General features: G+C 45.6%; 2 protein-coding genes across 9 annotated transcripts; both read left to right on the plus strand.

The window, feature by feature from the left end:
• The first annotated feature begins 10,693 nt into the window (after window positions 1–10,693).
• On the plus strand, window positions 10,694–521,221 carry RAB11FIP3 (RAB11 family interacting protein 3). 5 transcript variants are annotated; one of them, XM_085628392.1, is made up of 16 exons: window positions 10,694–11,785; window positions 155,956–156,049; window positions 199,249–199,340; window positions 287,586–287,761; window positions 344,584–344,775; window positions 361,670–361,804; window positions 389,609–389,644; window positions 394,018–394,105; window positions 457,632–457,735; window positions 459,424–459,564; window positions 473,057–473,138; window positions 474,252–474,389; window positions 504,306–504,461; window positions 517,701–517,841; window positions 518,032–518,141; window positions 518,235–521,221. In XM_085628392.1, the coding sequence occupies exons 1-16, from the start codon at window positions 10,820–10,822 to the stop codon at window positions 518,242–518,244; spliced, it is 2,661 nt and encodes an 886-aa protein (XP_085484518.1). In that variant the 5' UTR covers window positions 10,694–10,819; the 3' UTR covers window positions 518,245–521,221. The 5 variants fall into 5 exon arrangements, with proteins under 5 accessions (XP_085484518.1, XP_085484520.1, XP_085484519.1 ...); XM_085628394.1 differs by lacking the exon at window positions 361,670–361,804; XM_085628393.1 differs by lacking the exon at window positions 518,235–521,221 and having other exon boundaries at window positions 518,032–518,145.
• Window positions 521,222–643,011: 121,790 nt separating this feature from the next.
• On the plus strand, window positions 643,012–1,007,035 carry CAPN15 (calpain 15). Of its 4 annotated transcripts, XM_085628397.1 has the most exons (13): window positions 643,019–643,151; window positions 817,085–817,424; window positions 821,850–823,326; window positions 899,179–899,387; window positions 915,430–915,613; window positions 923,024–923,247; window positions 941,503–941,628; window positions 942,826–942,978; window positions 970,082–970,243; window positions 992,031–992,263; window positions 994,236–994,402; window positions 996,813–996,991; window positions 1,001,388–1,007,035. In XM_085628397.1, exons 2-13 carry the CDS (start codon window positions 817,249–817,251, stop codon window positions 1,001,563–1,001,565), a joined length of 3,468 nt encoding a protein of 1,155 aa, XP_085484523.1. In that variant the 5' UTR covers window positions 643,019–643,151; window positions 817,085–817,248; the 3' UTR covers window positions 1,001,566–1,007,035. The 4 variants fall into 4 exon arrangements, with proteins under 4 accessions (XP_085484526.1, XP_085484523.1, XP_085484525.1 ...); XM_085628400.1 differs by lacking the exon at window positions 817,085–817,424 and having other exon boundaries at window positions 643,012–643,151; XM_085628399.1 differs by lacking the exons at window positions 643,019–643,151; window positions 817,085–817,424 and adding an exon at window positions 643,171–643,230.
• The last annotated feature ends 146,398 nt before the right edge of the window (window positions 1,007,036–1,153,433 follow it).

Consider the following 1,153,433-nt stretch of genomic DNA (forward strand, 5'->3'; position numbering starts at 1 on the left):
GGTGGACCCGGAGGGCAGGTTTGTAGCAGTGCAGGGGAGACTAGATGGGAGGGACATGGCCTTATGTAGTGTGTATGCCCCTAATGTAGACCAGGCCGCCTTCTTTTCCAGACTGTCGGGGCAGCTCGCGGCCTATTTGACGGGGACGGTGGTGTTGGGGGGGATTTTAACTCAGTGGTAGATGTTGAGCTGGATAGGTCCCACCCGCCCCTGGCACAATCGGTGGTCCGTAGGGTGGCTAATAGCAGGCGCGCTTGGCAGGATACATGGGGGTTGGTAGACACGTGGCGGACGCATCATCCGAGGGATAGGGATTACTCCTTCTACTCAGCCCCCCACGAGTTGTATGCCCGCTTGGACAGCATATTGTGTTCCCCGGATGCCCAGACTCTGATGCGACACAGTGAGTACTTGGCTAAAACCATCTCGGACCATAACCCTTGCATGGGGGTGCTGCAGTGGTCTAGACAGCGGCAGGCGATACCCACTTGGCGCTTAAACCCTTTGTTGCTGGAGGACCCGGTTTTCCGGGCTGAGGTTAGCGGCTGCATAGAGCAGTACTTTAGGACTAACGCGGATACGGCGTCGACCCGGGCGGCGGAGTGGGACGCGTTCAAGGCAGTGGTCCGGGGAGTTTGTATATCATCCACCGCTGGCGTGCGGAAGACTTTGTTGAAGGAGGTAGCGGGGGCGGAGGCCCAACTGCGGACGGCTGAGCGCGCGCATCAGGCGGGGGAGGGCGAGCTACCTGCGGTCGTGGAGGCACGGGAGGGCGTGGCGGTGTGTGTAGAGAAGCTTCGCTGCTTTGATCATAAGGAATACCTTACCCGGGCGCATGCGGAACGGGACAAGGTGGGGTCTCTTTTGGCATGGTTGGCGTCCCCGACGGCCCGCGGTACACCTATACTGTCTCTGGTCGAGGCAGGGGGGGTCCCGGTCTATTCTCAGGCGGAGATTAATAGGCAATTCGCCAGTTATTACGCAAGGCTGTATGACAGCACCATGCGGGGAGAACCTGAAGGTTTAGCAGAGTTTCTGGTGGCGGCTCGCCTGCCCCGGCTGGACCCGGAGAGCGAGAAGGACCTCGGGGGTGCTATCACCCTGGGCGAGATTCGTGCAGCAATTAAGCAAATGGCCAGGCGAAAGACCCCGGGGGTAGACGGACTGCCCATCGAGTTCTATGCGGCTTGCCCAGATTTGCTTGCGCCGCAGCTGCAAGTCCTTTATGGAGAGGCTTGGCGACTTGGGCGCTTACCAGCCTCCGCTCGAGAGGCTATTGTGGTACCTCTGCTGAAACCAGGAGGGGAGGCTGGCGCGCGCACGGCATACCGCCCGCTCTCCATGTTGACGGTAGACTACAAAATCCTGAGCAAAATCCTGGCGTCGCGCCTGTTGACTCATATGACCGCCTTGATCCATCCAGATCAGGCGGGCTTTATCCCCCGACGTAACACGGCCACGTCGGTGCGACGTTTGTTACGGGTGATGGAGCTGGACCGGGACATATATCCGGAAGCCTGCACTCTGTCGGTCGATATTGAAAAGGCCTTCGATAGTGTGGAGTGGCCCTATTTATACCGAGTGCTGCGGGCTTTTGGCCTGGGGGACGGCTTTGTACGCTGGACCACCTTGCTCTATAATGAGGCCACGGCCCGGGTGAAGACGGGGGTTACTATCTCGGCCTCCTACCCGGTGCGGAGGGGAACGAGGCAGGGTTGCTCGCTCTCCCCCTTATTGTTCGCCCTGGCTATTGAGCCGTTGGCGGCGCATGCCCGGCTGGGGCGCTCCTATGCTGGAGTTCACCTAAGGGGGGATGCTCACTATATCTCCCTGTATGCTGACGATCTGCTGATGTTTCTGGCGGATGCCGAGGGAGCGCTGAGTGGGGCGACTGCCTTGTTGGAGACCTTTGGACGCCTCTTAGGGCTCAAGGTCAACTGGGGCAAGACATGCTTGTTCCCGCTGGGACCGGGCGGCCGGGCCCCCCAGTCACTGGGACTGGTCCGATGGGAGGGGGGCTGCCTGCGGTATCTGGGGGTTAATATCTACCACACCCAGCAGGACTTGCTGGAGGGGAACATTGGCAGAGCCATTTGCGGATTGCGGGGCAGCATGAGTTTCTGGAGTACACTCCCGCTTTCGTGTGCCGGGAGGGTGGCGCTGTTGAAGATGGTGGCCTTGCCACGACTCCTCTATTATTTTTGCACCCTACCTATATGGGTGCCGGCGTCGTACTTCCAACGGCTTAGGGCGATGTCCACGGGCTTCATTTGGGGCTCCGGGAGAAGGCGGGTGGCGTTGACCACCCTGCGGCGGCCGAGGGCGGAAGGGGGCCTGGCAGTCCCGGACTTCGAGTGGTACTATCTGGCGGCCCAACTCCAGTGGCTTACGCAGGCGGTTGCCAGAGAATACCGGGGCCCGGAGGGCCCACAGGGCAGGCTGATTCCGCGACATGTGCTAGCCTTCATAGTCTTACAGCAGAGGCTGGACCTTGACCTGCTCACGTTGGAAGAGCGTACACTCCGGCTGTGTTGGAACCGATGCCAGAGGAGGGCGGCGATAACTCGCCCCTATGCCCCGGAGATTCCTTTGGGGATGTGTACGGCGTTCCCGCATGGAGGCGATTGGTCTGGGCTGGCTGTTTGGGAGGAGTTGGGTGTGCAGATGGTGGGTGACTTATTCCGGGAGGGGGTGCTGCTGCCGTTCCAAGAGTTGCAGGACTCCTATGGGCTCCCACGTGGGGACTTCTTGCTTCACGCGGCCCTGGTAGCGAGCCTTCAGCGGCACTGGAATGCGGGGCTCTCGGAGCCGCCGGTCGCTGCGGGTTGCCAATATGTAGTGATGGCAGCGGGGACGTCCAAGGCCATTACTTGCCTATACCGCAGGCTGGCGATGGAAGGCTTGCCACCTCTTGCCACCTTGAGGGGCAAGTGGGAGTTGGACCTTGAGAAACCGATCCCCGAGACTGCCTGGTCCACGCTGGTGCGGCGGGCCTGGAAGGGAACGCGCAATGCCCGGTTCCAGTTGGTGCAATTTTTCACGTTGCACAGGGCGTATTTGACACCGGTGAAAATATTGCAATTTTTTGGGGGGGCGCACTCGCAGTGCCCGCGGTGCGGAAGAGAGGGCGCTGATTTTCGTCACATGTTTTGGTCCTGCGTCCAGCTGGGTGACTATTGGGCAGAGGTCATGGATTGCCTTAACCAGGTGACGGACCGAGCTATTGACCCGGACCTGGGGGCCTGTTTGCTGCTTTGGTTCCCGCACACCCGCCGGACGAAGGTCACTAGCAAGTTTTACGACTTAGGATTGATAATGGCCAAGAGGGAACTGACTATGCACTGGAAGTCCAGGACGGGGCCTAGCTTCTTGCGATGGAGGGCGGCCTTTGTGCGTTGGGCGGGGGCTGAGGGTGCGCTCCGGTTGCAATTAGCTCTTCGGCGTGATGACGAAAAGGCGTTGGCGACGGCCCGGGCGTGGGAGGCGCTGGTGGTGGAACTTCAGGGGCTGATGGCTGACAATGGGGTAGAGGGGGACACATCTGACGGGCAGGAGGAGGTGGTGAATGGGGAGTAGAAGGGGGGTAGTAGTGATCGCTGGCAACGAGGCTGTGGCTAAGTGTACGGGAAAGACATGGATTTCTAGTGGAGGGCGAGTACCCATGTCTGATTTATGGCAGGGAAGGGGCACATCGGGAGTGCGGTGAAAGACAGGAGGCACACTGACATGGGGTGGGGAGGGAGGGGGGAGGGCCGGTATGGGCCGGAAGCTCATTCTCCCGGTTGTTGGCTGGTAACTTTATGTGTACTAAACATTCTTTGGCCGTGGAGGAAGCGGGTTTGTACTGTGTTGTTGCTATGAAAACAATAAAAAATGTTTCAACAAAAAAAAAAAAATCATTACACCAACAGAGAAACTTGCTCAGAAAGCTACAATGGGACATTAATAAGTCCAAAGAGGATGTGTTTTGGGCAAAACTCCTCTGAGATTCCAAAGCCAAAAATAGCCTGCACTTTTGAACCATGGTGAACAAAGTAATGCACCCAGCGCACGGAGGGGTGACATCACACATTACTGAAGAGACGTGGACAGTCTTTCTGAAACCCACTTCAATCAGCAAAACTGGACTGGGCTGGAAAGTGCATGACAGGCTCAAGTTTAATCCAGAAGCTCCAGTACAACCATACCCCTGAATCCAAAGCAAGCCATCAGGAAGTGGATAGACCATCTTATATAACTACAATCAAACACCAAATCCCAAAAGGTAGGAGAGATGGAGCTTCAGGACCTAATGGGAATCCACCAGCCCTCTTCAAACAAGACTCAGCTTTTTCGGTAGGCACCTTAGATCCTCTCTTCTGGGGACTCAGACAGCTGGGACAACTCCCGGCCTCTTGGAAGGGCTCCGTCATTTCTCCAATTCACAAGTCCGGAGACAAATCCTCTACAAAAAACTGTTGCCTCATCGCCCTGCTTGACATTGAGGCAAAGTATTTTGCTGGCACTCTATTAGCTGATCTTCAGGATTGGGCAATGGAGCATGAAATCGTACCATTCAATCAAACTGGGTTCTGCAAAGCCACAGGTACAACAACTAACATCTTAACCATGCTGCTGCTTATGGTTATGGCAAAATCTACAAAACAGGCACTCCATCTTTGCTTTATAGACTTCAGGGCAGCATTTGATAACATAGACCAAGCGAGACTCTGGAGGGAATTGGCACACTGGGGAATTCTGCAAGCACTCTTGGACCTGCTAATATATCTTCATACAGACACCTGGGTGCAGGTAAAATTGGGTGATCGCACACATCTTTCAAAGCGCATCCCAACCACCAAAGGGCTCAACCAAGGTTGCGTGCTTGCTCCAACCCTGTTCAAACTTTACATGTCAAATATGACACAACCCCTTATTTCATGCAACGTGCATGCCCCAAGATTGGGCGGCAAAACCTTATCCTGTATTTTATACGCTGATGATGTGGTTCTGGTCAGTCATACACAAGTGGGTATGCAACGCCTCCTCAAAACATCGCAGTGGTACGCAGTAGACAACTCCCTTGAAGTAAACTTTGAGAAAACCATAAAAATGACAATAAAAAGGGAAAAGAAAAGCCCACACATCTGGCACCTGGGCAACATCCTAATCCAGAGTGCAACCTACTATAAATACCTAGGATTTATCATTGATAATGGGGGTCAATTTGCCAGCCAGCTCAAGATGATTAGAAGGAAAGAGATCAACATTGAAGCAGCTAAAATCTAAACTGTCAGGCCCTACGCTCTCCCCTCTCCTCCAGGTAGCACAATCCAAAATCCTACCTACCATCACATATGGAAATGAAGCTCTGAGAGGAAGAGACTCCAAAACTCTGGATAGCACAGTAGTTAGGGCCTACAGAATTATGTTTAGCATACCAACCTATGCCTCTGCAGCACAGATCCGGTTGAAATTCAGTCTTACCAAACAACACCTAGCAAGGCAGTGGTCGTACATAACCTGCTGGCACAAAATCAGGAACGCCCCCCCCCCCGTCCCCCCAAACACCCTAATCCATCTACTTTGACAAGAGCTCCAACACAGAACGACATCCCTGGCTAGAAATTTCCTAAAGGATCCCTGATAACCGCCAGTCTTTCCGAGCTCTGGGATGCTCAAACCACCCATGCTGTTTTCAAAAAAGCTGTGCGAAAGTCAATAAGGCATCTCTCCCTAGTAGAAGACAAAGCTACCTTTGCTGGAAGAAGTCATGCCTGGATGATAATTAATGGCTACAAATCGCTAAGCTCTCAGCCTGGGCCATTCTAGAAAAAAAAAAAGATTTCTAAATCACCGTCTGGGTAACCTTTCAGCTATCCTGCATCTCCCACCATAGCTGAGGTGGCGAACCTCAACAAACTGCTGCCTGTGCAGCAACAGAGCCAAGAACATGGCACATTCGATCTGCACATGCATCAGTTTGAAGGAGGAGAGGTCTCCCTTGCTTAAACTTCAGTTAACCTCTGTGGGATCCACAAGTGGAGACAGGCTGTGATAGCGTGCTTCAAACCAGAGGACCCACAGTTAAACTGCAAGCTAGTAAGATTTCTGACACTGGCAGAAAACAAACTGCAAACAGCTGCACAGACGCAGCCTGCGTAACATCCTGTGCCACGGGCACAAGCAACAGCATCTCCTAAATCCAAAGATCACCTGCTCCTCCAGATGGGACCTCATAGGATTGGTTTGGGGCATACAGACCAAAATGAACCAGATCAACTCTGTTGCTGCTGAGGTCCGCCACCTTTAAACACTCTGCATTTTATGCCTCTTTTTTTAACTCTTTTATATGCCATTAGGAAACAAATCGAACCGGCCTCGTCCCCCAGCAAGCTGAAGGCAGTTGTAAATGGCCTCTCGGACCATCAAACATCTGTGAGTTTAATCATTTTCTTTATCTTTTTTTGCATTTTGACTGATTTTAAAATTGAACTGTGTTTCTATCTACAATGCATTTGGAAACGGTTTTAATTGACCATATACAATAAAGATTACTTACTACTTGTGCACCAGTACATAAATCATTGTCATACAGAATCCTCTGAGTGAGAGAATGCATTAACACAAATAACCAAATAGTTGCAGAATATGATAAGTAAAGCTTTCAGTGTTCCATTTATACTGATTTTTACATATAAATACAGACTGAAAACAATGTATTTCCTGACTATCTATTTTTAAAAGTAGAAAAATACAGAAAATCTTGTGAGTGACTCTCCGTGCTGTCCTTCATTAATTCAATGCCAACAGTTGAGCGGATAGATATGGAGAGCAGAAAAAAATCCTGCATTCAATTTCCTTTAATACAGGCATATGTTAACAAATATTTGTATACAATGCTAATATTTACCTGTGGGTGTAGTGTTTTGTTATATTTGGCTGCTTAATTAGCTAAAGCGTGACAGGTACCAAAGTATGAGTGCATGTTTATCAGTTAAATAAATATGGAAATATACTATTTTACGTTTTATTTATTCTCAAAACACAAAATAAATATGGAAAATACTAATAAGATGGCCAAAAAATAAATATGGATAAATAATAATAATAATAATACAGAAGCTTATAAAGCGCGACAGCTACCCCAGACACGGGCGTCCCGGCGCTAAGCATCAGGCAATCAGCAATCGAAGAGGGAAGAGAGCCACCTCAAGTGTGTTAAATACAGACAGTAATGTTTCAAAAAATGAATATCAGAAAACCTGGAGCCCTAATTATAAGGCAAAGAAAATATGGGAATTGAATAGAAAAGATAATTTAACAGTAAAAAAAAAAAAATTGCTTTAACGCAGAATACAACCAGGTTCAATCGGTGAGCAATGCAACTTGGATCACATAAATAATTATACTCATACCCACATACAATGTTCTAATCACGAAACAAGGAGATATTCGGAAATTTTGCAAAAATCCCAGAATTTTGAAACCTAATAAAAATAAAGTTGCGAATCCTAAAAGGTAAAAATTATTAAATGGCACTAAAAGCTGACGAAACACTAGAAGTGGCAACCAACCATACACGCCAACAGCACCGATACAGGGGGGAGACTCCCAATTTTTTAAGTAAAACATGACTGACTGACTATTTCGAAATGTTGGCATGAATTTACCACATAGGTCAACTAAATTTCCAAGGGGGAAAAAACACTTTCTACTACCAGCCCACAGAACATTAACATTATAGAGCCCGTGAATGGTAGCTAGCTAAGTGTCCGTCTATGTAAAAGCATTGTAAAATGCTGCACATAAAAACGTTTTAAACCAATTTGTGATGTGTTCAAATACATGAAAAACCGCCAATAGTAATTCAACGACATATTTACCTGATATAGGGATTACCACTATATTGTAACATTGGCAAGACCTTTGTTTGGCGACCACACTGTCTGGTCAGCGCTAATTTTGAGCTCGAGGGCCACCGTAGATTTTCAGGAAGGCAATGCAGTCCTCAATTTCCTAGACGCACAGTAACTGTGGCAACACGGCAGCTCGACTGGGCATCACGTGATCTCATCGACCTGAGCTACGCAGGGCAGAGCGCGTGCTCACTTGCTTGGGAGATGTACGTGCTCGCGCGCAAGCTCAGGGAAAGCAGAGCGGGCGCTTGCTCAACGAATCCCAGTGGGCGCAGGGAACGAGCTTGGCTGTGACGTCACTTCACTGGTGCTGCGGCGGTTAGGCAGAAGGAGGCGTTCTCCAGTGGTCGCGAGGACAGAGACATCAGCATCCCCATCCCTCACCGCGGACCGCGAGGAGAGCAGCGTCATCAACCGTGTCCCGTCACTCCCCCGGGACGTGGGAGCAGCGTCTTCCATCTACGGCGTTGGAGATCCGCAGCAGGCAGAGCAGCGGCCGCCTCCTCTCCATCCTGCTGGCGACTCTCCATCCCTGCTCCTCGGTCCACCTGTGAGATGAGCGGGCCTGGAAGCTTGAAAGAGATCTCTCTTTGAGGGAATTGGTTTTAAGGGTAGTCCAGGGCTTCTGGGCCGGAGGGAAGGGCCCTGTCCAGGGTGCTGAGAGGAAAACGGCTCTCCTGTGGTTAAACATGAACCGGCGGTGGATCCTAAATGTAGATTAACCGAGAGATTGAATGGTAACAGGGTTCATGTGAATACTGCGGCGAGGAGGATACTGGCTGAGTGCTGGATAGACGGGTCAGAGCCTGGTGGGAGCAGACTACAGTTTGTTAATCCGGGTATACAGCAGGAAGGACCCTGGTTCTTTGGATTTGTGTGGCGGGGTTATACACTCTTGGATTTTGAGGAGGATTCACACGCAGGTAGAAAAAACAGACCATTCTTTTCTGAGGAGTGGTCCCACGCCCGGCGGATACAGAGAAAAGGTCTCCGAATTAGCGGGTACATAACAGAGGGTCCCGATCCACTGGGTATTTAGACGAGAGGGTCCCAGACTAGAACATGCAGAGGAGAGTGCTATGATTCAGTGGGTTCTGCGGAGTGCGCCGAAGTCTGTCGTATGACAGGGAGGACATCATCCCAGTAGGTACTGATGGAAGGGCTGTGGTACATCCGGTGTTGAAGGCAGTCCCCAATCCACAAGCTTCCGTAATAAAGGATGTGTCCATACATGATTACATGAGGAATGCAGTGGTGGTTTGATCAAGATAGTGATTACCAAGGGAAGCTAGCATACTTAAAGAAACTCGACAAGGGCACGCTTCACAAGGACTGATGGGATAGGAAACGTAGAGACAAGTGACCAAATATTACTGGAGGAGATAAAACTACACTATTTTTGACAAAAGAAGGCATCCCATGGCCATTTTTTGATTTCCACTCTCAGGCTCCCAGTCCTGAAGATGTGATGACAGAGTTCTGTATAGCCTTTTCAGAAATAGTGAGATACTTATGCTTCCTGGGCACAGATACAGGACCACCGTATATTGCTCTTGCACCACAGTTCGCTGCTAAAGAACCTGGACCGCCAAGCCCCTTCCCAGAGCTCATCGCACCTGCCAGATTCGGATCAGAGTTCTTCATTAATCTCACTGCCTGATCAAAGTTCCTTGCAGTACCCTTTGCCAGACCAGGGTCCATTGCAAAGCCCTGTGGTGGACCAGGGTTCTTCTCAATATCCTGTGCCTGACCAAAGCTCATTGCAATATCCTGAGCCAGACACATGTTCATCACAACACCCTGTACCAGACCAAAGTTCATCACAGGATTCTGAGCCGGACCAGAGTACTTTACTCTATTATCATCTTGATCAGAGTTCATCTCCGATTCCAGAGCTAGAGGAGAGCTCCTTACACTTTCAAGTGCCGGACCAGAGTTCATTACAATTTCCAGTTGCCGACCAGTGTTCTTTGCAGTTACCATCACCAGACCAGTATCCATTATATTTTCCACTTCCAGACCAGAGCTTATTGCAGTACCCCGAGCCTGACCAGAGTTTGTTTACATTCCAAGAGAGAAGTTTAACACGATTCCAAGGGTCCGACCCAATCTTATGTCAGTTTCCAGAGCCTGACCAAAGCAATTCACAACTTGTAGAGTCCATTGAGACCCTGTCAGATTGGCCCTCACTTGACCAGATTTCATCTGAATTCCCAGCCCCTGACCAGAGCTCAACACAATCCCCAATACTTGATCAAAGTGTGTTGTACTTCCCTTTTCCTGATCAAAGTTCAGATTCCCCAACACCTGATCAGAGTGCATTGCAGTCACTTTTTCCTGACCAGGGGTCATCACAGTTCTTACCTCCTGACCAAAGCTCTTCGCTGTCCCCAGCACCTGACCAACGCTTATTGCAGTTCCCATACCCTGACCAAAGTTCTGAGGTCCCAGCACCTGATTTGGGCTCTTTGCTTTTTTCTCAATTGTCACAGCCTGCTCAGGACTCGTCGGAGATTCCAGCTCCAGATCAGAGCTCTTCGCACGTGAATGAAGAATTTTTCCAGGAAAGAAGCAGACATCCACCATTTGTTACATCGCCATATCACTCTCCAAGAATAAGTACTACTTTTGGAACTGCACGAGGAGGGGTTTATTGAATTTTATTGGATCTTTCTGCAAAATATCATGGACCTCAGTCTGAATAATTTGGGGATGTATTCATGCCTGGCCCAGGCATAGCAATGAATGTCAGCCTGCAAAGAATGCATGCTGCGTGTCCTTCAGTCTGTTACATGGTGGAATTACCTGGGGGGAATGCAATGAAGAGCAGTTTGACCTTTCTCTTGTTGAAGGTTTTGCGTATTTGCATTTTGCAAAGTGATGATGGACATGTCTGACCTACTTCATCTTGTGTATAACTAATGAAAATGGAGGCGGATTTGTTAAGAACTCTACCAGAACCAGATGCAAAAAGTGGGCTTGATCCTGGGGGGCAGATATTTGGTAGTATGCTGTTCCCAGAGCAGAATGGTAAATATTTCATCATGGAGCTTGAGAAACGAGCATATCCTTTGGGTCAGGGAGACCCCCCTGAAGGACCCAGCCTCGTTTTGACTCCCAGCAAACTACCACCTCTTCTGGAGAAAGATGACCAGAACATCAAAGGAAACCAAGATCCCTATCCCGATAGTCCAATTGAATATTTGTGTCGACTGGAAGAGGGCACAGATGGGATGTATAGTTTAGGCAATGATGAAAGGAGACCAGCAGAACTGCCTCATCTCGTTGGCCAAAATGAGAAATGGGAATCGGATTTTCGCTTTGATGTGCTGGATCCTTTTCCTGTTGAAACATGTACCGATTTGACTAGAGATGAGGAGTTATTGGTAGACCTGTCTTTGTCTCCTCATTCCAGTAATGGAGATCAAACTTCCAAAATTGTAAATGGGTTTCTAGTGGATCTGGAAGCCTTTGAAGAGGAAACTAACCTTTTTCCTGTACAGTCCTATAATTATCTTGGAACCTCCCAAGATTCGCTGTTTGAGCATACTTCGTCTGTTGACGAGAAGCATGTGGGCTGCATGGATAGCCAATCCCCATGTGCAGAGGATGTTTGCTACCCTTCCCAAGTCTGCGAAGGACTGCCCCATCATGATGACAGCAATGCAGACCCCAGTTTTGTTGTACATTTCCCCCCCCAGCAAGTGCAAACTATGGAGCCCCTTCAGGATGTAAACCTGCCTAACCCCACCCAAGAAGATACCTCGATCTGTGAGGATGAGGCTGCTCGCCTCCGTGCTGTGTTTGATGCCCTTGACCAAGATGGAGATGGATTTGTAAGCATAGAAGAGTTTGTCCAGTTTGCAACAGCTTACGGAGCAGAACAGGTAAATACTTTAATTAAATTGATCTAGGGCATGGCACCCTAAATGTGTCAATTTTCAAGTAAATGAAATGCATTACTTACATTTACTTCTAGGGTCATCTTGAATCGTGCCCCTCATGTTCTTGTTCTGTACCTGTCTATATTTTCCTTTCTCTCTATGGTATTTTTCACTGTAAAGTCTACCAGCGGGGCAAATGAAAATGGATAAAACACAAGTGTGTATTTCAGAAAACAGAGATGGTTGTGCATGGCATTTAAATATGGCTTACAAAACGTCGTATTAAACAACCACACCAGTCAGCTGGAAGCAGAGAATATATTTTGCTTGTCAGTCAGCATGTTTCCTGGTAGCATTGCTTGTGGAAATGTAATAGAGAAGACCAGGTTTTCGCTTGATAAGGTTTTGCGGCGGTGCATCTTGCAAAGCCATGAAGGGCATGTAGATTAAGTAAGGCAGAATTGTGGACTTCGGGTCTGATTTATTTTTATTTATTTTTTTATGTGTGTTTTGAATTGGAAGAAAATTTATTCAGATTTGCTACCACTTTATTGGAACCGGGTAAGAAAAGCAGCCTGTTCCCAATAAGGGGTGGGAGCATGGCAGAGGATGTTCGGCTGGAGTATTGAAAACAGTACATTTATTCTTTGGAGCAGGAGAAACGAGCAGACACATTGGCAAAGTGTCGGAACCATGAAGGGCCCGGCCTGTTTCTGACTCCCAGCAAACTAATCCGTTCTCTGAAGCATTCAGCATTTATGTTACCTGAAATGGGTGCTTGAACCAACTTCGGCTGTCTTTGAGACTGGAGAAAAAGTATTTGTTTTTTAGGAAGCAATTACAAACTTGGTCGTACTCCTCATTGTACGGCCGCCCCCAAGAATTGTCACTGGTTTTATCTGGACAGTTTTGAATTGTTACCTAGTGCTAGGACGCCGTTGGGATAACAGTACGCTTTATAAGTCAATTTCATTCATTCATTCATTTATAAATGTTTTCTGATTTAGGGCTTTATGTAAGGCAACCATCCGCATTGCTGGATGCCATAGCCAAAATTCAGCTCCCACTTTGATGGACTGGATTTTGTGAAATGTTTATTATTCCTACTTTTAAGTGATGTATGTCATTGTTACGCTGTTTGCCCAGTACATCTGACATATTTTTAATGCGTTAGCTAAAGTGTATTTTTAGTTTGGTATGAAATTATATTGCCAAATATTTTAAAAGTCAACTGCAAAGTATTAACTGTGTACAACTAATGTTAATCACTTAGATTGTGGCTCTAGTTAAAACCATCAAGCGACCCTACAGAACAGGCAAGTAGGGATTGTATCAACATGCATTGGCATACCCAGTAGGTTTCACCTTTATAATGGGAGTGCCAAGCTATTGGCTTTGCCAATGCTCGTTTGTAAGGAATAAAAAAAAAAAAGGAAAAAACATTACAAAAGTTTGGAGGAAAAACCATAACATATTTTAAGGTATCTCAAAACTGTGCACTGAATTCATTATTTTGAATCTGTATCTATGGTATGGTTTATTTTTCAAATACATTTCACTCAGGAAACTGAATGGAATTTAAAAAGAATAAGTACGTTTAACGGGAAATGTTTGCCAACTCCTAATTTACTTTTACAGGACTAGGAACTGAAACATGCGCCTGCCATTTTGTCCTTTGCAGTAGCCAAGGGAATACATTTAGGGGTCTCCAGGAGAAGAGATATCTCCTTTTCAGTAATGCTAATTACACACTCTACCTCGAACACCAGCTAAGTAACTGCTGTAGCAGACCCCTCACCCAGCACCTAAAAGCCTTTGTGTGCCAATGCCTACGCTTTTGTGCAGTATGTGGATTGCAGGAGTTAAAATAAAAACAACCCATAAAGTCTGCTTTTTAGTCATACCCAGGCAAAAATACCTGTTGTACTTTTACAGACCAGTTGTAAGGGGTAGGGAGAAACACTATGAATGTGGGGCAGTTCTTTTAAGGCAGAAGCATCACATGAGGGAGAGAGCAAGAAAACCCGTGCACTCTAATGAAGTGCTGAATGGAAACCGGTAGCTCCCTAAATGTGAGAAGTGTAAGGATACAAGTCAGCCAATCAAAAGGAAAGAAAATAGGCTATGCTCCAAGAAGAGATAAGTAGCAATAAAATGAGTGACAAAAAGGCCATTCAATGACAAGTAATGGGCGCATTTTGAATCCACTTAAGTTTTTGGTATGGATTACAAGAAGCTTGCACCTACCAGAAAGCTAAAAGCTGGGTAGGTGAGACCTAAAACGAGTTTTCTGAAAGTAAGTAACGGAAGTATTCAAGTGCCCTAAATAAAAGGATGGTAAAGAAGCTATGCTCTAGGGGAGAGACAAATGCATGATTGACAATGCAAGCCATCAAATAAGAATCAAGTAAATGAGAGTGACAATAAAGCCAAGCAGTTGCCAGTTTTAAGCCATCTGTAGGTTTTGATAAACCTATAATGAGTCTTGCTAGTGCTGTCTGTTAGACGCAACTTAAATGTCTCCCAACCCTAACAAACCAGTCATATTGGCTTTTCTGTACTGAAAACATTTTACCAAGCTTCACCCACACACAGTGCAGGTGCAGCATTCAAGCATCCTTTAAAAGCAGATCACATACGTAGCAATATCAGCAGTGTGCACTTACACACACTCACACTCTCGCATAAAATAGGTACTGTATATGCAGTAATGGTGCCACCTTCCTTCACACACATACAATGGTGATAGCAGAGGTAGTATTAGGGCAAGTTTCCCCTACACTCACAGCATAATTATAGAAACGCTGTAGTGTTAATTGTGCCAGATTCTCTTGCCGTAAAGTATATTTGAGCTCCCTACTGGATGATCATAGTGTGGTTAAACAATATGGGATGAATGAAGAAAGACCAAAGCAAATTTTCGGGTGTTGATGAGCAACAATACAAATGGCAGAAAAGGGTTTTAGTGCTACAACTCAACAATGCTCTCATCACTAATAAGGCCCTTTTCTGTCTGGAACATTGCCTTCAGTTCTAAGGGCCTGATGTATAATATTGAGCCTAGACACAATTCCTTGATTGAAGGATTGCTAATAGCTATGAGGGCCACTTCAGGCATATTGTGCTCCGATTCGGAGGCTACATAGTAGGTGCTGGGTCCACTTCTGGGGGGCTCATCTGGAGTATTGTTTCAAGAGCTTGCAGTCCAATTTGATGTGCGGGTACTGGAGTTCTCATTTGAAGTGATGTTTGGTTCTAGAGGCCACCACTGGAGTGTTGTGTCCAGTTGTGGGGGCCTTATCTGGAGGTTTATGGGGATAGAACCATATGAGGGAGACAACTGGAAAACTTGTGCACTATGACGGAGGTCTTAAAGAAAAAAGTAGTTCCCTAAAAGTGAGCAGTGGAAGGGCTCTAGTAAAGAGGACATGCTCCAGAGAGAAGAACAAACATGATGGGCAAGGCTAGTCATTAAATAAGAATAAATGAAAAGAAATGGACAATGCTAGCCAATAGTAAGCAATGAGTGGGTTTAGGCCCACATTAAGCTTTGCTAAGCTCACATTAGCGGTCTGGTAGGCTCGACCTAAAATAAGTGTAAAAGAATGAGAGATATAGGTTGAATCTAGTGCCACAGGGTTGGGAGCTCGGATGATTTCTTTTGATCATTAATGAGGTGTTGTCAGGTTGAGTGGCACTAGTCAACATTTATCATGCTGTGGCTTCATTCTGCTTCCTAATTTGTTGTGGATCATTGTAAAACAGCAGTTCTGGAGCAAATTAAATTGTTGTCATAGCCCTTCGAGTGAACTGAAAAATGCTTCATGAAGTGGCGTGACTTGGTATTGTTAGTTTGCAGGGATAGGGTTTTAAAGAAAGCAGGTCTCCCCCGGGCTATCTATTCATTTCGCCAACTACTTACATGAAGCCAAATAGACCCCGTTAATGACCTGTTGTAACGTCAGGTTGTGATTATTTTGCGGTTCACCTCACTTAAAGCCCTGGATGTGCACTCATGAATGAATGTTGAAAGAAGTCCTCCACTTCATATTTTTGCTTTTTGCTTTATTGGAACAAGTGGGTTCAATCCCATTCTTGGCTTGCCTGGATCACCCTTTTCAGGTCGTCCTGCATGTGGTGCTGTCCTTGACTGCTAAGCAGCGTATTGCAGTGGTGCAAACAAATGATGCTGTACAATTAGATTTAAATTGTTTGTTGCTGCTCCTCTTGAGATGCCAAGTGTAGAATTATTTAAGGGTTACCGCCTGGGGCTTCTCTTTCTCTAGTGGCCACCTTTGCTTAATGTCTGTCTTGCCTGTTTGAAACTAGGTACTCCAGCCAGGCATAGGACCAACTCCTCAGAGTCTAGAGGTTGGTAGAGAGGATCTTCTGTTCTCCACTGTCACATTGCACTTGTGTAAAATAGTGTGCAAGGCATATGCTGAAAAGACCACACAGAGCCATCCATTAGTTAGTTGAAAGCAGTACCACAACCGTCTACAGAAGGTTAGACCTTTCCCTGTATAAAGCAGACCAATATTTGAATTTGCTCATATCTGAGCACAGAGAATTATTAAGGAAGGCTTCTACGTAGTGTGTAATGCATAGGATGAGACTGGTTCCATGCTTGGGTATTTTTCAACGTTGCGCATGCTCAAGGGGACATTCTTTGGTTTCTAGTTTGAGTCGAGTGTCCACGTCTGGTTGTAGATAAGGAGAATAAACATAGGTGCACTGAGAGTGATATTGATATAGACATTTGATATAGCGCCTGACTCACTCCCAAAGAAGTATCTCAGTGCTTCCCTGCTAAGAGTGGAGGAACTTCTAAAACAACCTGGTCTTCAAACCCTTCTTGAAGGAGATAAAGTCTGAGCAGAAGCAGAGACTAAGGGGAGTGTGTTCCAGTGATTGGGGCAGTGTATGAAAACGATCTGCCCCCCTGATTTGAGCTCTGAATACGAGGAATAGTCAGAAGTCCAAGGACCTGAGGCACATAGCGGGTCGATATGGGTTTAAAAAAATGGACAAGTAGGCAGTGCGGGATTTGTGAAGTGTCTTATGTGTCAGACAGCAAAGTTTAAAGACTATCCGTTTCCTGATTGGCAGCCAATGAAGCGCCCGAAGAATAGGGGCGGAGGGGGAGCGGGAAGGAAGATTGTAGATTAGTTTTAACGGCAGTGGTCTGGACCGAATTGCAACTTGGTCAGCAAGTTGTTGTTTACTGATGTTAGTAGAGCATTCCCGTAGTCTAGGTGACTAATAATGAGGCTGGACAAGAGATTTCCTGGCACTGTCGGGAAGCCAAGGGAGGTCCTTTTTAAGAAGCTTCATGGAGGCAAAGCAGGAGCCCAATGTGGTGTTTACTTGGTCCTTCATGGAAAGTGATCAGTCCAACTTCACTCAGATTTTTCACTGTCTGCTTAGTTGAAAAATCAGGGCAAAGTTCAGACTGCCACCAGTTGGCCTACCAAAGCTCAGACGCTTTCCCAAAGAGCAAAATCTCAGTTTTGTTGCTGTTTAATTGGAGATAGTCACTAGGCATCCAAACAGCGACATCCCTCATGCAATTAGCAACTTTGCTTTTCACCATGTCTGGATCTGGAATTAAGCCAGCATGATAAAACAAGGTCTTGGATGGTATATTTTTCTGATGTTTGTTTCCAGCAGTATTTGCTTGTTAGGACTAGGAGCACTACTGAATGGCTTTTTAGAGAATAGTGCAGAGGACATTTACATTATTGAGCTCTTCCCAGTTTGGATGGAGGTTAGGAGGAGGCCTGAGAAAGGGACATAAAGTGAGCCTTAGGAAGTACAGCTACCCTAGGAATAGCAAGCTTTCCCCCTTTTATTATGACTGCGTTTAAATTGTTTAAATACATAGAGAGGTAGACTGGGACAGATAAAGGTCACAGTTATTCAGCTCTATTTTAATGTTCATTTTGTCATACGTAGAAGCAGCTTGTATGTTTTGAAATTTCACCTAGACAGTGCAAGTGCTGTCTCTGCGAGACTTTTGTTTACGTACAGTGGGTTTAACCCCTTCCCCGCTCATGACGGAACCGCTCCGTCATGAGCCACGGTTGCCGTGTGCTCATGACGGAACCGCTCCGTCATGCCACGACCGTTGGCGGCCACTCCGCCCACGCGGCGCTGTTTCCCCGCCTGTGCGGGGGGACAACGCAACTGGGCGGAGTCATGACGGAACCGTTCCGTCATGAGCACAGCTCAACCGTGGCTCGGCTCCGTCATGAGCACAGCGCCACCGTGCTGCCCCCCCGCACCCCCCAGCGCTGCGGCGGAATTCCCGCCGCAGCGAAGGGGTTAAAGCTCACCCATAGTTTACCATTTGTCAGCTTCAGCATTACTCTCATTTCCTTCATTATTGTTGGCTGCGGCATGCAGGTGGTATTTCCTCTTCTGGTGTTCGTTACTCACACAGAGTATGGACCAATTACTTGTGTCCATCCACTGCTCCCGTTTTTGGAGCTACTTTGTGTTCAAGCACTCCCTATGATTGCTTGTGTTTTCAGTCCGTCTTCCATATCCCTGTCCATGCAGCATCTATTCCCTCGCACCTATCCCCCCTTCTATGTTGTTTCTTTTCTCCTTCACCAATCCCATACTCTACTCCACATTTATGCCACTCTGCTATACACTGCACCACTCTACGCCACTGTACTCTACATCATTGCACATTACTGTACGCCAGCGCCCTGCACTCTGCGCCACTGTGCCACAACCCTTTACGACACTGCACTGTACTCCACACCACTGCATTCTACTCTGCAACGCTGTAATCTACGCTACAGCACTTTAATTACTTTAATTTGCACCAGTCTACACCACTGAACTATGCACCACTTTACTCTGCACCATTCTTCTCTAGGCCACAACACTCTGCTCTGCTCTATTCCGCACGAATGCACTCTATGCAACTGCACTATACTTTTCTCTGCACCAATACACTCTACAATACTGCACTCTACGCTACTGCACTATATGCCACTCTACTCTGCACGACTATATGCCACTGCACTCTGCTCTTTACCATTGCACTCTACTCTGCACCACTCTATGCCACTCTACACAAACTGCACCGACACAATACACTACTCTATGCCACTGCACTCTACTCTACATCACTCTACACCACTGCACTCTATATCACTCTACACACTCTATGCCACTCTACTATACTTTGCAACCACTCTATGCCACTACACTCTTTACTCTACTCTGTACCACTCAACGCCACTGCACTCTGCACACCTCACTATTGTATATCGCTGCACTCTACGCAGCTCTACTCTGTGCCACTGCGCTTTACGCCCTCCTCTTTACTTTGCACCATTCTACTCTACGCCACTGCACTCTACGCCACTGCATTCTATGCCTGTCACCGCTATGCCCGTCCACTCTATGCCCCTCCACTGTACGCCAGTCCACTCCTCACTGTGCCACTCTACGCCATGCCACTCAATGCCACTTCCCTCTACGCCACTGCACAATGTGCCTTTCTATGCCGCTTAACTCTGCCATGCCACTCAGCTCTACTCCAGTCTACGCCGCTCCACTCTTACTCTACACAACTGCCCTCTATGCCAGTCCTCTCAGCTCTATGCCACTCCGATCCACTGTGCTGTACCAAAGGGCTCGAATATATTGACAATGTCAATAGCTCTTGCGTAGGCAAAACCTATTGGCTTCATCATTGATTGTTTTTGTACTGGTGTGGTCTCTTGGCTTTTGGTCTATGCTATTATCTTTTTATTTTAACTCGGTGTCTCTCTTGAATCTCTTGGCTCATATACCTAGCGCTTTATATGGTCCTATTCTGGGAGGTACTGAGCACCTGCACCTATTTATTTTTAGAGGGAGAGCCGAGAGCATCTGCACTTTTTAGCAGAGGTACAATCATTTTAATTACAGGGTACCAGCACTACTCAGAAGCAAACAGGTACTATATGTATGGAATGTAATTTAATAGGGCTCCCGGTGTTATGGTATTTCTTTTGAACATTTGCTTCTGTATTTACCACTATTTATTTTCTGGTCATCTTATTGGTACTTTCCATATTTATTTGATGTTTTGAGAATAAATGTAGATGTGAAATGGTATATTTCCGCATTTATTTAACTGATAACTTGCACTCATACTTTGGTACCTGTCACGCTTTAGCTAATTAAGCTGCCAAATATAACAAAACACTACACCCACAGGTAAATATTAGCATTGTATACAAATATTTGTTAACATATGCCTGTATTAAAGGAAATTGAATGCAGGATTTTTTTTTTTACACTCCATGATGTCTATCTACTCAACTGTTGGCTTATAATTTATGAAGGACAGCACGGAGAGTCACTCACAAGATGCAGTTTTCTGTATTTTTCGACTTCTTAAAATTAATACAGACAGGTAACATACTGTTTTCTGTCTGTATTCATATGTAAAAACGGAAAACTGGGAGCATTAATTATAAAACTTATTGTCTTTTAGTGCCTTTTGTACTTGAAGTATTGCCGGTGGTTGCTTGACTACATATTTTGCATCTCTTCGTACCTCTTGTGCCACTAAATACCGCACAGAAACCTGTAAATTCGAACTATTGAAATGTAGGCTTTAACCCCTTCAGTGCCCATGACGAGCTGGACTCGTCATGGGCTGCGGTGGCGCTGTGCCCATGACGAGTCCAGCTCGTCATGAACTCCGCCCGCTAATGGAAGGCGCGGCACTGGGCGGGGAAAGGGGCGGGCATGCAAGGGGTTAAAAAACCTACGTTGTGCTGCTTTCCACGATTATTGAGAGTGGGCCTTCTAATTATCTCACAGGAAGGTTATCCCTTAAAGATCAACAGTTATAATCTCTGAATATATCAGCAAAAGTATATCTTCCGTTGCTAACCGTTTAATGCTTTCATCACTCTATCTTAAAGGGTCACAAACTGTGAAGTCGTTGCATTTCTCTAATAAAAGAAAATGCAGAAAATGATTGGTTTGCCTCACTAAAGGGGAGTGTAAGCTCTTGTTGCAACTCTGATCCGATTTTAAGTATAAAATGTTGACTCCTACATTGACTAGACTGGCAGATGCCATATCGGCTTCATTCCTTAAAGGATCCGGCACGGTTCAGCTAATGCTCCTCTGAGTTTATCTCCATACGTCCCAATAAAGTTACTTTTTTGTATATAAATCACTGAAAACCTAACTTTAGAAAGTGAGACGTGACATCACACTAAACAAACACAAAAATTAATACAACTCGGTAAAGTGAAAGAGTAAATTTAAAAATGTGATAACAATTGGAAATTAAGAAAACAATAACAATTTCAAAGTGCTTGAAAAAAGAAAGGAGTTGTACATGTACAAAATACAGTTTTTTGGTAGCTCAAAAGTTATTTCAGAGCAGCCAGGCAGCAAGAGAGCAGTGGAATGAAGTCCAGGCAGGAAAATCTTTCATAAAGGTGTATTTATTTAACGCTGCAAAAAGGTTTAGACAAGCAGAGTTGAGCTTAGTAGGAAGAACTCTCCAGAGCCTCAAAGAAAAATATCCCGTTGCCTTAGTCAGTGTGAGAATCTCATAGGGCAGCCGGTGCCCCTAGACACCCTTTGGAAATGTTTCATTTATCTGCCACTTGTTCAGGGTGGTCCATGGCAAGCACCATGACAGCAATGCAACAAAATTGGAAAAAAATCAGAACATTATGCGGCAACCTGTGCAACGGAATGGACAGGGGCGATAGTATCATTTTTGCACAGCCCATAGACAAGGCCGACTTGGTATGGACCAAAAGATGGATTTTGAAGGAGGTCCAAAAAGAACACATAAGGCCTGATAGTAAACCATTACCTGTTTGTCAAAGTGCAGCTTTACTCCGAGACGGGCACCAAAGTGCCCTCAGAAATATTTTCTTCTGGAAGCTATTTTTTTGCACATCCGCGAATGGAACAACATACTAGACATCCTCCACTTTTTGTTATTTGATAAGTTGTATTCAGTATAAGTAAAAAGTCACTTTACTCTTTGTATAATGACAACATTAGCAGGCAGAACATAAATAAAACCAATGAAAAAATAAAAAGAGACAACAAGAAAGCGAGGATGGGCAATACTAAAACAGAATATATGTTAAGGTATATATAACGTAAATTATTTTTCTTCTTTCAATTCCTAAACCCCCCTTACTTATCGCAGGGCAGCAGTGTACATACCTGAGATTCCCAGATTTGTACCAAATGTCGGCATTTGCTATTATTTTCTACAATAGACATTTTGAACCTGCAGAGATCTATAAATTGATGTTACCTTTCCATATTGTCAGCTGGTTACCGTCTAACCACCCCCCACGTTTTTTTAAAATAAGATTCTCCTCGTATTTGTGTAGTGAACAGGAAAAGCTGAGCTGTGTACCAACTGCTTGGAACTCAAAATAGCACTGGAACTATAAAGTTTGAGGAATTAATTTAAAAGACAACATCTGCCATAATACGTGTTTGGGACAGCAGGTGTTGCGTGTCGAGTGCAGCCACATCTGTTAGGCGTGTGGAATTTTATAGAATATCTCCTTGTCCAAGGGACGGGTTGCTTCAGAAGCCTACTTGTACCGTTAAAAATCCACTTATCGTTTGGTGCGATATACTTGGGATATAAAATTATGGCAGCGTTCATAATGTATCAGAGCTCTGATAATAGCCTCCCCAATTATTCCAAAGGTCATATTTCATCAAGGTTTACATTTTAGCAAGGCTTTCGTTTCCCCATCTTTCTGTTAATCTATTTAAAAGAGCTGGAAGCTCTATTTACTGGGTTGGAATGCACTGGGAGTTTGTGTACACATAATTAAAGGTATTCAAATACTGCTCTCTAAACTCATCCACATTGGAAAAGGTTGGACATTCACTTCAGACAAAGGAATGTTTCCGTGATTATTTACACTGATTATCTATTACCATTTTTAAAAATAAATTGACACATCAAATACATTTTACTTAAAACAGGACTCGGACAAATGGTATCTCAAACTGCACAATCGCTTAGCAAAACCTTTTTTTTTTTTTTTTCCAAGGTGCAACTTTTTTGTGCACATTTTATTTTTAAAGCAAGCAAACACCGGTCTTTCAAGCTTTTTCATGTATTTGCAAATATTCAGGAAGCTTTCTGGGGCATTATTTACAAGTAACCTCAAATTGTTACATTTTAAAAACAGGTGTACATGGTTTTACACTTGAACCACTTTCAGTAATGCAGGCTGAGCTCACAGCTCACTTCCTTTCCTTAGAAGGCTCGCCCTAATTGTAAATACATTTGCATTAGTGAATCCTATATACACCTTCTGCATATGGCTACAAATCTTGCTGTAGTTGTAGATGATCCTCTTTCACAGAGCCATTGCGTGGTACTGTAAATTGGCAGGCGATGGTTTGTGCTTGATCTTGGGAGTCTAGTGGATGAAATAAACATGAACTTTTGTTGTCCTTAACCCCAAACAATATGTGGAGGATACGGACTATAAGAATTCCATATCTCTGATCTGTTTAAAAACCGGATGTCACCAGTGTGGCAGCCTCCAGGGTAGAATTGGGGGACATTCTTTGGGGATATATGCAGTGCAGGTACTTGGCCATCCCAAATCACTTGTTGACCCGTGCATATTGGGTGTGGAAATGGGTCGCGCCCCTCCTTTGCAGAAGAGATTTGCATTCAGTTTCACTGCGATGCTGACTCCGTGTATATATAATAGCTTCAGGGAGATGCATTCATCTTTTGTATGTGGATATTTGTGCTACTTCCTGGCTGAAGTTGCTTTATGTATAGCTTGGTACATCCTCGGTGTGAATGAATGATGGTTGAACTATTATCCAGTGTATTTACATGTATTCTTCATTAATCTCAGACCTAGTGTCCCTCTCCAGATGCTGGAACTCACATCCTGCTCAACCATAGGCCTCATATCTTTTATTTCTTAGGCTTGTACAGGTGGTTCTCTGGTCTTCCTCTATTTTTAAGCCATTTGCAGCTGTCAAATAGTTTTTTAAAGGCAGAAACTCTTAACAGGGCAGCTTGGTGCCTGTGTTGGGTTTAGACCTTTAATCACTGCATAAGTTCTCTGATGAGAGGAAGACTAAGAATTGGAATAAAGACTTTTACTGCTGCAAATCGGAATATGACCTCTTCCCACCCTGGAAATAACCACAAATTGGTTGGTTGGTGCAATGTTAGAAGAAAGAATATATTTTATTTTCCTCTAATGATACAATTGAAAGAGGCAGGATGAAACCCATTTACTCATGTGAGTCCTAATATTAAGAGACCAATGTAAAATCAACCCTAAAGAATTTACCTTGGGGAGCGAGATAGAAAGCACTGCCATTTGCAGAAAGCGGACTAAGCCTGGAATGAACAAACGAGAATAAATGCTGGGTAGGTTCAAAGTCAAACCTTTTTGTGGAATCTAGCTTTTAAAAAGTAGGGGGTCCACGCACCAACATGTAGTGCCCTCCAAACACTTCTTCTAGACTAACCTCCTACGTCTTGTCTGGTGCACCCTATCCGAATTACTGCGGCCCACACGACTATATTCATGCAGCTTATACCTCTTCTGCACAGCCTTCAGTTCTGCCTCTGTTGCTCTGTGTCGTTCATCCCTATAACTTAACTTTATACAGCTTTGCCAATGCAGCTCAGTTCTGCGTTTTCTCAGCGGATAACCCGTTCCTGCGCAAAATGTTTTTTGCAGTGGTCTCTGTAGTGATTGGTATCCCAGGCCGATGATCGGAACTTGGGAACTGCAATGAGGATATTTAGTGTCTCTCTGTGCAAGGGAGGTCAAACCTGCTTTTAATATGAAAATGAGTGTGGTTTGATAATTGAAAGAAAATGTATACGGTTCAAGTATTTTATTGTCCTATGTTTCAGGTTAGAATTAAGTAGAGATTGTTCCTTGTCTCTGACAAGTGAGAGGCAGGGGCGTAGTGGACCCCCCCCCCCCCCAGCTTTAACAGCGGGGTGGGGTTTTTAGGGGCCTGGTTTTTGAAACTTGGCATATACGAGAACATAATTAACTGAAAGAAGAAAGAATTAACTGAAAGAAGCAAGAAAGGTGGTTTGGTAGACAAGGGAGAGAAGGGTGAGCAAGTGGATACATGAGAGGATGAAAGGTTGGATGGATGAGTGGGTAAAACGATGGATGGGTAGGTGAAAGGATAGGTGTGTGGAAGGATGGATGGATGAGTTGGTGGAAGGATTGGTGGATGAGTGGGTGACAAGATGTGTGGTTGAGTGGGTGAAAGGATGAGTGGGTAAAAGGATATGTAGATGGGTGGATGAAATGACGACACAGTAAACAGAATCTGAGAGGGTGCGTGGGTGGGTGGATGGATAGTTCATGGAAATGTGAGAGAATGGATGGGTCGGTCGAAGGATGGCAGAGTAAATGAAAATCTGAGACAATAGATGGATGACAAAGTAAATGAAAATCTGAGAGGATGGATGAATGAATGAATGGGCAAAAGGAACAATTGATGGCTGAAAGGCTTTATTGGTGGATGGGTAAGTCAAATGATGTATGTATGTGTGGAAGATGTATGGATGAATGCAGGTATCCTCATATGGTTGATCTGGGAAAGAATAGATGGATGGATGGAATGGCCAATGGTTGGATGAATGGTGGAAAATTGAATGATGGATGAAAGAATTAATGGATGACAGAATGTAAAGGTAAAATGGTGGATGGAAGTGACAACAGAGCTCTTTGACTAAGGTTTGGGCGCACTTGCTTCCTTCGTGCACTTGGACCTGTCAGAGCTTTGGTTCAAAGTGGGGAGCATTTTAATTTCTGGCTAGTCCCTTGGTCAGAGGTAACACGGTCCCTAAATCAGTCGATGAAAGGTGTCCAGCGAATTTCTGCTTTAGAAATGTCTCCACATATGTAGCTACACTGACAAGCGTTCCATTTAGATGAAAGCACACTGCTAAATTCAGCACTGAAACGGTGTCTGGGTACAACACGCTAGCACGTTGGCAAAAAAGAAAATGTAGCACCTCTCCATTATATTATCACATAGTTATATTGAAATGAGTGGTATGTGCAATGATCTCCGAAGTAGGAAATTTCGCTCTGCGGGTGAGGAACACGACAGTACCATGTGGCTGACTATAATTAGTGCTAGCATCTCATTGAAGCAATTTCCGTCTCACAGGCTGAATAACAGGCTCTGTGGCTGAGCAACCTCCACAGCACTTCTTAAAATACAATGACACCCCTTGTGTTTACATTAAGAATAATTGCTCATTGCAGACAGTCGGAACATATACATCAGAATAGAAAAGGGGAAGCTGTAGCCATTATCAGCAGTACGAATTTCCTTTTAGGAGAGTTGTGTATATATAGTCTCCTAGCACTTAGGTCCTCTTGTTGCCTTGGCGTTGATAGCTTCAGCTCCTCCCAAACAACAGAGGCCTGGTTACATAAACTACCCCAGCAGTGGCGTTACATTACATTTAGTTAGGGTGCAGGTGCTCCATTTTCCTTGGTGATGGCCAGCCCTGTTTTTCCAGAGAACCATAAAAAACATATTGAACCCTGCCATCCGTCTTGACTTTCACTGGTGCTGATAGGTCCCTCAATTTTTCCTTGACTAGTACTCTACACAGGGAAAGAAAGATACCTGCTGTTTCAAAACATCGCTGTGCTCCAGATTCGTTGTAAATATTGAGTTCTTTTCCCTGTTGTAGTCTTCCCTTGGGATGAAACTGAGGCACGGGAGAGTTGCTGGTACTATAATGCCCCACTCAGGAAACATGGGCAACACAATTATGCGCTATTCCTTTAGATCCAACAGCAGGTTCGTAGCTTACTCAGTGAGAATCGGGGGAGGGGGGTGTAAATCTCGAATTTCCCAACCAAAAGGCAGTGGGCTGCAGCATGGAGAGGTCAGATGACCAAAGTGTGGGATAGTCTGTTTCCAGGAGGAACAGGGTCAATACTGATTTGCTATTTTATACTGTGTGTAGTGTAAGTGTAAAATAATGACTTACATTTCCACAGTACTTGCTGTCACAGACCAGACTAGGACGCTTCATCACTAAACATACACAAGTCACTATTCTCCACTGCACTAACCAAGATTTCATTCTGTGGCTTTCTGGTGGAGTTCATTAACTAATAGTGGTTTCATAATGTACGATAGTGCATTCCCCTCTGATTAACATGCTTGCATTTCATTTCCATTTAAGCTGTGCGTTATTCTGTGTGTAGTGTAATCACCTGTAGGTGAAAGACTGAACAGAGTTACAGAATATTGTTTTTTACCCACACGCCTTTGACCTCGCCCCCATGCTCACACACTTTGTCCTCATTGAGTGCAGCATCACAGTTCCCATACTTTTGTTAATGCGCTTTGACTACTGCGTTTATCATATTAAAAATCAGGGCTACAATTCCCAAAATGCAAAGCTAAACACTGAACTGAATTACTCACTCCTGGACCTAGGAAACTCGAGATCTCTGCCACTTACATCGTGAATGTGATTTGTATGCTGAAGGGGTGGGCTATGGCCCGTGTGTCTAACCCCATTGTGCTTCAGATAAGTGAAAACCAACAGAGTTCGCTTTTGTTTGTGTTATCTAGTGCTTTTTCACTCCCCATCAAGCACCCTCCCACCTTTGGAATGTGCAGTGTTTAAGTGTAAACCAGTTGTGGTTATATTTGGTGTTTGTATGCGGTGTAGACTGAATACGCAAGTCTCTGATGTGATGGCATGTGCTTTGTACGGCTCGTTATACAAACCTCACATTCCTTCCCTCCCCCCAGCATTGTGTTGTCCTGTGTCAGCGGGATCCCTTACTCGCCTTCCCTCTGCTCTATTGTGTTGCAGTGTTATCTGATCCCTCAGTCGTGCGCGGCCAGTGGGGGTGGATTTAGGAATCTCGGTTACCTTTCAGGAAGAGCTCAAGCGACCCAGAATCCCCCTTGCAGCATCCTTTGTAGAATCTTTGGTACTGCGCTCTGCGCTGCGAGAGTAAGGGGTCTGAGGAGCTAAAACAAAGGCTCTGCTTATCGACTCCAAGGCCAGACTTTTCTAAGCTTTCACTGCAACTCAAGCTACGAATGCACAGAAGCCGAAGGGCTCATACTTCACAAGCAGACAGGCCCCTGAGTCGGAAACGAATCGTTTCCTCTCAGTTCCCACCCATCTCCTCTCCAGATATTTTTACACAAAAAGTAAAGTCACTTTTGTTTAGCACTAGTGCTAGTAGGCCAGTTTACTCATTTTGTAAAACATTCATTTGTTGAGGGAATCCGCATTAGCAAAGCCACTGTCTCTAAACTTGGCGAGCTGGTGTGATTAATTTTGTTTCTGTTTTTTTTTTTGGTTGTTTTTTGTTTACCGCAAATACATACAACAAAAATTTAAACGAGGAAAAAAACATGACATCTTTTAAACTTGGCAGCCACGTGTTTGCTTTAAAATATTAAATATAATTAAAATGTTGGTATCACGTATCATTTTAATTTAACCTTATTTGTGCTTCTTAGCTGGAAGATTTACTTTTAACAATGAATGAAACCGTTTTTAGTTTTACTGCTTGTCACATGAAAATAAAATGGCTTTCAAATACTGTATCCTGTATAGATAGTACAGACACTTGTGTGACCTAAAAAAACCCAAGAGGAACAATCGAAAGAAAAAAGCATTAGCAAAGTAAAGTGCTGACCCACCAGCCCTGGCACTGAAAAGCACTTCCTTTGAGGTGGATGTGCAAACAAAATGCCATCACTCACAGTGTAAGAATGTTAAGGAGCGCTTTTATGAATGAAAGTTGAACAAGACCGATGGAAGAAGAGGGATGACCCAAAGATCCCCAGGCATTTATGTCTATGTAGGGTTTGAATTATAAAATAAGTGCCAGTGCATACAATTCATCCCAGAAACCTGTGCCAGGAGGTGCTGAATGTCCGGGGTTGCTGAATGCCAATGCTGTGTAGTCATTTCATACCTCTTTCATTCACCACCCTACACTCCCTGCTCTTTTGTTTCACTCCTGCTTGTTCTTTTTCATCCCTGCTTCCTTCCTCGCTCACTGTTTTCCCGTCATTCTCTGTCCTCTTCCCCCTTTACTGCCTTCTCTCTCTCTTGTTCAGGCCCAAAGCATCAGGAATGAAAAATAAGTTCCGGTCCCCAAACACGAGTTTCACTGCCTCACCTAAAACCACAGGCTTAAACTAAGCACTGTTTTGTGTCAGTGTATTTTTTTTTTTTAACTTAAGAATGTTTTTGTCTACATGAATGAGACAGCAACAACTGGCACTAGGCCAGACCTAAAAATAAAGGTGACGTCAGAAAAAGAATACAAATCTTGTTGAAAACTTCGGTCTATCTATTCAACTTTTCTCTGCAGTTTCATCTGCCACTGCTGCTATACCCGTTTTACTGTAGCATTTGGATAGCACTTACTGTACCCTTTTGTGGGGCGTTGATGTGCTTACCCACATGGACAGGCAGCTTCACCATGTAGGGTTTGTAGGTGGAACGGTGTTGTTTTTCTTTGAGCCTATTTGGCAAATGTTTTCCCATTATGTGTTATGACCACGAGGTGCACTTGTCGTGTTATGGGAGGCAACGCCTGTCGTTATGATAGATGACGTTCTGTGAAAAATAGATGTGCAAATTCTAATTCATACAAGGTGAAAAACATATAGGCAGCTACACCCCCCTCCCCCCCCCCAACCACGGGGGGGTGGGGGGGCAGCAGCAGGTGCTGTGTGTATGTACACCAGAAAAGTTGCTATTCCTAACTTCTAGTTATACCCGATTTTGTTAAGTTTAGGATGGTTGGTCCTGACAGAATTTGAACTCTTGACCTATAAGTCACATGCACAGCTTTCATCAGAGGGCACTTTTCTCATTTAACCAGTGTGCCTTTTTTTCTCTTTTGTTTCCATCCTTTCTGTTCTAAAACATCTTTCTTTCTGTGCAGCTTTTTGATTTACTTAAACTGCGAAAAGTGATGGGAAGTGGTTACTGCTCCATTATTTCGATTGCTACCCGTGGCAGTTTACCTTGATGAGTTAGTTGGGTAATACCTTTCACCAATCAATAGCTGACATCGCACTTTTTGTTTTAGTAGACTATTTGCCCCAACTTTGTTGAAAACAGCTTTTGGCAAACTTACCGGCTATCCAAAGGTAGTTGACAATGTACTGAGACTGGGTATGTGAAAGTGACCGTAACTCTCAGTAAAACTAAGCATTTTTCACATATCGAGAAGAGTGCTGCCATGCTAGATGAAATATTAGCAGGCCAACTCTACATGTGCTCAGAATTCTGAAATGACTGAAACCTTTGTCAAAGCCATCTTGAGGCTCTGCATTATGGACTGTCTACGATCCTACTATAGAAATACCGGATGCACAAAGCACAATGTTGTAGATCCTTTTTTTCATTCATGGTGTTTGTTTCTTCTCTATGCCACCTGAATTTCACCTTGTTACACAGTGAGATGTTGCACATAAACTTAAGTAAAAGAAAGGCAAAGAAACAATAGTAATTGAAGTTTGAAAGGCTTACTAAACAGAAGGTAAACTAAAGATAAGCAAGACCAACAAGTACACTTATATAGGAGTACAATTTGCAGACACTGGCAGACCAGCTCTGCAGGTTAAAGCATTGGAGGCAAAAGCAGCTAAACTAACATACGGCTTGTGCAAACTACATCAAAAGCTTGTAAGTCACTCAACGGAGGGGATCCGACGTGTCATGCAAGCAAAGCTACTGCCAACCCTCAGCTATGGCCACCTTGTCTTTCCTGGTCTCTTGACTAAAAAACTGGAGGGTCTATACACAATGGTGTATAGAAAAGTTTTTAAGCTACCCCATATGACCAGGCGATCATTGATCAGACTAGAGTTCAATATTACAGCAATGGATATTGAAAGTAAAAAAGATATAGTCAAACTCCAACACAACGTGACCAATGCAAGTCCGGGCTCTATCAGGCAGCGCTGCAGGTGGTTTTCACAGACAATAACAGTCGTTGGGCGAGGTATCTCTTGAGTGCCAAACAAACACTGGGTCCTTCAATCGAACCTCCTACAGATATATCATTAACAAAGGGTAGAGTAAAGATCCTGCTAAAAAAGTGTGGAAAGAATATCTCGAGGCAACAGGACCTTGAACGGATCAAATTGGTCCATGGTGCAGAAGGCCTCACCAACTCACATGAAAGCACCACATGCCAGCCTTATTTAAAAGCCGGCCTTGGAAGAAAAGCCCTACAAAATGTTATGAGAGTGAGGCTCTTAACCCTGCCAATACAAGACTACAGAGCCCACTGGAAAAACTGGTCACCAAGTGGCTCCGGCTGCTGCCTGTGTCAATATCACACAGAATCCGCAGAGCATGTCATTTGCTGTTGCCCAGTCTTGCTTTCTCCAAGGCGCTTGTACCTAAGAACTATGTTCATACATCACAGCGTGAGATCATGTAAGGAGGCCTTAAGGCATATTTACACCACTATTGTCCCGATGGAACTGGCACTAATCGGGAAGTTTTACGCGGCTGCTGAAATGCTCATACGAACAGCCAGAGAAGAGTCAGCTGTATAATCCATGTCCAAGCACCTCCGATAATTGTACTTTGCACACTCCATACGCCAAATTCTGCATATGCTGCCACTAAATGGACTGTTTTTAATCACTGTATAGTATTTCTGCTTTTTACACATGTCCTTTTAATCAGATCTTATGCTTTTAACTTGCACTTTTGTTGCTTCCTTTGTAAAAGATTTTAAATAATCATACAATAAAGGTCTTCTTCTTCTTTTACTAAACAGAAGGAATGATGGAATTTTTTGGCCACCAAGCAGAAAAGACCAGACCCTCACCTTTAGTCCCTTTTAACCACTTGTCAGATTTTTGTTTTACCAAAAAGTGTTTGATGAAAGTGACTGCCTGTCCTTTGTCCACTCCTCTGGGTAGTGATGACGATGTAGAAGGCGTTGTGTATAGTCAGGGATCGACTAAGTTGCACTTCCTTTTAACGTCACTCTGAGAGTACCATGGTCTGCTTTATAGCTACTGGTAATTGATTTGAGTGGCTTTCCATGCTATAACATTTTCTACCTCTGTTGTGCCATTATAGACCAGGAACAAGCGTATACAAATCAGTCTCTGCCCTACCAAAGGAGAAACAGTCCAACATGACTAAACTGCCAGACTGCAACCCCTCTGAATGGGAAAACAAGCAGCAGCATTTTTGGGCCTCTTCGGTGTGATGCTGCTTAAGTACATGCAGGAAGTTGAGACATGAGCTTGGGGATCATCTCTTGGCATACCTGGGGCAGTTTAGAAAACCGAGGAAGCTGTGACCTTAAATTCAAACTGTACCTTGGTGAAGCTCAGTAAGACTGAAACATGTTTGAGGCTGAGGGGACGTGCCCTACCAGTTTGTGTTCAGCTGTTTATTCTTTGGGTGAGTCTAAGCCAGATTTTCATGATATTTGACCTAGTCTGTCATGACATAGACTAACAAATACACTATGGAAAGGAATGCTTCTCAGAGTAATTATCAGTGACTAAGATTGACTGAAACACTCTATCCCCAGCCTGTTTAGCTCACCCTATTACTCCTTCCTTTTATTGAAAAGCTAGGAGTAATACCTCTTTGATCAAAGTGCCTTAGTTTTTAAATTACTGTTTTAAACTCTCCACACAGATCTTCAGCTGTCTCACTTCATGTGTGAATTGATTGACGGATCCTTTTTTTGTTTTTTTAGGTCTAGTGTTAGCCTTCTATTTTTACGACAGTCATATCTATATAATATACTTATTGAGGCGTTCTCATACAGTTTTCTTCATCCATTGATCTATTGTTGTGGCATTTGCATGTTCTTCCCCCCCACTACAGCAGTGGGTCAGCCCACTTTAGCCATTGCCTGAGTGACGACCTTCAGCCGTTCCACAAGGAACACATCTACACAAGGTGGGTTCCCTTCCATACCAGGAGCCACAATGGAAAAGGGTGCTTAACAAGGCTAGAAAAATATTTTTGCTTTCTACCAATTTTTATATTGGTTAGGGCCCAGCAACACATCACAAATAACATTTTACAAAGATCATGAGAAAATAAAAAGAAATGACAGCATTAAAAGGATGGCCGCCAATGCCAGGCCCCTTGACTTTGCCCATGTTTCTTTTTTTTCTTTAAAAATTTTTGTACTCTTAGATTTGGTTTGTGCCTCAGAATTGCAGTACTACGGCTTAAGTACTAGCACATGAACATGCAGCAGTGGATGTGATATTCTTACCTGAAGTAGATGTGGTGAGAAATTGGGAAGTTACTGTGATATTTGTACCTTTGCTGAAAGTATTAACAGATAAAGACAATGACAAGTAAATGCCTCATGAGTAAAACAAACCTACATGTTTTGCTAATTTTTTTACTATGCGTAAAAGAACAAAAATGTGTACATAAAAGGTAGACTGTTGACAGGAGCATATATCAGTGCTAAATAAGTGAATATGAAAAGGAAGGGGTGCACGTTATAAACCATTATGACAAAGCCAATAGATCTATCTTTTCATACCTATTGGCTCAGCCTATGGTTTGTGACCATGCTAAAGAGCATTCCAGATACTGTGCACCTTGGCCAAGGAATAAAAAACAAACCTTTGAAGCTGCCACCTGTGTGATTTTGTAGACGTGGGCATTATGCATGCACATGCATACAAAATCACGAGAACCAGAGTCGGATCACTTGCAACACAGGGATCCTAGGGAGGGCAGAAGCAATATAGAGGGTGCAGTTTGGAGAAGAGAAGCAACCGGCGAGAGAGCAAAATGGAGTAGGCGGGGGAGAAGCAAACGGTCAAGCAGGCAACGGTGGGAGCAAGGGAAGGGGATTAGAAGAATTTGGAGGCAGAGTAGGTTGTGGGTAGGGGAAAGCAAAAGAGAGGGCATGGTTGGAGAGTAGACGCAATGGGCTAGGCAGGGTGGTGTAGGCAGGGAAGAAGCACATGGGTGAGGAAGCAACAGGAGGAAAGTACACTAGGTTGAGTGCAACATGGAGGGAGGGAGAAGCACAAGGACAACGGAGAGCATTGTGGAGTGCAGGGTGACGGAAGTACAAGAGGGAGACAGCTGGAAATAACATGCACTCTTATGGAATGCTTAACTGAAAAGAAAAAAGTAGTGCTTCAAAAGCAAGCAGTGGAAGGATAGAAGCCAGCCAATCAAAAGTAATGGTAAAGGTGCAATGCTCCATGGATTGGCAAACGTAAAATTGAGAAGTTGGGACATGAATAAGAAGCTGGCAAATGAGTGTCAGAAAAGCCAACTAATGGCAAGGAATGGGTGAGTTCCTTGTCCCTGTATGTTCTTGGTAAACTCACAATATGTCTTGTAACGGGCAGAACATGTGCTGTCTAGTAAGGTGACTTTTAAAGCTGAGTGTTAAAATCCTTTAAGTGACAGTACTGATCACTTCTGTGATCATGATTAATTATGCTATGATAAACAATACTTGGCAAAACATTAAACTTGTGATTGCCCGTATAAATACAGCTTAGATATTTTGGACAGTGACGTGAGAGCACAGCTGTGAGGGAGTTGGACAAAACTTGTAACTGAGTCCAGTGGGGATAGCGAATGGGGGATGGGCAACAAACGGTCCCTCCTTTCGGTGCCTCACTGTGCTGCTGTTATCACCTCCTCCCCCATTGACCTTCACTAACTCAACCAACATTTTACATTTGAAAAGTTTTTCTTAGACAAATTTAGGTTGCTTCTTCCAATCTACTTAGCCTTTAGACCATATTTTCTGTAGTAATACATCCCTTCTTATTTTCCCCATTTAATCCTGTTTTACTATGTTTAAGCTGCATACATTCTTAAAGAATCACCCGAAGGTGAAGTTGTAATATGTGTCCTCTTCTTAGCTGCCTACTTGTTCACACCATCAGGTTGGTATGATCAAACTATTTTTATGGGACCCAGCACCTTAGTTCAATGTCTGTGTGGATTTACTGGTGTGAGGTGCTCAGGGTGAAGCGCTTCTCTGCTGCAAAAGAAATGGGAAATAAAAGATGAATTCATGTATCTGTAGTGTACTTTTGTTAAGTAACGTAGATGCTTTTGTCACATAACAAGTAACAGCGTGACCAGCTGGTAGGTAATTCCACTGCCTGGTCGCACTAACATTGGCTCCCATGGCTTTCCTTCCCTTTAAGTGATAGTTATTGGATAGCAGTGATAGTGGTTGGCAGGTGCGAGTTTCCTTCTAAGAACTTGAATGCTTATTAGAGTCAGCTGCTTCTGTGCTGGTTGTCTAATTTTCACAGTGTAATTTGCAATATTACACAAGAGGTTCCCGTACCTCACTTGAATAGATAATATGAAAGTGATGGGTGGAATGTTCAAATGAATCTTAGCCACCGGTAATTGCTCCAGGGGGGCATTCTGGTCCATCATTGTTGTTTACTATGCTACCCAGAGACAAACCTGCCATAAGCAAGCCAGATGTGGTCCTGTTCAGGAGGAACACACCAGCCAGGTCAGATCCTCTTCATATGGGAATGCAAACAACCTTATACCAGTTTCGGCCCTGTTGGACCTCAACCCCTTTGCTGTTCGTTTCGTATATGATTTATTTTATTTTTTAAAGACCTGGAGAATAGGTGATACTGTTGCGTCAGAAAATGTAAATTTCTACTAGAAGCTTATTGTGACACAACTTGTCTTTCACCCCATAAGTGTTAAGTTTTGTATTCTTAGGTGGGCACAAAATATTTGTATTGGTTAAATTATGGATATTTATGTTACGTAACGCCTGCTGGAAATGTACACAAGTGAAACAATGTATTTTATGCTTAAAGCCCTTCTTATAATCGGCACACTTAAGGGTAGTTGTAAGTAGAAGCTTAGGTAGAGCTCTCTCTCAGTATGTCCTATCAGGTGGACTGTTTTTTCCTCCAGCAATGGCCCCATGTAAGGATGAAAAATACCATTCTGCCTCTTTGCAGAACCCTGTTGCAATGGTAAAGGTTATGCAAAATGTCTCATTTACCTGCAACTTGCCATCTTCAAACCATTCCGAAGGTTGGGGTGAACCTCTTGTGCCTGTACTTTAGAACTGGTCCGAGCAGCGAACATTCCATTTACTGCAGCACCACACACTTGAGACTCCTGTTGGCGTTGTGGCTCGGCTGGGAGCCCCTTCTAGGTTTGTGGGCTGATGCGGTAAACCTCTTTAAATGCTTGGAGGTCAGCACATAGAAATTGCCCATTTCTCCCCTCTTAAGATTTCCTATAAACCAATTAATTGAGGCTTTGGAGCATTCCATTGTCCCATCCAGCTGGGAAGAATACTTTACCACCATTGGCAGTATTTTACTCCCTATGTGTTTAAATTGGGATAAAAATGAGTTCTTAGGGAGTGAAAAGGCAATTCTAATTTTTTAGAGGGCCTCAGATGGACAGACATTTCAACTTGTATGTTGAATTCAAAACATGGGTATTTATTTTATGTAACCCAATATTTAATTTGCTAATTCCCACACTGTGTATGGTTGGCTAGGAAAAATCCTCTGAAATCAAGCCTGTCACTCATCCCTGTTTTCTAGTTTCCTACAATGCTGCCTTCATTGGTCACTCCTTAGTGGTCCTGCAGTGGTCCCTGTTAATCTTCCTAGATAATATGGTAAGGAATATGATTTGAATATCGATCACTCATTCTTTTTACAGTTTGTAAATTTCCCCAGCCTTGGCGAATAAGGGACGAAGAGCTGGAAACACGCTGGGTCTGAATGTCGATAGAAAACTCTTTCGGCCTCCTTTATATGTGCCAAGTTAACAGCGGCCTGCTTAACCTTGAGCAGTCTCGATGTTTCTAGAATGTTTGGAGACCTAGCAGTGCTGCTGTTAAGTTTAGCGCATAACAAGCAAAATTGGTTCCTACTCTGTTTTATGTGGCCACAAGATGGATTTCTTCAGATAGTAAAAAGATCATGTGGAAGGTTTTCTTTGGAAGCGGCCACCCTGCTTGAGGATTTCAACATCAGTGTAGGTACTTAGATTGCAGCTAGGCTTGCCATCACTTACTGAGGTGGCATGGCAGTTTTACTTTGAATCGCTTCATGTTAGTCCATTCACATCCTAAAACTGCTACTGGGACCCCAGGAAACTATGATGAAGCATTTATTTATAGAGATCGTTTACTTTAGAAACGAATATACACATAGAAATGTGGAACGCCAGTTTGGAGCTGCCAGGCTCCTCACAATCTGCTCTTCTGCAAAGAGCCGAACCCATCTCTTAATGCAAAACCTCATAGCTGGGTAACCACCCACATGCCACGCCGGACCACCTCTGAAGAGTTCCAGCTGTACCCCCAGTTCAGCCCACACTCTTCCTTTGAACTGCTTCTTGGCATCTCCATAGCACCCTTCCACTTCCCACTGTAAAGCACCAACCAGTGTGCTTTATCCTGCCACCCCGCCCTTCTGCAGTTCTCACTGTAAACCCCCACCGAGAACAGCAATCCATTACTTTCTATCTCCCGCATGATATTGCACACACAAAAACACTTAAAAAAAAAAAAAGGTTCTTATCTTGTCATATTTTCATATTTCTGGGAAACTTGTCCTTCGCCTATAAGAAACCCTATGCTCACCCCGAGCAACCATTGGTGGCCTGTCAGGTCTGGCCGGGTGTCTTCACTAGAGTTCTGGTGATTATAAAGTAAATATACTCATTCATGGAGTATGACTATTTGTTGTGTTGGGGCGGAGGGGATATACTTTTTCCCGCCCACTGCTCCTCCTCGGATTACTCTTACAGGGAACAACGCAGGTTTTGAGCCCAGTGGCCTTAACAGTGTTTACGTTTTGTTAAATGGCAGCTTCATCCAGGGACAAGAAAGCCTCGCTACTCCCTCAGAAACGCGTTTCTTTGTTGACACAAAACTGGTATGAAAGTTTGTGGTGTGTAAGTACGGGCTGCACGCACACGCTCACGTGGATAAGAAAGCTCCTTCAGGCGGTGTTAGAGCGCTAATATTTATTCAAGTCGGCGGAGGGAATTGGGACATTTGCAGATAAACAGGGCTGTAACTTTCAACCGGCCCCTTTGAACTTCTGCTAACACCGCAGCAGCCGTCAGGGGATTAAACAAAGCGGCCTGCTCAGCCGGCTACAAATCCGCCCCTGCTCGGAAGCGATACACGCCTTTCCCCAGCTACAGGCCGAATCTGTCATCCTTGCCGGGTTCAGCACTTGACTGCTCCTCTGTGCTCACTTAAATCTTGTTTAACTGTGAGAAAGTGCGTCCTTGGCTGTATTGTATCACTCAAGAACCATGGGATTCCTGTCTGGTAGAGCTTGGCTTTACCCAGAAAGCAAGAGGAGAAAGGCTATTACATTATGGGCGCTATTTTTATTTGTCAACACACCAACCTTTCACAACCTCCCACCCTCACCTGCTGCTGTGCTGAACTGGTTCTGATCGTTAATGCCTAGTAGTAGTTTTTCTTTTGCCATGAAATGCCAGTGTAAGGTTTGGTACCAGACCACTGCAGCGTAGGCATTGAGCACATCTATTCATGAGTATCTATTGTCTGTGGTGTGCACCACATGTATTGTCTGGCTGTATGGGGGGACTACATTGATCTGCTCCAAATGTATGGTACTATCTGGGTCTGTGTTAGGCCCCACAGTGGATTAGATATATCTGTCCCCGGTGTCTGCTGCTGTCCAGGTCTGTGTTGGTTGACGGCGTCTGGCTATCTGATGGATTAGATATATCTGTCCCCAGTGTCTGCTGCTGCCCTGGTCTGTGTTGGCCTCCACAGTGTCTGGTTATATGATGGATTAGAAATATCTGTCCCCAGTATCTGTTGTTGTCCTAGTCTGTGTTGGTTTTCACATTGTGTGGCTATCTGTGGATTAGACATATGTGTCCCATGTGTCTGCAGATGCCCTGGTTGGTGTTTAGTGTCTGGTTATCTGATGGATTAGATACATCTGCCCCCAGTGTCTGCTGGTGCCCGGGTCTGTGTTGGTTTCCACAGTGTCTGGTTATCTGATGGATCTGTCCCCAGTTTCTGCTGCTACCTTGGTCTGTGTTGGCTTTCACAGTGTCTGGCTATCTGGGGATTAGATGTATCTGTCCCCAGTGTATGCTGCTGCATTGATTTATGTTGGTCTCCACTGTGCCTGGCTATCTAGTGGATTCAATACTTCAGTCCCCATTGCATGCTTCTGCCTGGATCTGTGTTGGTCTCTGCAGATTCCGGCTATCTGATAGGATTAGATACAGGTCCCCAGTTGTTGTCCTTGTCTTGATAGTGTATGCAGTATCTTGCTGTCTGGTGGAATGGATGAATGTATTCCTGGTGCACACCATGCCCTGTTCTATATTAGAGTTCGCAGTGTCTGGCACTCTTGTTGGTTAGATGCATTGTTCCCGAGTGTAAACTTCTGCCCAGTTTGAGTTAGTCTCTGCAGTGTCTGATTCTCTGGTAGAATATGTTTCTGTCCCCAGTGTATGCCGCTGCCCTGATGTGTCTTAGTATCTGTAGTGTTTGACTGTCTTGTGAATTGGATACATCTAACCCTATGTATGATGCTACTCTGATCTCAGTTTATGGTTGCACTGTGAGCTTGGTGCATCTGTTCTCCCTTATGTGCACTCTTGACCATGTCTTATTACTTTCTGTATGTAGCGTTAGGCTGTTTTGTAAGTTAAATGCATTTGTTCCCGGTAAACACTTGCTACTATGGTCTGAAATGATCTTGTGAATTGGATGCATCAGCCCCTATTGTAAACTGCTGGCCTGATCTAAGTGAGTGTATGCACTGCCTGACTATCTTGTGAATGAAGTGCAACTGTCTCCAGAATATGCTCCTGCCCTGGTCTGTGCCAAAGTTTGAAATGTCCTAGTGGTGTGGCAGTGTATGCCTATCTTGTGAATTAAATACATCTGTCTCGGTGTGTACACTGCTTCCCTGGTCTCTGTAACTGTCTGTCTATCTTGTGAATTAAATGTATCTGTTCAATGAGTTTATTGCTGCCTTGGTGTCCGTTAGTGTCTGGATATCTTGTGAATTAAATCTATCTGTCTCAGTGGGTTTACTGCTGCCTTGGTCTCTGTGTCTGGCTATCTTGTGAATTAAATGTATCTGTCTCTGTGTTTACTGCTGCCTTGGTCTTTGTTTTTTTTTTTCCCGAGTTTATAATAAGAATTTATTGTACCGTTGTTCTTTTCATGTAGAATAAGTGCGCTGCTACGACTAACACAGTAGCAGAGAAAAAGAACCAGCAGTACAGTGAATAAAAATAAATAGTATTGTTTTTTTTTTTTTTTTTTTAAAGCCGTTTATTACAGAATCCAAAAAATATACAAAGATGGGCCTACAACCTTCAGGCCGGCCGCTAGCACACAGCAGGAGCATATAATACAGACAGTAGAACGCACGCTGCGGCAGAAGGGAGATCACAGGAGTTGAAGAGGCGTTGGCAGCCACACCATCCGGACCCCACACAACGGCTTCATTTTTATATAAATAATCAACAAAAACAAGTCCACAAGGCAACCCACAATCGGAAATAACAGCATGTGCTCCCCTAGGGGGGGGAACCCGGCGATCCATAGGAATATCGAGGGGGGGAAGAGGTCAGGACGGGGACTAAGTAGACTCATCGCCCAGAACCGGGAAGACAAACAGGCTAAGGAGACGGGGCCGGTGACGAATCAGGCAGTAGCGGCAGGGTACAGATTCCCCCCCGGTAGACGTTCCAGGGGCCCCATACCTTCACCCATGTCCCAGGCTTACCTCTCGCAACATACACCACCTTTTCCCGAAACATGCACCAATCCATGTTGTCCTTCCACGCCGAGACAGTCGGCGACCTCTGGGAACCCCACAATTGCGCAATGTCACGTTTGGCTACCATATATCCCAGAGTCGCCCACCACGTCTGCGGCACTGAGTAGTCGGTTGGCTCCCACACATTCAAAAGACATCTCCTCGCCTCAGGCAGCAGCTGCACATGCGTAACTACCTGCAAAACCTCATGCACACCACGCCAGAATCGCACCACCTCCGGGCATTCCCACAAAATATGGAGAAAGGTCCCCAAAGAACCACACCCACGCTTGCACAACCCGTCCACAGCATAGCCCATACGCATCAGCCTCGGCCCCGTAACATAGACCCTATGGAGTATCTTGAGCTGGACGAAGCGAAGGCGGGCCGGTATGGCCACCTCTTTCGGGGAGGCCACCGCAGACACCCAGTCCTCGTCATCCAGCTCCAATCCATCAGCCCCCCACGCCTCGCGAAGGCCAGTCAGCAGTCCCGAACGGTCATTAATGAGCTTTTTGTAAATTAACGAAATCGTGCCGTCCGGGACATGCCCATCTAGCACTCTATCCTCCAGAGGGGAGTACTCCGGGATGGAGGCAACGTCCGGAAATACGGAGCACAACGCATGACGAATCTGCAGATATCGAAAGTACTCCCTGTCCTGCAGCTGGAATTCTGTCTGCAGCACATCGAACGTTTTGAATCCCCCCCTCGTCCAGAGATCGCCCACCCTGCTGATGCCTATCATGTCCCACTTCTCAAAGCCCTTCGAGGTCCACAAGGAGCCCAGCCGCTCGGATGCGTATAGTGGTGTCGCCCGGGTCAAGCGATCCTTCCACCCCATCGCCGCATTAGCCGCGTGCCACACTCGTACCATGACCCGCGTGGGGCCCGTCAGACGCGCATCGAGCGAGCTAGAATAAAGCGCCCGATTATAGTCCCCACCCGGCAGTAACATTTTATCCATCTCAAAGGCCGGGTTGAGAGCGGGCCCGTAAAGGCCGTGATTGATCGCAGCCAGCTGGGAGGCCCAATAATATCGCTTGATATCTGGGAGGGCAACCCCCCCCGTCGTACCACGGGAGCGTCAGCTTCGCCAGGGCGATACGCGGCCTACCCTCCCAGAACAGTCGGCGCTGCAAACTCTCTACCTCACGAAAGTAGCGCGCCGGGACAACGTCCATTGTGTTCTGTAAAGCATACAGGAAGCGTGGCAGCGACATCATCTTAAACAATGCCGCCCGGCCGAGCGGCGAGAGCGGCAAGCGCCCCCAGCGCGCGACGTCCTCCTTCAGGCGCTGGAGGGGGGGAAGCAAGTTCTGTTTATATCGGGCCTCCGCGTCCATGGTGATGAAGACACCCAGGTACCTAAATCCCCGCGGGGCGATCTGGATAGGACAACCCCGCGGAAGGATAGGATCCTCCCCCGAGAGAACATACACACACGATTTAGCCCAGTTGATGACAAGGCCGGAGTTGAGGCCAAATGAGTGCAATACGTCAACCAGTACTATCAGTGATTTACAAGGGGAGGCCAAGTACAGAAGAATATCGTCAGCGTATAGAGATACGCGGTCCTCATACTCGGGGGTCCATCGGAGACCACGGATAGAAGGATGCCACCGCAGCCACTCCGCCAGGGGCTCCAAAGCAAGCGCGAAAAGGAGCGGTGATAACGGGCAGCCCTGCCGCGTGCCCCTGCCCAGCTCAAACGGAGCCGACACTCTCCCGTTCACAACCACCTGCGCCAGCGGTCCAGAGTATAACAATTTCACCCAACCGATGAATCCCGGGCCAAACCCGAACTTCGCGAGCGTCGCCCAAATATAGGGCCACTCAAGTGTGTCAAACGCCATAGTGGTGTCCAGTGACGCCAAAATGTCCGGCTCCCGTATGAACGGGACACGTGCGAGCACCCCATGCAAGCGACGCAGGTTAAGCGCAGTGTTGCGATGAGGGATAAAGCCGGACTGATCCTGGTGAATCAAATCGCACACCACGCCAATCAGCCGATTAGCCAACACCTTGGCGAGAATCTTGGGCTCCGCGTTCAACAGCGAAATAGGCCGGTAGGATGTGACCCGGTCCCGCGGCCTCCCCTCCTTATGAATAACCACGATAGTCGCCAGATGCTGGTCCAGCGGGAGGGAACCCGCCGAGCGGGCTGCAAGGAACATAGCACGGAGATGCGGCGCCAGCGTGTCCGGTCGCAGCTTGTACAATTCGATGGGAAGACCATTAGGACCCATAGCCTTGCCGGAAGCGACCGAACGTATGGCGAGGGCAATTTCCTCAGAGGTTGGGGCGGCGTCCAATGACACTCTGTCCTCCTCCGAAAGGGAAGGCAGCGCGATATCTCTAAGCAGGGCATGGGAATCCTCTTCCGAGCGGGAGGACGCCGGGGAATACACCCCACGAAAATATTCTGCGAAGCAATCAACAATGTCCTCAGGTTCAGTGACACACACACCATCCAGCCTCTCAATCGACGGGACAACTCGACTCGCTCTCTCCTTTTTATCCAGCCACGCAATCAATTTCCCGGCCTTATCACCCACATCATACAGTCTCCCCTGTTGCTCTCTACTGAGGCCCCTGGCCGCCTCCGTGACGAGGGCCTTATAGGCCGCCTGCTTGAGTCGGAGAACATGTAATTTGTCATCCGTCACCCCACATTCGAGATCACCCTCCAACTCGGTGATTTCAGTTTCAACACGGGTCACCTCCTCCCGCTCGCGCCTCCGGGAATAGGAAATAAGGGACAGGGCATCCCCCCGGATCACCGTCTTAAACGCCTCCCACAGCGATATCGCCAATGACACAGACCCCACATTATCGTCAAAATATCGCTTAAGGGACTTAACCAACTCTGCGCGAATGGTGGGGTCACGCAGGTACCAGGGATTAATCGGGACCACCCTACCCTCTCCCCTCGGGAGAATATCAAAGTGCAACAAGAGCGGGGAGTGGTCTGAAATACCCCGCGCTAAATGGCGCACCTCCCCGATCCTCCCCGCATGCGCCGCAGGCACCAGGACATAATCTAGCCTTGAGAGACTGCCATGGGCCCCGGAATGAAAGGTGTACTGTATCTGCGTGGGATGTTTCAAACGCCAACAATCCACCAGCCCCAAGGTGTCCAAGAGGCCAGACAACCACGCCTGGGCACGGGGGAGATCCCTAGGGGGGTGACGGTCCTCAGTTCCGGAAACCACAGCGTTAAAATCCCCCCCAACCACTAGAATCCCCTCCGGAAGGCCAAGGAGGAGGCGCCCCAGATCCGCAAAGGTGGTCGTCTGCAACCCTGGCGGGACATAAACAGAATCAAAGACAATCACTCTGCCCTCCATTCTACCCACCAGAACCGTGTAACGTCCCCTGTCATCATGGAGCACCTCATCGACTTCCAGCGGGAGCGAGGTCTTGGCCATGATGCCCACACCCCTTGAACCAGACGTGAAGCCCGAATGGGCCAGAAGGCGGTAGCCCCGTCGGTTCATAGCACGAAAGGAGTTGCCAATGAGGTGCGTCTCCTGCAGAAAAACTATGTCAGGTGAAATTCGTTTCAGGAACTGCAGGACCACACCTCGTTTTATCCTGTCCCCCAGTCCATTAACGTTCCAGGACAAAAGACTCAGTCCCCTACCCCCCATCATAAACGAGAGCAATCACTCGTCCCCCCGAGAGCACATTAGGAATGGCACGACAATACGTTTGCCTTGTGGTACAACTGAACAACACCCCACCCCAACCCAACCGCCCCAACAAAACTCCCCCCTCCCTGCACCCCTGCATGAGCCCAGACAGCCCCCCCAACTTGCAGTGTGCCTGTCGCCCCTATATAACAGAAACTAGGTAAACCCCCTAGAGGAGGAAAGAGTACCCCTTCGAGACCCCGCACCACCTACAAAAGAGGGAGAGCAAGTACAAACAGGAGACCCTAAGCTTGGCCGAGAGTGGCCGCATCCTCGTCCAGAGTGAGTCCCAGTATCAGCACCTCAGTCCCGGTCCAGTGGGCCCTCTCCTCCCGCAGCCCCCCCCCCCCCGCCATCCCAATCCCGACCCCCAGACAAAGTGTCAAGCCAGTCCCCGGCCGTTTCAGGACGGTCAAAAAAGTGAGTGCGACCATCCACCTCCACCCGCAGCCTGGCCGGGAAGAGCATGGCGTATTTTAAGTTCATGTCCCGAAGCCGCCGCTTGACGCCCAGGAAGCTCAATCTCTGCTTCTGGACCGCTTGGGTGAAGTCAGGGTAAAAGTTCACCTCCATGTTCTCCAGCTTAATCGGCCCTTGCAGTCTGGAGGCTTGCAAAATCGCATCCCTGTCTCGAAAATTAAAGATACGGGCAATAAGAGGCCGTGGAGGGGCTCCGATCTTCGGCCTTCCTCCGGGCACCCTATGAGCCCTCTCCACGGCAAAGAATTTACTCAGTCCCCGAGGCTGGAGATGGGTAGTGATCAGGTCCTCCACAAAGAGATCCGCCGCCGACTCCTCCCGTCCCTCAGGTACTCCGATGATGCGGATATTATTCCTCCGGGCCCGGCTCTCGGAATCCTCCAGGCGCCGATCCATGAGCGCACTCGCCTGACGAAGCCGGTGCACCTTCGTTTGAAGGGCCGCCACCTCAGTCGTGAGGCCCGACGCAGTGTGGGCCAAAGAATCGACCCGGTCGTTAGTCTTCGAGAGATCAGCTCTCACCAGGTTGACATCAACGAAGACCGCGTCGATTTTATGGGCTAAGGTGTCAAACCGCTGGCCCACCGAGGCCTTCATCTCAGCAATGGCGCCCATGACGTCTTGCAGAGTCAGCTCTGTGGGCAAATCCGGGGCATCCGGGGGGCACTCAGAGGACTTATGCGGTGCACCGGGAGATCCCTTCGGGAGGGTGTAGCGGTCCATGATGTTGGCCTGATGTGCGGCGCCACGCCGGGTCGACCTGGCCTTCAACCGATCGCCATCTTGTTTCGTGGCCATCGTCGCGGGTCTCACACCCTCACCAGCCACGCAGTAAAAGGCAAGCAGTCAAGGCCACGGGCTCCGGGGGGTCACCCCAGGACGGCGGAGCGGGCCACAGCAGGCAGGCAGGCAGGGTCACCCAGCGAGGCCACCCCAACACAAAGAGCGCCGCGATCCCACTTGCAAAGACGGCAAGGGGGCGCGAAAGTGAAAGTGAAAGTGCGGGGTACGCGACTCGCCAGGCCCAGCCCGCCGTTGTTGTTCACTTTGCCACCGGGTCGCCCCCAAACGCGAGTCCGGGGTCAGAAGAGAAGCAGGCCGCAAACTTCAATCGGTGCTCACTCCGGCACCCGAGGTCCGATTCGAAAACGGGAAACGGGTACCACCTCGGCTCAGGCTCACCGACACAGTCCCCTCAACCGATGCAGGATGAAGACAGGATAAACGTAGGAGGTTGCGGAGGTCCTCGGGAGCCTCGCACCTACGCGGCCATCTTGGTTGCGCGCTAGGCTCCTCTCCATCGCCTTGGTCTTTGTTAGTGTCGGGATATCATTTCATTTAGATGCTTCTGGCCCTTGTGCACGCTGCTCCATGGCCTTCGTTAGTGTCGGGCTATCTTGTGAATGAAGTATATAAATCTCACTGTATACACTGCTACCCCGGTCTCCGTTAGCATCTGGCTATCTTGTGAATTAAATGTATTTGTATCTGGGTGTGCCTTGCTGCAATTGCCTCTTTTAGTGTTGAGCTATCTTTTCAGTTAGATGTTTCTAGGCCTTGTGCACGCTGCTCCATGGTCTTTGTTAGTTTTGGGCTATCTTGTGAATTAAATGTATCTCAGTATGTGCTTGCTGCCCTGGTCTCCGTTAGTGTTGGGCTATCTTGTGAATTAAATGTATCTGTCTCCATGTGTACGTTGCTGCCCCGGTCTCCGTTGGTGTCGGCTGTCTTGTGAATTAAATGTATCTGTCTGTGTGTATGTTGCTACCCTGGTCTCCATTAGGGTCGGGGTATCTAGTGAATTAAATGTATCTGCCTCAGTGTGGACGTTGCTGCCCCAGTCCCTGTTAGTGTTGGCTGTCTTGTGAATTAAAGGTATTTATCTCAGTGTTTGCTTTGCTGCCCCGGTCTCCGTTAGTGTCTGGCTATCCTGTGAATTAAATGCATCTGTCTCCATGTGTACGTTGATGCCCCGGTCTCTTGTTAGTGTCGGGGTATCTTGTGAATTAAATGTATCTGTCTCCATGTGTACGTTGCTGCCCCGGTCTCCGTTGGTGTCGGCTGTCTTGTGAATTAAATGTATCTGTCTGTGTGTATGTTGCTACCCTGGTCTCCATTAGTGTCGGGGTATCTAGTGAATTAAAAGTATCTGTCTCCGTTTGTACGTTGTTGCCTCGGTCTCCATTAGTGTGGGGCTATCTTGTGAATTAAATGTGTCGGTCAGTGTGGACGTTACTGCCCCGGTCTCCATTAGTGTGGGGCTATCTTGTGAATTAAATGTGTCGGTCAGTGTGTACGTTACTGCCACGGTCTCCATTAGTGTCGGGCTATCTTGTGAATTAAATGTGTCGGTCAGTGTGGACGTTACTGCCCCGGTCTCCATTAGTGTGGGGCTATCTTGTGAATTAAATGTGTCGGTCAGTGTGGACGTTACTGCCCCGGTCTCCATTAGTGTGGGGCTATCTTGTGAATTAAATGTGTCGGTCAGTGTGGACGTTACTGCCCCGGTCTCCATTAGTGTCGGGCTATCTAGTGAATTAAATGTGTCGGTCAGTGTGGACGTTACTGCCCCGGTCTCCATTAGTGTGGGGCTATCATGTGAATTAAATCGGTCGGTCAGTGTGTACGTTACTGCCCCGGTCTCCATTAGTGTGGGGCTATCATATGAATTAAATGTGTTGGTCAGTGTGGACGTTGCTGTCCCAGTCCCTATTAGTGTCGGGCTATCTTGTGAATTCACTGTATCTGGCCCAGTGTGTATATTGCTGCGCCGGTCTCTGTTAGTGTCTGGCTATCTTGTGAAGTGAATGTATTTGTCTCAATGTGTACGCTGCCTCTGTTAGTTTTGGGCTTTCTTTTCCGTTAGGGGCTTCTCGCTGCTGCCAGAGTGCCTGCATTGTAGGGTCTGGCTATCCTGTATATTAAATGCATTCATCCCCTTATATTGTGCAGCCGTAGTCTGCAGTGTCTGGCAGCATCCAGGCCACCTTGTGAATTCGATGCATCGGTCCCCAGTGTACGCTACTGCAGGTATGTATCACATTGTCTGGTTATTTTGTGAATTGGATACATCTGCTCCCAGTGTACACTACTTTGAAAATCAAAATGTACACGTCCGTTCTTAATTCTCAGGGTACATTTCAGAATGTGAATTCTGTAGAACTAAAGTAACAGCTCGGGGGGCGGGCATCTCTGCTGATGAGGGAAATCACTAACCACAAGGGCGAGAAAGTGAAATTATGAAGGAAACCGGCCTATTCAACTCTCCTTCCTGTGGGAGACCACAGAAATGTGGCTGATAGTCCCCCCCGCCCCCAGCATCTGTCGTCGGATAACTGTTGCTGCTGCTTTTTGTGATTTCTTTGTTTGTGATTGGGCGGCCTGTCATTAGTGACTATGAGAAAGATCTGCTAAGGCATTATCCACTGTTCTTAAACCTCGGAGAGGCCCATTATGAGTGGTAAGTCCTCACCCTCAGAGTAGAGTGAGTGCGAAAGTACTGGATTGAGGAACCCAGAGACTCCCCTGAGAAATGAGGAATTGAACTGGGAATTGATAACTCCACATTCGATTAACTCCAAACCACCCCCAGTAATGTTGGAGTCTCTCCCTACTGTGTTTCCCAAAAGTTTTGTCGTCTTGCAGTTGGAGACCTGCGATGAGTTACAACGGAATTCGTGTTGGTCTCTCAGAATTTCGATGCTTTGGGTAGCTCCTGTTAATGGCGCCATTGAAATTTTAGGGGAGCTTGTAATGCACACAAATGCAGCGCAGATGACTTTATGATGAAATCTACAGTTTAACCACTCTGTAGAGCTTTACCTCCAGTTGCAGCCACAGTATTATGGGTAACATAGCACTGTATTAACATTGACGTTTTCTACATGTCCGTTAAGCTTATATTATTGAGGTCTGTAGGGATGGAATGCGGAGTGGACCCTGCCAGAAATCAAACCAATGACCTACAGCTTATTTCAGACCGATTTCTGCATCAGCCGAATTAATTGGACGAACTGTTAGTGTAGGAGATATTTTGCTATTTGACATTTTGGCTGAATGTTTTGTATAATTTCGCTGCCGGTAATTGATAGGTTGATAGGTTTCTAACTGCTCAGAGGATGTGGCCAGAATGTAACGTGATCTCCGTTCTGGATGGGAAGCTGTACTTAGCTACTTCGGTGTTCCTCAGCCTTTAAAGTCTTACAAGCAGTGTGGTTTGTGGCACAGGTGATTTCTCGTACAGGGATAGCAGAAATGACTGTTGGTGTTAGGATGGGATGAGTGGTAGTTGAGGTTCTGCTGATGAGAATAAAGGGGAAAGTCCTGTTGAGGGAGCTGAATTGAAAACAAGTTTGTTATCGTTGCACCACATACTTTATTATATTCTTGTAATGAGCTAACAATTCCTTCTAGTGAAACATTAATAATTTCGGCACCGCAGCTCTATTCGGGAGTCAAAGTTACAATTTTTTATACGCCCCAATTACCACTCCTTATTAATAAAAAAAGTATTTCGCTTGTGTGCACAGGAGGCTTTGAGGACCCTTCTTTACTCTGGTCACATCGTGGGGCCCTTGAAGGTACTTGGTAAAGCCCAAAGGCACACCTTGATATTTGGGCCTGTTCAGTGAAACAAACTATGAAAGAAAATCGAGAAGTTAGTCCTTGTGAGTACCTGACAGATAAATGAATGGGACGTTTGTAGCAAAGGAGTTGTGATAGGTGGAAACACACAGTGCACTTAGTATCAAGCAGGAAAGCTTCCAAGTTCAGAAAGGATATGGCTTACTTATGGTTCAGAATACAGCAGTTTAGCCAGGAAGCAATCTGCGGCTGTTCCAGCATACAGGATTCAATGTGTTCGGATGAAGGAAGTCAGCCACATGCTTGAATCTGGTTGCTGTATCCTGTGGGAGCACAGTATCTGCTCAGTGGAATGGACAGAGTTAGAACGCTGCAAGGCCGAGCTAGCTTTTTTGTACAGTTCCTTGTTGGCCCCTGCTGTGACTTCAGAATCCCTGAAGATTACTGTATTGCTTAAGCTGGTCGCAAATAATTATTTCTGAACCATCATGAGGCCACTTCGATAAAGTGTTCAGAACTTGTTAGTCCCAAATGTACCTGCATCTCCATCTTTACCATTTCAGAGTGTGTGAATTGAGCAGGAGGACAGGGATAGAACATAGGTAGACATTAAGACAGCTATATTTATATATTAATTTTAATCCCTAATTAATAGTTTGAAACCTTCAAAACAAAATTCAAATTTTTAAAAGTGTATACACCGCAAAATGAATCTTATTAAATGTAAAGCTTTGAAGCTGCAAATTGGGATCATGTTTTAAGCAAATCTTCTTTCCCTAGTCTAGGCATGGGGGCAGCATTTCAAGCGATGTTCCTAACTAAAGTGAAGAAGCTGAATTGGTAATTTGTGAGACCATATATTGTAATTGTATACAGTTCTAGCCAACAATTTGAGACTATCTTTGTAGTGGTTAATCCACAGACATAGAAAGTACTTGTGTTGCCTGCCCCATATAAATGACTCCACAGAGGACTTAATCTAGCAAATGTTACAGTTTATATACATAGCTTTAATTTGAATTCACGGTATTGGCATGGCAGGCATGCAGAACTTGTTAGCTGACTCGGGAGGGGTTTTATTGAGAGCGTTGAAAGGACGAGGAGGTAGCTAAAGATGATGAAAGCCTTAATGAACTCCAAAGACTGGGGTATACCTACTCGTGAGATTTCGGAGACTCTCACAGAATCCTCTTTATTTAATCTGAATGTTCCAGAACTTCATTGATGTTCCTGTTTCCCACACAGAAATGGCAACAGTTTTGCAACATCTTCACATTGTGGAGGTCTTCCGGGTAGATTTACCTGTGCCTGGTCTCAACAAAGTAACTATGCCCTCAGTGGGCAGGTAAGTTGCTAATTTACAGGCGTTAAAGTTGAAATAGCTGCCATACTTATAAACTTGAATAATTTTCGTTCTTTTTGTGGGGAACAGGAGGGAAGGGCTTTGTTAATGAACATGATGACGAACATTGTGCATTGGTCTTAAATAGAAAAAATGGTCCTGCATTTAGTTGGAGTGAGATACATAGATGTCATTTCTTTTTCATGATGTGCTTTGTGAGTGTCTAGTTCCTCACAAACTCCCATTAGTACTGTTGATTTTCTGGCACAATGCCACAATTGGATTATGTGCAATCGTGCTGATCAGGAATATTTAAAACAAGACTGAGTCATGCTCTACAGATTCCATTTCGATTAAGAAGAAAAAAAAACGAACTGCTTGAAATGAACTTTAAGTTTATTGGGCTTAATATGCAGCTTTAATATCATTAGCCTTTAAAACAAGTCAGTTGTTCAGCTCTGTAGGAAAGCCATCCTGGAAGTGCCACTTTTAATACATTATGTCATCCCTCTTCATTTAGTAGTGGAAAATGTGTCATTAAACTATGGGTAGCTCCTTGTATTTCCCATATAAACTTAATCGCAAAAGCACAGCAATTTGAAAAAAAAAACACAAAAAAAACCTTGATGGTATTTGAATAACATTCTGTGCAAGTTAAGTCTTCTGGATTAAAACCAATCAAATTATCTCTATAACTGCAGTGTACGTTAGAAAGTCATTCAACTAATATCGGACTTCAGCTCAGGGACTCCATCTTTATACCCCATATATGTTAAATGGTAAAATTTACCAGTGGGCTTTGTGCTTCAGAAACAGCCAAACAACCAAGCAGTTCACATTATTACGAGCCAAGACACTGGATTGTGTCGACACGTTTTGCATGCCTCCCCATCACCTCCTACATGTAGTTTCTGCATGTGAGCTGCTGTGGTAAGCCAGCATCTTCCAGTACAGGGTCCTTTATGTTAGTTCCCCAATTGCCATGACAGTCAAGCTCTGTTCCTCCATGCTCACTACTTTGGAGGACACAGTTTAAGAGACTTTTTTTAGGGTCGGTGCCACAGTACTTTGGGATCCTGAAGCCTGTGAAGATTGGAATTTAGGCTATGTCAACGTTCTTAAGCAACACATCTAACAACCATGACTGTTAAAGCAGTCTATCTGCCACGGCTGAGAAATCCTCCTCCTCAGAGCCCTGTCTGCGTTCGTCTCTGTTTCCCATTTTTGTTGTGATTACAGGATGCTATTGTATTTTAAGTAACAAGAATACGACTCCGCTATCAGAAATTTTCTCTAGATTCGATTCATGTTTGTCTGTGCCAAATACTGGCTTATGGTTTCTTGATTAAGAAATAGCCCAGCTATCAAACAGTTCACTAGTGCTCGATTTCTAGGCATGTTATTGTAGGTGTCGGCCCTTATGACCACAAATGTGCTTCATGCTCTCCACAAACAAAACTCAATGCTGTATATGAATTGGATTTAACGTAGATGTGGCAATTCAGGTATCAAAGCAGTCAATAGCATCAGCTAGCTTGCTTAAAGCACATTACATCTACAGTAAATGCTGCTTGTGAGAAAGCGATTGAAACAAACGTGTATGCAGAGTTAATGGGATCAATAGGTCTTGCACATTTAACCAGTCACATTGTTCTCGGCAAATGCATGCAAAGGCCGTCAGTCAGTCAATCAATAAAAACTTTGTGATCTACAGTTAGATCGTAAAAGAACAAATCACAGTAAAGCAGTATATAAATACAGCCCAGTATCAACAATCTTCATTTAAAAATAGATGTAAACAATTGAGGAGTGCAGACAACAACCTTCATAATTAAATGAAGGCAATTATTGTTCAGACAAGTTAAACAGTATCCATGTCAGATTCCATCAGTGATTACACCCTGGATAAAAGGCCCTTTATGCAAAAACCTCCCCTCTCAAGTTACTCCAGTAATACATTCTTCAGGGCTGTGTAATATTCAACATTGCCTGACAAATTCTCTGTGCAGAAGACAAGAAACCAGCAATTGAGTACATACTAAAATCTTCATGAAGCATTTTTAAGAACCATACAGGTGGTCGAACCTCGTTAAAACAGTTCCCCCTGAGCAAGGGTAGAATAAAATGCTTTTGAGGGACCTTAAAAAAACGGCAAAACAAAATATAAATCGTCCTGAGGAAACCTTCCATCGCAGTCCCTGGGACATAGGGAACTATATATATTATCATCAAACAAAATACTACCTAATAAATTCAACCTAAAACGGGTAAGCATTCGGCGATGAAAATCCCTTCTGACTATTGTTAAAGAGGGATCCATACCTTGAGTGGTTTAAAGTGGGATATATTTTCTAATCATCGGCATCAGGAGTGCTTTCTCATCCCTTAAGCTACTTCTCCACAGACTCTAGTTTTTTTTTTTTGTGTGAAAAACTTTATTGTGCAGAAAACCAGCAGTACAAACTTGGGCCTACAACCACCGGGGCCGGCCGCTAATATATGCATACCAATTACGTGACGTCAAAAAGCAGCGACTGATCCCCAGAGGTGCAGCAGGATTACAAAAGTTATTCTCGGCAACTCAGAAGTTAGGCAGGACACAGAAATTGTAAATTTTAAAGGAAAAGAACGAACAAAGAAACAAAAAAAGAAAAAAAAAGAAAAAAAAACTCAGGGCGAGAAACAGTCCAGACGGTGTCAAGCGCCGATGGGGGGGACCATACCAGGTAAAGAATCAGGAGGTCAATAAAAATGACCCGGGGGGGGGGGGGGGGGGGAGGCAGCGGGGAAGTCAGAATGATCAGCATAAAGAGTACAGTATTCCGGGAACCTCAGGATCAGGGGGACAGAGAAGTGTCAGAAATATCTACAAAAGGGGGCGTACAAATGTTACCTCGGTAGGCGTTCCACTGACCCCAAATTCTACCCCACGCCCCGGGCTTGCCCCGGACCAGATATACCGTCTTCTCTCTGAACATGCACCAATCCATGTTCTCCTTCCACACTGACACGGTGGGAGGCCGTCGGGAACCCCAAAGCTGCACAATATCCCTCTTTGCGATCATGTTCCCAAGTGCCGCCCACCGGGCCTGGGCAACGTTGTAATCATTCGGCTCCCATACATTCAGCAAACATCGACGAGCCTCAGGCAACAGAGCGACCCCAGTGACACACTCCATTACCGCATGCACACGGCGCCAATAAGCCGCAACCTCGCGACACTCCCAAAAAATATGAAGGAAGGTGGCGCTCATTCCACAGCCCCGCTTACACAGCCCATCCGAAGAAAAACCCATCACAACCAAACGAGGACCCGTCACATAAACACGATGAAGAATTTTAAGCTGGACAAGACGGAGACGGGCAGGAATGGCGACCTCTTTCGGGGAGGACAGTGCAGACTGTCAGTCCTCGTCGTCCAACTCCAACCCGTCTCCGGTTCAGGCCTCCCGAAGATGCACAAGGAGGTCCGCCCGATTGTTGATTAATTTCTTATAAATCAAAGAAATCGTACTATCGGGCAGATGACCATCAAGTATACGGTCCTCGAGCGGTGAAGCTGCGGGGACCGCGGTACCGGCCTTGAAGACCGACAGCAAAGCGTGGCGAACCTGTGCGTATCTGAAGAACTCCCTCTCACTCAACTCATACTCACTCTGAAGCACCGCAAAGGATTTGACCGCACCTTTCACCCAGAGATCACCCACTCTGCTAATGCCAATCATATCCCAGTTCTCAAAACCTTTCGTTGTCCAGAGGCATCCCAAGCCGTCCGACGCGAACAAGGGGGTCGCTCGTGTCAGGCGATCATTCCAACGCATGGCCACATTGGCATCCTTCCACACACGTACTGCAATCTTAGTGGGTCCCGTTAGGTTCCTCCCCGCCGTCCGAGAATAGAGCGCTCTGTTGAAGTTGCCACCAGGCAACTGATATTTATCCATCTCAAAAGCCGGATTTGGTCCGGGTGCATACGTAGCATGGTTGATAGCGGACAGCTGGGAGGCCCAATAGTACCTCCTGATGTCCGGGAGCGCAATGCCCCCGTCATACCAGGGGAGAGACAATTTTGCAAGAGCGATACGAGCGTGACCGTCCCAAATAAGTCTCCTCTGCAAACCCTCCACCTCCCGGAAGTAGGCCGCTGGAATAATATCAAAGGAGTTCTGGAGTGCGTAGAGAAATCGGGGCAGGGACATTTTAAAAAGTGCCGCTCGACCGAGTGGCGACAACGGCAACCTACGCCACTTAGCCACATCCAACTTCAATCGCCGGAGAGGAGGAAGGAGGTTATGCTCATGGCGGACCGCCGGGTCCAACGATACGTAGACCCCCAAGTACTTGAAACGGATTGCGAAATTTGAATGGGAAACCTATTCGGCAAGGGGGGAAGGCCACCGGAAATAACATACACACAAGATTTAGACCAATTAATGGTCAGCCCGGAGTTTTTACCGAAAGAAGTGAGGACGTCAAAGAGGACATTAAGGGATTCACGCGGGGAGGTGAGGTACAAAAGAATATCGTCGGCGTACAACGAGACTCGGTCCTCAAAGCCGGGGGCCCACTGAATGCCCTTTATCGATGGTTCCCATCAGAGCCAGGTTGCGAGCGGTTCAAGAGCAAGAGCAAAGAGCAGGGGGTACAACGGACACCCCTGCCTAGTGCCCCTCCCGAGAGCGAAGGGCTGGGACACCCTCCCATTGACAACAACCTGAGCTAGCGGATCCGTATATAAAAGTCTCACCCAACTAATAAATCCCGCCCCGAAACCGAACTTCGCCAGTGTGGCCCAGAGGCCCATTCTATTGTTTCAAAGGCCATCGTGGCGTCCAAGGAAGCCAAGATGGCCAGCTCGGAAAGAAACTCCGCCCTGGTGAGAACCCCATGCAAACGCCACAGGTTGAGAGCAGTGTTCCGGTGCGGAATGAAACCAGATTGATCCGGATGAATCATGTCACAGATAACAGTGAGTAAGCGATTAGCGAGGACCTTGGCGAGAATCTTCGGTTCAGCATTCAATAGGGAAATGGGCCTGTATGAGGCACAACGATCACGAGGCTTGCCCTCCTTAGGAATCACAACTATGGTGGCCAGACGCTGGTCACTAGGGAGGGAACCAAGCTCACGCGACTCCAAAAACATATCACGGAGAAACGGTGCGACTTTATCCGGGCGCAATTTGTACAATTCAATGGGCAATCCATTGGGGCCCATAGCCTTACCAGGACGAAGGGAACGAATCGCGGTAGCAATCTTGTCGGCTGACAATGGTGCATCCATACACTCTCTATCCACTTCAGACAGGCAAGGCAGCGCAATGTCCCTCAACAAGAAACGAGAGTCATCCTCATCTCTATCGGACACCGGGGAGTAGACCACACGAAAATAGTCAGCAAAACACTCCACAATCTCGCCAGGATCAGTCACACGCACACCGTCGGAATTCTGAAGCACAGGCACCACACGGTTCACTCTCTCCTTCTTGTCAAGCCACGCAATCAGTTTACCCGCCTTATCCCCTACGTCATACAGTCTACCTTGCTGTTCCCTGTACAGGGTCTTGGCGGCATCAGTAACAAGGGATTTGTATTCAAACTGTTTCAAGCTAAGGGCGTGGAGCCTATCCTGGGTGACACCTGAGTCTAGTTCAGCCTCCAACTCCAGTATTTCAGCCTCCAGCCGCACGACCTCCCCATTCCAACTTTCTTGGTCTCAGCTATTAAAGAGAGGGCCTGTCCACGAATAACAGTTTTGAAGGCTTCCCACAGGGACACTGAGGACAAGACAGACCCCTCGTTCTCCAGGAAGTAGTGGTCGAGCGACTTAATGAGGCCGTCGCGAGTCTTGGGGTTGCGCAGATGCCAAGGGATTAATAGGGGCGATCCGCCCCGCGGCTAGCGTCCCCGTGTCGAAAAGCAGCCACACAGGGGAGTGATCTGAAATGCCCCGGGCCAAGTGTCGAACCTCCCCAATGTGGGTAGACTGTGCCGCGGGCATGAGGAAGTAATCAAGCCTGGAGAGACTCCCATGAGCCCCGGAGTGGAAGATGTATTGACATTGCGTCGGGTGCATTAACCTCCAGCAGTCCACCAGACCAAAGGTGTCCAAAAACCCACCAAGCCATGATTGGGAAACGGGAAGGGCCCTGGGGGGGTGACGATCCAGATCGCCGGATAGCACAGAGTTAAGGTCCCCACCGATAAGGAGAAGACTATCGGGGAGTTCCAGCAACATCCGACCAACATCAGAGAAAGTGGAGGTCTGGAGGCCTGGGGGAACATATATCGTGACTAAGGAAAGGGTCTTACCCTCCCACCTACCCATTAGGGCGGCATAACGCCCTCTGTCGTCAAGGATGACATTATCAATCTCTAGTGGGAGGGAAGATCGGACACGAATACCAACCCCTCTGGAACCAGTGGTGAACCCGGAGTGCGCAACCAAGCAGTATCCCCACCTATTCATAGCATGACACACATTACCGACCAAATGCTTCTCCTGCAGGAGTACAACATCAGGAGTCAAACAACGCAGATATTGCAGTACAACACCCAGTTTGATACGATCCCCCAATCCATTGACGTTCCAGGATATCAACCGCAACCCACTACCCCCCATCCCCACAAAAGTAGCAGGAGTCTCCCCACAGAGAGCAGGACACCTGAAGCAAAGAAAGAGCCAATATGCCGCCTTGAGAAAAGAGAACACAAACACCCCAACCAAAGCCCGTTACAACTCCCCCCTCCCTGCACCCCTGCAGACTATAAAACCACTCCAAAATGCAGTGTGCCTGTCGCCCTAACAATCCCATTCTACAAAAAGACCCCGGAGGAGGAGAGAGGCCCGTCTCCACCCGCCACCCAGACGCGAACTACTATAAGACAAAATATACAAAAGAGGTAGAACCCAACTGAGCAATGTCCGATTGTCAAGGTTAGGGACCGAAAGGTCACTTCTGTGGAGGCTCACCACCCTCGTCAATGCCAGGGTGCCCCGTTCGATCGCCCCGACCAGGCAGGGAATCCAACCAGTCACTCACAGCGTCCGGTCGTTCGAAAAAGAGGGTCCGGTCCTCATGTTCCACTCGAAGCCTGGTAGGGAAAAGCATAGCATACTTCAAGCCCAGGTCCCGGAGACGTCGCTTAACCCCCAGAAAGCCCATCCGCTGTCTCTGAACAAGTTGAGTGAAGTCCGGGAAAAAATTGACAGAGGAGTTTTCAAATTTCACCGGGCCGTGCACCCTCGAAGCCTGCAAAATCGCATCACGGTCCCTGAAATGAAAAAGTTTAGCGATGATAGGCCTCGGGGGAGCGCCAGGCTTGGGCTTACCGCCCGGGACACAATGTGCACGCTCCACAGCGAAAAACTTGCTGAGTCCAGAAGGGGCAAGATGGGTAAGGATTAGATCTTCGACCAGGAGGTCAACAGCACGAGTCTCGGGATTCTCCGGAACACCTATGATGCGGATGTTGTTGCGTCTTGCCCTGTTCTCAAAATCCTCCAGCCGATGGGACATCAAATCGTTGGCCGATTTCAGAGCGCCAAGGTCCGTTCGAAATTCCGACACATCGGCCGTGAGGCTGGAGGTCTTCAAATCCAACGACTTCACCTTCTCGTTAGTTTTAGACAGGTCGGCCCTGATTAGAGTGACATCGATGGCGACCGTGTCAATTTTACGAGCCAGGGCCTCATACTGCTGGCCGATGGTCTCCTTCATGCCGGTGATGGCGCCCATAATGTCCTGCAGGGACAAGTCAACAGGGGCAGATGGGTCTTCTCTGGCGTCCTCCGGGGTGCTACTGGAGAGCCCGGGGGATCCTTTGGCGTGAGTATAGCGGTCAATAACATTTGTCTGGGACTGTCCCCCACGAAGAGACATCTTGGTCTTCCGCTTCTCGGGTTCACCCCTGCCCGCCATGGTGGAAGATGCACCCCGGAGGGGCCCGCAAGACCTAGTGAAAATGGCTGCCGGCAGGTCGGGCGCCGACCGGCCAAGAAGCTGGCTCGTGGGGTCCGGAGAGAGTCGCGACTTGACCCAGTACGCTGTAATGAGGAGGTAGCGATGACACCAGAAGAAGGCTGGTTTGGTCCCCGGCCGAGCGAAGCAGACCCTCAATCAGACCATGCCAGGAACCGAAAATGAAACCGAAAGTGGGGATACGGCCGCTGATGAGGTCCCAATGCCGTTGTTGTTCAACTACGTCCCGGCTCCACAGATCACCAAGTCCCCGGCACTGCCTCAAGGTGGGCCTCCAAAGTTCAAAGTGCTGTAATTTTGGTCACCCAAGTCCGATTTAAATTCTGGAAAGAGTTATGGACTCAGTCTAGGTTCACCTTCGAAAGTCCGTCCAAGAAATCAGGATATCATCAGGGTCCGGGGAGCCCTGTGCTCACGCGACCATCTTGGATGCGCGCTAAGCTCCTCCCAGACTGTAGTTTTTGAAGGTCCATAGAACATCGGCTTTGATCACCAACTCGGGGAATCAAACAGCTTAACCCTACTCGTCTGGTAGAAGCAGACCTTACCATATTTTAACCATTTGATTTTCTGCCACTTTTCCAAAGTCAGACAATCCCTCAGAATTAATCAATTGAGAAGACAGCTAGGCCTCACCCAAATGTTGAGCCACATCAAGAAGGGCCGTATGCTTATGACCTCTGAGAGAAACCTAAGCTTCAATTCTTCATGAACAATGTACGCAGGGCCACTCTGGAGGACTCTTGCAAATCTTATTTTCAGAGCTCTAGAGTGCATATATGTCTAAGTACCCCCACAGCTCACTCCCATAACTTGCTAAGGATATGCATTTCGATTAATAAAGCTTGAACATGGTTCCTACTGACTGCTTGCCCAGTCTCGAAACAAAGCCAGCGATTGCAGAGAAAGTCTAGTCAGTGTGTTTTACATTTTCCCCTACAACAGTCTCTTCCAGGTGCCTGAGTGTCAAATACTACTCCTAGGAAGAGAAAAGAGTCCACTTTTGTAAGCAGATGACCATTGGCCCAGAACTGCTGAGATCTAACATGCTTTGTGGTCCGTTGCCATCATGAACGATTTCACATAGTTGGTAGATAAGTCAAAATACTTCTTTAAGGCGACAAATGAGTCCACAAACTGCTGTAGACCCAGTGTGGTCCTGGCCAAAAGCACTGTATCATCTGCATATAATAATGCCGCGATAACTCGATAACCTACTCTGGGTGAATCAGCCACACATTTCAGGAGATTCTGTTCTAGGTTGTTAATATACAAGGTGAAAAGGAAGGGTGGCGCACCCCCCTGTTCACCTCTAACCTTTCGGTACAAGAAATATCTGGGAGATATCGCACCACCGCACTCATATTTGTGTGTGCAGGTCCCCCAGGAAGAACACAATATCTGAATCTACCCCCATAGTTAACAGCAAATACCATAATTTATCTCTGTTTACCTGGTTGAAGGCAGAGGGGAGGCCCATGAATGCCAGATGGAGAGACCCAGAACTTGCTACTGTATATTTACTAATCAAGAGATGTACCTTTAAGCATTGATCTGCCGTGCTCAGTCCAAATCTAAATCCATACTGGAGGTCCGAGACCTGACCCCTGTCCCGACACAGGTGTTGAGTCTATTGAGTAGAACACTACCCAACACCTTAATTATCCAGTCGATCAGCAAGGTTGGCCGGTAGCAGAGTGGGGCAGCCCTGTCCCCCTTCTTAAAAACTGGGAAGATAATAGAGCCCCAAGACAATGGGATACCCTCTCTCACAGCGGTATCTAACACAAAGGTCAACAGTGCGGTCCAAACTTCAGGAAAATCCATATACAAATTGGCAGGAACACCGTCAGGCTAGGGGCCTTATTTCTTGAGAGCTGAGAGATGGCTATTGGCACCTCATCCAAATGGAAGGCTAGGTTCGAGACCCTTACAACTGGCGGCAACACTCCCAGATGAGTAGGCTATGTCACACATCCCCTCAAAATGAGAATTCCAGACCATTTGCTGTAAATGAGCCATGGCCAGGTCATTCTTACAATTGTTCAGTATATGAATATGTATTGTCTTCCAAAATTGGGCGCAATTTTTTGGAGCAGCCTGCCTCGAGCATGTCCTACCATGCCTCCGTTTTTAGGTCCCGCTGTAGTCTCTGTAACTCAGACGTCTGTGCCCTTCTGCAAGCTGATATCAACACCCAGTCCTTCGGGACCACTTTAAGAAAGAAAAAACATAATTTGTTCTTTCAGAGCCCTCACCACAAGAGGTCAAATAATTCAGAATTGTCTTTTCAGCAAGGGCTCCCTAAAACTGCCCAAGTTAGTGCCAGCAGATAGCTTAATTTCCCCATTGGTGGACCTTGTTGGCAATACGTGGGTGCGCTCCCCAGTAGTGACTTTGTTTCCAAAACAACAATATGCCTTACAATAGACTTACTTGTTTGCTAGCTATTCTTGACCCCCCTCCCAGTGCAAGAGTACTTGTACAAAAGGGGATAAAAAAGAACAACCAAGAGAGAGGGCCTAGCCCAGCCTCCTCCGGGCCCGGGCAGGCGCGTCCCATACCCCAGGGATGCTACAGTGCTTATGAATGCACTGAAAGGGGGTGTGGTGATGCATAGCTGTTTCCTCTCACACGGGGCTGCTGGCAAGTGTAGTCCTTCTCTCACACGAGGCGGCAAGTTCGGAGTCTGTTGGGCCCTTCCTCATTCGGGGCTTCTGTGTAGTTAGGTCTTCCTTCCTTGGTCCCAAAAAGCTATTTGCGTCCCAAAGGCTATTAAATGTTGACCTCTCACCCGGGTTTCCATTTTTACTAACCATTGCAAACCAATACATTTTAAATAATGGAAAACTATAGAACTTTGAGCTTTAGCGTTTCTGTACATGTTCTCTTTTTGACTTGCCAGTAGCTTATTGATAGCTAACAAAGTTAAAAGAAAAGGTGAAAAATACAGCTTCCTATCGAAGCTTTAATAGCCACAGGTGTATGCATCCTTTTTTACAAAATTGCTAAAGTTTCATGGCAGTGTATTACTGTTTGTCTACTTTGTGCACTAAACCAATAGATATTTGAAGCATTGGTGTAAATTGATTAGTTAGAAATATTATGCAGATAAACGAGTCACACCTACATAAGTATGGATAAACATCAGTAACATGATGATAAACATATAATTTATTTCAGATAAACACCAAGTAAATAGGAACTTAAGATTTACATAACATGCGGTGTGGGATTACTTAGTGGTGTTCTTGTAGATCTCCAGATTGCGTGGTACTTATGAGTAACCACCACACACCCTGCATCTCCCAGTCTATCATTTCTGCAACTAACATTGAAGTGATGGAAGGAAACTTGTATTAATCTCGGTCACCAGCGATCGCACCGGCCACATTCCAGGCCAATGATTTTTACCTACTTGACCATTCTAGACAGGGACCAGCCAAACGCAAATCAGTCTTGGTCCTGCTTAATAGGAACAGTTTAGTCTGATCTGCCAAGTCTCCTCCAGACGGAAACATCAGCAACCCCAGGCAGGTTTCAACCTACTTATGCCTCATCAGTGAGGCATAGCTTGAGTATATTGAGCACTGGACTCACATCTGGGCATACCTGTTCAATTTAGGGCGTCAACGACAGCAAGCCGCCAAATGATGGAAGGAATTCCTGAATTGAGCTCAGCCACTGGTGATTGTTTGTGCCACATTCCAGTTCATTGTTCTCACCCACTGTCATTTTAGAAAGGTGCAAATCCTATGCAGATCTGTTTTTATCCTGTGCCAATAGCAAGAGTCTCACCGAGCTCCAGGCCTGATTCCATTTAGAAGGGAACACAAGCAACCCCAGACCAGTTTGGTTTACCACTTTGGTAGACCAAGAAGAGACGGAGCTGCTTCAGATTCATTGTCAAACGTAGGTAGACACATATAAGTCTTAGAGCCATGCTCTATATTCTTTGTTGATTGCCAACTGTGGTGGTAGGCAGTCCGAAATAAAGGGCATCTTCATTGTCTACGTAGGAAGGACTCATGCACCTGCCCATGAACATGGTGGGAAACCAGGGAGTGAGAAAATAGGCAAACAGAGCTGCAAGAAGCAAGGCGACAGGCCTTTTGAAGCTTGATCTCAAAGTTGTGGGGTCTTGATGAGTATATTTTGTTCAGTGTACTGGGTGTCAGATTAGTGCGGTGCAAAAATGTCAGTGTATTAACTTAAAGTTAGATTTTCCCGACACATATTTGATCAAATCACATGCCACTGCACAATCCTTATCAGGGAGCCGGGCACCCAAGTCCTCCTCCCATGCACAACTTGCCTTAGACATAGGTGTGGGTCAATCCAATTTCATAGTACAGTAGCATAATTAGATGTCGCCCCTAACCGAGATCAATGGGGGAAGAGTGGAATTGGGCAAGTCTTGCCATATCTCTCATGTCGTATCCGCTAGTTTGGCGTATTGCAAACATTGCCCAGCCTCAACTTGAAAGGAGTCGTGCGCCTCTTGAAAGGTAATGAATGTCTCGCCGGGGCATAGGTCACACAGTACATGACAGACCCATTTCCTCCAGTGAGAAATCATCTTATTATTACCAACACATCGAAAGGGTTGCGGGTCGCAAATGTTCAACTCTCTTGTGAAAGGTGCCTGCCTGGTGACCCTCCTGAGCAGTCTGTTGCACTACATATTGAAGCATAGGTCCCAATTTACTGCCCCTCATCAATAAAACTGGCAGAGGCTCCTCGCTACATGAACCTCCCCCCAAAATCTGCTTTTCCCTGTTGTCCTCCTCTACAAGCCACTTTGCAGCATGCTGTGCATGGGCAGTGTAGTAGTTTGGAAGATCTAACCCCATCCTTTTCCCTATCCTCAAAACAGCATCTCCAGCGCAACCCTGTTGCTCTTTCCAGCCCATACCAGAGACACCAGAGTACTGTTGAGCTGCCTAAAGACTTCAGGCCTCGGAGGACAGAGAGCATTTTGAAGGTGGTACAGGCAGCCAGGCAATAGAACCATCAAGGAAAGTGGGAGCATTTTCCGGAACTCCACCGATGTGTGGAGTCCATTAATCCCCATCCCCATTTTGTGGGCATATTGTTGTTCTGCTGTACAGGCAACCTGAATGCCAAGGTATCGAAATGTGTCCACCTCCCACTGAAGGCCTAGAGCAGGGAGCTGCTCTCTCACTCTTTACCTGCCCTCCAAAGTGAAGAGGATAGTCTTGTGCTGGTTTACCCGAAGGCCTGAAAACTGCCCAAAGTCCCTCAGTACATGCATCAATCTCAATAGGGAAATCCAGGATAGAAAAGGGCATCATCGGCCTGCAGAGACTCCCCAGTTGTGTAAATGTTTTCTGAGTTTAATGGCCAATGTCTCCAGAGCCAGCGCAAACAAAAGCGGGGATAGAGGGCACCCAGCTCGACAACCGTCATCCTCTTAGTAGTTCACTGTCTCAATAGACTCCCGAGATGCATATAAATAATGAAGCAGATGGACCAGACTTCATCAACTTCATCAACTGAACAAGGATCCAAATATCTTCAAAGAATCAGACTTTTAGTGAAAAATCTGTGCAATGAGTACCCTGGGATGGTGCCCCAAAGGAAGTCGATAAGTCAGTGTCCTATGTACACACCCCACAGAGAACAGGGTGGACAGACCCTGCGGTTGCTGAGTCCGCTTTTTCAAGTCCTCCAGAAATGGCAGAGGAGCCTTCTATACCCTTAGTGAACCTGAACACCCGGATGTTGTTGCGTCATGATTGCACTTCCACATCCTCAGCCATAAGCTTCAATGTATTGGCCACCATCTCCATCCTCGCCATATGCTCCCTGAGGATAGGGACTTCCGTATGGAGTTCCGTAATAGACTCCTCAGTTGCCTAGACCTTATCAGCCACCTCCGTAAGGTCAGGAGGTTCACATCTATAGAAACCGTCTTAATGTTGCCCTCTAGTGCATTTTGCGAGTCCTGTATCGCTGCCAGGAACTCTGCCCTCGTCTGTTTCCCCCTACTGGGGTCTTTGCGCTCCTGCAACGCGAGATCCATTGCAATATGTGGAGTTCAGTGATGGAGACTTGAGATAAGGTGTATTGTATGACCGTGTTCCCCTGCTAAGGCTTAGCTGCTTGTTTCTGCCCTTTTCCACCCAGCAGACACTGTCCACTGTAAGCCGCCGTTGCCCACACTCCAGCTGCGTCCAATAGTAACTTGCTCCCCTCTGGCTCAGCACAGGGCTAACACCATCAGTGGCTCCAGGGGTATGTAAACGTCAGCGAGATATGAGCCACTTCATGCAACTCGCGGCCAAAAGCTGCTATTCCCGGTAAGCAGAGTCAACATGTGCCCATTCCCCTCCCCCCCCCCCCCTCCACCCCCCCCCGTCCCGCGGCTGCACTCCCAGGCGGCCAGTGTGCATCTTGCGGCTCACCCGCAGATGATTTTCTAGCTGACAAAGCCCAGGGGGCACTACAGGCAGGGCCCACGCCATAGTCAAGCCCCAGCGGGCCGCTCCCGTCCACGCTCCCAGCACTTTGTGTCTTTCCTCGGGGGCAGCGTTGGTTAAATCCACTCTGCGGAGGCCTCCGGTTCTGCCTGTTGTCCACCCAAGCATCCAGGGGCAGCGGCTCGGTACTCACTGCCAACCACACACCTGAAACGGGCTGTCCCCACTTGCAGCTGTGTGTCCCCTAACTGCTTGGATCTCAGCGAGGGCCACAGTCGTGGCTCACCACTAGGCTGCCAACAGGATTCTGTGGTGCAGCAGCCGTCCAGTGAACACCTCCCCTCAGGGCCTCTCAATGTGTAAACTCACAGCCGGGGGAGGCCACGAACAGCTAGTGCATGTCAGCAACGGGGAGTGTTATTCAGGATTAGGTCACAGGGTAGCGGAGCTCCTCAGGAACACGGCCTGTCAGCCATATTGCCTACAACTTGGTCTCAAAGTTAGTTTGTGAAACAGACTATCCAGGTTTTTAATGGCAACCACTGGGAAGGCGTGGACCCAATCATTTGGTCTAACAACTATTAGAGCCTACTCTGTGTACATATGATGGCATATTTAACTGTCACTTTGTATACACTGCTTAGGGTTTTTAGAGAGAAGAGCAGGAATGATGGCATTTATACTGCATGTACGAGGAAATCTTAGCCCCTCTATTGCTTACACAGTGTTTATTATGCCTGAATTAAGCATTCATTACTGCTGCCTTACCTATGCAGCCTCTTTAGGTTGGTAACATTTCAAGGTTCCCTTTTGATCCCTTCAGTAGCTTTAGCCAGTTGATATTTACATACACAATTGCCTGTTGAGAGTTACATTCCTTGACGATGAAAGCAGGCTTTCTTGGTTCCTCCTAGGATCTTGGCAATTTTTAAGGGTGTTGGCCATCTCTCCCTGTTCGGTTGTGTATGTTTTGGCTTTCGTTCAACTTCCCTTTCCTGTTTTATGTGAATGTTTGAGTAATGTGTGCTCTTAGTATATTTCAGCTCTTTGATGTGAAAAGACTGGTTATTAAGAATATATAAGTTCCCATTTGTATTCTTATTTATTTTGTTTTCTACATGAAAAAGGGGTAGGCATAATGTAAAAAAAAATATTAAATAAATTCATTTAAAGCTTCTCCCATATAACGTTAATCTACTTGCTTTGTTGCTCTTCATCGGTTAGTTACAGGTTTCACTGATAACTGGTTTATATTCCTGTAGGAAATCTGCCTTTTCTGCATAGTCACCCCAGATTTTTTGGTGTTTAGCTGAACCCTTTTTTATCTGGCTTTAGAACTCCGTGCACTTTAGCCCTACTGACTCGTGTAAAGTGGCTGTGCTTCACCTGTAAACATGGCAGAACAAGCATACTCCTAATTGGTATATTTAACTTACCTATAAGTCCTTAGTAGATGATACAAAATGTACCCAGGACCTGAAAGTTAAATGCCACTAGTGGACTGCAGCACCTATTGTGCCATCCTCTAGGGTAGGAGTGCAATATGGCTTCAGGTTTTGTATCCTGACTGTAACAGTATACAAACTGCAATTCGACCTGTGAAAATAAATCGTTTTAGCAGGTAGGAAAACACACTTTTAATTATACTAAGTCGGCCCTATGCAAGCTTTGTAGCACACAAGGCAGTGTACATGGTATTTTTAAGTAGCAATTTAATGTTGACATGTCCTTATAGTGACTGGAACCCAAAAGCTATTTTTCACCATAGCAAGCCAAGCTGTAATGTGTAGAAAATCAGAGTATGTATTAAAATCATAAATCTGCATCTCAGGAAAGGGACCAGCTAGAACTTTTTTAATTGTTAGTAAAAATCTAATTCAGTGGTGTAGTTGTACTTTTATTAAAATTTAAACAAAAGTAACTTTGACAAAGTTACTTTGCCTCCCTGAACTGGCAGGGAGCTAATGAAGATAAGCCCCTGCCAGCACCCAGACAATAATTAGCCTTAAATACATGTGAATAGGTGTGAAATGCCTCCCAGTAGCAAACAGTAGGTTGACCTAAATGAGCAAAGATGGCCTCTATAAATATGTGAGGTGGGGGATTTGGGCATCCTTTTTGATAATCCTCTGACAAATCCTGCGTGACAGGTCTCTTAGGTTTACATATAACCCTTGGGGTACACTTGGAAGGGGAGCGAACAGGATACCAAGACAGTTCTTGTGTCCCCACTGTTCTAATGCTGCAGGACTCTACTTTTGTCCTACAAGACTTCTGTCTCTGTGCTTATTGTGGGTTCTTTGACCAACCTCAAACTACAGTTTGGTGTGAGATTTGGGTGCGTACTAGGATTACCCACACTCACAGACCGCTCCCTGAGCTCAAAGTTAGTCACCATCTTGACAATGCCCAAAGTGAGTAGGGTTGGCCCCAGGAACTTTTTTCCCCATTGGTTAGGGAATACCCAGGAGTCCTCCCCACCCACTAGATAGTATCAGGCATAAATGTGGCACCGCCAGGCACCCACTTCAGAACACTTTCTGTACCTGCGCAAGTTTAGAAGAGGACTAGACATGCTGACTGTGACCTACGAGGAGCCCTGAAGGACTGGACCTGCGCCACCTTCTAATCTGGGCAAAGAAGTGGACTCTAAGACTGACCACCTGTTTAAGTTACAGGGATACAACATGCTACAGTAGGGCTTTTCCTGTCAGTATCCAGGTGACCAGTGGTAAATAGACTTGGACAAGGACCTGCTGTTAATCTCTGCCTGACACCATGGGAGGCTCTAGTGCCTCCCCTTAAGCCTGTAAAAATTTAAAAGTGTACTTCTGTGGTGGATTAAGACTTAAAGAAGTAAGTCAGAAGGAAAAATCTTTGATCATGACAAACCTGTTTTATATATTTGACCCAAGCTCCATTGCAGTTCTCCCCAAATGGCGACTAGGTCCTGGTCTACCGCAACCAAAGACTATCATTGGCGTTTTGTGCTTTTTGGCGCTAGTTCTGCTTAAACCTTTAAAAATTCATAACTCTGGTTCCCCTTTTTGTTTTTTGTCATTATGGTGTCATTTTGTTTATTAAATGTTACTCTATTTTTTTTATTCGTTTTGGGATAGTTATTGTTGGGCATTTTGAATTTATTACTGTTTTAATGCTGCACAAATACTTTAAACATTGCCATAAGTTAAGCGTAACTGCTCGGTACCATAGATAGGGGTGAGCTCTTTTTAATCTAGTGAATTTGAGGGACAAGGGACAAACGCTGTGATTGTTTCTTGAGGTCGATAGTCACCCACCCCAAATTATGATTCCTTTTTGTACAATGTCTATTGCCAGTAAAATTTGCTTCATGTCCTTCATTAATGACAGATTCCTAAAAATGAAACAAATTAATCATGTTATGCTTGTTTGTGCAATGCAGAACGTGTGAACTAATTTAATTTATAAACTTTCCTTTCAAAGAACTTACTTTCCCCAGACATGTAGGGTCCGATGTACACATTCATGGGTGTTAAGGTACAAAGTGAAAATGAGTAAAAGGAAGAATATTAGTATTTATAAATTATGCAATGTCTATCAAATAGTTGTGGGAGATAATGTTTATGTCTCACTAATCCTGATTTTTACTAGTGTGAACAGACCATAAGACTCTTTTGGTTAAACATTGCAGTAAAGATCTTTTCTGGTAAGGTCTCGAATTGAAAATGTTTAGATTTTGTGTAGATGGGAGGTGATTTGGTTAAATACAGAAAGCTATGAATCTGTCTCAATTGCTTTTGGTGCATGCACATTCATAAAGTTTGTATCTGTTGTACACCACAATGTAAAGTAACTTGTGATCCCTGACGGTGTGAGCCAATTGCATCTCCATTGCAGCAGAAGCATTATGTTGTTTTTGACTACTGCTGGATAGGTAACTATTTAGGGCAGCCATGCAAGAGAATTGAAGTACTTTGCCTTAACAGAAACAAATGCGTTTGTAGCCAACTCTGTGCAAGCTGTTTACAACAGGTAGACAGATTCCTCAGCTGTAAACTGTGCTTGATAAACTTTCCACTTCTGCAGTACTCTGACTGCAAGGTTAATTCTTCATTCCTCCTGGCAGATCCCTTATTTTCCTGATCTTTCGACTTCTCCCACCTCTCCCCGCCTTTTTGTGTTGCGAAGTTAAGGTAGCATAAAGCCCTCTACCGATAATAGACCTAACAGAAACTATAACAAAATTGCACATAGGCACCTTAAAACAAAAACACTAGAACAGAATTGTGCTTAGAAAAAGATGTTTACATTATTTGCTTTTCACAAGTAATTTCTCATAAAGTTAAATGTGTACTTCAGCTTGACCTAGGAAAAGTAAAGCTCAGATTAATAAATTAACATTTGTGTAGAGTAGGGGCACCAAATGCTAGTGCATGACAGTTACGATTTTGAGTCCCGGGCCTAGATCAAGGAATTGCTGGGTCTTTTCCTAGAGACTTTGCCCGATTCCGGGGACTTTTCCTCTCGGATTTCCCACTTGTTCTAAGCAGTTTGCAAGTGTAAGCAGGAGGCACGGGGTCTCTGTTGGTAAGAGTTCGAGAAGGAGAACCCCCCCAGGGCAGGCTTCATGGCTGCGGGGAGGAGGATTGTTGCATGTTCCCCATGTTGCTGGGCGGGGTTAGCTGGTAGTCAGCCAGGTTGGGCTCTCTCTGGCCGCAGTAATCTGTTCTGCTCAATGGTTTTACCACAGACCTGATGTTCTCTTTACTGTTCATTACAGATGTGGGAACAACTGGAGATGCATAATTGGTTGGGAAGTATCTTCTCAAGATGGCAGTGCTCTAGCCAACTCAAATTGAGGGCAAGAATAGGCATAGCTTTCAGCTGTGACTGAGGCTGGTTACTGAATTTTCTCACTCCTTGAGTCCCAGCTCCATGTGTTTTCTGCTCGGCTAGCTTTTTGGCCTAGAACGCCAATGCCCTTTTCTTACTCCGGTGTCCACTTCGCAGTGCTGAATTCTTAGTTCTTCTGAGGCCTATAGATTTTGGTTGTCTTATCAATAGGTAGTTTTGGGGACATGTGCTGCCCCTTCTTTGCTCATAGCAGAGAGGTTGATGGAAAAAGCAAGCCACACACTTGTTGTCCGGATCCGTTTCTTTAAGAGTGTTTAATAGTACAGTAAGTAGGTTTTTGAATGATTTGTGTTCTACCTGCAGCGTGCACAAGTGGATTCTCTGACTATTTCTCTTGTAAGCTGTGCCTGTGGCATCCTTCCCCTACTGTCTTTCATTGCACTGACTGGATACATTTACTGCATTTTTACTGACTGTCCAAGCTTCTGACAAAATGCCTCTGCTTCGCTGAAACCTACTGTAAGATGGGGTTTTACAGACAGCCACACTTAAGTCCCCCCATCTGATCAGGTCACTCACACTCTCCTCTCATGCAGCAGTACTTACTTGTTTATTCCTTTATGTATTGAGTAGATCAGATAGATCAGAATAGTTTTTACTCGGCTGCGTACAGCCATAAAAGTAATAAAAAAATGTGCAAAATAGCAATCGGAGACATATAGCACAATTGGAATTAAGATACACAATCAGATATATAACCTCCTACAGTAAAATACACAGCACTCTAAAAATCAATGTAAAATAAACAGATACAAATACATCAGTCTGCTGGGGCAACACTTACATTAATCTTAAAGCATCGACATACTAGACCGGACTGCATCTTGAAAAAATAGGGTCACATATCGACATGTTTCATCATCTGGCAGTGCTAATGAGCAGTGATAAGCTTGTAGGCAGAACCACAAGTTCCTAGACCTCAAAAATGGTACAAGAAATGTATTAGTGTACATTATGTAATATTCACAAAAGAAGAGAAAATGTATCCTTGTTTGTGCAAATTTCTGCAAGGGCATACTCTGGCTTGGGCTAATGTCCAGCTGGAAAACAAAGGAAGTATTTCACAGTGCCAATCCTAAAGCTAAACAGTACAATCTTCCCCATCTTTTACTGGTGTTTCGCAAATAATCAGTGGAAATGGCCCCAGAATTAACCTCTCTTCTTTAGCTTGTTCTAATAGTAGGGCTTGCACTTGCTTTCTGCCGGTGCCTACCCATGGCATTCTGTCCAGAAAAGTATCAGCTAGCCAGTTGCTTTCAAGGATTTTTTAACATAGGCTAGCTATCCAAGGAATACAAAGTCCCTTGTAACATGCCAAGCAATCTAGGATTATCTCTCTTGTTAGTTTCGCTTCATCTGAACTCCAGATAGACAACCACAAAAAAACGGCTGAGTAAGAATAAAATAACTCAAAATTTCTAAGCCTAACACTTTGTGACGGATAAAACTAGAGCTTGAGACAGGGGCAGACAAAACTCTCTTGCAAAAACGGTTCTCTTCCCTTTGAAAAATGATCGAGTCACCCGTACCCCATATTCCTGCCCCAAAGGTTGCTATTGGTAAACACTGGGTGGAATATATTTGTAAGAGAGATGTAAGAACCCTCTCTCCTTTGGGTAACGGAAGACTAAGCAGAGAACCGACAGCTCTTGAAAACGTGATCCTATTTTGCGCATGATGTGCGGTCCATGACCTGGATGAGCTGAAGGTAAGCCCCAAATCGGAGAAAGTGCTTGTGATTAATTAGACATTAGTGCCCATGGCGATAGGAAAAGGTTGCATATACGCTTTGGGCCACAGGTCATTATAAAAGACTTATTAAAATGATTTGATAAATCCAACTTGGCCATAAAATTAACAAAGGAGTGCACTAAAAGACGCAGAACTTTTGGGGGTACGGGCAATTAACCCTGCATCATCTGCGTATAATAATGCCGGAAAGGGCGCACAATTTACCAATGGCACACCTCGAGTACCCTTACTGAGCTCCGTGCTGAGATCATTAGTGTAAAAAATAAAGGAGCAGACCGATGCAAAATTCATTGGTGACTTCTTTATTCCTAAACCTAACTTGTGCCTTAGTGCCTGTGTGCAAGGAAACCAGCAGGTGAACTGGGGAGGCTCCATTTGCAGGTTAATAAGTGAATGCCACAGCTTTGCCCGATTAACACAGTCAAAGGCCTTTGACAGATCCATAAAGGCTAAATATAGTATAGACTGTTTGGCAACCATGTATTTCCCTATAATCAGGTTTAGGTTAAGGCATTGATCGATCATCTCTATGCTACTTGGGAAACCATATTGACATTTATTCAGCACATTATTTTCATTGACCCATGCTACTATTCTGTTATACAGAACTCTACCCTGGATTTTACCTTGGATATCTATCAGGGAGCTGCCCCTTTTAAATATCAGAGCAATGACTGATGAGACCCAGGAGAGAGGGATCTGCAAAAGCCTCATGCTATATTAGACATTGGTCAGTAATGGAGCCCAGAGATTAATGTTAAACTTAATATCAAATGGGACACCATCAGGACCTGGCGCTTTCCCTCCCTTGCTCTCCTGGATAGCAATCTTAACTTCTTGCAAAAAATAGATGGAACGGAGTGAGCATTCCTGTGCCATGGCTGTGAACAGGTCAAATTATCGTCGGAAAAGATTTATTGGGGGGTAGTTTTATAAAGCACAGCTCTCGACACAATTAGTCTCAGGAATGCTTATACACAGGGGAAACAGTCTTTGCAACGTGGCCTTTACTACGCATGCCTTTACCATGCATTTGAGGTACGTTTGGTGGGGGTCTCCCCCCAAAAAGATAACAAATATATATATTTAAACTTACCTTGGTAATGCGTGGTAATGGCATGTGAGGTAAAAAAGCATATGCATGCTAAACAAATTTGGGGTAAAAAATGTGTTTTAATGGCATGCGAAGTTTTTACTGGTGTTGTACTGTCATACAACCGACACAGGTGAATGCACCTTTAACTGGGATTAGGCCAGAGTCTGCACAATTGGAGTGGAAAAGAAGTGAGTGTGTAAGAAGGACTAAGCATACAGCGTTTTCATTTGAATTCAAAGCAGTATTTCAAGGGAGAGAAGCAGTCTTCGGTCCGGCCGTATGTGGCATCAGAATCACAGAACTTGATAACAAGGAAGGGCTGGGCATAACTGTGCAGTCATTGTAGCAATACAATTTTTTTTTTCTGAGCCTGGATAGTGTTTGCTAGGACACCTTGTATCGAGAGACCAGGGGTGTGGAATTTTCAAAATAATCTACTTGTCCATGGGACAAAATGCCACTGAGATCTACATGTCCTGTAAAATCCACTTGTCCCACCTACTCCCGTCCACACATCAAACATAAGTAGAATTCATTGCTCTTTATTTTGAGGTTGACAGGCTAAGAGGGGCCCAGTTGTAGCCCTCACTCCCTCTTCCAGCTGACAGAGCGAGGGGGTGGGGGAAGGTTCAGCACACCACTGAGTTACAGATAAGAAGGTGAGGAAAAAACAGCTTCAACCTTTTGAAATGGAAATAGAGCCATTGCGCTGCCTGTTCTCGCCTGGGTCAAGTTTCGCCTTTTCTGTTGCTGTGTGCAGATATTGTGGAAATACCCGTGGGCGGTGAGGCTTGCAGAAATGCAGTCCCTAATGCAGACCCCCTGTGCGGTTCTCTCATCTTGGGGCACAATAAAGGAGGGAAAGAATGTCTTGCTTTTAAAGGGGTATCAATGCTCTGAGCGGATGGCCTGTGCCCACAGCCATTTGCACGGTTAGGTTGTGCGCACGCACTTAAAAAATGCAGGACATTCATTTTCTTCACCCGATGGATCAATGTGAATTTTAATATGGCCTGAATACGCTTGCATAAGATTTTGAGTGCTAATAAAAGAATGGCATTTTTTTGCGGTTTTATAGAGCGCGAATTCGATCTGAAGGTATTGGAGCGCTTTACATGAGCGCCAGTTACATTTACACAAGGACTGTCACATTCATTTATTTTTCTTATTAAGTAGCACTATTAAATTGGCGCCACTGCACTGTAAATCAAATGTGTTATGCAGAGGGGACATTTGGTTGTAGAGTCCGAAAATGCGCCTTCTAATCCAAGCTCTCGTCCCCGCTTTACCAACGTGGTATAATCTGGACAACCTCTTTACCTATTAATTATCCAGTCTCCTTTTACAGTTAAAGTTAGCATTTAAACAATCCTGGCAGCTCAAGAAAGAAACTGCAGCGCTGCGGCAGCTTAAATGAAATGCGTACAACGGACTTAATTATACACACTAAAATACTAGGCACCGGCCAATTGAGCATTTTCTCTCACAAATGGGAAAGATATCGCCCATTTGTGAGGGAAATTGCCCAGTATGGCAATTCTGTGTCACACATCTGGTGTGAAAGGGGGTCCCCGGGGGTTCTAATCAGCTCTCTGCATAGCAATGGAAACGTGCGAAGTTGGCATGACTTACAGCACGGCTACAATAGCAACGGTTGGTCACATCTGTTGGTACTTCAGGTGTGGAATTAACTGAATTCTGGGGCTCCCGGAGCTAGGGCACTGACGCCGAACAGCATGGGCAACAAAGACACTCTTTCCTGACATGTTATCAACAGCACAGCACAAAACGGGAGGGGGGGAAGGGAAGTTGAAATGAAAGTGCTGCTAACAGCTATATATTAATATTCAAAACCCTACAAACTGAGGCAGCGTAGTGCTGGGAGGATTTGGTAAAAGGTCACAAGCCATAATAAACACGCAGTGACTGGGCCCCAATAATAGGAACTCAGTGGGTTCATGGTCAAGCCAGGCTTGAAACCCGATAATCTTTGAAGTGCAGGCGCGCAACACCCATTGGACTCACATGGCTTCAGCCCCCCCCCCCCCCGTCGCGTGTGGCAGCCCGGGATGAGACAGCTTCCCGGGCAGTCACACAGCCGCACCCGAGCAATTCACAGGTCTTTAAAAGACCATTTCCATGTTAATGAGGCCTATTGCTGTTGTTTCACCTCTTCTACGAGCCCCTGCAGCTCCATTCTGCCTATTGCTCACCCCTTCTAAGAGCCCCTGCAGCTCCACTCTGCCTATTGCTTAAAGTTTCAGCCCCCCCGAAATTTTTTCTTAGCCCCCCCCCCCCGAAATTTGGCTCTAGTTGCGCCTCTGTTGAAGTGCAATATCCACCAGGTGGAAGAGGGGGTTGGGGGGACAGGGGGTAGGGCTGCAGCCTCAAAGCACACAGATGGAACTTTCCTACCTGAACCGATAAGACAGGAGCAGCAGCGTGAAGAGCTGTAGGCTGGAAAGGCCGATCCGACTTCCCACCTTACCGTGGTTGATGCAAATGCCGCGTAAACCGGATCCTTTGGCGGGCTTCTCTGGAAGTGGAAACCAGTGATGTTTACAGTGGTCTCTGCTAGCGCTTCGGCCACAGCCCCTCCAAAACCCCACAGTCGGCTCTCGCTCACTCAACCCCGAAGCAATGAGGATCGGAAGCCGGTGGCAGCAGTGATCTCCGGGTGCCCATGGGACAGGAGGACTAGGTAGAGGCGGCGGCAGGGTCCTGCAACACAACGGGGGCCTCGTGTAAACAAGTGGGGGCAGAATGTCAATTTATTTGCGGATCCCCCGGTACTGCGGCACTGCTTTACTGTGCCCTCTGCTTCAGCGCCCCCACGTTTTATGCTCCGTCTCACGCTCCAATAGCAGGGATGAGAGCCCGCGCTTTCTGGAACCACAAGGTTACACACGGTCTCTCACAGCAGGCACACCGGTTCTATTCTAATTATGGAGCGATCTGCAAGCTGAGCAAAATATAACCCTTTTGAACACTCTACGAGTGCTATGGCGGGCATTATGCTAGTGCGCCTTAGTTTACCTCGCGGCGGCCACAAACTCCTACTTGCAGAGACTGAGTGACGTTTCACTCCCTCAGCCAATCACTGTCTAGAGCCCAGTTATGGGCTGCCAGCCAATCGGAAGCCTCCAAAGGCTCCCGGCACGCTTCTCTGATTGGCTGTGAGCCCCATAGTGCTCACAGCCTGTTTCATTTACGTGATTTAATGTCTACTTGTCCGTCGGACGAAATAGACATTAAATCTTCTTGCCCACCGATAAAAACAACTTGGTTCGGGCGTCGGGCGATATGATTCCCCCACCCCTGGTTCAGAGAATTAATATCCCCCACCCCTGCGCGTATCCAGGAGATGGCAAGTAACGTGTAGTCCATGAACCCCGCCCCCTCCCCGCCACCCCAAATGACTTGTAATATCCCTAGTAGGTGCTGGCGGGATTGCAGTATCTTTCAGTAACTCTACTGCACACCTCATTTTTTTCCACAGGTGTGTTAAGCAAAAATAAAGCATCAGTTTTATATAAAAGATAATAATAGTGCAGCAAAGTCAAGCGTGCACATGATCTACACTAATTGGAGTGCCTGAGATCAGGACACAAGTCGTCACATCGCTGCCACCCCTTCGGTACATCGGATACCCATTGCTTCATAAATGTAACTGTAATCCCGACACCTGACCCGGCAGAGCCTGCTTGGGAGCTGGAGCGGTACTACTAGAATACCGGGTGGGTTTCCTCGAGTTCTGCCTGCTTGGTCTGCTGATGTTGTTCACTTAGACACCAGCAGTGACCTCTCTCCGGTGAGGCGAGTCTCTTGTTGCAGTCATGCATTCCTGGTTGTCTTCCACTCCCTGTCGTGAAGAGCGTCAGAGTGGCCCAGCTTATTGAAATAGCATTCTCCAAAGAGGCCGAGGCAAATAGTTTCCCATCTCCTGTTGGTATGTGGAAGATTTACTCTTCTTTGTTACCAAAGGTGTGTGGGGGGTCGAAATACTACATATAAGTGTCTGATTTCTTGTGTCTCAGGCACATATTCCAGTTAGCTCTTTCCATGGCTGTAACCTCTTAGTTCATTTTGAATCCATTTAACTCAGGGCAGACCAGGCGACAGCATCTGAAACAGCACACAATACTTATTTCAGAGACCCTGTTTCTGGCACCTGCTAACGTCCAGTCTAAACTATTAGAACATGCATTGGCAATGGCAATAGGTCTAGCTTCTGAATGCACTGTGTGTAACGAGTGCCCTCCTCCCATCTGTGCTGCTGCCAGGGAGAAATGCCACCAATTAACTAGTTATCTAAGATAATTTAATAGCAGTGCAAAGGCATGTGTGCGCCCCTAAAAGGTAAAACTAAGGCAGTTGGATAAATAAACAAAATGATCACAGTGGTATAGAAGGAAAGTACAATTTTGTGGGAACAGACAGAGTGCTTAATCAAACGTACTCCTTGCTCCCATTATGTGGGGGTACCTCTCCTGGTGATACTCACATGATTGTCTGGTAACAGCTGCTCTGTCAAGCCAGACCACAAAAAAATTGTTCAAAAGTGGATTCTGTCTGTTTTTATTACCCTAGTGAATGGTTGCACTTACCTATGGATTATATTTAAAACTGGCAAGATGCATTTTGCTATTTTATTATGGCTAGTTCATACAATTGATTTTTCTGCGTCACTATGTTACAGTTGAGCCACAATTTCACTGATGTTACTAAAATTATATTGATAATATACTCCTGTTTAGGGGCTCTCAGGCAGCCCTTTTCATTCATTGGTCTGTTATTGTGCCTTTACATAGTTTTCTTCTGCACACTACAACGTACAGCATGGGGCAGTTGGTCAGCACAATTCATCCTTTGACTAATTTCACTGTGAGTGATGGCATTGTGATCTTTCACAAGGGGCACATCTGTACACAAAATAGTTCTCTTAATGCCAGTGGTTACTATTGTAGTTTCAAAAACAAATTTGCGCCTAGGTTGTTATTTTTTTAATGTATATATTTGCAAGAGCCACCCACAACTACAAAGTTTCACAAAGGCCATGGCGGAAAAAAACAATTACTGTTAAAGTCAATAGACCTTTTGGTTTACCACTGCTTGTGTTTGTCTGCTGTGCTGGAGGCTTTGCTCTTCTTTCTTCACAAAAGGAGCAAGAATATATGTGAGATTGTCTATAAGGAACATGCATCCAGTGGTGTAAGCGGGATGAGAAACGAGATTCGGCCCCAAAGCGTCACAAAGTGAATTTGGATGTGATTTAAAGAGTCAAATGTGGCTTAAAAAGCTTAACCGAGCAGCCATCATAGGATTTGTGGCCTAAGTCATTAGTGGACTCCCCTCGGTCTCATTTTATGTTTGAAAAAATCCCAATGAAAGAAATCTAGGTGTATTCATTGGGGGACATAGCTTGAATTGCACCTTTAAGGTGAACATTTACAGCTATACAGTTGTCAAAGTACATGCATATTCTATACTTTATTACAAGCTAACATCTCAGCAGCCACAGAACAGCTGGTAATCTGATGTTCTTGGGGTAGCCGGCTTCATAAGCACCGCACAAGGCCATCAAAGAATATGCCTATTTTCATCCTCCCCACCCTCACACCTCTTGACTAGTGGCATTGCCTGCAGCAGACCTCTCAAAGATTTAAAGTTAATGAGACTCTTCTCTCTTAAGTTGCTGGTTTTACTTTTGAAATGCATTGGTATGACGGGATGCCTTGGAAAATCACAACAAAAGTTTTTTTAGTTTTTTTTAAAATTAAACAAGAGTGCAACTTGCTGATGACACTCAGTGTTTTATACTGTTTTCGTTACCTATGGAATGGTTTCAAGCTATGGCCCATTAAATAATCCCTCCAGTTCAAAACATGTTCTTGTTTGTTAATGTAATCTACTGGTCAGTTCTTTCAAATGAGGATCACTTGAAAATGAATGTAAAATTATTTTCAGGCCCTGTCTAGTCTGATAAGCCCTCTGTACATCTTTTTTAGTAATTAAAAAAGACACATCCTCACCATTTGAACTCGGTCACCCACCCCCAACTGCTCTTTGCTAATGCATAAAGGATACGTAGAAGTTCAGGAGAAAGGGTGTTGGTGACAGTACATATGGGTCATGTTGCTCCCCGCTCTCACAGTGGGGATGGGTAGGGGGCTTGACCATGTCAACTGATCAGTTTACTACTTTTGTCCAAGACATGATTTAAATGGAATTCCCAATCAGCATGCAAAAGTGATGAGCCCTTTCCAGCACCCGGTTTCGTAAATTGTTAAAAAAAAAAAAAAGATATTAATACATATTTACATTCAATGCCATCTAGCTTGATTACTACATAATAAAGAGGGCTACTTTTTGCATCATGCACCCTCTCAGTTATACTTCAGCGTAATTAAATGGGATTTCGGTAACACTGAAAATTGTACAAAATATCCGAATCCATATGGAGACCATGCCTGGTGCCCTCTTGAAGCTGCCTGCATTCTGGGATCATACAAGTGTAATTATGCAAAAGTTTTCTGTGCCTAACTTTTATATATACTCCCTGATCATATTAAGAGTAATGAGACAACTACAAAAGTGGAAAAGAAGTAACCATTTTTGATATCTTCAGTAATGAAAGTCACTGACTTGATAACAAGATAATGGCGGGCTCCTTCTCCATTGATGTTTCTTCCCCATAATGGTAAACAGTGGCATTGGTGGAGTTTTCCATTGCTGCTCATGCAGAATCACCTAGCTGAACGGTGGTATGGGCTTGGATCCTACAGCAACATATATAACTATGTAATCTGTTTTATTATTTGGTGATGGGCATCGATGGAGTCCATGTCTCTTAATGTCACACATGGAATGGTAAAGGCAGTTTACTGAAAGGTCCTATGATTCTTAAGAGTTGAGGTGATTTCTTTTTTTGGGGGTGCTTTTGTGAATTGATCTTTTTACTTAACTTTGTGGCTATAGGCAAGGAACAGCGTCTTGTGAAGATGACCCCTTATGACCTATTGATTGTGCCTGCCTATTACGAGATTGTGGCCCTAATTCTTCCCATCATATGTTTACAGTGAAGACATAAAACACATATAGGTGCATGTACACATACAGTAATACTTCTTTTTACATGCCACTCCATATCCACCTTTTGGAAAATGAACCGTAAGTTATAGGTGTATTGTAAATTAACTTGCATAGCTATCTTAAATGAACTCTGTTGGCTAAGCTATCCACTGATAAAATAGCTGAGTGGCTTAAGGCCGCAGCACAGATCTGTATTTATCTAGCAAGTTTTAGCTTTGTAATTATTGTTAAAGCTGGTCAAGAATTTAATCTGCAGGTGCCACGTTTAAATCCTAGTAAATGGGATCAGTGTATTTGTGTGTTTATTTCAGGGATGCAACGGTATTCTGCTTTTTAATTTGGGTAAATTAGACCATGGGGTTATGTACCCTCAGCAGACAGTTACACAGATTTCTTATGGGGATGTTATAGTTGGACTAATTGATTTGGCTACTAATTATTACAAAGAATTACGCTCAATGCCGCAATTCTGTTTGTGTTCTATGCTACACAAAAGCTCTTCATTGGTGTAGGTATTTGCGTAGTCTGTGAATTACATATAAGACACAATTTGTGAACATGCAATTTGCCTTGCCTTGCCTGAGAGATGGATGCAACGTATACTTCAAATAGTTCACTGTCTCCATCTCTTGTCCTACACACGTTTTGTTCTCTTTATTTGGAAAGTTGTTTGCCTTGTTTTCACAGAGCTCTAGAAAATATTGCTTTCATATATATGTTCGTATTTTAGTTGACTTGGAAATTGAGTGTATGACAGCATCCAGCTGTTCTCTAGACAATGGACTTCCAGTACCCATCCAGCAAAAGATACTTACCACCTCAAAATACAGTAGTCTGCTACTGATTGTCATCAGGCAGTGCACATACTGGGTGGTCCTGTCTCTTCTGTTTCTCGCTTCTTAGTCAGGCACCATCCTATCTTAGAAGGTGAAGGGGAAAACTTACCTTTGTTCAAAAGCCCTGACAACGGGCTGTTTCCACACATCCTTTTGGAGACCGCCGGGCTCCATGCCTATTTAGGAATCCTTAGAGTGCATTGTCTTAGGGTCTCTCCTTCACGTCCTACTGCTTTTCATAGTTTTCTGTATAAGGTGTTTGTATTTTGATTAACATGTCACAGTTTGTCCCTTTTAAGCACATAGTCAGTTGGTTCACTTACTTACTCTAGTCTCAGCAGTTATTTTTTTTTTTTGTTGAAACGTTTTTTTTATTGTTTTCCAAATCAACAACTCAACAAACATCCCCCTGCCTCCACCCGTCCAGGAAGTACCACATATTTATCATCAAGACCAATTATCCAGGAGAAGGAACAACCTTCCCACCCAGTCCCCTACCCCCCCCCCCTCCCCCACCCTATGTCAGTGTGCCCCCGTCCCTTACCCCTCTTCCGATGCGCCCCTCCTCCCTGATAAATAAGATACAGGAGCCCAACCTCTCCCTAAGCAAACAGAGCCTTCCCTCATGCCGAGCCAAGGTGCGGGCGGCCAGGGCCCACCGCCAGTCCCCTTCTACTCCCCGCTACCTCCTGCCTGTCAGATGTGCTTTCCCCTTCCCCAGCATCAGACATCAACCTAGTCTCAGCAGTTATATAGTGTATTGCTACAACTGGGGCAATTACATTATGCTGAATGAGCAGGCTGGGGCAAACATTTAGGGACGTTCAGGTGACATTCCCAACGTCCAAAAGTATGCTCTGGTCATCTCTCAGTAGTCTTGATTTACATGAGAGAGCAGGAGAAGTTTAGAAGAGTTAGTTGAGTTCTCACTCAGGGTGTGGAAAGCAGATGCTCATGAGGGAACGCACTAGTGCTTGTGTGTTAGAAAGCCGAGCTGTGTCCTCCGTGTAGGTGGGTGTCCAAGAGGTCCCAAAATACGCTCAATTCATAGCACAGCATATTGGATATCGTACCTAAAATGGTTGTGAAGGGTGCACAAAGCAAGGATGTTTATATAAGATAGTGGCAGTGCATGATTGCAAGAAGATTTACTGTACATAGACACTGTGCGTGATGAACAGAGATGTTATCCATCAGTGGCACAGCAAACAAGACATTATGGAGTTGAAGGCATTTGGGGGGGTGTTCTTAGTGGGTTGATGTACATTTGAAGCCATAACTGATGGTTTGGTGACTGTGTCTTACCAGTCAGAAGTGAGCAGTTTCTCATGCTGAGTTTGAGGTCAATTCATTCATATCTTGGTCACATGAGGTCTGGGAAAGACATCATGAAGTCCAAAGGTTTCAAGAACTATTCAGTTAGTGGAATTGTCATGGTATTTCTTCAAGGCATCTGGATGCTTTTTCAGTGACAAAGCTGCCCTTTAGCTCCAGTACACTGGGAATTTCTATGGTGCCACTTACAAATGAATGTCTTTATATTATTTTATATTTTCCATTATCACTAGTATCAATCAATTAATCAATCATAATCTTTATTCGATCATTTGTAAATAATCATGAAAGAACATTAAAAATAGTATCATAATATATTACAACCGATATAAAATGCTTAAATTATTTGTGGATAGCCTAGAAGTTCATTGTTTTATGCCATCGCAATGCGTTTTTTAAAAACACCTCCACAGAATAACAAACAACAAGGTTAGACAACATACACAAAAAGTAAAATGCCAGTCTATGTTGTCAAAAATCCTGACTTTTTAAAATAGGTAATGGATATCTTTCTCTAAAAGGCTTAACATTTTTACAAAAGAGAGTAAAATTCATCAACGTCTGAGGCGAGGTATCAATGCTGAGACCAAAATATGGTTTACGTCTTACTGCCCCAGTGGAAAGCAAAGATAGTTTCTAATTGACCCCAGATGAAATTTGGGTAAAATGTACTGTTCCCAAACAGGGAAGCCTATCTTGCATAAAATACTCCAAAGTTTCCAGCTATTTACCCAGTCAAAGGCACTACTAAGATCCATAAAGACCAAGTAAAGCAAACCTGTCTTGTATACTTCCCTATTATAAGATGCAGTTTCTGACCTTCTCTAAATCCATATTGCACTGGGCTAAATATGTCATTTGGTGCATCCAGTACCCTTGATCTTGTGCAAGGTAATACTCACCACAAATTTAACCACGTAGTCCAGTAATGATATTGGTCTGTAAAATCGGGGGTCCCGTCTGTTGCCTTTCTTAAAGACAGGGACAATGCTGTCAGTTTGCCACGAGGTAGGTATTTTATTAGAGTCTGCAGCATTTCAAACATTAATGATTATAGGTGCCAATAAGGAGATGTTCATCTTGTAGAGGTCCATCGGGACCCCCTCGGAATCTAGTGCCTTTTTAGATGGGCTGGTGATGAGGGCAGCAACGAGCTCCTCGTGTCCAAACTTAAACTCCTGGGGAAACCAAGCGCATTATCTATACCAACTTCCGCGTGGCTGTCCCTATAAGAGTAAATCCTCCCAAAGTGATCACTCCATCTATCTGGTCTAATATTGGACCCTAGTCCCTGTGTTGTAATAGAGGTGATGTTCCTACCATTCACAATGCTCCAAAACCTGGTGTCCTTATCTTTGCAAGCTTTAACTAAATTCTCTCACATTTCTTCCTTGATAGCCAATTTCCTATTATTAAAGGCTTGTTTATTGTTTAATCTTGCTTCTGCAATTAATTGCTGATTCCTATGATTACTGTAAAGTATTATACACAACCTTCTGTTTTCGGCTCTACAGCAGTTATCGAACGACCGACCCTGAGTGGGAACTTTTCCCAGGCCTGTGAAAGCATTTGGAATCTAATTAGTTCCCCAAAAGCTAGTAAAATGTCAGAGGATTAATTACTAACAATCTCTCAACAATTTGGTCCAAATTTGACTCACAAGAGTAGTCGGCACTGTAGGAATTTTAGCTGCCCTCCAGTTTATACTAAGCCCTTTCTGTTTTAGACCAATATCTGTCACTCTCTCAGCCTTGGGGGGCGGCGGGGGGGGGGGGGGCTGCGTGCTTACAGGTAGACTAAATACCATCTCAGTGGGATTATGGTCACTATTGCCATTTTCTATTGCTCATTCCCCACCCCCAACCTGAGTGAACATACTGGTCAAAATAACTAGAGGACAAAATCTAATCGTTAATTGCACCCTGACCCCAGCGGACAAAGTTGGGAATCTGTTTAAATAAATTCCCCACAATTTCAGCTGGATTATATAACCCAAAGTTGGATAGGGCGTACAATAAATTCAGGCCTCTACAATCTGTACCCTGCAGAAACAAAATTAAAGTTGTTTGCAAGGATAGCCCGTAAAATCTGAATCCCTTGATGATTGCAGCAATTGGTACAACCTTAAACTTTGTAATGCGAATCATAGTTATCAGCCCCCCAATGCTTTGCACCCGGGCAATGCGTTTGCTAAAACAGAAAAATTTTTGAAGGCCGTCCCAGGTGATGTCCTCCAAGGACCAGGTTTCTTGCATCATTATTAAATCACATTTGGAAATATAATGAACCCAGTCCTGCTCCTGCAACTTAGTTCTGTAACCCACAATAGTCCAGCAAACATGATGTATCCAAGAATCTTTGATGTAGGCCACTCCCAGGTGTGGCAAATCTTACAAATTATCACAAGCCTTAGTTTTATTTGATTCACTCCTAGGCAAGGTGGTATCAGTTAACTGTTAATTAGTACCATCTAAATCAGATAAGGGGAAAAATCTATTGACAGTTGTGAAGGACAATCGAACATTAGCTGCCTGGTGGACGGTAGGCTTCGCTGCTGCACAGACTCCAATTTGATTTTAGTTTATTAAAAAAACTCCACCAATACAATATTAATACTACTGTGTTTACGATTTTGTTGACTATTGCATATAATCAACCGGTGGGCCAAACTTGGGTACCTGCAATTTATAACAGTATAGTCCTCCCCCAATTGCGTAGTTAAAGGGCAAATCCACCCTACCCTCCTTACCAACAAGATATCATTAAATTCTGCAGTATGAGTTTCAATGTAGGGATAGCCAATGGCAACCCTTATATGTTGGAGCGTGTATTCTACAGCAGCTTGAGGCAATGGTGGCACGTTGGTAAAGACAACCACGTATGGGCAGCAGTCGGGAGGAAGATTTAAATGTACCTGGTCTGTCTGATCCAGACAGATTCTAGATACAAGTTAATGATCAAGGAAGATACTCTGATCCTCTGCTCTTCGCTTAGATTGCCATCCTCTATTCTGGGGACTCTGAGGTTTAGAAAAGCCATTGTCACAGCAATTCTGAAGATTTTTCGTTGATGGGCCTTGTAGATGGGACTTGTCGGAGTTGACTAGTCCAAGGTTGCAACACTGTTATTTGGTCCTGATGGCACAACACTAGCAGCAACCCTTATCCCCTCACTGCGTGCACTAATTAGTTCTTGGACAGCAGCTTCTAAGTTCTTTAAGGGGGTAACACAGGCCTAAAAATGACCTAAATTTGCTCAAGCAGCTAGTCCCAGTTGAGACTGATGTTTCCATTAGCTAAACTCTCGGGGTGTTTGTGCATCTCAATAACCGGGAGATTATTACCTGGGCACTTAGTAGCAAGTTTTTTCACATTACAGACCCGCTTTGATGGTCTTTTCTTTTTTGCTGCAGGTGTATTATCTCTAGTTTGTGTGGTGAAGGAATTATTTAAACTTATTCCAACTACCAGTTGATCTTGTGCCACCACTTCCTCAGTAGATGCACTACAGGTAGCTAAGGGCTCCTCTGTCACAGCTGGTAGCAAACCAACTGCAGAGGAAGTACTTGGGTGCTCACATAAGCAAGGTCAATTTCCTTCGAAATGACCCAAACTGCTCTAGCCAAGATGTAGTCCAGCGTAGTGCTGTGGGACGCACCACTAGATTTATCTTTGTCCTTGCCCCTAGACATTTTCCTTTTTCCCATAACCCCTCAAGGGTTAAATGGGTTGAATGTGTAGATGGTTAAAAAATTGGACCTCCTTTAATACAATATATGCACACCCAATCAGTTGGTCAGTCATAAGAGTGAATAACTAAACCAGTTGCAAAGATATACTTCCAACCGATACCTGTAGAGTAGAAAGTATTAATTAAAATGTAGCTCATCTATAAAGTTGGGGTTATTAAGACCTTAAGCCAAAGGAAGTTTCCAAGCCCAGCCTAGTTCGGCAGCGGACAGGTGCAGACGGACCCACTCTTGACCCGGGCATGCACCTGGGAGCATCCCACGCTTGTCCCTCACTGTGGCTGTTTGCAACCAATTTGTAGGTCCTGGCCCTACCTCCTGGAGAAAGGGTGGCAGTATGAGATTAGAAGTCCTGCCCAGCCAAAGTGCGATCTGCAGTGTCCCTCTGAACACATCCCATGCCGTGGGCTGTTCACATCCAATTTCTAGGCTCTGCCTCAGCCTCCTGGAGCAGTGCAGCACGATGGGCTTAGATGTCCTGCCTAGCCAAAGTGCGATGTGCCTCTGGGCGGATCCTATAGTATCAAAAGCAGTTAATCTGTAAAAATTGGCATGGGCATGCATTAACTTGGTACAAAATCTTGATGGATTCATCTGCTCGTTTGTTGGCATAGTCAGGTTGATGAGTTTTTTTAAGAACACTACAGGATACTGCATGGGCGTTTTGACACCAGCGACTTGAATTCCATGAAATAATCATGAGTACTGGTCTTGTTCTTGCTAGTGGAGAAGCAAATGTTGTGTAGTGAGTTGCATTATTTGTTTTTTTGCTGAAACTTTGGTGTGCAGACAATAATTTTTGGAAAGGCCTTGTGAATTATGGTTGACGCCTGGTGTCTTTGCGCCAACTCTATTGGCAAGACGTAGTGAAAATTGTTCAAAAAGAGTACATATGGTCTAAAATACCCTTTTCATCCAGTTATAATGTATACGGTTCTCTAATGGTACGGTACTCATAACAACTCCCTTACCTCATCTAACGATGCAATGATAATCTGAAAACTGCATTGTTGCATTTTTTTTGCCTGCTTCTTTCCTTCAAGGTTATTCACCCTTCAATTGACCCTGCTTGCCATTACACTTATGCTTGAGGAATTACTCAAGAATATGTGCATTTGGGGGCTGCCCATAACCCCCAAACCCAAGACACACAACCTCGTAATCCGGGCATTATAGACAATCCTGACCCCACCTATTTTGTACCATTGATATTCCATATTTTGCTTTGACCTGACATACAATAGCACTTTCCATGTAACAAATACACCCCATTCCTGAATATAAACCCTAGACAGCACCCTTTCATGCTCAATGCACAACAGGGCACAAAGCTTAATAGTTAGCAAACTGATGCCAAATCAACAGCACTTTCATGCACCACACCACCTCACTCTCTAAAATCATAAAAGCAGCAAAAACATAATCTACTGTCACAGGTATATCATCACATCACATGACATCATAGCTTCCAATTTGGGTATAAAAGGTGGTCAGCACTTGCCGATTTTTGTGTGGAGGACGTGCTCCTGGATACAGCTTTCTCCTCTTATGAGGACTATATAAGAACTCTTTTGTGTCAGAAATTGTGAGAAGTTGGCCTGGTATATGATGCTCACTAGTTAAAGTGATCACCTTGTACCATGCCAAGCAACCCTTATGGTGTGGTTGTAAGTCAACCTTTTCGGACTAGCTGCCCTAGTGGTAGCGTAGGCTAAGCAGTCTTTGAGGCTAAACTCGTGAAGCGTGTTAAGCCAGCTGTTTTACCAAATGCAACCCCCTTTTATACCAATGAAAGGACACCACACAGATATATATTCAAAATATATATGTATTTATTTCTCAAAGTAACCCCTAGTCTCTTTATGAGCACAGGAGCACAAATCGTCAAACAAGATTATCACAGAATACACTGAAGTTGCACGTTATATGGATAGGCCCTGGTGGCCACTCAAACCATATACTAAAATAGTGGTATAAGTACCACGAACAGAAAAGGGAAAAGGCCTAGGGCCTCTAGAATCGCTGGGCCTACAAGGAGCTAACGTCAGTTAGTGACCAGGAGGTCCACGGGTGGCGTGTGCAGAGCAAATAGTCACACGCGTGCTCCCATAGGTTTCAATGGGTGCGTAAAAAGTACAAAGTTACTGCAAAGGAGATCTTCCGGGTTGACTAGGAACTTAAGATTTGGAACACAGGCACTAGAGATGTATTACTACACATGGGCACCGGAGTACCAGCTTTACCTCACCCACAGGAAGCGGGTGCATAGGCCTCGAAGTGCGTCGGGTTTCTTCTATCTGTTCCGTGGAGCTTGAAGACAAAGATGCTGCAGGCGGTCGGTCCGGGAGAGATGCAGTGGATCCCAGAGTGGATCGGAGATGTTGAAGACCTGTAAGCAGAGGGGACAGTGTTCACAGTCACTAGCCAGTGACCAGCGTGGCACCAGGGGGGTACCAGGCGATGTCGGGTGCAAACAGGTGATGAGGGGTAGCTTGTCTCCGCAGCCACGTGGTCCCTGAAGGTCGACGACGTCCAGGAGTCGGCTCACGAGCTGTCCCACGCAGGTTCTCGCTGTCGGCGGTGTCGGCGACTTGATCGAAGCAAACAAGCCTTGGCAAAAGCAATTGTAGGAGGATTCGGAAATCAGCTGTTGGTTCTGACCAGCAAGGTCAGAGGGATTGTTCCTTTGGAGGGGAGCAAGGGCCAGTCTGGAGCAACCAGACCAGCGGTGTTTGTCGTAGATTTCGTCGCCAAGATGGCCACTAGCCAGCGGGCCAGCAACCGGTTAGGCGCGTCGAGTGGCAAAATGCAGAAGGGCCCCACGCAGATCGTGGAGATGCTGGAGGGCTCACCTTTGGTGCAGATGCTGCTCGAGGGTTGGGCTTCTCAGGACCCAAAGCACAACTTGGAGGGAGCCTCGGTTGTTGCACTTGTCAGCTTGTCGTAGTCGTTCCAAGATGGCTGGCTCCACGTGTCTCGGTGCCTCCACGGGTCTCCTCTTTTCAGGGACTGTGGATCGGGCGGTGAGAGGTCTGGAGGTCCAGGTCTTGTCAGTCTCTGGGCTCGGGCTCCGGCGGGAGGCGGCGGCAAAGCAGACGGTGATTCGCTGGATGGTGCTTGCGTTAGCAAGGTGGTCACTCCCTGACCACAGGGGAGATTTTCTTCAGTCTTCTGTGCAGCAGAATGTCGAAGTTCCCGTCTTCTTCTTAGTTTCAAGTTGATTCCAGGATGTCTGAAGTCTTAGGACACAGCTCCTACCTTTAAGCGGATTCTAGGGGCCGGACTACCTGCTAGGTCCCTCCCTATGGGTGGGACCAGGAAGGGGGGTGGTTACACCCCCAACCCTTTGTCCAGCTCGCCCCAGGCCCGGGACTGGTGTGCCCCAGGACCGGTTTGAACTGGCATATGCACCGAGGCTCCTTGTGAGCCACAGGCATGTCTGGTTTCTTTCAAGCCCTACCTGACCAATACACAAAATCCTGTCTGGGGTGGTGCACGCACCTCCCCTGGCAGGAAACCCTTTGTCCACACCTCCCAAGCTGGAAGGACTCCCAGCAGCAGGAGGGCAGACTTGTGTCTGTGGTGGCAGCATCCATTTTGTGGAGCTGAGGCTATGTCTGATTTTACCCGGGTTTCAGGTACTGTACATGTCGTGTCCCTCTAGAAGGGTGGAATGCTAACCCCGTCGCCAGAATTGGCGAGGGGTTAGTATTCCAATTCGTATGACACCTTACTCGACATGTTTTGATAAAGCCAAACCAAAGATAGCATTTAACCGCGAGGTTCATAATGCACTTAAGAGTATATGGTATGACGATATCTGGAAACAGTAGAAGGAAGTTGTTCCGACCACTGCAGACAGGCTCAGCTCATGCCAGAGCACCATCTCACATGGAACCAAGCACTCTGCCTTCAGGATTGTTAAGGCCTGCCATAGGAGTGACTTATAGGTTACCAGGTGTCCCATTTAAGGTTAGGTATAGGTATACTACACCTAAGTAAGAGGTGATTACACCAACTTACCCCAGCTGAGTGATCAGCCAGTTGTGTCAGATTGTTAGGCCAAGCCTGGGGTGGCATAATACATGCTGCAGCCCCTGGCAGGCCTTGGGTACACCAATGCCCTGGGTACCTAGTGTACACTGGTACAGGGGCTGACAGGGTGATCCACTTCCAATTGGTTATGCACCTAGGGTGCATAGTTTTAATTTAGTAGAGAGAACAGCAGGCTGGGGGTCTGATTGGCAGGCCCACAGCCTCAATATGTCAAAAACCAGTGAAGCAAAAAGCAAAAATTTGGGGTGACCATAGGATAGCAGACCCTACTCTCCTACACAACCCCCCCCCAAACGCTGGGACATTAAACTAGCCTTGACCAGTCTCGTCTTCATGTCCTAAGTGGAAGTACCTGGAGAGACCATCTGCATTCCCATGGTCAGTACCTGGCCGGTGCTCCACTGTAAAGTCCATCCCCTGTAGGGAAATGGACCACCTAAGCAGTTTGGGGTTTTCACCCTTCATCTGATTTAGCCACAAGAGGGGCTTATGGTCGGTCTGAATCTTGAAGTGAGTGCCAAACAAGTATGGCCTCAGCTTCTTCAGGGCCCACACCACAGCAAAGGCCTCCCTCTCAATAGCTGACCAATTCTTCTCTCTGGGGGTCAACCTTCTGCTAATAAAAGCAATGGGTTGTTCTTGACCATCTACATTAAGTTGTGACAGCACAGCTCCCACACCCAACTCAGAAGCATCTGTTTGGACAATAAACTCTTTGGAGTAGTCAGGACTTTTCAGGATAGGTGCAGAGCACATGGCCTCCTTCAGGTCATCAAATGCCTTTTGACAGCTTACTGTCCACTGAACCTTTTTGGGCATCTTCTTGGATGTCAGATCATTAAGAGGAGTCACAATGGACCCATAGTTCTTAACAAACTTCCTGTAATACCCAGTCAAGCCCAAGAAAGCTCGAACTTGAGTCTGGGTGGTTGGAGGGGACCAATCCTTGATGGACTGTATCTTACTCTCCAGTGGTTGAACTTGGCCCCCACCTACAAAGTGGCCCAAATACACAACCTTACTCTGCCCTATCTGGCACTTAGTAGCCTTGATAGTGAGGCCTGCCCTTTGCAGAGCCTCAAGAGCCTTCTTCAGGTGGATCAGGTGATCCTCCCAGGTGGAACTAAAGACAGCGATGTCATCAAGATATGCTGCGCAAAAGTCATCCAACCCAGTAAGGACTTGGTTCACCAGCCTTTGGAAGGTGGCAGGTGCATTCTTCAGACCAAAGGGCATCACCACAAACTGATAATGCCCACCTGGGGTTGAGAATGCTGTTTTGGCCTTAGACTCCTCAGCTAATCTGATTTGCCAATAGCCAGCTGTCAAGTCAAATGTGCTCAAAAACTTTGCAGAAGCTAGTTTGTCTATGAGCTCATCTGCCCTTGGAATAGGGTGTGCATCTGTCCTGGTGACAGCATTGAGTCCTCTGTAGTCCACACAGAACCTCATCTCTCTCTTGCCATCTTTGGTGTGAGGTTTGGGGACCAGAACCACTGGGCTAGCCCAGGGGCTCTCTGAGGGTTCAATGACACCTAATTCCAGCATTTTATGTACCTCAGCCTTTATACAGTCCCTGACGTGGTCAGGTTGTCTGTAAAGTTTGTTCTTTACAGGCAGACTGTCACCAGTGTCCACAACATGGGTACACCAGTCAGTTTGACTAGGTATCAAGGAAAACATATGTGAAAATGATTGTAGAACCTGTCTACATTCAGTCTGCTGATGGGCAGTGAGGTTGCCTCCAAGGGTCACTCCTTCAACTGAGCCATCTTCAGGGTTCTGAGACAACAGGTCTGGGAGAGGGTCACTCTCTTCCTCCTGTCCCTCATCTGTAGCCATGAGCAAGCCCATGTCTGCCCTGTCAACATATGCTTTAAGCCTGTTAACATGGAGTACCCTGTGGGGACTCCTGGGAGTTCCTAGGTCCACCAAGTAGGTGACCTCTCCCTTCTTTTCCAGGATTGTATGGGGTCCAGACCATTTGTCTTGGAGTGCTGCTGGGGCCACTGGCTCCAACACCCATACCTTCTGTCCTGGCTGATACTCAACCAAGACAGCCTTTTGGTCATGCCAAGCTTTCTGTAAGGCCTGGCTTGCCTCAAGGTTTTTAGATGCCTTCTCCATATACTCAGCCATCCTGGAGCGGAGACCAAGTACATAGTCCACTATGTCTAGCTTAGGCTTTTTGAGAGGTAACTCCCATCCTTCCTTCACCAAACACAGTGGGCCTCTCACAGGGTGCCCAAACAACAATTCAAAGGGGCTGTAGCCAACTCCTTTTTGTGGGACCTCTCTGTAAGCAAACAGAAGGCAGGGTAGAAGGATATCCCATCTTCGCCTGAGCTTTTCAGGTAATCCTTTGATCATACCCTTTAGGGTCTTGTTGAATCTCTCAACAAGCCCATTGCATTGTGGGTGATAAGGGGTGGTGAACTTGTAGTTGACACCACATTCCTTCCACATAGCTGTCAAGTATCCTGACATAAAGTTGGTACCTCTGTCAGATACTACCTCCTTAGGAAACCCCACTCTGGAGAATACTCCCAGCAGGGCCCTGGCCACAACAGGAGCTGTAGTGGTCCTAAGGGGAATTGCCTCTGGATACCTGGTGGCATGATCCACTACCACCAGTATAAATCTTTGCCCAGATGCAGTGGGAGGATCCATGGGACCCACTATGTCTATTCCCACTCTTTCAAAGGGGACCCCCACCACAGGTAGTGGTATTAGGGGGGCCTTTGTTGTGCCACCTGATTTGCCACTGGCTTGGCAGGTAACACAGGAGCGACAAAACTCCTTTGTATCTTCATTCATATGAGGCCAGTGAAAGTGAGGGACAAGCCTGTCCCAAGTCTTGTTCTGGCCTAAGTGTCCTGCTAAAGGAATGTCATGGGCCAAGGTAAGAAGGAAGCCCCTAAATTGCAGAGGTATGACCAACCTCCTGGTTGCACCAGGCTTGGGGTCTCTAGCCTCTGAATAAAGGAGCCCTTCATCCCAATACACTTTATGGGTACCTTGAGCATTCCCAGCAGCCTCAGCAGCAGCCAGCTGTCTGAGGGGTTCAAGAGAGGGACAGGATAACTGAGCCTGCCTCAAGTCAGCCCTTGAAGGTCCCCCTGTCCCCAGAAACTCAACCTGATCAGGTTCAAGCTCTTCAGGGACAGTTCCTTCAGGGTCCTCTAGATCAGCTTCCTGGGAAGGCTGATCATCACTCTGAGGCAGGGGGGAAGGCACAGCCTTGACCCTCCTGTTCTTCTTCTTGGTAGGTGCTTGGTCCATTGTTCCAGGATCCAAGACCTGAGGTTCAGTGAGGCACTTTTTGGCCTGTGACCTGGTCACAGCAAGGACATGTGATGATATACCTAACATCTCTGCATGAGTCCTGTACTCCACTTCTGACCATAGAGAACTCTCTAGGTCATTGCCCAACAAACATTCTACTGGGAGGTCTGCACTAACCACAACCCTTTTGAGGCCAGTTACCCCTCCCCATGAGAAGTTAACAACTGCCACCCTATGTGAAGTAGTGGCATTGCTGGCATTGGTCACCAGGTAGTTCTCACCTGGTATGTACTGTCCAGGGTCCACAAAGCCTGGTGTCACCATAGTGACACTGGCACATGTGTCCCTGTAGGCTTGAGCCACTTTGTCATTAATTAAAGGAGTCTGTCTGTACTTGCCCAGGTTACTGGGGCTCACAGTCAGGGACAAATCAATGTCCCCATCACAGATCAAGACTGCCTGTGTAAGGGTTCTGTCTAAGTCAGAATCTCCTTCAGTTCCCATAGTGATTCCCACTACACCCTTTGTCTGGGGACCAACACTGCTAACAGTAGTACTGGGAGCAGGTGCCTTAGGGGCAACAGTGTTGGGGGCTCCACCCTTTTTGCAATCACTAGTCCAGTGAGTTGTATTTTTACAATGATTGCACCAGGGTTTCTTCTGACCTTCTTTCTTCTTCTTGGACTGTTGGGACCCACCCTCCTTAGCAGTAGTTTGGGGCCCTGTTGAAGACTTCTGGTCTTTAGGTTTCTGATCTCCACCCTTTTGGTCTGTTTTCTTCTGATCACCCCCTTGGCCCTGGTTCTGGTTCTTTTGCTTAACCCTGGTTCTGACCCATTTGTCTGCCTTCTTTCCCAATTCTTGGGGAGAGGTCAGATCAGAGTCAACCAAGTGTTGATGCAGTTGCTGGTTTTGACAGTTATTTAAAATCTGTTCTCTCATCATCAAATTATACAATCCTGTAAAATCAGATACCTTACTTCCCAGCAACCAACCCTCCAAAGCCTTAGTGGCACATTCAATGTATTCAGACCAGTCCTGAGTCTGTGTCTTTTGGGTGTCTCTGAACATTAACCTGTACTGTTCAGTGGTTAAGCCTAACCCATCTACCAGAACACTCTTCAGGACTCTGTAGTTTCTGACATCCTCTTCTCTAACAGTGAGGAGTCTGTCTCTGCCTCTTCCTTCAAAGGAGAGCCAGAGGATTGCTGCCCACTGGTCTTCAGGAACCTGCTGTACTTTGCAGGCTCTCTCAAGAGCAGTTATCCATTTGTGGATGTCATCCCCACTTTTGTAGGGGGGCACAACCTTAGACAGGTTCCTATTGTCAAAGACCCTATCTTTGTCCTTAGGGACAATGCTGCCACCAGTGGGTATAGACCCACTCTCCCTAGGTTGCCTAGCCTTGTTCAGTTTTTCTTCCATCAGGGCTACTTCTAGCTCCTGCTTCCTGATCCTCAGCTGGGCTTCCTGCATTCTGGCCTCATGTTCCCTCCTCTGAGGGGTGGTCATCCTTTTCCTGGAGTGACCTTGAGAGCCCCTAGAGCCATGAGAAGCATTGGAGTCACCTGAGCGATTCCTTTGCCTCCCAAGCCCTGTGTTAAGTCCACTGGGGAGATCCAATGGGGGGAACCCATTGTCAGTCCCCAATAGCCTTAGTTTAGCTGGGCCAAGTATAATACTTGGCACTGGGCTAGTTCTCCCTTCATCATCACTACTTTCTGTATCCTCACCACTTTCCTCCCCTGTAGTATGGTTCTCATCTAAGGGATGGCTATTGGAACTGGGTACCTCTGTAGTATCTTCAGAAGGGGGGCCTCCTGTTCCTGACCCTAAGGGGGCTAACTGGGAAGCTTTCTTGAGTGCTCTCTGATTCTCATCATTCTGTAAGAGCTCTCTGAGCTCAGCAGAGTTTGGGTTCTTGGGCTGTTTAAGGCCTCTAAGAGTTGCCAAATGCCTGAGCTCATTCTGATTAAGGGTAGCAAAGCTGGATGGTGCCCTCTGGGGGTCACTCTCAACAGAGATGGGTACAGTGGACCCCTCTGCCCCGGCCATTGCTCTTAAGTGTGGGTGGATGTGTTGCAATCTACCTACACTTGGGTTTACCTACTAAACCTATCTAGTAGTTGTAGTCAGGGTGTGCTACTCCCTTTGCTCTACAACAACTAAGTTCAGTAGAACTTATGTATATCTAATCTTGTTTTATATGTACCTACAGGTACCTATGTGATCTTTCAATTGGTAACCAAGAGATTACAATGGTAAAACACAGCAAGCTCAAATCCCACCGCTGCTCACCAATGTGAGAAGTTGGCCTGGTATATGATGCTCACTAGTTAAAGTGATCACCTTGTACCATGCCAAGCAACCCTTATGGTGTGGTTGTAAGTCAACCTTTTCGGACTAGCTGCCCTAGTGGTAGCGTAGGCTAAGCAGTCTTTGAGGCTAAACTCGTGAAGCGTGTTAAGCCAGCTGTTTTACCAAATGCAACCCCCTTTTATACCAATGAAAGGACACCACACAGATATATATTCAAAATATATATGTATTTATTTCTCAAAGTAACCCCTAGTCTCTTTATGAGCACAGGAGCACAAATCGTCAAACAAGATTATCACAGAATACACAGAAGTTGCACGTTATATGGATAGGCCCTGGTGGCCACTCAAACCATATACTAAAATAGTGGTATAAGTACCACGAACAGAAAAGGGAAAAGGCCTAGGGCCTCTAGAATCGCTGGGCCTACAAGGAGCTAACGTCAGTTAGTGACCAGGAGGTCCACGGGTGGCGTGTGCAGAGCAAATAGTCACACGCGTGCTCCCATAGGTTTCAATGGGTGCGTAAAAAGTACAAAGTTACTGCAAAGGAGATCTTCCGGGTTGACTAGGAACTTAAGATTTGGAACACAGGCACTAGAGATGTATTACTACACATGGGCACCGGAGTACCAGCTTTACCTCACCCACAGGAAGCGGGTGCATAGGCCTCGAAGTGCGTCGGGTTTCTTCTATCTGTTCCGTGGAGCTTGAAGACAAAGATGCTGCAGGCGGTCGGTCCGGGAGAGATGCAGTGGATCCCAGAGTGGATCGGAGATGTTGAAGACCTGTAAGCAGAGGGGACAGTGTTCACAGTCACTAGCCAGTGACCAGCGTGGCACCAGGGGGGTACCAGGCGATGTCGGGTGCAAACAGGTGATGAGGGGTAGCTTGTCTCCGCAGCCACGTGGTCCCTGAAGGTCGACGACGTCCAGGAGTCGGCTCACGAGCTGTCCCACGCAGGTTCTCGCTGTCGGCGGTGTCGGCGACTTGATCGAAGCAAACAAGCCTTGGCAAAAGCAATTGTAGGAGGATTCGGAAATCAGCTGTTGGTTCTGACCAGCAAGGTCAGAGGGATTGTTCCTTTGGAGGGGAGCAAGGGCCAGTCTGGAGCAACCAGACCAGCGGTGTTTGTCGTAGATTTCGTCGCCAAGATGGCCACTAGCCAGCGGGCCAGCAACCGGTTAGGCGCGTCGAGTGGCAAAATGCAGAAGGGCCCCACGCAGATCGTGGAGATGCTGGAGGGCTCACCTTTGGTGCAGATGCTGCTCGAGGGTTGGGCTTCTCAGGACCCAAAGCACAACTTGGAGGGAGCCTCGGTTGTTGCACTTGTCAGCTTGTCGTAGTCGTTCCAAGATGGCTGGCTCCACGTGTCTCGGTGCCTCCACGGGTCTCCTCTTTTCAGGGACTGTGGATCGGGCGGTGAGAGGTCTGGAGGTCCAGGTCTTGTCAGTCTCTGGGCTCGGGCTCCGGCGGGAGGCGGCGGCAAAGCAGACGGTGATTCGCTGGATGGTGCTTGCGTTAGCAAGGTGGTCACTCCCTGACCACAGGGGAGATTTTCTTCAGTCTTCTGTGCAGCAGAATGTCGAAGTTCCCGTCTTCTTCTTAGTTTCAAGTTGATTCCAGGATGTCTGAAGTCTTAGGACACAGCTCCTACCTTTAAGCGGATTCTAGGGGCCGGACTACCTGCTAGGTCCCTCCCTATGGGTGGGACCAGGAAGGGGGGTGGTTACACCCCCAACCCTTTGTCCAGCTCGCCCCAGGCCCGGGACTGGTGTGCCCCAGGACCGGTTTGAACTGGCATATGCACCGAGGCTCCTTGTGAGCCACAGGCATGTCTGGTTTCTTTCAAGCCCTACCTGACCAATACACAAAATCCTGTCTGGGGTGGTGCACGCACCTTCCCTGGCAGGAAACCCTTTGTCCACACCTCCCAAGCTGGAAGGACTCCCAGCAGCAGGAGGGCAGACTTGTGTCTGTGGTGGCAGCATCCATTTTGTGGAGCTGAGGCTATGTCTGATTTTACCCGGGTTTCAGGTACTGTACATGTCGTGTCCCTCTAGAAGGGTGGAATGCTAACCCCGTCGCCAGAATTGGCGAGGGGTTAGTATTCCAATTCGTATGACACCTTACTCGACATGTTTTGATAAAGCCAAACCAAAGATAGCATTTAACCGCGAGGTTCATAATGCACTTAAGAGTATATGGTATGACGATATCTGGAAACAGTAGAAGGAAGTTGTTCCGACCACTGCAGACAGGCTCAGCTCATGCCAGAGCACCATCTCACATGGAACCAAGCACTCTGCCTTCAGGATTGTTAAGGCCTGCCATAGGAGTGACTTATAGGTTACCAGGTGTCCCATTTAAGGTTAGGTATAGGTATACTACACCTAAGTAAGAGGTGATTACACCAACTTACCCCAGCTGAGTGATCAGCCAGTTGTGTCAGATTGTTAGGCCAAGCCTGGGGTGGCATAATACATGCTGCAGCCCCTGGCAGGCCTTGGGTACACCAATGCCCTGGGTACCTAGTGTACACTGGTACAGGGGCTGACAGGGTGATCCACTTCCAATTGGTTATGCACCTAGGGTGCATAGTTTTAATTTAGTAGAGAGAACAGCAGGCTGGGGGTCTGATTGGCAGGCCCACAGCCTCAATATGTCAAAAACCAGTGAAGCAAAAAGCAAAAATTTGGGGTGACCATAGGATAGCAGACCCTACTCTCCTACAGAAATCCTAAAACCAAATAATGAATAATTTTACTAAAACTCTGAGGGAGGTATTCTGACTCCAGTAATGCCACCAGTGCTTTCATGAAGAACCTACTTTTAAAATAGTTTCTTTTTCAAAGAAATTTAAGTGGGATTTTCACACATCTGGAAGACTCCGCTAAAGTGTTTGGTCAATGATTAGATGTAAGGTATTCTAAATGACAGTATTTTGCACTCCCATTGTCTAAGCTCTGTATGAATGGGAAGTAAATCAGAATTATCAGGGACATATGACAAGGTAATGCCTATTATCAGTACAAAACTTGGCCTTCCCTCTTAACAGCACATGCATTAATTATATTACCAAGTGCTTTAAACACAATGCGGTAATAAAATATACATAACATTTATATGTAGATAAGAGATGTAGAACTCCGAATTCAAAACCATTTGCAGCAGGGCCTTTCCTAGCCCGTAAAAGTTGTTATTTGAATGCTATTTTTAAATTCTGAATTCATTATTTAATTTAGGCATACCAGATAACTTTCTTACATCTCTGAATGTGCTGGGACTGTCATGAGATTTTTGCTTATCCATTTTGTATCTCATCCTTCAGTCCTAATAAGTCAAGTAGTTATATCTTTTGAATCTTAATGTGTTTGTGTAATTCATTGTAGTATATATACGTTTTGTTTTACTAGCTATTTAAAACTGTATGCAGTGTTATAAACCATTATGTAAAATGCTAAAAAATGGTGCTGTTCCTGCATAACGAAATGTAAAAAAAAACAAATAACAAAAAAAAACATAGCAAGGAAATCTGTAGATTAAATTACAATGTATTATTTCATTTAAATGTGTTCTTTTTTTGTTGCTTTGATGTAAAGTAGTAAAGCACTACTTGTTTTGTCTTAAATGTGCAGGAATTAGTTAAATCATTGACTTTGTTTTACAAGATAGGATATGCATACCCTTGATTGTAAATTCCGCGTATCATAAGGTTTTTTTAAGTGTTTATCACCAGGTTATAAAAAGTAGTGGCCCTGGTGCTGCACGTTAGTTTCCTCACTGTGTGTGACTGCCTGTGCTTCTCTCATTTAGTGGCATTGTAAATAAGGAAGGCCTTGGTATAAAGCCAATATGTGCATAATTGTATTGTGTCTAAAAAGTGCAGTTGTCATTTGAGTTAATGTTCGAGAGATTTTTCCAAGAGCCAATCAAGTCCAGCAGACTAAAGTGCTGCAGTCAAAGTCTTACAAAATAATTACAGGTTTGAGAAATATAATTGGAGAATAAATGACTCTGTGGCATTAGGATCACATATTGAGTAGAGAGCAGAAAACTAATATGTAGCTTAGAGTGTTTTGTTCTATCCTCTCTGAGGCATCAGGGCCGGAACTTTTCTGATGACTGTTTTCATGCAACCGTTGTAATACTTTTGGTACAATCAAGCAGATTGATAAAACATATTTGCTGTCTCTCTGTAGTCTTACTAAAGTAAAGATTCTTGACTAGGATTCTGATTTAACCTTTACACTACAACTAACACAATGTACATACCATTCAGTGGAAATCTTTAAAATCTATTGAAGTCTTTGATCACACAATCCAAAACCTTAGACTTTCAAATTAAAATGAATTCCTCCTTATTCAAGTAATACATTTTGCTAGTTTAAAGCACTGAGTGCATTCTGTCACTGCTCGATGCTACCCACCTCTTTTGTTAAACAGTTTATTGCTATTTTAGAGACCAGAACAAATAGACAATGAGGTAGGTAGAAACACATGGTAAACAATGAGCAGAACATAGGTGGCGATAGCACAATTACAAAGGAGATGACCGAAAAAGCACACACTGTTCCGTAGCTCCCAGTCAGCACTGCATGTCTGTAGGCACCACAGAAGCACTCTGTGCCATCATTACCACTGGGCTTCTAAGGAGTTGAAAGAACATTCCCACCCCAAAACCCAGTCCAGTCATCATCCAACAGAAGCTTTACAGAAAAGGTCATACTCCATCCACAACTCGTAAAATACAGGGGTGGAGGAAACCCATGGCGCAAAAGGAGACCATTCAGTGCGGTACGCAGTAGCCCGATGGTGTCAGGGGTGAGCCAGGCAGCGCGCTCGTCCGGGGGATTATGTATATCCATCCGCCACCTCCAAATAGCTACTCCTCTAGTATCTATTCAAAAGGTGATGAATCTGCAGTTAGAAGTAAGTCTCTGTCAGAATAACAAGTTACATACCTTTTGTAATGATCGTTTTGGTACAGACTCTATCTAGCCACCGATTCGTCAACAACACTCCCATCCTCCCCGTTCTGTGGTTGGACTCTGGCCATTAATAAGCGCCACAAGGGGCCACCTACCGGTACACAGAGGTACTGCTGAAAGTTTTCCAGATCCAGTCTGATGCCTGGGAAATATTCAAAAGGTGAAGAATCCGTGGCTAGATGGTCTCTACCAGAAAGAACATTTCCGAAGGTAAGTAACTTGTTCTTTTCGTAAACTGAATATAAGGAGGGCGATAAATAAAAACAAGTAAAAAGAGGAGGGAGAAGATAAAAAGGCAGGCAGTATATACTTTAGAGATTAGCCATTCAGGAATTGGCTGAAAAGGAATGTGTTTAGGTTTTTTTCACAATATGCTGTGATGCTTGAGTGTGGATATCCGGAGGCAGTGTGTGCTATATTTTTACTACAGCATCTAGAAACGACAGATGAAAAGTTTGTTTAGTATGGATCTTGGGGGTTTCTTATTCTAAGGAAGATTGACGTTTGAGTGCTGTGGACTGACCAGAGATGCAAAGCAAACTTTCAGGGTAGGAGGGCATGGTTGTGAAGTAACTTTTAGATGATATAGGCATTATGAAAAGTGGCACCGGAATTGACTGCCAGTATTTCTGTGAAAGAGATCATTTTCCAGAGAAGATGCACATTATTTCTGAGACTTGCTACACTCCCATCTGGAACAGATAAAAATTAAAAATCCTTATTTTATTATAAAAATGGCAACCAAATGGTCCCTGTCAAGACCTTAGGCCGAAGACGAGCATGGAAGCTTGTATTCCTAAACCCTGTGACTTTAAATATTTCATCCTAATCATGGCATTCAAAATTAAAACTAAAGGTAATGAAACATTGTAATAGGAACAGTAAACCGTGCAAGAAAAGGAGCAATGCTGGATTGGAATCTGAGATATCTTGCAAATCTTGCATAGTGGAAAAATACATATTGCCAACATTTTCTATGCAAGAAAATGACCAGGAGTTAGGCTCAACTCCCACCTCACTATGTAGGTCCATATCAAGTACCTACCAACGTGTCTAACTTTCACCTTTACCTGTTGAAGAAAATAAGCCTCTTCTCCTCACAACTGACTTCCATATTTGGAGAAGTGTGGCTCAATGGTTAGAGCGGCAGACCCTGATGCAGAGGTCTGGCCCGGGACCAGGGTTTAATTCCCGCCTCGGCGGGTCTTGGCGGGTCTTGGGCTCATAATTCCTCGGACCTGATTTCTTGCCTCGGTGCCTATTCTAATCATGGGTCCCACGCTGCAACTCTAGGCAATAGCTTGCTTAATCTCCACAATGGCCCCAACAGCGCTGGGATGCCTGGCTTCACCCTGGGGATGCCCAGGAGTGGACATTTCACAGGGAAAAGCCAGGAAGGGTTCCCTAGCGGTATGAGTACAGCGCCGGGAAACCCCGAAATGGGGTAGCTGTGCGCTATATAAGTACAAACACATATAGTCTTGCAAGCACTGCTCATCTCAAACATTAAAGAAAAGGCCATTCTTGCGGTAATTCTGATAATCACTTCTCTTGAAGCTTTTTCACTCAGCTGGCAGGATCACCCTGAACTCCAAGATTTGCACAGCAGTCTCAACTCAAAGATCTTTAGAGCTCCCTTTGGAGACCACTAACAAGTTAACACTCCTTGTCCTAAGGTCCTGTTTTTAATATTTTACTGGTCTGTTCACTAGCAGTATGACTGCTTTGGAAAGTATGCCTTATTCTCTCCTAATCCACCTGGATGCAGCTTTTATAAAGCAGTTAATAAAACTAAGATGTTACTTTTTTCATCTGCTAGAATATTGTGAACCAATGGCGGCGGCACTGATATTTAAAATGTTGTCTGCCGGACATCGTACCTGCCACGAGCGAGTGTGTGATCAGTCCCCCTTCCGCCATCTTGTTAACAATCTTAGTGCTCAATTTGTTAATCTCCTGAAATCTGCATTGTTTTAAGCAGCATGGATAGCTTTACTTTGGAGTTTCTCTCACGCCATTGTTATGGGCAATCATGTCAAAAAAAGTATGTTTTATTTTCTTTTGTTTAAATTTACATCCATTTACCACTAAAAAGTATTATTTCTAAATGGCATTATTTACATTTACAATAAAGTTATTTTTTTCGGATTTTTTTCTAAGAGATTTTAAAGATTATAGTAGAAATGTGCCCTCTATATGTTTATAACCCTCTTCACTACCATTATAACGCATATATACTTAATATGTACAGAAAAGTACTACCACCTTGTTACGAAGAGGTTAATACAGTAAGCTTGTGCTTCGACACATCAGTAAAGGTGCTCCACCTTTTAAAATGTAGGCGGAGTTTCTTTCCCTTTCACAGTACTTCGTGCTCAGCATTTGCTGTGCCTACTTGTAGGGGGGCAGCAAAGCTTCTGCACTCTCAGAGTATTCCTGGGCTGTATTTTGGGGAGGACGATCACGGTTTTTGGAGACTCCTAGATAATGGCAGGAATAAAATAGGATATGTACAAATGATAGACGCGACTCAAATGTATTTTATTGCACGAATTGATTACACTGCCCACCACAAGTTCTACTTCCAAATTTCTTCAAAAGGAAAAAGGCTTCCCTGGAGATGTGGTTTCGGTTTTTATGCAAATGTGACTTATTCACTCATGATCCACAGCTGTGTGCTCTGCTGCTCCCCATTTCATTCTTAACCTGTATTTAAAGTGTCGAGTAAAGTCGAGTAGACTAATTAAATGCATGGAAGTGTTGTAATCACTGGATAGTTTTGGGCAGCGTTTTTTCTGGAAGTGTTCCTCGTTTTAGTGTTTAACTCTTTGGACGTGTCTTCCTTCACAAAGTACCCGGTACTGAGGCATAAATAATGTGCAATGAAGCAGTGGGTTTATAAAGATCTATTCTGTTTACTTTCTTATTATTTCAAAATAGTATACGCATTTTAACTACTGATGTGTCAAAGAGGGTGATACTACCTAGGAAAATGTTATTCTATATCCACTTACTCCCTAGTGATACATCGGTTTTTCAAGTCTCGTCTTCTAGTGCATAAGTTAGTGATTCTTCTACTATGCATGAAGACAGTCTGAGAGGACACATAACAAAGGAAGACATTTATGGGCCTTATTCTGCATTAAAATATTACCAGAACGTTATGATTTGGCGAAGTGGGAGATCACATTAGAAGTTGTCCTTTCGTTGTACAATTCAGCACAAACCTAGATACTTCCCTCTTCTATCCCTCGATTATCCTTTTCAATCCAACTAACACTCACAAACCAACGCTCAAATGAACTCTTATTTCCCTATAATATTCCACCACTAATCCTTTTTGGGTTTTGGAGTAGCATGCTACTCGCTGAAAAGCTCTTCGATGCCTCGTGAGGGGTAGTTAGCGCTAGATAAATATAATTACATTAAATTAACCTTTCTTTCACCAGAAAGAAAGAGCATATTTTTTTGGGGCAGCATTGATTTCTTTTTACTATGCAGTACAAGGAACATAGAAATGCTTTCTATGAGCGTGTAGCAGCTCCTGGATGATAAATTTTAAAATACATTTGTAACGGGTCTTATTTTTGGGCTGTAGAGCTCCTTCTCAGTGTCAACCGGACATATCATAGCTTGTCTGAGAGAAGCACATGTTGCATGGGAGTTAGATGATAGGGTGATCCGTTTCCTTAGATTAATTTACCACTGGAGTAGCAACTTTTCCCTGTAAGCCTCCTGTGAGGCTATGATCGCCGCAAACCTGGAAACCTTGGACATTTAAAACCAATAATTTTTAAGCAAAAGTCTAGCACTAGACCACCTTATCCCCAGTGACCTAGTCATATGGCAACTTCATCTACCATGCTGCTGCATTTTAGTGATGCACTTGTAAAGGTTCTTTAAAAAGAATCTGTAGATAAAGTTACATCTGTTGCATTTATATCCATAACCCAGAGTACCTTAGGCCATCTGGTGACAGTGCAGACAATTAAAAAACGACTTCAGGAGCAGAAGAAAAAAAAATCTGCAGTCTTCACTGTAGATCATGAGTTGTTGGGGGGGCACTGGTGTTGCATGCACTCAATCTAGGATGATGAACCCAGGCTCTTGATGTCCCTATTCCAACACTGAGTTGTTGCAAGCCCTGCAAGGGCTGTGCTCCCTCTCTTTCTTGGCATGCCTCACTTTGCTGGTTGTGATATGGGCATGGCCGTACTTCCTTAGGCATGAATGTTGTTGATCTCAGGAGGTAAACAGTACAAACCACCCCTAAACCACCCACCTTGAGCCTCCCCGTGCTTCTCAGCCACTTGGGTTGTGCAGGTGTGGTGCAAGCTGGCACGAACACCTCCTAAAATATGGAATAACTTGCCTCATCCATTTCCCCCTAAGGCAGTGCTTAATTACCTGCCTTGCCAACAGACTCTACACAAACCAGATGCATCTGCAACCAGAAGATGCATGCTTTGTTCTTTTGTATGCTACTTGTGCAGTTGATCTTATTAAGCTCATACTGGCACCGCAGAAGATGTAAGTGGATTGATGCCCAAGGAGTTCCTACACACATAAAATAATGCTAGTTTTTTAAATGTTCAGTGGATGGTACTCCACATGTGGAATTCATAATCCAGATGAGACCCCTAGAACCGGACACAATCTGCCAGATGTGGCTTTAAAAAGTAGACCCCAAATACCAGCAGAACCCATGGATCTGGATGTAGTCTTCTTCCTATTTCGTGGTAGAAGGAGCTCCCTTGTGATCTGGTGCATCAGTGGTTGTGCTATTTTCCTTCTTTTTAAGATACCATATTACATAAGTGCTGTTTGTAAATGACCTTCCTAGCCTTCATGCTTTAAGAAAACTTTTGCATTTGCTGTCTCTGCCCAGCCCTGTCTGTCTGGGGGGCTTCTGGCCCTACTCTTAGGTTTTCATATTTAACCATAGTTTTTCTTTTTGGGACCTCCCTTAAGCATCCTGTAGCTCTCCACACCTTTTGTTATTCTGTGTTAGCGCCTAGAGGTGCACTGCACAGAAGTGCTCGCGCAGCGCGAGACATTTAGTAGGTGAAAACGGGGAATCGAAGCTGACCTAGGAATCGCACATGCTCGTGCGATTCCTTTTGTGCTACGCGATTGGCCTTTGCGTGCGTCTTTTTATAAAAGACTGCACGCAATTGGCCAAAGGCGGGCGCATTGCTCCGCCCATGGCCTATTGGTGTCTATTACGCGCTTGGTGGGCGTAATAGACACCAATAGGCCATGGCTCGCAGTGGCACGCGCACCACTCGCGGGCTTCTTTGTTTTTTTTCAAGCAGAAGTGAAAGCGAACGCTTTCCCTGCCGCTTGTTTATGGGTGCGGTGGGCAGAAGAATGATATGTCGGATAAGGCCATGTTTTCACTGTCTGCTTCTGCTGTGCTGTGTTAGGAAGCTGACAAAGTGGACGCGATACTGAGTCTCTGGGGTGGAAGATGTCATACTGTGTATCGTTGAATAACAATATCGAAATATAATAAAAGGAAACCCTCACAGCCCACTTGAGCCAAAGTAAACCATTCATATGGTATACGTCCATCTCAATAACCTAATGTCACTCTTGCACCGATGAAGTTGCATACCTTCCCCCCTCCTTCGCTTTTTAGGCAAACTGCGAAATCCATAGTGCTTTACACTACTGCAAGGAGAATCACTTTGCTTGTTTTTGATGACTAAAAGACAAATCAAGAAATAAAAAAGCTGCAAAGATGCAGCATTTTTTTTTTTTTTTTTTTTTTTAAATTTTTTATTGAAACAATAAATCAGTTACAGGCATGGGCCTACAACCACCAGGGCCGGCCGCTAGATTCAGAAAGGATCGTACATTAGTTAAGGCAGTAGGCGACTCCTGGGGCCCAGCCCCGTAAATGGCTCAGGATAGCTCGAAAGAAACAGGAGACATACATTTAACATAGATAACAACTAAAAACAAAAGGCGAGGCATAAGGGCAAAAAGCGTGGGTCAGGCTACATCCGGGGGACTCTACTCCAAACCTTCAATTAGCTATCAACAGGAGGGAGTACTGAAAGATCGGGGGGGGGGGTAACGGGAGAGGAACATCTATATTCGATTATTACATCCAGTTGCAAGGAACCATCAAGGGTCAGGGGGACAAGGCAATATCGGTGTCCACTAGGGGGGGCGTACAGATACCCCCACGATACGCGTTCCATTGCCCCCAAATTCTACCCCATGCCCCGGGTTTACCGCGGGCCACATACACAGTCTTCTCCCTGAACATACACCAGTCCATGTTCTCCTTCCATACTGACACGGTGGGTGGCCGCTGGGAGCCCCAAAGCTGCGCAATATCCCTCTTGGCAATCATGTATCCCAGGGCCGCCCACCGAGTCTGGGCCGCGTTATAATCATTGGGCTCCCACACATTCAAGACACAGCGACGCACCTCCGGCAGCAGCGCAACCCCGGTGACTTGTCCCATGACCCCATGAACCCGACGCCAGTATTCCGCCACCTCCCGGCACTCCCAAAGGATATGGAGAAAGGTGGCACTGAGCCCACACCCCCGCTTACAGAGCCCATCTTCCGAGAATCCCATCGAGACCAGACGGGGGCCCGTCACATACACCCGGTGGAGAATCTTTAGCTGGACCAGGCGGAGACGGGCTGGAATGGCTACTTCCTTGGGGGACTGTGGAAATGTGGATTTTCCTGATCAGTTATGTCCCCTATCTTGGACCCCAACGGTTCTATATGCATGTTACAAGTACATGTATGTTCCCTCCAGTTCCAGTTTCGAAGACGCAAACACATGTGCGTCCACCGTTAACATGTTCTCTGTCAGATCCGCCATCAATGGGCTGGATATTCGATTCCTAAGTATGAAAGGCCACCGACTTTATATGGCTAAGTTACTCCATTTTTACAGTTCAGGCAAGTAGGCCCGATTCTGTCCTCAAAGCCTTTCCCTGCTCTCTGTCTTTGACAGCTTCAGCTTGAGCTCGCATCTGTATCCATGAACTTTGTCCTACTCCCTGTGCAGCTAACGATGCCTGCCTCGGCCAGTTTTCGCTTGCCTGCCAAGAAGCTGTATTTCACCTTCGAATTATCTATTTTGCTCTTCAGCCGATGCATTCCTGTCTAGTGATTTAGGTAAACATTTCCTCTAGCTCACAAGCAAAGGACTCAGCCTTTCCGTCCTCCTGCAAGTGATTCATAGCCCTGCTGCCATGGAAAGTTTTCTGCCCCTCGCATCTCATATAGACACTTAGGCGTTTGTGCACGCACACAGTCAGTATAGACTAGATTCTGTCCGAGAGTCCTTCCTTGTGGATAACATAGTTCTTTAAACATAGGATGTTAGATATGATTTGGGATTAGGTTGACTTGACCCCCCAGACTTCTCGTCTCCACATGTAGAGCTAAATGTCAAGTCCCCTTCACCCCCTAGTTGCACGTCAATCACACGTCATGCTGCTGCGCGCGCATCTATGCCAAGTATTATCTTATAGATCCACCTATGTCTGATAATCAGAGCCAATCATGTTTCTTTTATTCCTTATTACGCCTAGTTTCGATTACGTACCTGTCATGTCACTTTTCTTATCAAATGTTACGCCTTTTACATTCGTTTCATTGTAATGTACTTATTATAAAAATGCATGTCTGTCAATAAAGTATGGTACTTCACTTCCTGAACCCTCGTGGTGACGGAACCTGAAGGCCGCGACTCGAGTCGGCCATTTTGAATGGAATAAAGCCCATTTAGAAACTCTTATACCACGGATTCTGCCTCTTGTTATTTTGAGCTATTTTATTTTATTTCAAGATCCCGTATGAAATTCAGTCCGGTAAAGAAGATTTTTGTTTACCACATAATGGCGCCCGAACAGGGACACTTTCTCATCTCACGCGCCGGCGGTGCGTTGCAGGCCCGGTCTCCTGCCATAGCTGGACGGACCATAAACGCGTACCAGCAGGATTTCCTGTAAGCTCCCTCCGGTCAAGCGGGGGCGACTGAGGCTGCGATCAACCCAGACGAGGCGGTGAGAAGTGCGAAGTATCCCGACCAGAGCCTAGCTGAGAGAGCAAGATCCGAGGTATACAGAGGCCCACCAGGTTTCTCGAAATCCCGATGTCCAGAGGGTCCGCTGTCCGCAGTCATCGAGTCCTGTCCATTCTCTGAGGCCTTCCGTTTCAAGGAGCTACTCGGTGAGTACCATCGCCGGGGAGGCGTGTTGACGCGCACATAGGTTGTGCCGGTCAAGACGGATTTGGGTACACAAATCCGGTCTGCACTGTTTAGCAGTGTATATGTACTGTTTAGCAGTATATCAAGTATTCCGAAGTATTCAGTTATTGTCAAGAATTCAGCGTGGTGATTAGTTAGGCAGACTGTCATCATTGTTGGTCGTTGTTAAAATGTTTAATGTTTAAATGTTTAAAGTGTTCAAATATTGTGGTATGAATGAGTGTTCATTGTTCACTGTTCATCATTGTGTTTTTCGTATTAAGTAAATTCAAGAGTAAGTATCAGATCAGTTGTCAATATGCCGCTCTTCTCGAAGTTAAGACAGATTACTACCAGAAAAGGGGTGCTTGAAGAAGCAGTTCCTATTCCTCCTAGGGACACTCCAGGGCATTTTATGTACCATAAGCATGGCTTAGATGCCATATTGTTTCTTGATCTATGGGTAGATTATACCAAGGGATTACCGGAAAGTCAAAGGTGGCCCGCAGCGGGAACCTGGGATGCAGAGTGCATCATGAAAGTGGAGGAAGAGTTATGGAAAAGAAAGGTCAGACAGTCACAGAAAGACGCTGTTGAGTTATGGCGTAAAGAATCTCATAGACGAACAGAAAAAGCACGTAGACAAGAAGAGAGGAGTAAAGAAAGTTCAAATAAAGTTCAAGAAAATCTATTAATTAAGGAAGGTATCCGAGTGAAATCAGAACAAGTAAATAGACAAAGAAATGCTCTTATGAATGGTATGTATCCCCTTCTAGCCGAAGGACTACCTAAGGCTGCTCCAGAGATGCCAAAAGACTTGCCACCCCCATTATTTCCAATTAAGGTACATCCAAAAGGGCATCCCAGAACCGCAGAAGATGTTTTTCTTTCCTCATATCTAGACGATGCAGCTCCCGAGTATGCTAACGCCGCACCACGTAGACCGTCTGGTGTAGGGGTTCAACGTCAGGATCAGGTATCTATTCCCGTGCAACAGCAAGTCCCGATACCAGCTTCGGCAAGCACATCTGTTTCCGCATCTGTCTCCGCAGTTGATTCTACAGGGGTATCGACACCCATAGTTGCCGTGTCACGTTCAACGAATCCATTCACACCCGACGCCCCAGATGGGGCCACGGGAGGTGCTAGCATTACCTTTACACCACCTAGAATAAATAAACTTGTTTTTCAAGAGTCAGCGCATTCACGTACACCTAAATTCGTAAGTGAACGTACGCTTAAGGAACTCCTTGTAAATTGTAGATATGACCCGGTGGTTGGTAAAGAGGACGAAATGGTCCTGGCATCATTACGTATCAGGCGAGCCGCAGAGTATTTAGCAAAGTTACCAGGAATGACTACGCATCTAGATAACATATATCATTTTGTTCAAACAGGACGAGATCCAGGATGTATTAACAGAGCTATGGAATTCCAGAAAGTAGAAATACAAGGGGAACTGTTACGTTTCCTCATAAACTGTGTGATCAGAAATCAAGACCGTCCGGGGGTAGACCCGAATGCAATGCTTATTCTTACAAGATGGAGTCAGAATATATCAGAAGGGAGACACGATAAGCAAAATTGTATAATAGCCATGTGCCGAAAAATCCGTAAAGAAATAGAGCGTATTCATGAAGAGAGATTGGGAACAGACGAGTTTGAGCAAGATGAAGTGTCCGAATCAGGGAATTCCGCAAGACAGTCAGAGACCATAGCCTATGTAGGCAGAGGAAGATCCGGTGAAAATACTAGATGTTTTTCTGATCCCATACACTCTGTATGCCCAAATAATAGCAGAACGTATCCGACGCCTATAATAAATCTGAAGTCTCCTGAACATTCGTTTCAAGCCGCAGATAAAATATTACGAGAACGAAGGGGTTACCACTTCCTCGATTCCATGGATGAGCAAGAATTAGCCAGATCAGCCGTTCACTGGATTGACAGTCCTGAAAAATACGGTGATGAGACCGTAGCACACACGTTTCTTAATCTCAGTACAGATGAACAACGTTTAGCTGGAATCTATATGATTCAGCAACTCGTCATATTATATAAGAGCCAACATGCTGACCCTGGTCCTTTGCCTGATATATTAACGGAACTACTCACGAACAGATGGAGAGGTTCTAGTAACAAGCTAATTAAAGAGATATTAGTGTCACGTAAGCAGTATGTCCTTTTTGTAAGTCCGGATTCTCTCTCGCTGCCCCGCAGAGAAAGAGCACCGTACTATATGGATAGACAAAATCCTTTACGAGAAGTACACCCAATAAAAGGCGAAGACAATGAGTTTCACCGTGTATTTGTTTACACACCCATATCAAAAATGGAATTATTGGAAATGAAAAAAGTAGTACCTAGTCATGACAAAGACCCAGCGGGTTTCCACCGAGAAATTAAAGACATGTTACTGATGGGAGAGTACACCTTTCCTGATATTATGACGATATTAAAGGTGCTTTTGCCTGCTGGCATTTATGAAAAACTGAAAGAAAAAGAGTGGGAAGTGGGAGACCAAAAGATAGACTGGACAGCATTAGCAGAGGAAGAAAGGGGCCGAACTGCAGGTTCAGGGCTCGGGGATAAAGTTAAACTGTTACCAGGTTTACTAGTACAGGTACTGCCACGTTTATTAACTACAAAAAAGGAAGATTGGGGTGCAATCACAGCCTGCAAACAAAAGCAAGATGAAGACACAAGCGATTATTATGCTCGATTTGAAAAATGTTTTGGTATAAATAGTGGTATAAAAGCAAGTAGTGACTCATATCCACATTTATTTGTGACAAAATTAGTGGAAAATGCATTGCCTCCAGTGAAGAATAGAATATTGAAATTCGAGAGTACCTGGCAAAGTAACACTCCGTCACAAATGCTACAAATGTTACAGTATCATCACAATAGAATTAGGGATGAACAAGAACACGAGCATAGACGCATGAAGGATACAAAAATGAAAATGCTAGTTTCTCAGACAGTACCAGCAGATGGTCACAAAAAGGGTGTGACACATTCTGGTGATTCTGCAGTTCCTGTAAAAGGAACCTGCAATTACTGTAAACAACTAGGCCATTATGTACACGATTGTCCAGTCCTGAAACGTAATATAGCTACAGGTATTGCAAAAGAGAGACCACGATTAGTTAGACACGATCAGAATGAACAAGGAACTATGCAGCATGGACAGTCCATGCCAGTTCAACAACAGTCCATGCCAGCCTCACAGCAACCCATACAGTTTGTGCCAGCTGCACCACCGTTGCCTGCTACTGCCACACAAACCACAACACGACAAATGTATCAGACTGCACAGTATGAATACCCTGAGTATCAGCGTTACGCATGAACCAGCCTAGAGAGGGAAGTTGACTTACCGCTTATCGAGATTCCTGTAGATCAAGAAGGACCTTATGTACATAGTGAATTATTAGGTCAAGATAGAAAATTCTTACTCGATACAGGGGCAAGTCGAACAACTATAAAACGTAGTGAAGTTCCAGGGGCACCCCTCTCAGGCTCTCAAAATGTTTCCCTTGGTTTTTCAGGAAAACCTATTGTTAATGAAGTATCACAGCCTCTACCACTTACGATAGGACCTTTGACACGAACTACAGATTTATTGCTTACTAAATCATGCCCAGAAAATCTGTTAGGAATTAAAACTCTGAAAGCACTAGGAGCCATAATATGTTGTTCTCCGGAAGGAGTAAGGTTGTTTTTACGTGATTTTAAAGGTCACTATGTGTCTAGAGACATGGATCCCCGACTACAGACTTTACCAGTACATCTATGGGCACAAGGCCCTACGGATGTTGGCTGCATGAACATTACACCCTATCGAGTCACACTGAAAGCAGGAGTGGTACTACCACGAATGCGACAATACAAGTTACCGCATGATGCTGTAGTGGCTTTGCTGAAAATCATTGATGAGCTAATTGCTCAGGGAGTAGTTGTAGAAACAGACTCCAATGTATGTAATTCACCGATAATTCCGATTCTTAAACGAACTGATCCTACTGCCCCACCAGTGTACCGATTGGTTATTGATTTGCGTGAACTAAACAAGTGTATTGTACCACAATTCCCTGTGGTCCCTGATATATCATCATTGTTGACAGCAATTGATTCCGAAGCAACATTCTTTACTGTAATCGATCTCAAGAATGCCTTTTTCAGCGTCCCAATAGATCCGGAAAGCCAATACTTGTTCGGATTCAGTTTAAATGGGCGCAGCTTTAAATTCTCACGCGCTCCCCAAGGATTCACAGAAAGCCCCAGCATCTACAGCCAAGCACTGAAACGAGAACTTGACAGCATCCACATGCCAGTCAATACTGCACTGCTTCAATATGTCGATGATCTGCTGATCACAGCGAGAAGCGAGCCAGAATGTGAAAAAGCTTCTCTGACAGTTTTACATTTTCTAGCCGACAAGGGGCACAAGGTGTCTCCTTCTAAGCTGCAATTCTGTGTCCAGCGAGTTATTTATCTTGGTCACTCGCTGTCCAAGGAGGGAAGGCAGCTTACACCAGATCGCATCCAGTTAATTGTTAACATGTCAATACCCCAGACACAAAAGGAGGTGCGAGCTTTCATAGGCCTCACTTCATATTGTAGGCAGTGGATCCCTCAGTACGCATTTCTAGCGAAACCACTCATTCAGTTAACCACACAGGAGGCAGCCACATCGACTGTCCTCCCTTGGACTCAGGAACATACACAAGCTTTTGAAAGCTTAAAGGAAGCTTTATGTCAAGCACCTGTTTTAGCAACACCATGTTATAGCAAACATTTTACACTCTTTGTTACAGAACGTGAAGGTACTGCCTTGTCAGTACTCACTCAGGATCAAGCAGGATCACGCAAGCCATGTGCTTATTTTTCCAGTACATTAGATCCCGTAGCTCAGGCTTTGCCTGCATGTCTGAAATCAGTGGCAGCGACAGCTTTAGCAATCAGACAAAGCGATGCCATAGTATTAGGACACCCATTGACAGTACAAGTACCACATGCAGTAGAGGTTCTTGTGAACCGAACACAAACACAACACTTGACCATAGCAAGACTTACCGGTTATGAACTGACATTGTTTCAACCACACATAGAGATCCGACGGTGTAATACATTGAATCCTGCTACACTATTACCTGTAATTGGAACAGACCCACTAGCTCATGATTGTGTAGAAATCATTGAAATAAAGACGAAACCTAGACAAGATTTGACAGACGTTCCGTTGTTAGATCCAGACCTGACGTTGTATGTAGACGGATCGTGCATGAGAACAAGTACAGGAGATTTAGTGGCCGCGTATGCAGTCACAACAGACACTGAAGTTATTGAAACAAATTGTATAGATACTTTGTCAGCCCAAGCAGCAGAACTTATTGCTCTGACACAAGCCTGTATTCAAGCCACAAATAAGAAAGTTAATGTATACACTGACTCACGTTATGCATTTGGAGTTGTACACGACTTCGGCGTGCTGTGGCGAGAGAGAGGTTATTTAACCTCCCATGGTGCCCACATTCAGCACGGACCCCTCATTCATGCTTTGTTAGACGCAATACATCTACCCACTGCTATATCGATTATGAAATGTAAAGCACACACGAAGGTTACTGATACCATTTCTCAAGGCAATGACTTAGCTGACAGAACAGCTAAACAGACTGCTCAGAATCGCACATTAGACATGACAAAGCCAATAGTTCAGACACCAACACAGTGTATGACAATTAAGGATCCCGCACTTGACGTAATTGACATACAGACACATGCCACAGCAGAAGAAATAAAGAAGTGGACTGAACTAGGAGGGATCCAGACAGATCAAGGATGGATGACGAAGGAGAAATCTGTATGGTTTCTCCCTGATTCCATGGTTCAAGCCATTATAGCTACAGTTCACAGTCCAGCACATTTAGGAGAGAAGGCTATGCTAGACAGCATTCAGCACATTTGGTTCAACAAACATTTACGAGCAGCAGCTAAACAAAAAGTTCGTACCTGTATGATATGTTGTCAGTTTAATCCAGGAAAGAGTGTTCCCGTAGAGCAGGGTGGATTTCAGCCTCCTGACCATCCTTTTGAAGTCCTCCAGATGGATTATATTCAGATGGAACGTTGTCGAGGATTCAAATATGTTCTCGTAGTTGTCTGCGCTCTCTCCCGTTGGACAGAGGCGTATCCCGTATCAGATTACACTGCCCCGACTACTGCCAAGCAGCTAGTTCGAGAATTCTTCCCACGGTACGGTTTACCACGTGTTGTATATTCAGATAACGGCCAGCCTTTCTCATCCGAATTAATGAAACATGTCTCACTTTTGTTGGGATATCAGTGGAAATTCCACTGTGTCCGACACCCCGAGGCAGCAGGTCTCGTGGAACGACATAATCAACTTTTAAAAATCAGATTGTCTAAAATATGTCAGGAAAAAGGTGTGGACTGGATAGTAGCTTTACCAGTTGCGCTATTTTACATGAGGATGGTAGCACACTCTCGAACAGGGCTATCCCCTTATGAAGTGATCTTTGGTAGACCACCGAATATGTGGGGGACGCCTATACCCCGTAAAATAACTGATGTTGACTGTAATATGCTGACAGATTACCTGGCTTCCTTGATGTCTGCACTACAATCTTGTCGTTCACAGGTAGTCGCAGCTTTTCCCGACAACACCGAGGTGAAACCCCATGACGTAATCCCCGGCGATTATGTTCTCGTCAGGAATTTTGATCGGAAAACCCAACTGGAGCCAAGGTGGAGGCGTCCTAAGTTGGTCCTGCTGACGACCAGAACAGCTGTGAAGATCGAAGGGAGAAAAGGCTGGGTGCATTCCAGCCATATAAAGAAATTTCATGGACTTCCTCCTGACACAAACAGTATTCCCCGTGTGTCTTCCCCCATTGACTCAAAGCTACCTTTGGCTGAGGCCAGTAGCACCGAACTCTATAAACAGAAACTCAGGTCCAGATCTAAACTGTCGGACGATTTGATTGTTTAAGTCCTCTCCAAGGTGAAGCGGTTGAATCTGTCCCGACATGTATCCCTTAGGTCTGAATCACGTAGAGTCCAGAATCATAATGAAACGACATGCTTATTGTAAATTACTGCGTAACCACTGTATTGTGACTTTATTAATTTTGTTCTTCTTGAGTTTTTTAATAGTTACTGCAAGTATATTGTTGCATATGTATTATCCTGTTTCTAAACGTGTTTTCAATATAACTGATGAACATTCTTTTAGTGAATTACCCCCACATGAGTTGTCCTATAGACTTGCGCTGCGCAATAACACATTCATTAGTATGTTACATCATTCCCATCAGACTAGTAATGCCACCAATTGTTGGGTGTGTGGCCGACTCCCTCCCTATCAGAATAACAAAGGAGTTCTGCCTTTCTTTCCACATCCATTCACACACAATGGCTCCTGTGGAGCATGGTTTAGTTTATTAAATTCCATAGACCCAGACACAGCAGTTTATCAACAACATTGGATATGGGGAAATCTGAATCTAGTTTTATTCAAAGTCTGTCACCCTAATAAGGAGGGTCACCCCAGTAGAACAGGAACTGATTTAGAAAATGAAGTGTATAAATTAGGTAATTTTACGCCTAATCTTATGATTTTGAATGTCAAATCCGAAGTTGAACTAATTCTGCCCACTATGTCAGTATTTCCAGTCAAGGGTGAATTATGTGTGAGAAAAGTTGGTTCCATACATATGGGCCACAGTAAATGCGTTACTACAGTAGAATATAGTGATCAAGGTAAATCTTCATTTAGAGCTTCTAGCCATTCTTATTTTATATGTGGTCAGACGGCATATATGCGTCTGCCTCTAGATTGGGATGGTACCTGTTACATAGCATTCCTTTTGCCACCTGTTTTCCTAGCCCCCCCTGATTATTATCGAAATGTTCATTTAGTACACAATAGAGAGCGAAGAGATCTCCCAGTTGTCGATTATACTGAGACGGCATGGGACAAGTATGTAGATTTCAATAAAGGTATCTTTCCCTATATAGGTACAATATCAAATAGTAAGCTGATACGCAGACTCACCAAGACTCTTGAAGCTGTAGTAAACGAGACTATAGCCGCCCTAGGCAATCTGACAGAGGAACAATCAGTGATGAGAATTGTTGTTCTCCAGAATCGTCTTGTCCTTGACGTCATCTTGGCCGATAGGGGCGGAGCTTGCAGGGTCATCGGATCCAGCTGCTGCATATTCATACCAGAAAATTCGCCATCTGTATATAAAGCTATAACACGCCTTCATAAGATTGTAAGCCAGATACACGAGAATCCAGGCACTTGGACGTGGTCCGGGTGGTTTTGGAGTGTGATATCAGCCTGGGGATGGAGAGTTCTATCCTTCCTAGGTATTGGCCTTCTTATGCTCTTCAGTTGTTGTTTATGCCTGCAATGTGGACCAGCGATTTGTGGTCTGTGTGCCACATCATGCATTCCATATCACAGTTCTCGTTCAAAATGCCGGAAGAAGAAGGAAGAAGAAATGATGCTCCATGAGCAAATCGATGGAATGATGAAGATTGATATCTCTTGAAGGGCAAGTAGGGGACAAGGAGGGAATGTGGAAATGTGGATTTTCCTGATCAGTTATGTCCCCTATCTTGGACCCCAACGGTTCTATATGCATGTTACAAGTACATGTATGTTCCCTCCAGTTCCAGTTTCGAAGACGCAAACACATGTGCGTCCACCGTTAACATGTTCTCTGTCAGATCCGCCATCAATGGGCTGGATATTCGATTCCTAAGTATGAAAGGCCACCGACTTTATATGGCTAAGTTACTCCATTTTTACAGTTCAGGCAAGTAGGCCCGATTCTGTCCTCAAAGCCTTTCCCTGCTCTCTGTCTTTGACAGCTTCAGCTTGAGCTCGCATCTGTATCCATGAACTTTGTCCTACTCCCTGTGCAGCTAACGATGCCTGCCTCGGCCAGTTTTCGCTTGCCTGCCAAGAAGCTGTATTTCACCTTCGAATTATCTATTTTGCTCTTCAGCCGATGCATTCCTGTCTAGTGATTTAGGTAAACATTTCCTCTAGCTCACAAGCAAAGGACTCAGCCTTTCCGTCCTCCTGCAAGTGATTCATAGCCCTGCTGCCATGGAAAGTTTTCTGCCCCTCGCATCTCATATAGACACTTAGGCGTTTGTGCACGCACACAGTCAGTATAGACTAGATTCTGTCCGAGAGTCCTTCCTTGTGGATAACATAGTTCTTTAAACATAGGATGTTAGATATGATTTGGGATTAGGTTGACTTGACCCCCCAGACTTCTCGTCTCCACATGTAGAGCTAAATGTCAAGTCCCCTTCACCCCCTAGTTGCACGTCAATCACACGTCATGCTGCTGCGCGCGCATCTATGCCAAGTATTATCTTATAGATCCACCTATGTCTGATAATCAGAGCCAATCATGTTTCTTTTATTCCTTATTACGCCTAGTTTCGATTACGTACCTGTCATGTCACTTTTCTTATCAAATGTTACGCCTTTTACATTCGTTTCATTGTAATGTACTTATTATAAAAATGCATGTCTGTCAATAAAGTATGGTACTTCACTTCCTGAACCCTCGTGGTGACGGAACCTGAAGGCCGCGACTCGAGTCGGCCATTTTGAATGGAATAAAGCCCATTTAGAAACTCTTATACCACGGATTCTGCCTCTTGTTATTTTGAGCTATTTTATTTTATTTCAAGATCCCGTATGAAATTCAGTCCGGTAAAGAAGATTTTTGTTTACCACAGGACGATAGTGCGGACTGCCAGTCCTCGTCGTCTAATTCCACCCCGTCCCCCGTCCACGTCTCCCGAAGGCGCACCAAGAGGTCAGCCCGATTATTAATAAGTTTTTTATAGATTAAAGAGATAGTACTGTCGGGGACATGACCATCGAGTATGCGGTCCTCGAGGGGCGAAGAGGCAGGGATCTTGGTCCCCTCCCCAAAGACAGAGAGCAGGGCGTGCCGAACCTGGGCGTATCGGAAGAACTCCTTTTCCGTGAGTTCGTATTCGCTCTGGAGCGCCGCAAAGGTCTTAACCGCGCCCTTCATCCATAAGTCTCCCACTCTACTGATGCCAATCGTGTCCCAACGGTCAAACCCCTTCGTTGTCCAGAGGCTTCCCAGTCGGTCGGAGGCAAATAAAGGAGTAGCACATGTTAGTCGCTCACTCCAGCCCATGGCTGCATTGGCCGCCTTCCAGATCCGTACCGCGATCTTAGTAGGGCCCGTCAGGGTCCGTCCGGCCGAGCGGGAGTAAAGCGCCCTGTTATAGTTCCCACCGGGGAGCAAGAATTTATCCATCTCATACGCCGGATTCAAGCCAGGCGCATACGTGGCATGGTTAATGGCCGATAACTGCGAGGCCCAATAATACCTGCGAATGTCGGGAAGCGCGATGCCCCCGTCGTACCAGGGGAGAGTAAGCTTGGCCAGGGCGATACGCGCCCGTCCGTCCCACACCAGTCTCCTCTGCAGGCTCTCCACCTCCCGAAAGTAGGCCACTGGAATGATGTCGAAGGAGTTCTGAAGTGCATAGAGGAATCTGGGAAGGGACATCATTTTAAACAATGCTGCCCGACCCAGTGGGGACAAGGGCAGCCTACACCACCGCGCCGTGTCTTCCCTCAAACGCCGAAGTGGAAGCAGGAGATTGTGCTCATAGCGAGCCACCGGGTCCAACGAGACGTGTATCCCCAGGTATTTAAAGCCGGACAGAGATATTTGAATCGGAAGCCGAGGCGGCAGGAGAGGGGGGCCACCGGAGATAGGATAGACACAGGATTTAGACCAGTTAATCGTGAGACCCGAATTTCTCCCGTAGGAAGTCAGAACATCGAAGAGAACGTTAAGCGACTGCCGCGGCGAGGTAAGATACAGGAGAATATCGTCCGCATATAACGAGACCCGATCCTCAAAGCCCGGGGCCCACCGGATCCCCCTGATCGAGGGCTCCCAGCGGAGCCAAGCAGCGAGTGGCTCCAGGGCGAGAGCAAAGAGCAGAGGGGACAACGGGCACCCCTGCCTCGTACCCCTACCGAGAGCGAAGGGCCGAGAGACCCGCCCATTAACCACCACCTGAGCCATGGGTCCCGTGTAGAGAAGCTTCACCCAGCCAAGAAATCCCTCCCCAAAGCCGAATTTGGTCAAGGCAGCCCAGAGGAATGGCCACTCGATGGTGTCGAAGGCCATCGTGGCATCTAAAGAAACCAGCACGGCCGGTTCGGAGAGGTATTCTGCCCTGGCGAGGGCGCCATGGAGACGCCGCAAGTTGAGGGCAGTGTTGCGATGCGGGATGAAGCCGCATTGATCAGGATGAATCAGATCGCAGATGACGCCCAACAAACGATTGGCAAGGACTTTAGCCAGGATTTTAGGCTCTGCATTTAGCAGTGAGATAGGCCTGTAGGAGGCACAGCGGTCCCGCGGCTTACCTTCCTTGGGGATCACGACTATCGTGGCCAGTCGCTGGTCGAGCGGAAGGGAACCGGCCTCAAGGGACTCCTGAAACATACGACGGAGGAAGGGCGCTAGTTCATCCGGGCGCAACTTATATAATTCGATAGGGAGACCGTTGGGACCCATGGCCTTGCCCGAGCGAAGGGATCGAATCGCGTCGCTATTTCATCTACCGACAAGGGAGCGTCCAGCTGCTCACGGTCCTCGGCGGACAGGCCGGGCAAAGCAATGTCCCTCAGTAGAAGGCAAGAGTCTTCCTCATCCCTATCAGTCACCGGGGAGTACACGGTCCGGAGGTGGTCGGCAAAACATTCCACAATCTCACCAGGCTCAGTCACACACACTCCATCCGAGACACGCAACTCCGGGACCACACGATTCACTCTCTCCTTCTTGTCCAGCCACGCAATCAGCTTTCCCGCCTTGTCCCCGGCATCATACAATCGACCCTGCTGCTCCCTATACATAGTTTTGGCAGCGTCAGTGACAAGAGATCTGTATTCAAACTGTTTCAGGCTGAGGGCGTGGAGCCCGTCCGGAGTGACACCCGCCTCCAAGGCCGACTCCAGCCCCGAGATGTCAGTCTCCAGCCTCACCACCGCCTCACTCCTGAGCTTCTTAGCCACCACTATCTGGGAGAGGGCGTGTCCGCGGATTACGGTTTTAAAGGCTTCCCACAGGGACATTGCAGACACCACCGACCCCTCGTTTTCAAGAAAGTATTGGTCCATAGCCTTAACCAGACTCTCGCGAGTCGTAGGGTCTCGCAGGTACCACGGGTTAATGGGAGCGATCCGCCCTGCAGACCGCGACTCGGTGTCAAAGAGAAGCCACAGCGGGGAATGATCGGAGATACCCCTCGCCAGGTGCCTGACCTCTCGAATTCGACCCGTCTGCGCCGCGGGCATAAGGAAATAGTCTAACCTAGAAAGACTCCCATGTGCCCCAGAGTGAAAGGTGTATTGACAGTGGGTCGGATGCATTAATCGCCAACTATCCACCAGGCCGAAGGTCTCCAACAGACCACCTAGCCAAGCCTGGGCAGCGGGGAGGGCCCTGGGTGGGTGACGATCCAGGTCACCCGAGACCACCGAGTTAAAGTCCCCGCCCATAAGCAAAAGACTGCCCGGAAGTTCAAGCAGCATTCGACCCAAGTCCGCGAAGGTGGAGTTCTGGAGGCCCGGGGGGACGTAAACTGAGACCAGGGCAAGGGGATGCCCCTCCCACCTCCCAGTCAGACAAACATAACGCCCTCTGTCATCTGAGACTACCCTGGTGATCTCCAACGGAAGTGAGGATCGCAGGAGAATGCCCACCCCCCTGGAGCCAGTTGTGAAACCAGAGTGAGCCACGAGGCGGTATCCCCCCCTGTTCATTGCATGGCAGACATTACCAACCAGATGCGTCTCCTGGATAAACACCACATCAGGAGTCAGACGACGCAGATACTGCAGTACTACACCCCGTTTGATACGGTCCCCCAACCCATTGACGTTCCATGACATCAACTTCAACCCGTCCCCCCCCCATCCCCTCCAATAGATCAAAGGTCCCCCCGCAAGTAGCACAAGTCCCAAAAGTGGAAGAAAATAAATACCTCGCCCTGCAAACAAAAAACACACGGCAAAACAACCCCTCCTTCCCCCCCACCCCCCCCCAACACCCAACTCCCCCCACCCTGCACCCCTGCGGGCCAAAAAACCCCCCCAACTTGCAGTGTGCCTGTCGCCCAACTAACCCCAGTCTACAAAAAGACCCTGGAGGAGGAAAGGGACCCGTCCCCGCCCGCCCCCCATACAGGTCCTAGCAAAACACACTGAACCAAAGAAGTACAACCCAGCTGAGCAGTGCAAAATGGCAAAATCAAGGACCAAGAGTCACTCCAAAGGGGACCCGTCACCGTTGGCACCTGCAGAGGGCCCGGGACGGCCACCTCTGTCCGGTAGCGAGTCCAGCCAGTCACTCACGGCCACAGGAGAGTCAAAGAAGGCAGTCCGATCCTCATGTTCCACTCGGAATTTGGCAGGGTAGAGCATAGAGTACTTTAGGCCCAGCTCACGAAGACGACGTTTCACCCCCTGGAATCCCATACGCTGTTTCTGGACAAGTTGAGTAAAGTCCGGATAAAAGTTAATGGATGAGTTCTCATGTCGAACCGGGCCATGGACACGTGAGGCCTGCAGAATCGCATCCCGGTCTCTGTAGTAAAACAGTTTGGCCACGATAGGCCTCGGGGGGGCCCCCGGCCGTGGCCGCCCGCCCGCCCGGAACTCGATGAGCCCGCTCAACTGCAAAGAATTTACTCAAGCCCGCAGGGGTCAGCTGTTGGAGGATGAGTTCCTCGACCAGGAGGTCAACCAGGCGGTCGTCGGAGGACTCCGGTACGCCGATGACACGGATGTTGTTGCGTCGGGCCCGTCCCTCGAAGTCTTCCAGCCGCCGGGCCATCTGATCATTGACCACCTTGATGTCACCAAGCGCGGCCTGCAGGCCCGACACATCCGCACCAAGGGTGGAGGTCCGCGCATCGAGAGTTTGAACCCTCTCGTTTGTTTTGGAGAGATCCGCCCGTATTAAGGTGACATCAATCGCCACCGTATCGATCTTGCGGGCCAGGGCCTCGTATTGCGTGGCGATGGTCTCCCTGATGCCATCAATGGCGCCCATGATATCCTGTAGGGAAAGTTCCGAAGAGACGGATGTGCCCCCACCGGCGGCGTCTGAGGGGGGACCGGCCGTTCCAGGGGAGCCTCTGCCCTGTGTGTAGCGGTCCATGTTGTTGGTCTGGACCGATCCCCCACGGAGGGAGGCCTTAGTCTTACGCCCCTCGGGGCCCCCCTTGCCCCCCATGTGGTCACAGACTCCGAGGGGGACCGCCGATCAAAAGTAGCTGAGGTACAGGCCCTGGAAACCAGCGCCTCACCCGAGGCAACAATATGGCGGTGCGGGGGGACCCAAGGCGATAGGCACTCTAGAGGCAGGCGGAGACAAAGCCTTGTGCAGAGGTCGAGGAAACACCCCGCCACCTCAAGTGCTCCACCGGCCAGCCCCCCGAGGTCTGAAAGTGAAACCGAAAGTGGTCGAGCGGCCCCTGGCACCGAGCCGCAGCCGCTGTTGTTCAATTGCGACACGGCTCCACGATTCACCTTCGCCCCGGGCACCTCCGTCGGGTGGGTCCCAAAAGGTCAAACAACGATAACTCAGGATTCCCAGGTCCGATTAAAGTTCTGAAAAGAGATACGTGCTCAGCCGGTCGTCATCTCCCAGATTCCATAAACCACGTCAGGATATTGTCAGGATAAATTCCGAGGAGCAGCGAGGGTCCGGGGAGCCCTGTGCTCACGCGACCATCTTGGATGCGCGCTAGGCTCCTCCTCCCCCAAAGATGCAGCATTTTAATAAAATTAGCAAGCTCTTCAGGGAAACGCCATGTTAAAACTAAATTTCCCAAAGAACTCGGCCTGCTGACATCAACTGCAGAGTAGCCACCAGGGAAAAGATTAGGTGAGTGGGCTACTAACTCACTGGACCGAAAGTTGGAGCCCTTTAGGAACACAACAACTGTTCACCAACAGTCCATACCACGGATTATTCTTGAAAATGCGTGGAGATTTTAAAAATGGCGAGAGCTCTTGTGACACTCTCAAACCGACCTGTAGGTTCAAAGTGAAACTGGTGAAGGCATCATTGGAAATGCGCTCTACTTTTCAGAGGTAGGCGCTCTATTCACAATGCATCAGCTATTTGAGTAGAGAACTAGGGTAGGCAAGCGCATGGAAAATGTGGTTCAGATACGCCCAAACTTGGAAGTAATATTTTAGAGACGAAACTCTAATTAGCTTTACACAAATGTAAGTGTATTTGTTACAAACTGACAAGGCTTACACTTGTTTGCTAAACTGCATTACTGGTCTGACTTAATTTTGGTTGGCTGTAATCACATTTCTTTTCATAGGCTTTTCATGATCTTGCCTGGTCAATGTTACCTAATCTTAATTTTTAAAATTGATTTGATTGTTTCTCAGCCACAAGCTCTAGAACATTTTGACTGCCGACCACTAGGGGCTCTTGGACCATGGCTTAGAGATGGTCAAAATTACTGAAGCGTGATGGGGAAGACAGGTGGAGAAATGGAGCAAAACAGTAGACAAGATGAGAGGGAAAGTATTATTATGTGTACAAAAGGAAAACTAAGCAGGTGTCCAGTGTCTCTGAGGGCAGAGCGTTGATACAATTTGTCTGGGTCCATCATAATACTTCCATCTTTACCTGTAGAAGGAGATATTTACCTTAAATCAAATTCGAGTCGGCAATGGAGTATGCACTTAGTGATTGCAACATACCCACAACAAAATATGCTCATCTCTTACAGCTGGCCTAGAATTGTAGGGGTGCAGAAATGTGGCATAAGAACCCACATGAAAAAGATCTGAAAGGCAACCTAAGACTAAAAAAAGTGTTACACTGCTTCAAATTCTGTCTGGCACAATAGGGATGCAAGTTCATTTCATATAGTTGCGTTGTCATATGCTGTTTGTTATTTTATCATGAAGCAATGTGTGATATCGAGCTGTATTAAGTTACACTAGTGGAAAATTAATTTGCACCAAAAGTCTTCAGGAAACTAATGTAATATAAAGGTGGAAGACAATCTGAATAGGATTTGAACACTTTTCACATCTGTTTCAGTGCATCAGAAACATTCTGAATACATTTATAACAAGCATTTGCAATGCAATAGGTCTCGCAGTTACTCAAGTTTGACCCACTGGCATTCTAAATGGCTATTATTTTATTCTGGTTTTTAAAACATAAATAAAAGGCATTGTCATTTACAATGGCAATAGCTTAAACTTGCGTAAATGCGAGACCTATTGCATTGCAAATGCTTGTTTTCTATTGTTTCCTAACCCATGGTTCCATTTAATCCTTGCTTTACTTGGGTCAGAGCTGTAAATCATTCTCTTTTTAGCTGTTGACAGCCTTGTGCTTTTCAAAACATAAAATCATTAAAAAAAATGAAATGCACACAGTTTCTTAGGAACAGTACTCTTTATTGATTGGTGTGTTCAGTTATCATTCGGAATTTCCTTTTGCTCACCACAGCCTACATAATGGGGGAATGGGATAGCTTACTTCAACCATTGCTTCCGTTTCACTATGAGTGACGACATTTTAATTGTGCTCATGTGTATGTCCGCATGGAAAGTCATCCTCTTTAGTGCCCGGGCTGGTGGGCTATTATCTGCTTTCCTTTGTGCTATCATGTCATATTTTTAGGTAGCAGCCTGCCATACAGCGCAGCTGTGTGGTATGCGAAAGACATCTTGGGGAGTTTCAGAAGTAGGCCTGGGAATGCATTCTGCTTGTCGCTTGGCTTTGTAACTCCTGTTTTCTTGCATCCCATTTGCTGGCTTTATTTGCTTTAGGCTGTCCAGGATCAGGTCGTCCCGCCAATGAAATAGCTGGGTTCATTATATTCTTCCAGAAACTCTTTTTCTGTCAACAGATCTTTTAATCTTGTTCTTATCTCGTCACGTTTGCTGGGCATTCAAACACCGAGATCAAATGTCAAACTGTTTTCGTGGGAGCCAGGTTATTTTGCTTTCGACTGTCTTCAAAGTGAGAGCTTTTATAGGAAAGAGGAATGCAGAGTACTTTCTTCTTTTTCAAAATTCCTCTTCTTTTGATGAGGCCACTTTATTTGTGAAACTGCCTTTTTAGGAACAAAGTACAAAACCACATTTTAGTCTCAGCGTCAACCTAACTTTTAGTGCTCTTAAGCAATTTACACTGTTTATGGCCCTTTCACTGTCAAGCACAGGATAAGATCTTTTCACAGGAAAGAGACAACCACATTGTACCACAATTTAAGAATGCTTGGTTTTCACTTAGATGTATAAAGCATACGTCTGTGGCAATTCATTTTGGAGAGTTGGATAAGTTTAAAGGCACTTTTTATGAGAGCTTTTGTGTTCGTTTACTTACACAATAATTATGTATTCCATCTGTAACTTTTCTTTCTTCGGAACACATACATTACTGGATATAAGTAATTTCCTCATTGGTCCATGCAGGCACCTGGTCATGATTTCAGTGATGCAGCAGGTGCAGTGGCACAGGGGCCAAAAGGTCTAGGAAAGCCACTGAACACCGATTATTGCTATATTTTTACTAAGAACCAAGGCAGTCACAAGTACAATTACCTTGCAGTCACTAGGGCCATGATTTGAATGATGCAGCAGGTGCAGTGGCACAGGAGCCAAAAGGTCTAGGAAACCCACTGCCCACCGATTATTGCTGTATGTTACTACTAAACGAGCAGTCACAGTGCGGTTACCTTGCGGGCACTAGGACCTTGATTTGGATGGTGCAGCAGGTGCAGTGGCACAGGTGCCAAAAGGTCTAGGACAGCCACTGAACACAGATTATTATTGCTATATATCTGAAAGAAACACGTTAGTTAGATTCCTCACCTTAGAATATCCCCAGGCGTCAGACTGGATCCGGAAGATTTTTGTAGCAATACCCCTTGCGCGTCGCTAGGCGTCGTCTGCGGCTCCGCGTCCGTCGTTGGCGTCGTGCGCCGGAATGATGTCGTCGGAGTACTTAGACGCCGCCCTCGCGCGCTGACGTCCGTTCTTCTTTTTTCCGCGCCAGTAAGCACCGATCCGGGAGAGCTACCCCTTTAGTCAATTTTTGGCTAACTTTTTCGACTCTTTTTGGTCACTTCTCGACTCTGGTGCCGGTAGGATGCTTGGTTTCAAGGCCTGCGACGACTGTCACCGACTGATGTCGGTGACCGATCATCACCGCCGGTGCCTGTACTGCTTGGGCCTCGACCACGACGCGGAGTCGTGCTCCGATTGTATGGCCCTGACCTCGAAAGCTAGGCGGGAGCGTTCCCGCAAGCTTCTCGAGCTTCGCCACTCGGCTCCACGCCCCTCTTGATCCCGGTCCAGGAGGAGGTCCACGGATCGGTCGCGGAGCCGCACTCGACATCGTCGCTCGAAGTCTTCGGGTAAGTCGAAGCGCTCTAAGAAGTCCAAGAGGCGACACCGCTCTTCGGACTCCCTTCACCGGTCGCGCGACTCGGCCGAGGGTCAGGGTGGTTCCACCCCCGCGGCTCCGCTGGAGCTGCAGGTGCCGTGCAAATCCCCATACCCCCGCCAGTCCCTGGGATTGACGCAACGCCGACGGAGGTCAGTGCCTTCCTCTCGGCCATGAGGAGCCTGGCCCCACCGTTGACGCCCACTGGCGCACCTTCGGGCCCCGCGGACTCGACTGGGCGACCTTGCGTGCCGGCGGCTCCGGCCCCGGCGCCGTTGGAGGCTCCGGCCCCGACGCCGCAGGTCCCCGAGGGGCCCGAGCCTGGGCCCCCCTCGACGCCGGTCGACCTCGTCACGCCTCCTCCGCCGGCGTCGACACCGGTCCACCCCCGACGCCGACTCCGGTCGACGTCGATCCCCGATTCAGCCCCTGTCCGGTCCCGACGCCGATGCGGCGCAGCCCGACGCCGCATCCGACACCGCTAGAGACACATTATGTCTATCGACCGGCTCCGATCATTCCTCCTGTTTACCAGGAATCGGATGACGGGGGCGACTGGGAGGGGTCTGAGGACCCTATGGGCCTTCAAGGGCAACTTTCTCAGGAATGGGCAGATGAACTGGGGGAGGCCAGTGGATTGGATACCTCACCGGACACTGGATTCATCTCTCCTCCGACTGGCTTCGGAGGAGGGTGCAGCTTTTTCTGTGGTGCTGCGCAAGGCGGCCGCGGCCCTTGGGCTTGAGCTGCCTGCCGTGGCTGTGAGGACTAACATCCTCACTGAGGTGCTTCAGTCTGCCGCATGCTCCACTGAGCCTCTGCTGCAATTCAATGAGGCCCTCATTGACGTTCTGCAGGGCACCTGGTCCAAGCCCTCCACAGTCCCTCCTGTGGATAGGAACTTTGCCAGGCGCCACCGCCCTGCTCCGGGCGACCCCAGTTTTCTGTCCCAACACCCCACCTCCGAGAGTCTGGTTATCCAGGCCTCTACCTCCCAATCCTCCTTCCCGTCCGCTTCTCCGGACCGGGATTCCAAGAGACTGGAACAGTTCGGTAAGAAGCTGTTCTCCTCGCTCAGTTTGGGCCTGCGGTCTTTGAACACCGCCTGTCTCTTGGACCGGTATTCCCACTCTCTGTGGGATACGGTGGAGGGCGTGCTGCCACTGTGCCCGGAGGAGGTCCGGGCACGGCTTTCCTCGGCTCTGGCCAATGGGAGAGATGCAGCGCGCCATGCCATCCGATGTGGACTCGACACTACGGACTCGCTGGGTAGGGCGATTTCTACCACGGTGGCGCTTCGACGTCACGCCTGGCTGCGGTCCACGTCCTTTTCAGGGGATGTCCAGAGCACACTCATGGACATGCCTTTTGATTGCGCTCGCCTTTTTGGTGAGAAAGCGGACAGTGCGCTGGCTCGCTTCAAGGACTCCCGGGCTACGGGCAAGTCCTTGGGCCTCTCGGCCCCGCGGCCACAAACTTCCGCTTTTCGCTCCTTTCGTGGCCAAGGAAGGGGCACCTCCTCACGTCCGCCTAGCCACCGGCCGCAGAACCAGCCTGCACGCGGTCGCGGATGTGGTTTCCGCTGAGGCGGTACTGGAGGACAACGCGGTCAGTCCACATCCACCCCGGCAGCATCCGCCTCAAAGCCTTCCTAGTCCGAGCTTTCAGGCCCATTCCTCGCCAGTGGGAAGCCGGGTTCGCCATCACCTGCTCCGCTGGCGTACCATTACTTCGGACAGGTGGGTGCTGCAAATCGTCCGAAGGGGCTACTCCATCCCCTTCGAGACGACCCCTCCAGCCATGCCACCGCAGCACCACCGTATCTCGGAGGATCATTTGAATCTTCTGCGAGAGGAAGTTTCGGCCCTCTTGGCCAAAGAGGCCGTCGAGTGCGCTCGAGCCCAGAAGTAGGTCGTGGTTGTTATTCCCACTACTTTCTGGTTCCCAAGAAGGGCAAAGGAGGCCTACGCCCATCTTGGACCTCCGGAACATTAATGCCTTCCTCCGGAAGGAACGGTTCAAAATGTTGACTTTGGCTCAGGTTCTAGCTGCCCTAGACCCTGGAGACTGGATGGTAGCGTTGGACTTGCAGGCGCATATTTCCATATCCCCGTCCTGCCGGCCCACCGGCGTTACCTACGGTTCACGGTGGGTCAGGAGCACTTTCAGTTCACCGTGCTCCCCTTCGGCCTCACCAGTGCCCCTCGGGTGTTCACGAAAGTGATGGCGGTGGTCGCAGCTCATCTGCGCAGATCAGGGGTTCCAGTCTTCCCCTATCTCGACGACTGGTTGTGGAAGGCGGGCTCGCCCCAGACAGTCGTCTCCCACCTCCAGACTACGGCGGATCTCCTGCATTTGCTGGGGTTTTCCATCAACGTGCCGAAGTCACACCTGAGCCCCTCTCAGAAGCTCCTCTTCATCGGAGCGGTTCTCGATTCGGCGCAGTTCCGGGTCCATCCACCGGAACAGCGGGTCCGGGATATACAGGCCCTGATTCCCATCTTTCGGCCTCTATCCTGGGTTTCGGTCAGGCTAGTGTTGCGGCTTCTGGGGCTGATGGCCTCCTGCATCCTACTAGTGCAGCACGCCAGGCGGCGCATGCAGGCTCTGCAGTGGGACCTGAAGTTTCAGTGGGCCCAGCATCACGGCAACCTGTCCGACCATGTCTTGATCTCGAAGGGCACTGCACAGCAGTTGCAGTGGTGGCTCACGGACCGCGATTGGGTCATGGGCAAGAGCCTCTCCCTACCGCTACCGGAGCATGTCGTAGTGACGGATGCGTCCCTCCTGGGATGGGGTGGCCATATGGGAGAGGCAGAGATCAGAGGCCTCTGGTCTCCGGCGGAGTCTCGCCTCCACATCAACTTGTTGGAGCTGAGAGCGATCCGACTTGCACTGAAAGCCTTCCTTCCCTCTGTCCGGGAAAGTGTCGTGCAGGTGTTCACGGACAACACCACCGCCATGTGGTATTGCAACAAACAGGGCGGGGTGGGGTCATGGACCCTTTGTCAGGAGGCTCTGCGCCTCTGGACATGGCTGGAACACCAGGGCATCACCCTGGTGGTTCAACATCTGGCGGGCTCTCTGAACGCCAGGGCAGACGAACTCAGCTGCCGGTGCATGATGGATCACGAATGGCGTCTGAACTCCGAGGTGGCGCAAGGTCTCTTTCAGCAGTGGGGAGAGCCTTGGTTAGATCTATTCGCCACCGACGAGAACGCGCAATGTCAGCAGTTCTGCGCGTTGGAATTTCCAAGGCGGCACTCGCTAGGCGACGCTTTTCGTCGCGAGTGGAGTTGCGGATTGTTGTACGCCTTTCCGCCTATACCACTTCTGCCCAGAGTGCTGAAGAAGATCAGGCGCGACCGGGCCCAAGTCATCTTGGTGGCTCCGGATTGGGCACTAAGGTACTGGTATCCCGAGCTACTCAGTATGTTGACCGATCCTCCGATACGTCTGCCCCCTTCGGGAGGATCTTCTGTCGCAGCAGCAGGGGACGGTCCTCCACCCAAACCTGTCCAGCTTCCACCTCCATGCGTGGAGATTGAGCGGCGGCAGTTGATGCCATTTGACTTGCCTCCTGAAGTCTGTGATATCATTCTGGCAGCCAGGCGTCCCTCCACAAAGACGGTATACGCCTGCCGGTGGAACAAATTTGTGGCATGGTGCACAGCAAAGGCTGTGGATCCCCTTTCCGCCCCTCTTTCTGAGGTTCTCCTCTTTCTTCTTTCTTTGGCCCTGGGCACCTTGAAAGGTTATCTTGCTGCTCTCTCTGCCTTCTTACGGCTTCCTGATCAGCCCTCTCTTTTCAAGTCCCCTGTAGTGTCACGCTTTCTTAAAGGCATTACTCACACGTTCCCTCCTGTCCCTTTCGTAATGCCTCAGTGGGACTTGAATCTTGTCTTGACATTCCTGATGTGCGCTCCCTTTGTCCTCAATTGTCCTCTTCGTCTTCTCACTCTTAAGACTGCTTTCCTGGTAGCCATCACCTCGGCTAGACGGGTGAGTGAGCTCCAGGCTCTGTCGTCCAAGCCTCCTTTTCTATCTGTTAATTCGGACAAGGTTGTCCTTCGGCCTCGTCCTTCCTTTCTACCGAAAGTGGTGACCCCCTTTCATCTTGGGCAATCTGTCACCTTGCCCACCTTCTTTCCACCTCCGCATCCTTCCAAAGAGGAAGAGCGGCTCCACCGTCTGGACCCAAAACGTGCGCTCTCCTTTTATTTGGACCGCACAAAACAGTTCCGGGTGGACGACTAGCTTTTCGTTGGCTACGTGGGTGCTAAGAAGGGAAAAGCTGTGCTCAAACGGACCATCTCCCGGTGGGTCGTTTTGTGTATAAAAATCTGTTATTCCTTGGCAAAAAAGGACCCTCCTGTTGGGCTGTGAGCCCATTCTACTCGGGCCACGGCGGCTACTACTGCTTTGGGACGGGGAGTCCCTTTGCAGGACATCTGTCAGGCGGCGACGTGGGCTTCGCTGCAAACGTTTGCCAGGCACTATTGCCTAGACAGCCAAGTCCGGAGGGATGGCTTCTTTGGCCGTTCTGTCCTCCAGGACTTTCTGGTGTGATCTTGGTTCGCAGACCCACCACCGGGGTTGGTATTGCTTGGGTATCTGTTCTAAGGTGAGGAATCTAACTAACGTGTTTCTTTTAGATGAACAAGTTACTTACCTTCGGTAACGATGTATCTGTAAGAAACATTAGTTAGTTAGATTCCTCACCGACCCACCCATCCTCTCCGTTCTGCGAACCGACATCTAGGGTTAAGGCTATCCTTTTCAGGGCCCTAGATTTTTTGGCACCAGTGTCTGTCTCTTGCATGGCTCTGCGTTCCTGGCGCGGAAAGCTGTGTACAAGAACTGACGTCAGCGCGCGAGTGCGGCGTCTAAGTACTCCGACGTCATTCCGGCGCACGACGCCAACGACTGACGCGGAGCCGCAGACGACGCCTAGCGACGCGCAAGGGGTATTGCTACAAAAATCTTCCGGATCCAGTCTGACGCCTGGGGATATTTTAAGGTGAGGAATCTAACTAACTAATTTTTCTTACAGATACATCGTTACCGAAGGTAAGTAACTTGTTCATCACTACTAAACAAGCAGTCCGGAGTGCTTTTTTGGTTGTTTTGTAACCATTGCACCCAGAGTAACACACAGCCTAACGCATCATTGTAATAAAACCTGTAACCTATTGGACTTTTCTGCCTACCTACAACGTATGTTAGGTTCAGCGCATTTATATGGCATATTTTCAGTTTTTGTATGGTCCTAAAATGCTTCTGAATCTGGGCGCACTAACACCATGGCAAGGGCATTCTCCTTTCTATAACATTAGCACTTCAGCCGTTGTAAACACTATATAAATACTTATAACTTACCATATGGCATTCCTTACCAAGCTTTGGCAAAGCCAATAGGCCTCGCCTGTGTGTGATTTAGTGGCTTTGTCAATGTTATTTTAGCCATCTTATACAGCAGCGCTAGCTTCAGTGCAACATAACTGGGAAAATTTAAGTGCTATAACGTGAACAACACTGGCTGTATATTACAGCTTTTTTGCATTACTTTCAGCCAATTGCAACATAGCTAAAAAACATTAGCACACCCAATAAATCGCACATAGACAAGACCTGTTGTCTTTGGCAATGCTTATTTATTTATTTTGTGATGTCCTTTTTTACTTTTTTCAAACTTATTATACTTTTAGATGGCTTCAGTTTGACTTTTTACTAATTTACACTTTTAATGCCTTTTACATATGTTTGCAAAAAGGAAATAAAGAAAATCACAGGCTGGCAGAGGTATAGCTCTCTTGGCTTTGCCGATGCTTCCGTTACATAATGTGTGCCACACCTTGCAACGTGTTATTTTGAATTCCACTGCTTCGATGGCTTTATGCGGACCTTCACCTTGTGTTCCCTTTCCACTCTTCCGTGTAGCAGCGCGAAGCCTGCCAGCAGTACTGTTTCACCAAAAGGGAAGGTACAAGGAGAGCAGTACCTTTCTATCCCCCTCCCCCCACATAAGTTCCTTCCCCACACACATTCGCTCGAAACGTCTTCGCCCGTGCGTGGAGCTAACCGTAGCGATTTGGGCTTGGTAGGGAGTAACATTTTCCATCTCCTGGAAGGTACAGTGCATGGAAAATTCTTTAACGAGAACTGTTTTATTTCCTTATTTTTACGCCTGGCTGCAAGACAACATTAGCTGTAAGACCAGCTTCATCTTAAACCGAAAATAAAATCACATACGTAAATGTATGTAGAGCGGAGGTTTCAGTCAGCCGTCTTCTCATAGTGGTGTGTTCACGTGCCATTCACTTTTGTTTCTGCCCACCACAGCCTACTGCATGGGACAGTGGATCAGCCCTCTTCAGCCATTAGTTATTTCACTGTGAGTGGCAGCATTATGCTTTTTCATATGTGCACGTACACCTTAAAAGCAGTCCACTTCACTGCCAGGGCTGATTGGCAAAGTTATGTTTACATTTCATATTTGTTTTTAATTTATTCTTGCAGTGGTTCCATTTTTTTTTGTGCTAAATAATAAACACCATCCTTAAATGGCAGTAGTTGTATTTTTTTAAATTACTTTAGCACTATTCATGTCTATTGAATATGTTTTTTAAAAAGTAAAAAAATACAGGTTTGTCAAGGTCGGACCGATTGACTTTGCCAATGGTTGTTCATTGTCGCAGTGGCTTGTGTTTAAAATGCTTTATCTTACTGTAAGTACTCGTGGAGGCAAGTATGCCTCCAAGCAGGAGAGTAACTTGTGATTTAGTGGGTCTGTTCCTGATTCCTCCCAGCTGATTCAGAAGCAGGCACTTCATTATCAACTGGAGGTCACTGAGCTTGAACAAGTGCTGGTGAACCAGAACCTGAACATATCTTGTCTGGGAGTCACAGAGCATTACAGACTTCAGTGCCCTCATTGCATGGTGGCTGCCTCCTGAAAGGCCCTCTATAGAAGAACATGGTTATTCCCAGTTACACACCTAAGTGTACATTTGTGCTCCTGGTGAGAATACATGTATTTGGTGCCAGGATCATGAAAATGCTTTCTTATGTGACTGACTTACAAAAGTTATTAGAGCGAGTATGTTGTAAATCTTACCCGGGGGCAGGGGAACTGCTAACAACAAAGATAGCTGCTTCGGTTTCCCTTTTTCGTTGATAAATGCCAACTCTTTCTGATATAGACCGTGCTGGGACCAGAGCGTTTCTTGTTTTAGACATGTTTACGTGTCTTTGTATCTAATCTGCATATTTCCAACCAGACCAGGAACGGTCAACCTGTTCTCTGGTTTGGCATGAGTATTAGAGCGTGGAATCATTCTCTAGAATTCTTGGGAAGAGATGACATGCAAAATTACCTGTAGACCTCTTAAGTGCAAACGTGCCGAGCCATTTGTACGGACCATTGTTGTTTAAGGGCGTCCTTTAAGCATCTGATTCTTTTCTGTTATCAGTTTGTTGGCATGATCAGTGTCTGTTGTTTTTGTCTAGCTTGACAGGAGCTAAAAAAAGAACTTTACTAGAAATGAATTTGCCCTTCTGCAATTTTTTCTTTTTTTTTACTAGTTTTGCTTCTTATGCTGTACTGTTGCATTTTCTAAACGTAGCAAATAGTGGTGTTCTTACCCAACTTATTAGTACTCAATTCACCGACCTCAGATCGATGTAAGACTGAGCGGGCTCTGGCACAATTTTATCTCATAAGCTGTAGATAACAATATATCTCAGCTGTGAGTGCCTAACTCACGGCCATCAGCTGCTTTTCCACCTCCTCATTAAACATTGCTTTCAGAAATATCCCCTGGAAATGTCTTTAAATTTATTTCGTGGCTTTCATTAAAATGACTCCTTCTCAGACCTCACACAAAGGTCTTTCTTTTTGTATGTACCTTTGCTCAGTTTATCGGGTTATCAAGATTTGACTGGAAATGCTTTACTTCCTAGTCTTTCTTCAGTTTTGTTGTTTCAAAATTCACACATGATACTTCAGCACGTGGTTGTTGTGGGTGTCCAGAAACGTGCCTGCTTTGCTACTTCTGTTTCATCTTAGCTATCTTCGATTTGCTGAGCACAGTCAGTTCATGTATTTAGTATAGTCAGCATAGTTTGCTGACTTTCAGTATTTTTCTGACAGTCCATATTTCTAATTGTTACCTCCTTCCACAGATTTCTAACTTTAAACCCTTCCCACTCTCTAAAGCAGATCCAGGCTTTTTCTTCACTTAGACCCTCACGGGTGAGTAGCGCGCTTTATAAACTCCTGATTGATTGATTGATAGGTACGCACACCACTTGGCTCTGTCCGCCATCAGGGATTCAGCCTTCAAGGCTTCATCGGAAATGATGTTGCAGCTGCACTAAAAGGCACCTGAGAAGTCAGTTATTTTACTTTTGTGATTCCATTGAGATGGCATTTAAAGCCACTTTCCCCCTATTTTATCCAACATATTTAAGCATCTTTTTTACTTTCTTGATCAAACGTCTTTTCCAAAAGCTTCAAGTGGAGTAGGGTTTTAATCAAATGAACAAGAGAGCGGCATTGTGGAGTATGGCAGAGTGGTTTGGAGGGTGAATATGTAAAAGTGAAAGCGTACTTAAGTGCGTCTCTAAGGACAAAGTTGTGGAAAATTACATTTTTATAGCGTTATAGAAACAAATACGCAGGGAGAAGAGGGGAAACACAGAAGAGGGAATCTTAATGCATCTAATGGAGCGAATGTGCTGGGGTAAGTGAAAAACGCAGAGAACAGGGGAAACATGCACCCTCATGGAGTGCTTTTAGAGAAAGAAAAAAAGGTTCAAGAAAAGCAGACACTAGAAGGATCAAAGGGGCCAGTCAGAGAGGTGGTAAACAGGACTTGCTCCACGCGAAGGACAAAGACTAGATGGACGGGCTAAATCAAAACTATTGAATAAAAGCAAGAAAATAAGAGTGCCAAAACATAAAGCCAACTGAAAGCAATGGGCAGAGTTGTTTTCTAGGTCACCTATCGACATGTTTGGCAGGCTTCAACCTACAAAGAGCATAAGCATTCTTGGTCATTCGATGATCGTACAAATCCCAGATCTACAAAGCGCTTTTTATTTGATCATATTCCAGTCTTAAAACCAATCCCACAAGTAGGTTTACTCTCATCTGGGGTCTCTGTTGGCCAAACAGAACCATGCTGGCCATCTGTGAGCTGTACTATCTGCCAACCCCTCTCGAGCAGTCATAGGCGCAGCCTCCTTGTTGCCCACTGATGCCACTACAGCACTGGCAGCTTTTCACATGGATGGCCTGTATGACTCAGTAGCAGGTCCCAGGCAGAATCTGAAGACTGTGATAGAACAGGCCTCCCAGCTGCTGTCAATTTTAGTCTTGTTAAATTTGGCACCTCTGGCATTGATACAGATGTTGGTTTTGACAACTTCCTCTTAATTAGAGAGAGATCAGAACTTCAGAAAGATCATCCTTCTTTTCCCAAGTGCAGTTAGCACTGCTTTTTTTTAAGTGAAGCCTTAAGGTCCTCTTCAGTAAATCTTTTTTTTAAATCTTTTGATTCACTACTGCTGAAAAGATCAGCCAATAATGTTTGATCCTCAAACACTACTTTTTCAAACTATAATGACAATATAAATGGAATATAAAAACCTTACAAAAATTAAGTTTATAAAATCTTACTATAATAATAAAAGAAATGCATCAGATTTGCTCTGTTACTAGAAAAAAGAAAAAGGTTGTCCAGGCACGTCTAAGACAGTTAACCATCCACTTGTGTCTGCACCTACGAAGATGATCACGTCACCTTACGTAACGTAAGTGCCCAGTAATAATAATATATAGTAATAATAAAAGATGGGCTCAAGCCCAATCCAAAGTGGCCACTGAGCAATGTGGGCCTCGACAGGCATCCTCTTCAAATGCGCTGAGACGGCTCAAGCGCGCTGCTTCGGCAGCACTGGTCGCCGATGCGGAGTAAGCTCTCTAGGAGCAGCCTTGCTTGAGCAGACGCCTGGCTTCAAAGAAAAGGGAGTGCAGTTCTCCTAATCTAAGTAAATAAACTCATGAATTACCATTTAAAAAGGTTGAAAATGTTTGAAAAAATACACATGCAAAAAAACGATTCCTTAAAATGGCTTATTTAAAGAACCAACACAATTTAATAAACTTCCATAAATTAGAAGTCATCCATATTCCGTAAAAACACAACCCACTCAGAAGGTTACAGAAGTGCATCTTAATTGAAAGATACTCGTCGTTTAGGAGCATCAGTTCAGAGAGGATGAGACTGTTGTTGAGGTTTATGTAAACTGAGGGGACATTCTATTCTAGAGTTTGTTTCGTTGTGATTTGTTTATCTCTGAAGTGCTTGCTGCATTAAAAGGAGGTTTATGCACAATGCTACCCTCTGGCTTTGCAATTAAATCAGTGCTTCATTGGGAGGTGGAATGTGTCCTTTGTCCTATTTGCTTTTCCACTCCACTCGTCATTGATAGAGGGTCAATAAACATACATTTTAGGCTGTGGGGACTCATTTATCCTTTTTTGCAATTTCGTTATTCATTTGTGAAATAGAAATCTGCTGATAGGGTACTCGCTTCCATCACACATTACCATCTGATATAGTTCCAATTTACGCAAATAGTATGTTTCCACAATTTAAATTGTTGTCTTACCTTACCATTGATACCTAGTAACTTCATACGCTGATCCTCCTTGTTCATTTATCTTGTGTCTAAATCATTGTTATCAATAAACTCATTCTCGAAATTCTCCCAAAGTAGACCAATAGTGCATTATATTCGAACCCTCATCAGTTGACACCATGTCATATTTAATACATTTTCTCAGTCCTAGTGTTCACCATTTTTACATCACTTTCCGTATTGATCCCTTCACTACATCTCTCAAACAATCTTCAACTGACAACTTAATGTTTGTGACAGATTCCCCAGTAAACTCAATATTCATAGCCTAAGTGTGGCCTGTAAATCCTAGCCCTGTAATTTGTCATGATGCTTTAGAACATGGTTCCAGAAATGCACACTTTGTTTGCAACTCCACTGCCTGTGCCACAAATCTGCTAACTCCAATCTGCATTCGTCAACTGTCATTTTGAGATCCCATACTTATGTGCTTAAATGTCCAGTAGCGACTGGCAGGGAACCAGAGTGGAGGGGCAGGGGAGGAGATGGGGGGGGGGGGGGTGCAAAATACACACACAATGCATGCGATGCAGCATTGTGATTGGTCTGAGTGCCGTGGCTCGACGGTCAGATGGGGAATAGGAGACTAGGCATGTTCCCTACCAGGCTGTGTAATGCAGCCTGGTGTGGAACATGCAAAGTGTGCATGACTGACCGGCCGGAGAGGGCTGGACAAGCAGTCCACAACCACTCTTCCTCTCAAACGTCTTGGGAGCCCAGCCCCGCCCCACCTGGCTGACACTAGAAATAAAATGATAATAACAGAAATAACTTCTGTTATTATCATTTTCTTTTTTTCTTTTACACTGCTCCAAGAGCAGTGGGCCAATGCTCCTCCTCGTTAGCAGAGAAACCACCACTGTACATGTCTGGGACCAGCCTCATACTGAAAGCTGCTCTCCTAAGTTTGTTTCCCACTTATTTTTCATATAATACACTGCTGAGCATACCTGGGATAATTCTGCTCCATGCAATGCCAAAACGCATTTGTCACCAGCACTTAATAATTTAATAGTTGGCTATTTGTAGTGTTTCTCATGCAGTTTAGGAAATCTCGTCCAGGCTCTGACAACTGGTCATCACAGAAGTCCACAATTATTATTACATTTTGTACTACATACAACTGTCCTATCTTTTGATTGACTCCCATCATGTTTGATCTTTTTAGATTTATATTGGTAGCCCTTTGGAATGCATCATTGTTCACAACCAAACATTCTTTACTAAACATTGCTGTATGTCCCTCCATCTCTGATGCCTTATTCCTGACTACAGAAGGCTATGCATTGGTTGTGTTAACAGAGTTTACAGTTGTCTAGAATTAGAACTTGCAATTGCACTATGTGCTCTGGGGCCAGTCTGACCATTTCTGATGCCTGCTGCAGACCACGTTTGTTGCAAGTTGATACAAACTGTAGCACAGCCATATTGTAATATGTTACAAAGCTGATGCCAGCAATCCCAATTTTCTGGTATGACAATTGCAGTTTTTCAGCTTATAGAGCACTATCCTTGCTCACCTTTCATCCCACAATCACTTGGGTAATGCTTTGCCCTGTTAGTCAAAAGGTTTGAATGACTCATCAACAGAATGATTTTGTTAAGTCAAGTCAGATTTTCCTCTTTTTGTTATACACCACCTTGTAAGGGTGGCTGCTTACATAGGTAGTTATAGCTAGGACCTAGTTTCCATAGGAAAAGCATTTTTTGACTTGCCTTTAACTTTGGCGTTGTATGACCAATCTTCATAAAAGTTTCCCAAACAAGTGTCAAAGTAGGTTCTGTGTGTCATGGAAAGTTTGGGGGTGAACCGTGCAGTGGAGACCGAGAAATAGGGGTGCAAAATAAGGGTGCGTTTGTAATGTTAATTCCCATAGAAACTCCTTGTCGAACCTACAGCCCGGACCACTCTACGGAATTACACCAAATGTGGCAGAAAGGTAGCTGCTGTTATGCAGATTGTGCTTTTTAGGTCTCGAATAGTGACGCAGCGCATGCGCTGCGCGCCTTGGCGAGACCTATTGTCGGTTCTTCTTGCGAAGGGAGACCGGAGAGGTGCTCGCGTACGCACAGATGTGCACGCGTACGGGTCATGTGTATGCGTGCACATCTCCTGTCCCGATGTAGGTTTCGCGCGCCTATGCACGGCGTCTTACAAGGGTGCGCGCTTTCCGCGGCCAGAGAAAGCTCACCTCCCACTCCCGGGCATCCTTGCTGCTGCGCGGGTCTCCTCTGGCTTGGCACAGCTCCACGACAGGCTGAGCGCGCACCTCTTGTCTGATGTGATCACTTTCACAACACTATTAGTAGTGCACAGTGATTTTCACGGAGCATAATCCGCTCTAATTACACAAAAGCTTGGAGGCCCGTGATCTACCCCAGTGGCGTATGAGGGTAGGACTCCTGAAGCGTGAAGTCACTTCTGTGCTCGGGTGCTGCAAGGGCCTGCATTGCACCCATGACCCACTTAACCCACTCATACCTGCCTCAAGCTGCCACACACCTTGACTGCCAGTATAGCCGAGCCACCGGTGCAAAGCTCAAACTGCTATAAATCACATGAACTGCTAGTGAAGGCCAAACAGAACCAGGAGAAAACTCTGCATCAGCGCACCATCTCAAGTGGGCCCTTCCATGCAGCGCAGTTTCAATGTGCCTGCAGTTTTTGACAGCGAAGGGTTGATGAAACCTAAGGAACAAAAAGCAAGATTCGTCAGTTACTGTTCGCACCCTTAGCCTCTATTTTATGTAGAACCTCTTAGTCTCCTTTCAACCACATCCGCAGTGACGTGGTCTCTCTTTTCCTAGATGTGTGAAACAAATGCGGATTGGCTGTTGAATAGTGTGCTCCCTACAAGGACTCCACATTCTAAACTTCAGTCAGCTCCAATCTGACAACGTAAATTGCAGGGTGCAATAATCGTGTTTTCCCAGTTCATTTTCTCTCTTTATATTCCAATTGATGTATATTTGCATATATTCTTGTACTGCTGCACCTCATGTAGTATGCATGAGCAAATCAGCACTAAAATTCTTAAATGACAACTAAAGGAGCAGATCTAAAACTTGTTGGTGAGCAAGTGAGAAATATATGGCTTTGGTTCGGGACTCTTCTGAGCACCTGCTACTGAAAATAAAAAGTAGATTCCATAAACAGTCTCTCTACCTGTGATTAGCGATAGTTCTAGGACCAAGCCTTTAATTCCAGATTAGTTATTTCCTCCTCTGAAGGTATGAACCAATGATGATGAAACGATATTTGTAAAGCGCACAGATGCTCCAAGGAGTGTCCTGGCACTGGTCCTCACAGATAGGAACTTAAGTCCGAGCAAAAAGCCAAGGTTTTAGGTCAAGCCTGGGCACCGCATGTGCTGCTCTGCGAAGCATTCTGTATTGAGGTATGGCATTGAAGCGGCGCCTATGTCCCACCCATCTTTTCAATTGGCTCCTGTTACTGTCCTTGAGAAATTGTTGCTTTTCATTTGTGAATAGGCTTAATAGTCCCTCCTTGGTACTGACTTGTCTGCATTTGTAACCTTCCATAACAACTGGACTTTTTACTTGTGTTGTTACAGTCTGCTTTATAAATTGGTGAGCCTTATTTTCTTTAATGATCTTCTCCTATTCCACCTATGACATCGCAGCACGCTGCACACTTTTACCAATGTATATATTTAAATTACAGCGCGGTCCACTTTAACTATAGCAGGCGTGCCTATTTAATTTAGGTGTGGTCCGCTTTCACATTAGCTGCTGCGCTTATTTATTTATTTCATTAATAGCGCAGGTCACTTTTACTTTAGCGGCGACGCAACAGAACCTTTCTAAATTAATTAATTTTTTCACTTTGGGTGAAAGCACCCCATACGCGCTTTCACTTTAATATTGGCTGCACCCCTTTCTTTAGACACTGCTCACTGTATCCTGAATAAACGAGCAGCGTCTACAGAAAGGGGCTGCTGCCACCATTAAAATGCTCTCGCATTTGCCAGTGTATGAGCTGTTGGCATTAAAAATAACAATGCATTTTATATATGTGTTGCTTTTAAAACACAAATAAAAGACATTGTCGTTTACAATGCCAATAGCTTAAACACTCGCAAATGCGAGACCTATTGCATTGAAAATGCTTGTTGTTGTTTGGTGCCAATCTGTTCAGTAGTCTATATAGTGATATCTTTGATCTCACGGATATTTCACTGCAGTTTTGCGATGGTCGCGGAGATGTCGCAGCGAATTTGCAGTCCAGCAGGAATGCTCTGATTGTCTCAATGCCACCTGTACAGAAAGTTGCGGTTGCCATTTTTTTTTAGATCGGGAATGGTTCCTGGGACTGGAAATTTGTGTCTAAGCTTACATAAGGGGTCAGGGTGGAGATGCTCTGACCCCTTGTTTGAGAAATGGGGGTGTTAGTGGCATAAGTTACGTGTCCAAAGTTGACTTTTTTTTATCACAAGCGATATTCGCCCCGACGGCCAGCGTGGTCCGCCGTGAACCATCGTGGCGACATCGCGAATATTGGTGAAAATATTCAAAAATATATATATTTGTAAACATTCGCCAGTCACTGTCACAGACTGGTGTACACACTCACAAACCCACTCAAACACTTATACACCAATTCACATACCTGCTCACACACTTATACATCCAGTCACATACCCACTCAGATACTCATGCACCCACTCACATACCCATTCAGATACTCATGCACCCACTTAGACTCACTTGAAGAGTGACTCACCCATGTACAAACCCACTCAGACTCACGCACCTACTTAGAGACCTGCTTATTGACTCATGCGCACAGTCTCATACCCACTTAGAGACTCTTGCACCCACTCACAAACCCACCTGGGCACTCATGCACCCATTCACCGACCCACTCAGATACTCATGCACCCACTTACAGGCTCACTCGGAGAGTCACACACCCATGTGCTGACCCACTCAGATTTATACACCCTCTTACAGACCCTCTCACGTATGTACTCACAGACCCACTGAGACACTCACACACCCACTTACAGACCCACTCAGATACTCATTCTCCCACTCACACATCCATACAGTCACAGACCCTCTCAGAGACTTATGCACTCAGCCACTCCCTCATAAGCTCAAAGACTCACACATCCACCTACAGGCCCACGCAGACCCTCGCCCTCCTAGTCACAGACCCACTCAGACACTCATGCATGCACCCATTCACTCACCCACTTAGAGACTTATGCTCTCACTCACAGACCCATTTAGACTCCCCTATACCCACACACAGATCCACACAGACACACACACCAACTCACAGACCCACTCAAACTTCTTCACCCAGTCCCTCATGCACTCAGGGACTCGTGCACCAACTCACAGTCCCACTCAGAGACCCATGCACCCACTCACAGAACCACTCAGATACTCATGCTTCCGGTCATAGACCCACTGAGAGACTCATGCACTTACACGCAGACCCAAAGATGCACCCACTTGCTTACTCAGACACCCACTTAGCCCTCATGTTTCAGCTCACAGATCCAGTCAGACAGTCATACACTTACTTGCAAATGCACAAAGTCATTGATGCACCTACTGACAGATCGACTGAGTGACTATTGCAACCACTCACAGATCCATTGAAACACTCCTGCACCCACTCTTGATGCACTCAGATAGACACGCAGTTCGTTACAGAACCATTGATAGACTAATGCACCATCTCACATATCCACTCAAATACTTGCACCGTGAATGGGAGACTTACTGACACAGTGATGCATGCAGTCACAGATTCCACTGAAAGAGTTCTACATTGTGTTAGAGATGTTAAGGGAGTTATATGTGCTATTATACGGTCATTTAGACACTAATGTGTTTAGTGTGTTTATAATCCATTTTGCATTTATAAGTTTTGTGTGTGGTGGTGGCTATTGAATGTCTGCTTTTGTTTTGTCATTTCACGATGTATTCACGGTGATCGCGGCTACCGACATTATTGCGGCACCCGGCATTATCTTGAAAATCGGTTTTAAAGATTGTTTTTATATATCTACCTAAAAAAATATGACTTTAAACAGTGCAGTAATAAACCCGTAATGTCTAAATTACTGTACAAAGTGTGCATATGTGTTTTACACCTCCTAAAAAAGGCATGATTGACAGTTACTGCGTCATCGCGATGGCGGAAAGTAGAGTTTAAACGCAGTTTTTACAAATACTTTCTTGAAAAATATGTGTACAAACATGTTTTTTAAGTAGTGATGTAGTTAGTAATGTGTATTGTAATACTTAGAATGAATGTTTTAAGTTAAAAATTTTGAATGTGGTGGTGGTCGTTGAATGTCTGCTTTTGTTTTGCGATTTCGCGTCATTGAGATCATCGCGACGTTGCGAACTTCAAAAACTCAAAAAAAAAAATACAAAAAAAAGTTTTTATAAAGACGTTGTAGTTAGGAAATGGTATTAAAAAACCTTAGAAATTCACTGAAAAAAACATAGGTTACAGGGACGTTATATTTAGACTGAGATTTCACTCATACAAACCCATAAAAATTAAGCATTTCTAGTTACCTGCCCAAACTATAACTTACGCCCCCATAATTCGCTGCTAATGACCTCACATATTACATTACTCACGACGTAGTCCACAACATCACTGATGACATCTCAAATGACATCACTGATGATATCGCTGATTACATCATCCAGTGATTCCGTTATAAAAGTTTTAGTGTTAAAGATATATATTAAGATACAACCAAAGTTAAATGAGTATAGTTTGTGTACTACTAATGAGTGATACTGTTTGTAATACATATTATGAGTGGCTGTGTGACTCTGTGTATATCCATGTGTGAGTAGGTGTCTGAGTGGAGTCCTTACTAGTGGTGCCTGCCATGTCTTCCATAGATGAGATGCGTCCCTCTGTGCTTTGTGCTACCAAGATCCTGGTGTAGTAAGGAGATCCCCACCCCACTAAACTTGACGTTTAGATCTTTCTGGTGGTCTTTCATTGCCTGGAGTATAGTGGCTGGCGATACTGGTTCTTTCTGCGGTGAGGGTATATTTTCAGATACCCCATTTCCCTCCAACCCAGGTGGCGCCATCAGCTTGGCATGTTTGTCTATTCGCCCTTGACCCAATGTCACCTTGTCTTTCACTATATTGGATAACCAGCCTGCTGCTCTTGTTTCTTTCCACCCTCTGGCATCTCCTGGGCAGAGAGTGTCGCTGCCACTGGGCTGGGTTGAATTACCACTCTCTAGTGCGAATAACTGGCTGCCGACCTCCAGAGTAGGGACGGAAGGTGGGGGGTGCACTGTTACCCAGTCTCTTCTCCCCACCTTGATGCGATATTCTCCCTTGTGCTTGCCAAATTTCCCGGGACCTCTTATACTTCCAGCCCGACCGCTCCTCACCATATCGCCATGACAGTGTTGTAGCTTTGCCCAGTGGTGCACTCTCTGAGTCTGGTCCTGTAGTGGAGAGGTATTGCGTGGCCCTACTTGTTGGTGAGTTCCGCCGCTAGGTTCTGTTGCCTAAATTCCAGCATGTGACAGGTTGGCCTGCTATGCTCTCACCATTCTTCTCCAGTAAGTCAGCTCCCCACGGCCCTCAGAATCAGCCGGGCAGGAGTCACGCAGCACCTTCAGCTTCTCTGGTACCAGCTGCCACCATTGGGGTCTGGCTGGATCCACCAAGCACCTTCGCTCTTTCTGGGGCATCCCGAGATTTTCGTGTGGGCCTCTCCGCCCACGCAGCTCCACCCTTTGCTGCTAGGGCCCATTCCTCTACGGGCCGGATGCGAGAGCCACCACCATCTTCTCGACTCTTCCTGGCTTCTTCTGGACAGCCCTGTCAGCGCACTGCTTAACAGAGGGACAGGGAAGGCTGTTCCCCGGCCTCTGTGGTTTGACCCACGCCGCTCCGTGTATGTCTCGACGGCCGTCTTGGAACTCCCTTCCATGCCTCAGGCTGTCTCACAGGGGGGGGGGGGAATATGGAGGCATTAGGTACCGGTGGCCCACTGCCCTTCACCCCCTGGTTGGGGCTAAATATTGCACGATGGTTGGGCCAGTGTGAAGCTCGCTTACACTATGGCTGCCATCTTAAGCTCCTTGGTCATGCCCTGCCTTGTCCCAAGTTTCAAGTCCAGTCTGGGTTGGTTGCAGTAACCGCCTCCTACTGTATGGTGTTTCAACCCTAGTCTCTCCAACCTTGTTGGTGGATCAAGTCTCAGGGGAAAACCCCGTTCATTAATGTTCTATAGCTGCTTTTGCCCACCAGTACTCTCTAAGGTCTGGTAGTTCAGTCCCACCATTGTAGGCTGATCAGTGGAAGGATTGGAGGGCTCCTGTCCCATAGGAGACTACATGTGATTCTGTGTATTTTATCAAAATAAGACTCCTGGATGGTAAATGGTATATATTGTATAATTATAGCAATGTAGGCAGCGTGATTATTTTAAAAATTGCCGCATTCCCCATCTGGGGCAATGGCAGCTGTCTCCATCAATAGGCGTTTGCCTGATGGTCTTGGATGACCTTGTATAGACTTTTACTAGGATCACCGTATGAGTCTCGCGGTATATCCCAAAGACTAACAGGGTACAGTATCCATTTCCCATAGTTTATCCTATAACCAGAATATTTTTCAAAGGACTGGAATACTGAGAGAGTCGCTGGAATAGCCATCTCTGGATCTGAAAGATATAATAAGATATCATCCGAGTAGAGTTACATTTTTCACCTCGGCCCATAACCTCAGGGAATCCTGTAATATCTCCTCTTATTCTCACTCTGCACATCAGTCGTTGAATGCATAGAGTGAAAAGCAGGGAAGAAAGGGGGGTGTCCCTGCTTGGTACCTTGTCCCCGGGGAACGGTGCCAAAAGTACTCCTTTAACCTTAACTGCTGCTGTGGGCACGTTATAAAGTAGGCCCAACTGGTTGCAAAATTGATTTGCTGCATATCTTTTATGCAATTTGCATAAATTAAAGTTTACAATGTTGAAAAGTAGAGCTTCCCGAGGGAAACGTGAAGCTTCACTTGAACTAATGAAGTGCTGTGTTCATGCCCAAGGTACAGCTTGCCATATGAATCCACTCTGCATCGGGATGTCTTGATGTGAAAAGTGAAACTCCACAGCTTGCAGATAGGCATTCCTTGGGTTAGGTGGCACCAACCTGTGATTTGCTGGGGCCTTCTGAAACCATTTGTTAGGGTGTTCTGGCCTAATCTCTAAGAATACATTGTCTGTCTAGAAGAATTCAGTTGAATGGTGCTCCTAAACAAGTGATGTAAGCCTTTCCCTAGAAACCATGATTTGTTTTCAATTGATAACTGGGTGAAACTGCTGCCGCCTCCCTCCGAGCATTGGTATGAAAGGTGAACTCATCAGAAAAGAATGATAACAGAGACCATAAAAGTAAGTCAAGTTTATTTCGATTTCACTGTTTACGAGTGAACGCTTGGGTTCTAACTGCACCTGCAGAAAGGCAGTTTGTAGCAGGTGCTGCTTGTAGATCTCCATCCCAGCCTGGAAATTACAAACAAGTTCCTCTTTGCAGTGTGGAGGTAGCAATTCTGGCTTCCCTCCTTAACAGCACCTCTTTTCAACTGAAGACTTCTTACCGGAAAAAAACTTTCTTTTTCATGGTGTAAAAGGAAAACAAAATTCCTTCGATAAATTAGCTGATCAAAAAACGTTGTCTGTTCGCAGAAACTGTTCGTAAAATGGCTCATCAAAATGGGTGCTCACTGCTGGAAACTCTTGTGAACAGCAGATTATGACTTCGAATCTTGACGTGGCCATCTCTGTCTTTCATCCTCTCAAGGGCAATAAACTGAATAACATTACATCGGGTCATTTATTCTACCTCATTATTTTATTTGACTGTTTTTAAAGGATTCCTGCACCAATAATGTATCTTTGTGCTTTAAAGACAACATATTTTGATCACAGTACAATAAACGTGAAGAGGAACATTGAACAATGGGCTACACCCTATATTAAAATAATGTTTTCGGGAAATGTGTAGAAAGGTATCAAAGTCGCAATCTAGCATTGTAGCAGAAAAATCAAGATGTGTTTGGGTGATTTATAGATGAGGAATAGCAGGAGTAGACATTGAGAATCAGTCTGAACCGTTGATGATCGATGTGGCCTGCAGGGAATGTATCTGATATAATTTCAGTGAGGGGACGAGAACAGCGGCGCAGTAGGCTGCCCCGCAGATGAATATTGTACTTTCATAGAACAGTAAACCTTGGTAGCAGAGGATTGCACAGCTTTAGAGTAACCCTGCAGTAGTAGAACAAGCAATGAACAATGCAATCTCTTCGAAGCACACTACCCTTGAAGTCACGATAAGACGCTCAAGGACAGACCTGAACATCTGGTAGAAAAAGAGGCAAAGCAGAACTTCGATGCCCTGATTTCTTTGACCAGTTGCTTCATTCTCATCCTCTTCTACCAGATCACACACTCGTCCCCTCCACTCAACCTCCCCACCCACCATAGGTAAAGTCCCATGCATTCCAAAGCTGATACCTTGGGAACACTTTAAAAAGTATGTGGGCTGCATCCACATCATCACTATATTTAATTTAAAAAAAGACTGTAGGGCTTAAACACTTTATTTGCTCTTTGTTCCAGGTAATCAGCTGCTATGTTTTGCGTTGTAATGCGTTTTCGTGGCTGAGTAGTACAAAGAACCCATTTTTATCTAGCATATTGGTAAAGTGAAATGAAACATTTTTTGATGTGGAAATACTATATCTTTCAAAATAGGTTATTAGAAAAGTCAGTGTTTCACAGTTACCAATGGTAGTGCGTAGTAATTTTAGCTTGCTTTTACCAAAATGGGTTTTATGCTGATGATTCATGCTATGGCAATGTTTCTTGATGCGCATTCTAGAATTTGCAAATGTGGTTACAAATCATAGCTCAAAACACCCCATGTTAACACATTTCTCACAATGTCATCGAAGACACAGGGTACTTACATTTATGGGAATTGACAAAACAAAGATTTTGCTTCGGCAGGGCAATAGATTTATTAATTTTGAAAAAACGCCGGATTCTACAGTATGTTCGATTATAAGACCTGATGGTGCTTGGATTCTTCTGATGAATATCGAGATAAAATGCTTGCATTCGATTTCATGTATTGCAAGAGCTCGCTGTGCAGTCTCATGATGTACATAGAAGGGTTTGTTTTTTGATTTATTGCCTGTCAGTTTATAAGGGAAACCATCTTCAACAAGTATTAAAATTCAACCCCCCCAAATGAATTGCTACATTCACCTTCCCTCAATATTACCTATGTGTCTTTAACTGCCTTATGATTTCCTACCTTGGCTGTGGATGTGGCCTAGTGGGAGTCCACCAATTGTGCTGCTAAAGAGTTTATTCCCCATGTAACACTTGACCGTGATCTGAGGTTGATTAAACCGCTCTATCGTAGAACACACCTTTTTCTCTGGTCCTCTTTGCTGGATTGGTTGGTTTCAAATTGGAGGATGGTTTGTTGAGGGGGAGTCCTTCATGCACTAACGGAAGATCAGGGTGTTTGTAAATAATTTGTCTTTTCTTAAAGTCCAGGTTGTTATACAGGTTTCTTGTAGGTGCAGGATGATAGGCCCAAAGTTTGACTGGCTAGTTCCAACAGTGCAAGTCTTTTTGAACCTGAGATCTTCAGGAGACGAGCCAGTTTGGTTCTTAGGGTCCTTGTGGGTCAGTATGTGCAACGTTTCTGTTCTAGGAAGATTGGGTTAGTGACTTGCTGGGCAACACACACCTGTAAAGTGCTTTGATACCCTCGGGTTCAGCTAGCGCTATATAAAACTCAAAAATAATAATAGTTCCTTAAAGGACAATAAATCTTGCAACTGGGAGCCTGTCCAGAGCACAGATGGTTGTTCTTATGTGATCCTGGATGCCATGGTATAGAAGTTATGTGGCTGCTGCAGTCTGGGTGTGCTAGAACCTGCAGCGAATGTCCAGGAGTGCATTGATTTGCATGTGAACATTGGCTGTGCATATATGAAAATATTTATTCTTGATACGATTCACTGCTTGAAGCTTGCCTCGCTTGATGCTGCTGTTGTGAAGACCTCCTCCAGGAGGTAATACCAACGTGTTTGCTGGCTCACTCTTTATTACACACATTGTATCTGCCAGTCGAAACCAGCAGGAATGTTTCGGGTTGTGCCCTTCGCTGATTCATCTTGTAATTAACGTGTACAAACCACTCAGCTTTCAGTCGCCATAACAACCACCCTTTATGCCGCACAAACTGAGGCAGGAAAAAGAGCTCTCCACCCAAAATTCAATGGCCTGTTTATTTTAACATGCGGTAGCCGAACAGGGTGTGTCATTGTTTGTGTCCACAGATTAATCTCTTTGAGGTGTCGGGTGAACTCAGCTGAACTATATGTGGAAGATTTTCAGTCTTTACACCTACTAATCTTTTAACCTGTAAAAAACATGTTAGATGCAGAATGTGCTGACCGCCACCCGAAAAGCCAAGTTAGTGATGCTGCGACATTTTTAATTAAAATATGCGTTCCTTGTGATGTTCAGTACTCGAGTCTACCGCTCCATTGCATTTTACACAGGCATTACATCTCATGATATAGGCGGAGAGATGTGGCTACGCACTTTGTCATAGGATATCATAAAGTTTGTTGCTACGTTTTTGGTATTGGCACCTCACACATGACCATATTAGCCAGTGACAGGGCCCTTGTTAATTTGCTTTCATCTGGTTTTGGATAAAGTGTCTGAGCTGTGGAGTGGGAGTTGCATCATCTTTCTGTTCCTCAAATTCACACATTAGTCCAGAAGCAGAGGAGGAGGTATAATGAGTTTAAGAAGAAACAAAGTTGTTTGGCACTGAAACATTAGCTGCCTTTCCAAACTTAACACGATGATCACATTTGCAAGTTTCTTCATAGGCCTTGACCAGGCGTAGGACTGGCTAGAGGCCATACTGCCACTCTGGACAGGGCAGATACGCAGGTCATCTGCCTGGGTCAGTAGCGTCGCACCACCATTTCCCACTCTAGGTGAAGGTTGAACGTCCCTGAACTGTATGGAAGTACCTGAAGATGGACTCTGGCACTAATATCTGAGGATTTAAAAGTTGTGTACACTTTGCTGAGAAAAAGCAAACTGGTGAACCACATGACTCTAGTATGCATTATCCACTAGGAATGTGTCTGGGTCTGGCAGACGAGCAACAGTAAGGGATGTTCATGCGTGCTGTCATGGGAGATAGGCATTTAGAAAATTGTTGGTAATGTGCAAATTATAAAGGGTACGGGGTTGCTGTGAGATTTAATGGGTGCTGTTTTGACATGCTTTTTCAGCACTTCCTTGTTACAGGTGGTTAGAGGATGTTGGGTTGTAGTCCCTCAAATCTTCCTAGTGGTCAAACAGTGGGGCAGAGGCATAAGACAGGTCCCTGCAGAGCATTGGGGGCCTTAACTCTCCAGCTTACAACCCCCCCCACCCCTAGCCATTCAAGGGAGGGCCCATTCAGCCAATACCAATCTGTGAGATGTGGAAGATTTCGGTGCCCCCCCCCCCATCAAATTCTGCAGGGGGCACCATCATTTTGCATTACACCACTGCAGTGGAGTGAGACATTGCTCCATATGCAGATCCTGAGCTTAGGGAGACAGCAGTAAAAGTTGTTCGCCTTATGATTTTTGTTGGTGCTTAGTCTTTTACCACTTAATGCTGGGTGTTCTGATACAGTTTGGATAGAGAGGTGTAAATGACGTGGTGAAATGTTGTGCCTATTTAGGACAAGGTATATGGGGTCACAAGTGAGGTGCCTTGGTATTGCCCAGTGGGAGGGGTGATGAAGTTTGGATTTAACTCAGAGATGAAACATCTGCTATGAAGAGAACTAACGGGGCATGGGCTAATGACTGTTCTGCTGGTACCTTTACAGAGTCATTGGCAATTTATCTACCTACTGAAAGCAGTATGGCCCTGTTATAGATAAACCTATCTGGAATCTTAAAGGGCTAATCAATTTCCCAAAACAATATTCCATCTGACTTGCTGTCCTCTAGGAGGGAAACCTTATTTGCAATGAAGTCTTTCACATGCAAGTGCAGTTGATTCATGGGTATCTTCCAAACCACCTTTCTCCAAGATGCATTTGTTATTTAACTTAAGGTTAGACATGTTCTTTCTTAACATTTACGCCTCCAATGAGGGTGCTAACCTACTTTTTTCTGGAATTGCCAACAGCATTGTCCAATACATTAATACTTGTTGATGTAGGTGGTTTTAATTACTTTCTGGATGCAGACACTTTCAGATGTCTATCCACTAGAGGTTGAATTAAGTATAACTGACAACCTTTAACACCAATGACAAATTTTTATCTCCTAGATAAATAGTGGGAACAACATGGACGTGTGGGAATACTTGTTAAACTAGTCTGTCAGTGGGATGTATTGGAGATTAGACTAGATGCAAGGCCAGCAAAAGATGCAGATTGGTTTGTGTTCACTGTATCAAGGTAGAAAGATCGCGGACCACTTTAATATATTGGTAACATATGTATGTGATAAGCCCCAACAAGCAGGTTTCTCTAGAATGTTTTGCCAGACCTGTTTTTTGAACGTGATCGGAACGATTAAACTGACAAGAATTGTGAGCTTTGTGATTGATCAGTATTATATATGTTGAAGGGGAAGTAATGAAAGTGTTAATGTGAAGTGTTACAGTGTGGCTCTACATTGGGGAAGATCACTGGTACTAGAAGCCACCTGGAAAAGTGTATAGAGAAATTCAAAGCTTGGATTATGATAGGTGAAACAATTGCAAGGCCCTTTACCACCCAAACACAACTACTGCAGGAAAAACAACAGGTGAATGGACAAGCAAACACCAATTAGCGACAAGTAGGCAATTACGTCACATGACTGAGGACAAATCAAGGTGCCTACTGGCATGGCTCCTGGAAAGAGAAGTTCCTCAAAAGCACATCGAAGTTATCAGAGATAGTCACAGTGCCAAGAAACATTTCTATATGTGTGGATCATGTATTTTAGGAATACTTGAAAGATCTTTACATGCAGCCACTCAAGTCTGTGCCAATGGAATTCTGTGGTTGGTTTGATTTGTTTGAACTCCATAGATTGAAACAATTGGTAGGACTGAATGGGATTTATACAAGAAAGAACTTTTTATATTTAAGAAATCTCTGAATACTGGCAGATGAAACCCTAGGTAGTTTTGGACTAATGGCTTACTTTCAAAGACACAGAGTTCAGATTTTAGTTAATAAGTTGTTAATGTTGATGATGGGACACTGCAAAAGAGAGCGTAGGGGGTATGCATAAAGATGATCCTCAGACCTCAAAGATCCAGTGACAATTGGCCTTTATCCGTGTTTAGTGCTGATCCCAAAATATATGAAAAGCCTTGTTTAACTACTCATAGGATTAGTGCTTTCTTACCATAATGGGTTTATGCCAATATAAGTACATCTCATAGCCTCAGATGTCCGGCACATGTGACTGGTGGTGGTAGACAGTGTAGTGGCATTGTTAGATTATGAAAAAGCAGAAGACACCATACGTTAGGACTATCTATTCAAACTTTGTGGGCTGGGTGCAAAGCTCTTGCATACTAAACCACTTGCACTGCTCAGAACTGACATTACTTTCAAGAGCTGTGAACTGGGAAAAGGCAAACAGCAAGGCTGCCCACTGTTCCCACTCCTGTTTCCCCTGGTAGTAGAACGACTTGCTTGCATGATAAGTATTGTAATACTTACTTTAACTGATCAAGTTTGGAAGCACCAAAGATAATATTCTGTTATAAGCATACAGTATGTGGAGCTATTTAAGTGACTCAGCTAAGATGGCCTTAGAGCTAGTTGTAACACAAGACAAGTTTGGGGCACTGTATGGATTGCAAATTAACTGTGACATTGATTCCATAATTTATGGGTATGTTAGGGATTCTGTGCATTGTTACCTGTACTGCCTGTCCGATGAATTATGGTACTTTTAAAATAATTTGGAGTTAAAGGTGACAAGCTTTGTGACAATCAGGTGTGAATTGAACCTTGACAGAACGATTGTTAACATGAAAAGATCATTTTACTTCTTATTGAAATTAACTTTGTGATGAGCAGAGTGGTCCTGGCCAAAAATGGTGGCACTCCCAAGATGGCTCTATTTTTCGAAAGCTCTGTATGTGTGCAATGGAGAAACCTTTAAAAACTAGATAATAGAGTGGGGAAGAAAAATATATTCAGTCAAATTGGAAACACTAAAGCTGGGAGACCGGTGTGAGAGGCATCCAAATTGCTAACATGGAGAGTTATTTGGCACAACTGCAGTTCATAGCTTTGAGCTGTGGGGAAAGCTCTAGCATAGATAAGACCATGCTGGGAAGAATAGATTCGTGGCAGAATATTACAAACATCCTGTTTTTGCCACTTTGGAGAGAACCCATACTCCCCAAGCTAACTACACTGGCAACAAAGCAGTGGCTGCAAATGCAAGGTGCTGAGACACCTTACTATGAAGACTCTATTCTGAGTCTTTAAAGGAACTTTGAAAGTAGTCTAGCGGCATCGATATCAGTAAGTGGATGGAGGATGGATATACAGATGGGAGGCAGGGGCGGGGCAGTGTGGAGTCAAGGGCGCTGTCTCAAAATGGTGACTATAAATCTTGGATGTTAGGTTGATCGTTGGAATACCTTAGGCCAAAATGCTCTTTGTTTTATATAAGTGAGTGCACAAATCAGCCAAAGACTCTTGTAATAGGTTTCCTGAGGCCACAGAAACATCTGAACCATTGGCCACTATCCTTAATTTAGCAATGGGAAGCTAAACATACTTTGCCATACTTGTTAAAACAATGAGTCTTGAGTTTTGAGATTTTCTTAACATATGGCTCTTCATGCATACTCTCCACAGTACTTTATTTTATTGTTGTATTCATGGGACAGTTCAAAACAGTTTTTTTTTTCTTCAACATATTTTACTAAACCAAGGGTAGTCTCAAGAAGAAAACCATATGTTCTATTACAGAATGTAAAAAACGAAGTAAATATATAGTCATAATGAAATAAATCATACTTAGTTTTACCGAAAGCAATGTGTTTACTTATAAAACTATTCATTAAAAGCTCACATATAAGATGGGGCACACAATATAAAACTCAAATGGATCCAGTTAATATATGTCATTAAATGCCGACCGTAGTTTTCAAGTGCACTTTTGCTAGGTATGTGACTTCCTATAGTGCTGTATCCTATAATAGCTCTTGACTTCATGAGGCGCTTAAAACAGAATCCATTTAGAGAACTTTTAAAGTGTTTTTAAAACCTCTTGAGGAATGAAACATGTGAACAGTCGTGGTAAAGCATTGCTAATCGACAAGTTGATTATTTGTAGTTATGAGTTATTTTCCCCTTCCAAATTTGGTATATTTATAAGTCCAAATGATTTTTCTAGTGAGCCAGACATCCAAATGTTACCAGATAGCATAAAGCAGAAGGGCAAAAACTGATTGGGTCTTCCAAATTACTATTATATCTATAGGATTAAATGTTTTCAGTGCAGGATGAGGATACACGATGTAAGGTCTCTGGAGATGTGTAAATGGGGTTCTACATCGTAGGATTTTCATTGATGGTCATAAACACTAAAATAATTCTGCGCTGCCTGCATGGCCTCCAGAGCTATTCACCCCAATATAAATTAACCCTAGCACCAGAATTTGCTATTGATATTTGTTCCTCTGTACTAGCTGTCACCAAACCAATGCCAAACATTCAATCTCTGTATGTATTACAATTGAAGCCCCTATTACCATTGATAATCTGTTTTGGTGTCCTCCAGGTGAAGGACTTGACCCGATACCTGGACCCTGCTGGACTTGGAGTTATTGGCTTTGAAGATTTTTATCGTGGAATCTCACAGATTAGAAACGGTGGTGAGTTTATTCATTTGGAGTTTTTTTATTTGATTGTGTTTTTGGTAGCGCACAAACCTTATCAGACTACTGCCTGTTTTTTATTGGGGGGGGGGGACATCATCTGCATCTTCGATTTTTAAGGCCTGCGTGGTATCAGACATTTCTGATACATAGTTCTTCTCACCCACCATTCCAGGTGACATCACTCTGAGCTCGTTTTTGAGAACCATGTTTCTTTTAAGCCGTAAATGGTAGCATTCAAAGAGACTTGGCTGAAGATTATTCCCCCGTCATATTTGTTTCTTAATCTTTATTTCATACCGTGTAGGTCACGTATGTCTTACAGTAACAGGTAGAAGAAAATGTGGGCTTTGGATGGTAAGTATCTCTACTTTATTTTGAATCCTCCAAAATCCATGCAGTAAAACATTTAGGGCCATTTCTTAAAGCTTTGGTATTCACCTAATTGCACCCTAGGCACCCAAAATATCATTTTCTGGGGAAAATTACCAACTTGCAAACTTGTGCAATTTTGTGACTGTGTGAGCAGAATGTCGGGGCCTTGAAGATGGCAGGCTTTAGTGCTGAGCACAACCTAAGGCATTCCTAAATCCACCGCCTCCTCCAAAAACAAACCTTTTGAAGCTGTTGACGATCTCCTGAGGAGGTTTCATACCTGGTATTGGACATCGACTGAACAGAAACTCCTAACAATTAGCTGGAAAGCTGCTCTTTGCAAGATTTCTAGCTAGTTGTGTGCACCCTGTGTGATATCGGCTCCTCACCTTGTCACCGTGTGGTGAGAGCCAATATAATGTGAGACACATTGGCAGCGTGTAAGTTGGAAGGGCTGAAATTATCATTCCCGATTCGGAGTGGTATGGAGTTTCTTTTCTTTTTCTATGGGATTTACTTGCTTGGAAATTCTGCCAATATGACAGATTGTGTTTGTGAGCAAATAAGCTACTATGGGGCAGGGTTCTTGGTGGGATCGCGTGTTAAAAGTGCTGAACACCAATGCTCAAACTTGTGTTTGGGTTTCCAACCTGAAAATGCGTTCTTCCCTCTTGTCAAGGTTAAGAATAAATATGTTTGTTGGGGTTGGGGAAGGTGATGGAACAACCCAGAATTGATGAGGTATCTGGGAACTTATTTCCCCCTGGGGAATTTATTTTTCTCTGATAAAATATTTATTGTGGTAAAGCACTTTTGCTTCTCGTTTTTGATCGTTGAAATAAACACCTGTTACATTTCTGTAAGTAGATTTTTGTGAATTGGACTGCAGATCTGTAAGTAAGTGCCATTATTGCAATACTGGAAAAATATGACTACAAAGTGGAAGGGAGGCGTGTTCTGTACCCAACACTTTGCCACAGTAGTGTGCAAGCTATGGCGATGCTCACCACTGGGGATAATCTTTTGTTGGTTAGTCGTTAGTTCGGTTTCTTGATGGGTATGATCCATCTGGATCATATTGCAGACATATTATTTTATGCTACCAGGTGACTCCTTTGCCAGTAATGCTGAAGCATCTATGACCTTTTTTCTGGGCACCATACACCCATTGGCACCATTCACTTTTAATTGCAAGTTATTAACTATGCTATTATGCCTCGCAGTGTTTATGCTCATTAATAGACTCAAATGGCAAAAAGAGATTAAAGCAATGTTTCTGTTGGAAGGTTGTTGCCTGACAAATCTATATGGGCAATTTGTTGCTGATTTTTGCTTTTAGAAAGGCAAACTATCTGCCTCCTTTGAAAACCAGGCAGATATTGATAGTGGTCAAGGATAATAGCAAAAATGTCTCAAGTGCCTTCTAGATATAGCTTATCTCAGAACTGAAATACTGTGCAGTTTGGAATTTAAAACAGTGGTTAATCCAGTAGGCCAGTTTAAACATGATGTTGTCCCAGGTGATTAGCCAATGTAATACTTTGTAGGCACCAAACATTAACACATCAGGAAGTCTATCAAATGCTAGGCAGTGCCATCTTCTTCCACTTATAGCTAGTAAAGGTATTTAGTTAGACGATCAGCAATGAGACAGGTATAGTAATGGGCTTGTACATTGACAGTGGTGTCCATAAGAATGGCTTAATTAGTCCTGGAGATGAGAGGGAGGTGACCGTGTACAGATTTCAGTGGCCAGAGCTGGGTGTTTCTTCTCTTTTTTTGTTGGGCAGTGTGATCTGCACACTGGGATCACCACTAGATTGGCATTGGATTACCACTGGTCCCCTTCTGAAAGAACACACTTTTCATCTCGTACAACATTGTGTCTCATGTAGACTGGTTTGTTGTCATTGTTCTCCTTGGTGATACGTTTAAGTCTCTTTAAGACCTGCTAAGCTTCACTTGAAGTACTAGTGCAGAGACCAATAAGTTAATTACATCAAGCCTTAATGTGCACTCATTGAATAAAGAAAGCCCGTAGTGAGGGTTGATCATTGCGCTAACAAACCACTGAGCTGTGGAATGGCCTCCCCTCCTCCTTTATACCAAGAACAAAGGGCCTTTTCTTTTCTTCAGGAAAGCTGACAGATCCATTCTTGTATAATCAATAAAAACAGCTTGCTTTGCCTTGGTTGCTGTCATCAGTTGCTGTTTTACTTCAGCACCAACAGGCCACTTAGGGGATGTACATTAGTTTCTATAAGTTTGTATATCATATTCACCTTATCTGGTTATGTACCACCAGAGGGCATTGCTAATCCCAATTTTTCCACAAAATAGTAGTTTACTGTTTGAGACCAAGAACTGAAAAGGACTCTAAGGTCTTGGAATCGATATCCAATTTTAAGAGCAAATAGAAACAAATATCCCTCCTAAAGTTTATGGAGAGTCTCAAACTGGATTTCCAGATCATGCTTGTCCTAAATGAGGGTATTTCTGGGAGTCTGTCCTCTGTGTTTCCGACAAGAACATTCTTGGGGTAAAGATTTTCTGTTGTTGGAGCATACCCTCTTTATATACTAGAAGCCGTCTTCTAAGCACTGCATGATTAAAGCCTTTGACGACAAACGATAGACCAGTTTCTTGTCTGACAGTCCACTGTCACATTCCCTGGTTACATGACGTCCTTATTAAAAAAAGTATTATCTTAAGCTCATTATAGCCTGGGAATGTCAATTTTAGGCTTAATTGGTGAGGGCGCTTGTCTTCTGCTAGGTTAGTTGCAGCCTTTTAGCTTTTGGTTATGAGGGATAGATGGGTTTGCTTATTCCTTCCCCAGGGGCTCAGAAACAATACCTAGTATACTGGAAGATGGACTGTAGGTAGCATAGCAGAGGCTACTGTTTTCTTAAGACTGTACAGGTGTGGGAGTCGACAATTTGTTCACATCGCCTTTCTGATGTTGACCTGGGCTTGGTGTACAATATCCCGGCAAGCCGTCAGAATCATCTTCATCGTGCTTTTCGCTAGTGGCTTCTCAACCATTAGATGGAAATTGAGCCCTAACACAGCATGATCCATTCATGCTTACTTGCTTGACAGTTTCCTTCTCTCTAAAAAAGTTAACTTTATTGATCTGTAGGGTCTTAGTCTTATTTCTGAGGAAGGTGAGAGTAGGAACAGTCTTCCTACCATCTCTGAAGTTAGTCTAGATGGATTAGCCTCTTGCCATCTTAATTCCTTTAGTACAGATGTCATGCTAGCAACCAGGATGTCTGGGACTGCCATGGAAAGTATAGGGAGAGAAGGAAACAAATTGGAGGTTTCACTCAAATATCCTTTTCAAACCATTAGCTCACTCCCATAATAAATGGGTCACTCCTGTTTGAGAGAATGCACATTAACATTGAGTCACTATAATTGGTACAGTTCGTCCTATCTCTGCTCTTGATGACTATCTGTGCCTTCAGTGCCTGGGAACTGAGCGCCACTGACCTGATTGCATGCTTTCCTGTTTTCTACTGGGTTTGGTTAGACTTGAATTTATGGTAGGCTTGGCACGCCACATAATCTTTAGGCATATTCATATGGAAGCAAAAATGACCTCGGATATATATAGAGAGAGAGCAGTAATTTTTTTCTGGCAGGTTCACAACTGGGTGATCTGTTGTTCTAACCAATTTGTCATGGCTAAACTTTAAATGCCTCTCTGGTCATGGCATCCTCCATTCCAGCTCCACTTGAGGAAACTTAGAGGTGCATTCTATTCCTCTGTCCAGTGCGGTATCCCACAAGATAAAACTGATCACCAGATCTCGATCAAAGGTGTGTGAAGGGAATTCATTTATCATGGTTTTTAGTGTGGTGGAATTGTGACTTAGCTGTCTTGTTGTCAAGAGCAGCGGGCTGCCTGCTTAATGTCAGTTGCTGCCAAAGGGTTGAATGTTGAGTAATTGCACTGGAAAAAGTTCTGAATTATCTTCAAGATCTTAGTTCTTGGGTTTCCTTGCAAGGTGAAACATGCATAATCCCGTTCTGGCTTGGTTGGTAATGGGGCTCAAAATTTAAGCTGAGATGCATTTTGCCAAGTTGATCCACCTTCAAAGCTAGACTGGTAGCACTGTTGGCACAAGGGTTGAACACACATAAATCAGAAGAGCCCTCAAAACAATGGAGATGGACAGCCTCACAATTGCTACTGTTCATGCAGTTGTAGATCTGCTCAGTGGCAGGAAGACAGACGACCAGTTCTACTGTAAGAATTCAATAAGAGTCTTATTTAATCAGTTCTCTCTTTATTTGACCATCTTAAAGATGATCATAAAAGAAGAAAAAAAATCTACATTCAGTATACAATTTATTATATATAAATACATCAGAATTATTAAAAAAAAGTTTTAAAAAATGATTAGAAGATAAAATAGTAATAAGAAGTTAACTAAGACCAAGGACTCATTTCCATATATATGACAATGAGCATGTCTAGTTAAAACCTTAATTAATTTTTATTACGAATGGCAGATTTAAAAAAAAAACTGCCAATTCTCTGACTTCCTTCCTTCGATGCATAATGACTTCAAATAAATAACTGGTGCTCAACATCTTTTAATCTGCATTCATTTTAAACCTGGGATTAAAAAACTTTGACAGATGCAAGTGTGTGCAAAAAAATAGAAAATGTAGCAAGGTTTGAGATGAAGTTTCATCACAAGGGCGACAGCATATACTAGCAACATCATATTGTCCCAAGGGTAAGCAAAGTTTCTATATGATGGAACACATACCAAACCTTGTGAGTAACATCTTTTCCCAGGGGTATGTTACCTGTTCCAAGTAGGGCTCCGCCGAGAGTAGTTTGAATCATAGCATAGGCTTTCGAATGAGACAATTCCCTTTCTCTGGCCCTATCTGCCAGGAATCTGTTGGGGAGCCAGTATTTGTCGTCCTACCTAAGGTCCCATGGGTTAACAAATGTAGGTGGCCTTTCCAATTTCAAAGAAACTGTCTCATATAATCCAACCATGGGTTCGTAGGACCCATGGCACGTGCCAGACAATCCTCAGTATCTTCCTTCCTTAAGGAGGCCTGTGTATCATTGTACAATTTTAAAAGAAGAAAAAGAAGACTTGATTCCAAGAATTGTAAAAGTTGTTTATTAATCTTACAGCCCACAGCACAGGAGATTCCTTTAGAGTGACCAGAACACTGCACATTACAAATACAAATTCTACCATTAAAGAAGCAGTGAACCACAAGAGAACTTAATAAATAACATAATTGTAAATACTGTACAATACTACATACCTCTCCTTTCTCATGAACAAACAAAAGATAAAGCAACCAACAAATGAAGAGAAGTCCCAATCCAACAATTTTGCCGATAATTTGATTGTACGTGAACATGGTGAAGAAGTTTGAGGAGCATTTGTGTGGCCATTCCCATCAGAAAATGTCAGTGACTGATTTGGGTCAGCAACCTGGGCACTTTCCGTGGTTTCACTATTAACTAAGCCCAGGTTAGCATCATCATTGGAAGAGATATCGGCACATATTAGAGACTTATAGCTGCAGATTCCTTACTTTTGAATATCCCCAGGCATCTGCCTGGATCCACAAGATTTTCAAGCAGTACCCTTGCACTCTGGTAGGTGGAGTCGTTCAGCTCGGCGGCACCAGAAGTGGCGTGATGGTACCTATACAGGCACTATTTCAGTGCGGTCAGTTCTTTTCTTTCCATGCCAAATAACGCTCATCCGGATTGAACTACCTCTCAGTTACTTTTTGACTGGCTTTTTTCAATTTTTTGTCGATATTTCATCTCATGGTGTGAGGATGTCACCCAAGAAACTGGCTGATTTCAAATCATGTGAGATCTGTCACCGACAAATGTTGGTGACAGACCCACAGCCTGGAGCTGAGACACAACTCCAAGGCGTAGAAGGACTGCTGCGCCATGCACACGAAGGCGCGGCTGTAGCGATCTGTCAAGCACCTCGCTGCCCAGCATCGGTCGACTCTGTGACACTCAAGGTCCTGTTCGCGTGGGAGGTACTGGAAAAGTTTGCCGAGCCCCTTCTGAGGTTCCTCGTTGCACTCAGTCATCAGGTGAGTCGGGTAAATCCCACCAACGCAAGAAGTCGAATAAGTCCAAACACTCTTCAACTTCACTGCATCCTTCAAATTCATCCAAGGAGACAAGGGAGCAACGGCACTCCAAGCCCCGCAAGTCTGCGGGGTCTGAACCTGGGTCTGCTCCGTGCTTTCCCGATTTTCCCAAAGGTGGATCCACCCCCACCCAGCTGAAGGAATTTTGTGAGCCCATGCACCTTATTTTTGGGCAGCCTGGCCCCTCTGGAGCGCTTTCGGCCCCCACTGGAGCAGGAGGTCCCCCCGCCTGGAGCCACATCGACAGGTACACTCTCAAGACCGGTAGGGCCCCAAAGATCCCTCGCTGGATGCCTTGCAGAGCCACCTGTGTGACCAAGACCTTCCTCAGTGCCCAATCCTGTGGTGACGCCGGCGCCATCTACTCCCCTAGGGAACGCCATCCCCATCGTCATTCAAAACTCTGACACAGACCCAGATAGGCAGTTGTCCTAACTTTGACACAGACCAAGGACATTTTCCCCGGAGCGGAGCCAGTGCCTTGTTTGCTTGATAGACCTGGAGAGGGAGACGTTTAGGAGGGGTCTGTGGACCCTTAAGGAGAAGACCTAGTTAAAGAGGACAGCTAGTATGGGGAACTGGGTGAGGCCAGTGGGAAAGACACCTCACTTGACACTGTTACTGGTTTCACCTCCAAATGAGACTAAGGAGGAGGGAGCTTCTTTTGCTGCAGTGATGCGTGGGGCGGCGGAGGTCCTGGACCTTCATCAGCCCTCAGTGGCAGTCAAGTGTAATGTCTTGACTGAGGTGCTTCAACCGGGAGTCACCCCCTCCGATCCTGTACACCCATTAATAAAGCCCTTACGGACGTTCTACTTGGAACATGGTCTAAGCCCTTCACAGGGGCTCCTGTGAATAGGATTGACCGCCGCCATCTCCCCGTTCCTCGGGATTCCAGTTTCGTTACCCAGCACCCCACCTGGAAGAACTGGGTGGTCCAAACCTCCTCATCCCACATTTCCCCTTTACCATCGTCTAGAGAATCAACAAGGCTGGACATTTTTGGCAAGAGAATGTTCTCTTCCATTACCTTCGGTGAACACAACAAGCCTATGACTGCCATTATTTCCATATACTATGAGATACATTTGCGCATTGCTGCCTATGGTCCTGGAGGAGGCTCAGGCCTTACTCTGTCAGGCAGTTACCGATGGGAGAGATGCAGAAAAGTAATCCATCAGATGTGGACTTGACATGGCTGACTCGTTATGTAGAGCGATTTTATGACTGATGGCCTTGTGATGCCATGCCTGGCTGAGAACATCTGTTTTTTCAGGGGATATCCACGCTTCCCTCATGTACATTCCCTTTGATGGCTCCGGCCTATTTGTAGGCAAGGCAGATTAAGTGCTAGAGCGCTTCATGGACAGAGCTACAGCCAGGTCCTTAGGCTTGTCTATGGCCCCTTGTCAACCCCAATCCACCTCCACCTTACGTGGCTACAGAAGGAGTCTCGAACTGCCCCCATACTCTCCCAGCCACCATGGCCAGCATGCTTCCCAGTCTTTTCGCAGCCAGGGGTGTGTGTCCCACAGACCACGTGGGACAGACGGCCAGTGGACAGGTCAGTCCACCATCCCTGTGGCAGCTACTGCTTCCAAGCCTCTTTAGTCCGCCCTCAAACCATCACGGGCACCCAGTGGGTGCCATAATACGCTGTCACCTCCCCCACTGGCGGTCAGTAACCTCAGACCATTGGGTAGTACATATAGTCCAAAGGGGCTATTCCCGCCCCTTTGTGACACCCTGTCTATCCATCCCACCCACTTCAGATTTGCTGATGGAGGCCCATCTCTCCTTGCTCAGTCAAGTAGTACAGGCTCTCTTGGCCAGAGAGAGGATGCCTGCATCAGAAGTAGGTTGTGGTTGCTATTCCTGCTGCTTTCTGGTGCTAAAGAAGGACGGAGGACTGTGTCCTATCCTAGAACTGTGCATTTTCAATCTCTCCTTGAAGAAAGAGAAATTCAAAATCCTCACGCTCACTCAAGTTTTGTCTGCCCAGGATCTGGTAGCGTTGGACTTGCAGGACGCTTGACTCCATATCCCTCTTTTGCTAGGTCCGACACTATCTGCAATTCACGGTGGGCCACAAGCAGTTTGTTTGCTGAGCTGTTCTTCGGCCTTACCACGGCACATTTGCTGTTCACCAATGATGGTGGTGGTCACATCACCTGCGGAGGTCAGTTTTCCCCTACCTCAACTACTGGTTGTTGAAGGCAGGCTCGCCCTAGGCAGTCGTCGTCCACTTTCATACTATGTTGAGCCTTCTGCACACTCTGGGGTTCACTATCAACATGCCGAAGTCACACCTGACTCCCTCTCACACTCACTCTCACACTCCCTTTCAACGAAGCTGTTCTGGACATGGTGCAGTCTCAGGCTTATCCTCCCGAGCAGCGAGGCCAGGATATTCAGGCCATTGTTTCAGCCTCTGACTTGATTTCGGTGAGACTGACTCCGAATCTGTTGGGCCTCATGGCCTCCTGCATCCTGCTTGTGACACATACCCGCTGGCACATGCAGGCTCTTCAGTGGGACTTGAAGGTCCAGTGGGCGCAGCATCACGTGAATCTCTCCGACATGGTCTAGCTCTTGGAGGGGATTTCAAAAGACTTGCAGTAGTGGCTAACGATCTGCGATTGGGTTCGTGGCAGACCCCTCTCCCTTCCCATGCCAGAGCAGTCAAAGTCGACTGTAGTGATAGATGCATCACTGGTGGATGGCCGTCTGGGAGAGGGGGAGATCAGAGGACCATGATGTCTGGCAGAGTCCAAGCGCCACATAGATCTGTTGGAGCTTGGGGCAATCCTATTGGCTAAAAGCCTTTCTTCTTGCTGTTAAGGGATAAGCGGTGTAGGTGTTCATGGACAACACCACTATGTGGTACTGCAACAAACAGGACAGGGTGGGGTTGTGGAACTTTTGTCAAGAAGCTCTGCGCCTCGGGACATGGGTGGAATACAAGGGCATTTCTCCATTGGTTTAACACTTGCCGGCCTCTGTGAACACCAGGGTGGACAAACTCGGCCGAAGATGCCTAGTTGATCATGAATGGTGTCTCTACCTGGAGGTGGTGCAAGATCTCTTTCCGCAGTGGGGAGAGCCTTGGTTAGATCTGTTAGCCACCGCAGAGAACACGCAATGTCAGCAGTTCTGCGTGCTGGAATTTCCAAGGCGAGACTTCGCTTGGTGACTCTTTTCATCTTGAGTGGAGCTCCTGCCTCCTGTACGCCTTTGCGCCAATACCATTCCTTCCCAGAGTTCTCAAAAAGATTAGGAATGACCTGGCATAGTCTTCTTTGTGGCTCGGGATTGGGCACAGAGAGTCTGGTGTCCTGAGCTGTATACGCCTGGCGTTGGGAAACATTTGTGTCCTGATGAGCCTCCCACAATGTCGACTCTCTATCTGCACTTCTGTCATAAGTTCTATTGTTTGAACTGTTTGTTGGTCAGCAGGGTTCTGCTTTGGGCACAGTTAAGGGTTACCTGTCCACCATTGTGGTGTTTTTACGGTTGCCCTACCAACTTTCACTTTTTAAGTCACCTGTTGTTGTTAGGTTCCTAAAGGGCTGCAATACATGTTGCCACAAAAGCCTTTTATTATGCCTCAGTGGGATCTTAACCTGGTCCTGACCTTCCTCAAGCAGGCACCATTCGAGCCTCTTAGGCTGCTGATCATCAAAACTGCTTTTTTAGTCCCCATAACATTGGCCAAGAGGGTCAGTGAACTACAAGCACTCTTTGCGCACCCTCCTTATACCACCTTTTACCCAGATAAACTGGTTCTCTTGATTCGTGCCTCCTTTCTACCGAACATTGTCACTCCTTTCCATGTAGGGCAGAACATCACCCTTTGTTCCACCTCATCCCTCCAAAGAAGAAAGACTCCACTCCCTGGACTCAAAAAGAGCGTTGTCATTCTACCTTGACACGCTAGAGAGTCCCAGGTGGATGATCAACTTTTCATGGGTTATGTAGGAACAAAGTAAGGGAAAGCTGCACAGAAAATAACCTACGCATTGGCCAAGAAACAGCCGCTGGAGGGTTTGTGGGCTCACTCTACCAGAGACAAGAGTGTGACCACTGTGTTAGCATGCAGCATTCCTCTCCTGGATATCTGTTCGGCAGCGATGTGGGCATTCCTGCACACGTTCACAAAACCTTAACAAGACTCTAGAACAACTTGCCTGCAACTCTAAGAGATTGTGACTCACTTCCAGCGTTTCAGAAACTTAAAAAGCCTGGTTGTTTTCATCACCGGATTCTTTTAAAAAGACTCCTTTTTTATAAGTTCTTTGGAGTGACCCATGCCGCAATTGAGCTAGTGCTAGGAAACCTTTTTTAGGTAGCTATGCCCTTTACAAAATACGGATGATAATAATTACTGCTTGGACAGTCAAGTCGTTTGTGGCTAGCACTTCACCGGTTTTGATTTAACTGGATTCGTAGACCCACCTGCAGGGAGGTATTGCTTGGGTATCTATTGATAGGTAAGGAATCTGCGGCTAGATATCTCTATCAGATGAACAAGTTACTTACCTCAATAACGCCTTATCTGGCAGAAACTCTTATCTAGCCGCAGATTCCTTAGTGACTCTCCAATCCTCCCCACTCTACTAACCGGTTCAGGTAAAGGGTCACGCTTTTCAGGGCCCTAGTCTTTTCCACACCAGTGGGCAGTTCTCATCATTGCTCCGTGCTCCTGGTGTGTAAAATCTCAAAAGTAACTGACGTCGGCATACCAAGGTGGTGCCTGTATAGGTACCGAGAAAGTCACTTCCGACATGGACGACGCTGAGCCTAACCACGCCGCCTACTGGCTTGCCGGGGTACTGCTCAAATCTAAGATAAGGAATCTGTGGCTAGATAGAGTCCCTACAAGATCAGGTGTTATCGAAGGTAGGTAACTTGTTCAACAGTTCCATATCAGTAGACAACATGAAATCATTGACCTCTTTATAAACACTTGTATTTTAAAAATGTCAGCTCATGTATTAGTAATAGGGACTAACTGGCTTTTATTCCACAATCCTTTTCCTGACAGCAAAACAGAACTTTTACCCATCTTCAATATTTCAGCAGGAGGAGAAAATTTAGATTCCCCTTTTTCAATCTTAGTAGACTTCTTTTAAATTAAAACCTAACCACTGATTGGTAATTCAATGAGTTTTCCCCACAAGTGTTCTTGCATCAAAGTTGTCTTTCTGTGAAATCTGTTTTAGATAAACTCTGTTATGCATACTATTGACATCTATGTCAAACTCCTCAACTTGTGAACATCTCAACCAATTAGGATTTCTACCTCTCAAAAACTTGAAAGGGGAAATGCCAGTAGTGTCATGGGGACTGGTGAGAAAAGCCTGCACTTTTTCTTTCAAAAATGTAGAACCCTCTAACTAGAAGTTAATGCTGATTGCACCCCTTGTTTTAAAAAACGGTTAACGTTCTCAGCCAAACCATTTGCAGCTGGACTGTAAAGGGCTACCTGAAGATGTTTGATATTGTGGGACTTGAAAATTTGTTGCATGTGAACGTTGTCATGTGACTATTTCTTTGGGAGAATCCTCCAAAAAGAAAACTCTCTATAAAATTCTAATCACATCTTTAGCATTGGGAGAATCCACAAAAGAAAAATAAACCCATTTAGATAATTAAGTAGTACAATTAAAAAAAGTTAAGATCTTTACGAACACTGAGTGGGATGGGCCTTACCTTATGACTATTAGGACAGGCATTCTTCTTTAATTTAATATAGTGTTCAAAGCCTTTCACTGCGCCCATCTCCTTTTTAAACACATTAGGACATTTCTTAACTATTAACTGAGAACATCCTCCTTTGCCTTAATAGCAAAAATGGGCAACTCCCCAACGACAATAGGTTCATCAGGTCCCGGCCTCAAAATAATGTCTAATTTAGCCAAATCCTTCCAACCCCCAATGTCGTGTCCCTTGACAGGTAGGTACGCTTTTGTGCAAATGCTTCTTCCCAGGTATTCCCAGCAACCATCAGAGTAACCCACAAATCAGTATTATATTCTCCAAAAGCCTTCAGGTTTAAGTCCGGTCTTTCCAACTTAAATTCTCTAGACCAATGTTGAAAAAAAGTGTGTCTGCCAAATTTGTTATGAATGCCCCTAAATACGTCAAAACCAGAATAAATTTACCATCCATCTTTGCTTGCATTAAAGAACCTAAAACATTACTGAATTGGTTAGCACAACCTTGAACATCCACTCGACTAACTTCTACACTACTTTTATGACCACCTGCCTTATACAAAGCCTGAAAGTGTCCTATTTTCTTAAAGCTATTGCACATTCTGTTAAGTGCAAGACGAGGGACAACAGAAACCAATCATTTGTCCCTTTTTTGTGTGACTTTTTTTTAAATATTTTTTTTTTAAATCTAGTTTTATTGATTTTACGCAACCATCAACTTAGGCAACATAACGTGGTACAATATCATAGTTGTACATGGCATAATGACATACAGTCGTAAACAGTGTAGAAGAATACACAGTGACAGTGCCGAAGCATTATGTGAATCCTCGCTAGACATTGTTTAATAATCTAACATCTGTAATTGAATCTCCGATTGCAAACCAGTGCGGATGATTTCCAGTTTTTGTTCCCTCATCCGGAGTCTAATAACAACATACCATGAGTAATCAAATCTATCAGTGCTCAATACATTGCCAACAACCCAACTAAAAACAAAAAGAAAAACTTTACCCACCCTTCCCTCCCCTCCCCGCATGTCCGGCAATAAGTGTTTATAGCAGCATTTACACATGTCCACAGTTGAACTTGTGTGCATTCCGGTCCCACAATCTGACTTGGGTACATTGCGCCGTCTTGTGAATCATACAGTGTGACTACCCATGGATAATGTAAGGAGCCCCTGCGTCACATAATAGTGGTCCAGCCCCTCAAACCACAACAATGGTGCACCCTAGTAGGATAATAAATCTATCGCAGTATATTCCTCCATAATTGCATTCCAGCTCAGCGAGATAGGTGTTTTCCTTAGCCCCCTATAGTCCTCTCTGTGTAATTCAGCCCCCTCAGCCTTTCCCCACTTCACCACTTCTGCATGCCAGTCCTGTATGGACGGGGCTCTAGCAGCTTTCCATCGTGTGGTTATGGCTCTTTTAGCCAGCAGTAGCGCAAGGTTAGCAAATCGGGAGGCGGGGTTACCCTCCCCCCCCCCCCCCCCCCCCCCCCCCCGAGGCCCTAATCCCAGTATGCAATATTCCAAAGTGACCTTTTTTGTGTGACATACTCCAGTGTTGATAGCACAAACTGAACTTTTGTCAGAAACACAATGAATTGGAGATAAACCTTCATTCCCAGTCAAAGCTTGTGAGGAAATAATAGATCTCTCTAGGCTTTTATCAACTTTGATAACCTCTTTCAAAACTGGATATCTAAACGTTAATAAACTTTCTTGCGTTTTCTTATAAAAGTAATTGAATGCAAGTTGGTCTCTTTAAAAAATATGAATTGAGTTATCAAATTCACAGGACGGGGCGAGAACTTGCAAAGATGCAATGAACTTTTCAAAGATATTGCCACTGCTGTGCTTACCCTTGAAAAAAGTTGTGTCTTTTCAATAAAACACTTGTTTCTTTTTAATATTGCCCGCATAGTCTCTCCTTAGCTTTCTCATACACGTTCCAGTCAGCATTTCCATCATTAGGAATGGGGACTGTCTGCAAATGATCAAACTCCCTCTGGCCTGCAAATCCCAATTAATTGAAGAAAAGTTCCAACTTCCGATTAGAGTCCTATCTAGCTGCATCAGTAGCAGTGAGATAATTCTCAGATATGCGCAGCCATTGCGTCCATTTTACGCCAGATGCCATGATATGCAGTACTACCGTGAAACGCTCCGGTGTGGGACTGCTGCTGGCTGCATCCCTCTTCACGCCAGAACAGCTATTTGGAAACCAGAGAAATGCTAGTTGAGAGCACCTACATCTTCTCACTTCTGGCACTGTAAAACATTTGAAAGGCACGCGCAGGTAACAATTCAAGCCGTACAGGCTAGCTTGATGCAGCACAGTATGTTAAGAATGGTCAACCCACAGTGCCTTATAAATGATTCATTTGGCAAATTTCTATCACCCTCAAAAATGGATGGCCTCCATACACCCTTTGAAATCTGTTAGGCACTGTCAGTGGGTTGAAGGAGAAAGCTTTGGTAGCAGACAAACTGTTTGCCTGTTTGCCTTTCCCCACTCTTGGTACCAAAGAAAGGTAGCATTGTTCAAATTTGAAGAAGAGCTGGAAGGCTGGCTTCCCAGAATTGTTGAAGTTGTTCATTAATTCAACAACCCACGACGCAGGAGGTGCAGAAGGAACTGGTCACCTCGGCAGCCAACATCTGAATGCTTCCTGGCTGACTCATTTAGAATGACCAGAAAACTCCACATTCCAAATGCAAATAATAACATTAAAGAAACAGTGAACCACAAGAGAACTTAATACATGATAACATAACTCTAAATACTGTACAACAAACTACACTTAACATGACCGCAGTGGACTCTTTGGCGCTCCAGACCGCCTAGAACTTCTTGTGAACCTTTCACACTTTTGATCGTGCATACTGCAACTTTATTCAGGACCTGTAGATCCGCTGCCTTGAGAAAGCCTCAGGCCTTCACGCTGGGAAGGGGCAAAGCACATGTTGGCTATTCACTTTCTGTATTCCTTAGTTCACCGCTTGGAACCAGCACCGTGTTCAACTATTAATAAAATTGCTCTACTCAATTCGAACAACTGGATTTATGAATCTATATACATTGCAAGCTAAGAAAATACATATTCACTCGATTTATCCTATAACTCTAAATGACGTACGACTTGATGGGTAAGGTGTTTTTCCATTTCTGAGGATAATCGAGCACCCTAACTTGGCCTATTAACCAAGGGCCGGCGAGCCCTGGGACATCATCCCTTTCTTCATTCTGCGCACTGTACAATACAACAGCCTGATCATTAATCTAGATCGAGGACGAAAACAGCAAAGGTGCCAATTTAACATGGTCATTAACTTTGTCCAAGCCAAGTTCTTCATGGGCCAAAAAGTGAGGGCTGCTTGCGGGGATGCCCCAATTCCATCTGAGTGTCCTATTTACCTCAACCTAGAAGCTTTAAGTATTGGTACTGCCCCAAAACCATGCACAATATGTCAGTGCAGGGGTAAACTTCCTTTTATAGATCTCCAAAAGAGGCCAAATAGGCCTTTTCCCAATTTTAAAGGAGCAACTAAAGGTGGAGCTAGCTGCCCATAAAAAGCATGCTCTTCTGCTTGACAGACAAAACGCCAGAGTAAAGCTGTGATTAAAAGTGACACCTAAAAATGCAAAATTGTTTACCCTCTTTAACTGCTTGCCCTTGATTGAGAGACAGCGTTTTTTCATATTCCTTGGTCCACATGCCTTAATAAACGTTTTGGACCCATTGGTTTCCAAGTTCAAGTTCTCCGTAAATTCAAAAAATGCATCTGGTAAGATCTTAAGCCCATCTAAAGTTCTGGGTAGTGGAACTGCGTTCTCAGCATAAAGCTGAGCAGGCAGCGGCTTGTTCTAAACAGCGAGCAAATCCTTCCTGCATGTAAAAGCGCGGTCACTAGACCATTAATATATAACAAAAATAAAATAGGAGCCAAGATACAGTCCTGCCAGACTCCCCTATTTAGTTCAAGGGAGTCCGTGCAGTCCCTCTTGTCTCAAAATCTTGAAGAGGCAGAAAGATTAAAGTGAAGAGCCTATAAAAAAAAAAGAAAATACATGAATCCCTCCTTGACCCGCATGGATGTCAGAAGGTTCCAGAGCTTTGAGCCTTTCACACTATCGAAGGTAATTGAGAGATCCATAAAAGCATGGTAAATAGAGCAAGGTGAACGAAGCTTGGCCACTTTATATTTACCGATTAAAAGGTGTAAATTAAAACATTGCTCTAACGTCTCCAGCCCTGTGTGGAAACCTTTATGTATTTCAACCAAGATTTTACAATCAAAGGTCTAATCTAGCAGCCTATCGAGGAGGACTCGACCCACTATTTTTACAGAGGAAACCATCTGGAAAATTGGATGATAACTTGACCGTTTTAGTCAATAGTAAGAGCCTCCATTGGCAAGAAGTGCCATTTCACTGTGAGCATTCATGGAACCCACACCATATCTCCATATTGGAATTCATAAAGGATGGGTAATCACCCCTTCAAAGGAGGTGTGACCTGAGGATTTGGGTAAGGAGGAACAAGGGATATGGATTCTTATCCCTAAGCCTGATCTTGACGTGGATTTTTCATAAGAGACTCCCCTTTGAAAGAGCATATTGTTTTCACTTCGAGTACACGTGCACGGAAACAAGTGGGAGTCAGGTTGTTTGAAATGTGTTTGGGATAGCTGTTTTTCTAGGCTACAGGTTAGGACTGTTTTTCTGTGCTCTTCCTTTCATTTAAGAGCATTTGTGGGGTTATAGGCAGCAGGATCAAAGTAGAACCGGGGTACCTGTCTCCTCTGTCTTTTTCCCTTCACTCAAAGTCATATTATTTTAGAGAGGAGACCTGAGTGCTTCTGAACCTCAGCAGTGCAACCGTAAGCATGTCCTACTAACATTGGCTATGGAGCTCAACAGTATAGAGACATGTTGACCATTGTCAACATGGTTCTCTTCCAGGGGATCCTCATCAATAGTCATAAGCATTAGAATATTCCCGCCCATGCGCGGGACCCCGGAAACAATATATTACATGTGCCCATATATAACTATATGTGTATGTATATATATGTATATATATATATGTATATATATATATATATATATATATATATATATATATGTATATATATATGTATATATATATATATATATATATATATATATATATATATATATATATATATAGCAATTGCAGCCTAATAAACACCAGAGCTGAATCATGCTGTAAGGAATTTTCACCATATATGAAAAACATGCATTAGAAACAGGAGAAACAACAATAAAATTTGTTTAGAAACTGTTTTAATGCTCAGCAAACAGTAGAAATTCTCCTAAATCACTGAAAGCATAAGAAGCTCCCAGGCTGCATTGCAAATACCCAGTCTAAGAAGACTGAAAAGCTAACCTGTAGCTGCATAGCAATAAACTGACACCGTGCCTTTAAGGCACACCTGACCCCCAGCTTCCCATCATGCCTCAGGGGTGACAGTTAGGTCAGTTGTTCTTTCGGGCTCCTTCAGGAAGGATCCTAGCAACACAGCTCCACTCATTTCTGCTTTTTGTCAGAAAATCTTGTCATTTTTCACAACTTTTAATTCTTACTTCGACATTTTTCATCTTTTGAAGTAAGAAGCTGTCTTTTCTGACAGGTTTGGGCATTTTTTTAACAACTTAAAATGCCATCTCTTTTTGACCCTTGCCTTTCTTGTGGTAAAAAGAAGGCCAAAACAGATTCTCATGAGGTCTGTATTCTTTGTTTACCTGAGGATCATGATCCTAAGACCTGCCCTCACTGCCAGAACCTGTCCAGAAGAACCTTAAAGGACAGGGAAAGAATTCGCCTGTATGGCCTGGCAGATAAGTCATCTAGAGGAAGGTCTCCAGTAAGGAAGGGCTCCAAGAGGTCTAGACCGCCTTCTAGAAGCAAGTCCTCGCGTCCTTCTGCTTCAGCGTCGGGCTCGGCGCTGAGGCAAGATCTTCAGGTGTGTCATTTATCGAAGAAAAGACCTTCGACAGCGGGTTCGCCGTCGAGAAAAGGTACGTCGTCGAAGATTTGAGATTCTCCGCCATCATCAACCCGGCGACAATCGGCGTCGAGAGATAAGACCCCTCTGCCGTCGTCAACCCGGTGACGATCGGCGTCGAGGGGCAGAGACCCTCCGCCGTCGTCAACTCTGCGACGTTCGGCGTCGGAGTGTCACCCCTCCGCCGTCGTCAACTCGGGGGAAGTCCCAGTTTCGAGGAGGAAAGTCCAACAGAGGTAGAGGGGGTCACCAGCAACAGTCCTCTACCACAGCGAGAGCGGGAGGGAAGTCATGAGCAGTGGCTTCCTCTGCCGCCGTTGTCCACTCCAGTGGGAGGAAGTGCTTCACAACATCTGGCAGAGTGGGACAGCATCACAAAAGATCGCTGGGTTCTGAATATACTGCGCAATGGATATGCGCTACGTTTCCGTGCGCTTCCAAAGGACATGCCACCGAAAAAGTCTCGTCCTCACCAGTTAAAGCTGCTTCGAAAGGAGGTGACGGCTCTTCTTCAAAAGCAGGCTATAGAAGAGGTTCCACCTTCTCAAACAGGAAAAGGAGTTTACTCCAGGTACTTTCTTGTCCCCAAAAAAGATCAGGAGCACAAGTTTCGACCGATCCTGGACCTTCGACTACTGAACAAGGTCATAGTGAAGGAGAAGTTTCGCATGTTGGCCCTTCATCAAATATGTCCACATCTGCAAGTAGGGGATTGGATGTGTTCGGTGGACCTTCAAGATGCGTACTTCCACATTTCCATTGCAAAACGCCATCGCAAGTACCTACGGTTTGTGGTCGGCCATTTGGACTCAAGTCGGCTCCGCAAGTCTTCACCAAATGCATGGAAGTAGTGGCAGCTTTTCTTCACATAAAAGGTCTCTTCGTCTATCCGTACTTAGACGACTGGCTGCTGAAAGGTCCATCCCCGCTGCAGGTGAGGCACGACTTCCAGATCTGTCTACAACAGTTACACGATCTCGGTCTTCATGTCAACATGGAGAAGTCAGTGCAGCAGCCCACCCAGACCATCCACTACCTCGGCTCCGTTCTGGACACAAGCGTGGGAAGAGCGTATCCTTCGGAGGAGAGACTGTCTTCGATGAGACAGAAGGGAAGGCTTCTGCTCCAGGTGCAGAATCCGACAGTCCGGCAGGTGGCATCCCTGCTAGGATCCATGGCGTCCTGCATCTTTCTCATTCCCAACGCCAGACTGAGGATGCGGCCTTTGCAGCAGACTCTGGAGGATCAGTGGGATCAGTCAACAGGTCGCTGGGAAGATCAGATATGTCTCTCCCAGGCGGAGAGGTCCTCACTCACATGGTGGACTCAACTGCGCAATCTGATGGTGGGAGTCCCTTTTCACCAGCCACTTCCAGTGCAATCGGTGGTGACAGACGCGTCTTTGCAAGGCTGGGGGGCACACATGGGGTGCCTTCAGATACAAGGACGGTGGTCGGCGAAGTAACAGACCTACCACATCAATATGCTGGAGCTACGAGCAGTCCAACTTGCTCTGAAAGCTTTCCTACCGGCAATCGAGTCCGATTCGGTCTTGGTCCAGACCAACAACACGACGACCATGTTCTACCTAAACAAACAGTGGTGGAACTCAGTCGCGTCCTTTTTCCCTGGAGTCACAGGCGATCTGGCACTGGCTTCTCGCCCGGAACCTCTCGGTGGTGGCAGTACATCTTCCAGGCGAGCTAAATATCAAGGCAGACGCACTCAGCAGGCACTTCGAAGATCAGCTAGACTGGGTGCTACACGACGAGGTGGTGGCGGACCTTGTCCATCGTTGGGGTCGTCCGGAAATAGATCTATTCGCAGACGACGAAAACACAAAATGCCACGCCTTCGCGTCCAGATTCCACCGTCCAGGGACAAGGGGGAATGCGCTTTTGATGGACTGGTCAGGGACATTTGCCTACGCCTTTCCTCCTCTGCCCCAGATCCCGAAGGTGGTGTCCAAGCTACTCAGATCCAGCATGACGATGATTCTGATCGCTCCAGACTGGCCACGGCAGTGATGGTACCCGGACCTTCTTCATCTGTCGGTACTTCCACACAGGAGACTACCTTGCAGGCCGGACCTGCTGACAAAGATGGGCGGAAGGATTCTTCATCCCAACCTTCCCTCACTGAACTTGACAGCATGGCTCCTGAGGTCCTGCAATACGGACATTTGAAACTGCCTCCTGATTGCATGCATATTTTGAAAGAAGCGAAAAGACCCTCCACAAGAGCGTCATATGCGTTTAAGTGGAAGAGGTTTTTTCTTTGGTGTAGAGAACATCACCTTGATCCTACGAAGGGGCAGGAGGATGTCATTCTCCCTTACCTTCTATGCTTAGCAAGATCGGGTTTAAAGTATGCTTCTATCAGGGTGCATTTATCTGCCATTACGGCGTACAGGAAATCACCTAGTCAGCCCTCCTTTTTCCAAATGCAGGTGGTCAAGGACTTATTGCAGGGGTTGAAGAAAGTGTATCCCCCTGTTCGAAACCCTTCTCCTCCGTGGGAGTTGAACCTGGTGTTATCTAAATTGATGGGCCCACCTTTTGAGCCAATCCACAGAGCTTCCTTGCAGCATTTGTCTTGGAAGGCCACTTTTCTGGTAGCCATTACATCAGCGCGCAGAGTAAGCGAGATCCAAGCGCTGTGTACCAATGAGCCTTACACTGTTTTCCACCATAACAGAGTAGTTTTAAGGGCGCATCCATCTTTTCTGCCTAAGGTGGTGTCTAGTTTTCATATCAATCAGTCCATTTCCCTGCCATCTTTTTTACCCAAATCCAGCGACCCCGGCAGAGCAGTCGCTTCATTCCTTAGACCTCAAGAGGGTGCTTAAGTTCTACTTAGAAAGCACCAAGGTCATAAGGAAGACAGATCAGTTATTTGTCAATTATGGCGCCATGAGAACAGGCTTCCCAGCCGCTAAGAGATCCATTTCTAGATGGATTACCTTAGTTTACCAGCTGGCGAAAAGGCCCTTACCGTTGCCTCCTAAGGCACATTCCACTAGGGGTAAAGCGGCCACAGTTGCTTTCTTACATGACGTCCCAATGTCAGAGATCTGCAAGGCTGCAACCTGGAAATCGGTTCATACCTGTACGAGGCACTACTGGCTAGAATCTGATTCCAGGGCTGATGCTCAAGTAGGCCAAGCCTCCTTGAGGAATCTATTTGGATAGCTTAGTTTTTCTGAGCTTGATGATCACATTTCTGTCTTCTCCTTTGCCCGCAGGGAGATGAGGTGAGGCTCGCTATTCTATTGTAATGCTTATGACTATTGATGAGGATCCCCTGGAAGAGAAGGATTAGTTACTTACCTGTAATCCTAGTTCTCTTCCAGGGGTATCCTCATCAAAGTCATAAGCAACCCTCCCGCCTCCCCGGGCAAAGGATTGTTATAAGTTAAAGATATTGTTAACTCTTTGTACCATGGCTTTTTTCAGTCTCCGCAAAGAACAACTGACCTACTGTCACCCCTGAGGCATGATGGGAAGCTGGGGGTCAGGTGTGCCTTAAAGGCACGGTGTCAGTTTATTGCTATGCAGCTACAGGTTAGCTTTTCAGTCTTCTTAGACTGGGTATTTGCAATGCAGCCTGGGAGCTTCTTATGCTTTCAGTGATTTAGGAGAATTTCTACTGTTTGCTGAGCATTAAAACAGTTTCTAAACACATTTTATTGTTGTTTCTCCTGTTTCTAATGCATGCTTTTCATATATGGTGAAAATTCCTTACAGCATGATTCAGCTCTGATGTTTACACATATATACACACACATATATATATATATATATATATATATATATATATATATATATATATATATATATATATATATTACCTACTGGCGGTCGCCAGTAGGTAGTTAAAGTTAGGACCCTCTTTCCATAGGAAAACCGTAACATTCTATTTGGAATAACTTTGGCGCCGGTCGACGAATCCTCGCGAAATTTTCAAAACTGATGGGGCGCTACGCTCCGCTCCTACCCTGAAAGTCTCGGGGGGATTCGTCAAGCGGGGGCTGAGATAAAAGGGGGGTCCCAAAACGCGTTTTTCCCATGCATTTTTCCATAGGACCTTTAGTCCGAGCTACAGCCCGAACGGCTGAACTGAATTACTTGAAATTTGGCAGAGAGGTAGTCCTCAGGTCAAGGAAGTGCCTTTTGTAGGTTTGGTGTAAATCTGTTCAGTAGATTCTGAGAAAATAGCCTTTAAATCAATATATATATCTGTGGCAGCTTACGGTGCGCTTACGGTGCGCTTACCGTACGCGTACGGTGGCGTGCGCGAGCGCGATTCTGATTGGCCCTTAGATCTTAGTAAACATTCGAATCGGTCGAAACCAGGAAGCGGCGGCCGCCATTTTCTCTCTCGCACTCTGACAGGGGGTTGAAAAACAAAGTGCAAATCATGTAAAGGGGCTGCTTACACAGCCCCCAAGCACCTAGCCATGTCGAGGGAGTCCCCAACGATCCCCCAAGTGAAAAAAGGCAATTTTAATTTTTTTGAAAATTTCGCCGTTTACGCTTACCGTACGTGTACGGTAAGAAATAATAATAAAAAAAAAAAAAAATCCACATTCTCCCCACCCCGTGTGCAAAAGGTGCCCGAAGGGCACCTTTTGTGCAAGGCTCATCAGTTATATAAAAAACATATATTTTACCTGTCACAGCGATGCTCATCATATGACCTCCATGTGCGCACGGTGCGCGAAGCGCATCGTGCGTTCATGGCCCATCTAGCGTAACGTGGGCACACGGTGCGCGAAGCGCACCGCGTGCTCACTGTGCGCGCACGGTGCGTGAAGCGCACCGTGCGCGCACGGAACGAACTGCGTTAAGTGGGCGCGCACGCCACAAAGGGCGTAAAGTAACTTGGCATTTAAAAAACCGTACAAATTCAATGAAAAAACCATAGGTTTCACACACGTTATAGTTAGGAATTAGCATTTAAAAAACCTTGCAAATTGACTGAAAAAACCATAGGTTTCACACATGTTATAGTTAGGTGGATATTTCACTCGTAAAAAACCAATGAAATTCCCCCGTTATAGTTAGTTCAGATAACTATAACTCGCGCGACCGCCACTCTATCACAAGGATGATGTCATCAGTGATGTCATGAGTGATGCCACTGACCATGTCATGAGTGATGTAATATGTGACGTCATGAGCAGTGGATTGCGGGCGTACGAGTTATAGTTATCTGAACTAACTATAACGGGGGAATTTCATTGGTTTTTTACGAGTGAAATATCCACCTAACTATAACATGTGTGAAACCTATGGTTTTTTAAGTGAATTTGCAAGGTTTTTTAAATGCTAATTCCTAACTATAACGTGTGTGAAACCTATGGTTTTTTCAGTGAATATATATATATATATATAGTGTTTCCGGGGTCCCGCGCATGGGCGGGAATATTCTAATGCTTATGACTTTGATGAGGATACCCCTGGAAGAGAACTAGGATTACAGGTAAGTAACTAATCCGCCTCAAACCCCACTGACGCATCACCAAACAAGGGTGCGTTCTCTACTCAATATGGTTGGGGATGAAGGAGTGGATAGAGAGCTGAAGTTTTTTCTTTTCAGTAGCCCTCCCCTTAAAATAAACTTTTGTTCCCAAGTATTTAGCTTTTCTGGAATCCCATCACTACTCCTACTTTGAGGCAAGGCAATGTTTGGCAATTAAGTGAAGTGTGAATCCCGGACCAGCGACGTGGGGTAGTCTACCGCCACCTCAGTTTTTTGGAAACCGACACTACAACTTAGTGTCTCCACTAGCTGGATCTGAAACACCTCCGCTTTGACCCTAATGGGTTATGTTTTTTGAGTTACAGGTACCACACTTTCTTTGGGTGCTGTAAGGGTGGTCAATAGTATACTTTACCACAGACCACCACCACTTAAGTGTAGGTAGTTATTCTGGTCCTGATGAATTGCCGTCTAAATTGACTACAAGGCAAGAAACATGTCGACCATCTGACAGACGCTATTAACCAGCATCCTTGCAGTAGGTTATAGCGTTGGTTTGTCGTATTATTTTTAATTAGGGTTGGGGCCACGTTCATTAAAATATTTCTGAGTGGACCACCTCCCCTATTTTAGATTCTTCACACACACATCACTATCACCTACACCAATTTTAGGGCCCTCACTTGCACTTCACCAATCGGCTTCTGGAAAAAAGATCTCCGTCAGGAAGGCCCCTATTTGGGTGCCGATCGGGGATTGCAGCGCCGCCCCGATAAGGAGCAGACCCGATGATGAAGCATGACACCTAGCTGGCTGGGTGTGTGAGGGTCTTATTCCAACTAGGAGAAGTTTCTTCTCCCCTCTTACACTCTAATATTTACTAGAGTTCACTCTACATTAACATAACCTGTGTATTAGGAACTGCATACCTTCTTTGTTAGAGCTCTATTTACGGACCTGTATGCTGGACCTGGTTAAATAATTGTCCATCTATCCCTCCTTTTTGAAATAATATTATAATTAAGTGAAGTGCCTTTGGTCCCAGTGCCTTTACCCAACCTGATTATGCCAACTAACTAGTCCGGTATAAAATATCTAGCAAACTGAGGTATGTTCCCACGGCAGATGTTTTGTTTACAGCAGATGGGAGTACAAAGTAGGTCTCTTTTGATGTAGAGCTTCTCTTTGATTTGCCACTGTGGCAAGTGCACTTCGTTTAATGTATCTAACTCGTATGAACTTTCCTTTGGGTAGAAGGATTTGCATGAGGATAAACTGCTCCTCGTAGAGAGTTTTATCTTCAGAAACAAGCCAGTGGGCGAGACAGTAGTTCTCAAAGTTCAAGATGTTGGATATTATGGTTAGTCCAGACTGATGGGCCACTTTTAGGGCTCGCGCCTAGCAGCGATGCCGTGCGCAGAACTGCTCGCGCAGGCGAGAGCTCTTTTGTGGAGGGTTCCAAAAAGGACCCTGGAATCGCACACGCTCGTGCGTGAGCGATTCCTTTTGGGCAACGGTATTGGCGTTTGCGGTCGTCTTTTTTAGAAAGACAGCACGCAATAGGCCAAAAGCGGTCGCGTTGCTCCGCCCATTGTCTATTGGTGTCTGTTACCCGCACGCCGACATCTGTTTTCAATTATCGTGCCCAGACACGGGCGCGATAATTGAAAACAGATCGCTCGCTGTGGCGCGCGCGCACCACTTGTTAACTATTTTGCTGCTTTCGCCTCTTCAGGGACTAAGTTGTGACTATGTCGACTAATTCAAATGGCTGTGACACTTCCAGGGCATGTGCACTAAGCTGCTCTTTGCCTGGTCGCCATTGTTTACAAAACGTCACCCCGCCTTGGGCTCTTAGTTAGCTGAATGACAACAGAATGCTTGCCCTTGTGGCCCTCTTCCTCTGCAAACTTGAACACATCCTTGACCTTCACTGTCTCTGCTTGTTTATTTTGAATATGTAGAAGGAACGAATAGCCTCAGTTCGGTGTTCTGCAGATTCAATGTTTTCCCGCTGTGATACACACAGGTGGAACGTGATTAACTTAGAACACTTTTGTCTCGCAGAAGCACTGAAACGCACAGAGAAAAAGCGGGTAAATTAACGTCCAATGCGAGGCCGGTATACGAGCTAACTAGACGCCATTGTCACTTGATCCTTCAAAGCTTACTGTTTGCCAATGGGGAGTGAAGTGTAGCTGGTGGATCGGCGGTGTTCACTACCTGTGTTCTCCCAGGATGAGCCATGACTTTCGCCAGGCAGAGTCTGGCACGCAGGTGAGTTTGTGGAAGAGAGTGGAATAGAACTGGTCGCTGCGACCATTGCCCACCCGTGGCACTTTTGTGTGCAGCAACATTGTCACGTGTTGCTAATGTCTGTAATGTAAAGTTTGAAGCTATAAGCCACAGAATGTTCAGTGTCGTTAGCTTAAGGTGTCACACTTGCAGAAAATGCCACAGTGTCATGGCGCCACCTGTAGTGCAGCATTTATATAGCGTTAATTACCCCTGGGTGGTGCACAGAAGCGCTTCGGCTAGCCGCCGTCACCCTTGGGCATCAAGCTACCTCGTGTAGGGAGGGTGTGTGGTTGAAAGGGCGTTGGCTTTGTTTCTTGATCCTTTGGGGAAAGTGTTTCTATGTAGTGGGTGTGGACTATTGAGGTGTGGTTATTGTGCAATGGGACACAGCACGTAGGCCTGTGGAGGTGTGTGAGATGATGGGGTATTTATTTGTGTGGTCTTGTATATCGAGAACTCGAACTGAAGGTATTGGAGTGCTTTACGTGAGCACCAGTTACGTTCACAATGACATATACTATTTTTATTAATATACTTTTGTTAGGCACGGGTAGGTCAAGTGATTCACCCAGAATCACAGGATGTTGAGTCAACGCCGAGACTCGAACCTGATCCCCCAGTTCCAAACTCGGCAGCTCTTTCCTTAGTGCCACATCGTCTTCCACCCTCAGATAGACCAGCAGTTGATAAGCTGGCAGCTTTGATCAGCTTTGCAGGCCTCTTTATAGTATTTGTTATGACTGAATCTACTTTAAGTGGTTACTGCAAAAGGTTGTCCAGCCTGACATTTTGTTTCACATTTTTGGTCCTGAGCAATTACAGGAGACCAAAGTGGTGGAACCTGATCATGCAGAGGATTTATCTTAGCGATGGAATAGTCATTTAATGATAACCAATATGCCTTTAACTCAAGCTATAGATATCTGCATTGTTATATTAGTAGTACAGTATATTCTGAGTTGTTTCTAATACTACATCACACCTCCCAGAGTAAATCTTTGATCTGTCTGCCACCCGTGGATCGAGTCCTAAAGAGGTGTAGTTCATGCTCAGGTTTTAGTCCTTGGATAGGCACAGCACCAGGACATCAGCGGTCAAAGGCTCTAATTAAAGCAGTTTGAGCTCAGTTATGGCATTTTGTGTATTGGGAGGGACGCTGCTGCCTATATACTTCTTCCATGTTAAGTTGATGATTAATGTTAAATGGAAAAACTGGTGGGTTCTGGAAATTTGAGCTGTTAATGTGGAAAAGAGTGACAGTGCTATGGTAAGCAGTGGAGTGGATGAAGCTGAACTTTCAAGCTGTTTAAGGGGTCCCTTGTATCCTTAACTTACTAGCAATGCAGCTCATATTTCCCCAGGGTAGACTGTATCATTTTATTGGCATCAAGAAGCATGTTCATACTCTGCCTAAAGAAATTAGAATAGTATTACATTTTTAAGCTCTGCACAATATTGGTACAGTATTATTTTGGGGTGCAGGGGCATGCTGAGACGATACAGGATTATTCATCTGTCTCCAGAAGTCTTGGGGCTATCTGTGCTTTCAGTTCCCCAACATGACATGTGCATTTGGGATCAGCTCATATTAAGGTAGTGATCGAGAGAAGATTATGGAAGTAATTTGTATTAAAGAAGATCTCAGCTTGGGAAACCAGATAAATAAAGCTAATAGAAGACAGCATAAGCATACACGAGCCCTGGAGATTGATAGACCAAGAGCAGGGGAAAGGGAGAAGTGCATACAGGCCATCAAGAAGAATGCAGATGCCAGCACAGAGGGTAAGGTAGTGCACAGAATAATGAGCAGCAGGGTTTGGATCTTACAATCTATGTAACAGTGTTCATTACTGGATAAACACCATGGACTGACTAGTTCACAAAATTTTGTGTTACAGTTGTTCTAAGAAGAGTCCTTACTCCAGGTGCTGTCATCCATCACCCAAGATGGAAACCGCATGGTCGAGCCTTGAAGAGGCTCCCAGGCTCGGGATCACCTTTTAGGTTTAAATCTCCCTTAAGCCTGTCATCTAAGCTGGACCGCATTGCAACTCGTGGGGTTAATTCCCAGCAATACCACAAAGTAATTGGATTCAATTCCGTATCTGATCTTCGTCAGTTTGCACTTCAGAGTTCTCCTGGTCAGACTCAATGCGAGCCTGAGAAGGCGGTCACGGCAGCCCGACTGTCATCCCTCTGATCTGCCGGTGCTTCTAACCCCGCACCCCCACAGATCAGAGCGTGTGGGCTGACTGCCTGCATTGTGTGATCACCATACTTTGCCTTGCCATCTAAGACTGCAGCCTGCGGTCTCTGGGATCACTGAATGAGACCAGAGCCTCTTATGGTTTACGCTGATGTCTACACCATTGTAGCGGTAAGCGATTTGTGACCGCTGCCAACTTTTTCAGCGCTGCCTCATCTATGCTCTCAGGGCCTCCTATTCTCCAAGCAGGTTGCCTTGAATCTTCAGAGCAATCTTGGAGTTGATCAAGCTTGAATTTGCCCTGAGCGACGTTGATGGGGCTGGAAGATAGGTGACCCAGCTTCCCCCTCCCTGCATTTGACCGGTGCCATCTGTCTCAGTGGAGCTGCACCGATCTTGGACAGAGCTACTTTACTCAGTGATCAAGAAGAAAGAGCTAACTTCTTTAGGGGTAAGCAGTTCAAGTTGTTCTTTTGAGACGGAAAGTTTTTGGTAAGTAAAGTTCACACACCTTTTTGCATTCAAGGGTCAACCTCACTGCTACAATTGCACTCTTTAAAATTCAGTGGATGTTAGTCATTCGATATTTTGAGGCAGATTCTTTTAGGATTTACCTTTTTGAAGGAAGAAATAACAGGGTTTGTGGATAAGCTAGAACAGGTGAACTAGATTTTGAATGTGTCTATTGTTATAGAGGAAAGGTAACAAGGGAAGTCTCCAACATATGCAATAGGTCTCGCATTATTAAAGTTTGAGCTATTGGTGTTGCTTTATTTAGCAATGCCAATAGCTCAAACTTTAATAATGCAAGACCTATTGCATTGCAAATGCTTGTTAACTTTGGTAAGAAGTTAGCTGGCAACAAATGGACACTTCCGTGCTGAAAGCATACAGGGCCACTCACAGTATAGGCCTGTGGACTCTTTCCCCTACTAACCCTATCTAGTTGGAAGAATATAGATGAAGTCCATTTGGTGTCTGGGAAAGTAGGTGAGGTCAACATAGAGACACAGTAACACGAGTCGAGCCATCCACCTTTGGTACTCGTTCACAGATTGTTTTAAGCGCTTCGGCCATAGAATACATGTGCACAAGACATGCTCCCAGAACACATCGTGTTTTAAATGCCATAGGGCTGGAAACAACTCTATGCAGCTGTAACACAACTGAGCTAGAGAATTCGTGAGTCGTGCAATGGCATATTGAGACTGCCCAGTTTGATTCCTATTTCTCCGTCTGTGAGCCACAGCTTAATTCCTCTAACACTACCCTAGAGCGAGCTGAGACCCATAAAGGTCAAGCAGAGGGAACATCTATTTGCAATTACATATTTGGCAGAGTGCCGCAAAACCAAATTGCATATCAGTCGTCGGCGTAATTAATTGGCCCATTTGTTTATCCCAGCCAATAGCACTTTCAAAGAGAGCTTTGAAGTTAATTTACAGAAGGTAATGCCATAGCAAAGCGGGGCCTGCTACATCAAACGTTTTAAACTTCTGTGGTAGCTCATGTGCTTGGAAAATGGCCAGATTTTATGCAGCCATCAAAAAGCTTCATTAATTGGAGAAACCAAAAGATCCAGAAAAGGTTAAATAAGTCCAATAGGGTGTTTTTATACCTTGTCGGCCACAATCTGTGGGCCAGTACAGGCTTCAAAGTCTGTGATTCTATGCCCCCGCACCAGGTGATTGAATGTTCAGGGGTATGTTCACCCTGATAAAACCTTGAGAAGGTAGCTGACATGGTTATGCCACTTTTTGGCTGAAATATTGGTTAATATGCTGCTTGGGCATTTGTTGGGGAAAACTGTTCCCACTGCTAATTTCTAAAGATCCCCTTCTTTGGCAGCTCCACCCAATTGAAGACACACGGCTTTCAGTTTTTTCTTTTTCTTAAGTATTTTTTTATCTCAAGTTTTTCTTTGTTTCTGGTATTTAAAAGCATGTAAACATTTGAGCTCCAACCTGACACGAATCACATCACAGTAGTTTATAAAGCATTCAAGACACAGCCTTATCCATAGAATGAATTAAATAAACAAAGTCATAAACTCTCCATATATTACATCGTTTGCTGTTTCAAAACAGTACTACAAATTTTCACTCTAAATTTATATATAAGCGTTAATCCTTCAATAATAAATGATGGACTAATTCAGGATCATCTTTGCATGGGTTACAGATTCTTCTGTTATAAACCAACCATCTCCTGGCCGCAGCAACCTCCAGTTTCAGGACTTGCTATACTTTTTGTTGCCCTTGACTGTCCATTCATACTCCGCTCTTTCCCCGATAACGATCTCGCATGGATAATTAGAATATAGCAGCCAAAAATATGTTAACTATTGTTCCCTAATGAAAGGGAATGCATATTCTCTACTTTGATAGTCTGTTGTTTAATTATAATGTCATGCAGTCTCTCTTTGCTGGCTAGTATTCCATCTTTGAGAGGAGCGGGCGGGCTGTGGTGCAGTAACTGTTGGTGGACTTTTCATACATGTGAATACATCTCAACATTTCACCTACCTCCCGATGCTTATGACGACGCTCCCTCGAGTCGTGTGAAGAAATCCCTTCTCGCTGGGGCTCTAACTAAAGGGCCGTAAACAAAGCTAGTAGCAGCACAACAACCCAAGCAAGTCTCTCGCATCAGAGAGAGAGAACACCTTACTGCCGACAGCCTTCTGTTCAGCAAGTCACTGTCACTTTGAACATTTGCATTTCTTCTACAACTGGGATTTCTGAAAACTATTCGCGTGTTAACATCTGCAACTACTCCGACTGTCTTTGCAAAATGAAACCTATAGATGATCTGTATTATTGAGGTGTAAGCAAAAATGGTCACTTTTAATAGAGACTAAGTTTATAACCCGCTTTAGAAATGACTAATGAACTTAGTGAATTAATGGTAACTCAACCTTATTTCTGACTTTGAGTGATGGCAATTTAACAGCACAGATTTACTTAACAAACGAAGGGAACGAGGCCTGAATCCCGAGGAAAATGGATTTTAATTGAAAGAAAACTCATTTAACAATGGCCGGCAACGCATGTGTCATAACGTGTGTGCTCATTGCGTCATGAAGCATGGTATCCATTTTTTGATTTATTAACTTAACATTGTAACAAAGAGGGCAGTAAAATGTTAGAAGTGGAAATTCAGATGTGGAAAGCGCAAAAAAAGTAAACAAGTGCACTTTGCAGATTCTGGGCCGTTATAAGAAAAGAACAACAAAAACTTAAAACATTGGGAAGGAATGGGACAGGACTAAAGAGGGACGGGGGCAGTGAAAACAGCGTACTTTATTCACCAAACAAGCATTGCCAAAGCCAATCGTTCTTTTCCGTGGGACCTATTGGCTTCACCTCTGTTTATGTCGAGCCTCGCAAGACCTGATGTATCCTCGTCTATGGGCTCTGTCACACCCATCGATTACCATTGGTTGTTTCATGTGGCATTCAGAAATGCTGGCTTGTTATTGGTCCTTTCTGTAACTGTCCCTCCTTTGTGTGCTTAGCTCTCTTTCCAGCGATTTCACTGTGAGATCATTTTAGTTGGCCATCACACTGTACAGTGTGTGATGGCCTCTTCTCGCCTCCTCCCATATATTTTTTTTTGGGTTGGCAATCACACGCTTCCTTCTCGCACATCGCACGGTCGCGCCTTCTCCCATCTGTTTTTTTTAGTTGTCTAACAGCAGTTCACACAACGGAGCGCTCTGCATTTTCTCTCCTCTGAGCATTAAACAGGGCCGTTATTCTTATCTGAACGCTTTTGCTGTTCATGCGATCAAAAGTCAGATGTGGCCCAGGGTGTGTGTTTACTTTTTGTATCTACATTAATGTCTTTTAAAAAGGCCTGAAGTTAGTTTTCATCACACTTGTCCCAACTATTGTTCAACCTCTGTGTCTGATGGAGCCAAAAGGAAAAAAGTTGGTACTTATATGCTGCTCTGCTCCGTCACATCACCTGGGCAGTGTGAAGTCAAGTGCAGAGCTGCATGATGCCACTGAGCGTCGTGCAGCTCTGAAAACTGAAAAACGTTTTGGATCCAGCCTGGCACCTGTGGAGTATTCTAAGATGAAGAGTCAGTGGTTAGTTAGAGTATTCACCAGAAAGAGAGTTACTGAAGGTAACTTATTTGTCTCTGCACCAGCTGCTGTTTGATAAAAATTAAATATGACCCACATAATGGCCAGAGCCATGAATGGCCAGGTTTGTGTACATAGGCATGCTTGGCTACTTGTATTTTTCCTTCACCCAAAAATCCACGACAAAGTGTTTAATTTACCATTGAGTGCTGATACCTGGTTCTCACACCAACTGCCAACATTTTGGAGAAATGTAAAATAGTTGTGCTAAAGACAAGATCCTGAACTGTCATCTCCACAACACTTTTGTAGGTATTTCCCAGCCCTCACATCTCCCACTCCTAACCTTTCTATATGTTATGGCTTCACAGTCTGTAAAAGAAAAACATCACTCTTTAACAAAATATTTAGATTTCGACCCAAATTAAAACTTGCTCTGCAAAAGCCACTCCCACAGCTCTTATTTAAATCTAGAAGTATGCATCTCCCTTTTTCTCTCAGAAATAGTCTATGATCACTCAGATTCAGTTTGCGTTGATAACATGTTAGGAAAGGGATGCACTTGACCGTCCCTCAATCTTTTTATCTTCTGTGCCTGCATTTCAAAAACGTATCTAGAGTGTTTAGAGGAGCTCCAGCAACTTCATTGTCTCAGGCACAATAGCATTGGTTTCAGAAAACAATAAGCGTCTTGGGCTTTATTTGGGTAGTTCATTGTCTACAAGAAATCCAAAGACCTCCATTTTGGATCTGTAAGACACCTTCCCTAATCGAATAGATGCTTTTGAATGAACAGTCCACCACTTCAATTGACTGACTGTAGCCTCTGATGTGTGATCTGTTATTACTAGGTCTCATGGCTTCCTGTATCGTTGTGGTTACTATTGTTCAAACAAAAAGAATTGCTCTGTCCAGTCAGGTTCTGTAATCACTTCTTTGGGGGAGATGAGTGACTAAACTCCTAAAGGATCCCATTCCTAAGTTTACTACCACAAAATGCCCATCTCAGTACAGCTTCCAAGCCCTTCAGGCATATTTTGTGTCCAGGATGTGACTCTTCACATAAATCACCTTAAACTCCCTGCTAAGTTTATAGGTCTTTGACCTATTCTTCTTCTTTCGAGGGGAAGTTACTTTCTGGTTGCTCTGTTCTGCCTGAAAAAGCAGTAAGGCACCATCTCCCACCTTCGGTAGCTGCTTATGTTTCATATTTACGTTGGTACAGCATATACTCTGTTATTGGTATGGCATTGCGGTGCTTTCTGTAATAAGGCAGTTCTGAGGTTTCCATTGCAGCTCATTGTCTGATTTGAGCTGTTAAATAATTTGCTTTCAGCAGTTCAAAGATTCAACTGTAGACCTGTGTCTCCAAAATAAAATTCATCCTGGTGCTTCCTATTTGGAGTGAAAGAATAATGTAAAGTAAGAAAACCTAAGCATGATTTAGCATTATTTGCTGAATAGGAGCTGAATAGCTTAATTCTTCGGAGCTTGCCTTGACTGGAGTAGGAAGAGCATATATGGCAGATGCTCTCTTAGTCAGTTGACCAGAGAAAATCGAATCCTTTTTTCAACTACTCCCATGCCTTTTATCCATCACACTCGTAAACGTTCACAATTTTGATGCAGAGACTTGAACTTGAATCCCCAGGTCCGATGTCAGCAGTTCTGGTCGTTACGCCACATCTGGAACCTACTCAGTGTCCTACTTCAGCTCAGTGTGGGTTCACTAAAGAGAGGGCAGTGTGTGGATATTATTTTTCACTCCTCTATACCATTGCTGAAGTTTACAGTCTGGTTCTGAAAAAAACTAGGCTGTGGACACGTAGGCATTCAGATGATAGACTTTAATGAAAAAGTATCATTTTGCACGACTGTTTATTTTTATTTCCCCCCTTCCTCCCCACCCCAATTTCAAAGATTCAGATCCTGATTATGATCTTTATTTGGGCCTGGTTACTTATCTTTTTAATGGACAAGCCTTTCAAACCTATGGCTCCTGCAGAATTGGCTTGCTGACTTTGAAGACTGGTAGTTTTAACAGTATTCCCTCTTAAGCATTATTTACCAACTTAGTCTGCCTGCTTCATTGGCTGACAAAACACTTCAGCCAGTCCTTAGAGATCTGAAAATTGTATCTAGAAATAAGAAATTCTCCTTATAGTCCTAAGTACTTAATTGGAATCCCAGAGCACATTAAAAAATATATACACTAATATATAGGTTCAAATCTTTTCAGTAGAAATGACCATTTTAAAAGGAAAAATACATTGTTGCAGTCTATTAGAAGGCCACATTGCCAAATTCTGTAATTTATTTTGTTGTTTTTTTTATAGGAAAGAAGACCATTGTATTTAACAAGTCACATACATATGAAATTGTGACTAGAATTTTTTTTGAAAGGACATAGAAAGGAAAGCAGGATATTTTAGTCAGGAAAGCGTGTGAAAATGAACAGATTGGAAAACTGACACCTCACCACTAAAGAATCCTACCCCTCTGGTATCCCATCATGCCATTTCAGTAACAGTCAGGCACTTGTGTTTTTTTCCCCTCCTGGTACCAACAGCCTCTAGATAAGATTCACTGCCCATTCGCTGTCAAGACTGCCATGGATGGTGAGGACCATCAGCCATTTGCTGTTGAAAGTGAAATCAATGCCAAAACAACATATGCATTGAAGATATTGATGTCAAACAGGACCTTACAACTTTCAACTGACTTTGTGCTTCAGTTAAAAAAGAGAAGGTTTCCTGAGATTTCGGACTATGAAGACACTAGATCCTATTAGCCGACAAGTGAAGTATCGCGCTTGGCTTTCACCTACACCAAGGGGGTTTGTGTTACCAGAGTTTTCACCAGAACTACCATCCTCTTCTTTGCTGCTCTTCAGGCTAGGCAATACCTCCAAAGCCTATGACTATTACAGAAGTATCAGTACTTGCTGAATACCTAGGTCACCTTCAAGAGATTGTTCTCAACATTCTCACTCGTTATGGTCTAGGTATTCTAGGAGAAGGTCTGAATCACTCTTCGGGGACAGTTTCCTCTTCCTCCATACATGGTTATTCTCCTACGTTGATGGACCCTCCGCCCTGTCATATGTCACCAATTGAAGATGATACAGCGTTTTATGATGTCCTAGCCAGAGTAGTGGCCAAACGTATTAAAGCAGTGCCTATCTCTATATGATCTACACTGGTTCTATGGTCCTATTTGAATCCCCCACCATTGGGCCAACTGAAGACATCTTCTTCCTTTATTGCCAGGACATTTGGAACTGGTAATGCAACTGTTCCTCAGTCCTGTATCAGCCAACCAAGTCTGCCAATTAGGATATTAAAGAAGTTTGAGCCTCCGGAGCAAGGCCCCCTGTTCCTTCAGGCTGATCCATACCCTGATTCACTGATCATATCAGCTTCCAGAAAATGATATGCTTCTGCTTCCACTGTTCCTCGTGAAAAGGAGAGAAAGTATGGATTCAGTGAGAAGGACGATGTAAAGGAATTCGGCCACAGCTATGAAAATTACTAATGTTAATGCCTTATTGCCTAATTGAGGAGGTGTTCAATGCCCCTTTGGGATTCTCTCCAGTAGTTTGCAGAAAAGTGCAGACAAGATTTCCAAGAGGTTTTGAAGGAAAGCATGCTGGTCTCAAACCAGGTACTTGGTACTGCTGCTGATTTTTTTCAGAACTTGCAGCTTTCGGATATCGCCATTGTTGACCATGAGATGCAGTTCATGGCTTCATCTTAATGGTCTGAAGCTGAAGGCTCCACAATACATAATGAATATTCCTTTCTCAGGCAGTACTTGATTTAGATGTCATGCAAATTATGTGATGAACAAAATACAGACCAAAAAGAAAACGTTTAATGTGGTGTGTCTGAATAAGAATATAGGAGGTGCTACTAATATTTTTTACAGATGTTATTACCGTAAGGTCCAAACCCCTCAGTGGCCCCAGGAGCAGTCATCAGTGCCAGAAATGGCAGCTTTACAATCAGCGTAAGTCTTCTAAAGGGAGATGTAGCCATCAGCAGCACAGGAAAGTCACCAGCTAAACAGTCACTCCTCACTTCCTCCTTCTATATTAGTCAATCTGGTGAGGGAAGCGTGATGAGCCATCTGCAAGAGTGACCGAAAATAACAGTAGAGGATTGCTGAATATTGTACAGAATGGTTATTCCTTAGGTTGAAGTGATCATGTCCAAACACCCCCCTGTGATAATCCTCCCAGTGGCTTCAAGAGCAACTCCCAAGATGTAGGGATTAACGTGTTGACAATACAAGCTATGGATGAAGCCCCCATCAACAAAAAACAAAACGGAATTTATTCAATTTACTTTGTGGCTTGAAAAAAGTGATCCAAACAAGAATTCGGACCCATTGTCAATCTCACAAAAGCCAACTAATGGAAAAGAAGAGAAAAATTAAGAATTTCGGCTTTGCATCAAATTATTTCTTCAGTCGCCTTAAGAGTACTGTCGGGGCTATTGACCCTCAGGATGCTTACGTTCACCTCCCAGTTATCAAAAAAACGACAAATTCCTGAGGTTTCTGATTGTCAGCAACCACATCTGGTTTAAAGCCTGGCTATTGGGACTAAAGTTAGCATCAAGGAGTCGCTTTCCTGAGAAAAATAAATTAAAAAATGTGTCTATCACTAACTGGAAGGTTGGCTGAATAGACTCAACATCACAGAAGCTCTGCACCACAATCAAATGACTCTAGGCATTTTATGGCATCTTAGACTAAAAGTCAACCATTGCCATCTGGGACTAAAAGTCAACCACATGAAATCAACTATAGTACCAGTTCAATCCATCTTTATCTGGACACTTGGGTCATTTTTGTGCATCTTTCAGAGGAGAACCTATCGTATATCTACCTGATGTGTCTCAGCTTTCTAAGAAAACTGAATCAGACTACATGCTAAGATATCTTCTCTGATAGGATCCATGGCTTCTTGCATTTTCCTGACAAATCATGCCAGGCTACACATGATGCCTCTTCAGCAGCGATCAGAGGAGAATGGTACTTGTACGCCAGCAGCTAGCAAGATAGATTTGTTCTTAGCTCGTCATTCCCTTGGGGGTGTGGATCAGAGAATCTTCTGAAGTGGAATCCTTTTCATCAAGGTACCAGACACAAATATTTATGAATGATGCATGCCTCTCTCATGGGATGAGGAACTTGCATGGACCACTTTCAGGTGCAGAGTATCTGGTTGAACTAAGAAATGTCTTATCACATCAGCCTTATGAATTTGAGAGCAGTTCATTTTCTTCTAAAGTTCTTTCTTCCAGTTTTCATGCCAAACTCCCTTTTTGTACAAACGAACAATAGAAAGGAAATGCATTACTGAAACAAATGAGAAAGAAGAAAACACAGACCACTATCTCAGGAAGCTTGGTTGATATTTAAATGGCTCACAGCAAGTAATCTGTAGATTACAGCAGTGCATTTACCTCATATTCAAAATTAATAGGCAGCCTTACGCAGTGGAACTTTTTCAAGAAAATCATGGGACATGGGAATGCCCTTTTGATGGAGTAGTGAGAGATGTTTTTATATGCCCTTTCTTCGATACCATTAATTCCAGAAGTACTAACCAAGCTCTCCTACTTGCGAGGCCAGGATGATACTTATAGCTCCAGAGTGGCTCTTTAAATGGTGATGCACCAACCTTCTACATCGTTTTCTGGTTGACAGTATGCATCCTGTCCAAGCAGGAACCACAATCCTAGTCAGAGTAAGTCAGATACATACCATAAATTAACCTGTGCTCACCCTCTGGTAGCTTGTCAGAGACCAGTCAGGCTTAACTTAAGATGCAATGTGTAAAGTATTTTTACAACACTTCAAAAAGTAACACAGGAGGCTGCCATACACACTGGACCTACAGCATGACTTTGGGGGATACGTTCTATATCTCAGCCTAAATATAGACTCATGTACACATACGATATGGGCATTTAAATCTGTCACATGTTCTATGGACATTTTGAAAAAGGCCAAATGTCCTTCAACCAGAACATTAAATTCTTTTAAATGAAACAAGTCCTTCTTCTGGTGTACTCAGAACTGCCATAATCTTTGAGATGTCAAGAACAGGCAGTACTCCTTTACCTTCTCCGATTAGTGGATCTGCACTGCAATTCTCCTTAGTTGAGGTACATCTTGCGATTCTTCCTTCCTGTAGAGTCTCCTTCAAAAACACCTTTCTTTTACAATGCCTGTAGTTAAATATTTCTTAGTGGGTAATCATAAGTTAGTTCTTCTTATTGGAACTCATTCCCCATCTTGAAAACTTAACATAGTCTTTTCCAAATTAAAGGTTTCTCTCTGAACTGAACCAGTGGCATCTTTGGAACATCTGACTTGGAATTTACATTTCTTAACATCTTTAGCTCGCAGAGCCACTGAAATTCAAGCCCTGTGCACCATAGAACCGTACATTGTCTTTTTAAGGAGCACTGTAATGATGAACCCTCATCCGAAAGTATTGTTAGATTTTCATGTTAATCCGACTATAACATTTCCTACTTCCTTTCCAAGTCCATTATCTCCAGCACAGAGATTCCTTTACTCTCTAGATCAGGGATCTCCAACCTTTTTTTTAATAGGAGCTCATTATGTGCAATGAAATTCATCCTGAGCTACTAATATTATTATTGTTGTAATGGTGACAAAGTCAGATAAGGTTAAATTAGCAAGCACCACATGCAAGATTACTTGCAGTGGTCACTTCAGTGCACCTGGCAGCGTTGGCAGAAGTAATGTAAATAATGTTTTGTCAATATTTAATGCCTCTATATAGGTAATACTTAATAGCGATAGCTGCAATACCCCTGTCAACAAGTTAATGCTATTATTTATAAGTCTCGCCAACGCCACATGAATTATCACTCAAATATCAACTTTAAATATGTTTTGGAAATGCAGCCATTTTTCCTAAAACAACAGCTTACGTGTTCTGAAAATACTAAAATTTTCTTCTCTAAAGCACACACTCAATTTCGGTATACTTATATTAATTCGACCAAGCAAAAACTTCACATTTAATAGGCTGGGCTGCACACAGAAGAGCTACTTCTAGGTAGTTGGAGAGCTACTTTTAGGTACCTGGAGAGCTACCAGTACCTTACGCGCTACTTATTGGCGAATGTGAAGAGAGAGTTAAAATCTGTCTAGACAAAACAAAAGGTCTTAGTCAAGCTGAACATTTACTTGTGAATTAAAGGCCCATTACATCTGGTTTAGCACTATGAAACAATCCATTTCCAGATGGGATAGTTCCTTGTATTTTGTACTGTTTCCAAATGGTACACAAAACCCTTCCTGGCAGCCCTAAAACTCTCTCAACTATAGGCAAAGCTGCTGTTAAAGCTTTTCTAAGAAATGTCCCCGTTTCAGAAATATGCAAAGTTGGTAATGGAGGTCTGAACACACATTTACAGAGTATTATTGTCTTGAATTGGGCTCCAAATGCACTGCCCAAGATCAGGTTTCCTTGAGGAACCTGATTTGCATAGATCTCTCAAAAATATTTTTTTCGTTCATTTCCTACTTTTATTGTGGGATGGGCTTACTATTCCATTCATGTCTTATAACTATTAACGAGGATCCCCTACAAAGTAACTTGCTTGTAATACTAGTTCTCCTCCAGGGGAATTGCTGAGTGTTAGACCTGGCATCCTTGGTGTGGTATCCTCTGACCTTTTGCCTTCTGAAGTCCTGTGTTTTACTGTTGCTGCTGTCTTCATTTTTGCTAGCTTTAGGAATCTGGACACTTTACTACTGCTATGCATGTGCTCTTTACTTAAAACATTGTAACATTGGTTTATCCACAATTTGCATATTTGATTTACTTATAAGTCCCTAGTAAAGTGCACTACATGTGCCCAGGGCCTGTAAATCAAATTTTTGGCCTGCAGCACTGATTGTAAGTAGCTCTTTAAACATGTCTCACGGCTGCCACTGCAGGGCCCGTGTGTGCAGTTTGAAACTGCCATGTCGACCTGGCAAGTTATCCTATTTCAAAAGCCCAAACTTTCCTTTTTATTACATATAGGTCACCCCTAATGTAGGTCTTGGACAGCCCATGGGCAGGGTGCAGTGTATTTAAAAAGGACATGGACTTGTAAGCTTTACGTTTCCTGGTAGTGAAATACTCTTAAATTTGTTTTTCATTACTGCGAGACCTATTTCTCCCTTAGGATAACATGGTGATTGCTTTATTACATTTTATAAGTGTATTTTTCAAATGGGAAAAGATGGGACCTCCCAAATTTGGTGTCTCTAAAATCACAAATTAAAAACACAACTTATTGTCAAGTTGGTTTTTAAATTGCAATTCTGCAAATGCTACTTTTAGAAAGTTGCATTTTGTTACCTCAACCATGTGGTTGGTGCCTTCTGCCTGTCTCTGGAATGCACATCTGGGTTGGGTGACTGCTGAGTGGCCATCTGCATGCTGATGGGTCATCAGGTTGGGAGGGAGGAGCTGACACACCTGAAAGGTCTGTGTCCTGTCCCTACACAAATGGTTGCATACCCCCCTGTAGTGATTATTGAGTCAGGGCACGAAAGAAAGGGACTCTGTGCACTTCAGTGCATCTCTTTGAAGTCTTCCTCACTTCGAAGACCCAAAAGTACTGGACCTCTGAAACCACCAAATCGGAACACTTCTGGAACCGAGGACATTCTACCATGAAGAAGGGCTGATGTCCTGCTGGAGGGACTGCCACATTGCTGAACTGCTTTGCTGTGTTGGCCTACTGCCTCTTGCCTGGGAGTCCAAAGGACTGGACCTGCATCTCTACATCCTTGAACCTAAGTATCTCCAAAGGCTTGTTAGCTTGCTTCATGTTTCTGAAGTCTCGGGGATCTCAAAGACTTCTTTCTTCATCTTTCAACCAGCAACTGGACTCTGTCTGCTGTGAGTACTACTCTGCCAAGTGGTGCCAAACCAGTCCTGGGACGTGAGTAGCAAGAGCTACAACTAACAAAATCCACGCATCAACGACGTTTTGCCTATTGGAATTGGCACATTTCCCTTACCACCGATGTATCGCCGCTGCTACACGAACACCGCATAGCCGACTATGCAATGCATTGTCTCATGTTTCCGCCACATCTCTGACTTTGCTTGGCTCAGTGACAACACATCGCTTTGTGCTGCTCGCGTCGCCTACAGCCCAGTGGTTCAACGATGGCTCATTGCCCTGATGTCCATCGCATCTTGACTCTCTATGCATTTTAGCGCAGCTCGAAGCAGATGCATTGCCTGCATCTGCGGGCTCAACAGTGATGCACCGCCTACTTTGCTCCACACATTGCCTTTGAGGTCGACACGTCCAAGGTACTGTTCAGTGTGCCAAAGCTGACCCCTGCATCCGATGTACGCTTCATCGCGGTTGGCCTGAACTTTTGCATTTGCACTTGGCAAGCGTAACCAGATAGCCCTTGTTGGCGCTATTTGTTTCTAATCACTACAAAACTGTTTATTCTTTAAAAATGTATATCTTGACTTCTACTTATTGGATTTTTGTCATTTTGGTCTTGCTTTACTCATATGCTATTACTCATAAGCTATTTTTCAAAAACTGGTGCAGAGTCTTTTTGTGATGTTTTAACTGTGTTACTGTTTGAAGTGTTGTACAAATACTTTACACATTGCATCTTAAATTAAGCCTGACTGGTCTCTGCCAAGCTACCAGAGGGTGAGCAGAGCTAATTTATGGTATGTATCTGACTTACTCTGACTTGGATTGTGGTTCCTGCTTAGACAGGATGCATACTGCCAACCAGAAATCCCAAACATTTTTACACTGAAGATATGCAAACCAGACTTCATTGTCTTCCAGTGGAAGTCAGGGTATAAACCTATTGGTCACCTAAACACCTGAAGGATAAACACAACATTAGCACCAAGAAATCTGATGATATCAAATGCAGAAAGAATCTGAGCAGGAGGATGCTGATTTTCTTTCCAATCAACGTTGTTGTGAAAAGTTCTGTCACAGCCTAAAAGACTGACTGAGAAACATATGCAGTCTTCCTTGACACTTGAGACTTTATACTTGTTTGTTTACATGAAGTAAAGCTACTATCCTTAGACCACTGTCACCTTTTTAATTAACAGATTAAAACACCTTCCCATTTTCAAAATTTTCAGAAAATATGCAACAGGCTAAACCAGCTGGTTGAAGTTTTCATTGAATTTAAGATAGTTCATCACATGATGAACAGTCTTATCTCACAGGCTTTGAAAGAATCATGACTAGTATTCACTAGTAAGATCTGCTTGCAAAAAAACAATAATTACAGAGCAATGCTTTAAAACTGAGAGAACTCCAGGTCTTCTTCAATTTGTCGGGTTTCAAAGCTCTTCCATCTAATGCTAGCCCGACACCTAGTAATCAGTGTTGAGCAATTTTTTCACTAAATACTGCTGACGCATAATTAGGAGGAGCGCTTGCTGTGTATTATATTACCTACCCAAATAGCCATGTAGAAGGTATTGAAGGCTGCACTTAAATCGATTGTGCATCTTAGATCTTATTAATGTGCTCACTGGACTGCTTGCAGAATGCTTTTTACCCGCTATGTGATCACCAATGAAACTCTACCCAAGACTCACAAATGTGAACACGTGATTTTGGTGGTCTGATCAAAAAGAGGTTTGTCGTACACTCTACCTAGCTGATCTGTTTGTAACACATTGTTCCTCCCCAGCCTGCAATGTTGGTCTCTCTACACTTTGAAAAATGCCTTGTCTGGTAAAAATGATTAATTTGTCTCTTGACTTGCAGATCCTGACCATCAGCTATATGACATGGGCTACTCTGCAGAGGATGACCACCCCGTGTGCCCGGATGAGTTTGACGATTTCGCCACCTTTGAGGCAAGTATGGTGTGTTTTGAAGGTGAAAGGTTCACTGTAATATATACCTGTTAGAGTACACTTGCTGTACTTTCACTAAGCCTGTACAGTTCACATCAATTGTCCAGATTAGTGCTAAACTCAAAGACCTTTTTTTAAATCTTTCTCTGAATGTACATTCTGCAGCATTGGATGTTTAGTAGATCAGCATGTTTTTAAGTATTCCCTTTTGAAAGACTGGGAATTTTTTTATTATAAATAAACAGACTTGCAGTAACACAACTCATTTAGTGATAGCCTATCCACATCAGTGACCATTATTCCGTTTACTACAGAGTGAGATGGGTACACTTAAGTTCCACTTAAATATGAAGGCCATCTTCAAACTTGTGGTGCATGGCATCTGACCAGGAGTCCTGAAATACCGCTCATTTTTCTTTTGCTGTTTCTGAGGGGAAATAGTGCAGCAAACCCCAAAGACTGGAATCAGCAACCTTCTTACACTAGCAGACACGATTTATTTACATCTTTATGAGATTTATGAGCCACTGGGTTTTTCTGCCTCTGGATGATTGTCTCTTCCAGAGGCAGAAAAACCCAGTGGCTTATCCACTGGTCTGAGCACCCGTGCTTTGTACCAGGGGCCTCTATTCAGAATGTCAGGCTATTTATGGGGAAAGCATGTAAGGGAGAGCTTGACAGTGCATGTGGGGGTGGTAGTTTGTAGGGAATAAGCACTAAGGGAGAGAGAGGGAACAACACAGCTAACATGGGAAGCACACAGTGTAGAGAGCAGCACGAAGTGTGGGTGTTTACAGGGGTAGGGTTCACAAGGGAAAGAGAACCATGGAGCAGGGTTGTTCTGTGGGTGGTAGGAAGCACACAAGGGAGAAAGCAGCACAAAGTGGGGGAAGCACACGACAAAGAGAACAACACGGAGTGTGAGATTGTTTTGAGGGGAAAAGAACGTGACAGCACAACAAGGAGTTTTGGGCAGGTGGGTTTGCCGTGGTAAGCACACGAGGAATAAAGCAACACCGAGCTCTGGGAAGTTCAGAAAGGAGAGAGTAACATGGAATATGTGGCGCTGGAGTATGGCGGTTGAAACCCACATGATTTAGAGAGCTGGAAAACACATGCACTCTCATAGAGTTCGTAACCAAAAAGGAAAAAGGAGTTCCCTAAAGATGCTTTGTGAAAGGATACAAGTCAGCCAAGCAAAAGGATGGTAAAGATGCTATAGTCCAAGGAAGAGACAAACACAAGATGGACAAAAAAGGACATGGAAAGCCACTGAATAAAAGCAAGCAAATAAAAGTGACAACGCCCCAACTATTGATAAGCAGTGTGCAGGTTGTAAGCTCACTATACGTTCTTCATAAGCCCACAATAGGTCTTGCGCTACCCTGTATGAACTGCATGTTTAGGAGGATGTACTCATCTTTGTTTATAAATCGGAATAAGCGATATAATAACGAGTGTTAACTTGTAAATAGTTATTTTTCTCTGTTCTGCCCTAACTTTTGTCAAAACATTGTTTTTCTCTTGCGAGTAATTTTGCGTTTTTAGTAACATGGAGCACCTTGGAGCAAAGCAGGGTGCCCAACTAACAAATGGACGCGTTCTGCTCTGCCTGAATAGGCAGGAGTGCCTTCTACATTTATTTATTAGTCCACTTTTGTGAGAACACGTACAGTGATGGTTTTGAGACCGAATAGGCCTCTGTTCATGTGAACAGCCAGCGTTCGCAAAGGTGGTTCCCGCAAGCTTGGAGTGGCTCAGATAGTTGTCCTTACCTGATTCCAAACCCTTATTACCACAGAAATCGGTGTATGCATCCACTAGAGTAACGAACGCGTGTAACAGTGTGCGCAAGCATGCATGTGGCCACTGAGCCTCTAATTGTGCAGTATCAGATTCCTAATCTGGAACCTAGTAGTAGGGTCTCAATATGGATTGCTGGTTTGTTCAGCTAATGAAAATGAAATGAAAATAAAAAGTAATGAACTTTGATAAACATAGATTTGGTTTTTGGTAGATGAGTATTAGAACTGTTTCCGCTAAGGCGCAGGTTCGAGGGTTTTTGTCACATGCAGATTACATTTCTTTGTTATGCCCTTTTCTGTGAGCCTGCTTACTGACCATCCTGATTTCTTCGTTTATGAAGTCGGTTCATTTAAGGCCTGCGGTTAATTTTAAAGTGTCCTTTTAGGTCTCTTAGCTTATTTCCATTTTTTTCTAGGACTCACTTTGACTTTTTTCTGGTTTTGTCATTGAATTATTAGTTGAAATGTCTGCTTGTTTCTTCTTTTTTATTTATTTATGTTGCATCTTTGGGATTCTATACTGGTTTGGGGTTGGTTTCCTCTGCTAGTATTGGGATTAGAACTTGGTTAACATCGTCTACAGAATAAGTACACTTTCAATCAGATGAAATCTACTGTCCAACTAAGTATTTATTTTTCTGCCCTGCTCCCCTTTAAGTGGTAAGCCCCTCACATGTTGCTACTTGGTTGTGTCAGTATTAGAACACAGTGTTGTGTATGCATTATATATATGGTATTGCTCGGAGGCTGGGGCGTGTTAGCTACTTCATAGTAATCTAACGTTATTTTTGTTCATACTATTGTTCACAATTGAAAAAACTGAATTATGCTGATCTGATTTGTGTGAACTATTCTTTTTGCTGAATGGCCTCAAGTATTCTTTGCAGTTCGAATTCTGTACAACTAACAAAGGTAAGTATACATCCTGCCTCTCAAATAGAAAGCCTTGTACTGTACTTGAACCACAATATCAGTTCAATAAATGACCATCATAATATAGGCTTGGTAAGAAGGACTCTAGTACTTGGCTCATGTGGCTAATTAACGCTGTTTTTAGACAGTTAAATGCTTCCCCAGCTTTCCTGGAAGTAAATTGACTACATTGCAGAGGATACTGAATCATTTATGATCTTGGGACTTGGCAGAAGTAAAATGACTCCGGCGTCTTAATTCGATCTAAAATTACTTGACAAATCACTGTGGTAAAACACATGTACACATCTAAAGAATTAACCTTGGATCTTTTCATCATCACTATAGATCTACTCATGAATTACCAAAATACCTAGTTGGGAGATAGGAGAGTGCCACTTGCTCCCGCCTCTTCCTCTCATTAGACTTCATTTGTAGCTCTTACAGCAGTCTACGAAGTCCTATCGCTTGGACTCCGCTTGTGGGGCCTACGTTGTGGTTCTATATTCTGGGAAGCATCAGCAGCATGCCTCACCTGTTGGACCCTGCTTGTGGGGCCTATGTTGTGGTTCTATATTTTGGGAAGCGTCGGCAGCATGCCTCACCAGTCTGTTGGATCCCGCTTGTGGGGCCTACGTTGTAGTTCTATATTTTGGGAAGCGTCGCCAGCATGCCTCACCAGTCTGTTGGACCTCGCTTGTCGGGCCTACGTTGTGGTTTTGTATTTTGGGAAGCATCTGCAGCATGCCTCACCAGTCTGTTGGATCCCGCTTGTGGGGCCTACGTTGTGGTTCTGTATTTTGGGAAGCGTCTGCAGCATGCCTCACCAGTCTGTTGGATCCTGCTTGTGGGGCCTACGTTGTGGTTCTATATTTTGGGAAGCGTCAGCAGCATGCCTCACCAGTCTACTAATTTGAACCTTGTCTAAGAGGCAGGCAGACCCTCAGATCAGATACGGCCTTCTGCAGAGTGATGTCCATGAGCCCAAAGTCACGGCTTTGTCTCAAGTAGACAGCCCTCTCCCTGACAATAACAGGCTTTTGCACAACTCAGTTTTTGAGTGGATGTTGGACACTGAAAGGAGCTTACTCGGCGACACATAATTTAGTGACTTATTGCTTTGCTGTTAATTTCACTCTGTACATTTTTGTGGCTTTTGTAGTGAGACCACTTACAAAGGCCCAAGGAAAGCAGGAGTAGGTGTGCAGTTGTTATTATTATTTTTTTTTTTTTGCAGTAGTGATGTTTTATTTTAATCTTTCTTTGTTGGCACCTATTAAATCAACATTTCAAATGATTCGCCATGTTCACATGTTTATTTTCAAACAAGACATAGACTATGACGTGAAAGACGATGGAGCCAACTGACCAAATGTTAGCAAGTATCAATTTCATGAAAACCTGATGCGTATTCTTGTTGGCTGGCAGTGATTGTATCCAGGGTAGGTTTGTCTAACCAAACCACTGCCAAGGTTTCATTTTTGGACAAAATGTGTCTGAAGCTATACATATGTAGTTGAATTCTTGGAAACTGCTGAGTTCAATTCAAATACCTTTTTGCTTTGCATGGTGTATTGCTTTTTCTGTGACAATGTTTGGTATCTCCAGCCAATTGTGAATTGCATTTTGTTCTAATTATGCCAATGCATTAGGTAAAGTCTCACACTAAACGGCAACAATAAAATAAATGGCCAAGTTTAGACTTTGGCAGACAGAGGTGAATCCGTTGATATGGCAGAGTACTTTACTCATGCCATAACGAGAGTCCTTCACCTGCAAAATCTTGAGCTATCTACTGACCCAGCAAACCGGGCCGACTTGACCGTATCTGACACCTGGCGTTTCTGCGGTGGGCCGTAAGGCTGGGGGTGGTTTTCTGGCCATGGGGGCCAGTTTTGTCATTGTGGGCCGGTTTTGCAGTATTGGCCAGAGTAACAAAAGTGTGAGCGGTGCTCTTTACTATCGCCGCCACCCCCCATTGTCCCCCCCCCCTCCCCCTCCCCAAGGGCCAGCAGCAATCTGCCAGGGCTGGTTGCTGTTCCCAGTCCGGCTCTGCCAGCAAACATCTTCTTTAGGTGGCAGGAACTACTGTGGCATGTGTTCCTATTAATGTATTTAACGTTTGACGAATGGCATTGTCAAAGTGATGCTACCTTCCATCAAGCCTTTAGCATGATTTTGTATTTTCAAAAACTTAATCCCATAGTGGGATTTTTTGTTGTTGAAAATACAAATCTAATAATCCCCACAATTTAAGAGTTGCCTCCTATGGTGTGGGTAGGTGATTTTGCAATTTTCACTGCCTCTTACTGTCAGGTAAAACCGGACTGTAAGAGGTAGTGAAAACTGACCATTCAATCATCCACTATAAATCGAGTGAGCCGTCAAATCGCTAAACCTCAGACGCCCGTACTTCCTCAGGCAGTTGGAGGAGTATGTCTGTGAGGAAGACCGAGTAATTCCCATCACTGATATACTTCTGCTCTGTCCATCTGTAAATCAGGCTGTGAGCTCTTCAGTTTGGCAGAGAGTACTCGGTCATTGCTGCGGCAGATCACGCTCTCCGCCAAACTCTAAATTAGCACCTAAATGTCCTCTTTTACAACTTTCACACTTTAAAAGTCTACCGAGAAGAAAATCCCTTAAAAGATGCATATTGCCACCCTCTAGTGACTTTCATACCTCTCAACCAGTGTCCCACTTTGTCCCTAATTTCTTCCATTTAATAGATGTATTTACCAGCCCTCTTGGTTTTCGTCACCTTCCATAGGCCATAGCTTAAGAATTCTTTTTTTTTTTTTGACGCAACAAACATTTAGAGTTTTTTTTTTCAAATTCTTTTTATTAAGACATTTTGCATATAATGTTACACAGCATATGTTAAGCAGTCATAATACATGAAATTACCTCGGTAGGTAGAGATACCCACATTAGATAGCTATAACAGAAGAGCACAGTTTAATGCTCTGTAGTGTAGGATTTTCTATTCAACAAAGTTCCAAGTTTCTAATAATGCTCTGCACCAATTTATTTCTCCTTATGTTGCTTCAGTAGTCTCTTTGACAGGGTCACCACTCCCACGACCAATCCTTTGAAAAATAATCCTGCAAGACTGTGTGCTGTCTCTAACACGCTTAAGGGATATAAACCCCACACATCATGAGAACACTCTTGTTGTCGAAACGGACGCCCAGCACACAAACTACATACACCATGCCATACCCAACCCACCAGAGAAAAACCTCTACCTGTATGCCGCATGAAGTGAGTGTCTGAAAAGTTGCAGTGCTCCGTCCATCAACTTCTTGTGTTTGCTTTGTTCGCCATAAGTTGGCGGGGTAAGTCCAGACGTGGGTCCCTTGCTCACTTTGCCACTGGATTCAAGCTAGCCTGGCTGATAAGGGCTGTTCCCCCGAAACCGGTCCCAGGATGCTTGTTTCCGGTCCAGGGAAGGCATGGCTTGGCAGCTGGGGCTGGACTGTTCCCATCAGGCACAGGGTAAAGACTGATTTGCATTTAGCTGTGTCTGAACTGGGGAGGCGAAGTGAACTAAATTACGATGATGGATTCTCACCCAGATCTATGACTGGGGGTGAGTGTCTGAAAAGTTTCAGCGCTCCGTCCATCTCCTTGTGTGTGCATAAAACCAGCTCAGCACTTTGACAGCGAGTTAGAACTATTTGGCCTGGTTTGCAACCAGAAATACTGACATGCTTTTTCTAATGGACTCCTGCTTTTCCTGCTACTGCACACTAGCTGTTTATGATGCTGTCACTCTTCATACAAGGTAGTCTTCCAAAACCTTGAGGCTACACTATCGTGAGGTATCACTCTTACTGGTAAAACATAACCACAAAACTCTTGCAAATGTTAAACTTGCTGTTAGTGTTTACCCTTCAGTTGCTCCTTATGCACCTCGTTGGCATAAGCATGCCGTCTGTCTAGTTGGGATTTTCCCCTATGGACCTCTCATAAACCCAGTAAAATCCACCAAGAACACTGGTTTGCCAGCAGGTCTCAAACCTCTGGTCATCGACCCACATGATGCTTTCAGAGCCCACTGAAATGGTTAAACTCAGATCTTGAAGACGACAGACTGGCTTCATGTGTCTAACACAACAGTCATCTACAGAAACAATGCACGTTAGTGTGGGAGCTGCCATTCACTATCGAGAGCGCTGTCCGTTTCACTGTGTAAGAGGTTTACAAACGGTGTAATTCAGTGACCGCATTTCTTACACCTTTCACAAGCGCCGTGTTCACAGCCCGAAGTTATTCGACCGTCCTGACGCGAGGATTTTAATTCTACTCAGGCCCGGCTTCAGGATTTGGGATCTTGGTGGGCCATGAAGAAGAATGGGTAGGCCTTGAAGATGAGGGGGGTTGTCCGGAGTCTCCCAGGTGTCTGAGAGCTGGGTCTCTGCATGCTAAGGGTGTTGTACGGGTGTGAGCTGCATGCCAGGTTCTGACTACTGGTTTCAACTGTGTATTTGTAGAGGTTTAAACCTATAGGTTTGATCTTGTGTGTTTTCTATAATTCACCCTCTTTCCTTTGTGTCATCCTCCTTTCTTCTGACTTCATCCTCCTTTCTCTCCACTTCACCTTCTAGTCCCGCTCACGTAACCCTCTAGTTCCTCCCACCTTACTCTTTTTTCTCTCTTTACATCTTCCTACTCTCGCTCCACCTTAACCACCTGATTCCATGTGCCTTTGCTTTTTTCACTTCGCTCTCAAATTTGACTAATTTCACCCTCTTCTCTTTCCACCTTACCCTACTTTCTCTCTCCTGACCTCACAAGCCTCTCGCTGTGCCTCAACTTACTCTCCCTACACTTCACCCTTCTATTTCTATCTCACCTTTCTCCTCCACCTCCCCCATTTCTCTCTTCCTCACCCTTTTCCCTGTTCCTCGCCCTCCTCTCACTCTTGCTCACCCTCCTCTGTCTTTCCTACTTGCCCTCCTTCTTTCCTCTTTACCATCCTTCTTTTGTTCTCGCTATCCTCTCCGTATTCTACCTCCTGCCTCGACCTTCTCCCTATTACCCTCCCGTCTCTCTGCTTTACTCTCTCCCCCTCACCCTTCAGGTTAGGACCTGAAGAGCAGCAACACTATACATAGGGCCACCAGAATTATGCGGCATGGGAGGGCCATATTAAGCAGCAGGGTTGAGTAAATTATGCTGCAAGAAAAGGCACCTCATCGGTGATACCTAAACCTTTGTAAAGGGCCTTCCACTGTGCAGCCCACATCAGTGCAATGCATTTTTAGTAACACTTGATCCTTTTATGAAGGTCTTTGCTAAAATCTGCAAATTATGTGTCAGATGATGGATTTTGTGTCAAATGTTTCAAATACATAATTACTCATAAAACGCTGCGGCAGCAGAATCGCATAATTCCAGTGGCTCTGACTCTAATGCAATCCTGTCTGTTCATGTGACAAAATAAGAGGATTTGTTGGTAGAGAATAAATGCACAGTCACCAGTGCCCTAAAGTGGGGTGAATGTTCTTTAAGTTCCTTCTATTTATATTCGAGAGCTCCGTCTTCTGTGAGCACCTCAGGAGAATGAGAGAAGGCAGAACCGCTGCAGCACAGGGCGATTCTAACCCAAAACGTGCCCAATTACACTGTATAATTTGGCTTTTCTTGCCTCATAATTTAGTCAACCCTGCAGCTTAATTTAATTTTCCCCAGCCGCATAATTCCAGTGAAGCCCCAGCCTTAAATAAGGAATAGCGTTACAACAGAAAATAAAACAAAACACTACGAAGATGTATATCCTGATTATATGGCCATTTTCGCTTTCTTTTCTTGCAATGGCACTGTCCTTCAGACTGTTTCTGACATATAACTGTTTTAATCTCTTAATTACGGTGGGACCCGGGAGTGCGATCTCGATATAGTTGGGGTGTCTCAAGTACCCCTCAGTTTACACTTGCACAGTAATAGCAACCATCACCCGTGACCTCACCCTTGCCCCCAGGATCTTAAAATAGCCCAAGGTATAAATACATACGAGTTACACACTTAGGCGTTGATAGCGAGTCTGCAGGCACGTGTGATTCTTTCATCAAGGAAACTAATAAAACGTGTTTTCTGCTTGTGAGTGGGTCTTGGGTGGGCCGCAGCCCACAGGCTAACTTGGGGCCCACCAAGCCTACCCTCTAGAACCGGCCCGGATTCTGCTTATTGGAAAAGTTCCACAAAAGACATGGTAGTGGAACATTATGCACTACAGGGTAAAATCAAATGCTTTAAGCGACATAATTTGTTTTCCAGAACGAAGGTAAAAATTTCAGCCACGTAGTTGGCAGTACATTTGAAACAACTCCACTTTTCCTGTTGAGGTAAACTCTAGCAGCTACCACGATGACGAATTCTGTGTGCTCTTTGGATTGACCCCAAGTGTATCTCCAGCTTTGCTTGTTTAAGGCCTGAAGAGTGATTGGACTCATTGTACGCGGAACAGGATCAGGTAACAGCCATGCATGGGCCTCTTTCTTACCGTTTCAAGTTAAGTCAGTCTTTCATCGGAGGCCATGAGAAGAGTTTTGCAAGGCAAGCGCGCCCTCTGCTGTCAAAGCAGAGCATGTCGACGAATGGCTAGTTTTCCAAAGGCTGTCAAGTCACTCAAACACAATGGAGTCTTACCCTTGAGACCACAACCAATACCGGCGTGCCTAAAAACGGGCGTATTCACAAATTCGAATTGCCTGGTCTTATTTTTGATTTTTCCTGTACTCGTCTCCGCCACTCGGATGTTATGGGGAGGCTTTAAAAAATATTTCTGATGGGTACTTCTAACCATTTATAATAACCCCAGTCGCCAGACTGGATCTGGAAGTTTAAAACAGCATTGCTCCAGCACATCAGTAGGTGGCTCGGCTTTGACTTCGTTCTACCCCGGAAGTGACAATGGCGCTGCATGTAACTACCACCTCTTCTCGTCAACAAGGGTTCATTTATTTCTGCGCCTTCGCCTGCGCAGATCTGGAGCTCGCTCCTATTTAGTTCTTCTCAGTGCAATGACTCCTCCTAAAGCTATACGTTTTAAACCTTATAGGGAGTGTCACTAACACATGTCTGTGACATCCTCCCATGAGGTGCCTTTGATGTTTGGTTTTGGGGCACCCCTCCAAGCCACGTGAGGAGTGTGCCCAATGAGTCCAAAAGTGATCCGTCAACATCAACCAAACCTATGAATTGCTGATCCTTGAAAGAAGTCACGGAAGTTCTTCATGGTCCCAGTCTTGCTTTCGGGCCATTCTCCCAACCGGTCCTTCTCACGGACCGAGTCAAAGTGGAAGCACAGAAAGACCAAATCTCGAATGACCACTCTTTGCCACATAAATCAAGAGTGGGCGCGTTGGTGGAATTTGTAAGCGGTGGGGCCTAAGACCAAGTAATGAACTTTGGCATGCGAGTGAGTGTAGCGAGCAAGCTAGATGTTGCCAAGGATGGTTTGGGTGGCGGGGTCTCACCCTGAGAAAAATTCTAAACATTGGTCTGAAATGGTGCATCTTATAGCACAGTATTTGTAATAAACGGACAAAAAACACCGTTCTGAGCGGAAAACTCACAACATATTTGACTCGGAGCAAGAGCGAAATACATAAAAGGGAGGAAAGAGAAGAGATGGAAAGATGGGCAAACATTGACAGTGGGAGACCACAGGAATGGAAAGGAACTGCATGACTCGGGTAAAGACACAAGAAGATTGGAGCGGTGGAAAGAGGAGGCATGAGGTGGACTCTAGACTAGGGTGCCATAGTATTCTACAACTTTGATATTCGACAGCACCTATGAGGAGTGCCTAAGAAAACACATTATAGCTTATCACTAGTGGTACAAATGTCATGATACATTTTTCTAATTAATTTGCTTTGTTTATTACTAGTGATGTAATATGCATTTGATAAATATTTACAAACTCTCCAATGATAAACGCTTTCCTTTCAGAGAAATGTAGATCGGTGTCAAGGCAGTCTGAAGGTTTCTGACACTATAGTGGTGAAATGCATTCCCTTTTTTCTTAGTATATGCTGCATTTTCTGTTTCATTTTAGATAAACCAATTTACTTTACTGGCTGGATATGGCTGATTGTATTGTAATGTCATTGCATTTATATAGTACTTACTACGCCTGATGAGGCTTTCTAGCACTGTAGCAAGCTGGGGTGTCCATACAGCCCAATTCTGTAACAGCACCATGCAACCCTGTCAATCGTAAAACATAGTCTGTGTGTACATTAGCAGATCATAGCCGTGGTAGGCACGGTGTGTGATATATAATATAATCCAAGCCCTGTACATGTGTCACCAATACCAAGGCTGTGACTGCCTGCACTGTCTACATGTAGAATGCACATTAATATCCTGCTGTGTGATGTCCTGAGAAATCTGTGCTATCTGGAGCACAGTCGGTGTCACCCCTCTTTTATATCACTGAGTAGCTTCTGTATGGAGTCAGGAACCCTACATGTGGAGAATCTGGCATAAACATGCCTAGTGCAGGAAACCCCCCTGATTAAAGGATGGGCTACTGAGGGCTGACATTACAAGGCAGAGCACCGGAGACTTCCCGTGAAGTCAAGAGACATGTTATATGATGTTGCAGTGCAGAATCAAAACACACACTGAAATTAAGGGGTAGGAGGAAATAGTCCCACTCCGACCTCCTGCAACAACTCTATAACCACAAAATAGGAGAGGGACTCTGTACTCGGATAGCTGAAAATTGAGGTGGGGGAATCACACCGGAGTGTTAAACCTGTCCTCACACACAGCAAACTGTGTCATGCTTCATCTTAGGGCTGCTAACACATCTGTGCACGCCAACACTGTAGGTGGAGCAATAGGGAGGGGGGAAGACAATACAACAAATAGTGCCAATAATATGGGATCACAAGTGAACATAGGTGCAGAAACAGTGATTAAAACTGATCACAGGTGTCCCTATTACAATTTTAATATTGGGTACCCTGTCCAGAGTAAAATGGTCACAACAGGACCAGTGGAGGGTGGTATGGGGAACTTATGAGTCACCAACCCCTCCACGCTGAAAAACCATAGACCTGTTTCAGCCGGCAAACTTTAAAACCCCAGCTTTCATCAGGACTCATTAGAATATGATCCCATGGGTACTAACCCTACCTCCTTATGATCCAGGGGTGACGGGAAGCCACCTTCTGTGTAACTGCTCAGATTAAATAGGTTAGAGCCCCTTGATCTCCAAGAGGAACCAAGTTCATTTAAAATCTAAACTTGAACTGGTGGGGGAGCGAGGACAGCTCCCTATAGTCACACTTGCATCAAGGTGAGCTGTGGCATTACAATGTGTCTCTCCCAGCGCCGGTGCAGAATCAGACCTGAACATTCACAGTGCCAGAGACTCCATGAATGTCATGCTAAGGAGCAATCTGAACTAAATAGGCCTATATCTCTGGCTCAGCTCGCGGTCCTCTTGGAGTCGGGCTTTCATGGGAGGCCATGTGACCTAGTGGCTCCAGCTGCCAACCATTAACGCGGGGAACAAGGTTTGAATCCCGGCCTTGGGTCCTGCGTCCAGCAAATCTCCCTCTGCCGAAAAAATACAAATGTGTAAGTAGTATATGGAGTGCTGTTATGCCCTTGGTCAAGTTTTGCTCTATGTAGAACTGCCAAAAATAAAATGTGGATTCTGCCCATCACCCCTGCTCTGATCACATCCTCCAAGAGTTATGAACAAAGCATCCACTTTTGATATCAGAAAGAGGTACCACTCTAGTGGCTGTACTGCACATGACAGCTGACTTGGCTCTTGGTTTGCTAGTAGCATTTTCTTCAGAGTGGGGGCAGGAATATTTCTTAGTTAATGTTTATAACCGCTCACGTTTCATGAATACTTTTCGAATAATCTGATGCTCGGAGTTGATACGCTTCTGTGTGTAAATGAAATACACATTTAAAAAAAAAAATACTTTGAAGACACCTTATGTTCTTTATATGGACCAAATGTATTTAAGGCTCATGCATGGGATCAACCTGTTAATTTGTTGATTCGTCCACATCTATCCTGTAATTCACTGATAATAATGCAACGTTATGTGTGAGTTATAGTCGACGACTCGGAATTCAAGAGGTCCTTAGTGATATTGAGATTCACTCGTGCGCAATAGCCACAGCCTGCTAGAATCCCATTGCCCCCTGACCAGGCCCATTTTTGCTGTTTCAAGGATCGCACACAATAAAATAAGACACCACTTACCAAGGCTGCTTCGGAGGAGTTCATGGCCAACATGGAGCTTATCTTCCCCATGCAGGTCTGGCCCTCATCGCCATCATCCAGTAAGGGACCCTGGAAGCATTGCCCTTCAAGTGTGCTCACTCCTCTGACTGACTTCAGTGCAGTGCTGCTCCGAATGCTGCTGTTGGCAGGTGCAGGTATTGGCAGCAGACCATGTCCAGACTGAAGCTGTTATCAATGCAATGCTGTAAACAAATACTCTCGCCACAGTATAAGCATGTGCAGTGTATCTGGTTAGATCATGCTTGTGACCGGACATCACTGAGCCATGAATCTCATGATGTTGTGACGTAAGGTCACATACTCACAGACTGGTCCTCTCCCAGCTGCCTTGTACATAGGTGGCCTGCATTCTGCTTTACTGTAAAATCCCACCCTTTCTCACTCCTCACAGGGTGGGATCATTGATACTTTCTGACCCCACCCTGTGACGATTTTGGAAAGGGTGGGGTGTGAGGCAGCGTCTGTAAAAGCAATGACTGACATAGAGCCCCTAAGTATCCGGGTCTGCCATAAAATGTCATGCTGCCCTTGCCTCATTTGGGGGTGGAGCCTCAACACCCCTGAGTACGGGAGTCGAAGGGCTGGTTCAAAAACATCCCTTGGCTTAAGCTGCATAACCAACCCCCCTCCAAAAAAATGAAACCATAATAGTTAGCACATGCGCATGTGCTTCTAAAAACTGCCTAGCTGCCTGGCCAGCAAGAGAGAGAGCCAGGCATTATGTAGTGCCTGTACTTTGCAGGCAATGTTTTAATGCATATGTGGACAGAGGCAAAAATGTAGAAGGACGGGCTCCTACGGCCTCTGTCAAAAACTGCCCCTGGTCAAGAGAACGTTAAGGTGTGCCTCAGTCTTGTTCCCCATTAATGAGCTGATTCCACAACCGAACCCAAATCACTCTGAATTTCCGTGGCCATTGGTGACATCACAACAGATCGAGGCCATGTTGCAAATCTTCGAAACTCTGCCGGCTCCCTCTGGCATGTATTTAGGCCCTTCGAATTCATGGAAGCCTTCAGTTAGAATACCACCAATGAAACAATCATTAGTGCCGTCTATGCCACTTGAACCCATATTGGGTTCCACTCTGGCTTCAAAGCCGACTTCCAACTGGCCCCAAAATCCATGCTGTTCCCTTTGACGTTTTCCCAATGCCAGTGGAAGAATCCGCTCCTATAGTCATATCTGACTCCAAGCTGAATTCATCTCTACATTGACTGAGTTTGCGTCCTGGAGGTGTACCAGCACACTTGGTCCTAGTCCAGTCCGATTCCCTTACAGTACCTCCCAAAAATAGGAACATTTTGTCACTGTAAAGATTCAAATGATTCCATTGATTAAAGTTTAAACTGGCTTCCATGCAGCCTTGAGATTAGCTGATTAACCAGTTCCATACATTTATATTTCTTTCAGATTTCACCATAGAGGAAGGTCTGGTCTCTTATTTAGCTGTCTGTTCCTATTCTCCTTACACCATATAGGAGAACCCCTACTTCTCTTTCAGCCTCAGGCAACTCAAGGTAGACATTAACCATTCAGGACAGTTATTTTTAACATGTAAGGGAACTGTTTTGGTAAAATAAAAAACGAAAACTTGGGAATATCTTCTCGAAAGATTCTGCCCAGTTTGAAGTCTGATAGCAATGTTATTTTCTTTCCATCACAAATACGATTTAATGTTGCTTCTTTTGTCTGAAGCGGTTAATGTCAAAATGGTGAAAAATTGATGTCAGACCATACATTTGGTAAAAATTAACGACAGTGTTTCCATTCATTCTGTATGATCAACCACAAAAAACAAGTGTTTCAATTAAGATACCCATATTTCTCTAGAAATCACTAATATATTAAGCAATTTGAAAACTAGGATTTGAAATGTTCTGCTTTCAAATAATACAGGTTTTACAGATTTTTAGGTCTGGGCTGAAAACGCATTTACCGGTTTTGCCAGCCTTACATAAAAATAATAAATATATATCTATATCAATATATGTGCTGTAACATTATTGATGAGAAAACTGTGCATGGCATGGGCTCAAGTTATAGTTACCTTAGGGCAAGAGTGATAGTTACTTAAGATGACTATAACTGCTGAATTTCTATGGCTTTGTGGGTGACAAAATGCGAACCTAACTATAACGTCCCTGTGACCTTTGAGTTTTTTAGGCTGTATAGGTATGAGTAGATATGTCAGTGGGATGTATTAGTGACTGAGTAGCTGTAAGGGTGTGCGAGTGGATGTATGTGTTGATCTATGAATCAGTGAGTGGGTGTGTAAGTACTGGTATAGGTCTGTGAATGATTGTGTGGGAGTCATAGTGGGTGTATGAACCGTTCTATGGGGGTGTGAGTGGGTGCGTTGGTGATTCTGTGGTTGTCATCAGTGATGTCACTGTCCATGTCATGACTGATGTAATATGAGAGGTCATAAACAGTGCATTGCGGTGCTGCGTGTTTTAGTTACCTCAGCTAACTATAACTGCTGAATTTCACTGGTTTTGTACGAGTGAAATGTGAGCCCAATGATAGCATTCCGTAACCTTTGGTTTTTTCCAGTGAATTTCTAAGGTTTTTAAGTAGTAGTCGCATTTCAAGAGTGGTGGAGAAAGGTGGCTGGGCCTCTGACCAGCTCTCATTAATCCCGCTGTGTAGGATTTACAGGACGTACCAGGAGGGTTTCTTGGCCCCCAAGGTCCCTCAGGAGTAAAGTGGACTTCATCCCCCAGCCAGTAGTGCACCAGGAGGCGTGTTTGTTGAGTTTGTAGACGGAAAGGGGGCGTGGCCTCCGAAGACATCTTAGCAATCCAGCTGTGTGGGACTTACTGGAGGTAACAGGAGGGGTAGTTTGCGCCCAAGGACGCCCTTGGGGACCAACTACTCCTCCTGTTACATCCAGTAAGTCCCACATAGCAAGAGGTTGTCTGAGGCCACTCCCCCTTTCTCCACCACATTGCCAACGTGCCTCCTGGTGAACTACTAGTAGGGGGATAAACTCCTCTTGGCTATTGAACTACACCTCCTGTTACCTCCAGTAAGTCTCACACAGTGGGTTTGCTGAGAGGTTTTCCATGGCCACACCCCCTTTCTCCACTACTCTGCAAAGGCGCCTCTTGGCACCCTACTGGTTGGGTGATGAAGTCTCCTTGGCTCTTGAGGTTCCTTGGGGGCCAGCTACCCCTTGTGTTACCTCCAGTAAGACCCACACAGCTGGATTACTGAGAGGTTGTTTTGAGGCCATGCCCCCTTCATCCACCACTCTGCAAACGCGCCTCCTGGTTGGGAGAAAAGTCCACTTCAGTCCTGAGGCCCCTAGGAGTAAAGTGGAATTTATTCCCGAACCGGCAGTGCACTTGGAGGTGCGTTTGCAGATTGGTGGGGAAAGGTGGCATAGCCTCAAAGTCCTCTCCGCAATCCCACTGTGAGGGACTTACTGAAGGTAACCGAAGGGGCTCCTGGACCCCAAGGACTCACAGCATCTAAGGAGACTTCATCTCCCCAACCACCACTGCGCTAGGAGGTGCGTTTGCTGAGTGGCGGTGAAGGGCGCGTGGCCTCCGGCGATTTGCCAGAGATTTTTGAGGGAGGGGACCAGCGAGGCCCCCCTTCCCTGGCCATTTTCGGCCCTGGGGACCCCATTCCCCAGGGCCAGACCTTTTTTCAATGGGTGAGGGGGGGCGCACGGCACCCCTCCCAGGCTGATTTTGGACCCGGGCCCGGCCTTTTCCTTATTTCTATACTTTTTATTTTAATGGCCCAGGCCATTTTCGGCATGGGCACCCAATCCCTGAAGCCTGCCCCTTTTTTTATTTTCATTTTTATTAAAAAGAGGAAGGGAGAAGCCACACGTCCCCTTGCCAATTTCGGGCCCCGGGACCACACCCACAAAGGGGGGCTGCGTGGCTCGCCTCTCTGGGCCTGCCCAATTAATGGGATCGTGGGGGGGGGGGGAGCATGAAAGCCTCCGCAGTCCCTGCCGGCTTCCCGCCTCCTGTGGGGGTCAGCATTGCTTTGAGACCACTAGAGCTGCCCCCTTTTCTTTATTTTTTACTTTTTGTGGCTGCCCTCACTTCCTAGTTGAAGTGTTGGCAGCCAACCAGATCTTAGTAAAATCCGCTAATCCACTGCAAGGACTCGCGTCCATTGATAGCTATATTTTTTTTAACTTTGACAACTCTGAAACTACTGAATGGATTTACACCAAATTAAAAAAAGCACGCTTTCTGGACCAAAATCTAGCTTTCTGCCAAATGTGGTGTAATTCCATCCGCAGTTTGGGCTGCAGTTGTGTTTAAAAAATGACCCCCCCCCCCCATAGATGTACCATTGAGAACACGTTTCGGGACCCCCTTTTTTCGACCCCCACTTGACGGATCACCCCCAAACCTTTAACATGGCAACTGGATCAAAAAGGGGAAGTTTGGTGAAAATGTTGTGGAGATTGGTCAAGCGGCACCAAAGTTACTGCCACAAGAAAATCGCTTTCCCTATGAAAACTTTGGTCCTAACTATACCTTCCTACTGGCAACCGACTGTAGGATATATATATATCAAACAAACAAAGAGGGGCTTTTCGTCAGCCTCTTCATCTATTGGTCTGTTAATCTGTGATTCACATTTTGCTGCTTCGCCCACCACAACATGTTTCAGCCCACTTTGACCATTGATTGTCTTGAGGTGTTAGCTACCTTCTCTTCTGATCACACTTGTACATCCACCTGAACAGAGATGCAGTTCAGTGCCAAAGCGGGTGAACCAGTACTTTACTGTGCAAATGCTGGTTTTTTTTCATTCTTTATGCTTTTTTTTTTTTTAAACCCTTGTGCATTTAAACCATGTTTGCCTGTTACGGTAATTTCAAGCCAACAGTACTGTATCTTTGTGCCAATGAGTCATGTATTCCTTTCGTATGTGCAGTAAAAATAAAAGAGGTTTTATACCTGTTCTTTTATCAAAGTAATTGGCAAGTTTGGTTCAAAAAGCACATGAAATCTTTCAACTTTTTCATAACTCAATGTCATGCAGAGTTCAGTAAGTCGCTCATGAATTCTTGCATACCCACCTGAAACCACTGGCGCATGAAATTTGTCTTAACCCATTGGGAATGCTATGTCAGCTTGAGAGCCTTTGAAAATATAATTAGGCTGTGGAGTGAATTTGTGACAAAAATGTGTTGACAGTATCAATTTTTAACAGTTATGTTTAAGAGAATTAATGGTTCACCTCTTTGTACTTTCAAAATTCTAAGTTAATTTAGGAACAGTATTTATTATTATTATTCAATTTCCAACTGATCTCGTGTGGAAATTGAGCAAGCTATTGTATCTGAGACATCTAGCTGCAGATTGCTTACCTTTGAATTATCCCCAGGCGCCAGACTGGATTTGGAAAATCTTCTACAGCAGTACCACTGTTTGTTGGTTGAGGGTGTCGAGCGACTCCGTAGTGACGTCTTCTACCAGATGTGACAGTGACAGTGTGCATATAAGCCCTCTGCTTATAAGCTGACGTCAGTTTCTACCTTTCTGTGCTTCCAACATGGCTCTGTAGAGCGGTTCCTCTGGCCGTTTTTTTGGCCTATCTCTACATTTTTTGTTGACGGAACAGTATGCTTTTTCCTGGATGTCCTCAGAGTTCAAACTCTGTGGACAGCAGATGTCAGCAAAAGACCCTCATAATAATTGTATGTGGTGTCTTGGTGAACATCATGATTCTGAGGAGTGCGACTCCTGTCCCCAACTTCGTCCAAAGGCGTTGCGGGAATGCCACATGAAGCTCTTGGTGGCACGCTTCTTGCAGGCTCCACGTTGTAAGCAGGCAACTTCATGTTCCAAAGAACACTCGAGGGCCTGCTCCAGAAGTCTTTCCTGTGGGCTTCCTTCGACTGTGACGTCCAAAGATAAGTTGCGATGTAGGTGGTCGAAGTAGCAGCATTCTCAGACTTCATCACGTACGCGCAGCATCTCTGATGCCCCTCCCTGTCCTCTAGTTAAGGAGTCTGGTTGAGAGTCTTCCCTGTGCCTTCCGGTGTTCCCTGGAGCCGGGGCGACTCTGGAGCAGATGAGGGAATAAAATTGTTTCTATGGCAAGGAGCTGTAGCTCAGTGGTATTAGCTATTGTCCTTGGCCTTCAGCTCCACCGTCTAATGGTCTGGCTACCATTGGGGGAGCTATGTAGTATTATGATTATATGAAGTGTTCTTTCCAACACCTCTCTGTTCTTCTGCCATGGGTGGACATTTGTGCATCATCAGAGTGTACCAAGCACCACCTCTCCGGACCCTGGATGGGTATGTATTGTGTGTTCCGGAGAAATGCATTACAGCACCTCAGATTCATGTATGCCTTTTCACCAGTATCTCTTGTCCCAGGAGTGGTTCGCAAAGTTCAGAAAGAAAGATGGTGCGCAATTATACTTTTGGCACAGTAAAATTGTTACTTGGATTTGATGGAACAGGACAGTGTCAACTCATAACCTTGTCCTCAGAAGGAGATCCTCAGTCTCTGTGAGAGGTCAGGGGTTTTCTTCTCCATCCCTCAGTTATTCACTGATCAGGATTAACCAGAAGAGTGGCATAAACAACCTTGTATACACCAGAAGGGCTCTGCCACAGCAACAGTATTGTATCAAGTAGCTATGGCTCTGTCATTTTAATTTGAGAAGGGAGTTACTCAACTTTCTTATTGAGGGGAGAACTAATTTTCTTTTTTTAATATAAATTGACTAGGTCAGGCATCAAGGTGGAATCTGGTTGTACCCACCTAGAAGCTATAGATTATCACAAAAAAACTGAGATTGAGTATTCTTCTGTATCTCTTTAATGTACTATTTCAGTTTCTTTACTATGGTTCAACACTCAGCTAGTACAGCATTTAAATGCAGTACGTTTGTTCTAGCTCAAGAACAATTAGAGCCCAGGATTTTGAAGTAAGCTTCAGATTGGTTCATGATTGCAATTCTTTACGCATATGAAGTACGCATATGAAGTAAGCTTCTGGCCTGAGCTTCCTCAGTTTTACATAGTTTTTCAAAGAGATATGATGATTATATTGATGCACTATCCCTTCTTTCAGTATTTCAGCTTTTCATATTAACTGTGTAATGTGTTTACCAACATTCTTTACAGCTTCATTGCCTGATGTTGAACTGATCCTTAAAAATGGTGAAGGACCTCCTAAATGTAGACCAATAATTAGTATTAGAGCTTTTTGAGGCTGAGAAGTGGTTGATAGTGGCCTTTTAGTCATGAATCATGGCATATCACATTGCCCTCCTAGCATATTGGAAGTATCAAATTTAACAATGTAAGTTTGGGCTGAAATATGTTAGAAAGCTAATCATTGTCATAGAAACCCCTAAATAATAGTGCTTTTCTTCTACAGCACTCTGCTGCTCTTTTCCTAGTTCTGGCATGTGCTTAACTATACTTTCAAATATAAAGGTAAATGTATCAAATCTCAGATCTTTTTTACCATATCTTTATTAGTTTCGAAAACAGGAAACGTAATACAGTCACAACATACAGGCCAGGACTCAAACTGGGCCACAGACCAAACGCAGTGGATTATATAATTGAAATTGATTGCTATATTCTAGCTGCTGAACAGCCGTAATGATCAGTATTATTTAGTACCAGAAGGCATCCTCTATATACCCCGATTCACTGTCTTAGAGTATCCAGCAGAGGAGGATCCCCAGCCCGCTCCCCCGCAGGTCACCATAGGCCACTCGGCCAGGAAAAGACCGTGGCCCACTTTAATAGGATATGGGTGTGTATCCATCCCAATGGGAGCCCGGGAGGGCAAATCACCTGAGCAAGCCACAGCATCAGCTAAGCCACATATGCACACCAGAGGCAGGGCAATCTTGCCCGGGCTCTACTGGCCAACTACTGCCCAGACTGGAGCCTCCCTGGAGCCCAGTTCACCAACCTCCTCAGATACCCAGGCACCCACCAGGGGGATGCCGATCAGGAAACATATGATGGGTGGATAATGGGGGTGCAAGTCATCCCACACATCAAGGTTTCTGATATATATGTCCCATATCAGTCCCGTCGCCACCCTGTCTACGGGCCTTCGGGAGAACATCCGCCTCGGTGTGAACCCATTTAAGTAAGGTGCGGAGCCAGCACAGCTCCTCGAGGGATGCCTGTGATTTTCAGCACATGGCGATCTGTCATTTTAACAGGACGAATGCAAGGTCCACAAATCTGTGCCAATATTTATCCTCCTTGGCACCAGGGTGTATGCCGAAGAGACAGGATTTGGGCTTGGCCAGAACCACTTCGTCAACTATCACGAAATTGATCTCCTCATTCTCCATCCAGGTCCGTTCCAGCACTGCACATACCCACACCAAATGGAGGAAGCCTGCATCTGGCAAACCACACCTGGGGCACGCCGATGAGGCAGCGGGGAACATGTGTGCAATGTGTCGTGGTATCAGGTACGCCTAGTGTAAATAATTAAACTGCGGGAAACAAAAGCGCACTCAAATTGCCAGGGGCCTTTTGACCTAAAAAGCTGAAGGATCGAATCCTGATCTCTGAAGTTCAAAAGGGCTGCTATCACCAAGTGCATGGACCCCCAGATGGAGGAGGGTGGCCAGGTACGTTGTCTTCGCCCTCAAGCGAGAACAATTTGGTACCTTGCCAGCCAGTATTGTGGACACCAACCACTGCTTGAGGAAAAGCTCCACACTCTGGCCCTCCGGTTGCTCCGGGAAGGCCAGGAAGCGAATGTTGTTCTATCACGAGCAACTGTCCGTATCCTCTGCCCTCCATTGCAGGGCATTAATGTCTGCCTAACTTATGGTGGCTATGTCTAATGCCTGCACATCTACCCCCTGTCTACGGAAGTAAATATCAAACACAGTATGTTGTCCATTTTGTCGGTGGTGCTGTTGTAGTGCCAACACCCAGCCACCTTCGGATGCGAATCAATCTCACAACGATGCAGTGCAAAATAATGTCAAAACATAAACATGAGGCTTTACAAGCTTGAAGGGGGATACTATTCCCACTGGGAGGATTACATAATTACGTATTTCTTTTACTGGCACAACAAAAAAAGTCCATAACTGGAATTCAAATGAGGTTACAAAACGCTTTGAACGCTCGGAAATTTACTTAGCCTTGAAAAAGTCCAGAGGGCCGAAACATGTGTTGGCTGCTGCTTTGTTGAACAATGGTGTACTCAGATGTGTTCCTGAATTATAAAAGAGAACTGTGTACCGTTCATGTGTGGACTGGAATTAACTACTGAGAATTGGGAACTTAAGAAGGAAAAGACTAAGGAATGAAAACTGGATTGGGTGTGCTTCGGTGCTGTTTGTTTTGACATACCCTGTATTTGAGAATCTAACTCCTGCACCGTAGAGCTCATTGAGATTAAAGCAGACTCTATATTGTCCACCCTTTCCCTGAGCTTCAGGTGGCCCACTCGAAGCAGGCCTACGTCTAGGAACACTACATCAATCTTCGACTCCAGACTGCTTTTAGTGTCCAGGATTGCCATCGAAATCTTCTTGCGCTGGCCATAATGTCTTTCAAGGGAGGCATCCAAGTTGTGCAAAGCACCAACCCCCCGTGCCATCCCGGGGCTCTCATCGGGAGGGCCTAGATCTGGGGACAAATGTCATCAAGGGGCCCCTCCACAGAACACCAGCATCAAATGCTTCCTTCTACCGTCTGTCACAGTACTACAGATGCACGGACCCATGATGGTGAGCTGGGGTGTGGTCCTCCCATCAGCAGCATTCTGGCTGATGAGACCCTCCAGGATCTCACCTCCTGCGTTTGTAGTCCCTTGGGGCATCTAGGGCACAGGGCCACCGCTCATTCATAAGGCGATTATCATCAACAGCTTTCCCTTCCGGGCCCAGACAAAAATGTCCTGAAGGCGGCAGGCTCTCTGAGCCCATCCGGCCTCTGCGAGATTTGTTCCGCTCAGGGGCCCCAAAAGCTGATCCCCACATGTGGGGATGCCACCCCTTGTCCATGGGGGGCGGCACCCCCGCCCCATCAGTAAAGACGGAGGGCCCGCCTGAAGCTGACAGACGCTGACATTTTCCACCCCTCGTGGTTGCGACACAATCTGCACAGCCGACAGCCATATCAGGATCGCCCTGGGCCACAAAGGCAAGTCGCAGCTTAGACAGTCGCCGTGGCACTGCCACCCTCACAATATTCAGCGAAAGACCAGCTGGCCCAGGATCAAGGAATGTTTCTGCCGTGCCCAGGCCGGAGCTGACAGTAAAATCGACAGCTACAGTTGCCACCTTGGCCACGCCCCCATCAAATCCCAGATCTTTTTGCTCAATTTTCTAGTGACTTCACAGATGCCTTTAATTGAAATCAAACTATTTTCAAATTGTTTTATTTGTATTTATATCTTTCTGGCTAAGATATCTTCTCTGCTGCATACCTTGTCTTACACTGGGCATCTGGGAATCTTAAAACAGTTATCCACACTGGCACCACTGAAGGGCATTTTACATGTTGCAACATCCGTCATTAAGGGCCTGAACATTTATGATCATATCACCGCCCCCTGATGCAATTGCACGTGCTTCACTTGCGAAACCAGCACCAACTTTAGAATCAGCTCTATCTACAGAGCCATCCCTACCAGCACGCCTGTCTACTTGGATGACAAGCTCCCCATCTGTGATTGCTTTTGGCACACCAGCAGCCAGGACACCTTCAGACTGGCTAGGAAGCAGTGCAAACAAAGAAACAAAAGAAGCCAACTGTCCTTCTCCATCTGTGCACCTGGAATCTAAAATGATATCCCCATGTCCACCATGATTGCCCCAACTCTGATCAGATTCAGACAAGAGCTGAAGTCTCACCTTATTAAAGAATACTATATCATGATTAAGTAACAGTCCATAGACCAGTTACCCTTCTTATAACTTGTTAACTGGATGTTTTTGCCTTTGATCCTGTGCTCTGTAGCCTTTTGGCTAGGTACACACTGCCCAAATAACACAAATGCACGTAATTTTGCACTAATCTGGAAACAGTTATTTAACAATTGAGGAAAGATACTACATTTTGGAGAGACCTTAATTTAATAAAGCTTTATAATATATATACCGATATAATTAGGGTTATTGTTTGTTATATCATTTTACTGTTTTGCGCACCAGGAAAGTGGCTTCTGGCAAAGTGTCTTCAATGCTGCCAGATCATTACTGGTCAATTGATGTCACTTCCTGTTAGGTTATTTTCCTTCATGTCACGTTGTGTGAAAATTAGAGTAGTTTTCGCAGGTTCCTATTCTGCCCGGAGCCCCAAAAATCCAGGAACTGGCTCTGAAATGACTTTCTCTAGATTATGAAGCTTTTGTTTAGAGACATTGGTAAATCCCGTACATCTTGAGCCCTATTTGCCATTCGTTATCCCGCTTGATCTGTGCAAGACCGTGAAATACAATGAATGTAAACGCTGGCAGTGCCATCTCCAGAGGAGGGGGGTGTGCACGAGAGCAGCAAAACGGCTGATTATGTTGATTATTTCTTTTGGGGATTTACATTTGTCTTGTGCTTCGTAGGAACAGGATTAATGATTAGTTATGTGTGTCTAATAAAGCTCCGTTGAAGGGCGTGATCGTTTCCACTTCAGCGTCGCGAAGTGTGCAAGGTCAGAAACAAAAGGGACTCTTGTCAAAAGACCTCTAAGGTTAGTCGGGCAGACCAGCAACCAGCAGCCGGGTACTTCCTGGACTTTGTCTTGCCCCTCCTCCCCGCGGCAGGGACGTGTACCCGAGCGTGGCTCGGTCGGGATTAAACATTGGCTGCTATAGGCAGAGGGGGTTGTTTGCTGTGCAGGTGGAAGTCGCACTTTCGTGTGCAAGCGGTGTAACCAAGCAAGAGGCACCCGGACAGCTCCGGTGTTTCAAAGTTGAGAGTCGCACTGGCTCAGAAAGTTCCCGACCTAAGCTCGAACTGCGTTTCTGCACCACCGCAGGTAAGGCACACGGAGATAAATTCTGTTTGTTTGTGGGCATGTTGTGACGTACGCTTTGAAACCTAGCTGCGTTTGTTGTTCAGGATAGCACATTCAAACCCTTTGTACTGCAGGGGGAGTCCAGTCAATGGGTAAGAGCACTGAACCTTCAAACCCTTTCCACTGCAGGGGGTCCCAGTCAGTAGGTAAGAGGACTGAACCCACAAACCCTTTCTACTGCAGGGGGGCCCAGTCAGTAGGTAAGAGGACTGAACCCACAAACCCTTTCTACTGCAGGGGGGCCCAGTCAGTAGGTAAGAGGACTGAACCCACAAACTCTTTACGCTGCAGGTGGGCGCAGTCAATAGGTAAGAGGACTGAACCCACAATCCCTTTCTACTGCAGGGGGGCCCAGTCAGTAGGTAAGAGGACTGAACCTTCAAACCCTTTCCACTGCAGGGGGTCCCAGTCAGTAGGTAAGAGGACTGAACCCACAAACCCTTTCTACTGCAGGGGGGCCCAGTCAGTAGGTAAGAGGACTGAACCCTCAAACTCTTTCCACTGCAGGGGGCCCAGTCAATAGGTAAGAGGACTGAACCCACAATCCCTTTCTACTGCAGGGGGGCCCAGTCAGTAGGTAAGAGGACTGAACCCTCAAACTCTTTCCACTGCAGGGGGCCCAGTCAATGGGTAAGAGGACTGAACCCTCAAACTCTTTCCACTGCAGGGGGCCCAGTCAATGGGTAAGAGGACTGAACCCTCAAACTCTTTACGCTGCAGGTGGGCGCAGTCAATAGGTAAGAGGACTGAACCCTCAAACTCTTTACGCTGCAGGTGGGCGCAGTCAATAGGTAAGAGGACTGAACCCTCAAACCCTTTACGCTGCATGTGGGCGCAATCAATAGGTAAGAGGACTGAACACTCAAACCCTTTCCACTGCAAGGGGGGCCCAGTCAGTAGGTAAGAGGACTGAACCCTCAAACTCTTTCCACTGCAGGGGGGCAGTCAATGGGTAAGAGGACTGAACCCTCAAACTCTTTACACTGCAGGTGGGCGCAGTCAATAGGTAAGAGGACTGAACCCTCAAACTCTTTCCACTGTAGGGGGGCAGTCAATGGGTAAGAGGACTGAACCCTCAAACTCTTTACACTGCAGGTGGGCGCAGTCAATAGGTAAGAGGACTGAACCCTCAAACCCTTTCTACTGCAGGGGGGCGCAGTTAATAGGTAAGAGGACTGAACCCTCAAACCCTTTCCACTGCATGGGGCCCAGTCAATGGGTAAGAGGACTGAACCTTCAAACCCTTTCCACTACATGGTGGCCCAGTCAGTAGGTAAGAGGACTGAACCCTCAAACCCTTTGTACTGCAGTGGGGCCCAGTCAATGGGTAAGAGGACTGAACCCTAAACCCCTTTCTACTGCAGGGGGGCACAGTTAATAGGTAAGAAAACTGAACCTTCAAACCCTTTGTACTGCAGTCGGGCCCAGTCAATAGGTAAGAGGACTGAACCCTCAAACCCTTTCTACTGCAGGGGGGCGCAGTTAATAGATAAGAGGACTGAACCCTCAAACCCTTTCCACTGCATGGGGCCCAGTCAATGGGTAAGAGGACTGAACCTTCAAACCCTTTCCACTACATGGTGGCCCAGTCAGTAGGTAAGAGGACTGAACCCTCAAACCCTTTGTACTGCAGTGGGGCCCAGTCAATGGGTAAGAGGACTGAACCCTCAAACCCTTTCTACTGCGGGGGGGGGGGGGCAGTCAACAGGTAAAAGGACTGAACCTTCAATCCCTTTGTACTGCAGGTGGGCACAGTTAATAGGTAAGAGGACTGAAACTTCAAACCCTTTGTACTGCAGGTGGGCACAGTTAATAGGTAAGAGGACTGAAACTTCAAACCCTTTGTACTGCAGGTGGGGCCCAGTCAGGTAGGTAAGAGGACTGAACCCTCAAACCCTTTGTACTGCAGTGGGGTCCAGTCAATGGGTAAGAGGACTGAATCTTCAAAACCTATCTACTTTAGGTGGGGCCCAGTCGACCGGTAAGAGGACTGAACCATCAAACCCTTTGTACTGCAGGTGGAGCACAGTCAATGGGTAAGAGGACTGAATCCTCAAACCCTTTCTACTGCAGGTGGGCGCAGTTAATACGTAAGAAGACTGAACCTTCAAACCCTTTGTACTGCAGTCGGACCCAGTCAATAGGTAAGAGGACTGAACCTTCAAATCTTTTCCACTGCAGGGGGGCCCAGTCAGTAGGTAAGAGGACTGAACCCTCAAACTCTTTGTACTGCAGGGGAGCCCAGTCAATGTGTAAGAGGAATGAACCTTCAAACCCTTTGTACTGCAGGCGGGGCACAGTCAATGGGTAAGAGGACTGAACATTCAAACCCCTTCTACTGCAGGGGAGGTGGGGCAGCCAATGCGTAAGAGGACTGAACCTTCAACCCTTTGTACTGCAGGGGGGCCCAGCCAATGGGTACTTATCGGCAGCCTTCGACATGGTTGACCATAATCTACTCATTAAGGTACTTCAAGAAAGGGTAGGTGTAGAAGAGGTGGGCTTATATTGGTTCTCCTTCCTCCAGAACCGCACCCAAAGAATAGAAATAAAAAACTTCTCGTCCGATCTACACCCCGTCGGCAGGGGCGTCCCCCAAGGATCTGTGCTTTCCCTGCAACTTTTCAACACCTACATGGAACCCCTCACCACCATACTAAAAAAAACAACAACATCCCCTTCCACCTATACGCAGACGACACCCAGATCTATCTTGAAACCTCCTCCATTTAGGACATTCAGAGACTCGATGACTCTCTAATCTAAGAGAAGTCCAACACTGGCTATCAACAAATCACCAGAAACTCAACCAAGACAAAACTAAATCCTCCTAATTTCTAACAAAGAGGAGAACCCCCCAAATCGTAGAATAACTAAAAGATATTGATGCTCTCAACGGCAATCTCACCCTGGCTGACTCTGTAAAATCGCTGGGAATCACCCTGGACCCAAAACTAGACATGGCCAAACACATCAAGAACACCGCATAGTGCGCCTTCCTCAACTTGAAGCTACTCAACAAAATAAAACCCTTTATCCCGCCCAAGGACCTCAAACAAGCTACCCAATCCATGGTGCTGTCTAGACTCGACTTTGGAAATGCAGCCCTCACAGGTACTGCAAAATCCCACATAGCTCCCCTCAGAACGGCTCTCAATGCAGCAGCCAGAATGGTCACCGGAGTAAAGAAAGATGAACACATCACACCCGCACTCAGATAGCTAAAATGGCTCCCAGTTGAAATGCGTGCCAACTTCAGAACTGCCTGCCTCACGCACAAAGCCATGCACACAGGAAAAACCACCTATCTGGCCTCCAAACTCAAGAAGGCCAGTCAGACCAGGAGCCCCAGGAGTTCCAACACTCTACTCCTCATCCCTCCGAAAACACGCAAACAAAAACCGCAGCCCGGTCCTTCGCTGGAAATGCACTCAAAATCTGGAACTCCATCCCAGTCCATATCAGGACTACCTCCTCCTTTTTAAAATTCAAAAGGCTGCTCAAAGACCTCTTCCTCTATCGTTCTCAGCCCAAATCGATAGCTGCTGCTGATGCGCACAAGCCTGCACATCGCAGCACACAGATACTCTGACATTAAGACTTCTACCTCCTCCACCTCCCGACCCCTCCCTCTATCCCCCCCCCTCCCTGAAGGAGGTTCGGCCCAAGTCAGCCTGCACACTACCAGGATATTATATGTCTTCCTTGCTCTAATGTTGTACAGCGCGCTGGGACTTCCGAAACGCCATGAGCCAATATGTTTACTACTGCTAGATTGTGTGATTTCCTCATTGCAAATGTTATAAAGCGCTCCGATACCTTGGGGTCTGGCCATCGCTATATAAAACTCCTTAATAAATAAATAGGTAAGAGGACTGAACCCTCAAACCCTTTGCACTGCAGGTGGGGCCCAGTCAAGTATGTAAGAGGACTGAACCTTCAAACCCTTTCTACTGCAGGGGGGCCCAGTGAAGTAGGTAAGAGGACTGAACCTACAAACCCTTTGTACTGCAGGGGGGCCTAGTCAAGTAGGTAAGAGGACTGAACCCTCAAACTCTTTGTACTGCAGGTGAGCGCAGTTAATAGGTAAGAGGACTGAACCCTCAAACCCTTTGTACTGCAGGTGGGGCCCAGTCAAGTAGGTAAGAGGGCTGAACCTTCAAACCCTCTGGTACAGCAGGTGGGCCACAATTGATAGGTAAGGGCTGTACCTCAAATATTTGTACTGCAGTGGGTGCCATTCAGTGGGTACAATCACCATTCCTTCAAACTGTTTGTACTCCAGCTGGGGCACAGACAGCTAAGAGGACAGTACCTTCAAACCCTTTGTACTGCAGGGGGTGCAGTTAATAGGTAAGAGGACTGTACCTTCTAACCCTTCATACTGCAGATGGACAGCAATTAATAGGTAAGTGCGTAAAAGGTAGGTTAGTGGCTGTGTTTGTGTCCGCATGGTAGACTTAAGGGGAGGCTCCCCTGAACTCATGTTCCTCGCTCTTCTATAAAACGGAATACCCCAAATGCTTTTGCACAAATCGAGGCAGATTAACTGTATTTACACGTGTACAACTGTTTTAGGTTAATGTGATATATATTCATTTAGTCCATGGTGTGCCGGTCTTGCCTGTGTACACCTAGCCTGGGACATATAAGTACAATAATATTAGTCCTTTGTTTTCCTGCATTCTTGTTTATTTGGCACAGCAAGGATGGTATTTATAAAGCTTACTACCTCCGGACTTTGTCTTACTGCTGATACTGTGCGACTTGTATGGACTTTGCTATCTTTAATCTTCTTGGAAGCACAAATACAGCTCTGCTACCTGGTCGCAAGGACATTGCAACAGCACTGTGACCCCTGAGGATGTATGGGCACTGCTTGTTCGTCTGTTTGCAAGGGTATGAGGGGTGATCTGTGCTGCCTCTGTGGGTGTTGGAACGGCTCCATTCAGGAAGCTAGGGCCTATATCCTTCTCGCTTGTGTGTTTATTTATAAGGGTCCGTTCATTGAACTCCTGCATGTCCACTGCACTATGCCTGTGTGGGTATGGTGCCTGTTGTATGACCTGTTGTTATGGGTACTGCTTTGTAACCTGCGTATAGAGACTACTTCCTAGGTCTGCACAAGAGTAGGAGACTGCTCTTCCCACCGATGAGTAGAGGCACTGGGAATGCCCTCTGGCTTTCTTGTTGGTATAAAGCTTGCACATCTCACTTCTGCATAGATAAGTAGGCTGCTAGCTCTCTGCTGGGAGAGAACGACGGATTGTTCAACCTGCTGTGGGCTTGGGGGCTGCACCTTCATCTTGGTGTGAGCATGTGTGAATCTGTTCATAGGAACGGGTTCATCATCTCTGCAAGGGTATGTGGGCTTCTCTTGCATCTTCATGGAGCATCCTTCCTCTGCTCTGTCAGTTCAGAGAACTGCTCCATCCCCTCTGTGCGTGGGTAGGGGTCTGCCGTCTTCACTCTGCGGTGGTATAGAGACCTATTTGTCACTTTGTTTCAATGGCAGTGGAATGCCCTCTTGCACTTCTTTGTACATTTAGAGGCTACTCTTCCAACTTTTTTCGGATTTGAGTTTGCACTCTCACCACTTGGTGGACTTCAGAATTGTGAGTATGCGGTCTTCTTTACCATTGTATTGGTGTGGACTCTCCCTTCCAATTCAGGCTTATTCGCATCACCCATAAAGCAAATGGGTACAAGGTTGTGATCTACGTCCATTCACATTCCTTAAGACATCATGACTCTGCTCCTCCAGGAAAATCTTAGTCATCCAACTTTCCAAGAAATTCGAATTCAGAAAAATGGTAGTGCTGTGCCCCAGATTTTATAACGCCTTCAAATCATGGAATAAAAACATGGAAGACCATATAGACCCTCCTTGCTAGTCATCCTTTAACCATCAAAAGACAGTAACTGCCTCCCTTGCTCATCACTTATGTAGATAATTGCCCAGTGGCCATGCTGGCTGGTTTCAGTATATTCTGTAGCAGCCACCTGGTTGCCTAGAGAGCGCCATGCAAAAGCATTACGTAAATGCTTACATTGGACGGACGGGGTGCTCATGGGGCTGCAGGGATGAAACCGCTTTGGCACCCCCTGTTTGGTTATGCGAACAGCTCTCTCGTCTCCTCTTCATGGTGTAATTTTTTATGTATAGAAGCTTTTCACTCACCTGGATGGGTATGTGGACGACTGCCTCACTTGTGTTTTTGGACACTTACGGTCACATCCTTTTCAGTATGAGAACTACTCCGTCAAATGTCTGCCTGCGTATGGTACTGAGTTCTCCCCTATCGTGTAGTTAGCCATTTAAAGAGCGCACACTGTAAACTACAATGTTGCTTCTCTGATAACTGATTATGTAATTATATCTGTCGCTCCTTTTTCTGTATTGAAATATCGATCTTGAAAAGGTGACATGCGTCTAAACTGGGGTGCCATGGTGAGCAAAAGAATGATTGATTTAACCCAGATCTCTTGACTGGGGGTGAATGTTTTGATTTGTTCATCAATTGTGTGTCTTTTGACATGCTGACTCTGCCATGTTTTGATCATACAGAATTGATCTAGTTATATACGCAATTAATGAGCATCACAGCCTAGCGTCTTTGGAATTCAACATGAGGTTAAGTCCGATTGTTTCATCCTTCTCCGTCTCATCCAGATGACCATTGACTCTTATTTGACTCATTTTAATTGTGCCTTAGAGGGTTTGCTCCTGTTTTTGTGGGTTCCTTTGTGCATTTGAGGATTCCCTTATGTTTTTGAGGGTTCCCTCATGCATTTGAGGGTTCCCTTGTGCATGACACTTTGCTGATCGTCACGGTATGGGGCACTTTGACACTTGTTTCCTAGCCACGTTAATACTGTGTTTAAGAGAGGTTTTGTTTAAAGTTTCTGATTGGTCAACTTCAAAGTTTGAATTGGACCCGGATTTCCTTATTTGGATCACCATTAACAGATCCACATATCAGGGGGAGATGGTGAGGATGTGGCAAAGGCTAGAATAGAACTGCTTACAACAGCTTGACTTCAGATTTTGAACTGGAAAGATGTATATATGTTGTATGTGTACTCAACTAGGTTAGGCACAATGTTTTCCTGCGCCATCAGTGTGTTTATTACCAGTCTTTAATTTTTGGGAAATTTGTCGGTGGCATTCTCATACAATAGGAAGTCTTTTTGATTCATTACATATGTGCCCATTGGTGATCCTGTAATCTGTTTCAACCACCTTAAGCCTGCCCTTGGTTTAAATATTTCACTTTCTCCTGTTACGGATGTCTAATTTCTCATTTGATTTCACTGTAATACACTTTTTAGATTAACCAAGAGCCTTTAGTGTTATGCACTAGTGATATAAAAGATACACGGCATTCATATAGAAAAAATTGCAAATGTATCCTGCACCACACTAATGAGGGGAATACCAGAGACACACGAACATGTGAAAAGCAAAGAAAGCAAAACTTTCATCATATGAATCCTTGTGTGTTGCAAGGAATATAGCACCAAATACAGTTGAGACAGGTCTCTTCAAACTTCAAGGTATTAATCTGAGGCGTATTGGATATCACCATAGTGCATTTTTCGTGCTCCTGGAAACACATTGTAATATAGCTGTTGGGATATATCCACCGGAGTTGTACCTATCACTGCTATCTAGTCTACTTGAAACAAAGCAGAATAGAATAAGGCGCTATGCACTATTGCAACGGGATACGTTCGTTTTGATAGATCAGCAATCATTTAATTTGATGTTTAGACTCAAATGAAGTTTTGCTCTCTTGGGCCACACTTCATTCCGATATCTGGCTTTGGGTGCTTTTCAAAGTGACAGACGCCATTTTTTCTTCATTCTTTGAGATGATTTCAGAGAAAAGTCTGCTTTTTTTAATCCAAAATATTTTCTTCTCCCCAGCATAAGATGTCTATGTAGCACTATGTTACTTATCCAAGTCTTCATGGGCAACCAGTCCCATAGTTAGTTTTAACTCGTCATAGACCTCTAGATGTTGAGCAAATAAGAAAGAGCACACACACTGAATAAGCATTTGAAAGTGCATTGGCCTTGATATAATGTGGTGTTTTTTCATTTTTGTCCTAGTTTGAAGAAGTGGCCTCAGTTTTGCTGACCACAGTCAAGAGAGTGCTTCATGACCTATTCATGCGTCAGTATGGAAAGGTCCCAAAGCCTGGCAGGCTTTTCATTTTTTTTTTCTTTTTTTTAAATTATATTTTGTCGCTACTCCCTTTTCCCCACTGCTTCTTCCACCTAGCACCCGGTTGAGAAAATTCTCCTTCTGTGCCTAGGCGAGGGGTGGGGCGGATTTGCAACTACCTAATTTTTATTAAGCACTTGCAACTCATGAAAGAGGCGGCTTAGTGTTCCCTTTTGGGCTGCTTCATTAATGTGAGTGTGATGTAGCTAGTGACATCACAGAACCGCACATTGGATGGAACTAATAGGGATTCCCTAATACCCCAGAGATGAATATAGCATGCTACAATGCATGCAAATGCATCGCATTCCGTAACAACGCGGTTGTTACAATAACCGCGTTGTTGCAATGCGATGCCATTACTACACAAGTCATTACATCGACTTGCAGTAGATTGTTATGTAACATTAGGAATGTATAATTTACTATTCCAACTCGAGCCTATGCAACATTAGGGAAGGTGTTGGAATAGTAAATTATACTATTCCTTATGTTAGACAGCCATCTACTGCAAGTCGATATAATGACTTGCATAGTAATGGCATTGCATTGTAACAACGCGGTCGTTGTAACAGCCGCGTTGTAAAGGCATCGAGGTCTAATGACCGCAATGTAAAGGTTGTTTCCCCTCCGGGGCCACCCAAGAATCGTGCTAGTGGGCGGAACTACAGAATGGGCTAAGGAAATCTATTCCTGCCTCCAGCTCTTCCCTAGCTGTTCACACAAGCTAGAGCCTTATTTTTAGTTTGTAGGAAGGAGAGAGATGGGACAAAGCTGTCCATCTCCTCCCACGCTATCAACCGAAGAAATGAACCAGGAGGTGGTAATTGGAAGGGAATGGACTAGGAACGTAGCGGAGTGCTTTACATTAGCACCAATTACATTTTTTTGTGTGCAGTTTTATATAGTGCCAACACCACCCAAAGGTATTGGAGCGCTTTATATTAGCACTAGTTCCTTCACACAAGGACACATTCATTTTTTAGGCACGGGTAGATTAAGTGATTTGCCCAGCATTAAGGATATTAAGCTGACGCTGAAAGTCAAACCCGCTTTCCCAGATCCATAGTCGGCAACTGTGGCCCTTACGCCACATACTCTCCCAGGAGGACGACACATTGTCTCTCTAGCCTTTGACACAGTTCCACATTGCTGCCTGCATTAGCTGTTGGTTGCCTGTCCACCTCCTGCCCGTCGCTGCTGGCCCCTGCTGAACTCAGTTGCAAAGATCCCCTCCTCCACCGACTTTTATTATCCCACTTTCTTGTGCAGTTTTATGTAGCTCCAACACCACTCGAAGGTATTGGAGCGCTTTACATTAGCTGCAGTTACTTTACACAAGGACAAATTTATTTTTGTAGGCAAAGCGAGATTAAGTGATTTGATCAAAATCAAGGATGCAAGCCAACTCTGAAACTTGTACCCGGTTTACCAGCTCCATAGTCAGCAACTCTGGCCCTTACGCCGCATCTTCTCCAGATAGGACACCGCATCATCTCCCTAGGCTCGGCCTCAGTTGCACATTTAGCAATTATGGATAAATCACTTAATCTCCCCGTTTCAAAACACAACAATCATTGCCAAATCCAGTAGGTTTAGTCTGTGCAAAATCTGTTGTTTTTAGGTCTTGGCTAGACTGCGCGTGTGCTGTCTTAAAAAGATTAGGTGTGTTCTTTCTGTGGGCTTGCAGGTCGCCCATCTCCTACTGTTGGTAAACTTCAGCATCGCTCCTATTTTCTTTGATGCCATTTGTCATGGAATGCGGGCGTCATGCCCTCTTCTTGTGTTTGGCCCTCCCATAGCGCATGAATCAAGTACATGTGTCCTTACACAGACCCTCCAGCATTTCGGGATGCGTAAAATATTTGCGAAATCGACTAAGAGCGCAATGACCTCAATATTGATCATTTTGTCAGCAAAAAATGTTCTCCCAGAAAACACCATGGTGGTTTTAATTAACTGTACGCAAGCACACACGTCACTACAAGCATTCAAAATCTGAATTTTAACTTAATCAAAATTATAAATTGAAAAAGATAAAAAATTAGAAAAGAACCACCTTCCATTCAGCCCCATTGGGCAAAATTATGTTAAAATTCAGATTTTTAATGTTTATCTTACTCACCAAAGCAATTTGTGCATATGCCCACTGGGGAGCAATTCAGTAATCTAAATGTCATCACAATGGCACTCCAGTTTGTTGAGTGGCAACAGTAATTCTTATGTATTGAAACATTCCAATATGGCTGCTATGTGGATTTAGAGTATTAAGTCCATTTTCAGTGTCTACTACACAGCAAATAGGAAGTGCTTTCTGTGTGCAGGCATCGTGTAAAGGCTTTCCAAGCCGAACTGCATCTGACGCTTTATATTTGGATCCGTTGTGCTGAATAAATAAGATTTACAACACTGAGGAGTGCCGTTCTGTTTCTAACCTAACTCTGAGTCAATCCCTGGTCTAAGTTCAGATCTGTGTCCGTTTCGGCACGCGTTACCTGTTCTAGTTTTCTGTACACGTTTCTTCTGGTTCCACATTTTCATGAAGTTTGAATGTTTGGTTTTTATTGTACATATGCCATTGCTCTGAATTATTTTCTGTTTGCTTCCCATTGCTTCTTTGTGTATATTTGTCCTCTCCATACCAATGATTGCTCCTTTGGACTTTTCACAATCTGCTCATCTATAGAAAGCACTCTCACCCTTATGGGCCTCGCACACGCTGTACAAAATTGCTAAATAAGTAAAAGTTGATAGCTTCTTGTTGAGCACTAACCTCTCTAGATTCATAGGCTCCAAAACCACAAAGATCTAAAGATGGAACCCTCCTACTTACCCGAGTTTTAATTGAATATTCTGCTGGGTAATCATCCTTTTCTCTGTGTTTGAGAACCCTGAAATTGGTTGCACAATGGTCTCCCTGACACTAGACAATAATGCAAATACCAAGCTTTAATTCTTCTGATTATAACCTATCTGTGGCCTCTTTACTCTGTCTCATTTTCTAGATAGGAATAGGCTTTTGGATGCAGTTGTTCTATTAATGTCATTGCTACAGCAGTCTCTAGCTAAATTTGCTGCCTGTCTTGTTTCCAAGTGATCAAGAGTGCACCAATTAAACTATCTTTTGGTCTCTCTTATTAGAATCATATTCCCCAAATGTTGAAAATGTCTGTACACCTCTGATGTCAAGTCGAATCACAGTGTTGGAGGCATATGTGCTGTAGATACATATGCTTTGCATACCGTTGCCATCTAGTGTTGGGTCCGGATGTTTATTTCTTTGAAGAAGTCTTTCCTACTCACAAGATAAGGACTTGTATTGCTGCACTCCGGTTTGAAACCATTCTTTAGGTTCCCGGCGATGCGCAATCCTCTCTACCCTCAACGGTATTGTTTCGTATGCGCTTTCCACTTCTCCGCGTATCGTTTTGGTCAATAGAATCTTCTTTTCGATCAGAAAGCTTCGTGGATGGTTTACGGGCTTAAGTGCCTTGGTTCAGCTCTCTGTCTATGGAACGGACACTGTTTAAATTCTGCCCTCAGTGCCACGTGAACTATCCGCGCACTGACTCTCACAAGGTGTGTAACTTGTGATTTCATCCAAAGCACAAGGAAGAAGACTGCAACGCTTGCAGATCGTTTCGATCGAAGAAAGCCCTTCACGATCGTTGGGCTCAACGTCGAGAGATGCAGCTTCAGAGCATCGAAGACACGACGGGCATCTTCAGTGAAGTTTCCGGTCAAGAATATGTTGAGGCAGCAGCAGCAGAGGAGGAAGAAGCCTTTTTCATGCAGGACTGTGACTCGGAGCTCGAGATAGACCTCAACACCAAATAATTGCCCTAGGGACAAGGTGATGTGAGTACAGACGACACCTTGCCCCTCCAAATCATTCACAAAAAGCACAAGGCTTCGGCACCACCTCTGTGTTCTGGCCATGGTCGGCACTGGGACAATGTTTCTGACGCCCCGCCTCCAGACCCGGCTCCGAAACAGCCAGTCAAGCCTTCAGTCTCGGTACCAAGTCAGCAAAAATCCTCGTCGGAACCGAAGCCCGCCAGTTCCAATCACAAATCCAGCTCGGAGCCGTAATCCTCCATGCCGAAAGTTCATTACCTAATGGCCAACCCACGCCGGCACCGAAAACGTTGGTGCCGAAACCGAAAGATGTTACTTCGGATCTGAATTTAGACATTGTTCCACCGAAAATGGATCCCAAGCAAAAGAGACTATATATTAACCCTGAAACTGGTCATATTCATACCAAACTACCTCAGAAATTTAGGCTTCCTGATGAGGACACACCTTACAAGATCCCTTTAAAGAAAAAGTCTGTTGCGACCAGCCCTTTTCATCCACCTCCATCATCCCCTCCACCACCTCCTGCTCCACATTTAAATCCTTTGCAAATCACACCTCAGGATTCTTTACAATCTCACCATGGTGATGATAATGTCGATGATGGGGGGGGGGGGGGTGGACAGACACATATACCATTAGATCCCTGGACTGATTATACAATTGATCTTCCAGCAGATAATGACCCAGACCTTTACCCAGCCAAGCCATCTCCTACAGACGACAATGTATCCCACCTGGAACTCATTGCCGGGGCTGCACAATATCCTGGGCTGGCACTGGTCAAAGAATCATTAGAATAAGATTTTTTGTTTGAGACCTTAGAATCCACACATAGGTCGTCACAAACACTTCCTGGCATGATGAGATTCGCTGATGAAATTTGTGAGGACCCAGTACGAGCAAGCATCTTGACTCCAAGGGTAGATAAGAAGTATAAAGCCTCCCCAACAGACCCAGTTTTTATCAAGGGCCCGCTGCCACTAGATTCACTGGTAGTGTCTAATGCTCGTAAGCAGGCTAATTCCCAAACATCAGGGGATGCTCCTCCACCAGATAAGGAGTCTAAATTAATAGATGCTTTTGGCAAGCGCATGGCTGCTCAAGCTGCAAATCAATGGCGCATTGCAAATACACAGCGCCTTCTAGCCAGGTATGACAGGGCACACTGGGATAAAATGGAGCAATTGCTTCAATATCTCCCAGACGAGCATAAAACTAAAGCGCAGGATTTAATAAATGAGGGTAAGCTCATTTCAAATTCCTCCATAAGGTGTGTTCTAGATGCTGCTGATACTGCGGCTAGAGAGGTCAACACTAGCATTTTGCTTAGGAGACATGCTTGGTCAAGGATCTCTGGGTTTAAGCCGGAGGTCCAACAATCCATTCTTAACAAACCATTTGACAAGAAACATCTTTTTGGTCCTGAAATAGATCAGGCATTGTAAAAAAGTCCATGGGAGTGCTCCAGTCTCCTTCAAACAGAGGCTCCTTTCATCATTCCATTTGGGGGGTCCAAATCCACATCCTCAGACCAGAGTACCTCCACCTACTAAGGTAACAACCAGTCCTCTCCCTCAAGATGCTTTTATTGAGGCGGTCATAGAGGGAACAACTTCAAAGTTAAGGGTAAGGGCAACACACCCCGTAACTCCCCTTCCCCTAATAAGCAGCGACTTGCCCACGCTTTACCCTGACTATACCACACCTGTCGGGAGAGACTTTAATGATTTCTCCCTATGTGGCAATCTATAACAACAGACAAATGGGTGATTGGAATTATATATCAATCAATGGAAGGAGTGGGAAAATAATCCGTATCCAACAATCAAATATTGCAGTCGGAAAAAAAAATTTGTTATCCAAAAAAGTTTCTTCCAAATAGATTCCTTTATTTTTTCAGATTATTTTAATATGATGCTCCAACACATTCTTAGAAGTCCAAACAAATTTTACAAAACCACAGCCAACGCGTTTCGTCCCCCTTGGGACCTCATTAGGGCTATAAGAATAGAAAAGAAAATATCACTAGTACATATATTATGTCATGCTAACATCAAATGTATATTGTTATTGTATATTATTTTACATGTATATAATTCCAATAACCTGCCTATATAACAATCTAGAATATAAAACATTTACCCAAAACATAATCACACAGTGTTTGCAAAAAAAAAAAGGCATAACAATTTGCACCATGTGTTAAAGATATACAATTTCACCCCTATAGATTTACAGCTATTCTGGTTCTCCTATTAACTATCACAGGACCAATTAAATCCACTACTCTTAAACATTGTTACAATTGATCGCCTAAATCTGGCCCAATTGTCTCTTATTGCAATTATATATAATATCCTATCACATACCTCCTGAATAATGTCGCGGCAATATGAAATGTCAGTCATGGAGGGATGCAATTTTCATTGTATATCCAGTCTCTTCAAAGTCTAACAGCTTCTTTCTTCAAATATATTTATACGTTTTCTAGATATATAAAGCATAATATCTAATTAATATCTGATTTTTTTTTTTCTGGATCATTTTTATCATTGCATTCTTCATGACAAATTAATTGTCCTCACCCAGATCTATGTCAGTTCTCCTCTTCTCTATAATATCCTCCATAAATCGACTCCTCCATGCTAGAAACCAATGTCTCAATGAAAGTCTAAAAAGAACAACAACATAACAGGGTCAATATTCCTTCCTAAACCTGTTTGTCTAAAAACTTTCAAATTATAGCAGAACGCTTGGTTTAATCAACATACTTTATCATCTACATCAATAAGTTCCTAGTAGCATCCACTGCCGGTTTGGTATCCCCGCTTGCATGCTTGTCTTTTCCATTTCATTTTTAAATGTTTAGTTAACCAATCACATTCCCCGTTGGCCAACTACTCAATTAACATACATTGCTTCCTATCCGGTCCGCAAGCTGCTAGCCAATCAAATTTAACATTTTACCTGTCCCCTTCTTGTGTTAAGACAAATGCATTCTACCCTATCAGAGGCGTTTTTCAAGTATTTAATTAACCAGTCACATTCTCCGCTAGCTAACTAAGCGATTTACATAAATTAAAATTGCTTCCTATCTGGTCCACACGATACTAGCCAATCAGATTTGACATTTTGTATGTCCTTTTCTTACGGTAAAACAATTGTATTACCGCTTCTCTACCCATCAGAGGCATTTGTCTGTCATTCGAGACTCATAAGCGGTCCAATAGACGTGCTCCATCGTCTGCCAACACGGAAGCAATCAGTTTTATCTGTCTTCTTATTACGTAAAAGCAAATGTTTTTCCGTCTCTCTAACCTATCAGAGGTGTTTTTGCCTATCATTCAAGACTCGTAAGCAATCCAATCGACGTGCTCCGTCGTCTGCCACCACGTAAACAAACAGTGGTTGGCTAATATTACCCGCAAACACATTCCTTATGCAGTTTATCTCTACGTATTTTTTAATTAGTGCTCGTAATTATTTATATTCTCTAACAAACATCAAGAATCCTATGTAGTCCGACGAATCGGACTGCATCTACGTACTGTCTAAGTACTATCTAAGTACTGTCATCAAGCCTACTGTAAGTTACCAGAGTCCCATATCGTTAAGTACCAGGATTATATTTAACTTTGTCCCAGGTCAGAAATATCACACGGCCTTAAAATCCTACGCCATACAAAAGGCCCTCATTATATATTAGTCATTACTTGCCTCATTTCAGGTAACATATTAAAACATCACGCTTCTCAAAAACCACTAAAATTGAGATTAGTGAAGACACTAACGCATGAAGAATACTCTTATCCAGTTAAAATTACATTCTTCAATGGATGATATGGAGTAAACATTGACCAGACCATCTCACCATATACATTGGTACTTCGAAAATACATTTCAGTAATTCAGTCCTAAACTGTCATGTGTACGAAAGCCCACATTAGAACTCACTATTATCAATCCTATCGTTCCAAAAAAATAATGATGCTCGGTATCGCTATTAAGCCCTAGCTCTACCGATCTGCAACGACTAATCCATCTAGCTTCATTCTGCCTGATCCTAAGTTCCCAGTTTCCTCCTCTCTTTCCAGGAAAGATTCTCTGTATACCATGGAACTTGATATCATTCTCCCCTGGGTGTTTCTCCTTAACATGTGAATACAATGGGGATCTGCTGTCATGATTCATTATAGATCTTTTATGTTCATGAATTCTAAGCTTCAAATTACGCTTAGTGCTTCCTATGTAGATTTTTCCACATGCACAAATTATGGCATAAATGACGCCCACACTATTGCAATTGATAAATTCCTTAATATTGTGTCTTTTCTTGGTATTCTATATAAAATCCTTAATTTTATTAATACCAAAACCACAAACCTTACAGGATCCGCAAGTAAAAAAAACGTTAGGCGGCTTGGGCAACCAATTTAAATTCACAGTTTTTATTGGTTCAATATAATTCCTTGTAATCATTTCTCTTATAGTGGGACTACGTTTGAATACCACCCCAGGTTTATCCCCAATGACATTGATTAAACCTGGTACGCCCTTCAAAAGATCCCAATTTTTTCCCAAAGCCTTTAAAAATTTCATTTTTTTGGGAACAGTAAGTCGTCACAAACGATATTCGCTCAGCAGAGCTACTTTTATCTTTCTATACCAGGGTGGTGTTTCTCTCAACCTTCATTATTTTATCCCTGGCCTTCTTTAAATTGCTTTTGTGATATCCCCTCCGCATTAATCGTTGTTGGAGATTATTCAACTCCTTAATTAAATCAGTTTGTGTGCTACAATTCCTACGTATCCTTACCATCTGCCCATAGGGGATCCCTTCGATCAACGAAATGGGGTGAGCACTCTCAGCCCTTAATATAGAATTGGTAGCAGTGCTTTTTCTGAACAATCTACTGTTGATGGTATCCCCATCAATGAATAGTTCCACATCTAAGAAGTCTATCCTCTCTGTACTGTAACCCATAGTAAAAGTAATATTAAAATTGTTGCAATTAAGATACTCCAAGTACTCATTCAGTTTCCCTCGACTTCCTCTCCAAATCATTAAAACATCATCAATAAAACAGACCCAAAATAGAATGTAATCCGTCCGTTCAGAAGCATCCCGACCCCAGGCATGCTCCCTCTCAAACCAACCCATAAATAGTTTGCATAAGAGGGAGCAAACCTGGAACCCATCGCTGTCCCCCCTAATCTGATGAAACCATTCATCCTCAAATAGGAAAAAGTTATCATCCAATATTAATTGACTCATTTCCACTTGCATCTTAGAGTGGTACCTCAAACTAGCACTGCGGCTGCTCAAAATGTGATTTAGTGCCTCTACTCCTTTCTCATGATCAATACAAGTATAAAGTCCAACCATATCTAACGTGACTAAACTCATGTCCTGTTCCCATTTGATGTCTTAAAGTTTGTTTAGGACATCCATGGTGTCCCTAATGTAAGATGGTAAGTTGGTCACTAATGGTTTTAGAAACATATCAACGAATTCCGACAAATGCTCAGTCATACTTCCAATACCCGATACTATTGATCTTCCTGGTGGGTTAGTTCTAGATTTATGCACTTTAGGCAGAGTATATATAAAAGGGAAGGTGTGATTTCTTATGTATAGATATTTGAATTCTGCCTCATCTATCATACTCTCTTCCTTCCATACAAATAGCCTTTCCATAATGTGCCTATTCGCTTGTTCAATAGGATTAACATGCAACTTCACATAACATCTGGTATCACTCATTTGCCTATGAATCTCTTTACAGTAATCCATTCTATCCATAATAACAATATTTCCGCCCTTATCGGCTTCCCGAATAATTATACTTTTGTCAGATCTTAAACTGTTTAGGGCTATCCTTTGTTCATATGTCAAATTATCTTTCGCTTTAATTTCCATTTGTCTTTCTCACCATGATCCTCCAATTTATGAAATTCTTCATTTGTTCGTTTAACATACATGTAAATAGCAGCAAATTGGGTTCCCCGTGGTGTAAATTTGGATTTGGGCCTTAAACCACTCGTACAACTGTAACCTGTTGACACATTTAATAATGAGGCAATATCACCCTATCCAAATCTCTCACCCTCAGTCAGAGACATAAGTAATTGAACATCACGTAACTCTGCAATTGTCATTTCAGATCTTTTAATCTTGGAACATACATTTACATTTTTATCCAATGTTGAAAAGAAACTCTTCAATTTCAATATTTTTGAAAGTTTAAACAGGTCAATCTCTAGTTCAGTAAAGTTACAACAATTCTCAGGACAAAATGATAATCCTTTCTTAAGAACACTTAACTCCTCTGAATTCAAAGTTCTATTGGAAAGATTGATAACCTCTAATTCATTTTACAAACTGTCATTGTTGACCATATCCTCTTCAAGAATAGTATCTATTTCTTGACCTTGTCCTGACTGTGGGTTCCTATCCTTATATTTCCTGTGCTTCCTCCCCCTTCTTGTTCTACAGAAACTTTTTTCTTTCCTCTTCTTATTCTCATTATTTCCTCGGAGAAAGAAGAGCTTTTCGTAGGGGCACCACCTACTGCTCCCAATGGTATGGGATCATCAGTAGAAGAAATACTCTAACTACTACAATTTACAGAGCTTAACTCACCTTGAGCTGCTGCTCCCCTTGACTGTTTCAATTTGGGATTCTCATCGTAACCTTTAGCAAAAGTGAATACCCTGCCTTGATTATAATCCCTCTAATCTCTACGTATTTTACTGAGTTTTTTATCCTTAATCTGTAACTGGTGTCTATTTATGACATCCTTCAATATAGCGTAATTTATGTCCGACAATTCAGGTAAATTCATGTCCTTAATTTCTCTTTCCAGATCAGCTATCTGACTTTTTAGTTTCTCAACTTTCCTATCTGCATTTTTTATTAATATATTCATCATTGTAAATGAAGATGAGTATACATTTTCTTCCCATTCCTTGAGATGATCCTCATCGAGGTCGTCAAAGGTGGGAAAGATTAATATCCTAAGACCTCTCGGGATTCTTTGTTGATCTAAATAGTTCTTAAGAGTTACTCCATCCCACCATTTAGATAATTCCAATTTTTTCAGTTTCTCCAATTTCAAAAATCTGTCTCTAAAACTATTATTGGGTACATTTTTTGTGCTGTTTGTTTAAATGGATTACTATGTTGGAACAATTCAGCTGCTAATTTCTCACGATCATCCTCCATATTGTTACTCAAAGTATCACAATATTCCTGTGCTACACCCCCTTTTAGAAAATAAACTGTCCGAAACGATATAAAATGTTTATATTCTAGATTGTTATATAGGCAGGTTATTGGAATTCTATACGTGTAAAATAATATACATTTGATGTTAGCATGACTCTTGGGAATAGAGATGCATAATATATGTACTAGTGATATTTTCTTTTCTATTCTTACGGCCCTGATGAGTTCCCAAGGGGGACGAAACGCGTGGGATGTGGTTTTGTAAAATTTGTTTGGACTTCTAAGAATGTGTTGGAGCATCATATCAAAATAATCTGAAAAAAGAAAAAATAAAGGAATCTATTTGGAAGAAACTTTTTTGGATAACAAATTTTTTTTTCGGACTGCAATATTGGATTGTTGGATACTGATTATTTTCCCACTCCTTCCATTGATTGATATATTATTTGTATGTTAGTGGTTTCAATGGTGGGCCCAGCAAGGTTGTGCTGTAGCCACTGTTAAAGGATACTTGTCGGCTTTATCGGCATTTCTTTGTCTGCCTGATCAGCCGTCTCTTTTTAAGTCTCCAATAGTTTTAAGGTTCATTAAGGGGCTTACTAACTCGTTCCCGCCCACTCCTTTTATTATGCCCCAGTGGGATTTGAATTTAGTGTTAACTTTTTTAATGGGTTCCACGTTTGAACCTATGCATAGCTGTCCTTTAAGACTGCTGACTTTCAAAACGGTCTTTCTTGTGACTATCACTTTGGCTAGGAGGGTGAGTGAGCTTCAGGCTTTGAGTTCAAAGCCTCCGTTTTTCTCCATACATGCTGAACAAATGGTACTCAGGACCAGGGCTGCTTTTCTGCCTAAGGTTGTAATTCCCTTCCATCTAGGGATTCCTACTTTCTATCCTCCCACTCACCCTTTCAAGGAGGAGGAAAGGTTGCACCATTTGGACCCTAAGAGGGCAATTAGTTTCTATCTTGATAGAACAAAGGACTTCCGTCAGGATGATCAGCTTTTTGTGGGCTATGTTGGACGTATGCAGGGCAAGACGGTGCACAAGCGCACTTTATCCAGGTGGATCATCTTGTGCATCAAGATCTGCTACGCTCTGGCTGGTAAGGAGCCTCCTGTAGGCATTAGAGCTCACTCTACCAGGGCTAAATCGTCTACTTCTGCTTTGTCCAGGGGTGTTCCTGTGTTGGACAACTGTAAAGCTGCAACTTGGGCATCCCTCCACACTTTCGCGGGGCATTACTGCTTAGATACCGAAGTGAGGAGGGATGGCCATTTTGCGCGCTCTGTTTTGCAGGACTTTTTGGTATAGAAGGGTGGACACCCTCCTCCGGGAGTGGGACTGCTGTGGGATTCTATTCATAAGGTGAGGAATCCACAGGCAGATGTATCCATCAGAAGAACAAGTTACTCACCTTCGGTAACACTTTTTCTGGAGGATACAGTATCTGCCTGTGGATTCCTCACTGACCTACCCGCCTCCCCGTTGTCCACCCTTTTATGCCTTAAAAGAGGTATTGGTTAATATGGTTATTTCATATTGTCATTTTGTGTTGCCTCTATTTGCCTTTGTTTAGGTTTATAGGAAATGTTTGCTTTCCTTTTTCACTTTACACCGTGTGTATTTGTGTGAATACTGTATACTATGTATGCATTGTCTCTATGGTCGGTCCGCCCGTTTGCCTCGGTGGTACGGAAAAAATGGGTGGAACTGACATCACGCCGACGTGGGCCTCTTATGGCTCCAGTGACGTCATGCGGAGCCGCGTGCGGAGTCATGGTATTGTGATGACCTCTTCGGCATGGAGAGCTAGGACAAATTTCCGCAGAATGCTGGCGCAGGGGATATTCATAAGGTGAGGAATCCACAGGCAGATACTGTATCCTCCAGAAAAAGCGTTACCGAAGGCAAGTAACTTGTTCAACAGGAAGTGCAATCTCTCTTGCTGAAAGGAGCTATATAGCTGGTTCCAGCACAGGACCAGGGCTCAGGGGTTTACTTTCTGTATTTTCTCATTCCCACAAGGACTGTTCCCTAAGACCTATTCTGGATCTCAGAGAGTTAAACCATTATATAGTGTCAGAACACTTTCACATGGTGACCCTTCAACTGGTACTTCCACTTTTACAGAAGGCAGATTTTATGTCTACTCTAGACTTAAAAGATGCATATTTTCATGTTCCAATTCTTCCGGCTCATCGGATATACTTTAGATTTGTGATAGCAGGCAAGCATCACCAATTTAAAGAACTTCCCTTCGGAATGACTACAGCGCCCAGAGTATTTACCAAATGTCTGGCAGTAGTCGCGGCTCATCTCAGAAGACAACATATTCTGATGGATACATCTGCCAGTGGATTCCTCACCTTGTGAATATCCCCTGCGCCAGCATTCCACGGAACTTTTCTTCCCCAGCATTCCACGTCGACGTGGGCGACGTCACAATACATCGGCTCCGCACGCGACTCCGTGCGACGTCATCGGAGCCATAAGAAGCCCACGTCGGCGTGATGACGTCAGTTCCCTTTTTTCCGCGCCGTCGACGCGCAACGGTTTTTTCCCAGTGCTCTCTAGATACTTTGTAGTCTAGTGGTGTATTCTTGTTAAAATCGGTATGTCTTCGACGAGGAAGTCGGGCTTTAAGCCCTGTAGGGAGTGCGGAGGCCTGATGTCCATGACGGATCCGCATCAGAATTGTTTATGGTGTCTCTCCTCTGATCATGATGTGGATGAGTGCGGGTGCTGTAGGAGCATGAATCCTAAAGCACTGAAGGAGAGGAAGACCAAACTCTTCATGAAGAAGATCGGTGAGGAGAAGAGAGGGAGGAATAAGGAGAAGTCCAGGCGGGAGTCTTCGACTTCGAGGTCGTCGAAGTCGAAGAAGCACCATAAGAAGAGGAAGCATTCTTCTCGGCGTCGGTCCTCGAAGTCTAAGAGGTCGAGGTCGGCTTCGCCTCGTCGACGTCAGAGCAAGGTCTTGTCTCCTTCGCCTTCTCCGGATAAGTCTTCGAAGTCTCCCTCTCCGAAGCGGACTCTGGCTCGTTCCCCGACGCCGTCGCCGGCGCCGTCCAAGGCTTCGACTCCGGGTCGGGTGGAATCTGATGTGGAGCAGGAGCAGGAAGAGTCTGTCCCGGTGCCTGATGACTCCGCTGTTCCGGTGGAGGATTCGGAGGAGCCGACGCCGGTGGCTCCACAGGAGGATACAGGGGCAGTTCCTTATCCCCAATTCCCGGCTCCAGGTACGGATCCTTCGGGATTTCTGAATGCCATGTATGGCATTTTTCAGAGAGCATCCTTCCCATCCGGAGCACCAGCAGGTCCCGTGGGTCCGATGGCATTTTCTCTGGGAGTGCCGCAGCAATACGCTCAGGCTCCTTTTCTGCCTTTTATGCCGATGGCGCCTTCTTGGCAGTTTCCGGCGCCGGTTGGGAATCCGGCTCGACCTCGGATGGATGGTCAATCTTCGGAGCCTTCTTTGACGCCGAGGCCGGCTCCATCGACGCCGCATCCGGCGCCGTCGACTCCACCTGTGGCGCCTCCGACGCCGATGCCTTTGGCTCCACCGACGCCGCGTACGACGTCGACGACGCCGGCTCCCCGGAATCGATCGAGGCGTGAGGCCCAAAGGGTTTTGGAGGAGGAAAGATTTCGTGCTGAGGTGGAAGAAGGTGAGGTCGACTCTTCTTCGGATGAGTTTGGAGGTATAGAGGTAGCAAGTGGTTTGGATACCACCCCGGAGTGGGAGCATGCTTCTTCAAGGTCTTCTCCACCACAGGAATTGGCGCCCTACCATGTTGTGATCAAGAAGGCCGCGGAGTTGTTAGATCTGCAGCTGCCCTCTGTGGAGTACAAGTCCAATCTGCTCACAGAGGTGTTGCACTCCCCGACGTCGGCTTCGGAGCCTTTGCTACCTTTCAATGAGGCTCTCTTGGAACCAGTGTTGGAGGTGTGGAAGAAGCCTCTATCAGCTCCAGCAGTTTGCAGGCAGGTGGCAAGGAGATACAGGGTTGCGCCAGGAGACCCGGATTTTTTATCCGCGCATCCTTCTCCGGAGAGCCTAGTGGTGCAGGCTTCATGTTCTAAACATGCTTCGGGTGCTTTCCCCCAATCTCCTGCTGATAGGGAGTCAAAGAAAGTTGATCAGGCGGCCAAAAAGTCTTTCTCCTCAGGAAGTATGGCGTTGAAGTCATCAAATGCTACGTGCTTGCTGGGGCGTTATGTTCATGCCCTGATGGACTCTATAAAAACTCTGGCCCCTAAGTTACCTGAGGGGGATAAGTCGTCCTTCATGGAGGTTGTGGCGGACACTCAGGCAGCTGCCAGGCAGGTGATCCAGTCTGGGCTGGATACGGCGGACTCTGTGGCGAGGATTATGGGGTCGTCCATTGCCGCAAGGAGACAAGCTTGGCTCCGTTCCTCAGGGTTTTCTGCAGATGTCCAGGCCACACTGGTGGATCTGCCCTTTGATGGACAAAAGTTGTTTGGGGAGAAGGCAGATTCTGCTCTTCAACGTTTTAAGGGCAGTAGGTTAACGGCGAAGTCCTTGGGTCTGCAGGTTCCTGTGAGAGGTTCAACTTTCCGTAAGGCTAGGGGATTCGGAAGGTCATCCTTTCGCTCCTTCCGACAGCCACAACAACAGCAGCAACAACAGCAGCAAAATCCCCTCTATCGTTCCTATAGAGGGAAGCAAAGGGGTCGGAGAGGTTCTGGTCGTAACCCCTCTTCTTCCTCCTCCTCCTCTGCTCCAAATGACGCTTCAGGGAAGCAGCCCTAGATCCCCCATCCCGGATCATGTAAGACCTGTGGGGGGTCGGGTGTCCTACTTTCTACGGGGTTGGAAATCTGTTACAACCGACCTTTGGGTTTTAAACCTCGTAGAGACTGGGTACGCCCTTCCCTTTCGGGAGTTTCCTCCTCCTTGCCAAGGTTATTGCTCGGAGGACCACCTGCTTCTCCTGCAGAAAGAAGTTCAAGCTTTGTTTCAGAAGGGCGCAATAGAGGTGGTTCCGGAGCAGGAAAGGGGTCAGGGATGCTACTCCCGGTATTTCCTGATCCCCAAGAAGGACGGCAGATTGCGTCCGATTCTGGACCTCAGAATCTTGAATTTTTACCTGAAACAGGAGAAGTTCAAGATGCTGACCCTTGCGCAGGTTCTTCAAGCGTTGCAGCAAGGAGACTGGATGGTGTCGCTCGACTTGCAGGACGCGTACTTCCATGTCCCAATCCTGAAGTCGCACAGGAAGTATCTCCGTTTTACGGTTGGGTCGCAGCATTATCAGTTTGCGGTCCTCCCGTTTGGTCTTACTACTGCACCTCGAGTCTTCACAAAGGTGATGGCAGTGGTGGCTGCTCATCTCAGGAGGTCGGGGATTCCGGTTTTCCCCTACCTGGACGACTGGCTTCTGAAGGCAGAGTCCCCAGAGATGGTGCAGCGTCATCTGCAGGTGACAACTCAGCTGTTATTCGACTTGGGTTTTTCGATCAATGTGCCCAAGTCTCACCTGGTGCCCTCTCAACGCAACCTGTTTATAGGGGCAGTACTGGACACTACTGTGTGTCGAGCATTCCCTCCTCCTCAAAGGATTCTCGACATTCAGGAGATGGTCCCTTTATTCCACAGTGGAGCGGTTGTTCCAGTTCTGAAGGTCCTTCGCCTGCTCGGTCTATTCGCTTCCTGCATTCTGTTGGTCAACCATGCACGCTGGCACATGAGGGCGCTCCAGTGGTGCCTCCGCAAGCAGTGGTATCAGCACAACGGGGATCTCGGGGAGTCGATCAAGATCTCCGGAGAAGCTGCAGCGGATCTGTCTTGGTGGAGCGTGGAGGGCAATCTGTCCCAAGGAAAGCCTTTCCATCTACCTCCATCGGTGGCCACAGTGATAACGGATGCCTCCACCCTAGGGTGGGGGGCTCATCTGGGGGATCTGGAGATCAAGGGTCTTTGGTCTCCAGAGGAGAGGTTGTTTCATATCAACCTTCTGGAATTGCGGGCGATTCGTTTGGCACTCAAGGCCTTTCTCCCTTCCCTTCGCGGTCAGTCAGTTCAAGTCCTGACGGACAACACGACCGCGATGTGGTATATAAACAAACAGGGAGGGGTAGGGTCTCTTTGTCTCTGCAGAGAGGCCCTGCGGCTGTGGTCCTGGGCTCAGGACCATCGGATTTGTCTGATGGCAAATCATCTGGCCGGGGTGCTGAACGTGCGTGCGGACAGTCTCAGTCGGCAGTTCTCCGCCGACCACGAGTGGAGGCTCCATCCGGAGGTGGTTCGTCACGTCTTTCGGACGTGGGGGACTCCTTGGGTGGACCTGTTTGCCACCCGAGAAAACGCGCACTGCCCGTCATTCTGCAGTCTCCAGTATCCGATGCAGGGGGCGTTGGGGGACGCGTTTCAGTTGAGTTGGAGCTCACGACTCCTTTACGCGTTTCCTCCCATACCCTTGATTCCTCGGGTTCTGAGGAAGATTCGCCAAGACCGGGCCCAAGTCATATTGGTCGCCCCGGACTGGCCAAGAAGGGTGTGGTACACAGATCTTCTCCACCTCTCCTCGTGCCCTCCGCTCCGTCTCCCTCTGAGGGCAGACCTCCTCTCGCAGTCGGAGGGGCAGGTTCTACACCCCCACCTCCAGAGCTTACACCTTCATGCCTGGAGATTGAACGGGGCAACCTGAGTTCCTTCTCTCTCCCACCTGATGTGGTGGACGTTATTTTATCGGCCAGGCGACACTCCACCAAGTCCATATACTCCTACAGGTGGTCTAAGTTTGTAAAGTGGTGTGGAGAGAGGTCCATTGACCCTTTAAAGGCTCATCTTTCTGATGTGCTTCAGTTTGCTCTTTCCTTGGCTCAGCAGGGCTGTGCGGTGGCCACGGTTAAGGGCTACCTTTCGGCCTTGTCGGCATTTCTGTGCCTTCCAGATCAACCTTCGTTATTTAAATCTCCGGTTGTTCTGAGGTTCATCAAGGGCCTTACAAACATGTTTCCTCCCACTCCATTTGTAATGCCTCAGTGGGACCTTAATCTTGTCTTAACCTTTTTAATGGGGTCCCCATTTGAGCCTCTTCATAATTGTCCTTTGAGGCTGTTGTCCTTTAAGGTGGTCTTTCTTGTAGCCATAACCTCGGCAAGGAGGGTAAGTGAGCTTCAAGCTCTTAGTTCCAAACCTCCTTTTCTTACCTTGCATGCTGAAAGGATGGTTCTCAGGACCAGGGCTGCTTTCCTGCCAAAAGTTGTTACTCCTTTCCATTTGGGGCAGTCTATTACCCTCCCTGTTTTTTATCCACCCCCTCATCCTTCCAAAGAAGAAGAAAGACTCCATCGCCTTGACCCGAAGAGGGCTATGAGTTTTTATTTGGACAGGACCAAGGACTTTCGTGTTGATGACCAGCTTTTTATTGGCTACGTTGGTCGTTCTAAAGGTAGAGCGGTGCACAAGCGCACGCTGTCAAGGTGGATTATACTGACCATCAAGATCTGCTACGCCTTGGCTGGTAAGACTCCTCCTGAGGGTATTCGTGCTCACTCTACTAGAGCTAAGTCTTCAACATCTGCTCTGGCCCGGGGTGTTCCTGTGGCAGATATTTGTAAGGCCGCGACTTGGGCCTCCCTCCATACTTTCGCAAAGCATTATTGCTTGGACTCTGAGATGAGGAGGGAGGGCCACTTCGCGCGCTCTGTCTTGCAAGACTTTCTGGTATAGGAAGGTGGACACCCTCCTCCGGGAGTGGGGACTGCTGTGGGAATCTATTCACAAGGTGAGGAATCCACTGGCAGATGTATCCATCAGAAGAACAAGTTACTTACCTTCGGTAACGCTTTTTCTGGTGGATACAGTATCTGCCTGTGGATTCCTCACCAACCCACCCGCCTCCCCGTTGTCCACCTTTTGTATACCATGAAATTGGTCTTGTTTGAAATGCTTATATTTTCTCTTGTACATTTGTAGGTAATGCTTGTTTGATTAGCATTCCTTTGTTTTGTATGCTATGTATATGTATTGGTTTTTCTATATACTGTGTATACTTGGGATTGTCGTTGGTTCACCTGTTCGCCTCGAAGGCACGGAAAAAATGGGTGGAACTGACGTCATCACGCCGACGTGGGCTTCTTATGGCTCCGATGACGTCGCACGGAGTCGCGTGCGGAGCCGATGTATTGTGACGTCGCCCACGTCGACGTGGAATGCTGGGGAAGAAAAGTTCCGTGGAATGCTGGCGCAGGGGATATTCACAAGGTGAGGAATCCACAGGCAGATACTGTATCCACCAGAAAAAGCGTTACCGAAGGTAAGTAACTTGTTCTTCACATCTTCCCCCATCTAGACGACTGGCTTATCAAAGCGAGCACTTACCAAAACTGTCTACAACACACACAAATCACAATAAACCTACTTCATCAACTAGGCTTCACGGTCAATACACGAAAATCTCACCTGCATCCATCACCGATGCAGTCTTACCTAGGAACTACTCTAGACACAGACAAAGCTCTAGCCTCTCCCAATGTAGCCAGAATTTACAATATTCCGGCTGTCCTACTACAGTTTCAGTCCAACCAAGCCTTACCATCCACAGTGTTCATGCAACTGCTGGGAATGATGGCATCTTGCATCGCAATTGTACCCCATGCAAGATTTCACATGCATCCACTGCAAGAGTGCTTACCACGTCAGTGGAATCAGTCACAGGGTCAATTAACCGATCTAGTGTTGGTAGACGGCAATACTCTTCGTTCTCTGCAGTAGTAGAACCTACAAAACATATCAAAAGGACGGCCTTTCATCGATCGTGCTCACAGCAGACGCATCTCTGACAGGTTGGGGTGCGCATCTCCAAGATTACACAATTCAAAACAAGGCCTGTGGAGCAACTAACACAAAAGCCTCCACATCAAAGATCTAGAGCTTCTAGCAGTTTTTCTAGCACTCATAAAGCTTTTCAAACTCGCCTCATAGGCAAAACTGTCCTAGCCTGAGCAGACAGCAATGCATTATGTGCAAAAGCGGGGGGGGAGGAATCGCGCTTCTCCAACTGTCAAGACTCGCTCAAGCCATTTGGAATTGGGCAATCCATCACAGGATGTATCTTCTTGGCGAACACCTCCCAGCAGTAAACAATCAAATTGTCGACCTTCCCAGCAGAAGGAGACCGCAAATTTACGAGTGGGAACTTCATCACCAAGTTCTCCTTCCCTACTTCCAACAATGGGGATTCCCACAACAAGATTTGTTCGCCACAGCAGAAAATGCAAAATGCCCAAGCTTCGGCTCCAGATTACCACACTCACTCTCAAAGGGCAATGCCCTATGGATGAACTGGTCAGGGATATTTGCCTACGCTTTTCCGCCTCTCCCTCTCATTCCGTGTCTGGTTCAGAAGCTCAGGCAAACATCCCTCACACTAATTCTGTTGGGGCTGTCACTAGTTCCACATCAAAAGCTACACCTCACCTCCAGTCTCCTAACACAGAACCATGGAGAAATCCGACAACTAAATCCCAAAGAGCTGAACTTAGCGATCTGGCTCCTGAAATCCTAGACTTTGGTTATTTAAATTTACCACCAGACAGTATGAATATTCTAAAAGAAGCAAGAAGGCCTACCATCAGAGCGTGCTATGCCACAAAGTGGAAAACATTTTTTGTTGTATACTGCAATAACACCAAAATCAATCCTTTAAATGCTACTATACAAAACATTATCTGTTATACTTACAGCAATCTGCCTAGCTTATACATCTATTTGTTTGCACCTTGCAGCAGTAGCTGCGTATTTGCAAAACAGGCAACATCTGTTACTTTTCAGAGTTCCAGTATTAAAGCTTTCATGGAGAGGATGAAGAGAGTAGTACCACCAAGGATTCCTCCTAACCCCAGTTTGGAATCTCAACATTGTTCTCACAAGGCTCATTGGTCCACCTTTTGAACCATTGCATAATTGCCCCTTGTATAGCAATACATCCATAGTATAACAATAGCATAGCTAAAAAAGTCCATAGGAAGTATTGTAACATAGAAATCAATAGGAAAAAACCTGTCACTTTAATAACTTGTCCAAGTCATTGGATATAGTCCAAACTCCAGCCAATCAGGCGACAGCACCCTCTAGAACCTGCTCCCCAGAGGCTCAGACTCTCAGATTTTCTACCGCATGTCATGTGAAGGGTGTCTCCCTGAGCTCTGCTCAGTACTTCAACCTTTTTACTTCAGGAATTCTTCAGAATATCTTCACTACAATGTCTACTACAAAGAGATCACTCTTCAGACCCTAGGAGTCTTGTGGGAAACTTCAACTTCATTCTGAGGACCCACACAAAACGTGCATCTACTGCCTCCACCCTGACCATCAGGTGAGAGATTGTAAAATCTGCAGGACTTTTCCTCAAAAGACCTTAAGAGACGGAAAGGGACGTCTTCTTCTTTGGCTGCAGAAGCTCAAGACAAAGGATAACCCCCTGTTAAATGTTGAGTGATTCCTCTCTCAAGACTGTTGCCTGTTAGAAAAGGGTTAGTGAGGCGAAGATGGCATCTCCTAAGGCTAAGGTGTTGAAGAAACACCACACTTCTATGCATGAAGACTAGCCTTCCTCATCAAAAGGGGCTCCTGCTCTTCCTAAGGGTCAGTCCACACACTCTACGCCTCCGAGATCTAAGTCTCAGGTGTCTAAATCTCTGCCTGAGAGACTTTTGCCTCAGAAAATTGGCATCTCGTCGACTAGCTTGTCGTCGATTCCTCCGTCGACGAAGTCTTCGGTCGTCACAACGACGACGACGACTTCCATCTTCTCGTCTCCTCTCCTCAACCTGCAATGGTGATTTCATCGGCGTCTTCTCCGTCGACGCTTGTGTCGGTGACGGTGAGGCCTCATTCATCTACAGCCTCCCTCTCTTCGTCGACAAAAAAAAAGAAGCATTCGTCGTCGGATGCCTCTTCGTCGACGGCCTCCAAGGATCAGCCTGCCTCGTCGATGGCTGCTTCGTCGACGGCTGCCTCGTCGACGGTTGCCTCGTCGATGGCACTGAAAACTTTGCATAGAGCTTCAACTCTGTATCTCGTCAACGGCTGCAGCTTCATCGGAGGAATCTTTGGCTCCACCTCCAGGTTTGATGCCTCTAATCCCTTTGAAGCCTTCAGCAGCTCTTTTGCCACCATCAGAACTGAAGGATGTTCCCTTGCTTCAGTGTAGACAGTCTTCCATGGACCTTTTATTATCAGGTCAAGCATCTCCTAATATTCCAGCGGAACTGTTTGATTATGGGGCTGATGAGGAGGATTCAGAGGAGGATGACAGGTTCCTGGCTGCTCGTAGTCCTTCGGAGCTTCTAATCAAGTGCCAAGATATAGAGGATGACCAAGAGTATTATAATTACTCAGAGCCTAATTTTCAACCACCGCTTGAAAATCCGACTGCACAAACGCCCATGTCACTCATTTCCAATTTGCAACATATGCTTGATGACTACTACTGCCGTTTTCCTTCCTCGGAGCTGGCTTCATCGGTTCCTCAGACGCATACTCCTCTGCCTTCATCGATCATTGGGCCCCCCCCTCCAGTTTCTCTGGTGGCATCGAGATCTCTCAACCTAGAGGACACACATACCACAGACGAAGACAGAGAAGAGGGGGAGATAGATGATTACCGAGTGGGACAATTATCAAATCCAGACTCCCTCACCTACCACTCCAACTCCTGTTGACTTTCCCCCAGTTGATCTAGGTGGATTTCATGTTCTCATGGACAGAGTGGCCAAGAGATTCCATCTCCCTATGGTCATCCGGGACGAAGACTGTTTCCTATATGATTTCAAAGATCAACCACAGAAACAGGTACGGGCTACACCGATAATCGACTTCATCTGGCAGGAGGGTTTGAAGGTCATGAAGACCCCTGCCTCCATTCCTGCAGTCCTGCCACGCCTGGATAAGAAATACAAGGCCCTGGACAATTCTCCAGCCTGCCTTATTGATCAACCGAAGCCAGACTCGGTTATTTCTCAGGCGGCACAACGTCGTGCCAGGAACCCCTCGTCTCAATTGTCGGCTCCTCCTGATCGAGAGGGCAGGCGCCTTGATTCCATTGGGAAGAAGATTTCCACAATGGCGGCAACTACTGTCCAGGTGGCTAATTCTCATGCTATCCTAGGCCGCTATGACAGGCAAATGTGGTCGGACATTTCCCCCTTTATTGACATGTTGCCTGAGGCCTCTAAAGTGGAAGCTTTAAAGATTCTCCAAGAGTGAGAACGGATCTCTGCCGAGATCATTGACTGTGCAGTGGACGCCTCTTCCACGGGTTTCGTCAACTGGCAGGAGCGGCAGTCCTCTGGCGTCGGGGCTAGTTAAAGGCTACTTCTTTTCGGCAGGAAGTACAGACTTGAGATTATCAACATGCCTTATGACGGCGAATCACTTTTCGGCCAGCACATTGACTACGCCCTCCAGGCTATTAAAAAGGATACCCACACCGCACGTGCTCTTGGCACTCTACAATTTAAGAAGCAGCCTTTTCGTGTTGCAAGGGGTCGTGGTTCCTCCTATTCTTTTCAAGGAGGCTACAATAAATACCAGCAGTACCAACCCTATCAGGGTCAACAGCGTTATTCCTCCTCCCAACAATAGCAGTCTTTTCGTCAACCGCTGGCTGCCTCTTATAAGCAGTACAGAGGGAAATCCTCCTACAGAGGCAGGGATGTCTCAAAAAAGCAGTGACAGCTGCCACCTGCCAACCACTCTACCCATCAACCCGACCAAGGTTGGAGGGCGAATCTCCCATTTCTTCTCAAACTGGTCTGCCATAACTACAGATCGATGGGTTTTGGACATAGTGTCCAGAGGACACACTATAGAATTTGTAAAATTTCCCCCAAATTCTCCTCCCAGAGGTCCTCCTGCCCATATGAAGAAACTTTTATGCCAAATCAAGGTCATGGTAAAGAAAGGAGCAATCGAAGTGGTACCAAATCTAAAAAGGGGTGCTGGCTTCTATTCAAGATTCTGCCTCATCAAGAAAAAATCGGGGGAGTGGTGCCCCATTGTGGACCTTCGTTCCCGCAACAAATTCCTCAAGAAACAAACTTTCCGAATTTTGTCTCTCCAAGAAGTGCTTTAATTACTCAAGGGGATTACATGACAACACTGGACCTTCAAGATGCCTATTATCCTACCCAGATGAAGGAAATTCCTGCGCTTCAGAGTGGCTGGCAGAGAATTCAAGGTCCTTCCCTTTGGCCTCCGCCCTGCGCCCCGAGTGTTCACCAAGGTCTTGGCACCAGTGGCAGCACACCTTTGTCAAACTGGTGTCCAAATATTTCCCTATCTCGACAACTGCCTTATAAAGGCACAGTCATTCACAGTTGCAACCAGACACACCCTAATATGCCGGTCTCTGTTTCAGTCGCTGGGCCTTTCCATAAATCTGGAGAAGTCTCACTTCACCCCCTCTCAAGTGCGAACTTTCTTGGGAGCCATCATAAACACTCAGCAGGCAAGGGCATTTGTATCAAACGAAAGACAACAACGAATTTGCAAACTGGCAGCTCTCCTCCGCACAAGAAAGTCCGTTTCTGTTCGACAGTTCAAATCGCTTCTGGGGATGCTGTCTTCCTGCATTCCCCTAATTCCCAACTGTCGCCTAAAAATTAGACCTTTACTGTAGGAACTCGACAAACAATGGCAACAGGTCTCAGGGTATTTAGATGATGTCGTCAACATCACATTTCGGATGCAAAGAGCGTTGTTATGGTGGGCTCGCATACCAAACGTCTCAGCAGGCTGCTCGTTTGTAGTGGAAGCTCCAAATTTCATCCTCACGACCGACTCCTCCCTCGAGGGGTAGGGGGCGCTTCTTCAGGGCCTCACAGTCAAGGGAAATGGGACATACAGCAACGAACTTGGCACATAAACGTCTTGGAGTTACTGGCGATATGCCTGGCGCTGAAATCCTTTCGGACCCTCATTCACTGAGCTTCAGTGTTGATCCGAACGGACAACACAACAAGCATGCATTATGTAAACAAACAAGGGGGCACATGTTCCACTTTGCTATCCCTACAAGCTCAGCAAATTTGAGATTGGGTGATTCAGCATCAAATAACTTTAGCAGCAGTTCATGTTCCAGGAGTGTCCAACATTCTAGTGGACTCCCAGAGCAGGTCGATCTCGTTCACCACGAGTGGCAACTTCATCAACCAACGCTGGACCGCATCTTACAGCTTTGCGGACGCCCCAATCTGGATTTCTTTGCGACCAACCTGAACCTCAAATGCCCATTCTACGCAAGTTTGCTTCCCCAACCAGGGTTGTACGGGAATGCTTTTTTGATGAACTGGTCAAAACTTTATGCTTGCGCTTTTCCACAGATTCCTCTAGTCCCAAGGGTGCTTCGGAAAATGAGGAGAGAACCTTGCCACATTCTTCTCATAACCCCCAGATGGCCTTGCCAAATCTGGTTTACAGAGCTACTCCTTCTGTTGGAGTGCGATCCAATTGTGCTTCGTCCAATTCCGGATCTTCTGACTACGAATCAAGGACAGGTCTGCCATCCGGATCCAACATCTCTGCGATTGGCAGCCTGGCGCCTAAACACTATGAATTTGCCAACTTAGTTATCCCTTCGGACTGCAGAGAGGTTCTTGCTAATGCCAGAGCACCCTCCACTATCAAAACCTACAAACTTAAGTGGTAACTGTTTTGTCTTTGGTGTGAAGCTTCAAATGTTCACCCTGTTCATTCTACACCAGAACAACTTTTGCCTTTTTTCTTACAATTAACGAAATCCGGGCTCTCTCACTCTACCCTTGAGGTTTTATTGCCGCAATTTCCAGATTCCAGCAGGATGGTTCCAATTCTCTTTATTCTTCAAGAATAATGCAACAATTTTTCAAAGGCTTATTTAGGATGTTTCCGCCAGTTTGACGTCCACCTCCGCCTTGGCATCTGAACATTGTGTTGGCACAACTCATGAAGTCCCCTTTTGAGCCCATTCATAGGGCTGATCTCATTGCTTTTAGCCCTTACGTCTGCTCGACGAGTCAGCGACATACAGGCTGTTAATATTAAACAGCCTTTTCTCCGCACTAACCCGGCCTTTATCCCTAAAGTACCTTCTGATTTCCACTTAAATGAGGCAGTCATCTTAAAGACTTTTTTCCCTAATCCACAGTCGCCGGCGGAAAAGACTTTACATTCTTTAGATGTTAAAAGGTGTTTAAAATTTTATCTGCAAAAAACAACTAGTGCCTGTAAAACTGATCAACTTTTTATAGCCTACGGCAGGATGCGTAAAGGACATCCAGTAACTAAACAGACTATTGCATGTTGGATATCTAGTACAATTTCCTTTTGCCATCAGCAAGCAGGCAAGACACTTCAAACAACGGTTAGAGCGCATTCTACTAGAGCAGTCTCCTCTTCTATGGATCTCTTTGCTGGTGTGCCTCTTCACCAGATTTGCAGAGCCGCAACATGGTCCAGCAGACACACCTTTACCAAGCACTACCGTCTGGAATCTGCCGACAATGCTGAAACAGCGGTGGGGCAAGCAGTGCTACGTAATCTTTAAGTAAGGTGAGCCTCTGTTTTTCTTCCCTCCTCCTGCACAGAATGTATATGTATATTTATATTTATATTTATATATATATATATATATATATATATATATATATATTATCTACTGGCGGTCGCCAGTAGATAGTTATAGTTAGGACCTATTTTCCATAGGAAATCCGCCACATTATAGTGGGAATATCTTTGGCGCCGGTTGATGAATCTTTGCGAAATTTTCCAAACTTTTGGCTAGCTCCGCTCCGCTCCTACCCTGAAAGTTTCGTGGTGATTCGTCAAACGGGGGCCGAGAAAAAAGGGGGGTCCCAAAACGCGTTTTCCCATAGGACCTGTTGTCGCAGCTACAGCCCGAACTGCTGAACGGAATTACACCAAATTTGGCAAGGAGGTAGTCCTCCGTTCAAACTCGTGCCTTTTGCTTAAATGGTGTAAATCCGTTCAGTAGTTCCTGAGAAAATTAGAGTTAAAAGTTAGTGATATCTATGGCCGAACCCGAACCCTCCCGAGCACGAGCTGAATGCTAATTGGCTGCCAACACTCTGAATCCGGAAGTGTTGGCAGCCATCTTGTGCCTCGGTAGAACCGAAGCACAAGAAAGCACAAAAACAAAGGAGCAAAACGTGACAAGGGGGCAGGGTAGAAACACCCTGACCCCCTAGGCCTGCTCAGGATTTTTTTTAAAAATCGGCGAGATTAGCGCACCCAGCGCGAATTTCGGCCGAAAATAAAAAAAAAAGAAGCGCTTCTTTGGGGGGCCAAATCCAGGGGGCAGAAATAAAAGTGTGGGCGGGTCCCAATCCCCCCCACACTGCCCCGAGGACCGCCACCCCCCGGGGCTTGAAAGTATTTGCGATGGGGGGGCTCTCAGGCCCCCCCAGCCCCGGGGACCGCCACCCCCCGGGGCAACTCGTCCGTGTGGGAGAGAGGCCACGCGGCTCCCCTCCTGGGGCCAATGATGGCCCTGGGGACCGCCACCGCCCAGGGCTGGCTCCTGCAGTGTCCCGGGGTGCCCACCCCCGGGGCACTGCTGTTTGCAATGACAGGGCGGGAGCCTCGCGGCTCCCACCCTGTCATTGCAAACTGCTTTGCTTCATTGAAGCGAGAGCAGGGAAACCTGCTCTCGCTTCAATGAAGCAAAGCTGATAGCTTTTCCACATGGGGAGCAGCATGTTAGCTGCTCCCCATGTCCAAAAGCAATGCCGGCAGAAAAGATCGGGATCGGGCCGGAGGCCACGCCCCCTCCTTACACCACTCTGCAAACGCGCCCCCTGGCGCGTTTGCAGAGGGGGAACTAATCCCCCTTGAATACTGGGGGTCCCTGGGGGCCAACTAGCCCACCAGGAACCTCCAGTGTGCGCCAGGGGGCTGCGTTGCAGAGAGGTGTAATGAGGCCACACCCCTTTTCACACCTCTCTACAACGCAGCTCCGTGGCGCTTACTGGAGGTACCTGGTGGCCTAGTTGGCCGCTAGGGGACCTCAGGATTCAAGGGGACTTAATCCCCCAACTTAAAATGCGCCACGGGGCGCGTTTGCACAGTGGTGAAGGTAGGGGGCGGGGCCTGAGGTGATACTGTGCAAACACGCCCTGTGGCACGTTTTAAGTTGGGGAATTCATTCCTCTTCAATCGAGAGGTACCCTAGGGGTCAACTAGCCCACCAGGTACCTCCAGTAAGCGCCACGGAGCTGCGTTGCAGAGTGTTGTAAAAAGGGGCGTGGCCTCTGAACACCTCTCTGCAATGCAGCTCCCTGGAGCATACTGGAGGTACCTGGTGGGCAAGTTGGCCACCAGGGGCCTCAGGATTCAAGGGGACTTAATCCCCTAACTTAAAACCCGCCAAAGGGCGCGTTTGCACAGTGGTGAAGGTAGGGGGCGGAGCCTGAGGTGATAAGTGTGCAAACACGCCCTGTGGCGCGTTTTAATTTAAGGAATTAATTTCTCTTCAATCCAGAGGTCCCCTAGGGGCCAACTAGCCCACCAAGTACCTCCAGGAAGCGCCACGGAGCTGCGTTGCAGAGTGTTGTAAAAAGGGGCGTGGCCTCTGAACACCGCTCTGCAACGCAGCTCCCTGACGCATACTGGAGGTACCTGGTGGGCTAGTTGGCCCCCAGGGGACCGCAGGATTGAAGAGGAATTAATTCCCCAACTTAAAACGCGCCACAGGGCGTGTTTGCACACGTCACCTCAGGCCCCGCCCCCTTCCTTTACCATTGTACAAATATTCCTCTAAAATCAGCCGAACTACGAATTCCGATTTACTCACCTGTTATCAGGAGTGAACCCAGGGCTGCATCTTTTAGCCCAGCACTGACCCTGAAAAATAATTCTAAGCGTACTTGCCAGTAACTTGTATTTCCTTCCATAGAAATCCATTGTGTGGTTTTCAGCAGAAAATTTTCTAAGTGTCCATTTTTGAAACGTACAAATATTCCTCTAAAATTAGCCGAACAATGAATTCAGATTTACTCACCTGTAATCAGGAGAGGACCCAGTGCTGCATCTTTTAGCCCAGCACTGACCCTCAAAAGTAATTCTAAGCGTACTTACCAGTAATTTGTATTTCCTTCCATAGGAATCCATTGTGTGGTTTTCAGCAGAAAATTTTCTAAGTGTCCATTTTGAAACGTACAAATATTCCTCTAAAATCAGCCGAACTACGAATTCCGATCTACTCACCTGTTATCAGGAGAGAACCCAGGGCTGCATCTTTTAGCCCAGCACTGACCCTGAAAAGTAATTCTAAGCGTACTTACCAGTAACTTGTATTTCCTTCCATAGGAATCCATTGTGTGGTTTTCACCAGAAAATTTTCTGTGTCCATTTTTGAAACGTAGAAATATTCCTCTAAAATCAGCCAAACTATGAATTCCGATTTACTCACCTGTAATCAGATGAGGACCCAGTGCTGCATCTTTTAGCCCAGCACAGACCCTGAAAAGTAATTCTAAGCGTACTTACCAGTAACTTGTATTTCCTTCCATAGGAATCCATTGTGTGGTTTTCACCAGAAAACTTTCAGTGTCCATTTTTGAAACGTACAACTATTCCTCTAAAATCAGCCGAACTACGAATTCCGATTTACTCACCTGTTATCAGGAGAGAACCCAGGGCTGCATCTTTTAGCCCAGCACTGACCCGGAAGAGTAATTCTAAGCGTACTTACCAGTAACTTGTATTTCCTTCCATAGGAATCCATTGTGTGATTTTCACCAGAAAAGTTTCTAAGTGTCTATTTTCACAAACTAAAAATATTCCTAAAAAATCGTCTGTATGACTTAAACACATTCTTTCAACTGTTTACAGGAGGATGGCCAGTGCTGGATCCAGGATCCACCACTGAGTAAGAAAAAGTAATGATAACACTACTTACCTGCTAAGTGAATTTTCTGCCATAGGATAACATTGGTGATTCTATGTGAAAAAATTTCTAAGTGTCAACTTTTAAAATACAATAATATTCCTTAAAAATAACTACTGTAACCAAAGCGCTTTTACTCAACTGTTTACAGGAGATGTCCAAGGACTGAATCTAGGATCCAGTCCTGTGGTTAGAAAAGTAATCCATAAAGTAACTAATTGCATTTCACTAGAAATTCACATTGAGCTCAATGTTGCTTTGTGTTTGAAATTGTGTTGCCCATTGCAACAACTGTAACTACTGTACTTAAAAGTCTGTTGCCTATTTGCCAAGTATTTAAACTAAAGTAATTAATTCTGAGAAAGTATATTTTGTATTGTAATGTATAATTAAAAAAAATATATCTAAAAATAAATAGTTTAAAAAATATAGTAAATCAGTATAAAAAAAATCAGTATAACAATTAATACATTCAAAATTGTCATTTACAAAACCTTTGAAATTCACTGAAAAAACCATAGGTTTCAGGCCTGATATAGTTAGGAATTAGCATTTAAAAAACCTTTGAAATTCACTGAAAAAAACATAGGTTTCAGGGGCGTTATAGTTGGGAATTGGCATTTAAAAAACCTTAGAAATACACTGAAAAAAACATCGGTTTCAGGGGCGTTATAGTTAGCTGGACATTTCCCGCATGGCTTTACATCGCAAGTCGTTTCTACGACTTGCACTAGATGACGTGCTGGACTTGGGAATAGTATAAATTACTATTCCTACTTCAGTTAGCGCAACAGCAGAGAATGTGTTGGATTTAAAATCCAACACATTCCCTAGTGTTGCACGCCTCCTAGCGCAAGTCGTAGAAACGACTTGCATTGTAAAGCCACACGTGGTGGTAACGCGGTCGTTGTAACAACCGCGTTGTTACCTACCTGTGTGCTAACAACAGCTTAGTAAACACTATTTCCCCCGTGGGACTCACACTTAGACGACGGGGAATGATTCAAGCATGTGAATCTATGAAAGATACCAATACTGGACAACCACAGTTTACAGGTAAGTAACTTATGTTTTTACCCAGTAAGCATCTGTTCTTGGCATGTAGAGCTGTAGATTCACATGAGCCCACCTGCCTCCCCGGGTACCAGTAGTTGTTGCAGTTCTTCATTATACATTTATATGCATGGGCATCTTTATACTACACTTACTTACTCCATTCTCACCCTCTTGCGGGAAAACAATCTAACAATGGAGTCGATGACCATGCGCACTATCACCGAAAGGAGGAGTCACCTTACCTTATGATTAGGAAAGACTTCTTCAAAGAAAAACAACTTGCAAACATCCGTACCTAACTAGATGGCAGGAGTACGCAAAGCATGTGAATCTACAGCTCTACATGCCAAGAACAGGTGCTTAGTGGGTAAGTAACATTATCCTTTACAAAGCTAATTTTTACAACATTTTTATTTCCATTAAAAGTTTGGACAAAACATACTTTTTGTGTTTTGAAATATATATTCTATATTCGTTTTATTTCTACCTAACTGATGTACAATTTATTTTCACTTTTTATACAAAATGTATCAGGAAAAGGTGTATACAGTGAAGTATTCGCAATTGCCATAAGAAAAAAATTCAAGTTTTTTATTTATTAGTTCATTAAGGTAGTTTGTTAAGTACTATTATCCCAGACCCCCAGGATATTGCGGCATTGATTAGCAAATTTAGCGGCACAAATATGTAAATTTAGCGGCACAAATATGGGAATTTTGATGCATTTTTGCGGCACTTTATTTTGCAATTCTTTCAACACCAATCGCAGGGATCTTATTTTTTAGGAGGTATTTTACTACATGAAAGTTTACACCAAAGCACTGTGCACAGTGTGAGAAGTTGGCCTGATATGTAGTGCTCACTATTCTAGTGATCACTGTGTATCATTCCAAATGACCCTTATTGATGATTGGTTGTAAGTCAACCTTTTAGACCAGCTATCCTAGTAGCGTGGATACGAGCAGTCTTTAGGCTAAACTCTAGAGGGCGTGTTAAGCCAGCTGTTTACCATCACATATACCCCTTGAACGTCAAGTGAAAGGACACCACACAAGTTGTTATGAAAATAAAGGATATTTATTTATAACAAGACTACCCTGGCTCTTTATGAGTCAGGGAGCTAAGCACACTACAAAACTCTTAGAAAATACTTCAGTTGCACAATTTACACAAATGCCCGAAGGGCACGAGAAACCATCTACGCTAACAGTGAAATGCGAGTGGTTAGAGTCTGGAGTTACTGATTCCGGAGTGATCCGATCAGTGGGACTAAGCGAAAAAGGAACTGGACACTTGTAGAGCGAACCGGCGATGGAGCGCCGAAATGCTCGAGTTACCTAGCCCGGAGGCTGCGGCTTTGTGAGGTTCGGCAAGATGTCGGGAGTCCTCGTTGTAGTCTCAGGAGCCTGAAAGAAGAAGTTGCTGGCAGGCGACCAGTGTAGATGTTCAGCGAGATCCAAGCCTGGATCGGTGATGAAGGAAACCTGAAAGCAGAGGGGACTCAGTTCTCAACCGCTAGCCAGCGATCGTGTGGGTACCAGGAAGGTACCGGCTGAAGTCACCTCGACCAGGTGAGTGGATGACGTCGGACTCGGCTGTTCCTCGGACCAGGAGGCGCGGCGGCGACCAGGATGGAGGGCGAGCTGTCCCACGGAGGTGTCTGCTGTCGATGATGCTGGGCCCAGGAGTGGGGCAGCAGATCTTGGCAGTGGCAAACCCACGCGGTGGAGTCAAGATGGCGTCTGGAGTGGACCAGGAGGGTCCGAGGTACTCCTCTGTTGAAGGGGAGCAAGGGCCAGTCTGGAGCAACCAGACCAGTGATGAAAACAAACTATCGTGGAGCGTCGTGAAGAGGGCCACAAGCCGGTCGGCGAGTGGTCGGACAACGCGGTGAACAGCGAGGAGCAGAAGGGCCCCCACGCAGATCTCGTGGATGCTGGGGAGGCGGGCTTCGGTGCTGGAGCCGCTCAGGGTTAGGGCTTCTCAAACCCTAGGTACACTCACTCGAGGGTCCCTCGGTGGGCGTGTTAGATAAGCGTCGTGCAGGTCCTGAAGATGGCCGGTCCCGCAGGTCTCGTCACACCTACGAATCTCAGCTGGGCTGACGATGTAGGTAGAGGTCAGAGATGGCAGGGAACCCGGGTCTCGTCGAGCTGGGCAGTCTTGATCCGTGGGAGAGACGTACAGCAAACCGCAAGCGCTTAGTTGGTGCCTGCTGGTGCAGGGTGGCTACTCCTTAGCCACAAGGGAGAGTCTTCAGAAAAGTCAAGAGTTCCTTTCGTGGAAAGTAGTTCAAGATTCAGAATTATCCAATTTGGGAAGGGGACTCGCTCCTACCTTTATTCTAAGAAAAGGGGCTGGCCTGTGAACAGGTCCTACCTATGGGTGGGACCAGGAGGGGGGTGGTTACACCCCTATCCTTTGTCCGGCTTCGCCCTAGCTCAGGGGCTGGTGTGCCCCCGAAACTGGTTTGAGCCGGGCTATGCACAGTGAGCACCGGGGTGCCACTTGCAATCACCTTCCTTTCAGCCCTGCCTACCTGGGATACACAAACCCTGTCTGGGATGGTGCTAACACCGCCCTCGACAGGAAACCCTTTGTCCAAGCTCCCCTCGCTGGAAGGTCTCCCAGCAGCAGGAGGTCAGACTTGTGTCTGGTGGCAGCATCAATTTTGTGATGCTGAGGCTTGAGTCAACTTTAACCGGGGTTCAAGGTTACTTCCATGTCGTGCCCCTCTAAAAGGGGGGAATGCTAACCCCGTCGCCAGAACTGGCGAGGGGTTCGTATTCCAATTCGTATGACACCTTACTCGACATGTGTAGGTGATGCGATGCCAAAGTTAGCAAATAACCGCAAGGATTATAATGCATTTAAAAGTAGTTGGCCCGCGTCACCATGGAACGGCTGTTAGGTCTTGGTTCCGCAAGCCGTCGACGGGCTCAGCTCGCGCCAGAGCACCGTCCCACATGATTCCCTGCACTCTGCCTTCAGGATTGATAAGGCCTGCCATAGGAGTGACTGATAGGAATCCATGTGTCCATTTTAGGGTTAGGTGTAGGAATACTACACCTACAGCAACGGGTGATTACACCACTTTGCCCCAGCTGTCGTGCAGCCAGTTGTGTCAGCTTTGGGCGGCCATCCAGGGGTGGCATAATACATGCTGCAGCCCCTGGTAGGCCCTGGGTACACCGATGCCCTGGATACCTGTGGTATGCTAAGACAGGGACTGAGAAGGCGGCCCAGTTCCAATTAGTGGATGCACCTAATGTACATGTGTGTTAATTTCGAGAGAGAACAGCTAGGCTGTGGGTCTGATTGGCAGGCCCACAGCCAGGGAAAGTCGTAAACCAATGAAGCAAAAGCAAAAAATCTGGGTGATCATAGGATTGCAGACCCTACTCTCCTACACACAGTATTTAGGCTTCCAGGTTTATCTACTGTGTGTATCATGCAGTATTTGTTCACATTACTTTCAGCTTGTGCTGTGCCATTGTTACATAAATTGATTTATATCTCCTTAGTACTCAGTGTTTAATTTGTAAAAAAATAAATAAGTTCCACGGCTCTCATCAGGAGACCACTGCAGCTTGCAACACACATTGCCCCAGCCATGTTGCCAATGACATTACCAACACAACTACTAACCATCACACTCCTACAAGTGTGACAATTCCGACTACTTTGGGCCCCCAAAGCATTAGGAAAGGCTTGGGCGGCAGGTAATAGTAATTTTGAATGTATATTGAATTAATAATCAACTGCTGTTCTGGTCACCTCTACACTAGCCAGACAGCATCTCCTTGTGGCAGACTGTCACACGCACTGGTGCTAACAATTAAGCACCGGAAACCACAGTTTCAAATTAGGCACTGTTAGTACGTCAGATTATATAAGTGCGTTGACATTCTTTCTTCACCCCCACCCTGACAACAATGTGGATATTAAACTAAAGTTCCGTCAGTTGTTACGTGCATCCTCTGGTTGGCCTGCGTTCGTATTATACATGAACAACATTATAATTTTTCAAATCAAACACAGGAGAGGATTTTGTAAAGCGCACATCCTGAAATCATATATTTCGAGGTCCTCTTATATGTGATCATGAAAAAAGGAGGAAGAAAAGGGAAAACAATTGCCTAGGTTGCACAATTTAGTATAGAGGGGAACACAGGATTAATACCAGGTTTTCTGGTTTCACATTGTGCAGTTCAGTCACTAGATATATATGCTTCGCTTACCCTAAACCTGCCGTACCGCAAACATCGCTCTTCCAACCCTCCTACCCTGACCACCACCCTGCTGGCATCAATATGGCACATCACAGACCAAATATTTTGGCCCTTGGGAAGATGTTTGCAAGTACCCATGGTCTAATGGCTGGCCAGTCACAGTTCTATTTCAGTAATCTAACTGGCAAGTCTTCCAATAAATCAGGATATGTTTGTGATTAAGGCTCAATCTGATCGGCTGCTGTCAGGAAGTCAGAACAGCCCTGGAACAAACTCAAACTAGCCCGATGCAAGCTGATTATTTTGCAGCAGTCTATTGACTGCTGAGGGATTGCACATGCTTTTTGTGTGGTTTTTGCTGGTAGGTGGAAGGGTTTTCTCCATGGGGAAGAAGAAATCACGGTACCAAATGTTATAATTCTGCACAGGGAAAAATAGGCATCCAAAAAAGACACATGAGAGATGCAGTACTACGCGTGGAATCATGCAGATGGCACGACTTTCTAGATGTCACGACTTTCTAGATGTCACATCAGTTTTGTGAACTGGGAAAAAGTGTAAAAATACATTCAGATGGAGTCCTAGGACTCTGCTTTTACTTTGCTTTGTGAATCTGGGCTGTTTGACCACTGCAAAACAGAACTTACCAGTGCATTAAGAAATGGTGCAAATCGCACACCCTACATTTTGAAATGCGGTCCCAAATAAATCTTATGCACTGGTGAAATTTCCTTTATGCGGGCATAATTTTGCATAATTTCAGCAATTTTGCTTGACAATTGCTACATGAAATTCACGAATTATGCTATTACAGCAGATGACATATTTACACCACTGCAAAATGTTAGCAGAGGAACCTTTGTGGATCGGCCCCTTTGTTTATAGGATCTATTGCGGTGCATAAAGATAAAAAGGCAATTTACAAAACCTCTTCCCTAGTTCAATTTTTCATGCTTCTTAACTAGTGGCTATGGTAATCATAAAATGTCTTTACAACTTCATATTTTGTCTCTTCTGCAAAGGTCCCTAAATGTTTCCAGTTACTGACCTGTCAAAAAATGTTTGGATTTGGAATTCACTGGGCGCCAGAAGCGAAGGCAAATTGGGCAGGCATTATACCACATTTATCGCCTGCATCTCAGGAGAGAATATCTGAGGCCTGTTGTAGTTGCATCTAGCCATGAAGGAATGCGGAGACAAACTAAAACGGTGCTAGTCTAGTGGCGTTTTAGTTTGTCTCTGCATTCCTTCGATTTCTTTTGCGGCATTTTTACAAAAGTGCCAATTTCTCGGCAAATCGCAAAATTCTGGTGGGTCTGTATTATGTTGTCTTGTAGTCTCTCTGTAGTGCTTACTGTAATTTGCATGGGGTCAACATTATCTGTTGCTGTTCTTGGATTCAGAAACTTCTCCCTCTTAATGCTGTATGTAATCATTCTTGCTGAGTTTAAATCTTGAGTTGTCTTGTGCAAGGTCGTTAAAGCTTGTTTCCTTTTCAGAAGGGGGAGATGGTGGAACAGGGGGAGATGGTGGAACTGGTGCTGTTAAATGTCAGATTGAATGCTTCTCTCTCAGGGAATCTCCATTGATAGTCATAAGCACTAAATAGTCCCGCCACGCGCCAGAATCTCAGAGCACTTTTCATAATATATCTTCTTAAATGTAGATGTTCGCCTTACTTCAGGAAGACCTGTAGAAACAATTATAACATGAATATTGTGCAGCCTATAAGAAAGACTGTAATGACCAATTTCTCCAGATTGCATTAAAAAAAAGGTAATGAATATATATGTATATATAAATTTAAGGACAAATAATTGGTAAAAAAGCTATTTGATTACTTAAATCTCTTTCATAAACCCTTTTTAAAAGGAGAATTTATGCAAATGTGAGAACAGTGTCTGCACCTTTAGGGGCCCAAAGGCCATCAGTATCCCATCATGCCCAGCAGGTGGCAGTTGCTTTAGTTCTTTTTTGCAGCTCCTGGAGACATTATATGGGAGCCCTGAGCTCAGCCTTTTTGGCTTTTTTTCATCAAAATCGACTAGGAAATATTTTACCACTTTTTCACTCGATTGATTTCATCTGTCCCAGTGTTTTTCTATCTTTTTCTGCCAGAATGTTTCTTTTCAATTGTCAAATAAAATGACATCATTATTTGACAAGTGTCCTGCCTGTGGAAGAAAGAAGGCCAGGTCAGACCCTCATGATGTCTGCATTATCTGCCTTCCTGAGACCCATGTTCCTGAAAGATGTCCACAGGAGCACCCTGAGGAAAAGGGAGAAGATTCGCCTCCATGGTACAGGCAGCAGGCGCAATCAGAAGGTGGAACATCGAGCGAGGAGAGGGTCACTTCTCGTCCACCTTACTCTGAGGACTTCAGGTGTGGGAGATCCAAAAAGAAAAGTCCACTTAAAAAACAATGTTGTTTCAGGTGGATGTTGGGAGCATTGACGTCAAGACAAGGTGCAATACCTACATGTTCACCTACAAGGGCTGGGTCAAAGTTGAAGAGATGATGCTTGATGTCGAGACATAGAAGGTCGACGTTGAAGGAGACTACGATGTCGAGGCGGAAAAAAAGTTCAATGTCGAGGGGTATGTCAAAGTCAAGACATAGGAGAAGATGGATGTTTGAAGAGTCTGGCGACATCAAGACCATCCAGGCTTGCAGAAAAGGTTAAAAAGAAATCAAGATCAAGACATCCACCATTATCTCCTGACTCTGATTACTCAAGGGTATATTCTCCTTAGTTGCCTATATTGCTGCCAGACTCTCGTACTCCTCCACCACCAGCTCCTCTTCCACCTCCATTGCCAACACCTCTTCCACAACCTGTGGTCACCCCTCCTCTGAGGCCTCTACCTTCTCTACGACGATCACATTCCACATCTCGTCGTCGTTCGGAACAATTCAAGCCTTACCACAGGTTATGGCGTTCATCACGGCCATCCTCCAAATGCGCACATCCCCATCAAGCGTCCAGGTCACAGTAAAGATGTTGTTCGACCTATTATTCTTCATCTTCTTCCTCAAGCGCTGGCAGATTTTCACCAACACTATCTGACACTCCTGAACCAAGGGTCTTTGCAGTGAATGACTTAAAAGAAGGTACTAATGAGAGGTGCCCAATTGAGTATCCCAGTGCAGGCTCCCACGCCATCTCCATCTGTAAGAGATGCTTCACCACCGATCAGTGTCCAGACCACTCCTACCATTGGTTCAGTGCGCATTGGAACCAACCATGGAACTGCTCCTTACACTGGCCTCAGACAAATATGCTCCTTCAAGGCTACAAAACCGGTATAGGCCCCCAGAGCGGAACCCACTGTTTCTCCGCTCAGACCCTCTCCCTGATTCTGTGGTCATCCTTGCATCTAAGAAAGAACATTCCACTACTCCTTTGTTTAAAATACCACCAGATACGGAAAGTAAAAAGTTAGACACAGTGGGGCGCAAAAGTGTGGTACAGGTTCCACCACCATGAAAGCAGGGAGTGCATCAGCTTTCCTGGTCAGACATGATAGGGCCTTGTGGGAGTCTTTACAAAAGTTTGCAGAAGAACTCCTTAGAGATAGATGAGAGGACTTCTTCGAGGTGATCAACGAGCGCATGATGATCTCCAACCAAAGAATTAGTGCCTCTGCCGACTAATATTTATTAGCAGCCCATGAGTATTTTCGAGGGGTGGCCTTACAGCCCTTAAGCATGAATACCAACAACAATTCTTACTTTTCCCTTCTCGGGATCCAGCTTATTTGGCAGCCATACCTATGGCTCGGATGAAGCCCGAGATGGAGACCCTGAAGGCAGTAGGTCTGTAAAAACAAAGAGACCAATGAAGGCACACCTACTAGCCTTATCAATGAGGTTTTTACCCATCGGATGGTTCAAACCCCTCAGTGGTACCAAGGGCGCTAACAAACCCAACAGCAAAGACCTTACCAACAGCAACAACGACGCCATCCCAAAGGAAGAGCTACCCAACAGTCTGCTCAAGGAGGAAATAGTGGTAAGGCTGCGGTGGTCCTAATGGACCTATCCGCAGCCTTTGATACAGTGAGCCACTCTGTCTTGAACCAGAGATCAGCTGAGACAGTAATCCGTGGGCTAGCATATGATCTGCTGTGCTCCTTCCTCTCGGAAAGAGAGCCGTCGGTCTTGCTAGGAGACTTCGTCCTTAATCCTTTATCCTTGCCGTGTGGTGTCCCGCAAGGGTCATCACTCAGTCCAGCCCTATTTAATATTTACGTGGCTGCCTTGCAAAACTTATAAGATCTTTTGGTTTTGCAACCATCTCCTATGGTGATGACATGCAAATCAGTGTCTATCACCAGCAACATCGAGTAGGTGGCACATCAGTTTAATAGCTGTATACGAGCGGTGGTCAGTTTGATAAGCAGCCACTGCCTCAAATTGAACTCCTCAAAATCTGAGGTATAATCCTATTTGGTAGGGACACTTCTTTCTGGAATGATTCCTGATGTCTCAGACCTTGGATTCTCTTTCCACCCTAGTTCCTAAAGTGAGAAATCTTGGGGTAATTTTTTACTCCAAACTCGCTTTTACGGAACAGACTAATGAGCTGATCTCTAACTTATTTTACCAGCTAATTACATTGAGGAAAATCCTGCCCTTTATTCCATATGAGCTACAGAAAACAGTTATCGTCTCGCTGGTCTTATCGAGATTAGATTACTATATCGCCTTTTATCTAGGCATGCAGCAAGGATCACTTAAAAAACTGCAAAGAGGGCAGAATGCAGCAGCCTGGCTCATTAACAATATCAGGAAATTTGACTCTGTCTGAAAGGCTCTGGAGCTTCACTGGCTCACGATAAAAAAAAGACTGGGTTTCAAGGCGCTCTGTACAGTGCACAGAGCGCTTCACCTCACTGGTCCTGACTATCTTTTGAACAAATTCTCGTGGAATACCCCTGGAAGATGCCTCTGGTCAGCAACTTCCAAAACAGTTGGGTACCCAGAATCCATACTGCCTCATGGGTGGCAGAAGCTTTATATACTGCACCATCATGCTCTGGAATCTGCTACCTGGGCACCATAGAGACCAGTCGAATAGGAAGGCTTTCAGTATAAACACCTGAAAACATGGCTATTTCAATGCCATATGTTGTTGATATTCTTACCATGTGTAGTATTCTTTTCCTAGCAGACGCTAGAGATAAGACGCCCCCGCGCTTTGTAAAAATAAATATAAAAAATATCAAGTGTCACTCTCTCATGAAAGTCTCCCACCCCACACTGTCCTCTCTTCTCGGCTCCATAGCTTTGTATATTCTTCTGACTCCAAACTCTTGTCTCCTCATGAGATCTCTTCAAGAATGTCTCAAAGATCAGTGGAATAAATTTTCAGGCAATTGAGAGGACAAGATAACACTCTTTCTCACAGCAGAGCACACTGTGAAATGGTAGTGCTGTCCAGTAAGTCTGCTTCAGGAGATGCCATTGATCAAGGTGTCCCCTCTCAGACAATAGTGACAGATGTCTCTCTGTTAGGATGGGGAGCGCATATTGATCACCTTCAAATCTCTGAGAGAAATGACTTATCAACTCAATCTCCTCTAGCTTTGAGCAGTTCAACTAGGATTGAAAGCATTTCTCCCACCCTTCAAGACACAATCCCTGCTTGTTCAGACAGACAATACGACAGCCATGTACTACCTCATCAAGCAAGGGGAACAAGGTCCAGACCATTGTCTCACAAAGCCATGACAATTTGGAATTGGCTGATAACCAGAGGCCTGCAACTCATCTCCCAGGTTTTTAAAATGTTACACAGATTCTCTAAGCAGAGTCCTTCAAGAAAACCATGAATGGGTCCTTCATAATGTTGTGCAAGAACCTTTCAGACTGTGGGGCACTCTGCACACTGATTTATTCACAACCGCAGTAAACAAAAACTGCACAGGCTTCGCCTCAAGGTACTTCCAACCAGGGGCACTAGGAAATGCCCTATGGATCAACTCGTTCAGCATATTTCTCTACACCTTTCCTCTGATCTCCCTGATTCCATCAGTTCTCCTCAAACTGTCTTACTTGAGGGCCAGAATGCTCTTGATTGCTCCAGAGTAGCAATGGTGGTTTACAGACCTCCACATGTCAGAGTGTCCACATCTGAAGCTGACATGCGGACCAGATCTTCTCACAAACTTTGAAGGCCAGATGGTTCACCCCAACCTCTCCTCTTTGAGCTTGGTAGCATGGCTTCTGAGCTAGTTCAGTATGGGCATCTGAACCTTCCACAAGAATGCATGAACATTTTCAAAGAGGCTAAACAACCTTCAACACATTCATCGTATTCATTTAAATGGAAGAGATTTTGTATTTGGTGTTCTGACAAGAACGTGAATCCAACGACCTGCCAATAAGATACGATTCTTCCATATTTACTACTTCTGGCCAAGCCAGGCTTGCAATTCTCATAATTTGACCCCAATTACTGCCTACAGAAAATGCCCTTAACCAACCTCTTATTTCATCAAAGATTTCTTAGAGGGTTTGAAAAAGGTTTACCCTCCCATAAGGTGTACATCTCCTTCCTGGTGCTCAATAAAGTCCTCTCATGCTTCCTGCAGGCTCCTTTTGAGCCCATTTACAAATCCTCCTTGCAAGTTCTCTCTCGGATAATTGAATTCCTCTTAGCGGTCACATCAGTACGTAGGATTAACGCAATTAAAGCGTTATGTTCTCACAAACCATGCACAGTTTTTCATTCTAGTTAGGTGGTTATGAGGACTCATCCAAAATTCCTACCTTAAGTCATTTCGGACTTTAATATTAATCAGACCATTTCCTTCCCTACTTTCTTTCAGCACCATTCCATACCTGCTTAAAGGGCTCTCGATTCTCTAGACTTCAGGCAAGTCTTAAAATTTTATCTGAACAGAACAAAAGATATCCAAAAGTCAGACCAATTGTTTGTACACTATGGGCCGGTCCGTACAGGTCTAGCCACATCCAAGCAGTCCATATGCCGGTGGATAGTATCTTGCCTTTTATTATGCTATTAGAAGGCAAATAAGGTTGTGTCCGTAATACCTAAAGCTCATTCCACTAGCGGGAAAGCGGCTACTGCTGCTTTAATGAAAAATGTACCAATAGCTTAGATTTGTAAGGCGCCTACATGGAGATCTGTTCACACTTTTATCAAACATTGTTTAGATTCAGTGTCTAGGACAGATGCTCAAGTAGGACAGGTTTCCCTGAGAAATATATTTAGTTAATTTGGTCATTTGATCGTTTCCTCTATCTTTTCCACCGCTCTTTGTTGTGGATGGGCTTGCTACTCTGTTCATTTCTTATGGCTATCAATGGAGATCCCATGAGAGCAAAAGAATGGTTTCTTACCTGTAATCCCAGTTTTCTCTTTGGAAAATCTCAATTGAAGTCATAAGAAACCCTCTTGCCTCCCCGTTGGAGATGAGAGATGGTTATTGGACCTATGAAACACTGCCACATCTCGGCAAAAAGAACGGAAGCAACTGCCACCTGCTGGGCCTGATGGGATACTGATGTTCTCTGGGCCCTTAAAGGCAGTGGCGCTGTTTTCACATTTACATAAAGGCCGCCTATAGGGCTACACTGTCCCTTTTTCCTTCATTTTTCTCCTTTTAAAAAGGGTTTGTGAAAGAGATTTAAGTAATCAAATAAAATAACTCTTTACCAATTTGGCCTTAGATTTATATGTACATATGTATTCATTACTCTTTTTTCAAATGCAATCTGAATACAGTGGCCATTATAGCCTTTGCTATAGGCTGCACAATATTCATGTCTTAAGTGTTTTTACAGGCCTTCCCGAAGGAAGGTGAACATCTACACTTAACAAGATATATTATGAAAAGTGCTCAAGGATCCCCGCACATGGGCGGGACTATTCAGTGCTTATGATTTCAATGGTAATTCCCCTGTAAGGGAACTGAGGTTACAGGTAAGAAACAATTCCTTCCTTTGAACTTCCTGTTTCCACTGTATTCTGAAGTGGAGTGAGGCCGGACAGAGCCACCCTGTGAGATTAACAAGTGTTCCAATCTCTGGGCCACATGCATGAATGATTTGGCTCCATATTTCTCGTATCCGAGCTTGGGTTGCGTGATTGGCCTGCCATTGACTGACCTTCAATTACAGGGAAGATGTGTTTCCCTAAGATTGCAAGGGGATGCAACTCCTTATTCCTTTGACATTGTGCATAGGACTGGGCTTCTTCTGGAAGGCTTTAAAGACTATCAGGGCTGAGTTGATATAGTCTTCTTTTCCCTTTATCAAGCAGAATCAATCAGATATGTTTTGGATTCACTCGAACTTTTGACATTACAGCTAGTTGTTAATAATTTTTCTATATATAGAGGATATCACCTTTTTAGGAAGTGGTTTGAAAAGAAGTCCGCTTTCAGTCGCAGACCTGAGCATCGTTTGTAGGCGCATCACTAGAAAATGTCTGAAGTGCAAGTATCAGAATACCTCAGAGGCCACCGTTTTGTATTCCTTCTTAATCACCTCAAAGAACATCAACCAAATATAATCACAAACGTCCCCTAATTTGCTGATGACAGTAAGGATGGATTTTTGAAACCCTTTTGTCAGGATGTCTCCCCAACCAATGTGGCTGTTTGCCACTTTCCAAGCTTTCAGTACAGATTGAGTTTGGTGCAATAGGTTCCATGACGCCCTTTCTGCCATAGAGGGCGAAGGGGTAGCCCCCGGGTTCTAGTTCATTCTTGTCGACTCTAAAGTAGCGCTCCTTCTGCAAGAAGAAGACCCACTCATTCGTCACCTAGTGTCTGAGTCATCCATCCGCCAAACTTTAAATCGGGCCCAAAGAAACGAAGATTCATGTGTTCTGATGACTGTAGCATAAAGCTAGTCTTTCAAATGACCTCTGCTCATAGGAAGCCATTCCTCTGGATCTCACTCACTCTGGCGTTTAGTTTATTACTGCTTTCAAGTGGCCTGAAATCTGTTTAGAGTTTACTGGTTTCATAAAGCAGTAAATGTGTACAAGTGATCTGTCTCATTCTGGCTGTCCGTGTTATTTCTGTTATTATCTACGTTTGAATAGATCAGAGACCCAATTCAGAAATATTTTGCTGTTGTGTAGATGTGACTTAGTGTTGGATGACGGATTTAGTGCTACATTCCAGGAGGGATCCTGCAATTCTTTAGCAAGATAGTAGTACTCAAATAGCAAGTACTATTTTTTGGGCAAATCGGTCCTTATGTGTTTTCCTGAATAGTTTTGTGGCCCCTTCATTGGATTTGGAAAGCTGGAACTTGGTTCCCAACTGAGTTAATAGTAGCAACATCTACTGTGGGTTTGAGCTACAATGCAATCTGACAAAGTGGCACCAGGTTTTAGGTGGTGGGACAGAAACCCAATGCTAATGTTTTTGTACCCACAAGTCTCCGGTCTTTCATTTGTGGTTGGAATTCATGTTACTTATTTACCAGCCAAGTGAAGTTTCTGTTCACCACAGCACTTCCATTACCCATAGACGCAGAGCAAAACAAGTGGCATAATGAATGTGTTTGTCGCACCTCAGTGCACTCCGCAAAACAAGGTTCCTGTCCTGGAACCGTTCCCGCCCTGGAACCGTTCCCACCTGTACACTGGAGAAGTCCAGTTGTTTGCTTAGCTTGTTCTAAAGAACAAACGGTTCCTCTTTTTCAAAATGAATATTGTTTTCATTGTGGTACTTTGTATAGCACTGCTGAACGTGCTCACCATGCTTAATCCTTCCACGCCGTCCCGTCAGAAACACTCAAACTGAGAGTCCATAGTTTTGCTGTTTATAAAGTTACAACTACTTTACCATCATCACTAACTGCACACCGCAGTTATAATATAACTCGCAGCAGTGAGTGCAGAGCATGTAAAACATATAAAGCTTCATTGCATGATCTCCTTAAAGACTGAAGGAATACAGTACACTTAGAAGTAGTGCAGGGTTCACACAGACATACAACAGCTTGAGTAAAGTACTGCCCAACCAGGAGCAGGTGAGGTGTTCATACAACAGGCAAAGCAAAGGTACTGGCAGTGCTAGTCTCGCACAGCAGTTTTATTTTACTTACAAATACAACATTAACCTCTTCAGTGCCCATGACGAGATAGTCTCGTCATGGAGCACGGTTGCGCTGTGCCCATGACGAGACTATCTTGTCATGAACCCCACCCACTAGTGCAACGCCCGGCACAGGAGGGGGAAAGGGCGTGGCACTGAAGGGGTTAAAGGGTACAGGCAGGAATAGGAATGGGGGATGGAAGAGTGGACAGCGGCACGGAAAATAATCATAAGCTGGATGGACACATATAGAAAAGGAGGTAATGCAAACTCAGAACTGTCATTTTTTAATTATTTTTTTTGCCCAGTCTAAAACTGCATTTTACGTATCGGGAGATGGACCATGTCCCTCTTCTTAATCCCCTTGAATGCCCCTGTCAGTATCTAGGATGAGGAAGTGAAGCCTTTGGGACACTGGGCAATTCTATGTGGCTGGGTTCTGTCGACCGGCAATTCAGTGTAGATAGCCCTGTTCAGATGTTGTCTTTGGAAGACCTGTCATGAGGCCTGGCAAAGTTGATGACGATTAAGACTCTGCCACTGTACAGATGACCCATCCCGCCCTGCGAGACAGAATGAGACCACAAATGAGTGTCTGCAACATGAATCATGCTAGGTGCAGAGGGAGCAGGAGAAGCCTACTGAAAGCCCGAGCTCCTGGTCAAAGACGCAGCATTGCTAAATTGTATTGTATTTGCATTTATATAGCGCTTATTACCCCAGGCGAGCTGGCAAATCGCTTTATCGGCGAGTAGCCCGCTACTCCAGAACCCATAAAGGATTAGTGGTGAATTAGTATTGTGTAATATGAAGGTAATTTGAGTGGTGGATATGTTAGTCAGTGATTTGGATTATGAAGGATAGTGGAGGGGATAGAAGAGGGAAAATGGTTGGCATTTATATAGCGCTTGCTACCCTTGGTGAGTGAGGTGTTGAAGTGCGTTTCAGTGAGAAGAACGCTACACCGGAACCCAAACAGGATTAGGGGTGAATTAGTATAGTGTAATATGAAAGTAATTTCAGTGGTGGATATGTCAGTCAGTTATTTGGATTGAGAAGGATGCTGATGCTTGTTGCGTGCATCAGTTTGGACAATTAGAATCACTGCTCTGTGTTAGCAGCAATAGACACAATACACTCACATACAGGACTCCAAAAGTAGTACTCTTTAGCAGTTGACCCACACTAAGGGAGGAAGGTTATATGGCTCTGGACTACTTCCAGGGCTAACGCACCTCTAAACACCACTGCAAGACTGTGCACCGTCCAGCGGCTGTATCACTAGATGCTAACGCGTAGAAAACATTCCCAAAATAGAGTGCAGGATATGACGTACATTATCCAATATTGGGGTATCTTTCATAGATTCACATGCCTGAATCATTCCCCGTCGTCGTAGTGGGAGGCCCACGGTACATAAATAACAAAGTAGTAAATAGTACCTTGCCATAGGCTATTATGGTAGCAACCATATACTCTGTAGCCTATTAGTCTCCTTTTATGAAAAGGACCAAACTGAAAACTCAGCCAATCAGCACCCAACACCCTCTAGAACCTTCCCACGAGAGGCTGAGTCCCTCAGATTTTCACCAAACTTTGTTGTGCAAGGGAGTCTCCCTGAGCTCTGCTCAGTTTTCTTCACTTTCTCAGATAAGTTTCTTTCAGATCTCTTTTAGAAGAATGTCTGATAAAATTGGTTTATTTAAACCCTGTCACTCCTGTGGGAAGAAGAGAGTGCATGTGGACGATGCACATAAGGACTGTCTCTATCCCAGCCATGAGACAAAACAATGCAAGATATGCCACACCTTTTCTACCAAGACCCTGAGGGATAGAGAAGGAAGATTTTTAATCTGGCTAAAGAAGAAGCAGTCTGCTGCCTCTGATGTGGATAGCGACACGTCCTCTATGTCAACCAAGAGGCCCAGGTCTCCTGAGGGTCAGCCTGAAGAGAGAAGGAAACATTCTAAAGTCTCTCATATGGCCAAGGAATCTCAAAAGGAGAAACAGCCTAAGGTCTCCTCAGACCTCTGGGGCGCCAGTGGAAAAACCAGGATCTTCTGGCCTTTCCAAAGGTAAAACGGGCCAAAAGTCTTCTTCATCAGGTTCACCGTCGATGCCTGTTTGTACCTCGACGATGACTACTGTGACCCTCTCGTCGTCAAAATCGTCGACTGCGTTAACCACGTCAACGACAAGTATTAAAGTTCCCTTACCATCGACAAAAGCAAAGTCTTTGGCGTCGACGAGCCTGTCAGTGAAGCTCTCGCCAACAAAGACGTCATCAGTGACACCACCGACGACGAAGCCATCGTCATCGATGATGACGACAAAACCGTCAACGAGGATCTCATTGTCGACGACGATACCATCGACGACAGCACCACCGTCGACGACTGGAGATGTCCCAACGACGGCAATCTGACTGGCTATGTCTATACCGTCGACGGCGAAAGTTTCTCCGTCGATGACGACACTAACAGCTCCATCAACTCCATTTCAACTAACTACACAACCTCAGTTCAGGACACCAAAAATGTCTCTGTTACCTCCAAGCCATCTTTTGGATGTTGAGGATTCTGATGACGACGAAGGCCAGTTTCGAGCCGCATGTAATCCTTCCTTAAATATTAGGAGGAGGATGACGAATATGAAGATGAGGAGCAGTATTACCATTACCAGGCCCCTTCTGTTCAGTACCAACAGTACCTTCAGCAGCCTTTCCTTTGGCGTTAATTTTAGACCTCCAGAATATGTTGGCAGACTATAAAAGAAGATTTCCTCCTCAGGGGGATATTGTTACGCCTCCTCCACCTCCGCAGGTGCCTCCACAAGCACCACAGCCTCCACCACCGGCTACTCCTGCTATGGCACCTTGTCCCATTACTCCTCTGCCTCCCAGAGAAGACCCTACTACATCTGAGGATGAGCCGGAAGAAGGGAAAATTCCAGACCCTACTCCACCAGCGGATGAGTGGGATGACTACATAGCACCAACGCCGTCCCCTCCGCCTCATCATCCCTCTGACTCGCCTCCGGAGGATATCGGAGGATTTCACAACATCATGGATAGGGCCGCTAGTAGATTTCATCTTCCTACAGTGGTGCACCAGTTTGACTGTTTCCTTTATGATTTTAAAACTGTCAGATCAATACCCATCATTGATCATATTTGGCAAGAAGAAATCAAAGTTTTGAAGACACCAGCTTCTGTGGTTCCAGTGCTTCCAAGGTTGGATATAAAATATAGGGCACCAGAGGGTTCTCCTGCGTGTCTTATAAGTCACCCAAAACCAGACTCTGTGATCTCTCAGGCGGCTCAGACACGATCAAAAATTCCATCTACGCCTATAATTTCTCCACCAGACAAAGAAGGTCGACGCCTTGATTCAATTGGGAAGAAGTTCTCATCAATGGCGGTAGTCTCAGTTCGGGCGGCTAATGCTTTCGCAATTTTAGCTCGTTATGATAGACAAATGTGGTCTGACATCGGTTCACTTAAAGACGTCATCCCTGATGATAGCAAAGAGGAGTTTCATAAAATTCTCACGGCAGGAGAGAGAGCAGCGTCAGAAATCATTGACATTGCTATGGACATTGCCAACACTGGTTTCAGGCAATTAGCTGGCGCTGCCGTTTTACGTCGTCAAGGGTGGTTGAAGGCAACGAATTTCCGCCCTGAAGTTCAGACAAAAATTTTGGATATGGCCTATGATGGTGACAGTCTGTTCGGCAGCCATATTGATGAGGCACTTACCTCCATCAAAAAAGATACGGACACTGCTATAGCACTTGGAACCCTACAATACCGCAAAGCGCCCTTTCGGGGAGCCCGAGGCAGGGGCTTTTCCAATTATAGAGGGAGTTACCAACGTTCCCAATCCTATCAAACCTATCAGCCGCAATATCGTCAAGGTGATCAGCAGCAAAATTACCACCCGGCAAATACAGCTGGTTTCTCCAGACAGGGCTCCAAACAAAAGCCAGGATCCCAATGCTGTGACACCGGGCGCAAACAGTAATTACGACAGGGTACCAGCTGCTTTCTTTTTCCTCCAGACTGGTGCGACAATCTCAGAGCACATCGATAAGTGGCGCAACATCACTTCAGACAAGTGGGTCTTGGATCTCATCTCTTATGGCCACACATTGGAATTAATCCAAAAACCGCCCAATACCCCTCCCAGGGGATTGCACTCCCCTCACCTTCACTTACTCAAAAAGGAAGCACGTGCCATGCTTCAAAAAGGGGCTATAGAAAAGGTCCCCTTCTCCCAAAGGAGGAAAGGCTTTTGCTCCCGCTTCTTTCTCATTCGCAAAAAGTCGGGAGAGTGGAGGCCTATCCCGGACCTCAGAAAATTGAACAAATTCATAAATAACCAATCTTTCAGAATGGTCACTCTTTCGGACATCCTACGACACCACAACAAGGGCGATTTCATGACTTCATTGGATCTCGAGGATGCATACTTCCATGTCCCTATTCACCCAAGGCACAGAAAAGTCCTAAGGTTCACAGTGGCAGGTGCCCACTATCAATTCAGAGTCCCTCCATTTGGCCTCAAATCGGCACCACGGACGTTCACAAAACTTCTCGCTCCAGTGGCAGCAGCCTTGAGAAGCAGAGGTCATCAGGTATTCCCTTACCTCGATGACTGGCTGCTAAAGACGCCATCTTCTCGCCTAGTGGAGAATGCAACAACAGATTGCTTATCTCTTTTCCACAAGCTGGGCCTTTCGGTCAATTATCAGAAATCCTCAATCTTCCCAAACCAGATAACAACATTTCTGGGGGCCAAGCTGGACACCATCCGGAACAAAGCTTTCTTTTCTAAAGAAAGACAACAGAGATTGCGGGCATTAGCACTCAAGCTGTGCAGAAAAAAGTGCGTTTCTGTGAGAGTGTTCAAATCCCTACTGGGAATGATCTATTCCACAATAGATCTTGTGCCACTTACTCATTTGCACATGAGACCTCTTCAAGAGGAGCTGCAACGTCAATGGATTCAGGTCTCAGGCTCCTTCAACGATGTAATCATCGTCACTTCTCGGATGAAGGAGGCCCTGAAATGGTGGGCCCAGACTTCACACATGTCCCAAGGTCAGTCTTTTCTTCCAGTCATCCCAGATTACGTAGTAACAACAGATGCTTCTATGGAAGGCTGGGGAGGACACTTGCAGGACCTGTACAAGGGAAGTGGTCCTTGGCCCAACGGCAGATGCACATAAACATACTGGAACTGAAGGCCATTTTCCTATCTCTTCGGGCTTTCCTTCCTCGAATACAAGAGTCTTCGGTGTTGATCTGGACGGACAACACCACAAGCATATTTTATATCAACAAGGAAGGAGGCACCAAATCTCTCGCTGTGTCACAAGAAACGCAGCAATTGTGGAACTGGCCAACGCTCCATCTCATCTCCCTGACAGCAGAACATGTCCCGGGTCTCCGCAATACCTTAACGGATACCTTAAGCAGGACGAGCGGCAGCTGTTATGAATGGGAGCTAGATCAAACGCAGCTGGATCTATTTGCGACCCATCTCAACTCCAAATGCCGATTCTATGCAAGCAGGTTCCCTCTCCCAAACTCTCAGGGAATGCCCTTTTGATGCGATGGTCAGGGATCTATGCATACGCTTTCCCCCCCCCCATCCCTCTAATACCCAGGATCTTCACAAAGATGAAAGCGGAGCGCTGACGCATCCTCCTGATAGCCCCCAAGTGGCCCAGACAACACTGGTACACGGAACTCCTCCTTCTCTCGAAATCGCAGCCCATCCATCTAGTTCCGACACCAACGCTGTTGACGCAGAACAAGGGCCAAGTGCGTCACCCGGAGCCAGCTTCTCTGCAGCTGCATGCGTGGCTCCTGAGTTCTTGGAATTTAGAGATTTGAACATGGACCAAGACTGCAAAGACATTATTGGCAAATCTAGAGCTGAAAGCACCAACAAGACTTACAAGCTTAAGTGGAAACGGTTCTGTGTATGGTGCAAACGTACGGAGATAGATCCTTTTCTGTCTGCTCTGGAAGACATCCTGCCCTACTTGCTTTCCCTAGCAAAATCCGGCCTTTCACACTTGTCAGTGCGAGTTCGTCTGGCTGCTATCTCACGATACAGATGATTGCCACATACTCCATCTTTATGGTCAGCAAGAGTGATATAGCAATTAATGAAGGGACCGTTTAGAGATTTCCCGCCCATCAAGGCTCCACCTCCGGAATGGCAGCTTAATGTGGTGTTGTCTCAGTTGCTAAAACAACCATTCCAGCCTATTCACAAGGCAGAATTGAAATATTTTACCTGGAAAGTCGCCCTTCTTCTGGCATTTACTTCGGCAAGAAGGGTTAGTGAGATACAGACCTTCACTATCTCTCATCCATTTCTGCGTTTCTCTGATCAAATGGTCATTCTGAGAACGAACCCCAAGTTCATTCCTAAGGTCCCTACTCAATTCCATTTGAATGAGCCAGTCATTCTGAGGACGTTCTTCCCTAACCCCTCCACGCCTGCTGAATGAACACTACACACTTTGGACCTCAAGAGATGTCTTAAATTTTATATTCAAAGAACTAAAGACATAAGGAAATCGAATCAGCTATTTATAGCATATGGTCAAACCTGTCAAGGAACTGCAGTCTCTAAAGCTACCATAGCCAGGTGGATAGCGAGTGCAATTCAATTTTGCCATGACAAGGCTGGCAAGCCTTTATCAAGGACTGTGAGAGAGCACACCACTAGAGCCGTTTCAGCATCGACTGCTCTTTTTGCCGGAGTACCAATTGAAAAATTCTGCAGAGCTGCTGCGTGGCAGACGACGCACACGTTTTCAAAGCATTACTGCCTGGAATCATCTCAGCGTGCTGACGCATCAATGGGACAGCAGTGTTAAGAAACCTATTTTCTTAAGGTAAGCCTCTTTCAAGAGAGGTTTGAATACTATCTGTCTTTTACATGTATAGCATGTTTCATGTTTGAATATTTGATCTTTTGACTAGTATTGCATGTAATATTATTGTAGCACTACCCACCATCCACAAGGGTGCTTTTCTATGACAAACATTCATAGGGTTACAATATACACATATTCATGCATATGTTTCCATGTATGTTTTGATATATTTATATATTTTTTTATTCACCAAATGCCCGAAGCTATGAGTGGCATGCTGTTGAGTGCCTCCTCATAGCTTCGGGCATTTGGTGAATAAATATATAGATATATATAATGCTTACTATTTTGATTCAGGCATGTGACTCTATGAAAGATACCCCAATACTGGATAAGAGACAAGTTACTTACCTGTGACAACAGTTATCCAGTATTGGTATCTTTCATAGATTCACATGCACCTCTAGGATACAGTACTGACTACACTTGTGCTGGAAAATCTGAGGAACTCAGCCTCTCTTGTGAAGGTTCTAGAGGGTGCTGGGTGCTGATTGGCTGAGTTTTCAGTTTGGTCCTTTTCATAAAAGGAGACTAATAAACTATAGAGTATATGGTTGCTACCATAATAGCCTATGGAAAGGTACTATTTACTACTTACTACTTTATTTATGTACTGTGGGACTCCCACTACGATGACGGGGAATGATTCAGGCATGTGAATCTATTAAAGATACCAATCCTGGATAACTGTAGTTACAGGTAAGTAAATTGTTTCTTATTTAAAACCACAATAAGATCTGCATTGATTCAAGTGCTCGGCCACACTGCATGCTGACCTATGCTCAAAATGTTTATCTTCTGTGTTTTGTCTGGACAACTCCTAAGCAATCTCTTGTTGAGGTTTTAAAAAAAAAATGAACAAGTCGATCTTTTACTACAAATAGATCCTCAGACTGAGGTCAGCAGTGGAGAACTGGACCACCGTAGCATCTTTCAAGAAAAAAGTTTATTGAAGCATAACTCTGGGGTCACAGTCTTCCCGAAGTGTCCTGCAGTCTGAGATTAGCAGCTGACATTAGGACCTCCAGAAACCTTTCAGTAAAAAGGTTTACTCTGCTACTACTGATGGGATCACTCTGTTCGATTTCAACAACATTTTTTACAGAGGCAGGATGCTCTGGTCACAATCTTCAATTACAATCTGACACACAGCCTGCGATTCTCTGCAGAATGCAGAACCACCAACCTTTACTGAAGCACGCCACCACCCTTGCCTAACCCACTTCCTTAATCTTTTCTTTGTTATGCTGAAGCGCATTGTGTTCTCCATATGGATCCCAAGAGATCACTTAGAAAATAAAGAAAATTAATCTTAACAGTATGGTTTTGGAGACTTTGTTCATTTCGGCCCTTTAGCATTGCCACACTGGACACCCCTCTTCTACTCTTGTTTTCCTGCTCATCTAACCTGCTTCAGGTTTTTTCATTTATAATTGTTTCTAACAAAGAAAATCATGCTTACTTGATTTGCTACTGGTCCTTTTTTAACTTAAAGCTGAAGTGCAGCGTACATTACCCTGATTGACTGTTAATTTATTGTTTGTGAACCAACAACTGGGAGCTGCTTCTGAGTGCTTTCAGTGTTGGGCATGAACATTGCAACCACAAGGATAATTCTTGAGTATAATTTAGCTGCCCTGCTCCAGTGGGAATGCATTGCTACAAGCGGCTGCTGTAGATGAGATGGAAAGCCTTGTGAAGGACCGTCTTGTACCCGCCTTGGAAATGCAGCACTGTGGGTCTGGTCTTTGACATATTATCATTGTATGGGTTATTGTCCCAATTTTACGATGCAAGCTGTAGATTCTTCTATTTAAGTAGGTGTTACATTATTTTGAAGGTATGTTTAACCTAACAGCAGACAAAGGTAGGTCCATTCTGCAACATACAATTATTTTCCTTGCCAGGTAATGGATACTGACACCATGCTAACATCATGTCTTTAACTGTGGGATGGATATCGATTTGTTTAATTATCTACCAGTTGTGAATGAAATAGATCATCAATAACAGTAACACTCTCAGGAAATTCAGAACCCACTGTTGAGATTTGGTATGGCAGTTTGGAATTCCAACAGGGTTAGCTCAGCCCTTAGTCATTCTGAGGTTTTATAAAGGTATTACCAATTTCCATTGGGGATTATTAATTGTGTATATAATGTTCTATAGAACATTTTCCTTAAATCTCGATTTCAATTACAAATTATTATACAAACCCTACCTATAATTCATTTGTACTACACCTCCGCTGCACCCTCTCAATTGACCTTATTCTGGATATTTCTGTAGTGCTGTTGTTCATCCTTGTTCCTTATCCGTTTACCATAAATGAAATATGTGGATTGGTTTATTTCATAGAAGTAGACTAGGGATGCTAAGAAGTTAATTTTGTTCACGTGACACTCCATTCAGGGACTAGTAAGTTTGCATCAAAGGTGTTGCAAAGGATTGGGTGGCAGTAGGCTTAATTGGACAGCCTGAGTGTAATCTAGATAAAGGCAATCTGTGTTGAATTGTAATTTGCAACCTGTGCTCACCAAAAAATCTTAAGAAAAAGTGCAAAAAATAGATATACCTTCATTGTTGCCTAGGATTAACCTTTAACTTAGTGGTAAGAAGCTAAGGGTTCATGTTTAACATTTGCTGTCTTCCAACAGGCCAATGAGGTGACCGACAGTGCCTATGTGGGCTCTGAAAGCACGTACAGCGAGTGTGAGACCTTTACCGATGAGGATACAGGCGCGCTGGCGCACCATGAAATGGGCGATGAGGTGGAGCCTGACAATGCGATCGAGGTCCATCTGAACGGGTCGCTGCTGCTGTCCACGGGGCGGTAAGACTTCATTTCTATTGTCTTATTTTACTGCTAAATCGTACCTGAACTGAAATTACCAGCTTTACAATGCATAAACAAGAGTAGCACTTCAGCCTCACAGTCTGTTTTCCAAAAAAGTATGAACACATTTAATTAACAGTACAGGACAAAAAACATTGCAAACCTCAAACTGTAAGCAGATAAAATCTTTAGTGGGCTCCTGACCAGGCATTGGTTGGTAGTAATCATATCCTATACTCGATATGTCAGCGAGAAACAATTATATTGTTCATAAAATGCTTTGTTTTACGTCTGTAAGATACTTCTTACAATGCGTTTCTGCATTTTCAACAAGGTTTCTGGCAGTATTTAAGTAGGCAGCTAAAAAGCATTATAATAGAGGGTGACTTTTGAAGAAGACATGTTAGATCTCACATAAGATTATGGGCTAGGTCTAATCAGGAAAGCCAGATTTGGTAATTGTCTGATGGAGAACGGGATATCATCCTTCCGAAGAAAGCGAACAATGAGATTAACATAATCTAATTTCAGGATGCAGGAAGGCTGTTAAACATTTTCAGACACGCAAGATGATTAAACACTAAGATGTCTCTATGTCTATGATTTCATGCTGTAGAACCTTCAAATGTATTATGTCTTTGCCCACTCATTCACAGTTAACAGTATTTTCCACTGTCCTGGTATTTTTGTACTTTTAGTCATTGGTTCTAAAATGAAACTAAAGAATCCGTAGCAGCCAGAAGGTTCAAACATTCATTATACACTCTGTATATACACAATTTTGCAGAGCTCTTCACAAGAAGTATTGTCTGTTGTCTCAGTTGGCTTTGGTTCTGGTAGAGGCACAATGAGAAATTACCCTAGGTATCTACTTTTATTCGACCTAGTACATAAACAAATGGCTTACTGGGTCAGGGAAGATCTCCTTATTAGAGGCAATGGGTTGGATACCTAATAGGATGAAATATTTTTACTATATGCAGATGATATTCTTCTGTGTATTACTGACCGAGAACACTTGATAGGCAAGTAAATGGAGGCCTTTTTGGTGCTGGTAAAGATTATTAGTGCGCCCCCCCCCCCCCCCCCCAATAACGTTTTGTCCGCATAAGCTATCCACGCCAAATGAGCATCCATTTTCCCAACATTCTAAGGATTCTAAAGATACCCAAGATTTGTAGATTCCCCTGGAGGGGACAGAGGAATTTTCCATAATGTTGAAAAAGTTTTTCTTTTGTGAAAAACGTGCTGCAGAAGAAAGCATTTGTTTTTTTTCCTGCAAATGGCATCAACGAAGGTCTGTGGTGCTAAAATCACAATTTTCCCAGCTTTCAGGAACAGGCAAATTTGATTCAGAACACTAAATGTTTTACCACAATTTTGGCATTTTACTGGGAGATTCCCTATTTTATGTGTTTTAACCTCCTTCCAGTTTACAGTGGAAACAGGTGTGAAACCCATGGTGGATTCCAGAAAGCTAAGCAATTCTGAAAACTAGACACAATTCTGAATTCAGCAAGGGGTCATTTGTGTACATCCTACAAGGTTTACCTATAAAAAGTAACAGTCAAAATAAAAAAATATTGATATTCAGTTGAAAGAAATCAGCCATTTGTGTCTACATTTTCATCTGTAACTTATTACTATGGCAGATTTTCAAAAGCAATATACTTTTATGTCCACCGAAACCTTCTGTTTGCAGGGATGTATAGGGCTTGTAGGTTCTCCAAGAACCCCGGTACCCAGGGTCAACAACCGAGCTGCTCCTTACAATGGGTTTTCATTGTGTACCGACTATATGACAATTCATATGGTAAATTATAAAGTATGGGAAAAGGGATATTGTAACGCCCTGAACGTCTCAGGATCGTTTAACAGACACGATAATGAGAACGCAACCACTTGTGAAGGTTTAGTTATTTTAATGAAGGCAAAAATAATACAAGGAATAAACAAAGGTTATAGTCACTGGAATCCTCCAGGCTAAGTACGTTACCAGCCCACAGCACGGATGGTCCTAACCGTCCTCTGCATATACGCCGATCCCGGCGTATGCCAACAGAGGGCAGAAATGAAATGGCCGACAATGCCAATCGGTAGGCTGTGAGGGGCACGAAGAGTGTTGGGGAGAATCGAGGAGTCAGGGAAACACCCAGCCGGGGTCTCTACCTGAAGGGAGCAGCCGCTCAACCTCTTCCTCAGACTGCACCGGGACGCGGAATCACCTCCTGGTGATGCGTCACCGATACCCCAATCACAAGCAAAGAAGACTGAACCGAGAGCAGCCGCTCGATCGATCCCGTGGACTTCCGAGTCTGTAACGCGGCAAACACCTCCTGGTGTGCGTTACAGCTGGCAGTCCCTGTATCTCTGGTCGGGCTGGGAGTTACGACTCCAACCAGCAAAAGCGCCACTGCGCTTTGACTCAGCCGAGTCAAAAAGCGAAGCTCAATGGTTATCCGGTAGAGCTTCCGGGTCCTTCACAGGTGACGATGGGGCAAGACACGGCCCAGGAAGTAACGACTCGACCTACCTCCGTTCTTGCCTTACTGGAGCACCACTCCGGAACACTGCTCTTCACTAAGCAGGTACGTCGGTGTAAACACAATATCCGACAGCGTTGTACCTCCCGGTTCCTCCCTTTATAGGGCGTGTTTTCCTTGAGTTATGTAACAGCTCTCCTGTTTACATAAGGGCGTGTTTTCCTTGAGTTATGTAACAGCTCTCCTGTTTACATAAGGGCGTGTTTTCCTTGAGTTATGTAACAGCTCTCCTGTTTACATAAGGGCGTGTTTTCCTTGAGTTATGTAACAGCTCTCCTGTTTACATAACCTCTCAACCGCTAAGCATCCTGGGAGATGTAGTCCGTTTTCGCTGGTTACCGTTTTCCTCCCTTCGCATGACAGGAATTCTTGACAGATATGAAGGAAAACTCTGTATTTCTGAAATGTTTACCAGATACTGAGTTTAGGAGCAGTGGTTGTTTGTACCTTTCTGAATTTATGGGTACCCATACTGGCATGTGTTTCAGAGACCATTTTGTAGAATGTCTTTTGTGTTGCACACTGGATTACCTTTGAAAGGCACACACCTAGAGATATTCAACTGCTAATAACAAATGGTCTACTATTCTGTATTCCCACATGTCTCCCGATAAAAATGATACCCCACTTGTGTGGCTGGACCTTGAGCCTGCAACACAAAACACCCCAAAACGTGACCTTGGAGACCTCCTCTTTCACCTAGCAGAATGCATTTTTTCCCAAGGTGGCTAACTGGGGTATTTGGGCCCCAGCTCAGCTGGCACTTAGGGAAACCTACCAAACCAGCACATTTTTGAAAACTAGGCACCCAGGGGAGCCCCGGGCAGGGTGACTTCCGTGGCTCTTACCAGGTGTTTTTACCCAGAACCCCGTGCAAAGCTCAAACTTTGCCTAAATGAGCACATTTCTCTAGTATTGAATCTTTCATAGATTCAAATGGGTGAATGATTCCCCATCATCGAAGTGGGAGTCCCTTGGTACATATAAAGCAGTAAACAATAACCTTAACATTGAAGTTAATGGAGAAAAAACATTTTATTTTAATAGCTCATCAAAGTCATTAGAAATGGCCCCGAGTCCTATCAATGAGGCAACAGTACCCTTTAGAACCCTCAACACAGAGGCTCCAGGCTCTCAGATTTTCTACTGCACGTCGTGTGAAGGGAGTCTCCCTCAGCTCTGCTCAGTATTCCTATTTCTGGCTTAATTGGCAGAAAAAGTTCTTCAGAAATAGCATGATTTTAGCTCCTTAACATGTCTGCAACTAAAGAGATCTCTTTTTACACATTGTGATTCATGTGGCAAGCTGAAACTACATTAGGACGATCCTCACAAAAAGTGCATTTACCTCTATCATCCTGACCATCAGGTGAGATATTGTAAAGTTTCCAGAACTTTCTCACAGAAAACTTTGAGAGACAGAGAGTGCAGACTTCTTCTGTGGTTACAGAAGTTAAAAACCTAACAATACTCCTTGTCAGATGAGGACAGTGATACCTCTCTTAAAACTGTCGCCTCAACAAAGAGAGCAAGTGACGTGGAGCTTCATCTCCAGAGCCCTTTAAGTGGTTAAAAAAAGCAGCACCATTCCTCTAAGGCTGATGACCAACCTTCCAACTCTAGGAAGGAGACTTCATCTCATAAAGGACATTCTCAGCCTTCTACACCTTCAGCTGCCACCACTAAATTAAGACTACTTCAGAATCTCTACATGAGGCTAAGTTGACGATTCTCTCACCTCAAAAATTAAAGTCCGCTATCTCGTCGACAAAATGTTCGTCGATGCCCTCGTTGGCGGTGGTCTCCGTCGTCACGACGACAACGTCAACCTTCTCATCTCCGCCGTCTAAGTTGATCATGTCATCGTAGATGTCAACATTAGTATCTGTTAAATTGAAACTTGCTGTGCCGATGGCTACATCGTCAACAAAAGTGTAGACTAAAACATCTAAACCGTCAATGTTGACGGATGCTTTGTCATAGAGGGTCTGCTCATAGTCAGAAGACTCTTTGAGGGTTCGCTCATCGCCATTACACTCATCGAAGACACTTAAGCAGACAAGCCTGTCATCCAAGGCGGTCCCGTCAGCTGATCCAATTCCGACGTCAGAGGTACAATTGCTATCATAACGGCGCCAAGGTCAATGACACCCAAGACATCAGCGGACGGTTTGTTGGGTGATGCTCTGTTGGCAGGTGCTACGTCGGTGGGTGCTACGTCGGCAGGTACTCTGTCTGCAGGTGTTTCGTCTGTGTGAGCTCCTTCTGCGTGAGCTCCGTCTGCGTGAGCTCCGTCTGCGTGAGCTCCGTCTGCGTGAGCTCCGTCTGCGTGAGCTCCGTCTGCGTGAGCTCCGTCTGCGTGAGCTCCGTCTGCGTGAGCTCCGTCTGCATGAGCTCCGTCTGTGGGTGCACCTTCGGCGGTACATTTGACTCAAACTACATTGAGTTCTGATCCATTTATGCACACATTGTCAGCATCGTCTGAGCTACAAAAGGTCAAAGAGGCCACTCTCATTCCATCAATGTCTCAGTCTAAGCGCAGATCTTCGCAAGAATAATTAACTGCAAATACTTCTCCAAGTAAAGTATCTCTAGTCCTACAGAGGAACTGTCTGATGAGGAAGAGGAATGTTTGGATGTTGAGAACATGTTTGAAGTGGCATACTGCCCTTCCGATCTTCATATCAAGTGCCTGGATGATGACGATGATCAATATTACTATTGTCAACAGTATGATCCTGCTCAACAGTAAAGGTAGAAGGAACCTGCTATTCAAACGCTGGCTTCTCTAGTTTCAAACTTGCAGCATATGGTAAAGGACTACTACAGCAGATGCCCACCCTCAGCACCAGCTGCTTCAGTTCCCCGAACCCCTGTTCTTAGACCATCTCCACTAGTACGGTCTCCTAGACAGACCCTACTGTATCACCACCACCACCTTTGTGTCCAGCAACTCCTCAACCAATTATAAAGGATAGGCAAACTACTGATGATAAAAGAGAAGAAGAACTTGAGGATGTCTCTTCCCAATGAATGGGACGATTATCAGATCTAGACACTTCTCCAACACCTCTGCCCCCGTTCGACTCCCCACCAGATGATATAGTGTGGTTTCATACCCTAATGGAAGGAGCAGCATGGAGATTTCAACTCCCCATGGTCACTAAGCAGTCTGACTGCTTTTTATACGATTTTAAAGAACAGACCAAAAGACTAATTTGTGCAATTCCCATTGTAGATTTTATATAGGAGGAGGGCCTTAAGGTAATGAGATTCCCAGCTTCCATAACAGCGGTGCTACCTAAGCTTGAAAAGAAATACAAGGTGCCCAACAACTCTCCTGCCTGCCTGCCTCATCGGTCAGCCAAAACCAGATTCTGTAATATATCAGGCAGCTCAACTGCATGCCAGGAATCCTGCTTCACCTCTATCTGCCCCTCCAGATAGAGACGGAAGATGTCTAAACACCATCTGTAAAAGATTTTCAACTATGGCAGCAACCGCAGTTAAAGCAACAAATTGCCTTGCAATCCTGGGTAGATATGACTGCCAGATGTGGTTAGATATTTCATCTTTTATTGACCTTTTGTCCGAGGATTCTAAAGCAGAGCCAAAGAAAATTCTACAAGAGGGAGAGAAGATATCAGCCGAAATAATTGACTTTGCAATAGACGTTCCTTCTACAGGTTTCCGCCAGTTAGCAGGGGTGGCAGTGTTAAGACGCCATTGTTGGTTAACTGCTCCTTCTTACCTCTAAGAAGTGCAAACAAAGATCATTGACATGCCTTATGATGGGGAATCTGTTTGGTCAACACCTTGATTAGGCACTCCAGGCAAATTACAAGAATACAGACACTGCAAGATTGCTAGGTACCCTGCAATTTAAAAAAACAGCCTTTTCGTGGAGTTCAAGGCCGAGGCACCTCTTCCTTTGGCGGAGGTTACAGCCAGTATAAACAATTTGCACCCTATCTTGTACAATCCTTAACTCCACTGGGCAACAGCATCAGCAGCCATACAAAACAGCCGCCTTTCGCTTCCTACGGACATCTTAGAGGAAAGTTATCCCACAGAGGTAGGGACACCTCTAAGGAGCAGTGATGTTTCTATTGTGTTGCCCACAACTTCCACCTCTATACAGGAGAAGGGTAGAAAGATTTCCGGTTTCCTTCCCAAAAGGTCCAAGATAACAACGGACTGATGGGTCCTCGATACGGTTACCAAGGGGCACACATTGAAATTTCAACAGATTCAGCCAAATTTACCACCTGGGGTCCACCTCTTTCCCATCTAAACAAACTACTGTCTAAGATAAACATCATGTTGAGAAAATGAGGAATCTAAGTGGTGCCAAAAGCGCAAAGAGGGACAGGATTCTGTTCAAGGTTCTTTCTCATATGGAAAAAATTAGGACTGGCTCCCCATCTTGGACCTCTATCAGTACAACAAATTCCTAAGAAACAAACATTTTGTATGCTGTCTCTTAAGGAGGTGCTGCAATTATTGAATCAAGGGGATCATATGTCTACCTTGGATCTCCAGAACGCCTATTTTCACATCCCCATTTACCCTAAACACAATAAATGTTTGCGCTTCAGGGTGTCCGGCGCAGATTATCAATTCCGATTCTTGCATTTCGGCCTTCGATCAGCACCTCAAGTATTTACCAAGGTATTAGCCCTGGTTGCTGCTTAGATGAGATAAGCAGGAGTTCAAATATTCCCATATTTGCATGATTGCCTAATAAAAGTGACCATGTCTTCAAGGGCAGACATACATAATGTCACGGTCACCAGGTTATCCTCAGGATTGGATTGAAGCTTAAAAGGGTCCACCTCTCGACCGGATAAAATTAATCCTCTTGGACTAGTGGGATGGTCAAGCGAGGGAAGGAAAGGGTAAGCACAGCGGGTAGGGAGACCTAAGAACAAACAAAGAGAGAAATAACAGTTTTACTATAAAGGTCAATGTTTTCACTGATAGCTACTAAAGGCCTTACGCAATGGGAACTCACTCTACCTGTAAACAAGGAAGACCTTCTGTCGGGCGAGATGTGAAGGCGAGTACAAGGTAACAGCACATTTGTATTCTAATGAAGAAACAAGTAAGGTTAGTAACATGTCCCAGTGAGCTTAGAGATGTACACCCTCTGTTCTAATCAAATGTTGCTAAATGGAATGCGCATACCTTTTCATAGAACGTGCTTGACCCTACCGGATCCCCTCAACAGATCTCCCCTAAGGAATGAAAGCACAGCACAGCACAATAAGCCAATGTTTATGGCCAGCAAGTAATGAGTATCGAGTTTCTGGCTTGTCTCTCAACAATTCCAATAGATAGCCAGCAATTCTACTCCATTAACCATGAAGAAGTCTAGCTCCCCTCATTGAGAAGCCATCAGCAATTACCAGATTTGTGGAGGAATTTCAGACCTCACACTCAATACAGGAATCTCGTAAATGAATCATGCGCTCCCGCTTTTGCCTCAAAGCGAGAGTGAAAAGAATGCCCAACTCGTATTTCACATAAGCAGCAATCACAGCATAAGCAGCGTTACCTCCCGCATGAGACCGCCGGAAAGTGATGTGTCTCTCCAACGGGAGGAACAGAAGAAAAGCGCTCCGTAAGGCCTCCATAGAAAACAACAACAACAAAGCAATAGAACCAAAGGTTGGTGCGAGATTGCACCCTTACCCGACCGTACTTCCTAGTACTCTGGTATCCACAGAATAATCGGCGTCTTCGTGAAGGCGCCATCTCCAGTTATCCGTTTCTGATGACCGCACGTCTTACAGCGTGCAACGTCATCGTGTACCTCAGACAGCGCTGGCGGACGACGGGAAATGTAGTTTCTAGTCCCGTTCGTCACTGCTTCCGCAGTCAGTGCGCTCACGCTCTGTGTGCCCTGAAACATACGCAGATGTGCCTATCTCTGTTCCATTCCCTAAGGTTGCCAGTCAACTTTCAAAAGTCTTATCTGACATCCACAATCACCATAACATTCCTAGGAGCAACTGTTGACACTTTGCAAGCAAAAGCCTTTGCATCACAGGAGAGGCAGGAGAAGATCCACAACCTTGCACATCGTCTCCTCGCAAGAATGTCAGTTTCTGTACAAATGCACAATTTTCTACTGGGCATGCTTTCTTTCTCTATTCCCCTCATATCCAACTGTCTGTTACACATGAGGCCACTACAGGAGGAACTGGACAGCCAGTGGTTGTAGGTCACCGACTCCTTCGAAGATGTTATTCAAATCACATCACGGATAAAAGAAGCTCTTCGAGGGTGGACACACATACCGAATGTCTCCACAGGCCGTTCATTCTTGATTGACCTGCCGCAATATGTAATTACAACAGACTCCTCCCTCGAGGGTTGTGGAGTGTAGGAGGCTGGCTTAGTATATGGTGCACAATTATGTAAGTGAAGCACCTTGCACTAATCCAGATAACCCTTATGGTAATTTTAGTGGTCTTAGACAATCAAAGAAAGCTGTCTTAGTGGTAGCTGTGGAAAGCAGCCTTCAGGCTTATCTGGAAGGCGTGTTAAGCAGCTTGTTTTACCAGATCTAATCATGTAGTGTAGGTTAAATGAAAAAGAACCCCACAGTATATATGTAAAAATATGTCTATTTATTACACAACACTCACTAACACATTGGTATATCTCCTACCCGGAAATATCAACACAAATACACAAGCACAATACACGGTGGTCTCCGGAGGGGAGGGGGGGGGGGGGGAGACTAAACCATATACTAAAAACGTGGAATGCGAACTGCGACCGAAGTCGGGACTTGGACCAGGAGATTCAGAAGAGCTGCGGACACAAGGAACCACCCAAGGTAAGTACCCAGGAACCCCACGGTGGCTGTGTGCAGAGTGGAAAAACGGCTGCATACTCAGAGGTCAAAGGGGAAAGTCGGGGTTGCAGTTTTGAAGAAGGACTCTTCCCAGTGGACCCTGAAGAAACCCCGTGGAATTCCGAAGGTTGGAGAGCCACCCCACCCATGGATACCCCAGGAACCAGGATATCTACACCAGGGAAGCTGGTCCATAGGTGAAAAGTGATGTCGGAAACTGCCTTGGACCATAATGGAGGACTTCAGTAAAGATGCCGCTGGCGAAGACGGTGCAAGAGTCCGATGGAATCCAAGGGTGGATTCTTAAAGATAAGAACCTGCAATCAGAGGGGAGAGTGTCTATGCCACTCTGAGGTGACCAGGAAGCACAGAAGAGCAATGCCCATCGATGTCGGTAGATGCAGGATTGATGCCGGTGACCTTGTGATTGTAGTTGTGAGGACCAGGCGACACTGAGGAAGACCTCGAGCTGTGTACAAGCTGTCCAACGTCAGAAGTCGAGAACCAGGGGGTTAGTGTCCAGCGGGAGCACCAACAAGCCTTGGCAGCTGCAACAGGCGTGGAAAGTGTAAAAGGAGGAACGTTGGGACCAGCAAGGTCCAAGGGACTCGCCACAAGCAGGAGAGTCAGAACAGGCCCTGAGCAAGCAGGGGAGCACACTGAAGCAGGAGAAGACCCTCAAGAGGACCCACAGGCCAAAGACACAGGAGTCGCAAGAGGACCTCTATCAACGCACCAAAGATGAAGGCCTACAGTGCAGAGGATACGGTGAGGACTCTGATCTTGCCGGGAAGAGATGCTGGAGCTTCTTGTAGCCCTAAGATTTCTGGAGTGCAGAGCCAACAAGCCTTGACAACAGCAAGTCGACTTGGTGCACACGGGTTTGTTCCCAGCATTTCTCATGAGGGATATTAGCCTCAAAATTGCAGAGAGCATCGGTCCGGCCTTGAGGGAGTTGCAGAACCACCATCTGTGTTGTTGAGCCTTTTGAAGTCCGTGGGATGTCAGGAGCAGCAGACAGGTCTGCTTTGTTGCGGTGCCTGCAAATGCAGGAGAGTGACTCCTTCACTCCAAGGGAGATTACTTGGGGTGTTCTTGATGCACACAGGTCTGTTGAAGATCCTGGATGAAGCACAGATGCCGAAGAATTATTGCAGAACTACGAGATCAGGAGTAGCAGGAGTCTTCCATGATGCAGTCTTGGTTCCAGGCGAAGTCTAAGTCTCCAGACAGTCGAAGAGTGGCGTGATTTCAGGCTTGAGTCTTGTCCCACAATGAATCTGAGGACCCATCCACAGGTAAGCCCCAATACACTATAAGAAAGGAGTTAAGACGACTCAGGACTCCATCCCAGAGGTGGGGCTGACAGAGGGGAGAATGCTCCCATGTCCTTTGTCCAGTTTCGCACAGGAGCGGGAGCCAAGGGTTCCCTGAACTGGCTAAATCCCGAGTATGCAAGGAAGGCACCAAGTGTGCCCTTAAAAGCAGTCTGGTGGTGCTGGCAAGTGTCCCCACCCCAGCCCAATACACCAAGTCCTGTCTGGAAGGTGGTCACATGTCCTTGTGACAGGAAACCTATTGTTCAACCTTCCCCTGCTAGAGCTCAGCTCAGCAGCAGGAGGGCAGAATGGTGTCTGGGCTCGGCAGCAGCAATAGCTTGCTGGCAGGCCCTGGAAGGCTGTTATCGGCAGTACCAGGGACTTCCCAGAGGAGCCCCCCCAGTGCATGGAAGCATACCTCCAACACTGGTAACGGTGTTGCGGTATGATTACAACATGCTTGATACCAAACATGCCCAGTTTTGGCACACCCAATATATAGTTAGCTATCTCGTAATGACGGATGGCCACTATATGTACCAAAACAGCTGCCTGCGCTTACAAAGCCTGGAGAATCGACTTCAGGGTTTGTAAGGGTGTCCTGCGTATGCAGGGCCACCCACACACTTATAATCCAGCACCCTGCCTTCAGGATTGAAAGGCCTGCCTTAAGGGTGACTTATAGGAGGTACAGAAGTTCTTACCATGTAAAATGTAGGGAGGAAACACTGACTAGGGTCCTGATTAGCAGGAGCCCAGTCAGACTAGTAAAAAAACAAGCATTGACATAGCCAATAGGTCTCACCTTTGGGACCTTATGAGTGTTTAGCCATGCAACAGTTAATGTTGTTGCACCAAGGATATTGTGCTGCATAACTAAATACTTATAAGGTCCCAAAAGCGAGACCTATTGGCTATGCCAATGCAGATACCCGTAGTAGAGACTCCTGCTCTTTGCTAGTGTCAAGTGACAAGCGTGCAAGTGGATAAACATTTCTTGCTGCAGGCAACGTGTGAGATCAACCGAGGTTTTGTGTTGCTAAACGCATCTTTGCATTATTCCAGAAGTTGTGCACGTCAAGGGAAATACAGTGTTTGATTGTTTAGCCTCTTCTCTACAGGACTCAAAAGCAGGTGCGAAGTCCTTCCTGGCAAATTGTAAACAACGGTTCTCTGTCATGCTTTTGCATCGAAGTTATGTCCTGGCTCCTAAGACACAACTACATCAACAAACTATGAATCACTTACAAAGCCACTTGACATAGCGTGAACGAGCTAAGAGGTTACTGCAGGAGGCAGTGAGAACAATCAAAGCAGAAGGAGGAAATGTGTGCCATTGAGTAGGAGAGGGCAGCCTCACCGGTTCAGCCTACGAAACGTGCACACATCACAAATCTGTCGCACTCCATCTCTCCTGTCTAAATTGTACTATCCGTGTCACATTTCAGCTGCCAGAGTAGCATCAAAAACTGTAATAAAAGTGCTTCATGCTGATGGCAGAGTTTGCACAGGCTGTGGTGCTTTTCCGGGAACCTCCAGCAGTAGGGAGCGTAGACACAGAGAAACAAGCCGTCAGAACGTAACAAAACCGGTATTAGGGTTGTAGTTCCCGGAAGCACAGTAACTATTTCAGACAGTGATAGAAATAAAGTTAAAACATACATGCTATGTGAGTTTTTATTTGGAGGATGCGCATGCAATTTTTGGAACAAAAATTACAATTTAGCTGCAGCTTACTTTAAAGGACTAACGCGATGCCTTGCCGCGAGAACTTTACGATTGACCAACTTTCATTCAATTATTTACAATGTTCGTTTCAGACAGAAATTCATTGTTCCTGGAGCAATGCGGGGTGAAGGGGGTAACAGTGGACGGGAGTAATAGGGGTTGGGAGTCTACTCATTTGAGCACAGCTAATAGCGAGTAAAAGCATGATGAATAAACGTCAGGAAAGCTTTGTTTTCATCTCCAAGTAACTATCAGCTCGGTGGGTGAGGAAAAAATGAAAAGCAAGCAAAAATTTAAAAACGTGATATTGAGTGGGGGAGGGCCAGTGTCACAGTTAGTGAATTAAAACATTTGCTATCCAGGCATTGTTCAACGACGCTGGCAATTTCACAAAACACTACGCTGTGTGAGCTACCAAATCACCCTCAAGTGTTCTTTTGAATGACTCAGAAGGAAAGGCATTCAGCAAAACTGTTTCGCTTTTTTCAGAAGAAATTAACACTCTGTAAGACATCTAAAAGCAATATACAGCAAAACACATGAGAGTAACCAACACCAAACTTCCTTCAAATTATTTCAGCTGAACTTGTTTGTGTGCAATCTTGAAATGATGGTTCTGCTTAACTTTCAAAGTGATTAATCAAAGTCACACAAAAACAGCCATCAACTAACGTGTGTTTTGAATCTCCTCTGCGTGCGCACACCAGAAAAGATGAGCTTTTGCTAGAGATAATTAAGACCGCATTTTTAAGCTGAGTTTTTGTTTTCCATTTAGGAACAATTATTCTTCAATTGTTGTCTTTCACAATTGAAGTACCTTCTGCTCGCGCTACTTAATTACACACAGCAGACTCATCTTTTCCTCTCACGCGCCCCACTGGGCCATCGCTAGTATCTGTCAAACATTTCCCGCCCCACAAAGACCGAGCAAGAGCGAGTCTCCTTTAATCGCCCGTGCTCTTCATACGCAATGTGTGTACCTCAGACGCAATCTATCAGCCGCACTTAAACTAAGCAGCGGTTCAGCGTCGTAATAACATACAAAAGTGTAAGGTCTAATCAGCAAAATGCACGGAACAGACGCCATCATAGTAATGTTCCAGCCTTAAAGCACATTTCTTACCGTGCTGCCGACCCATATTGGGTTGTCTTCCTACCAAGTGTAAAAACTGCAAAATTCCTGATAGTGGAAGATTTTTTTTATAAACACTGTTTGAAACCGATAGTTTGTATTAATTTGTAAGTCCACAGTCTATTGCAATAACACAATTGAATATATGAAAACCGGTAGTTTGCACTCTCTCGCAGAAAGTATTTGTCTGGTCTAAACAATGTGTGAATGAATTGAACAATGGATTACTGAGACCGTATACAGATACAATAAACAAGTCACCAACATGCGAGCTGCGTGGTGCGCGCGGGCTTGTGTGAAATCTGACACATAACAGATGGCACACTGCGCACTGCTGCTCATAACCGCAAGCCGTAGGTCGTGGGCGTGGGCGGATACATTTCCTGGGATTGGTGGGACATGCACCTGCCTTTGCCCAATTGCGTGCTGTCTTCGCACGCAAAGCCCAACAGAAAAAAAGCTTTAAAAAAACACATGCACGAGCGTGTGAAAAGTCCAGATTGATTCCGAGAGGTCGTTTTCCTAGGGCAGCGCATGCGTGCTGCGCTAGGCTCGACCTAAACATACTGACACAAGCAAAAAGTGGGGATGAAAGCAGATCCTACTTTCCTGCAGGGAAAACATCTACAGGGTCTGATAGTCAGGGGCAAATGGAACGCCCTACAAAAATCTCTACATATCAACCTGTTAGAGCCCCAGGACATCTCCCTTGCTCTAGTGTCTTTACTTTCTAAGATTTTAGGATTACCTGTGCTAATTCAAACCGAAAACACTACAAGTATGCACTACCTGAACAAGCAGGGCGGACAAATATGGACATGGGCAATGCAACACAATATAAATCTGACGACGTTCCAGGCATTTCCAATGTTCTTGCGGATTCTCTGAACAGGACCAGCTCAATCAGTCACGAGTGGGAGCTGCATCAACCAACTCTGGACCATATTTTTTATCTATGGGGCAATCCAAATTCAGATTTCTTTGCGACCAATAAGAACTGCAAATGGCAGTACTTTGCCAGTTGACAACCCCAACAGGGATTGTAGGGGAATGCGTTTTTGATTGAATGGTTGAAGATTTATACTTGCGCATTTCCTCTGATTCCTTTAATCCCAAGAGTACTCAGAAAAATGAAGAAGGAACCTTGTCGGATCCTTCTCATAGCACCCAGGTTTGGTTTACAGAACTCTAATGGAAAAGATTTTGTCACTGGTGTTCAGACTCCGAACTTCATCCTATTTAGTCCTCACCAGAGCACATACTTCTGAATCTCTTGCATCTGGCAAGATCTGGTCTCTCTCATTCTTCCATAAAGGTGCACCATGCTGCAATATCTAGTTATCGATGAAACAATCATGTACAGTCTCTCTGCTCCTCAAGAATCATAAAGGGATTATTTAGGATGTTTCCACTAAAAAGACTGCCACCACAATATTGGCATCTCAACATTTTATTATCTCAATTAATGAAGCAATCGTTTGAGCCCATTAATAGGCTGAACTGAAATACATCTCGTGGAAGAGATCTCTTCTCCTTGGGCTTACATCAGCCAAACGAGTAAGCGATATACCAGCTTTCACTATTAAGCAGCCTTTTCTCCTTTTCAGAGATGATTGTGTAATCGTTGTACTAATCCAACGTTTATTTGTACAGTTCCTTCGGATTTTCAATTCAATGAACTGGTGATTTTAAAGACTTTGCATTAGCTGGATTTGAAAAGACATATAAAGTTCTGTTTGCATAAGACAGTCCGCATATGCAAAGCAGATCAGCAGTTTGCGGCTGATGGTAGCACCAGGAAAGGTTATCCTGTTGCAAAACAGACTATAACAAGAAGGATATCATCAGCCATACAATTTTGCCATCAACCAGCAGAAAAACCACTATTGACTACAGAGAGAGCCCACTCTACCAGAGCTGTCTCCACCTCAACAGCTCTCTTTGATGCTGTGCCCATACAACAGATCTGCAGACCAGCAACCTGGTCCAACAGGCACACTTTTACCTGAAATTATTGTCTGGAAGCCGCAGATCAGGGCTGGACTGACCCGGTGGGCTGCCAGGGTGGGGGCCGGTTTTGGGCGCATGGGGGCCGTTTTTGTTACAGGGCTGTTTTTGCAGCATAGCCTCAATATCGCCCTCCTGTAACAAAATCGGCCCTTACCGGCCCTGGCAAACAGCTCGGCCGCACCCCAACCCCCTGGGGGGCCAGCTGAGCATATTGCCTGGGCCTGTTTTGGTTCCCAGTCCGGCCCTGCTGCAGATAACGCTGAGAGAACGGTGGAACAATCAGTTCTTAGTTATCTCTTTGATGATTAAAGCATGCAAGTCTATGAAAGATACCAATCCAGGGGCCGCTCCCTGACATGTACATCAATTAAATATGTGGTGTGTAGTGGTTTTCTGACACCCTTTTGGGCAGATGTACCTATAAACACGGCTGATTTGCCCCTAGGGAGAAGAGGGAGTGGGGCTGAGAACTTCAAAAATAAGTGCCTGCAATAATGGGGAGTGACCCTTGCCCAAGGGGCTGTTCCCTGACATGCACATATGCATACTACTAATAACCCTGGTGTCTAGTGGCTACCTGCCCGCCATTGGGGAATTTACATGTACATTGAGGATTTACATTCACATTTAAAAGCTCCCAAATGTTTGTCAGTGTTAATCTTCGATATGAGAGTGTAACGTTTTTTGCAAAATTTGTGAAATTTCAACATGATCACCCTGATCCAAAGCCAACACAACTCTTAGACTCAGGGGATGTTCGGATGGCAGTTGGGATTCACATTTGTTTAATTTAGCATTGCTAGAGCCCTTTGTCTTGTGAATTTGCTCACCACTTCCCTACCTGGACTGTTGGTGGCAACTGCCAGATTTGTGATTTGTCATTTCAAGGATTTATCCTGTTTCCTTCCATTTAAGGGTCTCCTGGTTCTAGAGTTCTGTCTTTAAGGAATGCAGTCATATCATCCAGGGTTGAAGCGATCTTTGATTACCTGGTTTTAATTATCCTTTTTTTAATGGTACTCTCCTCCCCACCACCTTCATTATCTTGTCTCTCTCATTAAGGATTTTCCTGAGTTAAACAAGTGACATATATGTATATGTATATGTGTGTATATATATATATATTTACTGAAAAAACCATAGGTTTCACACACGTTATAGTTAGGAATTAGCATTTAAAAAACCTTGCAAATTCACTGAAAAAACCATAGGTTTCACACATGTTATAGTTAGCTGGACATTTTACTCATAAAAAACCAATGAAATTCCCCCGTTATAGTTAGTGCAGGCAACTATAACTCACGCGACCGCAATCCTCTGCTGATGCTAATACTGTATTTAGACACTTATTTGCCCATGTCTTCTTCCATTAAATTTTAGCTATACATATATTACAAATATTTTTTTTTCATAAAGACACATATGTCATCAGCAGAGGATTGCGGTCGCATGAGTTATAGTTGCCTGCACTAACTATAACGGGGGAATTTCATTGGTTTTTTTATGAGTAAAATGTCCAGCTAACTATAACATGTGTGAAACCTATGGTTTTTTCAGTGAATTTGTACGGTTTTTTAAATGCTAAGTTACTTTACGCCGTTCGTGGCGTGCGCGCCCACTTAACGCAGTTCGTTCCGTGCGCGCACGGTGCGCTTCGCGCACCGCGCGCCCACTTTACGCAATTAGTGCCGTGCACGCACGGTGGGCACGCGGTGCGCTACGCGCACCGCGTGCCCACGTTACGCTGGATGGGCCATGTACGCACGATGCGCTTCGCGCACCATCCGCACACGGAGGACATATTATGCGCTTCGTTGTGAAAGGTTAACTATTAAATGTTCCTATTAATGATATGTCATGCACAAAAGGTGCCCTGCGGGCACCTTTTGCACACGGGGTGGGGAAAATGGGGATAATTTTTTTTTAATAATAAACATTTTTTACCGTACGCGTACGGTAAGCGTAATCGCCGTTTTTTCAAAAAAATATAAAATTGAATTTTTTGCCTTGGGGGTTCTTTTGGGACACCTTAATCAAGGCTAGGTGGTTAGGAGCTGTCTAACCTGCCCCTTTACATGTTTTCAACCTTTGTTTTTCCTCCCCCCCCTCAGAGTGCGAGAGAGAAAATGGCGGCCGCCGCTTCCTGGTTTCGACCGATTCGAATGTTTACTAAGATCTAACAGCCAATCAGAATCGCGCTCGCGCACGGCACCGTACGCGTACGATAAGCTTACCGTAAGCGCACGGTAAGCGCACCGTAAGCTGCCACAGATATATATATTGATTTAAATGCTATTTTCTCAGGAACTACTGAACAGATTTACACCAGAAGGCACTTCCTTGACCTGTAGACTACCTCTCTGCCAAATTTCAAGTAACTCTGTTCAGCCGTTCGGGCTGTAGCTGTGTCTAAAGGTCCTATGGAAAAATGCATGGGAAAAACGCGTTTTGGGACCCCCCTTTTTTCTCAGCCCCCGCTTGACGAATCCCCCCGAGACTTTCAGGGTAGGAGCGGAGCGGAGCGCCCCATTAGTTTTGAAAATTTCGCGAGGATTCGTCGACCGGCGCCAAAGTTATTCCAAATAGAATGTTGCGGTTTTCCTATGGAAACAGGGTCCTAACTATAACTACCTACTGGCGACTGCCAGTAGGTAATATATATATATAATTCACTGAAAAAACCATAGGTTTCACACACGTTATAGTTAGGAATTAGCATTTAAAAAACCTTGCAAATTCACTTAAAAAACCATAGGTTTCACACATGTTATAGTTAGCTGGGCATTTCCCTCGTAAAAAACCAATGAAATTCCCCCGTTACTATACCTCACGCGACCGCAATCGGCTGCTGATGACGTCAGATATTACATCACTGTATTCAGACACTTATTTACCCATGTCTTCTTCCATTCATCTTTAGCTATACATATATTTCATTTTTTTTTTTTCTCAGAAAGACACATATGTACTACCTTACCTAGGTAAATCTCTTTCCTTCAAAACTATTTGCTTTTATTTCATGTCAAGATCGCAGGCTATCATTAATCTTTTACTGCTACTCCATGTGCAGCCGTTTAAAGCATCTTCTAGCCACACTCAAAACTCTAGATTTAGAATGAATGTCAGTCTATATAACCTCCAGCCCAGCAGCAATCTTTCTCTTTTCATTGCTGCTCTGTGCCAGATAACTATCTTGCATACTCTTTTTTTTATGCATAAGTGTTTTGATTTAAAATGGGGAAATAACGTTATTTTATCTAAGGTATGTATTATTTGTACATGTTGTTCCCAATTTTTGGGGAGATTTTGTTTGTAGATTTATTTTTTATAACTAGGTAGTTTGTACTTTTATATTACAAGTGTTTGGTGAAGTGGGTGGTTAAAAAATGAACAGCAGAGTGATCACCTTTATAATAGCAATTTAGCTGTTGGGTGATTTTTTGGCCACAATGTTTGTACCTGTTTTGCCGGTCTCAGTGTTATTGGAATTTGGTGGCAGTTGCACTCTTACGCGCGAAAGCACGCACATTGTGTCACCCGCATCCCGCAGGATGCATGCAGAAAGGATTCCCTGTACTGTTTTTGTCCCCGCGAAGGCCTTGTGGACCAATCTGTTTGACAGGACGCACTGCTTGCTTACCCAATGATGTCATCATGTGGAGTGTGCGTGACGTCATCGCGTTGCGGGTGGCCATCTTGATACAGGCAGCATATTGACTGCAGGAGAAGCGAACAGCAGCCACTTTTGTAAAGTGGTATGCGCATGTTGACATTTGGAAGAGGTGAGGGTTCAGTTGAGGAAGTCTTGGAGACATTTTTAGGAAGGAAGAGGAAAAGTAAGGGCCGATTAGACTCAGAATAGGAGGTTTGGTCTCTGGATGAGGACATTTTTTCTGGTGAGAAGAAGCAGGGCGGTAAATAGATATTTAAGAGTAAGCATATTAAAAGGGATCAGTGTGACAAGTTTTTCTCTTGGGGTGGTCCTAATACCATGGACGATGAAGGTGTCCTACGCTGCACAAAGGATGGTGTCCCTTGCAGCACAAAAGAGGTTCAGGCTAGACCTGATGAGGATTTGTACAATGAAGACATGGATGAATTTGTTTTTTGAGGCATCTGTGGAAGATTGTTGGGCCCTGGACAAAGACAAGTTTGAGAAGGTACAGAAGGAGAAAGGGATCATAAGTCAAGATGTTTAGCCCAGATAAGATCAGACCCCCCGAAAACCTCAGATTGGTGGCCGTTGGCTCATGTGGCTGATTTCATAAAGCTTTGGATACGAAGACCCCTTGAAAAAAAGGTCAGGGCTGGAATGAGGACTGAATGTTCTAGGTTAGTTATTGATAATAGAACATGCGCTACATGTGAACTTGACCCATATCTTATAAAAACAATTATTTAAATTAGGCAGAGATCCTAGAAATGGTTTAGAAAGGGCACTCAAGCAGTGTCAGGACAGACTTCTAGATGTCATTGGTCCTTTAGCCAGGATTATGGACATGAGGGAAAAGGCTAAACCTAAGGGAGTTTTTGCAGACATAGACTCATTGAGAGGATGGAGTCAGGGGGCTGTGCGTTTCCCAGGAAATCCGGAAGCTGCACTAGTGGCTGAAAGAAGGAAGGCAATACTTATGCAAATTAGTCCCAAATTAGGGGACTTTACAAAGAAAGATCCTAGTGAGGACCTAAAAGTCCTTCTCTTTGGAGAAGGGTTGCTTAAGGGTGTTGGAAAATGTGTCCACCTTCACAAGTTTAGAAAAGGCGCAGTCTTCATTAAGGAGAGTGCTTGGGGGATGAATATTTGAAAGGGCTGACACAAGGGGCCGTTTCTTCGGCCAAGGTTTTAGCAATACTGTTATCACACTCAAGGAAGTGCATCATTCAGAGGTTTCATATCTGCCACTGGTTTCTTTCACAAAGGGGAAGGATTGGTAGAGGACGCCAGGCCGGAGGGAGAGCACAGCACATGCTAGCAATGCATGGTAAATATAAAAATGCCTCCAAGAAAAGGTAGAAAGGTAGGGGTCGTTTGAGAAGTTTTGTGGAGAACTGAAAGAAATTGACAGGACACCAATGAGTATTAATTGCAATTCAGGGTTAGGCAATAGAATCTTGAAGACCCTTCTCAGAATGTATAACCTCTGGAAATGCTGTTTTCGAAAGAAAAACCAATGTTGGTGAGTTCAGAGGTACAAGGAATGTTAAGAGGTTGCTATAGAGAAGGTGCCAGAAACACTGTTGAACTTTGTGAGTACGTCTTTTTTGGTTAAAAAAAAAAAGAGCAAGTGTTGGTGCCCTGTAATAAATGTAAGAAATTTTAATTAGGTACTGGTTTACAGACATTTCAAGATGGAGCACATTCATCTTTTAAGGGATATTTTGGAAGTGAACGACTCCAGAAGATAGCTGCAGATATCTTCAGTTGAGGTGGCTGAGCCCTTTGGGCTAGCATTATCCCCCTGGTACTTAAAAAAGGTGCTGAGGCCTGTGGCTGTATTTTTCAGCGAGAGAGAGCGGGGGGGGGGGGGGGGGTTAATTTGTATGATAATGTACTTGGGCGATTTTTTAATTATGTCCCACGATCAGATGAATTGAAAACACATTTGTTCCGGGAGGCGAACTGACAGAGGCTATTCCAGTCAGGAGGGGTGTAAGGCAGGGTAGGGTTGTGTCTTGGCCCACACCCTCTTTTTATTGTACGTAAATGACTTAATTCATCATTTACAAAATTGTATCCATGATCCATGATTCGTCCTAGGCTAGGTGGGGACCATATAAGTGAACTGATGTTTGCAGATGACACGATCCTGCTCTCCCAGACCCCCAGAGAACTACAGAGTTTCTTAGACAGTTGTAGTTGTTATTGCAGAATAATGGATCTCGAAATAAACCTGAGCAAGACTAAATATATGGCTATTAGACCACACAAAAGTGTTAAAAATCAAATAGTGCTAGAGCACACACTACTCGAGCATGTAACCAACTTTAATTATTTGGGCATGACAATAGATGTGAAACTGTCCTGGAAACTCCACATAAATAAGGCCTAGACAGTCTTGCTACAAAACGCCATACCAATTGTTAAAAAGCATCAAGCCACTAACTACAAGGCAGTCTCTCCGGCACTAGAGGTATATAGATGTAGAGCTCAAACAGCATCCCCATATTGGGGCCGAACTATGGGTTGGTGAGAATTTGAAAGCAATTACTTTGGGGGGAAAAAAGTGATACATATGCTAACATCTCTCCCCAAAACACGCTGTTAACTCACTTGTTTTATGATATCAGCATCAAGAGATGTGAACATTTAGCCATATGGAGACCCTTACTATATTTTGGATTAGAATTTGGACAACAGATGAATTACATTATTACAGACAAGGCCTGAAAGAACTATTGGATCTAGATGGCCAGCTTACCTTTCCTTGGTTCAATCATTTGCAAAATTGGTTCTCCCAGTTGGGATTGATTATACTCTGGTCAGACCCTAGTCTATTGACCGCAAATTCAAAGAAGGCGTTAAAGTGTATCTATTGGGATCACATTTTAAACATAGTCGCTCTAGATTGTAGCATGGGGAGAAAGACTGCACAATTTATACTATTTAAACCAATGCCACGCTTTGAATGCTTTCTGGTTGACATCCAACCCCAACTGGCTAAAGCCCTCTGCATGAAATTTCGCTATGAGACCCTTTTGATAAATGCATTTAAAGTCAAGTGGCTAACCGGTCACGTGCCCAGGAAAGAATTGAAATGCACTTTATGCTCGCTAGATGCTGAGGAAGCTATTGCACATATCTTATTTATTTATCCTGAATATTCTAATTCCAGAAGAAAATGGATAAAACCACTCTGTTTGGGCTTGGATACAAGGGAGTTCATAGAGGCCTCAAGAATATTAAAAACAAACAGTTCACAACTGATTGTATTTGGAGTTAGCTGTTTTTTAAGTGCTGCAAATTATTTACGGACGAAGAAATGCCTAAAGTTTTAGTGCTAATAAATTACAGTAGTTATTGGATTGACAGTTACTTGAAATTGATTGACAAAATGGAGAATGTTGGCCTCCCATGAATGGATGCGATCATTTTAAAGATAAACGCTAATGATTTTTAGACTGGTTTTAATTGGGATAATACTATTGTGATTGGTTGCCATGAAACATAGGTTTTTAAATCTTTATTGATTGTATGAATTTGCTTTTTCAAACATTTTTGTGCCCATGATTTGTATATAAACATACACTTCCCTTTTTGTATTGTAGAGAAATATTGTATTTAATTTATTGTAATAATGTATTTTATTGTAACAATGCACTTTTATGGTTCTCTTTGAACCTAAATACATTCTTTGAAGTGAAGAAAACATATTTGCAGTTAGTAATAGAGCTTTTAGAGGGACTTGATTTGCTTATTAACATAGAGAAGTCAATGTTAACACAGTGTCAGAATTTAGAATTTCTGGGCTTTCAGGTCATTACTATACATGCAACCTTGAGTTTACCAAAGAAGGTTATGAAAATAAATACAGAAGTGAAACAAGTTTTGAGGAGACGTTTTGTTACGTTAAGGACTCTGGGAAGGATTATAGGTTTATTTTAATAGTCAGTTCAGGTGGTCATTCAAGGATCCCTACATTAAAAGGTCTTGCAAAGATCGAAGACAGATGGATTGAGAAAGGGCTTGTGGTATGGAGATCGGGTTGATCTTTCTTTGGAGGTGCAAGGGGAACGGCACCGATGGTTGGGAAATTTGAATGCCAGGAATGGCCGAGCTATTTTGGGAATATGTCCGGATTATGTTCTAGAGACAGACGTGAGTCTTTATTGTTGGGGAGCAAGTTTAAATCAACAGGAAACGGTTGGCAAATGGTCTTGGGAGGAGGAGAGTACAGAAACATAAATGGGTTAACGTTGAGGGCAGGTCTTTTTGTATTATGGAGTTTTGGAAAGTTTTAAAGACCTGCAGTGTTTTATTGAAGATGGTTTGGGTGGCAGCAAGTCCAATAGTCTGACAATGTTGGCAAAGGAGATATGGAGTTATTGTCTGGAACACAAAATAGGTTTACAAGTAGAATATTTTTCAGGGTTGAGCAACACAATTGCAGATTGGAACTCAAGATATCTAAGAGATTACGGCGATTGGAAGTTGCATGTTAGAATTTTCAGGAAAGTACAGAAGGTTTGCGGCCCTTCAGGAGTGGATTTGTTTGTGTGAAGGTTGACGTTGCAGTTACAGTTACTGCGACATTTCAGTTGTATGCAAGAGCCACTAGCCAAGGCGAGGGATATGAGAAATATGTAGGGGTATGCTTTTCCTCCATTTGCAGTGACTCGGAGAGTATTGTTGATGGTGAGAAAGCAGAGGTGTCAAATAGTTCTGTTCACTCCTTTTTGGGTGGCTCAACCATGGTTTCCAGGGTTACTAGAGCTTGGGGTGGAGGAACCATTTTTGATACCGCCTTCAGAAGAAATGGGACCGGATGGCGAGGTTCATCCTTTAGTAGCAGCAGGGGCTTTGAAACTTCTTGTTTGAAAGATTTCAGGGAAAGGTAACACTTTGCAGGCCTTTGGGAACAGGCTCAGGAACTTCTCAAAGACTCCTGGGCTCCAGGTACAAGGAAGCGTTATGTTGAAGCATGGAAGAGTTGGATGTGTTGGTGCCTGTAAAGGGATCTGGATCCCGTGGAGGCATCTCCTGCAGAGCTATCACATTTCTTGTCATCTTTGTATGAAAAGGGATTTACCCAGAGGACCAATTTTTGTTACAGATCAGCAATGTTCCCTCTAAATATTTTCCTCTGTATGCAGCAACACGGTGCTTGTGGGCACACTGTACCTGACTGTGTGTGGAATCGATAGTCGTGATGGGAGTGATAGTGGCGAGCGACGTTGGCAGTGAGAGGGTTGTATGGCAAAGGTAAAATGCCACAAAAAAAAGCTAAACCAAAATGACTGTAAACAACAGTCACCAAAATAAGAATGTTCTCTGCTGCTTGTAAGTGATCAGGTTGTAAAATGTATATCCTTATTTCTAGTAAATATTACTTGTCTGCATTGTGTCCAGGTCAATTATTTCCACATATGCCAATGTTCTGTACATAAACGGGGTCACATAAACTGGGTTATGGTTTTCAATAGTAGATTCAATTCATCTCACTACTGGTTAGCTAATTAAGCAGGTATTGAATGTTTATTAAACTTATTATCAGACATTGATGTATTCATTGAATTAAAAATTCTCTTGGAGAATGTTTTTGTTACATTAATTCCTAAACATGTTAGAGTTTGAAACAAACAACGAGAGGTTGCATATTCACTATTGAGAAGCTACCAGAGTGTTCACATCTTTGTTCATCTACTGTCTTGAATCCTAAAGTATCTCACAGTGAGAAACTTAGCTAATACTATGTTGTTCTACTATCTCTTTCTTAATGAAAATAAGCATTTTAAAGGTTTTAGACTGTGATCTTGAAACTGAAGGCAAGTTTTAGAAGATAATTGGAATATACACAATACATCATACACATCTTTTATTACAGTAAGTGTGAACAAGCTGGTTTATTTTCTGCAGAGTGCAATAGTGTATTGTATTTTTTACAATCCATTTCACTCTTGAAGCAAAAAAGAACATTGTCTTACAACCAGATTTGCCAACTTTCAAATTGAGGAACCTGGTTCGATTCTCTGCATCAGTTCAACATTCTGCGATTCTGGGGAAATCACTGTATCTCCGCATGTGTAATAATTGAATGTGATCTTGTGTAATGTAATTAGTGCTCATGGTACTTTGAGGTGAGTTTACTCCATATGAAACTTCAACATAAAAAGAAACAAGCATTTGCAGTGTAATATTGCATTGGAAATGGTTGGCATCACGAACAACGGGGGCGGGTGGAGGGGTGGAGAAGGCACGGACAATGGGTGGGAGGGCAGGCGGGGGTGGGGAGAAGGCTCGGACAAAGGGAGGGAGGGCCAGCAGGGGGAGAGAAGGCACGCACAACAGGAGGGAGGGCGGAGGGAGATTGAAGAAGGCACCAAAGCATGTCGTGCCTGCAGTAGGCAAACCTAATTAAAGAAAATAGTGCTTAAAGTCTAAATAACACGTACCATGTAACAACCGAAGTAAAGGGGCCAGTCGCCATTGGAGGAGACTAATGAAGAGGGGGCGGTACTAAGAAGGGACTAACAAGCCTCTTCATGAATCAGAAGCCAGCATTTAGGACAGACAATGACACAAGCCAATGGCAAATATGGGCGAGAGTGGGCGGGGCTTCTATTCGCTACTCTACCACAACTAGTCTCGCAGAGCAGCGGATGCACGCTGGCTCTAGGCTCGACCTAAAAAGGATGGTGTAAAAGTAGCATTCTAGTGCATTCATGAAGGACACAATCTCTACAAGTTAGTTAATAACATTTTGAACAGTATCTGTTGAATGTCAATATGATTTTCTTTGGAAGCCAGTGTATTTGCATTGGCATTGATATTCACTTTGAATCAATAGGATTTAAAATGCCAAAATACCTAGAAAATACTTTCACATAATGTGCAGCCTAATTTGCCATTACTACATAATTTGGAAAACCATTTCCCCTTCTTTGACACAAAATGTGAATTTTTCTTGATGCTAAATTTTGGTAACTTTGTCACATCATTTGGACCTCCATTGCTGCATGACCTGATTAGCTGTGCTTGTAAAGCAGCAGGATCGGGGTCTGACCCTTCCCTTGAGCACACCACTTTAGTGGTCCACTAATCGCAAGACACACAACTCTGCCTGTGCATCTCAGTCACTCACTGCAGCAGCACAATGCTGTATCCGGTGCTTCTGGTGTGTGCACAGCTCTACCAGTACACCTCATCTTTACACTATACCAACAGGGACTGTTCAGCTTCATCAAACAATGTGGGACTTCAGCCCACTTCAATCCTTCTATGCAGCAACAACCCTTTAATTCTACCACTGGTAAACTCACAACTCTGCTAGTGCATCCCATTTCTCCACAGCTGCCGCAGCACCTCTGCTGTTTCCCCATTGGGCAAATACAAAGCTCTGCCAATGCACCTCAGTCCTTCCATGCCAGGGTCTCTGCACATGTCTGTGCATCCCTTGCAGTACTAGGGGTGAGTCACAGATCTGGGCTCCTGACTTTTGGAGCAAAGGGGACTCGGCCACCTATCATCTTCACCTAGAGTCTTCCTGGGTCTGGGGGACATCTGCATTCTTCGCATGATGTGTGACCTTAGGTTGCTATTCTGCCATTTAGTAAAGTGGAGCTTTGCAAGTGCATGAAAACCCTTCACGAGAAACACTTCCACCTATTCTGCTACTAGGAAGTACAAAGATCTATCAATGCACCAGGAAGATGCTACCTTAAGAAGCCGAGATGTTGTGTGCAGTTCTGCATTAGGTCTGAAGTAAGTAAGGCACTTATAAAAGAAGGCGATCGCATGATGTGTATTTTGGTGTGCTCTTCTGTATATCTTCAAAAGTGTTCATTTCTTCTTGCAATAAATCTTCACTTTTTTTTTTTGAGTCAACTAAAAATCACTAAAGTATTATTTCGACAAGGATTGTTTAATTTAAAATGGGACTGAGGTCCACTGACAGATTTTTGGTCCTGGGCAGAATCGGTGACGTATGAGGCAAGCCCTAGTTCTACAGGCTGTCCAAGGCCTTGATTACTTGTGAAATTAGTAGTTAATTCCACAAACGGTCTTTGCACCTTGTAGGTTGAAACAAAACTGTTTGAAAATGTTTATATTTTATTTTCCTTCCACTACTTGCGGTACTAGGATGTAATGAGGGTTTAAATCGGTTGTTCGCCTTCCTCCGTCTAATTCAAGGAACTATGTTTACAAGTTTGCAGCAGCTTGCAAATTTCATTTTTTGTCTGCACAGGATCAGCACTTAAGGGAGAAAGAGAAGCTTAGAGAACATAATCTACAGACTCTTGACTCAGACATCGAGCATCGTGTGCTCACTCACCATCACTCTATGTAATAATTATGGAGCGCTATAAAGCCACTCGTAACTATTCTAAAACTGTTTTCAAGTAATCAGTTTGTTCTAGTGTTTGCATTCCAGACATTTTTATCACTAACTTAATACCAACCTTCCAAATAATTATTCCATCTTCAAAAACATTATCAGGCAATTCTTACAGCTCCACAAAGCCTAAGAACATGAAACAGTGGCGGACCACAGATACGGCACCTCACTCCAAGTAATAAGTTGTGTCCCATGCAGCACTACTTTTCTGGTATATGCCGTTGTTTGATACTACTGTCCTTTTACCTGTTGGACCCAGAACAGGCGACTAGAATTCTTATTAAGGTATCAGTATCAATATTTCGTCAACAGATGACGTTGTCAAAATTCACTTGGATATAAAACTGTGAACGAATAGGGGGTATTTTAACCCTGTAGGATTCTACAGCTACCAAACAAACCTGTGAGGATTCAACTATAAAAAGGAAATTGGTTTCTTGATCTCAAGATACATGAGCCCTGATGAAGGTCAAAAGAGGTTTATTTGAACAAAACGCGTTGGCTGGATGTTTACAGTTGCTGAAAGTCTGTTGTACAAACAAGATTGTTCACGCATATGGATATGAAGCCAAGAAAGAATAAAACAGATATCTTGTAATACTTATTCGATCTTTATGGACTGCAGTTTTTTCCGGGTACACCTTTCCATTTTTAGTTTTAATTCTTCCAGCTCCGACTGCCCTAAACCAGCAAGGGACATGCTTTAGAGTTTTTGAAGCAATGGCGCTGCGATGAGGAGCTTGATAAAGGTAATGGCCAGTTCACACTTGGTGTGATAATTGTTAGCCTTTTTTTTCCCCTTTGTGCGTGCTCTCCATCTCTTCATTTGTGGCATGAAGACAGAGACTGCTTGGGCGTCCTACAGTGCCCCTTAGAGAGAACATTGCAAATTAGTGGTGGTAGCTGTCCATGCTCCGAAAAATGGTTTGTCCATAGGAAGAGGCACTTTGATTTGTAGGGTAATGAAAGGCATTCAATTAGGTAGGCCACCTAGGCTAAGGTACAGTAATTTGTGGGATGTAAGTTAGATTTTTGAGAAATTTGAGATTTGGCCTCAAGTAGATATTTAACATTGCACCAATTATCTTGCAAATTGGCAACTTTATTATGTTTAATATCCTTAGATTTTATAATCCTGATGGGGTTCTGTTTCAAATTACAAAAAGAATAAAGACTATGTTGGCTTCCATTTTTTACCCTCGATTTGATGACCACCCTAAGTTATTGGTGAAGCGTCTGAAATAATATGAACTAAGATTTGATGAACTACAGAATTATGATGTGATACAGTTATTGTCATATGTAAGCTCATATAATCCTGTGAGTTCAGCGACAATATCATGTAGGGTCCGTATGTGTATGTCAAAAGCAGGTATTGATCTAGAGTGATTTGGTGCACATTCTATAAGAGGTGCTATGGTGAGTAAGATTATTTTCATCCGGGGGTGGGAGTGGCATGGAAAAGATTTTGAAAGCTGCATGTAAGTTAAATGCAAATTAGTTTGTGCATTTGTATTTGAAACCTATGGCTCCTTGTTTTGTCTGTGGCTATTCGCAGCTTTGAAAATGCATAATGATAGCCTCCGGTCTTGACACAAAATATAGATTCTCCAAGTGATATGATGTGAGAATCTGGATTTCTTTAAAGACACAGAGGCTAGCATTATCCCACCCTCCCTTCCCATTTGGGAGGACAGTGAGAAATATCTACTTTGATGATTATTCTGACTATGTTATCTAAGTTTGGGTTTATACAATTTTCAGATAGCAGAGACGGTTAGTATTAAAGTCCTACATAGAAGGAAACAATTTGAAGATTTAAAAGTTCAATATTATGGGGGGCGTGGCTTGAGCCCGAGGAAGATGGCGGCATTCCTGTGACTCGCTTGAGGTGACGGGGCTTTCTGAGGGATTTTCTGGCTTCACCAGAGTCTTGAAGGTCTGCAAAACTGCATAATTTATGGTCGGAATGTAAGAGCCTCTAAATGGAAGTATTTTCATCTTCTTTCTGGCAAGCTTTGACCTTTTATTAACCTTTCTACTCACAGCTGAGGTATCTGTGACAGCTGCTTAACTGCCGCGCACGCACGCGCTGGCTGGGAGAGCCCAGTTTCCTTTCAGTGCATTTTCACTGGCAGCATAGATTTATGGAAGTTAACAAATTGAACTAACATGAGAAGAACTCTAAAGTTAAACTCTGCAGTGATTTATTGCCTCACTTTGCATTGCAATGCCCCTTCTGTGAAACATATCACTTCCTGTCTAACTGAATGAGAACTGTGGCTTCAAAGCAGTCTGCACACTGAGAAGATTATTTCCATCGCACTCTGAATTTCTTCAGAAAGGAGCAATGTTTTATTCATTTACTGACCCCGGTTCACTGATTATGGATGTTTCACACTAGAAGTCATGTAGAAAAGTGAATTTGGACATTACTCCCTTGCGCTTGTATTAACAGGCTTTAGATGGGCATTTCAGCAACCTTGTTCCTGTGTTGCTAATATGTGTATGTGCAAATATCTACATTTCTTATCTGTGTTTCTCTCAGAACCTACAATTTTATATGAGTGTACCACGAGATTCTTTATTTAAAGTGGCTTTATTGGATATGGTATTAAGCTAAGCATGTGGTATGGTTTGCTTGGGCATAGACACAGTCTTGTAATGTATTGTGGAGACTTACATTTCATACATAAATTCTATTCCATTTAAGCATACAGATACCACTTTTATATTTCACTTCATGCTTATTGGTAAATGTATATTTTGATATTCTGTCATGCGCCAAATGCACGCAAATTCTGTTACAGTGTGCCTTGCCCACTATTATTAGGTGGAATTGCGCACGTAAGTTATACCTTGCAGTTTTACAAAACCTTTTCTGTATAGGTTTTAACTCTCCCCATTGCATGGGTAGGTTAAAAAAAGTATCTTCATTGCAAATATCTTCACAACGTAGGTTTATTGTCCATTCAAAACCACGTGTGAACTTCATTAAAATGGAGGACTCCCAAACATCGACGCCCAAAACAGCTGCTTCTTCGAATACGACTGATGGCTCCTCTTCTCTTACTAAAATAACAACTAAACGCCTTAAACAAAATCCACCCTCTCCACCGAAGCATTCTTCGTCTGTCTCCATGGATCTCCTTTTGGAGGAAATTCGAGCTCTGCGGCCATTTGTTGAAGAGACAAATTCTAAAATACAAATCTTAACCAATGGATGGGAAAAATTGGAAGAAAGAGTCACCAAGGTTGAACATAATGTTGAAACTCTCAGTGCATGTTACAACAAAGTAGACATCTTTCATTCCCAGATTACATCCTTGCAAAAACAGGTTGAAAGCCTTGAAAATAGAAACAGACGCAACAACCTTCGCATTTATGGATTATAGGAAGGCACGAAGGGATCGGATCCCATCTCCTTCTTTCAAAAATTTCTACCCACAGTACTAAATCTACCGGAGGGCACTACTCTCAATATACAACGTGCTCATAGACTGGGCCCACTACATTCAACACCCTCAAGCACGAAAAGACCAAGAGGAGTTAAATTGTATTTCCTTGAGTATACGGACCTCCTCAAAGTGCTTTCCGCAGTTAGGCTCCTGAAGCGTATTTCATTTTCAGGTCATCAACTGTTCTTCTCGCAAGACTATGCCAAATCCACAGCAGATAGACGCTAATAATTCCTCAATATGCGTCCAGCGTTGCGTTCAATTGGAGCTCGTTTCGGATTGCTTCATCCTTGCTTGTTTAAAGTCACTCTCAACAATAACACCACGACTTATGAGGACCCAACAAAGCTGAAGAGTTTCCTCAATGCACAATGCCCAGAAAAGATGGACATTTCCAGCACTCGCGTTAAATAGTTTTTCTTCTGGAATATATTTGAATAGGGATTAAATCCTCAGTGTGCTGTTTTAACTATAGAAGTTTAGTATACCTTTTGCCATGGTATAATGGTTTGTTTGATCTCATTAATCTCTAAATAGCTCTTCTTCTGTTATATATTGGAATAGGGTTCAGCTTTTCAGTATGTTGTTTTACTTACAGAATTCTAGAATGGATTTTGTCATGGTATAATGGTCTGTTTGTTCTCATGATCTTCTTCCATTTCACATTATAACCTCATAATATCTGATGTCATAATGTGTTGTGACATATTCCACCCTGTTTGTGTTAACCATTTGTTGTTTCTTTTTACACAGGACCTAACCTCATGTGCTTGACCTTTTAGTTTTGAATGTTCTTTACATCCCAAAGTCTTCCCCACCTTACCTCATGGAGTCTGGGTACGTCATCGTTCCATGTGGTCTCCCACCCCCCCATCCTTCCATTGTTTTGACTTCTTTGTGGATATGATCCTTTTTCTTATATTCTTCTTTACAGCTCTCACCCCTTCTCCTTTTTTCCCTCTTCTTTCTTCTTATCATACGTTTCTATCATTTGCCTCGTTTTCCAATCTTGCTTCTTCCTTTTCTTCATCTTTCCCACCTTTTCAGCTTCTCTCAATTGGTTTTAACTTTTAATATCTTCGTACCTAATATAAGGTTTACTTCAATGTTTTTTATAGTTCTTATTGTTGAATTTTTCACATGTACTATTGTTCACAATTTACGAGATTTTATTGGTTCACTTATGTTTTTATTACTTTCATCTCACAAATGTTTTTGAAAATTGTCACATGGAACGTCAGAGGCTTGAACTCCCCCATTAAGCGACAGAGTCTTATCTCACCTCTCCAAATTAGATGTTAATTTTGCTTTACAGCAAGAATCACATCTCACCGAAGGCGAATCACTAAAACTCAAAAGAAATTGGGTTGGTGAAATCTTTTTCTCACCAGGAGATGGCAAAAGGAATGGGGTTATAACTCTTTGTCACAAAGCACTGAATGCCAAGCTTGTATCTCAAGAATCCGACACAGAGGGTAGGTGGATTCTCACTAACCTCCTGCTGGGGAAGACCCCTCTGTCTTTGCTTAACATTTATGCCCCTACTAGCGGTGATGCCACGTTTTGGTCTCGTATAGCTCAATTATTGCTCAAATACCCATCAGAAAACTTTATTCTTGCAGGAGTTTGCAACCAAGTGATGGACCCGTTTATTGATAGAAATTCTAAATCCCCCTTTATCCCAAACACGCCACACAAAGTTTTCACACAAACTATTCAACAAAGAAACCTATTAGACTCATGGCGCCTCTGCAACCCATCCACAAGAGAATACTCCTTTTTTTCCTCTCCACATCAAACACAATCTCGAATAGATCATATTTTTATTTCACGCAACATTTCCCAATCCTTACGTTCTGCTGACATAGGCCCTATACTCATTTCGGATCATGCACCTGTTTCAATTCAATTAGACATTTCAAATCAATCCACATTGCCAAAAAAATGGCGTTTCAATAATTCCTTACTCCTTGACCCTAATTTCAATTCATCTTTTACCTCTTTCGCTCAAGAGTTTTTTCACATTAATTTAACGAATGATGTCTCCTTTCATACAGTGTGGGACGCCTTTAAGGCCACCGCTCGGGATTTCATCATTAGATTTGTGTCAAATAAACGTAAAGTTTCCCGCATATTAGATAACACGCTTCTTGCTAAGATTAAAAAACTTGAGCACTCCTTCCACACCTCCAAGTCAAAGGACTCCCTTAAAGATCTCATCACTGCAAAAATCGCTTTTAACGAACCCACTACCCAACAGGCCTCCCTATACTTACTGAAGTCCTCAGCAAAGTATTATGGTGCCCAAAATAAATCAGGCAAACTTCTAGCCAATTATCTAAAGATTAAACAACAGAAACTTCATATTGATTCCATTATAGATGATAGCCAAGCACCGAAATTCAAAGACACTGAAATACTCCAAAAATGTGTACATTTCTGTCAATCCCTTTACACACCAGAAAACACACCCTCAGATACAGACATATCCCAATATTTCTCCACAATTCAAAAACATATTAATCCCCAATTAGATTTAGCCTCTTTGGAATCGGAGCTTACACAAACAGAATTGTTAAATGCTTTAAAAACTCTTAAAAAAGACAAGGCCCCAGGCCCAGACGGCTTCACAGGGGAATTTTATTTACATTTCGTTCATCTATTACTCCCACACTTACACACTCTTCTTTCTTCCTTTATCGTTTCCCGTAATTCCACTGGCTCTTTTTCCGAAGCCTTGATCTGTCTAATACCAAAGGCTGATAAGGATTTACGTTACTGTAAGAATTATAGACCTATATCCTTAGTTAACGTAGATTATAAAATTTTCTCGAAAGCTCTAGCCCTAAGATTAGAACCATATCTTCCCATGCTGCTTGGAAAAGAACAATCAGGTTTTGTCAAAGGTCGCAACATCACTGACAATACACGCTTATTCTTTGACATTTTATCTAAATCATCACATTATCCGGACTCCTTGGCGGCAATTGCGTTAGATGCAGAAAAGGCCTTTGATAGGGTTTACTGGCCTTTTATCTTCCACGATTTCACGTGGTTTGGGTTTGGACCGAAAATCATTTCTTTAATAGCCCTACTTTACTCTGAGCCCAAGGCCGCCATATCTACCAATGGCCTCATCTCCCCCTACTTTAATCTTAAACGAGGAGTACGCCAAGGATGCCCCTTCTCCCCTTTTTTTTTTCAATTTGGCCTTAGAACCCTTTCTCTCAAGAATACGGCAGAATAACTCAATCACAGGTTTTGTCTCGGATCCTCAACAAATTAAGCTGGCAGCATATGCTGATGATATTTTAGTTTTTCTCTCCAAACCACAATCTTCACTTACAGCTTTCATGGGAGAGGTGGAGGCCTATGGATTGGTATCTGGCTATAAACTGAATAGAGGAAAATGTGAGATATTACCCTTAACCAAATACACCTTTAAGGATGATTTTGTCACGAGTGAAGGTAAGCACTAACCTTAAGCCGGCTGCAGCAGGAGCGATGATGGACGAGAGTAACTCCTTCCCCTATCTGTGTGTTCCCCCCAGAGAGAAACGAGACATACCTCGTCTGGGGAAACCACAGGGAAGGGGGAAAGGGAAAAAGGGATAAACAAACAAGAACGTAGGGTTCGCAGGACTCTTGGGAAGACTTCAGGTAGTTGTATCTTTCACTCTCTATCGTCTGTTATTCCTGCAGAAAAGACACACAACAGAACATGAGTGTGACCCAATCCCTCCCCCTCTAATGCATACACTTCTGTAAGTAATACACGTACCTTGTGAATTCTCCCCCACTCATTCAGGATGGAAAAGAAAACAGAAAGCTACCTAGGAAGACGACCAGTGTTCCGGGAAGGTAGGCTTCAACCCGATGAGGGTGTTCCCCACTGTGGGTGCTTCAAGATATGATAGTCTGAGCCTAGCAGTGGCTCTCTTCACTAATCTGTGTTGCGCCCCGGGGCGCACGTGTGTCGCCAACCGCCACGTAACGGTATTTGTTGAGGAGTAGGGGAGTAAGCCAGAGTTCTCCTCCGGTAAGTCCTCCCAAAGTAAGTACAAAACGCTCCTGTGCGTGTGATTGTGAGCCCTCAACAGCTCGCTCTGAAATTGTTTATAACATAAGCATAAAGCGCTCCTGCGCGTGATAACGTGAGCCCAAGACAGCTCACTCGGGAAAGTTTATGCAGGACAACAGCAAGCGCACGGGCATGTGTCAATGAGAGCCTCCGGTAATGCGCCCAAACAAAGAGGAAGTGCTTCGCCACTTGGAATCTTGCTTCCGCGTTGTGTACAAGGCAGAGGCAACGTAGTGGTCGCCCCAGGGGTAACTGAGCATGCGCTACTTAGCGCGTTCCGTCGGCGGGTCTGGAAAGAGGTGTTTGTAAGGGAGCTCCGTATCCGGGTGCAGTGCCGAGAATCCGCAGTGCATACGGCAGCTCAAAAGAAGAACGGAGGCATTTCCCCCCTGGGTGACTTGGGAGCGCTACGTAGCGCGGTCGCGGGAACCCCCGTCAGCTGAGGAACCTTCAGGATTCAGTGCACGGGAGATACCGCGTTCGTAGCAGGATACGGAGGTTGCGCTAATTGCTTCAGGAACCGTTGGAAAACACCACGGGCTTGTCGGGACTTCAGCGAGGCTATCAGGTGACGAGCCCCGTGTTCCTGGAAGAAGGAGGTTACATAGGGAAGACCAAGGAAAGAGAGGTAGGACATTCGTGCAGTCAGTGGCAGGCATTCTGGGAGACGTAGTGCCTCCTTCATTCCTCCCTACTTCTGTTCTACCTACGCGCTGTGACAGATTTTAAGATCTCCAACTTCACTTGGAGCCCTAAACATATAAAATATCTTGGTATCTGGTTCTCACCCTCTATGTTCTGCCAAACTTAAAACTTTGGTCGCAAGATGGCATCCCCTTCATCTTTCTTGGTGGGGTCGTCTGGACACAATCAAAATGATGTTGACTCCGATAGTTTTGTATATCCTTTCTAACATTCCACTTTCCATTCCATCTAAATTCTTTCAAAAGATTAATTCTATTTTGACTTCTTTTTTATGGAATGCTATAAAACCAAGAATGGCATTACAGAAATTAACAAGACCAAAATCTGAAGGCGGTGTCAATTTCCCCCATTTCTCCAACTATCACAAAGCCTTTCAGTTACGACAACTATCAAATTGGATCACTAATCAATCTGAAGATAAACCTCTCTGGGTGGATCTTGAGACCTCGATTTTAGCTCCCTTCACATTTCAGGAATATCTTTCCTTTACTCGCAAACCACAAAAGCTCTCTACTCCCATAATTAAGCAATCCTGTAAACTGCTATCCACTGCACCCCACTTAGTAGTACATAATTTAGACACTTTTCTCAATTCCACAATTTGGCACAATAAACAAATCCTTCTCAATAGGAAACCTATATTTTGGAAGGCTTGGAGAAATAAAGGTCTACTCTGGGTTCATCAATTTTTAGATCAGGGCGTACCCATTCAATTTACGCAATTACAAACTCTTTATCATTTGCCTTCTTCCTTTAAACCTAAATTTGTGACCTTGCAGAAAGCAGTACTTGATACTTATGCTAAACTCAAATCTTCACCTTCCTCACCCTCCCACCCCCTTTACCCATGGCATAACCTTTTGCACATAAACCCCAAAGTGTCCACCATTTATTCCTGTTTAATGGTACCTCCTGAGATCCGAGACAAAACCAAAGTGGAACTCTCGTGGGAATCCGATCTGGGGACAAATTGGCGTATCTCTTTTTGGAACAGAATTTGGACGAAACTTAGGAAATCATCAAGAGCGGCCAGCACAACACAAACACTCTTCTTTATTTACAACAGATTGTTTCTTACCCCCACATACCTACATAAAATACACAACACAAATCTCAACACTTGCTGGACATGCTCCATCATATGCTTTTCACATGTCCACATATTCTGGAAACAGGTCTGGAACCAAATCAACACTATATTTCACACCACAATTCCACTCTCCCCTACAAACATTTTCCTAGGTAGTTTAACACCGGACTGGAAAACAAGTCAATCCCAGTTACCACTTATTGATTTGTTAATAGCTGTAGCTTTTCAGCAAATATAAAAAAAACTGGAAAGATTCCTCTAAATTGACCTATTTAGCTTGGTGGTATGCTGTATGTCACAATCATTGCCTCGATACAGCACTTGTTCATCCTATCTCTCTTGCTACTAAACGTTCTCACCTTTGGGGCCCACTCACACAATTTCTAGACGATACCGTGAAGAAAACTCCTTTACCTGCTCCCTCACAACAAGAAGTGACCAAGCCTCCTTGACCTCCTATTGTTTATTTATAATTATGTTTAATTTATCATTTTCTATGTTTTTATTTTAATTGTGTATTTTTGACATGTACTGTTATTTACGATTTCTGTGAACCCCTGCTTGTATTCATATCATCTTCTATATTATCCTTTTACTATTTTAATGGATATTATATATTGTTATTGTTCTTTTACACCTTCATGTATTTATGTATTAACAAATAACTGCATATATGAAGTATTGTTTTTATGATCATAATAATCTTTTCAATAAACCTTTTCTTGAACTTAAAAAAAAAGTTCAATATTATGTTTTATTAAATTTTGTCTAAATTGACAGTGTTAGGATACAGAGCAGATATAAGAGGAAGATGGCTGCTGGGCTGGAGTTTATTTGGCCTGACATATTCATTCTAATTCTAGAGTTGTGAGAGTGGGTAATAGTTGCTTTAAATGGCTGTACATGGAGTAGCAATAAAAGATGAATGCATAATGCTAGCATCCATGTCTTTAACAAAATCCATATTCTCTATTCATATCACTTGGAGAATCTGCATTCTCCTGAAAGGATCAATTCCAAGATTTGGTGTAAAATTTGCTTGAGGAATGGCAAGTAAGGTGTTCTTTCATGTCATTGCTCATGTTCCTCTCATGAACAGAGATATTGATAGTCCCTACTTCTGTTAGACCAATTTAGTCCTCAGAGATTCAACAGATGGATTTATAAATAAATGTATCCAATTCCCGCGTTGGATGTTGACATTCCAAGAGTTACCTTGTTCATTATCCTGACCGTGGAGACTGAGCAATATGGCCGATGCCAGGTGGAGCTGCCATACAGCTATAGAGGGGATCGGCCCTGGTTTCACCCCCTCAGCCATCACCTACCCAGTCGGACATTGGGCACAGTTTTCTTGCTTCTCCTTTCCTCCCCCTCCCTCCGACAAATTTCCGTAACATTGTTTTTTTTGTGGTTTTTTCTCTTTGCTTTTCTATGCTCTTGTAACGGATGTAATGTGTAACATGTAACTCGTTGATCCTCTTGTAAAGCGATCTGATACCTCCGGGTCTAGCCAGCGCTATATAAGACTCTTCAAATAAATACATAAAATAAATAAATGTATAATTGCCAGGGTTGATGGCCCTCAGCCCAGGACTAAAGAACAAGTTACTTACCTTCGGTAACGCTTTTTCTGGTGGATACAGTATCTGCCTGTGGATTCCTCACCTTGTGAATATCCCCTGCGCCAGCATTCCACGGAATTTTTTCTTCCCCAGCACTCCACGTCGACGTGGGCGACGTCACAATACATCGGCTCCGCTCGCGACTCCGTATGACGTCACCGGAGCCATAAGAGGCCCACGTCTGCGTGATGACGTCAGTTCCACCCATTTTTTCTGTGCCTTCGAGGTGAACAGGTGAACCAACGACCAACTCAAAGTATACACAGTATACAGTATACCAACACATATACACAGTATACAAAGGAAAAGGATGCTAAATAAACAAGCATTTCCAATAAATGTACAAGCATTCCAAACAAGACCTATTTCATGGTACACAAAGGTGGACAACGGGGAGGCGGGTGGGCTAGTGAGGAATCCACAGGCAGATACTGTATCCACCAGAAAAAGCGTTACCGAAGGTAAGTAACTTGTTCTTCTGATGGATACATCTGCCAGTGGATTCCTCACCTTGTGAATAGATTCCCACAGCAGTCCCCACTCCCGGAGGACGGTGTCCACCTTCCTATACCAGAAAGTCTTGCAACACAGAGCGCGCGAAGTGGCCCTCTCTCCTCATCTCGGAGTCCAAGCAATAATGCTTTGCGAAAGTATGGAGGGAGGCCCAAGTCGCGGCTTTACAAATATCTGCCACAGGAACACCCCGGGCCAAAGCAGATGTAGATGATTTCGCTCTAGTCGAATGAGCTCTAATGCCCTCAGGAGGAGTCTTACCAGCCAGGGCGTAGCAGATCTTGATGGCAAGGATGATCCATCTTGATAGCGTGCGCTTGTGCACCGCTTTACCCTTCGAATGACCAACATAGCCAACGAAGAGTTGATCATCTAGACGAAAGTCTTTAGTCCTGTCCAGATAAAAACTCACAGCCCTCTTCGGGTCCAGGCGATGGAGTCTTTCCTCCTCTTTGGAAGGATGTAGAGGAGGATAAAAAACAGGGAGAGTAACAGACTGCCCCAAATGGAACGGAGTAACAACTTTTGGCAGGAAACCAGCCCTGGTCCTAAGAACCATCCTTTCAGCATGTAATGTAAGAAAAGGGGGTTTAGAACTAAGAGCTTGGAGCTCACTCACCCTCCTTGCCGAGGTTATGGCTACAAGAAAGACCACCTTAAAGGACAAAAGCCTCAAAGGACAGCTATGTAGAGGCTCAAATGGGGACCCCATCAGAATGGTTAAAACAAGATTAAGGTCCCACTGTGGCATTACAAAAGGAGTGGGAGGAAACATGTTTGTAAGGCCCTTGATAAACCTCAGAACAACCGGAGATTTAAACAGTGACGGTTGATCCGGAAGGCAAAGAAAAGCCGATAAGGCAGAAAGATAGCCCTTGACTGTGGCCACAGCACAGCCCTGCTGAGCCAAGGAAAGAGCAAACTGGAGCACATTAGAAAGATGGGTCTTTAAAGGGTCAATGGACCTCTCCACACCATTTTACAAATTTAGACCACCTGTAGGAGTAAATGGACTTGGTGGAGTGTCGCCTGGCCGATAAAATAACGTCCACCACATCAGGCGGGAGAGAGAAGGAACTCAGGTTGCCCCGTTCAATCTCCAGGCATGAAGGTGTACGCTCTGGAGGTGGGGGTGTAGAACCTGCCCCTCCGACTGCGAGAGGAGGTCTGCCCTCAGAGGGAGACGGAGCGGAGGGCACAAGGAGAGGTGGAGAAGATCTGAGTACCACACCCTTCTTGGCCAATCCGGGGCGATCAATATGACTTGGGCCCGGTCTTGGCGAATCTTCCTCAGAACCCGAGGAATCAAGGGCATGGGAGGAAACGCGTAAAGGAGTTGTGAGCCCCAACTCAACTGAAACGCGTCCCCCAACGCCCCCTGCATCGGAAACTGCAGAATGACGGGCAGTGCGCGTTCTCGCGGGTGGCAAACAGGTCCACCCGAGGAGTCCCCCACGTCCGAAACACATGACGAACCACCTCCGGATGGAGCCTTCACTCGTGGTCGGCGGAGAACTTCCGACTGAGACTGTCCGCACGTACGTTTAGAACCCCGGCCAGATGATATGCCATCAGACAAATCTGATGGTCCTGAGCCCAGGACCATAGACGCAGAGCCTCTCTGCAGAGACAAAGAGACCCCACTCCTCCCTGCTTGTTGACATACCACATCGCGGTAGTGTTGTCCGTCAGGACTTGAATCGACCGACCGCGAAGGGAAGGGAGGAAGGCCTTGAGCGCCAAACGTATCGCCCGTAACTCCAGAAGGTTGATGTGAAGCAACCTTTCCTCTGGAGACCAAAGACCCTGGATCTCCAGATCCCCCAGATGTGCACCCCACCCTAAGGTCGAGGCATCCGTTATCACCGTGGCCACCGACTGAGTCAGATGGAAGGGCTTTCCTTGAGACAGATTGCCCTCCACGCTCCACCAAGATAGATCCGCTGCAGCTTCTCTGGAGACCTTGATCGACTCCCTGAGATCCCCATTATGCTGATACCACTGCTTGCGGAGGCACCACTGGAGTGCCCTCATGTGCCAGCGTGCATGGTTGACCAACAGAATGCAGGAAGCGAACAGACCGAGCAGGCGAAGGACCTTCAGAACTGGAACAACCGCTCCATTGTGGAATAAAGGGACCATCTCCTGAATGTCGAGAATCCTTTGAGGAGGAGGGAATGCTCGACACACAGTAGTGTCCAGTACTGCCCCTATAAACAGGTTGCGTTGAGAGGGCACCAGGTGAGATTTGGGCACATTGATTGAAAAACCCAAGTCGAATAACAACTGAGATGTTACCTGCAGATGACGCTGCACCGTATCTGGGGACCCTGCCTTCAGAAGCCAGTCGTCCAGGTAGGGGAAAACTGGAATCCCCGACCTCCTGAGATGAGCAGCCACCACTGCCATCACCTTTGTGAAGACTCGAGGTGCGGTAGTAAGACCAAACGGGAGGACCGCAAACTGGTAATGTTGCGACCCAACCGTAAAACGGAGATACTTCCTGTGCGACTTCAGGATTGGGACATGGAAGTACGCGTCCTGCAAGTCGATCGACACCATCCAGTCTCCTTGCTGCAACGCTTGAAGAGCCTGCGCAAGGGTCAGCATCTTGAATTTCTCCTGTTTCAGATAAAAGTTCAAGACTCTGAGGTCCAGTATCGGACGCAATCTGCCGTCCTTCTTGGGAATCAGGAAATACCGGGAGTAGCATCCCTGACCCCTTTCCTGCTCCGGAACCACTTCTATTGCACCCTTTTGAATCAAAGCTAGTACCTCCTTCTGCAGAAGAAGCAGATGGCCTTCCGAGCAGTAACCTTGGCAAGGAGGGTAAGGGGGAGAAAACTCCCGAAAGGGAAGGGCGTACCCAGTCTCCACGAGGTTTAAAACCCAAATGTCGGTTGTAACAGATTTCCAACCCCGCAGAAAGTGTGACACCCGACCCCCCACAGGTCTTACATGATCCAGGATGGGGGATCTAGGGCTGCTTCCCTGAAGCTTCATTGGGAGCAGAGGAGGCAGAAGATGAAGAGGGGTTGCGGCCAGAACCTCTCCGACCTCTTTGTCTCCCTCTATAGGACCTATAGAGGGGATTCTGCTGTTGTTGCTGCTGCTGAGGCTGCCGGTAGGAGCGAAATGAAGACCTCCCGAAACCCCTGAACTTCTTAAGTCAAAATCCTTTAGCAGGAGCCTGCAGACCCAGAGACTTTGCTTTTAATCTGCTGTCTTTAAATCTCTGCAGTGCAGAGTCTGCCTTCTCACCAAACAACTTCTGCCCATCAAATGGCAAATCCACTAATGTGGCTTGAACATCTGCGGAGAATCCTGACGAACGGAGCCATGCCTGCCTTCTTGCAGCTATGGAGGAACCCATAATTCTCGCCACCGAATCCGCCGAATCCAATCCTGACTGGATCACCTGTCTGGCAGCGGCCTGAGTGTCCGTAACCACCTCCAAGAAGGACGCCTTATCATCCTCAGGCAGCTTAGGGGCCAAAGTCTTCATTGAGTCCATCAATGCATGTATGTAACGCCCCAGCAAGCACGTGGCATTAGACGACTTTAATGCCATACTCCCTGAAGAGAAGGTCTTTTTAGCAGCCTGGTCCACCTTCGTAGACTCCCTATCTGCGGGAGACTGTGGGAAAGCACCCAAAGCATGCTTCGGGCAGGATGCCTGCACAACTAGGCTCTCTGGAGACGGGTGTATCGATAGAAAATCCGGATCCCCAGGCGATACCTTCTTGCCATCTGTCTGGAAACCGCCGGAGAAGAAAGCGGTTTCCTCCATACATCCAAAACAGGCTCCAAGATGGCCTCATTAAAGGGCAGTAAAGGCTCCGAAGTGGACGTAGGAGAGTGCAGAACCTCCGTCAACAAGTTCGATTTATACTCTGCTGTGGGCAACTGTAAATCTAACAGCTCTGCAGCCTTTTTGATCACAGTATGGTATGGAGCCAATTCTTGAGGCGGAGAGGATCTTGCCGATGTGTGCTCCCATTCCGGGGTAGTGTCCAGACCACTAGCCTCTTGTATGCCCTCAAAATCATCAGAGGATGTGTCCACCTCACCTTCCTCCACCTCTGCTCTATACCTTCCTTCTTCTAACACTCTCTGGGCCTCCCTTCTCGATCGAATCCGAGGAGCCGGCGTCGTCAACGTCGTACGCGGCGTCGGTGGAGCCAGAGGTATTGGAGTCGGCGGCGCCATAGATGGAGTCGGCGGCGTCGGACACGGTGCCGATGGAGTCGGCAGCGGCGTCGAAGAAGGCTCTGAAGTCTGATGGTCCATCCGAAGTCGTGTCGGATCCCCAGACGGCGCCGGAAACTGCCACGAAGGTGCCATCGGCAGAAAGGGCATGAAGGGGGCCTGAGCATAATGCTGCGGCACCCCCAACGAATACGCCATAGGACCCACGGGACCAGTTGGTGCTCCGGATGGGAAGGCCGCCCTATTGAAAATACCATACATGGCATTCAAGAACTGAGAAGAATCAGTACCTGGAGCAGGAAACTGAGGATAAGGCACTGACCCTGTATCCCTCTGCGGAGTACTTGGCTGCGGCGCCGTAGTGTCCTCCACCGGAGTAGGTTCCTCCTCTCGTTCCTGATCCGAAACAGGCACCGGATCCGGAGACGACGCCGGAGATGGCGCCGGGGACTGCTCCGGGGACCGCGCCGCTAAATGCGCCAGAGCCCGCTTCGGCGACGGAGAACCTCCCGGAGTCTTAGAGGGAGAAGGAGATGGTGAAATGTTCTTACTCCGATGACGCCGAGGTGAAGCCGACCTCGACTTTCTGTTCTTCGAGGACCGACGTCGTGAAGAGTGTTTCCTCTTCTTATGATGTCTTTTTGACTTCGACGACCTCGAAGTCGATGACCCCGGCCTCGACTTCTCTTTCTTTCTCCCTCTCTTCTCCTTACCGATCTTCGCCATAAACAATTTGGCCTTTCTTTCCTTTAAAGCTTTAGGATTCATTCTCCTACAACATTCGCAGTCCTCGGCATCGTGGTCCGAAGAAAGACACCACAAGCAGTCCTCATGTGGATCCGTCATGGACATATGTCCGCCACATTCCCTACAGGGCTTAAAGCCCAACTTCCTCATCGAAGACATCACCTAATTTTGTAACAGAAGCACCTTAACACTACAAAGTAGCAGGAGTACTGGAAAAAACCGTTGCGCGTCGACGGCGCGAAAAAATGGTAACTGACGTCATCACGCCGACGTAGGCCTCTTATGGCTCCGGTGACGTCATACGGAGTCGCGAGTGGAGCCGATGTATTGTGACGTCGCCCACATCGACGTGGAGTGCTGGGGAAGAAAAAATTCCATGGAATGCTGGCACAGGGGATATTCACAAGGTGAGAAATCCACTGGCAGATGTATCCATCAGAAATACCAATTACAAATTATTTTTCCTTGGGCTGGTTCCATACAAAATATAGCCTTAAAAGATGTAGGCAGGATTTCTACTGGAAAGTAATTACATCCTCAAAATGCCCTTGCCTTGGGACCAACCTTTATTTATTAATAAGATGGTTTGTGAGTCAGCCAGTATCCCGGTCTCATTTTTTAGGTTTCAGACAAACATGTTGGCAGAGATTTCTACTCAAATTCAGTTTTAAAAGGTTTACTGCTATACTAACAGTAGTTATCAGTAAATCTGACTTCATGTATACTACTGTTAAATATTGTTTTGGAGAAACGTTTGGAAGTCCATATCCAGGTGGATTGTTAGTTTTTACAAGGAAGTTCCACATTGATGATGGGAGATTCTGAGCAAGCAAAACTGGGCATTTCACAAGGCTATTGGATTCATAGTTGTTTGTTTAGTGCACTTGACTGTGTAGAAAAATGTGTTAATGTAGAAAAGACTCTTCGCCATTCGTTTCTTCTAGTATATACCACATACCTCTTTGCAGTGCTGGGTGTTAAATATTCAGCATGAACTACAATTGAATCAAACAGATTGATAAGCTGCTCAACAGGATTACTATGATTGATAGCATCCTGTATAAAAAAAATACACATCCTAAACTTAAACTGTATGTGCTGATTGCTGCAACTCTTCATTCTAACAATCCTCATTTCATAAAGTCTGTGAGTGTTAACCCGATATGAAAATGATAAATGTTCTCGAGTAGCTCATTAGGTTCTCAAGGAATAGAGTCTCTCTTTTGCCTTTTGTACCAGAAATGTATGCTGAAGCCCTGAAGGAGGTGATGGCCCTTGATGCCCATCACAAAATTCCTTGGATACATTATCTGCATAGCTCCTTGGTGACATTAGGATTAGATTAGTGTGGGCTAGAGAGAGTTGCCACTACGATTCCCACAAAACAGGAACATAAGGCATCCTATTGGGATGCTAGGGTAAACAAGGAAATTATGGCCATCTGCCAGCCGAGGTGCACAGAAGTATTCCTACGAACCATACTTGTACATGATTAGCAATTATCTGACAGGAAGCTTTTTATTCAGTTTAGGGTTGGTTCCCTGCCCTCAAATACCTTTCAATCTGGATGTAAATCATCATCCACCCATGATTCTAGTTGCCCATTCTGTCTCACATTTGAGGAATCTATTGCCTACTTCCTGTTCTTCTGCCTGATTTATGCTGACTCTAGACAGAAGTGGGTAACACCAGCCTGCTGCTATTTGGGAGTAAGCTGGCACATAGAGGCCTTGAGAATCTTAAAGTCAAACACTGGTAGCACCATTATTTGCGCAATGGCGAAATATTTTGGGTGTGCATGGCGGATTAGGGCCAGACTCCTGGCACCTATTACCCCACATAAGAGCCGTCATTCTACTGTACATTGTAGGGACTATTAATTCTACCCATCGGGGTTGCGGTGGGCAGGGGGGGGGGTGTCAAGCGTCATTTTTGAAAAGTTTATGCATGCCATGTAGTGGGGTACTGTCTAAAATGGTGGACTGTGAAGGTTTTTTGTCTGTGCTCACCCTAGGAAAAGGTTTTGATGCCAGCCCCTCTTCACCAGCTGCTATATCCCATACAATTATATGGGAACTCTCCTTATGTCTCTCCAGGCTCCATAGCTTGAACAATCTTTGCTATAAACTTTGGTATGGTGTGTCTTGCTGCTTTACAGATGATAGGACCATGTTTTACTTGTTGTATGCTATTATTACCAAATCAAGTGTTTTATTTTTCGTACAGGGCATCTAGTAGCATGTAGTCTTTTATTGGGTGAAACCAGCTAGTTTGCCAACTTGGGGGCAAATTAAAGCAATTGGGAAGTTGTGTATTACTAGCATTTTATAAATTTGAGCTGTATTTTTGGACAAATGTAATGAAGTCAAGTAACAGCTTTTCTGTAAACCTTGTGTGTTTTTGCACTACGTCCCTTGTATATGTTTGTGTCTCATGTACAGTGGTGGTCACACATTGTATTTTCACATGTATTTTATATATGCTCTTTTGTCCTTTTATGTTTTTTTTAACCGAAATAAAGCTGACTTGATTGATTGCTATCTGGTATGAAAGAATAATGCATGACACAATCCATCTAGAAATAAATAGGACTCTTATAACAGCCAGAGAATGCAAGGACTTTTCTGCAGGCATTGAAGTATTAGGGAAAAAGTGGGTAAGGAAATAGTTTGGTTAATGTGGAAATCCGAAACCACGTTAAGGAGAAAACTGGTGTGTGTTCTCATAACCACTATATTATTATGGAATACTGTGTATGGTTCAGTGGCACATAGAGCCTACATCTCACTAATGCAAAGGATGCAACATCTAGAGCTGCTGAGATTTCTCAATGTTTACGCTCAACATCTTTTTCTAGTTTTTGTTCTACCAAAATATTGCAGATATTTCAATATTATCCCCACCTAAGTCTTCTAACTTCAAGCCACAAAAGACTTGCTGGTGTCATATGTCAGTTATCGCCCCCACTCTTGCATCTGGTGACTGGGTCACTGCTCATGACCCAACGTCATGTGAGCTGAATGTCAATGTAACACAATTCAATACAACACAATTCAATACCCAGAGTATTTTTGTACTAAAGTGTTAGACCTGTCAGCCCTTTGGGTGGTCCCTCCTCACTATTATTTATTTTGTCCCACTTCTGCCTCAAACCCTGTTATAATTTTTCCTTTTTGGGAACCACCAGACTTTTGAGTGTTGATGCAGGGTCAGGGAGCCATTTTCCCTACCCCTGGAACTTCTGTCTGAGGGCCTGAGACACAAAATGGTGGCCACCCATTGTCACCTGTGACATCACCAGAACCCACTGGAGGTTTCTAGAACCTTCTGTAACATTCTAGAACCCTGTGACAGTGGGAGGCAGTTTAGAATGTTAGGAGGCCATCTCAGAGTGGCAGTTGGCATCTGACTGGAGAAGAGAGAAGACAGATATAGAAGGAGGTCGGAGTAAGGCAGCAGGGGTGGAAACCAGTGCTTGGTGTGGGGTCCAGAAACCCACCCTTGATGCTAGTCCCTACTGACCAAGCCCAGCCTAAAGCCCTGTGTGGGACCAAGTGCAGAAGAACCATCTTAAGGACCTGAATATTTGGAGCAGGCCTTAAAGAGGAAGAACAGCAAGTTCCTGACCTGTTCAGTGGTGTCCTCCTGGAGTCCTGACGTCGAGAAGCCTGGAGACCTGGGGCCTGAGGTAGAGAAGCGGCGCTGACAGAAAGCAGACGTCGTACCCGGAGCCGCCAGAGGTCGAGTGAGGGCGCCGACGGAGGTCGTGGAGAGGCACCGGGGGTCGAGTGGAGATTCACCCGAGGTCGAGGTGAGGGCGCCGACGGAGGTCGTGGAGAGGCGCCGGAGGTCGAGTGGAGATTCACCTGAGGTCGAGGTGAGGCGTCGACGGGGGAGTGAAGTCCGCCCACCGGAGTCGCCGGAAACCGAGGTGAAGCGCGCCGGAGGTCGGGAGTGGAGATCGCACTCCGGAGACACCCGGAAGCGGGGAGACCATGTCCCTGCGACGCCGGAAGGCGACATCGAGTCGAGACCGCCCAGCGACATCGAGTCGAGACCGCCCAGCGACATCGAGTCGAGACCGCCCAGCGACATCGAGTCGAGACCGCCCAGCGACATCGAGTCGAGACCGCCCAGCGACATCGATCCGGAGCCGCCTCACGGCGTCGACACGGTGCCGAGCAGAGCCGATCATCGTGAAAAGGGCAGTAAGTGGTAGAGGGGGCGTCTGAGGCCCCGTGGAGCCCTAAAAGACCATTCTAGGGGCTAGAGGGGTGTTAGAACCAGCCTGGGAGTGCCAGGGGTGAACTAAGACTGGTGCAGTGACATCTGTGAGGGGCTGTGTAGTTTGGAGGGCCAGATCTTTAGGTTACCCTTGTTCTGCCTCAGCTTAGGCCCCAGCCTTGACCAATCTAGGTGGGACACCCCCATGCCACCCAAATGACCACGAGCTGTGTATGGGCAAAGTAAGACCAAGTTACCTCATGAAAGTGATCTGATCTGTAACTGTCATTGATTGCTTTTCCTTATTTATTGAGGGTGCTTTATTTATTGTCTTCCACTAATTTATTCTTGCACTGTATTTATTGTCTGACTGTATTTATTTGCCGTCTGTATTTATTGCACATCTATTTATTCTTTGCTTAATGAGGACCTGAACCTATTTATTGAAATTCCAATGTAGCATTATTTATTTGACCTGCTCTTTTAAAGGAAAATCCTATTGTATTGTATTTATGTTATGAAACCTGCAACTAAGAGAAAATAAGATAAAGACATATATATTTTCATCTTGTCTTTCATAATTTTTACGGTGTAGTGTCGTTTTTGGAACGGATGAACGCATGGTTATTGTGAGGGTGTGACGTACGCTTAACACGGTGCCTGACCCCCAACCGCTCGAGCCAAGCTACCACTGTGCTGGGAACCTGGTGACTGCTAACCCGGTTGCCCGGTTTCCAACATAAAATTGGTGTTCAGCGGTGGGCTAGAGCTGTGCTTGCGTCTACTCGACAATAACTTTGGGTAGTCCATAGGCCTACACTGGGAGTTTTCTCCAAGCGGACTTCCTGATTTTGAGTTTTGTTTTTTCCAAATTTACTTCTGGTGGTGGGAGGAGGTATTACAAAAGGTACCCCCCTGCATAGCTTCTGTAAGCAACTGTCTTCTATCCTGAGTGGGCAAAATGGAGTTTGTATTGGAGGATGTGGAAACTTACACTGTGGCCCAACTCAGAGAGTTTTGTCAGCGAGAGAGGGTGTTTTGTCCCCAAGGTGCAAAGAAGGGTGAGCTCCAGACCAGCTTGAGGGCTTGGTGGGAGGCACGACGAGAAAGTAAGGTTGAGAAGGAGGACAGGGATGGAGAGTCTGACAGCGAGGGGGCTGGTTTGTACCAACCTGAGGTGGGGAACCTATTAGAGGGGCCCAGAACACTTTAACACTTTCAAGGAAGGGCAGCAGTGTCTCTAGTGGCGGCTTATCAGAGGCAGTATTAACTGACCGGAGGGAGAAAAGACAGCTCACATGGGAGTTGGCGAAGCTGGAGAAAGAAAAGGAGGAACGGAGGATGGCTCACGAGTTGAGGCTCAGGGAGATAGATCTCCAGATCCTACAGGTCGGGGCACACACTGTTCCTAATGGTGGCAGCGAAGAAAGAGAAATCACCAGGGAACCCAAACCTTATTTGCCAAAAGACATAGTAGCCAGCTATAGTGCGGGAGATGACATCGCCAAGTGGCTAGCGGCCTATGAGGTCTCTTTAAGAGTCCATGGGGTTCCAGAGAAATATTGGGGAGGGGGATTGTACAAATACATGCCTCCAGCTGGCAGGGATACATTATTGGCCCTAGAGCAGGATGAGCAGACCCACTACCCCACCATGAAAGTGGCGCTCGTGAGGAAGTTTGGACTAACACCCGAGAAGTACAGACAGAAGTTCCGGGGTAGCCACAAACTGGGCACACAGAATTGGGTGGATTTCCTGGACTATGCAAAGAAGGCATTAGAGGGTTGGATACAGGGCAGCGAGGTGAGGGACTACGAGGGGTTGTTTGATTTGATGTTGAAGGAACACCTGCTCGAAAAATGTTTCCCCGAACTGCGTCAACACCTGGTGGATAACAAGCTGACCAATCCCCGAAAGCTTGCTGAGGAGGCGGACATTTGGGCTAGTACCCGGGTGTCCACAAGGGGGACTGGAGGGGACTCTCAAAGGACCGGACAGGGCGCCACCCAGAAGAAAGAGGGAGGGGAAAAGAAAACGAAGTTCTCTAAAGGCCCCCAAAATAGTTTCCAAGGGAAGGGAACGGGATTCACCCCTAGGGCTAACCCACCCAGAAACCCTAATCCTGGCCAGAGTCAGCAGCCAAGGGTTGTCCATTGCTACGAGTGCGGTGGTGTCGGACACTATAAGGGAGATGTGAAGTGCCCGAAAAGACCACCCCCTCCCATCGGAGGAAAGGCCCCCGGAGTAGCTAGTGTAGTGTTCGGGGAGGAGATGCCCTTAGATAAGGGAAGGGAGTGGGCGGGTGTCACTTTAGTGTCCCTGGGAGAACGGGAGATGGTTCCTAAGATCCAGGTGCCCACAAATACCACAAAGTATGGGCAGTGGGTCACCATCAACGGCCAAAGAGGGGAGGCTCTGAGAGACACAGGAGCCAGTATGACTATGGTACGTAGCCAACTGGTGTCTCCAGAGCAGGTGATTCCCGATGTGCTCCACCCTGCCGCGATGGCTGACGGCAGAATGGGCCACTATCCGGTGGCCGAGGTTCCATTTGAATGGGAAGGGGTTACAGGGTTGCTTCGAGTTGCCGTAAGCCCTGCCGTGCCAGTCGATTGTCTGCTGGGGAATGACATGGAGCATAATGCTTGGAAGGAGGTGGAATACCGAACTCATGCTGAGATGCTGGGTACACCTGACTGGGCCTGTGTCAGCACAGGGTCTGCGACTACCCGGAGAGGGAGTTCGTTTAGGCGGGAGCCTGGAACAAAGGCACCGCCGGCTGCCGACCAAGGGAAGAACCGAGGACAGGAGGAGCCTGCCTCGGCATCCGCGCCCCGTGTGACGGATAGGCCTCCGGAGGTGGTGGACCAGGAGTCCGCGGAGGGGGATGTTACCGAACTGGAGAACCTACCCATCCCGGCCGAGTGGCACGTGGAGGGAGGGCCGACCAGGGAGGAATTCTGCAAGGGCCAGGGGGAGTGTCCTACCCTTGAGGGACTGAGGCGACAGGCCGAAGCCCAGGCAGCAGGGAACGTTGAGGGGAACTACCACATTTACTGGGAGGATGGCCTTCTCTACAGTGAACCCAAGGCACCCATGCACGGATTGTCACGGGCCTTGGTTGTCCCTCAACGTTATCGAGCCTTCTTCCTGGAATTGGCTCATGAAATCCCCTTGGCAGGACACCTGGGGCAAGACAAAACCTTTGCCCGGCTTGTCCCACACTTTTATTGGCCTCAAATGAAAGTGTCGTCCGACACCTACTGCCGGACGTGCGTGTCTTGTCAAGCCAGTGGGAAAACAGGGGTGAAGCTGAAAGCACCCCTGGAACCACTTCCTGTCATTAGCACCCCCTTTGAAAGGGTGGGCATCGACATTGTGGGTCCATTAGATCCGCCTACTACAGCTGGTCACAGGTTTATCCTGGTTCTGGTGGATCATGCCACACGGTACCCAGAGGCTATACCTCTGAGGACCATTACTGCACCTGTTGTGGCTAGGGCCCTGATGGGAATCTTTACCCGAGTGGGTTTTCCCAAGGAAGTTGTGTCTGACAGGGGGACCAACTTCATGTCAGCATACATGCGGGCCATGTGGAAGGAGTGTGGAGTGACCTACCGGTTCACCACCCCTTACCACCCCCAGACCAATGGTCTGGTGGAGAGGTTCAATAAAACCTTGAAAGGCATGATCAGAAGTCTGCCTGAAAGCCTGCGGAGGAAATGGGACGTCCTCCTACCCTGTCTATTGTTTTCTTACAGGGAAGTGCCACATAAGGGAGTGGGCTTCAGCCCCTTCGAGCTTTTGTATGGGCACCCTGTGCGTGGACCTCTCAGCCTGGTGAGAGACGGATGGGAAAGAACTCCCAGAAAGCTTCCCCAGGACGTGGTGAGCTACATGCTGGCCTTCCGGAGCCAAATGGCTAAGTTGTGGAAGCAAGCTTCTGACAACTTGGAAGCCAGCCAAGCAGTGATGAAGGCGTGGTATGACCACAATGCTCACCCGATGGAATTGGAGCCTGGCCAGAAGGTGTGGGTGATCGAACCAGGAGAGCTTAGCGCCCTCCAGGATCGCTGGTCAGGACCATTTGAGGTGTTGGAGAAGAAGGGTAAGGCTACCTACTTGGTGGATCTGAAGACCCCTCGCCAGCCCCTACGGGTGCTGCATGCCAACCGCCTCAAACCCCACCATGAGAGGCCCGAAGTCATATTGCTGATGGTGACTGACGGAGCAGAGGACGTGGAAAGCGAGCCTCTCCCCGACTTATTTGCGTCTCAAGAGAAGGATGGGTTGGTGGAGGGAGTGATTCTCTCCCCGTCCCTAACTCCTGAACAGCGGGAGGACTGCCGCCAGGTCCTGGGGCAGTACTCTTCGTTGTTCTCCCTTGTTCCGTGTAGGACTCACCTGTGCGTCCATGACGTGGACACAGCAGACAGCCCACCTGTGAAGTGAAAGATCTACCGGATGACAGACAAGGTGAAGGCCAGCATTCACAGTGAAGTCACTAAGATGCTGGAGCTAGGAGTGATTGAACCTTCCAGCAGCCCCTGGTCCAGTCCGGTGGTATTAGTACCAAAAGCTGCACCACCGGGGGCCCAACCGGAACTGAGGTTCTGTGTGGACTACCGGGGACTGAACTCAGTAACCAAGACTGATGCTCATCCGATTCCGAGGGCGGATGAACTGATTGACCGGCTGGGAGCTGCCCAATATCTGAGTACGTTTGACCTTACTTCCGGGTACTAGCAGATCTCTCTGACTGATGGAGCTAAGGAAAGGTCAGCCTTCTCCACACCCAAGGGCCACTACCAGTTCTGCGTGATGCCCTTTGGGCTCAAGAACGCACCTGCCACGTTTCAACGTCTGGTGAACCAGATCCTCACTGGAATGGAGAGTTTCTCTGCTGCTTATCTGGACGACATTGCCGTCTTCAGTAACAGCTGGGAGGATCACTTGCGTCACCTGCAAACTGTTCTCCAGGCCCTGAAGCAAGCTGGTTTAACGATCAAGGCCAGTAAATGCCAGATCGGGCAGGGGCCGGTAGTGTACCTTGGACACTTGGTGGGTAGGGGAGCGGTGCAACCCCTCCAGGCGAAAATCGAGGCTATCATGGCCTGGGAACCCCCCAAGACTCAGACTGAGGTCCGAGCTTTTCTGGGTCTCACCGGATATTACCGCCGCTTCGTGAAAGGGTATGGTACCATTGTGGCCCCCCTCACGGAGCTTACGTCCAAGAAGCAACCTCGACGGGTAGTCTGGACGCAGGCTTGTCAGCAGGCCTTTGTGAAACTGAAGCAAGCCATGTGCGAGGCCCCGGTCTTAATGGCCCCAGATTTTTCCAAGGAGTTCATTGTCCAGACAGATGCATCGGAACATGGCATTGGGGCAGTGTTATCGCAACTCAATGGATCAACCCGTGGTCTTCCTATCCCGGAGACTACTTCCCAGGGAACAGAAGTGGAGTGCAATAGAGCGTGAAGCCTTTGCAGTGGTATGGGCTCTGAAGAAGTTGCGGCCATACCTGTTTGGCTCGCACTTCCTAGTTCAGACCGACCACAGACCCCTTCGGTGGCTGATGCAGATGAAGGGGGAGAATCCCAAGTTGCTAAGGTGGTCTATTTCCCTACAGGGAATGGACTTTCAGGTGGAACATCGGCCTGGAGTGGACCACGCCAATGCAGACGGTCTCTCAAGGTATTTCCGCCTTAGTGATGAGAACTCCCAAGGGGTTGGGTAGCTCTCCCCACTTTCAGCTGGGGGGGACGCGTGTTAGACCTGTCAGCCCTTTGGGTGGTCCCTCCTCACTATTATTTATTTTGTCCCACTTCTGCCTCAAACCCTGTTATAATTTTTCCTTTTTGGGAACCACCAGACTTGTTAGTGTTGATGCAGGGTCAGGGAGCCATTTTCCCTACCCCTGGAACTTCTGTCTGAGGGCCTGAGACACAAAATGGTGGCCACCCATTGTCACCTGTGACATCACCAGAACCCACTGGAGGTTTCTAGAACCTTCTGTAACATTCTAGAACCCTGTGACAGTGGGAGGCAGTTTAGAATGTTGGGAGGCCATCTCACAGTGGCAGTTGGCATCTGACTGGAGAAGAGAGAAGACAGATATAGAAGGAGGTCGGAGTAAGGCAGCAGGGGTGGAAACCAGTGCTTGGAGTGGGGTCCAGAAACCCACCCTTGATGCTAGTCCCTACTGACCAAGCCCAGCCTAAAGCCCTGTGTGGGACCAAGTCCAGAAGAACCATCTTAAGGACCTGAATATTTGGAGCAGGCCTTAAAGAGGAAGAACAGCAAGTTCCTGACCTGTTCAGTGGTGTCCTCCTGGAGTCCTGACGTCGAGAAGCCTGGAGACCTGGGGCCTGAGGTAGAGAAGCGGCGCTGACAGAAAGCAGACGTCGTACCCGGAGCCGCCAGAGGTCGAGTGAGGGTGCCGACGGAGGTCGTGGAGAGGCGCCGGAGGTCGAGTGGAGATTCACCCGAGGTCGAGGTGAGGGCGCCGACGGAGGTCGTGGAGAGGCGCCGGAGGTCGAGTGAAGATTCACCTGAGGTCGAGGTGAGGCGTCGACGGGGGAGTGAAGTCCGCCCACCGGAGTCGCCGGAAACCGAGGTGAAGCGCGCCGGAGGTCGGGAGTGGAGATCGCACTCCGGAGACACCCGGAAGCGGGGAGACCGTGTCCCTGCGACGCCGGAAGGCGACATCGAGTCGAGACAGTCCAGCGACATCGAGTCGAGACCGTCCAGCGACATCGAGTCGAGACCGCCCAGCGACATCGAGTCGAGACCGCCCAGCGACATCGAGTCGAGACCGCCCAGCGACATCGAGTCGAGGCCGCCCAGCGACATCGATCCGGAGCCGCCTCACGGCGTCGACACGGTGCCGAGCGGAGCCGATCATCGTGAAAAGGGCAGTAAGTGGTAGAGGGGGCGTCTGAGGCCCCGTGGAGCCCTAAAAGACCATTCTAGGGGCTAGAGGGGTGTTAGAACCAGCCTGGGAGTGCCAGGGGTGAACTAAGACTGGTGCAGTGACATCTGTGAGGGGCTGTGTAGTTTGGAGGGCCAGATCTTTAGGTTACCCTTGTTCTGCCTCAGCTTAGGCCCCAGCCTTGACCAATCTAGGTGGGACACCCCCATGCCACCCAAATGACCACGAGCTGTGTATGGGCAAAGTAAGACCAAGTTACCTCATGAAAGTGATCTGATCTGTAACTGTCATTGATTGCTTTTCCTTATTTATTGAGGGTGCTTTATTTATTGTCTTCCACTAATTTATTCTTGCACTGTATTTATTGTCTGACTGTATTTATTTGCCGTCTGTATTTATTGCACATCTATTTATTCTTTGCTTAATGAGGACCTGAACCTATTTATTGAAATTCCAATGTAGCATTATTTATTTGACCTGCTCTTTTAAAGGAAAATCCTATTGTATTTATGTTATGAAACCTGCAACTAAGAGAAAATAAGATAAAGACATATATATTTTCATCTTGTCTTTCATAATTTTTACGGTGTAGTGTCGTTTTTGGAACGGATGAACGCATGGTTATTGTGAGGGTGTGACGTACGCTTAACACGGTGCCTGACCCCCAACCGCTCGAGCCAAGCTACCACTGTGCTGGGAACCTGGTGACTGCTAACCCGGTTGCCCGGTTTCCAACATAAAGCATATCCAATCATTACTTATGCATCTGTGTGCGTCTGAGTTTGCAATTAACTACTATTTATTTTACCCCTATGATGAGCCCATTATGATGTTTGGGCTCTTTTATATAAAAATATTGATAACTGCTTTTGCTTCGCCATACGCCTTAAAAATAAGTGCAATGTTGCCCAAATCAGATTTTTGAAGAGTGTGTGGAAATTGCGAAAATCTTATACATTTTTTTTTTTTTTAAGGCATTAAATCTTTAAGAGTGTGTTATTCTCTATGAAGAGCACAAGTAAGAAATGTCTAGTTTTGAACTTTCCCTTTCGAACTTCTCAAAACGGGTTAAGGTCCTGAAAAGAGTATTCCATTGCTCACCATAATACTAGCAACATGGCTCTATTCTTTTCTCCTTTTCAAAGTATGCTTCATCCGCAAAAATACACCAGTAGGTATTGGGCACTTAAGATTAGTTCATATATATTCAGATAGTCTTACCATGCTGTTTAACCATTCAAAGTGGTGTCTTTTAATTCCTGCTGGCTTTAGAACTACAGTTGAAGATGTCCAACTGCCACTTTGCAGGGGCACCCTTAAGCTGGTGACCTATCTGGTGACCAGTCTTAAAGCAGAGTTAAGGAGGAGTATCGTGACATCTCATTGAAATTGCCTTCACATAATTCATGTAATTGTCACATGTAGCAGTGCAGTCATAACTCTCCTAGCTACATTCAGAGACCTTTCTTTTGCTCCTGCCATGTAAGCAGAGAGATTCTCGAGGCTGTCTTTGATGAGATGTCCCCCAGGTTGTATGATGCACATAAGACCATCAATAATGATTTTGTGTTTTGGATTGGTCATAGGTCACACTTGGATGAGCTGGCCCTCACAACAGACCTCAATACAGATTCCATGGTTGCAGTGGTAAGCGGAGAGGAGGAACACTTTGAGGATTATGGTGAAGGCAATCAACCAGATGTCTTTTCTAGTTCTCTCTGCAATGGTGAATCCAGTTTTGGTGACACATTGGACAACCCTCTTCTACTTTCTCCTAGGTAAGACTAAGCCCCATGCTCTGTGCTGTGATATTGGAAGAGGTAGCTGGATGGATGTGAACATTAGCCTGTGTGTATGTGAATGAGGAACAAATTATGATAGTTTTACCATTCCTGCATTCTTTTTAGAAAGATCAGACGTACATTTAAATGTTAGTTTGTCAAACCCAATCAAGCTGATGTTGGTTTTCCCTTCCTACATGAATAATACCTACCTACGAGTCTCATGATTTTTTTTTCATTATCATTTCCAAGAATATTTTCACATTTTTGGAAGCCAGTGCACACATACCTCATTCAGATGACACTGTGCCCGAAGCTCCAGACTCTTGGTCTACATTTCCTGTCCATAAATCCTGTAATTCGCAAGAGAGGTTAGAGGCATCAACCACTAATTCTTACTTTTCCGATGTAGCAAAGTTTGCAGCCATAAGAAACTGATCAGAAACCCATTCACCAAGGTCACTATTAATGTGCCCACCGCTTTTGGGATGAAGGGCAAAGCTGTACAGGGCATTCTGTTAATACTGATCAACACCATACTGTATAGTCATTGGTCCCATGAGGAGTACATTTTGGTATTAGAAGGGCAGTTTGTGGTTGTTAAATTTTAGATTCTTCCCTTTCCCTGTAATGTTTCAGTAACTTAATTAAGGTTGCAGTTTTGAGATGTTGTGTTGCTGTTGGCTGCAAGGTTACAAGAAATCACACTTCCACCTATCGGAATCCTTTGCTCTCCATCCTGGCATCATTATCACAGTTTTCCTAACCATATAAATTCCCTGCAAGTTGGGGTGGTACGGGAAAGAGTTTGGAAAATTGCCAAATTAAAATAAGAATAAGCATTTTTACTGTATGGTGTTTCTACAACGTATGTTGTTCCTCACCCAAAATAGGACCATTGTCACCTTAGGAATGAAGCTTGCTTAAGCAGAGACTGCATAAAATGCCAGGGGAAAAATGCAGCTGTGTCAGTGTAGTAGGCTGGCTTAGTACATGGTGCACTCTTACTCAAGTGATGCCCTTTGCACTAATCCAAACAACCCTTATGGTGATATCTTTGATAACCATCGAAAGCTCTGAGTGGTTCTGTGCAGAGCAGCCTTCAGGCTTATCTTGATGGAGTGTAAAGCAGCTTTTTTTTACAAACTTTAATCAATAGTGTAAGTTAAATGAAAAAGAACCACACAGTTTTACATAAAAATAAGTCTATTTTATTACACAGCACAATCACTAACACATTGGTATATCTCCTACCCGGAGATATCAATAGCACATAAAAGAATACTTGGAAAACAATCAGGTAAGTAGCACAGAATACAGTGGTCTCCAGCGGGAGACTAAACCATATACTAATAAAGTGGAATACGAACTGCAAAGGAGAACGGTACCTAGACCAGAAGACTTAGTGGAGCTGGGCACACCAGGAACCACCCACGTTAAGTACCCAGGAACCCCACGGAGGCTGTGTGCATAGTGGAAACACAGCCACTTGCCCAATGGAAGTCAATGGAGAAGTTAAAGTTGCAGTTTTGAAGAAAAAGGACCCGAAGAAACCCCTTGGAGGATGAAAGGTTGGAGATCCACCCCACCTATGGATGCCCCAAGAACCAGGTTACTTACACTTGGGAAGTCGGGTCCATAGGGGTGAAGAGATGTCGGAACCTGCTGTTGACCACAATGGGAGGCTTCAAAAGAAATGCCTCTGAAGGAGTCCTTGAGGAAGTCTAGTGGAATCAAAGGATGGTTACTGGAAGTGAAGAACCTGCAAGCAGAGGGTACAGAGTCTATGCCATTAGGAGGTGGCCTGGAGGCACGGAAACACAATGCCCACTGAAGATGGTGACCTTGTCACTGAAGCTGTAACGACCAGGTGACACTGAGGAAAACCAGGAGCCGTGCAGGAGCTGTCCCACATCCGATGTAGGTGTCTAGATGATCGATGTACGGTGGGAACACCAAAAAGCCTTGGTAGCCACAACTGGCGTGGAGAACGAAAAGGAGCAAACATTGGGACCAGCAAGGTCCAAAGAACTCACAAAGTGCAGGAGAGTCAGAGCAGGCCACAAGCAAGCAGAGGAGCCCACTGAAGCAAAGGAAAACCCACAGGCCGGTGTCACAGAAGTCGCAAGAGGACCTCGAGCAGCTCACCACAGTCAGAGGCCCACAATGCAGGACATGCAAGGAACACTCTTCTGTTCTTCTGTAAGCCAGGTGTTGTAGGCTGAAGTTTCCTGTAGCCTGAAGATCTTTGGAGTGCAGAGCCAACAAGCCTGGACAACGGCAAGTCGATGCAGTGTATAGGGGTTCGGCCCCAGCAGCCTCCAAATTGCATGGAAGAGGGGTCAGGCCTCTAGGGAGCTACCGAACTACCACCTGTGTTTCTGAGCCTTGGGATGCCTGTGGGATATCAGGAGAAGCAGACTGGTCAGCTTTGTTGTGGTGCCTGCAGATTCAGGGGAATGACTCCTTCACTACAATGGAGAATTCTTTGTGTGTCCTTTATGCCCACAGATCTTTTGGAGAACCTGGATGAAGCACAGGCACAGACGACACAGAAGACTTGAACAGCGAGGCCAGGAGCAGCAGCAGTCTTCCTTGGTGCAGTCTCAGTTCCAGTCGAAGTCTGTGTCCAGACGATTGACGATTGAAGAGTGACGTAGTTTCAGGGCTTAGTCTAGTCCCACGACGAATCTCAGGACCCACCCACAGTGGAGCCCTTAAATACTCTAAGGAAAGGGACAGGATGACTCGGAGGATCGGGGAGGGTACTCCCCTGTCCTTTTTCCAGTTTTGCGCCAGAGCGGGAACCAAGGGTTCCTGAACTGGCTCAATCTGGAGTATGCAAGGAGGGCACCATCTGTGCATTTAAAGCAGTCTGGTGGTGCTTGCAAGTGCCCCATACCAGCCCAATGCACTAAGTTCTGTCTGGAGGCGGTCACACCTCCCTGTGGCAGGAAACCTATTGTTCTACCATCCCCCTGCTCAAGCTTGGCTCAGCAGCAGAAGGGCAGAATCGTGTGTGTGGTCGGCATCAGCACTAGCTTGCTGGCAGACCCTGAAAGGTTGTTACTGGGAGCACATGGGGGTCCTATAAGGGGGCACCCAGTTCATGGGATCATAAATCCCACACTGGAATCGGGTTCGGTGCAGCCATTCTATAGTTAAACATCTCATAATGACTGATGTCCACTATATGTCTTAAAATGGCTGACAGCACTTATATAGCCCGGAGAATCCACTCCAGGGTTTGTAGGGGTGTCCTCCTCATGTAGGGGCACTAACGATCGACTGACGGAGGACCATCTCTTCTTGCTCCATCAAGAAGTACAGACTTTGTTGGCCAAGGGAGCCATAGAGAAGGGGCCTGCATCAGAATTAGGTTGTGGTTGTTATTCCTGCTACTTTCTGGTGCCGAACAAGAACAGAGAATTTCAACCTGTTCTCAGTTTGCGCCTTCTCAACCTCTTCTTGAGGAAAGAGAAATTCAAAGTGCTCACGCTCGCCCAAATCCTGTCTGCCTTCGACAGGGAGACTGGATGGTAGCTTTGGACTTGCCGGATGCATATTCCTACCCTGCCTGCCCACAGATGTTACTTGCGTTCATAGTGGGCCAAGAGCAGTTTTAGTTTGCTGGGATGGCTGTGGTTGCAGCTCATCTGTGGAGGTCAGGAGTTCCAGTCTTTCCCTACATCAGCGATTGGCTCTTAAAGGCAGGTTCGCCCCAGGCAGTCCTCTCCCACCTTCAGACTAAGGTGCATACGCTGGTGTTCACTATCAACATGCCGAAGTTGCACCTAACTCCCTCTTGGAAGCTCCTTTTCATCAGAGCAGTTCTGGACACAATGCAGTTCCGGGCCTTTCCACCCAAGCGTTGACTCCATGATATTCTGGCTATAACACAGATGTTTCAGCCTCTATCTTGGATTTTGGTGAGACTGACTCTGAGGCTGTTGGGCCTCATGACCTCCAGCATTCTGCTGGCCACTCATGGCCTGGGGCATATGCAGGCTCTACAGTGAAACCTCAGGTCCCAGTGGGCAAAGCATCAAGGGATTCTCTCTGACATTGTCCAGATCTTTGAGAGAACCGCAAAAGATCTGCAGTGGTGACTAACGAACCACGAATGGGTCAGTGGCAGACCGCTCTCCCTCCCCCAGCCGGAGCTGACTGTAGTGACAGATGCACCACTCCTGTGTTGGGATGGCCACCTGGGAGAGGTGGAGATCAGAAGCCATCAACCTGTTTATCAAGAGGCCCTGTCTCTGGACAAATCTGAAACATCAGGGCATATCCCCGGTGATTCAACACCTGGCAGGTTCTCTGAACGCCAGGGCAGACTAACTCAGCCATCGATGTCTAGCAGATCACGAATGGCGTCTCCATTGAGAGGTGACACAAGGTCTGATTCAACAGTGGTGAGAGCCTTGGTTAGTTCTGTTCGCCTCCACTGAGAACCTGGAATGTCAGCAGATTTGTGTGCTGGAGTTTCCAAGGTGACTCTCGCTTGGAGACACTTTTTGGCTTGAGAGGAGCGCAGTCCTTCTATATGCCTTACCGCCAATACTACTACTGCCAGAGTGCTCAAGAAGATGAGGAACGACCAGGCCCAAGTCATTCTTTTGACTCCAGATTGGGCACGGAGAGTTGGTATCCCGAGCTGATTCTTCAAACTTGAATGAGTCCCACGGGACTGATGTTTATATTTTATTAGAACTCTTTTGAGGAATTCAAAGATAAGAGAGGCTTGAGCCAACTTAGCAGTATGATCAATGTGAATTTTTTGAGCAGTTGTAATCAGTCAATCTAAGAATCTAATGTTTTTTTCTTCTTGAGGTAGGTTTGGACTGTTCATTCATCAAATGTATGATTTTTGGTGTTCTGTCCTGAAGACAATGAACTCAGTCTTCTGTGGATTTAGTTTCAAAACATTTGCTGACATCTATTTTTGAATGCTGGTGAAGGTATTTTTTTAGAGTAAGAACATAATTCAAGTTATTAATTTTCATGTATAGTTGCGTGCCGTCCACATGTTTGGATGAACACACCTGAGTCCTCCATCCAAACAGAAAGTGCCTTCATGTATGTTGGAACAGTTTAGGGGGCGGGATGGAGCCCTGAGGAATTCTGCATTTAACTAAGAGCCAGATTTTCTGTAAAAAAAAAAAAAGTGGTTACAATTTTCGACCAGAAACGTATTTTGCGAACCATCCTATGTACTAATAGATCGGTTTGCAAAATAAGGATTTGGAGTGAGTCACTTAATATAGGTAGGGTGCAAAGTGGGACTATCTGATAGGTCACAGTGAAAAGGATGGAGGCATGAAAGGATCAGCAGACAACCATGTCTGTGATGATTTTTAAATAATGTAACTTTTTTTTCTTTTTCTTTGTTAAAGGAAATTGACCTGCTTTAAAAAACGTTTTTTTTTTTAATTTAATTGAGACTTGGCAGTGGTACTCTCCTTGACACTTGTTCCAATTCACCAAGGTGATGCTGTCCATATGGGCCCCCTTCCCTTTTGCAAATAGCTTATCACCCCACTGTGGAAGTCTGTAACTTCCTAATAGTTTGTGACTGGAATTCCAAACCATTGATACATGTGGGACAAATTTGAAGTTTGGAAGGAACGCCCACAAAACGCCCAATTCATGTAGCAGTTACCATTCAGAATCCAATTTTAGGAGTCAGTATGTTTACTGACTTCTGAAATTGGATTTGTACATAGGAAATATATATTTTTACAGCTACACACACTCTGATTTTGTGAATTGGAAACTTTGGAAACGTCCATTCTTATTAGCTGCTTTTAGTTAAATAGGTAAGCGAGAAACCAGCTTAAAACAATGTTTGAAAAACCCATTTGAGATACAAGAATCTCAATAAGCCTCTGATGGTAAATGGTGTCAAAGGCCACAAGAAAGTTGAGAACGACTTGAAGACCGGCTTCTCCTTCGCCCAACCTATGATGAACATCATTTTTTATCTTGACTGTGGTTTCTTTTCGGTGCTGCAGCCTTTTCAGAAATTGAAGGATGGGTTGCCAGTAGGTTTTCCCTTTCAATAAAGGTAGAGGTTTGGGTAAGCACACATTCTCCAGTATTGTATCTTTTATAGATTCACATGCTTGAAACTTCCCTGTTGTCCTGGTGGCAGTCCCACGGTGACCGTAAAATAGCAGTAAAAAACTTCAACAGTTAAATGCCCATAAGAATTCACTAGCTTTTAGCAATCTGTTACCATTGTTATAAAACATTCAAACTCTAGCTAATCAGAGCACAGACCTTAGAGTCTCCTTCCCCTGCAGGACCATCATACCTCAGATTTTCTCTGTTCAGGCAGTGTTTCTACTGTTGCCCTTTTGAACTCCAGCTAGCTGTTCATCTCTACACTTCATATTTCTTCTGAAGTACTGGTCAGGAGTGTGAGTACCTATTTTTCTTCATAATGTCAGAGTCTAGATTTATAAAAGGTTGGTAATATGAATTTGATGATGTATGGATCTTGCATCTTTAGTAGGGGATGATTTGCCCCAGTTCCAAATAGTTGTGGAGTGTGCTCTTTCTGCAGTAAAAAATGGATTATAGGACACCATGTTTTGGAAAAGAGATTGTGATTTGTTTTATTGAGAGAAAATGTAGAGCGTCATAGAAGTAGAAAATAGGCTTCAACTTCTTGATCACTTTTCTAACTGTTCTTTCATTGGAGATAAAACATTAGTCCACTTTTGTTTTTTTAAGATTGCCCTGGGAACGGTTTTAGTGTAAGGGTGAGACTCCGAAGTGATATTTTTTTTTAATTATCTAGTTTTTGGCAGTGAAATGTTTTTTTAAAGTAATTTCCTTTGTAGCTTGTGCTTCCTTTTTTAAAATTTGGTAGTTGCTCTTGAGTCTGCGTTTTTCTTCATGTTTGTGTTCAATCTCCTGAGTGCAGTTCAGTTTTGATACAGTACAGTGTGCTCTGTCTTTCGGAAAAAGAACACAAGTAGTATGGATAGCACCAAGCTATTTATTCATCAGGCAGACATCACACAGAGGTTCCCTGGGTTTTCATAGCTCCGCTATGCAAAGCTCCCTGACTCCACTCACATTCTATAACACAACTGAATGCTTAGCAAAGCACATTCCATTAACGTGCTGCAAGATCAAAACACAACACATCCCCCTTATCACTATTCTAAACGGCAAAACACACAAATGCCTAACATACTATATTCTGGAAATTTTAAATAATTTAAAGTAATCCATTGAACAGTCTAGCAAACTACATCCTGGAAAAATAACCTACAACAAGTAAACATTTAGCAAAATAAGTACTCAAAATTTCACCCCAGTGTTTCACAAAACAATAGACAACGTCTTTTAACCATCCAGGTTTCTGCTGTTGTCTTTTAATCCTCCCATGACTCCTAGCTCAATGAATGTCTCTTGATAGTGCCCTGTTGTTTCTTAAACAGTCTCTGCTGAAAGAACCACTGTTAAAATCATTAACATTGTTTCCTACGCTCCCCGACCTCATGACTCCCTCAAAGTTGACAGTCTATAAGTCAACTTAGCACTGGCCTTCCTTCCCCTCAAACCTGAAAACTGATATACCGGACACCAAATATGGAGTAGTCATATGTGTCCATAAAGTCTCCCTCCAATATAGCTCAATGGCACAGCCCTTTGAACGCACCCTTTTACCATTTTATTTGTGACCGTTGGCCTGAGGTAGGTATAATTTTGTCCAGAGGTGTTCACTGCCCATTGTTTCCAAGAAATCCTTCATCTACTGTTAGACAAATTGCACACCAAAAACGGGAGATTGCCCACTCTTGAGAATTCTTCCTTAAGAAAATTCACTGTTGTCCTCAAAGTAACACTAACAAAACAGCTTCACGTGACCCATTTGGTTGTATAATCGATCAATAACACCACATCCCTTTCTGATGGCCCCAATAACTCAAAAGGATCCACACTGTCAACTCCTAACTTCTACCTAGGCTCACTAAGAACACACACAGGTGCCTTCTTTGAGCACATTAACTACAATCCCTGAACACTTCCTCCACCATCGTGACCATACCAGGTCACCAGTACAGCTCTCCCAGTATTTACTTGGTCAGATTCCTTCTCAAATGTCCTTCATGTGCTAAAAATACCAACTCTACTCTCCTGCCATCCGGTGGAACCCTTCGTCACGCCTGAACAACTCATCCCCTTTCCCATACAACTCATCCTTAACAACGCCAAACCGCTTCTCACACTCACCCAGATTACCTGAATTAGACCAACCTCTCCCAACATAACCTCTTATCTTTTTTGAGGACATCATCCCTGTCCTTAGCCAATTCCCACTCTGATTTCTTTACAACATCTTGAAAAACTCAGAATACACCTGGTTCTCCAACTACCACATCCTCACCACTTCCTACCACAGGTAATCTCGAAAGACAGTAAGCCACTTAGTTCCTGTCCCCTTTTACATACTTCACCTCAAAATCAATTTCTTTCACGCGTTCCTCCACTTGTTTATCCTGAAAGTAGCACGCTCACTACCCTTACACTAGGAGGTTTATGATAATTTCTTGCCGTGAATGGAAGACCCCACAAATAGAATTTACAATGTCAGATTGCCCCCATGCAGGCCAGTGCTTCATTTTCTTTCACTGATTAGTAAACTTCTGACTTTCAATGTTCTAGAGTGAACCACCACCACCTTCTATTCACTTTTAACAATTTTTGTATATACTGCTCCTAACCCACTTGAGCTTTCATCCGTTGTCAAAACTGTCCTTTTGTAGACATCAAAGTGTCCTAGGGCAGCATTTCTTTACGTTCCTAGTTAACCGACTCAAAAGCCCTTGAGCAATCATCCGAATACTGAAATTTATCACCTCTCTTAAGAAGCTACCTCAATGGATAAACCAAAGATTTAACAGAAAACAGCATCTATTGGTCAGTATGCTTCACAATAAAGATCATTAGCCTTTGGTGTCCCGCAGGGCTCCTCTCTCAGCCCTTCCTTATTGTATAATTACATGGCCCCATTAATAGTTTTGATGACAGTTTTTTTGAATTACAACCTCTTCCTATGCAGATGACACCCAATTAATCCTGTCCTTGGACAAGGGTTCTTTTGGGTCTGAACAGAATTTAAAAAATTGTTTTGTTAACATCATTCATTGAATGGAAAAAAACCCATCTAAAATGTAACACCGACTAGACAGAAATTATATTGTTCAGGAAGTCAAATCTGTTTTATCTCCTAATATGGTGTCCAGGCTTTGTGCCTCCTCTCCCTTCAACAGGAGAAGCAGCTAAAAACATGGAAGTTAAATTTGGTAACATTCTAACGCTTCGACCACAAGCAGTATCAATGTCTGGTATGTGTTTTTCATTGATAAAATCTTTCAATAGGTTCTTCGACATTCTCCCGTTAGCTGCTAGGAAGACTGTTGCCTTTGCCGTGATAACATTGAGGCTGAATTATTGTAATAGTCTGTATGCTTAGACATCCAAACAATTGCTTCATAAACTCCAGATGGTCCAACACTCAGCGGCCAGACTGGTGCTCAAACTTCCCATAAATAGTTCTGCTTCCAAGGCACTCAGAGATCTAAACTGTCTACCAATTCATGTTAGGGTGTTGTTTAAGTTGCTGGTTTTGGTTTTCAGAGCTTTTCACGTCCCAGGTACTAAATATTTAACTGATTGGCTCTTCCACTACAGGACTCAGGGAACACTCAGATCATCCAATGCTAAGCTGTGAAAACCTCCCTCGTTTAAACTTAAATCCTAAGGAGGCAAATCATTTATGGCCTTGGGGAGTGAAAGCCTGCAATTAACTACCGGTCTCGCTTCGGCTCCTAGATAATGAAGCCTGGTTCATAAATTCTCTGACGACCTGGCTTTTTCAGATGCCAGACACTCTGTGCCGCTCTTTAATATAGCAGGGTTCGGATGTACTTTTGCTTCCGTTATTCACTAGTCTGGGAATATTTCCCTTTTAGTATTGGTGTTGATGGGGTAGCACCAGGATGCTCCTGTCGAGTCATCGAGCACTTTACAAATACAATATTCATTCAAAGATGCAACATTTTTTTATAAATTTGGTGTAATACTCTGTCAGCCTAAGAAATGATCTCAGCTGCTCCTTGTCCTTTAGTACAGGCATCTAGAACACGGTTTCCTCCAATCCACCTTAGGATTGATACATTCTCCTGAGATTGAATGGCAAATGTAAGTTACCATATCAACTCTAAACTGGCACTTTAATCTCTTCACTTTTAAACCCGCTCTTCACAATCTCACTAACACTTCTTCCAGAACCATGTGATGATCTATCCTTTCTTTGCTATAAACCAAGATGTTGTTTTGGAAAATTATGATTTGACTGATAACCTTCCAAAATCTTCCGAATCACCCATTAAAAACCAGCAGCCATCTATGCTAGCCCAAACTGTATCCTTGTGAAACAGAAAGACCAAATGACAAAAGTGACAAAAGAAGCTAAATGTCTAGATTCTTCACTCAACAGAACTCGATAATACATTGTCAATAGATCTAAGACACTAGAAACAAGTGCACCCTCCAACATGATCAGCTCTTTAGTAATATTGGGCAAAGGTTGTCTATCACCAAAATGTTTCTATTAAGGTCACAGAGATCAACACACATTTTGATATTCTTTCCCCCATTTTTGTGCGCCAACACCACATGTGCCAGCCATTCAGAAGATTTAATCTCCTAAATTACACTCAACCACTTCATCCTTTCATGTTCCAACCTAAGCGGTTCAAGCATCATGTGTGACACCTTGACAACCTTGTGAACAACATCTTTGCAACTTTCGTCAATAGGATCTTGTGCTCGAATCCTTGCAACAAACCCAGTTTATCTGCAAAAATCTCTGGAAAACGATCTACAATATCATCATCACTGATGTGGTTTATTATCACCACCTGATCAGGTGAATTCAGATTTGGGTGATTCCCGGATCTTGTTGATGCTGCCAGCTGAAGAGGTTGCCACCCATCCTTGCAACGTAGACTTTCCCAACCGTTTCTCTGCCCTTGAAAATCACCCTCAAGGGAAGATAACCAATCAGATCCACTAAATCTCCCCCATATCCCAGAGGTTTGATATTGGGGCGCAACAGCTCAAGATTCTCTGCACCCAAAATTGAGTCCCAGTTCTTGTCACCTATTAGGTTGTATGTTTACCCAGGTTTAGCCAAAGCGTCTACATTCTTCCCACCAATGTTGAATATACACTCAGACATTTTTACAACACCAGTATCGGACTCATCCACCATTCGCTCAGAATCGGTACCTTTACATATCTCTGCTCTTATAGCATCCTGTAAATCTTGCACTTGCTGAACAGCATCAGGGTCTGTTTCATCTTGTTTTTTTGCAAACACTGGAATAATGTCCCTTCTTACCACACCTGTGACAAGTGGATAGTCTAGCATCGCAGTTAGGACTGTTGGAACCATGGTTGCCACTTTCAATACATTTACTTTTAAATTGCATAGAAATTTGCTTTTGCATATCCCAACTTTGCTTCTTTTCCATGGAAGGTTTATCATTCATTCTTGCTATCTTATAAGTACGTTTTTCCTCATTTCTCATTTCCTTAATCCAGTCTGACACATGTTCAGCACTTTCCACAATAGATATGGGTTTCTTCAAATTTGGATTTTTGGTAACTCATTTCTCTGGAATCCTTGAATTATTAGTACACCGTACCAACTGTTGCCTTGCTGTGGTGAAAATAATTTGTCTGCCCATCACCACATTAATTTGAGCACCAAAATGTTGTTCCAACATTTCTAGAGACATTCCATAATTTTCCACCGGCTCCCCTACCTCATGGCCAATAGGGATTTCATCAATACTCTTGTGAACATTTCTACCTTCAATTCCTAAATTATGAAGCAAAATGCCTTGTTTCCTGTCTAGACTGAACGTCCCTCCACCGATGGCAACTAGGTATAAATCCAATAACTTCTTCCATCTTTTCCCAAGTCAAAACTCTCTCACATGCCTCAGATAAGAAGGCAGGTGGCTGGGACATGCTGATAGCAGTCATGACTGCTCGGTAAAATAATGAACTAAAGTAGCAAGTCGAAACAGCAAACTAAAACAAGAAACTAGTACAACAGACTAAGACAACAACTAACAACAAGTATTTGCAATGCAATAATTCTCACTTTTTTTTTTTTTTAAGAGTTAGAGCTATTGTAATCGGAATGTCTTTTACTTATGTGTTTTGGAGTGGATGTGTGTGATGGCAATTGTATGTTTTACAATGAATTTAACAACAAGCGTGTTCATGGTTGAATCAGATGTATGGGGCATGTCAGCCGCTATGTGTGCCATTTAAATATAATGTGAAGTTTAGTTAGAGATTCTGTGGTGCCGTGCAGGTTCCAAAAGTGATAAAGAATCACCTGTAGTGAGTATGCAAAATTTAAAGCAAAATGAACAACTGGTGAGCTTTGCGTTCTTTAAACGAACCTCCATGATGTCACACTCGTATTTTGCATTCACCAAACCGGACAATACATGCATGTCTGCTGCTGTGAAAACCATACATGGGGCATGTGGTCATCAATGTGAGCTGAGTGAATACCACATCTGTGGCATGGCAAAGTCAGTTTTAAAGCAAAAATTCTTGTGAGCTCCCTTCACATACAAAGAAAAGCTGATGGTCTTTGCGTTGCAAAAAATTTGCAAAATCAAGGAGCAAATCCGTTTACGTTTTTTGTGCTTAATTTTCCAGCAACAAATGCTAAACCGGGTTCTGTAAATTGCCCATAGAGATCACTCATTTTGGGCTGCAAGTTTAACTTTGAAGCAAATAAGACCCAAAATGCTTGAATTAAAAAGTTGATTTCAAAATGAACCAGTCATAGGTGTACCGCCAGTTTGCAAATGGGACCAACTTCTTTTCGGATTTCCTAATTTAAAGACCTACTCTTTCAGTGGAGTTTAATTAAATATGGTGAGGGTGAGATTGTGCAGAGCATGTTATGTCCATCACTGCTTTATAACATGGCACTCTAAATATCGGCATGGTTTGTGCCGTGCAGATATGTTTTGTAGAGTCCATGCCATATTGGAGCGTTGCCCTAGGTGGGACTGGCACTTAAAAAAAGGGATGATAGGTCTCTCACTGACTTATTTTACCAGGCCATGTGGTCCAAATGCCAAGAGTTTGTAGGACATGTTTCATTCTCTCATGCAAAAAGCAGAAGCAAAGCTTTGCAGTGCAGATGGGCTTAACCATAGTATGATTCTGCTCAGACAGAACAAACATCTAACTTTTTTATTATTATTACACATGTGCTTTCGCACTACAAATTGATGTGCCTTAGATACAGTTTCGTATAATGTAATTCAAGGTGCCCATTGTAGATGTCACAACCTGATGCGATCATCTCGAAATTCATGGTGCATAGAAGTCATCGAGGAGAAAAGAAAATCAGGTGATATTTTGCTCGTCTTCCAGAGGGAGGTGTTACTAACGACTTCCATGAGATCTGGGTATACAGTATGTGTAAAACGAGGCCACTTCAGACCCGGCTGCTTAATGTTAAGGCCGTTTTAAAACCGATTAGTTGCTGCTATCAGCTCAAAATTGCACTTCTTGCGGTAATCTGTCCCCAGGGGAGTGGGTTAATGGGAGTCCGCAAACAGAGATCAATAGGGGGATGTCTTCCTCACAATTTACAGAAAATTCAATTATCAAATGTCAACAGACGATTCTTAGCTTTTGGACAAAAAAAGTGTTTTCACTTGTCAATGTGGGGGCTGCGAGAGCAGAACTGACATTTATTCTCACGGTCTTTTGCACTGAATGGCTACTATTTGAGTGTACCGGGAAGCACGTTACAGCTATCCACGCTCTCTAGAGACCATGCCAAATTAAGCTGGGCTGGTATTTCGGCTAGAAATATTAAACTCCACAGAAGTCATGTTACTGCAGGATATCCTTGGTGTACTTTCACTAAACTGTATTCAGAGGCCTTTACATGTTGCCACGCGCTGTCAATCCACAGGCTTCACACTGAAGGCTAAAGGTCAAGGAACAGAAGAAGGAGTTTCTATTAACGTGTACATGTACATGTTTAAGCGAAAAAACAACTGTGCTAAAACTAATAAAGTATTATAAAATACGATCTGAATGTGATTCAGCATCTATTTTAACAATTTAATTAAAGTGCAGGCTCTTGCTAAAGAGGTAGCGATTGAGTAAGAGAAATAATTAATCCATGATAAAGCGAGAAAAAACGTGTAGGAGGCAGAAGAGGCAGGGACCAGCAGCTGGCTGCTGACGTGATCTGCATCCTGTGGGAAGCGCCGATAGAGACAAGCAGCTGCGACTTACTGGGGATCTGAAACAACATGAAGGATAGAGAAGCTTGGCGAAGAGAAAGGAACATAAGCTGCAAAACTCCCCTTCACTTTCGATGCATTCACCGGCAGCAGGAGGAAGAAGCACTGCAGGGAGTGCGCGCCACGGTGTTCAGCTTGCCTGAGGCATGGGCGTACTTCACTGTAAGGCAGTGTAATGGTGTTTACATTCTGCTTTTTGGTAATGAACTACTGAGCAGGACGCGAGGCTGTGCTTGGAGCTATGAGCACGATGGTTATAAACTACTGGGCGGGACACAGAGCAGTGCTTGGAGCTAGGAGCACAAACAGGAAATTAAAACAAGCCGAAGCAAAATAAAAAGTAGTGCGCAACACTAACCTATATGGCCAATCTTGAAATAATGCATGTAACGGGGCAGTCTCTAGGGTGTGACCAAAACAGCAAAAGGAGGGACAAATCGAAGCTATTTACCAGTGAAAACAAAGGATTTTTGAAAAGCACATGAAGGAACCAATCATAAACGATGGGCTTACTGATAGCACATACACTGGATACAGCATGTATTGAGAAACAGCGCATGCGCTGCCTATGTGAGACCTAAAAATTACTTAAACTGCACTTCAGTCGGCTGTGAAGATGCATTCCATGAGAAACATAGTCTTGAATTACACATGACGAAATCTGCTTACCCAATGGTGCTAATAATCCTCAGGCTAACGCAGTATCTCGGTAATCAGTTAATACCAACATAAGGCGGAAATAATGTTTATACATAAAATAGTCTTACTGTGGTTCACTCACGGGCAGTGGGTGGACAGGAACCGCTCATACTCTATTCAATTATCCTCTCCCTTTACGTAGATAGCGGCACGCCAGAGTCACGTTGTGCTTGCAAAAGAGCGTACATGTACATGGCGTCACATAAGCGGAGAGGACGAAGTCTCTAGGGACCATGAAATTGTCTGCAGGGACGCATGCACAACCAGCGCTGGTGCTCGTGCATGTGTTCAAGTCAAAACACACGCCAAAGACTGCCTTTCCCAACCGTCACTATGCACAAAATACAAGGAAGTGCAGAAATATCACCAACAGTTTCCTGGCCCGATATGCAGTTCCCAATTGCTTGCCTGTTCTTTTCAGTTTCTTGATGCCAGCGTTGTTACAACTGTAGTTTACTACCAGGTTCCAGGAACCCTGTTATGAACAGATGTCCCTGGGGAGATGTTGAAAATAATCCTGCCTCCAGCACAGGTAACTTGTCACCACATAGTGTGTTTGGTCTTTCTGTAAAAGAACGCAGGTAGGATGGATACCTCTAAAGTGCTTCTTGATAAGAGTTAACATCATCACCCAGAGGTTCCCCAGGTCTTCTCAGCTCCTCTCTTCAAAGGTCTGTCACCCCCCTTCACATTCTATAACAAAGTAGAATGCTTAGCGATTATTTGCTATTTCGATTAATTCCACAGAGATTCCTTTAAAAAATATTTTAGGACAGTTTTGCTGAGTCGTTTAATTTTTTTATAGAAATTTGATGAGACAGTATCAAGTGGTATTATGGAGTTGTCAGACTAATTAACACTTGTAGACTTGAGACCGTTGTGATTGTCTTCCTGAGAGCATTCTACAAATGTAACAGTTTACAAGGGAGAAACACTGGGAGAAAGATGGTGTTTTCTTAAAATTCCACATGCAAGCTTCTAATGTTGAGTCCATTTACATCAACATCAGATAGTCTTACATCAGTTATTTTCAAGAGGCAGCTTTCCATGACAGATTGCTATCTTGTATGTAGTGCAAAATTGTGAATATATCTGCCAAAACTAATAGAGGGGTAGAACTTTAGATCATTTATCATATTCCAGAAACAAAGCATCACCCAAAAAATCTTTTGATCTTGTGAGAGGAGAGTGTTGGAGTTCTGGTAAGGGAGAGGGGTCTGTAGCCACTTACTGTTTAACCGGTTGTGTAAGGGTCTCTTGGGGGCAGGCCATGAAGAGAAGCGTTGTCTAGTGCAAAGCCTCCTCTTTACCCACCGACCTCTCAGTATGTGAGACTGCTGTCAAAGTCCAGAGGAGATTGCAAAACCCTAAATGGACATCTACTGTGCAGAGCCTCCTCCCACAATCTGGAGACACTCTCTGTGCAGGGGTTTCGAGTACACTTTGTCTCTCACCAGGTGGTATGGACTCTTCATTAGGAGACTGTGTGAGGGGAGTCAATATCATGTGACTCATAGTGGGACTGAGTGAGCTGGCAGGTTTGAGCATCTTCTCAATTTAAATTTGTGTGATTGAGGTAATAACATTTAAACCGCATCCACAAGGTCTTTTTTGTGGACTAGTTTGTATTGCGCTGGCGTACAATGTGAACATAACATTCAAAGGCATATGCTCTCAAAAACCATTTAATTCATGTCATTTTCATTGAGTATCATTCCATCCTCCACTTAGTTCATTTCATTTTCGGAAAGCTACCCATCTTGGATCTTATAATATATGTTGAACAATGATGCTTATGCTTTCTCTAGCATCCAGCCACTTGCGGCGAAACTTCACAGCATTATCACAGATGAGGCATTTGAGTTTTACTGTAGCCAATGCCACAAACAGGTCAACCGTCTTGAGGATCTCTCTGCCCGTCTGAATGATCTCGAAATGAATAGGTAACGCACGGCACTATGTGTGGTATCAGTGTCAGCATGCATTTAGTTCTTTATCATATGTCAAATGATAGCATGTATTCATCACGTGGTTTGAGCACCAGCATGTGTTCCTGCTAAATGTTACTTGTCTTCACTTTTTGCATGTTTCCCCATTGTCTGTGACATGGCATCAATGTTGTCTTGTGTTCTGCTGTGTTGTAGGGTGAAATGTATATGGAGATAGTAGCAAATTTTTTTTAATGTTAACCAACAGTTAGTTTGACTGTGTGTTTGTTTTTTCAATTGTTTGTGTTTAATAGGCTCTAAGATTCAAGCCAATAGTCGTGGCTCTATTCCAGTTGTATACACTTGTTTATCAAATACACGTCATATATGACATTTTTAGTCTTAAAAATGCCGATTGAGGGTGTTGTTAGTGTGCTCCATGCCTGCAATGAAATAAATTAACGAATCCAGACCTATTGACAAAAAAATTACACGCCTCCAATAAGAAGGTGGATGGCGACTGTAGAGAAATCTCTGGACTGAAATGGAGCCTAAGTAAGAGAAAAGAAATAAACTTAGAAAGTTAAGCAGAGATGGGCCACACAAGACTGACCTACCAAAATGGTGCTCGGCATCTGCGTGCTGTGGCCTGAACTGAATGAGCACTCCCGGTGAGGTAAAAAAAAGCTCATCTGATTTTTGGTCTGCACCCTGCAGTGGCAGAGGAGACATGCCTGTCAAAAGTGACCGGGCAGGCTGGTATATGCATACCCGGTGAGGTGGGCTTGTGATGCCTATGCTAGTCGGTAAGAAAGACCTTATGGTGAACGTACGAGGTGTGATCGGGACAGGGGCTGCCCTTGGACTTAATATGATCATGAGTCCATTCTGAGGGTTAGGGAAGAAGAACCGAAACGAGTGCAGCTGTAGCTCAGGACCCTGGCTCCCACCCCTCCTAGAGACCGGGGAAAAGAGCAGACACCCACTCCCTCTGTTTAATGCCAGATGAAAGGATCCAAATCATTATACCATCCCGCGCAATTAAACCCTTAGAGAGAGGGCCTGGAAGTGCTTCCATGGGAACTCAGCATTAAAAGGCATCCATCTAGAAAATGCAGGAGTGCGATCCAGCACTAATTTTGAATGCCACCTAAAAAGAAAGCCAAAAGCAAATCAGGGATAGTATGCAGGCCCTCCTGCTGTGCGGATCTAGGTGCCACACATGCAAAGACCCAGCCATGGCAATCACAAAGGCTGGTCTCATAGAGAGCCTGCACTTAAACAGAAGATGAAGAGCTTAAAAGCAACATCAATAAAAGCCTGCCAGAATTATTCACTGATTTCAGCTGTATGCTTATATATCTTGGAGATGATGTGGAATCAGTTGAGGATCATAGTGGTCGAGATGGAGCCAAGGGTGTCTGGGGTCTTCAAGAGCAAGCTCCGATAAGTCCCTCTAGACCATGGAATGCAGGATCCCTTGTCGAAGGTCAAGGAGGTAGAAAACTGTATCTAAAGGGAAAACTTGAGTATTTGAGGACTTAAAAAGACACAGAAGAAGGCCCTTAGATGGAGGCTTTCATGGTGGGTATATTTTGATCCCTTTTTGGAGAGATACATTAAGCTATGTGCCTGGACTGAGTGGGTCCCTAAAGACCACCGAATACACAAAGGTTGTTTGACATCTTGGTTAAATTTCATTACTTCTCCAAAAGGGAACAAGGTGCTGAAAGCTGCATGGAACCAAGGTGAAGCGACGCTCCTGAGATTTGAATGCTCATTGTTCCATAATGTTTCAGAAATCATGTTAATAGGAGCATGGAGCTTAGCCCATTAGGGAGGAAATTGGGAATGAGAAATCTGCTACAGGTAAATGCATCCATTTGAAATTGCTTTTGAGATAGAGGAGAAGGAGCATCTCATTATGAAGAGAATGGCAGTGGCAAAAATTCGCAAAATAGACATACCGGAGTAATTGAACAGAAAGTGGTGCCAGATGCAAGGAAGGTAGCCCTCTGCACACAAACAATAACATCTTAAACTGGCAAACACTTAAACCTCAAAGGGGGTCAGACAGAAATCTGAAGAAAATAGCTGCATGTAATGCACACCATCACTGGCATTAGATCAAGGGATTAAACTTTCAACTGGTTGCCAAGTATCCAATTTGGATTGTCTTCAGCTATTAGATACTTTAGTGAGGAATTGGTCCCGACCTAGTACTTTACAAATTGATGCAATGTAGTTTGTTTTTTCGTGAGAAAACACAATACTAGTCCTTCAAATGAAGACAAGGTGGCAATTCTTATACAATAAAACCTACTAACATGGTGGGACCGGGAAGCTGGATGCACATAACCACTTCAGAAGGCCCGGGGGCTTGGGGTTTTACACCTCTCTGTTTCGGATTTAACAATTGCTCGTAGGATGACTGGTTGGTTCCACTCTTGAGGCTTGTGGGACCCGTCCCACCCTTTCTCCCCACCCCTGCATCCCTGTATCATGAGGAGTGATAAATATGATCATTGTGAGCCTAATGAAGAAGTTAATTGGTACTAAGCAATCTGTGAAAAGTTTTCTGCGATAATATAATACCTTTTCAAACCAGATCAAAGCACTATGGGAATGCCCAGTCACTAAATCACCTTGGGTGGGTATTGCTTCCCAGATGCAGACAGTATGTGAAAAAAATCCACCCTAAACCTAAATTGTGTCTTCTTAACATATGGCAGGCCCCCGATCTAACCACGGAGCAATCATGGAAAACACTAGAAATTACCCTCACCAAACGGATAATAGCCCAAAAATGGGGGTACCTACACGGGAAAGATGAGAACAGGATATGGATAGATGTATGATCGCAGAGAAGGATGTATACAAGAACAGAGAATGTCTGGGTAAATGGGATAAAAAATAGGAAAAGTGGAATATGCATTGAGGCGAAATATGTGTGTCCCCTACAAACGACTTCAATTGGGGGGGGGGGGGGGGGAGAATATGGGATGATGAAAGAGTGAGCTTCAATATCAGCCTTGAGACACGCCAAATGTATCCTGTTGACAATGATTATACTGTATTAAGCAAACATTCCCTGCCTAACTGCTGTATGACTAAACAACCGTTAATAGAAAGAATAATTTAAAAAAAGAAAAACCAGATCAAAGCAAGGTCAATGGGAGGACTTGCTAGGGGATTCCCATTGACCTTGGTTTGATTAATTCCCGCCACGGGCACTAAGCCTAGCCGCACAAGTGGCGCAGCATTTTTATCAGCATAAGAGCGGTAATGCTGAGTGGTAAGAATTTTGTGGATTCCTCATGATTCCGGAAGTTTCCATCACAGAAATGCAAGGAAAATGTATGCTTATAGGCAAAGTTTGAGGTTTGCAGGGCATTGTGGGTATTAAAACCTCAAGGGATCTGTACGAATCAAACCACCCTGGACTCCCGTGGATGTCTGTTTTTCAGAAATGTTTGGGTTCGGTAGATTTCTCTAGGTGGCGGCCGAGCCAGGCTTCAGTTAACGGAGCTACTCCTATTCCCAGATCAGGTTAGTTCTTTGACAGGATATGTTGTGTATGTTGATGTTTTCACATTACGGTTTGGGGCATTTCCTGTTGTGGACACTACTAGTGTTTTTTATCTGAACAATTTAGGGAATGCTGGGTAATAGGAATTTTGTGAATTCTGGAAGTTTACATCACTGAAATACAAGGAAAATTAGAGTGATTTTAGGCAGAATTTGAGGTATGCAAAGCATTGCGGTGTGAAAATGTTATGAGATCCACACAAAGCATACCGCCCTGGACCCACTCAATGTCTAATTTTCTGAAATATCTGGGTTCGGAAGTTTCCTCCAGGTGGTGGCCTACCCTAGCTCAAAAAGTGCAGCATTTCATCATGGCAAGTGGGAAGATAGTGGGATTTAGCCCTACTCTGCTGGCATATATGGAAAAACAACACCAAAAAGAATAACATTTCTTCTCTTGCCTGTGGGATGGGATGTTATAGTCCTTAGGAGTGCAGAAACAGTGACTGAGGCTTTATGGGTTGGGTGTGGGACCTGATGTCAGAATCGGCCAGACCCACCTCATTCTTTTATTTAAAAAACATGGCCCGCCATCCACTGGGCATCCTGCCATTTGGGGGGGGGGGGGGTAACGGGGGACTCCTTCTCTGCCCTCCGTAGAGGCCAAAGTACTGGTTTGTCTCATTTGGGATGGGGGTGTGACCAAGGCCAGAGTGCAATGCCCTTGCCCCTTTCTTTTGCCACAAAGGCACAATGCCTGATGTCTAGTGGGCTTTCACCCTCCCCTGACACACCGCCCCCTTTCAGGGGGGAAGATTTGGGGCAAGCTCTCCAATTGTGACAAACTATCTGCCCCTGGTGAGTGAGAGCGGGGCAGAAATATGCTTTTACCCCTTCAGGGGCAGGAGTATGGCTCGTTCCAGGGTTCGTCACCACCTCTTTTAGTTTGTTTTGGCGCCATCTTGAAATCCCTGGTGTTTACTGTGCTTTTAGTCACCCTTCAGGGGAGGTCAAATTGTGGAAGAATACCCCGGTCCACCCCCGGGGGGAAGGGGGACAGAAAGTGTATTGGGCCCCAGGGTGAGGAGAGCACAGGCCTATGCTCAAGGGGACACCTCTCACCCATAAAACAATACTATATAAATACAGTCTCTTGTGTTTGTTGGGCTTTCCCCCCTCCCTGGGGGTAGCAAATAGGGGTTTATTGCCCTCATCCACCTCATATGGGGCGCAAAAAGACTGTTGAGCCTTTTTTAAAGGTGAAAGGAATTGCCGTGCCTATAGTGGGCAGCCCCCACCCCAATGTTTTTTTTCACCGGTGTCTAGTGGACTTTCTACTCCAGAGGGGGGCAGATTGGAGGTAATCACCCCCATCCACCACCTAGGGGTGCAGAAAGACTGCCTGTGCCCTTTCTGGGGTGCGTTATGGCCATGCTAATGGTGTGCAGCCTTCACTCCATGGTTGAAAAATATACCCTGGTGTCTAATCGGCTCTCTGCCCCACAGTGAGTAGATTTGGGGTAAACACCCTATCTGCCCCTCGCCCCAGGGGGCAGAAAGGCTGTTCCATGTATATTGGGGGTGAGGCCTTGTCCATGCCCTGGTGGGAAGCCCACGCTCCTGTATTTTTATTTATAAAAAACAAAATACCCTGGTGTCTAGTGGGATTTCTGCTCCCCCGGAGGGGAATTGCCCCCATCTGCACTCCGGGTAAGGCAGAAAGACTGTTTACCCCTTTTTTTTTCTTGTGGGAATGACCTTCACTATTGCTTATTGCTCCCACCACTATATTTTTATATTAAAAATAACTTGGTGTCAATTGTGCTTTTCAACCCACCCCACCTACCCCTCCAGGAGGTGCAGATCAGGGGATGTTGCCCCCATTTGCCCTCGAGGGGGGGGGGGGGGTTCAGATAGACTTGCATGCCCTGGTTGGCAGCCCCCATCCCTATATTTTTGTATTTAAAATAATACCTGGTATCTAGTGGGCTTCCTACCAACCTCCCTCCCCCCAGGGGGGCAGAGCAGGGTAATTGCTGTTGCATGTATATTGAGGTGGGGCATTGCTATGCTCTTGTGGGATATAGATATATATATATCAAAGCTCCGGTTCCCAAAAGAAACACACCGCACTCACGGGGCCCAAGTTGAAGGTGCTTTATTCACAAGGACGCGTTTCGCCTTCATCTGCTTGTGTTTGAAAAGCGGCACAACCTATCATGATGGTTTTTAACAGGTGAGTCCCATTGGATATGGCACACAAACATCAAAAGAGGACTCGGACCCAGCATTCTTCTTCCCTGGTGTATTCTGGGATTTGAAGTCCGTTAAAGAAAAGGATTTTTCTTAATAGCGGCATAATTGCTGTCCTCTTTGCCCTGTCGATCTTACCAGCCATACCACCTTTGCGCCGTGGAGTGCATCCACTCCGAGGACCCCTCGCCTTGCCACGGGGTCTCGCTGCACTCAGCGCGGGAGCAAGTCAAATGGTCTTGGCTTCCACAGGCATGATTCCTGTCAACGAAAGTCGGCATTGGTGCCTTGATTCCCTGATGGCGGTGCAATTGCCAATTAAATTCCAGCTCCAAAGTCCACCTCGGCAATGTATGCACTCTTGCAGACGGGTGCGGTTAGTGTGGAGGTGGGTCCACACAATTATCAAAGCTCCGGTTCCCAAAAGAAACACACCGCACTCACGGGGCCCAAGTTGAGGATGCTTTATTCACAAGGACGCGTTTCGGCGTTTTGCCTTCATCTGCTTGTGTTTGAAAAGCGGCACAACCTATCATGATGGTTTTTAACAGGTGAGTCCCATTGGATATGGCACACAAACATCAAAAGAGGACTCGGACCCAGCATTCTTCTTCCCTGGTGTATTCTGGGATTTGAAGTCCGTTAAAGAAAAGGATTTTTCTTAATAGCGGCATAATTGCTGTCCTCTTTGCCCTGTCGATCTTACCAGCCATACCACCTTTGCGCCGTGGAGTGCATCCACTCCGAGGACCCCTCGCCTTGCCACGGGGTCTCGCTGCTCTCAGCGCGGGAGCAAGTCAAATGGTCTTGGCTTCCACAGGCATGATTCCTGTCAACGAAAGTCGTCGTTGGTGCCTTGATTCCCTGATGGCGGTGCAATTGCCAATTAAATTCCAGCTCCAAAGTCCACCTCGGCAATGTATGCACTCTTGCAGACTGGTGCGGTTAGTGTGGAGGTGGGTCCACACAATTATCAAAGCTCCGGTTCCCAAAAGAAACACACCGCACTCACGGGGCCCAAGTTGAAGATGCTTTATTCACAAGGACGCGTTTCGGCGTTTTGCCTTCATCTGCTTGTGTTTGAAAAGCGGCACAACCTATCATGATGGTTTTTAACAGGTGAGTCCCATTGGATATGGCACACAAACATCAAAAGAGGACTCGGACCCAGCATTCTTCTTCCCTGGTGTAGTCTGGGATTTGAAGTCCGTTAAAGAAAAGGATTTTTCTTAATAGCGGCATAATTGCTGTCCTCTTTGCCCTGTCGATCTTACCAGCCATACCACCTTTGCGCCGTGGAGTGCATCCACTCCGAGGACCCCTCGCCTTGCCACGGGGTCTCGCTGCACTCAGCGCGGGATCAAGTCAAATGGTCTTGGCTTCCACAGGCATGATTCCTGTCAACGAAAGTCGGCGTTGGTGCCTTGATTCCCTGATGGCGGTGCAATTGCCAATTAAATTCCAGCTCCAAAGTCCACCTCGGCAATGTATGCACTCTTGCAGACGGGTGCGGTTAGTGTGGAGGTGGGTCCACACAATTATCAAAGCTCCGGTTCCCAAAAGAAACACACCGCACTCACGGGGCCCAAGTTGAAGATGCTTTATTCACAAGGACGCGTTTCGGCGTTTTGCCTTCATCTGCTTGTGTTTGAAAAGCGGCACAACCTATCATGATGGTTTTTAACAGGTGAGTGCCATTGGATATGGCACACAAACATCAAAAGAGGACTCGGACCCAGCATTCTTCTTCCCTGGTGTATTCTGGGATTTGAAGTCCGTTAAAGAAAAGGATTTTTCTTAATAGCGGCATAATTGCTGTCCTCTTTGCCCTGTCGATCTTACCAGCCATACCACCTTTGCGCCGTGGAGTGCATCAACTCCGAGGACCCCTCGCCTTGCCACGGGGTCTCGCTGCACTCAGCGCGGGAGCAAGTCAAATGGTCTTGGCTTCCACAGGCATGATTCCTGTCAACGAATGTCGGCGTTGGTGCCTTGATTCCCTGATGGCGGTGCAATTGCCAATTAAATTCCAGCTCCAAAGTCCACCTCGGCAATGTATGCACTCTTGCAGACGGGTGCGGTTAGTGTGGAGGTGGGTCCACACAATTATCAAAGCTCCGGTTCCCAAAAGAAACACACCGCACTCACGGGGCCCAAGTTGAAGATGCTTTATTCACAAGGACGCGTTTCGGCGTTTTGCCTTCATCTGCTTGTGTTTGAAAAGCGGCCCAACCTATCATGATGGTTTTTAACAGGTGAGTCCCATTGGATATGGCACACAAACATCAAAAGAGGACTCGGACCCTGCATTCTTCTTCCCTGGTGTATTCTGGGATTTGAAGTCCGTTAAAGAAAAGGATTTTTCTTAATAGCGGCATAATTGCTGTCCTCTTTGCCCTGTCGATCTTACCAGCCATACCACCTTTGCGCCGTGGAGTGCATCCACTCCGAGGACCCCTCGCCTTGCCACGGGGTCTCGCTGCACTCAGCGCGGGAGCAAGTCAAATGGTCTTGGCTTCCACAGGCATGATTCCTGTCAACGAAAGTCGGCATTGGTGCCTTGATTCCCTGATGGCGGTGCAATTGCCAATTAAATTCCAGCTCCAAAGTCCACCTCGGCAATGTATGCACTCTTGCAGACGGGTGCGGTTAGTGTGGAGGTGGGTCCACACCGCACTCACGGGGCCCAAGTTGAAGATGCTTTATTCACAAGGACGCGTCTTCAACTTGGGCCCCGTGAGTGCGGTGTGTTTCTTTTGGGAACCGGAGCTTTGATAATTGTGTGGACCCACCTCCACACTAACCGCACCCGTCTGCAAGAGTGCATACATTGCCGAGGTGGACTTTGGAGCTGGAATTTAATTGGCAATTGCACCGCCATCAGGGAATCAAGGCACCAACGCCGACTTTCGTTGACAGGAATCATGCCTGTGGAAGCCAAGACCATTTGATTTGCTCCCGCGCTGAGTGCAGCGAGACCCCGTGGCAAGGCGAGGGGTCCTCGGAGTGGATGCACTCCACAGCGCAAAGGTGGTATGGCTGGTAAGATCGACAGGGCAAAGAGGACAGCAATTATGCCGCTATTAAGAAAAATCCTTTTCTTTAACGGACTTCAAATCCCAGAATACACCAGGGAAGAAGAATGCTGGGTCCGAGTCCTCTTTTGATGTTTGTGTGCCATATCCAATGGGACTCACCTGTTAAAAACCATCATGATAGGTTGTGCCGCTTTTCAAACACAAGCAGATGAAGGCAAAACGCCGAAACGCGTCCTTGTGAATAAAGCATCTTCAACTTGGGCCCCGTGAGTGCGGTGTGTTTCTTTTGGGAACCGGAGCTTTGATAATTGTGTGGACCCACCTCCACACTAACCGCACCCGTCTGCAAGAGTGCATACATTGCCGAGGTGGACTTTGGAGCTGGAATATATATATATATATATATATATATATATATATATATATATATATATATATATATATATATATATATATATATATTCACTGAAAAAACCATAGGTTTCAGGGGTGTTATAGTTAGCTGGACTTTTCACTTGTACAAAACCATTGAAATTCCCCCGTTATAGTTAGTTCAGCTAACTATAACTCGCGCGCCCGCAATGCACTGCTGATGACGTCACATATTACATCACTCATGACATGGTCAGTGACATCACTCATGACATCACTGATGACATCTCAAATGACATCACTGATGACATCACTGATGACATCATCCAGTGAATGTGTGTTATTCTGAAAATTAAATATGTTTTATATATGTATATCTCAAGGTCGATGGAAGAATAAATGGGTATATAAGTGTCTGAATGGATGATTTGTTTTTGAAAAATTGATTGTGTAACTGACTGATTAAGTGTATCATAGTGAATACATGGCTTAGTGAGTAATGTTTAAATATGTAAATATCTGTATCAGTCTCTCACTTTGTGTATAAGTGGCTGCATGGGTTGGTGAGTAGCTACATGGGTGTCTATATAGGTTATTAGTTGGTTTTTTGAGTATCAGTCTGAGTGTCTGCATGGTTCGGTGGGGGTATTACGTAGTGCATAGGTGCATGAATGAGTGACTCACTGTTTGTATGTGTTGAACACAGTATGTGTGCAGGACTGTATGGGTGGATGAGTGTGTGTATGGGTGTGTTAGTGAGTGAATGACTGTCTCAATAGTGTCTTTATGAGTAACTACATATGTTTTAAACTAGTATATGTGACTATTGGTGTATATATGTGAGTATATGTGAGAGTGAGAGATTGAAAGAGTTCCTGTATGAATAAGTATGTGTTTCTATAAGTGATTGTTTAAAAGACTAAGTATGTGTAAGTTTCCGTAGAAGTAAGTGTGGTGGTGTGTGTATAACTGTATATGCAAGTAAATGTATGTTTGATTCTTTATTAGCATGAGTGAATATGTGTGTGAGTAACTATGGATGAGTGGCATTGTGTAACAGGATGTATAGGTGTATGAGTACATATGATGAGTGAGTACATGTATGAGTTACTGTATTGGACTGTTGGTGAATGAGTGGATGTGTATGTGGATCTTAGAATTACTGAAGAAGTTGTTGTAACTGGTATTGGTATGTCCATTGTTTTGAAAATTTTAGTCTCTATTTTTGAATGTGTGTATCAAAGGTTATATTAGGGTGAGAGGAGGTCTGCCACTCTATCACAAGGATGATGTCATCAGTGATGTCATCAGTGATGTCATTTGAGATGTCATCAGTGATGTCATGAGTGATGTCACTGACCATGTCATGAGTGATGTAATATGTGACGTCATCAGCAGTGCATTGCGGGCGCGCGAGTTATAGTTAGCTGAACTAACTATAACGGGGGAATTTCAATGGTTTTGTACAAGTGAAAAGTCCAGCTAACTATAACACCCCTGAAACCTATGGTTTTTTCAGTGAATTTCTGAGGTTTTTTAAATGCTAATTCCTAACTATAACGTGCCTTCCTCGATGCCTATGTTATAACGCACAGTGCTATGCCATACATATTACAATTTGGGATCCATATCTTTGTCACAGTGCATATGCAACGTTACACTCCCCAGCACATATTTTATATTACAACTTTAGAGACTAGTTAGGTTACACAACACTGCCCTGTGCATATTACACTCCAAGGCGCATATCGCATAGCACACGCTAGTGCCTGTGCTATCTCGCGCTCTCCAATGAATCTGTCATTGCGCACAATGTATTGCATATTATATTTCACGCCTGGTTCATCTTATATCACACTTTTTGGTGCATAGTTTATACCATACACTATATCTAGTTTTCATTTTCAATCGTGCTCTCAGGACTATGTTCTATATAACACTGTGTTCACCTACCCTTTTCACGGGCATTACATTTTGCGATAGGGGGTGGAGGGTCAGGGGGTGTTTTTGCCAAGTGAGCCCGGAGTCACAGTCACTAACGTCTTCTTCTTCCTGAATAAAAGTGAGATTATGCTGCATACTTGTTCATATTTTAAGTAGTTTGCACTGACAAAATGTTTTAAAAACAATAAAGTTTCTAATACCCGCCTTCTCTGAACAGTTAGCTTGCTGCCCCATCCCCCTCCTCCCTATCCTCTGTTGTGTGAATCCATGGACTAGCCTCCTCCCTCCTGCCATGCATGGTCTGATGTGCTGCCACTGCCCTCAATTTAGTATGATGTACCAGTCCACTCCTCCTGCCCTCCATTGCCCAATTCTATGCCCCATCATTGACCTCCTGCTTAAACTCTGTGCTTAGCTTGCTGCCCCTATTCTCCTTCCCCCTGCCCTCCGATGTCTTTGTGCATGCCCCTGCTCCATCCTTTTTGCCCACCATGTCCCATGGACCTGCCACTCCTATCTACTCTGAGTGTTCTGTTGAGCTGCCACTCCCCTCCCACCTGCCTAGCATTGTCAGATGACTGTAACCTGTCCCTGCCACCTCCACCCTGCCTGTCCACATGCCATGCCTCTATCCTCTTCCTCCTGTCCTACATGGTCCATTGTACTGCCACACCCTTCTGCCCTCCCTGGTCTGTTGTGCTGCAACTGCTCCTCCTGCCTGCCCCGTGTGGTCTGTTGTGAGGCCCCTTCCCCTGAACTTTCTTGTCTGTGCACAGGTCCTGACCCTCCCTTCTATCCTCCATCGTCCTTTGTGCATGCCCCTGCACCCTCCTTCTTGCCCATCATAGCCATTGTGCTGCCACTAACCCTCCCACTTGCCATGCATGGTCTTCTGTGCTGCCATGGCCCCTCCCACCTTCCCTGTGTGGTCAGTTAGCTGCCCCTGACCCCCTCCCACCTTCCCTCCATGGTCTGTGTGTATGCCATCACAGTCTCACTGTTGCTCTTCATGTTGTGTCTTGCTTCTAGTGCCCATCCTGCCTGACCTCCATGGCCATCTTGCTGCTCCTGCCCTGCCCCCTTGCCCCCAGCCCTCTGTTTACATGTGAAGACCCCTACTCCCTCCCTCCTGGCTTGTTTGTTCCATTGTAATGCCCCTGATCCGTCCCTCCTGCCCTTTATGGTCTGTTATGCTGCAGCCTTCTCTCCTGTCTGTCCATTATGGTCAGCTAGCTACCATTGCCTCTTGCCCCTCTGTTCTCTGTTGTCCATGTGCATGGTCCTGTCCCCTCCCTCTTGCTTTCTATGGATTGTTGTGCTGCACTCCCGTCCTGCATGCCCTGTGTGGTGTATTGTGCTGCTGCAAACCCTGATGCCTGCCCTGCAGGGTCAGTTTGGTGCACCTCTCCATGTCTCTCCTGTCCTCTGTTATCCAAGTCCATGTCCCTATCCCATTTCCTTCCATGATCCAATGTACCATACTTGCGAACATTTTGAACTTGGTAAGAGGGAGATTTTGAAAAAAAACTGGGGTATTGATTTTCCCCTTTGAGTTACATTGAAAAAGAGGATATTGTAGACAGGAGACAGATCAAATAAAGCCCATTTGAGCTTAAAAACATTGGACGTTTCCTGGCTGAATCGGGTCTGTTGGCATGTATGGTTGTACTACCATTGCCTCTTCCTTCTGCCCACAATGGTCTATTACATTGCCACAGCCTTGAAGGAGGGTAGATTTTGTATCACAGGGGGCCCCTGGCCCGTTCTGTCCACACCTGAAGTATGAGACCCTTGTCCTTGCCCTGCCAGCCGCATTTGTAGGCCGTATTAAATTGACCAGCGGGTCCTGTGTTGCTATATAATTATCCTGAGACATCCTTACCACTCAGCCAGCATAAAACCCCTGTGTAGGCCCTTCTGTTCAATATGTAGGCCTCTTTGTTAAATTGACCATAGCTCTGCAATTTTAGTGTATAGCAGTCTGAAGGCAGGTCTGCGAGGCCTTCTGCTCCAAACTAGTAGCCCCCACCCTACCCGAGTGCTCCGTGCTCGGTATCAAAGTTCAACATCCCCCTGAAGCTGTCGACATACAGTAGGCTGCATCCTGGACTGGTACTTGCTTCCTGGGCAGGTTTCCCGCTTTTAAGGAAGTGGCAACCGCAGAGCGTCAAGTTAGGAGAACTGAGGAGATTTTATACATGAATATATTGAATTCCTGTACAATACTAGGCCTGGGCGGTAAATTCCGTTCCGTTCGCGGAATTTGCGGAATTTGGGTAATTTCGCGTTCCGCGGAGAACTCGAAATTGCCCAAAAATCTGCGTTCCGCGATTTCGCGAAATTTTTTGCTTGTTCGCGTTCTCAATATGCGTGTTCGCGAGATATTTCACCCCGAGCACGTAAACAGCGATTGCGAACAGGAAAAAAGTATCGCGAACAAGCAATCCCGCGTGCTCGCGGAATTTCTGCGTGTTCGCGGAGATTTTTTACCGTTTCGCGGAGATTTGCGTAACGCGATTACGCGAATTCCGCCCACCCCTATACAATACCCATTATTTTCTGCTTGCTCTATGGAACTTACGATAAGCGATTGGCCTGAGAGACTGACCTTTTCACCCAGTCCATTGTCAACATTAAGTGGGTAAATGACGAAATGTCTGGTAAAATCTGCAGACGAAGCTTTTGGGTAGCATACGTAGGTAGATGTAGCGTGCAAAGGAGCCCACAAAATGATATAAAAAGGGAGCACCCACAGATATCGACGGACAACCTCGCCGTCTGTATGTAGGTTAACAGGCTGTGCAGGTTTTCCCCAAGAACTGGGAGCTCTTGTCTTCCTTTGCTTAAAATGTCTTGCTCGGCTTTGCTTGAAGTATCTTATTCTATTTTACCTATATGAAATGTCATGTTATGTTTAACCATTGTTCTCTTTACTTTTGCATTTAAAAGATGTTGTATTGTAATTGCAGGAATGCTTGCTCTAAGAGTAAATGTGAGTGTCCCTAGGTAACATTTTCCTTGGTGTAACTTGTTTCTCATGATGCATTTATAGATGTGTTTTCTCTCTCTCTCTGTCAGTCCATTAATTGAGATACAGAGAATATCATGACAGCTGTATGATTATCTGGATTCTGTATTTTGTACTTTAGGTCTCTATTCTGCGGTTTCTTTGAAGTTGCATCTTCTCATTAAACTGCCATTGTATTCTGCCTCCAATTCCATGTCTCATATGTCTGTTTTCTTCATTTTTGGAGCAAGCGTTCCTAGGCACCCCGGCTCAAATTAAGGTGCCCCTTTTGTCCCTGACTCACTCTCCTGCTCAGTTCTGTGGTGGCTCCCGGGGCTCTGGGGACCGCCCCTAGCTTCCTTGACCCGTAATAGATCTTCCCTCCAACAGCCTCTCTTGCAAGTCCTGTATTGTTGGTTTGTTGCCCCTGCCCCCCTTTCCACTGCCCTCCATAGTCTGTTGTGCTTCCACGGCCCTTCCTGCCTGCTCAGTGTGGTTAAATTGTTGCCTTTGCACCCTCCTACCTGCCTTCAATTTTCAGAGTCCGTGCCCCTGGCCTCTGCCTCTCAACAGTATCCTAATGAACAACTAGATTGCTAACATTCTATATTTATTACAAAAGTGTGGAGCGCCTGACATCATCTTGATGTAATCAAAACTGTAATACCTAGAGCATTCCTTTAGAAATTACATATATGAGAGGGTCTTATTGGCATCAAAATTATGGTTAGTGCTCTAAAAGACTAAAATAAGTACACATTTTCTGAGTTTTCAAATAGCGACAAAGCACTTTTAAATTATTTGTTATCTTTATGTTTTTTTATCTAGTTGACAACTTGATTAAATGTTGCACTTAGGGGAGAGGATGTGGTGTTACTTCCAGAACTGCAGACTTTGCAACTGGGGAACCAGGTTGAAGTTTCTGCTTCAGCTCGACATTCTGTGATTCTGGTCAAATCACTTAGTCTCCCCATGTCTACAACCAAAATGAATTTGTTCTTGTGTGATGTAACCAATGCTCATGTAAAGCACTCCAATACCTGACAAGTCTGCACTATATAACACTGCAAAAACACAAAATAATAAGTGTTTTGCACACTTCTGTCATTGGGCTATATTTGGGCTATATCTGGGTGATTTTGGGCTACATTTGGGCTCTTTTGTCTCCGGTGGCCATCTTGGGAGATTTATTTGTTATGAAGTTTCCTAATTTCCTCATGTACTGCAGTCTCCTCAGTCGGAAATGCTTTCAGTTTTTTACTTTGATTCCATCATGAAGGTATTCAGATATGTCACACATTTGCCATGAATTCTGAATGTTAGCACTCTAGTTGCTCATTAGATCACTGTAGTAAAACTACTGCTCACCATGGAAGTCTGCTCCTGGTATTAAAAGTGCATGTTTCAGTCTGCATGTCAGAATTTTTTAATGAAATAGAAGAGGATTTGAGAAGTCACTCAAAATGTGCCCTCATTTTCTTTCTTCAGCATTAATCATAATTTCTATGGCAAAATGAACCCCCTCATTGTGTTCCTTTTTAAATTAAATGTTTTAAGTGTTACCAGTTTATTCCAATCAAGATGGCTTCAGGTGTGCCATACTTTTGTCATAATGAAGACAGTAAGTGCTCTAGTTGTTTTTAAGAACATTCTTGGACATTCTGTCATTGGGCTATACTTGGGCTACATCTGGGTGATATTTGGGCTACATTTGGGCTCTTTTGTCTCTGGTGGCCATCTTGGGAGACTTATTTGTTATGAAGTTTCCTAATTTCCTCATTTACTGCAGTCTCCTCAGTAGGAAATACTTTCAGTTTTTTACTTTGATTCCATCAAGAAGGCATTCAAATGTGTCACACATTTGCCATAAAATCAGAATGTTAGCACTCTTTTTGCTCATTAGATCACTGTAGTAAAGCTACTGCTCACCAGGGAAAACTGCTGCTGGTATTGAAAGTGCATGTTTCAGTCTGCATGCCAGGATTTGAGAAGTCACTCAAAATGTGCCCTAATTTTTCTTTATGCAGCACTAATCATACTTTTTATGGAAAAATGAACCACCTCATTTTGTTCCTTTTTAAATTAAATGTTTTAAGAGTTACCACTTTAATCCAAGCAAGATGGCTTCAGGTGTGCCATACATTTATCATAAGTAGGACGGTTAGCGCTCTAGTAGTTCTTTGGAACACTCTGGAAAGCTGCAGTAGAACACAAAGGAATCAACTGACAGTCTCTGCCCTTGTTGGATGTACATGTTTTACTGAGAATGTCAGACTTCATTCTCACATGACTGAGAAAGATAATGTGAATTTACAGAAAATAAGCTCTCAGTTTAGCTTATAGATCACCTTCCAAACCTCTGTGGTAAAAGCATGAGAAAATATTTTTCTCTCAATCATGATATCCCAGCAGAAGGCTTTTTCACATGGTGAAATCACCTTAGAACATACCACAATTCCTAAAATGAGTATGGTACCATCAACAAATGATTTATAATGTAACTTAAGTCTTAAAATCTTCTATTAACTGCAATGCTTTTTAATGAGGTGCTATCATGTATATTGGTCCCAAGATGGCTGCCAACACTTCTTGGATGAAGTGCTGACAGCCAATCAGATCTCAGGATGAGATGTGTGGTTAGGCTCCGCCCACATATATATATTGATTTAAATGCTATTTTCTCAGGAACTACTGAACAGATTTACACCAGACCTACAAAAGGCACTTCCTTGACCTGAGGACTACCTCTCTGCCAAATTTCAAGTAACTCTGTTCAGCCGTTCGGGCTGTAGCTGTGTCTAAAGGTCCTATGGAAAAATGCATGGGAAAAACGCGTTTTGGGACCCCCCTTTTTTCTCAGCCCCCGCTTGACGAATCCCCCCGAGACTTTCAGGGTAGGAGCGGAGCGTAGCGCCCCACCTATTTTGAAAGTTTCGCGAGGATTCATCGACCGGCGCCAAAGTTATTCCAAATAGAATGTTGCGGATTTCCTATGGAAACAGGGTCCTAACTATAACTATCTACTGGCGACCGCCAGTAGATAATATATATATATATATATATATATATATATATATATATATATATATATACACACATACATACATACATATATATATATATATATATATATATATATATATATATACACACATACATACATACATATATATATATATATATATATACATACATACATACATACATACACATGCGCTGATTTATTTTTTCTGGTACACTTTTTCAGTTTTGTTGTTCAAGGAAGATGATAAACGTGGCATAAGTGGCGATATTTCAACCAGTGTCAGCCCGCTGTGGTGTTGCGCACGTGAGGTACTACCTTATTGTGCACATATTTTTCACTGATTTCCACGTGGTGGCTTTTCTACATTTGTGATTTCACAGGGTATCTTTAAGAATTTGGTTTTTTTGAACACAGTGACTGTTGCATTTGGACAAGGTTCTTGTGGTTTTTACGTATTTACGGTGTATTGTGAATTAGGGACCTCTCTTACATACCTATGTGGTGGAGAGTGGTTTAGAAGAAGGAAAGTTTATACCTCTCAGTCCCTTACACAAAGCGTTTAATAAGTGACTGTATTAATAGATTGGGTCACTTTACTTTTGTTGTAGCACGGCAGGTGAGGGAGTCATTATTTGATCTTGTGAGGCACTCTATTCAGCTGTCCGGTGACATTAGCTACAACCTACGCACCGAACTCTACACAAGAAACATTCCAGATGTGAATTGCGAAATGTAAGATCAAAATTGCAAGAGACTTTAATTTGTCATGGGATGCCCAGAAGAATAGATCCTTTAGGTGGCGTGGACAAGCAGGAGCTTTCTTTAAAAAATTTAAACAGGCCCTAAAAGAGCTGGGAATTGGAGACACGTGGAGCAAGATGCACATGTTGGACGAGGAATTCAATTACAATGCACTGGTACACTGCTCACACTCCTGTTTAGATGGCATCATAGTAAGTAATGCACTAATTTTCAAGAGTGTTTCTTCTGACACAGGTTCAGACTTGGTCTCAGACTGATGAAGTGTGATAAGTATTAAGAGCCCTGAAAAGCTCGGAGTGGTTCATCTGTTTCCCAATGAACCACTCAGGGCTTGGTGTCCTATTGATTTTAAAAGGCATACTCCACTTAGTTGACTCCCAAATTCATTTTAGTACTTATCTGCTGTGCTGAAAACAAAATAATCAGTAGATCAATGGGGAAGTTTTAATAGCCATTTCCAATCCTGGCAAAGATAGGAGATACTGTACCTCATACAGAAGAATTGTTCTTCTTAATATAAATGCAGAGCTGTTAACTAAGACCTTGACCATACGCCTGACTGCAATCCAGAGGCACAATGGGTTATGGCCCAAGATACACGACCTGGTTTTGGCTAAGTAGTCTTTCCCGAGGACAAGAATAGCTCTGAATGGCCAACTCTCAGGCCCCTTGCCTCTATGCAGTGGCACGAGACAGGGGTATCCACTTCCTCCTTTGCTCTTTGCCCTCATTATATAATTAAGCATGTCACATCATACAGTCCTCGAATACTAGCATTCGTATTTGCAGCAGATGAGCATAAGATCAAATTACACACAGACCATGCCCTCCTCATTCTAGGCTCACCCAAAGTATCTTGACTAGAAGTTATTAAACAACTATATTTCTTTGAAAGAAAATTGAGGCTGTAAAATTAACTTCAACAAATATGAAGAATAAACTTATCTGTGCATCCAGAAGTAGCTTTGCACACTAAACTGATATACCATGTCCAATGGGCAAATGGACACATTAAATATCTTGGTATCAATATGCACCTGTTATGAGATGTGTTCCAGGTGAACTATCCTCCGATACTAATCAAAATAATTTGATTTAGAATGTGGATGATATTGTGCAACTCCAAGTAAGGAAGAATAAATCAAACACAAGGAGATGATAGACAGAGCACTGAAACTTTAGCTCCCTTCGCCACCCCAGTTCAGACCCAGCCCTATGCAAATTAGTCTTGAATCGGTCCCAGGATGCATGTTTTCGGTCCAGGGAGGAACTGGCTTGGCAGTTCAGGCTGGACTGTTCCCATGAGGAACAGGGTCAAGACTGATTTGCATATGGCTGGGTCCAAATGGGGTGGCATAGTGAACAAAAGAATGATGGATTTAACCCAGATCTCTTGACTGGGGGTGAATGTTTGATTCATTCAGCATTCCATCCATCATTGGTTGCTGCAGCACTTTTCGCCCTAAGTGGGACGGGTATACCCAGAGGTGGGTCCCTTGCTCGCTGTGCCATTGAATTCAAGGTAGCCTGGCTGATGAGGGGTGTTACCCCAAAACCGGTCCCATGATGCTTCTTTTCGGTCCAGGGAGGACCCTGCTTGGCAGTTCAGGCTGGACTGTTCTCATGAGTAATAGGGTCAAGACTGATTTGCATATGGTTGGGTCCAAACTGGGGTGTCACAGTTAGCCAAAGAACGATGGATTTAACCCAGATCTCTTGACTGGGGGTGAATGTTTGATTCTTTCCGCATTCCGTCCATGATTTGTTGGCGAAAGAGGACCAATTACATTTTGCTCTAAAGTAATACAATGAAATGAGCTTTATATTAACACCATACTCCCTGAAAAAATAATTGTAAAATAATACTGTGCTCGCTGAAACACATAGTATCTGAAAGAGACAATTACTTATGTATTCCTCACCTTAGAATTACCCCCAGGCGCCAGACTGGATCTGGAGTATTTTTTCATCAGCAGTACCCCTGCGCGTCGATAGGTGGCATCGGTCAACTCCGCGTTTGTCGTTGGCATCATGGTTGCCGGGATGATGTCACCGTATCTACTTAGACGCCACCCTAGCACGCTGACGTCAGTTCTTTCTTTTTCCGCGCCAGTCAGCGCAGATCCAGAGAGAGCAGTAACTCGAGTCACTTTTTGACTCTCTTTTTGAGACTTTTGTCAACGTCTTTTCCAGTCCTTTGACTCCTGGTGCACGCAGGGATGTCCCGTCCTCAAACCAGCTTCAAGGCTTGTGACTCTTGTCACAAACTGATGTCTGTTACGGACCCGCACCTTCTGTGCCTTTGATGCTTGGAGCGCAACCACAACCCAAAGTCGTGCTCCGACTGCCGGGTCATGAACCCGAAGTCTTTGCGGGTCGGTCTCGAAAGCTTCTCTATGCCCGGCAGTCTGCTCCGCGCCATTCGAGGGCCCGGGCGAGAGGGAGGTCGCAGGACCGGTCGCGGAGCTGTCACTACCACTCTTCATCTATGTCTTCGTCTTTGGGTAAATCAAAGCACAAAAAGAAGGCGAAGAAGAACCGTCTATCTTCACGTTCTCCCCGTTCGTCGGCCGACGCAACGCGGGAAGTGGAAGGTAGTCATCCGGCTCTGCCAGTGGAGCCTGTTTGGTCGACTCCGGCCTTACCTCCCTTTCCGGGAGCTGGAGCAACCCCTGCCCATCTTCACAACTTTTACGAAGCCTTACATCCCATCTTCGGGCAGCCCGACTCCGCCGGCATGCCCTTGGGCCCCGCGGACTCGGTAGGGGGCTCTATGCCTTCGATGCCGGCTACTTCGGCTCCGGCGCCGCAGGGCCCCCAAGAATCCAGGTCTGAATCCGGATCGGTGCCGGTCGACCTTGTGACACCTCCTCCGGCGCCAAATCCAGTGACGACACCTCCACTGCCTCCGACGCCGGTTGTGTCCCCAGCCAACGTCGACCCCGGCCTCCCCCTCGATGTAGACACGGAGCCGGACCGACGTCTGGACCAGCACCGACCGGTACTTTTGTGCAATTGTTCTCCCCTGGTGTTCCCTATCGCGCTAGGTGGCTTCCAGAGGAGGGTGAGAAGGACTGGGAGGCGTCTGTGGACCCTCTAGCAGACCAGTTGAAAGAAGCGGACTGGAGAGAGGAGTTGGGTGAGGCCAGTGGTCTGGATATGCCTCCAGACCTGGATATGCTTTCTCCCCCTACCGTGGCTACGGAGGACGGTGCATCTTACGCAGTGGTGTTGCGTAGGGTGGCCGAGGCCCTAAACCTCTAGCTTCCTACGGTGGCAGTCAGGACTAACCTCCTGACCGAGGTGCTTCAGCTGGCAGCGGCCTCTTCAGAGCCCCTGCTGCCGTTTAATGAGGCCCTCATGGACATCTTTTTGGGCACCTGGTCCAAGCCCAACACAGAGGCTCCTGTGGATAGGATGACTGCCCTACGCCACTGCCCGGCCCCGGGCGACCCCCTTTTCCTCTCCCAACATCCCACCCCTGAGAGCTTGGTGGTTCAAGCCTCGACTTCCAAGGGCGCATTCCCTAACGCACCACCTGATAGGGAATCCAAGAAGCTGGACCACCTTGGGAAGATGTTTTCTTTCTCCAGCTTAGGACTGCAGTCGGTAAACACCACATGTCTCTTGGGCCATTACTCCCACTCGGTGTGGGACACGGTTGTGCAGGTGCTGCCACAGTGCCTGGAGGAGGCCCGGGCCCTGCTCTCCCGTGCTGTTGCCGAACGGAGAGACGCAGCAAAGTTCGCCATCCAGTGTGGCTGGACACCGCCGACTAGGCAGGACGATTTCTAAATCGGTAGCACTGAGATGCTACTTAGGTCAACTGGTTTTTCGGGTGATGTCCATGCAACATTTTTGGACATGCCCTTTGATTGCCATCACTTTTTTGGTGACAAGTCACAGCCAGATCCTTAGGCTTCGCTGCCATCTCCTGCCCAGCGCAGTCTGCTTTTCGCACCTTTCGTGGCTGCGGAAGGGGTGCCCCACCACGTTCCGTCCAGAGCCACAGGCCTGCGCAAGCTGTCCAGTCTCTGTGCGGCGGGGGACATGGATTCCACCGCCATGGGTCGGCAGGCCAGTCCACCAGCGCCCCCTCTGCAGCAGCCTGAAAGCCCTTCTAGTCCGACCTTGCAGGCCCATCCATCACCAGTGGGTGCTAGGATTCGCCATCACCTCCCCCACTGGCTCAACATCATTTCGGACAGGTGGGTTTTGCAGATAGTCCGAAGGGGCTTCTCCCTCCACTTCGAGACTACCCCACCATCCATGCCACCACAATTCCATCACATGTCTGAGGATCACCTGGCCCTTCTCCAACAGGAAGTTACGGCTCTCTTGGCCAAGGGAGCCATCGAGCAGGTTCCTGCCTCAGAAGTATGTCTTGATTGTTATTCCCACTAATTTCTGGTGCCCAAGAAAGACAAGGGCCCGTGTCCTATCTTGGATCTCCGGAACGTCAACTGGTTCCTTCGGAAGTGGGAGTTCAAAATGTTGACATTGGCTCAGGTTCTGTCCGCCCTCGACCCTGGAGACTGGATGGTAGAGTTGGACTTGCAGGACGCTTATTTTCACATCCCCATCCTGCCGGCCCACTGGCGTTACCTGCCGTTCACAGTAGGCCACGAGCACTTTCAGTTCACCGTGCTCCCTTTTGGCCTTACCAGTGCCCCTCGGGTGTTCACGAAAGTGATGGCGGTGGTCGCAGCTCATCTGCGCAGATCAGGGGTTCCAGTCTTCCCCTATCTCGACGACTGGTTGTTCGAAGCGGGCTCACCCCAGGCTGTCGTCTCCCATCTCCAGACTATGTCCGACCTCCTGCATTCGCTGGGGTTCACCATCGATGTGCCGAAGTCACGCTTGATTCCCTCTCAGAAGCTCCTCTTAATCGGAGCAGTTCTGGACACAGCGCAGTTTTGGGCTTATCCTCCGGAGCAGCAAGTCCTGGATTTTCGGGCTATGATTCCAATCTTTCAGCTTCTATCCTGCGTTTCGGTCAGAATGACCCTGAGGCTACTGGGCCTCATGGCCTCCTGCTGGTGGACTATGCCAGGTGGCATATGCGGGCTCCGCAGTTGGACCTGAAGTTCCAGTGGGCACAGCATCAAGGGAATCTTTCCGATTGCGTCCAGATCTCGGAGGGCACTGCAGGCCAATTGCAGTGGTGGCTAACGAACAAAAATTGGGTCAACGGCAAATCCCTCTCCCTTCCCCAGCCAGAGTTTACAGTGGTGACAGATGCATCACTGCCGGGGTGCGGCGGCCACATGGTAGTGGTGGCGATCAGAGGCCTTTTGTCCCCGGTGGAGTCCGGACTCCACATCAACCTTCTGGAGCTTCGGGCGATTCGTTTTGCACTAAAGGCATTCCTTCCCCCTGTCCGGGGAAGACTAGTGCAGGTGTTCATGGACAACACCACCATGTGGTACTGCAACAAACAGGGCGGGGTGGGGTCGTGGACCCTATGTCTCTTCGCCTTTGGACGTGGCTGGAACATCAGGGCATATCCCTGGTGGTTCAACACCTGGCAGGGCGGAGGTGCATGATGGATCACGAATGGCGACTTCACTCGTAAGTGGTGGGGAGAGCCTTGGTTAGATCTATTCGCCACCGAAGAGAACGTACAATGTCAGCAGTTCTGCGCGTTGGAATTTCCAAGGCGGCACTCACTAAGCGACGCTTTTCGTCACGAGTGGAGTTGCGGACTTCTATACGCCTTTCCGCCTATACCACTTCTGCCCAGAGTGCTGAAGAAGATCAAGCGCGACCGGGCCCAAGTCATTCTTGTGGCTCCGGATTAGGCACGAAGAGTATGGTATCCCGAGCTATTACACACGGCCATCAATCCTCCTATCAGACTGTCTCTTCGGGAGGATCTTCTGTCGCAGGGGAGGGTCCTACACCCGAACCTGTCCAGCCGCCACCTCCTTGCGTGGAGATTGAGCGGCGACAGTTGACAGCTTTTGACCTTCCTCCCGAAGTCTGTAATGTTATCTTGGCAGCCAGGCATCCCTCCACCAAAACAGTATATGCCTGTAGATGGAACAAATTTGTGGCACGGTGCACAGCAAAGGCTGTGGATCTCCTTTCTGCACCCCTTTCAGAGGTTCTCCTCTTCATTCTTTTTTTGGCCCAGCAGGGCTCTGCTCTGGCACTCTAAAAGGCTATCTCTCAGCCATTTTGGCCTTCCTTCGGCTGCCTGACTAGCCTTTTCTTTTAAAGTCCCCTATTGTAAATCGTTTCTTTAAGGTTCCTCCAACTCCTTTCGTAATGCCCCAGTGGGACTTGAACCTGGTTCTCACCGATCTTATGTGCGTTCCCTTTGAGCCGTTACATTACTGTCCTCTCAGGCTTCTGACTCTTAAGACTGCCTTTCTAGTTGCCATCACCTCTGCTCGCAGGATTAGTGAGCTTCAAGCCCTTTCTTCTAAGACTCCTTTGAACAGGAGAAAGTTTTCCTTCGCACTAGGTCTTCTTTCCTTCCCAAAGTGGTTACCTCTTTCCACATAGGACAGACCATCACTTTGCCCACCTTTTCCCGCCCCCGCATCCTTCTAAAGAGGAGGAGAGGCTCCACCATCTGGATCCAAAACATGCGCTATAGTTCTATCGGGATCGCACAAAACATTTCCGGGTGGATGATTAACTCTTTGTTGGCTATGTGGGTGCAAAGAAAGGTCGGGCCATGCAAAAATGGACCATCTCCTGATGGCTTGTTCTTTGCATCAAAATCTGCTACTCCTTAGCAAAAAAGGAACCTCCAGTGGGACTTCGCGCCCATTCCACCAAGGTGACAGCAGCCACTACTGCTATGGAACGTGGGGTCCCCCTTCATGACATCTGCCTGGCAGCTACATGGGCTTCACTGCCCACGTTTACCAAACACTACTGCCTGGACAGCCAAGTCCGGAGAGACGGCTTCTGTGGCTGTTCAGTTATCCAGGACTTTGTTGTGAGCTTAGTTTGCAGACCCACCTCCGTGGTTGGTATTGCCGGAGTATCTATTCTAAGGTGAGGATTCTATAGCTAATTCTCTTTTTCAGATGAACAACTTACTTTCCTTCGGTAACGATATATCTGTAAGAGACATAGATTAGTTATGGATTCCACACCGCCCCTCCCGTCCTCCCCGTTCTGCAAACTGACTTCTAGGGTTAAGGATTTCCTTTCAGGGCCCTAGTTTTGTGCACCAGTGGTCAGTGTTTTGCATGGCTCTGCGCTTCTGGCGTGGAATGTCGTGTAAAGAACTGATGTCAGAGCGCGAGGGCGGCGTCTAAGTAGATACCATGACGTGATCCCGGCGACCACGATGCTAACGGCGAACGCTGAGTCGACCCACACCACCTATCGACACGCTGGGGTGCACCAGACGAAAAAATTCTCCGGATCCAGTCTGACGCCTGGGGGTAATTCTAAGGTGAGGAATCCATAACTAATCTATGTCTCTTACAGATATATGGCTACCGAAGGTAAGTAACTTGTTCCTTTAGTCGACTGCCTACTCTAAAACGGTATTCTCTGAATTATGTTTGAATGAATCTCAGCCAACGTGCTTGCCTGCTCAAGCGAATCCTTGTTTAAACCATGTCAGTTGTATTAAATTGGTGATTTTGTTCATGCAAGCACTCCCCCCCCCTGTCAACTGATCTGGGTTTCATCGATCATCATTCTTTAGCTCAGTCCGCCACCCCAGTTCAGACATGGCCATATGCAAATCAGTCTGACCCTGTGCCTCATGGGAACAGTCCAGCCCGAACTGCCAAGCCAGGTCTTCCCTGGACTGGAAACAAGCATACTGGGACCGGTTTCTGGCTACTTAGCCGTCATCAGCCAGGCTAGCTTGAATCCAGTGGCAAAGTGAGCAAGGGACCCACGCCTGGGCATACCCTGCCAACTTGGGGCGAACAAAGCAAAACCAATGGGGATGATGGATGGAGTGTTGAACATTGCAAGCACTCACCCCCAGTCAACTGATCTGGGTTTAATCCATCATCTTTCTTTAGCTCATTCCGCCACCCCAGTTCAGACATGGCCATGTGCAAATCAGTCTGATCCTGTGCCTCATGGAAACAGTCCAACCCGAACTGCCAAGCCATGCTTCCCTGGACCAGAAACAAGCATCCTGGGACCGGTTTCTGGCTAATCAGCCGTCATCAGAAATTACCCAGATGTCTGTCTAGTCCTAATCTTTGACTCTGAACCTGGTTTGTCATTTATATAGTGTCTTACTGGCCTTATTGTGGCACGAAAGTTCTGTTACCTAGACCTTGGAGGCATGCAGATGCAGGCATTGCGGGTTGGTTGGCTGGTTTATATGTAGATGGCAAGGTCTTATTTGAGTGATTGCAGAAGACGAGCTCTAGTTGTATTGCAGAATGTAGCTACATGTTGCTTTAGATGTGTATGGCTCGAATGCTTTTTGTTTCAAATAAGCAATTGAACATATTGTTGCTTTTGTGGGCCGATCAGAACTTAAAACACTTTCAAGTACATTGTGACAGTTGTGGAAGTTCTTTTACTTTATTCTTGTGAACACTTCCGCTTGATTTTTTTTTTTTTTTTTTAGAGAGTTTTATATAGCGCGAACTTGACCCAAATCGGGTATCAGAGCGCTTTACATAGCACCAGTTGCATTACATGAGGACACATTCATTTTTGTAAGGCACGAGGAGATTAAGTGATTTTCCCAGAATCACAGGATGTTCAGCGTCATTGCCGAGACTCGAACCCAGTTCACCAGATTCGAGGTCGACCGCGCTAGCCGTTAGGCCAACTTCATTTACCACCAGAGTCTGATAGAGATAACATGATAGAAATAACATAAAGCCTATCACGGTGAAAAGTGCTGCGTGGCAGCAAGACTCAGCCTGCTCATGTGTTATGATGACTTGTTCCCAACATTGCGTCAAGGGTACTACCTTCTGAATCAATATCATAATAAATGTAAGTTCTAATTTATTGTTAACGGACTGCACGGGAAAGCCTGCCTTTCTGATTAATAGGCTAATTTCCAGAAAGAAACCAACATGTGCCAGACTGGTGATCTCTAGGCACTGGAAAGCCTGCCAAATCTCTGTTTGTTCATGTAAGTGATTATCAGCTGGAGTCTAAGCTTCTGATTGTTTTATGGATGAAAAAAATGTAATGTTACCTCTTCAAGCAAGCTTTCAGACACTCAGTTTTTCCTCTCTATGTATTAGATAGCATCAGAGGTGGCAGAACCGAACCTACAACGTGTCTACTGATGGCATCCATAACATAACATACAAATCAGGCACTAAACTTCTTTTGCTATCTCTACAAATGCAGACAATGATACTATTTTAGTATTTGTCTTGTTTGTAACTTGTATTTTACCATTATAAATGCCTTTGAAGAACTAAGAGGAACAAGTGAATGCTGTGATGTGAGTGCAGGGTGCCTTTGCTTGCAGAGAGGCTTTTGCAAGTGTAACAACATGTGAATGCATCGTTTTTAAGGAAACTTGCAGTGCCACCACCCCTGGATAACCCTGGAAGGTTGTTTCTCCTTTTGTTTCTCATACCTAGTAAGGAGGTGGCATATAGGGCATGTATTGCTCTTCCAGGCTAGCGTAGTCAAGCACTGTCTCTGTTATTATATCTCATAATTGTTTACTTTCTGACCGGGGTTTGACCTGAGCAACATTTTATGGATGTCTTTACTGTGGGAGCACACATTCTGTAAAGGGTGAAAGTCCAGTTTTGCATGACCTAAGTGTGGGCTGACATGTGGCACAGTCTTCTGATAAGCACCGGGTGCATGGGGCTGTTTGTTGTCAAAGGATATCCAGAGTCATCCATTTCCTGTTAACGTCTGCTCATCCATATCGGTTTCCTGATTGTTTTCCTGTAATTTTTTCCCCAACGCAGTCCGGACAAAAGATTATCGAGCAAGAAGGTAGCAAGGTAAGTCTGAATGCTCCATTCTTTTTTACTTTAAATTATACTGTGATGTCCCAAAGTCTGTAACTGCGTGCCCTTTCAGTATATAGTAGAGGAGGCCACTGTACAGTTTTTCAACGCCTTCTCAAGGGACGTATTTTGGAATCAACCGTTACAGTTTGTATGTGACTGTAAAAAGGGGCTATCCATGCAGGGGTCGGAAGGCGAGTTTGTAGGCGAACATTGGTTTTCTGAGTACCCAGCTGACACTCTCACCCTTGGCAGGCTACTTTTGAGATGGCTATTTTATTATAAAGATAAAATAATAAAACCCACTCAAGCGCAGGGATCCAACTACTGGACCACAGTGCAATGGGTTGTTTAATATTGTGTTACCATTTAAGGAACCATAAAACCAGAGTACTAATTCCTCCTTCAGCAGATTTGTCCCATTTGTTTTCCTTTATGTGGATCCTCTTTATTATGAAAATCTTTGATCCAGTGTTCACTTCAAAGTAAGCACTCCTGAAGTAGCAAAGATGCAGTCACAATCAAAATGTTAGATTTGTATATTGTATTGCAATTGCATTTATATTGCGCTTACTAGCCCTGACGACGCGTCAAAGCGCCTTTTTGGCAAGTAGCACGCTACTCTGGAACCCAAACGGATTAGTGGTGAATTAGTATAGTGAAATAAATGATGCTGTAAATCCCAAAATCTAAACTTGGTGTGGAACTTTGACATCCATGCCTTAAGCAGAGGACTTTCAGAATGTTTAGTATAGGTATTGCCGCCCAAGATTACTCTTGTTTAACACAGTGCAACTGTCCGTGTTTTGGTTTTCCTTACTAGACACTGGAGAAGGTTTATTTTCTTATAGGCTAAGGCATGCATACTTTGTTTCTGATTCTGATTCCCCATCACGTGATGTTGTATAATATCGTTTATCTCCCAGTGCCCCAGATTCTGTCAGTGTAAATTAGGACAGTTTAAAAATCAGGGCTTTTAATTAGGGTGTTTTTATGGTTTTAATACTTCAAAATCTGAATTGTACTTTTCCCCTAATGTTCTACTGCCTTCCTTTTTCTTCTTTTGACATTCCCATACGTCCTGGTCACTCTCCACTTGGTAGGCACAAGGGGAGGACGTTTTACTTTTTAAACCCTACAGCATGTTGGAATTTGTAGGGTTCTTGGGTTAATGTCATTCAGTGGCTAATAGAGGCTGCAGGACACACTAAGTCTGCTACTTAAACCCTACAAATTCCAAGTAGAGTAGACTTCTCATCCTTCCTACATTTACCACTAGCTGAAATAATAGTATGAAGATAACACGTTTTTATAAAGCACATAAACTCAGTGGGGCTAGCCAACGCTGTATTGAAAATGGTTTGTAGTTTTACCTATCTCAGTGGTACTTATTTTATCTACCTTACAAAGATGAAAGGCTATGTTAAGATTGCAGCGGATGACTGTCAGACGCCGTTCTGTGCTCAAACCATGGTGGTTGAAGGGGTTTTCCACTGATGTCCATTCTAACATGACACTGCAAGCTGGACCGAGTACAAACCTTTTTGCACTTGACTCTCAGGGAGGGGAAGATGAGCAGTCTAAATTTCTCAGGCAGGGAGTGAAAAAAAGCACAGAACTCCACAACTTTTAGTCACACATCATCCACAGAATCACTGACACACCTACTCACACCCCCATGGAACCTTTCTTACACTCACTCCCACACAACATCCATTCACAAATCCTTTCACTGACCCATACCAGTACTTACACACCCACTCACTGATTTATAGATCTACACACATCCACATACTCACCCATACAGACTCTCATACACTCCCTCAGTCACAAATACAGCCACTGACCTATCCACTTATACAGCCACTCACAGTCGCCCATAGAGCTACTCACACACCAAGTCACGCACCCATACAGTCACACAGCCACTCACTCACCCATACGGATACACATAAACCCACTCACTTACTCATAGATACTAACACATACTCACTCACCTATACGGTGACTGACACAAGCACACACTCCTCCATACAGCAACTCTTGCATTCACTTACTCACCTGTACAGTCACTCATATACCCCATCACTCACCTATACTCCCTGTCAGATACCCAGTTACTCACCCATGTACCACGTACACATCCACTTACCCACACAGCCATACACACACACTCACTCCCCCACTCAGCCACTAACTCAATCATCCATACAGGCAGTCACACACACCCTCACTCATCAACATAGACACTCAGACAACCATATAGGTACTCAGACAACCAATCCCTCACCAATACAGCCACTAACCACCCATACATCCACTTAGACACCAACTGACAGACTGATACAGACATTCACACAACCAGTCACTTACTCATACATTCACTATTCACTCACATATACAGTCAGTCACGCACCCACTGAATCATCCATACAGGCACTCATGCACCCACTGATTCACCATTACACCTTGATATACATATTTAACACTCGTAACATTTTAAAAACACTGTCTCCGGATTATGTCATCTGTGAAGTCACTCACCATGTCATGAGTCATGTGATATGTGAGGTCATAAGCAGTGCATTGTGGGGAGCGTGACTTATAGTTGGCTCAGCTAATTTTAACTGCTGTTTTTCACTGGTTTTGTATGAGTGAAGCCGGAGCCTAACCATAACTTCCCTGTAACCATTGATTTATAATTAGCTGTTTCTAAATTTAATATGTTCAAAACACAGGGATTGCATATAGAGCGCTATCTAATTGTGGGTTTTGCAAAAATATGTAGTTATTGGGCTTTATATGATACAGTGTACACTAAGTCTCTTTAATATGCCGCTGTCTGGCTTGGTTTCTTTAATGTTAGTGCATTTTCAATATATTTATTGATGAAATATTTTTCTTTAATATTGTTCGTAATAATCTTTTTATTTCTTCGGAGAATCACTGATAATGGTGAAATGATTTGGCACATTTCTTTTAAGATTTATTTTTCCTTGTGAACCTACATTTACAGTTCATTGCATTGCAGCCATGAATGTTAACAGTCTTTCAAGATGGCGCTGATTTCTTCTTGTTTTGATACATTACCTGTGGTCCTTACTTTTTGTTTAGAACACACTGGTGAAAGTATATATGTTTGGGTTTCACTTAAGAGGGTCACTCGTGATCATGAGAACGTGGGTTCTCAAAACGCTTTGAGTGCTTCGCTGCCACTGCTATATGCTTCACTGCCAGTGCAATAAACATCCTGAATTTCTGCATCTGTAGTGTGTGTGCATTTCTTTGTTATCGACAAAGACTGTGATTTTAGATATAACAGGTTCCCCACACCCATGCACATGCCACAGTCAATGGGGACAGAGGCACATCTAGGACACTGCTTTGGATATATATATATATATTTACAAATTTGAATTGTGCAATATTTAGTTCCACTGTGTGACTAAAAGTGCCTTAATCTATTACAAAAAGACAATCACTGGGTTGTTCATTAATTGATTGTCTCTTGCTTACTTGTTGAGTGCTGTGCTCTTCTCAACCTCACTACCTGTCTAAGAACCACGGTCTGCTCGCCTTTGCCACCATGCAAGAAGAGTTGTACTTGGTCTAATCATGTTAGGATGAACACCAGTGGATAACCCCTTCAATCACCACTGTTTGGCCACAGAACGGGGTCTGACACTTACCTGTTGCAATCTTGGCATAGCCTTTCATCTTTATAACGTAGATAAAATGAGTACCACTGAGACAGTTAAAAATTCTAACCAGTTTTAGTACAGTGTTGGATATCCCTGCTTAGTTTATGTGCTCTATAAAAACATGTTTTCTTTATTCTCTTATTTCAGTTAATAGTAAATGTTGGGGGAATGAGATCTGCTTTACTGGCTCTTTTTGGGTATTTGCATCATTTAAGCAGTAGACTTAGTGTGTCTTCCAGCCTTTATCTGCCATTGATTGACAATAACCCAAGAACTCCAACATGCTGCAAGGTCTAAAAGGTAAAAATGTCTCCCCTTGTGCCTACTTTAAATATGACAGGGTATCTGAGACAAATCAATCAGTGTTAATAAAGCGTGCTACTCACCCTTTAGGGTCTCAATACGCTGGGGGTGCAGCTCTGATGGGGTCATTCAAAGAGCCAGGTCTTGAGATCATTCCGTAATTGGTCCAGTGTCGGGCTTCTCCAGAGGTGGAGGGGGAGCTTGTTCCATGTCTTGGCTGCAAGGTGGGAGAAGGACCTTCCACCCGCTCTGTTCCTGTAGAAGCGTGGGACGGTGCCTAGGGAGGTCTGAGACAGATAGTTTTGCATGTTTGAGGTGTTTTTGAATTGTGCTCCTTTGATACCCTCTTTTCTTTGGCTTTAGACGTCTGCATCAGACAAGCACCTTGAGTAACATGGAGGAGCCATTGCACAACCACATGGATTGTGAGGACAGTGACATGAATGACAAGGTATGTGACAGGCTCCAGATAATGTCTCCACTTTGAACATTTCATCTGTTATAAACTTTTGTGTCAAATTTTTTCCTGACCCTTGTCGTTTAAATTCGCGTAAGGAACAGAAGGGTATATTATGTGATAGTTTACCTTGAATTCATCTCAGGAAGTTTCAACACATGACCATGTATGGTTTAAAGACAGGCATCCATTTCATCTTACAGTAGTTGTTATGGAAATCAGGATTTCTGTTTTGGAAGTAGTGGTGTTTTTGTTTCTACAATTGACAGAATGATATTTTCCTAAGGTTTCTAGTTCAGCTTCCTAGTAAACTTTCTACTAGTTCATCTTCCTGGTGAACTTCTCTCTTGTATGTTGCCTTCTCATCTTTGTGTGCCATCAGAATTACATCCTTCTTCAGGTGTTACTATGTTTGGCCAGTTGTAAAGTAGGGCTTTGTTTTACCTAGTAGCATCAAACTGCCAAAATGACGAGGGGCGGCCTCCAGGACAGCCATGCCTGCCAACCATTCACTGTAGATAGCATTCCAAACAGAATTAATTTTTTTGTCCTATCTGATCTCATTTACTGGACTTTATCATTGCACTCATCTGCCAGTCTCTGTGCCCTGCATGGACCTTATTATACACTGGATCACTTCATTCCTTTCCTTCTGTCTGAATGGACCTCTTGTCAGCGCTCCTTCCCCTTATTTACACCTCTTTATTTGCTTGGCTCTGAGGAACCTCATTCCTGGTCACTGTCTGCATGGACCTCTCTGCTGCCCTATATTACCTCCTTCACACTTGCTGCACTGCAAACATAATTACGTTAATATGCTGTATTATCCTTCTGCCATGGCCTATATGTGCAATTTTTGTGGAGGCCTTTCACAAGCTCTTTTATGTTGGTGATGTTGTATTCCCCTTTGAAACTCCCTTTTAGAATAGCCCAAGCCATTTCAATAGGTCTAATGTGAGTTGGCTCCAGCAGCATGCAAAGGCAATGCATGCGTCTCATCATTGTCAAATTTGACCTAGTATTAGCTGTGGTTCTGGGTTTATTTTAGCCTAATATGTCTTCATGTTGCCCATTATGTTATTCTTGAGGAATACAATGTGCGTGATTCTTTCAATAATTTTGAGTTTCAGGGGCGTGCATTGATTAATACACTTTCATTGTATCCTTCACATAAGATTTTAACATAAAAGCCACCTGATTGAAGAGCACCATGGCTGCCAGTCCACGCGTAGCATATCCTCACATGGTCCCGTATACTTCTCGCTGTGTTAAAGTTACCTAAAATGCTCAGTGTTCCACAAAAACATTAAGACAGAAGGAATAGTTTCTTTTCTGTAACTCCAGTTCTGTAGTAGGGGTATCTCTGTTATAGTCATAATCTAGTAATTAGTCCCGCCCATGTGCGTGGACCCCGGAGCAATAAAAATAATCTCTTAAATTGTCAAGCCATGCAGACCTGCATCTACACTTAAGAGAGAATTTCAAAGACAGATAATGCAGCCTATATCCACAGGCTACACTGTCCAGTACGTCAACTAGAAAAATTCCACCAACAGCACTGCCTGCCCAGCTTTTTCCACAGAGAAAAACCTGCCTCTTCCAGCAAAAGCCTCTGGAATGATAGAGAGGAAGGAATGGACAGACAAGCCCCATAGGCTGCCATTATGTGGCTCAGAACAGGATACCGTGCCTTTAAGAAAACTTTCCAGGACTTTCCCAGTATCCCAGAATGCACAGCAGGTCCCTTTTACTTTCAGTTCTTTTTGAAGGCGTAGCACGCCAGACCTGTAGCATTCCTTATATTAACATTCATCTCTCCACCGGGGAGGAGGGCGGGCGCTTATGACTATAACAGAGATGCCCCTACTACAGAACTGGAGTTACAGAAAAGAAACTACTCCTTCTGTAGTAGGGGATCTCTGTGTATAGTCATAATCTAGTGAATAGAATGGCAAGCCCATCCCCACACAAAAACGGCGGTGGAGAAGATTACAAAATAATACCACTACTGTGCGAACAAATTTCGCAGCGAAGCCTGCCCAACCTGAGCATCTGCCCTAGCATCCGCGTCCAGACAGTAATGCGCAGCAAAGGTATGGACCGACTTCCAAGTGGCCGCCTTGCAGATTTCTGCAATCGGAACATTACGCAGCAAAGCAGTCATGCCAGCTTTGCCCCTGGTGGAATGAGCCTTAGGTTTACCCCCTAAGGTCTTATTAGCCTTTTGGTAATACAACTGTATACAGGACACAATCCACCGAGAGATGGACTGTTTGGAGGTAGCAAGACCGGTCCTGACTGATCCATAATTGATAAACAATTGGTCTCACCTACGAATATCTTTGGTCTTATCAAGATAAAACTTCAACACCCTCCTAAGGGAATGTAGAGACCTTTCCGCTGGAGAAGAAGGATTCTGAAAAAACGTAGGTAAAGTTATGGTCTGGTTGACATGAAAATCAGAGATAACCTTAGGAAGAAATTTAGGGTGAGGAGGCATAACAACCTTAGCAGCATGAAATACAGTATAAGGTTCTCGGCAACACAACGCCTGAAGTTCACTCACCCTGGGGGCCGATGTAATGGCCACTAGGAACGCCGCCTTCCAGGACAGGTGCTGCAACGAAGCCTTGTGGATAGGTTCAAAACGCTCCTTCATCAATCTGGACAGCACCACATTCAATTCCCAGGAAGGCGAGGGAAGTCTGACAGGAGGAAACACCTTCTTCAAGCCTTCCAAAAAATCCTTGATCACAGGGATCTGAAAGAAGGAAGTCTGTGAAGGGCATTTCCTGTAAGCAGCCAAAGCAGCGAGATGAACCTTAATGGAGTGGAAATTAAGGCCAGACTGCGCCAAATGCAAAAGATATGGAAGGATGACATCTTCCTTACAGGTCGTCGGGTCAAAGTCCTTGGATTTGCACCAGATGCAGAATCTCTTCCACTTGTAAACATAGGAAGTCCTAGTGGAAGGACGTTTAGCCTCCTTCAGTATGTCCATACAATCTTCTGGTAGATTCAAATGGCCATATTGCACTATCTCAGGAGCCATGCCGCCAAACTCAAAGACGAGAGGTTGGGATACACCATCCGCCCCCCGAACTTCGTGAGAAGGTCCGGCCTGCACGGCAGCCGCATGTGAGGAAGGAGAGACCGGTGAAGCAGGTCCGTGAACCACCACTGCCTGGGCCATTCCGGGGCAATCAGGATCATCCGCGCCCCGGACTTGGACAGTTTGATGAGCACCGCCGGAATCAGGGGAATGGGTGGAAAAGCGTACAGAAAGCTGTTCGACCAGTCGATCCATAGCGCATTCCCCAGCGTCCCCTTCTGGTAGTACCTGGATGCGAAGTCTCGGCATTTGCTGTTTTCGCCGGTGGCGAACAGATCTACGTCTGGAGTTCCCCACCTTGCGAAGACTTCTCCTAGTACCTCGTCGTTTATGACCCATTCGTGGTTCTCCTGAAGCAGCCTGCTCAGTGCGTCCGCCTGAACATTCTGCACCCCCGGCAGATGCGTGGCCGTGATCATCAGTCCCCGGGCCAGAAGCCAGCGCCAGATCGCCTGCGCCTCCTGCGACAGAGTGCGCGATCTCAGCACCCACTTGTCCTGAGTAATTTTTCTCCACTCTGCCGGAAAAAATTTAATGCTTCCCCCCACTGGAGTGGGTAACAGTTGCAGGGGAAGTAGACGCTCAGGGCTGAGACCCGGCCGGGCCCTTGGTAGCAGTAGCGGACTGCTGGCCCCCCTACCCTTCTGGCGTTTCTGGAAGGGTTTACGGAACTGCTGCTGCTGGTGTTGCTGCTGTCCCGAGGCCTGCCCACGCCCTCTGCCCGCAGACCCGAACCGTCTCTGGAACGGGCGCTTCTTCTTTTCTGGCTTCTCCAACCCGACAGCCGTCAGGGTCTCAGCCTCCGTCTTCATGCGGGCCATCTCGTCGTCCGCATGCTGGCCGAACAGGGTTTCCCCCGAGAAAGGCAGATTGGCCACTCTATGTTGAGCCTCCGGCTTGAGCGAGGTAAGGCGAAGCCGCGCGTGACGTCGTTGGTGGTCACCATGATAGTACCCATGCTCCGCCAGCAGAGACACATCCGCTGCCGCACTGATAACCTGGTTTGAGACCAGCATCCCCTCGCGCAAAGTCTCCAAGAAATCTTCCCTCTTGTCGCGAGGCAGCAGCTCCGTGTACTGCTGGAGAGACTCCCACAGGGCACGGTCGTAACGCCCCAACAGAGCCCCGGCACTTGCCGCCTTCATGGTGGTAGCAGCCGTCCCACAGACCTTCCTGCCCGCCGAATCTAGCCATCGGCTCTCCTTGTCGGGCGGAACTGTCGATGAAGGGGTGATAGCATGCTGCTTCCTCGCCGCCGTCACAATGACTGAATCCGGCTTAGGGTCCGTCCTCAAAAAGGTCGGGTCCGAGTCCGGGGCCCGATACTTCTTCATGAGCCGGGAGGGGGCGGATTTCGGCACTGCCGGAGTGAGGAACAACTCCATAGCGGGCTCCACCAGTCCCGGCACGAGAGGCAGCAGGGGGCGAGACAGGTGCTTCTTGTGCAGCATCTCGAATATCACGGACGTCGTAGGTGTCTGTACCGTCACCGTGGTTCCCAACTTGGCTGCACCCCTCAGTAGTACCTCCTGGAAGAAGACCAGATCATCAACCGGCGACACCCTCGTCCCGGGCGAGTCCGACAGCGTCAGTGAGAAGTCCCTGGCAGATGATCGAGTGTGTGATCTGGATCTGCGCCTCCTGTAGCGTCGCCTCGATGTTGACGACGAACGCCCACGGCTCCGCGATCTCCCTCTCCGTCCGGAGCGGGAGCGCGATCTTCTTGGCTTTGGTCTGTCCGCCGGCCTCGCCGGGCCCGGCGACGGTGGCTTACCCTGGCGCCGTGGCCTAGGCGTTCCCTGCGGGGGCGTCGGATACCTGGGCAACGAGACCGATCGTGTCGGAACCGCTGGTGGGCCCGAAGGCCTGCGAGGCGGAATAGCAGGAGCAGGAGGAGGAGGAGGTGGAAAAGGAGGAGGAGGAGGTGGTGGTGGTGGCGTTAGTGGCGGTGGCGGAGGAGGAGGCGGCGTATACACCACTGAGTACCCCGAGCCCGGGGACTCCGTCGAGGGACTCCTGGTGTCCGGGCGCCCCCTGCGCCTCCTCGACGTCGATGAATCCCTCTTCGACGTCGATCGCCTCCTTGACGTCGATCGCCTCCTTGACGTCGATCGCCTCCTTGACGTCGATCGCCTCCTTGACGTCGACGGCGAATGCCTCGACGGCGAATGCCTCGAAGGCGGGTGCCTCGACGGCGAACGCCGCCTCGACGGCGAATGCCTCGACTGCGACCGCCTCGACGGCGACCGCCTCGACGGCGACCGCCTCCTCTTCGCCGACGGCGACAGGCGACCTCCCCTCGACGGTGAGCCCCGACGCCGGGCCTGATCTCGATGTCGATGACTCGACGGCGAAGTTGACGGCGTCGACGCAGACGATGCCGAAGTCGTCGGCGGCCTGGTCAGCTCCCTCGACGTTGAACGTCGACATCGCTTCTCTCCAGAGCCCTGGGGAGAAGGCGAACAGATCGTAGTCATTCCTCTCGACGCCTTAGTCGACATCATCGACGCCAGTGGAGAATGGGGGCGTTTGCCGGTCTTCCTGCCCCTGGGGAGCCCCCCAGAGGCCTCAGCATGGGCAGAATCAGCCCATCCTGACCCACCTTGTGCCTTCAGCCTTCTGTCCTCCAGGACTTGGAGCCTGATCTTCATTCTTTCTCTCAGGGTCCTGGCTGAGAACGAGTGGCAGATCTCACACTCTTCCGGCACATGGGACTGGGGAAGGCAGCCGATACACACCCTGTGTGGGTCTGACTTAGCCTTCTTCCTATCGCACTCTGGGCACTTGTCAAACAAGCCAGGCATGTTGACAACACCAGAAGGAAGTCCCAACACTAAAACTCTTGAAAATTTGACAAAAATCACCAATAAACCCTTGAAAAGGGAGAGCTCAATGCTCCAGGGTCCTGCTAGCAGGAGCCGGAAAAAAGAACTGAAAGTAAAAGGGACCTGCTGTGCATTCTGGGATACTGGGAAAGTCCTGGAAAGTTTTCTTAAAGGCACAGTATCCTGTTCTGAGCCACATAATGGCAGCCTATGGGGCTTGTCTGTCCATTCCTTCCTCTCTATCATTCCAGAGGCTTGTGCTGGAAGAGGCAGGGTTTTCTCTGTGGAAAAAGCTGGGCAGGCAGTGCTGTTGGTGGTTGTTGGTGGAATTTTTCTAGTTGACGTACTGGACAGTGTAGCCTGTGGATATAGGCTGCATTATCTGTCTTTGAAATTCTCTCTTAAGTGTAGATGCAGGTCTGCATGGCTTGACAACTTAAGAGATTATTTTTATTGCTCCGGGGTCCACGCACATGGGCGGGACTATTCAGTAGATTATGACTATAACAGAGATCCCCTACTACAGAACTGTAATGTCGCATGAACCTACGCTATGTAGTATGGCCAAAGAATATTATCATCCATTAATAATGAAACGTGAAATACAGCTCTTACTGTGATATGAGCTGGGTGGCTCTCAAGAGCTTCCTACAGCAATGCTACAAATGCATCTGGACAATGGCCCCAAGCCTCACTTTGTGATTGGGAGACGGAGTCAGCCACTAAGATCTAATGCCAGCTCGGACTGTCCCATTGTTATCAAGTGTAGTGGACAATGATAAAAGGGCCACCCCCCACCCCCTCCTCCCCAGGGCCTATATCACTTCAGCTACAGAATGTATACAGTAAGATACTGGGGGTCAGAAATTGCAATGTAGTAATTTGTGTCTGTGGTCATTTAGTCAATGCTTGCTTTGCTTTTTCCAGTTGTGTTGAACAATAAGGTAACAACCCTTTCCTACACTGTTCTGATGCATGAGATTCCATAGGACTTGTGGATATTGTGTAGCCAGTGAACTTAGCATAATTGTTCAACCAAACACGTTCTTTAGAAAGATTTTTTCCACGTACACACATCGATAATTTGTGATAGAGTGACTCATCATAGAAAATTAATCAGAAAAGTGCCTCACTTTCATGACACACATCCTCTGTCACATTCAGAGTACAGCTGTCGCAAGGATTATGATTTGAATTACTGGTTTGCGTGGTCAGGCCAGCTGTCCTTTGACATCTCTTTACAGCTGTAAGACACAGACTTAGCCCGTCTGTTACATTCCATTTTATCTGTCTTTTATATGCTGACATACCTCTGACATTCAAGTTGCAACACTTTGAACTGCAAGTGTGTTGTAGGTTTATGTACTTTATTTAGAAGGGCAGCTAAATCCCCCCCAACCCCCCCCCCCCCCCCACCAATCTGGACACAAATTGTGTGCTATGCAAATATATTGACCAGCTGCTGCAAAAGCGTCATCCACATCCATTAGAGACTGACAGGCTACGTTCGTGGGGCACATAGAAAATAGGAGCACTGGGCCACAGCCATTGAGTTTGTTTGCCTTTGTGACCTGGGGTCCACCCTACCATGGGTCTGCAAACTGGGCCAAGCACATCTTTTTCCTCAGTTGGCTCTCAGAGTAGCAAGGGTGAGCCGTCCAAGGCTTCTCGTGAAGTAGTGTAGTGTGATGCACAAGCTTAGAACTCAACAATTAACTAGTAGTCATAGCTACTTTTGTGTCCAGCTCAGTGCTTATATTTTACAAGTGATTGTACTACAGTATAGCATTTGACAAAGTGAAGTATGGCATTTTATGGGCGAAATTACAAGCATAGGGTATTCCTGGTCAGCTTCTTAAGGCAACAAGATTACTACACACGGACACTTGGCTCCGTATCAAACTGGGTACTTGCTCCACACTGTCAAAGAAAATTCCAACCAACCGGGGCTTGAAGAAAGTCTGTGTACAGGCTCCTACTCTCTTCAACCTCTACACTTCTGACTTATTACCATCTCTTAACCGGAGAACTCCTCCGATTCTAAGTGGTCAGCACGTGGACTTACTACAGTACGCCAATGACACTGTAATCTGACTAAACTCAAATAGGGCTTGAAAGAGCCTTATCCGGTCTCAATACCTATAATATCAAGAATGAGCTAAAACTAAATCTGGCAAAAAAATAATAATTTTGAAATTCAGCTCCGGAAAGCCCAGATACTCATGGAGTGTCAACAATCAGACCATATCACCAACAGAGGCATACCATTATTTAGGGGTTACTTTAGATGTCAAATTAAAATTCAACTATTAACTCAGAGCCCTGTTTGCCCACTCCTCTTTCTTGCAAAATCAGTTGTGGCACATTTCTGTACAACTAAAATGCCTGAGGACTGTTATGCTTTGGACATATATAAAGCTAAAATGGTCCCAGCACTCCTATATGGTTCTCCGATCTGGGCTCCGCAACTTCTTGAGAGAATCTTTATTGAGGGGCAATTAGGGCTCTATTCGCGCTGCCAAAAACACCCGTTAGCCAACTGGGGCTGGAGTTTGGCCTGATGAATATAATTTCCTCACCTGATCTCAACTTTGTGAACTATTGTCACAGGGTGAAAAGTGCGCCCAAAGAGACCCTAAAATGCCTGATTTGGAAAGAGCTGGTAATCTTTCATAAAACTCATCAAACCAATGGGTTGGGCCACCTTGAGAAGATCCTGAATAATCTCCACTTAAAGGACCTGTGGGAGTCTAGACCGGACTATACCATCTTCAAAACAACGGCCAAATCAGCCGACAAGAATGTTTGCTTTAGAACCAACTAGAGGCCTTCTCTAAATTACCTAGAGCACAGTTATTATTGCCATCTTTCACATCGCCTTTTAAACAACCAATCCTTTCTATCAATTTGAAACATTCAATACACCTTAAATTCATCAAATACAGATTCCTATTACTATCACACAAGTCCATCCAATCAAGAAAATTTAAATATTCCTGTCCGTGCTGTAGGGGAGTCTGACAGTAGACTAGAATCATTAATGCACATAATCTGCCTTTATCCCCTTCTCTTAGATCTCAGAAGACAATTCTTGCATCCCTGTTTCATTCACCCAGAAATCAGATCCACCAAACTAGCTCCAGACAAATGTCTGCATGAAACTGATATACAGCTCCTGACTAGATTTCTGGACCTTGCAACAATCCAATTGGAGAAAACCTACATCAATCGCCACAGCCAGATATGTATTGAGTCCAATCAGTCACTGTTAAAGGATTTAATTTCACTGGACACTTTGAACTTTTATAACTGAAGTGCCCTCCTACAAGCTGCCCAGAGGTATAGCTTCAGAACTGACTCGACATCAGAAGTCAACATTTTTGAGTATCCGTCACCTATAGAATCTCAGTAAGGATTGGCTCCTATCGTACGGGTCTGGCAGGAGTGCTCTTTGTTGGTCTTTTTCACATGGTCTTTCCAGAAAGACGATTGACTTTTAACACCACCCAGTCTGATTTAGAATTATGACATGTTTTTTATTGGGAAGGTCAACTATATGTTGCGTTGTCTCTCGTAGTCCTATTGTAATGGTTTTTATTAACCTAATAATTAAAAAATGTAAATAGCAAAAATACAAGAGATAGTACTTTCTCATTTCAGCAGTACTTAATACCACACAATTCAATCCAGTAAAAAGGGTAATGATCCTCATTGCAACTTTAATGTGAGTGCTAGAGACTATTCCATGCTCTCTCCCATCAGGGTGACCCTAACAGAATAATTATTGTAGGCAGTTATGGTTGAAATGTGAATAAGGCTCAGGTGCAGCTTTTGGTTCCTCACAAGTCAAAGCCACCATCAGTTCACTTGTTTGTTCAAATGGTGCAGCGGACCGTTCAGCTCATCAATCTTTTTTAGCGCACACTTTCAGGGCCACTCCCTTTGCTGGTGGAGGCTCACAATCATTGCTTGTACTTCAGCAGCGGGAGCTGGTGAGGCAGAGTATGGCTTGTATCTGTTGGAGCGCAGCTGCCTGGGTGATTTAGTGTTGGTTGGCAGGCCCCACCACCACTTTGTGTGCACTCATCATGGTAATTGGCTCTCCATCCTGGGCCGGGGAGAATATTAAGTCAGTTGGAGCGCGAATTGGGCCAATCAGTGCACTGAGGTAGTTGCAGTACTGACGAGTCCTGTCTGTACACAGAGGCATTTTGTAGACCCAAATGTCCTGATCAGTACATTAAGGCACTTGCAGCACCATCTAAAACAGAGAGGCAGTTTCAGCCTCTACCAGCTGACCACTACACTGAGGCAGTAGCAGCCCGACCTGGCTGATCATTGGAAGTACATACTTTCGCAATTCTTGCTGGGAACTACAAAGAGACTGGGGAACACTCTGCAGCAGGGGCCACTCCTCATGTTGCTCTCAGGCAGTCTGCTTTCTCTGGGTGCTCCTCAGACGAGGAACACTCTGGGCTTCTTGTCCTGCAGGGCATGGTAGACTCATCCTTCTCTCAGCATCCAGGCAGGCTTTTAGGCACTAGGCAGACCCTCCGCTCCTCCACTAGAAAGTACAAGCTTCAGATAAAGTCCACTCAGCTCTGGTAGACTGGTTTTCAGGCAGACACCAGGCCTGGTTGCACAGCAGTGCATCGAATGCCCTGCAGAGACCTCCCTTGCTTGTTTATCATGAACTTGGTACTGGAGCAAAGGGGTTTGGATCCCCTTTTACACACACTTTCTAGACAGGGTTTGTGTCTTAAACTTCAAAACTGGTTTGGGGTTCTACTTCAAGTATCCTTCTCATTCTTCTCTCCAGGCACAGCCATTGTGTAAAGTGATGCTTTTCCCTGCAGGCAGTTGTAGGGCTGTCTCCAAACTGGAGCACCCTCAACATGAGCCCAAAACGGTGAGGTTTCTGAACCTGGCTGTCATCAGCTGATGTGAAGCAGTCAGAAGTAGACAGAATAGCAGGCCTAACCCGCATTCTTGAACATTAAAAGTTGCAATTTTGGGAGGGCGGACTGGGGATACCTGATCTCGACCGTTACTATAAAGCCACCCAGATACGTTCTCTTTTAGAGTGGGCTCAGCCAGAATCTGAGAAACACTCGCTCGTCATGGAGCGTGCTATAGCGAAAAAGGCTGTTTGGAACATTCCCTTCCTCGGCAAGGCTTCCAGGCCCTCGGGGCTGTATGGCTCCTCGTTGGTATGCGCCACACTAAACGCTTAGGACACAACTGCTATCCGCAATGGCCTGACGACTTTCCCATCACCCCTTACTCCTATTGTTGAAAACCCAGACTTCTCCCCTGGCCTTGTTTGGAACGCTTTTAGTCACTGTGACCTGGCTGGGCGCCAGTCGTTAGGGTGTGTTTTTTTACACTGAGGGCCCTCGACCCTTTGAGGACTTTAAAACGGATTACGACATACCCGACACAGAGCGCTTTCACTACTTCCAAATACGTCACGGGGCTACGCAACCTTAGATCCGCCCTAATGAGGAGAGGCCCCTTACCCAATACGAACATTCGCTACTTCCGAAACACTCCACGAAGCGCCTCATTACAGAACTTTACCATATCTTATGTCCCACAGAACCGGCGGTCAAATCAGTGAGCCAAAGACGGTGGGAGGTTGAGTTGGTTCGGACTTTGACCCCTAAAGAATGATCGAACGCCTACTATAGAGCCCGGCACACAGAATGAAATACATCTAGCATCTAGACGGCCACCAAGATCATGACATATTGGTATCTTACTACCTCCCGACTTCACAAATACGACTCCGATCACTACCCTACTTGCTGGAGGTACACTCTTGCATCTCCTATGGTATTGTCCGACCCTTGCCTCTTACTGGACGCAGGTACTGGACGAGATAGAAAAGCACTTTGACACCACGCTCTTGCGCTGCCCTGCCTATGTGGTTTTGGGAGTGTCTGACAGACTCACCTATCCCCTCAAGTCCCGCAAAGGCAAACAATTAGGTATAGCATTAGGGGCGGCACTGCAGAATATATTAGTGCATTGGGGCACAGATTGAATGCCAACCTTGCAGGGGTGGTTCCACCGCTTGTGGTTTGTTTTAGGCATGGAATGCATCTCCTTTGCGCTGCAGGGGGACGGGGCCTCTTTTGCTGAAATGTGGCAGCCGTTTGTTACCTTGCTGTGCACTGAATTTCGTGAGCTGTCCTGCCCTAGATATCTGCGACTTTTGCGCCTTCCTGAACTGCACCAATGCGTGAGTTAAGCATTATTGCCCTGTGCAACGTACGGTGGGGTTCGCTTTTCCCATTTTCTTCTGATTTCTAGCTTTTCTCTTGGGGGAGGAGGCAGTAGGGGGTGGTGCGGGAAGGAGGAGTGAGGGCGTTTAGTTTTGGAGTTATCCTGATGCTATGTGAAGCTATATGGTGGCCGCTGGCCTGTGACATGAGCCTCGTCTCTTGCTGCATCTTGTTTGTTAATAATTCAATAAACAGATTTCAAACTATAAGTTGCAATCCCACCCTCCACTCGTACTGTCTACCAAATGTTAGTGCTCAGGAAGAACTAATCAGCCGTCCATTGCTACCTGGCTTCATGAAATATGTAAATGTAGCTCTGTCTCTATCTGTGTCACTTCACTGTTTGGAACTCCACCCTCCAGCCACAAGAATGCAGGCAAAACTAGGCTGTCTGGGGAAGCTTTCGTTATCATACATACTAGACCAGAGGCATCAAGAATGGTTCTCACATGCTTTAGTGCTCCTACTCAACACTCACACAAACCCATTAGTACGCATAAGCTACACACACCCTACACATGCACTGAATATACACACAGAATATCAGCACAAGGGTTTGGGCATTCACATAAAAGTAGAACGTAATATGCAAGAGCAAGAAGGGCGCACTCTTACTGACTGATTAAAAAAAAGTCTGGTCATACTATCAATTGCAAAACCCTGTATTTTGCCACCACCGCTTAACATGGTATAACCAGGATAGGGACTGTAGTTCTTTGTCCACTCTGAGAGTATGTTTGTTATGAGCCTCCAGGTCACAGAGCTAGTCCTGGACCTTGCATTGTCACAGACCTAGGCTTCTTTGTACAAGCTAAAATAGTGTGATTCCAGGGCCATAAAAACGTCCGGATGCCAGATACATAAACAGTCAAGCACCTAGGGTAGAGGAACATGCTTGTGTAACCTGCATGGGACATTACTGTCCCAACAGTGCTCAACCTCAAAGATGATGTGAATGGGTGATGGCCATTGCATTTTTGCACTCATCGCCGGTGTGAGACTAGCAGGAATTGTAAGCTTCTGCTATGCGGAAAGACACTGCTTTGATATAGGAAAGAAACACATCCCAACCAAATGAAATGGAAAAAATTAACTCTAGAAATCAGCTGTGGTAGCTTTTAAGTGAACTCCAAAATTTAGTAATGTCTTTGACGCATCAGACACTGCTTGGCTTTTTCGCTGCTTGTAAAAACCTCTATGCATAGAGAGAGGAGTCTGGATGTTGAGAGTGTAATTTAAAGCATTGTAGTCCTTCGTGTGTTCACAGTCACTTTTGTTCAAATGAAGTAGCTGGACAGAGAACCATTGACTTGGTGGAAATGTATTTTGAAGGGGCCTCTTTTGAGGTGCTAATGAAGTAGGTTTATATCGGGCCAAGAGAACGTTGCCTTATTGGAGGTGTAATTATAGGATCTGGACAAGGCACATGGGAGTTAGGAATTGTGAGTTGATGCTTGGGTTGTGACCTGAAGGGGTGGGTCGGAGAGCAGAGGAACATGATCTATCCATGGAAGAAAAGAACTGTGCATGAAGTGATTAGTTGTCGTAGAGATCTTTGGGACACAATAATATCAGCCTGCTTATGTCTACCAAGGAGCTTGAGATGAACCTTAGTAGCTTAAATTGGGTATGAGTCTAAAAGTACATGGCTTTTTCGAGGGTTGCAATGAACTGGGAGGTGATGCCGAAAGAGTCTGTTTCAATTGGGGGGTGGCGAGTTGCTAGTGCAAAGCACAGCTGCTGCTTTTATTACAGGGGGCAATATTGCAACACTGCTACAATTCCGGCCCCCAGTAACAAAACCGGCCCCCACCCTTCCTGCCCACCGAGAAAACGCCCAGTGCCCGCTACAGCCAGTCAGGCCCTCTGTTTTTGGCATGCTAATAGTGTAAACAATCAAAAGATTTCTGCTAAAAACATGTAGAGTAACCATCTGAAACTATGACTCAAATCTATTGAAAAAATGTCTTATGGAGTTTGTTCATTGATAGTGCTCTTTAGATTTTGAATCCTTGTGCTTTTAGGTTCACACTTTCACAGAGCCCTTGCCTATTTGTTGCTTTTCGCGTCCCTGACCCTTCTGTGATAATAAGTTGAAAATGTGCCATAAGTGCAAGAAAACAAAGTACAAATCGACCCCACGCCTCCACTCGAAATCAGGTGAGACTCCTGAGTTCCCTAGCTGTTGTGCACCCTGCAACAAATGCAAACCTTCAAAGAGCCAGCCTGCAATTCTATGAGACACTCTCGGTTTCATCTGGCGCTCTTTGGAGTCCCCCAAAGCCAAAAGAATCCTCAGTTGGGCTTTCACTGGGTAGAGTGCCCCGACGCCAACTGACCCATGCAGACTTGTTCTCCAGCCTGGCTCCTTTGCTCACTCCAGTCCAGTGTTGTGTTATATTAAAGATTAAAACAGAGAACAAAGCTGATGTAGCACACCCTTTATGATTAACAATGATCTAAATAGAGCATTGGATAAGTTCTATATAGGTCAAAATTCCAATGCAAAGGTCAACATCAGTTCATACGGCCAATCTAGTTAGACATCTGGCATACAATGAGCAGTCCAAAGAAGTCATCGGTCAATTTTCAGTTTCTTTTTATTTATTCTCTCAATCAATATTCCCAGCACACAAACTTGCCGACACGTGTTTCGTCTAATCCTAGACTTTTTCAAGGCGATTTTGGAAAGTAGTCGCAATGCAGTCTGTTAGACTCATAGGCCACAATCAGTTGATGAACTCCAAAAACCAATATTATATATTGAACAGGATAGTCCAAATAAAATTAAGGACTTCCCCAAATCACAATAGAAAATCCAAGATGATCCATTGTCGCATATGATCTAAACGGTTATATGGCCCTGTGTCCTGTTACAGATAATCACAGGTCCCGTCTCGTAATACTATACGGACTATATGTCTTGATCAACTAGTGTAGCAACAATATCAAATCAGTCTACTCAATACGGAAGCAAATCCATGATAAGTATGCAACCTCGTACGAGCGATATACATGAAACGAAGCCACGCGTACCACAATCGCCCGCACTACCAAAAAAACTGGACTGTCTCACTAGATTGGCCGTATGAACTGATGTTGATTTTTGCATTGGAATTTTTACCTATATAGAACTTATCCAATACTCTATTTGGATCATTGTTAAGCAGAAAGGGTGTGCTGCATCAGCTTTGTTCTCTGTTTTAATTATTTGCATGTTAGGTTCCTACAGGCCAAAAACACCTCTTGGTAGTAGGTGTTTCAAGCTACTCTAGCACCTCGATCTAACTTTAGTGATATACTGACTCACATTTAATAGCTATTGTTAAAAACATATCATAGATTGATTGTGCGGTTTCTTCCCTTTCAGGGAACACTACTACCTATTCACTTTTTTCTAAAATTTATATTAAAGATTATTGGGGCCTTGGACAAGACATAGTTTGAGCAGCAAAATTGAATTTTATTCCGTTTTCTGTTAATTCACACGAGCTTGATGGCAAACAATATTAAATTATACCTTAAACTTTCAAAAACATGGTCACAACAGAACCCCTGAAATATGTCTTGCCCAGGGCTCAACAATTCCTTAAGGTACTGGGTAGAGAGAAAGTCAGAGGTGAAGGAAGACAGAGAAAGAGAGAGGGTGAGTTAGAATAATAGGGGTGAGATAGAAAGATAATTTTCTCACAGGGTCCCTTGGTAGGTTGGGGCTCAAGGCAATGGCCTACTTTGCCTATACCTTAAAACGTCTCTGCGATAGGTCGAAACACTACTCCAACACCAGTCTTTGATCCCTAATTGGCCCGCACCAGGCTTAAGTGAAGATATGAGATTATACAGGCATCAAGTCATTATGCAACTAGACTCTAATCCCTAGCCTCTGCCTCAACACCAATGCTATCCAAGACTATAGGCCTAATTTGAATCCCACTTCAACAACGTGCTCCCCATACTCTACTGATGACAGGCTATATCTGGATTTTACAGAGTTCCAGAAAGCTAGATAAATCTGTAGAGACTCAGCTGGATTCGCCACCTGGGATACCAATAGAAGAAAGTCTCTCTCTCTTAGTAGTAGTATTGCAATGGGCAGCAAAAGTGCTAGATTTACAGTTACTACCTGTTGAAACTGAGGTAAATGTATTAACTGACCTCTTTCAACTATGTCTAACCTCACCTATGCCACTACTGCCATTTATCTGATGGAGACTTCTAGCCACAGATTCCTTACCTTAGCGTCATCCGCAGTAAAAGTGAGATGCGCTGTGCCTATAAACAGCACCACCCCAGCATGCCGACCTCAGTTCCATCTTTTCCACATCATCAGCGCGGATCAAGCTCTTCTCAATACATTTTTGACTGACTACTTTCGAAGTTTTGTCAACAACTAGTGTGCCTTTTTCCACATTTTTCCATGATGTCCCGAAGAATCCCACTGGGTTCATACCTTGTGGAGCCTGTCATCGACAGGTGTGGGTAGTGGGCCCTCACCTGGTGTTTCTCTGGTGCTTGGAGAGGGGCCACGACTCAACGTTGTGTGCAGAGTGCAGGACTGTGAACCCCAAGGCCATCTGCGAGCAGGCCATGAAGCTCTTGGCTGCTCGTCATTCGAATCCACGCCACGTCCCGTTGATGCAGGAGGTCTCGGGACCACTCCCGGAGTCGCTTGGGTCAGTGCTCGTCGAACTCCCAGCCTTCTTCAGTTAAGCCCCATAAGAAGAAGTTGAAGCGATCTTATCTGCATCACTTCCATTCCTCAGACGACATAAGGGAACAATGCCACAAATCCTGACCTCGCTCTCAGGTGGTTATTGTGTCGCCGGGGTCGTAAACTAGGTCCGCTCTGCTCTTCACTGAATTTCCTAGAGCTGCAGTGATCACCGCCCAACTCCAAGAGTTTTATGAGGCCATGAGCATCGTATTAGGGTAGCAAACCACTCTGGAGCACATTCAGGTCCCAAGAGTTCGGAAGGGTCTTCGAATGGAACTCTGCCAGTAGGTACACCCTCAACACCAGTCAAACCCTCAGGATTCTTTGGTGGCTTTGCGACCTTCTCCTGGGATCGTTCCAGTGGCGCTGCTGATTCCCCTCAGTGGCATAAAACCCATCGTGATTCCAGACTCTAGTACGGGCCGGCGTCATACGATGCCGGTTCCGGCACTGACCGGTCCCACATGGCCTGATTTGGAGATTAAGACTTATTTCCCAGAAGGACACACTGAGGGACACGAATGGAGCGGATCTGAGGATCCCTGTGCCTACACTGATTCCTTATCAGCAGAGTCCATGGCCGATGACAACTGGTATAAGGACCTGACTGACGCAAGTGGTCTGAACACCTCACCAGACATTGTATTCCTCTCTCCTCCCACAGTGGCTACAGAGGACGGTGCCTCTTTCCCAGTGGTCGTCCAAAGGGCGGCTGAGGTCTTGGACCGGACGCTGCTCATGGTTTAAGTCAAGACCAATGTTTTGACTGAGATGCTTCAGCTAGGGGTATCGCCATCAGAACCCTTACTACCCTTCAACAAATCCCTCACTAATGTCCTTCTCGGGGCCTGGGCCAAGCCCTGCACAGGCACTCCTGTGTCCAGGACTATTGCTCACTGCCATCGTCCTGCTCCCGGAGACCCAGCCTTCCTCTCCCAGCACCCCACCCTGAGAGCCTAGTGGTCCAGGCCACAACCTCCCAAATCTGAAAGAGACACGTTAGTGATAGATTCCTTACCTTAGAATATCCCCAGGCGTCAGACTGGATCCGGAAAGTTTTTCGTCAGCAGTACCCCTGCGCGTCAGTAGGCGTTGTACGGCTCCGCGTACGTTGCTGGTGTCGTAGTCGCCGAGATGACGTCGCAGGAGCTACTTAGACGCGCCCATGCGCGCTGACCTCAGTTCTTAATTTTTACGCGCCAGCAAGCGCAGATCCGGAGAGAGCGGTACCCCCAGTCATTTTTTGAATGAGTTTTGGGACTTTTTGTCTCTGTTTTAAAGTATATATCACTTTACAGGTGCAGAGGGATGCCCGGTTTTAAGTCCTGCGTGGCCTGTCCCCGCACAATGTCTGTGTCGGACCCGCACCTTGAGTGCCTCTACTGCCTGGGGCATGACCACGACTCCGGGTCGTGCCCCCACTGCCGGGCCATGGCTCCGAAAACCTTGCGGGGCGGGAGCGGTCCCGACAGTGGCTGGAGGCCCGGGAGATGACTCTGCAACATTCAAGGTCCTGGTCCCGTGGGAGTTCGAGGGACCGGCCGCGGAGCCATCACCATCATTCAAAGTCTTCGCACTCGGAGTCAGGTAAGGCGAAGCAGCATCGTCGCTTTTCGCCTTCCCCTAGCCGGTCACGCGACGCGGCTAAGGGTGCAGGTGGCGCCGCCCCTGCGGCTCCAGCGAAGCCTACGCAGTTGCCGATGGCCTACCCTCTATTTCCGGGTCCATCAGCGACTCCGGCCCAGCTGCATGAGTTCCTGTCAGCCATGGCACGTGTCTTCAGACCGTCCGGCCCCGCTTGGGGGAGTCCTCGTTCTTAGACGTTGCCGCCGGCGCCGGCCGCAGCCCTGACCGACGCCATCCCCGGTTTCCTCCCCGGCGTGGAGCCGGTGCCGAAAGGGTGTCTACCGACGCAGATTCCGACGCCGTTTCGGAACATCTATCCCTATATCCACTGACGTCCATATGTTCCACATGTTCAGCAGGCTGTGGAGGACTGGGAGGTGTCTGAGGACCCTCTCGCAGCTCAATGCGAGTTATACCCGGACTGTGATGAGGATCCGGGGGATGCAGGTGACCTGGATTATGCTCCGGAACCTGGCGCACTGTCTCCTTCTACCGTGGCTACGGAGGAGGGTGGTTCATATTCTATGGTGTTGCGTAGGGCAGCCGAGGCTCTCCACCTCGAGCTCCCTACTGTGGCCATCAGGACTAACCTCCTGACAGAGGTGCTTCGGCCAGCTTCTGCTTCTACGGAGCCGCTGCTGCCCTTTAACGATGCACTCTCGGCCGTTCTTTTGGGCACCTAGTCCAGGCCCAACACAGGGGCTCCTGTGGACAAGAACGTGGCCCGGCGCCATCGCCCGGCCCCGGGCTAACCCATTTTCCTCTCCCAACACCCCACCCCCGAGAGCTTGGTTGTCCAAGCCTCTGCGTCACCAAGCGCATTCCCTTCCGCACCTCCATACAGGGAATCCAAGAAACGTGAGCAGTTTGGGAAGAAGACTTTTTTCTTCCGCCAGTCCTGACCTGCGGTCTGTGAACACTGCATGTCTCTTGGGCCGTTACTCTCATTCTGTGTGGGATACTGTTGCGCATGTGCTGCCACAGTGTTCGGTGGAGGCTCGGGCAATACTTTCCCAAGCTATTGCTGAGGGGAGAGACGCAGCCAAGTTCACCATCCGGTGTGGTCTAGACACTGCTGACTCGCTGGGCAGAGCGATTTCAATGACAGTGGCGCTACGCCGTCACACCTGGCTACGGACGACTGGTTTTTCTGGGGATGTCCAGAACACATTGATGGACATGCCCTCTGATGGCACTCGCCTGTTCGGCGATAAAACAGATTGCGTGTTGGAACGTTTTAAGGACTCACGGGCTGCGGCCAAGTCCTTAGGCCTTTCAGTTACACGCACTCCTTCCGCTTCTGCTTTTCGCTCCTTTCGTGGCCAAGGAAGGGGCGCCTAGGCATGTTTGTTTCAGAGCCACAGGCCTGCGCAGCATCAGTCTCCGCACAGCCGCAGACGTGGGACCCGCAGAGGCGGGTCACGGGGCCAGCTTGCAGGTCTGTCCACAACCCCCCCCCCCTGCAGCCACTGCCTCCAAACCTTCCTAGTCCGGTGTTTCAGGCCCACCAGACGCCAGTGGGTGGCAGGATTCGCCATCATCTCCACCACTGGCGCACCATCACATCAGACAGGTGGGTTCTGCAGCGTGTCTGAAGGGGCTACTCCCCTTCGAGACTACCCCTCCAGCCATGCCACCACAGTACCACCGCATGTCGGGGGATCACTTGACACTTCTCCAGCAGGAAGTTACTGCCCTCTTGGCCAAGGGGGCCATAGAGCGCGTTCCGACGCCAGAAGTAGGTTGTGGTTGTTACTCCCACTACTTGCTGGTTCCAAAGAAGGACAAGGGCCTGCGTCCTATCTTATACCTTCGGAACGTCAGTCGCTTCCTCCGGAAGGAGCAGTTCAAGATTCTCACACTTGCTCAGGTCTTGTCTGCCCTAGACCCGAAAGACTGGATGGTAGCGTTGGACTTGCAGGACGCTTATTTTCATATCCACGTCCTGCTGGCCCGCTGGTACCTGCCGTTCACGGTAGGCCACGAACACTTTCAGTTCACCGTGCTCCATTTTGGCCTTACCAGCGCCCCTCGGGTGTTCACGAAAGTGATGGCGGTGTTCGCAGCTCATCTGCGCAGATCAGGGGTTTCAGTCTTCCCCCTATCTCGAAGACTGGTTGTTGAAGGCGGGCTCGCCCCAAACAGTCGTCTCCTACCTCCAGACTACGGCCGACCTTCTGCATTTGCTGGGGTTCTCCATCAACGTGCCGAAGTCGCACCTGATTCCCTCTCAGAAACTCCTCTTCATTGGAGCTGGTCTAAACACGGCGCAGTTTCGGGTCTGTCCTCCCGAAAAGCTAGTCAGGGACATTTGGGCTATGATTCCGATCTTTCAGCCCTTGTCCCGGGTTTCAGTCAGGACGACCTTGAGGATGATGGGCATCATGGCCTCCTGCATCCTGCTCACCAACCATGCCAGATGGTATATGCGGGCTCTGCAGTGGGACCTGAGTTCCAGTGGGCGCAGCATCAGGGGAACCTGTCCGACTACGTCCAGATCTCGGAGGGCACTGCAGAACAATTGCAGTGGTGGCTCACGAATCAGCATTGGGTCAGTGGCAGATCCTTCTCCCTTCCCCAACCGGAGCACACAGTGGTGACGGATGCGTCCCTCCTGGGATGCGGTGGCCACATGGGAGAGGCGGAGATCAGAGGCCCCTGGTCTCCGGCAGAGTCCCGGCTCCATATCAACCTTCTGGAGCTTCGGGCGATCCTTCTTGCACTGAAGGCATTTCTTCCCTCTGTCATTGGGAAAGTAGTGCAGGTGTTCAGACAACACCACCGCCATGTGGTATTGCAACAAACAAGGCGGGGTGGGTTTGTGGACCCTATGTCAGGAGGCTCTGCGCCTCCAGACATGGCTGGAACGTCAAGGCATTTCCTTGACGGTTCAACACCTGGCAGGTTCCTTGAACGCCAGGGCGGACAAACTCAGCAGCCGGTGCATGATGGATCATGAATGAAGTCTTCACTCAGAGGTGGTGCAAGGTCTCTTTCAACAGTGGGGAGAGCCTTGGTAAGATCTATTCGCCCCGAAGAGAACACGCAATGTCAGCGGTTCTGCGCGTTGTAATTTCCAAGGCGGCACTCGCTCGGAGACGCTTTTCGTCGCGAGTGGAGCTGCGGTCTAGTGTATGCCTTTCTGCTTATACCACTTCTACCCAGAGTGCTGAAGAAGATCAGGCGTGACCGGGCCCTAGTCATTCTTGTGGCCCCGGACTGGGCTCGAAGAGTTTGGTATCCCGAACTACTCAGTATGAGCATGGATCTCCCGATCCGACTGCCTCTTCGGGAGGATCTTCTGTCGGAGCAGCAGGGGACGGTCCTCCACCCAAACCTGTCCAGCCTCCACTTACAGGCGTGGAGATTGAGCGGCGACAGTTGATTCCATTTGACTTGCCTCCTGAAGTCTGTGTTGTCATTCTGGCAGCCAGGCGTCCCTCCACTAAATCGGTATACGCCTGCAGGTGGAACAAATTTGTGGCATGGTGCACAGCAAAGGCTGTGGATCCCCTTTCCGCCCCTCTTTCAGAGGTCCTTTTGTTCCCTCTTTCTCTGGCCCAGCAGGGCTCTGCTCTGGGCACTATCAAGGGCTACCTTTCTGCAATCTCAGCCTTTCTCAGGCTCCCTGATCAGCCCTCTTTATTCAAATCCCCTGTTAATAGATTTCTCAAAGGCATTACTCACCTTTTCCCTCCTATTCCGTTTGTGATGCCGCAGTGGGACTTGAATCTGGTTCTAACTTTTTTGATGTGCGCTCCCTTTGAGCCGCTTCACAACTGTCCTCTTCGTTTACTAACTTTGAAGACTGCTTTCCTGGTTGCCATCACCTCTGTTAGGCGTGTGAGTGAGCTCCAGGCGCTCTACTGTAAGCCTCCTTTTCTGTCTGTCCATCCGAACAAGGTTGTGCTTCGCACTCGTCCTTCCTTCTTGCCAAAAATTGTCACTGCTTTTCACATTGGGCAAAATATCACCTTGCCCACTTTCTTCTCTGCCTCCGCACTCTTCCAGTAAGGAAGTGAGGCTCCACCGTCTGGACCCAAAGCATGCGCTTTCATTTTACTTAAATCGCACACAACAGTTCTGGGTGGATGACCAGCTCTTTGTTGGCTACGTGGGCGCCAAGAAAGGCCGGGCTGTAAACAAGAGGACTATCTCCCGCTGGGTCATCTTGTGTATCAAAGCCTGTTATTCTCTGGCTAAAAAGGAACCTCCGGTGGGGATGCACGCCCATTCTACCAGGGCGACAGCAGCTACTACTGCATTGAGACGTGGTGTCCCCCTGCAAGACATCTGTCAGGCAGCCTCGTGGGCCTCGCTGCACACTTTTACTAAGCATTATTGCCTTGACAGTCCAGTCCGGAGAGACGGCTTCTTTGGCCGTTCTGTTCTCCGTGACTTTCTGGTGTGATCTTTGTTCGCAGACCCACCACCGGGGTTGGTATTGCTGGGGTATCTATTCCAAGGTAAGGAATTTATCACTAACGTGTCTCTTTCAGATGTACAAGTTACTACTTGTGTAACGATATATCTGTAAGAGACATGAGTTAGTGATAGATTCCTTACCGCCCCAGTCATCCTCCCCGTTCTGCGAACTGATTTCTAGGGTTAAGGTCATTGCTTTCGGGGCCCTAGTTTCAATGCAGCAGTGGTCAGTATCTTGCATTGCTCTGCAATCCTGGCGCGGAAAGTCGTGTACAGAACTGATGTCAGCGCGCGGGGGCGTCTAAGTAGCTCCAGTGACATCCTCTCGGCGACTACGACTCCAGCGACGTACGCGGAGCCGTGTGACGACGCCTACCGACGCACAGGGGTACTGCTGACAAAAAACTTTCCGGATCCAGTCTGACGCCTGGGGATATTCTAAGGTAAGGAATCTATCACTAACTAATGTCTCTTACAGATATATTGTTACACTTGTGCATCTAGTCCGCACGTTCCCTACCACACCACGGAATTCAAGAGGAGCTGGATACCTTCAGTAAGATAATTTTCTCTTCTGCCAGTCTGGAACTGTGGTCCGCAAACAACGCGTAGTTCTTGGTCTGTTATTTTCATACTGTGTTGGATATGGTGCTGCCTATGGTCTGGATGAGGCCCGGACCATACTCTGACAGGCGAGACACAGCAAAGTTCAATATTGATGCAGTTTTGATATGACCAACTCACTGGGCAAAACTACTGCTTCTGTGGCGCACAGATGACATGCCTGGTTGAGGAATACAGACTTTCGGGGGACGTCCAAGCCTTGCATATGGAGATGCCCTCTTATGAGACTTGTCTCTTTGGAGACAAGGCTGACTGTTTCGGAGAGATTTTTGGAGAGATTCAAGGACAGTAGGGCCACTACTAGGTTGTTGGTGCTCTGTGTGACCCCACTAAAGCCGTATTTTGCCTTGCGCTGCTTCTGTGGCTACGGTAGGGCCTCTCTCCACGTCCATGTCCCCCTAGGTGCCATGGCCAGGCCAGCAGGCTGTCTCTTTTTGTGGCTACTGACCCAGCTCCTACAAGTCTTGTGGGGCCCAAAGCTAGAGGTCCGCCCTGTCCGCTCTCCCCAACCCCCGGCAGCCATACACTCAAAGCCTTTTTAGTATGCACTTAGTCCAACGTGGGCATCCGGTTTGCGGCAGAATCAAACATTATCTTCCCCAGTGGCAGGAGATAACAACAGACAAATGGGTGCTCCAGATTGTACAACTGGGTTATATCCTTTCCTTCCAACAAACCTCGCCACCACTTCCTCCGTCATCAGATCGGGTAACGTAGGACCACCTTGTGCTCTTGCGGCAGGAAGTACTGTCCCTTCTGCCCAAAGGAGCCATTGAGTGGGAGCCAGTATCTGAACTAGGTTGTGGTTACTGTTCATGATACTTTCTGGTGACAAAGAAGGATGGAGGTCTCCGTCCCAATCTTGGATCTGCACCCTCTCAGTTACTTCTTGAAAAAGAAAAAATTCAAGATGCTCACCCTGACTCAGCTCTTATCGGTCATCAATCCTGGAGACTGGATGTTAGCATTGGTCATGCTTATTTCCACTTTCCCATCCTGCCTGCCCACAGACACTACCTGCAGTTCACAGTGGGCCAGGAGCATTATCAGTTTGCTGTGCTCCCGTTTGGTCTTACTAGTGCCCCTCGGGTGTTCACCAATGTGATGGTGGTGGTTGAAGTACGAAGGTCAGGGGTTCCAGTCTTCCCCTATCTTGACGATTGGCTGTTGAAGGCAAGCTTGCCTGAGGCAGTTGTCCCCCACCTCCAGACTATGAGGAACTCCTGAACTCGCTGGGGTTCTCTAACAACGTGCTGAAGTCACAACTGACTCCACCTCAGACGTTCCCTTTTACCTGAGCTGTTCTGGATACAGTGCAGTTTCTGGCTTTTCTTCCAGAACAGCGCTTCCAGGTTATTCAGGCTAAGATTCGGACGTTTCAGCATCTATCCTAAATTTCTGTGAGACAGTCTCTCTATCTCTATCTCTCTCTATCTCTCTCTATCTCTCTCTCTCTCTCTCTCCCATAGTTCACAGTGGTAACAGATGCGTCACTTCTGGGTTGGCGCAGCCTCCTAGGAGAGGTGGAAATCAGAGACGCTAATCTCTGGTGGAGTCTCGGCTCCACATTAATCTGTTGGAACTAAGAGCGATCGTCTAGCATTGAAAACCTTTTTTCCTTCCATCAGGGGAAGGCTAGTTCAAATGTTCACGGACAATTGCAATAAGCAGAGCTGGATGGGGTTGTGGACCCTTTGTCAAGAGGCTCCACATTTCTGGACGTAGCTAGAACGTCAGGACATATTTCTTGTGGTTCAGCATCTGGCGGGCTCTGAACGCCAGAGCAGATGAACTCAGCCGTCAATGCCTAGCAGTTGACGAATTGCATCTTCATCCAGAGGTGGTGCAAGGCCTCTTCCAAGATTGGGGGGAACCTTGGTTGGATGTTTGCTATCGCTGAGAACGTGCAGTGGTGGCACTTTTGGGTGCTGGAGTTTCCAAGGCTCCTCTCACTCTGAGACGCGTTTTGTCTTGAGTGGAGTTCAGTGCTCCTTTATGCCTCTCTGCAGATACCATTCTTGTCCGGAGTTCTCAAGAAGATCAACAATGACCGGGCCCAAGTCACCCTATGGCTCCAGACTGGGCAAGGAGAGTATGGTATCCCAAACTTCTGACCATGAGTATCTGTCCTCCAGTCAGGCTGCCCATTCAGGCGAATTTTCGGTCACAGCACCAGGGCAGGTACTGCACCCAAACCTGTCAACTTTCCCCCTTCATGCGTGGAGATTGAGCAGCGACACTTGAGGGTATTTGGTCTCCCTCCTGAAGTATGTGGTTTCATTCTAGAAGCCAAGCGTTTTTCCACTAAACCTATTTACGTCTGCCGATGGGACAATTTTTTTGGCTTGGTGTAAATTTAAACCAGTTGATCCTCTGGCTGCACCCTTGTCTGATGTTCTCCTGTTTGTTCTATCCCTGACCTGGCAAGGCTTTTCTTTGGGCACAGTTAAAGGGTATCCGTCTGCCATATGCACATTTCTACGGCTGCCAGACCAACCTTCCCTGTTTGCCACCTGTTGTAACTATATTCCTTAAAGGCTTGCAGCATGTGTTTCCTCCCACGTCCTTCATTATGCCCCAATAGGTCCTGAATGTATTTTTTATTTATTTATTTTTTTACTGAATGTATTTGCCTTCCTCGTGTGCTCCCCTTTTGAGTCAATATTTTTACAGAACAAGGGAACCCAATAGGTAGTTGAGGACCTTGGGTAATTGATGATTTTAAGCAAACAGTGGTCCTCAATTTGGTTTAAGGAATGGGGGGGATGAATATAGTACAGAATCGAAACTATATTTTTAGGAATGTCCAGCCGGACATCCAATTTAATTCTTCAATGAAAAAAGATAACAATACTCAACAGTAAAACAGAGGTGGGACACAGTCCTGTATCCGTAGGGGGAAGAAAACAAATACAGAGCAAACAAACAATACAGGCAGGACAAGCAGAGCTTAATTACGAAATCCAATGTTTTAAGCTTTTCTTTCTACAAACAGTGCACTTTTTTTCATAATGGACTGATGTGCATGCTGTCTAGATTGGGGTCGACGACGTTTCGATCCTATTACAAGGATACAAGGATCATCATCAGGACGAGACAATGAACAAGCCTGGTGTTTAAAGGAATTGCCTGGGGAAAAACATGGAAAAATGAACGGAAGGAAGAGAGAGAAGGGAAAATTTAAGACCAGAATATGGCAGCGCGGAATAAATTACCGTCATGGTGTTCAGTGCACATGCTACATGTGACTTCATGCAGTTGCTGGAATGCAAACGAGTGAGCTAGTGAACTAAAATAAGACGATCTGGAATCCAAGGGTTGGCAGGCATTAGTTAAACGCCGGTGGAGGAGTCTTAATTTTGAGCGTAACGTGTGGCCGCAAGGAAATTACACAGACGGTGTCCAAGTGTACGCTTACCAGGAACAGACGGCGTGGTCATGTGCCAGAATAAAATAAACGTCTGGAGGTGCCAAAAGGTCTGGAAATATGCTGGCGTGTGCGGCTGGGACCGCGACAGCCGCTGGGGAAGGAAGGGAACCAATTAAGGCAAGGGAGCGAGTGAGGAGGGAAGGGGGAAAAAAAGCCAGGGTGACGGCATGCGGATCAGGTACCTGTTAGAATATGGAGACGGGCAAAAGGGATTGCTAGCTCCGGTCCATGGTCAATGTAAACAGTTCCGGGGTAGGTAGGCAATCAAGATAGAATTGCGGGTAAAACGGATCCGTGAAATTACACTAGAAGGGAAGATTACAGTTACCTCAAGGGATCAATTTACGAGTGAGCCAAAATGGGGTGGAGATTCAGGTGCTTACCGTTATCGCGCGGCGTCCTCAGTTGCAATGAACGAGTGAGCGGAAGGGCCAGAGAAGCGTGCAGATATACGAGCAACGTGTTCGTGTGGAACACTAGAGCGTGAGAGTACGGCGCCATGATGGAAGAGAATAGTAAAGATAGAGGAAAGACTGACCAAAAAGCGGAAAGTTTAAGAATACATAATTATTACGAATAGACATTTTTGCAAGTGAGACGAAAATACAATTAATTAGAAAGCGAAATTACAATTAAATATAAAGCGAACCAAGGCTCATCAGCATAATTACTGGGCAGAACCCAAGGAAAGCAGTGGAGCAAAATGAGCAAGACATAGGGAAATAATAACGTGCGAACATCAAGAACTGTGAGGAGTGTAGAAGCGAAACAATCCGTTATGTTAGAGTTAGGTATAGATGAGAGGCATCACGTGACATTAGTCACAGCTACCGGCGATCTGATTTACTTATCTCAGGAGACAGTATGAGACAGAATGTGGTCAAAGTTTGTTGTTTAGATGAGATTAGTCCAGTCCTCATTCCGATTGAGACCATCTTTGATGCTGTTCATACGAATGATCATTCTCAGCTCTTCTTTATTTAGAATCTTGGCGATGTCACCGCCCCTTGGGGGTAGTTTGACAGCATGTCCATGATTAACCTCATTGAACACCACCCGTTCGATCCTGACAGTGATCTCCTATGCACCATGGATGTAGAATCCCTCTACACCAATATCCCCCAAATCCCAGCACTCCTTGTAATCCAACAGGTCCTAGACTCCAGACCACGCCCTCACTGTGTGCCTACATTGTTCATTATCCAGTTATTAGAACTCTGTCTAACTCGCAATTTCTTCTCTTTTGATAATGAATTTTACCAACAAGTGAAGGGTACATCGATGGGGGCTGTTTTCGCGCCGAATCTGGCCATTCTCTATATGGATCACTTGGAAATGTCTTCCATCCTCTCTCCCACAAACCCTTTCCTCTCTGGTATCACCCTCTGGCGTCGATACATAGACGATATTTTTCTAATTTGGCATCACAATGAAGCAACACTCTGTCAGTTCAATCATTGGTTGAACAATAACTGTTCAGGCCTCAATTTTACCAACACACACGACAGATCACACATTCCTTTCCTGGACCTCACCATATACCACTGCAATGGTGAATTACTCACTAAACTTTTTAGGAAAAGCACAGAGAGAAACACCTTACTACGCTATGAGAGTCATCACCCGCGAGCCTTAAGAGACTCATTACCATACTCGCAATTTCTGCGCATTAGACGCAACTGCTACACCAAGGAAGATTTTTTCCTTGAAGCTACTACCCTTAGCAACAAACTCAGAGACCGAGGGTACCCTAAAAGACTTGTTAGCAATGCGAAAAAACGAGCATGGTATTGCCCTAGGGAAGTCCTTCTTTCCCCTAAAAACAAAAGCAAGACGGACCGGATTGTCTGTGTCACCACCTTCTCCCCCGCCTCCAATCCAATCAGAAAATCTATCCTGCAACACTGGCCAGTGCTAAATGCGGGCAATCTTTCCATAGAGCGACCCCTGTTTGCCTTCCGAAAGAGCCGCAATCTCAAGGATCACCTGGTAAGGGCCACCCTGCCAACCACTCGTCCCCTGACTACCTTGGACGAACACTGGGGGCTCACGCCCCTCATTGGTCATGCTAAATGTGGGAATTGCAATGTATGTAACATGACTATTGAAGGCAAAACTTTTCTTTTTAATAATGTACTTATCACCTTGACGTCATTTTCCAATTGCAATACCAGTAATGTCATTTATCTGATTTCCTGTCCCTGTAACAAAGTTTATATAGGCCAAACTACCCAAAAGATTAAACTACGCATTGGCCAACACAGGAGCAGACTGCGCTGTAAAACTCCCAATGCTCCTCTTGTTGAACACTTTTCAGAAATGGGACACACCGAGGATGACATTAAGTGGACAATCATCAAGAGCGTCAAACTACCCCCAAGGGGCGGTGACATCGCCAAGATTCTAAATAAAGAAGAGCTGAGAATGATCATTCGTATGAACAGCATCAAAGATGGTCTCAATCGGAATGAGGACTGGACTAATCTCATCTAAACAACAAACTTTGACCACATTCTGTCTCATACTGTCTCCTGAGATAAGTAAATCAGATCGCCGGTAGCTGTGACTAATGTCACGTGATGCCTCTCATCTATACCTAACTCTAACATAACGGATTGTTTCGCTTCTACACTCCTCACAGTTCTTGATGTTCGCACGTTATTATTTCCCTATGTCTTGCTCATTTTGCTCCACTGCTTTCCTTGGGTTCTGCCCAGTAATTATGCTGATGAGCCTTGGTTCGCTTTATATTTAATTGTAATTTCGCTTTCTAATTAATTGTATTTTCGTCTCACTTGCAAAAATGTCTATTCGTAATAATTATGTATTCTTAAACTTTCCGCTTTTTGGTCAGTCTTTCCTCTATCTTTACTATTCTCTTCCATCATGGCGCCGTACTCTCACGCTCTAGTGTTCCACACGAACACGTTGCTCGTATATCTGCACGCTTCTCTGGCCCTTCCGCTCACTCGTTCATTGCAACTGAGGACGCCGCGCGATAACGGTAAGCACCTGAATCTCCACCCCATTTTGGCTCACTCGTAAATTGATCCCTTGAGGTAACTGTAATCTTCCCTTCTAGTGTAATTTCACGGATCCGTTTTACCCGCAATTCTATCTTGATTGCCTACCTACCCCGGAACTGTTTACATTGACCATGGACCGGAGCTAGCAATCCCTTTTGCCCGTCTCCATATTCTAACAGGTACCTGATCCGCATGCCGTCACCCTGGCTTTTTTTCCCCCTTCCCTCCTCACTCGCTCCCTTGCCTTAATTGGTTCCCTTCCTTCCCCAGCGGCTGTCGCGGTCCCAGCCGCACACGCCAGCATATTTCCAGACCTTTTGGCACCTCCAGACGTTTATTTTATTCTGGCACATGACCACGCCGTCTGTTCCTGGTAAGCGTACACTTGGACACCGTCTGTGTAATTTCCTTGCGGCCACACGTTACGCTCAAAATTAAGACTCCTCCACCGGCGTTTAACTAATGCCTGCCAACCCTTGGATTCCAGATCGTCTTATTTTAGTTCACTAGCTCACTCGTTTGCATTCCAGCAACTGCATGAAGTCACATGTAGCATGTGCACTGAACACCATGACGGTAATTTATTCCGCGCTGCCATATTCTGGTCTTAAATTTTCCCTCCTCTCTCTTCCTTCCGTTCATTTTTCCATGTTTTTCCCCAGGCAATTCCTTTAAACACCAGGCTTGTTCATTGTCTCGTCCTGATGATGATCCTTGTATCCTTGTAATAGGATCGAAACGTCGTCGACCCCAATCTAGACAGCATGCACATCAGTCCATTATGAAAAAAAGTGCACTGTTTGTAGAAAGAAAAGCTTAAAACATTGGATTTCGTAATTAAGCTCTGCTTGTCCTGCCTGTATTGTTTGTTTGCTCTGTATTTGTTTTCTTCCCCCTACGGATACAGGACTGTGTCCCACCTCTGTTTTACTGTTGAGTATTGTTATCTTTTTTCATTGAAGAATTAAATTGGATGTCCGGCTGGACATTCCTAAAAATATAGTTTCGATTCTGTACTATATTCATCCCCCCCATTCCTTAAACCAAATTGAGGACCACTGTTTGCTTAAAATCCCCTTTTGAGTCAATGCACAACTATCCTGTATTGGCCCTAACTCTCAAAACTGTCTTCCTTGTAACTATAACATTTGCCAGGAGGGTTAACCAATTACAGGCACTTTCTGTTAACCCTCCCTACACTTACTTCATTCTTCCCAGGCAAACTGGTTCTTAGAACTTGAGCATTCTTTTTGCCAAAGATGATCACACGTTTTCACATCTGGCAAAACATCAACCTCCCTACCTTTTTTCTCTCTTCTTTTAAAGAAGAGGAAAGACTCTACCGACTGGATCCAAAAAGATTGTTATCGTTTTATATCGATTGTACCAAAGTATTCTTAGTGGAGGTTAATTCTTTGTTGGATTTGCAGGGGCAAAGAAAGGGAAGGCAATTTAGAAGGGAACCATCTCTCAATGGGTCATCCCCTGCATTAAGGTGTGCTACGCAGTGACCAAGAAACAGCCCCCAGAATGCTTAAGAGCTCATTCCACCATAGCTACAGATGCAACCACTGCGTTGGCTACTGGAGTCCAAGTCCTGAACATCTGTCAAGTGGCTAGGTGGAAATCACTGCACACGTTCGCCAGGCACTACTGCCTTGGTAGTCGGGTCTAGTCCGATGGGCATTTCACCCATTCGGTCTTCCAAGATGTCTTGGTTAAAAGCAGTTATCAAAGCCGCCTCCGGGAGAGTTTGCTTTGATATCTATTCTAAGGTAAGGAATTTGCAACTAGATGTCTCTATCAGAAGTTACTTACCTTTGGTAACGTCTAACCTGGAGACCCTATCTCCCTCAGATTCCTTACCGCCTCTCCCATCCTCTCATTCTGCGAATTGTCTTCTCACATAAGGAGATCCTTTAGGCCCTCCCTTTTGGCACCCTAGTCATTCCTCCTCAGCTTGGCTCTGTGCTTTTGATGCGAAAAAACAGTCAAGAACTGAGGTCAGTTCACTGGGGTTCCCCCTTTATAGGTACTGCACAAGTCACTTCCGGCACGGACGATGCCTCGCAAAGCTGAACTATGCAACCTACCCGTATAGGAATTGCTCAAAAAGCTCTGGATCCTATCTGACGCTTGTTTAATACTCTAAGGTAAGGAATCTGCAGCTAGATAGATTCTCTACCAGATAAAGCGTTACCGAAGGTAAGTAACTTGTTCAACAAGGCTTTTCCAGACATGGTCATGGCCGCTTTGTCTAAGTTGTGCTCGGGTCCTCTAGTCAGTTGACCTGTGTCAAGGCGACATAGATGGGCACACAGTGATTCTGAGTTTCCGAAAAAATATCCCACGCCTGAAAGCCTGATGGTATAGGTGCCGACAAGTAAAATCACTCCTAATGTCTATCTGACCAACACTCTGGATAGAGTAAACCTAATAATGTCTTGCCTTCAGAAAGATAATGTACTCTTTGGCTAGTTTGGCCTTAAGATCCATGAATACTGTGGTTTTTGGGCAGGTACACCCACACGTTATTGAACATGGCCAGTGAGATCTTACCAGCAGTCCTGGAAGACCTCAATGCCTCACTAGCTCAAACGATACATGATGGGCAGGACATTCAATGTATGTCTTGCATGCTGGAAGGACACCACAGACTGCTTAGGCACATCTATTGGTACCAGTGTTGTGCTATGAAGGCAGGCCTGGTTGAGATCATTTGGGTTTTTCAGGAGATGTCCAAGCGTCCTTGATGGACATGGCTCCAGATTGTTTCAAGAGAAGGCTGATTCAGCTCAAGAACAACAGTTTAGCCATAGCACAAATCTTGGGGCTCTTGCTCCTGCCAAGCAGTCCCAACAACAGTATAGAACATTTGGGGGCTATTCCAGGGTTATTGCTTATGGACAAATCTTACACTCCCAGCCTGTGTGGCACTAGCAGATCCTACCCTTCAAGAGCAGAGGATATGGTGGTGGCTGAAGAGATTCCTCTAACTCTTCATCTTCGGCCATCAAGCCGCTTTAATTTGCCAGCACAGGTCCACACCAAACAGGTAGGAGGTGGGAGATGACATTTCCTGCCTGATTGATCTTGCACATCATTGAGAGGGGTTGCACCTTTCCTTGCTTGCCCTTCACCCATTCCGTTGTTTCCCACCATCAAAGCGACTGGCCAAGGGGGCCATCGAGTAGGTACCAGATTCAAAGGCAAGGAGGGGGGAAAACTATTTGCACTACTTCTAGGACTGAAAAAGAACAAAGGCCTCAGACCTATACTAGATTTCCACCCACTGAATGCCTTCTGAGGAAAGAAAAATTCAGTATGCTAACCTGTTTCACATTCTTCCTTCTCTGAACTCAGGAGAATGAATAGTTTCCCTGGGCTTCCAGGACACAAATTTTATGTACCTGTCCTCCAGTCTCACAAGTGTTATCTAGGGATCACTCTGGGGTCATAACACTTCAGTTTGCCTTGCATTGGCCCCTGCAGGTGTCCGCAAAGGTGATGTTGGTGGTTATCCAGTGTTAGGGTATCTTTCATAGATTCACATGCCTGAATCATTCCCCGTCGTCGTAGTGGGAGTCCCGCGGTACAAATAACATAGCAGTAAATAGTAAAAAACCATCGGCCTAATGAATGCAAACATGCATTGCATAGCCTATTAGTCTCCTTTTGTAAAAAGAGACCAAACTAAAAAACACATCCAATCCGCTACCAGCACCCTGTAGAACCTTCCCAAGAGAGGCTGAGTCTCTCAGATTTTCACCGCACTTCGTGGTGTAAGGGAGTCTCCCTGAGCCTGGCTCAGTTTCTACAGCTTCAGATAAGTGTATATCTTATATTCTATTAGGATTATGTCGGATTCTAAAGGTTTATTCAGGCCTTGCCAGTCCTGTGGGAAGAAAACTGTTCACGTTGATGATGCCCACAAAAACTGTATTTATTGCCTTTATCCAACGCATGAAGCAAGGCACTGTAAGATTTGCCGCACTTTCCCATCTAAAACTCTAAAGGATAGAGAGGGGCGACTTTTATTATGGCTTAAAAAGAAGAATGAAGCTATTTCAGATGCGGAGAGTGATACTTCCTCCAGGTCTCATAAGAGGCAGAGGTCGCCAGTGGGTCAACCTGAGGAGAAAAGGAAACAACCTAAAACCTCTCTCATGGCGAAAGAATCCCTTAATCAGGAGAAAAAATATATAGTCTCCTCAGGGATTTAATCCCCTCAGCCAGCAGGAACTTCTATGAAATCTGGAAAGAAAACCACCTTAACCTTGCCTTTTACCTCTTCAACTGTCACAACGATGACGATGTCGTCTTCTAAGCCTTCAGCAATGATCACCTCGTCGACGGAGAGTCTCAAGGGATCTATTACATCGACATTACCATTCTCGTCGACGACACCTCCGTCGTCGAACGCTTCAAAATCAAGGGCTTCGACGTCGATTGCCGTCGACGAGCCATTCGTCGAGAAAACCATCGCCGACGATGGGACCATTATCAGCTACGACACCCTCGTCGACGGCAGCGTCGACGGCAGCGTCGACGACGACACCATCGTCGACGCCATCATCGATGACGACACCATTGTCGACGTCATCGTCGACGAGGACACCAGCGTCGACGACGACAGCGTCGACGGTAGCCATACCACCGTCGACGATGAACCAGTCGACGACCAGAATTTCACCAGCAGTTATTTATACTAGTTTTTCGACGCCGGTTTTGCAGAGGGTGCGCATGGAGTTTAAAAGTCCAAAGATTTCACCTTTACCGCCCAGTAATCTTCTTGATGTGGCAGATACAGATGGTGAGGAGGGTCAATTTGGAGCAGCTTATAGCCCCACACAACTAAATGTTAAATGTCAGGAGGACGACGACTATGCCGAAGAGGAACAATATTACCAACAATATGAAGCCCCCCCTCCTCATTACCGGCAATATAGATACTTTGAGCAGCCTGTGCAACCACCTGCCCAATTTCCACCAGCATTACTATTAGACCTCCAAAGTATACTGCAGGATTATAGGAAAAGATTTCCTCCTCAAGAACAGGAAGTTATAGTGCCTCCACCACCACAGCCAGCAGTTTTACCACCACTGCCGCCTCCTGTTATGCCAAATCCCACTATCCCTATGCCTCCTCAAGAGGACCCTGCTACCTCTGACGAAGAGCCGGAAGATGGTGAGAATCCTGATCCTGTGACACCCCAGATGACTGGGATGATTACGTGATACCAACACCATCACCGCCACATCCCCCCCTTCGGATTCACCTCCTGAGGACATAGGAGGTTTCCACAATACTATGGCGAGGGCTGCTAGTAGGTTCCACTTGCCAACTGTCATACATCAAGAAGACTGCTTTTTGTATGACTTAATAGAGCAATCCAGGAAAAGTGTGAGGTCCATACCTATCATTGATCACATTTGGCAGGTGGGGATGAAAGTGATGAAGACGCCAGCCTTCATATAGAGCCTGGTCATCCCATTGGTATCTTTCATAGATTCACATGCACCCATCCTCCTCCCCGGAGAGCTGCTTCTAAACTATGATACTTACATCACTTGTGCTGGAAAATCTGAGAGACTCAACCTCTCTTGGGAAGGTTCTACAGGGTGCTGGTAGCTGATTGGTTGTGTTTTTTTAGTTTGGTCTCTTTTACAAAAGGATTTATGCAATGCATGTTTGCATTCATTAAGCCTATGTTTTTTTACTATTTACTGCTATGTTATTTGTACTGCGGGACTCCCACTACGACGACGGGGAATGATTCAGGCATGTGAATCTATGAAAGATACCAATACTGGATAACTGCAGTTACAGGTAAGTAACTTATTTCTTATTACCTATCTTCGGTGCTCTAGGTTACGTGTTCCCGTACTCAGGCGACTGGTTGCTCAAGGTGGGCTTGCTGCAATCAGTCATATGCCGCCTCTTGACGACAGCTACATTTCTGATATCTTTGGGGTTTTCCATCAATGAACCGAAGTCCCACAAGAGCCACACATAGAGAATGTCCTTCATGTTGGCTGTCCTAGATACAGTGACATTCAAGTCCATTCCGTTCCTGCAGCGAGCCTGGGTCAGTCCGTATATGATCCTGGTATTTCGGGCTCAGTCCTCAGTGAAGCTGGCTGTGAAGTCTCTTGGACTGCTGGCCTCATGTGTCCCTCTTTTACTGAAAGCTAGGTGGCATATGCAGGCCATGTTGTGGAACCTCAGGTTCCAGTCTGCTCGGCATCAGATTGCTCAGCATCAGACTACCTTTCTGACTGGATTCAGATCTCGCAGGAGATAGTGCAGGGTCTTCAGTGGTGAATGACAAGCGCAAATCTGACCTTCAGCTGAATGCTATGCCTGCCCCTCCCATGCTCCACAATTGTGATGAATGCATAGCTGCTTGGTTGGAAAGTGATCATCTGGGAAAGGTGGAGCTCAGAAGTGTCCTCATGTAATGCAACTGGTGCTATGTAAAGCGCTCTGATACCCGGTTCGGGTCAAGTTTGAGCTATATAAAACTCAGTAAAAAAAAAAAAAAAGTCTTTAGTTTCCCATCAGTGGCCAGCTCCACATAAATCTTCTGAAGCTTTAAGTGATCTTCCTGGCTTTGAAAGCCTTCCTCCCATTCATGAAGGGGAAGCTGGTACCTCTCTTCATGGACAACATGAGCACCATGTGGTACTGAACAAGCAGAGTTGGGCCCAGAATCCAGGGTGAAGAGGCCCTACGTCTGGAGGGATCCCGGAATGCTAGAACAGATGAGCTGAGCAAATGTTGATTGGCAGACCACAAGTGGCATCTCCATCCAAAGTTGGCGCAGGGTGTCAGTGATCAATCGGGCTTTTCCTGGCTAGATCTGTTTGCCACCATAAAACTGGAGCCTCCTACTGGGTGCTCTTTAGGAGATTCGTTCATTTTCAGTGTTACCTTTCATGTCTCGAGTTATAATGGAAATTAGGACAGACCAGGCCCAAGTCATCTTAATTGCCCCATACTGGGCAATTTGTGTATGGTATACAGGGTTCCTGAGCATGAGCATTTGCTCTCCTATCTGGCTATCACTCCAGGAGGACTTCCTGTCTCAGCATCAGGAGTGGGTCCTACACCGAGTCTCCGCAGCCTACACCTCCATGCATGGTGCTTCCATGGAGGCACTTAATTGTGTATGATCTTCCGGCCAAAGTAGTCGGTTGCAGCCCAACACCCTGTGACAAAGCCCATCTAAGCTGCGCACTGGGAAAAATTGGTTACCTGGTGTGGAGGTAGTCTCCGTAGACCAAACTTTCAGAAGTACTATTGTTTGTTCTATCATTGGGCCAGCAGGGCATTGCAGTGGACACAGTTAAGGGTTATCTGTTGGCCCTTTTGGTCTGCATATATTTACCTGATCAACCCTCTAGTTTTAAATGACCTTCTGTGATGCTTTTTATCAAAGGTCAAACTCTCTTATATCCCCAAAGCTGTTAATCATCTGTGGTTGATGGGACTTGAACTTAGTGTAGACATTTCTTATGTGCATGTCTTTTAAGCTGAGTCACGGGTGCTCACTGTGACTGCTCATGCTCAAAACAATGTTCCTGATTGCCATAACCTCTGCGCGAGTAAACTGCAGGCACTCTTAGTGTCACATTACACCACTTTCTTCCCTGACAAATTAGTGCTGAAGACCAGAGTTGCCTTCTTACATAAAGTTGAAACACCTTTTGATGTTGGTCAATGTTTTTTGCTCCACCGCACCCTTAAAAATGGACGGAGCGGCCCAATCAGCTTGACCCTAAAAGCTTTCATTTTCTACATTGACCTCATAAAAGAGCATAGTGTCGAGGAACAGCTGTTTGTGGTATTCTCCGGAGAAAAGAAATTGAAGGTGGTGCAAAAGAGAGCCCTGTCATGATGCATAGTCCTCTGCATCACAAACTGCAATGTTCCTGACTTGAATCAACCCTCGGAAGGCGAGCAGACTCATTCCTCCAGGGTCAAGGGCACTGCAACAGGATTGGCGAGGGCTTGCTAGTGCCAGACAACTTCTATACACCGACACTCAGTCTGGTAGAAAGGTCCATTCCTTTCTAGTTCCTATACGACTTTCTGATCTGAGTTCACTCCGCAGAACCTACACCTTTGGAACGGTTATGATATCTGTTCTAAAGGTGAGGAATCTGCAGTTAGAAGTATCCATCCGAAGAACAAGTTACTTACCTTATGTAAATCTCTTTCTGATGGTTACTCCATCTAACCACAGATCCCTCAATGCCATTCCCCCTTCCTGTTCTGTGTAGTGTACTCCTGACAATCATAATAAGGTTCCAAGGTACATTATGGCACACTATCGCCCACAGTTTGAGTGCTCTGTGTTTGAGGGCATGGAGGAGAAAGATTAAGAAACTGATGTCAGCACACAGGGAGGGTACTTACAGGTGGCTCTGCTCTGTCACTGCTGTGCTACCTGTCTTCGTGCGGAAACATTGCTGAAGAACTCTCCAGATCCTCTCTGGTGCCTCTGGATATTCCAATGGAATCTGCATTTAGATTGAGTGTCCAATAGAAAGAGTGCTACCTAAGGTAAGTAACTTGTTTGATAGGATATTATTTATAAACTTTATTTACAGTAAGTCTTGTACACATTCGGCAGATAAAGATGGACTGGACATCTGTCTCGAGTATGCAACAATGGTTGAAATTAATTCAAGCATTCCACCCATCACTTTTTTGTTTTTCTCCAAATATAGTAAGACAGAGCATGATAGCCAAGAAATATTGTATGCAGGTTGTAGCAGGTTTCCCAAATTAACTGGATGCCTAGTGAATGTTAGGTTATAAAGGTGTTTAAAGAGATAAGCTGATGTTCAAGATCTGATAACAAAAACAAAGCTGTTTGCGTTTAGACTAGCTATTAGATGAGTTTTGCATGGGTATCTACATGAAAGCCATGTTGGTTTCTGACGAGGGCAGGTGTGCATAGGCTAATTCCTCAGCAACCAAGCTCTCAACTTCACTAATGGCAGTGATGTATAGATAATCAGTGCCTTCTGCTGCACTGTGATTCAGCAGAAGGCACCTTGTGCTGTGGACATTGAAATCTGCATAACATCCCTCGTTGCTCTTACATCGACTGGGATTGGGCAGTTTTGAGCTCTCTCGTCAAAAGATCCATATCTAGTTTTACAAAAGAAGAGTGCTTTTAAGTTTAGGCAAAATTCCAACCTAAAGTATAATTAGTTCTTCCAGCCTTTCAACCAACACCTCTTGTGTTCCTAGCTAGGTAAACCGTATATAACATAAAAGTTTCTAAGGCTTTCAAATTCTATTTGTAAATGTTCCCTTTCAAAAGCAAGATAATCACTTGTTTAGATAAAGAGGCTAAGACAACTATTGCCTGGTGGCTAGTATTGTGCATGTCCAAAGTGTACAACAAAATGGGGAATTGTCTTTCAAAATTTCAAGCTCATTCTACTTGCTAAGCAAGCACTATGCAACTTTTGGCATGGAACTTCTGTATGTTCCATTTGCTTGTAGACTTATGTGACATTTGCTCTTTCACCCTCCCACAGCCTTTCAAGCTGTGAAATCGGGTCCCCAACGAATTGGGAAGGAGGGAGAGTAAGAAACTTAGCAGGGAAAAATTAGTTCATTATAAATGAAGATCTTGCTTGCTCTTACCACCAACCCAGTCACTCCCTAATGAAGCATGAACTCTGGTGAAAGCACATATGTCAGTACAAACAGTTGGCAACAGGCCTTGGACTGTGCGATGTGAAGGAACAGAATGGGGCTTATGTGCGGTGAAGGGACCCATACAAAAACGTAACGTAATTCTATGTTTGGTAGTTTTTTTTTTTTTTATGGGCCTGTTTGTAGACTTTCATTCCTGATAATTTGTGAACGAGCGAGAGACAAACTAAGGGGCCAGTATCATTATGTAGTTTCCTGATTTCACAGTTCATTTAGGTCTTGTCTAGGCAGCGCTTGCACTGTCTTTGCAAGACATGCTGTATTCAGGTATGGACGTTAAGCTCCACCCATTTTCTCAGCCATCTTTACAATTGACTTCTCTTCCTGTGCTTTGTAAATGATGGCTTGTGATTTGTGAATAGGCTTAGTAGTCCATCCTTAGTACCGCCCTCTCTTGTGTTATTACACTCTAGCTTTCATTAGTAGTTAGGGAGCACTATTTACTTAATGTCTTGTTAGGTTTCGCCTAGCGTTGCAACGCATGCGTTGCTCGCTTTGCGAGGCATGCTGTATTAGGGTATTTTTTCGCGATAGTGAGGAAGCCCCGCCCATATTTTGCATTGGCTGGCGTCATTGTCCATGGTAGACGCTGGCTTCCGATTGATAATGAGGCTTCTTAGTCCCTCCTTGTTACCACCCTGTCTCCTTTTGGGACCGCCCATCAGGACTGGATCGTTTACTTGCGGCATTATACTGTCTCCTTCAATTAGTGGGTAAGCATTTTTTTTTTATCATTCGCGCAATGGCGACAGCTTGTTTAACATCGCTGCAGCCTCAACACTAATTATGGCTGCCATGCAATTCTTTTGTAACTTGCAATACAGCTTGTTTAACATAGCGGAAGCCTCAGCACTAATAATGGCTGCCATGCTATTCTTTTGTAACTTGCGATTGCCTAACGCAGCCGCATGCCTTTTTTTCTATTTATTTACTTTTGCTTACAATAGAGGCACCCGTGCATTAAATATCTTAAGTTAAAATGAGGGTGCCGCCATTGTAACAAAAGTAAATAAACTGAAAAAATGCACGTTGCCGGCATTTTTTCTGTTTGTTCACTTTTAGTCCACTTTCTTCTTCTAAATTGTTGGCATGTATGTACAAATACTGCCTTCTTTAAACTCCCTACGGTTGTGTTGCCCTAACCTTAATCTTTAACAACTTGTTTTCAAGAAACAGGCAGCTGTTCTCCGTAGAATATATTTAGCCTGATCTTAAAATGGCTGCTGCTCTTAAAGTAACCGCCCATGTTCACCCGTATTTCTAAGGAGGGTGGAGGTTGTAGAAATCAGCTAGAACCATGATGTCCTGCTTTGAAAACAGAAGTCCCTCGTGACAGGTGCGGAGGCAGGCCTTCATGGCTTCCTAGACTAGCAGAGATGCCTCTGGGAGCTGGGGTGCTGCACCAGGCTTTTAGACACGGTAGACGATGCCAAAGGGCTGTAAGTAGCTGTGGAGAGATGCCCACTCTGCAACAGCACCGAAGGAGGTTGACTTGCGCTAAGTGCGACTTCGTTTTTTTTACATTAGCAACACCAAGAGGTGAGAGGGGTCAAGGTGTAAGAGGCAGGGCATGCCTATAGCCTAGGTATGGTGGGGGTGGTAACACTTTGACACCTTTTTCCAGAGTCACTACTTTGTTCCTGAGTCATACCAGTGCAGAGTCCTAGCAGGCTTCTGGGATCTCGTGCCGCTGTTGTGAAACATGGCCCTTTTAAAGGTTACCAATTAAACAATCTCCATTTCTGTACTAATGGATGGCGCCCCTTAACCTTTAAAGTACCCTTAAACATTTGGTTAGGATTTAGCTTTTCCTCAGGCATACACAGTATGGCGCTGTCAGTTTGCACAGAAACTTTGTGTAGAAGTCACCAGTGTGCCATTTGTCAGGGAACTTCCAAATGAGGTTTGGCAGGTGGTACTACAACTTCTAAAGACTTGCCCTGCCTCAGTGTACATACGAATATGTGGAGTGACTGATCAGCTCATATGTTGTATAAAGCTAAGATGGATACGTTATATTTTGCTGAAAAATAAATGTGGCAAGTGAGTGGTTCGGATTTTATTTTTTGCTTTCAATTCTATAATTTTTTATTCAAATGTGTAGAGCAAAATGTGTTGACTGCTGCATGGTGATCAGAGCCACATTATATTCTTCAGTCTGTAATTACGAGTTCGCCCAATTAGACATGGTTCTACACTGGTGTGTTCCACCTTGGTAGAGAAGATATAGCCAAGTCGAATATGGTTTTAACATAATCTGTCTGACCTAAATTCCAGAGGTACAGTGCTTTGTCCAACCTGTAACCGCGAGGGCATCAGCATCCTTCTCTTCAAAGAAGATTGTGCAGTGGAGTTGCAAATGTTTCCAAAATAGGCCATCTGTCTGAAAAATATTGACATCTAAATACTTGGCAGTTTACATGTGAACTGTTGGCTGTTTGGAGGCAGAAGATCGGTTCTTCAAAGCAGTATAGTTTTATAGCAATCTACTATCCATCAGCGATCCAAACAGACGTTCCTTAACCCCTTCAGTGCCCATGACGAGATAGTCTCGTCATGGAGCGCGGTTGCGCTGTGCCCATGACGAGACTATCTCGTCATGAACCCCGCCCGCTAATGAAACGCCCGACACAGGGCGTGGAAAGGGCGGGGCACTGAAGAGGTTAACAATTCTTTTCTTTCCAATTATGTCAACATTGAAGAACATTGTTAGTGTTGCACTTATTTGTTGTAACAATGATCACTGTCTATTCTAAACCATTGTACTCATTTATTTCTATTGTATGGCTATAGGACCCATATACAACATACATTTGCATACGAGTAACTGAATAAAGGGAACGTTTTTCACCTCTGGGTTTTGAGTGACATCATAGACAAGATGCTCTTAATGTTACTTAGAACCCCTCTCTGAAAAACATCACAGTTACTCACATGTATCCATCTACAATTCAGTATGCTCTTTCCACGTAAAATTCTTAATTCTAGAAACACACTAGTCTCTAATATTATGCAGTAGATTGTAGGATCTGGAATGTCAGAATGAGAGTTTTTTGTAACTTTGCTTTTGATGTGAAAAGAAGCAAGTTCGGGATAAAATGACTACCACACTGAACTGGACTTTGTCAATTATTTGCTCTATAAATGACATCAATTGAATTATAGCACTTCTAGAAAAGAAGTTTAATGCATTGATTTCTCCGACCCATCTTAATCTAGAGCTTATTTCTGTTTACATGCTTGCCAATAGTGCCTTCTTGAAGATTTGCATCCAACCTCAATGTAAAGGCTTGTCTAAGTTCTTTTATGTAGTGAAAAGTGAGATATTTTGCAGAAAGATAAATAAGACCTAGGTCAAATTTAGAATTGCAAGAAGCCTCTACACTGCCCTAGAACAATAAACTTTACTGTAAGTACAAAGTGCTCATTTACGCACCGCTTGCAGGTTTTCAAAACATATAAATAAAAGGCATTGTCATTTACAATGCTATTAGCTCAAACGTGCGCAAATGCAAGACCTGTTGCATTGTGAATTCTTGTTTTTACTTGTCTAAGAGCAGTTCCCACAAGGGAGAGCTGTGCGTTTTCACTCCTCTGAGCGTTTGTATAAACATGGCCATAATTCTTATCTTGTTGCATTTGCTATTCATGCAAGACCGAAATCAAATGTCAGACGTGGTTTCCCCCACCGGTGCGGTGTTTATCTTAGAGTGCAACTTTTATAGCTAGCTCTGTTGTGTGCTCCCTCCCTTAGGCTTCGTTTGCTTGCTCGCTCTGTGTTGGTCCCCCACCTAGCACAATAGGAGGCCAGATACCTTTGTCCTTATGAAAGTCTCTGACTTTTGCTGAACGCGACCTGAAGTTTTTTGTTTTTTTTCAGTTTGAAATGCTTTATTGAAAGAAAAGTAGAGAGAACAACAAAATACAGATCATACAAAGAACATTGTCCATGTAGAATCAAAAAAAGAAAAAACAGTGAATCATCATGTGCTAACATAAGAAACCTAAAGGAAGCTTAAAAAGCATTTTGTAAAAGTTTTAAAGGCAACCAGGAAAAAAGGAGGAAAAAGAGAAAAAAGGAGGAGAAAGGAAGGAAGGGAAAGAAGAAAGAAAGAGGTAAGTATGAGGCGTTAGAAGGAGAATAGAAAGTGAGATCATACAAAGACTAGGTAGAATAGAAAAAGCAAAGAAGCCGAGGATAGGGAATAGTTAAAGGCAGGAAAGACAAATGTAAATGTAAAAAATACAAGAAGGGTAAAAGAAGAAGAAGAAGAAGGACAGAGAAAGAGTCGCTCATGGGGGTTTAAAATTCTCAGAGGATAAAGGAGAGATACGTTTCAGAGCCATGCGGTCAAGATAGGCTGTGAGAGGCAACCAGAATAAATCTCTATTTAGGGTAGGGGTGGAAGCGGCGGCAAAACGCACATCGAGCCTATGATAATGACAGAGAGAGTTCCACCAACATTGTATAGAGAGCTTCGAAAGATCCTTCCAGTTAGAAGAAATGTGTTGAAAAGCCAGAGCCAACATAAGATCTAATAGACCAGAGGAGTGTGAAGGAATGTCTAGAGTGTCAGAAATACTACCTAAAAAAAGAAGAGGGATAGAGTATGGAGTAGAGATAGAAAACAGACGAGAGACATAAGACCACACCTGATCCCAGAGCACGAGAACCGAAGGGCAAAGAAAAAATTGATGAAAAAGATCAGCATTAGGGGCAGCACAGGTCCAACAGTTAGAGTCCTTATCAGGAGAAAAGCGAGAAATAGAAACTGGAGAGAGATATAGTCTGTGATATAGAAAAAACATAGATTGAGTGAGTGAAGTGGAACGGGAAATTTTTAAAGACCTGGACCAAACTTTGTCCCAAACAGCTATAGGCCAGTCACAGCCCAGATCTAACTCCCAAGCACATTCCAATTTAGATTTCGGGCGGGTCGGATTGGGGGAGGAGAAGAATTTATAGATAAGAGAGGCTTTAGGGAGAGTAGACAAGATCTGAAGAAGTGGGGAATGAGATACTGGAGAGGATGACAAGGGAAGGGAATAATAAGCATCAAGTATGATGGCCATGAGGACAGTGAATCTGCGGAAAAAGGATTGCGGGCATTGAAACAAAAGTTGGAATCGAGGAAAAGAACATGGAAGGAGACCATCAAAAAGTTGGTTAACCCACATCAGACCCTTTGATCTCCACACATTCCAACAAATAGGACGATTATTGAGGAGAATAAGCGAATTGTACCAGATAGGGGAATCCAAAAAGGATTCACGAGAAACAGGACCAGGACGGACCAGAGCATATAAAAGAGAGGAAGTGTGCTTGAACAGGGGTAGAGGAGTGGTTAAGTTCTTAGCAGAGAAATGTACAACCTCAGTTAAAGAGAAAGGAGAGAGGAGTGAGCGTTCAATAGAAAGCCAAAGAGGAGCAAGAGGGGAGGGTGCGAGAACAAGCCAATTAGAAGCCTGACAGAGAGAAAAAGATTTATGATAAGAGACGGAAGTCCGGAAAATTGACTCCGCCATTGGATTTCGGTTTACGAAGAGCAACTAGAGCAACTCTCGATTTTTTATGATTCCATAGAAACTTAGAGAGACAGGAGTCGATGCGTTTGAAGTAGATATCAGGGATATGTATGGGGAGCATGGAAAAGATGTATATAAGAATGGGAGATATCATCATTTTGATCGAGTCCAGCCGACCCCACCATGAAAGAAAGAGAGGATTCCAAGAAGAGAACAATTGATCAATACGGGATAATACAGCAGACATGTTCAACCGAATAGATGAAGAGATGGAGTTAGAGAACCATATTCCAAGATACTTAATTTTAGAGGAATTCCATGCGAAGCCAGTGGTCGAGAACTGATGAGGGAGACAAAATTTGGTAAGAGGGAGGATCTCAGTTTTATCAGAGTTGATCTTGTATCCAGAAACTTGGGAAAAGGAGCTAAACTCAAGCAGTAAGGCCGGAATGGATTGGTCAGGGTCAGAAATAAACAAAAGAATGTCATCTGCATACGCAGAGAGTTTCAAATGAGTCTTGTCATAAGGGAAGCCAGAAATAGATATGTTATTTCTAATAGACGTAAGAAATGGTTCTAAGGCCAAAACAAAGAGTAGAGGGGACAAAGGGCAACCTTGACGGACACCGCGCTGTAGGGGAAAATAAAAGGATAGATGACCATTGACTAACACCGACGCCTTAGGGGCAGAATAAAGTAAAGAAACAAGAGAAATAAAATTAGGGCCAAAACCGTGCCAGCGCAAGGAGGCAAACAGGAAGGACCAATCCACTCTATCAAAAGCTTTCTCAGCATCAACCGAGATGGCAGCTAAAGAAATGTTGAGAGAAGGTACTTTATTTAGGACGTTGAGGAAAAGGCGGGAATTATCCGAGGTAAGCCTGCCCTTTACAAAACCACACTGCTCCTTGCCAATGAGATGCGGGAGAAGAGGATCCAAGCGTAAGGCGAGAAGCTTAGCAAATAATTTGTAGTCTACATTAACTAGGGATATTGGTCGGTAGTTTTTACAGAATTGGGGGTCGCGACCCTCCTTAGGTATAAGGCAAATCGTAGCCTCGTGAAAAGTACCAGCAGCTGTACCAGAGGTAAAGAAGGACTGGAAAAGTGAAAGAAGTTTAGGAAGTAGAAGATCTGAAAAATGCAGATAAAATTCCACAGAGAAACCATCCGGACCCGGAGATTTACCTTTAGTTAAAGACTTTAAGGCGCTATCCAGTTCGGTAATAGAGAGATCAAGTTCAAGACCAGGGAAGTTAAGATGAGAAGTGGAGGGGGCAGGAATATTATCCAAGTAGGATTGAATGAGAGAAGCAGAGGGAGGCGACTCAGGAGTATAAAGAGATTGGTAGAAACATTGAAATTGGCCGAGTATATCCTGCTCCTTATGTAAGAGAAGATTATCGGTGGAATAAATCGAATCAATAGAATTACGCTCCTTACGAGACTTAAGGTAATTGGCCAAAAGTTTACCTGATTTGTTGCGACCTCCGTAGTAGCGCGCACTGCTCCGCAGTAAGATTGAAGAAGCATTGTCAGTGGTGGTTTTGTTAAAATCGAGTTTGGCGCGTATAAGGTCTGGTAAAATAGTTTTAGTAGAAGAAGTGTAGAATTTATGCTCCAGGGATTTAATATGAGCTGCAGGTCTTTCTGTTTCTTAAGGTAACGTTTCTTTTTCTTTGAGACAAAATCAATCACAAAACCGCGAGCGGTAGTCTTAAAAGAGTCCCAGATAACATGAGGGGCTAGAGAGGGGTCAGAGTTGAATAAAAAGAATTCTGTAGCAAAAGAAAGAAAAGAAGAGGAAAAGAGAGGATCCAGGAGAAGAGAATTATTGAAACGCCAACGAGAAGATTTGGGATGAGGAGGGAGAAGATCAAGAACTGTGACAATGGGAGCATGGTCTGAGATAACTATCGGCTCTATAGACGAGGACAGAAGATTTTGAGAAAGAGACTGAGAAAGGAAGATGTAGTCAATCCGAGAGAAAGAGGCATGAGGAGGTGAAAAAAAGGAATAGTCTAGAGTGTCAGGATGGGACAGCCTCCATGAGTCAAGAAGGTGTGATTTAGAAATAGTGTCAAGGAATTGCGTATGTGATTTGTGAGGGGTAAAGTGGGCAGAGGATTTGCGATCAAGAAACGGGTCAACAATTTGATTACAATCCCCCCCCCCAAAATGAACATGGAATCACTGTATTGAAAACATTTAGAAGTAATTAGAGGCCAAAAATTACAATCGGGATGAGTAGGACCATAAACATTAAAATCAGTCAAGGATACAGAATTGATTAACAGCTTAACTAAGACCCAACGGCCATCAGCATCGTTTTCTTGAGAAAGAACTTTACACTTGAGTTTCTTGTGGCACAAAATGGCCACACCATTCTTTTTATTAGATGTAGGAGAGAATAAGACCGTTCCCACCCAGCCTCTCTTCAACTTAAGAGACTCCGCCTCAGAAAGATGAGTTTCCTGTAAAAGAACTAAATCAGGAGTATAAGAGGCTAGATGGGAAAGCACTCTCTGTCGTTTAATAGGGTTAACGAAACCTTTCACATTCCATGAAATAACTTTGAATTAAAAAACAATAAAATGTGCAAGGAACACAGAAAAGGCATAGAAAGAAGAACGCCATGAAGGACAACAACAAATAAATGAGAGAAAAGAGCAAGACAAAAGAAATTCAAGAGATACAGTAAGAGCAGAGCAAAGAAGAGGGAAAGAGGGGAAGAGGGAAGAAAAAAGAAGTACAAGAAGAGACAGTACATATCCAAAACGGATGACTGAGGAAAACATACCTGAGGGGGAAAAAGGAGATGACAAGATGACGATGGGGTATGGGAGGATTCGACAAGAACGGCCTCCTAAGCCGGAGAACAACACACCGCACCAGGACGGGAGCTGAGAAAGACGAGTTGTATGAGACGAAGAGGAACACAAAAGAGCGGATCGAGCAAGCTAAGGGAGGGAAAAAGAGACACGTTATACAAAAACCATGTCAAGGAAAAACAACACAAAAGCAGACGTTATATGGAAAACAGAGAATCCAAACCAACAACCACTATAGAATCACATCAAAAGGAGAAAAGGCAAACCAAGATAGGAATATATCAGCAAAACCTGCAAGGAGAGAGACAAAAAAGTTAAATAATCAACCAGTAGTAGGATTGGATGTATCCATGCCAGCATTGGTCTGAATGTGAATAAAATTCTTGAGTTCAGCTGGATCTTGGAAAGTCCAAGTGTTGTTTTGGTGAGTTACTTTGAAGGTACAGGGGTGAAAGAGACCATATCTAGCTCCAATAGAACGCAGAGGAGCTCGAAGAGACAAGAATTCCTTTCTTCTGGCAGCAGTGGCATTAGAGACATCTTGAGAGAGAAAGACTCTCTGACCCATCCAGGACACTTGGTGCTTTGCTCGAGCTGTAGAGAGGACCAGAAGAAGATCAGTAAACTTGAGGAAGAGGATAATGACCCCTCGTGGTTTGGTTGAGGAGGAGGAGCGAGGGCCAAGTCTATGAGCTCTTTGGATACTTAGAGAGGTAGTAGCAGGAAGGTCCAGAAGTTTCAGAAGAAAAGAGGAGAAGAACGTAACAGGATCATCTCCTTCCAGGGACTCCGGCAGGCCATAAACGCGTAGGTTGTTCCTCCTGTTCTATTTTCCAAATCCTCAGTGTGCTGTTGGAGGGCGAGAAGAGATTTTTCCAGAGAGGAGATGCGCTGAGAATTTGACTGAATCTCTGTAACCTGCTGCTCCACAGAAGAAACACGAACTTCCATAGTTGACCACTTAGCCTCAAAAAGCTGCATCTTGGTATTAGTCTCCTCCACAAACGGACGCAAAGCGCGAATCTCCTCAAGTATCAGCTCCATAGATATAGGGGATGGAGATGACTCAGGTGGAGGAGGAGAAGAGTCTTGCTTCAAGCGCTTAGGTAAGGAAGCAGAAGGAGAAGACTTGTTGGAGGTAGGCTGTGATGGAGAAGAACGGATGGAGGATGCCGTCGCCATTTGATCTGTGGGAGAAGGATGAGAAGAGTGACCTGCCGTTGAAGAAGAGGCGGAGGAAGGTGGGGTCTTCGAGGGCACAAAGACAAACTTTGGGTTGCGTAGCTTGCCCATAGAAGCTTGAATGTGCCAGTGACAGGATGACAAAGAAGCAATCCAACGCAACGTCTTGTACTCAAAAAGCAAAGAATGTCAATATGCGTGGTCGGAAAACACAGCGGTCAACAGGAGCAATAAGGGGCAACGACAAAAACCATGAAGAATCCCCAGACTCAGAGGTGTTGCAAACAGGAGTTAAAGATTGCTTCCAGTAGTAACAAGAAGATCACCAGTGGGCGCGAAAGCCATATGCGCTGGAACTTGGTGAAAGAGTTGCAACAAAAAAAAAAAAACCAGAACGTAGACGTAATGGGGATGCAGTGAGTTTTACGCCTTGAGTCTGAAGTAAATCATCAAAAAAGAGCACAGCATACGTAACAGCCTGCGAGGGGAACATGAACGCAGGGGTCTCTCAGGAAGCAGCATCGACATGAGGAATAACTTGCAGGCATAGCGCACTGGCAGGACACAAAACACAAAGGAGAGGTCCTTAGTTGCTAATAATGAGGTCCAGAACAAGGAGAGCATGTCTGCAGTCACCTCAGCGTCGCGCACACATCGCGCATATTTCAAAATGGCGGCCGCGCTGAGGGACTTACATCGAGAGGCAAGAACGGGCCAAAAACTGCTGGGAAACGAAGTCTGACGGTCACATCTTCAGCGCGAAGTCATCCGCCTAAAGGAGCCGCAAGAAATCAGCCGAAACGGTCGCAGATAGCGGCGAAGAGATGAAGAGTCCGCCGCGGCGCAGGAGAGCTCCGGTCTCAGGCGGCCATCTTGTTCGGCGTCCAAGCCACGCCCCTCGCGACCTGAAGTTTTTATATAGCGCAAACACGGACGGAAGGTATTTGGGCGCTTTACGGAAGGACACATTAATTTTGTGGCGGCACTCCAAGATTACGTTTTTTGCCAAGAGTCACCGGATGTTGAGCCAGCACCGAGACTCAAACTGGGTTCCTGTCCTCCAAAGTCGGCAGCTTTGGCAATCACTCTACATCCTTTCTCCTGGCTTGCTCAGATGGCAGATAAACATTTTTACTCTACAGGCAGTATTATTGCGCTGAGTATTAAAAACCAAAAGCTTATTTAAACTAGAGCCTAATATTTTTTTTAAATATAAGCAAAAAAGGCAGCTTTTAAAAGTTACATTTTATTGTTCCTGTACATAGCGGGCGAATCTCGTGAAATTAGTGTAAGTGGCCTATAGGCTCTGCATCAGACATCATTGGGCCAAACGGGGCTCCCTGTATACTGATTATCACAGCACTTCATTTTGGGACGTTATTTTGCTAGGGAGAAGCAAAACACATTGGCTTTCAGCACCAAAATCATCATGCTTCCTTTCATCACACAGAGCCAGTGGTGAGAGGGGCGGGGAGAGGGTGAGGGTCAGGGGACTCGTTCACCTCCAATGACGCCTGACTCAAAACACGGAATGCTGCTTCACCCGTCCTACTTTTTGATGCACCACCGGAGGTGATCAAGTCGGTTTGCTGGCACTCCTTCTTATGGGGTGGATGCTGCAGTCACCCTGCGATTTTGGCTGTTCAAACGGGTGTTTTGCAGAACCAGAGTTCGCCAGGAAGCCGTGATTGCTTTTCCACTATCTGCTGCCCGGCGGGCAGGGATGTGGGGGCACCACAAATCCCCTGTACTCTACTGCTGTTTCTCCGAGCATGAGTGGTCTCGGACAGGGGTGAAAGCATCTTGTGGCTTATTGCTGCTTTCATAGATCCTCGCGGCGCACCCCCTCAGTACAAAACGCCCAATTATCTTCTCATATCCGCCCCCCCCCAAAAAAAGACCAACTCTGCACAATGAATTTTACAAAGTGTGGAAGTTGGCTCAGAGGAGCGGCAGTGCTGGGTCTGGGTCAACCTCTGGCCTAAGATCTGATGGCACTGACCCAATTCATCAACTGAAAACACTTCTTGTGCACACAGCATAGCAGCGCCCATGGGCTGTTGCTGCCTTGTGACTGTTGCACGCTGAGCATCCTGGTGCCCTCTTCTCTTATCACACACATAATGCACATACGTCCCTTCCTCTGGTAGACAGGTGAAAGTCAGGCAGAGAGCAAGTATGTAGATTTTAATCACAACTAGGAACATTGAGGGGCCTCATTGCAGCCCGTTTTGCCGTTCTTCTTTGTAGCTTTCAAGGGCCAGCTGGTTAGGTCCTGGAGCCTCATACAAAACAGCGAGGCTCTATATCTCTATAAAAGTGTAGACTTTTAGAAGTCAATAACAGCCTTTACCGAGCGTGTAATGCGTGCGCTCAGGGGTGCTTCTCTTCAGAATTTAATTGGATCACTAGTGGTCGTCATTGCCAAAGAAAGTAAGTGTCTTGCCACAACAGAAGCCCTCAAGTGGTGTTTTCTTTTCCTAGCGCTATGAAGTCCTCAGCAGCTTTAAGACTCCTCATTTTATTTGTTCAGTTCCGCAAAATGGGGGTAACAAACCAAGAGATTAGCAGACATACGTGCTGTGTAGGATGTCATTTTGAAATTTTTCTTCCGGTTTGTGTAAATGGTACTAACCAGTAGTTGCCAGATTACATTACCGTGCTATTTAGTGTACCCTTGGTCATGTATCATTCCTTTACATCGAAGATTCATTGAGGACTCCTATGCATGCATTGAAAAAAATATATTACTTGTAATTACTTACTTTTCAGTAGACTGTTTGTTGAAAGCTGGGTGTTCGAAATCTTTTCAGAGTGGGCTAAGTGTGTGCCTTTCATTGAGATGTACATGTACATGTTTACTTATTCGCTGCTATTTCATGTTGCATTGCTTTTGGAGTGGTAAATGGGTGTCCAGCCTGCTCTTACTTAAGTCTGTCAGTTCCAGGATGGTTTCATCACAAGGTATGGCAGCGATCTAAGGGGGAGCCTGAACATGTTGGCATGGTCTGGCCCGCCGTTCGGCACACACAAGCGCATGTTCTGACTGTGACTGATTTAAATTTAGTGAGTTTTCAGGGCCATGTGCAGTATTTCTCTTATGTTATGTTATGTTATGTTAAAACCATTTGTTAAGCGCACAGCGACTCCAGCGAAGGAGCATCCCGGCGCCGAGACAAGGAGCAGTTATAACACAACATGGAGATAGCACCACAGAAAGGGACCAAACAGGAAATCTAAAATAAGAATGTTTTTATAGCTCTGCGAAACGTCAGCAAGTCCTCTATCAGCCGGATTTCAACTGGAAGAGAATTCCAAATTGACGCGGCTCGCACCCTGAAGGATCGGCCCCCCATCCTGCTGAGCCTAAATCTGGGGACAGCAGCGAGAGCCTGACCCTGTGATCGAAGATTGCGGGTGGGAACATAAAAAGAGATGGTATTGGCCAGGATCTCAGGGCCTATGCCTCTGAGGATTTTAAAGGTCAGACACAGGACCTTGAAGACAATACGCTTCCTCACCGGAAGCCAGTGCAAAGAACGGATGACATGAGACACCGGACAGAACTTGGGAAGTCCAACAATGGCTCTAGCAGCGGCATTCTGCACCCGCTGCAGCCGGGTTAGCTCAGCCTGATTAGCCCCCACCAGCAAGGAGCTAGCGTAATCCAGGCGAGAGATGATAGTTGCCTGGACCACAAGCTGTCTGGTGGGGGCGTCAAAGAACTTGAGCACCGGCCGTAAGCCCCTTAGTAGACCGAAGCAACAAGCTGCAATTTTTTTAGTGTGACCTATGAATGTAAGCCCAGCGTCTAACCAGACCCCAAGATTCTTCACCTCCGAAACTATAGTCGGAGTGGGGCCCAACTCATTAGGCCACCACTGGTCGCCCCAAAGCTCCACTCCCTTCCCGACAACCATAACCTCGGTTTTTGTGGCATTGAGCTGGAGACAGTTAGCTGTCAACCAGCTGGCCACCGCCTTCAGTCCGGACTGAAACCTGGGGGCGTCCTCCACCGCGTCCCCGCTGAGAGTAACCGCCAGCTGAGTATCATCGGCATATGAGACCATGGTTAGGCCCCACAGCCTTGCGACACTAGCCAGCGGTCTCACGTAGATGTTAAACAGCGTGGGACTCAGCGAGGATCCCTGCGGAACCCCCATGGCCAGAGGCCGAAACCTAGACTTGAAGGGAGGAATGGAAACACAAAAGGAGCGGTTGTCTAGGAAGGAGCAGAACCATTGCAGTGCCAGGCCGCCAATACCCGTCTCCTCAAGACGCCCAAGGAGGATGCTGTGGGATACAGTATCGAATGCGGCGCTGAGATCTAACAAAATCAACGCCGCCGTCTGACCAGCATCCAACCTTGCGCGTAGGTGTTCCACCATCACCAGAAGGGCAGTCTCCGTGCTGTGACCAGCACGGAAGCCGTTCTGAGTGGGGTCGAGGGCATTGGACCGGGTTAAATGAGCAGACAGGGCCAGATTGACATGAGCCTCTGTCAACTTGGCAGGCCAAGGCAATAGCGAAATGGGACGATAGCTTTCCGGCCTATGCGGGTCAAGAGATGGGTTTTTAATGATCGGCGACACCACCGCCCGCTTCCAACTGGTGGGAACAACCCCGGTCTCTAAGGAGAGATTGACCAGTGAACGTATAGCCACACGCCCCACAAAGGTCTGGTCTCGAAAGAGGATAGACCTCACAGGATCAGATGGAGACCCAGATTTGACTTGCATAGCAAGTTGATCAAACCCTTCCAAAGTAAGGAGGGGGAATGAAAGCAGGGTGGGCTGATGAAATGACTCCCTAAGATTACCCGTCACTATACCAGAACTCGGGAAGGACCGATATATAGACTGGACCTTCCCCAAGAAGTAAGAAGCGAGAGACTCGCAGTGTGTGACAGAGTTCTCAGCCATAGAGATAGCCCGCTTAGACATGAGGTCTTTCACCGCCTTGAAGATAGCCTTCGACGGATTCGGACTATTCCGAAATTCCTCGGCGTAAAATGCCGCTCGGGCACGGCAGATGGCCCGATGGTAGAGCTTGACGGACGCTACATAGGTGGCTTTTAACTCGGCCCCGTATGTCTTCCGCCAGGCCCTCTCCGCTCGTCTACAGGCTCCCTTCAGAGCGCGCAAAGCATCATCAAACCAGGGGCTTGACACTCGAGGGTTAATCTTCGTAGTTGCAACAGGTATCAGAACATCCAGAGCCCTAGTGAGCCAGGCACAGAAGAGGTCATACCCCTCCTCTACGTTGTTAGGTAGGGCCAGAGGTTCCACTGACAGAAGATGGTAGAAGTCATCCAGCCTAAGTTTACTCCAGGGCCTCCTGGATACCCGCTTAGCTGAAGAAGTGGAAATGTTGGTGGTCATAGGGCAATGGATGGATACCAGAGAGTGGTCCGACCACTCTACAGGTGACACCGACGTGACTTTAGCCTCGGTCAAGTTGGTAAAAAACGGGTCAAGAATATGACCACCGGAATGAGTAGGCTGGGAGACCAGCTGAAAAAGTTGAAAGGCCTCTAGGTCCATCAGAATATTACGTGCTGTCAGACAGGATGGAACATCAAAATGTAGGTTTAAGTCGCCCAAGATGGAAAAATTGGCACAGTCAGTGACCAAGGTGGCGACAGTGTCCGGGAAAGCATTCCTGAACACTCCATTCTCCCTTTCAGCGTGAGGGATTTATGTTTCTGTTGAGATGTTTGCAGGCAGGGTACGTTGAAGCGCTGCTTTTCAGACGCTACCTTATGGCTCACAGCAGGATTTACAGGTTGAGGTGCTCTGTGTGCCATGGGTGGGACCCTGTATTCACTGTTCTGAAGTTTCAAACCCCACACAGCGGTATTCTTTGAACACACTCCAGCTTTGATAAACGGAAGTTGGTGTGCCCGCCCTGATTTTATTTCCTTGTAAAAGCACAAGGTGCTGCTTTTTAGGAGGCTCCTGGCTCCTTGGGGTGTCCACCATACTTGGATGGGCTTTCCCCACTTTTACGGAGTTTGAGTTCCTTACACCCTCTTTATGTTTAAATTTAAGTTACCAGCAGACCTTGGTCACAGGGGCGCTTGTGACTAAGGTTAGGAATTGTAGGAATTGCTAGACCCCAGTTTGACTTTTTGTTCTCCCACCTGGTTTGGAACGAAAGCGCTGCGATTCATCGAAGCTGGGATACGCCCCCGGACACGCCATCTCATGATGGGCTATTTCAACAACAGCAAAGCGTGTCCGCGCCACTGGCGCGCCAAAGGCATGCCTGTCCGCTGCTGAACGATGCCCGGGGCATGTCCGCACCTGGATGACACCCAGGGCCCATCCCCTGCTCAAATTTCTGCCCACCAGGAGCAATGGATAGTTTACTCCAAAGAAAGCCTGCTTGCACTTCAAGTAGAAAACCTGACTGCGCTATTTTTACCCCTAATTTAGACCTGGAAGCCAACACCTGTATATGCATATATTGCCGCCTTAACTGCTTAAATATCAAAGTCACAGATAGTTCAATCCAGCCTAGTTTTTGTGGCCCAGCAAAAAATATCCAGGTGCATCCTGACATTCTGTGTGTGCTAATAAACGCCAGGTCTCTGGTTAAGCACACCTCGAATTTGAATTCTTAGACGGACACCAGATAGAAATGGCATTTATCACTGAAACATGGACAGATGCCTCATTGAGTCAGGATATTGTCATAGCCACTCCCCCAGGCTGTACGATCTACAGTTCAGATTGACTGCTTAGAAGGGGAGGCGGACTGACCATTATTTTGAAAAATCTATTTACCATCTTATGTTTATCAGTAACCTCAAAGAGCTGCGAAGCACTCTTCTTGAATATTGAACTCACAAAGGTATCAATCTTTTAATGGGTTCCTGGTGTATTTTCCACCAGGAACAAAATGAACCTTCCCCCACGACATTAACATCCTTTTAGAAACAAGCAGCCAAAGAAAATAATTTACTTGCTTAGGTGACTTCAACTATCATTTGGAAAAAATCTATGATAAAGATACTGAAGAATTCTTGGACATTATGTCCTGTCTTGGCCTACAGCAGACTGTGGCAGGACCAACTCATCAAACTGGCCACACTCTCAATGGTATCTTTACCAATAATTCTAATTTAAAATTAATTGAACTGCTTGATCTTACCTAGTCAGACCATAAAGCTGTAGTGTTCTTCTTTTCTATACCCTCCAAAGGTGTTTTTAACCAATACCAGTATTAAATCAAAAACTACGCATCCCTGGCATAAGCTAACTGAATCTGATCTTGGAGCTCAGCTAAGTTTAAGAGTGACAGCCGACACCAATATGGCATCAATGAATTATGAACAATGGTTGCAAACCGCATTTAACTCCCTAGTACCGATTAGACCCAGAGAATCCAAGAGATCTACTCCATCAGCCCCTTGGTATAATGAAAGCCTTCGAGCTGGCTAGCAGCTTTGTCGAAGACAAGAAAGGGTACGGAGGAAAGAATATAGTATAGTAGAAAAAGAAAAATATATAGAATGTCTAACAAAATACAAAACACTCCTTACAAAGGCCAAATCAGACTATTTCACACAAAAATTGAATCAGCAAAGAACTCTGCAAAGGAGCTTTTTCGTACAGTTTTAAACCCAACTTCGTCACCAGTAATAAAATCTAGGGAATATAATCAAGATTTTTGTAATTCATTAGCCACTTTTTTCAGAAAAAATTTCAGGATATTTATAATTGTTTTACAGTTCGTAATCCAGATAACCAGCCGATCTTGATTTCTGAGGTCTCAAGTGAGAAAATCTTCCCAGAGTTTAGGGAATTCCAGACTCTAACAGTGGATCATGTAGAACAGCTTGTTAGAACCATAAAATCTGACTCTCCTGCTGATCCATTTCCACCATTTATAGTTTGTCTAATCCCAGACATTATGACCTGAACAGCTCACTAAAATCATCAACAATATATTCTTAACAGGGGTGTTTTCAAGCCTATTGAGAAAGGCCTCAGCCCTTCCACTCATGAAACAACCTAATATAGACAGACAAGATACCGCTAACTATCGCCAGATATCTAACCTTCTCTTTCTGGCCAAACTGGCCGAAAAAGCTATGAACAGTCAATTAGCCATGTTTATTGAGTCAAATAATCTCCTAGATGCGACACAATTTGGGTTTCAAAGTGGTCACAGTATGGAAACAGCTCTTATTGTGGCCATCAAAGAAATCAGATCCATACTGGACAAGGGTGGCAGAGTGTCTCTTGTCTCATTGGACTGATCTGCCGCCTTTGACACAATTGATCATATCTGATCAACCTGTTAAGGCAACTTGGGATTAAGGGTACAGCTTTAGCCTTGTTTCATTCTTTTCTTACCAATAGATCACAATCTGTAGCTCTTGGTAATTTTGAACCAGAGCCATATACATTCCCCTGAGGGGTGCCTCAGGGCTCTTCCTTGAGTCCTACACTTTTCAATGTATATATTACATCGTTGGCCATTTTAATCAAATCCTTTGGGTTTTATTGGTGTCTTACACCGACAAAACCCAAATAGTTTTATCATGTTCTAATACAGACCGCAAAATTAGTGATACCTTTCGAGACTGATTGCTTGCAGTTAGCAATTGGATGGGCAACCATTGCCTCAAGTTAAATTCCTCCAAAACAGAGGTGATGCTGTTTGTGCATGATACCTCATCTTGTCTCCATCGTGCTGGCCTCAAGAACTGGGAACTTTGCTAGCTCCCCCCAAAAAAGTTAAAAACCTAGGAGTCATCTTATATAATAGACTGACCTATAAGAATCAGGTCTTGGCAGTTATTTCTTCCTCCTACTTTGCCTTAAAAATACTAAAAAAAAGATTTCCCATTTAATCCCCTTCGAGCTCCTGAAGACTGTAGTTACTTCATTAGTCCTCTTCCGTATTGACTACTGCAATGGCCTGTATCTGAACCTACAAAAGGGCCTGCTTACCAAACAGCAAATATTGCAAAATTCAGCTGCCCAGATGATGCTGAATCTTCTAAAGTTTCAATCTGCAACCCAGGCTCGTAATGAACTTCACTGGCTTCCTGTTGAAAAACGTGTCATCTTCAAAGCACTATGTATAGCATTTAAATCCTTGGATGAATTGGGTCCTGACCGCCTACAGAATAATTTTAAGTGGTATTCCCCTAGTAGAGCGCTTCGCTCTAGCACAGCTAGAAATTTGATGGTTCCCTCCCAGAAGCTTGTTTCTTGGGGAGGCTGTAGCTTCATTAGAGGCACAGCCTCACATTGGAACACTCTTCCCTTTAGTATCAACTCCACATCGACTCTTATGAAATTCAAGAAATCCTTAAAGACTTGGCTTTAGGGCAACTAATCAGGGCCCTTCAGTGTTAAAAAAGCTAGCACCTCCCAGAGACCTTCCACCTTGGTAGCATGGATGGAAAATATGGACTGGGGCATGTTCCGGGAGAAAACGGTGTACAGTGCCCGGGGGCGCCCTAAGAAGTGGCATAAGATATGGGGGCAATGGAACCATTATAGGGGAGATATTTGTGTGCCCCCGGTTGCTGAGATGCTCGATGTGCAACTTTCCCCCTAGTTCTACTTCCAACTATATACGTAAACTGTTCATAACCTGCAGTCTGTACCCCTGCTTCCCCTCGCTTCTTTGGCGTGGAGTACCGCTCCGCTGATGGGAGTGGGACCTCGCCCCAGCTGAGAACTAGCGCATGCTTATTATATCCTTTGCCTTGCTCGGGTTTTTATTTTTTTGGTTTACATTAAAACTAAACCTTTGTCACTCCTGATGTACAGACATGGACCTTCCTACGTATTGTTCCTATCATGCTGCCGAACCTCCGGGATGTCGGCTGAATAGCTGTGTACCATGTTGACGTAAATAAAGGTTTAAAAAAAAAAAAAAAGCTAGCACCAAGACACTTCCGGGCATATGAGCGTTTTACAAAACTTCAAATCTAGCGGGTTAGTTTTTAACAAATTACCACTATTCAATTAGAATTATTTTTTCCACCAGTTAAAGTCAATGCTATTTTACTTTTGGACGGAATGCATCAGTAATGCATTTGCATTTTCTTAACCTCATGTGTTCATTGGCTACAGTTCTGGTCATATGAAAACCAGGAATTCCACTTATTCTGGGGGAGGCCCAAAATCAGATACAACAATTTACACACAAGCTAGTGTTCTAGAGCAAACACTTGCACATTTCTGTTTGGTTAATTAAGTCCCATTGATCGGGTCCATACTGCCATCTGGTCCAGTAGTCACAACTAGTTGCAAGGACAGTCACTCGAAAGATCACAGTTGTGATTTATTTTCACTTGTGCTTTAGAACCCAATGATTTATATGGTACACATTTGTATTGCAACTTGTCATAAGATGCTTTAAAAATAGTTCCATCCAGTTAGTTGTCTTGCCATATGTCTCAGCTACACAGCCTCCATACTTGTGTGCATGCACAGGGGTCGGTGTACATGCATAAGAGACTGGCACGAAAGCGCTAATTAATAAACTACAATAAGCACGTTTGCCAGGGAGTCATTGGTCAGGAAGCCATTTAATAAAGGCTGTTTATTATGGCAAATACATCTCCAAAAGCACAGCTAATCTTAAATTTCATATGGCTTTGCAGTACTGTGATCGTTTTTTGGAGCTGCGTATCCATGTCAATACATGACTGCTTGAAAAGAACTCTACTGCAGGCGTAACAATGCCTTTATTGAATAGGTCAGCGTGACTCCCAACATCTTTTGAACATGGTGTTCTGTTCCTGGGGCCAAACAACATTATTGGTAGGGATCACAATGAGCACGACTAGTTGCCTTCTGATTAAAGTATGTCTCTTAAGCCGAAGGTCGAAGATTCACCCCCTTTTACAGTCTTCCACATTGCGGTGAGCGAGTTAACCAATCCGTCTCTAAGACACTCCACACCGTGCCATATAATTCCAATCAGCATCATTTCCCTCAATGCCACACACTTCCACGCCACACAATTAAACTCTTCTTGTTTCCATTCACACCACATAATTCAACAACAAACCACATAATTCAACTCAACAACACAATTACACAACACAGCACATACATCCAAATGACACAACAGAATTGTACATCATATCCCAAAATTCAACAGCACACCTCATAAACTCCACAACACAAAATACCATTCCACATAATTACAGTACACTCAATACCACAGAATTACGATCCACATATTTCCACTGTACACCATGCCAAATAATTTCACCACACACAATTCCACAACTAACAATTGTAATTCAACCCACATAATTTCACTCTACACCACATACACCCACTACACTCCAAACCAAAACACATGGGTAAAAGACATTGTCATTTACAATGCAAATAGCTCTAACTTTCACAAATGCGAGACATATTGCATTGCAAATGCTTGTTTAATCTAGTTATTTAGCAGGCTGCCTTTATCACAGGCGAAGCCTGCATTCCTTGTAAATTTGCTCAGCACAAGGCCATTAGCAAGTTGGGCAGAAGAGTTGTGTTGGGACTAAGATGGCTCTTTTCAGCCCATGGCTCTGGAATTGCTACACTACTCCGAAGTCTTGACTTTCATTAACAATGTTTCAGAGAACTTTGGCTGGTTCATTCAGAGGTGGCTTGATGGAATCTTTGATCAGAGTGCTTGTATTCATTACACACGGATTCCCTACGTCACAGGAAATAATCAAGTTTAAAGACTGAATGTATTTTGAGCTTATCTAACTGCAGGAAATTTGGGAGCAACTTTGGGTAGCTTGCACTGACCAATTTTAATGCTGCTGACATCCCTACAACCTGGACCAACAGTTGTGATTGCATCACGACATTGTGAGCTGGTTTTAGTTAAGGGCTGGCAGCAATGGCTAAGTGTCAATAGGCACCGTGCCCTGGGCGGGGGAGGCTCACCGCAGAGGCTGCTGGTCACAGCAAGCAGGTATGTTTATTTTTATTTTTTACCTCCTTTTGTAAAATTCACAATCGATAATGGGGACTGTCAATGTAAAAAATTATTTATTTGTGGTGCACTTAGTTGTATGTTATTCAGCCATTTCCTATGGATGTCACCTAAAGAAGTAAGTCGGTGAAGCAGGAACACTTTTTGAGTAGTGTTACTCCGCAACTTATATTTTAATCTTTGACATTCCTACTTTTCAAACATTGTCACGTGCCTTCCTTATATTCACCAAGATAGGTCCAGTTGATTGTGTTCACTGTCGTGAAGAAAATGTGGATTAAAACAATCAAATTGTTACTTCACTAGTAGTAGTCGTCCATTACGGAATTGTAACAAAGCACAGCAAATGTTCGCATACTTCACCAAAAAGATAACGGCACCACCAAGCTTGGCCTTCGTATTTGAATCTTCAGTCAGTATATGCCAAAATCTGTTAATACATATGTGGGGTTGCCACATAATAAGCCCCTTCTGATAAGATGTCCATGATTTCATAAATTTGGGGGCAGAAAATTGAGAATATGCATAGTTCATGTGAACGAGTAATGTGCTGTAACAATGAGCATCTTTGGGAATCCAATCTCCATGGTTCTCCTGGGCGTGCCTATAAGACTAAGCTAAATTGCGAGGCAAACTGGTGAAATGTAATGTTTTAGGCATTTTCAGCCAAACCTTCTGGGCTTTTCTTTGGGCATTTGCAAATGGCAATTAGTATTTTCTTTTGTGAACACAAGAATTATAAACTGAAGTGGATCGCTGCAAGAGAAGATTGTAACATACATATTTTATGTAGGTCTCCTGCATGAGGTTTTCCTTATTAAAATGCAATAAAAATAAGTTCTAAAATGCAATAAAATACAAAATATTTCTAAAAATGAGTGAATCTCAACTATCTGATTAGTGATCCATTTTTTTGAAATGATTCAACGCTTATTGGTATCCAAAAACTAAAATGTTTTCACGCATAATTGTTTCCTTTCAGTACTTACCTCATCTGAGTACTGCGATTTCCTAGCCACATTGTGGTTTCCGTGCCTTTGTGTTTTTTCATATTCTCTACGGGCCTGCTAGACATCGTTCTTAAGATTATTTTCATTTCTATTGAGATCCTGCAATTCCATGTGTGCTGCTCTGCTGCCCCCAGTTGAGACCATTTCTTTAGTTCCATTTGACAACTCAAACACTAAACTTCACACTACTGATATTGACCTTGTAAGACACGCACTATCTCAGTGTGAGCATGAAAATCTAGCATTTATTTTTGATAATTGAATTTCAGCATCGCGCTATCAGTCAACATGTGATTGGAACTTGCAGAATTGTTTGTGATGGTGTTAGACCCTCTGGTGTTCTGCTTCTTAAATCTTTTGACTGTTAAAAGTTGATTGTACACCCCTTGGAGTGACACACAGGGCATCACTGCAATATAGCAGCCATAAGCCAGCCAGCCTCACCAGCTACAGCCCTGAGACATCACCTGCTGGTGCATTGTGATGTCAAAATGGCAGCAGTGTGACATCTGTGTGACCAAGGTGGCTCAGGTGGTGTAAGCTCAGTTGGGAGTGTTGAGCCAGTCAGTATATGGCGTTGGATGAAGCTAATGGAGGTGGATTAGCAGGTGGGCGATTTTTTATTCTATTTTTAGAGTCTAGCTGAGATTAAAAGAACTTGTGACCCCTAATTATCCTCGAGGAGAATGCTTCAGACTTTAGTTGAGGCTTGGGGTGTAGATTTGCTTGAGAAATCTACCAGGACTTGGATTGATACAGAAGGAATATTCTTGTAGTCCGATTTTGTGCTCCACTAGGTGGTTCTATGCCTTTACTTTAAAAAAATAATGTGACTGGCCGGTGGACTGTTGATAGTTTTTCATCCCTTTCTACAATTTGATTCTCGAGGGTCAGAACAAGAGATTGGTCATCAAATCATTTACATTTTTGCCTTCAAAAGATGTGCGCCATATGTATTCGTAGAATAATAGTATGCAGTTAAAGATCTCAACTCGGAAATGTATTTGTTTGGGGAGAATTTTCTGTAGCGTCAGCAGTAAAAGAAAAGCGGGCCTCCAGCGGGAGTCAATAACTTGGAATGGCAAGAAGAGGCTTTATTGCCAATCTGGCTATCAGCAATCACCTCTAAGGGCAAGATTATAATATGTTGATTTTTAATCTCTGACTGATTGCTTTTGTCGCAGGTGGTGTTCTTGGAAAAGCGAGTGACCGAGTTGGAAAAGGACGCTGCTTCCAACGAGGAGCAACACCGCCGATTAAAGCAGGAAAACCTGCAGCTTGTTCACAGGTGAGAAATCCCTACTCCCCTCCAAAGGCCTCTCCAGGCACTGTATTTAAGGAAGGGCTCAAGGGTTTCTCTGCCAGTCTTCCCCGCTTCAAAACAGTATAACTGAAAGGGCACCTGGATCCTGAATTACCAGTACATGACATTTTTACAATTAGTTTGAAAATACTGCTGTGTAGTGAAGTGAAGCAGTTAAGGGTTTCTCTTAAAACGGGTCATTCGATTTCCAGTGCGTCGAAAAATGGAAGTACTTTTACACAGGATTTTGATATGTATTTACCTTTGAGAAGAACACACAATGCTTTTTTTTGGGGGGGGGGGGGGCGCTAGCTGCATCCTATTCAACTGTTTTAAGTGCCATTTCAGTAGGTGGAGGGCATGTTATATACCCTGATGTTAATTGATCACATCAGCATTACCTCATAATTAGTAGGGTTCATTATGTGTTGCCATTGGTGACAAGGGTAGTAAGCCTTGCTGTTTTTTTATTTATTTGGTTGCACAAGCCTCATCCTGTACAACTGTTGTCTCAAGTGCCACTTCAGTAGGTGGGGGCATATTATATACCCTGGTGTTAATTGTTGACATCAGCATTAGCTCATAATTAGTAGGGTTAATTTTGTGTTGCCATTTGTGACAAGGGTAGTAAGCCTTGGTTTTTTTTGTTGTTTTTTTTTTGGTAGCACAAGCCTCATCCTGTACAACTGTTGTCTCAAGTGCCACTTCAGTAGGTGGGGGCATATTATATACCCTGGTGTTAATTGTTGACATCAGCATTAGCTCATAATTAGTAGGGTTAATTTTGTGTTGCCATTTGTGACAAGGGTAGTAAGCCTTGTTTTTTTTTGTTGGTTTTTTTTTGGTAGCACAAGCCTCATCCTGTACAACTGTTGTCTCAAGTGCCACTTCAGTAGGTGGGGGCATATTATATACCCTGGTGTTAATTGTTGACATCAGCATTAGCTCATAGCTAGTAGGGTTAATTATGTGTTGCCATTGGTGACAAGCCTTACTGTCCTGGGCAAAGCTGTTTCTCCTTTAAAAGGCTGCTATAAAATAGAATACTGACCGAGACCCGCCGGCACAGTGAGGCTGTTTGTTCTTCAGTTGAATGGATTTCATACATATATATTCGAGGAACCCTCATGCGACAGAAAGAACCATAAAACCCATTGTAAATGTCTCCAACTTGAGCTACTTCTTTAATAGTTCAGAAACGTCTGGGAGGGAGCGCCTCACAAAAGCTTAGAATTGAAGGGGGCACTTCTGAGAAGTCTGAAGACATTTACAGGAGATGAAGTCTATGTCCCCATCTCTCCCTAACATTTTCTTGTAAAATCCTGTAAATCTTCGCATACTAGTTGAGGAGAGCTTCTTTTAAAGTGTTAAAAAACACACACACACATGGCTCTTCTGTAAGTATATTTGCATGGAACTTCTTGAGCTTTTCCATAGAGAATTGTTTTGTGTAGACTAAAAGCACTACTAATAAAGGCGTTTGTGGCTCCGCCATGCATTCAGATAACGCGAGTCCGAATTCTGACACGATTTAGGGCCTCAGGATTGGGTATAGGTAGTTGCTATGGTGCCATTAGTGCTGAATGAATGCGTGGCTAATCTCTCTGACTTGTGGAAAGTGACTGTGAAAATGCTACTCCCCGTCTAATGCTTTGTCATTTCTCCTTATGAAGAGCGAACGCTCTAGAGGAACAGCTGAAGGAACAGGAACTGAAAGCAGAGGAGTCTCTGTCTGAGGAAATCAGAAGACATAAGGATCTCCTGAGCAAGACTGAGAGAGAGAAGGACATGGATTATGAGCAGTTGGCTTGCAGGTAATGAGGGCGCGCTCACAACTCAGACCAATGTAGGTCTGCCCCTTTTAATGTCATTGTGTTGGAATGGCACATCAGGGTTTCAGTTGCATTCCATTTTCTCCTCAAACGCAAGGTATTTTATGGGAACCAGTTAACTTGTCAAATGCTTGTATCCTAATTCTAAATGAATTTAAGTGGCTCTCATGGCTAATGATAGATCGCCGTCCAGTGCATTCTTTTATTAACGTTTGTCTGCCAAGAAAAAGTGATTTAGGTTTCTATGACTAGCTGCCATTGGAGCCAGGAATGGATATTTAGCTCGAATCCCCCTTGTTCTAAAAGGATTTACATTCCCACATTCCGGTCCCAGGACTAATTGCTTACATGCTCTTACTGCTACCATTGCGGACTGATTTGGCATATGTCCTATGAATACCCTGGTTGCGGGTATTTACCCTGGTTGCGGGTATTTATCCGCTCATCACTGCCATGGCAGCAAGGAGTTTCATGCTGCATTTCTTTCCATGGGAGTACATTCTTATGATTGGTTCTGCTTTGAGGACGATGCTGCATTCCTCAGTTCTCCTTGTGAGGCAAGTAAATAAAACCCACTTTTCTTCCTCCAGGCGGGTCTTTCACGCACGCGGCCCCATTCCTGCCACTGCGGAAAGTAAGGTTAACAGTCTCACCCCTCCTTCCCTCGTGGTACTTGTGTGCTGGCCAACATCTCTTGGTTTGCTCACTCCGTTGTTGCATATTGTTGGCTTCTAAAACTTCCGAAAGAGGGCCATGACCCAGCTGTTTCCTGGCTGCTTGGAATCATGCCATTCTTTCTTTTCTTTTTCATCTATCTATACATAACATTTTTCTCTGCAAATGGAATTTTGAGATGACCAGGTCACACGTGGGGTTTCCATGCTCCTGCTTTGGTGATGGCTTTTGGCAGCAGTTACGACTGTCAAAATCCAGTAAACAAAAATTATCTTAAAGGGTAAACGATATGTAACGTATGTGCCGTGTAAGCTATTTTTTAAGGTGTGTATGTCCCTTTAAAAAAAATGTTTTACTTGGCTACAGAATGTTGTGAGTGTATTGTTTTATGGACATGTGTCTAAACAATAAAGATGTTTTACTACTACTGCTTGCAATAGCGACATTGCCATCGGGTGCAGGAGCCACAGTAAAGCCCCGCCTGTGCAGCAATACACTTCTGTCCATGTATTCTCCTTTTTGTGAAATGGCAGGGGCATTCCGCAAAAAATATCTCTGCATCACTGTTACTCATAGCCACACTATTGCACCTACCTTATAACAGGAGTCAGGCAACCATTTGTGATAGCACTACGTAGATTCCTGCAAGAAGGATGCATCCCAGTTAACCTAGCTTGCTCAGGCTAAAAAAGAGAGGGGATGTGGCGCAGTGGCCAGAGCTGCCGACTTGGGAGCTGAGGATCCAGGGTTGACTCCTGTGATTCTGGGTAAATCTTGTTATCTCCCCGTGCCCCTGGACAGCGCCTGGATACCCTCAGGTGTGATAAGCCACGCTGTATAACACAAACAAAACAAACCGTGAAAAACAAATGTCCAATCCTGCAGACAAGGTCTTCGTAGCACCTTAGAAACACTTCTACACGTAATCTCCGTATTTAATCAAATTCTGCTTCCTAGAATCCTTAGGAAAGTGCTCCCATAATGCTATTGTTTTTCACCTTGTCTTAGTCCTTGGCCTGCCCGATTTTATGTTGCGACTGAAATGTCGACTTTTTCCCAAAGATAATTGATTTATAGCCAGAGACACCCTGCAAACCCACCTGTTGGGCCACCCTTCCCATGTCCCCACTAACAGTGGATGAGTGATACTGAAATATGGTCATTATTCTGTTCTTGTAATGTAGAGCTTATGGTTGGCCGCCCTCGGGAATCACTTTGAACGAATTATACTTGTTAGTGTAATTCATCTCGATTCGTGCCTGAACTATGCAATTTAAATCGAAAGCACTCATTATGCAAACCTATTATTCTTCTTGCCTCGACGTTCTGCCTAAAAGTCGTAAAGGATATTGAGGCTGATCTGTATTAGCCATCGCTGCACCTGTACCTGTTCTGGTTCTATGATATGGGTTCTTTCTAGGTTTTATAGCTTTAAACATGTAAAATAAAATGCCTCTTACATCACGGTGAACGTGGAGTCATCTGCAAAATCATATTTTCCCCACTGCCTTAAAAAACAAGACTGTAGGTAAAATGAAATCAAAGAGACTACATTCCAAGTGCTGCATTGACAAAGAGCAGAATACGCGCTCTGCAGGAGCAGCTTGATTTCATTTTTCTTCTCCATACAACGTGTAACAGTCGCAGGAACTTTGCCACTGATTATTTTAACTTGAGTCCCGATTTTGTCAATTATGGTCTAATTCCCTTTTTCTCCCTCAGCTGCTATTTGTATCCTTATTCCCCCTTTTTGTCATATGAGAGTACCAAGTGTCTCTATTAAGACCATGGTTTCATTCCCGATTCAGAGCCTGCCTTTGCTGCACATGGGAAATCGGTAGTTATTGTTTGGTAGTTTTCAGTGTCAGAGCACTCAGTGTTACGTAAAGCCCCCACTGGTTTTGTGTGATCATTTGACACACAAAAAGGTGCCTGCCTCTTCCGGCATGGTTTCTTGAACGGAACCTCAATCAGAATGCATTCTCACTGCACATTGGTGCTAGGTAATGTGACGGCGAATTGTTACGGTCTAATGCAACCAGAGAACGAGGGTTGAAATCCCTCTGGTTAGCTAGATCCTCATTAAACAAATGTGCTTTTTATGCACAGTACAGTATGCCCCACCAAGAAAGATTCAATTAATTACTGTGTTTGCATTAAGAGTTTGACATCTCAAAGGCAATTTTTAGTCTTCTGTGGACCCCCTTTATCTCCCTAGCTTTTTCACCCACAATTTGGGCTTGCTCGTAGGTTTTTCAGCAATTACCTGTTTTCTCCATATATGAAAAGTTCATTTTATCCTCAAGGCTTCAAAGTTGAGAACTGTTTGCTATGTCAGGGTCTAACAGGTGCCACGAGTTGATCATGCCTGAAGCTCTACAAAATTATTATTTTAAAATAGCATTCTTCTTTAGAGGGCTTTTCCAGTCTTGAATATCAGTATCAGTTGTGAAGGAGAGAGGTGTAAAAACCAAGTATGAGAATTTCCAAGAAGGCCATTTTCTCTGTTTCTCAGACATTTGTGGGCTTAGAAAAAAAACCTATCTGATAGAGACTTATAGCTGTAGATTCCTTACCTTGGATTTTCCCAGGCGTCAGGCAGGATCTAGAAACATTTGCTGAGCAATACCCCTTGTGTGCGCCGTCGGATGGTGCCATTCGGCTCTGCAAGGCATTGGTAGCGTCGGTTATGACATCGCGCTCACCTATATAGGTGCCACCCAGGCGTGTGGGTGACAGTTTTTTTCTTTCCGCGCCAGTTGAGTCGATCAGGTAGGAGCTACTCCTCTGTCACTTTTTGACAGGTTTGTTCTCGACTTTTTGTCGAATTCTGAATTTTTTCCATCTTCATGTGTGAGGTATGTCTTCGAGGAAGACAGGTCTCAAGCTGTGCGCTGCCGGTCATCGCATGATGTTGTGACCGACCCCCACCTCGCCTGCTTCTGGTGTCTCGAGTGCGACCACGACTCGAAGTCGTGTTCGGACTGTCGGGCCATGGCTCCGAAGGCCTTGGGGAGAAGGCGATGAAGCTCCTTGCGGCCCGGTAGTCTTCACCATCGATCTAGACTCTTCGGAGTTCCCGGTCCCTATCGAAGAAGAGGAGGTCGCGGTACCGCTTCCGGAGCCCTAAGTCATCTTCGTCCCACTCGAGGTCCTCGTGACACTCGAGGAAGAGGCATAAGAAGAACTCCAAGTAGACTTCATCTTCACTCCAGCTGTCGTCCATCGATGAGAGAGGTAAGGAGCACCAACGCTCTAGGCACAGTTCTGTGGAGCCTAGGTCGTCTTCGCGGAGCCGGAGTGACCCCAGCTCAAGTAAAAGAATTTTCCAAGGTCATGCGCTGCATATTTGAGCGGGCCGACTCCGCTGGTGAGCCCTCGGGTCCCACGGGGTCAGAAGAGGCCCCATCTGGTTCGATGCCGTCGGCTCCGGCCACGGCGCTGGTGGGGCCTCATGGATCTGATCTCGGATCCGGGTTGACGCCGGTCATGCCAATGCGACCTCCGAAGTCGGTGCCTACGGCGGTGCCAGCCCCATCCTCATCCCTGACGACACGGAGCTGTAACGACGTTGCTCGACGCTGACTGAACCCAGGGGTTCTATGTTGTCGCCTGAGCACTTTAAGGATGTGCTAGGCTCAGGAGAGGAATGGGAGGGGTCTGTGGACCCTCAGGAACATCAGGAAGGCTCTGCAGAGCAGTTGGACTGGTATGGGAAACTTGCAGAAGCAAGTGGACTGGATACTTCTCCAGATACTGGCATGCTCTCTCCGCCAACAGTGGCTACGGAGGAGGGGGCATCCTGTGCCATGGTGGTAAAAAGGGGCAGCTGAAGTCCTTGGACTAGAACTACCCTCAGTGCAGTTCAGGACTAATCTCCCTACTGAAGTGCTTCAACCTAGGGCTTCCACTTCCGAACCCCTTTCGCCCTTTAATGAGGAATTTACAGCTGTCCTTCTAGGCACGTGGTCCAATCCTAGCACAGGGTCTCCTGTGAATAGGACAGTTGCACACTGCCATTGCCCAGCACAAGGTGATCCGAAGTACGCAACACCCCACCCCTGAAAGTTTGGTGGTACAGGCCTCTACTTCCCAGGGCGCGTTCCCTTCCGCCCCTCCGGTTAGGGAATCCAAGAGGTTGTATGTCTTTGGCCCATTCTCGAGGCCACGCCCATTCCGAGGCGACGCCCACTTCCCCGACCTATATAAATCGCAACATAACTCTAACGCGCCAACAGTTGAAATCCTCCTGAGGCGGAAAGCCGGGAGAACTCTGGCCGATTGTTTTTAAAATTGTGATTTTACTCTGTGTTTTTAAACAAGCGTACTTTGCACTTACTTGCACTCCACGGACCTAGTTGCAGCTGGGATAGCACCAGCTCAGCTGATTCGAGCGTCGTTGGAGGTGGAGAATCGCGCTGCGGCCATCGCGCGCTTGACCCCCCAGACACGCCCATTCTCGAGGCCACGCCCATTCCGAGGCGACGCCCACTTCCCCGACCTATATAAATCGCAACATAACTCTAACGCGCCAACAGTTGAAATCCTCCTGAGGCGGAAAGCCGGGAGAACTCTGGCCGATTGTTTTTAAAATTGTGATTTTACTCTGTGTTTTTAAACAAGCGTACTTTGCACTTACTTGCACTCCACGGACCTAGTTGCAGCTGGGATAGCACCAGCTCAGCTGATTCGAGCGTCGTTGGAGGTGGAGAATCGCGCTGCGGCCATCGCGCGCTTGACCCCCCAGACACGCCCATTCTCGAGGCCACGCCCATTCCGAGGCGACGCCCACTTCCCCGACCTATATAAATCGCAACATAACTCTAACGCGCCAACAGTTGAAATCCTCCTGAGGCGGAAAGCCGGGAGAACTCTGGCCGATTGTTTTTAAAATTGTGATTTTACTCTGTGTTTTTAAACAAGCGTACTTTGCACTTACTTGCACTCCACGGACCTAGTTGCAGCTGGGATAGCACCAGCTCAGCTGATTCGAGCGTCGTTGGAGGTGGAGAATCGCGCTGCGGCCATCGCGCGCTTGACCCCCCAGACACGCCCATTCTCGAGGCCACGCCTCCCGCCCCTATTCAAATGCGCCTTCCCCGGACGCGCAGCGGGCGAGCGCAGCGGGCGCGCCGGCATCGCGCCGAAGTCGCGCCTAAGTCCAGCCCGTCTGCGCCCGTCCGCGCTCGACCGGGCCTAGGGCCAGACTATATGCCTGTCCCAGCCGCCTCTAAGGTAAGCTATTCCCGCAGAGAGCTCCTCAGCCTTAGACCCACTAAAAACAGCTCATGTCTGGCACTACACGACCCCAATGTCCCTTTTCGCCGCTGTGACAAATGCAAACCAGGCAATCTCTCCCTTCCAAAACCCCCCGTCCCTCCCCCTGTCCTTAAAATCTCGACCCTTAACTGCAGATCACTTCCCAAACATGCCCTGCTTATCAACCATCTTATTGTCGACCTTAAACTGGACATACTTTTCCTCACAGAAACCTGGATTACGGAGCATTCCAACGCTGACGTCGTCCTAGCTCTCCCCCCGGGCTTCCTCATCATGTCTCAACCCCGTCCCCTAGGTAGAGGAGGTGGATTAGCCATTATCCACAGGGAACACTTTATCTGTCGATCCAAAGACTGCGCGATCCAAGACTCAGAGAGCTGCCTCTTCACGATTCAGCTGTCTTCGACGAACTCCCTGTCAGGCCTTCTGGTTTATCGGCCGCCCGGCCACTCTGGCCCCTTCGCAGCCGCCCTCCTGGAAACCGTTTCCTCCACGGCACACCTGACACCTAACTTCCTTATAACAGGCGACCTAAACATCCATCTCGAGGATCCCCTTGACACTGGGGCAACCGACTTTATTGACGACCTAGCGGCCTTGGGTCTGCTTCTCGCCAACTCTGAACCAACTCACACGAAAGGGCACCTTCTCGACCCGGTGTTTTCCAACATCCCTTCCCTCCTTTTCATTAACTCCCAACCCCTCCCGTGGACGGACCACTTTCTAGTCACGACCCATCTCCCTGGAGCTTTCAAAAAGCCTCAAAAACCCCCCACCTTCACCAGAGACAGAGCGTGGGCCAGACTCTCGGTGGAGGATTGGTCCACAGCCCTGGACGCTTCAACCCCCAGTCTTTCTGAGGACCCCTCCACCGCCGACTCCCAAGTCAGAGACTGGATATCCTCCACTCTCGATAATCTTATCCCCATAAAAAATCGGGAGATCAAAAACAGGATAAAAGGCCAGGCCCCCTGGTATACTCCTGACCTCAGGGATCTACGCAAAGAGTGCAAAAAGGCCGAGAGGCAGTGGAGAAAGGACTGGCTCCACAGTAACAAAGACCTCTACAATAGTGCAGTTAGACGCTACAAATCAGCTCTCAAACTTGCTAAGGCAGGATTCTATGACAACAGAATACAAAACGCCACCAATTCCACAAAAGAAGCGTACCTGATTGTCAAAGAACTCCTCAACATTCCATCAGCACCCACCGTTTCCCATGCCCCCCCAGACAGAAGTAATGACTTTGCCTCCTTCTTCGACTCTAAAATCTCGCGAATATTGGACTCTCTCCCCAGCATCACGCCCCACATCTCCACTGATACTGAGGTCTGTATCAACAGCCCGCGGCTGTCCTCCTTTAGAGCAACCTCCCTCATTGAGGTCTCCGCCACGTTAGCCAAAATGAAAAGCGGCTCTCCTCTTGACCCAGCCCCGGCCAGACTATTAAAAGCTGCCGCCCCCAGTATAGCCTCCACCATCAGGGATCTCATTAACATCTCCTTGCGCCAAGGCACAGTGCCGCCCAACTGGAAAAATGCGGTTGTCAAAGCCCTGCTAAAGAAACCCCATCTGAATCCTGACGATATGTCTAATTATAGACCCATATCACTCCTTCCCTGCATCAGCAAGATGGCGGAGAAGCTAGTTAATTCCCAACTCTCCCAATTCCTTGAGACCAACAAAATCCTGCGCCCATCTCAAACTGGCTTTAGGCCCGGCCAGGGCACGGACACAGCCCTCCTCTCCGTCATTGAGGAATCAAGGCGCATTCTGGATTCAGGAGGATCAGTGGCAGTGATCCTCCTGGACCTCAGTGCCGCCTTTGACACGGTGGATCACCGTGTCCTTCTACATCGCCTGGCCAGGGCAGGAATTGTGGGCTCAGCACACGCCTGGATTAACTCCTTCCTATCAGGCCGTTCATTTCAGGTGTGGGACGGCAACTCTCGCTCAGACCCCCTTCCACTGACTTGTGGAGTCCCGCAGGGGTCCTCGCTTAGTCCCACCCTGTTTAATGTTTACATGGCCCCCCTGGAAGACGTCGTGACCCCCTATGGGATCAAAATTGTCAACTACGCTGACGACACCCAACTTGTCGTCTCCCTCTCCCAGCTGGACAAACACCCAGACAGCCTGCGGAACTGCCTCCAAGACATCTACTCCTGGATGTGCGAATCTTCCCTAAAATTGAACGGTTCTAAAACCGAAATTATGCTCCTGGGCAACAAATGGTCATCAATCCCCGCTTCGGTGTGGCCAGACACCTTTGGTGAGATACCCACTCCAAAGTCAGAAGTCAAAACGCTAGGCGTTTGGCTGGAACCAAGCCTCACCATGAAGACCCAGGCAACCAAGACCGCTGGATCATGCTTTGGCCTCCTGCGGTCAACCCGAAAAATTCTCCCTCTCCTTCCTCCAATATCCAGGAAACTGCTGGTTCAAGGGCTCATCCTAGCCAGACTCGACTATAGCAACGCCGTCTACCTCGGTGCACCGGAGTTTACCTTAGCCAAACTCCAACGGGCACAAAACGCCGCGGCAAGGATTATAATGGACCTCCCCCCCAGAGCCTCTGCCAAATCAGCCCTCAAGGCCCTGCACTGGCTCCCTGTCCGCCAACGAGTTGAGTTTAAGGCAATGTGCACCAGCCACAAACTCATTAATGGTGCCGGCCCTGCCGCCCTGAAAGACCTTGTCGCCCCCTACAAAGCCCCTAGGGCACTGCGCTCGGACGACGAGCATTTGGCCATCGTCCCTAAATTTAAGAAGGCTCGGACCGGTGGCCGTCGCTTTTCGGTCAAAGCCTCCTCAGGCTGGAACGCACTGCCTCGCCACTTGCGTCTGGAACCCTGCCACGCCCTCTTCCGGAAAAAACTAAAAACTTTCTTATTCCCCAAATAATCCTCCGGTCCCCCCTCCTCTTGGAATATCACAGCTCTATAGCGCGGGGATGCCTCCGGGTCACCAGGCGCTTTATAAATTTATAAATAAATAAATAAATAATAATTGGGAAGAAATAGTTTTCTTCCTTCAGCCTGGCATTGCAGTCAGTGAATACCGCATGCTTATTGGGCCGTTTCTCCCATTCCCTTTGGGAGATTTTGCACAAGTGCTGCCACACGTCCTGGAGGAAGCCCGGACTGTGCTCTCCCAAGCTGTCAAGGAAGGGAGAGAGAGATGCGGCAAAATTCACCATAAGGTGTGGCTTAGATAAGACAGATTCGCTGGCATTGAAGGTATTTCTTCCCTCTGTCAATGGGAAGCTTGTGCAGGTGTTCCCGAACAACAACACCGCCATGTGGAACTGCAATAAGCAGGCCGGGGTGGGGTTGTGGACCGTTTGTCGAGAGGTCCTGCGTCTCTGGACATGGCTGGAACAGAAGGGCATAATCCTGGTGGTTCAACACCTTGCAGGTTCTCTGAACGCCATGGCGGACTAACTAAGCCATCAATGCCTAGCAGCTTAGAAAAAAAACCTAGCAAGGTCTCTTTTAGCGGTGGGGAGAACCTTGGTTAGATTTGTTTGCCTCCGAAGAGAACATGCAGTGTCAGCATTACTGCACGCTGAGTTTCCAAGGCGGCTATCGCTTGGTGGCGCCTTTTGTCACGAGTGGAGCTCAGGCCTGCTGTTCGCCTTTCTGTCCTTACCACTCCTGCTCAGGGTTCTGAAGACGATCAGGAGTGACCGGGCTCAAGTCATCCTTGTGGCTCTGGACTGGGCAAGGAGATTCCGGTATCCAGAGCTTCTGAGAATGAACATCGATCCTCCACTCAGGCTGCCCCTTTGGGAGGATCTTCTGTCGCAGCAGCAGAAGAGGGTTCCCCATCGGAACCTGTCAACTCTGTGCCTCTATGCGTGGAGACTGAGCGGCGGCAGTTGATGGCTTTTAGCCTTCCTCCAGAAGTTTCTAATGTTATTCTGGCGGCTAGGCGGCCCTCCACTAAGTTGGTGTACGCCTGCCGCCGTTGGCAGAAATTTTTATTATACTGTACAGAAAGGTCTATTGACCCTCTTTCTGCTGCTCTTTCTACTGTCCTATTCATTCTAACCCTTGCCCAACAGGGATCTGCTTTGGGAACTCTCAAGGGTTATATCTCTGCTCGGTCTGTTTTTTTGTTGCTGCCAGACCAACCCTCTCTCTTAAAGTCTCCTATTATACATAGATTTCTAAAAGGGCTGGCTCACTTGTTTCCACCCACGCCCTTTGTTATGCCTCAGTGGGACCTTAATCTGGTCCTCATCTACCTGATGTGTGGTCCCTTTGAGCCTTTACATAATTGTCCCCTCCAGCTGTTGACCTTCAAAATAGCCTTCTTAGTGGCGATTACATCGGCCCAGAGGGTGAGTGAGTTGCAGGCAGTATCCTGCTCGCCTCCCTATCTAATTTCCTTTCTGGACAAAGTGGTGCTTCACACCGGGCTTCCTTTTTGCCAAAAGTTGTGACCCCATTCCATCTGGGTCAATACATCACATTGCCCACCTTCTTTGCTCCCCGCATCCCTCTTAAGAAAGAGAAGCGTCTCCACCGACTGGACCCAAATAGAGCGTTGTCGTTCTACCTTGACCGCACAAAAGAGTTCTGGGTGGACGATCAACTCTTTGTGTTGTACGTTGGAGCAAAGAAGGGAAGGGCAGTGCAGAAAATGACCATTTCTCACTGGGTCATTCTCTGCATTAAGATCTGCTATGCCCTGGCAAAGTAGCAGTCCCCCGAGGGATTAAGGGCCCATTCCACCAGGGGAAAGGCTGAAACTACGGCCTTGGCTCGGAGTGTCCCAGTACAAGACATCTGTCAGGCAGCAATGTGGGCATCGTTGCACATGTTTGCAAAGCACTATTGCCTGGACCATCAGTTCCGCAGAGACTGGCACTTTGCCCACTCGGTCCTGCAGGACTTTCTAGTTTAAGATATTGGTCAGCAGCCCACCGCTGGGATGGTATGACTTGGGTATCTAATTCAAAGGTAAGGAATCTGCAGCTAGAAGTCTCTATCAGAGGAATAAGTTACTTACCTTCGGTAACGGATTATCTGGTAGAGAGACTATCTGCAGATTCCTTACAGCCCCACCCATGCCTCCCCTCTTTGTGGACTAATATGATAAGGCTAGGGTTGCTCCTCTTTCAGGGCCCTAGTTTTGCATTCGACTGCATCAGTTACTTCGTAGCTCTGCACTTCTGGTGAGGAAAAACTGATAAGTACTAATGTCCGCGCCCCTGCATTTTGGCTATTTAGGTGACCGCGACGTCATAACCGAAGCCCCCAACGTCACGCAGAGCCGAATAGAGCCACCTGACGGCAGCAAAAGTTTCCGGATCCAGCCTGACGCCTGGGAAATTCAAAGGTGAGTAATCTGTAGCTAGATAGTTTCTACCAGATAATGCTTTACCAAAGGTAAGTAACTTGTTCGTTTGACTACGACCTGGGATACAGGGCTACGAATTGGATCAAATTTGGCTTGTTCTTCCACAAAGCAGTTCAAACAGTAAATACCCGTGATTTCCAAAGACTCAGTCAAACACTATGTGATGGAGGAGAGAAAGCTCCAGAGTCTTGACTGAAGACTCTTTGGCTCTGAAACCTGCTTTTCAAGACCTCTATTGAAGAAAGTGCATCTGTATGTGTGGGAAACGAGAACAACAAATCCATGGAGAAGAACAAATGCACGGTTGCTCATAGCAAACTCGAGACGTTTATGACATTCGGTTCTTCTGTTTTTTCCTCTGATTGGAATTGCAGCTTGCACACTTTTGCAACCACATCTGCACGTTGTAAGGTGGGAAATAAACTTGTGTACCCAAAATACAGTGAAAAGTTCCACACATGAATTTCACTCTACATGTATAATACTGGGTTAGGAAAACTATTTAAAGGCACAAGAAAGATTCTTGATTTGTGTTACCAAACAAGTTTATTAGAAAAACATGAAGCCAACCTTTCAGCAGATAGCTGAATCATTAAGTAGTTTTTTTCGGATTGGAGTCAACCATCAAGTCAGTCAGTTCAAGGAACTTTTTTAAGCCCTAAATAGTCATTAAAGAGTTTGTAATGGCAACAGCATTCTGGGAGGGCATGGGATGTTTTTCTGCCCATGTTAATAACACTAAATACCTTTGAAGCAGAGTACACGACATAACTTCCGTTCGTACTTAGTTTGTACCTATCCTTAAACGGAAGACGTATGCTTCTTTTCACGTCAAACAAGTAGCCTGCATTGCCATTTTGGGGTATAATGCAAGGATTAGCATTACCTGAGAGAGTCCACTCTTTACTCAAAGCATCAGTTTCTACACAAGAAGCAGGGTTCCGACTTTTAGAAAATTCAAGTTCCTTTTGTTATCTTTAGAATCATGCACATGCCTTATAAACCATGTCAAGCTACATAAAGGAAATAAAAGAACGCTTCAAAAATGAATTCCAGAATGATTGGGATGAGCTAGAGTAATCCTGAAGAGGAAAACAGTGGCAGTGAAATTAAGGCAATCCCTTTCAAAGAAGTGATGGGTGCAGAGGTATGATCATCTGGATGCGTGCAGAGACATGATGATCTGGATGCGTGCAGAGGCATGATCATCTGGATGCGTGCAGAGGCATGATCATCTGGATGCGTGCAGATGCATGATCATCTGGATGCGTGCAGAGGCGTGATCATCTGGATGCGTGCAGATGCATGATCATCTGGATGCGTGCAGATGCATGATCATCTGGATGCGTGCAGAGGCATGATCATCTGGATGCGTGCAGAGGCATGATCATCTGGATGCGTGCAGAGGCATGATCTTCTGGATGCGTGCAGAGGCATGATCATCTGGGATGTGTCTCTTCAAAGAGTACCAAGGCTGCCTAGAGCTAAAAATGCCCGTTTATGAAGATGAAAGGAAAATCCATTTATATCTAAGCATACATTTTGACAGTTTACTTCATCAAATGGGGAAATAGAATCATGACCCGTTCCAGGGATATCCAAACACTGGGACACTGAACTTCGAGAATTTATCATTCACGCTATTTCAGCTAGTTGTTGTCCACTGATAACTCGTTTTATTTCCACAGTTTTCCAGTTTTATGAAGGTGTTTTGTGCTGGACTAAAACAGTGGCTGTGATGATGATATCATGATGGATAAAGAAAAGCTACTTGTGTATAATTGTAGCTCTTCATCATAAGTATCTTCACTATATTCAAACCAACGTAGCCAAGTTGTGTGTGCAGATTTAAAATATTGATTCACTGCTGTTGAATGTTTGCTTATATTATGTGTTCATCTAGTGAATCTCTTTTGCTCTGCAGAGCAAGATAAAACTCTAGTTACAGCGAGCATAGTGTTGATTTGTGTAGCTCTGTTGCTGACCATAAATGTGTGTGCTAAATGCATGGCTACAAAATCTTTAAAGCATGAGCTGGCGAAGAGACTGACTGCTAGCTGCATTGTTGAAAGAAAGCTCTAAGCACTTCATCTGATAAAGTTGGTGTGCGGTGATGTAGGTGCATTAAACTTGTGTTTTTTTTTTTTTACAGAGTAAAGGCTATTGAACATGAGAACCGTGAATTAAGATCTACTATTCCGTGCATCATAGCACACGCTGAAAGACTGGAGGAGGTGAGAATCAGAGCATGTTAATCTTGATACCACAGTGATTGGTTTAACACTCTGTCCTTATACCCACTACTGCACCTTGGCGTCTTTCCACATTGGATTCCTCGCTTCTACTCTGACCTTAGGAGACTATTTCCCTACCCTCAAGCAAAGATCAGAAATGCTACCCCCCCCCCCCCGACCCCCCTATTTGGACAAGAAGATGATGGAACACTTGGTTGCCCCTATCTGTTTTAGTCTCAGTTCATTCATTTGTTTCTACATGTCATCTTAGAATTGCTGAATGTCCTGGCAACACACAATCTTGGAACCAAGTGCCTACCCTCTAAGATTACTATACCCAATGGCCTGTACACTTCTCTCATTACTATACACGCCGAACTGCCAACATTTTCTACAATTGTGCCCAATGACCACCCATGTCTTAATGTCCACCATTTAGGGTATGGATTAGGCAAAAGAATACCACCCTTGAATGTTCCTATTCCCCCCCAAAAAAGACATTTGTTGTTGATTGTGATCGAGAGATGAGAAGAACACAAGTGATTGTTCTTTTGAGGAGGTTAAGAGGCATGTCACCTTTCATGAAAAATCCCACCGTAGGGGTTGCCCATATAAGCCTGAGAGGTGTTGATCCATGCCAGATTTTTAGGATATCAACATAGGATATATACAGTAAAGTAACATAGAACCCATTTACCTTATATTTATCCTGAAAATGGCATGCATCAAGCCCTTCTGGACCTACATTAGATAACTGAGCTTGGATCTATGAATGTATCTGGGGTGCATTGAAGTAGAGAGCCCAGGACTCTTGGTGTTGTGTTGTCTGCACTGCTTTATAACCACTTAATGCTGTATTGTTTAAGTATGACTCATGAATCCTCTCATGTACCTCTTGTTATCACATAACATGTAAAGCGCTCTGATACCTTCGGGTCTGGCTAGCGCTATATAAAACTCGAAATAATAATCTTATTAAGAAGTGGGTATTCCTATTGGAACAGGATACCTGGGTAAATTGCTAAGCAACCCAACATAAAGAGATGTGACTTTCACCTCAGTACAAGGGTATTTTGAGATTTGTTTCATGTCTCTGGGACATGTAATTGACAGATCAAACGTCGAATGATGGACAAGGCTGAAGAGACCACTCATGAACTGAAGGAGGCTCATTCCTGTACAAAAAAGCTTGAAGACAAGCTCGGCTGTGAACGGCATAAGCATCAGAAGGAGAGCGAGTCCTCCCAGAAGGTGAGTTTTAGGACGTGAACTATTGTAACCATGACTTCACACGTGTGCAGCTAACCTCAAGGCATTGCATTAGAAAGGGTTCACTGCACACCCCTTTGATTCCATGAAATTTTTAAACATGTGCCAGCTAAAACAAAGGTGTCCTGTTCCCACAATTGATCTGCCTACTTTCCTCACTGAGTGTTGGTTTAGGATGTTATACGTTCAGACTGTGGCAGGCATTCTTCTGCCAGACAATATGCTGTAAATAGCCATGCACCTGTCTTTATGACAGATGTAGGGTATTTTTGTTAGTTGGTCTCTAAGGTTGGCATTGGGTGTTCTTTAGAGGCTGTGCTTGGTTAGAGCCCAGATAACATGGATTCACGCTTTCATATGTAAGATGGCACGATTGTGGTGTACCCGAGAACTATTAAGGGCTGATTTAGTTCTTAGCGGACAGGTAACTCTGTCATAACATAACGGTGATGGACATCCTGTCCGCCAAAACATTAATCCCATAGGCTAAAATGGGATTTATATTTCGGCGGACGGAATGTCTGTCATCATTGTGACGAAGATCTAAATCAGGCTCCAAGTCATTTATTGGTCTTTCGGTTTCTGAAAATTATATTAAGGGCGCTTGGGAATTCTACAGTGCGGTATTCCACATCTTCATCTCCCCGTCAGCGAACACTGCTACTGAATGTATATTTGCCTTCATCTATTTTGTGCATGCATTATCTACCTTATTTTTGGTTCTGAGCACCTGCGTCTTTTTTGAGTGTTTAGCTGGTAGATTTTCTCCTTTTTGAACTGAGTTTGACGTTGTGGTTGCTTCAGTACTTTTTATAGCTTCTGGTGCAATGTCTGTATCATAGGTAGAAAGCACTTGAAAAACGTAAGTATTTATCGCTTTCTTGATCCAAGTCTGCACCCTCACAAGCTGCGAATATATATTTTAATACATGAAGCTGCAAGAGTAAACCTCTAGGCAAGGCTGCATTTGTGTTCACATTTCACCTGTTCAATTTCCATGATAATAATTTGATCAGTAGAGGTTAAAACTCAGTATACTATGCTATTTAAGACTCAAAGGCAACAGTAATCAAGACTGGGTGAAAATGAACATTTCATGCATTCATCCTTGGCATCTGGCTATAGGGAATTTCAAATTGATGGTTTGTAAAGACCACCAGACATATATCAAATGTGGGCATACATTTACCCTTGAGTTAGACTACACTTGCACACCTGTCCCGTCCAGTTTTTTCTTCTCTATTCCAATGTGCCTGTTTCTTCTATTTATTAATCACGTTATCCATGACACGTTTTCTCTGACATTGGATCTTTAATATGCTTACCTTACTCGCTGGTTTCCTTGGGTGCTTTTTTCAGATATTTTTATCTCAGTTGAACGGTATTGGTGCAAAAAATATATATTTTTGTCTATAATACATAGTCTGCCATTGGCATGGCTCACTGATGTTTTAGGTGTTCTGCTACATGTGTAAATCTGTCCTGTGACGTGCTTGATGTGAGGTTGGTTGTTGGAATAATATTTAATGTATCGTCTATTCTGTTGGATAGTTTTGAGGCTAAAGATTTTACCTAATAATACATTTCGGACCTATAATTTCCCTCTCATCAAATGCCTTGTGTACCCTTTTTATAGGAATCAAGTGGAAATAGGATGTTGCCAAAGGGCTTCTAGTTTTCCTTAAGTTAACTCAACTTTTTTTAAGTTTCATCTAGAGATCGCTTTAGGCCTATTGTCTACATTATAATCCACATAGTGTGGGCTTTGGGTGAACCCATTGCTCATGTTTGAATGACTGCCTTGCCTCTCGTACTGCCTTTCTCATTGTTTGATGGTTTTTCTCCCTATTCGTGTTTGTGTCGACCCTCATGGAACACAACATTATGCAAATAAAGCAATGACTTGTGGACTTTCACGGGTTCATTGGGCTTACTTATTTTGGTACCTCATTTGGAGGGGAGGGGTCTTTACTTTAAACTGCATGTCATGAGTTTACTGACTGGAAAACTAAAATCTAGACCATCAGGAAACCTAGGCCACATTCCACTGTGTACAGATGGGTGTTTTTTCCAGAGTTCCGAACGGAGTATATGTGCATTAATGGTTATTGCTTTGAGCACTCCATCCCAACTCACTGCCTTGAGGTCCCTCAGGAAGAGTCTTGGTTATTCATGCTATTGCTCCACTCACACAATGCTTAACAAGAACACTTCCTGTCTAGATATTACAATGACTATTTGTTTTTTTAACATTCTTTCTCTTGAAGAAATGCCGCTAGAATTTGCTGATCAGGAAGCATATCTGCAAGACCCCGCAGCCCCATCCTACCAATCATAACTACAGTGGTTTGCTGTAACTTCGGCAGAACAAGATGGGGGAGACTTGTGTAGTTCAGCAGGAATTCGTGGGTTAATAAACTTGCAATAACATTTCTTTGGTGTGCTTTGTCATTGTGTGCCACTTCAGAGTTCCCCTGCAAGATGGAGCATGGTGTATCTCGTCGTGCTTTGTTTGTGTCTGGAAAAATTCTAGTATGTTGGTCACTGAATTTTATTTTGATAGTATCTATAGGCTAAGTGATCATCAATAAATGAAGTGCACACATAATATGTGAAGCAAATGGAAAGTATAGCCAGATTTATTTTTGAAAAGATTACTCTTCTAAGCACATTTGAGAAAAGTCCCATGTTCTTAAAGTGGAACATAAAAAGACATACCACTTTTATTGGATGCTGTCAAAACACCAAAAGTCAGTTTGTTGAGGAAGATAAAATCGGAATAAAATGTAACCAAATGATGAAATCGAATTTGAAGTGAATAAAGAAGGGAAATGTATTGAAGTAGAGAATACAGTGCCGAATTCTGCACCAGGAAGGGACAATAAGCAAACTAGCAGCAAGTTGGGTAAGTAGAAGCATATAGTTGGAAGACCTAAAGGAGCCAGATTTACCCTTCGTTAAATTAGTAAAACCAGTAAGAACTACTGTAGCAGCAAAATTAATGTTTTGCTGTTATTTTAGAACACTGTTGTGCGACAGCCAGTAAGAACGTGAGACCTGGCTAGAACCCTTATCCCTCCATTATTTAGTCTCCATCCATTGGTAAGCATTGCAGAAGTAAGCGTGGTACTGGGGTGTGTTTATAAATTATGATTGATAGCTTATGTCTTTAATCAGCTGTTATCCTCACCAGTCTGCAGCTGCTTTCTACATTCTACCAATGGGCTGTTGATGGGCCAAGAGAATCCTGGCTTGTATATCATCCAGGTAATCTTGCTAGTTCTTTGCAGGACAGAATGAAGATTGGTTGGCTGACACCCTCCATGACAATGTCGCGGGCATTCTCGCATCTGTGTGGGTCCAAAGTACCAGACAAGCCCGAAGCATTTCAACATTAATGGGTTTTTTTTCAGTGTGGCATTTCTTTTATATTAGTACCATGAAGTACTTTCATTCAATGCCATTTAATTCTAGGGCTGTTTCATATACCATACTTCACATGGTAACATGTTTGGTAACGTTAAAAATTCGGACTTTCAGCGAGATCTACGATTCAACAAGGATATGCAGTTGGCATTGGTCTTCCTGGAGTTGATGTTCCTATTGATACTTTACTGCGTGACAAACTCAACACAAATGTTCTACTATTGCTCAGTAAGTGATGGCACATGCAGCATACTCGATAAGGAGCAGCTTTAAACTAAAAGATAGTGAAGTAGCTTGTAAGACAGCGCTGCCGCTCCCATCATGCACACAACATCTATATTTAAGATGATATTCTCTTTTCAGTTAGGTCAGGATAGACATATCAACGGACTTTAGAAGCATTAAGCGTCTCAAAACTAAAGGTTTGGCGAGTTTAACATAAAGAAAACTGAAGAGAGTTTAATCTGCATAGCCTTCCATTTGTAAACAAAGCTAAGTGGCGTAATGCTGTAAAATGAATTTCGCAAATTATCAACAAGACAGGTTTTGCTTCAGTTAATAAAAGTTAATATAATGTGTAGTGAGCTAAATTGAAAAGGGAACATCACTGAAGATCCTAGGAAAAATGTCATCCAGAGTAGTAATGGCTTTTTGAATTGGTAAAATGGCCGCTCATCACTTCAGAGCTCAATGCATCGCTGTAAGAATTTCAAACCATTCTACCAGTTTGTTAGTGATGCCTACATCCCGGTTTATGTGGTGAGCTTCCACAAGAATAAATATTAAGGTTCATATGAAGTGAAGGGCTTTGGCTGTCCTCAGAGGGAAGGAATATACGTTCTGGAGCATGCGGCTACTTCCACAATGTACACCTATACACTAAAGAACACTTTCACCTAACATAAACCATTCAGTATCAAAAAGTGGAGTCAATGTACGAATAGTTCTGCTACGTATATCATCCTGGAGGATTTTAATATGATCCATCATGCAGATCCTGACCTTGTCCTCGTATCATAATTCAAACTAAACACACTATATTAGTGCTGATATAGGTTTTACTGTAATGCACAACATATTGGTGGATCTCTGTCCTCTTTTTCCTGCCAATCCATGTCCTTTCCAGACTCGAGACTTGCCGAGTGGCTGGCCCAGTTGGTTTATACAGCATAAGAGGTGTAGTGGGAAAAAAATGACTATAAACTCAACATTGGATCTGCAGAGTAAATTACAGTTACTAGCTAATTATAAGCGGGTCTCTCACTTATTCTTCCTCCGTCGTACTAATAAAGACTATGATCCAAGACATGATATCACGACTCTAGTGACTCCAGAGGTTACTGATGAAATGCTTCCCATATAGGCTCACAGCAAGTACAACACATTTCCAATCGAGCACTCCACTATACGCCCAATAATGCACTTCCACGCCCTGGAACTCTGTATGAAGTGCTGCATAAATTGCAGGTCTAATGGGTTAGACTTCCGTTTAAAAGTGGAATGAATGTGGGAATTAAAGAGTGCTCCACTGTCAAAGGGGAAGGACTGTTTTCTTGTCATTTTATACTATCTGGAATGTTTCAGAAAGTTCCCTGGATATGTCATTGGACGAAGAAGCGAGTAACAAGTGCTGCTCACAAACTTGAAAAATAAAGAGGGGGTGGTTCTCAACACTGTTTTTGTGGCTTTTATTTATGCAAGCTAATGGTCTAAAGCAGTTATTTTTAACCTGTGGTCCAGGGATCCGAGTGGGTCCCCGACACCTACTCACGGCAGTCTGTGACTGCATAGACAATATATAACACGTTAATAAAGTGTATGTAATGGAGAAACAAAATGTTAAATAGAAATTTTTTAAGTGTTAAGTAAATGTGAGGGAATTTGCTGTTAGAGTGATGTAGGAGCAAAGAACACTGCAGCTTAAGCTAGACACTAGCCTCAGATCGAAAGTATTAAAAAATAAATTGCAGAGAACAATTTCAAATAATACGTGATAGTTAAGATGGTCTCAGTACAAAACGCTGGCATTTACTTTAAAGCTGTTTTGATCTATGCAAAATGAGTGCTTGATTTATTGAGAATTGTAAATAAAAGCTTTCTAAGTTTAAAGCCTGTGCTCTACTCCGCATACCTCCCCCATTCATAACTATAAAAACCGTGGTTTCTAGCCCTCAGTGGCGGCTCCTCCGCTGAGGCCCCACTACTTTTCGCAGTGGAAAAATAAAATGAGACATATGTTGTTTTATTTTTCCTGTTGCAGCCTCTCTGCGGGTAGGGCAGGGCAGATCTGCTCTGCTCTCAGAGCAGGGGGAGGAGTGGTGGGCACTATGTAAATGTGCATAAATGCCTGACTGGTTCTCTTGGGCTGGCCAAACATTCCTGTGCACATTCGATGCTCTCAATGCAGGCTGTGTTACAGCCTGCATGGAGAACATGCCAAGCCTCCCATTCTCTGGCTGAGCACCAATCCAAGGCACTCAGACCAATTGGCTATCAAGAGGCTGGGAGCCGGATGCTTCCTTTGAAGATAAGAAGCCAGGAAGAGGACGCAGGAGAGGTGGCGGCTGGCCAGCAGGTAAGGGTTTTTTTTTTTTAAACCACCCTCTTCCCCCTCCTCCCCACCCCATGCTGCCTACTGGGAGCAGCCGCGCCTGCAGTCCAGTCAAATTTCATCCATAAAACAATATTTTATATCCAGCTAAAGAAATATTCTTAATTTATAGTATCTAGCTATGAACTGCTGTCCTCAAAACATGGGGTTATTGTGGGGTGAGCACCGTATTTCCAGAATAAACTATTTTGGAGATGTTACGGATAGAATAGCAAGAAAAAAGGTGTCAACTGAGTTTTAAAAAGTTAGAAACAGTGGCATTTGCATAGTGAACATGAGAGTGATAAGGTTGAGACCTTTTAAGAATGAAAGTAGAAGTGTGGGAGCACATGGGATGAAAAGAACTTGGACATATAAGTACATAGTTCAGCACTGTGAATAAAGAGTCAAGAAAAGAAGTGTGTGGGTGCCAAGTCATATCATTTGGTATTTGAACCAGTCTGAGATAAAAGGATGCTAAAGAGAGATGGTTGGAAACCACAGTGAAGCTGGTCTGTGGTTTTTTGTAAGTTGATTTTGTATAGTGTGGATACCAGAGAAAAACAAGCATCAGAAAAGTCAATAAATCTTGCTTATAGAAGAGCTATTGACTTTGCCAATGTGTTTTAGCCATGTACACCAGCGTGGCTGCTGTTCAGCAAGGCTAAAGGTTTGTGGTGTAGAGGAGAGTAGGGTGGGGTGGGGTGCAATAGAGTGAAGTAGAGTGGCATAGAGTGCAGTGGCAAAGAGAACAGTGGTGTAGATTAGATTAGAGTTGAGTAGAGGGCATTGGTGTAGAGGGTAGTGGAGCAGAGCGACATAGAGTACTGTGGTGTAGAGTGGCATTAAGTGCAGTGGAATTGAGTACTGTGCATTGGCATAGAGAGCAGAGTAGAGTGGCATGGAGTGGTGCAGCATAGAGTGCAGTGAAGTGGCATAGAGTGCTTTAGAGTTGAGTGGTGGGGCGTAGAGTGGTATAGAGTACAGTGGCGTAGGGTAGAGTGGTGCAGAGTGGAGTGGCGTTGAGTGGTATGTTGCAGAGTAGAGTGCTGCAAAGGAGGGTTGCATAGAGTACAGTGGTGGGGAGTAGTGGTGCAGAGTGTAGTAGCGTGGTGTAGAATGCAGTTGCCTAGATTGGTGCAGAGTAGATTTGCATAGAGTTCGGTGGTGGAGAGTTCACTGGTGTAGGGTGCAGTGGCATACAGTGGTGTAAAGAGCAGCAGCGTTTAGTTGAATGGTGCCGAGTAGACTAGAGTGCAGTGACGTAGAGTGCAATATTGTAATGTAATATAAAAGATATTTATAGAGCGCACTGCCATCGGGCATCCTGGTGCTAAAGAAGGAAAGATCGTAATAAACAACTATGACATGAGCAGAAAGATGTTAAACTCTGGGAAAGAGACAGGTTTTTATTTGTTTACGAAAAGACAGAAGATCTTTCATCTGTCGCAACTCCAGGGGTAGCTTATTCCATTCCATATTGTAGAGTGGCGTAGAATAGAGTGGTGTGGAGTGCAGTGGTTTAGAGTAGAGTGGCATGGAGTACAATGACGTAGAATAGAGTGGTGTTGAGAAGATTGACGTGGAGTGATAGAGTAGCGTGCATTGCCATAGAGTGCAGTGGTGCAGAATAAAGTACAGTGGAGTGGGGTAGAGTGTAGTGTTACAGAGTAGTGTGCAGTGGCTTAAAGTGGTGCAAAGTAGGGTGTAGTATCACACTGCCATTACAGACATCATTTTCAATTGAAATAAGCATTACATTTGCACAGACATACAGTTTTACTAATAAAACTATACAGCGCACAAAAGATAATGTGTGGAAATGGCATCATTTAGTGCAGAGATCTTCAAACATTTTGATGCCGAGACCCCGTTGTCAAACTTTTTTAGGCATAAGGACCCCTTCTGCCAAAAATATCTAGAACCTGTTACTCGTCATGATCGACAACTATCAACAACCATAAACGCCCTAATTACCACAGCAAATCATTTTTACAGAGGGGAAATAATAGTAAACAGTGTTTAGCAAACCATAGGCCGGTGAGCGTGGGGGTGTAGTCAAGGGTGTAGCTTAAAACAAAGGGCCTAATTTTTGAGGAATTGGCTTAGGGCTGCGCCGCAAGTCTTCTTGCTGCGCTGCCCTATGCCAATGTGAAAGGGCAAGAATGCACCGTATTTCTGAAATACGGTGCATGCCTGTCCTTTTCCCTTGCATTGGCACTCAAATTGCTGCCTTGCACCAACATAGGCAGAATTGTTTTTGCGCAGGAAGGGGCACCTTCCTTCTCCAAAAAAATCCAGAGAGGCGTTTTCCTCTTGGTATGTGAGCTCCAGACTGCAGCAAATATGGAGAGAAGAAAAAAAGAGGAGCAATGAAAACATTTCTCCTTGTTATGCCTCCACTGGGGAGGCATCCGTTTTTAGAACTGCCCCAGGTTTACATGATTTTGTAAATATGGGGCTGCTTCAAAATCCATGGGTGTTGCTTGGGAACCCCATGCAAAGCCCATGGAATACCTCCTTGACGCAGGTTAAGGCAACACAGTGACTTTCGCTGCTATGTCTTACTCCATATCATCATCATTAACTTTGTTCGGTCGTTAAGACCATCAAGGTGCATAGGCGTACAAAAGTATGGTAATTAAAACAAGATTTGCATAGTAAAAATTGTAAGCCAAAGTAGATGACATTATTTATACAGCAACAAAACATATTAAAACTCGAGCCATTAAGAATTAAGAAACAACTTAAAAGAACTGGCTTCCAAGGTATTAACACCATACAAGCTAAAAACACGTAAAAGATACGCAAAGTGCTAGTGCATTATTGACAGAAATATAGTGTAGCTCAGTTCTCTAATTTATACATAAGTCATAAAATGCCATGATCATAAGACATCAAGTACGAGCTAGATACTTTGTGGGGAATGATACTTAATCTAATAATATACTCAATTCATTTTAGCTTCTGCCTCCTAATGAACCAAAACCTCCCCAGGAATTTGGCCATTGCACATACTATTTGTGGCCTTGTATCTGTCCTGAGGATACGTAGTGCCTCTAGGTGACAGCTGGTTCCTAGTTGTCTGCAAGCAGGGGCTAGCCATTTAGTTATTGGGTTTTTGTATAAAGGGCATGCAAAGAGAATTTGCTTAGTCGTCTCCTCTGTCTCGAGGCAACATGGGCACAGTTGGTTGGTTTTGCTTGGGAGCCCCTATTCCATGATGCAGTAAAGGAATTTAAGGGTAGACCTCCAAATCTAAATTGAATAAATAACTTCCTCTCTTGCGGGACAGTGATGAAGTGCATATAGGGCTCGTACATACCAACCATCGTAAACTCCATGCACTCTAATGTGAGTCGACCTCCTTTTCACTTGTGTGACTGTTCTCTCTGCCACCCATTTCCAATATTAAGACTTGACCCATTCTCTACTAAGCAGTAAGCTAAAGTCCTTTTCTCCCCAAAGGTTTCCCAGGCCTATTTCAAACAGCAATGTTTTGACGTTACGGGACCAAGCAATCCAGCTTAAAAACCCCCTTGGTAGCAATCGCATAATGGACAAGCTCAGGTGTTTTTGTTATGCGGAGCCAAAAGAGAAGAGGTCGAAGCCTCGCTTTATCAACAATTGTACTTCTGCCCAAATCTAGTCGTAGGGAAGTGAGCGGGGTACTCTGGGGTAGTGAGCAGAGTGATCTTAAGAATTTGTTCTCTGCAAGAAGCAGGCCCTCCAAATTATCGAATCCCCAGATTTCGGCCCCATAAAGAGCCGAGCCAACCACCTTCAGATCATATATCTGTAGTGGTGCTGCAACCGGTCTAGATTGTGATGACCTATGATCTAAGATTATAGCCCCAGAAGTCTTCCTCTGCTGTAGAATTCGCTTCGAGATATGTGTTTTTCCATTCTATTTTTTCGGTGAGGGTTATACCAAGATATACAATGGAATCTACCCTTTCCAGCGGAATCCCCCCCCAGTAATAGCCTCCCTTTAAACGATTTGTGGGGGTTCATTTACAAAAGTTTAGTCTTTGAGGTATTTACTTCTAGACCTCTCCTCTCACAGAAAGACATGAAGCGATCTAATAGGAGTTGAAGGCCACTTGGGGTTTTAGAATCTTAGCTTATCGTCCGCAAAGAGCAATGTGCTTATTTTTACACTCCCCAATGAAGGGGCATCTGCCTGGGCTTCCGCTAAGTAATTCACCACCCCATTTACAAAAAGTGAAAATAAGGTGGGGGCTAAAACGCAGCCCTGCCTCACCCCTCTTATAATCTTTATTGGGTCTGTCAATTGCGTTTGGTCTCCCCAGCGTACCTTCGCATAGTTTTCTTCGTGAAGGCGAATTAAAAGTGCCAAAATGTCGTGGGGGAGCCCCTGATCATGAAGTACTTGCCCTTGGAATAAGATCAAAAGCTGACCTCAAGTCAATAAAAGCAGTGTAAAGACTGCCCTGTTCCAATGTCAGACTTCCAGGCTAAAAGGGTAAAACGAAAAACCTGATCGATAGTACTGACCTTTTTCCTGAACCCTGCTTGGAAGGGGGATAATATGCCATTATCCAGTATTGGGGTATCTTTCATAGATTCACATGCCTGAATCATTCCCCGTCGCCGAGGCGGGAGTCTCGGTAGATAAAAAAGTAGTGCCAAAAAATAATTAGTAGTAGTAGTAGTAGGCCCAAAGAAAAAAGGCCCTAAGGCCTATCTCTTAGAAGCCTATCTACCTTGTTATGTAAAATAACCCAAGAATTGGTAGCAACCAATCAGACATCAGCACCCTTCTAGAACCCTCTCAGCAGAGCCAGCTCTCCTCAGATTTTCACCGCACGTCGTGTGGAAGGGAGTCTCCCTGAGTGCCTACTCAGTTTCTTCTTTTCTTCAGTCATGTCTGACAAAAAAGCTTTGTTTAGACCCTGCAGGACCTGTGATAAGAAGAGGGTCCATGTAGACGACCAGCATGAGGAGTGTATTTATTGTCTACATCCTAAGCATGTTGCTAAGGACTGTAGAATTTGCCGGACTTTCCCTCCTAAGACCTTAAGGGACAGAGAGGCAAGAGTTTTGTTATGGTTAAAATCTTCCTCGGCTGAGGAGGATGACAGGGCCTCGACATCTAGCAAGAGAGCTAGATCAATTGATAGTTCTTCCAGTGAAGGGAGAAAACATCATAAGGCCTCTCATGTAACTTCTGACCACTCACAGAAGTCACAAGACTCTGACAGATCCAAGAGGTCTTCAACTACAAAAACCGTGAGTAAATCTCAGGTTAAAACTTTGTCAGTGGGATCATCTTATACTATCTCTGTGACTTCTGCGGCTCCTCTGTTGACGGCTACAGTCTCCACTACTTCGATATCGTCACCTATCATGTCTCCTAGGGCGTCTAAGACTCCGTCGACAATTGCGTCGACGTCGAGCTTAAAGGAAGTTCTGTCAGCATCGTCGATGACAACATCGACGACGAAAACCCCGTCGACGACAACCCCGTCGACGACGAAAATCACGTCGACGACGACGAAGACCCCGTCGACGACGAAGACCTCGTCGACGGCGAAGACCTCGTCGACGGCGAAGACCTCGTCGACGGCGAAGACCCCGTCGACGGCGAAGACCCCGTCGACGGCGAAGACCCCGTCGACGGCGAAGACCCCGTCGACGACGAAGACCCCGTCGACGACGACTATTTCGTCGACGATGACGATCCCGTCGACGGCGACTATTTCGTCGACGATGACGATCCCGTCGACGGCGAAGACCCCGTCGACGACGACGACAATTCCGTCGACGGCTAAGACCTCGTCGACGATGACGATCCAGTCGACGGCGAAGACCCCGTCGACGACGATGACAATCCCGTCGACGCCTCAAAAGACAGCAAGTCCGTCTATGAGGGGAAGCCCGTCGACGAGAGGTTTCCTTAGAGCGATTCCAACTACCCATGTTACGCCTATTGCGTACACGCATATTCAGCTAAAAACTTTTCATAAACAGGATTACAGCAATATTTCTCCTTTGCTGCCTTCGCATATCCTGGACTCATATACGGAAGGGGATGATTATGAAGAGGAGGATGATGAGGGTCCTTTCGGGATAGCTAGGCACCCCTCGGAGTTGCATATTAAGTGTCAGGAGATGGATGAGGAGGATGACTACCATGAGCATGCTTACCAGGAAGGCCTTGCTGCACCAGTTTACAGGCATCCCTCAAGGGATTGGGATCGTAGAGAATCAAGTCATCTCCCGCCTACACTGATTCAGGACCTTCAGGCCATGCTGGCGGATTACCGCCAACGCTTTCCTCCACAACAACCTCTTCCTAATATACAACCGACGGAAGAGTCGCACACGGACATGCCGAATTCGCCGATTCACCCTGCTGGTTCGGGTACACAATCACACCATGATACCATTTCCACTGATGAGGAAGATATCGAAGAGGGTGAAGTACCGGATAAAGACACCAATCTGGATCCTTGGGATGATTACATTATTCCCATGCCTTCTCCACCTATTCCACAACCATCGGATTCTCCTCCAGAGGATATAGGTGGCTTTCACAATTTAATGCAGCGTGCAGCAGTCAGGTTTCAATTACCAGTCACTGTGGAGCATACGGATTGTTTCCTCCATGACTTTAAAGAGGAGCAAAGGAAAATTACCAGAGCAATTCCCATCATCGATTTTATTTGGAATGAGGGGTTAAAGATTATGAAAACACCTGCTTCTGTACCTGCTGTCCTCCCTCGTATTGATAAGAAATATCGTGCTCCTCCAGAGACGCCCTCCTGTCTCATCGGTCATCCCCGACCAGATTCCGTTATATCACAGGCTGCTCAACAAAAGTCCAAAAATCCGGCTATGCCGATATCGACGCCGCCGGATAGAGAAGGGCGAAGATTGGATCTGATCGGCAAGAAGTTCTCTACGATGGCGGCAACTTCTATCAAAGCTGCAAACTCCTTGGCCATTCTTGGTCGCTATGACCGCCAGATGTGGTCAGAATTCTCTGAATTTATAGACCTCATTCCTGAGGATCGTCAACAAGAGGCAAGGAAAATACTTCAAGAGGGAGAACGAGCCGCATCAGAGATCATAGACTGTGCTCTTGATATTGCAAATACCAACTTTAGGCAGCTTGCAGGGGCTGCAGTTCTTAGGCGTCAAGGATGGCTTAAAGCAACATCTTTTAGGCCAGAGGTTCAAGCCAAGATCATTGATATGGCCTATGATGGAGAATCCTTGTTTGGGAAACATATAGACGAGGCCCTCCTAGCAATCAAGACTGATACGGATACAGCTAAGTCACTAGCTGCTCTCCAATACAAACGGGGATCTTTCCGTGGTGCAAGAGGTCGAGGCTTTGTTTCAAGGGGAAATTATCAAAGTCAGCAAAATAGACAATATCAGTCTCAATATAGACAGCCTTATGGACGATCATCTTACAGGCAATCTTCCTCGAATAGTTTCTCTCGTCAGGGAGGAAGAAGGCGATCGAACAATCAGGGTCGCGACGCCAACAAGAAGCAATGAGCTACGCTGGACGCCAGTCATCCCTCCTTCCCTCCCAGTAGGAGCAAAGATAACAGCTTTTGCACACAATTGGGAGGAGATCACCTCGGATCGTTGGGTCATCGACTTAGTCAGAAACGGTCACACCCTGGAGTTCTCAAAACAACCCCCTACTGCCCCGCCCAGGGGTCCCCCTCCCCCTCGTCTTCACTTATTGTTCAAAGAAGCTTTAATAATGCTCCGCAAGAACGCAATAGAGAAAGTTCCTTCGCCCCAGAAGGGAACCGGGTTCTATTCTCGATTTTTCCTCATAAAGAAAAAGTCAGGGGAGTGGCGCCCGATTCTGGATCTCCGCAAGCTCAACAAATTTCTAAAGAAGCAGAGTTTTCGGATGGTTACACTGGCCGAAGTGTTGAGCTGCCTAAACAAGGGGGATTTTATGGCTTCTCTGGACATGGAGGACGCGTACTTCCACATTCCTATCCTTCCCAAGCATCGCAAGTACCTGCGATTTGTAGTGGCTGGCGTCCACTATCAGTTCAAAGTCCTTCCGTTCGGGCTGAAATCTGCTCCAAGAATTTTTACAAAGTGTCTTGCACCAGTAGCAGCGACTCTAAGGTCACAGGGAATACAGGTATTTCCGTACCTGGACGACTGGCTGCTCAAAGGCCCTTCGAAGCAGACTACCGTAGAGGCGGTTTCAGCATGCCTAAGTCTATTCTCAAACTTAGGCCTCACTCTCAACAACAGCAAATCTCAACTGCTCCCTCTACAAAGAATTCAGTTTCTGGGAGCAATGCTGGACACCAAACAATGCAAGGCATTCTTGTCAGAGGAACGTCAACTTCGTTTACAAAAGCTAGCACTTTCAATCGCAAGAAGAAAGTCAGTTTCTGTCCGGAGGTTTGCGTCTCTGCTGGGGATGTGTTCATCAACTATAAATCTTGTACCTTTAGCAAGGCTCCGAATGAGACCTCTGCAGGAACAGTTACATCTACAATGGAAACAGGCCTTGGGGTCGTTCAACGACTCCATCAGGATAACACCTCACATGAGAGTCTCTCTGCATTGGTGGTCACGGATGGAAAACCTGACTTTGGGCCTTTCTTTTCTAACATCTCCTCCAGAATTCGTGGTAACAACAGACGCCTCCATGGAGGGGTGGGGAGGACATCTCCAAGATCTACAGATTCAGGGACGATGGTCCCAGGAATACCGCCAACAACATATCAACAGACTGGAGCTTCGCGCCATTTTTCTCACTCTGCAGGCATTCCTCCCGAGGATTGCAGGGGCCTCAGTGCTGGTCCGAACGGACAACACTACCAGCATGTATTACATCAACAAACAGGGAGGAACGAGGTCACTGTCCCTGTCGCAGGAAGCTCAGGAACTATGGGAATGGCTTACAACACACAAGATATCCTTACGAGCGGAGCACGTCAGGGGCCTTCACAACACGTTGGCCGACAACCTAAGCAGATCCCTGGCAGGCTGTCACGAATGGGAAATAGAGCAGAAGCAACTAGACGAAATTTTTCAGTCATGGGGCAAACCGGCACTAGATTTGTTTGCTACAAGGGAAAACAAGAAATGCCGCTATTACGCAAGCAGATTCCCTCAACAGGGATCAAGAGGAAATGCCCTGTCCATGAGATGGTCAGGGCTTTGTGCGTACGCTTTTCCCCCGATACCACTAATTGCGAAAGTGATCCGCAAAGTGAAGATGGAGCATTGCCGCCTCATCCTGATTGCACCCCGTTGGCCAAGGCAATATTGGTTCCAGGAGCTGCTTCTTCTAGCTCACAGCTCCATCCGTCTAATACCAACAATGACGATGTTGACAAGGGAAAGGGGTCAAATACTCCATCCAGATCCACAGTCGCTGCACTTGCACGCATGGCTCCTGATTTCCTAGAATACAAAGATCTAACCATTTCACAGGAATGCCGTGAGATTCTATCTAAGTCACGCGCACAAAGTACTTTAAAAACTTATCGTTTGAAGTGGAAACGATTTTGTCATTGGTGCGAGGGGAAGGATGTCCATCCTTTACAAGCTCCAGTAGAGCAAATCCTTCCTTATTTGTTATCCCTAGCCAAATCGGGACTTGCATTCTCTTCAATTAAAGTTCATCTTGCGGCTCTATCAAGATTCAGGAAGAGTACCTCTAAGCCTTCGCTCTGTTCCTCTTCATTAATAAAACAATTTATGAAGGGGCTATTCCGCGTCTTTCCACCAATTCGAGCACCTCCCCCAGAGTGGGAGTTGAACACAGTTCTAGCTCAATTGATGAAAAGGCCTTTTGAACCTATCCACAAGGCTGAGCTAAAATTTTTAACATGGAAGGTAGCTATTCTTTTGGCTCTTACATCGGCTCGAAGAGTCAGTGAGATTCAAGCGTTCACCATCTCAGAACCCTTTTTGCAGTTCTCCAAAGACTTTGTTACTCTCAGGACAAATCCACGATTCATCCCTAAAGTTCCGACTCAGTTCCACTTAAATGAGCCAGTGAAACTAAAGGTTTTCTTCCCAAATCCAGCCACTCCAGCTGAGCGAGCGTTGCATTCACTGGATATAAAACGCTGTCTGAAATTTTACTTGCAAAGGACGAAGGACATCAGGCGGTCCAATCAATTGCTTGTAGCTTATGGTCAAGCTACACTTGGGTCTGCTGTGACTAAAGCGACTATAGCCAGATGGTTAGCTTCTACAATTCATTTTTGTCATGATAAAGCCAATAGACCATTACAAAGAAAGGTCAAGGCACATTCTACTAGAACTATGGCAGCATCTACTGCATTGTTCGCAGGAGTATCCTTGGAGAATATTTGTCGTGCTGCAACGTGGAGGAATGTTCACACATTCACGAAGCACTACTGTCTGCAATCTACTCTGCAGGAGGATACAGCGGTAGGACAAGCCGTCCTTCAGCATCTGTTAAACTAAGGTCAGATATTTATATATGTTTCTTCAATTTACTGTTTATAATTGCTATATTTTAAGCTACATTGTCTTTTCTTTATGTAAGATAGATGTTTGAATTTTAACAGAAAACATCTTATGCCTTCTACTTATCAAGTTGCGGGTGTAATTGGGAGTGTATCAGCAATAGTCTCCCACCATCCACAAACGACTGTATGCTTGGCATACTGCTTGCTACTCTGATTCAGGCATGTGAATCTATGAAAGATACCCCAATACTGGATAAGAAAACAAGTTACTTACCTGTAACTACAGTTATCCAGTATTGGTATCTTTCATAGATTCACATGCACCCACCCTCCTCCCCGCAGAGTCAGTTCTCTATGTTTGGGATATAAGCTTCCCACTCGTGCTAGGAAAATCTGAGGAGAGCTGGCTCTGCTGAGAGGGTTCTAGAAGGGTGCTGATGTCTGATTGGTTGCTACCAATTCTTGGGTTATTTTACATAACAAGGTAGATAGGCTTCTAAGAGATAGGCCTTAGGGCCTTTTTTCTTTGGGCCTACTACTACTACTACTACTAATTATTTTTTGGCACTACTTTTTTATCTACCGAGACTCCCGCCTCGGCGACGGGGAATGATTCAGGCATGTGAATCTATGAAAGATACCAATACTGGATAACTGTAGTTACAGGTAAGTAACTTGTTTTCTTCCCTTCCATCCAATCAGTAATTTTTGTGAACAGGGCACGAGAAAAAACTTTCTGAGTCCCATCTATCAGACTCATCGGTCTGTAGTTTGAGGGCAGTGATCGATCCCCCTTCATGAAGACCGGGATGACCTCCGCTCCTTGCCAAGAAGGGGTTATAGGGGCCCCAGCAGCTATACCATTGGCTAGTAGTCACATATAGTTAGACTATTTAGGAATATCGGCTAAAAATACATCACCAGGTATTCCATCTGGGCCTGATGCTTTATTTTTAAGTATAGAGCTAATACTTTCAGTAATATCTGCTACTGAGAAAAAATTACCATCAGCCTGTAAGTTGTTTAAGTCTAAAGAAGTATCTCCAGGAGTGGACATTCCTGTTCCAGAATATATTCCGGAAAAATGGCCAAACCAGGCTACCGCTGTGATATTATTAGATTATAGATTACTCCATATCTATGAGGCCATGCAAAGCCATGCAAAGCCATGCAGGGTAACTTTGCACCACCTCATAGGTATGGTTGCGACGCTTGCGCTACCAGAGCGTAAAAAAGTGATGCTCTGGCGATGCAAGACTCTCATAAATAAGCCCCAAAATATTCTATACGGTTTTTAGGTCTTTTACCATCAGGTACTTGCGTATAAAATAATGGGCAGCGTAAATGAAAAATAAATCTTAAAAAGTTGTTACTCCGTGGGAAATGCACTGTAGTATATTATGAAATCTCTATTAGTTGATGCACTGCAGAGGTCTGTGTGTAACCAGAAAGCCACAGAATTAAATCTTGATTGGTGCAGTTGAGAATAGTGATGTGTATTTTTAGTACTACGGGGTCACAGCCTGTGACAGAAAGCACTGTGAATATGTAAGTCATTATTTTATACTTGCATTGCATTACACACAGAATAAGATAGACTGATACAAAATGTGTAACACATGCAGCTGCCTGGTGTGTTTAAGAAATCATGGGGACATTCAGAAAGCTTCCCTGGAAATGCATTTCACCAGTTGCTTACTGGCCTTGTAGTTTGTAAAGCACTTTTTCTGGCTTTCTATTTGCTGTCTTTATTTGTTTTAGGCTTTTCAGCTCGAGTTAATCCGTCCCATGGAGCAAATTTTATTTTCACTACCTCTCCTTGTATTCTTCCACAAGTGCTTGTTTCTGAAAACAGGCCTGTGATGACCAGATTCAGCATGAACTCCCGGCACACTGGGCCCTCCACACATTAGCACTCTATGAAGCCGTGAGACTGATGTGTAGGGTGTTGTGATGCCAGAGACACTCCACGAGCCCCATGCTCACAGGTTGACAGAAACCGCGTCTTTAGACCCCACCAGTGCTGTGAGTCAGTTGGGCGGTACTCTGTCGCATGTAATTGATGGGTACAGGGGCGGCAGGCTACACCAGCCCCACCATGCCCTCCTTTGGGGCACCCCTCCTGGGTGGTGCGCCTGCCCAGGCTGAACCAGTGGCCCCTGAACAGAACAATTGTGGACCCACTTAGCCAAGAACCACCCCAGAGAAGCGCTGCCAGGCAATTGAACACATATTTGCCTTCTGGCTTATCTGCACCCAGTCTGACTGGATCTTGTGTACGCCCTAGAACTGTTTGGGAGAAGTAGGCCTGTCCCCGTCATTCCATACTCTGATTTCAATTTGACAAATAAGAGAATAAAAAGTGAAATGATCCATCCTGTTGGAAAATGTACTTGCGAATTGGGTACAAAATGTGATAGTCTGCATAATATTAGTGGACTGTTTAAAAGTACTACCCTGCGGAAACTGTTTCTATGCCCTATCCTTTTAATATACGGAATCAAGAATCGTGCCCAAGCCATAGAACTTCTTGTTGATATGTGTAATCTAGATATTGCAATAGCTATTGGAAGATACATGACTGCAGTAAAAAGATTTTGCTTGAAGAAGATAAAACATCTCACGCACTTTGGTAACTAATAATTGAAAGCCATAATGGGAAAGGAAGTATAATATCAATGGAGTAGGAGTTTAGTTTGATTCCTGAAGAAGAATTTTAGACAGAAAAAAACCCTGCTGGAAGGTTCATTTTTATGGAATATGTAGTGTTATGTGTCTAATTGTAATTCTATATGAAATATGGCAATGCTGTTATGTTTAAATTGGATTTTTTAAGGATTATTGTTTTTAACTAAAATTGTTGGCGAACTTATTTATGATATTAGAGTTATATATAAATTGATATCTTTTTGCATTGTTTGAACACCAATGGTCTAAATAAACATTACTTTGACTGACTGACAAATTTGACAATGAAAATGAAACTTTAAAGACATAGTATGTTTATGCCCTCCTAGAATGATAATGTTATCAGATAAACCAGCTAACAACTTTGCTAAACCAATGATTGGGACGGTTAAATGATAGAGTTGTATTATTTACATCTAGCCCTGTTGATAACACATTAAAATTGATCATGTGTCACAGCAGGTCTATATGGTACTGTATAGTTTATTGGTTAGTGTTCGTTTTCAGCTATACAAGCAATATGAAGCAAGCGTCATGATTGGAACAATGTGAGTCGCAGAGCTATCCCCCTGCTTTTCTTTCAGTAGCTCCCACTTTTTGGCCTGAGATTTGCCAATCCAGCTGTTAAAGAGACGTATTGCTTGCAATGTACATAGAGTAGACTTTGGGACCATCCCTTTCAGACACTGGATTTCTTCAACCAGCCCCTTTCAGCCATTGCATGAGATTTTGAGATTTACTCTTGACTCGGCCCAATGGAGTGTCCATCTCTTACCTAATGCTATTGACGTGGTATGTACTGCTTCTTGAGAGCTTGAATTGAACTACATGGGGGACGTGTTCACAACTGTAGATATCTCTATGCTTTCCTTTTGTCTCTCCTGTGTTCATCTCTCATTTCCCTCTCTCCTTAATTATGCGCTCTGTTTTACCATTGCCACTTCTCCCTCTTTCCCAATGCTTTTTCCCTCCACCTGCCATTTTGTCATACCCCCCACCCCTACTCCATGTGTTTCTTGTTCCTCACTGTCTGCCACCCTCTCCTATCTCCCTCCCTCTCCTGTGCAGTCCTTGGTCTTATAAGAGGTTCGGGTGGCAGGAGAATCTTCATTGTAGTCTGTCCTTTCTTTCTATGTGATAGAACCTTAAAGAGTGCTATAATGAAGGCTCCGGTGCCAGTCAACCTTTATTTGAAATACAAATGAAAACGTGAGTGTATCGAAAGCAAGGGAGTCTTTAATACACTTCATCTTTTGTTTCTTCGTCTGGATTTATTGTGTTTATACTGCATGCATTAGCATAATGAACCTATACCTGCAGGCTGTGACTCTGCTTGATCATCAAGCCTTTACTTCTGAGATTCGGGGTTTGGCGGGCAGAGAGTGGGCCTGGTCTAGCCATGCCTATGTCCGAGGCACTGATCTGGTGGGACTCTGTAAGTTTTCCCCTGAGGCAATCCGCCTCATTGCCTTTGAGAGAATTTTGGATGTACTTGTAAAAGACATCTCGCTTGAAGTCTTTGAGGTGCATCAAAATCACAAGGTGGAAATTTCACAAACTCCTTATTTATTAACACCCCCCCCCCAGCTTCACTACCTTGTAGTTAAATGCAATAAGGTTACAATTAACACACAGCAATGGAACAATATCGCAAACACGCATCAATGGAACAAAACTCATTTAATAGAGTATCAGTGTAAATATGTTACGCGGAACATTAATTTCTTCCATGAGGAAGTTATAAACACACTGTAGGATCTAATTAAAGGTTTTATTTTCATAGAAATGGAGTAGATAAACTGCAATACTGTATCTTGTAACACACGTTTCTAAATCAGGAAAGTGCAACTTCGTTTTGTAATTGCTAGCTAATTGCTAAATATACTTTAATAATGATCTAGCCAGCAGCAATAGTCCTGTGTGCTCAAACTTGCAGCAGTTTGCGGCTGTGATTAACTTTAAACGTGTTTAATGCTAGGATGCAAATTTAGCTGGGCTCCTTTGCAGGAATACTTGTATTTAAAGAAAAGTCTACAACGATTGGCCTAGCCTTCTAAAATATCAGATTTATATTTTCATCCCTCTTTTTTGGATGTCTGCAACAGTATGTGTGGTTGTACAGACCAGTGAGTGAGTCAGTGTGTGAATGAGTCCGAGTTCAGGAATAGACGAGGGCTTGAATGGATGGATTTATGTGTGGTTGTATGGATGAGTGACTGAATGAACGAGAGTGTGAATGCATAGATGGATGAAATGGCAATGGAATAAATGGTCTGATTGCGGCCCCACCGGCACGACTTCTGCTTTCACATTATTCTAGCTCATGTAATTGCAAACTTGGCTCCCAACAATTGATGCAACTAACACAGTGGGCAGAAGTCAAGTCACCAAAGAACAAATACCCAAGGTGGTAAGAGTACCACGGATTCAGACAAGCTGGAAGGAGTCCTAGAAGCCATAAATGCCACCGGAGAGGTGGTGGTTGATGTAAACTTGCTAAGAGACAAATCAGCAAAGGCTTGCTGAAATAGTAAAGAAAAGTTAGGGTCTGTTGAACAAACTACAAGCGAACACTGACAAAGTGCAACAAGTAAAAGAACTTATGGAGAGGGTGCCCTTCTTAGAATATAGAGATAAGGACTCTGAAGGCCAGTCAAAGAAGAAAAGTGTTAGGATAGTCCAATTACCTGTACATGTTTATGACGTAGACATGGTTACATTCTTGGCGCAGTGACTTAAGCGACAGGTTGTACTCCAGGACCTCAACAAATATTACACAATCAAGAGAATGCACAATGTTCTGGCGATCCCAGAACACTCACAAGACTGGTGCTAGCGAAACTCCTGCATTACTGTGCTCTGCAAAAAGTAAGACAAGTAGGCTGTTTCACTGTTAAAAACACTAAACGTCTGCTATTACCAGACACATCATACTCAAAACAGCAACAGCGTTCCACCTTCCGGACAGTAAAAAGTAAACTGAGGGACATAGGGGTGCAAAACATGCTCCAATTCCCTGTGAAATGGAAAATGGTATCTGACATCATAGAGCACTTCTTCACTAACCCCAAGGAGGCAACGGACTAGTAGGAAAGATACAAAAAGGTCCTTGGGGCCTAGCTTCCCCTACTCAGGCCCTAAGACGGAAGAGACTTAAAACAGCAGGTCACAGCGGGGTCAAAATAAGTCACCAGCTCAGACACGTATGGAATGAGAGGCAGTGCTAGGAGAGCTAAGCACTGGTCTAGATAAAATCCATAGTAGATACCTGTGGATCTATGAAAACAGAGAATTCAGGCAGAATCGGATGGCTTCAAAAATTATGACTGCGAGATAACCCAAATCCATCCATAACTGCAAACAATTTGATCTGATTTCTTGCATTATAGTCCAAAGACCAGTGGAATCTCATGGTACGCCATGGATAGTCATTGAATTAATGGGCTTGTTCTGTTTGTAAGACCACAGTACACACCAGATTAAAGTGCTGTCAACAGGGTCATTGAAATTCAAGGCTAGCTGTCCCTTCTTTTGTACTTTCCTCCAAGGATTTGAGTCTGAGACTTTGAAGATGCACAAACTATGTATTATGTGAGAGGTGGGTCATTGCCTTGGTTGTGGGGTGGGGAGGTCAGATTGGTTTTAGTTGACCCTAGGTCTGACTCGAGCACAACACGTGTCTTTATGGTATAAATCTACATCTGCAAAGGTTAGATAGGCTTCCTAATTATAGGGGCTTTACTGGTGAATGCTCTGGTTTAAAGGACCCGACTTTTAATTATATTTGCCTCTGTGGCTCTTTTAACTAAATACTTGGGCTTAAGATGGAACGTCAGAGGTCTGAACAATACTGTCAAAGGATATGTCTATTGCTCTCTCAAGCTGAGGGGTGCTCAAATTGTTCTTCTCCAGGAGGTGCATTTCTCCTTCATGAAGGCAGTATACAAGGACCTTTTGTCCTTCATAAGACACAAATAAGATATTATGTCTCCTGTTGAAAGTCAAGGTAGATAGAGTAGATATTTTGTTAGCTAGCATTTCCACATCTAACACCAGTCAAGCACAATTCCTTGAATTGATGTCAACACAAATGTCAAGATCGGCACAACTGTCTATAATACAGAGAAGAGAAAATAATTATGTGGACGACGTAGATGCAGATAGATATCACCAGCCTCTGCCCACCTCACTAGTTGTGAGAACAGCTCGAAGTGTGAGTGAATGGCTTAGCAATTGCCAAACAGTAGTCTTCTCATTCTAGGGTCAACCATCTGCATGTTTTGTTGAATAACATGTATTGCTCTTGGTAACTGCATGCTTTGGAATGCCAGACACAAATCTATGCAGGACTATACCTGACCATAGTCTAGTACTATTAAGTAGTTATTAGAATAGTCCCATCCTCAATGGAATCCTTCATTATTTTCAGGACCACATTTGACCCACTGTGTGAGTGGCAGGCTTTCAAAGTAGTGATTAGGAGCCATTGTATTAGGACATCTCATAGAGTAAAGAGTTAGAACACAGAAATTATAGGAGGTGGGTCAGATGACCTCTCCCTACTTTTATGCGCACATACCTCTGAAGGACCTGGAAATACAGTCTAGGTATCAGTTGTAATACTTATACATATTCTTCACTCATTACCAAGATAACAATCCAAAAATCACACTGCAGTAGCCAAATCTGGTAGATTTCTGTATGTACAAAACAGACATGAGGTTGGTCCTTCTTAGAAATTCCCTAACCAATACGGAGGAATTAGAATGCGCATAACACTTTAAGCAGGCTTTTCTTGCACATTAATCTAAGCTTTACACGATAAAGGGTGTCTGGACCACCCTAGAGATGGGAAACTACTTGGATAGAACAAATATAAATACCGCCTCTACTGTTTTAACAAAGCATTTGTAAGTCTCACTGTCTACACAGGAGGTTAGGATGATGATCACAGAGTTAGCGAAGCGGAAGGCTCCAGAGCTGATGGAGTGCCTGTGGATTTCTGCCTTACATACATGAAAATACTAGCGCCAAAGCACACAACTTTTCATTCAGTTGCAAACACTAAAGACATTCTTCACCACCTTAATGGGGGAAGCATTGTTAGTCTACCTTCCCAACCCTGGTAGAAATACACAGAATGTTAACCATTTTAGGCATCTATCAATGCTAAACGTATATCAGAAGATTCTAACCAAAGCTATATTAAACCGTATTCAACAGCTGCCTGCCTTAGATCTTCATCCAGGATAAAGTGAACTCCTGCTGAAACGAAACACCTCCCATAACGTAAGGCAATCTTTCCACATATTAGAAGTGACATGGCTACCAACCAACAGCCAGTAGTAATTGCTGTTGATCTGCGAAAAAGCCTGTGACACGCTAGTTGCAGGCAACACCTATCAAAATTGTTTGGCATGGGATAACACTTGCAAACATGCTTCACTCTCTTAAATAGTGGACCCACAGCCAGGATTTGTGTTATTTGAATTATCCCAAGTCAGAACCTTATGCAGTGAGGCATGCCACACCACAAGTGTGCCTGTTCTCCACTTTCATTTTAGCTCTAGCCATGAAACCGCAAGAGGGTAGGGGCAGGGAGTACATGTATTGTGATAACACATGCCATCTCACTATGTGCTATATCTAAAAGATGTTGGTACTGGCTGGCCTCATCTGTAGAGGGCCTGGTAAGGTTTGGCGAGCATCGGGTCTGAAAATAAATTTGTTCACATTGTGCAGGTTTCTGATAATGGAAGGGGATGCATTTCAACATTTATGGGTCCAAATACAGAATCAGAAGTAACTGATAGGAAATATTGCCAAGACCCAGATCACATTGTAGGGCAGCGCCTTTTGTAGGACCCTCCCTTTATCAAATATGGGTATGGCTAGCATTTGCCAAGATAGTGACCCTGCCAAGATTGCTGTGTCACTTTGCCAATCTACTGGTCAGAATGTCTTGCAAATTATTCAAGTAAGTGGACACCATTCAGTTGTGTTGCTATGGAATCCTGACATGTGCAGGGTGACTGAGTAAACAGACTCCGTTGTGGAGAGCAGGTGCGAGTTCTGGATTATTAACTTTATTATCTGGCAGCACAGTTACAATGGCTGACCTGGTGTATCTCTGAAATCGTACTCCCCTCGCCTCTAGAGGTGAGTTATGTACTCCAAAAATCGTGATAGGGAAGACTCATTAAATTCCTCATAAATCTAGAACACTTGAAAGGTCAGCTCTACTAGATACGGTTGCGACAGATGCCTCAGATCAACCTTCACGACTTTAGCTTATACCCCCAACATCCCTATCTATGGCTTACGTGTCATACATGGGACAGAATGGCACCATGCAGTAGAAAGTTGGGCAGATTTAGGCAGTGCTGGGCAGGCCTTTTATTTCTCCAGGCATTTACCTGATGGGTTGGATCCCGGTTTTGAAAGCCCAGGGTCGCTCCTGGTGTCTCTGTGACTTCCCCCAACGCCCAGAGGTTAACAGCAACAGCAGGGAGGCTTCAAGAGAAAGGTCGGTAGGGAGTGGGAGGTAGATAGAAATCAATCAGAGAAGGGGAGAGAGAGAGAAAATGGTTGGATGGAAATAGAAGTTGCGTGAGGAGACGGAGGGAGTGGGGCTGATTTCAGCATTTTTACCAGGCCTGCGTTTGGCTCTTGGATACAAGGGACCAAGGCATTCTCAGATTTGTATGAAGAAAGGGAGCAGATGATGTTCTAGGAGGTCGGGAAGCCCAAGGAAAAGACGTGTTAAATGTGGGGTGAAGACAATCTGAACTGCCTACGCATGCAGTATTGCAATAAATACTTGTGATGGGGAATGCCGTGCAAGCAGTGACAAGGCTATACAAGTCACTGGTGGGCATAGCAAAATGCAACCTAGAGGACCTCTGAGGCACTTAGGCGAGGGACCTAAATAGAATGGAACGATGGTGACTGGACACTGACTTTGTTACGCACCAAAAATCTCTAGGAATGCAAGGTTCAAACTTCTGTAATTAATTCACATGAAGCTTAATTTACCCATAAAATTGTACTTAGCATTTTTCAGACATCTTAAGCCTTCTGCCCAAGATGCAGAGATCTGGAAGCAGGTTTTCATCGTATGATCTGGGCTTGCCCAATCATAGCAGAATTTTGGAAAAATATTTTGCCTATCGTGTTGAAACACTGATTTCAATATTGAAAAGTATAGAGGAGACGAGGCGGACGCAGCACAAGAGCGCAGTGACTTATTGCAGACAATTATTTAAAAAACTAATGGTAAACAGTGTGCTAACTACTTTTCAGGCCACGCGCTAGTTATAAGATTAAGTGGATAGGTTTTGATAAACTGTAGACCCTTATAACTATGTTGTGAAATATATTCGATTGTAGTACAAGGAGATTGTACATTTGTTGAAAAGATGTGCATGTCTAAAATGCCTTATTTTTGAGGATGGAAATGATAAAAATGCGTTACAAAAAAGAGTAGAAATCGTGGGCAGTAATACAGAGCTGGAGCTAGCTGCAATCATCATTCGCTGGTTAGAACAAGAGAACATTATCTTATGCGTGTACCAACACACATATGGACATCTAGTGCCCTGCGGACTCTTCAGATCTACAAGATGAACCCTGATGAGGTTCCAGTAGGGATTGGGACAGCTAAAGACCTGTTGGAGCCAGGAAATTGGGACAGGGACACAGATCAAACATGCATGCAAAGGAACTCCAGTTTTATGGGAAAACAAGGTACTGGCAACGCGTTAATACATGGAATCTCACATAACCTCACGGACAGAAATCAAAAGTGGACTGAGACTTAAACTAACCAGATAAGCTGTCAGTTCAACAAAAACTATCATGTTTAAGCCCAGCAGTAACAGGAAAGGAAGACACAAAGCCAGACACAGGAGAAAGACCGACAAACATGAAGAAACAATGCCTGCCCGTGGGGTAGTGAAGCTCAGATACATTTGTACAAGGCAAAGACACTGCAAAATGAGTAATTGCGAGGTCAGGAGTTTCCAGTGGGGATCGTTGATAGAAATTACTTTTGAAGAAAATAACTTTTTTTTTCTTTTTTTTTTCTCAAAATCTGTTTATAGTATATTCAAACAATATTACATTCAAAGCACATTGCCATCTGTTGTGTAGACAAGCGATTGTCACTACGAACCAAGTTTCAGAGATACATGGAGAAAATATCCACACTAGCGTTTGCCATTCGATATTGTTACATCATGCCTGCGTGGAACATGGCCTGGGGCACTGCGATAGTGTCTGTGACATATATAGTCATCTGTAGGCAACATTGCGTAGGTGTGCATACATAGAAAAGAACTCTTTTGTACGTCCTTACAACTCACGACCACAAAAGGTGAAGTTGCCATTAACACAGCCCAGCTGAGAGCTATTGGCAGCACAGAGGAGGCAAGAGCTGCCGAAAGCAGTCCATAGGATACCAGTAAGCAACAGCTGGACACAACACAGCACAACTCTGGGACGAGACCGAGAACGCCTGCTATCAAATCGTGCCAGAAAAGCATACAAAATATATGCTGCAGGCTTAAACTCAGGGGTCAAAGAAATGAAAGCTGTACAGAGTGTCTAACCACTCCTGACCCCCGCTAAACTGTCAAATTGCCAGCATCCAGGTAAGCAGGCCCAAACCTTGGAAGGGAAATTGGAGTAGGTCTAGTTTCAGGAAAGCATGTAAAGGAGCACATGTTCCAGGGTACTGTTCCAGACTGGTTGATGGAAGGTCCCCGGTCAGCATTGCCGGTGGGGGGGGATCCTGATGCAATGCATGACTTAGCTAAGTTCTGGGAGCTCTACCCTGGGGTTTCTGCTGTGGGCAAATATCTCTTTGTGACAAGGACATAAAAGGATACTCCTGCATGATGTTGACTCGTTCTGCAATGTTAGAGTTGCTTTAGGAACGTGACCATGTCTGAACCATCAGTACATTCTGGTAATTTATGTTCCAGGCAGGATCCAAAATGAAGGCACAATACATTAAGAACAGAACCAAACGAAGCACTGTGGAAAGTTTTTATCGCTAAAGCCTATTTTTTACGTACGTTGCCAGCATGCCTTCCAACCAACCTCATTTATGCCAAAGGGGTGTATTCTGGTTATTCTCTGTTTCAAGGAAAAATCAAGGTACAGTTTGTGTCTCTCGGTTCACTGATTGGCATTAAGATGGCGGTTTCATGAAGCTCTCTTCAAGGCTTTTGTTTCTGAGATCAGTGGAGTATTAAAGCTTATCCAACGTTCTCGCTAGACCACAAGCTATACATATGTATGAACCTTCAGTTAAACAGGAAAGTAAGAGGGAAGATGTAACCATTAGTCTTTCCACAAAAACAGCACAAGGTAATTTAGAGATGAGCAGTAATGGGGATCTGACGGACATTGTGACATGCCCCATCTGCCCACCTCTTGCATCCCCTGCATCATATAGAGATGATGGGATATCAGTTTTCCTAAGAACCGAGTTGACGCCATCTTTGCTATTCTGCTGTAGTTAAGACCCCTGTGTTTGGCCTGAACATCTCTAAACATGGCTTTAGAAGGATTTTCCTTTTTAGGGTAGGCGTTCCGACACCATGGGAGCCAGGTGTTTTTTATCCTAGTCTGGGACTGCTATGTGAACAACCGTGGTCTAGGACAGCAAAAATGGGAAAACGTCTCCTACACCCTGACAGAAAACTCACACATTACTTTCACATTTTCCAAGTTCAGACCCTGCTTAGTGGTTTGTCTTCGTAAAATGTAAAAAGTATGGATCGACCTCCATGTCATGGCAGGCCGTCTGTCACTCTTTGTTTCTTCGAAGCAGCTCCCGCCATGGAGGCAGGTGACTGTTTGTTAGAGAAAGGCTGCCAGCGTAATCCCAAAATTAAAATGTGTGGGCCGGACAAATATTTAAATGATACCCAATGTGCAATATCTCACCGACTTTCCCCATCCTTTTAGAGCAAAACATCGGTTGCAACATGGAGACATCCAACTATGTGTCCCATAAGATAGAAGATTAGTGGAATGTGAGAGAGGAACCATGTTATGTTTTAACCTTGAAAAATACATTTGCCTCTAAGAGCTGGTATGGTTTTTCCAAAAGCTAATTAACATTGAAAGAAATGTCCTAGTTACAAACAGTGGTTGGCACCAGAAACACAGTAAGCCCAAAGATGCAGTATTGGTTTATCTGAAGACCAAGAGCCCAGTTGACCGAGATTTGGCTGTGGGTAGGTGTGAATTACTATGGAGTACTAATAACCTACTATTGATCCAGGAGTACTGCATGGATAAGTCACAGTAAACTGTTCATAAAACCAGCCCATTGTTAATGTCACGAATGTCCACAACCACAATTGTAATAAAGTTAAAAAAACCATCAGTACAGGACTGTCGAGCCAATGCAGATTGCGCAATTGTAGGCAGTCGATGGAGAATTTTAGATTGGAGCAATATGGAAAGAAATGAACCTAAGGAGGAAAACCTTTATAATAGGTGTACAGAAGTAGAGTCTGGTAAAATGCTTCATAAAGCAAGCACGAGAGGAGACACCACCACATTTGTTGTCCTTCCTTACACTCCCAAAAAAGTTTTACAGGTTAAATGTGTTCGAAATCTTATCAAGCGCAACAGTTTTTCTCCTTAGTCGTTTCCGCTTTAGTTGATGATCATATATATATATCTGTAGTAACTGCATTGTTCACATTACAGGTGATTGAAGATCTCCGCAGACAGCTGGAGCAATTGCAGCTATACAAGCTGGAAGTAGAGCAGAAACGGGGTCGGGCGAACAGTGCGGGGCTGCAGGAGTACAACAACCGAACACGCGAGAGTGAATTGGAGCAGGAAATCCGAAGGCTGAAACAGGTACAGTAAGAGTAGCTTATAATGTGCCATGTTTCAGTACTTGGATGCACACATTCAAGATTGAGAGAACAGCCAATGTTCTTACCCTAGTGCAGCTTTCAAGTTCAGTATTCTATAACCCTGAGTAAACCTCCATATCTTAGGACTTGTAGGCTCTTTCACTGCTGGAGAGTTGTGTTCTTCATGATGAATTGTCTAGGAGTTTCCTGTTGCAGTTGCTTGTTGCTGACCAGTATCCTAAATGAGTACGTTTGTTTACCACTAGTGTCACAGGGCTACCAATACTATTCCATGTTAAATGGATAACCTTGTTACTCTTTTTGGATTTATGAATTTATTAACAAGTCCTGTTGAAAAAAATCGCACATACCCAGAAGGGGGTATCCCCTCCTGAGGCAGATTTCACAGTAACATTGAGCCTTATAGCCAGTGTTGGCTTTTTTGCCAATCGTTGGGAGCTCCCGGAGAGATTTACTAATTGTCAAACATTTGTACAGTTAGTGAGGCAGAAGTTACAGACAAAGAGATAAACGTGTATCTTGCATGCACCTCAGCTTACTCCACAGTAGGGGAACCAGCTTTAGGCAGTCAACACAAGTCTGGTGGATCTTGACAATCATGGAAAGGCAAGTCTCCACGGTTATAAACTTTGACTTTCCTTCCAGCTAAATACCATCTGCCTCCTTTGGCTCAGGACGTATAGGCCATGATGGCAGCAGTACAACAGAGATGGTAGTTTAAGTGACAAATAAAGAACAGGGTCCAGATCCCCCTGTAAAAGAACTATGAATCATATTGGCCAGTGATTTCCCCTTTTGGGATAAATAAATGTCAACCTGCTTCTGAAGAAACCAATATTAAGAATATTTGCAGGTATGGTAGCCTCTATTCGGATGAATTGGCCCTGTACCATAAACCTAAAGAGCACATGCTACCCTAACACTATCCGTCCATCTCATGAAACCAGTGGGATCAATCCCTTGCTGTTATGTTGCTGTTTGCCTTGGTAAAAGCTGCTGCTTACTGGCTGTGCAAAGCAGCACATCCACCTCCATTGTCCACGTTTGTGTTGCAAAACACATCTTTGCTGATATTTGCAGCATATGAATGGAGCTGCAAGATAGTCTTTTTTTTGGCACACCATCCACATACATCTCAAGAATTAGCTTGATTAAATAATGCTCGGGCGAAATCAGTCTTTTGCATTTGCAGAAACACAGATAGGTACAATTGGCATCTTATCTTTAGTTATTCAGGTCTTATGAGGATTTGGAAAGTGCACAGCATTTTCCTCTTTATCTTGTGCAATTTGTACGTTGCTCAAGAATCTGACATTTGGCTGAATATGATATTGTTTCATGGATACCATTTGTATAAGTTTACTCAATATAAACATTTCATTGGTGGACCAGTTCACACAAACCTTTGACCTTAATGGTAAACCAACGCAATTAACAGTACAGTGTTTCCCGACTTGGAGTACAGTTCTGTTCCTAATATGTCGATTGTGCATAAAACTAGATGATCACCTGAAAAAAAGGCATATGTAACTATTTCCCTGATCCGAAAGATTATTTTAATGCCTCAAACTGGCGGATGTAATGCCTACAAGGAGGATTGCATTCTAAGACGCTAAATAGTATATTTATTGCATAGTGTAGGGTTTAGTGCGACTGTGTGAAGTACTTTCTCTCTTGTGAATGGAAGCACTGAGCTGGGCATTAAGGTTATTGGGATTATTGGGTCTGTTGGTTGATTGGTGAGTGCTGCGCTCGAGAACCACCACACTACATCACTGAAAAGCCTGGGACTCCCTGCCCTAACTACTCTGAGAGTCAAGTGTGGAAATGGTTGTACTTGGCCCAATTTGAAGAGCCACGGTAGCATTGCCCTGAGACATCAAAACCAAATGACCGCAACCCCTACAGTTGAGTCCCAGTAGGCCCTGCCTACCACATGGCCTCCCACTCCTGTCTTATAAACAAATCTTTCGAAGATGCTCCCTGACTTTTCAAAATTAGCTAACCGAATAAACATCTGCTTGCCATGCCAAGCATATGCTTGGAACCTCTTTTTCATGAGATTTCCAAAATCATGGTGCTTAAACTTTGCAGAGAATTCAAGCCCCTAAGCAGCTTCGCCTGTGGCAGAGTCCAGATAGAGACTGATTCCACTATGACATGAGAGAGGGAAGGCAACTGATATGGCTTGGTTGCATGCTAAGATTCCAAATCGTTTAATGTATTTCGGACTAACTAAACAAACACCGGGATTTAATTATCAAAAAACATTCTGGAGTCAAGACATTGTGCTCCATGTAAATTAAAAGGTCAGATTAGTGTTGAAATGCTCTTTTACACTCTGTAAAATAAAGACTTTCCATTTAAACATTTGTGTTGTGCACCCTTACTGGTGCTTTGGTTAATGAGACATTGAGCTATTGTGCCTTCCTAGGAAAACATTATCCTATAAGGCTTCCAAGAGAAAAGACAATGTAACTATGAGCCAGGTTTAATTGTTGATCATTTGAAATGGGAATGTATGCTCTTAAATAGCTCATGGATCTTGTTTTGTCAAGTGTATCTCCTTAGCATCAATTTTACTCGAGTTGGCACCTCAAAAGATGTTCATCATTTCAAAATAAACGTGTCTTTTTGCTTGGCTTGTATGATCTATCAGTCAAGAAACCTTTTCAGAACTTAAATGCCATCCTCTAAGTGTTGGTCCCTTAGATTTTTGAAACATTTCATTTTGGGACTTTAAGCCAAAAACAGACTACTGTTTCATGTTGCTGTCACTTCTTCTCACCTGGGGAAGGAGACTTTAGGGGTTCTCAAGTTAGGATCCTTATCTAGTATTCAGAAAGAAATCCTGCAGAAAACACTTCCATGCTTTTCCATCTTTTCAATTTTAATGACCTATGCAATTTGCAATGCTTTGTGTTGTAAAACGTCTATCCTGCACCAAGGGTATAAAAGATAGGTGTTATGTGCGGTTGTGCAGCATTAGAAGTCTACTAAGAACCCTTCTATGCGATTGCTAATTGCTTTTAAAAAATTCAAGTCTGATGACAAGTTGGGGAGCACCTCCTATAGCAGGAATCCCAACAGTTGCCAAGCCCATTCTCCCGTGTTCCCCAAAGACTGACCCTGGAAAACAAGGATCTCCAGTGCCTTCAACGAACCTGAACCTGCACCTAGGACTAGAACCACACCTCAGATTCTTGACTCAAACGAGGACTGACTCAAACGAGGACTCGTCACAACACTTCTGGCCTGTAAAGGACACATTAACCATACTCGCCAAGTACCTTTCCTGGGGATTGGCCACAAAAGGAGCCTCAGCTCGATGAAAAGGAAGGGGAAAAGGAAAAGAGCACCATGCTTTGACTGAGGTACCCTCCTAAGCAGGCCCAGCAGTTAGCAGCACTACTGTGTTTGAGAGTGCTCAACACCAAACACAGGCCATAATATCACCCACTGTTCTAAGTCTACGCAACCCATTCAATAAAAGGTGCAGACTCCCCTTTGATGAGGCCGTTTCAGAAGAGATTAAGCATTTCCTATTCTAAGGAAAAGGAAAGTCAACACCATCGCAGCACCACCACACCACAACTGTTCTCACTGCACTCTGTTTTTTTTTTTTTTTTTTAAACCGTTTATTACAAAATTCAAAAAATATACAAAGATGGGCCTACAACCTTCAGGCCGGCCGCTAGCAAGCAGGAGGAGCATGTGATACAAACAATAGCGCGCCTGCCGCGGCAAAGGGAAATGCACAGGAGTTAGAAGCGATGGTAGCCACACCATCCGGGCCCACATAACGGTTTCATTTTAATATAAATAACAACAAAAAAACAAATCCACAAGGCAACCCACAATCGGAAACAGCAGCATGTGCTCCCCTAGCGGGGGGACCCTACCAATCCATAGGAGTATCAAGGGGGGGAAAAAGGTCAAGACTGGTATTAGGTGGACTCAGTGCCCGGAACCGGGGAGATAAACTGGCTAAGGGGACGGGGCCGGTGACGGATCGGGCAATAACGGCGGGGTACAGATTCCCCCGCGGTAGGCGTTCCAGGGGCCCCATACGTTCACCCATGTCCCAGGCTTACCTCTCGCAACATACACCACCTTTTCCCGAAACATGCACCAATCCATGTTATCCTTCCATGCCGAGACAGTCGGCGACCTCTGGGAACCCCACAGTTGAGCAATGTCGCGTTTGGCCACCATATATCCCAGAGTCACCCACCGCGTCTGCGGCACCGAGTAGTCAGTTGGCTCCCACACATTCGACAGGCATCTCCTCGCTTCGGGCAGCAGCGACACACGCGTAACCACCCGCAGGACCTCATGCACACCACGCCAGAATCGCTCCACCTCCGGGCATTCCCACAAAATATGGAGAAAGGTCCCCAAAGAACCACACCCACGCTTACACAACCCGTCCACAGCATAGCCCATACGCAGTAGCCTTGGCCCCGTAACATAGACCCTATGGAGTATCTTGAGCTGGACGAAGCGAAGGCGGGCCGGTATGGCCACCACTTTCGGGGAGGCCACCGCCGATACCCAGTCCTCGTCATCCAGCTCCAATCCATCGGCCACCCATGCCTCACGAAGGTTAGTCAGCAGTCCCGAGCGGTCATTGATAAGTTTTTTATAGATTAATGAAATCGTGCTGTCCGGTACATGTCCATCTAGCACTCTATCCTCCAGAGGGGAATACTCAGGGATGGAGGCAACGTCCGGGAATACGGAGCATAGCGCATGACGGATCTGCATATACCGAAAGTACTCCCTGTCCTGCAACTGGAATTCTGTCTGTAGCATCTCGAACATTTTGAATCCCCCCCTCGTCCAGAGATCACCCACCCTGCTGATGCCTATCATGTCCCACTTTTCAAAGCCCTTCGAGGTCCACAGGGAGCCCAACTGCTCAGATGCGTATCGTGGCGACGCCCGGGTCAAACGATCTTTCCACCCCATCGCCACATTAGCCGCGTGCCACACTCGTACCATGACACGCGTGGGGCCCGTCAGACGTGCGTCAAGCGAGCTGGAGTAAAGCGCTCGGTTATAATCACCACCCGGCAGTAACATCTTATCCATTTCAAAGGCCGGGTTTAGAGCGGGCCCGTACAGGCCGTGATTAATCGCAGCCAGCTGGGATGCCCAATAATACCGTTTGATATCCGGTAGGGCAATCCCCCCGTCATACCACGGGAGCGTCAGCTTCGCCAGGGCGATACGCGGTCTACCTTCCCAGAACAGTCGGCGCTGCAAACTCTCCACCTCGCGAAAGTAGCGCGCCAGGACGACGTCCATTGTGTTCTGCAGAGCGTACAGGAAACGCGGCAGCGACATCATCTTAAACAATGCCGCCCGGCCGAGCGGCGAGAGCGGCAAGCGCCTCCAACGCGCAACATCCTCCTTCAGGCGCTGGAGGGGGGGAAGCAAGTTCTGACTATATCGGGCCTCCGCGTCCAGGGTAATGAAGACACCCAGGTACCGAAATCCCCGCGGGGCGATCTGGATAGGACAGCCTCGCGGAAGGATAGGATCCTCCCCAGAGAGAACATAGACGCACGATTTAGCCCAGTTGATGACAAGGCCGGAGTTAAGACCAAATGAATGCAATACATCAACCAGTACTATCAGTGATTTACGTGGGGAAGCCAGGTACAGGAGAATATCGTCAGCGTATAGAGATACGCGGTCCTCATACTCGGGAGTCCAGCGGAGACCACGAATAGAAGGTTCCCACCGCAGCCACTCCGCCAGGGGCTCCAAGGCGAGCGCGAAAAGGAGCGGCGATAACGGGCAGCCCTGCCGCGTGCCCCTGCCCAGCTCGAACGAAGCCGACACTCTACCGTTCACCACCACCTGCGCCAGCGGGCCAGAGTACAACAATTTTACCCAACTGATGAATCCTGGGCCAAACCCAAACTTCGCGAGCGTCGCCCAAATATAAGGCCATTCAAGCGTGTCAAACGCCATAGTGGCGTCCAAGGACGCCAAAATGGCCGGCTCTCGTATGAACGGGACACGTGCGAGCACCCCATGCAAACGCCGCAGGTTAAGCGCTGTATTGCGATGAGGGATAAAGCAGGACTGATCCTGGTGAATCAAGTCACACACTACGCCGACCAGCCGATTGGCCAACACCTTGGCGAGGATTTTGGGCTCCGCATTCAATAGCGAAATAGGCCGATAGGATGTGACCCGGTCCCGTGGTCTCCCCTCCTTATGGATAACCACGATAGTAGCTAGACGCTGGTCTAGCGGGAGGGAACCCGCCGAGTGGGCCGTGAGGAACATAGCACGGAGATGCGGCGCCAGCGTATCCGGTCGCAGTTTATACAACTCGATGGGAAGACCATTAGGACCCATGGCCTTGCCGGAAGCGACCGAACGTATGGCGAGGGCAATTTCTTCGGAAGTTGGAGCGGCGTCCAACGACACTCTGTCCTCCTCCGAAAGGGAAGGCAGCGCGATATCCCTGAGCAGGGCGTGGGAATCCTCTTCGGAGCGGGAGGACACCGGGGAATACACCCCACGGAAATAGTCTGCAAAGCAGGAGACAATTTCTTCTGGTTCAGTGACACACACACCATTCTGTTTCTCAATCAACGGGACAACTCGACTCGCTCTTTCCTTTTTGTCCAGCCACGCAATCAATTTACCAGCCTTATCACCCACATCATACAGTCTCCCCTGTTGCTCTCTACTGAGGCCCCTGGCCGCCTCCGTGACGAGGGCCTTATAAGCCGCTTGCTTGAGTCGGAGAACATGTAATTTGTCATCCGTCACCCCACATTCTAGATCACCCTCCAACTCGGTTATCTCAGCTTCAACACGGGTCACCTCCTCCCGCTCGCGCCTCCGGGAATGGGAAATAAGGGACAAGGCCTCTCCCCTGAGTACCGCCTTGAACGCCTCCCACAATGAGACCGCCGATGACACAGACCCCACATTCTCGTCAAAGTAGCGCTTAAGGGATTTAACCAGCTCTGCGCGAATGGTGGGGTCACGCAGGTACCAGGGATTAATCGGGACCACCCTCCCCTCTCCCCTCGGAAGAATATCAAAGTGCAACAAGAGCGGGGAGTGGTCCGAAATACCCCGTGCCAAATGGCGCACCTCCCCTATCCTCCCAACGTGCGCCGCCGGAACCAGGACATAATCTAGCCGTGAGAGACTACCATGAGCCCCTGAATGGAAGGTGTACTGTAGCTGCGTGGGATGTTTCAAACGCCAACAATCCACCAGCCCCAAGGTATCCAAGAGGCCAGACAACCACGCCTGGGCGCGGGGGAGATCCCTAGGGGGGTGACGATCCACAGTTCCGGAAACCACAGCATTAAAATCCCCCCCACCACTAGAATCCCCTCCGGAAGGCCAAGGAGGAGGCGCCCCAGATCCGCAAAGGTGGTCGTCTGCAGCCCCGGCGGGACATAAACAGACACGAAAACGACCACTCTGCCCTCCATTCTACCCACCAAAACCGTGTAACGTCCCCTGTCGTCATGGTGCACCTCATCAATCTTCAACGGGAGCGAGTTCTTAACCATAATGCCCACACCCCTTGAACCAGACGTGAAGCCCGAATGGGCCACAAGGCGGTAGCCCCGTCGATTCATGGCACAAAAGGAGTTGCCAATGAGGTGCGTCTCCTGCAGAAAAACTATATTGGGCGAAATTCGCTTCAAGAACTGCAGGACCACACCTCGTTTTATCCTGTCCCCCAATCCATTAACATTCCAGGACAACAGACTCAGTCCCCTACCCCCCATCATAAACAGAAGCCATCACTCGTCCCCCAGAGAGCACTTTAGAAATAACACAACGATGCTTTTGCCTTGTGGTAGAAACGAACACCCCACCCCAACCCACCCACCCCAACAAAACTCCCCCCTCCCTGCACCCCTGCATGAGCCCAGACAGCCCCCCCAACTTGCAGTGTGCCTGTCGCCCCTATATAATGAAACTAGCTAGACCCCCTAGAGGAGGAAAGAGTACCCCTTCTAGACCCCACACAACCTCCAAGGGAGGGGAAAGAACAAAGACAGAAGCTTGGTCGAAAGTGGCATCATAGTCGTCCAGAGTGAGGCCCAATATCAACCCCTCAGTCCCGATCCAGTGGGCCGTCTCCTCCCGCCGCCCCCCCCCCCCCACCATCTCGAGCACTACCCCCAGACAGAGTGTCCAGCCAGTCCCCGGCCGCTTCGGGACGATCAAAAAAGTGCGTGCGACCATCCACCTCTACCCGCAGCTTGGCCGGGAAGAGCATGGCATATTTTAAGTTCATGTCCCGGAACCGGCGCTTAACACCCAGGAAACTCAGTCTCTGTTTCTGGACCGCTTGAGTGAAATCGGGATAAAAGTTCACCTCCATATTTTCCAGCTTAATCGGCCCTTGCAGTCTGGAGGCTTGCAAGATCGCGTCCCTGTCCCGAAAGTTAAAAATCCGGGCAATGAGAGGCCGCGGAGGGGCTCCGACCTTCGGCCTTCCCCCGGGAACTCTGTGGGCCCTCTCCACGGCAAAGAATTTACTCAGTCCCCGAGGCTGGAGATGGGTAGCGATCAGGTCCTCTACAAAAAGATCCGCCGCCGCTTCCTCCCGTCCCTCGGGTACTCCGATGATGCGGATGTTATTCCTCCGGGCCCGACTCTCGGAATCCTCCAGGCGCCGATCCATAAGCGCACTCGCCTGACGAAGTCGGTGCACCTCCGTTTGGAGGGCCGCCACCTCAGTCGTGAGGCCCGACGCGGTTCGGGCCATAGAATCAACCCGGTCGTTGGTCTTGGAGAGATCAGCCCTCACCAGGCCGACATCCACGAGGACCGCGTCGATCTTATGCGCCAAGGTGTCGAACCGCTGGCCCACCGAGGCCTTCATCTCAGCAATGGCGCCCATGACGTCTTGCAGAGTCAGATCTGTGGGCAAATCCGGGGCATCAGGGGGGCCCTCAGAGGACTTGTGCGGTCCGCCGGGAGATCCCTTCTGGAGGGTATAGCGGTCCATGCTGTTGGCCTGATGTACGGCGCCACGCCGGGTCGACTTGGTCTTCGACCGATCTCCGTCTTGTTTTGTGGCCATCGCCACGGGTCACACACCCGCACCAGCTACGCCGTAGAGGGCAGGCAATCAAGGCCACGAGCTCCGGGGGGGCCACCCCAGGTCGACGGGTTGGGTCACAGCCGGCAGACAGGCAGGTTCTCCCGGCGAGGCCACACCAACACAAAGAGCTCCGCGATCTCACTTGCAGAGACGGCAAGGGGGTGCGAAAGTGAAAGCGAAAGTGTGGGGTACGCGATTCGCCAGGCCCGTCCCGCCGTTGTTGTTCACTTTGCCACTGGATCACCCCCGAGCGCAAATCCGGGGTCCGGCGAGAAGTAGGCCGCAAACTTCAATCGGTGCCCACTCCGGTACCCGAAGTCCGATTCGAGAACGGGAAACGGGCACCACCTCAACTCAGGCTCACCGACACAGTCCCCTCAACCGAGGCAGGATGAAGACAGGATAAACGTAGGAGGTTGCGGAGGTCCTCGGGAGCCTCGCACCTACGCGGCCATCTTGGTTGCGCGCTAGGCTCCTCCCTCACTGCACTCTGTTGATTCCAACTGCGAAGAGGGCCCTCTAGGCAGACCCATATCAGCCTCTGGGTCAACAGAACAAAAGTACAATGCTTGGAGTGATCACATGGTTGGTGCCAAGGATGACCCCTCTCTAGACCCCATACCCTGTTTAATCTTATCTGTCTGTCAATATCTCTGTGTATTACACACTTACAATGAGAGCTGTCGCACAAAATGTACAAGAGGAGGAGAATTATTTCATCCTAGAAATACTTCATATGACTTTGAGCAGTACCCATTTCTTGCCCATGTTAAAATTAATGCTTGAGTGCTTGGTGGAGAACTTTAAGGACCCAATAAAAGTTAGTGAAGTTAAACCACCAGTGGAGAAAAATTCAAACCTGCCCTTACAGAGACCCCCTGTTCATTTATTACCTTATGCCCCAGACTAGCTACTAATACAAACAGCCTGAAAAAGGGCTCTTCATAAGATACAGGGGTGCTGCACCCTTCTGATGAAGAAAGAAGTTGAATGCTGGAGCAAAGTGAGTAGCTCTAGGTGCAGGAACGCAATGGGATTTTGCCAATTCCATAACCTTATTGGCACACGATGACTGGCACCAGCGGGAAGAGCAGCAAGAACTCTTGCAGCATCTCCCTCATTTGCACCACAGAAGGGCAAAGAAGATTTTGCAGGAGGCACAAACATTATCTCAAATGCCAGCATTAGGTGCGCCTCGGATGTGGTGGAAAGCCCTCCAAGCAAATCAAAACAAGTATCCTCCTGCTTCATCATGCTTGGCAATGGATCTGTCGCTTCTAGCTAGAGATTCAGCAACATCTCTTATTCCTACCCTTTGATGGCCTGGGCCTATTTGAATTTGAAGTTGATGAGATGTTACAAAAAGTAAAAAAGGACACAGCGAAAGCGATAGGTGACCTGCAATATCAACAGCAAAATATGGCTATTTGGTAGACACAACCCCGTCTAGCACTTAAAGCCAAGGCCTACACTCCAAGCCAACTGTTCCAAACAGAGCAGTCCTTTCAAGAAAGCCAGCAGCAGTTCATGCAGGGACATTACTCCTGAGGGTCTTTCTGCAACCGTGACTGCTCAAGGCAAGAGGTAGCCATGGAAGAGACACTTCTGCCACCAAACAGTGACCTTCCCCAAATCCCCCCGACCAGCCACCATCTGTCAGGGGACAACTGAAATTGTGCCTCCCCGATAGAAAGGCATAACCTCGGTTCAATGGGTTCTGGCCACCGTCAACGATGGTTGCCTGAAACCCATTCCACCACTCTAAATCAACCATCTCAACAAAATCAAACTCTTGTTAGAAGAGGTGCAAGCCCTTCTTCTGAAGAACACAACAGAAATAGTATCAGTGCACCAGTGGGGGCAGGGGGTGTACTACTTGTACTTTCTAAATCCCAAAAAGGACGAAACCTTGTAGCCAATTCCTCTTGCAATGATCAGCCCCTACATCACAACCAACCACTTATAGTGATAACGATTGAGGACATCAATCTACTTCTGATAAGAGGGGACTATAAAGCGAGACTAGATATCGGGGACGACTGCTTCCGCATCACCAGGCTCATCACCAGTACCTGAGGTTGTAGTAAGAGCAACACATTACCAATTCACAGTTGTACCTTCCAGTGTCACTGCAGCCCCACAAGTGTTTACCAAATATCTAGCGGTAATGGCAGTGCGTTTATAACACAGCCAGATTCATGTGTTGCCTTACTAGAATACCTCTCCAATAAAAGGGGGCGAGTCAAGTGCAATGCCTCACCCACACTAAACAGAGGATATTCCTTCTCCAACAATTGGACTTCCCAGTAAATGTCAAAAAGTCTTGCATGTGTCATGAACAGACCCAGGCATTTCTAGGAGTCTCACTCAATAGAGTAACAGGGAAAGCCTACTCCAACAATGAAAGAGTGGTAGACTTCTTGTCCTCTGGCAGTGAGAATATAATGAAGCTGTTGGGAATAATGACGACATGTATTGCTCGAGTCCCAAACTCAGGGATACACATGGACCTTCTACAGGAATGTCTTTTCAGATAATGGTCTTAAGCGACTGGGACCTCGGAGGATCTAGTGTTGGAGCTCAATGTTCAGCACAAACTACAATGATAGAGCAAGGGCAATTTGTTACCTGGTAGACCATTGTGTACTTGAAAAACAGAGAGCATTGCCCATCTTCAAAATTCCTGTTGTTAAGGTTTCATGGAAGGTTTTAGGAGTAGTCCCTCACAGGCTACCCCTAGTAACTTCCTGGAAAAATAATATTGCCCTCTCCAGGCTCTCTCTTACCCATATATGAATGTTTTCCATTTGTCTGAATCTCAGTAGGTTTCTTTCTGCCATATTAATACTGATCTATTTAGTGGAGAGAACATAGAACCAAAAAGGGTGCTGAAGAAGGACGTACTTGGATGATGGAACGAAAAATGCGCTTGCTCTGAGAAAATGCTCATGGCCAACATTATGATCCCCACTTAGAAAAGAAGAAGCAGCTGTTATCTTTCTCGGGTTTCCTCTGTACATAAGGATCTTTCCGTGAGCAAGATGTTAACCTTCCCTCTTTACTTGTGTGTCCCAACTATCATCTTTTTTAATTGCTTCCATGATTTACTCCACTTGATTCGAACTACTCTCTTATTACATGTACGAGGGAGAGTTACTCAAAATGTACTTTCCCTTTCTAGGGGCTTCCTCTTTGGAAAGAAGGATAGCCTGTAGGATTGCTCTTTGGGTTAAATGCTCGCCACTGAAGTGAGCTATGCCATGCCGGTTTGAAGTTCAAATCCCTAGAAACTCAACTCAGCTTTCCAACCTTTTGGGAGTCACTTAATTGGTTTATGATACTACCTGTCATTTAGAGCACTTATAGACTGCAAACATTGATATGAAATAATATATAGACAAACAAGTATTATTCTTTATTAATAGCATGGTTGCCTAAGTAAACTGCTAAGTCTTGGGATGCGTAGTTTTGGATAAATAACCTGCTCCCTCTCATGTATCCCCTTGTTTACTCTGCATTTGCAATCACCGGTTGTCTGTAAGTGATTTTTATTAAGGGTGTGTGAAATTTATGTAATTTGCTTTTGCATAGCTACACAAAACTTTAGCAAAATCTACAAAATACATATCTATAATTTTTAATGTGAGGAAGCATTTCTAGCTTAAATAATGCTGTAAAAAAAATACCTCGAACAATAGCTACTCTCGTTCTGTTGTTACCGTGTGTTCGTATTTAACTTTTATCGCAAATGGCACATAATGACGCAATGTGACATAATTTGGGGAATTTTGTGTGACAAGTATAATGTGAAATTCCTGGAATTATGCCGGTGTAATTTAAATTCCGCCCAGGCCTACTTTTTATTGCCTTTGCGCGGCATTAAAAATGCCCAGCATATTAATTAATTGCAAGGAAATCTCTTTTATATTAGCAGCAGGTGCATAGTGTAACATTTTTGATACAGGTGACTTAACAGGACTCTGACATTGGGTCAATGATGACGTTAGACAATTTTTACGTATTTAATCGATTTGTAAAAATGATAAACTATGTAATGATGAATTAGACTGTTGTGCATCAGAGACTAACATTCCATCTTCTTGTTTCATTCAGGATAACCGAAATCTGAAAGAGCAGAATGATGAGTTGAATGGCCAGATAATCAATCTCAGCATTCAAGGAGCGAAACATCTCTTCTCCACGTCCTTTTCAGATTCCCTTGCTGCAGAGATCAGCTCTGTGTCTAGAGATGAAGTAAGGAGCATTGCCACCTTCTACCTTAAGTGAATGAAAAATCTTTTATCTTTTATACTTTGCTAATGCAGTCAGGTGTCCCTGTAGCTATATCGGACAGGCAGACCCTCCACTGCTGTAGTTCTTGCAATGGCAAGTCATAGTGATGGATCATCATTGTAACTGTCTATCTCTACTTTTCCCTCCACAGCTCATGGAGGCTATTCACAAACAGGAGGAAATCAACCTCCGCCTTCAGGACTACATTGACAGAATTATTGTAGCAATTATGGAGACCAATCCATCCATATTGGAAGTGAAGTAAGTGTACATCACATGAGCTACGTATCGCAAAACCCTGTTGTGTGTTTTATTCTGTGGCTAAGAAAAGTTACTATTATTTTATATTTGCAGGTTGGAATAACCTCCAGACCTCAGATTCTTTCCCCCCCCACGTGCCTGAATATTTCTACCCAAGTCGCCCCCTAAGGTATTTAGGGGAGAAAGTGGATATTGTTGGTCGCAATAATGGGCTGGAGCCCACAGGATACTCTGCTGATGAAACCTTCAACCAGGGTGAGGTGGATAGCACTCCGGGAACTTGTTGCACTCCAACTGAAAATCCCTGCAGTCCTGTGCCGCTGTTGGAGCTGCGTCATTAGATTCGGATGTCTTCCTGTTGCGTTCATATATTTTGTCGGACTGGTGCTGCTGCTAATCTATGACCCGTTAGTCCTACTGGCATTAGTGTGTGGCCTCAGGAGGTCCCTAAAGAGGAAACAGCGGGTCAACGGTGATGAAGAAACAGTGTGAAAATGATTGTATATTTTGAATAGTGTTCCTAGGCTCTGACATGAACTTGTTCTGCATTCAAAACAAATGAACCAACCCAATATTAACAATGATGATAAAAGTGTTGGAAAAATTCCGATGGGAAAGGTCAACATAATGATAAGCTGAGTTCAATTTATGGTAGCATTCAGAAATCAAGCAACTCTCAGGTGGAGAGTGGGAGTGGCAAAGAATAACAGGAAATTGTGGAAATCAAATTTTATATTACAGGTAGGCTGGCTTTCAAGCGCACAAAAAGTATATGATGGGTATGGCACTGAGTATGCTTTCACGAAGAGCTGCGTGCTTCATAGTATGGCACAGATTTGTGGTTCTAGCACTGCAATATACACCAAGGCTCTTTGGAATGTGAATTCTACTGAAGTTGTAATTGCACAAATTGCACACCTGACTAGTATCAGATTCACCCATTGGCACTTTGCATATGGAACAAGTTATCATGACAGTTGTGTGTTTATATCCTGAATAAGATTTAAGTTGAAACGGGATTGTTACTGTTTGAGCATGGCAGACTACTCACTTCCTGTCGTACTAATGTGTCACCGGGTGCTCACTAGCTACAGTCCTCCAAAGGTCCTCCAACTTAGCCTGCAATAAGATCAGTAAACTCCCGGTGTGAAGCCTGGTTGTTAAGGTCACATGCCTAAGGACCTCCAAGCTGGTATGTCTCCCTAATGAGATAGTGGAGATATCTCATTGCTAAGTGTTTTGGTTCATAGCATTACCTTGCCTCGTAATCTTCCAGGAATGGTCTGACTTGTAAAATTATGAACCTCTCTGTTGCATTGAAATGGACTGTTATTGAGGCAACTGGTTCCTCGCCTCCAGACACTCCAAGTGTTGCAATTGTGAAAGACCCACAAGGCTTCTTTGGAACTGGTCATTATTTTGATGATGAGGTCACTGAAAATCAGTCTAAAAGGCTCATCGTCCCTGTTTGAATAGGTCAGAGAAGCTATTGCTGCAGGTCTATCAAGTTATTCCTTTGGGGCTCATCTGCAAATAGTGACGTTCCTTGTTGAAGCACTTCAACTGGGTATGGAGGCTTCTGCTAAACAACATGTTCATGAGATGCTTTTTCCTCAGTGATACAGCAGGTGGCAGAGTAGAGGTATCACCGAATTCCCAGATCATTTCCGTAACCGGCATCGTTCAGGAGCCCCTGTAAATTCGCAGTTCTGTTACCGACACTACCTTAAAATCCGTAAGTGTTGATATTGTTCATATGTTAAGCGGCTCTATGACAATGGGTTATGGCACGCATTTTGTTCTGAATCTCCCTTATGATGCGATGGGTCGACACAGGGGTTGTGAAGTAGCCTCATGTTCACATCTGTAATTTCCCAGAATAGAGGTGTTGACTCCACCTTCAGGTTCTCTCCTTCATACATCTACTACAGAGCATATTACCTGAAGGCTTCAACTAGAAAATGCATGTTCAAACGAAGGAGGCGCCGACATCATGTTGAATTTTTTACAAAAAAGTGAAGGGGTGTGAAGATAACAGTAGGTGCATTGAGTCCGGATTCAATTTTATCATGAGAATTCTCAAAGTTGTATCACAAGAAGAGGAAAATCATATGATTATTAGAAGGCCAGCTCCCCAAACTTAAAACCTGTTTTTCCCTTTTACTCTGGTCTCCAGAATGTCAGACGTAGCCATACACAGTGTACATTTTCTGGCGTGTGTGTGTATAAATCGGTGTATATTTGGACAGATTTTTCTATCTTGTAGAGTAGGTATTTTTTATAGAATGATGGCTGATCTAAAAGCTTTTTGGAAATACCGTAAAAGAAAAATCTTTATCGCTGTGCGTGTACATATATAAATGTATGATATAATATATATATATTTAGAAGATCTACTTGCCTTTCCAAACTTGTCTGCGTTCCCTGGTACTCGTTCAGCCAAGGAACAGGGTCTACTCTAATGTGCCTAGGGGCATGTTTGTGCAGTGAGATTTTATATCTGTGCTGTGAGATTTTACAGTCTAAAATGTCCTTGCACTATTTTAATGCACGGCTCCTCAGGTTCTGCTGGCCAAGAACTCCCCCTCAGCCCCTTGATGGAATAAACACCTTTTTAAGGTGGGGGAGATTGCGAGGAGGCATGGTGGAAAAGATTGGTGCTTCAGAAAAGCCTGCAAAGAGGAACCTCAGTCATTGTGTGGGGTTGAGATCAGACAAGATTATGAAATTATTCTTTACTAATGCTGATTTTGATGACTTGGGGGCCTTGCATGGGAAGAAGATTAGCAATCTTGAGGGGGCTAGGAGATACTGTTGCATTACTGAGCAGTTGAATATGTTTATAAGCCCTGCTGAGTGGTACGATAGCAGAAGGGGATTCTGTTATCGATGAAAAGATACCATGCTAGTGGAGCCTCTCAATGACGAGAAGAATACTGAGCACAAGAGGGATATCCAAATAGAGAAGCGAGCCAAGCGTTATATGAAGGAAAATGTCTTAAGGATTCTAAATACGACCTTGTCTGAAGTGTATGAAATGATATATTCATGAATGATCAAAATTAAAAATTTGCAATGATTTTGCTTGGTGTACCTTGTTATTTGTAAGCTTAACTAATGTAAAAAAAACAATCAAAGTCTTAATTATTGTATTTCAAACACAGGAGGCGTAAGATCACGTTGAGTGCAATATATTAACTCACTCACTTGATAGAACAGTTTGGGTTAGAGCAATAGCCACGAATTCCAGTCTCTGGTCAGTTCAATAAGTGTTTGTTGCTGTTGCCCGCTTCACAGTTTAACATGAGCAGAAAATGTCTTCAATATCCCGAATGGCTATCCGTAAGTTTGACCAATTTTCAATCTTGCTAAAGGGTTTTAGGAAAAAAACAAATCTGTCAGTTTGGTATCATTTATTTAGTACGATCAAGTAGATTATTGAAAGAAAAAGAAAACGAAAGGTGTGATTTGTCCACTATAATAGTTTCTCTCATTTAGACTAATAATGACAGCCAATGATGAACGGCATTACAAAAGATCATTAGTTATAGGAGAGTGGTGAATGCTTACATAAATCTCCTTCTCCCTTCAGTTACACAGTCTTTTTAACTACTCCTTAAATGGCCTATCTTAAAAGAAGCTGCTGTTTTTTTCAATGTTCATGTTGTTGCATGTTGTCTGCACCACATGCTGTTTTTTTGTAAAGGTTTATAGCAAAAATACTATTGTCTCTTCTGGAATCCTTTTTTCTGATTTGGGAGATTTTATGTGAAGCCTGTAAAATAAGAAGAAAAATGAAAGCCAGAGCAATTATTCACAAAGTTTGTATTTTTTTCAAAAATGGTCAATAGATATGCTTGTTTTTAGTGACTCAATCAAAAAAAGACTCATTTTATTGCTTCATGGCTCTCAGCTATAATGATTTATCTCAGAAATTGTATGTTCGAGGCATATGAGCTGCAGGTTGTACACTTTGCATAGATCGCCATCTGGTGTTGGGTTCGGATGTTTGCATTTTGTTTTTGTCTTCGAAGAAGTCTTGTAGTCACGAGGTTGGTGACTCCTTCGGTCGATAGTGCGCATGGGCATCGGTTCCATCGTTAGACTGTTTTTTTTCCGCCATCGGGTTCGGATGTGAGGTGCTAAATTCCCACACTCGGACCTCCATCCTGTTTGTAATCTGTGCCTCTCTCCAGAACATCGAGAGAACGACTGTGAGGCTTGTCTATCCTTCAAGTCCAATAAGACCATCCGGGATTGTTGAGCTCGACTCCACGAGTAGTCCCGAGGCACAGGCTCCATTCCGAACATCTTCCATCCAGGTCCCGTTAGCCTTCCGGAACCAGAACAGGAAGAACAGGTCGCGGACTCCGAAGCAGACGTCGCCGATGCTGAAGATGACATCATCCCGGCTCAAAGGGACGTGAGTACCGAGACCCCCGCCCCACCCACGCCCACACCAAAGGCTCCGGTGACATCTTCGCCTCCGGGCTCAGGTCCACGCCGTACAATGACTTTGAGCGCCCCGCCTCAAGGTCCGCTCCGAAGGAAAAACAAAAGGCTTCCGGCTCAGACTCGAGCCAGCCACCTGGTCCTGAAAAACCATCTTTGGCGCCAAAAACTAAGTCTCCCGAGATGCTGCGCCCTCCTCCGTCGGCATTGGATAAGCATTCGGCACCGAAGCAGCCGGATAAGACCTCGGCACCCAAGCAGCCGGATAATACCTCGGCACCCAAGCAGCCGGATAATACCTTGGCACCCAAACAGCCGGATAAGACCTCTGCACCGAAGACCTCGGAGCCGAAACCATCTAAAGAGAAGCCTTCCATAACTAAGCCTCCCAAGCAAAAACCTCCGGAGCCGAAACAATCCGCACTGAAGGTCTCGGAGCCAGGGAAAGCTTCTATATCGGACACTGTTGTTAAACAGCCAAGACCAGTTTCCAAAGGCAAATCTTCCACGCCAAAGAAAACTATTGATTCCAAGCAAACCACCATCTTTATTCACCCAAAGACTGGTCATATAGTTACTTCGCTACCTACAAAGAGGAAACCAGAACATTTACCACATTCACCGGTTCTTCTAAAGAAAATACACATGGCCACTAACACTTCGCCACCACCTTCACCCCCCCCCCCCCCCTTCAATTAACCCTAACCTACTAATTTCTCCACAACCAGAGGATAGTATTGATTCACATGGGGATGGGCAAGAAGATGATAGTATAATACCATTACACACCGAGGATCCTGTTGAGTCACCACAGGATCCAGACCCATGGCATGATTATAATACCGATCCAGATTTACATAATGATCCGGATTTCTACCCCTCAAAACCATCTCCACCAGATGACCATGTGGGTTTTGCCCAACTAATAAATAGGGCCGCAACATATCATGGAGTCAAACTACACTCAGACCCTGTAGAAGAGGATTTCCTTCTAGAAACCTTTGACGAGCCACAAAAATCATCCCATGTGTTGCCAATGCTAAAAGGTCTTCTTAGACACACTCCGAGCTAGGGTGCTTAACCCCAGAGTTGATAAAAAATACAAGGCAGCTCCCACTGACCCCATATACATTAAGGGTCAACTTCCTTTAGACTTCCTGGTCGTAGCCAATGCACGCAAAAGGGCAAATTCTCAGGGGTCAAGTGACACTCCACCTCCCGACAAAGAATCTAAGTTGTTAGACGCATCAAGCAAACGCATGGCGTCTCAAGCTGCTAATTATTGGAAAGTAGCCGACACTCAAGCCCTCTTGGCAAGGTGTGACAGAGCTCACTATGATGAGCTGGAAAAGCTCATTCAACACTTAGCGCAACAAAATAAGGATAAAGCCAATGACCATATACAGGAAGGTAAACTGATCACTAATACATCCATCAAATGCGCGCTCGACGCAGCAGACCCCGCGTCCCGTGCAGTAAATACTAGTGTTTTACTACACAGACACGCCTGGCTCAGGATATCTGGCTTTAAACAAGAAGTGCAGAACAGTATCCTTAATCAGCCTTTTGATCATGAGCACCTTTTTGGCCCTGCAGTGGGCACATCTTTAGAAAAAATAAAGGACACAGAGACTGCCAAATCCATGGGAGCACTGCAGTCAACCTCTACTAGAGGCTCCTTTTGGGGTTCATTTTATAGAGCAGGCTCCAAAACAAATACACCAGAACACCTGTCCTCATCCTACAAAAGTCCCAATCAGGGCTCTTTTTCCAGAGGTTACTCTAGAGGAGGTTATAGGGGCACCAACAACAAGGGCAGAGGCAGGGGTAACAACACCCGCAGCTCCCCTAACGCCAAAGTGTGACTTCCCTGCGCTTCCCCCAATCATCCCACTCCTGTCGGTGGACGCCTCTCACAGTTCCTGCCTGTTTGGAATTCCAACACAACAGACAAGTTGGTAAGACAAATTATCCAGTATTGTTATTGCCTGGAACTCACTTCTACCCCTCCCAACATTCCTCCCAAACAGCATCCAATGTAATCAGAACACCTTACGCTTCTCAAACAAGAGGTTCTTGCACTATTACAAAAACATGCAATAGAGCCAGTTCCCTTGCCTCATCAAGGCACAGGGATCTATTCCCTTTATTTTCTAATTCCAAAAAAAGACGGCCCTCTCAGGCCAATACTGGACCTCAGACCACTCAACTTCTACATCCACTTGGACCACTTCCACATGGTCACTTTACAACAAGTGCTTCCACTACTTCAGCAAGGAAACTTTCTCTCCACCCTAGATCTAAAGGACGCCTACTTCCACATTCCCATTCATCCCGCTCACAGGAAATATCTCCGGTATGTGGTAGATGGTCAACACTACCAATTCAAAGTTCTACCATTCGGGGTCACCACGGCACCCAGAGTTTTCACCAAGTGCCTCGCAGTGATTGCCGCCCATTTAAGAAGACAACCACATTCATGTGTTCCCCCTATTTGGACGACTGGCGCATAAAAGCAAAATCCCACAACAGCTGTGTTCAAAACACGCTCAGCACATTACAACTACTACACAGTCTGGGATTCACCATAAATCTGGGCAAATCCCACCTCCAACCGTCCAGAATACAACAATACCTAGGAGCTACAATAAACACTTCAACAGCCCTAGCATATCCCAACCCAGTCAGGATAAGTGCTATACAAGCGCTAGTCCAAAGATTTCAGCCACAACACTCACTACCAGCACGGGTGTTCATGCCATTAATATGGATGATGGCCTCTTGCATTTTTCTCGTTCCTCATGCAAGACTACAAATGCGTCCATTACAAGAGTGTTTGGCACGTCAGTAGAACCAGGCTCAAGGACAACCAACAGATCTGGTGTTGGTGGACGACCGCACACATCGCTCCCTGCAATGGTGGAACACACAGAACCTTTCCAAAGGGCGGTCGTTTCTCGAGCCAGTTCCACAGACAGTCCTAACAACAGACGCATCGCTCACTGGCTGGGGAGCTCATCTCCAAACCCATACCATTCAGGGTCTCTGGACCCCCCCAACAAAACAATTTCACATCATCTACCTGAAATTGTTAGCAATCTTCCTGTCATTGAAATCTTTCTAATTATACCTTCTGGGCAAGACTGTCCTGATCCGTACGGACAACATTACAGCAATGTATTACATACAAAAGCAAGGAGGAACACACTCCCTGCAGCTCTCACACATAGCTCAGAGCATATGGAGATGGGCCATTCCGCAAAAGATATACCTCCTTACAGAACATCTCCCAGGCATACACAAACAAATTGCGGATCTGCTCAGCCGTCAAGCACAGCAGATCCACGAATGGGAACTTCATCTTCAAGTTCTTCCATTCTTTCGCATGTGGGGACATCCAGAAATAGATCTGTTCGCCACACATCAAAACGCAAAATGCCCAAACTTCGCATCCAAGTACCCACATCCATTGTCCAAAAGCAATGCGATATGGAGTAATTGTTCAAGGAAATTTGCCTACGCTTTTCCGCCTCTCCCACTCATTCCGTTAGTGGTTCGGAAACTCAAACAGCATTCCCTCACAATGATCCTAGTTGCTCCAACATGGGCGAGGCAACCATGGCTTACAACTCTATTGGAACTATCAGTAGTACCACATGAAAAACTACACCTCTCGCCCAAACTGCTTACTCAGAACCATGGCGAGATAAGACACCCAGATCCCAATCAACTCAACCTGGCGATCTGGCACCTGAAATCTTAGAGTTCGGCTATCTCAATCTCCCACCAGAATGTATGAACGTTATCAAAGAAGCTAGACGCCCTACAACAAGGGCATGCATGCAAAATGGAAGAGATTCGTCATTTATTGCAAGTATAAAAAAATCAACCCGCTAGATGCTTCCATTCAGAACATCATCTGTTACCTCTTGCATCTACAACAATGTAGCCTAGCGTATACATCTATTAGGTTACATCTAGCCGCTATAGCCACCTACTTACAAAACCGACAACACTTGTCTTTGTTTCGAGTTCCTGCTATTAAAGCTTTTATGGAAGGACTTAAAAGAATAATTCCACCAAGAGCTCTGCCCTCTCCGGTGTGGAACCTTAATGTAGTCATTACCAGACTAATGGGCCCGACTTTTGAACCTCTCCACAAATGCGAACTACAGGTCCTCACTTGGAAAGTAGCCTTTCTAATTGCTATTACATCTCTTAGAATGGTCAGTGAACTCCAGGCATTAACTATACAAAAACCATTTTTACAGATCCATCATAATAAAGTGGTTCTTAGGACTAACCCAAAATTATTACCTAAAGTAGTATCTGCCTTCCATCTCAACCAGTCTGTTGAACTCCCAGTGTTTTTTCCTCAACCAGACTCAGTGGCAGAACAAGCTCTACACACCTTAGATGTGAAAAGAGCAATATTTTCCTATATTGAAAGAACAAAATCCTTTAGAAAGACCAAACAACTTTTTGTAACTTTCTTCCCACCTCATAAAGGTAATCCTATATCCTAGACAGGAATTGCAAGGTGGATTGTTAAATGCAAACAAATATGCTACATCAAAGCCAAACGCACGTTAACCATTCCCCCTAGAGATCACTCAACATGCAAACTAGGGGCTTCTATGGCATTCTTAGGGAACATTCCCCTAGATGACATATGCAATGCAGCAACTTGTGCTACACCACACACCTTCACAAAACACTATTGTGTAGACGTGCAGGCAAATCAACAAGTTAGTGTGGGCCAGGCTGTATTAAGAACACTATTCCAAACTACTGCAACAGATACAGGTAGCCACCGCTAAGAGGTAACTGCTGTATAGTCTATGCAAAGTGTACAACCTGCAGCTCATATCCCTCGAACGGAAAATGCTACTTACCAGTATGCATCTGTTCTTGGCATGTAGAGCTGCAGAGTTGTACACGCCCACCCACCTCCCCGGATACCTCTATCTGTTCCAGTATTATCTTTCTACTTCTCACTACTCCATCTAACCCTACGTGGCAAAAACAATCTTAACGATGGAGCCGATGCCCATGCACACTATCGACCAAAGGAGGAGTCACCAACCTTGTGACTACAAGACTTCTTTATAGACAAAAACAACATGCAAACATCCGAGCCCAACACCAGATGGCGATCTATGCAAAGTGTACAACTCTGCAGCTAAACATGCCAAGAACAGATATATACTGGTAAGTAGCATTTTCCTAATGGACAGCGTCTTGGTGTATTCACGTTACATTTTCAAGAGTTAAAAATAACGTTTCAACCATGCATTTTTTTAAATTATTTCATTGTGCATACACACTTTTCATAGAACTACAATTTCATCCATATTATATAATTGTTGTGTGGCTCAACCCGGTCCTCCCTCCCTTCTCTATGCAGTCCAGACTGTCGTGGCCTGGAATCCTCAGGATCGTACGTTGCTCAAAATGGTCCACCTCTCGACACCACCACGGTCTGATTGAATATACACAGACTCAATGGAGTGATCAAGCGGGGGAAGGGAAGGAAGGGGACAGCAGGGAGGGAGACCTGTAAAGAGAACGAGACAGGTATAAGCAAAACAGTACAGTTTTCCTTTCCTACCCTGACCCCACCTAATCGAGTACAAAATCTGGGAACTGTACCTGTAAAGAAAGAAAACATTTCCTCTGAATCTGTGAACCAATAGGGCGTGTAGTAGTGCTCAGCTTAGATCTAAATGTAAAGCATCGTAATCAGCACGTGCATTAATACCACATATCAGCATTGTCTGAGCATTCCAACGGTAGCAATCTAACCTACCAAATAGTCAGTCCTGAAGGCTGAGACAGGGGTGCGGAAGAGCCGTCCTCCTGCTCACTCTAGGTACCCCTGCTAAAGAACACACAAAGAAACAGATATGACTCCACCGACCACAGAGCACCACTAACAATCAAAACAAGAAGCAGTTCCGGCCCACTTCCTCAATGCTTCTTGAACAGTGGCCGAACTCAATTAGTTACATGAAAACAAACAAGGAGAATACACGAAAGGCTCTTCCTTCTGTTCTCCTACAAGGTTTCCCCTTATAGCAGAGGGCTGTGATTCACCACACGCTAGTATCACGTAGAAACAAAATGAAAGAAAAAAGTGCACTGTGCTCTACGGTATGTCTCAGGAAGGCAATGGCACGTTCCTTCCTTATGCGCAACCAAGTCACCAACGTATAGACTTTAAACCAGGTGGGCGTTTTCCCCGCATGAACCGATGTTGGTTCTCCAACGCGAGAAAACACACTTGAGTTCACCTGCCCAGCAATGGCACTGTTCCCTGACAATGAAGGTTTACACTCCGTAAGGGGAGAACCCAGAATGGCAGGGAAGGGTCTCTCCCTTTCTCGACTCCGGAAAAGAGCTCTGCTGCAGAGTTGCTCTGCAATGCACCGCTACAGGTGGTTCAACCAACGGAGCAATGAGAAAGCAGCGCCGAGCCCTTAACTGCCACGACAGGAAAGAGCTGTCGATATCACTGTGACCAGGGAATGAGGAGAGTTGGTGCACGAAGCACCCTTACCAGCCTCCACTCGACGCAGACGATGCTCCTCGCAAAAAGTAAGCGGCATCTTTCTGATGGCCCGGAAGCCTTTTCTTGGCAACGCCTCAGGCGCGTGCTGACGTCACCGACGTCGGAACCGCCGAGGCTCATGGGAGCTGTAGTTCTCTCATGACGGTCCTCGCGCTCTTGCGTGGCGCTGCAGTGTTCCTCTGGTGCCCTTCCCGTGTGATGTAACAGTACACCCCTCTCCCGAAGAACACTGACAGAGACATGGCTTCCTAGGGAAGCGTTTGTGGAACAGTCTGACATAACGTGGCGCATGAACCCCTACCGCTGGCTCCCAGAAGTTTTCCTCGTCTCCTTATCCTTTCCAAGCTATCAGGTACCACAACTTGGTTCGGTAGATCTTGGAATCCAGGATACCCCTCACTTCATGTTCCATTTCCTCATTCACTAGCACTGGAGGTATACCTCTTTTGATAGTTGAACGAGAGGACTTGAGCAATGATGTGTGGAATGTCGGATGTATCCTCAGCGAGGAGGGCAAGGCTAGTTTAACTACTACTGGGTTGATGAGCTTCACAATTTTATACGGGCCGATGTATTTAGGGTTGAAAACGCTATGCTTCTTGAACCTAATGTTCAGGGTGGACAGCCAAACGTAATCCCTCAACTTGTAAACGGGCCCTGGGCGCCGGTGTTTGTCGGCATAGGCCTTGTAGTGGTCTTTTGCCTCTCTCAGCCTATTCTGTGTTTCTGTTAAGGTGTTCTAAATGTGGAGTACCCTCTCCTGTACCTCTGGTATGGTCTCAGTCCTAACTGGATGCAAAAAAGGGATGAATCTAGGGTGGAAACCATAAGTGCAGAAGAAAGGTGAGTGTTTCGTAGAGCTGTGTGTAGCACTATTATAAGCTATTTCTGCCAACCATAGACTGTCTACCCAGGCTTCCACAGTGTTATCCACATAACACCTCAGGTATTGCTTTAGTGTTTGGTTCACCCTCTCGGTTTGGCCATCTGTCTTGTGGTGAAAACTAGTAGATAGATTAGGTGTTATTTTCAGGGCAGCACACCATACTTTCCAGAATTTAGGTGTAAATTGAGAATCACGGTCCAAAACCACTACCTGAGGTAGCCCGTGTAACCTCACCACATGCACTAGCAACAAATGGGCTAACTGACCTGATGTGGGTATGTTTTTGCAGGCGATAAAATGGGCCATTTTGGTAAGGTAGTCCACCACAACTAGGATTGCCGTGTGTCCCTTGTCTGATGGCATTCTTATGACAAAGTCCAGGGATATGTTTTCCCACTGGTGGTCAGGGGTTGGTAGGGGTTGCAGAAGTCCTGCCTGTTGGGTGTGCGAGGCCTTCATTTGATTGCACGCTACACACTCCATGACCCATGAACGAATGTCTGTTTTTACAGTGCGCCTCCAGAATTGGCGCAGCACTCTCTCGGCGGTCTTCTCTATGCCATTATGTCCCGTGCTGGGGAGGGTATGAACCAGGCGAAGACACGCCTCCTTAACGAAGGGATCAGCACCAACAGCTGTTTCCCTCGAACCGGCAGACCTTCTTTCATCTTCCAGTCCTGATGCTTCGCCAACCATGCCTTCCATCCCTGGGTGAGAACGTTCCGAGCAATGCTCTTGAGGAAGGGCTCAGTCACCGTGGTGCATATAACGTTTTGAGGATCAATAATGGCTTTTTCCACCTGCTCTTCCGTCGGTTGAGTGTGTGTCTGACGGGCTAAGGCACTGGCTTTTTTGTTGTCCTTTCCTGGTCGATATGTGACCAGAAAGTTGTATTCGGCAAAGAACAGAGTCCATCTCAGCTGCCGCGGGGAAAGGTGTCTGGCTGCCGTCATGAACTGGAGATTACGGTGATCCGTAAACACCGTGATAACGTGTTTGGCTCCCATGAGGAAGTGTCGCCACTCCTGGAAGGCATCTTTGATAGCAAGGAGCTCCTTCTCGGCTATCGTATAGTTACGTTCAGCCGGGTTGAGTTTACGTGACCGGTATGCCACCGGGTGTGACTGGCCCGTATCTGGATGGTGTTGCGACAGTACCGCTCCCACCGCGTGGTCTGGTGCGTCCGCTTCTACGATGTATGGTTGGTCAGGATCAGCGTGCACTAATACCGGAGCGGATACAAAAGCCTCCTTTAAAGCCTCAAACCCCTTTTGTGTCTCCGCGGTCCATCGAAAGGGGATCTTCTTCTGTAATAAGCATGCCAGGGGAGCCGCCAGGTATGAGAAATGGCCAATGAACCGGCGGTAGAAATTGGCGAACCCGAGAAAGCATTGGATGTCTCTGACGTTCGCTGGGGTAGGCCAATCCTTCACTGCTGCTATCTTCCTTTCCGCTATCTCTTGTCCCCTAGGGGTCAGCATCACACCCAAAAACTCAACTGTGGTGACTCAAAACTCACACTTACTGATTTTACAGTAGAGGATGTGTTCTTGAAGGGTTTGTAGTATGGTGCATACATGAGTGGCATGGCTCTCAATGGTGGATGAATAGATCAGAATGTCGAATATGTAAACGACGAAGCCATCCAGATATTCACGTAGTACGTCGTTTAGAAACCACTGAAACGCTGCGGGCGCGTTGCATAACCCACAGGGCATGACAAGGTATTCGTATAGGCCGGAGCGCGTCTTCAAGGCCGTCTTCCACTCATCACCCTTGCGCATCCGCACCAAATGGTAGGCCCCTTTTAGGTCCAGCAGCGTGTATCTAACAGTCTTTTTTACCTGCTCCAATAATACTGGTATCAACGGTAGAGGATACCGGTTCTTCACCGTGATGGCATTTAATGCTCTGAAGTCTATGCATGTGCGCAGCTCGCTGTTAACCTTGGGGATAAAAAACTGCAAGGAAGCCGCATAAGACATGGAGTTGCGGATAAATCCCAACGCCAGATATTTATCCAGATATGCCCGTAGGTGGGTGTTCTCAGGTTCGGTCAAAGCATATACCCGTCCTGTGGGTACGACGGCCCCTAGTACCAAGTCGATCTGGCAATCATATTGCCTATGAGGCGGAAGTATCTCGGCTTTGGCATCATTAAATATGTTCACGTAGTCTTGATATTCACCAGGTAGCGTGACCAAGTGTTCCGCTGCGGTAGCGACGTGGTGAAGCACTGCCAACGCTTGAGACGGGTTGTGGGTAGGTGGAACACAATGCGTCGAACAATATACAGAGGTAAACCGCAGGGTCTTCTCCACCCAGTCCACCTGGGGATTGTGCAGCCTCAGCCAGGGTAACCCCAATATAACCCCATATTGGGGGGCTTGAATCTCATTGAAGGTGAGCCTTTCCACGTGGTCGAGGTTGTGGCATACTTTCAGGGTATCCGTTTTGAAATGGATAGGACCCGCTTCTAGACGTCTCCCATCCACGGCAAACACTGCTTCCGGTGTGTCTTTCATGAAGTACCAAACCCGACAACAACGCTTGTTCCTGGTCCATAAAACACCCAGTAGCACCAGAGTCCAACATGGCTGGCGCTCGACACCACTCCCCTTTTACCAGCAGGGAGAGGTCTACAAAGACATGTTGTCTGGTACACGGGGTGTCACCGATCAACGAAGGGATATAAATCGGACTTGAAGAATTCTCTTCTCCTTTCTTCAAGCTCTGTCTTTTCCCACAGCACCTTCGGATGTAGCCGCCAGTTGTTTGCGGGGTTCATGCGTGGGAACTTCGTTCTCAGGGTACGTTCTTTAGTGAAGTGGCCTTTCCTCCCGCAGTAGATACACAAGCCTTTCTTTCGCCTGTAATCTCGTTCCTCGTTGTTGAGAGTGGAACGAACCGTTCCTATCTCCATAGGCTCGGGTTTGGCTGCTGATGAGGTTTCAGAGTTCCGTGGTTGATCCATCCGCCACGAGGTTCGGTTCCTCCGTTTGTTTTCTCCTTGCCTTTCGCTGAGGCAGTGATCCAATCGGAGAGCCAGGTTTATCAAGTCATCGCAAGTCACTGGTTGTGGTTCGATTTGGGCCAACACGTCTTTGATTTCTTCTCTTAAGCCCTGATGAAAGATGGCGGCCTGTTTAGCCTCAGGCCATTCGGTTTCGGTTATCAGCCGACGTAAGTCGTTCAGATAGGCAATGAGGTCCCTGTTCCCCTGTCGTAGCTCCAACAGGTCTTTGTGTCACGGCGAGACTATAGTCAGCGTGTATGAAGGATGAATATGTCACTACATCTCCCAGACTGCCTATGGGGCAGCCAGTCCTTGTCCTTCCTCTCTGTCTGCCCTTCCCTATGTAACCGCCCCTCTCCAGGAGATCGGGGCTCGTCAACTGGAGTATCAGATCAACGAAGATACCACAGAACGCTCTACAGACCTCCAGCCGTTCCGAAAGAACGGATTCCTTTGTCGTCCGTTGGTGTACGCAATCCTGCCTGAGCCCCACCAGACGGACAGCGGTACCTGCGCACAGAGTCGCGACCGCTTTTCGTGACCGCCGCACTTCCAGCGACTCACGCTGTACGCACACCCCGTACTACGCTGTGAACTGCCTAAGGTGTAGTAAAGATATATCGGACCCCGGGCGACGACCCGTTCTTCAAGGTGCCGCCAGTTACGGCACTCAGTGTGAGACAATCACCCTGCCTAGAAGAGTCGGTACAAGGCTCGGATTCTTTTTACATGTGCGAGTAGCGCTTACCTTTTGCATTTCCGCAATCCTGAACCTAGAGCCGGTGCGATGCTCGGATACTACACACAAGCGCGAGAAGCGCTTCTCTTTTTCTTTTTTGCCAGCCCGGAACGCAGAGCCGCTGAGAGGCTCGGATCCCCTGCACATGCGCGAGTAGCGCTCGCTTTAATTTGACTATTCATAGGAGGAGCCCCGGAAAGGCTCGGACTCCTAGTAAACAGAGTCCTGTTTTATGGACAAACTTTGTTTCCTTGCAACCAAGCGCGGGAGCGCGCATCTCCCTACTGTTTTGGCAAACATCAGACTTCTGGATTGTGTTAACAAGCACTGCTGCTGCTTCCTGCTCCATGGTGGTTCCTGATGTGGAGAGAAGTATCGCAGCCCCCTTGTTGCTTCCTTGCATCAGTGGTTATCCTTTCCATGCCCCAAAGATTCACGAATACTTGTGGCAGACGCATAGAGTAAGTGTAACCCTTTTATTCAATCATTTCATACACTGTGGAATCAGAGAGAGAGTCCACACTAACTTTCCTTGTGTGTGTCTTTCTGCAGGAACACAGGGAGATTGGGAGAGTGATTTTGCCGATTCCCGAGTTCCATCCACAGTCCGTAGCTGCCGCTGCCTGGTTATTTTGTTTATCCTTTTTTCCCTTTCCCCCCTTCTGCGGTATCAACTGTGGAGGACATATGTACTAATACTCGCAGGTGTGCCGCACAAGAGGGAAAGGGTTACTCACGTCCATCATCGCTCCCGCTGTACCAAGCTTGAGGTTAGTCCCTACTCTCTGCCGTGACACTTTGTCAGCTGAGAGTGTGGCCGTTCGATGGTTGAAAGTTCTTTCAAACTCTTTGATGAATGAATCCCAATCGTATAGCAGGAGGTCGTCTCTCTTTACTAGAGGAACCCGCCCATTGATCCGCGTCCCCTGCTAGATAGGAAATCAAGAATGCTACTCTCGCATGGTTGGTGGTAAACGCCTTAAGCTTACATGAGAAGTGTAGCAGCACCTGAGTGAGGAAAACCTGTACCTTGCTACTCTCCCCATAAAAACTCTCGGATGTGGCCAAAGGAATGGGTGTTGGTATCTCCACCACCAGTGGTGCAGAATGGGATGCTAGAGATATGCCTGCATTAAAAGGATTTCTCTGCATTCTATCTACAGTAGCTTGTAGGGTAGCGGTCTCTGCCCTGGAGGCTGCCAACTCCGTCTGTACTACGTGTAACGCTGCGATCACGTCCTCTAAGGTGGCCATGCTTCAACGTACAACCGGGAGGATTGATATCCTTGGGCCGCTTACTCTGTCGTGGCCTGGAATCCTCAGGATCGTACGTTGCTCAAAATGGTCCACCTCTCAACACCACCACGGTCTGATTGAATATGCACAGACTCAATGGAATGATCAAGCGGGGGAAGGGAAGGAAGGGGACAGCAGGGAGGGAGACCTGTAAAGAGAACGAGACAGGTATAAGCAAAACAGTACCGTTTTCCTTTCCTACCCTGACCCCACCTAATCGAGTACAAGATCTGAGAACTGTACCTGTAAAGAAAGAAAACTTTTCCTCTGAATCTGTTAACCAATAGGGCATGTAGTAGTGCTCAGCTTAGATCTAAATGTAAACCATCGTAATCAGCACGTGCATTAATACCACATATCAGCATTTTCTGAGCGTTCCAACGGTAGCAATCTAACCTACCAAATGGTCAGTCCTGAAGGCAGAGACAGGGGTGCGGAAGAGCCGTCCTCCTGCTCACTCTCGGTACCCATGCTAAAGAACACACAAAGAAACCGATATGACTCCACCGACCACAGAGCACCACTAACAGGCAAAACAAGAAGCAGTTCCGGCCCACTTCCTCAATGCTTCTTGAACAGTGGCCGAACTCAATTAGTTACATGAAAACAAACAAGGAGAATACACGAAAGGCTCTTCCTTCTGTTCTCCTACAAGGTTCCCTCTTATGGCCGAGGGCTGTGATTCACCACACTCTATTATCATGTTGAAACAAAATTAAAGAAAAAAGCGCACTGTGCTCTACGGTATGTCTCAGGAAGGCAATGGCACATCCCTTCCTTATGCGCAACCAAGTCACCAACGTATAGACTTTAAATCAGGTGGGCGTTTTCCCCGCATGAACCGATGTTGGTTCTCCAACGCGAGAAAACACACTTGAGTTCACCTGCCCAGCAATGGCACTGTTCCCTGACAATGAAGGGTTACACCAAGGAATGAGAAGTGTTGGTGCACGAAGCACCCTTACCAGCTTCCACTTGACGCAGACGATGCTCCTCGCAAAAAGTAAGCGGCATCTCTCTGATGGCCCGGAAGCCTTTTCTTGGCAACGCCTCAGGCGCGTGCTGACGTCACCGACGTCGGAACCGCCGAGGTTCATGGGAGCTGTAGTTCTCTCATGACGGTCCTCACGCTCTTGCGTGGCGCTGCAGTATTCCTCTGGTGCCCTTCCCGTTGGACGTCACACAGACACACTGAGGGGCTTTTTGCTCTTCCTTATTTTATTTTGTCAAAGGTTTCTTACTGTCACAAACTCCACACAACACTTATGTTTGTAAGAGTCCACAAAACAAAGGTTTTCCTGGCTGGGTTAGGTCCTTTTTTTCTGTGGCTTTTCCCAGTCTCCATTTCTGGCGTCTTCCCGGAGGATTAGGCTTGTGGATGGTCCCAAAGAAAGAAGGAAACAAAGGAAAAAAACACCTCAGGCTACTGTACCAACTTAGAGTACAAAAAGGCAGGGGGGGGGAGTGCGCCACCACCAGAGCCCTATTTGTGTACAGGTGCCTAGTGCGGGGATTTTGGTGCTCCTTCTCTGGTGCCTTTCAAGCGTGCCCACAACCCTTTTACAACCGCGGCGCATGCCCCGGGCACTTGCCTGCTTCCAGGGCCGTGGTGATGGAAGACCCTGCTCCCGAATCCTCGTGGACAGCAGTGGTCTTGAGCGCAGTGCTCCCTGAGCGGTATCAGTGTTCCCCGTCATCCTGGATCCTTGTGCTCCCAGCTCCGCTCCAGTCGCCCTCTTCCTCGATGTGCTTCTCCTCGAGCACTCTCCACGCTTCCTTGGGGTCCGTTCGCCTTCTCGCCTCTCCTCCGCCGGCACTTGCATCAAACTCCTTCCACACGCCTTTCACCCCCCAGCAACCCTTTTCACCTGGTTCAGCCACCGGCTGTCCTGCGTCCGGTAGACCGCCTCCCTCACTTCCGTTTGGCGGATCGCGGCGGCCATGTTGGATAGGTCTGGGTCGTTTGATGGTCCTGCACCATCACACTACCCTCCTCTGGGAATGGACGATCTGGCCATTCGAGGGCAGGGAAGCAGGAGAGATAGTCCACATTCGTTTGTAGTTTTCCCGGAACATGCATGGTCTCGAAGGTGAAAGGCTGTAAAGCAAGAAACCACCGTAAGATCTTGGGGTTGGAGTCTTTGTGCCGTGACAGCCAGGTGAGAGGGGCATGATCAGTTAACAAAAGGAAAGGAAGTCCCAGAAGGTAGTACTGTAGTGCTTCCATAGCCCATTTAAGGGCCAGGCATTCTTTTTGAATAGTGGCATACCTTGTTTCTCTGGGATAACGTTTCCTACTTAAAAATAGTAGGGGACGTAGATCTCCAGACTTGCCGGGCTGGGACAGGATGGCCCCAAGACCTCTACCTGAGGCGTCAGTTTGGAGGACAAACATTTTCTTAAAATCAGGGCAAGCAAGAACAGGGTAGGTACACGGGGCTCTTTTCAACTGCTGAAAGCTCTCTTCTTGAGGGCCAAACCAATGGAGGTGTTTCCCTGTGTGTGTTTTCGTAAGTAGATCAGTGAAGGGACCGGCGATATTAGAGAAGTGACCGGCGATATCAGAGAAGTGAGGTATGAATCTCCTATAATATCCCACCAGTCTGAGGAAGGAACAGATGTCTTTCCTGCAGGTGGGTCGGGGTATCTTTGTGATGGCTTCTATTTTGTTGACTTGGGGTCTTATACACCCTCCCTGAATATCGTACCCAAGGTATTCTATACGTTCAGTTCCAATGGTGGTCTTTTTAGGGTTCAGGGTAAGGCCTGCTTGTTCTAAGGTTTTTAGCACTGCTTCTAAGTGAGCCAGGTGGGTGTTCCAGTTGGGGCTGTACACGACGATATCATCGAGATATGTGACAGCGAAATGTTGGTGTGGGGCTAAGAGGACATCCATCAATCTTTGGAAGGTGGCGGGAGTACCGTGGAGGCCGAATGGCAGCACTTTAAATTGATAAAGACCGGAGGGGGTCGTAAAGGCAGTTGTTTCTTTGGCTGCCTGGGTTAAGGGGATTTGTCAATAGCCTTTTGTTAAGTCTATAGTGGACATGACTCTGGCCTCCCCCAGGCGCTCTATCAATTCGTCCACCCTTGGGATAGGATAGGCATCAAACTTCGACACCGAATTAACCTGACGAAAATCAATACAAAACCTGATGCTACCATCAGGTTTTGGTACAAGAACGACTGGAGATGACCACGCACTGTGGGAAGGCTTAATGATATCTGTCTCTAACATGGCTTGTATTTCTTGGTCTACTGCCTGTCTTCTGGCCTCTGGGACACGATATGGTCTTAGCTTGATAGGTTGGGCTGTTGTTGTGACTATATCATGTTCTACCAAGGTGGTTCCCCCTGGTATTCCTGACAAGACAGAAGAGTACTTTACACAGAGGGATAACATTTGCTGTTTCTGTTCTTCAATGACCTGTGGCCCTAAATGAATGTTTGTCTCCTCTTTACTGGGATGAGGGGTGAAAGACACTTCTATAGGCTTGTCTACGGTGATATGGTGTATGGAGGTCCCTGTCTTTGGGTTTGTAGGTACTGGTTCCTCCCACGCTTTGAGAAGATTTATATGGTAGATTTGTCCAGCAGCTTGTTAATGGGGAACGTCTACTCGATAAGTCACAGGCGTTACTTTACCCAGTATCTTATGAGGCCCTTGCCAAGTGGCTAGGAGTTTCTTCTCGAAACTGGGTAAAAGGATGAGAACCTGATCCCCTACCTTAAACTCCCTCAGCTTAGTGTGGCGATCATATAGACGCTTTTGTTTATTTTGGGCATTTTCCATATTTGTATGTACTTCCTCCCACAGGGAGGACAAGGTATTCTTTAGGGAAGCCGTATATTGTAACAGCAGTTTGCCCTCGTCTTCCTCCTCTGTCCACTGTTCTAAAGCCATGTCTAGGAGTGTCCGGGGTCTCCTTCCGAACAACAATTCGAAAGGCAAGAGACCCGTAGATTTTTGTTTGTGTGTCCGGATAGCGAACATGACGAGGGGTAGTTGGCGGTCCCAATCCCTCCCTGATCTGTCTATACTTTTCCTTAACACAGTTTTTATCATGCGGTTATACCATTCTACCAACCCGTCAGTCTGAGGGTGGTAGACTGAGGTACGTATTTGCTTGGCTTTGAGTATGACACATACCTGCTTCATCAATTTTGACATAAACGGGGTTCCCTGATCTGTTAACAGTTCATGGTGATACCCCACACGGGAAAAGAAAGTGACCATGGCATGAGCAACTGCGGTTGTAGTTGTGGAGGACGGGTATAGCCTCCGGGTACCGAGTCGCATAATCTACGAGCACTAGAATATACTGATGCCCTTGGGCCGAGGGGATTAGGGGACCCACTATGTCCATCCCCACCCTTTTGAAAGGAACATCTATGATGGGTAGGGGTTGTAAGGGAGCTTTGGGCAGAGAAGGAGCATTTATCAATTGACACCGAGGACAGGAAGCGCAATATCTGGATAATTCCCGATATACTCCTAGCCAATAAAACTTGGGTAGAAGATATTTCAGGGTATGTTCTTTACCGTAGTGCCCATCCCCGGCCTGACTGTGGGCTAGACATAGTACCTGTTCCCTAAAAGCTCGGGGAACTAACAGTTGTTCTCGCCTATTACCTCCTTCCTGGGATATCCTGTACAGGAGGCCATTTTCTCACAAAAGAAGGGGCCTACTTTGTCTGGTTGATCCTCCTCTGCTTGCTCCCAGGCATTTTGTAGGGTGGTATCGTCTCTCTGGGCTGCTCGGAAACTTCTACCTGTTTCTGGAGTCATTTCTGTGGAGGCAAAAACATGACCGGGTATAACAGGCACAGTTTGTTGATATACGGGCCGTTCTTCCCTTTTCTCCCTACGGCTTTTGGGTGCTTTGGGGTTTGTCTTCTCTAGTTCTTCGCTGTGAAAAGACGCATTCTGCAGCCAAGCCACCGAGGGGGAGACGGGGTATGTGCCTGCAAATAGTCATGAAATTTGGGAAAGTCAGTCCCTAACAATACTAACTCAGGCAGGGATGGCACTACCCCCGCTTTCCTTAGCTGTGAATCCCCATCAATATTGAACAGAACATCGGCAAGGGGGTACATCTTGGTTTCCCCATGTACACAGGAGACTTGTATGTACTCGTCTTCCACTATTTGGGACTCCCGTACTAGGACCCTGTCGATCACCGTATGATGACAGCCTGTGTCTAGGAATGCCAGGACCGGTTTCCCATTTACAGGTATTCTTTCTTGCATCTTTCTGGGTTTTTTCCTGTTGTCATGACACACCCCCGGGTATACCTCACCTCCATAAGTTCTTGACGGGGAATGCGGGAGGGACAGTGTCGAGCAATGTGACCCCACTCTGCACAATGAGAACACTGCGGCCCCGATGTAGGAGGTCCGGAGGAAAGGGGTTTGGGCTGGGGCCGTGTGAAGACCTGACCTCTGTGTTCCTGGGGATTCATGGCTGGCTTATTCAGGGTCTTTGGGGGCCCTATCGGGGTTCTATGGGAAGGGGCTTTGAACTTAGGGGACCGGTGGTGTGCGCAGGCGAGGTCTACCGCTACTGCAACCGAAAGATTGGGATGCTGTTTGATCCAGGCCCTCGTGTTAATGGGCAGTGCTTCCAGGTATTGTTCTAAATACACTTTCTCAGTGAGCTTGTCTACTGATGAGGTGGTGGGTTGCAACCAGCGATTTCCTAGATCCCGTATTCAATAATAGAGAGCCCTTGGATTGTCTCCCACAATCCATTTCTCCTTTCGGAAGCGGGCACGGTAGTATTCCTGGTCACAACCCAGGCGTTCCAGGATAGCTTTTTTTATTTCAGCGTAACTAGTGACTCATGCGGGATTGGCGCCTTGGTAAGCGGCCTGTAATTCCCCTGAAAGCAAAGGCGCGATATATTGGCCCCATCTTTCTGGTGGCCAGGTCGCTGTGGAAGCTACTCTCTCAAAGTTAACAAAAAAATAGTCCGGGTCATCCCCCTGTTGAAACTTCTGAAGGACTGAGCCCGGTACATTAGGATGCACGCGAGCACTTGATATGGCATCCGTGAGTCGCAAAACCTCCATGTCTTGGACCTGCTGATTTGCGGTTAACAGTGCCGCTTGGTCTTTTAGGGCCGTCTGCAGGGCTTCTCGTTCCTTCTGGGCCTGTTGGGTCTGTTGCTCAAAAACTAGCTGCAGATGGCGTTGCCCTTCTGCCAGTTGAGTAATGATTGCCTCCGTATTATGGGTTTCGCCTTTATCCAGACGGAATATCCCACTTCTGACACCACTTTTGTTGTTTTGTGGCTCAACCTGGTGCTCCCTCCCCTCTCTCTATGCAGTTCAGACACACTGAGGGACGTGTTGCTCTTCCTTATTTTATTTTGTCAAAGGCTTGTTACTGTCACAAACTCCACACAACACTTATGTTTGTAAGAGTCCACAAAACAAAGGTTTTCCTGGCTGGGTTAGGTCCTTTTCTGTGGCTTTTCCCAGTCTCTATTTCTGGTGTTTTCCCGGAGGATCAGGCTCGTTGATGGTCCCAAAGAAAGAAGGAAACAAAGAAAAACAAACACCTCCGGATACTGTACCAAATTAGAGTACAAAAAGGGGGGGGGAGGTGCGCCACCACCAGAGCCCTATTTGTGTGCAGGTGCCTAGTGTGGGGATTGTGGTGCTCCTTCCCTGGTGCCTTTCAAGCGTGCCCACAACCCTTTTACAACAACGGCGCATGCCCCGGGCACTTGCCTGCTTCCACGGCCCTCCTAGGCCGTGGTGATGGAAGACCCTGCTCCCGAATCCTTGTGGACAGCAGCGGTCTTGAGCGCAGTGCTCCCTGGGCGGTATCGGTGTTCCCCGTCATCCTGGATCCTCGTGCTCCCAGCTCCGCTCAAGTCACCCTCTTCCTCGACGTGCTTCTCCTCATGCGCTCTCCACGCTTCCTTGGGGTCCGTTCGCTTCCTCGCCTCACCTTCACCGGCACTTGCATCGAACTCCTTCCACATGCCTTTCACCCCCCAGCAACCCTTTTCACCTGGTTCAGCCACCGGCTGTCCTGCATCCGCTAGACCGCCTCCCTCACTTCCGGTTTGGCGGATCGCGGCGGCCCTGTTGGATAGGTCCGGGTCGTTTGATATATATTTTAACCAGATATGAATTACACTGCAAGATTATTTGCTGTTTCATTTTTAATAAGAAATTTCCAGTCTGGTTTCTTTTAATCGTTCACTTTTTTTATGAATAAAATTGCACCTTCTTTTCTTGTGAGTAAATTCAAACAAATCAAAGTTAATGCCCTCATTGATCTTTTTCTAAATGTCAGAAATGTGTTCTGAATGCAATACAAGCAGTGAAATTAGGCTTAAAAGGGTGCTATTTTGATTTGATAGGTTTTGAGTGCATTGAAATGGGTCCTTTGGAGGTGATACCATTGTGCTTGTATGTAGCCAACACATTGAAAGTTAAGAAAAACACCTTTTCAGCCCAAGACTACTGAGGTTATGAAGGTTGACTTAAAGACCTGTGGCTTGCCAACAGTGACCCATACTATTTGTGCCAAGAAGCCTACTGTTTAGTAGTGAGTATTGGCTGTTGGAATCTTCACTGTTTTTCTGTAGGATTGGCCATTTGGTCCTTAAAACACCCTCTGGTGCTCTGTTGGTCCATTTGCACCTTTTACGCTACACCTACTAGCATAGGCCTTGCTACCCAAATCCCCTTGGTTGATTTAGAGGGTCTTGGTCTGGGTTCCTTAAAGGTGGTCATGCTCCTGTGTTCTGAATCTGGAAACAGTACTTACATTCTCAGCTCGTGCAGACTAAATACCTTCTGGAGCTCTACAGTTAGCTCTAGATAAGTAGGGAAGAGTTTAGTACCAGAAGCGTAGGTACCCGCTCGCTATTTATGACTCACAGGATTGAGATACCTAGGGATAGAAGATCCCCTTCTGTTAATGGAGATAGAAGTGGCCGGTCCATTGACCTATTCTTTTTAGTATTATATTTTGTATTCAAATTTACAGATTTACTCTTGGATCAAAATATGAGAGAAGAGAGCAAAATTTCGCTGTATCATGGGGAAATTAGCTAGTGTAAATAAAAAACAAAAACAAATTCAACCTTTCATATACATCTAAGACCAGGCATTGCAACTTTTCCAAAATAGATAAATGACTGGTAGTAAAACACTGCAAAACCAGAAATGACAGTCAGAAAATCCTGAAGAAAAAGAAGAAATGATCTAATATCCACAGATAAATAAAACACAATTGTCAGCCATCTTAGTGCAACTCACCTTCTTTGTCCACAATTTAACAACAAAGAACTGCAACAAGATTTAAAACTCACAGATCTCTGGTCTTCTGATCACCTTCAGCAAGACAAATTCTTCTCAGCACTGACGCAGCTCTACTTATATCTACAATTACAAAAATATCTGTCACTGAGACAAGAGGAAAACAGCCCATATTTGTAAGGGGTACAACAGTTTAACAAATATCTTCATTATGATTTGGAGAAAATCTATTTCTTTCATGTGCGGATATCCCACACAGCCCAAGAAAGGGCTTACAATATGTCCCTTGTTTGGCCACAAAATCCAAATCACAAAGCGATCATTCTTACTTGGTCATGTGAACCGCCAACCTGACTTCTAGCCAGTTACCTCAAATTCATGCATCTTTACAATACTGACCACTAGTAAACAATTCCCTTTACAATGTGGACTCTGTTTTACATGGTTAAGTCACATTTTCCACGGAAAATAAAAAAAATCGGGTTTGTTACGTTGGGGACGTTTTACTTGCATGCATGAAATTTGGCACGCCTTTCATCTGACCTGATAGATTTTGCATTGTAAAGTTCATGCAGATCTGTGCACGGGGTGGAAAGTGGTAAGATGTGCAGAAAAAGGTGGGTTTTCATTTTAATTTGTACGGGCATGTTTGTTCGCCTGTACAGCAAAAGCAGCTGAACAGAATTACATCAAACTTGTCATGAAACTAAAATTTTACTCAGAATAGGTCCCATCTGTGGTGTGGTTAGCAGTTTTTGAGATATTTGCATTACCAAAAAGTCTGAGGGTCTTTGAAGAGTTCTGGAGGGCTTTAAAGAGTTAATCTGCCTTAAACCTTTTTATATATATATATCTTGACTAGTAACTTGGCCATTGCAGGATGCCATGCCCCAAAGCCTGAGTCCCAGTGATAAAGTTTGAGGGAGCATTTCCTCACTCCAAGGAGGATATGGGGTTCCCAGGGGAGGAGACAACTGCCCTAAAAAGTAAAAGAAAGTCACCGTTTTGTTTTAGGGCTCGAAGATCTGGGCCCATGTTTGAAGACCTGTGAATCTGTTTGGCTACCCAGACCTGGGTTTGATGGCGAGCAGCATTTTTTGTGAATCCTGATCAAATAAGTACAAATATGCAGTCAAAGACTGTGCAATGAGCTAGGGAGATACATTGATTTGTGCAAGTCCTGTGCGCAGAGCCATTTGTACATGGCCAAAAGCTTTGCGCAGCCGGGTTTGAGGCCCCACGGGGTTGAATGTAGGACCACTTCAAAGAACAGGCACTGCAGCCAGCGACCACTGCACCCAACTCGAAGATCTTGCCATATATTCTATGTCAGGACTGGATATTTGACTCATTATTATTATGAAATCTGTTTATTAGCATTTTGTTAATATAGACAAAGCATAAATCATAAATGGAACATCTCACAGGCAATGAGTCTGGTACTCGGAGGAGTCTCCGCCAATTGTGAATGCGGTGAACCACAGGATCTATCGCCACTACCATGTGTGGAGTAATGCAAACTGATAAGTGTCAGGGCCACCGCCAGCATTTAAACAGATTCATGGAACAACAAAAAGGGGGGGGGAAAAACAGGTTAAACAACAGAAGCCCAGCAGAACAACAGCAGCAGGTTCGATCTTTGACCACACGACCCTCAAGATACCACCCCCCAGTCCACCCCCCCCCCGGCCCGGCCCCCCCATCCCCCGTTACATATCGTTCCATTAAAGGCAATTGTCATTGTCCTCACATCCGCCCGGCTCGGCTAAGACCTCCCAGCCAATCCCCAGAGTGGGTCTCCCAGTCTCGCCTCTGTTCCCCTCCCCTCCAGGAAGTGGCTCCGCAGTATGTGTCCCACAGAGTCCCAGGGCATCCCCATCCAGCTGCATCAGGGCTTGTACGTGTACGTCCCATTGATTCGCTATGGGTGTGCGTCTGAGGCCTAACGTTTCCTCCCGCAAGAGAGCCGTACCCTCCGCCCCCGCCCACACCAGCAGGGAACTCCGCCACGCCTGCACCCGGGGGGGCTCAGCCGCCTTCCAGCGCTTAGTAATTAACCGCTTCGCCACAATCAGGCCCAGGTCGAGGAAACGACCGGCATCCTTCGTGGGGGGAGTTCTACGAAACAAGTGTAACAGACAGGCCGGCCAGTCCCGCCGCGCCAGCGGACCGGCGCAAGTACGAAACGCTCCGTGCACCGTCCGCCAGTATGAGTCGAGCGCTGGACAGCTCCATAACATGTGCACCAGTCCAGCATCCAGAGCCTTGCAGCATGGGCATTCAGCGTCCGCCCGGTGGAAATAGCGATTGATGGAGTCGGGAGTGAGATATGCTCTGTGCAGTATGAAGTACTGGATTTGGCAAAACCGCAGGTTCCTGGGGACCCGTGTGGGCCCCCGTAGCGTATCCCTCCATTCCTTGTCGGTCATGGGGCGGTCCAGATCCACTTCCCATTTACCCCGCAACGGAGACAGGTCCGCCGCCACCTGCGTGCGCAAGGAGGCCGCGAACCAACGAATCATGTGACTGCCCCGTCCCATGACATGGAGGTACTGCATCATGAGGTGTTGTGCCGGTTCCTCCTGAAGAGCACCCCACCGACTCGTCAGCGTCGCGATTAGCGAGCGGTGACGGAGGAACTGACCGGCCGCTAACTCCGTCTCCTCCGCCAGTTGAGCGAACGGTATAAGCGCACCATCGTGGTAGAGGTCCCCCAGCATACAGATGTCCGCCGCGTGCCAGTCCGCAAGCTCCGTCGAGCGCAATATCCCTCGACCGCTAGGTGAACCCTCAATCGGTATGGCAGGGGAGTATGGGGTATGCGACCGAGTCAAGTAGAGGGCACGCCGATAGCACTTATAGGCCACTGCCACTAGGAGGGGGCCCGGCTTGACCATTCTGGCCGTCGGGTGGAACAACGCGATAATATCCGTCAGGGGGAGTGGTGGATCCATGGATGCCGTGTCATCCCTCTCCCTGTCGGCCAACCACCTGGCCACCCATTGCAGCTGTGCTGCTAGGTAATAGTGCGCAAAGCAGGGCATCGCGAGTCCCCCCTGACCCGTAGGGAGGTACAACTTAGAGAGCGCCACTCTGTGGCGTGCGTTGCCCCATACAAAATCCCGAAGGGAGCGCTCCAAGGCGGCGAAGAAGGACGCTGGAATGTAGGTCGGCAGATTAGCAAAATAGTAGAGGAGTCTGGGCAGGGCCACCATTTTGACCAGTGCAATGCGGCCCGTGACCGCAAGGGGGAGGGTGCCCCAGAAGCGCATCTGGGCCCTGATCGCCGTCACCGCCCTGCCCAAGTTACCCTCCACCAAGTCAGCTGGTCGCCGATATACCTGGATGCCCAGGTAACGGAAGGTGTCCGGCTGCCACCGGACAGACACACCCCCCAACTGAAACCGGGGGTCCAGAGCATCATCACAGAACGGGTAAAGACACGATTTGGCTGCGTTCACCCTTAACCCGGAAAGCGTTGCAAATTCCGTGAGAACCCGCTCAAGGTCCCCTGAAATATTCGCCACGTCCCGTACGAAGATCAAGAGGTCGTCCGTGTATAAGGAGACCTGGTGGGTGGTGTCGCCCATTGGAATGCCGTCCGTCAACACCCTCCGCAGGGTGGCCGCTAAGGGCTCTATGGCAAGTGCAAAAAGGAGAGGTGAGAGGGGGCACCCCTGCCTGGTACCTCGGCCAACCGAGATGGCCTCGGAAATATACGGGCCAGTTCTCACCCGGACCACAGGGTTCTTGTAGAGGAGCGCCGCCATTTGCAGAAACCCAAGGCCTAGTCCGTAATGCGATAGTGCTGCCACCAGATAGCTCCACTCCAGGCAATCGAAGGCTTTTTCGAGGTCTAACACTAGACAGCCCGCCCGTGGCCAATGCTGTGCACCGTGTGCGGCAACACGGAAGAACCGGCGGAGATTAAGCGAAGTGCTGCGCTTCGGCACGAACCCATTCTGGTCCCTGTGCACCAGTACAGGCACAGTAGGGGCCAGCCGCTCCGCTAGGACCTTGGCCAGGATTTTGTCATCGGTGTTGAGGAGGGCAAGGGGGCGATAGGACCCTAGATTAGTATGATCACGCCCCGGCTTGGGTAAAGAGATCAGGTAGGCCTCCCTCATGGAGGCGGGCAGGGTGGCCTCCTCAAGGGCTGTGAGATATAACGCGTGCAGACGGGGCACCAGAGACTCCCGATATGCTTTGTAGTATTCTGCCGGGAGACCATCCGGCCCAGGCGCCTTGCCAGAAGCCAGTGAGGCCACCGCGTCCCCTATCTCCTCCAGAGTGAGGGGACCCTCCAGTGTTTCCTGGTGGGCATCCGGAATTGTGGGGAGGCCGGCGGCCCCCAGAAACAGATCAAGATCCTGTGCCTGCCGGCGCCCCACTGAGGTGTACAGGTCTTTGTAGTGTGCCGTGAGTATCTGGTGGATCTCCCGCTGCGTGTGCACCAGTGTACCGTCCAGATGGAGGCTATTGGCGCATAGCCCGATTCCTGTCGGATCAGCCAGGCCAGCAATCGCCCCGCCCTGTCCGATGTGGCATGGACCCGTGCCGAATGGGCAGCGTAGTTGTACTGGATATTGGACTCATAACATATGTTTAAAAAAAACTCAGATTCTCTTAAAACATATGTTTACATTGACATGGTGGTTGTGAAACCCCTCCAATCGACAACTAAGGGCTTGCTGAGCAAATCTTACTTTTCCCCAATTTGCTGGGAATGCGAACAGACCTTATAAAACCAAATATATATCTGCACAAATGTTGCTAAAAGCAGGAGGAAAAAGTGAGCACAAATGACCTCTTAATCAGGAACCACATGTAAGGTTGGGCCTGGTAAATCCAAGTCCTGTATGTTATTTCCCCTTCTGGAAACAATGGTATAAAAGAAGGGGGTGCAGATGCTTGTGTGTCCCCTTCTGTAATACAGATGGCACTGACGCACATGTAGCGCCAGAGCTATCATGAAAGGACGTACCCTCATTTGCATGGGGGCTTGGCTCAATGCAAATGAGGGACTCATTGTGCCTCTGCGCCAGCGCTGTATTATGGGCACGGGCAGAGAGGTAAACATGCCTTCAGTAGGTGCACTTAAAGTGTGCCACAAAAAGGTGGCACACTTTCAGTGCACCTCCTAAAGGCAGCCTTAAGAGAGGGAGAAAGGGGGGGTCATATGGACCCCCCAGATAACCCCTGGAGGTCGGTGTAGTCACTCATTGTCACTCCTGCAAGGGGATCTCTTTCCCCTATTACATTTCCTGAAAGTGGCTTTGAAGCAGTCGCTCCATATTTCACATGGCAGCACCACGTCGTGGCTGCACTGTGGGCAGCGCATTCTGCATAATAGGGAGCATTTACCCTGTTTGCGCCTGGCACACCTTTTGAAAGGGGCGCCATGGGGCAAACCGGGAAGTGTGTGCCCTATATATAATACAGCCCCTGGAATCCATACAGATAGATGCAGAGACATTTGAAAAGCACACATGCTAGCACATCTAGTAGAACACAGGTGCAGAGGCTAGATCCGGTCACTGGAAAACAGCTGAACACAGTGGGAGACATCGGCTTGTACCCAATGGAAGCAGTGGCCAGAGAAATTCAGCTGCTCTATCAGGCAGCACAATGTGACTGAGGGGTCCAACAGGCAGGTCAAAATAGTTTCAGGGAAGGAAGTGGTGCTCCAGAATCATGATTTGAAATGCTTACAGCCTTTTTCCTTGTTGTACACTTTCCAGGAAGGCCAACAGTTTGAAATGGGTAAGGTTTGGGAGTCATAGCTTTATTACCTTAGCTCCGAGAAAAGACCTGCTTCTGCCATGAAATATCTATATTTTTTGCCCCGATCGCAGATATACAAAAGCAATATACACTTACATCTGTCAAACCTTTCTGGTCACAGGGAAATATAGTGGTTGTTGGCTGGCCAAAAACACGCGATACCCAGAGCTATCAAGCAACCTGCAGCTTACATCAGTTTCTCATTGTGTACGTCCATGCATCAATTCTTCAGGAAAACTCTTATGAATGGAAAATGAGTGTGAAGGAAAGTAATGCATTTTTTAAATGTGTCCAAGAATCTGAGGTTAGGAATAGTGGTGTGAAGCGGAGCGGTGCTATGTGCGGGCCCTCAGGTCACAGTGCATGACGTGGCTCGGTGACGGTCGCCCATCGGCGTCGGTGAGACCAGGGATGCGGTGTGAAGCGGGGCAGTACTCGTTGCGGTTCTGACAGGTCACGGTGCTGGCAGCGGCGTTATCGCTGCTAAAGCGCTGTCATCAGTAGACCCTAGGCTGAAGTACGAGATGGGGCAATGCGATATGCAGGGCCGACCGGTTGCGGTGCAAGCAGCGACGTCGGCTGACGATTTGGATTTGATGGCGCTGGTGTTGATGGGCCAAAGCTGTGGTGTGGGATGGGGCATTGCGTTGAGTAACCTACGAGCTGTGTCCTCAAACCACAGTGCAGGCAATGACATTGATGTCAGCTTGGAGCTTGGTCGTCGGTGAGACCAGGGCTGTGGTGCGAAGTGGGACAGTGCTCCGTGTTCCCCACGAGCGGTGTCCGCAGGGCAGGCAGCGGCATCGGTGACAGCATCACAGCATCTTCAGAGATACCAGGGCGGCGGTGTGAAGTGGTGCGGAGTTCGGTGCCCACAGGTAACGGTGCAAGTAGTGGCTCAGTGGCAGCGGTGGACAGTGACGTCGGTGGGACCAAGGTTGTGGTGCAAAGTGCGGCCGTGCCCTATGCGGTGCCTTCAGGTCACCGAGCCTGCAAAGTCATTGATGGTGTCAGATTACCTTTTCTCCTCTGTGGCAGCTTAAACATCCAGTTCCAGAAGCTGCTACTCAAAAGCAGTTGAAGTCTTTGATTTCCCTGAGACTTCCAACAGGAGGCAAGCTCTACATCAACCCCTTGGAGATACTTAGGATGCAGAAAGCACAGCCCAGTCCTTTTTCTGCCCAAGACAGAAGCAGCAACTCCTTTCCAACCCTGCAAAGCTCACAGCAAAGTGTTAGTCTCCCCTCACAGCTGTTCCAGCTCTTCTTCCTAACACGTTCCTTATTCCAGCAGTAATCTAAAGTTCTGGGCTCAGGGCCCCAATATTTATACCGCTTTTTCCTTTGAAGTTGGTACAAAGAAAGTTCCTCTGGCAAACATAAACCAGTTCAGCCTAGCTCAGGTCAGGTTCACCACAGGAGGTGGAGGCTGAACAGTCCATTCAGGTGCAAGTGATCACTCCTCCCACTACTCTAAGTGCAGCCAGGTCTATTCAGTCTGGCTATGAGTCACCCAGGAAATGCAGGACACACCTCAACACCCTCCCCCCATTGTGTTGGTCTAGTGTGAATGCACACCCCCAGGCAACCTAAACGCAGAAAGGGAATACACAAAAGTTAAATGCACACCGGATGGTTAAGCAAGAAAATGCCCACTTTCTAAAAGTGGCATCTTCAAACACACAATGCAAAAATCATCTTTACTAAAAGATGCATTTTTGAAATCCTAAGTTCAGGCAGACTAAACTCTATTTCTCTATCTTGTCCCAATGGAAAACAATGCTTGTGAGATGTCACAAAGCAGCTCCCATTTTAACCTATGAGAAAAATAGCCTTGCAATAGTGAAAAACGAATTGCCCGGTATTTCACTCTCAGGACATGTAACACACACAAGTACATTTCCTACCTTTCACATACACTGCACCCTGCCCAGGGAGTATCTTTGGCCTACCCGATGGATGACTTGCATGTAAGAAAAGGGAAATTAGGGTCTGGCAAGTGGGTGCACTTGCCAGGTCGAGATGCCAGCAAAAACTGCATGCAGACACTGCAGTGGTAGGTCTGAGAACCCTTTGAAAGGCTACTTGTGTGGGGGAACAATTAGTGCTGCAGACCCACTAGCAGCATTTAATATACAGGCCCTGGGCACACACGTGCACATGACTAGGGACTCGGTAGCAAATCAAATAAGTTAATCATGGAAACCGCAAGCCATACACAATTTACATGGAGAGTATATGCACTGTAGCACTGATAAAGTGCCCAGAGTCAATACATTAAAAACATTACTTATAATAGCAAACACATTCTTGTGTATATCTCACACATTTTGCTATTATAAGTAATGTTTTTAATGTATTGTAATATGAAGAATGTATTTGGATTAGAAGGGTTATGCCTTGCTTGGGTCATTTCCTTTGGCTTCTTTGCCTTGTGTGTGGGTCTTTACTAGAGAAGGGTGTTTGTTTTATTTTATGAGAACTTGTATCTCGATTGTTGACTTTGATTTTTAGCTATAATTTTGTATTTTTCCAGCCCTGAAGATTCAGAGACTCTTTTCTCTGATGAAACACGTGTCCGCTGGCCGTTTATGTACAACTTATTAAAGAAGACTTGATATCTCCGTTGGATTCAGCTCATCTCTGTTCTTATGCATGGAACTTGCCTTTTGTAATTTTGTATGTGTGCACTGGCTTTTGTAGATTTCTATTGTGTGTTAGGGTTTCCCTGCACAAACTAAGGGGTTTTTAGGGATTCCCTTTCCAGCTAGCACCATACTTATTTGTTTGCAATTAGATACCTCATACGTTTACCTTCTGAGCGCCATGTCTTCCTGCAGACTTTAAACCTGTATCTTGCTGTACTTAACAAAAGTGCCCAGAGTCCTTAAGCCAACAAAAACAAGGTCAAAAACAGGAGGCCAAAACGCAAAAAGTCTAGATGGAACCCCCTAAAAATGCCAAATCTAGCATTCGTTATCTGTGTGACTCTGAATTTGCGGTTACCCGTAATATCATATGATTCAGACAGTGTTTTGCAAAATGTATTTTCTTTCAAATAGACTAACATTTAGAAGCCAGAAATGAGGAGAAATTCAATAGATAGTGGCGAATTGTTCTATTAGTTTGTGTTCTCGTATTTGAGTGGTTGGGCATATCATGCGCAACAGGAAAGTCCTTGGAACGTCAATCTTTCTGGGGATATGGTTAGCTGTGGTATTTGGACCCAGGGTCAGTTGGCACAGAGGGACCTACCAATCAACTCATTTCTGAACACTAGACACCCAAGAGAGGCCGGGGTGGTGTAGCATGTTTAGATCACACTGCTTTTTCACACTCAGAGTGCCCTGCATACAATTACATTTTTCTTAATTTCCCAGATTTTTCTCACATTCTTGTGACAAAGTCCTGAAATCTGTGAGAAGTGACACAAGTCCTGCAACCCAGTGTTCTCACACTTATTCAGATAAAAACAGAACCCCACTTTGGTTGGTGGACCTATCACCTGTGACGGGAACTGGTCAAAATTTGGACCATGTAAAGTCAATGTGGTCTTTACATGGTTACGGTATTGGTCTGTTCCTATGACATGCATTAAGTCCACCCACCTACGGGTGGTGGCGTATTTATTGGAAGCATGTGAATGTAGGTTGACAAGACTTAGGCAACTGGCTGGAAGGTCCTGAGTTCTTTCACATAAATATGGGGGGAAAGTGTTTTTTGACCCATACTTTGACGTTTGTAGGGCCTTATTCATAAGAAACTGTTCTGTGATCCAATCTACCTTGGATTCCTCTGGGTTGCTTGGTTTCAAAAATGCCCTTGGTTGCATGAATTTCCTAGGAGCTGGCCGACAGCGTGCTAAAATGCCGCACCCGTCCCCTATGAAAAGAGAAAGGAATTTAGAACTTATTTGCTCATAATTTAGGCATAGGGAATTGCAGATGGGTGGGTGGATGAATCCCCACCCCCCCCCCCTGCTTCCTTCCACTGTGAGGAGAAATACTGGCTGGTACCCAGAGTGGGGCCTAGTGAGAAGATGGTGCAGTGCCCCACCCCATTTCTTTTCTCACTTTTTTTCTGGTTGTCTGGTGGGCTTTAAGCCTCCTCTGTGGGCATATTGGAAAGTTTACCCACTATCTACCCGTCTTTTGGGGGGTGACAGGTGCGGGGGAACTACACCACAAAATGCGGTGCAAAACTTGCCCTTCATGGGATTGGATAGCAGCTCCCTCCCTGGGCATCAGACAGCCTTTCTGTCCCCTTAACTCCTTCGGCGCGTCGGGCCGTCCGATGCACCAGTGCTCATGTGCGTCAGGCGACCCCTGTCCATCCAATCACATGGCACAGGGAATCCCTCTGGTGCAGGCACCAGAGGGATTCCCTTTCACCTCCAACAGCCTCTGGAGCTGGGGAAGAGCTTCCCTAGATCCAGGGTTAGCAGCTTTGGTTTCCCTGAAATGACGATCAGTGCGCACATCGTGCTGACGACATTTCAGTGAAACCGAAACTGAAATAAACCGCGAGACTCATTTCAGTTTTGCTTTCTACGTGCTCAGGGGGCTATCTCAGCCCCCTGAGCACGTAGAAAGACTGGAGAGGTATCGTCGGAAAGGGGAGAGTCTCCCCTTTCCAATGGTACGCCTCCCTGGTGGATCCCCAAGCAGGGATCCACGCACTAGCCACCAGGGAGGGGGGAGCGGCCCCTTGTGCAAGGGCCTTTGCTCCCCCCAAATTAAATGAGTGCCTTCAGTAGCCCCCAATCTGCCCCACTGAAGGTGCAGAAAGCCTACTAGATACCAGGGATTTGTTTGGGCAATTTGAATTGGGGGTGATATATTTTGGGCGATTTGAATTGGGGGTGCCCCGAGGTGGGGGGCAGAAAGCCCACTAGACGCCAGGGTTTTTCCCCCATTAAATTTAGGGGTGAGGGGCTGCCCAAAACGGGCATGCCAATGCCCCCCCCCCAAATCCCACAGTATTTATGCCCACTAGATACCATGGATTTTTTTTCACTGCAATTAGGGGTGTGGACTGAAATTTAGCTGAAAAAAACACATTTTCCACATATTTTTGTGTGTAATCACAGTGCCGGAACAAATGTCCTACCCCACAGTATTCCCCTCAGTCTCCCGAGTAAAATGATACCTCACTTGTGTGGGTGTCCAATGCAGAGTTGGCTAAAAACTTATTTTAAAAAGAAATTAGCTCTTAGAATTCGCGGTGCCATACCCTTAATCCCTCTGTTTTTGGCTTTTCCCAGTCACGGGCCCTTGCCCCACCCACACAAGTGAGGTATCATTTTACTCGGGAGACTAAGGGGAACGCTGCGGGGTAGGGAATTTGTGCCGGCACAGTGATTCCACACAAAAATATGGGGAAAATGTGATTTATTTTCATCTAAATTTGAGGTTTGCAGGGGATTCTGGGTAGGAAACTTTGGGGGGACCATACTAGCCATACCTTACTGGACTCCCCCGCGTGGGTTTGGTAGGTTTCCCTAGATGGCCGCCGAGCCTGTGGCCAAAAACTCAGATGGACCCCCACGTGCAAAACCAGTTTGTTCTGTGATAGGTAATTTTGATGTCTCCTCAATACGTTTTGGGCACTTGCCTGTCGCGGGTACTTGACCCACCCACGCGAGTGAGGTACCTTTTTTATCGGAAGACCTGGGGGAATGCAGGGAGGGTGGAATTTTGTGGATCCACGCAGATTCCAGAACTTTCCATCACAGAAATGTGAGGAAAATGTGTTTTGTTTTTTATAAAAAAAGTTTGAGGTTTGCAGGGGATTCTGGGTAACAGAACCTGGTGAGAGCCACACAAGTCATCCCCTCCTGGATTCCCCTGGGTGTCTAGTTTTAAAAAATGTACAGGTTTGCTAGGTTTCGTAAGGTGCCGGCAGAGCTAGGGTTCAAAATCTACAGCTACGCACTTTGCAAATAAGGGGTCAGTTTTCACTGTAAAAGTGTGGTGTTGCGTTTTGGGCCATTTCCTGTCGTGGGCACTAGGCCTACCCACACAAGTGAGGTACCATTTTTATCGTAAGACTTTGGGGAACTCAGAATTGTAGAGCCACTGTTATTACCTATTGCCTTTCTATGCATGTCTGCCTTCCTAATTTAAGACAATGTGTAAAAAAGAAGTAACTTTGAAAAATGTCCTACAATTCACAGGCTAGCATGGGTAACCACAGTTGCGGAGATGTGCAAATAACTACTGTTTCTAAATTATTTTGTTCCCATTTCGGAAATACATAGGTGTCTTTGATACCTATTTTTCACTTTTTATATTTTACCAAATGAATTGCTATATACCTAGTACACAATGAAAAATCACTGCAAGACGCGGCTCAGTTATAGGGTCTGAGTTCCTCGGGTTCTTGGTATCCCCACAACCAGAAGGATCCAGGGGATATTGCTTTCAAACATCTGTCATACTTAGAAGAAGTTACAGGTGAAAACGTTGACACAAATGGCTATTTTTTCACCTCATTTTCAAAATTTTTTCTTTCCAACTGTTTGTTTCTAATAAAAAATCCTTGAAGTATCTATACAAATGAACCCTTGCTGAATTCAGAATTTTATCTACTTTTCAGAAATGTATAGCTTTCTGGGATCCATTATTGCTTTCACACCCATTTCTACCACTAACTGGAAGGAGGTTGAAAGCGCAAAAATAGGCTATGTCCCAGTAAAATGCAAAAACTGTATAAAAAAATTTGGTTAGTGGAAGAAAACAAGGACCCCCTGAACAGCAAATAGTTATATTACTAGGACAGAGTAATGTTTGTATAGTAAAGTAAACTCCTAGGCAATCTCCAAATAATAAATGATCATCTATCGTATTTTGTTATAGGAAAACGAGAAAAAAGCTAAAACATGCATTCAGTACAGGTATTATGAGTTTTATTTCTTCATGTTACTCATATGGTAAACAAGAAATATCATATCATATTTTACATACAATGTAGGTTAAAAGAAATGGATCAACAATAATAAAAATGCATATACAATACAATATAAAATAGGTGGCAGCTTGTAATGAATACAAGCTGCCACCTATTTTATATTGTATTGTATATGCATTTTTATTATTGTTGATCCATTTCTTTTAACCTACATTGTATGTAAAATATGATATGATATTTCTTGTTTACCATATGAGTAACATGAAGAAATAAAACTCATAATACCTGTACTGAATGCATGTTTTAGCTTTTTTCTCGTTTTCCTATAACAAAATACGATAGATGTTCATTTATTATTTGGAGATTGCCTAGGAGTTTACTTTACTATATAAAAATATTTGGTTTTCAGACAAAAGTCTGCTTGTCCCTGAAAGCCGGGAAGATGATTTCAGTACCACAAACCCTTTTTTGATATCATTTGCAGGGGAAAAACCAGATGCTTTCTTCTGCAGCACTTTTTCCCCATTCCCCCCCCCCCAAAAAAACAATATTTAGCTGTATTTTGGCTAATTTCTGGGTCCCCTCCAGGGGAACCCACAAATCCTGGGTACCTTTAAAATCCCTATGATGTTGGAAGAAAAGGGCACAAATTTGGCGTGGATACCTTATGTGGTCAAAAAGCTACAGGGGCCTAAGCGTGAACTACCCCAAATAGCCAAGAAAAGGCTTAGCACGGGGAAAAGGCCTAGCAGCGGAAGGGTTAAGGAGAAGATTGAAGGTTTCACCTCCTAATTTCCTTCCCCAGAGGACAGAAATCAGACTACACACCAAGGATTGGTGTCCCAATAATGGATTGGCATGCGCCCTCCCCCTCCTTCTTGGCATTGCGTCCTTTCCCCCGGCACCCCGGCACAAGTAATTCGGCCTCCCACCTGGGGAGGTTGAACTGTTGGGTTTACCCTCTGAATGCTGGCCCATATGTCAAAACTAAACCCAAAGGAATCCACATTTTATCTCATTTGCTATTGGGATGGCACCAATATTCCAGCTCTAGGCCCCAAAGGTCAGAAAGACTGTTTGTGTGCCTGGGGTGGAGGCCGCATAGCCCAATGCCAAAATCGACTGAACCCAACTCCATTAAAAAAAAAACATGGGACCAAATTAAACAACACACTGCCCTTCTTTGTGGCATTGTACATCCTTAGTTTGGTGTTGCCAGTGTAGATTGGGACCATATGACTGATTACAAATAATATCTGACCTACTTAATACTTCGAGCAAGAACTTAGCTCTAACAAATACCCTGCCTGTTGAACCACTTTTCATCCAATCCACAGCTGTTTTAGACTGATTTTAATCCCAACAGTTTGTGCGTTTTAAGTGCTTCAAAATTTGTTAGACCATGGAATTTAGATAACATATAAAATGACCTGTGGAACCCTTAAATGCAGGCTATACCAGCCTCCTTAACTTACCACGCAGACAGGTCTGCCACGACTGGAAGGGTTAGCCATTCGTTGCTGGTCCTCGGAGGACTCTAACAGTCCATCCTGTAGGTCCCAAATAATCACAAAGTCTGACCACCAACATCCCATAATGTCAATTATAACAGGCATTGGCAAGAACAAAAGTTCTTGTCTTTGGAACCTATTGGTCATGCCAATGGTTTTTAGACTTGTTCTACCGCATGCCGTAAAAAAAAGTTAAAAAGGCGCTATGGTGCAGTGGTTGTGTCATTTTGTAGGTGCCGCAAGTCCATGCCTACAAAATGACATACTCGTTTTTTTTTATTTACCGCTTTGGTGGAGAGAAACACAGAAGACTGGGGAAGCAAGATGGAGGGCGTTGTGCGGGGACGAATTGCTGGGGACGGAATGGGAGGAACATGGAGTGCAGACGAAGAGAAGTATATAAGGGAGACAGCTGGAAAACATATGTACTCTTGTGGCATTCTTAACTCCAAAGAAAAAAAGTGCTTGAAAAGCAAGCACTGAAAGCACAGAAACTAGCCAATCAAAAGAGATGGTAAAGAGGCTATGCTTCTTGGGAGGGACAAAATCAATATTAACAAGCTGGCACACATAAGAAGAAACAGGCAAATGAAACTGACAAGAAAGCCAACTAGTACATGTATGTTCTTGGTAAGCCCACAATATGTCTTGTAATGGACAGTGCATGTTCTACCTAAAAGGATCAAGCTAAAAATTAGGAATATAAAATAGTGCGTCTTGGCTAATTTCTTAACTTGACAAAAGGAGGCCTGTAAACCAGTCTCTTTCTGTAGAGCTCTGATTTCCATAACTCTTTTTCTACACCTAGGACTGCCCCTGAGATCCATAAGATCTCGTAGTGAATGACCGCCTGACACAACCAGCAATGGAAATCGAATGGAGAACGTAAAACAAGAAATTACCAGTACAATTAAGAAACTGGCAGAGCTAATCGGAGCAGCAAGCATAACCTGGCGCAGGTTGAGGGAATTGATGGAGGCCGGAGTAACAACCTTCGGAGCGCTAAATGAAGATGGTTCCCTACTACCATTCGAAGCCTTTTTGTTACATAGAGCCTTAGTTGCAGCAATTCATAAACACTGGGTTGACAGGCCTTGCTGAACCTTCACTCTGGGGAGGGTGTCAGGACCTAGTGGCCTCTTCTGGGACATACAAGGCAGTCACTTGTTTGTACCGCCGGCTTTGAGATGAGGCATTACCCCACTTAATAATTTGCGGCTACTATGGGAGGGAAACTTGGGGGTTCCTATTGAAGAGAAAGTATGGAATCAACTGGTGGAGCGCTGCCCTAAAGTCTCTAGAAATGCACGGTTTCAATAAATAAACTTCTATATACTCCACAGGGCATACCTCACACCTGAAAAGATAAACAGATACTTCCTGACAGACACTGCTAAATGCCCACCCTGCGAGGAGGTAGAAGCCCATTTTCTGCATATGTTTAGGAGCTGGCCAGAACTGGGAGGGTTTCGGTGGGCAGTGACAGATACCTAAGCTGAGGTGACTAAGTGGGAGGTTCCCTGCACACCAAGACAGTGTCTTTTTCATTGGTTCTCACACACCTTTAAGACCAAAGTGACAAGCAGAACTTGGCACTCATATTAGCCAAGAGGGAGGTTGCCAATCATTGGAAAACCCAGAGCGGGCCCTTAGTTGAGGGGTTGAAAAGAGAGGTTCTACGTTGGGCAGATTGTGAAGGGTCCATACAACTGAGAGAAGCCAGAAGGGGTCAGGGGGGACACCTCCATTAGGGCAGTGGAGCGTCGCCCCACTGCTTTCTCGCAGTGCAAGAAGCAGAAACATAAAATGGTAAAATTACCATTTTATGTTTCTGCTTCTTACACTGCGAGAAAGCAGAAGGGCGTGCCTGGTTGGGGCAGGCGGGTGGTAGGTGTGCTGGAGGCCAGGGGAGGAGTGGCTTGCCCACTCTGAGTGCGCGGACTGTTTGGTTGGCCCCAGCGCCGACCAAACCAATCATACACACTCTCTCGTTTTCTCCCTGTAGGTGAAAATGGCCTCCCCATTGACGCCTATGGTTTCAGCGTCCCAGCCAATCACAACACTGCCATTGCAGCGTTTTTATTGGCTTAGGGGAGAGGAGGGAGGCTGCCTGCTCTGCCTGCTTCCGGTTCAGCAAATAGCAGGGCCTGGCCAGAGCTGAGACGGCGTGGGGCGGTAAGTTTATTTCTCTTTCTGTTTTCTAATTAGTGCCCCCCACCCACCCGCGAGTCATGCTGGCCACGACTGGAAGGGGTCGAGGGTCCATGGGAAGCATTGGTGACAGAGCTGTAACACCCAGATTCCTTCTCCTCTGAGGAGACACTGAATAGCCCCTGACATTCCTGCTATAAGGAATCCCACTCCAATGCACGCAGATTCCCTGGCCTGGAATGCCGGAGAGGATAGGGGTCTAAAAACCTAGACAATGTGTACCGGCATAGGTCGCTACCCTCCATCATTAGTATGTACCACTTCCTATGTTGACAATAAAAGACTGACTCAGTCACGGCACTTCCAGGGGGATGGAGGGATTTGATTCCTACAGGACTGAACTGCACCTTAAACCATGGTGACTTCTCGACTAGACATGGTTAGAAGAATAGGTACAAGGCTGAATCCATATTAGCAAGCTTGATACATGTCCAAGTCTGCAATAATATTTTTCTACTCCAAACCAGGACGAGAGAGGGATAAACCTGGCTATAAGATGATTAACATTGTATATGTGTTACTGTATACCTCGGCATTACTACCTGTGGAACCTGATCTTGTTTTGTGAAACAATAAAAAAGCACTGCGTTCCATAACGTGATAGTCTCATCTTGGGGGTCATCACGCCAGTGGTGTCTGCTCCCAGCCAGTTGTAGTGGGCCGGAGGGGAGGGGGGCTTGAAAAGAAAAGAGCACTTAACCTGCCGGCCACTACCTCTCCTCCGTTTCTGTGTGGACCGGAAGCACACAGGCTTCTAGACTCCCCTAAGCCAATCACAACACTGCTGTCAGCATTCTGATTGGTCTGAGCACCGTGGTTCGGCGATCTGACAGGCAGTGGGAGCCTGTGCATGTTCTCCACCCAGGGTGTGTATTACAGCCCAGTGGAGAGCATGCTAAGTGCGCATGACTGGCCGGCGCAAGAACGCCGGCCAAACCATCATGCGCACTTGATGCATCGGAGTTTACCAGCTCTACACATTTATACACACAACACTCATTTGGGCCCATATACATTCCTACACGCAATGAGCTGGCAAATATCCACTGGTCATCAATTTTATTTACCCTAGGAAACTTTTACCCCAGTATTCTTACCATTCCTGTCTCCTGAGTAAATGAACAATTCGAAAGATCAAGTAGTAGATTAGAATAGGGAGGAAAATACAAAAATGCATTTAACTTTATTTTAAAGAACCACAGACTCAGAAGAAGTTTTAAAAGTTTATCTGAATTAATAATTTTGTGAGTCAAATCAGAATACACATGGATATGCCAAAATTCTCCATCAGGAAAAATAGTACAGTTAGCTTATAATCAGTTTATCAATTAAATTCTTGCAATGACAATACCTGAGGAGAGAAAGAATAGAGAGCAAGTACGGAACATTTACCCTACAGTTACAGTTACCTAGTATGGTATGAGGACCCCGACATCAGAGAGTCAAGGATTCAGGACAGGGAAGGTGATCTCTTCTAGTGTAACGCCAGCGTTACACACCTCTCTGGTGCTACTCTCTCCGGCTCGGGCTCGGCCGGACCCCTTCCTAGATGTGCCTCCTCGGTTGTTCCACGAATTTCCCTAGTGTTGGATTCTTCAGTCAGATTGCAGCAAAATCGGGCAGCATCTCAGCAAAGCATGAAGTGTGTCTAACTATCTGGAACTTACCTCTGTTATACCCATTCAAATGTATAATCCACCCCCAAATGTTTCAATTCCTTGTTCACCCGCAATTTGATTGGGCCAAGCAGTGGGGTGAGGACATCACACCATACCAAGTGCAATATTTTCCTTTAGTCTATTGTCTAGTTCTCCGACCCTTAATTTTAATATCTACAAGCTTTATTCCCACAAGCATTTCATATGTGGATCGATAAGTCTATTTTACAATGTTGCCTCCTCTTCCTCTCTTAGGGTCAAGAGTTGGGTTTCCCATGTCCTTGCTGGGCTTAGGGTTTGGCAGTCAGTCAATTTACTTCACTTGTTCAGAACAAGCAGTTGTTGCACATGTGTAGAAGCCACAAGGAAAACAAAGACGCGGTCACCCTCCAAGGCCCATATATGAACTATTAATAAAGTCAAAGAAGAACAAGTTAGAATACAAACTTTAAATTAATTCACTGTATACCACTTACTTCTACTCTAACCCCATTTATTTAAAAAATCTTTTGCATTAATAGCTTAGTAGAACTTGCATAGGTTAGTTTCAGCACAGCATGTGCGTTAGTGCGTTACTTTAAAGCAGCCATATTAAAAGCTATTGCGCAGCTGCAAAGATTTCCCCCCAAGCGACAGAAAAAGTCATACTACGTAGATGTAGTAGACGCATGCGCAGAAAAGTTCCCGCGTTTTTGGCGGCCATTTTAGGACACTCTGGTTATTCATTAGTAAAGCACATAGGAAAGCGTCCCCTGGATACAATATGTAGAATGTGGTGCACTGTTAGTACACACAGACAGGTTGATTATTAATGTTACAGGTTTTTCGAGAGGATTGCACACAAGCAAGTTTTTTTTAATGCAAAACCTTGCTCCATCAATCCCCACTCTGATGGCATTTTATGCCATCACTAAATTCTACTAAATCACATGCCAACTTTAGCATTCTACCATTTCAATGTCTTCAAATCTTTTATTCTTCCCTTTATCTTTCTTAAATTGTGATCCTTTCATTCTTTTGTAGATATTCCCTTTCAATTCTTCAAGTCGTATTTCTTCTAATTTTCTTTTCCTACCCTTCTCATTCACTTCGTACCTTTTTCTTTTCCTACTTTTGCGACAACATATTATCATCAAAACTAGCAAAGTTATGCCCATGATTGGCAATAATATTTGACCTAAAATACGTTTTCCTATGTTAGAAAACCAACTACTGATGATGGAAAAACTATTTATTATTTTCTTCTATTCACTGTCAACCTCCAGTGGTTTCAGTTCTTCTTCCAAATGTGTAATATTTTTAATATATTTTCCAATTTCTACACTTTTGTCGGGTATATATGTGCAACAATGTTGCGCTTTCAGCATTTTACAGACTCCACCCTCTTTTGCCAATAAGATATCAAGAGCAAGTCGATTTTGCAAAACCATAGATCTGACAGCAACTAATTCTGTATTGATCAGTAAATATCCTCCAGCAGTGTCAGTAGATAACCGATCAACTACTGTCGACAATTGTCAAATATTTCGAGAATTCAGCAGAACTCCCACTGAAGGTATCAATGCACCAAATATATCACCTACTATTTCCGAAAAACTAGCTCTTTTATATCTTGTTAGTCCACTACTGTCATTATTGCTTCCAGTGATTCTTTTAACATGATAGACTTTAGGGAATACTATTCCGAAATAGCAACTCCCATACCAGTGATCAGGTAACCTAAAATAGGCTTTGTTTCCACAAATATAATAAATTCCAGGAAATACTAGATCAGTTCCTCCTTTTAGTCCCCAGCCCCCAATTACTAGAAATAATATTTTCAGAAGTTCCCATGCAAAAGAGCATGAATCCTGTCCTGAGTACTAGAGACTCACAATTCATGGGCGAATATTTCCTAACAATGAAGACAATAGAATAGCTATTGCTAATATCACCCATATTATGAGGACTAGTATTAAACTACATATACAGATCGTACAACACTTCTGTATACAGTTTTGTTTTGTTTTTCCAGTAACTTTATCATCAGACATTTTTGGTCAAGAAGATTTGTCTCTTCTTTAATTCAGAACCTGGTATGAGATAACACCTTAAGCGTCTTTTCTCTTTCAGGTCAGTCTCACTTCTTTTTTAATTTGTTCAACATTCAGTTCTTCATCACTTTCTTCATTTAAATCGAGATTTTCAAAGTCTTCAAGAATAACATATGTCCATTCAGGACCCTTGTCATCCAATAAGAAGGGGGACCCCTGGAATAGGATAAGGCAGGTAAAACAGGGGAACTACAGGAAACCTAAATAGAAGGAAATTACCTGCCAACAAATTGATAATAGAACACGGCCCGGTGCAGGGTCCAAACAATCAATACTCACAACCAATAGGCAAACCAGGACAATCGGCAACTCAGAAAGGATGTCACTAGATTTATTAAATCATTTTTTTATTTTTTATAATACATATATATATATATATATATATATATATACAAAAAAAAATCTCCTTTAGATGTATTGATTAGCGACACAAGACAAAGATGGATATTGAAAACATTACAAAATTCATAAGAATGAAACTGGTAACAGTCCCACACAACTCCCTCAAGACAACACAATCATACTACTACACATTCAGCAACAACATCATACATCAAATCACATCAATACACAAAAATAAAAACAATAGGTGATTGGATGAAAATTCTGCTTTTCAAATTCCCTGGATAGAATTTCAGCAGCCCAGTAGGCTTAAGAACGCCAGTGAATACAGTTTCAAGAGCCCGGTGGGCTTAAAAACGACAATGCGCGTTGCAGTGTCACGACCCAACGGGGGCTACACCTTCATCAGGGCGAGGGAGGGCATGTGAGGTGGGACAAACACGCCTAAGAACAAAAAAATTATATATAAATACATATGTATATATGTACAAGTTCGATTGCCCACAAAATGTTAGAATCAAATAACAAATAAACGATTTCAAAATATGCATTTCTTATACAGAGTATAGCTGAAATTTATGCTACGTCTAAATGGCATATAGGGATAAAAAAATGGGGCCTATATTTATTAGCTCAATTGTCACAAAGGTTTGCCATCGGTCAAGAGAAAAAGGATATAGGGTTATGAAAGATAACATTTTTAAAATAGGAATAATGTGCAGAGACAAGGGAGAAAAAAAAAACCAAAAAGCATATATACATATATATGCGTATTTTAAATAAAATAACATATATATAGGTGAGCATGCGTCCAACCATTGAGAATTGAGCAAAATTGAGAAAAATTGAGAAAAATTATCCCAGAGGTGAAACTGTTGCAAAAAGTACAAGGTACAAAGCACTAGATACACGTCAGAAGATGAATGATCAGAGCCATAGCGGAAAACATGTAAATCAACATAGCAACCTTATAGCCCATCAGAGAGAGGAGGAGAGGACTAAGAGACTCATTCCATAAGAAAAGGTTAAGGAGTGCTCAAAAAATAGGGTGATCATCGGGTACCTAGCGATAAGATAGCTCTCAGCAAATATGGCGGTTCTCAGTTGGTAGGCAGGATTCCAGTAATTGAGGACAACCTGGGATATTTATGCTTCTAGAGAATTGCAATGACAAAAGACGAAAGTTAAAGGTTAGATCCCACCATCAGATAAGGTCAGACTAAGATGGCTATAGGTGAACGATGGATGCTACAAACCACCCACCCGTCAGCGGTCTAAGGGTCAATCCTGGTCCAAAGGCAGGCGAGGGAAAATTTAGTCACCAAAGGATCCAAGCAGATAGAGGTTTGAGTCCTCAAGGTGGAGATAGGGGAACGGGTTCCTCCCAGTCAGAGGTGCGGGATGCGAAGCATCGAGAAGAGTGGAATAGCGTAACGATCAGTGCAGGATCTAAAGAAACAAAAGGAGGGGTAGGTATCAACACACAACGTCCGCGCATAAAGGAGAAGGGAGGGGAAAAACTTAAATAATGGCGGTGAAATTCAGAGCCACTTACCTGGCTTCGACAGCAAGGACACGGATCAGAAAACTCGCTGGTTCGCGGCGGATGGCGTGCTTCCGTGAATGGGGAATCAGGGGAAACCCGATGGCGTCATGCGTCATAAGCCGGGGCAGGATGTAAGCTAGCCAATAGGGGGTAAGGGCTCAGTGACGCAATGACGTGTAGAAAAATAGAAAGAGGAATGAATAAAGTAGTGATAAAGGACATACACAGCGGCCATGTTGGGCGAGTGCGGTGTAATGGATTCAAGGGCAGGATGTCCAGCTAATCTAAATATAAATATAAAGGTGGAGAAATAAAAATAAGAATAAAGATAAAAAATAAATATAAATAAAACGCAGGGGTAAAAAAAAAAAAACGGATATAGGGTAACAATAGAAGAAAAAGATAGAAAAAATATATACAGAAAAAGGGGATAGATAAGAGGTACAAGGTGCAGGGTAGGATGAACAGACAGCGAGGATAACTCAGTGGAGGGGATGGATCAGGACAGTAAAGGGGAGGGGGGGAGGGAAAGGGGGGGGCGAAAGGGGGTTTCCAAAGGTGTCCATGGGTGAGGGCAGATGCGGACATTGACCAGTTGGGTTAAATAATCGCATTCTCCCAAGGGCAATGTTTGTTTAAGCCCTTATCCACTGCATTGAGAAGGTAAATCCAAAAAAAATCACGTTTTTTGCGGATCTGCTCGGGATCTTTTCCGGGATATGTCACGATTCTCTCCAGTATGGACCACTTAAGATCCTGTTCAGTGTGGTTCTTTTCGAGCCAATGTTGGACCAGTGGGGCAGACACTTTCTTGTTCCTGATATTTGACTAATGTTCCCCAATTCTGGTCCTACATGCCCGTCCAGTCTCTCCAACATAGACTAAGCGACATGGGCACAGAATCACATACACAATATTGGAGGTTCGACAGTTCGTCATTTTAGATAGTTTCACCAGACGTTCCGGGATATCAATAGTATCTCCTACAAGGGCATTGGGGCAGGCCTGACAGTTGCCACATCGATGGTTGCCCAAAATAGGTCCAGAGCCAATAATGGCTTTTTGATGAAGGGGACGGGGTTCCTGTAGTTTGCCTTTGACCAAATGGTTCTTAAGGTTTTTATTCCTTTTGAACGCAAAGATAGGTTTTGGAAGGGTGTGATCTTCATTGCCCGTGTTAAGTAGATGCCAACATGAGTTTATGGTCTGTCTCACTTTGTGATCAATATTGGAGTGTCTGGTCACACAGACTAGTTTGTCAGCAATTTGCTTTTCCTTAGGTAGGAACATAGAGTCTCGGTTGAAGTATCTGGCCCTTTTGAGAGAGTCCTTTATGAGTTTCTGGGGGTATCCTCGATGGATGAGTTTTCTTTTAAGTACATCAGCTTGTTCAAGGAAATCCTTGATGTTGGAACAATTTCTTCGAATTCGGAGAAACTGGCTGAATGGAATGCTATCCCTTTGGCAGCGAGGGTGAAAGCTGCCATACTGCAGAAGCGTGTTCCTTGCAGTAGGTTTGGTAAAGAGGGATACGTAAAGTTAATTTTGATTATGTCTAATCCAGACATCAAGGAACTCCAATTGGAGGTTGCTGGAATGGGCCGTGAACTTGAGATTGGTATCAGCCGCATTAATCCATAATAGGAAAACATCCAACGAGGTTTGGTCACCCTCCCAGATAAGAAAGATATCGTCAATAAATCGGACGCATGAGCGAACATTCTCATAAAAGGGGGCCATCTCGTTGTAAATGTTCCTATTCTCAAAATGTCCCATATAGAGACAAGCAATGCTTGGAGCGCAAGAGGCCCCCATGCTAACTCCTTGTATCTGTTGAAAGAAACAGTGGTTAAATTCAAAATAGTTTTCATACAGCACTATTTTAAGGCATTGAATAATGAAGGGTGCGTTGGTGATCTCGGGCTCAGACGCTAGAATCTCTTGTATGACCAATAAGGCACCCTCCTGGGGATGTTAGTGTATAAGGATTCGAGATCCAGGGTAACCAACAGTTCCCTATCAGCGAAAAAAGGCGTTCCCTCGGTTCTAGAGATGAAGTGGCCAGTATCTTTGACAAAGGACTCCAATTTATAGACCAAAGGTTGAAGAAACCGGTCAATATATTTGGAGAGGGGTTCCGTGGCTGATCCGATAGTAGATACTATCGGTCTCAGAGGGGGGTCAAGAGTGTTTTTGTGGGTTTTGGGAACCCCATAGATAATGGGCATGCGGGTATAACTAGGTGTTAAAAACTCCGCTTCCTTGGGACAAATATATCCTTTGTCAACGGCTTCCTCCACCAGGGTGAGGATCCGCCTTTTCAAAATGGGTTCAGGGTTTATACCAATTAGTTTGTAGTGTCTATCAGCAGCCAACAGGGTATTCATCTTGTCAATATACGTGGGGGTGTCAAATATCACAATGCCCCCACCCTTATCACAGGGTTTGATGGTAAGATTTTGATTGGACTTAAGGGCTAGCAAGGTGTTATTTTCCTCACTGGAGAGGTTGCTAGGGGGTTTAGGTACATATTTGATGATTTTACAGATCTTTTTAGTTACGACCTTCTCGAAGATGTCAACCTCTGAGCCAACTACTTCCAACAAAGGGGTGAAGCTAGATGGGGGCTTAAGGCCAGACAGGTTTCCTTCAGTTTCAAGAGGAGGTTTATTTAAAAAATATTTTTTTAGCCTAATCTTGCGTAAGAATAGATTGAGATCTTTCAAAAGTTCAAATTTACTGAAGTTGTTAGTAGGAACGAAGGACAGGCCCCCTCGATAACAGAGTCAGGGCTTCAGGGCCCACACAAGTGGTGGACAGATTGAAAACAGGGATGCTTTTTACGTTTTCCAGTACTGTTGCTGACGTGTCTGGATGTACATTTGTGGCTGGGTTTGATCCTGACGGTAATTCCTTTGATGTGGGTTTTGCGTCCTGGGGCGAAAATTCCCCCTGCGGCTGCCTAAAAAACGATTAGGCATGGTTGATCTTTCAAATGTATCTTGTCTATGCTGGTAGTTGGGGTCGTAATTACTAGGGCCCTCACCTTCTGAGTCTGTAGTGTCTGAGAAGGTGGTAACTCGTCTATTGCCCCATCTAAGGGTATCACTGCCAGGAGTAGAGCCTTCTGAGGTGTTATAGAAGTTGGTAGTTAAATAGGGGTATGCGCGTTCTTGGGTGAATGCGCGGATGTCTTTCCTCAGCTTATCTGTTTTTCTCTTTAAGAGATAATCAGTGAAGGAATCAAGTTCTAAACAGATTTCCTCCATTTTTTTCTTCCCCATTTCAACTGAGTTATCTTTTTTCAATTTTTCTTCCAGTTCTTCTATTTCTCTGTTAAGGATAGTTATAACTTCCCTGGCAGTTTCCACAATCAACTTCATCCAATCTCTGGAGCATCTGTTGGATATTAGCGCCCATTTTTCTAAAAATTGTCTGATCTCAATAAAGAGGCCAGGTATATTTCTGACCCTTAGTCCGATGGGGATCGTACCTGCTTTTAAGTATTCCAGCATGAATTTGGCATGGAATTCAGTGCGTTTACTCTTTTTCTTCAAATTTAAAAGTTTAGTCCATTCCCCCTCCAACCCTTTGTTAAAGGAGAATTGTTGATCATTGCCAGCGACTAAGCCAATCATTTTAGCGAAGTCTTCATCGGAAAATCCGAAAGTCTTAATACTTTCCATGATAGGGGAGTGATGGGGTTAACGCCAAATAGTGAGGTCCCAGACTGGCCGGTAACCAAAAGAGGTGTAGTGGGGAGAGATAGTGAGACAGGGAGAAGAAAACAAAGGGATAAGAAAACAGTTAAAGCACAATTATTCCAAAATAGGACCAAAAAAACCCCCACAGGGCTGTGACTAGACATCCAATAAGAAGGGGGACCCCTGGAATAGGATAAGGCAGGTAAACAGGGGAACTACAGGAAACCTAAATAGAAGGAAATTACCTGCCAACAAATTGATAATAGAACACGGCCCGGTGCAGGGTCCAAACAATTAATACTCACAACCAATAGGCAAACCAGGACAATCGGCAACTCAGAAAGGATGTCACTAGATTTATTAAATCATTTTTTATTTTTTTTAATACATATATATATACAAAAAAAATTACTCCTTTAGATGTATTGATTAGCGACACAAGACAAAGATGGATATTGAAAACATTACAAAATTCATAAGAATGAAACTGGTAACAGTCCCACACAACTCCCTCAAGACAACACAATCATACTACTACACATTCAGCAACAACATCATACATCAAATCACATCAATACACAAAAATAAAAACAATAGGTGATTGGATGAAAATTCTGCTTTTCAAATTCCCTGGATAGAATTTCAGCAGCCCAGTAGGCTTAAGAACGCCAGTGAATACAGTTTCAAGAGCCCGGTGGGCTTAAAAACGCCAACGCGCGTTTCGGTGTCACGACCCAACGGGGGCTACACCTTCATCAGGGCGAGGGAGGGCATGTGAGGTGGGACAAACACGCCTAAGAACAAAAAATTATATATAAATACATATGTATATATGTACAAGTTCGATTGCCCACAAAATGTTAGAATCAAATAACATAAACGATTACTAAATATGCATTTCTTCTACAGAGTATAGCTGAAATTTATGCTACGTCTAAATGGAATGTAGGGATAAAAAAAATGGGGCCTATATTTATTAGCTCAATTGTCACAAAGGTTTGCCATCGGTCAAGAGAAAAAGGATATAGGGTTATGAAAGATAACATTTTAAAAATAGGAATAATGTGCAGAGACAAGGGAGAAAAAAACAAACAAAAAGCATATATACATATATATGCGTATTTTAAATAAAATAACATATATATAGGTGAGCATGCGTCCAACCATTGAGAATTGTGATTTAATAAATCTAGTGACATCCTTTCTGAGTTGCCGATTGTCCTGGTTTGCCTATTGGTTGTGAGTATTAATTGTTTGGACCCTGCACCGAGCCGTGCTCTATTATCAATTTGTTGGCAGGTAATTTGAACTTGTTATTCAATGTCTTCAATCTTTGACTCCTTCGCATTGATATTAGTTTGGAAGGTGCTAGGCACAATTCTTGAGTGTGATTCTTCACAACTACCCAGTCACCGGGATTCAGATCATGCGAGTGGCTCAGCTGTCTCTTGAAAGCGTCTTCCCCAACCTGATGAGGGATAGAACGCACTCTGTCAGACAACTCTTTGCAATACTCCAAGACCAAGTCATCAGTTATATTCAACAGCTTGTGTCCTGGTATACATGCTTCTCTCATTGCTCTTCCCATGAGTATTTCATGAGGACTCAATCCAGTATTTTTGTCGGGAATACTTCTGACTCCCATCAGAACAAGAGGCAAAGCATCAGGCCATTCCAGTGGGGTGGATGCACACACCTTTCCGAGTCTTGACTTGATTGTGCCATTCAATTGTTCTACCACTCCAGAAGCCTCTGCACTGTAAGCGCAGTGCAATTTTTGTTCGACTTTGAATGCTTCACAGATTAGTCGAATTATTTCATTATTAAAATGAGACCCTCTATCTGATTCAATCGTTACTGGAAAACCAAATCTAGGAATGAGTTCTCTTAATAAAAGTTTGGCCACTGTCAAGCTGTCATTTCTTCGGGTCGGGTATGCTTCCACCCACTTTGAAAATAAACTATGACAAGCACATATTTCAGTCCTCAACAAGCAGGCAGTTGGATGAAATCTAATTGGAGTCTCACAAAAGGACCTTCTGCCTTTCCAATCTTTCCCATTCAGACTACAGTCTTCCTGCCAGGGTTCATTTGTTGACATATTAAACATCTTTGGCAAAGGCTCTCTGCTACATTCCTGAACTTTGCGTTAAACCAATCTTGTCTGAAAAGTCGAATCATTGCATCTCTGCCCACATATGTGTCTCCATGGTACATTCTAGCCATGGTGCAAGCATACTGTCTGGCATGACTGGTCTGCCATCATAACAAACCCACACACCATCTGCCCTTCTTTGACATCCTATTTTCACCCACTCTTCTTTTTCTCTCATGTCTACTGCGTCCTGCAGATCTTTCACCTCCTCCCAAGTTCCCACTCCTGCAAGTAGCATAAGTTGGCAGCTGATTCCACAAGTTTCGATTTGCTTGTTTAAGGCAATCTTATGCCTTGCACAATGTTGGGCAACCTGGTCAGCATATCGGTTAGCGGCTGTCACATAGTCATTTCCTGATTGGTGAGCAGCACACTTCACCACGGCCACCTCTTTTGGTAACTGAATTGCTTCAAGTAATTCTTTTACAAAAATGCAATTTTTAATGGGTGTCCCTGAGGAAGTCAGGAAATCCCTCTGCATCCACAGTTGGCCAAAATCATGCACAACCCCATAACCATATTGACTGTCAGTAAATATGGTTACTCTCCAATTTTCCCCAATTTTGCATGCTTTAATTAAAGCGATCAATTCAGCTACTTGTGCAGATCTAACCTCTGGTAAATAGGATGCTTCAACTATTCCAGTTAATGTACATACAGCGTAAGCAGCACTCAATCCTCCCTCCTCGTGTCTCATGCATGAGCCGTCTACAAACAGTTCATGTTCTGCGTTTTTCAAGGGTTCCTCTTGTATGTCAGGACGTGGTTTGGTGCTAACTTCAGGCACGTCGAGACATTCATGCTCAACCTCATCTTTCACTTCTTCTTCGTACGGATCAGGTAGTAAGGTGGCTAGATTAAGAACAGTACACCTCACTATAGTCACATTTTCAGCCCCCAATATTATTCTTTCATATTTTGTCAGCCTACTGGGAGTTGGGTACTGTATTTGAGTTCTGGTCAGTAAAATCACCACTGCATGAGGAACATACACCTTGACAGGGTGTCCCATCACAATTGACTGTTCTATGCTTACACAAGTTGCAGCAACAGCTTTCAGGCAACCTAGTAATGCACAGGCCACAGGATCCAAGGTAGCAGAAAAATATGCCACTGGCCTCATCAATCCATGTCTCTGTGTCAGAACTGAAAGTGCATAATTACCCCGCTCATAGCAGAATAATGCAAATTCTTTTGAATAGTCTGGCATGCCCAAAGCAGGTGCTTCACACAAGTACTCCCGCAACTTTCTAAAAGATCCTATACTTTCCTCATCCCATTCTATGGGATCTTTCGCTCTCTTTCTGGTCATTTGTATCAGAGGTTTGGCTAGTAAAGCAAACCCTACAATCCACTGCCTACAGTACCCTACAACTCCAAGGAACATTCTTATTTCTTTTTGGGTTCGTGGCAACTGCATTTGTCTTATTATTCTAATTCTTTCAGAAGTCACCCTTCTAACTCCTCTTTCTATTTGATGTCCCAGGTATTTAACTGACTTTTTACAAAACTGAAAGGAAAGGCAAGAAATGAGGTGCAGCACAGAGGCAAAGCAGTCCCTTGAATGTAAAAACACCTCAGATACACAGGGGAAAGGAGAGAGCGCTCTGCCAGTAAGTCCCGAAAGTAGCCCTGAAACCAACCTTTCACGATTTTGGGAGTATAAAGGTAAGGGTACCAAGACAAACAAAAAGAAGAGCCACCCGGCAGACGCTACAAAATAAAAAAAACTCAGTTGTTAAGGTCTTATTTCATAGTTCTCCCACAGGTTCTAGACGTGGTCAAACAAGGGAAAGCCCTTAGGGAAGACTCCAGACGGACAACAAGACATCCTCCTTTGGGCCTGATGGAAGATACTGAGCTAGGAAATAATTCTGCCTCTACCCCCACCCCTACCCCTACCCCGACACATATACCTACACCTGTTCTCTCCTCAAACCCTATTAAACATCCAGCCAAATGACCTGATCCGCTGAATAGCCCAGAGACTATGGGAGAAGGCATAGTTACGAGTGCAGCATCAACTACAGAGAGTGCTGGAGGAGAAAGTTCAGTGGTGGGAAGCAGAGGGACTAATGACAGTGAAAATGGAAACAGTGACAGTAACAAGCAGGGTAGGAGCAGCACAGAAACAGAAAGGGAAGGTCCTCCAGTAGCTCCTCTGAAGGTATTATTCTCTACTCTGTCTTTAGATATCAGGAAGGGGTTTGCCGTATCGAAGTCTAATCAAGGAGAGATCAGACTTTTTTGTGAGTCTGGAGAAGAAATTCGTCCTTTTGGACTCTAGGATGGTGGTTTCAGAAGACTCAGTAGAGGGGCTCAAAGAAGACCTGGGAGCAGCTAAAGCCGACAAAATAACGCTTAAAAAGGATGAGGCGATGCTCCGAGATAGGGTAGAATCTTTGGAGAATAACTCCAGACGCAACAACTTGCACATTTTGAATGTACCGGAGGGTAAGGAAGGTGAGTACCTTAAGGCTTATATTATAACTCTCATAAAATAATCAATACAGATTGAGGACTCTGAAGAAGATCTATCGAGAGACATACAAAGGATCCATAGAGACCCTTAATGGAGGCACCCTAATCGAACCAAACCTAGGAAGATCTTAGTTAACTTTCTAACCTTCTCCTTGAAAGAAAGAATACTAACAGCCGCCCTAAAGCAGAAATCACTGAAACACAGAGACTTTGCTTTTGAGATCCGATCGGATCTTTCACGTTCTATCTTGGATCGTCAATGGGAGCTGGGCAGAAAAATGGAAGAGTTTAAGAAACTGGGGGCTGTTGTCCAGCTAAAGTTTCCAGCACAATTAAAAATCATGTACAATAATAAAATGTACAATGCGAAAACAGTGCAGGAGGCAGAAGACCTTTTGAAAAATGTAAAATAGCTCTTAACATAACATCCAAGCTGGGAAACTACCCCATAAACCTTTAAGAGTCTAAGAGATGGTCAATTGACCATGTTAATATACATCTTCTAGACCCACATATATCGCACACATTTATAGTATGAAACAGGATAACAAGATGTTGGAAAAATATTAGAAATAGTGGGAGCCCTAGTGGGAGTTTTAGTTATGTATGGTCCATGACAACTGACAATGATTAACCCCAGGGTTAAAGTGGGGCACATTGGCAGGCACAATCTGGACTAAGTCCAGGCAGATGGGGGCAGGGTTCTCCAGGGAGGGGATCAGGGGTGGGGATGGAGAAGGGGAGGTGGGATCACGGGTGGGGGAGCATAGGGATAAAAAAGAAAAAAAAAGAAAATTCTCATTCGCGCCATAACTCCGGCGTTATATATTGGCTATCGTTCTTGGCTTGGTGTCAACATTCAGCAGTAGGTAGATGGTTCGGGGTTCAATCTCTTAATCCCCCATGAGAACATTACAATGTCTATCTTGGAATGTAAATGGTCTGCGGGTCCAAAGGAGGAGGGAAAAAATCCTCCAATATCTTAAAGATTCACCTGCACAGATAATCATCTTGCAAGAAACACACCGTCTGAGGGAAGAGATTATCGGCATATGTGGGAAGCTTAGGTGGGTGGAACATTGTGTTAGTTCTGATCAAAATACCAGCTTCAGGGGTGTAGCTATTTTAGTTAAAAAATAAGCTAATGCCTGTCTCCTAAATGCAATGACAGATCCAAGTGGCAGGTGGGTCATTGTTAAGCTATCTGTAGAAGATGCACCCATAACAGTGGTAGGTTATTATGGTCCTATTCAAGATGACACTTCCAAACTAAAAACTATTTTTTCAAATTTTCTGGGGTTTTCTGCGTGGGATTTCAACATAGTGTTTGATCCTCAAAAGGATAAATCCCCCAATAGTAGGGAAAACGTCTTGTCTAAATCTAGGACATACCGAAAGATGATGATGAGGCAGAATGCCTTATCCGACATCTGGAGAGAAAGATCAGGTACCCAACTGGGTGTTTCCTTCTATAACAAAAAATGTAGACACAAATCAAGGATCAATTACATCCTAATCAGCAATGATTTAAGGAGTAAAGTTAAAGATATAGGCTATCTGACCCCCCACCTTTCGGACCACGCGGCGGTCTGGATAGAACTAAAGCTATCAGACAAAGAACAACGAAGGGCGTGGACATTCGATCGCACACTCCTTCTAGACGAGGCTGCGAGAGAGTATTTATCCCAGGAGACAGAGTTCTTCCTAAACATAAATGTAGGCTCCGCGGAGTCTGCAGTGGTTTGGGACACCCTGAAGTCGTACCTGAGAGGCTTGGTAACAAATAGGACCTCCCATAAGAACAGGAAGTATAGGAAAGAAACAATATCTATTGAGAGTGAAATGAAGGAGGTAGAAAGGAAGTTTAATAACGAAGCCGATCAGGCTACTCGCCAAGCACTAGAAGAGAAATTGAAAATCTTGAAAGATCAGTTGGAGGACATTATTCAGGCTAGAATCTCTAAACGATGGGAAGCTAGTAAGCTTGCCCATTTTTAATACGGTGAGGGGGCCCGAAAATTATTGGCATGGAAGACCAAAACTGACAGAGTTTGTAACCTTATTAAACAGATTGATGATGAGTATACTAAATCGTCGACAACTAATGACGAAGAGATAGGAGAGGCCTTCTTCACCTTTTTCAAAGATCTGTATAATGAGGATAAGGATGTAGACGGCACAAGTGTGCGCGAATGGCTTAATCAGATCAATCACACCCCCCTAGACTTAGCTCAACGAGAGAACCTAGAGTCTGAGATCTCACAACAGAAGGTTAGGAAGGCGTTATCAATCTGCAAGATAGGTAAGGCTGCTGGGCCGGAGGGCCTTCCTATGGAATTATATAGGAGCTTGGGAGACACAATTATTCCATTTAGGACAACCCTCTTCAACAAAATTTTGGTAGAAGGGGTTAGACCTCCCACTACATGGGGCGAAGCCAATATAACACTGATTTTAAAGCCAGGTAAATCTCCAACTAAATGCGGGTCTTAAAGACCTATTTCACTCCTAAATAATGACTACAAGATTTTTTCTAGAATATTGGCAGATAGGCTGGGTGTAGCAACAGGAAGTCTGCTGCATGTAGACCAAAAGGGCTTTTTGAAAGGCAGGAATCTTTTTGACCTCACTCACGACTTTATAGGTGCCATCGATTTTGCCTCTACTTTTTCACTTCCCTTGGCAGCAATGACCCTGGATGCCACCAAGGCATTTGATAGGGTCAACTGGAACTATTTAACAGCGGTGCTCGAGAAGTTTAATTTGGGCCAAAATTCTGTCGAACCATCAGCCTCATATATAGTGACCCTTCAGCGAGACTTGTGGTCAATGGAAATCTAACTAGACCTTTTAAAATCGAAAGAGGAACCCGACAGGGCTGCCCCCTCTCCCCGCTCTTATTCAACATGTACATAGAACCATTTGCTATACGTCTCAGGGAGGAGACAGATAATTACACCATTTAAGAGTGGAATAAGGGAGAGGAAGGTAGCTCTATATGCAGACAATATATTAATTCTGTCGTCAAATCTGGAGCTATCTTTCCCTCATATTATCCGTCTAGCGCAGGATTTTGGTCAGGTCTCTGGGTATGAAATTAATGCTGACAAAACCGAAACTATGACATGGAATCTACCAGACATCAGGTTAAAAATGAGATGCGATATCTGGGAGTGAATATTGTCCAGGACATCAATAAGATTGCAGAAACCAATTTTGTAAACATTGTGGGAGAATGTCAAAAACTCATGAAGTCCTGGGCACACCTTCCCTTGACCATTATGGGTAGAATCAACTTATTAATAAAAATGGTAATTTTACCAAAAGTCACTTTTCTCTTCAATACCATCCCGCTATACTTTGAGTAGCAGGTCATAGATAAATTCCAGCAATCTATTAATTCATTTGTGTGGGCCTATAAAGCGACAAGAATAGCGTGGAAGAAGCTGAAGCGCAGGAGAGAAAAAGGCGGTCTTACACTCCCAGACATTCAGTATTATGCCTGAGCCTTTCAGCTAACACATTCTAGAATGCTACTAAAATGCCCGGATTCATCAGAAAGGGGGAAAATGTTTTTGGCAATGTTAGATCAAGTAGGGTTATCACATGAGGGCTTTCTTTTTAAAAAGACCAGAAGTTTTTTAGGAAACTAAGGTTGAAGGTACTATTGAGTGCAGCTCAAACTTGGGCCAGAATTAAAAAACCAACAGGCCTAGAGTACTACTCAAGTTTGGCTCCTTTGTGGGACAGCCCGGGAGCTCTAAGCTGTTTGAAACATAAATTGGCAGCCCCACTTAAAACAGCGGAGTTCCTGGTATGGGGAGACTTGGTCTGTGAAGGAGCACTTCTGCCCTGGGCATCATTTGATGAGAAAATGGAGGAAGGCGTGTCTAGATTCAAATATTTACAACTAAAAGTTGGTTCCAGAGTTCTAATAAACCTATAGGTATGGGCAACATTCTGGAAGAACATTTGGTACAGAAGCCGGGAGGAAAGAAGGGAAGTATCATTCTTTTATTGGTCTATTGAAGAGACCATCGATGGAGATTTCAGATTAGCCGAGGAACTATGGGAAGATTCTATCCCTGATATAGTCTGGGCAGACTTGTGGCAAATTTCCTTTCACACCTTGTTTTCAGTTGTGAAACCAGCCTGGCTCAGAAGAAATCACTATTTTACCACACATATGGCCTATTTTTCCCCCGGCGAGACTTACTAAAATATCTAAGGGTCCCCCTGTTAGTTGTAAAAAGTGCCATATGGAAAGCGCCCCAGATACACATATGTTCTGGGATTGCCCAGCTATTTCAGAATTCTGGAAGAAAGTAGAAACTACTCTTACGGAAATTCTAGGATGCCCAGTATGCATCTCCCTCAGGCTTATCATCTTTGGTATATCAAGTGAAGTCATAGGCTTGAGCAGAAGCTTTTTATTCTATGCTATTTTGCTGGCCAGATGTGAAATATGCAAAAGATGGGCTGAGACCGTATCCCCCACGCATTCAGACTGGCTGACCTCTCTATATAAAAACTCTAGAACCGATTTAGCTAGACTGGGAAACAGCAGGAAGAAAGTCATTTGGGATCTCCTGATAAACTGGTCTCCTGGTTAATAGCGATAATCTGCTTTGCATTGATAAGATAATTTATATAATCCCTTGATCCTATGATTAAGCCTCACGGGAAGCTCTCAGACTGTGTCAGGCTGTGTTGCGTCTCCTCAGTATCGATCTCCAATTGCAAAAAGACTCACAGCAACAGTCACCGGTTTTGAGAAATCAGAAGAGAGCATGACCACCCTCTCCACGACAACGAGAGGTCAGCAACAGGAAGGGGGTTTGTCTTCCACTGGTAGGCGGGCGACCGAGACGTGGGGTTTACACCTCACGGGCCTACGTCTCGTAACTGAGCAACAGTGGCAGCCTACCAGTCTCCTAGTTGTCTGGGGTTAGAGGCGAATATGAAAAGAAAAAAAGAAGTTTTTCAGGGGACACTTTATGTCCACCCTTTGCCAAATGATTTAACAATGCAATTGAATCCGTAACACAGTCCTCTCGTGTGTTTGACGCCACCAATAGGTCATCAATATACTGCACCAGGACTGACTCTCTGGGTAATACAAGAGATTCAAGACTTCTTTTGAGAATCTGATTAAAGATTGAAGGGCTTTCTGTGTACCCTTGAGGCACACGATTCCAGACATAAACATGCTCTTCAAATTTGAACGAAAATAAAAACTTGCTATCTGGATGCAATGGAATGGAAAAGAATACATGACATAAATCGATCACTGTGAAACATCCTGCTTTCCATGGTATCTGATAAAGAATCACAGCTGGATTAGGCACTACTGGATAGCATGGTACAACAATTTTGTTAATTTTCCTGAGGTCTTGAACCACCATAGAATTTCCCATTAGGTTTCTTAATGCCAATTATGGGTGAATTACATGGGCTACTCATTATTTCTTTCAGGATACCTTGTTTGACCAATCGCTCTATCTCTGCTGCGACACCTGCCTTTACTTCTGGACTCATTTTGTATTGTCAGGTATTCGGGTAAACAGCACCTTCTTTTACGGTCACTTTTACAGGATCTACATTTGCCATTAATCCTATTTCTTTTTCAGGAAAATCCCATATCTCTGCATTTACAGTCAGTTTGACTTCTGCAGGTAATTCATTTTGTATCATCATTGAATATAATTCATTTACTTCTGTTCCCTGTCTAGTTAACATGAACTTGTAAACTCCATCTTCATCTGGGGTTTGTATTGCAACACCATCCGGTGTGCTAATTATAGTGCAATTCATTTTGCACAACAGGTCTCTTCCAAGCAAGTTTACAGGGCTTGAGTCACAGACCACAAACGTATGCATTTCTTTGAAATTACCAATTCGCACCTCCATGGGTTCTGTAATTGGAGTGCAAATCAGTTTTTTTGAAACACCTACAACTTGGATATTCTCTCCCAAGAGGGGCAGGTTAGGAATGTCTGCTGTTCTCAGAGTAGACCTGGTAGCACCAGTATCCAACAAGAAGGTAATATCATTTCCTTTTACTTTACCTTCTATGTAAGGACCTGACTGATCTACCGATAGGGATGCGCCAAGCACGCACTGTACTTGGCTTGACTCACAAAATTTGACTTGGGGGCAGGTGGCAATTGACTCTGAAAATCTATACCCTGTTGCTGATGACTCATTAACACCTCATTCTGCGTCTGTGGATTTAAATTTTGATTCAGGGCATTATTAACTTGTATAGCTTTACACTCGTTCTTCCAATGCCCCAACTTCCCGCACCCGTGACAAGGAAATTTTTTCCTTGCTTTTTCCCAATTTAATCTTCCCCTTGGCTTTCCCCCATTATTATCACCTTGACCTTGTGCTCTTCCTTGATTTTCTGACTTTATTTAATTGGAGCTCTTGCTGTTCAGTTAATTTTACTTGATCCCCCATTACTTTTTCTTCTAAAGCTTTTCGTTTATCAATTTCGTCTCCACAATATTTTGCATATTTTAAAATTTCGTCAATGGGCTTTGATTGCCAACACAGCATGTGCTGCTTAATCATTTGAGAAATATCCAATCTCAGCCCAGACACAAATCGATACACAAAATGAGTCATGTCTTTATTTTCTAAACTTTCAAACCCACTATACTGTTTGAACACCTGTAAAAGACGTTCGTAATAGGCATGTACAGACTCATTCTTTTCTTGGGTTGTTCGGTCTATCTTTACCCAATCGGTTTCTTTTGGGGGTATTTTACTCTTAAAAAAGGTGATTACCTGATGATACTTTTTCATTACATCCTCTGACGGGGCTCCTGTTTTTGCGTCTATTGGATATTCCTCACTAGGCCAATCCACAGCAATCTTACACTCTGTCGACAAATCTGCAGGTACTACTATATCAAACAGACCATCCAGATCCTTCAATAAAACCTTTGAAACTTTCACAAACCTCTCAACTTGTCTGTACCACTCCCCTGGTTTCTCTCTCAATTTTGGGAAATCATTCGTAAAGGACAACATTTCCTGTCTATTCCATGGCACATGTACGTACCCCCCTCCAGGTATTTCTCTCATCGGATACAACCTCTCAGCCTTTTCTGTTTCTCTCATGACATATTCAGATGTTGTTCGATTTACCTGTGCTTCTTCCTTTTTCTTTGCCCATCTAACTTTCCATCTTTCAAGATCTCCCCACTTTTGCAACAGAAATAACAATTCCCTGATCTGCAACTTTCTTCCAGACACATTCATGTTTTCCAAATCCTTATCAGAAAATTCTGCTCTATAGGGTTTCTGCAACACCTTTGATTTCCCTATGTCAATTCCCATTTTCGATGCCAAATTTGTCAGTTTCTCATGGAATGCCTTTGTATTTTGTGTAATGCTTCTACAAATAAACAGTAATTCTTCCTCACTGTATGTGTTTAATCTGTCTAGACCCACATTTCCAGCAACCATTTCTTCCAGTTCCACTCTGTTTGAAAATGTCTAATATCTTTGGCTGTGACTTTGGCTTCTCTATTTCTTGAGACCATCTGTCTATATCTATTGGGGTTACTATTGTGGCACTTCTAGTTACAGACGATGTTTCTAGTTCCTGACGATGTTTCTAGTCTAACTTCCTTTGAACAACTGGGCAAATTTCTCTTCGGGGTTTCCATTATGGGCTCTCTTATAGGCAAATCCATCAATGATATTACTAATTCACATTCACTTGCTTGATCATCTATTATTACCTTTTCTTTTCTAGGTTCTATACTTGGGGTAGGCATTATAGGAATCTTAGAACAATTAGATTTTTCACCATACAATGGAACTACCGGACCTATTGTCACTGGTATGGTCAATGCTTCAGGATGTGCGTTTATCTGAGCTATTTTCTGAATCAAATCATCCCTATTTTTATTTATTGCTTCCCTTTCCTTTTCTTGAAGTACCCTATCTGCGCTGTCATGTACTATCTGTGGAACCAAAGGTCTTCCTATCATCGGGGCACTAGGTGTCATTCTATTGAATCCATCATTATAAAGTGGAGGACTTTTCATCAATACGTCCTCTAAATACCCTTCTTCTGTTTCTCCGCTATCTATCATGGTTAAGTGATTGGTCTTTTGTGTACATTTACCTCCCATCTGCTCTTCTGATGTTAACACAGGATATAAACCTTCTGCCACCATGGCCTGTCTCCATTGCTTCATTTGACTATCTCTAGTCTCTCGAGGAAATGTTGGGCAATATTTGCTTAAAGTCCTGTTACTTCGTGGTCTGGCACGTTCAATGGCTCCATTTCCCATTCTTCTAAAGCTTCATATTGAGTCAATCTAGGTCTGGGTTCTAATTAATTTATTCGTGTTCTTAAATTGTACAACATTCTTCCTTTAAAACTTCCGTATTCAGGAAATGCTAATATACAATCATCCTTTGTGTATTCTACCCAATTTACTAACCATACACAGGTATGATAGCCTCTCTCCACCATCATGTATGATGCAGGCGTATTTGGAGGAGGAATGAGAATCCCCTCTCTACTCTTAATGGGTTTGTCCTTTTTGAAATAATTCTTAACCTTTTGCATAAATGTAATTTTTCTCTTTTCTCCATACATTATGTGCTTGTTAAGGTACTGTTCATAAGCAAACCCTACAAATCTTCTATCTGGTCAAGTCCCTGTTAATGTTGGATCGTACATGCAAATTCCACTATCTATTATTATTCTTGGGATTTCTATTTTGTCAACCAATCGGATGCTTGCTTTAACTAAAAAAAATGTCCAATACCAGCGCGTTTTCCAGTCTGTGGACCAGTCAACTTTTACTCTGCTCGCTTGCTCAGCGAATGCTTGCGTGGCTTTTCTGTGACGTCAGTATCACTCCTTACTACTGACCCCTCCTTTACAATTTTCGCATCAACAATACGCCCGCTGTTTCAACCAATCCCAGCGCGGCTCTCAGTGACGTCAGTGCAGCACCCGCAGCTGACCCCTCCTTTACAAGGTAAAGCGGAAACTTATTTTCTCACAAACTTGTCACATAATTTAATTAATTAACAACGTATAAACATTCGCTATTGTGTCTGACCCACTAATTCAAAGAATAGTAAGATTTCTTTCACTGAGAGTAAAACCCTTCCACTTACTCCTCACACACTACGAGTAAACACCTTTCCGCTTCACTCTTCACAAAAGCCTCAGAGAACATGCTACTCCTTCAGTATTACCCTTTCTAGGTGATATAATACTAAACTTCACCAGCAAACTCCTCGCTACCAATTATTCTCACTAACATACAAGGAATTTTCCCTAACTTAGTGCTTCCAGTCCTGCGTAACTTTCAGCACTTTCTCGAACCAGACCAATAACCTCACTGCAGTGTGGCTTCCATTCACCACCCGCTATTCAATATTCCCTGGAATTTCCAGACAACGTAAAACAATACATAACAGGTTATGGTTAAAACATAAATCAATAATTCGAAACTTCAAATACAATCCTCACCTAACTAACAATACTGACCATGCCTCTGCTACCAAGTAAAACTGATGCAGCGCAGTTTACCAGCTCTACACATTCATACACACAGCACTCATTTGGGCCCATATACATTCATACATGCAATGAGCTGGCAAATATCCACTGGTCATCAATTTTATTTGCCCTAGGAAGCTTTTACACCAGTATTCTTACCATTCCTGTCTCCTGAGTAAATGAACAATTCGAAAGATCTAGTACTAGATTAGAATAGGGAGGAAAATACAATAATGCATTTAACTTTATTTTAAAGAACCACAGACTCAGAAGAAGTTTTAAAAGTTTATCTGAATTAAAAAATGTGTGAGTCAAATCAGAATACACATGGATATGCCAAGATTCTCCATCAGGAAAAATAGTACAGTTAGCTTGTAATCAGTTTATCAATTAAATTCTTGCAATGACAGTACCTGAGGAGAGAAAGAATAGAGAGCAAGTACGGAGCATTTACCCTACAGTTATAATTACCTAGTATGGTAAGAGGACCCCGACATCAGAGAGTCAAGGATTCAGGACAGGTTCAGGACAGGGAAGGTGACCTCTTCTAGTGTAACGCCAGCGTTACACCCCTCTATGGTGCTACTCTCTCCGGCTCGGGCTCGTCCGGACCCCTTCCTAGATGTGCCTCCTCGGTTGTTCCGCAAATTTCCCTAGTGTTGGATTCTTCAGTCAGATTGCAGCAAAATCGGGCGGCATCTCAGCATAGCATCAGCATCAAGTGTGTCTAACTATCTAGAACTTACCTCTGTTATACCAATTCAAATGTATGATCCGCCCCCAAATGTTTCAATTCCATGTTCACCCGCAATTTGATTGGGCCAAGCAGTGGGGTGAGGACATCACACCATACCAAGTGCAATATTTTTCTTTAGTCTATTGTCTAGTTCTCCGCCCCATAATTTTAATACCCACAAGCTTTATTCCCACAAGCATTTCATATGTGGATCGATAAGTCTATTTTACAATGTTGCATCCTCTTCCTCTTGTAGGGTCAAGAGTTGGGTTTCTCATGTCCTTGCTGGGCTTAGGGTTTGGCAGTCAGTCAATTTACTTCACTTGTTCAGAACAAGCAGTCGTTGCCCATGCGTAGAAGCCACAAGGAAAACAGAGACGCGGTCACCCTCCAAGGCCCAAATATGAACTATTAATAAAGTCAAAGAAGAACACGTTAGAATACAAACTTAAATGAATTCACTGTATACCACTTACTTCTACTCTAACCCCATTTACTTAAAAATCTTTTGCATTAATAGCTTAGTATAACTTGCATAGTTTAGTTTCAGCACAGCATGTGCATTAGCGCGTCACTTTAAAGCAGCCATATTAAAAGCTATTGCACAGCTGCAAAGAGTTCCCCCCCATGCAACAGAAAACGCCATACTACGTAGATGTAGTAGACGCATGCGCACAAAAGTTCCCACGTTTTTGGCGTCCATTTTAGGACACTCGGGTTATTCATTAGTAAAGCACATAGGAAAGCGTCCCCTGGATACAATATGTAGAATGTGGTGCACTGTTAGTACTCACAGACAGGTTGATTATAATGTTACAGGTTATTCGAGAGAATTGCATACGAGTAAGTTTCTTTTTATGCAAAACCTTGCTCCATCACACTGACAGAGTGAACTCACCACTCCTCCCCCTGCTCTCTGAGCAGAGCAGCCCAGCCCCACCCCACCAAACTGCATCAGCAAGGAAAAATAAAATGATAATAACAGCGTGCTATCATTTTATTTTTCCTTTTTTGCACTGTTGAAAACCTGTGGGGCGACACCTCTCCGCCTTAGCAGAGGAGCCTCCCCTGCGACACGTATGTCATTGAAACCTTTCCCTCACATGGTGAAGGCAAAACCACACACCTAAACAGCATGGCGTGCCATCCATAGGGATGGCTTTTGGCAGGGGCAACTTGGGCACAGGCCTGGGCATCTACGTAATTATCTCCGGAGCTGCCATTAATATACTTTCATTCCGCCGTTCTGTTCATTATCCTTGCAGTGCAGGCTCTATACTTTCATTATTCTCCCTCTGGTTACCTTTCCCCACTCTCCTTCATTCTCCCTCACACCCTCCCATGGACTTCCATCTCCAGTTTAGCAACTGAATAGGTGATTAAGGTGAGGCGAAATGGGGCCAATGTGTTTTAACAGGCTGTCCACTGGTCTGAAGTATTCAGCCAGGACTGGCCAGTGAGCACAAAAGGGCTCACACCAGGACCACCAATGTTGGTGGGGGGGGGGGGGGGGTTGTAATCAGTTGGGGCGCCAAATTTAGTTTCACCCGGTGCGCTCTCTGAGGAAATGCCGGCCCTGGGCTTCTATGTGTATAAATGATATAATATGAAAAACTAAAGCAATCAAAGTGGTATTGGAACAATAAGTACAATGTCCAAACGGTAAGGACTTGTTTCATAGAGCACAGTTCTTGTTTATTGCAGAGCGTAGACAGTCAAATAATCTTCAAATACTGATGATTCCCAATTTCTTTTCCTTCAGAGATGAACATCCAACACGTGTTTCATCACTTCGTGAATTTTTCAAGGCTGTGAAATATTTACAAACAAGATACATGTAAGATACTTTACATTTGTGCAAAAGGTGTAAAGAGAGACAAGAGAAAAAAGATGACCAGAGAGGAACCCATAATGAAGAAGGAATTGAAAGTAAAAATTATATACCAAGGAAGTAGATTAGTAATGTGAAGGAAAGATACAAGATCCATAGAGAGCAAGTGCTAAAAAAGAATATGTGTCTAAAACGTGAAAGAATGTTATAGGTCAGTGTGAGACATATTATAAGGACATAAGGTATCCCAATAGATAATAGATATATATATTTGTTTTACTGTGTCTCCACCAAAAATGTGCAAAAGATATTTCTCAATGTGAAACAAGGTACATAGAGAAACAAATCCACCTTGAGAATATATTAGCGGATGATCACTCAATTGGGAGCAGCACAATCCAAAATTAACACTTTGATTAACTAAGTCATTCGGCAGGGGTAGCACCTTCATTATGGGTTCTTCTCGCTTGGTTCCAATACCATTTTAAGTGCTTTGGTTTTTCCCATCTTGGGCCATATGTATCAAAATAGAGTTTTGCGATTCTCAAATTGCGATTTTCAGCGAATCGCAATTTGAGAATCGCAAAATGCAATGTATGTGGGATTTGCTAATAATTTTGCGGATCCCACTAATTCCTTATTTGCGAATCGCAAATTGAGATTCGCAAATAAGGAATACCTTCCCATTCATTCCTATAGGCTAGGAAGCCCATAGGAATGAATGGGAAGGAATTCTCAATTTGCAATTCGCAATTCGCAATTAGAGAATCGCAATTTGAGAATGCAATTTCAAGGGTGCCAAGGTGTCAAAAGGACACCCTGTTGCACCCCTGAAATGTGCATGTGTGCACATGTGGCACACATAGCATGTATGTGCACCACATGGCACTTTAACAAATGCAAAATAGTACATTTTTAAGTCAAATCGCAATTTACCACCAACTTGAAGTTGGTGGTGATTTGCGATTCCTTAAGGCCAAATCGCACTTTCTTTTGTGCTTCTTACATTGCATTTAAGGAATTGCAATTTGCGATTCCTTAAATGCAATCGCAAAATAGGGAATCGCACAATTTGCGATTCCTTATTTTGCGAGGGGGTTTTTGTATGATACATTGCACACTGCTAATTTGTGATCGCAAACGCTGAAATTCGCAAATTGGCTTCATACATATGGCCCTATATGATTTAAACTTACTGGATCAGTCTGTGTCTAAACCATTTAGTACCACTATAACATGTTGATCTTCATTGAAATGAGTATACTCACAGTAAAGGGTACGTTTGTGCTCGGGGTGCGATCCCTAAAACCATTACTACCTAGAAATCTATTGTTATGTGTATATATGCTTCATCGCTCTACCTAGGGGGTTGGAAGCGCTATACAAATGCTATAATGCAAAAACGTGAAAAATAAAGCAGTCTTCCCAGGGAGACAGTAGCATACCAAGGGTCACAGGCAAGCTGGCAAGTTGCTGTAGACGTTTTATTCGTAGATAAATGGCATTCAGCTTACCACGGGCACATTAAGGTCAATGGGAAAAGCTTAAACTACGTCCGTGTTTCTCGATTCAACAGTTTGCAATTTAACCTCAGGTATATGCAGTTAGCTTAAAAACAGAAGCGAAAGCTGCAAGTATTTTTACCTCCCGCAGAAAGCGTGAACAGGATGACCGTACACATCTCATGACGAAATCCGTCAAAATATTCTCGAGTCTTTCACAGGTTTTCCCATCGTCCTCTGCGCATTAGAAGCTAGCCAGGTGCGCACCAAGCTTTGCTTCAACCGCGGCAACGACACTCTTGTCGTTCTGACAGCAGGTGGCGCTCCCAGCACACGCAAAAAAAAAGTAACTGGCTGGGATCCAGAAATTAGAATCCATCCGGTGTTGAACTCCGTGAGTCTGCCAGGGTATCACCAGGGACACAAACAATACACGATGTCCTCTTAGTCACCCAAACCCCGACGAGTTAGAGAAGTCTGCATTATTTACTAGGGTTAGACCTGTCACTCACTGCCTAGTAGGGCCACACAGCCTTAATGAACTGCTGGGCATCCTTTTATTTTACTCAGTTCGTTTTTCATTTTTGATCTTAAAAGGTACTTAGCGTACCAAAAACAAGTTGTACAAGCATTGTTTTATCCAACTGGTAGTACGTACGCCTTGCTGAGGCCTTCCTCCCTGTTTGTTACTAATACTTTCTCATGCACTGCTCTGACGCCTTCATTTTACTGTTGAGGGAATCACCCGCTACATGCTGTGCTGGAAATGGGTCCCTCGTCACTCGGGCCCAGAGAGCGCTTAATATGTGAACAACAAACAATAAAACCACTTAATTTCAGAAGATTTTACTTCTGAATTTATATTGCGTATAGTGTGGAATGTGTTATTTAGTTTTTTCCTTTTTCCTAGATAGTGCACGACACTCATCTTTTGGAGGCCATTTCTTGACATTCAATTTAACAGTTGACCATCTCTCTCCCGACCTCCTGTCCCCCAATGCACCCCTGGATTATCTGGGATTACTTCGAATTGCCCCATTTCCTTCCTTTGTCCCCTTCTTTATTTGTGTTTTTTTCTGATATTTATTTCAGCTGCAGAAATGTTGCTGTATGTATCAATGTCCCTTTATAAAATAAATAATTTATTGATTTTTAAAAACAAGAAATATTTCAAGTTCACCCTTAAAACATGGTTAAAAGCCATTGGTGAACCCAATAGCTCTCACATACGTGCGACCTGTTGGCTTGGCCAGTGCTTGTTTTAATAATCTGCTAGGCCGATTTCTTACTGTTCACTGCCATGATTTTAAAACAACCATTGCCCGCCTGCAAGCTCAAGTCCATGCAGTCTTCCATACCTTGAAAGCACTTAAACAAGGTGGTTTTACAAGTCAAAAACTGCGACAATTTGCAAACATGGGCCCCTTTTTAGCTTTCTAATTCACCCATGGGTGCACTTTTACTTTAGTGTCTGGGCCTATTTTCTGTCCCAGTCTGACCCTGCATGCCTGCTCAGCTTGTAGTTTTGGAACTCGTTCTGTTGAGTCCTTACCGCGGATCATTTTCAACAGTGAATTCCCTGGAGAGACCATGGATTCTATGCTGCTTTGTTGACGCATTCCCTTCCTGCCCCTATCCAATGATGTGGTCTGAATGTCAAATTTGAAATCTATTTTGTAAATATTTTTCAAGGCACCAGTTAGACTACGGCACCTATAGTGGTTGATAAAGAGACAAAGGAGGGTTAGACCCTGTATCAGTGGTTCCCAACATTTTGACTTCCGGGGAGCCATGATCATGATTTCAGAACTCAACAGTCAACCAATAGACACAATAACATAATGCCCAGCGCAGTGTTAATATTTTATGAAAAATAAAGGACTTTAATCAAGCAGTAGACCTAAACAGTCCTTATCAATAAATCTTTATTCGGATAAAATGTTAAAGAGTCGCACAGTTACAATTTACAAAGATCTTAATAAAACATTCATATTTAAAAGTAGATATTTAACGTTCATACAAAATGGTCTCAGGACATACACAGATTCAATATACAAAACACCAGCCACCGAGCTAGGAGTCAACTCAATACCCAACGAGTGTAAAAATGTTATTAGAAGCATCAGATAGGGGATAATTAATTGACATATATTAGGGCTGTTAGGCCTATAAAAAGGTTTGGCTACTCATTTACATTTCTTAAAACATCCAGGTTGTGGAGCTGTTTTCTTATTTGGACGGCAAAAGAAACATAGACAGAGACACTATAGAATAAATTCACATTATCAAGGTTATGGATAAAATTGAAATCATCTTTATGATACCTTATTTTTTCTTTTAAAAACAGTGGCCGCAATATTTGTTTCCTCAGATCCCTAAATCCATTACACAGTCCAATTGAAATAGCAATTACAGGCTTGTAATCCTGGTTATGATCTCCAGTCAGTGTTACGCCCCCCTTTAGGTACTCTCTCACTACTCTTGTGATTCTAATGGTTATATAGTCTCCTCTGTATTGTGTGTAGAGTGATGAATTTGGCACAGGTGCAGATTACTTCAATTTAACCCCACTAGTTAGATGTGCAACTTCAAATTCAACAGTTCTCACCCCAGGTATTAGCTCTTGAAAGAAAGTCTCAATTCCTTATGCTAGATTCCTTGAACATTTAGTTCCTCTTTTCATTTGCACTCTAAGCCCCGCTTTTACCTGCTCGCTGGTGCTGTCCCGGGAAGGACACTTGGAAAGAGAACCACCTAAAACTTGGTATGAAGGTTGAGGCAGTGGCTCCACGTCCCCTGTGTATAAAGTGGGACCCAAATCAACCCACCTTCTTACAGTTCCAGGTTCTTCATGACAATGAAATGATTAATGCTCTGCGGACTACCTGAAGGACTGCTGTGTGGCCAAGGCTGTTGTCTGCCGGACAGACAGACCACCAGGGGTGTGGGGACATCACCTGAAGACTGCACTTTCTGCCGGAGGACCTGGAGGTCTGCCTAGTGCATAAAAGGCTTCCTGCCTGATGAGAGAGGGAAGGAATCCTGGCCCCGTGAGAGGAGAGATGGCAGGAGGAGAGGCTCAGCATGTCCTAGGATTGGGGAAGAATCCAGAGAAGAGAAACCCGACTAAGTGAGAACGAGGCCAGGAGTGCCCTGTTTCTTTCTGAGCGTTCCTGACAGGAAATGTGAAACACCTACGAGAACACAACATCCCAAACAGGCTGCAACTGCCCTGGCAAAAATATCAGCCTGGTCACGACTGCAGCAGCCATGGTGATTAGATTGTCTCAGCAGCGGCTTTAACTGGCATGGCGAGAGTGTGGGTCAGTTGAGCGACAAAATGCCTTAGTGATTGCTTTAGCCCGGTCGGGGCAGCAACTTCCATGATGATTGTGTCAGTCCGGTTGGGGCTGCAACTGCCTTTGTGAACATATCAGCCCTAGTCGCAGTCGGGGATGCAACTACCCCTGCAATCACATTGGCCCCGTCTGGGCCCGTAGATGCTTCATCGTCGGCCAAAAGCCCAACGGCAGCTGGGCAGGCACCTGCGTGGAAGAACCTGGGCCACTGAGAAACACTAAACTGAACCTGGGTAGCTGCATGAAAAAAGACACAGGATGCAGACGGCCCCCCAGCAGCGTACAAGATCTGCTTGCAACTGCTGTGGGTCTGAGCCTGCATGGGGAAGACTAAGTCGTCAGAGCTGTGCTAGTCAAGAACAAGAGACTAACTTTATAACTACTGATGCAAGAGTGTCTGCGTTGGCACACGGCTGCTGTTTGTACACTGGCTGCTGGGGTGTGTACAGTAATGCGCCCGATTCTTGTAAATGCAGCGCATTCCTGCACATAGACAATGATGCAGCTTGGTGCAGCTAAATTGTTTGCGGCACTGCAATGTGCCATTGTCTTGTAAATATTCCCCATTGTTTGTTGATAAGGCTCTTAAATGTTTGACATAGTAGTGAATGTCTTAGTCTGAGGGTCACAGCAATGAAAGTATAGAAAGGATGATAGATTTTTGTAAAAACATAATTATTTAATTTGTGGCAACATGCTAGTTTTAGGGATTAAGAATTTACTGCCAATTCACCATTTGAAAAATGCTTATTCTTATCTGTGATTTCATAAACCATCTTTGAGAGGAAATGGTTTCATACTTTTCTCATAGAAAATATATTGTGTGCTCCAGAAGCAAAGATGAGGAAACGTTTTCTATAAATTCACAAATTCCTGCCTCATAAATGTGAGGGAAAAGACTCGCATGTAGGTGCTCCAGCGGAAAAGGGCAAATTTACATATCCTCCCTATGTCACAGACTCGTCATCACACTTACTCATTCATACACGCATTCATTGGTGGGGCCCATAACACCAACACTCATACGTCTCACTCAAATCTGCACACAGGAGGAAAGAAGCTCTGGACATGTGGGGGGGGGGGTACCTTGTTACCTATCGGGAGTAATTTCTTTACATTATATACATCTGCACATATAGAATCCTAACTTTAACATCAAGGCACTCCACCACTTGGTCGATGGACCAATTAGTTGGACAGGTTGATGGTGATTTACAACCAGCTAAAACACATTTAAAGCTTCGGAACCTTTCGGTTAACTTTCAATACCTTATTAAAGAATCAAAAACTAATTTCTTATTAATCAATGTTTAGTTTAATTAATTCACCTCTGTGTTGGCATAATCAGGATTACAATTCAAATCAGGTTTCTATTGAGCGATTTCCAATCTTTGATCTTGAACATAAATTGACATAACATTTATATTTACTTAAATTTGAATATTGGCGACCATTTCCAGAAGAATTCGTCAACCCACAGCAAAATCAAAATCCCTTCAGATGGAATCGTCCTTTTATAATCAATGAAAACCCAGGTAAGTCCAGGAAATCTTCTTCAGCATGACGCAGTCCCCACGATTTAGCCAAGGGACCAAGCGATCACACCAACGAATCAACAGTCCAGCAAATTGACTCTCCACACCAACAGCATAACAGCAATAAGGATAATGATGATGATGATACTACACTTCTAAACCCCCCCTTTTTATACTCTTTTTCTCCTTAACTTTTAGGACAATGTGCAACAATTTAGGGGTAGAAAGTGTTCTGATTGGCTAAGCCCTCCGAAAACTGTAAGACTATTCAATATTCCCAGGTTTGCCTGTTTCCCATGAGACCGGGCATGACATCTTCCCAATTGTATTCTTTTTCGTAGTTTCACAGGCGAAAGTTCCAAAAGTAACAACATGTAAGTCTTCTTATACAGGTCGTTCATTGTCCCCTCAGTCATTCACACTAGTTTGGGTCTTGGCAGTCCTCCACGTTCCTATCCTTGACAAGGAACATTTCGTTTCTCATCGGAGGTTGCTTGGAGATCTTCAGAGCCATCCGAGTCTGCGCAGTCGACATCGCGCACACATGACGGTGGCCACTTCCTAACTCCATTTTATGTTCTGCGGCCTAGTAGGCCTGAATGCTAACTTATCTGGCAAACAACAGGGTTATACCCAATTGACCCTTTAATACCCGGGTAAGGAACAATAAAGTGCAAACAAAAAATGGTACAAAAGGGAGAGATAAGGAAATAACTTTGGTCAAGAGCACACTAATTAACTCTACATCTAGTTTATTAATCTAGACAGATTTTATCAAAATATTTGGACATTCCTGCATCAAAAATGACAACGGTTTTGGAATGACTACATATGGACGTTCAGTTCCCTTGGCCCCCCCCCCCCGTCCCCAGCCTCCTGGTACTCCTTCCTTTCGTGTGCTGCTTAATGGTCTGACCTGGAGTTCCCCGGAGGAAGCCTGACCTGCGCCGTTTGTCTTTATGCCTCGCCTTTTGTTTTTCTTTTAGTTTTCTGTGTTTGTTGGATCTAAGTCTCCTGTGCCTCTAGAACTATCCGGACTCACTACGGGGCCGACCCCCGGGAACCGACTGCAGCTTTGATAAATGTATTTTTCATTCTGTAATTAGCGGCCGGCCCTGGTGGTTGTAGGCCCGTGCTTGTAATCGCATTATTGTTCACTAAAAACTTTTAAAAACAAAAAAAAAAACAAAAAAAATGACAACGGACCTTGAAGAGAGCAACAGGGCACAAATACAACAATACAAATATACACATAAATTGAACATGTGCAGAACATCACATACAGGAAAAGACTTGTACACACAAATAAGTTAACCCCTAAACAAACACTTAATTTTCTATTAGTGTCCTCCCAATAATTTCAGGACGAACCACTGGGAGGTAGTCCACAGAGTGCGCTGCGACTCAACAAATTATTGTCGGACTTTCTCAGCACACTAAACGGTGAGTAACCACACTGTGCTTATTTTCAAGGACTCCTTCATAACCGGGTCTACGCAATTGCGTTTCGGCCATACACTTTCCTCGGCCTCCTCAGGACAGGGTTAATACACAGAATGTACACACAGGGAATAAGGTGGCCCAAAGGACGCTCGTGTGTACGGGTCATCCGGGTCCCCGGATACCCAAAAGGATGACGAACCTTCCTCCAGCAGGAAGTCCTTCCTGATGACACTATATGTCGACAACTTGTTTTATTTTTCAATGGAATAGCTACTTCGGCAGTAATCCGACTAAAAAGTCCGGAACACACAGCCCCACCGCTCGACAATCCACAAGACGCCGGTCTGCGTCAATGCCAACTTAGGCAAAAACAAACATAACAGTAATTAATATATAGAAATGAAGACTCTAATGTTTAAACCCACACTAATCCCAATATATATTAGTATTTTCCTAGCGTGGAGCAACATTTAAAGCAATAATACTCACCATTCTGCAGCACTGGATGCACAAACCATCACAAAAGCAACATGAATCATGCAATTCTCTATTTCAACACATCCTAAACTTAGTATGCGTACCACAGTTAATCATTTAATTATTAGCCATGCAATTTGCATTTTAGTCCCACGTGTATCTTGTGTTTATTAAGGTGCAAGGGTTGATTAATTATACCACTTCACACAATTAGTACGAGTTAATATTTAGAATGATTATGTAATTAATATTTCATGCAAAAATAGAGAAGGTATGCAAAATTTTGCTTTACCTGCTCCATCAATACCCCCTTTGGTGATTTTTAACATCACCACAAATCCCACTAAATGTCATAAATTTTTTGCGGAAATGATTACTCGGTTCCCTTACACTTGGTTACGTTACATCATAGTATCTCCCATCTCATCTTCTCTTGTTTTCTTGTACATGTTCTCTTTCCATTCTTCTAGTTCTATATCTCCTACTTCTTTTTCTCTTATTTCCTTCTCTTTTCTTTTTGCAACTTCTCTTTTTATTCTATTTTGTAATTTTCTTCTTTTTATACATGCACATCCTAATCTTAAGATCAGTATTAGTATTACCACACAAGTCACTGGTATTAGTATTTTACCTACAATTGAACTACCTAATTTTGTTAATAAACCCTTTATAGTAGAAAAGCCTTTACCAAGCTTCTCCCAAACACTTTCAACCTGCAATGGAACAATTTCCTCATGCAAATCGGTTATATTCTTAATTTCTTTAAATTTTGGCTCTCGTCAGGAATATAGGTACAGCAATGTTGTACCCCCAGCATTCCACAGACTCCTCCCTCTTTGGCTAATATATTATCAAGGGCAAGTCGATTTTGCATAATCATGGCTCTCATGGCAACCATTTCGGTATTTACCATTAAGAATCCTCCAGCTGTGCTTGTCGATCCACAACTGTAGACAATTTTCAAATTTTATGTGCATTCAGAGATATTCCAACGACTGGTATCATTGCTCCAAAAATATCCCCTACAATTTTTGACCAACTTTCCCTCCTTCTACGTGTTAGTTGTCTACCTATTTCGTGCAAACCGTCCTCTCCCCTTCCCACATGAAATATTTTTGGAAAGACCAGGCCTAGGTAGCATGTACCAAACCAGTGGTCCGGTAACCTAGAATAAGCCCTGTTCCCACAGATGTAATATATTCCAGGGAATACCGGATCATTTCCTCCTTTAAATCCCCATCCTCCCATGATCTTATATACATCATGGCATTCACTTGCACCTACAAAATAATTATCATAAACTGTGTTATCTATACTGATGCACAACTTCTCTCTCTGAGGCCAATCCAAAGCCATTGCAGGATTTGTTTCTCCCTTTAAATGGTTTTCCTTTCCAGCATCCCAAAATGTTGTTTCCATCTTTTCCCCAGGCGGCTTTCTTTGCATCTTAATTCTCCTCTCTTCCACCATGTTCAGGAATGCTTTTTCTTCCTTCCTCAAACTACAAGTAAGATTATTCTTAAACACTTCTTCTAAAGTTAATTCTCTAGTTTCTAAGAAAAAAATCACATAAAGTTCTACCAGGAATCACCTTAACAAGCTTGCCTATACACTACAGGTTATTCCATATGTCAAAGGAAGGTGATGATAGGTGACACCCTCTGAAACCGATGCAGGTAACTGCATACAAACATAGCAATCTCTAACTTCCATAGTCTTTACATATTCATACAGTAACTTTGAAAAAACATTATTAGAAAAATCAGTTATAGACCTATCCTTATGGAAATCTGTTCTATCTACCAGTTTAGTAGCATGAGTATCATAAACCTCTTCTCTATTAGTCTTGTTCTCAGTGTGGTTTTCTACCCTTTCGAGTGTCACTTTAAACAAAATTGTTATTGCTAATATGATCCATAGAAGCATTAGTAATCCTGTACAACAACAACACATTTTACACCATCTTCGGAGAAACCCACATGTAGGTTTTTTACCTTCTGTGTTTGCATTTTCGGAAATGTTCAGTGTCTTTTGACTTAACCTCTTTTATTCACAACTTAATTTTGTCTAAACCTAAGGCTCTGAATGCCTATTTGGTTCTTTCAGTTACGTGTCTTGTCCAGTGTTTTAAATTCTCTGCGTCTTCCTTTGTCACTTCAATCTGGCATTTGATCGTCTTTGTCTCGTATTCCACAATCTTGGTTCAGAACTTCCTGATCATCCGTCTCTTCTCTGATATCAGATAAGATAACTCTCAGGATTTCCGAATCGTCTTCTTCTTCAACCACTTCCTGTACAGTCACTCCTAGACTTCCTTGGCTGTCTGCTTCCTCTTGTATAACAGGAAGTGCCACATACGTCCACTCCGGTGACTTGTACTTCTGGTTGGGTTTCTTTATTCTCGTTTCTCTTTTCAAGTGTGCCTGATCAGTGTCTTCTGATTTCTCTTGACTAGACACCTCATTCACTTGTTCTGCGTTAGAAGATTTTACTCTTGTTAGTCAATATCTCAATCTTTTAAGTTTATTAGGCCAGATTTCCTCTTTCAACGGTTTCTTCAACCTGTTCCCCTTCTCACCTCGCTCTTTTCCTCAAGATTCGTCCTCCATGGCCTTCTCCTTCACTTTCTGCCGATTCTGTATCTGATTGGTTTTTACTTTCTTTGGATTTTTCTCTCAGGACCTCAGGTTCACTATCTACTGTTTTCCCTCCTCGTGTTTCTTCCACGCAATCTTCCTGCTGACTTCCTCTAACTGGATGTGTTTTGTCCCTACACCTCCTCGGGGGGTCTTCTGCAACAATCTTACCCTCACTCTCTGTATCTAATTCCTCATCTTCTAATTCTATGATCTCAGGTGATCTCAGGTGGAATTTCTCTCATGCTTGCACTTGGTGCTTCTTTATCAAGAATTTCTTGTTCAGTTTCTTCAATGTTTTCCTTTATCCTTTCTTGTATTCCCACCTGTTCAGTCTCTGATTAGGAGCTAGTATCGGAAATTTCCAGTCGTCTCCTCAATGGTATATTCTCCGGCTCCGCAACTTGGCTCAACTCCGATTCTCCCGTTCTTGGAGTTTGTCTTGTTCTTGTTTCTTCTGATTCTGACTCAGAACTGGTATTGGACTCTTCCAAATACTCTTCATCAGGTCTATTTATGGGACTAGGGATTCTAAGAGTATGACTAGCATGAATCCAATTCTTTACTCTGGCACACTTCACAGCAGTCGTCGTGGTCAGAATCACTTGACGTGGTTTCCCCCAGCGTGGGACCAGACAATTTCTCCTTCTATGCACTTTGATCCGCACCCAGTCTGCAGGACTCAAATCATGAGCTGGCTTCTTTTCAAGGGTGGTTGCATCCGGTCCAACCTGATGAAACACAGAATGAACGGTATCAGCCAACCCCTTGCAATAATCTAAAACAAAGTCATCAGATATAGGCAGTAGTTTGTTGACAGGAATGAAAGCATGTCTCATTGCACTACCCATAATAATTTCATGGGGGCTCAGGCCAGTGTTCCTATCAGGAATCGACCTAATAGTCATGAGCACCAGAGGCAAGACATCTGGCCATTTTAGACATGTGGCCAAACACATTTTTCCCAATCTGTTTTTAATAGTGCCATTAATTTCTTCCACTACTCCAGAAGCCTCTGGGCGATAGGCACAATGTAGTTTCTGTTGTACATATAATGCTTCACAAATCAATTTTATAATTTCGTTCTGAAAATGCTTTCCTCTATCTGATTCAATCGTTACTGAGAAACCAAATCTAGGAATGAACTCTCTCAATAGGAGTTTCGCTATAGTAACTCCATCACTTCTTCTAGTCTGGTAAGCTTCCACCCAAAGTGAAAACAGGCAGATAACTACTAGGACATATCTTAGGCGATTACATAGGGGCATTTCAATGAAATCAATCTGCATTCTGGTGAAAGGACCTCCCTCCCGTCCTATGGTTCCCAAACTCACCACTATTTTTCTTCCCGGATTATATTGCTGACATATAAGGCATCTTTGACACAGGCTTTCAGCTACAAGCCGGAACTTGGCGTTATACCAGGTCTGTTTGAAAAGTGTAATCATGGTATCCCTACCTACATGTGCCTGTCCATGGTACATCCGTGCCATGGTAGAGATCATGTTATCAGGCATTACTGGTCTTCCATCACGATAAACCCAAACCTTGTCTACCTCGCGTGGTGCACATCCTGATTTTATCCACTGTTTCTTTTCCTCTTCTCCTGCCTCTTCCTGTAACTGCCTCACCTCCTCCCAAGTACTCACAGTGTTAGTAAAAAGTAAGGGACATGAGTTCATTTCCTTTTCCAATATTAGGCTTTTGTCTAACTTGGCCCATGCCATTAGCCTGCTCAATCAACTGGGCGTCTTGTCTCTCCGCTACCTTAACTTGTGCCCACATTGCCTTTTCTTTCAGCTTGCGTTGTTTAGCTTCGATTTCATCACTGATATATTTTGCATGTCGTAACACTTCATCTATCTTTTTATTTTGCCAATCTACTGTGTGCAGTTTGATCATTTCGCTTACCTCAGGTCTTAAACCATAAACAAATCGATATACAAAATGACTTAAATCCTTCTCACTCAATTTCTCATCCCCACTGTATTGCTTAAAAGCTAACAGTAACCTTTCATAATAGGCATGAACAGATTCCTTAACCTCTTGATGAGTTCTATCAATTTTTACCCAATCAGATTCCTTTGGTGGCACTTTATTTTTCAGAAAAGTAATTACCTGTTTATATTTCCTCATTACCTCCGGATCAGGGGCTCCCGTATTAGGATCCCTAGGGTACTCTTGAGTTGGCCAACGTATTGTAATTTTACATTCTGCCCATAAATCTGAAGGCACAATTATATCAAAAAGACCATTCAAATCTATCCACAGCACTTTTGATAATTTAACAAACCTTTCCACCTGTCGATACCACTCAACGCGTTTTTCTCTCAACCTTGGGAAATCCTTTGTAAATGACATAATGTCCTGCCTAGTCCAGGGAACATGCACATAACCCCCTCCTGGGATCTCCCTCATGGGACATTCAGTTACTACTGGCTCCTTTTCTCTTACTGGAAATGCCGAAAAGGTCTTATCTGTCGTATCCTCTCTCTTTCGAAACCACCTACTTTCCCACCTATCTACATCACCCCATTTCCTTAACAAGGCAATCAGTTCTTTAATTTGAGTCAATCTCCCTGGAGTATTCAGATTTTCAATATCTTTCTCAGAAAAATCTACTCTATATGGTTTCTGTAATGATCTTATTTTCTCAAAATCAATACCCATTTCACTCGCTGTCTCTTCAAGTTTCTCATGCAAACTCCTCGCTCTCCAAGTTATTCTCTTGCAGAGAAACATTAGCTCCTCGTCCTAATATGCTTTTAATTTTTCAGTTGGAATAGTTCCTACTATTAATTCTTCCAATGTTACTTTTAATTTTGCTACATCTAAAGGTTGAGGTTCTGTATCTTTCCGCTGTAAACTCCTTAACCAATCACTTAATTCTTCAGAAGTGGGACCTACAGGGATTGTCTCGCTTCTTAATCTATCCGTATTTCTTTCTGGGGTTTCTGGTGCCGATTCTGTTGTCATCAGCGTCTTACTTGCTGGACTTTGATTTATAGTCAGATTTTTAGGAGTACTTAAACCTGATGTTCCTGCCATTTTTCCCCATGCATTTTCTCCAGCTCCACTTCTTTCTGTCTCGATTCGTTTATTATTATAGTAGGGAACTGTTAAACAATGCTCACTATCTTTCTGTTTATCAAAGACAGGCATCACTGGCCCTATAGTAACAGGTACAGTTACTGCTTCCATATTTTTTGTTAATTCTCTAATTTTCTCAGTTAATTCCAGAGTAGTTCTAGCTAGTTCAGCCGAATTTTCATTCCCAGTCCTAACCGGTTGTGCCATTTCAGAGTCTCTAAATGAATTATTTTTCCCTAAATCAGATTGCGTTTGCTCAAAATTTTTATTTAGCAGGGTTTCTTTTACCGGCGCACTCGGCGTCAGCAACGTAGAATTTGGTTGATACGGGGGAGGACTTTTATAAAACATGTCCTCTAGTACTTCATCCTCCGATTCATTCACACCATACTTCTAACCTTCTGACCCTGTATTGTTTCGCTTTTCTGTACACTTTCTGCCACTTGTCTCTTCAGTATTTCTCAAAGGAAACATACCATCAGTCATGTTTGCATTCCGCCATCTCCTCATTCTGTCATCATGACTTTCCTGCCCACACTGTCTACCAAACATGTAATTATACCTTCTTCCACTCCGATGCCGTTCCCTTTCATACATCTCTTCTTCCCACTCCGTCAAAGCCTCGAATTGAGTAGGTCTACGTCTCGGTTCTAACCTCATCATTCTTTCTCTTAGGTTTCTTAATACAGCTAAACTAAACGAACCACTTTCTGGAAATGCTAGAACTCCATCCTCTTTTGTATACTTTGCCCAATTCTCTAGCCAAATACATGTATGGTACCCATATTTTGCTACCATAAAAGATGCAGGCGATTTCAGTGGATGAAGTATCTGTCTTTCCCTAGTCACAATCAGCTTATCCTTTTTAAATAGACTTTTAATTTCCCCAAACCATGATTTTTTTCTCTTTCTCAGGTGGATCGTAGTACATCATTTTATTTTCCCTAGTTCTGAATCACTAGACTTTTCAAATTACTTCCTTTGCGACTATTCCGTATGCTGTCCTATCCTAGCGCGACTCACACTAACGCACCAATCCTGTGCATCTAAGTCACTCCTGAAGTTCTCCAATCCCAGCGCGACTCACACTAACGCACCAATCCGGGGTGTCTACGTCACACTGGAAAATTCTCCAATCCTAGCGCTGCTCATGTGGTAAATATTTCGTTACCGGTACTATTTTTTATGCGGTAAAGTCTATTAAGAACAACTCAGTAAAATGAGAGGCAGAATCCGTGGTATTAGAGGTTTTAAAAAGGCTTTATTCCTATACAAAGGAATACAATTCGAATTGTAGGCATTCTATTCCATCACCACGAAAGTTCAGGAAGGAAGGGCATATATTATTTACAGGTAATCATTTTTATAGAAAAGGCATTACAGTAAAACAGATGTAGTAGGCGTAACAACTGATAAAACAAAATAAAATATGCATGCGTAACTAGAATAGGCGTAACTAGAAAACGTCATTATACATGATGTCACAAGTGGGTGGATCCATAAGGGAATCCTGCAATGTCAGCAGAAATATTTGGCAGAGATGCGCGCGCAGCCGCATGACGTGTGATTGACGTGCAACTAGAGGGTGAAGGGGACTTGACATTTAGCTCTACATGTGGAGACAGAAGTCTGGGGTTATGTCAACCTAATCCCAAATCATATCTAATATCCTATGTTTGAAGAACTGTGTTATCCAAAAAGAGAGGTCTCTTAGGATAGAATCTTATTCTATACTGACTATACTGACTGTTAGTGCGTGTACAAGCGTCTAAGTGTCTACACTAGATGCGAGGGGGTAGGAATATTCCATGGTAACAGGGCTATGAATTACTTGCATGAGGACAGCGAGGCCTGGCCCTTTGCACGGTAGCTGGAGGAATGTTTACCTAAACAGCTAGACAGGAATGCATCGGATGAGGGGCGGAGGAGATAATCTTGAAGGTGAAATACAGTTTTTGGCAGGAGACGGGCTGGATCAGGCACCGTTAGCCGCGCAGGGAGTAGGACAAAGTTCATGGACACAGATGCAGGCTCAGACTGGAGCTTTCAGAGGCAGAAGGCAGGAAAAGGCTTGATGACAGAATTCGGGCCTACTCGCCTGAATCTGTAAAATGTGGAAAGTGAACCACATAAAGTCGGTGGCCTTTTATACTTGAAAAAGGAATATCTGACCCATTCATGGTGGATCTGAAAGAGGACATGTTGACGGTGGACGCACATATATTTGCGTCTTCAAAACTGGAGCAGGAGGGAACATACATGTACTTATAGCATGTACATGGAGCCGTTGGGGTCTACGATAGGGGACATAACTGATCACAAAATTCATATTTCCTCATTCCCTCCTTGTCCCCTACGGACCCTCAGGAGATATCGATCTTCATCAATCCATCGATCTGTTCATATAACATCATTTGTTCTTCTTTCTTCTTCCGGGATCTTGAGCGAAAACTTGGATGTGGGATACACGAGGTGGCACACAGACCACAAATCGCTGGCCCACATTGTAGACATAAGCAGCAACTGAATAGTATGAGAAAGCCAATACCTAGGAAGGAGAGCATTCTCCATCCCCAGGCTGACAACACGCCCCAGAACCAACCGGACCAAGTCCAGGTGCCTGGACTCTGGTGTATCTGGCTTACAATCTTATGAAGGCGGGTTATGGCTTTATATACTGACGGCGAATTTTCTGGTATGAAAATGCAACAACTTGATCCGATGACCCTACAAGCTCCGCCCCTATCGGCCAGGATGACGTCAAGGACAAGACGATTTTGAAGCACAACAATCCGCATAGCAGACTGCTCTTCTGTTAAATTGCCTAAGGCGGAAATAGTTTTGTTCACTACTGCTTCAAGGGTTCTGGTTAGTCTACGTATTAGCTTATTATTAGTGACTGTACCTATATAGGGAAAGAAACCTTTATTGAAATCTGTGTATTTTTCCCATGCTGTTTCAGTGTAATCGACAATTGGGAGATCTCTCTGCTGTCTATTGTGTACTAAATGGGTATTTCTGTGATAATCAGGAGGGGCTAGGAAAACAGGTGGTAGAAGGAATGCTATGTAACAGGTACCATCCCAATCTAAAGGTAGACGTATATATGCGGTCTGGCCACATATAAAGTAGGAATGACGGGAAGCTCTAAATGTAGACTTGCCTTGATCACTGAATTTTATTACAGTGGTGCATTTACTATGGCCCACGTGTATGGAACCATTCTTTCTTATACATAATTCCCCTTTTACTGGGAATACTGACATGGCGGGCAAGATTGGTGTAGCTTCAGCTTCAACGTTCAAGATCATGAGGTTAAGTGTAAAATTACCTAATCCATATACTTCATTTTCTAGATCAGTTCCTGTTCTTTTGGGAAGTCCCTCCTTGTTAGGGTAGCAGACTTTAAGCAAAACTAAGTTCAGGTTTCCCCATACCCAGTTGTCTTGATAAACTGCGGAATTTGAATCTAAGGAATTAATCAAACTAAACCATGCTCCACAGGAGCCATTGTGTGTGAACGGATAGGGAAAGAGGGGCAAAACTCCCTTATAGTTCTGATAGGGAGGGAGTCGGCCACATATCCAACAATTTGTGGCATTGCTGGTTTGATGGGAATGATGTAACATACTAATGAAAGTGTTATTGCGCAGCGCAAATCTATAAGACAATTCATGTGGAGGTAATTCACTAAAAGAATGTTCTGCAGTTATATTATAAGCACGCTTAGGGATAGGGTAATACATGTGCAATAGGATGCTGACAATGATGATCAGAAGACTTAGAAAAAACAAAATTAATAATGTTACTGTGCAGTGACTACGAAATGATTTACAATACGCATGCTTCTTGAGCAGCATTTGATGATTTCTTTCTCTATTCCGGTCTAGAGGATACATGTCAGAGACAAATTCAACCGATTCACCTTGGAGAGGACTTAAACAATCAAATTGTCTGACTTACTAGACCTCAATTTTAGTTTATAAAGTTCTGGTTTTGTTAATTCAGCCAAGGGAAGCTTTGAGTCTGTCTGTGAGGGAATACAGGGTTGAGTATCTACACTGGATGGTAGTCCATAAAATTTCTTGATATGACTCGAGTGTAACCACCCTTTCCTTCCCTCGATTTTCACAGCTGTCCTTGTGGTGAGTAGAACCAACTTCGGTGACTTCCACCTAGGATCCAGTTGGGTCTTCCGGTCAAAATTCCTGACCAACACCAGGTCCCCAGGAACCACGTCATGGGGTTTCACCTCAGTATTGTCGGGAAAAGCTGCGGATACCTGTGAACGACAAGATTGTAGTGCAGACATCAAGGAAGCCAGGTAATCTGTCAGCATATTACAGTCAACATCAGTGATTTTACGAGGTATAGGCGTCCCCCACATATTTGGTGGTCTACCGAAGATCACCTCATACGGGGATAGCCCTGTTCGAGAATGTGCTACCATTCTCATGTAAAAGAGCGCAACTGGTAAGGCTACTATCCAATCGACTCCTTTCTCTCTACATATTTTGGACAATCTAATTTTCAGAGTTTGATTATGGCGTTCCACGAGACCTGCCGCCTCGGGATGTCGGACACAGTGGAATCTCCATTGGTAGCCTAATAGAAGGGAAACGTATTTCATTAGTTCGGATGAGAACGGCTGACCGTTATCTGAGTAGACAACACGTGGTAAACCGTACCGTGGGAAGAATTCTCGAACTAACTGTTTGGCAGTAGTCGGGGCAGTGTAATCTGAAACCGGGTATGCTTCTGTCCAACGGGAAAGAGCACAGACAACTACGAGAACATATTTGAATCCTCGACATCGTTCCATCTGGATATAATCCATCTGGAGGACTTCAAAAGCATGATCGGGAGTTTGGAATCCACCCTGTTCTACGGGGATGCTTTTACCTGGATTAAACTGACAACATATCATACAGGTACGAACTTTTTGTTTCGCTGCGGCTCGCAAGTGTTTGTTGAACCAAATGTGTTGAATGCTGTCTAGCATAGCTTTTTCTCCTAGATGCGCTGGACTATGTATAGTGTTAATGATGACTTGGACCATTGAGTCGGGAAGAAACCATATAGATTTTTCCTTCGTCATCCATCCTTGATCTGTTTGGATCCCTCCTAATTCAGTCCATTTCTTTATTTCTTCTGGTGTAGCATGTGTCTGCATGTCAATTACATCAAGGGCGGGATCCTTAACTGTCATGCAATGTGTTGGTGTCAGGACTATTGTCTTTGTCATGTCAGTTGTGTGAGTCTGATTCTGAGCAGTCTGTTTAGCTGTTCTGTCAGCTAGGTCATTACCCTGAGAAATGATATCGGTAACTTTTGTGTGGGCTTTGCATTTCATAATCGATATTGCAGTAGGTAGATGAATCGCGTCTAATAGGGCTTGAATGAGGGGTCCGTGTTGAATGTGGGCACCGTGAGAAGTTAAATAACCTCTCTCTCGCCACAGTACGCCGAAGTCATGGACGACTCCGAATGCATAACGTGAATCTGTGTATATGTTGACTTTTTTATTTGTGGCTTGAATACAGGCTTGTGTCAGAGCGATGAGCTCTGCTGCTTGAGCTGACAAAGTGTTAATACAATTTGTTTCAATGACTTCAGTGTCTGTTGTGACTGCGTAAGCGGCCACTAACTCTCCTGTACTTGTTCTCATACATGACCCATCTACATATAATGTCAAGTCTGGATCTGACAAAGGGATGTCTGTCAAGTCTTGTCTGGGTTTCGTCGTGATAGTAATGACTTCGACACAATCATGTGCCAATGGATCTGTTCCGCCTACTGGTAACAGTGTGGCAGGATTTAACGTATTACAACGTCTGATTTCTATGTGTGGCTGAAACAATGTTAATTCGTAACCGGTGAGTCTTGCTATAGTCAAGTGTTGTGTTTGTGTGCGGTTCAAGAGAACCTCTACTGCGTGTGGTACTTGTACTGTCAATTGATGTCCTAACACTATGGCATCGCTTTGTCTGATTGCTAAAGCTGTTGCTGCCACTGATTTCAGGCACGCTGGAAGAGCCTGAGCTACTGGATCTAATGTACTAGAGAAATAAGCACATGGTTTGTGTGATCCTGCTTGTTCCTGAGTGAGTACTGACAAAGCAGTACCTTCGCGTTCTGTAACAAAGAGTGTAAACTGTTTACTGTAACATGGTGTTGCTAGGACAGGTGCTTGACATAAAGCTTTCTTTAAGCTTTCAAAGGCATGTGTATGTTCTGGAGTCCAAGGGAAGACAGTCGATGTGGCTGCCTCCTGTGTTGTCAACTGGATGAGTGGTTTTGCTAGAAATGCATATTGAGGGATCCACTGCCTACAGTATGAAGTGAGGCCTATAAAAGCCCGCACCTCCTTTTGTGTCTTGGGTGGTGGCATGTTAGCAATTAACTGGATGCGATCGGGTGTAAGCTGCCTTCCCTCCTTGGACAGCGAGTGCCCAAGATAAACAACTCGCTGGACACAGAATTGCAGCTTGGAAGGGGACACCTTGTGCCCTTTGTCAGCCAGAAATTTCAAAACCGTCAGTGACGCTGTTTCACATTCAAGTTCGCTTCGGGCGGTGATCAGCAGATCATCGACATATTGAAGCAAGGCAGTGTTAGCTGGCATGTGTATACTGTCAAGTTCTCGTTTCAGTGCTTGGCTATAGATGCTGGGGCTTTCTGTAAATCCTTGAGGTGCGCGTGTGAATTTAAAACTTCGTCCATTTAAACTAAAACCGAAAAGATATTGACTTTCCGGATCAATTGGGACACTAAAGAAAGCATTCTTGAGATCAATTACAGTGAAAAACGTTGCTTCTGAGTCAATAGCTGTGAGTAATGAGGAGATATCTGGGACCACAGGGTATTGTGGTACAATACATTTATTTAATTCGCGCAGATCAATAACTAATCGATATACTGGTGGTGCTTTTGGATCCGTTCTTTTAAGGATCGGAATTATCGGGGAATTACATACATTGGAGTCAGTTTCCACAACCACTCCTTGGGCAATAAGCTCGTCAATGATTTGCAGTAAAGCCACTACAGCATCTGGAGGTAACTTGTATTGTCGCATTCGTGGTAGTACCACTCCTGTCTTTAGTGTGACTCGATATGGTGTAATGTTCATGCAACCAACATCAGTGGGGCCTTGTGCCCATAAATGTGTAGGTAAATTCTGCAGTCAGTGATCCATGTCTCTGGACACGTAGTGACCTTTAAAGTCACGTAAAAATAGTCGTACTCCTTCCGGAGAACAACATATTATGGCTCCTAGAGCTTTCAATGTTTTTATACCTAACAAGTTTTCTGGACATGATTTAGTAAGCAATAAATCTGTAGTACGTGTTAATGGACCGACTGTAAGTGGAAGAGGTTGTGTTATGTCATTTATTATCGGTTTTCCTGAGAATCCAAGGGAAATATTCTGTGAGCCTGAGAGGGGTGCCCCTGGAACTTCACTGCGTCTTATAGTTGTTCTGCTTGCCCCTGTATCAAGTAAAAACTTTCTGTCTTCCCCTAATAGTTCACTATGTACATAAGGTCCCTCTTGGTCTACAGGAACCTCTATAAGGGGTAAGCCAACTTCCCTCTCTAGGCTATCTCATGAGTATCGTTGATAATCGGGATAATCTGTTTGTGCATACTGATACATTTGTTGTGTTGTTGCTTGAGTTGCAGCAATAGGCTGCGCTTGTGGTGGTACTACGATCTGTTGTGGAGCTGCCTGTTGCGGAGCTAGTTGTTGCGGAACTAACCTAGGTTGTGCCTGCTGAGGCATTTGTTGTTGATTCTGATCCTGTCTGGGTGGACGTGGTCTCTCATGTGTTCTACCTGTGGCTATATTATGTTTCAGGACTGGACAATCGTGTATATAATGACCTGGTTGTTTACAATAGTTGCATGTCCCTTTTGCAGGACTTGCGGAATCACCCTTTTGATGACTATCGGCTGGAACTGACTGTGCAACAAGCATTTTCATTTTCGTATCTTTCATACGTCTTTGTTCGTGTTCTTGTTCTTCTCTAATTCTATTGTGGTGATATTGTAACATCTGTAGCATCTGTGATGGGGTATTACCTTGCCAGGTACTTTCAAATTTCAATACTCTATTCTTGACTTGTAGCAGAGAATTTTCAACTAATTTTGTCACAAACAGATGTGGATATGACTCACTACTGGCTTTTATGCCACTATTTATACTAAAACATTTTTCAAATCGGGAATAGAAATCACTAGTGTCTTCATCTGGTTTTTGTTTACAGGCTGAGATTGCACCCCAGTCTTCCTTTTTCGTAGTTAATAAACGTGGCAGTACCTGTATTAGTAATCCTGCTAGTGCTGTAGTCTTTTCCCCAAGCCCTGCTCCTGCAGCTCGGGCCTTTTCTTCGTTTTCTAATGCTGTCCAATCTATCTTTTGGTCTCCCACCTCCCATTCTTTTTCTTTGAGTTTCTCATAAACACCGGCGGGTAATAGGACTTTTAATATTTTCATAATATCGGGGTAGGTATACTCTCCCATCAGTAACATGTCTTTTATCTCACGGTGGAAACCTGCTGGGTCCTTGTCATGGCTGGGTACTACTTTCTTCATTTCTAATAATTCCAGTTTAGTTATAGGTGTGTACACAAACACGCGTGTAAAATTATCACCGGCACCTCTAATTGGGTGTACTTCGCGTAACGGGTTCTGTCTATCTATGTGATACATTTTTCTTCCCATGATGGGAACTGGAACGTGTTCTGGGCATACGAAATTTAAATATTGGTTTCGGGATTCTAGAATTTCCTTAATCAAATCAGTACCTGACCCTCTCCATATATTCGTGAGTAATTCTGTCAATATGTCAGGTAAGGGTCCTGGATCGGAGTGTTGGCCTTTATATAATATAAGGAGGTGTTGAATCATGTATATACTAGCTAAACGCTGTTCATATGGGTCTAGATTCAGAAACGTGTGTGCAAGTACATCGTCATTGTATTCGCCGGGACTGTCAGTCCATTGTACTGCTGACCTGGCTAATTCTTGTTCGTCCATGGAATCGAGCACGTGGTACCCCCTTCGATCTCGGAGTAATTTATCAGCGGCTTGGAATAAGTGTTCGGGGGATTTTGTATTTAGCATAGGGTTTGGAAAATGTCTATTATATTCCGGACGTATTAGACGTATTGGGTCGTTAAAACCTCTGGTATTATTATGGGATCTTCCTTTACCTACATAAGCTATCGTGTCTAATTGCTCTGATTCTTGCTCCTCCTCCTCTCTGTTTAGGTCAGTGGCGTCTACCTCTAATCTTTCTTCGTGTATTCGTTCTACTTCTTTGCGGATCTTTCGGTACATAGCTACTATACATAACTGTTTATCATGTCTCCCTTCTGATATATTCTGGCCCCAAGTGACAAGTTTTTGCATTTCTTCCGGATTTACCCCAGGCCGGTCTTGATTTCTTATTACACAGTTTATGAGGAAACGTAACAGTTGTCCCTGTACCTCCGCTTTCTGGTACTCCATGGCTCTGCTAATACTTTCAGGACCTCGTCCTGACTGGACAAAGTGATATATATTTTCTAAATGTGTAGCCATTCCTGGTAGCTTCGTTAAATATATTGCAGCTCGTCGAATACGTAATGATGACAGCAGCATTTCGTCCCGTTTACCGGGCACAGGATCATATCTACAATCTACTAGAAGTTCCTTGAGCATGTCGGGAGTTGCTAGTTTGGGCGTACGTTGGTGTGCTAATTCTCTAAGGGAAAATTTATTCCCTCTGGGTGGCGTAGAAAAAATGTCTGTCGTACCTCCTGTAGCACCGTCTGGGGTGCTGGACGTGAAAGGATTTGTTGAAGGTGAGACAGCAACCGTCGTTGCGGGAAAAGCTGTAGAAACAGATGTGCTTGTCGGAATGTGTGTCGGAGCTTGTTGTTGTGGAGGTACAGACGGAGGGTCTTGGCGATGAGCACCATCGGTAAGCGGTCTATGTGGTGCGGTATTAGCATACTCGGGAGCTGCGTCGTCTAAATAAGAGGAAAGGAAAACATCTTCTGCGGTTCTGGGATGCCCCTTGGGATGTGCTTTTATCGGAAACAATGGAGGTGGCAAGTCTTTTGGTATTTCCGGAGTAGCCTTAGGTAACCCTTCGGCCAGAAGCGGATACATACCATTCATAAGGGCGTTTCTTTGCCTGTCTATTTGTTCTGATTTTACTCGGGTACCTTCCTCAAGTAATAGATTTTCTCGGGTTTTATTGGAATTCTCTCTACCTTTCTCTTCCTGTCTGAGTGCTTTTTCCGTACGTCTATATGATTCTTTACGCCATAATTCAATGGCATCTTTCTGTGACTGTCTGGCTTTCTTTTTCCATAATTCTTCTTCTACTCGCATGATGCAATCTGCATCCCAGGTCCCCGCTGCGGGCCATCTCTGACTCTCTGGTAATTCTTTGGTGTAGTCCACCCATAAATCAAGAAATAATACGGCATCTAGGCCATGCTTATGATACATAAAGTACCCTGGAGTGTCCCTTGGTGGGATGGGAACAGCTTCTTCGAGTACACCTTTTCTAGTTTTGATCTGTCTTAGTTTCGAAAAGAGTGGCATTTTTAGACCTTATTACTAGAACACACTTTATAAAAACACAATAATGAACAGTCATTCACACCACAGTATATAGAACGTATTTCAAAACATTTAACACTTAACAGTTTTACGAACAATGATAACTAATAGAAAACTAATTACTGACATAATACTGACACTAGATAATACTTATTTATATTTATTTATATGCAAAACATACTATATATACTGCTAAACAGTACAGATACACTGCTAAAACAGTGCAGACCGGGTTTGTGTACCCAAACCCGTCTTGACCGGCACAGACTATGTGCACGTTAAATGCCTCCCCGGTAATGGTACTCACCGGGTAGCTCGGAACGGAAGGCCTCGGAACGGAACTGAAACTGGACCGGACTGGACTCGACTCGACTGGACTCGGAACTTCGGAACCTGGCGGGTCTCTGTATACCTCGGATCTTGCTCTCTCAGCTAGGCTCTGGTCGGGATACTTCGCACTTCTCACCGCCTCGTCTGGGTGTTGATCGCAGCCTCAGTCGTCCCCGCTTGGCCGGAGGGAGATACAGGAAATCCTGCAGGTACGCGTTTTTGTCCGTTCAGCTGTGGCAGGAGACCGGGCCTGCAACGCACCGCCGGCGCGTGAGATGAGAAAGTGTCCCTGTTCGGGCGCCAATTTATGTGGTAAATATTTCGTTACCGGTACTATTTTTTATGCGGTAAAGTCTATTAAGAACAACTCAGTAAAATGAGAGGCAGAATCCGTGGTATTAGAGGTTTTAAAAAGGCTTTATTCCTATACAAAGGAATACAATTCGAATTGTAGGCATTCTATTCCATCACCACGAAAGTTCAGGAAGGAAGGGCATATATTATTTACAGGTAATCATTTTTATAGAAAAGGCATTACAGTAAAACAGATGTAGTAGGCGTAACAACTGATAAAACAAAATAAAATATGCATGCGTAACTAGAATAGGCGTAACTAGAAAACGTCATTATACATGATGTCACAAGTGGGTGGATCCATAAGGGAATCCTGCAATGTCAGCAGAAATATTTGGCAGAGATGCGCGCGCAGCCGCATGACGTGTGATTGACGTGCAACTAGAGGGTGAAGGGGACTTGACATTTAGCTCTACATGTGGAGACAGAAGTCTGGGGTTATGTCAACCTAATCCCAAATCATATCTAATATCCTATGTTTGAAGAACTGTGTTATCCAAAAAGAGAGGTCTCTTAGGATAGAATCTTATTCTATACTGACTATACTGACTGTTAGTGCGTGTACAAGCGTCTAAGTGTCTACACTAGATGCGAGGGGGTAGGAATATTCCATGGTAACAGGGCTATGAATTACTTGCATGAGGACAGCGAGGCCTGGCCCTTTGCACGGTAGCTGGAGGAATGTTTACCTAAACAGCTAGACAGGAATGCATCGGATGAGGGGCGGAGGAGATAATCTTGAAGGTGAAATACAGTTTTTGGCAGGCGACGGGCTGGATCAGGCACCGTTAGCCGCGCAGGGAGTAGGACAAAGTTCATGGACACAGATGCAGGCTCAGACTGGAGCTTTCAGAGGCAGAAGGCAGGAAAAGGCTTGATGACAGAATTCGGGCCTACTCGCCTGAATCTGTAAAATGTGGAAAGTGAACCACATAAAGTCGGTGGCCTTTTATACTTGAAAAAGGAATATCTGACCCATTCATGGTGGATCTGAAAGAGGACATGTTGACGGTGGACGCACATATATTTGCGTCTTCAAAACTGGAGCAGGAGGGAACATACATGTACTTATAGCATGTACATGGAGCCGTTGGGGTCTACGATAGGGGACATAACTGATCACAAAATTCATATTTCCTCACTCACACCAACGCACCAATCCGTGAAAGCTTCGTCTCTCTACGGCTGGCCAATCCCAGTGCGGTCTTTCTGACGTCAGCTTTTTCTCGCTACTCCTGCTGACCCCTCCTTTACAAATTTTATCGGCAAACTTATCTTACGTTTTTCTTTAATCAGAATCTGTCAGTAACAACATAAAAACACCACCATTGCCTGATTCGCTAAACCAAAGAGATAGTTTTGTTCATTTACACAAGAATTCTGTATTTCCCTACCACAGAATTATTCAGTTTCACCGATAAAGTAGCACTTCCCTCTACCTTACCCTTCTAACAAGCAAAAAGGCTAACCGTTTCTCTGGGGATAAAACACATGTGGAGACTACACTGCTCCTGAGAATTAAGGCCAGAGTTTCACGAGAGAACCTGTTGCTATTTCACCCACACACATTCATATGGAAAATGTCCCTACCGATAACACACGACAATGTCATTAACTCGAAACCAGACAATGCGTTGTGCAACTTCACTTGCCACACATTTCCCCGTGTACATACAGGGCAACCATACAATACTCCATGCAAATTCACTTGTCACACGTTTCCCCGTCTACATACAGGGCAACCAACTTCCTACGGCCCGGAAGTTTTCAAACCAATTGACAACATAAAACGCAACACGACTCAACATAGATTGTTAGAACATAAATCAATAATCTATAATCACCAAACCAATGCAATAAAACCATAACTCTGCTACCAGAAAACTGCTCCAGTGGAAAAGGGCAAATTTACATATCCTCCCTGCGTCACAGACCCGTCATCATACTTACTTATTCATACACGCATTCATTGGTGGGGCCCATAACACCAACACTCATACGTCTCACTCGAATCTGCACACAGGAGGAAAGAAGCGCTGGACATGTGGGGGGGTACCTTGTTACCTATCGGTAGTAATTCCTTTACATTATATACATTATATACATCTGCACATATAGAATCCTAACTTTAACATCAAGGCACTCCACCACTTGGTCGATGGACCAATTACTTGGACTGGTTGATGGTGATTTAGAACCAGCTAAAACAAATTTAAAGCTTCGGAACCTTTCGGTTAACTTTCAATACCTTATTAAAGAATCACAAACTCATTTCTTATTAATTAATGTTTAGTTTATCTAATTCATTCACTCTGTGTTGGCATAATCAGGATTACAATTCAAATCAGGTTTCTATTGAGCGATTTCCAATCTTTGATCTTGAACATACATTGACATAACATTTATATTGACCTAAATTTGAATATTGGCGACCATTTCCAGAAGAACCCGTCAACCCACAGCAAAATCTAAATCCCTTCAGATGGAATCGTCCTTTTATGTCACGCTTTCCTCGTCTAGGGCTGACGTGCCTGCAGTGCGAAGTCGAGACGGGCTTCGCGCAGTCAAAAAACTACATGTCCCAAGCATCGCTTCCGGGTAGGTGCGCACGCAGACTGATGACGCGCCTACCCCGAAGCCATTTAGGAGGGGCGGAGGCAGTCGACAGCGTTGCGAATTCAGTGTTGCCGAAGGACGATTGAGACGAGGACCTGGGCCTACGCGCTAGAATGCCTAAATTCTGAAGTTGCTGAGAGAAGGGCGGTAAGGGTGACGGTGTCACCACTATCCAAGGGGGGAAACGTGCAAGACTTTATTGTGCCTCTGTTGGAGTGTCAGGTGATTGGCACACGCATTGTTAAATTGGGTTATGGTACCGGATGGGAACGGAAGTTCCTCAACCTTAGCTCAGTACTTGAGAGACGAACTGTACATCTCTTGAGAGTCCTGCAGGTGTGCTTGGGAAACACGAGTGCGCAGCGTGCATACCGCTTTGGAATATTTGCAAGGAGTGTTATGTCACAAAACTACGTTATCCACCGAAAGGAATACTGGGCATGAAGATAATGCCCTGATTGCATAAAAGTTATTTTCATTGTTATGTGTCTACCTATATCGTATATGCCTTGGTGCTCTTGCTTTCTCTCCTAGCTGGCGTATGGTGTGAGAGAGCTCAACTGCCACTGTGATGCCTTTGTTACACGGATAGTGGTGGGTATGAAGCCATACATGTGTGTGTGTGTGTGTGTGTAGGGGTGAGTGTGTATTCATGGCAGTGCAGTGTTCAGATATTGACCGTGTGTGTCTTTGTCTTGATTATGTCACATGCATAGGAGCTGGCATACGTGATTCTCACAGCTTAAGTCTGCTTTCAAGACAGCCAGAAGTATTTTCCTTTACAGGTATACACTACATTGTAATGGGTGATTAGGGGGGTACTAGTTTCGAAATTAGGAAGATCGAATGGTTGGTAAATCTTTTTTTTTTTTTTTTTTTTGAAACCTTTATTACAGAATGCAAAAGATATACAAAGATGGGCCTACAACCTTCAGGCCGGCCGCTAGCAAACAGTGAGAGCATAAAATACAGTCATTAAACACAAGCGGCAAGTGATAAAGGTCCCAGAAGTCGAGGGAAGCGTTGGCGGCCACACCGACCGGACCCCCCAAATGACGGTTCCATTTTTTATAAGAAACCACAAACAAATCCACAAGGCAGCAAAAGTCAAAGCAGCATTATGAGCTCCCCTGGGGAGGACCCTACCGATCCACAGGAATAGGGGGGGGGGACAGGCCGGGACAGAAACAAAGTAGACACAATGCCCAGAACCAAGGTGACAAGCAGACTAGGGAGACTGGGCCACTGCCAAGTCAGGCGTCAGCGGCGGGGTACAAATCCCGCCACGATAGGAGTTCCAGGGGCCCCACACCTTCACCCATTTCCCAGGCTTACCTCTCGCCACATACACTACCTTCTCCCGAAACATACACCAATCCATGTTGTCCTTCCACACCGAAACCGTTGGTGACCTCTGGGAGCCCCACAATTGTGCAACGTCACGCTTGGCCACCATATATCCCAGAGTCACCCACCACGTCTGCGGCACCGTATAATCAGTCGGCTCCCACACATTTAGCAGACATCTCCTAGCCTAGCCACATGCGTGACCGCTTGCAACACCGCTTGTACACCACGCCAGAATCGCGCCACCTCCGGACATTCCCACAAAATATGGATAAAGGTCCCTAACAAACCACACCCACGCTTACACAGTCCATCCACGGCATATCCCATACGCATCAGACCCGGCCCCGAAACATAGACCCTGTGGAGTATTTTGAGCTGGACGAAGCGAAGGCGGGCCGGTATGGCCACCTCTTTCGGGGAGGCCACCGCAGACACCCAGTCCTCGTCATCCAGCTCCAAGCCATCGGCGACCCATGCCTCACGAAGGCCAGTCAGCAGTCCGGAGCGATCGTTGATGAGCTTTTTATAAATCAATGAGATAGTGCCATCCGGTACATGCCCATCTAGCACTCTATCTTCCAGAGGGGAGCACTCCGGTATGGAGGCAACATCCGGGAATACAGAACACAGCGCGTGACGAACCTGTACATATCGGAAGTACTCCCTGTCCTGCAACTGGAATTCCTTCTGCAGCACATCGAACGTTTTGAATCCCCCCCTCGTCCAGAGATCGCCCACCCTGCTGATGCCTATCATGTCCCACTTCTCAAAGCCTTTCGAGGTCCACAAGCAGCCCAGTCGCTCAGATGCATACAGTGGCGTCGCCCGGGTCAACCGATCCTTCCACCCCATAGCCAAGTTTGCCGTGTGCCACACCCGTACCGCGACCCGCGTAGTGCCCGTCAAACGTGCGTCGAGCGATGTAGAGTAAAGCGCACGATTATAGTCACCACCCGGCAGTAACAGTTTGTCCATTTCAAAAGCCGGGTTAAGGGCGGGCCCATAAAGGCCGTGGTTTATCGCAGCCAGCTGGGAGGCCCAGTAATACCGTTTGATGTCTGGGAGGGCGACCCCCCCGTCATACCACGGGAGCGTCAGCTTCGCGAGGGTGATACGCGGCCTCCCATCCCAAAACAGGTGGCGCTGCAGACCCTCCACCTCCCGAAAGTAGCGCGCCGGGACGACGTCCATCGTGTTTTGTAAAGCGTATAAGAAACGTGGCAACGACATCATCTTAAACAGTGCCGCACGGCCGAGCGGCGAGAGCGGCAAGCGCCTCCAACGCGCCACATCCTCCTTCAAGCGCTGGAGGGGGGGGAGTAAGTTCTGTTTATGTCGGGCCGCAGCGTCCAGGGTAATAAAGATACCCAGATACTTAAATCCCTGCGGAGCAACCTGGATAGGACAACCCCGCGGAAGGATAGGAGCCTCCCCAGAGAGGACATACACACTGGATTTAGCCCAGTTGATAACTAAGCCGGAGTTGCGGCCGAATGAACGCAACACATCCACTAAAACAATCAGTGATTTGCGCGGGGAAGCAAGGTACAAAAGAATATCGTCCGCGTAAAGGGATACGCGATCCTCATACTCGGGGGTCCATCGGAGACCACGAATTGAAGGGTGCCACCGCAGCCACTCCGCCAGGGGCTCCAAGGCAAGCGCAAAAAGGAGCGGCAACAGCGGGCAGCCCTGCCGCGTGCCCCTGCCCAGCTCAAACGGCGCCGATACTCTACCATTCACCGCCACCTGCGCCAGCGGTCCGGAATACAACAGTTTCACCCAGCCAATGAATCCCGGGCCAAACCCAAACTTAGCCAGCGTCGCCCAAATATATGGCCACTCAAGCGTGTCGAACGCCATAGTGGCGTCCAAGGACGCCAAAATGGCTGGTTCTCGTATGAACGGGACCCTCGCGAGCACCCCGTGCAGACGCCGCAAGTTAAGCGCGGTGTTGCGTTGAGGGATAAAGCCGGACTGGTCTTGGTGGATCAGATTGCACACCACGCCAACCAGCCGATTAGCCAGCACCTTGGCGAGAATTTTCGGCTCCGCATTCAACAGCGAAATGGGCCTGTAAGACGTGACCCGATCCCGCGGCCTCCCCTCCTTATGAATAACCACAATAGTGGCAAGACGCTGGTCCAGCGGGAGGGAACCCGCCGACCGGGCCGCGAGGAACATAGCGCGGAGATGCGGAGCCAGCGTATCCAGTCGTAATTTGTACAATTCAATGGGAAGGCCATTAGGACCCATGGCCTTGCCGGAGGCGACCGAACGTATGGCGAGGGCAATCTCCTCAGATGTCGGGGCCGCGTCCAACGACAATTTATCCTCCTCCGAAAGGGAAGGCAGCGCAATATCTTTAAGCAGGTCATGGGAATCCTCTTCCGAGCGGGAAGATACCGGGGAATACACCCCACGGAAATACTCAGCGAAACATTCAACAATTTCCTCCGGCTCAGTGACACACACACCATCCAGTCTCTCAATCGACGGGACAACTCGACTCGCTCTCTCCTTTTTATCCAGCCACGCAATCAATTTACCAGCCTTATCACCCACATCATACAGTCGCCCCTGTTGCTCTATACTCAGGCCCCTGGCTGCCTCCGTGACTAGGGCCTTGTAGTCCGCCTGTTTGAGTCGGAGAGCATGCAGTTTATCATCCGTTACCCCACACTCCAGATCACCCTCCAACTCAGTTATCTCAGATTCGATACGGGTCACCTCCTCCCGCTCGCGCCTCCGGGAATGGGAAATGAGGGACAGGGCCTCCCCCCGGAGTACCGTCTTAAACACCTCCCACAAAGAAACCGCAGACGATACAGACCCCACATTGTCTTCAAAATATCGCTCAAGAGATTTAACCAAATCAGCGCGAATTGTGGGGTCACGCAGGTACCAGGAATTAATCGGGACCACCCTCCCCTCCCCCCTCGGGACAATGTCGAAGTACAACAGGAGCGGGGAGTGATCTGAAATACCCCGAGCCAGATGTCGTACCTCCCCGACCCTCCCTGCCTGTGCTGCTGGCATCAGAACATAATCAAGCCTCGAAAGACTACCATGAGCCCCGGAATGAAAGGTGTATTGTATCTGCGTAGGGTGTTTCAGCCGCCAACAATCCACCAGCCCCAGGGTATCCAAGAGGCCAGATAACCAAGCTTGGGCACGGGGGAGATCCCTGGGAGGGTGACGATCCTCAGTTCAGGAAATTACAGCGTTAAAATCCCCCCCAACCACTAGAATCCCCTCCGGCAGGCCAAGAAGAAGGCGCCCCAAATCAGCAAAAGTAGTTGTCTGCAACCCTGGCGGGACATAAACAGAAACCAAAACAATCACTTTACCCTCCAATCTACCCACCAGAGCCGTATATCGTCCCCTATCATCATGGAGCACCTCATCAACCTCCAACGGGAGCGAGGTTTTAACCATAATGCCCACACCCCTCGAACCAGATGTGAAGCCCGAGTGGGCTGCAAGGCGATAGCCCCGTCTGTTCATGGCACGAAAGGAGTTTCCAATGAGGTGTGTTTCCTGCAGAAATACTATGTCGGGTGAAATTCGTTTTAAGAACTGCAGGACCACTCCCCGTTTTATCCTGTCCCCCAGTCCATTGACATTCCAGGACAAAAGGCTCAGTCCCCTACCCCCCATCATAGCCAAAACCGATCAATCTCCCCCCAGAGAGCACTTTAGCGATAGCACAACAATACTTCTGCCTTGTGGTACAAATAAACAATACCCAACCCCAACCCAACATCCCAAACAAAACTCCCCCCTCCCTGCACCCCAGCATGAGCCCAAATAGCCCCCCCAACTTGCAGTGTGCCTGTCGCCCCTGTGTAAACTAAACTACAAAGACCCCCTAGAGGAGGAAAGAGAACCCCCTCGAGACACAGCACCACCTCCAACGGAGGGGAAACAAGACACAACAGTCAAGAAACCCTAAGCCTGGCCGAAAGGTGGCATCATCAGGAATGAGCCCCAGTGTCAATACCTCATACCCGGTCCGGTGGGCACTCTCCTCCCGCCGCCCCCATCCCATCCCGATCATGTCCCCCAGACAAAGTGTCCAACCAGTCCCCGGCCACCTCGGGACGGTCAAAAAAGTGAGTGCGACCATCAGCCTCCACACGCAGCCTGGCCGGGAAAAGCATGGCGTATTTTAAGTTCATGTCTCGAAGCCGCCGCTTAACGCCCATGAAACTCAGTCTCTGCTTCTGGACCGCCTGCGTGAAATCAGGATAAAAGTTCACCTCCATGTTCTCCAGCTTAAGCGGCCCTTGCAGTCTGGAAGCTTGCAAAATCGCATCCCTATCCCGAAAGTTGAAGATACGGGCAATAAGAGGCCGCGGAGGAGCTCCGACCCTCGGTCTGCCGCCAGGAACTCTATGGGCCCTCTCCACCGCGAAGAATTTACTCAGTCCTTGAGGCTGGAGATGGGTAGAAATCAGGTCCTCCACAAAGAGATCCGCTGCCGAGTCCTCCCGTCCCTCGGGCACTCCGATGATGCGAATGTTATTCCTCCGGGCCCTGCTCTCGGAGTCCTCCAGGCGCCGATCCGTGAGCGCACTTGCCTGCCGGAGCCGGCGCACCTCCGTCTGAAGGGCCGCGACCTCAGTCGTGAGGCCCGACGCGGTATGGGCCAAGGAGTCAACCCGGTCATTTGTCTTAGATAGATCTGCTCTAACAAGGTTGACATCGATGAGGACCGCATCGAGTTTGTGCGCCAAGGTGTCGAATTGTTGGCCTACTGAGGTCTTCATCTCAGCAATGGCGCCCTGTCAAGAATTCCTGTCATGCGAGGGGAGGAAAACGGTAACCAGCGAAAACGGACTACATCTCCCAGGATGCTTAGCGGTTGAGAGGTTATGTAAACAGGAGAGCTGTTACATAACTCAAGGAAAACACGCCCTTATGTAAACAGGAGAGCTGTTACATAACTCAAGGAAAACACGCCCTTATGTAAACAGGAGAGCTGTTACATAACTCAAGGAAAACACGCCCTTATGTAAACAGGAGAGCTGTTACATAACTCAAGGAAAACACGCCCTATAAAGGGAGGAACCAGGAGGTACAACGCTGTCGGATACTGTGTTTACACCGACGTACCTGCTTAGTGAAGAGCAGTGTTCCGGAGTGGTGCTCCAGTAAGGCAAGAACGGAGGTAGGTCGAGTCGTTACTCCCTGGGCCGTGTCTTGCCCCATCGTCACCTGTGAAGGACCCGGAAGCTCTACCGGATAACCATTGAGCTTCGCTTTTTGACTCGGCTGAGTCAAAGCGCAGTGGCGCTTTTGCTGGTTGGAGTCGTAACTCCCAGCCCGACCAGAGATACAGGGACTGCCAGCTGTAACGCACACCAGGAGGTGTTTGCCGCGTTACAGACTCGGAAGTCCACGGGATCGATCGAGCGGCTGCTCTCGGTTCAGTCTTCTTTGCTTGTGATTGGGGTATCAGTGACGCATCACCAGGAGGTGACTCCGCGTCCCGGTGCAGTCTGAGGAAGAGGTTGAGCGGCTGCTCCCTTCAGGTAGAGACCCCGGCTGGGTGTTTCCCTGACTCCTCGATTCTCCCCAACACTCTTCGTGCCCCTCACAGCCTACCGATTGGCATTGTCGGCCATTTCATTTCTGCCCTCTGTTGGCATACGCCGGGATCGGCGTATATGCAGAGGACGGTTAGGACCATCCGTGCTGTGGGCTGGTAACGTACTTAGCCTGGAGGATTCCAGTGACTATAACCTTTGTTTATTCCTTGTATTATTTTTGCCTTCATTAAAATAACTAGACCTTCACAAGTGGTTGCGTTCTCATTATCGTGTCTGTTAAACGATCCTGAGACGTTCAGGGCGTTACACGCCCATGACGTCCTGCAAAGTCAGATCCGTAGGCAAATCCGGGGCATCCGGGGGACACTCGGAAGACTTGTGCGATCCGCCGGGAGACCCCTTTGGGAGGGTGTAGCGATCCATAATGTTGACTTGAGGTGCGGTGCCACGCCGGGTCGATTTGGCCTTCAGCCGATCTCCATCCTGCTTCGTGGCCATCGTCGCGTATCTCGCACCCCCGCCAGTCACGCAGTGGAGAGCAAGCAATCAAGGCCGTGAGCCCCGGGGGTCACCTCAGGAAGGCGGAGCGGGTCCCCGCAGGCAGGCAGCATCCCCCAGCGAGGCCACCACCACACAAAGAAGCGCCATAGTCCCACTCGCGATGACGGCAAGGGGACTCAAAAGCGAAAGTGAAAGTGTGGGGTACGCGACTCGCCAGGCCCGGCCCGCCGTTGTTATTCACTTCGCCACTGGGTCACCCCCAAACTCGAGTCCGGGGTCAGGAGAGAAGAAGGCCGCAAACTTCAGTCGATGCTCACCCCGGCCCCCGGGGTCCGATTAAAAAACGGAAAACGGATACCACCTCGGCTCAGGTTCACCGACACAGTCCCCTCAACCGATTCAGGATGAAGACAGGATAAACGTAGGAGGTTGCGGAGGTCCTCGGGAGCCTCGCACCTACGCGGCCATCTTGGTTGCGCGCTAGGCTCCTCCCCTGGTTGGTAAATCTTGTTTTGTTTTTCACTTGTAGGTCTCCCTCCCCGCTGTCCCCATCCTTTCCTTCCCTCGCTTAATCATTCTTACCCTCTGCGCTGTTATAGCATCAGAGAGTGGAGCGATTGAGAGGTGGACCCATTTGAGCAACACACCGATCCTGGGAGTTTGGAATAAAACCTTGACATTTTATAATCAAAGAAAATCCAAGTAAGTCCAGGAAATCTCCTTCAGCACGACGCAGTCCCCACGATTTAGCCAAGGGATCGCACCAACGAATCAACAAACCAGCAAATCGACTCTCCACGCCAACAGCCTAACAGCAATAAGGATAATGATGATGCTGATACTACACTTTTAAACCCCCCACCCCTTTTTATACTCTTTTTCTCCTTAACTTTTAGGACAATGTGCAACAATTTAGGGGTAGAAAGTGTTCTGATTGGCTAAGCCCTCCGAAAATTGTAAGTCTTTTCAATATTCCCAGGTTTGCCTGTTTCCCATGAGACCGGGCATAACATCTTCCCAATTGTATTCTTTTTCGTAGTTTCACAGGCGAAAGTTCCGAAGTAACAACATGTAAGCCTTCTTATACAGGTAGTTCATTGTCTCCTCAGTCATTCAAACTAGTTTGGGTCTTGGCAGTTCTCCACGTTCCTATCCTTGACAAGGAACATTTTGTTTCTCATCGGAGGTCGCTTGGAGATCTTCAGAGCCATCCGAGTCTGCGCAGTCGACATCGCGCTCACATGACGGTGGCCACTTCCGAACTCCATTTTATGTACTGAGGCCCAGTAGGTCCGAATGCCAACTTAAGCAAAAACAAACATAACAGTAATTAATATATAGAAATGAAGATTCTAATGTTTAAACACACACTAATCCCAATATATATTAGTATTTTCCTAGTGTGGAGCAACATTTAAAGCACTAATACTCACCATTCTGCAGCACTGGATGCACAAACCATCACAAAAGCAACATGAATCATGCAATTCTCTATTTCAACACATCCTAAAGTTAGTTTGTGTACCACAGTTAATCATTTAATTATTAGCCATGAAATTTGCATTTTAGTCCCACGTGTATCTTGTGTTTCTTAAGGTGCAAGGGTTGATTAATTATACCACTTCACACAATTAGTACGAGTTAATATTTAGAATGATTACGTAATTAATATTTCATGCAAAAATAGAGAAGGTATACAAAATGTTGCTTTACCTGCTCCATCAATGGGAAAAACAATGACTTACTTCCCGAGGAGCAGTCTGCCAGTCGAGTCCTCACTGGTATGCTGCAACTTCTTCAGAGAGTTCTAATGGATAACTAGAAGGCTAGCATTTTATATATATTCATCACCAAAGTGAGGCACTCCTAAACGCCATGTTGCTGCCATGTTTCCTAAAGCGGGTCCTGTTGCCCACTGTAGTAATCCCCTGACACCCGCTACAAATCTCCGCTAGCCGTCACCAAAAAAGCGGGAGAGTGTTCCCAAGACTGTGGGAAAGCCAACGGTGTCTCCAAATCAGCCCTTTTACATCCTGACATGGCGACTGGTGACGAGGTCTGCAGGTCGAGGTGAGGCTCCGGATTGACGTAGCGGAGAGACAGCGGAGGGAAAGCGTGGCTGTGTGTGGCCATGTGACATACACAGCGATGCGCCGACTGCAGGCCGATACGAGACCTGCGGAGAGGCGCCTGAATATTGTATGTGGGAAGTGAGTGGCCATGGGTCTGGATCAAGCCGGCCGCTAAGAGGAGGCCGCAACTGTGATCGGCGCCAGAAACTGAGCTGCCCAAAATTCAGGAACCCGCGGGAATCCCTGAAGTGTTGTGGTGCGAGCGCACTGAGACCAAAGCACGGAGGCGAGGAAGGTGCCCTGGAGGCCTCTGCACTTCCCTTCTCCACTCAGTGGCGGCCATGATTACTGGCCGCAAGATACTCTGCGCCTCCCGTGTTGAAAGGCACATCTGAATAGCCTTGGGGCACATGTGAGGGATGTTATTGAAGGGCATAACTGCTCCAGACCCCTTCGCCTGACCACTGACGCTATGTGCTGCAGACCTGGTGACCAGGTGATGAGACCTGGATGTGACATTCTGGTGCTGGGGTGAGGAAGCCTCTTTGTCGATTGTGCACATGTGCAGTTTACCCCGATTGTCCCTAAAGTACGGCTGGGGGTGTGAGGAGTGCTCATTATATACCCCACAAGAGTAACTGATACCATGGGAGGTTGGAGATGTGAAGAAGTGGGAGGAACTAATTAGAGGTGCATGTGGAGGCAAACGGAAACCCGACAGGCCAGAGGGACTAATTTCAACACTCTCTGGCAGGCAGCAGCGACTACTAACATGCCTCCCCTCCCCTGTGCCCCTTACACAGTGAGTCCAGACAGGTGGCACTCCAGGCGGCAAAGACAGTAATGATTGCGGGCAGAGGGACCCGCACAGCTCATCAGACCAGGATGGACAAGTACGCACCGCCCAAAACCTCTGTGCCTGATGCCACAATGGAGGGTCAGCATCTTCTGTCCAAGGCAGCCTCTATGGCCTAGGAGACCCCCTTCTCTACAAGGTGTAATGGCAGCGATACAGGGCATTAGGACAGCTATAGAGGGCAAAATAGACTTGGTCGCTACCGAAGTCACGCTTATGCACGCAGACCTACGGACCCTAGGCTTGTGTGTCAAGGAGGATGAAGACTCAATTAACACACTGAAGGTGGAGACTAAGATGCTAAAAACCCAGGACAAGAAACTATGTGCCAACACAGGTGTCCTTGAAGCCAGGTTAGAGGACTTTGAGGGGCGGTCATGCCAGAATAATGTCTGCATAATTGGAGTTCCGGAACGGGCAATGGGCCCGGCGGAAGATTTGTTCATGGAGGACCTGATAATAAAAGTTTTACAGCCCTGTGGACTCTCAAACTACTTCCCAATACAATGGGTGTACTGTGTGCCTGGTGTGCCACAGAGACTGGGTGCACACCCACACCCTACCGTGGCATGTATTTTCAACTAGTTCGACTGCAATGTCATCCTGCAGTCAGCGCGAAGTGCGCCACCGCTCAAGTGGGACAATGGCACTATCACCTTCCTCCTGGATTTTACCGTCTGAAGTCAAGAAAGCCTTGCGGGAGCATGAACTGCAATGTAATGCAATGCTCAACCCTGCAAAATTGCGAGTGGTGGCAGAATGAAAAACGTGGTATTTTGATACTCCCGAAGGAGTCTGGGATTGGCTTGACACATGACGAGTGGTTAAAGACACGAGATCTCACCTGTGACAGAGCAAACAGATGTCCAGAAAGTGCAGCAGGACCCAGCAGAAGAGGAATAAGTTGGTGGTGAGCCGGCGAATGGGATACCCTAGGAGTCCCTCAGAGGAGACGTTTTCTGACATCCCTCCGAGATGGAGGCAGTGGTTGTCATCAAGGTTGTATGGTCAAATTATGGCATGGAGCAGGTGGGGTGCTTACCCCTCTGCCCCATACAGAGACTATCCTCCATGGATAGCAAGAACTCAGCTGCAAGAACGAAGAGAGACTAGATGGTAACGGATATTTCTTGCAATCTCGGCGGCGGTTGGGTGCCATTATGGTGAGTCCACAGTCCCCTCCAGTAAGTTATATGTGTTGGGGCCAAAGGTGCTCTGCAAAGTTGGGGTGATGGGCAGTTTTAAGTCCGGCATGCAGGGAGGCAGGGGGGGGTTCAGTTACTTAAATATTTTTATTATATGTTTTTGGTATAATAGTGACATTTTCTCAAAGACGCAATATCAATCTGGGCCGCTTCCATAGCAACTCTACTTAATGGTAGTCACAGGGTTGCATGACTCCCTAATTTGTGCCATGCACCGGGCCCCCAGGTCAGTTCAGACACTACTTTTACACGTCTCATTGCACTACAAGACCGTGTGAGGGGTGTGGTGACATGGCAACAACAGGGTTCGCTCGTCAAACAGACTTGATGGCTGATACACTAAAGACTCCAAGATTCAAAATTCTCTCCTGGAATGTGAATGGACTAGGAGATCAAATTAGGAGGGCGTGGCCCTGCAGTATCTGAAATGACACCCTCCCCATATATTGCTTCTGCCAGACACACCTCCAGGGTCAATCTACTGTACGATAGATAGATGGGGCTACAAAATGGTGGCCCATGCATGATACACAAAAGGTTCTAGAGGAGTGGGTACCCTCCTTCGCGAATTGTTTCCTTTTAAATCATACAAGGCACTTAGCATTGCACTTATGGGAGGTATGTAGCAGTCACAGGACTTTGGGAAGGTCAAGTATTTAACATAATCTCGCTCTATATAAACCCCCACAATTCCATACCCCAGTGTTTTCGGATCTGGGGGCGCTCCTCCTTCGACTCCCTGAGGGAAAACTGTTACTGGGAGGCGATTGCAACACTTCCCTCTGCGAGAGTAGCAACCACTGGACCCTGCGTCGATGGGAATCCCCTCGCAGGCCTGTGGCTAATTTTCTTTTTGCGACTGGCCTAACTGACACATGGCGAGCCCTCAACCCTACCGCATGTCAGTGCACCTTTCACTTGGAGGCCCAATGAAGTCTGTCCAGAACAGGCTACATATTTGCTTTAGCCCATCAGCTCCCTCAGTTTAGTGATGTTCATCATCTCGCTAGGTGTATTTCCGATCACTCTTCGCTGTGCGCACCATATGGACCGGTGCGACAAAGCCAATGACATAAAGTGGTGCTTAATCCCTGGTATCTCAAGGTACCCCAAATCTGCACAGGCCTTCAAGAGGCCACTGATCACTACTTTGCAGAGAACGAGGGGACAGTAGACCCGGCGCAGGTAATATGGGAGGCATGCAAAACTGTTATAAGGGGTCAGGTGAATTTTTGATTATGGGACACATGAAGGAAAAAAGGGCTAGGTTAGAAATCCTAGAAAAGGAAATTCAGGAACTAGAAGCTTGCTTGGAGACAGACGACCAAGCCAAGGTGCAACACTGTCTAAACTTTATGCGAAAAGAATATGGAGATGTCGCTACCGAAGCGGCTGGGGCCAGACGCTGCGCAACTCAGCACTGCCTCTATGAGGTGGGTGAGAGAGTAGGAAAGCTCTTGGCATGGTTGGCATGGTTGGATAGAAGAGAAGCTGCATCGAGATGGGTGTTTAAGGATGTGAATGAGGAGCGTGTCCCTGTCGGAAATAGGCAGGGCATAGTTGAGGCCTTCTCGGCCTACTATACATGGTTTTACGACCCGGCCTCAACGAGTATGATCGAAGAACCGCAAGACTTGTCTGACCTTCGTATGCCACATCTCTCGCCGACTGAAAAAGATCTCCTGGAGCAGGAACTCACTGAGAATGAGATTTTGCAAGCTATTCGGGCCCTGAATTCAGGAAAAGCTGAGGGCCCCAACGGCCTGCCCATTGAACTCTTCAAGTTTACAGCTACTAAAATTGCCCCCATTCTTTTACAAATGTTGCAAGAATGCCGGAAAACTGCTTGCAGAAAATAAATGACCTAATATAGTAGTAATCCACAAAGACAGTAAACCACCCGTCGACTGTGACTCATACAAAAGCCAATTTTGTTACTGAACACAAATGCAAAGTTTTGTCAAAACTGTAGTTGACACATTTGACTCCGGTCATTCAGACACTGGTCCACCTGGACCAGTCTGGCTTTATGCTGGAGAAGAACACCACACTTACCTTAAGGAGCATGCAGGGTGCTTTGGGAATATGCCTAAGTGGTGTCACTGGATGCGTGGATGGCCTTTGATACAGTGGAATGGCCCTTCATGTACGCAGTTCTAGAAAAACAGGGATTTGGACCACGATTCATTGTCTGGGTTTGACTTTTATATTCTGATCCACAGGCCCAAGAGATGGTAAATGGGGGCACGTCAAAGACTTTCTTGCTGCGGCATGGCATGAGACAGGGCTGCCCGCTTTGCCCCTTATTCTTTGCCCAGGTATTAGAGCAGCTGGCAGTCTGGATAAGAGGGAATCCTTTAATCAGGTGTTTGAGATAGTCTGCAGACTAGGAGGACAACATTTCCTATATGCAGATGACATTCTGCTATATGTAGCTGACGCAGATGCTACTCTGGACAGAATAGTACACATATTAACGTTGCATTGCAGATATTCTGGAAACTGGAATAAATCGCTGATTTATGTCCTGCATAGGGCTGCACTGTGACTCCCCAGAGGGTGCACAGCACGGACGGTTAAGGAGGGTTTTTGTTATTTGGGGATTTTTTTATAACCAGGGACCCCGATGTCTTTTATGAACGCAGTCTTGAGCCCCCACTTGTGTGTCTGAGGAGCGATGTCCAACACTGGAGAGCCCTACAGCTGTCACTATTGGTAAAAGTGTCACTCTTTAAAATGATGGCCCAGCCCCGCTGTCTCTGTGCTTCACAATACCCTGTCCCCAGTCTCGTCTTCATACTTTCATGTTCTAGACACTGTGACCCAAACGCTCCTATGGGATGGGGGTTTCCTAGAACATCCCTTCTGAGACGGACATGGGGCTGGTACGATGGCGGAATCGCACTTCCAGCCTCCCAGAAATACTACCTGGCAGCCCAACCTACGGTCTTCAATCATTGGGTACATATTCCGAGGATGTACCTGCTTATAGAATGGACAGGCGAACTATGCAACCTGGGGACTATCTCAGAGCCTGTCGAGAATGGGGGACTTGTGGGCACATGGGGAGATGATATCATTTTCAGACCTACAAATGAACTACCATTTAGCACACACAGAGGCATATTGCTATCTACAGATTAGTCACGCCCTACACAAGGCACAGCCAAAGGGAGAGGAGGATCCTGAATCCTCCCCAATGGAAGACTGGCTGCTGGATGATTATATGACGAGAAAAGCGATCTCACTAACCTACCGCAAACAGTTATATAACTCCCCGGCACTCTTGACTCAACTCAGAGAAAACTGGGTTGGTGGTGTGTGGAGTTTGGAAGATGATAAATGGCTGGAGACAATTCCCCAAGAGAGGTAGCTGTGAGCTCATGATTTCGACTCGTACAACAAAATATTTTACACACGTCCTACTATGCCTGCATGACGGCCTACCTTATAAATGTGTGCAGGGGTGCAATGTCGATGTCGGCAACGTGTTGCCTGTTAAATATTTGTGACAAAACAGGCCTGAACAATAGGGATCGATTCTGGGTGACGCTGGGCTTTATGGTAGCCAAAACATAACATAACCAGGATGTGGAGGGCTGTGTCCACTCTGTCCCTGAAAGACTGGAAAATAGACCTGGATTGGTGTATGAAGGCAGAAAAACTGGTATACGGAAGCAGAGTCTGTCCTAATAAACAGACCAAAATTGGGGGAAAATGGAATGAATATAGGGGGATGTTATGTGCATCTATTGACCAAGTTAATCCTATGGAGCTGTATTAAAAGAACATGTATCATGTGGCTTAAAAACGCTAAGTTGTCGGTAGGAAGGAATACATTAAGAGTCTGAAAGCATGTGGTAATTGGTCACTCTTGAACTGTATATCCATGCTATGTACTATGATCCCTGATTTCATCACAATATTGTTTTCAATCTTTGAAATTAAAAGATTTATTTCAAAAAACATATTTTAAAATAATTAGCACTGTCAATGTCATGTAATGGTATGTGTTTCTGTATAGTGCACAACTAACCCGGTAGGGTACCCTGGAGCTGAAGCATGAACTGTATGTGCTGAGCCAGGGCCAGAGGTAGGTGAAGGGCCAGGTCTTCCAGATTTTGTGGAATTCAGGAACTGCTGCCCTGATGTGCAGAGGTAGGTAATTTCAGTCTTTATGAGCGAGGTAGGAGAAGGCATGAACATAGGATCTGGTCCTGCATAGGTGCGGTTGTGTGTACCGGTAGGCCTGGCTTAGGGGAGATGTCTGGTAGGCTTGCGGAACTTTATGCGGGTGTTGAGATACATGGGGCCAATAATGTTTAAGGCTTTGTATGTGTGTGTGAAGAGTTTGAAGACTGCTCATTTGTGGACTGGGGCCAGTAGGGGAGCTTTTTGAGGCAAAGGGGGATGTGAGTGAGGTGTGGGAGTTTTTGAAGGTAGGCCCGCCCACTGAGTTTTGCATGGTCTGGAGTCTTCTTGTTAAGTGAGCATTGATTTCAGTATTGAGTGTGTTGCCGTATTCCAGCTTGCTGGTTATAGGGGCTTGGGTGATGGTTCTGCAAGTGTTGGTGGAGAGCCATTTGAAGATCTTTTTGAGCATCTTGATTGTGTAGAAGTAGGAGATGGACACTGCATGCACTTAGCCAGCCATGGTGAGTTGGTTGTCAATTACTATTCAGAGGTTCTTTGCGTGAGTTTTTAGGAGGGGTGTGGGTCCGTGCTCAGAGGGCCCACAGTTGGCACCCCAGAGAGAAGTGTCCTTGAAGATAGTTTTTCAACTGTCTGATGATTTTGGTCATGCCGTTGGAGAAACTGGTCTGGGTGTCGGACTCCTTATCAGAGAGTTAGAGTATGAGCTGGGTGCTGTCATCGTAGGATATGATGTTGATTCCATGGCGCACATGATACTCGTGAGTGGGGTCATGTAGATGTTGAACAGGGTGGGCTAAGTCAAGATCCTTGTGGAATTCCGCAGATGAGATTAACAGCATCCTAGGTGAAGGGAGCCAGGCTAACCCACTGGGTGCAGCATGTCAGGAAGGAGCAAATCCAGCAAAATATGGGTCCTTGAATTCCAGCATTGTGCAGTTGTTGGATAAGGATGGGGTAGAAGGTGGTGAAAAAGATACTGAAAGGTCCAGTAGGATGAGCGCTGCCCTGTCACCTCTGTCACCGATCATCTGATGCCATCTGTGGCGGCGATAAGGGTGAACTCGGTACTGTAGTTGGGCATGGTTTGTGGCTAGGTGTTTGTTTATCATTTATCCATAACTTTGCCAGGTAAGGCTGCAGGGAGATAGGCCAGTAGTTGTCTAGTCTCTTTGTATCTGCTGGGGGTTTCTTGAGGAGGAAGGGAGTACTGTGGCGTGTTTCACAACATCTGGATAGGTGTCTGATGAATGAGTCATTCAGGATTGGGGTGAGGGCTGTGCTGATGGAGTCCTCTCGGCTATGGCAGAGGTCTGATGGTGGTCTTGTGTGTATGTTCTTGCTGGGCATTAAGGTTTTGAGTGGTGATTGGGGGGCAGGTGGTCAGGGTGGTACTCTGGATATTGGTTCGGATGGGCAGTAGGGCTGTGGGAGTAGAACGGTCTGGTTGGATTCAAAGTGGTTGTAGATGCTGGTAATCTTGTCGCTGAAGAATAGGGACAGATGGGTTAAGTGGTCCTGAGAGGGACTTATGCTGGTGGACATAATGCCGTAGAGGTGACATCTTTCACTATGGCAAAGATTTCCTTGGCTATCAATGTGGTCCATGATCATGGAGCATTTGGTGGGTCCGACTTGCTGAAGGTATTGTGTGAGGGTCGGTTTGTAGGTGCTTATGTTGATGCTGTCCTGACTTTGTCTCCATCTGCATTTGATTTGCTTGCAGTGATGTTTGGTGAGCCTGAGCTTTTCCGTGTACCATCTCGCTTGTGGTGTGATTCTCAAGGCTTTCTGAGAAGTCAGGGTCTTTGTGCAGGTAGTGTACAGGCATGAAGTTGGTGATAGGTCCAGGGAAGCTATTGTTGTGTTGAGGTCAGTGTTGTAGGAGTCCAGAAGACCAGGATGCTTCTGAGATCTTTTGCCAGTCCCAGTCACTGTGGAGATTTGGCAAAGGTGTTTCTGCTGTAGAGTGACAGGAGTATGCTGAAATTGACAAGGGCGCGGTTGGACCTGGCGATTGTTGTGTACTTCTATATTTTGATGTCGCTGAAGCTGCTGAAAATGGGGTCTTGTAGGTGTCTGGCAGCATGTGTGGGGTCTTGCACTTGCTGGGTGAGTCGAAGGTTGAACAGGTCCTTGAGGAGGTTGGTTGTGTTGGGATCAGTGAGGTCCTTCAGGTTGTTGTTGAGGTCACCGGGGAGGATAAAGGCACTGGAGTCGAGGATCAGAGGATGTCAAAGTCCACAAGGGTGCTGTCGAAGTTGGAGCAAGGTCCAGAGGGGCAGTAGACGAGGGTGCTGCTGACAGTGTAGTTGGAGGTGATGAGAAGTTAGAATGGTCAAGTGTTCCTTGTTGCTGGTGGTGCTTTCTGAGGTGGTGGAGCATTGAATGAATTATTTGAAGATGATAGTGATGCCACGTCTGAGTCTGTTTGTCCTATCCTGTCTTGCAATCTTGCATCTTGGCGAGATTGCTGTGGTGATAACGGGGGCTGACGAGGGAGTCAGCCAGGTTTCAGTCAGGAAGTGCAAGCTCGTCGAGCAGTCTTGTATCAGATCCAAAGGTTCGGTGGCATATTTAGTGAGGGAGCACTGTGTTGTGTGTATGAGGTGGAGGAGGAGCGAGGTGGGTGCATGTGAAATGGCAAATGGCGCAGGAGTATGCACCTTCAGTGTTGAGAGATGAGACCAGGCGTGGAGGGTCAAGGTGGAGTACCCATGGTGGGAGAGGGATAGGAGGAGGACTAAGAGTCCTGACACGGAAGGGTGCAGACAGTCTTGGCTTTGGTACAACCGCAAAGCAGTGGCCTTTAAGTGTAGACAGGTTTGGTGGGAAACCATTGATGTCACTTCCTGTGCAGATGGATGATGAGAGATCCAGTGATGTCACTTTCTGTGCCGATGGATGATGAGCGATCCAGTGATGTCCCTTCCTGTGCAGATGGATGATGGGGGCAAAATAGACAAAACAATGAGAGTACTTTTTTAAAACAGAGCTGTAGGAGAGTAGGATCTGCTTCCTATAGTTACCCCCACTTTTTGCCGATGTATCACTATTTTCGACTTAGACTGACTGGGATCCTGCTATTCAGGACCCCAGTCTAGCTGCTTTCTCCTACTGACCCCAAATGACCCCGAGCAATATTTCCACCGAAGATTTCCGGCCTCCACTCCACGAGTGCTCATAGAACTGGTACTTCGTAATTCAGCTCGAGACATTTAGGATACTTCGGGAGAGTCTACAAGCAAGTCACTTACAGAGTAAGTAGTTCTAGAGCCAACACACACAGGAGCACTGTAGTGTCGGAGTTACCTCACCCAGGGAAGCCGGGTCGCGAGTCGGGAAGCACCGGGAAGATGAGCAGAGGAAGGCAAGCCACGAGAGGAGCGGGAGAGAGTCCGGACTTTCTTAGTGACACCAGGAGCCCAAGGAACCAGGGGAGGAGTGTCGGAGCCCGAAGACGAGCAGACGCCCACAGCAGAGGACTGAGAGAGGGAGCCGGTCCTTATCTGGCAAAACGCGGAGACCAGCCACGTCCCAGGAGGGGCGTGGCTTCACATGGTACGGATTAGGCTGGGGACAGTCTGGGGGGCACTACCCTCCAAGAACGGGGCGGGTGGGGACCGCCAAACACCCAAAAGCACCAGCGCTTGCTGCACAGGCGAGAAGAGGTGCGTAAAACGCTAGCACCAAATGAACGCGAACACGGGTGATGGTATCGGGTGTTTAACCCCTCACACCTTTTCCCTGATCACACCAAAGGACGCAAAGTCATGTTCCTACCTTCCTTTTCTTCTTCTTTCTTTTGTATGGTTTGTCCCTGGCGTACCCCCTGAAACCTACTCTCTAAGGCTAAAGAAAAGACGACTACCAAACGTCCAAAGAAGAGGACTACCCTTTGTTTTTACCCCCCCCCCCCCGAGTGACTCAACTTTCCCCAACCAAAGGACACAGACTGTGAAGACCTTAAATAAAACAACCTTATTCCTCATCTCTGAGTTTGTCTGTTTCTCCTCTGTGCCACAGATGCTGATTGTCCAAAGGCCAAGGAATCTACTCCAACCACCACTGCCCCTAAGGCAACTGTTCCCCCTAATTCAGCTCAAAGTGGTGGTACACAGAATAAGGGTGTAGTAGGGTTAACCCTGGGATCTGAGATGGACTCTGGCCTAGTCAGAGTTCCAACTCAGACTGTGTTAGTCTGTGATGGAGGCATGGGTATTGCCTCCTTATTTGTCAGTTCCAGTAATCTGGGCAAATACAGACAGCAGCCTTTGATCAATGGTAAGGAGGCCATGACATTCAGGGATACATGTGCAAGTGTCACAATGGTGACAAAAGATCTTGTGGCCCCTGAACAAATCATACTTGGTGAGATGAACCACGTGACCAATGCAAGCAATGTCAGGACAGACCATTCCTTGGCAGTTGTGAATTTCACCTGGGGAGGGGTAACTGGCCCTAAGAATGTTGTGGTAAGTGCAGACCTCCCTATTGAATGCTTATTGGGCAATGATTTGGAAACTTCAGCATGGGCTGAAGTGGATCTTAGGACACATACAGAAATGCTGGGCATCCCTGCAGATGTGTTTGCTATGATTAGGTCACAGGCAAAAGTGTCTTCCACTGAACAGGCCCTGGATCCTGGAATAATGGACCAGGTGCCTTCCAAGAGAAGGAGCAGTAGGGGTAAGGCAGTGTCTTCCCCCCTGCCTCAGAATACAGATCAGTCTCTTGAGGGAAATGATCTTAGTCCTGAAGAAGGAACTGTCTCAGAGGAACTTAAACCTGATCAGGTTGAGTTATTGGGGACAGGGGGCCCTTCCAGGGAAGATCTGAGCCAGGAGCAACTGAGCTGCCCCTCTCTTGAACCCCTCAGACAGCAAGCTGCTGCTGAGGATGCTGGGAGTGCCAGTTGGTCCCACAGGATCTACTGGGGTGATGGACTCTTATACTCAGAGGGTAGAGACCCCAAACCTGGTGCCACCAGGAGGTTGGTTATACCTCTGAAGTTTAGGGCTTCCTATTGACACTGGCACATGATATCCCATTAGCAGGACACTTATGCCAAAACAAGACCTGGGACAGACTTCTTCCTCACTTTCATTGGCTTCATATGTCAGAGGACACAAAGGAGTTTTGTCGCTGCTGTGTCACGTGCCAAACCAGTGGTAAGGCAGGTGGCACTATAAAGGCCCCCCTGATACCACTACCAGTGGTGGGGGTTCCCTTTGAGAGAGTGGGCATTGACATTGTTGGTCTCATGGATCCTCAAACTGCATCTGGGCACAGATTCATACTAGTGGTGGTGGACCATGCCACTAGGTATCCAGAGGCAATTCCACTTAGGACTACCACAGCTCCTGAGAATATTTTCCAGAGTGGGTTTTCCTAAGGAGGTAGTATCAGACAGAGATGCAAACTTTATGTCTGGTTACTTGACTGCTATGTGGAAGGAGTGTGGAGTAAATTACAAATTTACCACCCCTTATCAGCCACAATGCAATGGGTTAGTTGAGAGATTCAACAAAACCCTCAAGGGCATGATTAAATGTCTCCCTGAAAAGCTCAGGCGTAGATGGGATATCCTTTTGCCCTGCCTTCTCTTTGCCCACAGAGAGGTTCCTCAGAAGGGAGTTGGTTACAGCCCTTTTGAACTTCTGTTTGGACATCCAGTTAGGGGTCCTTTATGTCTAGTGAAGGAGGAATGGGAGTTACCTCTCAAACCCCTTAAACAGGATATTGTGGACTATGTACTTGGTCTCCGTTACTGGATGGCTGAGTACATGAAGAAGGCATCCAAAAACCTTGAGGCTAGCCAGGAATTGCAAAAGGCCTGGTATGACCAAAAGGCTGTGCTGACTGTTTATCAGCCAGGATAGAAAGTATGGGTGTTGGAGCCTGTGGCCCCAGCAGCCCTCCAAGACAAGTGGAGTGGTCCTCATACAATTATTGAGCAGAAGGGAGAGGTTACCTACCTGGTGGACCTTGGAACTCCCAGGAACCCCCATAGGGTGCTCCATGTGAACAGGCTCAAACCATATGTTGACAGGGCAGACATGGGCTTGCTCATAGCTACTGATGAGGGACAGGAGGAAGAGAGTGATCCGCTCCCTGACCTGCTTTCACAGACCCTGGTGGGTCAGTTGATGGTGTAGCATTGGCAGGCAGCCTCACTGACCAGCAGCAAACTGATTGCAGGAAAGTCCTCAATCAGTACAGACATATGTTTTCACTGAATCCAAGTCAGACTACCTGGTGCACTCATGTAGTGGACACAGGTCACAGTCTGACTGTTAAAAATAAGATTTACAGGCAACCTGGCCATGTCAGGGACTGCATCAGGACTGAAGTCCAAAAATATTGGAGATGGGAGTGATTGAGCCCTCAGATAGCCCTTGGGCTAGTCCAGTAGTCTTGGTACCAAAACCTCACACCCAGGGTGGTGAGAGAGATTAGGTTTTGTGTTGACTACAGGGGTCTCAATGCAGTCACTAGGACTGATGCCCATCCAATACCCAGGGCAGATGAGCTTATAGATACTTTGGTCTCAGCCAAGTACATTTGACCTGACAGCGGGCTACTGGCAAATCAGATTAGCTGAGGATGCAAAGCCAAAAACAGCATTCTCAACCCCTAGTAGGCACTACCAATTTGTGATGATGCCCTTTGGCTATTCAGGACCCCAGTCTATCTGATTTCTCCTCTAAATTGATTGCATGTACTTTAGGTACACTCCAGATTGGATACTGGGGTACCCTTATCAGTCCCTAGAATATGGTACACCATGTACCCAGGGCATAGGTACCCCCAGAGGTCACCCAGGGGCTGAAGCATGTATTGTGCCACCCTTGAGAGGCCATTCAAAATGACACCACAGGTCTGCTATTGCAGCCTGTGTAAGGTGGTGCATGCACCCCTTACTTAGATATAGGTTACCTATATCTATTCTAAATCACTGCACCTATAAATCTATCAGTCACCCCAATGGCAGGCCTTATCAATCCTGAAGGCAGGGTGCTGGGTTTTATGTGAGAGGGTGGCCCTGCATGAGCAGAGCCCCTCTGCAGCCTTCGGAACCTATTTCCCGGGGTTGTCTGTGATGCAGCCAACCATATATATTTAAGTGCATCATAACCTTGCGGTAAATGCTAACTTTAAAACGGCTGCTTAGAAATATGTCGTGTTTGGTGTCAAACACCTTGGAATCATACCTCTCCACCAGTAACTGGCGGGGGAGGTATGATTCCACCCTTCTAGAGGGACTTATGTGAAACCGGTACACCCGGTACCCGCTTTCTCAACCTGGGCATCAAAAACCGATGCTGCCAGCCACAGATACGAGTCTACCCTCCTGTTGCTCAGCCAAGCTCAAGCAGAGGAAGGCCTGATAATAGGTTTCCTGTCACAGGGGGGTGTGACCACCTCCCAGACCGGCTTTAGTGTATTGGGGCTGGGTGGGTGCACTTTGAGAGTGCCAGAAAGTCTGCACTGGGGGCACATTTGGTGTCCCTGTGCATAGTCCAGCTCAAACCGGTTGCAGGAGCCATTTGCTCCTGCTCTGGCATGAAACTGGACAAAGGACATGGGTGTAGCCACCCCTCTGTCCTGAGCCTCCCCTAGGTGGGTCCCCAGAGTTTGTCTAACCCCTTCCTTGGGTATAAAGTAGGAAACCTGACTACAGGACTTTAGAATTTACCTGGACTAAACTCTGCAAGCAGAAACCAAGTACTTTGACGGTCTACTCTTCGCTGGACGACAGAAGAATCTCCCTTGGAGTAAAGGAGTTACTCCCCTGCTGCATTAGGCACCTTAACGCATCTGACCGGTTTGCACCTCCCGAGCTTCTGAGGACTCTGAACATTTCTGCAACACAGGAGGTGGGTTCCCAAGCGTCTCTGAGGTCGATCTGCTCTCTCAGCAATCCTGAGAACAGTATCCCTCATGGGGACAGTGCAACCCGAACCCCTGTGCACCGTGTACTTTTGCAGCAGCATATGCTTTTTGGTGATCCCTGAGACTGTGCTTTGGACTACGTGTAGTCCTGACCCCGAGCAGTATTTCCACCGAAGATTTCCGGCCTCCACTCCTCGAGTGCTCCGTGGGCTGGTACTTCGTAATTCAGCTCGAGATCCCTTCGCGATCCCAGGTCCATTGGCCTGTGGGTCCTAGCGAGGGTCACTTTCAATTTCCTTGGGCTTCCCTGGTTGCTCCAGACGTGCCCTGACTCCCCATAGCTTGGAGAGTCCCCAGGACCTTGCTGGTCCTCACCGTAACTTGTTTCCTCTGCCTGCGTGGCTTGCCGTTGCCAAGGCTTGTTGGTGTTCAATCCGGACACTAACCCCCCCCAGCACTTGACAACCTTTGTGGGACAGCTCACCTCCAGACTTTGGTTGTCGTCGATGTCTCCTGGTCCCCGTGGCTGCAGAGTCAAGCATCCTATCTTCCCACCGGAAGCATCCGACATTGGTGGGCATTCGTCTACCGAGCCCCTGGTCACCCTGAAGTGACCCAGACTCTGTCCTCTCTGCTTTCAGGTTCTTCTCACCTCGGATCCAGGCTTGGATTCCACCAGACACTTTTCCCGGCAGCAGCACTTCTTTGCATCATGCTATTGAAAACTAAGAGGGTTTCCGACACCACTTGACCCCTATGCACCCGGCTCCTCTGGGATAGGTAACACAGGTACCTCGATACTCACAAGGGTGCTGGCCTTAGAACTTTCTATGTTCCAAATGGTTTGCTTGAAGTCCTCTCCGAAGTGTCCTTAAACTGTAATTTTCCAACCGCAACTTTCCCATAGAGTTGTGCGTGGCTCCTGTCTGTGTTCTCACACTGCACCCGTTCTCCGTGGGCTTCCTGTGTCACTCCTCTGGGTGGTTCCTTGGGGTCCCAGCAATTCTACATGCTCTAGGCACTGTATCTAGTGAAGTCGTTGTTGTTATACCATTTTTTAGTATATGGTTCGGTCTCCCCCTGTAGCCTGCTGTGTATTGTGCTATTTACTGTCATTCTATTGATTAGGTTTTGTGTGCTTTGTGCTCTAATCTCATAAAGAGGTTAGTCGAGAGTGTTTAGTAATAAATACATATATTTTCTATAACAGTTGTGTGATTCTCCTTTCATTTGGTCATTCAGGAGGTTCTGATCCGGTAAAACAAGCTGCTTTACATTCCTTCAAGACTTAGCCTGAAGGCTGCTATCCATAGCTACCACTAGGATAGCTTTCATAAAGGTTATCTTTAACCTAATCACCACAAGGGTCCTTTGGACTGGTACAGGGTGCCCACTTTAACTAGTGGACAGCATATACCAGACCAACTTCTCACAAGAGCAATGTCATGGACTACACAATTTTCACATATTGGGAACACTTTAAATATATAATACAAATACATGGAAAGGAATGTTTATGGGGATTCATTTATTTCAAAGACTTGTGCCGGCAGAGTGAAGAACTATTTTCCTGTGTATATTCCGCCTTCTCCATAGAAAACTAAATGATTCTCAGCATGCTAGTGTTTCTTAGAATATGGGAATATTGGGAGCTCTATTGAAGATAAGAGTGGCAAAGGGTTAACAATGGTGACTATATACATTTTTCTCCAACATTCCAATGCTTCTCTTTCTATTTCTCCTTGTTTAATTTAACACATTCTGTCCTCAAAGGGTGAATGTTTTATTTGGCAGAAAAGTCATTTTACCTCTGGCTATACTTGTCATTACAGGCCCTCTCTAACTTGGATAGAGGGCCTTTAATGGTTGTTGTAGCCTGTATAGAAGGCTGCAATGCTTTAATATATTGTGAAATTTCACTAACTATTCACAATGACACACGATCACCTTGAGTCAGGTCAATTTGAAATTCAGAATTAAGCCAAATGGGTGCGTGTTTTGTACTACAGTGAGTGCTTGCCTGTGATACTATTGCAAAAAGAGCACTTGATGGATGGAATGCTGAACAATGTCAAACACTCACCCCCCCAGTCAGAAATCTGATCTTAAATCAATTGTTTTAATTCCATTCCAGTTTGGACCCAGCCATATGCAAATTAGTCTTGACCCTGCTCCCCATGGGAACATTCCAGCCCAAAATGCCAGGCCAGGTCCTCCCTGGACAAGCATTCTAGGACCAGTTTCAGGGTATAAGCCCTCATCAGCCAGGACCGCCTGAATCCAGTGTAATGGTGAGTACAGAACCCACCTCTGGGCATACCCGTCCCACTTAAGGTGACAAATGCAAAAAGAACAATTGTTGGATGGAATGCTGAACAATGCACACTCGCCCCCAGTTCGAGATCTGGGCCTCAATCCATAGTTGTTTTGCTCACCGTGCCATTCCCGTTTGGACCCATCCATATGCAAATCAGTCTTGACCCTGCCACTCATGGGAACAGAACAGTCCAGCCTGAACTGCCAGCCCAGGTCCTCCCTTGACCTGAAACAAGCATCCTCGGGCTGGTTTCAGGGTATCATCCCTCATCAGCCAGAATAGCCTGAATCCAGTTGCATGGTGAGCAAGGGTCTCTGGAAGCAAGTTATATCTAGCTGATGAGCCCATAACAAGGGTGAAACCGGCCCTGGATTGCTTGTGTTCCAGTTCAGGGAGGGCCTGGCTTGGCAGTTTGGACTGGATTGTTCCCACTGAAGCAGGGTCAAGACTGATTTGCATATAGCTGGGTCTAAACTGAGGATGCGTGATGTGTAAAATAACGATGGGCTGGGATGCGGTTCCGAATAATTACCGGTGGCTAAGACTTATTCAAGCTTTCCATCCATCACCTTTTGTATCCTTTCATATACCTAGGCTTCAGGAGCCCATGTTCTTGATACCTCAAATCCCCGCTCCGTGCTTGACAGTGCTGACCCAATAAAAGGGATACTAACATGCATGGGCACCAGGTCGCACTGAGACCCAGAGTAGTTGAGTCTTAAGTTGCCAACAGTGTGTGTCCAGGCCACCACCCCTCAGTCAGACTTGGTTCAGAGATACCTGTGGAGACTGCAACTATACAATCTGTAGGTGCCAAAGTCTCTAGGATTCCATTCAAATGGTAGAAATGTGATGTGTAAGTGCAAAAATAGCATGCAATCACATTATTTTACTCATGGGTGGGACTTCAAGAGTTGAGGCTGCCCATCCGTGTACTATGACCAAGGGTGTAGGGACAACAGGGAGTAGGGGGAGATGTAGTCTCCACCCCTGGGTTTTGGTGTGGGTGGGACACAAGGGACAATATCCCTCCTAGATTTTGTAACAGTGGCCGACAGCCAACGTCTCTCTGAATCCACATTGATATCACCTAAGTTTCCTTGAAGGGATGTAACTGAAGGATTACATTCTGTGGGGCCGCTATGACCTCTTTGTTTTGTTAATGATTTAATTGTGGACTCTGAGAGGTTGAGACTCCTCTAAAATCACTCTGTTTGTCAAGCCAGGGGAGCCAGCAGAGTAAGGGAAGGCAGGAGATGCTATTTTAAGTTACAGTTACTGCTTGCTCAGCTGAATTGAGAAAAAGAACATTTTAGGAGAGGCTTATCACCTCAAAGACAGCAATTAAATAATTAGCAGAAACTAAAGGGTCTTGAAGGCCTGTCAGCTTGCTACTTGGGTAACAGCTCTCCATAGAGAAGATTGTGAAGTGTAGCATAGTTTTAGATAGATATGTTCCATCTCTGTGTTTGCTATTCAGTGTCTGTGAAAACATTCCAAAGAGACAAGAACACCTTTAAATATTATGCCTATGCACGTGTTTATCTGTGTATAGAGTGTTGGTTTAGTTTAAGGTTTGATAAGTGTATTTATTGAACTCTATATGCTAACGCTAATTGAATAAAAATAAATGAATAACAAAACAAATCACAAGCCTGTGGTGTTAAAGGAAGAGGAAATGCTGTAACCTTACAGTTTCTGAACTGCAATATACAATCCTGGGATCAAATCTTAGCTCCTCCACTTGACCAAATTGTGTGATCCATGCCTCCTTGCTTTATTTCACCGTGTGTCATTTTCCTTAACCATCCAGTATGAGAGCACATTGTAGTAACTCAGCACATGATCTGTGGTCTACAAAAACCTAATTTATGGTTAATATAGAATACATAACATAGACTATATGATTAGAGAACATGACAAACTGATACATTTTGGGTAGCTTGTGACAAATTCTTCAGGGCATGGGGGTATTCTTGAGTGCTTCAAGCTTTAAAACAATATTCACGCATGCCAACATTTTCAAACTGAGAAGTGGGAGATTTAGAAAAAATGGGTGAAATGTATTTTTCTATTGGTTTAAATTGCAGCATCAGTGATTTTAGGCATGAGACACCTAAAATAAACCCAATTTTGGCTTCGTAAATCGTGAGTCTCCCACCTGAATCGGGTCTATTACCATGTATGAATATTACTTTCAATCAGTGCTTCAAAGGCAAATATAGAAGTGCGGGTACTCACTGTCACCTGTCCGCTTCTGAGAAGTGTTGCTACTTTACCATTAAATGTATGGCAGCAGTGTTGAGAAGTGCAGGTACTCTCTCTTTCAATTTAAAGAAGTGCAGGTACTCCGCATCAGACAGTACCTGCCCATTTAAAGCACTGCTTTGAATAAATGTCACTCAATAAAGTGATATTATCCAATGTACTTAATTGAGACTCCAAGAAATGATGAAAAATATATATTTTTACATGTTTAAGTCTTCTTCATATTTTCATGACATTTGTTGCCTGATTTACATCGTTTGCCTTGCCCTCTTTGAGCCAATCTACACACCTGGCTCATCTCCCCTTAAGGCTGCCAATGGTCCCTCAAGGAAGTCAGTGTCTCCTACGCCCTTGACTATGAATGAGGCTTATTGTGGATAATGCCGCCAATAAGGACTACGTATGTTCGCACTTAAGACTAGAGGACAATGACCTCCATGCTCGTACACGCAAAGGTGGGCCGCGGTTTATCCTTGAAGATTAAGGCCCGGGCAGCATCCTGCACCTCCTGCTGTCACTGTGCACAACTAGATAATGCCGGTACTCCGGCAGTGTCACCCTAGACCAGCAGGGGCCAGCAGCAGCCAGAACATTGCTGTCTTGCCGTCACATCCTCTTTTCTCAACGTTCACCATGCGTCATGGGCATTGTAGTCCAACGCACTCTTTCTCGTAGGGCGCAGGTGTACTCCGTTCCGCCGTACCCTGCGATAGCTCTTGACTAGATACGCACGGGGTAAGTTCGTTATTCTGCACCTACAACATTGTCTTTCCACCTAGGACAGCGAACTACCCATTAACTAGTAGTGGTACGAAGAACTACAAATGCTGCACAGCCTTCCGTGGGTGACGACCAGTCTCTGCCGCACTTCCGTCTTTGGCTTGCACTGACCCTTGGGAATTGTAGTCTACTGGAGGTATTCCGGACGGTGGTTGCGCTTTGAGCGCAGCGCTGGGAGTGTAATGCCTGTCGGGCGGCGGGAGCAGCTGCGGTGCTGACGTAGGATTCAGATCCTGGACTCCTGGAGCCGCCGCTCTTCGTGCTTCTCATTGAGCGAAAGCGGCCCGAAGCTGGGGAAGGAGAGTCTTGCTGGCCCGGGACAGGTGGGGGAGACCGGGCGCCGTGGAGGCAGGCTGGCCAGGTGAGGGGTCTCTGTACTCGGGGCCGGGCGAAGAACGGTGATTTGGGTGCTGAAGGAAGGGGGTGAATTGAAGAGCCGGGTATGTGTCTACATGGGAAGACAAGGGTCCGAGGGTTTGCACGGGATACCTGCAGTGAACCTGGGGGATTAAGGGAGAGTTGTGGTCTTGTTGTCGGTTCCGCTGCGGATCAGTGGACGTTGAAGTGCATGGTATTGTGGCAGCTGCGAGGAGTAATCTAGGGTAAAGGTACTGAATGGGGAAGAGCAGGTGACTGGGGGCGAGGGAGTAAAAGCAGGGCAAGAGGGTGGTGCTGGGTATGAGTTAAGGAGGGAGAAGGGGCATAGGGACCTGAGGGTCAGTGGTGCTGAAGGAGAAGGACGAGGTCAGGTGAAGTGATTGGAAGTGTTTTGAAGGTGAATAAAGCGGGCAGCTGAGAGGCCAGGATCCGAATGGGACGTGGTGGTGAAGCAGGAGAAGTGTGTACGACCTTATGAGGTATGACGGTGGAGAGGAATAACAAGGGTCATGGGGCGGGTAAGAGGGCATAGAGCTGAAGGTGAAGTGAGAAGTATGAGGAACATGGGCAGTGCTGGAAGTGGGAAAACAATCACTTTAAGAGCCCATAAATTAGGGGTCAACTGGTGGAGCATAAGGAGTTCAGACGTGTACATTTTTAAACTCTGCTTAATGAAATTGGCACAAGGGCAAATGTGACAGTGAATATAGCTTACTTAATTGGTCACAAACAGGATGCATTATAAAATATTTTATGCAGAGATGTGTGTGTGTGTAACCAGCCATTTCCAGTGTAATATAAGGGTGTGAATGTGCTTGCAGATCGGCTTCAGTGGGTATTAGACACGCCAGTGCTAGCAGATCAATCAGGCTTTATGCCCCACAGGACGACGCTGCATAACCTGCGGAGGGTATTCGAATGTCTAGTGGGCAGATCAGGGAGCCGGCAGAAATCTTGTCTCTAGAAGCCAAAAAGGCGTTTGATTTCATAGAATGGTCACACCTGTGGGCGTTTCTAGAGGAGATGGAATTCAGGGGTTCCGCCTTGGGGTGGGTCAAACCTGTTATACTAAGATCCTGTGACCAGAGTGAGAGTAAATGGTGTGCGGTCCGGAGACACAAAGATTAGGAGAGGCACTAGACAGGAATGCCCATTATCCCTGCTACTGTTTGCGATGGCTCTATAGAACTATAAAAAGGACATTGGCCACTGGCGACACCTCCCACTGTCCCTCCTGGACGGTATTCGAATGTCTAGTGGGCAGATCAGGGAGCCGGCAGAAATCTTGTCTCTAGAAGCCAAAAAGGCGTTTGATTTCATAGAATGGTCGCACCTGTGGGCGTTTCTAGAGGAGATGGAATTCAGGGGTTCCGCCTTGGGGTGGGTCAAACCTGTTATACCAAGATCTTGTGACCAGAGTGAGAGTAAATGGTGTGCGGTCCGGAGACACAAAGATTAGGAGAGGCACTAGACAGGGATGCCCATTATCCCGGCTACTGTTTGCGATGGCTCTATAGAACTATAAAAAGGACGTTGGCCACTGGCGACACCTCCCACTGTCCCTCCTGGACGGTATTCGAATGTCTAGTGGGCAGATCAGGGAGCCGGCAGAAATCTTGTCTCTAGAAGCCAAAAAGGCGTTTGGTTTCATAGAATGGTCGCACCTGTGGGCGTTTCTAGAGGAGATGGAATTCAGGGGTTCCGCCTTGGGGTGGGTCAAACCTGTTATACCAAGATCTTGTGACCAGAGTGAGAGTAAATGGTGTGCGGTCCGGAGACACAAAGATTAGGAGAGGCACTAGACAGGGATGCCCATTATCCCCGCTACTGTTTGCGATGGCTCTATAGAACTATAAAAAGGACGTTGACCATTGGCGACACCTCCCACTGTCCCTGCTGGGTTGGGTTGCGCTGTTTAAAATGCTTTATCTCCCAAAGTTCTTATATACTCTTCAAAACACTCCATATGCTGTACCAGATAAATTGTTCACGCAGGTGGATGGGTTTACAAGAACTCTGCTCTGGGATGGGGGAGCTTCAAGGATAACTCTTAAAATTTTTTTTTTTAAACCAGACTAGAAAGACATGGGATGGGTGCATTGCCTTGCCTGATTTAAGACTATAATACCAGGCAGCACAATTAGTAGTGGCAAATGACTGGCATTTTTCAGAACAGGTAGAGCCCTACCTAATGGCGGATGGGAGAGTGATGGATCCCCTGGGTCACTTGTGTTACATATATGGTAGAAAGAAGCTGCAGGGACTACCGGTGCCAACGGCCAGGTACTCTGGATTTGGCGGAGGGCTGAAAGGCTCCTGGTTTGGAGGGGACGGATCACTCTGGTGACCCCTCTGTGGGAGTCGGAGGCACTGAAGAAATTTAGGAAGATTGAGGGTTATAAAAAATTGACAGCCTGGGAATCTCAACGGTGGGGGATGTGTGGCAAGAGGGCAGGTTGATCACTTTTCAGTAACTACAAACAGAATATGAGATGTCAGGCAGCCAATCCAACAGGTACTATCAGATGCAACACATATTCGAGAGATATGGCTCCCTATTGAGTGACCTAGTGGAGGAATCCCGGCTAGAATATAGAGTGCTATAGGCCCCCTTGCATAGGTATGCTATATCTTTGTTCTATATTACTTTATTGGCGCACAGTCTCCCAAACTTGACCTCTCTTGGAGAAGGTTGGGAACAAGATCTGGGATCCTGGAGCATGACCCCTCAGGTGAGGCTGTTCGATATCCACACGCGGTGGCGCTAAGGGCTGGGTTTTGTTTGGGCCAAATAAAGTTCCTTCACAGGGTGTAGCTTACGAGGGAACACCTTTACAAAATGTGACTGTGAATCAGACCTCCGTCTTTGGGGGTGCGGGCGACGCGGGACTCTACTTCACACTGTGGGAATGCCCGCTTGTACAGAAATATTGGCACCGGGTGGAGTCATGGTTATCGAATGTGGAAAAGACAAGTGTTTTCTTAACCCCACAGCAGACCCTAAAGAAATGTACCCTACTGATTTGTAATGTGGGCATAGCAGTGGCAAGGAGAGACCTGTCCAGGAGATGGGGCAGTCCAGTCCTGCAGACGCTGCAGGAGTGGGAATCAAATCTCAACTGGTACATGAGAGCAGAAGAACTGGTTTATAGGTTTAGCGGATGCTCCTGGAAGTTTGAACGAATATGGAATCCACGTCGAGACATGCAAAATAGTGGTTGATGACATCTAGCTAAGGAGCTTCCGGGTCAACAAGAGATCTAGATGGCCGCCCTAGGATGTGTGGACTGAGCCATACCCCAGAAGAGGGAGAGGGACCCTTAGTTTGGGTAGCGATTCTGGTGAGAAATGGATCTTGTGGACTGTTGAAGTGTTTTGCATAATGCTCTGTACTAATGCCGTTTGACAAGTTTTGTGGGAGTGAGGAGGGTAGAGTTCCTGTTAGGCTTTGGAGAGAATCATATGTCTGCGGATCGTTTGTTGACATTGCAATGCTACTACTATATGTTTAATATGGTGAAAATGCCAATTAACAAGTTATTTAAAAAAATAATAACGGTAAGATTATTTTAGTATTAAAAAGCAGTTGCTGGAGTGATCTATGTGCACTCTAGTCACAGGTCTGACTCATCAGAAAATAGCACACATAGGTGATGTGCCTGCTGCAAAGCAGAACGTTTGAAAGGCAGGTGACAGATTTGTATTGTATTAGGCAGCTGAGTGGGTTCCTCCTTTTGTTCTTGAAACCCTAGTGTTTCCTGCAGGTTAAAAGTAACACTTGTGACATAGCTCAGTGGGTTATGAAACTGCATCAAGGAACTGCAAGCACACCTCAAGGCTAAAGTGTAAAACGTTATTGCTTTTTTTCTCAATCTTTTGTTATTCTCACATAGCTAAAAAGTGTTCTTTTGAGTAGTAATAATCTCTTATTAGTAATTAGTAGTAGTATATAATCGTTAGTGGTGTAAACGCACATATAAGACACCTCTTACAGTGCACACATACCTCTTACATACTTTGCTTGGAAAACTCAAAAACATGGCTCCAAATCATAGTTTACCTCTTAAGCAAGTGTCAAGTGACAACAGGGTGAGTGTCAGCTTCCTCAGTGGAATTGACCTCAAGGTGTTGGGTTCAAATTAGCTCCCAGTCAGGATGGGACTCCAATAAAAAAAAGTTTGTATGGCCCTTTAATTGAGGCATTTGTGTTGTGTTCAGCTGGAACCTAAAGTAAGAGACCTTCCTCATCATCCCTTGCAGGTTGCTGCTCTGAATGCAAAGCAGACAGTGCAGCACTGCGGGATGTGCTCCAGTGTCAGTAAACTTGATGTGACAAAGTTATCACATTTCGCTGAAGCTGGGCTGGATCCAACTTAGCACTTGCTGTCGGATCCATGACCCACCTTGGTCCTGAGCATTTTCAACCCTTGCTCTCGGGCTGAAGAGCAAGAGTAGGATTGGTAGGGGCTGGGTTTGAACTAGATGATGGTGGCTATAGTTTGGTGGGACATGGCCTTTTCTGGAAGGCAGCCGATGCAGAACACGGATCTAATGGGTCTAAGATTAGAAGGGAGAGCCTGAGCTTGATTGTAGGTTGAAGGGACAGAGCATTGGTCTGGTAAGCGGCATTAGACGACTAGACGTGTGGAAGTTAGTAAGGGTACTGTTGTGATATGGGAGTGAAGAGGCAGGGAAGTGAAGGGGTGAGAGTGAGGTTTTCCTGTGTAGACCATAATGAAATCCCATTGGGAACATGTGGGAAATGACTCCACAGAGGTCTGAAGTTCGCCAATCTGTCTAATTTCCTTTGCACTCTAGTGATTGATTGGAGCGGGAGGTGAAATTGTGATAATCTGTCCATCCAGCTACGGCCTCTTTGAAGCGAACACCAGAAGATGTGTTTGTAGAATTGTAAGAAAATTATAGGAAAGGCGGTACCTGCAGGGTAGTTTGACCCAAGCCCATGTACAGAGTTTTTGCTCCTGTCATCAGTTTATTATTTATGGTGGTTATATTTTTAGCAGATGGAGACACACTCCTGAGACCTGGAGCAAGTGTTATTTTACCATGTTGTTGTTGAGTTGGCTTCTCAGACAGAGTCTAAAGTAAACTTTATCGACTGAAGGTACCAGAATGGGACAACTGGATAGATAGACCAGCCTTCATCTCATAATACTGGGGGCAGTTTTTTCCCTCCAGTTTTGTGCTATTTCTTGTTTCACCAAAACCATCTCTAAATGCAGCAGGGATTTTTCACCCCGCATGAAGCCTTCAGCCTCCAGAATTTAGCAGTGACCATTTTAGAGTAAGTTCAATAGCGCAACCCAGAAGCACGTGGAAAATTGCAGCTATGCCTTCTCAAAAGGTACAGATTATTCGGCATCACCAGACTGTAAGGAGTAAAATCCGTTTTCTGTGTCAAGCACCTGAGAGAGTTTAGAGTGGCCCCCCTGTTCTTGCACCTTAGGCACTTTGGGGTATAATAGACTTTGAGTAATTTGTTTAAGTTAGATAAGGCAATACCCAGTGGCTATCACTGCTTCCCTTGAGCCATTAAAGTGAGCAATCATTCCTTGTCTGCCAAATGGCCTGTATCCGCTTCAGAGGCCAGCCTCAACACCTCAAACATAGCTGGAGTGTTTATATCAAGGACTCTATAGAGCCTAATGATCATTCCCTTTTCTAACATTTGTGATGCGAATCGGTTGCAGGCCGGTACCTCCCCATGGTAGCTGGGGAATGAATAGGGGCATGTCGGAGTTGTAGGTAACAGTAGAATTGTGATTGCTGCAACCCAAATTCATATTGGAGCTCGGCGAGCAATTTCATCTGGTTAGATGAGGCTCATAACATGGAGATTTCCTATTTATTCAAAGCCTTGGGTAAACAGTTTCCATCCCATGGTTTTGGTCTCTTCTGAATGGTTGTTTGCCCATTTAATTTGTAGGAGAGAGGTTTGCCATACATTCAGTACTACTTTGGTTGCCCTGGGATACTGGGCAACGAGGGGCTTGGTCCCACCATGGAAGTAGTGAATTGGGGTAACTTCAACCATCGCTATAGTTCAGTTATGTATACTGGATTGGATCCGAATCTATAGAGCCATTTGTCGATCACTATTATGTGGGCAGCTTACTAGTATGATGTGAAGGCTTACACAGCCAATGAGCGATCATAGGTGGATTTCAAGCATTTTGTCATTGCTACCTTTGGGGTTCCATTTTGCCATAGAGTGGACCTCGTTAAGGAGGTGTTTTTTTTTTTTAAGAGGGAGAAGACCGCAGGAAGGGGTAATTGTGAAGGGCATGTATTAATCTGGGTATTACTATCATCTTGATCAAGTAAAGCCAGCCTTGAGTGAGTCTGTACAAAATCCAGGGTCCACCGGTCACTCCTAGTAAGTTACAATCTTGGGGGCCACGTAACCTCCCGAATGTCCTCCAGCAAGCACTGAGGTTGGTCCTGGCCTGTGTATAAGGTCTGTGATAATTTGAATCACCCCTCGCAGGAGGCCACCGTTGGTGGAAGTAGAAACCACAGTGGCTGAGCCAAGTTTGAGCAAGATCAGGCAATGACAAGGCATTCGAGTGATCTTCAGATTTTGTGTAGAAGTACAAAGCATCAAGACGCACCAAGATTGGGGCTAGTTGGAGAAAGGTCCGGTGATCACCCTGGTCAGTTATAATTTCTACATATGGCTTGGCATGCTGTTTGTGTTAGTATGGCTTATGTGTTTCGATACCATGCAAAAATTAAAATTGGCGGCGGTATCAAACAGAAGCAGCTCTGGTGGTCAAGCACAACTTAAAAACTTCTGCGGGCCCCAAAGTAGCTTAAAACAGAAGCCTGTTCTTTGACAGTATAATGACAACCAACTGTTGAAGCCCAGCCCAGGCTACTACCTTCCTACTTACCGGGTTCTATATAAATGCCCCCGCATCACGGTACCCATTTGATGAACTCTGGATGTTTTCCAAATCACACCGACCAGAGGGGTTTATCTTTTTGCTGTCTGCTGATCAACGCAGGCAAATATGCACAGAAAAATCTCAATGTGTGTAATATGCCTAATACAGCCAGGCACATTGTGTGTAAACAATTGGATTTGTTTGCCCAATGCTTACTTGAGACCTTAAGCTCTGCAAAGTACATTGTGCACGCGTAGGCTGACATGCGGACTGCTCCATGCATTGCATGTGCTTGGTGTCCTGTTTGTTCCCTGCCCGTGAGACTGCAAACACTGCACGATTTGGCGTGTGAGCATGGAGGCATGAGACACAGACGGGAAGGATTGGTGGGTTCTTAGTCTTCCTGTGAATTGCTTCCTTTTGGGATTTCCTGACATGTAACATGGTGTTCTGTGAAACCAGGCCATCCAGTGACCAAAATACATTATTTGGCTTGTTTCCTCTTAATGGACGATGTGGGTGCATTGGCACGAGACATGCTTTGCTGTGTGTGCGAATCATTCGTACAGAGCTGAAGCCACATTTCTCATTGGCGGGGTAGGTAAGGTTGGTTGGAGGGCACGCCTTTGTTCAGAATTCAGCTGGCCCTTAACTGGGCCTTGGAAACTAGCAAGGAGATTCTGTATCGAAGCATGTTAGTGCAGATATTTGGGGGTGCTCGTGTGAATCGTGTCAGACACCGCAAGAATAGATATATTTTATTGTTTCGCTTACTTAGCTTTACTATAAAACTCAAAATACTACAACTAACAGTAATCAATCAATCAATTGTACTTTTAATTTAAAACAATGTTACAGCATTTATATGACCTGGTACTTACTTAAGCCCCCCCCCCCTTTCCCCGGGGTCTAGCCCTTGCCCAAAACATTTACATCATTTTATATATAATTTAAATATAGACTCCGATAGTATGATATGTTTTTATCATAAACACTTACTAGAAGGTGGTGGGAGCCTCAGAATCTACCTTAGAAAATACTTCATTTTTTTGTTTAGAGAGTTGTATATAGGGCTGGCAGGACCCGTGAGTATCAGAGCGCTTTACAACATGTACACAGGTAATAAGAAAGAACAGACAGAACAAATAGATAGCCGTTTGGAAGGCAGGTAAGAGTCGAGAGCTCCTAGATAGTAACTACGATGTATTGTTCCGAACAATGTTCCCAAACCATGTAGCTGAAACACAAGTAAACCAGCAAAGACGATAGAGGAAAAAAGTAAAGGAAAAATAATGTGGCGAATGGGAGTGTGGGTTAAGCAAGATTAAAGCTCTTTGTGTCATGTTTTGGTGGAAACATTGGACGTACATACTGGCTTCGCCGGTGTCCAGTTTTTTGTGTGACTCCTGCAGTGTACTGTTTTGCCACTCCGTTTTATGCGACTCCCTGCAGCGTGTACTGTTTTGTGACTCCATTGTATGTGACTCCCTGCAGTGTGTACTGTTTGCGGCTTTGAAAGACGCCTTTAGGCGGTGTTCTCGGTCACGAGTGCGCACAAGAGGCCTGCTGTCTCTCACGCACACACTGACTCCTTGACCGTCTTCTGTAAGGCCTTTTTGTGGTGTGGCAAGCAGCAGAGCGTGACCACCCTTAAGGGGTTGCCGTGTTTGCACACGGGGCAGGCATCCGAGTCGTGTTCGACACGCCTTGGGCAGGATGCTGTTTCCAGGTGGATTAGGCCTTCTAGCACGAGAAGTACCAGCATGGCGGCAAAGTTCAAAGCCAGCCACCGGCCTGTTTACTTTAGTTTGGAGTGCTCTGCCTGCTGGCCCCTTTCAGCGCACGCACCCCTCTTCTGTTTTCATACCCAGTGTTGCCATGCTACTGTGTTCACCCGCACCCATTTGTTATCTGCTTGAGGCAAAATGATGGCCTAAAGAATGTGATGAGGCCCCCTTCGAGACTCCCATATCTCACAGGTCTGCATTGGCCTTGGTCAGAATTAACACCCCCCCCCCCCCCCCCCCCCCAGATTTGTGTCCCCCCGCGTCCTACAGGCTGCAGGGTGCTGCTGCCCGTCACGGAGTTTGCATGCCTCTTTCCAACGCTGGCGAGAGCCCTGGGAAAAGTGATAAAAAGGGCAGTGCATAGGTTTCTGGAAAAGCGAGGTCCGACCTCCATGCTCGCTTCATTTATACTGAAATTAGCATCTTGCCAGTGGTAAAACAATTATGTATATCTATCCATGTATTAGGAGGTTTATTACAAAACCAATATTCACCCCAGGAACAAGACCTCTTGAGCTATGGACAAGAAAACTCTGAAAATCTTTATTTTTGTGAATATCCCTCTCTCTCGATATATATCGTAAAATGGAGACTGCTCAGCTGCTTCTATTTGCAAACAATTTTATTGGGATGAACACCGATGCTTCTACAAACATCTTGGTTGAATTCCAATTTATTCATGAAAATAAGACCTTCAGATCTATGTTGTAGAGCTCAACTGAATTCCCTTACAGTGTCCCACTCCCCACATTCTCTGTGCAGAATTGCCTCACTAAATGCTTCAAAATACATCATGACTTTCTTAAAACACTGGACTGCGACTCTATACTTTTATCATGAAAACAATAAAAAAAAAATTGGGGTGAAAGTCGGCTCTTGCTCCTTGACCTGAAGTTCATTCTCCATATAATTTCTCTGCAGATCTGTTATTGACATAGCTTGACTTGGTATTAGAACAAATCATTTCTTGTTTTTTTTTCTCTGTGAATGAGCCTTGTAGTGAATGATTCTTGCAGTAGTGCTGTAACATCCTTCAAAGAAAAGATGCTTAAAATATTACCTTAAATTTGAAATTGTGAGCTACTAATCAGAGTTCAAGTTATGCAAGTATGACTTTGCTCTTTTATTGCCTTTTATGAGGGACTTCCTTGACATTTCACAATCAACCACTGCTCATAATTTAATTACTTATATTTTGCATTGCTCTGTTCTTGCTGTGTGTAAGATTGGCATTTGCCACTCCTAATTTAAATCTCTTCTCCATATGTTTCATGGTGCTTTGCATTCCACGGGGTTATGGTACAAGTTTTGAGCAACGTTTTAGCAGATGCAATTTTATATCTATAGAGACCCAGTTGAAGGCATAAGCCGAAATGCGTCGGTCACCTTTATCTTAACTTTATTTATTTAGTGCTTTTTATGAACATCTTGGAGCTTGCACATAATAAATTAAAAAGAAAAATAAATAAAAAGAAACGGAATCAAAACCTCTTGGATTCTGGTGTTCCATGCTGTGCCGCTGTGTTTGGCATCTTTGAAGATGAACGCCGTGAAGGAGTGTGTATATATATCTATCTAAGGAGGCACCCGCTGTGAGTTCGGCATCCTGGGTGAAGGTGACAGGAATATATATATATATATATATATATATATATATATATATATATATATATATATATATATATATTCCACTTCCTTTGTGAAGATACAGTTAATTTGGGAACTGCTTGTGGATCTGCCCACCCGAGTTGGCACTAGACTAGTAGTCTAATCTTAGGATACAGTGTGTGAAATAGTTTTTAGCCCTTTAACCCTGCTCTACCTTTAGATTGGGATGTACAGTAAGCAACCATGTTCAACTCTAGCTGTGTGTTTTCTGTGCAAATGTTGTGCTACAGGTATCAGCTATGATCACGTAGTATGGATCAGCAGATTGGGTTTTGTCAACCTGTGTGTACGACAGAAAACTAAAATCGTGTGCCTTGTTGATCAAAGTGAACCCATCATAAATAAGCTTCCCAGTTTTCAATTTTTCTAGAATTTTACATATAAATACAGATGAAAAACACTCGGCTTAAATGCCTGTTTTTTTTAAAGTGGAAAACACAGAACCCTGATGCCCTCTTGAGTATCTTGCCATCCCAAATGTTGTCCATATTGACGGCATAAGTAGTCTAAAATTTGAATATAACTTCTAATGAATTTTAAATAGCTGAACAGGTGCCATGAGTACAAAGCTGATGTTTTGAAGCTAGTTTATTGTTTAATTGTATAAACCTGCTTAGGGCCCCAAAACCCTGTTGAGACACAAGTACAAGAATCAGTGGAATGTTAAATATGTTTGTACATTTATAGTTTTCCTGACCAAAAATGCAAATAAGCATACGTTAGTTTGTAAATGTAAAAAAATCAAGCCCATAAAACTGAGGCTAAATAAATCACTATTACCTTTTGTATTGGTGTTGGGAATGTTGTTAGCACAGTTGCAACATTTCCAAGCTTGCCATAGAAAAATAAGGTGGAGTCAAAAGTTTGTGAAACCCTGACTAGGGAATTTTTGATTTATAGACTGCAGTCATTTCTATTCAAAGGAGGAAACGGTGCTTTGAATTGAACTATAGGGGCATGGGTTGAAAAAATAAACGTAAAAGAAAAAGCCGTAGCTCACATGAGCACAGTTTGACATTTTTGGGGTATTGAGAGAAAAAAGGTACGCTCGGAATTGTGCCCAGTCAAGCCTTCTGTACGCAGTTTTTTGAGAAATCTATTTTTGGGTGTTGGGGATAGGTGTTTAGCTTCTAGGCTTATGAAGGCGGAAACTGTGCGCACTGTCAAGCGCCAACCTCTTTGTGCAGGAACTTGTTTTTTTTGCTTCATTCTCTTCTCAGTGGAGAAAATATTTTTTTCCTGGGAGAAAATCCTTCCTCTCATCCCCCCCCACATTTTAAAATAATTTACTCCTACCCTTGACAGGATGACAATGACATCCTTTGTAGGGTTGGAAAGGGATGTTTTAACATTTCTAAGCCCTACTGCTCTTTGAAACGTCCTCCCGATGGTTTACTCTTGCACAGTTTTGTGGGCACAAGCGGCCCTCGGGTTGGGGTCAGCCCTCCCTAGGTTTCTTGAGTAGGGGTGTTTTATTTGTGCGGAGGGTTACAGTATGTATGGCATTTTCTCCCTCCGAATCCTCATGGTTCTTTTTATTCCCAAAAAGTGCAATAATATTCATCTTTGACGATGTTCTTTATGAGCCTAGCCCGCCCAGCCCTCTGAGCACAAAATAACTTCCCCAGTGTTCTGAAAAGGCGGCGTTTAATGAGTGCGCACAAAACACGGCGTTCAGACGAGACATCACTGCCCTGTGACAGCAGCGCTGTTTCTTGTGACTCTTTTCCCTTGGTTGTGCGCCTTTTGATTTGTTGCCGCTGTTGACATTGGTTTCCCTGTGCGTGGGCGCTTGTGTGTGTGCAGCTGGCTCGAGGGAAGCCCGCCCCTGGGCACGGTGCCCACTCTGGATGCGGCATCGTGGCACACACACCACCTTTAGGGGCTGTGCAGAGCGCTGGTGCGTGTCCCCTCCTCACATGTTTTCTTACTGGCGAAGACGAATTTTCTGCGGAGGGGGAGATTTTCGCAAGAAAACGGGTCTTGTTCTAAACTACAGAGATAAACGGCTAAGTATGGCCGATTTTGAACAGGTCCCAAGAGGGCCTAGATGCAGCGCCTGCCTGGCCGCGTTGTCCTGTAGCCAAAGCGCTGTGCTGCGTCATAAAAAACTATTGCTGTCTTTCTCCTGCGTCACAGAATTCAAATTTTCTTGTTTAAGCTCTAGGTGCCACTGGGCAGGTTTGTGCCCCTCACGGGCAACTCACGCCGTTGCCTTTGTCGGAGGGACCCAGGATGTAGCAAGTTCTGTAACCTGCTAAGGCATCTCATCCAGATGTTGACATAAGCTTTTGACGAATACCCAGTTGCCCTATTCCTTTTAAATTCATTTAAATGTTCATATTGTGTCTTCAGTTTGCATTAAAAAAAAAATCATCTTTGGAATGAACTAGACCAGTCTCACAAACCAACTCACACATTGTTGTTTCCCGCAAACCACCATGTCATGGGTTTGAGCAGTGCACAGACCACTATTATAAGAAGCCTTCCTAGCCAAAACCGCCACATTTTTTAAAAGAAAAACCCACACCAGCTTGAGTTGAGCGATAAATATTTAATGGTCCCTTAGAAACGTATGTTTGATGGAGCAGCATTCTGCTCTGAAGCATGTTTGTGTGGCTAGCATAATCAGAGCGTCCAGGATGTGCCCATGCATCAAAACAAGACTTGGCGCTAACCCGCCTGCTTTGGGGAGCACGTTTATTCAGAGCACGCCAGGTATATATTTGGTCATTGTGGACTCCATATGTGTAAATTACAAAAAAAAAACAGTGCACAGAGATTTATGTCTCAACAACGGTGACGTCTTTCGGGTCTGAAAAAGCCAACCCAAACTGGGTGGGTCACAACCATGCAGATTACCAGCCCATTTGGGGTTGAAAGTTTTAATTAGGGTGCAGTTGCGGAATGTATTGAGGTCCCGCAAACATGGGGATGCTGTTTGTAACTAAGAAAGAACAGGGTCAGTCGTGGATATAACGGGGAAAAGTGGCACGGGAGCGAGGGGACGTGATTGGGCAAGGGGCATATGCTGGAAGTAGTGGTTTTGTAGAAGTGTCTGGTGGTAGCTGGAGGGGAGTGTATTGGCTTAGGGGGTGTGACAGAGTCATCAAAAAGAACCGTCTGCATATGGAAGGACATTGTGGTAGTTAGGAGCGGCAACATAGTGTAGAGGTACAGCTAAAAAATGGAGCAGATAATCTATACCAATATTTATTAGGCCTGAAACCATTTGTTGTCTTCCATGGAGCTCTCAATATTCCTATGTTAATTACCCTCCCCTTAGCTATGGGCCTGAGCTGCAGGAGGGATTGCATAACGAGGGAGGGTAATAAACGGCTGTTATTGTCCTGCAAGTTAGGGGCTATAAGGCTATTGACGCCCAAACATATTCACAAACGCCCAAAATAGGGAGCACTGCAGGAGCATGAGCAGTCACTCACCTGAATGAGCTCCATCCTCCCTCATTGCCCTCTGTACTTCTTCTAACTGAGCTGCCACTACACAGATGGTGTCTGGGCTCAAGCTCTTGCATGAAGTGAGACACACAATTGATGGACGGAATGCAGAACAAATCAAACCATTCGCCCCCAGTCAAGAGATTTGGGTTAAATCCATCATTCTTTTGCTTACCATGCCACCCCAGTTTAGACCTGGCCATATGCAAATTAGTCTTGACCCTGAGCCTCATGGGAACAGTCCAGCCCGAACTGGCAAGCATGGTCCTCCCTGGACCGGGAACAAGTATCCTAGGACCAGTTTTGGGGTTTCACTCCTCATCAGCCAGGATAGCATGAATTCAGTGGCACAGTGAAACACAGTCAAAGAAACATGAAAAGAAGTTCATGTTTTTCTACTTTTCTTTGGTTAATTGGGCTTTTTTTTCACCAAACACAAGGAGAGGAGCCCGCAGAACAATCTATATACAGGCAGCTCGATTTGGAAGAGGCAGAGGGAGCTGTGTGGTAGGATGAAGCTACCAAACATTCAGGTGAGAGACCTATCATGCTCCTGCAGGACTCCTTATGCCCACATTGCGGACGAAGGGAGCTAGACTGTTACAAGATGCTCCCTTTGCGACCTATAAGGTTAAAAATAGCCTGCAAAGGAAGCATATTGATTGGCTGACCAGCGCCATACATTCTACTCAGTGTGCTAATACTGTGAAGTTGACAGCATGCCTTCAAACAAACTATTTTATGTGGCTCAATTTCTAGTTGTTGTTCCCCATTTTTACAAGCATTTTATCTCCTCGAAAATAAAACATATTTTGTTCTAGGGAGAATTAGCTGCTTCTAATAACTACTTCATCCTAGCTTGGTACATGACTTGCTTTCGGGACTAATGTCTACAGGTTAATGTCTCCAAGTTGGTTATGCTGTTTTCAGATGTGCGTTCAGGAGGATGGAATAGGGGGTTGCAGAGGTGCACAGAATTTGTTGGGTTACCATTCCACCTACTCAAACAGCCCATACCCCGCCCTCCCCCCTTTGTTGCATTTCAGTGCTACCAGAAAAGTGATAGTGGTACTGTGTGTCGGATAATCTCTCTGCCACTCGGTCTGCATGGAATATCCCATAATCTCTCTAGGCCACAGACCAGTCCAGGAAGACTCGTAAACATATGAACCACTATGAAAAGGTTAAACGCCTTCATGGCCCATGTTTGATGCTCAGGAAGGCTACAGTGAGGCGGATCTGGGCCATTATTCCCTGGCCCTCTAGTTAGAGCAATAGTTTCCAGGGCTGGTGCAATTCAGTTCAACACATATATAAAAGTTTGCTGAACTGCAACCAAGATGATAGTGTGAACCATAAGTAGCACACCATCTGGGTCCAGTGTAGTCTACTGCCCTATGTTTTTGTGTCTTGCACTTTAACCTATGGCTGCTCCTAGGAGACCACCAAAATTAATGATGGACAAACACTATAAAATAGATGGTATCGACTTATGAAGGTACAATGTTCTTTTATTCACCTACATTAGAAAGTGCACCCTTTTTTTACTGCATGTAGTGCACCGGTGTCTTTGCCTTGGTGAGATGTGGTGAAAGTGGTCTGTGAATGCACCATATTTTTAGCACTCGGATGGAAATTGCAAGTGAAGCGCTTGTTCATTTCCATCTTGAAAGTAACTTAATATTTGTGTGTGTTTTAATCTCCTCCAGCGGTGCCTGCTTTTTTGCATGCTGTTTATTTTTTTGGAGGCTCAAGCAGCCCTAGAATGTAAAGTCTGTAAACGGTCCATAGTATCGCCGGTGAGAGGGTATGTCCCTATGCTAATTTCTAGGAAGTTTGCAGTATTTCTTTATGCTTTGGCCAGACGCCGGGTCCTTGATCCACCTAGTTATCTGTGTCAGTTAGGTCTTTGGTGGGGCGGCGCCAACAACTTGTGTGGCATTTGATACATCTGCCCTGCTTGTTTCACAATATTATCTCACTGTTTCATGCAGCTAGAGAATTTGTGCTTGCGCTCATGCTGCTTTGAAGTGGTTTCAGAGCGGGCAATCATCTGCTTGATTCGGAAAGGAAGGAGTTCGAGGAAATCAATCCAGGAGCGGCTTCCATGAATGCAATGCTCTAATGTTCTCCTGCTGCGAGGTGCTTGTTTTCCATATATCAGCCATACCTGATGCATTACTGGCATTATCTGAGCTTACCTGTTCCTACAGTTCAAAAAATCGGATTCTTCGATCTCCGCAGTGCTTGATCACAGGGAAATTGCACGTTGTGGAATCTCAAGCAAGACAATTGTGTCCACCTTTCTGATTTTGCATCATACCAGCACCTTTTTTTTTTTTTTTAATTCAGAAGGTTTTTTTGGTTTTTAATTCAGTGAAAGCACAATGTTACTTTCCCATTTTTCAGATCTTTGGTCACCAAGCTTGCTCTTTAATGTCTTGTGGACAGGATGAGCAGTGCCGTCTTAACGCATGGGCACGCTGGGCAGTTGCCCAGAGGCCCCACGAGCATAGGGACCCCATGCAGACCAGAATATACCACTGATTTTCCATTAAAACATTTTTATTCCTGTGAGTGGTTGTGTGGGCAGGGCCGAGTGCACTGCTTTGCCCGGGAGCCTATAATGCTGTTAAGACGGCCGTGAGGATGAGCCTTGATAACCACCTTCTCCTGCAAACTGCAAAGACCTTTTCATATTCTGACCCCTTTTCACAGCACTTTCGTAGAGAAGCGGGGGCTGGGAAACTTTCTGGTAAATGCTTTCTTGCATGTTAATGTGTACTGTTGTTAGAAGAGAGAGGCTGAGCGATCCAAGTGAGATTTAAGGGCCATTCTGAACTGAATGAGGTTCCCAAAGCAGCTGGGGACTCTTAAAGAGCCATACGTTGAATCCGCCCCTGCGCAGAGAAAGAGCTCACTGAACCAAGGTTTATTGCCGTGTGGGCCTGACCAGTATACATCTTTAACTTGGTCATTAATGGTCTTGCAGGTATATGTTGATTAATTTTCCTTTGAGGAAGGATAGATCATGTGCAGCGAGCAGCTTGACCGACTGATTAAGAACTTTAAAATCCGTGTTTCTCAGTGGGGCCAGTGGAAGCTATCCACGACCAGTTAAATATGGTCCATTTGGTTTCAGTTTAGAAAGCGGTGTGCATACTCTGTTCAGAAGCAACTGCGTGTCTTGCACCAATTTATTAGGTGAATTAGCATACAATACATTACAGTAAGTAATACAGGGCAGAATAGGCATTTCTATTTGTTTTTTCGTTCCCGAGTTAAAGTAGGATACACTGTTTTTGTCAAGCATTAACCAGTGGTTAACTTGTTTACACCATGAATTGATTTCAGCTCTGCCTGTTATTTGCACATCAGATATTACCCTCTTGTTTCTCTTTGGCCCTATCGAGATCAGTGGGAAGCCCACTGTCACTGGCTGGTTCAAAAGGGGGGTTCAGTGCTTGGGAAGGGCCATTTTTGGCCAATTTAGGGAACCATAGTCAACGTTGAACCCAGGTCAGATTCTTGCTATACATTTGTACTGGTGTCTGAATGAATGTTCCCCGGCTTCTTGCTGGCCAAACGTACGTATTGTAGCCGCATCTTAAGCAGCAGAATCACTCACTAGACCTGTAAGTTACACGCCCTGACTTCACCAATATCTTTTTTTATTCACGTTGATGCTAGTTGTCTTTCGTCCCTTTTCCCCATCCTTTTCTGCGTCATGATGATTCATGCATAGTATTAAATTAAGAGCTTAAAAATCGTCTCTGCCTGGGCAGCATAACTCGCTGTAAACCTATAATTAACCTGCATGTAAACACCAACCCATTGTTTCTGAAACCATAAAGATCCTATAGAAATGTACTTCATGGTTTCTTAGAGTGTACCAGCACACTGTTGGTGGCACTCAAATCTGAAATTACCAAACTGCCTTGCCTGAAGCGCCTAAGAACAGATCTGGATCCACACAGATCATCAAATAAATTAATACATTCGGCAACACCATCGATTTACACCAATCTATTTTAAATTCCGCATTATTATCTCTTAATTGGTCTTTTTCTTTTTGGTGTGTGCTAGCACGCAGCTCCAGGAACCACCAATTGTCCCCAGAAGAGCTTGCTGTTTGTCGGTACATGCTCTTTCTTTTCAGGTTTTTTTTGTTGTTTCAGCATCTGAAATAGAGAACGCTCTACAGCCTTTCTTTGTGAAACCAATGAGAAGCTTTAATGACTGTCATCCTTGGATTATTCCACCATTGTATATGTTTGTATTGTTGCGCTGTCACTGTGGTCCCTTGAACAAGAGCGTGTGTGTGTTCACATGTCGTTCATTGGCGATATGTCCATTCCCTGCATCAGATTCCACTGTCTTCAGTGTCTTCACAACCATTTTCCTTCCAGACCAGTTCTTCTACCCATGTGACTGTCTTCCATATTCTGTTCAGTACAGGTATGATTTTATATAAAAACTCATCTCAAAACAGTTTACTTAGTTAATTTTTGTACATGGGTCTTTTAAGTCTGTATTACGCCTCTACTGGTCTCAGTCCACCGTAGGACCATTTTTGGTGGCTTATGTCTTTTTCTTCTTTGTTTCCACTTGCTATCTATTAACATAATACCGCTCTAAGTTATTTCTACACGTTGACATCCTAAGGTATAGCGCATCTTTTTCCTGTATTCTGGTAGTAGGCAGTTGGCTGACTTCAGGAAGGCGATGGATGTCCCTTTAATGATGATATGCAATATGAGAGTGATCCGTGACTCTGAGAGGTCTTTTCCTGTGTTTGAGTTCTCTGCTGGGAACTCTTCACCAACTTGCTGAAGCGACATTTTGTAGAGTGAGATAACCATGTGCAGTTGTAGTTTCTGTTCTCACATCTATCTAAGCTTTGACATAGTAGCCTGTGTGAGGGCTCAGTGAATTTGTAGTTCAGCGCCAGTCCAAGCTTTGTTCCTTATTATGTCTTCTTATGATGCAATATTGCTAAGTTGCCCTTTGAATGCAAGGACTGCTAACATGCCAGTTGTTCAGTTAGGATACATATGTCTACCAGAGCATACCAGTGACAGATCTGAGGTAAAAACATTCTCCTCTGATATTGTCACCTTTACGTGTGGAGTATCAAGCATTGATGGAAGAGTGTGTTATAGCATTGTTTCCTCCGCTAATGACAGTAACTTTAGTGTTTTTTTTTTTCTTTTTCATTTTTGTTGTTGTAATCCTGATGAAAATGTGTTTACTGTGGTGCCACCTATCCCTCTATGCGAAATGAAAAGGCAGATGACCAAGTGTTCTAACTTTTCAGAAATATATGATGGCAGTAGCTTGTTGCAGTTTTAGTTCTGGCAAGTAAGTGTGAGCTTGTCACCAGACCATCATCTCACAAGAGTGTAGTGTCCGAAATACGCTTTACGAAAATGGTGTCACTTTAGAGTTAATAATGAGAACTATTCACCCATTGGGGTGATATTTTTGTGAACAATGTTTAGAACGCCATAGTTATATCAGGTAATAGATATTTTTGTATCCAGTACAGTCTTGATATTGCTGCAGTACTGGTTTTACTCCAGTGTGTGTCCTTTGCCATTCCATGCAGTGACATTTTTAGGTCAGTGTTAGGCTCGACGTTTTGATTTTACTAACATTTTATAGATCATATACTTGCTGGGCCTGTCAGCCAGGCCTCTTGATCCAGTGGTCTGTTGTGGTGTCGTTTGTTTTTCTTCCTATCACTACAGCGCACTGCTTGGGGCAGGGGCTCAGCCCATTTCATCCTCTAGTTAATTTCACTGTGGCATTGGGCTTTTTCACAAGGACCACTTCCGCAAACAAAGTAGTTCCCTTCAGTGGGTTGCTTTAGCAATGTATGCTTTTTGAAACCCAAAAATATTTTGCCTTTTATGCAATATTTTTTAATATTGATGAGGGCCTGACAACTCCACTAACAAACGTTTTACAAAAACCATGGCAAAATAAGCATTGCCAAAGGCCAAAAGGCCGGTAGCCAAACCCAGATCTATTGGCTCTGCCAATGCTTGCTACCAAAAGGAGTGTGGAAGTGGGCTGGAAATATATTCTTCGTATTTGATGTCCATGAAACGTTCAAATGCAGTGCTTGGTTAGAAGCCTTGTTTTCCCAAAAGTGATATACAATTGCCAGCCATTGTGGGTGTTTCTAGTTTGTTTGGGAAGACCACTTGTTGAAATGATGCTTTTATTTCCGTTTTCAAACTCTTGGGGCGAGAGCACGATTTTGGGGTTGTGAGGCATGGTAGGAAGTTGAGAGAAGACTGGGGGACGCCTCGTGACGTGGCCGGGCGCGAGACGATCCGCGCGGGCTCAAATGACCGCGGGCTCTCCAGCTGCCGCCGGGGCGGGCTCTGCCCTGCGCATCCCTCTCCGCGAGACAGCTGCGGACGGCTCCTTGCTGTAAATTAATCCTCTCCTGCGCCGAGACAGCCGGCTTATTCTGAGACTCAGGCGGCTGACTCAGCGATCTGCGGCCTCTTATTGGGTTTCGAATATGAACTGTGAAAGAAGGCTTGCAAAGACACACCTGCCTTTCTTCTCCTGTCGCAGATGTCCTCCGGCTCTCGGGGCCTGCTCGCCCTCCTCAGGTCGGATGTGCTTTTTTGATGGTTTTCACAAAGAAGTGTTGTTCTGCTCTGGGTTTACCTCCAGACTGCTCACCTGCGAAGGTTGGCTTCCTTCGGCTGCGGCTCCCAGCAGCATCCAAGGGTAAATGAAGGCGGTGGATGTGCGGAGTGCTTCCTGCCTCTCCCGAGTCACCACCCGGAGGCGCTCGCGATGGAGCAGCGTAAATCCCGCGTCTCTGCTCCCCACCCCTTCCTATTTATTTTGGTCGACATAGGTGTACATTCACTTAACTGCATCTCTTACTTCACATATTCTTCTGGGCCTGACGGCCTCTGCCGATAATGGCTCTCTCAATAGAGTGAGGTATTGGTATCACGAAGCTGAAGTACCATAGAAATGCCATGGGGGTGCTGTGCCCATCATCTGGCATAAAAGACCAGCATCAAAGAGATTCGTAGGACAACTCCACAATTTCCCAGGATGTTTGTTATGCGCCTAACCTAGCAGCTTCCAGGTGTTTGATTTGAACAGGCGGCACAAGTTAACTTTTATCCACTGGGTAATATAGTGCAAAAAATGTGTGCTGCATCCGACAGGTATCTGTGAGAGGCTGGGCAGGGGCTGCTCTTGAGCACAGAGGATTGCGAGGCGGTTCCAGCAGGGTGTTCTCAGAAAACAGAGTCATTACAAAGGTGAGCAGTGCAGGTCGCTGTAACCCCCAAAATTACGGACAAAAGGCCTCCGTAAGAGGTATCATCAAGGACAACGGACGTGACTTCCAATTAAACGGACGATCCGTGAAATTTACGGACGGTTGGTCATCCTAGTTATCATTGTTAGCTTACTTTACCCATCCTGGCTGAAGAGGGGTGAAACCCCGAAACCGGTCCTAGGATGCTTGTTTCCAGTCCAGGGAGGACCTGGCTTGGCAGTTCAGGCTGGACTGTTCCTATGAGGCACAGGGTCAAGACTGATTTGCATATGGTTGGGTTCAAACTGGAATGGCATGGTGAGCAAAAAAATGATGGAATTTAGGCCCAGATCTCTGTACTGGGCTGAATGTATGACATTGTTCTGCATTCTGTCCATCAACTGTTGTTTTTGCATACTTTACCTTTGGGGCAGGCCCAAATTGGGTTTGGGCTTGCACTGTGCCGTTTCTTCTTCCCAGCTGTTGCTCATAAGTAGAGATTGGTGTTTGTGTGGTTGCCGCCATCTTTGATTCTGTAGCTGGTTGCTTCCAATTTTTGGTGCATGTACTTGTTTCTAAAATAACCTAGAAAAACATACGGGTGCACACTGTTGAGACGTTTGTTGCATGTTGTGTTTCAGAGATGAGACATTTTGCTTGAATTCAGCAAATGTATGCCTCTGTGACTGTTTTCTGAAGAAATAGAATAGCCTTATGTTACCAGTTGGCTGATAAAAACCGACACACGTGTTTGATATCTATGGGTGCAATAATTCTTTGTCACAAGTGTTGGAGTAATAACATGCAGATGTAGCATGGCACATGTCCTTATAAAAAAGAAGTGGGGGATTAATCTAGTTGGGCAGTATACAAGTGACATATTGACGCATGACATTACAGCACATGACGTTGTATCACAGGAATTGACGTCATAGGACGTGGCATCACAAGCACCGACTTAATATGTATGTGTGATGTAAAGCGCTCTGACACTGCTTTGGGATTAGTAGCGCTATACAAGAAAAAATAAGTGGTACTTAAATTATTTCAACGCCTCCTCAGGGGTTGTAAGTGCTATCAAAATTACATTTATTTTGTGTGAATACTGGGAGGGACCAACACATCTGACATTCTTACAGTGCATGCATTTCTAGTAAACAGAGCCTGAACAAAGTGAAAAGCTGCTGCTCTTAAGTATGTGTGAAGTGCTAACCTTTGTTTCCCCTCCACTGCATTTGCTTCTAGGTGTGAGGCTCCTGACTGCTCCCAGCCAAGAGACTCGAACAAAAGAAGGCCTGATGACCCCTCAAATTTGGCCTTTGTTATGGGCCCAGGAGGAGTCTAAAATAAGAAAGCCCTGCCCTGCCCTCCCCTGCAAGTTGTTGCTTGTTGCAGATGGAAAGCAGACAACCGGCAGGCGCTACTGAGTGTGTCCAGGTGTTTTGGAAATTACACCAGGAGGAGTTCAGCACCTTATTTAGTGGTGCCCAACTTCTTGGCAGGGTGGATGGCATTCACCCTGTGAAAATAGTGTGGGGGTGGGGGGCACTGTCCACCCGCGTAGACCCCCGACTCGTGTCCTGGGATGTAGGTGCTTTCTGCACCCAAATCCACAACTTCTGGTAAGTAACGACATTTCCCCCATAAATATGTGCAGGTTTGCCCTTCTAATATGTCACAAACCTAATTATTTCGATCGGAGTTTATAGCTCACTTGTAATGTAGTTTGTAAGGTGGCTTCACATGGTCTGTTATTCTTCACCCTTGCTCATTATGATGCAGTTGGAATTCTCCAAGTCTTTTTTTATGAGCCGGTGATGGGCACCGGACATATTTTGGGAACCAGGACTTAGCTTTCATCTTCAGACTTTGACCAGTTGTAGGAAAGAGAAAGGCAGAAAATGAAAAGAGAGAAAGATAGGGAAACAGTGATAAAGGAGAAAAGCAGGGATGAAAAAAGAAACCTGCTATCGCGAGAGGAGGAGTCCAAAAGTCTAGGGGGGGGTCAAAGAAAGTGGCATGCGGTAGAATGAGGACAGGGCAGCGGTGGTATTTCCCTCATCCAGTTCTGTCATATTGTGTTTTCCAAATATGTCCATTCGCCATTACGGTGCGTTGAGACTCTATTGAAAGTAGATTTTTAGTTCGTTTCCAGGGTGTATTCCGTGCCTCCCCGAAAGCACGTTCACAATCTCGTCGGAGCAGCGGGCACTCGGTGCCTCCACCCCCTCCATGCACACAGGACCGCCGTCCTGAGAGAGCCCCGGCCTCCATGCGCCATAGTGCGCCTGTTGTCCTGAGTGTGAGGCCCGCTGCGAGAGGAGCCGGTCTCCTGTTACTTTATGCTCTAATATTTATTCCACGCGACAGCTCGGGTGTGTACGGCCTTGTCGTGCCACCGCGGGACAGGTTGGAACTGGGAGGGCGAGAGCCCCCTGGTGGATGGAGGGACGCGCTCGGGTGCAGTGGAGAAGAGTAACGTGCTTTGTAACGGGGGCCGAGAGACAGCAGGGGATGCCAAGGGTGGATGCCGCGGGGGTTATCTGAGGAGCTGTATTGAGGACAGGAGGGATGTCTGTGGTATGAACGTCATAATTTGAGTTGCTTACAGGTTACTAAACCATATATTTCCACAGGACACGTGCCTGAGAGTCTGTGGCGAAGATTGTTATGGGACAGTAAGTCATATATGTGTAACCATTCTTAGTCACTTTCTTCCTAGACTTGCGTGCATTCATTGTGTCTGTGAATTCTGTATCTAAAGATATAATAGAGCCCGGACCCCTAGGATGCTCCCAGCCCCGATGACAACCCCACAATCAATACTTGATACCATAACTGTGGGTACAAACGGCCATGTTTATTTAAAAAAATTAATCTTACTTATTAACAGATTGCATAAATCAATATTTACACTTTTAATATTGGCAATCATAAATAATCAGCCTAACCACCTGACTTTAATATTTATCAGTCCTTCTATCGCTCCAGCACCAATGGACCCTCTGGCTCGCATCCTCCAATAGAGAACCACGCAAGGCGCAACCCACCTGCGTCCTTGAGAGGTGAGCCCCAGCCCTCTGGTCCTTGTCCGCCATTTTCAGGGCCCACCCCTCTACCACCAGGCTGCCAAGGAGGCTCGTAGGGAATAACCAGGGGCTGCTGCCCTATCCCCCAGCTTGTGACCTGGCACCCTTGCCTCCCCAGCCGGTGTCCCCATTCTCTCTGCGGAGAGCTTACCGTCCCTCCCCCTTAGTGCTGGCCTAGGTAGTATGTAGGAGGACTCCCGTTAACTATGTGAGTCAATCTTCTGTGGCCTCTTTACCGCTTACCCTACCCAAATACCTAATCTCGGGGACGGGTGGGTGAGAGATTCTTCGTAGTCAATGAACTGGGGCTGGCGCTGGAAAGAAAGAGGACGGAGTCTGGAGCCCCCCAGCATAAACAGGCCTCCAGTTCCTCCCCCTCTCCGTGCCGCCGGTCCTAGCCGGAACTGCATCGCCAGACGACCCGGAAGGATTTCCCCTTTTTGCTTGTCGCCAATCGGGCTACCACGGCAACCCAGGTAGGCATGACCGGAATCACAGGGGGCCGGGCCCTAATGGCACGCTCCTTGATTCTCGCGCTTTCAATTGTATTCAACAGAATTCAGGCTCCGCCTCACACTTGCAGAAATTCTTGTAACCAGGGCCGCTGAAAGTGCGGCCGCAACACTTTATGTATAAATAATAGAGCTGCTGTATTTACCACACATTTAACCATCTGTTAACCGTCAGCTACAAACAAGCATTGACATAGGTATCGCCAGTGCTCTTTGGCGATCTGGAACAGGATAGGTAAAAAGCATAATGTTTTTGCTGATGTCGTTCAGCATTGTCAAGAATTAAAACAAAAGGCACGTACGCCTACAGAATGACGCAGGCACCATTTTGGTTTACTTTTAATTGATGAGATACCGTAGGCAGACTCTCTCCTTCCTTACATCATGCACCCATTTCCTTGTGCAGCAGCCACAAAATAATGCATTGTGGCATTCATTCTCGCAGCAGACCAAGGCTTGCGAGTCGTATGCCACTGAATGTTGAGAATATTGCTAATGGTTATGTGTGGCAATATATAGAGCACAACACCTGCTTTTCGTGCTCAATGCATCAGAAAAATCGTACACTTGCTCCAGTAAGTTCCACCTACATTGGAATGAATTTCGTTTAGAACGACCCCCCCAAGAAAAAAAAACATACGAGGTGTTTGAATATTTTGCCTTGAAAGCTTTGCCAGGCACAGGTTCCCGGTAGCAGCCTGGAGAACCTGTTAAGAATTTCTATTTACCCACATGAAATGGGATGTCTACATGCCTTATTGCACAATGTACAATTAAGCTTGCAAAAAAGTAGTGTTGTGGGATTTGCACTTTCAAATTCTTGCTTCTCCACAAATATTTTTCCATGTGAAGAAAGCCTTTGTACTAACACCCTCACCAATTTCGGAGTTGTTCATGCCCACCCTGAAAGCAGAATGACTCCTGTATTCCTCAGGAGTAAATTGGTATACTTTTCCAGGGTTGGACTGGACAAAGATACTTTGTGACTATCCACAAGCAAACAAGTTTGGTCAGTCCCAGGGTCGAAGATTTTCTCCCCAAAAACATATTCTAAGAACAGCAAAAGCTGCTAATTGTGCACCGTAATTTGGGCGTACATGTGCAAGTAGCTTTGTAAATCGAATTTTCATTTATTTTGCCTCATTAGGCAACTAAAAGGTAGCAAAGCGAATCCTCAATTCTTTAACTGCTTCCAGTAGTTTAGTTGCCCCAAGCCGCAGCAGTGAGCATGAAGTGTTTCTGGTGAGTTTGGTATTGCTGTGTATTATGCAAGGAACAACTAGAAGTATTTCTCAGTGTCACTTCACAAATCCTGTTGGTCTGGTAAGTCTGCTTTGGCGGCCTTATGCATGCTGCTCCTTTCTGACCTGGAGGAGTGTAGTATCTCACTCAGACAGTTTGCACTCTCGGTTTCCAGGTGGAGCTTCTTGGAAACTCGTTGCATAGACACTGTGGGCTAGCTGATCTGCGGCAGGTCGCTGGCAGTGAGTGATCAGTCTAGCTACTGGTGAGAAGACTCAATTTTTGTAAAGTCTTAGTCCGGTTTGTGGTAAGTTGCAATGCTTTTCTAAGATTACCATACCCTGTACCAGAACTGTGCTGTATAGTCACTTTGAGCCATGTGTTGTTCTTAAAGAGCTAGTTGATTAAAGGCTCCTAGCACTTGAATATGTAGAAGATGTAGGAGGACGCTTTGTGAGTGAATCTACATAGAGTGAGCTCAAATTTGTTTTATCGCATGTTCTTAACCATATTTTGTGGCTACTCTGATTTGGAGGTGTGTTGTTCATGTAACACTCTGCAGAACACCAGTTTTGCTGCTATTAACCTTTACACTCTGACTTCTCAGGCTGTTTGCGTTAAGATTTTTTTCCTAATAGTTTTCCTTTTCAGTAGAGGCTCCTAATTCTAGAAAGAAGAAGGTAACAGCATCCATTTTCAGTTCATTTGGCGGGTGATAATCTTTGTTAGGCATTATACTCCGAATAGGGCAATCATTTGTTGAAATGCATTTTCTTGACTTCATGTCTTGCTGCTTTTCAGTCTATTTTGAAGATCTGTACATTTAGAGACTATTGTGGCCAAGGTCCATTTTCATCCTTTTTTAATTAAGGTCTTGAGTTGTCCAGTTATTGTTTTTATTCCTTGATCCCATGAGAGAGTTTGGTTTCCTCTGTGTAAAAGTGAATCCATTTCCATGTTCTCTTAGTGTGCAGAGAGAGCAGTCATGTGTATTAAATTACCAGTGGTATTGGAGATCCTGGTGGCATTCTACGTTTCATATTGGAGGATTGAGGTGGGTGCTGGGGTGGAGGTTTGTGGACTATGATGACCTACTGTCCCACTGCACACCTCACCTGCGATCCATATATCGTCATCGTATGAAAGCACAAGAAGCTGTTGTCCCTTTGGAGTACTGTAGGTGGGCAACAGTGTTACACAGCAGTGGGGACGAGGTACTGCCTGGCTATCAGCAGATGAGAAGAGATGGCCTATGTCTCGGACCCACTGATTGCAGACAGTCCTGTGTAAAGGCAAGTCTAGGAGTGTGAGCCTGGAGAGCTCCCACTCACCCACCATGGACTAGATGGCCGCTCGTAATGGAAGCTGGCTGGCATCTGTCATGGACACAATGTAAGTTGAATCGAATCCAATTTTAAGGGTTGTTGTGCAGTCTGATTGACCGTCAACTTCTTTTAAAAATAAAACCACAGAACACACTCAAGCTGGATCACATGCCAATGATTATCTTGATTTCTCGTCTACTGGAATAATCTTTGGCGAGTGGGTGATGACTTCAAATGTACAGGTGTTTGGGCTCTTCTCTTGATGGTTTGTGTCTTTTTAGGTGGGTTGTATTATAAATCCATATTGTTCCTAAGCCATGGCCTGTCACAGTAATGTTCTTCACAATAGGTAAGATGGCGTTAGATCCTTTTAACCTTTCAATGTCCATCATATAGTGCTGCTAGAATAGGCCCCACTGATGGATATTGTAAGTGTATTTATATAGCATATAGTACCCCTGCCGGGGTGTTGAAGTGCTTTACAGTGAGTAGCATACTACTCCGGAACTCAAGGTTAATGGTTATACCAATGGTTGTTAGTTATTGTGATTAGTCATGTGCTCTGCAGAACAAAATTGCATACATTTATTCCAGTTACTTTGTTATAGATGATGTAATACCAGTTAGTGATCATTGTTGGGGGCTATGTGGTTTTAGGTGAATGGCTGGTGAGATAGATACACTGTCAGAGGTTAGGTAATGTTAGGTTATAGGGGTAGGGTTTTAAAGAGTAGAGGTTGTGATGTATGAAATAATGTATCAGCCAATCGCAGAATTAAGTAAGAAGGATTAAGACAGATAGGCATGAGATGGAGAGGAGTCTATCCTCAGAAATAGAAGGCGTGCACTGGATGGCATGTAAGAAGAGGGTCATTCTGAAGAAAGAAAGTAGAGACATCAACCAGGAATAAGTGAAGGGTAGTTTTTCATGGAGAGTTTTAGGAGTTTAGTGAGAGAAGGCTTGCCGAAATAGCAATAAATTGGAGGATGTAAGTTATAGAAAGAAACAACTGTATACATAGTGCGCTATATCCGGGGCAGACAACTTGAACATGTGATTCTGAGTGTACACATCATTTAAACAATTAAGAGTCCTAACCTGCTATGTACCAAGTCTAGGACAGCCCTTTTAAACATAGTCTGGAGTTTTCCAAACTTGGTACAGGGTCTGTACCCTTCACAAGGGGAATAGCTGTGAAAAATAAGTCTCATTTGAAGATCTTTACTCACTATCTATAACTAAAGGTTTTTTCAATCGCTAACTATATTAGCTATTTGGCACTGGCTGAGAGCATTCTGTAAATGTGCAATCAGATATATGCCATATCTTGTCACCGGATCCCATCCAAGTGTATGGTGTGGGTGTTTGTGGCAATTGTCGTATTTGCATTGTACGTATAAGTGAAACAGAGTGATGGAGGCCTCTTGGTTTCATTTTGAAAGTCCCTGGCTTGTTCCTGTGCAGAAGAATGGGGTAATGTTGTTTTTCTCAGACAGTGGAAGTGTATTCCGAGTGATGCAGGAGAGAGGAGACCTAGATAGTGGAGTGAGGACAAAGGAGACAAGGCTTCCATTGAATTTTGATGAGGTTCTTTTGCTGAGAGGGGCTACTGACCAATCTCCTGGTAGCAATGCCACTTGGTGGATGGTGGGGGGTAAAGGGGCTGCAGTCTCTGTTGTTCAGAGTGAGAAGGTTTTTCTAGCTAAAAAACCCTTTTAGTCTCTTTCCCGATCACTGTCTTTGTGGCTGTTGATAGCCCGATGCAGATAGTTTGTGCCTCTTTTGTGGGCACTCCAGGCTGGAGACTACCCTGCTTTCAGGAGCATCATCCCACACAATAGTTGTCTGCAGAACAGCATAGAGAGGCAATTGTATAACAAAGCCACCCCAAACCAGGTCTCCTGCCTGCAAACTTTTGAAAATATGGCAGTACTATAGAAGATGGTGGTGCCAGAGAAAATGAAAGCGAGAGAGCGCTTTTGTACGTGTTTGAAAAAAAAAAAAAAGGAATTTTCAAAGTTGTGGAAAAAATGTAGTCTTTAAAGGACATTCCATGGGCGAATGTTGCTGTGAACAAGCTGCTCGAGAACATAGTTTCTGAAGCCAGTAAGGGTTTTGTTAATAGATAAGATCTGTTCACCCCGCCCTTAAGTGGGAAAGTGTCACATGATGTGTGGTAATCTCAGATTCTGTGTGTACTTTTCTGACTGGCATTAGCCCAGGCGTGAGAAATGTAGCCATTCGGCCCGTCCAGTGCAGCGCTAAACAGCAGAAAGAGGAACGGTAAGGAAATTAGTCAATTTAGTATTTCTTGGATCCTCTTGCAGTGTTCGTAATCTCTCTCGTGCTTCGTTGGTGAATGTGGAGGGTGTGACTTTCCTTTGAGGGCTTTACACCTGCAGTGTGCCTTGAAATTTCACATCCTGGCCTTGAGAGTTGTTATTTATTTATGTAATTTATTGAGTTTTATATAGCACAAACATGACTCTTTCGGATATCAGAGCGCTGTACACCATGGTGGCAAACAGATAAGCTTATACAAGTGACCCTTTCGGGAACCTAAGTGCTGTACAACCGGAAAACCAAACATGGTAATAATACCAATGCAGGAGAACAGCCAAAGTGAGTATAAGTGTAAGCAGATGCCATACACAAGTAAACCTAAAGACAAGCGCAAGAGGGAGTTTGGGATTGAATGTAGGTTGACATACATAGAGACTTGATGCTGAATGGTCATGATAAGATATGTAAAGTGTCACTGAAGAAAGTAACGAGGGGCATGAAATGCGGCCCGATCGTCCTGTCAATGGCAGGAGGGGGAAAGGTTGCATCTTCATTGGGGAAAGTATCTGATTATTAGGAGCTGGTTTTTTCTTTGTTTGAATAGAGCTGTTGATGGGTTGGATCTGGACTCGGGGTAAGCAAGTTCTAGATTTTAGGGCTCATTCCAGATAAGAAGCATTTGTAGGTATTTGTTTTTTTTATTTGTAGGGCTTCAGTAGAAGGGAGCCTGTGCTTCTTAAAGTTCTAGTCTTGCCTGATAAGATGAATTTCTTGGCTGGGTAAGTTGGCATGTGAAGAGCTTTGTGAGTCAGGCAGGCAATTTTAAGGTGGATCTTAGCCTCATAGGGTAGCTAGTTCAGAGCCTTGAGATCTGGGGTGATGTGATCGCTTTTTTTAGAGAATGTAATGAGTCGAGTTGCTGCGTTAAAAGTTGCCTTTAGAGGTGCTAGTTTGAATTTTGATAGACCCGCGAGAGTGGTACTACCATAATCTAGTTCGTAGATCACAAGCGCTTTAACTGCTGTCTTGAGAGATGTGGTCGGAATGAAAGGTTTTAGTTTCCTTGATACCTGCAGTTCGTAGTTGGCGCCTCTGGTGGCATCGCTGATGTGATCCTGCATAGAGAGGTGATTGTCCAGGATTATTCCTAGCGATTTAGCTGAAGTTAGGATGCGTGGGGAACAGTTCAAGGCTGTAAGATCGGCTAGCCATTATTTGATGTGCAGAGTGTGGTTGGGTGGAGAGATTTAAAGGCATTCAGTTTTAAGGGCGTTAAGTTTGAGGTGGCTACATGTCAGCCAGTGTTGAGCTTTTGTCAGTGTATTGTTGAGGATGGTGATGTCCTCTGGAGAGGAGATGTTAAGTAGAGTTGTGTATCATTGGTGTGCATGGTATATGAGCTGTTAGAGAGTTGGAGGATTTCAGTCAAGGGTTCCATGAGCAGGTTGAAAAGGGTGGGTGAGGGTGGCTTAAAGGGACACCAATTGTTACTGGTGTCTGGATCGATAGAGCGTGGCTGAACATAACTCTTTGAGTTCTGTTGTGTATGAATGGATATATGACGTTACAACGCATGCTGTTACAATGCATGCTGTTACAACGAAAGTTTTACAACGCGAGTGCATTGACAACGCAGGACATTACAACGCAAGTCTTTACATCGACTTGCACTAGATGGCGTGCTAACATTAAAAAAGTGTAATTTACTATTCCAACTCCAGTCCACGTAACAGTAGGGAAGGTGTTGGGATAGTAAACTACACTATTTTTAATGTTAGCACGCCATCTAGTGCAAGTCGATGTAAAGACTTGCGTTGTAATGTCCTGCGTTGTCAATGCACTTGCGTTGTAACAGTTTCGTTGTAATGGTAGTGCGTTGTAAAAGTTGCGTTGTAAAGGTTGTTCCCCGTATGAATTAGTAAAACTGTTGTAACATGGTACCAGATAGACCCAGCCTGCCTTCCAGGAGGTTCAAAAGGTTCCTATTTTGAACGGTGTCAAACGCGGCTGACATATCAAGTGTATTAATTGGCAGGATTCATTTTGGTTGAGAAGTCTTGGGGCATGATCAATGATATGGATCAGGGCAGTTTCGGTACTGTGGCCCAGCCTAAAACCACTTTGGTCGAGTAGTTGGAATTGATCTATGGGTTTACATAGCTGTTGATTTATGCATTTTTCCAGGAGTTTGGCCAGAGTTGGCATGTTGGCAATAGGGCGGTAATTGTTGGGATCTGAGAGGTCAGCATTGTTTTGTTTTTAATATAGGTGCCACCTGCCACTTTTTAGACAATCTGATATGGAGCCTTGTGATAGAGAAGCGTTAATAATCTTGATCCATAGAGGAAGCAGAGAATGTGCCTCTGTGCTAAAATAGTCCTTATTCTCAAGTTGTATGGTATAAAAGCTTCGGTTGGAATATTGTTGGGGATGATCTCTAGTTTCTCGCTTCCAGAGGGGACAGTGTCTCCATAGAGAAGCTGCCGGTGTGACTATTTCCCCACACCACAAGCCCTTTCCATAGAGCCTAAGACGAGAGTGCTGGTCTAGGCCCAACTCATTTACATTTTTTATATTCAGAAATTAATAGGATTGTAAAACCCACTGTTTCCCTCTATTTGTAAGAATCTGTTGACATTGAAAACAGGGTCTGTGGTTGTAAGAGTTAACCGAAAATATTAACCCCTTCAGTGCCCATGACGAGCTGGACTCGTCATGGGCTGCGGTGGCGCTGTGCCCATGACGAGTCCAGCTCGTCATGAACTCCGCCCGCTAATGGAAGGCGCGGCACTGGGCGGGGAAAGGGGCGGGCATGCAAGGGGTTAAAGGCCCCTATTGCATAGTGAACAATCTGTGCAAATATATCCTTGGGAAGGTCAGCCCTAGTTAATCTGGGCAGAGATTTGGGGGAATAATTGCAAGGTACTTAGTATTTGGGTCAAAAACTGTCCAAGGTAAGTAGAAGTCTCTTGTATGTAAGTACTGCTGTTGGCAATGGGGGAAATGCACCGTACACACCCACTAGAAAAGAACACTTAGCAGTTCAAGTAAATGCACACCATACACAAACTCCCTAAAATATAGTTCAGATTAAAAGCATTTGTACGACAAAAAGTATAAAATAAATACAATGTTGTCAAACAGTAAAGAAATTAAGTAAAGGCAGCCATGTAAGAGTGAAACATGTTATAGGACTCCCCCTTAAAAATGTTTTCCATCTTTAAAAAGCAAACTAACAGTAGTGAGTACACTTTCATATCTCACCTCAAAAGGTCTGTGGTGCAGCCGATGATGATGATAAAGTAAAAAAGGTCTTTCTCACTGAGCAATGGGAAACATAGTTTTTGAGAGAGAAAAGAAAGCAAGCATTGGCAAAGCCATTTGGGTCTGGAGCTGGCTGCTAAACTTTGCCATAATAGTCCTTGGCACTGACTGAAAATGCGTCTTGTGAAAGAGCTGGATGCTTCACTCCTGGGGAAAGGTAGCCAGTGGCAGAAGTGGGTTGACCTATTACTCCCCCATGCTGTATACTGTAATGGACAGAAGAAATATGTGAATGACAAAAAAACAGACCAGTGGATGAAGAGGGCTGTCGAAAGCCCCCAAGAAGATAGTAAGTTCAGTAAAAAAAAAAAGGCACGTAAGAAAACAAGCAATATCAATAAAAATTGTATTGGCCTTAAGTCTTTCGACTTTAGTAATTGATGACTTTCTTGGAATTTGCAAAAGTCTAATGTTGGGGAAGTTGGCAAGCCCTCATCAGTCTAAAATAATAATATTGGCTAAAAGCTAAAATATTTGGCCTGAGAAAGCACACATTAGTTGCGCAGCAGTCGCTGGCACTTAGTGGAACTACTATGGGTGAGTTTAGGCTCTGTGTAAAATAAACAAATGCCATTGTTCACAGTGAAGCTATCCTGTGGCTGAATTTGGCTGACAGCTACCGTGGGCACAATAAAAAATCTGAATAACACAACAGTAGACTGATGAATGAAAAAAGCAGGCTGAAAAGACCTACAAGTAGGTATATTACTTATGGCTTAAATAACCCTACTGTACATTATAAGGATTTAGTAAGTTACAGACCAGTTCCATGACCATATAGAAGAACGAGGCCGAAGGCAAGGTTCCTTTATAAGGTTGTGGAATTCTGAGGTAACTTGCAATAACGTTATAATGTATATCAAGGTGTACTTTATTCCATAACACATGGTCACACCCTCGCCATCCCACAATACTCAAATATCCTTGGTATTTTGCTTTTTCATATGAAATAGATAGGATGGGTGCAGATGTGGAGAATAAAAGTAGAATCTGTATTGTAAAATTAAACACATTAAAAAGCAGTTAGATATTTGTTGCAATATATATTTTAATCAGTTTAACATAAGTGATTTTAAAACTAACGCTCTTTAATTACATGAAGCATACATAAAATAAACATGTTGCTATAATATCTTCCTTCTGCTTATCACTGTTCATCTAGAAAAACAAAGCAGAAGAAAAAAGGGGTTTCGTTTTAGCTGTTAAAACTGCAGCCCTAATTATGATGTGTGCCCCGACTTATGCCCTGGCAGCAGGCATAATAATGTTAGAACTCAACTGTAATAAGTTATTTCAAGTTGTGCAGCTATGTCATTTATTTATTACATGTGACCATAGAACTTCATAATTTGATTGTAATAAGGAACTGGCAGACAAAAGGTGGCTTTTACACACAAATGTCAGCTTCCCATCTATAATAATTATTATTGGATTAAATCAAAAGGTCTTGGCTATTGTCACACCTAGAAAAGTGTTCTCACTTAAAAAAAAAAATTAAAAATGACTTTCCAATATTTAATGTAAGAGTTTTATGTTTCAGCTTTTTACAATAAAGGGCTTGGATCCCACCCATTCCTTACCTTTCACTGGCTTCTTTATCACTGTGCTTTGCTGCCTCATTACTGGCCAGTTTGTGCAGGGCATCACTTCCTTTTCTTTCTGTGGAGCATAGATTAAGCATAGATTGCTTCCTATTGGTTAGTGTTCGTCTGCTGCCCGACCTGTGATTGAGATACTATTTATTCTTCTCTCCCACCGGCCCTTCACCGTGTTGCTACTCCTTTCTCCCACCCACCCCTTCACCGTGTTGCTACTCCTCTCTCCCACCCGCCCCTTCACCGTGTTGCTACTCCTCCCTCCCACCCGCCCCTTCACCGTGTTGCTACTCCTCCCTCCCACCCACCCCTTCACTGTGTTGCTACTCCTCCCTCCTACCCACCCCTTCACCGTGTTGCTACTCCTCCCTCCTACCCACCGCTTCACCGTGTTGCTACTCTTCCTTCCCACCCACCCCTTCACTGTGTTGCTACTCCTTCCTCCCACCCACCCCTTAGCAGTGTTGCTACTCCTCCCTCCCACCCAACCCTTCACCACGTTGCTTATTCGACCCCTTCACCGCATTGTTCCCCGTCGTTAATGCCCCCATTCTCCCACATCTCTTGCCTTATCTTTGCTTGCATGGCCCGCCTGAATAAAGCAGTATGAGGAAGCGTTGACCAGGTCATGGCTATTTTTCACTAACTTTACTTTTAGCCATGCTGCACACGCTGCTGTACAACATGGCTAAATGATATTGGGAAAGCCAACAGCTCTCGCACCGGCGAGACATGTTCATTTTGCTAATGCTTGCTTCACTACGTGAGGGCCACAGGAGGGATCCTTGCACAAGTAGATGTCTTTTCATTTGCCTATGCCACGTATTACTCATAGGTGCCAAGGTTTTAGATTGCCATGTGAGACCTTTTCATAATTTCAGTGTACTTGTGAGTGACCAGCAAAATCAAGCAATGAAGACGAGTGAAACATATAAATATCAGAAATTACATCTATTAAACTATTTTATGGTGTCCTGCAAAGACATTAACTTACAGACAAAGTAAAAGTACTGTAAACAAGTGGATGGAAGTGAATACTGTACCCCTCACGCACATAATCTTACCCTAGAAACCAGCACTGGCAAAGGCACAAGAGTTGGCTAATTATTTCACCCGCAAGGGTTCTTTGCAGTAAATATCTTAAGCTGTGTGAAATATGTGAACGCACAGCTAGAAAACATACGTGAATGCAGCAGTATAGGAAGAGACCATACCAAGAGGTACGTAAACAGGTGTGTAATTGATTCCTGGGCTAGTCTGGATGACGGCTGTATTGGTTGATGTATGCATAGCAGTGGGTAAATGTGTCTGAATGCATGTCAGTGGATGGAAAGAATGTGTGCTACCTTTAAGGATCAAGAACACTATATATTAGCATTAGCAACTTAACTAGCCTAGGAGATGATACCTGTCACTCGGGCACTTAATCTTTGAGAAGTGAGCTAGCGGCAATTGGTGGGCTGTGGCCGCAATGACTTGTGGACTCCTGCGGCACCGCCGCAGGATTCTGTCTCAGCTGCATGTGTTCTGGGCTGCTGAGGAACATTCTGGCGGCCGCCATGGTCATCCACAGATTCAGTCTGCCACCAGCGCCGGTGGGGTCTGGTCCTGTCACTGGATTATTTACTGCGGTGCAAGCAGCTGTGCTGCTGTTGCTAGCACTAGTCTGAGCAGGTTCAAGTCAGGTGGGGTTGTGTCTGGTTGCCGCTCGGATCTCTCCATTAACCGTTGCAGTGCAAACAACGGCGAACTGCGCTGCCATTGCCACCAGCAGCCAAAACTTTATTCAGTCATGATCTCATGCACTACTGACGGCTCGCGCCACAGTCAGCAGGACAGACCCGCCTATTAAAGTGTGTTTCACAGTTACTGACCTCACCAGGCCCTGTTGGTAATAGCCAATGGGCACGGACTCCTGACGTTAGTAAATGTAATGCCTCGGTGTCCTATGTTACATTGTAGCAGTGTAGCTGCTACAGCAGCAAGCAGCCCTACCAGCTCCCTTAGTGTGCCGGAAGCAGCGCGCTGCCACAGTTTCCAGTCAGTATGGCGCATTATAGCAGTGCTTGGCTTGACAGCTGAGGCTGCGCTGTAATGAGTGACTTTGCATTCCTGTGGGGTGATGCGGACTACCACAATGAAATGCGTTAGTCTAACACCTTATGTGTGGTACTTGGGCTGGACTGAGTACTGTGTGAGCATGCAACAGTGGTAGGCTGCCTGAGGACTGAGGGTTTGCAGTGAACCGACAGACTGGTGTGCAATAGAAAGTGTGCAAATGCCCAGCCAGCAGCCACCGTACCCACACCCATCCGCTTATTTTTCATACAGTTCTGTTGCGTCACAGAAAGTTTTTCCACTGCTGGAAAGCAAATCAGCAAGTTGCCACCTGACTTTTCGTCTAGTGTAATTATAGCCTTTCTGTCCAATAAACCTCAGGTCAGCTTTATTTTGCACGTGTCGGAAATGTCGAGTGTTTTGCAGCATAGAGTGTGGGAAAGGATGCACATGAGACCCCTGTGACTCCCTAGCGCCAGGAAACTGAGATCAACTTCACACTGACCTTCTCCCCTTTGACTTCGGAAATGCTCTCATTCACCCCGTACTTCTTCCTCAGACACACTCCATGTCTGCTGATCATGCCCTTCACCCACAACAGTGTCCTGAGGCAGGAACGCGGTGGATGTCCATGAAGGGCCAATATGCGTGAGATGCTAGAATCTCATGGACCCCACCACCATTTGACGGGTATGGGGCGGGGTTGGTCACTTGTGTTGTACCACTTTCCTGTAGTCCTCTTAGCCTCGATGTTTTCTTTCACTTGGGTTGTTGAATGCACGAGTTGTGTTGACTAGTGTTCCGTTGTTCCTTTGCAGTAACAAGTCCTGCCCCTGCCGGAAAGAAATCCCAGAGCAGAGACATGTCTTAGAAATGCCCTCTGTTCTCGTTACTCTTCTTCCAGTGACTGGCTAGATGCACAGAGCCAGCCTGTGCCCACTGAGGTGTTTTCCACCTTCAAGGCAAAAATCTAAGTTTCCATCGAGACGGCCATTTCTCTTGGGCCTATGACATTTAACTAGGGTCTCTGAAGTTACGGGGCAAAGAAGGACCGAATTAAGTGGCAAAGTAAACTAAGTTATTCAGCAAAGAAAACGCAAATTATGTGGGGAAAAACCTTTGTAACCAGCAAATCATACTACTTAAAAGCAAATTATGTGATACAGTTCGTGACATTGTTGTCTGTTGACATTTTAACACACACAAATGCATAGGTTTCTTAAGAAAGACAGCTATACAGAATTAGCAGATCATATTCAAAGTGTTATTCAATACCATTTAATGTTTTCTCTTTCATGGAAGCAATGGAACATTGTATATTTCCTTGTCCTACCTATTTTCCGGAGCAAAGTAGTTTGAATTAAACATATGCAATGTTCCAGTGAGAAATTCTATGGCTGTATGTACATGCGTCTTGAATTAAAAGGCACAGCTCTTTTATTTTCTTCCTACTTCGTTTTTAATATGCCTTAAGTTTTGCATTTACTCTTTATTCATGCCTATAGATAGTGTCTAATTTGATTTTGTGAACCTCCAGCACATGGTGGACCACTCTTGCCTTTTTTTGACCAGAGTACATCAGAGTATTTATTCATCATTCATCAAAAGTTAATACTATCAGCTTTGGCTGGCATGGAATAGTCCAGTTGTCACAAGTGCTTAAGTGTAATGGGTAGTAGGTAGCATTAGCCCTTGCATTTAGTAGCAGTGGCAGTGAGTGGTGTGTGCTGGAGTGGCGTCGTGAAATACTGTGGGCCCTGGCACCTTCTTTTGAATTCAAATTAAGCACTGCCCCTATGGCCGCTACAAGCACCTCTTTCCATTAGTGATCTTTGATTGTCTTGTTTTTAACATCAAAAACCTGAAACCTTAAAAAGATACACATCAGCTATATATTTAGGGAAAAAAAGATGAGGAAACTAAGGAGGGACGACAATGACTATAAGAATGGCAGGGATAAAAATATTTTTGTTGTTCTGAAGAAGGTGGTTCTACTCTGTCAGCCCACCGAAACGCGTCAACTCCTATCTCTGTTAAAGTTGAGGAACAAAGTGTTACATCTTGAAAAGATCTCAGATAACATAATTATCCTATTGATTCCTTCAAATTAACAAACTTTTGATGACAAATTTGTATGTCTTGTGTGTTGTCTCTCCTGATGCAGTGTATTTGTGAGGCTTTATGCAATAATTTTTATCATTCGGTTTTAGATGGGTTTTAGTCAGATGAGTTGTTTTGTATACATTGTTTTATATGGTGTGGTATTAAAAATTAATTGTTAAGAATAGTATTGTGGGTCTCTTTATAGACTGGTGTAGAGGAGTGCATGAGCCTGAAAGAAGTGTAGTGCACAAGAGGTGAATGAATTGAGTTCTCCAAGAGAATCTACTTTTGACAATAAAAAGCAACAACAAAAACAGTAGAGCACCTGCCGATGGACCCATGCCATGATTTACCTGCACAGGAAAACATGCCAAGTCCTTCAGAATTTGTTGACATGAGGAACTGGGTGGCATATACCTGCTGCGCCTGGGAGTTTTTCATCCCTACACCTGGTTTGGAACTGTGAATGGTCTACCTGCCCTAGGGCCAGAAATATAGTTTGGGTGCACTGTCCCTGTTTGCACCATGGTACACCTTTAACTAGGTGCTCCAGGGAAAGACTGTGACAGTGCCTCAAGTTGCAAAAACATATTGTTCACAGTTCTGTGGTAAATAATTTAATTACCGGGACTTAATTTGATACAGAAACATAATAAAAATAGCTCAGTAAATAAGAGGCAGAATCCGTGGTATTAGAGGTTCGGAATGGGCTTTATTCCAATGGACGATTCGAATCGGTTGCTCCAAGTTCCATCACCACGAAGGTTCAGGAAGTGAAGTACATACTTTATTGATAATTAATCACTTTTATACAATAGGCATTACAGTGAAGCAAATGCAAGAGGCGTAACAATTGATAGTGTAGATAAAATGTACATACGTAGCAAAAGTGGGCGTAACTGGGTGTGACTAAAGAACGTCATCAGGTGTGATGTCATAATAGGGTGGTTCCATGAAAGAATTTCGCAATGTCAGCAGAAATATTTGGCAGAAATGCGTGCGCAGCAGCATGACGTGTGATTGACGTGCAACTAGGGGGTGAAGGGGACTTGACATTTAGCTCTACATGTGGCGACAGAAGTCTGGAGGGTCAAGTCAACCTAATCCCAAATCATATCTAACATCCTATGTTTAAAGAACTATGTTATCCAAAAGAGAGGTCTCTTAGAGTAGAATCTTATTCTATACTGACTATACTGACTGTTAGTGCGTGTACAAGCGTCTAAGTGTCTACACTAGATGCAAGGGTAGAAATCTTCCATAATAATAGGGCTATGAATTACTTGCATAAAGACAGAGAAGCCGGGCCTTTGCTCGGTAGCTGGAAGAATGTTTACTTAAACTACTAGACAGGAATGCATTGGGCAGGGAGCGGAGCAGATAATTTCGAAGGTGAAATACAGTTTTTGGCAGGCAACAAGCTGATGTCAGGCTTCGTGAGCCGCGCAGGGAATGAGACAAAGTTCATGGTAACAGATGCAGGCTCAGACTGGAGCTTTCAGAGGCAGAAGGCAAGAAGAGTTTGACGACAGAATCAGGGCCTACTTGCCTGGACTGTAAAATGGCATAAGTGAACCATATAAAGCCGGTGGCCTTTCATACTTAGGGATGGAATATCCGGCCTATTCATGGCGGATCTGAAAGAGGACATGTTGACGGTGGACGCACATGTGTTTGCGTCTTCATAACTGGAACTGGAGGGAACATACATGTACTTGTGATTCATACATGAAACCGTTGGGGTCCAAGATAGGGGACATAACTGATCAGAAAAATCCATATTTCCACATTCCCTCCTTGTCCCCTACTTGCCCGTTAAGAGATATCAATCTTCATCAATCCGTTGATCTGTTCATATAGCATCATTTGTTCTTCTTTTTTCTTCTGGGATGAATGAAATCTTGGTGCTGGAATACACGATGTGGCACACAGACCACAGATCGCTGGTCCACATTGTAGACATAGACAGCAACTGAATAGTATGAGAAGGCCAATACCTAGGAAGGATAGGACCTTCCATCCAAAGGTAGATAATACACTCCAAAACCAACCGGACCAAGTCCAGGTGCCTGGATTCTGGTGTATCTGGCTTACAATCTTATGAAGGCGAGTTATGGCTTTATATACAGATGGCGAATTTTCTGGTATGAAAATGCAACAACTTGATCCGATGACCCTACAAGCTCCGCCCCTATCGGCCAGGATGACGTCAAGGACAAGACGATTTTGAAGCACAACAATCCGCATAGCAGACTGCTCTTCTGTTAAATTGCCTAAGGCAGAAATAGTTTCGTTCACTACTGCTTCAAGGGTTCTAGTTAATCTACGTATCAGCTTACTATTAGTAACGGTACCTATATAGGGAAAGAGACCTTTATTGAAATCTGTGTATTTTTCCCATGCTGTTTCAGTGTAATCGACTATTGGGAGATCTCTCCTTTCTCTATTGTGTACTAAATGAGTATTTCTGTGATAGTCAGGAGGAGCTAGGAAAACAGGTGGCAAAAGGAATCCAATGTAGCAGGTACCATCCCAATCTAGAGGCAAACGTACATATGCCGTCTGACCACATATGAAATAGGAATGGCGGGAAGCTCTAAATGTAGACTTGCCTTGATCACTAAATTCTACTACAGTGGTGCATCTACTATGGCCCATATGTATGGAACCATTCTTTCTTACACATAATTCACCTTTTACTGGAAATATTGACATAGCGGGCAAAATTGGAGTAGCTTCGGATTCGACATTTAGGATCATAAGATTAAGCGTGAAATTACCTAATCCATACACTTCATTTTCTAGATCAGTTCCTGTTCTCTTGGGAAATCCCTCCTTGTTAGGGTAGCAGACTTTAAGTAAAACTAAGTTCAAATTTCCCCATACCCAGTTGTCCTGATAAACTGCAGAATTCGAATCTAGGGAATTAATTAAACTAAACCATGCTCCACAGGAGCCGTTGTGTGTGAACGGGTATGGAAAGAGAGGTAGAATTCCTTTATAATTCTGATAGGGAGGGAGTCGGCCACATATCCAGCAATTTGTAGCATTGCTAACCTGATGGGAATGATGTAACATACTAATAAACGTGTTATTGCGCAGCGCAAATCTATAAGACCACTCAAGCGGAGGTAATTCACTAAAAGAATGTTCAGCAGTAACATTATAAACATGTCTAGAAATAGGATAATATATGTGCAACAATATACTTGCAGTAATTATTAAAAGACTTAAGAAAAACAAAATTAATAACGTCACTATACAATGACTACGCAGTGATTTACAGTACGCATGTCGTTTCAACATTTTTCGGGTGTTTTCTCTATTCAGGTCTAAGGGATACATGTCAGAGACAAATTCAACCGCTTCACCTTGGAGAGGACTTAAACAATCAAATTGCCCGACTGGTTAGATCTGAGTTTTAGTTTATATAGTTCGTGATTACTCTTTTCAACAAAAGGAAGTTTTGAGTCAATGGGGGAAGACACACGAGGTGTGGTATTTACATCCGATGGTAGTCCATGAAATTTCTTGATATGACTTGAATGTATCCAGCCTTTTCTGCCCTCGATCTTCACGGCTGTCCTTGTGGTGAGCAAGACCAGTTGTGGCGACTTCCACCTAGGATCCAGCTGAGTCTTCCGATCAAAGTTCCTCACTAGGACCAGGTCCCCCGGAACTACGTCATGGGGTTTCACCTCAGTGTTGTCAGGAAAGGCTGCAGCTACCTGTGAACGACAAGATTGTAGTGCAGACATCAAGGAAGCCAAGTAATCTGTCAGCATATTACAGTCAATATCAGTTATTTTGCGTGGTATAGGCGTCCCCCACATATTTGGTGGTCTGCCAAAGATCACCTCATACGGGGATAGCCCTGTTCGAGAGTGTGCTACCATTCTCATGTAAAAGAGTGCAACTGGTAACGCTACTACCCAGTCGACACCTTTCTCTCTGCATATTTTGGACAATCTGATTTTCAGGATCTGATTATGTCTTTCTACGAGACCTGCTGCCTCGGGGTGTCGGACACAGTGGAATTTCCACTGATAGCCTAACAAAAGTGAAACGTGTTTCATTAATTCGGATGAGAACGGCTGGCCGTTATCTGAGTAGACAACACGTGGTAAACCGTATCGTGGGAAGAATTCTCGAACCAACTGTTTGGCAGTAGTCGGGGCAGTGTAATCTGAAACCGGGTATGCTTCTGTCCAACGGGAAAGAGCACAGACAACTACGAGAACATATTTGAATCCTCGACATCGTTCCATCTGGATATAATCCATCTGGAGGACTTCAAAAGGGTGATCACAAGGCTAAAATCCACCCTGTTCTACGGGAACGCTTTTTCCTGGGTTGAACTGACAACAGATCATACAGGTACGAACTTTTTGTTTGGCTGCTGCTCGTAAATGTTTGTTGAACCAAATGTGTTGAATGCTGTCTAGCATAGCTTTTTCTCCTAGATGCGCTGGACTATGTATAGTGTTAATAATGACTTGGACCATTGAATCAGGAAGGAACCACACAGATTTTTCCTTCATCATCCATCCTTGATCCGTTTGGATCCCTCCTAATTCAGTCCATTTCTTTATTTCGTCTGGTGTAGCATGTGTCTGTATGTCAATTACGTCAAGAGTAGGATCTTTAACCGTCATACAATGTGTTGGCGTCGGGACTATTGTCTTTGTCATGTCGGATGTTTGAGTTTGAGCAGTCTGTTTAGCTGTTCTGTCAGCTAGATCATTGCCTTGAGAAATGATATCAGTAACTTTCGTATGAGCTTTACATTTCATAATTGATATTGCAGTGGGTAGATGTATTGCATCTAATAAGGCATGAATGAGGGGTCCGTGCTGAATGTGGGCACCGTGAGAAGTTAAATAACCTCTCTCTCGCCACAGCACGCCGAAGTCATGTACAACTCCGAATGCATAACGTGAATCAGTGTATATGTTGACTTTTTTATTTGTGGCTTGAATACAGGCTTGTGTCAGAGCGATGAGCTCTGCGGCTTGAGCTGACAAGGTATTTATGCAATTTGTTTCAATGATTTCAGTGTCTGTTGTGACTGCGTAAGCGGCCACTAACTCTCCTGTATTTGTTCTCATACATGAACCATCTACATACAACGTCAGGTCTGGGTCTGACAATGGGACATCTGTCAAGTCTTGTCTGGGTTTCGTCGTGATTGTAATAACTTCAATACAATCATGAGCTAGTGGGTCTGTTCCGATTACAGGTAAAAGTGTGGCAGGATTCAATGTGTTACAACGTCTGATTTCTATATGTGGCTGAAACAATGTTAATTCATACCCTGTAAGTCGCGCTATAGTCAAGTGTTGTGTTTGCGTTCTATTCACAAGAACCTCTACTGCATGTGGTACTTGAACTGTCAATGGATGTCCTAACACTATGGCATCGCTTTGTCTGATTGCTAAAGCTGTTGCTGCCACTGATTTTAGGCATGCAGGCAAAGCCTGAGCTACGGGATCTAATGTACTAGAAAAATAAGCACATGGTTTGTGTGATCCTGCTTGTTCCTGTGTGAGTACTGACAAGGCAGTACCTTCTCGTTCAGTAACAAAGAGTGTAAACTGCTTATTGTAACATGGTGTTGCTAAAACAGGTGCTTGACATAAAGCTTTCTTTAAGCTTTCAAAAGCTTGTGTATGTTCCTGAGTCCAAGGGAGAACAGTCGATGTGGCTGCCTCCTGTGTTGTCAATTGAATGAGTGGTTTTGCTAGAAATGCATACTGAGGGATCCACTGCCTACAATATGAAGTGAGGCCTATGAAAGCCCGCACCTCCTTTTGTGTCTTGGGTATTGGCATGTTAGCTATTAACTGAATGCGGTCGGGTGTAAGCTGCCTTCCCTCCTTGGACAGCGAGTGTCCAAGATAAACAACTCGCTGGACACAGAATTGCAGCTTAGAAGGGGACACCTTGTGCCCCTTTTCGGCTAGAAATTGTAAAACTGTCAGTGATGCTTTCTCACATTCTGGTTCGCTTCTCGCGGTGATCAGCAGATCATCGACATATTGAAGCAGAGCAGTGTTAACTGGCATGTGGATACTGTCGAGTTCTCGTTTCAGTGCTTGGCTATAGATGCTGGGGCTTTCTGTAAATCCTTGAGGTGCGCGTGTGAATTTAAAGCTACGTCCATTTAAACTAAATCCGAACAAGTATTGGCTTTCTGGATCTATTGGGACGCTGAAAAAGGCATTCTTGAGATCAATTACAGTAAAGAATGTTGCTTCGGAATCAATAGCTGTCAGTAATGACGAGATATCTGGGACCACAGGAAATTGTGGCACAATGCATTTGTTCAATTCGCGCAGATCAATAACCAATCGATATACTGGCGGGGCCTTAGGATCTGTTCGTTTAAGAATCGGAATTATCGGTGAATTACATACATTGGAGTCTGTTTCCATAACCACTCCTTGGGTAATGAGCTCGTCAATGATTTGCAGTAAAGCCACTACAGCATCTGGTGGTAACTTGTATTGTCGCATTCGTGGTAGTACCACTCCTGCCTTTAGTGTAACTCGATATGGTGTAATATTCATGCAACCAACATCAGTAGGGCCTTGTGCCCATAGATGTGTAGGTAAAGTCTGCAATCGGGGATCCATGTCTCGAGACACATAGTGACCTTTGAAATCACGTAAAAACAATCTTACTCCTTCCGGAGAACAACATATTATAGCTCCTAGAGCTTTCAGTGTTTTTATACCTAACAAGTTTTCTGGACATGATTTAGTAAGCAATAAATCTGTAGTTCGGGTCAAAGGTCCTATCGTAAGTGGGAGAGGCTGTGATACTTCGTTAACAATAGGTTTTCCTGAAAAACCAAGGGAAATATTCTGTGAGCCTGAGAGGGGTGCCCCTGGAACTTCACTACGTTTTATAGTTGTTCGACTTGCCCCTGTATCAAGTAAAAATTTTCTATCTTGGCCTAATAATTCACTATGTACATAAGGTCCTTCTTGGTCTACTGGGACCTCGATAAGGGGTAAGTCAACTTCCCTCTCTAGGCTGGTTCATGCGTATCGTTGATAATCAGGATAGTCGTACTGTGCGGTCTGGTACAGTTGTCGTGTCGTGGTTTGTGTGGCAGCAACAGGCAGCGCTGGTGCAGCTGGCACAAACTGTATAGACTGTGGTGGAGCTGGCATGGACTGTGCATGCTGCGGGGCTCCTTGTTCATTCTGATCCTGTCTAGGTGGCCGTGGTCTTTCTTTTGTAATACCTGTGGCGATATTACGCTTCAGGACTGGGCAATCGTGTATGTAATGTCCTGGCTGTTTACAATAGTTGCATGTCCCTTTTACAGGTCCTGCTGAATCACCGGAATGTGTCGTACCCTTTTTATGTCCTTCAGCTGGAACTGTCTGGGAGACTAGCATTTTCATTTTCGTGTCTTTCATGCGTCTTTGTTCATGTTCTTGTTCCTCTCTAATTCTATTGTGATGATACTGTAACATTTGTAACATTTGTGATGGGGTGTTACCTTGCCAGGTACTCTCGAATTTTAATACTCTATTCTTCACTTGAGGCAAGGAATTTTCAACTAATTTTGTCACAAACAGATGTGGGTATGATTCACTACTTGCTTTTATGCCACTATTTATACCAAAACATTTTTCAAATCGGGCATAGAAATCACTAGTGTCTTCATCTTGCTTTTGTTTACAGGCTGAAATTGTACCCCAGTCTTCCTTTTTCGTAGTTAATAAACGTGGCAGTACCTGTACTAGTAAACCTGGTAGTGCTTTAGTTTTATCCCCAAGCCCTGCTCCTGCAGTTCGGGCCTTTTCTTCTGCTTCTAATGCTGACCATTCTATCTTTTGGTCTCCCACCTCCCACTCTTTTTCCTTGAGTTTTTCGTAAATGCCAGCAGGCATTAATACCTTTAATATTGTCATAATGTCGGGATAGGTATACTCTCCCATGAGTAACATGTCTTTAATTTCTCGGTGGGAACCCGCTGGGTCTTTGTCATGACTGGGTACCACTTTCTTCATTTGTAACAATTCTATTTTTGATATGGGCGTATATACAAATACACGTTTAAACTCATTGTCCTCGCCTTTTATTGGGTGTACTTCTCGTAAGGGATTCTGTCTGTCCATGTAATACGTGGTTCTTTCCTTGATGGGCAGTGAGACATGTTCTGGGCATACAAAAAGAATGTACTGCTTTCTTGATTCTAGTATTTCTCTAATTAACTTAGTACCTGAACCTCTCCATCTATTCGTGAGTAATTCAGTCAGTATTTCAGGTAAGGGACCAGGATCTGAATGTTGGCTTTTATATAATATAAGGAGTTGTTGAATCATATAAATCCCAGCTAAACTCTGTTCATCTGGGGTGAGATTCAAAAATGTGTGTGCTACTGTATCATCACCATATTTTCCGGGACTGTCAACCCAAAGAACGGATGACCTGGCTAATTCTTGTTCATCCATAGAATCGAGAAAATGATAACCCCTTCGTTCTTGGAGTAATTTGTCAGCGGCTTGGAACGAATGCTCGGGGGACCTTATATTTATTATAGGTGTTTGGAAATTCCTGTTATTATCTGGACATATCGGACGTATCGGGTCAATAAAACATCTAGTACTATTACATGATCTTCCTCTACCTACATAGGCTATGGTTTCTGACTGTCCTGTGGGCAGTCCTGATCCTTCCTCCTCGCTTTGTTCGAACTGGTCTACCGCTAATCTCTCTTCGTGTAGGCGTTCTATTTCTTTACGGATCTTTCGGCACATGGCTATTATACAATTTTGCTTATCATGTCTCCCTTCTGATATATTCTGGCTCCATCTGGTAAGAGTTTGCATTGCTTCCGGGTCTACCCCCGGTCGGTCTTGATTTCTGATCACACAATTTATGAGGAAACGTAACAGTTCCCCCTGTATCTCCACTTTCTGGTATTCCATAGCTCTGTTAATACATTCAGAATCTCGCCCTGTTTGGACAAAATGGTATATATTGTCTAGATCAGGGGTCTCCAACGAGTAGCTCGGGAGCTACTGGTAGCTCGCCAGTACCTTCAAAGTAGCTCTCTGAGGTGAATTCAAGCCCAGTATCAAATTCAGAGAGTAGGTGCCTATTAAGCAGCACCGATCATCTCAAGACCCTTAGAGTGACAGCCAGCCAAATTTATGACAGTAACTAATACTAACACTCAAACACACACTATGTCGGCTTATAGGACCTGCTACATGATGGTTTGTATCCAGTCTCAATATTATTAAGCCACAGGGAGATTGACCATGTTGAAGTCCCTCCTTAGTCGCAACATGTGTGTGAACAGTGCACCATCAAAAAAACTATGGCAGCTGTAGCCTGAGCTGTAATCAGTGCTTACCCACCAAAGCGCGGGACTGCAGGAGTCAGAGTGAAAATGTGTCAGTTAGATGCATGATCAGCTCAAGACCAGAGGAGAACAGGGTATGATCCAGACCAGAAAAAATTGAGATTCATCAACATTTATGTGTGTGTTCATAATAAACACAATTGCTTCCTGAACCTATGCCTGGTGCCAAGAACCGCAAATATATATATGCTAGCCCCCATCATAAGAGTGTTATCTTTGGCATAATTGTGTCCATTCCTGGCATAAAAGTGCCACAAAAGGGGGTGGTGATGGACGGAGCATCAGAACCAATCAAACACTCACACGCAGTCAACAGATCTGGGTTTGATCCATCACCGTTCTTTAGCCTACTCTGCCACCCCAGTTCAGACATGACCATATGCAAATCAGTCTGACCCTGTGCCTCATGGGAACAGTCCAGCCCAAACTGCCAAGCCATGCCTTCCCTGGACCGGAAACAAGCTTCCTAGGACCGGTTTCTGGCATTTCAGCCGTCTTCAGCCAGGCTTGCTTGAATCCAGTGGCAAAGTGAGCAAGGGACTCACGTCTGAGCATACCCTGCCATCTTATGGCGAACAAAGCGGTACAAAAGGGGGTGGTGATGGACGGAGCATTAGAACCAATCAAACACTCACACCCAGTCAACAGATCTGGGTTTGATCCATCACCGTTCTTTAGCCCACTCTGCCACCCCAGTTAAGACACGGCCATATGCAAATCAGTCTGACCCTGTGCCTCATGGGAACAGTCCAGCCCGAACTGCCAAGCCATGCCTTCCCTGGACCGGAAACAAGCTTCCTAGGACCGGTTTCTGGCATTTCAGCCGTCTTCAGCCAGGCTTGCTTAAATCCAGTGGCAAAGTGATTAAGGGACTCTCGTCTGAGCATACCCTGCCATCTTATGGCGAACAAAGCTGTACAAAAGGGGGTGGTGATGGACGGAGCATCAGAACCAATCAAACACTCACACCCAGTCAACAGATCTGGGTTTGATCCATCACCGTTCTTTAGCCCACTCTGCCACCCCAGTTCAGACATGGTCATATGCAAATCAGTCTCACCCTGTGCCAATGGCATAATAATGGTCATCCTTGACTATTTTAGTGTTTTTGGTCTAGTTATGGTATACTGGCAGCCATCATAGACCTACTAAGAGCATGCCTGGTCTTTATGTACCTATTCCTGGCATATTAATGGTCATGACTGATATATGGTCTTATCCCTGATCCGTATGGTTTCCAGCCTTGGCACAACTGTGGCACTAGTATAATGGTGGGCTTTACTGGCATAATCCAGGCATCCGTGGTGCTATTGTGAGCATCCATGGCATATGACTGTAATACCTGGGAATTGAAAATAGTCTGTCCATATGAGGCATTTGTACATGGGAGTACATGATGAAAATGACAAGCTAATGTTTTGAGACTGTGCATTTCTCAAAAACTGAAAACTGATATTTTAAAAGCAGTTTTAGTTTTCGAAAATGAGTTTTCTTCTGGAAAATTGAGTTTGTTTGCCCACAGTGGAAAGTGGTATTAGAAACTGGTGAATGATAATTCAAGCTGAGCTGGGGAGACTTACTGCTGTGCTTATGTCCTTTGTGCCACTGGGCATGTCAAGATTTTAATGTTATTTCATAAGTCAAGGGGATGCATTTAATATTGATGAACTTTTCCCCAGCATTTCTGCTGGTAACCGTACTTGGTATACGTGGGTGGTAACTACTGAAAATCTTGCATTGGGTGGTCATAGTGTAGTCACTATTTTACAGTTATACAATTTGCTAGTAGCTCAGGAAAACTTTCCTTAAGCAGAAGTAGCTCTCACTACAGAAAAGGTTGGAGACCCCTGGTCTAGATGCACAGTCATTCCTGGTATCTTCCCTAAATACACCGCGGCTCGTCTGATACGTAATGATGCCATGATCATTTCGTCCTCTTTGCCGGGCACAGGGTCATATCTACAATCTATAAGAAGTTCCTTAAGCGTGCGGGCATTTATAAGTTTGGGGGTACGTGAATGTGCTGATTCTTGAAAGGTAAGTTTATTTACTCTGGGTGGCGTAGAAAAAATGTTGGTAGCACCTCCGGTAGCCCCGTCTGGGGTATCGGGCGTGAAAGGGTTCGTTGAGCGCGATACAGCAACTATAGGTGTGGACACAGCTATAGAAGTAGCTGTAGGAACAGATGTGGAAACAGATGTGCTTGCCGGAACTTGTGTCAGGATTTGTTGCTGTAGAGATACAGGTACAGGATCTTGGCGTTGAACCGCCCCGCCAGACGGTCTATGTGGGGCGGGCTTAGCATACTCGGGAGCTGCGTCATCTAAATATGAAGAAAGAAAAACATCTTCTGCTGTTCTAGGATGCCCCTTAGGATGCATTTTTATTGGAAACAATGGGGGTGGCAAGTCTTTTGGTATTTCCGGAGTAGCCTTAGGTAATCCCTCGGCCAGGAGGGGATACATACCATTCATAAGGGCATTTCTTTGTCTGTCTATTTGTTCTGATTTCACTCGTGTACCTTCTTCAATTAATATATTTTCTCGGACTTTATTTGAACTCTCCTTATTTTTCTCCTCCTGTCGGAGTGCTTTTTCTGTACGTCTATGAGATTCTTTACGCCACAACTCAACGGCGTCTTTCTGTGACTGTCTGACTTTCCTTTTCCATAACTCTTCCTCTACTTTCATGATGCACTCTGCATCCCAGGTCCCAGCTGCGGGCCACCTCTGACTTTCTGGTAATTCCTTGGTGTAGTCTACCCATAAATCAAGAAATAATATAGCGTCTAAGCCGTGTTTATGATACATGAAGTACCCTGGAGTGTCCCTAGGAGGAATGGGAACAGCTTCTTCGAGTACCCCTTTTCTAGTTGTGATCTGTCTTAATTTCGAAAAGAGCGGCATGTTGAGAACTGGTCTGATACTTGATTTTGAACAAACTTAATACGATAAACACAATAATGAACAGTCATTCACACCACAATATGCAGAACGTATTTAAAACATTTAACATTTAACATTTAACTGAGCAACAATGATGATGACGATCTAAGGAAAACTTAATCACTAAACATAATACTCGGCATTAACTGAATTATTCTGAATTTATATACTTGATATACTAGATATACTGCTAAACAGTACAGATACACTGCTAAAACAGTGCAGACCGGATTTGTGTACCCAAACCCGTCTTGACCGGCACAACCTATGTGCACGTCAGAACGCCTCCCCAGTAATGGTACTCACCGGGTAGCTCGGAACGGAAGGCCTCGAACGGAACTGAACTGGACCGGACTGGACTCGACTCGAAAACTTCGGACACTTCGGAACTTCGGGAACCTGGTGGGCCTCTGTATACCTCGGATCTTGCTCTCTCAGCTAGGCTCTGGTCGGGATACTTCGCACTTCTCACCGCCTCGTCTGGGTGTTGATCGCAGCCTCAGTCGCCCCCGCTTGACCGGAGGGAGATACAGGAAATCCTGCTGGTACGCGTTGTTGTCCGTCCAGCTGTGGCAGGAGACCGGGCCTGCAACGCACCGCCGGCGCGTGAGATGAGAAAGTGTCCCTGTTCGGGCGCCATTCATGTGGTAAATAATTTAATTACCGGGACTTAATTTGATACAGAAACATAATAAAAATAGCTCAGTAAATAAGAGGCAGAATCCGTGGTATTAGAGGTTCGGAATGGGCTTTATTCCAATGGACGATTCGAATCGGTTGCTCCAATTTCCATCACCACGAAGGTTCAGGAAGTGAAGTACATACTTTATTGATAATTAATCACTTTTATACAATAGGCATTACAGTGAAGCAAATGCAAGAGGCGTAACAATTAATAGTGTAGATAAAATGTACATACGTAGCAAAAGTGGGCGTAACTGGGTGTGACTAAAGAACGTCATCAGGTGTGATGTCATAATAGGGTGGTTTCATGAAAGAATTTCGCAATGTCAGCAGAAATATTTGGCAGAAATGCGTGCGCAGCAGCATGACGTGTGATTGACGTGCAACTAGGGGGTGAAGGGGACTTGACATTTAGCTCTACATGTGGCGACAGAAGTCTGGAGGGTCAAGTCAACCTAATCCCAAATCATATCTAACATCCTATGTTTAAAGAACTATGTTATCCAAAAGAGAGGTCTCTTAGAGTAGAATCTTATTCTATACTGACTATACTGACTGTTAGTGCGTGTACAAGCGTCTAAGTGTCTACACTAGATGCAAGGGTAGAAATCTTCCATAATAATAGGGCTATGAATTACTTGCATAAAGACAGAGAAGCTGGGCCTTTGCTCGGTAGCTGGAAGAATGTTTACTTAAACTACTAGACAGGAATGCATTGGGCAGGGAGCGGAGCAGATAATTTCGAAGGTGAAATACAGTTTTTGGCAGGCAACAAGCTGATGTCAGGCTTCGTGAGCCGCGCAGGGAATGAGACAAAGTTCATGGTCACAGATGCAGGCTCAGACTGGAGCTTTCAGAGGCAGAAGGCAAGAAGAGTTTGACGACAGAATCAGGGCCTACTTGCCTGGACTGTAAAATGGCATAAGTGAACCATATAAAGCCGGTGGCCTTTCATACTTAGGGATGGAATATCCGGCCTATTCATGGCGGATCTGAAAGAGGACATGTTGACGGTGGACGCACATGTGTTTGCGTCTTCATAACTGGAACTGGAGGGAACATACATGTACTTGTGATTCATACATGAAACCGTTGGGGTCCAAGATAGGGGACATAACTGATCAGAAAAATCCATATTTCCACAGTTCAGGCTTGAACATGTGTCTACACTATGACCTGTGCTTCAGTGAAAAGTGGACTGGCTGTTTGAAGCCGCCAGACTAACTGTCACTGTAGGATGTGACCTTTTCTCACTTTATGTTTTGTTAAATTAATTTCTAGAGCGCACGAATACACAGGGGTGTCTTGGCACTAGCTCATACTGAAACCTTATAACTTTTTGCTCGTGGATCTAAAAAAGAGACGTTTTAAGAGCTTTCCTAAAAAGGAGAAGATAGTTCATACATTTTAAGTGAAGAGGTAATGCACTTCAAGCTTTGGGGGCACTGTTCACAATGCTTCTTTCTCCCCAGGAGGCAAGTTTGAATCTTGAGATTGAAAAGTTTTTTATCTGCTGTGAAGCGTAAGGTCCTAGCTGGCGAATACCACTAGAATTTCTTTTTCAAGTAGTCTGGCCCTGTACCATGTAGAGCTTTGAACTCGATACAGAGAGCCTTTTGAAGTACTTTGTTTAACTGGCAGCCAATGTAGCTGTTCAAGTGCCAATGAGACGGATTGAAAATTGGGGCTATCCCAATAGCAGTCGGGCTGCAGCATTTTAAGGGCTTTGTACTTTATGTATGTGTTGTTGTTGCATGTTCATATATAGAGCATTGCAATAGTCGATTTTTGTGAGGACCATGCATATGCCTACTGTTTTCTGCAGCTCAGAATGGATGAAAGGCAGGATTTTCTTTAAGGTCTTGATGTAATGGCATTGACCTGGGCACCAAAAGTAAGCTTATCATCCTCCGGTACTCCCAGGTTACTTTCCTTTCTTACAGGGTTGGGGAGGAACCCCAGTTCAAGCAGCCACCAGAAAGGGGACCAGAGGGAGGTTGAGTTTCCAAATATGAATACTTCGGTTTTTGTAGAGTTAAGCTTCAGGCAGTTACTTGCCGTCCAGCCACTGAGTGCTCGCATGCACTCATGGGATCTCATGCCAGTATTCTGCTCGTTCTTGACCACAATCTGAGTGTCGAATGATCTAATTAACTAGCCACGGTTGTGATGTACATATTGCAGTGTCAGGCTTAACAAAGATCCATGGGGAACCTCACAAGGAACAGAGAAAGAATCAGAAGTAAATTAGGTGAATGCCACTGCTTGTTTGCGACCGCGTAGGAAAGAACTCAGAAGGGCAAGGGCAAGGGCAGTTCCTCCTACGCCGATGTTTCGAAGGTGAAGAATCAGTAGCCCGTGGTGGCCTCTATCAAATGCTGCTGTAAGATCGGGGCTGTACTACCCCCCTGATCAAGGGATTCTCTGATCTCCTCTGTGGCTTTTGTCAGTGCCGACTCCATGCTATGGGCACTTCTGAACCCATACTGAGTAGGGTCCAAGAGTTCTTTCTCCATTGTGAATGATACCAGTTGTTGATTCATTATCTTTTCAATCACCTTTGCAGGAAATGGTAGCCGAGATATGGGACGATAGCTATTGGGGTTGGTGGGGGGCAGATTTGGCTTTTTTATCAATGGGAGCATTGATGCTATTTTCCATTGCCTGGATTACTAGTAAAAATCCCATCAAAACAGTGTCCTGTGGAATGAGTTGAACTTACTGGACACTATCTGATTTAGGCTAGCGCTAGACCTTGGATCCAGCGGGCCTCTGTATCTTTGTCGAAGGGATCTTCAAGGTAAAAATTGGAGTCTCTGAGTAAAGTGAAGTCATTTGTCAGTATGCCTGGTTCCAATAAGGTACTCATGTCAGGCAGGACAGTGCGTCTAAAGCCTGGCGGGCGATAAATAAGAATCCCATTTAGGGTTTGCGAGTTGGAGATTTCAATGGAGAAGGCGAGAGCTTCATAGTGTAGCAGTCCTGTAGCTTGGAAGCTAGCAGCCATGTTGGGATAGTAGATTACAGCTAGCCCACTGCTCCTTCTGTCAGATCTGTCATTTCTGTAGATAGAGTATCCAGGTGGACATGATGAAACCATGTCCAGCCCTGATGTGGGGTCAGCCCAGGTCTCGGTCAAGAAGAGAACATCGAATTTCTGTGTTTCTATGAGTTCTGCCTCTTTATATTGATGTTTTACAAGGGATCTTGCATTGATTAAGGCACTACTTATTTTATTCTCTTCACTGTCCTTTTAACCCCTTCCCTGCTCATGACGGAACCACTCCGTCATGAGCCACGGGCGCCGTGTGCTCATGACGGAGTGGTTCCGTCATGCTGTGGCCGTTGGCGGCCGCTCTTCCCACGCGGCGCTGATTCCCCGCCTGTGCGGGCGATTAGCACGAGTGGGCGGAGTCGTGACGGAACCACTCCGTCATGAGCACAGCGCGCCCGTGGCTCATGACGGAGTGGTTCCGTCACGAGCATGGCGGCGCCGCGCTGCCCCCAAACCCCCCAAGCGCCGCGGCAAAATTCGAGCCGCGGCGAAGGGGCTAGGCGCCATGCACAAGGTTGAGTGTTGGCTTGCAGTTTCTCTCGTCAGAAATTGATGACACACTGTCCCCCTTCTTAATAACAAAACAGCAACTCTGACAAACAATAGAGGGGTCATCCACAGAAGCAGGTAAATCTGCAGGCAACGTAGTTTATACTCTCACCTGGGCCGTTAATAGCGGTGAGTTAGTTCCTTGTTTAGCTTAGTCTATGCAGGGGATGAGGCCCAAAACATACAGGGGGTCAGTCACTCAAGCGCGATCCAGGCGCAGATGGGCTTGCCTTAGATGTGTATTTGGTGCGTCATCTGCACACCCCAGCTGCGTGGATGTGCTCTGTGTGTGTTCAAATAGCCTGCCATTAACGGGGGGCATGCCAGAGGGGCGTGGCCTCCGCGCTTGTCTGCGCTTTTACAAAACCAGTAAACAGATGGACAAATAAAATGCATTGAAGGGAGGGGGGGGATTTCCTCGGAAACAGATGTAGCTTGTGACTCCACCCACTTACGGGGAGATAATTGGGGACTCCCTGAGACCCACATGGGTCCCTGGGTGGTGCACTATGTGCCACGTCATATTTAATTTGTAGTCAGTGTGTCTTCTGACAGCTTCTCTGCACCTGCATATATAAACAGGAGCAAGTGCAAAGGGTTCTATCATTTACATGGAATCATGTCCTCATGCAAATGAGGGAACACTACCTTGTGATCTTGCGTGTGCAAAACGTGCGTCAGTGCTTTCTATATTACAGAAGGTGCTGCATAAGCCTGTGGCACCTTCTGCAATATATTCGTGCCTCGGGTGCGTAAAACACTGGCTTAAACGCAGAGTCGCGCCAGGGCTCTATGTATAATAAGGCTCCAGAAGCGTAATCCTAAATAATGAAGCTCTCTGTAAACATTTCGGAAGGACCCCTAAAATGCCACTTATGCTGGTTACCTAACAGATATATAAATGCTTTCATGTGAGTGGTGGAATGCCCTCTTCCCACACAGGAGGTATCTGTGCTGGTCCCTGCCTTGTTTTAGGAGCTCTGAATAAGTATTCGGACATGGGTCATCCAAGCATCCCTTCACAGTGCTTCCTTCAGGTCCATCTGTGCTCTGGGAGGAACCACAATTACCATTTAAATATCTGTCTCTCCAGCAGTGAGCCGAGTCACGTCCCTATGACCATCATTACATGTTAACTTTGCCATTGATCTACAGGTCATGATATTGCTTTGTATTGCCAGGTGGTTACGGCGGCCCTAGATTTCTGTCCATTTTTTTTTGCAAGGCATTTAAGGAAGTTTCTTTGCATAGTCAAGGTCACTACTTCAAGCATTCTCACATACAGTAATCCCTTGTTCAGAATCCATGGAAAAACAGCCCCCCACCCTTGACCCTTCTCCCCCCCCTTCCTTAGGTCCTAAACCGGTTTCTTGCGCTGGGATCAAACAGTCGTGATTTTGTCATCCACAGACCCAAGTTGAGTCCAGTGGGGTTCTTGAAGGACTCCCCTGTATTCGTCCCAGTCCCCCCAATTCTTCATGTGTTTGTGTGGGCAGCCTCTGGCCATATATATCAAGCCCTCTAAACTCATGCAGGTGTCCAGTCCTTTTTTCCACCTCTCCAAAGTGGAGGATGCTTTATTTTTCCAGTGTCTCACAATATCTCTTTTGCCAACCGTAGGAAAGTGCCCTTTTTGATATAGTCCCCCCACTTTTTGCCCTACTACTAATGCTTTCTGACTGAAAGTGCGCAGGGTCCCTACTAACCAGGCCCCCAGTGCTTTCTCTTAAAACAAGGTAAATATCTAATTGTAACCCAATTGGCAAGGACATTAGCAAACCTGTAAATCTCTAGTAAATGGTACTCCTGGTATCTAGGTCATGGGTACTAAAGAGGGCTCCCGGGGCTGCAGCGTGTATTATGCCACCATAAGGACCTTGCACACAAATTGCATGCAGACTGCCATTGCAAGTTGCGTGAAAAGTTGCAAACCATTCCGAAAACGCAACATGGCACACATTGTGTGCCATGCCCCTGAGCACTGCGTATACTGTATTACTGTATGTAAGCCAACCCTACAGTAGGCCCTTAGAGCCCGAAGGCAGGGTGATTTATACTATATGTGAGTACATACCTGCATTAGCAGATATGCCCCTGTGATGGTTCTTTTGCCATGACATTGCAAGTGATCAAGAAGCCATCTTAAGCATATGCTCTGGGCACTGGTCATCACGAGTTACACAGCTGCATAATGGCTTCATTGAAAATAATGGTGTTTGGGGTCAAATGCCTCATCTTAATAAATCTGTACTGAAGCCATTACTGGATTTATTATGACATGAACCCAGAGGCCACCTTAGAGGTTCCTCCTGAATCCTACTAGTCTCTTAGTGTGATGGCTGACTGGTATCTCTCAGCCTGCCACCACAAACGAGTTTCGAACCCCCTGCAGTTGAGAGTCCACGCTCTCTGAGGTCAGAAACAATGCCTGTCCGGAGGATGGTAGTCACACCTCCTTCAACAGGATGGCTAGCAAATTTAGCGTATCCAGGCCAGATGCTTCAAAGCCTCTGCTGCCTTTGATATGCAACCCTGGCTTTCCCCCAGACCTGGGAATGCCACACCCTGCCCTGGGGCCCATTTGGCATCGGAGTTGGTGTTAAAATTAGGAAGTCAGAAGGCGTTTTCACTTACAGGTTAGTCACACCCCTAAAGTGAGCTACCTGAAGTGAACAACAAAAGAAAGTTTTCACCATCTTGGATTTGATGAAACTAGGAACCCCCTTCCGATTTATGCCCACTCTCCCCAGGAAGTGGTCATACGGGGGGTGTAGTCACCCCAAAGGTAAGTAGCCCGTTGGCTACTACCCTATACTTCCCTTAACGCCCCAAAACTCAGTACTGAGGGGGCCCTCTGAAACCAAGAAATCAGATTAGTCTACTGGAATCTGAAGGAATGGAAAAGAAGAGCAGCCACCATGAGAACTGAGGACTTGATCACTACTTGGCGCCAAACCCTGCCTTGCTGCTGGAACCTCGACAGTTGCACCGACCAACTTGTCAAAGCTGAACTCCTCCCAAAGCTGTGGAGGACTGTCCAGCAACTTCAACAGCCAAGCAGCATCTCCCTGGGGGTGGAGGAGCTATCCCCCTGCATCTGCAGGAACCAAAAGCATCTGTCTGGTAACATGTGCTGTTGGCCATTAGGTACACCGAAAAAGCAGTGTGACCGGAAGGGGGTCCCTGAGGTTCAAGAAGGTCAGCCCCGTCTCTCTGGTGAGCTTTGAGATGCTAGATGCTCTAGGGACCCCTCTGCACCAGTCCCTTGACTACCAGGGCACTTGCATCCACCAAGGCTTGTTTGTGTCCAGTCTAGACACCACCACCACAAAGACTTAAGTGTACGCCGAGGGACTTCGAGAGAGAAGAGTTCCACACAGAGAGGGGCCCTGCTGTTTTTTCTTTTCCCTCTATGGGCATACCAAGAACCTTGAGAGCTTCCTACACTAAAGTGGCCTACCAGCCAGCACCTCTGCACCTGAGCCCCACAGCCCAAGTACATGACATCTGCCTGTGTCCCCTTGGCCTAGGAGTCCTCTTGAGCTGGGCTCCCGTTTGGGCTCCACCGGACTTGTCCTCAAATCCCTCTTTGCAGACTCTGTTATTTTGACAGGTCTCTTTAAACTTTGACAGCTAATTGTGCTTGAGGCTACCATCACGACCAGAACCTCTGCACCCAGACACACCAGGTCAGATAACCCTGAACTGCTGGTGATATTTTGGACCTTGCACCCCCCACCCCAAGCATCTTAAGTCCTAAGGGGTACCCTTTACAACCATTTGCAAATACCTGTATACAGTATATGTATTTTCCGCCATAGGATAACCTCTCTGTGTTTGAGGCTCATGCCTCAAATCTGACAGTTTTGTTATTCAACTGTTTAACTTTGTAAAAACAATAGCAAACTTAAAGTACTTACCTGATCTCGAAGAGCCGATATCTAAATACTACATAAAATATTGTTTTATTTTTCAATGTTTGGCCTCAGATTTCTTATTGAGTGTCTGTCATTTATTGACTGTGTTCAACAAATGCTCAACACTTCCTTCTGATAAGCCTAAACTGCACGGCCACACAACCACAAATAGAGCATTTGGGATTGTTAAAGGCAGCCCTGTAAGCCAATATTGGCCGCCTGGACTTTCTGCATAATGTACCTCGTTTTGCTACACTATATAGAAAGCCAGCTTCCTACATTAGAGTAATCCAGAGCAGAGCTATCTGGATCTGTTACTGTCCAGATCTGTCTTTATATGTGGCAACACTAGCACTGGGTCTCTCGGAATACAGCAGCCCTCAATTCCCTTTATTATAGAATGAACCCCCTCCCAGAAGAGGTCAATGCCCCACAATACCACCTTGTATGTATTAAGTTTCCTCTTGGCACTGCAGACATCTTAGGGAGGGCACCAGTCCCTGTCCCCACAACCTGTATCTCATCCAGTGTGTGTGATGGAGATAATTCACCTAAATGGGCTTAAACTTTGTTGCAATCGAGACCTCTTGTGGTGAAGCGAGTGCTTCCCTCCAGTCTTCATCTTAAAATGGCCTAGATCCAATTTCACAGTTTCGAGAATGTGGCCGGGTTGTTGAGTACTAGGGTTCTGTAAATCAGTGAAATGGTATGGGGACCTAGTTCTTCCCGAAGTAATTTATTCTCTAAGGGACTGGTTGTCAACGGGTCCACCAGGTTTCCCATGTAAGGTGCGTGAAGTAGTTGGCGGTACTGAACGAACTGACTACGATGGAGTTCAATTCCCACTTGCAGTGTCATGAATTCTTTCATAGTGGTATCCAGCATCATGTCTCCCAACTTGGAGATTCCAATGGTGTTCCATGAGCGAAAACCCTTCAGGCGGGTATCCTGGGGGAGCTGTTTCCCTTTCCATAAAGGAGTATCCTTCCAGAGTCTGCTATTCCACCCCATTGATAGTTTTTTTTTTGTCTTGCAGGTTTGCAGCACTACTGTCATGGCCGGGGGGAGATCTAGTGTATGTGTGCCTCTGTAGAGGAGGCATAGTAGTGAAGTGAAGCCATGCATCGCCCATAGTTCTGTGGCAAAGGCCGGGTCATTCTCGGTGTAAAACCACCATTAGTTGGGAATTGTTAGCTGTGCGACCCTATATTACGATGCAATGTCTGCTGTTGCTATTCCCCCATCATATGTGGGATTGTAACATTTAGTCAGTGCGATTCTGGCAGCGCCACCCTTTCTTCCATATAAATCCCTGAAGTGCCCCTTCCAGAAAAGTGAAGTTCTTTGGGAGCGTGTAGGGAAAATGCTGGAGCTGATAATGAATTTGGCGAAGTGAGACCCTCTTAAGGATAGCCGAATGGCCAAGGTGTGATAGAAATTGGGCTGACCAAAACAAGATGTCAGCCTCTAAGCTATCTACCAGGGGTTGAATGTTGCTATGCCAGGCTCTCTGAGGGTCCGGGGTGACATTGACCCCCAGGTATCTGAACCCACTCTCTGTGCGTCTAATGATACCAGCCCATGCCATGGTAGTGGGTTGGTCTCCAATCACATATATGGAGATCTTTTGTCCCATTGAGGCGCAGACCCGGAAAGGTGCCATATATGCTTAAGATCTGTAACAGATGTGAGCCAGACCACTGCTGTTCTGCAAAAAGACCAGCACGTTGTCAACATAAAGCATTATTCTATCCTGTATTCCCAGTGTCTTCTTGTATCCCCTTAATTGCGCGTGGCCTTGACTCCATTGCGCCAATGGCTCTATCGTCAGGCCAAAAAGGTGTGGAGTGAGACATCCCTGTCGGGTCCCCCGATGAATCTCAAAGTCGTCTGAAATAACTCTTCCCCACCCTGACATGGGCTCTAAGGTCTGTCTATAGGAGTTTGACATATCAGCAGAATCTAGGGCCCAGGTTGTATTTCCTCAGGAGGGGGAAAGAGATAATCCCAACTTACTGAATCAAAGGCTTTCTCGAAGTCCACTAGCAACAGTGCCAGCAGATCTTCCGATTTGCCACTCCTAGCTAGAGCATTAAAAGCTCTTCTGATATTGTGACGCTTTACCTGTTCCAGCATAAAATCTGATTGATCTTGCAACAACATTGTTTTTATAACAGTAGTACAGCAGTTCGCCAGGGCATTCACCAATATTTTTGCCTCTACATTGAGTAGGGAGTTCGGGCAGTATGATGAACACTGCTCCGGTGTTCGGCCAGGTTTATGAATAACCACCATCTCAGCTGTATGTAGACCCGCCTGTAGTGCTGCATTTGTCAGCATGGCTGCCAGGTGAGGGACTATTGTGTTGGTATGTATTCTAAAAAAAAACACCGGAAACCCATTGAGTTCCAGGGCTTTAGCAGCCTTCTGTTGTTGCAAGGCCTTGCAGATTTTGTCCTCTGTGAGGTGTTCCTCTAAAGAGACCCTTTCGGTGGAGCTCAGGCTCCTAGAAGGAGTTCCCTGATAAATGTATCCATGTCATCTACCGACAGTCGCCCCTCCACTGAGTATAGTTTTGTGTAGTAGGAGGCAAACTCCCCGGTTATCGCCTCATCTCCCCCAAGAGGGACTCCGTCTTCCACTTCAGTGATTGTTATGGGGTTTTGTTGTGTCTTATTTGAGCATAGCCAGTGTAGGGTTCTACTCGCTTTATTACCCCCACTGGGAGATTCAGCTTAGTGTCACTCTCCATGCTTGATTGCTTTGTCAGGTTACGCCTGCTTAAGTGTCTCCTGGGCAAATAAGAGGTTGGAGAGAGTGGTGGACGATGGAGACACCAGTTGATGTTCAATCTCCGGGATGCAAGATTCTAGCTCTGATTGTTTTCCACTTCCTTCTGCCCACCTCCGTCTGATAGTTAATGAGTTCCCTTCGCAGGAAGGTCTTGAACTCCGCCCATAGGGTAGCAGGGGAGCTCATAGAGTTGGTATTGGTACAGAAGAAGGAGTCTATAGAGACGATAAAATGATGTCTATGACCTGGGTTTGCTAGCAACCATGGATCCAAGCGCCACCTTGCTCGTTTTGTCCCGGGTCCCATGCTTCACTCCAATCAGGAAAAAGTTGTATAAGCTCCTGAATAAAAGGTATATCCCATCTTGTACGGGTGTAGTGTTCGCCATGGGCCCATGGGCCCCAGAGCCACCATGAACCTCGCCAGGGAAGTCGCACACTCCGTGGGAGTTCTTCACACCCTCCTTGAACGGTCCAAGTCCCAATCCACTCCCCTTTTAAAGTCCTCACTGATCAGCCCCTGTCCCGGGGGATATTGCGCTAGCAAATTCCCCACCATTTCTAGGATGGTTCTTGTCAGGTGTGGGAGTAGTTTATGCATAGTACGGTAACAGGAGTCTTGTGTAGTAACCCGGTCACCCCCAAATATCTGCTTTGTGGATCTTGCCAGACTCTGTGTACCTGAAGAGGCAATCCGTCCCATAATAAGGATAGTTACTCCTCTTGAACTCCTGGTAAAACAAGCATGAAACACCCTTGAAAATCCCATCCGGGCTAGGAAGGGGCGGTTGTTGCCCATGAGGTGGGTTTCTTGGAGGAGAAGGATGTTGGGTTTGTGTTGTTTCTCCGCTCTCATGACTGCCCCACGTTTAAACTGCGCTAGGAGCCCATTTACGTTCCATGATAGGACCTTTATTAGGCCTACTTCAGCCCCAGGGGTCATGGGAATAGAACTCTGGCCTGGGTGGGGACCCGAGAGAAAGGCCGATACCGACCTTTCTTGGCTGATCTATTCAATATGCCCCTTTTTAAACTCATAATAGTGAGGATGACAATATTCTAAGCACTTAACTCCAAGTGGACACAAAACGGATGGATTCCTCCTTGAAATGGAACCCCTTTCTTAGCTGGTCTATGTTTTCTGCTTGCATACAGTAGTAACCTTTTTTTTTTTCGTTTCAACATAATATACTACTGTTTGTAAGCCCTGTAAAGTTCTGCTGTTGGTACTGCCCAATTTAATGGATCGGAGAAGGATAGAAACCGGAGTTGGACTTACCAGATCCTGTAGCTGGTGACCCGCAGCGCACAGCAGATGTCAGCAGCGAACATTTAACGCAGTCTCATTCCCTTCAGTCAACATGCCCCCCGGTCTACCTGCACCGTTCAGGCTGAAATATGTTCATTCGTTTCAAAATAGCTCCACTTCCTGCGCAGTACACGGCAGACGTCAGCGGCGAATGTTTAAAGTGCGGAGCCGCATACCCTTCATCCATCTTGTCCTCAGGACTGAGGGAGATTTATTGATGCTTTGTTGAAACACTTCGATCCGCAGACCTTTGTGTGCGCACTCTGGTGCTGCTTCTATGGTCGCGCTGTGGTTCAGGCTGAGATCTGTCCATTATTTTCACACAAGCCCCTCTTCTTGCGCAGTAGTTAAATCGCGGCCGTGCTTTGTAACCGGATTGGTGATTGAAGCTTTGGACGGGGCTGCTTCCGCCACGCTCTGTCCGCACGCTGCGGGCCGCGGCCCGGAACATTTGGATTACCTTCTGCGAAGCGTTTCTCGTCAGGAGATCAATCATTTCACACGCGTTATGATCGAGGCTGTTGCGACATCAGATTCATAATGATGTGCTTTGCGGTGTGCCCTTTCCTCGACAATAAATTGCCCTTTAGTGGCTTGTGGTTGGCATTTGAAGCTGTGAGGCAGCTCGCTTTATGTGGAAAAACAGCCTTTGCCTCGGTTGCCGCTATGGAGGGCGCTTTCCTGCAGGTCGCCTCACTGCCTACTGCCCCTTTGTGAAGTGAAGCACCTGGCCCCATCTCCCTACGCCCTCTCCAAGTTACAGGTTATTTGTGTCTACCTTAAATCACTGAGGCGACACCCCACCACCCTGTGAAGGTGTACATGTAGCTTTCATCTTTGGGGAGCCCTGAACGTGTAGAGATGCTGAATTGTGCCTGAATAGGGCGGCTAAAGAGGCGTCCGTTCTAGTCTGAGCCACGCGCCACTGAGAGCCAAGCCCAGCAGCACATGAAACACACACATGATCACAGCAACAGGGCACGCCTGGAGCAGCCTGCATGGACCTCTTATGGCCATCTCACATGTGAATTGCTCTCCATGGTCCTACCTAGAGTGACATCTGAAGGCATCATTTCCCCTGGAATGACTCTGGGCAGACTTATCTCCCCCGACTGTTACAGGCCCCATTGTCTTTGGGTGAACTCATGTTAAGGTCATGATCATATCCGTATAGCGTTCGAGATTTAATGGGACGCATACACAAAAATACTTGCTTTGGTATACTATCTCCCCTGGAATTACTTTTGTAGAGGGCATTAGCTCTTTCGGAATGCCCATTGCGGAGGTCACTAGCGTACCTAAAATTATATCCGTTTAGGGCAGGGCATTGCTACACTTGGACTGTCATCTGCTGAGCACAGCATTTCGCTTGTAACTTTTAGGTCGAAGCCTACGGTTTTCTAGGACATCTTGTGGACATTCTGAAAGCTTTCCTGGGAAAACATTCCACCCATTTGCTTACCATTGCCTTTGTGTTTTGGTACTCGTATTTGCATGATTTCTACATTTTGACACTACTCTGCAACACACTATGCCACTTCACTCCACTCTATTTCACTTCACTCCACTCTATGCCACTTCACACCCCACACTATGCCACTTCACACCCCACTCTATGCCACTTCACACCCCACTCTATGCCACTTCACACCCCACTCTATGCCACTTCACACCCCACTCTATGCCACTTCACACCCCACTCTATGCCACTTCACACCCCACTCTATGCCACTTCACACCCCACTCTATGCCACTTCACACCCCACTCTGTGCCACTTCACACCCCACTCTGTGCCACTTCACTCCACTCTGTGCTTCTTCACTCCACTCTGTGCTTCTTCACTCCACTCTGTGCTTCTTCACTCTCTATGCTTCTTCACTCCACTCTGTGCCACTTGACTCTGCTACTTCACTCCAGTCCATGCCACTTCACTCTGTGCCTGTCCACTGTACACCACTACATTTCACTCTATGCCACTTCACTTTACCCCACTCTGGGTCACTCCACTATACGACACTCCACTATACGACACTCCACTGCATTCCACTCTTCTCTATGACACTCCACTCTCTGGCCCTCAATGACTCTGAAACGCTTCTCCGCTCAATGACATTCTCCTCTATTACACTCCACAACCCTCTAAGACCCCCTAGGCCAATGTACTCCACTCTATTCTATGCCACCCTATGCCCCTCCACTCTGACCCTCTACTCCATTCTATTTCACTCTACGCCTCACCCCCCACTCTGTGTCCATCTATGCCCCTCTACTCTGAGACTCCACTCCTTGACAACATTTTACACACTACTCCACTCTATTTCACTCTGCGCCCCCCCACTCTGCGCCCCCCCACTCTGCGCCCCCCCACTCTGCGCCCCCCAACTCTGCGCCCCCCACTCTGCGCCCCCCACTCTGCGCCCCCCCACTCTGCGCCCCCCCCACTCTGCGCCCCCCCCACTCTGCGCCCCCCCCACTCTGCGCCCCCCCACTCTGCGCCCCCCCCCACTCTGCGCCCCCCCCCACTCTGCGCCCCCCCCACTCTGCGCCCCCCCCACTCTGCGCCCCCCAACTCTGCGCCCCCCAACTCTGCGCCCCCCAACTCTGCATCCCCCATGCATTCCCCCTACTCTGCGCTCCACCACTCTACGCTCCCCACTGTGCCACACCACTCTGCACCCCCCACTCTAACCAACTCCATGACCCTCCACTCTGACAATCTACTAGGCTTGGGCAGAGTTTGGGGAGTTCTGCAGTGCTAGGCGGAGTCCCATAAGTGGCGAAGTGCGTTAGTTTGCTCTGATTTTTAGAGCCGGGTGTTTCAACCACGCTGAAAAATAAGCGCGAACTGCACCATGCGCAACACAAGAGAGGACTGCTTCTTTCTGCTGCTCGAGTAGATTTTCTACTCGAGTGGCAGCTTCCTCAATGCGAACGGATGGTTTCTGAACATGAGCTGTCACGACCACTAGCGTTGAGAAATCTTGCTGGGAGATGGTCTAGCGTTGGATTTTCCTCGCTCGCCAATTTAATGTTGGCAAGTACAGAGTGCAGAAAACTCCACGAACGGAGCAAGTTCACCGGCCAGGCCTACAATCTACTCCAATCTGAAATTCTACACTACAATGCTCCATGGCCCTCTATGACACTGTACTCCATTTTACTCCTATCTATGGCACTCCACACCTACGACACTTTTACTCCACTCTATGCTACTCCACCCTACGTCCCTCCAAACTGACACTATACTCCACTCTATTTTACTCTGTGCCCCTCCCCTCTATGCCCCTCCCCTCTATGCCCCTATACGCCCTTCTACTCTTCAATACTTCATTCCACAATACTTTACTCCGTTCTATGCTATGCCACCCTACGCTCATCCACACTGACACTATTCCGCTCTATTTCACTCTAGGCCACTCCACACCACTCTACTCCTCCCTATGCTCCTCCGCCCTATGCCCCTTCACCCTCCCCGCCTCCACTCTTTGCCACGATACTCTACTCCATGACACTTTGCTACTTGCCACTCCGCGACACTCCACTCCGCGACACTCCACTCCGCGACACTCCACGACACTCCACTCCACTCCACGACACTCCACTCCTCTCCACTCCACGACACTCCACGACACTCCACTCCGCGACACTCCACTCCGCGACACTCCTCTTTGACATTCCACTCTGCGACGTGACACTCTACTTTACTCTGCGACGTGACACTCTACTTTATTCTGCGACGTGACACTCTACTTTACTCTGCGACGTGACACTCTACTTTCCTCCGCCCTATGCCCCTTCACCCTCCCCGCCTCCACTCTTTGCCACGATACTCCACTCCATGACACTTTGCTACTTGCCACTCCGCGACCCTCCACTCCGCGACACTCCACGACACTCCTCTTTGACACTCTACTTTACTCTGCGACCTGACACTTTACTCTGCGACCTGACACTTTACTCTGCGACCTGACACTTTACTCTGCGACCTGACACTTTACTCTGCGACCTGACACTTTACTCTGCGACCTGACACTTTACTCTGCGACGCGACACTCTACTTTACTCTGCGACGCGACACTCTACTTTACTCTGCGACGCGACACTCTACTTTACTCTGCGACGCGACACTCTACTTTACTCTGCGACGCGACACTCTACTTTACTCTGCGACGCGACACTCTACTTTACTCTGCGACGCGACACTCTACTTTACTCTGCGACGCGACACTCTACTCGTTATTTCGTGAAATGGACATTGTTGAGGGCCTTGTTACCTTTGGGTTGCTCTTTGGAGACTTTCTTGGTTCAGATTAAAATTTACCTTGGAATGCCATGGCCCAGTCCATAAGTATTCGCTAGTTTCTGAGGTTTTGTTGGCTTTGGAGTGGCCTCTGTTTGTTGAGCGGTACAAAAGGAGGTGGTGATGGACGGAGCATCAGAACTAATCAAACACTCACACCCAGTCAACAGATCTGGGTTTGATCCATCACCGTTCTTTAGCCCACTCTGCCACCCCAGTTCAGACATGGCCATATGCAAATCAGTCTGACCCTGTGCCTCATGGGAACAGTCCAGCCCGAACTGCCAAGACTTGCCTTCCCTGGACCGGAAACAAGCTACCTAGGACCCGTTTCTGGCATTTCAGCCGTCTTCAGCCAGGCTTGCTTGAATCCAGTGGCAAAGTGAGCAAGGGACTCACGTCTGAGCATACCCTGCCAACTTATGGCGAACAAAGCGGTACAAAAGGTGGTGGTAGGGTATGCTCAGACGTGAGTCCCTTGCTCACTTTGCCACTGGATTCAAGCAAGCCTGGCTTCCGGTCCAGGGAAGGCATGGCTTGGCAGTTCGGGCTGGACTGTTCCCATGAGGCACAGGGTCAGACTGATTTGCATTTGGCCTTGTCTGAACTGGGGTGGCAGAGTGGGCTAAAGAACGGTGATGGATCAAACTCTGATCTGTTGACTGGGTGTGAGTGTTTGATTGGTTCTGATGCTCCGTCCATCACCACCCCCTTTTGTACCGCTCTGTTTGTTGAGGGAATCATGTTTGGAACCGTGTCTATTGAAGGCATTGTATCACTTGAAATTGCCTTTGAGCTCATTTTCACTTTTAAATGCCCATTGAGCGCATAATCACTGCGCAGTGACCTTTGAGTGCATGGTCCCCTTGAAATGGCCTCTCCTGGTGGAGGTGTCCCTCGATGGTTTATTTTTATTTATTTATAAAGTTTTATATTGCACAAACTAGACCCCCAGAGGGTATCGGAGCGCTTTACATTTAGGATCGTTGCGTTACATGTTATATAATTTGCAAGAGTAAGGTAGGGCACAGTAAACAAAACAATGTTGTGAGAAATTGAAGGAGGGAGACTAGGAGGAACTGTGACCGATGTCCGGCTGGGTAGGTGACGGTCAAGGGGAAAAACCAGGGCCAATCTCCTCTTCAGCTGTCTAGCAGCTCCACCGGGCATCAGCCATGTTGCACAGGTCTCCACGTTCAGGAAAAAAAGTACTGATTTGATATAATTTGAAAAGTTAGAGCGCTGGCTAGACCCGGAGCTATCCGAGCGCTTTATCAGAGAAATGTTGCGTTAAAGTTACATCAGTTACAATTAAAGGTTTTATAAAGTGAAGGCTAGACCCGGAGGCATCAATGCACTTTACATGAAACCAATAATTGCATAGTTACATTAGTTACAAGAGGATAGCATAACACAGAAAAAGAAACCAGTCCCAATAGAGCATAGAAGGTAGTGGGGATATGGGGGTGGAGTCAAGGGGCTGGAAAAACAGATAGTAACTGAAAGACTGGCAATGGTAGATAGTACATCGGGGGCCCCACAAAAGTCCGAGTTAACAAGACCACAAACCGGTAGGGGTCGCAAAGTCACATCAACCAGTGCCGGATTAACTCACTGCCTCGAATCGCCTTTGGCAAATGGAGCGGGACCGAAGGGGATGTCAAGCAACAGTGGACGAGCTCGGAACAGCCTCTCCTATTATCCTTGGAATATTCTCTCTTGATGGATTTGTCCTGTGTGATGACCTTGCTATTTTTGGAAGGGACTCTTTAGATTGATTGTTACCCTTGGAATCGCCTCTCTTGATTACGTTGTTCTTGGTCTTGATAGCAGTGTTCTGCTGGAAATGCCCTCTCGTGATGGCATTGCTATCCTTGGAACGGCCTACTTTGATACCATGTTTATTCTCGGAAGGGCCTATTTTGATGGCATCAGCCTTGGAAGGGCCTATTTTGATGGCATCAGCCTTGGGATGACCTCTTGTTAGCATTGTTATCCTTAAAATGGCCTCTCCTATTGGCATTGTCCCATGCACCTCGTAATGGCGTTGTCCCTTGTAATGTTCTCCAGAAACATTATTGCCCTCGGAATGGCTTCTCTTGGTGTCACTATGGCTTGGAATGGCCCTAGAGAAGGATATTGTTGCACATCGGATCACCCTTGTCTAGAGCATGTTCATGCATCAAATGGCATTTAAGGATGGTATAACCATGAAACGGACTTTGGTCTTTGAATCAGTAATGGAATAGACGCTGTTGCGACCACCACCTCGCCTGGACTGCGCTCTGTGGAGGGCCTTAACAAAATGCAGTGTCATCGGTTAAAGTGATTTCCTTAGAATTGCTAAGGTCGATGATTTTGTTATCCCTCTGCAGTGCCAGTTTTGAGGGCATCTTCACCCCGAACAGTTGGCATCCAGGACCGTCCCTTCCAGCCTCCACCGGGGGTCAGTGTGGGGGGCAGCATACCTCTGGGATGGCATGTGTGGGCATCCGCGCCCTCGGACTCCCCTCTGGGATGCCCTTGTGAGTGTGAAGCGGCAGTGCTGCTGGAGACGGCATGGGGGACATGACTCATCCGTGAGCTTCTCTTGTGCTTTTAATCGGACTTTTTTGGCAGAAGTGCCCGGATCGCACCACAGCAAAGCAGGATGCTCAACAAGTCTGAGCTGTCAGACCTGACGTGCGAAGCTTCCCGGGCTCTCAGATGGGGCTGCCCGGGGCTCCGGGGCGGCGTCAGCCTCGGCGGGGAGCGGCTGACGCGTCAGGCCGAGCCTTCCCGGCAGCAGGGTGGCTGTGGCTGCCGATAAGGAACGACAGCACTTTCCTGCCCCCCCCCCCCCCTTCACTTCTCTTTTAACATCTATATTGTACAATCATCATAGAGGCACAGGAAGAAAGATGGCGGTTCGCCTAGGATCGCACAGAGTGGCACTGTAGAAGCCGGGCTTGAATTTCGGGCGGTAGGCCTGAGTGACTTTACTGGTGTATCTGACCTTCCCACCCAGCGGTGAGTTTTGTGTAAAATATCACAATTACTGGTGTAATGCTGTGAGATGGAGGGGAAATGGCAGTCGCAGGGCGAGCATAGTAATGGGCAGCGTGTGATGGTGTCATGGCCTAGTGTCTCTCACCCTCGTATGTCTTCTTGGCCCTCTGCACACGGACTCTTTTAGCTGCAGTGGCCTCGGGAAAGCGGGTGTTGCTGACACATGTAATGTGAAAGGTCACCAGGAGCAAACTTGGCAAGGTTGGCCCTGCCTTCCGTGCAGTAAATTGAAGACTAGGAAGGACAGGTCATTTTAAAATGCTTAGAATCTGAGGAAGTGTAGTATGAAAAGGTACATGTAAAGTTGGGTAGCAGAGGTCTTCAAAGTGGCGCGCTGATCCCCACTTTTCGGAGGATGGTGGTGGGGGGAGGGGGGGACCTCTGGCAAAGAAGAGCATTTTTTATGATCAACTCCCTCTCCCTGAGGATTTGAAACTAACATAATGCCGAAAGGGTGCTGTGTTTTTACTGGAAGAAAACCAAGAGGGGTTGAGCCACTCAATAATGGGCCCTCATTAATGTTTTTATTACTCATGTCCTGTAAGTGTCAAAATGGGGCTGGATATCGATCCAAACATTCATTGTCCTGCACACTGCAGATGCGTTTAGTGGGACAGGGCTGCCAGTAGTATTTTGGTAGCCGTGTATTTGCATTTTTTTCAAGGTAAAGTGAACATAACTAAAATGCTTCGATTGTTAAATATGTTCAGAGTTGCTGCTTTTTTGGAATTCTTGTGAGAAAATGTTTGTCATTCTTCTGGGCCTGATAACATTTTTATTTCTACACGAGGGTGGGCGTGGCATTAAAAAGTTTGAAGTCTATTGTCTTAGAGACTGTATCAAAGGAACTTGGGCCAGATGGAGGCAGCGAACAGTGGTTCGCAGGTACAAGTGCTCCTGTAGGTCTGCGCCATAATCTACGCCTCGTTAGGTGATTGAACTCGTATGTAGAAACAGTGTTAACGGCTGTGAAGCTATTAGAAGACTCTATGGGAGGTGAACTCTGAGCATCGTTCTAGGTAATAGGGTAGTGATAGGTGCACCTGCAATGCAGACAGAACATTTGTATTGTGTACTCGGGCTTCAGTGACAAAATGGCGTCCTAACAGCTCCTGCAGTTCAGGGAGAAGCTGAAGAATCCTGGCTTCTGAAAACTCGATCACTCTTTGGGTTTGATGGTCTCCCTTGAATTACGCTGGAAAATCTGCTTATTTTTTTAATTTTATTTTTTTAGAGTTTACATAGCGCCAACTAGATCCGAGAAATTGGGTATCAGAGCGCTTTACATGAGCACCAGTTGCGTTACAGACTAACAAACTAATTTTTGTTAGGCACGGGAAGATTAAGAGATTTGCCCAGAATCACAGGATGTTGAGTGTCGTTGTCGAGATTCGAACCCGGTTCCCCAGCTTCGAGGTTGACCACTCTAGCCGTAATTGGGGCAGGTGAGCTGCAATAGTTTGCTTGTTGCAGCTTGTATGGAGCGTGCAGGAGTGGAAGTGACTCCATCTTGATCATGACGTAATATCTGGAATAAATGTCTGCCACATATGAAGGATTCTGAGTGGGACAAATTGGGATTTGTCTATCCATGGAACGGTTATCAAGGTCCCACTTGTAGCACCATCAGCTTCTTTACCTGAGCTGGCGTGTGCTTGATTAGTTCTTGCTGTGATGGTTTTACTTGCATAGGGATCAGCTGGACTGTCCAGTGGCCTCGCTTTGAGCTCTATATGTGCTTGTGCGAAGCCTCAGGAGCCAACATGCCGTAAGATCCCTCTTCCTTCTGTGTTAGGCATCCATTTGCAGATCCCAGAATTGTGCTGGAGTGGACTCTTAGTGGTAAGGAGCGTGTGGCCTGGAGGTGGGGAGTCCCCATCATGCTGTATCCTTTTAGGTGAATTGGTGACAATGACAAGACACTTGACTCACCATCGAAAAGATATGGAATCCGCTCTGTAGGCATGGAGTCTGCGGATCTCTCTGACTGCCCTCTTGAGACGGATGTCCTGTGGGGAGGACATGGAATCCAGTGACGGAACGAGGGGTGCTCATGGCTGTCCTAGGAGTCCCATCACATCGGTCACATGGGAGAGGCTTTCTGCTGACCTCTTTGTCCCATTGGTCACCCATCGAACGTCACCTGCAATTGGAGCAAGGGGGTATAGTTGTCACATTCTTGGATGAAGAGGGCGCATCTCTTTATACCCGTTCATTCACTGTCTCATCAGAAGAGCCTGGCAGAGGTGTCAAGACTTCAAATACATTTGATGGTGGCCAGCCCTGGAGGGGCTCTCTTCAAGGATGGGTGGGAAGGTCACTTTCCATCTTCAAACTCGCCTTGTGCCCCCTGGAGTAACATCCAAATGCGAGGTCATTGGGTCACTTCCATCTGCGTCCCCTCTAGTTCATTGACCTCCGTACTCTGAGTGCCTTCAAAGCTGAATTAAGGATCTATTGTTGTGTGCTTTTTTAAGATATATTAAATGTTATGTTACATGTTCTGTTACATGATTTATAAAGCGCGTGGCTGCCCCAGCAGCAACGGGCAAAACTTGACATGTTTCCTCTAAGAACTTGATTAGGACCACTGACTATTTTCAGTCTGTTTCCCTCAAACAACCACCATATTTTTTAATTCTGTTTGGTTGCTACTGACTTGTAACATCTTTGACCTGGAGTTTTTCTTCCGCATAGTGCCAGTATGGTACCCTAAGGAGTATGGCACCCTATGGTTTCTTCCGAGCACTGAAAGACTGTTAATGGGTAGAAATACTAAGAGCAGGGATGCTTTTTGTAAAATAGGACCGGTGGCAGCGCATCGAGGCAGTATTGTGTCATCATGGGTGTTAGTAGACTGGTGAGTAATGTCATGGGGTGCTCTGATGAACTTTAGGTTGACCACGGTTCATGTAAAGTGACCACAGAAGGCCAGCAGTCTATGTAGTGAGCCCTCTGAACCACCCCGCCTAGCACCTGCCTATCTCTACTGTAGTGCCTACTTTCCCTGGATAGTACTCCAATTCTCACTGCTCAGGGTGAGCCCAAGGCTTTTGGACTTGTTCTAGTGCTCCCCACTGCCTTTGCATACACAGCATTCCACATGTCACATTTGGCTGTCCACGCCCTCCCCTCTGCTTAACTATATATTTTCCATGTCAAGGCCCACTTGTTTCTTCTAGGCAGTCACCCTGCCCCTTCACCTACTCTTTTGTTGACCGTCTCATTTCACTCTCCATCACTTTCTTTTTCATCTCGTTCACTCTTTCCCTCTCTCCTTCACAAATACCATTTCCTCTCTCGTTCACTAGTTTCCACTAGTTTCCATTTTTGTTCACTTATGGCCACTCTCCCGTTCAATTTCCCCCTCACTTGTGCTCACTCTCGTTTACTCTTTCTCTCCTCTCTAGGTCTCTCTCTCCTCTCTAGGTCTCTCTCTCCTCTCTAGGTCTCTCTCTCCTCTCTAGGTCTCTCTCGTCCTCTCTCTCCCTCCTCTCTATAGCTCTCTGCCATGCTCCCCATCACTGTCTCCATCCCTGCCTCCTACCTTAGTAGGCTGCAGTGTCCGTATGTCTGTGTCCCGTGGAGACCAGGGACGTCTTCTCTTCGGCATGCTCTTACAGGATTCGTGCCTTGTTCCTAGACCGGCCTGACTCCATACAAGGGTGAGGTTAAGAGTCAGGAGCCGGTCATCTTCCCTCGAAGCTCCGGCTGATTGTCAGCCTTGGATCTAACACTTCCAGGCTGACCTCCAAATTCACTGTATTTATTATAGGTCTCTATTTCCAGAAACCTGCAGCACGACTGCCTCCCGCTCGGTCCTGTCCCTCTGACACATGGAAATGCGCAGTGATCCCAGTTCCAAGGCAGAAAACACTGAAGTTTAAAGAAGAATAACACTGGAGGACCTCTAGACCCTGCAGCAGTCACCGTGACCTGCGCAGCAGGTGGAACCCGGCTTTATATTGGAAAGGGTTTAACCATTTCCATTCAGCAGGGGTGTACCGATCAACAGTATAGCAGGTGCAGCGATCCTGAGCCTCAGGTATGTGAGGGGCCCACGGCACCCAAACTAGTGACTTTTTAGTGCGAGACATGCTGTATTTGAGTATGTACTTGAAGCACCGTCCTCTCTCTGCCCATATTTGTCATTGGCTTGTGTCATTGTCCTTCATAAATGCTGGCTTCTGATTCGTTATTAGGCTTGTTAGTCCCTCCTTAGTATTGCCTTGTCTCCTATGGCTTGGTTCAAACTGGAATGGCATGGTGAGCAAAAAAACGATGGATTTATGCCCAGATCTCTGTACTGGGGTGATTGTATGACATTGCTCTGCATTCTGTCCATCAACTGTTGTTTTTGCATTTGTCTTAATTCGTAACATCCCATGAGGACTGGCCCTTTTACTTCGGTTGTTACACAGGATGTTGTCTTTGGTCTGTAAACACTATTTTCTTCAATGAGTTTTTCAAACTGCAGGAGGGTGTCTCATGCGCAGTTGTGACCACTGGCTTGTTTATTTAACTTGTAGCAAATGGGGACCTCTTCAGGGGCCATGGGAGACAGAAGGGGGCAACTCAGCAATGCCTTCAAGCATTTGGAATGCAATAGGTCTTGCATTTGAACGAGTTTAAGCTATTGGCATTGTAAATGACAATGCATTTTATTTACGTTTTAAAAACCAAAATAAAAGGCATTGTCATGGTGTGGGAGAGGGGGGGGGGTGTTGTATGTTTTTCGTTTTCTTCTGTTTTGATTTAATTGCAAGTCCTTTCGATATTCTTTTATATATATGAGAAAAATGTCAGTCATTATAATGTATATTGATGCTACGGAAGTCTTTGGGTTACAGAGCTCCACTCTTTGTGCTTTTGACAAATAAACTATTTAAAAAAAAGGCATTGTCATTTACAATACCAATAGTTCAAACTCGCGTAAATACGAGACCTACTGCATTGCAGATGCTTGTTTCTTTTACTACCAAATCTCCTTGCTTGTATTAGAACCCATTGCAGCCACCATTAGTCACGTGGCGAAGGCACAGGCCCAACCTCTAGACGAGAGTGCCCGCACCCTCCACCCTAGTGACCAGCCATCCCTCGAATTCAAAGCCATGTCCAGGTGTCTGAGCCCGCACCGTGCACCCTTTCCCCCATGGGTTGTTTGGTGACACACCTCCAGTGTAAACTGTCTTTCTCTGGCGCTTTTTAATTAGTATCGTCCTCCTGTGAACTAAATTATTAATGTCGGAACACTGGTCCCTGCTGGTGTTAAGCGTCACGGTTAGGAGATTGTATCTCGGCTGCACAGACGCTGTGGCACCGGGGCAGAGGAGCACTACCGATGGGCAGGCGCCCAAGGAGACTGGGAGAAAACAAGCTTATCACGAACCCAGCAGCCCGAATGGAACCCAACATACAGAGTCCGGGTTAAGTGAAAAGGTGAAAGGCAAGTGGGGACCATCCAACATAAGGCATTTGCAAAGTGAAAGCTAGGGGGACATACTTGAGTTCCTTTTTCTTTTTGTTTCTATGCAACACTCTCCCACAACGCAAATATTCACATTTTAATATCATGTAAGGCTCTTTGCGAGCACAAACTACATGTGTGAAGTGGAGTAACTGTATAATTTGAGAGACTTGAAGAGATGGGTCTAGTAAGTGTCCAAGCTTGTGACTACTGAGTTGTGATTGAAAATGTACCAGAAAGATAAACAAAGTGTATAAGTGAGTATAAAAATCATGTTTGAAGTCTGGACTGCCTGTTGTGTGATATGATAGGGCCTTGCCATGGAGACACTGGAAGGTGCCTTCAGACAAGGCAAGATGTGGACTCCACGTTATGCTGTAGACAGGTTTGTGTGTCCTTTCAGGTGTTCGGTCTCGAGCTGTTGGCGCGCGTACCAGCGGTAGGTGATTGCGTTACTGGTTACTGTAGCGCTCTGTTGTTGCTCTACTCCATCAGCGACCGTGGCTCATCCTCGGTCGGGTACTCCTGACGCACTATAGGTTTTGACTTGTGTCCATGTTTTTCCCCTGAAAGTAAGTAGACCTTATTAGTATTTTAGCAATAAGCTTCTGATGCTAACTTTGTGATTTGTAGTCTAGTTGTTCCCTTCTGGATTGATGCAAACGCCTTGCAAAAAATCAGGAAATGAGTCCGTGTTGCTGCCCAAACCACAGCAAGGACATCATAGCAATGTAGGCCGGACCTGGACCAGCAAGAGTCTTGTTCACTGGTAACTATTGCAGCGCACCAGGAATAAGAGTCTTGGCTAATTCAGAAGTATTGTTATCCTAATGTAAAGCATAGGGTGCTTAACTTCGGTGAAGATCTGGGGCGAAATTCTGCTTTTCATAGTCAAAGGCTGTGTCGGTTTTTGGGACTCCTCTTTGCAGCAGGCAGTGTTTCAGCAGGGCTTTCATAACTGCCTTGCCTAGGCTGAGTTTATCGCTCTGGCCCATTACTTGATCTAGAGAGTGAGACTTTCCATATCATTTTCAGGGTTTATCATACATTTGTATTTTTGTGAAGAAATGTTGCACCTCTTTCTGTGCTTTGCCAGTCAGGTTGTGGCTGTGTTGAATTTCCTTCTTGCTGCATACAAAATAGAGGGGTACTGGTGGCTGTATCCTGGATTGGTGTGTAGCTCATGCTGCCCTCTGGTGGAACCAGTTGTGGTGAACTGTGGGAGGCCGGGGGCTTTTTTATTTTTTTTTAAGGAAAACGAAAAAGCTGTTCACCTTTTGATTGGAATGGTGCCAGTACATTTCCCGCTGTAACATAATGTGCTGCCCGCTGTGGCCTTTTGAATTTGATTGACGAGACTGGGTTTATCCAGGTGAGGGTCAAAGGGGAGGATTCCCTTGGCAATACTCTGTTTTTGTCAATCTCCATGACACAATGTTGCCACCTTATGGTATCTGAGATGTTTATCCCTAGATATCAGAACATTTTTGATTTGTTAGTGCATGCCAACCACCCAAAAGCAATGGCCAAGTTTCGTGTCTTTTTGATCTTAGATGATAGACCACGATTCTGGATTTTGATGTATCCACTTTGAACTTGTTCTTTGCACAGTCGTTTTAGTGGCTTTGAGTTGGGCTTGAAATCCATTCAGGGTCCGAGCCAGCAGGATGGAATCATTTGCACAAAGCAGTAGTGGTGCTTTCACCCCTTGCCTTGTAGTATCGCTTTCACACACACACACACACACTCCTGACTGAGACATTTGCACATACAATCTGCATTTGCATCCTTTACACAGGGCTTGCTCACAGCTTACATAAACATTTCCGAACGAAGCTTTCACAATGCACGTTCCATTCTGTCTCTTTTCCTTCCCCTTTACTCTCTCTAACCTCTTCGGGCAATAACTTGACCACATGTTGGTTCTGATGTAGATCGATAGACAAATGATTCTCTGGTCAGTGCCCCCCAAACCTCCGCCTCTGATTGGCTTGTAGCTTCTTTCATACGTGTTCTATTTAAACAAAAGTGGCACTGCTGGGTATGTTTAAAAGAGCACAAGTGCACTAGTTTATTGTCAGTTTTGTGTGTGAAAAGTATTTGTGGCACGAAGCTACAAATTTCTCGTTTGAATGAATGCCCTTAACTGGAATGCGTTTTGGCAAACTGACGAGGCATTTTAGAAATGTCTATCTTTTCCCATTTTCAAGCAGAATTGTTCGGAGTGCAGGGGGAGGAGACACTTCGCACCCACTTGCACTGCAACGGGCCGCTAAACATAGGAATTTTTGCAAACAACTACAGTTTTTTTTGGGTAATTTCGCCTATAGACAGAACCCCCCCCCCCTGTGTTCTAAATTACACGGGATGCGTCGAACCCCCTGCAGTAGGCCACTTTATACGTGTATATGTCCCGGTAATCGATACATTTCGGCTCCTCTACAGGATGGACTTCACTCCAGTTTGAGGTTTTTTTCCATTATTAAAATCTGCTCCCGCCGCCTCCTTAAATGCATTGGCCCCGTGGTCTGTTTTTATATTCCGCGCACTTTTAATGTGGCCTCTCGGCTCATCATTCTGCCGCGGGTCGCTCCCTTCATTTGTTCCCAAGGACCCTTAACTTGTGCGTTGAAATCACGCACAGCAGATTTAGGTGGCATCTTGTTTCTCCGGCTGCCTATGACCATGTGGCATACTGGAGAGGAGCGTGCCTCAAAATGCTAAATTCCCCCCCCCCCCCCCCCCCACCTCGCCAACGTGACACGTCACTTGTCTAACTCTTGTTTAGGTGTGGCTCACGAGCCTTTGGCGTGAGTGTACTGTGTGTGAGCGCGCGCCTGGAGAAACGAGCAAAATCACACGCTCCTGCACCCACCGTGGCCAAGGGTAAACGTGTCATGCTTCAAGAAGCCCAATGGTGCCGACCCAGCAAGGACGGGGCAGGAATCCACAAAAGTCTGAAGATGCTGGCAGGTCTCCAAGATGTATGAATCAGGCTTTCATTTCTTGATAGGGTGACTAGAATGTTAAAGCCAAAAACCCTTCTATTTCACAAAAATAGGACTACAATTTTACTTCAACTTGGAGCACAGAATGACAGCGCTCGTCGGCATTGAAGAGGCAGTAAAAAGCAGTGCTTTAAACGGGCAGGTACTATCCGGGACTGAGTACCTGCACTTCTTTAAATTGTAAGATAGAGTACCGGCACTTCTCACCTGTGCTGCAATACATTTCATGGTGGAGTACCGTCACTTCTCAGGAGTAAGCAGGTACTCGAAATACTGAGTACCTGCACTTCTATATTTCCATTTAAGGCACTGAGTAAAAGAATAGCTAAAATAACATTTTGAAAGCCAGTATCATGCCTGTTAATTAAATTTCTCTCATTGCAGCTGCTAACTATTCCTGTTTTGGAAAACCTAAAAGTCACCTCCCACTGTTTTCAGTCGGCCCTCTCGAAAAACTGGGACAGGAGCCAAATTTCCCGAGATCTGCCGGGACAGGTGGTGAAACACCGGGACTGTCCTGGCAAATCTGGAGTGCCTGGTCAAACTATTTCTTGAGCAAGAAATGGGAACCCATTTGCAAGAAGCACCATGGGGTCACCAGGACAAGAAAAATCTACCCACTAGGCCGGTTTAGTTCCCTGGATCTGATCTGCTCGCTGGCTGGTCTCTTTTGATGTCCAAGACACAAAGGCCTTTTGTTTTCAGAGTGCTGGGTTCAAGTTTTAGTGCATTACATGCAGACATTTTCAATTTAAGGGTGGTGACTCCAGATTTCGTAATTTAAGCTAAGTCCGCTGCATCCTTTTGCTTTTCCAAGTGTGCCTTTCTACTTTGATTCAATTTACTCGTATCTGCAATACTCTGAACAACAAAAACGGTGATAGGCGAATGTTTGAATTCATTTCAGCCACTGGCGATCAATCAATCATTTATAGAGCACAGCAAATCCCCCATGGGGGTCTCAATGCTCCGAAGCGGTATGCTGCTGTGTGGAGGTTGAACATTCAAACATCCAGGCCTTTAGTTCTCTTCTGAATTGCAGGAGTGATGGTGCAGTCCTGAGGTGTAGGGAGAGGTTGTTCCAAGCCTTGGCAGCCAGGTGCGAGAAGGAGCGTACTCTGCTGTTGGCTCGGCGGATCCATTGGTGTCTGCGAGGGAGAGAGAAGCTGATAGAGTGTCTGGTTGGTTGGTGGAAGGTCAGGTGTTTGTTGATGTATGCTGGTCCTTCATTGTGCAAGGCCTTGTAGGTATGAGTCAACATCTTGAACTGGCATTTCTTCTGAATCGGGAGCCAGTATAGTTTCTTTTTGATGGGGTGTGATGTGGGTCCTTCTGGGGAGGTTGTGTATGAGTCTTGCCACTGAGTTCTGCGTTGTCTGGAGTCTCTTCAGGAGGCATGCAGTGATTTCTACGTAGAGTGCGTTTCTGTAGTCAAGACTGCTGGTGACGAGGGCCTGTGTGACGGTCTGTCTGGTGTTTAGCAGCAGCCACCTGAAGATCTTGCTGAGCATGCAAAGGGTTTGGAAAACTGTATTGACTTCTCTTCATGGATAGCTTGCTATCCAGGATGATGCCGAGGTTGCAGGTGTGGTCTGTTGGGGCGGGAGGGGGGCGAGTGCGGAGCGCCGTGGGCCACCATATGTCGTTTCATGGCGAGGTGTTGTTCCTGAAGATGAGGCCTTCCGTGTTGAGCTTGAGACAGTTGTCCTTCATCCATTCCGCAATGGTCATCATGCATCTGTGGAAGTTCGCTTTTGATGTGGAGGAATCTTCGGATAGTGAGATAATATGCTGTGTGTTGTTGACGTAGGAGATGATGTTGAGTCCATGGCGGGGGGTCATGTAGGTGTTGAAGAGGGTCAGGCTGAGGGACGATGATCATCTTGGCCTCTGAAGTGAAAGTTGGGAAACGGATCCTTTTGGTTCTGCCGGTGAGATACGAGGCGATCCATTTGAGGGCGTTTCCTTGGGTCCTGATTTGGTGGAGTCTGTTGATCAGGATGTGGTGGGACACTGTTTTAAACGTGGCGGAAAGGTCCAGGAGGATGAAGGCTGCTGTTTCTCCGCGGTCCAGGAGGATTCTGATGCCGGTGGCTGCGATCAGGACTGTCTCAGTGCTGTGGTTTGCTTGAAATCTGGATTGGGATATGTGAAGGAGGTTGTGGTCTTCTAGGTGTTGGGTGAGTTGCTGGTTAGTAGCTTTCTCGAGGACTTTTGCGGGATAGGAGAGTAGAGGGATGTGCCTGTAGTTCTTAAGTTCGGCTGGGTCTATGGATATTTTTTTCAGCAAGGGCCTTACGTCTGCGTGTTTCCAGTCCTCCCGGAAGGAGGCCGCGGTGTTTGGGACCTTGTTGAGTTTGTGGCAGATTGTCTTGCTTCCTGGTGGTGGTGGGGACACAGGTTCATTATTGCTCCTGAGTGCACTGAGTACATGATGGTATCTTGCTTGGTGAGAGGATCCCAGAGGGTTAGAAGGTGTTTGTGGTTTGTGTTCGTGGGTGTGAGCTGGTTGATGCTGTCAGCGGCGGAGGGTTGGCGTTCAAAGATTTTGTAAATAGTTGAGATTTTGCCGTGGAAGAAGTCTGCGATGTTGTCGTACAGTTCCTAGGAGGGAGTGATGTTGTTTTCGGTGGTTGCGGGATTGGTGAATTCCTTCACAATGGTTAAAGAGTTCCTTGCTGTGGTTTGCGCTGGCTCCAATACAGTCTGCTAGGGCATTCTTCTTGGTTTCTTTCAGGAGACGACGGTACTGGTTGAGAGCGATCCTCTGTTTTTTGCTGATGCTCCACTTCCTTTCAAGTTGTCGGCAGTTGCATTTGGTGTAGTGCAGTTTCTTGGTGAACCAGCTTGCTCTTTTGCTTGGATCTCTGCCCTTGGCTGTCTTGGCGGGGGCGATGGCGTCTGCCAGGGCCAGACTGACAGTAGCGGGCATCAGCATTTGCCTGGAAGGCTGGGGGCTGGTTTTGTTACTGGGGGCTAGTTTTGCAGTGATACTGCTATTTCGGCCCCTAGTAACAAAAGCAGCACTGCTGGGGGCCAGTTTTGTTAATCAGCAGTGCTTCACACTTGTCCCCCTCCTTCCTGCAGGGGGTGGGGGCTGGTCTGACAAAATTACCAGGGCTGCGTTGGATTCCCTTTCCGCCCTGGTGTCCGCACATTCTGTGTTCCACTGGGAGAATTTCTTTGCTTGTTCATGTGTAGTGTCTGGGAGGTGCGAGTAGAGAATGTTGTTCCACTGGTCTTGTGATAACTTTTTCCAGTCTACTTGCATGTATCGGTGGGCACGGTGCCGGAGTAGGTAGATTCTGCGATGGTGAAATGTACACTGTGGTGGTTGGATCCGGTGAGCTGTGTGGTGTGGTTGTACCTGACTCTTTCGCTAGAGGTGAAAATAGGGTTGAGGGTGTGTCCTGCGCTGTGGGTAGTATTGGTGATAAGCTGCTTGAGGCCGATGTTGCCCTTGCTCTCCGGGAGTTCGTGGTATTGGCGTTGATGGGGTAATCGAGGTGAAAGTTGAGGGTCCCTTGGCGATGTAGTTCTCGGAATCGATTGTGAGTGGGGTGATGAGTTCCAGGATGGCCTTGCTGAAGTTTAGGCAAGTCCTGTTGGTCTGTAGGCCAGCGTGCCTCTGATGGTGCTTTTTCCATCTGGGTGGATTTGGAATTTGAAGTGTTCCATTACTGGTGTTGGGTCATCAGGGGAAGTCGTGCAGCGGATGGTGTCCTTGTAGAAGATGGCAATTCCACCTCTGTGTTTTTTGGTTCAGTCCAAGCGTGTTATCTTGTAGCCTTCGGGAAGCTCATTTCTTGATTGAAGGTGGGGTTTAGCTAGGTTTCTGTGAGGAAGATGACGCCCAGGGTGAGCAAAGAGATCGTGTCCCAGATCTCCGTGGATTGTTTACTGAGGTATAGTGCATTAAGTAGGATACATTGGAGTAGTATTGTGGTGGTTGCGGTCGATATGGTGGAAGCAGTAGCGCTTGAGGTGCCTCTGGTGGTGTTGGTTGGTTCGGTGCTGAAGGGTGAGGCGGCAGTGTTGGCAGGAGAATGGTCCTATGGTGGTCTGCGGGGATGTGCGGCAGCAGTGGTTGTTTGTGCTTCCGGGTTCCAGGGCTTGGAGGTCCATGGTGGTGTAGCTTCATGGGGTGGAAGAACCAGGGTTACTGGCACTAGCGCGGTCCAGTGACAGACGGGCGCAGATCGTCTTGCCGTTGGTCCGCCGGCGGCGCATCTTTTGTTCGTGCAGCAGCCTGTATAAGTAGCCCTGGGCGGTGGAAAGGGCTGGCAGGAGGGTGGGGAGTGGGAAAACATCAGTATCACTTGGAAAGCATTTAAGTCCATCATGTTTTTTTCTCCACTGCGCCACTGTAGATGGAGGCCAGCCTCATGTATATCAGTCTCGATTCTGCTCCAGTAGAAAGATCCCAGACCAAACTGCCAGGCGGGTTCCCACTAGATGGGAGCACAAGCAACCCCAGACCGGATTATTTAGGTGTCTTCAGTGAGATTTAGCTGATTTCTACAGCACAGTGATCACGGGACTCATTGTACCGAGGAAAACAGAAAAGTTGCTGAAACTAATGCAAGCATTCCATTCTTCAGTTGTTTGTTTTCCGCAGCCCTTTTGTTTCACGGACTTTTGTGCTTTCATTGAAGACCATCATTGATTTATTTTTTTCCTGTTATATTATTTTGTGTTTTTGTCAAGCATACGGTCGTAATTACCAGTATTTAATTGCTTGTCTTTTCCATTTTTTTTGTCACGGTCCCCTCTTGACACTTGAGGAGTTGGATCACGAATTTTCATATGTAGTTTTTTAACACTCATTCCGACACTTTCACATCGAGGTGTTCCTCCCCTTTCTTATCCGGGAAAGGAGGTAAATGCTCATGATTTTAACAGGTGCAGTTGTATGCACTTTGTCAGGGTGGAAAACGACCATAAAACTCTTTGAATACCCTCAAGTGTGCCAGCTTGTGAGTTTTTTACTTAATCTTTGCAGAGACAACCGCTAAAACATCTCCTAACCCGAACCGAACGGTGAATTTGAAATGAGTTCTCCTCTCTCGTTAAGTGCAGGTAGGCTTTATATGCACAATTAGTATTCGAATGAGAAAATAACTTGCCCATTAGGCCACTGTTGTGTAAGGAGTGCTTCATTTATACAGTGGAGGATGATTTTTCGTTTTGCTGTAATGGCTAGTGAATTTATTAACATTTTTTTGGGACAAAAGCTTTAACTAAATTTGTTAAACATTCTCTCTTGGCGTGTTGCTTTTTACACAAAACTTTTGAGTACACAAGGTCCAAGTACTGTAATGTTGAAAAGTATCTTGTGCCTCTAAACTTGATCTACTCACTGACTATCACGTTTATTACTCACTTTTCCTTCTTATTCTTTCTGAATGTTATGACCTTGTGACGACAGAATGTCATAACAAAAGCTGTAATATTGGTAGTACGGTGCCATTTACAGCCTACAGTGCCTCACTTTATTACAACGAGCGTGAACAAAGTTTCCCTTATATCAATATCCCGCTTTTATTTATTAGTCACTGTTAATCACACGGCTGGTGGCTTCGGCGGCTGGGCGTTGCATTGTTTGCTTGTAGGGTGTAGTGGCTGTCCTGAATTCTTTCTTTATCGAACCCTGGTGCCACAATTGCCACTTTGCATACAGGGCCGGGACCCAAAATCAGTCCTGCCAAAAATGTGTGCGACACATATCCATAGTGTGTGTAGTGATTAAAGTGAGCCTGACCACTGCAAGGGGTGTTCGGATAGCCCCCCCCCCCCTTCAAGAACATATAAAAATAAAATAAATGCTGCATTTTCCAAAACATTTTAATTGAAGGTCCATGCCTAATCATTGAATGGATGGGCGGAGATTGAAGTCAGGGTGTCGTGGTTCAATGAATGAGTAGTTGGATGGTGTGAAGTGGATAGATTGATTTAATTGAAGAATGAATGACATTGAATAAAGACTTTGTTACGTGGAGCAAATGGTCTCAATGCCTTGACCAAGGGTAGGTGCTCGAGTTTTAATTTTAGCTTGAGTACTCCCCAACACACTACTGCAAGAAATTGGGTTAGTAGTTGGGTGGAGGTGAGAGCCCCAATCAAGTAATCACAATCCGGGTCTAGGTGAACCACAAAAGTCACTGAATAAACCTGTGCGTAAGCTTGACACTAAGCAGTCAGGCTCAACTTAGATGCAAGGTGTAAAGTATTTATGTAGCACTCAATCAGTAATAACGGGAAAACGCAGCATAAGGCGAATCCCAAGCCAATTTACAGTTAATTTAAAAAAAGAAAAATCCCACCAAAACGCAAAAATCCAGTTAGAAGAACTGGGGGTATGAATGTTTAAAGTGTTCAGTAGAAATAGCTCCAAAAAGCACCAATGGTGGTTATTTGGTCACATTGGACCGGGTCAAAGTCGACCGTGAAGGAGCACCGGTCTGGTACCATGTTCATTCAGATGGGAAGATTACCTTCAAACTTAGTTCAGACTTCATGTTAGACGCACTTGTAGATGAGGTCGTCTGAGGTGGGGCTGCAGGCTGGATCCAGAGAGGGGATCCCCAACGGGTGATTGCTGAAAATTTCAGGCCATGGTCTGAACTTTGCATCGACATTGTCAACCAGCTGTTTGCACGGACAACAGCAACAATCAGAGCTTTGCGTTGATGCGGAACGCTGGGCATTTGTCGCTGCAAAGAAATGTGGGCGGTGAAGTCCGGGTTCTGTACCCCAGTAGGTTGTGTCAGCAATCAGATCCTGCGTTGACCATTTTGATGTCTGTTCGCGAGGAGACTGGCGACTGTTATTTTTTTATTTTTTTATGTAAATCATTTTTATTGATTTTCACAGCATAATTATCAGTGCACAGTTATAACCATACAAGAACTAGTAACTGCAGGGTGTCCCCGGCCGTAAGTGTCCATATGATGCTCCATAGGTGGTACAGATGCTCCATGTCCAGCCACTGGGAATCACCCCCCAACCCCTCCGAGATCCCACTCTACCCCCCAAGCCCCCAGCCACCCCTCTCCCCACCCCCCCCCCCCCGTGGCATCTGCAAAGCGTCCGAATAGGTAAATGCCAGCCTGGGGTAGCGCAGGACCCCCCCGAAACTCAATCGCGACTGTTATTTTTGACGCGAAGAGCGAAGAGCCCAGAACCTCTGGTTTTTCTCCTGGAGTCCAGTTCTTTCAGTTTTGAAGTTGGAGGAGTACACTGTAACACCAGCCAAGGGTCCAGGATCTGGGGCCGTCCCTCTTGGGGGGTTAGGATTCACTCCAGCAGAGGCCAACAGCAGTGTTCAGGTAGGTCAGGTTGGTACTAGTCAGCTGGGCAGATTCAGGAAAAGGCCTTTGGAAGCTTGTTGTGCCCCTGTACCTCAGAGGGTCATCCAACTAGGTCCTAGGTTCAAGGTAAGCAAGGCCAATCTTCCTGGAGGGTTCAAACCGCATGGTAGCCCCTTTTCGGAGTCTTCTCAGGCCTGGGAAAGTTTTGATGAGAGCAGGTTCTGAGGGTGCCACTTTTATACCCAGTGCCAGATTGTGTGTTGGGGACACCCCCTTTGTTAAACCCTAAACTGGTTCTGACCTATTCTTCCCTTTTCACTGGGTTTGCCTCCAATCTGTGTAGGGAAACAATGGGCAGGCAGGCTCCGGTGTGGGCTGCTTTTACTAGTGTCTGGGCAGGCATCTTTAGAAGTCAGGAGGGGGCTGGGTACAGCCCCAGACTCCCCTTTGCAGCGCAGGAAGAGCTGAGTACAACTCCAAGGTCATCCTGGTCAGAAGAGGAACATCCTTACCCAAACCCCTTTTGTCTCCAATCTGGAAGGAATACAAATCACACCACAGGAGAGGCATTAACAGTTATGTGGCCATTGACACTGGCAGACAGGCACATTAGGTTGAGGCATAAAAATGGCAACTTTCTAAAAATGACATTTCAAAACTAGTTTAAAATCTGATATACTATTAAAGAGGGTTTTAAATGACATTTAAAATTGATAGAATAAGCATTTCTCTAGCTGTTCCCCAGCTGAAGTTATCACTTGTTACATTTTATAAGGTAACCTAGTGTTAGTCTATCTGAGAGCTAGTCTTGCTGCAGTGAAAAACGTGTTTCTTTTTTACTGCTAGAACATATGAAACTTAAGTATACATGTCCTATTTTTTAGTTACCATGTGCCCTTCTCCATGAGCTGTTATGACCTACCTTAAGGGTGATTTATAAGTATTAAAAAGGAAGGTTTGGTTCTGGCATAAGGCTTATTTTGCTAGGTCGAAATAACAGTGTTAAAAGTCGCTACAGGCTGCATTGGCAGGCCTGAGACATGTTTTACAGTGCTACTTTAGTGGGTGGCACAATAAGTGCTGTAGCCCACTAGTAGCATTTAGTTTACAGGCCCTATGTACATGTAGTACCAGTTGCTACAGACATATGAGTTAGTTAAATGTGCCAATTAGGTGTGTATCAAGTTTACCATGTTTGGAATGGAGAGCACAAGCACCTTACCACTGGTTAGCAGGAGTAAAGTGTGCAGAATCCTCAAGGCAACTAAAACTGGATCAGCAAAAATCAGGTAGTAAAGGCAAAAATCTGGGGAATATCACGAAAAGATGGTCATTTCCAACAAATACCATCACCAATCCTTGTGGAACATGCATAAAACACAACACACTGATTGTTTGTTTTTTAAAAAGTTTTATTTATGCTTTCAGTGCAAACAACGAAGTCAGTGACATATAAAATAACAGAATAGATCGTAGACTAATTCAACATACAGACATATACCAAGTTTGTTTAGCTAACACATCCTCTCTGTGCAATACTTTATTTTTTTATTTTCTTGGCATTTTGTAAAAACATCAAACGGCAACAAAATGGCCAGTTCTTCTCGTTATTGCATACAGCAGCTTCACAGATATTAGGATCATACAACTTTGCGGGATCAATCTCCAGTGACAGTGAGTTCCTAATGATGAAACAAAGTGTAGTACACAGTATACATTCAGTGGAACGTTGGTATAGTCTACACAATTAAAATCACAGTTTCCCCTAGCAAAGATCTTATAAGGGCCTATGTGTGCCCGCTTGAGTAAGATTAGTTCGCCTCAAATTCAGTAATACGAAAGACCTACTATATCCCCGGTAGGCTAGGGAGCGCATGACTACTGTACATTTGATGCTGCAGGGGGGGTCTGGTGTCTCACGTTGGCGTGCGCAGGCACACTCCAAGAAGGGGCCCCATATGACTAAATGTGATATCACAGACCAAGTCCTTAACGGAAAGTGTACACCTCCTCCCCCAATGTATAGCTACCCTCCGCTTGGCCATCAGCAACAATAAAGCGTGAAGCTTACGGGTCCCAGGTGAGGTTTCCTTTACATACCCCAATAGCCCCAGTAAGGGATCCGGGCCATCAGTTGCACCAAGGATTTCATGTATAGTGTGAAAAATTGAAGACCAAAATGTGGCCAGCCAAGGACAGCACCATGCCATGTTTAGCGTGAGCGGAGCCACATCTCCAACAGCCATCGTCTTCCCTAATCCCCATGCGGTGAAGTTGAGATGGAGTCCTATAGAATCTGTGTAGGAATTTAAAATGGTTTAAGCAAAGTTTGTGATTGGGGGATACGGCTGTCAGCTGATTGCAGCAAAACACCCACTATTCCTCTGTTATTGGGGTAGGCAATGAGTCTATGTGGTGAGTCAGTTTTTAGCACGTTTTCCAGAGCTAGCAGTGTGGGAGGTGGACTTGGGAAAGTGTCATGTAGTGTCCTACACGTGGCCCTGAGCTTATGGTGGAAAAATAACTCGGAAAATGGAACCTGACGGTCCTCCAGGGGCTCAGGAGGTGCCCTGAACACCCCTTCCGGGTAAAGGTCAGCAAAGGTGCGTAGGCCCATCTTGAGTACCAATGCTCTGCTTGAACCCTCTCCCATAGTTGGTAACATAGGGATGTGTGCTGGGGGTATGGAAGGAGCATACATGATTTTTAGACTCTCTGTGCAATACTTAAAAAAATAAAAAATAAAATATATATATATATATATTACCTACTGGCGGTCGCCAGTAGGTAGTTATAGTTAGGACCACGTTTCCATAGGAAATCCGCAACATTCTATTTTGAATAACTTTGGCGCCGGTTGACGAATCCTCGCGAATTTTTCAAAATAGGTGGGGCGCTACGCTCCGCTCCTACCCTGAAAGTCTCGGGGGGGGATTCGTCAAGCGGGGGCTGAGATAAAAGGGGGGTCCCAAAACGCATTTTTCCCATGCATTTTTCCATAGACACAGCTACAGCCCGAACGGCTGAACAGAATTACTTGAAATTTGGCAGAGAGGTAGTCCTCAGGTCAAGGAAGTGCCTTTTGTAGGTTTGGTGTAAATCTGTTCAGTAGATTCTGAGAAAATAGCCTTTAAATCAATATATATATCTGAGCCAGCTTACGGTGCGCTTACGGTACGCTTACCGTACGCGTACGGTGGCGTGCGCGAGCGCGATTCTGATTGGCCCTTAGATCTTAGTAAACATTCGAATCGGTCGAAACCAGGAAGCGGCGGCCGCCATTTTCTCTCTCGCACTCTGAGGGGGGAGCTGATAAACAAATGCCAAAAACATATAAAGGGGCTGTTTAGACAGCGCCCATGCACATAACCATGTTAGTTGAGTCTTCAAAGATCCCCCAAGGCAAAAAACGGTAATTGTTTATTTTTCGAAAATTTCGCCAATTACGCTTACCGTACGCTTACCGTACGTGTACGGTAAAAAATTATTTAAAAAAAAAAAACCCACTCTCTCTACCCCGTGTGCAAATGGCGGCCGAATGCCACCATTTGTGCATGGCATATAAGAGCACAGCATTTCCCCAAAAAATTTCAACAGATTACCTATCACAAGGAAGCGCATAATATGTCCTCCATGTGCGCACGGTGCGCGAAGCGCATCGTGCGTACATGGCCCATCTAGCGTAACGTCGTGCCCACCGTGCGTGCATGGCACTAACTGCGTAAAGTGGGCGCGCGGTGCGCACGGAACGAACTGCGTTAAGTGGGCGCGCACGCCACGAATGGCGTAAAGTAACTTAGCATTTAAAAAACCGTACAAATTCACTGAAAAAACCATAGGTTTCACACACGTTATAGTTAGGAATTAGCATTTAAAAAACCTTGCAAATTCACTGAAAAAACCATAGGTTTCACACATGTTATAGTTAGCGGAAATTTTACTGATAAAAAACCAATGAAATTCCCCCGTTATAGTTAGTGCAGGAAACTATAACTCACGCGACCGCAATCTTCTGCTGATGACATATGTGTCTTTATGAAAAAAAAATATTTGTAATATATGTATAGCTAAAAATTTATGGAAGAAGACATGGGCAAATAAGTGTCTAAATACAGTATTAGCATCAGCAGAGGATTGCGGTCGCGTGAGTTATAGTTTCCTGCACTAACTATAACGGGGGAATTTCATTGGTTTTTTATCAGTAAAATTTCCGCTAACTATAACATGTGTGAAACCTATGGTTTTTTCAGTGAATTTATATATATATATGTGTATATATTCTCTGAAAAAAGGTTCAAAATGATAACGTTGGTTGAAATGTCAGTTAAAGTGTAACATTTTAGGCTAAAACACTGAAATTCACCATTTAGGGTTAACTGAGCTAACTAGAACTTGTGCCTCCACAAGTCCCAGTGTAAACATTTCAAATGACATCATTAATGATATCAGTGATGTTATCAGTGACCTAATGTGAGGGCCTATGTAGAACATCACTTTAAACTTTGTTTCTTCAGTGCATTTCTTGGGTTTCTGTAACGTAAAGTAAGATCTTATTACCATACCCCTACAGGTGGTCAAACCCCACACAGCACTTCCTTTGTGCGAGGCGTGAAGTTGGGCACAGGCCTTGCACCCTCCAAGCCGCCCCCCCCGCCTCCCCACGGCCCCCAACACCCATGGCTTTGTTTTCCTCTTATTTTCCTTTGCTCAGTATGCCCGTAGGGCAGCGTGTTTTCTTTTCCCAAGATAGATAATGGGTAGCCTTTTCTTGGCCATTTAATCTCGGACCTTCCATAATTTAAACCATTCATGAACAAGCATCTGCAATGCAATAGGTCTCGCATTATTAAAAGTTGGTGCTTTTGGCATTTTAAATGACACTGTTTTTTAATTATATTTTTAGTTTGCAGTGGGGTGCTAATTTGACATATATGCAATTACACCACTGCAGGAGACAATAGGAAGAGCAGGCAGGGGGGACTTGAAGAAAGAAAGAAAGAGACAAAAACAAGGGGCCACGAGGGGGAGAGAGGCTGCAGGAAACATAAGTCTGTGGAACGGTAGGCAGGGGGGATTTGAGAAGACAGCAAGCGGTATGGAACAGCCTGGGGTGGGGGGAAGAGGTTGCAGGGGCTGGAGGGATTTGAAGAGAGAACGGGAGAGAATGGCAAGGGGCCATGAGGTGGTAGAGTAGACCACAAGACTGAGGGCAGGGCGTGCCCTCTAAGGCAGAGGGTGCCCTCTAAGGCAGAGGGTGCCCTCTAAGGCAGAGGGTGCCCTCTAAGGCAGAGGGTGCCCTGTAAGGCAGGGGGGCAGAGGGTGCCCTGTAAGGCAGGGGGCAGAGGGTGCCTTCTAAGGCAGGGGGCAGAGGGAGCACTCTGAGGCAGAGGGTGCACTGTAAGGCAGGGAGGCAGAGGGTTCACTGTAAGGCAGGGGGCAGAGGGTGAACTCTAAGGCAGGGGGCAGACATAGGATGCACTGTAAGGCAGGGGAACAAACATAAGTTGCACTCTAAGGCAGAAGGGGCACTCTAAAGCAGGGGGTAGCAACTGCAAGGCCCTCTGAACAGTATTTTCACAGTAACACCGGAGCAAAGCGCACAACACTATACAAAAATAGTGCGCAGAGGGTGCCTTGAAAGTCATGGAAGAGCAAAACATGCTCTGTGGGACGAGATTAAAGGGGAAGGGTCGCCTCTGTCTACCACAGGGGCTGGTGGAGGCGCTCACAAGAGGTTTCAACCTGTGCAGTACTGTGAGTGAGGAGCGTGAGGCATTCTGTAAAAGTGCACAACCAGTGCACCGTGGGCAGATCGCACACACGCATATTGCAGCCTGCTAACACTTTGCCATGCTGTGTATACACCGTGCCCTGCAGTACAACTGCAGGACGCACCCACTGTGGCATTCACCAACCTGTGCCCTACTGTAAAAGTGCACGTCCTCATCTGTACTGCACAGCATGCGAGCTGCATGGAAATGGGTTGGACTACACGGCGGTGGAGAGAGACTAGTTTACTTCAACGGGTGAAATGTGCATTGTAAAACCAGATGACGTGTGCACTTGGCGACAGAACACATCAACTGCACAAGGGGCACGTGCACTATAAATCTGTTGGACCCGGGGGCCGCCATTTACTGATATGCCGAGAGTGCACTTTCTGTCAGACGTGAGGGCGGCACTCACTGCAGGGCGGGGAACTGTCAACTGGGGGGGCACCATCAGGAGGGAGGGAGGAGGGCATCCTATGCACTTCAACGACCTCGTTTCATACCGACACATAAAATCGTCCCCACAGACAGACATTATGACTGTCGGTGATAAACAAAGCATGCGCATGATAGTGATCACACAAGTCCACACAGTGACACACTGGTTCTTCTCGCCGACAGAGTTGCATTGTGACACACACTCAAGTTCGTCTCACAGACGAGTAAATTCATATTTTCGAACAAGTAAGAACTTCTTCGCAGATGCTGTAGATTATTCATCACAGGGACTCTAGTTCATCAGTAGAGACACTATGCAGTCATCACCGGCACATTCGTCATCAGAAGGCAACCAGTTCATACTCACGGACACACAAGTGCATCCTCACAAACACACACGCACGTTCACCCTCACAGAGACGCAAGTGCATCCTCCCAGACACACAAGTGCAGACACAAGTGCATCCTCGCAGATACACACGCACGTTCATCCTCACAGACACGCAAGTGCATCCTCACAGACAGACACACAAGTGCATCCTCACAGACAGACACACAAGTGCATCATCACAGACATGCACGTTCATCCTCGCAGACACGCAAGTGCAGCCTCGCAGACACGCAGGAAATACTGAACAGATTTACACCAGACCTGCAAAAGGCACATCCCTGACCTGAGGACTACCTCTCTGCCAAATTTCAAGTAATTCTGTTCAGCCGTTCGGGCTGTAGCTTGGACTAAAGGTCCTATGGAAAAATGCATGGGGAAAACGCGTTTTGGGACCCCCCCTTTTTCTCAGCCCCCGCTTGACGAATTCCCCCGAGACTTTCAGGGAAGGAGCGGAGCGCCCCACCTATTTTGAAAATTTCGCGAGGATTCGTCAATCGGCGCCAAAGTTATTCCAAATAGAATGTTGCGGATTTCCTATGGAAACACGATCCTAACTATAACCATCTACTGGCGACTGCCAGTAGATAATATATATATATATATATATATATATATATATATATATATATATATATATATAACGGAAACTCCTCAAGGTTGTATCCTAGAAAAGGAATACTCGCACTCCAAGGCTCGGTCATTCAGAAAAGAATTTATTGGCAACGCGTTTCGAGCAGACGCTCTTCGTCACTAGCCACCATTGAAAATCACTCTTCCACCATTTCTAGTGTTTACAAAAACATAAAAAGAGGACTGAATGTTGCTCGTAACCCGAGCATGGCAATAGAAACAAGACTTTACAAAACACACACAGTGAGAAAGAACAAACATATAGTTCTTTTAACATAAATTGCAAGTGCACGGTTCAAAAAAATTCAAAAATCTTTATTTCGGTTATTTGCTAACCATAAAAGACATACATAAAATATACAATTCATTATCACAAATACACCAACCATTTCATCATAAGAAAGTGCAATAAGAGAGTGCTTACAAAGTATGGACACAAAACGAGGGACATGGTTTCACTGGTCCAGGCAGTTTCTCAATCTAATACATAGTTTTAAAAACTCCTTAATTTGGAGAATACTGTCACTGTGCAAAAGCTGCAAGTACAAAAGTGCCGGTCTGATTTGTTTAAAACCAAGTTTTTTTAAAAGAGTCACTAAATATAATTTGCGTGGAAATTCATAAAATTTGCATAAAAAGATAAAATGCAGCATATCCTGCGGAGACTTTCCGTCGCAGCCGCAGGGCGCTGCCAATTTATTAAAAATGTCACACTTAGGTCGAATAAGCAGGTGATGGAACTGGTTGAACCTAAATCTGGTCAGTAAAAATTTCTCATGTGAAGACAAAGACCCTTCCAAATATGGTTCGATGGCCACAGTAGTCTTAAGCATAACAAACTTTCTCACACTTGGTTTCTGAAGCTCCACATCTTCTCTCGTAGTCCTCTTGTCCATCAAAAATGTTTGTTTGATGAGCTCCAGATCTCCCCTTGTAATTAATTGTGGTTTGGAAAAGAGTTCAGGGCGACCAAGTTTATCAAAATTTGATTTTAGGTAACTTAGCCAAGGAGAGCTCAGTGCTTTGTCCAGCGACAAGAAGTCCTTTATGATTAAGTGTGTTAGGGGTATGTTCTCATTTAGCCAAATTTTAAGCCAAAACATCAAAGGGCGTAAGGAAAGCAAATCACATAAGTATTGAGACCCCAACTCCTCATGGACAGCAAGATTAGCCGTACCAGGAGGGACACACAATAGGCGCTTCATAAAACGATTTTCAGCAATCTGTAATTGCTCTCCATTGACATACCCCCAAAGTTCACTACCATAGGATACAGTTGCCACAGACTTAGCATTGTACAATTTCAACATAGCACAAATTGGCTTTTTCCCCAATTTGGTGGCAAAATTAAATATTGATGCGTTAACCCTCACCATTTCACCTTTTTTCTTTGCAAGGTGAGGTTCCCAATTTAATTTTCTATCGAAAAGGACTCCTAAGTAAGAAAATGTTTTAGTTAAAGGGATTATTTCTCCACCAATCCTAAATGGGAAGGGTTTTCTTGGTTGCTGACCAACTTGTAATACAAAAGATTTAGTGTTATTTACCAAGAGGTCTCTATCTCTCATAAATGTATTAAACGCTGTTAACAATGATTGAAGTCCCCTCTCGGTTCTAGATATAAGTACTGCATCATCTGCATAAAGAAGTATTGGAATTCCTCGCCTACCAACTCTAGGGCAGTCAGCACGAACATCCTGTAACACCCCATCTAAGTCATTAATATAAAAGTTAAAAAGAAAGGGGGCCAGGATACAGCCCTGCCGGACACCCTTTCCAATACTAAAATTATTAGATACACTCAAATCCAGGGAATATCTCACATTGGCACTGGTATTACAGTGTAGGGCAACCAAAAAATCAACCAAACCGCTATCAACCCCTTTTGACCTCATGGACTGCCACAGCTTACGCCGGTTGACGCAGTCAAACGCGGAAGACAAGTCCATAAAGGCAAGATGAATGGTACCTTTCTGTATTATAGTGTATTTGCTTAAGATCAGGAAGAGGTTAAGGCATTGAGTAATTGTCGATCGGCCTTTACAAAATCCGTACTGCGAGGGAGACATAATGTTCTTTTCCTCCACCCACTCTACCAATCTTTGCAGTACAATTCTTCCTACAATCTTAACCATAGAATCTAATAAAGAGATCGGTCGATAGCAGTGTGGGCTGCCCTTGTCACCTTTTTTAAAAACCGGGATAATTGTGGAAACACCCCATGATCGTGGACATCCTTCTTTTGCAGCTGCATTAAAGACTGACTCTAGAATCGGTGCCCAAAAGCTAGGATCAGATTTAAATAAATCAGGGGGAATCCCGTCCGGGCCGGGAGCTTTTCCACCTGTGATTCCCTGTATGCCCTCCAAAACTTCACCTCTGTTGAAAACAATCTGTACACCAGTTTTACTACAGTCAGGAGTTGTATCCATGTCCTCTGTGCAGCAGTACAACTTCTTAAAGTGCACTTCCCACTCCTCCTTAGATATATAACTTTCAGTACCATTTCCCGGGTCCTGTGTCAAAAATGGTTTTCTCATCAAGGCCCAGAAAGCTGTGCTACTTCCAAGGGTGGCAGGATCTAAGATCGCTAACCACGCCTCTTCCCTGAGAGATTCCTTATGTCTTGTAATAGTTTTTTTGTAGATCATTCTACACTGCTGAACATCAGCTTTTATCCTAGGCTTAGATGACAATGCTACTCTTAAATTTCTAGCTGCTTGTGAACAATCCTGATTAAACCATCTAGGACCTCTTAAGGAATCCGATTTTTTTATAGGTACTGATAGTAGCTCAGATACCTTCCCAGCTAAACAGTGGAAGGCATTTAGGACAGTGTTTGGGGGTGCATCCTCTTGTGTGCATAACGAAATTTCGTCAGCACAAGTGGTTTTAATTTTGTTGTACAGCTGATCAGGGGTTACCATGGACCATCTCAGTCGACGTCTGCCATCTGTGGTATTCACCCTACCGATAAGGGGTTCCACTCTTTCTTTTGCTATCAGTGGACCCCTCATGAGAGCAGTGAGGGGATTGTGGTCACTGAATTCACTGACTTCAATAGAGAAGAATCCCACAAAAGACTGCATTACAGGTGTTAACAAAATAAAATCTATAAAAGTTGCCCTACCGTTCCCCTTAAATGTTGGGGTATCAAAGCACTTATTCGGGGCCATCAATGCCATCATGGGAGTTAGTTCTAACTCATTAAGCATGTCATTGAGGTGTTCCCCCTCAGTTGAGTGCTCAAAATGGAAATTCTCGCAGTACGGGCAATTAAGTTCTGTAATCAATTTAAAAAGAGGGTCTCCACAGGGATGAACATTAAAATCCCCGACCACCATGAGGTTATGAAGACAACCCTTCATGGAGTTACTAATAAAAGAATTCAGTGTAACTATCTGACTAGAGTTAGTACTACAATTAGTGGAATTATAAAAATTAACCAGACCGGCCATACAGTTATCTCCAGTTAAAACTAAACCAATAATGCCAGTGTGGTTTGTTGTAATTCTCCGAACCTTACAACATAATACTATAGAGATAAACACAACCAGGCCCCCCTTAGGTCTGCCCCTAGTAGTTGCTACTGCCGGGACGTAATAGGCCTTATACCCTTCCAGGAAGTAATTACAATCGATTGACCAAGTTTCCTGTAGACAGATGACTTGGTACTTTTTAATATACTCAATCCAATTGCAATCCTCCATTTTGGTACCAAGACCCGCAATGTTCCAAGAAATTATATTATTAGAGTTGTTGACAGCCGAGATACATTCCGTACATTCCAAATCCATTAAGCCACGAGTTGCCTGCCCACCGGATACCTCCTGTCAGTCACATAGCTCTAATCCCGAGAGGGCATCAAATCTGTTGTGAGTTACAATGTTAAAACCATTACCTCTCTGTAACCCCACATTATGAACATATTCCCCATTGGGAGGCAGTGACTGTGAGGGTATACGTGATCTAAAGGGGCCAGGGGTTGGTGGATTTCTAATCAAATGGGAGTAAAAGAACCCCAGTGGACGTATGCAAATACTATTAGGAATGTTGGCCAATGCAGCAGCTCTAAGTAAAACTGTGGCAGCATGTTGGGGATGCCTAAAATTAATGATAATGCAGTCACCATTTGTTGTCTTACTAGATGATCCGATCCAGCTCACCCTTCTTGTTGTTAATATTTGATCTGCAAAATTAACGGGAAACCCACAATTCTTGTTAAGCCAGAAAACCGTCCTATTCTTTAAAGAATCATGATTTTCTTCAGACACCTGATATGCTTGGGGCTGAATGGGTGGGACATTTGTAAGAACAGCCACGTAAGGTGCGCATTCAGGAGGAAGATTTACATGACGATTTTTCTTTACATGGCTATGGGGCAAATTTCCCTCAAGAGATCCAGTGTCAGTGGTATACTGCATTGTTAATGTCGTGGGATCCGATAAGACAGGATCAGCAACAACCACTGTATTCTGTGTATTAATCTGCCTGTTTAATGGAATATTAGGTACACTTCCTTTAGATGTTCCCGGATCATCCACAGTTGGTTTATTATTTGCTGCATCTAATTTACCTGATACTCCAGCCAGGTGGGATTTTAACAGGCCACCTAATCTTTCTACTTCTAAGGCCATAGTATCTAATTTGGCTAGCAATGGTTGCATCAACTCTACAATTTATGCCTCTAATTTTCACTCCAGTGAGTGAAATAGAAGTGTTAATGGTTCTGGGGCGATATTAGAACTGATTCCGCCCGTGCCACTACCCTCTTCTAAATTCTTTTGCAGTCCCCCACTGTTAGAGACTCTATTACCCCTCCCGGTTTTACTCTTGCAATACTTGCCCACGCGCTTAGCTTGCATCTTCCTGCACAGTCTCACTGGTCTATGCTGGGGCGATAGGGGTGATGACTCTTCCTCTGTTAGTTCAGATGCAACTTCTGGGTCATCTGCAATCTGATCTATGTATGTTTGTGCTGCATTAATTACAGCAGCCCCACTTCCCCCATCCTGTCCATCTATAGGAGCTGTGACTACCAAAGGAGACGATAATTCTGCACATACGACAGAATCATTACCTCGCCCTAGGGAAGCTCTACGGGTGTTATTAATTTGGGTCACCTTTTGCACCAGATAGTTATCCATAGAACCAGCCCCCTTGGTGGGTTTATTCATCTTGACCTTAGACATATTAGCAACCCTAACAGTAATCCTTGGGTCCGGGCACGTTTTTACCGGGGGCTATACAAACCGCTAACTTCACTTAGCACCTGCGGATAACCACGTTACACAACAACGTATAGTGACTACACAAGGTCTATATTACATACGTACAAAGTCCGTGGCCCAGTCCTGTCTCTTCTGTCCTCTGAGGGCCTCAGACGGCCCGCCCTTTGCCCGGGCTTAGCCCGGCGTGTCCCGCGCGCTGTCCCGCGACGCGGGAGGTATGCTGGATTTTATTGCGCCTCCGTCGCGTGATTCGCGTCACCTGTCCCGCTCTCCAGAGCTTGGAATTCTGGGGATTGTAGGATTCCTCCACACAGGGCCGCTTCGTCAGCAGAGCGGCGGCGGGAGGAATTGAGGCCAACAGCAGCTTTAGCGAACGCCAGGAAGGGGCAGGTAAGGATTCAATGTGTCCCCCAGCTTCACCACCACGTCAGGGGCTACACCCGCTCCCCCGGAGGTATGCTGGATTTTATTGCGCCTCCGTCGCGTGATTCGCGTCACCTGTCCCGCTCTCCAGAGCTTGGAATTCTGGGGATTGTAGGATTCCTCCACACAGCGGCCGCTTCGTCAGCAGAGCGGCGGCGGGAGGAATTGAGGCCAACAGCAGCTTTAGCGAACGCCAGGAAGGGGCAGGTAAGGATTCAATGTGTCCCCCAGCTTCACCACCACGTCAGGGCTACACCCGCTCCCCCGGAGGTATGCTGGATTTTATTGCGCCTCCGACGCGTGATTCGCGTCACCTGTCCCGCTCTCCAGAGCTTGGAATTCTGGGGATTGTAGGATTCCTCCACACAGCGGCCGCTTCGTCAGCAGAGCGGCGGCGGGAGGAATTGAGGCCAACAGCAGCTTTAGCGAACGCCAGGAAGGAGCAGGTAAGGATTCAATGTGTCCCCCCAGCTTCACCACCACGTCGGGTTCAAAAGTCAACATTGTTGTTGCCCAGTGGCATTAACCGATACTAAGTCATTATTTTCACAAAAAGAGAAGTACTCTCAAGGATCAAGTCAAGTGACCTAAGGCTGTCCTAATATTGAAAACATCAGAGTGAAAAAAACATACTAAATTAAGTATTTACACAAAGTTCTGAACACAACTTGAAAGGAGGTAGGGGAAACCAAATAGCAGATACCAAATTTCGATCATGACAATTAATCATTGTTAGTTACACAAAATTATATAATAATGTTCCAGCTACATTTATGAAACATCATATATGGACAAAATTTTGCGTGTACGCCATCAAATGCCCATGTGCAAAATTATATGTTGGGAGCACGATCTTTCCTGTGAAAAAGCGAATTCTTGAACACCTTAGAGCGATTAAGAATGTGGACTTGAATTACTCAACTGCTAGGCACTGGCTGAAGTATCACAATAAGGATGTTAATTGTTTTTCATTTTTTGGAATTGACAGGGTGCCAGCAAACCCCAGAGGGGGAGACCATGAGAAACGTTTGAGAATTCTGGAGTCACAATATATCATTTTGCTTGAGTCCAAGAACCCTTTTGGCCTTAATGAGGATGAGGAGCTTTTTGTCCATATATGATGTTTCATAAATGTAGCTGGAACATTATTATATAATTTTGTGTAACTAACAATGATTAATTGTCATGATCGAAATTTGGTATCTGCTATTTGGTTTCCCCTACCTCCTTTCAAGCTGTGTTCAGAACTTTGTGTAAATACTTAATTTAGTATGTTTTTTTCACTCTGATGTTTTCAATATTAGGACAGCCTTAGGTCACTTGACTTGATCCTAGAGAGTACTTCTCTTTTTGTGAAAATAATGACTTGGTATCGGTTAATGCCACTGGGCAACAACAATGTTGACTTTTGAACCTTTCACAGTAATAAGTGTAAACTCTCTTACTTTATCAAAGTATAAACCGTGCACTTGCAATTTATGTTAAAAGAACTATATGTTTGTTCTTTCTCACTGTGTGTGTTTTGTAAAGTCTCATTTCTATTGCCATGCTCGGGTTACGAGCAACATTCAGTCCTCTTTTTATGTTTTTGTAAACACTAGAAATGGCGGAAGAGTGATTTTCAATGGTGGCTAGTGACGAAGAGCGTCTGCTCGAAACGCGTTGCCAATAAATTCTTTTCTGAATGACCGAGCCTTGGAGTGCGAGTATTCCTTTTCTAGGATACAACCTTGAGGAGTTTCCGTTAATATATATATATATATTTATATATATATATATATATATATATTATCAGTGCATCAAGTGGGGAAAAAAAACTGGGGGTGCTCTAAAAGGGGCGTGGTTAATGTCTTGAAGGGACGTGGCCTATCCGATTAGGGGCGTGGTCTAAATCAAAATAACTAGCACTGTGTGCTTAAGAAAATCATGAAGTCGCCTCCAGCAAAGGATAATAAAATAGGCAAAAAGGTATATTTATTAAGTATAACCCATAAAAATACCAAACACTTTAAAAAACATGTAAAGAATATTTATATATTTATATTTATATTTATATTACTTAGAAATCTATTGCAGGATTCCCCAAAACCCTCGAAGATATTCAGTGTGTTTGTTTTGCTGGGGTTTCTCACAACAATTTTCTTCAGCAGACCTTCTACCTTTTGCAAGCCAACTCTTTACATACAGCTTTGGGTCAAATGTTTCAAATGGAGGACCATTGAGTTTTATTCATAGGCATGAAGATTTTTCCATTTTCTTTCACACACGGCCAGATGACATAAATTGAGGATTTCTTAACTGTGACCTTTATCTGTCACATGGCTGTAGTCCATAATTATATACTTTAACTCCTGTCAATATTTTAGTAGGAGGACACACACAATTTTCTTTTGTTAAATTCAATTCATGCTAGATGTTACATTAATTTTTGTAAAATTACAGTTTATGAATCTTATCCTTTTTCAGCTCAGTCCAAATGGACTTCAGTACCACCGCCATCGAATCGGGGAATGGGACCGCTGGCCTTCAAGGTGGAGGCCCCACGATAGGCATTACAATGCGACTGCCACTACGGTGTTCGCAGTGCCTATCTTTTACATTGCAGCAGGTGCTGCTGGCTGCATCATCCGCCGCAAAGTAAAAAAAAAAAGGAACATGTTAAATATATCGGTGCCTGCCACATGGTTCAGTGATATGTTGTGGGGCATCATAGATGCCCCCCAGGACCCATGTCTGAGGGCCAGGGGTAAAGGGGCCTGCTACGGGCCCTCAATGTCCCTTTCGCCAGCATTTCCATGGCAGCTGAACCGCCATTGACAAGCTGGCGGCTAAGGGACATCGTAATCCCTGCTGCAGTGCATGGTAGGCACCACCAGCCTTGTAGGAACCACGAGCCCCTCCACCACACCGGCGGGCTCAAGAAGCCCGTCGGGTGCGTGGTGGTTGGTCTGTCCGACCGCCAGGTAACCACCCGCCATTGTAATATGGCGGGCTGTGACGCAGTCACCAATGGCGGTGGGACCGCCACCGACGGGGTGACGTGGTGGTCCCACAGCCATTATAATCACCCCCCAAGTTTGGTGTGCATGCAAATCCTACATTGCCAACCCCTGGCAAGTTGCACTGCTAGTGCTGGAAAAAGGCCAATGGAGGTACCAATGGGTGAGGTGGACTGGCCTCAAGGGTCTTGTGACCTCAGTGACAGATTCACTGTCGATCCTGGATGTGCTTCTTGATATGCCTGCCCGTAAGACTGGAATTGAACTGCAGTATGGATTGTGGTGGACAGGTCCACCTGCGGGTGCTAAGACACCTGGGCTTCTAAGGTCTATCGGGCCTTCTAAGGTGTAGCATCGGAATAAGCTCTGTCAGGAGTGTGGTATGGTGAACTGGTCATGAAGGTCTGAACATGGTTCTCCAGTTCCAAATTCAGCAGCTCTGGCCAGAGTGCCACATTCTCTCCCACACTGAACACCATACTGCCCCACTGAGAGAAACTCGCACTGCCTTCAGCACAACTCAATTGTGCTGCGACTAAATTCAAATTATGCACCAAGCAACAGTAAAATGCTGCCTGAAAAAAAAGGAATAACACCCTGGAAAAAGCAAACACTCATAGGGAATGCATGAATAAGCAAAGCATGCGAACTGTAATCAGAAAAAAACATGGTTACATTAACGGTTTTATACTCATTATTCAGAAATCAGTAAGTGATTTTGCCTGAAAAGTTCAAGACATGGCTACTGGACCAGGAAGGGACCCCTTTCAATGTCCATTGCTTATATCCTTTCAAAATGTATGCAGTTTGGTTTAAAAAAGACCACATCCCCAAACACAGAGCCGCATTTTATAAGCTAAAATAATTAAAAAGTTGGAAACGATCATATTAAACGTTTCCACTCTACCCATCAACCAGGTATTGCAGTCCCTTGAGGAATGGCGCACTTACCCACCCTGGGAAAACAATGTTGTTCAAAGAAAGAAGATAAAAAGAAACTAGCGCTTTCACTGGCAACCTCTGTAAAGTGGCGCTAATGTGTGTGGGTGTAAATAACAGTCTGGCCTGTCTGCTGTCCACTCTGTATTGCTTTATTTAGGTATTTAACTATTTTTTCTCTCCATTCCGAGGTTTTTCTTTTCAATCGAAAACGGTCAGAAAATGAGGACATTTACAGCCAAAGTGTTCAGCCTTTTTTGGATCAATTTCACAGGGGAACAAATAAAGAAAAGGAGAGGCAAGAGAGAGTACCTTAAGAGCTGCCTCTTGAAATCAGCACGTAAGCTGGAGCGAGACAGAGACAGAAAGAGATGGAGGAATAAAGAGAGGAGGGCAGCCGCCAGAGGCAGGTCAGGAGTAGTGGACACGGTCCTTGCCATGAAGGAAAAGAGACAGCGTTTATTTTTTCTCCGTTCTCTGCCCTTCCCAGAACGGCTGAGCCTTCCTGCAGCATAACAAAAGGCAGAGGGCGGGTGGCCTCTGACTCCAGGCAGGTCAAGTGCAGGGCCATTAGGTAGCGCTTTCACGTGCTAATGGCCCTGTGATAACAGAAGGGAGAGGGGAAATTCCTTTGTCCCCTCGTCCCCCCCACCCTTGTCCCCCGTGTCCCCCCCACTCCAAAATCTGGGGGGGATATATCCCCCGCGTCCCCCACACTTCCTACGCCCATGAGTGCAGCAACAGTGGGCAGAGTCTGAGCACCGGCAGTTTTTTTTTTGGGCCCTCAAAACAGGTCCGAAAAAAAAATATATAAAGAACGGACTACCTTTAGTAGCCACGAAAATAGAGCCCGATTTCTGTGGCTCAGCATGCGTCCGCGGTAACATTCGCAGCTTCTAGAGACGCTCCTGCGAAAGCTGTGCCGTGCCTGAATGCCACCGCACAACCTGTGCACGCATTACTGTGAGTGAACACAGTGAGTCGTCTTGTAAAAGTGCACAACCAGTGCACCGTGGGCAGATCGCACACACGCACATTGTGGCCTTCTAACACGTTGCCATGCTGTGTATACACCGTGCCCTGCAGTACAATTGCAGGATGCACCCACTATGGCATTCAACAACCTGTGTCCTACTGTAAAACTACACATTCTCAGCTCTACTGCACAACACGCGAGCTGCTGCCCTCGGCTCTGCAGCAAACTTGGAAACCTGTGCCCTTCCCATAGCCAGCACGAATAATGCCCAGCTGCCATAACACACTGTCTGGACACTCTCTGAAGCAAAGGTATAAAAAGCAGTATAATATGGAAAAGGGAAAAAGAAAAAAATGAACATTGGGAAGAGAAAGACCAGAAAGCTAAAAAAATAAAGCAAATGTAAAATGTGCTGGCGACAAGGCGCGACAGGAAAAGTATGATTAGGAAACATAAAAGGAGGACAGAACAAACAGGAACGAGCAGCCCACCTCTTTCCTTCTTTCATTTAGTTGCTTCTTTGTGAAATGGATCCCAAAAAAACAGAAGCCCGCGAGTGGTGCGCGCGCGCGCGCGCCACAGCGAGGCATGTGGTTTCAATTATCGCGCCCGTGTCTGGGCACGATAATTGAAACCCCATGGCCTATTGGTGTCTATTACGCGCACCAAGCGCGTAATAGACACCCATAGGCCATGGGTGGAGCAATGCGCCCGCCTTTGGCCAATTGCGTGCAGTCTTTTATAAAAAGACGCACGCAAAGGCCAATGGGGTAGCACAAAAGGAAAAGCACACGCACGAGCGTGTGCGATTCCAGGCTCCGTTTCTGAACCCCGGACAAAAGGACTCTCGCTGCGCGAGCAGTGTTGCGCACTGTATCGCTAGGCGCGAGACCTAAAAAGAGACTTACGTTTTAAGGCGGAAAGTTTTTGCTTTGATCTTTTCAACACTTGAAGTAGCAGTGTCATTTGTATGCACTGTTACATTCAGTATACTACATGCTGGGGTCTGGCGTGATGAGAATTAGCCAACCCCCTTGTTTATAGTGAGGTGAGCAGGTCAGCCGAAGAAGTTCTTTTAATCATGAATTGAAGTTGTTCTACCTTGTGTACTATAACTACGGCTCTCATGAGTCACAATCATCAATCTTGTAGTTGGGTTTGCACGCTGGACTTGCTGTACAACATGAACAGTCTGCTGGACAGTTAACAAGTTTAGGCCTGAGCCTAGTGCCGCTTTCATTGAGTCCTCAAATGCAACCCACATTTTTCAAAGCCTGGATGTTGTTTTCAGGACAGTATTATGGGAGCTTTGGAGTCAGGCTTATATTCTACTTGAGCTATGAGAGTCCAGCAGGGTCATCCTATTATCCTAATGGCACCGTTTTAAAATCGAGGGCAGCTTCTCGCTTCTCTATCAATTCTCCCTTCTCTAGTGTCTTTTCATTCTGAAGGACAGCCACCTCCCCACTGTGCCTCTGGTATTTCCAGAACCTGCTCCACCCACTGCTGCCAATGCAGTGGTAAAGAAGCATGACCGGAGCCTGAGCGTTATGGCCCCTCCATTGGGGCATCTCACTTGGGAGCTAGGATCAGTGACCTCGGTAACCATACCTCCTTGCAGAATTTCCTGTTCTTGATTCAGATATTTTACTCTGCTTGCTGGAAGTCCAAGCCTCACTGCTCCATATTTGCTGGCATTAGAGTATTTTTTGATCATTTTTCCTGCGCCCCTCGTAATTGTGGGTCGCCACTTCAGCTTATGTCTCTGAAAAACTCTTGCGTTTTATGGTATATCTGGTCTTCTTTTCCTCCATGGTTGGCACTATGTAATCATTGTTTGGTGGGAGAGTACAAGGTGAGCTCGTCAGTGGTACCATTTTTGATTTCCAGAAACCGTAAGTGCATGGTTCACTGCACTGCAAAGTATTATTTTGGGTTTTGAACTATCCTTTTTTCACTTCTAGTATTCTTTGACTCTTCTGGATTTGTTACCTCTGCTTTCATTCATTAATCAGTAACAATGTGTTTCACAAGTTGGTGGTTAAATAGGTTTTGCTTTTGTTCGGGGTAGGGATGGGACCTTTTGACTGGGATTGTTTTGGGAATGCAATTTCTATCCACTTCCAGATGGCTGTTGCACTGCATTACCTTCTGCGTTGACATTGGTAAAGAGAGGTGGTCTCTGAGGGAATCTGCCGCTCATTCTATCCAGGTCAGGAGAGCCCTTACTGTTTTCATCAGATGTTTCCACTACTGGCACTAAGGAAATAAATCTCCTGCAGATTTTTGCAAAATCCTGTTATATGTTTTCTGAGATGGAGATTGATGCAAGGTTTAGCGTAAAATGCTTTTGCCATTTATTTCCGTGTTGATCACTATACGTAATCCTCACGAAGTCTAGTGTAGCTCGAATTTTGTTCACTACATAGGACACTACCACGCACTTTTAGACTGTTTCATTTTTGCCCTTGCCTGTCCTGCGGCTGCATTTTTTTGTGGAATTCAAGAAAGTTGATGTGTGTGAGCAACAAGATTTTGTACGTGGCTTGGATGACATGTATGGCATCAGTATCCCCCAGTAAAGAGTCTACTTTGCCGATTTCTCCTCTTCACATTTGAGGTTAATTCACAATAGTGAAACTTTCCAGAATACAGAAGTATAAAACCTCACTGTGCTAGGTAAGTGTTCTTGCGCTCCAAGCTCTAAAGACCTGTCATATTTTGAGGAGCTTGTTTTTTTTACTGAATCAAGTGGTGTGTATTAAACAAATGTTGAAATTAGCAGTATATTGCCAGGGCTTTAGAAATAGCGGTCTATTTATTCTGTCCACTCGTTCTTCCATCTGTGCTTATACCAGGAATGGCTTACTACTCTTCAAGGAGACATAGTAGGTCATCGATGATCTGGCCTTACCATTCCGACAATAATATAAACTCGCATCATTAAAACAACAGGGCCACTTCTTCATAAATATTAAATGCATATCCTTTTACTCATGGATTTGACACTCATACTTACACCAGGAAAGTTACGCTACATAGTTCTATCGATGGACTGTACACAGCTTGAGGACATGTCACTATAGGCCAATTCAGAATCTGGTCTGCAACGGGAACTTCAGAATCGTGTGGAATGGCCCCTTTGGATAACCAACTGGAATTTCATTTCATTTGCTGTATTATCGGGTTGGTGGTGGGTACCCCCGTCCGTATGATAAGCAGCAAGAGTCAGCAAGAGCTTCTTCCAGAATTGTACAGTCTTGGCAAGAAAAGCAATTTTTGTGATTTTTATTGTTGGATATAAAACATTGCTGCACTTGGTGCCTTCAGCTTTTGTTCACACATTTCCCAGGGTATATATGTATATGGTAGTTCTGTAGTGCTAATCTAGCCAAAATCCATGGGAGTGCTGGGTCAACTACATGGATAAAGTCAAGGAGTGATAGAAAAGGTTGCTGGGTTCTGGACTGTAAATGCATTGTGATGAAGTGACATTTCCAGCACACAATGGTTAGTCTTGAGGTGTCAATATTTTGAATGCTTTCAGAATAACCTTTTTTAAGTATCTTTTCATTCACTCCTGTACCGCTCTTTTTATTGTATAAATTGGCTTTTCAAGCAAAATGGTTAAATGTAACATCAAAATGTGCCCCGCCTGTCCTTTGAAGCTAATCCAGTTATTTAACTTGCTTCATCAAGTATCCGTTCTGCAAAAGACTGTAAAATGCAAAAAACATTTTTATACATTTGATGTTTTTCCGTGTAGCCACATAGGATTTTGGTAATAAAAGCCCTTTCTGTCTTTGACACAACCCACTTCATTACCTTCCATTCTCCAGTACTGTATCTTTCATAGATTCACATGCTTGAATCTTCCCTGTTGTCATTGTGGGAGTCCACTGGTAACCGTAATATAAGGAGTGTTAAAACATTGGCATTAAAACCCCATAGAAAACAATAGATATTGGTAGCCAATTCACATTGTTTTAAAGCATCCAAACTTCAACCAATCAGAGCAGAGACCCTGATGCACTCAACTTCTGCAGAGCCACCATACCTCAGATTTCTTACCACACCTCCTGGGTTAGGGAATCTCCCAGAGCTCTGCTCAGTCACAGTGTTTCAGATCTAAACTTTTGATATGACAGCTATCCAGTTGATCTCTAAACCTCCGGACAACATCTGAGTTCGGTGGTGTGATTTCCTATTTTTTACCATGTCTGAGGGTTCCAAAAAGAGACTTTTCGAGGCCTGTGGGAGATCAAGGCTCTTCGTTGAGGATCCCCAGAAGGAATTTTTGTACTGCTTTTACCCTCAGCACAAACCGAAGAAGGGCAAGTACCCTCCAAGATTGCGAGGCCAGATTGGTTCTTTGGCTCCAGAAAAATAAGGCTTAGTCTGAATCAGAGTGTGTGTGAGAAGAGGAGGCCTCCATCCCCCAAAAAGCGAAGCAATGAGGGCTCCTCCTCATCTGAGAGAGACTCTTAAGAGGGCTAAACACCACAGTAGGGAGTCCAGTGTTGAGAGGTCGAGAAGCAAAGAGCTGGCTGGACCTTCTCTCTCTGATAGACCTGACTCCTCACCTCCATCTGATCCTGCTACTCTGTTCAAGGAGCCTTCGACAAAGAAAATCCATCCGTTGACGAAGATCAGCTTTTCAACAACCGCTGCATTGTCTCTGGTATCCCCTTCTATGTCGGGGACGTCAGCAACATCTACTACAATGAAGACCAGGATGACGACGGCCACTTCATAGTCATCGTCACCTACGACACAGATTTCCGCTGCAGCTTAGTTGACGCCATCAGCTTCATCTGATGTCCTTCAGTCGATGAGAATTCAATCCGGCACTAGGTCGTTGATGGCACAGTCGACAGCAGTGAAGGATGCTCACATCTGAAGCAAAGGTATAATGTAATTTATGCCACAGGACATTTGTAAGGTTTCACCTTTACCCCCAGTACACCAGCTAGAAATGCAGGAATCTGGGGACGAAAGTCTCTTTGGGACTGCATATAACCCTTCTCAGCTCAATATAAAATGTCAGGAAACTGAAGATGAAGATGCCGACCAAGGGCAGTCTACATAACTGGAGGGTGAATGTATTTTACGTGACGGAGGCTGCAAATCGGCTCAGGAGTTTGACATATTCCATCAGCACTAGCCATATAAGGAACCAGAAGAGAAACAGCATCATGCACAAGTGATTACTGTTGCGATCCCCATCTCTTTGGTAACCGATTTGCGCATGATGCTCAATGATTATTACAAGAGGTTGACCGAGGCTAATTCCCAGACTCAGCAACCACCTTTAAGATGGGACATTTCAGAGTCTGTCTTTCTTCCAAGGAGCCCTGCCAAACCACAAAGAGAGAGACCTGTGTTGCCACCTATTACTATAAGGGACACTGTAGCTGACTGTGATGGGGATCAGCAGCCTGAGGAGGGGGCAATCCACTTTTGACTCTGCAGAGGACCATGCTGAATGCGACGATTACGTGGCTCCTCTGTCAGCATCGCCTACTTGTCCTCCAGCGGATTTGCTGCCAGACGATATTGGTGGCTTCTGTGACATCCTGGAGAGAGCATCCAGGCACTTGATCTTTCTCTTCCAGCTAAACAAACCAAGTGATTTTAAAGAAGCTGTCCATTGCACTATAAGATCTATCCCTATTGTTCATTTTATCTGGAAGGAAGGATTAAAATTAATGAAAGCACCGGCTTCAGTGGCTGCGGTCATTCCAAAGCTTGTCAAAAAATGTAAGGCTCCTGATAATTAACCAACTTGCCTTATTGGTCAGCCTTATCCAGACTCTGTAATAATGCAAGCGGCCCAACTATGGGCTACAAATCCATCCTCTTCTTCCCCGGTCCCTCCTGATAGAGAAGGCCACAGACTGGACAACATTGGCAAGAGGTTCTCAGCTATGACAGCGACTTCTATCAGGGCTTCTAACTCGTTGGTCATCCTAGGGAGATGCGACCGTCAGATGTGGTCGGACATGTCAGCATTCCTAGAATATCTCCCTGACGACAAGAAAAAAGAAGCCAGAGAAATTCTGACTGAAGGAGAGAAGGCCTCTTAAGAAATAATTGACGCCGCTGTGAACATCCTCTTCTACGGCCTTTCGGCAGATGGCAGGGGCGGCAGTATTGTTGCCAAGGGTGGCTGAAAGTTTGTTTGTTTTGTCCAAAGGTACAGACAAAAATACTAGACTTTCTCTTTAATGGGGTAAACTTATTTGGTAAACATGTAGATTATGCCTTGCTGTCCATAAAATTAGACACTGAAACCTCTCATTCGCTGGGCACTTTACAACTGTGGTGACTTCAGTCTTTTCGTGGTAGAGGCTGTTCCAACAAAATAGATACCAGCCCTACTCCCAAAAGGGTTTTAAAGCCTCATACTCGTTGCAACAACCCTACAGGCCAATGACAGTGTCCTCCTATTCTAGGCAGCTAATGCATGAACGTCCTTCGGCTGGAGGAAAGTCACAAGATGGTTCCAGGAGGCAATGATGTAACACAGGCACCTGTTGCCTCAGTTCCACTTCAATTCGACAATCCCCTTTTCAAGTTGTACAATCACTGGAAGCACATCTCTTCCGACATATGGGTTTTAGACATAATACAGCATGGTCACACCCTGGAATTTGTTTAAAAGCCTTCCAATCTCCCCCGCCAGGTCATTGTTTCGCCATTTTTTTCCTGCTACAGTAGTAAATGTGTTTTTTTTTCCGCCAAGGATGCCATAGTCCTAATAAGCCAACGCAACACAGGATTTTATTCAAACTTTTTCCTCCTTAGAAAGAAGTCAGGAAAGTGGAGGCAAGTAATGGATCTAAGGCTCTTAAACAAATTCAGCAAGAAACAACCTTTCAGGATGTTAGCCCTGCAGGAGATTCAGCAGCTAGTAGATACAGGGGATTACATGACCTCCCTGGATCTGCTGAATGGATATTTCCATATCCCCATCAGCCTAAAGCACAACGTTTCTGTGGTTCGAGGTAGCAGAGTGCCATAACCAATTCAAAGTTTTCCCCTTTGGATTGAGGTTGGCTCCCAGAGTGTTCACAAAATGGATGGCTCCAGTGGCAGCTTTTTCAGATGATCAGAACACCAGGTTTTCCCATAGCTGGATGACTAGTTAATAGCAAGCATTGGCATAGCCAATAGGTCTCGCTTTTGGGACCTTCTAAGTATTTAGTTATGCAGCACAATATTCTTGGTGCAACAACAACTGTTGCATGGCTAATTACTTAAAAGGTCCCAAAGGCGAGACCTATTGGCTATGCCAATGCTTGTTTTCATTCCTACTTGGCATTTTGTATACACATCTGTCTCTTACAGGTTGGTCTTTGCACAAACTTTGCAAATGAAAATTACGCTCGAGACTAGTTTGATGTACTTTAGCAAATGTCATGTAAAGAATAAAATAAGGGAAAACTGCTTCTGATCGTTAAGAATGTGGGATTATTTTGCCCTTCCCCTGCTCCATATATTTATAATTGAGTCTAAGCGGTGCTTTTAGCAAGTCTTGTCCCTTCTTTTTAGTGTTTTACTAATTTCTTTGAATTCCGTGAAGTATGTTGTATTCAGTGGTAAATAAACAACGCGCACATGTTAATTATAAAAACGGTGGAGCAGGGGGGCGCTAGGTGGTGCACGACCAAGATGGCCGAGCACCAGTGAGGCTCTAGCCCGGCCGAGCGGATAAATATCCTTCATCCTTATCCTGAATGGCATATATGTACCACTGATACAACCGAGAGTAGCTGGAACCTTGCTGCACCTGAGGATACTGAACTATCGTGGCTGGCCTGGCGGATTGCTGCTGCTTCTGGTGCTATAGCCTGTGGCGGGCTGCAGTGGCCGAGGGTGGAGGCGGAGACTCGGCTGTGCCTGCTGGGATAGCTCGAGGCCGCAAGACAGCGATCGAGAGGGCCTAGTGCTGGTGACTGCGGCGGCTGTGTTCTGCCTTGCCGGTTGTTCCCTGCCTGGCTGCCGGGGGGGAGCGCGGCCGCACAGGGAGGCGGAGCGGCCCCGGCGGGAGTCCTGACTGCCCGGAGGCCCGTGAGATCCTGCTGGTGCCTGAGCGGGTGAGTGGAGGAGCCCGGGTGTCCAGAGCGGACCACTGGCGAGGCATCGCGGCGGCGGTCGGGGCTTTGGTGTCATCGCGGGCCCCGTATAAACTTTGGCAGCGTGAATCCTTGTGTGTCGGGCTGCCCTGATTGCGCGGCCTGCCCCTGTGCGCTGCCTTCCCTCTGCCCAGATTGCCCTGGAGTGAGGCGGCTGCCATTTTCTTGCAGCAGTGAGGGTGCGCCTGAGATGTAGCCTTCGCATCCTTTGAGGCTGGGGTTAACGCTTGCTGCACTGAGAATCCAGGAACGCAGCATGTTGCTCCCGGTCCATGTAGGGGGGAGGGTGGTTCCCATCCCAGATTGCTGTGGACATTTCGGGGTGTGCGTGGAGGGACTTGAGGGGTGGTGCTTGAAGGAGGAAGAGGAGCGCTGCCGCCATCCCGCGGACAAGGCCTAACTCCCCCACCCTCATCGTCTAACTGTCTGTGAATGCGATCTCCTTGAGGTGCCTTTGGTCCTCACTGCGATCAATTGAGCTGCATTTGCCAGAATCTCCACAGTGGCACCCCTGGGGGGACATTGCACGCACGCACCTACCATGGGAGGCAGCTGATTTGAAGGCGCCCCGGGAGAAGCAGGAAGACTTATAGCGTCGCCTGCGGCAAAGGGCCTGGCTGGTTCCAGTGTGCACGCGGGCATCACCCTAAATTCCATTAAAGTCATCTACAGCAGTGTTGGTGCGCCTGCTGATCTCGGAGTGAACCCGCCTGCTGCAGTTAGCCGCTTCCACAAATTCATAATATGGGGCGCACTGAGGCTAAGCAAACCAAGATCCCATTTGAGCCTCGCAAAACGCCTAGGTCACAATCATCGGAGGCAGCGGAGTCTGAAGCTACAGATGTGCCGGAGGAGGACTGTAAGGAGATGCTGCTCGGAGTGAAGCGCAGTCTTACCTCCATTGACACCAAAATAGACACGATGAACCTGCGAATGGAAGCGGTGATGAACAAGCTTGATCAGCACGAGTCGCGCCTTAAGGAAGTGGAGTCCAGAGTGTCAGATTTAGAGGATGGGCTGCTACCAGCAAAGGGCACATCACTCACGTGGATAAGCTGCTGAAGTCTATTGCTGAGAAAAATGAGTTGGAAGCTCGCTTCAGAAGGAACAATATGCGCATCCTAGGCCTTGCGGAGTCTACCAATGTGGGCCGGATGGAAGATTTTATCGAAAAGCTGGTGGCTGATCTGTTTGGCTGAGACTCTTTTTCAGCCCACCTCACGGTGGAGAGAGCGCATAGATCCTTGGCGGCTCGGCCTGCTCCGGGAGCGCCGCCGCGACCGGTAATAGCCCGCTTTCTAAACTACCGGGACAGAGATGCGGTGCTACGCAGGGCCGGTGAAATGAAGCAGGTTCCTTACGAGAACACACTGGTGTTTTTTCCGGACTTCACACAATTGGTGCAAGATGCTAGGAGAAAATTCTCAGTGGTTAAGAAAAAGCTCCAAGCGCAAGAGATTCCCTACGCCATGTTATATCCGGCCAAATTGAAGATCACTCATCATGGGAAACAACACTTTTTCCAGAACCCACAACAGGTGGAAGACTATCTTAAACAACAAAAAAAAAGACCACTCCTGAGGGGGCGGGTGCGCGACGGCGCTCCGGCTCTCACTCTCCATTGTCAGACCCGGACTGAACTGCTCCGCTTTCGGATGAGCCTCCTTGAAGTTTCCTTGGTGTTCTGTTTATTACAGGTGGACTTACAATGATGATGTATGATTTCTCACCTAGTGTTGCCATCTGTTCCGCTCGGTGCCTTACCTCCGTCTCGCCATCGTTGTCCTCCTTGAGGGGTGGCAGTGGGTGGGTGTAAGTATGGAGGTCAAGGGGCAGGTCGTGTACCCCTGGTGCATCCCCTATGAGGGTGTACCCCCTGTAGATTTGTTGAGAAGGGGTATAATAATCGTTGTAGTATGAGAGTTTTTTGGGCGGGGAGGGTTCATGTACCTGGCAAGTTTGGGATGCCAGTGTGGGAGGGGGAGGTAGGGTCCCGAGTGCCAAGTCGCCTATTACTGCATTGCTTGTGTTTCATGATGTTGGGCTGAGCATATGGTTCCAAAAGCTTAATTGTGGCAGACAACCTACGCATTGCGAGTTGCATTAACCTAATGTCGTGGAATGTGCGGGGATTGAATAACCCGCGGAAAAAGAGACTGGTACTGAGTTATTTAGATAGACAACATGTTACAGTTGCATTATTGCAGGAGACGCATTTGGGCCCCGGGGCCATGCCCAGGTTTGCCTCCAGATGGGCTGAGCACCGCTGCTTTGCGTCGTATTTCACCTATTCCCGTGGAGTTGCTATTTTGGTGAAAAAGGGGTTGGCCTTTGTACCGGGTGGGATGGAGACGGATGCGGAGGGACGGTTCTGCCTGCTCTGGGGGAGGCTTCACTCTTTTGAAGTCACGTTTGCAAAACTATTCTGGCCCTAATACTGACGAGCCTCAGCCTCTTCTTCGACTGTGGAGTAAGATCCGTGAGATAGGCACCACGTATGTTATTTGAGGGGGAGACTTTAATATAGCATTGCAGCCTCGGATGGACAGGTCTCGGGCTTTGCCGGTGCACTACACCAAATCGCGCCAGGCGCTGAAGGATGTTTTTACTGACAGTTTACTGCTTGATTCCTGGAGACACATGCACCCTGCGTTGTTGGAAGGCACCTGCTACTCAGCAGTCCACGTGTCTTGGGCCAGACTAGATTATGTGTTCCTGTCATTGGGTATGGCGGGTTGGCTGGGGAGTGTGATGCATCTCGCACACACGTACTCAGATCATTCCCCAGTAGTGGTAGAGATTCGCATCCCCTTAAAACAATCCCCATACGATAATTGACGCCTTAATCCTCTGTACTTACAAGACGCAGTGTTTAAAGCGGAAATGGAGCGAGACATACAGGAGTTTTTCTAACGCAATGTGAACTCTGTCCCCAGTATCACAACCGTATGGGAGGCGTTCAAAGTGACGGTACGAGGGTGGTGCATTTCCAAAGGGGGGGGCATCCTTAAAACGTTGCGCAGTGATGTTTCTGCATTAGAAGGCAAACTCAAGGAGCTGGAATGTGGCCTCAGCGCTAACCCTGGTGACCATACACTCCGAGCCAATATACGCACTACACTAACGGAGTATGAACTTGCTGACAGAGAGTGCAAACTGCGGGGTAAACCATATACGGCCAGAATGTATGGGGAAGGGGACCGGCCGGGTAAGGCTCTATCTGCTGCGATTCGCCCTGCTAGATTTTCCAACTATGTGATGGCAATACAAGATTCGCTGGGTAACATGCATAGAAACCTCCCTGAAGTAGCCACGTTTCTGGATTTCTATAGTGACCTGTACACATCTCAGAGGGGCACCCCGCTTGACCTCGCTGGCTATCTGGAGGATACAGCTCTGGCCTGGCTGGGAGATAACCAACGGAAGTTCCTCGTCCTTGAGCTTGAACTAGATGAGATCACAGAGGCCATTATGCAGATGAAGTCCGGGTGGGCCCCGGGGTCTGATGGATTATCGATAGAATTCTATAAAACCTATGCCCCTGTAGTAGCCCCCATTCTGAAGGAAGTATATTATGCAGCGCTGGAGGAGGGTTGCTTACCGGGTACCATGCGTGAAGCCTTAATTACGTCCTTACTAAAACCTGGGAAACCCCCAGAGTGCTGTGACTCGTACCGGCCCCTGTCACTGCTAAATTGTGATACTAAGATACTGGCAAAGGTCCTGGCGACCAGACTTAACTTGTTGATGCAGCGACTTGTGCTGCCTGACCAGGCGGAATTTTTCCCGAATCGGGCCATGTTGCATAATATCAGAACCCTGGCTGCAGTCTTGCAGGATATTGATCCCAATTGCTTGGCGGTGGCGGTGTTTTTAGACGCTGCCAAAGCGTTTGATTCCTTGGAGTGGGATTACTTGCAGGGAATATTGGGTCGCATGGGGATGCCCCTGATCTTTCTCCAGTGGATACAATTGCTATACTGTTGACCGGTCGCATCGGTACTCCTGAATGGAGCTAGATCCACCGCATTTCCGGTCTCCAGAGGGACGCGTTGGGGCTGCCCCTTATCCCCAATCTTATTTGCCCTGGCCATAGAGCCTTTGGCTGCTAAATTGCGGCAACACCATAATGATAGGGCGCTGATTTATCCCTCTAGGCAACTGCTTATTTCCCTATACGCAGACGATATGACACTTTATGTGAAAAAACCGCAAGATAATCTTAACCCAATACTGCGGGAAATGACTAAATTCGGGGTTATATCAGGAGTACAGATAAATTGGTCTAAATCTGCGGTGTTCCCGCTTACAGATAGAACCCCGCCGCATCAGTTGGACTATCCGCTAGTCTGGGAATCGGAGGAGCTCAAATACCTAGGTATATACATTACCATTGATAGAGATGCCTTGATGCGACTGAATTATGGCGCCACTATGGATAACATTACTGACTCCGTTACGAAGTGGCTGAGGCTCCCCCTTTCCATGGCAGGCAGGATCTCATTGATTAAAATGGTGCTTTTGCCGAAACTGCTGTATCTTTTTATCAATAACCCGTATCATCCTGGTCCCTTTTTTTTTTTTTTTTTTTTAACAACGCTCAACTCCCAGCTTACGAGGCTTATATGGGGTGGGAAGCCAGCACGCCGTAATCTGCCCACGATGATGTTACCTTATTGCCAAGGGGGATATGATGTGTCGGACTTTAAATTTTATTATTGTGCGCAGGCGCACTTTGCAACATATTGGTTTCACCCGTCGCCCTTCATGCCCCATTTGGCGGTTGAGGATGGCTATATGGCCCCGACATCCCCTGCGGCTTATATTTTCACTGCGGTGAGGGAGCGGGTGCGGGACCCGTCCACGGTAGATTGTACTGTTATAGCATGGCATAAAATAGCACGTAAGCTGAAGTCCCCAATGCTATACTCGCCCAGGATGACCCTGCTACATAATCCACTATTGCAGGTTACGTGCGAAGGTATATGTCGGAAGATGCTTGTGGATCTTAAGTATTCTACCTGGGGTGACCTCTATATAGGGGGGCAGTTCCGTACTAAGGAGCAATTCTTCACTGCGCGACCGTCGACAATAATGGATACGTTCCTGTACACCCGGCTCCGCCAGAGTGTCAGAGCTGCTACTCCTGCATTTCCTGCAGCACCAGCTGTGTTAGCTCCTCTGCAGGTATTCTTGCAGACCGATCCCCCTAAGCACACCATATCCCTGCTGTACAAGCACACACAAGCTGCAGGCCCATCTCGCCCTGTCAGAGCCAGACGGGAGTGGGATGAGGACTTAGAAACACCATTGATGGATGACCAATGGGAACGCTGCTGTGTGCAGACATTCGTCATCACTGGTAATAGTAGATTGCGACTTATCCACTTAAATTTTTTACATAGATTGTACCATACCCCGGCCAAGCTCTATAGATTTCGTCTTAGGGATACTGACAGCTGCGCTCGAAGTGGCAGGGAGGGGGCGGGCTTCTTGCACTTGGCATGGAGTTGTCCCCCGGTGGAGGCATTTTGGGCACAAGTGTTTGAGGGCCTTTCGGACATGCTGGGTATTCAGCTAACGCCTTGTCTACTGGTGGCTCTCTTGGGGCTCCTACCAGACATCAACTCCCCACATAAAAAATTCCTTGCTATGGGGTTGCTTCTAGCAAAACAGCATGTGGCATGCAGTTGGGGGAGAGGACATGCTCCTAAATTCAAGTGCTGGGTACACACAATGTCCACTTGGCAAGAAAATATGAGTTCCTATGCGGAATTGTTGCCTGCAAAATCTCGTCCGAGGGATATCTGGGGCCCACTCACTTCCTACTTGCTTAGGCAGGGGGCGGAGCGCGAGGGGGCGGCAGAAAGTGTGGCATTGGGGATGGCGGGTGAGGTGGCTCCTGAGCGTGGCGCTCCCCCCTCTCAGACAGGATAGTTTAGGAACGCGCACCGTAGGCTGATGCTGTCAAGGGAAGGTGGTGGCTCTTTTGAATCGCCAGGTTTACGTGGCCACGACAGAGGGGGATGGGGGTTTGAACTGTAGGGAAGAGTTGAGAGATAAATGTGCTTCTGTAAACTGTATTATCTGCTTTAAGTACCGTACACTGATGTTACTCGCCTGCACTACATGTTGCCCTGTTTTCCTAGCAAAGACTGGACTGTAATGTGAGACTGCTTAACCCACATCGATAGCACTTGGGGGAGTTGGAGGGGGGGAAGTTAATGTTATTATTGAATTGTTGCGGGAAGGTGCCACACACGTGGAACACTATGTAATGTATGATTTTCCGATCTCATGTTGCAGTGATGTACCGCGCAATTGCTCAATAAAGGTTTTTGAAAATTTAAAAAAACGGAGCAGTAGATGTGATGTCAGTAGTGCATAGACGGGAATGTACCAGGGTACTGTGCTGATGCTGAGACGATGGATGACGGGGACCTTAGACTTCGCATGGTGTGCAGAGATGTCCCAAGAAAACTGACTGGTGAGCTGGCGAGGGGCTGGATCGTGTGACCTGTGCTCCATCAGTGTTCATTTGCTGCATGCAGTTGCCACTGTTTATACAAACATCCCAATCAAGCACCGTGATAGGCGCCGATGATGAAACTTGTAACGATAGGGGAGTGAGGCGTCTACTCCAATGTCTTTAGATACCCCCTTAGGAGTAAGAACTAAGCAGAGGTAATACCTGACATAATAGGGAACCGGATGTATTCCCAAAGGAATCTCTGAGTAAATCAGTTGCTGTTGTGTGTGAGTTTCGACAGTGGGAGAGTGCAACTGATTCCACTATCTCTTGCTCTCCGTAAGTGATTACAATCTATGAAAGATACCATACTGGAGAAAAAACAAGTTACTTACCTGTGAAATTAAGTTTCTCCTGTTTTGATATCTTTTATAGATTCACATGCGACCCTCCCTCCGCTCCGTTAAGGCTCACTAATTAGTTGCCTCAGTTTTTTCCTGCATCACACTCATGCTTGATATCTGAGATATTGTGGCCCTGCAGGGTATGAGTGCTTCAGTGTCTCTGCTCTGATTCGTTGTTGTTTGGATGCTTTAAAATGTAAATTGGCTTACAATGTCTATTGTTTTCTATGGGGTTTTAATGCTAATGCTTTATGACTGCTTATATTACTGTTACCCTGGGGCTCCCACCATGACGATGGGGAAGGTTTAATGTGAATCTATGAAAGATATCAATACTCGAGAACCACAGTGTACAGGTGAGTAACTTGTTTTTGCTGTTCTCCTTATGGCTAGTCACCTAATTTCATTAGAATGGTTGTTACTTTCAGCTGAACTTAGGGGCATTTTATAGACATTTAAATAGTACTCAAAACTTGTTTTTAGGTCTTTAGTCTGTCAAATATCTAAATAAACACTCTTGCATTTTCCATCGATTGTTTCTCTAATGCCTGTCTGTCCCATAAAACCTGCTAGCATTTTGAAATCCCTGTGCCACGTTCTACCTGGATATAAACCTCTTTCAGTCACATCTTTTACCACCATGTAATTTTACAGCGTTCAGCATGAGATGGTTCATTGGCTTCAATCAAACTACATTAGACTTACTTTCGAATGATAGTTTATATTGCAGTTTGCCCCGTTAATAAACTTGTGTTAACTACTTTCTGTGTTTTTACTCCTTTAAGCACGTTTTTCTGAGACCAGACTCTTGCCGGAGTACATCAACAATATTTATTGGCAAATGACAGCAGGCGCACGCAAATCTAAAAGACAAATTACAGTCTGCGCCACACACATCTAAAAATTCTCTGCTGAGCTTCCCCATCATATTCATTCTGTCACTCATCTGGAATGTTTCCTTCAACAATGTTATATTTATTCTGCTATCAAATTGAACCCCACAATTGCCAACATTTTTTCACTTCTACCTTGCTTTTTTGCTGCCATTAACGCCTACTGTAATACAAATCTGTTCAGTTTGCCAACATGATGAACCTTGAGCAGCAGCCGATGGACATGGACCCCATTTCCTTTCCTGATTCTCCCAAACATCCTTCGCCACCATTTTGAATGATGCCCTAACTGTGGTATGAACCCAGCACTTTTGCTAACCTTTTAGGAGAATAAGTGACCAAGGGCCTGATGTATATGTTGGCAGTAGGATACTTAGTCACAACTAAGTATCCCTACCACCAAAATAATGGTCCCCCCCCCCCCACTGAATGTCGGTGAACCTTTGGTGTAACTATGGCGGAGACCACTCCGTCCCCGCCATTATTACACCACTCGGGCCAAACGGAGTAAGGGCCATTGGAGCTTGACATCTGTCTCAGCCACATAATTTAGATGGTTGGACATATAGGTCAGTTTTCATTGCTAGGAATATCTTGGCGGTAAGGGGCAGTGAAAACTGTTTAATGCCCCTCTCACCATGGGAGATAACTCTCATGGCGAGGGGGGGGGGGGGGAGGTGAAGGTGGCATTGTTTTTTTATTTTTAGAAAGAAAATCCCACTTTCGGATTTTATATTTGAAAAAAAAAAAAATACTTTTGACGGATGGATCCATCATGTTAAAGGAGCTGTGCGTCAAACTTTAAAAAGCATTGACAGGAACCGCTGTGACGGTGAGTACTGCAGTGCTTCAGAAATGCTTGCCGGTTTGGCAGTCAATTATAAATTTGGTGGGCAGGGACTTAGTCAAGGCAGCTGAGTAATTAACTTATTTTCCCTGACGGAGTTGACCCCATCCAGCAATATAAAAACTGGGCCCTAAATTCCAAGCCTAATCATTTGGTAGTTATTCCAGTTTTGGGTAAGCTAACCATATTGTAAGAGTGAACAGTTTCAGTGATAAACCATGAAAGCCTACAAGTAGGGGCAGTGCCAGAAAGAAAATCTTACTATTTTTCTGGATGTTGACAGTGTATGTATGTATGTGTATATATATATACATATATATACATGTATATATATTCACTGAAAAAACCATAGGTTTCACACACGTTATAGTTACGAATTAGCATTTAAAAAACCTTGCAAATTCACTTAAAAAACCATAGGTTTCACACATGTTATAGTTAGCTGGACATTTCACTCGTAAAAAACCAATGAAATTCCCCCGTTATAGTTACTGCAGGCAACTATAACTCACGCGACCGCAATCCTCTGCTGATGACGTCAGATATTACATCACTGTATTTAGACACTTATTTACCCATGTCTTCTTCCATTAATCTTTAGCTATACATATATTACAAATATTTATTTTTCATAAAGACACATATATCATCAGTGATGTAATATCTGACGTCATCAGCAGAGGATTGCGGTCGCGTGAGTTATAGTTGCCTGCAGTAACTATAACGGGGGAATTTCATTGGTTTTTTACGAGTGAAATGTCCAGCTAACTATAACATGTGTGAAACCTATGGTTTTTTAATTGAATTTGCAAGGTTTTTTAAATGCTAATTTGTAACTATAACGTGTGTGAAACCTATGGTTTTTTCTGTGAATTTGTACGTTTTTTTAAATGCTAAGTTATGTATTTATGAATTTTTTTTTTTTTTCAGGTTTTTCACCGTGCGTCACAGAAGGACCCCCAAGGGAGAAAAAAACATTTTTTTTTTTTAAATCGCGAGGCGCGCGCTGTGGGCGCTCGGTGAGCTTCGCACACAGAGCACCCACGGTTCGCAGTGCGTGCCGTGCGCACAGGGTGCGCGCACTTCGCGATTTGAAAAAAAAAGAATTTGTTTTTTTCTCCCTTGGGGGTCCTTCTTTGACCCCCTGACCAAGGCTAGGGGGTCAGGAACTGTCCACTCTGCGCCCTTTTCACGTTCTCCACCTTTTTTTTTCGCCCCCTCAGACTGCGAGAGACAAAATGGCGGCCGACACTTCCTGGTTTCGACCGATTCGAATGTTTACCGACATCTAACAACCAATCAGAATTGCGCTCGCGCACGGCAGGGTGCGCGCACGGTACGCGCATATAGATATTGATATGCTTTTAAATGCTATTTTCTCAGGAAATACTGAACAGATTTACACCAGACCTGCAAAAGGCACTTCCTTGACCTTATGGCTACCTCTCTGCCAAATTTCACGTAATTCTGTTCAGCTGTTCGGGCTGTAGCTGCGACTAAAGGTCCTATGGAAAAATGCATGGGGAAAACGCGTTTTGGGACCCCCCCCTTTTTCTCGGCCCCCGACAATATATATATATATATATATATATATATATATATATATATATATATATATATATATATATTCTTGTAGGATTTTGTTTGTTAGCATGATCGTTGGTCATGTAACAGTTTTGAAGCAGCAATAATATATAGTACACAATTAAAAACAAATCGCTAGTCCCATCTCACTAATAGACATATTGGGGAAAAATGGCCATCGATCTCTTTAATAATACTTTTGATTGTGCACAGCTTGAAGTGATCATTTATAAATGTGGAATCCTTTTACTTCCTGCCTCCTAATTGTTCAATTTATAAAATATGCAGCCGGGAGAAATTCTGAAATGCAGACGGGTCACAGATCATTGAAACGGGATGGAAAGCCAGACATAAGAGTTACCAGGAAGGGACACTAAAAGACATGAGGAAGGGGCACAGCGAAAAAGAGAGGGCCGCCAAAGTAGCAGGTCAGTTAGCTTGGAGTTGGTTGGATAGCCAGATGCCAGAGAAGTGAAAGTAGAGCAGGCAGAAGAATCAAGAGGCAGAGCTTTCAAAGAGCCCCCTTTTGTGTCTGCCTGCAGGTATTGAGGGCCTCTGGCTCTGCAGACCTCTTGGGATTGTTTTCTAAACCGCAGCGTGTTGGCTTTGCCTTGTAGGTCTTAGCGTGGATGTGTAGCACTACAATGTGTTTGCATCGCAGTGGGCAGCGATCACCCTGCTAGCATTGCTTTGATGATGAGTCTATAATAAGATATATAATAGGATAAGATTGTATAATAGGATAATGATAATACTTGAAGCGTTAAATTGTTATGCATAAATTCCAGGTAGGGTGAGGGGACCTGCTGTAAGCTCCCCGTTTAAAATCCGTGCACATCTTGCCTCTTTCGGGATAAAGGGACTTGCACTATCTTTGCTTAGATCCTTTCTTGTTGACCGAGAACTGTTTATGACTTTGGAAGATCTCTGTTCTCCTATGTTCTCCCTAACTTGCTGCGTCCCGCAGGGCTCGTCGTTGAGCTCCACTCTTCTTAATATTTATGTTGCCCCACTGACCTTACTGATCAAGTCCTATGGGTTTTCGTGGTGTCCTACTCCTGCGACACCCAAATTGTTATATCTGTGGCTAGCAATCCCAACGAGACTGCCACACGCTTCCATGACTGCCTGCTTCAGGTCGGAAATGTGATGGCTTTAAACTGCCTAAAGCTCAACTCTGGGAGCAATACCACCTTCTGGTCCCCAACTTGGTGGCCGTAACACGTGGGCTCTCTTTCTACTCCTGTTGACAAGGTAAAGAACATTGGGGTAGTCTTTGACAGCAAACTATCCGTCGAGGGTCATATCAACACCGTCACCTCTGCATCTTTCTACACACTAAAACTCCCAAGGAAGATCTTTTCTTTTATTCCACCTGATCTTCAAAAAACTGTGCCCTCAGCCCTGGTACTTTCAAAGGTTGATTACTGTAATGCCTTATTTGTCAACATCAGAAAGAAAATTCATCACCAAGATCCAGATCGTTCAAAATGCAGCTGCAAGCCAGCTATTAGGCATTCCGAAATGCAAATCCGCTTCTTCTGCGCACAGCCACCTACACCGGCTTCTAGTTAGGAAGCGTGTTGATTTTAAAGCTTTGTGCTTTGTCTTTAAATCACTCCATGGCATCGGTCCTGAATACCTGAAGAACAGTTTTCAATGGTATAGTCCTTCTAGACCACCATCAGAATATAATCTCATTGTGCCTAAATACAAAAAAGCTAGCTGGAGCGGCAGAAGCTTTATTGTGGACACAACCAAACTATGGATTTCTCTTCCCCGGGAACTGAAAAGGAAAACCGATCTCTTTGTTTTTAGGAAAGCACTTAAAATGGCTGTTTAATCAATAACTTCACTTACTTCCTTCCTTATTCAGCTCATCTCTCTGAGACCAGCGCTTAGACACCCTAGGGTATTAGCCGCACTTTACAAATTCTATATTCATTTAATCTGCCATTGTTGTTCATTCACACAACTCGATTGAATTCTAAAAACTCATTTAATGGGCATAACTCTGTGTGCTGGCATTTCTTAGGCACAGATGAAGCCTGATGAACTTCTTGGTCTGACACTTAAATCAAGAGCTCGGGCTAGCCTGTCTTTCAAAGGTGAACCTGAAGAATAAGCAAGTTACAACGAGAACAGTGGTTCATTTGGAAAATTAAACCGAGTTTCGCTTAAATATAGCCAAGAGTCTGTATCCTTAGGTCATAAACTCTTTGGAAAAAAATTATAATATCCAACAGCGCAAATATAGCATGTTACTACGATTGCTATTACATCCCATTCTATTACAAGGCGGTCGTTAAAACAACCGCGTTGTTAGAACACAATACCTTAACATCGCAAGTAGATCGTCTTGCTGTAGGGGGCGCGCTGAATTTAGGAATAGTATAATTTACTATTCCAACTCCAGCGTGCGCAACAAGGGAAGGTGTTGGAATAGTAAATTATACTATTCCTTAGGTTAGAGCGCCCCCTACAGCAAGTCGATCTAATGACTTGCGATGTAAAGGTATCGCGTTCTAACAACGCGGTTGTTGTAACAACCTCGTTGTAAAAGGAACGCGATGTAATGGCAGCGTTGTAACCGCTGTTTCCCAACGGCGCATATGTCAAGTAAAATCAATGCTCTTGGATTACTTGAAACAAGAAAAATTATGTTGCATAACTGAGCATACATATATATACACAATGGTGCAGTGCTCGGTGCGCGCTCAAAATATGTATCAAAACATTACCGATGTAAACTGATACAGCGAAATAATCATTAAACAATCGGATAAAGGGGGGAATATAGTCCTATATCCGAGACAGGACTATTTAATTGAAGCAACTAAACATCAAACTGACAAACTGCTACAAAAAGTCTGATTTTCAACAGCTTCTGAAACTGAATGCTTTATGTCTCAAAAACCTGAACAAATGGAAACGCGAAAGCCAACTCACCAATGATGAATTTAACTATCTACGAACTGAATTCCCAGTCATCCCAATAACGTATTTTATACCTAAAATACACAAGATGATCACTCGAGTTCCAGGAAGACCTATCCTTAATGCTAGAGGGGGGCTGTTAGAGAAAATATCTGTATATGTAGATTTTTATTTGCAAGACTTGGTAACCGCCCTTCCATCTTACATCAAAGACACCAATCATTTCCTGGAGAGGATTCGAGATATTCCTTGGAAAGATGACTATTTGTTGATTACCATGGACATATGTGCTTTGTATACCATTATAAACCATACTGATTGTATGGAAGCGGTACAATATTTTCAGAAAAATAGATCTATAGAATTATACCAACATGGGAAGATGATTGTTGAGATGATTGCCTTTTGCCTCCATAACATGTTCAACAAAGACATATACCATCAGATTGGAGGAGTTGCCATGAGAGCCTTCTTCTCCCCCAGCTACGCGTGTCTACACGTGGGCTGGTGGGAGGAGCAGGTTCTCAAGGTCAAATTTAAGAAATTCTGGGATGAACGCATCGTTTGTTGGATGCACTTCATTGATGAATTGTTTTTGATTTGGAAAGGTGCGAAGGAGATTGCCTGTGATTTTATTAAATCTCTAAATGATAATTAACTTAATCTTCAATTTACAGCCTCAATTGATGAGACTGCTATTGATTTTTTTAGATGTACATGTGTACATTGACAACAATTCTATAGAAAACCTCTCTGCACAGAAAAAGCACGACTGGGAACTCTACGCTACATGCGTCGAGTTGCCATCCGATTGATTTAATTTGGAGCATCCCCTACGGGGAGTTCCTAAGAATACGCAGAATATGCAGTTCTGAAGTGAGTTTCGAGAAATGCATCAAAGAGAGCAGTCTCAGATTTTTAGCAAGAGGCTATAAAGAAAAAGATATCAAACTAGCCCTGGCCAAAGTTAAGATTAAGTCCAGAGATGAACTATTAAAAACCAATGTGACCTTTGCAATTACAGATAAAGCAACTCCCTACAAGCTGGAAGAGGCAGATCAAGAAATGAGATTTGTAACCACCTATAGTTGTCAACACAAGAAAATCAGGACCATAATCAACAAACACTGGCCCATTATACAAACTGATATGGTCTTAAACCAACTGTTTCCGACCCCCCCCTACCTTGACCTTCAGGAAACCTAAGTCTATGCATAATGCCCTTGTCAAATCCAGCCCTGAGCTGATAAGTAATTCAGTTCAACCCAAAAATGCGGCTAGCTACCCGCAATGGTTTTATTAAATGCAACACATGCAGGGCATGCAAGTTTGGGGTCAATACATCACAATACAACACCATGTATGGCCCCACCACCAGTAAGCTCAAGGCCAGTATATGTGTCACACCGAATATGCAGTCTACGTGTTGAGCTGTACCTGTGGGCTTCAATACCTGGGCAGCACAAAATTGCAGGTGCACATACGTATTCTGCAACATCTCAGAGCCATAGTCCATTCGGATATGACTTATCCGGTGGCTAGACATTTGAAGGCTATCCATCATAACAAACTAGAAGATCTGAGATATTTTGTTATAGCTGCAGTACCACCAATGAGAAGGGGAGGAAACAGGGAAAGGGTTTTGAGACAATTGGAGGCCAGGTTCATACTTGAATTAGATACTCGCACCCCAAATGCATTGAATAATGGGGAGGAATGATACAACTTTTTATAATTATTTATGGATATTTATGATTATTTGTGGTTTTCTATTTATCAGGGTTTTTCAGTCTTTATTGTAAACATGAAATTCTTTTTATAATAAATTACTAATAACTGGTTTTACTATTTAACTTGTTTTATCCCAATTCAAGTGGGCTACAGTTTTAGTTTTTGAGTGGTCTTATATAAATTGGCATGCTACTTACCTGACATCTTAGATGAATATTAATTTCAACTAAATATACGTGTTCCAATGTAAGCAATCCTGATTATGTATTTATTAATAAAACAAAGAGATAAGAAAAAATCATAATGTTACTACCGCCCAGTTTCGAATCACTTACGATTTTTTAATGAATTTGGTTTTTATGGCACAGTCACTTTAATGCACTTGTTTTATGCTCCGCTCAGAACTATATTAGGAAACAGCAATTCTTTTTGGGGATGACTTAATCAATTGTGCAGATAATCAACCATTTAGACTAAATGAACAGTATGCCCAATTAACATTTCAATTGAATGATTTTATATATGTTACATGCATTCTGTCATTTGCTATTCATGTTATTGAAAGGTTACCAATGGTTTCAACCAGGAATGTTTTGTTTGTTCTTTTTTAACGGTAGGTAGAATAGTTAGGACCTATTTTCCATAGGAAATCCGCAACATTCTATTCCCAATAAGTCTGGTGCCGGTTGACGGATCTTCGCGAAATTCTCCAAACTTTTGGCCAACTTCGGTCCGCTCCTATCCTGAAAGTTTCGTGGTGATTCGTCAAGTGGGGGCTGAGAAAAAAGGGGGGTCCCAAAACGTGTTTTCCCCATGCAATTTCCCATAGGACCTGTTGACGCAGCTACAGCCCGAACTGCTGCTCGGAATTACACCAAATTTGGCAAAGAGGTAGTCCTCAGTTCAGACTCGTGCCTTTTGCATACATGGTGTAAATCCGTTCAGTAGTTCCTGAGAAAATTAGACTAAAAAAGATAGATATATCTATGGCCTCGGAGGATCTGAGCACCCTCCCCGCACCCTAAGCGCACCCTCTACGAACCGAGCGCGCACCCTCCCGATCACGCGCTGAATGCTAATTGGCTGTCAAGTGTCTGTCTACATTCGAAACCTGGAACTGTTGGCAGCCATCTTGTGGCTCGGTAGAAGTGAGGCTGATTAAGTAAGGGAAATAAGTGTGTGAAAGATGTAAAGGGGGCAGGGTAGAAATACTCTGACCCTCAAGTGTTGCTTAGGGGTCCCAGAAGGACCCCTGGGGCCCCCTTTTTTTTGTAAAAAAAAAGGCGAAATGCGCGCAGGGTGCGCAGATCCGGCCGAAAACAAAAAAATGAACAAAAAAAAAAACCCGAAGCGCGGGCTTCCGCGCTTCGTTAATAATTAGCCCCCGGGTGGGCCAAATTCCGGGGGCAAAATCTTTATAAATTAATGGGGGAGGGGGGCTGCGTGGCCCCCCTCCTGGAGCCCTCGAGGGCCCTGGGGACCGCCACCCCGCAGGTCCGGCTCCTACAGTGTCCTGGGGTGCCTACCCCCAGGACACTGTTTGCTATGAGAGGGCGGGAGTCTCCCGCCCTCCCATAGCAAACTTCGTTAGGATTTTGAAAGAGGGAGCAGGGAAACCTCCTCTCTCTTTCAAAATCCAAATGATATTGCTTTTCCACACGGGGAGCTGCATGTCAGCAGCTCCCCATTTGGAAAAGCAATGCTGGCTACCGAAGGATTCGGGGAGCCGGCTAGTACTGTGGGGGCGTTGGGGCTCCCCCAGCGGTCTCCAACATTTTTTTATAAGCCCCGGGGGATGCGGTCCCCGGGGATAATAAAAATTAGTGATAGGGGCTATTTTTTTTTTTTACGGTAAAATTAGGAGTCTTGATCCTAACACGTTGGGTGCACGATTTCTCTCGCGTTGGGTGCGCGGATCCAAGGAAAAAATACTGACATTTTTTAAAGATAAACATCAAGCTTAAGTGTTTTGTTCTTGAGTGGCTCTAAAAAGAGCCGTTGTGTTCATTGAGAGTTTTTGATACTTATAAGTAAGTACCTAAACAGAGTCTAAAGTTGTTGAGGAAGACTCTGTTTCCTTCATCAGTAAAGTGTACTCCATCTCTCCTATACATCTCTTGCATCTGAAAGCGCAGATTGTTATTGTAAATGGACCCCATTCTATGGTCTCGGAGAAAAGCAGAAACAGATTTATTCACGTTTCCTAGCTTTCTCAATTTGTGGACAAAAATGATTAGACCAGTTCCATTTCTGCCTTTGGCGTATGTTAGAATACACAAAGGCAGTTTTGGGAAAAAGTGAAATCAGTTCTGCAAAGGTGTCCTTCATAAGCATTTCCAGACCTACCCCAGTCAAAGTCATTGCCACCACAGTGCAGTATTATGAGGTCAGGGTGTTGGATATGCATACAGGATTTTACCAATGGCATCAATTGGTGCCACTTTAACCCTCTCTGTCCAATCCATTTAATGTCTACATTTGGCAAACCTAGGTCTTTGTGAATGTCTTTGTTTTCTGAATACCTTTGGCTCCAGAAAATTTAGCTGTGTCCCACAATCTACACTCTAAGCATCTTGAAGGGAGGTCTGGATGCACTCAGATGGTTTCTGTAAATGAAATGGCAGTTTGAAAAGTAAGAGTTTTCTAAAATGGTGGCTAAGATGCAGTTTTGAAAAAAGACAAGAAATCATTTGTTGTTTGACAACCTTCTACACTGAAAGGTAGGGTGTACATTTCTGTTTTTTAAACGCATGATTCTTATTGGTTAACAAAAACTGATTGAAAGGAACATTATATATGATAAGCTGATATGTTGAAAAGTCAAGCACACTTGTTGTTTTGATTAGCAACATTGTGTGCTGAACTTGTGACCTGTGTGCTCAGTTCAGTGTTCCATGACCTGTTTCTATGGTAACAGGCAGAAGGCAGATTGGGGGTAGGGTTCAAATTTATGTCATTTGGAAAGGGTTGAAATGTTTAACCAATAGAAATGTGTGTTAGCTTTTGAATTTATGTGGGAAGGAATGTGATTTGATGTTTACATGTATATGTGTGGAAAATGAGAGGGAAACTTTGCCATTCTTTGGTTTTGCTGACATGTGCACAGTGCAGAGATTCTGTATAAGAAAATCTGGTGTGTGACTGATATACTTCTTAATCTACAAAACAACTTGAAAGGTGAGTTATTTAATTGTGAGGGGATGTATGTGGTCTATTTTGATTTTAATCAAACTAATTGTTTCTCCTGCTAAAGTGCAGGGAGTACTTTCTTTTGTCTACAATCTTATTGACAGTGTGTGTGCATGTAGAAACTATTCTGTGATAAGTATTTGTGTTTTTCATGTGTTTGTAGACAGATAACTGTGCTGTTTTTATATTTTGGTACAATTACAAAGCAGTCATGGTTTATGAATTTGCAAAATGAGTCATGTTTCTACACTAAAATGTAGTATTTGTAGATTAAAAAATGTGTTTTGGTATAGTGCAAGGGATAGTGTTTGTCTAGAATCACACAGTGAGTCTGTGTGCATTTAGCAATCATTTTAAGAGAAGCATTTTGGTGCTGATGTGTAGTAGAAAATGTTCTGTAATGCGTGCAGTCACCTTCGATCTTGTAGACTAGTAAATGTATTTTGTACAAGGGATAGTTGGCTGTCTACAATCACACTGTCAGTCTGTGTGTATTTGGGTAACCATTGTGAGAGAAGTATTTGGTAACATCGTGTATTTGCTGACAGATAACTTTTTAAAAATCTGTCATGTTGTCAAGTTTTAGTAGCATTAAAAGCCAGTCTATGCTTTATGCATTGATAAAATGAGTTTGGCTTTGACACTAAAGTGCAGTACTGAAATATGTAGATTGTCTGCAGTATCCTTACCCGTTCCACAGTAGTGAATCAGTTTTGGTAAACTGCTAGTGATAGTGTTGCTTGTCTAGAATCACACTGTGACTCTGTGCATTTGGGAACCACTGTGAGAGAAGCATTTGGTAACATCATGTATTTGCTGACCGATAACTGTTTTAAAACCTGTCATGTTGTCAAGTTTTAGTAGCATTACAAGCCAGTCTTTGCTTATGCATTGATAAAATGAGTCAGGCTTTGATACTAAAGTGCAGTACTGAGATATGTAGATTGTGTGCAGTACCCTTACCCCTTCCAGACTAGTGAATGAGTTTTGGTAAACTCCTAGGATATTGTTGCTTGTCTAGAATCACACTGTGAGTCTGTGTGCATTTGGGAACCACTGTGAGAGAAGCATTGGAGTACTTGACATCTTTGCATATGCATAACTGCTTAAAACCTTTCCTGTTCTCAAGTTTTGGTAGAAATAGAAGGCAGTCATTGCTTATGTATTCCCCCAGGAACTGTCCTTGCAATACTGTAAACATTCAGTTAATATCCAAGTAATAACGGAGTGAGGCAGGCCTTAGCACATGCATTGATTCAAATGCTTATCCAGTATGCATGCCGTCCTCTTATCATCTACACAGTTATCTTTCACACCTTTAATTCCACAGTCAGTATCCGTACACTTCCAGCAAGCACCCTGTCACTCCCCTTGTACTCCTCTAGTGACCCATTCAGCACCATGTACTAATCCATTCACTGCGCCAAAACCCAAACACTTATAAATTCACCGAGGCACTCTCCTTGTAGTACTCTAATGATTCAGTTAGTATCCAGGTACTTATGTAGTGAACCCGGACTTAGCACATGGAGTACTTGAAACGTCTATCCACTATGCATGCTTGCATCAAATCACCTATACAATTGTCTTTCACATCTTCAATTGCCCCGTCAGTATTTATATACTATAATAAACATCCTGTCACTCCATTTGCACACCTCCAGTGTTTCATCCAGCACCATGTACAAATCTATTCACTGTGCCAAAATCCAAAAACTTAAAAGATTGATGCAGGCACTCTTCTAGCAGTACTCTAATGATTCAGTCAGTACCTAGGTACTCATGCAATTACCCAGGCCTTAGATAGTGGACTGCTTCAAATGTCTGTCTAGTATGCATGCAGGTCTCTAACCACCTACACACTTGTCTTTCACACCTTCAATATCCCAGTCAGTATTTATACGGTTTCCGCAAACACCCTGTTACTCCCCTTACACTTCTCCAGTGACCCATTCAGTACCATGTACTAATCCATTTACTGCGCCAAAACCCAAACAGTTATAAATTCACCGAGGCACTCTCCTTGTAGTACTCTAATGATTGTTAGTACCCAGGTACTTATGTAGTGAACCCGGTTTTAGCACATGGACTACTTCAAATTACTATCCATTATGCATGCAGGCCTCTAACCACCTATAGAACTATCTTTCACACCTTCATTTGCCCAGTCAGTATCTATATACTCCAATAAACACCCTGTCACTCCCCTTGCACACCTCCAGTGACTCATTCAGCAGCATGTACTAATCTATTCACTGCACAAAAACCCAAAAACTTAAAAGATTTATCCAGGCACTCTCCTTGCATTACTTTAATGATTCAGTCCGTACCCAAGTACTCATGCAGTGAGCCAGGCCTTAGCACATGGACTGCTTCACACCCTTATCCACTATGCATGCAGTCCTCTAACCACCTACACACTTGTCTTTCACACCTTCAATTCCCCAGTCAGTGTCCATATACTTCCAGCAAACACCCTGTCACTCCCCTTGCACTCCTCTAGTGACCCATTCAGCACCATGTACTAATCCATTCACTGCGCCAAAACTCAACCACTTATAAATTCACCCACTTATAAATTCACCCAGGCACTCTCCTTGCTGTACTCGAATCATTCAGTCAGTACCCAAGTACTCATGCAGTGAGCCAGGCCTTAGCACATGGACTGCTTCAAACGCCTATCCACTATGCATGCATGCAGTCCTCTAACCACCTACACACTTGTCATTCACACCTTCAATTCCCCAGTCAGTATTCATACACTTCCAGGTAGTTTTGCAGTGATCCAAGTGTTACTCTATGGACTGTTTCAAACGTCTATCCGGTATGCATGTAGGTCTCTAGCCACCTACACACTTGTCTTTCACACCTTCAATATCCCAGACAGTATTCATACAGTTCCCGCAAACACTCTCTCACTCCCCTTATACTTCTCCAGTGACTTATTCAGCACCATGTACTAATGTATTTACTGCACCAAAATACAAATACTTATAAATTCATCCTGGCACTCTCCTTGCAATGCTCAAAACATTCAGTCAGTATCCAAATACTATTGGACTGAGACAGGCCTTAACATATGGATGGATTCAAACACGTGTCCACTATGCATGTAGGTCTCTAATCACCTACACACTTAACTTTCACACCATCAATATCCATGTCCGTATTCATACACTTCTAGCAAAGACCCTGTCACTCACCCACTGTGTCTCCTTATAGTACTGTAATCATTCAGTCAGTTAGCATGTAGTCTTTTAGTGAGGTAGGCTTTAGGGCATGAACTGCTTCAAAATAGTATGCACTATGCATGTAATGTTTTACCCATCGTCACTCTTGTGCTTCAGGGCTATTGTTTCTTAGTCAGTATTTATATAAAATGTGTTTCTACAGTAATAGAATAGTATACATTTGAAAGTTATTAATATACATTTATTTGTGATTCTTTCTTACAGATACTATTTTTCAACGTTAAAAAAGAGAAATCATGCCAGAAAAAAAAGAAAAAGAAAAGAACAGAGACCGGAGAATTACTTGAAGAAACATTAACCACAAGTATTGAATGAACAAGATATTGTGGCTAAAAATAAAAAATCTTGTGGTAAGATCACAAAGCAATTTATTAAAAATGTTTGTAGGACCAAACAGAATGTACTGAATGCTGAAACCTCTGAGAATGCTACAACTAGAAGAAAATTCCAAATAAGAGGAAAAGCAAAAAAGCAAATGGACAGTCAAAGGAGACAAAGTATGGTAAAAGAAGGCAAAATCAGTATAAGGAATTACGCAAAAAAATATTTTACAAGAGAGTAGTACATAATTTGCTGAAAGATGTGAAGAAATATAAAAAGAGCTCTATTTTATAAAAAGAAGCATATTGAAAACATTGTTGAAAAGGCTTTTGAAGTAAAAAGGAAACTATTCATTTTTAGTATTAAACAGAATTCGATCACTAGATAAACCAATCCATTTAATGAAGGCCAAAACTAGGAGGAAAAGAGCAATTAATTGAAAAAAAAATGTGATTTTTTTTGGGAGAGTGGAAACACAGTTCCAGTTCAGAGCCTTTCTTTAACCCCTTCGATGCCGATGACGGAACGGTTCCGTCATGCACGTCGGTTGGGCTGTGCTTATGACGGAACCGTTCCGTCATGGCCCCGCCCGCGCTCAGAACCTTCAGCGTGGCGCGGAAATCCGCGCCGCGCTGAAGGGGTTAATGAAGAGAGTTATTTACAGAGCAAAAAATTACTGTTTGCAGTTGACACCAGTGGTAGAGGTTATGAGGTTAGAGATGGTTGTCCAATTGAGAAAGAGAAAATGGTTGAAAGAAATGCAGAAGAAGTGATAGCTGATGAAGTTCTAGTGAGATGTTCTAAACACCCTGTGTACACTTTGGATTGCAGTAGTATTTGTATTGTACAACAAGAATCTATTGATAAATTATGTAGTTTTTTACGAGCATATAGTAAAAAAAAGTGTTAAACAAAAGATTAAGGTGTTGCAAGGACTAGACCCTTGCAGAGTGAGAAAAAATACTGGTTTGCAAGGTCATTCTCTGGCTTTTCTTTCTAGGAAAGTTTGTCAAAGTGTTTTTCACCATTTCAGGATGCTGGCAGTACATCATACTCAAATGCGGAAGTTAGTGAGAAGATTGTATTATGCAAAAAGTCCAGCACTAAAGTTAAATGAGTTGAACAGTGTTCTTTTGCGTGGGTCAGTATCCGATGTGAAGAAGGTTTGTGGTGATATTGAGTTTTGTTACTTTGGTCCTCAGCAAGAGAGTGCAGAAACTGACACATTAGTAGAACAAAATGTTGAAGACAATGTAGAACCCGTAATTACAAAACATTTTGAGGATGAAATCACAAAGTTTAAGGTAATTTCAGGTGAAAGACCAAATGTTTCTTGTATTTGTTGTCGGCGAAGTCACTATAAAAGTCAGACTAGGGGTGTCAATCTGTATTTAAAAATTGAAATAGAAGATAATGATAAGTGGATGGAATTTGCAACTTATTTGTTGGTAGAGGATTGTTTTGATTTGGGATCTGAGCAGCGTATTTGCAAATATTGTTATAACAAATTAGATGAGAATAAAATGCCTGCTAGAGCTGTTCATAATAATCTAGAGTTGGTTGCTATTCCTCCAGAGCTGATAGATTTAAATACGTATGAGTCTATTCTCATTCAATGTGTGCATCCATTTCAGGCTATTGTTCGTATGGAGCCTAAAACAGGTAAATTACCTCCATCAGAGTTACAAAGAGGATTGAAAGGAAGAGTTGTGTATTTGCCGTTAGATTTAAAGAAAAATATTGAAACTATTGGTGTAGACCATGCAGAAAATGAACCACTAGTCATTCTAGTTAATGGTGTTCCTACTAAGAATAAGAAAATCTGGCAAGAGTTAGTGGATGTTAGAAAAGTGCAAAAGGCATCATTGTATCTGATTAAAAATAATGAGTACTATAGAAATGTGTTTGTAGGAGAAGAAGAAATAGATTTAGCAGAAGATACTGAAACATTAAGTGGACAAATTGAAAAAGTGGATATGTCCAGATGTGAAGAAATCTATGAACATTACAGTGTACATCCACTTCATTCCAAAGAGGTGATGGGGAATGCGATTGAGTTGTTCCAAATGAAAAAAGCAAGAGGAAGTCCCATGAGTGTATGGGAAGACAGCTTGGAAGCTCGTTGTTTCCCGCACTTGTTTCCAACAGGAAACGGTGAATGATATGATGAACGCCCTGTGCAGATTGCTGCTTCTGAATATCGGACAACAAGATTATATGCAGAAGATCCAAGATTTCGACAATGTATCCCTGATATGTTTTATCTTCTGATTGAAAGTGACTTTTCTGGACTTTCATATGCAGTAAATCACATTTTAAAAACTGGAATGCATCTGCAAAATGTAACTGCAAAGGATTTTATAGATAAAGTGAATCAAGAGAGATGATCATTTAGAATCTTAGTTGATTAATCTGAGGGCATGTCCGTGTGGGACTAATGAATATTGGTACCGTCGTCATGGAGAACTGAAATGTATGCTGCGGAACTTGGGAACTCCTACATGGTTTGTTACACTAAGCTGTGCTGAGTATGCTTGGGATGATTTACTTGAATTTCTTCGAGAGGCAAATTCCAATATAAAAAATATTGAATACAAGACACCTGGAGAATTGTGCTCTTTGGATCCTGTTAATGTATGCAGATATTTCAATCATAGATTTGAAGCTATGATGTCTTTCATCTGCAATAAAAAGAATCCTCCTCTTGGAGAAGTTGTGGATTTCTTTTTGAGAAAGGAGTATCAAGCAAGAGGTGCTCCTCATATACATATGTTGTTATGGCTCAAGGACGCCCCCAAATTTGGAACAGATTCAGATGAAACTGTTTTGTCTTTCATTGAAGATTATGCCACATGTGCCGTACCCAGTAGCAGAGAAGATGAAAACTTAAAACAACAAGTCTTACGATTCCAAAGCCATAGGTGTGGAAAATACTGTAGACGAAAGTACAAGTCAAAGGATAAGTTCTATACCAAATGTCGTTTTGGATTTCCACGTCCTGTATTATCCAAAGGAAGAGTGAACAGTTTTATGTCAGCTATGCGACATACCATCACAATAAAGTCTCAGAAAAATACCTACAACTTAAGAAGAAGCAAAGAATCAAAAAACATAAATGACTACAATCCTGTTATTTTATCCATGTGGAACGCTAACAGGGATATTCAGTATGTTGCGGACAATTCCGTTGCTGTTGCTCGATATGTAACGTCCTACATAACTAAATCAGAAAAGACTGAATTGAAAGAAATGTGGGAAGAGATTTCTCACGAGAAGACTCTAAATAAGAAATTATACAGTTTCAGTTTGAAGATGTTATCGCATCGTGAAATTGGAGCATATGAGTGTTCAGATCGGTTATCTTCTGCAAGTCTATATTCCAAAAGTAGAAGAATCATTTGGGTGAGTGTAGGTCTTGCAGGAATGCGAAATCGGGCACTGAAATCTGTTCAAGAAATTGAATATTTAGCAGAAAAGAACCAGAAAGTACAGATATTTTGAAAACGAATATGTTGGACACATATTACCCAAACAGAAGTCATCATCTTGAGAACATGTGTCTCTATGAAGTGCTGCAAAACTACACTTTTAAACGGAATACTACAGAGAACATCAATGATGGAAAATATGCAGTGATTGGTTCTGAAGGATGTCTAGTGAAACAAAGGAAAGGAAATTTAATTAATCACAGGAAACTGAGTAGTGACACTGCTGACAAAAGGGAATTTTACTATTTAGCCCTTTTGCAAATGTTCAAACCGTGGCGTTCAGAACTGAAATTACTTGGAGATTTTCAGAACTATGAAGATTCATTTAATGCTTGTAAAGATAGCATACAATGCAGTGCTTTTGCAAATTATGTGAAAATGTTGAATGATGAAATTGATCAAGAAGCTACAATTGCAGCTGAGATTGCTAGAGACAGTTCTCAAGACAGTCAAAGTTCTGATGCACTGAGTCAAGATCCACTTGGACAACCAATTGTTTTATTTATTTATTTATTTATTTGAAACCGTTTATTACAGGTCTTAAAAGTATACAAGTATGGGCCCACAACCTTCCGGCCGGCCGCTAGCAATAGTAGGAACATACGACATATATTCATGGAACACGTGTTATTACAGGAGGAGCATTTCTCAATAGATAACCAAGTCAAAAACCACATCGTCCAGGCCTCATTATGCGGTTTCATTTTAAATTAAGAACAACAAAAATTAAAACCACACCCACAAGGCAACCCACAATCAAAAATAGCAGCACGTGCTCCCCAAGAGGGGGGATCCCAACTATACACAGAAGTGTGAAGAGGGGGAAGAGAGCAAAGCGAGGACTGGGGGAAACCAATTGTTGAAAATGAAGCAGCAACTGCCATGAAAGAGGTGGAAACAGCAATGTATCAAGCTCAAGAAGATGTAATACAGTTAGGAAACTTGGAAGAACAACTAAATGTTGAACAAAAACAAATATATCAACAAGTGAAAGAGCAGATTGACCATGGATTACTTCATGAAAAGAAAGGGTGCTCATGTACATCATTTTAACCTATCCGAATGTGTGTGAGTTGTCAAGCTAGAACAGGAAAAAGTTTCTTAATTAAAGTAATTGCAAGTTATCTGCAGAAAACAACTGAGTCGCATTTGTCTTGTGTTGTCACTGCTCCAACTGGGTTGGCAGCACATAACATTAAAGGAATTACTTTACATCGTTTACTAATGCTACCAGTAGAGCATGAGAACAAATTGGAATACCACAAGCTATCTGGAGAAGCTTGCTGTCAAGTTTCAAGAGTCCTGAAGAAAATGAAACTTCTCATTATTGATGAGGTGAGCATGGTCTCAAACTTGATGCTTGCCTTTGTGCATTAAGAATGCAGCAAATTCTTAAAACAGAGTATGACGTGTTATTTGGAGGAAAACAAATCATAATTTTTGGAGATCTACTGCAACTGACTCCGGTAAAAGGACAACCAGTATTTAAAACACTTGCACATGAAGATACCAGAAAGTCTCTTGGTAGTGTTGGTAACGTGAACATTTGGACTTATTTTGAATACAAAGAACTGCCAACAAATATGCGACCGGCAAATGATGCTGAATATGGAAGTATTCTTCAAGATATAAGAATTGGAATTCTTACAGAACATGGCAAACAAGCTTTGGAGAGTCGATTACTTTGCAATGTGTTTCCAAATGAAAATGTAGTTCCTACAAAAGTGTACATGGAAATTGCAGAAAATAAATCAGTGATCTGCTTAATGCCAACACTGCGCGAGTGTTCCATATTCAACGAAGAACTATTGAAACTGGAAAATGAAGAAATTATAAAAATGGGAGCCATCGATAAAATGGAGCATGAAGGAATCACTATTAGTTTGTCGGGAAAGTTGAACACAAAACTGGATTCTTTAGAAAAAAAAATATCTAAAACAGCTGGTTTAGAAAAGACACTATATGCATGTGTAAACTGTCGGGTAATTTTAAGGCATAATTTGGATGTAGAAAAAGGTTTAGTTAATGGCGCAATGGGTAAAGTGGTGGATTTTGTTAATTATCAGAAAAAAGAAGAAATTGAATTTTTAAAAATTAAATTTGATCAGATTGAAGAAGTTAAAGAAATTGGTTGTTGTTCAGTTCGTTTTTTGATTGTTAAAGATGTATATGTCCGTAGGAAACAATTTCCATTTTCTCTGGTATATGCAGTGACTATTCATAAATCTCAAGGATTAAGTGTAGACAGAACATTGGATCTACTGTAATTAAAGAGGGTATGGCATATGTTGCTTTGTCGCGAGTCACAACCTTATCTGATTTGTTTTTGATTGATTTTGATGAGCCAAAGGTTACTGCAGATGCAAACTGTGTAAAAGAGTATAATAGGTTAAGAAGGGTGTATGCTCCCAATTTAGGTCAATATCCTGTATTTGAAAAGCGTGTGGTTGCTCGAAAAAGAAGGTTTGAGAATATCTGTTCTGAAGGTGTCGAGAAGGGAAAAGAACAAGATAATATTGTGATTGCAAGTAAAAAGAAATCGGACACTATTGAAGAGATTGTTGGTTATCAGTTTGAAAATAGTTCTGGTGTCAACTGCTATGCTAATGTAGTGGTCAATGTTTTATATCTTGAAGGTTTGCAAGAAAAAATTATGCAGAATCGGAAAAAAAGATTTTGTTCTGTTGCATTGTGTTAATGCAAAATTGACAACAGATACAAGTAAAATACAATCTGTTTCAGATGTTCGTAATCTTTTGGATGTGTGTTCTGGTTCTACACAATTTACACAAAATATCCAACAAGATGCTCAGGAATTTTCAATGTATATGCTTACCATTTTTGAAAATGAAGGTGTAGAAATAGAAAATATTTTTGGCCTTTCTTACAAATGGGACCATCATTGTGAAAATTGCATGTATACATGTACCACTTATGTAGACACTGAAATATTTCTGTATTTAACATTACCAGACCGTAAATCAGTGTCTTTCAATAAATTAGTTAAAGGTGCAAATCAAAATATGGAGTGTACCCAATGTAAATCAGAAATGTTATCCACATTATTTTTAACAAAATATGGACAGTACGTAATTTTAATGATGCAACGTTGTACAGCTGATGGAAGAAAATTAGATACTTTAATAAAGCAATTTGTAGCAACACAACTATCAATACCAGCACGGACTTTTGTAGCAATTGCAATCATTTTCCATGATGGTCCTTCCACAACATCTGGACATTACACTGCCTATCTAAAATGTGACAAAGGCTGGACACTTTGTAATGATTCCCAGTTGGTTTTCAAACAACGTTTGCCTAGGGAATTACCAAATTCCTACCTAATATTTTTAAAGTCAAAGATTTAGGAAGATAATTCACTCTCTGAGGAATTTATTATTATAATTTAATAGGACTACCATTGGACAATTTACATAAAAAGGAGTGCAAAAATACCATTTGGCCTCAAGGAAAGGTATATGTTTGAATTATGGACTTTTTCGCGCTCATTGACTCGGTGAATATTTTAAAGCGACAACATTTACAGTTTTTATAAGTTAAAGTTATAAAATTTTGTTAGCCAAAAGCATTTCATATGTGTGTGATTTGTATTTTCTGGTATTTTACTGAGAATAGCATGTTGGTTTTTTTTAAACAATCTTTTTGATTGTTTTTTTTTGCCCGCTGTTGAGTGATGAGTACGATTGAAATCACTATTTCTAGTGAAATTCAATATATTCTGAGAACAGCAAAAAAGGCAAACAAATTACTTTGTTGAAATTATGATGTGTTGTAAAAAATGTATTATTACATGTTATAACTATTTTTTCTTTCACAGATCCTAATTGTAGGTGTGTGACTGACTCTATAAGTGAGTCATAAAATGTATCTTACTGCAGACTAGTGACTAAACTGTGTGACTGTCTGTATGTGTCTGTGTGTTGGTGTATAAGTGGCTGCATGGTTTTGTGAATAGCTATATGAGTGTCTATATGGGTTATTGATTGGTTGTCTGTGTATCTGTATGGGTGCCTGAGTGTTTGTGTGGGTAGGGTGTGTGTGACTCTGTGCATAGATGGGTGATTCTATGGGTGCATGGTTTTAAGAGTGCATCTATAATGGACTGTATGGTTGGGTGAGTGTATGTATGGGTGTGTTAGTGATTGAATGTATATCTCAGTGGTACATGTGTGAGTAAGTACATATGTGAAAGGCAGTATATATGTGTGTAAGCGTATATAACTGGCTATATGTGAGAGTGTGTGATTGTGAGACTGGCTGTATGGATGAGTGTGTGCTTGTATCAGTAATTGTATAAGAGCGTAAGAATGTGGTAGTATTTTTATGAGTAAGTGAACTTGTGTGTGTATAACTGTATAGGTGAGTAAATTGGAGTGTGATTAATTATTTGCATGACTGACTAGGTGTGTGAGTACGTCTATGGATGATTGGCGGTGTCTGAGTGTCTATATAGATGTATATGATAGTCCTGTACTGAGTGACTGTAAGTATGAATGACTGTACAGGTGAGTGAGTGGAGGTGTGTGTAGACCTAAGAGTCAATGAGTGGGTATGTAGTTATTGGTATTGGAGTATCTATGGTTTTGAGAATGGCCGTCTGAAATTTTGAGTCAGTGTATCAAAGGTTATATTAGGGTGTGAGAAGATGCACTAATATATCACATGGATGATGTCATTAGAGATGTCATCAGTGATGTCACTGACCATGTCATGAGTGATGTAATATGTGACGTCATCAGCAGTGCATTGCGGGGGCGCGAGTTATAGTTAGCTGAACTAACTATAACAGGGGAATTTCTAGGGTTTTGCACGAGGGAAATGTCCAGCTAACTATAACGCCCCTGAAACCTATGTTTTTTTCAGTGAATATATATATATTCTTTTACATTGTAAAGTTTTGATGTATCTTTTGAGCACGAATGCTCTTATATATACATGTGGTGAGATCATTTACAATGGAAATCTTAAACTGTTTTTGGTAAGCTCCCTGAATGATTCATCGTTCACTGTTTTCTACTTGCGCTTGTTGACATTTCAGCAGTCACTCGGCAAATGTGTTGGTTATCATCACGACCATGAAAACTCAGTCAAGAGTATTTGAAAAGCTTTGTATGCAAAAAGGTCATTTAAGGTCCTTCCAAGGACTCCATGGTGGGCACTGTTCTGTTTCTGTCAGTCTGTAGTCCACATATCTGACCTCTGAACAGTTCTTGTGGGAGGTATCGTTTAGGTTCACTGCCTATAGTGCATTTATGCCTTTATCCTGGGCAAACTAAATCTACCAGAGTGTGGGGACGTAGGTGTGTGTGGGTGTGTCATGAGTATGTTTGCTGTTTACATGGTCCCTGTCACATGTGGTGTTCAGTTCTTTGTTTATCTTGTAACCTTTACTCGAAGGAGTCCAGAAGGAGGCTTTGCTGCACAGCTCCATTCTTTACCAACTTGATTAGATTTTTCTCCACAAATAATCTGCACTCCCATCTCCATGGCCGCCTTCTCTGTCCACGATGCTCCCGATTCCTTTCTTTAGAGGCTCAGCTGCTCCTCTTTACCAAAACCTGCACTCCTCCAGTTTTCCTTGCCTACACTGCTCTCGTTGTTTACAGCCTAAGCTCTTTCCGTTCTCCACAGCCTGCTTCTTCCACTCTTCATAGCATGCATTAGTCGATTCTCCACCGCCTGCGTTACTTCGATCTCTACAACATGCCTTCATTCATTCCCCCACAGCTTGCAGTGCTCCCACTTTCCACGTCCTTAACTGCTCTCATTCCCCACAGCCTGCGCTGCTTCCTGTCTCCAGAGCCTCTGCTACTGTTGCTCCCGCTTCCCAGTCCAGACACGGCTCCTGTTGTCTAGTCCCTGCTAAGGGTGGGCGTGAGTACTGCAATTATGCACAATTACAGCAAAAGTACCCGAGGTTCTGTAGAAATACTAGAGGAGCGTAACCCAGCATTTAGCGCTATTTTCTTGGCGCAAAATACACCCTAATGTCCAAAATAGACCAGAGGATACATTTTGAGCACTAATAGCGCTAAATGCACCAGAGCATGAATAGCAGCAACAGCCGCTTGCGCTCGTTTAACTCTTTGTTCCTGTGCTGCAGCGGAATGATTTGTGTGCCAAATTAAAATTTTTACTCAAACTGGCATGATTGCGTAATTTTCGATAAATTCACGTCAAAAGAGTAACACAGAATTATTTAAATTACTCCAGCCTAGTTAAAATTTTGCCCAGGTGCAGTACCTGCACGGATCCAGTTTTCTACTGCCTGCCCTGCTCCAGTTGTCTGGAGCATGCACTGCTCCCATTCTCCACACCCTGCACAGCTCCATTCTCCGGAGCCTGCGCCACTCAGTTTCTCCACAACCACTGCTTCTATTGTTTTCCAAATGTGCGTTAGTTTATTTTTTACAGCCTTTGCTTCTCCCATTCTCCACAACTTGCAGGTCTCCCATTTTCCAATTCCTGCACTGCTCCAGTTTTCACTACTTTCACTGCTCCCGTTTTCCTGGGCCTGCACTGTTTATCTTCTCCCCAGCCTGCGCTGTTTCTGTTCTCTGCAGCTTGCGCTGTTTCTGTTCTCTGCAGCTTGCGCTGTTTCTGTTCTCTGCAGCTTGCGCTGTTTCTGTTCTCTGCAGCTTGCGCTGTTTCTGTTCTCTGCAGCTTGCGCTGTTTCTGTTCTCTGCAGCTTGCGCTGTTTCTGTTCTCTGCAGCTTGCGCTGTTTCTGTTCTCTGCAGCTTGCTCTGTTTCTCTTCTCCCCAGCCTGCGCTGTTTCTGTTCTCCCCAGCCTGCGCGGTTTCTGTTCTCCCCAGCCTGCGCGGTTTCTGTTCTCCCCAGCCTGCGCTGTTTCTGTTCTCCCCAGCCTGCGCTGTTTCTGTTCTCCCCAGCCTGCGCTGTTTCTGTTCTCCCCAGCCTGCGCTGTTTCTGTTCTCCCCAGCCTGCGCTGTTTCTGTTCTCCCCAGCCTGCGCTGTTTCTGTTCTCCCCAGCCTGCGCTGTTTCTGTTCTCCCCAGCCTGCGCTGCTTCTGTTCTCCCCAGCCTGCGCTGCTTCTGTTCTCCCCAGCCTGCGCTGCTTCTGTTCTCCCCAGCCTGCGCTGTTTCTGTTCTCCGCAGCCTGCGCTGTTTGTTCTCCGCAGCCTGCGCTGTTTCTGTTCCCCGCAGCCTGCGCTGTTTCTGTTCCCCGCAGCCTGGGCTGTTTCTGTTCCCCGCAGCCTGGGCTGTTTCTGTTCCCCGCAGCCTGGGCTGTTTCTGTTCCCCGCAGCCTGGGCTGTTTCTGTTCCCCGCAGCCTGGGCTGTTTCTGTTCCCCGCAGCCTGGGCTGTTTCTGTTCCCCGCAGCCTGGGCTGTTTCTGTTCCCCGCAGCCTGGGCTGTTTCTGTTCCCCGCAGCCTGGGCTGTTTCTGTTCCCCGCAGCCTGGGCTGTTTCTGTTCCCCGCAGCCTGGGCTGTTTCTGTTCCCCGCAGCCTGGGCTGTTTCTGTTCCCCGCAGCCTGGGCTGTTTCTGTTCCCCGCAGCCTGGGCTGTTTCTGTTCCCCGCAGCCTGGGCTGTTTCTGTTCCCCGCAGCCTGGGCTGTTTCTGTTCCCCGCAGCCTGGGCTGTTTCTGTTCCCCGCAGCCTGGGCTGTTTCTGTTCCCCGCAGCCTGGGCTGTTTCTGTTCCCCGCAGCCTGGGCTGTTTCTGTTCCCCGCAGCCTGGGCTGTTTCTGTTCCCCGCAGCCTGGGCTGTTCCTGTTCCCCGCAGCCTGGGCTGTTCCTGTTCTCTGCAGCCTGGGCTGCTTTAGTTCTGCATGTGTTATTCCCTTGGACTTGCACTTGCTATACTTATCCCTTCCCCTTAACTCTCTCAGGCCATACATTGTTCATCAGCTGCTTTTGTGGTAGCTGTAAACCCTACTTCCTCGTCTTGAGCACATTGTCCTTGTGGTACATCCACGTTCTTCTTTGCCCCTGCTTTTTGCGTTGTTCTCTTCAGAATTTGCTTTCGATATCTTGCCATGCCTTAGTCTGTACTCCCTCATTCATCTCAACCTCTGCTGCCTGCGCTTGATGTTCCCCATTCTCCTCCGTGCTCGGATGCTCCAGTGGCCTGCTCTATTTGTCTCTTTTAGTCACCGGTCCACCTTGCTGTACATTACCCTTTGCTTACTCACTTCTGTTCATCCTTGTTGTGATTTACACACACACTGGCACATACTTTACGGCTATAGATTTCCTTCAAATTAAAAATTGTTTAAACTATAAAATGAAGGTGCCTTGAACAACTTGACAGCAGCAGATCGACTAAATGTTCATTAGAACTGCTCTAATGCCTGTCAGAGCCCTTGGTGTCATTAGCTAAATTCAGTGATCGAGATGGGCAATTTTCCATGTAGTATACGAAAGGTGGGGAAATTCGCCCTTTTTAGGTCTTGGCTAGACAGGGCATGTGCTATCTCGAAGAGACATGTTATATATACTTTGTGGGCTTCAGCCAGCCCATAGGCTTCCCATTTGCTGTCTGAATCATCGCTTTCATATTCTTTCTCCCCATTTGTCCATGCCATGCATTTGTCATGCCTCTTCCTGTGCTTAGCCTTCTCCGAGAGCATAGACCAAATACACTATCCCTCCACTGCTTCCCTTTTTGGATCAGTTTCAGAAACTACTTTTGTCTTTGTGAAAGAGCGCCTAACACGAGCTCTCGTGTTTTCACTGGGTGCTCCAAGCTTCTTTGTAAACAGGCCTGTAAATCTTGTTCTTATCTTGTCACTTTTGCTGTCTATTCAAAGACTGAGGTCACATGGCAGACGCTCTTTTCCGAGGGCGCCAATAGCTATTTTACACATGATTGGTGTACATCAACACTCAGGTCCCGCATCGGTATGATATACTTGTAATTCTGCATGCCTGTGATTGACTTTCAAAACGCGTGCCTAAATCACACATCTATCACTTCAATTTAAAGACTTTATTTGGGTGCTTGTTTACAAACAAAATAAGTGATGCAAATCCTTGTTTAACCCCTTCAGTGCCCCGCCCTTTCCCCCTCCTGTGCCGGGCGTTACATTAGCGGGCGGGGTCCATGACGAGATAGTCTCGTCATGGGCACAGCGCAACCGTGCTCCATGACGAGACTATCTCGTCATGGGCATAGAAGAGGTTAAGTGCATGTTGTAAAAGTAATTCACATGCATTCGACACATGATTTATGTACTTCAACACACAGATCCGGCATTGGTATGATATACTTGTAATTCTGAGTGCCCGTGATTAACTTTCAAAACAAGTCGCTAAATCACACATCATCACTTCAATTTATAGACTTTATTTGGGTGCGTGTTTACAAACAGAGCAAGTGATGCAAAGCTTTGTTTAAGTGCACGTTGTAAAAGTAATTCACATGCATTCATAATTAAATGTAATGTTGCACCGTGTTTTGGGTGCAATCAACATAAATGTTTCACCAGCAAATCGGGATATAGATAAACGCAATGATTTGCTAGTACAGCATTACTTTTAATGCTGATTTATTTTCAAAATACTCGCTTAAAGGCTTTACATCAGTTTCAGACATTCACTCACATAAAGCCTCTATAAAATGCACAGAATTGCGAGTTTATATTTACATCTCCCATTGACGTTTTAGTTTATCATGCCTGTGCGCTTGATTTCCAATTGTCACATCCATCAAATTAAAGACTGACCATCACATGGAAACAACAGGGACTACGTTATATTTAGCCCAACATACATTTCCTTCTATGCCTTTTGTTAATCTCTTTCATGTGATGGAACAAGAAATGTATAGAGGAAAAAACATACTCAGCAGGAACATATACTTTGTTCCATGCATGTAGGGAGACCACAATAACAAAAAACAATTGCTAACATTGACAACTAATAACCTTGTTATTACACAATGCCATTTGTAAACAGTAATCTGCTGTGGAGATGTTGCTTCTGTCGATGCGCTTCTGCTGCGCTGCTTTCAGTGCTCCAGCCCGCGGAGGGGTGAGGGCACATTACATGCTCCGCTGGTGACTCTGCGTGGAGGGCAGGCCTCACCTGGCACCGAGTGCGTATGGCTGCACTGATGTGCCATTAGCATTAACTACGCCTATAGATATTAACATTGACAATGATTATTCCTCTTGGATTACTGAGGCTTATTTGCTTTGCGAACACTTGTTTCCCCTTCTGCCTGCAGAGCAGAATGCCAATAGTCTGCTCCATGGGCAGAAAAAAAGCCAAAAGCACAGTCACTTTTTGAAGTGCTGTGAGAGACCCCTGACGTCATCTTTCCCAGTAGGGAAGTCTGTGTGCCGCGAGCGCCTGCTGGGACCTCCTGGCGCTTACTATGCGCCACATAAGCGCTCCCCAACTGGGAAAGTTGCTTTGAAGAGCACTCTCAGAGGCCAGCTGTATGATTAACAGAATATAATTAGCACAAATTACATTGTACAGCCCCTGACAAGCTCTGAACTGTATAAGAATTCTGGGTTTCGTGCGTTCCTCGCTGCGCACAAGGAGGAATTCTTGTTGGCATGTCGCCTGCATTCCTCTTTTTTTCAGCCAGTAGACAGGTGGCTGCAGTATAGGTGGAAATGGCCTGTTTTACGTCCTCAGAACTGATGTACTGCAGATTGACAAAAAAGGTATTTCTCTCACCCCTACTCAGAGGCACAAACAAAATGTCCATCTGATTGGTGCGACATTCACACTGTCAAGATCCCACAAAATCACTCCATTGTAATCCTATACTATATTGTATAGTTGTTAGGGTACCTCCTAAGATTCAGACATTCACAGGTTGCGTCCCTAACCTGTGCGTGCTTTCTCTTCCCATGTTTAATCCTAGCCTGTGGTCGCTGTACCTCTACATTCTTGGTCTCACTTGGGCTTTCTGTGGGACCCCATGATTTTTTGCCTTTACTTCTTTCTCCTGTCTGAAGAACATGTCTTGAGTTTGCTCCCTTTTATCAGCTGAAACAAGCGCCTCCGCTCAAGGGGCAGGGTGGCAGGGGGCGAAGGACCGGGTGAGCTGCAAAGGGTGGGCTCCATGATGTGTTTAAGTAGGGTTGCGTGGGGCGAAATGCCGGTGTAGCCTGGTGTGGGCGCCATGATTGGGTGAAGGAGTTCACTACATGACATGATTGGGATGAGTGAGCCAGAGATGACACAAGCTTATCCAGCGTTAAAGCAACATTTACCATGGTATTGTAGTATAGCATTGATATGGCACTGTCCCATCTCTTGCCGAGTCCTAAAGCACTTTGTCAAATGGTGAGATACATCTAGAGTGCATGGATAGAAGAAGGGCGGTGGGAGAAGTCGGATCTATTCGGGCTGAGTTTTGCTTTTGTGTGAGTGTGGGCCGGAGAGAGTTCTCTAGATTCGGTGCAGCATAAATTTGTGGTTGAAAGCAAAGGCGTGCCAGGATAGGGTCGCAAGCAGCCAGTACAGATGGGTGTGAGTGGCTGGTGGCTTTCAGTGGGGCTGTGCACCTGGAGAAGGCCAGAACGTTTGCAGCACATGGATAGGAAAGGGGGTTGCCGGTAGTCACTTCTTTTAGTGTTGAGTTTTGGTGTCCGGTGTAAGGAGTGGAGCATGTGATCGAGATTTGGCACAACATGTAAGCGCCACACCTGCTTGTGGTTGTAAGCAGAGTTAAGGTTACAAAACACCTTAAATTTGCAATCGGAGAAGGGAACACTAAACATAAATAGCGGCTGATTGTCAAACACAGTTACTATTTGCACTTGAAATCGCAGTAAATGCTCCATGACTTAGCACTGAAGGCCTCTTTATTATTAATATTCCATCTGTACCTTATCAAGGGCCTGTGTGGGGTAAGCTGCAGCCCCCCCCCCACACCCCTGCCTCCGTCGCCAGGGGCAGGAGGTCCGCAGGGGCTCGATGGGTAACGGTCACGCACTCTCCAGTTGCTTCATCACAAGCTGCAGTGCACACTGCATGGAGGGTGTGTAGTCTGGTGACGCGGGCAGTGGTTCACTCCTGCCCGGACACTGCATTGTGTGTCTGGTCTATCCCCCTCCCATCTGTTCTGAGGAGAGCCCTGTCATCCTGTCTGAGCGCAGGGCGTCCTCTAATCACACGGCTGCTTCTCTCTCCTGCTTGGCGTCTTCTGTCCCTTAGTTATGTGCTCTTTCTAGTTATGCAGTGTGACTGGGTAGATGTAAACAAGCTCTTGCTAACAAGACTCCATTCTATTTTGCTTGTAGCATGTGCATAATGATAATATGCCCATTGTACTGCCTGCAAAAACAGCCACAGAGGGTACATTGTTAGGTCTCGCCTGAGCCAGCGCGCATGCGCTGCTCTGTGAGGCTTTTAGTAAGGGCTTTTAAACTCTAAACACACGCCCATGTGTGTGCTTTTTTTTTTTATCACCCGCTATTGGCTTTTGTATGCGTCTCTCCAAAAAAGACAGCACGCAATTGGTCCAAGCCGGGTGCATGTCCCGCCTTTTCTGTCCCCTGGCCTCGGTTGCTTGGGAGCGAGCATCAGCGCCATCTGATTCCAATTATCGCGCTCGCGTTCGCCTTAATTGGAAACAGATGGCGCTGGCCAGAAGACTAGCTTTAGTAAATGAGGGCTCCAGTCAATGTCACTCCCTCTTCAATACAATCGCAGTAAATCGTTGCTGTCAAGGTATTTCCACGCCTCCTTCCCTCTTTCGAGGCACAGCAGCGATTGAGATAAAATTTAGCAGTTTCTGAGCCTGCAGCACACCTCGCGCCGCCTTGAGTTCTCTGACATTACTTGCTCAGCAACAAGTGACGCATGCGACAAAAGGCGTCTCGTGGCAGTGCTTCCGTACCTGAGTGGGCGAGCACTGCAGCATGACGCCATTGCCCGGCTCGCTACCTTCACAAGTGGGCTGGCTTTCTTTGCGGGCTCTATTAATAGGTATGCCGTAGGCCTGGTATCTCTACGTCACCCCCTTTCCATGTCAATGGTTTCAGGAGTCAACCCCAAAAGCCTATCGTATACTCGATAGGGAGGGCAGAATGGAGGGTCTTTGGATCTCATTAGGAGCGCACTGAGTAAACTTGGCCTTAGGTGAGATATTTAGTTTGCAGCAGACTTATCAGAGAGCGACGACAGCACAGTCGGGGCACACGGAAGAGATGGACACCAGCGCAGGACGCATCGCCAGTGTTGACACGCCAAGCGTCCGAGGCGGCCTGACTTGGAAGCAGAGGATCACATGTCTCCTGCGCCCTGTGGCGGTCTCTCGTCCTCTCTTCAGCGCTCTCGAGATGGCGCAGCCGTCCACAATCTACAAACTGTCTCTACTGCCGAGTGCTGCTGCGGGTGAGTCTCTGCACTGGGGAGACTTAATTTCTGGGTGTGAGTATCTCTCCCTCATGGTCGTTTTCAAAGCCGCTTTGCTGTCTCTACCTGGGCTGCGTGTCTCCTTGCCTCAAGGGGTGTCTGTCTTCCTACCCCGGTGTCTCTACATAGGAATGAATCTCTTAGTCCCTTGCTGGCCATCTCATCCCCAGCATGGCTGTCTCTTCCTGGTTCTGAGGTCTCATGCCCACTTGACCTGCATTTCCTTTGCGTCGGGTGTCTGTTTCTCCGTCTCGCACAACAACAGGTGTCTCTCTTCCGCCCCGTGGGCCATTCACAACACCCCTGGGGCGTCTCTTTCCGTCCTGTCTCCGAGCGTCTCTTTTCCCCTCGGTCACAGTGTCTCTAAGATAGGGGATTTCCAGCTGGATATTTCGCCCGCCTTTCACTTTCACTTTTGAGTTGTAAATTGATCTGTCTCCCCCCCCCCCCCCCCCCTTTGAACCCAACACAAAACGGTGAAGATGCCCCCTCCTCCCGTACACCTGCCCCCTCCTCCCGTACACCTGCCCATTTAACGTGCTTGATCATATTCCATTATAGGATGTTAGCCGTTCAGGAAATATACGTTATGTGTAATAGTACTAAGATGTAACTACAAGAACAAAAAAGTGATTGATAGAATTCCTGAATTAATCTTCGCCACCAGTGATTACGCTATGCCGCATTCCAGTTCATGGTATTTTTGATACCTGTTCCACTACAGACTGGGAGCAAGCCATATGCAAATCAGGTTTGGCCCTGCTCTTACACTCCATCCCAAAGTTGTTGATTTTGCTGTGGTAGCATAAGTCTAGCACAAACTGCCAGGTCATTTCCCTTCTGGACGTGAACACAAACAAACACGACTAAGGGATGTTTGCTCTTAATTACTCCCAGTGTGAAGTAGCACAGTGGACAAAAAATGATTGCCACTGGCTGAGACTTTATCTAAAATATATGACTGTTTGATTAATAAAAATCATTACAATGATGAACATACAACAATAAAAACACGTATCAGTCGATTACTAAAATATTTACACATGCAGGACAACAAAGAAGAATGTTAACTGGGTTTCTGTATCTTTGCTTACAGTATTTCCATTTTCAAAGGTGAGACCTATTGGCTTGTTTTTACTTGTAACCACTGACCAGAAGGCAGCCAACACAGAGCTACACGTTCACCTCTGCTGCAGGCATGCACCTCCCTCTACTACAGGCATGCCCCCCTCCTACTGCAGACATACTGCAGGCATGCTCTTCCTCCTACTGCAGACCTACACCTCCCTGTACTGCAGGCATGCACCTCCCTCTACTGCAGACATACACCTCCCTCTACTGCAGACATACACCTCCCTCTACTGCAGGTGTTCACCTCCTCCTACTGCACATTTTCACCACCTCCTGCTGCAGGCGTGCACCACCTCCTGCTGCAGGCGTGCACCACCTCCTGCTGCAGGCGTGCACCACCTCCTGCTGCAGGCGTGCACCACCTCCTGCTGCAGGCGTGCCCCTCTGCTGCAGGGGTGCCCCTCTGCTGCAGGGGTGCCCCTCTGCTGCAGGGGTGCCCCTCTGCTGCAGGGGTGCCCCTCTGCTGCAGGGGTGCCCCTCTGCTGCAGGCGTGCCCCTCTGCTGCAGGCGTGCCCCTCTGCTGCAGGCGTGCCCCTCTGCTGCAGGCGTGCCCCTCTGCTGCAGGCGTGCCCCTCTGCTGCAGGCGTGCCCCTCTGCTGCAGGCGTGCCCTTCTGCTGCAGGCGTGCCCCTCTGCTGCAGGCGTGCCCCTCTGCTGCAGGCGTGCCCCTCTGCTGCAGGCGTGCCCCTCTGCTGCAGGCGTGCCCCTCTGCTGCAGGCGTGCCCCTCCTCCTACTGCAGGCGTGCACCTCCTCCTACTGCAGGCGTGCACCTCCTCCTACTGCAGGCGTGCACCTCCTCCTACTGCAGGCGTGCACCTCCTCCTACTGCAGGCGTGCACCTCCTCCTACTGCAGGCGTGCACCTCCTCCTACTGCAGGCGTGCACCTCCTCCTACTGCAGGCGTGCACCTCCCCCTACTGCAGGCGTGCACTTCCCCCTACTGCAGGCATGCACCTTCTACTGGAGGCGTGCACCTTCTACTGCAGACGCGCACTTCCCTCTACTGCAGACGTGCACTTCCCTCTACTGCAGACGTGCACTTCCCTCTACTGCAGACGTGCACTTCCCTCTACTGCAGACGTGCACTTCCCTCTACTGCAGACGTGCACTTCCCTCTACTGCAGACGTGCACCGCCCTCTACTGCAGACGTGCACCGCCCTCTACTGCAGATGTGTACCTCTGCTTCAGGCATGCCCAGCATCGGAACTACTGCACTCACATATAAGTCTAAATAAGATTTTTGTGGCAGAACTTTCATCACTTCGTTCCCACTTTATTGCCCCCAGACCTCGGTATCCTTTTAGAGCAGCGTCATCCAGCAGGGGCTTGAGACCCCGAGTGAGACATCCTCCAAGATTAGTAGAGGCCGTTGCTGTGACATATAGCGCACAGCGCTCGATAGGAGAAATGAAAATAAATTCAGCAAACCCCTGCGTAATTGACGGCTGCAAAGTCAGTGAGTCGTGAATTCCATTTCTTTTACGAGCGCGTGGAGCATACTCCTGCTTTTCCGCTGCGCTATGGTAAGCGTCTAGTTTAATTTTACTGCCCTCAGATGTAGGGTTTCAGTCACATGCAGCTGTCTAGTAGGACTGAGATGGGCCAGAAATCTCCCCTTGTGTGTACTTGCAAAGGCTTGGACGCCTCATGATTTACAATAGCTTGAGTCCGTTTACATCTTTTTGCTGCTGTGCAATTCGTCTCCTGTTGTTTGTGTAGTTTTATGTTTCTCTCGTTCCACCTTCCTGCTTTTGAGCATGATTTGTGGCAGCCCGATCACACGTGGTGTATGTCGGCTGCTCAGTAGAGCCGCGATTCTGGTGCAGTCCCTCTGGTCTCTTGAATGCGGTGAATGGTTGATTGAAAAGACCCAAAAAGAAATTCTGATGTTTTGTTTGTTTTATATGTAAAGCGCAATCCCAACCAAAAACAAAGATAGTCAATCACTGATCGGAGGGGAAGATGGTCTCTGAGAGTTGAGGTGGATTGTGACTGTGTTGTGAATTAGTGTCCTTTATTAAAGATGTCTTCAGCTCTTAATGAAATTGGAGGAGGGTTTGGTCAGTCCAGATAGATACTGGGATTTTGCTCTTGGGAGCATAAATGGAAATGGTGTGTTGGTTTTTCTTTTTCGGTGTCTCCAGTCTGATGGTGTCCTGGCTGCGGGTGAGCCAAGAGCCACCAGAGATGAGTTTCTTCTGAGATCAAATGTTTCTGTCTGTTCTCTGACTTTGCATGCCAGAAGTGATCCTTCACAATTTAGTCTTTATATGGTATTGACTATTACCTACTTAGCTGTCTTGTTGCATGTTTAATACTATTTTATTGAAGTGTCAGCTGGTCACGTATTTCTGGAGCAGATTTGTGTAACGTGATGCAGAGCTAGAGGAAAGATTTGCTCGGGTTCAGCAAACTGCCCACAATCTACAACCAGCATGATCCATTCCTTAATTATACTTTCAAGAAAGTTTATTTGACATACTCAGCCCCATTTTAGATTAGTTCACCGCCATGCATGCCATAAACCCTAGTCTCAAGCTTTGCTTGATATGACCAAGCCATGTTGAGGAACATCTTTTCACGCACGAGAATTGTACCTTGATTTTGGGAAGGGGTCTAGATTCTCAAGTAAGACCTTTTTTTTCAATTAGTCTAACTATGGCCAGTTCTAGACTCAACTCCTAATGATGACCTATCCTTCTTCCTGCCTGCTCTCTATTGATGATTAAAAATTAACTTGGTAGTGTGTTGTCAATGAATTATGTTGGCACAGACCCTGGGCACCTAGCTGCACATGTGCCATGGCCCAGTATTTTGGCGCTGCAGCAGTTACTACTGTAGAGCTCATACATCAGGGTAGGGTTGCCTAGGCTCCCATTCCTTGAAAAAGAAAGGACTAGATGTCTTCCAGCTCTTAGAAACTAAACAGGAGTAAAAAAAAAAAGAAAAGGACGCTTTCCTATGCAGAATGTTTGACTATAGCAATTTGGTGCAGCTTGTTAGGCCTTTCTTTTCGAAATCTTGGCTTGGGTAATACGTATCGAGGTGGTGTTTGTCTTCAACGTGACTATTAGCACCAGTATTTCAGTTGTTAAAAAGAAAAGTGTATATATATATATTTATTCACTGAAAAGAACAAAGGTTACAGGGACGTTAAAGTTAGGCTCAAATTTCACTCGTACAAAACCATTGTAATTCAGCAGTTCTAGTTAGCTGAGCTAACTATAACTTGCGCCCCTGCAATGCTCTGCTTATGACCCTCATATTACATTACTCATGGCATGGTCAGTAACATCACTGATGACATTATCTAGTGATTTTGACTGTTTTCTAAAAGATTGAGTTTTAAACATATATACTAAGCTTCTACTTACGTTAAAATAGTATACTTTGTGTACTACTGACTGAAAATATTTCTAACATATATTATGTGAGTGGCTGTGTGACTGGTTGTATAGGTTTCAGAGTGGGTGTGAGTGGCTTTATGGATGAATGACTGTTTTTTAACTGAAAATTTAGGTGAATATGTAAATGTTAACGTTATGAACTAAAAAAAATAATTCACCAGTTCTAGTTAGCAGAGCTAACTATCTTGCACCCCACATGCACTACTTATGACCTGACATACTCATCACTCATGAAATGTTCTATGACATCTCAAATGACATCACTGATAACATCATCCAAGTTTCTTTTGCACACATTGCTGTATAAACTAGTATGACATCAGATGCCTGAAAGTAAGTACAAAATAGCTCCGAATAATATAAAGCATTATTAATGCCATAACAGATACAACTCCCTTGGATGTAGCAAGCATAGGTTATGTGCAACATTGACCCTATATGGTACACTTCATGGGTAGCCTAGTTCACATTAACAATAAACCACAGATACATGGGTAACCCTTTGTGCACCGTGTTCGATCTGTATACAATTGTTCAGGGAGAGTCAAGTCCCTCAACGTTCTCAACATCGCTTCCAAAATTATTAACCTACCATGGACAGCCTTTATATGTATCAAACGTCTCACAGTCACAGAACCTACACTGAGAAATGAAGTAGATATGAGTAAAAAGTGGGTACTTTAAACAATGTTTACTCTATGTAAAGAGTTTACTCTGTGCCACACTGTTTTCAGACAGTGAAACTCTCATGTGGAATACACCAAAGAATTATAAAAATTATTTACCAAGAACAGTATACACTCTATGCAAAACTTGTCCAAAGAGTCACTATTCGCTTAACCAACAGTTGGCGGTAGGGCCTGGCCGGCGGCCAAATCACTAGCAGGCAGCCAACCCACGGCCTTTGTCATATGCATCATAAGGTTGGCTTTTGAGCTCGGAGGGCCCCATCCTGGGCCAAATGCAGGATAAAAGGGGAGGGGCCCATGTAGCCCATCCCTGAGCGTTTTTAGGCCCCAGGGATCGCATCCTCCAGTCAATACCAATATAAAAGAGGTGCCCTGTGGCCCGACCCTAAGATCTTCATTAGGCACTGGGGACCCCATCCTGTTGCAGTGGGACTTGTGTTTTTTAAAGGGGTGGGCCATGTGGCCCCCCTCTCCGAGCCTTATTTAAGGGAAGGGGGGGGGGGGCATACGGCTCACATTTACCCAAGCCTATTATGGCCCTGAGGACCCCATCCTCCCGGGCCTATTTTTTCTTTAAAGGACCCCCATCCTAGAGCCATTATAGGCCCCGGACAGCACACTTATACAGTCAGTCCCGCACCTACTAAATCAGCCATTCAGTCACTCATACACCCACTCATTCTTTAATACACCTTGGCGGGTATATATATATATATCACTGAAAAAACCATAGGTTTCAGGGGTGTTATAGTTAGCTGGACTTTTCACTTGTACAAAACCATTGAAATTCCCCCGTTATAGTTAGTTCAGCTAACTATAACTCGCGCGCCCGCAATGCACTGCTGATGACGTCACATATTACATCACTCATGACATGGTCAGTGACATCACTCATGACATCACTGATGACATCTCAAATGACATCACTGATGACATCACTGATGACATCATCCTTGTGATAGAGTGGCAGACCTCCTCTCACCCTAATATAACCTTTGATACACACATTCAAAAATAGAGACTAAAATTTTCAAAACAATGGACATACCAATACCAGTTACAACAACCTCTTCAGTAATTCTAAGATCCACATACACATCCACTCATTCACCAACAGTCCAATACAGTCACTCATACATGTACTCACTCATCATATGTACTCATACACCTATACATCCTGTTACACAATGCCACTCATCCATAGTTACTCACACACATAGTCACTCATGCTAATAAAGAATCAAACATACATTTACTTGCATATACAGTTATACACACACCACCACACTTACTTCTACGGAAACTTACACATACTTAGTCTTTTAAACAATCACTTATAGAAACACATACTTATTCATACAGGAACTCTTTCAATCTCTCACTCTCACATATACTCACATATATACACCAATAGTCACATATACTAGTTTAAAACATATGTAGTTACTCATAAAGACACTATTGAGACAGTCATTCACTCACTAACACACCCATACACACACTCATCCACCCATACAGTCCTGCACACATACTGTGTTCAACACATACAAACAGTGAGTCACTCATTCATGCACCTATGCACTACGTAATACCCCCACCGAACCATGCAGACACTCAGACTGATACTCAAAAAACCAACTAATAACCTATATAGACACCCATGTAGCTACTCACCAACCCATGCAGCCACTTATACACAAAGTGAGAGACTGATACAGATATTTACATATTTAAACATTACTCACTAAGCCATGTATTCACTATGATACACTTAATCAGTCAGTTACACAATCAATTTTTCAAAAACAAATCATCCATTTAGACACTTATATACCCATTTATTCTTCCATCGAACTTGAGATATACATATATAAAACATATTTAATTTTCAGAATAACACACATTCACTGGATGATGTCATCAGTGATGTCATCAGTGATGTCATTTGAGATGTCATCAGTGATGTCATGAGTGATGTCACTGACCATGTCATGAGTGATGTAATATGTGACGTCATCAGCAGTGCATTGCGGGCGCGCGAGTTATAGTTAGCTGAACTAACTATAACGGGGGAATTTCAATGGTTTTGTACAAGTGAAAAGTCCAGCTAACTATAACACCCCTGAAACCTATGGTTTTTTCAGTGAATTTCTGAGGTTTTTTAAATGCTAATTCCTAACTATAACGTGCCTGAAACCTATGGTTTTTTCTGTTAATTTCAAAGGTTTATTTAAATGCTAATTTCTAACTATGCCTACAGAGATAGGACATGTGAAGAAAGAAGAAAAAATGCACAGAAAGAAACAAAAGAAGTGCAGAAAGAAGCAACAGAAGTCCTCAAATACGAAGATAAGTGCAGGAAGAAGGATAACGTGCAGAAAGAACAAAAAGAAGAGCAGAAAGAAGCCTTGTTGCAAAATCATCCTGTACCCTCAACTTTTTCAGACGGATACTGGTGGTAACTGAGTCTGACTAACCAGTCCTAGAGCCAGTGCTATGTTAAAAGACACTTAGAATACAGTGAAAACACCTACATACACTAGGGAACATTATGCGTTGGGGTCCCCCTGTGATTAGCCTTACCTCCTCTATAAGCCCCTAGTATATAATAGGGCATGGGGATTAAAACTACCTCTTAAAACAGGCCACAGGGCGTTTTTGCACACGTTAACTCAGGCCCCGTCCCCTCCTTTCACCATTGTGTAAACACGCCCTGTGTCCGTTTTTAGTTGGGAGATTAAGTTCATTTGAGTCCTGAGGGTCCCTAGGGTCCAACTAGCCCACTAGGTACCTCCAGTAAGTGCCACAGAGCTGCGTTGCAGAGAGGTGTAAAAAGTGGCACGGCCTGGACCACCTCTCTGCAATGCAGCTCAGTGGCGCTTACTGGAAGCACTTGGTGGGCTAGTTAGCCCCCAGGGGCCCTCAGTATTGAAGGGAAATTATATCCCCAATTTAAAACGTGCCATGGTGCGTGTTTGCACACGTCACCTCAGGCCCCGTCCCCTCCCTTCACCACTGTGTAAACGCGCCCTGTGGCTGTTCTAAGTTGAGAGATTAAGTCCCCTTGAATCCTAAGGGTCCCTAGGGTCACACTAGACCACTAGGTACCTCCAGTAAGCGCCACAGAGCTGCGTTGCAGAGAGGTGTAAAAAGGGGCTTGGCCTCAGAACACCTGTCTGCAGCGCAGCTCCCTGGCGCATACTGGAGATGCCTGTTGGGGGCGCGTTTGCAGAGTGCTGCATGGAGGGGGCATGGCCTCCGGCACGATGCCAGTCTTTTATTTATTTTATTTTTTTAAGAAGGGGGGCTGTGTGGTTCCCCTTCTTATTCTAATTTATTGGCCCTGATGACCCCATCCCCTAGGGCCTGTCTCCTAATTATATTTTTTTGACCCCAATCCCCAGGGCCGGCCACTGTTTTTTATTATTTTTAAAAAATATATATTTATAGACACACCTAGGACATGCTGGACAAACCGTACGTACCTATCACCATGACGATTTGCGTGATATTCATTAAAAGGCGACTATGCATGCAATTAATCCACGTGGAATGTATTTACACCACTAGTGAAGCTCTGACATGGCTGATGCTCTACCGTGCCTAATCCCGGTAGACACCCTTGTCGTTTATTTATACAAACATGGGTAGCTATTGACGGGCACATTTAATACACATGCACACCAAGCCATTCAAAGGGGATTCGACAAAAATTCGACCAAAACTATGCAAGAAACCCCCCTCACAGTTAATAAAACACACATCCACTGCCGGATGTGTAATACTTTTTATTTTACTCTCTGGAAAGGGGACGAACATCACTTGCGAGTCACAGCGCGCTCCTGACAGAGCCCAATGCTGTGTTACACCCACCATTGCCTGCCGAGTGCCACACACCTCTGTATTGTATTCCACTAGCTAGTGCATATGCTATGACACTCTCTAGCCCATGTGCACTGTAACACCACCCCGTGAAAATGTCATGCCACACTTGTCTTCGCACGGGTTATATTGCCCCATCTAACGTGCCTTCCTCGATGCCTATGTTATAACGCACAGTGCTATGCCATACATATTACAATTTGGGATCCATATCTTTGTCACAGTGCATATGCAACGTTACACTCCCCAGCACATATTTTATATTACAACTTTAGAGACTAGTTAGGTTACACAACACTGTCCTGTGCATATTACACTCCAAGGCGCATATCGCATAGCACACGCTAGTGCCTGTGCTATCTCGCGCTCTCCAATGAATCTGTCATTGCGCACAATGTATTGCATATTATATTTCACGCCTGTTTCATCTTATATCACACTTTTTGGTGCATAGTTTATACCATACACTATATCTAGTTTTCATTTTCAATCGTGCTCTCAGGACTATGTTCTATATAACACTGTGTTCACCTACCCTTTTCACGGGCATTACATTTTGCGATAGGGGGTGGAGGGTCAGGGGGTGTTTTTGCCAAGTGAGCCCGGAGTCACAGTCACTAACGTCTTCTTCTTCCTGAATAAAAGTGAGATTATGCTGCATACTTGTTCATATTTTAAGTAGTTTGCACAGACAAAATGTTTTAAAAACAATAAAGTTTCTAATACCCGCCTTCTCTGAACAGTTAGCTTGCTGCCCCATCCCCCTCCTCCCTATCCTCTGTTGTGTAAATCCATGGACTAGCCTCCTCCCTCCTGCCATGCATGGTCTGATGTGCTGCCACTGCCCTCAATTTAGTATGATGTACCAGTCCACTCCTCCTGCCCTCCATTGCCCAATTCTATGCCCCATCATTGACCTCCTGCTTAAACTCTGTGCTTAGCTTGCTGCCCCTATTCTCCTTCCCCCTGCCCTCCGATGTCTTTGTGCATGCCCGTGCTCCATCCTTTTTGCCCACCATGTCCCATGGACCTGCCACTCCTATCTACTCTGAGTGTTCTGTTGAGCTGCCACTCCCCTCCCACCTGCCTAGCATTGTCAGATGACTGTAACCTGTCCCTGCCACCTCCACCCTGCCTGTCCACATGCCATGCCTCTATCCTCTTCCTCCTGTCCTACATGGTCCATTGTACTGCCACACCCTTCTGCCCTCCCTGGTCTGTTGTGCTGCAACTGCTCCTCCTGCCTGCCCCGTGTGGTCTGTTGTGAGGCCCCTTCCCCTGAACTTTCTTGTCTGTGCACAGGTCCTGACCCTCCCTTCTATCCTCCATCGTCCTTTGTGCATGCCCCTGCACCCTCCTTCTTGCCCATCATAGCCATTGTGCTGCCACTAACCCTCCCACTTGCCATGCATGGTCTTCTGTGCTGCCATGGCCCCTCCCACCTTCCCTGTGTGGTCAGTTAGCTGCCCCTGACCCCCTCCCACCTTCCCTCCATGGTCTGTGTGTATGCCATCACAGTCTCACTGTTGCTCTTCATGTTGTGTCTTGCTTCTAGTGCCCATCCTGCCTGACCTCCATGGCCATCTTGCTGCTCCTGCCCTGCCCCCTTGCCCCCAGCCCTCTGTTTACATGTGCAGACCCCTACTCCCTCCCTCCTGGCTTGTCTGTTCCATTGTAATGCCCCTGATCCGTCCCTCCTGCCCTTTATGGTCTGTTATGCTGCAGCCTTCTCTCCTGTCTGTCCATTATGGTCAGCTAGCTACCATTGCCTCTTGCCCCTCTGTTCTCTGTTGTCCATGTGCATGGTCCTGTCCCCTCCCTCTTGCTTTCTATGGATTGTGGTGCTGCACTCCCGTCCTGCATGCCCTGTGTGGTGTATTGTGCTGCTGCAAACCCTGATGCCTGCCCTGCAGGGTCAGTTTGGTGCACCTCTCCATGTCTCTCCTGTCCTCTGTTATCCAAGTCCATGTCCCTATCCCATTTCCTTCCATGATCCAATGTACCATACTTGCGAACATTTTGAACTTGGTAAGAGGGAGATTTTGAAAAAAAACTGGGGTATTGATTTTCCCCTTTGAGTTACATTGAAAAAGAGGATATTGTAGACAGGAGACAGATCAAATAAAGCCCATTTGAGCTTAAAAACATTGGACGTTTCCTGGCTGAATCGGGTCTGTTGGCATGTATGGTTGTACTACCATTGCCTCTTCCTTCTGCCCACAATGGTCTATTACATTGCCACAGCCTTGAAGGAGGGTAGATTTTGTATCACAGGGGGCCCCTGGCCCGTTCTGTCCACACCTGAAGTATGAGACCCTTGTCCTTGCCCTGCCAGCCGCATTTGTAGGCTGTATTAAATTGACCAGCGGGTCCTGTGTTGCTATATAATTATCCTGAGACATCCTTACCACTCAGCCAGCATAAACCCCTGTGTAGGCCCTTCTGTTCAATATGTAGGCCTCTTTGTTAAATTGACCATAGCTCTGCAATTTTAGTGTATAGCAGTCTGAAGGCAGGTCTGCGAGGCCTTCTGCTCCAAACTAGTAGCCCCCACCCTACCCGAGTGCTCCATATCACAGTTCAACATCCCCCTGAAGCTGTCGACATACAGTAGGCTGCATCCTGGACTGGTACTTGCTTCCTGGGCAGGTTTCCCGCTTTTAAGGAAGTGGCAACCGCAGAGCGTCAAGTTAGGAGAACTGAGGAGATTTTATACATGAATATATTGAATTCCTGTACAATACCCATTATTTTCTGCTTGCTCTATGGAACTTACGATAAGCGATTGGCCTGAGAGACTGACCTTTTCACCCAGTCCATTGTCAGCATTAAGTGGGTAAATGACGAAATGTCTGGTAAAATCTGCAGACGAAGCTTTTGGGTAGCATACGTAGGTAGATGTAGCGTGCAAAGGAGCCCACAAAATGATATAAAAAGGGAGCACCCACAGATATCGACGGACAACCTCGCCGTCTGTATGTAGGTTAACAGGCTGTGCAGGTTTTCCCCAAGAACTGGGAGCTCTTGTCTTCCTTTGCTTAAAATGTCTTGCTCAGCTTTGCTTGAAGTATCTTATTCTATTTTACCTATATGAAATGTCATGTTATGTTTAACCATTGTTCTCTTTACTTTTGCATTTAAAAGATGTTGTATTGTAATTGCAGGAATGCTTGCTCTAAGAGTAAATGTGAGTGTCCCTAGGTAACATTTTCCTTGGTGTAACTTGTTTCTCATGATGCATTTATAGATGTGTTTTCTCTCTCTCTCTGTCAGTCCATTAATTGAGATACAGAGAATATCATGACAGCTGTATGATTATCTGGATTCTGTATTTTGTACTTTAGGTCTCTATTCTGCGGTTTCTTTGAAGTTGCATCTTCTCATTAAACTGCCATTGTATTCTGCCTCCAATTCCATGTCTCATATGTCTGTTTTCTTGATTTTTGGAGCAAGCATTCCTAGGCACCCCGGCTCAAATTAAGGTGCCCCTTTTGTCCCTGACTCACTCTCCTGCTCAGTTCTGTGGTGGCTCCCGGGGCTCTGGGGACCGCCCCTAGCTTCCTTGACCCGTAATAGATCTTCCCTCCAACAGCCTCTCTTGCAAGTCCTGTATTGTTGGTTTGTTGCCCCTGCCCCCCTTTCCACTGCCCTCCATAGTCTGTTGTGCTTCCACGGCCCTTCCTGCCTGCTCAGTGTGGTTAAATTGTTGCCTTTGCACCCTCCTACCTGCCTTCAATTTTCAGAGTCCGTGCCCCTGGCCTCTGCCTCTCAACAGTATCCTAATGAACAACTAGATTGCTAACATTCTATATTTATTACAAAAGTGTGGAGCGCCTGACATCATCTTGATGTAATCAAAACTGTAATACCTAGAGCATTCCTTTAGAAATTACATATATGAGAGGGTCTTATTGGCATCAAAATTATGGTTAGTGCTCTAAAAGACTAAAATAAGGACATATTTTCTGAGTTTTCAAATAGCGACAAAGCACTTTTAAATTATTTGTTATCTTTATGTTTTTTTATCTAGTTGACAACTTGATTAAATGTTGCACTTAGGGGAGAGGATGTGGTGTTACTTCCAGAACTGCAGACTTTGCAACTGGGGAACCAGGTTGAAGTTTCTGCTTCAGCTCGACATTCTGTGATTCTGGTCAAATCACTTAGTCTCCCCATGTCTACAACCAAAATGAATTTGTTCTTGTGTGATGTAACCAATGCTCATGTAAAGCACTCCAATACCTGACAAGTCTGCACTATATAACACTGCAAAAACACAAAATAATAAGTGTTTTGCACACTTCTGTCATTGGGCTATATTTGGGCTATATCTGGGTGATTTTGGGCTACATTTGGGCTCTTTTGTCTCCGGTGGCCATCTTGGGAGATTTATTTGTTATGAAGTTTCCTAATTTCCTCATGTACTGCAGTCTCCTCAGTCGGAAATGCTTTCAGTTTTTTACTTTGATTCCATCATGAAGGTATTCAGATATGTCACACATTTGCCATGAATTCTGAATGTTAGCACTCTAGTTGCTCATTAGATCACTGTAGTAAAACTACTGCTCACCATGGAAGTCTGCTCCTGGTATTAAAAGTGCATGTTTCAGTCTGCATGTCAGAATTTTTTAATGAAATAGAAGAGGATTTGAGAAGTCACTCAAAATGTGCCCTCATTTTCTTTCTTCAGCATTAATCATAATTTCTATGGCAAAATGAACCCCCTCATTGTGTTCCTTTTTAAATTAAATGTTTTAAGTGTTACCAGTTTATTCCAATCAAGATGGCTTCAGGTGTGCCATACTTTTGTCATAATGAAGACAGTAAGTGCTCTAGTTGTTTTTAAGAACATTCTTGGACATTCTGTCATTGGGCTATACTTGGGCTACATCTGGGTGATATTTGGGCTACATTTGGGCTCTTTTGTCTCTGGTGGCCATCTTGGGAGACTTATTTATTATGAAGTTTCCTAATTTCCTCATTTACTGCAGTCTCCTCAGTAGGAAATACTTTCAGTTTTTTACTTTGATTCCATCAAGAAGGCATTCAAATGTGTCACACATTTGCCATAAAATCAGAATGTTAGCACTCTTTTTGCTCATTAGATCACTGTAGTAAAGCTACTGCTCACCAGGGAAAACTGCTGCTGGTATTGAAAGTGCATGTTTCAGTCTGCATGCCAGGATTTGAGAAGTCACTCAAAATGTGCCCTAATTTTTCTTTATGCAGCACTAATCATACTTTTTATGGAAAAATGAACCACCTCATTTTGTTCCTTTTTAAATTAAATGTTTTAAGAGTTACCACTTTAATCCAAGCAAGATGGCTTCAGGTGTGCCATACATTTATCATAAGTAGGACGGTTAGCGCTCTAGTAGTTCTTTGGAACACTCTGGAAAGCTGCAGTAGAACACAAAGGAATCAACTGACAGTCTCTGCCCTTGTTGGATGTACATGTTTTACTGAGAATGTCAGACTTCATTCTCACATGACTGAGAAAGATAATGTGAATTTACAGAAAATAAGCTCTCAGTTTAGCTTATAGATCACCTTCCAAACCTCTGTGGTAAAAGCATGAGAAAATATTTTTCTCTCAATCATGATATCCCAGCAGAAGGCTTTTTCACATGGTGAAATAACCTTAGAACATACCACAATTCCTAAAATGAGTATGGTACCATCAACAAATGATTTATAATGTAACTAAAGTCTTAAAATCTTCTATTAACTGCAATGCTTTTTAATGAGGTGCTATCATGTATATTGGTCCCAAGATGGCTGCCAACACTTCTTGGATGAAGTGCTGACAGCCAATCAGATCTCAGGATGAGATGTGTGGTTAGGCTCCGCCCACATATATATATTGATTTAAATGCTATTTTCTCAGGAACTACTGAACAGATTTACACCAGACCTACAAAAGGCACTTCCTTGACCTGAGGACTACCTCTCTGCCAAATTTCAAGTAACTCTGTTCAGCCGTTCGGGCTGTAGCTGTGTCTAAAGGTCCTATGGAAAAATGCATGGGAAAAACGCGTTTTGGGACCCCCCTTTTTTCTCAGCCCCCGCTTGACGAATCCCCCCGAGACTTTCAGGGTAGGAGCGGAGCGTAGCGCCCCACCTATTTTGAAAATTTCGCGAGGATTCATCGACCGGCGCCAAAGTTATTCCAAATAGAATGTTGCGGATTTCCTATGGAAACAGGGTCCTAACTATAACTATCTACTGGCGACCGCCAGTAGATAATATATATATATATATATATATATATATATATTCACTTAAAAAACCATAGGTTTCACACATGTTATAGTTAGGTGGATATTTCACTCATAAAAAACCAATGAAATTCCACCGTTCTAGTTAGTTCAGATAACTATAACTCGCGCGCCCGCAATCCTCTGCTCATGACGTCACATATTACATCACTCATGACATGGTCAGTGGCATCACTCTTGACATCACTGATGACATCATCCTTGTGATAGAGTGGCGGTCGCGCGAGTTATAGTTATCTGAACTAACTATAATGGTGGAATTTCATTGGTTTTTTTACGAGTGAAATGTCCAGCTAACTAGAACATGTGTGAAACCTATGGTTTTTTAAGTGAATTTGCAAGGTTTTTTAAATGCTAATTCCCAACTATAACGTGTGTGAAACCTATGGTTTTTTCAGTGAATTTGTACGGTTTTTTAAATGCTAAGTTATGTATGTATTATTATTTTTTTTATATATTTATTTTTCAATAAACTACGTATGTATATAGTTATAGATAGACTGTATCCTTTAATATGGAATGGCTCATTTTAAATGTTTTTTTTTCTTTTAAGGGTTTTTTTACCATGCGCGCATCGTGATTTTTTGAATAAAAGAATAAAATGTTTTTTTCACCTTTCGGGGTCCTTCAGGGTCCCCCTGACAAAGGCTAGGGGGTCAGGAACTCTCTACCCTGCCCCCTTTTCACGTTCTCCACCTTTATTTTTCATTGTCACACACAAAATGGCAGCCGACACATCCTGATTTCGACCAATTCGAATGTTGACTGACAAGTAACCACCAATCAGAATTACGCTTGCGCACGTTATGGATATTTATGTACCTTTAACTGCAATTTTCTCAGGTACTACTGAATAGATTGACACCATATATGCAAAAGGCACATGCCTGACCTGAGGACTACCTCTTTGGCAAATTTCAAGTAATTCTGTTCAGCCGTTCGGGCTGTACCTTCGACTAAAGGTCCTATGGGAAAATGCATGGGGAAAACGCGTTTTGGGACCCCCCTTTTTTCTCAGCCCCCGCTTGACGAATCACCTCGAGACTTTCAGGGTAGGAGCTGAGCGGAGCGCCCCATTAGTTTTGAAAATTTCGCAAGGATTCGTCAACCGGCGCCAAAGTTTTTCAAAATAGAATTTCAGATTTCCTATGGGAACTCGGTCCTAACTATAACTATCTACTGGCGACCGCCAGTAGATAAAATATATATATATATATTTTTTTTTTCCATAAATGTTTGAGAAACACACACTCGCTGGATGATGTCATCAGTGATGTCATTTGAGATACACCGACCATGTCATGAGTGATGTAATATGTGACGTCATCAGCAGTGCATTGCAGTGAATTTCTAAGGTTTTTACATGCTAATTTCTAACTATACCGTCCATGAAACCTATGTTTTTTTCCAGTGAATTTCTAAGGTTTTTTTAAATGTTAATTTCGAACTATAACGTAGGAGTCACGTTTGCAGAGTGGTGCAGAAAGGGGTCTGGGCCTCTGACCAGCGCTCAGGAATTCCACAGCGTACTTACAGGCGGTACCAGAGGGCTACTTGGCCGCCAAGGTCCCTCAGGAGTAAAGTGGACTTCATCCTCCAACCAGTACTGTGCCAGGAGGCACGTTTGCAGGGTGGTAAAGAAGGGTGAGCGTGGCCTCCGAAGACCTCTTAGCAATTCCACTGTGTGGGACTTACTGGAGGTAACAGGAGGGGTAGTTAGCCCCCATGGTCAACCTTGGGGGCCAACTACCCCTCCTATTACCTCCAGTAAGTCCCACACAGCAGGAGTGCTAAGTTCTCATAGCAGGCCACGCCCCCTTTCCCCACTACTCTGCAAACACACTCCCTGGCGCACTCTTGGATAAGCATTAAAGTCCCCTTCGCTGCTGGGGGTCCTTAGGGGCCAACTAGCCTACCTGATACCTCCAGTATGCCCCAGATAGTGGAGTTGCTGACAGGTGAACACAGGCCATGCCCCCTTTCTCCGCCACTCTGCAAATTCGCCTCCTGGCACGTTCTTGGTTGTGGTATTAAGTCCTCTTGAGTCCTGAGGGTCCCGCTAGCCCACCAGGTACCTCCAGTAAGCCCCACACAGCTGGATTGCTGAGAGTGGTCCAAGGCCATGCCTCCTTTTTTTCCACCACTGTGCAAACGCGCCTCCTGGCGCTCTGCTGCTCGGGATGAAGTCCACTTTAGTCCTGAGGTCCTCAGGGGAGAAGAAGACATCTTCGCCCCACCAGCAATGCGCCAAGAGGCGCATTTGCAGAGTGTTGTAAAAAGGGGCGTGGCCTCGGACCACCTCTCAGCAATCCTACTGTTTGGGGCTTACTGGAGGTACCTGGTGGGCTAGTTGGCCCCCAGGGAACCTCAGGATTCTAGGTGACTTGATCCCCCAACTTAGAATGCACCATGAGGCGCGTTTGCAGAGTGGTGCAGGGAGGGGTGGGGCCTCCGGTGAGATGCTGACTTTTCTTTTTTTGTGTTAGAACGTGGGCTGTGTGTCCCCCTTCTCTTAATATTTTGTGGGCCCTGGGGACCCCATCCACCAGGGCCTGACCCATTAAAAAAAAAAAAAACGGGAAACTGGCCACGCTGCCCCCCTCGGACAATTTCGGCCCTGGGTACCCCATCCCCCGGGGCATGGCATCGTTTAATTTTTTATCATCATTTATATGGGAGGGGGGCCGCGTGGCCCCCCTTCCCTCAGCCACTTTTGGCCCCGGGAACCCCATTCGCCGTGGTCTTGCCTTGTTTAGTTTTTTAAAAATGTCTTTTTATCACCGGAGGGCGGCCGCGTTGCACCCTTTCCCTTGGCCACCTTTGTCCCCGGTTTCCCCATCCCCCCAGGCCTGGCCTCATGATTGGGACCGCGGAGGAAGCCCCAATGCCCCCGCGGTCCCAGCTGGCTCCCCGCCTCCTGCGGGAGCCGGCATTGCATTTGGACAAGGGGAACTGCTCGACATGCAGATGCCCTTGTCCAAAAGCAATCTGCTTTGCTTCATGGAAGCGATCGCAGGTTTCCTGCTCTCGCGTCCACGAAGCAAAGCAGTGTTTGCAATGACAGGGTGGGAGCCGTGTTTCCGCCCTGTCATTGCAAACTGCAATGTCCCAGGGGTGGGCACCCCGGGACATTGCTGGAGCCGGCCCTGGGGGGAGGTTGTCCCCATGGCCATGAAGGGCTCCTGGAGGGGGGCCACGTGACCCCCCCTCAACATGTATGTAGCCCCAGGGAGGTGGTGGTCCCCAAGCGCCGTTGTTATATAATCCATGCCCCAGTGTTTGGGGGGGGGGGGGGGTGGCAGGAGCCACCCCAACACTTAATCAAAATAACTGAAGCCCCGGGAGGTGGCAGTCCCCGGGGCTTGGGGGGGCCCGCGTGGCCCTCCCTATAACTGAATGCCCCGGGAAGGTAGGGGTCCCCGGGACAGCATGGGGAGGGCAGGAGCCCCCCCACACATTTTATTAAAAGCCCCGGGAGGTGGCAGTCCTCGGGGCTGCGGGGGGGTGCGTGCTCCCCGCGCATAAATAATAAATCCCCGGGGAGGTGACGGTCCCCGGGGCTGCGGGAGCCCCCCGCGGGCCTCCGCTAAATAAATCAGGATTACTTCCGAGACCTAGCCCACCTGGGGGGGCTTTAAAAAAAGAAGCGCGGGAGACCACACTTTGTTTTTTAAAACAAAATTCAGCAGTATTTGTCCACTCTGGCCAAATTTTATTATTTTTTTTTAATGCTTTTTGGGCCCTCTCTGACCAGGCCTAGGGTGTTTTTACCCTGCCCCCTTTTCTTGTTTTTAATAGTTTTTCTCACCTTTTTTCTTGTGACTCTGTACCGAGTCACAAGATGGCTGCCAACACTTCCTGGTTTGAAGTGTTGGCAGCCACTCAGAAACAAGCTCGTGATCCGGCAGGTTCAGCCAATCCGATCTCACAATTCTCAAATATCAATATCTGTAAATCTTTAGATATCTTAAAAACTACTGAACGGATTTACACCATATAAAGAAAAGCGTGCTTTCTGGACCAAAAGCTACCTTTTTGCTAGATTTGGTGTAATGTCATTCAGCAGTTCAAGCTTTAGCCGTGTCTAAAGTGTCCTATGGAAATTAACATGGAGACCACCTATTTTTTCTCGGCCTCCACTTGACTAATCACCCCGAAACTTTCAAGACAGCAGCTGACTTGAGCGGGCCAAAAGTTTTGATAATTTTGGGAAGATTTGTCAAACAGCGCCAAAGTTATTGGCAAATAGAAAAACGATTTTAATATAGAAACTATGACCTAACTATAACTACCTACTGGCTACCGCCAGTAGGTAATGTAAATGTGTGTATATATACGTATGTATATGTGTGTATACATATGTATGTGTGTGTGGTGTGTATATATATATATATATATATATATATATGTGTGTGTGTATAAATATATGTATATGTTTGTGTTTATATATATGTGTGTGTATATAACTATGTATCTATATATAGATGCATCTATTCTGCCGCCAGGCCTTTAAAATAGATAGTATGGCATAGCTGAGTGTGCAGCACCGGCACTTACATCGCTGCATCCAGTGTTTCCCTTCTAGTTTTAATACTTTTTACAGTGATGTAAGTGGTTTATTAGTTTGTCGCAGACAGGCTAGGCCCTCATGCGCACACCATGCCTACATCTAAGCACTGTGAGTTTGTTTCTGCTTGTATTGGGAGTCCAGCCCATAGCCCTAGCTGCCACCTGTTATTGTGCACACAACACTTCTGTCATTTAGAAGCTGGAATGCGTAGGCCACCAGGGCAGAACCACGATGTATCTGCTTTTCAATGTCTAACATTTGCACATGAAGGGAATTGTATTAGTGGTGTAGTGTTCCAAGCTACTGGGTAAATGGCAGTGCCCCAGATATTTTCTCTGTGGCTCCCTTTTTTTTTTTTAACTCTTATAATCCAAGTGGTAATAGCAATTTGTCGTGTTTGGGACTTCACTTTTGTTGAGCTAGTCATATCAGTTATCTCATTTCTTTGACATGCATGTTGCATTTCTTTACTTAACTGTGTAAGAAGAAGGGTTATTATTAATGGCTGGGATTAATTCAAACATTTCCATCCTCCACTTTTAGTTTTTTTTCCATTAACCAACCTATGTGGCACAAATATGCCCATTGGGCGGTTATTGTAGCTCACTGTGTAACAGTACCTCAAGTCACACTTTACTCATGAGGCACTAGGCCGAAACTGGTCTAGTATTGTTTGTGTTTACGTCCAGCATGGTGGACTGGACAGATTAATCACTAACCTTGTGGTCCGGAGTTTCGTGCTACTCACAGTCAGCTACTCGGCAGGAGTAGAAAGCGCTATATAAATCCTATCACAATTCAGGTCAGGGACAATAGTGATTTCCATATAGCTGATTCATGTCTGTAAAGACACAATATGGGAGAAAAACAATGAACCGGAATATGCCTCAGAAGAATTGAAGTAGATAATTTTAGGAATTCCATCCTTCACCTTTTGCACTTGTTAATCTTCACCTTCTATTTCTTGATTATCACCGTTTAAGCTAATTTTCCATATTTTTTTATTGCTTGTTTTTGCATACTATATGCATGTTTCCACTAAATATGCCAAGAATAAGAGAATAAATACAGAAGTCACTTTTCTCAAGCTCGTGTCCTTCATCAGGATATCAGTGGAATGACCTAATCCTCTATCATTTTGCTACAAAAATTGTAAAATGTATGCTTTTACACAGAATGATTGCCCCTGGTAGAAAAAGCAAATTACCCACACAAACTAAATTGCATCTTAAATGAACTCTGATTCTGTCTAAGACCTTGCAATTATTACGGACCTACATTGACTATTTTGGTTACCAATGTTCTTGCTTTCACCTTTTGTGTATTAATGCAGTTTGTCACCAAATGTAACACATAATTGCCTAATCGTACCTAGTTGGTAAATTGTTTATATGTTAAGCTACTGTTTGCTCAGTTTTGTCTTGTTTGTCCAGCCTTCAGATGGTTCATTACACAATTCCCTTACTTTGTCATATTTTCACCCAGTATGAGTTACTTCTTTTAGACCACATTGGTAATTGGTTGTGATTTCTGATAGGTGTTTCCAGGTGGTTTGTTTTGTCACTCTCACCCCTGCTGGTTCTTGATGAATCTCGTTGATAGATAGGTCACTCTGCGGTCTCGGGGAAGTATTCGTAGTTCTACCAGAATCACACTGATCTACCCCCTCGTCTCGTGGGTTATTTCACCAAACTCAAAAGAAACATTCTATGCCCTTTGATCCTTTAATACCACAGGAAATGACTTCACATTTATTTTCTCCCAGTAACGTCACAGAAGTGACCTTCTGCATCTGTTGACCCTGGTTAAAGTGGCAAAATCATGCCATGGGTAAGGATAAACTCAGAAAATCTGAAGGATAATCTGTGCATCATAAAGGAATCCTGTGTGATATTTGTATTTTAACTTTCTACAGGACAACTGTCTAAATTAATAGTTAACCTAAGAATTTCCTAAAAGATGGTACCTTGTCCTGGGCAGGGTATGCTCAGACGTGAGTCCCTTGCTCACTTTGCCACTGGATTCAAGCAAGCCTGGCTGAAGACGGCTGAAATGCCAGAAACCGGTCCTAGGAAGCTTGTTTCCGGCCCAGGGAAGACATGGCTTGGCAGTTCGGGCTGGACTGTTCCCATGAGGCACAGGGTCAGACTGATTTGCATATGGCCATGTCTGAACTGGGGTGGCAGAGTGGGCTAAAGAACGGTGATGGAATAAACCCAGATCAGTTGACTGGGGGTGAGTGCTTGCAATGTTCAACACTCCGTCCATCATTTCCTTTGGTTTTTACCTTGTCCTACCTGCCATATACTGTCCAAACAGATTATGCTACTTCCTATAGAATCGTTTGTGAGCCCCCCAAAAATCGGAACATTGACTGTTCCTACTCTTCACTTAGGAACTAACAATCTGTAAGAAATCCTAGGATTACCCTTGGAATCTGATTACTGGGAGGAATTCTGTTAGGAAGTGGATAAAATAAGGGTAAAACTGATCGTGATTTAAGAAGCTCACTGAAGCTGATAAAGAGAAGGCACGCATGCTGCAAGAGGTAACATGGGGGACCACGTTTCAATCACTAGAGATCCCTTAAATGGGCACCTCTGGCATCAGTTTATGCCCCACAGAGTGGTTGGAAGTCAGTTGCTTGATGGGTTCTGCAAGGGGATGGTGATGGAAAATTGTGTCCATTTCTTTACTGTCAGGTGGCTCAGGGGGGAAGTGGTTAGTTTGAAGCCTGAGGCATGGGAGAGGGGGCATGATTAGGGAGATAGTGGGAGAAATGGCTAGTCTTGGGGATCACTTATTGACACTTCTGCTTCTCATTCCTTGATAGCTCATTATGAGACACTTTGATGCACTTGTAATAGGGTTATACATTCTCCCTTCAATAATTCTACTTTTTACTATTTTTTTTTAAGTGTGGGCAGATTTACCTTAAATGTCTGGTATTTTCCTGACAAGAGAGTGCCTCTGTCTTTCTGTTGGCTAAACAGAGGTGCGCAGACTTGCGCTTTGCACATTGTTCCAAATGACCCTAAACTCTGTAGCCTCTCTGTTAAGTTACATCTTTTTTCTTTTTCTTTCTTTTCTCTTTCCTGTTATCTCGTTTGTCTCGCTGCTGTGATCAGAGTCTGCATTCTGCTCTTCAGAGTGGATACCTTCCCACCGTTCCACGCCTTGGCACCGGGCATACCCCGGCAGTGTCGGACTGCCAATGTTGCGAACACGGCTGTGACCTGCAGTCGGCTTCTGCCTGGGCCTCTCTTGCTCTGTAAACCGGGGCAGGAGCCCCATGGGGAGCTCAGCCTCGTCCTTGGCTGCTCAGAGGGATTCAGACCATGGCTTTACCAGCTCTTCCTTCCCGGGGCCCCCGGCCGTGGCCTGGTATAGGACTAGCACAGGTGCTCCACTTTGGCCAGGTGCCCTCATAACCCAGCAAGAGCAACACATTTATCACCGGATGCGGAGGTAAGGAGTGTGTGAAAGTGGCTGTGCATCTACGCAGACCTTGATCCCATAGCTTTTGAGCCATTAAATGATGATGCTTTGTTTGCGTTTTTACTAGCCCCATCATCTTTCAATGTAGGTGTTAACTCTAACGTCATGCCTTGGGAAAGTTGAGTTCTTTCATTTGACAGCACTCGAAAGAAGGCCCAGAGATGTTTATATCTTGCGAAAAACTTAAGATCAAAAGCACAAGCACTTTTAGCGAAAAGAGAGCATACCAATGTTTACATTACATCTATTAAGTAGCATAGTCAAAGTATTTTGCTATAATAGCCGCTCAGGTACTACGTGAGGGCCATTCCTTCTTTTTTAATATTGTCTTACTGTTTTTATTCTTGTATTACGTATATTTGTGCATTGTTGCTTTCCTCATGGTGGCACGTTTCACCCTGTATGATGTGGTTTATTTCATGGTGGTATGTCCCACCCTTTGAATGATTTTAACAAATCAAATAAAAGTATCTTATCTCAGTGCTCGGAGTGTCAACTTGGGTTTTGTTTGACTTCACTGCTCCTACAGTCATATGCCCCCCACTCAGCCTCCACTTGCTCCCCAGTACTCACTTTAACTCTCCTGTCCTAGCCTAGTATTCTGCAGTGATAGTATCACTCAAAAGTCCTAGCCCCCCCGGTGCCAGACATTGTGTATTGGGTGGCATGCTATACGGTCACTTCTTCTTGCAAAGAATGCCCTAGAATTATAGTGAATGGTGACTATTCTGTACTCTTTGAACACACTTTCAATGTGGCCTTGGCCTGTGTTACAACAGTGTGAAATAAATGGTGCTTGAAGTTAATTCAGTAGATAAGGACATCCTTGGCAATGGACGCAACTGCAGTTACTTCATCCTTAGAATACCCAGAATGTGAACAAGTTGCATGTGAGAGTAGAGGAATGTTGTCCCTAGCCCTGTTAGTGCCTTCTAAGATGATACTCATTGCACATTGATGGGTCACTATTTATACTCTTTGCATTGTGATAGGTCAATGTTGATACACTCTGCACATTGATAGGTCTCTTTTGTCTGCTCCAGTCACTGCTCCTCCAATACATCGAAATGATTTTCTGTACCAAGGCTGAAGTTGGAGTATTTGTATTCTTTACTTACTTAAAAAAGAACGGACTAAAATGTAATCTCTTCTGTTGTAAAGTACTATGTGCTTTTTCCATTGCATACGTTCTTTGCGGCCAGCAGAGAATGCAGAGGAAACGAAACATCTGGGTCAGATGTGGAAATGGAGTTGTATTCTGGCAAGGGTGAGGGTGGGGTTGTGAAATGTGTCATTCAAGCACCTATAGAGATATAAGAGGGTACAGTTGTAGTAGTATTAGTGCTATTTGGTTACTTATCACAGTGGTATTTGTATTTTTAAAATGGATTTCGCATTGAAGGACTAGCTGTCAAGTGGAATTATTTTGTTTTAGAAGTACATGTCGTGGTGTGGGCTGACCATAAGCAACAAGTGCAGTTTTCTCTGACAAGTATTGTATACAAGCGCCAGCCCTGCCAGAAAAGCCTAGAAGTAACTCAGTACCACGTCGTGACCGAATTTATATTAGAACATCAAAACAAAACAATATGTTTTGTAGAAAAAAACATAACATTAGTGCATATCCGTTTGCAGTGGCCACCTCTCCCTCTCAGTAAGAACAGCTTTTCATCCCTTAGCCTTCGGTCTCTAAGAGATTATCTGATTGCACTCTGATGGTATTCTTTTTTTTTTTTATCAATTAGTACTTGTAGCTGCAGTTTAATCCCACAATCTTTGTTTAAAAATCAATTTCAAAATAAAAAAGGGCATCACAAGCAATGGCCTTCTATCTACATAAACATTAATGTGCTTCTTGAATACCTGGTTATCATGCACTAATGAGTACTCTGCGTCGCAGTCCTTTTTCTTCAGAATACTCTGTCGTCCTGATAATAAGAGAGGGGGCCCAGCGGGGAATTGAATTTTAAGTTCAGAAGAACAGAAAAATGTAATTTCCATTATAGCTTCTGCCCACCCCTGGCTCAAGCAACCAACGCAAGCATACCCAAATAACGGTTCATTTCCCCCAAATCCGAATAGCCAAGCGAACAGTTCCTACCGCAGTTAACCTCCTCGTTAACGTGACAGGTAACCGCCGTTTAGCGATCAGGGTTTCCGAACACCAGGTCATAAAACATATACGAACATCGTTATATTTCGAAATACCAATGCTATTAATACGCCCATGTCTAACACTAAAGACACATGACTAAAAGTGGGTCACCACAAGTTACCGCTTTGGGAGCCTACTAGTACGAGTTACTTTTGTCCTTCTAGCAAAAACACCGTGTGGCCCGGGCTCCGTGGGCGGGTCACTCCGCCTTCCCTCCGTTTCAGTGACTTGCCTGTCATTCCCAGATTTGGACGCTAATACCCACTGACCGACCCTCGCACACATGCATTATGTCGTCATACCTTCCAACTTTCACGGTACCACCGTGTGGCGCAGGATTTCGGCTGCCATCTCATGGTCTCCCGGTGAGGAGCCGATGTCACACGGTATCAGGGAAAACAAGCGGGAAACCACTTAAGTAGTGGTTTTCCATCTCGTTTTCCTAGGCTCTGGACTGCCGACGTCCAATAAGGGGTGTGAAAACACCACAGGACCTGAGCACCGGCCTCAGTGAGCTCCCACCCCGCTTTTGTTTATTTTTTTTTTGCAGGAGGGGGCAAGGTGGGGTTCAGAAGGGACTCGTCCGTAGTTCTCGGCACGAGGCCCCGCTCCTCCTCACATGGAGGGGTTGTTCTTCAAGTTGGCCGGTATGTGCCACCCAAGCCTCGGCCACCGTCCCCTCTGCAGCGAGCCACGCGGGGACACGAACTCTCTTCACAGTAGAAACCACCGGGCTCGAGAGATGGCGGATTCCCAGCCGCTGACGTCACTATGTGCCGTCAAGGTAACCCCTGACATCAGGCCGGCGGGACAGTTGGTCCTTTTTTTATACAGATGGATCCCTCTGGGGTTGGGTGGGGGGAGGGGGGTGTCAACGAAGAGGATTCTCTTCATATAAGTGGGGCCCATATTTTCATTTTACCCGAGTTTGATTGTACTTCCAGTTTGGACGTTGTTTTTCCAGTCGATTTGAACAATTTTCCTCAGATACGCAGCCATGCCGGACGGTAAGGGCAGGGATCTCAGCTAGGGAAGCTTGCTCTTCTGCTGACGGTGTTTTTGTTGTACACATGGAAGCTTGCACTGCTGTTGCTGCGCTGTAGATGGTTTGTTTGTCCATACCTATATGTATATGTCAGGGAGTTTGCACTGCCGCTGCCCTGCTCTAACTGTTGGTGTTTTTTTCTTCTTGTGTATGAACAGGGAAGCGTACTGTGCTGTAACCACGTTGTGCTTAGGTGTGTGAGGAAACGTTTCACTAGTGCTACCTGTTATATTCTGTATGTGGAAAACGTGTGCACCCCCTCCTGTGACCTGCTCTATTCACTTGGAATGCTTAACGTAGGTGCTTCCTGTCCTGTGTTTGCACCGTGGGTTCACTACAGCACTTGTTTAGTTTCCTTTCTGTGATTAAAGGCTGATTGCCGCCCCGGCCCTGCGGAAAACAATTGCTGTTGTCTGTGCTGTCTGTTTTTGAGTGACCCATTTTTGCAGTGCCGCATTCCACGTGTTTTGTGACTGACGAACGACTGCGGTGCTCAGTGTATCGGTTCTGTAGGCGGACGTTGAAGCATGGTTGTGGTAGCTGAACTGCACCATAGCAGTTGTGCTGTTTCGGCGTTGGTGGCCGTGTCCACACCGGGTCTGTTCTCTGTTTGTGCTTCCCATACTTTGCACTGCAGTGGCCGTGGAGCGGATTTTCAGGTGACGGTTGGGCCTAGTGCTTTTAGGCTTGTGTCGTATGCTCGGGGCCAGCTTTCACTGTTCACCAACAGGTTTGCTCTCTCCGTGCTTTAGGGGATGCACAATGGCAGTGCGAATGTAACCATTTTGCGATAGTAACTGCTGAACACTGATGCAGTGGTGGGTCACCTTTACTTTTACACCCTTTCTGCACTAAGGCATGGGTGATACTGCGCTGGTGGTTCTCGCTCCTCATCTACTGGTGGCCCCAGGCCTTCAGTTTTTTGTTGGCTTGGTGTGGAAGGGAGACAACATTTTGGTTAGGGATGTAGGTGTGGCAGCTGGGGAAAATGAAGCGTGGTGGCCATGATTGCCTATGAAGTGGGTGTAAAGAAGCTTCTGGTTTGGGAATGGATATGCTGTCACAGAGTGCCTTGGTTGTTTGCCACCGTGTATATTGTGTACTGTAATAATAAACGTACTATGGCAATGGAGAGCAAAGGAAGAGCTGCAGCCACATGCTTTGCTAACTTTTCCTCTTTTGTTTTCTGTTGCAGTCACACGCACTCTCCTGGTTCTATGGCCACTGTCCGGGAGTGGTCTTGTGGTCGCTGTACATTCTTGAACCCTGCCGGACAGCGCCAGTGCTCCATCTGCGAGGCGCCTCGCCAAAAACCAGACCTTAACCACATCTTGCGACTGAGTGTAGAGGAACAGAAATGGACCTGCTCCCGCTGCACGTTCCGAAACTTCCTGGGTAAGGGCACTTGCGAGGTGTGCGGGTTCAGCCCTGATGCTGTGCCAGATGGAGCAGCCATGCCTGTGGTAAACGGCATCTTACCGGCACCTGCTGTACTGACTGAACCCAAGCCGACCCCCCGGGAGGATGTGGCACAAAAAGTGGACACAGACAGCGAGGACTCGGATGCCAAGAGTCCTGAGGTAGCAGTGCAGAGTGAAGGGTGGGAATGTCAACGCTGCACTCTACACAACACCCCTGTTGCACACTCCTGCTCGGCCTGTGGTGGGCCTCGTAAGCTCTCACTGCCCAAGATACCCCCCGAGGCACTGGTGGTCCCTGAAGTGATAGCCCCTGTTGGATTTCAGATAGTGGCTGCTGGGCCACAGCCTACTGCCCCCACAGATAGTAGTGACCCCAATGGCAGCATTGCCACTTCCATGGAACTTGAAGTCCCAAAGCAACCTTCCTTTGCCCCCTTCTCTCCTGGTCTGCAGAACAACCCTGTACCACGGAGCCGTCGGGAGGTGCCTCCTTTGATGCAACCGTTGGCACCTGATGTTGTCCAGCCCACACTGCAGGCTTCCTGTGGGCAGAAGAGCCTGACCCGTCCCATTCCAGCCCCACGATTCCAGGAACTGAGTGCCAGCAAGCGTCTCAGTATCCTTGAGGAGGAGATGGAGGCCTCTCCTTCACACTGGACGTGTGGCACATGCTCTTTGCTGAACTCTTCGGAAGAAGCCAAATGCAAGATCTGCGGAGCTCATCGAGGCATTGATCTCATTGACTTAACTGGAGACTCCGTGCGGTTTACCCCTTGCAGCCCCTCCAGTCCAGACTTCTCAAACTGGTCCTGCTCCAAGTGCACTCTACGGAACCCCACCAGCACCCATAAGTGCATGGCCTGCCACTGTTCCAAGCTACAGGGTTTCCAGGAGCAAATTGTTCCTATTGAGCCCAAGAGCAGTTGTCCAGAGTGCAGCCAGGATCGGGGAGGGACTGCACCTGGACCGCCATGCTCCTCATGCAGCACCAAAGCCATGTCGCGCAGGCCAGCGCAACGTTTTCCTGTCCCAGAGCGACTCGGCCAGTGGTCCTGCCCAGCCTGTACGCTTCTCAACGACCTGAAGTCCAAGCACTGTGCAGCGTGCCACACACCACAGCAGTATATGATGCAGCGCAAGGGACTCAAGCCTCTCAAGAGGAGGGAGAGCATGCATGTGGAGAAGCGGCGGCAGACAGATGAAGGCGAGGCCAAGGCTTTGTGGGAGAACATTGTCCGCTTCTGTCGAGAGGTGAGTGAAGTTCATGGGATAGTCTTTTACTTGCAGTGAGGGGAGTTGTGTGGGAAACTGTTGTGGGGTAGCTTCTTAGTATGCAGAGGAGATGAATCTTTAAGGCTGTAAGTCTTTGGTTAGTACCTCAGAGGGAATGGAAACCAACTCGTGTTTCTAGTAGAGATTGGAGAGGGAGAGTCTTTGGGGTTTAGGTCCTGGGAGGTGTCTGAGAGGTCCTGCTACATCCTACTGTTTAGAGTTAGTGTCCTAGAGCTGGGAGCCCTTCAGTCATGTGGGGGTCATCGTCTGCCAATCAGGTTGTTCAGTTAGATCATCTCTGGGCCCCTCTCTTTGCATTCAGAAGAGTCACGTGTGCAGTTTTGATGACACTTGCTAAATCACAGGCACCCAAAAAACATGGCTTTCAACTCTTGTTCACACGTCTATTACTGTAGCGCTCCGTAGTGACCAAAGCATTTTTCTTTGAGTAAGTTAACCTTGATATATTTATTGGTGCCTTTGCCATATGTTTATTTATAATGTCTTTCATACGAGCCGGCTCCACTCAGCACTAATGTAACATGGGAATCTCTGCAGTTCATTTGCCCTTGAGTGCTTTCTAATGTAGGGGGGTGTTGTGTGGCCTGTGGTTGTGACTGTCTTTGCAGACTCTTTTCCCAACTCATCAATCAACACTGATTCTACCACGTCACTTCCATCTTCTAGTGCGTCATCTGCCTTTAATGTAAATTGTTTTGAGTGAGGGTGTGCCCTATGCTGTGAAGAGTTAAAACGATGACAAAGAGATCCGTATTCACCGGATTCTCATACTCTAAACCTTAGTTTCGTCAGTTTTTCTTGAGGTAATTCCACTTTAAGTCACCCTTTTTGGAAAGTGTAGCAACCCTGATGTGTCAATTTTTTTCATTTCTATTTTTGCTTTGACTTAATCTGGACCTTCAGTGGCCTCATTGAAGCCTCTTCTAGTCCCCACTAATGTGGCTACTCATGGATTTGAAAACCCCCCGCTCGGGGTGCCCGCATGGACAATCTGTGAATCCTGCCAACCGGTGAAAGGTCACAAGTAAAATAGCGGGGTGATACTAATGGCAGAAGGACCTACCTTGGGCAATAGATGTGTATCTGTGATTCCACTACAGCGGTGCACACCATACTCTTGCTTTGTTTTGTTTTATTGGTGATGGATGCTCTTATTTCCTCTTCACTTTGTATATGTTGATCTTGTGCTTCTTTGGGCCTTGTCTTGGGGCATTTAGCTCCTATCTCCTCTTAGTCACTGTGCTCTTTTGTTATTGGCATTTATTGAGCACGCAGCGGCCACTGGTATGGCCTACAAGTACTGCTGCATTTTTCTAGGATTTGGTTTAAGGGCTTCTACATTTTTTTTATCAAATACATCTGTATAGCCTAGCCATTGAGTGCTTTACATGAAACCAGTGATTACTGTAGCACATTCTCAGTGAACTTATATTACATCTGGGTAGTCTGAGGTGTTCATCTTTGAGGTAGATCCTAAAAAAGGTGTGCGTGTTTGCCTACAGTGGTGAGGGACTCGGACCAGGAACCAAAGAGTTGGATTGTGATTGCAAATACCAGAGATGTAGTCCGATTGTGCCCTGCTGATCTGTACATGACATCTCTGGCTCCGTTTAAAAGAAAAAACGCGCACACACTCTCTCTCTCCCCCTTTCTTCTTCTCTCTCTCCCTTTCTTCCTCTTCCCCTCTCTCGGGTGCATATGCAGTTTGTGATGATGCACTTAAGGAGATTCTGGCAGCTCAAGCAAGAGGAGCGTGAGTAGTGGCAGTGCCTAAATGTGGTTGCAGGTACGTGGGGGCCTGAGATGTGCTTCAGTCATGACACAGGGAGCCTCACTGAAACCCCAACCCCCTTTTTTTGTACATGTACAAATAATGAACTGTAGCTGAGGTTAAGATTTTCTTTAGCTTGAAATTCATATGTTTAGATGAGACTTATTTTCAGTTTCTTAATGTATGCTTATTAGAAATGCTCACAGCTTCTCAGCAGTGGATACACCCAGTCACATTTACATCCATTCCAAAGCCTGCCTACAACATCCTATTATATATTGTGAATTACGGGTAGCAGGAGTTCAGCCAGAAAGTGCTTTACCGACTTGGAAAAAAAAACAGTCCAACAACAGTGGCTTTGCAAGTCACAAAAGGTGATACTGACAAACACCAGAAGTACCGTCACACAGGCCCTCATCACCAGCAGACTGGACTATGGAAACACACTCTATGTAGGAATCACTGCACGCCTCCTGAAGAGACTCCAGACAATACGGAATTTAGTGGCAAGACTCATACTAGACCTCCACAGAAGGACCCACATTACACCCAATCTCAAGAAACTACACTGAATCCCCATTGAGAAGAGATGTCAATTCAAGATGCTGTCCCACGCTTACAAGGCCCTGCACAACGAAGGACCAGCATACATCTACAGATGCCCGACCCTACACCAACCGAACAGACACCTTCAATCGGCTTCCCTCTCCCTCACAGATACTCCACGGATCCGCCGAGCCAACAGCAGAGACGCCTTCTCGCACCAGTTAGCCAACACTTTGAGTACCCTCTCCTGCACCTCCGGACCGCACTGTTGCTTCAGCAATTCAGAAAATAATTAAAGACCTGGATGTTTGAATGACCAAACCTGCACGCAGCAGCATACAGCTTCAGCGCTTCTAGACCTTCACAGGTGATTTTCTGCGCTCTATAAAATGTTTGATTGATTGATATCCTTTAAAGCAGGAACTCTGTTTGGCAGTGATATTCTATAAACAATCAATAATTCAAATGCAGCTTTTGAAGAAGGCAGGCCTCTGCAGCACCTCAAAGGCACTGCAGGTGATTGTTCCTTCATTAGGGAAGTCCGCGTGAGATCTAGTGGTTGCTTCCCCAGCAAGCCACAGTCATGCCGACTATGCAAATTTATCATCTGAACTTCACTGACTGGACTGTATGATGGGCTGAGGAAGATCCTTTTTGGTATGTCTTAAGCTTTGAAAATAGATAACACTGTTCTCATTCTCAGCATATCTTATTAGAGGCTCTGATGTTAAGTTGGTAGAGGCAGAATTCTTCCAAGAGGTTGACACATCTTTCTCCTGTTAGTCTCAATTCATACGTTGACTTAACTCACATGGCCTCTAGAACAACTGTGCACTAAGATCCTGTGGCAGCCCACTTTTACTCTAAAGTACTGTCCAGAGCGCCTGAGGTGCCTTTTGATAACAGTGCTCGTGTCCCCTTTTAATTCCAGGTTGATCCAGCCATATAGAAAAGTAGATCTTGGACTGATGAATCGAAATCATTGGGAGCATAGATCATCAGTGAGGAACCTGGTCCGAAAATCACGCATAGCCATAAGACTGTTATAGTTTCAGAAAGGCAACAGGACTGACCTTTTAGAACAAATGGTGCTAGTCAAAGGGGGGGGGGGGCACTTTTAGAGCAGAAAAGAGTAAATTGTTGTTAGAAGCTTTAACACAAGTAGCAAAGACTAGATAGAGTAAACACTCTCAAGAAGCTTTTGTTGCAGGACAGCTGCCCCGGCTACAAACCTCAAACCTAGCGAAACAACAACTCTAAAAACAAGGCTCCCTAGGCTGTGCCCATACAAGATCATTATGTAGGGGAAAAAGCATTGACCTATAAGGCATCACTTAAATGGCAAGATAACTTAGTGTTTTTTTGTTCCCTATAGATATTTAACAAACCTGCAGCTCACAGTATTGAATCCATACTGTTGAGCCAGCCCTTCTCCGAGCAAGGCTGTAACACAAAGGGTGAAAAACAGCAATAGTCTTTGGATAACTCACAGTTTGAGTGCTAGGTTAAAACAATTTACCTTTTTAAACTGCCATCTTAATAGTTATTTGCATAGCACTCAGTCTAAGATGAATTTAAAATTGAGAGAAAGTAAAGAATTCATGCTGCAAAATTGTCTCTTGTGCCCTATTAAGCAACTAATCTTGAGCCTTCACAGGCCAAACAGACTGCCACCCCAGAACACAGCACAGCAGAGGTCTGCAAGGAATATAAACGAAATTTGGAAGTTCCAATGGCAATTCTCTCCGAAATGCTTTGCTGCTGTCAGATCTCCGGAGGCCTGACCCACTTGCAGCATAGCTGCACCAGGCCCATGGGACCTTCAGAAGCAGTAGCACTGCAGAGATCCACAGTGAACACACGCACGTGTATAAGCATCCATAGATACAACTCGCAGACTTGCTGGCAGTGTTCCTCCTGGGGCTCATCTTACATGAAACCGAGCTTCATAAAGCCTTGGGGAGTCCTCAAGACTTAGGAGTCTCAGCTGTCACGATTCTAAGGAAGCAAGCTTGGAAATGAAGCCCGCTGGTTTAAAAGGGGGGAAGGCTGTAATTTCTCTGACATCCCAGATACCATGATACATAGAGCACAGAGTGATGTTACCGTAGTGTAGCCCACTTCTTGGTAAACTTAGTGGCAAAATAACAAGATGGTTGGTGCATCATAATCCTGGTCATGGGCAAAAGCTGGATCAAGGTTATCCGGGCAAAGAACTGATCACGGGCCACTGGTGCGTGATCACTCATTTTAATGAACCAAAACAAGCTCCTCGTAATACACTGCTGCCAGGTGAGACTTGCTACCTTCTTCGTATAGCCTTTCATGCGTGTCTGCTGATTTACGGAGAAGTGTTTTTTGCAAATTACTTGTGAATCGGATTCGGCTGCTTGGTCATTTGTGTGGTTGTATAACCACAAAGAAGAAACACATTTAAGTGCTTCTGGAAAAGTCAAAGTATGTCCTTGTCAAGGCTCTAGGGAAACTAAGTATTTAATTACTCCCCTATCCTCTGATTACTTTAGCGTACAAAATAACACAAAAATCATATGCAAGAGTTTGAAATATTTCTTGTCTGTGGCAGAAAATTTGCAAAGCATGCTTTCCGCGTGATGGGGATAACATAACGCTCCTTGATGCACAGTGGGGTACTAGTGTTGCCAGTTTTATATTTCTATTGTTAAGAAGACTGGCTGAGCATGCCCAGATGTGAGTCCTGTGCTTGCTTACGCTTACCATTCAAGTTTTAAAGTGGAACCTTCTTGAATAAGGCTCAACAAGGGTGTAACACATATGGAGTTATTCTTGTTCACATTCAGAAATTATGTGACCTAATTGTTTTTGGGCCTTGGCAAATTAAAATGGTACAGACAAGCTGAAAACCAAAGGAATAGAATAAATGTTAATGATTCAGATTGATTCAAGCATTTACATGTAACCCTTTTGTTCTGCCTAGGGGCAGAGGTAGCCTGTTGAGTGGTTATGCCCTGCTATGAATCTATAGAAGTTCACTCTGCACTTTTCTGAGGCTCAGCAAAGCTCAAAATAAGATAAGAGTTGCTTGTTCCCTTTTAGAGAAGATGTAAGCGTGTAGTTTAGACTGACTGTGCCCAACACTTATTTTCATAGAGTTGGTACTTGTCTGTGATTGCACAGAAGAGCTGAAGATGAAAGAACAGAATGTACTTCGAGCAGTTAACTATAAGTTCACATTGATTCAAGGATATACATTAAACGCTTGTATGCTTTCAAAGTGAGATTTCTAAGTAGCGTCGGAGTGCTCAGTGTGATTCTGTTGGGATTCACTGTGCACCGCACTGATATTGTTTCTTTTTCTTTTAAAAGGGATGTGACTTTACACTCAGGCTGGACTGTGTTTTTTGGGGTGTATTGACCAAGATGAGCTGAAAATGGTGTGCACTTGGGTTGAATACAAGTGGCTTTTGTGCTGCATTGCTGAGTTGATGTAAGTTACAAGGGAAAACCTAGGCATAGGCATGAGCTGAAACATGATGGTCTGAAAGCACCCAGAGTTAATTACCAGTGTTTCTTATTGGTTCATATATTTCCATTTGTCGCTTTTTGTGCTGACAAGAATGTCCTATAAAATGAAAAAAATGAATTGCACCAGGCATGTCTTATTCACATTAATTTATGATGAACCAGGAATTGGTTTCCTCCACACTGTGCATTAAGTTTGTAGGTGTGCTTTCGAAAGCAAGGATGCTTAAAATTGAAACGTGTTCAGAAAGGGGCTCCTTATGTGCTACAGACAATCTGCGTCTTCCATAACCCCTCATGGGTAACCATGAGGACTTCAAGTTCATCCAAGGACCTCATCTATGTTTACATTAAAAAAAAAAATTAAATCTGTTTTTATTGACAGAATACGAAGCAGAGAAACAGAATTGAGTCGCCTACAACCCAGCGGGCCGGCTAGTTGTAATCCAGCTGTACCAGCAAGACAATGATAAGAGTAGGGCTTCTCAATGTTAAACACAGCAAGCCGCCTACAACCCATCAGGGCTGGCCTCGTCTTAAGAGAAAATTGTAACCAATGGGTACTGCTGTAGACTGGTGCCCATGTCATTTAAGAAATAAGAGGCCACGGGAGCCGTATGGCGACCCACCGAGGCGGTAGGCACTGAGTAGTATTCCAAATTTAAACACTGAACAGAACAAGAGAGAATGTGAGACGATAAAGAGAGCGAAACATAAACCTCTCCCTCCCCCACTCCTTCTCAGTGAGCAAAACAAAGGAAGGGTATGTGTCAGCCTATGTGCCCTGGATGATACAACAGGTCCACCATGTCAGAGAGTGGAAGGGGACCAGTGGTACGCGTTCTTATGGGATGATAGTGGTGTCATCTGGGACCAATTTTAGGATGCAGAGGTATTGTGGGCAAGTCAATTCTCGGAATTCAGTGGAGAGAATAGCTAAGAAAGGGGCCCAGGTTTTGGCATAGTCTACTCTTCCCCGCTGCTGCCATTTAAAGCTTCTCCATCGCTAAGAGATTCCATAGCTGGTGTAACCAGTGTATATGCTCCGGTATCGTGTCCGATTTCCACCTTGTCAGTATAACCCTGAGTGCAGTGTTCAATGCAAGCGCCATTTACCGCCCCCTAGGCGAGCGCAGGGGTACAATTATCACATTAGGGAGGCCTAAGAGCGTGCACGCAGAGAGCCAGGGTATGGAAGTGATGAAGGCCAGATCAATGTCGTCCAGTATCTTTTCCCAGCCGCGGGCTAGTTTTTGGCAGTGCCAGAGTAGGTGGAGAAGAGTCCCGTGACTACCACATCCCCGCCAACAGAGATAGTCCCATTCGGATTGCCATTTGGAGAGCCTGTCAGGGGTATAATACCAATATGTCACAATCTTAAAAGCTGTTTCCGTATGGCTCGAGGAGTACGTAGTGTGGCGCGCCCAATAAAAAACATCCTCTCATTCCTTGTCAGATAATGTGCGCCCTAATTCTGTCTCCCAGTGTTTCTGTCCGGCAGTGCGAGCTCTAGGGAGGGCTGTAGTAAGGAAGGAGTAGATTTCCGAGATAAGGTATTTGTCGTCCTTTTTGCTAATTATCCATTTCTCAAATGGCATCATCAGATGGAAAGTTAGGGATCGCGTCTCGGCCCCAGAGATCCAGTGTATCATCTGGGAGTGCAAGTAAAAATCGGTTGCGGACAGATTATAGTCCGATTGTAGTTCCTCAAAGGGGATAAGGCCCTGAAGGTCGAATAGATGTCCTACGCGTTTACAACCCTCTTCAACCCAACGTGTTGCAGCCCCATTATTCATCCCATGCTGAAAGGCGGGATTCGAGAAAAGCGGCGTCAAGGTAAAAGGCAATGTAGTCAGGTTGGCCCTTCGGGAGATCCTGTCCCGTGCGCGCATTGTGGGAGGCGTGACGGGTGAGGAATAGAGGCCCCAAGCGCGGGCCGATTTTGGCATCCAGGCATCGCGCCAAATGTGATGGCCCGCTACTGTCTGTCCCATGAATAACCAATATTTCTCTGTCATGGGGCGATTCCACTCCACCAAATAACCTATATGCGAGGCTTGGAAGTATCGACTGATATTAGGGAAGGCTAAACCCCCATACTTCTTAGGCCGTTGAAGCTGAGTTTTCCGTAATCGCGGCACAATCAGGCCCCAGACAAAGCCTTCAATCGTCAATTGTATCTGTCGCAGGGCGTGTGGCGGGGGGTTTCTAGAGGTAGTGTATGGAATAAATATAGAGCACGCTGCAATACATTAATTTTAACCGCGGACAGTCTCCCAAACCAGGTCAGGGGAAGGCGACGCCATTGGTGTATGTCAGTGCGGATCCGTGTTATTAGAGCCGAGTAGTTAACCTCTGCAGTTTTCACAAGACTTTTGTGGAGGACCAGCCCAAGGTATGTAATTCCTTCCGAAACCCAGTCAAAGGCAAAGCGATTCCGGAGAGTCTCCACCATCGGTTGACTAGCGGTGAGATTGAGTACTTGTGACTTCTGCATATTGATTTTAAAGCCGGAGAACTGACTGAATGTCTGGAGGTTGTCCACAATAGTCGGTAGAGAGGACAGAGGGTGTGCCACTGAAAAAAATAAGGTTGTCCTCGTATAAACTAATGAGGTGCTGGTCTAAACCAAATGGGATGCCTCGCGCAAGGGGTTTGTCTCGGAGTCGCTGGGCCAGAGGCTCCATATATAGGGCGAAAAGCAGGGGGAAGGGGACAACCCTGCTGTGTTCCTCGCCCTACTTCAAAATGATCAGAGACCAAGCCATTGACCCGAACAGCCGCCTAAGGGGCGCTGTAAACGCTCGCAATCCAGCATCGGAACCATGGTCCCAGTCCGAAGTGCTAGAGAGTCGCGAAGAGGTACGGCCAATGCACAGGATCAAACGCCTTCTCTGCGTCAATCGCTAGAAGAAGGGCTTCTTTTTTGGACCGTTGCACCTTATCAATTAGGTGACAAATGCTTTTGGTATTGTCCCCACATTGCCTTCCTGGGATGAAACCGGACTGATCCGGGTCAACGAGACCTGGCATATGGGGGGTTTAGCCTATGTGCTAGTATACTGGAGAACAATTTTGCATCTATATTCAATAAAGAGATCGGCCAGTAGGAACTGCACAGCTCCGGGTCCTTACCCGGTTTGATGATAACCGAAATAGAGGCTTGCAGCATGGAGGGCGTGAGGGACCCAGTGTCCGCAAAGGAGTTGAACAAGTGGGTTAGCAATGGGGAGAGTTCAGCACAATAAATTTTGTAAAAAAGGGCACTGAAGCCGTCAGGCCCTTGGACCTTCTGTAACTTCAGCCGGGCGATCGCAGATATCACTTCGTCGACACGGATGGGCGCCTCCATGGTGTCAGCCTCGCCTGTGACCAAGGGCGTCACCGCAGCTTCTTTGTGGTAGTTAGAGGGATCAGGCTGCAGAGAGTGATCCGCCGCATAGAGTGATCGATAAAAGGATCGAAAGGTCGACACTATGTGGTCGTCACCGGAGAGGGATTGACCAGTCTCATCGCGTAGCGTTTTAACCGAGTGTGTCTTTTGCTGGCTGCGCAAGCAATGCACCAACATGCGGCCTCTTTTATTGGAGCCAACAAAGTACTTGTGTTTCAGGCGAACCACCACATGTTCGGCTCAGACTCGATCAAGACGGCGGAGCTGAAGGCGCTCTTTTTCCAGTTGCCGCCATATTCGGGGGGCACCCGTGTGTTTATGTATGGTCTCTAATTCTTTAACAGTAGCCTCTAGTTCTGCGTGTTTTGTCCGTCTAGTCTTATTCTCGTAGGCGGCCTTAGCAATGAGAGCTCTTCGCGCTACCAATTTTAGGGCCTCCCATACTGAGGAGAGTGGTGAGTCTTTCCCGTCATTAGATGCTCTATAGTCAGTGATGCATCGCCTGATGTCCGCAACAACTTCTGGGGACCTAAGCAGTGAGTCCCGCAGGCGCCATCGCGGGGCTGGAGCAGAGCGCTCAGGGGGGAAATGCAGGGACAGGGTTATGTGCTCGTGGTCAGAGAGGGCCCTCACTTCAATAGTAGACTCCGTAACCAAGGACCAGGCAGCTGGGGTGACTAGGAAGTGGTCAAGACGGGCATATGTCTTGTGTGCGGCCGAATAATATGAAAAATCCCTCTCGTCTGGATGTAAGCAGCGCCAGGCTTCCCTAATCCCTGCATGGCGCAGCCAATCCCCTCCTTTTGCTGATAGAGCGCCCGCGCCCCCGGTGCGGGAACCAGAACGATCCAGTTCCCCGTTCCTCACAAGATTGAGGTCACCCCCCACCACTACCACAGGGTCAGGAGAATGCAACACCTCAGAGCAGGCCTCTAGCAAGAATGTCTCTGGGCGATCATTAGGGTAGTAGATGAAAGTAATAGTGCAGGAGGAGGAACTTAATTGGAGTTGCAGTGCTGGAAGGCACCCTTTAATCTCCGAGATGGCCCCACCACTAAGCCCCTAAAATGCTTAGCCACTAGAATGGCCACCCATCCTTGTTTGCTGTTTGTTGAGGACCAGTACAGGTGAGGGAAGTGACTATGGCACAAGCAGTGGGTATCCGTTTGCAATAGGTGGGTTTCTTGGATGAGGCCTTTTTCTCCCCCCGAATTTTCCAATAGGGATAAAACCGCCCTCCGCTTAACTGGGTTGTTAAGACCCCGGACATTGAGACTGATTATTTTAAGATCCAGATGGGAAGGGAGGGGTTAGGTGAGCGCTATGGGAGTATGCGCTGTCCTGAGGTGGAAAGATGGCACAGAGGACGTGGTGGATGGAAATGGGCAGGTGTGTGCGGTAGCTATCTATGTAGGTAACAAAAGGACTCACTGAGGAGAGGACCCACCCTACCCCAAAAAGGAAAAAACAACCCCAAATACAAAATAACATGAGTAGCAAAGGCATTACTAGACCGATCCTGGACCGGCCAGCCTCAGTATCATAAAGGGAAAATCCGTAACCGTGCGGGGATGACACATGTCTGTCAGAGTACCACAGTTCAGGGCTGTGGTGACGATTCAGGTCTGTGTAGACATAAGGGTGACGGCCCGCCCGAGTTGAGAATTCCATGCTTGAGCTAGGTAAGAGTATCAGGCAGGGGATGAATTTGCAGGGCTGCCGGCCAGTGAGGCTAGAACGTTTTCCCTCTTTAGCTCGTGCTGCAGCGTCCGGCCCATGGGGCGGTGAGGAGGGCTTGCCCATGGTTTGCCATCAGTCTGGTCTGTTGTTGCTGGAGGTTGATGCCTTTTGTGGACGTGGCGGGGCCGGAGGAGGAAGACCCAAAAGGTCGGAGGAGTCTTGTAAAGATCTCAATTGGCCTAGTTTCCCTTCGAATTTGAAGGTGATGCGGAAGGGATGGCCCCACGCATAGGGGATCCCTTTTTCCCTCAAATGTTGAGTGATGGGCCGGAATTCTCGCCGTTTGAGCAATGTGACTGCAGAGAGGTCCTGATAAAGCAGTGGAGTAAGGCCGCGGAATTGTAACGGTTGCGTGTCTCCGGCTTTACGTAGGATACGTTCTTTTAGTTGGAAATTGTGAACACAAGCTAGGATGTACGGCGGAGGTGCCGTGTTCCGGCGGGGTACGCCAACTCGATTCACTATATCGTATTGGATCTCAGTTGTTTGTTCTGGGCCCAGGATATGTCGAAAAAGGTCTTGGACAAATTCCCCTATATCACCTTCCTCCGCTCCTTATCTCACTCCTCGGATACGCACATTGTTACGGCGTGAGCGGTTCTCTAGGTCCTCCACCTGCCCCTGTAGTTCAACATGCTGTTCTTTGAGCAGAAGAATTTCCTGTTTCATCCTTTCTAGTTCTTCATCCCACCCATTTTCGTGCTCCTCCAACGTTGCAACCCGGTCTCCTATCTCTGAGACATTGCGATGGACATCACGGAGATCCACTGCCAGTTGGTCTTTGAGTTCCTGGAGGTCCTCCTTGAGTGTTGAGAAGAGTGAGGTCATGAAGGCCTTTGTGGCCAGTGCGTCTGCTCCGTCCATTGCTCCCGCCGTCATCTCCGATCCCTGGCTCGCGGTCTTGGCCTGTAACATATCTTTTACTGAGCGATCCTTCTGAGGCTGCCCCTTCGCCATGGGGTCCTAAATCTCGGTAAACCCTGTTTGATGGTCCTCCACTGCCAAGTAACGCCTGAGGCCTCATAAATACGTGGGACTTGGGTGGGGTGGGCGCTGGGGGTGAATGAACAAGGCCCTGGGCACGAGGAGATTAGGTGCTCCGCTAATGGGACAGGGCCGTTTTCTGTTCCTTTTGGGGAACTCGTAGATCCTCCGTGAAGGCCTGTGTGGCGTGCACGAGGGCGTGGGCCGCTGGGTGCTCAGATATACAGCGTCAGGGCCTTCCGCTCCTCTGTGGAAACAGCGCAGGTTAGGGCCGGCTCACTGTCTGGCTGTGCAGACAGATCACAGTACTCTTTAAACCCGTTGGGAGGGGCGCTCTTCACCGCATGCCTGTGCTACCGTCCCCTGAGCAGCAACAATCTTATCCGGCAATCTCCCCCGTTGCACCCTCCGTGCTGTAGGTCAGTAGGTCCCCTACTGGCGTCCCCTGGAGTCCGGGTGGCTCCCCGGTAGCTGATGCGATGAGGTCTTTGCATCAATCTGGGCCTATGTACTAGGCCGCTCCCAGGGACCGATCCTGCACGGCGGGAGACCAGGCCCCGCAGAAGAGAGCCAGCAAGGGGGGAGAAATAAGCTGGGCTGGTGAGGGGTGGGCCCAGGAACAGGCCCCACCTCAGACAAGTTCGGGGGAGTGTCGGGGGCCCCCGCCTCCTCTGCTAACGTTGGTCCGCAGGCGCCGACACCTGCCTTGATGCGGACGCTCCCAGGCGGCTACGGGTAACAGCAGGGGGGGCACAGCACTAACCTCAAACGCCGCTCAGCCCGCCCCCACGCCTACGAACCGCCGGGATCAGGTGAGTCACAGCGGGGGTGCAATGCTGCACCAGGGCTTTGCGGGGCAGCGTCGCTGTCTCTGCCTCCTCTCTTGGGCCTCTCCGCGGGCCGGGGCTATGCCAATAGGAGTCTTCACCACGGTGGGGGTAGCAGTGCGCTGGCAAGTACCTGGAGCCCCCGGCGGGCGTAGGTCATCTCAAATAGGCCGCAGACAGGTCTCGGCAGCTGGGCAGAGCTCGATCTCTGGTCCTCGGCCACTCCGCGGTGGACTGCGGCAGTTGGGCTCCCTCACCGCGGCCTGTGCTCGGCCATCACGCGGTCCCGTTCTGCACTTGTTGAGGTCACGGCGGCCGTCCAGGAACTCAGTGGGCAGTCGCTGGGTGCTGGATGGACAGTGCAGTGCGTATGTCCCCCGCCTCCAAGGATGATGGATGGAATGCAATTGAGAGGCTATAGTACTCGGCGGGCCGGAGCGACTGCAAAGCATGTCCTATGCGGTCGCCATCTTGGACACACCCTTATATGTTTACATTTTTAAGGTCCTATTTTGGATCTTCTGGTCTGAGCTCACTCCATTGGTTTCTGAACAACTGCTGCAGTTAGACTAAAGGACAGATAGAGGACCTGTCAGTTGCTTAATGGAATCTCTCTCTAGTTCTGTTTTTCTAAGAGGAACTCCCCTCAGGGTATTGCCATCTCGGAACTCCCATTGAATGTGCTAGTGATCTCTGATACCTTACATCTTACAGGCTAAAATATCTCATTGCACAACACCCAGCTAGATCTTTTAATGCTGAAGCTTGCTCCTGCCTCTTTTCTGCCTATAGTACAGGGACAATGGACTAGTGCACAACCATATATTTCAAAACGTGCCCCTGGCTTTTTCACTATGTTACAGAGGAGTTCTGAATGGGGGCATTCTGTGAGCTCAGCAACTGTTTGAAAATATTTAATGACCTGGCATTCACCTGCAATAAACAGTTGCTACATCTTCAAAGCATGGGAAATTGTGTTGGTTGACCTGTTTTCTGCAATAAGTAACTCCAAACATTACTACTTCACCCCCGAATTCTCAGATAAAGGCTCTGTTAGAAGCCCTTCCACTAAATCAGAGCTTGCATTTCTTATATTTAGCGACATGTGCATATCACCTGTTCTACCATTGACTTCGTCACATGGTGCTTTCTGTCGTTGTGGTTCCTTTTCACCATGGTTCAAAAGTTTCCTTTACAGACAAAAGTCCAAATTGGTTTGTGAAGTGTTACTGGTATTGTGTTTTGGTCCATTTCTCAATGAGGAGGTGGGGTCTTGTTGTTCATTTGATTTGATTAGATTTTAGCTTTTCTATAGCGCACAAATGCCCTAGAGCGTATAGGTGCTTATACCAGCAGGTCCAATATGGTGCCGAAGGAACTGTATCAGACCTAGTTAATTGGCAAAGAGACAGGTTTTTTTATGATGTATTAAACACTAACAGCGTAGGGCGGTTCTTTATGCTGGCTGGAAGGGAGTTCCACATTTTTACTGTCCCTAACAGAAAGCTTCTTCCACCCCATCTTGTTTTCTTGACATGTGGGGTTTGTAAGAGTTTGTGAGCGAATCTTAGATTTCTGGAAGGCACATACCAGATCAAGTGTTTCTTCAGAAATTGAGGACCAGCGCCATGCAGGGTCTTAAACGCTAGGCATTAGGATTTAAACTTGATCCTCTGTTCCACTGGGAGCCAGTGCAGAGTTCTAAGACAGCGGGAGACTGGCTAGGACCTGGGGATGTCCAGCAGTAGTTGAGCTGCCGCATTTTGGAGGCGCTGTAGCTTCTGCAGTAACTGTGATTGGATATCCATGTACAGGGCATTACCATAATCCTGTCTGGACAGCGCTAAGGCTGTTACCAGGGTTTTCAGGGAATCGGGCGGGATAAAAGGACGTATTGAACCATGTCTATGACTTTGGTGTCTGAGGGCAGAGTTTAGCAAATGCTTGTGCATCCCCTGGGTTGGTGGAGGTGGCCATTGTGCAGGGGATGGACATTTATGTTTCATTTCTTAGAAGCAGGTGCTGTTGGGTTCCACAAGGTTGTATCTTGGCTCTATTGGATTTATATTAGTTCTGGTTGATTTTAGTGTGTAGCACTTTATGGTGGGAAGTACTGTTTTGGTCATGGGGATAGTCATCGGCTCCATGGCATACCTTAACTTTAGTGTTGAAATTCAAATTATTCTGATGTGATTCCATTCCACAACCTGTGATTTTCAGACATGAAGTTATATACTGATAATACCTGTGTAACGTTGAAAAAGAGGTTTTTCACTGTAACGATTGTCAAGCTTGATGGATTGGAATAAAATCAAATCACAGTAATTTCTGAATTGAAAATCACAAAAGTGAAAACATTTCAGCAACTGAAGAATGTTAAGATTTTCCTAATGATTACATGAATTATAATACTCTAATATGATGCCTCCAAAGCTGCTCATTTTATTACATTAGGGTGTTAGAGGGGAAAACTGGTGCACCATGGCTGGGTCAGTCTCTCTAGAACTACCCCAAAATGCAGTTATTTGGCTTATCATGGCTGTCTTGAATGCATGTAAGGCTTTTGTCTAATTTGTTGAACAATATGTAAATGGAATGGGGCAAGTGGTGTTCAGAGACAACTAATAGTTGTATATGCGGCATATAGGTACTGTTTGGTTTGTGAATGTTTTTTGATCTAAATACTTTTTCTTTTGTTTGCTTCTTAGTAGTAGTGATATTGGGTCCTACTTGGTAATTGATTATTCCAGTTATGCATCTCTCTGAGGAAGAGTATGCCTCATCATCAAGCATCCGGGTTCAGTAGCCTTATTAACTTACTTTTCGTTTTTTTTAAACGTGGTCCGAGGTACGATTCCCAAATTATTTAGTAATTACAAAATGTTTAATGTAATAATATTGACTCTTTCACATGATGAAAAAGCAGATGTGACTATGCTTTGACTCTGTAAAAGAAAGAAGAAGAGTGGGCCTGCACACCTAATGTAATCAAATTAACCAAAATGATTGTAATGGAAAAGCTACATTTTAAAGCTACTTTTTAGCGTGCATTCACGTGAGGGATGTGAGCCTACGTCCCTAATTGATGCTATCAAAGTGTGAGGAGGTTGTGGAAACCCATAACCTGCGTGAAGCACCGCTGGGACACAAGGTCTCTACAAGTGTTACCAAAAATAATCAAGATCAAACGAGAATTATTAAATATGACTCATGCCAATGAAAACACAAAGACACAAGAACGATTAATCATATTGTATATGAATTCAATGCGAAAGTTTAAACATAAACTATATTGGTTATACTGAATCCTATGCACATAAATATGCTATTTTCAGCATGATTCAACAAGCAATTCGGTACATGTGCCTAAATCTAAAATAAAAAACAGTAACTAAGACAATCCCAAAGCATTTCGGGTTGATCCAAAACCCTTCGTCAAGGGGTCTCTGAAGCACAATAATCAGTAGAATGCGTGTAGTCGTGTCTTGAACTTCTTCCAGAACTACAACAAAAACGATATGAATGTACATTGAGGAATGAATAAAGCACGATTCAGAAATACAGAAATTACCCATAGGATTTGCACTCGCAAACAAGCTTCTGAAAAAGGAAAAAGAGGTGAACGTAAAGCCCAAACACTGAAACACTAGGTGTGCGCGTTAAGTTTTGTGAAACCAAATGGTGCTCATAACGTAAGAAGTGCTCAACAACAGTGTGTGGTAAATCCTGCTTATCGCTTTTACACAGTACGTTAATTTGAAGCTTACCCAAATGTAATGAAAGTAGGGTCTGTTAAAGTTCATCAGTCTAAAGACAAAAGAATGATCACCAGTCAATGAAACCTATGTGTCATGAAAACCAACGTAAGCCGTACAATTTAAGCAACACTTACCCTGCTCCATCAACCAATGGTCAAAACAGAGTCTCGTAAATGTTCGTGAAAAGAAGAAAGCATCTCTGTAATCTGAAAAGGTCAAAAAACCATCGTAAACCTTGGTGTAAAAGCGGTGGAAATGAAGTTCGACAATCAAACGTCGAGAGCGATGTCTGCGCGTCTCACCTGGATCTATAATAGTGAAGACTTCCGTGTGGAATCAAGCTACACCGGCATACGTGAGGTTACGTCAAACCCAATAGTGGGCGGGTTTGTGTTTATACGCAACAGAACGAGGAAATGAAAAACAGACCCACTCCAAATGAGTCTGGAATCCTCACGCTTTTTGTAAACCACTGCAAATGAACAATTTATCCGATAAAAAAGGGTGCGTGATAGATTGTGTAGGTTATGACCTAGATTACCAAAATCTGTTGTACTGTGAGTAAAAAACAAGATAAATCAATGGATGATCTCTTTCAGTGTGTGAAGAAATCCAAATAAAAATGTGTGAAGAAATCTAGATAACAAATGCAGGAGGGGTCCGACGTATGTGTGAGTAATATATGCTCATGTGTGTGAAATGCCAGATGGTCAAAATAGAGTAAAGAAAAAAGAAGTAGCGAGGGCAAATCCTGTACAGTCAAGTTCATAGATAACAGGTAATGTGATACAACACAAACAGTATGGAATTCAAACAAAGCATAATAGTTCATAATGATCATTAAGTCCTCCAGGGATCACTGTTCCCAGAAATTTGATCCAATATGTTTCCCTGCATGCTAAAACAGTATTCGCATCAGTGCCTGATGACATGTGAATGCGTTCTAAAATGGTGAAACGTAACTGAGGGATTGTATGTGATTTATAGTCGATGGTGTCCCTTTTAAATTTTCTAATCTTACGTTCATGTAATTTTCTGGCGTGGATATCCAATTTGTAGTTGATGTCCTCCAAAATCTTATCCCAATCATCTTGCTCCATTCTTTGTGACACATTTAACTCTTCTTTGCTGAATCGTTTGTGCGAGATATTCACAACTAAGGAATTGTCTTCTTGAGAGTCCTGTGAGGTCTGCCTGTTTCGAGGGATCTTCTCAAAACACGCGCCAATACCAAAAGTTTGCATCACACAGGCATGAAAAGATGTTACAATTGTGGACAATGTGGTAATGTAATTTCTGGAAACATTTTCACATATCCCCGCACTGGCCAAAAGATCACACTTCATCACACATCAGACTGTAATACCGAGGGGGTGATTTATGCCATTAAATGCCCATGCGGACTTGTATATGTAGGGAGAACAAGTCGCAAAATTAAAACAAGGATAATAGAACACAAAAGTAGGATTCGGAATAAAAACATGAGTTCCTCTTTAGCAACCCATTGGGTTGATGCAGCACATACAATCCCTCAGTTACGTTTCACCATTTTAGAACGCATTCACATGTCATCAGGCACTGATGCGAATACTGTTTTAGCATGCAGGGAAACATATTGGATCAAATTTCTGGGAACAGTGATCCCTGGAGGACTTAATGATCATTATGAACTATTATGCTTTGTTTGAATTCCATACTGTTTGTGTTGTATCACATTACCTATTATCTATGAACTTGACTGTACAGGATTTGCACTCGCTACTTATTTTTTCTTTACTCTATTTTGACCATCTGGCATTTCGCACACATGAGCATATATTACTCACACATACGTCGGACCCCTCCTGCATTTGTTATCTAGATTTCTTCACACATTTTTATTTGGATTTCTTCACACACTGAAAGAGATCATCCATTGATTTATCTTGTTTTTTACTCACAGTACAACAGATTTTGGTGCTCTAGGTCATAACCTACACAATCTATCACGCACCCTTTTTTATCGGATAAATTGTTCATTTGCAGTGGTTTAACAAAAAGCGTGAGGATTCCAGACTCATTTGGAGTGAGTCTGTTTTTCATTTCCTCGTTCTGTTGCATATAAACACAAACCCGCCCACTATTGGGTTTGACGTAACCTCACGTATGCCGGTGTAGCTTGATTCCACACGGAAGTCTTCACTATTCTAGATCCAGGTGGGACGCGCAGACATCGCTCTCGACGTGTGATTGTCGAATTTCATTTCCACCGCTTATACACCGAGGTTTACGATGGTTTTTTGACCTTTTAAGATTAGAGATGCTTTCTTCTTTTCACGAACATTTACGAGACTCTGTTTTGACCATTGGTTGATGGAGCAGGGTAAGCGTTGCTTAAATTGTACGGCTTACGTTGGTTTTCATGACACATAGGTTTCATTGACTGGTGATCATTCTTTTGTCTTTAGACTGATTAACTTTAACAGACTCTACTTTCATTACATTTGGGTAAGCTTCAAATTAACGTACTGTGTAAAAGTGATAAGCAGGATTTACCACACACTGTTGTTGAGCACTTCTTACGTTATGAGCACCATTTGGTTTCACAAAACTTAACACGCACACCTAGTGTTTCAGTGTTTGGGCTTTACGTTCACCTCTTTTTCCTTTTTCAGAAGCTTGTTTTCGAGTGCAGATCCTATGGGTAATTTCTGTATTTTTGAATCGTGCTTTATTCATTTCTCAATGTACATTCATATCGTTTTTGTTGTAGTTCTGGAAGAAGTTCTTCAAGACACGACTACACGCATTCTACTGATTATTGTGCTTTAGAGACCCCCTGACGAAGGGTTTTGGATCAACCCGAAATGCATTGGGATTGTCTTTGTTACAGTTTTTTATTTTAGATTTAGGCACATGTACCAAAGTGCTTGTTGAATCATGCTGAAAATAGCATTTTTATGTGCATAGGATTCAGTATAACCAATATAGTTTGTTTAAACTTTTGCATTGAATTCATATACAATATGATTAATCGTTCTTGTGTCTTTGTGTTTTCATTGGCATGAGTCCTATTTAATAATTCTCGTTTGATCTTGATTATTTTTGGTAACACTTGTAGAGACCTTGTGTCCCAGCGGTGCTTCACACAGGTTATGGGTTTCCACAACCTCCTCACACTTTGATATGCTTTGACTCTGGCATTTGTTGAATCTCATTGGCCATAGCTATACTGGTTCTCTGCAGAGTTTGCATCACTGGATGAGAAAGTGTTTGATCTGCAAATACAATCTTAATCTGCAACAGAATGGACCCGCCATCCAATGTGCTTATTTGAATTGCATCTGTGTGTTGAATCAGTGTGCTGGTTTCCAGCTGCCAATTCTACTGGGAGCTCCACAACAGCTGACCAACTGATCTGTCCAGTATTCTCTTCTGGTTCCGGATCTACCCGTACAAAGCAGAATGTGCAGAATTTAAGATGCCTAGTTAAGAGAACTGAAATTTGGTCACAACTAGATTCTGAAAGAAAACTAGTCGACACACCACGATTTATCAGCATTGGAACAGGACAGATAGGCAGGGAATGAGCTCAAGCACCGGACAATGATCCTGTGGTACGACTGGTGCCCCCTAGGCTCCATCGATATCCATGTGACAGCCAGAGGACCAAGACACCTCATTTTTCTCCACAAAACAGTGCTCAGAAAGAACATGTTAATTCATATTGAAGAGTTGGCCTGTAAATCCCTGTAATCTGAAAATGTAGTAGTCTGCCTTGTGTTAAAAAAAAAACAGGCTATACTGCTTTCTCTTTCCTGTAATTGCCATTTTTGAGCCCCTACAGAGCAGGATGCAGCAAACATGGTCTGCGTCTGCCCTTGCAAAAGTTGCTTCACAACATTCCTACCATGTGTCCTTGTGTCCTCACCTCCATTTTTTATTCTTTTACCGTCATTATTACTACGCAGTGCATGTAGAAGAAATGCTATTCTGTAAGCATCCCTTTTGCATTACCTTTGACACAGAAGAAATTATGCATCATGGCTAATGCCCCATGGCATGGATGGAAAATATTCTTCACATCCCTATCAGGACAATTGTTGCTCTTCTGTTCTTGTAGAAATCCATATTGACCCTCTTCATCCTTGAAAAATATCAGTTTAATATGTTGTCCAGCCTCAACTGCACGGCAATTGAGATACCTGCCACTTTTGACTTCTCTAGGTCATCATTGATGAGTTGCAGTTGATTTTATCTTTATTTGTATAGTGCCTAAAGCCTGGGGAACCAGACACCTGTACCTCAAACGCTGTGCACATCAGTAAAGTCCTGATGGCCTTTCTGAATATAATATGTTGGTTCATGAGCCATAAATGTCCAGGTACTTTTTCCATTGACTGCATATTTGCGCAGGAAACTGTTGTCCTTCTGTATGAACGTAATGGATTTTCACATAATCAAGAATCTGTTTTCCACGTTAGGAAGAGACCTGGGAGAATATAATTTTCGATAGTTTTGGATCTTTCCACACAAACGTTTAACAGCAATGTTAGGAGTTTTCAATTTTACAGTGGCTATTTATGGGTCCATTGCACCCCCCCCCCCCCCCCTATTCGAGTGAGTTTTTTTTACTGCTATAACTACGGATTTCTGTATCCAATGGAGCTTTGACAAGTATTATAGTACCAAAGGGAAGAGTTAAAGCCGTCCAGTTTGTCCCACACACAAGAGCATGCACATTTGACTCTGTTGTCCTCACGGGGAAGCGCTCTGACTGTGGACCAGTTGTAAATGATGGGATGCCACTACCATGACTTTGCTTTGGCTCACCAATGATATATGCGACTCCGAGACCATACTTGGTGCCTAATGCTTGTCCCTGAATGTAATATTGTTTTTGTTAGTCCTAACTGATTAATATTAACCTTTTATTTTTCTAAACATGTCATCTGGCTCTATCAACAGTAACTGAGTTTCTGGCGATTTAAGACTCAGCCATCCATTCTATTAAAATTGGAAAACTGTTGTTAGTTAGCGTTTGATCTTCAGAGTAGTCTTTAATTAGTGACAAAGTGGTCTATTTGTCGTCCACATAGTTATGAAAAATACTTAATTTCCTACCATGCAATGGCTGAATATATACATTGAAAAGGTGTGGTGCCATGTGCTGTACAGTCCTCTACATACAGCAGTAGTTGTGCTAGTAATTTTGCTTCTTCAATGTTTCAACTCATTGGTCATTCAGGTAGAAATGAGGTAAACCATTTGCTGCTGTGCTCCAACAACCCAAAGCTTCCGACAGTCTAAATAATGGGATGATATGGTCGGGATGCCAAAAAACAATAAATAAATCATCAGAATTTGCATTGTTACCTCTATCTGTGATTCTCGAAAGTTTGTTGTCAGTTCAGAAACCAAGTCATTTACACATTCAGAAGAGCAGTCTCAAATTTGCCCATCTCCGTTTAGGACCTGTTCTAAATGTAGCTGTAATTGGATTGTGGCTGCCTTTTCACTGACTTTCAGCATACAGCAGATGGGAGATTTAACCAAGCCCCAGAATCTTAGCATTCTGAAAGTAAGTATTCAAAATCTATGTTATAATACAGTTCAGTGAAGAGCTACAGCGTAAACGTGCAGGAGACCACACTATTGAGCCATAAACATTGATAGCTACAGGACCCCAAACACCCTGAGTCGTAGAGATAGGACATGCAGCAGACTCTGCTTTACAGAGGATAGTAAATAGGCACCAAAATACATGGGTTACAAGGGGAAGATTTTCTGTGAGTCAGTCTACCCAAGGGTTAGACATGATGTATCAACCTGAAAACGGGCCTGGCTCCAATACAAGCTGCCTCTTCTGAAAATGATGGGGGTCTGAGAGAGGGGGATTCAGAATTATTTCAGTACCAACTTGTGGTTAACCCAAACTATGATCCCAGGCTGCAGCTAGGCTTCTGGAGTCTTTTGTCCTTCCATTCCGTGCCCCTGGACAGAAGAAAGGGGAGATAGCCTCACTTTCAGGTTAGTCCTGGCATCTAGATATCCCGAGCAGGCTTATAGCAAGGCTGGAGCCCTGGACTAGATTACACCTCTTCAACACATATGGAAACAAATTAAACCTGCTGAGAAGCACGGAAGGTTCAGGATGGATGAAAGCCATTAATGGTGACTTACTCCACAGCCGAGCGGAGTATTCCATTTCTAATTCAAGCTGAGAACTCTTAGCATTGACTATATTAGTACAAACACTGCTTGTTTTTTAAATCCTTTTAAGGAAGCCTATTCTCCTCCATAAATCCTACTTTGCTGACGCTGGAGAAATGCAAGTTTGTCCTGTCTGGCCGTCCCACGCCTCTTGCCCTTGCACATACTACTATAGTCTACTTCTGCATGTGCTGAATTGACAGCCTTGTATGAGCTGAATAGTCAGAGCAGCAAATAGCTGTTTTATTATCCCGTATATCCATCGCCTGCGGTGAGTCAAACCTTGTTCTAGTGTGTCTCATGACTACAGTTACTACCACTTCCTCTTCTTCCCTTAGCCCAACTTCCAACAACATCACCGGGCCCTTCTCTTTATGTGGGTATTAGAAGAGTCAAACCAGCAAGGTTGGTGACTATTGGGAAAGATTAGAGGAAGTGCCACAGTGAGCTAAAAAGTGTTCTTGAGTGCCAGGTGGCTCCTGGAATGCTGGACTTTTAGATTAATCTATCAGATTTAAGAGTTGCATTTGAAAATGCTTGAGGGAGTTCATGCCACATGAGTTTTGTCTGCCATCCTCTCTCCCCTCTGCATACTTATTTCATCCTTGCCAACAAGGAGAGAGTGATGCGACTTTTCAAACAAGATGGGTATTTATTAGTTTAATACCTGTATAAAGCATTTAATCTGAAGTGCCTATTAATTTGTACTCGTGGAGGGACCCTTAAGGTACAGGAATATGTGGCACCTGGAATTGACAAGACGTAAAGTGTGTGATTTGTGGTTTCAATCATGGGATCAGGCAAGCATTACTGAAAATAGTATTCTAGGGAGATCCTGTTCCCTGGACCAGATGGACGTGCACCTGGAAAAGGACAGGTATGAAATATTGTTAAATTATTTTTTTCCATTTTATCTGGTGGCTGAGTCTGTGGAGAAACTTGCTTGAGGTCGTTGTCACATAGGAGTCTCACGGAGGAGCAGAAAACATAGTGGAGCATCTTGTATAAAGTGAATGATCTTCAGTTATCTCTGATCAAGAATTTACAATTTTCTCTGATCAAGAATTTACGACAAGCTGCTGTTTATATTCCATTCATGTTCTGGTTAAAAATGCAAAATTATGAACTTGAACCTGCTGTGGTGGCATGTTCTGCAGTTGCCCTCCAAATAAACTTTTTATTATACAAAACTTTAAGAAAATATCTCTTGAAGGGCTTGAGGGTGATTGGACTTGTACGCGCAGATTTAACCCCTTAGAGCAGACGAAGGAAATGTTTCTCAAGAACGATCTGCTGGTGTCAACTTCAGATCATATGGTTGGATATTTTCCTGAACCTTGATTCATACAGTTCTCACCTTTGAGCAGATACTTTAGTATTCGGGTTGCGAGGATTTAATCAAGCTACTGAGTTCAGCACTTTTCTGCTCTACCCTGGATTACGTGGATTAATGTTTTATTTTTGATTAGTTTTAAATTTATGGTTTTATTACAGAAATGTTTATGCACATGCATTTGTATTATCAACCTGGGATATTGGAGGCATCACTGGGGTACTTTGCAACGGATGTAGCACTTTATAATAAAATCTGTCAAATAATTAACCAAACGTCAAGGCTGTGAATGTTTGTTGTCAGGTTTGAAACCAAGTGTTAACAGACTCGATGCATTGACTTCATAGAAGGGTTTGTTATGGACATTGCAGTTCAGAGTAATCAATAACTATGAAGGTCTAATCACAGGCATTGGGAATGTAATAACTTAAATCCTGTAAGAGCAGGCGAAGGTTGGTTTGATTAAGTGTGCAGTACGAAGGCCTCATTTTTAATCACGCGGGCAAAAAATGATCAGGAAGGAGACTGGCTCCGAGCCAGAACTGAGTCTAGTCAAAGAACACAAACCAGCTGACCCTTTTCAGAAGAAAAAGATGTAAGGGCTGCTACACATGAGCACACTTGCATGCCTTCCAACATTTGTTGCAAGGCAAACAGTTTGGAACCCCCTCCTCCTCCCGCCCCCCCAAAAAAAACACCTATGAAGCAGAAAGAGAATAGATTGCTTTCTAGAATCCTGCCCTCATTTCACTGAATTTCGATAGACTAAAACAACTGATAGTAGCCATGCCATTCATCTGCTAGCTTTTGTGTCCCTCTGCTAGCTTCTGCATTCTTCCATCCATGAGACACTTTCTGGTAAAATGCACCTCCTCCTGGGCTTAAGTCTTCCTTACCTAGCTTGGCGTCCTTCCCTGAGCAAGCCTCTAAGCCTTAGAAACTGGCAGTTGCAAGAGAGACACATTTTGGAAACCACAAAATATACTTATAAAGTAGATGTAGAATAGATGGCTAGCTAGAGTACTACTCCCTCACCCCTGAACGTGGATAGAGTAAAGCTTTTTTTTCTTTGTCATGACAGCCCTCAGGTGGCTTGTGTCTGTCTGGTAGCTTGCACATTAATCTGGTAATGTGTGCCTACTTCTGGAAGCTCACATCTTATTCTGGGAGCTCTCTTCTCCCTTCCCTAGCTTGGTGTCCTTACCTGGGTAAGCTTCCAGCTCTTGGCACTGGTGCCTGGAAAGAACGGCCAACAACTTCTAAACAAGTCACTATATTCTAAATGTTGAACTATGGTCCTTGGTGTCCCGTTATTTTATCTCCAGATGACTTCATTATCATTAACTCAGTTGAAAAAGATATTAAAAACATGCCCTGTGTACTGGCCAGTTAAACTGAAACTTAAAAACTTCTAGGTGGGGTCCATTTGTTCTTTTCAGCTGTAGAAGCTGCACAGTTAGGGCAGTCCATTGAACGACTGCTGGGATGTTGAGTAAAGCTTGTTGATAGCAGTTAAACATGGAGCATATGATGGCATGCAATACTACCATACAATAGTGATGCAATGCTGAGTAGGTTGCTTCTCGCATTAGTACCCACTGGCAGGAAAAAGCAGTGTGTGACCACAGTGATCTTGTACTGTAGCATTGTAGGATTACAGTCACCAACATCATGGGTCATGCTGCTTATGTTAGATTCCCAAAAATAAAAATGTATTTATTTATAAGAAATTTCCCAGACCCTGCCGCTACATGCTAGAATAATGCACAGCAAATGAATCTACGATAGCATCAAGCTGTAAACCTATTGTTACAGTGAGTACATATCCTTGCTGCACAGTTCAAAAGTGCCTGGCAACATGGTACTCTTGGTACTAACAGATCTGCGTTTTAACGATGAACAGATATTCACAAGTCTACGCAGCCGATAATATGAATGCTCATAATACAACTAATTATGTGAAAACTAAAATTAAATGCACTTGAATCAAAATGGGTACCACATTCAACGGGGAGAGACAGAGTTCCATTAAACCAAAAAACAAAAGGATACATTTGCAACAAATCACACTTGCTGCTCTTTGATTGAAAGTCTATAAGCAAAGTCCAGTCCCTGATTAATGTGATCTACCAGGTTGTACAAGTCCTTCAACAGGGTCTGAATAGCATATTGAGAATAAGCACTAGTCCGAATTGCAAAATTAGATGCTACATATGACCATTTAATTACTGTTTACACTTAGTTATCGACCGCATCTGTGGGACTTTTTTTTATCTGAAATTATCCTTGAGAGGAAAATCCCGCTATTAGTGAATCCACCTTCACTTCCAGCGGAAACTTCTCGGCAAACTTAAGCAAAGGGTAGCACCTAGCTAGCAAACTTGGAAATGTTTGATAGTCAACATAGCTCCTGTCATGTAAAATAACCTTTATGGAGGAATAAAGAGGAAGGCTGTCAGATTACTTTCTTTGATATTAACTCAAAAAAAAATACAGGCATAGCTAGATTGTCTCTTACATGCTGCAGCACTTCAGAAAGCTCCAGTGCATGCATAAAGCATTCTTGTGCCTCTTCCTCCTCCTCCTCCTTATCACCATCACCCAAATACTTGTAAGGAGTGAATAGTCTTGGAGCCTTAAAAGAAGTACGACTCTCTCTAGCAGCAAAAGCTGCTCCCCCTACAACCTGGATCATCTACTGAGTGGAGTCCATTGTGATCTATCTTCAGGGAAATGCTCAGCGGTTTCCTCAAAAAGGACTGGTTCAAGACTATTCTTTTTTACTTTGGCCCGCCCATTAATCTCAAAGGACAAAGCAGGTTCAAAATCGTTCTACACCAGTCAAACACCACAGTAGACAGTTTTAAATAGTGTGTGGTTTGCCATAGCATCCCGTTTGCAGCGAGGCCTGGCATCCAGATCTAGCCTCTTGCCATATCCAACAATTAGGCCAAACCCAGAATAGAGAATGGAGACTCGCGATCACAATCAGTCAAGCGGACTGCTACAGCAGGTCCTAACTTCCCCACATATAATCTGTCTGCTAGAGAAGGACAGTAGTACTGTAATCCCCTCTGTCAAAAAGCTCGCATGGGCCACATGAGGAAAGTTATGCAATCACGCTGCACAGTCCACCCACTGCAGGACGCCCCTCAACAAACAATATTACTTCTGAAAACAGGATGTTATAACGAGCCTGCGAAATAAATATGAATAAATACTCCTGCTCACGATCAAAAGGACACATTAGAAACTGATCATGCAAGAAATTTAAGGAAAACAAAACTGATATGTAGTAAGACTACTTCCTCTTTATAGTACTTGACATGAAGAGGAAGTCAGTCATACTAGTAGTTTTCTTTTTAATGTTTTTTTTGTTATAGAAACAATTTCTATGTTCAGAGATGAGATGTTCTGGTGAGATGTTCTCTCACCGACTAAGAACTGGGATGACTGACATCAACACGAAGGTAGTGTGTACCATTTGACACTTTTTAGGTCTTTCCTACCCGACTGTGCAAGCTAATTGGTTGAGAAAGACGTATTGTGGTCTTACCAAGAATTTAAAATGGGCCTATAGCCCACTCATTGCTTTCCATTGGTTGGAATTATTGTCACTCTTATTTGCTTGCTTGCTTGCTTACTTGTTGAATGGATTCCGTTGTCCCATCTTGTGTTTGTCCTTCCTCTGAAGTATTGGCTACTTACCCTCTTTTTTTTATTGGCTCACTTGTATTGTTCCACAGCTCACTTCTAGTGAACTACTTTTTTCTTTTCAGTTAAGCACTCTATTAAAAATGCATCAGTTTTCCAGCCGTTTCCCTTGCCAAATACTCGTCCCTGTGCTTTGTTACTCTCTCCTTTGTGTGCTGCTCAGTGTCTCTTGTGTGTTTCCCCACACACTCTGTGTTGCTCTCTTCCTCCTGTGCGTCTCCCAACCTCACTGTGTGGCTTTTCCCCTCCTACCCTCAGCTTTATTTCTTTTTTTATTTAACCAGCCCACTCCCTTTTGCTTCTCCCTAAGCTCCACATTTATTTTTAACACTCCCAGCCCATTAACCTTTGCTTCTCATCTAATCGCTCCTCCGTACCCTTTGCCCCACCTGACAATTGTTTTAATCATTGTTTTTTACTTTATTTGGAGGGCGAGGCAGCAAATTGCTTTGGCCTTTTCCCCTCCAAAAAAGTGCTTTTATGCACTCCTTTTTTTTTCCCGATCCAGCTTGAATCTGTAAATGAAAAATAAAATTGGGCTTACATTCTTTCATAGGCTCACATGAGTGGTGGCACACGCATGCGCACACATCACATAGGCACATGTGGCGGTATCAGCTCACGTTTCGTTTTCTTTTGTCCAGTGCTGCACAGCATCAACAAAAAATGCTTTTTTCCCCCCGATGTTGTGTGACATCAGCAAAAGGCATTGGTAAATTCAATGGGTTTCAAAGTTAAGACCTGGTGACTTTGCCAGTGCTTGTTCCCGAAGGTTTTTTGGGTAGTGGAGAGAACAGCTTGTCTCCACTAGAGAGTGTCACGCTCACTGGTTTGGAGCAACTTTCAAATACTTTCCTTTTTGGCCAGGACTGGTTTTGGCACCCAGTTTGTTCCTGTTTTTATTTAATGACCACCAGGTATTCCATTGTTTCCGGCACCACTTCCTCGACCCCTTTTACAAAACTCAGCCTCCGACATCCTGCAGTTGGCTACCTTTTATCCGGCTCCCATGCCCTCCCTCTCACTGGCAACAAAAAAGCAAAATATATTGTTTAAAAAGTTAGGGAAAAAGGACAGGTTTAGACTGGTCCGAAACTTACTTTGGCAGGAAAAGCATGTGTAAGAATTTCCGTGCTGAAATCCAAGTGCAGCAACATCGCGCAAACTACATAGGTGAGTTTGGCATTCCAAATAAATTAATTTGATGTTTCACACAGTGTTTCTGTGCTCGATAATTGTAAACTCGAAGTATAAACTCATTACTCAGGCGAACAGGTTGATATACTGCAAAGAACGTTCATTGTACATCTCAGCCCTGCCGAGGATCCCACATTCATTCAACATCTGCAAAATGTGTGACTTTTTACAATTCCTCTGAAGTACCCACTTGCTAGATACCACCCTGTGCACGGCTGAAGTCTGGGGATGTTTATTAAAGCAGAAGACTATCCTAGCAGTAGAACATGCTCTTGAAATCGGGGTTTGGTGTTAATAAAGGAACACTGTGCTAGATGGATACAGAAACCTTGACTGGAGCCAATCATAAAATTACATTAACGTTTAAAATTGTTCCTACTGAGATATTGAACTAGGCCACAATGCCCACTTTCATTCTGAAAGATCTTTTCTGCAGTTTGACGATGCATTGTAGTTTAAATTGGCGAAATTCATAAATTGTACTTTTCAGGCCAGAGGCAGTATCATCAAATGGTCGGGAAGATAGAAACACAGCAGGCAGTAAGAGCTCAACAATTACTGCTTAGTGGCAATAGACCTCAGACTTGGCATGCATGTTTTATCTTTCACTGTGCTTAGAGGGATGTACTCAAGGGTGTGTATGCATAATCCTTTTTTTGAAATCTCATGCTGGCTCCTTTCAGACAGAGCCAGTGTGACAAAGTAGAGGTGAGATTAAAGGGAGACAAAATGTGGGTATCATTGGTAGGGGTGAAAACCTTTTTGATTGTCCTCATTGTAGTTCGTTGCAATTTTTATCTTTTTGAACAGTTACTGTTTTGAGCTAAATAAATTTACCTTCCTCTTTCTTTTATAAGATAATGGTGTGGATGGAGCCGTGGGGGAGCAACTATTCTTCTTTTATGGCTAAAGCTAAGGCTGTCTGTTTTTTCAATGAGCAACAGTTCTTCCCCTTGGAAGGCAAGTAGTGGAACAAGGCAGTGTTCCGTTGTTTAAGAGAGATATGACCAGTGAGGTGTGAGGTTCTCCGGATAAAAAGCGACCCACTACCCTGCCCATGCGGCCCGGCACCCGCCAATGACTTAGCCTGAGACCACGTTTTGGAGTTGAAATCATAAGATCTCTGCCTTATTGTACTGCATACTCAAAAACAATTATTCACGCAACATAATTTTGCACAGTAATCACATTCCTATTTACGTGTTTGTTACAAGTGAAACCTATCCTTAACAGATCCTGTAATACATTAACAGATCCTATTATACATTCCTTAATACAATCCTTAACATATCCTTTAATACATGGGAGTCACCTAACCATAGCTAGTTCGTTTATGTGCAACCAACACAGTAAAAACAGTTCCTAAGTGAGATCATGACTGGCTCCATGACCCTTCCTTTTCCACTCCCCAGTCCAGATGGTGGGAGGCGTGTTATGGGAGGAGCCCCCCTTCCCGCTACAGGAAGCTCTTGTGCAGGAGTCCGGCTGCCCCTACGATACCTACCCTGGGCACCCCCTGCACCCAGCTTCTTTATCCCCTGCGTAGGTGGTTGACAGGTTAGGACCGCATGTCTGTGACGGCCTTCTGGCCCTGCGCCACTGCAACTTCCTTACAACATGCTTCTAGCTCTCCTTTGAGGTTCCTGTCACACTGATGTTTGACCCATTGTTTTGCTAGAAAAAGGATGCCACACGGAACCCGAAGAGTTGCTGCCAATCAGGATCCCACACGCAACTGGCAAGCTTAGTCTACCCACTGTCTGAGAGCTTTGAGACTATCAATTATTATAATTGTTTGCACCCTAGGTTAGTCAAATAGTTGCCTCCTAAATGGACAATTACCATCTCGGGGGCGGAAGTCTCCGTGACAATTATCTGTTCAGTGACTATCTCAGGTCTACTAAGCACAGACCTCCTTACCCACAGATGGTTAGATGAAATCTCGCCCTTCTGGCGTAGTCCCCAGCTGCATACCAGTCCTTTGCACATTTCACCTAGGAATGATCCAACACCAGCACTTCCTTAACTCATCTTGCTCCTGCGTTGACAGGAGAGTACGAACTATCAAGCAACTGCATCTCTTTAACATGTCATCCTTCTGCATTGACTGGAGATACTGTGAAAGGAAGTCGAAGGATTAATGTCCGATCATCACAACATGTTCTATCTCACATGCCACTTATAGAAATCGGTTTTCCATCTCCCTGTCCTTTGGACCGATAGTCCTCCTAGTCATGCGCCCGCTGCCGCAGTAGCTGCCCCGATCCTAAAGGAATGAGGGCTGTACTCGACAGGTTCTAACCCCCCCCCCCCAAAGTCTGGGCCATTGGCGAAATGAAATGTAGTGAGGGGTTGTTGGAAACCGGGCAACCGGGTTAGCAGTCACCAGGTTCCCAGCACAGTGGTAGCTTGGCTCGAGCGGTTGGGGGTCAGGCACCGTGTTAAGCGTACGTCACACCCTCACAATAACCATGCGTTCATCCGTTCCAAAAACGACACTACACCGTAAAAATTATGGAAGACAAGTTGAAAATATATATGTCTTTATCTTATTTTCTCTTAGTTTCAGGTTTCATAACATAAATACAATACAGTAGGATTTTCCCATAAAAAGAGCAGGTCAAATAAACAATGCTACTTTGGAATTTCAATAAATATGTTCAGGTCCTCATTAAGCAAAGAATAAATAGATGTGCAATAAATACAGACGGCAAATAAATACAGTCAGACAATAAATTAGTGGAAGACAATAAATAAAGCACCTTCAATAAATAAGGAAAAGCAATCAATGACAGTATAGATCAGATCACTTTCATGAGGTAACTTGGTCTTACTTTGCCCATACACAGCTTGTGGTCATTTGGATGGCATGGGGGTGTCCCACCTAGATTGGTCAAGGCTGGGGCCTAAGCTGAGGCAGAACCAGGGTAACCTAAGGATCTGGCCCTCCAAACTACACAGCCCCTCACAGATGTCACTGCACCAGTCCTAGTTCACCCCTGACACTCCCAGGCTGGTTCTAACACCCCTCTAGCCCCTAGAATAGTCTTTCAGGGCTCCACGGGGCCTCAGACGCCCCCTCTACCACTTACTGCCCTTTTCACGATGATCGGCTCCGTTCGGCGCCGGGTCGATGTCGTGAGGCGGCTCCGGCTCGATGTCGCTGGGCGGTCTCGACTCGATGTCGCTGGGCGGTCTCGACTCGATGTCGCTGGGCGGTCTCGACTCGATGTCGCTGGGCGATCCCGACTCGATGTCGCTGGGCGGCCTCGTCTCGACGTCGCTGGGCGGTCTCGACTCGATGTCGCTGGGCGGCCTCGTCTTGATGTCGCCTTCCGGCGTCGCAGGGACACGGCCTCCCCGCTTCTGGGTGTCTCCGGAGTGCGATCTCCACTCCCGACCTCCGGCGCGCTTCACCTCAGTTTCCGGCGACTCCGGTGACCGGACTTCACTCCCCCGTCGACGCCTCACCTCGGGTGAATCTCCACTCGACCTCCGGCGCCTCTCAACCACCTCCGTCGGCGTCCTCACCTCGACCTCGGGTGAATCTCCACTCGACCTCCGGCGCCTCTCCACGACCTCCGTCGGCGCCCTCACTTCGACCTCTGGCGGCTCCGGGTACCCTGCATCAACACTAAAAAGTCTGGTGGTTCCCAAAAAGGAAAAATTATAACAGGGTTTGAGGCAAAAGTGGGACAAAATAAATAATGATGAAGAGGGACCACCCAAAGGGCTGACAGGTCTAACACGCGTCTTCCCCAGCTGAAAGTGGGGAGAGCTACCCAACCCCTTGGGAGTTCTCATCACTAAGGCGGAAATACCTTGAGAGACCGTCTGCATTGGCGTGGTCCACTCCAGGCCGATGTTCCACCTGAAAGTCCATTCCCTGTAGGGAGATAGACCACCTTAGCAACTTGGGATTCTCCCCCTTCATCTGCATCAGCCACCGAAGGGGTCTGTGGTCGGTCTGAACTAGGAAGTGCGAGCCAAACAGGTATGGCCGCAACTTCTTCAGAGCCCATACCACGGCAAAGGCTTCACGCTCTATTGCACTCCACTTCTGTTCCCTGGGAAGTAGTCTCTGGGATAGGAAGACCACGGGTTGATCCAGACCCTCTTCATTGAGTTGCGATAACACTGCCCCAATGCCATGTTCCGATGCATCTGTCTGGACAATGAACTCCTTGGAAAAATCTGGGGCCCTTAAGACCGGGGCCTCGCACATGGCTTGCTTCAGTTTCACAAAGGCCTGCTGACAAGCCTCCGTCCAGACTACCCGTCGAGGTTGCTTCTTGGACGAAAGCTCCGTGTGGGGGGCCACAATGGTACCATACCCCTTCACGAAGCGGCGGTAATATCCGGTGAGGCCCAGAAAAGCTCGGACCTCAGTCTAAGTCTTGGGGGGTTCCCAGGTCATGATAGCCTTGATTTTCGCCTGGAGGGGTTGCACCGCTCCCCTACCCACCAAGTGTCCAAGGTACACTACCGACCCCTGCCCGATCTGGCATTTACTGGCCTTGATCGTTAAACCAGCGTGTTTCAGGGCCTGGAGAACAGCTTGCAGGTGACGCAAGTGATCCTCCCAGCTGTTACTGAAGACGGCAATGTCGTCCAGATAAGCAGCAGAGAAACTCTCCATTCCAGTGAGGATCTGGTTCACCAGACGCTGAAACGTGGCAGGTGCGTTCTTGAGCCCAAAGGGCATCACGCAGAACTGGTAGTGGCCCTTGGGCGTGGAGAAGGCTGACCTTTCCCTAGCTCCATCAGTCAGAGAGATCTGCCAGTACCCGGAAGTAAGGTCAAAGGTACTCAGATATTGGGCAGCTCCCAGCCGGTCAATCAATTCATCCGCTCTTTGAATCGGATGAGCATCAGTCTTGGTTACTGAGTTCAGTCCCCGGTAGTCCACACAGAACCTCAGTTCCGGTTGGGCTCCCGGTGGTGCAGCTTTTGGTACTAATACCACCGGACTGGACCAGGGGCTGCTGGAAGGTTCAATCACTCCTAGCTCCAGCATCTTAGTGACTTCACTGTGAATGCTGGCCTTCACCTTGTCTGTCATCCGGTAGATCTTTGACTTCACAGGTGGGCTGACTCCTGTGTCCACGTCATGGATGCACAGGTGAGTCCTACCCGGAACAAGGGAGAACAACGAAGAATACTGCCCCAGGACCTGGCGGCAGTCCTCCCGCTGTTCAGGAGTTAGGGACGGGGAGAGAATCACTCCCTCCACCAACCCATCCTTCTCTTGAGACGCAAATAAGTCGGGGAGAGGCTCGCTTTCCACGTCCTCTGCTCCGTCAGTCACCATCAGCAATATGACTTCGGGCCTCTCATGGTGGGGTTTGAGGCGGTTGGCATGCAGCACCCGTACGGGCTGGCGAGGGGTCTTCAGATCCACCAAGTAGGTAGCCTTACTCTTCTTCTCCAACACCTCAAAGGGTCCTGACCAGCGATCCTGGAGGGCGCTAAGCTCTCCTGGTTCGATCACCCACACCTTCTGGCCAGGCTCCAATTCCACCGGATGAGCATTGTGGTCATACCACGCCTTCATCACTGCTTGGCTGGCTTCCAAGTTGTCAGAAGCTTGCTTCCACAACTTAGCCATTTGGCTCCGGAAGGCCAGCATGTAGCTCACCACGTCCTGGGGAAGCTTTCTGGGAGTTCTTTCCCATCCGTCTCTTACCAGGCCGAGAGGTCCACGCACAGGGTGCCCATACAAAAGCTTGAAGGGGCTGAAGCCCACTCCCTTCTGGGGCACTTCCCTGTAAGAAAACAATAGACAGGGTAGGAGGACGTCCCATTTCCTCCGCAGGCTTTCATGCAGACTTCTGATCATGCCTTTCAAGGTTTTATTGAACCTCTCCACCAGACCATTGGTCTGGGGGTGGTAAGGAGTGGTGAACCGGTAGGTCACCCCACACTCCTTCCACATGGCCCGCATGTATTCTGACATGAAGTTGGTCCCCCTGTCGGACACAACTTCCTTGGGAAAACCCACTCGGGTAAAGATTCCCATCAGGGCCCTAGCCACAACAGGTGCCGTAATGGTCCTCAGAGGTATAGCCTCTGGGTACCGTGTGGCATGATCCACCAGAACCAGGATAAACCTGTGACCAGCTGTAGTAGGCGGATCTAACGGACCCACAATGTCGATGCCCACCCTTTCAAAGGGGGTGCTAACGACAGGAAGTGGTTCCAGGGGAGCTTTCAGCTTCACCCCTGTTTTCCCACTGGCTTGACAAGACACACATGTCCGGCAGTAGGTGTCGGACGACACTTTCATTTGAGGCCAATAAAAGTGTGGGACAAGACGGGCAAAGGTCTCGTATTGCCCCAGGTGTCCTGCCAAGGGGATCTCATGAGCCAATTCCAGGAGGAAGGCTCGATAACGTTGAGGGACAACCAAGGCCCGTGACGATCCGTGCATGGGTGCCTTGGGTTCACTGTAGAGGAGGCCATCCTCCCAGTAAATATTATAGTTCCCCTCAACGTTCCCTGCTGCCTGGGCTTTGGCCTGTCGCCTCAGTCCCTCAAGGGTAGGACACTCCTTCTGGCCCTTGCAGAATTCCTCCCTGGTCGGCCCTCCCTCCACGTGCCACTTGGCCGGGATGGGTAGGTTCTCCAGTTTGGTAACATCCCCCTCCACGGACTCCTGGTCCACCACCTCCGGTGGCCTATCCGTCACACGGGGCACGGATGCCGAGGCAGGCTCCTCCTGCCCTCGGTTCTTCCCTTGGTCGGCAGCCGGCGGTGCCTTTGTTCCAGGCTCCCGCCTAAACGAACTCCCCCTCCGGGTAGCCGCTGACACAGGCCCAGTCAGGTGTACCCAGCATCTCAGCATGAGTCCGGTATTCCACCTCCTTCCTAGCATTATGCTCCATGTCATTCCCCAGCAGACAATCGACTGGCACGGCAGGGCTTACGGCAACTCGAAGCAACCCTGCAACCCCTTCCCATTCAAATGGAACCTCGGCCACCGGATAGTGGCCCATTCTGCCGTCAGCCATCGCGGCAGGGTGGAGTACATCGGGAATCACCTGCTCTGGAGACACCAGTTGGCTACGTACCATAGTCATACTGGCTCCTGTGTCTCTCAGAGCCTCCCCTCTTTGGCCGTTGATGGTGACCCACTGCCCATACTTTGTGGTATTTGCGGGCACCTGGATCTTAGGAACCATCTCCCGTTCTCCCAGGGACACTAAAGTGACACCCGCCCACTCCCTTCCCTTATCTAAAGGCATCTCCTCCCCGAGCACTACACTAGCTACTCCGGGGGCCTTTCCTCCGATGGGAGGGGGTGGTCTTTTCGGGCACTTCACATCTCCCTTATAGTGTCCGACACTACCGCACTCGTAGCAATGGACAACCCTTGGCTGCTGACTCTGGCCAGGATTAGGGTTTCTGGGTGGGTTAGCCCTAGGGGTGAATCCCGTTCCCTTTCCTTGGAAACTATTTTGGGGGCCTTTAGAGAACTCCGTTTTCTTCTCCCCTCCCTCTTTCTTCTGGGGGGCGCCCTGTCCGGTCTTTTGAGAGTCCCCTCCAGTCCCCCTTGTGGACACCCGGGTACTAGCCCAAATGTCCGCCTCCTCAGCAAGCTTCCGGGGTTTGGTCAGCTTGCTATCCACCAGGTGTTGACGCAGGTCAGGGAAACATTTTTCGAGCGGGTGTTCCTTCAACATTAAATCAAACAACCCCTCGTAGTCCCTCACCTCACTGCCCTGTATCCAACCCTCTAATGCCTTCTTTGCATAGTCCAGGAAATCCACCCAATTCTGTGTGCCCAGTTTGTGGCTACCCCGGAACTTCTGTCTATACTTCTCGGGTGTTAGTCCAAACTTCCTCACGAGCGCCACTTTCATGGTGGGGTAGTGGGTCTGCTCATCCTGCACCAGGGCCAATAATGTATCCCTGCCGGCTGGAGGCATGTATTTATACAATCCCCCTCCCCAATATTTCTCTGGAACCCGATGGACTCTTAAAGAGACCTCATAGGCCGCTAGCCACTTGGCGATATCATCTCCCGCACTATAGCTAGCTGCTATGTCTTTTGGCAAATAGGGTTTGGGTTCCCTGGTGATTTCTCTTTCTTCGCTGCCACCATTAGGAACAGTGTGTGCCCCGACCCGTAGGATCTGGAGATCTATCTCCTTGAGCCTCAACTCGTGAGCCATCCTCTGTCCCTCCTTTTCTTTCTCCAGCTTCACCAACTCCCATGTGAGCTGTCTTTTCTCCCTCCGGTCAGTTAATACTGCTTCTGATAAGCCGCCACTAGAGACACTGCTGCCCTTCCTTGAAAGTGTTCTGGGCCCCTCTACTAGGTTCCCCACCTCAGGTTGGTACAAACCAGCCCCCTCGCTGACAGGCTCTCCATCCCTATCCTCCTTCTCAACCTTACTTTCTCGTCGTGCCTCCCTCCAAGCCCTTAAGCTGGTCTGGAGCTCACCCTTCTTTGCACCTTGGGGACAAAACACCCCCTCTCGCTCACAAAACTCTCTGAGTTGGGCCACAGTGTAAGTTTCCACATCCTCCAACACAAACTCCATTTTGCCCACTCAGGATAGAAGACAGTTGCTTACAGAAGCTATGCAGGGGGGTACCTTTTGTAATACCTCCTCCCACCACCAGAAGTACATTTGGAAAAAACAAAACTCAAAATTAGGAAGTCCGCTTGGAGAAAACTCCCGGTGTAGGCCTATGGACTACCCACAGTTATTGTCGAGTAGACGCAAGCACAGCTCTATCCCACCGCTGAACACTAATTTTATGTTGGAAACCGGGCAACCGGGTTAGCAGTCACCAGGTTCCCAGCACAGTGGTAGCTTGGCTCGAGCGGTTGGGGGTCAGGCACCGTGTTAAGCGTACGTCACACCCTCACAATAACCATGCGTTCATCCGTTCCAAAAAACAACACTACACCGTAAAAATTATGGAAGACAAGTTGAAAATATATATGTCTTTATCTTATTTTCTCTTAGTTGCAGGTTTCATAACATAAATACAATACAGTAGGATTTTCCCATAAAAAGAGCAGGTCAAATAAACAATGCTACTTTGGAATTTCAATAAATAGGTTCAGGTCCTCATTAAGCAAAGAATAAATAGATGTGCAATAAATACAGACGGCAAATAAATACAGTCAGACAATAAATTAGTGGAAGACAATAAATAAAGCACCTTCAATAAATAAGGAAAAGCAATCAATGACAGTATAGATCAGATCACTTTCATGAGGTAACTTGGTCTTACTTTGCCCATACACAGCTTGTGGTCATTTGGATGGCATGGGGGTGTCCCACCTAGATTGGTCAAGGCTGGGGCCTAAGCTGAGGCAGAACCAGGGTAACCTAAGGATCTGGCCCTCCAAACTATACAGCCCCTCACAGATGTCACTGCACCAGTCCTAGTTCACCCCTGGCACTCCCAGGCTTGTTCTAACACCCCTCTAGCCCCTAGAATAGTCTTTTTCAGGGCTCCACGGGGCCTCAGACGCCCCCTCTACCACTTACTGCCCTTTTCACGATGATCAGCTCCGCTCGGCGCCGGGTCGATGCCGTGAGGCGGCTCCGGCTCGATGTCGCTGGGCGGTCTCGACTCGATGTCGCTGGGCGATCCCGACTCGATGTCGCTGGGCGGCCTCGTCTCGACGTCGCTGGGCGGTCTCGACTCGATGTCGCTGGGCGGCCTCGTCTCGATGTCGCCTTCCGGCGTCGCAGGGACACGGCCTCCCCGCTTCCGGTTGTCTCCGGAGTGCGATCTCCACTCCCGACCTCCGGCGCGCTTCACCTCAGTTTCCGGCGACTCCGGTGACCGGACTTCACTCCCCCGTCGACGCCTCACCTCGGGTGAATCTCCACTCGACCTCCGGCGCCTCTCCACGACCTCCGTCGGCGCCCTCACCTCGACCTCGGGTGAATCTCCACTCGACCTCCGGCGCCTCTCCACGACCTCCGTCGGCGCCCTCACTTCGACCTCTGGCGGCTCCGGGTACGACGTCTGCTTTCTGTCAGCGCCGCTTCTCTACCTCAGGCCCCAGGTCTCCAGGCTTCTCGACGTCAGGACTTCAGGAGGACACTGCTGAATAGGTCAGGAGCTTGCTGTTCTTCCTCTTTAAGGCCTGTTTCAAATGTTCAGTTCCTTAAGATGGTTCTTTTGGTCTTGGTCCCACACAGGGCTTTAGGCTGGGCTTGGTCAGTAGGGACTAGCATCAAGGGTGGGTTTCTGGACCCCACTCCAAGCACTGGTTTCCACCCCTGCTGCCTTACTCGGACCTCCTTCTATATCTGTCCTCTCTCTTCTCCAGTCAGTTGCCAACTGCCACTCTGAGATGGCCTCCCAACATTCTAAGCTGCCTCCCACTGTCACAGGGTTCTAGAATGTTACAGAAGGTTCTAGAAACCTCCAGTGGGTTCTGGTGATGTCACAGGTGACAATGGGTGGCCACCATTTTGTGTCTCAGGCCCTCAGACAGAAGTTCCAGGGGTAGGGAAAATGGCTCCCTGACCCTGCATCAACACTAAAAAGTCTGGTGGTTCCCAAAAAGGAAAAATTATAACAGGGTTTGAGGCAAAAGTGGGACAAAATAAATAATGATGAGGAGGGACCACCCAAAGGGCTGACAGGTCTAACAGGGGTGTTCCATCCTCGTGTATGAACAGTGCGTCTCCAGCCCCCAGTAGGTGGTGCTTCATATAGGCTTCCAAGTTCCTCAACAGCCAGCACCCGTTTACGTGCCCCATGTGCAGCAGAATATGCTCCCCTCTACCTAACTGGTCCGTCTTCGAGCGAGTGCTGGTTACTGCCAGGGGTCAGTTTGACAACCCAATATTCCCCACCTTTACTATTTGCCACTAGCTCCCCTACCCTTAATTCCCCATAGAATGCCAGGCAGAAAACTGATTTGAAAAAGCGTACCTCGGCATGTGAGCTGCACACTGCTTCTAGGCTGGCGATAATCTTCCCCAGTTTTAGCGGGGTCTATGGGATGCCTAGCATTTTGTTTGATCTTCTCGAGTTCCTGCCAGTCCCCTCAGTGCTTTTCGTACAAGGAAAACCTTGGTCCCATCAGGGTGCCCCTCCATTTTTGCAGAGAAGGAAATCGCTGCAGTGTGCCGCCTAGCAAACAACACTGGCCTCCCCTCCTCCTTCAAAGCTCCCAAAAATGCAATTATAGACTCCGGTGAAAACAATCCCTCACCCCATCTTTTCCATGAGGCCTTTGGTGCGTGAAAAGTACCCCCTCAGACCTAACAAAATCATAAAAAGATTACTAGACCTGCAAGTCTAGTGACTTAAATACTCTACTTGACCTAATTGTGATGCTCTTGACCCATAAACTGTTTTCAAATTGTGTGATCCTGGGCAAATATTTTAGTTCACTGAGCCTCCATTTTCTTCATTATCATATATGAAAGCACCTTTAAATACTTGAGTTCAGAATGTCTGCTGCACAAAAAAACTATTGTGTTTTATTTGATATATAATACAAATCTAGCCACATACAGTATACATATGACCTTAACAGCATTGTCATCGGGGCGGGGCAGGAATGTTTCTCAAATCATGTTTAAAAATGACCCCTTTTAGAAAATACATAACTATAGCAGGAAGTCCTAGCACACTGTCATTTGCAATCAGCAGATTGTCCTTTAAAATGGCCATTTACTTCCCACTGACATTCAGTTTTGCTGATAAAACTATATAGTGTACAAACAATGTTTGGAAATGGAGTTTCTGTAAATATTTGTCATTTGCACATCACCAGGTAAAGTGTTCTGATTTGTTTGCATCACACTTATTAATTACAAAAAAATAGTGCTTTTGTAATTCCTGATCTATTTTTAAATATTTGTACTATTCATTTACAAGCTATTTAATAATAATAAATCTTTATTCGGCATATATAGAAATATTACCATAAAAGAGACATTTTCAGGAGCATAACAATGTAAACAGTATTCATAAAAGCAGTCCGTAAGACAGAAAAAGAAACTGTGCAAAATCCTTACAATGCTGTTGTCTTTCTTGGACTCATAAATTCATAAGAGAGCCAGAACAAACTAAGTACAGAGGTTAACAGGGAGTCATAAGCCTTTATGTACCCCTAGTAGTTCTTAACTTTAGAGCTGATCTTAAAAACTTTGAGACACAAAAGAGTGTAAAAACATCTGAAGTCAATTTTAATAACCGAGCAACAGGGGCCTGCTTGAATCTTAGTTTCCTTAAAAGCCCCTTAAGGAACACTCTTCTCAGGTATAAATAGTACGGGCATCGGATAAAAAATGTAAGGTATCCTGTGGAGACCTATTGTTGCAGCCACAGGGACCTTTTTGTTCTATATATGCCGTGAAACCAGCAGGTACAGCCAATAAAAGGTGAAATAAATTCAGCCTAAAACGTGTGAATAAGAATCTATCATGTGGGGTGGTTATAAGGGATAAATAAGGTTCCATGCCTTGTGCTGACACAAAGTATGCTCTCCAACCATGGTTTTTTTCAGCTCCCTTTCCTCCCTTTGTGCCATGACGTGTTTAAAAAACAGATCTTTAATAAAACTTTTTTCTCGTGCTCCCACCATATCAGGATTAAGGAACAGATCTGATCGACCTAATGTAGTTAGGGTGTCTTTTACATATTTCAGCCAAGGGATTTGTAGCACATGGTTCAGAGAGAGACAGTCCTGGATTACCAGCCTATTCATACCTGCCTCCTCATTGGACCATATGTTCATATAGTAGAAGCTATTTACATTTTGTATTTTAGAACAAAATTGACATCTTGCAGCCTTTTGTTTCACAATGATTGTCAGATATCTCACTTGACAAAAACCTCTAACTATAGAAAGACAAAGAAAAGTAAATGCCATTTTCCAGCATAAGATAAGCAGCAATTAGTAAGAAGATAAACTGACATTTGACCTCTATCCTTGAACAGACAGCAAATGTGTCCTGATAATAACAAGATTTAAAGCCATCTTTATTGTTCATTTACTTTCTGAATGAACAGAACACTAGTACTTTCCAGCTTAAGTTCACTTGCCAGAACGAACTAGTAGGTCCTAAAAATAACTTGACCTGATAAAATCCGACTCACCATAGCAAGTGTGCGATTAGGTTTTTCGAGGTCTGCTCCTGATAGACAAGACTTGTCTTTGGCGCTAAACTGGCTGCCATGAGGTCTGGTAGGCTGGCACACCAAGCCTCCAGAGTTGGTCCAGGAATGGTGAAGGGAACTCTGCTGCTTTTGGGTGGGGGTACCTGAAAGCCTGCATCTTAAAATGAGAATGAGCATCTGCTGCATTGTTCAATTCGCCAGGTACATGCTTGGACTTATAATTGACATTGAGCCTTAAACATAGCAGTATGATTTATTTAATCAATCTCAAGATCATCTTGCTCCTTGCTGGTTAATGCACCCTACTACCGCCATGTTGTCTGACCAGAATATCACAGACTTTTTGCTTATCTAGTCTGGCCAGATTTTGAGGGCCACAAAAATGGGAAAGAGCTCCAAGAAACCTATGTTTACCACCGGTCCTGATTCTACCCAATCTACTGGCCAATGTTGGGTGCACCAAGAAGTGCTCAAGATGGCGCTAAAACCCATGCTGCCTGCGGAGTCTGTAAACCAACCTAACTCCCCATTGGTCTTATCTGGGCTTGGCCAAACCACGGAACCATTGAAGTCTTTCACAAATGCCTTCCAAATTCTCATGTACTGTCGCACCTCGCTTGGCAACCTGGTATGGTGGTGGTTCTGTTTCAAACCAGACATGAACGGTGCTGTAGACCTGGAAAATGGGCGGCCCACGGGTATGATACGCAATGCGAAATTCAGTTGCCCCACTACAATCTGCAGTTGATGCAATGTCACTTTCCTAACTTCACGACACTCTTTCAAGACCCTTGTAAATGCTCTGACCTTCAAGCACTCTGCCCATGTGGCTCCTGAAGGGCAGAGATGAGAGGCCGGTGGCAGCTTAGCTGGCATCGGGGAACGCGAGCAGGTGTCCAGGAGGTCGGGGTGGCATGATGTGTGTGTGTGTGTGTGTGTGTGTGTGAGATAAAGTGGGAACAAAGAGGTCGTTCTACGCTGCGTGGCCCCATTTAAAGGTGGGGCCCTCACTGTTGTGCGACCGGAATTTTTTTAGGCCTGGTGTTAGCAAAGACCTTTTGATTTTACTAAATTTGAATGCATGATATTCCTGCTTATAGGGGCTTTTTGGCCAGCCCATTCACCCACTGAGCTGTTATTGCGTCATTCACACTATAAGTCTGCGCACTACAGCATACAAGATGGGACATGTGGTCAGCCCACTTAATCCATTTGCTAAAGTCACTGTGGTGATGTCATTCTGCTCTTTCAAAAAGGGCACATCCACCCAAAGTAAGTATTCTTTCCTTCCCATCAGAAACTCCTATTGGCAATGGGTGCTTTGGGATGGCCACAAAATATTTTTGCTGTTGGTGTTTTTATTCATTTTTTTTTCTTTCTTATTGGCAAGGGCACGCCAACTCTTCAAAAATGAAGTTTTACAAACATTAAGTTTTACAAAAGCCATCCGTGCTGGAATTTCATGGGACCAAGCCGGACTCTGGCTCCAGCAAGTATTATTGACAGTCCAATTCAGAGCTCCTGCACTTTCACACAGAGTGGGCGGGTCTTTCTGTGAGTAGCTGTCTGCACGTGGTTAATGGATCTTTTCCTTTGTCTTCAGCACGGCGGACTCCAATGTTGACAGGCAGTTTCTTTTCACTGAGCCCTTGAAGGCGTCCTTGGGCTGCAAAGCTCACACATAATTAATTCTCTTTCAGAAAGATGTTCCTAAGGTGTCAAATATCACACTTGCCTCCAGATGAAGGAGTGATTACAGGAACAATCAGGCAGTTTATCAATTAAGCCACCTTGTGATATATATATATATTTTTTTAATTTTTAACCTTTTTACTTGTTTCCGTTTGCATCTTTATTTGTAGCTGTATTTGGATGCAGTGTGTTTTTGTCTGAATCTCTTTTGTGTGCTTGTGTAATCACACCTATGTTTGTAACCATTCATAAAGCACACACTGACTTGCTTGTAACATAATAGTCAAGGTTAAACAAAGCATTCCATGTTAAGTATTGTAATGCTGTTTTGTTTATAATGTCTCCTTGCCCACGAAGAGGCAATGTTATGTTATGTTAATATTATTTGCTATAGCGTACGTCTCCCCCGGGGCATCTCGGCGCTGTTGTGGATCCTGACAGGAGGTGCAGACCAGGGAAGATTAGTATAAGTAGGCTTTTAGTAATTAACTGAATTTACTGTATGTGGGAGTCTCTCGGAGGGTTATGGGTAATTTATTCCAATACCCTGGGGCGGGATAGGAGAAGGCCTTTCCCCCCGTGCGAATTTGACTAATTCGGGGCACGCACAGAAGGGCTTGAGGTCTGGATCTGAGATTGCGGTTAGGGACGTAAGTCGTTAGTTTATTTTAGAGATAGCGTGGGGCTTTGCCTCTTAGGACATTATACGTGAGGCAACAGATTTTGAAACTGGAGTGCTTCTTCACTGGTAGCCAATGCAGTTCTTTCAACAAAGGTGCAGAAGGGGTACCTGCAGGACGGTTCAGTATAAGTCTAACTTCAGCCAGGAGAGCATTTCAACCACTTAGTACACATTTTACATTTCTTAACCTCTTGAGTGCCCATGACGAGCTGGTCTCGTCATGGGCCGCGGTTGCGCTGTGCCCACGACAAGACCAGCTCGTCATAAACCCCGCTCGCTAATGAAAGGCCCGGCACAGGGTGGGGAAAGGGGCGGGCACTCAAGGGGTAATGTATTGCCAAAAATGGAGCAATCGTTGCAAAATGTAAAATAGTATTGTGTCTCGGGGACGTTACACATATCTCACTTAGCTAAAATTCCTCTCCATGTTTGGTAGATTTTGCGGGAGGTGATAGAGGAAACCTATTGGTTTTTATTGCCTCAAATTTAATTTTTCCCACTCATAAAACAGACATCTGCTTGAATCCAGCAAAGATACCACAGGAAGTGAGGTTTGACGATGCTTGAGAATGTTCAGCCAACCTAAAAAAAATATATAAAGTCTCAATTCTTGATGCTCTATAGCATTTTGCGTTCAAGTGCTTAAGCAGCAAGTCAGGTTTTCAAAGCCCTGCAGAGTTCACGTCAGTGCCAATGCTGTAATGTCGAATCACAAGTAAATGGTCACATTGAGCCTACTGGAGTGGAGCGCTTCAGTATTGTCCTAATATGGAAATACCGATTTTCACCTCAAGATTTAGTATGGTGCTAGCCAAAAATCTGCTATGTATGTATTGCTATTGCAGAAGTATCTAAGATACCGTAAAACTAGTTTTAACTATTGTAGCTCAAGCAATTGACCCAGAAACACCTTATATACCAATGCTTCAAGTCGAGTTAGAATGAACCTAACTCAAGATAACACTTGTTTTTTTTAATTCAATTTGATGGAAATATGGAACTATGTACTGAACCGTAATTATTTAGTTAGCCATTTAACGGGAATGAGAGGCATGCAGGCAAGTATGCTGTACCTCTGTTTCCAAGTGCCTAATAATACTCAATTTGTGGTACTAAATGTACTTGCACATAAAGGACAAATGTCCTAAACAGGATTAAAAAATGAGACTTTCAGATCATGGGATGTTTCAACAAATCGCTCTGCCAGCGTCCTGGTTTAAAAGTAGACTTGATTTTTGGAGACTTAATGATTAATGTTCCTACTACCCAGTGACAGAACAGAACACAATAATTGACCATTATATGGGTTGCATCAAGAGAGCCCCATTCACCAGCACAGTGGGAGTTCAGTGCAAGGGATGAGAATAGCAGCTCTTGCTGGAATGAAAAATTGTGCAGCGCTGCTGGGGGATGAGTGGGAGGAGGAGGGCTTTTCTTTTGCATGCTGGTGCGAAAGGTCAGTAGAATCATAATTGCAAGGCGCAGAGGCTCAGTCCGAGGAGTGGACACAACCCACACTAATGGATAGCCCATTCCAGGGGCGGGCAATAAGGCGCACTATGGGCTTGCACCATTGAGGGGAGTGGAACGAGAATTACCTTCCTCTGCAGGAATTATGTTACATTCAGCAGTGGGCCCTAGGGTTACTATCCCTATGTGGGTCACCGACATATGGCATGGCCTTCAGGAAGGGGTGAGCTGAGATCTGGGGTGGTTGTTATTGCTCGTAAACAGTTGAATGCAAGTGGTGCAGGGTAGCAGAGAGTCCCTCAAGAGCCAAACCGAAGAAATGCAGGGCTCTGTCAAGTTGAGCAAAAGGCCTGCAGTGCTTTACACTGAAGAAGCTCAAGTTTTGGCCCATTGATGCTTGTGTTGTTGATTGTCCATCTAATGAGAATTCACCATATCATGGAGTTGGCAGAGTGGGCCTGAGCAGGGGCCTTTGGGTTTTGGAACTAGGCCTGGGTGGAGACTGTAGGATATGGACTGTGCTGGAGGGGATGTGGAGCAGCCTCTAGGCTGCAGTAAACTGTGCAGCAAGTACTGGGCTTCAGGGATCTCAGAGGCCAGCGCTTGTCTGCAGAGGACTCTGGAACCAGATATGGGCTGCTGTGGAGGTCAGACCTGGGCTGGGGCTATCGCAAGAACTGGGAATAACGTCCATAGACCTGGCGTCTTCCGCCTACTATTCATTCACACTTCACCCAGGTAAAATTACGTGAGCAGAATAGGAAATCTTGTGAGTAGCTAAGCTGCAGAGTTACCTTATGTAGAGCTGTGTTTTAATCTTGCTTCCGCTCTTGAACAAATTGTATGGTCGTGTGCAAATCACTGTCTTGTTTTGTCTTTGTCTCTTAATCTTGTTGGTGATGTCAAGAGGTCTTACAGTGTGCCTTACATGCAGTTGTCTTATTCCGTTAATGGTAGTATATTGTCGGTTCTGGTACCTCTATTTGCCTTCATCAGTCTCCTTTTAGGTGAGATTAACTAGGAGACTAGAGAAATCAGGATATGTATATTTGTGATATATTACACTTTTGTCACAATGTTCATTTCCGTCTCCAGCCGTGATTTTAAATCAATTGTTTCTTGCCCGTGTGGGCTCCTGAACGAATTGCATCACGGTAAATGGAGTTCATATTAAACCCAAATGGGTTGGAAAAACAAGAACCTGTGCAATCTAAAATAATATCTTGTTAGCTTATTGCTTTGCAAAGTTCGGAAACCAGAAACATTGTGACTGCATGCCGCCTGTGAGTAAGGACATTATGTTTGAAGCGCGTCAGGTCAGATATTATTTTAAATTGCACAGGTTCTCGTTTTTCCAACCCATTTGGGTTTAATATGAACTCCATTTACCGTGATGCAATTAGTGGAGGAGCCCACACGGGCAGGATACAATTGATTTAAAATCACGGCTGGAGACGGAAATTAACATTGTGACTGCATGCCGCCTATGAGAAAGGACATTGTTTGAAACGCGTCAGGCTAAGACATGCTTTCATTAAATCTGGATTTTTTGGTGACCGAAGCTGTTCCATTTCCGTGATTTACTTGTTGGGAGTGCACTCCGCATGAAGGAACCTTTGTTTTTGAATATATATATAATATATTCAGTAGATAGTTATAGTTAGGACCGTGTTTCCATAGGAAATCCGCAACATTCTATATGGAATAACTTTAGTGCCGGTTGACGAATCCTCGCGAAATTTTCAAAATAGTTGGGGCGCTCCGCTCCGCTCCTACCCTGAAAGTCTCGGGGGGATTCGTCAAGCGGGGGCTGAGAGAAAAAAGGGGGGTCCCAAAACGTGTTTCCATAGGGACCTTTAGTCCAAGGTACAGCCCGAACGGCTGAACAGAATTACTTGAAATTTGGCAAAGAGGTAGTCCTCAGGTCAGGCATGTCCCTTTTGCATATATGGTGTCAATCTGTTCAGTAGTTCCTGAGAAAATCAAAAGTAAAATCACATACATATCTGGGCGGAGCCTAGCCACACATCTCATCGTGAGATCTGATTGTCTGTCAGTACTTCATCCAAGAAGTGTTGGCAGCCATCTTGGGACCAATATACATGATAGCACCTCATTAAAAAGCATTGCAGTTAATAGAAGGTTTTAAGACTTTAGTTACATTATAAATCATTTGTTGATGGTAACATACTCATTTTAGGAATTGTGGTGTGTTCTAAGGTGATTTTACCATGTGAAAAGCCTTCTGCTGTGATATCACAAACCATGTTTGAGAGAGAACTATTTTCTCATACTTTTCCCACAGAGGTTTGGAAGGTGATCTATAAGCTAAACTGAGAGCATATTTTCTGTAAATTCACATCATTCTTACATGACTGAGAAAGATAAAGTCTGACATTCTCAGTAAAACATGTACATCCAACAAGGGCAGAGACTGTCAGTTGATTCCTTTGTGTTCTACTGCAGCTTCCCAGAGTGCTCTAAAGAACAACTAGAGCGCTAACAGTCCTACTTATGACAAAAGTATGGCACACCTGAAGCCATCTTGATTGGAATAAAGTGGTAACACTTAAAACATTTAATTTGCAAAGGAACAAAATGAGGGGGTTCATTTTGCCATATAAATTATGATTGGTGCTGCAGAAAGAAAAATTAGTATTCATAAACAACAAGAGCAACCCTTATGTCCTTGTGAACCGGGTAGGTACTGAGTACAAAACAATATCCACAAGGAACTCACTTATGAATCATAGTACATAGTTTGTGACTAAATGTGTCACTCTGATTTAATCACAGCCTAATATAACCTTTCTTTTTTAGAAAGCCTATCAAATTAATTATACATCCATTTTTCATAATAAGCCCACACAAAAAGCCTATTTCTTTTTTTGTGTAAGACCTAACCTCAGCCGAGGTAGGTATTCTTTTACTTTATTTTATTCCAAGGTTCATTAGTTTCATAGGAATTATATCAAAAATATTTACAGTGATATGTGACCCCAAGTGAAAAACCATAACCTATTACAATACATGTGTGTAAAGAGGAGAAGGAAAGAGAGTTAAAAAGGTTATTGGTAATTTATATAAGGACAGATTATGCAATTTGTAATGATTTAACCCAAAACTGTCTCTTCTATATGAGTTGTCGACGGCGTTTCGACCCACTCTAGATACCGGGTCTCTTCAGGACTGTATTTCTGGGGACAAAATATGTACACTTGTGTCCATTGAATCCAATATGCAGCGGTAAGGAAAGGACACTTCCAACTTTAATTTGCTGTCTCATTCAGTGACGACCAAGACACAGGTCATAATATTCCAGTGTTGTATCATCGGGAATTTACCTCTCAACCGATAATATTTATTTTTCTTGTCCTCGTATGAAAAGAAAGGGTGGATGATGAGGTAACTGCTGATATGAATAACTCCCGTAACGACTTTAACGTCTATCAATTAATGAGGACGACAACAGCAATCAATGATGTAGCTGCGCGAGACGCAATCCGTCGGATACCCAAGTAAAAGAATACCTACCTCGGCTGAGGTTAGGTCTTACACAAAAAAAGAAATAGGCTTTTTGTGTGGGCTTATTATGAAAAATGGATGTATAATTAATTTGATAGGCTTTCTAAAAAAGAAAGGTTATATTAGGCTGTGATTAAATCAGAGTGACACATTTAGTCACAAACTATGTACTATGATTCATAAGTGAGTTCCTTGTGGATATTGTTTTGTACCCCGAAAGAAAAATTAGGGCACATTTTGACTTCTGAAATCCTCTTTTATTTCATAAAAACATTCTGACATGCAGACTGAAACATGCACTTTGAATACCAGCAGCAGACTTGCCTGTTGAGCAGTAGCTTTACTACAGTGATCTAATGAGCAACTAGAGTGCTAACATTCAGAATTTATGGAAAATGTGTGACACATCTGAATGCCTTCTTGATGGAACCAAGTAAAAAACTGAAAGTATTTCCTACTGAGGAGACTGCAGTAAATGAGGAAATTAGGAAACTTCAGAACAAATAAATCTCCCAAGATGGCCACCAGAGACAAAAGAGCCCAAATGTAGCCCAAATATCACCCAGATGTAGCCCAAATGTAGCCCAATGACAGAAGTGTGCAAAACACTTATTTTTTTGTGTATTTGCAGTTTCATATAGTGCAGACTTGTCAGGTATTGGAGTGCTTTACATGAACATTGGTTACATCACACAAGATCAAATTCATTTTGGTTGTAGACATGGGAAGATTAAGTGATTTGACCAGAATCACAGAATGTTGAGCTGAAGCAGAAACTCCAACCTGGTTCCCCAGTTGCAAAGTCTGCAGCTCTGGAAGTAACACCACACCCTCTCCCCTTGGATGCAACATTTAATCAAGTGGTCAACTGGATAAAAAAACTAAGATTACAAATAATTTAAAAGCTCTTTGTCGCTATTTGAAAACTCAGAAAATATGTCCTCTTTTTAGTTTTTTAGAGCACTAACCATAATTTTGATGCAAATAAGACCCTCTCATATATGTAATTTCTAAAGGAAATGCTCTAGGCATTACAGTTTTGATTACATCAAGATGACGTCAGGCATTCCACACTTTTGTAATAAATATAGAATGTTAGCAATCTAGTTGTTCATTGGGATACTGTTGAGAGGCAGAGGCCAGGGGCACGGACTCTGAAAATTGAAGGCAGGTAGGAGAGTGCAGAGGCAACAATTTGACCACACTAGGCAGGCAGGAAGGGCAGTGGCAGCACAACAGACTATGGAGGGCAGTGGAAAGGGGGGCAGGGGCAACAAACCAACAATACAGGAGAGGCTGTGGCAATATAATAGACCATTGTGGGCAGAAGGAAGAGGCAGTGGTCATACAACCATACATGCCAACAGACCCGTTTCAGCCTGGAAACGTCCAATGTTTTTAAGCTCAAATGGGCTTTACTTGATCTGTTTCCTGTCTAGCTATCTTCTCTTTTTCAATGTAACTCAAAGGGGAAAATCAATACCCCAGTTTTATTTCAAAATCTCCCTCTTACCAAGTTCAAAATGTTCGCAAGTATGGTACATTGGATCATGGTAGGCAGGAGTAATTGGGGTAGGGACATGGACTCGGATAACAGAGGACAGGAGGGACATGGAGAGGTGCACCAAACTGACCCTACAGGGCAGGCATCAGGGTTTGCAGCAGCACAATACACCACACAGGGCATGCGGGACGGGAGTGCAGCACAACAATCCATAGAAAGCAATATGGAGGGGACAGGACCATGCACATGGACAACAGACAACAGAGGGGAAAGAGGCAATGGTAGCTAGCCGACCATAATGGACAGACAGGAGGGAAAGCTGCAGCATAACAGACCATAAAGGGCAGGAGGGACGGATCAGGGGCATTACAATGGAACCGACAAGCCAGGAGGGAGGTAATAGGGGTCTGCACATGGAAACAGAGGGCTGGGGGCAAGGGGGCAGGGCAGGAGCAGCAAGATGACCATGGAGGTCAGGCAGGATGGGCACTAGAAACAAGACACACCATGGAGAGCAACAGTGAGACTATGATGGCATACACACAGACCATGGAGGGAAGGTGGGAGGGGGTCAGGAGCAGCTAGCTGACCACACAGGGAAGGTGGGAGGGGCCATGGCAGCACAGAAGACCATGCATGGCAAGCGGGAGGGTTAGTGGCAGCACAATGGCTATGATGTGCAAGAAGGAGGGTGCAGGTGCATGCACAAAGGACCATGGAGGATAGAAGGGAGGGTCAGGACCTGGCACAGACAAGAGAGTTCAGGGGAAGGGGCCTCATAACAGACCGCGCGGGGCAGGCAGGAGGAGCAGTTGCAGCACAACAGACCAGGGAGGGCAGAAGGGTGTGGCAGTAAAATGGACCATGGAGGACAGGAGGAATGGGATAGGGGCATGGCATGTGGACAGGCAGGGTGGAGGTGGCAGGGACAGGTTACAGTCATCTGACAATGCTAGGCAGGTGGTAGGGGAGTGGCAGCTCAACAGAACACTGAGTAGATAGGAGTGGCAGGTCCATGGAACATGGTGGTCAAAAAGGATGGAGCAGTGGCATGCACAAAGACATCGGAGGGCAGGGGGAAGGAGAATAGGGGCAGCAAGCAAAGCACAGAGGCTAAGCAGGAGGTCAATGATGGGCCATAGAATTGGGCAATGGAGGGCAGGATGAGTGGACTGGTACATCATGCTAAATGCATGGCAGTGGCAGAACATCAGACCATGCATGGCAGGAGGGAGGAGGCTAGTCCATGGATTCAGACAACAGAGGATAGGGAGGAGGTGGAGGGGGCAGCAAGCTAACTGTTCATAGAAGGTGGGTATTAGGAACTTTGTTTTTAAAATGTGTGTCTGTGCGAACTACTTAAATATAAACAAGTATGCAGCATAATCTCACTTTTATTCAGGAAGAAGAGGACGTTTGGCACTGTGACTCAGGGCTCACTTGGCAGAAACATCCCCTGACCCTCCACCCCCCATCGCAAAATGTAATGCCCGTGAAAAGGGTAGGTGGACGCAGTGTTATATAGAACATAGTCCTGAGAGCACGATTGAAAATGAAAAATAGATATAGTATATGGTATAAACTAATCACCAAAAAGTGTGATATAAGATGAACCGGGGCGTGAAATATAATATGCAATGACAGATTCATTGGAGAGCGCGAGATAGCACAGGCACTAGTGCTTGCTATGTGATATGCGCCTTGGAGTGTAATATGCACAGGGCAGTGTTGTGTAACCTAAGTAGTCTCAAAAGTTGTAATATAAAATATGTGCTGGGTAGTGTAACATTGCATATGCACTGTGACAAAGATATGGATCCCAGATTGTAATATGTATGGCATAGCGCTGTGCTTTATAACCTAGGCATCGAGGAAGGCACGTTAGATGGGGCAATATAACCCGTGTGAAGGCAAGTGTGGCATGACATATTCACGGGGTGGTGTTACAGTGCACATGGGCTAGAGAGTGTCATAGCATACGCACTAGCTGGTGGAATACAACACAGAGGTGTGTGGCACTCGGCGGGCACTGGTGGGTGTAACCTAGCATTGGGCTCAGCCAGGAGCACGCTGTGACTCCCAAGTGAGGTTTGTCTCCTTTCCAGAGAGTAAAATAAAAAGTATTACACATCCGGCGGTGGATGTGTGTTTTATTGACCGTGAGGGGGTTTCTTGCATAGTTTGGTCGAATTTTTGTCGAATCCCCTTTGAATGGCTTGGTGTGCATGTGTATTAAATGTGCCCGTCAATAGCTACCCATGTTTGTATAAATAAACGACAAGGGTGTCTACTTGGAGAGTACCCACCAGCGGGGGCGCCGGGATTAGGCACGATAGGGTGTTAGACATGTCAGAGCTTCACTAGCGGTGTGAATACATTCTACGTGGATTCATTGTATGCATAGTCAGCTTTTAATGAATATCACGCAAATCGTCATGGTGATAGGTACATAAGGTTTGTTCAGCATGTCCTACGTGTTTCTATAAATATATATATTTTTTTTAAATAAAAAAACAAAGGCCGGCCCCGGGGGATGGGGTCCCCGGGGCCATAAGTGGCCTGAGGAGGGGGGCAACACAGCCCCCCTCCTAAAGAATAAAAAAATAAAAAAAAAGGCCATGACCTGGGGGTTGGGGTCCCCGGGGCCGATTAAGGCCTTGGGAGGGCCAAATTAATTTTTTTCAACAAAAAACATTAGGGTGCAGGCCCTGGGGGATGGGGCCCCCAGGGCTAATACATTAGAAAAAGATAGGGGGCCACACAGCCCTCCTTCTTAAAAATAAATAAATAAAAGACTGGCATCGCGCCGGAGACCACGCCCCCTCCTTGCAGCACTCTGCAAACGCGCTCCCTGGCCAGTTGTAAGTTGAGGAATTAATTCCCCTTCAATACTGAGGGTCCCTGAGGGCCAACTAGCCCAACAGGTATCTCCAGTATGCGCCAGAGAGCTGCGTTGCAGACATGTGTTCTGAGGCCACGCCCCTTTTTACACCTCCATGCAACGCAGCTCTGTGGCGCTTACTGGAGGTACCTAGTGGGCTAGTTTGACCCTAGGGACCCTTAGGATTCAAGGGGACTTAATCTCTCAACTCAGAACGCCCACAGGCCCTGTGGCGCATTTTTAAGTTGGGGAAATAATTCCCTTTCAATCCTGAGGGACCCTGGGGTCCAACTAGCCCACCAGGTGCTTCCAGTAAACACCACTGCTCTGCGTTGCAGAGAGGTGGTGCAGGCCGTGCCACTTTTTACACCTCTCTGCAACGCAGCTCTGTGGCGCTTACTGGAGGTACCTAGTGGTCTAGTTGGACCCTAGGGACCCTCAGGATTCAAGGGGACTTAATCTCCCAACTTAAAACGGCTACAGGGCGTGTTTACACAGTGGGGAAGGGAGGGGACGGGGCATGAGGTGACGTGTTCAAACACGCCCTGTGGTGCGTTTTAAGAGGTAGTTTTAATCCCCTGCCCTATTATATACTGGGGGCTTACAGAGGAGGTCATGCTAATCACAGGGGGACCCCAACACATAGTGTGCCCTAGTGTATGTAGGTGTTTTCACTGTATTCTGAGTGTCTTTTAACATAGCACTGGCTCTAGGGCTGGTTAGTCAGACTCAGTTACCACCAGTATCCGTCTGAAAAAGTTGAGGGTACAGGATGATTTTGCAACAAGGCTTGTTTCTGCTCTTCTATTTGTTCTTTCTGCATGTTATACTTCTTCCTGCACTTTTCTTCGTCTTTGAGGACTTCTGTTGCTTCTTTCTGCTTTCTTTTTTTTCTTTCTGTGCGTTTTTCCTTCTTTCTTCACATGTCCTATCTCTGTAGGCATAGCTAGAAATTAGCATTTAAAAAACCTTTGAAATTCACTGAAAAAACCATAGGTTTCAGGGGCGTTAGAGTTAGCTGGACTTTTCACTCGTACAAAACCATAGAAATTCCCGCGTTATAGTTCAGCTAACTATAACTCGCGAGCCCGCAATGCACTGCTGATGACGTCACATATTACATCACTCATGACATGGTCAGTGACATCACTCATGACATCACTGATGACATCACTGATGACATCATCCTTGTGATAGAGTGGCAGACCTCCTCTCCCCCTAATATAACCTTTGATACACACATTCAAAAATAGAAATTAAAATTTTCAAAACAATGGACATACCAATACCAGTTACAACAACCTATTCAGTAATTGTAAGATCCACATCAACATCCAATCATTCACCAACAGTCCTATACAGTCACTCATACATGTACTCACTCATCATATGTACTCATACACCTATACATCCTGTTACACAACGCCACTCATCCATAAAGTTACTCACACACATAGTCACTCATGTTAATAAAGAATCAAACATCCGTTTACCTGCATATACAGTTATACACACACCACCACACTTACTTCTACAGAAACTTACACATACTTAGTCTTTTTAACAATCACTTATAGAAACACATACTTATTCATACAGGAACTCTTTCAATCTCTCACTCTCACATATACTCACTTATATACACCAATAGTCACATATACTAGTTTAAAACATATGTAGTTACTCATAAAGACACTATTGAGACAGTCATTCACTCACTAACACACCCATGCACACACTCATCCACCCATACAGTCCTGCACACATGCTGTCTTCAACACATACAGTGAGTCACTCATTCATGCACCTATGCACTACGTAATACCCCCCACCGAACCATACAGACATCAGACACTTATACTGATACTCAAAAAACCAACTAATAACCTATATAGACACTCGTGTAGCTACTCACCAACCCATGCAGCCACTTGTACACAAAGTGAGAGACTGATACAGATATTTACACATTTAAACATTACTCACTAAGCCATGTATTCACTAAGATACACTTAATCAGTCAGTTATACAATCAATTTTTCAAAAACAAATCATCCATTTAGACACTTATATACCCATTTATTCTTCCATCGACCTTGAGATATACATATATAAAACATATGTAATTTTCAGAAAAACCCACATTCACTGGATGATGTCATCAGTGATGTCATTTGAGATGTCATCAGTGATGTCATGAGTGAGGTCACTGACCATGTCATGAGTGATGTAATATGTGACGTCATCAGCAGTGCATTGCGGGCGCGCGAGTTATAGTTAGCTGAACTAACTATAACGGGGGAATTTCTATGGTTTTGTACGAGTGAAAAGTCCAGCTAACTATAACGCCCCTGAAACCTATGGTTTTTTCAGTGAATATATATATATATATATATATATATATATATATATATATATATATATATATATATATATATATATATATATATATATATATATATATATATATATATATACATATACAAACACCAGGCGCATTCTCCCACTTCCAGGCAGGCGAAGAAAGCACACGGACACCAATCGTGCTTCAGGAGAATTTAATCCGAACCAGCACCCACACAGCACGTCATTACGCGTTTCGGCCACAAAGTGGCCTTGATATATATATATATATATATATATATATATATATATATATATATATATATATATATATATATATATATATATATATATTCCTCTTATCTTATTCATACTTACCTGTGTGGTAAACGCGTTGTGTAAAAAAAAAAAAAAAATGCATGGTAAAAGCATGCATTGTAACGTCGTGCAAACGCGGCTAGACTTTTTTGTAACATGTCACGTATGATTATTAAATCAAAATTTTAATCCTGACTCCCAACTTTATATAGTGTGATCGTGTACAAATCACTTTGCATGCATATGCCTCAGTTTCCTTTTCTTATTGGCAGTGCCTAGACGCCCTTCTGGTTACTTTAGGCGATGTGCAATTTTTTTATCTCCAGTCACATTAAAGTTGGGATAATATTATTGTAGTGCTTTTATGATTATTGATTTTTTTTTTTAATGAACAAAATGTATAACTCTAGATATCCAGTGAAACATTTCTTGCTTATGGTACCCTACTGATACAAATTAGTTCTTACATAAGACTCCTGGTATGTCAGGGAATTTACAGTATTTGGCTCCATCTCCCATTGCTTTGTCAAAAAAATAATTAGAAAATATTGACACCTCCTGCGACCTCTCCCACCTTGCTTCTAATTTTACCTTACTAGTTGTCAGTAAACTCACTTTTCTTTCTTTATGGTGGTACACAAGTGTATTGTGTAGTCACATCGGCCACATATACTCACACTTTCTAGGCATGTTGAAAGTAACCAAAATTGTATATATAATATGCTGCATTCAACAAACATTGTCCCTTATATGGAAGTGTGCAATCAACGCGGACTTTCGTTGTAGACCAAATGATACACCAAACAGGCAATGTGCCATCACTGAAGTTATTCCTCTCGTTTCTAACCCCATAAGCAATACAATTAGTCACTTATTTCTGATGGTAGGGCATGACATAGTTAGGACTGGAACCTTAGTTCTAATGAATGCCCTGAACCAAGGAGGGCCACAGCAGCAAGGGACAGAAACATGTCGGCACGCTACTGAGGGTCTGCATTGAACAGACTCCCTTGTAGTATTGCATTTTTTGGTGTGATAGGGAGGAGTCAAAGTTTCTTAGTACCTTACCATCCCTTATGCATTTTTATCCGTAGGTCCCATATACATCACCAGCTCCACCGCAAACCTATGTCTCCCTATAAAGAGATCCAGGGGGGAGCCCATCATGTATACCTTCAGGATACTACAAGGAGGAGGGTCCAGGTGATGAAGAATGCCACCATAGTGGGCCTGGGCCTTCACCTTTTTTAGGGAAACCCCCCAGGAGGACTTAAAAACTTCCAAAGGGTCAGTGCCTGAATGTTTGGTGTTCCCAGACGTTCTGCATACAAGTTTCAGGTATTCTTTTGGGGTACGTGAACACAGAAACAAGCCATCAGCACGCTGAGAAGTTTCTGCTTCTAGCAAAGCAAGGAGATTTCTAAAAGACCATTCAGAAGTCGAATGCTGAACTAGAAGAAGCCATATGCCTAATTGTTTACTACTTGGTTAGCAAACAAGACCATCCTTTTTTCTGACATGCGTGTAGTTTTTGGCTAGCAAGTAGCAAATGGAATACAGATTGAAAGAATTCTGCAGTCTAGGAAGTGCTGTGCAGACAGCTGTGATTTCATTGGTGAAAAAAATGAAAACGAACATTTTAAAGCACGTCATTGAAAGACTTGAAATGTTGTTTCTTGATTGATGAATGTACAACTGCAAGTAACCTATCTGTTTGATCACTCTGCGTCAGAGCGTCCTTTGAGCTAACAACAATTTTCGTTGAGTTATTAGAACTGGAACAAACAACTGCTGAAGAGATCACTAGGCAATCAATATCTTGTCTTACAAAATATTTCCCGCAAGACTTCATTAAGGAAAAAACTGATATCTTTTACAGCTACAGTGATGGGTTCAATTTCTTGGGTTTCAACACAGCAGAAAAAAGCAGAAAACGTCTTGTATTTCACTGCTGCAACCATTGATGATCGTGATGCTCCGATAGACATGAGTGGAAAGTACAACTTCAAGGCCTTTATGGATGGTCTTTACTCCCTTTATCGCAAAACTAGAGAGTTACAAAATTGTGCAGATCACTTGCCACTTAAGTTGAAACCATTGGCAGGGTTCTCCACCAGATGGGTTGCTTCCAGCTGTCGGGCTGTCACAGTTGTTTGAAAACTTATATCCAGCTGTAGCAGCGTACTTGCAGTCGGCAGTTATAGACCCAAAAAAGAGAGGTTCAGAACAAGAAAACTATAGAAGCCTCATTAAAAAAGACTGACCAGTGTGGAGTTTGTGAGGATCTGATGAGAGATGTGTTCTGTGTGCTATCCAAATTAGTTTTAAAACTACAGGATAACTCTATCATGTTAAAATGTCATGCAGAGTGGAAATAACATTCGAAAGGGCGGGGGGGGGGGGGGGGATTAGTGGCCCAGGAGGGGGAAATGTCTTTTTAAAGTTTTCAAACGAGTCATGCATTATACAGAATTGGCAGTGCTCCTCACTGATTGTTATAGTCAGTTGAAGTAATTTCTCTAAGATAATTGATCAAACTGATACTTGCATTAAAGATGCACCTAACTGTATGCACATAAAGGAGAATGAATGAGTGTACACGATGCATCATTAGGCGATACTATTCTCATAATGTTCTTATGAAAGGAACTGCATCAAAATAAACCCATGAGTGTTGATTTGTTCGCAAGGAGAGCTGTACAGTGCTGAACACAAAAAGTGAATTAGGACAACAGAAACCTGTTGCATGCCTGCATGAGGTCCATGCCGAGTCCCATTCCAGGCTGTCGTCCACTATGTCGAAGATGAAGTTGAGTGACAAGTTACGCCACAAGTACTAGAAATCCAGCCTCCTCTCCTATTACTCATTCACTTTATGCTTATCTGTGACCATTTATAGTGCCCCACTGCCTTTTGGCTTGTGCTAGAGAAATACCATATACATACATGCATAACACAAGCAATCTAAGTAGGTCTCGAGGCCATCTCTCCACTCCTCTGGGAAGAAGTTACGCAGTTGGCATTTTAAGGACCTAATTTTCCATCTTAAGACTTTGAGCCTGCCCCATGACTGATTCCTCATTGCCCAAAGTTCCCTATGCTGTTGTCGACCATCGAAGATATAGAGGCATTTAAATAACTTTTTACTGTGATGCTGGCTACCTTTTGGGTACTTTTGGGCCCCACAGAGCTAAAGGGATCCCCAGTCGGACTCCCAGCAGCGGCTCTGACCCAGCTCCGACTGACCCTGTTGTCCCTCTGGCAGACGCCCTGCCAGCATCGTCAATGCCTAACCTCTTGAACTGAAGACCTCGTGGGTTTCCAGGCACCAGCCAAACTCCAATGGCTCCTGCATCAAATCCATCTCAAATGCCTGTTTCTGATCAGGCCTATGTCCCACGATGAAATTACCCAGGTGCAATCCCCGACCCCATTCTACCTTTGAATATTCCCCCAGTATTATCATAGGCTAGAACCTTTATTTCACATGGGATTCTGATGCCATTCAAGTGCTCCAAAGTGATCCGCATGACGAAGATCATGTGGCAGACTAATTGCTCCTCCAATACACTGATGCTGGCTTGTATTTACATCTGAAGAATGCTAGTGACCTAAATATTTCTTCGGAGACACAGTTGAACCTACAGCGGCCTACCATGGAGATTACAGCAGACTTGCTCATTGAAATAGGAGACCTAGGCTGTAACATTTCTGCGCCAATACTGTTATTTAATGAGGCCCTGACAGAACCCTTTAGGGCAGAGTGGGTAAAGCCATGTTCAACTCCCCTAGTGAAGTTGCCCAGTGGTTAAGCATCATATCCCTGTCCATGGAGATCTGCCTTTTTAACTTCTCTCCAGCCTCCTGAGAGCCTGACCATTAAGCTTCTACTAGCAAGGTTAATCCCAACTCATTCCTTACCATGCCACGAACCAAAAAATTTAAACATTTTGATGTAGTCAAAAATAGGGTCTTCTTGTAGTTTGACTAAGATCTTTGAATGTCGAATGTCTGTTGGGATGTTATAAGCTTGCACCTTGGGAGAAAGACATCAGAATTTTGAAGCCATCCCTGATGAATTCGGGAATGCCTTGGCTGAGATAATCCAAGATTGACAACACTCCAAAGGGCAAGCCTGAGGATGATGGACTCTGTGGTTCGCACCATGGGCACAGTGTGTCGTGATTAATTCTATTGTCTGAATGCATGCTACAGGGTTTCTGTGATGTGCAGGCATCTCTTATGGATAAGCGGTTGTACTGTTCCAGGCTATTTGGCGATAATGCAGATTTTGCACTGGAACATTTTCAAGACAACCGTGCAACCGCACGTACTTAAGGTTTGCTCTCCCCTACCTGCCAGTTCAGAAAATTCAGACCATACTCTTGAGGCCTTACCTATCGCATGGCACAGTTCTCTCAACCCTTTAATAACTAATGCAGCCCTATAGTGTCTCGAAAGAATGTGGCAGTGGGAGAGGCTGTGTACACCTCCAGGTTCATCACGCTTCTTCTGACTCCACCCATGCCGCAGCTGCGGTTAAGCTTGATTTCTAACGCCAACAGCTCGGAGGTTTCTTAGTCTCCTGGTCTCATGCATTCTGCTGGTCTCATGCTCCCATTGGCATACACAAGCCTTGCAGTAGAACCTTTGCCTGCAGTATGCACATAACTGGGGCTGTCTTACAGGCAACCTCTGCATTTTGAAGGCGGCAGCAGGGTGGCTACCTTTCTTGCTGCAAGCAGAAGCGAGTTCAGGTCTTAACAGACCTCGCAACCCCTACAGCAAGCAAGGTGGTGTGAGGTTATAGATCCTGTGCCAGAAGATACTACATCTCTGGAAATGTCTGGACCTTCTTTTGAGCTCCCTAACCGCCAATCATTTGGTGAGATCGCTGATCGCCAGGGCAGATGAGATCAGTAAGAGTCAGCTAGCAGATCACAAATGGCGCTTTATCCAAAGTTCGCTCAAGGTATGTTCGCCCGGTGGGGCGTACCTTGGTCGGATCTTTTAACCACTGCAGAGAATGCTCAGTGTCACAAATTTCACACACTGGCAATTGCATCAAGATGTTCCCAGGAATATGCATTCCACTTGCAGAGGGACTCAGCCCTCCTGTACGCCTTCCCACTTTTTGCTCTCCTGCCTTGACATCTGAAGAAGGCCAGGAGAGACTGGGCTCAGATCATGACGATTACAACGGATTGGGCCAGGAGAGTGTGGTACGCCGATCTGATGAGCCTGAGCTCTGCCCCCCTGATTAAGATACTTCTCTACAGTAAGACCTTCTCTCAAAACAACGGGGCAACGTCCTGCACCCAAAACTTTGCAACCTACACCTCCATGTGTGGCCATTGAGTGGCACCAACTGAGAAGGTTTGATTCACCTGCTGAAGGAGAGTATTCCATCCTTTTGATTAAGCGCCCATCTACCAAGCAGCTATTTATTCCGGTTGTAGGGCGAAGCTTGTGGCCTGGCGTGCAGACTGCCAAACGGAATCTTTGCAGACCAAACTGTTGGATGTTTTGTTGTTTGTTCTATCTATGTTTGTCCCAGGAAGGCTTTGCTATAGGCACTCTCAAAGTCTATTTGTTGTGTCTTCGGCCTTTCTCCATTTGCCTGATCAAGCTTTGTTATTCAGCTTCAGTTGTGATACGTTGTGTGAAAGGTTTTGAAGGGACACACAACCATGTTTCTCCCTACACCCATCATTATGACTTGATTGGACCTTTTTGGTCCCTGTGTTTTTAATATGCATGTCATACCAACACATGATTACTAACCATCAAGATAGTATTTCTGATTGTGGTTACTGCTGCACACCTTGTCTCCTAACTGCAGGCGTTGCCAATTCAATTTCGTAGTACCTCTCTTTTCCTGGATAAATTGATAAGGCTATCTTGGGCTTTCTTATTTTGCTGAAAATAGTATTGCCCTTTAATGTGGGACAACCCAGCACTTTCCCTGCTTTGATTTGCTCCACCTCATCCAGTAAATGAGGAGGAGAGGCTTTGCTGAATGTCCTATAGAAAGAGCTCTGAGATCTTATATTAACATACAAGCTTCTTATCTACTTTGCAGTCCTAAGAAGGTAAAGGCAGTCCAGAAGTGAACCTTGTTTGAGTGGATCGTCCTGTGCACAAAGGCATGCTATGCCCTGGCTAAAAAGGAGCCTCGTAAGGCTCTTCAGTCCAGCTGCACAAGAGGCCTCAACAACCACCTTGACAAGAGGTGGTGCTGTGTTCAACATGTGCCAGTCTTCCATACACATCTTAACCAGGCAAGACTGTCTTAATCAGTTCCTCAGGCAGTGCCATTTCGGCTGCTTGGTCCTGCAGGTCATGGTATTTTATTTCTGGTGGATAAGCGAACTGCAGATTCCTCACCACACTCCCTCCTGCTCGCTCTGTGAAGTGAACTTTTCGTGTTCTTAAAATATCCCAAGTTAGATTTTACACATTGTAGTTCTTCCATCTTGTCATGTGGTCGGCGTGTGAAGACATGAAATCGTTCAATGGTTAACCAACATTATCATGCAGGGGCGGCACCTATGGATCGCTCCAATCTGTCACTTCTGGAGGTGGAGCGAGGTCGCTGTAGAGAGCGACGAGGCCTGGTAGCATAATTGCTATAAAAAATTTCCTGATCCAGAGGAATCTGTGGTTAGTTACATTATCCACCAGAAATAGTGTAAGGTAAGTAATGTCCTGAGTTTCGCTTCATCCATTCTGGTAAAAATCAGTCATTAGTAATTCTAAAACGTTTTTTTAGGTTTTTCTCCTTCAGTCCAACCTCCACGGGTCTCATCAGGGATCATATATCTCAGGCTGCTGCTTTTTCCTACAGTGGGAGGTAAACCGTATGTTTTTTAAGGGGGAGGATATATAAAGTGATGTGCAGGATAGTCCCCAAACGGAGTCTGTACTAAACATGTGCGAGATAGAAATGTGCCTGTATAATTTATTTTTCACATAGTTTTAAGATTAATCAAAATTGATAAAGAACAGTTAAAACACAAGCGTGAGAACGATGCTATTCTGTTTGTGTGCATTACCTGCAAATATCAATGCTCCTCTTACTCATAGCACTCCTACATTTCTCCACTCAGGCTTAAATTAAACAGGAGCCAAGTGTATGTCTGCAGTTTGAGGTCACTAAAATCCCTATATCTCTAGTACGTTGTTTTTTTTGCTTGGCGTCTTGTGTTGACTATTGTTATTGCATAAAATCCATTAGTTTCAGAACACTAAGGTCACTGCAATGAAGTCATACCTGTGAAGTTGTATTTTTTTTTTTTCATTCATGATATTGGCCATCATTAATTCTGGATTTCATTGAGAAAATTAGCTTTCCCGGCCCATTTACTCTTTTAGAATTTGAGTCCCCTCATCTTGAAAATCCACTGCAATATTCAGAACGAACTAAAATTAAATCAGTCCTTTTGTTCAATTAGTATTTTATCCACGAAAAACAAATCTAATTTGAACATAATCAGAAGTAGGGGTGGGCGGAATTTGCGAAATTAACTTTCGCAAATTATCGCGAAAATGTTTAAAATTATCGCAAACAAGCGGAAATATCGCGAAGATGCGGAAGTTTTTTCCCGCATGTTCGTGAGATTTTCTGCATGGTTGCGGGTCGCCAACTTACCCATGTGGTTGCTTGCGGGCGTGGCCATCTTGTTTTGAGTTGTCTCGCGGTGCATGATCGCGAGAAGAAAGACGTGATCGCGCGACGCATGACGTCACTGCGGGCGCTAACTGTCGCGAGACAGCGCAAATGGCTAAAAACAATACAACATCTCATGGAGAACGCGACCGGATCAAGAAAACTTGTCGGCGAACGCAGGGATTCAGGTAAGGCGATCGCGTGCGCGCCAGAATGTATTATTTTACAGCGCGAGCAAGAAATAAATTATCGCCAAGCTGCGGAAACCGGAAATTTTAACATTTTCGCGCTCTCCGAACGCGAAAATGTCAAATTATTGCAATTTCCGCGAACGAAACGAAATTTTCGCCCAGGCCTAATCAGAAGTCCGTCTGCATTTAAAAATGAGTCGCAAACCCCTTCACTTCCTCCAACATAAAACCCCACCTTCTGACGAACATGAGTCGAAAATGAGTTTATTACCATGTAACATAAATTTGTTAAAGGAAGCAAAACATAGGTTTTTAAACCTACATGTAATAATTCTGCTATTTTAGCCCAGTTTTGCAACCATGGGGCTCTGGTGGTATTCGTGTTAAATATATCACTGGTGCAACACCATCGCATTATGCAATCACAACACAGGTCCCGGATATGTTGCAAGCAGTTTATTTGCCGTGGTTGATGCGTTTTTTTCCTGTTGTTGACCGTGGGTAGAGGCGGAGCCTAGAGTGGCTCCGAATGCAGCGAACGTCCCTTCTTAAACACCAAAAAGCAGCATATTAGTCGCTGGACATACACATTATTTAGTTTATACCATGCTGGTATTTGATGTGCATAAGTTATATTATGTAATGTATTTAACCAGAGGACTAGGGGTACATCGCTTTTAAGTAGATATTGTAACGGCGGGCAGGGGCCAGTTTTTCTCTCTGAAGTGAGCAGCAGCATTGAAACTGTGAAACTGTGAATCAGTAAGCACTGATTTACACATCTGTGCATCAGTAAGAAATTATTATATGTACCTGTGAAACAGTCAGCGATTTTGTCAAATTAGAGTGCACTATGATAATGCCATAGAATTGAACCTTTGCACCATGGTAATACGTTTGTATGTCTATCAATGCACGTGTCCCAATTGACACTCCCTCACTCTCTCTGAAAAAAATTTTGGTTAAGTTTAATTTCATTTTGTGGGACAAGGGTTCCACCTGCGTAATTGTAGTTTTATTATTCAGGTTATTTTGCAGTGTAATTAAAGAACCATCTCTTTTTTCTCACAATGAGTATTTCATTCAATATTTCCGTTTCGTTATGTTGTGCTTTGTCTACTGTAAATGTATTCACTGGATTCAGCCTTCGGCTTTGCTCTGCGAGCATTGCCCCTACACAGAGGCTGCATGGCCTTTGACTGTGCCCTATACCCAGCTCCCCCATTTATAATTTTCCAGACGCCAGGGTATCCAAAGATCCACCTGTGGATCAGGTTCATGAACTGTTTGTTGAAGTTGTGAATCGATACCTTGTTCAAACAGTTCACCGGAGCAAAACATTCTTAGGTTTTTTCAGCCAGTCCGCTTTTATCAGCTGCCGAAGTAGTGCGTTAAATGCCCAACTGCAGAGAGAAAACCAGCTCCTACTCCGCGCAGATTTGATTTTTCTTTAAATTTATTGTTTATAATCAATCAATCAATCAAGCATTTATAAAGCGCACTACTCACCCGGAGGGTCTCAAGGCGCTGGGGGGAGGGGGGTCCACTACTGCTCGAACAGCCAGGTCTTGAGCTGCTTCCTGAAGGCGAGGTGGTCCTGGGTCAGGCGGAGGTGGGTCGGGAGGGAGTTCCATGTCTTGGCGGCGAGGTAGGAGAAGGACCGTCCTCCTGTGGTGGCTTTTCGGATGCGGGGGACGGCTGCGAGGGCGTGGCCGGTCGATCGAAGCTGGCGTTTGGGAGCGTAGAAGTTGAGGCGGCTGTTGAGGTATCTTGGGCCTTGGTTGTGTAGGGTTTTGTGTGCGTGGGTGAGGAGTCGGAAGGTGATTCTCTTGTTGACCGGGAGCCAGTGCAGGTCTCTCAGGTGTCCGGAGATGTGGTCGCGACGGGGGATGTCCAGGATGAGTCGTGCTGAGGCGTTCTGGATCCGCTGGAGTGTCTTCTGGAGTTTGGCGGTGGTTCCAGCGTAGAGGGAGTTGCCGTAGTCCAGACGGCTGGTGACGAGGGCCTGAGTGACCGTCTTCCTGGTCTCGGTGGGGATCCACCGGAAGATCTTACGTAGCATGCGCAGGATGTTGAAGCACGACGAGGAGACGGCGTTGACTTGTCTGGTCATGGAGAGGGAGGAGTCCAGGATGAAGCCCAGGTTGCGTGCATGGTCTGTTGGTTTGGGAGCGCTGCCTAGGGCGGGGGGCCACCAGGAGTCGTCTCAGGCGGAGGGTGAGGATCCCAGGATGAGGACTTCCGTCTTGTCCGAGTTCAGTTTCAGGCGGCTGTTCTTCATCCATTCGGCTACCTCTTTCATCCCTTCGTGCAGGTTGGCTCTGGCGGTAGCGGGGTCGTTGGTGAGGGAGAGAATCAGCTGGGTGTCGTCGGCGTAGGAGATGATGTTGAGGTTGTGCTGGCGTGCGATGTCTGCGAGAGGGCTCATGTAGACGTTGAAGAGGGTTGGACTGAGCGAGGAGCCTTGAGGAACGCCGCAGATGACTTCGGTGGCTTCAGATCTGAACGGGGGGAGGCGGACTCTCTGTGTCCTTCCTGCGAGGAAGGAGGTGATCCACTCCAATGCCTTTTCCTGGATTCCGACGTTGCTGAGACGCTGCACTAGTGTACGGTGGCAGACAGTGTCGAAGGCCGCGGAGAGGTCTAGGAGGATGAGGACTGCTGTTTCTCCGTTGTCAAGCAGTGCTCGGATGTCATCGGTGGCTGCGATCAGGGCGGTCTCGGTGCTGTGGTTGGCCCGGAAGCCAGACTGCGAGTGGTCGAGGGAATCGTTCGTCTCGAGGAAGGCGGCCAGCTGTTTGTTGACGGTCTTCTCGATGACTTTTGCAGGAAACGGGAGCAGCGAGATGGGGCGGTAGTTCTTGAGGTCGGTGGGGTCGGCTGATGGCTTCTTTAGAAGAGCGGTGAGTTCGGCGTGCTTCCAGCTCTCCGGGAAGGTGGCGGTGTCGAAGGAGGAGTTGATGTCCCGCAGGTGGGGTGCGATGACAGCGTCGGCCTTGTTGAAGACGTGGTGAGGGCAGGGGCCGGTAGGAGATCCGGAGTGGATGGAGTTCATCGTGCGGGCGGTGTCTTCGGTGCTGATTCGGGTCCAGGCGCGGAGGGTGGTGGTGGGGGGCGGTGGTTCGGTCGTGGCGTGCGTCGGTTGAGTGCTGAAGCTGTTGTGTATGTCCGCGATCTTGTTGTGGAAGTAGGAGGCGAGGGAGTTGCAGAGGTCTTGCGAAGGGGTGATGTCGTTGTTTCCGGCGTTGGGGTTGGAGAGCTCTTTGACGATGGTGAAGAGTTCCTTGCTGTTGTGTGCGTTGTTGTCCAGTCGTTCCTTGAATGCGGTTTTCTTGGTGGTGTGGATGAGTTGGTGGTGTTTTCGGGTGGCGAGCTTGAGGGTGGTCATGTTGTCTGGCGTCGGGTTTCTGCGCCATGTTCTCTCGAGGGCTCGGCAGTTCTTCTTGGAGCTCTTGAGTTCGTCGGTGAACCATCGGGCTTTCTTGCTGGTGGGTCTGCTAGGCGGGGTCTTCAGGGGGGCGAGGCCGTCTGCGCAGTTGCTGATCCACTTTACGAGGTTGGTGGCCGCCTGGCTTGGGTTTGTTGCGCTGGTGGGAGGGTTCATGCTCAGGGAGGTCACGAGCTGGTCAGCTGTGATCTTGTTCCAGCTTCAGTGCCCCCTGTTGCTGGTGGTGGTGGATCGTGGTCCTTCTGAAGCTGAAGTGGACGCAGCTGTGGTCCGTCCAGTGGAGTCCGGTGGCGTGGCTGAAGGCGATGTCCTTGCTGGATGAGAAGACTGGGTCGAGTGTGTGTCCGGCGTAGTGGGTGGGGGTGGTGACCAGCTGTTTGAGTCCCAGGTTTGCGAGGTTGTCCAGCAGGGTGGTGGTGTTGCGGTCGTTGTTGTTCTCCAGGTGGAAGTTGAGGTCCCCGAGGAGGATGTAGTCAGCTGAGGGGAGGGCGTGCGGGCTGATGAAGTCGGCAATGTCTTCGCTGAATTGTGTGCGTGGTCCCGGGGGTCTGTAGATGAGGGTGCCTCTGAGGGTGGTCTTGGGGTTGATGTGAATCTGGAAGTGCAGGTGTTCGGCGGGTACGAGGGTGTCATCGGTGTTGGTCGTGATGCGGATGGTGTTCCTGTGGATGATGGCGATGCCTCCTCCGGTCTGGTTGATGCGGTCCCTTCGGATGATCTTGTAGCCGTCTGGGATGGCTATGGCTATGGCGATGTCGGGCGGTGAAGAGGCGTTCATCCAGGTTTCCGTGAGGAAGGCGACGTCTGGTGAGGTTGTGTCGAGCAGGTTCCAGAGCTCGATGGCGTGTCTGTGGATGGAGCGGGTGTTGAGCAGGATGCATTTCAGGTGGCTGCTGCTGATGCTCGTCTTGGTCGGTGCTGGAGTTGTGCAGGTCCGGAAGCAGGTGAACTTGCAGGAGTGGCAGCAGAAGGGTCCGTGGGTGCGTCTCGGGGTGGCTTGGTAGCATCCCGGGATTCGGCCGGCGTTGAGTGCGTTGAGGGTGGCGGTGTCGTACGTCCGGCGGGTGGGCTGGGGTCTGCGGGTGCCAGGGGTCCTGGCGCTGGGCGCGGTCCGGCAGCGGACGGGCGCAGACGGGCTTACCTTTGGCGCACCTCCGGCGCTCAGTCGGCGCTCCCGCTGCGCGCGGTCGCTCTGGGGGCGTCATAAGTAAGGAGCCGGGAGGGAGGGTCAGCAGGGTGGCGGGAGCGGGGCGGCGAATGGGAGGACACGTGGGCGTGGCCGCCGGGGGCAGCGGCGGGAATCAGATCAGCTGGGCAGCGGCGTGCGGGGCTGAAATGCAGGCAGGAGGCGGCGGAGTCAGCAGGGCAGCGAGCAGGCAATGGTAGCAGAAGGGAGAGGAACTTAACAGTTGACACCTAAAAATGAACTCTTTGAAAGTTGCTTATCACCATATTGTAATCGCGATTTCTGAAGCACTAATGAAGGGATTTACTTTAAACATATTATGAGACTCCATAACAAGTGTTATTTGGTGTAAATCCATTCAGCAATTTTTGCTGTAGCAATGGCCAAACATTTTCACCTAAGTAAGAATGGGAAAATGATCTCTTGGATATACCCTGTCCTATCTTTGCCAATCTTAACTAATTTGCACACATTTTTAAAAGATAAACCTAAGGTACATGATAAGTTACTAGTATTAGTACAGTGCATTGCTACCATTTGTATGGTCTGTGTGCTCTGTGGTATTTGGGCACCCATTATGGTTTTTGGAGTTCACGTATACTGAAGTCAAGCTGGGCTGCTGTCATTTAGTTAGTTAAATAAAGCTTACTAATTCCCTGAAAAGGGCATTTGAATGGACTTCATGGTTTTGGATCTAAAACCTCCATGTGTCTGAAACTTGCAAACTGTGTTCAGCTATACAACCTTACTTACCCTAACTTCCCCATCCAGCCCACCCACATGTTCACAGTTCATGAATCACATGTGATCTTATCAAAAACATCCCCAGTGGAAGACAGACTAGTACTAGACCCAATCCCGGAAAAGGCACTGTCCTGCACATATAGGAAGATTATTAACAATTCCCCGGATCTCCTCACAAAGCTAAGGGAGGCATGGGAGTCTGACGTAGGCTTGCTAGAAGACCATGGCTGGACGAAAGCTGTGCACAGCCCCAGAGAAGTAGCAATTAGGGCAAGATTCCAGCTAGTTCAGTTGAGAATTTTACATAGGTCTTACTCCACTAGCACACTCATGTTTAAGTTGGGTCGCTAGTACTTTCTCGTCTGGACTTTTCCAACTCCCTCTACCACGGTCTCCCACAATCTTTGCTGCACCGCCTTCAGGTTGTCCAGAACCAAGCGGCCCGCCTCATTCATAAAACTCCTAGATGGCAATCGGCAAAACCTCTACTTCACAGCCTGCACTGGCTACCAATAAGCCAAAGGGCAGCTTTCAAGGTGGCCTGCCTCACATTCAAGGCCCTCCACTGCGCCGGCCCCGCATTTCTCAAATCCCTAATCACTCCCCATCGACCAACGCGCAACCTTCGATCAGCCCATCTTCATCTGCTAGTCACCCCCAAAGCCAAAACCAAGAAATTCGGTGGTCGTCGCTTCTCCCACCTAGCTCTCGGATTTTGGAATCCTTTCCCTCTTTCCATCAAATCCAGCCCTTCCCTCCTGAATTTCAGAAAATCACTCAAAACTCACCTCTTCCCACCCCTTGGTTAAAAACATCGTCACTCACGCTTCCCTCTCACTCACTCTGTCTTAAAGCGCCGTGAAGCCTTTGGTGTTAGCGCGCTCTATAAAATGCACTTAACATAACATAACCCTTACGGAGGACTGTCAAAAGGGGCTGTAAACAGACGGGAACCTTCTTCCATATAATTTGGGACTGCCCGATAATATAGCGGTTCTGGGGGAAGGGGACGCCGGTAATGTCGGAGGTTATTGGACAAACAGTGCCTACGGAGGCCAGGTGGCATGTACTGTGCGTTTCTGGGGAGCTGACGTTGCATAAACATAAAAAAAATTGTCTGCTAGTGGCTGCGATGGTGGCCCCAAGAGGAATATCCCCGGGACCTGGGGACCCACTCAACCACTGACGGTGGTACGCTGGAAAATGGACATGGATTGGTGCTGTGCAGCTAAGAAAACAATCTATGAGATTAGAGGCTGCCCCAAGAAATGGGGAAAAAGTGTGGAACCAGTGGGATGTATATAGGAACGCATAAGGGAAGTTAGAGTACTTTGGCGGGAGGAGGTGGGAGACTAGGGATATACCGGGTGGGGGTCCTTTCAGAACTGTTTAACTCGCAAATGACAATATACCACAGAACTATAAAATATAATTACATGTATGTACTACCAACCAGAGTATGAAGTAATGCTGTGTACTAACGCTGACAATTCTTTAATAAAAAAAGAAGTTTAAAAAAAATAACATCCCCAGTGGCATCACATTTAACATTAACCATGACCTTTCTATCATCTGAAATCAGCATATTTGCCCCTTCAATTCACTTTTGTGAGTTCCTGGAGAGATGTGTGTTGTCTGCTTACTGCCCTGTTTGCTACAGTTACTCTATTGATCGTCTCTACTCTTTCCTGATAACCCTTATTTTTCATTTAAAATTCACCTCCAGTGGTCTGTACACATTTGACTAAACTTCACCCTTTTTTGTTGCTGCCCATCCAAGCAAAATATTGTGCTCCAGCAACAGGACGTAATTTGATAAACGTGTATTGGGGTTTTAAATTTGGCTTAGCATTAGCCTTCTTAGTCTGGCTCTCAAGTAAAAGTTAATTTTTATTGATTAAGATTTCAACAGGTATCAACAATGGAATATAGAGATTACCACAGTCATGCTAAGAATTAAGTGTGCACATATATAACATATTTAAAGCAATTCATTTGGTGTAAACCTTGTAAAGTGTAACAATTCAAGGGGGTTTGATATGCTAAATGTAAAATATAACAGAGTTACAAATCAACCATGTGCTGCTGAGACTGCAGGGCAAATGGCGAGTGCATGACTTAGATCCTGCTTCCCTCCTTGACACAGATCGCACAATTCTGTGGAGTTATGCCAACTGCTCTTATAGGCATTAGGCGGTAATACCCCTCATCTAAGTAACAGTCTGAGCTGCCCAACACCATGATCTAGCTGAAAGATAGATATTGTAGATACTCCTATAGATAGTCCGACTCTCCTAGGGCTCCCCTTGACCCCATGTCACCAGACTGTTGGGGCTCTCATTGGACCCAGGACATCTGATGGGTAGGGCTCCCACTGGATCTAGGTTACATGCTTGTAATGGCTAATGCTCCCATCGGATCTTGGTTACCTGACAACGAGGGCTCTCTATTTTATTTCAAAATCTTTTTATTGGTTTTAAACAGCCACTAAATAAATGTAGTTGCACCAAGCACAATTCTCAGGTCAAGAGTTACAGAAATCACAAAGGAAACACAGCTTGTTTATAAATTCTCAGCATGACTTAGATCCTTTCATTTGTATCCCTACTATGTTCAACCTGGCATTGCAAGGCAACACATACAGAGCTTGCGTTGTTTCAGGACAAGATTATGATTAGCGCTCGTGCACCTTCAACAAACAAACTTCAGAATAAAAGAATGCATGAACAACACAAACATATCATGGTGATTGTACTACAGAGCAGGCCAAGTCCGGGGGGGTGGTCAGAAGGAACAATGCTGGGCTTAAGGGGGCCTCATTACACGATGAGTTGAAGAAAATCCTTGGTATATTATATTTGAAATAGGTGGAGGGCTACTAATCTGGGCCCACACGCAAACGGGGCAACCACTCTAACGGATATCCCACCAATGGAGACCGGATATAGTCAAACCCCTTCCTTGTGTCGTCCACTAGATCTGTCATTCGTTCAAGGGCTAGGGCACGCCATAATCTAGCATGCCATTGCGTAAGGGAGGAGGCCTCCGACTTCTTCCATGCTGTGGCTATTGCCATTTTGGCAGCACCCAGGCATAGCCACATAATCGAGCAAGCCCCCTGCGTTTGATATTTCAAACTTGGATCTCGTATCCCCAAGAGGGTGGGGTCCATGGTGTCTGGGATTTGATAGCCCAGGATCAGTTTAATTTGGGACAAAATTTCCTTCCAGAATGGTTGTATAGAGGGGCAGTACCACGAGATGTGGCGAATGTCCCCTAGCAGCCCCCAGCCCCTCCAACATCTATCTGAAGTGTTAGGAAATATTTTGTGCAACTTCTGGAGGTGAAGATACCAATCATACATGATTTTATAATGCACTTCTCTTAAAAACATAGAGCGGTTAAGCTTGGCAGTGTCCTTATAGAGGAGCCCCATTGTTTATCCCCTGTGGGGGTGGTAAGGATAGTGTCCCAGACTTTTTGATGTCGCAGGACTGACTGAGGACTTCCCGCCAGGATGAGGGAATATAGGAAGGAAATGCACCTCTTAGTTGTTGTGCTGGATTGTGCTAATTTCTGGAATGGGAGCAGGTCTCTGGTTGTGGCCAGTCACACCTGAGGTTGCTGCACCCAGTGTTTAAGCTGCAGATAGTGATATTCTTCTGTAGGTAGCAGCTTAAACAGTCTTGCACATTCCGCAAAAGTGAGTAATTCCCCCCCCTTTTGTAAAGATCGGATATCCTGAGGCAGCCGCCTGCCCGCCAAGCGTCAGAAGGCCCCTCCTGGAGAGCCGGAGGGGGGATTCCAGGCTAGAGTGGGTGGGGGAATAGGGGGATGGAAAAGTCATCAGCAGCAATGTTCTGGTGAGGTTGTCCCACACCTGAAGAGTGGTGGCCGTTGGGGGGGGGGGGGGGGGACTCTCAGGTTAATGGTGTTGTCTGTTTCAGCCAGTTAGGACATAGGCCCAGAAACTCCTCTTTTCCACATCCAGGCTACCAGGTAAGCATCCACGAATAACTAGGCATACCCAGTGGTGGGCGGCAGGCGATTAGCATGCCTGGGCATGAACTCTCATATAATCTCACATGGCCAGGGTTGTTTTCACCGGATTCCAGGGGGTAATTAACAATGTCTGCCCTACTTCCTGCCTCTGCCCTCTAAATAGAAGACCGGGACCCCACCTAGTCTTTCTGGCAGGTCACCTGGCCCTAATCTGATCTAATCTGTTTCAATATTTGATATAATATACAAGTTTACTAACTGATCCCTCATCCTCAATGGAATAGACATATAATGTTTAAATACAGGCTGTACCATCCCATGAAACTACCACTCAGTACTAAACAGACAGTTCAGCAAAGACTGGAGAGATCTGCTACATATTACTGGTCAACTGCGGACTCTAACAGTCCCAAATAGTCACGTACCCTGAGTACCAACATTCTATAATGACATAAGGATGTTTATAACACACTGTAACTTGGCTAATCTTCTTCATTGATGTCTCAAAATGGCAGCAGTATAAAGGAGAACTGTAATACAGCTTAGCTGGGCAGATCTCAGATACCCAGTCATTCCTCGATCACACCTGTTACCTCTCCTAGGTCCATAAGACATAAGAATTTAGTGGATCGCCTCATGTCACAGCGATGTTAGGAAATTGGATAGTGAACTTAAAAGAATAATTACCAACACAATTAAGGGGCCTACATAGCTATTCAGTACTGCCAGCATACTACAAGCTAAAAAAAATTGCTTCTATTTCTCACACTTCCTAATACATCACACCGCCAAGCGCTGTGTTCTATACCACAACAAATGCACATCTATTTCAAAACTTTGCATGAAAAATTTATCTTTACTTAAAAGTATTCCTTGTTTTCCAATCCTTTCTTTTTATTGACTAACCCTATCTGTATTTTTCTTTCTCTTTATGTCTCCTCTCTCTGAGTATGCCCTATCCTGTTGCATGCCAGTTTGTCTAATTCTCCATTATTGTATCTCTGGAAATTTCTCACCTTTCGTAGTTTACTTCTCCTTCTTTGAAACGATATCCCTTCTCCTTCTTTGAAACGATATCCCTGCTATCTAACAATACCTACTTTCCTCTAGCTTCTTTATTTATCCCACCAACTATTTCCAGAACATCACATACCCCCCCCTCCCCCCACAAATATAACACCTATCTACTATTCATTTAATCTACCAAAAAGAAACTGGAGAACATACATATCAAGTTTTCCTTGCGAGCACAAAATTAACTAATAATAACCAATAACTTCTGGATTAACCACTAATCGTAGGTTCTGGAGTAGCAGGATACTTGCCACAAAGAACTTCAACATATCCTCGGGATAGTAACTGACAGATAAATGCAATTGCAAAACAATAGGCTCTTCTTCACTAGAGAGGTCACATATTTGCAGCACATGTCAACACTGAAAATGAAGTAGTTAACATGAAAGCAATTTACAAGTTTATTATTTGAGCCAATAAAAGTGGAACCAGAATGAGTCAACTTATGCTAAACTGAAAATAAATTGAAAACTTTTTTTCCGAAACCTGTTAAAACAGTAGGATTACTATTAGTGCAATATCACTAATGCATTTTATGAAACCTACGGAAGGGTTGAACTTTAAAAAAAAACCTTCAACCTGTTTTTGGCTGCCACCTTGTTTACTAGCCGGGACTTCTATATAAGGCAATAATGCCTAGGCCTGGGGGAAGCAGCCTCCTCACATTCACTCTGTCAAGTGAAGTAGTAATAGAACCCTCACATTTTTTTCCCTCTGCGAATTCTGTGTACGTACATTCCATGTTTATTATCTTCCTCCTCATATCAGACTGAATTGGACTGGAATCAAATAACTTGGACTTTCAGAGCCAAAACCTATATTATACAAGAACAAGACCTTGTTTTCAACATGTCGGTGCCACACTTTGGGTATAGAGCTTTCCTTGTGTGAGGATTGTGATCAAGAGAGACAAGCTGTTTTACTTCATGGTTTTACCTGTACAATTGTGTTCAGCTGTTTAAAGAAGGACATTAATCTCTAACTTGTGGCCATGTCTTTGTCATCCTGCAGAACAAGGTGAACTTTGTGGATGACAGTTTTTCCCCTGGGCCGAAGTCTGTGGGCTTTCCGGATGGGGACAGCGTCCAGCAGCGGGTGAAGCAGTGGTTGCGTCCACACGAAATCAACGGCAGCACCTCCAAAGATCACAAAGTCAAGTGGTCGGTGTTCCGCACACCTCGGCCCTCTGACATCTTGCAAGGACTGCTGGGGAATTGTTGGTAATGTTGTTGGCATTAACATATGTTAACATAGTTTGTTTTTTGGTACTCTCCTAGGTCAGTGAAAAAGCATGTTCAACCACATGGGTAAATTAACATTGGAAGATAAACTGTTCTAGGGTTTGGATTGTCCTCTTTCTCCCTATCTTTTTGTTAAGTCTTAATATGTGTGACCACCTCGCCTTGTGCTGTTGTGGAATTTAGAAGTGTAAAGGAATTTAGAGGTAGTAGTTATGCCAGGAGCATAATCATTTTGTGAAGCATGTGTGATGCATGTTATCTTATGGCTGGCAACAGCTAGAGCAATATTTTACCACCACTGGAAGCTGGTGTAGTTAATTGTTATAATACTTACAAAGAATGTTTTTCTCTGAAGCTCTGAATCAGCTCACATTTTTGTAAAACTGCCAATACTTACAGATGTGTGACCCTTCACTCAGACAATAATCCACTGCATGACTTCTTTTGAAGTACTGGAAAAATTCATCCTGATGTTGCTTTCCAAAATGCAGTTTTCGTTCCGGCTGCTTCTAGGGTTGTGAGATTTAGCAGGAAGGAAGACTAAGGTCTGGATCTTCTCAGAAAGATATTCTATCCTGCCCTGCATAGCTGTTACGCAGATCCAGAATATCTTCTTTGAGTAAGGAGTAACTGTGCGCCAGCTGCAATCTTTTCCAGCCTCAGCGCTGCTTCAAAGAGTACCAATGTGAAGCCTACATGCACCTTCTGTCCAATTTCAGCCAGTCACTTTTTGACTTGGGTCTTGAAGAAGAGGCCATATTCTGTTGTAGGCATCACTAAGACATTTGCTTCTCAACCCACACCAGCTGAGCTTCTTAAGTATCATAGTACGGCGATCATTGTGTCCAACAGGTGTGTAGATCTCTCAAGGTTCCTGATTCCCTATTTTGGTGGGCATTTGTTTTATTGACAAATTCAATTAAGAAGAGGGTTTTTTTCATGACACAAACTGGAAGTCCAGATCTTTGAGTACTTAATTTACTGTGGGCTGTTTCCTTGCAGTTGTGTTTTTTATCAATTCAGTGCTCAGAGTACCCGAATGCAAAGGTATTGGTGAGCTGCGTATGCATGGAATCTGGAAACTCTAATTGGGTTTCCAGTTCGGCCCATAAGAAAAACCTGACAATTATTATTTCATTCCTCTTTCTAACAAATCCCCACCAACAGTTGTCTAGTGTGTGAAAAATCACCTACAAAGTAACGTACTATTTCTTTTCTTCTGCACGCTTACCTCGTACTGTGCAGATATGTTCATTCTTCACATCGTTACTTGTACAAAGCTTTTGCTGCGTCAGGCTAGATCTACACAACAAAGATGCCATAAATATATCAATAAAACTACACCTATGATTTGACCTCCAATAGACTGTTCAATTTACTTTATCAGCTCCATAATCCTTCTTCTGATTGTCATTATGAGGGCAAAAGCTTCATAGAATAGTGTGGCAAGAAACCTGAAAAACTCAATACTTGGTGCACTCCAAATCAAATGTTCACAGCTGCACACTGATCTCACTTAAATACAGGAGATCAATTATCACTGCTGCAAAAGTTACCTTAGCTGGCAATGCCTTTCAAATGTAAAGAGCAATCCGCTTTTCATGTTAAAAAGCAAGTTAGTTATTCGGAGCTCCTGGTTTCCCAAGGAGCTATGGCTGAAGAACATACTCTTTTTATCATAAAGATGGCTTGAAATTGGTTGAGTGAGTCCTCAGCACTGGGAAGCTGTACTTTGAATATAAAGGTTGATCTGCTGTTTTCAAGTTGGGTTACTGTATAGCAGCAAGTTTTTGGTTGGTTGCATATCTAATCTGAAATGTTTGGTCTTGAAGACAGTTTGCTTCTACCAACAGCACATTTTGTAATTCCCTTTTGTTAGACAAAACAATGCTAAGATGAGTTAACTAAAACAACCTGCGCCTATTTGGGCCACTAAATTGAGTGCAAGTCATTTGTTGGCCCTGGTTCACAAGTAATTGTTAAGTTTATAAAGAGTTCCCTTAATAGTCCAAAACTACACCTCTCATCTGCAAGCAGATATATGTAGGAGGAAGAAGGGGAGGAGAAGTGTAATGCCATTTTGTGATGTGAACCTCACAGAGGAGACTGCTTCTGGTGACTAACCAAATGTCCTACTATGGGAACATAACATGAGGCTGCAGGCCCTAGCCAGCCCTTCCATTACTCAACAGTGTACATACCTTCAAGTCTTCATAGGTACTTGCTTCCGTTGTGAACTTCATCCTGCTGTCTAGAAAAGAAAACTTTGCCCACTGCCTGTCCTATTTCTTCCCATCATAGTCTATTATGAGCTTCAAGGGAAAGCCCGTAATTGCTGAAACACTCGGGTTGTTGAAGCCGTTTATGTCCATGAGGATCGCTCTTCCGTACTAGTCTCTGGGTTAAGATCCGGTAACAAAAGCAGATTATGAACACCAGATCATAGCTTTTTCTTCCGCATAGGAATCTGAATTCACTATTCCTTTGTTCAAGTGGCAATTACTGTCCCTTCACATGAATCATCAGATTCCTAGACCCTCGTGAGAATTCTGTAGTCTTGCTTGCACTCCACAAAATTATTTATGCAAGCCCTCATTAGGAATGTTGAACAAACCTCCAGAATCCTCTGTTGTCCTTCTCTTCCCTGATGAACCAAAGTCTCTAGTTTAGCGACCATTCTAAATATTGTCTTCTATAATACTTGACCTTAAATCTTCAGATTGTTTAGGATATTCCCAATTTCCTCTTGGTGTTTCTGAGGTGCAACAGTTTAAGTCTCATCTACTGTCAGCGCTTCTGTATTTGATTTGTACGCTTAGCAAAGGATTCTAGCTTCATGCAAGTGGCCTTGGTGGTTTGCTTGGTCTCCATGGATATTTTGCTGTGTTGGGCACTCATAGGATCAAAGAGTGTCAATTAATCAATATCGCTTTATTCAACAATATGTCATAAAAGCAGTAAAAAATACATCCAAAAATACATACGCGAGAAAACGTGCAGATAAAACAAAATATAATATGTTAGACCTGTCAGCCCTTTGGGTGGTCCCTCCTCATCATTATTTATTTTGTCCCACTTTTGCCTCAAACCCTGTTTGAATTTTTCCTTTTTGGGAACCACCAGACTTTTTAGTGTTGCTGCAGATTCAGGGAGCCATTTTACCTACCCCTGAAACTTCTGTCTGAGGGCCTGGAGCACAAAATGGTGGCCACCTGTGACATCACCAGCATCCACTGGAACCTACCAGCACCTTCCAGAACATTCCAGGAGATTCCAGAACCCTGTGACAGTTGGAGGCGGTTTGGAATGTTGGGAGGTTAAGAGAGAGTGTTGGCAGTTGGAGCTGGCAGTTGGCACCTGACTGGTGAAGAGAGAGGAGCACAGCAGTGAAGGAGGAAGGAGTGAAGCAGCAGGGGTGGAAACTTGTGCCTGGAGTGGGGTCCATAAACCCACCCTTGATACTTGTCCCTACTGATGGATCCCAGCCTATAGCCCTGTGTGGGAAGAAGACAGAAAAACTCATCCTAAGGACCTGAACAGCAGGAACAGGCCTTAGAAGCAGAAAGCAGCAAGATCCTGACCTGGAAACTGGTTTCCCTGGAGTCCGGCGTCGAGTAGCCTGAGACCTGGAGCCCGAGGTGGAGAAGCGGCGCTGACTGAAGTAGCAGACGTCGTACCCGGAGCCGCCTGAGGTCGTGAGAGGGCGCCGACGGAGGTCGTGAGGAATTCCAGAGGTCGAGGAGGAAGTGAACCGAGGTCGAGCGAGCGGCGTCATCGGAGGAGTGAAGTCCGCCCTCCGGAGTCGTCGGAGACCGAGGTAGAGGTGAACCGGAGGTCGGGAGTGAGGATCGCACTCCGGAGTCGCCCGGAACCTGAGAGGAGGAGCACCGGAGGTCGGGGGTGAGGATCGCACCCCGGAGTCGCCGGAAGTCGACATCGAGGCCAGGCCGGCCGACGTCATCGGAGCCGAGAGCGCCATCGGACCGGAGCCGCCCGGAGTCGACACCGAGTAGAGACTGCCCGACGCCGTCGAATCGGAGGTCGAGATCGAACCGAGGCCGCCGACATCGGACCGGAACCGCCTACCGGCGTCGTCAACGAACTGACATTGTGCCGAGGCCGCCGAGACCGAACCGGAACCGCCTCACGGCGTCGACACGACTCCAGCGGCGTCGGAACATCAGAAAAAGGGTAGTAAGTGGAGTAGAGGGCGCCTAAGGCCCTGTGGAGACCTGAGAGACTGCTCTAAGGGGCTAGGGAGGTGCTGAAACCAACCTGACTGTGCCTGGGGTGAACTGGGACTAACCTAGAGAGGTTGTGTGGAGAGAGAAAGCCAGGGCACTGGTATTCCCCCCTTTGATCTACCTCAGTTTAGGCCTCAGCCTTGTCTCAGCCAGGGAGTAGCCCCCCTCAAGCCTTCCACATCCCTACAAGCTGTGCCCGGGCCAAATCAGCCCTTAGGAATTGAAATGTCAACTGATTACATGAGTGTTGCTGTATACTTTTAATTATTTATTGGGGGTACTGTATTTATTGAGTTTTTGACCTATTTATTGCTTCACTATATTTATAGGTCCACAGGACTTGATGGTGTACAATATTTATTGGTACAGTATTTATTGCCTCAGAATATTTAATTGCCTGTATTACCTGCACTGATATTTATGTCCCTTGTATTTATGATCACCCCTATTTATTGAATCTTCAGATAATATTTATTTGACCTGCACTATTTAAAATTGTATATTGTGATTGACCTATTTATTTTTCCAATCAGCAACTAAGAGAAAAAAGATAAAGAAGAATATTTTCATAATTTTTACGGTGTAGAGTCGTTTTTGGAACGGATGCACGCATGGTTATTGTATGGGTATATTGTATGCTTAGCACTGTGCCTGTTTCCTGACCACTCGAGCCAAGCTACCACAGTGTGTTCGAGGAGTCCACCACCACCCTGCGGAGTGGGGGTGGGCTGTTTCCAACATAATAGATAACAGTTTGTCCTACAAATCCCTTCATATACACATATCATAAGATGAATACAATAACTACATCAAAGTGCTCATAGATACAAGCGGGATAAAATAAATCAATAAGGGAAACAAGGGGAAAGCCCTGAATCCGGCCCATACGAGGATCTTGTCTGAATGGTGGCCAGTTACAAGAGAGGGAGAGATAATACTGAGTGTCAGTACTCCTCATGCTAAATACTGCAGAGTGTAGCTCATATATTTCATGGATGGTGGATGTTATACTTTTATTCGAATTTACAGTAAAATCATACATGTACATAAAAAACAAAAAGATTTTACAGCATACAGTGCCGATGGGAGTATCGCTTTGTAAACCCCCACAAGAAACATTGATACATTATAACATATTAATTGTGAATTTAAGAGTTGTAGGAACAGAAAAAGCAGGCCTGACTTGATCAAAAACAGGAGTTAAAATAAGAGGATTTAAAAGTATATGATGGGGCTGTGCAAACATAGGACTTATCATCACGATGTGCGAAGTATCGCATTTAAACAACAAGTTACAGGAAGAATGTGGAGGTTCGGTATACTTGTGACGAAGCAAAGCCAACCCAAAAATAGTTAAAAGACAGAGCTGGTTGAGTAAATATGGTTCTATCCCTGGGAACATCTTAACCATAATGAATTTCCGAAATAATTGTTTGGCCTGTGATAAAGCTTCTCTCTCAGAAGCCATTCTTACATCAAAATATTCCTTTAACCAGGTCAAAAAGTGTCTTTTCAGCTGTTAATATGACCCCCACCCTAAGAGGGCTAGTCCTCCTGATGCCTGCTCTGTTGAGACCCTGAGCTCTTAAAAATACTCACTTCTGTCCTTAGGTTTTTTGGCAGACATATTCGCTCAGTTTAAAAGCAGTCGTGTCACAGGCCCTCTAGCATCCTTGTTTAAAAAATTGTCTCCTTGGGGTGTGTAAATCTCCTGAGAATGTGCAAAACATCAGTAGAGAGGCCCATTGGGGCCTACGGTTCTTTGTCTTGTGACACAGGCTGGGTCTTGGTTTTCCAGAGAGAACACCCCGATTATTCTTTGGAGAGAAACTTCCAATGTCACCAGTATTTCTCTTCACCCTCTAGTAGGCATCCTGGGTGCTGAATACTGGGTCTGCAGCTCCATTTGCAGTGCTGGTTCTCAGTTAACCAACCATCCAGCTTGGTTGTGATCCAGTGTTACCCCCACAGCAGTCCTAAGTCCTAGTCAGAGGAACCTGTGCTTGCAACTGCTGGAGATTACTGCATTGTGATATGGGGGTAAGATGCACTATTCTCTTCACCTCGAGGACAAATCTCAACAGCATCAGAAAAGAGGGCCTCTGACACAGGGCCTCTTCTTAACGATGTGGGCTCTGAGGGAACTCCTTTAGTTATCCGACTGTGTGGTGGCAATCAAGTTAAAAAGAAATCGCCCCACACTGTTGTAGGGTACTTTGTAGACAATTGCACCTAGCTCTCTTTGAGCTTTAGGCTAGTTCAGAGAAGTCTTTCAGCCTATGTCTTCACCTGTGGGTCACCTTTGTCTTGTGGGAAGTCTAGAATTTGAAAATGAAATGGCAGTGGCGAGGTAGACAAGTTGGTCACATTTATTCTGCAGATCACTAAAGCTGATCATGAGAGATTCTTGATCGATTTTTTCCATCACCTTTCTGAAGGAACACTCGCATACTTGGTGTACCTTTTCAATGTGTACTTGGGTTGCTTCACAGACATAATGCAGAAACACTCAAATGTACTTTGTGCCACTGTTGTATAGTCAAACCTATCGGCACTATCTGGACTTAACAGATGTGTCTGTTGCCTATCCAGTACAGCTTGCTTGATTGACAGGACTGCCCGAATTATATGCAACAACTATTTTTTCAAGCCTTGGTTTATGCGTGAAAACATTTCTGGTGCAAATACTTTCATCACAGCATAGCTGAGCCATCTTGGATATATTAAGTATGAAAAACATCAATAGGAATGAATTTGATAACATCGAGAGGGAGCATCACTCGACTTGCCACTTTTGACCAACCACCGTTTAGCATTCTTGATCCAACAACTATATGCCGACACAACATCACAGGTGTAATGCGGAACACATGGCCAATTCTCTGGAAACATTTTATACCACAAAAGGAGTCAAACAACATTGTCTCTGAGCCTGCTTCTGTTCATTATCTACCTTCATTATCTCTCAGATTTATTTCCTCCAGTTGACATCAGGTGACGGTGTTAAGATTTGCAACTACAGAACAAACATACTTATCTTTAAAGATGACTCTTAATTTTGGTGACAACTGCAAACACCCTGCAGAACTGCTAACCTCAGTAGTCGCTTATTGAAGGGACAAGCTAATTCAAATAAACCATGTGAATGTTAAAACCTAAATTATGTCCTGTAGCCACATAACAAAAATGGCAAGTTGGAAAGATTCATAATATAAAATAATGAATTGTAGAAGGTGTCTACCTTCTCCTGTTGGGAAATTTGTTTTGCCACCTCCGAACTAGAAAGCTCACCTGACAAATTCAATGAGAAAGGGGAGATTGAATTTAAGGGCATTGCCAGATGCACACGCTGTTTTGGTGGTGGCGTGGTGCAACATATTCCTTGAAAGCTGCAGACGAAGACTGACCCCATCCTTCTCTAAAGTGAAGTGGTCTGGGTAGCCAAAGGCCTCGACATTTTGGAGCCACACAGAGAGACGATTAGCATAAGATGATGCCCTTTCTTCAGCCCTCTCCTACTACAATCCTAGTGACTGATTGCGTTATTATGAACAGTGGGCATCCTGAGATTTTCAGCCAAAAGAAGCAGAGCAAAAACTAATTAATGAGTTCTGAAAAGAGGTGCTCGCTGCAATTCAACTTGCAGAGAAGAGAAGGTGCTTTATCACAGCTGAAGCTGACAAATCTCTGCTCTAGAAGGAAATATTCCTGGCCTCTGACGCTGGCCAGACTACCCATTGCACCTAAAAGCTACTTAAGCACAGCTTTCAACATAGAGCATGTGCTGAGTGGCATGAGAGAATAACGCAAGTCAAAGGCATTGGTTGTTTAGAAATCTTTGAGATCTCTGTAGTAGAGCAAATGTATTGTAGGAATCGATATACAATTTCCAAATAACCTTCTGTTCTCTCTGGCTAAAGCTATCCTACTGGAAGCTACTTCTCATAATAAACAAGCATTTACAATGCAATAGGTCTCGCATTGACATGAGTTTGAGCTATTGGAATTGCAAATAACAATGCCTTTTTTTTGTTTTCTTTTTAAAAACATAAATAACAGGCATTGTAAATTACGATGCCAATAGCTTAGACTTGCGTAACTGCGAGACCTATTGCATTGCAAATGCTTGTTTTAACTGCTTCTAGTAGGTGTTTTAAATAAGTCTTCCCTGTTCCTGAACTTCACAAGTTTGGAGAAATTGTAAAAGGTATTTTGAAGTTTCACAACACTCTCCTCTCCTAGTTGTAGCGTGAAAACTGTATTTATGGAAATCAAACTTCCAGGGGAATTGGTAAAGTAGTATTTTGGAACTATATGCCAAAAAGTATTTGCCTGACAGACATTTGCGTGTTGGGTGAATTCACTATATAACTTTACCTACTATTTGCTTGTTGACTGAGAGCAACAACTTCAAGTCTCAGAACGCGTTACGCTGTTACACGAGCGAGCAGGACAGGATTACACATGCAGCGGGCGCTCTCTTAAGGACGGCCTTACCCCAAGCTGTGCCCGTCTCGAGCTTTGAGCGGGCTCCAGGTTTGCTAAGCCCCCTGAGGTCCTTGGATGAACGCATGGCTAAGCAGCAGCAGGGCGCTCGAGCACGTCACTGCCTCTTGGAGGTGTCAATTACCGCTGAACAGGAAGGGGGGGGCTCATGAATTGAAAAGAATACGCGATCAAAGCGGCCGTGAAAGTGAAAGTAAGCGCGGCGCGCTCGCCCGCGCACATGCACTGTACCTCTAGGCTGGCCTGGTAGCACTTTTTGGAGCCCACATATAAAATGTCTCTTCGAGCCTTTGGCTCACGAGACCTAAAAATGGGGACAGGTCTTTTGCAATGCTTCCCTGAGACCAAACTGAAGCAAAAGCCCTGTGGGCGTGTCTTGATCTAGTGCCCGTGATCCAGCTGGGGGGAGACCCTAAGGAGCAATCACAAACCTGCTCACAAATGATCTAGATGAGATGACTTGTCCATTATTTGTAAACTAGCTTCTAGACTTGTTATAGCAAGTTGACCCTCAGGACAAGGAAAAATAGGAATTAGGAACTCAGCATTGCCTATATGTGAGAAGTTGGCCTGGTATATGATGTTCACTAGTTAAAGTGACCACCTTGTACCATGCCAAGCAACCTTTATGGTGTGGTTGTAAGTCAACCTTTTCGGACTAGCTGCCCTAGTGGTAGCGTAGGCTAAGCAGTCTTTGAGGCTAAACTCGTTAAAGCGTGTTAAGCAGGCTGTTTTACCAAATGCAACCCCCCTTTATACCAATGAAAGGACACCACACAGATATATATTCAAAATATATATGTATTTATTTCTCAAAGTATCCCCTAGACTCTTTATGAGCACAGGAGCACAAATCGTTAAACAAGACAATGTTATAATATACAGAAGTTGCACTTTTTATGGATGGGCCCTGGTGGCCACTCAAACCATATACTAAAATAGTGGTATAAGTACCACGAACAGGAAAGGGAAAAGGCCTAGGGCCTCTAGAATCGCTGGGCCTACAAGGAGCTAACGTCAGTTAGTGACCAGGAGGTCCTCGGGTCGCGTGTGCAGTGAGTAAAGTTACACGTGGGCTCCCATAGGTTTTCAATGGGTGCGTAAAAGTTTAAAAGTTACTGCAGAAAGGATCTTCTGGATGGACTACGATCTCAAGATTCAAAACAGACACTAGAGATGTTTCTCTACACTTGGGCACCGGAGTGCCAGCGTTACCTCACCCACAGGAAGCGGGTGCATAGGTCTCGAAGTGCGTCGGGTTTCTTCTATCGATTCAATGGAGCCTGATGACAAAGATGCTGCAGGCGGTCGGTCCGGAAGAGCTGCGTTGGATCCAAGGGTGGATCGGAGTTGTAGAAGACCTGAAAGCAGAGGGGACAGTGTTCACAGTCACTAGCCAGTGACCGGCGTGGCACCAGGTAGGTACCAGGCGATGTCGGGTGCAAACAGGTGATGAGGTGTAGCTTGTCTCTGCAGCCGCGTGGTCCCTGAAGGTCGACGACGTCCAGGAGTCGAGTCACGAGCTGTCCCACGCAGGCTCTCGGTGTCGGCGACTCGAAAGAAGCAAACAAGCCTTGGCAAAGGCAGGAGTCGTGGAAAGTAAAGAAAGCTTGTGGTTCTGACCAGCAAGGTCAGAGGGGCTGCTCTTTTGGAGAGCAGCTAGGGCCAGTCTGGAGCAACCAGACCAGCGTCGTTGATTTTCAAATAGGTCGCCAAAATGGCCACTAGCCAACGGGCCAGGGACCGGGCAGGCGCGTCGAGTTGCAAAGTGCAGAGGGGCCCCATGCAGATCGTGGAGATGCTGGAGGGCTCACCTTTGGTGCTGATGCTGCTCGATGGTTGGGCTTCTCAGGACCCAAAGTACAACTTGGAGGGAGCCTCTGTCGTTGCGCTTGCAGCTTGTCGTCGGTCTTCCAAGATGGCTGGCTCCACGTGTCTCGGTGCCTCCACGGGTTCCTTCTTTTCAGGGACTGTGGATCGGGCGGTGAGAGGTCTGGAGGTCCAGGTCTTGTCGGGCTCTGGGCTCGGGCTCCGGCAGGAGGCGGCGGCAAAGCAGACGTTCAATAGCTGGTTGGTGCTTGCGTTAGCAAGATGGTCACTCCCTGACCATAGGGGAGATTTCCTTCAGTCCTCTGTGCAGCAGAGCGTCGAAGTTCCCGTCTTCTTCCTGTGGTTAAGTTGATTGCAGGATGTCTGAAGTCTTAGGACACAGCTCCTACCTTTAAGCGGATTCTAGGGGCCGGACTACCTGCTAGGTCCCTCCCTATGGGTGGACCCAGGAAGGGGGGTGGTTACACCCCCAATCCTTTGTCCAGCTCGCCCCAGGTCCGGGGCTGGTGTGCCCCAGGACCGGTTTGAACTGGCATATGCACCGAGGCTCCTTGTGAGCCTCAGGCATGTCTGATTCTATTGAAGCCCTACCTGACCAATACACAAAATCCTGTCTGGGGTGGTGCACGCACCTCCCCTGGCAGGAAACCCTTTGTCCACGTCTCCCAAGCTGGAAGGACTCCCAGCAGCAGGAGGGCAGACTTGTGTCTGTGGTGGCAGCATCCATTTTGTGGAGCTGAGGCTATGTCTGATTTTACCCGGGTTTCAGGTACTGTACATGTCGTGTCCCTCTAGAAGGGTGGAATGCTAACCCCGTCGCCAGAATTGGCGAGGGGTTAGTATTCCAATTCGTATGACACCTTACTCGACATGTTTTGATAAAGCCAAACCAAAGATAGCATTTAACCGTGAGGTTCATAATGCACTTAAGAGTATATGGTATGGCGATATCTGGAAACAGTAAAAGGAAGTGGTTCCGATCACTGCAGACAGGCTCAGCTCATGCCAGAGCACCATCTCACATGAAACCAAGCACTCTGCCTTCAGGATTGTTAAGGCCTGCCATAGGAGTGACTTATAGGTTACTATGTGTCCCATTTAAGGTTAGGTATAGGTATACTACACCTAAGTAAGAGGTGATTACACCAACTTACCCCAGCTGAGTGACCAGCCAGTTGTGTCAAATTGTTAGGCCAGGCCAGGGGTGGCACAATACATGCTTCAGCCCCTGGTAGGCCTTAGATACACCAATGCCCTGGGTACCTAGTGTACACTGGTACAGGGGCTCACAGGGTGATCCAACCAATTGGGTATGTACCTAGGGTACATGGAGTCCATTTTAAAGAGAGAGCAGATAGGCTGAGATCCTGAATGGCAGGATCTCAGGCCAACTAAGTCGAAAAACCAGCTAGACACTAGGCAAAAAATTGGGGGTAACCATAGTCAGATATCCACCTTCCTACACTATAATAGCAGAATCTCTTGAACACTGACGGAACATCAGAATGGAAGCACAGGGAGACTACAGCTCCTCATTAATGTGCAAACAAACGTATGCATGTCACAGCCACATTAGCAGGAAGAACGAATGCAGCCATGCTAGAAGAACTGACCATCCTATGGGTTACTGGAAAATGAACCACACTGTTGCTAAAATAAGTTTGGATTGTCACATACATATGCAAGTTGTTTGCGTAAAGTTTACATGGGACATTTACTCGAAGGGTGCCCCCCCCCCCCCCCCCCACTCCACTCCCTGTTGGCAGTCCTTATCTAATTTCTTAGGGCCGCTTATAATGATAGGGAGATTGGGAAAGGAAGATTACATGCAGCGCCTTGTGTTTTTAAATTTTTTCCATTATATTTTGCTCTTTTGTTTATGTACGTAAATGTTCTTTATTGGACGAATACCGATTTTACTTTGAAGCTGAAATTTTTTAAACCATTGCAGAGAGTTGCATTTCCTATTGACTTATAACTGCAGATTCCCCAACTTGTGAATTTCCCCAAGTGCCAGACGAGATCTGGAAACTTTTGCTACCAATTGCCTCATGCGTCAGCAGGTGGCATCATGAAGCTCCCTGTCGGATCACCACCTGAATGTGACGCCTGGGCCCCCATATATGCACCACCTCCTTACGCTGGCATTAGCTCCTTTCTACACCTTCCGATGAGGATCCAGAGGTTTGAGTCCTGTCATTCTGACAGACTTTTTCCCCTCTAAAGTTTGTCAGTGTTTGGTATGTCTCTCCCTAAAACAACAGTTTTTAAGCTGGGCATGACTGTCATTATCAAATGATTTTAACTGACACATAGGGCGTGTTTCTCTGGTGCTTTGGCTCCAGACACAAATCGGCCTAGTGCGATAGGTGCTCCAAAATGAACCGTAAGGCTGTCTGCGATGCTGAAGCAAAACTCTCAATTGCTGAACTTCTCAAGTCAAAGCTGGTCAAAGACCAGGACATTCTCACTCCCTAGGCAGCAGCTGTGACCATCGATCCTGGAGGTTCACGTAAAAAGTTCAAGAAACATAATTACAAACATGGGTCTCCATTGTCCGGCCACTTCTACCAATAGAAGTTGCGCTATGCCCTTGACACCTCTAGGCTGTGGAGTCAGTCCTCCAATTCAGAACCGATTCCAGCACTGGTCTCCAAGAGCTGAAACCGCCCTGTGAGACCCTTTTTAGTGCCCCGCCACATCTCTCTGGTGCACCTTTTAGGCCCCAAGCATCCTAGGGGACCTCCAGTCGAGTTACTGCTAGGGGTCTGTCCCTGGCGCGGACTGTGCCCCTTGACCTTGATTCGAGGCCAACCCCTTATCTAAGCTCAGTTCTGCTGACTCTGGTCCTGGCACCACGCCTGAAGTCACCAATTCAACCATTAAAGCTGGTGCCAACGTTGGAAACAGAGCTGATAGTCTTATCACATACCAAGTCCCATCCCCTTCCACCTAGACCTCGACAATATGCCCAACCAAACCTGACACATCTTCCAATATGATGATGTGGACAATGGTGATGACCCAGACCAATATGACGAAGGCAATATGTTTGATGAACCTCGGGATGGCAATGGTCTGGATACATCCTGAATATTGCCCTCACATCCCAGACACAGGCCATAGCAATGGACACATCCGCCTCCTTCTCCATGGTGATCAGAAGGGAAGCAGAGGTTTTCGATCTTATTTTGCATACCTCTGAGGTAAAAACTAATGTACTTACTGAGGACCTTAACTTAGGACAAACCAGCAAAGAACCAGTATTGCCCTTTAATAGGGCCCTGACTGATGTCCCAGTGGGCACTTGTGCGAAACCAGGATCTTGCCCCCTAACTCCCCTCCCCCTGAAGACGGATCACCTCAAGTAGTCGTAATAGATCTCCAGGTGATAGCAGACTTATTGACATTTTTGGGATTTTCTATCAACATGCGAGTCTCACCCGATCCTTTCACAACGTCTGACCATCATCAAAGCCATCCTGGATATGGTGCTTTTGAGTCTTGCCTCTGCTTCAGCGAGTCCAGGACATTTAGGCTAAGATCCCGATGTTTTAGCCCTTGACCTAGGTCTCAGTGAGTGAGGAACTGATCCTCTTGGCCTCCTGCATCCTACTTGTAGATCACGCCAGGAGGCACATATGGGTTCTGCAGTAGAATCTGAAGTCTCATAGTGCTGCAGACCAACGGGACTTGCCAGAGTCCATCCAGGTGTCAAAGGAGACTGTGAAAGACCTGCATTGCTGGCTTCTCGACTGTAATTGGACCTGTGTCAGAGCCCTCTCCCAACCCAACCCAGAGCTGACGGTTGTGACAACTGCATTGTTGCTGGCTTGCAGAGGTCATCTGGGTGAGGTGGAGATCAGAGTACTCTGATCCTTGTCAGAGACTCTCCTCCACACCAATGTGTTGGAATTAAGAGTGATTCACTCTGCACTTACATAGTTCTTTTCGACCATCAAAGAGGAACAGGCACAGGTTCTCATGGAAAGCACTACTGTCACGGTACTGCAACAAACGGAGCGAGCGGCACAGGGTTGTGGGTCCAATGGCAAGTAGCTGCATGATCAGGGCGCCTTCCTCGTCACCTAGCACCTGAAAGGATCTTTAAATGTCAAGGTGCACAAACTCTTCTGACTTTGCCTAGTGGATCACGAGTGACAATTACACATGGAGGTGGCACAGGGAATTTTCCAGCAATGGGTAGAACCCTGGCTCGACTGATTCACCATCGAACCACCACCACCAGAAAGTGCATAGTGTCTAAGCTTTTGTGTGTTAGAGCTACCAAGGCAGCTCACTCAGAGACTCCTTCCACCTACATTGGAGGTCAGAACTCCTGTACACCTTTCCATCCATGCTCCACCTTTCCACAGTACTGAAAAAGATCAAGAAAGTTAGGGCCCAAGTCATCATAGTGGCTACGCACTGGGCAAGGAGGATGTGGTACCCAGTGCTTTTGGCCATGAACACATGTCTCTAATCTCTCTGCCCCTTAGGGTGTAACTCTTGTCTTAGCAGCAAGGCCTAGTTCTCCCCCCGAGCCCACTCAGTCACCAGCTCCATGCATGGAGATTGAACGCCAACAGTATATTGCTTTTGACCTTCCTCCTGAAGTGATTGGTGGAATCCTGGCAGCCTGGTATTTATTCACCAAGACTATATGCTGGATACTGGGAGAAGTTACTTACCTTCTGGTAATGCCTTTTCTAGTAGAGACTCTATTTAAATTCAGATTCCTCACCAGCCTGCCCTCCTCCCCATTCTGTGGAATGGTCTCATTCAATCCATTAAAAGGATCCTACATCTGAAGGTCTGCGCACTGCTGTATACTGATTTCAATGGCTCCGCATCCAATGGCGCAGACAGAGATTAGAAAGAAACTGGTGTTAGCACACAGCTTTGGTGCACATATGAGGCCCCGACGTCACAATCGGGTTGGGATGGTTCTGGCTTGGAGCCATACTGCACCACCTGCCGACGCGCAAGGCAATTGCTAGCTTAAGTTTCTGGCATCTGGGGTAAATCACAATGTGAGGAATCGTTGGTTAGATAAAGTCTCCATCAGAAAAAGCATTACTGAAGGTAACTATCTTGTTCTTAAGGTTATTTAAGCATTTTGTTATGATGTCCCAGCAGTAGTTTAATCCTCAACTAAATGTATTACACAATTCCCCCTGCATTGAAATGTTCAGAAAGTTGCGTTACATTCCAATGAAAACAATTTGTGTAATTTATTCAGATCACTTCTTTGTGATTTCTAACTTAAAGAGCTTACCACTCTGGGAGGCTGAGAACTTGCTGTCCAAGGCCCTTTTGCCCCAAACCTTCTGTGCATATCCACTTGTGTAACTGAAGTGGGAATAACTATTGTGAGCATGGGCACCCTTAAAGCATTGTATATCTCATGGTACTCTTTTAAATTTCCTTGCCCCATATAGGTTTCTGAGTGCCCTGGCAGTGCTGGCAGAGCGACCTGAGCTGGTGGAGCGAGTCATGATCACGCGGGACCGTTGCCCAGAGGGCGCCTACCAGGTGCGGCTCTGCAAGGATGGCACCTGGACCACGGTGCTAGTGGATGACATGCTGCCCTGTGACGAGGCTGGCTACCTCCTCTTCTCTCAGGTCAGTGCCTCCTCTTGAGGTCCAATTGTTTTCCACAGCTCAGACATATTGACAAAGGCCCGTAATTTTCAATCCACACCAAGAAGATAGTTTAACATTACAAAAAACTTTCTTAGTAAACTGTGAACTGAAATCAGTTACGTAAATTAAATGTTGCTTTAGATTGCATTACATGAAAATATATGTATTAAAGTTTTAAAATTAAACACATTTTTTTATTGACTGAACATAAATCAAATGTGTGTTTGCTTAAAATCCACAAGTATAATTTAAGCATCCAGGCTCGAGAATGGAAAGTGCTTTTCTTGTTGGGTCCAGTGGTCCAGCGAGCATGACCGCAGTGTTGTTTTAGTGATGTTTCAAACATGCAAACGCACAAGCCACAAAAGTTATGAGAGTTGAGATGAGGTATCCTTTCTCATCTCAACTGTTCACTCCTCCCTGCAGCTCATGCTGGTCACCTCCACTGCTCCATGGCTCTGTGGTACCCCTATTCCTGCCTTTCTGAGCTCTCAATCGTGCACCCCCTTGTGGTTTTTATGCACTGCTTCAGCCTTGCCCTTGGCTCAACTGTTAGAATGGCCGTGGGAATAACCACTATCCCGGTCTTTAAATTGACATCAGGTTGGACTGGCCTATATGGCAATCTGACTGTATGACCTGGGCTGGTGTGGCAGCTCAGTGTCTGGGCTGTTTTGTGGCTGTTTGAGACTGTTTTATGGTCTGGTATGCTGTGTCTTTACTGTTGATTTCCCTATTATTACCTTAAACATTGCAGCAAACACAAATGCATGCAGTCTCCCATGCCCTCTAAACTTCCTATACGGTTTGCCTTAACAAGTTCAATAATGTCCTGATTTGCAGAACTTGGGACACTTTTTTAGCTGTCTGATTCTCTAATGGGGGCCACTTTTATTTAGCTGCCGGCCTATTTTCTGTCAGAGTCCAACCCTGGTGTTATGGTTCTAAACGACTGAGCCTGCTGGCTCCAGCAAAAAGAATAGCATTTGCAGACCACTCCTTCAGATACACTTAGTTGGGCATCAATCTGAGTGCTGTTGGCACTCCTTTAGTAACCCAAACTGGAATTATAGGCAACTACACATGCATGGATGAGTGTCTCAGCAAAACTACTTCCATTCCCTCTGCCGCTCCTGTTGTGAGCTTTGCACTGCTACTTCAGTTTTTGTCCTGCACCTAGTCTTTCTGTTAGCAAAGGTTGCACTTGTATGCCCATGCTGTACCGGTCTTATGTTGTAGATAAGGTTTGCAAATAACTTTTCATTATATAAAGGCCACAAGAATTGGCTGATTCTACTGGATTTCTCTTACCCCATCCTCATCAGGCGCCTGCTCTCAGCTGGATCTGCTTCTTAGCGGATAGAGCAGATTCTGTCAGCCTCGCCCCTCTAAAGCCCAAAAATGCATCTCCAGAGTGTCTCAAGGTTCATGTCTCCACCCACCCTCTTGAACGCATACATGGTACATCTGGCCAACGTCATCCGCGCACACATCAACATCCTCTTCTTCACTGATGACACACAACTCATGCTCTTCCTCTCGGACAAGACCACCAAAAAAGAAACCTGTTTCTTGCTTGTGTGACCGAAGTCTTTAACTGGATGAAAGCCAAGTGTCTCAAGCTCAACACTGACAACACAGAAGTAGTGATCTTTGGCATGAGCACCCTCTCCATGTAACTCAAACTAATGGCCCGCTGAACTCTATCCACTCCTAGCACCCATGCCAAAATCCTCTGAATAATCGACCGCAAACTGGACATGACTGCACAAGTCAACGCCATCCCTGCATCCTGCTTCCACACCCTGAAGATGCTGAGGAAGATCTTCAAATGTCTCCCAAGCAACACTAGAAGAACTCTTGCTCACACCCTAATCCCTAGCAAGTTGGACAACGGAAATATCCTCTATGCCGTGATCACCAAGCAACTCACCAGAAGATTACAAACCATTCAGAACATGGCAGGCAGACTCATCCTAAATCTCCCACACAGAACTTACATCACACTACACCTCAGGTAGCTCCACTGGGTCCCAATGCACAAATGCGCTCATTTCAAACTTGTCTCACACACACATTCAAGGCACTAAACAACTTAGGCTCCAATTACCTGAAGAGTCGCTTCTCTTTCTACCAACCAGCAAGACAACTCCTCTCCGCAGGACTCCTACTCTCACACATCCCACACATACACAGAACCAGATCAAGTGTGCGCTTGCATCACTCCTAAAGCATGGGACGACCTCCCTCTCCACATCAGAGCCCCCTCCCCTCTTCTTTTTTTTCTAGTGTTTTATATAGCGTGAACATGACCCGGTATCGGGTATCAGAGTACGTTACGTAGCACCAGTTCCGTTACATGAGGACACAGATTCCGCAAGAAGCCGGGTGATGATGCGCTTTACAAATACATATAACATAACACTTGGCTTTGTCAGTGCCTGTTTCATATTGAGACTTGAACATTGTAGAAATGCGCTCCACAGTAGGATTAACCATAAATTGCTTATATTCTATCAAGTATATTTGCACTGCATATTGCAATCCGTCAAGGGTGACATGTCCACTTTATGTGGTGGAGGCACATCATCCTGTTGATTTGGTGAGGTTTCATCAGGTTGAGTGGCACTCTTCATTTGGTTGCACAGGTAGTTTGACACCAGGAGTGTTGATTTTAGAAGAAGTCGTGTGCCTGGCTTCAAGTCCCATTGCAGTGTCTGAGCCCGTTCAGTGTGTGCTCTGCCTAGTCTGAGCTTCAGCCGCCCCTTTACTCCTCGCCAGCGTGCCTGGCCTCATTTACAGCAAAAGACACACAGTTTATGGGTGGAATGCAGAACAAATCAAAACATACACCCCCCCCCCCCCCCAGTCAAGAGATCTAGGTTAAATCCATCATTCTTTCGCTCACCATGCCACCCCAGTTTAGACCTGGCCATATGCAAATAAGTCTTGACCCTGTGCCTCATGGGAACAGTCCAGCCCGAACTGCCAAGCTAGGTCCTCCCTGGACCGTAAACAAGCATCCTAGGACCAATTTCGGGGTTTCACCCCTTATCAGCCAGGATAGCTTGAATCCAGTGGCACAGAGAGCATGGGACCCACCTCTGGGCATACTCGGCACACTCTGGGCGAGAAAGCAAAAGACACACAGTTGATGGACGGAATGCAGAACAATCCAATCATTCACCCCCAGTAAAGAGATCTGTACTGGTGTGATAGCATGACATTGTTCTGTATTCTGTCCATCTGTTGTTCTATTTGCATTTGCATCATTTACAAGCAGGGCTGATGAATAAGGCCTCCGGACTCAGCAGCCCGTCCACGGAAACAAAGAAACACTCTGCAATGCATGCCACGTCATCAAGATGTAAACCAAGATCTGGAAGCATCTTACTTTCTGAAGTTCTGTAACACTGTTACATCTTTAGGCCTAAAGGCTGGATTCTTTTTTGTCCATTAATTGGTTTTAATTATTTGTCAAGTCAGTAGGACCCGTTTGTTGAGCCTAGCAAGAAGTCAAAATCGGGGTAAAAGATGCCAACATGCATAGACGCAGTCAACTGGTGTGTGCGACCCACTGACTGTTTTACCAGGATTGGAACTTGCAGTTTACGCACGGATGTCTACTCAAACAAACACATTAACTCACTGAGCTAACGGATAAAAGCATGTGACTTGTGTAAGGCACATTAACCCTCCAAGCTATTTTAAGATGACCCAAACACCTACCCAATAGGGTACTCACCATGTCCTTAAATGGGTGGTAGAACCAACCCGCAGCGGCCTGGCAGGTGGCTCATCTCTGAGTGTCGTCTGTGTCCAGAGTGCCTGGGTGTACGCCCTCATACAAACCTTCAAACGCATACTGGAGGTCGGGCAGTGATTACACATTGTGTAGTTGCTCCACTAGGCACTATAATCTCACGTACGTGCAAGTGACTCAGCTCAGGACCGGTACGTTTAGTACTTGTGCCTTAAAATGATTTGAAATGTGTTGCTCGAGATTGCTGCCTGCGGGGGACTCAGAAAGAGTCCAGAGCCGCTAGGATCCATCGCCAGCAACCGGCACAAATTAAGCTCTGCCCTCCTGTCTCCGCCTCACCGTCCTCTAGTCCCCACCATCCTCACGACCCTATCTTCTTACATCAAGACACGGCAGCCTACACCATCAGACATTCACATAGCGTGCTGACACTCCCCCATATACAGGGCACACTGAAGGCTGCACTACTGCTTCACATATTCTGTGTTAAAAACACCTGCCCCACTTCCGCCTGTACTGTAATCTGAGTGTGTGTGTGTGTGTAACAGTTTTGTTGCAGCACCTCTGCTCTGTTTGCTGTCTTTTCCTGTGTGAGGGAGCATCCACAGTGGCTGCCTTCGCCTATGTTGTGTGTGAGGGAGGCTGCCTGTGTCAATACTCTTGTGTGTGCTAGGGAAGCCTGCGCTACTGCTGTTTTACCTGGTGTGTTTGTTTGAGCTGAGGTAGTTGAACCTTCCAGCGTCCCTTATGTCCCCTTGCCTTTTACCTGTGTTTGTATTGGGGCGCTTGTACTGCTGCTGCACATGCAGCACCTGTTTTCTATGCCTGAAGTTGTGTGCACCCACTCTGGTTCGGGATGCCTTCTGGACCTTTTTTCCCGCTAACCCACTTCCACGGAGTCTGTAGTCTCTGGTGTAATCTAGTCTCTGGTGTTTTGCTGTCAAAGGTTGGCTGCTATCTGATTTTGTTTACTTTACATGTTGACACGCTTCTGGGAAGCCACACCTTTAAGCTCTGTAATCTAATGAATGGTTATAAAGTATCTGACGTTTATTTTCGGCATAAGTCTTAAATGGTGTAATAAATACTTGGGAATCGATATTTCATTTCTTCTGTTTTTGGTACTTTTCTTTGCAATTTCTTTTTTTACCAGTTTCTTTTTTAAGGTCTTGCTTACAGACCGCTTTTAGTTTCTGCTGTAGAAGGCCTGTTGTGGACAATTCGATACTTGCAGTGAACTTTGGCCAGCCCTTTGCTTACCTTTCTCTTCTCATTTGTCCCGTCTTGGAGCATTTCTTTTTAGGTCGAGCCTAGCGCAGCGCGCCTGCGCTGCTCTAGAAAATTACCTCTTGGAACCACTTCAGCTTTTCAGCAAACTTGTGCGTGTGGCTAAAAAATAGCCACACGCACGAGTTTGCTGAAAAGAAGTGATTGGCCATTGCATGTGGCTTTCAAAAATGAAAGCACGCAATTGGCCAAAGGCGGGTGCATGTCCCACCTTTCCCAATAAATGTTTCCTCCCACGGCCTACAGCTGTCGGGAGCGAGCAGCGGCGCTTTTACTTTCGCGGCCGCGCTTGTCTTCCTTACAGCGCGCGCACCACTCGTGGGACGCTGCAGCTGCATTCCTCGCATCCCATGGCGTTTTACCTGCGGGAGTGAGCAGCTGCAGTGCCTCCTTGTTTTTAATTCGTTAGCCTCTTGGTTTCTAAAAGTTTAAACACTTTCCATTCTTAGTAGCCTGACATTACTGTGATGACAGTTGAATTTATTGAGAAGCGAAAAACAACAATTTCTGGTGTTTGAACTGGTTTTTATACACTTGCTTCTTTTTCTTCTCTTTCGTATTTAGGGAAATGTGATGTTGAAAGGCAGCACGAGTGCATTTAAATTGTAACATTTGCTTGAGTTTTCGTCTGTCCTTGTGCTTTCATTTCGCACCCTCTTTTATTTGTTTGCAAGGTAATATGAAGTAGTGTTCCTGCTTGAAAGGAAAGCTAGGCTTTCCCCGGAAAGGACTGCAGTCACCTAATATATTTCAGCGTTATCAGTGAAATATTAATTTACTGAAAAATAGATGACGTCGTTGTTTGATCATTGAATTATGGGGTCATTTTAGAGTGAATTTCCTATTAATCGAAGATCTTCTGTTTAATCATACGGAAACGGAAGTCACTGTCACAACGTGAAAAAATTAGGTTTTTCCTAAGTGTGTATTGGCTTAATCAGTTAACTGTCTCCTAATAATGTTCAAAGCGCTTAAACTTCTTATAGCGCTCTATTGGAATACTTGGAGACTTCCAGAAAGATACGTTTCCCAAAACGACCACACAGGCTCTGTCAATTAAACAAAACAGTAAATTTAGTCAGGTTTCCTTGTTCTTGTAGATTTGGGCTGGAATGGCTCTCCAGAGAGGTTAAAGCGTGCCATGACATTGTAATGTCCTTCTGGTGGTGAAGCGAGTGGGTGTGCAGAAAGCTCTCCAGAACCCCCATCCAGCCAGTGGCTGAAACCTGTCAAGCAGCACATCTTAAAACACAGTTTTACAATACCTTTACTCGATGTAGTTTGTTAAAAGCTTCCAGTTAAGTGTGTTTATGTGTTGATCTTAATAAAAACAAGCATTGGCATAGCCAATAGGTCTCGCCTTTGGGACCTTATAAATGTTTAGCCATGCAACAGTTGATGTTGTTGCACGAAGGATATTGTGCTGGATAAGTAAACACTTATAAGGTCCCAAAGGCGAGACCTATTGGCTATGCCAGTGCTTGTTTTTTTAAAACCATCCGTTTGACTGAATGTCTTGTATCCTTCCACTGTTCATAATCAGAGTTTTCTTTTTCAGCACTAGATGGGGGTTTTGGAGTTTTCTTGCTCTCCCCCTGTTGCGCTGCTTCCCCACTCAGATACCCTCCCCCTGCGTGCCCCGCGTTATTCCCTCCTCTCCAGCTTGTCTCTTGCTTACCCCATCCACTCCACTGCCCCAACCTTTTTTGCTTTTATTTTTTCTCTCCCCATTCAAGGTTTTCCGGTTCCTCCCCTTGCTTCCTGTTGGTCCTCACCACCTTTGGCATATATTTCTCCCTCACCCGCTCCTCCTTTGGCCCACCACCACAGGCATGCTTGGTTATATATTCACATGCTTGTCGTTATGCCTAGCAGTATAATGCATGTGTGCATGCTTGATAAAACATGAATACACAAGTCATCCCACTTTTTAGAAGTGCTCCAAATTCTCACACAATACATTTATTATTTCATAGATGCATTTTATAGAGCAATTTTTTTTGTTTTTTTTTGTTTACATTGAAGCAACATTTTCTTTTACTCCGGACTCAATTTAAGCCAGACATATGGTTTAAAATGGTGGCCTTCACCGTGGGTGGTTTTCCTGTAGACCTTGGGTCAGCATTTAAGTTACAGACCCTAGCATCTTGTTGAGGTATGACCAATTGTTTTAACATGCTTTTCTTTGTAGTAGCTCTGTCACATTCAACGAATGCCTTGACGTATGGCACAAATTTCAAGGTTGCAATGAGTTTGTGTAGATTAGATTTCCCTTCTCTTTAATCGTCTTGCGCTAACGTCACTCACTGATGCACCTCTTTCTCCCTTTCTTTGGACAGGCGCAGAGGAAGCAGCTGTGGGTAGCACTGATTGAGAAGGCACTTGCCAAGCTGCACGGTTCGTACTTTGCCCTCCAGGCAGGGCGTGCTATCGAAGGCCTGGCTACACTCACTGGCGCACCCTGCGAGAGCCTGATGCTGCAGGTCAGCTCCACTAACCCCCGCGAGGAGCCTATTGACACTGACCTCATCTGGGCCAAAATGCTGAGCTCTAAGGAGGCTGGGTAAGAGGAATGAGGGAGGGACCAGCCGACTTGTGGGCGGGATCAGCTTGGTGCGAGGGCAAGGTGCTGAGGTGAGCTTCTAGGAAGATGGAGGGAAAAATCCCCAATGAGGTGAAAGAGGCGGACCAACAAGGGGAATCGCTGTGCATAGGGGTTTATGAAGTGTGAAGACTGAGCAGGCGATAGCACTTGCCAAAACTGGGTCATGTTTAAATAACCAAATGGAGAACTGAAGGTTGGGGCTGGAAAGTAGAGCTGGGACTTAAGTAGAGTTAATTAAAGAACGTGACTTTCATATAGGCAATAGGGTTATGCAAAAGAATAAGGGCAAGCTGAAAATGAGCTGTTTGGTTAAAGCTGTGAAGTATATCTTCAGGTCCATGTTTAATTTTGGAAGTGGATGCCTTTAATGTTCCAATTTACTTTTCTATTTTGTCTTATGTTTTTTCTGAAACGGGAAAGCCTTCTGTGCCTGCCCCTTTCAGCAAAGCTATCCACTTATTTCAATTTTATTTGGAATAGACTTTTTCTTTTAAACTGTATATTCGATATTTAGAATATCTATATATCTATTCCGAATTTTCTTTGTTTTTGTGCTTCTAGACCAATCCCCCCCACCATCGCTCTGCTCCTTCAATGTTTAGCAAGGGACAATTTATAAAGCTATTGCAATGTGAATAAAAAATGTGAATAAAAATAATAACAATGTCCCTCTACAAATAGCTTAAGGCTCCTTCATTTCAGGGAGATCAGCTTGATAGGGCCTGCAAGAGTGAGAAAAGAGGTCTCTTAAAGCGGAGCCTTGTTAAATTTGAAGGAAAAAAACTGAGCTAGCTATTATATTAGTCAGGCATTTGCCAATTGAGTACTTGTGCAGTGGATGCTGGCTAAGAGGAAAGAGGGAGAGGGACTTGATTAGAGCTGTCAAAAGCAGGTTTCTTTTTTTTTTTTTTTTTTTTAAACCGTTTATTGCAATCTCAAGAATATACAAGTACGGGCCTACAACCTTCCGGCCGGCCGCTAGAATGACAGGAGCATATGACATACGTTCAAAAACACTTGGCGTTGCAGAGAAGCAAAATCAGGAGGTATCAACGTCGTGGGCCACATCACTCTGACCCCACAATACGGTTTCATTTTATATAAACAACACGAAAAACCACACCCGCAAGGCAACCCGCAATCGAAAGTAACAGCACGTGCTCCCCGAATGGGGGACCCCAGCCATCCACAGGAGTCTAAAGAGGGGAAGGGGAACAGATCGGGGACTGGGGGAACTCCGTGCCCGGGGCTAGAGAAAGGAGTCAACTAAGGGGACGGGGCTGGTGAGGCAGCAGGCAGCAGTGGCGGCGCGCAGATACCCCCGCGGTAGGCGTTCCAGGGGCCCCATACTTTCACCCATGCCCCAGGCTTACCCCTCGCCACATACACCACCTTTTCTCGGAACATGCACCAATCCATGTGTTCTTTCCAGGCCGACACCGCCGGGGGCCTCTGGGATCCCCACAGTTGAGCAATGTCACGCTTAGCTATCATATATCCCAGAGTCACCCATCGCGTCTGCGGAACCGAGTAGTCAGTTGGTTCCCACACATTCAGCAGGCATCTCCTCGCTTCAGGCAGCAGCGCGAAATGCTTAACCACTCGCAGGACCTCATGCACAGCACGCCAGAATCGCTCCACCTTCGGGCATTCCCACAAAATATGCAAAAAAGTCGCCAAAGCACCACACCCACGCTTACACAACCCATCCTCAGCATAGCCCATACGCAGAAGCCTTGGCCCCGTCATGTAAACCCGGTGGAGTATCTTGAGCTGGACGAAGCGAAGGCGAGCCGGTATGGCCACCTCCTTCGGAGAGGCCACCGCGGAAATCCAGTCCTCGTCGTCCAACTCCAGCCCATCGGCAACCCAAGCCTCGCGGAGGCCAGTCAGCAAGCCCGAGCGGTCATTAATCAATTTTTTGTAAATAAGGGAGATCGTGCTGTCCGGAACGTGGCCATCCAGCACTCTATCCTCCAGGGGGGAAGACTCCGGGATAGAGGCGACGTCTGAGAAGACGGAGCCCAGTGCGTGACGGACCTGCAAGTACCGAAAGTATTCACTGCCCTGCAGCTGAAACTCCGTCTGCAGCGTCTCGAATGTTTTAAAGCCCCCCCTCGTCCAGAGATCCCCCACTTTACTGATGCCTATCGTATCCCACTTCTCGAAGCCCTTCGAGGTCCACAGGGAGCCCAATCTCTCAGACGCGTACAACGGTGATGCCCGGGTCAAACGGTCCTTCCACCCCATAGCTGCATTAGCCGCGTGCCATACTCGCACCATGACACGCGTAGGTCCCGTCAGGCGGGGGTCGGGCGCGCCAGAGTAGAGCGCTCGATTATAGTCGCCACCAGGCAGGAGCATTTTGTCCATTTCAAATGCCGGGTTTAAGGCGGGCCCGTAAAGGCCATGATTAATTGCAGCTAGCTGGGAGGCCCAGTAATACCGTTTAATATCCGGGAGGGCAATCCCCCCGTCGTACCATGGGAGCGTCAATTTCGCCAGGGCAATACGCGGCCTCCCGTCCCAGAACAGGCGGCGCTGTAAACTCTCCACCTCACGGAAGTAGCGCGCCGGGACTAAATCCATAGTGTTCTGGAGAGCGTACAGGAAGCGTGGCAACGACACCATCTTAAACAATGCCGCCCGGCCGAGCGGCGAAAGCGGCAGGCGCCGCCAGCGCGCAACGTCCTCCTTCAAGCGCTGGAGGGGGGGAAACAAATTCCGCTCGTAGCGGGCCTCCGGGTCCAGAGTAATATAAACCCCCAGGTACCGAAACCCCTGAGAGGCAATCTGGATCGGGCAGCCCCGCGGGAGGACGGGAGCCTCCCCGGAAAGCACATACACACATGATTTAGCCCAGTTGATGACAAGGCCTGAGTTGCGGCCGAATGAGCGCAAAACATCAACCAGGACAATCAGTGATTTACGCGGGGAGGCTAGGTACAAGAGGATATCGTCAGCGTATAGGGACACGCGGTCCTCATACTCGGGGGTCCAACGGAGACCACGGATGGAAGGGTGCCACCGCAGCCACTCCGCCAGGGGTTCCAAGGCCAGCGCGAACAGGAGCGGCGACAAGGGGCAGCCCTGTCGCGTGCCCAAAATCAGGTTTCTTGATGTCTGTGGAAAACCTCAGATAATATTGATGCCTCCTTGGCATCAGGATTCCCATCCCAAGCTGCGATCTGCACTGAAGTCCTTAAACATGATGCCGGTGTCCTCCCGTTTTGCAATGGTAAATCAGGTTGTGGTAGAATTCATGTCAACAGTGATGGCTCTACCCACGACATGCTGAATATCCCATGATGTTTGGTGACTTAAATAAGGCATAGATCAGTTATGCCTGATTTTAATGAAAAACTAAAATGGAGAATCCATCCGATGACCGCAGTTTACAAAATCTCCATTTTGGAGGAATTGGCAAAAAAATATTTTTCATTAAAATCTGCTGAATGTCATAAAAAAATACAAAGAAAAAACAGAACCTGCTATTAAAGACCAGATTTGGCATGAAACAAAAAAACTTAAATCTTCTTGTAATTCCCCGAGTACCCATGATTTGCATGTATATTACATTTTTCAAGGAACAAATGATGGTGGGAGGGTTTCAAATAATGTTTTCAAATGTGGAACTAATATGGAGGTAGTTTTTCTCTGTATCCCATCTTCTGTACAGGAAGAGGAAGGAGGGCAGAAATTGTTCTCTGAAAAGGAAAACACAAAGTAAAATAACTATTATTGTATATGACAAGATTTGGAAAGGGGGTAAATGAAAGGTTAGAAGTGTGTGGGGCTGATGGCTGGGGTACAAGGAAGTGATATGGGGAGTAAAGCTTGGGATGGAGCCCTTTCAAATAAGACTAAATGAGAATTGAAATGGAGAATGGAGGGGGCATATTCCATCCCCGCCATGTTAATGGGAACTAAAGGTTCTATGTTAACCTGAAAAAAAGCATGCAGCAGGATAGATAGCTTGGGTATGTCATTCTGTTTGAAAAGTTTGAGGGAAGCAATTTTTGGAGAAAATTTCTCCGGAACAATTGTCTACATGTTTGACCCTTGAACATGGGGTCCTTAGGAGTCCTCAGTCCACTCAACTCTGAAAGCGCTCTGGGGGCAGCTCGCAAATTTATCTCCTGTAATATACATGTACTGAAACGTTGAACTCGACCTGCAAGTAAATGGTACTTTTTTAGTGATAGACTTGAAAATGTTGCTGTACAATTAACCTTATTTGGTCCCATTAAAAATAAGTTATGCATGATGTCATCCACACAAACCCACTTTGAGAGACGGCTAGGCTCACATGCTGCACCTGCTTGCTTTATGCTATGTGAAACTGCCATTAAAATATTTTTCAGTGTGGCTTTTAGATCCCAGTCCAGCCCTTGCCCAGGAGCTTAGGATGGCAAGTTTGCTCTCAGCAGTCCGCAATCTAGAGAGAGAGTGCAAACCAGTGAAAGGGGTCAGCTTGGACACTATTTAGGATCTGAAGGACAGAATCCTCCTCAGCAGAGCCCACCACAAGGAAGAGGTGCGAGTTTCAGCAGAGGAAACGTGATTCTAGCTCCAGACCACAATGGCAATATCCCACCAACTGAGTAATACAAAAAAGGGATGGGTGGAGTGCTTGAATTAATCTCGGCCACTGATAGTTATTTGGGGCCGCATCCCAGTTCACCATGCCACCTCGGCCATGAACCAGCCCTATGCAGCTCTACCTTGGTCCTGCTCCAATAGGACATTTCAGACCACCAACCACAGGCCACAGGCCACTTGGTGAAGACCGCATTTCCTATCTCAGCTGTCTCCACCAGAATGCAATTCTGAAGAGAGGTGTTGCATCCTTCCTTCCCTCCTCTTTGTCCTTTCTTAGTGTCTTGTTCTCTGCTGCTCAGCCAGTCTCTGTGATGTCATGTACTGTTCTATCTGTGTAAGTGGATGTGGATTTGTCAGTTATCTTGGAGGCTGAGCAGCAGGGCAGCTGCTCCCGGTGGGGTATTTACTGGAGCTTTTACAGGATTACTACCCTATCTATATGCTGTACCTGATTACTTGATTACCAAGAATAAACATACATCTGGACACGGCAACGGAAGAGTCATCATTATTTTATGAAACCTTACACTGGCGACGAGGATGGGAACCTTACAAGAGGGATCATCTGCCTACAAGGAAACTGTACTTCTAACCTTTAAATAAGACTATAAGTAGACTGCGTTAAAGCCTATGCATGTGAACGGATATTAAATTAGTAAATCAACATGAATTCTCAATTGCAAGAGGTCATTTGGGAGTGCTGAGATTCAATAGATTTCTTCCGAGAATCAAACCGTAGAACAGCCCAATAACCGCGGGGATACTGAGACAAATTATCAGTGGCTCCAAAGGAACATTTCTTCACATTAATGTTGCAATAAAAACCATATGTTTAGGACAATGAATAGTTAGAGAAGAACAAGGAAGGAAAGCCTGGAAACTGCACTTGACTAGCTGATTTGCATGCTTCCCGTGGATGCACTAATTTCCTTTTATTGTGCACCAGCATGCTTTTGCATTGAGTGACATGGGTCAGGACTCTAATTCATTATGGTTGACTTTGAACACAGTACCCTGGCCTCTTTCCGATTTGTGTTTTTAACACACTTGTGGACTATCAGTACTCAGTTTTGTCAGCTGTGTCAATTGTGTATTCTTTGGGCTTCTTGATTCCTTGGTTGATATAAGTAATCGTTTTTCACAACTGCATGTAATAGAAAAAACTGTTAACATTGTTTGCTAGCTTGATCTTCCAGTTTGTTGCAATGTGTGTGTGAAGAAACGCTCTTTGGTAGCGCCCTTATTCGTTCGAAAGCTATCTCCGAAGTCTCCTTCCTCCTGGAAAGGTTATGATGCTAGTCATCACAGATCTTTGAGCGTCACTGTAGATGATTATGGGCATTATATGGATTCTTACCCCCTCCCAGCCCCCCATCTTTTCCGTGCGAGACTGACCCTCATTGCTGAATTCAAGCCTTGGAGGGTTTAGATCGCCTTTGTTTAAAGCTCCCACAAGCCAGCAGTTATTGCATTCCTTCAGGTCTAGCTCAAAACATGGCCTCTTGCTACGGGATTTAAATCCCCCCCCCCCCCCCTCATTTTTTATGCAAGAAACCCAATATAAAAGTGAGGCAGTGAATAGAAATACATAGATTATTCTAGAATGATTAAACCCTCCATCCTTAATCTTGGTTTGCAAATGTATGGAGTAAACCCTGTACTTTAGCTGGAGCTCTTTCCAGTCACGCCGGATTTAGGATTGATGGAAGAGGAGTGTTTCATTCAGTTGCAGTCCCTATATTTCCATTAGCCTCAAAGTAAATGAACAAGCCAATGGTGTAATTTGTTTTTGTTTTAAAACGGATCAGGCCAGGTTATCGGCGTGTTCAAGGGAGATGATTTGTCCAGATCAGAGGAAAGCGCAGTTACTGTTTCAGGATCTCAAAGAATAACTGGCAAAGCCATCTTTCTGGCCTTCGCAAGCTTCTGAAATTGTTACTTTAAAAAATATTTTTTGCCACAAAAATGCAGCAGTCGGGTTTTTGAGTCACTGGTAGTTTTGTACTTCGAACTTTACTATATCGCAGGCCAGCTGCAGACAGTGGCTAAATGGCTCACTGAGGGGGTATCGTGTAGGCTTGTTATGTACGGAGTGAGTTCAGGCCCTTGATGAGACTCTTTGGGGTGATTTTGAAACTTTCTCACTCCCAATACTATTACGGACCGCAATGAATATACTGCTTAAAGAGAACCAAAACAGTGTCAGCTTAAGACCTGACCCTCCGATTTTGTGGTGTTTTGCTGTGTTTTGGAAACTAATACAGCAGGTAGGGAAAGATGGCCGCGGACGAGCTGAGCTGAGCAGTCGCTGCTGACCTCTCCTCTCGGCAATAGACGGTGGATGATGCACTGGTTATCGTAAATCAGACCCTGATGGCTTTTTTCTACACCTTGTACTCAGATCTACATTCTCCGGTTCGGATTCTCACCGAAGCGCCTAATCTATCGGAGCTGACCCGATTAAGGGAGAACTTTGTGAATTTTTGGAGCGCATGCTGGAGGTCTTGCTGTAATCTAAAGCTACGTAATCTACACTGGTATAGCATGCCACCTCGTACCGCCAAAGCCGATAAGGCGAGAGAGAAAGTGAAGGATCAAATGCCCCTTTCAAAAGTCTCAGAGGAGGGAGCGACGGCGGATGTTAGAGAGCTAGGGGCTACTCGGAAGATAATGCCCCCACAGCGGTTAAAAAAGACTGAGACACGGAGAGCAGAGAAATCCGTTACAATCACCCCTTCTGACCCGGGCTGCCAGCCAGATGCAAAGGTGCAGAAGCCGGGTAAACTTGACGAGGGGACAGTAAACTCTGTTAGATTGGCGAAAATTAAATAAAAAACAGAGAGACTCCCCTTAGACAACCCACCTTATCTGAAGGCTTCGCGGTTGAATCCACGACACCATGCACTCGGACTCCAAGTGAAACCGACAGAACCAGACACAGCAGCGATCTCGGCGAGCTCGGAAGCGTCCTCGAGGACGCTAGAGGCGCGTCAAGCACGGACGCTTCCGTTGCTCAGCAACAGCAGACCCAGCAGATCCAGCAGCTCAACAATGTCGATGGAATCCAGGAGATGACTGGGCTTCGTACAGAATCTGCAAGTGCCTCTCCCCCTCTACACGCCGAGGGTTTACAGCCAGGTAATGCTACCTCGCGGGGAACGCGAAGTGTGGATGAAGAGATGATGGAGGCAATTACGATGCTCTGGTCAGAGCTAGCAAACCCTAAGGCCCCCAAAACTCTGGAATCTGTGAAGGGGCCACTGCCACTGCCTGTCGGGGGTAACTCTATCTGCCTCACAACAGGGGCAAAGCAATTTGATTACAAGGAGCCGGCGCTTATGGGAGAAAAAGGTGATGTGGGGTCGGGTGATGGCGAGAGGTTTTTCTCCCTTAACGAAGACTCAGATTCACAATCAGTTCTGCCGAGCGAGGATCTCACAGAGGAGGAGGAAGATGAAGCTAATGAAGTGGAAGAGGTTTCACTATCTGACTCCAGTTCCTCTGGGGGAGATATTGGTTTGAGCGCAGGTAACGATTCAACTATGAGGAAGAGACAAGTAAAGTTAAAATCAAGTAGTCAGCAGATTGGTTCGCTGGGGGGTACTCAGGGAGCTTTGCTGTGGGACTATTCAGGAACTTCTCAGACATATAAGGAGGATGACGTTGATGGGCCATTGAGACAGAATGCTCCTTTCGACACCCTGCTTAATATGCTAAAACAAATGCAAACAGAAGCTAGAGTCGTCAGCCGGAAAGCAAGGCAAGACGCAAAAAAGATACAATCCTCATTGAGGAAAACTAATAAGCTGTATGACGAGCTGGTTGGCAGAGTAACGGAGGTGGAGGAGCGTACAAGTAAGCTCGAAGATGACTGCAGCAGCTGGCAGACTTTTAAAACAGATCAAGAAAGGGCGACAGAAGATTTGCATTGGAAAATGGAGGATTTTGAAAATCGCCAAAGGCGAAATAATGTCAGAATTCTAGGTGTGGCTGAAGGGGTCGAAGGTCAGGACATAATGCACTTTGTGGTTAATCTACTTAGAGGAGCATTCCCGGAGTCTCAGTGGCAGTGGGACAGGGAAGTCCAGAGGGCGCATAGGTTCCCTCTTACACCCAAAAAGGGGCTTGGGTCAGATGGTGGAGGCAAGGCGACTTATCCACGAGCTATTTTAGTCTATTTTGGGAATTTCCTTCTTAGACAGGAAGTTATTGAGAAGGCAAGGCCTAATAATAAGAGGTCATTTGATGGTGTCACATTTTTTGCTAGGCTGGATTTTTGCCACGTGACGGTTGAACGAAGATGGAGGCTGAGGCAGATGATCCCAAATTTCCAGGCATTACGTTCTGAAGCTTATCTATTGTTCCCTGCCAAGCTGAAAGTAATTACTCAAGGTAGAGTTAGGATGTTCTTTTCTGAGGTTAAAGCACAGCAATTCTTAGACTAACTGAAAAAACAGGGTTTATAAGGAGGGGGGAAATATCCTTTGCTTTCTGTTTGTTCTTAATGCAAGCTGAGGTGCTTGGAAATCTAGTCACAGTCTCAGGAGGCGTCAGGTAGTTAGTTCTAGCATCAGTTCTGAGATGGAATGGGGAGAGGGGTGCGACTATAGCCGCTCGGAACCGGCTGCGTATAGGTCTCATTGACCTACTTGCCTGTTCAGGGGAGGGCGGGGGGAGGGTTGAAGGGAAGGGAAGGGAGGGGGGTTGGTTGGGGGGGGTTTTATCTTGGGTAAAAATTTGTATTCTCGGTGGTTTGGTAATGCACATTTTTTTGCACAGACACATTCTTGTGGGAAGCACAGTACACACAATACAACGTAGGTACTATAGACAGTATCAAAGAAAGGTTTGTCGATTTAATTACTGGTTGTTAATACTATGGCGGACGAGGAGTAGGAATTCCGATGATCTACTGTAATGCCTTGCAAGACTGCCTCAATCAATGTTTGTGGGCTGAATAATCCTGGGAAAAGAGTGAAAGTAGCAGGGCTGTTGAGTTCTTTACAGCTGGACTTGGTTTGTCTCCAGGAGACTCATATTGAAGTAACACAGATTTACTTGTTAAAGCAGCTTGGTTATGACGTATTAGCAGCAAGCAAACAAGGGACTAGAACAAGGGGAGTAGCAATATTAGGAAGAAAAAGGGATTTGGTGGTGCATCGAAAAAAGGAGGACCAATGGGGCAGGTGGGTGATGATAGAGATGAGTTTTAAAGGGGTACGGATTACTTTAGTTACAATATATGGTTCTACGGAAGATGATCCTGATGTTTGGCAGTTTTTGGATATCGAACTGGCACAGTGGCCAGAACCCATTATCTGTTGTGGAGATTTTAACATTCACGTTCCAAAAAGCTCCTTTTTAGAACCCGGGGGATGGTATTTAGGGAGAAAGAGGAAGACATTCAAAGCCCTGACCAATATGGTTCAACATAACTCCCTTACCGATCCATGGATAAAGCTACCCCCCTTATAGACGGTAGCACCTACTTCTCGGCCCCACATAAAGTACTGGTCAGGCTGGATTACTTTCTAATCTCTAATTCCCTAATTTCTCATGTTAAAATCGAAAAACAACCTAGAATTATATCAGACCACAGCCCTTTAGTTTTAACATTAAATATTACACAGATAAGTGCTACAAAAACTCAGTGGACTTTTGAGCGCACACTGTTAAGGGACATCGCTTATCAGAAACGAATGGAATCATGGATAAAGTTTTTCTGGGAAGTTAATAGAGATACTGCCCCTCCCGGTGTGGTTTGGGATTGTTTTAAAGCTGGGGTCAGAGGAGAAACACTGAGCTATGTTCTGGCCAAACGGAAAAGTGAAAGAAGACACCTGGATGATATTAGGGTCAGATTATTGGCAGCAGAAGACAACCTTGCTAGAGCTATAATACAGGGGCTTCCGCTCGAGACTTATCTAGCTAGCATTACTGTTCTTAAATGGGATGCCACTGAAGGCATTAGTTCAAAAGCAGCTGAAAAGTATTTAGTCCGCAAACAAGACTCATACGAGCTGAGTGAGAGAGTTGGACACATCCTTGCTGTCAGAACCAGGCAGCGCGTAGCTATGGCTGACATTAAGGAAATTCAAGATAATCAGGGCAACTTAGTCACTGATCCCGACCTTGTTAGGGAAGTGTTTCGGAAATTTTATGCTAAACTCTACACTCGGGATGAGGGGAGTACTTCATTAGAGATGGAAGTGGATCGGTACCTTAGGGACATTACAGCTCCCTCCTTGTCGTCTCAGGACAGAGCGGGGCTGGATGCTCCCTTTCATCTAGATGAATTTAAGGGATCTTTGGGTGGTCTGCCTTCGGGAAAAGCTGCTGGGCCAGACCAAATCCCGGTCGAATTCTACAAAATGTTCCAGGATATCATAGCGGTAGATATGCTCAACGTCATGCTACATACGCAGCGGGGGGGGCCTCCTCCAGAGTCCTGGGGAATGGCAGATATTATAGTTATTCCTAAAAAAGGCAAATCCCCAACACTTCCCGGATCATACAGACCCATTGCCCTTATGAATTCTGACATAAAAATTTACTCAAAAATGCTTGCTATGAGGCTTGGAGGTAACATAGAGCAGCTCGTTAGTCCTTCACAGCATGGTTTTATACCAGGCAAGGGAACCACTCAGCATGTCAGGACGGTCATTACAATGTTTGATGCCGCAGAGTCCCTGGGAGACCCTATCGCTGCACTGTTTCTAGATGCTGAAAAGGCCTTCGATAGGGTCGCCTGGGGGTTTCTTTGGGCAGTTCTGAGATGGTGCGGTATTGGAGAAGGCTTTATAACTGCTATCCAAGCTCTATACGCAGGACCATCAGCCAGAATCAGAGTAAACAGAGGTCACTCAGATATAGTGGCAATCTCTAGGGGAACGAGACAGGGCTGTCCCGCATCTCCCCTGCTTTTTGCACTGTTTCTTGAGCCTTTTTTACGTAGGTTGGAGAGAAACAATGAAATCTCCCCAATGGTCTTAAATGGCCGCGTAATTAAAATCTTGGCGTACGCAGACGATGTCGCCATACTAACCCCGAATCCGGATTTAGCTATCGGGGAGGTTGAAAGGGAAGCTAGCATATTTGGGCAATTTTCGGGCTATAGATTGAACAGGTCTAAGACCCAGATAGTAAAGAATAAACATAGTTCGTGTACGGACACTAGGGTCGCCCTCTCCGCTATATATCTTGGTATAATAATAGCTGCAAATTTGGACACTCTCGTTGAGGTAAACATAATCCCTCTGGTTGATAAAGTAAAAATAGACTTAGAGAGAATTAATAACCTACATCTCTCGCTAGTTGGATGTACCAACGTACTAAAAATGAGCATTCTACCAAAGTTTCTCTATCTATTCAGAGCAATTCCGTTAATTTTTGAAGCCAAGTGGTTTAATATCTTGGAAAGCATCTTCAATAAATTTATATGGGCCCACGGGAAAACTCGTAGGGCTTATAGATTTATGACTCTACCGAGAGACAGAGGTGGATGGGGAGCCCCGGATTTCAGACTATATTATTTAGCATCTGCTCTTCAATATATGCAGGGTTTAATCGGAGGAGGGGGACAGCTTCAGAAAATCACTTCCTCATCTACAGATGTCTACGCAATTCTACTAGGTCAGGAGACAGAAAATGGTTTTTTATATTATACTGACCTTGGGCATTTAAGAGGGAAGCAGTCTAGGACCCTTAATGCGGCCATACATATCTGGAAGGCTTTTCAGAAACGGATGGGACTTGGCCGATTTAATAGATATGTCAGACTATATAATAATAAGCGGTTTCCCTCTGAAATTTTTTCAGACTTAGTTATGGCCGCATGGAATCAAAAAGGAATTACACAAATTGGGGATTTAAGAGACTCTGAGGGGATGGTACAGTTTGATGCTCTTGTAAATAAGTATGACTTAACTAGAAAAGATTTTTTTAAATACCTACAGGTCAGAAGCTTTCTTGGGGATAAGCGTGGCGGCACAGCAGGATATAAGATTAATGACTTTATGGAGACTTTAATTAACGGTGGTCTACATACTGTTAGGACAGCGTATGCATTATTAGCTAAAACTAAAGTAGATGACTTGGACAAACACAGACATAAGTGGGCTGAGAAACTTGGAGGAGTAACTGAGGATTTTCAGGAGTCGCTTGAATTGGGTTGTAACATCTTACGGTCTGCTCCTTTACAATCCCAACATTATAAAACCTTATTTTCGCTATATCATACACCTGCTAGAATCGCCAAATGGTGGGGTAGAGCAGGGATAAACTGCCCTCGTTGTAACACACCTGAGGATGATATAGTACATATGTTTGCCACTTGCCCTCAACTACACACTCTTCTCAGGGATATAGAGGAATTTTTGGGCAGAGCTCTGGGGATACAGATATCCCTCTCCCCCTCTTGGATTTTGCTTGGAATAGGTCATGATGGAATTAGTAATGATGTTAAGGAGTTTGTCTTTATGACAATGGCGGTATTCAGATTAATCATAGCTAGGGCTTGGTTAGACAAAACTCCTCCGTCAATGCAAGTATGGTTAGCAAATCTCATTGCGACATTTAATCTGGAAAAACCTATATACGCAAAAAAGGGTAGAGTAGGGAGGGCTCTGGGTAAAAGAATTTGGGAGCCGTTAGCGAGATGGAGAGAGGGGATAGGGTAAGTCTGTAGTATTTAAAAGTTTTACCCGGTTTGATTTGTTCAGATGGATTATATTTTGTATAAAATGTATAAAAAGTATAAAAGGTTTATGCTGTACTAATGTTTAATTGCATGTAATTAATGTGCACTGTTAACTGAGAAAATAATAAAAAGAATTAAAAAAAAAAAAAAGAAAACTAATACAGCAGATAGACACATACAAGAGGACGAGGGTTGGTGTAGAGCTGATGGCGGTCTTATTTGCGTTGAAAGCCCTGCGACGTATAAGAAAGTCAGGGAGGAATTTTGGATTAACAAGGTCCAGTTGCTGGCATATGGAGTGGTAGTGCAGGCAGTGTTAGAATGCTGGTGTTACGTGTGATTGAAACTGAGACACACAGCATAATAAAAATTATAATGTTGCATGAACTGGGGCATGGGATAGTGACAAAACAGAGTGTTTGACTCAAAGAACCGCCTGCTGATTGAAGTGAAGATTAAAGTCCAGTCAGAGATGGAAAGTAGATCATGTCACTTGTGGCCTTCCGGTTATTGTGTCCTAGTAGAACAAGATGGTGGTTCACTTTGTGGGTTTCCGTAGTCCAAACTAGATGCAACATCCTGCTTATCCTTTATTCAGGTCCGCTTGTTAACCTTCTTTATATTCCACCAGCCTTGTGCCTAAACATTTCTGTCATTGCCTCATCTAGTCTCAGAGAACACTCTACTCTTCACCCCAGATTTGGGGTCTGCAGCTAGTGTTCCTGAACCTCTCTAACTTGTATGGTTCTGAAGATAGCAACATTTGATGGTGCTTTTCACCAAGACCCTAAAGTCCAGCTACTAGTAGGAACTGGTCATGCTTGTGTGTCCAGTGGATCTCCCAGATCCAGTGGGTGCCCCTGGAACCTGTACTTCTTGACTGGCCTGTTCCGAGACACAGACCCCTGAGGTTTGGTGCTCCTGCAAGATGTCTTTGTGGGGCTAGCTCAAGTAAGCCTTTACCTACTTATAAGGAATCTGTTGACCTTATTGGTGTCTTTTTGGTCCTAATTCGTCTGAGACATTGACAAATTTGAGATTGTCCAGTTCAATTGAGCTACAAACGTTTAAAAGCCCACCTTTATGGCCAGGACTGCACGGGATCTCTAGCTGGGTGGTGGTTGTACTGAACCTTTGAATTGTTTTGACTTGAAATCAGCCCACTGTGTCTTGCATCTGAATCTACAATATCAACCGAGCTATCCTATCAAAGTGATATATTTTGTATTTCTTGTGTGACATCTCTGCCTTATTGTTTGAGCCTATAATAAACATTATAGTAAACCAGAAGATCATTGAAAGTTTCCCATGGCACCCAAAAGCTGTCCAGCAGATTGACATTGGCCTCATAGCAGCTCAGTGAAGTAGAAAAATAGCACTTAAACAGTTGTTATAGTTTTGGGGTCTTTTCTGAGCCCCATTAGTCACTGGCATCATATTTTGTGTTTGTTCTTATTGACATAATTTATTGAAAGAGAGATTCTTTGATGTAATATTGCAGATTGGGTTTTCACTTTCTAGCAATTTTTGTTCACGTGCAACTGCCTAGTGAAAGCATGGACTGCTCAACTTAGCTACCTCTGAACGTTACTTCAGAAGTTAATCTTATAAATGTCAGTATTTGTGTACCTTTTTCTCTCCCACTATGCCTTTACAGGGATTGCTCCAGCAGTGGAATCGCATGTATGAGATAGAGAAGTTAACACTTCAAACTAGTTTGTGACTGTCTCAACGTGGCATAGCAATACCTGCAAGCATTCCCCGGGCTTCATATTAATAAACCCTTTCAGATGGATCTAATGTGATGGCTTTAACGATTTGTTGGTGTGATCCTGACAATTTTGTCTAGATGAATGTCAATCTTGACAAAATAAGAGTGGCTAAATTAGACTTGCAGAATTTTGTGATTCTTGTGCCTTGTTGTTTGAGTTTTTTCTTTACAAATCATTCCTCTCTTGAAAGTAATTTTTTACCATATTATGAGGGAGGAACGTAATCCCCACTGTTCATTTCACTTCAACTTTTCCTGCCATCTGTTTCCTTGTTCCTGTGGGCTCCATTCACTGCACCCTTGTCCTTCGCTTCCTCTTTCTTCCTAACGTTCTCCAGGAACCGATTTATATATATAATTTCCTGCGGGTGTCTCCCCTCCATTTTCTTGTGTTTCCGCAAGATTCCCTTGTTAAATTCTCTCTTCACGTTGTCTTTCCACTGGCATCTCCATATATCTATTTTTTGTTTTTCTTAAGGGGATCATATTGCTGTACCCCTCCAAACATACTCTGCACAATTTTTTTTATTTTTTTATTTCCAAGCATTTTTGTCACATGTGTTTTATTAACCTCTCCCCTTGTTATTCACCTCTCTTATCCTTCTTTTACATCCCTCCTTAAATGTCTTGCCATTCTTCCTACATATGTCCCTCCTTGCCCTTCTTTTGGCTCCTCTGGCAAGCCTTGTTCCACGATTCTCCTACAGAGGTTGGAACAGACCTATTTGACTGACTATTGATTTGCAATTTTATAAAGGACAAACGACCAAAACAGGTTACTGAGCGTTTTACTTAAAATAGAACACGTGCCCTTAATGTTTGATGTTGAATTGCATTGAGGCTAGGTTTCAGAATGACGGTTACAGTTAACAAAGAATGGCATTTAAAGTTAACATTTCTTGGCCAACAAGCAAGCAAAAGGTTCAAGGTGAAGGGACCTAGACGTTCTTGTGACCCTTTGCTATATAGTAACAGCCCTTCCCCATGGCGCTGTTCCTTCACCTGTCTGGTTTCCAGCGGAATTGCAACCCCCATCTCTGCACTTTGATATTGACTCAGTCGCAAAAGTTATTTGTGTGTTTAAAGATTTAGCCTTCTCTCTTACCACTAGAGCCCTTTACGTCAGATCAGTTCCTTAGACTCCAAAAATGTATTTTTGTTTTGTTGCCTTTACTGGCTCATTCATAGAGGTTTTTTATGTTTTATTTTTCAATGTTATCTTCTCCAGAGCAGGCCCATTACATTTGGGCAAGAGCGATAGGCCAGGCATGCCACCTAATCTCAGATAACGGGGCCGTCATTCAATATGGCTGCCCCTTTATCTCCTAAGAGGAAGGTGCATCGAATCTGTTCATGGGAAACAAAGTATCTGTCTTGTTGGTGCAGATCACAGAATGTGTCATAAAAGTGTGTGCTGTCCAGTGGTATGCTACAGTCTCCACAACTCCGTACTTTTATGTCCCAGAGATCCTTATCTCCAACACATTCCACCTCCCACATTTCCAAGGCCTCACCACATCCTGCCAGCATTCTAGGGCTTTGTTCCCTGCTGACTCAACCAGTGCGGGATGTGTATTTTGGGTGCTGGACAGGGTGAGTGTCTTTCCAAGCCCCTTCGAAGCTGCCATCTTTGCTCCTCTCCCTCCAGTGCTGAGTCCAGCCACCATGCTCCTGTGTACCTACTGCTTCTCAGGCACTCTGCCACTCCCCTGCTCAGGGTCCTAAATCTTGTGACAGCAACTCCACTCCTTCATCTCTCGTCAGGGAGAGTGTAGGGAGCAACGCAAAGGAGCGTACTAACCTGCATCCATCTTGCAAGCCATGACATAATTTTATTCCTTTTACATCGAAAATGTTTTTAATCCATAGGTTTTTTTTAAATTGTCTGAAAAGTGAGTTTTTTACACCACTGAACACAGGATTTCATAGAGGTCCATGTTTAATTAGTCAATTCTGCTTTTTTGAATTGCTAATTGACCTTTTGACAGTTTGATACTTTGGTATTTTATCAACAGGGACTATTATCCTCTTGGCGACTATCAAGTTGGAAATTCGCCAGGATGGTAAAGTCCACTTCAAGATTAATATTATTGCATGCAATTTCCTGAACGATTTCGCAAACAAAAAAAAGTAAAGACACCTGTAAAAGTAACTTTCCTCCTGACGTGAGGGGAGATGTATGAAGTGTAGCTCTGGATCGAAGTCTTTGTAAATATTTGTAGCTCTTCCAACATATTTAAATGTTTACAAGCTATATGAAATTAGGCTTTGAGAAAAAGTTGTAAAATCGTGATGACATAGTAGGCTTTCTGTCCAAAGAATGTAAAAAAATAAATTGAAGGCAGCTGGTATGATCAAGTGGAAGGAGATCGGGGGTGGAAAACAACTCCAAATGCAATGGGGATAATCTGGATTCATACAAGATAACATTTGCTATACATTTGCTATTCTTCAGGGATTGGTCAAATTATGTCATGTTCAATTTCTGCTGTTGTGGGATAATTATTTTTCATGATTGATTGAAACCATATTGTTTATGGATTTTAAGAGCCCACCCCATATCTATCTTGAGGTTTCTTTCCAGTGTTGCTCGAATTGAAAAGTGGGGTGTTGCTCGGATTTCTACAGGAAGCTATATTGTCAATAATTTAGCTTAACATATCCTCCATATTGGGGTTTTAAATGTGGAAACGCATGATTAAGCAACGCTGGGAACTGTGGGGCAGGTATTTATTCTGTCATTGGTACAGAGGAATGAAGCAAGTTTAGTTAGTAACCTACCTGCAGCCCTCTTGATACTCCACTGCTGGTTCCAAACATTTTTCATGTTAAGATGCCTCATTCTGGACTTTCCATAGCTAATGCCATTCTGGTTCTAGTTTGTTAATGATTCAGTGTACTTTAATTGCGAACTGAATGCCCACCTGTTGTTTCATCACTGGACCAGCAAGCTACACTACCAATGCAGCTCAGTCCTAGGATACCATTTTCTAGAGTACAACCAATACACCTTTCGCTTCCCAGCTCTAATGCATATTGTTGTGTTCTTCGTCAACACCCTCACCCTATCCACCAACCAGTGGATGCAGATAATGGATTCACCATCTTACCTGCTTCTTCTCCTCCTTTTGTAAACATATAGGTTTCTGATGGGTGCATCCTGCGGCGGAGGTAATATGAAGGTTGATGATTCATCTTACGAGAGTGTTGGTCTCCGGCCAAGGCATGCCTACTCCATCTTGGATGTGCGAGATGTGCAAAATTGTCGGTAAGTATTTGATTGGGGCACAGAAACATAAGGATAATGGAGTCTGGGACTGTTTATACTCCCCTTACTTAATGCGTACAGACAAACGTGCAGCAAGTGTGGTTTGAAAATTAGCTTTGTTTTAATTTCCTTGTCTTATGTTATTTTCCTCATCCATGTAACTGACTACCTCATTTCATCACATGGTTAATATGTTATGCTTAGTGCCCTCAGGAGAATATTTTGAGCACTGTGATTCATAACTGCCCTTGCAAGATTTAGATTTTTGCTGGTAATTATCAAAGGGGTACATTTTCACAGTGTTCCTGGTATAACCATCATACAACTATGTTCATAGAGCTTGTAGGTTCTCCTTAGTCCACAGCCTCTGCATCCCCCATAGCGAGGGAGATGGTTAGGTGAGAAGCTATTTTTTTCAGCTGGCAGCCCTTTTCTGCTTTCAGTTTATGCCGCTCAAAGGCTAAGCAGATGTTATTGACATGCACACACCTTTATCGTTCCTCCATCTCCCTTTCTACATTTCCATGTTTCTATCTGTTTCCCTTTTTATCGCTTTCTCTCTCTCGCACTCTTTTCTTAACTTTATCTCTATTTATCGGCCCATCTCTGTTTTTTTGCCTCTCAGCCAAAAGTTTGTCCTCGGGTTTCTTTTGGAACTTTATCTGTTGTCGTCCTCAGAGTGACTACCAGGTGTCTTTTTTTTTCTTATAGAAAGAACACTAAACTCCCTGGTCTTTGTTTACTTGTCAGAGTCCACATATTCTGTAGGCTACTAAGGTCCTATGTACTTACGAGGTACTTGGAAACACTGTGCACGACTAACCACTGGATGTTTCATACTCTGAATAGGCGCCTTGAGGCCCCACTTTTGGCTTGTTACCTCATTATGACTGTGTCATCAGCTGTTAAAAGTAGACTTTCAGTCCTATTTTCAGGTAGACCGTGCACAGACTTTGTAGTCTGTTTACCATTTTCTATCTTGTACATTAATGCCATCCTACATAAGGAGCTGGGAAAACGTTTCCCAGCATGGTTTATACCCAGTTGAGTTGGGTGAATAGAAGTCTTTTCTACTACAGACCTTTGTCTCTGATTTTGTTGGAAGACAACATGCTACATAGAATCACATCAGCTCCCCTTCAGCACTACTGCATTTTGGTTTCCTGGTCTACATGCTTCTACCTCCTTTCACCACAGGCTGTTACGGCTCCGCAACCCCTGGGGACGCTTCTCCTGGAATGGCAAGTGGTCAGATGACTGGAACCAATGGCCAGACCCGCTGCGACAGGAGCTAATGGCTCACGGAAGCAGTGATGGTGTTTTCTGGATGGAATACAGTGATTTTATCAGGTAGGTGTAGCTGCCACTTGTTCCATTCTCATAACTCAACTATATAGGAAGATATTAGACGGTGATTAGAGAACAGTGTTGATCATGAATCTACCTCCAGATTTCTATGGATGTTTAAATGTCTTGCCCGATAGGACTAGGAATGAAATGGAAAAATAGAGCCTACAGCGAATGGCCAGTGAGAGGCTCCTGCTTACTGGGCCACATCATTGTGTCACATAAACCCTGCATGATATTATAGGACCCTATTATGCTGTAACCTGTCATGTAGCTTTAATAAGTCCAGCAGCAGATTATACATTGTGCATATCACTGTGTGCTCAAGGTTCTAATGTCACAACAGATAAAATCAGAAAATCTTGCGTGTGATTAAACCATCCCAAGGACCAGTCTCGCATGGAAGTCCCATTACTGTCCAACCTCTGGGCATCACCTACTGACCCCAGTTCTTAAAGCCAGTGATGTTCACATCCGTATTGCATTAGGGTAATACCATTACTTGAAAGTCTAGACAACAATTATGCACAAATAACTGAAGGAAAGTCTGAGCCGATGTCCGAAGAGCAGTTGTTTGGATCAAGTCCAGGATGGACTTCGGAAGGGCACTGTAAAGTGGATCAATATGTAATATCAGTACTAGTCACTCATTTTTGCTGATTTATTAAACACCCTTACAATAAAAACACACGCAAGTTATACATAAAAACATACATTTCCTGGTGAGAACAACAGATAAGCAAACTGTGTAATCAACCAAACTGTTCCCATCCAGAATCGTTAAGCAAAGCCACTTTAATTTGTTCAAATTTAGAGTCTTTAAAAATATCTCTTAGAAGGAAAAAATAATCTTTCATTAATCCATTTTCATAAATTGTTTTTTTACAGCCTCCCTCAGAATATTTAATCACTTTAGTAAGTCCTCCCAGGTCATTGCTGTGATAACATACAGTAAACTTTCTGCATTGTATAAAACTATACTTGGGTTTAAGTACTCTTATAGTTATGGATTTCTAGCACCGTTCTTTAAGCGTTTTAGATCTATAAATTATTATTCTCTCAATGACATGCAATCTGTTCTTGATACTTTTGTACAGCCTCTTTGATTGTCATGGTTCCTGAGTGATGGAATAGCTGCGTTAATAATTTGACCCTTTCCACTCATAGTCACGGACAAATGCAGTATTGATTCTGCTTTAGCTCTGTGTAAGCTGCAACAGTGACCATTATAAATTAAGTTGTTCTGCCAAGCGGCTCTAATATCAGCTAGTGGAAGCAGCTGAAATGTAAGCCTCATTAACTTTTGTTTCTCTGCACTTTTGGATGACTCCCTTATATATAACCCTGGACCTGGAGCATAATCTCTTTGAAAGAAGGATTGCTTAGATTATCTTTTACTGGGGATTTAAAAGTGGTATATGAGTTTAAATGGTATATTCTACACAAACTTGTAGTTGTTCCACAACTGTTTTTATACTGGCCACTGTTAAGGTATTCTAAGACTACTCAATTATTCAATCTAAAGCCTCTTTTAAATAGATTCATTAACCTTTATTTTGGTTTTGCTTGAACAATAAAAGATAAATAATAATAATTCATACACTTTGATAAAACACAGTCAAAATACAAAACATTCCAAGGGTGCCGCTTTAGACAAATGCAAGTGCTAAAATAATCACAGTTTCAATAAAAAATTAAAAAACAGCAATCGATCTATCAAGATAAAATATGATACAAATGCTAAGCTTACAGTCCGATATAATTCAAACGTTGAGAGACTCATGAGAGGCACTATGAATGTGGTGGCAATAATAAATATAGAATGTCGCACTTAAAAGCCCCAGCTCAAGTCCTACCAGACTTGCTGGACATAACCTTAATTTAAGGCAATTATGAAATACTAGTTCCAAGCACCTCTCAGTTCATTAGTAAAAGTCAAAGCCCCATACAAAATTGAGAGGACCAGGTTGGCTTTAATCACTGTTACCATCAATACCATCATTATAGTATGCAAATTTAAATATAGTTTCCAGAGCATGAACTGAAAGCTAGAATATCTAAATTTTAGAGCTTGTGAACAAACGTTTGGACCAGCTCCACTATCCTGTCACATGTATAGGTAGTTGTAAGTAGCCAACGGATGCATCTTTATGGTCTCCAACCTTTAAATAGGAGGTCTGTGGTTGACTGTAAGCCATGATGTTTGATTTTTGTCATGTTAACTGTCAAATTATTAGCCTTGTTATAAGCAGTAATAGCTGCTAATGCCCTATTCAGTCCTCTTGTTATTGTACCTAAAATAACAGTATCATACGCATCTGTAAAGAAGCAGTGGTGCCTGCCTCCCACCCTCCTGTTTGGGAGGAAAATGCCTCATTCCATTTAGACATGCTCCATGTCTGATGTATTTAGATTAAATAGCAAGGTGGCTAGCACACATTCATGCTTCAGCGCCCTGTTGTTCGTGGGTATTTTCTCATTATCCTGCTTCCATCTCTAATCTTTACACACACCCATGTATTTCTATTTAATAATTTGATTACTCTGTGGTTTGATACCTCCCTTTTTCCATAAAATGGCGTTATTACTCTGTTGAAGGAAGCAGGAAACCAACTTGCCTTCCTGACACATCATAGTTCCCTTTTGCCATAATTTTTAAAACAACTATTATATTGATAGTCTCTGCACTCTTCCAAAAACCACCCTGATGTCAAGGTAAACTGTTTCTTCAACCCAGGGTCCCAGTTCTTCCAGTAAGACTTTGGCATACACCTTAGTGCAGTAATTTTGCTCATCTCCCTTCTTTTGAATTTGTAGGCGAACAGATTCCCTCAGGATATCTGGAATTTGTTGTAATTCAACAGTTGATGTAAAAAGAAGAGTTAAGGAGTGAATCTCAAAAATTACAGCCCGACTTTATTATATTAATAAGAAGGCCATTTGTGCCACGGGTTTCTAAAAAAGTTTCCTTTAATAACACTTGAATGTATTGTTGGATCGAATGCTGGAAATTCTATTAAATTCCAATGTGATGTGTTCGAGTCATAGGGTAATGACCTAACACAGCAGATCCAATCTTTAGCCGACATATTTGGTAATCAACAATCATTTAGACTATGCTATAATCTTTGTGTATTTAGAAATGCATACAACGACCAAAAGTTGTATGAGGGTGATTTACAAGAAACACAAAAACCAAGAGAAAGGGATACACTGATACAGGGTATGGGGAAAAAGGTTCATAGGTTAGAGCAATGAAAGAAGACAGTGAATGTTAGCTTCATGTATAAGAAAAAATCAATAGCATAGAGGCGGCTATGGCACTAACAAGTGTTCTTGTGGATGACATTCTTAAACAAGGTTTGGGAAAGGAATTGTTCAAATAGATGTGTTCAGAGTTATCATCTAAAGGTGAGGAAAGATGTAGTCTCTCCCTAAGATTCACTAGAGAGAGTTCAATGCTGTAGTTGCTGCTTCCATAAATGACTGTTTAATAGCTAGATAGTTATTGAATTTGGGGATCTTAAAGAGCAGAGGTTTCTTGCTTCTTAAGCCTCTGGATTCACCTGCGATGGTCAAAAGTTTAGCTGCGTATGGTGCCTTCTTGTATGTAGTGGCTTCTAATTGAGGACATAGAGTATGAATCAAATCCTAGCTTGAAAAGGGAGCAGCTGAAGGTCATAAAGGATAGGAGTGAAGGTCATAAAGCATAGGAGTGATGCAGCCTAAGATTCTTGCTTCGTACACCATTATTGCAGCTGAATGTAATACTTTTTTGATTGGACTTGAGTATGAAAGGGGTATACCGGCCACTAAGGTGATCCCAAAGTCTGATCTAGAGATGACAAGAGACTCAACACTAATTGCCAACATTTTTGTATTTTGATTATATGTCCAGTGCAAAATATCATTTACCTCCTTGCATAAAAAGCCTCACATGTATCGCTCAGGTGTTAACATTTTTCTTGAGAGCTTTAATCTCACAGGAATCTATAGGGGGTGAATACGATATGTTCAGGTTTTTTTAAGGAGCTTATTAACCATAAATCTTTTAGACCCAAATGTACTAAGAGAGGATGCACTAAAAAAATGGTCACACTTTGGCACCAACTTTTTGCGAATCCTATGGTATTTTGCTTACCGACCTATGTACGTATAGATCGGTGCAAATACACTGAATTTCAGTGGGCCTTAGTCTGATCTAACTCATGATTATTGAGGTAGGTTATGAATTTAGACCCACTAGAATTTTGTGACATCTCAGGGATGGTGGTTTGATGGAATCAGCAGTCCAACATACCTGTGATTGCTTTTGAATGAAGCAATACATTTTTTTAATTCAGCCCGTTAAAAATGTGTAAAAAAGAAATAAAATCGGCTTTAAAAATATTTTTTAGGAGTAGGACCATTGCCTTTTCCACAAAATTATTTTTTACCATTCACAAAAGAGACCCCTTCCTGTTTTGAACGAGTTATCAATAGCTTTCAGTAGTAGGTAAAATATTAATGTTTTGCAAACTCATTTCAGTCAAAAAACATTAATATACCATAAGGAATCACAGTTTGGAAGCGGTACCCTAAACACGGCCCTTCCAAATAGTGATTCCTAACGGTTTGCAAACCCATTCAGCGATTCTGTAACATGTAAATGAATCTCTAGAGGGGTTTAGTACATTTGAAAAACTCATTTTCCTGTCGCACACTTTGCGATTTACTGAATCGCAGTGTTTGTGACTCACAAGTGAGTTCATACATCTCTTCCTTAGTCTTTATTTCTCGTCTAAAGCACTCATTAAGCTTACTCATTTTGCTGCAAAGTTTCCTTTAGTTTAGATCTTTTGTGCTTCAAGTATGTTAACATTCACATACTCTAAGTTACTACTGACCTTTCTCTTCCATAAATAAAGGATTTCCAGACCAGACTCACTATATGATATGATGTAAATAAAATATTAACCCTAGATTTCCAGTCACCTTATATGTTTTGTGAATAAGTGGACCATTTTGGATCGCGCAGGGGATTCTCACCTTCTGGCGAGCCCAAATATTAAAAAAACAGGATTTTGTTACCATTAACGTAAGTATAAGGCTCAGGGGCATAGGATCATTGTTGTGTCAATTTAAATTATCATAGAAAGTTGCAGTTTCGAAAAGTGAACATGAAATCAATGCATAGTGTGATAAATGTAACCTTTTCCTGCAGTTATGTGAAAGCTGTGCTGGTAGGTCGGGTCTCACTTTAGAGTTAATGCGTCTTAAAAACTATGCAATTAAATTGTGTGTGTGTATATATATATATATGTATATATATATATATATATATATATATATATATATATCCTTTAGCAAAGTGTCCAATAGACAGTCACGAACTGAATAAACAACTCTAAAACATCAAGAGGTGTGCCGTGTATTTCAACTTTGAGCTATATATATATATATATATATATATATATATATATATATATATCAAGAAACACAATCCTGGATTACCACCTTCCTTGGTAATTATCAAAGCAGGTACGGACCACAGCAGTGCAGTTTGATTATGCTTTTATTTTCCCAGTCACAAAATCAGCATGACGCGTTTCGGCTGCGTCTCCGCAGCCTTGATCACATGACACACCGGAACACCAGTGAATAATTTATAGTGCTTCCCTGAACATATGCGGGTCACCTGACTATAGGGCAATAGTAAAGCTAGAAAACATACTGCTGCGAATTGAAAATCGAAAATCTTTGTGTCCTTTAGTAAGAACACACATAGTATAACATCATACTTATTTATCCATAAATATATATATATATATATATATATATATATATATATATATATATATATATATATATATATATATATATACTTTATTTATTTTCCTGGCACATTGTCTGAGATTATCAGGTGGCAGATAGACTTAGACAGGTTTAAGTGTCACAGGTCATGCTTCAGACACAAATCCGATTCCAATAACTAAATATAATCTGTTTGGTGAGCCAAGGGAGTGACTTTGAAATCCAAAATTAAACCACCAGACAAACGATCCATCTTCTGGAGCTTTATTACCGGACAGTCCCATGTTAAGAAACAATGCAGGTTTTTTTTTTCTTTTGTCCTGCAGGCATTTGTCATCATAGCTAGTTCGAAATACCTTTACATCTCCCTTACTTGGTATGTTGCTTATTCCTGCTATATACCGGGAGATAAGCTAACGTTTTTTTTTAGAATTAGATGTATAATCCATTGATAATCAAGAGCAACCTGTGTCTGACTATCTTTTTCCCGCTGTCTTATTTCCTGTTAAACTTGAGTCATTTGTAATCATAACCTAATATTATTTGTGGTAGTGTTACCACAACCACCCCTACACCTCAGATTTCTCTCGAATATTGATTTCTTTTGGATATTCGATGTCATATCCTGAATGTTAACCATTGTATCGACAGTATTGGCCTTGGTGGAGTAATCTACAAAAATGAAACCTGGTCAACATTATCCCTCACTCCTCACACATATCTTTGTTTACTCAAACTTAGTAGGTGGTCTCTTTATATTTCCATATAATTTTTATTTCGCTTCGCTACTCTACTCCCAATTCTTTAATTGCATATCTGTATTGGCTATGAGTTCTATCAAGATTATATTTTTAGACCTCATACGTCTTAAACTGGGATCACAAACATTAACCTATGAACAATACCCCTATTCAGTGTGTGATGGCTGTCTTCCAAGACATCATTTGGTAGAAATACATGTATATTGTCAAACTTTCAAGCATTATTTATTTTATTGTCTTTACAATTTCTTGTTGTTTCCTCATCCTACTTTTTTACCATATGAAGTCGATCTCCACTTGTCTATAAGTTTCCTTAGCCTGTGTATGTTTATTGGGCAGTAAAACTGGGAAAGTGTTGCTGTTGTTACTGTTGCTTTTGGCTCTTTTATTTATTGCCAAAACCAAGGTATTGTGCTTTATCTGATATCAGGAGCTTCTTCAGACTTTACAAATGGTTGGCCTAAATTTGTTTTTATCCTAATCTGCATCAGGTGGTTCAGTTAACTGATCATTAGGTGCTCTGTTGGATGTCTCTTTTGAAGATGCTAGCGGTGCTGTTTCTGTATTTTCCTTAATTACATGTGGATCAACCAACACTCCTGGTGACTACTCTGATAGCACACTCTTGCTTTTTTAATTTAAATAGTGCAAAAGTAGGTCGCACACTGCTCGTCACACCAGCAAGTTGCCCCAAAGGACTGTGGGAAATGTAGTGGCGACGGCGGGTACGCCTATGCCACGATGTGTAAAAAGAACAGTATGTGTTGCGTTAGCCATCCCTGGACACGTGTTTCGAGGTAGTTGCCTCTCGTCAGCAGGGAGCAGGTCAGTGTAAGGGGGTGCCGTGTGGACTGCCAAAATGTAATTAAAAACAGGTCAAGTACCTCTCATGGCACGCAGGTGCAGATCCAAGGCTCGTCAGCCCGTTGGCTCAAGGGAGCTGTAATAAATAGTGCAAAAGTAGGTCGCACACTGCTCGTCACACCAGCAAGTTGCCCCAAAGGACTGTGGGAAATGTAGTGGCGACGGCGGGTACGCCTATGCCACGATGTGTAAAAAGAACAGTATGTGTTGCGTTAGCCATCCCTGGACACGTGTTTCGAGGTAGTTGCCTCTCGTCAGCAGGGAGCAGGTCAGTGTAAGGGGGTGCCGTGTGGACTGCCAAAATGTAATTAAAAACAGGTCAAGTACCTCTCATGGCACGCAGGTGCAGATCCAAGGCTCGTCAGCCCGTTGGCTCAAGGGAGCTGTAATAAATAGTGCAAAAGTAGGTCGCACACTGCTCGTCACACCAGCAAGTTGCCCCAAAGGACTGTGGGAAATGTAGTGGCGACGGCGGGTACGCCTATGCCACGATGTGTAAAAAGAACAGTATGTGTTGCGTTAGCCATCCCTGGACACGTGTTTCGAGGTAGTTGCCTCTCGTCAGCAGGGAGCAGGTCAGTGTAAGGGGGTGCCGTGTGGACTGCCAAAATGTAATTAAAAACAGGTCAAGTACCTCTCATGGCACGCAGGTGCAGATCCAAGGCTCGTCAGCCCGTTGGCTCAAGGGAGCTGTAATAAATAGTGCAAAAGTAGGTCGCACACTGCTCGTCACACCAGCAAGTTGCCCCAAAGGACTGTGGGAAATGTAGTGGCGACGGCGGGTACGCCTATGCCACGATGTGTAAAAAGAACAGTATGTGTTGCGTTAGCCATCCCTGGACACGTGTTTCGAGGTAGTTGCCTCTCGTCAGCAGGGAGCAGGTCAGTGTAAGGGGGTGCCGTGTGGACTGCCAAAATGTAATTAAAAACAGGTCAAGTACCTCTCATGGCACGCAGGTGCAGATCCAAGGCTCGTCAGCCCGTTGGCTCAAGGGAGCTGTAATAAATAGTGCAAAAGTAGGTCGCACACTGCTCGTCACACCAGCAAGTTGCCCCAAAGGACTGTGGGAAATGTAGTGGCGACGGCGGGTACGCCTATGCCACGATGTGTAAAAAGAACAGTATGTGTTGCGTTAGCCATCCCTGGACACGTGTTTCGAGGTAGTTGCCTCTCGTCAGCAGGGAGCAGGTCAGTGTAAGGGGGTGCCGTGTGGACTGCCAAAATGTAATTAAAAACAGGTCAAGTACCTCTCATGGCACGCAGGTGCAGATCCAAGGCTCGTCAGCCCGTTGGCTCAAGGGAGCTGTAATAAATAGTGCAAAAGTAGGTCGCACACTGCTCGTCACACCAGCAAGTTGCCCCAAAGGACTGTGGGAAATGTAGTGGCGACGGCGGGTACGCCTATGCCACGATGTGTAAAAAGAACAGTATGTGTTGCGTTAGCCATCCCTGGACACGTGTTTCGAGGTAGTTGCCTCTCGTCAGCAGGGAGCAGGTCAGTGTAAGGGGGTGCCGTGTGGACTGCCAAAATGTAATTAAAAACAGGTCAAGTACCTCTCATGGCACGCAGGTGCAGATCCAAGGCTCGTCAGCCCGTTGGCTCAAGGGAGCTGTAATAAATAGTGCAAAAGTAGGTCGCACACTGCTCGTCACACCAGCAAGTTGCCCCAAAGGACTGTGGGAAATGTAGTGGCGACGGCGGGTACGCCTATGCCACGATGTGTAAAAAGAACAGTATGTGTTGCGTTAGCCATCCCTGGACACGTGTTTCGAGGTAGTTGCCTCTCGTCAGCAGGGAGCAGGTCAGTGTAAGGGGGTGCCGTGTGGACTGCCAAAATGTAATTAAAAACAGGTCAAGTACCTCTCATGGCACGCAGGTGCAGATCCAAGGCTCGTCAGCCCGTTGGCTCAAGGGAGCTGTAATAAATAGTGCAAAAGTAGGTCGCACACTGCTCGTCACACCAGCAAGTTGCCCCAAAGGACTGTGGGAAATGTAGTGGCGACGGCGGGTACGCCTATGCCACGATGTGTAAAAAGAACAGTATGTGTTGCGTTAGCCATCCCTGGACACGTGTTTCGAGGTAGTTGCCTCTCGTCAGCAGGGAGCAGGTCAGTGTAAGGGGGTGCCGTGTGGACTGCCAAAATGTAATTAAAAACAGGTCAAGTACCTCTCATGGCACGCAGGTGCAGATCCAAGGCTCGTCAGCCCGTTGGCTCAAGGGAGCTGTAATAAATAGTGCAAAAGTAGGTCGCACACTGCTCGTCACACCAGCAAGTTGCCCCAAAGGACTGTGGGAAATGTAGTGGCGACGGCGGGTACGCCTATGCCACGATGTGTAAAAAGAACAGTATGTGTTGCGTTAGCCATCCCTGGACACGTGTTTCGAGGTAGTTGCCTCTCGTCAGCAGGGAGCAGGTCAGTGTAAGGGGGTGCCGTGTGGACTGCCAAAATGTAATTAAAAACAGGTCAAGTACCTCTCATGGCACGCAGGTGCAGATCCAAGGCTCGTCAGCCCGTTGGCTCAAGGGAGCTGTAATAAATAGTGCAAAAGTAGGTCGCACACTGCTCGTCACACCAGCAAGTTGCCCCAAAGGACTGTGGGAAATGTAGTGGCGACGGCGGGTACGCCTATGCCACGATGTGTAAAAAGAACAGTATGTGTTGCGTTAGCCATCCCTGGACACGTGTTTCGAGGTAGTTGCCTCTCGTCAGCAGGGAGCAGGTCAGTGTAAGGGGGTGCCGTGTGGACTGCCAAAATGTAATTAAAAACAGGTCAAGTACCTCTCATGGCACGCAGGTGCAGATCCAAGGCTCGTCAGCCCGTTGGCTCAAGGGAGCTGTAATAAATAGTGCAAAAGTAGGTCGCACACTGCTCGTCACACCAGCAAGTTGCCCCAAAGGACTGTGGGAAATGTAGTGGCGACGGCGGGTACGCCTATGCCACGATGTGTAAAAAGAACAGTATGTGTTGCGTTAGCCATCCCTGGACACGTGTTTCGAGGTAGTTGCCTCTCGTCAGCAGGGAGCAGGTCAGTGTAAGGGGGTGCCGTGTGGACTGCCAAAATGTAATTAAAAACAGGTCAAGTACCTCTCATGGCACGCAGGTGCAGATCCAAGGCTCGTCAGCCCGTTGGCTCAAGGGAGCTGTAATAAATAGTGCAAAAGTAGGTCGCACACTGCTCGTCACACCAGCAAGTTGCCCCAAAGGACTGTGGGAAATGTAGTGGCGACGGCGGGTACGCCTATGCCACGATGTGTAAAAAGAACAGTATGTGTTGCGTTAGCCATCCCTGGACACGTGTTTCGAGGTAGTTGCCTCTCGTCAGCAGGGAGCAGGTCAGTGTAAGGGGGTGCCGTGTGGACTGCCAAAATGTAATTAAAAACAGGTCAAGTACCTCTCATGGCACGCAGGTGCAGATCCAAGGCTCGTCAGCCCGTTGGCTCAAGGGAGCTGTAATAAATAGTGCAAAAGTAGGTCGCACACTGCTCGTCACACCAGCAAGTTGCCCCAAAGGACTGTGGGAAATGTAGTGGCGACGGCGGGTACGCCTATGCCACGATGTGTAAAAAGAACAGTATGTGTTGCGTTAGCCATCCCTGGACACGTGTTTCGAGGTAGTTGCCTCTCGTCAGCAGGGAGCAGGTCAGTGTAAGGGGGTGCCGTGTGGACTGCCAAAATGTAATTAAAAACAGGTCAAGTACCTCTCATGGCACGCAGGTGCAGATCCAAGGCTCGTCAGCCCGTTGGCTCAAGGGAGCTGTAATAAATAGTGCAAAAGTAGGTCGCACACTGCTCGTCACACCAGCAAGTTGCCCCAAAGGACTGTGGGAAATGTAGTGGCGACGGCGGGTACGCCTATGCCACGATGTGTAAAAAGAACAGTATGTGTTGCGTTAGCCATCCCTGGACACGTGTTTCGAGGTAGTTGCCTCTCGTCAGCAGGGAGCAGGTCAGTGTAAGGGGGTGCCGTGTGGACTGCCAAAATGTAATTAAAAACAGGTCAAGTACCTCTCATGGCACGCAGGTGCAGATCCAAGGCTCGTCAGCCCGTTGGCTCAAGGGAGCTGTAATAAATAGTGCAAAAGTAGGTCGCACACTGCTCGTCACACCAGCAAGTTGCCCCAAAGGACTGTGGGAAATGTAGTGGCGACGGCGGGTACGCCTATGCCACGATGTGTAAAAAGAACAGTATGTGTTGCGTTAGCCATCCCTGGACACGTGTTTCGAGGTAGTTGCCTCTCGTCAGCAGGGAGCAGGTCAGTGTAAGGGGGTGCCGTGTGGACTGCCAAAATGTAATTAAAAACAGGTCAAGTACCTCTCATGGCACGCAGGTGCAGATCCAAGGCTCGTCAGCCCGTTGGCTCAAGGGAGCTGTAATAAATAGTGCAAAAGTAGGTCGCACACTGCTCGTCACACCAGCAAGTTGCCCCAAAGGACTGTGGGAAATGTAGTGGCGACGGCGGGTACGCCTATGCCACGATGTGTAAAAAGAACAGTATGTGTTGCGTTAGCCATCCCTGGACACGTGTTTCGAGGTAGTTGCCTCTCGTCAGCAGGGAGCAGGTCAGTGTAAGGGGGTGCCGTGTGGACTGCCAAAATGTAATTAAAAACAGGTCAAGTACCTCTCATGGCACGCAGGTGCAGATCCAAGGCTCGTCAGCCCGTTGGCTCAAGGGAGCTGTAATAAATAGTGCAAAAGTAGGTCGCACACTGCTCGTCACACCAGCAAGTTGCCCCAAAGGACTGTGGGAAATGTAGTGGCGACGGCGGGTACGCCTATGCCACGATGTGTAAAAAGAACAGTATGTGTTGCGTTAGCCATCCCTGGACACGTGTTTCGAGGTAGTTGCCTCTCGTCAGCAGGGAGCAGGTCAGTGTAAGGGGGTGCCGTGTGGACTGCCAAAATGTAATTAAAAACAGGTCAAGTACCTCTCATGGCACGCAGGTGCAGATCCAAGGCTCGTCAGCCCGTTGGCTCAAGGGAGCTGTAATAAATAGTGCAAAAGTAGGTCGCACACTGCTCGTCACACCAGCAAGTTGCCCCAAAGGACTGTGGGAAATGTAGTGGCGACGGCGGGTACGCCTATGCCACGATGTGTAAAAAGAACAGTATGTGTTGCGTTAGCCATCCCTGGACACGTGTTTCGAGGTAGTTGCCTCTCGTCAGCAGGGAGCAGGTCAGTGTAAGGGGGTGCCGTGTGGACTGCCAAAATGTAATTAAAAACAGGTCAAGTACCTCTCATGGCACGCAGGTGCAGATCCAAGGCTCGTCAGCCCGTTGGCTCAAGGGAGCTGTAATAAATAGTGCAAAAGTAGGTCGCACACTGCTCGTCACACCAGCAAGTTGCCCCAAAGGACTGTGGGAAATGTAGTGGCGACGGCGGGTACGCCTATGCCACGATGTGTAAAAAGAACAGTATGTGTTGCGTTAGCCATCCCTGGACACGTGTTTCGAGGTAGTTGCCTCTCGTCAGCAGGGAGCAGGTCAGTGTAAGGGGGTGCCGTGTGGACTGCCAAAATGTAATTAAAAACAGGTCAAGTACCTCTCATGGCACGCAGGTGCAGATCCAAGGCTCGTCAGCCCGTTGGCTCAAGGGAGCTGTAATAAATAGTGCAAAAGTAGGTCGCACACTGCTCGTCACACCAGCAAGTTGCCCCAAAGGACTGTGGGAAATGTAGTGGCGACGGCGGGTACGCCTATGCCACGATGTGTAAAAAGAACAGTATGTGTTGCGTTAGCCATCCCTGGACACGTGTTTCGAGGTAGTTGCCTCTCGTCAGCAGGGAGCAGGTCAGTGTAAGGGGGTGCCGTGTGGACTGCCAAAATGTAATTAAAAACAGGTCAAGTACCTCTCATGGCACGCAGGTGCAGATCCAAGGCTCGTCAGCCCGTTGGCTCAAGGGAGCTGTAATAAATAGTGCAAAAGTAGGTCGCACACTGCTCGTCACACCAGCAAGTTGCCCCAAAGGACTGTGGGAAATGTAGTGGCGACGGCGGGTACGCCTATGCCACGATGTGTAAAAAGAACAGTATGTGTTGCGTTAGCCATCCCTGGACACGTGTTTCGAGGTAGTTGCCTCTCGTCAGCAGGGAGCAGGTCAGTGTAAGGGGGTGCCGTGTGGACTGCCAAAATGTAATTAAAAACAGGTCAAGTACCTCTCATGGCACGCAGGTGCAGATCCAAGGCTCGTCAGCCCGTTGGCTCAAGGGAGCTGTAATAAATAGTGCAAAAGTAGGTCGCACACTGCTCGTCACACCAGCAAGTTGCCCCAAAGGACTGTGGGAAATGTAGTGGCGACGGCGGGTACGCCTATGCCACGATGTGTAAAAAGAACAGTATGTGTTGCGTTAGCCATCCCTGGACACGTGTTTCGAGGTAGTTGCCTCTCGTCAGCAGGGAGCAGGTCAGTGTAAGGGGGTGCCGTGTGGACTGCCAAAATGTAATTAAAAACAGGTCAAGTACCTCTCATGGCACGCAGGTGCAGATCCAAGGCTCGTCAGCCCGTTGGCTCAAGGGAGCTGTAATAAATAGTGCAAAAGTAGGTCGCACACTGCTCGTCACACCAGCAAGTTGCCCCAAAGGACTGTGGGAAATGTAGTGGCGACGGCGGGTACGCCTATGCCACGATGTGTAAAAAGAACAGTATGTGTTGCGTTAGCCATCCCTGGACACGTGTTTCGAGGTAGTTGCCTCTCGTCAGCAGGGAGCAGGTCAGTGTAAGGGGGTGCCGTGTGGACTGCCAAAATGTAATTAAAAACAGGTCAAGTACCTCTCATGGCACGCAGGTGCAGATCCAAGGCTCGTCAGCCCGTTGGCTCAAGGGAGCTGTAATAAATAGTGCAAAAGTAGGTCGCACACTGCTCGTCACACCAGCAAGTTGCCCCAAAGGACTGTGGGAAATGTAGTGGCGACGGCGGGTACGCCTATGCCACGATGTGTAAAAAGAACAGTATGTGTTGCGTTAGCCATCCCTGGACACGTGTTTCGAGGTAGTTGCCTCTCGTCAGCAGGGAGCAGGTCAGTGTAAGGGGGTGCCGTGTGGACTGCCAAAATGTAATTAAAAACAGGTCAAGTACCTCTCATGGCACGCAGGTGCAGATCCAAGGCTCGTCAGCCCGTTGGCTCAAGGGAGCTGTAATAAATAGTGCAAAAGTAGGTCGCACACTGCTCGTCACACCAGCAAGTTGCCCCAAAGGACTGTGGGAAATGTAGTGGCGACGGCGGGTACGCCTATGCCACGATGTGTAAAAAGAACAGTATGTGTTGCGTTAGCCATCCCTGGACACGTGTTTCGAGGTAGTTGCCTCTCGTCAGCAGGGAGCAGGTCAGTGTAAGGGGGTGCCGTGTGGACTGCCAAAATGTAATTAAAAACAGGTCAAGTACCTCTCATGGCACGCAGGTGCAGATCCAAGGCTCGTCAGCCCGTTGGCTCAAGGGAGCTGTAATAAATAGTGCAAAAGTAGGTCGCACACTGCTCGTCACACCAGCAAGTTGCCCCAAAGGACTGTGGGAAATGTAGTGGCGACGGCGGGTACGCCTATGCCACGATGTGTAAAAAGAACAGTATGTGTTGCGTTAGCCATCCCTGGACACGTGTTTCGAGGTAGTTGCCTCTCGTCAGCAGGGAGCAGGTCAGTGTAAGGGGGTGCCGTGTGGACTGCCAAAATGTAATTAAAAACAGGTCAAGTACCTCTCATGGCACGCAGGTGCAGATCCAAGGCTCGTCAGCCCGTTGGCTCAAGGGAGCTGTAATAAATAGTGCAAAAGTAGGTCGCACACTGCTCGTCACACCAGCAAGTTGCCCCAAAGGACTGTGGGAAATGTAGTGGCGACGGCGGGTACGCCTATGCCACGATGTGTAAAAAGAACAGTATGTGTTGCGTTAGCCATCCCTGGACACGTGTTTCGAGGTAGTTGCCTCTCGTCAGCAGGGAGCAGGTCAGTGTAAGGGGGTGCCGTGTGGACTGCCAAAATGTAATTAAAAACAGGTCAAGTACCTCTCATGGCACGCAGGTGCAGATCCAAGGCTCGTCAGCCCGTTGGCTCAAGGGAGCTGTAATAAATAGTGCAAAAGTAGGTCGCACACTGCTCGTCACACCAGCAAGTTGCCCCAAAGGACTGTGGGAAATGTAGTGGCGACGGCGGGTACGCCTATGCCACGATGTGTAAAAAGAACAGTATGTGTTGCGTTAGCCATCCCTGGACACGTGTTTCGAGGTAGTTGCCTCTCGTCAGCAGGGAGCAGGTCAGTGTAAGGGGGTGCCGTGTGGACTGCCAAAATGTAATTAAAAACAGGTCAAGTACCTCTCATGGCACGCAGGTGCAGATCCAAGGCTCGTCAGCCCGTTGGCTCAAGGGAGCTGTAATAAATAGTGCAAAAGTAGGTCGCACACTGCTCGTCACACCAGCAAGTTGCCCCAAAGGACTGTGGGAAATGTAGTGGCGACGGCGGGTACGCCTATGCCACGATGTGTAAAAAGAACAGTATGTGTTGCGTTAGCCATCCCTGGACACGTGTTTCGAGGTAGTTGCCTCTCGTCAGCAGGGAGCAGGTCAGTGTAAGGGGGTGCCGTGTGGACTGCCAAAATGTAATTAAAAACAGGTCAAGTACCTCTCATGGCACGCAGGTGCAGATCCAAGGCTCGTCAGCCCGTTGGCTCAAGGGAGCTGTAATAAATAGTGCAAAAGTAGGTCGCACACTGCTCGTCACACCAGCAAGTTGCCCCAAAGGACTGTGGGAAATGTAGTGGCGACGGCGGGTACGCCTATGCCACGATGTGTAAAAAGAACAGTATGTGTTGCGTTAGCCATCCCTGGACACGTGTTTCGAGGTAGTTGCCTCTCGTCAGCAGGGAGCAGGTCAGTGTAAGGGGGTGCCGTGTGGACTGCCAAAATGTAATTAAAAACAGGTCAAGTACCTCTCATGGCACGCAGGTGCAGATCCAAGGCTCGTCAGCCCGTTGGCTCAAGGGAGCTGTAATAAATAGTGCAAAAGTAGGTCGCACACTGCTCGTCACACCAGCAAGTTGCCCCAAAGGACTGTGGGAAATGTAGTGGCGACGGCGGGTACGCCTATGCCACGATGTGTAAAAAGAACAGTATGTGTTGCGTTAGCCATCCCTGGACACGTGTTTCGAGGTAGTTGCCTCTCGTCAGCAGGGAGCAGGTCAGTGTAAGGGGGTGCCGTGTGGACTGCCAAAATGTAATTAAAAACAGGTCAAGTACCTCTCATGGCACGCAGGTGCAGATCCAAGGCTCGTCAGCCCGTTGGCTCAAGGGAGCTGTAATAAATAGTGCAAAAGTAGGTCGCACACTGCTCGTCACACCAGCAAGTTGCCCCAAAGGACTGTGGGAAATGTAGTGGCGACGGCGGGTACGCCTATGCCACGATGTGTAAAAAGAACAGTATGTGTTGCGTTAGCCATCCCTGGACACGTGTTTCGAGGTAGTTGCCTCTCGTCAGCAGGGAGCAGGTCAGTGTAAGGGGGTGCCGTGTGGACTGCCAAAATGTAATTAAAAACAGGTCAAGTACCTCTCATGGCACGCAGGTGCAGATCCAAGGCTCGTCAGCCCGTTGGCTCAAGGGAGCTGTAATAAATAGTGCAAAAGTAGGTCGCACACTGCTCGTCACACCAGCAAGTTGCCCCAAAGGACTGTGGGAAATGTAGTGGCGACGGCGGGTACGCCTATGCCACGATGTGTAAAAAGAACAGTATGTGTTGCGTTAGCCATCCCTGGACACGTGTTTCGAGGTAGTTGCCTCTCGTCAGCAGGGAGCAGGTCAGTGTAAGGGGGTGCCGTGTGGACTGCCAAAATGTAATTAAAAACAGGTCAAGTACCTCTCATGGCACGCAGGTGCAGATCCAAGGCTCGTCAGCCCGTTGGCTCAAGGGAGCTGTAATAAATAGTGCAAAAGTAGGTCGCACACTGCTCGTCACACCAGCAAGTTGCCCCAAAGGACTGTGGGAAATGTAGTGGCGACGGCGGGTACGCCTATGCCACGATGTGTAAAAAGAACAGTATGTGTTGCGTTAGCCATCCCTGGACACGTGTTTCGAGGTAGTTGCCTCTCGTCAGCAGGGAGCAGGTCAGTGTAAGGGGGTGCCGTGTGGACTGCCAAAATGTAATTAAAAACAGGTCAAGTACCTCTCATGGCACGCAGGTGCAGATCCAAGGCTCGTCAGCCCGTTGGCTCAAGGGAGCTGTAATAAATAGTGCAAAAGTAGGTCGCACACTGCTCGTCACACCAGCAAGTTGCCCCAAAGGACTGTGGGAAATGTAGTGGCGACGGCGGGTACGCCTATGCCACGATGTGTAAAAAGAACAGTATGTGTTGCGTTAGCCATCCCTGGACACGTGTTTCGAGGTAGTTGCCTCTCGTCAGCAGGGAGCAGGTCAGTGTAAGGGGGTGCCAGGGATGGCATTATATTTCTATATACTCGTGGCGTAGGCGTACTCACCGTAGCCACTACACTATCCAGAATCCTTTGGGGTTATTTGCAGCATGACGAGCAGTGTCGCGACCCATTTACGTAAATCACTAATAGCTCATTCGAGCGACTTTGGCTGACGAGCCCGGTGTCTGCACCTGCGCGCCTTGGAAGGTATTTTACCTATATATATGGCAGTCATCGGCACCCCGCATACCTACCTGCTCCCTGCTGACGAGAGGCAATTACCTCGAAACACGTGTCCAGGGATGGCATTATATTTCTATATACTCGTGGCGTAGGCGTACTCACCGTAGCCACTACACTATCCAGAATCCTTTGGGGTTATTTGCAGCATGACGAGCAGTGTCGCGACCCATTTACGTAAATCACTAATAGCTCATTCGAGCGACTTTGGCTGACGAGCCCGGTGTCTGCACCTGCGCGCCTTGGAAGGTATTTTACCTATATATATGGCAGTCATCGGCACCCCGCATACCTACCTGCTCCCTGCTGACGAGAGGCAATTACCTCGAAACACGTGTCCAGGGATGGCATTATATTTCTATATACTCGTGGCGTAGGCGTACTCACCGTAGCCACTACACTATCCAGAATCCTTTGGGGTTATTTGCAGCATGACGAGCAGTGTCGCGACCCATTTACGTAAATCACTAATAGCTCATTCGAGCGACTTTGGCTGACGAGCCCGGTGTCTGCACCTGCGCGCCTTGGAAGGTATTTTACCTATATATATGGCAGTCATCGGCACCCCGCATACCTACCTGCTCCCTGCTGACGAGAGGCAATTACCTCGAAACACGTGTCCAGGGATGGCATTATATTTCTATATACTCGTGGCGTAGGCGTACTCACCGTAGCCACTACACTATCCAGAATCCTTTGGGGTTATTTGCAGCATGACGAGCAGTGTCGCGACCCATTTACGTAAATCACTAATAGCTCATTCGAGCGACTTTGGCTGACGAGCCCGGTGTCTGCACCTGCGCGCCTTGGAAGGTATTTTACCTATATATATGGCAGTCATCGGCACCCCGCATACCTACCTGCTCCCTGCTGACGAGAGGCAATTACCTCGAAACACGTGTCCAGGGATGGCATTATATTTCTATATACTCGTGGCGTAGGCGTACTCACCGTAGCCACTACACTATCCAGAATCCTTTGGGGTTATTTGCAGCATGACGAGCAGTGTCGCGACCCATTTACGTAAATCACTAATAGCTCATTCGAGCGACTTTGGCTGACGAGCCCGGTGTCTGCACCTGCGCGCCTTGGAAGGTATTTTACCTATATATATGGCAGTCATCGGCACCCCGCATACCTACCTGCTCCCTGCTGACGAGAGGCAATTACCTCGAAACACGTGTCCAGGGATGGCATTATATTTCTATATACTCGTGGCGTAGGCGTACTCACCGTAGCCACTACACTATCCAGAATCCTTTGGGGTTATTTGCAGCATGACGAGCAGTGTCGCGACCCATTTACGTAAATCACTAATAGCTCATTCGAGCGACTTTGGCTGACGAGCCCGGTGTCTGCACCTGCGCGCCTTGGAAGGTATTTTACCTATATATATGGCAGTCATCGGCACCCCGCATACCTACCTGCTCCCTGCTGACGAGAGGCAATTACCTCGAAACACGTGTCCAGGGATGGCATTATATTTCTATATACTCGTGGCGTAGGCGTACTCACCGTAGCCACTACACTATCCAGAATCCTTTGGGGTTATTTGCAGCATGACGAGCAGTGTCGCGACCCATTTACGTAAATCACTAATAGCTCATTCGAGCGACTTTGGCTGACGAGCCCGGTGTCTGCACCTGCGCGCCTTGGAAGGTATTTTACCTATATATATGGCAGTCATCGGCACCCCGCATACCTACCTGCTCCCTGCTGACGAGAGGCAATTACCTCGAAACACGTGTCCAGGGATGGCATTATATTTCTATATACTCGTGGCGTAGGCGTACTCACCGTAGCCACTACACTATCCAGAATCCTTTGGGGTTATTTGCAGCATGACGAGCAGTGTCGCGACCCATTTACGTAAATCACTAATAGCTCATTCGAGCGACTTTGGCTGACGAGCCCGGTGTCTGCACCTGCGCGCCTTGGAAGGTATTTTACCTATATATATGGCAGTCATCGGCACCCCGCATACCTACCTGCTCCCTGCTGACGAGAGGCAATTACCTCGAAACACGTGTCCAGGGATGGCATTATATTTCTATATACTCGTGGCGTAGGCGTACTCACCGTAGCCACTACACTATCCAGAATCCTTTGGGGTTATTTGCAGCATGACGAGCAGTGTCGCGACCCATTTACGTAAATCACTAATAGCTCATTCGAGCGACTTTGGCTGACGAGCCCGGTGTCTGCACCTGCGCGCCTTGGAAGGTATTTTACCTATATATATGGCAGTCATCGGCACCCCGCATACCTACCTGCTCCCTGCTGACGAGAGGCAATTACCTCGAAACACGTGTCCAGGGATGGCATTATATTTCTATATACTCGTGGCGTAGGCGTACTCACCGTAGCCACTACACTATCCAGAATCCTTTGGGGTTATTTGCAGCATGACGAGCAGTGTCGCGACCCATTTACGTAAATCACTAATAGCTCATTCGAGCGACTTTGGCTGACGAGCCCGGTGTCTGCACCTGCGCGCCTTGGAAGGTATTTTACCTATATATATGGCAGTCATCGGCACCCCGCATACCTACCTGCTCCCTGCTGACGAGAGGCAATTACCTCGAAACACGTGTCCAGGGATGGCATTATATTTCTATATACTCGTGGCGTAGGCGTACTCACCGTAGCCACTACACTATCCAGAATCCTTTGGGGTTATTTGCAGCATGACGAGCAGTGTCGCGACCCATTTACGTAAATCACTAATAGCTCATTCGAGCGACTTTGGCTGACGAGCCCGGTGTCTGCACCTGCGCGCCTTGGAAGGTATTTTACCTATATATATGGCAGTCATCGGCACCCCGCATACCTACCTGCTCCCTGCTGACGAGAGGCAATTACCTCGAAACACGTGTCCAGGGATGGCATTATATTTCTATATACTCGTGGCGTAGGCGTACTCACCGTAGCCACTACACTATCCAGAATCCTTTGGGGTTATTTGCAGCATGACGAGCAGTGTCGCGACCCATTTACGTAAATCACTAATAGCTCATTCGAGCGACTTTGGCTGACGAGCCCGGTGTCTGCACCTGCGCGCCTTGGAAGGTATTTTACCTATATATATGGCAGTCATCGGCACCCCGCATACCTACCTGCTCCCTGCTGACGAGAGGCAATTACCTCGAAACACGTGTCCAGGGATGGCATTATATTTCTATATACTCGTGGCGTAGGCGTACTCACCGTAGCCACTACACTATCCAGAATCCTTTGGGGTTATTTGCAGCATGACGAGCAGTGTCGCGACCCATTTACGTAAATCACTAATAGCTCATTCGAGCGACTTTGGCTGACGAGCCCGGTGTCTGCACCTGCGCGCCTTGGAAGGTATTTTACCTATATATATGGCAGTCATCGGCACCCCGCATACCTACCTGCTCCCTGCTGACGAGAGGCAATTACCTCGAAACACGTGTCCAGGGATGGCATTATATTTCTATATACTCGTGGCGTAGGCGTACTCACCGTAGCCACTACACTATCCAGAATCCTTTGGGGTTATTTGCAGCATGACGAGCAGTGTCGCGACCCATTTACGTAAATCACTAATAGCTCATTCGAGCGACTTTGGCTGACGAGCCCGGTGTCTGCACCTGCGCGCCTTGGAAGGTATTTTACCTATATATATGGCAGTCATCGGCACCCCGCATACCTACCTGCTCCCTGCTGACGAGAGGCAATTACCTCGAAACACGTGTCCAGGGATGGCATTATATTTCTATATACTCGTGGCGTAGGCGTACTCACCGTAGCCACTACACTATCCAGAATCCTTTGGGGTTATTTGCAGCATGACGAGCAGTGTCGCGACCCATTTACGTAAATCACTAATAGCTCATTCGAGCGACTTTGGCTGACGAGCCCGGTGTCTGCACCTGCGCGCCTTGGAAGGTATTTTACCTATATATATGGCAGTCATCGGCACCCCGCATACCTACCTGCTCCCTGCTGACGAGAGGCAATTACCTCGAAACACGTGTCCAGGGATGGCATTATATTTCTATATACTCGTGGCGTAGGCGTACTCACCGTAGCCACTACACTATCCAGAATCCTTTGGGGTTATTTGCAGCATGACGAGCAGTGTCGCGACCCATTTACGTAAATCTTTTTTAATTTAAGTCAGTTTTAATGATTTCATTATTGACTTTCATCGCAATTCCCATTGATGTTTGGGACTATAATTGATTGTCTAATAGCATCCAGTAGCTCTTCTGCCACCCATCCTTAATATCCTTTAGAACACTTGGAAGGGTAACCAATTTATTAGTGGTTGTACCACAAAACCAGTGTTCATTGATGTTAGTTTTGTTAGATAGATGTGGCTTGCTGCTGATATCATCCATCTTGCCGTCTAGTTTTTGATCAATAAATGTCAAAATATTTGTCACCATTTCCAGAATGTTGATTTGAGTTACCAGTTTTGAAGAATTACATTCCACTACTTCTGTGATCAATTGTAATAATAGGGTCATTGAGGCTAGTGGTCTCTTTATAACCTTAGAATACTCTTCTTTTTACTTTGCATCTTTAACTATTTTTAGGAAAACTGGTCTGGATACCATGTGTGATGAGATATCTCCTTTGCAGGCATCACTGACATTATCAATTTATAGATTTCCCCAGTTGTAATTCTTGATGGAATTGGGTTCCCTCTGCACAGAATTCGACATACACCCACGCGCTCAGAATCAGAGAAAGTGAATGCCACTACCAAAAGTGGTCTTTTACAATCAGTTTGAGGACCATTTAGTTCACTCTTTATACTACTTTCTCTGAAAAACATATGAAAGGTTGGCTGGTTTGTAAGGTTCCAAAAACACTCACTAGCCTAGATTTTTAATCTGACCAGGGAGCCCATGTTTTCATGGTCCAATAGAACAGGTTTTTGAGAGCCATAGTCAATGCCATTAGAAACACATTCTGAGCATGTCAGGTATTTATTGATATGGATTTATCAATAATAGTACCTCTGTATATTTTCTCTAAAGTATATGGATTTTTACTAGAGGCAAATTATCTAGTGGCCTGCTCGCAATCGCACCCGGTTTGATCTATTAAGAGTGTGTATCAATGTTTCTGTGATAGTAAGTTTCCCACCTCACTTGACCGATTCATATGTTAAAGTATCCACATTATCATTATCAGATAGCTTACTGGTTTTAATTAATACAGGTTTTGGAGGATTCTGATTTGAATAGACTTCACGATTGCCAGTTGTCCGAAGATTCCACATTTATAATAGATAAGTATGTCTCGTCTTTTACTTTGGAGAGCTTGTAGGTGGATTTAGGACCACCTTTCTAAAACGTTTCCAAGGTTAACTTTTGAAGATCAAGTCTTTTATGAGCCTCGCGTACCAGCACTTTTATTCTTGATCTTGTATGTCACATTATGCCAAATGAGCATAACAGTAAAAAAAACAGTATGTGCAAATCATTTCAAGGGGGTATTTCTTCAAGAATCCAGTCAAATGATCCCAAAATGTAAGCATCCAGGATATTGATGCACAAAAAAACAATTGGAAATTGTGTTGCCATATCTTCTTAAGACCTCGCCCTGTGTTGCCTCTCATTGTACTTGTCACTTGCACTGTGAACTGTGCCAGCAGCAGGCTTCTCACCAGATAGCATAGAAGTTGCCTGGAGCTACCGACTATGTGTCACTCTCTCCATTCCCTCCCACACAATCTCCCCACCTCTGTGTATAGTTGAGCGCACTGAAGCTGAGGCAAATGGAGGAGGCAGGAAAAAAGAGTGCGTCTGGATGTTATCTGTACTCCCTGGCCCAGAAAGTTGATTTCTTGTCCACATCCCTCCCAACTGTGACCTCTTGAAGAAACCTTCCCCTGCACCTCAGGTCCGCCTCATCGCTCCAGCAACTCGGGAAAGAACTCATGACCTGGCTGTTAGAATGAACAGATCACCATCTACCAGCAAGCCACTCTAGCGCCTGGAGTCCCTCACGGGTGATTTGCCACGCTTTACAAAACCTTGATTGATTGATCGATCACAATGTCCACCAAAACTGGTTAGGATATGGCAGCTTCAACACTGCTTCTTCGTGACACGGAAATCAAGCCAAATTCACAGCAAAAGCCGCCCTGCCCGCAACTGATCCCAGCACTCTGCTGCAAGTGGACTCAAATTGACTCCTCCCTACGAACCATTCGCTGCACCAGATGCTGCCGTCCTAATCGAGTGCATTGCTCCACTAGACTCACTATTCCCAAAACACCTACTCCCTGGTGTGTAGCAGACCATGGTGGGAATGGGCGCACGAGCGAGTCCAGCCAATTTGCGAACTCTTGAATGAACAACAAAAGGAAGAGATGAGGAGTCCAAGCTATGCACTTGTAACCGAACAACAAGACGACGATTGTGTAATCTTTGGGTCAATACTTTCAGCAGGGAAGGCAGTGTTGTTGATAACTGTTGCTGTCTTGTGGTCTTTGCCATTCCACCTAGGATCATGACACATCATGGTCGCAAGTGTAGAGAACAGATTAATACCTTTTGTCTATTTTACAAGATTTACACATGCATGGCTAAACCAGTTAAAACATTTTTTTAATGGTGTCTCTGACCCTGGGGATAACCACATGAAAAGGAGTTTGACTGGCCAGCATGTGTGCTTACCCCTCTGTTTTTTATTTTCATTTGTGAGCTAAATGTTTATTGTACACTACGGTGCCATCCTTCTGAACCAATCCACTGTTGGTCTTTGAGATTAGTTGGTCAACTGTGTAACGATCCTTGAAACCGACCATACACAAGAACAAAATGCAGGCCATGGTAGTAAAAGTGCCCAAAGGACTAACGTTTTTTATTATATACAAATGAGCAATGCTGAACGTTGTTAAAAAGTTAAAATATGTGATATTAGACAACACTACAGTGTGATTACAAAACTGATGAATCACGAACGTCACAAATTGGCACAGATCATGATCTGATGATCTGCTATATTGCCAAGTCTTCATTTTATCATCTTAGACGCATCAAACATGTTTCTCACTCATTTGAATCGAGGGATGCTCTGTACAATTTCCTGAGTAGCTGATATGTTGCCATTTCATTTTCTTATCAGCATAAAGGCGCGACCGAACTCTAATGTATACATCAACAGAGGGATATATTATAGGAGAGAGGAGGTATGGCCATGACTGCAGGTGGCTGAAGAAGCAGGGAGGGGGGGGGATAAATGGTCAAATGAAAGTCCATTTAAGTTGGGATGGGAAAAGGGGGTAATGTAGACTGGTATGATTTTGCACTTGGATATTGTGCTTTGCACAGAAAGACCACCTGAACATTATCTTAGGTGTCTGTTTCAACTCATTCACCTGGGCCCTCCAACATTCCGTTTGACACGCTGCGTGAAGGTACCTGTCGAAATAATGACCGGCGCTTGGTACTAACCTAGGCAGAGAGAAGGAACCCTTGAATAATTTAATATCCTGACTCATTTCAAAATTAATTTCCACTCTCTTATGTAGTGTTGTATAGTTCAGGTGTTGTTCACAGCTAGAAGAGAAATTTTTGAATCTTTCCCACTTGAAATATAAAGAATAATAAACAAACATGCCCACCAACAATCTATCCTTGGACTATTAAACATAAATGCAACACATAGGTAAGCTGTGTTAAAAACAAAACTCCTGCCACTGATAATATTGTTATCCCTTTTGCACCAGTGAAGATAGACCACTCCGATTGCTGGTTCCACCCAGCCCTTCTTTGCACGTTGTATAAGCAAAGGTGGGGCTCCTGCTATTTGTGTTCATGTGCCAAGTAGGACAATGACTCTTTTATACGGTTGGATAAAGTTATTGAGTGTTTGGATGTTTTGAGTCAGACCCCATCTATCTCCACTCACCTTTCAAGTACACTACTGCGTAGAAACTCCACTTTTTAATGAGTTAGACCATTTTTGGTGATGAATGAACATCCAGATATTTCTGGTCGGGCTTATCCGTGGTAACCCTGTTGGCATAATTATGACCTTATGCAACTCTTTAATATTACTTGAAACTGCTTTCTTCGTTTGCAAAAGGGACACCATTCAGTCTTCACTGTATAATGCACCAATATATATTTCTCCAATGGAGTGAATTCCAGCCGCTGGGCTAGTGGTTAAAGTGCAATTTTAAGGCTTGGATGTGGGAAGGTTAGAAAGAGACAACACTGCTTACCTCTTTGAGAATATAACCTTTTATCACTTAATCTTTTTTTCTCCATTATTTAGTGTAAGTATATTCCCGGAAAATAGCATCATAGCTACATTATTTTTTTCTCTACTGTAAATAGTGCTGCCCCCGCAATCAAACGTCTTAGTTGCCACATCCCAAAAACATTTTTGCTAGAAACAGCAAAACTACATAAAAATAATAGATACTTGTTTTTCTTTACTAGCCCCCTCTTGATTGGGGCCAGTAATTCCCTTAATTTCTTTTTATACGTTAGTGTTAACATTTTAGTATCTGTAAAAATCTGAGAAATTAGAAAGTGACCTAAACATTTGCTGGTGCAAGTGAAATCTGTACCTGATCCCTGTCAGCCAATAATTACCACATTTCAAAAGGGTGAACAAATTGTATTGTTTAATGCATATCTCTCTCATGTAGAAGAAAATGTCGCTGGCAGAATGTCTGTGATGTGCTTATAGAATTTCACAAGAAGACCGTCTCAATGGCTCTCAAATTTCCTATACTTTGCATTGGCTTGTTTGGGAAGGTAATGCAATCCTTGCAATGCTGGCTTTGTAAGCTTTGCTTAATGGGAGCTTGACAGACGATTTCTGTAACCATAAAGGCTTGTTAAAGTTTTTTAATACACTATTTATTGTGGGGGCAGATGTCAGAGTGCGAATGCCTGCAGTTGTAATTGCTGATACTTTTTGTATGAGGTTTGATATTGTTTGTATATGTTCCATGTTATTCATATATACTGGTAATGCCATTGACACACATTTAAAGTTGCTTCAGGACTTGACCAGTTTCCTCTCATTTCTCCTCATGCGCCAGGTATTTTGACTCTGTGGATATCTGCAAGATCCATTCGGACTGGCATGAGGTCCGGGTGCAGGGCACCTTTCCCAACAGAGCCAGTGGGCCCATGACGGTGACCTCTCTGACAGTCGTGGAGCGCACGTCCGTGGAGTTTGCTCTCTTCCAGGAGGGCAGCAGGTATGTACCCTGAGGGTACGCTAAAGTACTTGGTAGTGGCTCTGGTACTTGTGCATTACGCTCCCCTCTGAAATGTGGATTATGCAGGCTGATCTTTTCCTTGGAATGGGGTCTGCAGCACTGCACAGGTATGAGTCATCATTTTGAAGTTGAGGGTGCTTGGCTGCTACAGTGAATGTCCTGGAAATACTGAAAATAAGATGACTGATAATCTCCCAAGAGAAGCTCATGTTACCATCTTTTGTTCCCAAACCACCTAATTTCCTACCATACACTTGAACTGGTATGCAGCAGTGACAAAATGGCATGCATTTATCTGTATTTCTGATCGACACTGGCAAAAAGTGGATTGGACTCATCCAGTAACGTTGAAGTCACTCTTTGTGATTTGGGTAGTCTTCATTTCTATGCTCCTGATGGAATCAAACTGTCTAGATGAGTTATGGATTTTAGGTATGTGGAGGTGCTGCCGCTCAGATCCTCCTCACCCAGTTCTTGTTTCATAGTTTTGGATGGCAGAAACCGTACTTTGATTGCAAAGTAACTTGGAGGGGCTTTTGTGTTACACATCAGGAAGGTGAAAGTTTGTAAATGCTTACTACGTTTTGACTGCCCCCTCTTGGCACAGTTTAGTCCCTGGAGTTGGTACACAACGTCTCGCTCTATGGCTTTCCTGATAAACCCAGACCGTAGGCCACTGGAGTGGCAGAATAAAGGACATTCCTGCTTTGTGTGGCAGGAGACAACATTGTAGGAGCTGTTTGCATTATTTTGTTTTTCGCCTTAAGTTCCTGCTCAATAAAGTAAGAGCAAGGGAGCAGTGGAAACCACACAGCTGGAGTTCAGTATTAGTGAAAAGGAGTACAAGGATGTACAGAGGAACATAATATTATGGTTTTGGCCTGTGAATTATGACGTTATTCCAAATCAATTGGAGCTCTAAATCTGGTTTTTAGTATATACAAGAGGGTTCTGTAACCACACAATTCTTGGCTTGAGTTTCTTAGAATTCATAAGAGATAGGTAAGTTATCAGCATTGAACCACGCCATTTACTTTACTCGTGTCCAACATGGATGTTTTTGCTTCAACCTACCATCACCTTTCCCCCTTCTCACACCGGTGCCAGCAATGTACTTGAAGGACATGGTCTCCTGTCCGTCCTCTTCCGTGTTGGTCCTTAGCGCTGGGACACTCCCGGGTAGCCATGCGCTTTACAAATGCCCTTTCATTCATTTCATTCAAGTGTTACTACAGCACGCTGATGGGTTTAAGAATGTGCCTTTGGACAGAACAAAGCTCCAACTTTTAGCCTTTATCGCACTTCATCTACTGAAAGATGTGCTGCACAATAGGCAACCTCTCATTTTCCTGGTCACCACTATAACATGCACAGTGCCTCATTACTCTTCTTGAGCTGAAAGGAAATGTCTGCCAAGTTAGCCAGTGAACAGGCATCAAACCTTTCTTTCATCACCATCCAGTTCTAGAAAAGATGTACCTTACTCCCCAAACCAGGAATTTTCAAGAATAAACCACCTCCAGCTGTGCACGAGGATGTGTTTGCCACCTTCAAGATATGTAAACTTACTGGCACAAGTCCTAGAGTTAGCTGCTATGAATGTAAGAAAAGTACGCATTATGGTAGAACCACAGCTACTTGTTAGCAAGGAATCCCTAATTGTATCTGTTGACTAATTGTTGGGTGGGCCCCTCTTACAGAACAAAATAAAAATAAGCCAATCATCAGAAGGCATGTTTTTGAATGATTGTATTTGGGACACAATGCACGAAAAACAGACATTTGAAAATCTACAAAGACCAGAGTCCAATCCATTTATGTGGATGAAAATCATGGCATTCGGTTGGGAAAATTAATAGTCCTGTGACAATCACATTGTTGAAAATTATATTTTCTACAAACTTTTGTTTTCAATTCCATCTATTGGGTCTATCACATATTAAAGCAATAGGAATTCACAAATTACATTTGAGTATAATATCACCAAGAATGCCAGGTATCTACCCAAAACCATTTTTGATTACAGGATTGCGGTTGCAGGGGCAAGGAAGCCATACTGGACCCCAAGGACGATTGAGAAGGGTACTGTCGGCTACTTGTTGGAGGCTAGGACAGTCAGACCGCTGTAGGCTCCGCAGCAAGGAGGCAGTGGCGTAGACAAGGGGGGGGGGTCTTTTTGGGGGCAGCAGAAGTAAGTCATGTCTGACGACTACCAGCATCACCCGCCCCCAAGAATAAGTCGTCTGTCGGATTCCACCCGCCCCCAAACAATTCGGACGCCAACGCCCCCAACCCCAACCCCGCTGGCCCCTCCCCCCGCTTTTACCTGCTGCACCCGGTGGCAAAATTAGGGGCCAACACAAGTGGCAGTAGCTCTAGCTACGCCTCTGCATGGAGGCAGGAGATATTGTCCCCCTGCGCTTGGGCAAAGGAGCATGCAGGGGTGCTGGGGGACCGCAGACCATGCAAAGGGAGAGGATTCGACCCTCAGGGACTGTCTGCTGTCCTGGGGCCCACGTGGAGTGCTCCCTGAATTTGTATGGAGAGCGAGGATGGCTTCTGCGGAGAGGAGCAAATCCCCGCACCCTCAAAAGCTCTGGACACTGGCAGCAGGATCATGAATATTCACAAATAGAGGGACAAAGGGCTTTTATACATGAGGTCCAGTACATGAGGGCAGCGCCGGCCAGACGAGGAGCAGCCGATGATGAAGCATGACACCCAACTCGGTGTGTGAGGGCATTACATTCCAAAAAAATGGATTCCCATCTCTTTGACTCTGTGGCCTACTGTCCTATGTATATTGCTGAATTCTAGATCATTCAACAGCACAAAATTAATTTTAATATAGCAGGATCATGAAAACAGGCCCCGTGGGGGTCTCACAGCACATGGTGTCAGTTGTGACTGGCCTGAGGAGGTTGCAAGCTTCTGCAGGGACTATCGCCCACCCCCTTTGGTCAGAGTAGCGTCTCCCATTGCGAGGGGCGCACAAAGGAAGTGCAAGGCTTACCCCCTCCCCGATCCCTTCGGCCTACAGGAGAGGCCAAAGGGGCAATCTCCCTTCGAATCCCCCCTCTAATCCGACATTGAGAAGGTAGGACACTCAGTGCTGTCTCCAGCCACCTCAGGTTCCATACATGCAACGGCCCAGAGGGGATCGGGGGCTAGACGGGAGCGGGGGACCCTCCAGGATGCTGGAATGGCCTGTAGTAAGTACAGCAGTTGGGAGTGAGCTAGAGGGTGGGGGACCCGGTCGGATAAACAATGCAATCAGGGAGCCGCTTCTGACTTGGAGGCCCACACGGCCAAGATCTTGTCACCCATTATGGACACCAAGGATACCCTGGAGAAAACAATATAGGCTGTAGTCCTGGATGTTGGCTTACTGTGTGCAGACAATAAGAAGCTATTGGATAGGGTGGCTGCTGTGGACTACATGCTTTTACCACTGAGGCCGAGTGACAGAGTTAAATTGCACAATCTGCAGAGGGTGCAAAACCGAAGGGTGCTGAAGGTTAGTCCCGACATAACAACATCCGCCTGATAGGGGTGCCTGAAAATGAGGCGGGGCACTGCACTGAGTTATTTCGGGAGCAGTGGCTGGCATTGACTGTGTTGGAGGGAAAGGTTTTTAGCCTCTACACCATGGAACAAGCGCACAGGGTCCCCTGATTGTCCCTGATAAAAATGGGGGTCTTTAGTTGGCAGGTTGTTACCCTGTGTAAAGCATCTGCACATAACCAGCAGTATTACAGTGAAAACACTACAAAAGTACACCACACCAGTTTTAGAAAAATAGCCAATATTTATCTATGTAAAACAAGACAAAAACGATAAAAAATCCAACATACAGTTATTTAAAATACTCCTAAAGCAAAAATAGTCTTTAAAAACTGTTCCTTGAAGTTGATAGCGCCGTCTGGGGCTATCAATTCCCCGCTTCCTTTCCCCGCCAAAGTCATCGAGAAGGTCGTCAACAAGCAACTGGCAGCCTTCCTCGAGGCGAACGGATCCCTCGACCCATCACAGTCCGGATTCAGAGCCAACCACAGCACCGAGACCGCCCTCATCGCAGCCACCGACGACATCCGAGCCCTGCTTGACAACGGCGAAACAGCGGCACTCATCCTCCTAGACCTCTCCGCAGCATTTGACACTGTCTGCCACCGCACACTAGTACAACGCCTCAACGACACCGGCATCCAAGGGAAGGCTCTGGAATGGATCATCTCATACCTCTCCGGCAGAACACAGAGAGTACGCCTCCCTCCGTTCCGCTCCGAGGCCACCGAAGTCATCTGCGGCGTCCCGCAAGGATCGTCGCTCAGCCCCACTCTCTTCAACATCTACATGAAACCCCTCGCTGCCATCGCACGCCAACACAACCTCAACATCATCTCCTACGCCGATGACACCCAGCTGATTCTCTCCCTCTCCAGAGACCCCGACACCGCCAAAGCCAGCCTGCACGAAGGGATGACAGACGTCGCTGAATGGATGAACACCAGCCGCCTGAAACTGAACACGGACAAGACAGAAGTCCTCATCCTGGGACCATCACCCTCCGCATGGGACAACTCCTGGTGGCCCCCGGCACTAGGCACCGCACCTGAACCGACGGACCACGCACGCAACTTGGGCGTCATACTGGACTCCTCCCTATCGATGACCAGACAAGTCAACGCCGTCTCCTCAGCTTGCTTCCACAACCTCCGCATGCTCCGAAAGCTCTTCCGATGGATCCCGACCGAGACCAGGAAGACGGTCACCCAGGCTCTCATCACCAGCAGACTAGACTACGGAAACACCCTCTACGCCGGTACTACAGCCAAGCTTCAGAAAAGACTTCAGCGTATCCAGAACGCCTCCGCCCGACTCATCCTGGACGTCCCCCGACGCAGCCACATCTCGTGCCACCTGAGAGACCTGCACTGGCTCCCTGTCAACAAGAGGATCACGTTCAGACTCCTCACCCACGCACACAAGTCCCTCCACGACCTAGGCCCAGGGTACCTCAACAGCCGCCTCACCTTCTACACGCCCACCCGCCAGCTACGTTCCGCTAACCTCGCCCTCGCCGTTGTCCCTTGCATCCAGAGAGCCACCGCTGGAGGAAGGTCATTCTCCTACCTGGCAGCTAAGACTTGGAACTCCCTACCCGTCCACCTGCGGATGACACAGGACCACCTGGCCTTCAGGAAACAGCTCAAGACCTGGCTGTTCGAGCAGTAGCAGACCCCCTTCCCCAAGCGCCTTGAGACCCTTACGGGTGAGTAGTGCGCGATATAAGTTCCGTGATTGATTGATTGATTGATCAATGTGTCGTGAACCAACAAATCCCACAGTTCTGGCTGGCCGAGTTGTCTCGGGTCAGCTATGGTGTTGGGAAGACCCACAAACAATACCTTTAGAGATGCTGGGCGTCGGCGACCTCGCAATGAACTCTGAAGAGCAAGCGACTGTTCTAGAGGTCGGTGCAGGAGTCGTCGGGCCCTTCAAGTCACACACATTGCAGATCGAACTCCGTACAGAAGTGCTGGCGTCGGCGCTGCACTGCCCTCAGGTCGCAGTGCAGGCAGTGGCTTGGTGACGGCATTCAGCTGCATCAGTGAGACCAGGGCTCCGCTGCAAAGTCGCAGTGCAGGCAGCGGCATAGTCGTTGCTGATGCACTGTTGTCAGCTGACGAACTGGAGTCAATGGCGTTGGTAGGCCAAGGCTGTGGTGCGGGAGGGTGTGTCATGTAACTTACGAGCGGTGCCCCCAAACCGTGGCAGTGGCGTTGAGGTTAGCTTGGAACGTCGTCATCTGTGAGACTAGGGCCGCAGTACGATGCGGGACGGTGCTCAGTGTTCTTCATGAGCGGTATCCACAGGTCACGGTGCAGGCAGCGTCGTAGGGGATACCAGAACGGCGGTGTGAAGCGAGGCAGTGCGGTGCCCACAGGTCACGGTGCAAGCAGCCGATCAGTGGCTTCAGCGGCAGTGAGACCAGGGTTGCAGTGCAAGATGCAGGACTGCTCTCTGCTGTGCCTTCAGGTCAAAGAGCCGGCAGCAGTGTCGTTGACTACGTCGGTTTGCTTTTTCGTCTGTTGCAGCACAAAACGCGCAGTTCCCAGTGCTGGTAGCAGATAAATTTGAAGTCTTTGTTGTTCCTGTGACTTCTTAAAAAGGCGGCAAGCTCTCCCTCAAGCCCTTGGAGATACTCCGAAAGAAGATTGCAGAAAGTTCAGTCCAGTTCTTTCTCTGCACAAGACAGAAGCAGCTACTTCAGGCCAACACAACTAAGCACACAGCAAAGTGGCAGTCTCTCCTCACAGCTTCTCCAGCTATTCCTTTTGGCAGGTTCCATGATCCAAAAGAGGTCTAAAGTTCTGGGGTTAGGGTCCCGATATCTATACCACATTTCCTTTTGAAGTTGGCACAAATAAAGTTCCACTGGCATACGTAAACCAGTTAAGCCTGGCTCAGGCCAGGTTCGCTACAGGAGGTGGAGGCAGCTTTGTGAGAAGCAGACGCAGTCCATTCAGGTGCAAGCGACAACTCCTCCCACTACTCTTAATGCAGCCCGTTCTAGTCGGCCTGGCTATGAGTCACTCAGGAAAGGTAGGACACACGTCACGCCCCCCCATCACCATCCCCCCCCCCATCCCCTTGTGTCTAGCTAATGTGAATGCACATCCCCAGCCCTGTCAGACTAAAGCCCAGACAGATAATACAAAACCAGGCGGAGGCACATGGATGGTTAGACAAGGAAATACCCACTTTCTAAAAGGGGTATTTACAAAAACACAGTATAAAAACCATCTGTACTAAAAGGTGTATTTTAAAATTTTGTGTTCGGGCATACTAAACTCCTCTTTTCTATCAGCTCCACCTGGCCAACTAAATTTGTAAAAGTGTTAAAAAGCAGCCCCCATGTTAACCTATGGAAGAGATAGCCTTTCAACTGTGAAAACGAAATGCACAGTATTTCACTATCGGGGCATGTACAACACACCTGCATATCACAAACACTGCACCCTACAAACAAGGGTACCTTGGACCTACTTGAGGGGTGTCTTACATGTAAGAAAAGGGAAGGCCAGGGCCCGGCAAGTGGGTGCACTTGCCAGGTCGACATGGCAGTAAAAACTGCGTGCAGACACTGCAGTGGCAGGTCTGAGTTACACTTACAGGCTGCTCATGTGGGTGGCACAATCAGTGCTGCAGGCCCACTAGCAGCATTTCAATTACATGCCCTGGGCACACACAGTGCAGTATATTAGGGACTTAGCAGTAAATCAAATAAGCCAATCATGGAAAACCAATAATAGCACACTTTATAGTAGGAGCACTTGCACTTCAACACTGAACAGCAGTGAGAAAGTGCGCAGAGACACTAAACCAGCAAAAACCAGGTCAAAAACAGGATGCCAAAAAGTCTGAGATGCTGAAAAAGCCAAGTCTAGCAGTCCACTTCACGGGGGGCACACCCCAGACCTATATTTGCATGTCTGTTGAACTGTAGAGAGACACTATTTTAAAGCATGCACACTCTGAGGGGCCCTGGCAAATTCAAGGGAGCCCAGTTAACATTTACCCTGATTATACTTTCACGGTGCAACGCCAACGTTCCTGACAGTGAAGCAACACCTGCGATGCCTCTATATCAAATGCACCCTGCTTTTTCCAGCGTGCCTTCGCATTACAATTGATTCAGAGGCCCACTTCTTTGTGACTGCATCAGAAGTATGGGATTGGCTGAAGAGGCAGGGCCATCCAGTATCTGAGTCATGGGACAAGGACTATGCCACTCGATGACACACGCAGAGATCCCAGTGCCAGACGCACTGGCGTCCCAAGGCGACTCCCTCTCAGGTAGAGGGGCAGGCAGTAAGGGACAATGTGGTGGGAGAACTGCAATGGGGGGACCCACCGAGCTCGTCGAATGGTTGGGAGGCATTGTACAGAGACACTGAACAATCGGATGAGGACACATACGCCTCCAGAGAGGCCTCGGAAGTGGTTGCCCTCCCAGTGTTCACCACTGTGACTGCAGATGGCATCGCTTCAAAACTGGGATGGTGAGGATAAACATAGTGGGCTGGCCCCCGGCACTGGGGAGGCGATTCTGCCCGAGTGGGTCAGCCACTGGGCTGCCTTATAATATACCAGCAGGGCCAAGCCCTTATGAGGCAATACTTATTTATTTAGTCACTAACACATGATGTATTTGGGGGCGGCGGCAGGCACTTCAGGCATTGGGGAGGTGGGGGTTTGTGAACTCGCGTGAGGTGATAGGGAGGGCAGGTAGAGTTGGGGGTGCTAGGGGAGCTGTTGCGCAATGGACTGTTTATTGGACGTGGGATGGAGGAAGGAGGGAAATATAGTAGAGGGCCTGGAGACATCCCTCGATGACTACTGCCCACACACTTTGAGAGAGGGGCTCTCTTTAAAACATGTCTTGGAATGTCATGGTCTTGGCAATAAATTGAAATGAGGGTGGTGCTCAAATACCTTCCCGACAATCCCTGGACCTTATACTTCTCCTGGAAATGGACTTGGCAGGCAACAACTATGGGTTCGCTACAAAACCCTGGTTCATGCAGGCTACCCCACAGGATCTAGAGGGTCGGGGATACTTACCCATAGGTCCCTACCGTTTCTAGTGATGAAAACGTGGGTGGGCCCACTGGGTTGCTGGGCAGCTGTGGAGGGTAGGTGGAAGATAAAATGGTTAGTAGTGGCATCCTGGTACCTCTCCCCAGTCCTTCAGGAGGATGATCTGCATAGGTTGAGGGAGTGGCAGACTCAGATCTCTGATACGTTGTTAGTCGTGGGAGTGCACCTTAACTTGACCCTGCAAGGGTCTATTGATCGAGTTCTTCACACAGGAGGCCCACCTAGGGAAGTTGAATACCGCCATAATTTTTTGGACGCCTTAGGATTTTTAGATTTATGGTGGGCCACACACCTATGGGTCAAGTCAAGGAAAGCTTTATTCGACTAATATTTTAGCAGCCATAAAAGCACATAAAAAGACAAAAATACATATTATCACAACAATAAACACATTTTAAAACAGGTCATATAATGATATTAGAATATCGGGCGTTATTAAAACAACAGCAATAAAACCATAAGAATAACAAAAGCTCGCTATGTTATACTTCATTTGTTACAGACAGTTTCCTTTGGAGGAGTACCTTCTTAAAGAACGTGGCTAAGCACCAGGCAGTTTGTTCATTCTCCAACAACTGAAGTCTAATTAATGCAGGGCGACATTGCCGCAATCCCTAATGTTTTAAAATCGGTAAAATCCATGCTCTCCTCAACACAGCATAACATTTACAATATAAGACCAGATGAATGGTGAACTGGGTAGAATGATTGTCGCACGGACACAACTGCAGATCCCGTGACCAGTCGTTAATTTTTGGAAGGGTCACGGGTCTGTGGACAATATTCAGTCTAAACCAGGTCAATAACCGCCTGTTGAAACTACCCGGTACAAATATAAGGTAAGGTTCCATATGAGTAGTAGTTTTAATTAACTGTTGTTGCCTTACACTGGGTTTTAAAATCTCTCCTGTCATTCTTACTATGCCCAATAGTTCAAGGCACTCCTTTCTTAGGGCCTTTCTGGAAATCGCCTGTAAGGCAGTAGGATCGGTAAAGTATTCTGGGTGCCCAATATCCTTCATGAAATCACAGATATACTTTATACAGGGGATCTTTAGGGCCCCTTCCAGTTTTAGGCAATCCTGTATGATCTCCCTATTTAGCTGTGGCTGGTCCTTTGACCAGATCCAATGCCATAGGAGAACTGGTTCTCATTTAATTAGGTCTGAGATAAAAGGAAGACCTAACTCATCGTGACAGGCATAAGAAGGTGTGTTGGTTGGCACCGATAAAATATATCTTAGTAAGGAGTTTTCAACAATTTGTATAGGGAGGGTGTTAGCAAAACCCCATACTCCCGCCCCATACATTACATTGGTGGTGCATTTGGCCTTATAAATTTGAATAAGCTCACCTGGCAGCTTTCTTGAAAAAGACGCCAACGCGGCTGTTGTCTTGATGAATAACAGTTTTTTTGCAAGGATAGCTTGTGCCCACGAGTCGCCTTGGTTAAATAAAATACCTAGGTAGGAAAAACTTTTTGTCTGAGCTAATTTTTGTCTGTCCACAAACATACTTTTAATTCTCTGAAACCCACGGCCACAACTCATAGTAAAAGTCTTAGAGATGTTAATTGTGAGGCCAAGGTCCTTCATAAAAACAGAAAAACTATCTAAAACCCTCTGGAGTCCTATTTGAGTTCTAGACATTAAATCTGTGTCATCCGCATAAAGGAGAGCAGGTATGGGGCGTCCTTTCACTGAGGGAAAATCTTGATTATTCATGAGAAGGGCTTGGTACAATCCATTAGTATTCAAGTTAAAAAGAAAGGGGGCTAGCACACAACCTTGCGGCATTCCCCTCTTAACAGGAAAGGCAGGTGTGAGCTTGCCAGGGGTCAGGTAGTACTCCTACTCTTCCAAGGCAGCGCACTCATTGGCGTGATTAGATTAATTCCTCTTGCCGACTCCACTACACCACAGATTTTGTGACCGCTTGCTTGCCAAGAGCATTTCAGACCACTCAACCCCCCCCCCCCCCCCCCCCCCCCTTCCTTCTTAGCGAACTATGGTGCCCAGGCAGGCACGTTCACTCCTGCTGGCGCTTAGACCCTTCGGAATTAATGGACTAGGTCACCCGAAACCTGATTCAAGATGAAACCTCCAAGTACTTTCTGACAGCAAAGGAGTCGTTGGCCACCGAGCTGACTCTCTGGGAGGCCTATAAGACAGTGCTTTGAGGACACATTATTTCCCACATTGCAGAGAAGAGGCAGGAGAGGGAGGCCAGAAGACTGGAGCTGGAAGCTGAAATAGAGCAGGGGAAGCGACTTGCATAGAGGCCCTGGACTCTGACTTAGCCGACCGTTTGTCTTAACTCAGGGAGAGGTATCTCCAAACACTGCAGCAAGAGGCCAGAAACATACATTGGGCTAAGCAAGGTAGTATCTTTGACAAAGAGACAAGAAAGGGAAACTGTTGGCTTTGCTGGCTCGTAGGGAGGAGGGACAGCATTGGATATTGGAAATCCATGCTCCCCAAGACAAGCTAACCGATACGGCAGAGGGCATAGCACATGCTTTTGCCAACTTCTTGCGAGGGTTATACAGCCCATGTCTCCCTCCTGCAGCCGGGAAAGACTTATCCGATTTATTAGCTGATGTCCTGGCCCGCGCTTGGAGGAATCTATAGATGGTCTTTAGGAACTGACATTATGGACAGCAAGATTGCTGAGGCTATCTTCCTACTCAAAAGTAGGAGGACGCGGAGACCAAATGGTTTCCACCAGAGTTCTTCAAATGTGTCAAGAGTTGGGTGGTTCCACTGCTGCAGGCACGGATTAACAACTCAAGTGCACAGGGAGAACTCCCCAGGGATCTCTCCCCAGGCTTATATAGTTTTGATCCATAAACAAGGTAGGGCACCAGAGGAGTGTGGATCCTATTGGCCAATATCTCTATTGAATATCGAAGTTAAGATATTGGCAAAGGTCCTGGCAAATCGTTTCGTGCAAGTCATCGACTGTGTTATGACCCTGGATCAATCAGGCTTCATGCCCTATAGATCCACCAGGCACAACCTCTGGCGCTTTTTTGGATGCCTTGCCTGTAGTCCTAGATTTAGGGAACCGGCAGTAGTTTTGGCTTTTCATGCTGAGAAGACTTTTGACTCCCTGGAGTGGCCATACCTCTTTCAGCTACTATAGAGGATGGACCTTCCTTTTTGGACTGGGTACGCTTTTTGCACTCAGCATGTAAGGCTAGAGTCAGCGTGAATAACACTCTTTCAGAAAAGTTCTGCAACGGTAGGGGTACACACCAGGGATGTCCCCTATTGCCTCTACTATTTTCCATAGCAATGGAACCCCAGGCAAATTTATTCAGGGGAGATGCGCTGCTTGGAGGTCGTAGATGGAATAGGGGTTAGGAAGACGTTACCTCCCTCTATGCGGACGATGTCCTACTCTACCTGGCTGACCCAGATGACTCCATACCGAGAGTGCTTAAGATCCTCTGCATCTTTAGTTAATTTTCAGGTGTCAGAATCAACTGGGGAAAATCAATAGTTTACCCCCTTACATACTGGCGCCTACGGACATAGTGGTCAGATTTACTTGTATGGGAGTAGGTGGGGTGCACCTATTCAGGCATATGCATCACCAAGGACTGAGCAATGTTTCATGTACATAACTTGAACCGATTGTTGACCGCATACTATGGTGCTAATGCATAATGGCGCGGCCTCTCGCTGTCTTTGCTGGGCAGAGCAGCATTATACAGAATGATTTTCCTCCCTAGGTTTTAGTACATCCTCAAAATTCAACATACCTGGTTCCTGATACCTTTTTCTGGGCAGTGGAGGCAGAAACTAGGAACTTACTGCGGAGCATCAGCAGCCACCACATAGTCATCCCTACCCTGACCAGGTGAATAGTGGGCGGGGGTATAGCACTCCCAGGCCTACGTCTATATTATTGGGCAGCTCAATTACTGGTGATAACTGACTTGTCCTTTGCAGACCAAAAGTAGCCCTCTCTGCTTGCAGACCGAAGGGCAATGGAACTTCAGGGATACATTAGGAAACTATACGGGCCAGATAAAATCAGACACCTTCCTGAGTGCAGTCCGGATATGGAAATGGGGGTAGCACAAGATTGACTGGGTGGACTGCCTGACTTTCAAGGCACCACTGTAGTGGGACATCTTGGATACCTCTAAACTCGGGGGACTTCAGAGGCTAATGGGATGGTTGACTTTCGAGGAACTGCAGAGGCAAGATTTACCTATCTGGGGTGTCAGTTCCTATGCAGGTAAAGATGATAAATCAGCGTCTCCTGGGTGGCTTCCAGAATCTAGAGGATAAACCACTGGATTATAGGGTAATGGGGTCCCCCTGCACATACATACCATTTCTCTAATCTATTCTACATTATTGGTACATTGCCAACCCTCCCAGCAGACACTGAGAGAAAAGTGGGAGGGGGAACTGGGTAAAATAGAGTATGATGTATGTAAATACCCAGGGGAGGTGGATATTTGGTCAGGTTTTCGTCAAATCCAGTTAAAAACAATTTCACTGTGCCTACGTCACACAAAAGAAGTTGCATATGATGGGGGTGGCCTCCAGCAACCAGCGTTACAGGGGATGTGGCAAGCACGGTTCCCAACTACACATGTTCTGGGAATGTCCACAGATCTGGGGATTTTGATCAGGGATATAGAGTAGACTGTCCCAGTTGGTAGGGGAGGTCATGGTGTTCACTCCCAGGTTGGTGGCTCTAAGGATCTGAGGAGAGGTGACCCTGGACAGATACACACTGGCCCTCTGTAAAACTATCTTAGAAGTGATAAGAAGGGATATTGTGCGCTGTTTGGGGAGTTAGGCCTCCCCCTCCGATGGTTCATGAGTGTACCTCTAATATGAACTGGTACAAACAGGCTGAGGAACCAATATACCGGGTGAGAGGCTGTTCACAGAAGCATGGGAAAATATGCAAACCCCTGGCAAGAGGAGGCGATGAAGTTCGAGGGAATAAACAAAACCCTAGAGACGGGTTGCTGGGAGTCACTCCCCTTGCCCCCCCCCCCCCACCCTCACAGTAACAAGGGTGATGATAGTATTTCAGACATGGGAGACTTACGTGGATAGAGGGTTGCAACCCTGTACGCACAGATGTGAAGGGGAGACTCAATTACATGTATCTGAATGTCCTATATCTTGTCTAAGTATGTGGATACATACTTTTGTAACAAGGTTCGCCACAGCTACTGGAGGGTAGAGAAGGACAATTGTATGTTCAGTTTGTTGCTGTGTTGCACTAATACCCTATATAAAGATGTTTAAAAAAAAGCCCTGGTCACTGCTGAGAGCTCCTGAAAGAGCAGAAAGGCTGCAGACGTATGGAATGTTGTGCATCTTGCTAGATTGCGATATTTCCTCATTCAGTCTGCCATTTGTGCCACAATATCTCCTGATCTTGTCTTTTTGTGTTGATCTATGGCCCATGATGTGCCTTCTAATAATTCCTATTTGCTGAGCAGCTTCTTCAGTACACTCCTAAACAAATCTCAAGGAGGCAGATATTGATATGCTTCTCTCGGTGCCCTCCTTGAGTTTATCAATCCAGATATTATCCCATATAGATCGGTTTCCAAATCCTTGCACTCCTCCATGCATAGTTTTGTTTTGGTCTCTAAATGTGCAATGAACTTGTCCATGAGTTGTTCCATTGTTGAATTAATTTCCAACAGCCTTTCAACACTTTACACCATCAAATTTGTGGACTGCATATCTACCCTGATGTTAGTAGAGTTTATGCCTTGTTCTGGTCTAAAGGTCACCATGGCCTTGTGTGGGTGGCCCCGGGGACCCTGTTTGCCCCCCCAAAATATGTAGAATCTGACATTCATGGGAGTTATCTACTCCTTAGAGCTAAGCTAGATGGTAGAGACGTCTCTATACTGAACACTTATGCTCCAAACACAGACGATCCGGATTTTTTTCAGTGCCTACAGGAGGTTCTGGTGTCAGAACTAGAAGTCCCACTGATCTGGATGGGGGATTTTAATTGTGTCCTAGACCCCGACCTTGACAAGTTCCCACCCCGCAAAGTCACAAAGCCAAGGATGACGATGAAACTCCGTAAGGTAATGGGGAATATAGGGGCCCAGGATATATGGTGCCAGAGACACCTGACCCAGAAAGTGTATACCTGTTTTTCACCCACTCAAAACATGCACAGTTGCTTAGACAGGTTCTTAATCGCAAACCCAGACACGGCTATGTCCTTTGAGGTGACACACCAAGCATGGTTCTTATCTGATCACTCCCCTCTAGCGTGTGTGGTTGACTGGGGGGGCCCGATTCGCCGACCGCAGACTTGAAGGTTACCAGCAGAGGTGCTTGAGGACCCAGTGGGGAAGCATCATCTAGAGACTGCCATAACTGACTATATTGACTTAAACTGGGACAGGCTGGACTTATCACAGGCCACAAATTGGGAAGCCCTGAAGGCGGTAGTGAGAGGGGCCTGCCTGAGCCTAACATATGGGGTCCGTAAGCAGCTCCAACCAGAGCTACAGGAGGAGGAGCGACGCCTTTTAGAAGTACAGACTTGCGTAGCTCCTGATGCAGAGGGGAGGGATAAGGAACATGGCATCCGGGAGCGCATCCATGACATTTGGTTCAGGCTTGATAAATACACCCTCACACATTACAGACAACGCCTCCATATGGAAGGGGATCAATCGAGTTGTCTCTTGACCTGGATTCTTCTGCAGGAACATGCCCCTGCCGTGATTGCGGCCCTGCGGGAGCCCACGGGAGGCCTGGTCCTTTCAGAGGTGGGGCTACTGCGGGTCCTAAAATCCCATTTGCAGACAGTGTATGCCACGGACCCCGCAATCAGCGAGGCAGCTTATCTCCCTTACCTTCATGACCTGACCTTACAGTCTATCCCTAAATCGGCACAGAAGGAGCTCGACGAACCCCTAGCGCTGGGGAAGGTGCAATCCGCACTGAAGCACCTACCACGAGCCAAGTCCCCGGGTAGTGACGGGTTTCCTCCTGAGTTTTATCAGACATTTGTAGGTACGCTTCCCCGCCTCCTGTTGCAGGTCTATCTTGAGACCTTTGAACGCGGAGTTCTCCCACCAAGCATGACATTGGGGGAAATGTGTATGATTCTGAAGCCGGGAGGGGATGCACATGAGCCCTCGTCATATCGACTGATTACTATGATTATCACAGATGTTAAAATTTTATGTAAACTTTAGGCTTCATACCAGGACGAAACACGGCTATGAATCTATGCCGGCGTAACCATGTCATGCATGAGGTGCGCGATCAGGAGGAACAGATGGTGCTGGTATCCATTGACCTCGGCAAGGCATTTGACACGGGGGATTGGAGATACCTTCTCGAGGTCTTGCGGGCTCTAGGGCTGGGTCCCAAATTCTGTCGATGGATTCGCATTTTGTACACGCGCCCTGCGCGAGAGTAAAGCTTGGGGGCGCACGATCAGAGGACTGGCAATTGGGAAGGGGCACTCACCAGGGGTGTCCCCTCTCGCCTCTACTGTTCCCCCTTGCCATAGAGCTAATCGCGGTCCGAGTCAGGGCAGAAATGGAACAGTGGGGAATTGGAGTGGGTGACACGAGTCATGTTATCTCCCTATATGCCGATGATGCCCTGTTTTATCTAGCCTCTCCCCAGGATACACTACCTGTACTGCTGCGCCAACTGGATAGGTTTGGAGAGGTCTCTGGATTGTGACTCAATCGCGGTAAGTCCCTGATCTTTCCAGTGGCAGGACTAGCCTCTGTACCCCTGGGGGATCTCCCGGACCTGGGGCTGCGCTGGGAATGGGTGAGTTTCTGTTACCTGGGGATACAGGTGGCCCGACGGACACACAGGCACTGGCCCGGAACATAGACCGGATAACCACGTCTCTGCAGCAGTCGGTGACATTTTGGAATACCCTTCCACTGTCATTGATGGGTAGGCTGGTCATCTCTAAGATGGTGATGCTTCCAGAACTCACTATGCCCATTACCGACGCGAGTCTTCAAAACCCTGAACATGCTCCTCCCGTCCCTGCTCTGGGCAGGCCGGCGTAGTAGGGTAGCTCTCAACACTATTATACGCAGCTACGAAGAGGGTGGACTGAAAGCACCATGCTTCGATTTCTATTATTACGCGACTCAATTACAGCCTGTGGTACGTTGGCTGACAGACGCAGACAACTGGGAGAAACGCCTTCTCTCCGGCAGGGTGGACACCCAGACACTGCAGGAAGCACTCATGCAGGGCAGGGCGTCGGAGACAACTCTTCCCTACATAGTGCGACATACGGCCGGCATATGCAGCGGTTTGCTGAGAAAGTCCTACGGAAAGCGCCCTTTCACAGGGAGCTTACAATCTGGATGCTGGCCCCCTTTATAGACATGGGAAGGTACATGTCCTTTCAACCCTGGAGGGAGGGTGGCTGCCAAGTTCTTGCCGACCTTTTTCCTAACAAGACATTTATGGCGTATGAACAGGCGGAAGAGAACTTTGGCCTCGGGCAGGGCCAATTCCTACACTGTCGGGGAATCCAGGAAGTGGTGAAGATTACCTGGCCACAGTACCCGGACATTCCACCTCCGACACAAACTCTAGATATCATGCTCATGTGTGGTACCGGTCACAAATTAATCTCTCTCCTCTATAAAGCTATGAAACAGGATTCCGCTCCCCCGGTGCCGCCATCCCGGGCTGCCTGGGAGAGAGATCTCGCTGTCCAGCTCGATGAGGAACAATGGGCACACATAGGCTCCCTCACACGCACTGTCTCCTGTAATGCCAGATTTAAACTAACGCACTTTAACTTCTTGCATCGCACCTACCTAACCCCGGTATCCCTAAAATGCATTTCATGTGACAGGGGGGATAGATGCCCGAGATGCAACACAGAGAAAGCAGGCTTTTTACACTTGGCTTGGGATTGCTCGGTGGTCAGGCAGTTTTGGGCGGAGGTGGTGGGCAGGATTGTTGCAGCACAGTCCATCAGGTGAAGCTGGAACCCTTGAGTTGTCTACTTGCATCTGTCCGGAAGCCCAAGAAAAAGAAACTCCCATATAAGCTCCTACAACTAATGCTGGTGCTAGCTAGGCGCAGGATAGCTTTAACTTGGATGGGGCAGAGGGGCCCGGAAGTGCCCATCTGGCTCAAAGATGTTAGAGAGTGGTCCCTAGCCGAAGAAGCCCATATGAAACTCACCCATAGGGACGAGAAGCTGCAAGCGGAGCCCATGGTCTAGTGTGAAATGTGTACTTCTGGGTTGACGGAGGGGGAGCCCTCCTCTCAGGATGCAACTGACAGCGCGGCGAGTGGGTTAGATGTAGACGACGCCCCTAACCATGATAAGGAGAGAGAGGATCGATCCCAGTGATATGCACCGTGAGAGTCAGTGGCATGTCCCATGCTTCTTCTTCACTGTATTATGCTTACAAATGGATATGTTTCCCCATTGTGCCTTTCTTCCCCCGACGCTACTACCTGTACCGCGTACCATTAATAGTATCAACGGTATGCCTCTATATGCTGTATCGATGTTAATTCGTTTTTGTATTTTGTATTTGTAAAATGAAAAATAAAGTTTAAAAAAAGTCACCATGGCTCCTGCAGTGTTTATCCAAACCCTTTCTGCTAGTTGGCAAGCAGGTTTTTTAGGCAGTCTTTTATGACAGTGGGATAAAAGGTTTGCTTCTCTTCCTTTGTCTTGCGAGTGTCCTTGAGTGCATCTTTGGTTTATCTTTCAATGGCACCGGTTTTGTAGGAGCCCTTCCGTTTTGACATAGGGTACATACTGAAGCACAACAGCACACTGCCACCACTCAGGCAGAGTCCCACGCTTGGCATCTGCTTTTGCTTGAATTTATCTCCCTCGGTTAGACCTTGGGCACTCAGAAATAGTCAGTGCTCAAAATAGGCTTTCAGTCCAAATATTGCCTTCCATTTCTGCTCCATACTTCTATCTGCTGAAAGGTCCCCAGTCTATCATATAGAGCTAATGTCTCAGATTGTATCATTCATACCCCCAGTGTTGTGAGGGAGTGTGTTAGCTGAGGCTACATCTTTTCTAGTCTTTCTTGAAGTCAGTGGGCCCCCCATTAGATGTCACATCAGGCCTACCAGTTGCCATGGGTCACATTCCATTTGCTGTTCTCATAAGGGTGTCAATGCCAAATTGTGCTCTTATGTGACATTTTTTACCATTCTGCACTCTTATAAAAAAAAATGTCGGCTTGCTGTCTTTACGGCTCCATTTCCACCTCCCGAGACACAGGGTCGGGCTGGGACAAAAAACAAACCGTATACCTAAAAAAGTGACACACATTTGCAAATCAGTCCAGTTTTGAATTTGTAAAGGCATGCTCTAGCTGTTTTGCAACAGTAAGAACCGGCTCACCAGACCATAAAACAGGCCCACAGACTGTTCCACACACAGTCGGACCAGCTCTTCGGACACTGCCAGATTGACCGATACGTCAGTTGGACCATGAATAATTCCAGTCTTCGCAATAGGGCCCTTAGTGAGACCCTGACGCTTGTGCCTTGCAGCTCCTTCCCAGTGATTCCCCTAACCCCATGCCATGCGCCTGTGTGCTCTGCACTGTTGTATATATACCTCTTACTACACCTTTGTGTTGTGCTCAAGCACTTGCCTACACCATGTAGGGTGTGTGGTTGGAAGGATGATGTTTTTGTTTTGATCCTGTGTGGCAGGTGTTCCATGTTGTGTGATGACCACCGAAATGCGGTTATTGCATTGTGGGATGATGTGCATAGCAGTGTTGGAACATGAAGTGTAAGAGACAGGTGCACAGTGTTATGGTTCTCAGCATGCTGATAGCATTGAAACAGCAGTGCATGTCCCATTATGGTATTTCATATGATACAGTGTGCTTACCTGGCTACTGCACTGGGTTTACCAATCTCAGATTTTGTGTACAGTTGTGATCCTGAGCTGGCATGGTTTGGGGGGGGGGGAAGAGAAGCACAGTGATCTGGTGGAATGGGTATTTGTATTATTATCCCATCACTGAGCGTCTGTGTGAGATTAATAAAAGCGGTCAGCTTGTGTAAATATTTGGTACCTGAAGTGAATGGATTATATTAAGGCCCTCCAAAATTGGCCAGTAATGTGTGACAGATCTCTTTAATTAACCAGTGCCTGTTCATTTGGTGATGTTTGGCTGTACAGTGTTGGTGATGGACAACCCTCGTAGCAGATATATTTTATGTGATTTAATGTAAATTTAATAGGTATAAGTTAAGATTTTTTGCTCTCAGCTACATTTAATGGTTTTAGTATTATTGTGGGCCATTACTCATAGAAATACATAACTATATAATACCACGGCGAATCGTAATTCAGCCTTTTTTTTTTTTGCTCCCATGCATAATATAGGGAGTTTGCTGGTTGAGTTAATGTCAATTCTTGGGTTGTAAGCTGAGGGTTATGCTTGAGGGTGTGACTGTCTTCTGGGCTGTGTCGCCAGGAAGCTGGTGATGTGGTTATATAGGATATAGCCAAGGTTGCAACTTTCTTTGGACGCGTATATGGTCCAGGGTGCTTTTAAAACTGTCTGGTAGTGAGTTCCGGTGCTTGGGGGCTTGTACTTGCACTGCCTTCTGTTTGGTTTGTATTGCTTGAAATTAACTTCTAGGTATAGCAGTCCTTTTCCTTGGAAAATTCTGTGGACAATATAGAGTGCCTTGAACATTGCCCTTCTCGCTATAGTTATCCAGGGGAGCAATTGCAGGACTGGCGTCATGTGTTCGGTTGAGTGAAGGTGGAGAAGAAACCTTGCTGCAGCATTTTGGATAATTTGTATTTTGCGTATAATGGATGCGCGTGTTCCAAGGTATAGGCTGTTGGCATAGTCAAGCTTGAAGATTACAAGAGTGAGGATGACTTGCAGTTTATGATGGAAAGCAAGTTATGGAAAGATGTGACATAGTGTTTTCATTGTGTAGAACGCTCTCTTTGTGACATTGTTAGCATGCGTTACCAAGGATAGGTCTGTATCCATGGTTACTCCTAGATTTTTAATTTCTCTTGATGTTGTCGGGAAGGCTTCAAGTTCCTTGTGCCACATGGCGGCAGGCTGGTAGTTTTGCCATTGTCCGCATATCATAATGTCTGTCTATGGTATTGAGCGTTAGATGGTTATTCATAATCCATGTATTTATGGCTCAAAGAATATTATTGTGTTTTGATTTGTTGAGGTCTTCGGGCTTTCCATTTTAAAAATGATTTGGGTGACATCTGCATAGTTGTACCAGGTGAGGTTAGCAGGGGTATTATAGACTCCTGAGTAATGCCACAGTGTTGTGTGTGAGGCGGTGATGTGAAAGGGGGTAGGTAGACTACCCTTTGTCTGTCTATAAGATAAGAAGCTATCCATTTTAAAGCATTTTTGCAGATTTTGATATTGTGAGGTCTTTGCAGTAGTAATTAGTGGTGGACAGTATCAAATGCAGCTGATAAATCCAGATAAAATCACACAGTAACTCTGTTTTTGTCCATTGTAAGATTTAGATAATTTCAGATAGATATGACGGTTGAATCTGTGCCTCTGTCTCGTCTGAAACCAGACTAACGGTCTGAAAGTAAGCCATAATATTTAGTAAAGTTGAAGAATCAATTTTTTTTCCTCAAGGACTATCACAATGAGGATGTTTCTCTGCCTGTGAAGATCGCTCTCAATGAGATCCCTCCTGGGCACAATTCCCACCCAAAAATATCTTCTGGAGTGAGGGTAGGGATGGCAAGGAGGAACTTCCATGATTTATGCTCCTGACCTGGCAGATTTATTTGGAGTGGCACAGACAAGCTTCTACTGTGCCGCTGTATTAGTGGTAAGCTCTAAAATGCATTCCTTAACAGCGACTGAAGTTATTAGAGAGAATTCTATCGTCTAATCAAATATATTATGAGTCTCAAATCTCCTCCTATTACTTATTTTACGGCACAATTCTTACATTGCACAGTCAACTCCATATATTTTGGCCTGGACACTATGTATTAAGTGTATTTAAATAAATAATGCTCTTTTATGGTGTTCTCCACTGTATTCTTTTTTCAAACATGTTTTGTCCCCTTCTGCACCTTGCAGGCGTTCGGACACAGTAGACAGCCACCTGCTGGACCTCTGCATCATGGTGTTCCGTGCCTCCTTCAGCAGTGGGAATAAGCTGGCCCTTGGCCGACTAGTGGCACACAGCAAGCGAGCTGTGAAAAAGTTTGTCGGCTGTGATGTCATGCTGGAACCGGGCGAGTACGCTGTTGTATCCTGTGCCTTCAACCACTGGCATACGTCTATGCCATGTACCTCCTCCACTTCTCAGGGTAACCAACTCTAATTCAATCAGAAACATGTTTGATGGCATTTAATGGGGTTTGGTGAGATGCTTTGTTGGTAATGAGTGAGCGACATAAGTAAGGGAACAGCAAAGGTGGTACACGTCTAGCTCAGAATGCAAGGCCAAAGCCATGTGCACCGTCCTCGACCCGTTCCAATCCGGATTCCGAAGCAACCACAGCACAAAGACCGCCCTACTCGCCACCTCAGACGACATCTGCACCCTCCCGGACCAAGGCCCCTGCTCAGCCTATCAGCAGCTTTCGACACAGTCTCCCACCGCACACTAGTCGCCAGACTACACAACACATGCATACAAGGAACAGCCCTGGACTGGATCCAATCATTCCTCACCGAAGGAAGCCAAAGGATCAGACTCCCACCCTTCCTCTCCAACCCCATGAAAATCACCTGCGGAGTCCCACAGGGTTCATCACTGAGTCCCACCCTCTTCAACATCTACATGGCCCCCCTCGCAGCCATCGTCCGACAACACGGCCTCAACATTGTATCCTACGCCGATGACACCCAGCTCATCCTCTCCCTCACCAAAGACCCCACCACTGCCGAACTCTACTTCCAGAAAGGAATGCAAGACGTCGCAGTCTGGATGACCAACAGCTGCCTGAAGCTCAACGCCGAGAAGACGGAAGTCCTCGTCCTCTGCACCACCCCTTCTGCATGGGACAGCACCTGGTGGCCGACCGCCCTCGGAAGCCCACCTACCACCTCAGACCATGCCAAGAACCTCGACATCGTACTCGACTCATCACTCACCATGAACCGACAGGTCAACGCCGTCACCTCCAGCTGCTTTAACACCCTCCGCAAGACCTTCAAGTGAATCCCCCCGAGTCAAGGAAGACAGTCACCCACGCACTCATCACCAGCAGACTGGACTATGGAAAAGCACTCTATGCCGGCATCAACAAGTCCCTACTCCGCAAACTCCAGACAATACAGAACAACACCGCCAGACTTGTCCTTGGCATCCCCCGACACGAACACATCCGCCAACACCTACGAAGTCTCCACTGGCTCCTATTGGAGAAAAGAGCCACTTTCAAAATCCTCACTCATGCCTACAAATGCCTACACAACAACGGACCCAAAATACCTAAACGACAGAATCAACTTCCACATACCCAAAAGAAACCTCCGATCTTCCAACCTCGCCCTGGCCAAAACCCCGCGCATCCCCAGAGCCAGAGCAGGCGGAAGATCCTTCTCTCACATTGCCGCCAAGACCTGGAACGAGCTACCGGCAGACATCAGTTGCGCCCCCTCCCTGAACACCTTCAGGAAGACCCTCAAGACCTGGCTCTTTGGCTAAACAGTTCTGCGGACACCCCCCTCAGCGCCTTGAGACCCTCACGGGTTAGTAGGGCGCTTACAATTCCCTGATTGATTGATTGGGCTATAATTTTTAGAAGGGTCTAAGTTGGTTAGGACTGATTGTAAAGGTCACGATGGAGTGACATTGATAGTGTGATGTTGGTGGGTGCGTTGAAGAGAATAGAAATAGCAGCGTAGAATTAATGGGTGTATTGAAGCGTTGTATTATGGTGCCTCTGCTAGAATACTAATGTGTACTGCATGTTAGGATTGAGCTGTATATGTAAATGTTGCAGAGAATGGGAACCGTCTTTGTGCATGTCAAACACATGTTTCTTTTAATGCAACAAAAGGTTTCATTTTTCCCTGTAAAAAAGTTAATTCTGTGAGATGCTCTGGAATGGATGTTGTAGCTGTTAGCGTGACTGTTTAGGCTACATTTAATATCTAATGGATTATTGATCACTTATCAGTGGGTATTTTGTTACATTTCAGCAAATAAGTTAAATATTTTACTAGAGGCGCCCATTGCGCTTACCAAAGAGACTGAAATATAAAGGTTGTTTTTAATCAGATTAGGAAGATTATTATTATTTTTTGGTTTGTTTCTAATCCCATTCGCAGTTTCCAGTCCCACTAGTGGTGGTGGACGCACCTCGATGGACTATTCTGGTTACATTTTGTGCATCTACAGCTCCCGGCAGGTGATGGTGGAGCAGGTTGAGGCGCAGCCTACAACGCTAGCTGATGCCATAATTCTGCTAACTGAGGACAAGGGCGAGCGGCATGAGGTGAGGGCATAAGTGTGTCCGGTGCTATAAAATAAGCCTCCCGCACCCTCATATTTAGGGCACCCTACAAATGAAGTTACCTGGATATGCTGACAGACTGAAAATGATAGCATTTTGTTTTTCTATGGCACTTAATACCACAGTTGTATTGTGCCTATGCACGATATTAGATATTACCCTATTTAAAAGTATTCAATTTAATAATGTTTGAAGGATCAAAACCTTAGTTGTCTGTGCTGGGATGCAACCTTTTGGGCACGTCATGCTAGATGTCTGCTGCATGTACATAAATCTGTGGGCTATATTTCTGTTTTAAAGGAGGCCTGGATCTCTGGACCTATTAGTAATGAATGACTGCAGTAGCATAGAGATGGGTAGCCTTTTGCCTAGATAGCCTAGGGGAGTATTGTAGGCTTAAATTACCTTTCATATTTAGTACTTCCAATGTTGTGCCAGTATTTTATGTTTAGTAATCGATGTCTGAGGGGATTAGTAAAAGGCTATCGAGCCTTCGACCCCTAGCTCTGCACGGGCATAGGATGACAGACAGCGCTGGATAGCTTACAAATTCCGATTGCATTACATGGACTTCCATTTCTTGACCGGATGTAGTGCATTAGTAGTGTAATGCTTGCTGTTTATTGGAGGTGGACGACATAACTATCTTTAATAAGATTTTTCAAGTATTTTAACCTATGGCGGTCCAAGGCAGGGGTCTCCAACCTCTTCTGTAATAAGAACTACTTGTGTTCAATTAATATTATCCTGAGCAATGAATATTAGTGATGTAATAGTGGCCATCCTATCCTAGATTATCAGTAGTGATCACATAAGTGCAGTAGCTAGGGCTTCCAGCAATAAGGTAAAAAAGGCTTTGACAATTTGACTTGAAATATTAAATGAGTAATACATAGAAGCCACAGCTTAAAGCTCCCTGGCACCAAGACAAAAAACATGAGTAATCTCTCCAACTCAAATAGTAGCTCTGAAAACATTTTGAAAATTCAACCATTTTTCATCACACACCAGCTTAAGGGATCTGAAAATACATTTAATCTTGAATACATTCTTTTTAATTTTGGTATACATATAATAATCAAGCAAAAGCTTCTATATTAATCGTCTGGGCTGCACACAGGAGAGTTGCTGGAGATCTACTGTTAGCACACAAGCTATTCGTTGGAGACACCAGGTCTAAAGCTCGGCCTCCTTTACTGGTCAAAGGCTGCATCCTCTGTCTTGTTCCATTGAATTTCACATATCCTCAAAAGACTAGCTGCTATTTTAGTTTCTGGCTGAACCAATCACATCTTTGCTGCTAAACATGGAGGATGAGTTAAATGAGCAACAACTCAAAACTGCTTACAAAGATGAAGTCACTTTTCAGGAACAAATAAGAAAAATGTGTTTTCCTCATATAGGCATGTGGTGTACCTGATTGTTCACAACTACTGCTTGCTATGAAAGAATGTAATGATGTGTGCCTCTAAAGACAGTTTTAAACAGATCCTCATCAATGAATGATGACTTTACTTACCTCCTGTTCCAGGGATGCCTCACACATGTAGGTTTAGGAGGGTCAGATCTACAACAGATTAGCTATCTACCCACTTGCTATGTAAAATAATTCCATTCAGATTCCTTGTATGTAAATTTATTGTACGTGGATACTGGAAATCTGACAGAGGATCTTAACCTACATTAGAAACCATGATCTTACTGACTTGTCCACTCTCTCTCTATTGGCTCCCCTGAGTCATTGTTTACAGTCTGAAATTCCACCCATTGAGTGTTTGTATACAAGGTCTTGTCTCGTGAGGAGTCTCCTCATCATCCAAATGCTCCGATTACTCTTGAGGCCTCCTCTTCATGGAGGCGTACCTTCAACGCAAAACTGGATCTATAGACTTTTTTCCACTTGTCCTATTCCTATACAATAAAAGCACTAATATGGAAAACTGTGTCGCCCTCAAGGCGAAAATAGGCTGTGAGACCTTGAAGTTGTAGGGGGGATGAGCGTCTAGGACAAAGTGTTTTCATAACATTATGGATGCCACTGAAGAAAGAAAACAGAAATAAGTTTGTTGAACCATTTTGGTAATTGGCTATGGTTAATTTTGGGGATCCTTTCTGTTTCTTGTCTGTATTCCTGCATGTCAATTGAGCTGCCTCATTTTCTTCACCAAGTGATGTCTGTATCATACCACTTGCCACTAATTCTCCTTGCTAGACATAGTTACACACCTGCAGTGTTAGTAAAACACAACTGTAGGATAAGTGGAGTCCCATCCCAGGGATTATCTTGCCGATCTGCTTTGCCATCAAGGTTTTTTAAGCAAGACTGCCGTGAATGATGAGTATAATAAGGTCTACCTGTTGGGGTGTGACATTTCACCATTTTTCTTTTCAGGGTCGGGAGGGGATGACCTGCTATTACCTGACCCACGGCTGGGCCGGACTTATTGTGGTTGTGGAGAATCGACATCCGAAGTCCTACCTGCATGTACAGTGTGACTGCACGGACAGCTTTAATGTGGTTTCCACAAGAGGGAGCCTGAAAACCCAGGACAGTGTGCCGCCATTGCACAGGTACAGAGAATTCCTTCCTCCACTACCAGCGATTCCATTACGCTAGACCAGTATTTGACTTACCATCTTTTACTTACACACGCGTGCACACACACTCTCACAATATATCTCTCTCTCTCTCTCTCCTTCCCTTTCTCTCTTTGTGTAGCTCTTTCTTTGTTTGGCCATCGAATCTCTGAGCTGGCAGCCTAGGAGTATGTCAGGCTACTGTGGAGCCATTACAGTAACAGCCCATATTTTAGTAGAAGGCTTAATCTAAATGAGTACTATTAGGATCCTATGGCACACTGAAAACACTCCTGTCACCTCCTACTGCTGGCCCATACTGCCAAGTTGATGCTGCTAGTATGGCAAACTTAGGAGAGAGTGTTGCTACTGGGTTTCTGTGTCTCTAACTTGGCACTTCAAAGGGCACTGTGTGTTGGAATTACACACTATTGGAATACTAAAATGCATAACAATAATAAAAAACTGATATTAACTACATTTTTGTAAACAATATTAATGACTTCGATATCTTCAACATCAACATTACTTGTCTTAAATCGATATTCTTGAAAACTATATTCTTGCTGATGATATTTCCATATCTCAATATTTTTTACACAATATTTTGGTAGCATGATATTTTAGTTTCAATATTTTGTCTAAATACCGAGAATGGCCATCGGTCCTCGGATCAGGCTGCCCCTCCAGAAGGATCTTCTGTTGCAGCAGCAGGAAAGGGTTTTTCCCGCAAACCTGTCAATGCTCAGCCTTCATGTGTGGAGATTGAGCGGCGACAGTTGACAGCTTTTGACCTTCTGCCCGAAGACTGCAATGTTATCTTGGCAGCCCGGGTCCCTCCACCTCGACAGTATTCGCCGGACGTTGGAATAAATATGTGGCATGGTGTGCCAGGAAACAGATTGACCCCTTATCTGCTCCTCTTTCCCATTTAAAAAAAATCCTTACCCTAGCCCAGCAGGGCTCTGCATTAGACACTTTGACGAGGTATTTATCTGCCGTCTCTGCCTTTCTGTGGAGGCCAGCTTAGCCCTCTCTCTTCAAGACCCCCCACTGTCCTCTCAATCTCTCTACATCTTCTTTATCCATGACAAACTAGTCCTTCAGACTCAAGCATCCTCTTACTGAAGGTAGTCACCCCGTTCCACTTAGGCCAGTCCATCACTTTGCGTCCCTTTCACACTCCGCCTCATCCCCGTAAGGAAGAGGAGAGACCCCACCGGCTAGACCCAAAAAGAGCGTTCTCGTTCTACCTTGACCGCACAAAGCAGTTTTGGTTGGACAATCAACTGTTCATGGGGTATGTTGGGGCCAAGAAAGAAAAGGCCATGTAGAAACAGATCATGTCCTGATAGATTTTAATGCAGAGCACTATCCATTACACATTGGCCAAAAAGCAACCCCCTGAGAGTTTGCATGCCCATTCCAAGGCTGAGACCACTGCATTAGCACGTAGGGTGCTGGTGCTGGATATCTGTCAGGCAGCAATGTGGGCGTCTCTGCACACGTTTACCAAGCACTACTGCCTGGGCAGTCGGGTCCGTAGGGCTGAGCGCTTTGCCTGTTCGGTCTTGTAGTACTTTTAGTGTGAAATTGTTTCACAGACCCACCTTCAGGGAGGTATTGTTTAGGTATCTATTCTAAAATAAAAAAATCTGTGTCTAAAGTCTCTATCAGATGAACAAGTTACTTACCGTTGGTGATCAGTGTTTTGTGGCTCCTCACTGGTGGCATGGAAAGTCGTGAAAAGAAACTGACGTCAGCACGCTGGGGTGGCACCTAAATAGGCACTGCACATGTCATGTCTGACGCAGATGTTGCCAACGATGCCACGCGGTGCTAAATGACGCCACCTACCGGTGCACAGGGGTACTGATCACAAAAGATTTCCAAATTCAGTCTGACGCCTTGGGACAATTCTAAGGTATGGAATCTGCAGCTAGATCGAATCTGTACCAGATAAGGCGTTACCAAAGGTAAGTAACCTGTTTATTATTGCGAAAGTCGTAAAGTAGAGGGAGAAGGGATAGAGATAGAGATGATCTAAAAAGATATATGTGGTAGGGAGAGCAGTAAAGTAATTTAAGAATGGCGAGTTAGCCAGAAGGAAAGAGAAAAAAAGAGGTAGATCTAGGTTGAGAAAGATAGTACTGTAGAAAAAAAGAGAATTCGAGAGAGACTTGAGGAAAAACAAAGAGTAGTGGGGAAGAGAGAAAGGCAGAGGGGAGTGAAGCGTAAACAGAGAAATATGTAGAGCTAAAAGAGAAAGTTGAGAGGCGTACATGAATTAGATGGAGAGAGTTGAGATAAAAAATAGGAAATGATGGTGAGGTAATAAGATCTGTAAAGAAAGAGGTTGAGAGGGATCGCTAAGGTGGAGAAGGTGAGTTGAAACAGAGAAAGAGGTCCCGAGAAATACATGTCTGTGAAAGAGAGATGCAGAAAGGGAGAACCAAAGGAATTGATGAGCGAGAAGAAGAGGTAGAGAAACAGGCAGCCACAAAGGTGAATATTATTCAGAGAGGTGAATGAAGGGAAAGAGCTAGAATGAGAGAAAGAGGAAATTAAGTTTTGAGTTAGGAAACTATAGGTGAGGTCAGTTGAGATGTTGGGTAGTGAGAGAGAGAGTGATTCAGTGTACAGCGTTAAAGTAGTGACTGGAGTGGCGAGAGAAATAATATTGTGCGGTGAAGCAGAGTGGTGTGGAAGGGATGAGAGATGGAGAGAGAGAAGTAAGGTAGCATAGACATGAAGAGAAAGTTACATAGGTGAGCTAAAGATAGAATTTAGGTTGTCTCAGAAGTGAAGTAGATGGAGGAGAGAGACAGAAATGTCAGATGGAAAAAGTGCAGTGAGGTAGAGAGAAAGAGATCAGGTAGAGAGAAAGTTGAGGTAGAAAATCAAGAGTGACAGATATAGGTACAAAGAGTGATAGAGGGTCCACGTCATGAGAAAAGTAGAGATGAAGTTGAGTGAGGTATTTTGGGTATATTGAAGAGAGGCGAGGCAGACAAAGGAGAGGTAGAGAGATCTGAGATAAAGAGGATGAAGGTACATGTAGAAGTGGAGTTAGAGAAAGAAGGTTAAGAGGCAGGGTTAATGGATATGAGTCGAGCGACTGACTGATACTGCAAGGGTTAAGACTGGGCATGCCAGGCATGCACACAAAGGGGCAGATTAATCTTTTGGCGCAGGGCAGCGGCCAAAGTTGCTGTGCTGAGTTGTGCTGCTGTGCTGAGTTGTGCAAGTGGGCTGCTGCTGCTCACTACGCCTACGTTAGTGCAACCCTTTACACCATGGTGCAGAGATGTGTGTATACTGTCTAGTGTAGGATTTGTACTGGAAGCATATTCCTCCTATAACTAGACACATTCTCAAATATTTCACTCATTGATTATGTGCTGTGCAGTCAAGCCCATATTCAACGTGCAGAATGTTTGCAGAAATTAAAAACTTTCTCTGTGTTAGTGCCAGCTTCAAGGTGGTGTTCTCTTTTGATGCAAAGGTCAGTCTGGCTATCTTTAGTGGATCAGGCTTTGAATCAAAATAAATATTCCAGGGGTGCGTGCCTTAATACGTGTAAGCAATGCTCTCTTGGCGCAAAGTGACACAAAGCAGCATAAATCACTACCTGTGCTTAAAAAAGGGTGTCCTTCCAGTGCAAAATGTTTGCAGAGGAATGGAAATACCCTTGCAAATCTGCACTGCTTTGCGTCACTTTACATGACTTTTCCCCAGGGCAAATCATTAGTAAATGTGGCTCTAAATTTTGTTAAGTTTGCTGGGATGTCAAATTAAAAAAGAAGGCTTTTTTGCATAAGTAGCATTAAAATGACAGGAATTTCGCCTGGCCACAAACTTTTTCAGGGGGTCCTATGGAAGGTGGGAGCCGTGGGCAATTGCCCACTTTGCTGATGCCTTATAACGTCTCTCTCTTTCATCCTTAGATTGCATGATATCTCAAACAGCCTCCCCTATATTCTTAAAACCATGTATAAAAACTGACCATGACTTTAGATTCTGATTGACGCCTCTCCTCTTTTCCTACGAATGATACTCTCCTATTTTCCATCCCTGCACACCTTCCTACCACAAAGAAACTGGAGTAAATGCATGGAAGGCTTTCCTTGAGAGCACAAGCTAAAGTCAAAAACAAACAATAACCAACAAATGCTGGACTAACCACTGACTGTGGGTTCCTGGGGCAGCATGCTTTGCAGCACAACTCACTTTAACTCTTCATAAGGGGTAGTAAGCACTATATAAATGCAATCAAAATACAATTCAATACAAGCTAAGAAGCTTACAGTGATGTTGCCTCACATGACATCTGGTAGGTCAAGCAAATATGCATGCAGTTTTCTCACATTTTCTTTCTGTGTGTTTTCAGGCAGGTGCTGGTGATCCTCTCTCAGCTAGAAGGCAACGCAGGCTTCTCAATTACCCACCGCTTGGCCCACCGCAAGGCCAGCCAAGCATTCCTCAATGACTGGATACCCACCAAAGGGACCCACAGCCCTCTGCTCACTCCAGAGGTGGCTGGTTTGCACGGCCCTCGGCCACTATGACACATGGACCCTTCCCCCTCCTATCCATTTTGCCTTGGATACCCAAGATCCACCCATAATTATCAAGATGCCAGAGCCTCCCAGAAGCGTGAAACATCCATCTTTCTAATTGTGAGGAAATGTGCTTGAATCTATATCATGAACGACTGTGGTGGACACCTAGCGTGAACAGTGATCGAACGAGCTACCTTGAAGGACGTTCCTTCTCATCCTGATTAGAGCATTATTCCTGCAGTCTCTGTTCTGCTCACTGCCGTTACCTTCCCAAGAGCTGTGCCGTGCGACACTGGGAACATTGAAAATCAAGGAGGAGTGTGAATTAATGCAAACAAAGCTTGAAATAATCTCACCTCTCAGGGCACCGGTACGATGGGGTTGAGGACTAGCACAGCTTGAAAGAAGTCTCTCTTCTGCCTCATCATGACTGCGCATTGCTACTGTCTGTCGGCCAGAAAGGCCGGTCCTTTCTGTGTGTGTCTGAGGAATTAGGACCCATTTGGGATGCCAGCACAGCCTGTCGATTGAGAAACACACTCTTCACTCTCCAAGGCTGTACTTTGAACATCTGTGGATAGCATCCTTGCAGTCCTTTAATTGGTATCACCTGGGGCGGTGGCATTGTATCATTGGCTGTCCTCTTCAATTACACCTTTTTGGCACCTTTTTTTAAAGATTAGTTTTCAAATGTAACATATTACCCCTTGTATGTCTCATCCCATCCGCCTGCTTGCTCTAATATGCACACACATTTTACAGAATTTGCCAGCATATTCCTAAATGGGACCTTAAGGGCTTTAAATGCTACATTTCAGTTATTGTGGGTTCCATGGGTTAGTACATGCAACTCAGGGAGACATTACTATAAAGTGTCGGTAAGTCATTCTGAGAATGGGCCATTCTGTTCCCCATATGAAGAGATGCAAACTCTCCCGCGTGAGGATGAGTCCCTCTGTCTGCAGAGGCCTGGATTAGAGACTATAGTTCCCAAATTGTGATGCTTGATCTCTATAAGTGAGTGGGAAACACGTGGACTATAATGGTGACAGTGATATGCCTGGGCTCTATATTAGAGGCTGAGACCTTGTGGTTGTCTGTTAAGCAACATTTGGGCTCACTGCGTAAAGCAGGCACTCTTGACTCCCGGGAGGATGTGTAGGTGCTCGGCTTTCCTGTATGGTGGTGGACTAGCTTGCTATCGAAAGGCTTTCATGTTTTCTGTAAGTCTTGGGGTGGTCTGCCTCCCTTTTCAAGGTTAAAACGCTAATGCACTTGATGTTGAGATTCTTCGCTTCTGCGAGCTAGGATTAAACTTTTGGATTCTTGGCGCAAGAAGCTTTGGCACTCTGAATATGTTTGTCTCTCAGAATCAAGCTCTTTTAGTAAGGTTGAGGGATAAGGATTCCCAGGACATGTCTGAAAAGCTGTTGATTGTTGAATGAATTAATGAATGTTCAAGGGGCAATAATAAAATGAAATGCCTATGTTCCTGGACACTGGAATGGCTTAGTGTCGAAGATGGAAACAAATTCCTAGGTGCAAGATTAACAGTTTGAGGCTAAAGCAAAATGCTATTAAACTAGTTTAAACTAGTTTCCTTGAAAAGGATGGTCTTCTGAACTTTATGGTTTTAGAAAGAGATTTTAAAGTAAAAGTCAGATCATTTGGTTTTGGAGTCCGGGAGTTACTCTGGATTCAGGGTTAAAAAAGCAGTGCTCCAATTCTGTGACATACTGACATCTTAGGCTTTATGTTGGCGAGGAGAAGATTTTATGAATTGTGCTCTTGAGACCTAGGAAATACGAATGTTAATAGCTCAAAAATCGGGTACCAATGGTAAGATGTTGGGTTGGGAATACTGTAGCCATGTCTATGTTATCGGTGTATAGAACAGAATATGATCCTCATAGACTTTTGGAGCAGGAAAAGTTATGTCACCCTCATCACGTTTCATGCAGTCACATTCTTTTCCCACAAATTTATCAGGGGATGAGTTTCAGTGAAGTCTTGTTCCAACACACAATATTTGTTGCATAGTTTATCAGTATGCATATCAATAGTCAAGGTTTCTAGGTGGTTTGCACCAGCAAGTAAAGTATTGCTCATTGTTCATCTTCAGTATGCAAGCATGGTTGTTATCCGTACAAAGTTTGTGCCTGTAGGCATGGTACCCTCAAAGTTAAATGCCAATAAAGGAACCATTCCATTGGCTTTATTGGAAAAGCTTAGAATGGCAGTTTTCCCCTTTGGTGAAGGTGACAGACAATGCTTAATGGTTTCACAGAAGTTGTTGACCTTGTTGAATAGTGTTTCCTGGGTATGTCATGCCAGTGCACACTGTTCTAAGTTTGCTTATATCTTACTGCTCATGCGAGGGAAGCGGTTCGTCAGCTCAAAACTTGAGAATTTAGCAACAGGGAATGTTTAATGTTCACCACATCCAAGTGGCTCCAGCTTTCAAACATACCTGCCTCTCTTCCTTTTTTTATGCACTCAGACTCTTTTGGGCTTGCTGTCCTAAAACAGACAGTGCTCTAGCCGTCTCTACTGGCCTAACCCAGGAGATTAAAAAAGCAAAGAAAACTCTGAACACCACTATCGAGTCAATAGACTAACTTCGTTGTGGTCGCGGTGCCATGACCGACTTGGAGGACTTGTTCAGATCAGTCCAATTCATGTTTTTGAAAAAGGGAAGGATGTGTGTCTACTCGTTAGGAAATATTGTTTGTCTCAAGAGATCCAGAAAGAAACCCTGAGGTGCTAAACTGTCCCAGTCAATACTGCTTTCAGGATCATCATGTGTAGTAATGGGACCATCTGATCTCCCATCAACCTCGAGTATATATTGACTCAAAAGGGTAGCCGGGTGTTTTAAAATAAGCTAAGGATCTGGAATGTTTCTGCAAAGATGCCTACCTCATTAGCACTTTGGTACACCAGCAGGCAAAAGATGCCACCAAAAGGTCCAAAGTTAATGTCGATTTGAGATCAGATTCTAGATGAAACACTAGAGTGGAAATCATGTCCCTAAAAGTAGTGGCAAGTGACCCAGCACATGATACATACCCCATTTTGGTTGCAAGAAATAAAACTCTGTGAATGTGCCCTTTTCTTCGCACCCTCTGGTAGAAGACAGTTTCGAACCCTTTGGCCAGTTCCTTAACTGGTAATGTTTGCAATCCGTCCAACCCCCATTAAGCTCCATGGTTGATTCTTTTTTCCGTAGAGGTAATAACCCCTCACATGGCCCTTCCCTTTTCTAGCCTTTGAAAAGAGCAGTAAGATTAAAGATGGGTGATGAAGGTTTGCAATAGATCATATATTTTTTTAAAAAGACATAGGAACCAGTCTTTCCCAAGTTAGCAGTAGCGTGCTGAATTCTTATGAAGGAATTGACTGGATAAATAGCGTTCCACAAGAGCATCAGGAAAGGCAATTGGATGGGAACATTTTCAAATAAGTTTTGAAGGGAAGTAGTATGCCACTGGCTTGGAAGCTGGAACCCCCTTGAGGTTCTTGAGCTAGGACCGTAAATCTCTTGACTCAAGCTTACCCACATTTGATTGTTGCGTCTTTAACAGCACCATCTAATTCAGTACGAATCTTCATATCTTTTTCAATTGTTGTGTTCTTCCACTAGGATCCAGAGGTCTTCAAAACCTTTTGATGTCATGGCATCAAAGACAAGCTTTGCCTGGCCACATTGGACACTGTCAGACATTTGGCTGCCTATTGGGTTTCCAAAACATCTCTTTGATGGGCTGTGGGGCAACTAGATGGGCCTCATATTTCCAGTGAGAATTAATTCCTTGATACTTGTTCGAAGATGTTGTCCAGTTTAGCCAGCAGAAGTTCTCCAACCTCCCTTCTTGAAGAATAAATTGACCCCGTGCTGCAATTGGAATATTCTGTTACCATGTCTGGACCAGCAGGTTTGAAATCTGGCCTCATGTTATGGGGGAAGTTCGCTTTTGTTTTATAATGTTAGGCTCTTTTAATTCCTAATATTGCATTAACCAGAACAGTTTAGGACTGGCCCTTCCAATGGTTTCTAATATGCCTGAATGAAGGAGAAATTTAGCATGACCAGAGATATATGCATATAGTTACACTTTATTTGAACCTTGGTGTTTGCTATTTTTTAGAATTGTAATTATATTTGCCTTGTTTGTGCTTTTATTTGAAAATGGGCTTTTGTAACTTTAGTGAGTGCAGCTGACAGTAATGGTTTGCCAGAGGGCTAAGTGTAGGCTATTTTTAAAAATACATATTTCATATTTTTGGAATGATCTACCAAGTTTTGAGCTGGTAAATCAGTTTCTAGGCCTGATCACACACTATGCTCTGTTGGATGATCAAGTCCTACCTTACCATGGGTGTAAGTGGGCCAGAATGGCACACAGGGAGACAGGGTTTCTTGAGAAGTAGTGCCCAGCAACATATAGTTTTCTATAAAATAAACGGGGCGTAGGATTTTTAAAAATATATTCTATGATGGTAGGGATTTTCAGAAATCCTATTCAGTGATTGTTTTACTGGGATGGTCTGTGCAGTGTCACAGAATCTTCTAGAAGTTAACTTCCTCAACCACAGGTTGTCATGAGGGTTGCTTATTGAGGTACAGGGTTTTCTGGTAGTTGTGTATATGTGGCTCTGTATTTCTTGGATGTTTGTGAACAAGGAGCACAGTGCTTCACAGAATCTGTGTACCAGTGCATCAGCATTTGCTGGAAGCGGTGTATTAGATGCAGGGTAGGCATTTAACTGTGTACCATCACAGGCACATTGTGTGTGATTCACTTGTATGTAAAGATTGCATGATGCCACCTTGTGGCTGTCTGTTAGTTTGAGGGTTGTTGCAGGAACACTTCCAGTCTTAAGCTGGTGGTACTGCTATTTGGGTTCTGGAGAGTTGCCTTTGTGGGTAGATGCTTGTGGTTTAACACTGGGTTTTGGAAGTTTGCAAGATGTCTCTGAAGCGCACAGCTCTTTCGAGGAAGACGGTCTTATCAAGCTGATTCTTACTGGGGAGTGATTTACTGGCTGACCTGTGCCAGTGTTGTTGTGGTATAATGACTCCTGACATAGGAATACTAAATGTCTCTCCTGTTTCTTTTCAATGTTATACTCTATTGTTCATACTTCGTTCACACTCTGTCCTGGTTTTCCCTGCTGCTCCCTTTTTTCAGGCTTTTCCCTCTTTTCTGTCAGCATATATTCCTTGGAATCATGTTTTCTTCTTTCAGTTTTTGTCACTCTTTTATTTTCCCTGTAACCCTTCATGTTTAATTTGTTCTTTGATTACCCTTTTTGCCTGAGATGTGAATATTTTAAAAACTGTATATATTGTTCAGTGATCACATAGGATATTTTACCAATTGTACAACAGAGCTCTTATTCCTTGTAATATAATAACCCTTGGACCGTTCACAAACTCAGGTTCCCATGGACCAAATAAAGTTTTGTTTTGTAATCTTCGTCTCATGACATTTCCTTGGCCCGCCCTTATTTTTTTGTGCGTCTATTTCTTAAAGAAGCATTGTCAGTGTTTCAAGTTCTGGCTATTTCATTGTGAAATGCTTTTGTACGTTTATGTCCTAAGAGTGTGTGCAAGAACTACTGCCGCAGTCATAGAGACAGAGTGTGTGTGAGAGCGAGTGTGTGTGAGAGCGAGTGTGTGTGAGAGCGAGTGTGTGTGAGAGCGAGTGTGTGTGAGAGCGAGTGTGTGTGCGAGCGAGTGTGTGTGCGAGTGTGTGTGAGAGCGAGTGTGTGTGTGAGAGCGAGTGTGTGTGAGAGCGAGTGTGTGTGAGAGCGAGTGTGTGTGAGAGCGAGTGTGTGTGAGAGCGAGTGTGTGTGAGAGCGAGTGTGTGTGAGAGCGAGTGTGTGTGAGAGCGAGTGTGTGTGAGAGCGAGTGTGTGTGAGAGCGCGAGTGTGTGTGAGAGCGCGAGTGTGTGTGCGAGAGCGCGAGTGTGTGTGCGAGAGCGCGAGTGTGTGTGCGAGAGCGCGAGTGTGTGTGCGAGAGCGCGAGTGTGTGTGCGAGAGCGCGAGTGTGTGAGAGAGAGTGAGGGTGTGTGCGTGCGTGTGTGCCTGGGGCACAAGGGCAGCAGGTACTGCTACACTGTGTGTGTGTGTGTGTGTGTGTGTGTGTGTGTGTGTGTGTGTGTGTGTGTTCACCTGGGGCAGGTACGTACTTGCTGTCGCGTGGGTGGGAATGTATGCCCACCTGATACAGATAGTAATGAAGCTTTCATACTCCAAGCAGTACCCGTCAGTTTAGTACTGAAACAGTCATGTGTACATGGTTCATGTTGTATGGATGATGTATGTACACAGGTGCGGTGCACATTGTACTGGTGCTGTGTGCGTGTGTTTGGGGTTGTTTGAATGTGGGCACCCACCAGTGTAGCACTAATGCAGTTGTGTGCATACGTGGTTCTTTACTATGCATGAGGTATGTACATAGAGTTGGTGTAGGTTGCACGGCTGTAGACTGGGTATGTACCTTGTGGAAGTAGCAATTGTCTTATTGCATTATACAAGGTACATTGATAAACGTACACGATCTATGTCCGGGGGTGGGGGGGGGGGGGTCATAAATGCAGAAATTCATTACCAGCGCTATGTAAAGAATGCCGCTATTACTTTTTTGCACAACTGTTATACCTCTTAAGGGAGGGTATAATTGCTTCTCAAAACTTAGTGCTGGCTGTGTACAGTTTTGCAGCTTCTGTGTGCTCAGTAATTGACAGAAATAATGATTTCGTACTTCAAATGAGGGTCGATTGAGAACTGTGCAGCTGGGAGGGGATCATGCACTTGTTTGGTGTAGTTCCCATTAGTGAAGTGGCACTGTGGCCCAGAGCCCTGAGGGGGCCATTATGCTGTAACAACTGCTGTATTTTATTACTTCAACAGCAGTCAGAGGGGCCATTTCCTTGTTTGCACCAGCAACAAACAGCCCTCACCTTCTCATATATCGTTTTGTGGGTAAAAAGCTAAATATGTCCATGCGCATTCTCCAAGGTGGGTAGCACGTGCAAATTGTGGATAGATTGGCAGGCCTTGGTGGCAGGAGTAAATAGCGCCTAGTGAGCTGTCTGACGGTCTGGCTTCTACTTTACCTCCACCGCGGTGATGGAATGCTGTAGGGGTGGGACTGAGTGGCGAGCGAGCAAACAGAAGGTTCTGGCCTACAAAGTCAGCCATAACTTGTGCAAGCCAAGCACAAACTCAAACACCAGTAGGAGCATCGCAATCTGTGTCTATACGTTTTGGCAGAGCACCTTAAACTGCGCATGTGTCACACCGGTAGGCATGGGCATCAGCTTCACAGCCAGGCAACATGTCCACTAATTGAAACCGTTTGCAAATGCATTAATGTCCTGCTTTAAAGTCGTCGTAGTAGCAAAGAGAACTGAATCTGAATTGATAACAAGATGTGCATGTGGTCTAGTTTCTGTAAACTGAGGTTAACGTATTGGTAAAGTGAGGCAAGGTCTGAGAGTGGGACACCCTACTCTGCTTGACCACATAAAAATGCACAGTTTACAGACACATTGATATGAGGGAGATTTCTGCTGGAGACAGTTGCAGGTAACTCCTTCAGGAGACAGTTGCAGGTAGACAGTTGCAGGTAACCCCCTCTGCAGACAGTTGCAGGTAACCCCCTCTGCAGACAGTTGCAGGTAACCCCCTCTGCAGACAGTTGCAGGTAACCCCCTCTGCAGACAGTTGCAGGTAACCCCCTCTGCAGACAGTTGCAGGTAACCCCCTCTGCAGACAGTTGCAGGTAACCCCCTCTGCAGACAGTTGCAGGTAACCCCCTCTGCAGACAGTTGCAGGTAACCCCCTCTGCAGACAGTTGCAGGTAACCCCCCCCCTGCAGACAGTTGCAGGCAACTCCCTCTGAAGACAGTTGCAGGCAACTCCCTCTGAAGACAGTTGCAGGTAACCCCTGACGAAGACAGTTGCAGGTAACCCCTGACGAAGACAGTTGCAGGTAACCCCTGACGAAGACAGTTGCAGGTAACCCCTGACGAAGACAGTTGCAGGTAACCCCTGACGAAGACAGTTGCAGGTAACCCCCGACGAAGACAGTTGCAGGTAACCCCCGACGAAGACAGTTGCAGGTAACCCCTGGCGGAGACAGTTGCAGGTAACCCCTGCCCGTGCCGTTGCAGGTAACCCCTGCCCGTGCCGTTGCAGGTAACCCCTGCCCGTGCCGTTGCAGGTAGCCCCTGCCCGTGCCGTTGCAGGTTGCCCCTGCCGCAGACCGTTGCAGGTTGCCCCTGCCGCAGACCGTTGCAGGTTGCCCCTGCCGCAGACCGTTGCAGGTTGCCCCTGCCGCAGACCGTTGCAGGTTGCCCCTGCCGCAGACCGTTGCAGGTTGCCCCTGCCGCAGACCGTTGCAGGTTGCCCCTGCCGCAGACCGTTGCAGGTTGCCCCTGCCGCAGACCGTTGCAGGTTGCCCCTGCCGCAGACCGTTGCAGGTTGCCCCTGCCGCAGACCGTTGCAGGTTGCCCCTGCCGCAGACCGTTGCAGGTTGCCCCTGCCGCAGACCGTTGCAGGTTGCCCCTGCCGCAGACCGTTGCAGGTTGCCCCTGCCGCAGACCGTTGCAGGTTGCCCCTGCCGCAGACCGTTGCAGGTTGCCCCTGCCGCAGACCGTTGCAGGTTGCCCCTGCCGCAGACCGTTGCAGGTTGCCCCTGTCGCAGACCGTTGCCGGTTGCCCCTTTCGCAGACCGTTGCAGGTTGCCCCTGTCGCAGACCGTTGCAGGTTGCCCCTGTCGCAGACCGTTGCAGGTTGCCCCTGTCGCAGACCGTTGCAGCTAGCCCCTGCCGCAGAGAGTTGCAGCTAGCCCCTGCCGCAGAGAGTTGCAGCTCGCCCCTGCCGCGGAGAGTTGCAGGTCGCCCCTGCCGCGGAGAGTTGCAGGTCGCCCCTGCCGCGGAGAGTTGCAGGTCGCGCCTGCCGCGGAGAGTTGCAGGTCGCGCCTGCCGCGGAGAGTTGCAGGTCGCGCCTGCCGCGGAGAGTTGCAGGTCGCGCCTGCCGCGGAGAGTTGCAGGTCGCGCCTGCCGCGGAGAGTTGCAGGTCGCGCCTGCTGCAGAGAGTTGCAGGTCGCCCCTGCTGCAGAGAGTTGCAGGTCGCCCCTGCTGCAGAGAGTTGCAGGTCGCCCCTGCTGCAGAGAGTTGCAGGTCGCCCCTGCTGCAGAGAGTTGCAGGTCGCCCCTGCTGCAGAGAGTTGCAGGTCGCCCCTGCTGCAGAGAGTTGCAGGTCGCCCCTGCTGCAGAGAGTTGCAGGTCGCCCCTGCTGCAGAGAGTTGCAGGTCGCCCCTGCTGCAGAGAGTTGCAGGTCGCCCCTGCTGCAGAGAGTTGCAGGTCGCCCCTGCTGCAGAGAGTTGCAGGTCGCCCCTGCTGCAGAGAGTTGCAGGTCGCCCCTGCTGCAGAGAGTTGCAGGTCGCCCCTGCTGCAGAGAGTTGCAGGTCGCCCCTGCTGCAGAGAGTTGCAGGTCGCCCCTGCTGCAGAGAGTTGCAGGTCGCCCCTGCTGCAGAGAGTTGCAGGTCGCCCCTGCTGCAGAGAGTTGCAGGTCGCCCCTGCTGCAGAGAGTTGCAGGTCGCCCCTGCTGCAGAGAGTTGCAGGTCGCCCCTGCTGCAGAGAGTTGCAGGTCGCCCCTGCTGCAGAGAGTTGCAGGTCGCCCCTGCTGCAGAGAGTTGCAGGTCGCCCCTGCTGCAGAGAGTTGCAGGTCGCCCCTGCTGCAGAGAGTTGCAGGTCGCCCCTGCTGCAGAGAGTTGCAGGTCGCCCCTGCTGCAGAGAGTTGCAGGTCGCCCCTGCTGCAGAGAGTTGCAGGTCGCCCCTGCTGCAGAGAGTTGCAGGTCGCCCCTGCTGCAGAGAGTTGCAGGTCGCCCCTGCTGCAGAGAGTTGCAGGTCGCCCCTGCTGCAGAGAGTTGCAGGTCGCCCCTGCTGCAGAGAGTTGCAGGTCGCCCCTGCCGGGGTTGTTTGCCGGTCACCCCTGCCGGGGGGGGGGGGGGGTTGCAGGTCAAAGCGGGAGTTGCAGGCTTCATCTGGGTCTTCTGAAGAGCTCGCTTTAGTGCATGGAACGGTCTCATCCTGTGCGTTTATAAGTTAACAATGCACACAATGAGATACGGTTCCCTGCCACAGAGGCCTTAGCAGGAACAGAAACAAATGCAAATACATATTGGAAACATGCTGGAAACTTCCCAAGGAATGCATTCCTCCCATTACGTACCATTGGCCTTGTGTTTTGTTACTCACATTTGCTTGTTTTCTTTTTGCTGACTTTGTTTTAGGCTGTCCAACATGCTCCCTTCCGTGGAGCATAGCCTATTTTCCACCTCCCTAACTGGCTCCTTGTGTTCTTCCAAGAGTGCACATTTTCTGGTAACTTTTTTTGTTCTTTTTCAAGAGACACTACATGAACACATGTGTTTTCAGTGGTCTCTCTTGTATGCTAGTTCACAGCAGTAAACCTGAATTTCTTTGAAAAGGTTTCCTGCGACCTATCTTTCTGGTTGACTGATTCAACTTATGTCTGCCCCTGCCAGTTCATCAGTTTTGCATGCTTTTGAGTCATTCTACGCCACTCAGCACTACTCCACTCTACACAGTGACACTTCAGTCTACAGCACTATGCTCCACAGCACTACATTCTACACCACTAAACTTTATCCCTATCTATGCCACTCCACTGTACAACACTCTACTCCACTTCACACTGACAAACTATGCCCCTCTACAACACTCCGGTACATGCCACTCTACACCACCCTACTCTGACACTCCATGATTCCCTACTCCACCACTCCACTATATGTTACTCTACACACTCTACTCCATGCCACTCTGCTCCACTCTACACTTTAGCTCTATGCCACTCCACTCTTTAGCTCTATGCCACTCCACTCTGTAGCTCTATGCCACTAAACCCTTCTCCACTCTACGCCACTCCGCTGTAACACTCCACTCTGCGACTCTCTACTCCACTCTGTGTCTCCACACCTTTTTTGGCGCTCTCCTCCACTGTACGTCACTCTACGTCACTTTACTCCACTCTGTGCCACTCCACTCTACAAGATACTGCTCCACTCTACAACACTCTACACCACTCAACTCTACAACACTCCATTCCAGGACACTATGAAGCTCCATTCTGCAACACTCTACACCACTCCATGATATTCCACTCTGAAATTCTACTGTATGCCACTCCACTCTGCATTACTCCAAGCCATTTTGCTCCACTCTGTGCCGCTCCACTCTGACACTCTACCCCACTCTGACACTACTCCATGTAATTCTCCACTCCACAAAACTGCCTACAGTTCTAGGTCGGCCGAGGGCCGTCGCCACACCAGGGAGAGGATCTGGGTCTCTAGGGCTGTGGTTTGCGACAGTTTGTGTGCCTGCTTACCCCGGACATCTCCCTTAACCAGCTCCCTAAGGGTAGGTTTACTGGCCGCCCAGAGTGTTCCAGCAAAGGCCACTGTGCCTCAATTTGTGAAAGTATGAGCGGATCTCAGTTTCAACAAAGTCGGAGCAGTCTTGGTTAGTGAGATACCAGACATTAATGTGTCACACTGATCGCAGGGTTGCTGGGGGAAGGGAAGGGGGGGGGGGACCCTATTCTAAGTAGGAGGGGCATGATCCGATATATTCCAGGAATCCCAAACTCTAAGTTGGAGGATATCCGATGCCGGGAGCCAGACCTGGTCAATGCGTGGCAGGATCTTGAGTGCCGACCAATGTGTGGGTGTATTCACGTTCATGGTGGTAACACGCTCGCCATGCATTGCTGAGCCTCACCAAATCCACCCAAAGGGTAAGCTGTCGGGAATGCGCTTGATACCCTGGTTGGGGTAGGTCAGTGGTATCATATGTGGGGTCAGGAACAGCGTCACCTCCTATCAGTGTGACCCCATAAGGAAGGGTCAGCAGAAGAGCCCATAGTGTCTGCAACGTGGATTAGAGTTGCTGTTGGGGGACATTAACCTATAAGAAATTATATCTGGCCTCTAGTTGACCCTTAATCCCCATATATCGTCCCTGGGGATCTTCATGGGAGGCAGCAACTACCAATGGGAACCTCTTGTGTAGTAAGATAGCTACTCCTCTGGAGCCCCGGGTAAACCCAGCTGGAATACTATCGCAGCCGAACCGACCAGAAAGGGACAGTGCGTGCTCAACAGATGGGTTTCTTGAAGCATAAGCACCTTAGAATGAAATCTCTTCACATTTCTGAGGGTGGCGGATCGTTTAATGCGATCCAGTGGGCTGTTAACGTTCCAAGATAGGACCTTAACGAGCATTAACAGGGGAAAAAGACAAGGGGGGCGTCAGCCCTACTAGGAGATGCCAAGGGCTCCAGTGGGAGTCAATCAAGGGTAGGACGTTCAAGTCTGTGTCTTCAGAGGTGCATGTTTGGTGTGTGAGAAACGTGTCGGTGCAGTAGGTGGTCAAACCTAAAAGAACAAACAAACCAGCCAAGACGCGTCACCCCTGAAGCATATGTCGCCCTAACCCCACACATACCAACAATTACCGTGGCCTAGAGCAGCCCGAAGGCTCCTAGCGGCCACCATTGTAAGGATTCAAGCGCCCAACAGCAAGTATTTACATATCATTACAGTGCGTCAACAACAAGGAAGCCAAACCAAAACGTATAACATTCACAGAGAAAAAAATAAAATGGGTATAGGGAGGAAGACCAGAAGATCCATGATCACTTCCTCACCCAATTGCAAGAGCAGCAACACATGGGGTAGCGTTCAAAGTGTCATGAGGATACAGCAGCTTTTTCCTCTGGGGATTAGAAAAGGTCCGGTGTGGCTGAGAGCGAGGAGTCTGGACCAGCAGTGTCAGTGTCAACATCTCTTTGGTGTTGGCTCGACGAGTCGGGTCTCTTCTGTGGGCTGGAGTGAGTATTCCGGGAGCAAGTATGCTTCCTCCTGGAGGATTTTGGGGGGGATGGGGTGAGGGGGTCTCCTCTCACCAGGGAGATGACCCCTGTGGAGCTCCCAGGCTGCTGAGGCGCACGCTACTCGGTCGCCAACTCCCAGGCTTGCTCCAGAGTGCCAAAGAAATAGGGAGAGAAGTTAAGTATCACTTTTAATCTGGTTGGGAAGAGGAGCATGTGTTACAAGTTGAGAGCCCGGAGCTTCTGCTTTACATCTTCAAACGAACGTCTGCACTGTTGGACTGAGTGAGTATATCCCTGGAACACCACAATCCTAGCATTCTGGAACTTTAAGTCTGGGTGGAAACGGGAACCTGTGAGCATATCTTGAAAGCATAAACCAGCATGTCTGTGACCTAGGTAAACATGATGTAAGGGAGTCTCAGCAAGATTCAGAGGGGAGATAACATTGCTCACATTGTTAAGTGCAACAAAGCACACCTTTAGGCAATGAGGCTACAGCCAGACGCACACTATATCTAGCTTAGGTTGTACGTCTGGAGTTGTGCTTGTCCATCGAAAACCTCAAGGCAGAGTGTAGTTTGATGTTGTGGCCTGATGGAGTGGGAACTAAAGGAGATGCACCAGAGGCAAAGCACACCCAGTGGACCATGACAGCCCTATAATGTTCTGTGCACTTGCCCACATGTCAAGTGCACCTAATCCTGTTCCTGCTCAGGGCTGAATGTACTCCACTCACACCTAGCTGGTAAAGCAGTGGCCTTGCTATCCCGTAATATAATGCCAGCTTGGTAAGTTTCAGCGCAGTGCCAAGAAAGCAACGATCTGTACAAAGCCTGGATTCGTCTCAAAATAAAATGTGATTTGGACTTCAGTCAGACTCCTGCCAGTGAGGGTTTTGAGCAACTGAAATCGCTAGTGGTTCCTGCCGTCAGACAGCTGGCGGTCTAAAATTCCAAGCATGGTTGTTTACTGCCAGCTGGCGTTGCTTGACACTGGTGGTGTTGGTGTTGGTGTTGTGGGAGTGTCTGTAGGCATACAAGAAGATTTTGAAGTATTTGTGCTTTAAGAACTGCATCTGTTTGCCTCAGTTCAGATGGTCTTAGAGTGTTTTGTTAGGTGGAAAACTTGACCTAATGTTCCTAAATGTGAAGCGAGCTTCATCTGGCAAGCTGGTGGCAAAGTGAGCAATTCACTATGGTTCTTTTTTTTGTGGTCAAGGGTGAAGTACTCCTACACCGAAGAATTTGCAGCAGTGAATTTGCCTGGTTTGGGAGTCCACATGTTATTGACCGATACTTCTGGGGAGCAGCACGTTCACATCCAGACATACCGTAAACAATATGATAATGCAGTGGGGCTGGCACAAATGGCTGGATTGATGACTCCACTGAGGCAGCAGAGTTCCTCTGCTCCTCCCAGTGCCGATGACCACCCTCTTGAGCGATGCCAATACACAACTGCCCTTTGGCCCCAGACTGTGGTGGCTTCCAGTTGTCATTGTGGCCAGTTGCATGCTGTGGGCTTTCATGTGACTCTGACTACAATTCTGAACAGAAGAACTAGTCAACAGATGCCTCCCTTGCTTGGTGGTGCCACGTTCTAGATCCTCAATATCTTGTTGCATTGCCTTCCACCTGGCCCTCGCGATGTCACCAGCACCAGTTTTGGGCTAACCCAACATAGTGGTTCAAGATTCGAATAAGAATGGCTGTCAAGTTTTTAGAACTTGTTTAAAAAGAAAAAACCGTGGTGGTACTATCGAAAATGAAGGGCTCAAAAGCAAGCACAAAATGTAAACATTGGCTTGACCAACTGCCATGGCCGTGTGAATATGATCCACAGAGGCTCCGCATAGCAACCTACAGGCAGAAGGGCCAAAGGTCATATAGACACCAGATTTACCCTCTGAATGCAGGGAAAGGAGAGAGGTGCCCATGGAGGGGCCGGAGCATCAGTGACTTGAGACTTAAGTGGTGTTTCCCCCAGGAGAATGCTCTTCATCTCTCCCGGTATGATGTACCAACATGGCGGCGCAGCTGGCTGGACCACGATAACACAGACCCCTGCGATAGCCCTGACAACAACAGTGGCCTGAAAGGAGCCGGCGGAGCCAGGTGAAGGTTAGTGCATCAGGCGAGGATCAGTGCGGGATCTAAGGAGGCTCCTGCTCCCAGAGAACGCCAACTGCGTGGCTGCCTGACCTGCCAGTGGTCGCTAGCGAGGACCAAACACTCCCCCAATGAAGAGCGGCTGAGGTGCAAGAGACTGCCTGAATTATCTGGAAGGGGGAAGGTGGGTGCTCCGAATAACACTTCACACTGGTGTTTTTCAGCCCTGCGAGACAGCGGGGACACGTATGCCATGTCTCCTGGTGCCCATGTCTGAACTCAACATCCTTTATTATTTCTGCAACGGTGCGCGACGTAACCTCTCCCAGGACCTCACACTGACCATTTTCATTCTTGATATTCCTGGCTCAGGATTATGACCTGCAATCTTCTGTAACATGGAGGGCCCCATGAGGTGACTTGCCTGCAGTCAGTGACAAAGAGGGGTGATGAGGGTCGGGAGGCCTAAACCACGTAGGCTGCAAAGTGGAGTACAGGGCTCTCTATGCTATCATTGCTCAGTGAATAACACAAGCGGACAATTTACTGGGAGATTTTGCCCCCTACATCATGAGGCCACAAAAATTGCCCTGAACCCACCAACTGGTCTCTCCCTGGGTGCCTCCTCGTAGAGGTATCTAGAGGCACATGCTGACCTGCTTCCTGGTGGTCTCTATGCTGCCATAAAAAGGCACGGACTAATAGGGTGTTTATCCCCGAAGGGAAAACAGGTGCTCAAGTGAGTACTCCAACCCTGGCATAACGATGACTCTTACAAAAACTGAGCTCCTTTCTTCTCTCCGAGACTTCAAGAAGGAACTCAGGGAGGACTTGAAGGCGGTCAAGACATCCTCCCTGGATGCCCTTAAAGCTGGCAGTAACTCTAGGTTCTCTTCATTGCAAGCCGATATAGATTCAGCCGGGACGCGTACCCTTGAACTGAAGATAAAATGCAAGGAACTGAGCCACAGGATTGATCCAATTGAAAAGTCAGCGAAGCAACTACAGGTTCCTCTACAAGCAGCAATATCTAAGTGTGAAGATTTAGAAAATCGATCCCTATGTGACAGTATAAGGATCTGTGGCCTGGAGGAGGGGATGGAGGGTTCAGATTTACAAGCCTTTGTAGTGGACATGTTCTCAGGACTCCTAGGAGACGATGACGTAGGGTTGAGACTAGAGGGTGCACAGAGTTGGTTCTCTAACATCTAGGGAGGGGAAATTCCCCAGGGACATCCTTATTAACGGGCACTCCTTCTAGCCTTATGAATTGATACTACAAGCAATCCGGAAAATGATCTCAGTAATGTGCCAAAGACCTGCTACGTCTCTTTTTTCAAGCTATCGCCCAAGCTGCCCTGGCACAATGTTTGCAAAATAAACCGGCGACTGATAAATCACGCACAGATCGCATAAGATATCATTGGACATACCCCTTCGGCATAGCCTTTGAATTCCAGAATAAACTGCGTCATTTCACTGAACTTGAAGAAGTGGCCTCCCTGCTGGGCTTGACGTTGAGGTCCAGCGTGGTGCAAATAGCGAGGGGGGTTGGGTGCCTCGACGACCCCTGTAAAGACATACACCAGAGGTGAATGGATAACCCCACGCAAAGGAAGACATACTGGCAAATGAGTTTTGTAACAGCGACCTCTGCCGGACTCCGATGAATGGAACCTGGAAAATATCTCAATGATGGTGGCCAAATGCCTTTCTGTCCGGGGGCAGCTGAGAGCTGGCAGGGGACTGTCGCAGCCTGGATACAAAATATATAACCAGCACCTAATTGAGAGAGACTAAGACTGGACTGACACCTCTGACTCTTATCCACTTCAGACCTGCCACCCACCACTTATACCTTTCAAACTGAACCTGCTGATCACTATGGCAGGTTTGGACCCAAAAAGCCTGACAACATTTGGTTTGAATATTGTTTTTGTAGTTATGTGGAGCTTGGACTCCCAGGTTTGATCTGTTTATTCGTTTTTAATTTCGTGCATGTGCAGGTGCTGGTAATAAGGTGCGAAAGGTGGTAAGGGGGCTGTACACTCACCTAGACTACTAGAATGAGAGGCACAAAGAGTATGACTCATGAATACCACTTCAATGGTCTTAAACGCTGTCTTATGGAACATTAATGGAGCTCAACCACCTGGTTAAGTGCCACAAAATTTAGAAATACATCCAAGACCGCTGACTTGACATAATAGCCTTCCAAGAAACTCACCTCAAACGCAGCGAGGATCATCGGCTGTGACATAGGTCATATCCACTAATTTACACATCATCTACCACCACGAACACAATGGTGTGTGTAGGAGAGTAGGGTTTGCTATCCTATGGTCACCCCAAATTTTTGCTTTTTGCTTCACTGGTTTTTGACATATTGAGGCTGTGGGCCTGCTAATCAGACCCCCAGCCTGCTGTTCTCTCTAACTAAATTGACACTATGCACCCTAGGTGCATAACCAATTGGAAGTGGATCACCCTGTGAGCCCCTGTACCAGTGTACACTAGGTACCCAGGGCATTGGTGTATCTAAGGCCTACCAGGGTCTGAAGCATGTATTATGCCACCCCAGGTCTGGCCTAACAAATTTGACACAACTGGCTGATCACTCAGCTGGGGTAAGTTGGTGTAACCACCTCTTACTTAGGTGTAGTATACCTATACCTAACCTTAAATGGGACACCTGGTAACCTATAAGTCACTCCTATGGCAGGCCTTAACAATCCTGAAGGCAGAGTGCTTGGTTCCATGTGAGATGGTGCTCTGCCATGAGCTGAGCCTGTCTGCAGTAGTCGGAACAACTTCCTTCTACCGTTTCCAGATAGGGTCATACCATATACTCTTAAGTGCATTATGAACCTCGCGGTTAAATGCTATCTTTGGTTTGGCTTTATCAAAACATGTAGAGTAAGGTGTCATACGAATTGGAATACTAACCCCTCGCCAATTCTGGCGACGGGGTTAGCATTCCACCCTTCTAGAGGGACACGACATGTACAGTACCTGAAACCCGGGTAAAATCAGACATAGCCTCAGCTCCACAAAATGGATGCTGCCACCACAGACACAAGTCTGCCCTCCTGCTGCTGGGAGTCCTTCCAGCTTGGGAGACGTGGACAAAGGGTTTCCTGCCAGGGGAGGTGCGAGCACCACCCCAGACAGGATTTTGTGTATTGGTCAGGTAGGGCTTGAAAGGAATCAGACATGCCTGGGGCTCACAAGGAGCCTCGGTGCATATGCCAGTTCAAACCGGTCCTGGGGCACACCAGCCCCGGACCTGGGGCGAGCTGGACAAAGGATTGGGGGTGTAACCACCCCCCTTCCTGGTCCCACCCTTAGGGAGGGACCATGCAGGTAGTCCGGCCCCTAGAATCCGCTTAAAGGTAGGAGCTGTGCCCTAAGACTTCAGACATCCTGGAATCAACTTACTACAAAGAAGAAGACGGGAACTTCGACGCTCTGCTGCACAGAGGACTGAAGGAAATCTCCCCTATGGTCAGGGAGTGACCATCTTGCTAACGCAAGCACCAACCAGCTATTCAACGTCTGCTTTGCCGCCGCCTCCCGCAGGAGCCCAGAGCCCGACGAGACCTGGACCTCCAGACCTCTCACAGCCCGATCCACAGTCCCTGCAAAGAAGGAACCCGTGGAGGCACCGAGACACGTGGAGCCAGCCATCTTGGAAGACCGACGACAAGCTGCAAGCGCAACGACAGAGGCTCCCTCCAAGTTGTGCTTTGGGTCCTGAGAAGCCCAACCACCGAGCAGCATCTGCACCAAAGGTGTGAGCCCTCCAGCATCTCCACGATCTGCGTGGGGCCCCTCTGCACTTTGCATCTCGACGCGCCTGCCCGGTCCCTGGCCCGTTGGCTAGTGGCCATTTTGGCGACCTATTTTGAAATCAACGACGCTGGTCTGGTTGCTCCAGACTGGCCCTAGCTGCTCTCCAAAAGAGCAGCCCCTCTGACCTTGCTGGTCAGAACAATCAGCTTCCTTGAATTTCCACGACTCCTGCCTTTGCCAAGGCTTGTTTGCTTCTTTCGAGTCACCGACACCGCCGACAGCGAGAGCCTGCGTGGGACAGCTCGTGACTCGACTCCTGGACGTCGTCGACCTTCAGGGACCACGTGGCTGCGGAGATAAGCTACACCTCATCACCTGTTTGCACCCGACATCGCCTGGTACCTACCTGGTGCCACGCCGGTCACTGGCTAGTGACTGTGAACACTGTCCCCTCTGCTTTCAGGTCTTCTACAACTCCGATCCACTCTTGGATCCACCGCATCTCTTCTGGACCGACCACCTGCAGCATCTTTGTCGACAGGCTCCATTGAATCGATAGAAGAAACCCGACGCACTTCGAGACCTATGCACCCGCTTCCTGTGGGTGAGGTAAAGCTGGCACTCCGGTGCCCAAGTGTAGAGAAACATCTCTAGTGTCTGTTTTGAATCTTAAGATCGTAGTCCACCCAGAAGACCCTTTCTGCAGTAACTTTTAAACTTTTACGCACCCATTGAAAACCTATGGGAGCACGCGTGTAACTTTCCTCACTGCACACGCGACCTGTGGACCTGCTGGTCACTAACTGAAGTTAGCTCCTGGTAGGCCCAGCGATTCTAGAGGCCCTAGGCCTTTTCCCTTTCCTGTTCGTGGTACTTATACCACTATTTTAGTATATGGTTTGAGTGGCCACCAGGGCCCATCCATATAAAGTGGAACTTCTGTATATTATAACATTGTCTTGTTTAACGATTTGTGCTCCTGTGCTCATAAAGAGTCTAGGGGATACTTTGAGAAATAAATACATATATATTTTGAATATATATCTGTGTGGTGTCCTTTCATTGGTATAAAGGGGGGTTGCATATGGTAAAACAGCTTGCTTAACACGCTTTGACGAGTTAAGCCTCAAAGACTGCTTAGCCTACGCTACCACTAGGGCAGCTAGTCCGAAAAGGTTGACTTACAACCACACCATAAGGGTTGCTTGGCATGGTACAAGGTGGTCACTTTAACTAGTGAACAGCATATACCAGGCCAACTTCTCACAGTGTGGCTCTCCTATTTCATTACTCCGTGAAGGTTCAGATCACAGGCTCTAAATCCGATAAGGAGGGGAGGTTACTGATGGTCAAGGGCAACCTTAGAGGGTGCACATGCACAATAGCCACAATATATTCCCCAAACTCAGGCCAGGTGGAACTTGTGGACTCTGTCCTCTCACTATTGGTCAAATTTGCAAAGGGAGATATAATATTGATGGGGGACTTCAACCTTATTTGGGACCCCAACGTGGATAATACTCATCCTCATAGGTCACCTACAGGTACATTCACTACAAATGCGAAACAAGCGCTTCATCAATTGGGTTTACTAGATGCATGCATGGATGATAACACACCCTTCCACCTGTGAATAATACCTTTTTCTCCCACCGCACAAATTCTAGGATAGACCATGTGCTCATCAATCAATTAAATATACTATAATAGGCACTACTATCCATCCAATTACATTCTCGGATCATGCCCGGTTAGAGATTACATTAGACTGGCAAGCCCTGAAATCTAATTTCCATAGATGGCTCTTTCCAAACCCTCCTACAAGAGATTGCCTTTTTCGAGACAAAATATGCAAGGCGATTAGGGACTATTTCTAGCTGAATGCTGAATAACCCACAAGAAAATAACCATGCTACGACTTAGGATGCCTTTAAAGCGATGGTGAGAGGGAAATCTATATCCCTGATGATGACTCTTACGCAAGACGGCAGAAACTAGAGACCAAATTCCGTTTAGCGGAGAAAGCACATAAAGCCACACCTTCCCTTACCATCAAAGGAAGGTTATGAGTCTCCATGGGAAGCCATGGGAAGCTTAATGCCATCTACACTAATAGGGTGGAGATCACTTTATTGCGCCTTAAAACAATACTTATGAACAAGGGAATTAGGTTGGGACACATCTAGCTAGAATGTTACGGATTAAATGAGAGAAGGAATACATAGGTCCCATCCAGGGGAATCGAGCTAACAATCACTAAAAAACATTAACTTCCCTCCCGGACATCGCTAGAAATTACCCTGCCCATGTCCAGGAACCCCCACTCTCTGGACTCCTTCCCGCTCATTGACACAGAAACCTTGAGTAACCTACTAGCAAAAGTTAGATCTGGCTCTCCTCTGGACCACTGCCCCCCTCACGTATTGAAAGCTGCCTTCACAGCCTTCCCAGACCCAGCTCTTGCCCTCCTAAACCACTCCCTGTCCCAGGGATGTCTCCCCAATGCTTTCAAGGAGGCTATAGTAGTCCCCCTCTTGAAGAAACCTAGCGCCGACCCACAGATGCTAGCAAACTACCATCCCATCTCTTTGCACCCCTATTTGGCCAAGTTATTAGAAGCTCACGTGGCAAAATGCCTGCCCAACTTCTTGGAACAGACTGGATTCCTCGACCCTAGCCAAGCCGGTTTTCTACCAGCTCACTCCACGGAAACCGTGATTCTGGCGGTACTGGACTCCTTAAGAGAAAAGGCAGACAGAGGTACTCCCCAGGCCCTGGTGCTGCTAGATCTTTCGGCCGCATTTGACACGGTCGACCATAACATACTGGCAGACCATGTCAGCGAGGCAGGCTTCCAGGGCCCGACCCTTGACCCTACCAGGTAGGTCGCTCCCCCTCTGCACAGCACCGCCTGTGTGTCCCTGCCCCAGCTGCCGCTGCTGAGGAAGTTCGAGGCCCTCCTCCACCCGCAGGCTACCACCTGCTCCTCATCCCTGGTGGCCAGTGGTAGGCCGTAGGTTTGTTCATCTTCCGCTATCTATTGTATTCACTGTATTGCTTTTATTGTCATCGTTGTGTCTGTGACTGCTGTTCTCTGTCCTCCCTCGCTGCCTGTACTTGGTCTGTGCCCGTTTTTTCCCTCTGTTCCCCTCGCTGTCCCCGTGTCTCTCTGCCCGGTTTTTCCTTCTGTCACCCTCGCTGTCCCTGTGTATCTCTGCCCGTTTTTGCCTTTTGTTAAATTAAGCTGTCCCTGTAACCCTGTGCCCGTTTTTTGCTTCTGTTGCCCCTGTATTTCTGTGCCCTTTTGCCTTCTGTTCACCTGCGGCCCGCCCCCCTGACTGCCCATTCGCTGCCCCCGCCTCCCAGCTGCTCCTCCCTCCCACCTCCCCATATATGCCGAGTGCTGCGCGGTGAGGAGAGCGACCTTTGACCCTGCCAGGTAGGTCGCTGCCTCCGCACAGCACCGCCTGTGTGTCCCCACCCCAGCTGCCGCTGCTGAGGAAGTTAGAGGCCCTCCTCCACCCGCAGGCTACCACCTGCGCCTCATCCCTGGTGGCCAGTGGTAGGCCGTAGGTTTGTTCATCTTCCGCTATTTATTGTATTCACTGTATTGCCTGCATTGTCCTCGTTGTGTCTGTGACTGCTGTCCTCTGTCCTCCCCCCGCTACCTGTACTTGGTCTGTGCCCGTTTTTTTCCCTCTGTTCCCCTTGCTGTCCGTGTGTCTCTCTGCCCGGTTTTTACTTCTGTCACCCTCGCTGTCCCCGTGTATCTCTGCCCGTTTTTGCCTTTTGTTGCTTAAGATGCCCCTGTGCCCGTTTTTTGCTTCTGTTCCCTCGTTGCCCCTGTATTTCTGTGCCCTTTTGCCTTCTGTTCCCTTCGTCGTCCCGCACCGCTGCGTCTCTGCCCCCCTGACTGTCCATTCGCTGCCCCGTCTCCCAGCTCCTCCTCCCTCCCACCTCCCCATATATGCCGGCCGCTGCGCGGCTGTGCGCAGCAGGCGCGCCTTTAAGGCCGTCTGCGCCCGTCCGCGCCTGGACCGCACCCAGCGCCAGAACCCCTGGTCCCCGCACCCGCCACGAGGAACGCCACCACTACGATGCCAGCACTCTGCACGCTCTCAACTCTGGACGGACCCACACCTGCTTCAAGGCTGCCCCGAAACGCACACACGGTCCCTTCACCTGCCGGAACTGCAGCTACACCAGCCTCAGAGCCGACGAACCACCCGCCAAGAAAGACCTCAACCACCTCCGATGCATACTACTGAACACCCGCTCCACACGCAAACACGCCGTCGAGCACTGGGACCTGTTCAACACAACATCCCCGGACGTCGCCTTCCTGACAGAGACGTGGATGAACGACTCCTCCGCACACGACATCGCCATAGCCATGCCAGACGGCTACAAGATCACCCGCAGAGACCGCACCAACGGAGTCGGAGGAGGAATCGCCATCGTCCACAAGAACAGCATCAGGGCACCGACGACACTCTCAGCACCACCAAACACATGCATTTCTAGACCCACACAGACCCCAACTCGAACCTCAGAGACACCCTCGTCTACCGAACCCCCGGACCTCGCCCCCAGTTCAGCGACTCCATCGCTGACTTCATCAGTACGCACGCCCTGACCTCCACTGACTACATCCTCCTCGGAGACCTGAACTTTCACCTTGAGAACAACGACAGCAACTCCACAACCCTGATCGATAACCTCGCAAACCTCGGACTGAGGCATCTCGTCACAACGCCCACCCACTACGCCAGCCACAAGCTCGACCCCGTCTTCTCCTCAAGCCCGCACGTCTCCTTCACCACACCACCAAACTCCCCTGGACCGACCACCGCTGCATCCATTTCACCTACCAGAAACCCACCACACACCACCTCGCCCAACTGATCCCCCACCGCTGCTGGAGCAAAATCACCGAAGACCAATTACATGCAAACCTCGCTCTCAGCCCACACGCCTCACCCTCCAACACCGATGACGCTGCCCACAGCCTCAGATGCTGGATCGAGGACTGTGCCAACACCCTCGCCCCGCTGAAGAAACCCCCCCACAGAGACACCAGCAAGAGGGCCAGCTGGTTCACCCCAGAACTCCTAGCCTCCAAGCAAGCTTGCCGGAAACTAGAGAAGAAATGGCACAGTGAACAGACTCCGGACAGCCACGCAGCACACAAGGACGCCATCCGCAACCACCACCACCTCATCAGGGCTGCCAAGAGGACCTCCTTCAAACACCGCCTCGACAACAATGCACACGATAGCAAGGAGCTCTTCAACCTCGTGAAGGAACTCTCCAACCCCAGCTCCAACACCAACGACATCCCGCCGTTGCAAGCCCTATGCGACTCCCTCACCACTTTCTTCCACCGCAAAATAGCAGACATCCACAACAGCTTCAACACCCAGACAGCCCCAACAGACAGCAACACAACAGACTCTCCGCACATCATCGACCACGACCCCCTGCTAGCCTGGGCCAGCGTGAGCATCGATGACACCATCAAGACCATGAGCACAAACCACTCCGGCTCTCTGTCAGACCCATTCCCACACCACATCTTCAACTAAGCAAGCAGCTCCATTGCACTCCACCTGTGCAACGTCATCAATCTCCCTCGAGACCGCGACCTTCCCAGAGAGCTGGAAAGACGCCGAGATCAACGTCCTACTAAAAAAAAAACAAGGCAGACCCAAGAGACCTCAAGAACTTCCGGCCCATCTCTCTGCTCCTGTTCCCAGCCAAGGTCATCGAGAAGATTGTCAACAGACAGCTAACCCGATACCTCGAAGAAAACAGAATCCTGGTGTAACAGGAGGGGTTCACAGGGGCACTCGTCAGAAAAGAGGTCTACTCCAGAATGTCTTAAACCGGGTTTTATTGTACTGTATATTCGTCTTTTTGTCGTAGCCAGCATAAGAAGGCAAAAAGAAAGTGAATAGAATCAAGGACAAGAGAAATGTGCTGGGATTTCAGTGGATAATATAATTCTTATCCGGTTCTGGTTCCCAGAGCGTATGTCCCAACTGTGGAAAGCAACCTCTTTGGGCGTGCTGGCGTTGTCTGTGGGGTCGACTTGGGGCCTCCAAACGGGTAGAATGTAATGAAAACAAAGAAAAAGAAACATGCGTCAGCCGGTTTGTTTTACTCTATGCTTGTATTGGGAAGGGGGAGTGAGGGCACACCGGTGTTTAACTTTGGGCATACGGGAAGGTACGGGAGTGCTCGTGAGGGGAAGGAAACGAGTTGGTCTACCGTCAAGCCTCGGCTACACGTCTCACGCGCTCTCCCCCTCCTTCTCTTTCCTCCCGACCCAGCCCGCCACTCGGCTCCGTACCTGTGAGAGCCAGACTCCTCCGGGAGTGTGGCTGGAGGTGAGCGGGGACGATGGCCTCCAGGCGCTCTTTCAATCCTCCGGTCTTCCGCTCTTCGGGTTCGGCTTCAGGGGTCCTCGATCCTGCCCGTCTTGCTCTGCTCGTCCTCGCTCGCTGTCCCTTCCTCAATCTCCGTATCCTCTCTTCTTCCTGGTTCCTCCCCGCCTCTTCTATCCGGCCCGATTGGCTCATTCCAGTTGTTGTCCTCTCTCAAGGCGTGGCTTCCTTGGTCTTCCCAATCATTAAAGGCATAGCTCCCCATGTCAGGGGATTCCTCAATCCATACTGTTTTTACGGCGGGGCTTCGGTTCTCAGGCTGGAAAGTAAGGACATGATGGCATTCGGGGGGGGGGGGGGGGGGGAGACCACCACTCTTCTTGGGCTTTGTTCTCTACGGGCAGTAACACGGGGAGAGGGGCGCCCGACCCGTGACACCTGGACCCTTCCCAGTCGGGGTTCCTCAGCAACCACAGCATTGAGACAGCGCCCTCATCGCCGCCACCGATGACATCAGGACCCTGCTGGACAGCGGTGAGACCGCAGCACTCATCCTCCTAGACCTCTGCCGCATTCGACACCGTCTGCCACCGCACACTACACGCACGCCCCCACGCTGCAGTGATCCGAGACATGGCTCTGGAATGGACCACCTCCTTCCTCTCCGGCAGAACCCAGAGCGTCCGCCTCCCCCCCCCCCCCCCATTCCGATCCGAAGCCTCTGAGATCATCTGCAGCATACCCCAGGGATCCTCCCTCAGCCTGACACTTTTCAACATTTACATGGCCCCGCTCGCACACGTCGCCCGACAGCACAACCTTAACATAATCTACGACGCCGACGACACTCAACTGATCCTCTCCCTCACCAAGGACCCAATCACCGCCAAAGCCAACCTCCACGAAGGAATGAAGGCCGTCGCCGACTGGATGAAGATCAGCCGCCTGAAGCTGAACTCGGACAAGACGAAGGTCTTCATCCTCTGCTCCAACCCTTCAGCTTGGGACGACTCCTGGTGGCCGACGGCACTGGGGGCAGCCCCGACACCCACCGACCATGCACGCAACCTGGGAATCATCCTCGAATCAACGCTCTCAATGACCAAGCAAGTCCATGCCGTCTCCTCCTCCTGCTTCAACACCCTCTGCATGCTCCGCAAGAGCTACAGATGGATCCCGACAGATACAAGAAAGACAGTCACCCAGGCCCTCGTTAGCAGCAGACTCGACTACGGAAACGCCCTCTACGAGGGAGCCCCGACCAAGCTCATCAAACGACTACAACGCATCCAAAACGCCTCGGCACGACTGATCCTCGACGTACCACGCCACGCCACATCACCCCCCACCTGAGAAACCTACACTGGCTCCCCGTCAACAAGAGGATATCCTTCAAGCTCCTCATCCACGCACACAAGGCACTCCACAAGACCGGCTCAGCCTACCTCAACAGACGACTCTCCTTCTACATCCCCAACCGCCAGCTACGCTCCGCCGACCTCTCACTCGCCACCGTCCCGCGCATCCGAAGAACAACCACCGGCGGGAGATCCTTCTCCCACCTTGCCGCCAAGACATGGAACACCCTCCCACTGAGCTTACGCCAGACCCAAGACCTGCTGACCTTAAGGAGGACACCCAAGACCTGGCTGTTCGACCAGTAGCGCCCCCCCCCCCCCAGCGCCTTGAGACCCTCGCGGGTATGTAGTGCGCTTAACAAATGACTGATTGATTGATTGATCAACTCCTTCTTAATATAACTGTACCCAGGCAGTCCGCACCGGCCATTTCACTGCCCCCAAACTAAAAACAACATGCAGGGTCCCACAGGGTTCCTCGCTCTCCCCGCACCTGTTCAACCTCTACCTTCTCCCACTGATAAGATCCCTGAAGGAAAGAAGAGTGACCACCTTCAACTTTGCAGACGACCTCCAACTTATATTCACAATCGATAACTCCCCCCAGTCAATATCTGACTTTCAATCCACCATGACATTCATCCGTCAATGGATGGATCACAACCATTTAAAACTAAACCCAAGCAAAACCGAACTGATACTGACAGGTGGAGGCCACAACCAGTGGGGTCCACAATACTGGCCTAGCGAATTAGGCTCCACCCCCGCCCCTCCACCTCAGTAAAAAGTCTAGGGGTCACCATGGGCAACGACCTGTCCCTAAAAATGCATGTAGGCACGGTGATTTCCACCTGCTTCCTTCAGTTGCGAAAAATCAGAAAGATAAGCAGGCTACTGACCCAGGCTGCGCTGGTACAGTAAGTGATAGCCCTTGTCCTATCTCGTCTAGACTACGCCAATGCCACATACCTTGGACTACCACTTTGCCTCACTAAGCGACTTCAGTTGGTGCAGAACCAAGCGGCCCGACTAATATGCAAACAGCCCAGGTGGCAACACGCTTCCCCTCTTCTTAGGAAGCTGCACTGGCTCCCCATCCCCCAGCGCTGTGCCTTCAAAGTTGGCTGCCTGGTGTTCAAATCCCTAAGCTGCTGCAGGCCTAAATCCATTGATAATCTCCCTCTAAACTCCCTCACGAAACCTCCGCTCAGTCTAACTCCAACTCCTGATGGTTCCGACCTTCAAGCTGAAGTGCCAAGGGGGATGTAGGTTTGCTACTCTGGCCCCACGTTTGTGGAACTCCATCCCCCTGGAAATCAGGTTAAGTGCCAACCTACTAAACTTTAGAAAATCTCAAAACCTGGCTATTCACACAAGCATACGAATTAACTGTTTCTGTGTTGGCAACCCCCTAGTCTTCTCAGCGCCAAGAAACCAACCGGTGTACAAGCGCTTTACAAATCATTGATAACATAACATCCAGGGGAATGTCCCCCACGTTCCCCTGGATGGGACCTATGCATTCCCCCAGGAGGCCCTGACCAAAGAAAGGAAAGCCGGAGTCTTTCCGGACTTCTACAAAGACCTATATTCCGCAGATAACATGAATATTAGGGAACAGACATACTTGTTGGGAGGAGATCTACCCGAGCTCACACCAGCCCAAAACAAACTTCTGTAGGAACCCATCATTACTGAGGAGGTACAAAGGGCCATTGACTCACTTAAATTACATTAATTCCTGGGGCCTGACTACTTTACGGCTTACTTATACAAGACCTTCAGCTCTGAACTGGTACCTCACTTGACTAATCTTTTTAACTACGCGGCTGAAATGCAGGCAGTGACTCCCTCAGTAAGTGAGGCGCTGATTACTGTCCTCCCAAAGCCTGGGAAAGACCCACACAAGTGCACATCATACAGACCAATAGCCTTGTTAAATCCAGATGCTAAACTATACACCAAAATCTTAGCTAACCGGTTAGAGGACATTATGCCAGAACTGATACATCTGATCAATCAGGTTTTATCAAAGGTGACAGACTCACGGCAACCTCTGGAGGGTGGTCCATCTGGTTGACAAAGCAACTAAAAAGTAGATCCCAGCCACGCTTTTAGCGTTCGACGCCGAGAAAGCTTTCAACCGGGTGGATTGACCCTTCCCCGCTCTCATAATACAAGGCTTTGGTTTTGGGGAACAGTTTATAGCAATGTCCATACCAACTATGCTTGCCCTCGGTCCAGAGTTTTGGTTAACGGAGCTGCCCCAGAATATTTGACCTTGGAACGAGGCACGAGACAGGGGTGTCCCCTCTACCTCCTTTTATTTGCCCATAACATTGAACCCCTAGCCACTAGGATACGTGCAACACCTTCCAAATGAGGCTTAATCTTTGGCTCAGCAGAGCACAAAATATCCTTTTCTCAGACATCTTCCTAACCCTTACATTCCCCCGGACATCACCGTCAGCCCTGCAAACAGAACTTCGCCACTTTGAATCTGTGACTGGATTTCGAGTCAATCTTCACAAATCCCTTCTCCTGGACTTGACTGTCTCTGTAGAGGAAATGGAGAAGACAGCCTCATCTTCCTCATTCCAGTGGGCCAAAAAAGCCATTATATACTTAGCCTTCTACAAATTGGACACTCTGGGAGCAATCTTTATTCCTAACTATCCGCCTTATTACGTCAACTTAAACTCGATCTCCGACTTTGGGCACCACTTTGCCTATCCTTGCTAGGTCGCATTAATACGGTCAAGATGACAGTTTTGCAAAGAATACAGTATCTTTTGCAAGGTCTTCTTGAGGAAGTAGAGCAAGAATGTTTCTCTTCACTACGCTCAGCGATTACCAACATTATCTGGCAGGGCCATAGGGCCCAACCATTGATGCTTCTCAGGGATGCAGGAGGACTCGCTTCGCCAGACTTTTTGCTTTACTATAGAGCAGCGCAACTCTGGGTTATAATGGAATGTTCAATGTACAAATATTGGCTACACATCGACAGAGTGGTCAGTAGGACAACAATTTGGGATGTCGTGTGGAATCCTAAATCTGACCGCCCATTCAACGCATATCTCAGCACTCCGACTAGAACCACGTTGAAGGTCTGGGAAGTTGTAACCAGTTCGTAGGACTTGGCGACCTTTGCCTCTCCTTACACTCCTATACATTACAACACAGCCCTTCCTCCGGCCTTAAATCTAGGCCTTTTAAGTAATAGAAGGAGGCCTTACTATATCTTTCACAGCTGGGAAATTCTTACTTTTGAACATTGCCGAAAGAAGTTGAATGTACCCAACACTGAGATGTGCCACTACACCCAATTGAAACACTGGGTACTGCATCCTGGTATGCGACTGGCAGCCACCAGAGACCTAGTGATGTTTGTCAGGTGGCCCAGTAGCACTAAAGCATGTATATGCTTTTTTTATTCACTTCTAGCTTCCACTGCCCACAAGGCCCCACCTCGCCACATAACGTTCTGGAACGGACCTTAGAGCTGACGATTACAGACTATCAATGGTGCAAACCATAGAATGACATCCCTAGATTTATTAGATCATTAGGGTTATGGGAAGCACACTGCAAAGTGCTATAAGATTGGTACCTGCACCCAGCCAAACTACATAAAATGTATCCTGATACGTTGGATCGTTGCTGGAGAGGCTGTGGCTGCTTGGGGGATTTCTGACATATTTGGTGGGACTGCCCTCAATACAACATTACTGGGCTGAAATCATGGCACAGATGAGGGACATTTTGGGATATCCTATTCCTCGCAACCCGGCATTTATCCTTTTGGGATTGCAGGACAAAACTCTTAAACATCAAACATAGGGCGATAGATCTATCCTCTGGTTGTGGGCGGCCAAAGTGGCTTTAGTGGCAGCCTGTCAGAAACCTGAGCCCCGCCTGTATCGCAGTAGCATGCCAGTCTCTGGCAGTGCGTCACTGTGGAATGGATGACAGTCAAAGCCTTTTCGTGAAAATGTCTGTCTGGAGACGCTTAGTGCGATTCCTTTCTGTGGGACTTCCACTCTTTCCCTGCCCCACTCGTACGAGACCATTACACGTATTTTGGATTTGAATGCCAGATTTTGGGACTCACCCTGTCTTTCTGCCCACCCGATTAGTGATGGGCCTCCTGCCCTTTCGATCCGACTAGCCGCGTTACGATACATTAGGGCACCTCGTCACAGGCATGTAACTCAGTTGTTAAAGTTGGCTGGGGATATAAAGGGGGGGCTAATGGGCATGTAGTTGTTCTCTATTCAAGATAAGACTTGATTTGTTGAAAACATATATGATGATCTCTTCTATAATGCTTATGTACATGTATGTTTGACCTTTATGATGAACACTGTAACTACTGCTGGCAATACTTTGTGGATTATGCTATATCTGATTGATCTGCCTTATGCCCAGAAAATTCAGTAAAGAAAGTTTAACCAAAAAATGTTCTACATCGGGAAGAAGAAAAATAAACTCAGGTAAGACAAAACTAGAAGCGCAAATAGACCGAATCACACACAACCTGTTGGAGACGTGATGAGACATTATGTGAATGCCTGCAGCCAAAGCACCCACTGAGGCAAAAGTGTAAAAGCCACAAGGCAGGAGCAATGCAAATATCCAGCCTAAATGGGATGTTGCATGCATGGTACGCACACCATCCCTACATCAATTCCGTCTCCACTGCCCCACTAACCATATATAGAAATGTGGGAACAAATTACAGTACCTACACCACACACTTGGTGAAGCAATCAACCTGCCTGCAGCAGACTTTTGGTGGTAAGTAACTGACAAGCTAACTCCAAACCTTGCTGCTGTTACTGATGCAGCCACACTGTCTTCGTATGTCCTCTGCCAGTAGTACTAGCAGGCCTTTCTCATCCTCTGTACAGTAAACTCTGAAGCACCACTCAAAGACAGTCAGAATGTAACGTCTTTTTTTCTTTTTACAGTGCTGTGTTTTTGATATCAAGGCAGTAGACTCATTATTCCATATTCATTTTGAATTTCTAAGTCACCGTTTTGTTTTCTTATTGGTCTGTGACACTTTGTCACAGGTGAAGTTGGTTCACATGGTCAGCGTTGTGACGGGCCGGGGATAGCAGTCAAAAGGGTTTGCAGAAATGTCAGCAAGTTTCTTGATCAGTGGGTTTTCCTTTTGATCTAGTCCTTCCTAGAATTTCTTATTTAGTTTGTGGAGATGGTTTTAAAAAAAACAACTTTATTTTTTAGAGTTCTATATAGCGCAAACTAGACCTGAAGATCAGGTATCAGAGCGCTTTACATGAGCACCAGTTTCGTTACAGATGGACACATTCATTTTTGTTAGGCACAGGGATATTAAGTGATTTGCCCAGAATCACAGGATGTTGAGCGTCATTGCTGAGACTCGAACCCGGTTCCCCACCTTCGAGGTCACCGCTCTAGCTGTAAGGCTACATCCTCTCACCACGTTTGGCCCCAGTGGTCGAAGTGGGGAAAAAAAAGTAGGGGAACTGTGGGCGGAGAATCAGAGGGTGAGAATAACCCAAGGATTGGATCAGTGGGGGGGGGGGGGGGGTTAGAGGTGTGGCCAGGAGTGGCAAAACATCCCAATCTTTAGTATTTGTTTGGCATTTCACTGACCAGTTACAGCTTAATATGTTATGTAATTCAACCAATGGATACACATGATTATTTAACGATTAATATGAGTTATTGACATTAAAAAAAAATCACAAAGAGGGATATGTTTCTAATCACAGAATGTCCCAAATATGCTTAAAAATGGAAGCACAAGTCATTTGTTTCAAAGCCATGGAGTTTGTCGTCAGCGATATACACAGCGACAATCAATTTTACTTGTGTAAATCACTGTATAGGAAATGTTACATAAGACAAAGGACTACAAGATGTAGGAGTCACATGACAACCATATTAGTAGGCAGTATAGTTTAATAGTGATTGATATGGAGAAACACAAACTCAGAATTTAAAACTTAATACCATGATTGGGGGTTCTCTTTAATAATCATTATTGATTTCTATCCAAATGAACTCCTTGTGCAACATTAGGATAATCAAAGGCTTAGGGAAAAAAACATAAAGCTGTAGTTTATACCTCGCAGTTTGTATGCAGCTCTTAGATGAAAGTTAATAGCTCACTGTTCTTTGTTAGGATTCTAACTTATAAACTGCAAGTAACAAAAGGATCTTACTGACAAAAGCAGTAACCCACTGACCTATTTACAATATGTGCACTTTGTGATGGGCATGGTACATTCTCTTTGCAGCAGGCACATTAACCCTCTGCGCTATCTTTCCCCGAGTCAAAACTTCCACTAGACAAAACTTCGATCTCTCTCTAGGAAGAAGTTTATTCACCGGAGTTATCATGAAATTTTTATTATTGCAGAAAATTGCTGTAGGCCAGGAAGGAGGCAGCAGTTGCTTTTAAAACCATAATTTACAACGCCCCCACTCAAAGTCAGCATCCGTTGCAGTCACACCGGTCGCACCACCCTTGAGCCAGCTCTTCTCAGGGGTCCTGTGACCTCAGTGACAGTCACTGTTGCTCTAGGGTCTGCTACTTCGTAGGCCTGCCCACAAGACTGGAGGTGAACTTCAGTATGGATTGTGGTGGACAAGCCTTCAAGGTGAACCCACACTTGCCACTGCTAGGGTCCACCTACTGGTGCTAAGACACCAGGGCTTTTCCGGTTTTGCAGGGTCTTCTAAGGTCTAGCATGGGAATGTGCTCCCTCAGGAGAGTGGTCTGGGGGACTGTTCATGAAGGCTGAACCTGGTTCCCCAGTTCTAAATTCGGCAGCTCTGCCCCCAGTGCTACATCCGCTCCCTCACTGAACACCATACTGCCCCACTGAGAGAAATTCACACTGCCTTCAACTACAATCCAATTTGACCTGCTATATTCAACTGGATGCGACTCAATTCAAATTGCGCACTAGGCAAGAGCAATATGCTGCTTAAAGGAAAAAGTAACAACATCTTGGAAAAAGCAAACACTCATAGGGAATGAAAGATTAAATAAAGCATGTGAAATGTAAGCAGAAACAACATGGTGAACTTAACGCTTTTACATTTATGCAGAAATCAACGAGTATTTTTGCCTGAAAACTACAGGGCCAGAAAGGACCCATTTCAATGTCCACTGCTTATATGCTTACAAGACGTAAGCAGTATGGTTTAACAAGACCACGGGGCATATTATCAAGGACGGCGTTAATAATTATCGCCGGTTTAGCGGCAGAAAACTGCGGCTAAAGCTGCGATAATGGGCTTGATAATATGCCCTTGAGAATTCCAATAGAAGCCCATGTTCTGGTGTGAACCTTGGCTTCTATTGGAATTCTCTAGGGCATAATATCAAGCCCATTATCACCGCTTTAGCGGCAGTTTTCAGCTGCTAAACCGGCGATAATTTTAACGCCGTCCTTGATAATATGCCCCCAATTTGTGAACACAAAGCCGCCGTACACATTTTGTTTTCCAATCCACCCATGAACCAGGTATTGCAGTACCTCCAGGTTTGGCGCACTTCGCCACCGCGGGAAAACAGCACTACACTGGCAAACTCAGTAAAGTGACGCTAATGTTTTAGGGGTTTCAATAAAACCATTCTGGCCTCTTTAAGAACACTCAGTCTTGTTTTTTTTTTGATTTTTCATAATATGAACCTTTTATTTCCGAGACTGCACATTGGAATATAAAAATATAAAAATAGCATTTCCAGCAAAAGTTTTCTTTTTTGCATCCATTTCACAGGCGAACAAATGAACGACAGAAAGAAAGAGGGTGAGAACCATTTCTTGAGTCATGGTTTTCGGTAAGTGAGGAGGAGTTAGACAGACAGAGAGGGAATAGGAGTAAGAAAGAGGGTGGGTGGGGGGGGGGGGGGCAGCTGCCAGCTGCAGAGCAGAAGCGGCCACTGTCCTTGTCTCGTCTGCACAGGAAGCAAGAGACGGAGACCTTTACCAACAGCCACTAATGCCAAGCCTTCTCTAAGGCCGTGGATATTTCTGACGTCCCGGGACGCATGTTCAAAATAAAAAAGTAGGGGAACGGAAGCTATAGAGTTAAAGAAGTAGGGGCACGCCGTGCCCTGCCCTTCCTGCCCACTTCGACCACTGGTTGGCCACATCTCAACACCTGTATCTTTGTGGAGGTTTGCTGTTCTTGTGAAGCAAGACGCAGCTGTTCCAATTCGTAATGACTTGTTCTGCAGAGGCTTTCGATACTTCGGCTGGCAACCGCCCCTTACTGGTGATGCATATGTCCTTGTTGGTCAAATAATTGCGTGGCTTGCACGCAGCTTGTTCCACATAGTCATCAACTTAGTCCTCGGAAGTGGGTACCCATACAGCCAGTTTGGTTGATACTTTCTGGCAAGTCTTCTCAATGTCATTTCTCCAGCTGAATTTCTAGTTAAGTGTCACCCCTAGGTAGGAGTTGCTTTGTCCCCACTTTATCTCATCTCCATTGAGGCGGATCTGTGGATGCTTTTTGATCTGCTTTCTTATGAATAATGTTGCTGTGGTTTTGCTTGTGTTGAGGGTTAGCTGCCAGTCGCTGTACCATCCAGAGTCTGTTGAATGATGTCTCAAGGTACTTAGCCGCTTCCCTTTTGCTGAGAGATTGGGAGATGACTGCAACAGTGGCAGCTGCTAGGGAAAAGTAGTAGTGGTGGGGGGGGTGGGGGGAGATTAAAAAATCAAAGAATAAATCCTTAAAACCCACTTACCTGAGTATGGCTGCAGCCTCTCATCCATCCTCCCTCTGTTCCTGGCTCCCTGAAGCACACAGGCTCCTAGACTCACCTAAGCCGATCACGACACAGCATGACAGCAGTGTCGTGAATGGTCTGAGAGGCCTAATTCGGCGCTCAGAAAGAGAGTAGGATCCTGTGCATGTTCTCCACCTGGCTGTGCAATACAGCTGGCTGGAGAAATGCTAAGTGCGCATGTCTGTTTGGCCGGCCAAACTGTCATTAGCTCTTAAAGTGCACCACCACCCACTTCTCCGCCTGCTCATCAAATAGCCCTGCACCGCCCGCCCTTACCTGGCTCGTACTAAAACGAAAATGATAAGAACACAACGTTATTAATGTTGTGTTATCATTTGCTTTTTCCTTCTCCCTTTGCTCTCAGTGGGGTGACGCTCCTCCGCCTTAGCGGAGGAACCGCTGCGGGACTGCAACATCATCGGTGTAAAGAGCAATGTCTGTTTTCTTTAAGTCCGTAGGAATTTTGTCTTTTATAGGCCAGCAGACCACACCTGGGCACTGAGGTGTCCAATACCAACACCATAAACCAACGAGGAAAAACCGCCATAGAAATGGAGACACAGGAGGAAACACGGCTCAAGGAACCAGTGAGGCAAAAGGAATTTGTAAATTTTTCATAAAAAGGGGCAACTATGGTGAGGTTTCGCTGCTCCACCACAAAACCAGAAATTCTGGCTGTGAAGATGCCGCTCTGCCGGAAGTTACGATAAAAGACCGATTTCTTGTGTTTATCATGCCGCGCGGAAATGTCACCCTATATTTAGAAAAAGCCGAATTGTGAACTTAAATCTTTAGGCAGTAGTTCTACATGGAAATAGGTAGATTACAGCCTAAATCGGTGGGGTTGACAAGTATTAAGTTAACATAGTTTTTCTGCAGATTCGGACTGCTTTTAAGAATCATTTTTTTTATTCCCGAATCCGGTATTGTCCACGAGGGGGCACTGTGCTTTCATATATTAAACTGTTTGCGTGTATTTCTTCTTTTCCGCATGTGACGAATGTCAGTCTGCAATTTGTGTTTTAGGTCTGTTTACCTAGAAAGAGTCTCGACTTTATTGAAGACAGTCTGGGCTGCGTTAAGCGTAGCTCCATTTACCTAACGGACACCCGAAACCTTACGTTTATCGTGATCCATAGATTTTCTGTGACCTTTGAAACCCGGAAAAGTAGAGGTCTGTGACAATGACCTTCGTCACTGTCCACAGGGGTTTAAAAAACAGAAGTGCCTCTATTGGGTGGCAGACCATGAAAAGATTGACTATGCGATATTGTGAAATGTTAATGGAAATTAGTATATATACTGTGTAATTACTGAGTATATACCGGGTAAGATACACAACACGTTAACTGAATACAAAGAAAGGTGAAAGTAATCTTCTGTTCACACACCCAGGTGTACCTTTCTGCACACAAACTATCCTTTGAGGTTATTTCCTGTAAATAAAAAAGAGGAAATAACGAGGAGAAATAAATACATTTCTCCTCGCTCCACTAGACTCCAGGATGCACAGGATTTGGGCACAAACACGTCTACAGGTCTTTGTAGATATGGATTTGTGTCAAAATACATGCACGGGTGTACAGAAATGCCAATGCACCACCCATGGAACGCCTGACACAAAGTAACGCAAAGCCGCACAATGCGCTGCATTATTATTTTTTTATACCCTACACACCATTTGCGTTGTTTTGTAAATACCAAAAAGGATTCAGCAGTGTCTGCATTAAAAAAAGAAACGCAAAACCTGTATATCTGGCCCTTGGTTTGCAAAGTCTAAATCCGCCTACACCTTTGTGTTACTATTTATTGGGACTAAATTTAGGTACAGCTGGAAAAAAAAACTAAAATGAAATAGGAAAGTGCCTCCTCTCTTTTGATTAACAAAAAGCACATTCTGGATAATAGATACATTTCTTGTCATTTGAGAAACATGTAAAACATATATTAAAGAAACACTGTCTACACAATTAGCATCAGGAGTAAAATGTTCCACTCATTTGATAAGTGAAGTATGAACATAACAGCAGCTTTGTTGAAATAAGACCCCGTTATGAATACGTCTTATCAGTCCAATCCCTCATAAAAGGACATCCTTTTCTTCTCACAACCATAGTTGTCAGAGGGCGTTTTTCTCCTAACTCATTTGGCATATATATATATATATACACACACACACACACACACACACACACACACACACACACACACACACACACACACGTACTGGCAGTCGCCAGTAGGTAGTTATAGTTAGGAGCTAGATTCCATCTTTTTCTTCTCACAACCATAGTTGTCAGAGGGCGTCTTCCTCCTATCTCGTTTGCCAGTATATAGGCTGGTGGGAGAAGCGGGTGGCCTGGTCAGATGCCAATGAGGAATGGACCAACAAATTGGTTAGTTGGAACCGTTACATTGATGATTTATTCATCATATATAACGGAACAGAGGAATCAGCTAACCAATACATAATTGCTGAATAACAATGATTTAAATTTGAAGTTCTCTGGAGAGATCAGTAAAACATCAGTCAATTTTTTAGATCTGACCATATTTGTATCAGATGGGAGACTGTGCACCACATTGCACAGAAAGCCGACAGCGGGCAAACTCCGTATTGCACGCCAGCAGCTGTCATCTGGATAAACTGAAAAAAAGCATTCCGTATGGGGAACTATTGCAGATCAAAAGGAACTGCACAAGGGAATGTGTTTTCCAGGTGGTAGCTGCTGAGAGTGTAGCCAGATTCTAAATGCGAGGTTACTCAAGGTTCTATTGAGTGCTAAAAAGAAGGTGGATAATAGATCAAGGACAGAACTAGTTAGTGGAATATCCACCACCAAGAGGAAGAAAGCAACTAGAACACCTAAGATACAGCTCAATGAAATGAGAATGATCACCGATTACTCCGACAACACCAATGAGATAAGAAGTTCATTAAGGAAAAGTTGTCACATTCTAAAAGCAGATCGCATTAGAGGGGAGGATCTGGCTGGATCCCCCTCACTCACATTCAGGAAGGCACAGTCACTAAAAGACCATTTGGTACAAAGCCATTATGTGAGGAGATCAGACAGTCAAGTTTCGGCTTACTAAAGGGCTTTTTTCCTTGCGGAAGATGTAAGGCCTGTAAAAATAGCCACAAGGTTTTGTCTTATTTAGTACCTGGGCTCAAAACTCCCAAAGTTATAGGGAAATTCATGATTGGAAATCTGTTGTAGGAATGATTGGAAATCTGTTGTAGGGGCAACTACATATGCTGAGAAAGTAAACACAACTTCCTTATCTCGTCATCAAATAAAAGAAGCGGTCGCTCAATGTACTCTAGCATCACCTCTAAATCCTATACAAACTAAGCAGCAATATCCCTCTTACGATGAACTAAGCATCTGCCTACCCAACCAAGTCAAAACTCAGATAAAGAGAATGGAGGACAAAGATATAAGAAAGGGATTGGTAACTAGTGCCCAGGTAGCTCACCAGCTAATATGGACCCCAGAATACGAAACGCAGGGAAATTGTGATATCTTAAATAGAGGCAATATCTTGAAACTCATGGCTGAAATTCAGGAACTAAAACACATAAAATCATCAGATCTTGCAGCAGTCCAATTTCTTCCAGGAGAAAACAACACAATAAAAGAACGAACACTAACTACATGGCAAACACCAGAGTTAGCACAGTTAATACTAAGCAGCTCTGATCAATTTTCCGCCTGGGGAATTCAATTAATAGAACCGGTAAGACCTCGCTATCCATTCCCATTGAAAGAAATCGAAAATCAGGACACGACAAGGATAACAACACCTCCTGCACAGGTATATTCAATTCTACATAATGCAAAGGGCAGGAGTTATATAGCCCAGACCCCGGACAGATCAGTAAAAGGAACACATGGGGAGACGGAACAAAATCAAGATCAATGGAACTGGCTACCCAGTACATTGAACAAGAAATGTGGTGTCTATGGGAGGAGCCTAGCGCGCAACCAAGATGGCCGCGTAGGTGCGAGGCTCCCGAGGACCTCCGTGACCTCCTGCATAAATCCTGAAAATATCCTGTCCTAGATGAGGGGACTGTGTTGGTGAGCCCGAGCTGAGGTGTCACCCGTTTTCCGCTTCCAAATTGGACCTCGGACACCGGCGGGAGCACCGATTGAGGTTTGTGGCCTTCTCCACGCCGCCCCCCCGGATTGGAGTTGCGGGGCGACCCGGAGACAAAGTGATCAACAGCGGTGGGCAGGGCTGGGCGACTCGCGTACCCCGCACTTTCACTTTCGCTTTTGCACCCTCCTTGCTGCGTAGGCGAGGTTGGGTTGCGGGGTGGTGTGGCCTCGTTGGGGTGCCCTACTGGCCTGCCGGCTGTGATCCGTCCTGCGGACCTGTGGTTGCCCCCCCCGGAGCCCGTGAACTGGTTTGTCGGCCTTTTCCGAGGTGATTGGCACGACTTGGGGACTGAAACCATGTCCACAAAACAAGATGGCGACCGGGCAAAGGTGAAATCGACCCGCCGTGGCGCAGCCCAACAGTCCAACAACATGGACCGCTACACCCTCCAGAAGGGATCTCCCGAGGTGCCGCGTAGGTCCCCTGAGGGCCCGACTGATGCTCCTGTTCTGCCCGCGGATCTGACCCTGCGAGATGTCATGGGCGCTATCGCCGAGATGAAGGCCTTGGTGGACCAGCGCTTTGACACACTGGCGCAGAAGATTGACTCGGTCCACGTGGATGTTGGCCTGGTGAGGGCCGATTTATCCAAGACCAATGACCGGGTCGATTCTTTGGCCCACACCACCTCGGGCCTTACAGCGGACGTGGCGGCCCTCCAAAAGGAGGTGCGCCGGCTTGGCCAGGCGAGCGCCCTGATGGATCGTCGACTGGAGGATTCCGAGGGTCGGGCCCGGAGGAACAATGTCCGCATTGTAGGGGTGCCGGAGGGACGTGAGGAGGCGGCGGCGGACCTGTTTGTGGAGGACCTGATTCTCACCCATCTCCCGCCCCGGGGGCTGAGTAAATTCTTTGCGGTGGAACGTGCCCACAGGGTTCCTGGAGGAAGACCTAAGGCCGGAGCCCCTCCGAGGCCTCTCATTGCCCGGATTTTCAACTTTCGGGACAGAGACGCTATCCTGCAGACTTCTAGGCAACAAGGACCGGTCAGACTTGACAATATGGACGTAAACTTCTATCCTGATTTCACCCCAGCGGTCCAGAAGCAGAGACTGAGCTTTATCGGAGTCAAACGTCGTCTACGGGACCTGAACCTCAAGTATGCGATGCTTTTTCCAGCTAAGTTGCGGGTGGAGGTGGATGGCCGCACGCACTTTTTTGATCGTCCCGAAGCGGCCGGGGACTGGTTGGACTCCTTGCCCGGGGATCGGGGCCGGGGGGGTGGGGGGGGGGGCGGTTGGAGGGGAGGGCTCGCCGGATCAGGACTGAGGGACTAATAGCAGGCCTCGCTCTGGACAACATTATCGTCACTTTTGACTGTTCGTCAAGTTCCCATCCTGTGGAGGTGGTACGGGGTCTCTTGGGGGCTCTCCCTCCTCCTCTGGGGGACTAGTTAGTTTAATCATTCATGGGGCGACAGGCACACTGCACTTTGGGGGGGCTGTTTGGGCTCATGCAGGGGTGCAGGGAGGGGGGAGTTCTGTTGGGATGGGTGGGTTGGGGTGGGGTGTTGTTCGTTTTTACCGCAAGGCAAACCCTTTATTGTATTGGTGTTTTTAAGGTGCTCTCGGGGGGACGAATGATGGCTTCTGTAGGTGATGGGGGGTAGGGACCTGACTTTATTGTCCTGGAACGTTAATGGACTGGGGGATAGGATCAAGCGAGGTGTGGTCCTGCAGTATTTGAAACGACTTTCGCCAGATGTGGTCTTTCTGCAGGAGACACACCTTATTGGTAATTCCTTTTGTGCCATGAATCGGCGTGGCTATCGCTTGGTGGCCCACTCGGGCTTCACGTCGGGCTCACGGGGGGTGGGCATCATGGTGAAGAACTCGCTCCCGTTGGAAATAGACGAGGTGCGCCATGATGAGAGGGGACGCTACACTGTCTTAGTGGGGAGAATGGAGGGCAAAGTAGTTGTCTTTGTATCAGTATACGTCCCACCGGGGTTACAGTCTACCACTTTTGCAGACCTAGGGCGCCTCCTCCTTTACCTTCCGGGGGGGCTTCTGGTGGTTGGTGGGGACTTCAATGCGGTGGTTTCTGGGACCGTGGATCGTCACCCCCCTAGGGACCTCCCCCGGGCGCAGGCGTGGCTGTCCGGCTTCTTAGATACACTGGGATTGGTGGACTGCTGGCGATTAAAACATCCCACGCAGCTGCAGTACACTTTCCACTCGGGTGCCCATGGTAGCCTCTCACGGCTTGATTATGTCCTTGTCCCTGCGGCCTATGTTGGGAGGGTAGGAGAGGTGCGCCATTTGGCGCGGGGTTTTTCAGATCATTCCCCGCTCCTGTTCCACGTTGATGTCTTCCCGAGGGGGGAGGGCAGGGTGGCTCCAATCAATGCCTGGTACCTGCGCGACCCCACCATTCGCGCTGATTTGATTAAATCCTTGCAGCGGTATTTCGATGAGAATGTGGGGTCCGTCCCTTCGGATATCTCCCTGTGGGAAGCCTTCAAGACAGTTCTTAGAGGGGAAGCCCTCTCCTTTATCTCCCATGCCCGGAGGCGCGAGCAGGAGGAGGTGACCCGGGTGGAGGCCGAAATCGCTGAATTGGAGGGTGCTCTAGAGGGTGGGGTGACGGATGCTGCACTACATGTCCTACAACTTAAGCAGGCGGCCTACAGGGCCCTCGTCACGGAGGCGGCCAGGGGCCTCTGTAGAGAGCAACAGGGGCGACTGTATGATGTGGGTGATAAGGCTGGTAAACTGCTTGCATGGTTGGATAAAAAGGAGAGAGCGAGTCGTGTGGTCCCGCTGATTGAGAGGATGGATGGTGTGCGTGTCACCGAGCCAGAAGACATTGTCTCTTGTTTCGCGGATTATTTCCGCGAGGTGTATTCCCCGGTTTCTCCTTGCTCGGAGGAGGATTCCCATGCCCTGCTTAGGGATATCGCGCTGCCGTCCCTTTCGGTGGAGGACAGGGTGTCGTTAGATGCCGCTCCTACCTCCGACGAAATTGCCCTCGCCATACGCTCGGTCGCATCCGGCAAGGCCATGGGCCCGAACGGCATCCCTATCGAGTTGTATAAGCTGCGACCGGATGTACTGGCACCCCACCTCCGCGCGATGTTCCTGGCGGCCCACGCGCTGGGCTCCCTCCCGCCGGACCAGCGTCTGGCTACAATCGTGGTGATTCACAAGGAAGGGAGACCCCGAGACCGGGTTACATCCTATCGGCCTATCTCGCTCTTGAATGCGGAGCCCAAAATCCTCGCCAAGGTGCTAGCCAACCGGCTGGTCGGCGTGGTGGGCGATCTGGTCCACCAAGACCAGTCCGGCTTTATTCCCCATCGTAACACGGCCCTCAATCTGCGGCGCTTGCACGGGGTGCTCGCGCGTGTCCCGTTTGTGCGGGAGCCGGCCATATTGGCGTCCTTAGACGCCACCATGGCGTTTGACACGCTCGAGTGGCCATACATCTGGGCGATGCTGGCGAAGTTTGGATTTGGCCCGGGGTTCATCAGCTGGGTCAAATTGTTGTATTCGGGCCCATTGGCGCAGGTGGTGGTGAATGGAAGAGTATCGGTCCCATTCGAGCTGGGACGGGGCACGCGACAGGGCTGCCCCTTGTCGCCGCTCCTGTTCGCGCTGGCCTTGGAACCCCTGGCGGAGTGGCTGCGGTGGCACCCTTCCATCCGTGGTCTCCGTTGGACCCCCGAGTATGAGGACCGCGTGTCCCTATACGCTGACGATATCCTTTTGTACCTAGCCTCCCCGCGTAAATCACTGATTGTCCTGGTTGATGTTTTGCGCTCATTCGGCCGCAACTCAGGCCTTGTCATCAACTGGGCTAAATCATGTGTGTATGTGCTATCCGGGGAGGCTCCCGTCCTCCCGCGGGGCTGCCCGATCCAGATTGCCTCTCAGGGGTTTCGGTACCTGGGTGTTTATATTACTCTGGACCCGGAGGCCCGCTACGAGCGGAATTTGCTTCCCCACCTCCAGCGCTTGAAGGAGGACGTCGCGCGCTGGCGGCGCCTGCCGCTTTCGCCGCTCGGCCGGGCGGCATTGTTTAAGATGGTGTCGTTGCCACGCTTCCTGTACGCTCTCCAGAACACTATGGATTTAGTCCCGGCGCGCTACTTTCGTGAGGTGGAGAGTCTTTAGCGCCGCCTGTTTTGGGACGGGAGGCCGCGTATTGCCCTGGCGAAGTTGACGCTCCCATGGTACGACGGGGGGATTGCCCTCCCGGATATTAAACGGTATTACTGGGCCTCCCAGCTAGCTGCAATTAATCATGGCCTTTACGGGCCCGCCTTAAACCCGGCATTTGAAATGGACAAGATGCTCCTGCCTGGTGGCGACTATAATCGAGCGCTCTACTCTGGCGCGCCCGACCCCCGCCTGACGGGACCTACGCGTGTCATGGTGCGAGTATGGCACGCGGCTAATGCAGCTATGGGGTGGAAGGACCGTTTGACCCGGGCATCACCGTTGTACGCGTCTGAGCGATTGGGCTCCCTGTGGACCTCGAAGGGCTTCGAGAAGTGGGACACGACAGGCATCAGTAAAGTGGGGGATCTCTGGACGAGGGGGGGCTTTAAAACATTCGAGACGCTGCAGACGGAGTTTCAGCTGCAGGGCAGTGAATACTTTCGGTACTTGCAGGTCCGTCACGCACTGGGCTCCGTCTTCTCAGACGTCGCCTCCATCCCGGAGTCTTCCCCCCGGAGGATAGAGTGCTGGATGGCCACGTTCCGGACAGCACGATCTCCCTTATTTACAAAAAATTGATTAATGACCGCTCGGGCTTGCTGACTGGCCTCCGCGAGGCTTGGGTTGCCGATGGGCTGGAGTTGGACGACGAGGACTGGATTTCCGCGGTGGCCTCTCCGAAGGAGGTGGCCATACCGGCTCGCCTTCGCTTCGTCCAGCTTAAGGTACTCCACCGGGTTTACATGACGGGGCCAAGGCTTCTGCGTATGGGCTATGCTGAGGATGGGTTGTGTAAGCGTGGGTGTGGTGCTTTGGCGACTTTTTTGCATATTTTGTGGGAATGCCCGAAGGTGGAGCGATTCTGGCGTGGTGTGCATGAGGTCCTGCGAGTGGTTACGCATGTCGCGCTGCTGCCTGAAGCGAGGAGATGCCTGCTGAATGTGTGGGAACCAACTGACTACTCGGTTCCGCAGACGCGATGGGTGACTCTGGGATATATGATAGCTAAGCGTGACATTGCTCAATTGTGGGGATCCCAGAGGCCCCCGGCGGTGCCGGCCTGGAAAGAACACATGGATTGGTGCATGTTCCGAGAAAAGGTGGTGTATGTGGCGAGGGGTAAGCCTGGGGCATGGGTGAAAGTATGGGGCCCCTGGAACGCCTACCGCGGGGGTATCTGCGCGCCACCACTGCTGCCTGCTGCCTCACCAGCCCCGTCCCCTTAGTTGACTCCTTTCCCTAGCCCCGGGCACAGAGTTCCCCCAGTCCTCGATCTGTTCCCCTTCCCCTCTTTAGACTCCTGTGGATGGCGGGGGTCCCCCATTCGGGGAGCACGTGCTGTTACTTTCGATTGCGGGTTGCCTTGCGGGTGTGGTTTTTTCGTGTTGTTTGTATAAAATGAAACCGTATTGTGGGGTCAGAGCGATGTGGCCCACGACGTTGATACCTCCTGATTTTGCTTCTCTGCAACGCCAAGTGTTTTTTGAACGTATGTCATATGCTCCTGCCATTCTAGCGGCCGGCCGGAAGGTTGTAGGCCCATACTTGTATATTCTTGAGATTGCAATAAACGGTTTCAAAAAAAAAAAAAAAAAAAAAAAAAAAAGAAATGTGGTGTCTGACTTAAGAGAGCTATGGTTACCACCTCTGAAACAAATGCAATACACATGCTATCTTGGAACATAGCTGGAGCCAGGCGATTACTTGACGAAGGCCTCCCACTGAAGGAGTGGGAAAATTGTGATATAATTGCCCTGCAGGAAACTTGGTCAGAAGAAGAGATTCCGATAGTGGGTTATACCCACTATACAGTAGCTGCGGAAAAATGCAAGCATAATGGCAGGGCAGTAGGAGGATTCATTATATACGTATCACAGCTTTAAAAATATCAACGGAACAGTTGAAATCTCCGGATCCCAGTATACAAATTGTAAAATTCTCAGATCTACACTCAAGTACAGGGAAAACATTGCTACTAATCAACTACTACACACAACCGAAGGCTCAAATAAAAAAGGAGAAAAATGCCCTTTTAATTAAAACAACATCAAGACTACGTTGTAGTGAGGCGACCTGGAATTTAATAGTAACAGAAGATTTTAATTCCAATTTGATATTTACGACAGACGAAGATTAAATCTTAACAGCAGACAGCTCGTTTTGGTGTGTTCCACAGCAACATCGCACAGGGATCTATCGTATGGACCGCATTGGTCAGCAACTAGTTACAGATATTGAATTCCAAGGTATCCGGGTCCTTAACCGAAGAACCGACGAAGATCGCCCACTGGAAAAAACGTATTACGGTCCAAGAGCGCATTCAACGTTAGATTTCACACTTATAACCCTTCCTTTGTTGCCAACATTAGCTCGCTTCGTCATAGAGTATACCACCTTGAGTGATCACTCAATACAGCACTTCATCTTTAACTTTTTCTTGAGCTGTTTCTGTCTATCTTTCTCTCTGTTTCGGTCTAGAGGATACATGTCAGAGACTAATTTAACCGATTCACCTAGGAGAGGACTTAAACAATCAAATTGTCTGACTTGCTAGACCTTAGTTTCAGTTTATATTCCTGGGCAGCAGTTTTCTCGACCAGGGGGAGTTTTGAATCAGTCTGTGGAGGAGGGCAGGGCTGAGAGTTCAAATCAGAAGGCAGTCCATGAAATTTCTTGATGTGGCTCGAGTGTAGCCAACCCTTGCGACCCTCAATCTTCACTGCTGTCCTCGTGGTCAGGAGTACTAATTTCGGCGTTTGCCAGCGAGGCTCCAGCGGGCTCCTCCTGTCGAAATTTTTTATAAAAACAAAATCTCCGGGAACCACTTCATGGGGCTTCACCTCGGTGTTGTCGGGAAAGGCTGCAGCTACCTGTGAACGGCAAGATTGTAGTGCAGACATCAAGGAAGCAAGGTAATCTGTCAGCATATTACAATCAACATCAGTGATTTTACGAGGTATAGGCGTCCCCCACATATTTGGTGGCCTACTGAAGACCACCTCGTACGGGGATAGCCCTGTTCGAGAATGTGCTATCATTCTCATGTAAAAGAGTGCAACTGGTAAGGCTACTATCCAGTCGACGCCTTTCTCTCTACAGATTTTAGAAAGTCGAATTTTCAGAGTCTGGTTATGACGTTCCACGAGACCTGCTGCCTCGGGATGCCGGACACAGTGGAATTTCCATTGATAGCCTAACAGGAGTGAAATGTGTTTCATTAGCTCGGATGAGAACCGTTGGCCATTATCTGAGTACACGATACGGGGCAAACCATACCGTGGGAAGAATTCACGAACCAGCTGCTTGGCAGTGGTCGGGGCAGTGTAATCTGAGACTGGATATGCTTCTGTCCAACGAGAAAGTGCGCATACAACTACGAGGACATATTTGAATCCTCGACAACGTTCCATCTGGATATAATCCATCTGGAGGACTTCAAAAGGGTGATCAGGAGGTTGAAATCCACCTTGCTCTACAGGAACGCCTTTACCTGGGTTGAACTGACAACAAATCATACAAGTACGCACTTTCTGTTTGTCTGCAGCTCGTAAGTGTTTATTAAACCAAATGTTTTGAATGCTGTCTAACATAGCTTTCTCTCCTAGATGCGCTGGACTATGTATTGTGTTAACGATAACTTGAACCATTGAGTCGGGGAGAAACCATGTAGATTTTCCCTTCGTCATCCATCCCTGATCTGTTTGGATCCCTCCTAGTTCAGTCCATTTCTTGATTTCCTCTGGTGTAGCATGTGTCTGTATGTCAATTACATCAAGGGTGGGATCCCTAACTGTCATGCAGTGTGTCGATGTCGGAACTATTGTCTTTGTCAAGTCAGTTGCATGAGTCCGATTCTGTGCTGTTTGCTTAGCTGTTCGGTCTGCTAGGTCGTTACCCTGGGAAATGATATCGGTAACTTTTGTATGGGCCTTGCACTTCATGATAGATATCGAAGTAGGCAGATGTATTGCATCTAACAGAGCTTGAATGAGGGGACCGTGTTGAATGTTGGCACCGTGAGAAGTCAAATAACCTCTCTCTCGCCAAAGGACTCCGAAGTCGTGTACAACTCCGAATGCATAACGTGAATCTGTGTATATGTTAACTCTCTTATTTTTGGCTTGAATACAGGCTTGTGTCAGAGCGATGAGCTCTGCTGCTTGAGCTGACAATGTGTCAATACAATTTGTTTCAATAACTTCGGTGTCTGTCGTGACTGCGTAAGCGGCCACTAATTCTCCTGTACTTGTTCTCATGCATGAACCATCCACATAAAGTGTCAGGTCTGGATCCGGTAATGGAATGTCTGTCAAGTCTTGTCTGGGTTTCGTCGTAATAGTAATGACTTCAATACAATCATGTGCCAATGGGTCTGTTCCACTTAATGGCAAAAGTGTGGCAGGATTTAATGTACTACAGCGTCTGATTTCTATGTGTGGCTGAAACAATGTTAATTCGTAACCTGTCAGTCGTGCTATAGTCAAGTGCTGAGTCTGAGTTCGGTTTAAAAGAACTTCCACGGAGTGTGGAACTTGCACTGTCAATTGATGTCCTAATACTATGGAATCGCTTTGTCTGATCGCTAAAGCTGTTGCTGCGACTGATTTCAGGCACGTAGGCAGAGCCTGGGCTACTGGATCTAATGTGCTAGAAAAATAAGCACATTGTTTGTGTGAACCTGCTTGTTCCTGAGTGAGTACTGACAAGGCAGTACCTTCGCGTTCTGTAACAAAAAGTGTAAAAGGCTTACTGTAACATGGTGTCGCTAAAACAGGTGCTTGACATAAGGCTTTCTTTAAGTCTTCAAAAGCTTGTGTATGTGCCTGAGTCCAAGGGAGGACAGTCGAAGTCGCTGCCTCCTGGGTTGTCAACTGAATGAGTGGCTTTACTAGAAATGCATATTGGGGAATCCATTGTCTACAGTACGAAGTGAGACCTATGAAGGCCCGCACCTCCTTTTGTGTCTTGGGTGGTGGCATGTTTACAATTAACTGGATGCGATCAGGTGTGAGCTGTCTCCCTCCCTTGGACAGCAAGTGCCCAAGGTACACAACTTGCTGAACACAGAATTGCAGCTTCGAAGGGGACACCTTGTGCCCCTTGTCGGCCAGAAAATGTAAAACCGTCAGTGATGCTTTTTCACATTCGGGTTCGCTTCGGGCGGTGATCAGCAGATCATCGACATACTGAAGCAGGGCAGTGTTAACAGGCATGTGGATACTGTCAAGTTGTCTTTTCAGTGCTTGGCTATAGATGCTGGGGCTTTCTGTGAATCCTTGAGGTGCGCGTGCAAATTTAAAGCTTCGTCCATTTAAACAGAATCCGAACAAATATTGGCTTTCCGGATCGATTGGGACGCTAAAGAAGGCGTTCTTGAGGTCAATTACAGTAAAGAACGTTGCTTCTGAATCAATAGCTGTCAATAATGAAGAGATATCTGGGACCACGGGATACTGTGGTACAATGCATTTATTCAGTTCGCGCAGATCAATAATTAATCGATAAACTGGGGGTGCATTTGGATCAGTTCGTTTAAGAATTGGAATAATAGGAGAATTACATACATTGGAGTCGGTTTCCACAACCACTCCTTGTGCAATGAGCTCGTCAATGATTTGCAGCAAAGCCACTACAGCATCTGGAGGTAACTTGTATTGTCGAATTCGTGGTAATACCACTCCTGCTTTGAGTGTGACTCGATATGGTGTAATGTGCATACAACCTACATCAGTGGGGCCTTGTGCCCATAAATGTGCAGGGACATTCTGTAACCTGTAATCCATGTCTCTAAATACATAGTGACCTTTAAAGTCACGCAAAAATAGTCGTACCCCTTCCGGGGAACAACATATTACAGCTCCTAGAGCTTTCAGTGTCTTTATACCTAACAAGTTTTCTGGGCATGATTTTGTAAGCAATAGATCTGTAGTCCGTGTCAATGGACCAACTGCAAGAGGAAGATGTTGCGATACTTCATTAACAATAGGCTTTCCTGAAAATCCAAGGGAAACATTCTGTGAGCCTGAGAGGGGTGCCCCTGGAACCTCGTCGTGACTTATAGTTGTTCTGCTTGCCCCTGTATCAATTAAAAACTTTCTGTCTTTCCCTAATACTTGACTATGTACATAAGGACCCTCTTGATCTACAGGAACCTCAATAAGAGGCAAGCCAACTTCCCTCTCTAGGCTGTTTCATGTGTATCGCTGATAATCGGGATAGTCATTTTGTGCATACTGGTACATCTGTTGTGTCGTGTTTTGTGTTGCCGCAATAGGCTGTGGCTGTGGGGCCGCTACGGTCTGTTGTGCAGCTTGCATAGGCTGTACATTCTGAGGTACTTGTTGTTGGATCTGATCCTGTCTAGGTGGACGCGGTCTCTCCTTGGTTTTACCCGTAGAGATATTATGTTTCAGAACTGCACAATCGTTTATATAATGACCTGGCTGTTTACAATAGTTGCATGTCCCTTTAACAGGAACCGCTGAATTATTGGACTGTGTCGCACCCTTTTTATGACTGTCAGCTGGAACTGACTGGGCGACGAGCATTTTCATTTTCGTGTCTTTCATACGTCTTTGTTCGTGTTCTTGTTCTTCTCTAATTCTATTCTGGTGGTACTGTAACATTTGTAACATTTGTGACGGGGTATTAGCTTGCCAAGAGCTCTCTACTTTCAATACTCTGTTCTTAACCTGAGGCAAGGAATTCTCGACTAATTTTGTTACAAAAAGATGTGGATATGAATCGCTACTTGCTTTCAGACCGCTATTAATACCGAAACATTTTTCAAATCGGGAATAAAAATCACTAGTGTCTTCATCGTGTTTCTGTTTGCAAGCTGAGATTGCTCCCCAGTCTTCCTTTTTCGTAGTTAATAAACGTGGCAATACTTGTACTAATAATCCTGGTAATGCTTTAGTTTTGTCCCCAAGCCCTAGGCCTGCAGTTCGGGCATTTTCTTCGTTTTCTAATGCTGTCCAATCAATCTTTTGTTCTCCCACCTCCCACTCTTTTTCTTTGAGTTTCTCATAAATACCGGCAGGCAATAATACTTTCAATATTTTCATAATGTCAGGATAGGTATAATCACCCATGAGTAACATGTCTTTTATTTCACGGTGGAAACCTGCTGGATCTCTGTCATGGCTGGGCACTAATTTTTTCATTTCCAATAGTTCTATTTTAGTTATAGGCGTGTACACAAACACGCGTCTAAAAGTATTATCATCATTTCTAACTGGGTGTACTTCGCGTAAGGGATTCTGTCTGTCTATGTAATACGTCTTTCTTTCCATGGAGGGAGCTGGATCAAGCTCTGGACACAGAAAGGCACTATATCTGTGCCGATATTCTAGAATTACTTTAATTAGATCGGTACCTAGACCTCTCCATTTATTGATGAGTAGTTCTATCAGTATATCAGGTAGGGGACCAGGATCGGAGTGTTGGCCTTTATACAATATAAGGAGGTGTTGTATCATGTACGTACCAGCTAAACGCTGTTCGTCTGGTGAAAGATTCAAAAACGTATGTACTAGCGCGTCATCACTATATTTATCAGAACTGTCAGCCCATTGTACTGCTGACCTGGCTAATTCTTGTTCATCCATAGAATCGAGTACATGGTACCCCATTCGTTCTTGAAGTATTCTATCAGTAGCCTGAAACAAATGTTCAGGGGTCTTCGGATTTGACATAGCTGTTTGAAAAATTCTCTTACTTTCTGGACGTATCGGACGTATTGAATTATTGAAGGATCTTCCCTTACCTACATAAGCCATCCTTTCTCTAGCTGGTAATTGTAATTGTCCTGTTGTCATTTCTAGCTGTTCCTCCTCCCCCGAGGACTCGGTTTTATCTGCATCTATTTCTCTTTCAGGCTGTTCTCTTTCACATATTTGTTCTACTGTTTTTCTGATCCTTCGGTACATACTTTCTATACTATTCTGTTTATCATGTTTTCCGTCTGCTATATTCTGGCCCCATTTGTTAAGTGCTTTCATTTCTTCCGGGTCTACACCTGGCCTATCTCTGTGTCTTATCAGGCAGTTTATGAAGAAGCGTAACAACAGTTTTTGTGTGTCCACTTTCTGGTATGCCATGGCCTCGCCAATACTTTCAGGACCTTGCCCTGTTTGGACAAAGTGATATATTTTGTCTAGATGATCAATCATTCCTGGTAATATCATTAAATAGTTCGTAACTCGTCGTAGACGTACTGATGATAGCATCATTCTGTCGTCTTTACCGGGTACTGGATCATATCTACAGTCTGTAAGAGGCTCTTTATATATGTCATAATTCGCTGTTTGAGGTGTACGTTGGTGTGCTAGATCCCTATAAGTCAATCGACGCGCTGATGGCGGCGTATGAAAACTTCCTGTCGCACCTCCTGAGGTGCTAGGTCCAAAAGGATTCGTTGGGTGTAAGGTAGGAAGAATAGGTGCAGGAAGAAGTGAAGGAACGGGCGGAAGGTTTGGAACGGACGGAGTAGTATGTTGCTGCGGAAGTGGGGGCAGATTATCTCGGGGTCGAGCGCCATTAGCAGGTGGTGTGCGTGGCGGCGGAGTATTAACGTATTCGGGGGCTACATCGTCTAAATAGGAAGAAAGGAAAATGTCCTCTGCGGTCTTGGGGTGCAATTTAGTCGGAAGCATTGGAGGTGGCAGATCTTTTGGTACTTCCAGGGTGGCCTTAGGTAAACCCTCGGCCAGAAGAGGATACATACCATTCATAAGATTGTTTCGTTGCCTGTCTACTTGTTCTGCTTTTTCTCGGATACCTTCCTCAACCAATACGTTTTCTCGGGCTTTGACTGAATCCTCCCTACTTTTCTCTTCTTTTCTGAGCGCTTTCTCTGTGCGTCTATGCGATTCTTTACGCCATAATTCAATGGCATCTTTCTGTGACTGTCTGACTTTCTTTTTCCATAATGCTTCTTCTACTCTCATGATGCAATCTGCATCCCATGTCCCAGCAACGGGCCATCTCTGATTCTCTTCTAAATCCTTGGTGTAGTCCACCCACAAATCGAGATATAATACGGCATCTAGGCCATGTTTATGGTACATAAAGTACCCTGGAGTGTCCCTAGGTGGAATGGGAACGGCTTCCTCGAGTATCCCTTTTCTAGTTTTTATCTGTCTTAATTTTGAGAATAACGGCATCTTAAACCTTGCTACCTGATTCTTACTCGGACTTGAACACAATTAATACAATAAACACAGTAATGAAGATCGAACAATCACTCATACCACGACATTTAAAACATATTAAAACATTTTAAAACGAACAATGATAATTAGAATAAAACTAGTTAACTGCATAATACTAGATGTACTGCTAAACAGTACAGATACACTGCTGAAACAGTGCAGACCTGGTCTGTGTACCCAAACCCGTCTTGACCGGCACAAACCAATGCGCACGTCTAGATGCGTCCCCAGCAACGGCACTCACCGGGAAGCACGGAACGGAACAGAAGGCCTCGGAAAGTCTGGGCTGGACTAGACCAGACTGGACTGGACTCGACTCGTGACTTAGTTACTTCGGAACTTCGGAATCTGGTGGGCCTCTGTATACCTCGGATCTTGCTCTCTCAGCTAGGCTCTGGTCGGGATCCTCCGCACTCCTCACCGCCTCGTCTGGGTGTTGATCGCAGCCTCAGTCACCCCCGTTGGCCTGAGGGAGATACAGGAAATCCTGCGGGTACGCGTAGTTGTCCGTCCGGCTGTGGCAGGAGACCGGGTCTGCAACGCACCTCCGGCGCGTGGGGTGGGGGAGGTGTCCCTGTTCGGGCACCAAGATATCATCTTACTAATGCCCCAGAGTGCAAAATTACCTCAATTAATTTAAAATGTCTGAAATGGAAAAATACAAACAAAACAGATTTGTTTTTAACAATAAAGAGACTCTTGGCAGAACAAACAGAACCCATTAATAGAATAAAAGTCTGGTTGCAATTTTTAAATAAATTATCAGAAACAATGAAAGACTCAGAAATTAGGGTTAAAAGTTATGAACAGACAAAAAATCTCCCAAAAGATCTGCAAATGCTAAAGAAATAACTAAGAAAAGCACAAAGGAAACTGCGATTGGATAAATCCAAGGGGTTATGTTGGAAAACATTTCAACAACTGAGAAACCAATAAAAAAAAAAGAATATGGGAATTTAAAAAAGTGAAAGCCGAGAGTTTCTGGTCAAAACTGAACTACAATGTAAGACACTCAAATCTGAAGAAATTCCGGTAGACAATAAACAACCTGTTGAGACCTCGACACGCCTTAACATCGTAAATACAAGAGCAGGAATGGGTTAATTTCGTCAGGGATGAATTTAAAGAAAAACAACTCCAAGACATAGGCACGTGCCAATTGCCGACTGTGAAGCGGACTAATGAGAATGAATTACAGTCACAGACCAAACAATCGATTTACACAACAGAAGAAATAACAAACATAATAAAGAAAGGCAAAAGTGACGGCGCTCCTGGCCCCAACGGTATTCCCCAGACTACTTTTAAATATGACTCTGAGTACTGGAGCTCGATCCTAGGAAAACTTTATACTGACGTAGAAATTAACAATCAAATCCCAGAAAGTTGGCAGGGATCAATCATTACCCCTATCTACAAAGGAGATGACAGATCCAGTCCACAAAATTATAGGCTAATCGCCTTACAGGAAGTTGAAGCCAAATACTTTGCGTAATTAAGCCTTAAAGACCTAGCCAACTGGTCAAGAGAATGTAACCTAATACCAAAAAATCAAACAAGATTTAGGAAGGGCATCGGAACTATCACAAATATTCTGTCCATTTCACTGATTGCCGAAAGATGCAAAAGCAGAAAAACAGGATCTTCACCTTTGTTACATTGACCTAAAAGCTGCCTTCGACAGCGTAGACCGGAAACTCATGTGGTCTAAATTAAAATTCTGGGGTATACCGGATAGAATATTGAAGGTTCCTCTGCTGTTTTATACAGATATCTGTGTACGCATGTAACTTGGAAATGGAGCTAGAATATCCAGAAAAGTGTATACTAACACTGTACTGAAACAGGGGTGCGTACAGGGTCTGCACCTATTTAATTTATTCATCTCAGACCTTTCGAGAAAATTAGATGGAATTAATTCTCATTCACCGAAGTTGGAAAAACTACAATTGTCGCATCTTGCCTACACAGATGACATCGTCCTTTTAAGCCTGGCTAAGGTAGGCTTGACAAGACTACTAAATGAACTCTCTGAATTTCTGTCTGTAAATAACCTGGAATTAAATCTTTTAAAAACCAAATCTATGCTTATTACAAATTGAACTGCCTCGAATTACAACATTAGATTAAAAGGTAATCCACTGGAGAACGTATCATACTACAAATATTTGGGATTTTATATCGATGATAAATTATCATTTCGAGACCAGAAAAAATATATGACACAGCAAGCAGGGGCCCTAACATTTGCCCCTAAAACACTTGCAAAGAAACTGGAGGGACTGTCTTTGAAACCACTATTAATGACAGTTTCTGCTAAAGCACTGCCAACACTATCATACGCCAGCGCTGCAATGCATGGGAAGGATTCAGAAACCCTTAACAAACTAATAACGAGCATTTACAAAAAGGTTCTTCAGCTCCCGAAGACTGCCTCTCCAGCACAGATGGTCCTGGAGTTCGGGCTACTGAACGAAGCATTGGGCAGCCTCTACACATACATAAAAGTATGGTATCAGATGAAACAAAATGTAGAGGATAATAGTCTTATCGAATCTTTATGGCAGGAAATGGAACAGGAAAAACACTCACCAGCCTATACATTTTTGGAACATGTGTTAAAGGTTACCTGTACAACTGAGCTTTGGAACAAACATATGCCCTACCAAACATTCAAATTAACAGTAAATAAGGCTGCAAAGTTCCACTCGCTGCTGGTTGATAAAGGCATTTTTTCCACAAGAACTCATTCTTGGACAGTGATCAATACTTATAAAACACTGAAACAAGCGGACTCTTTGGACTCCACTTTCTCTATCTACGTAAAAAGAAAATTAATAACATTAAGGTTTGGACAGTTCCCTACTCTTGCGGATGCCCCTCATCGGATACATAAGGAAAACGAAAACTGCCGGCATTGTGGCTATAAAAGGAAGATTTGGTTCATCTTGTATGCCACTGTAGGATACTGCAACCAGCACGAACTACAATATTACGGCGAGCGTTCCTGGATAGAGGCATAAAGTCATGTAGAATAGCTATCTTAAGAGGACTGGATTCCACCGACCCCCAAATGAACTGTAAATTGATCAAGTTTTTACGTATTCATGAACAAGAACTGAAAGCTAAATCTGAGCAATGATAAAGCATGAAGAATACTTTTACAATTATATATATTTTAAGACGTTTTTAGAGAAATGTAACTTTTACGCAATTTGCTCTTTTACTAAATAGTGTTTGTAATATTGTTATGGTTTTAATTAACTGAACAATAAATAAATTATATGTTATAGGGAAATGCATGAACTGTAACACCAGACGCACGGTATACTGTTTAGTTTGTCCCGGTGGACTTAAATACATCGGTAGCACCATCCATCCGACAAAATTAAGGATCTTAGAACATCTTAGAGCCATTGCCACCAACGATGCAACTTACCCGGTGACAAGACATTTTGCCAGCCATCATCACAGCAATAGAGATAAGTTGCGTTTTTTCTGTCTGGAGCATGTGCCTCAAGATATAAGAGGTGGGGACAGACAGTTAAAACTGCAGAGATTAGAATCAAGCTATATCTTGGATAGACAAACAAAAATGCACCATGGGTTGAATAGTGGGGAAGAGTTAGCCATACATCTGTAAAGTTTCAGCACTAGGTTCCGGTCCATTCACATATATTTGAGGAAGTGGAGGAAGACCTTCTCTTTTCTTCTTTTTTCTTTGATGTCAGGGATTATAGAAAACAATAACATTGATCATGCAAGAAGGTTGTTTTTTTCTCTGTTGTTTACCCACATATTTTGTGTTTAGGATATGCCCATTCAGGGCTCAATCGTAAATGTATCCAAAAGCATATAATGGTTTAAAAAGGTTGAAAAGGATTTAAAAGATTTAAATAAATTTAAAAGAAATTAAGATAAATTACAAACGTGTATAGTAAAGCCCATTCAGGGCTGAAAGTTTTGTTGGATTGTATCTATGCAAGTGATATTTCACATTCAACAGTGTAGACAAGTTGCATGTTTTAAAAAGGCCGAAATGTTAGGCTGAAAGGATAACAGTCTGTTTTCAATATTTACACCCATAGTTCACCAATGAATTTGGACTTTGAATCATGTATTTAAGTGATGCTGTCTCGCGCTGCCGGTTGATATTGAGAAAGGCAGTCACCGAAACGCGTCTCTTGTGTGTTTAATTCCAATAAATTTTGGATCCTAAGCTCCCGTGAGTGCTGGCACTTTGTGTATTTGGTAGTATGTATGTATGTATGTATATATATATATATATATATATATTCACTGAAAAAACCATAGGTTTCAGGGGCGTTATAGTTAGGTTTTGGCATTTAAAAAACCTTAGAAATTCACAGAAAAAAACATAGGTTTCAGGGGTGTTATAGTTAGCTGGACATTTCCCTCGTACAAAACCCTAGATATTCCCCTGTTATAGTTAGTTCAGCTAACTATAACTCGTGCCCCCGCAATGCACTGCTGATGACGTCGCATATTACATCACTCATGACATGGTCAGTGACATCACTGATGACATCATCCATGTGATAAATTAGTGCATCTTCTCACACCCTAATATAACCTTTGATACACCGACTCAAAATTTCAGACGGCCATTTTGAAACCCATAGATACTCCAATACCAATAACTACATACCCACTCATTAACTCTTAGGTCTACATACACCTCCACTCACTCACCTGTACAGTCACTCATACTTACAGTCACTCCGTACAAGACTATCATATGCATTTATACATCTATATAGACACTCACACACCGCCAGTCATCCATTGAGGTACTGACACACCTAGTCAGTCGTGCAAGTAATTAAACACAGTCCAATTTACTCACCTATACAGTTAAGAACACTCAAGTTCACTTACTCATAAAAATAGTACCACATTCTTACGTTCTTATACAATCATTGATACAAGCACACACTCATCCATACAGCCACTCTCACAATCACACACACTCACATATACCCACTTATATACTCTTACACACATATATACTGACTTTCACATATGTAGTTTGTCACACATGTACACACCCATACATACACTCACCCAACCATACAGTCCATCACAGATGCACTCTTAAAACCATGCACCCATAGAATCACCCACTCACACATCTATGCATAGAGTCACACACACCCTACCTACACAAACACTCAGGCACCCATAGAGATACTCAGACAACCATATAGACACTCATATAGCTATTCACAAAACCATGCAGCCACTTGTACACCTACACACAGACACATACAGACATTCACACAGTTTAGTCACTAGTCTGCAGTAAGATACATTTAATGACTCACTTATAGAGTCAGTTATGCACCTAGAAAATCATCCATTCACACACTTGTACACCCACTCATTCTTCAACAGACCTTTCCCTATATATATTAAACATATTAAAACTGTACAGAAACACATACTCACTGGATGATGTCATCAGTGATGTCATCAGTGATGTCACTGACCATGTCATGAGTGATGTAATATGTGACGTCATCAGCAGTGCATTGCGGGGGCGCGAGTTATAGTTAGCTGAACTAACTATAACAGGGGAATTTCTAGGGTTTTGTACGAGGGAAATGTCCAGCTAACTATAACACCCCTGAAACCTATGGTTTTTTCAGTGAATTTCTAAGGTTTTTTAAATGCCAATTCCTAACTATAACGTGCATGAAAACTATAGTTTTTTCAGTGAATTTCAAAGGTTTTGTAAATGCTAATTCCTATCTATAACTTATCTCTAAAGATATCATGTTTAATGATTTTCATTGGATTACTATATTTTTCAATTTCAGTGTGTCAATTTCATTAATTGTTTTTTTGAAATACTATTTTATCACCATTTTTTAAACTTATTTTTTCAATTCTTTTAAAAATTTAAAAATATTATTTGTTTTTATTGGGTTTTTAAAAAATATTTCTTAATATTTTTAAAACTATCTTTAAACTATATTTTCAAAACTTTGTTTTATTTATTTTTTTCCATGTTTTTGGGATTCGCGCACCATATGTGCACCGTTCTCGATCCCTACGCGGAAGCATCCGCGCACGTTATGCGTTGGGTACGTGTTTCCAATGCGACCGGTACGCGACTCCAAGCCTATACGCGACACGTACGATGTACGTAACGCGACGCATGCGATGCATCCTCTGCGTGTATGACGTGGCGGGTGCGCGGATCCGGTGAAATATTTAACATTTAAAAAAACATATATATATGTATTTCATGTGAATATTAATTTGAAGACAAACTCTAAACTAGTCTTAAAAGTAATATATTTTTACATCTAATCCTATATTTCTTTTTAATTGAATTTCGCGGATGCACGCTGGGTGCGTGATGCGTATGCGCAGGGTGCGCGGATCCCATGTGACCTGCAAAAAAAGAGATTTGATTGGTTCATTACACTTCCTATTCTAACTATTGAAAGACCCCACCCATTTCAATCATTCTTCTTTGAGCTTCTTTGGAGGAACATCTCACACCTTAGAACTAGAAGAAACTTTTTGGGAAAGATTTCCACAGCTGCAATTTTTCTGAAGACAATGGCTTCTGCACAGCAGCCACCATCAGAATCAGACCATTCGTCCGATGAGGAATTTGTTGTGGAACCTCCACGCACAGAAAGATACACCTCTGTGGTGTGGAAATTTGTTACCTTCCCAGAAGGACTAAATAAAACTAATTCAACTAAAGTGACATGTAAAATATGTCAAAGACTGCTTTCCAGAGGAGATCCATCAAAAAAATACTCTTGTGGGACTGCGAGTATGTTAAAACACCTGAAGACTTTGCATCCCGTGAACCTGGCCAAGCAGGAATGCAGAAGACTCGACAGCAGCCTCAGCCAGAAGTGGCAAGCACTTCTGCAGCATCACCATCGAGCACTCAACCGGACATACGTCCAGAATTTGGAAAACTAAAAATTAGTTGCATTAAATGCAACAAACTACTATGTTACGGCGAGCAGTCAATTGAACTAATCTGCCGAGCGCAGCAAAACCACAAGTGCTAAACTTGTTTATTTATTTTTTTGCAGAAGTTGACTGTTTTGTTCCTCCTGTTGTCTTTTTTTCCTTTTGAAAAAAACAAAAAAATAACAAAATTGTTCCAAAAAGTACAAAATAATTAAAAAAAACAAAAAAGAAGAAAAAAAAAAGTTCTTCTAAGAACTAACTTTCCTGGTTTAAAAAAAGAGCTATATTTGTTTGTTTGAGCTGTAGTAGTTCCGAAGCACAGGGATGCAACATATGTACATAAATATGTTGCAAATCTATGCTTCTCTCTGCACGGCTGCTTAAACTGCAGCCATGTGGTGACACAGGCACCCTTGCACCATAGTGCAAGGATATCTGTGTCATGTGCTGTTTGTTTTTGTGCAGGAAGACACACCTTCCTGCACAAAAACAATCAGTAAATGCATTTTTCTCCTTCAATGTATGCTGAGCATTTTAGCATGCATTGAAGATGTAAAAATATGGAGAAATGAAAACAATTCTCCTTGTTGTGCTTTCCTACACCAATTTTATAATGGTGCAGCATTCACACACAAATCGAGTTTAATGATTTCTGACAAATCTAGACATGTGTCTTGTTCTATGAGTATTCAGTGCAATCATGCACAACAACACTTATAGAACACCCTTTCAACGCAAACTGGTGTGCATGATGAGGTTGTATTTACACAGAGTATAAAAAGTGCACAGAGTGCCTTTTCCTCTCTTTGTAAATATGAAGGAGTGTCTTGCGCAATAACTATGTTACAAAAAGTGACATATTTCCAGTTTAAAAATTCCTTGCGAATGATAAAAGGTAAGCACAGAGTTTTGTCTGCAAAGATGTTCAAAGAAGAATGATTGAAATAATTGCGGTCCTTCAATAGCTACAATGGGAAATATTATGAACCCCTCAAATCTCTTTTTTTGCAGGTCACATGATATCCGGTTATGGTCAGATTTCAAAACTACATAGGTATAAACAGAGTATTTTTAGAAACGTGTTTCAACTTTGTAGCTTCTTGCAGACCTCCTCATTCTGCATATTGAGACTTAGTTAAACTTACCTTCACAGTAATAGTAATAAAAAATGGTATACATTTTTTTCAGATTTTCATTGCAATCTAAATTCATATAAATTGCTTATATTTAAATTTGGATCTGTGAAAGAAAAAAAAAATGATAACATGTAATAATACACTTTTTACAACACAGCATAATTTCCAAAGTAATTTGTTTGCCTTTTTTGCTGTTCTCAGAATATATTAAATTTCACTAAAAATTGTGATTTCAATCGTACTCATCACTTAACAGCGGGCAAAAAAAAAACAATCAAAAAGATTGTTAAAAAAAACCCAACATGCTATTCTCAACAAAATACCACAAGATACAAATCACAGATATATAAAATGCTTACAGCTAACAAAATTTTATAAATGTAACTTACAAAAACTGTCAATGTTGTCGCTTTAAAATATTCACCGAATCTAAGGATGCATTTTTGGAGGACGCACCACGCCCACAACGTTTTCCTTCAGTGGTGTGGAAATTTTTTACTTTTCCCGAGGGGCAAACGAAGATCAATGCCACCTTGGTCACATGCAAGATATGCAAAAGAGTTCTGTTGCAAGGGGATCCTAACAAGAAATACTCTTACGGCACGACAAGTATGATGAAACACCGAAGGACCCTTCATCCAAACAATCTTGCACGAGAAGAGTGCAAAGAGATGAGAAATACTCCTGTTCTGTATCTGTAAGAAAGAATCAGAAATAAATGTATATTAATAACTTTCAAATTTATACTATTCCATTACTGTACAAACACATTTTATATAAAAACTGACTAAGAAACTATAGCCCTGAACCACAAGTGTGACGATGGTTAAAACACTACATGCATAGTGCATACTACTTTGAAGCAGTTCATGCCCTAAAGCCTACCTCACTAAAATACTACATGCTTACTGACTGAATGATTACAGTACTATAAGGAGACACACTGGGTGAGTGACAGGGTGTTTGCTAGAAGTGTATGAATACTGACTGGGGAATTGAAAGTGTGAAAGACAACTGTGTAGGTGGTTAGAGGCCGGCATCCATAGTGAATAGGCATTTGAAGCAGTCTATGTGCTAAGACCTGGCTCACTGCATGAGTACTTGGGAACTGACCAAATGATTAGAGTACAGCAAGGAGAGTGCCTGGGTGAATTTATAAGTGGTTGGCTTTTGACACAGTGAATGGATTAGTACTTGGTACTGAATGAGTCACTAGAGGAGTGCAAAGGGAGTGATTGGATGTTTGCTGGACTGTATGGATACTGACTAGGGAATTGAATATATGAAAGACAAGTGTATAGTATGTTAGAAGACTGCATGCATACTGCACAGACATTTGAAGCAGTATATGTGGTAATGTATGGTTCACAACATGAATACTTGGAAACTGACTAAATCATCAGAGTACTGCTAGGACAGTGCCTGGGTAAAACTTTAAAATTTTCAGTTCTGGCACAGTGAAGAGAATAGTATATGGTATTGCACTTTAGTGTCAAACCCTGACTCATTTTTTCAATGCATAAGCAAAGACTAGCTACTAATGCTACTAAAACTTGACAACATGACCGATTTTAAAACGGTTACAGACTAACAGTGTGATTTTAGACAAGCAACTCTATCCCTAGCAGTTTACCAAAACTCATTCACTAGTCTAGAAGAGGTAAGGGTACTGCACACAATCTACATATTTAAGTACAGCACATTAGTTTCAAAGCATGACTCATGTAATCAACGCATAAGCAAAGACTGGCTTCTAATGCTACTTAAACTTGACAACATGACAGGTTTTAAAACAGTTATCTGTCAGAAAATACACGATGTTACCAAATGCTTCTCTCACAGTGGTTCCCAAATGCACACAGACTCACAGTGTGATTCTAGACAACAACCACTATCCCTAGGAGTTTACCAAAAATCATTCACTACTGTGGAAGTGGTAAGGGAACTGCACACAATCTACATATTTCAGGACTGCACTTTTGTGTCAAAGCCTAACTCATTTAATCAACGCATAAGCAAAGACTGGCTTCTAATGCTACTAAAACTTGACAACATGACAGGTTTTAAAACAGTTATCTGTCAGAAAATACACGATGTTACCAAATGCTTCTCTCACAGTGGTTCCCAAATGCACACAGGCTCTCTGAGTGATTCTAGACAAACAACACTTTCCCTTGCACTATACCAAAACACATTTCTTCATCTAGAAGGAGTACTACATTTTAAAATAGAAACATAACTCATTTCACAAATTCATAAACAATGACTGGTTTCTAATTCTACCAAAATATAAAAACAGCACAGTTATCTGTCTGCAAACACATGAAAAACACAAATGCTTATCACAGAATGGTTTCTACATGCACACACACTGTCAATAAGATTATAGAGAAAAAAAGTACTCCCTACATTTTAGCAGAAGAAATACATTAGTCTGATTAAAATCAAAATAGTCTACATACATCCCCTCACAATTAAATAACTCACCTTTCAAGTTGTTATGTAGCTTAAGAAGTATATCAGTCACACACCAGATTTTCTTTTACAGAATCTCTGCACTGTGCACCTCTCAGCAAAAACAAAGAATGGAAAAGTTTCCCTTTCATTTTCCACACATATACATTTAAACATCAAATCACAATCCTTCACACATAAATTCAAAAGCAAACACACATTTCTATTGGTTAAACATTTCAACCCTTTCCAAATGAAATACATTTCAACCCTTCCCCCAATCTGCCTTCTGCCTGTTACCATAGAAACAGGTAATGGAACAGTCCACTGAGCACACAGGTCACAAGTTCAGCACACAATGTTGCTAAACAAGACAGCAAGTGTGCTTGACTTTTCAACATATCAGCTTATCATATATAGTGTTCCTTACAATCAGTTTTTGTTAACCAATAAGAATCATGCCTTTAAAAAACAGAAATATACACCCTACCTTTAAGTGTAGAAAGTTGTCATACAACCAATGATTTCTTGTCTTTTTTCATTTCTTTTTCCTTGGATCCGCGCACCCAACGCTGGAGGATCCGTGCACCAAACGCGATAGAATGTGCGCACCGTGCGCGCATTCCGCCGTTTTTGTTCTTTTTTAAAAAGGGGGCCACAGGGGGTCCTTCTGGGACCCACTAAGCACCTCTAGAGGGTCAGAGTATTTCCACTCTGCCCCCTTCATATGTTTTACACACTTATTCCCCTTGCTTCTTCAGCCTCGCTTCTACCGAGGCAGAAAATGGACGCCAACAGTTCCTGGTTTCGAATGTAGACAGACACTCGACAGCCAATTAGCATTCAGCGCGCGATCGGGACGGTGCACGCTCGGTTTGGGGAGGGTGCGCTTACGGTGCGGGGAGGGTCCGCGGATCCTCCCCGGCCATAGATATATATGTGCTTTTAACTCTAATTTTCTCAGGAACTACTGAACGGATTCACACCATTTATGCAAAAGGCATGAGTCTGAACTGAGGACTACCTCTTTGCCAAATTTGGTGTAATTCCGTTCAGCGGTTCGGGCTGTAGCTGCGACAACAGATCCTACGGGAAATTGCATATGGAAAACACGTTTTGGGACCCCCCTTTTTTCTCGTCCCCCGCTTGACGAATCACCACGAAAATTTCAGGAGCAGAGCGGAGCTGGCCAAAAGTTTGGAAAATTTCACGAAGATTCGTCAACCATGCAGGTGGAGGAAGCATTATTTTGAGACATGCTTGGTTGCACTTTGCAGTTTATTTACAATGTAAATTTAATAACGTATGACCATTTGCACTGTTGAGTTATTCTGTCAGGGTAATGTTGAAATAACATAATTGGTCTGTCAAAGTGCATAACCCCAAATGCAAAATATTTTCTTTGTTTAAACACACCCACACCACCGCCTCCACCACCACCACCACCTTTCTTGATTTGCCAATAACTTTGGTGCCGTTTGACGAATCTTCGCAAAGTATTTCATACATATACTCACATACACCCCCCCTTTCTGTTTAGTAACAGAGCCACACACCAATCTAGTAAGGTAAACTAATTATTGAATACTTACTGTGTGCTGGTTCACTTCTCTCAAGTGACTGTAATGCTTTCTAGCTCACAATCAACATTTTGTGATCATCAGGTTACAACAATTCCTCCTGTGCGTTTATTAGATATGACCTTCCTCTTGTTAATGTTGAGTGACTATGTACATTCAGGTCCCACATGAAAATGTATAGGACCGATTGTGTTTATTTTTTCTAAAAGTAACATTCACGGGGCTGATTGGCCCCAGTGAACCACTGTTCTCTCAACATTATCTATTACCCCGGTTCTTGCAAATTGTGGGGTTCCAATGTTTTGAAATACATTCCTCTTGTTATGGCAATTCATAAAAGCTTGGACTATGCATATTCTTTCTCACGTGTGAAAATCTGTCACCCTGTCATGGCCGGAACTAAGGAGCACAGTGCTTAAATGGGCGCCACCTCAGCGCGCTGACCTTAGTACTTTCTTTTACACACAATCAGTGCAGATCCTCAACCAGTATGCCTTATTTCCATCCTTTATTGATATGTCGCCCAAAAAGCTTACTTGTTTTAAACCTTGTGGTGCCTGTCACAGGCAAATGTCTGTGACTGCCATTGTCAGACGATGAACCCAAAGGCCATCCATGAGTGAGCCATGAATCTATTGGCTATTCAACACGGGACTCCCCACAGTTCCAGGTCCCATTCGGGAAGGGAAATCTTGGAACCACTCTGGGAGTCATTTGCCTTGGTCATTGTTGCAATCCCAGACTTTTCAGGTAAGTCCCATAAGAAGTCGTCCAAGAAGTTATAGTGCTCTTCGACTTTTCCGCACCAGTCCCATTCATTGGACTAGGCACGGGAACAATGCGACAAGTCCAGGCCACAGTCCCAGGTTGGCCCTGTGGAGTCTGCAACTGAGCCTGGGTCCGCTCTGTGTTGCCCTGACTTTTGCTGACCCGGAGCGACTCCCGCCTAATTTGGAGAAATTTGTGAGGTCACGACTTTCCTTTTTGAGCAGGCAGATCCTCCTGGGGTGCCTCTGGGCCCCATGAGTTCCAGAGGGATTCCGGCTTGACTTCTGAGGATTTGCCCTCTGTGTTAGCATGACACTCAGGATCCGTTAGTGGATTTAGATTGCCCATGACTTTGTGATCTTTTCCAGGAACCATTTCAGTGGCACTGTTCACAGCAACTCAGATGCCTATCAGCAGGGCCAAATCCATTGTGATTCCTAACTCCGATATGGAGCTGGACCAGCATCTTCCGATGTCAGTTCTGGCACCGACCAGATCCACATGGCTTGAATTGGAGATAGATTACTATTTCCCTGAAGGGACCACCGATGAACACAAATGGAGGAGTTATGAGGATCCTTATGGTTATCCCGACCCCATAGGAGGGTCCATGGCCGATGACAACTGGTATGAGGACCTGGCTGATGCCAGTGGTCCGGATTCCTGACTAGACACTGGCCTCCTCTCTCCAGCCACGGTGGCTACAGAGGAAAGCAGACTGTTTTGCAATGGTGATCTGGACAGCGGCTGAGGTCCTGGACCTGCCGCTGCGCACGGTAGAGCTCTTGAAAGAGATCCTTCAACCTGGAGTGTCCCCCCTCAGAACCCCCTGCTCCTCTTCAATGAAACCCTCACGAATGTCCTGCTCGGGGCCAGGCTATGCCCTGCCTAGGCACTTGTGCACAGGACCATTGCCCACTGCCATTGCCCCACTCCTAGGGACCCAGTTTCCTCACCCCTGAGAGCCTGGTGGTTCAGGCCTCGCCCTCCTAAATTAGTCCTGACAAGTTCCCTACAACTAAATATAACAAGATTAGGGAGTGTAGAGGTAGGGCCTACGTAGGCGCTAAGGTGGATACGTCCTCCACTTTAGTATCAGTTATAAACAGAAGGATCCACCTTGAAAAGGAGGTACTGCGGAGACTAAATAATAGGGATAATGGTGAGTGAGTGTCCCTAAACGTGTTTGGGCACACTCAGTGTTGTTTAAATACCCCTCACACACCAAGAATGGCCCATGGTGTCATGCTTCATCATAGGGGTCTTCCCGTCCCGCTGCGGGACGGGGCGTGCTGCGACCTACGACTACGTGGGAGCACTTTTGATGAAGTACTATGTGTGGTGTAAAGGGAGGGTCTATTGTAGTTGTGAATATGTGTGTGTTAAAAAGCAACTGGCCCAAGGAGACAGAAAAAAACTTTAATTAGTCCCAGGAGGGCTGGAGCTATTAAAAACAAAAGTGCGGAGTTTGCCTACGTAATGTGTGGTTACTCCTTGTGGGTCAACATGTTTCGATGCGGAGCATCTTCATCAGGACAGGAAAAAGATCCCTCCCAAATAGGAGCATGTGCTTAGTAATATACAAAAGTGAGACAGATGCAGTAAATAGTGCACGTATATACAATACCTAATCGTATGTATGTGAATCTGCAAAACAAGGAAAAATGGAAGACTAAATAAAATTCCCGCAGTGGGACGGGAAGACCCCTATGATTAAGCATGACACCATGGGCCATTATTGGTGTGTGAGGGGTATTTAAACAACACTGAGTGTGCCCAAACACGTTTAGGGACACTCACTCACCATTATCCCTATTATTTAGTCTCCGCAGTACCTCCTTTTCAAAGTTCCCTACAACACCTTTGGATAGGGAATCCAAGAGACTGGACACCTTTGGAAAGAGGATTTATTCTTCTACTAGCATTGCACTCTGGTCAGTGAACACCAAGTGCTTTTTAAGCCAATATTCGCATATTGTATGGCATTTGGTTGCACACGTCCTGCCCATGGTCTCCCGGGAGGTCCGAGCCATACTCTCCCAAGTTATTGCTGATAGTAGAGATGCAGCAAAGTTCACTATCAGGTGCGGATTGGATATGACTGACTTGCTGGGCAGAGCCATTGCTTCCATGGTGGCATTTCAACATTGTTATGTAATGTAGATTTGTATTGGGCGGCTTATCACCTGATAAGGTATCCAGGTGCTGTGGCAGACATGTAGGTGGGGAACTGAGGGTGTATGAAGTAGGAAGCCAGCTTCGTAGAATTAGTTGAAAAACCATGTCCTCGGCTTGCTGTGGAATTCAAGAAGCAAGGAGGAGGCCCTGATGTGTACGTAGAGGGAGTTAATTCCAGGTTTAAGGTGTGATGTAGGAGAATGGTATACCTTCTGTTTTGCTTTTGAGGATGCCAGTGGGGGGAGGGGGTTGCAAATGAGAGGGGCTGAGAGCAGGTGTCTGGTGGGTTGTATGTTGGCCCAATGTTGTGCAGTGGCTTGTATGCATGCATGAGGCATTTGTATTGGCACTGTTTATGTACGGGGAGCCAGTGGATCTCTCTGAGATATGGTGTGATGTGGGAGGATCATAGGAGGCCAAGGATGTTTGTTGCTACGGTGTTCCGGAGTCGGCGAGGAGATTGTTGAAGATTCCGGCATAGAGTGTGTTGCCATAGTCTGTCCTGCTTGTATTGAGGGCTTGTGTGACACTGCGACTGGTATTCCAGGGTATCCACTTGAAGATCTAGCACAGCATGCGGTGTATATTGAAACAAGTGGAGCTGACTGCATTGACCTGTGCTGTCATGTTGGGTTTGTCGTCGAGGATGATTCCCTGGTTTCTTGCGTGGTTGGTTGGTGTGTGTCTAAGCTCTAGTGGCCACCAGGTGGAGTTCAAGCAGGGCCCGTTCTAGGGCGGTACGTTCAGTGCCACCACAGTGGGTGCCTACTTTGAGAGGGGGGTGCCGTGTTTTCAAGTACTGTATGGTTTTAAAAGCACCTGCTGCCGCATTCCTTGCCTCCAGCAATTTTCAGGCAACCATAAAAATGTCAAGCTAACTCTGGTGATTGATGGACCTGCTGCAGAGAGATCGGAGTTTTGACTAGTGAAAGCTTTGACTCATCATAAAGTTGTGCAGGAGGTTAAAATGCCTGCTGCAAAGCATGTGTACCATGCAGCTCACAAAGTGCATATAATGTAAATCGGTCAGTGCATTACTGCTTCTGTCAGAGACCCTTTTGTCACTTGCAGTGCATAAGTTTAAATCCTAATATAGAACAGTGAGAGAGCATTGTGCTCTGATACCTTACACTGGTACGAGTGGCGTTATAAAACTAAAGAAATGCATGAGAGAGAGAGAGAGTGGTATGGAGACTTGAAGGGATCTGTTAAAGGGTGATAGTGAGGGAATTTGTGGAGAAGGAGGTCATTAGTGGGTGCCAACTCTTGTTGCACTGGGCACCACCAGCTCTAAAGCAGGCCCTTGGTCTGAGGACTAGTTCTTGTTCCTGAACAGCAACATTCCGTCTTTTCGGAATTCTTTTTCAGGCAATTGGATTTTATCCAATCTGCTACATAGGTCATGCAGTCAGGGAAGTTGATTCTGGTGGTGGTGTACTTGTCGTCAGCGATAGGATGAGTTGGGTGTACTCTCTGTAGGAAATGATGGAACTTCCATGTGCATGCGTTGTGACATCGTGTCTGACTGAGAACAACTGGCTTTATAGGCAAAGTCCAGGCATCCTTTATGGACATGCCCTTCAACAGCACTCGCCTTTTTGATGACAAGGCAGATTCTGCACTTGGCACTTGTGTTTTAAAGTCACCATGGCCCCACGACATTCGCATTCCATCTTCTGTGGCCACAGTTGGGGCTGTCAGCCGTATCCTTTTCCCCCTACCCAGTATGTCCAGCAGGCACCTCAGTCCTTTTGTGGCTGCATGTGCAGCTCCGACAAGCCTCAAGGGAACCAAGGCCAGAAGTATGCCCAATCCACTCCTCCCAGCAGTTACAACCTCAAAGGTTCTTTAATAGGCCCCCACACCATCATGGGCAGGCAGTTGGTGCAGGATTTGGCATCATCTGCCCCAATGACAAGAGATAACATCTGGCAAATGGGTGCTTCAGATTGGCCAGCTGGGTTATGCCCTACCATTCCAACAGACCCCGCCACCTTTACCACCTTCTTACAATCAGCTTAAGGAGGACCTCCTTTCGACCTTGTGACAGGAAGTGCTAGCTCTTCTGGTTAAAGTGGCCATTGAGAGGGCACCAGCATCAGAAGTAGGTTGTGGTTACTGTTCCCGTTTCTTTCTGGTTTTAAAAAAGGATGGAGGCCTATGCCCTATACTAGACCTATACCCTCTCAACTACTTCCTCAACAAGGAAAAGTTCAAGATGCTCACTCTGGCCCCAGTTCTGTCTTCCCTCGACCCTGGAGACTGAATGATAGCATTGGACTTGCAGGATGTCTACTTTCATATCACCTTTCTACCTCCCCACAGGCATTATCTGCGGTCCATGGTGGGCCACAAGTAGCATCAGTTTGCTTTACTCCCATTTGGGCTTACCTGCCCCCCTTGGGTGTTCACCAAGGTGAGGGTGGTGATTGCATCACATCTGTGGAGGTCAGGGGTTCTAGTCTTAACATACCCCGATGACTAGCTGTTAAAAGTGTCAGTAATTTCTTACCTCCAGACTATGGCAGACATCCGTTATTAGCTGGGTTTCACTATCAACATGCCAAAGCCACATCTGTCACCCGCTCAGATGCTCCCTTTTATTGGAGCTGTAATAGATATAGTGCAGTTTCGGGCCTATCTTCTAGAATGGTGAGTCTGGGATATTCGGGCTATGATTCTGATGTTTCAGCCTCTATCTTGGATTTCTGTGAAACTGACTCAGAGGCAGTGGGGTGTCATGGCCTCCTGCATCCTGCTGGTGAAACTTGCCCATTGGCATATGGGGGCTCTGCAGTGGGACCTGAAGTCCCAGTGGGCACATCATCAGGGGAATCTCTCCAACCTGGTGCAAATATCAAATAGGACTGCAAAAGATCTGCAGTGGTGCTAATGAACCATAATTAGGTCTGTGGCAGACCTCTCTCCCTTCCTCACCCAGAGCTCACAGTTGTGACAGATGTGTCACTTCTGGGTTGGGGTGCCCAGCTGGGAGAGGTGGAGATCAGAGGACTCCGATCTTCACCAGAATCTCAGCTCCACATAAACCTTTTGAAACTGAGAGCAATTCGCATGGCATTGAAAGCTTTTGCTCCATCCATCAAAGGAAGGCTGGTTCAGGTGTTTAAACAACACCACCGGTACTGCAACAAGCATAGTGAAGTAGGGCCATGGACACAGTGTCAAGAGACCCATGCCTCTGGACGTTCCTCAAACGTCAGGAAATTTCCCTGGCGGTTCAACATCAGGAGGCTCTCTGAATGCCAGTATGGACCAGCTCAGTCGTCGATGCCTCACGGATGACGAATGGCATCTCCATCCTTGGGTGATGCAAGGCCTCTTCATGGATAGGGTAAAACCTTGGTCAGCTCTATTTGCCATCACCTAGAACATGCAATATCAGCACTTCTGTGCGCTGATGTTTTGAGGTGGCTCTCATTTGGAAACAAATTTTGTCTAGAGTCGAGCTCAGGACTCCTTCATGCTTTTCAGACTTTACCACTCCTGCCCTGAGTTCTCAAGAAGATCAGGACCAACCGGGCCCAAGTCATCTTGGTAGCTCCAGATTGGGCACGGAGATTATTGTATCCCGAATTCCTGAGCATGAGTGTCTGTCCTCCGATCAGGCTGCTTCTTCTGGAAGATCTCCAGTCGTAGCAACAGGGAAGGGTTCTTCACCCGAACCTGCACACACTTCATCTACATGCGTGAAGATTGAGTGGGCGCAGTTGAGAGTCTTTGACCTCCTCCAAAAGTCACTGATGTCATGCTAGCAGCCAGGCGTCACTCAGCAAAAATGGTATATGCCTACATGCATACCGATGGGCAGGGAGGGACTAACTGTAGCGGACACCGAGCGTTTTCCCGGTGAGCCGGAAAGGTGAGGGCTTTGGAGTTGTGGGGCTGTTTTTGTTACTGAGGGAAGGTTTTGTAGCAGTGCTGCAATATCGGCCCCCTATTATAAAAGCAGCAGCAGTGTTTCCCACCAGCACCTCAACCCCCTGGGTTGGTCGAACTTCATTTTCCAGGGCTGGTTTGTGGTCTCAGTCCAGCCATGCCGATTAAATAAATTTGTGAGTTTTGTGCTGCCAAGTCCATTAATCCTTTTTCTGCACACTTCTTTGAATTTCTTACGTTTATTTTGTCACTTGCCCAGAAAGGCCTTGCTTTGGGCACAATTAAGGAGTACTGTTCTCCCATCTCTGCTTTCTTGTGGTTACAGGATCAACCCTCCCTGTTTGAACAGGAACAAGAAACTTGAGTCAGACGCTGTGACTCGTTTCCTGAAAGGTTTACAACACATGTTCCCCTGACACCTTTCAATATGCTTCTGTGGAATCTAAATTTAGTTTTCTCCTTTTTAATATATTCACCCATTGAGCCCATATACAACTGCCCTCTGAGATTGCTTTCCATCAAAACAGTCTTCCTTGTGGCCATAACATCCGCCAGGAGGGTTAGCGAAAAGTAGGTGCTTTCAAAAAACCCTCTGTTTACTATTTTTTCCTGGACATTCTGGTCCTTAGGACCTGTGCTGCCTCCTTATCCAAGGTGGTCACACCTTTTCACGTCAGGCAAAATATCACACTGCCTACTTTATTCGCCGCTCCCCCTACCAAGGAAGAGAAAAGAATTCACTGCCTGGATCGAAAAATCACTTTTTAATTCTACTTTGATCATATCAGAAACTTCCGGGTGGGCGATCAATTCTTTATTGGATTTGTGGGTGTGAAAAAAGGTAAAGCAGTACAAAAGAGAACCATCTCCAGGTAGATTCTTCTCTACATAAAATTCTGCTACCCAAGGGGCAAGAAGCAACATCCTGAAGCTTTATGGGCTCACTCGACCACAGCCAAAGATGCAACCACTGCGCTAGCTCACAGAGTCCCTGTCCTGAACCTCTGTCAAGCAGCTACATGAGCAACACTGCACATATTTGCCAAGCATTACTGCGTGGACAGTCCGGTCTGGCCTGATGGGCCTTTCGCCCGTTCGGTCCTCCATGACTTCTTAGTGTAACACAGTCTGCAGACCCACCTCTGGGGAGAGATTTCTTGGGTATCTATACTAAAGTAAGGTATCTGAGGCTGATAAGTCTCTATCAGATGAACAAATTCCTTACCTTTGGTAATGCCTTGTCTGGTGGATAAGGCCTTGATTGGCCTGCAGACCCAAGCGATTGCCATTGGCTGAGATTAATTCAAGTATTTCAACCATCACCTGGTTTTTGATGCCTCTTGCTATCAGGGGTACCTTGCAGGGCTTTCTATGTTGGGAATATTGACAGGGTGTCCACCTGAATGTTCAGAATTAGTTGATTTGAGGCAGCGGGAGAAAAGGTCCCAAATTCTCCAGCATTTTTTAGGCTTAAATGGCAATTTCGATCTTTCCAGTGCAAAATATATTTTGCAAAAAGAACAGACGATGGGCGGAATGCTGAACAAGTCAAACATTCATCTCCAGTCACAGATCTGGGTTAAATCTATAGATTTTTTTGCTCGCCATGCTATTCCGGTTTGGACCCAGCCATATGCAAATCAGTCCCCATGGGAACAGTACATCCCGAGCTGCCAGGCCAGGTCCTCCCTGGACCAGAACAAGCATCCTGGGATGAGTTTTGGGGTATCACCCCCTCATCAGCCAGGCTAGCTTGAATCTGGTGGCATAGTGAGTATGGGACTCTTTCTGGGCATACCTTTCCCACTAAGGGCAACAAATGCAAAAAGAACAGATGATGGACGGAATGCTGAACAAATTAAGCCTTTGGCCCCAGTCACACATCTGGGTTAATTTCCATAGTTTTTTTGCTCTCCGTGACATTCCAATTTGGATCCAGTCATATGTAAACCAGTCTTGACTCTGCTTCCCATGGGAACAGTCCAGCACGAACTGCCAGGCGGGCCAGGTCATCCCTGGACCAGAAACAAGCATTCTTGGAGCGGTTTTGGGGTACCACCCCATCAGCCAGGATAGCTTGAGTCTGGTGGCATAGCGAGCACAGCACCTACAACTGGGCATACCCTTCTCACTTAGGGAGACATTACAAAAAGAACAAATTATGAATGGAATGCTGAACCAAATCAAACATTATTCCCCCCCCCCCCATCACAGATTTGGGTTAAAGCCTGTCCATGCATTTTTATAATGACCTTTTGATGTCTGTTAAGTTGATATATCGTTTTTAATTAATGTTGTTAGAAATCTTTTGTTTTATTAAATATACATTTATGCATTACACATTTGGGTGTTTTATATTGCACAAAATGTATATTTCATATTGAAAAGTCAAATATTTTACGTTTCCTTGTAAAAATATGGATTTCATCATCATAATTACAGTCACCCAAAATACTCTGCAGAGCTTTACCATTGTCTGCTAGTAGGATTGTGTGGCATGGAGGACCATATTATACTATTTCTTGTAAGCTAGAAAAAATATTTTTGGGGAAATCTGCAAATTAAAAACAATTATGCTGCAATTATGTGGAAAATGTAGTTTCCATAACTGTGTGGCAAAAGCTGCAGCCGCAGAAACCTTTTGGAAGAGGCTAGGTGAAATATAAAGAAGGTATGCATGATTTTAAATAAATGGTCCCAGATACTAAACATGTTATACTAATAAGAGTTTGAAAGTCTCCAGTATTCAGAAAGAATTCCACCGGTTGTCCTTACTGACTGACTGAGACATTTATAAAGCGCAACTAATGCAGAGGCGTCATGGCGCTAAGATAAGGTTCCTGCGAGTGCGACTAGATCGATTAGCATTGAGAGTAAAGCCAGGTTTTAATTTGCTTCCTAAAAAGTGTTCTGCTTGGTTGAAGTCGGAGTGGTGTTGGAAGTGAGTTCCACAACTTTGCGGCTAAATATGAGAATCGCTTTCCTCCCCACCTCACTCTATTAATCTTAGGACATAACACCAGTCCCGCATTAGAAGATCTAAGATGGCGTGATGGGTTATAGCGTGGGAACAGAGCTTGTAGGTCAGAAGCCCCTCCACCGTAAAAGGCTTTGTGGACTATACACAGAGCCTTAAAATCCACCCGTCGTTTGACTGGAAGCCAGTGTAGTTGCTTTACCCTGACAGATGTGGAATGATGCTTTGGAAGATTGAGTAATACTCTTACGGCTGTGTTTTGTAACAATTGGAGTTTGGAATGCTGGGCTGCCCCTGCTCCCAAATATAGAGCATTAGAATAATCCAGCCTTGACAATACCAAAGCTTCCCAAGATCTGTGTGACCAGTTGAAATTCTTTTTTCTAGCTAAAATAAAGGACATGAGAGATGGAATTAATAAGGATGTCTATCATTCTGCAGACACCAACCTGGTTGCCAATGCTGCTCAATTGATGTATTTCCACCAACCGACTTAGATACATCTAGAAAATAACTACTAGAGTAAAATTGGGCTCGCCGCTCAATCACTGCCCTTCCAATATCTATAAACAATGGTGGCTTGCAATTCACAACCAGCTCTTGCCCTTGCTAAGTGCTTTTCTGTCTCAGGGAGTAGTACCTCATTAATGAAAAAATGCAATGGTAATACCTCTGCTGAAAAATGTAGGAGCCGATTGGACTGTCTTAAAGAACTGTAAACCTATCTCGCGGCAGGCATTCTCTGTCAAAGTTCTGGGAACATATATCTCTAACATCAATTGTAAGCACCTCCAAATGTCAAATCTTGGAATCGGATTCGCAGCAGTCCAGCTTCTGCTCTGGACACAACACCAGATCGAAGTTATTGGTTGTTATGGATGCCTTTAGAGCGAAAGGCGGTTCCAGTTCAAACTTAAAAGTACATGCCCCACTTTTTAAATACACTGCATCCTGCCTATGGGATTCCCAGGGCCAAATCTAGGGGTACCCTATATGTAATAAAAAAGAATGCTTCTGCAGTAGTTGTATTGGCCTCTCTGTGGCTATTGACACAGTAGATCTTAACATCCTGCGGTGGCGAAGCTGCTGAATTTAGGGGCAATGCATAATCCTGGCTGAACTACTTTCAATCTCATCACACAAAGGCAGTCCAACTGTCCTCGCTTGTGAGTGAAAGACATCATGTAAATATCATTGAGAACTAGCTATTTGTGTAGAAGCTAAGCATTCATGTCTGGGAGAAAAAACTCATCTGTTTTTCATGAAGACCCTCACCCACCAGCCTAGTTGGTGGCATGCTTCATCATCGGGTCCCACCCAAGGCACAGAGTGCACCTCGAGTGTGCTTCAATGCCTGATTACAGCAGAGCGGGTTTTGTGCAGTGAGTGTGCAGTGAAGTGAAGAGAGTGTGGTTTAAAGACTGTCCAAAGAGTCCCAAGGATTGGAGAAATTTAATGAAGAGCCCTTGGCAGTATTAAAAACAGAGCGCCGATATATGTGGAGGTAAATTATGTCTCCAGTATCCTGTGTGGTCTACATGTTTCAGCCAGATATCAGAATTGTGCTGGCTTTCGTCAGGACCTATGTGAGTGGAGGATTATTTAAGGTAAATATTATGGTATGTATTTCGACCAATATGTTTTGCACGTGTTAAGTTGCGTTAATTGGAAGAGGAGGTATTCCTCTAGTTGCTGAATACCTGTTGAGAAAGAAAAAAAGGAACAAACAAAACACACAGAGATAAACATTTAGGCAGTAAAAGCTTCTTCTTCCACATTAATCATGTAAATGGGTAAACGTTGTGTCCGTACATTATGCGGGTATATGAGCTTTAGTGAAACGGAACGTGACGCTTGTAGAAAAGTGGCTGATTGCTAGTGCCGATTTATGCGCTACTGTGCTGTAAATAAATGGCGTCAGGTAAGCAATCAAAATCAGAGTGATGAGTGCTACGAAGGAAAAAGTTCTGCATACTCTGAAACTTTCAGAATGAGCCCCATGAATCCCAAAGGGGGGCTGGACCTGTTGTCACACACTGTGTGTGTGAAAGGAGAGAAAAACAAAAACAGTTGCGGCATGAAACCCAGCCGCATGTGGGTTTGTGTACATCAGCTGGCAGAATGAAAGACCCCCAAAGTGCCTCACTTACTTCATCAAGGTCTCCAACCCACTCTCCATACCTACTGCGGCCTGCTACCAGGATTCCATCATTGTGTGCAGGTAACCTGAAGAGGGTTTAAATACTCTACCTGTTCGCCAGGTGCCGCGCATCAGGGCCGGTATGCCTCATTAGCCGTCGAGTGTTTATGAGTAGCATCCACTGTCATGGCTGCTGGAGCTGAAGGAGGATTGCGTTGACTGCGCGCGCCGCGCGTATGTTGGTGTCAATCCAGTAAAGTTTTGTGAGAAAAATGATTCAGGTTGTAATTTATGCTCATAAATAAATATGGTGCTAGTAGTTCTATTTATTAATTAAGCTTGTTGTCACCACCGTGTAATGGAAGAGTGAATAGACGAATCGGCTTCCCGCTTGTGTCTGGGGAAATGCCAGAAAATACTGAAACTGTAAGCGGACTGCATTGACTGCCCATGTAGCGCGTGTTTGATGTCAGGCGGATAAAGTTTTGTGAAGAATGTGAATAAGGTTTTAACAGATCCTCATGAATAAAGCTTGTAGGTTTTATATAAAGCATGTCGCCGTCACCGTGATGTATAAGACAGGCGGAATGGACAGCGTGCGCTCCAGCCATTTCGGCTGATTGACCACTCCACTCCAGAGACGGGCAGAGAACACACATAACCCCTTCATGACATGTAATTATAACAGCAGCATGGTCATTTTGTCCTAACTGACATACCAGCACTCTTTCTCAATGGACACAGATTCCTCTGCAGGAATTTCTCCAGACACGAGCTGGAGCGCACGCTGTCCATTCCGCCTTATACATCACAGTGACAGCGACATGCTTCATATAAAACCTACAAGCTTTATTCAAGAGGATCTATTACAACCTTTCTCACATTCTTCACAAAACTTTATTCGCCTGACATCAACCACGCGCTACATGCGCAGTCAATGCAGTCCGCTTTCAGTTTCAGTATTTTCTGGCATTTCCCCAGACGCAAGCGGGAAGATGATTAGTCTATTCACTCTTCCATTACACGGTGGTGACAACAAGCTTAATTAATTAAATAGAACTACTGGCCCCATATTTATTTATGAGCATACATTACAAACTGACTCATTTTTCTCACAAAACTTTACTCGATTGACACCAACATAAGCGCGACACGTGCAGTCAACGCAATCCTCCTTCAGCTCCAGCAGCCATGATAGTGGACGCTACTCACAATCACTCGACGGCTAATGAGGCACACCGGCCCTGATGCGCAGCACCTGGCGAACACATACAGTATTTAAATCCTCTTCTGGTTATCTGCACACAATGATGGAATCCCGGTAGTAGGCTGCAGTAGGTATGGAGAGTGGGCTGGAGACCGTGATAAAGTAAGTGGGGCACTTTGGGGGTCTTTCATTCCGCTAGCCGGTGGACACAAACCCACATGCGGGTGGGTTTCACGCTGCAACTGTTTTTGTTTTTCTCTCCTTTCACACACACAGCCCCCCTACGGGATTCATGGGGCTCATTCTGAAAGTTTCAGAGTAAGCATAACTTTTTCCTTCGTAGCACTCGTCACTCTGATTTTGATTTCTTACCTGACACCATTTATTTACAGCACAGTAACGCATAAATTGGCATTAGCAATCAGCCACTTTTCTACAAGCGTCACGTTTCACTAACGCCCATTTACCCGCATATTGTACGGACACAACTTTTACCCAGTCACATGATTAATGTGGAAGAAGAAGCTTTTACTGCCTAAATGTTTGTCTGGGGGTTTTTTTGTCCCCATTTTTTCCTACTCAACAGGTATTGAGCAACTAGAGGAATACCTCCACTCACATAGGTCCTGACAAGAGCCAGCACAACTCTGATATCTGGCTGAAACATGTAGACCACACAGGATACTGGAGACATAATTTACCTCCACATATATCCACCGCTCTGTTTTTAATACTGCCAAGGGCCCTTCAATAAATTTCTCCAATCCTTGGGACTCTTTGGACAGTTTTTAAACCACTCACTCCTCACTTCACTGCACACTCACTGCACAAAACCCGCTCCGTTGTAATCATGCGTTGAACGACACCCGAGGTGCACTCTGTGCCTTGGGTGGGACCCGATGAGGAAGCATGCCACCAACTAAGTTGGTGGGTGAGGGTCATCAAAAAAACACGAATTCGTTTTTCTCCCGGACATGAACGCCTAGCTTCTACACAAATAGCTAGTTCTCATTGATATTTACTTATAGTACCAGGGGAAGAGAACTAGTACACCTTTCCTCTCTCTCTCACTTGATATATATTGCAAGACATCATGGTCACTGTGGAGTCCCCGAGGGATCCTCCTTAACTATCTCTCTGGTTCAACATCTGTGTTCAAACTTTGATTAAGGAGCTGGTTGCAAAGGGTTGCAATTTGTATACCTACGCAGATAACTCTGACCATACTACTTTTGGAGGATCACCGCCTCTCCAGAGTTGCGTTTAAGGGCCTTATTTATTTTATCTGGAAATGGAAGGTGAGCAACTGCTTAAAACTAAATCCAGGAAAAACTGAGGAGGTAGTTTTTAACAAGGCAAATGTTTAGCGTGACCCATATTGGCACCCTCTGACTCCACTAAAAGTCTTGGTATAGTTGTATATTCTAAACTTTTATTACAACCACATATCTCATCAGTGGCAGCAAAATGTATATTCATGTTTAGACAAATTAAATGTTCTTACGTTTTTAACATCAACTCTCAAAACTGTGGATTTATCGCTAATTGGCATAAGACTAGATTATGTAAATCATTGTACCTGGGCCTTCCATCAATGGTGCTACACGTGGTGAACCATCATTCAAAACACAGTGGAGCACCTCCTGATAAACCTGTCTAAATAATGCAATCCCACCATTGAAATATCTCCATTGGTTCCTGGTGAGATATTAATGGCAATTTTAAACTCTCTACATTGCCTTTAAGGCCTTGAGTGGCCTAGTTCCATCATTTATTGTGAAGCACCTTAGAAGATACGTGCTGTCATGCACGCTGCGGTCCTCAGCTGCAGATCTCCTCTCTGTTCAAAGAATTGACAAATCTAGGCTGGGGGATCAAACCTTTTTTATTCTCTGGACCTACTCCATGGTATTCTCTTCTGCTTTTGCTTTGGACCAAAACAGAAACTGCTTCCCTTCAGGAAAACATTGAATACCTGGCTCTTCATGCAACCCTTCACCCTCACCCTGTGGTAGCTTGGCACAGAGCAGTCAGGCTTAACTAAGAAGCAATGTGTAAAGTGTTTGTGCTCACAACACACAGTAACACAGTGAAAACACCACTAAAGGACTCCACACCAGTTTAGAACAAGCAAATATTATTTTCTGAACAAAACAAGACCAAAATGATAAAAATCCAATCAGTAGAAGTCAAGATAAGTGTCAACATAGCGCTTAGAAGCAAATAGCACTAAAAGGGGGAAAATGGTAACACTGGATTAGGGCAAAGTCAAAAATCCAAGCCAACCGCAATGTAGCACAGGACCCACGAAGGGCCATTTGTGCAACAGTACCTTAATCCTCGTCGCAGCAGAAAATGCAGGGCGCAGTCAAGCGATGAGTCGATGATCCCCCCGCAGTTGCGAAGTTGCACCAGATTTCTCTACGCAGTAGTGACAATGTGTCAGTTCCGTGGACGAAGTGCCGATTTCGGGGTACGGTGGTTCCAAATGGAATGCGTCAGATTAATCCAAGTAGGATGGCAATGCGTCAGTAGTGAAAAATGAATGTAAGAGTTTTTCATGACCAGGACATGTAAAACTTGAAAGTACATGCCCTGTGTTTTAAATACACCTCACCCTGCCTATGAGCTGTCCAGAGCGTATCTTAAGGGTGTTCTATATGTAATAAAAAGAAAGGTTTAGGCCTGGCCAATAGGTTAACTTGCCAGGTCGACATGGCAGTTTAAAACTACCCACACAAGCTCTGCAGTGGCAGGCCTGAGACAGGTTTAGAGTGCTATTTAAGTGGATGGCACAATCATTGCTGCCGGCCCACTAGTAGCATTTAATTTACAGGCCCTGTGCACATGTAATGCATTTTACTAGGGACTTACATAAATTAAATATGCTAATTGTGGATAAGCCAATGTTACCACATTTGAAGTAGAGAGCACAAACTCTTTAGCACTGGTTAGCAGTGAACAAGTGCACAGAGTCCTAAAGCTAAGAAAAACGAGGTCAGAAAAAGAGAAGGTGGAAGGCAAAAAATGTGGGGTAACCCTGCAAAAAGGGCCAATACCAACAATGTTGTTAGCAGTCTCTTATTGAGATATTAAACCTTAGTAGGTGCTTTATTAAAAAAAGTACGCTATTTGGTCTGTGGCAAGAAACCATTGGTGATAGCCCATTTTATCAAATACATTTAACATACATTGACAGGACCGTATACATATTCTGGCCACCACCATAGTTCATATCTTTTATCAACATTTTTTTCATGAAAGGCAAACCTAAATATTCTAATTGCAGCCAGCGCCCACTGTTAGCCGCAATTTGAAGACAACACCTTTTTCAAGATAACTACCACAAAAGAAACATGTAAAAGAAAAAAATTCATAACAGGTTAAGTCTAATATGGTTATATTTTGCCATTTCGGGTTCTGGTTTACAAACCACTCTGCCTCATGGATCATGATGTCACCAGAACCCCGCAAGGGCAATACTGAACCATATTACAAATTATGTATTCTCTGTTATGTATAATTGGGGTAAAGGTAACGGCTAAATGCAAGTTAAATGATTATATTAAGCATATCAGGCCATACATTTATAAATCTAAATCATCAAAACCTATAATGTAATACATTTAGATAGGCATATACATATGACAAAAACCATTTGGGTATTTTATATATAGCAAAATATTTTTCATTTATTTTTTATCCAAATTGTTTTTTGGGAATATCAGTTATATAGTTTTATATACATATGTTCATATTATCATTTTCAAATCTGTAAATGTCATATACATGAATATATGCCTATGACAAAACAAATATGTACAAACATGACAAAAAATTATACAAACCTGCAATATGCATGGAGTTAAAATACCCGAAAAAGTGATGGGTTATGGAGCAGTTAAAAAGGCTGGCGGTAGATGAGAACTACGCGCGTTTTCGGCATGTGTGCCTTCATCAGGAAAACCCGGTTAACTTTTTCTTCAAGAAAATTAACAAAAAACCACATATAGACACAAGTACATATAGCTAGGCCTGAAACATAAGCTTATTGATAATTAAGAGCAGGTCATGCTTCTGGAATAAATCAACAGTGCCAGCGGTACTGGAGAAATGCATTTAAAGTTTTTCCTCACATATATAGATGTGAAGAGGAGTGCAGTGGGTGTGTGGGTGGCAGGAGATCAGTTATATTTTATTATTATTAATTATTTTTTTTTAACATTTGGGACATAGAGGAAAGTCTATGTTATGTATGGCTCCCCATACTATTCTGCCCCCGACTATCCAGTTGCAATCCGGAGCAGATGATTTTGGCACACATAACAAAATGTTATAGATGGGTAAAAAATGTGTAATGAGGGTTTTTTTCATCTGTGTTCTGAGCTAATTCATAGACAATTCGAGCTTTGTCCTTGTTGTCTATTTGATGTCACTCAGAACCCCTCTGTAAAAAAACATCCTGTTATTCACAGTTGCCCTTCTATAATTCTGTATATTGCTATTTTTTCATAAGTTAATGTATATGTCATTGTTGGTCACTGCTTGTTTTTGAAAAGTCATAACAGCTGCCTTCTGAATTTTCCAGCAGTTAATGAGTGTATGCCAGGATAATTGATGAGCTTACACCCCTTGGCTGGTTGTCATTGCATAGAAATTTCTGTAGGGAAATGGGAACTCTGGTACTAATTATCATGCAAGACCCAGCTGCCTCGCCTATCAGCTCTGGTGCAGCAATTTGCGTTACTCTAAAACAGCCGATGTCATCCTTGACACATAACTGTTTATCAATGTGGTGCTGAGCAATTTGTTTTTACTGATTGTGTGATACAGTGCTGCTGCCGTGCTGAGCTGTCCGCCGTTGGGTAAATCCCAGGCCAAGGTGCTTGGTGGTGGTGCTTGATTTGAGCCGGTGGTTTCCGGTGCTCAGCACCGGCACTTGATTGTCAACACCTGCGCTTGTGACAGTCTACCACAAGGTGGTGCTGTCTGACTAATTTAGAGATGACCACAACAACAGTTAATTATTTATTCAATATACATTAAAAATGACTATTACTTGCTGCCAAAGCCATTCTTATAGCTTTGGGGGCCTGGAATAGTTTGAATAGTCACACTGGTAGGAGTGTGATGGTTAGCAGTTGTGTTGGTATTATCATTGGCACCATGGCAAGGTCAATGTGTGGTGCAAGCTATAATGGTTTCCTGACAACAGCCCTGGCACTTATTAATTTACAAATTAAGCACTGCTTGGCGGTGGTGCTGCTCCTCCACACAAAAACGGAAGGAACCTACTCCAGTTTGATATGAGAGCTTTATTTCTTAAGGAGAAGATATTATAACCAACACCTTCTATAATGTTACATAATAAAGTATCCTGAGGGTTCACTTATGATTGCAGAGGCCACCTATAACCTCTTACAGCTGCATTAACATAAGGATTTAACCCCCTGCAATTAGGTCAAAATGCAGGCGTCCCCCTTATGACTAGTGCATGAGAGTGGTGTGGGTGGATCAAAAGTGAAAGTTCTACTCTAGGACCACTTCAAATAAAGGCTCCTCCTCCTCTGAAATTTAGCTCCATCCCAGCCTAGCTCACCAGCTGCCTCTCTCACAGGCTTCAGTGAGCTCCAGCCTCAACATTTCATGATGAAATCACAGATACCAAATATAGCATGCAGCTGTGACTTTCATGGGTGAAAACACACAGGGCAGGCAGACCCCAGTACCAAAGTAAACATCACAGCATACTGATCAGTAACCTGATCTGAACATTTACCAAGAGTGAAGTGAAAATAAAGCACAGTCCTGCTGCAAGCCAGATGCAACTTCTGGCACATAGATAGCCTAGGGACACACTTTCTAAACTCTGTATTACCAAATAAATTGGAATGGATTGTGGTTTAAGATAAATGATCTAGGGGATGTGAGCTATTTTACTGCTGAAAGTTTGGCAAGTACCTTTAGGGGAAGAAGGTCAGTGGTGCTGAACAGTTTTCAGAGTGGGGGTGCTGCTGTCAGTGTTACATCGCTGAAGTCCCAGGGATTGTTAAAAATCCAAGGGCCCGATTCAAACTCGTGGCGGGGTTCCTGCACTTGTGGCCAGACCTCAGCATTGCAGTTTCTCATTGCAGAGGTCCTGCCACGAGTGTGGGACCCCGTTACACCTGCAGGGCCTCCACCACAAGTGCAGGGGCCCTTTGGGAATCGAGCCCCAAGTGTTCACAAAGAACTGGTTATTTACAGACCGCACATTTTCCATTTCAATGGTCACAAATTCTCACCGACTTGCACCGTTGCTGATAAAACTATATAGTGCACCAAGTAAAAAGTCTTCTTTTGTTTTGATCCTATTAAAATCTTTGTTTCCATCACACATCAGAATTGGAATGTTTGCACACTTCATTTAAAGGTGTTTACATTTTGTTATATGTTAGAAATAACTGAGATCCTCCAGCCTTTCCTTCATCCCATGTACTGTAGCAAGATTGTCAGATAGCTCACGTTGCAAAATGCTCCATCTTTGCAGTCACAGAAAGTAAAATATAGGCCAATCTCCACGTTAAAAGAATAAGCAGCAATTTGCCAAAAGACACAATCTGAAATTTGACCTGTCTTGGAAGCACAGCAAATGTTAAAAGATAAAACGAAAATTTAAAGTCATATTTATTACTCATTCACCTTCTTAACTCCAGCATGGTTATTTTGGGGGTGCTGCAGCACCAATGAAAAGGGTGTTTGGAGTGCTTAAAGAATATATCAGAGGTCTAAAAGTAGAGATAAAGGAATGCAACACTTAGGAGAATCATTTTTTTCCGAGGAAGATGGAAATTGAGTCTATTTCAGAGCTTTGTCAGACTATAGGGTGCTGAGTGGTATGTTTTTTTTAATTTAAAATGCCGGGTCTCTTGTCGGGAGACAGCTTTCACCAGCTCATTTCTCCAGTTAGTGCTGCCTAAAAAAAAAAAACAAGTGGGGAGAGGATGGGGCCTAATGGCCAGAGCTGCGGACCTCAATGCTGGGGAACCAGGTTCCAGTCTCTGTGTCGGCTCAACATCCTATGATTCTTGGCAAATCACTTAATGCCAAAAATAAGTGTGTCCTTAACTGGTGCTCATGAAACTATTAAAGATCAAGTGCCGGTGCCGAGCACTGTAAACCACTGACTCAAATTAAGCACTGCTTCCAAGTTCTCCTTTTATTGCTTAGGTCCTTGGAGTGAACACAATTTGAAGTTTGAATCTGTGGCCATTCGGGTGTGAAACGTTTTGTGGGAAATGTTGCGAATTACAGCTATAGAAAAAAAATGTTGGGCTTGCATGAGTAGGAATAACAGTGGTCACATCAATGGCGTGTATTTGGTTCCTGAACGGCATTAAATCGATTGAGCTGAGATGCAAATTCCTGAACACGAGTCTTATATTGATACAGTTGGGTGCCAATGTTTTATTGCAATTGATCGGACTTGATTTATTAAAGTGAATTAAAAGATTCTTTGTGGAGACGTGGAATAGATGTCCAGAGGTCTTTCTAAGGACTCGGTTGTTGCTGACTAGGATGTGCAGGGGGGGGGGGGGGGCTCAGAAATCAGCAGTCATTTGACAGTGCATGCAAATAAGTAAACTAAAGAAGCAACATGCATTTGCACACAAAGGAACATCAGGTGAATGAAAAATGAGAACATAAGACTTAAATACTAGTCATTGTTCAGTTGTGCAGCTTGAAGACCAGAGGTACGTCAGGTCTTGCATTTACGGAAGCAAATGTGCCTCTCAAAAAAAGCTGTGAAAGCTGTTTTTTCTACATGGACTGTGGCCTAATTCCCCCTTCCTATGTCACAGGGTCCTGTGCAGTGGCGGCTCCTCTGCTAAGGCGGAGGAGCGTCGCCCCACTGCTATTTGAACAGTGCACAAAATAAAAATAAAACAATAATAACAAGCAGTTATTATAATGTTATTTTTCTGCGAGGGATTGGAGCCAGGTCGGGCGGAGATGAGCACAGTGAGGAGTGGTTTTTGCACTCTCAAAGTACGAACGATTGGCCGGCCCTCGTGGGGCGACCAAACAATCATGTGCACTTAGCATGTTCTCCACGGGGCCGTGTTGCACAACCCAGTGGAGAACATGCTCAGGCACCCAGGTACTGCCTGAGTGGCCAAACAGGTCACTCAGACCAATCACAATGCTGCTCATGCAACGTCGTGATTGGCTGGGAGCCTGGGTGCTTCCGGCGCTGTAGAGTGAGAATAGGCGTTGGCTGCGAAGAAGGTACGTTTAAAAAAAAAAAAGTTTATCCAATCCCCCCCCCCCCACCCCCCCACCCTAGTACTGAAGCAGCTGACACTGTGATCTTGACAGAGTTGAATTCCTGTCCTTTGAGCAAAGGCAGCCTCTATGGCCTTTGAGAAGTATGTCCCTATTCTGAGATGTAAAGCAGCCGAATGGAACACTTGGGCCTAGATTTACAGAAAAAGAATGCACCACAGCTCAGCAACTAAAGTTGCTGCGTTGCATGAAAGGGAGATAGCAGAACAGCTCCATATTTACTAAGAGTTTGAGCTGTTTTTTCCTCTCCCAGTGCTGGTTCACTTTTGCTGTCATGCGCCACCACACACACCCTTACGCCATAGCGCAGGGTGTGTGCGCGTTTTCTAAGGAATATTTTTTGTACTGAAAGGGGACCCTTTCTGTAAAAAAAAAAACTATCCTTTAACACTTTTCCTGCTTTGTATGTGTGTACATGCAAAGTAAGAAAAATGAGGAGAAATGAAAACATTTCTCCTTGTTTCTCCTGTCTCGAGGAGGTGCAAATCCATGTCTAAGATTGTTTGTAGACAGGGATTTGCGTCAAAACCCATCGGTGATTGCATGGGAACATCCATGCACCAGCCAAGGAATGCCCTCTTATCGCAGTGTAACACAAAACAGTGCGTTGCACAACTTTGCAATACTTTGGGAAACTATCCAACGCAATCCCAGATTTGCATTGGATAGTAAATCTGCAAAATAGGCCGTGCCTGTTTTTTTAGTGTTTTTTTTTAGAATATCTGCAGAGCAGACGGGCAAAAAATACATCTAAATCTGCTTTCTAGGCAATCTAAAAGAAAGGGCAGATTCCTGCCAGAAAAAGACATGAAAGATGAACTACACTTGTGTTTGTGTGTCCTGCCCCTCCTCAAGCAACAAAACAGCACAGGGAGGCATGGCCTATAAATTGTTTATGTAAAAGGGCTACCCACATCCAATCAGAATCATCTAACCGCTGAGTCCCGTCTTGATTGGCTGGCAATGAGAACTGCTGAAAAGGTCTGCTGCTGCTGCTGTTAAAATTCTGAATGGCTTCCAACAGCTAATTGGAGCCAGTTCACTGTTAGATAACTACCACCTGCCTCCTTTTAACAAATACAATTAATAAATGGCAAGCAGAAACTGATCCACAAAATTCCTGTCTTGATTAGCTAACTGAAAACTGAAAATAATATTGCACGCCCAAATCATAAAAAATATTTTGATTCCCATCCTTGGTTTCCATTGCCCAGACAGAAATGGTGGCATCATGGTTTGCTTTGTTGCTTTTGATCCATAGTGTTAACTCAGTGAGGGTGTTCCATGTATTTTTGACTTTTGACTTTAAAGCACAAGTCAATTCTATCCAAGAAACAGATTTAGGAGTTTTATTTTGGGCCCGATCCGCTCTAGATATGAGCTAAAAAAATGTTTTAATATAGCCTATTTCGAGATTTCTTTAATTAGATTTATTTCATTTTCAAAAACGAAACAGAAATATAGAATTCATACAAGAAAAGGCACCATCTATAGGCAATCACAGCATTATTTCAATATATAGATAGCTGTCCCGGCTCGTACATGTACAACAAATTTCATATTTCATTGCAACCATATCTGAGCACTGCAAAACCCCAGTTATTTTCAATTCGTTAGGGTTGTAAGAAGTCTGCTTTTTTTGAATGGTCACCCCTGCTTTCCCACCCTTTGCTGAACCTTATATTTTTGCTGGCTTTAGAACTCTGTGCATTTTACCCCTGCGAACCAGTATCAAATTGCCATCTCCCTCTTTAGACATGGTGAACTCCACATACTCCTAATTGGTACATATAACTTGCCTAGATGTCCCTAGTATATTGTAAAAAAATATCCCTAGGGCTTGGAAGTTAAATGTACTAGTGGGCTGTTGCGCCTATTATGCAATTCACTTTTGTGGCAATGCAAACATGGTTGCAGGCCTACTACAGTAGCCTAATTACAACAGCTGAAAACATGCACTTCAGCCGGTTAAAAAGAAACATTTGACTAGTAAAATCATCTCTTTGAAATATTAGAAAGACACCTTTATGTAAGCTTTGTAGCCCACAAGGTAAGGTGCATGGTATTTAAAAGTGGGACATGTAGAAAAATTACATTACAATGTCCCTACAGTGATAAGGCCCTAAAAGCTATTATCACAGTGACAGGTCTAGCTGTCCCATGTAGAAAAGCAGATAAAGGATTAACATACTAATACTGTATCTTGGGCGAGGGACTAACTAGAAAAATAATTAAACCACTATTTTTATAGTTATTAAACATCAAATCCAATGGGAAATTCAGATTTATAAACAAGTAACTTTTAGAAGGTTACCCTTAATCTGCCTGAACTGCCAGATGAATAAGTCTCTGCCAGCCCTCAGCATGTGGTCAGCCTTGAATAGATATGAAAAGCACCCCACACAATCACCCCATTCTCACAGCCCAAGTTAAGTGTGACCGAAGGCTTTCGCCATCTTAAATATGCCCTGTCACATGGCATTTTGGGCCTGTTTTCAGCAAAGCAGGCAGGAATTACTGAAAGAGTAAGTAGGGTTGTCCAAGGGACCTTTTACTCCATTGGCTAGAGCATGCCCAGGAATTCCCCCACCTGACTAGCTAGTGCCAGGAATAATTCTGGCACCTTCAGGCACCCGCTTACAAACACTTTCTGGAGCTACGCAAGATCAGAAGAGGACTGGACCTGCATTATGTTATCTGAGAGGAGCCCTGGGGGACTGGAACTGCTCCATCTTGTATCTAGGGCAAAAAGGTGAATTCCAAAGGTCTCTAGGATGACCCTCCTGTGTAGCTACAGGGGAGACAACAAGCTGCATGTGGCAACTGAGCCCTTCTCTTGGGGTTTGCCTGACACCCTGTGAATATCTAAGTGCCTCCCCTGAGGTCTTGGGGTCTTGCAAGTATACTATTGTGGTTATTGGGATTTAAACGACTATGTCAGAAGGTAAAATCTTTCACCTAGATAAACCTGGTTGGTGTATTTTACCTGAGCCCCATTGCGGCCAGGCTGAAATTGCACCAAGGTCCCGATCTACCTCGACCATAGAAGCTTGGCGCTTTGTGCTGCTATTTTCCCTTAAATCTTTGAAAACTAATTTCTCCAGTTCTCCTTATTGGATTTTTGCACTTTTGGTGACACTTTATGTATTAAATTCTACTCTAGTTTTCTAATTCAATTTGAGATTTCTATTGTTTTTTATTGGACTTTTTTTTACTATTTTGATACTTCGAAAATACTGGTCATGTTGCCTTCACTTAAACTGGTCTGCTCTAAGCCACAGCTACCAAGGGCTTGAGCTCCAGTTAATTTAGTGACTTTGAGGGTTCACCCTGACAAGGGTTGTGATTATTCCTCGAGGAGGGTAATCACCCACCCCAAAAAATAATACAATTTCTCACAAGTGTTATTTTAAGTTTTTTAAAGTGTCGTCGGCCTTGCCAGTAACCATATACCAAATCTGTGTCCAACCAATTCAACAATGCTTGGAGAGCTATTTGTTTTTTGTTACCTGCTTTAGAACCAGTTAGATACATATACTGTGCGAATATATACCTTTACAATGCAGATTTTACTCTGCAATACAATCACAACACGGTTGTTACAATGACCGTGTTGTAACCACGCAATGCCATTACTACGCACGTCATTACATCGACTTGAGGTAGATGACGCTGTAACATTAAAAATGTATAATTTACTATTCCAACTCCAGCCTACGTAACAGTAGGGAAAGTGTTGGAATAGTAAACTATACTATTCCGTACGTTAGAGCGCCATCTACTGCAAGTCGATGTAATGACTTGCGTAGTAATGGCACTGCGTGGTTGTGATTGTATTGCGGAATAAAATCCGCGATATAAAGGTTGTTTTTCATACTGGAAACAAGTAGAGGGTTGTGCCCTCTTGATTAATCAACGTTGGTAAGAAAAAATAAATGTCAGAAAATTTCTGATGTTTATCACGTGCTTGGTTTTATTTGTATTTCCATAGAGAAGGTGTGAAGAGAAAAGCCGACACGTGTTTCGCCCCAATGGCCCAATGGCCGTGGGCTTTTTCAAGGCAGAACTTCGTTAAGGTCAAAACCTGGGACCGCAGAGACGAAGGATTTTGACTTTCGAAGGAATAGGAAGATTTTTGACCTTAACGAAGTTCTGCCGTGATAACCATCAGAAATTTTCTGACATTTTTTTTTTTTTACCAACGTTGATTAATCAAGAGGGCACAACCCTCTACTTTTTTCCATATTCAACTCAACAATGGCTCTTGGGTGCAGTCATTTACGAGGAGTGTGCCACAACTTTATTGGGACCTGACAATTGTCCAGAACTTTCCACCCAAACAGCAATCTATGTTTTTCATACTGGGCACCCGAGATATCCTTTGATTTAGAAGTTAAATGTAGCAGCACTATCTGTGTCTCAGCACCGTAATTGCATCTGCTCTTATCTTTAAGCCAGTTGTTTTATCCATTAGTGGGGCCCTCAGCCACGTCACAGAGATTCTGCGATTTGCCAGTTCTGGAGCCAGTGCCACCGTCCTTCAGATTCCTTGTGATGTATGATGATAATACCACAGTTGGCCTGTTTGTGTACGCCACCATTTCAGATTTACATTTGAGTACCTGTTTTTATTTTGTTGGAGTTTTATATAGCGCAAACTCGATCCGAAGGCATCAGAGCGCTTTACATGAGCACCAGATAGACACTTCATTTTTGTCAGGCACGCCGAGATTAAGTGATTTGCCCAGAATCACAGGATGTTGAGCGTCCTCGGTGAGACTCGACCCCGGTTCCCTAGCTTCGAATTCGATTGCTCTGGCCATGAGGCCACATCCTCTCCCCCAGTTAGCAGTATTCCCTCACTCCTTGACAGACCAATGATAAATACAGGAAGTAAGCCCGTACATAGTGACATCTTCCACACTCTGCACCCCTTGATAGGTCTAAAATCTGGGTTTGGCCACTGGTGTGTGGTATAGGTGGTGCAGAATCTTAACTTGATTACTTTGTCTTCCATTCACAGAACGTTTTGCTGTTTGCCAGCAGCTATATGTCCATCATTACTCTGTAGTTCAGAGGTCTTCAAACCGTGTGTGGTGTCCCCTGGGGGACCTTGACTGCAGTCCCAGGAGGGACACAAATGCCTCCACAAGTACTTGTAAATGAAGATGGCCTGGAAGTGCACCTTGCTTATTTGTGGAGGTTCCAGATTGTCTTCTTTGACAAGCAGCCCTTGAACTGCATGAAATAAGCATAGGAACTGAGACTAAATGCCGAGGGGGCGGATGAATGAAAGACCTTCTGTGACTATTTCCTTTTTTTTCCTCACATTAAGGTACGTGCATATAAAATAATTCTCACACCTTAAATCAAAACAAAAGGTAAATTAAACTAATCAGAGAGAAATGCACCATTTTGTGCCATGAAATCTGAACTGGCTAATGTGATCACTGCAGATGGCTGTGAGACCAGAGAGTCACAGAATGTAATCCTGGGTGGTGCAGTGAGGAATAGTGACTGTGTATTTATAGCGCTATTTATATATATATGTGTAGGCTACTAGAGCCCAGCCTGCGACTGAATATGCAAGTCATTATTTTAAAATGTATAGGCTGCTGCAAAATTATTGTTTAAGACAAGTGTTTTCAAATAATATATTTTAGTAATACATAATGAGATTGTATCTAGTGCCAAAATGTTTGTGTCTATTAAAAGAAGGCATTCACCAGAATCTGCTGAAGACACCTTCCTTATGTTACCGCTAAAAAATAATAAATCTTTGTCACCATGAAGCTTAGACTGACTTCCTCAATTGAAACATCCACTGGCTCCTAAGCAGCCTTTATACTTGATGATCAACCAATTGCAGCCCTTTACATTTCTTTCAGGTAGCAGGCACTCTGGTGACAAGGCCTGCTCGTCTTTAGCTTTCTGTCCCTTCCTTGGCTTCACTGCACAGGAGGCCTTCGGCCCCCACCCCCACCCCATTTACTTTCAATCACAGATGCCTCTAGTTCGGCATTTTCGCAAAAAGTATGGGGACTGTTGTAGTGAAAGTAAGGGGCGTGGGCATGTCGGTCCCATTGATTCTACCCACTTGACCTCTGGTTACATACAGATTTTCCTTGTTAGCATGATGGCCCAGAGAACCCTTGCTGCACAGGGAACAAGGCCCAAGAAAGGGGGAAGTTTTTTTCCTTCTTTTTTGTGTTTATTATCCCAAGGGGGAGACAGCCTGCTTTGGGCATCAGGCCTAGGTGTTGTGACAGAGTAAACTGGGCAGAGGGGGCAGCTGGCTTTGGAGGCCTGTAGGTTTTTCTGGTGCTGCAGATGCAGGGGCTCCAGGGCCCTCCGGTGTGAGGGGCCAACTAAATTCCAATTATGGCTATTTTAGTACCTTTCCTGGTTGTATTTGGCCCAATTGCACACCTGCAGTGCCAGTGTTGCATTGGGCCTCAGAGCAATGGCCCAAGGGAGGGGAAAATTGAAGCAGAGAGATGCATGGGGGATGGGATAAGATGGAGAGCCCATGTGTTTAACATACGGCAGAGGAGATGGCCTACTCAGAAGGCAGTGGCTATCATTAGGGAGGCAGGCACAGTGACACGGGAGCATGGGGGGTGAGGGCACCCCTGCATCCCAATAAATGACTGTTCTTTTTCACAAAAGGGGCCGGGGGGCGTGGACTTGCACGTGTTAGAGCTGAGGGATCTCTTGCTGCAAAGAGTGGGCCAACATTATAAAACAATTTTTTTCAGAAAAGAACAAAGAGCCTGTTTCAAGATTGGCACGATGGACTGGCATGGTGGTGAAGGAGTGAAAGAGGCAATGGAGACAGCCTTTGTCTTAGGGCCACAGCTATCATTATTGCAGCAGGTCTATTTCATTGAGGCCCTGGAGTGTGAGGGGCTCACAACACCCCAATTACGATGAGAAGTGTTTTGGCCGATTCATGTTTTTGTTTGATGCATTTATGAGTCCCGCATTTAGTGTAGATTATGAGCCACAAAAAAAGTGCCCCTGAAATGATCTCATAAACTGTGTGTGGTGCTCTCAGCCCTGACCCGGCTCCTCTCCCAATCCTTGCCATAAAGTTTTAAAGGGGGGGCCTGACTTGAAAACATTTTATTTAGGGGGACTCATAGGTTTGGAGACCTGGGCTGTGAATTCCTCTTCCCGGTCCCGCGCCCATGCCTCCCAGCCAGATTTTTTCTTCTCTATTGTAGAGGATTCCACCAGCTGTATAATCTTGAGACCAACCTTCGCTTGTCCAGTCTAAGCGTGAGATATCTTGGAAGCACATTTTCGGTCGCTTCATCTGAAGGTTTTGGTATGCCTCTCTGATTGTAACATTGTAGTCAGAAATTTAGAAACATGTCTACTGAAGTAGTTCTTACCAACAGTGTACTGTGCTATGGATATACATTTCCCTTCCTTATATAACTGTCGAATATACAGCAGGACTGCTCCCTCCAACCAGTCTATGATCCATTTCTCGCTTCAAATGGGTACCACTGGGTGAATTGTTAAAGACAATTGGTGACCTAGTCCAGCCATTTCTTGAGCCATACCCAGCACGTGGTAGCCACCGACTCAATGCAGGTCATCCTGCTGCACCCTTTAACAGCCAGCACGGCCTGCATTGTACAGTTCAAGATTTGTTCCTTCTCAACTATTAAAAATGATAAGTTGGGTGGTAGCAAAATAGGCCTCTGTAGCTTAGAAACAGACTTCTAGATCTGAGACCTCGACACCCGCCTTTGCCTTATGGAAGAGTCACTATCTGCCATCTTATGCTAGTCCACTTCACTGCCCATACCTAGCATATGAGAAGTAAGCAAAATGGAGCAAAGAATGTTTGGGTTCAAAGTATCAGCACGTGAATAAACAGATATAGACATCAGCAGTATAATCATTTAAATTAGTCTTATTCTGGGGGTCATGGACAGCAGTTGTCTAATCCACTGGTCTTCTTGGGCGGATAGCTCATCTGTTGTGAGGGCCATCGTTTTTCTAATGAATTTATCATGATCTTTCTGAAATTTAATGCCAGGATACCGAACCATCTCTGTGCACTTTTGCAGTAGATATGCTAGGTCTATGGGTAGAGGAGCAGGTGTCAGCCAAAATATTTTTTTTCCCCCCCAATTTATGGATATACGGGAGTAGCCACCATGTCTGATAATTTAGTGGTTGATTGGATCAAGATTTGTCATTAGATTTTTAACAGGCAGAAGACTATTGTTTGCATACATTGATGTAGGTAATCGGCCGCTGGTGAATGTAACACCTGTCTGTGTCTGTGGTGCTCTTGAAGCCTGCATCGCAGTTGCTCCATCATGATGGCGAGGAGTATTGGGGAGCAGAGACATCCCGGCCATGTTCCACGGCATAATGTCAAATGATCCGATGTCAAATCTTTCATGTGAATCCTAGCAGTGAGTCCTGAATACAGCAATGCATATGTTTAAGCCATCTGTCCCCAATCTCCACAGTGTAGGTACTCTGATGATTCAAACACTTTTTCAGCATCTAAAAAAAAGGTTCCATCTCAAGGTCATACTAGAATTAGTTATGTAACGTAAACATTATATGCAGACAATGTGGTGTGGCCCTTTCAGGAATAAGCCTGCTTCTTGGAAACACTTATACTTTTTAGGTCTCGCCTGGCGTAGGCTGCGCAGATATGCGCAGTCTCGCTGGCGAGATTTAATGATTTAGAGTAACTTCTGTAAAGGGCTTTAAGCCCGCCCCTCTTTTCCATTGGCTGGCATCACCGTTTATGCTAAACGGTGGCCAGCCATTGGAAAAGAGCTTCCAGTGACGTACACTTTTCTCTTTTAGAGCCGTCCCACTTGGACTGGCTCATTCGACTTCTTCCCGTCACAAAAGGTTTCTTATCTTTATGGGGCCATGTGTTTCAAACACATGGCCCCATAAAGACAAGCTCCGGCGTGATCCTCTTTTGTTTCTTTTGAATACCTTCTGCCAGTTTCACTGCTGCGGCCTGGGGGCCGTGAATGCTTTGTGCCAGTTTCACCGCTGTGGCCCTGGAGCCGTGAATACTTGCTGCCAGTTGCACCACCGCGGCCCGGGAGCCATGAATACCTTCTGCCAGTTACACCACTGCGGCCCGGGAGCCGTCAATACTGTTTGCTGACTTCACCGCTGCAGCCCGTGGGTCTGCACGATCCCTTTTGCCCCCCAAAAAACAAAATCATCGCTACCGCAATCACTGCTGCAGCCCAGAGTCCGCCGACGTCACCGCAGGGCCGCGCAGGGATTGGCACAAGTGCTGAAGTGTCCCCCGGCAACGAAGGGGAGCGTCCATGAGGAGCTGCGCTGGGATTGGCCCCAGCGCCGACACGTTACTAGGCCACTGAGGGATTCCAGGAAGCGCAAGGCATCCCCAGCAACCCGACGAGCAGCTGTCGCCTACCCGGAGAGACGCGAGAGACCGCCTTGCTCCAGGTACGCTCGCTCTGAATCCCCACGTGTGAGTGTTGGTTCAGAAATGACAACAGCGAAAATGCATTTTATTAAGTGTAAATATACTGAAATAGGCAGAGAAGGGGGTAGCTAGCTACTGTATTTTTTGTTTTGATGTGCAATTGTTATCTGTTAAAGTAGGACAAACCTTCTGTTCAGATACCTGTAGAGTTAACAGATAACTAATTGACACAACTTTTTCCGTCCTGTGCTTTCTTTTTGCAAATCATTATATACCGGTACATTAGCCAAGTTGTTTTTAAAACAAGACTTCAAGTCCCAGGAAGCAGTGTTTTGCTTGATGAAAGTCCAGACTGAACAGTCAGCGTCCCGGTGATAGGGAGTGACTGTAACGCGAGACAGGGCGACTTGATTTAAACAACCCTCGTCCGCCCCCCCTCCCCCTCACCCCCTACAGCAACCACATAGCAAACTGGATTCCCGAAAAGATGTTATTCGACTTAGACCTTTTTGCTTTATGTGTTCTAAGTGATAAAGCGAATGCATTTCAGTGTCAGTGTCATTACCTGTGTGTATTTTGGTTACATGTATTTACATTGTTTTATTTTTTTTTGATTAAATTAAAAAAGTTTCAAATGGTAAGATGGGAAATGCACATAAAACTCCATGAGTCCTTTAAACCACTGTGATGGGTAAAGAGTTACAAAATAACTCGCCCTTTGTGGCTAGGTGATTTGAAACACAGATGGATTTCAAGATGGACGTCGATTCACAAAAACGTCTGAAGTAGCGTTAGTAATATGACAATTTTGACCTGTGATGATATCACACGAAGAGACGTCATACAACTGCGGACAGGACAGGAAGAAGTTGTGTGACCTTGGACCATGATGACATTACTGAAAACAAGCATTGGCATAGCCAATAGGTCTTGCCTTTGGGACCTTATAAGTGTTTAGTTATCCAGCACAATATCCTTGATGCAACAACATCAAGTGTTGCATGACTAAACACTTATAAGGTCCCAAAGGCAAGACCTATTGGCTATGCCAATGCTTGTTTTTAAAGGGGTCAACTTATTAGCTATCATCTTAAAGATGATTTTATTCATGTTTACAAGGGACAGTAGAGCCACAATTGACATTGCACATTAACTTAACCAGAATTTCCAATGACCTGATAATCACCACTTTCACTGTCAAGAAAAGGACACCTTCTCTCAGTGCCTTCTCATATACTTGTAGTAGATACGGGGCCGACATAGCTTAATATTCCTTATTGAATTTTGTTGTCAATCCATCGGACCGGGGTGTGTTTTTCGCTACCCAATCCTTCTCTGGTTGACTTAATGTCCGTTACTGAAATGTGTGTGTATAGTATTTCGCTGTGCTCATCTTCAAGACCTGCAAGTCCTACATCATCTAAATAATTTCTGCTGCACCTATGGGTAGCTTGGATTCATGTAAATGTGAGTAGTATGCCTAGAAGTCTTTGTATATCCCACACAATATATCATGCTTCTCTTAGTGTCTTGGACTGCTAAAATAATATCATGCCCTTCCCCTAGGCGATGTAGTCACCCTAGGTCTCACTTGGTCTCTCTCCCTCACCTTGCTGATGCACCCTTGCAAATTTCTCAAGAATTGCCAATTTGTTGCCGACAGCCATTATAGACTCATTTACTTTTAAAGTGATCTCTGGTAGGAGTGCCCCAGTCACTATATATCTCATCTCCAGGTTTTTTCAGGCTGTATCTATTTGGTCAAGTTGGGTATGCAATGATTTAAGGACTCCTGCTTGTTTCGAAATGCTGACCCCTGTTCTATAGACCTGCATGTCTAGGCACCGAACCTCAATCTTATCAAAGAACTCTGAAATAGAGGTGCAGATATCATTTCTATATACTGTGCCCACATCTGCATTGATAGAAACTATCAATAACTGCTGAAAGTACTTGAAAGTGACATCTCCAGTAGAACTGGGGAAATGGTTAGGTAGCTTGTGGGGTCGGTAAGTGTTGGAGAGGAAATTACATTAAACTTTTAATGACATGAGAAACCCGATTACAACACTTTCTGAGAAAAATTAATAAACATGCATCAACTACACATTTTCAAAAACATACCAAACAAGATAATTCTTAGTTACTGCATCATAAAAGCATGCAGAAAGGATGTAACCTGATGACATTATTCACATAAAAAAAATAGACTGTGATTTATTCATTGTCAAAGAACTATATTTCATTAACCGGTGCTAGAAATGTGTAAATGATGAATTCCCACGTAATGGAATTTACCTCTAATCATCCTTTATTATCATTTATGTGTGCATAACTAATGATAACTTATCAAATATTATGCCTAAAAATGATTATGATGATGAACTTAATTAAAATCCACCATTTAGGTGTGTAAACGTGTGTACCAAAATGACAAAAGAAAAGTAGGTGCTACACATTCCTTATTAATGATGCTTTCATGAAACTTTCATAGATTGTATTTCGCACATATACTGATGTTATACACCTAAAACGAAATCCTAAAAATGAAATTTTAAAATATTTACACATTAGTACATTAGAAAAGTAGAAATGCATCATCCGACATATTTGTAACCATACAAAAAGATTTCAAGTGCATCAGAGTTGTATCAGATTTACGACATCTATATATTTCCTATGAATGTATGCTTAATAATTTTATATATTTCATGTTAAATTAGCTCGAATTAATGTAGGCCTGACTGCATACGTGGAGTTTCTTGACTTGCTGAATCCACTACTTGTGAGAGAATTCTTCAGTATAACCAATAACGTGAAACAGTGTTTTCTTTTCTGAGTTCTCATGTATTGTACAAGATACTTTGCTACATTTCCCGATACAATTCTGAACAGCTGCCTGGGAAACTGTCCTCTTGAACTTGCCTGTGTGCTTTTGCTAAAGGAGCATTGTTCCAAAGTTGCACATGGTGGATTGCTTGAGGACTGCATAATTGTACCACCTATTTCTCTACAATTTGTTTCTTCTTTATGTCGCCTGCAACCATCCTATACGAACTGATCAATAGACTGAGTGGTCTGACCAGATGAGGAGATTCCAGAAAGTGTCACCCTAGAGCTTTAAGAATATAACATTGTCTGAATTTACGGGATCTTGCTCTCTGGCAGTCTGGGAGTCTGGCTGACAGGTACTCACGCTATTACACTGATGGCCAGCTATCCTATGACAGAGACTTTGCGGAACTTTGCTTGGCAGTCCTAACTTGCCCAATGCAGACATACCTGGCTTCCATTTCGAAAGGCATACACTGTGTGCCCTGAGTGGTCTCTTCCTTCTTGGCAGACTGCTTGAACTGGCATATTTCATGTTTCTTCCTGAACTCTCGAGACTTGGTATCTTACTTCAATGACTTATTAGAATCTTTATAAAATTGTCTTATAACCTGATGCAAATTTAGTGATGCACTTGTTTACCTTAAGATATGATAAACTATACTACATTTTCCATATCAACTCAGCTATCATGATTTATTTCTATCTAAGTGATTGTGCATTCTTCATTTGGGGTTACTAATGACTAGAGGAGATCATATTAGAGGGATCTCAGAGCATCAAAAAGGAATGCTTCCATTCTATATAGCTTTAACGGAAGTCTTTTGGACAGATTTCCGAGCCCATTGTGACACTGCAGTGGTGTAAAATATGCAGCAAATTTACAATGTGACGCATCTAGGGAGATGTGTCACGTTGTAAAGCCCTGCGTCACATTATACCTGCGTCAGGTATAATGTATGTAGAGTGGGCATTCCCACACAGGAAAGCCTCATAAAAGTGACGCAGTGAAATCTATAAGATTTCACTGCATCACTTCTAATATGCCACTGCATCAAAACCTTACGCCTGCTTGAAGCAGGCGAAAGGCGTGATGCAGTGTAGTGGAAATAGGCCTCAAAATGCATTGCTGAAGTTGTGCTTGCGACATAACTCCAGTGATGCATGACTTTTGCCCCAACAGATGCGTCAGAATTTCTGACGCATCTGTTGATCCTTGCGCCATTGTGCGCCGTATTGTAAATACGGCGCATCCATGGTGGCGCAAGGGTTTCTCAGGGTGGCGCAGGGAAAGTGACGCATCTCTACAGATGCGTCACTTTCTTGTAAATCTGCACCTTAGTGTGTATGATTTCTTCAGGAGATTTGGGCTTGCAGTGATCTTTTATCTTTACAGCATTGTCCTGAGAATAATATAGATGAGTCTGATTTCTAGTTCATAGTTCAGTTATCCAATTCCTGGTCCTCATTGGATGACTGTTGGAACCCTTTATATCCAACCCCTCTGGGCACTAAACAAGATCCATCAGAGAACCAAGAGAGTGGTATAAAACACTGGCAAGAAAAAGTGGCAACAAGTGGAAACAAGAAGAGAAAACGTTGCTGGGCCTAGTAATGCTACGATTTAAGTAATCTCCTTAAACTGCAGTTATGCTTTTCGATGGGAGTGAGTAATCTATATTCACCAGCGAGTCATGGACCATTGAGTGAAATGAGGATTCCTGTTTAATTCATACTTGGCCCTCGTACATCAACTACTTGCAGCACACAAGTAATCTGGATCACTGCTCTGGCCGCTTGTGTTCCAATTCCGGATCTGGGATTTCATCTGTCTAGAGCCGCAACAAGTACCACCTTAAAATCTATGTCCTGTATTATGCCGCAGTGCCCCGCCAAGCATATTGTGCCCTCAAGACCACTGTATCACCACCAGGGATCTCTGAACCCTGGCGGTTGCAGTGGTCTCAGGGCATCCCAAATGCCTGGTCGTAACGGGGAGGTCAGAAGATCGCCACCGCCGTTCTCCCTCAAGTCTGGCATCCTGTGGACCGCCAGACTCATAATAAAGCCCTTAGCTTTACGTAGGTGTGTCATTTTATGTAGAAATAGTTTAGTTATTAGGGATTTATCTATTTGTATGTGGGATTGTCTGCCCATGGATGAAATGCATTTGCTGCATGCATCCATAACTAACAAATAACACATCTACCCCAACTGCTTCTGACCCTGTGCCCACACTCATTCCCACTCCATTCAGCGCCGTCCACTCTCATACGCATGCATGGGAAAATGTGTCAGGAGATATTAAGAGATGAGTTCCCATGATGATCTTTGGGATAGACTATAATCTAAAAATGCTTTGGTTTGCTTATTACGCAACCTGCCCTATCTCTTATCTCAATGTAGCAGTTCCAGAGCAGATCAAAGCATCTACTAGAGATACACTCATCTCATCTCGGGACTGAGGAGCAAAACGTCTTAAGCACTTCCCAGGGTCACCGTCCACCGCATTGGTGCATAAGGTCATTGAAGAAAGCAGCAGAAATTGGCATTTATCCATGTAGGCAGTAGAATACCTCATAGCGCGTTGTCCACACTACAGCATCTCAGTGTTACCATGACTACTTGTACAATTTTGTGTTATAATGATTGTTTGTAAAGCACCTCATACACAATATTATTAAAACCTTCTAGAGGTGTCTGTACAAATAGGAATTGTAGGGTATTCTGTAACAAAAGACAAGTTTCATGCCATCGACGCTGAATGTGGTACACCCAATGGCAGTTAATATATGTGTTGTATTTGTAAGGGTATTCTGCATATGGATCATTGGTTGGATGAAGTATCCAATGCTTTATGGTTTAACTTCATGAGTGTCACATCAGAGTGCATATTCAAGAGAAAAAAAATATTTTAATAACTCATCTTATTTAAGCTTCATTATGTATGAGTCTTATCTCGTCAATGTGTATTTGTGGAGTCAAAGAAGCTGCACAGTCCATCTGTTTATTACAATTCTAGAATTCCCAATTCATGCTCGAAGCTGAGCTGTTTGACCCACTTAGGTATTTACTGAAGCAAAACTGTGAATTAAATACATTAATAAATTTGCATTGGCACACAACGATTATATATTTGTATGTAAAGAGAGGTTTCCCTCATGCTTTCTATATATTGAAATCTGTGTAGGCTCCCAATATAGGCAGTGGAGATAACACAATGCACTTACAGTGGTCTCTTCAAACACAAACTGGAGTGATTTTTCTTTTATACAAATTAGTACGTCACCATCTTGTACCGGGAGCCTCCCCGTTACTTAATGTGAGGTGAAGCAACTGATGTCATTGTAGTTCTCATTTTAAACCAAAAGTGTCTAGAACGGGTGGCCTAAAGTGTTGTCTTAAAAGGTAATGCCTAAGAAGTTCAGTGCTTAATTAGTCAAACGATCGATAGATAGATAGATAGATAGATAGATAGATAGATAGATAGATAGATAGATAGATAGATAGATTGATTGATTACGGGGGCCAATGTTTTTCCTAGGAAGGTGTCGCAGGTGCCGCTGTATGTCCAGGTTGTCAAACTCCATGGTTGCCTAACTTTGATTCCATCTCGCGCCTCTTTTGTCTGCCATCCCACACTTCCTATCTTTTTATCTCCCTCATTGAGTTTTTCCTCCCCCCACTTTCTTCCTATGTCATTGTTTACCTATAATTCCCATGCTCCTTTTTCACCCATTTCTGCCATTCTCTGTTGTGCTAAGGGTCAAATACTGTTGATGATGATGAATTAGCTCTGGTCCTCATAAATGAGTGTCGGTGGCCACTACTTGCACAAATGAAGCAGTGCAAGTAGTGATAGGGAGAGGGGGTGCTCTAGCTGCCAGTTATCCAGGGCCACCTATGTTTTGGAAAGGTGGTTCTACCTAGATTCCTGTAGTATAGGGTGACATCAGCACTTCTGGGAGACAGGGTGTCATTCATTAACTCCTCCAGGAGCATCTTCTGCCAAGGGGATTCTTCACCTTAATCTCAAACTCAATCCAGCCTCAGACTCACCTCAGCCTCACCTCGAACTCATCCTCATTCCCTCACGTCGAACTGACATGATCTGCGACCAAACGTCCCTCACCTGAAGCTTATCTTACCCCACCTTCACCAGGGCATACATGTCAACACATCAGACTTAGCTGGTCGACTCCCAATTTTCTAGGCCAAAACTAATATGTAGTTGTTTTCCTTCTTAAAATTCACTCCACTCCAATGCAAGTTAATAGAGAAATTAAACTATCTCCATTTTTCTCTACATTTCCCTCTTGGGCATTTCCATATGATGATTTGTATGTCTTGGCCTCGGCTTCATCCTCACATAAACACATCTCTGCCACGCCCTGACTTTCATATCAAACTCAGCTCAACTTCACCTCTTCCTCAGAAAGTCTTCCTCAACACCTTACCGCACACTTACCACAACCTCAACTTTACCTCAAAACCTCAGACTCAACTTGAATCGCATATCATCTTTGTTTCAAGTTTACCTCTTATTCACCCTAGATTTGCCCTTCTCATCTCATCTCAACCCAACCATACCACCTTCTCACTTCCACATCCCATTCTTACCTCAACCCATTTTCCACTAGTCTTGAAACTCACCTCAGCCTCATTCTTAGCTCAACCCCATCTAAAATGAATGCCCTGCTTACCTTATCCCAGGTTCTATTTCACCTCACTGCAAACTTAGATACATCTAGAACCTCATCCAGCCTCACCCCAGATACATCTAGAACCTCATCCAGCCTCACCCCCTTCCTACCTTAACGCCACTGCAACTGAACCTCACCTCAGGAGTTCCTCACCCCAACCTTACCTTCTCCTCAAACTTGCTGTGCTCTCAACTCACCCTAATTGAAACTTAACCGCAACGGCACTCGCTGCAACCTCAACTGTTCTACAACCAGACCTTTAACTTGGTCTGAGCTTCCCTTCAACCTTATGTCAATGCCACCTCACCGTATCTGCCCCCTCACATCATCTTCTCATGTGTCCTCTCCCCTCTCCACCTCACCCATTCATTACCATGCTTGTTCATGTTTGCAGATTTACGCTTCTGTGGGTACTGGGGTCCGTTACTACTGATGTCAGCACCATAACTTAAAAAAGATTCCAGCGGTGATCCTGAAAACTTGACACAGTATGCCTGAGGTACTCTGCAGAGCTGAATGCAGGCTTACGATAAGGAATACAAGTTTGACATAAAACTCTAATGGCGGTCTCCACTTCACTCCAATTGAATAGCCACATTATTTCCCTCAGGCGCTTGATTCCTCCTGGGTGGTGAAGTCGAGCACTCAAACCTTGCCCTAAGCGGTGGCAGGGGGTGAAACACACATACAACATGACAAATAGACCCCAATAAATTTGATGTCCAGCCAGTGCTAGACTGCAAAAAAGATTAGGAGTTTTATTTACAGGTAAGTAAAAATAGCACTTTAAATATGATGCACAAATCAATCAAGAACCTGCTAACACCTGTGGCCGACATTTAAATTAAAAAATGTTATTACACTTTCATAATAAGCGATACAGTTTTACATTGACTTTACAACCAATGCCATCTTTTGTGGCTTTGCTCAGGTGAAATCGGAGAACATCGACTCTCTTAGTTTTTTTCACTGCAATATTTACAAAATATGGCAGAGGTGTCATACAAAAATGATACATCCTATTATGAAGAGCCTGGATCTCAATGTCTATTGAATCTGGGTACAACGGGGCAGCTCATAGGCTGGTGACCCAATTGCCGAGTTTCCAGTTATAACTGAGCGAAATTAAATAAATGTGCCTCAACCCAACTCCAAAAACCAACATCCCATCTAATGATGCAAGGGTTTTCCATTCATCGGGAACTCACAGCATCGCAGCCCACCTCCTCATCTCTGATAGGTCACAGGAGCGGTGTGTTGCAGGAACAAGGCTGTCCACATTCTAAGGGAGAGGTGCAACCAGCAATGGTTCAGCTCCTGATAATACAACTGCCCAACAGTGGTTTGCAGGGCCACGTTGGTGTTTATATAATTAAGGCTCCCAGTTTTCAGTTTTTACTGATTTTTACAGATAAATTCAGACAGAAAACAATGTTTCCTGTCTGTATTTATTTTTAAAAGTGGAAAAATACTGAAAATTGTGGCTCTTGAGAGTGAATCGCCATGCTGTCTTTCATGAGCTCCAGGCAAAAGTTGAGCAGATAGCATGGGGAGTTAAAAAACAGGATGAGATTTCCTTAAATACAGGCATATACTAACATATATTTGTAGTATAACCCTATTTTGTATCTGTAGGTGTCGTATTATGTTATATGGGGCTGCTTAATTTGCTAAAACGTGACAGGCATCCACATATGAGTGCACATCTAAAAGTTAAATAAATGTGGTAATATACCATTTTACGATTCAATTTATTCTCAAAACACAAAATAAATATGGATAAATACCAATAAGATGGCCAAAAAATAAATATGGATAAATACAGATGGAAATGTTAAAAAAATAAATACCATAAAACTGGTAGCCCTATATATAATCTATATGTTCCTGGGACCAGTGCTTTAATATTTATTCTACTTTGTGGGCACAGTCAGAAAGCCAAAGCAAACACCAAGCAGCCATTTCAAAATGTGATCACTTCAGCCTCTGCTGGAGATGTGCTGCTTCTTCTCGGTACCTTGTTTCTGTGGTATTCCAGAGTCTGTGGTCAGAGCAGTTTGAATTGATCAAGGTATGGGTGTGGCTTACCCTCATTCAAATTCCAAGTGAAGACCACTGTTGCCAGGTAACAGCAAACAACGCGGGAAGAGGGTAGGGTGATTATCCCAAAGCAAGGAAAACTTATTCTGAGCAATGGGAAGCCACCCAGCAGGTAGTATATGGTTGTCAGGCACAGTACACCTGCAGGAGTGTATGAAGAACATACACGTAGTGAAGGATCGAGTCTGCCTGGTATGGGTTCTCAGTCAGCCATTTGCATGAATTTCTTATAACCTCATGGACTATACCACGTCTCATGAACATCAAGGGTTAATAACTCCTCACCCACGGGGCAAGGTATCATCCCCAACATAGTATCACTCCAGTTCCGTATGACCAAATAGGCAACATAGGCACTGGCCTATGGGTGCCACTTCTTTTAGAGGCCCCACGACAACGGATCAAAACAATATTGATTTGGTCTCAGTGGGGTAGCTAGGGTGGGGCGGTGGGGGCGGTCCGCCCCAGGCGGCACTATTTTTGGGGAGGACAAAGGCATTCAGATAAGGCTCGGCTTGCTTTCTGGACGTTCGTGGATGGGCTAAGAAGGAAAAGGACTCGGGCAATGTCCTCTTCTTTTTTGTGCTGGCAGCTGTCCCCTCCTCTCTTCCTATTATTCCCTCTCTTTCTGTCTTGCTCCTCACTTACTGAAAACCGTGACTTGAAGAAAAGGTTCACAACCTCTCTTTCCTTCTTTCATTTAGTTGCTTCCCTGTGAAATGGATCCAAAAAAGAAAAACACTCTGCGAGAAATGCCCTTTTTCTGACATTTTTCTATTCCAAAGTGCAGCAGGATGGAGAGAAATAGAAGGTTTTAAATATGAAAAATAAATACATAACTAAATAAAGCTAGACAGTTGCAAAGTGGCCAGATTGGTTTTATTTACATCCAAATACATCAGCATCACTTTACAGAGTTTGCCAGTGAAGTGCTACTTTTGTTTTCTGTCTTTCTTTGAACAGCATTGTTGTTCCCAGGTGGGAAAGTGTACCGTTCCTGGAGGTACTGCAATACCTGGTTGATGGGTGGATTGGAAAACAAAATGTGTACAATGGCTCTGTGTTTATGGATGTGGTCTTTTTACACCATACTGCTTACGTTTTGTGAGGATATAAGCAATGGACATTGAAACGGTTCCATTCAGGGCCCTCTAGTCATGTCCTTAACTTTTCAGGTAAAACCACTCGCTGATTTCTGAATAGTGAGTGAGAGATCGTTAAGGTAACCATGTTGTTTCTGCTTACATTTCACATGCTTTACTTAATCTTGCATTCCCTATGAGTGGTTGCTTTTACTTTTTTTTTTAGTCAGCATATTACTCTTATCAAGTGCATAATTTGAATTGAGCCACATCCAAGTGTTTATAGCGGGCACAATTAGGTTATAGCTGAAGGCAGTGCGAGTTTCTCTCAGTGGGGAAGTATGGTGTTCAGTGGGGGAAAGGATGTGGCACTATGGCCAGAGCTGTCGAATTTGGAACTGGGGAACCGGGTTCAGCCTTCATGACCCATCCACCAGACCACTCTACTGAGGGAGCACATTCCCATGCTAGACCTTAGAAGGCCCCACTAGACCTTAGAAGGCTTGATGTCTTAGCACAAGCAGGTGTACCCTAGTGGTGTCAATTGTGGGTTAACCTTGAAGGCCTGTCCACCACAATCCATACTGAAATTCATCTCCAGTCTTGCGGGCAGGCCTACGAAGCAGCATACCCTAGAGTAACAGTGATCCAGTCGCTGTGACTGTCACTGAGGTCACATGAACCTTGAGCAGGTTAGGGCGATGCGAACGGTGTGACCGCACTGGGTACCTATTTCGGGTGGGTGCGTAGTGTTTGCAAGTATATTATGGTTTAAAAAAAACTTGCTGCCTCCTTCCTGGCCTCCAGCAATTTTCAGAAACAATAAAAATGTCATGATAACTTCGGTGATTAATGTTCTTCCTAGAGAGAGATCAGAGTTTTGTCTAGTGGAAGGGTTGACTCCTGGAAAGGTAGCACAGAGGGTTAATGTGCCTGCTGCAAAGAACATGTACCATGCAGATCACAAAGTGCACTGCTTTAATGGGGGGACCATGATGAATGGTCATTTAATGTCAGCTGTAGATGATTGATCCCTGAACAGTGTCATGTATGTGCATGTTTGCATTGTGCTGAGGGGATTACCAGGTAATTATTCACGCAGCTCTCTGATGGATGTCACATGCGTTTTTTCTGAGTCCCCAGATAGATCATGCAGTCTGTGTGTTTTCTTTTGCACTGCCAGTCACCGGTGTATTCAACTGGGTAGCCTTGGACCGTGTCATGTATGTGCATGTAACTTGCATGATCGAGGTAACTATTAGCGGCGATACTACGTGTCTCTAGGACATCTTGCAAGTGCTCGCCGTCCTTTTTCCCCAGCAACCCCCCCCCCTCCCCAGGGGCGGCAATCTGAGGGATAACCCCGGGCGCCACAAGCTCTAGATACGCCTCTGTTTGGTCTACAAAGAAAATTACAATCAAGCTTTCTTAAATTATTTCCAAAAGATAGAAAAAAATTAATCAACTCAAATAAACGAAAACTATACATTAAGGACTCTAGAGGAAATATTGTATTAATGTAATGTACCCATTAACAACTTAAAGTACATAAACCAGAGACATCAGATTCACATAACAGTTTGTCTCTTAAAATCTCGTATTCTGGCAGCTGTCAGTTTGTAAAAAAAACCTGGTGCAAACTACGTATGTGTGATGTACTGTAGTGATGGTCATCTCCATCTAGCGGCCGACGTGCACACTACTTAGTTCAATGTTATTCAACTAGAGCGCACTCACGAGAATCCTCCAAAAACTAACCTTTCTGTGAGTTAGTGCGTCACAAGTTCCCACCGAGTCTGACTCCAGAACCTTGGAGAATATTTGCGAGTAGAATAATTGTTAATGTTCAGTTTTGTGTAATAAATATGGTTTAGTAAAATTGTTGGTTGATAACATAAAAAATGTATTAGGAGATCATTTGCGAGGGGGGCCCCAAATTGCTACTGCCTAGGGGCCTCCACGGGGTTTAATCCGGCACTGCATCCACCCCAGAACCAGATGGCAAGTTCATTGGCAGTCAGCAGCCCCCTACCAATATTTGGTTTTCATATGCTAATAATCTCCTTAATTCGCAAAATAACAGTCGCAAATGCATCTATAGTGGTGAGGATGGAGAAGATATTGCGATTGCAAGCGTTGGGTGTGGGATAAAATCAATGGTTTGCTGTGTTTGCGGTTGTGTTCTACGACTTCAGAGATTTGCGGATTCTCTACTGCGGTGTTCTTGAGTCGGGTGTGACTTGTGGTAAGTACCCTCCTCCCACTCCCTTCAAGTTGTCCTCTGCAGTGCTTGTGTATCTCAGGGATTCTTATTATGTCTGACTCAAAAGCTTAGTTTTGAGCTTTGCCGGGTGGCTTTCTTGATGAGTGAGATACTTCGTGATACCTCAATACCGTATCTCGCTGCAATCACCGAGTGCCTTTTAAAGAGAGTTTCTCCCATGACTCCAATTCAAACTGGAGTCTGAACTTGTTATAACAATCTTTTAAAATCCTGGATGGAGGACTCATGCCCACTGCGAGTGAAGAACACCCACTTCGTTCTTTTCGCCATTATTTATCCTGGCGCAGGCGGTTTAGGGAAACAGGACTCTATTAGGGATGTACCAAATTAGTGTAATTTGCTTTTGCATAATTAGTGTCCGACCGACATCACAGTGGGAGTGGAACTGCCCGACTAGTAGGCGGCATTTACCTGCATTCCAATGCGACCGCTGCTATGGCGGCCTGTAGGAAGGTGGATATCTGACTATGGTTACCCCCAAATTTTTGCCTAGTGTCTAGCTGGTTTTTCGACTTAGTTGGCCTGAGATCCTGCTATTCAGGATCTCAGCCTGGCTGTTCTCTCTTTAAAATGGACTCCATGTACCCTAGGTACATACCCAATTGGTTGGATCACCCTGTCAGCCCCTGTACCAGTGTACACTAGGTACCCAGGGCATTGGTGTACCCAAGGCCTGCCAAGGGCTGAAGCATGTATTATGCCACCCCAGGCTTGGCCTAACAATTTGACACAACTGGCTGATCACTCAGCTGGGGTAAGTTGGTGTAATCACCTCTTACTAAGGTGTAGTATACCTATACCTAACCTTAAATGGGACACCTGGTAACCTATAAGTCACTCCTATGGCAGGCCTTAACAATCCTGAAGGCAGAGTGCTTGGTTCCATGTGAGATGGTGCTCTGGCATGAGCTGAGCCTGTCTGCAGTGGTCGGAACAACTTCCTTCTACTGTTTCCAGATATCGTCATACCATATACTCTTAAGTGCATTATGAACCTCGCGGTTAAATGCTATCTTTGGTTTGGCTTTATCAAAACATGTCGAGTAAGGTATCATACGAATTGGAATACTAACCCCTCGCCAATTCTGGCGACGGGGTTAGCATTCCACCCTTCTAGAGGGACACGACATGTACAGTACCTGAAACCCGGGTAAAATCAGACATAGCCTCAGCTCCACAAAATGGATGCTGCCACCACAGACACAAGTCTGCCCTCCTGCTGCTGGGAGTCCTTCCAGCTTGGGAGGTGTGGACAAAGGGTTTCCTGCCAGGGGAGGTGCGTGCACCACCCCAGACAGGATTTTGTGTATTGGTCAGGTAGGGCTTGAAAGAAACCAGACATGCCTGTGGCTCACAAGGAGCCTCGGTGCATATGCCAGTTCAAACCGGTCCTGGGGCACACCAGTCCCGGGCCTGAGGCGAGCTGGACAAAGGATTGGGGGTGTAACCACCCCCCTTCCTGGTCCCACCCATAGGGAGGGACCTAGCAGGTAGTCCGGCCCCTAGAATCCGCTTAAAGGTAGGAGCTGTGTCCTAAGACTTCAGACATCCTGGAATCAACTTAACACTAAGAAGAAGACGGGAACTTCGACGCTCTGCCGCACAGAGGACTGAAGCCAATCTCCCCTGTGGTCAGGGAGTGACCACCTTGCTAACGCAAGCACCATCCAGCGAATCAACGTCTGCTTTGCCGCCGCCTCCCGCCGGAGCCCGAGCCCAGAGACTGACAAGACCTGGACCTCCAGACCTCTCACCGCCCGATCCACAGTCCCTGAAAAGAGGAGACCCGTGGAGGCACCGAGACACGTGGAGCCAGCCATCTTGAAACGACCACGACAAGCTGACAAGTGCAACAACCGAGGCTCCCTCCAAGTTGTGCTTTGGGATCTGAGAAGCCCAACCCTCGAGCAGCATCTGCACCAAAGGTGAGCCCTCCAGCATCTCCACGATCTGCGTGGGGCCCTTCTGCATTTTGCCACTCGACGCGCCTAACCGGTTGCTGGCCCGCTGGCTAGTAGCCATCTTGGCGACGAACTTCACAAAATACACCACTGGTCTGGTTGCTCCAGACTGGCCCTTGCTCCCCTCCAAAGGAGCAGTTCTTCTGACCTTGCTGGTCAGAACCATCAGCTTATTTCATCTCCTGCAACAATTGCTTTTGCCAAGGCTTGTTTGCTTCGATCAAGTCGCCGACACCGCCGACAGCGAGAGCCTGCGTGGGACAGCTCGTGAACCGACTCCTGGACGTCGTCGACTTCCAAGGACCACGTGGCTGCAGAGACAAGCTACACCTTTCTTCCTGTTTGCACCCGACATTGCCTGGTACCCACCTGGTGCCACGCTGGTCACTGGCTAGTGACTGTGAACACTGTCCCCTCTGCTTACAGGTCTTCAACATCTCCGATCCACTCTTGGATCCACTGCATCTCTCCCGGACCGACCGCCTGCAGCATCTTTGTCTTCAGGCTCCACGGAACAGATAGAAGAAACCCGACGCACTTCGAGGCCTATGCACCCGCTTCCTGTGGGTGAGGTAAAGCTGGCACACCTGTGCCCAAGTGTAGTATTACATCTCTAGTGCCTGTGTTCCAAATCTTGAGTTCCTAGTCCATCCGGAAGATCCTTTTTGCAGTAACTTTGTACTTTTTACGCACCCATTGAAACCTATGGGAGCACGCGTGTGACTATTTGCTCTGCACACGCCACCCGTGGACCTCCTGGTCACTAACTGAAGTTAGCTCCTTGTAGGCCCAGCGATTCTAGAGGCCCTAGGCCTTTTCCCTTTTCTGTTCGTGGTACTTATACCACTATTTTAGTATATGGTTCGAGTGGCCACCAGGGCCTATCCATATAAAGTGCAACTTCTGTGTATTCTGTGGTAATCTTGTTTGACGATTTGTGCTCCTGTGCTCATAAAGAGACTAGGGGTTACTTTGAGAAATAAATACATATATATTTTGAATATATATCTGTGTGGTGTCCTTTCATTGGTATAAAAGGGGGTTGCATTTGGTAAAACAGCTGGCTTAACACGCTTCACGAGTTTAGCCTCAAAGACTGCTTAGCCTACGCTACCACTAGGGCAGCTAGTCCGAAAAGGTTGACTTACAACCACACCATAAGTGTTGCTTGGCATGGTACAAGGTGATCACTTTAACTAGTGAGCATCATATACCAGGCCAACTTCTCACATTGGTGAGCAGCGGTTGGATTTGAGCTTGCTGTGTTTTACCATTGTAATCTCTTGGTTACCAATTGAAAGATCACATAGGTACCTGTAGGTACATATAAAACAAGATTAGATATACATAAGTTCTACTGAACTTAGTTGTTGTAGAGCAAAGGGAGTAGCACACCCTGACTACAACTGCTAGATAGGTTTAGTAGGTAAATCCAAGTGTAGGTAGATTGCAACACATCCACCCACACTTAAGAGCAATGGTCGGGGCAGAGGGGTCCACTGTACCCATCTCTGTTGAGAGTGACCCCCAGAGGGCACCATCCAGCTTTGCTACCCTTAACCAGAATGAGCTCAGGCATTTGGCAACTCTTAGAGGCCTTAAACAGCCCAAGAACCCTACCTCTGCTGAGCTCAGAGAACTCTTACAAAATGATGAGAATCAGAGAGAACTCAGGAAAGCTTCCCAGTTAGCCCCCTTAGGGACAGGAACAGGAGGCCCCCCTTCTGAAGATGCTACAGAGGTACCCAGTTCCAATAGCCATCCCTTAGATGAGAATCATACTACAGGGGAGGAAAGTGGTGAGGATACAGAAAGTAGTGATGATGAAGGGAGAACTAGCCCAGTGCCAAGTGTTATACTTGGCCCAGCTAAACTAAGGCTATTGGGGATTGACAGTGGGTTTACCCCATTGGATCTCCCCAGTGGACTTAACACAGGGCTTGGGAGGCAAAGGAATCGCTCAGGTGACTCCAATGCTTCCCATGGCTCTAGAGGCTCTCAAGGTCACTCCAGGAAAAGGATGACCACCCCTCAGAGGAGGGAACATGAGGCCAGAATGCAGGAAGCTCAGCTGAGGATCAGGAAGCAGGAGCTAGAAGTAGCCCTGATGGAAGAAAAACTGAGGAAGGCTAGGCAACCTAGAGAGAGTGGGTCTATACCCACTGGTGGCAGCACTGTCCCTAAGGACAAAGGTAGGGTCTTTGATAATAGGAACCTGTCTAAGGTTGTGCCCCCCTACAAAAGTGGGGATGATATCCACAAATGGATAACTGCTCTTGAGAGAGCCTGCAAAGTACAGCAGGTTCCTGAAGACCAGTGGGCAGCAATCCTCTGGCTCTCCTTTGAAATCTTCCTCAGGGCCCCAAAACTCCACACAGGGTGGTGGGTCCCAAGCTCCCTCCTCTACCACAGGTAAAAAGCCTTACTGCCATGAGTGTAAAACTCCTGGGCATTGGAAAACTGACAGCAGTTGCCCAAGGGCTACAAACAAAACTGTTCCTCCAATTACTCCTGTCACACCACCTATTACTGTCAGCAGTAATCCCCCAGGTGGTGGGAGTGCCCCCAAAAATTTGGGTGGGGTTACTTGGGGAACACAGGGGGACCCTGGCTTAGCCAATTCCCCTGCAGCAGATACTCTTGTCTGTGATGGTGGCATGGGGTTTGCCAACTTCACTGCCTGTCCCAACACTTTGGGTAGGTACAGACAGGAGCCCTACATCAATGGTACAAAAGCTGAGGCCTACAGAGACACTGGAGCTAGCATCACAATGGTGGCCCATTGGCTAGTTCCCTCTGAGCAGCTTTTGCCTGGTTTTTCCTACCAGGTGACCAACATTGATGGCAAACAGAACAGTCATCCCATGGCAGAGGTATGTCTCAGCTGGGGAGGTGTCACTGGCCCTAAAAGGGTGGCAGTGTCCCCAACCTTGCCTGTAGACTGCTTACTGGGGAATGACTTAGAACTCTCAGCTTGGGCTGGAGTTGAACAAGACACCCATTCTAAAATGGTAGGCCTTTCACAAAAGGGTAGTGGGGTGGTGCCATTCACAACCCCTGTCCAAATAGATTTCCTCCCTGGAAAGGTTGGAAGGGCAGTGGTAGCCACAGCCCAGGCACAGACAGACTTCCCTGTAGAGACTGGCAGAGCTGTGACAGTCACAGCTCAAACACAAACTGAGTGCCCCCCTGAAAAGGTTGGCAAGGCTGTAATGGTCTCAGCCTATACTCAGACTGACATAGGTGTAGTGAAGCCTGAAACTATGGATCACTCCACACAAACAGAGAGTAGTGGGGAGGAAGAAAAGTCTCCCTCTCCCCAGACATTAGGAAAAAGTCAGCCTCCTCAGGGAGCTGACCTCACCCCTTGTGAAGGAACTGCCCCAGAGGTAGCCAGGCCTGGCCTGGCAGAGCCTCTGATGTCAGTGGCCCCTTCCAAGGTGGGACCCAGTCTGGTGCAGGTAGCCTGCCTCTCTCTACCCTGCCTCAGTCAGCCCAGGGCTGCAGAGGTCAGGGAGGACAGTGGACCCCAAGAGGGCCCCTGTCCACAAGAACCCCCCCATCAAAAGAATGAGGATTGCCTGGCTAGTAGCCCTAGCCAGGTGATGGTTAAAAACATTCCTGAGGGATCTCCTTTACAGGTAGTTAGGGACCTCCCCCAGAGGGATTCTGTTGGGCACAGGCAAACCTGGGACCTTAGGGCCCCAGACCTGACCTGTCCCTCCAGTAAGCCCACAAAAGGGACCCAGCCTCCAGCTTTAGGTAGCCAGAGGCTGACCCTGAGAGCACAGTGCAACTCAGTTAGAGAAAGAAAGGCATCCATGGTGGAGGATGATTGGAGGAAGCTGAGGCCTCACTTTGAGGACACTCACTTCAGTACTCCATCTCAACACCAGCCTTTTACTTTGCAAAGACACACCAAAGGTAGAGATTCCCTATGGTGGAGACCCTATGATACCTTTAGGATGAGGGATTGCTTAGTGGACCATGAGACAGGGGGTAACCATGCCAGTGCTGGTTCCTCCTTATATGGCCACTTGGGCAATATAGGCTTACCTGGTCAAGGTCAGCCTTATCTTCCTTCGTTTGGGGGGGGGGTTGTGTAGGAAGGTGGATATCTGACTATGGTTACCCCCAAATTTTTGCCTAGTGTCTAGCTGGTTTTTCGACTTAGTTGGCCTGAGATCCTGCTATTCAGGATCTCAGCCTGGCTGTTCTCTCTTTAAAATGGACTCCATGTACCCTAGGTACATACCCAATTGGTTGGATCACCCTGTCAGCCCCTGTACCAGTGTACACTAGGTACCCAGGGCATTGGTGTACCCAAGGCCTGCCAAGGGCTGAAGCATGTATTATGCCACCCCAGGCTTGGCCTAACAATTTGACACAACTGGCTGATCACTCAGCTGGGGTAAGTTGGTGTAATCACCTCTTACTAAGGTGTAGTATACCTATACCTAACCTTAAATGGGACACCTGGTAACCTATAAGTCACTCCTATGGCAGGCCTTAACAATCCTGAAGGCAGAGTGCTTGGTTCCATGTGAGATGGTGCTCTGGCATGAGCTGAGCCTGTCTGCAGTGGTCGGAACAACTTCCTTCTACTGTTTCCAGATATCGTCATACCATATACTCTTAAGTGCATTATGAACCTCGCGGTTAAATGCTATCTTTGGTTTGGCTTTATCAAAACATGTCGAGTAAGGTATCATACGAATTGGAATACTAACCCCTCGCCAATTCTGGCGACGGGGTTAGCATTCCACCCTTCTAGAGAGACACGACATGTACAGTACCTGAAACCCGGGTAAAATCAGACATAGCCTCAGCTCCACAAAATGGATGCTGCCACCACAGACACAAGTCTGCCCTCCTGCTGCTGGGAGTCCTTCCAGCTTGGGAGGTGTGGACAAAGGGTTTCCTGCCAGGGGAGGTGCGTGCACCACCCCAGACAGGATTTTGTGTATTGGTCAGGTAGGGCTTGAAAGAAACCAGACATGCCTGTGGCTCACAAGGAGCCTCGGTGCATATGCCAGTTCAAACCGGTCCTGAGGCACACCAGTCCCGGGCCTGAGGCGAGCTGGACAAAGGATTGGGGGTGTAACCACCCCCCTTCCTGGTCCCACCCATAGGGAGGGACCTAGCAGGTAGTCCGGCCCCTAGAATCCGCTTAAAGGTAGGAGCTGTGTCCTAAGACTTCAGACATCCTGGAATCAACTTAACACTAAGAAGAAGACGGGAACTTCGACGCTCTGCCGCACAGAGGACTGAAGCCAATCTCCCCTGTGGTCAGGGAGTGACCACCTTGCTAACGCAAGCACCATCCAGCGAATCAACGTCTGCTTTGCCGCCGCCTCCCGCCGGAGCCCGAGCCCAGAGACTGACAAGACCTGGACCTCCAGACCTCTCACCGCCCGATCCACAGTCCCTGAAAAGAGGAGACCCGTGGAGGCACCGAGACACGTGGAGCCAGCCATCTTGAAACGACCACGACAAGCTGACAAGTGCAACAACCGAGGCTCCCTCCAAGTTGTGCTTTGGGATCTGAGAAGCCCAACCCTCGAGCAGCATCTGCACCAAAGGTGAGCCCTCCAGCATCTCCACGATCTGCGTGGGGCCCTTCTGCATTTTGCCACTCGACGCGCCTAACCAGTTGCTGGCCCGCTGGCTAGTAGCCATCTTGGCGACGAACTTCACGAAATACACCGCTGGTCTGGTTGCTCCAGACTGGCCCTTGCTCCCCTCCAAAGGAGCAGTTCTTCTGACCTTGCTGGTCAGAACCATCAGCTTATTTCATCTCCTGCAACAATTGCTTTTGCCAAGGCTTGTTTGCTTCGATCAAGTCGCCGACACCGCCGACAGTGAGAGCCTGCGTGGGACAGCTCGTGAACCGACTCCTGGATGTCGTCGACTTCCAGGGACCACGTGGCTGCAGAGACAAGCTACCCCTTTCTTCCTGTTTGCACCCGACATTGCCTGGTACCCACCTGGTGCCACGCTGGTCACTGGCTAGTGACTGTGAACACTGTCCCCTCTGCTTACAGGTCTTCAACATCTCTGATCCACTCTTGGATCCACTGCATCTCTCCCGGACCGACCGCCTGCAGCATCTTTGTCTTCAGGCTCCACGGAACAGATAGAAGAAACCCGACGCACTTCGAGGCCTATGCACCCGCTTCCTGTGGGTGAGGTAAAGCTGGCACACCTGTGCCCAAGTGTAGTATTACATCTCTAGTGCCTGTGTTCCAAATCTTGAGTTCCTAGTCCATCCGGAAGATCCTTTTTGCAGTAACTTTGTACTTTTTACGCACCCATTGAAACCTATGGGAGCACGCGTGTGACTATTTGCTCTGCACACGCCACCCGTGGACCTCCTGGTCACTAACTGAAGTTAGCTCCTTGTAGGCCCAGCGATTCTAGAGGCCCTAGGCCTTTTCCCTTTTCTGTTCGTGGTACTTATACCACTATTTTAGTATATGGTTCGAGTGGCCACCAGGGCCTATCCATATAAAGTGCAACTTCTGTGTATTCTGTGGTAATCTTGTTTGACGATTTGTGCTCCTGTGCTCATAAAGAGACTAGGGGTTACTTTGAGAAATAAATACATATATATTTTGAATATATATCTGTGTGGTGTCCTTTCATTGGTATAAAAGGGGGTTGCATTTGGTAAAACAGCTGGCTTAACACGCTTCACGAGTTTAGCCTCAAAGACTGCTTAGCCTACGCTACCACTAGGGCAGCTAGTCCGAAAAGGTTGACTTACAACCACACCATAAGGGTTGCTTGGCATGGTACAAGGTGATCACTTTAACTAGTGAGCATCATATACCAGGCCAACTTCTCACACGGCCGTAAATATGCCTTTTTCAATTGCCGCTTGTGCTAAGGCCTGGAAAAGGGCCACAGCACAAGCTGTAATTGGTAAGGGCATATTTTTAAACATCCATGCACCACATGTGCCCTCCAGGCCCCATAGCGGAGGTCAAGGGAGGGCGGGGGCTCTGCGAGAGGCCACCAAAGTCCCTTTCCGTCTGCCATTTCATGGCGGTTGGACCACCATGAAAAGGCAGAGGGAAACGGACATTGTAATCCCTACGGCGGTGCCTGAGCAGGCACTGCCACTATTGTAGGGGTTATGGTCCCACTGCTGCCCCGACAGGCTCCTTGAGCATGTCGGAAAAGCAGCGGTCGATCCCTCCGCCCAATGCCTCTGACCGCCTGATCAGATTCAGGCGATTGGACCACTTCTGTAGATGTCGGCGGGCCCACCGACATCGGAATAAGTCCCTCGGATGTCAAATGGGGTGTACTGTGACGTGATCCTCAATAATTCATCGAGCGACCTTTCCAGGCAGGCGTCTTCACCAGTTGTAATGTGGATTACTTTGTTTAGCATTTGCATAAAACGCTCTACTTCTCTGTTTGCCTGAGGCCCCAGGGATGTGACTTTCAAGTGCTTGATACCCATTGAGTTAAGTTTTCATTGTCTGTTCCTAACTATTTAAGATAGCCATGAGTAGCCATGCTCTTTTCAAGTTTCTTAATTACTTCTTAAAAAAACTTGTTTCAAATTATTTCTACCCAGAATATTTGGTGTAAACATCAATGAAACTAGCATGTGCCTCCACCTGGGAGATTGCCTAGGTAGGGTCAATAAATGATATTTTTTTAAATCTTGTATATTAAAACAAAGCTTTTGACTATACCATTTCCCGCTGAAAGGCAATGTTTCTCTCCATGTGTTCCCACACCTGGCGTGTCACGCAGTTTGGTGATTACTTCCCCTCCATGTTAAAGAACAGTAGATGTTTCAGCGCCCAGGCTAATGTGCTGCATAGCTCAATACATATAAGGTCCCAAAGGCGAGACCGATTGCATTGCAAATGCTTGCTCTGGTTGTCATTGCCTCTCTTTTTTCCCCTGCCCTCCAACTTCGATCTACTTTTGTACTCTTCCTCACCATTTCTGTCAGGGTTTGCTGCTTTTTCAGGGCACGCCCCTTCATGTTCTTCAGACATAAAAGACCAGACAGGGGCTTAGCTACACATGGTGCAGCAGGTGCAGTGGCACCGGGCATCAAGTCCCCTGCACCCCTATTATTACTGTCTTCTAATACTCAGTCAGGGCATAAGGGGCCATTAGCGCCCTGGCTGCACCACTGAGACCGGAAGTGGTCGAGGGAGAAAACTAATGGGGTCCAGGCGTGGAGGGCGAGAGAAAAGGAGGGAGAGAGCGCGAGCTCTTCGGCGGAAGGAAGGCAGCAGACTGCACGAGGCAGACCTCAGACCCACGCTAGCCCGAGGTATGTACCTTGTGAAACCAGTAGGGCGAGACAGACGGGCAGCATTTCTGTCTTTCTTAGAGCAACTTCCCATAGGTTTCTTTCCGGGCAAACCATCTTTGCTTTCAGGACGCCCTGTCACTTGCCATTATAATCCGCACCGGGGAAGACAGATGGAGGGACGGTCGGAAGAGGGAGGGAGGCAAGCAGGCCTCTCGATTCACTCAGGAAACCAGAAACAGACCAGGCGATGCTGTGGGCCGTGCGTGTTCAGACGGCACATGGACCAACTGTTTAGCTTTCACTAGGATTGAGTGGCCCAATGTAAGTAGAATGTCAAAGCAAATAGGTCTGTCTCTACTCTCTACATGTTGTGTTTTTAAAATGCGCTTTGTGGGACTTCTTTACAAGCCCCTTGCGCCGCCGGTGGGTCACTTTTAATATGGGAAAAAGTGACGTCCCGGCGGCGTAAGGAGCTTGTAAATCAACCCCTGTGTGTATAAAAGGGAAAGAAGTCGCCTTGGTGCTTAGGGATTAGGGGCCTTAACGTTTGGGGAAGGCCACCTCCATGGCCTGGTCCCGCTTTATAACATAATGGGTCAGATTTACAAGAAACGGACGCATCTCTGCATTAGAGTAGAGATGCATCAGTTTCCTTGCTTTGGGACAAAAAAAAACTTGCGCCACCATGGATGCGTCGTATTTACATTACGGCGCACCATGGCGCAAGGGGAAACAGATGCGTCAGAAATTCTGACGCATCTGTTGGCGCAAAAGAAACACATTGCTGGAGTTTTGTCGCAAGCACAACGCAACTCTAGCAATGCATGGGGAGGCCTATACCTAATACACTGCATCACTCCTTACGCCTGCTCCAAGCAGGCGTAAGGTTTTTACGCAGTGGCGTCCTAGAAGTGGGGCAGTGAAATCTTGTACTTCTAATAGGCTTTTTTGCGTGTGAACGCCCACCCTGCTTAAATTATACCTGACTCAGGTATAATGTTACGCAGGGCTTTACAACGCAACGCATATACCTAGATGTGTCACGTTATAAATGGGCTGCAACGTGGCACATTGTTTGCGCCACCACTGAATCACAAAAAGTGACGCAAAGGCGGCGCATAGTGTTGCAAGGGGCTTGTAAATCTCTCCCTTCATTTGTACTTGCGGCTCCTTTGCTTAGGGTCCACAAACTTTCCTTCCACAAGCCCTGATTGGGAGACTCCCATTCACCGGAAGCATTAGGTCGCACTTCCCTCTGCTGTATTGCTGGACCATTGGCATAGCAAGGATGCAATGGGCCAAAGTGCATGCGCATAAAATGGCCCCCTTTACTGCTGTTTAGCTAGCAAAATAAATAATAATCAGGGTCGAGTGGGCCCCTTAGGCCTCTAGGCCCTGGAGCCACTGCACCTGCTGCACCATTGATTGTAGCACCCTTGTGCAGGACCTGTATGTCTCGCACAGACTAGGTCTGGCCAGCTGCCTCTCTTGCAGGACTTTACCACTGATGGGAGGTTAGGAGGCTAATGGATGCTGGCAAGAGTGGACCTTCCACTTCTGCCTTCATCAGTGAGCGGTGCTGATCCTGAGCCTCTTAAATTATCTCCCCAGAAGGCTTGTGGAGTGTCAGATGGACCGGGCGGCTGATGTCAAGCACCCCTGGGGCAGCTGGACCTGGATGGGTGCAACCCTGAAAAGACGCTGACAAGGCATGGCAGACCTCTCGAGGATAGGCGGGCTCATGAGATGGGATGAGGCTGTAGGCCTACCACGCCAAGGGATTGCCGCTCAGCCCAAGAATATCACTTTTCCCCATTATGGCGTAGTTTAGGGGGGTGGGTAGATATATTAGCCTACTACCCTAAGAACTAGAGAGTGATGGCTGTAAATCTTGTGGGGGCTAACAGGTTTACGTACACTGGCAGCTGTCTGTAACCAAAGAGAGCACTTGCTGGCTGCTGAATTCTTCAGCCCTAGAAATAATGCCCGCAGGCTGTGAGGACCTGGGTTTTGGCTTTCCTACCTTTGGAAATTCATGGGACATTCCTGAAATTTAAGGTTTGTTTGTTTGAAAGGTTTTATATAGCGCTGGCTAGACCTGGAGGTATCGGATCGCTTTACAATAGGATCAGCGAGTTACAGGTTACATAGTTACATCAATTAAATCAAAGAATCACGGAGGGAGGAGGAGGGGAAGGGAAGGAAACACAATGGGGAAATGAGGAAAACAATGTCAGATGACCGGCTGGGTAGGGGATGGCCGAAGCTGTGAAAACCCGGGCCAGACTCCTCTATAGCAGCATATGATAGCTCCACCGGGCATCGGCCAAGGTTGCTCGTGCACCGAGGTAAGTACAAACAGTTTTGGTATCTGCCCAGGGGGCATCGTTAACGATCCATCGAAAGTTCCATCAAAAGTTCCACCGGGCATGGGCCCTGTTTATCCGGCTCCGTGGTGTGTACAATGATTAAGGTTTCAGTCCAGGGGGCATCCACAGCAGGGCGAGGTGGGGGTCAAAGATGCGGAGTTTGGATGCGAGCAGCGTTGAGGTAAGGAATGGTTCACCGGGTCAAAGACAGTGTGGCAGTTAGTATTGCAGGGGCCCTAGCTGGGCGGACAGACGTTAGTTAGAGGCAAAGCTGGGGGGGATGCGAGCACTGTTATTTTGTGGGGCATCCGGAGGCGAGTACTCGGTAGCAGCAGAGAGGCAGGCAAGGACCAGTATGTGCAGCAGGCGTAATGGAGTCAGGTTGCTAACCACAATGACAATGAATAGGCAGTAGCTAAGAGATCACAGAGGTGAAGCAGGTAAAGCAAATTTTGTGGAGCCATGGGTGGAGTGTCGTCGACAGGGCTGGGAGACAATCTAGTACCTGGATCAACAATGGGCGGCTTGGAGGCCGGGCGCAGACCTCAGTGTCAGTGATTAGGCTGAAGCTTAGTTAGAGGCAAGGCTGAAGGGATGCGAGCACCGCCATTAAGTGGAGGACAGGGAGATGAATACTCCATAGTCAGTTAATTAGACCGCAACTGACAGCATAGATTAATTAGAGGCAGAGCAGGGGGGATGAGGGAACCGCCAATTTTGTGGAGCCATGGGCAGAGTATCTTTGACAGGGGCTGATAGGAAAAAAATAGTACCTGGATCGGGCAACTGGCGTCATGGAGGCAGGGTGCGGAAATCTGTGTCAATGATTAGGCTGAAGCTTGTGGCAGACCAGATCGCAACCTTTAATTGCCAGAGCACGGGGGAAAGGGGTTAGATATGATCGGCAGACTTGATGCAATGTAAGGCTGTAGGTAGTGTTACTGGGCTGATCGGATCACCAGATCACAATGTGCAGGCAGCCGCTCGAACAGCGGCAGTTCTAGGTCATTGGAGATCTTACCAGAGATGATCCGGTCTTCACCATTTTGATGTGAATAAGGCAGAGGAAGGCGGCTAATGCAGTGAGGAGATCACTGGGACAGGATAGAAAAAGTCTGCGTTGATGTGGGGATCGGATTACCAGATCCCGAGATCAGTTCGGTTAGCCGCTCCCCGAGCTGGAGTTGAAATGGTCAGGTTTCGCCATTTTGAGGTGGAGGAGGCAGAAGGACAAAATTTCGGCAATATCGACGCGGCAGTCGTGGGGACCAAGATATGCAGCTGGTCGTGCCAAGATAGAAGGTGCAAACCCCCCACACCGTGATCCGGCAGCAAACACCAAAACTGGGGGACGGAGGGGAAAAGCAACCATAGCAGGTCCTTAAGAGCTCTATTAAGGGCGCAAAGGCCCGTTCATAGACCCAGCACAGAATGAGATGCTGCGAGGTGCGCTTACCCCAGTTATACACAGACTTGCAGGGGAGCGTCGTGGTTCCAAGGCATACACTTCTCCATTCTTCAAGTGGTGGTCTTCGCGCACCAGCAACTCCGGGAGCACAATCCAGGAGGCTCGGACCTGCAGGGGAGTGGCGCAGTTCATCGAACTGGTGTTTCAAGTGAGGTGTTTCGTGCACCAGTCACTCAAGGAGGACACTCTTTGCGGCGATCAGTGTGAGAGATGGTGGGAGGCTCATCGGGTTCCAGGGGGTCATCTCCGCTGGCAAACCTCAGCACCTTGTTGTCAGAGGAGGTGGGGACACTGTACATCCCGCAAGGACCTTGAGTAGCTTGATTCAGGCAGTCGGTGCTCGAGTGCCAAAGATGGTGAAACGGCTCTACGGGCTCCCGGAGATAGTTCAAGCAGGCACAAACACAGCACCGAATCATCGGAGGTGAAGGGGGTGCAGCATGACATGCGAAGACCCCCAGAGAGTTCAATCCAGGCACGTCTAGCAAAGACCTCGGAGAGTTCGATCCAGGCACGTCCAGCAAAATACTTCTTAGAGGTGAAACAAGATGGAGGAAAGACGCGCTGAGATTTCTAGTTCGTTGCTGAGCTGGCGAGGAGCCGTGGTTGGCTATTGGGGGTTCAATGGAACAGCAAAGCTAACTAGCATAGGCTGCCCAGATGATCCGCTCAGCATGTGTACTGGGCTAATGCCTGGGTAGTGGATATGTATTGCGCCTAAATGAGCGCATTACTTGTGCATTTGACAGGTTGATTCTGAAGGTGCACTTCCTTGGAGAATCCTGTAAGGGAAAATGTCTGACAGCAAAATACCTTGCAACATGGACATGCTGAAATCACCTTCTGGGTCCTTGTTCTTCCATTTATAATCCTATTAGAGTTACCTGCTGCAGTTGCTGTGGGATAGGTTCGTATTAGATGGAACAACAGTTTTTCTGACATTTTAAAAGTAGCTTTGCTGTTTAGGGCCAGATTAGGAACTAAATTGACAGATATTTGTGAGTCAATTGGGTCGTGAATAGATGGACAATGCAGGCGGCCATATGCCTGAAATGGCTGGCATACTGCTTCATGCTAGTCAACCGTATAGGATCGTTTATCTTCTTTGTCATACCGTTTGATTTACGTTAACTCGTGTTGCGTATTTAGGGGCAGATTTACTAAGTTTTCAAAAGTTGCTGCATTGCATGAAAGAGAGAGAGCAGGACAGCCCCATATCTACTAGAATATATGGCACTGTTTCTCTTTCGCTCTGCCTTGGCTGCCTTGTACCAATTCACACATACTTGCACCATAGTGCAAGGGTGTGTCTGCAATGTCAAGCATAGGTTATGCTTATATACTCATGCTCACCTACATTCACTCACTCACGCACTTACTCACTCACTCACACACTCATTCATTCTTTTATTTAAACAGGTTTTATTTAATTTTTTTGCATTAGTTGTACATTTGCATCATATACTGCAGCGCAACAGAAGATAATGGGCAGGAACGAATCCCCAGACAATGCTGATAAATCAAGGTGCGATATATCATAATCAAGGACATAAGAGAGATATACAGCAGTGCAGATTAGTGTGTGGTCATACCTGCTGACCATCTCATTCACTCTCACTCAGTTACACTCACTCTCAACTTGCACTCATTTTTATTCTTACTCACCATGGCCGGACTGGGAGTGAGAGGGAACATGGCGGCTGCGCTGTAAACGGCCGCGGACCGTCAGATGTGGAGGGCGAGCGTGCGTGTTGGAGGCCCTTAACCCACCTCGTTCCCCGTAACTCCACTCCATCTGTGGAATATGTCACCATTACTTAAATTGGTAAAACGAAGCTTAATGAAATTAAGGTATCAGCAGGTATAGAAATGATCGACAAGACTACCGTTCACACCCATACCGAGTGCTGGTCTCCGGAGAGGAACGCCGACGGCGCAGGGAGAACGGAAGGAGCTCGAGTGTGGAGACATGTAGCGGCTCTGCTGCACCGCGTGAGGACTGCACGCCTGTTGTGGGGGAGCGCAGGCGGCGACAGAACAAGTTGGAAGGCAGGAACACAGGACGACCCCTCGCAAGCAGTGAAGGGGAGGGAGATTCGGATCAACAGCAACAGCGGCGGCCAGCTGAAACCGAAGGTACTTTTGCAGCAAGTATATCAGAGGCGGATGCCCCTTATGGAGAAAGTCGACGGTACAGCTGATAAGGTTGGTGATAACGTGGCTGTTTTCAGATATTCTCTGCGCACTAGAGCCCTGGGCACACAGGAAAACTTTTATGGGGTAAGAGTAAAAGCCATTACTATACCAAATAAAGCTACAGATAAAATAGTTAGTGCTGCCTGCCCCAAAATTAAGAAATTGCCTAAATCACTGGGGAAGACTCCACGCGGTAGAGGAAAGAAAATCTCTCCCCCAATGCTTAAAGTCACTCCATCCTTAAAGACCCATTATAAAGTCTTGACTCACGAAATGGCTTCGGGGGGTGAGGTTGCTAGCGGTGTCGCTAGTAGTGGTACCAAAAGTCCAGGGGAACCCCAGATACCGAGTATTGAACATCAAATAGTCGACACCAATGGTAGTAAACTGAGTAATTCAGAAAGCCGTAGTAATATTGGAAAAATAGGACGGAGTGGAGCTGGACCAGGACCAGAACAAGGGACTAAACTAGTCTTCCAGGTTCCCACCCAAAATAAATATAGTGTGCTGTGTATGCAGGGCACAGGGGTTTTATCAGAAGCACAATTGGAACAACTGGAACAATTGGGACAATCGTAACAAGAGATCAATTCAGCTCCAGTAAATCCACCACAACAGGAGCATACACCTGCAATGAGACAAAGTTCAGACAACCCAGACATACCATTGGCTTCAATACTTATGAGTCTCCGAGGTAAATTAAAAACTCGATTTGAGAAATCAGAGGCCAATCAGGCAGATATTCAGACTTCATGCTCAGCTCTAGCACAAAAACTAGATGATGTGGTAGCTCGGACTGGGCAATTAGAAGTGGAAATTAATTTGATGCGTAATGATATAACCAAAAACTCTAAAGGCATGGAGACATTATCTAAAGAGAATGCTGCCCTTAGGGAGGAGATGGAACGTATTGAGAACCATTCGCGTAGAAATAATCTGCAAATAATAAATGTTCCGGAAGCGGCGGAAGGATATAATATCAAAGCCTTCTTGATAAAATTACTAAAGGAGACAGCCTTAAGAGAAAGACCAGATATAGATCTTGAGTCAGAGATTCAGCGGGTCCATAGGGATCCGTTTAAAAGGAACATGCAACGGCAAAAACCAAGGAAGATGTTGGTAAACTTTCTATCCTATGCTGTTAAAGAGACTATTTTGTTAGCCGCCTTAAGAAATGGACCATACACATCTCAGAAATTGACATTTACTATCAGGTCAGATGTCTGCCATGCCACGGACCAAAAGCAGTGGGAGTTAGGGAAGAGAATGGGAGAATTGAATGCCTTAGGCGCAAAGGCGCAGTTAAAATTTCCCGCCATGGTTCGTGTAATGTGGCATAACCAAATGCGTAATATAAGATTAGTTGAAGAGGCAGATTGCCTAATAGAGGCAATAAAGAAGGGAGAGAAAGTTTAAATATAAAGATTGTCTTCTGACTATTTGAAGCACTAAGGGAGTAAATCTTGGCTAAGATAGCATCCTGGATCACCGTTCTAAAAGGAATATAATATAATGTAACTTTACAGATATGAAATAATAAAATATACACACAAGGTGATAGCGGAATCAAAATTGTAAATCAAAATGACGGAGTGGGAGGGGTGGGGGGAAGGGGAGGGGGAATCTCCTATTCATTATAGTGTTTTTGAATAAGCCCCAGCCTATCTGACAGTCCCAACAGGCCTATGCCTGATAGTAAAGGGAGGGTTCCCACGGGGGGAGGCGATGGGTTGGGTCACTGGGTGGGGAGCAGTGGGGAAAAAAATTCAGTCCTCATTTCATATCTTATTACACATTACTGTTTACTTTCTCGAAGTATAGGGTAAGGACTCCATGTCTTAAAATATCAGACAAAATAAATAATACTGATGTCAGGGAAAGATGAAGATATATTAATAACAACATGGAATGTTAATGGGTTAAGAACAAAAAGTCGTCAGGGTATGATATTGAGGTATTTGGAAGATTCACGAGCACATGTAAATATCATTCAAGAAACCCATTTAACGGCGAAAGAAAGTAGAGCACTTTACAGTAAACAAAACTGGATAGGGAGTTTTGTTGCCTCCGACAAGATGGAATATTCTAAAGGGGTGGCTATAATAATAAGGAAAGGAGTTGGAATAGAATTAATTTCCTCTAAAACCGAAAGCTCCGGGAGATGGGTCATGGCCACCCTGAGAGGTTCAGATTATGAAATCGTCTGCATAGAATTTTATGGCCCTAATATTGATGACCCTCAGCATATAATAGAATTACATCTGCTGGCAGCTGAGACAACAGCTCCAGTAATAATAGGGGGAGATTTCAATACGCTGCTAGACCCTGTATTGGATAGATCTACAAGTCGGAGTAGAGTCATTTATCAGGGGATTAAAATGAGACAAGCTCTAAAACATATGCTAGTCGAATTAGGCCTGGTTGACTCTTGGAGGTTTTTTAAGGCAAATAAAAAAGCATATACTTTTCATAGTAAGAAATATCGAATTTTTCAGGATGGGATTATTTATTTGTGGATAGAGAATTGGCTGGGAATTTAAAAAATTTACATATACTTCCAGGACATATTTCTGACCATGCAATTGGTCAGCATCCTATTGAAGGGGCTTAAGAAACCAAATAACCCTAGATAGACGCTTAAAAGGTCCATACTGTCAGATTTAGAGGTCTCCGCTCGCTTGAAAAAAGCTACCCTCGAATTTTTTCAGATTAACACGCAGTCGGCCCGATAGGTGTCACATGGGATGCTTTTAAAGCGTTTCTTAGGGGAGTGTTACAAAGTGCGGCTTCTTATAAGAACAAGACCGAAAGGGTCGAATAAAAAAAATTAGAAGAGGAGATTGGGACATTAGAAGGAAGAGCACAGCAAGACACATATGATATACAGTTAAAAGAAGAGATTCTGAAGAGTATCGAGTAGGCCAGGATAAACTATAGGATTAAATTAGATCAGAAGTGTAGGGCTAGATGGGCCAACACCCGTATGCAACATTTTGAGTACGGGCAAAAAGCAGGCGCACTCCTCGCTTGGAAATCCAAAGCTGAGAGAACCAGAAATCACATTAATGAGCTGCTAACTAATCAGGGGGTACAATCACCAACAAAGAAGAAGAAATACCGGAGACTTTTGTTTCCCTCTTCTCTGAGTTATATTTGGAAGCTGGGCGACCTGATGAGGAAGTATTAAAAAGCTGGCTGAGGAATTTAAATCTCCCAGCCCTTACAGATGAAGGTAGGAACAAATTGGATGCCCAGATCACTGAAAGGGAAATTATTGAGCAGCTTACACGTATGAAAAAAGGCAAGGCTGCTGGCCCAGATTCCATCCCAGTCGACGTATATAAGTTGCTAGTAGACAAAATTGTGCCAGAGATGAAGGCTCTCTTTAATGCAGTTTATAGAGAGGAAGGCACTATTCCGAAGTCCTGGAGTGAGGCTATACTAACTTTGATTTTAAAACCCTCAAAAGATCCAAAGAGAGCTGATTCTTACCATCCAATCTCCTTACTTAATACAGATCATAAAGTATACACAGGAATTTTAGCATGTCGCCTGGCTATGGTCGCCCCCAAATTAATCCATATGGACCAGAAAGGCTTTGTTCCAAAGCGACAAATACAGGACCTCACTCTGTCCTTGATTGGAACAATAGACTTGGCAGTGGCAAGATCGATTCCGTTTGCAGTAATAACAATAGACGCTGCCAAGGCATTCGATCGAGTCAGTTGGGGATTCCTATGGGAGGTACTGAATATAATGGGTTTTAGTTATGGTTTTGTAAGGGCTATGCAAAAGTTATATGGTCACCCGACGGCCAAGATTCTCATCAATGGCAAGTTGACTAAAAGTTTTGAGATACATAGAGGGACAAGACAGGGTTGTCCCTTGTCTCCACTCTGATCTCTATATAGAGCCGCTTGCACACCTATTGAGAGCAGATGAACAAATTAAGCCCATATGTGAACTCCCGTCTCATAGTAAAATTGCGCTCTATGCAGACGATTTAATTATATATACTTCTGATCCAACTCACACATTAATAAGAATGGAGCAACTGACAAGTGAATATGGGTCCTTTTCAGGGTGTGCTATAAATTCATTGAAGACGGGAGTGATGTGTTGGAATATGGAGGGATGGGGAGGTACAAGATGCAAGGAAATGAGATACCCGGGGATAGACATTCTTGAAAAAATAGAGGAGATTCCATCTTACAATATAAAGCGAATTATGAGGGAGGTGGAGAAACAACTAACCAGATGGAAGAAACTGCCACTCTCCATATATGGGAGAGTGAACTTGGTTAAAATGTCTATCCTGCCGAAGTTAACTTACCTTTTTAATGGAATTCTTCTTACTTTCCCAATAGAATAAATTAACAAAATCCAGGGGAAAATAACGAGCTTCATCTGGGCATCTAGAGGTGTCCGCTTATCATGGCGGAAATTACATTGTAGCCTTAAAAATGGGGGACTCGCCTTGCCAGATCTTAAATTGTACTGCCTGGCCTTTCAATTAAAAAATATTTGCATGCTACTTGGGGAGCCCTTGTCCAACACATGGGGGTGTATTTTGGGGGAAATGGTTAAGGATTTAAGCCCGAAGGCTTTTTTGTATAATTTAGAGCTAATTTTTTTTTTTTTTAAAGTAAGGTTAAAGGTTTTAAAGTCAGCGTTAAAACAGTGGCTAACAGTGAAATGACTTTTAAAGATTGGTTACTTTTCAGCCTTCGCCCCCCATCTGGGAATTCCCAGGAACACCGGACTGTTTAGAAGATGCATTGAGTTTATCATTAAAACAAGCTGGAATAAATTGCTGGGGGGATCTTTTGTCCGTAGAAGGCTTGATCTCATGGGATGTTTTGAATAATAGGTCAGGGAACAAACTATCTAAGTTTAAATATTTTCAGCTTATTTCATGGCTCTCTACCATTACAGAGGAGTTGGGGGGAAATTGGGACTTTAAAGTTGCGGTACAGGATACAAATCCAGGTGCCAAAGAGGTGGCGAAATGGTACGGCCAATTTCTGGAGGCTGAAGAGGATGGAATGAAGGCCTTATCAGACACTTGGGTAAGCACTTTGCAAGAAGATTGTGTACAATCTTTGTGGACTGAATCTCTAAAACACTTATATGCCTTTGTTTCACCTGCCAACCTCAAACGTCATAATTTCTTTGTTATTCATAGGATCTATTGGACTCCGGAAAGATTAGCTAAGTTTGTATCACAACCTGTCCCAAGTTGTAAGAGGTGTAAGCTTTTAAAAGCCAGCGATGTTCATGTCTTTTTCACCTGTCCAGGAATACAAGGTTACTGGAAGAACGTTGAAAACACTTTGAGGGCCATTTTTACTAAGAACATTGTCTTGACAGAAACGCTGGTGTTATTAGGGGTAAACAATGCATCTTGACAGATATTAAATAACATGCAAAGGGGATTAATATTTGACGTGCTCCTTTTGGCGAGAAGAGAGATTTGTAAAAAAGGGTTAGACTCGGACCCTCCACACCTAATAGCATGGCTAAATTTGATAAAATGGACATGTGAACTAGACACTAAATGTAATTCCAGTCTCCCAAATGAGTTGTGGAAGGTTATCTGGCATGGTCAAAATAGGCAGCTCCAAATTAGGTTGATCTGGCAATAATTCTGTTGGTAAATAAGGTCCAATGATTACATCATGCCATGGGCTCAGTGGAGGCTTGACTCAGTTTCCGTTCCCCTCCTCCAAGAAGCGGGCTAAGGTGGCCTGGAGTCTTAATCTGCATGGACCATAGACGGATCAAGGGTGCATATGTTATGTTATGTTATGTTAATTTGGATTTGTTGAGCGCTTAATACCGGAAGGTCTCTAAGCGCTGCAAGAAGAGTAGCGATAGGTCCAGGCAGTACAGTGACGGTTACACCCAGGCTTCTGTAAATAAGATGGTTTGTAGTTGTTTTCTGAAGGGAAGAAGGCGGTTTTCCGCGCGGAGTTGGCTTGGAAGCCCGTTCCAGAGATTGGGAAGGAGCGAGGAGAATGCTCTCCCTCCTTTGGTGACGTAGTTGAAGCGTGGGCAATGTAGGAGGCTCCCTGTGGAGGACCTAAGTGAGCGCCCTGGCACGTATTTCGCAAGTCTTTGTTTGATGTATGTAGGGGCTTGGCCGTAAATAACTTTATGAGCGATACAAAGGCCTTTAAATTTAGACCTTTGTTTTACGGGCAGCCAGTGGAGGTGTTGTGAGAGGGGCGAGGCTCGCGTGTGCCTAGGTAGTTTGAAGATGCTATCTGGAGTTTTCTCACTAAGGAGTCCGATAGTCCAATGTACAGTGAATTGGCGTAGTCAAGGCGGGCCAGGATGATGGCAGACACAATAGTTCTCATGGTGGAGAATGAGAGGATAGGGGAGAGTCTCCTAAGTAGCCGGAGAAGGCCCACACAGGTGCCAAATACCGTGGACACTTGATTGGCCAGGGTAAGTTTGTCGTCCACTTTGATTCCCAGGCTTTTAACCACTGGGATCGGGACTGGGGCATCGCCCAACTCCTGAGGCCAGTAGAGGGAGTTCCAGGGGTTGTGGTCATCCGTCATGGCTAGGACTTCAGTTTTGTCAGGGTTAATTTTAAGTAAGTTGGCCGTCATCCAATTGACCGTGAAGCGTAGGATCTCTTTTGCCCGGGATTGTGCTTGAGGGGAGTTAGCATAGACAAGGTTCAGAATGCAGCGTCATGGTGAAATGAGGACAAAAAAAAAACCATGGCCGGACTGGACGTAGCGGGCACTGGGCATCTACCCTGGTGCGCCGGAGGGGTGGGGCCCGTTTTGTACCCGTGGGGGCTGGTTTTGTTACTGGGGGCAAGTTTTGCCGCAGTGCTGTAATATCAGCCCCCTGTAAGAAAAGCAGAAGAGGTGCTTCTCACTAGCACCCCGTGCCACCCCCCCGGCACCCGGGGCCGGTTGAGCCGCAATCCACCAGGGCTGGTTGCTTTTCCCATTCCGGCCCTGTTACTCACTCATCTCACTCGGTCTCACTCAGTCTCACACTCAATTCAGTTCAGATTTATAGTTGATTATTTAAAATCATCACAATATAAATATATTAACATGAGAGCATTAAAACCGACAACCTTGGCGCCGATGTGGATAATAATGTCATATCACAAACAGGGTAACATTAATAGCAAATACAAAACTCTAAAAATGCCTGCGGCAATCTCAAGATAGTATACTTAGATTCCTCCTCACCAGCTGGTTGTCTCATATCTAGAGGAAGGTGTTTCCTTACAAACATTTGAGTGGTTACAAATATTCAACATTTCAATGAATTCATTTAAACCGGTTGCACTGTTGCCGTTCAAAGCCATTGATCTAAATTTTTGTTTTGGTGATTTTCAACGCAATCATAGGTCTCACCTCCTTGATCTTCATTGGTTGTTATGAGTGGGATGGGAGTGGCGTTCTCTAACATATGGCTTGTTTTATCAATACATTTAGTCAAGATGGATTTGAGGAAGCCATCTACCGCTCCCGCACACTTGGTTATAACTTATAGCTTTTGTGATCCACATTTCCAAGCCATCTAGTCTTGTAGATGTGGGCAGTGGCAAAGTTTTGCTTTCTTTAAACAATCAGGGAAAAGTGCAAATTAGATGTGAAAAGGTTTCATTTTTATCTCCACAATCGTCACCTGCCCTAAAATCTCAGATTTGCCCCACACAACTCTTACATCAGCGATAGGAAGAAGTTGAAGGTGAAACCGCGTATATTTTGTACGTATGTTGTTTTTTATGTGGTCCTTCAAATGCTGCTGGGGCCATGGCCCTATATAATTATCAAGTATAAACTTTAAAAAACCTTTCCAAGTTGTTACAAAGGAAAGGAGCTTACTTTTTTTCTTGGAACTTGATTTTACACTCTGTGTTAGATTGTGTGTTATTCCAATCTTCTGTTATTTCCAATTGTGTTACACTTCTAACCAAGGGGGTATATTTTCAAGGGGCTGGCGCCACCAGAACATCACTTGGGACGTTCTGGTGGGGATATGCCCTTCTCCATATTTACAAAGTGCTGTTAAGCCAATTTTTGTGGCTTAACGCCACCTTGTACATACGCCCCTTTACACACATCACTTTGCGTGAAAGGGACGTGCAATGGGTGTTGATGTGGGCGTTCCACCGCAACACCTATTGCTTTTTGTCGCTGCTCCCCTATTTACAAGGGCAGTGTAAATCTGTTGCAGCGGCAAATCCTAACCCCATGGCATAGCAGGCTTCAGAATGGCGAAACGAGGAGAAATACTTTTATTTCTTCCCGTTTTCTATGTGTGCTGCATTCTGCACCATGCATAGAAAGAGCAAAACACCATTAATTATTGTTTATGTGTAGGAAGTGTCCCTTCCTGCACATAAACAATCATTAAATAATGACGATTTGCTAGTTCTATATATGCTGCATGCAGCAGACATAGAAGTAACAAATCACCATTAGTGCCTGTTTATGTGCAGGAAGGGCCACAGCCCGTACTCCGACATTTCCTTGTAAATATGGCCCTAAGTCTCTTGACCAGGTGGATTATGGTCAAGTGATTTTCTGTTGAATTCCTTCTACATTGAGGATTTTAACGACCCTTTGCTTGCTCGTGAGTCAATGAAAGTCATTGACACATTTCATATCAATAATGTTTGGCATCTTTAGCAAGCCTAATTGTAATCTCAGTTGTGAGTAAGGATAGGGGCTATATAGAGAAAAGTGTCTAAAGGCTTTGCTCATCACCTTTTCTAGCCCTATGTTCAATTTATTCCCAAAAGTAATTGTGCTGTAAGTGATCATGAAGATATACTTTGCTGTAAAGACTTTTATTATTTAGGGATTAGTAGACCCACAACAGCTTCTCCAGTTCTTCTTGTGAAAATTAAACTTAAACGAAGTTTCTGAGCCTTTAAGTTGCTATCTATCATGTCACACTCCAGGAAATTGGTAGGAATCCACCTGGTCCATTGTGCTGGTACCTATCTTCCAGGTAATCTTACATTTTGTTTTACTGTAAACTGTATTTTTTGTTTTACTAGCATTCACCTCAAAACCATTCCTTTTATTGTCCTCTAGGTATCCAGAGATCATTGAAAACCAACTGAAGTTATATCCAGTACATCATCTACGTATTGTAGCAGAGGGTAGCCAGATGAGGAGTGAGGATTCTGGTGCTAAGTAAAGAAGCTCCCAATCAGCTGTATGTAGATATATAAGAGGAGGAGCAGAGCATGCACCCCCACCTCAAACCACTAGTTGTACTTATCTCTTGGTCACTCTACACCATCACTCAATTTCACATACTCAATACCACATGCACTCACATTACATTTTCACACCTTTTTTATGCACCTTACTGCTTGTGCTCCTGGTGCCCCATGATCCTTATGGCTGCATATAACAATGGCCTACAGTGGTGGTATTAGTAGCGATAAAAATAAAATAAATATATATATGTATATCTTCAGTGAAAAAGCATGCGCCCCAATCTCTTCTTTTGCAATTGCAAGTTAAGTTATTTACACAGGTGTTCCCAATATGGAATATGCTATTAACTAATTTAATTTAAATTGAGTTTGGTTGTGTTTGCTAAGAAATACAATGTCGAAGTATGTTGTCTATGTTTATGAACCTTGCAAATGTATTTCTATGGTTTGTGGGCATGCAGGAAGTAACTTGGAAAAGGCAAACGCCGAAACGCGTCGTCCTTTAACTGCTAGTGCACAATAACGTTTTTTGCCGTTTCCTGGTGTGCCGTCCCTTTATTCGTGAAATCTTTTACGTTGAATAAGGATTTTGGATCACATACGGTGGCTGCTGCTGCCACCGACGGCACCAACGTCGCAGGCAAGGGGACTGCTCTGGCAGCAAGTCGATGAGAATGTATATATATATATATATATATATATATATATATATATATATTTATATATATATACCATCAAAAATATCACGTAGCATTCTCCAGAGGGTTTTTCTTTCTTTTATTTGAGTAAGCCATCCTTACTCCACCTACACATTTCGAACAAACTGGTCTTGAACACAGTACATGGCAGTAGTCCATCTTTCCTTTCCTACTTTTATACCATACTCCCATGTTGCCTATTATGATGCATTGTGGGATAGGTAGTTTTTAGTCTATAACCACATATATTTACCAATTTTGTTATACCAACATTGGTTACTTTCTCGAGTGGTTTCACAGTCATACTTCTCTCAGAGTGTGGATGTTATAACGAGCTCATAATCTTATTGACATTTTAAATTGCATGTCTCAGTATTGTCGTAATACTAGATAGTAGTTACCCATTGTCCCAATACACAACTTTTGATCTCATTAAAGCCTGTTTCTGAACTTAGTGTCCGTTTAATTTAAACTGATGTTGTGTGATTTTCATGGGCTTAGTGCCCCCTTTCCACCATATTGGAACCTATGGGTAGGCTCTTGTCGGGCTAAGTGCACTCTCACATTTGTTTATCCACATATTGTCCTCTGAAAACAATATAAATCCACATCCCACTCTCAAACAATTTCATGTATGTACCACATATTTAAAGAAGCGCATTAATAAACTCATAATGTACTCATTCTGTAGGACAAAACTGTACGAACAATATCTTATTCATTCATTCTTTTAGGGGTAAAGATTAAACATTTTCTGAGACTGTTGTTACAGATGTATATACATCTCCTCGTCCCCATTCAATTCTGTTGGGATCTTGGTTTTGAACCTTATGATCAAACCTGACTCCAAGTGTCTAAGTTTCAGAGTTCTATTTCCTCCCCTTTCATGAATCGGAACAGTTGCAAGTCCTGAATACGTCATGCTTTGCCATGTTTTTCCTTCGTGCATCATTGTTGGAAAGCGTTCCCCGGGAAGGCTGCGGAATGCGTTCCTGACCACCCGGAGGCCCACCTTCCCCAGAGTTAGGCCGAGCAAGAGCGGGGAGGCCCTTCCTGGAAGGGTCTCGTACCTAGGATCGCACACGCTGCGCTTACTCTCTTCTGATAGAGGGACACCACACAGTAGTTCTTCGTAAGACAATATAATTTATCGTAGTTGTAGGGGATCTTTATGATCCAGAAGGCAGGTACAGAATTAGTGTCACAAACGGCGGTGATCTTGGGGTCGCGGGACAGTCTTTGAGTCAGTGTCTCTGCGGAGTATCCGGCGCACAGCTCTCAATCCTCGAGCTGAGGGGATATTGCTTCTCTTGGCAGTCTCTGCCGATTCTCTTGGAGGAGGGGGGCCGCGAGTCACTCAGCAGGCACAGGTGGTTCGGAGTTCGGGGAGCCGCGACAGCGTCAGCAGGGCTCAGATGGTTCAGAGTTCGGGGAGCCGCGACAGCGTCAGCAGGGCTCAGATGGTTCAGAGTTCGGGGAGCCGCGACAGCGTCAGCAGGGCTCAGATGGTTCAGAGTTCGGGGAGCCGCGACAGCGTCAGCAGGGCTCAGATGGTTCAGAGTTCGGGGAGCCGCGACAGCGTCAGCAGGGCTCAGATGTTTCAGAGTTCGGGGAGCCGCGACAGCGTCAGCAGGGCTCAGGTGGTTCAGAGTTCGGGGAGCCGCGACAGCGTCAGCAGGGCTCAGATGGTTCAGAGTTCGGGTAGCGTTCTTTGGTTCGGGGAGCGATCGAGCCACGACCAGGTCAGCAGGCTCTCGTCAGTCCAGGTCTTCTCCTCCTCCCGTCCCTTCCGCAACCCTTGTTATACTTCCCCTCCTCTTTGAAGTCCGGGGACCTCGCCGAGAGGGGTCTTGGTGCCTGGGGGGCGGTGTGTCGGGGCTTCCTGTCGTTCGGCCCCTTTGATCTGTTCAGGTGGGTCCGGGAGGGACTCCAGACACCCAGCAGGCGAGGCGGCCGCTCACCGGGGGCCTGGTGGTCGATCGAAACCTCCCTTGGGGAAGAGACCAGAGGTGTGACAGGGTCGGCGCCTCTCGGTCTGGCTTGGGGGGGTTTCACTCTCCCTCGGCCGGGCATGCGTGTTGGGGGCCTGGCCGGCCATCGGGATGTTGGGCCATGGTGGCCGGAAGTCTGTGACATGGAGGATCGGTGCGGTTGCAGGGTGGCTTGCTGGTCGGGAGGGCCTCGCCACGAGGCTGGTCTCACACGCGCCCCCCCCAGCTGAAAGGCGGGGAGAACTACCCATCCACTTGGGGGTTCTCCTCGCTGAAGCAGAAGAATCGGGACAGACCATCCGCGTTGGCGTGGTCCGTCCCGGGGCGATGTTCCACAGTGAAGTCCATCCCCTGGAGGGAGATGGACCAGCGTAGCAGTTTGGGGTTTTCCCCTTGCATCTGCATCAACCACCGCAAGGGTCGGTGGTCGGTTTGCACTCAGAAGTGTGTTCCGAACAGGTAGGGCCGTAGCTTTTTGAGGGCCCAGACTACTGCGAAGGTCTCTCTTTCAATTGTGCTCCACCGCTGTTCTCGGGGCAGCAACCTTCGGCTGATGAAGGCTATGGGCTGATCTTCACCCTTGTCGTTGAACTGTGAGAGGACTGCCCCGATGCCGTGTTCCGAGGCGTCCGTCTGGACCACAAACTCCTGGACGTAGTCGGGGGCCTTAAGCACCGGAGCAGTACATATAGCGGTTTTTAGGGCATCGAACGCGTCCTGGCATGGGGGAGTCCATTGTACTTTCTTGGGGTGTTTTTTGGAGGTTAGCTCTGTGAGGGGGCCTGCGATGCTGCCATAGTCCTTAATAAACCTCCGGTAGTAACCGGTGAGGCCCAGGAAGGCCCAGACTTCCGTTTGGGTCATTGGGGGTTCCCAGGACAGGATGGCGTCGATCTTTGGCTGGAGGGGGGCGACCTGTCCGCTTCCCACCTGGTGCCCCAGATAGGTTACGGAGCCGTGCCCAATTTGACATTTGCTGGCTTTGATGGTGAGTCCGGCCTGGCGCAGAGCCAGCAGGACGTGTCGGAGGTGCTGGAGGTGCTCGGTCCATTGGGAGCTGAATACCGCTATATCGTCGAGGTACGCCGCGCTGAACCCCTCTAGTCTGGACAGGACCCTGTTCACCAGCCGCTGGAAGGTGGCCGGGGCATTCTTCATTCCAAACGGCATCACCCTAAAGCGGTAGTGCCCATCCGGGGTGGAGAAGGCGGAGCGCTCCTTGGCTCCCTCGGTGAGGGCAATCTGCCAGTATCCACAAGTTAGGTCGAAGGTGCTGAGGTAGTGAGCGGCCCCGAGGCGGTCGATGAGCTCGTCTGCGCGGGGGATAGGGTGAGCGTCCGCTCGGGTGACCGCATTGAGTCCTCGGTAGTCCACGCAAAACCTCAGCTCGGGGGTGACACCAGGGGCAGCCGCTTTCGGAACCAGGACTACCGGGCTGGCCCAGGGGCTGTCGGAGGGTTCAATCACCCCGAGGGCCAACATCTTCGCTACCTCGGTCTGGATGCAGGTTCGGACCCGATCAGGGACCCGGTAGGCCCGGTGTCTTACTGGCGGGCTGTCGTCGGTGTTCACGTCGTGGACACACCAGTCGGTGACCCCAGGGGTTAGGGAGAAGAGGTCCGCGAGCTGCCTTAGTAGCTGGCGGCAGTCGTCGGACTGCTGGGCTGTGAGGGCGGTTGACAGTCTCACCCCCTCCACGGAACCATCGGTCTCTTTCGCCCCCAGGGGGTCTGGGAGGGGCTCGGTGTCTTCTTCGGCCCCATCGTCGGTGGCCAGGAGTAAGCTCAACTCCGTCCTCACAAAGTGGGGTTTGAGGCGGTTCACGTGGAGGACCCGGAGGGGGTTCCGCGGGGACTGTACATCGACGAGATAGGTGACTTGGCTCTTCCGCTCGACCACCTTGAAGGGTCCAGTCCATTTATCTTGGAGGGCTCAGGGTCTCACCGGGGCCATGACCCAGACTTGTTGGCCCGGCTGAAACTCGACCAGCGTAGCGTTCTGGTCATACCAGCGCCTCATCTCTTCCTGGCTCGCCTCGAGGTTCGCCTCTGCGAGTTCTCGGAATTTCCGGGTCTGGTTGCGGAGCGCCAAGATGTATCGGAACACATCCGGAGGGGTCCCCTGGGGAGCCGTTTCCCAACCCTCCTTGACCAGGCTCAGGGGTCCCCGGACGGGGTGTCCGTATAGCAGTTCGAATGGGCTGAACCCCAGGGATTTTTGTGGGACCTCTCGGTAGGCAAACAGGAGGCATGGGAGGAGGACGTCCCATCTCCGGCGTAGAGGTTCTTCGAGGCCCATGATCATTCCTTTCAGTGTCCTGTTAAATCGCTCGACTAGGCCATTCCCTTGGGGGTGGTATGGGGTGGTGAACTTGTACGATACTCCGCACTGCTGCCATAGGGACCTCATGTATTTGGAGATAAAGTTCGTGCCCCGATCACTCACAACTTCGCGGGGAAACCCCACGCGGGAGAAGATCCCCATCAAGGCCCGGCCCACCATGGGGGCTGTCACGGTGCGGAGGGGGATGGCTTCGGGGTAGCGGGTGGCATGGTCCACCAGGACGATGATGAATCGGTGGCCCTGGGCAGTCTTGGGGTCCCACGATGTCGATTCCTACCCGCTCAAAAGGGGTACTGACGACGGGGAAGGGTTGTAGCGGAGCCTTGCGCTTCCCCCCACTCTTTCCGCTGGCCTGGCACGTGAGGCAGGACTTACAGTGTGCCTCCACATTCGCTTGCATCTTGGGCCAATAGAAGTGGGTGACGAGTCGCTGGTAGGTCTATCTTGACCTAAGTGTCCGGCCAGGGGTACATCATGGGCTAGGCCCAGGAGAAGACTTCGGAAGCTCAGGGGTACCACCAGTACTCGGGCCGAGCCCAACTCGGCCGACTTCTGTTCGCTGTACAGGAGGCCGTTTTCCCAGTATACCCAGTGGGTGCCGGTCCGGTCGCCTGCTGCTTGGGCCTCGGCCTGCTGTCGGGGTCCAATGAGAGAAGGGCAGGTGGATTGTTCTTGGCAGAATTCTTCTCGGGAGGGGCCTCCCTCGCAGTGCCACTGGGCCATTTCGGGCAGGTCCCCAAGCTCGGTCAGGGGTTCGGGGTCTGGAGGCACGGACCCCTCGTCGGGAACGGTTGCTTCATCCGGAAGGGGGTCGTCGGGCTTGGGTGGTGCATCCCGGACCTCGGGGATGGTGGCTGTGTTCAGCGGCCTGGCCTCCCCTCCCTCGGAGGAAGGCAATCTGAGAGTCATTGAGCGCGTGGTGGCGCATACCCATTCGGGTAGGCCCATCATCTCGAGATGGGCTCTTCGTTTCACTTGTCCCCACGGGGAATTCTCGAGGTCGTTGCCCAGGAGGCAGTCTACGGGCTGGGAGGTTCGGACGGCCACCTTCAACTTGCCGGTGACTCCCCCCCCATTCGAAGGGAACTAGGGCCATCCGGCAGAGGCTCTCGGAATTGTCTGACGATATGACTGGACAAAAGGTGTCGGGCAGGATCTGATCTTCGGAGACCAGGTGACAGTGAACCGCCGTGACACTCGCCCCCGTGTCCCGGAGGCCCTCGACGCGGTGACCGTTGACCGTCACCTGCTGTTGGTACTTCTTCGTGTTGGCGGGCAGGGACGTTCCGGGGACCATCTCTCAGTCCCCTAGAGAGACCAAGGCCATGGCGGCTGGTTCCCATTCTTCGGAGTCTTCCATCTCTTCCCCCAGGGCTACGGAGGCCATTTGTCGAGCCGGCGGGGTGGTCGTGGCGGGTCGTTGGTACATGGGACATTGAGGGTCGCTGGCATAGTGTCCGGTCTGTTGACAGCAGAAACAGGTGATCCTTACTCGGGGCCCTGACCTCCCCGGTGGCCCGGTGCTGGTTGGAGGTGGAGCTGGAGCTGGTAAGGGCGGAGGTTGTCCTCTGGGGGGACTGAGCTGGGGTCCCCCCGGGAGTTCTCTTGGCCGGCCTTGATTCCCTCCGCCCCTCTGGCGGGGGGGTCCCTGACTGTGGCGACCATAGTCTCCTACGGGACCCCGGGAGGCCCGGGTGTTTACCCATCGGTCAGCCTCGACGGCCAGTTTTCGAGGGTCCGTGAGTTTGCTGTCCAGGAGGTGCTGGCGCAACTCCACAAAGCAATTGGCGGACAAGTGTTCCCATGCGATTAGGTCGAACAGCTCCTCAAAGGTGGAGACCTTGCTGCCCTTGATCCACCCGTCCAAGGCCCGGCTGTAAAAGTTCACGTACTCCACCCAGGTGGTACCGGGTATCTTCTTGCAGTCTCTAAATCGTTGCCGGTACATCTCAGGGGTGAGCCCATATCTGGCTACTAGGGCCTCTTTCATGTGACTGTAGGAGTTCAGCACCGTGGAGGGCAGGTCCAGCAGGGTTTCTCTCCCCTCGCTCAGGAACCGGCCCCACAGCCCGGCCCCCCAGTCTTTCTGCGGGACTCGGTGGGAGGTCATGGCGACTTCGTAGGCCTTGAACCATTGCTGGATGTCGTCGTTCTTATAGTATTCCTTCACCACATCCTTGGGGATGTGGACCTTTGGTTCCACGACGGAGGAGAGGGGTTGGGTTTCCGAAGGTCTGGCCTCCGCATTCTTAGCCTTGAGCTCGATCTCTTTCAGGCTACGTTCGTGCTCTAGTTGGAGTTTTCTTTCTTCGTGTTCTCTCTGTCGTTTCTTTTCCTCGAGTTCTCCTTGTAGGCGTAACTGTTCTACCGCCAGCTTCTTTTCGGCCAGTTTTAGCTCTTCCTCGATTTTTAATTTTGCTAGTTCTAGTTCGTGGTTGCGACCTCTTTCTCGGTCCGCTAGCTCCTCTGGGGATAGGCCCCCCTCGGGGGCGCTGTTCCTCCCCGGGGTGCTTCGTGGTTCGTTTGGCGGCTCTCCTTCTGTTTGTGTCCGGGGAGCTCCTGCCCCGACCCAGGTTTTTAATGCTCCCTGGAAGTCCTCTTTCGTGCTTAGTCCGGTGGTAGCGATTCCAAGGTCTTTGCAAAATTGTTTCAGTTCTCGGTGCGTATAAGATTCCAACTGGTCCTCTCGGAATATCGTGCTCGTGTCGGTACCCGCGGCACCTAGGGAGGTTTCTCCTTCCATTTCTTCTTGGTAGTGCGTCAGCCGTTTACTGCACGATCTCTAGGTGTTGGCTCGGATCCCGTCGCCTGCCACCAAATGTTGGAAAGCGTTCCCCGGGAAGGCTGCGGAATGCGTTCCTGACCACCCGGAGACCTACCTTCCCCAGAGTTAGGCCGAGCAAGAGCGGGGAGGCCCTTCCTGGAAGGGTCTCGTACCTAGGATCGCACACGCTGCGCTTACTCTCTTCTGATAGAGGGACACCACACAGTAGTTCTTCGTAAGACAATATACTTTATCATAGTTGTAGGGGATCTTTATGATCCAGAAGGCAGGTACAGAATTAGTGTCACAAACGGCGGTGATCTTGGGGTCGCGGGACAGACTTTGAGTCAGTGTCTCTGCGGAGTATCCGGCGCACAGCTCTCAATCCTCGAGCTGAGGGGATGTTGCTTCTCTTGGCAGTCTCTGCCGATTCTCTTGGAGGAGGGGGGCCGCGAGTCACTCAGCAGGCACAAGTGGTTTGGAGTTCGGGGAGCCTCGACAGCGTCAGCAGGGCTCAGATGGTTCAGAGTTCGGGGAGCCGCGACAGCGTCAGCAGGGCTCAGATGGTTCAGAGTTCGGGGAGCCGCGACAGCGTCAGCAGGGCTCAGATGGTTCAGAGTTCGGGGAGCCGCGACAGCGTCAGCAGGGCTGAGATGGTTCAGAGTTCGGGGAGCCACGACAGCGTCAGCAGGGCTCAGATGGTTCAGAGTTCGGGGAGCCGCGACAGCGTCAGCAAGGGCTCAGGTGGTTCAGAGTTCGGGGAGCCGCGACAGCGTCAGCAGGGCTCAGATGGTTCAGAGTTCGGGTAGCGTTCTTTGGTTCGGGCAGCCATCGAGCCGCGACCTGGTCAGCAGGCTCTCGTCAGTCCAGGTCTTCTCCTCCTCCCGTCCCTTCCGCACCCCTTGTTATACTTCCCCTCCTCTTTGAAGTCCGGGGACCTCGCCGAGAGGGGTCTTGGTGCCTGGGGGGCGGTGTGTCGGGGCTTCCTGTCGTTCGGCCCCTTTGATCTGTTCAGGTGGGTCCGGGAGGGACTCCAGACGCCCAGCAGGCGAGGCGGCCGCTCACCGGGGGCCTGGTGGTCGATCAAAACCTCCCTTGGGGAAGAGACCAGAGGTGTGACAGGGTCGGCGCCTCTCGGTCTGGCTTGGGGGGGTTTCACTCTCCCTCGGCCGGGCATGCGTGTTGGGGGCCTGGCCGGCCATTGGGATGTTGGGCCATGGTGGCCGGAAGTCTGTGACATGGAGGATCGGTGCGGTTGCAGGGTGGCTTGCTGGTCGGGAGGGCCCACGCCACGAGGCCGGTCTCACAATCATCATATGCTTTGCTACTGCATACATGGTGTCTTTATTTTGAGTTGCCATGATGTGTTCAAACATCCGTTTTTTAGAGGGCATTTTTTACTGCCTATGTAACGTTTCCCACATAGGCACTCGATCAAGTAAACTACATAAGAGGATGCGCAAGTAAAAGTTTTGTTGATATTAAAAACTTTTCCTTGTGGATCAATGATGTTCTTTTGATTCTTTTCGATTTTACAAGCTTTACAGCTACTACATTTACTGAATCTCTTTTACGGGTTTTGTAGCCAAGTTCTAGATTTTCCCATCACGAAGTGACTGTTTATCAGTTTATCCGAAAGTGATGCTGCCTTTCTGAATGTTATTTGAGTTCTCGCTCCCAATATTTTACGACTGTCCGGATCTTTGAGTAATACATTCCAGTATTTATTCATTATATTCCGTATTTTGACACTTTCCTTACTGTAGGTCATAATCATTCTGATTTCATCTCCTTTTGTTCATCTTTTTGCAGGACAGACAAACATATCAAAACCAAATTTAAAAACAAATGTAGTAGCTGTAAAGCTTGTAAAATCGGAAAGAATCGAAAGAACATCATTGATCCACAAGGAAAAGTTTTTAATATCAACGAAACTATCACCTGCTCCTCTGCTCCTGGGCCGGGTCCCCCGTTTGGCGTTTTCCTGCTCCTGCACAGGAACAGGAACAGGCATGCTCTCACCCCTCTCGTAAGCCAATACAATGCTGCAATGGAAGCGTTGCGATTGGTGTGGACAGCGCCCAGCCGGGCGCCTGTAGGGAGGCGATTTTAATGTAGAGTGCGCATGACTGGTTTGGTCAGCACCAGAGGGCTGATCAAACAGTCAGGGCCCACAACAGTGGGCAAGCCACTCCTCCCCGACTCGCCCGCCCCCAACCAAGCATACCCTCCTGCCTGCCCCAACCAGGCATACCCTACCTTCAGCTTTCTCGCAGTGCGAGAAGCAGAAACATAAAATGATATTTAAAATATCATTTTATGTTTCTGCTTCACGCACTACGAGAAAACAGTGGGGTGACGCTCCTCCGCCCTAATGGAGGAGCCGCCCCTGCTAGTGGGTCCCATACAAATGTTTACGTAAAGACCACAATGCTCTTCATTTGTCAACCAGCAATATTCCAGCCTTGATGTTCGGAGGTCAGGAAATAGCAAGCACTTCACTGACACATCCGCTGCTGCCTATCCTTAAAAGAGATGGTAACATAGGTGATTACCAGCAGTTCCAAAATTCATGCCAACATACATCTAAAGAAAGTAACATTTAGATTGGAAACCAGGTTCTCCTGTGCAGAAGAATACCTGGTATAAATGCCAGACTCTGTTTGAGTCTTTTCCGTAGACAGTGGCAGCCAAGAAAGTCTTGATTATAACTGTAGAATGTGGTAGCAATATGGCAACATGTCTGTTTGCAGGAAGTTCACTGAAAAAATACCCAGGGAAGTTGAGCCTCCAACTGAAAACATAGAATATGATTCTGACCATAGAGGTCCTGTGGCTCCCATGGAACTGCAGGTAGCCAGTCGATGGCAGGCATCCCAAAATCCTAATATACTTTTAACTGGAGAGTGAAACACTCTGCGATTGAGTGACATCTCACAACCTCAATGTAGTTTTCCAATACTCTTTGAGGCCTAATCTTACACCTTCCTAGAACGACCAGGATTTTGTGCTGTAAATTCCCCTGTAACCTTTTCAAAGGTCTTGACATGTGTTTGGTTTGATTGTTTGTTACTTACGTCTTGAACCCATATTAAGGGAGGAATGTTCTATTTACTGTCGGAAAGGGTTATGTCTCAAAAGTAAAGCACAACCCTCGCTCAAGGAAGTGTTTTGGTTTTGTCCAGTGATGTCACACTCTAAGCCTGTGTCGCTGGACATGCCGCGTAAGACAGAGGCCACCTTCGTTGATCCAACACTGATCTCAAGCACCTCACCCAACTCACGCCCCAGCATTGATCCTTCATTCTCTACTCATGCCCAGATTGCCATGAATGTGGAAAAAAACCTGAGTAAAACTGTGATGAACTCCCATCACTCAGAGAAAGCATTTAATCAGACCCTTTTTACATGCCTCAAGCAGACACAAAAAACTAACCAATCGGATCTTTTCAACAACACACTCCAATTGGCTTTCGACTCTCAGGGCCTCATTTTTGGATCTTTTGCCATAGGGCAGCGCCCCAGGCCTTGCTGCTGTGCTGCCCTATGGCAAAAGAAAGGGGCAGGAATGCTCCGTATCCATTAGATACCGCACATTCCTGTCCTTTTCCCCTGTGCAGGTGCCCACTGGGCTGCCGTGTGCCAACGCAGGTACCTTTGCACCATGGTGCAAGGGTGCCTGCGTTGCGGAAATTATTATTTTTGGTGCAGGAAGGAAAACCTTCTTGCACAAAAACAATCACAAGAGGTGTTGTCCTCTTTCTATGTGTGCTGCAGAATTCAGGACACATAGAAAAAGGAACAAGCATTTGCAATGCAATAGGTCTCGCATTTACGCGCGTTTAAGCTATTGGCATTGTAAATGACAATGCCTTTTATTTATGTTTTATAAACCAAAATATAAATAAAAGGCATTGTCATTTTACAATGCCAAAGGCTCAAACTTGCGTAAATGCGAGACCTATTGCATTGCAAATGCTTGTTTCTGTTGAGAGTTATCCACACGGCTCTTCTTGTTCCCTTGTAAAGCGCTCTGATGCCGTGGGTGGCGATACATTTGCGCTACATAAAAGGACACAAATAAACAAAGCAGCTATAGATATTTGCATTTTCAAGGGTAAACAAATTGCCAGATCTTCTCAATAAGTTAACACTCGTGGCAGCCATCCGAAGTGACATGCATGCTGAAGTTTGGATGCGAGCAAGGTGAACTCAGCACTCCATCCTTCCGAGGTTGGTAAATTGAGTACCTTTAAATAGGGTATAGTGCCAACTATGGCGCTTATAAACATCTAAAGAGCCCCCGGCTAGGAAATGTGCAGACTTTGCAGCTAAGAGTTTGCAGTGCTGCGGGACTGACACAGGGCTTAATCCTTTGAAGGTCGATGAAAAACAACGCTCAGAGCTGAGTTAGGTAATAATCCGCATTGTCAACAAGGACCTACATTTTGTGGTGTGAACTATTTAAATGTCCTTTATTCACCCCTAACCAGAGGGACCTTTATGACCAGTCTGCCTCAGTGCCCCTCCCCACTCTTAACACGTCGGCCTGACGTCCAGGGCCTGCTCCCTGGAGTCAAAGAAAGAAAAAGAGACATTCAGCGGAAGAAAAAAATGAAACGGGCAGAGAGAGCAAGTCAAAAAGAGAGGGCGGGGCAGAGATGGACCGTGGAAGAGTTAGACTGGCAAGGTAGAAAAGAGAGACATCGGAACAGAAAGAGACAGGCAGTCAGAGAGACTATCTGGGGCAGACAGTGGAAGAAAGAGGGGCAGAGACAGTCAGGGGAAAAGAAAGGGAATCAGCAGAGGCAGATAGCGGAGCAGAGAGGGAGGCAAATACAGGGGAAACGATAGAGTGGCGGTGACAGAAACAGTGCAATGCACAGAGACAGGGAGACTGATACACAGAGCGAGGCAGATGCGGACTGTGGAGCGATAGACAAGGAGACACAATGGAAAATATAGAGACATTCAGGGGGGAAGACAGAAGTGGAGAATGACAGTGGGAAAGAGGGGCGCAGACTGAAGCACAGAGAGGCCTGCTTGGAAATATTTCTGCGGTTTGTTTTGGTTCTGGCTGGCGGCGCCTCGGCCAAAAATTAAAGATAAAGGAAGAGACTGCGTCGTGGAGCACGAGGCAGAGGAGGGCTGTAGAGGGGAGAAAGCGTGCGGGGGGGAGAGAGAGAGAGCACACGGGAGGGGTAGAGGAGAGAGAGCACACAGGAGGGGTAGAGGAGAGAGACAGTCCAAGAGAGGGAGAGAGGCAGTCACAGAGAGACGCAAGCCAGGCAGTGGTTAGTGAGAGAGGCAGAGACAGGCAGCAGAGTGAGATAAAAGCATAAAGAGAGACAGAGAGCGAGAGGAGCGAGGCCAAGTAGAAAAGACAGGCAGACAGAAAGTCAACGGAAGAGAAAGAGACAGGCAGTCAAAGAAAGAAAAAGAGACATTCAGCGGAAGAAAAAAATGAAACGGGCAGAGAGAGCAAGTCAAAAAGAGAGGGCGGGGCAGAGATGGACCGTGGAAGAGTGAGACTGGCAAGGTAGAAAAGAGAGACATCGGAACAGAAAGAGACAGGCAGTCAGAGAGACTATCTGGGGCAGACAGTGGAAGAAAGAGGGGCAGAGACAGTCAGGGGAAAAGAAAGGGAATCAGCAGAGGCAGATAGCGGAGCAGAGAGGGAGGGAAATACAGGGGAAACGATAGAGTGGCGGTGGCAGAAACAGTGCAATGCACAGACACAGGGAGACTGATACACAGAGCGAGGCAGATGTGGACTGTGGAGAGATAGACAAGGAGACACAATGGAAAAGATAGAGACATTCAGGGGGGAAGACAGAAGCGGAGAATGACAGTGGGAAAGAGGGGCGCAGACTGAAGCACAGAGAGGCAGATAGCGACAGCTGAAAAAGAGAGAGACAGGCTCAGTGATCGGAGACGCGATCAAGGGAGCAGAAAGGAAACTGATTAGAAGGGAGGGGGTAGTGTGAAAACAGCGGGGAGAGAAGGGAGGGTGTAATAAAAAACAAAGGAGCCAAAGCTATAGAGAAGGAAGGGGGAGTGGGAGCAGCTGTGCACGTGCATGTGATCGTGCACTCAAGGTTTAGGCCAGCCAAAACTGTGGGTAGCACTTTGAAAATCCCACATATAAAATGTCTCGTCGAGCCTTTGGCTCGCGAGACCTAAAAATGAGGAGAAATAAAGATATTTCTCCTCGTTCTGCTTCCCTTACGCCTCCCTGTAAGTTTTTGGTGCTGCCTCAGACTTACGATTTCTCGTACATCTGGAGCAGTGTCAAAAAGCCATAGATTATGCTAGGAACGCCCCCAGCAACAACCATTAAACGCCCCTTTTACACAGTTTTCTGTGTGAAAGGGGCACATATTTATAAGGCCAAGAAAAGCCACGTAACGTGGCTTTACATGGCCTTATAAATATGACAGTGGCACACTGTACCACTGGAACGTCAAAAAAAGTGATGTTCCGTCAGCGCAAAAGTGCCAGTAGGGCCTCATAAATGAGGCCCTTAATATTTCAAAAACTCGTTCACTTCTAGACCCCCTCATCCCCCACCCTAAATGTCTGCCGTCTACAATGTTTAAAATATCTATATATATATCTGGACTCCCTACACCGGGTCTTAGCATGGTCATTAAGATTGGGGGAGGGTGTAAGTTTAAGGTTTCCCTACAATCACACTAGCATATCTTGTTAGGTTATGAGAAGCAGTACACTAGGGGTGCTTAAGTAGAGGCAGTGGAAAGAGAGAGTAGTGCGGTTTGCTAGGGGTACTTAAAACACCATAGTTTTCAAGCTAACCAAGTTTTAAGACAGAGAGGAGAGAGCGAGTGTGTGTTTTTGTCAGTGTGGGCATGTAAAAATCAAAAGTGAAATCTGACAGACACCTCACCATACCTGACTGAAAGCACCTGTACCCAACTATTTGCTACAGAATAAATTTTTAAGGTGGGGATGTGACACATTAACCTTCCCGCATACTCCTGAAGCTACGCCCCTGTCCCTACCACGGTGGGAAAGGCTGTACTCCTGAAAAATCTTACAAGCTACTAATTGGTCCTCAATACATTCTCGTCTGCACTCAACACTACAAAAACAACAAACTCTCAGGTCCTTACCACTTCACAGCACTTGTACCTCCAACAAATTGCGTGTAAAGCATCTGCGAAACGCTCTCTAGGCCTGAGGCGAAACCTCACGGTTTCTGACAGACTGACTCCAATCTGTTTTATTTATTTATGAATCAAGTTGAATTCTGAACAATTTGACAATAAAATATTTTTCTTTCCTCTATGTTGATTTTTTGATGGTGGAATACATGATAATAATTCTCAATGTTTTCAGACATTCTGTCCTTCATCAGGAGCCCATTATTACTTCCATAAGCAAGGCAAAAAAGGAAGTTTCATAAATAGTGATAAAAACTATCAAATATATAAGCAAACAAAAAACCGTGATTCACAAACTTTCAAACAGTAATTTTGAAATTCAGAAACTCAAACAGAACGTGAATTTGGTAACTGCCTAATCCTAATGTCTAATGGAACATGCTTCTTCTCCTGTAGATCAAAATGGATTTAGTAGATGCAAATCTGTCAAGCAGTTTATATTGCATTCTTGGCCTCTGTCTGCCATTAGCAGACTTTACATGCATTGTCTTAACCAGACTGAGGACCTCCGGGCCTGCACCTCAACTGAAATAACAGAGTGCTACAGCTATTGTTTTTTAATTATCAGAAGAATATGCATAATATATACATAATATGCATACTTGGCTAGGCAATAGTATTTAAGATGCTAAAATAAATTTAGATATTGCATAACAACAGTTTTTTATACATCTTGACATTCAAATGACGATAGAAAGACAAAAAAAGATGGGGAGGCGCGGATTACTTAGATCACCTTAGTTGTGCATTGTGATCAGTGGTCCCCACTTTTTAACAAAGAGTCTTTTTCTCTGTTCACCTTTAGCCAATTTCAAAACAGCTTCAATTTCATATGTTTGATACATTAAGCTCCACCATTTTTCTTGGAGGTTGATGACCAGTCCATTCCACAGCAATACATAATCTTGCCACTACGACTGCGTTGAAATAAAAAAAAAAACTATTATCATTCATCAATTCTTCATCAAAATCACATACAGTCATCTTAGTTGATAAAACAATACCGATATCCAGCAGATCTGACAGGGTTCCTCAACTTTACTCCAGAATCCTGTCAGTCAAAGGAAACACCTTTGCTACAAGGGCTCAGCCTTGCATGCTGTTTCCCGGCAAGCGGAACCACGCTTGCCTTAACCACACATATGGCTAACCACACATATGAATTAACCACACATATGCCTTAACCACACATAAGCCTTAAACACGCATATGTGTGGTTAAGGCAGTGCGCGGTCTAGATGCTGGGATGGGCGGGCATAGGAAGAGGAAGGATTGGGAGAGGACGCAGTCTGGTAAGTGGGGCTTGGGCTGTGTAGTTTTTAATGGTTGGGGTGTAGGTTTTAGGGCTGAGGGTTGGGGGTAGTTTTTAGGGCTCGGGGGTTGAGGTTGTTTTTTAGGGCTCAGGGGGTCAGGTTGTTTTTAGGGCTTAGGGGGGTTCGAGGTAGTGTTTAGGGCTCAATGGGTCAGGGTCGTTTTTAGGGCTTAGGGGGAGGTTGGGGTAGTGTTTAGGGCTCAGGGATGGTCGGCTCATTTTTAGGGTTCGAGGGGGTCAGGATAGTTTTTGAGGGGTCGGTAGTACTTAGGGCTCAGGGGGGTCATGGTAGTTTTTTTGGGCTGGGGGTTGGGATAGTGTTTAGGGCTCAGGGATGGTGGGGTCGTTTTTAGGGCTCAATGGGGGGTGAGGGTCGTTTTGAGGACTATGGCAGGGGTTGAAGTCGTTTTTAGGGCTCAGGGCAGAGGGCTGGGGTGTGATCTTTACCACACATATCCCTTTACCAGCCATGACTTTACCACAAAATTGAGTGGTAAAGGCATGTGTGGTAAAGGCATGTGTGGTAAAGGAATGCATTGTTCAGGCGCATTCGTTGTTCGGGCAGCATTGTAGAGGCACGCATAGTTTAGCCATGCATGCCTCTGTCATACAACCATCAGTCAGCAGCAATGGACAAACATATGCAACTCGTCAGTGTCTTCTGAGCTACATCAACGATATCTAGAATCCTCGCTGCACCTCCATTTGAACATCTTCTGATGTGTGCATCTAGCATAACAAAAGGAGTGCTTTCATTCGATTGTCTCTATTAACACCTTTAAAACCTTGTCCATACCCCCAGCTCCCTGGCCTATAACCCCATTATCAGCCATTATTCAATGATGCCTCTGTAGAAGTCTTCACGGCCAATGTCTAACATCTAAATCAGTCTTTACTACCTATGTCCAAAATCTCAATCACAAGGTCCACATGCGCCACACTGCTCACCGTCCCACCCTTCTTTCTCACCCCACTCATGTCACTGAGCTCTTGGCCTGGTGCCCCAGAACCCCCATCATGCTTCAATTCTTAAGATGGCCGCCCTCAGACCCTCATCAGTCCTCCGACACTTCTCGCGCCCAC

This window comes from Triturus cristatus, chromosome 10 (genome assembly GCF_964204655.1).
Source record: "Triturus cristatus chromosome 10, aTriCri1.1, whole genome shotgun sequence".
NCBI classification, from domain to species: Eukaryota; Metazoa; Chordata; class Amphibia; order Caudata; family Salamandridae; genus Triturus; species Triturus cristatus.

What these genes read in the sequence shown, in the direction of transcription:
- RAB11FIP3 (XM_085628392.1), top strand. Translation starts at nt 10,820, where the DNA reads ATGAAAATGGAGGCGGATTTGTTAAGAACTCTACCAGAACCAGATGCA. An exon ending in CCTCTTCTACTTTCTCCTAG is followed by an intron (nt 344,776 to 361,669) that starts GTAAGACTAAGC and finishes TGCTTTCTCTAG; the next exon opens with CATCCAGCCACTTGCGGCGA. An exon ending in AAATCCGAAGGCTGAAACAG is followed by an intron (nt 504,462 to 517,700) that starts GTACAGTAAGAG and finishes TGTTTCATTCAG; the next exon opens with GATAACCGAAATCTGAAAGA.
- CAPN15 (XM_085628397.1), top strand. Translation starts at nt 817,249, where the DNA reads ATGGGGAGCTCAGCCTCGTCCTTGGCTGCTCAGAGGGATTCAGACCAT. An exon ending in GAATACAGTGATTTTATCAG is followed by an intron (nt 942,979 to 970,081) that starts GTAGGTGTAGCT and finishes CTCATGCGCCAG; the next exon opens with GTATTTTGACTCTGTGGATA. An exon ending in TACCTCCTCCACTTCTCAGG is followed by an intron (nt 992,264 to 994,235) that starts GTAACCAACTCT and finishes TCCCATTCGCAG; the next exon opens with TTTCCAGTCCCACTAGTGGT.